Source organism: Antechinus flavipes, chromosome 5 (genome assembly GCF_016432865.1).
Source record: "Antechinus flavipes isolate AdamAnt ecotype Samford, QLD, Australia chromosome 5, AdamAnt_v2, whole genome shotgun sequence".
NCBI classification, from domain to species: Eukaryota; Metazoa; Chordata; class Mammalia; order Dasyuromorphia; family Dasyuridae; genus Antechinus; species Antechinus flavipes.
Window position 1 is genome coordinate 186,272,493 of NC_067402.1, and position 1,153,433 is coordinate 187,425,925.

The following is a 1,153,433-nucleotide window of genomic DNA, read 5'->3' on the forward strand; positions in this document are numbered from 1 at the left end:
GAGACCTATAACCCTAAGAGTCTAACGATAGGAGGAGGGGTTTAAAAATCAGATCCATGTAGGCTGAGGAATCGAGATGCATTAACTCCGTTTCTCCTGAGAAAAATAAAGAAAAAAGTGGGAGAAGGTCCAAGAAGAACTAAAAACTGCTACAACAACAAAAAAGACCTGTTGAAGCAATTTAATATGTATAGTAAAACTAATACAGTGCACCACTACACAACGTAATACAATGTGTCCGGTCCTAAGTCTCTGAAAGGGATAGAGCTCTTTCTAATTTGGGGGTTTGAGAGAAATAAGTGAAACAAGGAGACGCCTTTCTCTGCCCATCCCACCTCCAGCAAACAAAGAAATACAAAAGCACCTTGCGCCATTTCCGACAGCCTCTAGCAGTCTGGGGCGGGGTGCGCCTTGGGCTGGTGGGGGGCTGAGAAGGGGCGCAGCGTGGGCTGGAGGTGAGGGAGCGCGGGAAGGCTTTGCAGTGGCACCTAAAGGGTTACTATGCTGAGCACGGAGCCATCTGGCTGGGTTGGCTGGTTATAACCGCGCAGATTATGTTCTCGGGACTCAGAGTTGAAGGATCCTCTCCTAAATCGAGTAGCTACGCGCGCACTCCCCGAGAGACCCACACAAGTATTTTTTTTTTTTTTTTTTTTTTTTTGGTGGTGGTCTGTGGCTGTGGCAGCGGCGGCGGGGTGGGGGAGACTGAATGAACCCTCTCGCTTCCACTTTTCTCTTCATGTCGACTTCTCTGAAAACATTCACACGGATGCCATGGTTACTCCTGCCACGGTAAGGGACGGGAAAAAAGGGTGGGCAAAGTTGGGTTAAAGAGAAGAAAAAGGATCCAAGTTTTTTGGAAGAAACCTGAGTGAAGTGTTGTCCGAGGAGCTCAGTTGCTTGCTACCTTTAGGCAATTTGCCGACTGTTCTGATCCCAACTCCTTACCCTTTCCTCCCCCCCACCTCCCTCCTTAACTCGGGTCTCTCCGAGCTCTTGGCTTTACGCGAGAGAAGTTTGGCTTTCGATATTTGGAGTTGTAAAAGGAATCACCCTGACTTTACCTCCCCCACATGCCCCTGTTACCTTCCGGAGTCTCGGGAAAACTGGTCCTAAATCTGGGGAAGTGATCAGATTTAAGAGACCTGGATTGGAAGAGGTCTGGAGATGGTATGAGAGGAAGGGGATAATACACAAATACCCCTGTCCTTTCACTCCAGAGAAGTCTGAAGCATCCTGTTTAACAAAAGGTTTTTTCTTTTTCTTTTTTTTTTTAAGGCAAATCTCAATCGCAGAGTAGGAGAAGCCGCTCTCCCACCCCCCACGTACACACATGCACAATCCACTAAATCCCCTCCCCCCATGTGGCCCCATAACACCTCCCTCCTCCCCTGTAAGTGGGATGGGGGAGGGGAGAAGTCTGTCTTTGACAAGTACAGTCATTTCCCTGTTTGGAGAGCTAGACCTTCCTTATCTTAAGTACCTGTAGTGTAATATCTCAGCCCTTCCCGGAAACCCTTTTTTCTCTTAATGACTTTTGCCCTCAAACCTTGCTTGAATCTCATTTCTCTCTCTCTCTCTCTCTCTCTCTCTCTCTCTCTCTCTCTCTCTCTCTCTCTCTCTCTCTCTTTCTCTCTCTCTCTCTCTCTCTCTCTCTCTCTCTCTCTCTTTCTCTCTCCCTCCCTCCTTCCCTCCCCTTTTTCTTCCTTCCTTTCTGTGTTTCTCCTGATCTTTTATCAAGAAGCTCCCAGTCATCTTCTCCACCATTCCCATGAATTCCTCTTTTTGGTCACTCATTCTATATTACCAGCTCCTTGAACCTCACATCTGGATTCCAACTTTATAAGTTCCAGTATGATTTCTGGAGAGTAGGAGGGCACTTAGGCTAGGGCATCCAGGAGGATTATCCTTTACTGCTTCTCAAACTCCTTCTAGGAACTCGAGGCTGCTTTGGTTATGTGGGAAGACTGGAAGACCCAAAGGCCCTAAAGGAATCAAGAAAGTTGAGGAGAGAATAAAATAAATTGTACCTCATGCCAAAAGCCAAAACCTGTAGTCAACCAAATTTTTGAGTGATACTTCTGCATTGTAGGGAGAAGTAAAAGGAGCTGCAGGATAGAGTAGGTAGAGTTGGGGAAGGGAACTCTGTGTACTTGGGTTTGGGGTGGGGGGTAGACTGAGCTATGGAGAAGTTACTAAATGGTTCACATAGTTTTGCTGAGCCATTTCAAAATTTGCCTTATAAATAAAGGGGCTAAGGAATACTGCTTGAACTGAGTAGATTGGGATCGGATGACTAAAAAAGCCTTTTTTTTTCTTGCATCTGTGGGTATTCCAGATGGAGGGAATTGGGAAAAGGAAGAGGGTTCTCTTTACCTCTGGTGCCTAGGCTTCTGGTCAGCAACTGGGTAGAGAGAGCTTGGGACCTGGATGGCACACTTATCCTTGGAGAGGAGAAATCTTCATGTGTTGGAAGTATGGTTTGGAGTTAGAGGCTTTGGGGGGAAAGAAGGTCTGCCCTCTCTGTGGAGGAAGAGGAGAAAGGGTTTTAGGGGTGGTGGTGGAGGGCGTTGTTTTTAAGTTCTGCCTGGTTGGAGCATGTGCTTTTCAGTAAGGATCTGTCTTCCACTCTGCAAGAATAGCAGGGGAGAGAATATCCACTTGTCTATTGAGGACAGACTTGTGAAGTCTCAACATTTTTACTTCCATCTCACTCAGAATCCCCTACAGAAAACACACTTAGATATGTACCTTGTTCAATTCCTTTGTGAATTACAACACAAAGGAAACTGAGGGGATAAAGTTTGGAACTCGAATCCAACTTTTACCTTGTTTTTTAACACATGAACCCATGTGAGAAGGGAATTTGAAATATAGTTGTGTATAAATAAAACATTGGGAAACAGCAATGAATATTTTAGGGGATATCAATTAAGATTGTTGGCATTATAGTTTTGTGTATGCACAGCTAGAGATTCTGGAAATGAACTGAGCGTATAAAGTCTATACATAGAGAATTATTTTTGTGTCTGAACAATATATGTGTGATGTGTTGAGAGGGTTGAGGGGATAGAAGTACAAATTAGTTGAGTGAAACAGATGTATAAGACTGAAGGGTGTGTATGTGTGTATACTTCATGGTAGGCTTTTTGATTGATTGTATTTTTAAACTGTTTGTAGTATAAACACATATATAAAGAAAAGAAAAGCCAGAGTGTATAGGATTATGGGTGGAGGCCAAGGAAAAAGTTGTTTGACTTCAGGGAGAAATGGGGAAGAGGGAGAGAGATAATTTGGAGAAAAGGGATAGCCTTCGTTTGTCTGTCCAGAGAGGTTGAGTTAGTATGGTGTGGGAGTAATGTGTGTGTGAGGGAAAAGTGGACTTGTGTGCAGAGTTGTTTGCTTGAGGATTACCAAGGGGATGTGTGTAGGGGGTGGGAAAAGATTATGGAAAGAGCAGGTTGTAAACTTTATATGGAAGAGGTATATAATGTGTGGGGGTCTGGGCAATGGAGAATTTGGCAGGAATGGCATCGAGGTATTTGAGAGGTGGCAAATTGTGGACTCAGACAGATTCCTCTTGAAATCTTGGAGGATTTATATAAGAAAGGAAGATATGTTTCCAGTGAGATGACTATTGGGAAGGATTAAGATGAGGGACTCACACATAAGAGAAGAATCTTATGTGAGAGTATATTATTGATTGATTTTATGGAGGAGTTCAGGGAGAGGGATAGGAAGAGATTTGTATGTAAGATATGAATGAAAGAAAACACTCATTTCACTGTAGAGGAGATGTATGTCTAATGGATACTTATGAATGTGCTCTACCATTAATAATTATTCTTCAGATTTAACATTTATCCAATACTTGTTGGGTGGATAGTACAGTGTTAAGAGCTCTGAACAGATTCAGAGATTCCCCATTGTCTTTGGGGAATAATTTGACTGCTGTAGCATTTCCAAGAGGCCTAAGGATGTCTAGGTGACATTATTAAAAGTCTTTCTCATTTTATAATTCTTTTTCTTTCAGGTGTTTATGGATATGTGTACTAGGACAACTGTCTATTGAAAAGAACATTCTATCTGTCCCTCAAGATTCTCTGTTTTGTTAAAGGAGCAAGGGGGGAAGCATTTTTTGTGTGGGGAGTAGTAGGTATTTGTGAATTAGATGACTGAGCCCCTAGGCTGAATAAAGGATCTGGGATATTTGGGATGATCTTCTGCTAGTGAATTGAATAAAGGACCCCTAATGTGTGGTGCCTTTTTAGGAGAGCGGGGTAGCTGAAGAAATAGGGAAGAGCTAAGTAAAGATATGTGAACTCAGAAGATGGTGCTTTGAGATTTATGTATGTGTGTGTAGGAGAGCCCCAAGAGTGTGTGAATATTTGGGGTAATAGAAATAGGAGTGAATGAAAGTTAAATATTAAAGGGGTAAGTATTTTACCTCAGGCCTTATAAAGTGGGACTGAATCCTCATAAAGGAAACAGGAATGCTGTGTTTCTTTTTGGACTGAATTTACTTTCAATGTGTTGTGTAAGATGAGGTGTTTGTTAGATGAGGCAGAGTATAGTAATAGAGAGAATACTTGTTTAGGAAAATAGATCAGTAGTCATAAGGTCAATTCCCAAAGTGGAGGAAGGTAGTGAGACTGGTAAGGAGCATAACCTTGGAATGGCTAATGAGGTTCAAATGAGGAGATTGGAATGATAAATGTAAAAGTGTGTCAGCATCAAGGCATGTGATAAAGTATGTTTTTATGGTTGCTTGTACCTGTGGCACCAGATACTGCTGCTTCCTGGGGGGGGGGGGGGGGGGAGGAGAGAAGAACCTGTGTTACCAGCTAATTTAGCTATGATAGGCCCTGATTGTATGTGTGTGTATCATGTATATGGTATATGTCTATCTGTGCCAGAAGAGGAATGGAAGAGTGATTGTGATATTAAAAAGGCATGATGCATTTGAACAGTGCAATAATGGCCCTGTTACAGTGGAATTCTGCTATATTTATTTTTGAAAACTTGCAGTTGCTCTCATCCCCTCCCCTCCAGAACATTGTGTTTTGGCAGAAAAGTCTACTCTTCTTTTCTTTTAATAAAGATGCCTGGATTGAGGGCACAAATTTTTACCAAAAGGCAAAAAACATGAAAGATGTGGAATAATATGGCCATTAATCTAAGTCAGTTAGAAGGGATCAAATTCCTCTTTTATTATCCAGACTGATGATAAAATCTGGGTGCCCATCCCAACCTCCACTGTTAATTCATGGACCTTGTGAAAATCTTTTATTAAATTTTTCACGACTTCATAAAATTGTAATAGCTAATCCTAGTTTAGTCATTTAGTCAATAAATATTTATTAAACATCTACTACATGCTAGCCACTGTGCCCAAACACAGGGGTACAAAAAGAGGCAAAAGACAATCCTACTTTCCAGAAACTCACAACCCATTAGGAGGAGAAAGTAAGCAAACAAATATTTTAAAAACAATGAAGATCTGAGATTCATGTAGGGGATAAATATGAAGTAAGAGATGAAAGATTACAGAACTAAGAGAGGTTAGAAGAGGCTTCCAGTAGAAGATAGGAATTCAGGGAAGTAGATATGAGGAGGGAGAGTAATCCAGGCATGAGGGACAGTCAGAGAAAATACCCAGACCTAAGTGATGGAGTGTCTTGTTCATGGGACAGCTAATGTTACTACATCAGAGTATGTAGTGAGAAATCAGATGTTTAAAAGGTTCTGAAGATCTGTATTCATGGAAACTTTTTTTGAGGTTAAGGGAAAGGTTTTATGAGTTGTCAGAGTTGAGGTTCACTCAGAACATAATGGGAAGTCACATGGAGATTAGTAACACAAATAAGGAATTATACTAGAAAAGCAACATACAAGATTTAAGCAGAGACATATGACCAGAAAAAGATGCATTGATCATGAAGGAAAGGGTCTATAGGCTCCAACATTATCACCACCATGTCAAGAGTTCTAGAAGAAGGTACTCAGCACATTGAGTGAGCCCCTATGGCAGGACAAAGGTAGGAGTCACACAAACAGTTCATGCTTGATGAGTTTCTCTCTCTACTTGTGGAAGATATACCTATATTGACATCACTGAGGCAATGAAGTGTCCAAGGAAATTAAAGGCCATACAGGAAATAACTTCTTAGAGGAAAGTTACTTTCCCTCTTCTAAGTATGCAGACAATAATGCCCCACCAAAATAAGTAACTTTGGGGGCACAAGAATGAGTTACTAACTTTTAGAAGACCTGTTTTGAAGAAGATAGGAGCCGATCCAGCTATACCTACTTGCTATTATTATTTTTTTTTTCCCTAAAGTCTGGTTGCTTGGTAGGCAAGATTTTGGCTCGTGAGAAATATTGTTAGGTGTTGAATTGACCAATGAGTCATCTCTGAAGAAGTCGGGGTAGGTATAACCTTTTTTCCTGTTAAAGTACTGGACCCTGAATTAGGGCCTAGACTGCTGGTCCCTCTAACTCTTGTGCTCAATGACCATAAATAGGCTTGAGCTGAGCTATATCCAGGAGGCACTAAACCAATTCTGTTGCTTTTCTTGGCGAGCTTGGGCCAATTAAATTGATTGGAAGAGGTCACTACTGATGGGTCTTGCTTCCCCCCCTGGGCAAGATAGGCCAGCAGAGTTTAATTACATAACATTTCCCATCTCTGCATTTTCATTCCCATATGTATTCAATGAACTGGCTTCTTCTCCTCCCCTACTTCCAGGATGGTTAATTGTAATTGAGCAGCCTGCTTTTTTCTGCAGACTTTTCTGCAGCTCTTTTTCTTGAGCTGGGCTCCCTCCCGCCTGATGATCTGGAGGGAACGTAAATCCACATGTTGGCTAGAAGTGAGAGGGGATCCAGGCTAACTCCCAAGATTTTTAAAACCCACCAACCTGCTCCAAGACATTACCAGCTGCTGTTTTACTCATTAATGAGACAGGCAATTTCTCTGGCATCTGGTAAGTTGAACTAATGACCGCGGTTAGGGTTTTAGATTTAGTTTTATTTAAAATTGAGTTTGTTGGAGTAGGACCAAAACTTCCAGTAGAGGGAAGCTAAAGGCAATGTGTAGTTCTACTGATAAGGTCTGTGTATGCATCATGTGCAAAGATAGGCACATATTGGGCAGATTGAAAATTGGGGCATATTTATATTAGTAGATAACAAAACAGCAAAAAGGGGTGTGTTATACAGGGAGACAGCATTTAGTCACAAAGTTTGTAAGTGTATGCCTGGTATCAGGTGAAATGTGTGGGTTTGTGTGTGTTTTACAAATTACACACCTATTGGGAGAAAACATATGTGTGTGTGCACATATGTACACATACACATATGCTTGAAGTAGGATGAACATCGTGAAAAGTTTTGGAAGCTGATTTCTTTTTAAAACTGAAAAAAGTTAGTTTGATTCCTCTTTTGCCATTATATCTTCCCTTTAAATTCTCCAGGATATTCCTGTATCTTTCCATCCTCTTGGATGAATTCTCTCTTCTAAGACAGGGAGAAAATTTAGACAAAAACAATAGAAACATCAACAACATTCAATAGTCTATATTGCATTTTACATCTTTAGTCCTTCACCTGAGGAGGAGGGTTGTTTTATCAACAGTTTTCTGAATCTGAGATGGAATATTACATTCAATAAGTTTGATTCCATTTTTCAGTTGATTCCTTTTGTTTTTATATCATCTGTGTTTCCAACATAGCAATTGCCACCTTCTCCTTATCTCATATAATAAAGAATATAAAAGGAAAAATGTTCAGCCAAACTAACCAATAGTTCCAAAAAGTCTGACATTAGATGTAGCATTCCACAGTCATCATTTCCCAACCCACCTCCAGCTCTGCAAAAAAAAAAAAAAAAAAAATTTGGGAAGATGCCTTTTCCTATCTCTTCTTTGAGGGCTGCTTACAGTTCTTGGCCTTCAATTTTGATTGCTTTGTTGTTGTTCTTTCCATTTACATTCTTATAATCATTATGTATATTGTTTTCCTACTTATTCATACTTCTCTGTGCATTAATTCATATAGTTCCCATTTGTCTTTATAACACCACAGTATTCTAATCCATTTATGTAATACCACTTGTTTATAGCTCAGTTGTTGGGCTTTCACTTTGTTTTCATCTTTGCTCAAACAGAAAGTCATATTATAAATATTTTAGTGTAAATGGGGCCTTTCTTTTTTTCACTTCTTTGAGATATATGTCTAGCATCAAGACCTCTGATTCAAAGAATATGAAAATTTTAGTAAACTTTGCATAATTTCAAATTGCTTAACAGATGGTTGGCTCAATTCAGAGATCCAAAAGTGCCTTAGGTGTTCTTTCAAACATCCCCTCTTTGTTATAACTAGATGAATTGCTGTCAATGAGGTAAAACCTAAGGGTTCTTTTGATTTGAATTTCTCTTTATTAGTAATTTGGAGCAGTCTTTCCTATTATTGTTAATAGTTTTCAATTCTTATTTTTATATCTTATATAAAAGATATATACTTATATATACATCTTACATATGTATATATGTATATATATATACATATGTATACATCTTATCTTATATATATTTGGAATGACTTTAGTTCTTATATTTTTTGTTATCTATATCTCTTTGATATCAGATCCTTATATCAAATATACATATATATATATTTATTGTTTTCATTGATGTTATTATAATCATTGTATATGGTCTTCTGGATCTTTGCTGTGAGTCAGTTCAAAGAAGTTTTAATATTTATCTTGATTCTTTTATTTGTTACTTCTTATGGAAGAGTAATCTATTAATATTTATATATCACACGTTGTTCAGTAAGTCCCCAATTTATGCTCGTGTTTTTAGTGTTTTGCCACAAGAACAATGCTGCTATAATGATTTTGATTGCATGGAGCCTTTATAATCTTATTATCATGATGCGATATATAAAAGATGTGTGTGTGTGTGTGTGTGTAAGAATTGTGGGAAGTTGCTTCTTGGTGATATTAATGTAGGTTATATCTTAGGGCAGGGAGCAGAGCACTGGACTTGGAGGCAAAGTATTGCCTTTGAGAATTATTAGTTTTGTGATCATGAGAAAGTTACTTAATCTCTTAACTTCATCATCCATAAAATGGGAATAATAATAGTACTTGTGCTACTTAATTCACAGAGGTATAAGGAAAGTGCTTTGTAAACTGTCATGTGAAGTTTGTGACCAGTACACAAGTGGATCCCTTGGTGCCCTATTGGTTTCCCTACCAGGGAAAAATGAAAGCCCCATTTTCAGCAAGAATACTGTTTGATCCCTGTTAGTGCTAGTCCCTCCCTTCTCTTGATGATCTCCTGTTTATCTAGTCTATGTCTTGTATTTTCACAAATCGTTGTATATCTTCCCCTTACATTGTGAGCTTTTTGAGAGCAAGGACTGCATTTTGCCTTTCATTGTGTGCCCTACTGCTTAGCACAGTGCCTGACACATAATAAGTGCTTAATAAATGTTAGTTGACTGATTTGAAAAACTGGATTGTACTGAACTCAATAACTCAATAACCTCACTACTATGTGAGGGTGTCAGGTAGTCTACCTTCTGCCAAGAGTTGTCAGAAAGTTCATGATGTTTTCTGATACTACTATTTCCAAACAATATATATTAAATGATGAATTATCATGCTATCAAGGGAAAAGCCTTAAAAGGTTTTTGTTTAAAAACAAAAACAAAAAACAGAAACAACTGTCTATTTGTAGTCAAAGTTCAACTGGGAAGAGATAAAGATTTTGAATAGAAATTTGGTGTTACCTGTTAAGATACTTACTCATGCATTCTTTGGGGGATTTGCTTTCCTAGAGAGCACTATCTCAGAATATATATATATTGCTAAACCAGTCAAGGTTAAATACTGGTTATAAATATAAATATATATATATATATTTAACCTTGACTGGTTTAGCAATATTTGAAGCCAGAAAACATGACCGAACTATAGTTCCTTTGCTTAGAAAGAAGGAAGGTGGTGGTCAAGAACTGACTGTACCCACCAGTCCATTAGATATGGGATTGGTCTATACCTATTCCAATTCTGACTTGACTGCCAGTCACCTCTCTTTCCTAGTCATAAAAGATGATGGGGCCAAAAGGAAGTAGAAGAGACTAAAATCCACAGAGTTTGCATTCTAGTACTACTTTGGCTCCAACCGGCTGTGTGATCTTGGGTAAGTCACCCTCCGTTACCTCATCTGTGAAATGGTGTCAGACCAGTTTATCTCTCTGGTCCATCCCAGCTCAGACATTTCATGAGCTATCCCAATCCTCCCACCCAGAAAACATGAATATGTCTTGTTCCACACACCTCTTGGCGCACCTGGGCTGGGCCTTCCTTCTTACCTTTGGGGAATGACTGAATCAAAGGAAGACAGGCATGAAAAGAATTCGCTGTGTTATTTATCTTGGGCCAAGAACGTTCGCAACTTTGGCTCTGCCTACAAAGTTTGCATGTGTACAGAACTGAGAGGAGAAGTTCTGGCCTCTGGTAGTGAGCGGTGCTCCTTGCCTTGCTTCTCTGCTTCTCAGCACCAGTGTCACCTGCTCAGGCCATCTCCTCCTTCCTTGTGCCGCTGGCTGTTCTGCCTTCTCTCAGTGGGGCAATGGCTGATCCAGGTCTACTCAAAGGTTTCTCAAGCCTGCCCTGTTCATAGCAAACTTTTTGATTTAAGAGCCATCACTCAAAAAGAAGAGCATAGCTTCTTATATATGAGGATAACCTATTCCATTGGCACTTTCCTTTTTAATGTGCAAGACAAATGTTTATATTCTTTGACTGCCTGTTGGCTGGCATGTCTCAGACCTGGCTTAGCTTCCTTTCTTCTCTACTTCTTGTTTTCCCTGCTGTTGACAAGGGAACCTGCCCTTTACTTCCAGTGTGGGTTACTGATTTAAATCGCAATTCTCTCCTTGTAGTGCCAAAGATTTAGAGTAGGGCTTCTGGTTTTGTACCAGGCAACTTATAAGAAGTGTTAAATCCCAGCATTCCCTAGGTCATCAGATGACAATGCACAGAATTGATAAAAAATATGGATATGGATTTATGTATAAAGTCTGTTTTTCTAGAATCCGTTGAATAGCTTTTCCTTATCCTACCTAGGTTTTTCCACAAGTGATTACCATAAGCAAAATATGGGGTAGATGTGAATAACTTTTATAAAGTTCAGGGAAATCCTTGATGGGAGTAAGATCCATGTAATTATTGTTGGCTATGAAATCCAAGCAATCTCAGTGTTTGCACATTTTCGATATGGCCTGGCTAGAAAGAGATCTATTTATAGTAAAACCCCAATTCTAAAAGTGCACAGAATATTATAGCCATTGGTTGCTGTACTCCATTCCTTCTTCCACACTCTAATTATGCTCCAACTTTCTTTTTCCATCAGTGTCATATGTAATTTGGAATCTTGTCTTTTTTGAAAGTAGAGATATCTGTGAAAGTAAGGAGACACCTGACCTCAGACAGAATATTTATGTTCATGAATTGCCTTTCACACATATTGTATGACCCTGGGAAAATCATTTAACCTCTCACTGTTCTAGGCAACTCCTTAAGACTCAATATTTTGGTGAAGATGCTGAGCTATATTGATAGAGAATCTCCTTATCTGAGATTTCCTACATCAATGCAATCACAGCTCCTCTTTTTATTCATGTTTTTAAAGAACATAATGCTATAAGATTTCCATACATAGCTGAGTTTTTCTTCCCTCTAGAACATGAGATGCAGCCTGAAGGATGACTGTTGGCCATATAGGAAGGATTCATTTGTTGTGGTCTGATTCTGTCTCACTTAACTCCATTTACGCTTTGAATTTCCTCCGTCAGTCTCACAGTCACATCTAGGAGTTCATGCCAGGGCTACCATCTCCATTTTTAGCCTACAGTTTGCCCTGCTTCTTAGCCTCCTCCTCTCCCTATTTCTGGCTCTTAGTCCCCATCCCCCACCTTGAAAATATAAAAATACATTCACCCAAGGTCTCTATATCATTTCTCATGTTCATGTTTGAAGTTCCAAAACCAGAATACTTCACCCTTGTATCTAGCCCATGGCCAATATCACATACCCAGCATGATTGGTACCACTGATCATACCTTTGATGTAGACTTATTCCTCTAGGTTTATTTCTTGTACCTCTTGAATAAAAGATGACTTGTTCATGGATTTCTCAGCAAGTCCCCACTAGAATCTTATTAACACAAACTATATTGTCATTTCTCCTGAAAAGGAAGCAAATTAGCTATGTGATCTTGGACATGTAATTTTTACTTCTTTGAAATTGAGTCTTCTCATTTATGAAATAATGGAATTAGACTAGATAAACTCTAAGGTACTTTTCAATTATGTATTATGTGTTCCTATGAAATCTTAAAACTCTAGGAAATTGAGGCCTTTAATGGTTTATCCAAGGTCATACAGGTGGAAGGTAGGAGAATCTGGATTTAATTCAAAACTCCTAATTTTATTTTCAGTACTTCCATGGTAACACACTGTGTGTAGATTTTTCTCTAGTCTTTTTTCATTTAAATTTAATTAACCAGTGTGACCCATTTTTGTCTATTTTTCTCCTACCAGTCTTCTTGACTTCTTCCCTGCAGGAAAAAAAAGCAACAACATATTTCCATCCTAGTGGCTATGTGATTAGACTAGCACATTTGCTAGGCCTTAGGTGTCTACTCAGGAAAATGAGGCTATAATATCTATAGATTATACCTCACATGATTGTAGTATAATCTTTCTAGGGATATTGGTCAGATCAAATAATACATATATATGTATATATATACATACATATATACATATATATATAATACACACACACACATACACATATGTCTTACTAATAAAACTTAAAGCTCTATACTAAGTGAAGCTTAAAACTTCAGTAAGATTTTTGGAATACTCAGTATAATGTTAGCTCTTATCATTTTATGATTTGGTTTTATAGGTATTATTTTATAGGTAATATCCCTGAATTTCAAGAGGATGTGAAGGATGGGACTGGCTTCCATGGGTTTACATTCACTGGAAGGAAATTTCATATTGATAAGCTCACACTGCCATCTGTGTACTAATGGGCTAGATTGGGATATCTCTCAAGATCTTTTTTTACTTCCAAGATTCATGAACCTAAAATAGAGATTTTTTTATGCAACTTGTGCTTGGAATCTACTCTGTTTACTTCACATTGAATGGTTTGTCTTTGTTGACCTCCATTCTGCCACCTTTGTCAAACTCTCATCTCTTCTCACCATTTAGATTACTAGAAAGGAGAAGTCCCTAGAATCATAAGAGTATCAGTATCTCTCTCAGTAGCATCTTGAGAGCTTGCTTTAGACTTTCCTTTAAACCAGTGATGTCAATCTCAAATAGAAACAGATCCCTGAGGGTAGCATATTGATTTAGAAAACTATAAATTAACATTATCTAAGTTGTGTTGCATTTTTCCCATTATTTTGTTTAATATTTCCCAATTACATTTTAATTTGGTTTGAATTCACTTGATTCACCTCTCCTGTTAATTTTCAAAATAAGTGACTTTGACATTTTCTGTGGTGGAATTGGCAGGGAAAGTTAAAAATTTATTTAAATTCCTTCAGGTCAAAAACCTTATCTTTTTCTCTGGCACATTTGGTTTTGAGAAAAATCTATCATTTTGTATTTCATCCTAGAAGAATAATGTTTTCTTATAACAATAAGGCAATTTTAGTTCAGTTTTCTATTTTCTCTCTCTCTCTCTTTCTCTCTCTCTCTCTCTCTCTCTCTCTCTCTCTCTCTTCTCTCTCTCTCTCTCTCTCTCTCTCTTTCTCTCTCTCTCTCTCTCTGTGTGTGTGTGTGTGTGTGTGTGTGTGTTGGGTAAAGGAAATTTGGGATTTGTGTTTATAGAATAGAGGGGAATTAAGTCAATCTCTGTGACTTTATTGCAGATATTATCATATTGGATGGAAAACAAGCCATACAAATATATTGAAAACTCTGATTAGATTAAAGATGTCTGAATTGTTATGTTGGAGAGTGGTAGGTGTTCTGTGTGTGAGTGTGAGACAGACAGAGAGAGAGCACACATAAGAATGTTATTGGACAACAAAAATGTATTCCGATGAAAGAGTACCCATAGACCTATCTGTGTGGTAAAGGTTATATCTTTGAGTTAATGGGAAAATGAGGTTTCATATGCCTAATATACATATATACATACAATCTATTTATCTATATATGAAATTAGAGTAATGAGATGGTTCAGATAAGATGTGATATAATGCTCTAAGATTATGAATATGCTCTTCAAATACTCCAGTATCCTTTTCTCAGTTTTCTGGCAGAGTCTCTATATCTTGTTCTAGCTAGTTATTTCAACAATGTGTGCCCTTTATCATAAGCAATAAAGCCTTTCTACCATATATTATACTGGGGATAAAAATATAAAGTGGGTTAATTTCTTCATCCAGAGAGCTTACATTTTACTAGAGGGGCATAATGTATTTACAAATAAGCAAATATAGGATATAAACGAAAAATGTAAAATTGTTTGAGGACACTAACAACTGGAGGAATCAGGGAAGGTCTGTTCAAGGAGGTGGCACTTGAGCTGAACCTTGAAGAGAGAAAAAGGTGCCAGGAATTGGGGTAAGGAAGGAAAGCATCCCAGGGAGAGAGGATAGAGGGAGAAACCTGTGTAGAGGTACAGATGGCAGAGTGGAATGTTGTGTACAGGGAAGAGCAAGTATGACAGTATGACTAAAGTATAGATGTATCATCTTTTTTTGTTTGTTTTTGCTGAGGCAATTGGGGTTAAGTGACTTGCTCAGGGTCACAGAGTTAGGAAGTGTTAAGTGTCTGAGATCAGATTTGAATTTCAGGGCTGGTGCTCTATCTACTGTACCACCTAGATCCCCTGAGTTATGTATCATCAACCTGGAAAAATTAGTTGAAGTCAGATTGTGAAAGGTTTTAAATACAAACACAGGAGTTTCTTTTTTCATCCTAAAAACACTGGGGAACCATTGTTGTCCTTGAGCAGAGGAATGAAATTTTAGACTTCTGATTTAAGAATATTACTTTGGCTTTGGGGTGAAGCATGGATTTTTACTCCCATATTTTGGGAAGAGGTAAGAAATTGGATTTGAGCATGGCAATTGGAGGTTGTTGCAGTAGTCCAAGGAAGAAGTGATAAAGGCCTAAACTAGGATGATTGTGATGAGAATGGAAAGAAGGAAACAGATGTCAGATATTAAGGAAGTAGATTGAATAAGATTTGATAATTGATTAGTAAAAGGAATGGATTAGAGTCAAGAGATGGGGTGGGGGATACAAACTTGACTAATTGGAAGAATTATGTTTCTCTTGATGGAAAATAGGAATTTATTAGATCAACAAAGCAGAAAAGAGGGCCTAGAACAGAAATTTGTGGTATACCCACAAATAGATGGCAGAACATAGTTGATGGTCTTGCAAAAGAGACTTAGAACTGTGACATCAGATATGGAAGAAGGGAACAGTATCATAAAAATTAAGGGAGAAGAAAGCATCTAGAAGAAGAGGACTAGCAGTAGTAGTACCCTAATCAGAGAGGTCAAGAAAGATGATAAAAACTCTTGGATTCAATAATAAAAAAATCATTGACCTTGAAGAGATTAGTTTTGAGTGGTGGGAATGGAAGCCAAATTCCAAGAGGATTAGAAAATGGAGGCAATAGCTTTTTTCTAGGATTTTGATTGTAGAAGAAAGAAAATAAAAAGATGAAAGATTGAGGGAATGGCAGGATCAAGTAAAGGATTTTTTAATTTAATTTTTTTATAAAGAAGAGCTATGCTTATTTATAAGTAGCAGGAAAGGATTCATTCCCTAAAGAGGAGTTTAAAAATTAGAAAGACAGAATTATTAAATGAGCAAGCTGCCAGGGAAGATGGGGAGAGTGTTAAGAACTGAATGAGAAAGGTTGGCAAAAAGGAGCATATCTTAGTCGAAAATTGAGATAAAGTAAGAGAGAAGTATAAGGTGAGGCTTCTGCAGAGAGCTTGGTGAGAGTGGAAGTCAGGGGTTGAAGGTGGCTTGAGGAAAAAAAAGGTTTGGAATGACTGCTATAAGGAGTGTGGTACAGAATTAGTGAGGGAAGAATAATAGGATTGGTGTGCAGCCATCAGAGTCCAGTAGAAAATGGAAAAGAATTTGTAGTAAATCTGGTCAGTTCAGCTGAATAACTTCTCCAGCTTGGATACTGGCTTGGAAAAGGCAAAAGTTTTATAGATTCTCTCTTTTTTATTTATTTATTTATTTTAATTAAAGCTTTTTGTTACAAAACATATGTATGGGTAATTTTTCAACATTGACCCTTGCAAAACCTTGTTTCAAATTTCCCTCTCCTTTCCCCCATCCCCTCCTCTAGATGGCAAGTAATCCAATACATGTTAAGTATGTTAAAGTATATATTAAATCCAATATATGTATACATATTTATATAATTATTTTGCTGCTGAAAAATTGGATCAAGAAGGGAAAAAATGCTAAGAAAGAAAATACAAGCAAACAACAACAGAAAGAGTGAAAATGCAATGTTGTGGTCCACACTCAATTCCCACCGTTCTCTCTCTAGGTGTAGATGGCTCTCTTCATCACAAAATCACTGGAAGTGGTCTGAATCATCTCATTGTTAAAAAGAGCCACATCCATCAGAATTGATCATCTTATAATCTTGTTGCCATGTACAGTATGTAGAGTTAGTTCTTGAGAAAAGACTCTTTGAGAATATTTAATTCATCTCATTTTATAGGCTGGGAAAGTTGGATCTAGGGAGTTGAAGTGATTGGACCTTAGAATAAGATTAGTTAAGTATCAGAGAAGAGATTTAAATTCAAGGCCTCTAAATCCAAAGTGAGTGCTCATTCAGGGTTAGTGATAAAAGGATGGGAGTCTTAAAGCTAGAAGAAAATGTAAATTTGAGCAGTTAACAAGATTTGTAAGGGAGAAAAATGAGACTCTAACAAGAGTAATAGCCTGGAAAAGCAGAGAAGAAAATAGAATGATGGGACATTGTGTTGAAGACTAAGCATAGCTTGGTGAGAGCATGGCATATATTATAGTATACAGAACTTAATGTTGGATGATCTGGATTTGAGCATCAGCCTATTGCATATTATCTTGAAATATTGGACAAATCATTTAACTTATGAGTCTAGGTTTCCTCCTCTATAGAATATAAATACCCATGGGGCAGCTAGGTGGTACAGTGGATGGAGCCCTGAAGTCAGGAGGACCTAAGTTCAAATGTGGCCTCAAACACTTAACACTTCTTACCTGTGTGACCCTAGACAAATCACAATACTAATTGCCTCAGCAAGAAAAAAAAAAAAAAGGAGTATAAATACACATGAACTATTAGCTTATGTATAGTGGGAGGGAGATTTCATTGTAATCAAATGAGATAACAAGTGAAGGTGCTTTGTAATCATAAAGTACTATACAAATGTATGATTGTTGCTTATATTGTTAATATCTATTATTAGAAAAACAGCTAAAAACTCATGCTCAGTGAAGAATGGGAATCCCAAAGTTGCACATAAGTTAAAATCAGAAAAGGAAAAAAAAAAAAAAAAGACTGAAGCTGAGAGAATATAAGCATTTCTCTTTGAAGTTGAGATTTACTGAGAAAAGGCAAATTAAGTGAAAATGACACATTTATCAGATTCTCCGAATAAGTCTATAAATACATGCGTATATCTTCTAGAACTGTAACAAAAGAAAAAATAGAATAAATGGACAAATATTGGGATGTGCATTAGGCAATGCTCCATCACAGTGTTGCTGCCACGGAGTTTTCCTCGTCACTGTCTTAGAATCCATGAATGTCCATTTTTGATTCAGTTACAGACTGCCATCTACTGTCCACTTGTGTCCAATGAGTCCCTCTTGCTTGATGTACTGCAACCTTATCCCACCATTGTTAACAGACTATACTTTAATTGGTCTAAGAGATCATACTAAAAACATCTGGGACATATTTGTTTTGAAGGTTTTTTTTTTTAAATAATAAAATCTTTTGATTTTCTTTTGCCTATTCTAAAGAGAAATCATTGAAAATGGATGTCTCCAAATGGATTTTAGAGAGGTAATGATTTCTTAAATCTTTTTTAAAAAGCTATTGCTATGTTTAACATAATTGTTCTTATATTGAACACACAGGCAATAATATATGAGATGTGACCTTTAGGAGCTTACAGTCTAATTGGAGAGACAAGCACATAGATATAGATGTAATTCAAAAGACTCTGGATACTTAATAAAGGTACTCACTTAAAGGCAAGGCATATATTGTATACCAAATATTTATAAAGTGCTTTCTTCACGACAACTTTATGAAATTTATTTTTAATAAGCATTATTTTCATTTTCATAGGAAACTGAGGATCAAAAATAAAGGATCTCATTTGGCTTCACATGGCTATTTGAATATAAAAACATAGAATGTACTTTCAAGTTCTCTCCCTCCTTTTTCATCCCTGAATTCCTGGAATTCCTTCAATCCTTAGCTAAATTGTACCTTCTACAGGAAAATTTTCTCATTTCCCCTTAATGCTAGTATCTTCATTCTATTGATTATTTCCAGTTTATCCTGTATGTAACTTGTTTATACATGTATGCATGTTGTTTTCCCTGTTTAGACTGTCTTTTTCCTTCTTGGTATCCCCAATACTTAGCACAGTGCAGCAGTGGTTAAGTGACCTATCCAAGATCACATAGCTAGTAAGTGTCTAAGGTCAAATTTGAATTCAGGTCTTCTCAATTTCAGTGTAGGACTAGCATATATATCCAAAGAGAGACAGACTTTTAGTTAATAGACGGGATCATATATTTAATCTCATTTTCCAGATGAAGAAACTGAGATACAGAGATGTAAGTAAAGCTCAAAGTCACACAGATAGTACACGAAAGCCCTGCAATTTAAAACCAGATTGTCTGAGTCTAAATCTTGTGCTCTTTTCCTACTTTGCAACTTCTAGTAAAACATAAATAGAATAGATCAGTCCTGTCAAACTTGAATAGAAAGTGTAGGCCAAATTTTGGTTTGGAAAAACCAAACATCTGTATAGTATTGTATTTTAATATGTGTAATTAAACATTTCCCAATAACATTAATCTGGTTTCACACTCATTGGGGAATTTAACATCTTCAGTATAGATGACACTTCTATGGGAATTTAGAACGGAGGTTAACAAAATCTCTTGACCAACCTGTTTCTTTATTTTACACTCCACAAACTAAGAATGAGTTTACATTTTTAAAATAAAAAGTTTCATTTTATATAAAAATATTATGACTCGATCCTATTAAAAACAGGCAAATAGGCAAAAACCCAAAATTTGCTGGTTTAGTCGATGAGGAGGTTACAAGGATAGGATGATCAAAGAAAGAAAGTTTTGCCTGAAGACATGGAATTTGCTCTAATTTTCAATGATTTGTTGTGTTTGCTTAGAGACTAGGGTGCTATCTTTACAGTGATGAGATAGATCTGCTTTTCAGCAGATCATATGACTAATGAAGGTTCTTCTTTTACTAGTCATTTCTTGAAAAAATAAAATTCATAGCAGATCTTGAATTTCGGAGCACTTGGCTTCTGAACTCTCTCAGAAATTCCTTAGCATGGCATTTAAGGTCCGTCATAATCCGGCTCCAGAGTTATTTCACATTACTCTCTTTCACACATACTCTACATTCCAGACAAACTAGACTACTAGCTGTTCCCTGATCTCATCTTGACATCTTCTGCTTCTCCTTCTTTTAGGTCTCCTGCCATGCCTTAAATGTACTCTTTTTTTCTCTCCCTCTTGAAATCCTTTAATTGTTTGAAATGCTACCCCTTTCATGAAAGCTTTCTTGGTTCCCACATCCTTCAAATGAAATTGATTTCTCTTTTATAAGATTTCATGAGAATATTTTGTCTAGATCTCTCTTTTCCTCATTACGTTTTATGTTGTCTTATATACATGTTTTGTTGCCTTATATTAGATTTAAGTTCCTTTAAGGCAACAATTTTTTTTTGTTTTTTTTTCTTTTTTCTTTTTTTTCTCCATTTTTTTCTATCTCCAGTTCTCCATTCTTTAATACAAGACCTTGGGTATAATAAGCTCTTAATAAATATTTGTTAAATTGGACTGGATTTTCTGTTATTCGTGTATATATAATATAAAAATAATATATGATAGCAATTAGTATTTGTATCGCATTTAATATGTCATGTGCTAAGCTAATCACTTTACAATCATCTAATTTTTTTTTCTCTCACAACAGTCCTGGGTGGTAGCAGCTCTCCCATTTCATAGATAAGGAAACTGAGGCAAAGATTAAGTAAATTAATCAAGATTTGAATTTGTTTTCCCAAGTCAGGCCAGTTACTATATCCTGTACCATCACCATTCAGATCCTGCCCTGTGGATTTGGGAGAAGTGGTGAAGAGAAGGAACAAGTTGATTTTTCTCTTTTCTGTTTCTACCTCTATCAGATTTGTATTTTGGTCTTTAAAATAATATTCCCTGTGGTACTTGGATCAGAGAGGGTTAGAAAATTATTTTAGTCAAGGGGAAAGCAGGTAAAAAGACAAGAAATTTTTCTATTAATTTCTATGTGTATCTTTTTACAAAATTGTTAAACTCTTAGGGGACAATATCATTGATCAAATATATCTTGATTGATTTATGACCTCCTTCCCACCCCTGCCTAGTATAATACATTGCACATGGTAAGTTATTAATAAATGATTGTTGGTAGATTGATAATAGAAGCTTAATGAACATTTGTTGAATAGATTATTCTTAGTCTGTTTCTCATTTGTTTTGGGATACTAATATTCTTGGGGTAGATTTAGGCAAGTAATTTCATATATCCAGGTCTCTGTTTTTTCATCTGTGGCATGAAGTTCTTAAACTATGTTTTTTAATATTCCTTCCAGCTCTAAATCCCATAATAAACATTATTTGAATTGACAACTTCACATTATTTAGACCCAAAAGGGATATTAGCAGTTAACTAGTTCCAAGTTTTCCATTTTACAGCTAAAATTATTGAGAACCAGAGTCATGCAGTGCACCCAAATTTGAAAAGGAAAAGAGACAAATTTTGAACCTAGCTTCCTGTGTACTAAATATGATGTAGTTTTGACTATACCTTACTAGTAAAGTTTAGTAAATATAATCATGGGATAATAAATCCAAAGGACTTAAATAGAGCCATCTAATGCCATTTCCCCATTTAATAGTTAGTAAAAATGAGAGTCAGAAGAAGTAAGTGAATTTTACTATGTTCCCACTGGTCATGAGTAGGAAAAATGAAAATTTGAACTCTGATCCTTTTATTTTAAGTCTTTCTTTTATGCTGTCTCACATGCTTATTAAGTGCTGTTGTAACTCACCCCAATTCACACACTTCATAATGGCACAAAATTTTAGCATTGGGATGGGATATTGGCAGCCCTCTGGTCCAATCTATACCTAAAAAAGAATCCCTATAGTAATTTGCTTGAGAAGTATTTGGTTATTAGCATGTGCTTGAAGACTTCCAATAAAAAGATACTACTCTTATCCATTTCATTTTTAGGTAACTGTTAGAAAGACTTTGCTTTTTCTACACTAATTTTAGCCTCTTTGTAGTTCATTCCCCTATTTGTGTATATCCTCTTTGATTAATAAAAATTTCATCATATCTCTCAACTAATCAACTAACCTGAGAATTACCATTACATTCAATAAATATCATTTATTTAATACTCCAGAAAATTTTCTTTTCCTTGTAATAGCTCTTCATTTGTATAAAATCTCCTTAATCTTTCATTATTAAAAAAAATTAAAGTTGCTGAACATACAATTTATTAATAACATAACCAATGATAAAATAGACACATTTACAGTATTTTACTGTGAGAAAATCATAATCATTCATCTTAGGCTTTCATTGTAACTGAAGATGGTTTTTATTTTATTTTTTTGAGTATGTAGTCCCACATCGCTTACTTTATTCAAGATAACAAATACTCCTCTTACAAAGATAAAATTTGCAGTGGTTTCACAAAGAAGGCATCACTATTTTCTCTCTGATTTCTCTTGCTTATATCTAGACTGGAAAATAATTTCTTAAGCTTCTCTGAAGCCACCAGTCTTAGAAAAAAAAGACATTTTTTTTCCTGAACATATACCAAATAAAACAAGTATTTCCATATACATTGTAGCACATATGGAGGGGATTGTACATGAAGCTATGAGTCTCTATTATGTAGAGCTTGCCTTTCTTTTTAAGTATATAATAAATTCATCATGTAAGTTTCAAAGTTATCCTGTCAAGCCATCACTCAACAGTATTTCTTTAGGCTCATCACTCCTTATAAAGTTTTCTTTATGAAATTTCTTCATAAAATAACAGTTGACAGTTCTAACAAGAAAGAAGTTTCTCCTTGTTTTCTATCTGGTTTCTCATAGTTTATCTCACAGATCCTCATAGTTAATCATATACATTTTCCTTTACTCCACAGGGAGAAGCATCTTGTAAAATGACAGTTCCAATTGTAACTGTTCTAGCTTTTTTTTTCCCCCTTGAAAGGACTATAACTATTTCTATGCCTTTGTAGGGGAGATGCTTTTGAACTAGTAGTTACATAACTTCTGGCGCCAAACAGAACAAATCTAAACTCTTCTTCATGCATGAAGATAGCTTTTATGCTCTTTCCTTACAAGCTTCTTTTTCTTCTCAGAAAAAATATTTTGTTCTTTTAAATCATGTTTACATGACATGGACTCAAGATTATTCACTATCCTAGCTGCTCTTCTCTGGACATTTTCCTAAACAGAGGTGCCCAACTCCTGATACTGTCTGAATTGTTTATGGTACAGTGTAACTATTGCCTTCTTACATTGTATCAGACAATCTCAGAGTAGGAAGTAATTTAAAAGTCTAGAACAATCAAAATCTAAACTCCACTCATTAAAGTTTTTTCCAAATCCACATGGCTCATTAGCCCACACTTTTCCATGTTCTTTATAACTGCAGGGTGAGACACCTTGTCATATGAAATATAATTCTAATATCTCCATGATAATTCCCTGATCTATATCACTTTAGTAGCCATATTTAAAAAGAAATTATTGTGGGGCAGCTAGGTGTTGCAGTAGCTAGGGCACTAACCCTGAAGTCAGGTTCTCCAAGTCAAATCTGGCCTTAGACACTTAGCATGTCTTAGCTGTGTGACTCTGGGCAAGTCACTTAACCCCAATTGCCTCAGCAAAAACAAACAAAAAAGGAATCATTGTTATACTAGATGAAGATTATTTTAGCTCTCCTTTCTAAATATCCACAAACTATTCTTGTAACAATTCTTTAGAATTTTTGCCACGAAGAAAAGTCATTGTGGAGACTTTACTCTCTTTCTCTCTCTCTCTTTTTTTTTTCAATTAAGATATTGACTTCTCTTTTTCTGCTACACCTGTCCAATAGTCTTTGTAAGTTAGTTAATGATTACTCTGCAGTCTCATGCAATAGGCATCAATTCTTTTTATAACTTGGGATTTAGATAAGTTCCTGCGGGTTTGCAGCCACACTGCATCCATCCAGTATAGATGGATATTCTCTTACTAAATCTCTGCTTGAGTTTCAACTTCACATAACCAGTTTTTATCTGAAATTTCTCATAAAAGATCTCTTTAATAAGGGAAAATAGAAGTAAAGCAATAATTGAGTACTTCTACCATCTCTCATTTACTTTACTTTTGTCAAAATAGTTTTGATGCTGGTAATTGATAAATAAATTATAATACCTTATCATGTGTCATTTGCAAAATTTACAAAGCATGTTCACATGCATTGCTCATTTGATTCAGTCTACAATAGTGCTTACGTAGGCTTATCTTGCTGGGATTTTTTTTTTTTTTTTTTTTTGCTGTGTGGGGTTTACAGGGACTAGAAAAAGCTTTCTTTCCCCCTATAGCTCAGCTTTTTCTCTTTATGTTTTCCAGCATGAAAATACTCCATGTATATATTTTCATGTGCCTCTCTTTCAATGCCTCTCTCTATGTGGGTGTTATTTTGGATTGTGGTCTATTAGTGAGTCTAAGAAATCAAGTTGCAGTTGGGTTGGGTTACTAGTGGGAAGACCTCAGTTAGGCTTTCTAATCTTCTAACATTTCCCTTGTCTTTTTTGCTTTTGTAAAAATCAAGATTCATCTACCCACTCCAACCCAATGATGTTTATTCCCCTCCTCCTTTGGGGGGCTACTGTATAAAGTTACACTGTCTACAGTAAGTTTCATCAGTTTTCTAGGGGACTACATGCCAGAGGCACAGTTGAGAACGGAGTTATCAGGAAACCTTTTTAAAATGTTTGTTTTTAATTTAGGAAACAATTCACATTTATAATAGTTTTTTTTTAAGATTTATAAAACACTTTTCTCACAATGAACTTGTGAATTAGAGAAATGTCAGTGTTCCTATCTTACAGATGAAGAAACGGAAATTCAAAGACATTGTATGATTTGTCCAAATTCAAACAAATGTTAAATGTCACAAGCAGGATTATGAACCCAAGTTTCTGCTTCTTCCAAATCCAGTACTTGGTGTCATGAGGATCAGACTTAAAGCTTCAAGGGACCTTAGAAATACTCTAGCCCAGCCGTTTTATTTTATTTCAGGCACGTTTGATACCTTTTAGTTTATATATATATATATATATATGTATATATATTAGTTATATTTTCCTACTCTCCAAGCTATATTATCACTCCTTTAGTGGACCATTTGTTGATGACCAGGAAAACTGGTTAAAAAAATTTTTTTAGTAAAATAACTTGCATAGCCTTCTTCCTCTTTCCTCCATTATTGATAGGGGGAAAAAAAGTGTATTTCATAATCTCTTTTATGGGACTACAATTGCTTTTTGCAATTTATCAGAGTTTAGATCTCTTATTATTTATTTTAATTTGCATTTTTGTAGGCTTTAGGTACATTCAAATGCTGCACTAGATGGAGTTTTTTGACTTGAAGTCAGAAAGACTAATCTTTCTGAATTCAAATCTGGCTTCAGATGCTTGCTAACTGTGTGATCCTGGGCAAGGAACTTAACTTTGATTACCTCCATTTTTTTTCTATCTATAAAATAGAGAAAGAAATGACAAATCACTTCAGTGTCTTTGCCAAGAAAACTCCAATGGGTCACAAAAAGTGATCATTTGGATACAACCAAGTGACTAAACAGCAAAAAATTCTTAGATATATTGTTCTCCTGGTTCTTTCTTTGTTCTGCATCAGTTCATATAATTCTTCCCATAATTCTCAGAATTCCTCATATCCCTTATTAATTATTCCATAATAATATTATATTGTAATCATATTCCAAAAAGTGAATTATTCAATCACTTTGTTTCTAGGTTTTTACTATCATAAAAATGATGTTATAATGATTTTGATCTATATAAAACTTCCTTATTTTATATGAGAGGCCCAAAGATTTTCACTGACTTTCAGGGCTATGAATTGAACTTAAACCAAATCTGTTTCATGTGTATATAGTTTTCCAAAAACAAATGAGAGAGTAAGATATGTCTCCTTTTCTTCTCTTTCCCTGTCATCTTTAATTAGTTGAAAGAATACAAAATATGAAGCCAGAAGACCAGGTTCAATTGAGCCTTCATAAAAATACACTTCCCCAAAAATAGTTGAGCAAAAATTGTCTGCTGAATTGATCACAATTAATACTGTAGTACATATATTTTAAAAAAAAATTGTTGCTTACCAGTTATTAAGCAAAGGATGTGTTCTTTAATCATTTAGTATCAACATTGTATTTTGATTTTGATTTGATTTTTATAACCTGTTAAGTGTTGGGGAAGGGAAGGGAACAAACATATATTCAGTACCAATGCAGTTGAAAACTAAGGCACTTAAGTGACTTGCCCAAGATTATATAATTAATAAGTTAATAAGTGAACGAGGATGGATTTGAATTCTGGTCTTCCTGACTCCAAATCCAGTGCCTCAATTTGCTTTTATTTATATTATTGTATCACTTTATATAGTATTCTTTGGGCAGTATTTTTTTTCACTGCATTATTTCATACAAAGCTGATCTGTGAGACTGGCAGGGAGAAGGCTCTGATAAAGATCAGTTTAGCTCCATGGCTACACCCTTTGGGAAAGTGATCCAGTCTGAAATCCAATTTATGTCAAACTCCTAAGGCTTACCCCCTGTAGAAATCCCAGTCATGTCCCTGAGGTTAAACTTTTCCCCATAAAATACACACATGGGCCATCCTCTGGGTGCTGGCTTCCTTTGAGTCAGGCTGTCATGGCACTCTGCCTTTCCCTTTTCTCTTCCCCCAGGGTTTCTCCCCTAACTCCACTGTGCTTCTCAACCCCACTTCATAGAAGAAGTTTGTTGAGATTCATTAAGGAACCTCAAAAGGTTGGGGGTTGCAGATTGATATCAGGATATGTCTCCAAAGAATTTGCACGCTTGAACCCATCTCCAAGTCAAGGAGCAAAGTTTGTTGTAATTGGAATGCCACGCTCTCCTTTCCCCTTAGGTCAATATAAAAATTTAGAAAGAATTTTTCCTCTTAGGACTGTCTTCACTGTATATAGTTAATTCTCATCATTCATAATAATTATATTTTATAATGTTGCTATGAACTTTGAATTAATGAATACTGAACCATTGTCCCTAGGGGAAATACAAGTTTAGCTTCCAATGAGCGTCTGGTCATAACATTTACTTTAGCACTTTCTGGAGCAGCTTCATATAAACTGGTGAATTTCCTCTTCCTTTTTCTGAATGCAGCATATTGTTGACTCATTAACATTGGACTTGGGGCCAACAACACTATAACTCATGTCTATACAAAGCTTATCTTACACATGTATTTTCTCTGACAGGCACTTCATAAACTTCTTATATTTAGGAACACTAGAAAATACTTCAGCACTATGCTCATGGGCCATTTTAAATAGTGAAATCACCCACAAAAGAGTACCAAAATGCAAAAACTATTGCACTAAATAGCCCATGAAGAAGATGTTTGTCTATAGTATGAGAGCTGAAACAAGAAAGTAGAGCGTCACCTTATTTGACCTCAACTGGGAATGAACACCTTACATGACTCAAATTTTTTGCCACACTGAATATCTATGAATAACTGCAATAGTGCTGCAAACTGAATTTTGGTGTTAGAAAAAAAATTAGTGAATAGGTGAGTTCACAAATATAGAATCTGTGAATAATTAACTGCAGTTTGATACATTGTCTTTAACAATTGTTTTATTTATTAAGTATAATTAATCATCATTTTTGTGATGTGGTCTTTGAGTAATTATTTGGGATATTGCTATTCTTTGTTACATAACCCTTAATTATGGCAATTTTTGTTGTGTTATAATCTATAAAGGATAAATTTAATTTCTGGCTCTCTCCATATATTTGTATGTCCTTTTTAATTTAATATATTATTTCATTTTATTAATGTGACATGTGAACAAAACTTCTCTTTAAGAAGAGAATTTATCATATATGTTACATATAGGAAGGTTTTTGACATTTCATTTATAGCCATAATTTCCTTCTTTAGGTTTGTATCAATTTATCATGGTCTCATTAGACAGAGATTAAGTGATTTGCCCAGGTTTATATATCAAAGGTATGAAATGATGAGGCTGGGTTAGATGATTTCTAAAGGTTCCTTTTATGTCTTTTTTTCCCATGGTGAGGATACTAAATAAAAGTGAATTTCTTGGGTCAGTAACCCAAAAAGCCTAGGCAGAGTCCTCTGTTGGAGAGCCAGGACTTAAGTATGACCTATTATGTGGTCCAGACATGAACATGAACTAAAAACTCTGGAAAACAAATCCAAATTTTCTGAGTTGTGAGAAGTAAACTCTTGGAGTACTAAGAGTACGATGAGCAGGGGGACATCATTAAAGCCAGAGGGGGTTCCTGAAGGACTGGTTCTGGAAGGATTTCAAAGTTTAGTTTGGTCATCACTATTGATATAGTCATTCTTATTAGTAACAAACCTCTGAGGTATGAGTATGTGCTGAAATAAATGTAATTAAAGATACATTGTTTCTCCTTCCCCCCCCACTCCCTTCCATACTTCCCTTCCCCCTCCCACAATAAAAACTTTTGCTCTAGGGGTAAAGGTACATCTATGAATGCATATAAATAGGCTCATCTAAGCATCCATGTAAGAAAAGAAAGGGTCACATCTTTCTTTAGTATGATTGTCCTTGTTGTACTATAGAAGATACATCAGAACATGTCACTGACTAGCCTAGGTTTTTTTGATTTTGTTTTGTTTTGTTTTAAATCTTTGAGTAACAATTCTATCAGGGCTTTCACCCAAGAAGACAAGCATGAAATGAATTCTGCAAAGTAGTTTATTCAAGGATTGGTTTCCCATTAATTTGGGTAGAGTGATTCCTTTCACTCACACATGATCTTGTGTGTGTGTGTATGTACCCAGAACTCCTTTCCTTTTAGATGAAAATTGGATAATCCAGTTGTCCTGCTGTCACACCTGCTTATTATTTTATTTTGTTTGTAAAAAGCGTGTTACTTTTCCCCATATTTTGACTTTTTTTAATCTCTCAGTGACAAAAATGGGTGGCTCCTATAGTGGCTCCTGATTTATAATCCACTTTGTAATATTCTATTTAAATTTTTTTATATATTAAATGACTTGCCCAGGGTCACACAGAAAGGAAGTGTTAAGTGTCTGAGACCAAGACTGGTGCTTTATCCACTGTGCCATTAGTGTCCCTAAAAAAAAAAAAAAAAAAAAAAAAAAAAAAATTCTTAAATTGTACAGCAGCAAAGGAAGGCATTTGTCTTCTGAAATGACAGTGATTTCATAGATTTTCATGTGACCCCAAATCACTATAGATGTCATTTTCCCCTTCTACAAAATTAGAGGATTGGACTATATGATCTTTAAGGTCATATCCAGCTGCAAATGCTATGATTTTATTCATTCAGGATTTATTCTGATGGCAGTTATGATAATGTGACTTGAATATAAATATCAATGTTAGAGTAATTCCTTGAAGGCTAAAAAGACAAGCCATTGTGTACAACTGAGGTTCCATTATATTAGTAATGCACACATTTTTTAATGCCCAGAATAAAATTCCAAGTAGCTAATGGGATCCCCATCCATAACAAATCTTGAGCTGTGTCTACATGATATCAGTCATAGAAATTTAGAATTGAAAAGGGACCTCCTTAGAAATCATGCATATTAAACTCCTCCCTCATTTTTGTAGATGAAGAAACCAGAGCCTTACAGAAGCCAATTAGCTTGTCTAAGGATTCTTAATTAGTTACCACAAAGCCAGGGCTTAGAAGTCTTAATTTTTGACTCAACTTCACATCATTCTACTGAAAAGTAGCAGGGCTGGAGAAATCAGTCAATATTCTATATGATTCTAAATATCTAGATTTCTTATTCTTATAGATATAAAAATTTGTGATTTTATTAGTATAGCCAACCAGCTACCCTTGTCACCTAGATGCTTTTATCTAGGTATTTTGGTACAAAGTGCCTGTAGGATTTAATTAATATGAAGGATATTTGACTATGTTAATGAGATTGTCAAAATGATCTCATTATGTATGTGTGTGTGTGTCTGTGTATGTGTGTGTGTGTGTACTATATATAGTATATACATATGTGCCATTATACAAATTGTATAGATACAAATTATACAAATCATATATATAGAATCAAAATACTATATATATAGATAGATATTTATATATCTATATATATATCTATATATCTATATCTATATCTATCTATCTATATATATATATATATATATATATATATATATATATATATATATATAGTATTTGTTAATCAAGGTCCAATTTGAGGCAATCAACCCATCCATAACTATTAGAATCTGTGATGATCAAATCTTGAGTTTTTTATTGGAACAAAATAAGTAAGGGACACTTAAAACTGAGACACGAATAGAGGGATCTTTATGACAGGGCCCAATTGAAATTAGATAACATACATTTTTATGGATCTAGTTAACAGATTTATGATATTTTTTCTAGCAGTATTCACTGGCATGAATAGTAGTGGAAGTGATGAGTGAGAATATGAGCAGAAAGTAGAAAAATTACGAGATGGTGTATAGTTTGAGAAAGGGATAAGAGGCTGAACAGGAGATAAATTTGCCTTTTGTTGGAATCCCCAAAGCATTGGAAGGTAGATGTGAGAACATAAAAATAGGAGAGATAAAAATTGGAAATTAGATTTGATAATAGTCATGTTACATATCTGAGAGATAGAGGGATTTTGGAGATTATAAAGAGGCTAATCCCTTCATTGAAACAGGAGGCCCCATGAAGTGAAGTGACTTGGTACAGAGAATAGTGACTGAGTTAGAATATCATCTCTTTTCATATTCAACCCAGTTCTTTCTGTAACATTTATACAGCTTCCTCATATTTGCAAATAAGGACTATTATTAAAACTTAAATATGGGGGGGAAATTATATGTAGCTTTCTTTCATAATATTCCCACTGTTCTACCAGAGAAATGGGGTAAGCTGATAATTCAAGATCCTTCACAATCCATCTCCCTTTTCAGACAGCTCTCTCATTCCTCTCCTCACATCCTGAGGATGTATCATTTCTCTGATCAAACAAAATTATTTCCTGCAAGGTTCAAATTTCACTTATGTCATTTGCTTTTCTGTGTAACTAAGGTCAAATCACTTGCACTTATTGAGCATATCTTTTCTCATTTGTAAAATAATACTTAACTACCTCATGAAACTGATGTTCAAAACAAATGAGAGAATGTATGTGATGTGCTTTGTGGGGAAGGGAAGGAGTGGGGAGTGCTATGTGCGTATGACAAATAGTTGCTCTATGCTATATTCACTATTTAGAATGTTTCCTTCCTCTAGTCTACCTTTTCTAGTTATCCCTTTAAAAACTCTACCATTCCTCAAAGAAGCTTTGTTTGATTAACTCAACCCAAAGGGATCTTTCCATCCTCTTAAAATTGTTTAGCTTATTCTGTTCCTGAGTCAGTTACCACACAAGTACATGTAATATAATTGCTTTTATACATAGCTCCCATACTAGATTATAATTCATTTTGAAGTTGTAGACTTTGAAGAGAACTAGATGGAAAGTGTGATGACCCTGGAGTTGGAAATACATAAATTCAAATCCAACCTCAAAAACTTAACCAGCTGTGTAATCTTACTTTCCTCATTTGTAAAATGTATAGAATAATAGCACTTGCTCCCCAACCCATACCCTCATGTTATTATCAGTATAAAATGAGACAATATTTGTAAAGAGCTTCACAAACCTCACCTCAAAATGCCATATAAGTGCTACTTGTTCATCATCATCATTAATATGATTTTATTTCTTAGGATTCCCTATAAAGCCCAATAGAATGCTTTCCTTAATAAGCTTATCCATGCTTAATAAATTTTTGCTGAGTTAATAGTTAATATAAATGATAAATACCCTAAATTTTTTGTTACCTTATTTGCAAACTGACTCTATTTTTCTTGGATGGAAAAGATGAGAGGAGAGAATGAGTACTGTGGAATAGAATAGGTGTGGGGAAGAGTAGGAGATGTTGGGTAGATAAAGAACTATTGTCTTATTAAAGTCTAAGAACCAACAGTGTTATTATAGCTAAAGAGAAGTAATTTATAAGGTTACATGTTGATACATAAAGCATCAAAATCCTGTAGGGAAAGAATGTTGAAGTGATGACAGAACTTAATGTCACTGAGAGTCACAACCTACTCTCTTAGCAATATTTATTTTTAAAATAATTGTATGATATGTAGTCTGAGGCATAGTGAGACAAAGTATGGCATAGTGGGGAAAAAGGTAAGCCTTGAAGTCAGGAATACCTGGATTCAAGTTGTATTAAAATAAGCTATGAGATGTTAGGCAACTAATTTAACCACTAAGTGTTTAAGACAATTCCCTAAGCTTGTACATTATGCCAGATGAATTATAGCTCTACATTAGGGGAGGAAATTTCCATGCTGAAAGTATCTTCCCTTATGTAATACCAGGTCCATTGTCTCCTAACTGAATCAACTTAACTTTAGTATGAGAATTCTAGGAGAAAGAAATAAGCATTTATGTAGTACCTAGAGTGCCAGGCACTGTGCTAAGAACTTTACAAATATTGTCTTTACAAATCACAACAACTCTATGAGGTAGGTGATATTATCATCCTTGTTTTAGAAATGAGGAAATAATTTTATCAATGAGGAAGACAGAAGTTAAGTGTCTTGCTCAGATTCAAGTGGCTATTAAGTGTTTGAGACTAGAATTGAAATCAGTTTTTTTTGACTTGAGACTCAGCATATGGTAACACCTAGTTACCTATACTATACTATATTGTAAGTGTTAGGGAATAAAAAGATGAAAAGTTATACAGAGCCTATCCTTAAGGGGCTTATGGCAATCCCAGTCTAATAGGGGGATAAAATATAGATACAAAAAGACATAATAAAAGTCACATTATTGGTAAGGGCATGTGGACTATCATATTGCTTGAAATACTGATCATTCCTAACTGGGGGTATAAAGGAACGTCTTATGGCCAAATGAGTACCTGAGTACTAGCTCTTGAAAAGAAGAGAGATTTGAGGGATGAGTCAATGAAGTAAGGGAAAGTTTGTGCAAACATGCAGAGTCAGTGGGAGAAGGCAAAATTAGATTGGAAAATAGTAAGTAGTTCAATTTAGAACACAAAATGCCTCAAAAGCTATATCAAATAAAGGCTGCAGAGTTGGTTGGAAGGCTTGAAAGACATTTAAGAAGTTTGTATTTTCTCTATTAGGTAGTGGATAGTTGCTGAAGGTCTTGTCAAGCAGTGAAACTGTATGATCAGACCAGTGTGTTAACTGTTTTAAGTATACCTTCTGTTTTGTATAATAATAACCAAGTTTAAATAAGGCACCATCCTTTCCCTTAGGTAGCTTAAAATTTAGTAGGAAAAAACTCCACTATCACTCCCTCACACTCCCAATAGTTGAGCTTCTACTTTCTACCTTACCTTACCCAGAAGACCTCTACTTCCTGACTACTTCCAAAGCTAACGTATTTCTCTCTCCACCACTCTTTCTAGCTCCCACTTCTGAGTGGTCTTCCTCTATGAGAATGTAAGCTCCCTTTAGAAAGAATTGTCTCATTTTCTTTTATTTGTGTTCTCATTGCTTAACATGGTGCTGAACACACAAGGAAACACTTAATAAAAATAAATAATTAATGATATATATATATATATATATTTTAAACTGTGGAGGCATATTTGGCTTCTATCACAGTTAGCACATTATATATATATATATATATATGTATATGTATATATAATCATACACATAAATATGTATACATACATACACACGCTTATATGTATTAATTTGAATTCCTCAATGCTTTCCCTTCCCCTCAATGCTAGGGTGGGGTGACATGAATTTCTTTCCAATATTTATGGACCTTGGAGCTTTCTTCCTATCCTTTCTCAGAAAGTTGCCATTGTGAAAGTCTTTAGAAATATTAGGCAGGACTCTTCAGCTTCTGCTCAGTAAATTCCTGTTATGTCAAGCCACTGGATGTGGCTTCTGGAACCTGAAACTTTTGAGAACAAATCACTAAAGCTGAGGGAGATTAAAATGACTTCTTGCTCAAGTCAAAAAGCTAATAAGTATCAGAGGCAAGATTTGAACTCAAATCTGGTTATCTGATGCTGATCAAGGTACTTAGACCCATTGGTTTGCAATTTCCTCATCTGTACAATGATCATAATAATCAATAGTAGTGCTCAGTGTTTAAGTGTGTGTGCACATATGTGTGTCTGTCCCAGCTGAGTTTCCCTGCAGACAGTAGAAAAAAGTAGCCATAACCTTGTCATTTGATACTATAATTGATCTATGTTACTATATACTGTAATGTTGATCTATTATGTTATAGTGTTGGAGTTGTGTTTTAGAAAGAGTAAAGGAAAGGGAATATGGTAAAACCTGTTTGCAGCTAAGCAGTATAATTCCAGGAAGACTGATTATTTGAGTGGCTTTACTTATATGTCTATTCAAATTCCTTTATTTTCTGTGACCATGGGGGAGATCTTGCATGTTAGACCGGTCCATAAGCTTCTTGATGTTTTAGGAACAGTACAGCAAATGAAAAAGTAGTGATGATTGTCACAGAGATAGTAGCCATTGTAACATTGACATTAATCTATTCTCTTATACCAGTCAATGTCTGAGGTTGCAAGATCCTGAGAGAGATAATTGAACCCATCTCTTACCCAGTCCTTGTCAGTCACCTGGCATTTATTAAAATACCTAAAATAAATTAAATAATCATAGATTAGTACCTTTAAAATTATTAATAAATTAATATCTATAAAATAAATACCCATGAATTAAACACCTGTAAATTAAAAAAAAAAAAAAAATTAAAGGCACTGTGTGCTAAGTACTGAAGACACAAAGAAAGGTAAAAAACCAGTGCTTGCTTTCAAAGAGCTCACTAATGGGGTAATGCACCATGCAAACAATTATGTACAAAGATTATGTATATATAAACGTTTTTGTGTATATTTAGCCTTTGTACATGTATATACAGAGAGAAACAGATATAAAGGCACCCAGAGAGGTGATAGGAAAAGATAGAATAAATGGGGAGTACTTTCAGAGGCAAAGCACTAAGATTGTTCACAAGTCTAATTGGAATGATAAAATAAGCAAACAAATAAGTGTAATGTAAAAGAATGCACAAAGAAATTTAATGCAAGAAAATACATGTGCTATGTGAGGGTTATAAACAATTCTGTAGGATTTGGGGGAGACAGTGTGATGTACTGAATTTGGAGTTTAACAGACATGTATTCAAATCCTAATTCTGTCAATATCTATGTCAACCTTTGATAGGTCAACCTTTTCCTTAAGCCTCATTTTCCTCTCTTTGAAATTAGGGTATTGGATTGGATGGGCTCTGAGGTCGCTTACAGTTCTAGATCTAGATCTTATGGCTGGTTCTTTAGGCCTTGGTTTCATCATGTATAAAGTTAGGGGATTAGAATGAATGATTCTTTAAGGTCCCTTCCACCTCTGAAGGTTCCAAGAGCTCAACAGAAAGAGAGAGAATTTCTACCTTAGATAATGAGGAAGATGAAAGTTAAATTACTACTTAATATTTTGCTAGTAGATTGTATTTGAGAACCTGTGAGTTCTGGCAATAGGGAACTAATTCCTCTTAGGGAGATACTTTCTTCTCCCTTTCTCTATTTTCTCCTTCCCATCCTTTACCTCTGAGTGTTGTCTGAATGTCTTAAAAATGGCTTTCCTTTAACTCTGTATTTTCTTATAGTGTGGTTAGGGAGAGAGGTTGCTGAGTTCTGGGTTTTGCTTTTCTAAAGGCTTTTTTCCTTATTTAGTATTTTGTGTGTTACACAGTCTGAGAGCTTTCCTACACCTCCCTCTACTCCTCCCCTACCCTTGAGGGCCTGATCATTTTTGTCCTTTCAGAGGGTGAGTCAGAAATGGTACTGTTGAAAGAACCCAGGAATTCTGATATCCACGTCTCTGGGGTTCTTACCCTGAATCAGGCAGGTGTTAAAGAAAGACCTCATAAATTTTAGGGCCCCTAGATTTCAGCTAAACTGAGTTTTAAAGAGAAAAGTAAAACTACTAGAAACCCACCCTTTTCTCTGTCAAATGAAAACAAATTTCCTCCTCTTTCTTTCCTAGGAATACTAAAAATAAGCTGCTGGTTTCTAGTTCTTGGAATTTCTTATTTGATTGAATACTTAAGTAAGCTTCAAACATAAAATTGTAGCATTTCAGAGATGGAAGAGATTTCAGAAATCAACTACTCCACCTGCCTCATTTTATAAATGGAGAAACAACAGAAGCATAGATAGCTGAAATAAGTTGCACAAGGTCACACAACATCCTTGAAAAACACAGGTTGTATCAGAATTATAAGCTCAGTGGTTGTTGATAATGATAACTAGCATTGTGGATTTTTTGTTTGTTTGTTTTTGGCCAAGCAGTTGGGATTTAGTGACTTAGCTAAGATCATACAGCTAGTGTCAAGTGTTTGGGGCTAGATTTGAACTCAGGTCCTCCTGAATCCAGGAAGCAGTGCTTTATACACTGCCTAGTTGTCCTGGAATTTTTTTTGAGCTTTAATTTAGAAAGAATTTCACATATATCTCATATGGTCCTCAAAGGAACCACAAAAAGAAGGTTAAAACAAGTGATATCATTTGATTTTATACATGTAGAAATTGAGGTTCATTGTCTAGATCACAAAATTAATAAATGTTGGAAGCAATATTCAAATCCCAATTTCTTGACTCCAAATTCAAGATTCTATCTACTTTGCTACTCTGTCTCTCTCATCCAACTTTTCCCTATGGCATAAATGCTGTATAAAAATCTCTGACAAGTATTTCAAAACTTTATTTGAATATTTCCAGTAATAGGAAATTGAATAGCTTTTGAGTATGGGCTGGACATTCTATTTGGGGACTATTTTAACTATTGGAAGTTGTTCCTTCTATTCAATCAAAATCTCACTGCCTGTGATTTCCTTTGACTTCTGGAGGCAGATTTCAAACTGTTTATATGAAAGACAGGTAAGGTCCCATGGACTGATAGTCTATGGGAGAGGTCAGATCTCATTTGAAAGGAAACTTAAAAGAATGAGATTTTCAAGACAAAAAGAAAAGCAATTCTAATAAGAAAAGTCATCTAAAAAAACCCAATGCAGTCAGTCAATAAACATTTATTATGTCTACTGTGTGTCTAGGGATATGAAGAAAGTGAAAGTCAGTTCCTTTTCTCAAGGAGCTCCCAATCTAATAGGATGTGCAGACCACTATGTAGAAACAAGCTAACAAGATAAATTGGAACTAATCAACAGAAGTAAGTGCTAGAATGAAAATGGACTGAGAAAAGCTTTGCATAGAAGGTGTGATTTTAGTTGGTACTAAGGAAACCAGGAAGCAGAGATGAAGAGGAGAATATTACAGATATAGAAAATGTCAGTGAAAATGCCTAGAGTCAGGAGATGAAGTATTTTGTTGGAGGAATAGCATGAAGTTAGTGTTACTGTATCACAAAATATATGCTATGGCATAGGGGAATAAAATATAGAAAGAAATGGAAGGTGAGGGACAGGTTATGAAAGATTGTGAATACCAAGCATAGGATGTTAGAAGAGAAGTGGGTTTAAAGGAAAAGATGTCATTTTGGGCATGTTAAGTTTGAAATACCCAGAAGACATCTTGTTCTAAATATCCATTAGGTAATTGGTGATATAGCGTTAGAGTTCAGAAGAGAAGGTATGTAGGTTTTATATATAAATCGAGGAGTCATTTCAATGGAAATGACACTTGAATCTTTAGGAGCTTATGAGGTCCTCAAGTGAGACAGCATATAAATAGAAGAGGATCTAGGACAGAGCCTTGGTAGAAGAGACCATGACCATGTGATGCAAAAGAAACTGAAAGTAGTCAGACTGATAGGAGAACCAAGAAGAACAGCATCATACGAGCACAGAAGGGAGAAAATATCCAAGCGGAGAAGGTAGTCAATAGTATCAAATACTGCAGAGATTGAGAAAGATGAAGAAGCTATTAGATCTGGCAATTTAAGTAATCGTTGGTTACTTAATTTAGTATTTGATGTGTTTCAAAGTCTGTTTCAGTTGAGTGATGTTTAAAGCCAGATTGCAGAGGCTTGAGAAGATTATGAGAAAGATGGAAGTGCAGGAAATAAAATGGAGGTATTTTTTTTTCAGTGAGTTTGGCTGAGAAGAGTTGGGGGATATAAAGGATAAATAGTGGGGATGGTAGGGTGATTATTCTTTAAGAGTGGAGGAGACTTGAGAATGTTTATAAGGCAGTGGGAAAAGCATCAGGCAAACAGAGACAAAAAAAGACAAAGATAGAAACAAAGGGGAAGAGAGGGAGAACATGATAGTGGGGAAGATGAGAAGAAGGGTATCCTTTTCATCAGAGACTGGAATAAAGGAGAAAATAGAAGAGGATGAGGTAAGGAATTGTGACATAATAAAAAAGAGAGGAGCTTACAATAAGTGACTATTAAGTCTTGATATTCCCAGTATGAGAAGAAATCCACAACTTAAATCCTAGGGGAATGAGGTGCTATGGAAAGCTTAAGAAGAGAAGAAAAAGTAATGAGAAGGGTAGAGTAAATGCATTCCCTTGCTGCAATGTGGGGCAAGTTAAGAGTAGATTTTAAAAAATGTATTTGACCCTGTCAACACAGTTAGGTAATTTCCTAAATACATACATGATACTGTCCTGTAACATTATTGTTATAAGATCTATAACAATAAGGTCAATAGTGCTAAAGTTCAGGATGAGATGTTTAATGAGGAAAGGTAAGAGTATAAAAAATATTGGGGGGGGGGCAGGGGGAGAGAAGGTAGAGCTTTCCAAACTTTGTTATGTTTCTTTTTTTTTTCATGACAAGATGAATGATTTTTAGAGTTGAAAGAACAGAACAAAATTGACTCATTGTGAGCTGATTCCAAAACTAAGTAAAGAAATGTAAGAAAACACTTAGCAACCTTCAATTAGTCTGTGTAATCTGGTTCAATTGAACTATCTCTCTAAGTACTGCAAGAACTAACAGATAAGCTGTTGTTATTTCTTTAAAGATCATGGAGAAATATTTAATAATTGCAGGATTGGAGAAGGGCACATGTCTTAATTTTTTAAAATGAAAAGGAAAATAATTCAGTCTGCAAACTATAGACCAATGTGCTTGAAACCATTTCAAGGCAAAATTCAAGAACATACAGCACTTTAAAAGGAATGATTATTGATCAACTAGAAAAATAATAGGTGGGGGCAGCTAGTTGGCACAATAGATAGAGCACCAGAGCACCCGCCCTAAAGTCAGGAAGACCTGAATTCAAATTTGGCCATAGACACTTAACATTTCCTAGCTGTATGACCCTGGTCAAGTCATTTAACCCCAACTGGCTCAGCCAAAAAAAAGAAAAATTAGTGAGTGATCACAGAATGAGTATGGTTTTTATAAGAACAGGTCACAACAGGATAACTTCATTTCCTTTTTTGGCAGGATTATTAGAATAGTTGATCAGGACAATGCCATAAATATTGTCTGCATTAATTTTAGTGAAGCATTTGACAAAGTTGTACATATTATTCTTGTGTAGAATGTAAAAAGATCTGAGTTATAAAGCAATATAGTTATATCAATTTACAACTGGTTAAATTGCTTTATTTTGTCTCCTTGGAAGGGATTCTCCAGTGGGTTAAGTGACTTGTCTGAGATCAGATTTGAACTTAGAAAGATGTCTTCTTGATTCCAGGCCAGGTGTTTTATCTATTCTGCTACCTAGCTGCCCCAATTCTTTTTTTTTTTTTTAAGATTTTTCTTTCCAAAACATATGTATAGTTTTCACCCTTGCAAAACCTTGTATTCCAAATTTTTTTCTCTCCCTCCCTTCCCCCTACTCTCCCCTAGATGACAAGTAATCCAATATATGTTAAACAAGTGCAATTCTTCTACATATATTTCTATAATTGTCATACTGGACAAGAAAAATAAGATCAAAAAGGAAAAAAAATGAGAAAGAAAACAAAATGTAAGCAAACCACAAAAAAAGTGAAAATACTATGTTGTGATCCACACAGTCTCCACAGTCCTCTCTCTGGGGGCAGATGGCCCTCTCTATCACAAGACTTTTCGAACTGATTGCCCCAATTCTTAACAATTAGTTATTCAAAGGTGGAATTGGCCAACTTAAGATACAGTGGTTCTCCCTCAGTAGGGAACTAATTATCAGTTATGTAATGGAAAGAATCTTATCTGAAGTGCAGAAATTAGATGGGTCTTTAAATGCTTTTGAACTTGATTCTATGAAATCCACCTAAATGAACTATCATTTATCTCAAATTCTTCCATCATATTTTGCTTGCTAAAATCTAGTTATATTTGATGATCAATTCTGATGGACATGGTTCTTTTCAACAATGAAATGATTCAGGCTACTTCCAATGGTTTTGTGATGTAGAGGGCCATCTGCACCCAGAGAGGATTTATGGGAACTGAGTGTGGATCACAACATAGTATTTTCACTCTTTTTGTTGTTGTTTGCTTGCGTTTTATTTTCTTTCTCATTTTTTCCTTTTTGATCTGATTTTTCTTGTGTAGCATGATAATTATGGAAATATGTATAAAAGAATTGCACATGTTTAACATATATTGGATTACTTTCCATCTACGGGAAAGGGTGGGGGAGGGGGGAAAGGAGGGAAACACCCTCTAATGATTCTTTATAGTCTGTTCTGGGCCTGATTCAGCTTGTCAACTTCTTCCAAAATATGTTGTTTGGATCTTAGGACTCAGCAGAACAGAGTAGGATTATCAACTTCCTTGTCTTGGACACTGTCCTATTGATGCAATTTAAGATTTTGGTCAACTTCTTAAGCTTTCAGTCCAATGAAACCTGATCCTTTCGATATGAGCTATTCCCCTGACATCATCATGGCATAGATTTTTAATGTTAAGTTCTAGGATGTTATATCATAAATCAAAAGTGTTAGCAAAGCCTGCAAAGACTCTTAGTATGTGGCTTAAGGATTGGTTGTTTTTCTAAGACAAGTCTAGATAAGTTCGAAGAGGTTAATTAACAGAAAGTTGATTTCTAAGTGATGAAGTTTTTTTCTCTTGAAAAATCATCTTCTAATGAAGTAAGAAAACAAGTATTTATTAAAAGACCTACTCTGTATCCAGGTACCATGCTAAGTGCTTTACAAATATTATCTCATTTGGTCTATACAACACTCCTAGGAAATATATTGTTATCTCCATTTTACAATTGAAGAAACTGAAGGAGGCAGAGATTAAATGACTTGTCCATGGTTACACAGCTAATAAATGTCAGAGGTTAAATTTGAACTCAAGTCTTCTTAACTGTAGACTCAGTATTTGTAATCACTGTACCACCTCACTGTATAAGCTATGGAAAAATATGTATGAATTTAGGGAATACTTATATTTAATCAATAACAAATATTTATTAAGCTCCTAACATTTGTCAAGTACTGAAGATAAGGTGGTCCTTAAAATACTGATGTGTAAATACATTTCATCTTGTTAATTTTAAGTTATAGCTTCAGCCCCTCTGAGTAGTTTTAAATTTATACTGATTCCTCATCATTAGTTTTGGTATAGGACCTTCTAGAAAATGAGGCTAAATGGGATCCATAATGCAGATCTAAGCTTCTCAAGCTGGAGAACAAAAGAAAGAACAAACTGGGACATTTTGGCCAAATCAGAGACTAGAAATTTTGCTTAGTAAGCTAAAAGTGGTCACTGGTGTGACTCCAGGACTGGAGATATTTAGTGCTATCTAAAAGAAAAGCAGGATCAATGAGAAGAGAGCAGAGATATATGATCCAGAAAATCAAAACCAAGTTAGGCAGTAGGGAGAAAAGTAGGGATCAAGTCCTTGTATTCAACAATCTTTAGATGTTGTCCTGCTCAGCTTTAAGTGGGTGATGGCCACTTAATTCCTCTGATGTCTAACTAGCTTTTGCCCTTTGTATTTTACTGCATAGCAACTGCCTTCCCACTCTAAGTGGTTTTATCCAAAGATGGCCCCAGTTCTTTTGTTGTACGCTCACCTTTCTTAAACTGCACATTTGAAAAATATATTTATGTCTTTACTCAAATTTTTTATTAAAAATAATAATTATAATTAATTGTTGTGTCCTGCTTTCTAGAGTCCCCAAGTTGGGGTGACAAAATGTACTGTTGCTTTCTAAAGCCTTCACACTGGGGTGATTAAAATAATCCTGCTTTCTAGAGCCCCCATGCTGGGATGATTAAAATATATCATCCTAGTGGAGAAGTGATAAGGTGGGACTCTTGAGGATGGTAGAAAAATGGAGTCTATTTATTACAAGGTCTTTCCCCCTTTTATACCCTCATACCCTTACGTAACCAAACAATAGTTTGTGCTCATGTGCCAAGAATATACCATGCACATGGGACCACATGAACAACTTGCTGTTGTATGTAGTTTTCTACCTGTATCACTCTTCCACCTGGTTTCCCTCTGCTTCAATCTCAATACAGGTTGTCACCACCCCTTGACTTCTCAGGAAAGCTGAGAGTCCCTTAGGGGAGCCAAACCAGACATTGTTAGCAGGTTCCCTCTGGGCTGAAGGGTCTCATACCTCACTGAGAGTTCCCCCACTGTCTGTGACCCTCTACAATTAATAATGGATTAGAATGAGGGCAAAGCCTAGAGCCATGAAGCACTAAACTAGGAGTTGATGTTGATTTATTGATGCTGTTCTGAGTCTGGCTATTTAGTAATTTGGAATTCACTTAACACTGTCTAGCCTAGGTAATTCCCTAAGTAATATCCATAAATATATGCTGACAAATATTGTCAAATGCGTTGCTGACATAAGGTGTGCTGTATGTTACACATTCCCCTCAACCCCTACATACTCTTTGTACTCTTTTATTGAGCCTTACCATCAATATTCTTAGATGCAAGATGGTAAAACAATAACAGAAATAATAATTGTTGGGGTTTTTATAGTGCGTTACAAATATTCTCTCATTTTATGCTCACAACAGCCTTGGAAGCGAGGGGTTATTATTACACCCATTTTACAATGAGAACACTAAGATAAACAAAATTTAAGTGACTTGCCCAAAGTCACATACAATATTTGAAGCTGGATTTAAACTTGTGTGTTCCTGATTCCAGGTCCACTGTTATTTTGGGCACCTAAAATTGAAGGCTTATGTGCCCCCACTTACTGTATAGAAAGCTTTTTATATTCCATTCTGGCCAGCTAGGTTGCTGTTTTCCCTAGATGTCAATTAGACCCTGGCCAATGATTTGTGGGGAGATCTGTGTTTTTAGGTGAACAGTAGTCTTCCCTACAAATTCAGGTGAGTGGTTTGGCAGTCCTGAAGGAGTATTATAACAGCAATACAGTATTCAATTTGACTTCAGCAGACCAAAGGAATGAATTTTTATTGAATCTCAACAAATCTTATGACACCCTCATTCTCCCTCAGCCCCTTCCAGAAAACGGGGTGGGCTTAGAGGCAGACCTAGATTACCCTCCAGTCTAAAGGTTCATTCAACCTGGCTTTTTGGCAGAGTGACAGAGTCTGAGACATGATTTTTATGTTAGAGACATGAGGGAAATGGAGAATTAATAGAAAAGCAGGGATATTGATAATACAGCTAATAGCTTGTAATTTTTCTCGAATTATATCTAGTAGATGAGAAAACAAAAAAAGATTCTGCCCTCATTACTAAAATAGGCTCAATAAGTAAAGAGTTTTCTCAGCTTCCTATGGTATTTCACAGGGTGTAAAAACATCCATCTCCTAGTTGCCACCATTGAGAATCTAGCTAACCTGCCTATAGAGTATATATTGGATAAATTCCAACTTATACAGTTTCCACTTATTATTGCCAGATTGAGCCCACCACCATGCTTCTGACTTCAGTTTGAATAGTTGCAAACACTTCAGTTCCAGATGAGAAAATATAACTATTTTAATCTCTTCCCAATAAATCATTTTTCCCTTTTCTCCTTTTATTCTCTTGTCCAATTCCTTTCATAATTTCTGACAAAATCACTTTGATGTATCTGTCTGTATCAAGGTGAGTTCTCATAACTTAACTTTTTTGTACTGTAAGCTGTCTCTCTAAATGTATGTAGCCTCAAATGCCCTTCACTCACTCTGTCTTTTCCATTTGTTCTGGTGTTTCCACTTTAATCTTAGGAAGTACTTGGCAGTCCAGAGTTCATTGATTTCATCAAAACCCACTGCATATGAAAGCATGAGCTGTAGTAATTCTAGGATTTCCTTAGTTGAAGTTAGATAATAATAATAGCTAGCATCTCTGTAATGATTTTTACACATTATCTCAGGTGATCTTTATAACAACCCCAGGAGGAAGCTACTGCTGGCATTATTTTCTCCATTTTATGACTGAGCAAACTCAGATTAAATTATTTGTCCATTGTCACTCAGCCAGTAAGTGTCAGAGGTGGGATTTCATCTCAGATCTTCCTGATATTCTCCACTGGAGTACATTACCTCTCATAAATCCAAATAAGTCTTTCCCAGCTATCTGGGTGGTGAGATAATGAAACAGCTAGAGGTGCTATTGTAAGCTTGTAAGGGATGGAAGGGAGTTTGTGAGTTATGTAGAAATATGAATCTTAGAACTTAAAACCGTTAAATTTGAAACTTAAACAGAATCCTAGAGTTGAAAGGAAAGCTAAAGGACCATCTAGTTCAATTTCCCATTGAATATAGAAATTCTTGCAATAACATCTTGACATTCAGACTCTGTTTGACATTGTCACTCTCAGCTTAAACACTCCAGTAATGAGAAATTTACTATTTTGTGAAATTGCCTGTAAAGCTTTCCAAGAAATATCCTCCTTCTATTGAGTCAGAATCTGTCTCCATTGATCTCCCCTAGGAAGACTGAGCTTAATCACTTCTAGAATACTGTTCTTCAGTTTTGATCACAACAAATATGGCATTCTTAACCAGGTATAATATCTGTAGTTCCTTCAACCTATATTCATTAGCATGATTTTCAATTTCCAACATCATCCTGTTTACTTTCCTCTAGATTTGTTCATGTTTATCAATGTCCTTCCTAAAATGTGAAGATGAGAACTGAACACATTGGTTTAAGTACCCTGTGATTAAGACAAAGAACAACAGAACTCTCCCCTTCTATCTTTTGTATATTAACTTTTGTGGCAGTTGCATTTTCCTGCTGGTTAACATGGAAATTGGAGTCTGCAAACCCTTGAACTTATCTTCATATGAATTGCTTTCTAGACACTCTCTCCCATGCTGTGGGTGTAGATATTTTTAAAAAAATAATTTGAGAGATTTTATGTTTGTCATTCTTAAGCTTTGTTTCAGCACCCTTGTTCTAGCCTAATAAGATAATTTTTGAAACCTGAATACATCAGCCTACATGTTAACTATCTCACTATCTCACTCTGCTTTGTGTAAGCTTTAAATAGAATAAGCATCTATATTTATATCCATGTCATTGATCTTATATATCTTTTAATCAGGATTTGGCCAAGGATAGAGAACTCTAGCATATCACTTGATTTTCTTTTCAGGTTGACATAGTAGGAAGGGAATTACAGTTTGCCTGATCAGTATTAGATTTAAGTTCTCACCAGTGAGCAAAAGAATGATGAGACAGTTTCTGAAGATTTTGTCCAAGTTTTAAAATCAACTATTTTTGTAAAAGTAATATAATTATTCCTAAATCAGAAAGACTGGTGATTGGTCATTGTCAATAAAACTTGGTCACAGCCAACTGTTATCAATGTTTGATTGTTACAGGGGCATTGGAAAGTATACAGTGGTCTCACAACACCCTCTCCCATCCCAACAAAGAAAAAAAATCAACTTTAAGATACAAGTACTGAATATAATAGAAGGAGCAATATAACATTGTTTTGAAAGTGTCTTTAAATTTTGTCCTTTTTTTCTCTAAACAAACTTTTCTAGTTATAGTTCCTTTCTTCTTCTTTAAACACTGAAGTGTAGAAGTTCAATTCATGTTTTTTTTTTTTTTTTTTTCCCCTCTGTAGCTACAAAATTGAAACTTCTGCATGCACAATTAGTAGCATGGTGTCACTAACTTTCCTTATTCCCTAATCCCCACTCCCCCTCCTATGTTCTCCCCTATCTCACCTCCTTAGCATTTTCCCACCCTCCTACTCTTTCCTATTCTCTAGGGATTCCCGGAATTCTACAGAGCATAGTCTTTCCTCCAGTTTCCAAATCCTTTTACATTTGTACATTTTTCCTGCCCCCTTCCGCCTCAGCTCCTCCCTTAGTCTCCTTTCCTTTATCAATTTATGTTTCCCAGTTAGGAAAATTCTAGATCCTGCCTGGCAGCTATTCCAGTTGGATTTATCTATGTGCTATATTGTAAAAATTCTTCTCTCTGCAGTGTAGAAATCTCTTTGATCCTTGTTTAGCTATATTTGTTCTCCTCAACAGATGTTTTGAGTAGTTAGAGGGTTTTCTTCTTTCCATTTGCATGGTCTTTTGCCCTTTCAAGCTTCTTACTTGTTCAGAATCTTTCTTCCAGCTGACCACAAGCCATGGACATCTGTCACAGATGTTTACCCAGCAGTAGTATCACTGCTACCACAGACCCATTCTTGTGCTAAATACATCATTTATGTGAATAAATAAATAAATATGAATTAATCTTTCTAGTAGCCCTGGTATTAAATGGTTAGTGAGAGGCAATATAATATGTTCCATGATCATTTCCACAGATGAGGAAATGGGAGTAGGGAAGCAGCAGAGACTACTGTTTGGGGTACTGTTCAGTCTAAATTATATAAAAATGATCCATTAAGGTTGTTTGAGAATTGTGCTCTTGTTCTATGGCATATAACTGTCACATGATATAGATGAAGAAGTGTTATGAGTTCAAATGTTGGAGTTCCTGTTCTTCTCAAGGCAAAGCTGGTTTAGAGGCTTGGAGCCCTTCGGATGTCTCCAAATCCAAAGGTTCTGTCCTTCAGCCTCTGCCTCTGCTTTCTTCTGCCTCCAACCAAGACAGAGATGGAAGGTCTCTCTTATCTCCTTCTGGGGAGCCCAGCCACCAACGTGCCACAGAGAGAGGGCTTCTGGCGTAGCTCCACTGAAATCCATCAAAGTGTTCTCTGCACCAGAGTCGTTCCTCTCGAGTCAATCCAGCCAAGAGGAAAAAATGTATTCTGCCATAGATCCCTCATTGCTGGCCTTTTATCTGCCTCTTCTGAGAGAATAGGATTATGGGTTTTCTCCCATAGTGCTCTCTGGCCCAATGAGCTTTAAGGGAGATGTGGATTCCCTTGAAGTTAGAAAGTGTACTTTGTGAAGCTAGCATACTTGTGGACTCCAATGAGTAAAGGTGTGAACACAAGCCTTGTCTTAATTAGTTCTACTTAGTACCTTGTTTCAGGTTCTGGCCAAAACATCTTCTTGTAAGATTAGATCAACTCTAATTACTTAGCAGTTAGTAAGGATTCCAACAAAGAGCTGGAATTGGAGTAAGAGAACCTCAGTTCCAAATGGGGGTCTTTATTATCTCTGAAACTTGGGGCAAAACATTTTGCTTCCTGTCTATACCTTGGTTTCTTCATCTTTACATGGATAGGCTTTAACTATACAATTCTTAGCATCTTTCTAGTTTTAAATACTATAGTCTTCTTCAAAATTGCCTTTTCTTGATCTTAAAGGAGGGAACGGGACCCACATGTGCAAAAATGCTTGTAGCAGCCCTTTTTGTAGTGGCAAGAAACTGGAAACTGAGTGGATGCCCATCAGTTAGAGAATGGATGAATAAGTTATGGTATATGAATGTTATGGAATATTATTTGAGAGAGGCCTAGAGAGACTTACATGAACTGATGCTAAGTGAAGCGAGCAGAACCAGAAGATCATTGTAAACGGCAGCAATAAGAATATACAATGATCAGTTCTGGTGGACATGGCTCTTCTCAACAATGAGACAATTCAGGCCAATTCCGATGATTTTGTGATGATAAGAGCCATCTACATCCAAAGAGAGGACTGTGGGAAATGAGTGTGGATCACAACATAGCATTTTCACTTCTTTGGTTGTTATTTGCTTGCATCTTCTTTCTAGTTTTTTTTTTTTTCTTTTTGATCTGATTTTCTTGTGCAGCAAGATAATTGTATAAATATGAATGCCTATATTGGATTTATATATATTTACCATGTTTAACATATATTGGATTACTTGCCATCTAGGGGAGGGCATGAGGAGAAGGAGGAAGGAAATTGGAACACAAGGTTTTGCAAGAGTCAATGGTGAAAAATTATCCTTGCATATGTTTTGAAAACAAAAAGCTTTAATTAATATATATATAAAGTTTTTGCTTTCTATCAAATCTATTTAAAATCTAAAAGTGGGCTGTGGAGCCCACAGAAGATACTTAGAAAGCATCCACAAAAATTTAGAGAAAAAATTATGAAATTTCAGTCCATAAAACTCCACATGGTTTTGTATAGATTTTATATTCTCTGATCCAATTTACCTAGGCAGGCACTTAGTATACATTATCATGGTAGAATGAGATGAGATAATACAGTATTTATCTGTTCATCCTTCTTTGAGAGGGAACCAGCCAAGACAAGGCTCCTCTTTGGCCCAGTACAGTCTTTTGTTTGTTTGCTACTTAGCTCTGTTTCAATTCTTAACAAGAGGTCCTAAGGAGAATTAGGAGGGATAGTGCTTAAGAATAAATGAAAGAAACAGGGCAGACTAGAAAGATGAAGGAAAGGGTGAAGGAGATTATACTTGAAAAACCTTTGAAAGTGATCAGAAGTAATAGCTTAATATGGAAAGAACTCTTTGTTGCCCCCACTCTAATTCTTACTCCTGCCCCATATTTCCAGAAACCACAGGCAGACTTCCTTATGCTTTAGCAAGAACATATTCTGAGCAGGTTTGCCTGGTCCCATGTTGTCATGAACCCTCTCATCTGGTATAATTTTGTAAACTCTGTTCCGTACTTCTCTTCTGTATCCTTGTCTTTTTCCACATGTGAGCATGCTACTCCTTCTTTTCATGATTTCCATGCCTTATAGCTGCACGACATCTGTCTTCTATCTCTTGGATATGGAAGTACATGCCAAGCTGCTCAGATGTGTCCCATGAATGAGCCAGGAGGCGGTGCCAAGTGGAAGAACCCTGAATCCAGGCTCTAGTCCTTTCTCCAATAATATTGTTTAAATAGTGCTGATAACTCCATAGTGTGGCAGAGTGTAGAAAGTTTTTTACTATCTGATCTCACATCTCCAACTGCCTTTCAGACATCTCAGTATGGATGTCTAGTGGACATTTTAAACTCAACATGTCCAAAATAGAGCTCATCTTTCCTGCAACTTCCTCTCTTCTCCCTCTCTCCATGCTTCTCTGTTGCTTTCAAGAACAATACCATCTTCCTATTCTCTAAGGTTTGCAACCTAGGAGTCATCCTGTATTCCTCATTGTGAAGGGAGGGAACAAGAATTTATTAAATATGTGTTATGAGCCAATCATTATGCTGAGTACTTTATGCATATTACTTCATTTCATCTTTACAACAACTGAGGCAGAGGTGAAGTGATGAGCTAAGAGTAATACATCTAATAAGTATCCAAGTTTTTATTTGAACTTAATTCTTCCTGATTACAAGCCTACTGCTCGATTCACTGGGCTAGTAGTAGTCTTCAAAAAAAAGGAAAAGAGTGAGCAGGAATAGGATAAGGCTGTGCCTTTAATACCAATAGAATACGACACTTGATATCACCTAACTATCAACATCAACTGTACTGTGGCCTTTAGGACATCTTTTAATTTGTTGATCATTAGTATTTGTAAACCTTATCTCACAACCTTCAGTTTGGAAATCCATAATTTGAGAAAATTTTCCCTGGAAAGTAAAATCTCTTTAGGTTGCCAGAGACATTATCAGCATCATTTTTATATGTCTGCAGTGAGAACTATGCATAAACCACCACAGGCAAACATGGTACTACCTATTTGAAAAACTCTGCCAGTGAACCTGATTTCACAACTTTCCTCCATCACCAAATCGAAGCTTCATCAACTCCCTTGGCACCTCATCTTCTGGTTATTTTGAATTAAATGCCATGAGTCTACTGTGTGTCTGACTGGAGGGCAGGATCTGATATTTCTGTTCAGCAGCTCAGAGGAGGTAGAATGATGAAGGCCAGATTTAGTTTCTAAGAAACTAATACTTGCCAAAAGTTTTACCAGACTTTCTGAAACAGATGAAGAGGCAGCTGCCTCGCTGAGGTCAAGTGATCTTAGACAGGGTTACCCTGAGGCAAGGCTGCTTAATCTGGGTTGGGTCTTGGACCTCTTTGGCAATCTGGTGAAACCTCAGTACCCCTTCTCAGAACAATCTTTTTAAATGTATACAAAAAAGCACATAGTTACTAGGAAATCAATTATATTTAAATCGAATTAGCAAAATATATAGTTTTATATTCTTATATACTTCGATTACATTTTTTTATATTTTTGTATTTTATCTTTTTTTAAAATTCACAGATCTCAGGTTAAAGACTCCCAACCAAGGGAGACTTTGAATGACTGTTCTGTCATTTGTGCTAATTTATTCCCAACAATTTTCCACAAAAGTCTGCCCACTTAGATGGTTTAAAGAAATAATCTCCACACTTTTTTAGTAACACATGTCTATCAATAAAAATGGTTTAATATATATTTCCACCATATATGTGTGTTTACTTAACAGATAATATGCATGTAGTACTATATCAATATATTATGTATATTATAAAACATTTATAAAAATAGAATAAAGACTGGACCTTATTCAATGATTTCAGTAGACAAGCGGTCTCGCTGAGAAGGTTACTATTTCTAACAATGCAGGTTGGCACCTTCTCTGTAACTGACAGTCTTAGAGCATTCAGATAAGATTTTAAAAATATTTATTGTATTTTACTCAATGATGATTTGAAAAACCCTTCTGAGTCACTAAAATATTGCAGATTTTTTAGTGAGAGAAATGTGATTTTGAAAATACATCATTATTTTTGAAAATTGTATGGGTTTTTTTGATATAAGAATATTATTGTGGATTTCTGAAAGGAGAAGAACAAGCGCACCACTAACAGTTTTGTGTTGTGGGATTCCCACTCTTTGATTACGTTGCCTCATGTATTTTAAGTGACATAAATAAAACTTGGTGAACCCACATTGAGATGAGGGTATCAATGCCAATCCAAGTAGTTTCTTTTTTTTTTTAAACTAACAGAATAATTTATACGTTCTACATTCATGAAGGCATTCAGTCATACCTTGGTCTTGTCACAGTCTGTTAATTAGCCACACTTAATTCAATATAAACAAAGGAGGGAAGAAGACTAGATGGAATCTAGATCTTACTGGTATTGGATGAATAATGTAGGGTATATGTGGCAGCATTATGCTTCTTTGGAGAAATCAGTTTATTAAAATTCTCTAGCAAAGGTGAGTGATTCATTGGAATGAAGCTCTTTAATTTATGACGTCACTGGTCATCAGAAAGATAGTTAGGCAAACTGTAGCAAATCCTGCTGGATTGGGATATGCTTAAGATTCGTTTTTCCTGGAGGATTGCCTTGTTCTGTATTTACATCTTTAACCCACCATAAGTAACAAAATAACCACAATTCATCAGGCATTTTGTTGGTTACTCAGATTCCAAATACTTTTCTTAAGTCACAGGGGGTTTTACAGGAACATTTTTCTCCTGGGGTCCTGAAATGCCTGAACTGTTAGAGTATTGTTATACTCTTTTTTTAATAGGAGTATCTAAATTTAGTTGCAGATCTAATTCTTCATCCAGATGGTACACAGTTGGCTACAATGGGAGAATGATTTTTCTGACAAGCCTCCAAAAACATGGCTTGAGTCCCGTCTTTACCTGTGAGCACAGGATGGCTGGAAGCATTAGTGTTCACATCAGAGACTGGATCCAAGGACCACTTCATTTGTATACCTATCTGCATACTCATCTGCATAGCCACCTTTCATTTCCATTGGTTTCATTTGTGGCAACTCTAGAGGAGCTATAGCATAGATTAACACAGCAACCACATTTAGCTGGAATGATAGAGATAATTCTTGAAGGACTTGGATGAATTCCTCACAGTCTACAGGCTACAATTTGTTTAAAAGATAAAGCTTTGATACCCTACTCTTTTTTTCCCCACAAAATAAATCTGTGCGGAGTAACCTGCAGATCTAAGTGCCTGTGCTCATCAGACTTTCTTTGTGATTTTCCACCTTCATTTTCTACCTGTCTTAAAATCTATTCCAGAAGCAATCTTTCTTTTGGAATTATTTTCCATTCTTCATTCTCTTTTTCATAAGTTTCTGCATTGATGCCCTCTGTTTGGCATTTAAAACTTTTGCAACTTTGCATTCTTATTGCATTGTGCTACTTCATGCACTCTTTTTTCCCAGCTAAATAGTCTTTCTTCCTGTTCTTGATATATGACACCATCTCTCTCTGGGTCTTTACATTCCATGTTTCTCATGCCTGAAAGGTGCCCTCTTCATTTCTACCTCATATAATTCCTAGTTTCTTTTAAAGTTCAATTTAAGTGCTACCTTCTCTATGCGGCCTTTTCTGATCTCTCTACCTATTAAAGCCTCCTCCTCCCCAACTTATCTTGTATAGTTAAAAAACTGTGTACCTATATATTTATATGTTGTGTCCCCTCATAGCTGTAGGCTCCTTGAGGGCCCAAACTTTATTTTGTCTTTGTAGCCTCAGCATGATGTCTGCCTAGCACATAATAGGAAATTTATATATGGTATTGATTGTCACCTTCCATCATTCTAGTGCACTGGTTCAGTGCCCTGGCCTGGCCAATATAATAAAAATTATACTTTTACCAAAACTAATTTATATATTCAACATCATCCCATTAAATTATCAAAAAATATTTTTGCTGAATTAGAAAAAATGATAACCAATTTCATTTAGAAAAACAAAAAATCAAGAATATTAAAGGAAATTATGAGGGGAAAATATAAAGGAAGGCGGCTTAGCAGTACCTGATTTTAAACTATATTTAATAAAGCAGTAATTATCAAAATTATCTAGTACTGGCTAAGAAATAGAAAAGTAGGTCAGTGGAATACAATATATATGCAATTTATTTTTTTATTTTTTCCCTCAATAGCATTTGATTTTTCCAAATACATGTAAAGAATGTTTTCAACATTCTTTTCTATAAGACTTTGTGTTTCAATTTTTTTCTTCCTCTCTTTCTTACATCCCTCCTCTTGAAGAAGCAAGCAATCTAATAAAGATTAAATGTGTACAACTCTTCTAAACATATTTCCATATTTGTCATATATTGTAAGAAAAATCAAGCCAAACAAGGTAAAAAGCCATGAGAAAGAAAAAGCAAACAAAAAAAGTGAAAATACTATGCTTCGATCCACATTCAGTCTCCATAGTTCTCTTTTTAGATGCAGATGACATTTTCTTTCCCAAGTCTATTGGAACTGTCTTGGATTACATTGCTCAGAAGAGCTAAGTCTATCATAGTTGATCATCACATAATCTTGCTGTTTTTGTGTACAATTAGACATGCAAGTTGCATGGCAAATATAATAACCTTATACTTGACAAGTATAAATATTTAAAATTTTGGAATAAGAATTCATTATTTGATTTAAAAAAAAATTACTGGGAAAACTGTTTGCAGAATCTGGGCATAGAACAATATCTAATGCCATTTAGTCCCCAAAACATGAGCCCTTTGCCCATGCTGCTACTGATCCCTCCATTTCTGTTCTTGCCATCTTTGCCATCCTACACATAACTGTAAAATGCATATTCTTTTTTTTTTAATTTTTATTTAATAATTACTTTATATTGACACTCGTTTCTGTTCCAATTTTTTTTCCCTCCCTCCCTCCACCCCCTCCCCTAGATGGCAAGCAGTCCTTTATATGTTGGATATGTTGCAGTATATCCTAGATACAATATATGTTTGCAGAACCGAACAGTTCTCTTGTTGCATAGGGAGAATTGGATTCAGAAGGTATAAATAACCCAGGAAGAAAAACAAAAATGCAGATAGTTCACATTCGTTTCCCAGTGTTCTTTCTTTGGGTGTAGCTGCTTTTGTCCGTCATTTATCAATTGAAACTCAGATCTCTTTGTCAAAGAAATCCCCTTCCATCAAAATATGTCCTCATACAATATCGTTGTCCAAGTATATAATGATCTTCTGGTTCTGCTCATTTCACTTAGCATCAGTTCATGTAAGTCTCGCCAGTCCTCTCTGTATTCATCCTGCTGGTCAAAATGCATATTCTTAAAGCGCATTCTGACCATGTCACTTCCCTGCCTGAGGAGGATACAGTGGCTCTAACACTTAGAGGTGAAAATACAGACTCCTCATCTTGACCAGTTAAGCCCTCCATCATAGTTTGGCTCCTGCCTATCTTTACAGACTTGGAATACATTATTTTCTTTCCTGCACTCTGTGTTCCAGCCAAACTGGCTTGCTTGTTGTTTCCCTTTCAGAACATTCATCTTGTGACTACATGCCTTTATATACATAGGCCATGCTCCATGCCTAGAATGCCCACTCTCCTCACTTCTGCTTCTTAGATCCTCTACCTCCCTCTAAGGCATGTAATTCGAGTTCTGGTTCCTTCTTAGATCTCTCCTATTCCTTTAAGTACTCTAGCTTCCCATCCCCTCAGAAAATTACTATGAGACAGTTTTATGTTAATCTTTTATTATAAGTAGGTTTTGTGAAAACAAAGACTGTTTGATTTTTATCCTTTTTTTCCCTCAGCACCTTGCTTTATGTCCTGTAATGCTTTGTATATATTAGGCACTTAACAAATATTTATTGAATGAATGATTTTTTTAAGAATAACAATGTGTGCTGGAGTTTGGATCCTGGATTTTGTATTTATTATTTGTTCATTCATAGTTAAGTCACTCCCCTTCCTATATCTTGAGTTTTCTTTATCTGTAAAATGAGAGGGTTTGATTGAATGATATTTGTGGCCCTTTCTGATCAACATTTATTAAACACTCACTTTGTTCAAAGTCTTATGATTGATGTTTCTAGCCCCAACTCCTATAATTTAGGAAGGGGAAAATTTGAAAAGTGTACCAGGCTGAGATATATTTCTATAGGCAGGCATGTATACCCAAGCCTTAAACCTTCTTCCTGCTGCACAAGAATTTTATTTTATTTTCAGTTTGGAGGTCCTTTTACTAGCATGGATAGGGAGGCTCTAGAACTATACTAGAATCATGGAAATTGAACATATCTTCTTGATTTTCTTGAGCTCCCTCCTTTCTGTCTTCAAGGAAGTCATGAAGCATCTCTTTTGAAAGTATGCTGGTGCTAGCCTTGGTTTCTCTGGACATTTCTAGTATGTGAAGAGCAGAGAACTTGGAATCAGATGACCTAGCTTTAAGTCTCAACTTTACCGTTTAATACTTTCCCAACTTTGGCAAGATATTTCAACTTTACTGGAATGAATTTCCTCATACTTACAAAAGTGGTACTACTAACCTCAATGGATGGCTGTGAGGAAAGTGCTTTGCAAATCCTAAAGTATTCATAAATCTGAACTTCTTTTACTTCCTTCAGAATAGTTTAACAAACATTTATCACATCAAGAAGATAAAAAGGCAAAAGGAAAAACATACCTGGATTGCATTGAGGGATTCAGTATGTAAAGAGTTAAGTAAATACAAGATAATTTGAGAAGGTATATTGCTTCAACAATTGAATGAAAGGGTTTCCTATAAGAAATGTCATCTAGGAAACTAAAGATTCTTAAGAAGCTGAGGTAGAGAGGAAAAGTGTAGGGAGATAGTCAATGCAAAAACATTCAGTGATGGAGCATTGCATTCAGCAACAAGCAGGCCAGTTTGATTGGTTATTCAGGCATTTTCAATTATATCTGACTCTTTGTGACCCATTTGGAGTTTTCTTGACAAAGATACTAGGGTATTTTCCCATTTCCTCCTCTCCAGATCATTTTATTGATGAGCCATTGATGTAGGCAGGGTGAAATAACTTGTCCAGAGTCACACAGTTAGTAAATTATCTGAGGACAGATTTGAACTCAGGAAGATGAGTCTTCCTGACTTTAGGCCCAAAGCTCTATTCACTGTGCCACTTAGCTGCCCTAGTTTGATTAGAGTAGAGAGTGAATGAAGAGGACTGGTATGCAGTAACTCTGAAAAGAGAAATTGGAACCAGATCGTGAGGCTTTAAATACCAAGCAGAAGAATTTGTATTTCATCTTTTTTTGTATATTCTAAAATTTGTTTTACACATAAATTCAAAATTAGAAAAGAAAAAGAATGACCAGTTTTGCAGCAGAACATAAAACAATAAATTTCCATTTCAAGAAAACCTGTATAATAAATAGTTCACATTGTTTTAAAAGCTTTCCAGCTTTTCTTTGCTTCCTTGTAGGTTTTCTTTCATTTTCTATATCTACTTTTTACTTTTTACCCTCTTTCCATTCCTCTCTCCTACCCTAAAAATCCTATAATTAAGTACATATATGTATATATAGATATGGATATCTATAAACATTCATATATCTGTAATATATACTTATACACATATATGTAAGACTGTACTGTTCCTATTTCTACTTGTCATCTTTTTCTCTGAGGAGGGCTAGCATCTTCTTTCAGAAATCCAAGTATTTCCTTGTTTTTCCAAATCAGCTAGCTCATCATGAACTTCATGACAATATTTTAACTGAATCACATCCTAGCTGAGAAATTGTCTATAAACTTTCCACCCAATTATTAGATTTTTGTCTTAAAGACAATAGGAAGCCATTGAAGCTTCTTGAGCAGGGAAATGATATGGACAGAATTGTTCTTTATAGGAATATCAATTTTAAATGGAGATGAATTAGGAGGAGGAGAGATGGGAAGCCAGTGGAATAGTTAGGAGTCTTGTCTTCATCCAGGTTCTTAAAAGATGCTGAGAGTTGGTATACAGCAGTAAGCATGTTAGTGATAGAAGAAGATGGATTTACAAATGTGGTGGAGGTACAATCAAACAATTTGCCAACTGATTGGATGTGATGTTGAGTGAGGAGAAGAAAAGGGAATCAAGAGATGATTTCAAAGTTAGAAACTTGTGTGATTAGATGATGAAATTGAATTCCTTCCATGACCTAGATAGGATATTTACTTCTCAAGGACCACTCTCTCACATCAGTCTCCCAGTAACTCTCCATGGGAGCTTTCATTCTTATTCATCTTTCTCTGAAATAGAATAACAACTACCTTCTTATAGAACTTACGGAGATGTATAAAGCATTCTTTTCCCACTTCTCCTCTGAAATAGATGGGAAAGAATATGTTATCCTTTTCATTGAGATTCAAAGACTTTATGTGATTTAGCAGTGGTCATATAGCTAGTGTTAGAAATTGGTTTTGAATTCAATTCTACTGACTGGAAGCACAATAACCAGCAAACAGTCCTCTAAGACATATCAACTCATTTCAACACCAAATCCTAGGAAACAATTCCATTAATTGGCAAAGAGGGAAGAAGGAAAGGGAGGGAAAAGAGGAGGACAGAGAAAGAGAGACAGAGGGAGGGAGAGAAATAGAGGCAGAGATGGAAAGAGAAAAAAAGAAAGAGGAAGGGAAAGAGGAAAAGGAAGAAAGAAAGAAGGATGGAGATTGAACTTATTTTTTGTTTCTTCTAAAATATTGGAAAAGGAATAATAATAACACCTACCATTTATTCACTGCCTACTATGTGCCAGGCACACTTTACAAATTTCTGATTTGATCTCCCAACAACAGTGGGGTAGATGCTATTATTATCTCTATTTTACAGATGAGGGACTAAGGCAAATTGATATTGTGACTTGCTCAAGCACTATATATATTTCATAGGACATCTGGCTGCCTCATATGTAATCAATATGCATTAATTATGTGTCTGTTATATATTCTGAGCTTTGGAAATACAGTCTGCATAAAGATACAGAGTTGGGAAATGGGATGTCAATGTGGAGAAGTTTCACTGGACCCGAGAGTATATGAAGGGGTATGATGTATAATATGCTATTATGTAAAATATATTAATTTATACTATTAAGTTGGAGCCAAATTGTAAAGGATTCTAAATGACAAGTTTGTATTTTAATGTGTAATTTAATCTTAATAAAGAGCCATTAAAGTTTACTGAACAAGGGAATGACATGGCATTTTGGGAATATTAATTTTCTATTTGGAATAAAGAGAGATAATATTTGAGGTAGGGAGACTGAAGTAAGAAGCTCTTAAAGCAGCCTTGGTGAAAGATTATGAAGGTTTGAATTTAGGGTAGAAATAGAGTAAGTAAACCAAAAATTAAGAAATCAAGAAAATGTTGTGGAGGTGAGATCAATAAGACTTAGCAGATGGGTGAGAAAGTGAGCTCATATACTCATTTTGGATTAATTAGTATTACAAAAAATATTTAACACTTGTAACCTATTTCACAATTTTATTTAGAATTTGAAGAGTCAATAGAGGTCATTTAGATCAACCAATTCATCCTAAACTCTTCCTCAACTTTGAGATTCTTATTGCTATTCTTTTTAAGAATAGACCACTTACAAACAGTCCTTCAGCATCCATCATCAGTTGCTCACTCCATTTTCTTTCCATGTCTCTCTTTTCAAAGGCCATTGTTACATCTTTTTCTTTAGAAAATTCCCTTTTCAAAAAGAAAAAAGAAAGAAAATTCCATTTTCTTCCTCATCAGAATTTTCAAAGATGTATCAACCAGAATTTCTGTCTCGAGAGACACCTGTCCTTCTTAGGACAGTGACTTCCCCTATAAAATCTTAATCCATCTAACCCTTTCTCTGAGCTATTTGAAACTTGCTTTTCTAAAATTCATAGCAGGTAAATGTCAATCTTTTCCCTGCATTTTCTTTTCTCCTTTAATGCACATTCTAAGATGGCGTTATCACTCTCAGAAAGTTTCCACTGTTTCCACTTCAGCATCCAGTTTCCCCTTTATTGATGGTGAGAATCAGATCCAGAATAGAGGCTACCTTTACTGATTCCTTCCCTTTTTGAAGGATGATATCATTAAGGTAAGCCAGGAAATTTCCTGTGCAAGTAGACAGATCAAATTACTAGCCTTAGTCTAATGTAGGGAGGTACACACAAATTTACTTTCCATTTTATTGGAGTTCATTTGAACAAGTGGGATGTAGAGGGTGGGTATTTAAGGGAGAAAGCTTCTTAAGTACTAATCACATAAAGAGGATGTTCTGAATTCATTATTGCTTCAGGATGTGTGAACTATAATGATTTTTTAAAAGTTCTTATTTTCCCAGTGTGTCTTTCCTGGAGTTGCTGTTCTGCTCATGACTTTTTTTTGCTGTCTAGGGGACTCAACCTTAGTCTGATACTAGTTTAATCACTTTAAAGAGAAATCAGGATGTGATTCAGTTTTTCCTAGTTTTCAGCTGTAGTCAGTCCTGCGTGAGACAAAATGTCCAGATGACTTAAGATGATTAAAACAATGGAATTAAAATGTGGAAGAGACTTTTTTCCCCTGATTGACTGCACATTTCCCTAAGTCACGTTTAAACCAAGTGGATCAATGATCATTAAGCTAATTCACTGACCCAACGCTCTGTTCTATGTTCAAAAGATAAAAAGACAAGCAGCACAGCCTATTCCCACAAGGAGTTTCAGAAGTACACAAGTAAGTTTGTACAAGGAAAATTAAGGCTGAAGAATTAATCAGTTGATATCTTATAGAGATGGTAACAACTGAATTGAAGCTTAAAGGGTGAGGTCTCTGAAGGGGGTGACACAATTCCATTCAGTCATGGAGAACAACTGATATAAATGCTCTGAGGTGGGAGTTTATATTTTAGATTCACGGGAAGATTTCTATTCAAGTTTGATTGACATGTAGAGTTTGTGAAGGGAAAGAGTATTAATTAAAAATGAAATTTAATGGAACTCAACAAGCATAAAGTACCTATTGTCTACAAAAAAAGACCAAATATCAAAGTCACAAAAAATGAAACTGTCCCCAAAGAAGAAGTTTCAAGTGTCAGAGGCAGCACATGTCCCTTCATTAATTTTCTTTTTTTCCCCTTTATTAATTTTCAAAAGACTTCCTGCCCAAAGAAGCCCTTGAGGTAATTAGGAAAGTTATGATAAAAGCAGTTTTTCTGTGCTTTAAAAGAAAAGGGGGAACTTGCATCACAAAGTAAGAAAAATATAGTAGGAGAGAATGCATATTGTGAAATAGGAGGATCTGGGTTCAAATATTGGAAGTATTAAATGATCTTTAGTCACTTAATATGTCTGGACCTCAAATTTTGTTCTACTGTTAATTCAGGGGCTTGTCCATTGGCCCAGTACTACTACTACTGGTAGTATACATTAAGAAAACCAAAGACTAAAGAGAAGGAAAGTCATGATGGGGGAAAAAAAGGAAACAATCATTGTTTGGGCTGTCAGTAGCGGGGAACTAGGGGGGAAGTTTTATATGAATATAGTGGAATATCTCTTGAGAATAGACATTATTTCACTTTTTGTCTTCCCTGACCCATAGTAGATGCTTGACAAATGTTCACTGAAAATTTTCACTGACTATTACAATATAAAAAAAAAAAAAAAGTAAATAAATATGAGGAATTTGGTGAAATTTGGAAAGACTTGTTTGAATCTATGCAACCTCAAGTAAATAGTAACAGTATTCACAATGAATGCTCTAATATAAAGGAAAATATGCCAGAATTCACATATATGTAGTGATTCATATTAAATCCATCTCTTTGTAGACTTCCTAGTACAATATGGAACATGTATTATTATGGATAGGGACTGGAACTGTGATTTCACTTGTAAGGGGAATTCCCAGGTATGGAAATGCCCTTTAACCAGTCAGATTGCTATTTTCTCTCAATGTATGAGTCTTAAAGTATAACATAAAACATCCAAGAGCAATAAAGAAGATCGAGTGCTGCGCTTTCTGAGTTCAAATCTGGCCTCACCCATTTACTAGCTGTCTGACCCTAGGCAAATCACTTAACTCTGTTGACACTAGTTCTTCATCTGTTAAAAAAAAAATGAGCTAGAAAAGGAAATGGCAAATCACTGTAGTGTCTTTGCATGGACATTACATAGACTTCATAACATGAATTATGAAGAGTCAGACACAACTGAGAAACAACTGAACAACAAAAAACACTCAAAGATTAAACGATTTATTTAGAGTACAGGGTCACACCGCTAATACATGTCAGTGTTAGCATACATTGTTATACATGGTGGGCATGTGTTTTGCTTAACTGTGCTTCTTTCTTAAAAGAGATAGTTCTGTTGTTGGGAAAGGGGTTTGCTGGGAAGAAACAACAATATTAAACATCAGTAAAGCATTAAAAAAAATAATTAAATGAGATTACATTAGGTAGTTCCTTAGGTTTCTTCTTGCCCTAAGTGTTATAGATCTAAGTAAGTAAAATGATGATAGGATTGAAATGTAGGGAACATGTGGAAAATAAAAGCCGACATTTTGAAGAAATTGAATTATGATGAAACTTCAATATAAAGTATTTCCTTTTTCACATTTTCAGTTGTATTGCCAGTTGCAGCATTTATTTTATGAAACATTCTCCTCTTCAATGTAGCTTATAAAATGATGGTTGTTCTTATCACTCATTCTCTTAGCTACTTTTTTTTTTATTTAGGATGGTTTTGTACTAGTGTTTGGAATATAAAATTATGACAAAAAAGGAGGAAAGTGATTAAATGTTCTTCATCTGTTTCCACTGAGGTTAGGAAAAAGAACAAAAGCATTTAATATGGACCCATAGTATGGAGCAGAAAGCACTGAAATTAGAAATAAAGAAGAATTTACTGACTTGAAAGATTTGAGATCCTATAACCAAGGGAAAAAATATCCTTAGAATAAGTAGAATCTTTTTCCTTAAGATATTTAAGAATGAAATGAACCTATTTGCTTGGGATAGTTTAGAGGCAGTCTATCCTGGATATAGAGGAGTTGAAATCCAGACAATTGTATGATCTTACCTGTGTTCATCATGAAGCATGCATTTCTTTTTTCTTTCTTTCTTTTCTTTCTTTTTCTTCTTCCCTTTCTTTCTTTCTTTCTTTCTTTCTTTCTTTCTTTCTTTCTTTCTTTCTTTCTTTCTTTCTTTCTTTCTTTCTTTCTTTCTTTCACTGAGGCAATTGGGGTTAAGTGACTTGCCCAGGATCACATAGCTAAGAAGTGTTAAGTGTCTGATATCAGATTTGAACTCAGACCCTCCTGACTTCAGGGCTGGTGCTCTATCCACTGTGCCATCTAGCTACCCCAAAGGATGTATTTCTTTAACCAGTTCCAGTAATTATACTTTTTTATCTACATAATCCTAATCTCTTCACTTAAAATATGTTTTGGTTTTATGTAATATTCCCTCTCCTGAAAATTTTGTAGTTGTCATTTCAGTTTTGAGCATTTCCTTGTGATCCTATTACACAAAGCCTAAGAATTCTGGGGTATGCTGGAGTCAGCTCAGAGAGGCTCTATTGTTCAGTTTTCAACGTGAATGCTTACACCCTGGAAATCAGTAAACACTGAAAATCCAGTTTGGATGATTTATTTTTTTTTGTTGTTGATTGTCTAGATTTATGAGAGTATTCATTACTAATACAGATTCAATTTACAAGTATACAAACTTGATTATTAAACATTTACCATGATATCCTTGCCATAGAATTTATATGGAAGGAAAGCTGTCTATAAAAAGGAGTTGAGGGCAAATTAAAATTTAAAATAGCAGTTCTAAATACTTTCCTGCTGTTAAATATATTTTCACTACTACTACTGCTGCTATTACTACTTCTAAATAATAGCTAATATTTATATAGCACTATGTGCCAAGTGCTATCAAATATTGTTATCTCCTTTATTCCTCAAAGCAGATCTACAAGATAGCTGCTGTTATTATCTCTTACCCCCTCCCAGATTTATTTACTTTATTTAATTGGACTAGGTAAAAGAAGAGATTCATTGCCTCCATTGCTACCTAGCCTTAATCACTGAATCAATAAATCAGTCTGCACTGAGTGTTGTGGCTCTTCTTAAAGAGGATGTCTTCGTCATGAATTGGAGTTAAGTGAGTCAGAGTTGCACAGTCATCAGCCTCACTCTGTCATTCAGTCTGGGAACAGCAGTGGCCATACATACAAAAGTCAAAGGGACTGTTATGGCTTGGGATACAGTGGGTAATAACCTTTTTTTTTTTTTTAATTAGGGTCTTTCCCAGGTCTCAGTTTGTTTGAGGCAATACTCATTCAATGACTAAGAGCTAGATAAGAATCGAGACCAAAGATGGCCCAATTTAGCAAGACAAAAATATAAGTCTGGCAGAGGAAAAGCCTCAGAATTTCTGGCCTAAACAGAAAACAATTATTTTCCCTTTTTCTAAGCATCAAAACCTAAACAGTGAGTCATAAAGGCTTGTACTCAGGGCTATTCTTGACTATACAATGAAAGTGGAATGATTTGGTATTGAAACACAATGTTTCTGTATTGTTACTATTAATATTATTAACCACTGTCATTGCTACAATTATTATTATGTGCTGTTCGTATTACTATCACTATTACCACTGTTTAATCAAGTGTCTTTAATCACTTCTATACATAACATGAGTATCTTCCTTACTCTGTAAAATAGTCTTTTAGACAAGCAAACATTTGACATTTGAATAACATAGCCAGCCTCTCCAAAATTTAAATCTCTGCAGCAGAGTTTGAATTCTTGACAATTTAACTTGAAAAAGGACCTCAGTGTGTCCAGAACTTTATCTTTCCAGGTGATCTTCAGAATCTTCCTAGGACAATTCAAATGGAAATGATTCGGTTTCCTGAAATTTGGAATTGATCATGTGACATGGGAGATGTTGGCAAAGGACCGCTCAGCGTGATGTGCCTGCATCAAAGAAGGCGCTGTACTCTATGAGCAAAGCAGAATTGCAGTAGCTCAAAAGAAGCATGAGATGTTCAAATTTAGAGACATCTCCACTCCAAATGTTCATATGGCGTATGTGCTCAACCTGTGGTAGAGCATTACAAACTTGTGTTGGTTGGATCTATCACAGTTGGACACACTGTAACTTGACTTTTACATAATGTTGTTATTTTGGTCCTCTTTGAGAAGGAAGGAGAGCAACCTATTATTATTACTGTTGCTATTGTTGTTACTGTTACTATCACCACTACCATTCCCACTATAGTTCAGAAAAGCTTTCTTTCATATTGGGATGGGGGAGGAAAAGAGGGAAGATATTATCTTCTACTAGAATTCTCTACTGGGATTTGCTACTCAGATCTCCTGAGAGAAAGGTGGAAAGAAGGGCAAGACAAATTGCCATGGCCCTGGTCAGTAGTGTCTTTTAAAGTTCTAACTACATAACCAATCAAAGGCTTCCTTTTACCATGTGGTCAGCAAACTAGACCCAGTTACAGAATATTTACCAATGTCAAATCTCTCCAAGGAACTTCTATATCAAATCATAAGCCTCTGCTAGAATTAGGCACCCTATGCTTTTCTACTTAGGGAGTAGCACATGTAGCAGTCTACAGTTATTATATGTTGATGTTATCATTCCCATTTTAAAGATAAGAAAATTGAGACTCTAAGATGTGACAGGATGTATCTTAAAAACACACAGCTAGGAAATGGCAGAATTGGAATAATCATAGCATCTAGAGGTTAAGTGGCCTTAATGATCATTCAATTCAACTCTTTCATTTTATAAATGAGAAAATGAATCAAGAGAAGCTATGTAAATTCGCTTTTTGAAATCACACTGATAATACTAAGCTGGTATTTGACCAAGTACTTTGACTTGTCTACACTGTTGAGTAAGAATAAATGAATCATAAGAGAGAGTGAGTATTCATTTGCATCTTTTAGGAAAGGATTAGATTACAATGACTCTAACTAGGATAAAGCTTTCTTTCTATTCTGTGAATAACTCCTCTAGATTGAGTTATGATCTGGTACAGTAAGTATATGCTGGTAACATGGGTTCCTTCAGGGCAAGAACTACTTACTTTTTTTTGTCTCTGTGCTTCCAACATCTACCATAATGTTTGTACATAGTAGGTACTGAATAAAGTATGTCTTTGAATTTTATATTGAGGTCTTCAAGATCAAAAATTTAGAGTTATCCATAATGTTTTAGAACTTTGAAATAACAATAAATAGTATCTAGGATTTTCAAAATGTGTGCTTGGGGAAAAGTCCCTCAGGTTAGTATGAAGTCACCACATGCTACATGTGGGATTCTCAGTTATGAAGTTGAGCCACAGCTGTGTGTAGTGTAGACTGGTTTAGGAGTAGGGAATTCTGATTTTTGCTGTCTTTTCCCCCAAGGGGTTTGGCCAAATGCCAGATTCTTCCAGTTCACTCCCTTTATTCTTTCCTCCCTATTCCCTGCCCCCACTAGAAATGGATGCATCTAAAAAGATTCTTTTGATGCATTCAACTACAACCATCTATTAATCTTTTTTTTTTTTTTTTTTTCCCTAAGCTTCTAAATAGTGAACACACATCTCCGAATTCCGGCAGTTAGTGATGAGGCATGTTTCACTGTTCATTTACCAAATCAGAGTAAATGCATTTCCCAATTCACTACAGTATAGAGAAAAATGGTGTAAATCCTTGCCAGTCTTCTTTCTGTCACCTTGTTCCTTCCCCTCATCTCTCTTTGTCCTGCCATTCTTTATCTCCCCCACCGGATTTATCACCTTCTATGACTTGTACACCCTGAGTAGACAGATGAATAATTTCCTCCCTTTCTCCTCAAATGCTGTCTTGAAATCATTTGTTTTTGCTTCACTCCATTCCCCCCCCCCACTTTTCTCTGATGAGATTTCCTCTCTGAGGGGATATTTTTGTCCTGTTCCCTGTTCACAAACAAATTCCCTTGGCCTTTTAAATCTGGTTTCAATCAGCTTAATCACAGCCTATTTAGTGATATCAACTCTGCCTTAATTTGTTCTCTTTATACACACTGAGTCCTAAATCTCCAGTATATGACAACATAGGAGCATAGTTCCAGACTTCAGAGGTCATTTATTTAGGCAAAACTCCTCATTTTACAGTTGAGGGAACTGTGATGCAGATGGGTTAAATGTCTAGAGTTTTACATGCATATGTTTAATGTGGAACTTAGTAAAATATACAACTGTGTGTCTATGTTTCTGTAATGATCATTTATTTAGATCTGGGAAGAACCTTAGAGATCATACAATTTAAACCTTTCATTTTAAGTGGGGAAATTAAGATCCAGATAGATCATCTAACTTACCCCATGTCACATAGATAGTAAGTAATAGACCTGGAATTTGAACCGAGTTCCTTGAAATTCAGCACTTTTGCCATCATCCCTTGTGGCCTAAACATATGTACTATGCATATATGTGGGTACATGTGCACATGTAGCCATATATGTGCACATTGTATCTATATAGAGTATTTTTTTAAACCTGTGATTTCAGAGTAATACTCCATAACACTGTGCTATCTCCCATGTATATGTGTGTTTGGGTAGCAATTTGAGCACTGAATAATCTTATCTATAGTTTTAAATGGGTAGTCATTTCTCAGCCTGATACTTAATTTAATATCTTCTTCATATACACAGCCTGAATTCCAGGATAATATGGTTGTATTTTTGTATATTTCATTATTATTTTTCAGTTATTAATTGCTAAAATCATAGCCTCTCGTTAATTATTGGTTCTGAGTACCCCATCCATTTTATTAATACTGATTAACTATATATTGCTTATTCATGATTGAAAAGAAACTGAGTGAAGAGAGATTTGTGTGTGTGTGTGTGTATATATATATATATGTAGATGTTTGTTTATGTGTGTATATAAAAATAGATGGGGAAAGAGGAGGGTAGGGATGAGATAAAGAAACTGAAGGTTTCTACTTAGGACTACTTAGGAAAAATATCAAAGAAGTTCTCTTTATCCTCTTCCTGTATCTCATTCAATCACTTCAACCATGATCATTCATTCTCACTAGAGTTATAGTTAAACTACAAGTCTCTCAAGTCTATTACCTCCTAAAAATGAAGTAACAGTATCTGTGGCAGAGGTTTTTGAGATTGGTATTACACAAAGAGATAGAGATTGGACCTATGATTTCATTGGCATTAGGGTGTTCCCTGGTGAGGAAACCCTCTCAAAACAACTTGGCACCTTTCTTTGTAACTTAGAATTTAAAGAGTGTATGATTTGGCCGGGGACTCATAGCCACAATATGTCAAAAGTGGAAGTTTACCCCATCTTTTTGGCTTAGAGCTATGCTGTGCTGACTCTTACCATAACTTGGATCAGTTGAATATAATCTCCTTGAAGGTAGGGTATATTCATCTTATTTTTATCTATGTATCCCTAGTGCCTAGCATGGTGTCTGGTACATAGTAGTTATTTAATAAATTCTGGTTAAACGAGTGTAATTATGCAGGCATTTTATTTACTTTATTTTATTTTACTTATTACTTTATTAGTTTGGTACCTACAAATCCTATATAAATGGAATTTATTATTCATTATTTCATATTATTCATTATTTCAATTTATTGCTTCACTTTTTTTTAAATTAACAAACATGTTTTAATCAAGGATCATTAGCATTGTATTTTCTAGTTTATTAACTTCACTTTTTAAGTAAGGAAGTTGAAGGCCAGACACCTGAGGAGACTTGTTCATAGTTACCCAGCCAGAAAATGCCAGGACCAGGTCTCAAACATAAGCCTATACTTTTAATTTCTATATACTATAATTCCATTCTCTCCTTTAGCTAGGGCAATGGTAGAGTAACTGATATAGAATGAATTGGGACTCTTATGATATTGGTAGGTGCTGTTATCCTGTATACTGTTTGTTGGTAGTCGAATGTGTTTTTTTCCCTTTAACTTTACCCAGACAATGATAAAGTATTGCTTGACTTCATAGGAATCATTATGCCTGAATAAGATATAAAAATAGAAGGAAAGAGAGGCAAACAACTAATTATGTAAACTATAGGCCTTAGCCGTTATGGATTAGCTTTTACAACAGAAATTTTCAAAATAACTAGAGTTTCATTTTCTTACCAAGTTTACTGAAGTTGTTAATTAAGTAGTCTCTGTCAACATCTTAAAATTTATATTTATATAGCACTTAATTATCATTTGGCCTTTTCCTCACAACCACCTGCTAAGCTACATAGCACAAGTGTTATTCCTACTATTTAATAATAAAGAAACAGAAGATATGAAAGGTAAAGTATCTTTTGCCTGCAGTCTCAGGGTTAATTAAGTATCAGAGCCAAATTTTGATACCTTGGCTTCAGAATCTATATTGTACACCTTTTACACTCTCCCACAGTCCCCTCCCTGAATACATAGATTTTAAGAGCTAAAGGGATGTTAGAGATCTAATGTCTTCTTTATTAGCCCACTTAGTCATTTCTGACAGTGGCCAAATATTTCTAGGGATGGGGAACTATTTGTAAGCACTGAAGATCTGAATTCCAAGTATTGAAAAGGGATCATTTTTGCAATTACATCCAGAGAATGAACTGTTTTGGTTTTTTATCATAGCCAAGTTAACTAGGCTTAAAGTTCCAGCTTGTCTCTTCTATAGAAGTAAAAAACAAACAGACTCAAGTAATGTTCCCTTTATTCTCTAGGTTAAGTGTTCTTTTTTAAAATGGAGGCAGCTTTTAATATGAAAACAAAGAAAAAAATAAATATGAGATGCAGAGTAGAATCCTGTAGTAGGCTAGGAATTGGAGAGTTAAAGGATATCACTATGGAAAAAAGAGAAAGGAAAGGGGCCCTGAATATTTAGAACTAAGAAATAGGTTTCCTAATAAGCAAAGAGCCAGAGTGTCTTAGGAAGAAAATAACAGTCCTTTGAGAAATGATATTTTATGTGCACAGATATTATCAGCTAAAAGATCATTCATTATGGATAGGCATAAAAAGAGACAAGGAGAGGTTGAGGGGTACTTATTTCTTGACCTGATTAAAAAAAAAAGTCTGTTTGTTTCCTATAGCATGTATCCAGGATGTAATGAGGAACTTATAAAGACTTTTTGAAGTTGAAAACTGATACTTAATTTTGTTGATTCATAAACTAGCTAGCATATATTTATACAGTGCTTTAAGATTTACAGAATATCTTATATATGTCATCTCATTTGATTCTCCTAACAGCCCTGTGAGGTAGGTGTTGTTATTATACTTATTTTACAAATGAGAAGCTAAGGCTGGGAGACTTTGTATGACCATCCCAGGGTCCCACAGCCAGAAAGTATCTGAGGCAAAATTCAAACTTGGATCTTCCTTATTCTAAGTGCTATGCTCTATCTACTTTATTATCAAGCTGTCTGGATTCAGATGGACACAGTTGGAACCTGCAGAAGGCATTTAGGAGAGATGCTCAGCTGAAGCTATAAGGGCTGATGATCTACTCTGTATTCTGTCTGCCCTTATGGTTTGTCTACTTTTAAGTCAAAGAGTGTGAAATATCAATGGGTTAAAAGGTTCTTTATTCTTACAGTTATTAGTCCATTTCCCATCCTCATAATTCCAGGGACAATTTTATGAAACTCCAGTCTTAGGTTTTTTGTTATATAATTCATGTGCATGCAAATATGGATACACACACCCACACACACACACATATAGAAAGAGAGAGAGAAAGAGAGAGAGACAGACATATGTATATATACACACATATATCTATATATACATATAGAGTTACTTGCCATACATTTATCTTTTCATCAACTCTTCCCACAGTACCTGAATAATTTCTTTCAGTTAATTAATGATTCAGTTAATATTGCTAGTAGACTGACTGGTGTCAACATTATTATCCACATTTTATAATGAGGAAGTAAAATACTCAAAGTACATGGGATAGGGGAGAGCTAAACACTAAAGAATTGTATAGAATGATTAGAATATTTTTTGAGGGCTATTTCTTAGTTATTTTATATTTTGTCTCTACTGACAGTTCAGTCAATACACATGGACTCTTTCAGGTGTTCATTCTCTGTGTGCATACTAGAAAACTTCTTTTTCTTTTGACCTGTCTTCTACAACTCTTGCAATAGCCACTATCCTAGCCTATGAGATTACAGCTTGCAGACTGGTGGGGGAAAAGGCACCGTCACTACTAACTAACTCACTGAATAGCTCAGAAAGTTGGTCTTATGTTATGTTATGTTATGTTAGTACCTTACAAGGTACTAAGACAGTGGAATTGATAGAGACAATAATTATCTAGTTTAGCATGATTCGTTATGGTTGAGCTGATCCTACAAGAAAATGTTATGAGCCAGAACATGAAACAAGGTACTCAGTGGAATTGAGGAGAAAATGGTTAAGTTTAATTTAGTATTGATTTAATCCTATAACAAATAATGGTTTCCTAGTGATGTAATGATTGGAGTATACTCATTGCACAGCATATAAGCAAGAAGCTCTCAGGGCCAGACACAGAAGCCCACAAGCCCACTCTCAGAGGCAGAGGCAGATTCATTCCAACTTCCACCTTTGTGCTGGTTGGAGATTCGGAGGAAGAGAGGCTGAAGCTTGCTGCTGTTACTAGCAGCAAGAGAGCTCGGAACCAAGGAGAGAGGCCTCTAAGACAGCTAACTGGGCTATTTTGAAGGAGACAATAAAAGATCTGGACTTTAACTCCTGGCTGCATTTGGGGTGATTACACTGAACTGAAAGGAATGTTGCCTCCAGAAGCCTGCACCCAGAGAACATTATATTTTAGAGAAGAGAACATTACAGTCTTATACTTGTATACTTACAGAAAGAGACACCTAAGGGACAGGGACTGATCTTTTAGTGTCTTCACAGCCAATTAAAAATTTATTGCCACACACACACACACACACACAAAACAACCTTTAAATCATCACGGTCTAGAACCAAGCTTCTTAAACTGTGGTTTACAATGGCATATGGGGTCCTGTGACTGAATGTGAGGATCATGAAATTATGATTTATTATCAGTGAATGTTTGATTTGTAAAACTATTTTATATACCCATATGCCTAAGGTCACATAAAAAATTTCTTGGGTAAAAAGGGGTTGTGACTGGGAAAAGTTTTAAGAAGCCATGGTCTGAACAAAGCAGTCATAGGATATCTACATATTAATCGAAGTAGAGAGTTTAGAACTCTTTGTCATGTCCAGTGACAGCCAAATCTCTCATCTTCACCCCATGCTTCTATAAATATGCCTGGGATAACAACTAAGCAGATCCTACAAGGGAACCTGAGGTGATGGGGGAACTGTTGAGAACTGCAAGGATTATGAAATCTTGAGCCAGAAACTGAGGACAAAACAAGAAATACCTTCAGAAGAAGGAGGCAAATTTAGAAAATTGATAGGTGGTTAAGAAAATAGTTTCTGAAAGTGAGATTTGGACTCCAGGATCCTGGCTCAAAGTCTAGAGAAAATAGGACTGTACCTAACAAGGAATGATAAGAATATATTTTTATAGGAGTCTTACAAACCTAATTAAATGGCTTTGGATCAAAAAGCTAAGGAAGGCAAATTACCAAAAGCAAAAACCTAACACCAATCTTAACATAAAAAATATACTGAAACATAATTAGCCATGCCCAGAAATCAGTTGACAGGAAACAAATTCCAGTAAAAGAGTGAGTGAAAAAATCCATGGTTCCTGATATTTAGTCAGAAAAACACAGCATATTGCTAGCAAGAAAGATAAACTAAAGAACCTGATTCCTAGGAGAGGAAAAAAGTGACTTCAAGTGTCACAGACTTGTTAGGGTGAAACTCATTATTGGAATATGGCTCTAGAAAGTATATACCATATCTAAAAGGAACAAGATAGATGAAAGTGTTTAGTAACATGATAATCTTTATATTAGGAAATCACTCATGTGAGGAAATCCAGGAACCAGAGGGAGGAAGCATAGTAGATAGTATTGCGAGAACAGCAGAGATAGAAACAGAAATGAAAATGTCATTAGAATATAGTACAGAACATCTCAGATAAGAAAAGGAAAGAGATGAATTTTGGGGGATGGACCATAAGTATGGCAAATAATGTCATAATAGGTAAGCCTCCATTATCCAGAGTTAAGTGACTTGCCCAGGGTTACACAGCTAGGAAATGTTATATGTCTGAGGTTAAATTTGAACTCGGGTCCTTCTGACTTTAGGGCTGGTGCTCTATCTACTGCGCCACCTAGCTGCCCCAGCCTCCTTATTTCTTAAAGGTCTATCTATCCTCAAGTAATTTTGTATATATACTCACCTTTTTATATATGATATCCCCCTGGTAGAATATAAATTCCATGAAAGCAGGTAATGTTTAACATTTTGTCTTTATAATCATAACACCTAGGACTCTAGCTTGTTTAATTAGATTTGTGAGACTCCTATAAAAATATATTCTTATCATTCCTTGTTAGGTACAGTCCTATTTTCTCTAGACTTTGAGCCAGGATCCTGGAGTCCAAATCTCACTTTCAGAAACTATTTTCTTAACCACCTATCAATATTCTAAATTTGCCTCCTTCTTCTGGAGGTATTTCTTGTTTTGTGTGTGCATCTGTGAGTTGAGGTCAAATCTCTCCATGGAACATGAGGAACTTTCATCTGCTAAAACATTTTATCTTAAAGTGGCAATACTAAAAGACTTGCTAGGGAACTGAGTAGTTCCATGACTTGCCAATTTTCACACAGCAAATTTGTGTCAGAGGCAGGACTTGAATCCAAGGCTTCTTGATTTCAAAATTGGTCCTCACTTCACTGTCATGTTGCTGCTCAGCCTTGCTACTGTGTAGTAAATACTTTTCATATGGTTGGTAGGATAAATTAGTATAGATAGAAGCCCAGGGATTAAAATTCTATTGAACAGATAAATCCAGGCGAGAGAGAAAATTATCAAGAAAGAAATTCTGGAGACAGAAATAGTTTGGATGAAGAGGAAAAGAGAGTTATCTTAAAAAAGAATAATGTGAGTTCACAGGAAACTCATATCTCCCATCTTAAATTTTTTAAAGATATGTACATAGTATTGAAGCTAGAGCAAATCATGAGGATGACTACCAAAGTTATGGTGAAATTCCATAAAAAGCATTAGCTTTTAATAAAGTTCAGAATGACATGGAGCTTTTGAAGAAAGCTTAGGACAAAAAAAAAAAAAAAACTATTAAATCTATATTGAACAAAAGAGAATCAAAGAAAGGATAGAGCCTTTGCTTAGGGCCATGGGAAAGACGACTGATCAGAGAAAAAAAAGCTAAACTCCTTGTATCTAATTTTGTTTGCTCTTTTATGAGAATGATCTTTGTTTTGTATAGGACAAAATAAAGATGATTAAAAAGGAGTTGATATTCAAGACAATTGGAGATATAATGTGAGAGTGTCTAACTGCTCTTGAATACAGCTTATCTAATAATCTAATAACTGGAAGGATGGGCTTGTTGCCTTGTTGGATGTGATGTTTAAAAATAATAGAGTAAAGAAAACAAACTATGAGACTAGAAAATGATAAATATGTCAATTAAAAAAAACCCATTAGAGATCTATGTTTTCTTTCACAATATGACTTTTATGGAAATATTTTGCATAACTTTGCATATAGTAAATGTTATGAAATATTATTGCTCTGTAAGAAATGACCAGCAGGATGAATACAGAGAGGATTGGTGAGACTTACATGAACTGATGCTAAATGAAATGAGCAGAACCAAGAGATCATTATATACCTCAGTAATGATACTGTATGAGGATGTATTCTGATGGAAGTAGATTTCTTTGACAAAGAGATCTAACTCAGTTTCAATTGATCAAGGATGGACAGAAGCAGCTACACCCAAAGAAAGAACACTGGGAAATGAATGTAAACTGCTTGCATTTTTGTTTTATTTTTTTCCCCAGGTTATTTTTACCTTCTGAATCCAATTCTTCTTTTGCAACAAGAAAACTGTTCAGTTCTGCACACATATATTGTATCTAGGATACACTGTGACATATTTAACATGTATAGGACTGCTTGCCATCTGGGGAGGGAATGAAGGGAGGAAGGGGAAAAGTCAGAACAGAAGTGAGTATAAGGGATAATGTTGTAAAAAAAATTACCCAGGCTCTGGGTCAATAAAAAGTTATTAAAAAAAAAAGATTAAAAAAAATAACTTTGCATATAGTTTCTTAATGAGGGTGGAGGTGGGGATTTTTAACTTAAAAAAAAATGTAAAAAATCCCACTAAGGGAGAATCTATAAACTTTAAGCTACTCATGTTGATCTTTGACTTCTCTTATAATTCTAGAATTAAAAGGATGATAGTGAATCTTTAGAAAAAAAATCAAAAAAAAAAGTTTTTTTTTTTCCCTCTTCAAAACCAGGTCATCATAGACTATTTTTATTTCTTTTTTTTTCTTTTCTTTTCTTTTCTTTTTTTTTTTTTTTTACTGTATTGTTGGTAGATTGGTAGATCAGGGGAATGATACAAATACATGTTGCCTAGACAGAACTTCTTATATCTAATTTGTAAAGCATTTGATAATTACTACATTTCTGTGAATAAAATGGAGATGCTCTAGAACAAAAATGTCAACTACTTGGCCCATGATACTCCGGAGTAAAGCCCAAACCAGATTGAACAAAATAAGTAAGAAATATAGTAAGATATAGATAATACTAATGTGGTTTTCTAAGTCAATATACAACTCACATGTATTCTTATGTATCTTTTAGTAGCCCTCATTTCTATTTAATTTTGTTAGCACTTGTCCAGATAAAACCACTGTTAAATAGTATGAGAAGTTGTTGAACAATCAGAGACAAACAATGATGATTAATGGGATTTCAATAGATTGCCAAAGGATCTATGCATGGACCTCTCTGCTGGTTAATATTCAGTGACCTGAAGGTAGATATTAGTAGAATTCACATCACATGATAGATGATACAAAACTTGGAACAACCTCTTTCTAGGTAGAAGAATCAGGAACCAAAAAGATCTCAACAGGTTATAATTATTAGTCCAAATCTAATAAGATAGAATATAATAAGGATGAATGTAAAATCATAGGTTCAAAACTTGACAAGCAAAATATGGTTTAGAGGAACACAATAGTTTGGGGTGGAGGGGTGGGGAAACTAGGGTTTTTAGTGGATTTCAGCTGCAGTAAATATCAATAATATGCTGAACTAATCAAAAAAAAAAAATCCAGCCTTAGATCAGGTTAAGACAGACAAAGAAAGGCCAAGGAAGTCATTGCCCCACTATTCTTAATGCTAATCAGACCATATTGGAGGAATAAGATTCACTTCTAGATGTCACATGTTTTGGAAAGATATTGAAAAGATGAGGAGTTTATAGAGGAGGGCAACAGTAATGGTAAATGGTCTCAAGCTCATGCTACAAGGTCATTCCAGTTAAGTCTGTGATCCTATAAGAAGAAATAAAAACTCCTAATTTTCATTTTGTTCACTTAACATTATGTTTCTGGTGTGTGACACATAGTAGGCCTGAAAGTTTTTTATTCTAGTATTTAAGAGGGTGTTACGTGGAGAGTGGAATTAGATCTGTTTTATTTGTTCTTAGTGGGAAGAAACAGGAATGATGAATAAAATTCCAAAGAAGAAGTTTTTGATTTGATCTAAGGAAAAACTTCCTAACAATTAGACCTATCCCAAAACTAAATAGATTATCTTAGAAAGGAATGAGTGCATTCTCATCAGGCAAAAAAAGACTACTTATTGGTCGAGTTGTAGAAAGGATTTTTGTTGATATATGTTAGACCAGATAGCCTCGGAAGTCCCTTCTAATTCTGTGAATTTAAATTTACTTATCCCTTCTTCTCTTCTCTCCTTTCTCTGTCTCCTCCTCATTATTACATTTCCACAGTGCTTTACAAATAATCTCTCATTTTATTCTTTTTTTTTTTGGTCATTTTATTCTATAATGAAATCATAGTCATGGCCAATTATCATTTATGGTGCTATTATTCTCTTCATTTTACAAATGAGGTAACTGAGACAGACAAATTAAATGACTTTCTCAGGGTCACACAGTTAATAAGTATGTAAGACTTGATTTGATATCAAGTCTTGGTGATTTCAGGTCCAAGCCAATTGTTATTGCTTTATGCTACAATTTTAGCCTCTATCAAATCTTCCTAGTTAAATATTCCTTTTGCTCTCACACACCTGACTTTGGAGATGAAAATTAAACATAAGGAGCCACCCTCATGTTGAAGATTAGCTAGTCTAATACTTCTGAGGTTGCCTCCTCCCCCTAAAGGTGAAATAAAATAGAGCTTCTCATTACTAATATTGTCAGTTAGGAAGTCTGTGGTATAATTGGAAGATCCATTAATAACGATGGCATATACATCTACAGAAAATTAACCAGCATTAGAAATAAAATGAGACATAAAATAATTCCAGTTTCTTACCCAGTCTTGGTATTTATTCAGATTTATTCAAAACAAAACAAAACAGCAATATTGACAAACCTCCCCCTATTTCTTTAAGACCCCATAAGTATAGCAGACTGTCCTCAGCCCTCCATGATGTTCTTAGTATTCTATAAACAGAACCAGTCCTTGTGTAGGTGAAGTAAATTAATTATGTTTGTATAGAGTTTACCTGTATGAGAGTATGTAAGTATATGCCTACAACTGCCTGATTGTTCATCTGTGAACACCTAACCATGATAAAAATTATATTTTTTGTTACCCAATTTTGGGAGCACTTGTATGTGTTTAAATTAACCATGTCTTTGTTTTTCATTGTTTCACTATGGAGAGCTGCCTGAGCCTTCTATTAATTTCTGGAAAAGGAAGTGATTCTTAATTTATACATTTGCATTTAACACCTTTCTTTAGGAAACTTTAGAATATAGAAGTATAATCTTTCCTCTTCTAGGTAATATATTTCTATTAATTCACTTATTATTTTTGCATTATCTTATTCACACAATATTATTGTTGACTAATTATTTATTAAATGAAATGTAGAATTTCCTAAAAGTCTTAAACTTAAAACTTCCCTAAGACATTTGAGATTGTATGCCTTTATAAAGTACTTTTTATTTTTATGTATTGTAATATTAATTTATATGTTTTATTCTCAGTCAGTAGTAAGTAGTGTGAATTTTATTATTTACATATATGATTATTCAGTATTAGAGAGAGAAAGCCTAAGGTCATAAAGATAGTAAATGACAGAGGCAGGATCTCAGCTCAGTAATTAAGCATTCTTATGCTTCCTAACCACAATATTGTGGAGCTAAGGAAAGTGACCTCAGCAGCCACCTAGTCAATCCCAAACTTAGTGAAGCTTGAGAAACAAATACTAAAAGAATAGCCACATTGAGATAACTGCTTGCTTTTGAAGTGGCAGTTCAGCATCTACTTGAAAACATCTTACATGAACCCACTTCTCTGGATTTGTGTTCCCCTTATGGACAGCTCTCAGCATCTTGTATTTCTTTCTGATAGGGAGCCCAAATTTGTCTCTTTGCCACTTTCACTCATTGTCCCTGATTCTGCTTTCTGGAACAAAACAGAAGAAAAAAATCTAATGCATACTCCATTTGACAGTATTTCACAGATACTTGAAGACAGCTATCACATTTCCGCTGAACCATCTCCTTTTTAAGTTAAACATCTCTAGTTTCATTAATCAGTCTTCATAAGCCATGGATTCAAGTCCCATCAGTAGCCTGCTTGTCTTTTTCTAGTAGCTTTCTAATCAATCTGTTACTTTCTTAAATTCTCATTCAGAATTGAATGCAATACTCTGGAAATGGTCTAAGCTACACTGTGTGTGTGTGTGTGTGTGTGTGTGTGTGTGTGTGTGTGTGTTCAAATACACACAAACACAGCTAATGTAGACCAATAAGTGTTGCCCAAGGGAAAACAATAAGTATTTCTCATAGCAAGACTTAGATCTAGGTTTTCTGAACTCTGAGCATCTCATTCCTGGAAGCCTTGTTTCTCTTAAAGTCATCCAATATCTCAATTATATTTTGGGTTTTTTTTTTGTTTTTGTTTTTGTTTTTGTTTTTGTTTTTGCTGCAACATCATACTGTTATTCATTGAGTCTGTACTCCACTGAAAAATAAACTAAATCCAACAGCAAGACCAAAACCAGATCTTTTTTCATGCAAAATACCTCTTCATATCTTGTACCTATGAAGTTAATTTTTGAATCTAAGTGCAAGACTTTACATTTATCCCTACTGAATAAAATCTCATTAATTAAGATGAAAGTTGTAGCCCAGAATGTTGTGATCTTTTGGTGAATCCATGATGTTAGATCTCAGTATGCAACCAAGAAATTCCCTACCACTTGGGCCTCTATGGTCAATGGTTTGTTGCCCAAGATTTTGTAATCTTTGGAAAGTTTCTACATTCCTTCTCCTAAGAGTAGGTGTTTGTCATTTGTTTTGAGAAGTCTGGGGAAATAGTCAGTTACATTTTGGATTCATGTGCCAGGAGGCTGTATTCCCTAGTGGATAGATTACTGGACAACTGAGGTCCCGATCCTGCTCAGATACTACCCAGTTGTGTGATACTGTGCCAGTCCTTTGTTCTCTGTGTTTCAGTTTCTTCATCTGTACAATAATAGTGAACTATATATAATAATATAATATTATTTATTTTAATAAATAGCTGCTTCAGTCCTTTGGCTAGAACCTTTTTAGATGATCTTTCACTTGATTATTTCTTTGGCTCCATTTCATTATACCTTGGAGGATAATCAGCTGCTTCCTCTTCAAATGATTCAGCTCCTCCTCTTCAGGAAGAACCTTAGGTTTTTGTTGTTGTTTTTATGAGGATTTCTTGATATAATCCAAGTTTTTCCCCTGCTATTATACATCATTTTCTTTTTAACTTTCTTAAACTAGAAACCTCAATTCCATGTTTTTGTTTGTAAGAACCCTTTATTGACCTTGATAACATTAATCCTTTTTGCCTCTGGGAGGGAAGTTACTTTGCATTTGGAACAAAGATAGCAATCACTTGGCTGTGGCAGAAACACAGATATCACATATGCAGTACAAATCATTACAAATTTTTCCATTCTCCATACTGAGTGAGATCCTTACTGTGTATTTTAAACTGTTTGTGAATTTTTACAAGTCATTGTGTAATCACTATATATACATACATATGTGTACGTATATGCATATATAGCATTTGTCCCTCTATAGCTCTATACTCTTTTAAATATCATTTTAGCTTGAAAACCACACCCAATTTCCATTGCTCTCTTTCTCAAGGGTTTTCTTTTCTTTCTCTGTCCTCTTTTACCATCTTTTTTTATATACCTCTTTCTTATTTTTCAATAACAATTACCTCTTCCTCTTCCTCCTTGAATCCCCCCCCCCTTTTTTGTCAATCTTTTCTTCTTTTATTGATTAGTTAGCATTTCAGGATATGCAAAGCACTCATTTGATCTTGAAAACAATTCAAGATGGTAGTATTGTGTGGTGTATTTTGGAGATGAGGAAACAGAGAGAAATAAATATTAAGTTACTGTAGGATAGAAAATGATTTGAACTATTTGGTACTCAGACTTCCTGACTCTAGGTCCCACTCTCTATATACAGCAATACTTTCTTTGATATTAAGACACTGTTGAGTTGTTCAATTTTTCATCATTCTTCCAAATGTTTTTCCCCAGATTCAATTTCCAAACTTCTTTACAAGTTCAAAGCCATCAAAATCACCTTCACAGATTATCTTCTTATTCATCTTGACCATCTTGACTGCTTCTTTCTTTGTCTGTTCCTTTTCCCATTATCTTCTCCCATGAAAATCAGGAATAGAATCATCCTGATCTATGATTCTTTGCATTATACTCCATGGTCTGTGAATTTACTCTCTCTTGGCCTTTCCTTGTTATTCATCAGAAAACAAATATGAAAGTACTTTGAGCAATATACAAACACAGAATAGTACAATCGTGTTGATTTTCTAGTCTCTACAAGATAAAAAATTAAATGTTTGCAGTCCAGCAAATATTTATTCCACATCTACTCCTCCCCACCCCCTTCAACTTTATTTTTTCAGTTGCACATGTTGGTCCCAATAAATTACAGTCCTGCCTCTTCACAGTCCAGATCCTTTCAATATCTACTCTTAAATGCGATAGCTATGAATATGATTTTATAGTGTTGCAATGTTGAAAATTAATTTAGGGAGATTCTATTGGCATATTGATAGGGAAGGGAGTCTGGACAGAAGAAAAACTAGGAGGAAGCAGATCAGTTTAGGAGTCTTTTAAAATAGTCTAGGCAAGAAATAATGTGGACAAAAAAATATTCTGTACAAGTGAAGAGAAGAGAAGAGATGGAGAGGATATTATGGAAGTCCAGTAGATAGAACTGATTAGATATTTCAAGTAAGGGAAAAGGAAAAATAAAGGATCAATTTGTGGTTATACATTTTGAGTAGCTGGAAGATAGTAATTTTCCCAGGAGTAATAAAGAAGTTTTGAATTGAGGCAGGTTTATGGAGAAAGATGCTGTGTTTAACAATGTTAAGTTAGAGGTGATTTAAAAACAATATATAGCTCAACTATATAGACTTGTAAAGTCTGTGAAGAAAGAAAAGTAAAGCTAGAGTACAAAGTAATGAATTGAGAAATTGGGGAGAGGAATTGAAGGATTGAAAGTCACAGTGAAAATGAATAATAGATTTAGGAGGAATGACAAAGAGAAATTTCAGAATTCAAGATTTGGCATGTAGTACAGTTATGACTAGATGTTGAGATTTAAGGTACAGCTTCCTTTGAAGAAATGAAGTTGTAGGTTAAGGAAAATTAGAAGGTCTGAGACCTACAAGGATAGCATTTAGAGACATGATTGTATTCACTAAAGTCCAAAGAATGAATTGGCCAAAATTTTAAGCCTATTGATAAACTCCTTGAGAAATTATTATCTTCAGAAGAATATCATAGAACAAGGACCTGGATAAGGTTCTTGGAATGTTCAGGAATGTGATGGACCTTAAGGGAGATCAGGATAGCAGAGTGATGGTAGAGGGACAGTCTTGGACTAGTAGAAAGGAGTAATGAGCAAGTGTTCTTCTGATTTATGTGACAAGGGACATTGATTGGATAAATAACAACTTATACATGAGAGATTAGCCAGGGATGTGGTATCCTCTGAGGTTTTTATGTGTATCAGAAAATGGAGAGAATGTGAGATGAAGAGTCTTAGGATGAAGAAGATAAACAACACAAAAGAATGGCAAAACACCAAAGGACATAGACTATGGAGGGACAAAGCTGAAGTAGTTTGGGAGCAACATGTGCAACTGAAAAAAATTATTATGGTTGAATATTGGTGACCATAAGGGTGACATTCAAAGATCACTAAGTAGGAAATCACAAGATGTGATTCACATGACTATTTGTATGACCTTAATTAAGATCCTTCTTTCTGGGCCAAAGATTGATTATCTGTAAAATGAGATGCTAGATGGCTTCTAGAATCTCTTGCAGCTCTATCTAAATCTTATTCAAGTCACCAAGGAAGCTCACAAAACTTCCCTTAATAACTAATTGTACATTCCATTGTTGATTGGTCATTAGTTAATTTATATATAGGTAAATATCCATTTGTCTATATTTGGATGATTAATTTGAATGTAGTATTTCTTGGAGATAAGAAGTCTGTGATGAATAAATAAAAATATCCATATATGTTCCTGCTACATATTGAGTCAGAGTTGAGTAACAGGAGTCTTCAAAGGAGATGGAAGAGCAAAATTCTATCTCCCTTGGAAAATCTATTCTATCGGTATAGCCTGGGATGTGTGTCTAAGAGCTAATGTGTATATAGTGCTTCAAAGTTTTTGGTTTTTTTAAGACTTTATTCTTACAGCAATCTTAGGAGATAGATTTTTTTTAATCCCCATTTTATAGATGAGGAAGGTAAATTAAATAGGATAGTTAAATGACTTGTTCTTATTCTCATAGTCAGTAAATGTCTGAGGCAGTATTTTAGCTTGGGTCTCCTTGACTCCAAGTTCATCATTCTGTACCACCTCATTATCTCATCATATCCTTATCATGAGGAGCAAAAGAAAGCAGTAAAATAGCTAAAAGGAGGAAGGCACAATACAAACATATGCAATGTATTTCCTGCAAGCAAATGCTTTTGCAAGAGTCATTGAAAGGCTGATTTAGTCCACAACTCTTTCTGGAGGTGGAGGGAAACTATACTCAATCTTTGGGAATCCTTTGATCCCAGTGAAGAACAGGATGGCTCCAATACAGTCCAATTTCTAAATTTGAATAGTCATGTGGATAATATTAAAAGTTCTTCTGTAGAAAAATAGGTTTTTACTGATTTAAGACTAGTCTATAAGCCCCATGAGAGCAGGCATCCTGCCTTTTCTAGAAAAACTTTGTGTCTTCCCCCAGCACTTAGCACTTAGTACCTTGAAGTTCTATACTTAGTGAATTATTTCTGAGTGAATAAATGAATGTTAAGTTGAAGAAACTTAACTTATTCTTATTGGAAAGTCATTTCACCATTCCCAAACATGGAAAGTGATTTGAGGAATAGTTAAGATTAGGGAAATTCCATGTCAAAAACACTTTGGACCTTCATAACCTGTGAAAAGTTGGAAAGAAAGAATTCCATTGAGCAAACATGAAATTCCTGTTATGTACAGAACCATTTTTAAGTATAGAACCAGATATTTAGAGTTTAGATGAATCATGATCCCACAATCTAATGGGATTTTCAATTCAATTGAATTGAAAACATTTTTATTGGGCATATACTATTAGGCTCTATGCTAAATGACCGGTAAATTTTTTTTCTTTTCCTGTACCTTATTGCAGCTAGTTTGTTCTCCTCATACATCTCTACTATATTGTCCTTCCTGTATATTCTCACTTCAGTTTAGATCAAATATGATAGCCACATAGGAGGTTGAGAATATTTCCAGGGTATCACTAACCCTAGGCAGAGTTTCCAAGAAAATGCAAGCTTGCTGATAGTTCTGCTTATATTCTTTCTCTACAGTCACCCCACTTCTGTAGTTGAGTACAGCAACTCCAGATTATTAAGTTTGGGCATTCTTGCTTTTGGGATTATTGAACTTGATTCCAAGGTATGTTTCTCAGGAAATCAAGATGAAAGAAGTGTAAATATGGCAAGCATTATAAGTGAGCAAGTTTGGGTGATTTTTGAAAATTATGGTTGATAAGACAAGTGCCTCTGCAATGGAGACCTGGAAGATGCCTCCTAGATTTTCAGAAAACAAGACTAAATTATTCAGATTATAGGTGATTAGGTTCAACATTGATAGCTGAAGCTCTAGAATGGATTATTAAAATAACAATTAGCAAGCAATTGGAAATGGTTTATTGAGAACAGGCATTTTTATTTATTATATTTTTAAAGTAATGTTTTCCTAGATTTGTACATAAGAGAAGTGCCACAGACATATAATATACTTGGGATTTAACAAGACTTTTAGTTTTTTGTGTGGATTAATTGATATAGTTAGATAAATTCAGAATTGATTGAACAGAGCTAGAAATGTTTGCTAAACTTATCCCCTCTAAATTTGCCCTTGATCTTTCTCTTTAGGTCTTTTCCAGAGGTTATCATTAAATCACTGCTACTTTGCTCCTTAAGTCTTCAGCTTCTCCCTATCTTTTTCATTCCCAGTGCCTTCAAAACTTTCCTATCAAAAACAGAAAAAAAAAACATAACCGGATTAAAAATTCCATTCTGTACCTCCCTTTCTCAGCAAAACTCCTAAAAAAATGTCGTCTTCATTTATTGCCTCTATTTCCTCTCCATTCAATTCTCAACCTTTTGCATTCTGACTCCCAGCATCATCACTCAAATGAAATTGTTCTCTCCAAAGTTACCAGTCATTCTTTACTTTTTTTTTTTTTTTTTTTTGCTGAGGCATTTGGGGTTAAGTGACTTGCCCAGAGTCACACAGCTAGGAAGTATCCAGTGTCGGAGCTCAGATTTGAACTCAGGTCCTCTATCCACTGCAATACCTAGTTGCTTCCCCCCTCCCCTCCAGCCATTCTTTAATTGACAAGTCTGATAATATTTTTTTCTGCTCTTTATCCTCTTTGACTTTTCTGCAGCATCTGACATTGCCGTCATGGTCTCCTTTTGTTTTTCTCTAATGGAGAATTCTAGTACTACTAGAATCCTCTAGTATCCCCAGTATCCAGGGATAAATACTTCTGACCTCTTTCTTTCTTTTTCTTTGTCTGTTTCTATATCAAAATGTAAAAACTGATGGAATGCTTAACAACTTCTCAAGTGATACACTTATGAGGAAAAGGACTATCTGAAAAAACTAAGAATATTTATCTTTAAGAGGATTTAGGAAATATTTCTAGTGTTATCATGTGGAAGAGGATATAAACTTATTCTACAAGCCTTTAAAGGACAGAAGTAGGAGCAGTAGCTGATTGCAAATTCTCATCTGATGAATGAATTAAGGCAGAATTGCCTAGTCCATTTTATCTAGAGTACCTAGTCCCAGATCAAGACTGTGTTCCATGTCTCATTCAGCTGACCCTTGGATCCCGCTTACCATCTGCATTGTTATCCTATTTTCCCGCCTGTTTCCTTCCCTGCTTTGTACAGAGTAATCAAATGAATACTACCATTGCTTCTGCAAAGGCTATGTCAAATGACTACACTTACCATTCTTATTGATTCTTCAAACTGAAATTCTTCCCTTAGACACATATTTCTCTTTATATGTTGTTTTCCCCATTGTAAGATAGAGGAAATAATTTGAAGGAAGAAGCTCTCATATTTTTTCTATTTGTGTCCACATTTTTTAATACCACTTGACACATCTAAGTTTCATAAATATTATTATGATTGCTATTTTCATTACCAATTACAGAAGCAAATTTCAGGATAATATATAGAAAAGCTCTTCCTCTACTCTCTCTAGAAAAAGAATGAGCAGTCATTGAGTTTCATATAGTGAGTTTTCAGAAAAAGTCAGATTTTCAAATTTTCCATTTTCAGGAGTGTTTTAGAAAATCTATCTATAATCAATCTGCTATAATTTATTGATCACCTACTATGTGACAGGAACTTTACTAAGTGCTAGGAATACAAGGAAGGACAAAAAACAACTCTCACTCTCAAAGAATTTACAGTCTGATGGGGAAGACAACATGCAAACAACTTACAAAATATAATACTTAAAAGATAAATTGGGGATTATCTCATAGGAAAGGATTAAGGAGGACTTGGAAGGGCTTCTTGTAGGTGAGAATGAATGAAACTAAGAAGCAGAGGTGAGATGGGAATAGGTTCCAGGCTTGGGGGACAAAGACATAAAATGTCAGGTGTCAGAAGTGCTGCATACAAAACAACAACAACAATAACAACCTATGGGGACCCTTGTTATTGGTTGCCATAGTATACAGAGTAGAGTGAGGTGTAAGAGGGAAAGTTAGGAAGGGGTGAGGTTATAAAGGGTTTGAAAAATCAAATACAGGATTTTTTATTTAATTATAGAGGTAATTCATCCCAAATTGTACTAGATGATCTCTAATGTACTTTTGTTGGAAGGAGAAGATGCAGAGGGTATAGTAGGTAAGAAAAGCTTTGTTGGTGATAAAAGGGGATTACAAAGATTTGCCAGTAGTTGTGATACAAAGCAAGTCTTTTGTGCTGTTTGTTCTGAGTATCTTGAGCAATAGAAGTAGCTATGTTTTATACAGATTTGTTTTATTTGAAGGTTATTTATTCAGTGAATTCTTCAAAGGCAAGGTAATTCTTTGGGGAATTTGGACAGATTTTGATAATGAAGGATAGAAGGACCTGGCATGTAATGTGTGTTCCATAGGGTCACAAAGAGTCAGATATGATTGAATAACAATTCTTTAGGGAAATAGTCTCTTCTTCATCCCCTCCTTTAATCTCTTTTTTTGGAAAGGAGAGAGAGAGAGAGAGAGAGAGAGAGAGAGAGAGAGAGAGAGAGAGAGAGAGTGTGTGTGTGTGTGTGTGTGTCTGTGTGTGTGTGTCTGTGTGTGTTTAAAATCTCAAGAGTCCCTGTAGAGTTCCTACTTGTCTTAGTACAGTCTCCACCCAAAATAACTGCACTTCCATTCTCAGTGATCTAACAGAAAGATACCTTCTTCATTCTACCATCCCTAGTCCTGAATCTAAGCCATGAAGATATAAAGTTCTTTCATTCTGCCATTGCAATTCAAGAACCTTTTTCTTTTGTTTCTTCCTTCATGGAACCTTGAAATCCCCTAGGAGGCAATATAACTGAAGTTGAACATTTTGGCTCAGTTATGACTCATCAGAATTTTAATATCAGACAAGACATTAATTTTCTAATAATTTCTATATTTGATCACAAGACCCTTATGAAATTTCACAGATCCCTTGCCTGTGTTAATTTCTGGTTGTCTTCATCTCTTGCCTCATAACAAGGCCAAAATAGAAATTTCCATTTATTACATCTAGCCCTTTGTTATTTTCACTCTCCTAATACTAAATTTCATCTTATCTTTCACTCCATGATATGGTATAACATGGTATAACAATATGGTATGACAGAAATAGCCTAGAATTTATGGTCAGTAGTCATAGATTTGAATACCAGCTCTGATACTTAATAGTTATGTGACCCTAAGCAAGTCATCAAATCTGTGTCTGTTTTCCCCTCTACAATATGAAATTATTAATTCAACATTCCCTATTTCCTTGGATTGTTATAAGGAAAATGCTCTGTAAATGTCAAAGCATCTTGAAAGTATGAGTTAACTTGATGTCAAAGCATATCAAGAAACCAAAAAGTCATAATTGGGAATATCCTGATCAAGTGTATATAGGTTATAAGAAAGGCAAGATTTAAATTTTAGCCCTGGCTCCATTTCTGAGGTGAAGGCATAGGTAACACTGTGGAGAGAACCATGAAACTGAAGTCATGAAACCTGGATTCAAATCCGGCCTCATACACTTATGTCGGTGAATCTCAGCAAATTGCTTTATCTTTTACTTTCAGTGCCTTCATCTGTAAAAGAAAAATAAGTGTTGCAAGGAGAAAATGAGATGCTATTTATTAAGCACATTTGCAAACCTTAAGCACTGAACGAATGCCAGTTATTATCATATATTGGGAAACCATATTTACTTCTTAATCCAATAGATCTAGTCCATAAAAAGGAAAAGGCATCAGACTTTTTATTTGGTCTCAGAGGGCAGAACCAGAATCAATGGGTGGAAATTTAAAGGATCTAGATTTCAGTTCAGTATGACAACCTACTTAACAGTTGGGTTTTATCATATATTTAGAGGTCATCCAATCTAACTTTGTCTTTTTACAGTTAAGGACATAGGCTCAAATAAATTCAATTATTTGACCAAGATCACAGAACTAATGAATGTGGATTTTGGATTAGGATTCATTTCTTTTAATACTAAATCCATTAGCAGAATTGGTTTTGAATCAGAATTGTCTAGCTAAAAATGCAGACCTTTCACTGACTTCTGTCCAAATATGAACTAGTCTGTCTTAGAAAACAGTAATTTTTTTTTTTTTTTAAATTTCTGGAAGTCTTCAGGTCTTAAAGCTTTGTTATTCACTTATCAAAGATATCACAGTCAGGATTCATATTCTTGGTAGTGATATTGGTAGTGGTTGAGGATTACAAAAGCAGTTAAACTACATGGCTTTTAAGATAAGACCTTCCCATTGGAAGTTCTAGGATTCTGTGACTTGTCAAATGTATGAATTGCAGGTGATGTGCCTTTGTGAAATATTTTATCTGCATTTCACTTTCTAACATTGTGATTCTGTCCACTATAGCTTACCCTTTATATCAGTCACTTATTAGGATCTAAAGAAAAATTGCTCAAGAATTTATACATCTTTTTCCTCCTTCCTAATTCCCAAGAAAAAGCGTTTGCCTTAAATCTAAACAGTAATAAAAAAAAAGTCTGTGTTCAGTGGGACCGCTACAAAAAATTGCCTAGAAGGATTCCTTCCCTTGATTTCTAGTTTGTTAGAGATCTGTTTCTTCCTTCATATTATACCTTTGAAGAAAAATGGAAGATTCTTATTAAGTTAGAGAACCTAGATCAAAGTTGTTTGGGACAGGAGGAAGCAAAGAGGAGTCCTAGACAAGGAACAAACTTAATTAAACTTTTTTTTCCTTTCTGCTAGTTCCTTAAGAAAACAAAAGTTTTAGGAAGTGTACAAAGTGCCCAGGTATCTGAAATGCTAATTTAAAAAAAAAGGCTAGTAATAAATGCTTACTGAGCCACACTTAACCCAATTTTTGGCTTAGAAAGTGCTTTATAAGTGATTGTTGACTTGAAGTTACTTCCCTTGGTGATCAGTCTATTTTCATTGTTCACTGTGATGGAGATCTTTATCTCTAGCCCAATGAGATGTGCATGGTTTGTTTTAAGCAAAGAAAAAATTTAGTTTTAGGCAAATATGTTGGAGCCTGGAGATTGACTTTACAAAAGTTTATAGTATTCCTGTACATAGCAAAATATCATTTATTTGAAATATGAGAATTCTCCCTCTCTCCCCCTCAAAATTCACGTTTATCATGGTCTAAAGGATAGAGTGAATTTGGGTGAGAATTGTGCCTTTGGCATTTGTATGTGATTTTGGATGAGGTCTTTCATTTTACAGACCCTCATTGTTGCCATTATTGAAATTGAAATCATAATGCCCTTTCTGTCTATCTCCAAGGGTTGTTTGAAAGAGCAATGAAATACTATATGTGAGGGTAATTTATAAAAGTAAAACATCAAAAAAAAAATTTAAATCAACTGCATATAAATACAGATTCATGGAAATGTAGAGGCAGAAACCACATGAAAAGGATCTGGAAATTTTAATGTGCTTTTAACTGGGCATTCCATTATTGATTCCAGGCATTTTCATTGATTGTCCCCCAGTTCCATACTTAGAATTTTGTTCCTCCTCATCTCTGCCTCCTGGCTTCTCTTTCTTCAAGTTTCTGACATAATTCCACCTTTTATAGGGAACCTGACCCAATTCAGTAATTCTAGTGCTTTCTCTCTGTTACTTTTCTCCTTTTGTGTCCTGTGGATAGCTTGTTTGGACATAGTTTTTTGCAAGTGGTCTCCTCCATTAGACTATTAAGTTTCTTGAGAACAGGGGATTTCTCTCCTTTTGTGTCCTGTGGATAGCTTGTTTGGACATAGTTTTTTGCAAGTGGTCTCCTCCATTAGACTATAAGTTTCTTGAGAACAGGGGATTTCTTTTATCTTTTTTTTTTTATCCCTAGCACTTAGCACAATATCCAGTGCATAGTAGGCACTTAATAAGTACTTGTTGACTAATTGTTAATGAATTGTAAATTCAGTATAAGCCAAGAAGGTAATATATGTAACAAATCTGCAACCTTATAGAGGCTCTCTATAAGTAAAATCCATACTGTATTCTATATAATTCTCTCTCATGCTGTTCTGCCAGTGTGACACAGGAACTAGAAAACTGAATGTAATCTTAAATTGCATTAATTTTAAAAAGATGAAGTCAGTAGTGCTATTGTCTTTAGCCCTGGGCAGACTGCATGTAGGCTGCAGTTTTTAGTTCTATGCAGCTGATTTTAGGAATGGCACCAATAAGTTGGAGTTTATACAAAAGAAAGTGATTGGGCTAAGGAGGAAACTGAAACTCATGCTATCTGTAAATGAAGGAGGTTGGATTACTTAATCTCTGTAGTACTTCACAGTTCTAAATGCTGTGATTTTAGGAGAATCTTTTGAAATAACTGATCTGGAACATGAAGACAAAAAAAATTCAGGAAGATATAATTGGAGTCTTCAAATACTTGAGCAGTTATATGAAAAGATTAGGGCTAAACTTATTTTGCTTCGTCTTAGAGAAAAGAAACAGAATTGTTGTGCCACAGTTCCCTTTTATTGTCCTATCTCAATTTCCCTAAATTGTCCTACCTCAGTTTCCCTGAATTGTTTGGCCTCAATTCCTAATTATTCTGCTCAATCCTGCAACATCACCCCTCCCTCCTAATCATCATGACCCAGATAAAGAGAAAGACTTATCTTAGATATCATGACCCCAGTCCTTCCTTACTTATCAGAATGGTGCCTCCCCCGACCCTGTCAGAACCAGATTGAATGTCCATTCCTGCTCTCAGTGCTCTGACTCCACCCCTGCTTAGGTCTTCCTCCTGGTAGCTTGGAGCCACATGCATATATATGTCATTAAGAACTCACATTGGCTGTTGTATGCTGGATTCTTGGAGATGATTGTCTCATTCAGTCCTGAGACCAAATCATGGATCCATTTGGTCCCAGTAAATCTCTCCCTTTCAAATAAAATATTAAAAACTCTCTAATCTCTATCTTGCCTCAGTTTCTCTGGCATTACAGAATCAATGGATGGAAATTCTAGAGAGGCATATTTCAGCCCCATGTAAAGAACAACTTCCTAACAACTAGAGCTGTACAAAAGTGTAATGGGCTATCTCATGAAGTTGTTTCCTCCTTGGAAGTCTTGAAGAGATGGCTAAGTGACTGACCATTTGTCAAAGATGATATACAAAGGATTTTTGTTCATGTGTAGATTGATTGGATTGAATGATTTCTGAGATTCTAAACCAACTACTCAGGATCCTATAGACTTCATACTTTCTTGGGGTTCTTGAGTTGTCCCTATTTCACTGAAATGTTAAATTCAAACAAACCTTATGTTTCTGTTGTAAATGTGTGTGTTTTTTTAATAGAGTCTATTAAGTAGACTCTAATGTACTAATTGACTCTAAAATACTAGTAACAATAGTCATGGAACTAGATTCAAAGCTGGAAGAGACTTCAGAGAGCATCTAATCAAACACTCTCATTTTGTGGATGAGGAAATGGGCCTAGGAAAATTCAGAAATTATTAGCCAGATTAGCAACCTTTTAATTCTAAATACCCATTTTCATCTTAATTAGGTAAAAAAAGTTATTTACAATAAGCATTTCTAATGTGGGAAAGTGGGAAAAGGACTAAATTTGGAGGCCAGAGGACTTCAGCTCTGTTTCTTATCTCATCTCCATTGCTTAGTACTCTTTTTAGCTTGGGCAAGTTAATTCCCCTCTGGGCCAATTTCCTTACTACAAAGTGAGTATGTTAGATGAGATGATTTCTAAGGCTCCTTCCAGATCTAAATCCTGCTTTCCTTCTATCCAGGATTATGGTGGGCATATTTTTGCATGTTCTTGGGTTCAGATTTACCCTAAGGTGTTAACATCCATTCATTAGTGCAGTGTTGCTGAGTAACTGCTAATATGCAATTTTGGCCATGGTGCTATACAGGGGTAGCACATCTCCCAATTATATCTCATCAATTGGCTCGTTAACGACCCATACATCATCTACACCTATCACCAAGCATGTTTTCCTTTAGCATATCCTTATTATTTTTTCCTTAATGCCATTATTATTGATGTACATTTTATAGCTTCTTCTTTGCTTAGCTCCTGGGCTCATGATCAAGAACAAAGGAAATCCTTAATTGCATAATTGAGTTGTCATTGTGGTGGGAGAGTAGGATGGCCACCTTGGATACTATTCTACATTTTTAAATCTCTGTACAGGCAAAGCTAGGACAAGCAAGTAGGAGTAATAGGAGATATATCTGGACTCAGTAAGAAAAAACAAATTTTTTTCCTAACAATTATAATTTTATCCAACAAGGGAATAGTGTGCCTTTTGTGATAGTTTCACTAGAGATATGATTTAAAACTATTTTTAATTTTTATTAATTTTTTCTAGCAAATAATAGAGTAAAAGCAAAAAGGAGATGCTTAATAAATGTTCCTTAAGTTAAATGCACTGGTTGAGCTGTTATTTGTTAAAGATCTTAAGGTCAAAGCCAAAAATCATTCAGTTTAATTGATAATATGAAGAAACTTAATCTCAGAAAAATTAAATGAATTGCCCTAGATCACAAAACTAGTAAGTAGAAGATCAAGGATTTGACTTCATTTCTATTAATACATTCCCAATGCTATGCTGCCCCAAGAAATCTCTGTACTAGCTGTAAAGGTGATGCAGGAGAATACATAGGACAAGAAGCCGAGGGATACAGTTTCTGTTTTTATTTTGGCTTTGTCAGTTAAAACTAGTGTGACTCTGGGCAAGGCATTAAATCCTTTGGGGTGTAGTTTTTCAAATGTAAAATTAGGAAGTAGACTATATTGCCCCTAAATTAATTCAATAAAGTATAGTAGCTCCTTGCCACTTCCACAATCAAATATAAAATCCCCTAAATGGCTTTTTAAAAAACGCTTCTAGCCTGGTGCTTTCCTATCTTTCTGTTCTCTTGCATATATTCTACAATCCAGCAGCATCAGGCTTTTTTGTTATTCCTCAAACACAGCACTCCATCTCCTGACTCCATGCTTTTTCACTGGCTGTTACCATGCTTATAATGATCTCCCTCCTCATCCTTGCCATGTTGATTCATAGACTTTTTTTATGCAAGAAGCTTTTCTTAGTTTCTCTTAATACTAATGCCTTCCTTCTGAGATTGCTTCCAATTTATTCTTGATATACTTTAGATGTTCATGGTTGTTTGCCCATGTTTCTGTCATTGGAATTAAGCTCCTTAAGGGCGGTCCATAAGGGACTGGATTTTTGCCTTTCTAGTGTTTAGCACAGTGTCTGAAATATAGTATGCAATTAATAAATGCTTATTGACTGAACTAAAGTCTCTTCTAACACTTAAGATTCTCTGATATTGGCCAATAGATGGCATGTGGAGTGTTACACATGTCAATGTTCTCTCCTTTTCTACTAATTTTACTTCTATGTGTGAAAGAAAGATTTAAGCAAGCATTGCTGGATAGTGCTACTGTCCATTTACCTATTTCCTTCAATTCTATCTATTAGTACTTCTTCCTGACTTATAATGGCAACAGTCATAAAATGGAGGGCATGGGAAATTATTATAATTGTTTAGCAGTTGGTGAATGTTTTGATGGGCAAGAATGTATTTTGACTGTAAAAAGGGCTTGGCACAGTCCAGCTGAAATGCTTCTCTGTAGATCTCTATCTGTTAATCCTTCTGCCTCAGTAGTTGAGTGCCTGCCAAAATAACTAGTATCCTTCAGTATCCTCAGTGCTTAACACAAGGCTTAGCACATAATAAGTGTTTAATAATTTTTTTTCATTTAATTCACTCTGATTATGATATGTAGCTACAAAATATGGAACCACAGTCTGGAGAATCAAAATTGGAGGTGAGGCAAAGGACTATAGGGAGTCATATGGTGGGTAGAAGTAGGCATAATGACAAAAGTATAAGAAATGGAGTGAAAGATGTCATCTAGAAAAAAATCTAATATAATCAAAAATTATGTTCATTTTGTATATAGAATAATAAATGGCAGTTGAGTATCCTAAATGTTTCTCTGCTTCTCAAAAAGCCTTCCAGAGTGTTGGGCAAATCTTTGATGGAAGATTTTATTGGAGGCAGGCTAGACAAAAATCACATAGAAGGAAAAGTCATGAATAGATTGTATTCTGTACCATTAGAGAGAGTACTCTAATCCACAAGTTAATGGATTCTTTGAAGTTTGGATTGTATAGAAGACAAAGAACTGGCCTCAGTGTTATTAAGCCTTCCTTCTGGCAAAATATTGATAAAGCCAATGAACCTAGAAAGTCATTTATGTTCTCAGAATTCCTGGTAAATATGTTAATACTATAAATGACAGATTAAGTGCTGAGATCTTCATTGATAGAGGTAACTTTACCACATGTTCCCTACATTGATGAAATTGCAGGTCTATTTAAAAGCAATGCCGTTTACAGCACCATAATAAATGGCCTATCTATTATCTACTTCATTTGACCTCGACAAGAATCTAGTGAAGTAGGTGGTACAGGAATTATTTCATTGTCTTGCCTACAGTCGCATAACAAATATACAGAAGTGGAAATTAATCCAAGTTTGGTAATCATAAATAAGTATCCAACTTCAGGTAAATTGGAGATATTTGTTAATATCTGATACTTAAATTAAAAGTCAATTTCACAAGTATAAATACCCTCCCTATAACTCCTTCTCTTTTTATTTTATCCTTCTAGTCCTTTTTTGTCAAAGGCCAGATTTAGAGACGGCTACCTAGACTAAGTTTTTGTGTGCTGTATGAAGAGGGAAAACTTGTGGCAGAGTGAATAATAAGCTAATTTGAGATCAGAAGACCTATGTTTAAATCCTTGCTCTCATTTATCTTTGGGATCTTGGAAAAGTCACAGCCTTTCTAGACCCTTGATGTCTTTGTCTGAAAAAAATGAGGGCCCTTATAGTGCTGAATTTTGTGAAGTAGAAGAGGAGACTCTGATGCTGTCAATTAGACCATAACTGAAGGGTTTGTAACCTGGAAGAATGTATGACTTCCAACCCTAGTTGTACGAGTAATCACATGAAATTTTGGCAGAGCATTCACCTTCTCTTTCTCCAACTTTTCTGTTTGCAAAATAAGACTTCATTTGGACCCTGCTCTCCTTGGAAGACGAATGGGGGCTGCGGCTGACAGTTTATAAGCTCTTTCAGGAGCATGGAACTGAAGCTATGGCCAGTTCATGGTCAGAAGAATTGGGAGAATTAGTTCCTTGTGGATTGGCAATAAGACTGTGAGGATGAAAAATGGTGGTCGAATGTCTCCCCCCAACCCTTATTTACCACCATAATCTTTGTCTTACTGAAACAAATTTCTTTTGGAGACCACCAGAATGAGACTTTTGAAGGTACATATTTTGTTAAATCACTGGAGTTGTTTGTTTTTTTGATAATCTTCCTTAACACCTGTAGTAAAGTAGTTTCCTTGGTCTTTCCATTTCAGAGATTGGGAAATTTAAAGACAGTTTTTAAAGTTCTTTGGTTATGACTTAGCTAAGGTTCTCAAAGGATAGAAAGGTCATCTGGCTCATTGCACTGCATCTCTACTCTCCAATATCTTTCTTTTCTTTCATTTGTGCCATTTTCTTTTCTGGAAAAAAAAAGTTAATTTCCTTTCTCCTATAGTTGGTCCTAGTATTTAATAGAAATTTCTTCCTAATGTCAGGAAATTTCTTAATTTCATCTAAATAAATCACTTCTACTGTAGCAAAAGCCCATTCTCTTAAGACCAATAGGCAAGAAAGTAGAAAGTATCATGGCCCTACAATAGTGTTGGCTAAGGGTCAGCCATCAAACATTGTGTTGAGGAGGAAAAGGGGATGGGGAGAGGAAGAGGAATGTCTGTGTTGTAGGGAGCAGAAAAAGAAGCCCTGGAAGTTATAATGGAAAATTTTCTTCAGCTTTTACCACAGTGGGTAGCCCTAGGAGGAGAGGGGGAGCCAGAGAGGAGTTAAGGGGGGAGGGAAGACAATAGAATGCTGTGTTGCCTTGTGTGGTAAAAGCTGACTCTAAAGCAAACACTGTAACAAGCTTAGTCAGAGCACAACTCAATTAGCTGCACTACTTAAAAAAGGGTCTCCCTCCCTGCAGCTGTTGGGAGGGGAAGGTTCATAGTGAGGAAGGAGGAGGCCGACCTGTGGGAACATTAAGGGGGAATTTACCAGCAAGGGACAGCACCTCTAACCCGAACCACATTAGTATTTCTTCAGACGAGGATAAGAGAGAGCTGGTTGGGCTTTTGTGGGTTAGGGGAGGGGTGGGGTGACCGGGAAAAAGGCGACCCCCAAACTGAAGTGCACACATTTCATGCAGAGGGTGACTGACATATGGAATATGTTACCGGGAAGGGTTACAGGCTAGAGGAGTGTCAAGGGGGGGGGGGGGGGTATGGGGAGGGACTCCAGAAACGACACAAGGAGATTTCTAAACAAAAGGAACTTGAGACGGGTTGGAGAAATAATGAGAAATGCAAACTTGACTGAGAATCTCTCTTCTATCATTGAGGTTTTTTCACCCACCTGCCTGCCCCAACATGTTTCCATTTCACAGGGGACAGATCACACTTAGCAAAGGAGCAGAGGCCATTGGAACTATGTGCTAAGCCTTGTAAATGAGCGGTGGGGGTAAAGAGACCATCAGAGGCCTCCCTCAACTATTTGTATTCTTGAAGGTCAAGGATGGATTGAGAATATCAGCAGAAAAGCAGAACCAGAAATTGCGAACTAAAAGGACATTTTCCATCAAAAGGAAAGAAAGGGAAAAGGCATTTATTAAGTAATTACTATATATTAGGCACTGGGCCAAGCCTTTTACAAATATCTTGATTGATTCTCACAACCCTGCCAGTTGGTGCAATCACTATTACCATTTCAGCGTTGAGGAAACTGAGACTAACAAAGATTAAGTGATTTGACCAGGTCACATTTAATCTAACATCAATCAATAAGGAGTTATTAAGTACTTTGTATGTGCAGACACTGTCCTAGGCACTGGGAGATAGAAAGATAAAAAAGGAACAGTCCCTTCAAAAACCTTACATTCTTTCCGGAAAGACAACAAATTCATGTATAAGTATATACAGAATAAATACAAATATATGTACAAGTGTGTACAGAATAAATACAAATATATATATATATGTGTGTGTGTGTGTGTGTGTGTGTGTGTGTGTGTGTGTGTACAGAATAAATACAAATACATGTATAAGTATAGACCGAATAAATACAAATATATATTTGAGTATATACCAAATAAATTCAATGTAGGTAGTTTGGGGAAGAAAGGGCTCTAACAGCTAGAGGAGGATTCAGAAAAAAATTCTTATAAAAACTCCTTCTCAGGAGGAATTATCTTGTTCATTTTATTTGTATCCCCAACATCTCACACAGCCCTCCCCTCCCTGCTTACACAGTGCTTAATCAGTATTTGTTGATGATTAGTCAATTGGTAAAAAATTGGAGTTAGAGCTAAATCTTAAGGAAGGAATTCTGTGAGTCAAAGGAGGAAGCAGTGCCTTCAAGCATAAGGGACAGTTAAAGGTGTTGAGGCAGGACATATAAGGAATAGCAAGGCTGGTTTGGATGGATCACAGTGCACAATAGAAAGTCTTGTAGAATGACTGGAAAAGGCAGACCGGGCCAGGTTGTGAGGGATTTAAAATCCAAAGAGAGGAATTTAAATTTTATCCTAGAGGCATGGGGGTGCTAATGGAGTTAATTTGAGTTAAAGGAGTGCTGTGGTAAGACCTGTGTTTAATGACAATCTCTTTGGCAGCTATTTGATAAATTGATAGTGGTGGGGAGGAACGGAATGAGGCCAAAAGACCAATTAGAAGACTTTTGTAATAGTCCAAGTGAAAGGAAATTACAGCCTGAGCTACAGTGGTGATTGCCTTAATAGTGAGAAACTGAGGCCCAGAGAGTAACTTATCAAAGATAGAATAGGCAGTTAATGATATAGTTAAGCTTAGTTAGACTGCAGACCTCCTAATTTAAGTGAGGAACCCAGGGCTCTTTCCACTCCACTCCATTTCCTCCAACAGAAATCCCCAAAGTAATCCCCCTCTCCCCGACTGACTCCTCCCTAAACTCTTGTTACTAAAGAATAACATGTACTGGCTTGTTTCTCTACTCTTTTCTCTCAATCTTCTCTTTCAAGTCCATGCTAAAGAGGTAATTCCATGGGCTAAATTTAGGAAAACCAGAAAGGGGAAGAATAGTTTTTCTGAATGTGCTATTCACTAGCTATGTGATTTTAGGGGAGTCATCTTTCCTTCCAGGGTCCTAATTCAAGTCTCTAACAAAATTAGGGAGTTGGATTGGATCGTCTCTGAGCTCTAAAAAATGATGGTAATTTGTCATCAAGTCATTTTTCAGTCCTATCTGACTCTCTATAACCCTATTTGGAGTTTTCTTGGCAGAGCTACTGGACTCTTGCCATTTCCTTCCCCAGTTCATTTTACAGGTGAGGAAACTGAGGCAAACACAGTTAAGTGACTTGCCTTGAGTGAATGAGTCATACAAACTTAGAGGTCACATTTGAACTCAGGACTTTCTGATCTCTGATCCATTACCTTCTTCATTGTGCTACCCAAGCTATCCATATTTAGTAAGTCTGTAAATGTGAGTCAAATTGAATTTTTGTTAAATGACATGCCCAAGGTTAATAGGCTAATTAGCAAGTTAGTTCCAGAGACAAGAATAGACTCCAGATCATAAGATAAGATTCTTTATGGTATATACATTTTACCACATTTGGATTTTATCTAAAAAGTATTTCCTAAAAAAATGTTTTCCTCAATACATACTTGTAAAGTAGTTCGAGCAAATCTTATTATCTCCATTTTATAGATGAAGAAGCTTAAGGCACAAATTTCAGGTGGTCTCTCCAATTCATAAGCATAGCAACTAGATTGTGAGCCCTGCCTTTGGCTTCAAGATCAATGCAAATGTGCATTTAATTGAATTTTTTTATAATTGTATGACTTTTCCAGTGCCACTTGGTGACTTATTGCCACAGCACTACATTATTGAATCTAATATAGGATGAAAATTACATTTCATTGTTAGTAATAATGTTAGTTATTTTTTCCTTCTCTCATAACCTCTTCTATTCTGCAGTTTTCCCCTCCCTTTTATTCTCCCAAACTCTTTTTTTTTTCCTTTGCTGGTTTGTTTACAGATTTTGTATAGCAACCAAGTTCAACCCAGTGTACAGGGACCCTTTAAACATATAACCATAGCATCTGCATCCTGGGAAAGGATCTGGTAAGATCAAAGAAGAGAATAAATGTAAAATAACTTTGGAGACTGAAATTTTGGAGAGTATAATGATGGGGATATTGTGTCCCATTACAAAGAGGTCAAGGTTTGACTGCTCATTCTGACACTTGGAAATAAGATAGTGCAATGTGGTCAAATGGGAAAAGTTTTATGGATTTAAAATCAGAGGACCCAGGTTTGAACTTCAGGGTCTGATATTACCTTCTTTTACTTTTGATGGAGTGCATAAATCTCTTTGAACCTCATCTATAGAAAAAGGGAGTTAGGCTAGATGGTGTCTAAGCTACAGCTTACACTTCTCAGCTACAAAGGATTCTGTGTGCTTTGGCACCTTGGACAGGATCCTCCAACTCTGAAATCTCAGCTTCCTCATCTGTAAGTACTTCATAATCCTTTGATTTATCAGGATGGGGATTCCTCCACCAACAAAGATCATAACCCATATATAGTTTATTGTCATGGTCATACATCAACCTTCCTCACTCTAGGATCAACAGTCTGCCCACTAAAGTGTATTCCCTTGTCTGTAAACCAGGATAAGATATTATATATGTCTTTATCTTACTTTGTACTAGACTTTAAGTTTCAGGATAGTAAGAAACCCATCTTAACTTCATATCTCCTCTAGCACAATGTTTTGCACACAGTATTTGATTAATAAATATTTGTCAAATTAATGAATAAATGAGTATTTACAATATTGCTGTTAGAATTGTTGTGAGGAGATGAACTATTATCGTTGCAATCATATTGAGGAAGACAGTTATTTGTCAACATAACATAAAATCTGCTTTCTTTTTGACATGTGCAGTCAAGATGTAACAGAAAATTTATTGAGACGTGTCAGACCTGAAGACCATTACCCATTCCTGCTGATTCTTGTAGGGACAAATGATACTACCAGAAGGAAAGCATTGCAAGGGATTACGAAATCCTGGTCTAGAAACTTAAGCTTTAAGGGCATACATGGTATTTTAATCACTGCTGCCAATTGAAGGTAGGGGATTCAGAAGAAAGAGGTGGATTTGGGAAGTGAACAACTGGTTAAGAAGTTGGTGTCTGAGAATAAGCTTTGGAATGGAAAAATTCATGTAAAGCACTTTGTAAACTGCAAAGCATTATATAAATGTCAGGTTTTTTTATTAATATTTTTCTTTCTGGACCATGACTTAAAATATAGGAATGACTAGGCTCTTGGCCAGGGATAGAGTGTGTCTAATGAAGACTGGCAAAAAGCATTTGCCTGAAGTCTTGTGTATATGATCAAGAAGGCTTGAAAAGGAAAAAGGAGGGATAACATTGGCTGTATATGTCTACTAAGCCAGAAACCAGAGAGAGTAGCAAGTACAACATAGGAAGAATAATAGCAGAAGAGAGAAGCAGTAATTCACAAGGGACAATCATCCAAGAAAACACATGGCCTCAGATGTCTATACCCAAGTGCATAAAGTATTGATAATAACCAAGATGAACTAAAGATACTCACACGAGGCAAGTTGGGCCTCAGATATCACTGAAATTTGGTAGGATTGGCTCATGCCTGGAAGGGTATACCATTAGACTCTGGGGATGCCCAAGTTGAAATGCAAACAGCTGTGCAAGAAAGGCAGCAGAGAATGCAGCTGTCTGCAGCTGTTACTTAGGCTCACAAATTCCCCTGCTGTTTAGGCAGTGTCATGGCCAGTGAATGTATGTTTCATGTGGTGGTAGGAAACTTAGCCACGAGGTGTTTGTGATGGGGTGTGTCAAGAGCAAAGTATTAAGTGTGTGGGGAACTTGAGCACGGGCACAGTTAGAGTTGTGGTCAGAGTGATTGAGTTATTAGTGGTTTGAGTCAGAGAGTGAGAGGATACATAGCATGGCTGGGGATCAGGGCGGTGTCTAAGAAGAAGAGGGAAAATAAGATATGGTAGGGTGTGGAACTTGGGATGCTGAATCCTCATGTCTTTGAAGGAAAGTTAGATTTTGGAAGCAAAGGGAATGACTGTTAGGTAAGGGCGAGGCTGATGTGCTCTTGAGCACTGACTTTATAAGCATCTCCAGGTCCAATGACATCCAACATAATCAATGTACTCTAGAGTTTAAGGGAAAGAACCCTTTCAGCTGTCATATATCTGAAGAATTCATTTCCACGACACGTTATCTTTGTACTGGGAAAAAGAATGGGTTTGTGTTTTGGGGAGAGAAAGTACTAACCAGTAGAAGTCACATAAGATGACCTAAAGGTTGATGAATTATTGGAAACAGTGTAAATGAATGTATAACATACCTTATTCAAAAGAAACAAAATAGTTAAAAATAAGGAAGAATACTTATAAATACATTTATGTAAATAATAGTATATTAAGTAAATAAATATATACACACATATGCATGTATATGTTTTTCTTAATACATATACATATATATTAGAATATAGAACCATTGTGTGTATGTGTGTGTTTGTATTATAGGAAAATCTAGGAAGGAGGTATGACGCAGTTGCGCTGGAGACAGTGAACAGCAAAGTGGAAACATTTTTATGAAAGTATACTGTGGACCAAAACTTCCTAAATTGTGGATAACCCCATATGGAGGTCACATAACTGAATGTGGGGTCATAAAAATATACACATATCCTATATGTGTTTTTGTGGTATACATATATATAAACATGAATATAGAACTATAGAATATTTGCGTATGTATGTGTGTAAAATTGTGTGTATGTAGTATAGGGAAATTCAAGAAGAAGGGATGATGCAATTATGCTGGGAACAATGGAAAGCAAAGCGGGAACATTGTTATGAGAGTGTATTGTGGATCAAAACTTCTTAAACTGTGGATTGCAGCCCCACATGGGGTCACATACCTAAATGTGGGGGTCACAAAATTATGATTTATTATCAGTAAATATTTTATTTATAAACCTATTTTATATATTTATATGCCTCGGATCATATAAAGATTTCTTGGGAGAAAAGGGGTTGCAAGTGGAAATTTTAAGAAGTTCTACTGCAGAGCATCTGGACAGAAGGAATGAATAGATATGAAGTTCAGAAATGAGATCAAAAACTTGGCATGAATACATCTATATGGATACCTGCAGAAGGTCTCTCAGTCAAAAAGTAATAGTTTGTAAAATTTTAATTTACCCTAATAATTTTTTATTTAGCAACTAGGCTATCTTCTATTTTCTGACCATGATTCTGACCAACTAAGAAAAAAACAATTGAAGCATTGAAGAAAAGTTACTATTCTTTGTTGGAATTAATAAGAAAGAATGAAAGGAAGTCTAGGTACTGTCTGATTACACTTTAGATTTTGGGAGAGTGGATTTCAAAGAGTTCAGGGGAAAGACAGATAAGATAATCAGGGCTAAAATTCTATAGAGCAAAGTCAGTTCAAAAGAAGTGGAAAGCTCTCAGGAATGACATTCAGAAAATACAAAAGAAAATACAAAACAATTCTGTTGAGGAAGAAAAGAGTCTAAAGAGATTAATGTGATTTCAGAAGGAACTCACTGACTAGATTTTAGGAAGCTAAGTCAGATAACTAAGGATTAGGACAAAAGACTGGCATAGCTTTTAATAATAAAGTCACAAAAGTGTAAGTTAAGAAGGAGCCTTGCATTTCTATGTAGAGCTTTTAAAGCCATTTTGAGCATGAGAAGATCAAAGAGGTGATATGATCGCAGATTGGGGTGGATGGGATGATAGCAGAGAAAGAATTACTTAATTCTTGTTTTGCTTTTGTTTTCTTTGCCAAAGAGAAGAGTCTATTGACTGGGGAAAATGTAGCAAAAATGATTAGTAGGAAGTTTAAACCAAAGATAAGTAAAGTGATTATAAAAGACTTCTTTATTTACTACAATCTATGTCTTCAAGTCTCCAAACACAGAAAAACTAAATACCAGGGTACTGACAGAAATGGTGAATGGAATTGCTCAGCTACTGTCAGTCATCTATGAAAGATTTTGGAGAAGGGGAAGTGGACCACAGGGCTGGAGAAGAGCAAGTGATTTCATAAAAAGGAATAAGGAAGAGGTTTGTGCATTGTTAACTGGTGAGATCATCTTCAATTCTTAGAAAATTTCTAGGATACAATACTAAAGATATGGATTGTGGACATTAAAGTAAAGCAATGATCATTGAAAGTCATCTTGGTATCATCAAAAACAAAACATCCCAGGTTACACTGGTCTCACTATTTTTTTTAAAAATAGAATTGTTGGATTAGCAGAACAAGGAAATGTAAACGCACTAGGTTGTTGCAAGCATTTGATAAAATCATTTTTATTATATTTATTGATAATGTGGAGAAAAACAGACTGGATGATGATATGATGAAGTGTATCTGTTATGAGACTGATATAACTGTAGATTTGTCTATCCCATACAACCTGTCTTTTGATAAGTATATCATGAACATAGATTGAATGGACAGTGAACAGAGATCAGGATGGCATAAGAGGAGGATTTATCGATTGGACCTGGGGTCAAATCCTGGCTCAACTGCTCAGACTTGGAATTTAAGCTATTTGCTTTCCCACCTTGGACCTTAGTAGTATCATATAAATCAGTCAACATTTATCAAGTGCCTACTACTTGCCAGAGGGTGTGCTAAGTGCTAGGGATACCTAGAGGCAAAAGATAGTCCCTGCCCTCAGGGAATTTACAATCTAATGGGGGAGAGAATGTGCCAACAAATATATACAAAGATTATGTATAGGACAAATGGAAAATAATTTACAGTGAGTAAGCGATAGAATCAAAAGGGATTGTGAAAGTTTCCTGGAGAAGGTGGGATGTTGAGATTTGAAGGAAGATAGCTAAATCAATAGTTGGAGTGTAGAAATAAGGGCATTCTAGGAATGGGGGACAGACAGAAAAAATACCCAGAACTGAGAGTTGGATTGTCATGTTCATGGAATAGCCAGCTCAGTGTCACTGAAAGGAAGATTTCATGTTGGAGGAGACTAGATCATGCAGTCTCAATACAGTATTTTATATCTATTTTTGGAGGTAATAGGAAGCTACTGAAATTTATTGAATGGGGGTTAGGGGCTGTTACCTGATTGGACCTATGTTTTAGAAAATCATTTTAGTGATCAAAGGGAGAACTGATTGGAGGGGGGAGAAACATCAGGGAAATTTTGAGTTTTTTTCCAGCTCTAAATCTATGATATAATAATTTTATAATTAGTATTCTTCTAGTACCTATGCACAAAGAATTAAAATTGTAGGCTATCATTGACCCATAACATTTTACCAATGACGAACTACAAAGGGAAAGCAGCTCAAAGAAGTTCTCAAAGAAATGTGACTAGAAAGGAAGTGGATCAATATTGTAGTGAGAAAAAGGATTAACCTGCAGAAAGTTTGTATATTCAATTGTTATTCATTTAACATTGGTAAATCTAAAGGGAGTTCTCCAGCATGTTATCTAAATTTATGGGATGACATGGACAATGGACAAGAACAGAATGAGAAAGAATATGGATCACAGTCTTGTGCTGCTGGAGTATTCATATGAATGTAATCATGGATCCACGAAAGTATTGAGAGCTCAATACAAGTCAACAGCTTAACATGCCCATCACAAAAAGCTAATGAATGCTTGGGCTGTTTTTAAGAGACCCATGGTCTCAAAAACATGGAATGTGAGAGTCTACTTGAGTACAATAAGTAGAGTACTCAGGTGCCACAGTGGATAGAATAGTGAACCTAAAGTCAGAAAGATCTGAACCTCCAATACTTATTAGTCATGTGATTCCAAGCAAATCACTCTGTGTCTACCTCAATTTTGTCATCTGTAAAATAAGTATAATAATATGCTTACCTTCTAAGGTTATTATGAGGATACAGTGAGATAATATTTGTAAAGCTTTTTACAAAACTTAAATCACCATATACATGCAAAGTAATTGTCATGATCATCATTATTATTATTATTGACTCTTCCATAGTTACATCTGGAGTATTGTGTTAAATTCTGAGTGTTACAGTTTAGAAGGGAGATTAAAAAGCTGAATCATTTCCAGAGGAGGGACACCAAGATGCTCAGGGATCCTGAGATCATGCCATATGATAAATTAAGTAAGTTGGGCTAAAGGAAAGGCATATAGAAATAAGGTGAGTGCAGGACATAAAAACCACCATCTAGTGTTTGAAAGCTATCATGTGGAAGAGGAATTACTTATTCTGCTTGGTCCTAGGATCCCAGACAATGGCAATAAATAGAAATGGATGAAAGTTGCAACAAGTCCTGAAGTTGTCACTTCAGGAAAGACTTTTAAAATATTAGAGCTGTCTAAAACTCAAGCAGATTTACTTGGGAAATAAATGAGTCTCCATTATTGAAGGCTTTCAAGAAGAGGCTTAAAAAAAGTTGCATGATAATTTTATTATAAATGTAAAAGGAATAGCAAATTATTTATAATAGATCTATAATTTCAGGTACAATCATCTTTTTCTTTTCCCTATTCATATATATATATATATACATATATATATATGCTATGTATTTTACTATCTTATCACATAGTCTACTATAATTATGGAAATGCTTGTTTTAATTCTTAAATTCATAGTAATATTTTTTTTTAAAGAGGAAGCTTTGTAAGGGAGATGTAATTATAATATCCCTTATAATAGTGATACCTATTCACATATGATTTTTAGCCATTTCTGTATCAGGGACCTGTTGTGGGTTCTAGTGAAGCCTTTGTAAACTTTCTCAGAAGAATGTTTATAAATTAAAATATATAGAATAACAAAGAAAACCAATTATATTAAAATATAGTCATCAAAATATATTCAAAACAAGTTTATGGGCTTCACATTAAGAATTCTTGGATGAAATAGTCTTTGTGGTCCCCTTAATTTTGCAATTCTGTATCTCTGGATTGCAGAAATGTAATCTTAGCCCATCCCTATTTGATTATAGTCAATTTTTCACTTCTTTAAAGCTATACAGAAAGAAGAACTGACAAATTATATGAGTTATTGATATCATTCATATCATTCTTGCTGTTGTGAAGTTCTTCCCTATACATAAACCTAGCTCAGTTACTTATATGTCACAGGCATTTGACTGGTACTTGCTGACTTTTAGGAAGGGCAATTACTTATACTGAAGTACAGCACTCTAGCATCATTAAATTAAAAGGGGGGAAATATGAGAACAAACAAACTAGAAAAATATAGACTCAGAGAGGGTCAATAGAAGATAAAGAAGAGGTTACAATTAAATTCAACCTTAGGCAAAAAACACAGTTGCAGGCCATATGTCTGTGAGGAAATATTCTACAAGGCATCTGTTTTTGTTTTCTCTGTAGCTGGAACAATTAAATTTCAGCAAGAGGGATTTAAGTTAGATGAAGTTAGATATTGTGGAGAACTCCTTTAGTGTCTGCTTTTCTTGGAAAGCTTCTGGCAAGGGAATACTTAAGAAAGAAGCAGACAACAATCTCTCTGGGGTGCTTATATTACAATCCTTCCCAGAGGTAATGAAATAGTTTAGGTGACATCTTTCTTTTTTAAATAAATTTATTCATATATTTTATTTTATATCACCTTATTTCCTAATATCCTCTCATTCTTCCTCATCCAGAGAGCCAACCCTTATAACCAAGAAGTTCAGCATTACATGCAATATTCCCTATCTGTAGTTCTTTTCCCCTAAAAAAAAGGGGGGGGGAGAAGTTGCTTTTTCATATCTCTTCCTTTTTTCTGGGACCCAGCTTGGTCACTCTATTACTGTACCATTCAGTTCTGATATTTGTTGTTTTTTGTTCTATCTTCATTATCATCATTGCTATATGTATTTTCCAGATTCTGCTTTCTTTACTTTGTATCCATCAATATCTCTTCTCATTTTTTTCTGAATAACATGTTGGTACATTGGGACCTTTTCTATCATCTGTTTAGAATAGTTTTCTGATGGGATTATTGTCTGGAAAGAACTATGAGTGATCCCAAAATGAAAGGACATTGCTCTTATCATAGGACTCAGTCTTCCGATCTTTCTTTTGGACACTAGAGAGCACCTACTCAGTCCTTACTTGGTCTAGATCTCTAGACATCTTTGTTATCCCATGGCCAGGCTAGTTACTCAGGTGTTTTGCTTCTCTACAAAGACAGGCTCTTTCTGTACAAAGACATGCTCTTACTCTTTCTGCTGAGCCACCTCAATGGAATTTTAGAATCTTAATGCCAAGAAGGACCCTTGAGATCTTGTAGTCTATCCCCTAACTGCAGTAGCGATGTATATGTTTCCAGTTTTCGAGGGGATTTATGAGCTGAATTTAATGTTAAATCAGAAATTACAAAAGCACTTATGAGTTCTGCTTTATGCTATTAGAAATAATTCAAATTTTTGGCACTATTTCCACAGAGAGCAAGTCTTTTCATAGAATAGAGTAAACTGATAGGGAAAAAAAATACTCTCTATATGTCTGTGTTTGGGGCTTTGTTTATTTAACTCATCCAAAAACTAGAGTGGTGTGAAGGATTTGATGTACCATTATAATTGGGTTACTTTTTAATTGGCTTAAGTTACTATTTCAGTAGATTTCTACAATATTGCAAATGATGGCTTATTACAGTTGCAAATAGCACATTCATAGATTTACAAGAGAGAAGAAGTAAACTGAAATCCATGCTGTGAATTATTTTATACTAGAACTTCATGTTAGATTCCCATGCAGACATGTTTCCTACATTAAGTTCTCTTTTGCAAGAAAAAAGATGTCATCAAAGATACCAAATGGCAAATAAAACTAATAATGTCACTATAATAATATTAATAAATTAATCTAGACTTTATGTTGTAATAATTTATTCATTTTATTTTGTCTCTTGATTTTATATTTTAATAATTATTGAATTACACATGAATATATACACATAAGCATATATATAAATATATATATGAATGTGGATATATACATACATTTTATAGATAGAACAAGCTTACTGACATTTTGCTTTTTGTCTCCAGTGATTTTAGTTGTCTTCCAAGATTACCCTCTCATCCTTAAGTACTTGTGCTCTTCCTCCCACTTTAACCTACAAATCTTAGAATTCATAGCTTTTTAAGAGATTTAAATCAGCTATTCTATTAAATGATTCTTTTGCTAAATCACCCTCAAATGTTGCTGTACCTACCCCTTACTTGCCCATATATGTGTCTGTGTGTGTTTTATTTTCTCTTCAGTAGAATTAAAGAGCCATGATAATAGAGACTGATTGTCTTTGTCCTTGTATCTTGAGTATCTGCTTCTCCCCCTCCCCTTTAAGAGATGGAGTGGAGTGGCGTATTCTAGACCTGTGATTTTCTCACTATTGATAATTCCTTTTTCATTGATGCAGAGGAGTGCCGGTTGTGAACTCAATAGTCTTAGAAGGTTGCCTGGGACACAAAGAAATTAAGTAATATGCCCAGTATCACAAAGCAAGTATGTCACAGACAAGACTTTAATCCAGACCTTCCTGATTTCAGTGTTAGCTCTATCCACTGTGCCATGCTCCCTTTTTCCTGGCACATAGTTGTCATTAACATAGTTGCTGAGTTTAATTATTGGACAGCTTTAATTATTGGCTATTCCTTTCTTATGGTGAGCCAAAATTTGCTCTCCTATATTTTTTCTACATTAATCTTAGTTCTCATACTTCTGGAGCCAAGTAGAATGAGTTTATTTACACCTTTTGGATGGAAACCCCTTTGAACTTATTATTATTGGCAACAATGAGATCATATCTCTATCCTCTAGGCTCATTAAGCTTGCTTAGTTGAGGTTATAACCTACTCCAATTAGATATAGGATTTTTCTTGTTTTCCTGTTGTCCATTAGTCAGGGATTTATACCCAATTTTTTGTTTGTTTGTTTCTAGGTGGGGCAGGAATATTTCAGACTATTTGTCCTCCTCCCCAGTTATTTGGGGGATACAACTGATCAGTTTCCCTACTGAAAAATTTATATCGTTGTCCCAATTGCCATTTTCTCGTCTTATTTTTTTCATCAGTTATGGTTGAGTGAATAAATTAGCATACAGACCTCCGGTGAAGGAACAATTTAAGCCAAAGCTAAACTCTGACAGTTTGAATTCAGGATTGGGGGATAGAGGGTAGGAAGAGGTGCTATTAGAATCATTCTTTAGATTACATTTTCATATGTATAAAATTCCCACTTATCTCCTGCTGCAGTAACTCATGAGCAAATTCTGACCAGGATAGCTATTTACCATTTTTTTCCCTGAAATTTAGTCACTCACTAAGGAGAGCACAGTCTGGCTGACTGGTTGATCTGAAATTCAGGAAGGATGCCACATTTCTAATGCCCCAACTGCCATAATATTAGAATGTTAAAACTGGAAGGGAGGATGAACACCTATCCCTTCTTTTAGAGATATACAAAGGTAAAGTTGCTTGCCTTTGGTCATACAACTCCTTGAGTGTGTTTGATTCAGTCACAAGTTATGAGACACTAGTGAACCACATTTAGGAAAGCTCCCTTTGACTAATCACAATCACTAATCAACCCTCAATAGCTATATCTTTGTTCATATATTTCCTTCCTCCATCTCTTTGAGTCCTTAACCTGCTTCAAAGATAAATGAGTTCAAATTTCATTTTTGACATAAAACCTTTTATGACCTGCCTTTCAATTACTTTGTTTTGTACATATTGTATATGAACTTGTTTTTGTCACATCGTCTCTTTAAAAGTAATATCTTTGTATTGTAATCTCTTTAAGAGAACTTTTTATGTCTGGCACATAGTAAGCAGTTAAGAAATGTTTCTTGAAGACTTAAGGCAGCACTATTTCATCTTTGTCTTTTTATTCATAGTAATTCTGATTTTTTTTTTAATGAGTGATGGAGAAATATCAGAGGAAGCTATGGAAAAAATAGTAAAAATGAGATATATGATTTTGAACAAGTTTAATGAAGTTGAATTTATTTAGTGTCAAGAAGAGATGACTGGATCTCACGGTAATGGAAGCAGGAAAAAGTACTGTGCTGAACCCTGGAAATACACAGTTGAAATATGGCACAGTCCCCAACCTCAAAGATCTAGTGCTTATATACTTTGATTTTAACATCTCCTTTCTTCCTTGGCCCCTTCCCCATACTGTGTGAAATACATAGGTGCACATACACACATTCATATACAGACCTCCACTCAAATCCCCTTCTGATACCTTGTCTTAACATGATGATGTTCTTGAGTTCTCAAAGGCCATGTTAGTACAGAATAAGTTTTGACAGATTCTCCCAATTTGCAAAGTTTTCCATATATAGAACTCTTATGATCTAGATATCTATGTGATTTGATAGTTTATTTCTCTAATAGCTAGCCTCGTCAAATTTATAGAAGTTTATCACCAGAGTGGTAGCCATTGAGTTATAACTTTTTTTTTTCTACAACATCCATTCATGAAGACTATCTGATGAGCAGTAATGAGCTTGTAACCTGTTTGGGAGAAGGAAACAGAAGATGTAATCATAGCTTCTTAAATATTAAAGTGTGTATTTGTGAATTTTTTTGTACAAATACACACAAAACACAAATATAACACTTTCAAACTACCAAGAGATAATAATACTCTGTATGGTTCTAAAAACCCTACATTTGGAGTCAGAGATCTTTTCCATCTCTCTGCTGTCACTTCTGATTTCTATGATTTTGGAGAAGTAGCCTCCTTTGTCTATAGTTTCCTCGTTGGTAAAATAAAGGGACCAGACAAGCTAATCTCTAAGATTTCTTCCCATTTTAGATTTCATTTTGGAGTTGTGGCCTACATTCTCATCATATTGAAAAGGAGGACTCCCTTTCTCCAATACCCACTCCCCTTTCACATCTGGGGAGTTGGAAACACAGAGTACTAAAGTAGTCTATTCAATTTTGCATTAGCAGAGGGAAAGTTAAAGCTCCCCAAGCATCACTGTGGCTCAAGCTATGGCTGTAGTTTAGGTTAAACAATAGAATTAGAAGAGATTTCTAATCTGGGATCCATGGGTACATCCCAGGGGGTCTGTGGATTTAGATGGTAGGAAAATTACATCTTTATTTCAATATAATTGTATTTTACTTTATACATTTAAAACTTTCTGAGGAGTCTATAGGCTTTACCAATCTGCCAAAGACCACCTAAAAGAGTAAGAATTCCTCGTTCTAGAACTAAACAAAATAAAAACAAAATTTATCTGGAAGAAGAAAATATCTAGAACATGAACTTTTGAACTGAATTCATTAACTTGTTTTTTTTTTAATTATTGTGCTAACTGGGTTTCTTTTTTTAACAAATAATAACATTTAAATTTTTCCCCAAATACATTTTAAAACAATTTTATCATCTTTTAAAAAAAGTTTTGAGTTCCAAATTCTATTTTCTTCTTCTCCCCTCTCCTGATAACTGGATTTCAATATAATTGATTTCCTTTATGATCCTCTTTTATTATGCATTTATTAAAACATTATTCTGAGTTGGGTTTCATAACTTCCCCTTGATTGCCAAACAGGTCAATATGGCCTATTTTAGATTGACTTGGGGGTTACCAAGTTATTTGAGATTATAAAGTATTCCTTTTTAAGTGGTGGGACCTAAAGTCCAAAATATTCTGTGGGGCAAGAAGATGAGTCTGCATTCCCAAAGATTAAATTAGTGGAGCTGAAACCCTGACACATCTTACTTATCTAGCTGAAAAGGATTTGAGTGTAAGCTGAGTCAATTGGGTGAAGACATGACTTTATCTCTTCAAGAACTTCATACTCAAAGATATGAAGACATTTTGATCTATGTTGCTGAAGGGCATATTCACACAGATAAGCCACAGAATCCTTAAAGAATTGAAATGGAAAGAGTGCTGGACTTGGAGTTTAAAGATCTGAATTAGAAAATCAGACCAAGTACTGTAGCTATTTGACCTTGGATAACCTCTTTGAGCCTTAGAGCTTAATGTGATAATATTTGCATTATTTAGGTCCCAGCTTCTTCGTGTCTCCATATGGAGTCTCATAATTGAATGTTGAGGGGGGTTGCAAAATTATGGCTTTATCATTAAATGTTTAATGCCTGTTTTATATATTTCTATACTTAGAATCATGTAAAAATTTCTTGAATGAAAAATTTCTTGAATTGCAAATGTAAGAGGCATTGACCTAAGTTACTGAGGTGTTTTAAGGATCACACTGAATGAAATTGTTTGTGAAACTATTTCATAATCATAAAGTTCCATACAAAGTTATTGCTCTTATTGTTATTAGTATCAGCATGGTTTAGGGGGTAGAGGGCTGGTTTCAAATCAGAAAGACCTAGGTTCAAGTGTCATCTCCGACATATTGACTGGATAACCCTTGACAAGTCAATGAAATGTTTGATCTTTTAGGCCAGTGTTTTTAAACTTTCTCCATTCCTCACCCCTTTTAGTCCAAGAAATTTTTACATGACCCAAGTATATATGGTAAATAAAGTAGGAATATAAATCAAATATTTACTGATATAAATCATAATTTTATGCCTCCCCCCCCCCATTCAGTTATATGATCCCTTAAACCTGCAGTTGAAGAAGCTTTGCTTCTAAAACTGTAATTTATAGAGAAATATGCAGGTCTACATTGATAAGAATGAGTTTTCGTTTGTTGGAATTCCTTATTCCACGGAAATCATAGATCCTATTCCCTATCTTCATACCCTGTTTTCTTTCCCTATCTTCATACCCCATTATTATTATATGTCCAGTTTTTAATATATTGTTAACCTTAAAACATGTCAGCTTTCCCTCTGATAAGGAGCTCTTAAATTTTTGATCCTTTTTTTCCTTTGTGTATATAGATGAATACACAAAGCAACTAACTAAGTAGTGCATTGGATAGAATATTGGTCTTAAAGTCAAGAAAATCTGAGTTCAAATGTGACCTTGGATACTTAACAGCTGTGTGACCCTAGGCAAGCTACTTAAACCTGTTTACCTTAGTTTCCTCATCTGTAAAATGAACTGAAGAAAGAAATGACAAACGACTCCAGTATCTTTGCCAAGAAAACTCCAATGGATCATGAAAAGTTGGACAGGACAGCAAATGACTAACTGTAACAATAGATGTGTATTTATGCGGGATGGTAGGTGGAGTGGAAGTGAAAAACTTACCCAGATCCTGTGAGAGGAAACCAGAAAAAGAAAGCAGAGCATTCCTTAAGCCTTTAGATAGCACACCTCCCTCTCTTCCTCAGTGTCACCTGGCAGGGCCATTTCCTGGAGAGCTTGCTTCAGGCCCAGAACAAAAACAGACCAGTTGGCAATATCTCCCTCTCATGAAAGGAGGCTGGGAAAGTGAGTCTGGGAATGAAGAGGGCCAGATGTAGGCTATGTTTGGCAAAGGACTTCATTCCAGGATCTGGGATCTAGGGTAGCCTCTGCCATTTGACCACGCTCTCTATGTCCAAACCCACATCGTTACACTTGATCCAGGGCCATACTGATAATGATGCTATGGTAAAGACTAAGAAGAGGGCTTGGGAATTGCCAAACCACCTGTGGTCTTGGTTTGGGAGGAATATCTGGGACCAGGATGGAAGCCATGTTTAGACTTGTGGGATTCCCTCTAGTTTGTAAATCTACAGATTAAATCCAGCCTACTTCCTTATTTCACAGAGTCATCTCTGGCTTGGCAAGGGTACAGTGTTTTATTACTTGTATTTTTATTAATTAGCAGTTCTATTCCAATGCCTCATTATGGTGTGGAACTTTCCCAGGATTTTCCAAGGCTAGAATACAATCTCACATATGTCCTACTAAACTAGAAAAACATTAAGAAGTCTCAGCCCTGGGTTTGGATGGCTGTCATTCAAGGCCCAGCCTTATTAAATTCAAAGAGCATGATCATCAACTGTAAAAATGATGAATATTTTTGGTTACAGAAGCTCACAACCCCTCTATTAAGATGTGGACAGTTTGTGCTCTACATTGGTTGAGGGAGTATTATAATCAAACTATGGAATCTTGGAACTATTTATACACACACACACAAGATATTTTATAATTACAAGGTTATACCTAGCAAGCTAGGTGGCATGGTAGATAGAGTGCAAGACTTGGAGTCAGGAGTTCAAATTCAACCTCATTCACTTATTACCCCTGTGAGCAAACCATTAAACTTCTGTCTGCCTCATTTATCTCATCTGTAAAATGGGAATAATGTTATCACCCACCTCTCAAGATTGTTTTTAAGGATAAAATGAGATATTTATTTGTAAAAGACTTTATAAACTTTAAAATACTAATTGCATAAATGCTAGTTGTCTTATTACTTTGGATACTTTGTTTTAATGATCACAGCAATTCTGTGTGGTATGCATTATAAATATTAATCTTATTTTCAGATGAAGAAGTCTTCATCTGAAGAGGTAAAAGCTTTGCTCAAGGGAAAATAGCATAGACAGAACTTTAAGCCCAACAGTTCTCCAATGTCATATAAACCATAGAACTGCAGACTTTAAAGAGTCTTTAGGGATCAATTAATGTAGTCTCTTCCTTTTATAGACCAAAAAGGTAAAATGACTTCTCTTTTGTTATATAATTAGTGAGAGAGCAGAGACTAGGACCCAAATCTCCCTATTTTCACTTCTGCCCCTACTTATTCCTATAACTAACCAGCCTGATCTAAAACTCTTGGAGATGAATCAGTTGGGGAAATGGCTGTGCCAGCAAATTTATAGCTCCTTGAGCATATATTAACGTTCAGAGACATTTATTAATGTTAAAAGCTCCAATCATAAAGGAAGCCATTATCTTGCACATACATGCATGTACACACATGCAAAACTAGAGGCAGAAATGCAAACCCAGCAATGGAACAGCTCTATGAGAGGAATTTTAATTCTCAACATGTGACCTGAAGGAAACTATCCTATTTCCTTGCCTTCCTTTAAAAAGTAGAGTCCAGGCAAAAGCCAAAAATGGCACCCAAATAAAGTCATCACCTATGTTCTTCACCAGACAACAAAATAACTCACTGTTGTATAGTCATTTTCAGTTTTCAAAGTTTACAAAGTTCTTTTCTCATGACAACAGAGGTAGGTAGTTTCCATGTTACAATATCCATTTCTTAGAGGAGGAAACTTAAGTTATTTGTCCAAATTTATATAGCTGAAGGTATAGAAGTGGAACTTAACCTTTTTTCTTCTTTTTTCTGTGAATCAGCATGTTTTCAATTACATGACAGTACCTCTCAGACTGAAGCTTTGAAAGGTTAAGTGACTTGCCCAAAGTTACACAGTTTATGAAGTAAACAAAACTTTACAAAGTAAAATACATGATCCCAGAGTGAGAAGGAAGCTCAGAGATCACTTAATTTGACCCTTCCCAGAAGAAGTTTGAGTGCTGGCTGTTACATCTCCAAGAGAGATCATTCAACCTTTAAGTGCCTTCCAACTATCAATTATGTGATGATGTTTCTCTGGGTGGAATGTAACTTGAGGACAAGAGACTTTTCATTCCCCCCCCCCCCGTTTTTAACATAGGCATAGTGTCTGGCAGTTTGAGTAGGCACACAATAAATATTTGGTGATTTATTAATTTTAATTTTATTTAAATTGAATTCATTTTTTAAAATAGTGTTTCATTTTTCCAATTACATGTAAAGACATTCTAACTGATTTTGATTTTCAGAAGATCAACTCTTGAGAGGATGTAAAGGAATTAGACAAGGGAACCATGCTCAAGAGCACTTGGATGAAGATATAGAGAAGAAATGGAAAGGGTGAATTGATCCCTGGACAAGAAATAGGAGGGCAATCAATATAATAGTGCAGGCCTGAATCATATGCCACTCAAGAACAGGTCAAAGGAAATGAAGTTGTTGGGTTCTGAGAAGACAGCAGAAATAATCAGGACCTTTAAAAATGTGGAGGGTTTTATTATATAGAAGAAAAATTAGGACTCTTCTGCTTGACTCCAGAGCGTAGGAGGAACAGTGAGTGAAAATAGCTTAGTTTAATAGATTATTTATTCTTGATATAAATTTCAAAAATTGTTATTTGTTAACAGTTACTTGTTAATAGTTCAGGCTGCCTAAAGGTAAGAAAGGATGCTCCAAGAAGCAAAGAATTTTTAGAATTGCTAGAATTATTGAAGTAAAGGGGAGAATGATAAAAGGGGAAGTCTTTTTTTTTTTTTAATTCAGATAAAATAAGCTGGCTTTTGAGGCTTTGTCTAACCGAGCTTTTGTAATTCTTTGACTTTATCTGTTTATCCCTAGTAGTTACAACTAGGACCAATTAGTACAAGCAACTTTTGGCACCACATAAAGCAAAAACTTCAGAAAGTTAGAGCTATCCAAAAGTAGAATAGGTTCTCTTGGTAGAGATAAGTTCCCTGTCACCAAAGGTGTTCAGAAAGGTTGGATGACCCTTCTTAAGGATGTAACAAACAGGATTCTTGCTTCCAGTAAAAGTCAAACTAAATGTGTTCTAAGCTTCTCTCCAATTTTAGGATCATGTGCTTCTTTCTTAGGAATGAAGTCAAATAACTTTTCTCTGAAGCAGTATTTCAAATACTTCAAAAGATAAATCACATCTCCCCATGTCTTTACTAGGTTAAATATTCCCAGTTCCTTCTGCCTTTGCACTTTATAGAGTAGTTTAAGTCCTCTTAATTTCTTGACGATTGCAAAGATTGTGGCTTATCTACATAGTTTATAAAATGTGGCCCCTAACAGTGAATGTAATTCTGCATTTTTGCTAATGGAAAGGCTATTACTTCCTTAATTCTGGACAACATTTCTCTTAATGGAGCATTAGCTCCCATTAAAAATGGCAGAGGTTGGATCTTTGTATTTTATTCCCAGTTTCCTCAATTGTAAGAGGACAATGACATGCTAAAGCAAAAGCAAAATCCTTTGATAATCCAAAGACATTATTGAGCCAATAGCTTTATCATCTCCTTCAGCTTTTCTCTCCTGACCCTTTACCTGTCCATCCTCAGACAGATAGAAAATGAAGAGTGTAGAACTGGAGAACTAGTATAAGAGGAAGAATATAGATTTAGATTAGCTAGACTGATGTCTCCATACCAATCTCCATCCACTTTTCTTTGTTAGGGCAGGATATGATACCTGCCTAAGTAGACATTAGGGTTTCTGTAGCCTCAGGGGATCTCAGTACTAACCTCTTTCACAGAGCTATTAGTTAACATAGCTTTGACATGTGCCATACCTTTCTTTGCTCATTGCCTCAGGGGCAGATGCAAGTAATGTTTCCAGTAACATGGAATTCTTCTTCTAACAGCAGCACAGTACACGCTCACTGCCTTCAACTTCTTCCTCATTTCAGACCACAGACTGCACAGTGTCTTTCCTGTCACTTGTCCAGAAGGGATATTCTGGTCATTTTGTCCATCTCTACTTCTAGGTAGCATCATTTCTGATAAAGACAGAGGAAGGGGGTGGGGGAGAAAGAGACAGAGAGACAAACCAAGAGTAATAGAGAGATATAGAAACAGAGACACAGAGATAGAAACAGATAAACAGAGAAAGAGACTGAGATCAAGAGAGAAAGACTGAGATCAACAGAGACAGAGACAGAGGGAGAGACACACAGAGAGAATATGTAAGTATTGATATATAGGTGGAGCTAAGGAAAATCCTCCTTTGATTCAGTAGCCAGAGCATTGAACCTGAATTTGAATCCTTACTGCCACTTGTTCCCTTTTTGTTCTCTTTTCTGTGCTTCAGTTAACTTACCTACATCATGTCCAAAGTTCCTTCTAGCTCTATATTTGATGATCCTAGAATTCTTCCTGAATATGCTTTCTGAGACAGATCCAAAAAAAGACATTAGGAAAAAAAAAAAAAAACTGTGACTAGTCACAAAGACTGGCAACTGCTTTGCACACAGCATGCAAAGAGGAAAACCTTTTAATGTGAAGTTTAATAAATAAACAGGATAAAACTGGAAGTCAATTTCGCGTCACCTCTGATGCATACTAGCAATGTAATCCTGGCCAAGTCATTTAAGAATTTTGAGCAACTTTCTAAAATTATAAGTTTTAGAGAAGGTCCCAAGTCCTATTTCTATTCCTAAAAACATCTATATGTTAATATCAAAAAAATCCCATTCTCTGTAAATAAGCCAGCGCCATATATTATAGTTGAAGTTCATTTCATTTGAGCCCCTGATTACCTGAAGGGCTTCTTTCAATAATAATCCCAATATCTCATACCTTCTCTCAGGATTTCCCTTGCAATATCTAATACCCTTAGTATAAAATTAGAAGGAATTTTGGGTTTCATCAAGCCCTCTCCTTCCCCCAGTTTACCAATGAAGAAACTAAGTCACAGATTTTTTTTAAAGTGATTTTCCCAGAGGCAAATAGACTACATTGGTCAGAGGAGTTACTTGAAACTTGATCTTCCTCATTCTGTCCTTTTCCCTCTCCTGTCCTTTTGAATACCTTTAGTTCCTGATGTAAGATGTTGATATTCATTTTATTTAACTTGACCTCCCTCCCCTCCCCCTCCCAAAAATGAAGCTCTTGAACTTCATTGAATTATCTTGAACTTGCTTCCCCTATTCCAAAAGGCATTTAGCAACTTTGATTCTTGAGGTCTCAGTTTCTTCATCCATAAAATAAGAATGCTAATAGCACAAGGTTATGAGAAGCAAATGAGAATAAGTATCAAGTATTTTCAGAACTTAAAGCAAAATATAAATGAGAGCTATCATCGTAGTAGGTCTACAAAGATGCTACAAAGTCAAAGCTATAAACTTGACAATGAGAATTCATACCACATCCAGTAGATCTTTGAGCAGGAAATGAACTTTCCACTTTCTTTTTCATAGTATAGTGAAAATAACACTAAATTTAGAGTCAGAAAATCAGAATGTTCTGTCTTTATATAGTTGAATAGCCTTAAGCAACTGATGCAGTTCTCTGGATCTCTGCATCTATAAAATCAGAAGTTTGGATATGGCAACTAGATCAACAGTGAATAGCGCATTCGTCCTGAAGTCAAGAGGACCTGAATTCATATCCAGCTTTAGACATTCAACATTTAATTGTGCCCATATGCAAGTTACTTAACCTCAATTGCCTTGCCAAAAAGAAAGAAAAGAAAATTAGGGATGAGTTTGACTAGCTGTCTTTTAAAGTTCCTTCTAGCTCTATATCTAGGGTCTATGATCATTATCATTCACTTACTCTTCTCCCCACTCTTTGTGGTCAGCATTGCTATTACCCTGCCTAGGATCAGGAAGCAGAGTTCATTGACTTTCAAAGTTTCTATCCGAATGAGAGGATTATAATGATTCATATTTGCTTGGCTCTTTAAGGTTCACAAAATATTTTCCTGCCAGTAATGCATTGAGTTAGGGAGGTATTATTCCCATTTGATAAATGAGGAAACTGAGGCTCACATAGCTTAAGCTAAGCCAAGAAAATTGGCTTAAGTCAGTGTCAGAGTTGAGATTGGAAATCAGCTATTTTTTGACTCAAGACCAATATTCTTGTCATACCAGAACGCCTTTGTATATTAGGCGTTCTTCCCACTCTCAACACCTCTATTTCTTTGAATCATCTTTAGTGTGAAACTCATTGATCATGAATCTAAGCCAAGAAGCAACATATTGGGGGAGGGAGGAAATGTTGTCCTGGAAGTAGGCAAAACTAAGTTTAAATTTTGACCTTGACATAGATTAACTATAAGACTCTGGATATTGACCATGTCACTTCCCTTCACTTTAGTTTCCTGATGTTTGAAATGAAGATCATAATATTTGTACTACTTAATTCCCAAGGTTATTTGTGGGGGATGTTCTCTATAAATGGAATTATTATTATCATTAGTTAAGTTGATGTTGTTGTTGCTGTTGTTCCATTGTGGGCTTGCTATATGACTTTGGCTTAGTCACTTGACCCTCTGGCTTAATCGTTTCGTAAACTTAATAAAATAAAAGAGAAACAGTAATACTTGCCACCACACCAGAGGTGTTATATGATTGAGAGAGATGACTTTTTAAAAGCACTTTGTGCTCTTGGGAAAGGATGGTGCTATGGAAACACATAGCATTATTCATGAAAGTTCATATTCAGTTTGCTATTTGTTGCATTCCCGTCTTTTTCTCCCTTTATCCTTTGGTAAGTCTTTCCCTCCATGTTGGTTTTGGATTCATCTTGTCCCAATGGATTAACCTACGTGTTTCTAGTTTGGATTTCACTGCATTATTTCCATGCTTCTAACCCCCTATGGCTGCCCCAGTCTGATTGGTCTGTCCTCACAGATGTTTGCAACACCTTCCCATTGAGCATCATCTGTACATTTTAATTAATCTGCTGCTTTCTTCCCTCCCCTGCTTCCGGATCATTAATAAAGAGATTAACCAAAACCAGACCAATTCCCAGTAGACCTACCACCGGGAAATCTCTCCCAACATACACAGTCTTGTCTTTTGTCAGGGCATCACATTTATGAATTCCCATTAACTAATTTCCAGCTTTCAGAATCTATGCTCAGAGCAAAGCCAATCTGAATTAATTTGCAATTAACATCAGGAGGAAAAAGCTTAGTTACCTCTGTACTAAAGCCTAGATATATTTCTGACACATTCCTTTTTTTATGGTGTGTTTATATGTATGTGTATAGATAGATATATGCATATATCATATATATTTACATTCATCTTCTGATTAACACCTTGATATAGAACTTTTCAAATAAATATTGACCCATAGTAAAAGCTTACTAAATATTTATTGTTTGATTGACTTCTAGATAATTAAAAGTTATGTTTTTTTTTTCAGATCATCCTTTCATACCATATTTTTTTGGAAGTTTGCTTTATAAACTCGTGCAGAGCTTTTTACAATATCCTTATTAAATTTCATCAGTTTTGGCCCATCATTCCAGCTTGTCAGGGTCTTTTTGGATCTGGACTGTATCATCCAACATGTTTAGCCATCCCTCCCAACTTGGTGTCATTTATAGATTTGACAAGCCTGCTCTGTATTAATTCACCCAAGGCATTGATAAAAAAAAATGTTGAATGGCATAACACCAAGAATAGATCCTTAGGGCCCTCTTTTAGGGCCCTTATTTTAATCCACTATGTACTCTAGTTTTTGGGTCTAGTCACTAAGTCAGTTTGGTACTTATCTAAGGATATTCTAATCTCATCTACATCTCTCTATCTTGTTCATAATTTACAATAAGAGACTTGCTAACATCAATCCAACAAAGTATTCTACAACATCTGTAGCATCCCTCCAATCTGTTAATCCCGTCATTCTGTCAAAAAATATATAGTTACTTTAGTATATCCTGACCTAAATATGGCCATGCTAGCTGCATTTCCTTTTTCCCTTTCTAAATGCTCACTGACCAACATTTTAATAATGTTGTGTTTAAGGATTTCTAAAGATCCATCTAATTTCAATATTTTGTGAGTCCCCTAAATCCCCAGCATTGTCCTGAAGCCACATGGGTGCACAGAGTTCCCTATTTTGGAGTTAGAGTACCTGCCATCAAATCGTGACTTTGCTCATGCTAATTCCACTTCAAATTCTTAGTTTATAAAATAAAAGAGGTAATTTCCTTGAGAAGAGAGGTTCAGAATTATGCAGACTTTGTATCTTCCTCAGTATTAAACACAGTTCTCTGTACACAATAGATACTTAATAGTTGAGTGAATTAATATGTGTGTATACATACATATATATGTGTGTGTGTGTATTCAGGATTCTGTTAATATTAAGAGATGAAAAATGGCAAGTCTTATTTTTTAAGGAGTTCACAACCTAATCGGAAGAGAATGAGACATGTACACAAATGAATATAATTCAATTAGAAAATGTTCCAGTGAATAGAAGAGGTCAGAGAGACCTGAGAGATTTAAAGAGGAAGAGGTTATTTCTAGTTGGAAGGCTTTGTGGAGGTGATGTCACTGGGGTTGGATCTTAAAGGAGGAGAATTTCACTAAGTGGAAATTGCCTGGGAGGAGGTTCTGTTCTATATGTTGAAGGGTTGTCATTTGGAAAAAGGATTAGAATTCTCTTTGGCTCTAGAGAACTGAACTAGGAGCAGTTAGTAGAAGCTGCAGAAAAGCAAATTTTGACTCAATATGAAGATGGGCTTCCTAACAATAAGCACCATCCAAAGTGGAAGCAGGGAGATAATCTATCAAAAGGGATTTTTGCTTATTAGGATTGGTGTTCAGAGATGACTTCCCTCTGACCTGTTTCTGTCAACTCTGATCTTTGATGCTTCAATTTGCTGATTTCTGAGGTGCTTTCTAGTTCTGATAATCTATGCCTGATTCTCTCCTCTCTGTGAGGATGGGATGAAAATATGGTATACAGTCGAACTTTCCTTATGGAGCAATGACTGAGAGTAGGATTAGCCTTCATCTTGTGTATTTAATTAAGAGTTAGGGTATAGTGCAGAAATACCAGCAGTGACTTGAAATCCCTTGAAATTGTCTAGTGACCTAGCATCATGGGAGATTGCCCCACCTGCTGTATGATTATAATTCTATCTTGAACTAAGTACTAGTATAGCCTCTGGAAATAAACTCTCTGTGGAATTTGACAACACAGAAGACAAGCCAAATCAAAATTCTTTTGATGCGCTCTTGAACCTCCGTTCCTCCTTCTCCCTCCCCTCCCCCCCCCCCCCCAGGCCCTGCAATTGGCTGAGATGAATTCTATTCCATGAAACTGAATTTAGAAAGAGATCTAGGGGTATAATTTGGACTCAAAAGACATAGTAAAAGAGTCCCTTAGAGGTACATTTTTAACCTAAAACATGTGTGCCATCTTTCTCATAATAACAATTCACATGTTTAAGACACTGCAGGGTTCTTCATAACAACAATGTGAAACAGATATTATGGTTTTTATTGTGCCCATTTTACAGATGGGAAAAGACTTGGGTAAATGAGTTTCCCAAAAATCACACTGCTAGGAAGTAGAAAAACAAGGACTCAAGCCCAGATTTCATGGTCCCAAGACTAATATCGATACTTTTTAATAACAAACACAGGCTATTGTATGGTCCAACTTTGTGCCATCTTATGTACCCCTTTCTTCTTTCTCCCGTTTAAACTAGTTTCAGGAAACTTACAAGTGTAGAGCAAACCAAGGATGCATCAAAAGTTGCTCTTTGAGGGGGGAGGGAGGGAGGAAGAGAAGTATTTCAAGAAGAAGTTAAACTGGTGGAGTTTTTTCCTCTGGCTGCAAAAACATCATGTGAAGGAAAACAATCTAATGTGGAAAGAGAAGCATATGAGCATTGGTCAAGGTCATAGAAAACCCAAAGCAGAGGAAGTGGGCTCTATTGAGCATTAACAGGTATTTTGTCTTGGATTTGGTTCAGCCACAGATTTGTTAGGTGACTTTGCTAGCTGACACTTTAGTCAGAGCACTAGCCTCAGAATTAGGAAGAAGTGGATCCAAATTGTAAAGGGATTTTGCTAGGATCTTTTTAAGGTCTTTATCCAGTTATAGCCAAGATAACTTGGACAATTGTTTTCTGCTTTCCATAAGAAAAAGACAAGTTTTATTAACCTTCACAAATCAGTGTATACAAGATCAATGGTACCACAAGGGTGAGCAGAGTGATTAGTGATTACTTCAGGTTTCTTCCTACCCTGAATTTCCCTCAGAGCTCTAAGTGAAGGTTGCCTTACAGTCTTTAGGAAACTGCCTAATTCTCCTCTAGGGTAATCACAGTTAAAATGTGAAAAATATTGGGGAATTCAGAAATTATAAACAAAGCATCCAAAATATCTTTTAAAACCCAACTCAGTGTCTACCTCCTCCACATAGTTTTCCATACCCCACACCCAACCCCTGGGGAATTAGCAAGCAAGTATTACTAAGTACCTACTATGTGCCAGTTCTGTGCAGACATGAACATGTTACGTGTGTGTGTGTGTGTGTGTGTGTGTGTGTGTGTGTGTGTGTAAGGACTTGGCTTCTCCTATTCCATAAAGTTTTTACCTCACACAGTGTTTTCTACATCCTGGGCTCAAAATACCTGGAGTACTCTTGAGCTCAAGGGATACATGTGAGTCTGGGAGCATTGCTATGGTTCCTGGTCTATACAGAGTTGCAAGAGTTCAGATACAAACCTCTTGATTGGATGATTGATCCTCAGCTCTTTTCAACAGTGACATTTGCACCACTCGGAGCTCAGGCAAGGATCATAAAATTAGACTAGAAGATTTCTAAAGTTGCTTCTGCTGTGACATTTTTATCATTTCTACTATTGACTATTAGCAAAACTAGTCAAGCATTAACAGGTATTTTGTCTTGGATTTGGCCCAACCACCAATTTGCTAGTTGACTTTGCTAGGTGACACTTTAGTTAGCGCAACCTCAGAAGTAGAAAGAACTGGGTCCAAATTGAACAGTTATTATCCTTTATCTTTATGTATATCTTTAACCTTTGCCTCAGTTTATGTATAAAATGGGGGTTATAATAGCCTCTCCCTCATTTGATTATTTTAAGGATCAAACAAAAAAATATTTAAAAAGCATGGTGTCTGTTGCATAGTATTGTCATTGTTCAGTTGTTTTGATGGTGTCCAACTCTTTGTGACTCTATTTGGGGATTTCTTGGCAAAGATACTGGAATAGTTTGCTATTTCCTTCCCCAGCTTGTTTTACAAGGAGGAAACTGAGGCAAAAAGAGTTAAGTGATTTGGCTAGCATTACAAAGCTTGTGTCTAAAGGCAGATTTGAATTCAATTCTTCTTGACTCCAGATCCAGTGCTTTATCCATGGTTCCACCTAGCTGTCCTCTGTCACGTCCTTGGTGCTTGATAAATACTTGTTTGCTTCCCTTCCCTTCCCTCTTAAGTCTTTGGGCATTCCTACCTACAAAAGGAATAGGTTAAAGTTTTAAGGGCCCTTCCCATTTGGTTATGTATAATTCAAGGTTCTCTAATTGGCACCATCTTTGGAAAAGAAATCCAGAATTGTCAGGATGGATTCTGTAGGAACCTTGCTGTCAACTCAAGATTGAGGAGAGTTTGCAAATGTTTGTTAGCTACAAAATGGTACCAAGACAACCACCAAATTGCCACAGGGTAATTTTTTTTTCTGTTTAATGTCAGCAGCAACATATGTGTAAAGAAAAGAAATAGGAATAGATACACATGTATGAGTACTTACCCTTGCTCTCTTTCTGTCTCTTTCCTCTTTCATTCTTTCATTCTATTTCTCTTGCTTTTTTTCTCCTTTATCTCTCTCTACTCTCTCCCTCTCTCTCCCTTTCTCTTGATCTGTGGTATTTTTAATTCTATGATCCTGTCCAAATTTCTTTCGGTACTGAATATATAGGATAGTGAACTAATGGTATAATATAATGAATAGAACTCTACTTCAAGAGGCAGGGAACCAGTATACTGATTTGTAGCTTGCTCTTATTAATAGAGAAGGATATGTATTCTTGTAGAAATCTCTTTTAAAACAAGCAAGCCTTCCTTTTTTTAACCCTCTTCACTATGCTCAGAATTTTCCTAGCTCCAAATTGCATCAACATTGCAACCCAAAGTCATTTATATGTCTGATCATATTGTCTGTCTTCCTAACATTTTATTCCTTCTAACCAAATGAAAATATTTGATAGTTTAAAAAAAAAATCTTCAACAATTGAACCTGCCATTTCTCATCAGCTATGTTCATTTATTCATTCATCAAAAAATTAAACACTTTTTATGGCCAATATGCAGACACAGCATAGAATACAAAAGTATATAAAAATCTGTTCCTTTGCCTTCAGAGAGCTCCTTGTAAGCTACAGTGCTTTAAAGTTTACAAAACTCTTGTCACAGCACTTTCTGAGGTAGGTAATATAATCATCAATCCTATTTTAAAAGCGAGAAAACTGAGTCTCAGAGAAGTTAAGAAGTTTGCTCATCTGAACCAGAATTAAAACTCATGTCGTGCTTCCAGGTCCAATTTCTTTCTGTGTCTGTTGTCTCCCTCCCTCCTTTCCTCTTCTCCCCTCTCTCTCTGTCTCACTCTGCTTTTCTGTCTGTCTCTGAATCTCTCTGTCTCAATTTCTTTCTCTTTTTCTGTCTGTCTCTAAGTCTCTCTGTCTCTTTCCCTCTCTCTCCTTTTTTCTTCTCTCCTCTTCACATCTCACTGGTCATAGACAAAATACACGTGGAACAAAGCCAATTGTGTTAAGTGTTTAAAAGCAGTAATAGAAACCAAGTTTCATGGTTCATACAAGAGAGCTCATCATCATCTGAGGGAATCATGGAAGGTTTCATGGGGGTAATGTTTAATCTGCGTCTAGAAGAACAGATAAGATTTCAAAAACTGGGGTGAAGGATTGGGGGAGGCAGGAAAAAGAAAGAGTTATGCCCCTTGTTTCAGTTGAGTAAGGCTTGCTGTGATTCATAATGCTATCATCTTTATATAGTTTCAGACCTTTTTTCCCAATTCATGCAAAGCATGTCTAACATCTTCCCTTCTACCCATCATACCTTATCCCTCCCTCCTTTTATTGTAATTGTATCGCAAACTTACCTCCTCCCTGAAGCTTTCCCTGATTCAGTGTTTCCATTGCCCAACTCAATAGTACCATATGGAGTGGCGGGTCACCATTAGCAACCCATGTTACAGTAACCTTTCTCTTATAATTACTGTATTTATGTGTGTGGCATCTGTTGTTTGTATTGTCTCCCTTTTAGCATATAAGAAATTGAACTAAATGTAGTCTCAATTCCACACCCAAAGCATTTAACAAAGTAACCATGAAATTTAGCTAGTTCTCTGTACATTTATGCTAATAGACTATTTGTCTAGGATGACTTATTTAATTGTAATCCTGTCTGAAAGCAAAATGGATAAAATAATCTCTCTAGGTCAACCCTAATTCTGTCAGGCTAGAATTCTCAGACCTTATCTCTGAAATGTTCTTACTTTATCTGTTGAATTTTCTACACATCTTTCAAAATCCATCTCAAGAGCCACTGTTTCTAGGAGGTTTTTCCTAATTTCCCTCTGCTCGTAACATTTTCTCCTGCAGACCTTATGTAATGCTTTCCCCCCACCTCTTTACTGCAATGTGGAGTGTAAGTTAATTTTTTTTATATCTTTTTTGTTTTGTTTTGCCTCCTATGCCTTAAATCTTTGTGATGTCCTCGGGAGCTAACACCATGTTATGCATACAGTCGGTATCTAATAAATGTATGTTCAATGAAGGAATTAATGAATCTCTGAGTTAAACCTAGCCAACAAAAGGATTGGGTTAGTGAGCTAAATTGGAGAGCACTGAATTATGCTTTTCCAGATTTTCTATGATAAATGGCAAAGTGAACAGTGACAGTAACAAAGATCATGGGGCCAGTTTTCATCTTTTCTTCTTGTTTTTGTCTCCAGGTTGCTCATCTGTCTTTTCATTCAAGAGTGATATAAGGAGCAAGAATAGCCTCTTGTTCCATCCTATAACAGAAAATTAAATGAGGGATATAGATTTGGACTATCCTTCTTTCAAAAGGAATTGGGTCTGGAAAGTAGGGTTCTGGTGCAAACTTTACCACTTGGATATTTGCCTCAAGAAGATTTTCTCCATTCTATAGTTTTCAATATGATTTTGTTTAAATAATTCATGTTTGGTTTTCCTTCCCCTCTTCCTCTATGCTCCCAAAAGCAGATAATAAAAATCTATCCATCTGAAACATCGCAAGTTTGTTGTAACATCATAGGATTTAAACTTTATAGCATCTCACATATTACTTAGACCAATCTTTTAAGTCAGATGAAGGAGAAGAGAAGGAAACAAATATTTATTAAGCATCTGTTATTCACCAGACATTGTGCTACTTAATACTTGATAAATATTATCTCATTTGGTGAAGAAACCCAGAGCAAGACTTGGTGAAGTGATTTTTGTACAAGTCACATAGGTGGTAAGTGAAAGTCAGACTGGAATCACAGTCTTCTTACTCCAGATATGAAAGGAGTGAAGATCTAAGAGCTCTTGGAGTGAGAAAAGATTTTAATGCCTCAAGTATTACAGATTTATCGAGATGAATTTTAGAAAGAATCCACAAAAATTGGGGAAGGGGGGATGAATCCAGGTGAGTTCTCTGGGCATTTTTAGTCTTGAGAGCCACATTGGTTAAAATACTTTTTTGGTACAACTGTATCTTTGGACTCACCACACTGAGTCACTATAGAGCCCATTAACCCCATTAACCCTTGTGTCTTCCTTTTTCAGATCTTACAGGTGAACAAGGTGATGTCCATCTTGTTTTATGTGATATTTCTCGCTTATCTCCGTGGCATCCAAGCTAACAACATGGAGCAGAGGAGTGTGCCAGAAGATTCACTAAATTCCCTCATCATCAAATTGATCCAGGCAGACATTTTGAAAAACAAGCTCTCCAAGCAGATGGTAGATGTTAAGGAAAACTACCAGAGCACCCTACCAAAAGCCTCCCAGGACCCAGAGGGGGCAGAACCCTTGAAATCAGACTTCCAACCCATGGTTGCAATGGATACAGAATTGTTGCGCCAACAGAGACGCTACAACTCTCCCCGGGTCTTGTTGAGTGATAGCACCCCTTTGGAACCTCCACCCTTGTATCTTATGGAGGATTTTGTGGGTAACCCAGTGGTGGTGAACAGAACTTCCCGACGAAAAAGGTATGCTGAGCACAAGAGTCATCGTGGGGAATATTCTGTGTGTGACAGTGAGAGTTTGTGGGTGACAGACAAGTCATCTGCCATCGACATTCGGGGACATCAGGTAACTGTACTGGGGGAGATCAAAACCGGCAACTCTCCTGTCAAACAGTATTTTTATGAAACCAGATGTAAAGAAGCCAGACCTGTAAAAAACGGCTGCAGGGGAATTGATGACAAACACTGGAACTCTCAGTGCAAAACTTCGCAGACCTATGTCCGAGCACTGACTTCAGAGAACAACAAACTTGTGGGCTGGAGATGGATAAGGATAGACACATCTTGTGTTTGTGCCTTGTCAAGGAAAATCGGAAGAACATAAGTTGGCATCTCTCCCCATATATAAATTATTACATTAAATTATATGATATGCATGTAGCATATAAATGTTTATATTGTTTTTATATATTATAAGTTGACCTTTATTTATTAAACTTCAGCGACTCTACAGTATATAATCTTTTCTCCCCAATAAAATCAGTGTGCTTGTCTCCCTTCAGGCCTCTACCATCTGTTAGACTGTGTTTTGTGCTCTTGCTCTCTCAGTAGCCTCTCTGTAAAATCTGTGTACACCAGTATTTTGCCTTCAGTATTGTCAATGCCACGACTGTCATTTTAGTAAACATGTTAAAATCAAATGATTTCAGAGTTGTGTATAGACACATTATACCCCTTATATACTTTTTCATGTTTAATTAAAAGAATTGTTATCTTCTCCACTGCAAGTGATGATGCCCTTTAGCCTCCAAAGAAAAATTTCCATTCCAACTCTCAAGTTCATTGTCAAGGTTATGTATTTATATGTGTGCAGTGTCTCTTTTGCCAGGTAGAATTACCACTTTCTTTTGTGTTATGGTCCTGGGACCACAACCAGAAGCCTGGCAATTTTAGTTTTAGGAGATTCTTCCAAGCACAATTGTTTGGAGTTTTATGTTGTTCTTGGTTTTGTTTTTGTGACATCATGCCTCTGTTTCCTTTTTAAAGTTTTTTTGGGGGGAAACAATTAAACTTTTTTTTCACAGACTTTTTATTTTTGTGGCTACCAGGAAGCAAGGCAAAGTGGCTTATGAAAATAATATATAAAAGATAATTTAATCATAAAATATTATTTATTTGTGATTAGCTGAATTCCACCTACTGTTGCTGTCTTTTCAATCCACCTTTGCAATCATTTAGTCAGCATCTGCTTTGTGATAGGCACTGGGGATCCAAAGACAGAAAAAGAATATCCCCGTCCTTTAGGAGCTTACATTCTACCAAGGGAAAACAAAATGTGCACAGATAAGCAAATGTAAAATATGTACATCCCCTTCCTTCTCAGTAATCTGTAGTCTTTGGCCACATCCACATATGGTTAATTTCTGCTTTGGGAATTTGAAAAGTAGGAACTAAGAGTGTTTACTGTTTTGACAGGCTAAGTTTAGCTTGAGGCTGAGCCCTGCCCAGTTTAGGAAGCAAACAATGATATGAGAATGGTACTATCATCACTTAACAGAGTTTGGTGAAAGAAAATACACATGAAGGATCCTGGTATTTTAACTTCCAGATGGTGAAATCATGCTCCATTTTCTGTTTGAGAGCGTGACTAGAACTGGTGCTTCATGGGAGTTATTCTGTCTAGCTGTGGAGAATTGGCATAAGGTCTCTGTGTATCAATCAAAAAACAGGCTTGCTACTTTCCATCTCTTTCTCATGATGTGAGGGTGATCCCAAGTTCACAAAGACTATTCTATGAAGAGCACAAGCTCTAGAAGATCTTACCAAAAAGGAAAGGCTTCAAGGATGTGTCCTATAGTTTTACTTTCTAAGGACCAGGTTAGCTAACTTCATAATTGCTCATCACCAAAAGACTGACTACCAGGTGATAATTTGGCTAGGGGCTGGGGCCACAGCAATCCATGAAGTTTGCTAAAACAAGGAAAAATTGTGATTTGTACCACAATAAGCAAATCGAAGATCCTTAAACTATCCCTTGAAGTAAGCAATTAAAATTCTCTAATTTGCCATTCGTACACAGCAGCATATACTATACCAGGCTATATATAGCATATGGCAATGTAATGTACTGTTTGATATCAATCTTTTCAAATTGGTTTGGAATGTAGCTTTGGCTTTGAGAATTTCAATGCCCCCTCCTTCTACCACCTGGTTAGTCTAAAACAGTACATATTGGACTTTTCTTTCTCTTCCTGCATCACCCTTCAACACCCACCCCTCACTACCCTATTTGGTAACAGTATTTTTCAGGGTTAGAATTACAATTCTGAGAGGAAAAAGCAGGCAGCATAATTTATCCATATGAAAAATGTTTGTAATTATTACTTCCACTGTGTAATCTTCAAGGCCATGGCATAAAGAGCAGTAGAGGCAGAACTGAGGTCTGAATTGATACACTTGGTATGAACCAAAGCAGTATTTGCAGGTTTATGTATTATGAGAAAGGAGCAGGACTGTCAAGGTGATAAAAATTTATTTTACTTGGGCTTTCAGCTGGAGACAGTCTATACTCTTGGATGCTTCCCTTACCCTAATGAATGGTAGCAGGAGCCAGGGAGGGAACCTGTCTTCTCTTAGGCAGCCTTGGAATTTAAGATTCAGCTTAGCACCCTCATGAGTAGGTCTCAGGGTCTTTGGCCATGAATTATTGAAAGATAAAGATTTGTGATCTTGTTTAGGTCAGATATCTTCAAGCTAGCAGTATCCTGGACAAGTGGTTTTTTTTTTTTTTTTTAAGTCATATGAGTTCACCCTCTGGGGCTACTTCTGTTCTTGTAGCATCAGTTCATTAAGTAGGTTTCTTGCCCCATCTCTTCTCTCCCCACCATCATTTCCACCAGTTAGCATAAGTGGAAGGCAAAAGAGAAGAATGGCATTCCAGGCTAGTCAAAGGATAAGAGAAGAAACTTTGCTGTCTAACCTGGAACTTTTCACTTCGTGTACCTAAACATCTATATAAAGATTCTACTTAGGGCCAAAGCCCCTCTAACTTCCCAATGCTTGCCCTTACTTAAACAGAGTTCAGTGCCTGAAAAGTCTTTCTCCAACAGAATTTGCCATGATGGGAAAGGCTATGGATATCTTAAGCACAACATATCCAAAACTGAAGCTGTTATCTCTTCTTCCAAGCCTTCTCTTATTTCTAATTCCCCCTTTATTTTTAAGAGTACCACTATCCTTCCAGTTACCCAGGCTCACAACTTAAGGGGTCATTCAAAGTTTCACTCTGAGCCCCTTTTTTCCAATCAGTTAAGTCTAGTCTTTCTACCTTCATAATATCTTTTTTATATGCCCCCCTTCTTTCCTCTGACACTTCTACTACCCTAAAATGTGCCCTCATCAGGACTTTGCAATAACTTGCTAGCTGGTCCCTCACCCCTAACCTGCCACAGGTTTCTTTTACACTCTGGTCTATCCTTTTCTCAGCTCCTAAATTTATTCTAAAATGTGACTCTGATCATGCCATCCCCCCTTCCACATACAACAAAGTCCAGTTGTTTCCTGTTACCTCCAAGATCAAATGTAAAATCCTGTTTGGCTTGTAAAGTCTTTCACAGTCTGGTTCCTCTCGACCTTTCCAATCTTCTTGCACCTTACTTCCCATACCATATATTTTTTTTTTGATCTAGTAAATGGCACCTTTGCTGTTTCTTGAACATAATTCACGTCCTGACCATTTCTGTGGTTTGTTCCCCATACCTAGAACTCTCTCTGTCCTTTGCCTCTTGGGTTCCTTCCAGTCTCACTTAAAATGCGTCCTTCTTTGAGAAGCCTTTCCTAGTCTTTCATAACGTTAATGTCTTCCCTCTGAGACTACGTACAATTTATCCTGTACATATCTTTTTTTGTATATAATTGTTTGCATGTTGTCTTCCCCATTAGCTTGTGAGCTCCTTAAGAGCAGGGACTGTTTTTGCCTTTCTTTGTATTCCTGACACTCAGCACAGTGCCTGGCACATAGTAGGCACTTAATAAATGCTTCTTAACTAACTTGACTTGTATATTTCCCACCAAGATGAGGGTTTGAATCAATATTCTACCTGTGTGATGACTATATAATGAGAAGGAAGATGTCAGTGACTGTACCTGGGAATGTGACATCCAAATGAGAATGTTGAAGGCTTTTGAAAGGAACAGAGAGAAATCTGGGGCACGGAAATGAAGTGTTACCAGTTCCGTTTCAGTAACTTTATTGGCACATCAAGGTATTCCAGCACTGCCAAAGTCAACATAATAAGCCTGCAGGTCCAGAGCAGTAGTTTTCCCAGCCCTTTAATGGGGCTTTTCTATCCACTGGTCCCATGTGCTACTTTTCTGAGGGGAAGAAATTAACTTCATTTCTGGTATACAGGGAATTCCAAAGTATCTGAGCAGAAAAGTCTCTTTCATTGCCCCCCTCCAGCCCTTTTTACTTAAGGAGAGCTGACTTTTCATACCTTCTTGGGATACTAAAGGCGATTGAATGTAATGCTGTGAAAAGGTCACTGAATCTGGAATCAGACCTGTGTTGCTTGCCTCTTTGGGGGGTTAGAGTGAAATGATCACTGAGTTTCATTTCCAAAGTTCTATAAATCTATGAAAGTGTTTTGGAAGAGGGAATAGTATACGTGTTTAGACAAATTATTAATCTGTGAAGTTTCCGTGTTTTACTTCAGTCTGGATTTCTGATAAGGTCTTGACATCTTCATATCCCTGACTGGCCCACTGGCCTAACTTACCAAGCCCAGGTAAGAATTTAATCATAATGAAAACTTATCACTTGCCAACAAAGCAGGAGGTTAGCTTCCCTAAGGAGGGAACCACCAGCCTGGACCTCTGTGGCTAACTTTTAATCCTTCTCAATTGACAGGCTGGAGAAGGTATTTCTAACCACTTCCCAATGGCGAAACCTAATATTTTGCTAGCAGTTTTGCCTAGATGATTTTCTGTTGTGGTTTTATTTTTTCACTCCTTGCAAAAATTTATGGAAGGATGTTAATAGGGAAGCTTTACTTTTCTCAGTGTCTAACAATGTTTTCTCCAGGTTAGTATGTTGAGGATTGATTTTTTTTTTCAGGATTTTTTTTAGCCCCTTTCTCTTCCCTTTCCCATTTGAGTGTATGTGTATGTATGTGCGTGTGCTCGTGTGTGTGAGTGGATGTTTTATAGTCCATTTAGTCAATGTAAAAACCCTCCACTGAGGTTTTGAGAAACCATCTGCATTTATTTTATCACCTTTGAACATATGTTCAGGAATGAGATCTGTATAGCCAGTTTATAGCTACCTGGAGATTTGTCTGGCTTTACCAGGAAGACACATCCACCAGGTTATACATTCTATGGGTGTTGGGTGAGCTTGTATGTGCACATGTGCACATACGTGAACATGTAAGTAGGTACTGACTGCCTTAGAATCCTTTTTTTAACCTTGCCATTCTGGGTTCTAGCTTTCCTTGGAATGAGGTTATCTCTCAGAGGGAAGTATAGAATTTTCCAGAAATCTAGAGAGAATAGGGAGTGGTTTGTAAGTCAAATCCCAATTCCCACCCCTCCTCAGCCCTCCCTGCTCCCCTTCCCCCCAGTGTTGAGGCCATCAATGTGTTTTGTTCAAGGAGGCTAGAAATATGCTAGGACTTCCAAATGACAATTCTTTAAAATGGAATCTCCCTTCTGTGCCCTCTTCTCTCCAATGACCCCTCCCCCAAATTTAACTAAGCCCAAGCCCATTCCACAAACCCCACTCAAATTACAGCAGGCATTTAGAGTTTAATAGCTACTTTGGACATTTCAAAGAGCACCCGCACTGAACACCAGTTGAAATGGAAAACATCCGTTCTGACTACTCAAGATTCTGAGCTTTTGTTGGGATCCAGATGGAGGCCTTCTAGGTAGGGAAAGAGAGAGAGAAAAGGAGGGAGAGAGGAAGGAAAGAGAAGGATAGAAGGAAAGAGAAGGAGAGAGAGACACAAAGACACAGAGACAGAGAGAGGGAGACAGACAAAGGGAGAGACAGACAGAGAGAGATACTAGACAGACAGAGTTGGTGAAATCCATTTTGAAGAGCTGCAGGGTTTGTTTCCTATTGTATTCAGCCTGTATTTGGTTACAGCCTATACTGGGAGAATGAAAGAAGCCCAGATGTTGTGGGATGGGAGGAGAATGAGAGGGGAAGAGAAAGCAAATAGCTCAGAGATATCAAAAAAATCATGGCTTTTTTACCTGTTGCTTAAGGCTGATGAGTTTGGCTAAATTAAATTGTTTTAGAATTCAGGATAGATTCCCCATTTATTATTCAAATCTCTGTGACAGAAAAAAATATATACCTATATTTAGAAAAGTTTATCAGAAAGTTGTGAAATCCTGTCAAATAAGTTAGATGTTTTTAAGTATAGAGGTGTGGAAGAGTGTTTGTGTATGTGCAAATGTGAATTTTTGTACACTCATGTGTACACATGGTGAGTACTTTTTTTTGTAGTTGCTTTGATATTCTAACCACTGATGTATTGCATTTTTTTAAGGAAAGGTAATGCATTCAAAGAAAGCTCTCAAATACATTTAACCCTTAGGAGACTGAGTTGGTAGCCAGCTGGAGAGCATATGGAAAATAAACATTCTTGGGACTAGGAAAGTCTGCTGGTCAGGATTGAGGATTTAAGGAGGGGGAAGGCAGCAGATGAATTCCACCAGTCAAGGGAATGGGAGGAGTTTCTTAAGATTCTAATGAAGGCTGTGGGAGACCACCAGGTGGTAATGGGGCTTGGGGAAAAAGAGAGAGAAAATGGCAAGATCAAGCTTGGGATGAGATGAGAAACTGAAATCATAAAAGGGGTAGATATTAGGGCACTGGGGATATTCTGACAAGGAGTTGCCATTGGAATAGGGAGCTCCAGGCTCCCTCTGAAGGTCCTCTCCTGTTGCACAAGAGTCAGCCATACTGTAAGATTGCCTTTGGGTCTTTGCAAAAAGGAAGGAAGTAATAAGCTGCTTATAGAGGGGATCAAGATTGGAAGGATCTTAGAGACTATAGTCCACCATCCCCCGATTTGTAGATGTACAAAATTAGACCCAAAAAGTAACCTAAATTACACAAGAAGAGAAGGGGCTGGGATTCAAATCTAAATTCTCTTATTCCAAATCCAGAAGTCTTTTTTCCTTTCTCATAAAATCACACAGACCTACAGTTGAAAAGGAAAAAGAGAATAATCATTAAGGACCTAGTGTATGCCAGATACCATGCTAAGCACTTTTTAAAAACTCTTATTTGATCTACAACACATAAGATAGGTACAATTATTATTCCTATTTTATAGTTGAGGAAACTGAGGCACAAGTTAAGTGATTTGCCCAGAATCACACAGCAGATATTTTTTGACTTGATATCCTTCACCTTGCCTTGTGGGCCATCAGAAACCATTTAACTCAACACTTTTTATATATGAAGAAATTGAGCTCTATCACAGGTCAACATAAGAAATTAAATGGAAATTTGGAGAAAGTTTTGCAGAAGTCACAGATGACACATGAAGGATCGGCAGACAGCAACAGAAAAAGTTTAGAAACTCAGAAATGCATAAAATATATGTATAGCATTGTATAATACAGCATATTTTATCTTTTAATACCATAATAATTCACTTCTTTTCTGAAGGGAGTGCAAAAATTTTTGCAGACTTTCCAGAACAAAGGGGCACTGTGTCCATTAACCCCCATGATGTGGAAGGGATGACTATACAGTTAGGGGGAGGAAGAATTGGGGGAGTAGTCATCATTCATGGTTCTATATCAGTTTAGATAGAGGCCTCTCATGAAATGTCCCAAGAATGTGCTTTGGCACTGTAACATTTTCATTGGTAATCTAGATGAAAATCATGGGAAGGATACCTACAAAATTTGCAGATAAAATAAAATTAGGAGGAGTAGCTAATACCAGGAGCACTGTGAAGCTTGAATGAGACAACAGATGTAAATCATTTTGCTTTAAAACTATATCAATTTGTTATTATTGTTATTGTTATTATTATCATTATCTATTAGTCTATAGTCACCAGGCTTCTATTCTGGTGGTGACTTCATTCCCTAAGTCATTTTCTATACTCTTTCTGAGTTCAAGTGATGTTTATATGGTAATATATGGATGTGCTGGTAACTTTTTTTTACAACTGATTCTCCAGAAAAAGAAAATTAACACTTTTAAGTTTATTCTGCGCTATTAACATTTATGGTTATTAGTGATATTAAACTCATATAGAAGCAGATGGATGTGGTCTATATTTGACTTTGAAAATCACAAATTTAGAAAATCATAAATTAGCATCAAATCATCATATGTTTATGTATTTTACCAAACATTTCTCATTTCAATAGCAGAATTTTGAGTCTATGCTTTCCTGGGAAGTCATGAAGTTGTGATTTGTTATTACTGAATAGTCTTGTGTGTAGAATCGTTGCCTGAAAACAGAAGTATGGGTCTACTCTGTATCTTCTCTTAGAAGTTTCTCCAAATTTGTAATGGCTTCCAATTTTTCAGCTAATGAGGATTGGAGTTTGCCATTTCATATTATTAACACTGCCTTTTCTGGTTGTCCAGTGGTTAGCATTATACTTCTTCTTGATATAGATTATGATTTTAGCAATCCAAAGACATAGGGATAAAAGCAGAAGAGCAAAAATCCATCCCATTCAGGTATAGAAGTTGTTTGACATATCTATAATTTCTATTCTAGCTTTAGAGATTCCTTTTCTTTGAAACTATGGAATAGTAGCAATGTTTTCCTGTTGTCATTCCACTGTTAATGAATAGAGCACCATCTACATAACAGTGTGGAATTGACCCATTATTCTTAAAGATCAACCCTGAAAGGCATAATGTGGAAGTTGGATAGCATCCACATATATCTCTATTGATCATGTATTTTCTATCACTAGATGTTAAATAAGCAGAGTATGGATGACCACTGCTGAGGAGGGCAGATTTGAACAACTAATAATAATAACTAGAATTTAAATTACCATTACTATGTACTAGACATTTTTGTTTAAGCAAATAAATTCTTATCTGATTCTTACAATGACTTTGTGAGATAAAGTGTTATTTTTAGAATCACTTTACAATTTAGGAAACTCAGCTAAACAGAGGTTGTGAATTACCCAGGATTATACAGCTAGTAAGTGATAAAGGCAGAATTTGAACTCAGGTCGGATTCCTGACTCCATCTAATGTCTGATCACTGAATTACTTTCTTCTGAAACAACTCACCTAGTCTGATAATAAAGTTTGTACTAAGAAACTTCTGTTATAGGGGAAAATACAAACAAAAAGAAGCTTTGAGATCGACTCCAGAAGTCAAATGGAAAGAAGCAACAGGCAGCAACAATAATCATAAATATCTTGCTCTTCTCCAGGCAAAATAAAAAAGTGATCAAGGAGAAAACTGTAGTTATGCATATAGAGAGACTTATTGGCATAATAAAATCATACTTCAATAGGAAGAATGTATCTAGAGCAATTAACACCTTCATTATGCCAGTCTTGATGTATATACTTTTGGCATAGTAAAATGAATTATAATGGGTTTGGAAAGTATCCAAACAAAAACCCATACAAAATTAACAAAGAACAGGGCCCACACAACTATGGAAAGACAGATTCTACAAGTACTGATAGATATACTTAGATCACATGATAAACAGGCTAAAACAGGTTGCTCCCAGAAATACTTCTGAGACAAACAGCCTCTACTTCATAAGCTCATGAATGTACAATTGGAAAGAGCCCTAGGAATCATCAAATCAAACCTCCCTTTTTATAGATGATAAAATGGAGACCCAGAGAGCTCAAATAACTTTCCTAGGGTCATACAACTAGTGAATGTCTCAGAAGACTTTTGATCCGGTACTCTCATCAGTAACCAACACTGCTTCTATAGAAACAATAATGACTGATAATAGGTACTTATAAAAAGGTCATAATCAAGGAACCAAGACTTGCTGATTGATTCAAGAATACTATAGAAAATATGCCGGCCTATTATTACTACAGGCAGAAAAATTTAGGATCTATCAAATGCCTAGAAAGAAATTATCAAATATTCAGAATTATAAAATACTATGCAACTTATTATCCTTCATAAACTAACAAATGATAAATCCCATACTACAATTACAAATCCCAAAATACCCTCAAGAATTCAACAAGTAAATCATACAAAGAACTATACTAATATCACAGGCAAAGCCCATAACTGACTGGACATAGCATAAACAAAAGCTTTTTAATGAGTGTTGTCATATTAAATAGTCATACCCTCCAAATCATATGGAATGACAAGCTCTCAAAATATAGAGAAGAACAACTACATGGCACAGTAGATCGAGTACCAGGCTTGAAGTCAGAAATACTCATTCTCCAGAGTTCAAATCTGGCTTCACATATTTATTGGCAAGTCACTTAACCCTGTTTGATTCAATTCCTCATCTATAAAATGAGTTGGAGAAAGAAATAGCAAAACCCCAAATGGGGTCATGAAGAATTGGACAGGATTAAAAGATGACTGAACAACAAGTGGAAAAAATCAGAACCGTGGGGAAACAGGATGAAGTATATATTCTTATGATCCTGTCTGCTCCAGAAGCTATCCTGAAAATGTTTTCAGTGAGCCTGATGAAGATTAACATATCCCAACACTCATATTTAGTTACAAAAAGCAGCCATTTAATCTACCTATGCAATAGTATAATGAACATTACACTAAAAAAGTAAAGAGAGTAACTTGACCCAGAACTTTACAGAACTCATAAATTAAGAACAAATGAATGCGTTTTTTTTTAAAAAGCATTTATTAAGCTTTTACTATATACCAAATGCAATACTAAGTTCTGGGTATACAAATACAAGCAAGATAATCTCCACCCTCAAGGAGCTTACATTTTAATAGGGGAAGACAACACATGTAAGAGAATAGTGGCTAGGCAGAACTGTTTTGATTTAGGATGTCATGGGGATGGTGAGAGGAATCATTCAACAATTGATTGACACATTCTTTCTAAGAATAGCAATGTTTATTTTATTATTATTATTATTTTCCCGAGTTAAAGTTGAGAAGGGAGGCACTGGCCAAAAGAGTACATGAATGGCAGCATGGCATGAAGATAGCCAGAAAGTGGAATAGTAAATACCAATCAGATCTGGATGGGGTTCATCTTCACTAGTCAGAAGTCCCGGTCATCTTGGGATGTTTCTGGTACGAAGAGGCGTTCAGAGAAAAGAAGCTTGTAATATTAAAAAATTACTATAATGATTATTCTTCTCAGTGCCGCTCATATTCATATATAATTATGTCAGATGGCTCTAATATGATTCACTATTCAAGAGAGCTCAGGAATATGCCAGGACTTTTATTCCTATGCAATTCTTCTTCTGACTGTTTCCATCCTCTTCCGCAAATTTACACCTCCTCATGCAATTCCTACATGGGAGCCTCCACAGGATTATTAATGAACAGTATCTCTATTGACTCAGCCATTGAGGGCACTTCATGCCAACCAGGAGTCCTTCACTAAAGATAACCTGATGTTTTTTTGTTACATATAGATAATCTTCCCCATTCAGTCTACAGCTATAGAGAGAAAATGCCTTCATAAAATCCCTAGAATATAACTGTCGACTGGGATCCATTGTTCAATACAACAGTGCATTCAACTGCTACTTCTCATTAAAATCATATCCTTTGAGCTCTGGTGGAAAGAAACCAAGAAAGGTGAATAGAGGAGGAATTAAAATTTTCAAGTTTTATGGGTGGCCCCATCCCTGACCTGATCTCCATTTCCCAATGTCAGTCTAGTAGAATGTAGATTTTGAATTCTGAATTTGACTCGAGTACATCTACCATATGGATACCCATATAATAATCCACAGTTGTAGCACAATATGGCTTGGCCTCTTCATATTCCTGTGTTAGGTTCCAATAAAAGATTACTTCTGAGTCATAATCTCCTTGACCTTCTGGAAGAAAGTAAGTCTGATTGCTATTCTGGCAACAGCATGACTGGTATGAATATCAGCAAAGTTGGCCTCCACATTGAGCTCAGCAATCCTCACTTGTGGGGATTTTCTGGAGCCCCATGTGACCCCCTTTTGTTGCTTAAGCATATATTCTCTGTCTATATGCTCTTCCCCTACCTCCTGCCTGGCTGTAACCATTTTCTGTAACTGGATGTTCTCATTACTTACTCTTTTAGTGCCCAAGTATTCCTTTTCCCAAAAGTCAGGATCACTTAAAGTTTTTTAGAAAATCAAGCAAGCATTTATTAAATACCTACTATGTGCCAAAGATTTCACTAAATATGATGGATTGAAAGAAGAAAGAAGTCTGCCTGAAGAAAGTAAGATTCCCTGAAGGAGCTTATATTCTAATAAGGGATATAATATGTATGCATATGAGTATACTCAACGTATATATGTAATCTGAGATGTTCAGGAGCACTTTGCCTGCTGTTTCCTAGGCATGATTTCAATTTGGTGGAGAGAATTCCAGCCTACTTAAGGGGAAGAGTTTCGAGAGAGTTTTTGAGAGGAGGACATTCTTTTTTATTCCTATATCAAGAGAGCATACATACATACATATATATATATATACTTACATACATACATACATGCATATAGTTTTATATACTCTTTAGGGAGAGAGAGAGAGAGAGAGACCCATGGTGAGAAAGAATAGAGTTTTAAAGGCAGACATAATAGGGGAAAAGTCAGTTCCTTAAAATATCCTTGATTTCCAGCTTGCTAGTCCAGAGACTTTGGGGAATTTCCTCTTGGGTGAAATCAAGGATTCCCTCTTTCTTTCTCTCTGTCTCTGTCTCTGTTTGTCTGTCTGTCTCTGTTTCTTCTCTGTGTCTCTGTCTCTGTCTCTGTCTCTGTCTCTGTCTCTGTCTCTCTCTCTCTCTTTTTCTCTTCATTGAGCTGGGATATTGCTTCCAATAGAAAAGCTCATTCATATCATGATATAGTACATTCTAATCTGTATAACTTCTCTAATTTCTGTTTATTGTCTGTTTGGCTAAATGAATTTTTACACTATTCACAATTTCTTATAATTTCTTGTATAATTGTGTAACTGTTGTTGTTCATCATTCTGAAAGGACTATGACATCAGGTAGGTGATACCCTTATATGAATATAATATGAGTTGGATTTAACTGAAGGTGTGCTTTGCAATCACCAGTCTTGCTTACTCCTCCACAGTTATCTGGACCCAGTGGCAGGATATAGATCTAGAAGACAAGATAGGCGTTTTTTTTTTTTTGTTTGTTTGTTTTTTTTGTTTTTTTTTTGTTTTTTGTTTTTTTAGTATTTTCACTGGGGCAATGCCCATTCAGTGATTAAAGTAAAGAAAGTAAAGTAAATTTTTTTTGTGAAATAAAAAAAAATCTAATTTGGAAGGGAAAGACTTTTGTTTCTGGCCAAAAGAGAAACAATTGCTATTTACATTTACATTTACATTGGTCAAAACAAGGACCATTTGGGGTTGGTTTGGGATTCATTGTTGGCTAATCAGTGAGACCCAGAGTGATTTGGGTTTAAGTGTGGTCCTTAAGAAAGAAATGTAGGTAGCAACCCCCCCAAAAAGACAGACACACACACACACACACACACACACACACACACACACACACACACATAGAGACAGAGAGACAGACAGAGACAGAGACAAAGAGACAGACAGAGAGAGAAAGAGAAACAAAGAAAAGGAAGGAAGAGAAGGAAGGAGGGAGGGAGAAAGAGAAAGAAAGGCAAAAAGAAAGGAAGAAAGGAAAGAAGGAAGGAAGGAAGGAAGGAAGGAAGGAAGGAAGGAAGGAAGGAAGGAAGGAAGGAAGGAAGGAAGGAAGGAAGGAAGGAAGGAAGGAAGGAAGGAAGGAAGGAAGGAAGGAAGGAAGGAAGAGAAAGTTGGAGATGACCCTCAATGAAATGACAGACCTCACTCTCCAAAAGAGGACAGTCTTTGCCTAAAACCTTAACAAGTAAGCCTTAATCACTGAATAGTGTTTCTTATCTCAGTCACATTGAGATCTGTTAAAGACTTTAGCTTAAAAAGACCAGGGTCTTCCATTGCACAGGGCCATTTCTAGTCATCCTGTGTAACTAGCCATTATTGAGAAATATAAGCTTGGATAGAAACCAGAAAAATGAGTTTAAACCTAAACATTTTTTCCTTGTAAGCTAGTAATGTTAAGCATGGTAGATATCTTTCTAAGGTAGTAATACAATCAGAAAACAATAGTACAGTCACTCTTGAGGCACCTTCCAAACAGGAAATAATCTTTCTTAGAGAAGGAAAGAGAAGATTCTAGAGATATCTATTTATGCCTGTCCAAAGCTGTACTTATACAATGCATATAAACATATATATCATCTATGTGGGCAATACATACAGCATACCCCTAAAAATGTTAGAATATTTGTGTTGCTACCTAACCTTGTAGACAATATGCTATAAATGAATACCAAAATATAACTGAACTTTAGGCCTTAATGCCACACACTAATGAATCTGAGTCATCTTCTCTTAGATCTGGTCCAGGAGACACTTTTTTGGCCAGAAAGCTCTTTCATCCTAGAATGTTTATTAAATTTTTCCAGATCATCAAGCCCCAGCTGAAGGTATTGAGCCTTCTGGAGTTTCCTGGCAGGGATGAGAAAAAAGAGGGGATGATTGAAGGGAATGATTGAAGCTCCCAGAAGAGACAAGAGGGGATTCAATTCAACTAAGGAAACATTTATTTAATAATTATCTTTGTGTCAAGCATTATACCACTAGAAGTTCAATATAAAAGAGAGAGTGGAAATTCCATGCCTTCCAGATACTTACATGTGACTATGGAGAAACAACATGCACATCAGATGTAAAATGGAGGGCTTAGCCTTGGCAAGGAGAAAATCTACTTCTTCATCAGAAACCAAATCAAAGGAAGAAACAATCAGAATGATAATAGGTTTGGAAGTATGGAAGGGTTGGAAGGAACAACCGGGAATTTTTTAAAAGGAGGGGAATCTATTTGATTAAACAGGGGGTGAGAACCTCAGCTGAGAAGGAAAGGAAAAGAGATTGTGTCAAAAGGTTTTTTTTTTTTTTTTTTTTTTTTTTTTTTTGTGGGGAGGGGTGGTGGAGGGAAAACAGAACAAGAACTTAGAATAGTGCTGTGGAGAATATGATAAAGTCATCTGGGAAATAGTAAATAAGTAGTGCCATTCTAGGCAATAGCTGAAATATGAAGCATACAATAAAAATGTAGTTTTTCTAGTCAGAAAAAAGGGATTGAAGCATCATAGGAAACAAAAGTCTATGGGAATAGAAAATATATTCAGGTTCTTTTATTCTTGGCAGAGAGAAAGATAGGATATATGTGTTGTGTTGGGTCTGGAGTGAAATTATGCCCTTTCCACTTTCTCCCCTACTTCATATACACCTATTAGCACTGCTTTTCTCCAGAGCTCAGAGATTTATCTTCACTCTTTCAAGACAGCAGGAAGGAGAGCTGAGAGGGACTGTTTTTTCAGAATAATCATGGAGTTTTGGCTCAATAGGCAATTAAAAAGATCATCATGTCCAATAGGAAGCAATATTAATATATTTGTAACCTGATGGGAGATGCATGCCTCCATCATATATCTACAAGGAAGTACAATAATACACAATAACTAATCAATGAATGAGGATATATTGTTTCAATTATCTGTCAGATAATAATGCATGATATGCCATTAACTTTTTTCTCTGATGCTTCATTGGATTTTGGAAGTAAGCCAGAATTCTTGAAAGGTATGTTGATGGAACTGGCATGTCCTCTCAAGGTGGACCATTCATCTGTCATTTGAAGATCATCAATGAGTTTGGAGAACTTCATTACCAGAATATTGGCTAAAAGATCATAGAATCATAGATTTTAGAATCTTTGAAATAATCCAGGCCATATGTCATAAAAGAGAAAACTGAGGCAGAGTGACTTGCTAAGGATCACAGTATGTGTCTGAGAGCCTCAGGAATAGAAGTCGTGTTCCAAATCCAGCACTTCAATAGTTCATGTATCTATTTTGAGACTCACAGAAACTCATGAAGCATGAAGGCATGGGTCATGAACCTACCTACATGGAACAAAGTACTATAGAAAATATAAATCTTTAAAGCAATGTATAGTAAAAACATTAGAGTATACAAAACTAACCTCTATGTGTATTCTGAGAGACAGAGATAGAGACACACAAGAGAGAATGAGGCAGAGAGAGAGAGAAAAAAAACTGAAAGAGAAAAAGAGAGAGAAAGAGAGAGAGCAAGAACGAGATCAAGAGCTAAAGTAAGAGAGACAGAAAGAGAGAGAGAGAGAGAGAGAGAGAGAGAGAGAGAGAGAGAGAGAGAGAGAGAGAGAAGGGAGAGAGACAGAGACAGAGAGACAGAGAGAGAGAGAGAGAGAGAGAGAGAGAGAGAGAGAGAGAGAGAGAGAGAGAGAGAGAGGTGTCATTGCAGACTTGGGGATAAAGTGATGCTTCATAGAAGAGCACAATTTGATTTAGGATTTCAGGAATGGATAAGGATGCCCCAAGGGGTGGTGGTTATCACACCACAGGAAGAAAATTATGACAAATTATTAATGGTAACACCTGACATTTCTAGAACACCTCAAGGTTTGCAAAGTAATTTTCATAATTTTCTTGTTTGATCTAGAGCATCTCTTTAAGGTAGGTGTGGAATCATTTGCAGATGAGGAAGCTAAGGTCCAGCAAGGTTAAGTAAGTTGTCAAGGATTACCCAGGTAGTGAGTTTTATTCAAACCCTGGTTCCCCTGACTCTGTGACTAGCCAAACTGAATTAGCTAGTACTCTTTCCACAATACCACATTGCCTTTCTAAAGAACACATTTAGGCAAAATTTCTGTCCTAGAATCTACTTGGAATATAAAGAAAAATTAGCCTGATGTCCCCTACTTTCTTCAAAATCAGAAAATGGACACATAAAGAACATAACCAATCATGTGAGGTGGGCAGCCAGGGCTCAGTGGATAGAACACCTGGCCTAGAGTCAGTAAGATTCTTATTGTTGAGTTCAAATCTGGTCTCAGACACTTGCTGGTTGTGTGACTTTGGGCAAACCACTTAACTCTGTTTGCGTCAGTTCTTCATCTGTAATATGAATTAGAGAAAGAAATGACAAACTTTTTCAATATCTTTTTCAAGAAAATGGCATTAGAAAGCATCAGACACAACTGAAAAACAATTGAATGACAAAATCATAAGAGGTACTGTATGATAAGTGCCAAATGAGTAGTACAGTCAGTACTGTACTGATTTATTTAACAAGTGGTACTTCAGGGAAAAATGCACCACAACATATTTTTTAAATTTAATGTGCATCATTAACATTTCTCCATTACTTTCTTAAAGTCTAGAAAGTCAACAAACCAATAAATCAAGCCCCAATTTATAAGGTTTGCCTATTTCCAAAGCATAAATACTTTCACTGAAAATTCAACAACTGACTTTCCTGATGGGTGGAGTTCAAAGGAGAAATCACTCCAGTTAGAAGTGTTTAGCAGATGGCTCATGGAAAAGGTGGGCCACCATGAGATGAGCTCTGATGCATGAAATCCTATATGCAGATTACAATAGGTGTTCCAAGTGAGATTAATACACACTAAGAAAGGTAAGAATGCACTTGACAAGTTGAGAGGAAATGAGAAAACTCAAAAAGATCAAGCAGAAGATCCATGAAAGTTGAAGAAGGCAAAAGGCAGTTTGAAGGGATAGGAGGCCACTTGTGTTAGGGAAGTCAAATCACTGTCACCACCTTGACTATCACTCCTTCTGGTACCTCTACAGGGACAGCCCAAGACCCTGAACCCAAGAACCCTGACAAGATCAGTCTCCACTTCCCCCTGCTTGTAGACTTGCCTTGCAACCATCATTCATAGAATCAAGCCTTGTGTAGATGTGGCTTGACATTATTGTTCTTGTGATTTGTTTGTTCATTTGTTATTCTTTGTTCTCAAAGAGAACCAATGATATTAGGAGGATAGTATCTTGACCTGCAAGCTAAATGTATTTAAATTGGGCAGAATTGTGCAAAGTCATCAGCCTCATTCTCTCTTCTCCAGCCATAAGAGTCCAATAGCAAGACATAAGTCAAGACAACCTGTGACCTGACAAGTACTTCTGCAGATATGACAACCTCAACTTTCTGAGGAGCCACAGCTACTAAAATCCCAAAAAGAAAGAAAACTCTGGCCACTAAATTCCTTGGCAGTATCCAATAATTCGACATCAGAAGTGGATGTGGTTTTTATTAGTGGAAATGACATTTTAATTGAATTTTATTTTTTCGACTAACCAGAATTTATTTTTTTCTCCATCACACATCTCATCTCTCAATGGAAAAAGGAAAAAAAAAATCCTCCACGAACAGTTATAGTTAAACACATCAAATCCCCTCCATTGCTCACATCCAAAATTATGTGTCACATCCTGCATATTGAACCCATCCCCTTTCTGTCAGGAGATGGATAGCATTATTCATCATTTGTTCTCTGAAATCATGATTGATCATTGTACAGGTCTGGGTTCTTAAGGTTTCATAACTGTACATTTTAACAATGTATAAATTGTGCTGCTGCTTCTGACAATGGGAAGAACATTAAAGAAGATACATTATCATCTGTTTTGCTGCTGTCCCTGAAGGACCACGGGATGGAACCTTTCTATTTAACTCGTAGCTATCTCTATTAGAATGTTAGCTCTTTCAAAGCAGGTATTGTCTTGTTTTTCTATTTGCATTGCCAACACATAGCAAAGTGCTTGGCCCATACCAATTTAAGTGTTTTTTTTCCCCCATTCATTCATTCATCTGACTCCTGCTTTTATTCCCACTTCTGTTCTACTTAAGCACAGGCCCTCATTACCTCTTGCCTGGTTTACCTCCATTCTTTTGTCTCCCTTTCTTATCCATTCTTAAATCAATTCTCAACTAATCTTCTTATGTATAGAAATAGTTTATGGCAGTCTTCAAGATTCATAAGATTCAGTGTTTTGAAATCACTACATAAAGTTCCAACCCAAGATATCCTGAAATCAGGTCACATTGGTTCTTGAGACTCCATTGTTAGCCTTTATACCTCAGAAATTGGCAAGGTGCAAATCAGGTCTTGAGTTGGTGTTTTGTAGATTATCTAGCCTTCAGAAAGCAAAGGAGAACATGTTAATATTGCTAGTTAAATTTAATATATTTACTCCAGAGAACATTTGTTAAACATTTATTAGAACACCTTAGTTTCAACTCATTTGCCTGGCATTAAAAGCCCTTCACAAAGTGGTGAACCCTTTTAAGTCAGATGGTATATTACATTTATTTTCTTTATACATTCTGCAGTGTCATAGAAGGAGGAACAAATTCTAACCCTAGCTCTGATCAGTTAAACAGGATCTTTCTCCTCTTCTTCCTCCTCTTTCTCTTCCTCTTTCCTTTGCCTCCATCTTACTGTTAGCAAGGAGAAGGAAACTTAGCAGGTAAGCCCATTTCTCTGCCTGTATTAATATTCCCTTTTCCCTTGGATAACTAAGATACTACTGTTCCTCCTCCTGGTCACTGAGCAGTCTAAACTGAGAAATAAAGAAGTTTTAATGTCTTAACAATACTAGTTTAGAATGTGATATTCCTATCATTCATGGACTCATTTGATTTAGAACTTGAAGGGATATCACAGGTGTATAAGCTGACTCCCTTATTTTACACATGGGGAAAAAGAGGCACAGAGAGGCAACGACAAAATATGCCCCAGATCATACAAATGAACTTATTGCAAAGAACTGTCCTTGTCCCCAAAGATTTATGGTATGAGTTTCTAGGTCTCTAAGTCAGTGTGGGGAGGAGGCTAACTTCATCAGGGCTGACAATCATTCTGACATGAAGCAGGGGTCTGTGTCAAAAGTTCAGGAGGAAGCAAAACAGGATAACAGGGAAAGGAAGCAATCTAGTCGGCCTCAATTATCCTAAGAATGAGACCTAGCATCTGGCTCCCAGGCTGTAAAAGGCCAGAAAGGGCAGTGTCCAGAACTAACTCATCAACACAGTCATCCTGCTGGGGAAGCTGGGGCAAGAAAATGCCCAAGGGGAAGCATTGAGCATTGAGCCAAAATCAGAGCAAATAAGTAAGGGATGGAAGAGGTCTTGTGGGTCCCTTGAGTCAGAATAGTTAGCTGAGCTGACTTAATGGTACAATATGCTCACAGCAGCCAATAGGAAGGAAGGAGAGGCTTAAATATATTTTTGCTTAGAAGCAGGTGGGTGGATAAGGTGAGTTAGCAAGGACTTCCTGAGGATCTGTGACTTCTTTACAATATTTCTATTAGCAAGAAAAGGGAGTAAGGTATTGAATATATTATATAGAACATCTTGAGATGGACTGTCTTAGAATAGGCATTCAATAAACAAAAAAAGCATCAATAAGAATCGAGTAGATTTAAACTGAAGGCAGATCAATATTTTGATAGTTCCTGAAAAAAAACAATGCAACCAGAACTTTAACCTTAATAATATTGACAGCTTGGTGGCCTAGTAAATAGCATATTGGGGTTAGAATAAGAAAAACCTGAGTTCAGATTCTATCTCAGATATTTACCATTGTATAAACTTAGTCAAGTAACTTGACTACTTTTGACTTCAATTTCTTCATCTGTAAAATGGGAATAATGATAAAAGCCTACAAGATGGGGAAACAAACATAGGCAAAAGATAGTTTCTACCCTTAAAGAATCAACAGTCAGATGGGGGAGACAATAAGCAAATAAATATGTACCCTCAAGATATATGTAAGGTAAATAGGGAATAAATATAGAAGAAAGGCACCTGAATTTAGAGGCACTAGGAAAGGCCCAACATAAATGCTAACTATTCTAATTAATCAAAGTGCCAAAGCAGTCCTTAGCATGAAATTTGCCTTGAATGGTACTCTGGAAAGAAATGTCCAATGCTCAATAAAGAATATATGATCTGGAGTCTAGATAAGTTGATAAAATAGCTACATAATTATTTATTAGGTGCATAATATGTGATATCCACTGTGTTAGGTGTTAGGAATACAGGAATTACCAAAATAATATCTACTCTGGAGGAGCTTCCATTCTATGGAAGAATACAACATGTTCATAGAACAATAAATATAGGAAATTTATAAAATACTTAATATGAAGGGATTTCTGGGTAAATACTAACACTTGAGGGAATCCATAAGGTCTGATGAAGGAGGTGGCCCTTGAATTGAGTCTTGAAAGAAAGTCAGGATCTCAGAAGGTGGGGTTAAGAAAGGAGAGCATTGTAGGAGGCATGGGGGACAGTCTCCACAAAAACATGTAAAAAAATAGAAAGTGGTATATAGGAAAGAGCAAATAGGTCACTTGGCCAGAGAGTAAAACAAGTGAAGGAAAGTGATATGCAAGTATCTTGAACAGATTAGCTGGAGCCACACAGAAAAAGGGTTTAAATGACAAGTAGAGGAATCTGTGCTTTATTTTAAAAGGAAAGGAAAGCAGCATAATCATACTTGTACTTTGGGGATATCAATTACATCATCCCTTACATTAAGTTTTCTGTTTTGTTTTGTTTTGTTTCTTTTTATACTCCCTCTTCTTCTCTACTCCTGCAATCGACTTCTATTGATAGTATATCTCTATCTCTATACTTACATATTGTTTCCCTCATAGAATATAAGCTTCCTGAAGGTAGGGACTCTTTTCTTTCTCCTTCCTTCCTCCCTTCATTTCCTTTCCTTTTTTCTTTCTTTCCTTCTTTCTTCCTTCCTTTCTGCTTTTCCTTCTTTCTCTTCCTCCTTCCCTTCCTCCTTCCCTCCCTTCTTTCCAATATATGTATACATGTTGGAATCCTTACTAACTGCTAAGTAATTAGAGTTGATCTAATCTTACAAGAAGATGTTTTGGCCAGAACCTGAAACTAGGTACTAAGTAGAACTAATCAATACAAGGCTTGTGTTCACATCTTTACTCACTGGAGTTCAATGAGTTCATACCTCCCTTGTAGCTCTTTGGGCCAGAGAGCACTATGGGAGAAAACCCATAATCCCTCTCTCTGGAAGGAGCATAAATAGGCCAATGGGCCAGTCGGAGAGTTCTGAGAGAGGAAGACGCTACAAGTCGAGATTTCACTGGAAGGACATGAAGACTGGAGCTGGCTGGAGGCTGAAGAAAGTAGAGGCAGAAGCTGAAGGACCAGACCTTTGGATTTGGTGACATTCGGAGAGAGCTCTTGGAACCAAGCAGAGAGATAGGCCTCTAAGCTAACCGGGCTATATTGGAAATAATAAAAGATCTGAACTTTTATCACCTGGCTGCGTTTTGAGAAGAAAAAGCTCACCACATATACATATTTATACAATTATCTTGTTGCATAAGAAAAATCAGATCAAGAAGGAAAAAAAAGAAAAACTGAGGAAGAAAACAAAATGCAAACAAATAACAACAAAGAGAGTGAGAATACTGTGTTGTGTTCCACACTCTGTTCCCATGGTTCTCTCTCTGGGTGTATATGGCTCTCTTCATCATTGCACAGGTGGAACTGGTTTGAATCATCTCAATAATGAAGAGAGCTATTTCCATCAGAATTGATTGTTGTATAGTCTTGTTGTTGCCATGTATAATGATCTCCTGGTTCTGCTCATTTCACTTAGCATCAGTTCATGTAAGTCTCTCCAGGCCTTTCTGAAATCATCCTGCTGGTTGTTTTTTTACAGAACAATAGTATTCCATAGTATTCATATATCAGAATTTATTCAGCCATTCTCCCACTGATGGGTATCACACTCAGTTTCCAGTTTCTTGCCACTACAAAGAGGGCTGCCACAAACATTTTTGCACATGTGGGCCATTTTCCCTCCTTTAGAATCTCTCTGGGATATAACATCAGTAGAAGCACTCCTGAATCAAAGGGTATGCACAGTATGATAATTTTTGACCATAATTCTAAATTGCTCTCCAGAATGATTGGATCCGTTCACAGTTCCACCAACAATGTATCAGTGTCCCAGTTTTCCTACATCCTCTCCAACATTTGTCAGTATCTTTTCCTGTCATCTTAGTCAATCTGACAGATGTGTAGTGGTATCTCAAAGTTGTCTTAATTTGCATTTCTCTGATCAGTAGTGATTTGGAGTACCTTTTCATGTGGCTACAAATAGTTTCAATTTATTCTTCTGAAAATTGTCTGTTCATACATATCCTTTGACCATTTATCAATTGGAGAATGGCTTGCACTATTATAAATTTGAGTTAATTCTCTATATATTTAGAAATGAGGTCCTTATCAGATCCTTTGGAAATACCAGCAGTTTCAAGATCTCTTAGCCTAAAGACATTGAAGGGGTCAGTCAAATACTAAGGAAGACATGACAGATGGCCCTTTGCTGGCACTGGGTACAGCTCACACTGATTGACATTTCTATCGCCCACATGCAGTTCTGGGTCATAGTTTCAGAAGAGAAAGAAGTCCTGGTGGTTGGTCCCTGCTCATAGTTCCAAAGCAGAGACCAGTGGCAGTCCATGCAGCTTTAAGAGACCATGGACTCTTCCAGGATATGGGTCAGGAGAGTAGTAGCCATACCACTCTCTGGATCATATTACTTTGAAAGCACTGAAAATTTGCAGACCTCTCCTAACTATCTCTAAAAATAACAGCACCAAAAAGCCAAAAGTTTGTGTAAGTGCTGACCCAATCCCAGGTGATCAGAGCCTAACTTTAATATGAAGTTAAATCAAGAAAAATACTGGGAAAAATGAGCAAACAACAACAAAAAAAGATAACACTCACAAAAAAGCTATTATGGTGGCAGGGAAGATGAAGACATGAACTTGGAAGACAACAATATGGAAAAAAAGTAATCTCCCTTCCCCCTCCCCTCCAAAAAAAAAAAAGCCTGAAAAAAAATGCTAATTGGACACCAAAAAGAATTCCTCAAAGAGTTTTTTTTTTTTAAAGAGATGAGTAGTAGAGAGGGAAAATGAGAAAAGAAATGAGAGTGATGCAAGAAAATTATGAAAAAGGAAATCAATGTCATGGTAAAAAAGTATCAAAAGTACTCAAGAAAAATCATGTCTTAAAAAACAGAATTGATCTAATGGAAAAAAAGGCACAGAAATTCACTGAAGAAAAGAACTACTTACAAAGCAGAATAAGTCAAATGGTAAAAGAGGAACAAAAAAGTCACTGAAGAAAATACTTAAAAATTAGAATTAGGCAAGTATAAGCTAGTGACTTAATGAGACATTAAGAAACAATAAAACAAAATTTAAAAAAATAAAAAATAGAAGAAAACATGAAATATATCATTTAAATAATTATTGGACTACCTGAAAGCCATGATCAAAGAAAAAGCTTAGACATTGTATTTCAAAATATTATAAAGGAAAACTACTCTGATATTTAAGATCCAGAGGACAAAAATAGAAATTGAAAAAATACACTGATAACCTCTTAAAAGAGATCCCAAAATAGAACTCTCAGGATTATTATTGTCAAATTTCAAACAAAAGACTCAAGAGAAACATAAAAGAGTAATCATATGGAACTCAGTAAAATTAAACTTTCCTATACAGAAATATGATACTAGTAACTCCTAAGATGTATAACATTATTAGGACAATTAAAAGGCATTTCCATAAAGTATGAGTCAATTATGTTGGAATGATTTCTGAAAATTAAAAGAGTAAGAAAGAGGGATGCTTTGGGAAAAGGGGAAAAGGAGAAGTAAAATGAGGGAAATCTTGTCACATAAAAGAGACTTGCAAAGAAGACCTTTTATAATGGAGCAGAAATAGGAAGGATGGAGGACAATACTTGAATCTTATTCTCATTGGTATTCATTCAAAGAAGGGAGAACATTTTATTTACAAACACATGTACATATATATATATATATACATATATGTATATGTATATATATATATATATATATATATATATATATATATATATATATATATATACAGAGAGAGACAGACAGACAGACAGAGAGAGAGAGAGACAGAGACAGAGACAGAGAGAGAAGAAAATGGATTAGAGGGAATTAATAATCATAACTGTGAATATGAATGGGATGAGCATACCCATAAAAGGGAAACAGAGAGCAAAGTGGAGTATCTAACTCTAACAGACTCTAACAATATGTTGTTTATAAGAGATACACTTGAAACAGAAAGATACACAGAGTTAAAATAAAAGGCATGAACAAAATCTAATATGCTTCAGCTAAACAAACAACAATGACAATAAAAAAAAAAGACAGAGGTAACCATCAAAAGGGTAAATCAGCAAAAATAAACCTAATTAAAAATAATCATGGAAATTATATTTTACTAAAAGGTACCATAAACAATGAAGTAATATCAAAAAATTTAAGGGCAAGTTTCTCTGATAAAAGCCTCATTTTAAAAATAATTATTGAGGATAGAACTGAATCAAATTTATTTTTTTTAAAAAGAGTCATTCCCCAATGGTCAAAGAATATGAGCTATAATCATATTTTTTAAATGCTATAAATCACTATTTATTAGAGAAACATTTATTAAAACAATTCTGAGTTAACACCTCATAACTATCAAAAATAACAGATGCTGAAGGGGATGAGGGAAACAAAGGTACACTAATGAACTGTTGGTGGAGTGGAAACTGGTCCAAACATTCTGGAAAACTATTTTGAACTATTCCCAAAGGGCGCTTAAATTATGTATACCCTTTGACCTGCAATATCATCCAATACTAAATTTGTGTCCCAAAGAGATCAAAGAAAAAGGAAAAGAAATATACAAAATATTTATACCAGTTCTTTTGTAGTGGCAAAGAATTGGGGGGTGGTCATCAGTTACAAATGGCTAAACAAGTTGTGACAAATGATTGTGCTGGAGTACTATTGGACTATGAGAAATGAGAAGGTGGTTTCAGAAAAAAAAAAAGACCTATATGAACTGATACAAAGTGAAGTGAGAACCAGGAGATCATTGTGCCCAATAAAAGTAATATTATAATGATGATAAACTGTGAAAGACTTGGCCACTCTATTCAATACAATGATACAAGATAATGCCAAAGGATTCATGGTGAAAAATTCTATTCACTTCCAGAGAAAAAACTGATGAATTTGGGGTATAGATTGAAGTATGATTTTCTCACTTTCAGTTTCATGATGTAAAAAAGGTTTTGGCTGATATGGGAATAAGCTATGTATAATTTCATATGTATAATTGATATCATGTTGTTTGCCTTTTCAGTGAGTTGGGGGAGGAGTGAACAGAAGAGAGAAAATTTGGCACTCAATGTTTAAAAAGAAAAGAATATCAAAAATAAATAACTTGAGGTGACAATAACAAAAAAGTTACAGGGGATAATTGAAATAACAAATTCCTAAAGGAAATAAAAGTGAATAGGATCAAGGGCAAATAGAAGAGTCATCTCTTCCTTAGAGGCTAGAACAAAAGAGAGGGTAATGGATAATGTAGTAATTATCTGAAGTGTTAAACTGAGGAGTTTGCCATAGCAAGGCTTCAATTTTTTTTTTTTGTGAAGTATGAAGCTAGGTCTTTTGCCCATATAGAAGGCTATGGGAAAGTGATTTATGGACTTAGAAGAGAAAAGGTTAGGCTCTGTGAAGAATATAATAGTGGGTTAGTCATGAGAAACTAAAAGGTTTGGTTTGTAGTACTAATGTTCCATTTAATATTGGACAATATAAATTTGGAGTGGACAAAGTACAGTTGAGTGAGTTTTTCCAGTCTTCATTCCACATCATGGGAGCAGAGTCAAAGAAGACTGATGAGAGTCAAAAGGATAATAAGGTAAAGGATGTCTAAAGAAGCACTGCTTTTAAGGTCAAGTCACATTTCTGTGACTACAAGGATATAGAAACATGAGGGGGAAAAGTCTAACACTAAGTGTAGTTTGTCAAAAATAGAATGAGAGTGTACCAACAAGTTTAATGGCTATGGAGATGGAATTAGATAAGGACTGGGTATGGATATAGATGATGATAATGATGATGATGGTGGTGGTGTGGTGATGTGTGTGTGTGTGTGTGTGTGTGTGTGTGTATATGAAGGAGGGACTATGGTGGTATAGAAGGAAGTCTCTGTCTATACTGCTAACAATTCAGAATCACAGTAATTTTTAGTGGATTCATGGTGGAATAGATTGTCATACTTTTTCAAATATTATGTTGACTGGTTTGTTATTTCCTAAACAAGAGATTGAAATTGTGACTATCCTTTCCCAGGGTAGGCATGAGTGATCTGATGGAACAACTGAATGGGTTGAATGTTCATCTGGGACCAGTTAGTTAGCACAGTGGATAGAACACTGAACCTGTAATCAGAAAGACTTCAAATCTACTTTCAAAGTCTTAATAGCTATGTGTCAATGAGTATTTAACCTCCCCCTGGATAGACTAGTAGAATTCAGAGAGGAATTGAGTTATTAGGTTATCTCCCCAATAATATTTATAAGGTTCTAGAGTTGATAAGGACCACAAAGACTTATAGGTGGTTAGAGCAGAAGAAAATATACCCCAATCCCTTCAGTTTTTAGATAAGATGATTGAAACTGAGAGAATTTAAATGGTTTGCCCAAGGTCACATGACTAACTATAGAGCTGGAACAGAAATACAGGTCTTCTGACCTCCTAGTCCAAGGATCTTCCTAGTTTACCAGAGTTCTATTCAAAAAATAGGTACCCCTTTTCTCATTATATTGTGTACTCCACTTAATTTTGTGACCATGTCAAGGTACAGTAAGAGGATTTTTATTGTGGGGGTGAAGGGACAGAGAAAATGGGGAGGAGAATAAAATCCAGGAAGCTAACAGCAAACATGTGCTCATTCTGTTCTTTATTTGTAAGAAGAGCAAGCAAGACTAAGATGTAAGCAGGGTCTTAACACCAGCTTATTGCTGCTTGAAGGACATTTAATGTTGTCTAAACATAATTTGGGGTGTTTACATGGGAGTAGCTACTGTGCTGCATATAGTTCTTGAGTGTTCAGTTCTGTCTCTTGAATTATGGAGCAAAAGCTGCTGGGATTGATTAGGAAAAAGCCATTTCAGACAGGAAATGTTGGAGTTGTTTAGCTTTTTTCCTCCCTTCAGGCTGAAATGAACCAGGGGACTCTTTCCCTTGTAGTAAATAGTAGAAAGAGTTTTGGCCTTGGACTTAGAAAATTTAGCTTTGAGTCCTTACTGATTGTATGTATGACCATGGGCAAATGACTTTACTAGTCTGGGCATCATTTCATCAACCATAAAACAGGGATAATTTTATTTGTACTTCTACTATAAGTGGTTGTGAGGAAAGAACCAAAAGAGTTTTAGAAATGTGAGTGCTGGAGTTGATGGGACACAATAGGAACCCTAGGCAAGGTTAATATCCACTGGCAGGCCATGTGATTGTTTCTTGGAGATATTTCCCCCCAAAATTAATAACAGTTAACACTTTAGGTTTAGTTGGCTTTGGTCTGTTTATCTGCTCCCCATACTACATCCTACTCTGACCAACCTTTTTTGAAATGGCTATTAGACTAGTAATTTCTTCTAAATTCTTATTCCAATGATTAATCATGGCATGGAGCTGATCCTGGATTATTTCCAGTGAAGCATGAATTAAAGTTGATTCTAACAAGATGGGAAACTTTGAATATAGGCCTGTTGACTTGATATGTTGTTGTTTAAAGATTATCTTAATACATTGCCCTTACATTGGCCCTTGAATAAATTTTTAAACACTGAAAATTATGATATAAAGAAAGTATAATATGACTTTTAGATCCACATAGTCTTTATTTTTTACCTCCAATGGCAAGGGTTACTGAGAATCACATTAATATAATTATTCATATTCCAAATGTGAGCTCTGCTAACCAGTGACTTGGTGTGCTACTAAAGGAATTAAATCACACCAGTGTTAACATTCTAACTCTCTATGGAACTGGGAAATCAAAGGAAGTTTAAACTAAATGAATGGACAATTCATAGGTTCTTCTTGAATGGGCAAATGATGGAGGTTGAAAAAATTGATTTTATTATATACCCAAAGGCAAAAAGAAACATTGTATTCACATTGAAAGTAGGGGTTCTTCTTTCCCTTTTATTTTTATTTCCTCAGTGTAGAGTATTTAGAATTAGTAGAGATCTAAGAAATGCTTATTGGTTAATTAATCCCATGGAACAGTCATCTCATCTTGCAATCAGAACTCTTATTGACCAAAACCAAAAAAAAAAAAAAATCACCATTAAAACAATAACAAAATTTGTGTCAGAGGATGAAGAAGTTGCAAAGAACTTGACAGAGTCTTCCAGCCCAAGAAAATATATATCTTCTTATTTAGTGACTTTAATATGAAGGTATGTAAAGGGGAAAAGGGAAGAAAATATGTTGAAAATATGACACAGGATTAAGAAATATAAGTGTTCTCAATCTAGTAGATTGATTATACAAAAACCTCAGGCCTATAAATCATGAATACTTTGGTCAAACAAAGGATCAGAAGATTCTGGTCAGAGTAAGCACTGAACAATTCATAAGAATTGAAACTGAGAGAGGAAGTGAGTAATTATTGATGTGAGGTTAATTCAGAAAAAGCTGCTCATGTGCAGTGGGCAAGTAGATTATTGAATAACAAGAAGAAAGATCAAAATCCATAACAAATGGAAAGACAAAGATGAGAAGATTTATACCTAGACTTATACCTGCTTGCACATAGATGCACATTCTAGCTCTGACTTGCTCATTCAAAAAAGTCAATCATAATGAAAAAAACAGGAATGGATAAATGCCAACATTGACTCTATCACCATATCTTTTTAAAATTTAATTTACATAAAACAATTGCCATGGTAGTGGCAGGCAGGGTTGAGCAAAACAATATCTTGAAGCAACTAATTTTTCCTCATCCCCAGTTGATAAAATTATAGTAATATACAGACAATAAGGTGTTAAGACTTAATTAAGGATAAAGAAGTGTTGACACTTTCCTACCCTTTAAGAGAAATTCTTTGATCAAATTTGATGGAATTAGAGTGCTCAGCTATGGCCCCAAGAGCCCTTTCAATAGCCAGACTTGCTCCCAAGAGACCAGGGGAGTTGAGAGAAGAGACAGCTCCCAGTAGTGTGAGTTTTAACAGTGGAGAAGAAAGCCAGCTAGGAAAGAGGAATGTAGCCCTTGAGAGGAAATCATTCTTCACTTCTTGGAGGGCTGGAGGAAAGAAATAAGAAAGAAATCTTATCCCTACCTCCATTAGACATGGAAACTTGCAGGAGAGCTATTCATGCAGTAAGAGACATACATAATGCCTATCAGGGTAAAGGCTTAGGAGTCATTGTAGTGACATGTCTAGTGGAGGTGCTGTGCCTAGGGAGAGCAGCATGGCATTAGCAGAAGGAGGAAGAAGAAGGAAAAAGAACAGGCACTGTGCTAAGTGTTTTATAAATATCATCTCATTTGCTCCACAAAATAGCCTTCTGAGCTAGGTGCTGTTATTATTTCTATTTTATAATTGAGGAAATTGAGACAAAGGGTTAAATTTTTTTCCCTGACATCATATGTAGTTGTGGGAGATTGCAATGTAGATTTATAAGAACAATTTTGTAGCTATTGCTTACTGTATCATCTCAGTGAAAGTCTCTGTTTTAAGTTGATTGTGTCTTCTGACTATTTGAGAGAAATGCATTTACAGGGATTTAGGGGCTTTAGTTTTAAGAGTGTGTCCCCACAAAGTATCTAAAACCTATGGTAATGCTACACTGGTAGCAACCTGAAAATGGAAGCTAGTAAGAGAGGTTACTAGAGGGAGAATCCTGCTCCACAGTGACCAAAAGAGACATTGAATCTCAGCCAACAAATGCTTACTCTTCTAGATAATCACCGAGTTAGCAGCTGGAAGCAACCCATGGTTAAATGTTGAGGTTCATTTGTAAAACATCTGTAGAGTACAGGCTAGCTCCCTGAAGGCCTTGGGATTGGCCAGAGTCAGGATGAATTAAAGACCTTGGTCTTTAGGGGGAGAAGTTAAGGAGGCAGGCAAGCAGAATCCTCAATTCACTAACTTCTCTCCTTCTCATCCTGCCACCAAATGCCTCTGGCCTCTCTCCCTCAGCCCTCCAATCCTTGCCTATAATTACCTTAACACCAAACATTTAACAAGCACCAAAGGTGAGAAGAGCCATTTATCCAAACATATGCTAATAGACTCATTATCTCACATCAAATAGGTAATTAGCCTCAAATGCTCAGTTGTCTGATTCAAGTATACTTTTTGGAGTTTCAGCCCTCTACATCTCCTGCTTTCTTTTGTTTTAGAATACAGGTGGTCACGTGCTCCCTGACTTCTTAGGGAGGTGAGAACCCCAAAAAGGAGGTGATCATGCCCACCTCCCTGACTTCTCAGGAAGAGAGATGAAAAACACCAAAGGGAAGTGGGGAGTCAAGCCAGATATTATTAGTGGGTTTCTGGGCTGAAGGGTCTTACTAGAAACAGGTATGCACAAACCCATTAGCATGGGAGGTATTACATAAGCATATAGCAATAAAGCACAGACTAGTAGTGATAACTCTCCCCACAGCCAGTGCACACTCAATGTGGTATAACAAACATGAATTGTACATGCAAGTAGTGATATAACAAACAATGTGGTATTGTAAAAGATTTCCAGAAGTCTTAGAAGGAGGATATATGAATAACAATCCTACATACACCTCCTTCAGCAGTCAAGAGATAGTCTAAAACCAATCTATTGTCCATTACTTCACATGTCAGGGAATCCAATGATTCCTAAGGGTTTGAAGTCTTGCATCAGTCTCATTAACAATTTTTGATGTCCATGAGTCAATTGCCATAACTGCCATGCTCTTTCAGTGGTGGGCATAATCAGCAACAGAACCGCCTGATGTTTCTTGGGTTTTCTCCTTCATTTCAAGGGCCTGCTCCATCTCTCTCTGATGGACAAGGCAAATATGGCTCGTTGGGACCCATCTGATTCCTTCTTCATCTGTAGAGATACAAGCAAATCCTTTCCCCCAAGCAGGTAACTATCTGGTCCCTTCCATTCACCACTTTCTGGATGTCTCCACATCAGCTGGCAATTATCTAAAAATAATGGAGTTGCTCATACTGAGCACTGCCCTTCTGGTGGGGTATAAAGCCTGTCTGCCAGAGCCAGTGCTTCTTTGTCAAAAATAAAGAAGTTAATTGTATAAAGAGCTAAATTTATAAGTTCTCTAGGGTTACCTGTGGCTCCCCCCTTTCTTTGTTTTTGGAGGCATGTCTTGATGTCTCTGTTTCTCCTCTCTACTATTGCTTATCCTTGAGGATTAAAAAGTAAGCCAGTGGTGTGTAAAATCTTATACTGTGCACAAATGTGTGCAAACTGTTTAGAAGCATATGTAGGTCTATTATCTGTTTTTATTGCTTGTGGCATACCCATAATTGCAAATGCTTGTATAAGGAATTCAGTGACAACTCAGGCTGTCTCTTTTGCTGCTGGTATTGCAAAAGTAAATCTTGAAAATGTGTCTATCGCAACATGGATAAAAGACAGATGACCAAAAGATTTATAATGGGTCACATCCATTTGCCAAATTTTGCTGGATCTCAAACCACAAGGGTTCTTCCCTGGAGGGAGCGTAGGAGTGTGGAAAAGAAGACAAGCTGTACAGGCTTTTACCATGCTTCTGGCTTCCTCTTTTGTTATCCCAAGTTGCAAATGTAAAGCTCGAACAGCCTGATGATATTTAGAATGAAATTCTTGGGCTGCCTGAAATAAAGGCATATTGGCCAACATAGTTAGAAGGCTAACTGCCTTTAAATTACCATAAAAAATAGGACCTAGAAGTCCACTATTTGAATGGAACATGCAAGATATAAATCTTACCTGGATGCTTTCTCACTTGCTCTTGAAGTTCCTTAAAGAGCAGATATATATTGGAAGCTACACATTTTATTTGGGCTGTGGCAATTCTTTGTACCACACTTACTGAATAGGCTGAATCAGATATTATATTTATATCTCCTGGATAATAAGTAAAAGCTAGAATGATTGCAAACAATTCATTCTGTGAGTGGATTGAAAAGGGGTTCTGACTACTTCTCTTTATAGTTAAGTCACGAGAGTATATAGCACAAATATTATGTTTGGAAGCATCTGTAAAGATAGTTAGTCCTTTAAGAGGAACCTTAGAAACCATTGCTAACTATGTAATAGTCTGGTTATCTTTAATGGAGACCTGTGTGTAAAACTTGGAGCCATGGCCAATAAAATTTGCCACTCTGGGATGGTTTCACAGCATACATTAATTTGTGCATTAGTATAAAAGGTATATATCTTTTCAGGTCTTGTCCCAGAAAATTATACTGCTTGTTTAATGGCCTTTAATAAATTCTTGCCCACAAGCACTGGGTAAGGAGTAAGGCTTTGTTCTGGTTGTGCTGGGAGGTTCACTCAAAATCTATCACATTGTCTCCTTGATGAAGGACTGTGGTGGGTACCTCTTTTGTAGCAAAAACTGATATTTCCAAGGATTTTTGAGTGACAACCACATTGGATAAAGCCAATTCAACTTCTCTCAAAGCCTCTTGAGCTTCTTTTGTAAGCTGGAGTGGTTAATTAAAAGCACTGTCTCCCCTTAAAATGTCATATAATGGTTGCAATTGATAGGTAGTCAAGCCTAACACTGGTCACATCTCCTATCAATTTCTGAAAGTCATTTAAGGTGTTTTTAGCTTTTCTGTTCTTAAGGACAGTTTTTGTACTGTAAGTACCTTAGGGTATACTTCATATCCTAGTGTCTTTGAATTTTCTCTTCAGCTATATACAATTTGTAGTATCTTAGTGTTTTTATGGTCTTTTGTAGACATGCTTCTAGCATTTGTTCCTCAGGTGCATATCCCAATATATCATCCATATTATGTAATAGCATAACTTTTGGAAATGCTTTTCTTACTGGAGTAAGAGCAGCAGCAATGTACATTTGACACATAGTAGGGCTATTTTTCATTCCTTATGGCAAAACTGTCCATTCATATCTTTTATAAGGCTCAGCTAAGTTAACGCTGGGCACTGAAAAGGCAAATCTTTTCATATCCTCCTTATCTAGAGGGATAGAATACAAACAATCCTTAATGTCTATAACCCAAAGAGGACATTCTTTAGGCAATTGAGTAGGAGATGGAAGTTCAGGCTGAAGAGTTAACATGATTTCCATCTGTTCATTTACCTTTCTTAAATCAGTCAACATCCTCCATTTTCCAGATTTCTTTCTTACAATAAATACAGGGGAATTCCAAGGACTTAGAGAAGGTTGTAAGTGTCCTTGGTCAATTTGCTCCTGTACTGTATCTAATAAGACCTGAATTTTATCTTTGGCTAAGGGCCACTGATCTATCCACATTGGCATATCAGTTTTCCATTGAATAGGAACAGGTGAGAGTGTTGGCACACTGAAAATTATTTGTAAAAGAATTATACTAGTACTATACAAGGATGCTCCTTTAGCAGATTGATGGGGATTTTTTCAACTATAAGAAGAGTAAAAATGCCTTCAAAAGTCCATCTCAAAGGTATAGCACTAACTTCAGCTGCTATTGATCCTCCTATGCTGGACATATAAGTGTCTTCCTTAATCTTTGGCCAGTGAGTGGGCCAGTTGGCACCTCTAATGACTGTACGACCTGCACCTGTGTCTACCAGTCCTTCTAATGGTATGCCATTTATATAGATAGTGAGCATAGGATGGTCAGCTGTAACTGCTGCAGTCCAGAATATTCTTGGATTCTTGGATTTGCTGGGAGTCAGAAAGAATCTGGGCGACTATCACCAGATTGCTTATTAGGAGTCTGTATCAGTAAACCTGATGCTACTACTTCTCCTGGTTGATAAGTCACAGATTATCTACTTGAATTAGTGACTGGGATATTATCTACACATTCCCCAGTTTCCCACATGAGTGTATGGATGAACACTGTTTTATAAGTACTCTCAGGAGGCCTGTGCCTGGAGGCAAGGGATCCATAGGCTGGAGAGGAACAAATTTCACCTCTCCAGGGGGTATCTCAGTAAGCCCAGCTGCATACAACTCTATTCTCCCAATTATAATCCCTTTCTCCCATCAGATTACTTTTTGGCTGATTGGTTATGTCTGAGTACTGAATTTCTAAAGACTCTCTGGATATAGCATAGGCTGCCATCATGCCTCAATTTTTTTTTTTTTTGGATCCTGGGGCTGGGCCCCACATCTCATTTCCCTGAATCAGTTACATTCTGATGCCCAATGGAAGCCTCTGTTGCATTTTGGACATGGGGTTTTGGGTCTTGTTCTCCCACCTTGTTTTCTCATTCTGTCTCTATGCCAACATTAAGCTTTCAAATGCCCTACTTTACCACATTGAAAGCATTGATGAGCCTCTCTGGAAGTCACTTGCCAAAAGGGACTCTGTCTTCCTATGTTCGGATCTTGGGAAGTCTGTATCATCATCTGGGTATAAAAGGCTTTTGTGCCCCTTGTAACACAGCTTCTTATGATCTCCTCTAAAGGAGCATCCTTGTGTAGTACTAGTATAATCTTTTACAAATCTCATTAGCATTTTCTTTAGCAAGTTGCCTTATCATAATTTCTGTTACTGCATTTTCACCAATAGTTTGTATAACAGCTATCAGCAGATGTCCCATAAAATCAGCAAAGGGTTCATTTGGCCCTTGTGTTATTTTTGTGAAGGCTTCTCCTTTATCCTGTTTACCTGAGATAAAGCCTCATGATTTGATAACAACAGAAGCAATTTGCTCATATGCTGCTATGGGGTAATTAATCTGTGCTGAAGTGTCTTGCTTTAGAACCTACACCTGTTAGTTGGTCACAGGTGATTGGTGCATTAACTCCAGTTTGCCTATTTTGTTGGGCTTGTATCCTACAAACATCATAAAGCAGAATGGCATAAGATTGTGTATATTATCAACTTTCAAAAAAAGTGAAAAGCAATAGAGGAGAAAACATTTGCAAAAAAATTGATGAATCTTAATATTATCATTATCAATGTACATAAGAAATATGGAAAATACGTAAAAAATTGAACATATTTAACTTATATTAGATTACTTGCTGTTTTAGAGAGGGGGCAGATAAGGGAGGGAGGGAGAAAAATATGGAACACAAAGTCTTACAAAAATGAATATTGAAAACTAACTATATGTATTTGAAAAACAAAATACTTTGAAAAAAAAATTTTAAATTTATTGTTGTAGCTGCTGAAATTGAAATTTAAAAATAATTATTTTACAGATCATTTTTTTAATCTCACTAGATTCTGATAGCAATGTTGAGATAGATTATCAAATATTATCTTCCTAATTTTACAATGAGGAAACTGAGAGTCAAAGAAACTGAATGACTTGCCCAGGGTCACAGAGGCAATGTAATTATCTCAATGGCTTATATAAATAAAACTGCAAAGAAAACCAATATACAGCAAACAAACCTATTTTTACAGAGGCCCATTTTGTGTGCAACACATGAGAAAATAGAAATGGCCCTTAAAAAACTGATAAATGATCAAAGCATATGAATAGGGAGATTTTGAATAAAGAAATAAAAACATTTTATGGTCATATGAAAAATGCTCTCTCTAAATCAGTATTGACTAGAAAAGTAAAAATTAAAGTGATATCATTTTGTACTTACCAATTTGGCTTAAATGATTGAAGAGGAAAACAAAAAATCTAAAGGGGATTGGAAAAAGTAGAACACATTCATTGTTGATGGAATTGTGAACTGCACCAGTCATTTTGGAGAGCAATCTGGAATTATGCCCAAAGAATTATTAAACTGCATACATACATATATATATATATACACACACACCCTTTGACCCACCAATACCACTACAAAGTCTATTTTCAACAATGATTAAGGAGGAAAAAAACTTATAATTTCTAAAATGTTTATAGTATCTCTTCTTGTAGTGGTAAAGAACTGGACATTGAAGGGATACCTGTCAATTGGGGAATGACTGAACAAGTTGTGGTATATGATTATGATGGAATACTACTATGCTAATAAGAAATGATGAACTTGATGATCTTAGGAAAACATGGATAGATTTATATGAAATAATAAAGATCAAAATGAGGAGAATCAAGAGAATATTGTATACATTAATAGAAATGTTATTTTAAGAATAACATTGGGTGAAAAAGTCAGTTTGACTATTATAAATAACCAATAAACTAGAAAGGATATATGAAGAAAGACACCATCTATATACAGAGAAAAAACTGATAAATAGAAGTTTGCATAGAATAATTTACACACACATGCTATTTATATCTAGGCCAAGGAGGGAGGAAAGAAAAAAAAAAGAAATTTGCATGATAGCTTTAATATATATTTTAAAGTAATAGCAAGTTGTATATAATAAACTTCCAATTTTATGTGCAATAATATTTTATTATATAGTGTTATGGAAATAATTTTTATTGCATACATTGAAAATAAAATGAAAATGAAGAGTGAATAAATTAGATTAAGATCATATAGAAGAGATTTGTGTTGACTTTAATATGTTATTGGAAGAGCTGAGGAACTTGTTTTTAATTATCTCAAAGAGAGGTGACAACAAAAAATTGAAAAAGTTTCCTTCTCCCGAGAGATGATTGAGATAACAATCATAATTATGATTCCATATGCCTATATCAGCTCTAAAAAAAAATCTTTATAAGACTATCACAGTCTTATACATATACATCCCTACTGCGTATTTTTGATGAAAATATGAGAAACAGGCAAGCATTCATGGAAAATCATTTAAAATCATAAAGAATATATTTTTTATAACCATACAACCAAGAAAGTATAAAGATACCACCATTTATAATTTATAGAAACATTTGACTTAGGAGATCCAAACTAAGCCTAAAAGAGTGTCCTCCAATAAGGTGTCTGTCATGAACCCATTAAGATATGAATCCCTTTACACAAGCAACCAGTCACTGCATTCAGTAATGAGCCTCTGATGGCTCATTATCAAGTGAGGGTAAATAGGGAATATATCTTTACCGAAGATGTTTGTCACCGTCATGGAAGATTTCCCCTGCAGCATCCAAATGGAAGATAAATTTCCCAGAGATGGTGAAGCTCTTCAAATGCTTCTGTTTTGGGGTAACATTGAGTTGATTGAATCTAGCCATAGATTATCACAAGGCCACTATCACTAATGAAATCCAGATCCATTAAGAAGAGAATAATCTAAATACCCTCAGACAAAAAACTACACTGATGAAAAAATGCCTATTAACCAGACTATTATAATTAAATGGCAATACAAAAGTACTTATATCTTGGACATGTATTGTAGATGAGCTAAGTAACATTTCTAAAATTCTGCTGTGCTATTAATTATTTCAAATGGCTCTGGGACACAAAAACACATCTCTTTAAATTTCGATATTCTCCCAGTGATATTTATATCTTTATTTACACATACATACATTTATATGTGTGTACATACTATACATGTATGTATATGCACATACACATATGTATACATATACACATATACATAATTATTTTAATGTCAAAATTGTAGGTGATTGTAGAAGAAAGAGAGAATGATCTTAAATATAAGCAGCCTACAAAATCTATGTAATGATTTGTGTCACATAAGGGGTTATCATCTAGGAAATATATAAATAGAAAAAGCCCAGGCAATGGAACAACCAAAGACTAAGGTTGGAAAGAATTTACAAAAGAAAATTTCTCAAGCAGTAATTGAAAGGAGAACTGGAAATGCCTTTCTGCCAGAATGCTTTCCATATTTTCCACCCATTTTTATCAAATAGAGAATTCTTTCCCAAGTAATTTATGTTTTTTTTTTACTTTGTTGAATGCTGTTATTTAATTTCATGGTGTCCAATTCTTCTATTTCCAATATATTTCATTAATTGAGTTCCATATTTTTAAACCAATACCAAGTAGGTTTGATGTTTTGTTACTCAGCTGTTTTTCCAGTTATGTCTAACTCTTTGTGACTCTACTTAGGATTTTCTTAGTTTGGTCTTTTTCTCTAGTTCATTTTACAGATGATGAAATTGATGCAGAGTTAAATGAGTTGTTCGGGGTCACACAGATAATAAATATCTAAGGCCAAATTTGAATTTGGGAAGAAGTGTCTTCCTGATTTCAGATCCTGCACTCTTTCCATTGTGCCACTTAGCTACTCTTGGTTTTAATGATTGCTTCTTTATAACATATAATAATATATCATATAATAAATTATATTTAATTCATATATAATTATATAATTACATCATATAATGAAATAATATATAATGTGATATATTCTAATAATGATTATGAGGTCTGGAAGTGCTATTATCTATTCATCCATGTCTTTTCATTACAAAGAATAATGAGGGAAATTATCTCTTATAAAAGCAAATTTTATAAGCTCCCTAATAAGAGCTTTTATAGTGTAGGGGATAAGAGAGTAGAACATCATTCACATTTAATTGGTTCAACCAGGAAAAATACACACACATGCATAAATACATAAATATATACTCACACATATACACTAACTTTGTAATAGAAATCTATTATACCCAAGAGGGAAGTAGAAGGGGAAGTGAACAAGATAAAAGCAATACTATTAAAAGGAATAAGAGAAGGCAGTGGTCAGAGGCAAAACAGATGAGAGGAGGGACAAAAAAGAGAGGGCAGGATAAGAAGAAGAAGACAAAATGAAGGGAAATGCACACTTAGTCACCATAACTGCTAATGTGAATAGAATAAACTCACTATAAAACATAAGTAGATGGCAGAATGGATTATAAACTGGAAACCAACAATATTGTTTAAAGGAAATAGATTTAAAACAAAGGCACATAAAGAGCTGAAGTAAAGGGCTAGAGCAGAATCTACTATGGTTCATCTGAAGCTAATAAATGCAGGGGTAATGAATTGTGTAAGATTGAAAGCAAAAGAAAAGGGAAACAGAAGAGAATGAGATGGATAGATAGTGTCTAAAAGCAATGAGTCTACTGTCTATGGTGTCATGAAGAGTTAAGCATAACCAAACAAATGAACAACAAAAACAATCATGATCTTAGAAAAAGCAAAAATACACCTAATTACAAAACAATAAGAAGAGAAATTACATCTTGCTTAAAGGAACCATAAAAAATTTAGTAATATTAATATAAAATATATATGTATCAAATAACATAGAATCCAATTCTTAAAGGAAAATTAAATGAATCACAGGAGAAAATAGTAGAAGTTTCTTGTTGGAGAATCTCAACTTTCCCCTATCAGCACTATATAAATCTAACGAATAAAATAAATAAGAAAAAAAAAATCAAGGGGATTAATGGAATTTTAGAAAAGTTAGACCTCTGCAGAAAACTGAATTGAATTAGAAAGTGTAAAGGACTGAAATTCTGAGTTGATGCACTGGGGTCAGACAATTGAACACTTTAGGCTAATTACCAATTGGATAATACTCTAGTAGCATATGCTTGAAAAATTGCCCTTCTCACTAGAGCTTTTGGTGTATATAGAGAATTGTGGGAGGGATTGGGGGTGGAGTAAAACAAGCCAGAGTCACTTTGGCGGTAGCCAAAGAGAAGGAAGGTCGTGGAGATCCTGCGTCCATCCAATTCACTTCTATCCCTAAAGACCAAGAATAAAGACCAAGGACTTTTGCTTATCCTGATTCTGGCTGATTCTAAGGCATCCAGTGTGCTAACTCGGTTTTCACAAGAAAGAATTATGCCTTTTTCTCAGCTGTGCATGGCACATGTGTATGAGGTGCTCAGAGAAAACAAAAACCTCTTGTGTGAATATTTCTCAGGGCTACTCATTCATCTTTGGAGTTTACCTTCATTCAACTCTCACCTGTGACCAGTAAATTCTTGTGAACTGTGTTTAGTAAATTAAACCAATGGAGTATTCTAGGTTGAGGGTGACAATAGGCCTCATACCTATTGATAATTTAAAGTGGTGACTACCCTAGGATCAGGAAGACTTTCCCTTGTAGAATGGGCAGTTGAGAACAATTTCTTTCAATGGTCATTAATGTGGCTGAAGAAGGCATAGTAGAGTGCTTAGTGTTTGATAAATCATTAGGGATGCCAAAGTTATTCTCTGCAACCTTGGCCATCATCAATCATCTTGACTTTTGCCACTGGATTTTGGTGATTTCAGAAGAGATTGTGAGGCTGACAATTTTACACAACTGTGTCGCAGTTAAATCCAATTCACATGCAAGTCAAGAAACTATCTGTAAAGTCACTGGTCCTCCTTGAAAATGAAGAACAAGCAACTACAAGATGGTACCATTATAAAAATTGGCATGTATTAGGGCACAAAAGTCTCACCATCAAATACAGAAAAGAAAAAATGATAAATGGACTCCAGATCATAATGACATAAAAATCAATTTAATAAATGACCATGGAATCATAGATTAAAAGTTAGTTAGAAACTAATATTCTAGTTCTAAAAATTGAGTAGATCAAAGAACAGATCCTAGAAATGGAAAAAAAATCACTAAAGAGAATGACAATGATGGCATAACCTCATAAAATTTATAGGATGCAGTCAAAGCAGTACTTAAGGGAAAATATATATTTTTAAATAGGTACAGCAATACAATAAAAGAGAGAGCAGATAAGTAAATTGAGCATACTACTAAAAAATAAAGGACAAGCTAAAAATATCCATTTAAACATTAACATGAAACTCCTAAAAAAATCAAAGGAGAGATTAATAAAATTAAAGTTTAAAAATTGAATTAATAAATAAAATGTGGAGCCTTTTTAAGGAAAAAAATAATGAAATAGATAAACCATTAATAAATTTGATTTAAAAAATTAACAAACAAAAATAAAAAGGTTGAATGCATCACAAATATAGGTGAAATTAAATCAATTATTAGCTATTATTTTGCCCAATTTTATGGTAAAATTGATAATTTAAGTGAAATGGATGAATATTTACAAAAATATAAATTGCTCAGATTAACAGAAGATGGAATAGAATTTAAATAATTATGTCCCAGGGGAAAAAAATTAAACAATCCATCAATTAACTTCTTAAGAAAAAATTCCCCAAACCAGATCGACTTATGAGTAAATTCTATCAAATATTTCCAAAACAATTCTAATATATAAGCTATTTTTTTAAATAGGCAAAGGAATCCTACCAAATTTGTTTTATGATGAAAATATGCACTGATACCTAAATCAGGAAGAACAAAAACAGAGAAAGAAAACTGTAAACCAATTTTCTCAATAAATATAAATAGAAAAAATTAAATAAAATACCAGTAAGGGGAATTCAGCAATATATCACAAAGATCATACATTATGACCAAGTGAGATCTATACCAGGAATTCAGGGCTTGAATAATAGTAGGAAAACTATCAGGATAATTGACTACATCAATAGCAAAATAAACATGATTGTACGAAAAAATACAGAAAAAAGCTTTTGATAAAATACAACCCCCATTCTTATTATAAAATTCCAGAAAACATAGGAATCAATAGAATCTTTATTAAAATTATAAGTAGTTTTAAACTAAAACAAAGAACAAGTATTATCTGTAATGGGAGTTTACTTGAATCTTTCCCAATGGAATTAGGAGTGTCAATTATCACCACTATTCATTCAATATTGTAATAGAAATGTTAGCTATAGAAATGACTAGAAAAATAAATAGGATCAATAAATATAGGCAATGATGAAACAAAGCTTTTAGTTTTTGCAGATTATATGATAGTATAATAGAGAACTGCAGAAAATCAAATTTAAAAACTAGTTGAGTGTGTAAATATATATTGGATTGCTTGCCATCTAGGAGATGGGTAGGTGGGGAAAAGGGGAGAATCTGAAACACAAGGCTATGCAGGGATCAATGTTGAAAAATTATCTGTGCATATGTTGAAAATAAAAAGCTTTTTTAAAAAACTAGTTGAAATTGCCAATAACTTCAGCGAAGTTGCAGGATATAAAATAAACCCACAGACCATCAGCATTTCAATATATTACCAACAAAACCAAGCAGCAATAAAAACAAAGAAAAATTCCATTTTAAATAACTATAGATGATATAGAATACTTGGGAGCCTATCTGGTAAAACCAACCCAGGGAATATATAAACATAATTACCCAAAAACCCAAACTAAAATAAAACAAAATTTTGTACACAAATAAAGATAGGTATTAGCAATTAGAGAAATATTAATTCCTCATCTGGAAGATGGGATGTTGCTGTCTACGGGCACTTGCAGGAGGGTGGAGTTTTTGGTTTGGGGTTCCAGGTCAGGGAGGGAACTGAAGTGAAGACAGAGGTACCATCTCCCCAATCTCAGTATCAGAGGTAAACTTGGCTCTTTTCAACAATGAGATGATTCAGACCAGTTCCACTAGTCTTGTGATGAAGAGAACCATCCATACCCAGAGAGAGGGCTGTAGGAACTGAGTGTGCATCACAACATAGTATTTTCACTCTTTTTGTTGTTGTTTGCTTGCATTTTATTTTCTCTCAATTTTTTCCTTTTGATCTGATTTTTCTTGTGTAGCATGATAATTATGGAAATATGTATAAAAGAATTGCACATGTTTAACATATATTAAGTTACTTGCTATCTAGGAGAAGGAATGGGAGTAAGGGAAGGTAAAATTTTGTAACACAAGATTTTGCAAGGGTGAATGGTGAAAATTATCCATGTATATGTTTTCAAAATAAATAGCTTTAATTAAAAAATAAATAAAATTTTACTAGTTGCTGGAAAAAAATTAAAGAAAGGTAAAATTTATAGAAAGATTTAAGAAGTACAACACCTAAATAGGGAAGCAATGTAGCATAGTGACTAGAGAGCCAATCTTAGAGTTCCGCATAGCTGGATTTAAGATTGACATATCTCATACTGACTTGTATGATTCTGGGAAAAGTATTTAGCCTCTCAGATTTCAAAGGAATCTCCATATGATTCTCAATTGTAGAATAATTGCTCATCTCTATAAAGGATTTTCCTTTTTTAAAAATATATTTTATTTTATTTTATTTAATAATAACCTTATATTGACAGAATCCATGCCAGGGTAATTTTTTTACAACATTATCCCTTGCACTCATTTCTGTTCCGGTTTTTCCCCTCCTTCTTTCCACCTCCTCCCCTAGATGGCAAGTAGTCCTATATATGTTAGATATGTTACAGTATATCCTAGATACAATATATGTTTGCAGAACTGAACAGTTCTCTTGTTGCACAGGGAGAATTGGATTCAGAAGATAAAAATAACCCAGGAAGAAAAACAAAAATGCAGATTGTTCACATTCGTTTCCCAGTGTTCTTTCTTTGGGTGTAGCTGCTTCTGTCCATCATTTATCAATTGAAACTCAGTTAGGTCTCTTTGTCAAAGAAATCCACTTTCATCAGAATACATCCTCATACAATATCATTGTCGAAGTGTATAATGATCTCCTGGTTCTGCTCATTTCACTTAGCATCAGTTCATGTAAGTCTCGCCAGTCCTCTCTGTATTCATCCTGCTGGCCATTTCTTACAGAACAATAATATTCCATAATATTCATATACCACAATTTACCCAGCCATTCTCCAATTGATGGGCATCCATTCATTTTCCAGTTTCTAGCCACTACAAACAGGGCTGCTACAAACATTTTGGCACATACAGGTCCCTTTCCCTTCTTTAGTATTTCTTTGGGATATAAGCCCAATAGAAACACTGCTGGATCAAAGGGTATGCACAGTTTGATAACTTTTTGGGCATAATTCCAGATTGCTCTCCAGAATGGTTGGATTCGTTCACAACTCCACCAACGATGCATCAGTGTCCCAGTTTTCCCGCATCCCCTCCAACATTCATCATTATTTTTTATTGTCATCTTAGCCAATCTGACAGGTGTGTAGTGGTATCTCAGAGTTGTCTTAATTTGCATTTCTCTGATCAATAATGATTTGGAACACTCTTTCTCTTTCATATGAGTGGTAATAGTTTCAATTTCATCATCTGAAAATTGTCTGTTCATATCCTTTGACCATTTATCAATTGGAGAATGGCTTGATTTCTTATAAATTTGAGTCAGTTCTCTATATATTTTGGAAATGAGGCCTTTATTAGAACCTTATAAAGGATTTTCCTCATGGGGATTCTTATACTAATGAAATCACAGGTAGTTTATTTTAAAGCAAAATTTAGTTCTTTCTTATTTAATATCAATTGCTTATTTTGTTTTTTTATCTTAAAAAGAAAGCAATGTGCAAATATTCTTTAAAATTCAAATGTGCACATCATCCTAATTCTTAGTGTTTATTGTGTTCCTCTGTACAAAATTATTCAATAGCTCCCCATTGTCTACTGTGTACAATCCAAATGTCTCAACTTGTCATTCAAAACCTTCCATAATCCAGCCCCCAACCCAGCCTTTCCAGTCTCGCTGACCCAATTACCTTTTACATATCATACCCTTTAGCCAAAGTACATTGTTGTTCACCACATATTCCCATTGTTTCTTCTTTACAATATCTTTATTTGTGCTATTTCCTTCATCTGCTTCTGCCTTTCTCATGTTAGTCACTTTTATCTAGATTATCTTTTCTTCTCCCATCTGTCTATCCATACTTTTATTTATCCTTGAATGTTCCATTTCTTCCATAAAACCTTCTTGCACTATTTTAGCTCTCGTTGACTTCCCTCTTCTCCGACCTAAATGATATACCTCATATTGATTAATTCAATTATACTCTATACTATCTTGTCTGTTTTCCAATTTTTCTATACTATTAGGGACAGGCCTAATCTGGTATTCTTTAGTTGAGGTTCAAAGTTGGGATGAAATGAAACCCTTATAAGACATTCAATATACTTAATTTTAAAAGTTTACTTTGATATAATGATGGGGTACAGCTTCCAGGGGAAACATCAGTGAGGAAACTCCCTTGAACTTAGAATGCCTCTGTTCTAACAATCTGTCAATGATTCTAAAGTCTTCTGACTTTAGAATCAATGATCCTGAAGTCCCCCAAGCTTAGAGTGCTATTGTTTTAACAATCTGTCCATCAATGATTGTAAAAATCTTCCATATGAATCTTTGGATATCCATCCACAAAGTCTGAAAGGTCCTGATTTCACCCTGTTACACTTTTTTTTTTTTTTTACTTTTAGAAAGTCATGTTGATGTGGCCAAAAGTTATTAGGAATTTATAACAAGAGAGCAACAACTTGGGATTTGGCTCCCTGAGTTCCCAGTCCCAGGAACAGTTTTTTGTTGTTGTTTGTTTTTGTTTTTGGTGAAAATTAGCCATATTCACATGAAGGGAAAAGAAGGAAGGTATATTAAGAACTGATAGATATTGGTTTTCTAAACTCTACAACTGAGCTCCTAAAAGGTAGGACTGTTTCATGTTTCCTTTTCCCCATAGTAATTCATGGTCACATATGGTGAGACATTGCACATGGTAAGACAATGCTTGTTAATTGATGCAATGATACATCTAATTTATGAGTAGGGCTCTGACATTTCCATATGGAAACGCTCTGGTCAGAAGGGCAGGATGTTCTTTGGATGTCTACAAAGCCGAAAGACCCTGATCTCATCCTAGTGGACTTTTTATGCTTTCAGGAATCCATGTTGTTACAGCCAAAAGCTACCAGGAATTTGTTTCAAAGGAAGAACAACCTGAGCCTTGGCTCCCTGAGACCAATCAGCTCCTGGGGACAGCTTTGTTCTCTTTTAAGAAAAACTAGCCATACCCAGAAGAAGGGAAAAGGAGAAGGGAGGTGCATTAATAACTAGTAAATATTGCTTTTCGTATTTCTACAACTAGACTATGAGTTCTTGAAAGCTAGGATTATTTTATGTTCCTTTATTTCCCATAAATGATTCATGGTCATGTGGTGCTAGGTATGTGGTGAGATATTACTTGTTAATTAACTGATGCAAGGATGCATTTAATTTATAAGTAGGGTCGCTCTTCAAAGTATTCCATCAGGACCCTAGCACAGGAGATTGAAACTGATAAAGTAATAACTTGCTATATCTTTTTCCTGTAACTGAGTCCTCTTGCCCCTAGAGGCAAGACTGGTGCACAGATGCCTTTGCATTTCTGGCCCTCAGATGAGATTAGAGGATGTTTCTATGTAGCCAGGCCAGCTCACCCTAAATGAATATTCTGAGAAATGCAGATGTTGGCTGGATGATTTTTGGTTTCATCCATTGTCTCCTAATTTAAAGACTGGGGGAAGGGGAGAAAAAGACATCCAGAGAGATTTAAAAAAAATTTGCTCCCCATCTGTTCCCCAACCTCCTAATAATAATAATAATAATATATATATATACAGATACATACACATATTTGTGTATATGTGTATTTATGCGCGCGCGCGCACACACACACACACACACACACATTTTCCCCATCTTCTCTCTGACATACTGTGATCAGATAAGCAGGATTCTTTATACCCATCTGAATCTATCTTCCCAAGAGCTTTGGAGAGCTCGGAAAGCAAGCCAGGGCTTGAGTTATTGTTTTGTTCATTATCTAGATTTAAAAATGTGCTGCAGAAAATGTTAATGATGGAAATTACACTTTAAGAGATCACATGGGTACATTGGGGCACACCATTGCCTGAGAGTCTACTGTTTAGACTTCAGGAAGAGGTCCTGAACTTTTACGCAAGCCATCCAACATTCCTGGAATGAAATTATCTCCTTAACTCTGCTTTCTGAGGCTCGTGTAAGATGTTGCCTCTTCTACAATATAATTACAGAGACTCAAATCACCTGTGGATGATTTAGAATGATGCCCTGCCTACATACAAACAAATGATGTTTTTAAGAGGAATCATATAAACTTTTAGAAACAGGGGCCTTTTTAAAAAACACAATCCATTTGGCAGGAGAAATTTGAAGAGCTATGATCTTTAAAATAAAAGATGAGTCACTGAGAGTCAGGAAGCTCTTTAGCTTTTTAGTTGAATATAGGAACCTGAGTGAAAAAACATACAGGAGGAACTTTAGGAGAAGACATGAAGACATTTTTCTCACAAAAAGCTACTTTGTCAGAACTGTAACTATTAGATTCAGTCAGTTAACAGAAAGCTTCAGCTAAATAATTCCTGTTTGGAGAGAGAGAATTTGTTTAATTAACCAAGAGTTTCAGTGACAGCTATTTGTCCTTCAGTGACTCTTGAAGTTGGAGAGAGATAAAGCCTTTTAAAAAGTTTGTTAGTCTTTAATCCAGTAGGGGAAGAAGAAGCTGAAGGAGGTAACAGCTGCTTTGTATTTTGTTGGGTTGACTAGGTTTGTTTGCCTGGCATGGAGTCAACCTAGACTGTGATTCCACACAATTGGAAGTTCTGTTCTGATTGGAGAATACAACATTCAGGTGAGAGAATAACTAGTTGGGCTGATCTTCATAGCCCAGAGAGAGCCTTTGAAGTGTTCTGGCTTAAAGGGAGCTACTATTCACATCTTTAAAAACCCTTTGAAGGATGATTCTTAGTAAAGGAGAGGATTTGCTTAGGTGAAGAGTGGTAAGAAACAATAGACAAGCAGAAAAGCAGTTTCATATGGTACAGATGTTCCTGAACAGACCAATGGCTTAAAATCCTGAAGTTCAAATTTGTAAGTTTCCCTAAACATATGGAATTTCCTTCCTCATGTGCTTCCTTGTCTCTTTCCCATAATACATACTGAGTGTATTGGTGAGAAGGACTGGTCCAAGTTTATATATAAATTTTTGAGATAATTTACTACTCATGCATTTGTATGAATCAATAAACATCAATGATGTTATAATTCATTTTGCCTTATTCTTAAGTAAATGGTTTTTAAAAATTTAAAAATTGTATTGTAAATGATTGGTTATGCAAATATATGGCATATACATTTGTTCTAAGTGGCTGGTTGAGTGACCTGGAAAGAAATTAGTAGAGGTTCAAGAGCTAGAAAACCTTTAGGATTTTGACAAGAGTCGAATAAAATTTATTATTAATATTGGAAATCACGACAGGCCCAAATGCATAGCTTTAAGTGTTGCCTATGTTCTTATTAAATATAACTTAGAACCAAGGAGAAAATACCCTCACAGATTCTTGCCATACAGGATACTTTTTGAGTAAAAAATAATGAAACTATCTTTGATATTTCCTTAGTTCAGAGGTCAAATGATTGAACCTTTGCTATAGCTTCTCATTTATCTAAGGTATAAAAGCTGAGCACACAAATAGTTGAGAAGCCTCAGGCTTGACAGATTCAACCACTGCCCTTCAACTCAGTATACTCTGCTAACCAGATACAGCTCTATGGGAAACTATTATTTAAGAGGAGCTGTATACAAAAGCATCCGATTTAAACTAGACATAGACTAATATGTTATACTGTATAGCAAGATAAGATCAAAATGAGTAGATGATTTAGACATAAAAAGTGGTACTATAAGCAAATTAGGAGAACAAGGAATAGTTTACCTGTCAGATTTATAGAGAGGAGAAAAAAAAGTGACCAAATGAGATAGAGAACATGATGAAATGCAAAATGGATAATTTTGATTACATTAAATTGAAAAGGTTTGCACAAACAAAACCAGTATAACCAAGATTAGAAGGAAAGCAAAAAAGTGAGAAATAATTTTTATATTAAGTGTATCTGATAAAAGCCTCATTTCTCATATATATGTCTATATATGTCTACAAAGAAACTCTGAGTCTCCATCACCTTCAATAAAGGGGCACTCTTATTATTGTAAATGGTTGATTATGCAAATATGTGGCATATACATTTGTTCTAAGTGATTGGTTGAGTGAGCTGGAAATAGATTGTTAGGGGTGATATATTTCTGATCCCTGCTATTTAGTTTGGGAGCCAGACTATTCACTTGATCCCTGCAAAAAAGTCTCCAAAAGTTCCATAGTAATCATAGAAATTAGACAAAGGGAGTAGAAATTGTAGAACATCATGCATACGTTAGTTCAGTATGTCTAGTGTTTTGATTTGCTGTTCAGTATTGGGCTGGATTCCAGAATCCAGGTGCAAGACCAGTGCAGGTGATTAGATGTTCAGACACTATTGTGCTCATCAGTTTGAATATGTTACTAAACAAATATATGTTTATTTGCTGGACACAGTGTCCTTATGATGGCTTTTATCTTGTTATGGATTTTACCCTCTTTGATTATGACTTTCACTAATCAAAGCTCTACAATAGAGAATTGATTCAAATTTATTAGAATATAAGTCATTCCCCAATTGATAAATGATCAAATGATATGAACAGGTAGTTTTCAGATGAAGAAATCAAAGCTATCAATATTCACATTAAAAAATGCTCTAAATTACTGTTGAGAGAAATGTAAATTAAAACACTTTTGACAAATGATCTCACATCTGGCTAATATGATGAAAAGTGATAAATATTGGAGAAAATGTGAGAAAATTGGGACACTGAAGCATTGTTGTAATTGTGAACTTCTCCAATCATTCTGGAGAACATTTTGTAACTATGCCTAAAGAGCCATCAAACCATGAATACCTTTTGATCCAGAGATACCACTATAAAGTCTGTATCTCAAGGAGATCATAAAAAGGAAAAAGGACCTATATGTACAAAATAATATTTATAGCACCTCTTTTTTTTGTGGTGGCAAAAGAACTGAAAATAGAGGGAATGCTATCAGTTGGGGAATGATTGAACAAGTTGTGCTATATGAATGTAATGGAATACTATTGTGCTATAAGAAATGATGAGAAAAACTTGGATTTACATGAACTCATGTTGAGTGACATGAGTAGAACCAGAGGGACATTATGCATAGTAATAGCGACATTTATGATGATCAGCTCTGATTGACCTAGCTCTTCTCAATAATACAATGATCCAAGACCATTTGGACAATTGAGTCTAAAAGACTCATGATGAAAAATGTTACCCACATCCTGAGAAAGAATTAGGGAGACTGAATGCAGAATGAAGCATATTGTTTTCATCTTTTAATTTTTTTCCTTTCTCTTTTGTTTTGATTCTTCTTTCACAGCATGGCTAATGTGGAGATATGTTTAGTATGATTGTATATGATTATGCATATATATTCTATATGCATAATCACATTGCTTGCCATCTTGAAGAGGAGAGGATGGGAGAAAGGGAGGGAGAAAAATTTTGAAACTCAAAATCTTATATAAATGTTAAAAATTAGTTTTTCATGTAATCAGAAAACTAAGATACTATCTTAATATAAAATTAATTAGAATTGAAAGAAAAAAGAATAAGATTTAAAATTGGATAAAGAGATTTTGGATGCCATCTAGTATAATATTCATTTTACAAATTAGGAAATTGAGGCTCTGGGAAAGCAAATGGCTTAAGTCACATGGTTATCTGGACTGGAATATTTCAGACTAGTCTTGTCTGTCAAGTGTTGAGTTGGAATGAAATATTCATTGAACATATAACAACTAACAAGAGAAGCTTAATTAACAATAACATGACAGGTATAATGAAATATTATTGCAATACCCCAAAGAGATCAAAAAAAGAAGAAAATGACCTATATGTAACAAAACATTTATAACAGTTCTTTTTGTAGTGTAAAAACCTGAGAATTTAGTAGGTGTCTATCAATTGGGGAATACTTAAATTATGACATAAATGTAATGGAATATTTTTATGCCAAAAGAAATGATGAATAGTACAATTTCTAAGAAACAGAGTGAAATAAGCAGAATCAGGTGAAAAGTTTATAAAGTAGCAATAGCACTTTTTTAATGAATGTGAAATACTTTATTGACAAGCATCATTTCCATATACAAATAAGAATAGAAATATAGGATTAGCAATAATATTTTAAAGTAAAACAAAAAGATTTAAGAACTCTGATCAATGCAATGACCAGAAGTCTCCTGAGAACTGATGATGAAATATGCTGCCCACTTCCTAACAAAGGGGTGGTAGAAATAACATAAAATTGTCCACGGATTCATTGATAGCTATGACTCTTAATCACACTTTTGAACACACAGAAGCATTTTAATAATGTGTTTATGATTTACTTAACAAAATATATAAAAACTAATAGATAACAGCCTCATTTTCAGTAATATTATCACCAGGTTTATCACCAGGAGAATTATAATGAAATTTTATAGAGGGCGAAAGGAGAAGTTAAAGATTTATATATCAAAGAACATCTAGCAAAAGGGGGAAAATGGCATTAGGTAAAATTATAAATTAGTAAACACTAGAGGAAAAGCTGGAATTTACAAATTAACTAGAAGCCCTGAGTTAGTTATTTGACATGCTCTTTTAAAGTGGCTAGAGGTAATAAAACTGAACCAGAATTTCTCTTATCAATAACCAGCTGATCACTTCAGCTAAGCTCTGGTCTCTCAGTAAATTCTGCAGACTCTAGCTAGTGATATGACTTGCTTTTTCAAGCAAATGGCAACAGTAATATCTGATAACAGAATTAAAGTGTAGAATGACTTTTTTTTTAACATTATGATGTATACATTTATTTGCTTGATTATGTTTATTTGCTAAAAGAGAGGAATAACAACACTCTTGATTATTCCCCAGTCTACTGGAATACTATATCAGATGGGTCATTCTCTCTCCTTTTCTCATTATATTGTCAAAATATACTCCAAGAAAGGAAAATCATTCAATTATTGATACAGTAACTGATAAGATGATCTAAAATTTTGTTAGTAATCATGTTAATCTTGTCAGACAATCCTACTGGAAAAATTCAAAAGAACAGCAGTTGAATAAAGACAGACCTACTTCTGTGTTATCTTGGAAGTCTGTCAGCTGCTGTGTTAACTGGATTTTCAGGCATTTGGGTCAGTCCTGGGCTGGAACTGGGGCAATCTTTTTGACTCAGAAAGATCAGGAATTAGCAGAATTTTCTGTGATTCCATTCTCTTTTGCTTTTGAACTCATACCCTGGAACCTAATTAATATGTGTTAGGCTTGAAATATGTCTCATGTCTCACCTTCATATTTATTTCAGTCCAAACTTGTTATAGAATCTGAAAAGGATGCCTTGGAAGCTGACCCCAAAGAAATAGCTCTGTGGCAATAATATTATTGTTATTCAGTCACATATGACTCTTCATGACACCCAACTGGAACTTTTTTTGGCAAAGATACTGGAGTAGTTTGCCATTTTCTTCTCCATCTCATCTCATTTCACATAAGAAGAAACTGACACAAACAAGTTAAGAGCCTTGCCCAGAATTCCACGGCTAATAGTGTCTGAAGCTACATTTGAACTCTGTTCTTAACTCCAGACCTGACTCTATCCAAGGTGCCATATAGCTGTCTTATGGAAATAACATTTAGCCCTAAAACTTGTCTATGTTTTTCCTTTTTTATCCTCTTGCCTCCTGAATCTCTGTCTTCAGAACTCCCATAATTTAGATGATATTCTGTGATGGAGTTTCCTGTCCTAGAAATCATTTAGAATTTAATAGATCAACTTCATACATGGGTTCCAAACTACCTTTACTCTCACCACAGGAATTCCTGTACTTGCCAAGGTCAGACAATCATTGTTTCCTAAGGAAGTTTAAAGATATAAATCAGTCTTCACAAAGAGGAAACCAAAAGAACCTAGAAACTTATCTCAGCCAGAAAACATTTGATCTTGCCAAGATCCAAGGATAACACAGATTTAGATTATAAATTCATTTGTGAAGTCTTTCAAAGGAGGATGATGGAATCCTGTGAGCAGTGACACTTCATCAAACAGCAAATAATCATTTAGGGAATTCAATCCAACAAGTGTTAATCAAAAAATGTAAAAAGGAAAAACAAACAAATGAACATGGACTTTTAAACATCAGTTTCTGATGTTCTCCTTATGAACGTAGAAATGGCATACAAGAAAATTAAAAAAATGTACAAGGAAGTCTGTATTTCCTCCATTTTAAAAATTACTTTTAATATGTTTTGTATTTTCTCAGCTATACATGCCATTTTCACCAGGAGAATGTAAGTTTCTTGAGAACAAACACTTTCATCTTTGTCTTTTCCAATCAGTCCATGTGTTTTTAGATTTTTCAACAATGAGGTGATTCCAGACATTTCCAATAGACTTGTGATGGAAAGTGATATCTTCATCCAGAGAGAGAACTATGGAGATTCAAAGTTTGGTATTTTCACCTTTTTGTCATTATTTCTTTGTTTTTCTTCTGCATGTCTTTTTTTCCCTTTTGATCTGATTCTTCTAGTGCAGCATAATGAATATGGAAATAGGTTTAGAAGAAACCTATATCAGATTTCTTGCTGTCTTGGAGAGGGGGAAGGAAAAAAGAAAGGGAGAAAAATTTGGAGCATAAAGTTTTACAAAGATGAATATTGAAGACTCTTTGTATGTATTTGTAAAAATAAAATGTTATTTAAAAATCCTTTGATGCCTTTATTTTCTAGGTTTCTTTTTAAGCACAAAAGAATATTGTATTTGGTCAAAGACTTATTTTCTGAATCTATTTAAAATAATCATGTGGTTTTGGGTGTTTTGGTTTTTACATTAGAAAATTAAGGTAAACTGAAAAACAATGGTCCAAGATTGATAAACTTATTATGCTAGCAGTAACTGATAAGTTGGGTATTTGTCATCTTAATAACCAAAGACTCCAAGGCCAAGCTTATTACCCTTTATATAGTTTTATGGTACAGAGTAGGCTAGGTTGGGAAGACAATATAATTTGTTACAAAGTAGACAGCATCACAGGGGTGGGGACAACATGATTGGTTATATCAAAGAAAGGGGGCTAGTACTCAGGGTGTTAGTAACCACTATTTTTTGTCATTAGGAAATACTTGATTGATTTATGCATCTCATTTGCATCCTGAAGACACTATTAGGGCACCAGAAGAGCAGATGTCCTGGCTCTTAGAAGGGGTTGTTGGGGAGCTAAGAATCTCCTTAATTGTGCAAAGACATACAATATAATTTGTGGAAATATACAAAATCAGCTTGTATCCCCTTAAAGATAAGATATGGTAGATAGCAGGGTATTTTTTTTTAATGATACCTTTAAACTACCTAAAAGCAAAAGCAAAATTCCTGAGTTCAACTCAAGGATATAACAAGATGGTTTTAGGCAGATGCAGACTCAATTATAAATTTAATATAGCATAAAATCAGTAGCATTGTAGAATCAATATAGTAGAATCCCTACAACATAAACTAGAGGCATTATTAATTTTGATTTTTTCAGATTTTTAATGTTATTATGTATTCTCCTAATCTTGAATTAACCTTGCAACCCTGACAAAAAATCTCATTTGATCATAATGAATGATTTTCTATTATTGGATTATAGGTTTTTTCAATGTTTTATGTTTTACTGGTTTGGGTATTAGGGTTATTTTTATCTCAATAAAAGATTTTGATAGTGTGGTTTTTTCTTCTCAGATTTTGAGAAGTTGTGAACTATTAGAAAATTGTTCTTTTAAAAATTGATAGAATTTTTTGTGAATTTTCTGTGAATCTATAGGATTCAGGGGATTTTCTTTGGCACTTTTTACAGCTAGATCTATTTTCTTTTCTGAGATTTGTTTGTTTAAGATCTCTTCTGATAATTTGAGTGTTTTATGTTTTTGAAGGTATTTCCTTATTTCTTTTGAGTTCTTAGTTTTGATATAACTACGTAATATATTCATATTATTATTTTTCATTTCTTTTAGTTTTGCTATGATTTTACTTTGCTCATTTGCTATTTTATTTATTTGATTTCTGTGTTCTTTTTAATCATATTAACTAAGGGTTTCTCCATCTCATTAGTCTTTCACAAAACAAGCTTTTCATTTACCATTCTATGGTTTATTTTCCAATTTATCTGTTTCCCATCTAATTTTTAGTATCTCCTCCTTTATGCTTATTTTAAATTTCTTTGGTTTTTCAAATTATTTTCATGTATATTACATGTTCAGTTAATTCATTTTCTTTTTATGTTTTGTCAATATGTTTGTAAAACCTGCAATTTCATTTTCTCTCCAAAAAAGTTTTAAAATTTCCTTATCATTTAACACATCTTTTTTCCATGTGTATTTAAACTCAGATCTTTCAAGTAGATTACCCTTAACTGCCCTCTGAGTTCCAATATTTTTCAGAACACATCATTTCATTTCTTTCTATGTTTTCTAGTGGATGCAGAGTAATTTTGCATAAGTCAAATGTTCTTACCATTGTAAGATTGTATTGGAAGATCTTTTACTTTATTGCTGGTAGAACTTATTTCTTAATTTTATTGTTAAATTTAACCATTATGTGTCCATAATCTTCTGCTTGTCAGTCTTCTTGTTTATTTTTCCCTTGGGGTATATGTATGGATTTTTTCAGTTGAAATTTCCTTTTCTTTGTTTGGAATTTCTGTGAAGTTCTATTGAAGTAATTTTTTTCATTCATTAATGTTTTTTTTTCCCTCTTTCATGATCTTTTGGGAGATCCTTAGGTTGCCTTTACAAATTCTGTCTTCAAGACCAGTATATTTTACTTATAATGTAAGCATATTTTCATTTAATAATATTTTTCTTTTCTTTTATAGTATTTTTCTCTGCTAGATTAGGGATAAAGAACTGTAGAACAATGTATTATTCTCTTTTGTTTCTTTAGTGAGATTTGCCATCATTTTCCTTTGTTTTGAAGGGTTTTTTTCATAGCTACATGAATTTATTTACTAAATCTGAAAGCCATATTTCCTTTTGTTGTTACTGTTTTTACTCTAGTTTATATGCTTATGTTTAAGATCTTTGAGTTTTGTAAATTTTTATATTGTCATCCCATTTTCTGCAGAGAACATAAATTCTGCTTTATGTTCATTTCTTTTTGAAACAATTAAGAACAGCACATTGTGATTACATGTATTTCTCACATTCCAAAGAGTCTCTGTTTCATTAAGAATTGGATCATTTTTCTTTGTTTTGAAGCGTTTTTTTTTTCAAAGCTACATGAACTTATTTACTAAATCTGAAAGTCGTATTTCCTTTTGTTGTTACTGTTTTTACTCTAGTTTATATGCTTAAGTTTAAGATCTTTGAGTTTTCTTCCTCCTGAAATCTTAGGTAATTTCAATCTCCTGGTTTTTTTTTTATCCTTACTTTCCCTATTACTTATTTTCCTTATCACTTTCTATTCTGATTTTGGTTTCTTTGGGTATTGGATCTGAAAGTATCTTGGCTTCTCTGAAAAATTCATGGTTCACTAGTCTAGGTCTCTGCCCCAAATGACTTTTGGGGAGGTCAAAATTGTCCCCAGCAGCATGTTATGTTCTTTCCCTTAGGCTTAATGAATTACTAGACATGTCCTATCAACACAATGTCCTGAACTGGTTCTATCCAGCTCCCTCATTTTCTTAGCTGTCTGACCTGGTTCAAACTTTGCAGCACTGTTCTACAGGTTTGTAAACCCTAGGTAACTTTTGCTCCTGTGAGCCTATCTTTTATTGACAAATTTTCATAGCCTAGGTCTAGAGTCTCTCTGGTACTAGAAAGAGAGAGGGGGAGACTAAAATCTGGGGGATTTGTTATAAATCTGTGTTGTGTCCTTGGATCTGCTAGCATAGTTTTGCTGCCAGTTATGTGGGAGGTGAGAAAATGAGCTCAGCATCAGTAAGCATCAGTTTATGGGTTTGGGGTAAAGGATGTTATTTCACCTTTTTTTTTTTTTTTTGATTTTGTATTATTTGGCCATGGAAATTATTCTAGTTGCTTTATATTTGGAACATTTCTGTTCTGAACAGATTTAAGAAGTCATGGGAATTAGAGAAAATATCCTATCTTATTGCACATATGATCTAGAAACTCTTTTTTCCTCTAATACTATAGGTCACAAAACCCCATTGATCTATTTTATCAGTTGATATTAATTAGACATCAAGACTTAGCTTCTAGAAGTAGGTATTTGTTTAGGTTAAATAAGAACACTTGGTACAAACATTCCCTCAAATTAAGGTCACACTCTCATAAAAGTACATACAAATTCCAGGGAAAAGAGGTTTAGGCTTAGGGAGAACGTGGGACAAAGGGATACTGCAACTCCTTCTTACTGAAAACCCTTTTGTCCCCTTTAAGAAGACACAAAGTTACCCATAGGCATGATGATCCTTTCTGCTGGGTCCCTTATAGAGTACCAAAACTTCCTTTACTCTGTTCCACTTTATCCTTGGCTCACAGTACAAACACTGCTATCAGCTGTTTTGGAGACATGTTTGGTAGGATGTTCATGGAAATTCCCAGATATTCTAAATTTTTGGAATTTAAAAAAGCATCCTCTGGTTGGGGGAAAGGATAGGAAAATAGAGATTGCTTCCTATCCTCTTCTCCCCTAAGAATTTCTCCTCAGAGGAAAAGAAACTACTGTACAGGGAGAAGGAGATTTCTCCTGAATTGACTGGACTGATTTCTTTTCTAGGCTGGTCCATCATTCATAGAATGTAACTGAATCTTTTTACTCAATCATAGCACACTTCCTGTCTAGCCTCATTTCATTTCGTCTAATAACTTTCATATCTTCCAGACTGATTAAGAACTTTTGACACCTAGTTTAAGGCCATTGATTTATTAGTACAAAAGGAATGTTATGTTGGTTACTTTATTTGGGGTGAGGCATTTGATTGACTCATATTTCGAACAGATTTACTGTGCAGAGGAAATAACAGATTTCAAAGAGTTTTTGCATAGTCTAATTCATCATAAAAGTATTGAGAAAGTATAAGTTACCTTCAGATGTACATATTTTAGTCACTTACTGGTTGTTGGAAAACCCCCTTTGGCTCACAGTAAAGTTCATTAGTATCATAATAAGGATGGAGGGTCTGCAAAGCTTCTGAGATTCCAAGAAGGGCTGGGATGTGACTCATACATTTCCTCAGGATCAGATTAGCCATGATAATTACTTTTCCCTGTAGGAAAAGGGTAGGGTGTGGGGTATCAAAGAATGGGGGAATGTTGAGGAACAATAAAACAAAAAAAAAGTTGTCATTGCTGGGATAATGCCAGGAAGTATGAAATTCTTCATAAGTTATCTAGAGGAGAAGTCAATTTTATTTGGACTCACAATTTTCCAATCTTGGCTCAGTGTTGAGTTCTCCATTATCTCTTTCTTTGAAATGATCTCCTGAAAATAACTTTTTTTTTTTTTTTTTTTTTTAGTTAGAGCTTTATAAGAATACCTTTGAGACCCTGGATCTGAATAACTCCTGAATAGAAGACTGAGTAAATTCCCCACTAACTTGAGTTTCTAGTGATCATATTTTAGAAACCAGGGTATTCAGAGAATATCAACAATTTATGGTTGATGACACTGCTTTGTTTGACCTGAGACTAAGATAATGGAGTCTAATGGCTTACCATTCATGTTCCCCATAATCCTCTCCTCAAAAAAGTGCCAACTATCTCCACAGACCACTGAGCAAATGCCTAAAATTCCTCCAGGATGCTCAACCCTAGTTTGAAATCTGGTAGGATGAGAATTATTGATGGCATGCATTTGTAGATTTCAGGTTGACAAACTGGTACTGGGGAATATTGTAATTTAAAGCATATCCCCAGAAGTGAGCAGGGCACAGAAGTCAGAGATCAAGTGGAATTAGGAATCCACCAGACTCAAGTAAACTAAGTATTCACAACCAACTACCAAAAGTAAGCACAAGAACCATATAATAATATTAATAGATATAACCCAAGTTCCCTTTTTCTATTTTATTCATGTAAGCATCTTAGAGATATAAAATTTCTCCAAAGAATTGCTTTGCCTGCATCCCATTTTTGGTATGTTGTCTCATTATTATCACTCCTTAGAGGAAATTATTGATTGTTTCCAGTTTGTTGTTTCATCCACTCATTCTTTAGGATTAGATTATTTAATATCCAATTAATTTTTAGTTTGTTTTTCCATGGCCCTTTATTACATGTAATTCTTATTGCATCATCATCTGAAAAGATTGCATTTGCTATTTCTGCCTTTGGTAGTGAGGTTTTTATGCCCTAATACATGGTCAATTTTTGTGTAGGTGCCATGTACTGCTGAGAAAAAAATATATTCCTTTCAGTCCTCATTCAATTTTTTTTCCAAAGGTCTATCATACCTAACTTTTCTAAAATTCAATTCACCTGACTACTTTTTTGGTTTGTTTTGTAGTTAGATTTATCTAGTTCTGTTAGAGGGAGATTACTCTACTAATATAATTTTGCTGTCTATTTCTCCTAGCAAGTCACTTAACTTCTCCTCTAGGAATCTGGATGCTATACCAGTTGATGCATATATATTTAGTATTGATATTACTTCAGTATCTATGGTACTTTTTTATCTATGGTACTTTTTAACACGATGGGAGTTTCCTTCCTTATCTTTTTAAATTAGATCCATTTTTGCTTTTGCTTGATCTGAGATCAGGATTGCTACCCCTAGTTTTTTTTTTTTTTTAATTTCAGCTGATGCATAAGAGATTCTGCTCCAGTCTTTTACCTTTACTCTGTATGTATCTCTCTGCTTCAATTGGGTTTCTTGTAAATGACACATTATAGGATTCTGGCTTTTAATTTAGTCTGCTCTCTGTTTTTGTTGTATGGGAGGATTCATCCCATTCACATATACAGTTAAAATTAATCTGTATTTCCTGTCATCCTATTTTTCCCAAGTTAAACTTTTTTCTCTTCTTTTGCTCTTTCCTTCCTTACCAGAATTTTGCTTCTGACCACCACCTTTCTGTCTGCCCTCTCTTTTTTTCAGCTTCCCTCCCTTCCTATCCCTTTCCCCTTCTACCTCTCCCTTCCCTTTTCCCCCTTTCCTCTTTTCCTTCCTACTTTGCTATAGGGTGAGACAAATTTCTACACCAAACTAAGTATGTATGATATTCCTTCTTTTGGCCAAATCCAATGAGATTAAGGTTGAAACAATATTCATTCCCCTTCCTTCTTTCCCTCACATGTAATAGTGCCTCTTTTGTGCCTCTTCATATGATGTAATTTACTCCATTTTATCTCCCCTTTCCTCTTCTTCTAGTACAATTATCTTTTCCAACCCTAATTCTTTTTTATACCATCACACTAAAGTCAATATACCTATACCCTCTAAGTGTATCTCTTCTAATTGCCTTTACAAATACAGTTCTCAAGAGTTACACGTGTCATCTTCCCATAGAGGTTGTAAACATTTTAGTCTTTAAAAATCATAGATTTTTTTTCTTCTCTTTTTATCTTCTTATGTTTCTTTCGAGTCTTGTTTCTTGAAGATCAAATTTTCTATTCAGCTTTGGTCTTTTCATCAAAAATGATTAAAAACTCACAATTTCTACCCTGATACATAATGCTTAGTTTTTCTGGGAAATTGATTCTTGGTTGTAGTCCAAGCTCCTTTGCTTTCTGGAATATCATACTTCAGACCTTTCAATTCTTCAAAGTGGAAGCTGTTAGATCCTGGGTTATCCTAATTATAGTTTCTCGATATTTGAATTATTCCTTTTTTGGCAGCTGGTAGTATTTTCTCCTTGATTTGATCATTCTGGAATTTAGTTACAATATTGTTGGAGTTTTCATTTTGGGAATTTTTTCAGGAAATGATTGGTGTATTGCTTCAATGGCTATATTTCACTTTTTGGTTCTAGGATATTAGGGCAATTTTCCTTGATGATTTCTTGAAAGATGTTGTCTAGGCTCTTTTTTTCATTGTGGTTTTCAGGTACTCCAATAATTCTTAGATTGTCTTTTTTGGATCTATTTTCCAAGTCAGATGTTTTTCCAGTGAAGTATTTTACATTTTCTTCTATTTCTTTTCATTTTTATGATTTTGTTCGACTAATTCTTAATGAATCATTCACTTCCATTTGTCCAATTCTAATTTTTAGTGTATCATTTTTTTTCAGTAGGCTTTTTAAATATACTTTTGCATTTGACCAATTGTACTTTTAAAGGAGTTGTTTCGTTCATTGGATTTTTCCATTTCACCAGTTCTGTTTTTCAAGGAATTGTTTCCTTTTTCCATTTTATCAAATCTCTTTTTTAAAAAGTTGTTTTCTTCAATGTCTGTTTCCTTTTCCAAATTCTCCAGCAAAAGTCTCATTTCTTTTCCCCATCTTTCTTCTAATTCTCTTTTAATATCCTTTTTGAACTCTTCTAAAAGAGTCTTTTGAGCTTGAGGCCAATTCATGTCCCTCTTTGGGATTTTACTTGGAAGCATTTTGTCTTTGGTGTCCTCTTCTGGGTTTATGTTCTGTTCTTCTACGTCTCCATAGTAGCTCTCTATGATCAGAGATCTTTTTTGCCCTTATTTGTAAAGGTTGAAGTCTGCTTCTAAGGAACAGGGGAGATTGTACCAAGCTTTCTCTATAAGGCAACAGGAACTTCTGCTTGGGCAGATGGTGCTGCAGGCTTTCCCACTGCACTAGGTGGGCCTGGACAAGTCCTGTCCAGTATGCTGGGCTTTGTGGCTCACTAATTGCCTTTTATAGTTGCGGTGGAGGTCTCACAGCTAGTTTGCTAATCCACTGACTTTCTGAACCAGGACAGAGTACCCAGTGTTATTGTGTTTTGACTAGATTCTCCTACTAGATTCTCCAAAGGGAGCCTCTCCCCTTTGCCTGCACTGGGCTATCCTGCCTTTTGCCCAATTGAGACAAAACTTTCCTGAAGTCCTTCCAAGTTATGTTATGCTGGAAAATTATCACGTTCTGAATATTTGTAGGTTCTGTCACTCCAAAATCCATTCAGAAGCTTGACCTGATTTTCAGGGAAGCCAGGAAGAGCTCAGGTTTTTACCTCCTGTCTACTCTGAACCATTTTCTATTACTTAATTTCCAAAGACTATCAGTATGGTATTCTTTTAATTCCTGGAGATCAATTCCCTCCAGAGTGGAATAGAATTGTGGATACAACTTTCTTTGAATTCTACTCTAAATATGGGAATTTTCTTGTTATTGATGGCTTTTATAGTTTCTTTTCTTTTTTTAAATTTTATTTATGTGATTTTTTAATTTGTGAAATAAAACAAACATTTCCATAAAATAGTAGAATAATAAAAAGATGATGAGGCTGAAACTGCAAATCTATTACATTACAACTTGCTATTCCTTTTAAATATGTAATAATTTTATCATGTACATTTCTTTCCCCCCTTTATTTATCTTTCCTCCTCCCACCACCCTAGAGATGACTATCATTAGATTTAGATAGCTCTGTGTGTGTGTCTCTGTGTGTGTGTGTGTTCATAATCATTGTATAATTATTCTATACATATTTCTATTTATCATTTCTTTCTGTGGAGGCACATCACATCTTCCTTCATATGTCCTTTGTAGTTAAATTGCGTATTTGTAATAGTCAAAATGAATTGTTCAAAGTTGTTCTTAAAACAATATTGTTATTACTATATAATATTCTCTTAATTCTACTCATTTCACTATTCATTATTGCATTCAAATCTATCCATTTAAAAAAATCAATGATCCCATCATTTCTTATAGCATAGCAGTATTCTATCATGATCATATGCCAAAACTTGTTCAGCCATTCCACAATTGATGAGCATACACTCAATTGTCAGTTCTTTCTCACCACAAAAAGAGCTGTAATAAATATTTTAGAACTTTTAGGTTCTTTTCTTTTTTCCCTGATCATCTTTGGAAATAACCTATTAGTGTTATTGCTAGGTCAAAGAATATAGGAAATTGAATGACTCTTTGGTTATAATTTCAAATTGTTCTCCAAGATAATTGGAGCAGTTCACAATTCCACTATCAGTGAATTAGTGTTTCAGTTTTTTCACAATGCATGGAGATAGTTTTAATAACCTCATTTGCTATTCTGATTCCTTCTATTTCTTTTTCTTCTCTTATTGCTATTCCTAGGATATCTAATATAATATTGAATAATATTAGTGACAGGGGGCATTCTTATTTCATACCTCATTTTACTGGGAAGGCTTCTAGCTTATGCCCATTGTACATAATGTTTACTAATGGTTTTAGATAAATGTTTTTTATCAATTTAAGAAAAATCTATTTTGTACCTATACTTTTAAATTTTTTAATAGAAATGAGTATTGTAGTATATGTAAAGCTTTTTTTGTATCAATTGACATAATCACATTTTTAAATTTTTATGTAATGATATAATCAATTATGCTGATAATTTTCTTTGTATTAAATCTGCATTCCTGGTATAAACCCCACTTGGTCAAAATGTATAATCTTTGTAATATAGTGTTGTAATATTTTAGCTCATATTTTATTTAGAATTTTTGTATCCATTGCACTAATAAAATTGGTCTATAATTTTCTTTCTTTGTTTGTTTTTACTTTTCCTGGTTTATATATCGGTATCATATCTGCTTCATAAGATAAGTTTGGGATCTTTTTTGTCTATTATTCAAAATAATTAATTTATTATTAAAATAAATTGAGCTTTAAATGTCTGATAGAATTCATTTGTAAATCTATTTGGTTTTGTGGCTTTTTTTTCTTAGCTCACTTTTGGAATTTCCTTTTCTTTTCCTAAATAAATTTAAATATTTTATTTCCCCTTCTAATCTAGGTAATTAATATTTCTGTAAATATTCGTCCATGTAATTTAAGTTGGTTTGTAAAGATTATATTAAGTATTGGTCTAAGCCTAATATTTGCTGGACTGCTTTCCAGTTTTTCCAGTTTTTCTTTTTTAATCAAAGAAAGAATTTTTTTTTCCAACCAGGAAATTTTTCTAGGAAAGTAGAAGTTTTCTACTTTACCAAAAAATCTGTATTACTGAGTTATATTGTTACTGATTCTCTCTTGCATAGTCTATTGGATTGTTCTTTCTATTTTTTAACTCAATCCTAACTAAATATATTTGATGACTGCTACTCTATAATATAGTTTGTGATCTGAAAATTTGTTATTTTTCTTTCATCTCTTTTCATCATTTTCCTTGATAATCTCTAATTTATGTATTTCCTTCTTTAAAATTCTATTTTATTTTATTTTTCAAAGTTTTCTCCTTCTTGAATCCATTTAGAAGGCAAGAAATAGGAAAGTCATTACAAATATGAAGTAATGCAAAAGAAATTTCTGCTTTACCATATTCAGAAAAAAAAAAATTAAGAAAAACAAAGAAAAAACAATACAATTCAATCTGCCCTCAGTGTTTATCAATTCTCTGGAGGTGTATAGTATTTTTTATTATGAGTCCATTAGAATTATTGTGAATCATTGAATTGATATGAGTTGCTACATTTTTCATAGTTGACTATCCTCCTTACTTGCTTACACATTTGACTATCTAGCATACTATCTTGCTGCTACTAGATAATTTTTTTTCCTGGTTCTGCTCACTTCACTCAGCAACAGTTCCTGTGACGACCATGCTAGCACCCCAGATACCTCTGAATCAGCTAGAGTCAGGATAAACAAAAGTCCTTAGTCTTTATTCTTGGTCCTTAGATGCAGGATTGAACAGGATAGAAGCATAATCTCCATGACCGCCTTCTCCCTCATCTACCACCAAAGAGTGACTCTGGCTTATTCCACCCCCTAGTCCCTCCTACAATCCTCTGTATACACTAATCATTGATACATCATGGATAGCGCAAAGGACCATTTTCCAAGCATATGCCCATAGAGTATTGTCCAATTGGTAATTAGCCTTAAGTGCTCAGCAGTCCTGACCTCAGTGCATTGACTCAATAGTTTCAGCCCTCTACAAGTTCATGTAATTTTTTCCAGGTTTTTAGGAAATCCACCTGTTCGTTATTTCTTATGTCATGATAGTATTCCATTACATTCATATAGCACAATTTGTTTAGCCATTCTCTAGTTCAAGGACTTTCTCTCAATTTCTAATTCTTTGCCACCACAAAAAGAGCTGCTTTAATTATTTTTGTATATGTAGGTCCTTTCCCCTTTTTTTATGATCACTTTGGGATACATATCTAATAATGGTATTGTTGAATCAAGGGGAATGCACAATTTGATTATCTTTTGGTAATTGATCTCCAGAATAATAGGATCCATTTACAACTCCACCAACAATACATTAGTGTCCCAATTTTCCTACATCTTTGCCAACATTTATCATTTTCCCTTTCTATCATATTAGCCAATAGGATAGGTGTGAGATAATACCTTAGAGTTGTTTTAATTTGAATTTCTCTAATCAATAATGATTTAGAGCATTTTTATGTGAGCATTGATAGTTTTGATTCTTTCATCCAAAACCTGCCTGTTCATATCAATTGGAGAAAGCCTTGTTTTGACTCAGTTCCCTATACAGTTAAAAAAAAAAATGAGGCTTTGCAAAGATTGTTCCCCAGCTTTCAGCTTTCCTTCTAATCTTGGTTGCACTGGTTTTGTGCAAAATATTTCTAATTTGATATATTCAGAAGTATCCATTTTTACTTTTTGTAGTGTGCTCTACTTCATTTGGTCACAAATTCTTCCCTCCTCCATAAATATGACAAATAAACTATTATAAACTCTCCTCATTTGCTTAGAGTGACACAATTTATGACTTAATTCATGTACTTATTTTGATCTTATCTTGGCATACAATATAAAATGGTAGTCTATAATAGCATATTGTTTTCCAGTCTCTTCAGCAGTTTTTGTCCAAAAATCTTAGCTCAATGGCTAGAGTCTTTGGGTTTATCAAACACTAGATTACTGTGGTCTTTTACTATTGTCTTGTATACCTAACTTATTCCATTGATCTACTACTCTAGTTATTTGTAGGGGACTGAAACCCTGAAAAGATGTGCTTGAATCAGATAGCAGAGCACTTAAGGTTAATTACCTATTCGATGTGAGATAATGGTTGTATATACATATATTTAGATGAGATGGTGATGTGATGGCTCTCTTCACCATTAGTGCTTGCTGAATGTTTGGTGGTGAGGTAATTGTAGGTAAGGATTGGAGGGCTGAGGGAGAGAAGTCAAAGTCACTTGGTTGCAGGATGAGAAGGAGAGAGGCTGGAGACTCTGGACTCCAGAATCCAGGAAACATCTTTGGCAAGCCATGTGGCAGCTTGCCTCCTTCACTTCAACCCCTAAAGACCAAGAACTTTGATTGATCCTGACTCTGACTGATCCTGAGGCCCTCCAGGGAGCTAGCCCGGACATTATAGTTTTTAGCTAATACTACATAATTTTGATAGTTATCACTTTATAATATGGTTTAAGATCTGTGTGGTTAGACCACCTTCATTAATTCGCTTGATGTTCTTTTTTTTTTTTTTTTTAAATTTTAATATCTTTTTTATTGATAGAACGCATGCCAGGGTAATTTTTTACAGCATTATCCCTTGCACTCACTTCTGTTCTGATTTTTCCCCTCCCTCCCTCCACCCTCTCTCCCAGATGGCAAGCAGTCCTTTACATGTTGAATAGGTTACAGTATATCCTGGATACAATATATTTGTGCAGAACCGGACAGCTTTCTTGTTGTACAGGGAGAATTCAGATCGCTTGATGTTCTTAACCTTTTGTTCTTCCTGATGAATTTTGTTTTTTTGTTGTTGTTGTTGTTTTTTTTTGTTTGTTTGTTTGTTTTGCTAGTACTATGTGTGTATCTGTGTGTCTGTGTGATAGTAGTAGTTTAATTGGTATGGCATTGAATAAGTAAATTAGTTTAGGTAGAATTGTCATTATTATTATATTGGCTCAGCCTACTTATGAGTAATATTTTCCCAATTATTTAGATGTGACTTTATGTGTATTTTGTAATTGTGTTCACCTAGTTCTTGGGTTTATCTTGTCAGATTCCCCAATATTTTACCCTATGAGGCTCTCCTTTAGTGGGCCTATTTTCTCAATGAAGACAATCTGCAAAGAATGGTGGCAAAAGACCTATTTTGGGGTAAGTCTGGGGGAGGTTTGATAATCAGATCAGGATTTCTTAATTGAATGTGAAGTTTTTTTTCTGAGGATATGACTTCCTAAAAGATCAATAGGAGTTTGATTTGCCCTTGAATGGTACTGCTTATCTCACTCTGAGAGGATGTGACATGCGTTTTTGCAAATCAAAGAAAACATGGCTTTTGTGATTTTACACAAATTTTACAGAGTTCATTTGCGTCATCTAGAAATGCTGATGATTTGTATGGATTTATTTTATAACCTGTAATTTTGTTAAAGCTATTAATTATTTCAAGTAGTTTTGAACTTTTTCCCCAAAGTAGCTTATAGCTTATTTATGACTTCTTCAGTTTCTTTTTCTAATGTGGTTAAGTATTGTTATTTCATCTTCTTGAATTTAGGCAATTTATATTTTTATAAATATTCATTTATTTCCTTTAGCTTGTCAGCTTTATTGGCAAATAGTTGGTTAAAATATTCCTAATGATTAATTTCATTTTCATTGGTTGTAAATTCAGCATTCATTTTTATACTAGTTTTCTGTTTTCTTTCTTTTTAAAAAAATTGTATTAGCCAACAGTGTATCTATTTTACTATTTATTTGTAAAAAAATAAAACTAGCTCTTAGTTGTATTTTTGTTTTAATGATTATTTTTCTTTTAATTTCATTAACTTTTTTGATTTTCAAGACTTCTATTTAATTAGGAGTTTTTAACTTTGTGTTTTTCTAGTTTTTATGATTTTATGCCCAATTAGTTGATCTGTTTTTCTTTAATTGATATAGTTTAAATATATAAATTTTCTCAAAGTACAACTTTATATTAAATATTAACCATGATAATGATGATTGTATTACCATAAGTTTTGCTATATTGCTCATTGTTATTATTTTTATTGACAATGTTTCTATGATTGCTCTTCAATCTACTCATTCTTTTTTTTTTTCCTGAGGCAATTGAGGTTAAGTGACTTGACCCAGCTAGGAAGTGTTAAATGTCTGATGAAAGATTTGACATCAGGGCTGGTGCTCTATGCACTGTATCACCTAGCTGCATCCCCTCATTCTTTAAGATGACATTATATCATTTTCAAATGACTTTTCATCAACACTTCAAAGACCCTTTGTTGAATGCAATTTGCTTTACTTTTTGGTTCAAAAATGGTCAATTTAAACGTTCTTCTTATTAGCATTTGTTTGTTAGGTCTTTGTGTCCTAACACATATGAAGATTATTTGCATAATAAGAAATAACTGCAATCCTTTTCATTGTCACTCAATATTTTCCAGAAGTCTATCATATCTAACTAACTGTTCTAAAATTCTATTTGTCTTCTTATGATAGATTTTTCTGGATTTGAGAAGGGTAGAGAGAAAAATATAGTTTTAATGTATAATTGCTCCTGTAGCTCAATTAACTTTTCTTTCAACAATTTGAATGCTATGCCATTTGGTGTATATATTTAGCATTGATATTAATTCATTGTCCTTGAAAAAAAATTTTTTTGGGGGGGGAGGATATTTATTCCTTGAGAGAGCTCTATGAATTATTTCATTTGGGACTTCATTGTCTAGTTCCAAAAGTTCAGGGCAGTTCTTTTCAATTATTTCCTTCATTATAGTGTTATTTTTTGTTGTTTTATTTTGTTTTTGTCCTTTCCTGTTTTTTTTTTTTAGGAGATCTATGATCTTTAGGTTGTCTCTACATATCCTGTCTTCTAAAACTGTTTTGCTTGCACAGTAAATTTATCTTCTTTTAATAGTATTGTTTCAGGGTAGCTAGTTAGTGTAGTGGATAGAGTACCTGCCCTGAAGTCAGGAGGATCTGAGTTCAAATTTGACTTTACATGCTTAATACTTCTTGGCTGTATGACCCTGGGCAAGTCACTTAACTCCATTGCCTCAGCTAAAAAAAAAAAAAAAAAAAGTATTGCTCTTTTGTTTCTCTTTTTCTAGATTGTCTTTCATTTCTATATATTTGTATTCCCAATCTATTGTTCTCTCTTTTGTATTCTTTTGGTTTTAGTGAGTAGCATTGCCATCAGCAATTCTAGTTTTAATTTTCATCCATTATATTTGCTCTACAAGCCATAAATTCTGCTCTCATAATTATCATATCTCTTTTGAACCTCTCAGGAACAGTGTATTCTGGTCCCATATTCTCCTAACATTCTACAGGGTCCTCTGTCTCATCAGTATCAGGTCATTTTCCTTTATTTTGCAATATTCAAATATGCTTAAACACATTAAAAAAGCAGAAGTCCATCTTCTTTCTGTTAATATTTTCCCTGTATACTTATCTGCTTCTCTTTCATATTGTTGTTTTTTTTTTTCCTTCCTGAGGCCTTTGATAATTTTAGTCTTTTTCTTTTTCCTATTTTTCCTCTAGTCACTTTCTGACTCCCTCCCCTCTGATTGTGGTTTCCTTTGGGTCTGTATCTAAAAGCATCTGTTTTCTGAATGATTTATGGTTTACCAGCCTAGGTCTCTAAGTGATTTTTGGAAAGTTAAAACTGATCCCACTGGGATGTTGTACTCTTTCCTCAGACTTGGTGCAGTGCCATATAGTATAACCCCCTCCCCATATACATTGTCTTGTTCTTTCTCACTCCATCTATTTTTTAGTTCTTTGACCCAACATCAGCAATTCAGAGCTTTGCATTGCTGGTTAGCTATAGGGTTGTAGCGCCTTCCGGGCTTTTTCTCCTAAGTTTCTGCAGCTATCTTGCTAAATAAATAAAGTAATATTCCACAGCCTAGAGCTGGAGTCTCCATGGCAAAGGAAAGGTGACATGGGAAACTATCATGTGAGGATAGATTTTAGGGTAATATTATTGCCAACTTTTTTAATGCAGCTTTGATACTAGCATTGTGGGAGGTAAGGAAAGGATGCTGAGTAAGTTCAGGTTCAATGAGCATCAGTTCATGGGTGTGTGTGTGTGTGTGTGTGTGTGTGTGTTAGTTAGTGTTTTGTTTTACCTTCTTTTGAATTCTGGGTATGTTAGACCCTGAAGACTACTGAAGTTGCTTTATCTTTGGCACATATATTTATTTCATAGAAATTTGACAGGTATGTGTTCCAGAAGTCATTGTCCAGATCTTTAAAAGTTAGTTCTGTTTCAAACCATGAACTGCTCTGCTACCCAGTCTTTTTTTTTTTAAATTTTAATGTATCATCCTGAACAAGAAATGGAAGTCATCATAAATAAAAAATATATGTTGTAAATGGGAATAGGGGTATAGTCAGACTCTGCCATTTTGAATCCTAAGTCATGAGCACTTTTTTTAAAACATATTTGTGACTCAAAGGAAAATATAGTGACAACTCCTGAGTGGACTTCACTCTTTGTGACAGAAATTTTTAGTCCAGAATCACAATAAGCCTTGCTTTTTTGTTCAATATTTATAAGGTACAATTCAAGGAAGCCATAAAAACCATGGAAATAGTTTAGATTAATTCATTTTCTCAAAATCATTGCCTAGTTATTAAAACTAATACTTGGGCATTACTTGATATGTTTTTGACAGAGCCCATTCAAAGCTTAAAAATAACCCTACTTCATAGTTATTCAGTATCAAAGTAAAATATGTTTTAAAAGCCAAGGAACATTAGCTGAAGAAGGGAAAAAAGGGAAAAAAAACTTATTCTGTCTTCAGAAAATTGCGAAGTGGCATGGAAATTAAGATCTTCCTAATATATTTCTCATCAGTGGAAGTGATCAGTGGGGAAGTGGGATTCCCAGATGGAATGTATCAAATATTTGCATCGATATAAAAATATCAGTTGTGGTCTGTTAAGCGATATCTAGTACAAAAATACCATGGCTATGAACAAAGTTGTCCTGAAGAAATCACTTTGTAAGTTTTAGTATTCATAAGAACAAGTTGTTATTGTTAATAATAACTGCAGTTCTTTTCCTTTACTCCTTCCAAAGTATTGAACTTTCAGGTATAGTCCGATATGAAGTAGAAAGTTATGACATAACAACTGAGATAGGTGAAGCAGGAAAAGTTTGAAATGTCAGAGTAGGATGTTATTTTCATATGGAATGGGAACTCAGAACTGAATCTGAATAAATTCACATTAACCACACTCTCTTAGATTTAGAAGTTTTGCATAGCTATTTAGAAGAGGAGGGATTTGGGCATAGATCATCTGCTTTCTAAGAACCTGTGTTCACAATACCAAAGTGAATATGAATTCCCATATTCTTATCCTTCTTGTTATAGAGGATCAAGATAGTGATTAGCAGCAGCATTTTGTGGTTAAAATAATGCATAAGCAATTTGAATATGACATCCACTGGATAATAAATTCCATTAGGGTAGGAACTAATTTTATCTAAATTTAAATCTCTCCTATTACCTAGCACTCTTTCCTATACACAGCATTTACCTAATTAGTATTTGTTGAATAAATGTCTTTATTTTGTTTTATAAATCTTCCCTGCACAAATAATTTCCTACTGTATTATTTTTCCTCCTCCTCACTCAAGATACTCATTTGCTAACAAGGAATATAGGATTTAGTTCACAGAATATAAATTCAGTTCTTCCTCCATCTTTTCCTCTTTTTATTATTTCCCTAAGTTTTAACCCTTTAGATCCTTTTTAAAAATAGAATTTGAATTAAAAACAAATCCTAAAGATCATCTAATCCGACCCATCATGTAATAGATGGAGAAAATAAAACCAAAAGGTTTTAAATGATTTGTCAGAGCCAAAGTCTCTGAATACAAATCCTACATTTCCCCCCCTATTTTTCCTCCTTTCCCTCATTTGATGATCCCCATCTCCCCTCTCCCTAATTTTTTTTTTTAATTTAAGCTTTCATTCTCTTTTTGCTTAGGTGCTCTGTCTCTGTCTCTGTCTCTGTCTCTCTCTTCTTAGGTTCTTTCTCTCTCTCTTCTTAGGCTTTCTCTTTGTCTCTTTTTAGGCTCTCTCTTTGCTTAGGTACACTCTCTTTTTTGCTTGGGTGCGCTCGCTCTCTCTCTCTCTCTCTCTCTCTCTCTCTTTCTCTCTTTTACTTAGGTGTGCTCTATCTCTTTTTGCTTAGGCTCTCTCTTTCTCATCTCTTTCTCTTTCTTTGCTTGTGTTCTCTCTCTTTCCTGCTTAGGTTCTCTCTTTTGCTTAGGCTTTCTCTTTTTACTTAGGTTCTTTCTCATTCTCTTCTCTCTCTCTCTCTCTCTCTCTCTCTCTCTCTCTCTCTCTCTCTCTCTCTCTCTTTCTCTTTCTGTCTCTCTCTCTCTCTTGACATTGTATTGCCTTGATTTTCACGAACTGTGGATGTGTGTTATATGTGAAAGTTTGAGGTATTTCATTAAATTCTCTGATTTTTACCTTGTGGCATGTTTCTCTCATGAATTCAGCTTCAGTTTCTGTAGATTTGGTATGTACTTCCATCTTGTGTGGATTTTAGGTTTGGGAGTTAGTCAAAGCACTTATTTTATACCCTTACTAATATGTGCCAGGCATAGTGCTAAGTGCTGGGAAAACAAATACGAGCAGAAAGACAGATAATTCCTGCTCTCAAAGAGCTTACATTCTCATATGCAGTGATAGCACATAAAAGAAAGCTGAAAAGCAGGGAATGGGGATGAGACAGGAGCTAAAATAGCCAGGGTGTGATAAATAAAATCCTGAGTGCAATATGAGACATGACTAGCCAGAATACTTTCCTTAAATGGAGGTTTGGGGAAGAGCCAATCAGAGAGGACGCAGAGGAGCAAAGTATTTCCAAAAGTGTGAATTGTAGGGCTAGAGTTCTCTCTCATTTGAAGAATTTTCTAGGGATTGGTGGAAAAAATTCCACAGTGTAGCTTTGGGAGGAATGAGACATCACTGCCCCATGCAACCTCCTAAAACTCTGCCATCTTGTTGATTACTTGAGATTTCTGTCCTCATACACCTTACTAAGTTATTTTGTTAAATGCCTTTGCTTTGAACTAAATGTGTTCTCCATCTTACTAAGAAAAAATAAGTACAGTGATGGGGACTTATGAGATATGGTTTTGTGCAGATGTGGACCCACAAAGTAGCTTGAGCCTGGGGGAACCATGTTTGGGAAATCCACTCTTCAAGATGTTTGGGTGTTATCCCCTGGAGTTACAATAACAGTGAGTATTTCTTTATGGTTTATAAAACCCTTTCAATGAATGGGTGCGATAGATGGCATAAGGATTTTTATTCCCATTTTACAGAAGGGAAAAAACAAAACAAAACTAAATGACTTACCCAACATTACATAGCGATCAACATGTCTGAGTCAGAACTTGGAGATTTTTTTTTTCTGACTAGTAAGGCCTGGTCTCTTTTTAATACATTACATTGCTTTTCTCTAAAAAGAATGAGGACCTGTGGTTATGGTGCTGAGTAATACAGAGGCCGTGTTCAGGGCTCCATATCTGTTTTCCAACTGGCAACTTCATTTGGACTTTAGCATATGTGGTTCCTGATAGAAACTGACACATGTTTCTCTGAGATATATGCCACAGGCCAAGTGGAGCCCATTTTGTTGCGATCAAACTACAAGTTGGTTATGATGTGGGATCCAAGGTATGTCTCCATGTTAAGAAAATGCCTCTTTGCCTTAAGGGTTTGTGGCTTCCCTGCTAATAGAGACAGACATTCTGGCTGAGAAACTTCAATCTTTTTGCTCCTTGATCTAGTGAGGCATACATAGCACTAGAGAAAGGCAGAGCAATAAAATTCTAAGGTTCCTGTAACTCATGTGGAATAAGTAGAAGTCCGCTCATTAAATGTCAGGCCTGGTTTTAGCACTGTTGTTTCTTTCTAAATAGTAAGCTGTCTTGAATGAGAGAGGAGAGAGCCCAGGGAATGGCATGTTATTTGATGGAGTTTTTCTGAAAAATTTCTTTCAATAAGGTTTGGGGGTTTGGGAGAGAAGGTGGGAAAGTGTATAGGGTGGACTAAGCATGAGAGATTTCAGTTTAAATCTTCTATCTGCTGCTTTTGAGGGCTTCTCCATCTTCCAACTGCAAGGATTTGTAGAAGGAAGGGGTGGGTGTTGGGTGATAGGGAGGGAGAGAGGATGCAGGAGGTTTGCCAGATGTGTGAGCATGGTCCCATCCTGAGGAAACATCTGCTTTCCTTTGTGAAACACATGGCATATCCTGAATGATGGATCTTGCTTTCTGGCTCCCTCTGCTGGTACTCCTCATTTCCAGAACTTTGATGGGCAGTGGGAAGATCTTTGTGACACTAAGAGTTCTCCAAGTTTTGGGAAATATTACCTTGGTCACTTTTGATTAAGTTGCTTGGGCTTCTCTCATTCTCAGTGTGGGATGGGAATTGGGAGGAGAAATGAGGCCATAGGGTCACTGGATATTATGGCCCTGGGTTTCCTTGCCAATTTTGTGAGAAAAGTGCAATAAGAAGAAAGAGGCTAGAAGTGCAATGTAAGGGAAAAGGTGGTAAGTAATGAAATGTTCTTTGAAAGCCTGTATTTGCCTGGGATAGTTAGCTTTGGGTACCTGTGGAGACAAGGCATTTGACTCTCTAAAGTTCCTTCAGCACTAAGTTCCATCATCTTATAAGATAAGAGATGATGGTCATGATGATCAGATGGTTATCAGTATAACCACCATCTCCCAAAATGATCTGTTGATTCTGCCTCTACTAAAGTCCTACTCTGGAGAGAGGGAGGAAAGGAAGAAAAGGGAGAAGGAAGGGGAGAGTGAAGAAAGGAGAGAGGAGGGAGGGGGGAGAGGGTAGGAGTGGGGAACAAGGGAGAGGGAAAGGGAGGCAGGAAAAGAAGGGAGAGGGAGGCAGGAAAAGAGGGAGAAAGAAGCAGGAAAGGGAGGGAAAAGGAGATGGAGAGGGAAGGAGGGGGAAGAAGAGAAGGAAAAGAAGGGGTAAAGATAAGAGGAGGGGGAGAAATTCACATTCTAAAAAATAGTCCTACTCTGCAATCTTTGTGAGATGAAGATGATCTTGGAGTCTTTAAGTTGGTGCCAGAAAGACACAAACTCTGGTGAGTTCTATTAAGGTAGAAAGGTTCTGACTAATGCTTGGCTATGAAAAATGGCCCATTGCAATAATGAATTGGTTGATTTACCTCCCACAAGTCTCTCCCCACTCTGTTCCATCCTTTATTTAGCTATCAAAATGATCTTCCTAAAGAGTCTGATCATGTAACACACATACCACCCTCTATTCAATATATTCCAGTGTCTCTTTATAGCCTCCAGAATTTTAAAAAAAAAAAGTTCTTTATTTGCATTTAAAGCCCTTTATAACTCAGCCATCTTTCCCATCTTGACTTTACATGTTTGTTTTTTTTTTTTTCCTTATTCATATTATTCAGCCCAGTGACACTGGCCTCTCAACAGCTGCTTGAACAAGGGATTCCCTTTCTTTCCAATAGGTATTTTTTTTGCTTATTTATTCATTTATCTATTTATTTATTTATTCATTCATTTATCTGTTTGTTTGTTTATACAGTTATCTTGTTGTACAAAAAAAATTGGATTAAGGAAGAAGATAAAAAATAATCTGGGAAGAAAAACAAAAATACAAGCAAACAACAACAGAATGAGTGCAAAGGCTATGTTGTGGTCCACACTCATTTCTCAGTTTTCACTTCATGCCAATCAAATGTAGCTGATTCTGTTCATCACTGATAATTGTAATTGATTTGGATCCTCTCATTGCCAGACAACCATTTCCATCAGAATTGATCTTCATATAGTATTGTTGTTGAAGTGTATAATAATCTCCTGGTTCTGCTCATTTCACTTAGTATCAGTTTATGTAAGTCTCTCCAAGTCTCTCTGTGTTCACCCTGCTGGTCATTTCTTACAGAACAATAATATTCCATAACATTCATATACCACAATTTACTTAGTCATTCTCCAATTGATGGGCATCCATTCAATTTCCAGTGTCTCTAGTTCCCTTTTTATATTATAAAAGAAAAATCAAATTATGTATGCAATCCCTGAATATACCCATAAAAGAATATACCCATAAAAGAAAGGACTCTCAAGAGTCCTTTTTACTTTTTTATGCTTCTCTTGAGTCCTATATTCGGAGGTCTTTTTTTTGTTGTTGTTTAGTTCTGATTTTTTCATCAGAAATAAATCGCATTCACCTATTTCATCCAATAGGTATTTTTAATGGTTGTCCCTCATGTATGGAATTCTCTCTCTCCTCATCAATATTTTTTGGCTTTTTTGATTTCCTTCAAGTTCCAGCTAAAATCCCACCTTTTCCAGGAAACCTTTTCCAATCCCTCTTAATTCTAATACCTTCCTTGTTTTGATTACTTTCCATTTATTCTATATATGGCTTGTTTGCATGCTCTTAATTAAATTGTAAGCTTCTTGAGGGCAGGGACAATTTTGCATTTCTTTATATCCCCAGCACTTTGCTCAGTGCCTGGCATGTAATAGTCATTTGATAAATGTTTCTTGACTGATTGAACTTGAAGTTTCTAGGCTGGGCTTTGCAAATAATTTGTTGTGTTAGCAAATTACTTCATTTCTCTGGAATTTGAATTTTTTTTCTCCTAATTCTTGTCCTGCCAACAGATATTTCAGAATTTCACATTTCCAAAAGCTTAGACTACAGTATTGGAAACTTGAACTTAACCAAAGAGATTAACAAATGCATTTTGGAGTAATTTTCCATCTGACAGGAGAGATCATAGTTACTAGTTTTAGTTTTAACATTTAGGGTCTGTGTAGCCTTGACTCTCTGCTTCATTTTCCTATTTGTAAAATTAAGTGGTTGGATTAGGTATTTTTTTTAAGGTCTTTTCTTGCTCTCACAATCTTAGTAGCTGTCAAGGAGTAGTCCAGTCACTTTTTAGGAAAAGAGGAATGTCTGATTAGCTTCTCTATACTAAAGTGCTATAGGGTTTATAGTATTTTTTTTTTTTTTACTTTTAGTAGCATTTTGTTTTTTCTAATACATGTAAAGATAGTTTCCAACATTCATTTTTGTAAAAACTTTGTGTTCTAAATTTTTTTCTCATTCCTTCTGTGACCTCCCCTTCCTAATACAGCAAGTAATTTGATGTAGATTAACTATGTGCAATCCTTTTAAACATATTTCTGTATTTGTCATTTGTGAAAGAAAAACCAAAAGGGAAAAAAAAAAAAAACATGTGAAATAAAATCTAACAAACAAAAAGGTGCAAATAGTATCCTTTGATCCAAATTCAATCTTCATAATTCTCTCTCTGGATGTAGATAATACTTTCTATCCCAAATCTACTGGAAATGCTTTGAACCACCATATTGTTGAGAAGAGCCAATTTCATCACAGATCATGTAATCTTGTTGTTACTGTGTACAGTATTCACTGTGTACAGTATTCTCTGTGCTTTCTTCTGCTTTCTTCACTCGGCCTCAGTTCTTATAAGTCTTTCCAGTATTTTCTGAAATCAGTCTGTTCATAATTTCTCATAATAATATTCACTTACCTTCATATACCACAATTTATTCAGCCATTCCCCAACTGATAGCACCCCCTTTTCCAGTTCCTTGTTGTAAATTGCTTCAACTGTCCCACCCTCCTTAAAAAAAAACATATACTTTCTTATTCACTTTGATCTCTGTTCTGAAAGGAAAGAGGAGAATAACCATTTTATCTCTGAATTCATGATAGAGGAGAGGAAAGCTGAATACAGGTTAATGAACACCCTAGATATTGAGAAAACAGATTCCAGATTAGATAGGATTTTATGTTTTAGGGGGATTTAACCCAGTACAAAAGGGATAAGAAGTTCTTAAGAAATAAATTCTGAAAACATGACTAGAAAATATTTGAGTGGAACTCTTGGGATGGGAAGAGGTTAAATAACAGCAAGGCAAGTTAGTGGGATGAAGTAAAGTAGAAGAAATAACAGAAATAGGAAACAAGCGATAATACATAGATGTATATGTAGGTATATACACATATGCATACATATAAAGAGAAAGAGAAATAAATATTTACTTAAATGTAGCCAGCTTAGGGGAGATAGGAAGGGGAGGAAAGTATTTATCCTGTAAAAAGTATACAGGAGAGAACAAAAGAAGACTTACAAAGAAGCAAAGATGGACAGTTTTGAATATAATGTGTTTTATTATTAGATATGCTTTCTTCAAAGGAAATTTTATTGTTACATACTTTAAATCTTTTCATATGTTCTGTTGTGCACATGAAATTGTTTTATTTCCTTTTTGTTTTTTTTTCTTTTTCTATTTTCTATCTAAGTTTTGAATTAAAAAAAGAAATATTTGGGTGAAAAAAGAAAGGAAGGGAGTTAACTAAAGAAACTAATATGAATGTTCAGGGAAATAATTGAGCTTCTTAATTTTTAAAAACATATACAAAAAAAAAAAAAAAAAAAACAGCTACCAAAATCCAGTTTTACCAGGTAACTGTGGATAAGTACAAAAACATGTCTTGGTCCTTTAACATTAATGTGAAGGTTCTAAAACTCCAAATGGGTTATATGACAAAGAATGCTAAAGAGAGAAAAAAAATGTAAATTAAGCTAAAGAAAAGATGATCAGCATAGAAATAAGCATTCCTAGCTGGATCTATGGGGACAGTGACCACAAATGGTAAGAAAAGGCAGAACTACTTTAAAATTTGCTCTTGTTTATTCTTTAAAGGAAAATCATCTCTGGCCTGTAAAGGAGAGGAGGGAAGTTTACAGGGATTTGAAAACCAAGATGAATGAGGAGATAAAAAATATCAAATTACCTTTGGTGGGTTCTTCCACCAGATTCAGATGGCCTATGTCACAGGCCCTGAAATATTTGGCATATGTATTTACTGATCCACTGCTCGTGATCATTGTGACTATGGAGTATGGGAGAGGTTCCACAGAAAGGGAACATGTTGTTCTGATTTTTCTAAAAAGGGGGGAGGGAAGTCTGTAAACTGTAGGCCAAGGAGTTTGACTTCTATTATTAGCAAAATTCTTGGAGATGTTATCAAAAACATGGTTTCTGAAACCAAAGGGAAGTGGTGATCACTAAAACCTAGCATTGAGGTCAGGCCAGACATCTCATTTCCTTGTTTTACTAATTTACCACAATGCTAAATTAGAGGAATGGTATAGTTTGCCTAAATTTCATCCAAGTATTTGAAATGTTATCCCTGTAGATTAGGTAGAGAAATATTGACTAGATAATAGTGAATTTGGAACGAGTGGAATGACTAGACTGAAGGTGTAATCATTAATGGAGGGATATGAAAGGAAAGTCAATGTGTCTGTGAAGTTGCTTAGAAATAATAAGCCTACTCTGAGGGGGGCATTCATCCATCAAAGGGCCCCAGACAAGTTGGAGGGACCCCATTCTTGGAGATTAAGTAGCTGGGTTAATATGAGCAATACTTTAACTTCTCAGTGCCTCACACAACTCTTTAATATGACAAGTTACAGACTGGTCATTACCCTGCATTGGTGGAAGGAGTTTTCACATTGAAAGGTTTTTCACCAATGAAATCATAATCAGACAAGAACAAAAAAAATTAACTCCAAGTACTTAGTTAAAGGTACATTAAGAGTTAATCATAATCATAAGTTTTATGAACTATATAATTAAATACAAAGTATTATTTTGATTACATGGACAGGTCTAGAGGAGAGAATGAATTTGACTATGAATTTATTTCCTGTAGGACTATGAATTCACTTCCATCTTCTTCTCATTCCATGTGCTTTTGTTGGCTATCGCCCATCCACCAACACGCTCCTTTCTGTACTCCACATACTGGTTTCTCTGAAATCTCAGCTAAAATCCCTTCTGTGCAAGAAGCCTTTTCCAGTCCCTTTTTCTGTTAGTGCCTTTGTGTTTATATCTGATTTATCCTGTGAATATCTTGTTTGGACTTGGTTGTTTGCATATTAACCTCCCTCATTATAAGGTGGGCTCCTTGAGGACAGGGTCTATGTTTTAGTTTCTTTGTATCTTCCATGCTTTCTACAGAATAATGCATAGCTCATAGTAGATGTTTAAGAACTGCTTGTAGGTTTGACTTAAATATATGTTTATAACCCAAAGTCAAGTATAAATGATTAGCCTCTAGTTGTGAAAGAGGAAATAGTTATTCATTTTGGCTGGTGAAGGCAGAAAAGGGACCAAGGGGTAAAAGAGTCAAGGAAGTTCAACAAAAAAGAAAAGTTCCTAACAGTACTTAAATGTTGAAAGAATTAAAGCTTAAATCTCTGAGTTAAAAGTTAAAGAGGTGGGGGCAGCTAGGGGGCACAGTGGATAGATTAACAGCCCTGAAGTCAGGAAGACCTGAGTTCAAATTTCATCTCAGACACTTAACACTTCCTAGCTTCATGACCCTGGGCAAGTCACTTAACCCAGTTGCCTCAGCGGGGGAAAAAAGTTAGAGATTTACATCCACTATTATGTGGAAGAGATTTCTCAGTCAAGAACTCGGACCATTCCCAATGGAGCCTACACACCCAGGACAAACAATAGGCCTGAAGGAAGCAGAACAATATCACTAAGATTCTTCTGTGACCTATAAGACCATAAATTTTCCTTCCCTATGATTACAATAACCCTTCGAAGTAGGCATTTTGATTAATTTTGTTTTGTGCTTGTCTGAATTTATGATTTCATTGGTGAAAGACCTTTCAGTGTGGAAACTCCACCAATGCAGTTTGGCTACTTATGTTCTAAGTATATGTAAGCTTCCATGTATGTTTTCTAGGAGTTTCCATGGGGGAAGAGAAGAAGTAAGAATATTTATATTAAAAACATAAATATTAAAATTATAAATGTTCTAGATATATGCAACTGTATATAGGCATATATACATATATGTATACATATATATGTGTATGTATATATAGAGAGATATAGATATAGATATATAAACATAAATATTTGGGGGAAAATATGTTTCAGGTTTAGGAGGAAATGCTGTTATTGCTACTTCTCCTGTTATGCTTTTTCATTAAAATGTCTTTGATTAGTGTCCTATGGTGAACTAGTAAAAGCAAACACATTGGATGCATGCGCTATGGTTTTGTTTTTTGTCTTTTGTGTAATGCAGATCCTTCACATACCTTAAATGTGTGGGGTAGCTCTCTGAGGGGTTCCAGAAACTACCACAGTGACTGGAGTCACTCTACCATAAGCTGGAGCACCTCCAAAAATAAAGATGTCAGAGAATAAGAGGTTTTAACTTGTAAGTTCCCTTCTAACTCTTCAATTTATTATTATGAGACTTTGAGATTTCCATTCTCTCTTCAACATGTCCTGCCTGCTCAAACCTGTGTTATTTCTCAATAACAATAATTTTATCACACATCAAAACTGCCAACACACTTTAACCATAACAACCTGGAGTGGTTGGTTTTTATCTGTTTTGTTGTTGCTCAGTCATGTCTGAGTCTTTGTGATCCTATTTGGAGTTTTCTTAGCAAAGATACTGAAGAGGTTTGCCAGTTCATTTTACAATTCATTTTACAAATGAGGCAAAAAGGGTTAAATGACTTGCCTAGGGTCACACAGCTAGTAAGTGATTGAGGCTGTCTTCTTGTTTCTAGAACTGGCTCTATCCATTGTGCCACCTAGCTACCTTTTTTAGTTTTATGGATGAAGGGAAAAAAAATCAGAGAAATTAATTGATGTGTTTACAATTACACTATTAAGAAATGATGTAACTGGAATTTGAAACTCAAAATCTCTAAGTCTCAAGGTAACTTTTCATATGATTTAGTCGAATTCTTGTCTACACAAGATTCTTCACTGCAACATTCCCCAAAGCAGTTATTTAGTGCCTGTTCAAAGATCTCCCATCTTTTTGGGACAGTAGTAATTATAAGGCAATTTTCATCTATGTGAAACCTCAATCTGATCCTATGAACATAGGGGTTCTCTTAAGTCTAAGCCCGCTCTATGACAAAATCTCTCCAAAACCATTGATCCTATACTGAAAAAGAGTAAATCTCCACTGGAATGTCATTCTACCAACTGCTTTATTTCATGTTTTTCATTGTTTTTTTCATTTTCATGTGTTTTCTTGTTTTATCAGTTAATGACTTTAGGTGAAAGATGCCTGTATTTTTATGTGAAGTAAACAGGTACAGAAAAAACATAAATACATCTTTTATGAAGACTTTTATTTTATTATTTTCAACCTGTACCATAATAAAATGATGGTTTAGCATACAATTTGGATAATCTCAATTAAATGGTTTGCACTCTCACCTCACATGTCGAGGCTACCTGTAACAGTAAGACCCATAACAATTGCAGTGGATAAGGGGGAGACAAGGAGAGATAGTGTCTTTCTAAAGGTGAAGGCTTAGGGTGAGGATTAAGAAAAGGGGGGGAGGAGTGGGCAGTGTTATCAGGGGTAGCATAAAGCTTTTACTGGTCTTCTTTCATGTCCCATTTTCTTCTGGGCTCCAGCTAAGCAAAAGGTATGGTATCTGAGAGAGAAGTGAGGGGGAAGGCTTCTATTATCTTAGAACTCTGGGCCCCAGCGGGGGAGATCATTGCTGTTAGACTGATCATTTTAAAAATGGTACCCGTCCCAAGAGGGTCTGAAAGAAATCTAAGCTTCATGTTCCTGAGAAGCAGCAGCATATTTGTCTCTCCTTTTTCCTCTCAAGTTTCCTCTCTTTCTTGTCACTTTCAAGATCCTATAAGACAGGAAAAATATGGGCAGATGCACACATCCTCTATGTGGAAAATCTGTGTGCTCTGCTGCATGAAAGTTAATTTTTCTAGCCGTGGGTCCTCCACGTTGGTGTCTGCCCACATACCTCTAAGCATCACACATTAGTGTGCTGGGAGGCAGATGATGAGTAACTGCCCCTTTGACTCCGGCTGGAGTGGTGGAAGCTGGCAGCTCGGCTTTTGTGGCTACTGCGCTCTTCCCTGCTCTGGTTCCTCTGGACAGAATCCATCACCTTCAGTTTCTCATGCTCCTCCTTCAGGAAGAAGTCTACCAGCAGGCTCTTCTCTTTTTTGATCTGGTCACTGATGTCCTTAGGGATGTCTGGGATCATCCAGTCCACAAGGACACTGAGGAACATCACAAGATTCTGCCCAAGGCAAAAAAGGAGTTGGGGAAAAACAGACTTGGCATAAAATGAACATTGACAAGGTTTTAAGTGATGTGGGAGAAAGGACAAATTAGACTTTGTGTCAGCAGACTTGAGTTTAAATCTTAGGTCAGCTATCCCTCAGCTGTGTGACCTCAGACAAACTGCAATCCCTCTCTGAATTTATTTCCTCTGATACCTCTTATGAATATAAATATAAAAGAAAGATAGCTACGTTCTTCTTTGCAGCGCAGTTCGAATGCTCCTATGTTTGTAATTGCTACAGACTCTTTTCTATTGGCTCTTTCACACATCTTCCTTGTGGCCTCTGCCAACTTTAAAATATTCTGTGTCCCTGCTCATGGGCATGTGCATAGCTTTATTTCTTACATCTCTCTTGGATGGCTTTGCAGGGCCATTGAAGATCACCTTCTATTGGTGGTCCCCTATGTCCTCTCATCTCCCACATGGTGCCTGGTGCCAGCAACACTATTCAAGCTGGACTTCTTGCGGCCTTCCATTAATCTCCCTTAATCTCTGTCTAGGATGCCCCTTGGAACAATCTTCCACTTCCATATTTCTTCCAATCTTTACAAGGAAAAGCTTTCTAATAATAATATTATTGCTCATATTATTATAGAATTTACAAAGTATTTTCACTTCATCTTCAATATTATCATTTGAAATATGTAGGACAGGAATGACTGTTTCTGCTTTACATATAAGAAAACTGAGGCTCCAAGAGGATTACTTGTGGGCATAGAACTAAGCAAAGATTTGAATGCAGGTTTTGTGATTCTAAGACCTTTGTTTTTACACTAAGCTACCCAGCACTGACCCATTCTTCTGTCAATATAATCCCCTACCTACCTTTCATCCCCAAGATTCTTTCATCAATTCTATTTACATGGTTTTTTAAAATCAAATTTAGAACAATGATAATAATTCACTTCTGCAGTTGTTAAACTGTCTCCTGTCTTTGTGACCTTTGAACATCTTGGACTCTTACCATATAATTTAACATCTGTTCAGTTGCAAAGCAGATATTAAACTGCATTGATAAGATAGTTCCTCATTAGGAGTTCCCCAAACTAATTTTTTTTAAACAAACTTCTTTCCTAAAAATAATTTTTAAAGATGCATTCCCTGTCTTGTCTTTCCTGCTAAACAGTGATGAAAGGCAATTGATGGAGTCTTTTTCTTAGAGCATTTTTCTACCTTTAAAAATGCTATAAGTTTTAAAGTTCTAGTCTTTTTCCTATACTCAAAGATCTAATGGTTTCATATTTCAGAGGGTACGATCATCTAAAAAAGTTGGGGAGTGCTCAGAAATGAAATGTCAAGTCACAAGCAGAAATTCCAAACATCTATTTGACTATAAAGGGAATTGATCAAATCTGATTTTTTTAAATGGGCACAGGGAATGGAAGCAAAGGTAAGTTATTGAAGACATACAAAAATAAAATGATCCTATAAGAAGAGCTTCACAAATGATAAAACTAAGACTGAACTAAGATTGTTGGTGGATAAAGCCAAAAAAAAAAAAAAAGAGTCTTTAAGAAAGAAAGTTGTTTTGGAGAAAATAATAATGCATGAAGATAAAAAGGTAGAAATACTCAAAACTTATTTTTCATCTCTTTCCTTCTTTCCTCTTCAAGTGAGAATGAAGGGTTTTTTTGTTTGTTTGTTTTAATTTTAGAAATGTATAACAAAAATGGTTATCAAGGAATAGAAATTCATTGTAAGGCATTATTTGGCTGTCTCAATGGTCACCCTGCCTAAACCCATTACATGCTCTGGAAAAAAAAAGATAAACCATCAAAAGCTTCAAAACGGAGAAGGAGTCGAGAAACTGGGCCAATGAATAGAATTGTGAGTCTCAAAAAACTGCAGAATACATTATTCAAAGGATGCTTTGTGAGACCTTACTAGAAACCAGCAGTACTTCTTCAAGAACAGGTGATAACATACTAATCTCATTTCTATTTTTCCATATTATTACTGGCCTGATAGTTAACAGAAACATTATTTTTATATTCCTTCCTCTTGTTTACTCTTTGTCTTTGTTCCTACATCTGTCTATTCTTTTTTTCCACGAGGCTCTTTGTAAAATGCTTTGCTAAATTTTAAATTTGATGATGGTTATTCCAAAAGTAGTTGAAGGACTAGACCCACAGAACAATCATTGAGTCAAGTGACTCAACAGTTATAACATGAAAGTTAAAAAAGCTAATGCCATCCTAGATACATATAGAGCAATATAATATCCAGAAAGAGGGAGATAAGGGTTCCACTGTGTTCTGCCTTACACTACACTTAGAGTTTGTTTACATATGTATATATGTATTGTATTTAAAATGTTATTTTAAGAGTTACATAAGTGATGTATAGTTCATCCAAAAGAGGGTAAACATGATAGGTAAAAACACTAGAATTCATCCTTACAGGTATCACTGAGACTTGGTAGGATGTGTTTAGAATATTATTCTAAAAGGGCATATTCTAATAGAAAGAACTATAGAGTTGTGACATTATATATTACATTATTACTCAATGCTTATTTTGCTTTTGTGTTTCTTGTCAGGAACAAGGATCTTTAGATTAAAAAGAACAAAATAATAATGATCAACAGGGAATTGACACCCAATAGAAACAAGTAGAGATAGAAACAGGTCAACTAATTATTGCTCCTGGCAAGTTGTTTCATCAGTCCCAGATTTCTGAAAGATCTAGCAGATATAATTAAATTGATAAACTATGATTAGTAATCTTCGAAAGACATTGGAGAGGTTCTGGAGGACTAGACAAGCATAAATATTGTCTTATTTTAAAAATAATAGAATGAATATAAAACATTTAGAAAATGCGGTAATCACTAAGAGAAAATGTTATCAAGACAGCTCATGTAAGACTAATCTCATTTCAAAGAAATATAGTAAATGTAACTTACCAAGAGTTCATCAAACCATCTCAAACTATCATTATGAAAAATGTGAGGGACATATAGGTGATATGATAGTACAGTTATATATAGATTTGAACATGGTTGAGTGGACCTTCAAATTCTATTAATAGATCAATATCAAACTTGGAAGAAAGTCTCTCATAGAGTGTTCTGGGGATCTTTCTTTGGTTTTGTTATGTTGCTCAACATTTTTAGCAATGATTTGGACAAAGGTTTGGATGGTATGTTAACAAGTGATAGAGTACTCAAAAAATAGCCAAAACTTTTAATAAGAGTATTAGGAATAGGGACCAAAAAGTTCTTAGTAGACTAAAATGATGGGTCACATTTGGATAAAGTAAAATTTAATCAAAAAGGTGCAATTTAACAGACATAAATGTAAAATTCTAAGAAGTAGATATTATTAGTCTCCAGTCTGGGAAGAGCTCCTTTTAACACCAGCTGATGACCCAGTATGATGCTCTAAAATTTTTAGTTGCAAAGAAGGTGATGATTTGCATGATAGAGGGAATTTGCTTATGTCAAAGTTTCCTATATCAATGAAATCACAGATATGACCCCTATCCCCAACTTTATAAAATTTTATACTTGTATTCAAAAACTAAACTTTATAAGTGCAGCATTAGACATATGAGGAGATAATCATTAATCTGGAAAAAAAAGTTATGGGGGTCTTAGTGGACTACAAGATCAACCTAAGGCAAGAATGTGATACTGCAACCAAAGAATTGAATACTAATTTCAACTTCATTAGAGGTGGTCATAATGTCCAAAACACAGGCAATTCTACTACTCTCTACCCTGTTCAGAATGGATTGTGTTAATTCTTGAAAATTATATTTTGGGAAGGATATAAATTAAGATAGTAAGGGACTGGGAAATCATACCATACAAAGACTAGGTGTTTAGCATAGAGAAGAAAAGGAGAAGGGGATTGAAGAATAGGACAGAACATGATTATTATATTCAATAGTTGAAGGGGTGCCATAGAAAAGAGGGATGAAACTTTTTGCATCTGGCCTCAGGGCAGGGTAGATCTAAGCGCACTGGGTGGAAGTTACACAGAGGAAGATTGAGATTTGATACAAGGAAAAACTCTGACAATTAGAAATGTCTAAAAGAAGAATGGACTGTCTTAATGGGTTCCCCTTCACAGGAAATCTTTAATAAGAAGCTGAAAAATCAGTAGTGGAAAGGTTTTAGTAGAGAGTCTATTTTCTGTATGGATCAGATATGAAAACCTCTCTGAGGGGATTTTCCAATTCTTTACTTGAGGGTTTTCTCTACTTAACACTCTGAATTCAGTAGATTCTTTCTTGAAGATTCTGAGAGTCTGGGGTTGCATTAGAGAAATATTATTTCATATTTTGACTCTATTAAATAAGCTTGTAGCATAAGAGAAATGTGACATGGTAAAATTAGGAGTGTCTTGGGGGCAGGGTGGGCTGAACAAATTTTCAATTATATCTCACCATCTCTTAGTGGAAAGAATGATTGTCTTCTTTGAGTGAAAGACTAGCTCCTCTGGCTCCTGGAATGAAGGGATATTGAAGGGGGAACACTGTGGGATACCTTAGAGCCCTCCAGAGACCCGTCTTCAGGGAGTACAAAAGCCTGGGGGAGCCAAAAGTAAAAAGGATCTACCCTCTCACACTCCTCCTTGCTTATCAGATGCTGTGCATCCGAGTGGGAATTTGGGGCCCTCTGGCTCAGGGAAATCTCAACATCGAAACTGGAGCCATAGCTATTGTCAGAGATAAGGGATCAGGGCTCAGATTTGCTATTCAGCCAAAATCTGCCTTTCTCAGCCCTTCCTACCAGATGTCTCAGAGAGTAAAACAATACCAAAAGGAAGGAATGGAGAGGAAAGTGAAGAAAGAGTTGGGAACATAGTTCTTTTTCAGTTTAGTGGGAGAGAGGGCTAATTTGTCTGAGTTAAAAGTTGGGAATCTTTTTTTCCTCTACTCCCTTCCCTTACTCCCCATTTTTAGCTTTCCCTTGTGTTAAGTGGGAAATCATAGTTTCCCACCAGGCCACATCTGCCTAATTACTTGGCCTTTTACCTTCTTTTTCTGGGAAGTCCATTTCCTTCAGAAAGGCTTTTCTGATACTACCTTATCTTCTCTGGCTTTTCACTTGTGACCCAGAGCCTCCTACAAATATGAAAAAGAAGTAGCCAACACTAATTTTCTTTATATTGGCTGCTGAATTTCTACTTGGCCAACCTCAATTCAGGTGAAATTCTGGGTCTTGAGGGGTAGGGGAAGGGGAGAAGGAAGGAGTTGGGGAGAAGGAGAGAGAAAATAGAAACGGGGAGGAAATCATAGTTACATTTGATCCACCCAACTGACTTACCTGGAAGATGATGACAAAAGCCAAGCGGGCAGACAAGACAGACCAGTACTGTTTTGAAAATTCGTATTGGTTTGGGGCCCATGGTGGCTCTCGGTAATCCTTAAATCTGTCCAAGGAGAAAGGGGAGGATTAAAGCTAGAACAAGAACTGGGTGGAGGATATATTCAGCATAGTAATTCTCTGGATAAAACCCCTAAGTAGAAATAATGGTGAGGCCCTTCAGAAACACTTGTCTTTAATGAGCAATAATAATAGTTCACATTTAAGTAGGTAGTGGAAATATATTTATTCCTATTTTATACATAACCATGGTCTCCCAGGCAGTATGTCATAGAAATGTCAGATTCCAGAAAGAAAGAATAGTCTCTGGTTCCTTTTTGTGTGTTGCATGGAAAGAAGGAAATCAGGTAGAGCTAAAAATGTTCAACTCATAAGCCTCTTTTTCCAGGACTATCAAGAGATAGAAGTCTAACTGGGTTGCTAGCCAAAAGTGGCCAAATCTCATTTATGTTGTTTACTTCTGATTGGATTCTTCTCTCATTTTATCATGAACAAAGCTTTGGTAGTCACTTAGATCCTTGTTCTACATGGAGATAAAGGAATAGGTTTGATTCCTTTCAAGAAATGGTTGACATCTCTACTTCACGATGGGAGAGAATTCAAGTTACTGGCTCCATTTGGATTACCCAACAACAAAAAAAGATATAATCATGCTCTTGATAAAACATGATTTCCCAATAAACAAGAAAGTCTATAAACAGACATCATAATTTACTTCTACACCTAACACCTAGAACCTTTCTGGCAAAGGTTCATCATGAGGATAAACTTGATGGGAAGGACATTTTGAGGCAATATCCTTGACCAATCCCACATGGAAGGATATTGGGGAATTAGAGGGATTATTTTAAATGTAAGTCCCTGCTTTTCCCTTAACTACATCAATCCCCATTTATTGTTATTACAAGGACTTCATGGTCTAACATGTATTACAACCCTTCATTCACATATCCTCCAAGGGACCATTATCACATATGGATGAAGAAATCTCAGAAACACTGTTATTTACTTATGGTCAAACACAATTATTAAAAATTAGAGGTAGGGTTTGAATGCCACTTCCCTGACTCACATTCTGCTGGGTAAGGAGGGAGGAACCTGCCATGAAAAAAGGTAGCATTCTATTCTCAATTTTCTGGGAGTTTAGAGAAAGCAGCTAGGTGACAGTGTGGATAGAGTGCTGCACTTTGAGCCAGGAATATCTGAGCTCAAATGTAGCTTCAATCATTCATAGACTATGAAGATGGGCAAAATTACTTAACCTTTCACGTGTAAAATGGAGTTAATAGCACCTATCTCTCAGGATTGTTGTGACAAAATGAAATATTTATAGAGTGTTTTACAAACTTAAAGTACAATATAAATGTTAACAATTATATAGGATGTACATACATCCTATCACATTCTCTTCCAGGATCAGTTACCTTGCAGGGTAAAAAGGAAAGCAGTTGCTAGGAAAGAGGAAATACCCTGATGTCCTGGAAGGATACTACTTTGAGGTCAAACCCCTATGATAAAACTTATGTGAATTCATTCCTCAGAGATTAACAAATATCCATCCCATCCTGCTATTTCCATCCTAGTGATTTTGAACCCTTGGTGCCACCCTTTTCACTGTGTTCTTTGGAATGCCTACTTCATAAATAACACACTTTTTAGTTTCTCATGCCTTTCCATCTTCTTACACTTCCTGAGATGTGATTCCCTCCTAATGATGCAGCCTCCCTTTCCAGCACTGGTTATAGTGGTTCACCTATATCCCTCCTTGATGATTCATGGTGGGGTGGTTGAAATATTCTTAGCTTCCCATTGCTACTTTTAGATTTTCCCTTTACCCCTATTCCTTCATCATTCTTCCTCTGAGGTTCATTCAATCCATATTTACCACCCAGTAAAGATTCTAGTAGCTCTTACACCAGTCTCACAGGCTCTCTTTCCTCCCCAATTTCTGTCCTCATACTAGAGGACTTCAAAATATATATTGATTCTCTCTGCTCTAACCTTCCAGTTTCCCAAAGTACTCACTTTCCAGGTCATACCTTTATCCTACTTCATCATCTACAAACAGATGGTCCCTTCATATTGCTATTATGTTCAAATGTATCCCCAGAACTTAACATAGTACCTGGCACAAAGTAAGTGTTTAATAAATGTTTAGTGGATTGGATAATTTCTAAAATTCCTTTTGATTTTTTTTTAGACCATCAGGTTGCACTGGCTACATTCTTCTCCATGTCTCATCTAGGTCTTTTGGTGAAACTAGTTCAACTTTATACCGTCCTTTTTTTCTAGAGTTCCTTGTCTTCTTATTGACAAACTTGCCTCAGTTTCCACCCAGCACCTACTGCCCTCACTCTTATCCATGTGCTACTCAATGAAGCTGGAAAAACTGATAAAATTCTGCTTAATGGGTCCATTACAAATCTGTATTATTCTCAACTGGGCTCTCACTATAGTAAAGCAATCCCATTACCATGAACAAGTCATCTCATTCCAATTTTATTATCTCCAGGAGATTGCCTCTATAGCATCCCCATTCACATTAATCTTCAACTTTCTCTCTCTATTGGCTGATTCCTTATTGTCTATAAACACCCCATGGTTTCTCATTCTCAAAACTCTCATTTGGTCTATCTTTGTTATTAAATATCAGTCTACATTTCTCCTCCTTTTTGTGCCTAAACTTTTAGAAGCTAGCTCTAACAGGTGCCCCCAATTTTTTTTCTCTTTATTTTATTTTTAATTTATAGGCTAAAACAAGAATTTTCATAGCATAATACAATAAATAAATGATTATGCATGAAACTGCAAATCTACTATGCACAACTTGCTATTCTTTTCAAATATATAACAAAATTATCGTGTAATTTTCTTTCCTTTTTTTCTTCTCTTCCTTATCCTAGAGATGGTTAATCAATCATTAGACACATTCATATATATATACACATATATATGTGTGTGTGTGTGTATGTATATATACATATACATATATGTAAGTTTGTATCTGATTCACATAGACACAAATAAATGTATATTTGTGTGTGTGTAAAGTATATATATACATATGTAAAGTTATTCTATACATTTTTTTATCAGTTCTTTCTTAGGAGCAGATAGTGTCTTTCTTCATATGTCCCTTATGGTTAATTTGGGTATTTATAATAGTTAAAACAACTGATCTGCTCAAAATCATTCTTAAAACAATATTTCTATTACTATATATAATATTCTCTTGGTTCTGCTCATTTTGCTCTTCATTATTTTGTGCAAGTCTTTCTATGTTTTCTTAAAATCATTGAGTTCATCATTTCTTTCTTTTTTTTTTTTTGTAGAGACCAATTCATTAGTTTATTAAATGGAGAGAGATCCTGGGACCAGATGGATCTTGGTCCCAGGGCTGGATGAGAATATCATCTCAAAGAATCCAGCTGAGTTCATCATTTCTTATAATGCAGTAGTATTCCATCACAATCAGTCTACTTATTTTTTATTTTATCAGCCAACAGAAACCACTCTCTCCAAAGTTACCAATGATCTTTTAGCTCCCAAATCTAATGCTCTTTTCTTAATTCTTATTATACTTGATGTTTTTGCAGCCTTTTAACACTGTTAATAATCCTCTTCTTGATAGTCTTTTCTAAAAATGTATAACTCCTGTTTCTCCTATTTGTGAACCATTTATTCAGTTCCCTTTGCTTGATCTTCATCCAGGTCATGCCTACTAACCATAGTTGTCACCCAAAGTTTTGCCCTGGGACCTCTAGTCCTCCCTTTATGTGTTACATTTGGTGATCTTACCAGCTTTTATAGATTCAATCAACATTTCTATGGTGATGATTCTATTTATTTTAATTTTGAAAGCTTTTTATTTTCAAAATATATGCATATATAGTTTTCAACATTCACCCCTACAAAAACTTTTGTTGCAAATTTTTTTCTCCTGTCTCCCTACCCACTCCCTTAGATGGCAAGTAATCCAATATATATGTTAAACATGTGCAATTCTATACATACTTCTACAACTATGCAGCACAAGAAAAATATGATGATTCTTTATTTATCTGGCCTTAACCACGCCTCTGACTTCCAGTTTCTAATCTTCAATTAATTATTAAGCATCTATAAGTGGATATCTTAAGTCCACATGACTAATGATTATGCCTTCCTCTGTTGTATATCTCCAAATTATTCTGTCTATATCTTTTTGTACATAGTTGTTTACTCCCATCAAATTATAAGATCTGTAAGAGCAGAGACTTGGGTTTTTTAAAATTTATTTTCTTTATATCCTTCAGAGCTTAATGAGATGCCTGACAAACAGTAGGCACTTAATAAATAGTTCACTTAATAAATGGTTATTGACTTGACTCATAAGCATTCTTTCCATTAGGCCAAGTTGGGAAGGAATCACCAGGTCAACTAACAAAAATTTAAAGGTTATAGCAGCCAAAATGTTCCATGCCTCACTGCAGTACTGTAATAAGCCTGGGTTCTTGAAGATTTTGCCATTGGATCTCAATCCCTAGCAAGTTGTACCAAGCAGCAAAACATGTGAATACAGATTGTGCTAGTGATAGAGAAGTCTAGCTACATAGCGAGAAGCTCATTATGATGAAGTTGATTATCAGGTGATGATTTTTTTTTGTTTGTTTGCCACAGCAGTTCATGAAATTACCTAAGAGTTAGAAAGACTGCAATGTGTTTTTGTGGAAAGAGCACCAACACAAATGACATAAGTCTTCTGAAATCTTAAAATTGAATAAGTGGTAGAAAGACCTCTTAGAAGTCCTAGGCTCTGCCATTTATTAGTTGTGACCTTGAACAGCTATTTTTTACATTTAATTTCTCTCATTCCTGGTTTCCTTATCTATAAAATAAGGGGCTTTTAATGGGGAATTTAAGTTCCTTTCTAATTCCAAAGCTATCCATTATATGCTTTTAAGAATCTATATGTCTAAAGAATCTCTTAAGCCAGATAATATCTTTTTCAAATTCTTCCCTAGTGTCTTAGACTGTAATGATATGCGATGTACTAAAGGAGGGCAGGTACAACTGTAATTGTAAAAATTGTATTTGGAAATAGAATTTTGAAAAAAAAAAGGATTTAGAAAAACATACATAACTCATCTATCTTCTTTCCCTTATAAATCTGGAAGCTTCCTGAAAATAGGGTTCAGTTTGTCTTTCATTCTATGCACCTGATACAACATTCTATACCCTTTGGTCTCTGTGATAGTTTACAAAGCAAACTGTACAAGTAACTCTGAAAGTTTAACACAAATATTGTTATTCCAGAGCAGCTAGATGGATAGATAGAGCACTGGGTTTGGAGTTAGGAAGACTCATCTTCATGAATCCAAATTTGTTCTCAAATTAGCTGTGTGACTTTAGACAAGTCACTTAGAACTATTTGCCTCAATTCCTCATCTATCAAATGAGTTGGAGAAAGAAATGGCAAAACATTTTTGCCAAGAAAACCCCAATTGACATCACAAACAGAGACAACTGAAAAAATGACTCATAATTTCCATTTTTTCTGAAGGAGAAAATGAGATGCAGAGAGATAAAGTGACATCCCCCTTTAATAAATGTTTAATTGAATTGATTGCCACAAATCATGACAAAAGTATTTTACATATGATAACACCTGGATTGGATTGGCGTCTTAGATTCTTCTAGATCCTGTCTTCCCAGGCAAGTTGCACAGCTAGATTTCTAAATCAAAAGAAAGGTTAACTAATCCAACTGGGAATCAATTAGGGAGTACTGATGGAGTCATATTTGAATAACCATATTTCATAGTTTGTATACTAAAGTAAAAAAGTATGTAAGGATAGGAGATCTAAGATTTAATGAGACCAAAAGTTAGCATCCTGACAACAGAAGTGTCTGCCTTTGCTTTCTTCCCAGGACCCTTTAAGAGAGCTTGGGTCATTCTTTATCTTTGGCTTACAATCCATAATTCCTTATGACTCATATTAAAACTGGCCCATTTTCCCAGAAAACAGCCCTGTCAAGTGCCTGAACTTACATATTTCTGAACTCCTTATCTTAAAATAATGACAACTTTTGGGATCAGAAGAACTATGCTAGTTCATGGAATTATTCTTGCTATGGAGTTCAACATTTTGCCAGTGCTCAACTATGGATAAATGATCCCCTAGAGAAGGAAGGGACAGGGTGAAATGGGGTCACTGGTAGAACAATACTTTGGGAAGAAATGCCAAATAGAAAGCGTATTGGACTACGTTAGATGTTTAAATTACTTTACCTCAGTTCATCTATAAAATGGAGAAACTGGATTAGAATCAGGGTTTCTTAACCTTTATGTCATGGCCACAGTGTTAGATGGGGAAGCTCTTCGCAGAATGTTTTTAAATGTCCAAAGGACATAGATATAAAGAAAAACACTACCTACATCCAGAGAAAGAACTGGATGTGTGTATATACATATATAAATAGATATATTTAACTATAGATAAATAGATGTATGTTTAGAATGATTTTACACAAGTTTCTAATGGTAGTCATCTTTGGGATGGGAGAGAAACTTACATGATAACCTTGTTATATATTTAAAAGGAATACCAACAGATTGCAGTTTTATGTGAGATCGTATTTTTGTTATTCTATGTTATGGAAATGCTTGTTTTTATTCCATGAATTAAAAATACAGTAAGTACATAAGATAAAAATGTAGGATTAAAAAGGAAAATAATGATATTGAAATAACTATTAAACTATTTTTTAAGTTCATGGACTCCAGGTTAAGAGCTTTTTGTCTAGGTGGCCCCTAAGATCTTTTTCGATTCTCAAATTCTGTGATTCTGAGTTGCTGCTCCAAAGTTTCACAGACTGGAGATTAGGAAGTAAATAGTGACTGACTTTTGCATGTGGTTTGCAGAGGAAAGGCCTTTGAGAATGAGAACTAGCCCTAATCTTTTCTCTGCTCTGCATGATCCAGTTGTTGATTGAAGAGCAGTATAAAAGCAAAGGAATCTCTAGTCATCAGGGAAAGGATAGGACACTGGGAGTGGGAGATAGAGAGCCAGAGATGGGGAAAAGAGATCATATATGTCTGCACAGGAATATGGATGGGGGCCAAGGATTTTAGAGCTGCAGCACCCACCCCCCAATCCTTTCTCTCCTAGCAGCTGATTGCAGCTGTTGGTTAGTAAGCTTGGTCTGATACCCAGATGGAAAAGGAAGCTTGTGATAGCCAAGTCAAACACCGTGGGATTCATTCATATTATCCAGTGCTGAGGGCAGAAACACATTCAGCTCTGCTTAATCCTTGTTAACAAGGAGAGAACGTGGATAAGTGAGTCATAGAATATTAAAGCTAGAAGGAACTCACCTCATCTATCTCTTGAGTAAGCTGGGGTATATGGTATGTTGTTCTGAAGACTCCAGGAGAAGAGGATTCTACACACATACACAAATACATACATACCCCTCCCAGATCACTCCTATACTTCAGAACACTTTTAATGCTTAGATCTCTCCTCCAGTACCCAAAATCCACTTCCTTTTATTCTCCATTACTCCTGAAGAACAGCTGGTCATTGACCTCGGTGTTGTAGATATCTCTCTATCCTGGCTTTTCCATGCTGAAAAGAATCCATAAATAATCCAATTCTGGTCCCACCTCTAACGCTAATGTACCGCAGCCTTTGGCAAGCTACTTTGCCCACCCTGAGAATCTGAGAAATGTTCAGAATCTGAAAGATGTATCATAAGTCTTAGGAGGGGGAAACATCACAATTTACCAGAAAGCTCTACAAAAAAATAACTCCCTGCCAATGGGTTTACTATAGCTTCTGTGTTAAGGGTTTATAGATTATGATTAAAAAGCAAACCTAGTAGCAAGGAAGAATAAGTAGCAAAATCATGGATTATATTTCTGTTTGCATTCTGTTGCCAAAGTGAGTTATTTATTTGTTTAAGGAAGCTTCTTCTCTGATCCCAATACTTGGGAAATTAAAATTTTCACAATTTAAAAACCATCTTAACCCAGTAAATGGGTTGATCAAATCTGTTCATCTTAATAGTTCTAATCAAGTCAGAAAAACACATTTACACAATTAATTTTGAGACTATAATTATATATAGATGAAACCATGATTAATGGATTTCTTTCTTTTTCCTTTCCTATTAATAAACAGGATTAATGTTTTAGCTTAGGGTATACATTATGGATAAATACCTAGGAAGTGCCTATCTTCTGGTAACAAATAAGAGAATAGACCACAGGTTTCCTTGCCCCTCAAGGCTTGTTATTTTTCAAAACAGATTTATAAGCATGTAAATGGGGCCATTTCAGGTCAACCATGCTGCAGACTGGCAAGAGCAGATTAATTTTCTCAACTATTCTGGCTGGAGTGCCTCTAATCTGTACAGAGATTGAAGCCATTCTTTTGCACTACAGAGATGACAGTAGCCCATGTGGATTAGTAATTTTCCTATATGTAATAGGCAAGCCTGATTGTCCCTTGCTGGTTGAAATTTAGTACTGAATCAAAATGAAAAGCTCATAGATCATCACAAGGTTAACACAAGGAAGTTTACTTAGACATAGCACTTAAAAAATATTCAACAAGAATACTGCCCTACTTGGGTCCACTAGATAAGGCCCCATTTATGAAAATTAAAAAAAAAAAAAAAGACTGAGCAGGGTATCATGACTTCTTGACTTGCATAGTCTTAGGATATCAGTTAAATATGAAGGGCTTTTTTACATCTTGAAGTGACTAGAAAATCACTTCAGTATATCCAGAAGCTCCCAGAAAGCTTAGTCAATGAGTCTTAGCTTCCTATCAAAGCTTATAGATTATTTCCTTGCCTTTTAGAAGAAAGAACCAGCCTAATTTATATGGAAGGGGTGAGGGGGAGAAGGGTCTTAGCAAGTAGTGTTCCTATTACATAATCCCATTCCTCTACTGACCTGTCAAGGGTGGTATTAATAATCTATCATCTAGCCATTCACCTATTACTCTCTCTAGTAGCTCTTAGAGCTCTTCTGTGCTGAGAGTTGTTTCAGCCTTTACCCCAGTCTGTCTTGTTTTCACCTACATCTTGCTAAAGGGAACCACAGATGAGATAACCACAATACCAAACATACACTTAAATTCTTAAAGGAAAAGTTAAAAGAATTACAGGACAAAATAGATAGTGAAACTAGTCAGGGATCTCAATTATCCTCTCAGAATTAGATAAATCTAATCATAAAATAAAAAAATAAAGAAGTTAGAGAGACAGATTAGAAAAGTTAGATATGGTAAATTTCTATAGAAAACTGAATGAGAATAGAAAAGAGTATACCTTTTTCTCAGTTGTATATTGGCACCTTCACAAAAATTGACCATGTATTAGGGCATAAAACTTTCCTAAACAAGTGCAGAAAAGCATAGATAATAAATGTATCCTTTTCAAAATAAAAATTACCTTTTATACATGACCATGGAAGCATAGATAAAAAGGTGATTAGAAACTTAGGTGATCTAAAACCTAAAGAGCTGATGGGTAAAAGAACAAATCATATGGGAGCAGTTAGGTGGTACAGTGGATAAAACACCATCCCTGAAGTCAGGAGAACCTGAGTTCAAATTTGACCTCAGACACTTCCTAGCTGTGTGACCCTGGGCAAGTCACTTAATCCCAATTGCCTCAGCCAAAACAAAACAAAACAAAAAATATATAAAAAATCAATAATTCCATTAAAGAGAATGGCAATGAGACAACATTCCAAAATTTGTGAGAAGGAAAATAATACATACTGAAAATTTTGTCACTAAATACATACATCAGTAAAAGAGAAAAAGAGTTAATCAATTGGTTCATGCTACCAAAAAAACTAGAAAAAGAACAAATGAAAAATTCCCTGTTAAACACTAAAATGTAAATATTGAAAATAAAGGAAAAATTGATAAAATTGAAAGTTGAAAAAAATGAACTAATAAATAAAACTAGGGACTGTTAAAAAAAAAAAAAAGCACAACCATTGGTTAATTTGATTTTTTTAAAGACAGAAGAAAACTAAGTTAGCAAAAATGAATACACCACCAAAGAAAATGAAATGAAAGCTGTTATTAGAAGTTACTTTGCCCAATCACATTCAAGTAAAATTAACAATTTAAATGAAATGGATAAATATCTGTAAAAATATAAATTACCCAGATTAACATAACAGGAATAGAACATATAAACATATATTATTTCAGAAGCAAGTATGTCTATTATCACTATTTAATACTATAGGAGAAATGCTAGCTATAGCAATAAGATCTGAAAAAAAATTGAAGGCACAAATGAAAAAACAAATTCTTGCTCTTTGCAGATGCAATGATAGTATACTTAGAAAACACTTGAGAATCAACTGAAAAACTAATTGGAACAATTGATAACTTCAACAAAGTTGTAGGATATAAAATAAACATGCACAAATCATTAACATTTCTATACGCTATCAACAAAATCCAGGAGAAAGAGAGAAATTCATTTAAAGTAATTGTAGGCAATATGAAATGCTTAGGATTCTATCTGCCAAGACAAACCTAGATTCTCTATGAACAAAATTACAAATCATTTTTATACAAATAAAATCAAATCTAAACAAGTAGGAAAAATATTGCTTATGAGAGGGCAACAATAATACAATAAAAATAACAGCTGTCCCCAAATTAAGCTACTTATTCATACAAATCAAACTATCAAAATAGTATTTTAGGAAGTTAAAAAAAAATTTAAAAAATTTACCTGGAGATTGAGAGAATGGCTAAACAAGCTGTGGTTTATTATTGTGATTGTTACTGTTATCTATTGTGTTATAAGAAATGATGAGACAGGATGGGTTTAGAAAAACTGGGAAAATTTATCAATTCATGCAAAGTGAAATAGTCAGAAGCAGGAGTCATTGGACCTGTACAGCAACAGCAATATTGTATGAATGACTATTAAACTGTATAAGATTTAGCTAATCTGATCAAGACAATTTCAAAGGATCTATAATGAAAAATGCTGTTTACCTTCAAAGAACTAATGAATTCTGAATATACATTGAAGCAAATTTGCCATTTCCTAAAGTTAGTTCAGATCATTTTTTCTCTAACCTCCATCTTCCATTTAATTTAATTCTAGGCCCAAATCACTATCTATTGTCTATCCTAGATGAAATATTGTTGAACAAATTTTAAAAGTTGTTCATCCAACTGAATGTAATAAAATTGGCTCTTGTATTCTCTATGCCATTTGGTCAATTATTTAAGCATAAAAAACCAATGTTTCTTTAAACGAAACATACTAATTTGAATTTTATTTCTTCTCATTCTTCTCAATTTTTCCTTGGATTAAAAAGAACATGTCCAAATCCCTTTTTAATAGCAGCCTTTCCAACACTTGAAGATAGCTATTAAGTCTTTTCATAAAGCTTCTCTAGGAAAAAGGTCATCATTTTGAGATCATAGTGATCTCAAAAAGAAAGGAAAATGTATGGGTATCTGATGGTTGATTCACGAGGTTACATCATATAATAAACATTAAAGGAGGTGTGCTATCTTCCTAAAATATATAGCTAATATGCAATGAACAGAGTCCTATGATTTGTTAATATTTTTTAAATGATTGATATATTATAAAATTAATATAATCAAACAATACCACCAACTAAATGTACTTTGCAAGTGTGTTTAATAAATGAATTTCAAATAATAAAATGTTATAACTACTTAGCCACTCCTTTTATGTTCATCAAGATACTTGGGTTGATTTTTTTCACTTATTCCCTTTTATTTTTCCTCTTCCATGAACATTCCTTGTTATACATGCTCTCGTTCCCCTTGTTCTGCTTCCCTTTTATTATTTCATATTTTCCTAATTCCCTGAATTTGTCAATCTTAGTAGACTTTAGTATGTCAATAGAATATATTAATGGAACACAATCTATTTCTCCATTGTGGGACATTTAGGTTGCCTCCAATTTTGTATTTTAAGAACAATAGCAATGATAAAGTTCAGAAGAAGTTGAAATTTGTGATGAATTTCAAGGATGAAATTACATTGGCAAGAAGAAATCAAAGTAGAGATCAAAGTTGGGATGATGATAATGAACCAAGAATCATCTAATGATTTAGAAAGCTAGAACCAAAATGGTTGGAAGAACATTAAAACACAAAGAGATTATTAGAAAACAGCAAATCACCAAGTAATTACCTTCAATAAATCTTAAAGACTAGGTGAACTGAAAGATAAATTAGATATGATTGAGTTAAAGATGTGGTGATCTCTGAAGAATCACAGAAAAGAAAAGAACTACTTAACTTGAGCAAAGTAAATGCCATCTTCATTTTCAAACAAAAGGGAAGCAAATAGATTAAAAAAAATAAACAAACAAACCTATATCCATATAAGCCTGACTTCTTTTTTCTGGAAAATTGTAGAGCATATTATTGAATTGGTGGATTATTAGCAAAACCATTATGATTTCAACAAGGACAGGTTATTGAGACTAGAGCCATTTTCTTTGTTTCTTTGTTTTTGTTTGTTTTGTTTTGTTTTTTGGTTTTTTTGGCTTTTCAGATAGAAGATCAGGGCAATGCTGTAAGCATGACATACCTGTATGTTAGCAAGGTATTAGCCAAAAATCTCTTATGATATTCATGGACAAGTAGAAGATATATGAGTTAGAAGATTTAAGTTAAACTTAAATTCTTAAAAGTTGAATTTTTAAGAACTATACTTTAAGACAAATGAATATGTGTGCAAATTTAAAAATCAACTTCAAAGAGGCATAATTAAGTAATATTTCATGTGAATAAGATGCTGGTACTGGTTAGACTGTAAACTCAATATGATTCATTAGTATGATATTGACTACATACCCTTTGAGGGTTGAGTCTTGTTTTTCCCTTTTTTTAGATTTTCTATTCCTGCTACATAGTGCTTAATACAAGTTTTATGGACATCAAACACAAGGATGATAAAACACCTTAAGGCAATACTGACAGAAGTCTAGTGTCAAGAATGAGAGAGATATTGCCTTATTTAAAACACATTTACATAATTATTGGTAAATTAGAGTCACCTAGAATGAGAAAACTGGTAGCCATGCTATAAGAAAAATTGTGAAGCAGCTGGAGATGATAAACTGGAGGAAGACAAGACTAAAGAAAGACATGGTAGCAGTTTTAAAATCTTGAAGTATCTTAAAAGTTATCATAAGAGGAGAAAATCAAATATGAGACTTGTTCTCATCCTGAGAGCAGAATTGGAAGTATTCAGTAGATATTCGAAAGAAATAGATTAATCTTATTAATTGAGAAGTAGTGGGAAGTATTTGGGAAGTAGTAGGTTACTTCTAACTGGAGGTCATCAAACTTTATGTATTGTTACTAATATTGTTTAAGGGATTCCTCTGTAGTGCAGGTTGAACTAAATGAACTCTAAAATAGCTTTGAAGGGACCTTAGGTCATTCAAATCTAGGCGAGTGTTAACAGAGAGAGCCTGAAATATTGTAAACAGTTTAGAAGTCAAGCAGTCTCTCTGAGGGAAGCAGGGAGAATCACTGATATGACTTAAGTGGACCTTTTGATTTTGATAGTCTGATCCTAAGTAGGCTTTTATTGTTTGGGTTTCTTGTTCAATTCTTTGCATTGACAAAAGCCTATCTACTCAGAAGGCCAACTTATGAAGTCAACCTTCTCTCTCCTACCTCCTTCCCCCTCCCCCATTATTTTCTTTTCCCCTATAAAAGAGTCTACTTGTACCTTCCTTCCTTGCTAACACCTGTTAGGTCCCTTAATTCTTTTTATGGTTAGCCCACCTATCAATGGCATAATCCTCCAATTCTTTGAGAGTTCATTAGGAACTGCCCACCTTATGGCAGCAAGTTAACTTTGCCTGTTTTATATCATCTTCCCCCTTAAGGCAACTTCCCTTAGTTAATTTCGAGTTCCACTAGGGACCTTAGCTCTCATCTTTCCTTCATTAATCACTAAAACGCCTCTTTAGAACTTAGCACACAAGTCAATAGCATAATAATAAAATTGTTGCCTCTTGACTTAGAGATGCTCTATGCTTACAAATTCTTTTTGCAACACTGACCTATAACCCTAATATATTTTGGGGTCCAAAACCTCCTTTCCCCAACATTTGATGGTCCATATGGGGAAACATGAAACTTTAATATATTTGGAGGATGCAGTGCTTCTGCACTTTCATACTCCAACATTTGGTTGTCCTATATGGGAAGGAGTCAAGGAAAGGTCATTCCCCGCATCCATTAGCATGGAGATGCTTGGAGATTTGCTGATTAAATAATCTCTAAGGTAACTTTTAGGTCTAGGATTTTAGAATGCAAAGAGAATCTATGGTATGATGAACAGGGCATTGGACCTGGAGTCAGGAAACACAGTTAAAAGTCCTGGGTTTTACATGAAGTTCATCTAGAAAAAGAGGACAAACTGCTACTACTTCTCTCATCAGGGCTATTGTGAAGGGGAAAAAGTGCTTTGGAAACCTGCAAAGGATATATTTGTGTGGGTTATTATATTTTAGAATTAGTGTAGCCCACTGTAAAGTAGGTAGAATTCTGGACTTGAAGTCAGAAAACCTGAATTCAAATCAACCTAACACATTAACTGGGATTGTTGGGCAAGTCAACTAAGATTTTCAGATTCTCAGGATATTTTTTAGATATAATCTAAGAATATTAATATGCTACCTAATTCTCAGAGTTGTCATGAGGGGGAAAAACTTTTAGAACTAAAAATACTATGTGAATGACAGTTATTATTAGAAGATATTAGGGCAACTGAGAGGGGGCAGTGGTCAGCCTATGTCCACATGTCCACAACTATGGAGAATCCCTTATTATCTAGTTTTCACATACTACTTTTAGGTCCTCTCTTCTTTCCTTCTCACCAATCTTGGTATTCTTCAGTCCCTAAAGTCTTACCTTTTATTTTTTTCCAGTGCCTAGAATATTCATTCTAAGGAAGAATCAAAGTCTACTTATTCTATTAATATTATATAAGTCTGATAAAGGTCTTTCATGTAAATGATCCTAGACTGAAGCATTCAAAAGGTTCTTTAAAGAGCATAAAATACTGATTCTATAAACAAAAGACTCATAGAATAACAGAATAGGAAGAGATTTTAATCATATAAGGGTTTTACTCATAAGGTGTAAACTTTAAAAATAGGGCAACTGAGGCCCAGCAAAATGAAATGAGAAATTATACAGTCTTGGAACAGTTTTTCATACAGTTATAGTTCATGAGATTGTTGGGAGACTAGGGGAGATGAGAGAGATCCAGCCAATTTTTTCCCCCTAGAAAGTGATTTTTAAAAATAAAATAATAGACATTTATATAGCACCTTAAAATTTACAAAGCATTTTACACACTTAAGGGTGTGCCCCTTTTAGACTTTAGTTAAGTTAAAGGCCCTAAGGGCCAAAACAGAGGCACTGAAATACTGGGGTGGAGGCTCTGTCAGATATAAATGAAGCATTCCATACCTAATAAGAGATTCTAAGGCTTTGAGTAAGTCAATGCATATAAAAAGGCCTGCAGAGTCAATGAATGGGAACTTGCCTCAGGGTGAGTATCCCTCCGTGCCTAAATCCTCAACCAATTCATCTTGATTAAGCCTAACCTGAATCTGGGAAATAATTGGTCACTATAAGCTGGAGTGCTGTGGCTCACTAAGGAAACTCAGCTCTGACCTAAGAAAACGTCAACAGTAGAGTAGGACAGACCCCATAACCCAGGCTTAGAGAATTGTTATCGAGTTTTTTTTCAGAGGTGTCTGATTCTTCATGATCTCATTTGGGATATTCTTGGCAAAAACACTGGAGAAGTTTGCTATTTCCTTCTCCAACTCATTTTATAGATGAAGAAACTGAGGCAAATAAGATTAAGTGACTTACTCGGATTGATACAGCTACTAAGTGTCTAAGACTGGATTTGAACACAGATCTTTCCTATTTCAAGCTCAAGACCTCTTCTTTGTGCTGCCTAAGCTATGTAATCCTCAGAGAAGCTTCTATCAATGTCTGCCCTTCATGGATGAGCATAGCATAGTATAGTAGCATTTCAATTGAAAAGAGTATTGTAATACCCTAGATGAAAGAGCAGAGTAATACCCAAGTGAACCTGAGCCTGGAGTTAATAGAGACAGCAACAACCCAATGGAAAGGGAGTCCAAATGTGCTTTGACTGGAGCTAGCCCGGCTTTACTATTCACCCAGCTGTAGAAGATAGCCCAATCCAGCAGTAGTGTCGGGGGTTTAGGTGGCGCAGTGGACAGAGTGCTGGCTCTGGAATCAGGAAAACTCATTTTCTGAGTTCAAATTTGGCCTCAGAGTAAATCCGGGCAAATCACTTTACCCTATTTGCTTCAGTTCCTCATCTGTACAATGAGCTAGAGAAGGAAATGACAAACTACTCCAGTATCTTTGCCAAAAAAAAAAAAAAAAACCACAACAAAACAAAGTCACAAAGAGTCAGACTTACTGAATAAAAGCAGCAGTTATTTGTGATCACTGACACTGACTTTATGAGGATTCTGAGAAAAGAACATTGTGCTGTGCCAGAGTTTTGAATTGCCTTGTTCCTATATGTTCCCTACACACGCGCCTCACTAATCCTGTACTTTAGGATGCACTCCTCCCCAAAGTCTGTATCTTTGTGAAGAGAATGGATCTCAGGCTTTTAAGGGGAATGCTTTGTAAACTATAGTTTTTCCTATGCTATTCCAGTACACAACCTTTTCTAAGAACTAATTGAGTTTATTAATTAGTGATTAAAAAAAGGAGATTGATGGAGGTTCATGAACTATACTAGAAGGAATAGTCACCCATAAGGTTATCTATAAAATCTGCATAAAATATCCTGAGATAAATAAAATTGCCCATTTTAATGCAAATTGAGGAAGAGATTGAAAGGTGTCACATATACATGATCTCATGGTATCATCCAAAAAAATTGTAAGTTTGGGATTCTTAAAGGTTAAGTAATTTGTCCATCACTATATAATAAGTAGGTGTCAGAAGGAAGATATGAACACAGGTTTTACTGAATATAAGCCCAACATATTACCTTTCTCTTTTTAAAGATGAAGAGCTCAAGGCAACAATTAAGAGGATCAGCTTTAGATAAAGAATGGGACTTTTATTTGATAAATCTCCCTCATCTCCCAAAACAATTCTGTTACTCTCATGAACAAGGAAGATGGAAGGAGATCTATGCCATATGCAATCATTAAACATTATTTTTTCAAATAACATTTCAACTAAACTGTGAGCCAATTTAGGGGGTCTGTCTGCCTCATATGCTAAAAGCATGTTGTAACTTAAAAATCATTTGAAGGGCCTCAGTACCACGAGAATTAATGCCATATTAATACTAAATATAATCAGCTTCAATGATTTTAAACCATGTAAGCTTCTTAAAAATTGCCTTCTGAAATTGGTCTTTAATAAGAAAAAGACAGTATGGGCAATTAGACATTAATGAGAACTATGTCAGTCTGGCGGCCGATAAAGATCAGGAAAAAGAACACTAGGAAAAGCTAAATCTGTACATTTCAACAGGGAGCAGATGATCGGCAGCTCCAGGCTTAAAGAGAATATGGAAGCACTTAGGCAATGCAAAGAAACAGCCACCACCCAATGTCTTCTTTCAGGATGGTGGAGCTTTGCTTGCCACCTCCAAACAGATGGGTGACAGTGTCTCTGGGGCTTTGTTTGGCTCAGAATCCAAGCTTATCCACTAGTGCAGGATAAAGGGGTCCAAATAAGTGACATGAAGCCTAGGTCCCCAGGGGACATCGTTCATCCAGTCTCCCTGGCGACACTGAGGTCCTTTGGCTTCATCAGATGCTAATCACGTCCTGTGAATTGACGTCACGGGACTGTTTATGGAGCATCTTTGCCAGAGTACTCTGACTGCCACAGAAAATACTGTTCCAAATATGTTGGAATGTATCCTGCAGGATTAGTCAGAAAGTTTTCTCTCTTGATCTGCTATTTTAAAGATACCTTTACATCTGAGGTAAAACTAATTTGGAAGAACTTTTATTTGACCATGTCTATCTCTGGTTCGTTGAAAACCAATAATATGATGAGTAAACACATTATTGACATGTTTTGCCAAAGGCAAACTTTGCATTTATGTTAGATCATAGAGACAATCTATCTCCAGAGTATAAAAAAGGTTGTCTCTCTCACTTTTCATCATTTCTTCATCTAAAACCATACCAACAACAATCCAGGGAATTCAACTCTGTTTTAATTATGATTCTCCTATCTAGCTGATAGTTATCTGGGTCACAGAGTTGGTCATTTTCTCCACCATTCTTAAAATGCTCAACATTTGAACTGTTCTAAATTGACAAATCATAGACTTATGTTAATATAAAACACTGGAACATGAAGGGGCCTTGCAGCCTATTTTGTCTAACACTCATTTTATAGATAAGAAAAGTGAAACACAGAGAGGGTAGATGATTTGTCTAAGATCACACAGAAATAAAAATTACTACTTCATTTGATCCTCCCAATAACCCTCTGCTGAATTCCACTACTACTACTTTTTAGCCCTCTACAACTGTAGCAAAACTAGAATTTGGGTGAGGCAGATTGGCCAAATAAAACTTTGTCCCAGGTGCCCAAATCTAGAGGGGCCATTTCTTTCTCCCCCTGGAGGTCCTGAAGCATTTTAGCTTATGGTAGCAAATATGAAAGCAGACCACTATGGTCATTATCTTTTTGTTTCTTAAATCATTTGTCTAATACTGATATAATTTCCCACTGTCTCACCCTCATGTCTATTCTGAATATCCATAAAACTCTTCACTGCTAAAATGAATGGAGCAAATTAAAAAACATTTAATTTTTAAAATTACACAAAAACTTTGCAGAAAAGATTTTTGAAACAAAAAATGCAGCAAATAGTTACATCTCTATTGCTAATAATGTCTCTAAAAATTTATCTAGCTCAAAATTTTACTGTCTATTCATTTTAGCAGAATTTTACAAGTGAATTGAACAGTGGAGAAACAGCACCTAGGAGTAGAAATCACTGTTATTATGGTATGACATTACTTCTAGTAAAGTCAACTATTGTAACTAAAGCTAGTTTTCCTGAGAAACTCCCCAGAAAAAGTGTTAAAGGGGTGCCAGATAAGCAGTGGTCATTAATTTAAAGGCAAAATAAAGTGAGCTTCTTCATGCAGCCCAGTGCTATACGTGAACATGGCTAGAAGCCCATGGTCTCTCTGGCCAGACATATGCCAAGGAATCTGAAGTAAGAGAAATCTCCAATAAATATGGCAAGAAACTAGCTGGAATTTAACTGCATGTCTTTGGAGCAAGCATAGAATAGAGGGCATAGGAAGATCAGTGAACAAGGAAATAGAGGTGTCTCTGTCTATGCTCAGTGCAAAACTTTGGGATCTTAAAAAGTCAGTTCAATCACTAATAGTGGTCAGAGATGCATCAGAGTATAAAGCCAGCTCATAGTAGGTCACTGTCAGTAAGTCAATAAATATTTATTGTGTCTACCATGTGTCAGACACTGCTGAACATTGGAGTTAAGATGTAGTTAAGAAAAAAAGGAAAAACCCTGCCCTCAATGAGTTCGCAATCTAATAGGAGAGTCAACAAGCAAAAAAAAAAAAAAAAAAAAAATACAAACTAGCTATATACAGGATAAAGAAAATTATTAAAAGAGGTAAGAAAGTAGAATTAAGAGTGATTAGGAAAGGCTTCCTGTAGAAGAATTTTATTTGGAACTTGAAAGAAGCCAATAAGTAGAAATGAATATGGGCAGAGTATGGGACCAATGGGAACTGTCAAGTAACTGAAAGTTGGAGTGTCTTGTTCTAGAAACAGCAAAGAAACCAATATTACTGATTGAATTGTATGTGGCAAAGGATAAAATATAAGACTACAAAGGAGTAGAGCATTAGTTATGAAGGGCTTTGAATAATAAACAGATTTTGGTTTTGATCCTGAAGGCAATAGAGAACCACTAGAACTTTTTGAAAGTGTGTGTGTGTGTGTGTGTGTGTGTGTGTGTGTGTGTGTGTGTACCCATGGGCACAAGTATATAGTGGGGAGAAGATGACATGATTTGACCTCTTTTTTGGAAAATCACTTTGGTAGTTCAATGGAAGTTGAATTATAGTGAGAAGAGACTTTAAATAGATTCAGCAGCATGTTGCATTTATTCAAACTTAAGCTAATGAAGGTTTACATCAGAGAAGAAAAGGAGACATTAGAGAGATATTAAAAAGATAAAATGAGTTTTTGAAACAGATTGGAGATAGTAAAGGGTCGAGAATGATACTAGGGTATGAATTTAAGATTCTGGGAGGATAGTGTTGCTTTCAACAATAATAGGGAAGTTATATAGGGGTGGGAGGGAGGATTTAGGTAGAGAGATGATGAATTCTGTTTTGGACAGTTGGGCTTATGATCTCTACTCAATATTTAGCTTGAAATGTCTGAAACATAGTTAGAGATATATGACTGGATGTCAGCAGAGAGGTTAGGTAAATCCATGGGAGTGGATCAAATCACCAATTATAAAGAAAGAAGAAAAGAAGGTCCAGGGCAGACCCCTGTAAGATGCCTATGGAACCTTAAGAGTATATAATCTAGATGAGGACCCAAAAAAGGAGAATGAGAAGAAACAGCCAAATAGGAAGGAGAACCACCAGAGAATAATGGTCTGAAACCTGGAAAGAAAAGGATCTCAAGGAGAAGGGGTTAATCAATAGTATCAAATGCTTTAAAGAAGTCAAAGAAAAATGAGAATTACAAAAAAAACAATAAATTTGGGAACTAAGTTCATTGGTAACTTTGGAGAGAATATGTTTAATGGAATGATGTAAAAGCTGGATTAAATAAGGAGTGATAGAAGAGAAAATGAACTTACTGTAGACGACCTTTGTGAGAAGTTTGCCCACTGTTGCAAGAAGATAGAGAGAAGCAGAAGCATCCAGGAAGCTCCATGCCTAGGGAACTTCTAGGAGGCTTGATATTAATATTTGGTAACCACACCAGGAGATCAAGGACAAAGGCTATGAGGGAAAAAGCAGAAGTACATGAAGTCATCTCCGCTAGGAAGCTTGAAGCCAGTGGATCTTCAAGAACCAATCAAAACCTGGGCTACATAGCAGAAGGCAAAGTCTCCTGAGTGATTGAGAATGAAGAAGAAGCAAGAAATAGTGCTGAGGCCTGTATCTATACTGAGCCATGAAGAGAAAGAAGCAGAAGAAAATCAGGGTGAAATTATAACACAATGGGGAAAAAACATTATGGAATTTTTTTTCCTATATCCGCAGGTGAATCAATTGATGATAAATTTGGACTTGGAACCCAGATCTCTTTCCCAGATCACCATGGTACTAAGGCCACCAATCCCAGAAGTCCCCACCCACCCTGCCTACTTCTCCCACCCTCTGCTTTTATAAAGAAGAATATTACCTGCAGAACAGAACTTCCTGGTCAAACTGTGAGTTCTCTGGCTGTGTCCCTTCCTTCAGCTGGCTGACATTGAAATAGGATAGAGTATGGTTGATGAAGCCATGAAGGGTTCCATTGTGACTATAGGAGTATTGGTACACGAGGCGGGGAATGAAGTCGGAGGTGACAGCAATGACAAAGGCCTAAGAGACAAAACCAATTTCCTGTTGAATGTGATCTGAGACACAGACAGAGATATATGATCTGGGTAACACCTGATGGCTTTGCTTCAGCAAATACCCATTTTTAGAAACTCTATCTTGGGATATTACTTTCTCTTAATGTGATAATTAATGGGGAAGTTATTTGTAAAATACAAAATGAAGAGCATTATCATTGCAGTATTAGACCTTAACAAAGATGTTAAGCTATTTAGATTGGAGATTGAGGAGCTAAAACACAGTTAAGAAACATATGGGAGGATCTCTATTGTTTCCTTAGCACTCATATCTTTGAGAGGGAGCTTGGTTACTGAAATCAGGAAGATCTGAATTCAAATCTTGTGTTTAGTATTGATCAAGGCCCTTCTTCTAACTCCTCTAAAACATGGTTTCTTCATCTGCAAAATGAAGGGACTGGACCAGATTCCTTAAAAAAGTTCTCTCTAGCTCCAAATCTTTGATGTTATGGTCCTGATTTCATGAAATATGGGATCAGGCTCAAAATAACATGTTGTGTGCAGGATGTTTTGCTCTATAAAAGTACAGTCAATATTAGAATCAACATATGAGCCATAGGCATTTATAATGCCTTTCAGTGTAGTATATAGTACATAGATATATTCATTTTCCCATGAGTGACTTGGGAGAGTTAACACTAACCATGATACCATTCTTAAATTTCTTTAATGTATTTATTTTATCTTATCTTTATTTCATAATTATTTAGATTTCTTCTCAAAATATTTTACTACTTTATTTCATGACAGATGTCATTCCTCCCATTTTATTTGGGAGAAAGGCAGAAAGAGGGTAGGGTTTGGGTATATACTAGACTAAAACAGGGATTGCATCCTACATTGGTGTTTAGCACAGTATCTAAAATATTTATTGTACAATTGCTGCTTGATAAATGTTGAATGAATCAATGAGTGAATATATATGAAAATGAATATAAGAATATCTCCTAGGAAGACAAATATTTCATAGCCTTCTTTCTTGACAATGACAATGGAATTTTTGCTGATAGAATTTAGAAGGCAGGTAAGTGGTGACAGAGGAAATAGAACATTGGACCTGAAGTCAGGAAGAGTAGAGTTCAAACCTAATAGATACTTCCTGTCTATGTGATCCTTAGCAAGCAATTTTTTTTCTGATACCTCAGTTTCTTCTTCTGTAAAATGAGGATAATAACAGCATCTACTTCCCAGGATCATTGTGAGAAATCCAATAAGATATTTGTAATATATGTTGCAAACCTATATGATATATATATATGTATATATATATATATATATATATATATGTTATAATTCACCCTACAAAGCCTACACATGCCCCCAAAGGAGATTCCCATTCATTTTCTGTTATTTTATTCCAATGGCCCAACATAGATAGTTCCTAAGTTCAATATATTAGCAACAAACCTCAGAAAAGAACTCATTAATTTCGATCTTCCCATCCATTAAGACATTTTCTGTGCTTATATGAGCAAAAAGAACAGAAGCCCCTCCAAAAAAATGTTGTGGTTGGGAGAGGAAATAAGAAAAGATCTTCTAGTTTTGTTCACTGAACTAAAGTTAAAAAGTAGAAAGGAGTTTTTCAACCATAAAATAATAATGGCTGACATTGAGATGGTTCTTTTAGATTTACAAGTACATGTGTTAATTCACTTGATATTCTCAACAACTCCATCATGTAGGCATATGTATTATTACTATTTCATACAAAGACCTGGAAAAATTGGTCTAGCACATTTTTTACAACCTCACACTGTCTCTCCTTATGTGACTTATGAATCTAAATGAAGCCATCTTTAGAGTTACATAGGAAGGAAACATGGGCTGTTTCTGCTGATGGAAAGAGCTGGACTCATCTGGAAGGCACTCAAAAGGAGGCCAAAGATATCATCGTTTTATATACTTACATTGATAATAACAGAGAACTTTCCAATCCCTGAAAGAATGTCAAACCAAATTCCTGCAAGAAAGAAAAGACAGATGTTGGGTTACTCTCATCACTGGGTTTCTTGAAACAGCTATAGCATAACAGTAATGGAAATGAAAGTGGTATTGTTCAAGAGGATGATTTACAGATACTTCAATGAAAACCGACAAACAAAATTTATTGACTACTACACCTTGTACGAGGCATTGTGCTAGGTGAAAGGAAGATACAAAGGCAGGTATGATACTAATGTACTGCTCACTAGAGGTGGGGAGAAGTTTGGAGAGAGAAAAAAAAGAATAAATGTACAGATAATTGTGTTACATGTGAGAGTGAGGTAAAAGGAAGAGAACTAAGAAAGGTGCTTAAAAAATCTGAAGGAGAGGTCACCATCAGCTGGAACTGGGATGGTTAGAGAAGGCTTAGTGGGCCAAAGGATCTTATATTTAGAGCTGGAAGGGAACTTAGAAGTGCTTCTAAGTGCTCTAGACAACTCTTTAAGATTATAAATTGCGTATAAATTGCTGCATTTTTAGTAGTTGTTTCCTCACTTGGGAGTTCCCTATAACAATGAAATCACAGCTCCCATCCCTATCCCGATGCTATAAGAAGCATAGATTTTTGTCATGTAAGAAAGTATTACACTGCAAGAGCTTGACCTATTAACCACCTAGAGGAACTGGAACTGCACAGTGCCTGAATCATAATTATCATAATTATCTAATCCTGTCTCCTCTTTTTGGAGATAAGGAATTAAAGCAAAGAAATTAAGTGACTTGCTCAGAGCCTTACAGGTAGCAAACAACTCAGATGTGATTTGGATCCAATTCTTTCTGATTCCAGTTTCAATTCTCTACTACATCATACTGTCTCTCCAGAGGTGATACATAAGTGAGTCCTTAAAGGAACTTCAACATACAGATAGATATCAGGGGTTGTCCATTCTGGAGAGAAGAGAGGTCAAAAGAAAGCTACAGAGACAAGATCACCATGTATATAAGGATTGAGAGTATTCTGGCTTGACTGGATCACTGATTATATGATGGGAAGTAATGACAAATGAGGATGGATATGTAGTTATGAGCCAGAATGAGCACCAGGAATTTTTATTCTGTCTTGTAAGAATTTGAGATGTATTAACCTATTGCAAAAAAGGTAAGGTAAAAGTGTGGGAAGGATACTCAGAAAATCCTAAGAATGGGGGAGCTATCGCTACAGGTTTGGAACCTGCAGCAAGTCAACAGCCCAGCAGAGAAGCTAAAAACACCGGGGCTGAAGAACACAACCCCAAACAGCTGGAGTCTCTCAGGACCTGCCCCCCCCCCTTCCCCCCCCCTCAGTGACTCAGCACGCTTTGGGATCTCAGAGCGCAGGCGCAGCACAGTCCTGCTAGTGCCTCACTGCTTCCCCTGCAGTCTGTAGAGGAAGCTCGATAACACACCCAGCCCCCCCCCCAAAGAAAGACTCCAGTTTTTTCTGTTTTTCTTTGGTAGTTTATCTCTGATTAATAGACAGAATGAGCAAGAAGCTGAAGAGGACTTTAACCCTTGACAGCTTCTATACAGATAGAGAGCAGACTCTAAATCCTGAGGAGACTAAAAACAGGCAGTCCCCAGGTGATTCCCCAAGGAGGAAATCATCTGTTCCTCAGCACAGATGAACCTCATAGAAGTGATTAAAAAGGCTCTCACAAGGGAGCTAGAAGAAAAATGGGAAAAGAGTCTGGAGAAAGTTAAAGAGAGAGTGGATAAAGAAGTAAAATCCTTGAAAAATAGGATTAGTGAACTGGAAACAGAAAACAGCTCTCTAAAAAACAAAATTGGCGAAATGGAAAAAAATTCCACAGAACAAAAGAACTCAATTGGACAATTAGAGAAAGATTTTAAAAAAGTGAGTGAAGAGAATACTTCACTGAAAATCAGAATTGAACAAGTGGAATTGAATGACTCGAGGAGACAAGAAGAATCAGTCAAGCAAATCCAAAAAAATCAAACAATGGAGAAAAATGTGAAATACCTTCTGGGGAAGACAACAGACCTGGAAAACAGATCCAGGAGAGACAATCTGAGAATCATTGGACTCCCAGAAAAACATGATGAAAAAAAAAGCCTGGACACTGTCTTCCAGGAAATCATCAAAGAGAACTGCCCAGAAGTCATAGGAACAGAGGAAAAAATAAACATTGAAAGGATTCATCGATCACCCACTGAAAGGGATCCTAAAATCAAAACACCAAGGAATATAGTGGCCAAATGCCAGAACCCTCAGGTGAAAGAAAAAATATTGCAAGCGGCTAGAAAAACCCAATTCAAGTATCAAGGAGCCACAATAAGGATCACCCAGGATCTGGCAGCATCCACATTAAAAGATCGAAGGGCCTGGAATATGATATTCCGAAAGGCTAAGGAACTTGGTATGCAACCAAAAATAACTTACCCAGCGAGAATGAGCATCTTTTTCCAGGGAAGAAGATGGACATTCAACGAAGTAAGCGAATTTCATCTATTTCTGATGAAAAAACCAGAACTTAACAAAAAGTTTGATCTACAAATATAGAACTCAAGAGAAATCTAAAAAGGTAAAGATTAATCTTGGGAACTATATTTTGACTATATAGATGTATAAAGAATACATGTATACCTTGTTCTAGAAATTGATGTGGAAAGGACATTGTACCAGAAAAAGGGTAAAGTGGGGGTAGTACATCTCATGAAGAGGCATAGGAAACCTATTATATCTGAGAGAAAGAATGGAGGGGGATGAATATAGTGGGTATCTTACTGCCTTCAGAATTGGCTTTAAGTGAAAAATCTTAAGACATATTCAATCTATGGTGAAACTTCTCCCATCTCATTGAAAAGTGAGAAGGGAAAAGTGGAAAGGGAAGGAATAAGCTAAGCGGAAGGGAATACGGGAACTGGGAGGGAAAGGGGTAAGATAGGGGGAGGAACTCTAAGGCGGGGGGAGGGACACTAAAAAGGGAGGGCTGTGAGAAGCAAGGGGTGCTCACAAGCTTAATACTTGGAAAGGGGGGAAAGGGGAAAGAAGGGAGGAAAGCATAAACCGGGGTTAACAAGATGGCAAGTAATACAGAATTGGTCATTCTAACCATAAACGTGAACGGGGTAAACTCCCCCATAAAGAGGAAGCGGTTAGCAGAATGGATTAAAAGCCAGAATCCTACAATATGTTGTTTACAGGAAACACACCTGAAGCGGGGAGATACATGCAGGTTAAAGGTAAAAGGTTGGAGCAAAATCTACTATGCTTCAGGTGAAGTCAAAAAAGCAGGGGTAGCCATCCTGATCTCAGATCAAGCTAAAGCAAAAATTGACCTAATTAAAAGAGATAAGGAAGGACACTATATCTTGCTAAAGGGTAGCATGGATAATGAAGCACTATCTATATTAAACATATATGCACCAAGTGGGGTAGCATCTAAATTCTTAAAAGAGAAACTAAGAGAGCTGCAAGAAGAAATAGACAGTAAAACTATAATAGTGGGAGATCTTAACCTTGCACTCTCAGAATTAGATAAATCAAACCAGAAAATAAATAAGAAAGAAGTCAAAGAGGTAAACAGAATACTAGAAAAGCTAGATATGATAGATCTCTGGAGAAAATGTAATGGAGACAGAAAGGAATACACTTTCTTTTCAGCAGTTCATGGAACCTATACAAAAATTGACCATATATTAGGACATAAAAACCTCAAACTCAAATGTAGTAAGGCAGAAATAGTAAATGCATCCTTTTCAGACCACGATGCAATGAAAATTACATTCAACAAAAAAGCAGGGGGAAGTAGACCAAAAAATAATTGGAAACTAAATAATCTCATACTAAAGAATGATTGGGTAAAACAGCAAATCATAGACATAATTAATAACTTCACCCAAGAAAACGATAATAATGAGACATCATACCAAAATGTATGGGATGCAGCCAAAGCGGTAATAAGGGGAAATTTCATATCTCTAGAGGCCTATTTGTATAAAATAGAGAAAGAGAAGGTCAATGAATTGGGTTTGCAATTAAAAATGCTAGAAAAGGAACAAATTAAAAACCCCCAGTCAAACACTAAACTTGAAATTCTAAAAGTAAAAGGTGAGATCAATAAAATTGAAAGTAAAAAAACTATTGAATTGATTAATAAAACTAAGAGTTGGTTCTATGAAAAAACCAACAAAATAGACAAACCCTTAGTAAATCTGATTAAAAAAAGGAAAGAGGAAAATCAAATTGTTAGTCTTAAAAATGAAAAGGGAGAACTCACTACTAACGAAGAGGAAATTAGAGCAATAATTAGGAGTTACTTTGCCCAACTTTATGCCAATAAATTCGACAACTTAAATGAAATAGAAAAATACCTCCAAAAATACAGCTTGCCCAAACTAACAGAGGAAGAAGTAAATATCCTAAACAGTCCCATCTCAGAAAAAGAAATAGAACAAACTATCAATCAACTCCCTAAGAAAAAATCCCCAGGACCAGATGGATTTACATGTGAATTCTACCAAACATTTAAAGAACAATTAACTCCAATGTTATATAAACTATTTGAAAAAATAGGGATTGCATCCTACATTGGTGTTTAGCACAGTATCTAAAATATTTATTGTACAATTGCTGCTTGATAAATGTTGAATGAATCAATGAGTGAATATATATGAAAATGAATGTAAGAATATCTCCTAGGAAGACAAATATTTCATAGCCTTCTTTCTTGACAATGACAATGGAATTTTTGCTGATAGAATTTAGAAGGCAGGTAAGTGGTGACAGAGGAAATAGAACATTGGACCTGAAGTCAGGAAGAGTAGAGTTCAAACCTAATAGATACTTCCTGTCTATGTGATCCTTAGCAAGCAATTTTTTTTCTGATACCTCAGTTTCTTCTTCTGTAAAATGAGGATAATAACAGCATCTACTTCCCAGGATCATTGTGAGAAATCCAATAAGATATTTGTAATATATGTTGCAAACCTATATGATATATATATATATATATATATATATATATATATATATATATATATATATATATATATATATATATATATGTTATAATTCACCCTACAAAGCCTACACATGCCCCCAAAGGAGATTCCCATTCATTTTCTGTTATTTTATTCCAATGGCCCAACATAGATAGTTCCTAAGTTCAATATATTAGCAACAAACCTCAGAAAAGAACTCATTAATTTCGATCTTCCCATCCATTAAGACATTTTCTGTGCTTATATGAGCAAAATTATAAAAAAGTCTCCACACAAATAAAGTCAGACTTAAATAATTGGAAAAATATTAAGTGCTCTTGGATCGGCCGAGCGAACATAATAAAGATGACAATACTCCCTAAACTAATCTATTTATTTAGTGCTATACCAATCAGACTTCCAAGAAAATATTTATTGATCTAGAAAAAATAACAACAAAATTCATATGGAACAATAAAAAGTCGAGAATATAAAAGGAATTAGAGTAGGCAATGAGGAAACCAAACTATCACTCTTTGCAGATGATATGATGGTATACCTAGAGAACCCCAGAGATTCTACCAAAAAGCTATTGGAAATAATTCATAATTTTAGCAAAGTAGCTGGCTACAAAATAAATCCCCATAAATCCTCAGCATTTTTATACATCACCAACAAAACCCAACAGCAAGAGATACAAAGAGAAATTCCATTCAGAATAACTGTTGATACCATAAAATATTTGGGAATCTATCTACCAAAGGAAAGTCAGGAATTATATGAGCAAAAAGAACAGAAGCCCCTCCAAAAAAAATGTTGTGGTTGGGAGAGGAAATAAGAAAAGATCTTCTAGTTTTGTTCACTGAACTAAAGTTAAAAAGTAGAAAGGAGTTTTTCAACCATAAAATAACAATGGCTGACATTGAGATGGTTCTTTTAGATTTACAAGTACATGTGTTAATTCACTTGATATTCTCAACAACTCCATCATGTAGGCATATGTATTATTACTATTTCATACAAAGACCTGGAAAAATTGGTCTAGCACATTTTTTACAACCTCACACTGTCTCTCCTTATGTGACTTATGAATCTAAATGAAGCCATCTTTAGAGTTACATAGGAAGGAAACATGGGCTGTTTCTGCTGATGGAAAGAGCTGGACTCATCTGGAAGGCACTCAAAAGGAGGCCAAAGATATCATCGTTTTATATACTTACATTGATAATAACAGAGAACTTTCCAATCCCTGAAAGAATGTCAAACCAAATTCCTGCAAGAAAGAAAAGACAGATGTTGGGTTACTCTCATCACTGGGTTTCTTGAAACAGCTATAGCATAACAGTAATGGAAATGAAAGTGGTATTGTTCAAGAGGATGATTTACAGATACTTCAATGAAAACCGACAAACAAAATTTATTGACTACTACACCTTGTACGAGGCATTGTGCTAGGTGAAAGGAAGATACAAAGGCAGGTATGATACTAATGTACTGCTCACTAGAGGTGGGGAGAAGTTTGGAGAGAGAAAAAAAAGAATAAATGTACAGATAATTGTGTTACATGTGAGAGTGAGGTAAAAGGAAGAGAACTAAGAAAGGTGCTTAAAAAATCTGAAGGAGAGGTCACCATCAGCTGGAACTGGGATGGTTAGAGAAGGCTTAGTGGGCCAAAGGATCTTATATTTAGAGCTGGAAGGGAACTTAGAAGTGCTTCTAAGTGCTCTAGACAACTCTTTAAGATTATAAATTGCGTATAAATTGCTGCATTTTTAGTAGTTGTTTCCTCACTTGGGAGTTCCCTATAACAATGAAATCACAGCTCCCATCCCTATCCCGATGCTATAAGAAGCATAGATTTTTGTCATGTAAGAAAGTATTACACTGCAAGAGCTTGACCTATTAACCACCTAGAGGAACTGGAACTGCACAGTGCCTGAATCATAATTATCATAATTATCTAATCCTGCCTCCTCTTTTTGGAGATAAGGAATTAAAGCAAAGAAATTAAGTGACTTGCTCAGAGCCTTACAGGTAGCAAACAACTCAGATGTGATTTGGATCCAATTCTTTCTGATTCCAGTTTCAATTCTCTACTACACCATACTGTCTCTCCAGAGGTGATACATAAGTGAGTCCTTAAAGGAACTTCAACATACAGATGGATATCAGGGGTTGTCCATTCTGGAGAGCAATCTGGAATTATGCCCAAAAAATTATCAAAATGTGCATATCCTTTGATCCAGCAGTGTTTCTATTGGGCTTATATCCCAAAGAAATACTAAAGAAGGGAAAGGGACCTGTATGTGCCAAAATGTTTGTAGCAGCCCTGTTTGTAGTGGCTAGAAACTGGAAAATGAATGGATGCCCATCAATTGGAGAATGGCTGGGTAAATTGTGGTATATGAATGTTATGGAATATTATTGTTCTGTAAGAAATGACCAGCAGGATGAATACAGAGAGGCTTGGAGAGACCTACATGAACTGATGCTAAGTGAAATGAGCAGAACCAGGAGATCATTATACACTTCGACAACGATATTGTATGAGGACATATTTTGATGGAAGTGGATTTCTTTGACAAAGAGACCTGAGTTTCAATTGATAAATGACGGACAAAAGCAGCTACACCCAAAGAAAGAACACTGGGAAACGAATGTGAACTATCTGCATTTTTGTTTCTCTTCCCGGATTATTTATACCTTCTGAATCCAATTCTCCCTACGCAACAAGAGAACTGTTCGGTTCTGCAAACATATATTGTATCTAGGATATACTGCAACATATCCAACATATAAAGGACTGCTTGCCATCTAGGGGAGGGGGTGGAGGGAGGGAGGCGAAAAAAAAATCGGAACAGAAATGAGTGTAAATATAATGTAATTATTAAATAAAAAAATAAAAAAATAAAAATAAAAAAAAATAAAAAAAATAAAAAAAAATAAAAAAAAAAAAAAAAAAAAAAAGAATGGGGGAGCTAGATGGTGGTCTAAGAGATCTTAAAGCCACTCCTACTGGAAAAAGAGGAGAATGGAAAGCTTTACAAAACTTTACAATTCAAGGCCTAAGATTTACAAACAAGGCTAGAGAATATGGCTTTGAACTAGAGATGGCAGGAGCTATACCAATGCGCCAGTGGTGGGGGAAAGGAGGGATATCATAACCCACAGCTTGGTTACATACCTATATCTTTGGTTCTCACAGCATCAGGACGTCTTAGCTCTGTAACAAACTTCTTTGCATCAAGCCTGACTTCAATAACATTATTGAGGAGGGCAAACACTGGAGCCAGAGGAAAGGAGGCCACAAATAGAGTGACAAATCCAAATTGGATAACTGGGAAAGAAAAAAGTAATAAACAGCATCTCAGTTTTAAGCAGAAAAGAAATAGCAATGATAATTTTGTCCAAATATGCATCAAATCAATTGTTGCCTATCTATTCCTTCTTCTTTTAATAATAAAAACTGACATGTACAGATAATTAGATGAGTGAATGATAAAGCACTTAACTTGAAATTGGGATGATCTGATTCCAAAATCAGTCTCAGACATATACTAGTTAGGTAAGTCACTTAGAGACAATTTCCACATTTCTAAAACAGGTTGATAAGAGCACCTACCTCCTAAAATTGTTGTGAGGATCAAAATAAGATAATATTGTAAAACATCCTGCAAACCTTAAAATATCATGTAAATGCTAGCTACTATCATATAGCATTTTATAGTTAATATGTATTATATAACATTGTCTTATTTGATTTCTAGAACAAACTTAGAAAGTAAGAAATACAAATATATTTTCCCCAGCATTCATTTCAAGAACAATTTAAGGCTCAGAAAGTTAAATGACTAGCCTAAAGTCCCATAGAAAGCAGATGGAGGAATAGGTCACAAATCCTTTTTCTTTGATTCCAATATCTGCACTCTCTCCACTACATACAGTAAGACTTCCTGTTTCCATGCTATGCTTCCTTCCTTACCAAGAAGCCACCAAAGTCAAATAACTTCAGGTCAGTGAATGGAACTTTCATTTAAATTCAATTCAGTAAACATTTAGCTTGCACCAGGGTCCAAGCTAAACCATGAGGACAAAAAGTTGTACAGTGACATGGTCCCTATCATCAAGACACTTGCTGCCTACCAAGGGAGATACAGAGGAAAGTGGAATCAGGGAAATTTGAGATCCAGACAAAATTCTCTTGGAAGATCTGAGGGAACAGGGAATTCATTGCATACAGAGCCTTTTAATATGCTATGAGGAAATACATTCAAAGGAATTTCCCCATGAAAGTTTCTGACTTAAAGAAGGATCATGGATCCCTATTTGTCTTCCCAAGATTAGTTTAATATGAACACACAAATACTGTGGGTGTTATATGCTGAGGGAACACAGAACAATGAAGAGCTTAAAGGTGGGGATGAGAATCAGAGGATTCCTAGGTCTAATGAAGTTTTAGCTTTCTCTTTTGGACATTTTAAGCTATTTCCTAGGATCTTAAAAAACCTTAGAAATCAATCAATCATTTATTAGTGGAATATTATATGCTAGGGGCTGAAATACACAGGCAAAAATAAAAAACAATTCTTGTCCACAAGAGGCTAACATTCTATCATGGAGGTGATATTTATATATATAAAATATATCTTGGTTCAAACTCTCATCTTACAGATGAGCAAATTAAAACTTACAAAAGGTAAGTAGAAGGAGTCAAAATTTTAATTTGGCACCTAAGCCTGTGAGCAGCTGGGTGGTGCCAGGAGGATCTGAGGTCAGATTCAATCTCTGACACTTACTAGCTATGTGACCCTAGGCAACTCACTTAACCCTGTTTGCATCAGTTTTTCATCTGTAAAATGGGCTGGAGGAGGTAATGGCAAACCACTCCTGTATCTTTGTCAAGAAAATCCCAAATGGGGCTACAGAGAGTTAAAGATGACTAAAAAAAAAAAAAAAAAAAACAGCAAAAATTTAAGCCTTTCATGACACAGTCCCAGCCTACTACCAAAATAAGAGTGACTCCCTTTCCCTAAGGCTGAACAGTGACTACAGATACACAAGCACACATGTACATGAGCATTTCAAATGTTTCTGGAACTCCTCACAAATACCCCTGTGCACAGGCCAAGGGTGTCAAGGCACAAACAGAATATGTTGAGACATGACAGAAAGGATATATAAATAGAGTACTGGATATGAAATGGGGGAGAAGAAGCCCAGCTTTCCTTGTTGACATAACTTATGAAATCAAACAAGATACCATTAGGAGTGGGGACAAACAATAAACTAAATTCCTTCCCATAAGGAGTTGGGTACAGTGATATTGTTGTCTAGTCATTTCAGTCAATCTTTGTGAATTCATCTTGGGATTTTCCTAGTGAAAATACTAGAGTAGTTTATCTTTTTTTTTTTTTTAATAACTCTAGCTCATTTTATAGATGAGGAAATTGGGGCAAACAGATTAAGTGATGTGCCCAAAGTCATACAGCTAGTAAGTTTCCTGAGGTTGGGTTTAAACTCATGGAGATAAGTCTTCCTGTTTCAAGGCCATTGTTCTATTGGGCCACCTAGCTACTCCTGGTAGTCTGAAAGGAACATAGGAGAAAGATCTAGAGAAACTGAAAATAGAGGGGGAAAAAACCAAATACTATAGGTGGCTACATGAAATACATGAAATAAATACACAGACTGGAGAATGAGATGAAATGGGAAGAGGAAGACTAGTCACAATGACATGGTCATACTCTGCTTTTAATAACTTCTTACAGATGTGATTGCCAAACCAGAGGAATTTGGCATAGTAGAAAGAGTAGTGGCTTTAGAATAAGGAGACATGGATTTGAATCCTGGCTCTGACATTTACTATCTGTGTGACCCTATAGATGAGTCATTTAATTTCTTCAAACCTCAGTTTCCTCATCTTCAAAATGTAAATAATACTACTTTTGCTATATACCTACAGGTTTTTTGAGCAAAAAGCACTCTCTAAATCTTAAAGCATTACCTAGAATTATTACCACCAATGCCTGTCTTTATACAACAATGATATGTTTAAATGCCATGGCAGAGTCCTAATGCTGAGCTCTGCTCTGTGGGAGGAAGAATCTTCTTCCATATGTGACCTCCCTTAACAGAGATGTACATATTCTCAAATCCTCCATTTGGCAAGTGTTAAGGAAAGGAAACCAAAAGAACTGTCTATTTCTTTAAAACTGAAAATATACATTGACAACTACTTGCATAGAAAGTACTGAAAGAGGTCTAGACTTTCCATGAAAATATATAGGTTTGAATCCCACCTCACTTAATAGTTGGGTGCTTATAGACAAGTCACGTAATCTAATTCTTAACCTTTTTTTTTTTTTTTTTTTTTTTTTTACTGAAAGATGGTGAACTACTCCTTGCCATGGGACTATTTTGAGAAAAGTGCTTTGCAAATCTTAAAATGACATATAATTTTATTTTTGAGTGGATATGGGACCTCGTGGGAAACTCTTGCTAAAGAAGTTCATTCTTCCTATGCAAATGAAGAATTATCTTACAATTCAGAATCTTAAAGAACAACTTGGGGAGATTGAGAGGTTAAGGGATTTGCCCAAGATTATAAAGTCAGGCTATGTCAACATCCAGGTCTTTGTGACCTACTTCCAAGGTCAGCTCGCAACTACTCCACCTTCCTTCCCTTCATATTATTATCACAAAAGCTAACAAACAGATTTCAGTCCTTCTCTGAATAGTTAAAAAGACATACAAAAGGCATAGTCTTATGTTACATGGTATGTGAAGAGGTGGTCTAGGTTTGAGATTCTTCCAGTAAGGGGCTTACCAGATGATGTTTAATTTAAAGAGGCTTTTGAAATCATGAGGTAGATTAACCAACTTGACAAAGAAGGTCCATCTAGATTATAGAAGCTAGTTTAGCTTCCAAAAAAGCAAGATGGTCAAATGAGCTATACTGAATGACTTCAAAGGCTGCTTCTGGTACTAATAAAAGAGCAGCTATTGATGCAAGGGATGGTGCAGAGTGCCTAGAGTGAGTAAGACCTGAACTGAAATTTGGTCTCAGATACTTACTAGCTGAGTAACCCTGGGCAAGTCACTTAATCCTGTTTGCCTTTGTTTCCTCATCTGAAAAATGAGATGGAGAAAGAAAAGGCAAATCATTCCAATATATTCACCAAGAAAACCTCAAATAGGGTCATGAAGAGTCAGAAATAATTGGAAGACGACTCAGTGGCTTCCAAAAGGGCCAGATGGTCAAAGGGCTGGATAATTGAGTTCAAAGGAGCCTTTTACCCTAATATTCTAAGACTCCCAAACTCCTTGAGAAAGTTTCTTTGAGGAACCCCTGTTAGGGCACTAAGAGAAATTAAAGACACCACAAATTGCTATCTCTCTTCTCTCCTGTCCTGCCCAGCCCCAGCCTTCAAAATGTTGAGGATCCTCAAACTCTAAAGAAGAGGGAATATAAGGGTATGACAAAGTCACTATTATAGTCACATATTTTATTCATATGAAGAAAATTGAAAGACAAAACCTAAAACAAGTAATTCTTCTTAATTACAGACATGAACCAAATACATTTGTTATGGCATTCTTCAACCATTCAGTGACTTTTGTCTTCTTATGTCTGTAGAACACATGTTCCCCCAAATCATAATGTGCTTCATCATTAAGGCTCTCATCGGTTGGGCAAAAGAGGCGGGTCTACGGATTCTCCTGCTGTGCAAGGGGCCCTCTAGCCTGGATCTATAAGGGCTCAGTGCAATGCAGCAGTCAAATTCCTCTTTATTTTTGTACTTATATACTGACCACCTCAACACCTCCAAAGAGCTATGACTTTGTTGGTATGAATTATCCCCTGTATGTTTTAATAGACAGTTGTCAGGGAAGCAGCATTGTATTGTAGATGAAATATCATACTTAAGGTCAGAAAGACCTGGATTCAAATTTAGCCTTACACATAGCCTAGCTCTACAGCCCTGGGCAAATCCAGCTTCATACTGGACCCATCTCGACTCAGTTTCCTCATCTGCAAATTTGGGAGTAATAATAGCACCCATTTCCCAGGATTGTTTCAATGACCAAGTGAGATAGTCTCTGCAAAACACTTTGCATATCTTTAAGTGCTATGTTAAGTGCTGACTATTATTATTATGAGCAGCTATAGCTGAAAAATTTACCACCCTGAAGCCAGTTTGCTGATGAGTCTTTCCAGACTTAGCTAGTCTGATCTTTGTATGACAGACATACAGTAGTATCACTAGCTGTACTTTCCTCCTAGGATCATTTTCTGCTAGTGTAACTTTTAGGAACCCAGGGTGATCTATACCCCATTTTGATCCATAAGAGTAAGACTTCCCTGAAAGATAAACACATTGACAAAAATTATTATGTTGCCTTTCACATCCACCACTCAACAAACGTCATTTTGGTAGGCAGGTCATGTTAGGTCTTCAGGCCTATCCCAGTGGTAAGCATGCAACTCTGGATCACCTACTGAAGCAGAAATGTCTTTGAGTGTGTGTATAGGGTAGTGTGTGGATTATGTGTCTTCTCACTGAAGGATGGGCCTGGCTAATTTTAGAGAGACACATCAGAAGGTCAGTCAGGAGAGTCAAACTTATTCAAACTGAAATTCATAAAAATGGTGCACAAAGGTATGGAGAGTTTGTGATCCTCTTGGTAGATGGAGAGTTCATATTGATAAAATTAACAGATGCTCAAAGTATTGAAATTCTTTTCAGATGTGCAGGTGATACTTGCATATAGTCTCAGCATATGATCTTACCAACCCTTACCAGCTGCTCTTAACAGCTCTTGGGATGCATTTGTTCTGAGACTGTACTTCTTTGCTGGATTCTTTAGTATTCAATAGCACACAGGTACAAGCACTATGCAATTATTCTTTGTATAGCAAAGGCTCAAAATCTGGCCTGCTCTGCACTGTTCCTCTCTGGGTTTTTTGATATATAGTTAATTTTGATGATATAAAAGATATGGACAATCACAATTCTAGCCACTCTTTGCTATCAATTAACACTTATTGTTAAGAATTTATTAATATCTATTATATGCTGGGTATTTCAGGTATAAAGACAAAAATGAAACAGTTCTTATTCTCAGGGATATATACTTTATTGGAGGAGACAAAATGTACAAAACATATCCAAAATAAATACAGGGTAATTTGGAGGCTGGAAAGAAAGGAAAAATGGTGCTACCTCTGATAAACAAATTATTTTTAATGAAAATAGATGCTAACCTATGTAAATATACTATAATACTGTAAAGAAACAACTTTGAAAGTTTTAAGAACTCTCATCATTGCAATGATCAACCACAATTCCAGAGAAATGATAATGAAGTTTCTATTCACTTCCTGACAGAAATGATAGACTCTGGGAAGAGGATGAAATATCCATTTTTAGACATAGCCAACTAGAGAATATGTTTTGTTTGACCATGCACACATTTGCTACAAGTGTCTATTTTTTTTTTCAGGGAGGTGGAGGAATGCGAGGGATAGAAAATAAATACTTGTTGATTGGAAAAATAAAAGAATCTGTGAAGAAGTATGTACTGATTATGACACAACCTGTCTTTTCCTTTGTGATTGCCCCGGTTCATCTTGCAATATATTTGCCACATGTTAATTAAGCAGCTATTTTGTGTCAGGCACTCTGCTAAATATTAGGGACAAAAAGAAAAAAATGAAACTATCTATCTTCTAGCATCTTATGTTTTATTGGGAGGATATACAATAGGAATACATATAAGCAAATAAAATATATCGATAGTAAATACAAAGTAATTTTCAGGGGTAGTGTAGGGAGAGAACTGGTAGCTGATGGGTTCAGAAAAGATCTTGTGCAGGAGATTGCTTTTGCACTGAGCTTTGAAGGAATACAGAGATTTACAATGCAAAAGTGAAGCTAGATTATATCTAGGCACAGAGCTGAGCCCATGCAAAACCAAGGAAATGGAAAATGCAAAGACATATGCATAAAGAAGACTGTGGGATGGAGCTGGAAATATGGGCTAACCCAGATTGTAAAAGTTTTAAATGCTAAATAGAGAAGTTTATGTTCTATTCTAGTGGCAACTGACAATCTACTAGAGCTTTTTGAATAAGGGAGCAAAACATGTTTTAGGAATATTATCATTATTAATAAATAGTATTATTATTTGGCAGTGATGAGGATGGGCTGGAAAGGGGAGACAGGAGAAGAGATAGAAAGCCTTTGTCCAAATGAGTCCATATGGGACATGCTGGTGGCCAAAATTATATTGGTGGCTGTGTAGATAGAAAGAAGAGTTTGAATGCAAGTCACATAGAAATAGAATCATCAATATTTGGGGTCAGTTCAGTGGTGCAATGGATAAAGTACTGGGTCCAGAGTCAGAAAATTCATTTTCCTGAGTTCAAATCTATCCTCAGCCTCTTAATAGCCATGTGACTGGGCAAGTCACTTCACCTTGTTTGCCTTGGGTTTCTTCATCTGTAAAATGAGGTACAGAAGTAAATGGCAAACCACTCCAGTCACTGGCAAAACCAAATCAAACCAAACCAACTCAAGTCAAATCAAAACAAAATGGGTTCATGAAAAGTCAGATATGATATGACTAACAATGACTGAAAACAATCACAAATGAGAGACCATCCTCAATCTCACTTAGTCTTGGTGCCTTCTCTCTGAGATTATTTACATAATTAATAATATATAGTAATTATTAATAATTACAAAGTGTCACCCCCATTAGAATGTGAGCATTAGGAGGATATTTCTGTCTTGCTCCCAAACAAACAAAAAAGTCAAGCAAATGAAAGTGGGAAGAATCATACTAATGGCAAACTAAGAGAAAAGATAAAGTAATATAACTCAGTGATGTAACATTTCCACATAAACTTCCAAAAAAGCCCAAGCCAAAATAATTAACTTGATGAAGATGATTGATTTTTTTTCCTTTTCTTTTTTATTTTCTGTGACTTAGAAAGGGTTAAACTCCATTGGAATGAATAGAAACTTTCCATCTTGAGCATCCAGCAGTGTGAGGGAATAAATGAAACTGATAAGCTCTTCAGTATGAACTTTTAATTTCTTTCATTTGGGGAGAAGTTGCTGAAAGGAGACTGCTATAAACAGCCTGTTAATATAAATATAAATAAAAACATAGTAAGGGAGGGCAAGCAGAGTTTATTTCATCAGCCAGACTTTCAACTCAAACAAGTGCTTTGCCTTCTAATTACAGGCAAGAAAAACCAAATGTGTTCAGCAGTTATAGGACAGCATGAAGGCCTGACAAGGAAAATGTTCTTAAGTGCTAAATGACCCCATAAACAGGGAGCAGACAGGATTTTGACAAGAACCTCAGCAGGGGCTCAGCAGCTTCAGAAAACTAGAGAGGATTATGCAAGGGTCTGGAGAAAATTTCATTAGCAATTTGGGAAATAATACCCAAGCAAAAGAACAAGACTGTTCTAACGTGGGAGAAGAGAAGGACGGAGGGGAATGGAAGGACCCTAAAAGTACTATCAAGTATACAAAAGCTTATTAAAATAGCATCATGAGCCTAGAACTGGAAGATACAAGAGATTATCAATTAATTAACACATGCCAGGTACTGTGCAAAATAGTAGGTTTATGAAAGTAGTAATGGCAAAGGAGAGATTCAAACCCAGGTTCAGCAATATCCAATTCTGGGCGCTTTCCTCTTCACTGAATGCCTTCTACATACAGGGTTAGAACAGGAAGAGATCTTAGAGATCATCTAATACAGAACTTCTTAACCTTTTCCCACTTGAGGCCTATTTGTCCAAGAAATTTTTTGTTGGAATCCTTACTAACTGCTAAGTAATTAGAGTTGATCTAATCTTACAAGAAGATGTTTTGGCCAGAACCTGAAACAAGGTACTAAGTAGAACTAATTAAGACAAGGCTTGTGTTCACACCTTTACTCATTGGGGTCCACAAGTATGCTAGCTTCACAAAGTACACTTTCTAACTTCAAGGGAGTTCACACCTCCCTTAAAGTCATTGGGCCAGAGAGCACTATGGGAGAAAACCCATAATCCCATTCTCTCAGAAGAGGCAGATAAAAAGCCAGCGATGAGGGATCTATGGCAGAATACATTTTTTCCTCTTGGCTGGCTGATCGCGCTGGACTCGAGAGGAACGACTCTGGTGCAGAGAACATTTTGACGGATTTCAGTGGAGGTACGCCAGAAGCCCTCTCTCCGTGGCAAGTTGGTGGCTGGGCTCCCCAGAAGGAGATAAGAGAGACCTTCCATCTCTGTCTTGGTTGGAGGCAGAAGAAAGCAGAGGCAGAGGCTGAAGGACAGAACCTTGGATTTGGAGACATCCAAAAGGCTCTAAGCCTCTAAACCGGCTGTGCTGTGAGAAGAACAAACTCCAACATTTGAACTCTGCCCCCCCCCCCCACACTACCTCTCCTCCCTCCATCCCGGAGGGTGGAGTTGATGAAGGAGAGTCAATTACCTGCTCCTCAGGGGGGGCTGAGGCTGCCTCAGATTCACCCCACCCTTGAGCCTCACTTAAGTCTCCCTGCCCTGTGGGGATATGGCCATTAATCTGTTCTTTGTCTTCCTCCTTTATCTCAGGCTTCCCCCTTTGGCTATCCCGGTATTTTAAGGCCATCTGTATTGTATTGTATAAATAGAACACTACAATGGAAACTGAACGAGGACCGTTTTCATTGTTATATGCAGAGATCTGTTGACCAACCAATGCCCAGTTTTTTAGAGAGATTTGCTCTTCCTCTAAGAACCAAGGAGAGGTGCGTTTTAATGTAGCCAGAAGTCTAGCTGCCTGTCCCCAAGTTACAAGTAGCCCTTGATCTTCTATCAGCTTAAGCAGGCTTTCTATAGCACCACTCCTGGGTGGGTCTGGGGTTGGGGTGGTAGATGGAGAATCTTTACCTAGGATCTGTCCCATTTCAGCCAAAAAAGGTTGTACTCGCTCAGTTCCTGGTCACTGGAGACTTCTTCAGTGAAAGTAGGGTCCTTGGTTCCCACGCTTGGGCGCCAAATGTTAGAGTTCAAATGTTGGAGTTTGTTCTTCTCAGAGCACAGCCGGTTTAGAGGCTTAGAGCCCTTCGGATGTCTCCAAATCCAAGGTTCTGTCCTTCAGCCTCTGCCTCTGCTTTCTTCTGCCTCCAACCAAGACAGAGATGGAAGGTCTCTCTTATCTCCTTCTGGGGAGCCCAGCCACCAACTTGCTGCGGAGAGAGGGCTTCTGGCGTACCTCCACTGAAATCCGTCAAAATGTTCTCTGCACCAGAGTCGTTCCTCTCAAGTCCAGCGCGATCAGCCAGCCAAGAGGAAAAAATGTATTCTGCCATAGATCCCTCATTGCTGGCTTTTTATCTGCCTCTTCTGAGAGAATGGGATGATGGGTTTTCTCCCATAGTGCTCTCTGGCCCAATGACTTTAAGGGAGGTGTGAACTCCCTTGAAGTTAGAAAGTGTACTTTGTGAAGCTAGCATACTTGTGGACTCCAATGAGTAAAGGTGTGAACACAAGCCTTGTCTAAATTAGTTCTACTTAGTACCTTGTTTCAGGTTCTGGCCAAAACATCTTCTTGTAAGATTAGATCAACTCTAATTACTTAGCAGTTAGTAAGGATTCCAACAATTTTTACTCAACTTTATCTAGAATCTGAGCAGTATTTCTGGCAACCTTTGTGTACGCACAATGCAGAGTACACATGTGATATGTTCAGAACCAAAGCTGAAGTGAAGTTGGGCAAATCATTCACTGCCAGATTGATCACTTCGATTCATTACCAGATTCATATACCTCGCATTCATTACAAGTTTGATTGTGAATTGATTTTTTTGTTGTTGTATTCAGAAATCTTTTATTGTTACCAAATTTTTCACACTGCCTCCATTCAGTCACATGACCACATAGAGAGTCCTGACTCACAAAATAAGAAGCTTTGCTCTAATCCATCCTTCTTTTTAAGGATAAGAAAAATGAGATGCAGAGAGATAAGCAACTAATCAATATTCACACTAGGATCAAAGATCAGTCACAATTCAAATAATGGTTTCTTTTAAATTTTTTTAAATTAATTTTTAAAATCTTTTAAAATGTTTACTTTTAAGTATCTGTACACCAAATACACTGAATCAGTTAGAGGAGGCAAGTTGAAATCATAATAATTTGCTAAATTTAAAGTTGTAAAATCCTGAAAAAGCCATTGAAAAAGACTGGAATTTTTTCCCTTAAAGCCCTTTAAGAATAAGAAGGAGTTTCTTCATCACTCCTATAAATTCCCCTAAACACACACACACACAGCATATATGTATGGGTGTATACATTTATGTGTACCATTGTTGGAAGGAGAGAGGGAGAGAGAGAGAATATGAGAGAGAGAGAAGAGAGAGAGAGGAGAAAGTAAGTGTGTGTGTGTGTGAAATCTTGACTACAGTTATTAAAGTGAACTTTCTACTAGGCCAGAAATTCAAAGTTTTTCATCATAATGTGATGTAATAATATTACATGATTCTCTCTATTCAACTCAATTCTTTGCCCATTTAGTGGGGTATAACTGCTTTGGAAAATCCTGCCAATTGTGACACAGGGGAGTCAATCTATCTGTTTTTTCTTCCTGGAGATTCTAGGCACAAATATTAGATATTTCTTCTTGGAATTATAAAAATAAGCCTTCCTCAGCTGCTCTAGCAGGAGTAAGTCTTTCTTGAACTCATCAAAATCCACCAAGTATTAGAGAAGGGTAAGACCTGGAAGGTCCTTTTCACTCTTATTGCCCCAATAACTTCCTTCTTTTGTATTCATAAAACTAATACACTAAGGTTCATGTAACTTTGTTGTTCTTTGGTTGTTTTAGCTGTATCTGCCTCTTCGTGACCCCATTTGGGGTTTTCTGAGCAAAGATATATTAAGTCTGCCATTTCCTTCTCCAATTCAGTTGATAGTTGAAGAAACTGAGGCAAAGAAAGTTAAGAGATTTGCCCAGAATCACACAGCTAGTATCTGAGGCTGAATTTGAACTCAAGTTTTCCTAGCTCCAGACCTGGTGCTTTACCAACTTTACCACCTAGCTCCCCATGTCTGTACTTTACCATTTATGTAAAAGAACTCTTAAGATGATATGTAAAAAAATAAATAAATAAATAAATCACTACACTGGAAGTCAGATGGCCTGGGTTTTAATCTTCCTTCTTCTACTACCTGAGTTATTTTGGCATATCTTATCAACCTTCTGGATCTCAGTTTTTTCCTTTTTCAAAGTTTTTAAACTAGGTGATGTCTAACTGGCTTTAAATCTTTATGATTCTCTGAGTAGATGGTCTCTTCTACTCACAAAATTCTATCCCCATATTCCTAAACTTTCTGATGATCTTTCCTCCTTATATTGATAACAATATAATCTCATCTTCATGCCTGAGAATTTAGTAAAGTGAATAGGGGGTCAGCCTTGAAATCAGGAGGTCCTGGATTCAAATTCTGCTTTGACAAATACTAGCTACACCTCCCTGGGCAAGTCCCTTTATTCTGAGTTCTAAGCAATCTCTAATTATCAGATGAATTCTTTATCTGCTTCAGTAGAGGGAGCTCATAGAGCAATGAAATCACAAGTGAAGGACAAAAAAAAAAAAAATAGTAACCATATTATCTTTAATCATATAGCACTATGTACTTTTCAAATCATCTTTGCAAATGCTATTTTGCCTCAAGAGTCAATGTGTGGTCCAGATAGAGCTAGGCCAATCAGAAGAACCTTAGGTTCAAATTCCATCTCTAATATTTGCTGACGAAGTGATATGGACATGATTCTTAATTACTTTAAAACTCATTTTCTTAATTTAAGATGAAGATGTATTTATTTCAAAGGGCTCTGGCTATTATATTAGAATATGACCTTTAATATTAAAGCAGCAAATATCAAAGTTTAAGTCTAAAATCTTCCAGGCAGTTTTTAAAGTTTTTTTTAAGCAGTTTAATGACATAGGGAGTTTTTCATATAAAGTAATTTTGGTGATCTTATCATTTGCAATATTTTGGCTCTACCCAGTCATGAGCAGTTGAATATCCCTTCAGCTATCTAAGTTGTTCTTCATTTCTTTAAAGATTTTGTAGTGGAATTTAGACACATATTTCGTGGGATTTGGTTGGTTGATTGAACTCCAGATATTTCATGCATTTTGTGGTTATTTGGAATAGGCTTTTTATTATTGCTTCCTGGATATTTTCATTATTAAAGAGAAACACTGACTTTTGAGAAGTTATTCTATATAGCCTATAAATTTGCTAGCTCCCTATTTTCTGCTAAACTATTTTCTGATATCCTAAGATTCCTCTAATCAAACCATTATATCTGCTGAGTGAAATGAGCAGTACCAGGAAATCATTATATACTTCAACAACAATACTATATGATTATCAATTCTGATAGATGTGGCCATCTCCAGCAATGAGATGAACCAAATCAGTTCCAATAGAGCAGTAATGAATTGAACCAGCTACACCCAGTGAAAGAACTCTGGGAGATGATTATGAACCATTACATAGAATTACCAATCCCTCTATTTTTGTCTGCCTGCATTTTTTATTTCCTTCACAGGCTAATAGTACACTATTTTAAAGTCCGATTCTTTTTTGTACAGCAAAATAACTGTTTGGACATGTATACTTATATTGTATTTAATTTATACTTTTAACATGTATTGGTCAACCTTCCATCTGGGGGAGGGGAGGGGAGAAGGAGGGGAAAATTTGGAACAAAAGGTTTGGCAATGGTCAATGCTGTAAAATTACCCATGCATATAACTTATAAATAAAAAGCTATAATAATAATTTTTAAAAAATTATATCATCTGCAAGTAGGAATTATTTCATATCCTCTTTATTACCTTTATATATGTAATTTCTTTCTCTTATCTTATTGCTAGATTTCTAGAAGTATAGAAAATAATAGTGTAGAGAGTATGTATGACTGTTTTATTTCTATATTTACTGGGAAAGCTATGGGCCTAATATAGCCCTATTACATATAATGCTTTTTTTTCTGGTTTTAAATAGATATTTTTTATAATATTTTTTAAAAGTCCTTCTATGCCTAAATTTTGTAGGGATTTTAACAAAAATGAGTATGGTACTAAATTATCATATACTTTTAGTTTTTTTGTTTATAATATGACTATGTTGACTTTTCCTCTTAATGATGAACTATCTTTGTATCTCTAGTATAAATACAACTTGATCATAATAAATGATTTCTTGGATGAAATTCAGTAGTTCCACAGAATTTTATTTTTTTAAATTTTAATTGACCTTCATTAATGATATTGGCCTGCAATTTTCCTGTCTTTTATCATTCTCTTATAAATACTTACAAAAATAAGTATTATGATTATATTTGAAATCCAAGCTAACAATATCCATGGAAAAAAAAAACTACAAATAAGTGATATTAGAAAACATAAAATAACTCTGAGATTGTCTTACACCCCTCACATGGACAAAAATGACACACAAAAGAAAGAAAATGATATATTGTAAGGAGATGTAGAAAAGCAGGAATATTAATACTCAAACTTGCACATTAGTTTAGCAATTTTGGAAAGCAATTTGGAATTATGTCCCCTAATTTTTTTTACTAGACTTTTCTTGTATTTTGACATTGAGACACCTTGTTCAATACTTCAAAGAGATGTAAGAGTAAAGAAAAGTATTTACTAAAATATTTACAGCAATTCTTTTTTTCATTGTGGCAAAGAAATAGAAGTTAATAGGGCTTCTCATCAATTGTGAAATAAGGGAGGCAGAGCCAGGAAAGCTTGTAGAAGAAGTTAGTTCTTAACTTGGCTCTTGGAGGAAACCAATTATTACAAGATGGGAAGGTGGGGGGATGAAGGCCTGGAGATGGGAGATACAATATCATAAATGAAGAAGACAAGGGGTAGAGTGGCTACACCACAGAGTATATGGAAGCTAAATAATGCGTAAGATCTAGAAAGATAAGACAGAGCCAAGTTGTAAAAAGCTTTAGGTGCCCCAAACAGGAGTTTAATTGATAGTTGATACAAGAGTTAACAGGGAACAATTAGAATTCATATGATAGGGAAGAGCATGGTTGGACATTGATTTAGGAAAACCATTTTGGCATGTGTGTGAAAGATGGATTGCAGTGGGAAAGATTTAGGCAGGGAGACCTTGAGAGAGGATGAAGGTCTGAACAAAAACAGTAGATATGTGAACCCAGAAAGTTGGAAAATGTCATACAAATAGAAATAGTCATTATCTCTATGAACTTGTCTAAAAAGAAGTCTTACCATGTCAGGAGGATAGTGGAGGCTCCAACTGAAAACAGTTTCTACCTCAGAAATATGCAAGCTTGTTGTTCTATCATACTCTGGCTATATACAGAATAGAATGACCAAGACTTATAAATTTAAAAAATCAGACACATAGCCTAATAAATCCTTTTAATAAGATTCAGGAAAAATGAGCTCTGTTAACCAGTGTTAATCTGTAATGTATCACTAGAAGATTTGCCTTAGAGATGAGTCCATTTACAATGAGCTTTTTGGTACCAGTGTCACTGAAGTCGCTTGGATGAGATCCAAGAAGAGTACACTTTGAATTACTTCAGATTCTATTTCTTAGAAAACAACTTACAGACATGTGTTTCAGAAGACACACCTTGTGACAACAGAATAGAAGAATTCCTTTTCCCACAGGCCTAGAGAAAAACATCATACCCTAGTGGTAAATAGGATGCTGTAATAGGAGAGTCCCATTTCTATCCCCAAGTCTTCATATGATCTGGTGCAAAATATTTCTCCTTTCTATGCTTTCGTCTATAAAATGAGAGATTGGATTAGATGAACTCTAATATTTTTTCTCCCATTCTAATATTCTAAGAAAGTGCTGTGAATGCCAAAATAATCTTATTAATGCTAATGAATATAATGCTTTTTATTTAAATATATCCAGGGGTCCTGGATTTCTGTCCCTCAGCCAAAGAGAAGTGATCTTGCTTATTTCTTAATAAGCTATTTGGGTAAGAGGTCTAATATTGGAGACTCCCTTGTGGTTTCTCCTTCCAGGTCTCCCAGACTAATTTCTTCCTTTCGTGTTTCCTTTTGCTGCTGACTCCAATTCCTCATCCCACTACAAATGTCCCTTGCATGATCCATCAAAGCCTTCACTCTCTCTAATCTTCCCTTTGCTCCTAATTTAAGATAATAACCTGCCTTTCTCTCCTCTCCTTTCCAGCCAGGATCTCCCCCTACCTTGCCCTTGGCATTTGTATTCCAGTTCAATTTAGAAAAAAAAAAAAAGTAAATATAATATTCTTCTTCTCCTTGCTGCCTTGCCTAGCCTCATGCCTTGTGGGGCCATTTAGGCTGACAGGTTCAGGGCTGAGCAGCTCAGCATGCTTCCTGTCCACATGGGTGGTCCGGATTGCTCAGCAAGGAAGCTGACAGCTGAGAGGGGAACACTGTAGGATCACGGTGTCAGGCACAGCAGAGGGAGCAGACAGCTTCAGTTTCACTGGGCTTGCCTTTGTCTGTAACTTTGGCTAGAGGTTGGGAGGTCTGTCTTGATCAGAAAGAGGGAGGTCCAATGTTGTCCCCCATTCTTCCTGTGCCATGTCGTTCCTGTGGGGTATCTTCACTATGGAGCTCAAGTCTTTGACTCACCTGTAATGATGGCTTCCTGGGTATCTTCAGGGAAGTGACTTTACCTCTATGCCTTCCATTCACTCTTCAGGTGACTTCAATAACATAGAGCTCTTTGATTCCTCCTCCTTCATTTTACAGTGAGACAATGGGAGATCAGAGAAGTGATTTTTCTAATATCACACAGCAATTTAGTTGCAGATCTTGGCCCCAAAGTCTCCTATTACTTCTTCAAGGCCTTTTCAACAGTACATCTAACTGAGGTCACAAAGCAACTCAGGACAGAGAATGGAATGTGGCTGGCAAACTTCTGATTTCTAGACTAAGACATTTTTATCCTTTAGACAGTCGCCTCTAAATTCAAAGGCTACTTAGTGAGCAGACAGGTGTCTGAAGGAAGCAAAGGAAGAAGAGAATGAGGAATTATCCATAATACATCTCTGTTCAGACAAGCATAGAAGAGTAAGCTTTTACTTAGGAAATGTGACCGTAGTCTTGATGAACTCCATTGAGCTAGAGAGTGGGCCTTCTAAGGGGACTGTTCCTAATTGGAGTTCAGGTTAAATCCATGCCTCAGCAAGCAAACTATTTCTATGATTCACTTTCACCAAAGACTTGAACCCAGACAGGGATGGAGGTAGTTATAGTCAGGAAAGGCTTTGCTTTGAAATGTCACTTGGTCCATTGTAGCCAAAGTACCTCCCATTCTCTGTATGTAAAGAAATATTCTTATTCATTTTGTATCCTCTCCAGCACCCTGCACATAATAGGAACTCAAAAAGTGCTTGTTGAATCTAATGAATTAATGAATATTATGCATATATATATAATTTATATATAACTCTAATGCAGAATGAGGCCCCAATTATATAGGGTAAAGGGAAATCATACTTATATTTATCTTTAAAATAGAAAATGTTTGCAGGATTAGGGATGTAAGATAGAATCATAAATCCAAAGAATGCTAGAGCTGATGGGACCTTGAAGAGAATCAATTCAAACTCCCTCATTTTATACACAAATAATCTGAAATGATGGTAACAAGACTCAGAATACTTGAGTTCAAATCTTGCCTTGGAAATGTACTTGCCCATGTGATTTTAGTTAAGTCACTTAATGTTGCTGGAATTTATTTTCCTTGTTTATAAAATGAAGGGATTTGGATATACTCTGAGGACCTTTCCTGCACTATGTCTACAGTAGGATCTAAACTAAAGCTTCTTAACTATGGGTCATGACCCCATATGGGGTCACTTATCTGAATGTAGGCTAGGTCATGAAAAATTTGGCAGCAGTAAAAAGTTACCAGATATTCCACCAATATTTTGTTCTTTATGTAAAATAAATAATCACATCCATCTCATTCATGTGTAAATTTGCTTTCATCTTTAATAAATAGTAATTTTTTATGTATACCAAAGAATTGCTTTAAAATAAATTTCTTTATGATTTATTATCAGTAAATGTTTTATTTGTATGCCTATTTTATCCACTTATGTACCTAGCATTATATAAAAATTTTTTGTGTAAAAAGGGGTGTTGGAAGAATTTTAAGGAGCCCTGATCTAGACTTGAAATCAATAAACCAGACAGGTTGAAAGCAGTGGTGTTAGAGAAAAAAAAGCTAAGCTTGAAATATGATGAGAAAGAGAAGGTGCTCACTTACTATTGAGCAACAAATTAGGAGAAATCCTCCTAATTCCAGTTGTATAAATTGAATAAATAAGCAAGACATTTGGGGATGGGTTATAGAATAAGACAGAAGAGACTGTATCTCATGTCAGTGAGTCTCTTCCTGAAAATGAGCTCAAACTTTCTGCCAAAGAGTTCTGCCAATTTCAGAACATGTGATACATCACAAGGACATGTCTATGTAACCACTTTTAGATACGTTCCCAAATCAAGTCAGACAAAAGACTTCTGATTGTCAATCATCCTTTTCTCTAGGCAAGAAAAGGGAATATGTGAAATTTCATCTGGGGGTATCACAAGATCTATAAAAGAGAATTTAATATAATTTCACTGTGTGTGTATATATCAATAAGGGAATCCTTTTAAGTGTTCTAAGATTCCAGTGTTTGGGACTGTTTTATTAGATTCTTGAGGAAGACTAGAAGAGGGATAACTGACATCCACAGGAAGACTGATCTATCTGCCCATTTCCAGGCTTGGTTTGCCATCAGGAATAAAAGAGAAATACTAGCACATTAGCTCACTCTTCTGATCTCTTTACTTGAGAGCCTAATTCTGAGAATATATAACCTTGAAGTTGACCTGAAGTAATGTCAATAGCCCTCCTGAATTCATTCAGCAATAATTCACAAACTACCCCCCAGTCAAACCATACTCAACCCAATGTTCTTGAGACTCCAGCTGTTATATAAAGCCCTCTCTTTTTTTCCTACTATCCCCTCCCTTATTCCTCATTTCTTTTCCCTATTTTTCTTCTAGCTATCTTTTAAGATCCTTTTTAATTTCTTCCAAGAGAGCCTTGTGAGATGGGGACCAATTTATATCACCCTTTGGGGCTTCATTTGGAGATAATCTGCTTTTAGTGACCTCAGGGTTTGAAATCGGTTCTTCCCTTTCACCATAAAAACTATGTTCAAAGTTCTTTTTGCTTTTTTGCTCATTTTTTTAAAGTTGAGGTCTACTTTTAGATCAGTGATGACTAACTTCCAATGCTAGTGGAGTGTAGCCAGGTCCTGTGAAATTCTGGAGTTTGGAGTTTCACTATTTGCCTTTTGTATTTGTGTTGGATGTCTTACAACTGCTAGTCTACTGGCCTGCAACCAGGACAGAGTAGCCAACACTGCTGTAGATTCCTCCCTATAGATTCTCTGGCATGGGGAGAATCTTTTCACTTGGTGTCTGTGCTCAGCCCACCTGCACTTGACCTATTTCCTTCTGTGCCTGATTGAAAGAGACCTTTTCTGGAGATCTTCAAAATTATCTTCTGCTAATAATTTGTTGCACTACCAATATTCTATCATTCCAAAACCAGTTCATAGGCTGGATTTGCTGTTAGTTTGAAGGTCAGGGGAAGAGCTCAGAAAAAGATGTCTCCTCTATACTATCCTGGTCCCTCTTCTCTTATTTTTATCTCCCAATTCCCTACCACCTCCCAACTTTCCACTTTAAAGCTAGCCTATCCTTTCATGGAGCTCTCTGGAAAAAGTGCTCCATAGATAACAAATTTTCTTTGATCATGAAAACATCATCATGTTTTCCTCTCCTACTCTTTTCAAATTCTGACTCCTATAGAAAACCGGTTCACTCCTATTGACACAGTCTGCCTAGTCACCCCTTCTAGTGATGGTTCTTGCACTTTTACTCATTATCCTCAAACTCACTATTCAAGTTGGGACAATATTTGTTCCCCATTGCTATTTCCAGATCTGTCTTCTGATGTTTGCATATTATATCTACTTGAGTAGATGGTGGGGCAGGAGATAAAGTGCCAAGTCTAGTATCAGGGAGATTCATCTTCCTAAGTTTAAATCTGGCCTCAGACACTTACTAGCTGTGTCACTTCTCTCTGACTCAGTTTTCTTATCTGTAAAATGATCTGGGGAAGAAAATAGCAAACTATTCCAGTATCTTTGTCAAGAAATTCCCTCCAAAGGAGTCATGAAAAGTCAGACAGGGCTGAAAAACAACTTAACAAACAATAACAATCAATACATCAAGCTCTTTGAGAATAGAGACTGTTTTTTTTTTGTCTTTCTATTATTAGTGCTTAACACAGTTCTTGGCAAATAGAAGACATTTAATAAATGTTCATGACTGATTATTTTAACTTCTAAATTTTTATACTGCTACATCTTATTTCCAAGTGATTATTGATACCATCTTATGGAATAGATTTGTCTCTTCCCCCCTCCCCCCAAATTAGATATTGGTCAAAATTTATTCTTTCATGGTCTAATTCAGGGGTAGGGATGCTTTTTTCTACCATTTAGCCCTTGATATTTATAATATTATTCACAGGCCATAAAATATTATTAACTTATAGAACTCAAGAAATGAGAGGTTATTATAGCTAGCTTTGAACCAATGCCAAGCATTCAGACTCTACTTCAGAAAGCACAACTTAGGTTGGCCACACTGTTCAAATGCCAAATGTACACTTGCCAAAAAAAAATTCTTTTATGGAAAACTCACACATAGCAACCGCTCACAAAGTGGTCAGAAAAAAGTGATGCAATGACCCTTTTAAGGTCTCTCTTAAGAATGTTAGAATTGATTGTATAACATAGGAGACACTGATACAGATTAGCCCATCACAGAATGCCATCTCTGAGCAAAGCAGAATTGAATTTGCTCAGAAGAAACACAAGATGCACAAAGTTGGAGAAGTCACCCAAAATGTTCATAGACTATTTGTGTCTGACCTATAGCAGAGAACTCTGAGTTCACATTAGTCTCATTAGCCACAATCAGACACACTACAAACTCTAACATAGAGACTACTTGTAAATATATAATTACAGAATATACAAAAATAAATACAAAATAATTGGTAGTGAAATCTCTAGTAGCTAGAGACCTGAGGAACTTTAAACGAAATAAGGAGTTCTAGATAAAGGTAAGATAAGAAGTCATTCTGAAGACAGGAAGAATCTATGCAAAGACACAGAGAAGGGAGCTAGAATGGCATATGAAAGCACAAGAAAGTCAGTTTTATTGAATCAGAAAGTCCAGGAAAGGGAATCATATGTAATGCAGCTGAAAAGCTGGTATTGGTGTAGAGAGGAGTGGAAAAAGATAAGAGACAGGAAGAGGTTATTGCCTTTAAGAGGTTATTGCAAAATTCCAGATGAAACCAGAGGATGAAGGGCTGAACCAATTTGTGACTGTTGAATAAAGGGACAGATATGATAAGGCAGAAATGGAAAAAAAAAAAAAACCCTGAGAATTGAATTAATATGTGTGAAGTACGAGAGAGCGAGAAATTGAAAATGACTCGGAAGTGGAAAGCCTACATGACTAGAAGGATGATGGTATCCTCAAAAGAAATAAGTAATTTTGGAATAGCGATAGGTTTTAAGAGAGGGATGATTTTTATTTTGGATATGTTGACTCTGAGTCCCTTGTGGGTATTCAATTTGTGACATCCAATGGGCAGTTGGTGATATAGGAGTACATTCAGGAGAGAAGCTAGGAATGCATATATTTATATGAAGGTCATTTACATAGAGGTGATAAATGAAACCATGAGAAGTGATGAGATCACTAAGAGAGAGAATAAAGAGGAAGAAAAGAAAGGTCCATAAAAGAGCCTTGAGAAAACACCCATAGTTAAGGGAGGAATATACACGATGATCCAGAAAATAAGATGGGAAGAGACAGGTAAAAGAACTTAGAGAGAGAAAGCAATGTCACAAAAACTCAACAATGTTAAATCCTACAGAAAAGTCAAGAAGGATAAGATTTGGGGAGAAAAAGTAGAAATTAACCAATTAAAAGATCATTGATAACTTTGGAAAAAAACAACTTCTGTTGAAAGCCGGATTGCAGAATTGAGAAATAGAGAGAAAAGGAGTGGAGGTGATAAAAATAGAGGACCAATCATAACTCCCTGAGGTTCAATTTTTCTTACTATAAATAAAATACAAATAGTATTTGCAGTTATCAGGCTTTTATAGTGACTAGGGGGAAATAATCTTATAATTCTTAATGGGTCTTAGAAATAGATTGCTATTATCATTGGCTATATAATCCTGGGAATGTTATTTAACCTAACACTACTACAATAATAAACATGATAGACTAATAAACATAATAGAATAAACATTTATACAATAACTTAAAGTTGGTAAAATATTTTATAATTATTATTTTATTCATATAACACCTCTGGGAAGTTGGTACAATTATTTTCCCTCATTTTACAGATAAGGAAACTGAGGCAATCAGCAGTTAAATGATTTGGCTCATAATCAAACATCTAGTAAGGATCTGAGGCTCAGGTTGATCATATCCTTCCAATCCTCCAGGTTTGCAATCTAGATGTCATTCTGGACTCTTCATTATTTCCCACTCCAAATCCTGTTTTATAAAATTTATTGGTTTTGCTTTTGCAACATCTCTTAAATATGCCCTGCTTCTTTCCTCTGATACAGCCAGAACCCTGGTGAAGATCCTCATCACCTCATATCTGGTATATGCATATGATATGCATATATCATACATATAGCATATAGGGAGGTCTGCTTGCCTCAGGTCTCTCCTTACTCTAATCCAACTGCCACTGAGCCACCAGTTCCTAAAGTACAGGCTTTACCATATCATTCTCATATTGAAAAACTCCACTGGTTCCCTGGAACATCATGGATCAAATACAAAATCCTGTTTAATGTTTACAGTTTTTCATAACTTAGCCCCTCTCTTATTCCCCAACGCAAACACATAGCTTTCTTATACTCTATATCCCTGGCTCCTTTGATTCAGTGATGCAGGTGTCTTTGCTGTTTATGAACAAATTACTTTATTTCTCTCTTTCAGACATTTTCTTTGATTCTCCCCCATGTCTGAAAGGTTCCCTCCTCAATTCTACATCTTGATTTCCTCAACTTCAAAATCTAGCTAAAATCTTATTTTCTAAAGGAAGCCTTTACCAATCCTTCTTAATTCTAGTGCCTCCCTTCTGTCAATTTTTTCTATTGTCCTGGATATATCTTGTTTATATATGTTAGTTATCACTCCACAGGACCCCTCTCACTCCTTAGGTTGTGATCTCCTCAAGGACAAGGACTATCTTTTGCTTTTCTTTGCATCTCCACTGCTTAGAACAGTGCCTTGTACATAGTAGGAGCTCAAGTAATGCTTATTGATTTAACTAATGATAATAATATTCCCTTTTAGCCCCTTTAGAGATCATAAGATCACTCATTTTGAGTATCATAAAGTGTTGTCTGAAGCTTCTTGATGTCAGACAAAGCCAAAATCTCTGTGAACATCATATTTTCAAAGTTTCTGCCTTAGTATGAATGGTTCTTGAATAATACAAACGAGTGACAATTTTCCAAAATATTTTGTCAGTTGCAGAGGTGTTCTGGGGCTTTGCTAGATATAAATTGAGAATACCAGTTAAAACAGTCTATCACCACCCCTATTAACTTACATCTTTGCTATCTCCTCCCACAGAAAAGCCAATGCAGACAAGTTCCAAGGGCTTGCTAATACTTATATTCTCCAAGTAAGGAGCATTAATTGGTAATAATTTTTGTTTGCACACAATGGGTCTAAGTCTCATATTTTTTGGTATTATCTGTGGCCTTGTTGTATCAGAATTATATTTCTTCATCTAAAGTCCTTTCTTAACCAAAGTGTCCAAAATCATCTGTAGAACTTCATGGCCATAAAACAATATATCTTGGGCAGCACGAATTATTTCCTACTACCATTAATGGAATTAACACAGTCACATGTGGTACTCCATTGAAGAACTTCCACTTCTGCCATCATCTCAATTGGAAAGTGCCTGAAAAAGACTGGTACATGAGTGTTTTGCCATCACCACCATACTTCTTGGCTCTTCATGCTTGTTGTTCAGTTATTCAATCTTGTCTGACATTATGATCCCTTGGATCATAATATGTCAATGTTGTCCATAGGATTTTCTTGGCAAAGATACTGGAATGGTTCACCATGCCTATCTCTAGTGGATTAAGGCAAAAAGAGGTTAAATGAATTGTCCAGGATCATACAATGACTGTTTGAGGCTGGATCTGGGCTCTGGTCTTCATAATTCTAGAGCCAGTGCTCTATCTACTGAGCACCCAAGTGCCTTTATTACTTTATGCAGACTTTCATCAATCACCTGTTCTTTTGGCCAGTCATAGAAAAATGAAGCAAAAAAAGGTTCACAAATTCTACTGGGATGCAGTCTGGTGAAAGACCAGGCTTTCCATTGTATTGTCATCTACTTATAGTCCTGTCCTTTGGTAGTTACATGTAGTGTTCAACCCTTTAGGCATTATCACAGCTTTAGTCTCTTCTGAATAATACATCTGCATCCTAAGCATTAGTATTTCCTCAATGGTAGTGAATGCTCCTTGAATAGCCACTGCTGCCATCAATCTGTCACCCATATTATGTCAGTAGATTCTTGTCAGTCCACATTTGTAATTTTTCTCCATCTATAATTTCAGTGGTATACTACTTCAAAGCCAAAGACTCTGGCTTGTGGATGGAGTATACTGTGTGCTGCTCAAATTTATGTTGGCAAATACATCTGGTTTCATGTAACCATCCCTCTTTTGGTTCAGGACTGCTCCCAAGCTTCCAAGCTGATATCTGCATTCATGACAAATGTTTTGTTTGGGTCATCATAGGCCAAAATGCCTTACACGTGTAAGGCAGTTGTCCAAGGCTTTAAAAGCTTATTCACATTTGTCTGTCCAGTGATACTCAAAGTGTTCTATTGTTATGTAGGGGATAAAAAGACAACCTTTGTGGTTTTTATCTTTCTGTTTCTTTCCCATCTTAATAACATATACTTGAATGAAGTCATTTAGTAGTAGTTCAGCATAGCAGCATAGATTTTAACAAATTTTTGGTTGTTAACTTCTAAACCCTAAACAAGAGGTGATGAAAGCAATCTTTTCCTAACTTTCTTTGTGAGAGGAATCGGGTAATAGCTACTGTACAAATATAATCCAGAAAAAAAAAAAAAAAAACAGTGACTGACTAACAGATAATTGAGGGTATCTTGAATCCTTTGGAGGGTGTATTGATACACTTTGGTCCTCTTGTTCAAAGTCCATTAATCTACAAACATACATCTTTTTAGTATTCTTTGGTACCATAACTATGGGAGATGCATAAAGGATAATTGACTCTGAGATGATAGCATTCATCAGTGTGTTCTCAAGATGTTCTCTCTATAGGTGGCTCTAGGTGGTACAGTGGATAGAGCACCAGCCCTGAAGTCAGGAGGACCTGAGTTCAAATCTGGCCTCAGACATTTAATGTTCTAGCTGTGTGACCCTGGGGAAGTCACTTAATCCCAATTGCCTCAGCAAAAAAAAAAAAAAAAAAAAAAAAGGCATCACAGACAAAGTGTTCTTTCTTGATTTTTCTTGTAATGATTATGAATCGATAAACTAGACTTTGTGATTTGTTCCCTGTGTACTTCTCACAATCCATTCAAGAACAGACCAGTCCTCATGCAGAGCTTCTATATCAGCTGCTCCTTTTATTCCTTTGGCACCTAAGAATCTCTAAAGTCAAATGTCTTAGGGTCAACTTCAGTGGTTAAAGAGATATGTGATGGATATCTCTTTATGTGGATATTTAAGTGGATAAAGAGATGTGATGATCACTGTTACCATTTGTCTCTATGCTACTATATACTTCCTTAGAAGCTGCATAGATGGTCAAAATGCAGATAATGCATTCCACCTTGTTATCACATTCTTTTATTATTTTAGAACAGATTGGAATTGGTTCCAATTGAACTTCTCTAATAGCATATAAAACATCTGGCAAAGTAGGATGTCAGGAGCTAGAGAAGGAAATGGCAAAAAAAAAAATGCCTAGAAAACTCCAAATGGGGTCACAAAGAGCTAGACACAACTAAACAACAATATAAACAGATATTTTAAAAAATTATTTGAGACCCGAGTGCATTCACTCTAACTTGACCTAGTCGTTCATGTTAGCCATTACTGTTCCTGGTTCTATTAATTTTTTTCTTTCTTCCTTTCTTCTCCTCATCATCCTCTTTGCCTTTGTCTTCCTCTTCATCATGTTCATCTTCTTCTTTTTTATTGTCTTCTTCATTTGACTTTTTTCTTTTTAACAGAATTTTATTTTTCCAATTACATATAAAGATAATTTTTAAAAATTTATTTTACATTTGAACACAAAATAGGAAAAAAACACCATTGTCATGTTCACAGCAGAATACAATAGAGGATTTAAAATATAAAACAATAGATTTTCATTTCTAGAAAGCCTATATAATAAATACTACATATTATGTTCAGAGATGTCCATCTTTTCTTTGTTTCCTTGTAGGTTTTCTTTTGTTCTCTCTTATGTACTTTTTATTTTATTCTTTTTCTTCCTTTCTCCAAGAAGCAGAGATATATTAGTTACATATAATATTATTCATAAAATATATACTTATATTATAATCATATACTATTACATGTTTACATAATTATATGATTATCTAAATTGTAATAATATAATGTTATATATTATGTATATACACACAGATATATACACAAACATATACATGTATGCATACACAGAGTATATATATAAATGTATGCATATACATCCATTCAAGACAATGCCACGCTTGTTTGTCCTCTTTCTCTGTATGTGGATAATATCTTCTTTCATTCATCCAAGTCTTTCCATGTCTTTCTAAATCACCAACTTATTTTCTGCACTACCAACATTGCAACTTTGTATTGGCTAGTTATTTTTAAAAGTCTGGAGTAATATGAATATAACTGAAATATAGTGTAGTTGTCCTATTTTCTCTTTTGATTAAATCTATTTTAAATTTAACCTCTGACTTTTTTAATGTAGCTACTGCTAGGATTTGTGTGATTCTAATTGTAGCTCTGCTGTATCTGAATTGTTATTTTGTTTATTTTTCTTATTGCTCTTAATATTTTCTTCTTGACCTGGGAGTTTTTCAGTTTGGTTCTGATATTTCTGCAGATTTTTGTCATGGGATCTCTTTCAGATGATGACTAGTGGATTTTTAAATTTCTACCTCCCCCCTCTTGTTCTAACATTTTAGGCCAATTTTCTTTAATGATTTCTTATGTTATTGTATCAGGATTTTATTATTATTATTATTATGGTGTTCAGGTAATCCGATTCTTCCTATGACTTCTCTTTTTGATCTGTTTTTCAGATGAGTTGCTTTTCTTATGACTCATTTCACATTCTCTTCTATTTTTTTTCCATTCTTTTTATTTTGTTTTATTTTTCTTGGTCTCTTATAACTTCACTGGCTTCCTTTATTCAATTTTAATTTTCAAGGAGTTGTTTTCTTCCTTAAGATTCTGTATCTCCTTTTCCAGTTGGTAGATTTTCTTTTCATATTTTTCTTGTTTTTCTTGAAATGTTTTTATTAAAAAAATTTTTTTTCTTCAATTTCTCTTATTTGATTTTTAAAGTCTTTTTGGGCAGGAGACCATTTGATATGACCCTTTGGGATAGGAGAGTCTTTTTTTTTTTTTTGGCAAACCCTGTTCTCTATTTCCATAGTAACTTTCTATGGTTGGGTTCTTTCTTCCTTGGCCTGCTCCTTTTTATTTATAACAGATTATTATTGTAATCACCTAGAATCCTGAAATGTGGGAGTGGTATCTCTAGCCTCAGATTCATCTTCAGTTTTCCTCTCTAGCCTGGAATCAAAATCAAGAACTCTGTTTTCCTTGTGACTGCCCAGAACCATCAGCATTCCTGCCCTACTGCTCCTTCACTCACCATGTGTGTGCTGGTTCCTTCTTGTCCAGGGTCGAGTTTCAGCAGCAGAACTGGGCCTGGTGTTCATTATCAGCACTTCTCCTTCTGCTTAGATACCAGACTCTCCACATTGTCCAAAAGGTGAAAATTCTTGGGACCAGGGCTTCTGGCTCATCCAATACAATTGAAATCAGGGTTCAATGCTTGCTGTTTCAGAGGCACTAGCCTGGAGATCTTTACACTTCACATGGTATCTTCACATTACACTTCACATATTATCCTACCATCTTTTTTTTGGATCTTCTCTAGAAGAAAGATCATTGTTCTGCCCCAACTCCTATTTGTTTTCATCACTCTTATGTTCACCCTGAGGCATTACTTTGTCTGGTTTGTGGGAAGATCTGGAGAGCTTGGAATTTGCTGACATCTTTCACCATCTTCCCAGAATTCTCCTACTAATTTCTGTAATTTAGCATTCAAACAAAGCACAAATAACTTTGTACCTCTGTGCTGATATATGGAAGTAACCAAATGTGAAATATGAATGACTTGGTGTTTTGACTATCCCCAAAGCATTTTGTAATATTTTTGTAAGCCCTTTTGCCATATCAATTTCTGGAATTTTATAATCAGACCTCCCAAAAGTATAAAAGCATTTCTACTAAGTTTCCCCATATGTCAGTCCCTCTTCACTATCAGGGGCCCTCCAACTATAAAGTGCCTCTGATTCCCATGAAATTCAGGTTTCTATGTTTGTTCCCTGAAGGGATATTGTACCCCTTATGAGAAATTCCTAAGTTGGTCAGATGTGTTTCTCTGCCAAGATTTATTCTGTCCTATACCTACTACGACAGAGTTTTTCTGTCTGATCCAGTTGAAATTTTCATTTTGAGGAGAGGGAATTGATTTTGTTCCAACACCGTCCTCTATGAGGTTCCATTGATTTGTCTTCCCAGGATCTAATGGGCCTGTCACTGGATTGTGTGGTTGATGTGACACTGACATCAGTCTCTAGGGAGATATCCTGCCGTGGACATCTAGACATAAGTAGAGGTGATCTTTGCCTGATGGAATATAGCCTCACCATCAATAGCATATTTGTTGTCTGTTGCAGTCAGCCAAGAATTTTCCTTAACCTCTTGAACAGATGAGAATTCAAATGTCTTTTCAAGCTTGATTCTCAACTGCTTTATTTTACTGCTCCATTTACTCACAAAAATAATTATTTTATTAAAAGCCTCCTCTGCCTCACATGAGTGGGGGGAAGGGAGTCCCAAAACAATGTCCAATAACTATTTACTATCTGAATGTTTTGGATTTTTTTGGTAACTTTTTACATTCATTATAACACATCTGTAAATGGATAATTTATGGTCTTCTTCCTGAGTGAAGCCTCATGAGAATTAATCCTTTTTAGACCCTCAAGTCATCATCAGGTAAAATATTAGAATAGAGGGTTTTTTTTAACATTAGGAATGAGGGTATTGTTGGCAAGTAGAGGAAGCTTAGTACAGTGGGGAGAGTGCTACATGTTGAATTAAAGGAACTGAGTTTACCATCACTATCCAACTATTCCCTACCCATAAAAATAGGACATCTCTTTTAGCAAAAAATTATAGTGAAGCAAAACAAAATAAAATTACATTGTCAATGTCTGAAAATGAATGTTTTATTTTATCCCTTTACTACAAAACTTCCCAGTGAAGCAGCAAAAGGAATAAATGTCTCATCAAGTATTTTCTGGAGTCATAACTGGTCAATGCATTGATTAGAATCTCAAAATCTGCCCAAATTATTTTCCTTTACATTACTGTAATTATCATAACATTTTTTCATGTTCTGCCCACTTCATTCTGTATCAATTCTTACAAGTCTGCTATTTCTCATGACACAACTATATTCCATTAATTATATATCACAATTTACTCAGCCACTTGCCATTCACTGTTAATAGTCACTCACTGTTTCCAGTTTTGTGTTTTTGGTGACAATAGAAAGTTCTGCCATAAATATTTTTTGTGATCTATGGGACCTTGTCCTCTTTCTCTGAATTCTTTGGGTTCTAGTAATAATATTGCTTGGTGAAAAGGTATAATTATAAATTGTTTCCAAGAATGATTGGACCAATCATAGTTCTACCCATAGTTCCAATGAGCTCTACAGCAATTTTTCTTTTTCTTTTATGTCATCTTTGCCAACTGAAGTGCTTGAAGTGGAACCTCAGTTATTTTAATTAGCATTTCTCTTAGTAATGTGAAATTTTTTTTTTCACATAGCTGTTGACAACTTGTCTTTCTTCTTCTGGAAACTATATATATTCTTTGACCTTTTCTCATGTGGGGAATTATACATAAATACATCATGCATTTATAAATGTAAACTTATATTCTATGTATGTAGGTACATATATATTATTAGAAATAAGGCACTTTGAGGAGAAATTTACAACAAAAATTTTTCCCTAATTATCTCCTTCAAGATGCTGATGGATTTTTATTTTTATCAAAAACCTTTTTGACTTTTTAATAATAATTTCCATTGCATCTTTTATGATTATCTTTGTCAGTTGTTTGATCAAAAACTCTTCCTCTATCCATAGTTTTATATATCCTTATCTTTTCTAATTTGATTATATATGACCCTTTTTATACTTCAGTCATGAGTCTATCCAACATAACCCATAAGTAGTTCTACACAGATCCTGCACACCTTCAATATGAGGAAAAATTATTATTGCTCCACGTAGTCCATTGCACTTGTCAATATTTCTAATTATTAAGTTTTTCTTGATATCAAACCAAAATTGGGTGGTGGGTTTTTTTTTTTTTTTGGTGCAAGTTCTACTAGTTCTGCCTTCAGGATCAACAAGATAGGTCTAATCTGTCTTTATGAGGACTCCTCAACAGTTAAAAAAGGATTTATCATCTCCCTTAAAAGTCTTCTCTTCTCCATACTACCATCCCCAGTTCCTTCATCTGATCCTCATATGATATGGATCTAAATCCTTTCATTATCTTGAATTCCTTCATTTGGAGAAACTCTATCCTCTCAGTTTCCTTCCTAAAATGTGGCTTTCAGGATTGAATGCAACATTCCCAATATATTCTGACCAGAGCATAATAGAGTAGAACAATCATTCCTTCATTCCTGAAAACTATATTTTTCAATGAAGCCAAAAATTTTGTTAGTTTTTTTTGGGAGGGGGGGGTAGCTTTTATATTACATTGCCAATCTATAATGAGTTTGAATGAAATGAACAAAGAAAACATAGAATGGTAAAGCTACAAGAAACCATAGAGATCATTAGTCCAATCTATACTCCCTTCTTTTAATTAAGGAAATAGACCCAGAAATGAAGGGACTTGTCCATAGTCATACAGCTAATTGGTAGCAGACCTGGTCTTTATCCTAAGTTCTTTTTACTTGAATTCTAGGGTTCTCTTTGTGAAAATAATATATGACTCTGAAGAGGACTAAAGAGATCCACAAACATAAGTCTAATATATTATTTGCCCAGTTCCCACTCATGTTTTACTCATTAGATGAAGATTAGTCCTTACTCATTTCCATATATTCAGGAGTTAGTCCAGTATATGGCTCCAAGCTATAATCCAGGTCCCACTGCTCAGGGTGCTTTGATTGTGTAGAGTCAGTTTCTCCAGGCTCTGTTTCATCCTTCAGCTTTCGGAACAGTTTCTTGAGTTTTCTGAGAAGAGAAATGGACCACTTATCAAAGGCTACATGTAAAAATAACAATTTATATTTATATAGTGTTTTAAGGTTTATAAGTTAGTTTCCCGTTTATAAGTTCGTTTCCTTAATAACTCCATAAAAGGAAGATAGTATAAGCATTATTATCCTCATTTTGTAGGAGAGGAAAGCAAAATTCTGAGAGGATAAATGGTAATAAGTATTAGAACCAGACTTTGAACTCTCTCATTTTCTTTTTATTATGTTATATTGGGGCAGGGACAGCCTTGACAGCATTAATATCTTTCCTATTTCACAGAAGAAGTAGAACAAGAATGTGAAGGTGTAAGACAATTTTCATCATAGGAAACAGAAATGAATACAAAGTTTGCCTTACTTTAAAAAAGAAATAGCATGGGTGTAAATTCTCTTTATTAAGGTAGGGATGCTTGGTTGGAAGTTCTTTGATATTTTTAATTTTTCCCACTTAATTATATTTTGTTTTTTCCAATATATGAAAAGGTAGTTTTCAACATTCATTTTAATAAGATTATGAGTTCCAAATTTTTCTCCCTCTTCCCTCTACAAGACAGCAAGCAATCTGATAATATGTTATACAATCATTTTACATTAATCATGTTGTGAAAGGAGAATCAGAACTAAAGGGGAAAAAAAGCTGAAAATAATAATCTTCTATCTGCATTTAGACTCCATAATTCTTTCTCTTATTTGGATAGCATTTTCCATCTGGAGTATTTTGGAATTGACTTGCATCATTATATTGCTGAGAAGAGCCAAGTCTATCATAGTTGATCATCATCCAGTATTGATAATATCATGTATATAATATTCTCCTGGTTCTGTCTACTTCATTCAGCATCAGTTCATTTAAGTCTTTTCAGGTTTTTCTGAAATCTACCTATTCATCATTTCTTACAGCACAACAGTTTTTCATTACATTCTGATGCCATAACTTGTCCAGTCATTCCCCAATTGATGGGCATTCCCTCAATTTCCAATTCTTTGCCATCATAAAAAGAGTTCTTATATTTTATATACATATGTCCTTTTTCCTTTTCTATGATCTCTTTGGGATATAGACACAGTAGTGTTATTGCTGAATCAAAAAGCATAATAGAGTTTTATGACCCTTTGAGCATAGTTCCAAATTGCTTTTCAGAATGGTTGGATCAGTTCACAACTCTACCAACAATGCATTAGTTTCCCAATTTTCCCACATCTCCAACATTTATTATTTTCCTTTTCCATCATATTAGTCAATATGATAGGTGTAAAGTAGTACCTCAGAGTAGTTTTAATTTGTATCTCTCTAACCAATATTTAGTTAGAGCATTTTTTCATATAACTATAGAGATAGCTTTAATTTTTTCACCTGAAAACCATCTGTTCACATCCTTTGCCCATTTATCAATTGGAGAATGACCTGCATTATAAATTTTACTCAGTTCTCTATGTGGCTTTTATCAGAAACACTTGCTGCAAAAATGTTTCCCATATTTCTGCTTTCCTTCTAATCTTGATTGAATTGGTTTTGTTTGTGCAAAATCTTTTTAATTTAATGCAATCAAAATTATCCACTTTGCATTTTATAATGTTCTTTACATCTTATTTGGTCATAAAGTCTTCCCTTCTCCATAGATCTAACAAGATAATTATTCCTTGCTTTTCTAATTTGCTTTCACCCTTTATATCTAAATCATGTACCCAATTTGATCTTATTTTGATATATGTAGAATGAGATATTGGTGTATGCCTAGTTTCTGCCATACTATTTTTCAGTTTTCTAAGAAGTTTTTTTTTTCCCCCAGATTGGTTGGATCAGTTCACAACTCTACCAACAATGCATTAGTGTCCCAATTTTCCTACATCTCCAACATTTATTACTTTCCTTTTCCATCATATTAGCCAATCTGATAGATGTGAAGTGGTACCTCAGAGTTGTTTTAATTTGTATTTCATTTATAAGAACCAGAGAGTTCTTATCTCAGAAACTGTAGTCTTTGGGTTTAAGTGTTTTGATTTTAAATGGTGGTTTAATAAAGTTGGTACAGTTACTTTGTACAAAGCTCAAGTACAGAATAGAGAAACAGATTCATATCTCGATAGGAATTTAACTGGAAGACCTCTGACATCTCTCCCAACTCTGAGATTCTGTGAAATCCTTAATGAAGATTGTGTAGTAAAGGCCAGATTTAAGTTTAAGGTAGATTTCAATCTGCCTTGTGTCAGTGATTATGCATTGATGGCCTCTTTTTAAAAATTACTGCTAGAAGTTCAATTTTTTCCTGCCCATTGCCTATTTTGTCACTGTAGAGCCATCTGATCTGTAATAGCAGGGTCCACTCATCAATCCATCAAACAACAAGTACTCATTTAATTATAATGCGTCAGACTATGCTTAGCTTAAAGTGCTCGATTTGCTTTCCAGTGATGCAAGGTAAAGGTAAAGTCTTGTAGTTCTTAGTTATGACAGAGTGATGAATAGCGGGGGTTAGGGGAAGTAGGGAAGAGATGATTGTAGTTGTTGGAATTAATGTGGTGGGTTTTATTGAGTTGTTATATCACTGTATTTTAGAGTTATTAGTGGAAGGGAATATGATAAGGCTAGGTGCATAAATAATTTGTATATAGAAAAATAGATTTAGTAGGGCTGAAAGGGCTATTGTTGTGGTGAGTCTAAGTGCTTAATATACAAGACTTCTGCCTTCAGGAAGCTTATATACAAAGGCAGACCTAAATATTAGATACAGAGTTATCTGAATCTCATTTAAACTCTACCTGTTTTAAGAATATCAAAGAGTGGAGATGAAAGAACCTAGATAAAAGACTAATAAGTGACTTCCTCTTTCATGGAGTTGAGGCAAAATCAAAGGAGTTACAGGAGTTGTGGGTTAAAATTCTGGCCTCACTATTTATTGCATCTGTAATCACAAGCCAATAATTAAACTTCTCAGAGTCCCTGTTAATTCATCTGCAAAAGGAGGGTATAGGATTACTTAATTATTAAAATTCCTTTAACTTTTGAATCCTATGATTCTGATTCAATTGAGGATGCTGAACTACTGAAAATACATGTTTGAACTCTAACCTCTGTAAGCCTTTTCTCTTTTCTTCTGTTCCCTGAGCAATAGCCCACAAATTTGACTTTCAGCATCAAAAATTTAAGTTATACATAAATAAAATTTTTTTGACATCAATGTACACTGGGGCTAGAAGCTGGAAAATGAAAGATATCCATCAATTGGAGAATGGTTGAATAAATTGTGGTATATGAATATTATGGAATATTATTGTTCTGTAAGGAATGACCAGCAGTATGAATACAGAGAGGACTGGCAAAACTTACATGAACTGATGCTAAGTGAAACGAGTAGAACCAGGAGATCATTATATACCTCATCAATGATACTGTTTGAGGATGTATTCTGATGGAAGTGGATCTCTTCGATAAAGAGAGCTTTAATTGATCAAAGATGGACAGAAGCAGCTACACCCAAAGAAAGAACACTGGGAAATTAATATAAATTGCTTGCATTTTTGTTTTTCATCCCAGGTTATTTATACTTTTCACTGTGCAACAAGAAAACTGTTCGGTTCTGCACACATATATTGTATCTAGGATATACTGTAACCTATTCAACATGTAAAGGACTGCTTGCCATCTAGGAGAGGGGGTGGAGGGAGGGAGAGGAAAAATCGGAACAGAAGTGAGTGCAAGGGATAATGCTGTAAAAAATTACCCTGGCATGGGTTCTATCAATAAAAAGTTATTTTAAAAAAAAAAAGAAAAGAAAAAAAGCAATGTACACTGGATATGGGTAATTCCTTCACTATATTCATCTTTCCTGCCATTATTAGACTGATTTTCCTTATGCAAGACTCAGTCATGTTATATATGTTGTAATCTACACTCTTCCCCAAGACTGAAAGCTTCTTGAGGGCAAGAATTACAGCATTTTTATCTTTGCACCTCCAGTACCTACCATACTACTTGTATATAGCAGACATTTAAAAATATTTCCTAAATTAGCTTGTTTGTTACAGGTCTCCTCTAAGATGAGAGTTACATGAGGGCAGAGACTTCATTTTATCTAAACTTTTTAGCTTATCCAGTAAGCCCAGAATTCCACATATAATAAGTATTGTATGTAAGTGTGCGTCTATGTATCCATATATATTATATGGTGTGTATGTGTGTGCATGTATGTATATGTGTGTGTGTACAAGTATGAGGCAGAAGTGAGGAATCTCTTCTGGTTCTGGTTCAGTTTCCCTTGCTGGATTTTTACCCTTGTTGTGCATTTTAAACATAGATGATTCCAGGGTTCTGTTCCATTCTGTCTTCTCATCTCCTTCTGCACTGATACATTTGGTCATCTTATCACCTCTCATGGATTCAAATATCATCTTTATGCAGGTGATTCTCAGATCTATTTGTCTAGCTTTACCTTTTTTCTTGTTCTCTAGTTTTACATCTCCAGTTGCTTATTTGGACATCTTGAACTGATTGCCCCATAGACATGTCAAGCTTAACATGTTTAAAACTGAATTCATTATCTTCCTATCTCCCAAAATCATCTTTTTTTTTTTTTTTGCTAATTTTCCTATTACAATCAGTGGTACCACTCTCCTTCTAGTCAAATAGACTTACAAGCAAGGTATCATCCTCCACTCTTTACTCTTTCTCATTTGCTCTATCCAATCTGTAACAAAGTCCCCTTTCTACTTTTCTACATTTTACTTTTGACCATATGCTATATGAACTGTCTTTTTTTTTTCTGGTCCCCATACAAGATTCTAATATCCCAACTCTGAACATTTTTCACTAGCTGACACCATTCCTGGAATTCTTACCTCATCTCTATTTCCTGGTTTCATTCAGGTTTTAGCTAATAAGAAGCCCTTTCCAGTCATCCTTAATTTTGGTGTTTTCTGGAGCAGCTAGATGATATAGTGGACAGAGCCCCAGCCCTGGAGTCAAGAGGAATTGAATTCAAATCTAGACTCAGATACTTAACACTTCCTAGCTGTGTGGCCCTAGGCAAGTCACTTAACTCAATTGCTTTGCCAAAAAAGAAAAAAAAAAAAGGAAAAAAAAAAAAACCTTAGTGTTTTCACTTTGAGATTCCAGTTATCCAGTATATAATTTATTTGTACATGGTTGATTACATTTTGTCTTTCAGACGAGCTCCTTAGAGCTCCTTAAGAGCTAGAACTGATTTTTTATCTTTATTTGTAATTTCAATATTAAGCACAGTGACTAATACATAGTAGTTTCATAATAATAATAATAACAATAAACTTAATAAAAGTACATTGACTTGACTAATGGGTATCCAATAAAAAATGTATTCAGTGATTCAATGAATAAGTAACTAACATACCCTCCCCCACCTTATCCCCCCAGTTTTTTCTAAAAAAAAAATTGGGGGGGATGAAAAGAGTGGCTGCTACAAGGACATTTTAAAAAGATGGAGTCTTTCCAGAGCAGGAATTAATAGAAGTCCCATAAGATATAACATACAGATGGGATATTTGGAAAACTTCAGATTATGATTCTGATTGCATGATGCATTCTCTCATTAAAATGATTTCTTTGATGTTACCCCTTTTTTTCTTTTCATCTGTATCCTGTCCCTTTTTAATAACACGTTTTCAGAAACGTTCCCCTACAAGTCATGAAGCTTTTGATGTTTCACTTCCTCAAGAAGTCATCCAACTATAGTAGTAATTGTAATGGTAGCAAAGTCTTTAATATGCTTGAGATACCTGCTAAATGAAACAGGAACTCTAAAACTTGGGATTTTGATATTTTGATTTTTCAATAAAGACTGAATAATACTTCTGATTAAAAGAACTGTACAATCTCAGGAGTCCAAAGAAGCCAAAAAGGCCATTTAGTCCCAACCTATATGGGAACAAGAATTCTTTCCATAACATAGCTGGCAAATGGTTATGATACTTTAGTAGGACTCAAGCCTATATAGTGCTATACACTCTGCCTTTCTTAAAGCAAGATAAAATTTTATTAATTTTTGGTTGACATGCTATTAGCTCATATTGAGCTGTGGCACACAAATCTCCCAAATATTCAACCATACCTCTACCATCACATGCTTGTACAATTGACTGAGCCTAAGACTTTACATTTGTTTCTATTAAATTTTATCTTTTTAAAATTTGGGTTAGTGTTTTAGCCTATAAAAGGCTTTATGAATTCTGGTTCTGTAATCCATTGTGTCTACTATTGCAGCCATCTCTGTGTAATAAAAGGCAGGCATAATAGAAACTCATTGAATTTAAGGGACCTGCCTCAGGTTGTAAAGCTAATAAATGACAAATCTGAAATCAGCGTCCAAAATCTCCTGACTTCAAATTGCCTCTATTTTTCACATCAATAACTACTTTGGGTTATAATCTGGGAAAGAGTGACATTTTACTTATGTCATATCACCTTTGTACTTCTCTGCCTTAAGCAACTGCCTAACAGAATGACCCACTTAAGAAAGCTTTTAAAAGCTGCATTGAATTCTTCTTTTTTTAAAAAAATTCTTGGCTCTTCTGAGAAAAGAACTACCTAAAAGTAGTATGGGCTGCTCTGTGAGGTAGTGATTTTTAAGTCTTCAAACAGAGATCTGTTGCCCACTTGCCAGGATACAATGTAAAGGTAATTCCTGTATATGAATAAATTGTTCTGCATTATTTCTGAAGTCTCATGACCAATGACCTCCGAGGTTTCTTCCAACTCCAAGATTCCATGATTTTATCAAAGTGCTCCTTTTCAAATATATTTTACCAAAGGGAAGACCTGAATTTGTAGAATTCAGATGTGGGGATTATATGGTTGGTATATATTGAGGCTACCTGCAAAAGATTTCTGAGGCTGGTCTGGCCACAAAAAGGGAAGCTCTAAGAGTAACATTACAATCTGTACTCAAAGCCCATTGTGCTTCAACCAGATGTTAGAACTACAGTAATCAGATGTTCAAACACATGGAAAAGGAGCAAAAACAATCATCCCAAACTGCAAATAGTGCAAGATTCGATTCTTCCATTCTGCTTACCATACCCAAAGACTTCTCTAAAATATCTGCCAATATATATTAGGCTCTGACCCTGAGTCTAATGGTCTGAAACCCATAATGTTTATAATTATCTGACTGTCTGGTCAGCATCTGTTACAGTTGTTTAAGGACATGAAAACAGAGAGATGCGTGAGTGGGAAATCATCTGGGAGGACAGGACACACTATTAAGTTTTATCTATTATTATATTTTCATTAGCTCAAGAGCTATACTCATGGCACTTAATGACTACAGGTTTATTGCTTCCCTTGCAACATTTTATTTTTCCATTCTGAGTTGAAAGTGGCAGCCACCAACTTCACAGGCATCTCAAGAACCAGACCCAGGACAGTCATGAAAGGCAATGTGGATTAATGGAGAACTTCCCCAGATGGAGTTTTGGGATTCTATTAAAAATACAACCTATATATTGTGCCAGGTTTGATGGGGGGGGGGGGTAAGGGGAGAAATGGAGGAGGATAGATGAAAACACTTCTCAAGGCTACAAAACTCTTCAGTAAATAGTAACCTAAGAGAGTTAATGCAGCTTCTCAATGTCAGTTTAGAAGGGCTCTAGTGAAATTCTCCAGAGCTTGTCTTTGGAAATATAGATAAATATATAGACATGATAGATATGTATATAAACATATCTCAAATACATACATATGTACATATGTATGTATATTTTAATTAATACCTTGGATCAAGTTATTGGTTGCATGTTTATTAATTTGTAGATAACAGAAAACTGAGAGGGATAGCAAACTTGTTTTCAAGCACACTCTTATAGTTTAATGAGTTAATTTTTCCCCTTTTTTCTCATTTGCTCATCTTCAGATCTGAAGTACCATCCCCACTATTGCGGGCTTTTAAAATTTTGAGCCATTCAGGGTTAACTGACTTAACTAGACTAGTATCTGAGGCTAGATTTTAAATTCAGGTCCTCCTGACTCCAGGGAACATTGTTTTTAAAAGATCACCAAAAATACCTCAATGATCACATTCATCAATTCTTTCTACCTCCTCTATAAGACATCTTGGAGGAAAGTAATTGGCAAACTATAGAGAATTATTTAAGTTTGAAATATTATTAACTTTTCTGTGCCTTAATTTCTTCATTATAAAATATAATTGTAACCACATAATCAGTTCTATAGCTTAAACCTGTAAACTTAATCTAATGGTGTTATAGCTCAACATGTGTGAAATTCCCTACTGGAATGTGTGTTTAAGACACACACACACAACTCTAATTATAGTCCTGACTTGCTCTCTCTCTTCTCTTCTCTCTCTTCTCTCTCTTCTCTCTCTTCTCTCTCTTCTCTCTCTCTCTCTCTCTCTCTCTCTCTCTCTCTCTCTCTCTGTGTGTGTGTGTGTGTGTGTGTGGCAATTGGGGTTAAGTAGTTTGTCCAGAGTCACATGTTAGTTTCAAGAGTCTGAGGGGTAGATTTGAACTTAGATCCTCTTACTTCAGAGCTCCATCTATCCACTGTATCACTTTGTTGCCCCTTCACTTGCTTTTAATTGAAAATAATATTACTCTACTTCTCTACCCATCTCATTTATCAGATTTCGTATGACTTTTTGCTGATGCAGAAAATCAAATTTATCCTAAGGACAAAGATTTAAGAGCATAAAGGATAGTCAAAAGAAAATGATACAGGCTCTGAAGATAGTTTCAAAAAATACTTTGGACAATTTGACAATAGAATAAATTGCCTCTCAAGCTAATTACCATAGAACAAAAGAAAGGCTATCACATTTGAAGTCAAGGGTCTTGGATTTAAAAAATGACTCTAAAACTTGATTGTGGGTATGACCATGTCATTTGACTTCTCTACATTTGAGTTTTCTCATAAATGAAGAAAATAAATCTATCCTACCTACCTCATGTTGTAAAGAAAGCACTTAAGGAATTGAAAAGTGCTTTGCAAATAGTCGGTATTGTTACTCATGACTCAGGTGAGTGCACAAGTATTGGTATATTGTCTTAGAAATCAGTTTCATTATATTGTCATACTTCACACATATATCTCCTTATGAACCTAATGCCATTTCATACTTCAAGGACTAGATTCAGTTAATCATAAGATTTAGAGGTCAAAGGAACTTTAGAGTCACCCAATGTGGCCCACTTCAACAATGAGAGGATCCAAATCAGTTCCAATTGATCTGTAATGAACAGAACCAGCTATACCCAGAGAAAGAACACTGGGAAATGAGTATGTACCATAACATAGCATTTCCACTCTTTCGGTTAATGTTTTTGTTTTTTTCTTCTCAGGTTATTTTTGCATTTTTTCTAAATCCAATCTTTCCTGGGCAACTGTATAAATATGAGTACATATATTATATTTAACATATACTTTAACATATTTAACATGTATGGAATTACCTACCATCTGGGGAAGGGGGTGGGGGGAAAAAGGGAAAAGTTGAAACAGAAGGTTTTGCAAGGGTCAATGTTAAAAAATTACCCATACATATATTTTGTATATAAAAAGCTATAATAAAAATAAATAAATAAAAAGTCATCCAAGGCAATTCTTCATTTTACACACAAGAGAACCCAGGAAAAGAGAGAAATGAAGGGGTATGCCCCAAATCAGTATCAAGGGTAAGCTGAAAATCCAAGTATTGACTCTAGGACTACTGTTCTGTCTAGTATTCTGTGAGCACTATGGAGAAATACTGGTTTTTCCAAAGTATGGAGAATGAGAACACAGACGCCAAGCAAAACTTGACTATAATTATCTTTGTCTGATTTCATTTTACCTGCCTTTTTAGATCATCCTTTTTTTTCATAAGAGATGAGCTTTATTTCTTTCAAACATATTTATGTAGGAACAGGGAAATAAGGCATAAAGGGACACACCAGTCTCCTAGCAGATGAGGCATGTTTCTGGGAACTCAGGCCCACATCTGCACAGAATGACCAAGCAGGAACCCTTAGGAGCCACTTTTGCATGGCCTGTTATGGTGGCGGTTGTCCTTTCTCAAAGAGAACCAAAATGACATAACTATGTTAGAGTCTAGTTACAGTGTGCCTGACTGTGGCTGATCAGACCAATATCAGCTCAGAATGCCCTGCCACAGATCAGACACAAATAGACCCTATGAACATTTGGGAGGGCTTTCTACTGCATAGAGTGCAGCACCTTTTCAGATGAGGGCACACCATGCTGAGCGGTCCTGTGCCAGTCTCCCATGACCTGCTATAATGAAGTAGTAAGAGTAGGATTGATGAGGAGAAAGTCTCTACGTACACAAAGAAGCATGACCCCAAGCATCATTTTCAAAATGCTGCCCTGACTTTGTAAATAAAGCACAATGATCATAACAACCTGTTTCTAACAACTTAAGACCATTATTATGAACATCTGCTATTAATTTAGTCTACAAAGAAACATTCAGGGCCCACTGAAGTGGGCAGGGATACTTGCCCCTTCATTAAATAGTCTTAGGCCATTCATTATTTGAGATCTTGTATCCAGTGTTTATGGTTTTTCTGTCTCCTCATCTGCTCTCAAGACTGTCAGCAGTACTTCTCACTACAGCCTAAAACAGATTCACATCCCCCTTCCAATTTCTTTTATTTTCCATTCAACTCAATAAACACTTAATAAGTATCTACTATGCTCAAGGCCATGTGCTTTCTAACTTGCTGTAGGCATGGTAATCAGATAATACCTGCATTAAAATTACATGTAAAATGAGAGTAAACAAGCTGTGAGTATGAGCCTGAAGGTTCTCTTATGAATAAAATTCATGAGTTTTTCTGAATAAACTTTGTGACATTTACTTTGTCCATTTATTTTGATCTTTTCAGTTGTTTGTTTCCTCCTTAAATCTTGAAGATATACAAGATAGATAAATTTACATTAGCTGAGTTCAAGTCTCATTCCTCAATATCTCTCTCCTTGGCAATTTGACTTCTGACCTCATTACTGAAATAAAACTTCCCTTTTGAAAGTTAAAAAAAAAAATTGCTGCACTTTATTCTTCTCATGATCTCTTTGCAACATCTAGTACCACTGACCACCCTCTTCTAGATATTCTCTCTTCTCAAGAGTTTTTGGTAGCATTATTTTCTCTTGTTTCTCCTTCAATCTTTGGGTCATTCCTTCTCAATTTCATTTCTAGATCTTTATTATTCATATTACACCCCAACTGTGTTTGTACCCTCAAAGCTCTACCTTAGATTTCTCACAATGTATTCTATCTCTTGATGATCTGATCATCCCTTCATTTCTATGACGATAACTTCCATTTATCTCTCCAGCACCTGCTCTCTATTCTGATCTCTGGGTCCATATCACCATCAGTTATTTCTAACTCAATGTCCCACAGGCACCTAGGTTCAACATATTCAAAATAGAACTACTCATCATTTTTCTTCCCAAATGCACCCTTTTCCAAATTTCCATTTTTCTGTCAGGATTACTATTATCCTTGCCATTACCCAGTTTAAAAATCTATGATATCCTCAAATACTTAGAGGACTAAGTATTTATCTCCACATATATTTAATCAGTTGTTAAATCGTGGTCATATCTCTCAACAATTTTTTAGTATCACCATCCCTTTCTCTCCATTCTCATCATCATCACCGTTTTCCTTGATATTACAACAGCCTCCCAATTGTTGCAAAAAGTCAGAAGCAGAAGCAATGGGTGAAAATGATGTGGTACAATTTTTTAGAAGGATATAATAATAACCCCAAGGCTCCCTGGCCTTAGAGAATGATGTAGTTAGAAATGATGTATCTTTTTCCTTAGGCTATACTGCCCAGGATGCTGAGCCCACAAATATTACTGGCTTTCAGATGACAGCCTATTGATCAGTGATTAATGGGATTTCTGAGATTAATGAGCAACAATAATGAGGTACTTGAATTTAAAGAAGGTGCAGAATAAAATTGGATATCTGCCACTTGATCTAGTGACTATTCAGAGCTAAAAACTCACCTCCAGAAGGTTCCCCATTATCTCTGCCCAGTGAACTCTGGATACTGCATCTGCTCACAAATTCAGACCACTCCTCAACTTCACCTCTAAGCCATAAAATTAACATGACACTGACATGAAGCATCTGGTCTGTCTAACTTTTCTAAAAATTTACTTTCCTACTCCTGGTTCTTTGCTAACTTCTTTTGGAATCTAGCCTGCTTTAGTTGGCATTATATTATAATGTGCTTTGTACCTTGAATAGTTGATGATGATGGTGGTGAGAATGACAATGACAAGGATGACAAGATTTTCTTTTGGATATTAAGAAGAACATTCTTTTTGACTCTTTTATGAACCTGGGAGAAGAATCTAATTTCTTGAAGGGGATGGGGTTTTCCACCATAATCATGTACCATAACTTATTTAGTCAGTTTCTAATTGATGCACAATCATAAAAGTGCCAGTTCTTTCCCACCACAAAGAGAACTGCTATAAACATTTTGGAACATATAAGTTCTTTTCCTTTCCCCCTAACTATCTTTAGTACTAGACCTACTAATAGTACTGCTGGATCAATGATGGAATTATAATGGAATACTACTGTGCTATAAGTAATGATGAGCTCAATTATCTTAGAAAAACATGGAAAGACTTGTGTGAAATAATGAAGAATAAAATAAGCAGAATCAAAATAACATTGCATACAGAAATAGCAATGTTGTTTTAAGAACAATTTTGAACGAATAAGTCATTTTGACTATTAAAAAATATCCAAATTAAATATGGGGTCACATGAAGAAAGATGCTATCTTTATCCAGAGAAAGAACCGACTAATAGAAGCATAGAATAATTTTATACATACACTCATATGTATACGTATATATGTATACACATACACACACAAACACATACACATATACACATATTGATTTGTATCTAATAATAGCCTTTAGGGTGAGGGGAGATGGGAAAGAAATTTATATGATAATTCTATCATATATTTAAAAGGAATAAAAAGTTATACAAAACAGATGTACAGTTTTGTGTGCAATCATCTTTTTAATTATACTATGGAAATGCATGTTTTTATTCAATAAAATTTTTATAAAAGGGAATTTTTTTTAAAAAGAAAAAAATAAGGGAAGAGGAATGTTGATTAGGGAAAGCTTCCTCAGGAAGCTCACCTAAATTGTGCTTTAGAGTTGTAATTGACTTCTGAGGGAGACTGCAGAGATTCTTTTATATGATATCCTTCAGAATGTCTGGTGTAGCTCAAGTGTAACCCTATGTGGAGACAAGAGGATGAAGTGGGGATTCAGCTGATCCCCATTGCATCCTTCATTATACACATATCTGGTCATGTCAGTACTATTTCCCCAAATCTTTCTTACAGCATTCTTGTAATCTTATTACCTGTCTAGAGGGCAGAGTGTTCAATAAGATGCTGGATTTATTCTGCCTTTAATTTGTTCTATGGCCTTGTTAACATTTTAAATGATTCTCTTCCTCCTTCTCTACCCTTTCCTCTCCCCCACAGAGGTTGGGGACCTCACAATTGGTGAGTTTAGGCTAATTTCAGAAAATGGCTTCAATCAGACTATACCTCTGGGGCTACATTGGGTCTTTCACATATGATCTGTGGCTCCTATAGACTTCTCATTTCTACATCAGAATATTCTATTACACTAGACTATATGAGACCTTTAGCAGTCATGTGGCTCTGTTGGTTAATGGTGATTGCAAACATGATCCTGGTGTCATATCACAATGTGTACTATTGGAATAATAGCAATTTAGAAAAATGTTTTCTTCTGATGATTGCAATATATTTTGTTGCAGCTTTAGCTGTACTTCATCCTTAACAGGTGCCAAGAAGCCATAGAAAACTGATATTTCTGGAAAAACAAAATTCCTTGTTCCCTTAATTCAAAACAATTGCCAAAATGCTCTAGACTTGGGCATGAAATATTCCAGAAACACTACACCATTTAAACGGCCCTACTTCTTCCCTTCATTTAAATGTTAACAAGTTCAGTAAGACAGGAAAAGATGGTGCCATGAAACAAACCAGACCCAAAGGAAATTAATCCCTGTCATCTGTGTTTAGTCATTCTTGGTGGGTCATGCTATTAGACCATATCCTTTTAATACCTGGGAGATCTAAGATAATTTGTATCAATGGCTCCAAATCAGTAAACCAATGTAAGAGAGAATACTCTTAAGCTGTGTTCATTTAGTCCTTGATAGCACTGGAAAAGTTCATCTCAGAGACCCCGTCCACTGGCTTTCTAGGAAGCAGATTAAATTGCTCAAACTATATCTAAGGTGAGCTGCTTTTCAACACTCAAGGCTCCAACTGTATTCCATCAATAGCTTCTCAAGTCTCAGGGGAAATCAAGATTGGGCTCATAACAAGCAGAGTGCTACTTTGATGACTCTTGGGGCAATACGCAACAAGAACTACAATATTCATTGAATGGTACTCTGATCTTTTACTATTAGCCTTTGACATTGACAAGCTCTTGTTGGCTTTTGGTTTCTTAACAGAATTTTTATTGTATCTTTGCAGTGTAGTGGAAAGAATGTTGAATTTGGTTTCAGATACCTAAGATGCAAATCCCACCTTGGATGCTGACTATGTGACCACTGGCACCTCTACTCTCAGAATTTTAGTATTCTTACTAGTCAAATAGAAATAATATTTGTATTATTGTTGTGATGAAAGTACTTCATAAATTTAAAGAAGTAAATAAATTAAGCTATGATTATCACTATAACTGGCTCCCCAGTGTTAGATTTCCTTTCTGCAAAGGTTGATTGTATTAGATTAGTTCTAAAACTTAAGTGAAAAGGTTTGGGGGAAGGAATGATGGATAAGGAGGCTAGGTTCAAGATTCAGCTCTTACTCTCTCTGTGATATGAAACCACTCCTTTCACCTTAGTGGGCCTCAGTTTTGTTGTTATTCAGTTGTTTGAAGTTGTGTTCAATAATTCAGGTCGCCATTTGGCATTTTCTCAGCAAAGATATTGGACTGATATGCCATCTTACAAATGAAAAAACTGAGGTAAACAGGGTTAAGTGACTTTTTCAAGATCACACAGTAAATGTTTGAGGCCGGATTTGAAATCACATCTTCCTAACTCCACTCTAGTACTTTATTCACTATGCGACCCAGCTTTCCAGGTCTCAGTTTACTCATTTATATAATGAGGATTATTTCTTTAGAATATCTCTAAAGTACTTTCCAACTCTGAAATTTTATGGTTCTATAGAAGTTTCTCAGATCTACTACTATGGTATATATTCTCTATACTCACCAAATTCAGTAGGCTATAAATGAACACTGACTAGAAATATTTACTATACATATGAAAAGAACATTAGATGGAAAGCATGGAAATTTTTATTATATTCCTGCTTGCTGCTATAGCTGTGTGAGCTTGGGCAAAATTCATGACCAATCTGGGGCTTAGTTTTCTTATGTGTAAAGTAAGGGAATTGGATGAGATGACTTCTAAAGTGACTTCTAGTTTTAAAATTCTATGATATTTACCTTTACACCATCACTGTGGTTGACTGATCATTATTCTATCTCATATCCCACTAGAAAGCTGCAGAAGATTCTATAACTGGCCACAGATATCAGACACAAAGAAAAAACTAGCTTTGGCAATCATGGCTCTGATAGAGAATGCCAATATAGGACAGGGATAATTCATTATCATAATTAACAATAATAATAATAAACAAGCACTTATATAGCACTTGATACGAATCAGGCACTGTATTTTACTATTATTATCTCATTTAACACACTCACCAATCCTGTAAGATAGGTGCTATTATGAAAAATATATGGTTCTATCCACTGTTCCATCTAATTACCCCCAGCTTAGATCTTAAGATTTTTTTTCCTTAAGTCTATATATCTTTAAAATGATATACATTATCTGTAATGGGTTGAGGTTTGAGTTGATGCACTGAGGTCCCAAGCACATGAGGCTAAATAGTAATTGAACTATACTCTATTAATATATAAGCTTGGAGAAAGAATGGCCCCGCCCACTCTTTGTGCAAATCCTGATGTGTTGTATAGGAAATGACATTTTTGGTGGATGGAGGCAAGGGAGTGGAAAGGGAAGCAGAAGGAGAGACTGCGGTCTAGCATCTTGACAAGCTGCTCACATTGCCATTGAGGGCCCTTCATCTCCAATCCCCCTCTGCTAACTGGCTTCCTGTCGCAGCTGCCTTACTGCTATCGCAATCCTTCCTGCTCATATTGCTATTGCAATCCTTTTTCACCTCTTCACTTCAATAAAGATTGAAGATTTTTCTCTTAACCTGAATTCCTGACTACGGCTGATTTTAAATACATGGTCATCACAATTATCCTTACTTCTTTGGAGTCTAAACAGGACAAATCCAATCACTTTCCTATGTGACAATCCTTCAGATATTTGAAGACAGTCATTATTCTTGTTCATGATAAACATTACAATTTTTTCAACCAATCCTCATATGACATGAACTTAACACCTTCCACCATTGTTTTTGCTCCTCTGTATGCTCTCCAGATAATCAATGTCCTTATTAAATTTTTGGTGCCCATTACAATAGGGACTAGATCTATGAGTTTATGTACAGGACAGCCTTTTTTTTTTTCTGCAACTGATTGTCTCAGAGAGTGTCCTAATACACTAAAAGCTACTAAGAATCATATCACCAATATGTGCCAGAGATGGGAATTGAACTTAGGTCATCTGGCTCTGGGGCTAATTCTCTATATCTAAAGCCCCTTAGTGCCTAGTACTAAACATAATACTTCAGAAGTGAGAAGGGTACAGAAGAGCTGATACTTCTTCATTCCTAAATACAATGTATCTTATTGAAGAATTAGCTTTCTTGTTGGGCCTATTACAAAGGTAACATTTTGTCTAGCCCTGCTTTTTTAATATCTTTTCATTTACAAAATATATACAAAGATAGTTTCCAACATTCACCCTTGCAAAATCCTGTGTTACAAATTTTTCTTCCTTCTTTCCCCCTCTCCCTCCTCCCCTAATCACCAAGTAATCCAGTATATGTTAAACATGTGCAGTTCTTCTATATGTATTTCCACATTTATCATGCTGCACAAGAAAAATCAGATCAAAAAAGGAAAAATGAGAAAGAAAGAAAAAGCAAACAACAAAAAAAGTGAAAATGCTATGTTGTGATTCACATTTAGTCCCCACAGCCTTCTTTCTGGATGCAAATAGCTCTCTCCATAAGTCTATTGAAATTGGTCTGAATCATCTCATTGTTGAAAAGAGCCATATCTAACCGAGTTGATCATCACTGTTTTTGCTGTGTACAATGTTCTCTTGGTTCTACTCACTTTACTTAATATCACTTCATGTAAGACTCTCTAGGCCTTCTAGCCCTACTTTTACCATCTTATAATTACATATGCAACTTATTGAATCAAAATCTTAGATTTTATATTTCTCTTTATTAAATTTTATTTTACTTGGCTCAAAATTCTAGTCTTTCAAAATCTTCTTGAATCCTGATTGTCACTCAGTATATTAGATATTTTTTATAACTTTGTGACATTTACAAATATGACAAACATGACAAACAAAAACGAATAATAGCACAATCACAGATCACTGTGGTGGCAACATTTTTTTCTCCTCTACATTGGAGGAAAACTATTAATGACTACTTTTTGGGTCTGACTTTGAATTTTGGGTCAATATAAGGGAAAAAAGTCCTCTCAGAGTTATCTTAGCAAGCTGCCCATTATTTCTACTTCTTAAAACAGAGACTATATGCCCTTTTGTCAGAATATTAAATCCTCTTCTGGGCTCAAGATTTAAGTGTGTTATTAATGATTGTGTAAATGTAATTTTACCTTTTTGAGCCTCAGTTTTCTTATCTGTAAAATGGAGATATTAATATTTGTACTATCTATTTCACTATAATATTATTAAGATCAAATGAAATAATGAAAGCAAAACACTTTTGTAATTATAAAGCACTATATAAACACAAAGGAAAGTCATTCATTTTCTATCACTTAATGTCCTAAAACCTCTTCTTGGAAAATTTTCTCATTTCCTCTAATAAATTTCTGTTAACTTTGTGGAAGCCCTCCCTTTTCTTCTATTTATTGAAAAACAATGAATTCAGTAAGATAAAGAATGAAATTCTATATTCAATAGTATCAAAGTGCATCCATTGGGCCATCATATCCTACCCAGGAACTGGGCATGGAACCCCAGTTGTCTGACCTGTGTGTAAAGCCTTTTCAGGTGTTAAGCTTGAAACATCTCCATGGATCATTGTACACTGCAACAAGATTATACGATGATCACTTCTGATGGACATGGCTCTCTTCAACAATGAGATGATTCAAACCAATTCTACTTGTTCATAATGAAGAGAGCCATGTACACCCAGAGAGGGGATCATGGGAGCTGAGTGTGAACCACAACATAGCATTCTCACTCTTTTTGTTGTTGTTTGCTTGCTTTTGGTTTTCCTTCTTTTTTTTTTTTTTTTACTGGTTTGATTTGATTTTTCTTGTGTAATAAAATAATTGTATAAATATGTATGCCTATATTGGATTTAACACATATTTCTACCATGTTTAAGATATATTGGACTACTTGCCATCTAGGGGAGGGCGTGGGGGAAGAGTGGGAATATCGGAACACAAGTGGGAATATTGGGTCAATCTTGAAGAATTATCCTTGCATATGTTTTGAAAAATAAAAAGCTTTAAAATAAAAAAAAAGAAACATCTCCATGAATTCAACTCTCCAGAATTCTACTGTTGCCCTGCCCTGATTCCTGCAATAACATTGTAGCCATTCCTTAGAACCAAGTCACCAGAGATATAATCTGGAAGGATGAACTCATTGCCAAGCTTTGCTCCATCAGTTTTGCCATTTCACCAAACCATACAAGGTAAATGACAATAATTCAGCCAGGGTCATCCAAAACCAATCGACTAGGGACCAGGACTTTTTTCTAGGGCCTCAGATAGTGTCTTGGTTTGAAAAAAAGAAAAAAGAAAAGAAGACAGTGTCACTACATTAAAGAGCAGAACAGAGTAAGGTATAAAAGACTGAAAAAGACTGAATAAGGAAGGAAGGAAGGGCTTTCTAATTGCCAAAAAGGATGTAGTATTTGATCTTAAGGGCAATAGGGAAGTACTAAAGTTTAGTGAGTAGGAGATGACAGTGTTTAGATCTATGCTTTAGGAAAATCACTTTAGTCATTGAATAGAGGACTTATTGGAGTGGGGAGAAACTTGAGACAGGCAGAATTACCAATAGGATATTGTAATAGCCTGGCATGAGGTAATGAGAGTATGTACCAGAATGGTGATAGTATCAGATGAGAGAAGGGGATGTAATAAAGAGATATTGCAATGGTGAAATAAATAGGCCTTGGCAACAGATTGGTTATGAAGGGAAGGGGTGAGGAGAGATAGTGAGGAATGCAGAATGGCACCTACTTTTGAGTGTTAGGGAGTATAGCAATAAAAGAGGTAAGAGTGTGGAAGGATTTGGGTGGAGGGAGATAATGAATTTTGGTTTTGACATATCCATCTCCCAACTCAAGACACTTTCGTGCTAGGAATTCTCTCTCTACTCATCTGTCTTCTGTCTTCCCTAAAAGCCTATAAATCTTACCTTTTACAGAAAGCCTTTTCTGATCTCCGTAATACCAATACCTTTTTTCTGTTGATTATTCCCAATTTATCATGCATGTATCTTATTTGTACATAGCTCAGTATATGTTATTTCTCCCATTGGATTTAAACTCCTTGAGAGCAGAATTATTTGTTTTTCATTTCTTAGCATCCTTAATATCCAATACACTACTGGGGAAGAACAGAGACATTGAGAAAGATCCTGAGATTGAGAAGCATGAACTTGGAGATTTTAAGAGGATAGAAGGAGCTAACAAACTATGCTCCATAGAATCATGAAGAGTCAGACTTAACTGAAGGACTGAATAGCAAAAAAAGCCCTTATCAAAGTGGTACAACTTCAGCAATTGCTGACTGACTGACTTTCTCAACCAAACCAAGAGAGAGTCATATGTTAATTTTTACCATCATCTATAACTACTCTGTGTTTAAGATCCAGAATTAAAGTACCTTTCTTTAATCACAATTTTCTATTCTACATCTCTTATCTCTTTAAAAAATTCCTAGAAAAAGCCATAAAATGTTCATTGCCTCTACTTCGTTATTTTCCACCCATTTTAAATCTTTTATAAATGGCTTCCAATACTATAACTTGATCAAAATAGCTATTTCCAACTTTAAAGGAAAATTTAACTACTAAATCTTATAGTTCTTTCTCAATCCTCATGCTTCTTAACCTTTCTTTACTGTCGAACATCTTATTTTCCTGAATATTCTTTTTCCTTGACTTTCTCAACAGTGACTTTTCTCAATTCTTTTCTGACTGATCCTTTTCAGTGGCCTTTGTTGGATCATCATCTATCTCCTCATTTTAAGATTCTGCCTCTCTTTTCTCCTTTCTCTACATACTCTCTATTGGTATATCAACAAATCTTTTGGGTTTATGTATCATCTTAGCCTTGATGCCTCCTAAATCTGTATGCCAGGCCTTAATCCTTTGAAATTCCAGCCATTCATTGTCAACAGCCTGCCATGTCTCTTCCTGAATATCCCATGACCAGCTCAAATTAAAAACATTTAAGATGCAATTCAGTATCTTCTCTCCTAAAACTTCTAAAGATACTCCTTTAAATCTTTCAAATTCTATTGAGAAAGCCTTCATAATCTTGGGTCATCTTGTACTCTTGTATCTCCTTCACTCTTCATAAACAATTTGTTTCCAGTTCTTATCAATTACCTGAACATTTACTCATATCTATTTTTTTTTCTCTCTTCTCCACAGTTACTAGCTTAGTTAAGATCCTCCTTACTTCTCTAAGTGGTAAAGTAGATAAGAGTACTGGACCCAGAATCAGAAAGACGTGAGTTCAAATATAGACTCAGACAATTAATTAATCTAAGCAAATATTTAATTTCTCCAGCTTCAGTTTCCTCATCTGTAAAATAGGGATAATACTAACACCTATCTTTTAAGATTTTTATGAAGATAAATGAGTTAATATTTGTATAGCATTTTGCCAAAAAAACATATACATACTAGCTATTATTGTGATTGAAATTATTTTCTCCCATCCAATTCATCTTCCACACAGCTGCCAAAATAATCTTTTCAAAGATTATCTTTAAAGATATCATTCTTCTATTCAAAAATATTTAGTGACTTCCTGCTGCCACTAGAATAACAAGTAAACTCTTTAACTTGGTATTTAAAGCTTTCCCAGAAGCAGGCTCCAGCCTCCCTTTCCAAACTTATATCATAGTACTATCCAATATACGCTCGCTCCACATTGTGCAGGCTATCTCATCATCCTCTCTTCTGATTCCTCACACATTCCCTCATTCCCTTTACATCTTACTGGGTTTTATTTTCTTCCTTTAAGGTTCAGTTCAGTTGTACCCCCTATAAGAATACCCTTTTGATATCTCTAGTCATTAATAATCTCTTCATTTTAAAATCACTTTTTGCTACTAATCTGTTTACATTTCCAGTAGAATGTTAGCTTCTTGAAGGCAAGGATCTTTGTTTGTTTGTTTCCCAGTACCTAACATAATGTTTTCCAATCATTAGGCACGTAAAATCCAAATTGAATAAATCTTGTTGTTCTATTGTTTCTCGATACCTCCATCAGGCCCCAGTTCAAAAACTTCTTTAAGTTATTAAACATACAGTTGACCTGTTGATCCAGGGCACAAGAAGATGAGGGAAGAGGGACAGAGTGAGAATAGAACTCTTTCTGGGAGAGGAGTACACTTGCCCTGTGACTATGTGGATTAATTTCCACATTTTGTACTTTTAAAAGTAGGGAGGGAGGAGCAGCAAAAGCCTGAAGAGGTCTTGGAAATTCCCTAAAACTTTAGTATCTTCATAATTAATTCCTTATACACAGATCTGGTCATGTCAGTGCCATATCCTTAAACTTTCAATGCTTCTTGTTAGCCAGTCATTGAAGGACTTTTAAAATCTAAATCCATGATCCTGCTTGTGTAGCTTCACATCACATTATCCCATATACCACACACTTTAGAAAGCAATAATATACACTGGATTACTCAATGTTCCAGTAAATAAATGCCCTACACTTTTTAACATCTGTATCTTTGCTCATGAGTCTGAATTGCCCTCCTTTATACCTTATTATTGTCTGTTGAAATTCAAACTAAAATAATAACAGATCACATTTATTTAGCAATTTAAGCAATTTAGCAATTGGTAAAGGTCTTACCAATGACCTTTGAGATTGGTAGTCTGTGTATTAATCCTGTTTTACAAATGAGGAAACAGAGTCAGAGATGCCCAATATAATTTAAAAACCAATGAGCATCCAACCAGGGACTGGATCTCAAATTTACTGAGTTAATTCCAATGCTCGTTATACAATATATAAATACTATGATAATATTTATTCACTTGTAAAACCCAGATCAAATGCTACTTCCTCCATATTGATATTCCCTGATCTGTGCCCTACCCCAGTTTGAAACAAATATTTTTATTTTCTGATTTAACAGAGCATTCTGTGTCCTCGTAATCCCTTACCAGATCCTACATTGTTTTCTACTTATTTGTATGTCTTATCCGGCCTCCCTCTCCAAAACAATTCTCTTTGTTCTTCTCCATTTTAAGTTTTCTGAGGACAGAGAAAGTATCTCATTTAATCTTTGCATCCCTATTAGTTTCTGCATATAATAGGCAATCCAGTAAACATTACAAAAGGGAATATGCTCAACTTATTGCATCTGTGGTCATTTTACTCAGCAAAGATGTTGAAAAAAAGATGAGCTGAAAGGATTGCTACTTACGGGACACCAATCTCAAAGATGTTGTTCTGGATAAGCTGTTTCCCCAACATGATGATGCTGAGTTGAATGCAGAGCTCCATAAGGCAGCCCCCTGGAGCACACTATGAGGGCAAACAAAAAAGGATTTATGGAAAAGGAGGTACAGAAACATAATGCAAGTGGGATGAGGATGTCCTGAATTCCCTAGAATCTCCAGTCATTCTAGGTGCACTTGATTGAGGTCATTGTTTTGCCTAACTTAGCTAAGATTCCATTCTGGAGCCATCCTGGGTTTTGATAGGATTAGTTCTAGGCTTCCCCAGTGTCTTCTGGAAATCTCTGGTCATATCATAGTAAGGGTATCATAGTTAACCCATGCTTCCCACCCTTTTCTGCTTCCCTTTATGTTTTATATTCCTTTGTGACAGTGTAAGCTCTTAAGACTGGAAGTGTCTTTTAGCAACAACACCTGACACATATTAAGTACTTAATAAAATATTCGATCAATCTATGCTCTTAGATGAGGGTCATAATAATGTCACTTACCTCTTCCATTCGATAACCATCAAACACATAGACATAACTCCCAGGTCTGCCAACAAACCTAAAATTAAAAAACAAGACAACAATGAGGGAAGGGAAAGAATAACTATGTTGTTAGAAGACATGATTCATCTACGAAATTGCCTCCTTACCCTGTCTTTCTTTGTAATTTCAGCATAAATATCCATGGGGAAAGGGGATAAATACAGACCAATCTTAATAATAGGTAGATTAATCTGGAGGCCAGGCATTTTTGGTGTGGTGCAGAAAGCATAAGATTTGGGGACCAAAGTTAGCTCTGAGTTCTGGCTCTGCTATTTACAAGATTCATAACCTTTGGCGGAAGCATTTCATAATAGAAAAAATACTTTCTCTGGAGTCAGAGATCATGAGTTCAAATAAACCTCTGCTATGAAGTGAAGGGGTAAATTTGATGGACTATGAGATCCTTTCCAATTCTATAGCTTATAAAATTTCTAGAAGTAGCAAGCAGATCAATTTTGATGAAATATAGAGTGTCTAAAGTGAGGATGATGTGTAATATATCTGGAAACAATAGGGAACCATTGTAACTTTTGGATCAACAAAGTGGTATGAGTAGATATAAGTTTTAGAAAGATTACCGTATGGATAATAGATTGGAAAGAAGGGACGTTGGAATCTGTCAAACCAGAAGAAGGTTATACCAACAGTCTAAGTAAAAGATGATAAGGACAAAGATCTTGGTCATGTGAATAAGACAACCCAACACTTCAGAGATTCTATGGAGATAGAACTGATGACACTTGCCTACCAATTAGAGATGAAGAAAAGAAGGAAAAATAACAGTTCATGAGAAAAAAAGAGCTTGGTTTTTTTTAATGAACTGAAAGGGTGATATCAATAGAATATTATATGGCCTCCAAAAAAATCTCAATATAACTTTAGATTGAATTAATAGAATCATAGCATTCAGAACTATTTGCAAGATTACCTGTTTGTATTTTATCTTAGCTAAACCATTGGGAATATTTTGTTCAGTTCTTGAAACTACATTTTAGAAAAATCATTAATTATAGAATAATCAGAGGAAAGTGAATAGGGAAACAAAAGAACTAAAAACTATATTGTGTAATGATCAGTTAAAAGAATTGGATGGATATAACTTGGAGTAAAGAAGACTTGAGGTACACATCATAGTTGGCTTTGGTACCTGAACATGGAGGGAAAATGTAGATTTATTCTGCTTGCCCACAAAGGGAAAAACTAAGGGAAGTCTTTGGAAGGTGCAGAAAGGCAAATCTGGAATGGATAAAAAAGAGAAACTTCCTAACAATTATGGCTGTCCATCAGTAAAAAGGGATTTCCATGGAGCCAGGTGAGTACCCCATCATTATAGGCCTTTGAGAAAAGAAAATAACTTAAATTGTGATTTGCATGGCATTTTGATATTAAAAAGTGATATGGAGCATGATTCTTTTTCAGTTATCAGTTAAACTAAAAGAACTAATTCACTCAGGAAAATATTCTTTCAGTTATATAGGTTCATAACCCAGAAGTCAGCCTTGATATTCCACTTTCATTCATTCATCCCTCCACCTCACTTCCACCAATATCTGATTGCCAAAGCTTCTTGATTCCAACTACTTAAAAATTCTGACATCTGTTTCCTTCTTTCTCTTCATATCACAACTCTTCTAGTCTAGTCCCTTATCATTTTTCATCTAGACTACAATAAACATTTACTAAATGGTCTCCTTAAATTCATTTCAACAGATTTGCCAAAATTGTATTGTTGAATGGAAAATTCTTTGGGCTTTCACCCTGACTAATGAGGCAGAATTCAGAATGAAAAATTAAAAAGAATTTATTCTAAGTCAAAATAGCAATACATTGACAGGCCAATCATGGGAGATAAGTGATGTCTTCAGTTGCTTTTATTGATAACTTTCTTAAGATAAAGACAATTCAGATAAGTCAATGTCAGTAAAAAAGATTGGGCCCTTGCACCTCAGTTCCTCCTCAAGAATCTAAGTGCATGATAATTTGCAGGTAGGGGTGCAAACATCACAGGTAGAGAGGTACGTGACAAAGAGCAAGTAATGCAAAAACCTGCAGATTCATCATCTTTCCCAACTGATTGACAAGCAAGGCCGGGAATAGTGAGTTAACATAACTTTCAATAATATTCCTAAAGCACAACTGTGGTAACAACATTTCCTTATTCAATAAACTTCAATGGTTCCCCATTGCTCTTGGTATAAAATTCAAATTCCTCTAATTGACACAAAAGAGCTTTACAATTTGGCTCCAGCATACCATTCCAGGGTGATAATACATTATTCTCCCTCATGCACATTATAAAGCAATTAGGTTGCTCCATAGAAGTGCTTGGCTTCAAACCAGGAAGACCTGAATTAAAATCTGATCTCAGACACTTACTAGCTGGGTAACTCTGGGCAAGTAAATTACCCCTCTTTGTTTTAATCTTTTGGAGAAGGAAATGGCAAACCACTCCACTATCTTTGTCAAGAAAATTCCATAGACAGTACAGGGAGAGTACAGGGGCAATCATGAAGAGCTGAACAACTGAACAATGCATGCTCTTTTACTTGTTATTTGCTATGATCAACTCTGACTTTATGTGATTTCATCACTTCTTCAGAATTACTCCACTTCATTGACACATTAAAACTATTTTTCATCTCCTGAGTATCACCTTTTTACTTCTATAGTTTCCTCAGCATTTTGACTCTAGTTTGAATCACTTAATCATCAATTTTTTAGTGTCCACTCTGTGCAAGATCCTATGCCCTAGCTTTTGCTAGAGATGCAAAAATGAAATGAAATAACAAAATAAAATTATCATTGCCTTTAAATAGCTTACACTCTCTTCTACTGAGCTGGGAAGAGAATACATATATAAGTAAATAAATCCAAAGTAATTTTAGGAGGGAGAAATTTAACTATCTTCAGGTTCAATTTTCATGAAAAGGAGCATTTATTCCCTCTTTCCTTGACTATGTTATCCAGTACTCTTTATGAATCATGTCCTTCTCCTTACCTTAGCACTCAGGTTGCTTGCATAGGACAACGACTTCCCAAACTAAGAGTCCTGGTCAAGGCAACAAGTTATTTGTATTCTCCAGTGATTTGTTTTGCTTGTGTTTCTTTGTCCAGCGGCACTAACAGCTGACTATATAAATAATATCACTTTTTGTAGAAACATCAATTTTCCAGAAAGGAAAAATGTATAAATGTATTCTAGAGATTACCAGAAACAGTTTGCAACTATCATAGAATTTTCTAAACCTTATTTAATCTGATCCATTGTAAGGATCAATCAGAAACTGCAGTTCCTTATGCTTCATAATTTCTTTCTTCCATGAAATACAAAAACTAGATGAAGAAAGTTTTATTCCCTTTTTCTGAACAGAATCTCAAAATTTCTGGAAGAGAAAGTGGGGAGAGATAGAGCTGAGGAAACACAAGAAATAGCTGTGTTGTTGTTTTCCTTGCTCTATATGAGCCTCTTACTGACTTCAGACTTTCTGGTCTCATGCTCCATTCATAGTGACTTGCCTGGCCTAGCTTAGTTGCCTTTGTAAATTGGTGCCTTTGATGAGGACCTGATTTTTAATTTCCTACTTGAATCTTAATTTAGACCATGCTCCCAGTGAATCTCACAGCTCCCACGGAGTCCCAATAGAAGGAAGGGCAGAGGCCAGATCCCTTGGAATCATTTGGGGAGTAAGAGAAATCTCATCTATTAATGCAGCAGAACCCCAACACAATTATTAAATAAATGCTTGTTGAATGAATTAATACTCCTCATCCAGGAAGCCTTCTTTCAGCTGACATCTGGGGGCAGCAGAGGATAGAGGCCCTAAGAATGGGAATTTGATTTCTGACTGTCAGTGAATCACAAAGAGATGTAAATATATGAACATTAGCACAGACAGATGTAAAGATATAAGAGAGAGTATGTTGAAAATACTTTGACTGGAACTTAGACTAGACAAAGGGGAGCAATATGAGGTCATGGTATAAAACTAAGTATCAGTTAAACTTTAGTTCAATAGACAATACACAGTGAAAGTTTTCAAGAAAAGTATATTAAGAAGACAATTCAGACAATTGTGTCAAGGATGAATTGAAGAAGATGCAGAAGGGAGGCAGAAAAACCATTAAAAGACTATTATTATAATTATGTAACAAGAAAACTGGTAGGGCTAAACTACAATGGTTGCATTAAGAATGAAAAGGAGAATTTTTATTGAAAGTAGAATGGATAAAACTAGCTGACATTTTTATAGCTCTTTGATGTTTACAGCTATCAAAAAATTTTCTATACATTATCTAATCTGATCCATTGTAAGGATAAAATTACCATACTTACTACAAAGTACATATTACTAGTCTTCCTTTACAAATAAAGAAACTTATTGGGGCAATGGGAAAATAAGTATATTAGTGCCATGTTGGTAGGCTGTGAACTGATCCAGACATTTTGGAAAGCAATTTGCAATTATGATCAGAAAGGCACCAACCTGTACATATCCTATGTATATACCCAGCTACCCTATTACTTGGTCTATACCATAAGGAAATCAAAGGAAGAGAAAAGGGATCTATGTGGATAAAAATATGAAAGAAGTTCCTTTTATGATAACCCCAAACTGAAAAGTTAAGGGTTTTTCCTCCTATTGAGAATTGGCTAAATAAACTGTGATTTTTTTTTAGTCTAATGGAATATTAATGTGCCATAAGAAATGGAGAAATTAACAGTATTTGCAACGATATTATGAAAGAGAAAGCAACTTGGAAAGACTTTAAGAAATCTGACCAATACAATGATAAACTATGAGTCCAAAAGAATGAAGATGAAACATGCCACTTGTCTTACTGACAGAGAGATGATAAAATGCAGAAACAGGGATACAATGTTTGGGATACAAACATACATGGCACAGTGAATAGAACACTAGGCTTAGAGTCAAGAAGACTTGACTTCAAATCTGCTCAGACAATTGCAAGCTATGTGACCCTGGGCAAGTCATTTAACTCTGTTTGCCTCAGTTTCTTCATTTGTAGGATGATTCAGAGAAGGAAATGGCACCCCACTCTACTATCTTTGTCAAGAAAACCACAAGTGGATCATGAATAATAGGACATGACTAAAACAACTGAGTAACAACAAAAAAAAGTGGGAATTTATTTTGTGAGAGGGAGAGGGAAGATTTTGTTTTGATTTTTTAAAATTATGAGGGTGTTAGTAGTAGGGACAGCCTAATAAAATATTTATTACTTTAGAAAGAAACAATTTTTAAAAGGAAAATTGAAATCCAGAGAAATTTAAGTATATTCTTGGTCTCACAGCTAATTCTAATCAAAGACAGGAATTAAGCCCAAGGCTTTCTTTACTTAAAGTTCATACTTTCCACTATGCTGCTTCTAAGTAGAACTGACAGAACTTGTCAACTGACTGGATGTAAGAGACAAGAGAAAGGAAACAAGGATGATTATTAAGTTTCAAGTTTAGGTGATGGGGAAAATGTGGGTGCCATCCAGAAAAACAAAGGAAACATTGTCTCATTTGACTCTGAGCAGTTTAAATTTTATTTTTTGAAAGTAACTCAGAGAAATTGAGCAGCCACTTCAACATATCTCTAGAGGAGGACCAGCCCAAGAGGGTACTAGATATTGGCTACCTTCACTCCCCAGTGGGATGCACAGTCCTGTGGAGAATTATGGCGGAACTTATTGGAGAATAAACATCCCTCTGAACCCAACAATGCCTACCTCCCTTTGAAAAAGGCCACGTAGAAAATTGGGGAATAGGCATTGACGAACTTCAGCAGGAAAGCTTTGAGGATCAGTCGCTCCTCGAAGGTCTGTTCTGTTTTCGGTACCTCTGCAAGAAAAGAACAAACCCGAGCAGGGTGGTGAGACCGAGGGGATCCCCGCTTCCTCTCTCTCAAACCCACAAGAGGAAATAGTGCTAAAGTCAGATTGGGGAATTGGGTTTGAATCATGGCTCTGGTCCTTTGTAGTTTTTGTGACTGCAAGAAAAGTACTTTTCCTACATAAGTCTCAGTTTCCTCATTTGCAACATAGATATATACATTCACACCATATATTTCAAGAGGTTCTTTTGAGGGAACATATGTCTGTGTGTACATGTGTTAGTATTTATATATAAAATTTTAAAAATACTAAAAATTAACAAATGGTATGCTCCAACCTGACTGAAATAAGCTATTTATGTTTTTAAAAAATAGGGAATGGACAAAAGACGAGAAACCAATAAAAGTAATTACCAGTTCCCAACATATAATAAGTGCTAAAAAAAATACTTGTTGACTGACTAGAAAAGGTTAATTGACATAAATCAATCACATCAACAAGGGGATTAGAAGTTAAGAAACTGATGTTCTTGCCAATTGGAGTGAAACATCAGCTAAGGGCAATGCTGATTTAGAGTATAAACTTGTTTATAATATCTTACTGAGGAGCATGGTGGATAGTTATAAAAAAAAATCCCCTTATAAAATAGCAAAAAAGAAAATGGAGAGAAAAAATGCATGAAGTATGAGTAACAAAAAGTACTGAGTAACTAGACAGTGAAGAAGACAGACTGGTAGAAGTTAGGAAGACATCTCCCCGAGTTCAAATCTGACCTCAGACACTTTCTAGCTGTGTGATCCTGGCCAATTCACTTCCTCTGTTTGCCTCAGTTTCCTCATCTGTAAAATGGACTAGAGAAGGAGAAAAATACTTGGCAGTATTTCTGCCAAGAAAACACCAAATGAAGTAACCAAGAGTTGGATATAATCCAAAATAACTGAACAACAATGAGTAGCAAAAATAAACTAGAGAGCTTGTGCCAACGGAACAACTTTGATTTCAAAGATATTGTTAAGACAAGGTACAATGAGGCTCATTACCAGAATACTTCCTGAACAAGTATAATGAAATAAAATAGGCAAAAGGAAAGAAGGCATATTAAAAAGGAATATTCAGTCAAGAAAAGCCAGGAAATCAAAGGAAAAACATTTGCCTGAAGCTCAATGGAGACAGAAGCTGAAGTGATAACGATTAGGTGTTCTGAAACAAATCATAAGTCTTCTACTGAGGCATGATGGAGAAGTGATGGAGAACTTCAATTAATCCAGACATCTGATAGAGTTATTATTCTGCCAAGAGCAGAGCAATGAGTAATTTCTTGACATGCTTTAATGATAATTTCCTCTTTAAAAGATAGAGGAAGCAACAAAATGAAATTGCTGTTCTGGATTTAATTTATACCAGCAGTGAGGAACTGGTTACTATGGAAGAAATGATGGAACCCTAAGGAAGAGTGATTATTCTATCTTAAAGTTTTTGATAGAGGAGAGAAAAAATGTGCATAGTCTGATAGGTATCCTATATTTGAGAAAACAGATTTCACAGGTTACGAGAAGGTATAGATAAGATTTTATTACCTAAAATTCTTTTTTTTTAAATTTCTGTTTCCAAATTTTTCTTTTATTTTAAAATTTAAAAATTATGTTTTTAATTTATTATTATTATTATTTATTTTTAATTTATTTTATTAAAAAACAGAATAAGAAAAAAGAAAAACAGAAAAGGAACATAAAACAAAATAATATCATCATGTGCCTAGCAAAACATCAGGCAGGATTCAAAAAATACAATAAATTAACCAGTTCAAGAAAGGATATGTAATAGTAGATCTCTTAAAATTCTACAGGATAATTTAGTTCAGGAAAAATGGGAAGTTCTTAAGGCAGAGGTTCTTAAACTTTTAGACTCATGGTAATCTGTGTCTTTAGCTATTTGGTGAAACCCTAGGAACCCCTGCTCAGAAGAATGTTTTAAAATGTACAAGATAAAATACATATTAGTACAAAGGAAACCAATGTTATTGAAATAATTATCTTTTTTTTTTAAGTTCATGTACCCTATGCTAAGAACCTTTATTTTGAGGAGACAGAGAAAATTTCTCTGAGGAGGAAAAAAGGGCATTCTAAAAGCATACTCTAAAGATATTCAGAAAATTCACCAAACAATTTGAATTTTAAGACATATGAAGATGAAAACAAGGAAGATGAAGAGATAAATTGAAAAGAGAATTACTCATGTTTTTCCAATGACTTATACCATGTAAAAATAATTTCAGTAGTGCTAAAAATGTTGTTAAGGAAGCTAAGGACAACAAAAATGGTGGAAGGGTTTTAGTTTTTTTTTTTTTTTTTTTTTTTTTGGGGGGGGGGGGAATAGAACAGGATTAGAGAAGGTTACCACTATTACAAGAGTGTGTGGGGTAGAATAATAATAATTGATGTCACAGAGAAACCAGAATAGTAACTCAATTCTCTTTTGCCTCCTTTTTTTTTTTTTGCCAATGAAGATGATATTTGAACTTTAAAAGATAGAATATTTTTTATTCTATCTAACTATATATATATGGAATATAAATCTCTCTGTGTGTGTGTGTGTGTGTGTGTGTGTGTGTGTGTGTGTGTGTATTTGGAGTTGATTACAAAGAAAAGTAAGGAGATAATATGAAAATATACTATCTTTGACAAGATCGAATCTCTTGAAACAAAGGAACTACATTTTCAGGCACTAAAAGAAGCAGCAAATCTGATGGTTTTATCTGAAAGATTATTAAAAGAAGAGATGTATCACATGAGTGGGAAAAGGACAAATGTCATGTTTTTTAAGTGGAAGAGAATAGAGGTTGCTGATATAAGACAATGAGTTTAAACTTTATTCTTAAAACATTTTTAGAAGGTAGGTTACTGTACATTTAAAAGAAGTAATGAACAATAAGAGTCAGCATATCTTGATCAAGATCAAGTAGTTTAACATAAAGCTTTATTCCCCTCCCCCACCCAGATTATATGATCACTGATATAAGGATGATCTTTGAACTTTAAAAAGATCGAATATATATGGTTGATAGGGAGTTGATTCCAAAGAAAAGTAAGGAGATAATATGAAAATACACGATCTTTGACAAGATCGAATCTCCTGAAACAAAGGAACTACATTTTCAGGCACTAAAAGAAGCAGGAAATCTGTTGGTTTTTTTCTGAAAGACTATTAAAAGAGAAAATGTACCACCTGAGTGGGAAAAGGACAAATATACCTCCAAGGCTGTCCTATCTACTAATCCTCTTATTTTATACTTTTCATTTTACAGATGAGGGAACTAAAGCACAGTAAGATAAAATAGCTGGCCCTAAGTCACACAGAAAGCAAGCATTAGAGGTATAATTTGACCTTAGGTTTCAAATGCCAGAATAAGTATTTTTTCACTATATTATGCCAGGAACTATTACAGATATAGTTTATTTAGATTTTAATTAATAAAGTGTTTCAGTATAGTTTTGTGCAAAATAGAGAGAGATAGGCAATGGCGCAATTAGATGAATTTGGAATTTGTTTGAATGCCTGAGTCCAAACCTATAGCAGTCATTAAGCATTTAGATAGAGGCTTCCAGTGAAGAAGCTCAAGAAATTATACTTGTACTATTTAGCAATTTTAGTACTGACTTTGGAGAAGTGTGTGCATGTTAATATATCTGCAAAATTATAAGCAGGATATATACATATAACACATAGACGTGTATGTTTGGATATATTATATACATGTATATTATATATACATAGATGTATATGTATATACAATGGGCATATATGTATTAGATACATGCATACATATATACACATACATATGTGTGTGTGTGACTATATGTCCTGCTTATAATTTTGCAGGTGGCACAAAGCTGATAGAGAAAGCTAATGTTCTGGATGACTTTATAAGGAGTAAAAAGGATTTTAGTCCAGCAGTTTGGCTGTTGAACCAATTGAAGAAAATGAAAATTACTAGGATAGATGTCAAATTTACACTTGGGTTTAAAAAATGAATACTATGAATACAAAATGGAGAAGGCAAAGTAAGGCAATAAATCATCTGAAAAAGATCTGAAGGTATAAATAAATTCAGACTCAGTAGGAGTCCCACAGCAAATAGAGCTTTACAGACAGAGGAGACTTCAATAGCAACCCTACATCTGAAAAGGAACATCCCTCAGTATACTTCACAAGTGGTCATCCAGTCTTTGTTTAAAAATTTCCTTTAAGGGAGATTCTACTACATCCTGAAAGAGCCCATTCCATTTTTGAATAGTTCTAATAGTAAAGACATTTTCTATCAAACTTAATTTTTCTCATTATCATTCTTCCTGCTTCTACTTTTGTTCTTTTGGACCAAACAGAATAATTTTAATTCTTCTTCCTTAGGAGTCCTCTGTATACTTGAAGACACCTGTCATGTATCATGTTCCCCATCATTTCTTTTCTAGACTAAACATCCCTAGATCTTTCAACATATCTTTCTATAATATGAATTCAAAGATCTCCATCATTTTAATCATTTTCCCCTGGCAGAAGTGTAATTATTATTCATTCATATATATATGAAGTGTAATTATTATTCATTCATATATATATATATATATATATATTCCATTTTAGTACTTGCCAAATAGCCTCCTCCAATATTCCCATTAGATAAGTAGAATAACAGCTATATTTTAGGACACTGGGTAGTTTACAAATAAATCCATTTTTTATACATCTTGTACATTTTCTCATTTGAATTTTAAATGTATTCCAGTGCACTCCATAGTACAAATGTTATCATTTTACAGATGAAAAGAAAGCTAATTAAGTGTCTAGCTGGGACTTAAACTCAACCATTCTGGCCTTAAACACTTAGATAATCTCTATGTTTCCTTTCCTTTTGAATCTGTTTCAAAGACTAAAGCAATGTCAGTCTTTTAGACTCATCTTTACCCTAAAGATTTTCTATTCCTCTTCACATCTTTTCCTATCTGAATTGCATTAATCTGGTATTGCCAGACTTATAGTTTTGAGCAGTCCATGTGCCCCATGGCATTCTTAAAGCATTTCCTGAATTATCCCTTGATCACCACAGCTCAACTTCAACTAATCACATTGTTGAACTTATGCTACCTTCTAACTTTCAATCTCAGCAGCATCACCATGAACTGGAAGTCTCTATGGCAGAGCGTATTTTGGGGTTATGAGTCCAGGCCACTGTTTAATGGTGAGTATGACTGATGGGTGACACAATAGGCATTGCTTAAGTTGAGGAGTTTTTAAAAATCCCTACTTATTTACATGAAATTCCTCAGTCTGGATTGTGTTAAATATCTCCAGGCTGCTTAGCCAAGGAGAGCCATATAGATTAGAGAAGTAGAAATGAAGAGTTGGGGAGGGGGTGGGATATGATTATATAATTGTAATTCAATGGGAAATCAAGCTGGAAAAAGTTCACAAGGATTACTTTTTTTTGGTATTAATTTTTTTTTTAAGTTTTGATTTCCCAATTATATTCTTCTCTCTTTCTCTCTCTCTCCTGGGAAAGTAATCAATCAAATATAGGTTATGCATGTACAATTTTGTAAAAATTTCCATATTAGTCATTTTGTACAAGAAAAGTTGATTAAAAGAAAGAAGTGAAAAATAATAGGTTTCAATCTGTATTCAAACAATAACAATTCCTTTTTGGGAGACAGAATGCTTAGGAATCCTTAGGAATTATCTTGAACTTTTGTATTGCTGTGAATAGTTAAATTATGCACAGTTTTCTATCGAACAATGTTGCTATTACTGTGCAGAACATTCTTCTGACTCTGTTCATTTCACTATGCATAAGTTCATATGTCTTTCTAGGTTTTTCTGGCGTGATCCTGCTTATAATTTCTTATAGCATAATAACATATAACATAATAACATTAATTGTTTATCCATTTCTCAATTGATGAGCATAACTTTGATTTTTACCACAAGAAGAACTGCTATAAATATTTTTGTGCAAATAGGTTCTTCCTACTGCCAGTGGTACTGCTGGATCAAAGAGTATGCTTAATTTTATAGTTTTTTGGGTATAGCTCCATATTGTTCTCCAGAATGGTTGGATCAGTTTATAGCTCCGCTAACTGGCACATTGATGTCTCAATTTTCCCACATTGCCTCTAACATTCGACATTTTCCTTTTCTTGCCACATTAGCCAATCTAATAGGTATAAGGTAATATCTAAGAGTTGTTTTAATTTGCATTTTTCTAATCAGTACTGATAAAGAACATTTTTTGCTATGACTTTGATTTCTTTGTCTGAAAACTGTTCATATTCTTTGATCATTTATTAAAGAATGATGTTTATATATCTGACTCAGCTTTCTATATATTTGAGGTTTGTTGCAAATTTAAAAAAAATTTTGCTTTCCTTACAATTTTGGTTGCATTGATTTTGTTTGTACAAAAACATTTAATAATTTTATTATTATTTAATATTTTAATTAATCACATTAATATTCAATGTATTTTCTTTTATATACCTAATTTCTGCTATCCTATTTCCTGATTTTTTTAGGCAGTTTTTGTTAGATAAATTGTTAAATAAAGATTTTTACTTCAAAAATTTGGATTTTTAGGTTTATATTACATCAGATTTGCCAATGACAGATTGTTTTGATAATTGCTACTTTAAAATACAATATGAGATCTGGTATGTCTAGACCACTTTCTTTTTTTTTATTGATTCCTTTTATATTCTTGAGCTTTTATTCTTCCAGATAAATTTTATTATTTATTCTAGCTCTATGGAATAATTTTTGAAAATTTGATTTGCATAACACTAAATAAATAATTTAGATAGAACTGTCATTTTTATTATATTGGCTCAGCTTATCCATGAATAATATTTTCCCAGTTGTTTAGATTTGACTTTATTTATGTGAAAAATTTTAGAGTTGTGTTAATATAGTTCCTGGCTTTGTTTTGGCAATATAAAATACTCTCAAGTATTTTATATTGTCTACAGTTGTTTTGAAAGGAATTTCTTTTGTTGCTAGACTATTGGTAAGATATAAAAATGCTGATAATTTCTGTAGGTTTATTTTGTATCCTGTAACTTTGCTAAAGTTGTAAATAATTTCAAGTAGTCTTTTAGTTGTTTCTCTAGCATTTTCTAAGTATAACAATGTATCATTTGCAAGAGTGATAATTTTATTTCCTCATTGCCTATTCTAATCCCTATAATTTCTTTTTCTTCTCTTATTCCTGTAGCTAGCATTTCTACTACAATATTAATTAACAGAGGTGATAATGGGTATCCTTGCTTCATATCTGATTGTACTGGGAAGCCTTCTAGCTTCTCCCCTTTATAGATAATGCTTGCTGATGGTTTTAGCTAAATATTACTTATCACTTTAATTTATTCCTATTTTCTCAAGTGTTTTAATAGGAATGGTTGCTATATTTTATCAAAAACTTTTTTTGAATCTATTGAGATTATCATATGATTTTGGTTGTTTTTATTATGGATATAGTCAATTATGCTGATAGTTTCCTTAATATTGAGCCAGTCCTGAATTCTTGATATAAATCCCACCTTATAATGCTTGATCTTTGTTATGTATTACTGTAATATCTTTATTTTATTTAATATTTTAATAAATAAATATTTAAATAAATATTTTATTTAAAATTTCAGCATCAATATTCATTAAGGAAATTAGTCTATAATTTTCTTTCTCTGTTTTGCCTCTTCTTGGCTTGGGTATCAGCAGCACATTTGTGTCACAAAAGGAATTTAGTAGGACTCCTTCTTCACTAATTTTTTCCAAATAGTTTATATACTGTTGGGATTAATTTACTTTAAATGTCTGGTAGAATTTACTTTGAATCCATGTAGTCCTAGGGATTTTTTAAAATACAAAATCTATTGATGGCTTGTTCAATTTCTTTTTCTGAGATGAGTTATTTAAGTATTTTATTTCTTCTTCTGTTAATCTGGGTAATTTCATTTATATCATCAAATTTATTGGCATATAATTGGGTAAAATAACTCCTAACAATTGTCTTAATTTCTTCTTCACTGGTGATGTTTACCCATTTCATATTGTCCAGGCCTTTTAAAAAATTATTATTATTATTATTATCATCATGGCTTTCAAGAAGTCTAATAATTTTTATATTATCTCTCCTGAATCTATTTTCTAGATTGGTCATTTTTCCAAGGAGAAATTTCACATTTTCTTCTGTTTTTCTTTTTAACTTTTTTTAAATTTTGTTTTATTGTATGTTGATGTGTCATAGAGTCTTTAGCTTCCACTTGCTCAGTTCTCATTTTTAAGGAATTATTTTCTTCAGTGAGCTTTGATACAGCTTTTTCCATTTGGCTAATTCTACTTTTTTAGGGATTTGTTTTCCTTGATAATCTTTTATATATCTTTTCCCACACCACAGACCTTTTTTTCATTATTCTCTTCCATTACTCTCATTTCTTTTCTTTCTTTTCTAATTTCCCTTTTAAAATCTTTTTAAAGCTCTTATAAGAATTCTTTTTGTATCTGAAACCAAATTGCATTTTTCCTTGAAGTTTCACATGTAGCTATTATGACACTATTATCTTCTTGTAAGTTTATTCCTTGATCTTCTCTGTCACCATAGTAACTTCCTTTATTTAAGTTCTTTTTTTGCTTTAGTTTGGTTTTTTGCTAATTTTTTTCTGCCTTTTTTGTGAGAATATTTTATGTGAGAGTTTGGCTCTGGCTTTCCATTGTCTCAAACTCTTTGTACTGGGGCTCAGAGTCTTAGCATGGAATTTCACTGAGCTTCAGGACTTGGCTGCTTGCTTTCACTGAAGGGTAGGCTTCCCTTCTGGCTTGTACTGGGGGGTGGGGCCTCCTTGTTGGCTTTCTCTGGATGGGGAGATTAGCTGCTGGCCTGCCCCAAGGGTGGGGCCTTGCTATTGGGTTGCTTTGGTAATGGAGTCTTTCTAATGGCTGGCCCTGGAGGGGGGATCTTGTTGCTGGTCTATCCCAGAGGTGGGGTCTTGCTACTAGATTGCTATAGAAACAGGGCCTCTCTGTAACAGGCCCTGGACAGTGAATTTCTTAACATCTCTCAGCTTTGTGGTTTTTTTTTTTCCTTCCTGACACACCCATAATCACAAATAGGCTCATGAGATAGGAGAGCAAAGGCAGTCCATACCTCAGGCTATTACAGATCTTGGCATCAAATGGCTAAATTCAAACTAATGCTGGTAACCACAATCCTTTTTTAAATAATCATTGTGCTGATTATTTTATCTTAATAATTAACATTGTGCCCCACTCCAGTTAACTACTTCTCTCTGTTTACTTTGGTTACCAAAGGATCTAAGCCTTTTCAAGTTCTGGACAGCCTCCCATCTGACTGATTTATACTTAACTCATCAGATTCTCAATGGGCTAAGGACCCACAATCCCTTCCATCAGCTTGGTTACCCACTCATCGGCAGAAAAGGAATGTGAATCCCAAAGCTCTGGTGCTCAAAGGCTTGGAAAAGTTAGCCATTGATCCTAAAGACCCTTTCCAGTCTTATGATTCTAAGCTTGATAATTTCTGTTTTCAAAATGAGTTTAAAAAAAAAAAGTATCCCCTAAATGAATAAGGCAGGGGAGATGGCATCTTCTGGGTGGCCTTCAGCTACTGCCAGATGTGTTCAAAATTGCCAGATGTGCACTACTATGTATGGTTATTGAATGAATGAATTTTCAAGATTTCTGGTATGGCTTGTATCATTTAGGTCCAAATGCTTAACAACATCTGCCTACTGGTTTTATATGATTAATGTGGGGGGCATTTGAATATTTAACCAAATTTATGTTAGTGACTAGGAATCTGGCCTGAGGGTGTGAGTTATAAATGGGCCAAGCCTGTGGATGATCCTAGATGTGAAAGATTGAGGGGAAAAGGAAATTCAGGCAAATCTAGAGACTGGGACATGGAGGTAGCTGCTACATTTTATTTCCTATCACCTTATTCAAACTGGACAGAATTAGATCTCTCAATTATTGCAGAGCAATAGGGCAAGAATTTAGTAACAATGCACTGAAAATGGCATTTGGTTCTTTCAGAATGATTGTTCTTGTCTGTACCCTCCTTGTCTGTGCTTATAAATCAAGGGGCTGGTTATTATTTATTGGTTTCATTTCTAAAAATCACACTGGAGTTTTAAGGGCCATGAACAACGTAAATAATGGGAATCGTCAATAAATAATCCAAATCTCCCTGACATACACCACTAAATCAGAGGCATGGCCCCACCTTATGCACAGGATCTTCTGTGCTTTTTCAGCAGTGCTATGATATGGTCTTTGCTGGACTTTCTGGGAAAGGAGAAAGATTCAAATTTGCCTAGTATGGAGTAGGGAATGGGATAGTAACCTGGATTTCTTGTACTATGGAGGAGATGAAAGCATGGAATTTAAAAAGGAATATGAACAAAAATGCCTTGAGCTCTATAGAGCAGTGGAGTGTCTCGAGCCATTCCATCATGACCCTACTCCAAATGAACAAAAATCAGAAGGGAGAGAATGAGCACAACATTGATAGTATTGGCTGTCAGGACCTATGCAGTATAAGATTAATTTTGCCAAACACTTGGCATAAACTTTGCTCCAGGAAGCATTTTTAAGACTAATCAGCTCTGGTTCTAAAAAAGAACAGGTGATTTCAAAGACCATTTAACAGATGACCTGTATCTTTCTGGGGAAACCCTAAAACTAGGTCCACCTGAGAAAATTGTCTACATCTTTCTCCAATGTAATCATAATAATTTTTTTTTTGCTCTTTTTTTAGTCATTTCAGAAATTTTGACTTTTTATGACCCCATTTGGTGTTTTCTTGGCAAAGATATTGGAATGGTTTGCCAATTCCTTCTCCAGCTCATTTTATAGATGAGATAAATGAGGCAAATGTGATTAAGTGACTTGTTTAGGGTTATGTAGCTAGTAACTATGTAGGGCCAGATTTGACCTCAGAAAATTGAATCTTCCTGACTTCAGGCCCACAATCAGGAGTTTTCTTGATAGACCTCCACTATTAGGATAATGAAAAGAAGAGATGACCACAGTCAAGAAGGAAAGGATAGGATAACTAGATGGCACAGTACATAGAAAACAGGATCTGGAATCAGGAAGACATACAGTAGATAAGAATCCATGCAACTCCCAGTAAGCTGATTTTGAAAAATTTTACATTATAAAGAGACAGAACCTAAACTGGACTCAAAGTGATAAAATGCCTTAAGGCATTTCCTGCTCCATAGAAATACCACTGGCACTGGAGTGGAAAAAGTATTACTTGCAATATATTCAGAATTTTAGAGGAACATTGCATCAATGAACCCAATAGCTCAATCAGGTATCCCATGGGATAGTCAAGGTCTAATTCTAAATCCATATTCCAACTAATGTCAGACCTGGGTTGTTACTGGGAGTGGGAGAGGGCAAGTAAAGAAGTATCCTCTTGTCAATGGCCTATTCTAAGCATGCCTGGGTGGCTTTGGAGGAACCTCAACTGGAACCGAGTGGGAAGTCTGAACCTGTGTGGGTGAGTCAGTCAAAGAGCATGAGGTGCTAGCTCCCTTCCCTGAGGGCAGATCAAGCTTTCACAAACACCAATGTTTCCTGACAGCACTACGGGCTGCCATCTGGTCTTATTTCTGTTTTTCTCTGTGTGTATGCTTGGGGGATGGGGCAGAGGAGGGAGAACCCACTACCCCTTTTCTCTCCCTATAATGTTGTTGTCTTGTTTGTGTTGTGGGGAGGGAAATATCTAGGCAGGAGCCAGAGAGCCAGCTGTGTAACCAGACAACCAGCTGTGGAAGTAGAGGATGGAAGAGAGGGTTTAAAGGTTCTCTTGGCAGCCCTTCGGTTACTCTCTTCTTCCACAAAAAAAGTAGAAAAGAGAATCAAGCAGAGGGGGTGGGAATTTAATATGTTTGGGTGTTTCTGGGACACACCTGTCAGGCCCAGCTGTTTTGAAGGGCTTCCTAATTGGAGGGAATCCATGGTCCCAAGGGCTGGGAGATGGGAGACCTGAAGCTACTAGCACCCTGGCCAAATGCCAGAATTCCCAAGCCTTCTGCCTAAACCCCTCTGAGGCATCTGGCTTGTGAAGAAATGGGCTTAAACTGCAAAGGGATAGATTTAGGTTAGAACTAAAGAGAAATATATTTGAAGGCTAATGAACAGGAAAGAAGTTGCCACCTCCTTTCCCCAAGGGCTTTAAAAATCTTTCAGAGACATCCAACCAGGAAGCCTAGGTATTTCTAGGGGAACCACTCCAAAACTATAATAAATATAAGCAAGCAAAACCCTTAAAAACCACAATATTGATCCATCAAATCAAAGATTCACATCCTGCATGGATCAGTTCTTTACTTCCTTTCATAGTCACTGGTTACTCTAACTATGGGGCATCCTATACAAGTTGTTACTGGTCATAAGGAAGACAGATGAGATGCGCAACTTTATCCTTATTCAAAAAGCAAACAAATCATGAGTTCATGGACAGAGTTCAGAGCACATGAAAGCAGGTGTCCTTCTCCCAAGTGCCTAAAGGCAATCTAAAGAAACAATATCTTTGGATTCTGGTTTCTGGAAACATTATTGAATTAAGGAACAGGAGGGGTCAAGATTGGCATTCATGGTTCTGCCTCAAGCCAGAGCAAGTATATAGTCCAGCAAACTTATTTAATGGTAAGTTTAGAGCTCTTGCTTATGCTAACTTTCACTCCTGCCCAGTTCAGTTCCTAACACAGATAATGCTCAGTCCTCCTGATTTCTGGGCTGATGCTCTATCCACTGTACCACCTAGCTGCCCTGACATCTTCATCCATTTTAAAGAGAAGTATTAATTAAGGAAGTACTATGTGCAAGACACTGTACCAAGTACTTATAATAAACATTTTTTCATTTGATCCTCATAACAACCCTTAGAGGTAGGTGGTATTATTATCCCCATTTTATAGATGAGGAAATTGTGTCAATTAAAATTCTAATGATTTGCTCAGAGTTATAGAGCAAGTAAGTGTTTGAGGTCAAATTTGAACTCAGGACTTCCCAATTCCAAATCTAGGCTTTTCTCACTATGCCACATAGCTGCCATGAGGAAATGTTAGGTTATAGATGATGACTTATGTACAAATTTGGGTTAGTTCGGATGCCCTTAAACCTATCTTTTCTGATTCTGAGATTCTATGAGGTAGAGTGATTTGATTGTGGTTGCAGGTAGCCACTGGGATTTTCTGCTGCTCTGATTTCTGGTTCTTGGGTCCAACATCCTCCTCTTATTCTACCATCCACTAGAACAGTGATATCAAACTCAAAAACAAGGATATCACTGCTGGATGACTTAGTCAAATCAGATTAAAATATCCTTGGGAAATGTTTAATAAAATAAATAAAAATACACTACAATATAGATAATGTTAATTTGTGTTTTTCTATCACTGGGAATAGATTCTCCCTTTGGCCTCTATGACCTAGAACATGTCTTTTACTTCTTTTAAAAGTCCTATTTCTCAAAACAACTTCCAGTTTACTCAAATTATTCTTTCTTCCCCCAAAGGAAGCTGAATGGTCCCTCATGTGTGCTTGCTCAGGAAGTATGTTCTTGATCAGACTGGAGCTATAATGAATATGGCTCCTTTTGTCCCTAATACTCTGAGTCCAATAAACCTGGGCCACATTCAAACAAACACTTTCGCCCTTTATTCTAAAAACACATATTGTCCATATTTGGAGGAAAATTAGATCCATCCATTTACACCCAGAGCCTTGAAACATTATTCTTTAAAAAGCTATTTGATGTCCCAGAAGCCACTTGGGTCTTTGGTATTAATTCTGACTCCCACCCACCCCCTATTTCTCTCCTTATTAGTATTAACATAACATATTGCCTTCTTCAATGGGTAGAAAATAAATCACAACCATGCCAGAAAACTGACATTGATTGATACTGTTAGAGCAATTCATCTATCCTTGTTTTCAGCTGGAGAAAATCTAAATATTGGAATTGGAGTCTAAAACTTGAGTTTTTGTTCAAATGCAGTTTTAGTTTTGAACTAATTCACTATGTTATGATCTCAATTTTTCATGCACATAGTTTTCTGGTACAGATTTGTAATAACTAGAATTTCTTCTCTTATAACAAAACCCTGCTCAAAATTCACTTCCTACAAGAAGCCTTGTAGATGTAAGCATCCCTGACACTGGGTATGTTTATATTCTCAAATGTATTTCTATGGTACATTTCAAATGTTCTTGAATTTTTTTCTTGTGCTTTCTATTTCATCATCTAAACTGAGTTCCTTGACAGGAAGGTCATGTCACTCACTTCTTTAATGTTTCCTCAGAGACCATAGCATAGGAAAATTCAGGGAAGTTTAATTGCTGCCATTTGAACAACAGTGCTGATTAACCTACTGCTGCCACCAGACAAGAAGTCAGATCCAGAGTTTTACTTCAAACTCTGCTATTTGAATACCTGTGTGACCTTGGGGAAGCTATTTAATCTTCACTGAGCCTCAGTTCCTTTAGCTCTTCTTGATGGAATTGTTTGAATCTTTATATTTCAAAGAGGCCTATAAATGAAGCCTATAATTGTCTCTTTATGAAAACGTTGCTAAGACCCTCCATAGCTTCTGTGAGAAACAAATATCAAATATATAGTCCAAGGGGATTGGGCTTGATGAGAACTCCAAAGTTCCTAGATGATGTACTAGAGCTGGAAGGGCTTTAGAAGTCATGGATTCCAAACTATTTCATAGATGAGGAAAAAGAAGCACCGAGAGGTTAATTTGCTCAGAACTTGCTCAGAAAGATCTCAGAAATGCATCATATATGAGCTCACATTTAAATCTGCCTTCCTAATTCCACTGCCATAATCATTATTACAAGTAATGGCTATGAGTTTGCAAACTTGCATATGATGTTAAACTTAAGTATCTGAAGTGATATCATTGAATGAGACATTGCTGTAGGAGTGATATGTGTAGTGGATTAATTTAAGGTTATTAGTAAATTTACATTTATATGGAGCCTGATAGTCACAAAGCATTTTTACATACATTGGAATCATAGGAACATTGATTCAGAGCAAGAAAGGACCTTTGAAGTTATCTAGTTCAACCTGCCTCACTTTACAGATGAATAATTGAATTCTGCAGAGAATAACGGACATGCCCATGCTTCAAAATAGGCAGGAAGTAAAAAAAAAAAAAAAAAAAAAAAAAAAAAAAAAAAAAAGATTGAACCCTGAACCAAGATCTCTAACTCTTAATCTAGCATGCTTACCAATATCTCATTCAGGCCTTTTTCTATCCTCCTAATTGTCTTTCTGTTCCTTCTTAGTTTCCTTTGTGGGATCTTCACACAAGTGTTCCCTAATACTCTCTTCTGAGGCCTTTTTTGGTTTTCCCTTTATACATTTTGCTTGCTGATTTCATCAAATCCCATGAATTCAAGCATCATTTCTATGATCATACCTACTTATCCTACTTATTTGAGAAATGCAAATTTAAAAAATTTTGAGATAACACCTCAGACCAATCAGATTAGTTAGCATGACAGAAAAGGAAAAAGACAAATGCTAAAAGGAATGTGGAAAAATTGAGACACATGTACTGTTTGGTGGAGTTGTGAACTAGTCAAACCATTCTGGAGAACCATTTGGAATTATACCCAAAGGGATATAAACCGTGCATATTCTTTGACCCCAGATTACCACTATTAGGTCTATATCCAAAAAAAAGATAAAAGTAAAGGGGAAAGGACCTGTTTGTATAAACTTATTTATAGCTATTCTTTTTGTGGTAACAAAGAATTGGACATTGAGAAGATACTCATCAACTGAGGGATGACTGAATATGTTGTGGTATATGATTATGATGGAAAATATTGTACTATAAGAAATGAGAAGCATGATGGTTTCAGAAAGAAAAAAAAAAAACCTGGAAAGACTAATATGAACAGATGCAAAGGAAATAAGCAGAATCAACATTGTACACAGTAACAGCAATATTATAATGATTAACTGTGAAAGACTTAGTTATTCTCAGCAATATTCTGATCAAGACAATGATCCAAGATAATTCTAAAGGGCTAAAATGCAAAATGTTTTCTATCTTTATAGAACTGATGAACTCTGAGCGCAGATTAAAACAAAACATTTAAAAAACTTTATTTTTCTTGGGTTTTGTGTGTTTTATTTTGCAACATGGCTTATATAGAAGTATATTTTGCATGGCTTCTCATGTATAAATGATATCACATTGCCCTCCAAGGGGGGTGGTTTTTTAAAAATGAATGTTAAAAAATTTTACGTGTAATTTGGAAAAAAAATTATGAAATAAATAAAAGTACATTTTGAAAAAGATAACTAATAGCTGGAAAGGAGGGGAGGGAGGGAGGCAGGTAGGGAAGGGGAAGAGAAAGAAAAGAGAGAGGGAGGGAGAGGAAAGAGAAGAGGGACAGAGAGAGAGAAAGAGAGACAGAGACAGAGATAGAGATAGACAGAGACAGAGATAGATAGAGAGGCAGAGAGAGAGAGACACACACACACAGAGATTGATTGAGTCAATGTAGAAGCCACAAGACACATAGCAGAAACTGTCTTCTCATGTCTCTAATTTCTAGTTTATCCCTTTAGAAACTTCATGGACTTTCCCCTTGGGTGAGATCAGGACTTTTCTCTTTGATATAAAATATCTCATTCTCAGAAGGAAACCTCATTCACCCTTTGAATTTTTTGTCATATATTATCTTCTGTATAACTTCTATGTTTCAAGTTTATTACTTGTTTAAATAGGTTTTATCTCTATTCATATTTGTGATAGTTTTTTGTAACTAACATTTAGTATGAAGGAATCAAATTGAAGAATGAAAGCAAAGAGCTCTCTTCTCCCATTTTAAGGAATAGCAATAGAAAAATCAGAAAATTTTCTCAACCAATTATTTCACTAGACCAGCAATACTGAAAGGGCAGATATATATAATTCTAGTTCACCTCTCAGAGTTCAAGAATACAGTAACCAACTTTGAAGCTCTTTTCTAGATAAGAATAGAAGGTGAGCTTGGTGAGCAGTAGGATTCCAGAGATGACATTCAGTACATTCCCATGAATTATATGTCCTTATATTTAGGAAAAAAACATTTAGGCATATACACTTTATATTACCATGTACATATTTAATATTGAGAAGTCAATTAACCTCGCTAAATCTCAGGTTCCTCATGTATATAATGCTGCTAATAGTATTTCTAGTACTTCACAGTTTTTGATTGATTCAAAAGATACAATTTGTGGAAAATATTTTGCAAGTCCTTAAAGTCAGTTCTCTGTATTTCTCTGAATTCCTTCCTAGCACTCAAGCCTCAACTTAAATGTAGTATTTAAGGCAAAGAATACTCAAGACACTTAAATTCTAGAGGTTACAATTTTCTCATCTACAAAATGAGAGGGGATCATGGGATAATCCCTGTGATTGTGTATCATATCTTTCTTCTTTGAATACATAGAACATTCTGTATTACTCTTAGAAACTTGTCATATTTTAATTTGTATATATTTTTGCACAGATGTCATATTTTTTCTTCTAGATTAAATAATATGCTAGAGCTAGAGAAACAAATAATATGTTCCCAGTCTAATAATAATATCTAACATTTATATAGTGCTTACTATGTGCCAGGCTGCACTCAAAATGTTTTATAAATATTATTTTATTTTTACCTAGAACAGTATTTTGTACATAATAAACATTTAATAATGGATGTTGAATATTCTTTATTTCTTTCATACAGGAGCAGGTGTCTAGAAGAATTCCTCTAACCCCATATTTCTGTGATAAAGTTTGAGCTCCTTAAGAAAAAAGCTGTCTAGTTTCTTCAATTTATAGCCATAATATTTCTTGTAGTTCTTAGAATACAGTAAGTACTTATTTATTCATTTATTCAATAAATGTCAAAAAAGTTTTCTTCAGAAGTTAATTGTTATGGCATTATGTTAAAAAATCAAATAACATGAATTAATTTGCAGTTCAACTTTTTGTAAACTTGCTGATTTGGGCAGCTAATATGGATCCATACTTAACTAGACAAAGTCGAGACATATAAGAGAAAATTTATATCCATAAAGTTCTCAGGAGGACATGGAGTTCCAGAAAAAAAAAATTAAGTACAAGCAACATAATGGCTGTTTCAAACTAGGTTTGAAATCAGATGACTTGGTTTCTAATCCTGATTGCTACTTACTATAGCCAATAGAATATGTCTCTAAGTATTAATATTTAGCATCTTGCCTAGGATGTGGCGGGTTTAGTCAATATTCATTAAATAGAATTGAATGATTACTTATGCCACCTTGGGTAATTTATTTAATCTCTTCAGGACTTTTAATCCATTAGCTATAAAATTATAGAGTAAAATTATACTTGCCCATAATCACACAGCCAATGGTTGAAACCTGAAATCTGACTTCAGATCCAATGTTCTTTATGATTTAACTAATCTATAGAATATTTTAGAATTGAACTAAATACTCTTTTGACCAAGTGTAAGATGTGCACTAGTCTTGGGAGTCAGGAGTCACAGTGCTATATAAGACTTAAGTAAGTCATTTTATATGGGATCATAAGTCTAGAGCCAGAAGACTCTAACCCTCTAATTTAACCCTCTCATTTCACAGATGAGGAAACTGAGGCTCAATGAGACTAAGTGACTTGACCCCAATACACATAAGTAATAAGTTTGAGAATTGGGATTTAAAACCAGGATTCTAACTCTAGCATCAGTGAGCTTTCCATTGGACTTCTATACCCTTCCATATCTTTGGATTCAGACTTCTCAATCACAAGAAATGAAAGTGTTGAACTGAATGATACTGAATGTATCTGTAAGTGCAGGTTATGGAATACTATGAAGCTCCTTTTACCATTTCAGATGGAATTTATGGATCTACTTTCTTCCTACTTGTAAAATGGGGCATGGGGTGCTAAAATGAGAAATCACCTACAGACTCGTGGCTAGCCATGCCAGTGGTTCCTTAAGACTCCTCCTATTTCAATCCATTCTTCATTAAACAATCTCCTTAAAGCACATGTTTGACTATGTCACTCCTAGTCAATAAATCTGCTGATTCTATTATTTCTAGAATCATCTATTAAATCTTCTGTTTGGTACTCAAAATTCTTTATAACCTGCCTTACTTCCTTGCTTTCCAGGCTTTTAGCTTCCTTATACTCTCAAACACATCGGTTATGATCTAGTGACACTGGCCTCATAGTAGTTCCTCACACAAGACACTCCATCTCCTATTTCTAGTTATTTTCACTGACTGATTCCAAGCCCAGAATTCTCTCTTCCTCTATTTCTTGATTTCCTTCAAGTCTCAATTAAAATTCTATCTTCTATAGGAAACCTCTCTTTATTCCTCTTCATTTTAATGCCCTCCTTCAGAGGATTATTTCCAATTAATTTTACATATAGCTTGTTTAAATAAAGTTATTGATATATTATTGTCTACCCAGTTAGACTGTGCTTCTTGAAAATGGGAACTATCTTTTACTTTTCTTTGTATCCTCAGTTCCTGTACAGTATTTGGCAAATAATAGGTACTTAATAAATATTTATTGACTAAGTGAAATGCTGCACACAAAGAATTACATTAACAGAAGCTATTTTGATCATTATTATTATATCAAGATATTAAATGATCTTGCTTTTCTTTCTATTAGCAATGACCTAGAAAATCAAGGCAGTCTTTCTACATTCTTTGCCTAAAACATAAGTACAAATATTTGGTATAGTGGAAAGATTGGTAGACTAGGAATTAGTAAATCTGATTTTGAAAACTGATGTGGAGGCAAAATACTAGATTTGGTGTCAGAGTAACTGGACTTAAATGTTGGATTTGTTAAGTAGTTGTGTGATAATGGGCATCATATTTTCTAGGCATTATTTTCCTAATTTCTAAAGTTAAGTGATTTTCTTGATGAGCTCAAAGTTTCCTTTTAGTTCTAACATTAGACTTTTTGGATTGTTTGATAAACAGCCATAGCTCCTAACAGTCAAGGATTTAAGAACATTCACTGACATTAGCTATCAGTACTCAAAGAAGGCCACAATATAGTAGGAATATGTTGCAAACCATATGTAATAATAAAAGTAAAAAACAAAAAAAATCAATTTCTAATCATTGAGTGATATAATACCGATTTTGGTGAGCCATTTGGCTACAGCACCATAGATCTCATCCAAGATAAGGATGACCACCAGATTGATGATGACTGCCGTTGCTGTCACTGTTGCCCGGACGTTGGAGCGTGTAGCTTTGTTGAGAGATAGGGCAGCTGCGGTTGTAATTCGGTATACAATCACCCCAAAGACAATGGAGAATGTCAGTGCAATCTGTTGAGGAGACAAGCAGGGAGAGTAATCACTCAAACCCTAGCTCTGCTATTTGCTAGTTTATTATAAACATGAAGTTTCATATGAAAATAAGAGGAGGTTGAAGCTGATAACATCTGTCATTTCTTGTTTTAACTTTCTATTATTTAAATCTACTAGTAGACTCTTAGGGACAGAAAAAGTGGGGTGTGCACTAATGGATAGAAGAACCACACCAATAAGATAGAAGATCACTGGAGCATGAATAGTGAACAAGACAATGTATAATCAATATGTAATTATTACAGTCTTTCAGGCCATATGTAAATTCAGAGTTGAAAGAATCAATAGGAGCTGAAGTGATCATGCACGTCTTAATGGAAAAGTTAGGACTTGAACTGGTCTTTCAAAAATTAGCAGGATTTATATATTTTATGTATATAAACAGAGGTATTTTAAGGCATTGGGATAAAAATTGTGAATAAAGGTATAAAGTTAAGAAAATAGGTTATATTCATGGGGGAGGAGGAATAGAGGTGAGTCATTAAAATTGGGGGTATATGTTAGAAAGCAGTAGTACATATTTAAGTAACTAGGATGAATCCATATAATTAGAATTGAAACTTGTGAAATAGGAAATAGGGAGCCATGGAAGATTTTTGAGCTGGGGAGTAAACAGGAGCTAGAAATTTGAAGGAACAGGGTTTGTCAGGGAAGAAAAAAGAAGGAATCAGAATTTGTTTCTTCAAGCTTCAAACTAAACAAAAGAACATTTTCAGATTTCTTCTCCAACCAACTATTTGAAATGAAGAGCTCAGATTTCTCCATTTGGTGCAGAAATCACTTGCCGTGACGTTGACTTAAAGCTGCTGTTTTCAGAAGGGAAATTTTACCAGCCACTTGACCCCTGGGTGCCCTGTACTTCCTCTCTCTGGAAATTAAGAATAATAAGGGGTTCTGCTTGCCTGTAACCCCTCCCCCCAAAGCACACTCCCTCCCATCCCAAGGAAAGGACATTACTATGTATCAAGCACAGGAAAATTAGAAAAAGAAAGATGCCCCTGGACAGGACTAGTTTGAATTAGGATCCAATTTCTTAGCAAGCAAAATAATTCCCCTGTGTTTGAGTTGCCCTAAATTAGATTTAATTTTCAATTTGCATCACTGAAGCAAATTTTTCTTTTTTTGTGATCCTTCCTCTATAGTAAAGTCATACCTCTTTCCTTTAAGGGGATGATAGTGAAAAGCTAAGTGGAAGTCTGAGCAAATGAAGAAAGGAAAAGACAAGTGTCACTCTTATTCCATTATTGTGGACTAAGCAGGGACAAGAAGGAAAGAGATATTGTCCCTGGAGTGGAAGGTCATAGGAGATGAAGGGGACATTTTACTGTGTAGTTAGAAATCATTCTGGACTGGAGGAAGGACAGCAAAAGATTAGATGGAAAAAACATGGTTTTAGGAAGCCATTCTATATTGATGAACTACTCGGGGTGGGGGAGAAAGTAAAGATGGTAAACTGCCTTGAGGGTTAAGAAATAACTGCTATGTAAGTAGAAAAACCAGGATATGACATCACCATTCTCCAACAATGTAGACATTTTCACTTCCAATTCCTATGGGGTTGTCACTGCCAGACAGTAAAGGCCTGGAAAATGTGATGTGAGATTATTTTCCCCCAAAATCACTTTTGCAGTGATGGTTCACAGTGGTGCCGATGAAACAGGGGGAGATCTGAAGCTTACAATGGAAGAGGGTGATGTGGTTCTGGGTCAGAAAACAATGGCAGAAATCTCTCTTTTGCCAAAGGGATCTGGAGAGCCCTAACAGGAGCAAGGAGGGGTTAACCCACATTCTTCTTTCCCTTTAGTTTTTATCTTTTCTGAAAGTTCACAGAAAGGACTAAGCTCTGCTCAGAAAATCAAGATATCACATCTTATTTAGAGAAGGTCCTCTCACACTAACTCTGCTCACTGGATGCACAATCTACACATTTCTTGTCCTGCCCTCCCCCCCCAAAAGCCCAATTCATTTGCTTTGAGATCTCCTAAAGCTCTTGTTTTCTATACTTCTAATTTAGCATTTAATATATATTTCTTTGGAACCACAGAACCCTAATGCTAAAGAAGCATCAAAGAATGTTCCCTTGACCTAGAAGACCTTGACTCAGTTCCAGCTATGCCATTAACTAGATATATGAAGTCTTATCAGTCATATGTTATAATTTAACTTCTCTGAGACTTAATTTTTTCAAAATAAAATGTATATAATGATACTTATATTATCTTATCTATGTTAAGGGGATTTTTCTTAAGATCAAATAAGATTACATATATAATATGCAAAAGCAACATATAATATATATATGTATGTGTATATATGTGTATATTTATATATATATATAATAAGACAGTTATGTGCAGTAGATAGTAATGAAGTCTTGAGTGTGGCTGGCAGAGAAAGAATGAAATATTGATGGAATTGCTCCATGAGTAAGAGATTGATGGGAATCAGTTTAGCCTCATGTCCCGTTCACCCTCTGGAGATTTTCCGATCAGAAAACTGAGTTATGTCAAACACCTGAAGCTCACCTTCTTTGGAGGTAGAAGGAAGCCCAATCTTGCTGTATTCAACAAAGAAATACCAATCATGTTCCTGAGATTAAATTTCTCCTACAAATCTGCCTATAGCCCGCATCATCTTTATTAGATCCCTTTAGATCAGTCTATCATGGCACTCTACCTCAGAATCTTTCCCCTTCCTCCTTCACCCATGTGATGGTAGTATCTCTCTTCTCACCCCTCCCCTTATGCCTTATGGTGTCTTTCTTCTTATAAATAACTACTCTTTTAGGGTGCTATAAGTTCCTTTCAGGATTTAGCCTTCCAGCTAAGGTCATCCCCAACCTCATGGGGTGTTCCCTTTCTCCTGGGTAATTGTAAGTTCCACTGTGGAACTTGTCTTTTCCATTATTAATTATTAAAACCTCTTTCCTTGTTATATGCTCTTCCAACTCTATTTAATATTTCTGGTGTATATTACATTTCCTCATTTTGTCTGTAATCTGTTCTCCTAAATAAACCTATCTTTTGCCAAAGAGAATCGCCATTGTGAATTCTTCACAAGATGGAACCCCAACATTTGGCCCTCTCCTAAATCACATCATCTGGTGCCTGAGCCTACAAATCATTTCATTTGCAACACCAGTCACACTAGATAGAACTCATTAAGTCAGTAAGACTCATCTTTTGGAGTTCGAACCTGGCCTCAAGATACTTACCTACCTCTGTGACCCTAGACAAGTCACTTAACCGTGTTTGCCTCAGTTCCTCATCTGTGAAAATAAGCTGGAGAAGAAAGTGGGAGTATCTCTGCCCAGAAAACCCCAAACAGGGACACAAAGAGTTGGACACAACTGAAACAACCGAACAATATACAGGATTTAAAGTGTTTGTGTCCATTAAGTGTTAGACAAAGTGACCTATTATTTTTAAGCCATGTTAATTCAGTCCAATTTCTTTCCACCTTGGCATATAACGGGCTTAGTTCCTACAGTTTTTCAGTCACAAACTAGGATTTGAACCCAACTCTTTTGACCCCCAATCCTGTGCTTTAATACTAATATTAATTTAAATGTTATTCATGATCACTTTTTGTACATACTCTGTCCTTCAAATTAGACTAGGAACATGTTGTGGGATAGAATTATGGCTTACATGCTTTGTTTTGCCCATTGTATCTAGCATAATGCATTAAAAAGGCAAACAGTATATGTTTATTGACAATAATCTCTCTTCTACCATGTAGACATTCATCAACAACCAGTAACACAAATGTGGTGAGAAAGAACTCTTTATAAAATAGGGAGGTATGCCTAAACAATAGTTTGCTTGATAAATATATAGGGGCTTTTAAGAAATATAAGTTGGATGCACATGAATAGCATGATACAATGATCAAGAAAGCTAATATTACCTTAGGCTAAGGCTACAGAAAGACAGGCATAGTACTCGGGACTTATACTCCTATAGTATTTTACTCTATTCAGACCACATTTTAAATACTGTGTTAAGTTTTGCGTCCTACATTTACAAAGGCTACTGATAAACTGATGAGAATCCAGAGAGTAGTCTTCAAGATGGCAGACCACAAGATTCTGCTATTTGCAGATTGGTTGAAAGACTGTTCAGTCCTAAGAAAAGATGATCTTGGAAAGACAAAATGACTGCTTTGTACTTGAAGGATTATCATGTGGAACATGAATTATACTTGGTATGAGAGGGCAGAACTACACACATATATATATACAAAAATGAACAAAGAATGAACACAAAGAAAATTTTCTAAGTATTAAAGTCATGCATCAGTGAATTGGGCTATTTGAGAAGTAGTTGTTTTCCCCTTCCCTCGCAAAGGATGATGTTGAATTATCCAGTATGTCATCAAAGGGGTTTTTGTTCAGTTATGATCTCTGTTTTCTAACATCTGAGGGCTCTCTTGACTGAGATTTTATGTTGGAGATACTAATCTAAAAGATACCACCTAATTCAGAGTTGTGAGAAAACTGCTTTGTAAATATTTGTGTGCTTTATAAACATGAATTATTATTAGCCTTCCCAGAATTTGACATCATGATCTCATTTCTATGATAGACAAATGATGAATCAATAAAAATTCATATTTACATGGCACTTTAAGATTCTCAAAGAGCTTTCCTCAACACATACTTGTGAAAGTATTATTGTTCTTACATAGCCAGTATCTGAAACAGCACTTGGCCAATTCATTAACTCAACAAGCATTTATTAATTGTCTACAATGTGTCAGATATTGTACTGTGTCTTGGGGATACAATAACAAACAAAAAACCTTGTCCCTTAACTCAAGAAACTCACATCCTATTAGGAGAAAACAATTTAGACACAGTCAACATACAGTATAACAATTATTCTTGCAACCAAGAGGATCAGAAAAGATTCCATAAAGGGATAGTACTTGAGCTGAGCCTCGTTAAGGATTTTAACAAACTCAAGTGAGGCAGTAGTGCTTTTCTGACAAAGAGTGGAATATTTGTAAAGGTTTGGAGATAGAAGATGAAACACCATATACAGGAAAGAGGAGTAATATTGTTACGCTGGAACATAAAGTGAGTGAAAGAGAGTAATATATATTAAGTTTAGAAAGGTAAGATGAAGTCAATTTGTTAGTGGTTTGTAAATGTCAAAAATAGGATATATAGCTAAGAACTTCCAGTTAAGATGATAGCAAAAAAAGTGATGGAAGGTAAGTTCTCTCCCAAATACTTCAACAATGAGCTAAAAATGGAACAGATAAAAATAATGATTAAGAAATCCAAAAATTAACAAAAATAAGCTGCTTCATCCGGCATAGGAATATACCAAAATATAACCTGAAGCCATGAGCACTGAAAGAGGCATCCAGCCAGGAATGCCAGCTGTAGCTTAGGGGAATAAGCAAAGCTGCAAAGGGGAAAAAAATGACTTAGTCACAAGGATTAAAAGATTACTAGAGGAAAGTGAAGCAAGAGACTTAAAAATATAATTATAAATTAAATATTAGCCCTGGAAGAAAGAATTAGGAGAATATATAGCTCAGAACAGAAAATAGAAAGCCTTACCCAAGAAATAGATTTCCTGAAAATTAGGATAATACAAATAGAACTCAATGGCACCATAAGACAAGACATATTAGAACAAAATCAAAGGAATGAAAAAAAGAAAGTGTAAGATATCTGCTGTCAAGAACAATTGACCTGGAAAATGAAATAAGAAAAAATAACTTTTAAGAATCCTCAAATTCCCTTAAAACCATTAGCAGAAAATAAAGCCTAGAGATAATTTATTTCAAGAAATCATAAATGAAAACTGTTTAGATTTATTGGAACCAAGGAATAAAGTAAAAATAGAAAGAATCCATCAAGAAACTTCTGAAAGAAATGCCAAAATAAAAACTTCCAAGGGCTAGAGTCCAAATGCAAAAGTTTCAGGACAAAGAAAAAAAAATACTGTAAACAACCAGGAAGAAAGAATTCAAAATTCAGGAATCACAGTCAGGATCACAGGAGACTTAATGGCAACCAGTAGAAAGTGGAGGGAAAGTCCAGGAATATTGATATCCCAAAAAATAAATGCTTATAACCAAGAAGTATCACATAAAAGTGAATATGATTATACTACAGGGAGTAGATGGATCTTTAATGAAATAGAAGCCTTCAATTATTTCTATAAAAATTAAAATTCAATAGAAACATTAGAAGCCTTTTCAATAAGGACAAGGACGTTAATTGTCTATCAATATTTGATATAATTCTAGAGAGCCTAGTTATACCAATAAGACAAGAAAAAATATAGAAGTAATAAGCAAGAGGACATAAAATTACTGAATTTTTCAGATGGCATTATAGTCTATCTGAAAGAACTGTGGAGATAAAATTCAAATTAATTGAAACATTTGAAAACCAGCAAATTAATAAACTATATCCACAAAATATATGTAAATTGGGACAGCTAGGTGATACAGTTATAGAGCACCAGCCCTCAAGTCAGGAGGACTTGAGTTCAAATGTGACCTCAGACACTGAACACTTCCTAGCTGTGTGACCTGGACAAATCACTTAATCCAATTGCCTCAGCCCTAAAATGATGATTTATGTGTGTGTGTGTGTGTGTGTGTGTGTGTGTGTGTGTAATCCATATGTTTATACAATTCCAAAACAACCCAGCAAGAAGAAGAAATAGAAAAATAAATTTTTAAAAAATAACCACAAACATCAATAATAGGAGAGATATGAACTGCTCATGGTTGAGCCATCCCAAAATAATAAAAATGACATTAATCCTAAATTAACTTCCTTATTGCTTGTCATATCAATCAAATCACTAAAAGATAACTTTATAGAGCTATAAATAATCAAATTCATCTGGAAAAACAAAATATCAAGAATCTCAAAGGAAATTATAAAAATAGTGGGAAATAAGGGGACCTAACTGTATCAGATCTCAAACTATAAAGCAGTATACTTCAAAATTATATAGTGCTAATTAAAAATTTAAAAAACTTGATCAGTGTGACATAATATGAACACAAAATAGAGAAGCAAGTGAATATGGTTTGAGAAACTTGAAAACCTGGGGTATAAAGATTTAGTATTCAGCAAAAAACTGCACAGAATGGAAAGTGATATATCAGAAATAGGTTTTAATCAGCAATGTATAATACAATAAGTTCCAAATGAATACATGACCTTGATAATAAAACTTACATCTTTTGAACTACAAATATAACGAATGGAGAAAGTTATTTTAAAAGTCAAAGAGAAAGGAAGAGTATGAGGGGTTAAGCTATGGTGGCCTCTATGTAAGGGAAAAAGAAAAAAACCAGATAAGATAAGAGGTAGTATAATAGATTTAAGTGGATGAATTTGGAGTCAGGAAGTCTTACATTTGCATCTCACACTTACTTTCTATATGATCCTAGGCTAGTCAATCAAACTAGAAATATTGCCTTCAGAATCTTGACCATCCAAATTTATACAGTCCTCAATCTTTTTTTTTTTTTTTGCAAAAATAAGTCATTAAACTTTTAATTTATTTGTTCAAAAAAAGAAAGAAATTAAGTTGTAAAAATAGAAATTGTACATGGTAAATTCACAATAAAATGGAAATAAAAAAGTTGTTTATTTCTAGACAAGTGAAAATTTTAAAGAAATTGATAGATGATTTTTTTTTATATTTTTGTTTTCTCCAGTTACATTTAAAACAATTTTTTACATTTATTTTTAAAACTTTGAATTTCAGATTCTCTTCATTATCTCCAACCCCCATTAAGAAAGTACATGTGAAATTATGCAAAACATTTCCATAAAAATTATGTTGTGAAAGAAAACATAGATCTCCTCCTAAAAAATTCCTCAAGAAAAAGAGACAGACAGAAACAGAGACAGAGAGACAGAGAAACAGAGAGTGTCCTCAATCTTGAAATCCTTTAACCTATTGTTTTCTAGTTTCTTATTTTGTTCCAAATGCCAAATAGTCAACATCTACTTTCTCTGCTCCTTTTCATATGTTGTTGAACCCCACTGGAGGAAGAAACAATTATGGTGGACTACACAGCTTTTTTTTAAAGACTTTTTTTCTTCCTTCAGCTGCATTATTTTTTTTAATAACTTTTTATTGACAGAACCCATGCCAGGGTAATTTTTTACAGCATTATCCCTTGCACTCACTTCTGTTCTGATTTTTTTCCTCCCTCCCTCCCCCCCTCCCCCCACCCCCTCCTCCAGATGGCAAGCAGTCCTTTACATGTTGAATAGGTTACAGTATATCCTAGATACAATATATGTGTGCAGAACCGAACAGTTTTCTTGTTGCACAGGGAGAATTGAATTCAGAAGGTATAAATAACCCGGGAAGTAAAACAAAAATGCAAGCAGTTACTATTTATTTCCCAGTGTTCTTTCTTTGGGTGTAGCTGCTTCTGTCCATCCTTGATTAATTGAAACTGAATTAGCTCTCTTTATCGAAGAGATCTACTTCCATCAGAATACATCCTCAAACAGTATTGTTGTTGAGGTATATAATGATCTCCTGGTTCTGCTCATTTCACTTAGCATCAGTTCATGTAAGTCTCGCCAGTCCTCTCTGTATTCATCCCACTGGTCATTCCTTACAGAACAATAATATTCTATAACATTCATATACCACAATTTACTCACACATTCTCTAATTGATGGGCATCCATTCATTTTCCAGCTTCTAGCCACTACAAACAGGGCTGCCACAAACATTTTGGCACATACAGTCCCTCTCCCTTCTTTAGTATCTCTTTGGGGTATAAGCCCAGTAGAAACACTGCTGGATCAAAGGATATGCACAGTTTGATATGCATTATTCTTTCTACCTTTTTTATTAGTAGTCTTGCCTCAATTTTCATTGCAGGGGGTTGAAGGGAAGGCCATCTATAATGAATTCCCTCTCTTCTCAAATTCTATACTTCTTAGCATTATCCTCTATTTTTTTATTCTATTTTCAACTCTATGCTGATGATGCCAAAATTGACATATCCTTTTTTTTTTTTTTTTTTTTAATTTTCAGCTTTTAGTCTTGCATCTGAAGAAGCTTGGTTTGGCATTTAAAGTTATTCTTGTTATGGCTATATCTTATCTTTCTGTATTGATTACACATTACTCCCACACTCATCCTATCCACCTTCAGCCAAGCAAATCTTTCTGCTGCCAATAAACGATATTCTGTCTTCCCCATGCTTTGTACAAACTATCCCCTATGTCTTGAATCTCTGCCTCTTTGAAGTCCTACCTCTTTTCAAGGCTCTGCTTAAAGCTATCTCCTTTAAGATATCTATCTTTAAGATATTCATTAAGCTCTTAGTGACTGGTCTTGAATCATTTTATTTATTTTGTATATTGCACAGTGTTGTTGCTGTCCAGGAGATCAAGATACTTGGAAATAGTGCTGTCTGATAGAAGTTTTCCAGTATTCCAGATTGATTCCTGCTGAAGAGTTTGCCTTGAACCTATAACTGACTGGCTAGACTCTGACTAACAAATGAGCTGCTTTCCTCCTGAGAAATTATAGGGAAGAGTAGAAGAGTACAGCAAAAAGTGATAGCCAAAGGCAGTGCCATGTTATAAGCAGAAATAGATTCCAAGATTGATACTAGAACATGCATGAAATTATGAGGGCTGTAATTATTTCATAGCCAAACCCCCACAGGACTTCATGTCCTATACTTTCCTACTTTGTCTCTTATGATAAATGTGAATATATATTGCATTGCTAATGCAGAAGAGGGAAGCAACCATAGAACAGTCAAGAGAGAATTAAAACTGTGGTACTTTTTTTTTTTTTTAACCAGCAACCCACTAGCAGCATAGAGGGGAAATTTATTTGGATTCCTTATAAAAGAAAGTCAACAGGAGGCTGAACTAGATGAATAATGGAGGAGAGGTCTTAACTATTTTGTTTCCCATTATTTTCAATGGTTCTGCTTAAAAGGAAAACCATACCTTTAGAAAAAGGAAGAACCAAGAAAGTAGCTAAAAGAAAAAATTATGCCCAAGGGGGAAATGGTTCTACTCCTGCAAACCTGGGGGAGGCACATCCCAGGGAATGATAGCTTTGTTCATCAGTACATAATAACACTACAACAGTCCACCACTACCACATATATGTGTTCTGTACTTTTCTGTGAACTTGTACTCTCCCTCTAAATCGGGACCATCTAATCTGAGTCCTCCATTAAGCTGGAAAAGAAGTATAATCATAGTTCCCTTGGGATGCTCAGTTCAAACTTCTCCCAGGGCTGGTCATCAGGCAAAATGTAAGAATTCTGAATGTCTTGGCTCATGGCCTGGGAGCTGGAAAATGGAATCTATTGCTAATTTGAACTCAGCAAGGTTGGTGCTTTGTCTAGTTCCTAAAAAAAACCTTTGACCTCGAAACTCTTCTAGTAACAGCTAACCTAACATAAAACATGGTTAATGGAATGCACAGACATCTTGGGAAAGAATCAGTTTCACATTGTACTTTTCATTCCTTGCACATGCTCCCTATTTGCATACTGTAAAACCTGAGCACCAAGTTCTGCTACTATTCTGCCATATCACATCCTGTTTCTCTTTCCCTCCTCTAGTAGGACTGAGGCTTTGGGTGGGAGAGAAGAGGTGGAAGAAGAATGAGACTTCCAGGGTCTTGGAGAGTATAATGATTACAGCCACTTGACAATGTTATGCCTTTTATTATGAAATGTGTTCTTTGATTTTTAAGTCCTTTTTATCTATTGATTCTGTTAGCAATAAAAGTGCTGCATTTAGTACTAGCACAATGGTGTAAGTTTTTGGGGAAAACCAACTCTCTTAAGACAAGTTTCCATCATTAGTCCTCCTAAAACACAATATATTCAAAAATTGAGGGAAATAACCAGTCAGTGGGAGCTCATTTCAATTGAGTAGAGCCACAAATATAGATACACCTAGAAAACAAATGATGCTCTATAGACAGAGGAGAATTAAAGAACAGAAATGTGCTGATTCAGGTAACCATAGAACATTTGGCATTTAATACTGCCCCAGTGGGGCAGGCCCCAATAGTGAGTGTGGAATCATCAGCACCACCTGGTGGTTAAATAAGCCTTTAGCTAAAGCCCAGATTTCAATAGGGAGAAAATTGAAAAGAAAACAGGATGTTAGTTTCCACACTGGATGATAATGAACTTTATCACTTTTTTTTTTCTATATTACCCTCTTGCCAGTGCTATCAACCCTAATAATGTTTCAAGACATTAGACCTTGACCTAGTGGAGCCTGGAACTGTTAATGAATTAGAAACTAATCATTCTGATCAATTCTGATGGATGTGGCCATCTTCAGCAATGAGATGAGCCAAATCAGTTCCAATAGAGCAGTAATGAATTGAACCAGATACACCCAGGGAAAGAACTTTGGGAGATGATTATGAATCACTACACAGAATTCCCAATCCCTCTATTTTTGTCTGCCTGCATTTTTTATTTCCTTCACAGACTAATTGTACACTATTTCAAAGTCCGATTCTTTTTATACAGCAAATTAACTGTTTGGACATGTATATATATATTGTATTTAATTTATACTTTAACATATTTAACATGTATTGGTCAACCTGCTATTGGGTAAGGAGGGAAAAAGTTGGAACAAAAGGATTTACAACTGTCAATGCTGAAAAATTATCTATGCATATAACTTGTAAATAAAAAGCTATAAAATTAAAAAAATAAAAAAATAAAAATAAACTAATCATTCAAAGGTAGAGAGGGAGTTTATAGATTTGATCCTTCTGAGTTACTTATATACTTATTCCACACACCCTTATTTTCTTATATCATTATTTTTTCAAATTTGAAAAAAAGTTAGATACTAAGTTTCTTGGACAATGCTATAAATTCTCTTTAATACATGTAATAGTAAACAAGTACTGAAAACTTTCTACTCTCCTAATATTTCCACCACTCTGACCTCCTATAAGGAGATTCCTAGTAAGCCAAATAAAGAAATCAATAATCTTAACCAACAGTCTGGCCTACAAAACTTATTACCAAATCAATTCAAATTAATTAGATTCAATTTAATGTAGTATTGAGAACCTACAAATACGCCTGGTACTGAGCTAAGTACCATAAAGGTTACCAAAAAGTATGTGACATTGTTTTTATTCTCAAGTTCCATGATGGGGGAGGTTACATCTAATCTGAACTCTATATCTAGCACTTAGGAGTTATATTACATGCTAATTAAATGTTTGTTGGAAAGGATAAATGGATGATGGCAATGAAAATATGAAAACTGGAGGTTATAGCCAATGATCATTCACAAGTAATCTAGTGAAATTTTCTCAATGCCAGGAATTCTACCATTTTTTTTCCTCTTTCCTCCTTCCCATAATTTAATATATAGTCCTGCCTAGAAATCTCTTCAGGTTATACTATCAGTTCCTGAAACAAATTTATTATTTCCTATATTTATGCATTTTTCCAGGTCATTCACCATACAAAAAATGGATTTCCTTATCTTATGCCTTGTCAAAATTTTTCTTGACTTTATTTTTATTTTTTATTTCTTTTTAATACACATTGCTTTATGAATCAGGTTGGGAGAAAAAAGTAAGAAAAAGGAGGAAAACCATGAGAGAGAGAAAAAAGAAAAAGAAAAAAGAAGTTAACCTAGCATGTGTTGATTTGCATTTACTCTCTTTAGTTCTTTTTCTGGATGCAGATGGTATTTTCTGTCCAAAGTCTATTGGGATTGCCTTAGATCAGTGAACCACTAAGAAGAACCAAGTCTTTCGTAGTTGATCATCATACATTCTTGCTGTTATTGTGTACCATGTGTTCCTGGTTCTGCTTGTTTTGCTTAGTATGTTTTTCTTGACTTAATAAAAAGGGCATTTCCCTGAAAAACTTTTGTTGATTCTCCTAGATATTTACTCTCTCAAAATTATCTGACATAATTTTCTGAATGATTGCGTGCCTTAGAAAGGACTTCAGCAATCCAGTCAAATATGGATTCAAAAAACCTTCTGCATAATACTTACATTTGGGAAATTATTATCCCAAGATGCTTTCTGACATGAAAACACAGTTGTTATTTTTTTAAATATCAGTTTCTCCTGGTGATACTATAACATTGCAAACCATGGAATACCATGATATCTGAAGAATCAGATCTGTCAGCAAAGCAAAAGCCAATGTAAAAATGTATGCTGCAACACATTCCCAGTGTTCCCAGATAATCTATGTGCAAGAAATAAGGAACATAGTAGCATTTAGATTTATATGATAGGAAAATGACTGGGAGAGGGTAGTCATTTAACAATAGGGAGAAATAACTATATAACTTAAAAATAATTTAGGAATTTTAGCACATTAGCACATAAAATGGACAATAATAAAGATGAATATATAAGTATTCTGTATTTTTGTGAATATGTATATAAATATATGTGTGTATATATTTATAGATTTAGAGATACTCTCCAGAATGCTTAATATAATGTTTTGCAGATGGTAGTCAAATAATAAATATATATTTTTGAACTGAGCTAAATTCTGGCTTCTTGAGAATTCAAAGATTCAAGGACATTACCATGAACATGATTGAAGCAAAGTTCATCAAATACCCAGGGAAACGATCTTTCCAAGTCAACTTGTCATCATCATCCTACAAAGAAATATAAAAATTGGGACAAACATCAGCAAACAAATCTACATGATCTGTTCAAATGATAACAATTTTGAATTTAAATATTATTCTGCATGTAATTATTATTTTGCTAATATTTTAGATTTTAATTAACTTGTACATAAACATCTAATATATCTATTCCATCACCTCTCTATCAAGAGTAGAAAGAATTTTTCTCTTTACATTATGAAATCATGTTTGTTCATTACATTGATCATGATTCTGAATACTTTTAGAAAAAAAAAGTTATTTCCCTTTATATTATTGCAGTCATTATATAAACTGTTCTGTTGGTTCTTCTCATTTCACTATGCAATAGATCACACACGTCTTCACAAATTTCTCTGAATCTATCCACTTCATCATACTTGAAATAAAATAATATTCCTTTATACTTACGTGCCATAATTTGTTCAGCTATTCCCCAAATGATATACACCCATTTTATCTCCCAATATTTGATACAACCAAAAATGTTACTGTGAATATTTTTGTACATAATATTTTTTTCTCTGTCTTTGACCTCCATGCAATAAATGCATATTAGTAATATGATTAAATTAAAGGGTATACACAATGCATTAAGTGATCCTTTGATAATATGATTGAGATGACACTTAATCTACAAATTAATTTAGGTGGTTTTATTACATTAATACTGACCAATGTAATTAGCAATTGCTTCCTCAATTATTTAAGATCATTTATTTTTATAAACAGCATTTTGTAGTTATATATATATAATTTTTCTGTATCTTGGTAAGTAAGTTCCCAGATATGTATTCTACAGTTATTCTGAAATGAATTTCTTTTCCTATTTCATTTGGGGTGAATCGTGTATTTAAAACGGGTAATGATTTTCGGGAATGTATTTTGCAACCTGCTACCTTATTGTTTATCAATTATTTTAATTACTTTCAGTTGAATTTTCAGGATTCTCTAAGTAAAATGTCATCTCAATAACAATAGTTTTGTTTCTTATACCATCTGCTTATTTCTAGAATTCTATTTCTTATCTTATTGGTATAGATAACATTTCCAGAACTATATCAAATAAAAATGATGACAATAGATATTATTGCTTTGTCTCAAAACTTATTGGAAAAGTCTCTAGCATTTTTCAGTTACAGATAATGATGTGTTAGGTCTTGGTTTTAAATCATATTATAGAAAATTACATTTATTCCTATACTTCAAAATATATAATTTTTATCCATAAGTGGATGCTGTATTTTGTCCAAATTTTTCCCTAATTTATTGGTATAACTAGGTGATTTATATTATTTTCATTGTTTATAAGAATATTAGGTAAACAATTTGCTGAACTAATTGAAGAATTACAGATTTAAATCCAACCTGGTCATAGCATATAATCTTTTAAAATATGTCACTATCTTCTTTGCTAATATTTTATTTGATATCTTTACATAAACATTCATTAGCAGTTGACCTATAGTTTTTCTTCTTTGTTTTCTCTCACTTTGTTTTATGTATCAGGACCATATTAGTCTCATAAAAGGAGTTTGCTAGGAAGCCCTTTCTTTTCTTTTCACAATATTATAATACTAGAGTTAATCTTTTTGTATTTTTGATATAATTTACTTATAAATTCATCTACCTTTTTTTTTCATTGTGAACTTACTTGTAGCTCTTTTTATATCTGAGATTAAATTATTTAAATACTCAATTTCTTTTTGTTAATCTTTTTATTTTACATATTTTTATAAATATTCCTTCATTTCACTTGTCAGTTCTGTTGGCATATAATTGGGGAAATATTTTCTAATAATTTCCTTTTCTTTTCAACTTTATTCTAAGTTCTGTTTTCTTCTTTTTTGAATATGGATACTTGGTTTTCCTCTTTTTTTTCCCTCCCTTACAATTTAGCTGTCTGTTTTAATATTTTTTAATTGGTTACTTTGTCAGTTTATTTTTTTGTTTTCAATTTCATTAATTTCTTAAGTTCCAAAAAATTAACATTGTTTTTAATTTAATTAAAAATATTTGGTTTTCTGGGGGATTTGAGTTTTATTATATTTATATTTGTATTTATTTTATTATTTTTCTATTTTGTTCATTAAAATGGTTAGAGATATATAGTTTCCTTTAATGACTGTTTTGGCTGCAAGCTAAAAGTTTTAGCATATTGTCAGATCATTGTTATTTTCTTTAAGAAAATTATATCTTTTTATGATTTCTTTCCTTGAGTCACAAAGTCTTTATGATTATACCCTATTTTTTTCATTTAAGTTTGAGTGCTTTCTTCAAATGACATTTTAAAAATTGTATTTGTTATTCCATTGTTAAAACAAATGATATATTAAAGATTTCTGCTTTTCTGCATTGGCTTATGAATTTTTAATGTTCAAGTAATTGCTCGATTTTTATAAAAGTATAACGTGTCTGAACTATACATGTAATTTGTTGATTCTCATTCTGTAATCACCAGAAACCAATCATATCTATTTTTTTCTAAAATTTTATTTAAGAACCTTATACATTTTTATTAGTTTTTATTAAGACATAAAATGGCTAGTGAAGATCTCCAGTTACTGTATTTTGTTATATATCTTTCCTTATAATTCAATTAGCTTTCATTTAAATATCTGGATATTATACTGTTTGATCTATATAAGTATTAACAGTATTACTTTAAGGATAATGTAGTTTCCCTGTTTATCTTTTTTAACCATGTCTTTTTTTTTTTAATGTTGTCTCACATGAAATAAGGATTTTTATCTTTTTTATAATTGCCTGATATAAAAATTTTACTTCAGTCCCTAATTTTGACTTTCAGTGACTCATTATATTTTACATGTGATTCTTTTAAATAACAATATCAATATTGTTGAATTCTTCTTTCTAATCCATTTGGCTACCTTCCTCTATTTTCTAAGTGAGTTTATCCTACTTGTATTAATGGTTGTGACTATTAACTGTCCTTTTTTTTTCTTCCATCATATCTTATAATATTTACATTCCTCCTTCCTTTCATAAGGAAGAATAAGATAGGGAAAGTGATGAAATTGACATAGTAATCTATACTTTAAAGTGATAAAATTGTTTTCTTCAACCACATCTTGTTTCACGACATTTACACCTTGATTACTGTTCTTACTTTGTATTTGGAAGATGTACTATGTGGCAAAGTACTATGTTAGACCCTGGGGCTGTGCAGATAAAAATAAAACAATCTCTTGCTCTTAAGGATCTTACATTCTATCAGGGGAAACAACATGTACACATGTAAACAGAATAAATACAAATGTAGTAGTTTAGAGAGAGAGAACAGTGGGGGAAGGGGGGTAATCATCAAGTAGAAGATAGTTTAAAAGGAGGGAAGGCTGTTAAAAATAGTATTATTCCACTGTGTACAATGGAAGGATAAGATAGTTGAATAGAAATGCTGAAGCATAGTATGTTGTTGATGAATATGAGAGAGTAAAGCATTATGCTATAGAGGGAAGCTTTAGAAGCTCTGTGTGCCTTTCTGGTCTAATACGGATACTAGGAAGGAGGGAAAGATATGAATTGTAAAAGGAATTCTTGGAAGAAATAGGATTTCAAAGAGGATAATTTGGAAGATATAGTTAAGAAATCGGAATGGAAAAGAAAAAATAACTTATTTTTTCCTTATGCATAGGCAAACCCCCAAACCATGAAAGCCCAAAGATCTATGGGAATTGGAGTAGTGTGACATAGGAAAAAGGATACTTTATATGGAATCAGAAAACCCAGCTTGAGATACAGCTCTGACTTTGAACAATTCACTATATTTCTATCACCTTTGGTTTTCTTATCTATAAAATGAGGATAATAGTACTTGCTGTCAAAGTATTATTTCCTAGCATACTTATAAGGATAAAAAAAAAATAATGCATTTAAAGAGCTCTTATAAAACTTAAAGTACCATATAAATGTCAGTTGTTACTGTCATGTGACAAATTATTCCAGAAATCAGCACCAGGGATAATGAATCTAATGCATTTTTGAGTCCAGATGCAGCCCATTGTGTGCATAAATTACACTGGGTGTGGGCACTGTAATTTAAGGTGGAGATAAATAATTCAGATTGTCAGCACTGTAAATTAACACACCTGCTGGGATAGGATAGTATGGGAAGGGGTGGAGGTATGAGGAGGGGGTTCCTGACTGTTTTAATGCATTTCTGAAAAAGGGCTGATGCTCTTAAAATAGTCTGTTATGAGAACTTAGCTTCTGATTCCATAGAATCAAAGCATCCCAAAATCTAAAGACTGGAAAACAACTCAGAAGCATCCTATCAAAAATTCTAAAATAAACCCCATACAAGTAGTTTTTAAAGTTTGTGCTAAGACCTCCAATGAGAGAATATACTATGTTTGACAGTTGTCTAGTTCACTTTGGGATGGATTAAATTATTAGGAAATTTTAGAAATTTAATTCCTTTCAAGTTCTATACATTGTTTCTACTTATTTGTGTCAAATTTATTCCCTCTTCTAAATAAGGACCGAAAGTCACAGAATTTGAGACTTGGATAAGAATTCAGTGTCTATTTGCTTCAACTTGGATTTAAAAGAAATCTTCACTATGACTTGAAAAGTGATCATCCAGTTTCTGCTTGAAGATCTCCAAAGAGAGAAAACTTATTACTTTCTAAAACAAGCCATTCCAATGTTGAACAGCTAAATTTTTAATAAAGTTTTTCTTACATGTCAGATCTGAATTTCCTTTTTCCCCTCCACTTTCAACTTGTTCCTGGTTCAAATCTAATTAATTCATTTTCCTTATATTAACTCAGTGGTTCTCAAAGTATGGTCTAGAAAATCCTGGGGATCTCTGAAGCCCTTTTAGAGGGTCTACAAATTCAAAAATAGTTTTTATTTCCAATATGGTAAATGTCTATAAATATAATACAGATAAACAAAAACTCTTTGGCGAGATCCTCAATGATTTTTAATAGGATAAAGATATTGAAACAAAAGTTTGAGAACCACTGTATTAGCTGTTCAACATCTGGAAGATGGCTATCATGTATCATCTTACTTTGTCTTCTCTTTTCTAGATTAAATATCCCCAATTCAACTAATGTGATTTAGAAGTGCTTCACCATCTTGAATGTCCACCTATGATCACTCTCCACCTATGAATGTTCTGCTAAAGTTGCCACATCAGCAAATGAACACAAACACTCCCATTGTGATCTGATGATCACAGAGCAAGAAACTCTCCCCTCCATATACCTTGAATCTATATTGTTCTGAATATGACTAATACATTAGCTATGTATTCCAATTCATATTTCTGAGTCATTTTGAGTTTGCAATCTACATAGAAAACCCTCAAATAATTTTGAAATAACTTTCCCTTTAAATTTGCCTTTTTAAACTTATATTTGAGAAGTTTATTGTTTGTATCTTAAGGTGATTTTATTTTTACCTTTAATATATTGTCTCTTATTATGGTACCAGGCTTATTAGCTATCTTTCCAACTTTTGTATCTATAAATATGCATTATTACTAGCATGCTATCTGTACCTTCATACAAGCCACTGTTAAAAAAAAAAAAAAAGCTAAACAGTCACATGGTTAAGCATAGACTTGTGAGGTACTCTACTAGGTACCTCCTCCCAAATAGACACTGAAGAAGTATTCATTATATTCTTTTTCTTCGGGTTATAGTAGAACAAACATTGGTTCTGAAGTCAAAGAACCAGAGTTCAAATCTGGCTTCTTACTCTTACTAACTATATGAACTTGGACAAGTCACTTGACTCAAGTTTCAGTTTTCTCATCTGTAAAATGAATGGGTTGAACCTCTAAAGTTCCATCCAGCCCTACATCTATGGGCCTACATATGTGAAAAAAAGTATCATGTTTATTCTAAGTCTTTTCTTCTTTTCATCCTAAGCCTATACATCTTCCAGACTTTTCATCCTTTCACCACCTTAATTATCTCTCACAGAAATATTTCGGCCAAATCTGTATCTTTCTGAAAGTATGCTTAGAAATGATTACAAAACTCCTCAAATAGCCTCATTAGTGTAGAACAGAGAAGAACTATTATCTCTCTCTCACTATGAATATACCACCAAATTATAGCAGATTTTAATCTCATTGGCTTTCTTTGGCAGTCATGTCACACTATTTACTTTTAACATCCTTGCTGTCCATGAGGCAAAGTACAATCCTTCTTCCTGAAGGGTCTATCATTTTCTTAAGAACTGGTGTCTATCTATCCATGATTCTGTATTTATGAAGTCGACTTCTCAAATCCAAGTATAAACATTTCAATTCAATTTTAATTGAATTTCATTTTCATTTTATTTGATCCAGCCCCATTGTCCAACTTGCCAAAATCTGTTTAACTGTGAATGACATCCAATTTTATAGCTTTTTTCTTATCTATAAATATGAAAAGCATATTATATATGCCATTATCTAAGGCATTAATAAAAATGTTACCTAACACAAGGTCAAAGGCAGCACCATGAAAATTCCAACCAAATCTCTCTTCCAAGTTTGCACTAACTTTATTTGTGACTCTGCTATCATCCAAGTAGTCACAATTCTGGCAAACTTTACCAACACACAGAGCTTATCTCTTAATATTATACACAAGTATAATAAGAGGCACTGCAAAATTCTTTACTGAAATCTAGGAACACTCCATTTATATGACTCCTCAGATTTATCAACTAATTACCCCGTCAAAAAAGGAGAAGGTATTCTGGAATTGCCTAATCTCAATGAAGCTGGTTATTTTCAGGTGGGCTGGGAAGAGAGAAGGAATGAATTGTGTTAGGTGATATAATTGCATGTACCTAGCACCAATTTAATTTTTTATATTTATTTTTCCTTATACGAGAACAAGAAATCACAAGGTCTTAAATCTATTAAGTGAGTTTCAGGAAAAAGAGATAAAAATATTTAGCTTCAAGAAAAAACTCATGAATATAACTATTTTAAAGTATCTAAATGGCTGTTAGAAAGTATATGATATCTGAGAATAAGGAATTAGATCTATTCTTTTTGCCCCCAAAGGACAAAACTAGGCAAAATGGATGGAAATTGCAAGGAGTAAAATTTTTAGGCTTCATGTCAAGAAAAAGATTCTTAAGAATTAGAGCTATCCTAAACCAAAGTGTGCTCAGTTGGGAATTCTTCCTCACTGGAAATTTCAAGCATGAGTAATCATTTCAGGGTGACTACTATTCAAATATGTAATAGTAAAAATCCTTTCAGGTGTAACTTGGGCTAAAGTGTATTAAGATCCCTTATAAATCTCAGTTCCTGTGATTCTGATTAAGCTTAATATGTTTCATTTAAATTGGGAGTACTGGTGAATGTCCTTGATGAAGCATCTTTAACATGTGCTCTGAATATCATTTTAATACTTCTTGGTGTAAATCACAAATTCCAATATATTATGTTTCACTGATTTGAGTACAGTGTTGATATGTACATGCTAGCATTCAGTACTTTGAATTTATTACTGATAATTGTTTTATGGCATTATTTCATCTTATATATGCCCTATTGCTATAGGATTATGACATTTTAAATGAAATACATATACATATATATGTATGTACCATATGCCATTTGTATGTCTAGTATATGTATTATATTTTATCTAATTCATCAGACATTTTGATATGCAAAGTTTGACTTATATGGTATGATTATAAGCTCTGATGCATTAAATTGTAGTGATTAAATTAATAGCTAGTGGCATGTAATATAGAAAGAAGGAAAAAAGAAAAAAGAAAGGAAGGCAAGGAAAGAAGGAAGAAAGGGAAGGGAAGAAGGAAAGAAGGGAGGAAGGGAGGAAGGAAGGGAGGAAGGAAGAAAGGAAGGAGGGAGGGGGGAGAAAGGAAGGAGGGAGGGGGGAGAAAGGAAGGAAGGAAGAAAGGAAGGAGGGAAGGAAGGAAGAAAGGAAGGAAGGAAGGAAGAAAGGAAGGAAGGAAGAAAGGGAAGGGAAGAAGGAAAGAAGGGAGGAAGGGAGGGAAGGAAGAAAGAAAGACAGACAGACAGACAGGAGGGAAGGAAGGAAGGAGGGAGGAAGGGAGGGAGGGAAGAAGCAAAGGAAGAAAGGAAGAATAGGAGGGAGGGAGGGAAGAATGACAAAATGCTTCCTAAATAAGACTCCATAGAAAGAGATTAACCACTCCATAAAGTACCAAAAACAAAACAAAATAAAACAAAAAGACAAGAAGGTTCTTCCCCTAGTAGTACTCAAGCTGAGGAAGGGACAGCTATTCTTCTAAGAATTATGGTGGTGAGGTGGCTTTTAGACTAAAAGAACTGAGTGGAACCCATTTTTCTCATGAAGATAGTCCATTAGTCAGACTTCAGCGAAAATCAGAAGCTGAAAGCAATAAAAAACTCCACAGCCACCTGCTCATAGGGTCTATGCCTGGCAGGGCCAGAACTAACTACATGCCCACTGAAGGAACATCCAGCCAATTACCATTCAGCAGAACAGTGACTAGTAGAGAGGTGTCTGATCGACCGATGTCCCATAGAGTTGATTGACAAGACTTACAGGATACCAGCCCCATGAAAGCAATATCATGATATCACAATATCTGAATCATGAAATATCTCTCTATATTTGTATTTTGTTGCATGCAATTGTCCCACTATGCACGTGCCATGGTCACTCCTACTGCCTACATGTGAACTCTTCAAGACATAGTTTACCTGCATATTTTCTCTTTCAAACATTTGTCTTCACTACATGTGTTCCCAACATGTGTTTCTTCTGTGCATGTGTCTTGGCTACATATGTTCCCTATGTATTTGCCTCTCTGTGCATATGTCTTGGCCATATGAGTTCCTAGTGTGTGGGGTGCTCCATATGTTCTCCATGTATGACTATGTTTCTGTCTGATATATGTGTATGTGTTCATATATATGTGTGGCTGTGTAAGAGACTGTGCCTCAAGTTCATAAAAAAAACTCCTATTGATACTTTTCTTACTATCGATTTCATTAATTTCCTTTGTTTTGAATGCTGTTGGTGGAATAAAATCACCCAAAGGACCATGGGAAATTATATAGTGGATATAAGGATACTAAAACATGTGAATAAACATTTGTAGAGGAAAATTGAAATAAATGTTATCATGTTATTGGAGCTATATTAACAGAAAAGAAATTGGACCAATAATGGATGTAAAGCATAGGATAGCTGATAGCTTTCATCTTTTTCTGATATCTCTTAGATAACAAGAGATCTAAAGCAAAGCTCCAAAATCCCATAAGAAATATTCACAGAAGAACATAGATAAAAGAGTCACACAAGGTGTGGATAGGTTGCAATGTGTAGCAGTGGAGAGTGTATATAATGTTAAGATCATAGATTCACTACAATATAGAAGTATTGGTGATGTTGTGATTACTATGAACAGGAATAAAGATCAGAACTATATATAAATATAGGCAACTTCCAGGTGAGGGAAATCCCTCTATCAATGAAGGTGACCATCTCTGCAACTTATAGTCACAAAGTTAGCTAGAATGATGAGAAGTTAAGTCTCTTGCTCAGGGTGACAGCTAGTAAAGGCAAGACTGAGTCCATGTTTTCTTGATTTTGAGTTCTGCTTTCTCTGAGATGCTAGGTTACTTCTCATTATGAATAATTATTGGGCAAAATGCTTTCCTCACAACAATACTGTAAGATAGGTAGGACATATGTGTGTGTATGTATACTCTCATTCTATACACACACACACACACACACACACACACAGAGGCACATATATACCTATATGTGTTCATATACAGACACACACATGTATGTGCATGTGTTTGTCATTCGTCTCATTTTACAGATAATGAAACAAAGAGTTAGTGACGTGAAGCGATTTAAAACTAGGAAGGGTCAGGGCCAAGACTCAAATTGGTGCTCTCTTAATGAACCCCATAGAATCCACAGCCTTGATAGAGATGGGATACCATTATCTTACTGAGAACTGGAAATCTTTTCAGAGAATAAGAATAAATGCTTTTTTGCTATATAGATTATACTTTTAAATAAGCACTTTAAATCAAAAACCATGTCACTACAAAAGACATATAAAGGAAGATGCTATCTGCATCCAGAGAAAGAACTGATAAATAGGAATATGTATAAAATGGTTTTACACACACACACACACACACACACACACACACACACACACACACTTTTGTATAATGGTAGCCATCTCTAGGGGATGGGAGAGAAAAAAAGAAAAAAACAGAAAATTACATTATAACTATTACATATTTTTAAAAAAACAGTAAGTGGTACATAATAGATTTGTAGTTTCCTATTCAATCATCTTTTTCCTATTCTACTCTGTTATGGAAATGCTTGTTTTATTTCTTAAATTCAGAACAAAATAAATATTTTTTTAAAAAATTACTAATACATATTAAACTTTATGCCCAACTCTTTGTTCACTTGCTAATCAAGAAACTCAGACAAATTAACTAAAAATTCAGACTCCTCTTTATGTATCTTTGAATTGCATTCAGACAACAAATAGTGTGAGGTGCACATAGAACAAAGGGCAATGATGGTTATTGTAAAGAATGCTTGAGTTCAAACACAATGCTCAAACTAGTGAGCTCTAAGAACAGGCAAATCATTTATACTTTTTAGTCTTTCCTTTTGTCATACATAAAGTAATGTTGAAAATATTTTAACTCTCTGGGCTTTCTATAAGGAAAACACTTTTTAAAATGTAAAGTGGTACAAAAATAATGTAATTCAATATGTTCTTTTTATAAATAAGAAAACTGAGGTTGAGGTAGGTGATTTGCCCATAAAGAAATTGATAGTCAGGACATACGACCATCATACCACTTTGCTCTTGTTTTGTGTCACTCTTGGGAATAGAACAAAAATTAATAAGAGAATGGTACAGAGAAGTAGGTATCGGTTTAATATAAGAAACAAAAATCTTTCTTATAGTTGGAACTAACAACTTTTAAAGTAGTAAGCTCCCCATTCCTGGAAGTGTTTAAGCACAATGTCTGAGAAACTATATATTAAAGCTGCCATAGAAGAAATTTTTATAATATGAAGGAACTGACTCCTGACTAATTGACCTTCGCAATCTCTTCCAACCTTAGATTCTCATTAAAAACCTTGTCCTTCTCCTTTTGTCAATTCCATTCTTCCTCTCCATTCCTTTCTCTCCATTCCTATTTTCCAATGCTCTCTTTGTATTATACACAATTTTAGAAACCTTTTCTACAATATTCTCCTTTATTTTTGTTCTCTTTCATCCTACCTCACATGTAGTTTTAGACTCCTATAATGCCCTGTAGGATGATCAAAGGCCCATGATTCTCTACATCTTCCTTTTTCTTCACTGGTATATCATATTAATCACAAGCTCCATCTATCATAATGTCACCCCCATTAATCCCTTTCTTTCTTTTCAGTTCTCACTAATCACAACCTGATACCCTCTCTGGCCATGTGGACAATGGATAAAGTTCTAGGATTCCAGTCAGGAATTCTAGTTTGAATCCCATCTGGAATTAGAGTTAATTAGGAAGGGAGAATACTAGAAGTTGGGGACATCTGGAAAGGTTTTGTGTACATTTTACTTAAGCTCATATTGAAGCTTAAGGTTCAGTATTGAAGGAAGAGAGGTAACAAAGACGTATTTTTTAGGTGCAAGAGACCTAGCTCAGAGATTGGAGATGGTATACCATGTATAAGGACAAGGGAAACCTCTTCCCATTTATGTGTCCCACACAAACTAGACTAGTCACCATTTCCAGAAAATGTCCAATACTCTTGTGATATTCCCTTGGCCTAGAATGTCCTTTTTTCCTAAAATTTTACCTTTCTAAACCCTGTTCACTTTTTAAAATCAGTTCAGATGTTATCTCCTCTATGTGATTACCTTTGGTCCTTCTAGTTTGACATGATCTTATGCTACTCTGAAACCTAACACTTCGTTGGCCTCTCTCTTCATACATTCTGTCCCATATGTTAGCTATTTCAGTACCTGTCTTAATATTTATTACAGATTGTAAGTGGTTTGAGGTTGAGTAGTTTATCTTAATAATCTCAACATTATCTTCCAGCACCTAAAACAATGTTATGTACTAAATGCAGCATAGTATATACAACAAAATAGATTTTTGTTTAACACATACCTGTTGAATAAATGAATGAAATTTGTGAACCAAACTATAAAGTTTGTATATAGGGCAAGCCACAAGAGAACCCTAGTTCAAATCCCAAAGCAGCAAACTAGGCTCACGTCCCATATCCTTCCCTAAGGAGCCAACACAATCACAACTACCATGTAAACACATCAATCCTCTCCTCATATATCCCTGGGAAATTTCACTCAGTCAGAGCTGACAGAACTTAATAGCTTCTGGCAAAGAGCACTGTCTCAAATATAGCAAATGGTTGGCACTTGGCCCCCATAGATAGAGCCATATGTTGGCTGTGCTGAATGCCTCTCCTTAGATAGAGCCCCCAGGAAGAAAGGAGAGCCCTGAAAGGCCAATATGCCCATCTACATATTAGCTATATCCCATCCCCTATGAAGTGAAAATAACTCCAGGACCTGAGACAAGGTCAGTGTCGGAACAGAACAAAGAAATACATCATTGATGGCTAGAATTAATACTTCCCTCTTTCTTGATGGATCAAGTGTAGACAATTGTTAAGCTTTCATAATTTGTAATGATCATATTTCTTCCTTTTGTGTTTCTTTGTTTTGGGCCTAGATTTGTGATTTTATCTGCTAATGTAGATATGCTATATGTCTATAAACTTAACAGTAAACAATGCAGAAACAACATATTTGACCCAAGGGCCTTTAAATATATGTCTGAACTGATCTAGCACCCCAAATTTCCCACATTCAGGAAAGAGAAAAACAAAGCCTTCAGGAAGAGGAAAGAACATTTATACTCCTACTGTACACCTCTGGCATATCAGTTTTTATAAAAGATGGTTTAATAGGGACTCTTTATTGAAACACAAAGGGGTCCTTGACACATGAACTAAAGTATTTCTGGGAAGTCATTATATTTTGTTTCCAAGGAAGGGAAATGGCTTTCTCAAGTGTACATGTCTGAAGCAAGACTAAAGCCTAAACTCTTCTGATTCCAAAGCCAGTATTCTATCCACTATACCACACATGCATTCGTTCTTTTCCTCCCTTCCTCTCTGTTTCTCTCAGTGTCTCTCTCACTCTCTCTCTTCTTCCCCCTCTCTCTCTCTCTCTTTCCCCTATCTCTCTGTCTCTCTCTCTCCCCATCTCCCCCTTTTCTCTTCCTCTTCCTCTTCTTCTCCCTCTTTCTCTTCCCCCCCTCTTCTCTCTCTCTCCACATCTCTCCCCTTCTCTCTTCTTCTCTCTCCCCATCTCTTTTCCCTCCCTTTCTAAATCTACAGTCTGATCCAAGATAATCTCAGAAAATCATAGATTTAAAGCTGTCAGAAGTGATTTAGTCTAAATCCTGCATTTTACAAATGGGAAAATCAAGCCTACAAAGAGAGTAAATTATTTATCTAATGTTCATACTAATACTAAGTTGGCGAAACCAATATTCAAAATTAGGTCTTCTGACTCCAAATCCAAAGGTACCATATTACTTCATTTAGTCCAATGGCAACATTTTAGAGATAGAAAACAGATCTAAAACAGTTAAGAGATTTACCTACCCAAGCTCTCTTACAGTTAGAAAACTACTCAGTAATATGCCCTATACTTTCCAGAAACAGCTTTTCACAGCTTTGATAGTCTGTCAAAAATATTGGATTATATTTGGAGACTATTATAATAATGAATAAGTGGGGATGGAAAGACTGTCCCAATTAATACAAGAATACGAATGTTTTCAAATCTATTTGTGTTGTTTATTTGTGGATATTACTTCCAATAATGCTTCAATAAAATGTAATCATGGCTCCTTATCCTGTGAAGTCAGAGTTGTAGATTTCTATAAGGTTACTACAAAGTTGTCTTAGGGACTCATCCAATATTCCTGGTAGACTTCTTGTTATTTTAGGTTTGGTTTTTTTTGTATTGTTCATTTATTTACTAATATCACAAGGAAAATGGTATCTGGCTATAAATGGATAGTTCTCACTTTTACCACATAGCCATTCCATTGTTTTTCAATCATATTTATAAATAACAATATTCTTTATTCCAGTTCATCATAATTCCCTATTTATTGTGTACTGTAGCCTATTCAAATTCACTATTGTCCTCTGAATAATCCTTTTAATTCATTGAAAACTGAAATGTTCTATTCTCACAGTCAAGTAGTAATGCCAACAGAATATTGCTTTTTTTTGTTTTTGTTTTTTAAATGTGATATTATCTCTGAAAGTTTGGGGTCATTAAAAGAAGTTTTCAATTTCCCAAAGATAATTTAGCCCATTTTCCTTCTATTTCATTCTGGGCCCAACTCCTTATCCATTTCTATTACCTGTCCAAGATATACATAATTTCAATAGATTGTTGATTTAACTATATGTAATAAATAGGACAGTATTTCTCATTCACTTGATTTTCTATTATTTCCTTTATACACTATGCTCATTTCTTCCTTGGTCATTATCATACTTTCAGGACTCATTCCTGACTCTCCTCCAACTTTTTTAGATTCTACCATTCTTCCAGTATTAAGTGCTAGCTCTTCCTAAAGCCTTAAATGAGCAACTACTCTTCCTCAACAATATCTACATGCATTGACCTCTCTTATTAGACAAAGTGTAAACCATAGAAAATATGGAATACTGGGAAGAATACTGGGAGATCAAGAGGAAGACTAAGATGGTAGAATACAGCTGGAAATTTTGCTGAACTTTTTAACACACCTTCTTATAAAGCAATTTTTAAAACCTACAAATTAAATTCTGAGGAGGAAAACCAGCAAAAAGTCACAGTGAGTAATTTTTCCAGACTAGATCAGCTTAGGAAGAAAGAAAAAGATATACAAACTGGCCAGGAGTGCAGTATCATAAAAGAGGCAAAGTAAAAATACAAAGAATTAATTCCTACAACTCCAAATTGAAAACTTTTAGGAATAGTGTAGCCAATAGAACTCCCAGATCAAGAAGAAAATACAACAAACAGGCAGAAAGAAGTAATCTAAGTACCATGGAACCACTGTCAGTTCACACCAAATTTAGCAGCTACCACTAAAAAGTAAAGGAGAATGCAGAATTCTAGAAGGCAAAGAAGCAGAAGATTACAATGAAGAATAATATACCCAGCAAAAAGAGTTATAATAATAATATTAATTAATTAGATCATAATTAATAATAATAATTGGAAATAAGGATATTTAATGAAATAGAGGACTTCCAAGCATTTCTTATGAAAAAAAATGAGATGAATAGAAAATTTAACATTTAAATACAAGGACCAAGGGAAACATAAAAAGATAAACATGAATGAGAAATTGTAAGGCATTTGACAATGTTAAATTATAACTTGATTTGATGATGATACATGTAACCTTCAAGAACTTTATCATAATTGAGGCAATCAGAAAGAGTCTTCTTAGATGGGGGCTTGCGTGTGAATCTAGTATGTTGGAATGTAGTATAAAGAATAAAAGACTGAGAAAGGGATGCACTGGGAAGGAGAAGAGCAAGGAAGAATGGGGGGAATTATGTTTTGTAAAGATTTTGATATTTTAAAAAGATATGCAAAGAAATATTTTTACAATGGAAGGGGAAATGGGGGAGGGTAAGTGGGCAATACTTGAACCTTATTCTCAATTGAACTGATTTAAGGAGGGAAGAATCTATGTATACACACAGTTGGCTATAGAAAATCATCTCATCCAATAAAGAACTTGGAGGAAAAGAAGTTAAAAGAAAGAATACATTGTAAGAGGAAGAGTAAATTAGGGGAGACAATAGTCAGAAGCAAAACAGACTTGAGGTGGGTACAGGGTCAAAAAAAAAAGAAGAATAAATAGAAGAAAATAGGATGGAGAGAAATGCTTTAACTAGTAATCATTACCAATCATTACTACAAATGTGAATGAAATGAATTATCTATAAAATGGAAGTGGATAGTAGCATGAATTAAAAACTAGCATCAAGCAATATGTTATTTGTAAGAGATATTCTTGAAACAGGTGCACACAGAATTAAAATAAGGGCTGGAGCAAAATCTGTTATTATAGTTTAGTTGAAGTTTTAAAAAAAATTCAGGGATAGAACATATGAACTCAGACAAAACAAAAACAAAAAAGACTTGATTATAAGAGTCATCATTATAAGAAAAATTATCAACAAAACTGCATTTTGTATATTGAACATATGTTCACTAAATGGCATCACATTCAAATTCTTGAAGGAAAAGTTCAATGAGTTACAGGAGGAAATAGATACTAAAATTACTCTATGAGGGGACCTCAATTTACTGCCCATACTACATAAATCTAACCATAAAATAAAATAAAAAACAATGAAGAGAATTTTAGAAAAGTTAGATATGATAGACTTCCAGAGAATCTCAAATGGATTAGAAAGGAGAATAGTTATTCCCAAGGTATATATGACACCTTCAATCCAAGGCAATAAACATTTACTACTATGTGCCAGGAACTTTGCTAAGTGCAAAAGCATGACACCCTATAGACAAAAGTGATGGCTATTTTGTTTAGATGCCAAACATATACTTGACTAAAAGACTATTTTATGGAGAACTCATACAAGGCAAGTATTCACATGATAGTCAGAAGAAGCAAATACAAGGCCACTCTCAAGGTTTTTTTGAAGAACTTTGGAATTAATTTTAACATGGGAGATATTGACATGGGATTGCCCAGCTTGGTGTGCCCTCATCACTGTGCTCTATAATAAGCAAAGTAGAATTGAAGTAGCTCAAAAGAAAGATGAGATGCATGAATTTAGAAAGTCCATTTCAAATGCTCACATGGACTATTTGTGCACAACTTGGGGTAGAGCATTCCAAGCTTATACTAGTCTAATCGGCCACAGTCAGATACACTATAACTTGATTTTAACATTTTGGTCCTCTTCAAGAACAAAGGACAATAATAACCAACCATAATGACTTTGACCATGAACATTTCCTCATTTCCTAAAGGCTCAGCTTTCTTTAAAGTTAAATTATTGTTTCACTTCGTATATGAAACCTTTTAACTCAGCTTTGGATACCAGCTTTCTTAACTTCCTCTGCTACTCTGATTGCAGAGCTGGATGATGGAGCACTAAACACTTCCCAAAATATTCTTTTATGGAGAGCTGGCCCTGCACTATCCTGCATACTCTCCACTTTCCATCTACATTTTTTGAACTCCAATAAGCAAGATGCTCCCGTGTTGGGCATCCTCTAATATGCCGCGCTTCTAATTTCCTTTTGTACATAGACTTAAGCCCTTGGGGATAGTTTTTCCTTTTATTATATATTTTACTCTTATATACAATTAGCTCTTTTCTTATATACCAGTTCTTAGCATAGTGCCTATCATATAGTAGGCACTTAATAAATGTGTATTGAATTAATTAAACCTTGCCCTGTCTCCATCCCTACTCTATGTTAATATTAGCTTCTAAATCAAATTATCTTGCATTTACTTTTATGTATTGAATTCTATCCCCCACCCCCAATGCATCCAGAGAAAGAACTGATAAAAAATAGTATATGTAGAATGATTTTATATAAATTTATATATTTGTGTCTAGTGATAGCCATAATGGGGGGAAGGAGCAGAGAAAAAAAGGGGAAAAAAGAAATTTACATGACAACTTTTCTATATATTTACAAGGAATAGCAAGTTGTAAACAAAGATTTGCAGTTTCATGAGCAATCATCTTTTTTATTATGCAATATTATGGAAATGATTCTTTTGTTCCATAAATTAAAATAAATACATTATTTTAAAAAATAATACAACTTCCTCAAGAACAAAGTCTCCTTTTTTTTTTTGACTTTGTATCTCTAGTGCCTAGCACTTAATGTTTGTTGATTTGAGTTGAGTTAAAGCCAAAGGAAGAATGAGTATCCATCCAGTAAGAGGAAGCTGCTAATAGGGTCAAAAGCTTAAAAGAGGTGAAGGCAGATGAGGTCTGAAAGTAGCTTTGAGGATGAAAGCCAGATTACAAACATGAGAGACTGAGAGAATGGTTGTGCTAAACAGAAATAATGAGGTCATTAGGAAGGACAGGTTTAGCTGAGTTCTCACAGGTTGAGTTTGAAGATTTAAACTTCTCAGAGAGCATCTGTTTGTTAGAAAATTAAATTAGTACACTGTAGTTTTCCTTTAACAGAAAGGTTTTCTTGAGAAAAAAAAAAAGGAGCCTGTCTTCCTTTTGAGAAGGTTTTCCCTCCTTTTGCTTTTAGGTCTCTATAATCTGATACTTCTAGAATGTTATGGGGGGGGGGGGCAAAGAGAAAAGAGAAGTATTTCAGAATGATGTGAGGAAGAAAGGGAAAGGGAGGTGATTCTAAAAATAAATCAGTAGAATTTGGACAAGACACACAGGGAAGGTGAGATGGAGATAGGAGAGGAAACAGAACCCAGAGGAGAGAGAGAATATGTATACACACTTCTTTCCTTCTATAAACAATCAATCCCCTTAGCCCCTGATCTATCAAAGTCCCTTTACTAGGAGTTGTACTTTTTAGCCTTGGTTAGGAAGGGTCTACAAACTGGCTGTTTGCGTAATCTAAGCTGGCAGGATTTTGACATGTAGTTACTAGGGGTGGCCTTGAAGACATCCCTGATCTTAATCTAGAAAGACTCTGGGTTTGGAACATTAGCTGCATATATTAATCTCCCATCCCCCTTCCCTAGGCCTCCCACCCTCTACCTCATGGATATGACAAGCTAATTTAAGCTAAGAATTCTGAGAGTCTAACCAAAGTACAGACCTAACTCTTGGCAGATGGCTCCCAACCTGTCCTTGAGTATGGGAGAGTAAGAGAACAAAAGGGGAAAAGACTGAGTATTTGGGGTTGTGGAATTGGAGATTGAATCAGGAACTCACTATTAGTCACTTCTGTCAAAAGACAGATGTTGGCCACTCTATAAAACATGAACCTTTTTACAGAGATGAGAAAAAAATAGAAAGAAATGAGTTTAGAGATAAGAAACTTCCTGAGAGTGGGTAGGTGGGAGAAGCATCTTGAATGTATGGAATTCACTTTAGATAAGATACATTCACACACTAATAGAATAGGTGAAGATTTTTGAGATATACCTTTTCTATATCTTAGCACTCTTAGAACTCTTGCCAATACAAGAATTCCACTCTGTTTTTGTCAGAGGTAAATTGTAACACTGCCTGTTCAGTTATAGAAATAGTATAGTTTAATATTAATATACTGTGTGTCAGATGAAAATATCAGGGTCTAGCCTGCTTCATTCAACCATCCATCTAGATATACTGTTATACAGACTTGAATGTAATAATACCTTCTCCTCCAACTATTCCAACATTTATATCATACTACTCCACAAGTTTGAGTAACTTACTAATCATTTCTTCTACTGCTATATTTAAAACACTGATGGAAGAAATCTCAAAATCAGGTTAACTGGACATGCTGTTTATTGTTTTGTTTTTCTTGACTTCTCAATAAATGAGGGAGGAGTGGGAGGGAAGAAAAATTTGAACTTAAAATAAAATAAAATTGAATTTTAAAAATAAGTTTGGGACTATTCAGTAGGAATTCTTTCAACTACCTTCATCTATATTCTTTCCTGCTTCCTTTCAAGTTTTAGAAGAAAATGTGGCTCTTTTTGCTAAATTACTAATTGCTTGGTTAAATTACTAACCACTAATTAATTATTACTAATTAATTGATCTATCAATTATTCTTTATCTATGTATCTTTAAATTTCTTCTATTAATCATCACATCTCATGCATTTTAATTATTCTTTTCAATGATTCTTTCCTTTCAGCTGATATACATGTTCAGATTCCCCAACCTGCCCATTTTAAAAGTTAAGAAAACCCTCCTTCATTGATCCTGAAATTTCTTGAAATCAACATCCCTCCTCCCAGGTCACTTCTTTCCTTTAATACCAAATTTTAAAAAGAATGTTCTATATTTGTCATCTTTATTCCATTATCATTCATTCACTCCTAAAACCTATAAATGACTCTACCACTCTAAGGAAACACTACTTCATAGCTACTAACTTCATTACCAAATCTAATAGATGCCATCTTCTTTGACATTTGAGCAGCATTTGATGCTCAAAAAAAAGGGGGGGACTTTGCTTACCAGATAAAAAATTGACCATATTCAATGTCCTTCATAACTTCTTTCCAAACTACCTGTTTAGATTTATATTGTATTACTCCTCTTCATATATTCTACATTCCAGACAAATTGAACTGTTTCCTGTACCTAATTCTTGGCCTGCCATTCGTTATTTCAGTGACTTTCTTTAAGCCAGTATCCTTTCTTCAAATAAACTTCCTGTCACAATCTGGCACAGAAGAAATAAAGCAATGAATGATTTTAATTATCCAAACCTATTCATCTCTTTCTCAGCTTATGAAAACGTCATATGAAAATGTATTAGAATTAGGACAACATGAAGAGGTTTTCTTTGAAGATCAGTTAAGTTATCAGGAAACAACTAATAATAACAATAACACATTTATATAGTACTTTTCATTCCTAGGCTTACTAGTATTAGATGAATGGAACCCATTCATTCTTCCTGGAGTCTCCTCTCTATTTCTGTGTTCAATAGCCTGATCCAGAAGTCGGAGAACTGTCTCAGCATCTATTATTCAGTGTTATAGGTGTGAGTGGGAGCATGTGCTGCACACAACCTGCCACCTCGAGAAGGGACTCATGAATCAGCACTTTCCAAAGTGAAAACCCCAGAGGGATAGGCACAGCAGGTGCTTACCCAGACCTGTTCTATGCCTTAGGCAACACTGTTTATAACACTTAAAGTTACAGTTCTTAGAAGCCTGTGAGTGACACTATTTAACAGATACCAAGTGGGATACATCTAGGACAAGTTCAATCAAATAATTGACAGGTCAAGGACATATTTAAGGTGGTCAAATTCCTCCCTTCCCCTTTTATTTTTAACCAGTAGAATATAGGCTCTGGATGTAATCTTGATGCTGAAAATTCTTGAATGTAACATGAATTTCCTGCTTGAAGAAGTCACTATATCATGAAACATCCCTTCACACCAATAGCAAATTCCTTCTTCCTATCCATTCTATCTAACTTTTAATGCCATTTTAAAAAAAGAAAAGAAAAAACAAAAACACTTTGCCAAAGAAGCTTCTTTAAATTCCCTCATTACATATAGTCAAAATGATATTATGTGCAACTTGTCATTTATAAACACATTTGTGAGCTTTTCTGGTGTTTTCATCTGTGGCTACCATGTATCCTCATTGAGATCACAGGTGTTGGGAAATTGGGAACTATATTCTTCTATTTCTTTTACATACTCCTCAAATATATGAATATATGAATATTCATTATACAGTGAGTAGTCACTGATCATCACCCAGTCCTGTTACAATATGACAGTGATCTCCCCCTCCTCAACTTTCCTATAATACCTTTTTTCTTTTAGTTCTTTTTTTTAAAAATTGTAATCTTGATTTATGGAATGAAATAAGCACTTCCATAACATAGTACAATTAAAAAAAATGATTGCACAGAAAACTACACAACTATTATGCACAACTTCATATTTCTTCTAAATATATGATAAAGTTATTTGGTAAATTTCTTTTAAGAAAAAGAACAATATTAAAACAATATTGCTGTTATTATATGCAATATGCTCCTGATTCCTCTTCATTATTTCCTACAAGTCTTTCCATGTTTTTCTAAAAATCATTGAGCTTATCATTTCTTTTAAGTACAATAGTGTAACATCTCAATCATACATCACAACCCCATTCCCCAACTGATGGGCATCCCTGCAACCTCTAGTTCTTTGCTGCCACAAAATATAACATATATACACCTATATAATATACATATACATACATATACACATATATATGTGTGTGTGTGTATTGTAGGTATATTTATACATACATATATGTATATATCCTGTAATATCTTTTGTAGGCCATATAATTACACTTATTTTAAGCTTTGTCTCAGAATTCTTTGCATATTATTGTCATTCACCTACCCCAACTCCATTAGTTTTTAATCTCCTTGAAGGCAGAAGTCTTCTATTTTTCATCTTTGTATCTCTATAACTTAAAGTTGTGCCTTGTACTTAGCAAATTTTAAATATTTATAAGAGTAACAACTGCACTGATTTCAATGCAGATTGCAATGCCCCTTTCCACATGGCTCCTAATTCTATATGAATTTGGACATGCCTTTCCACATATCTTCCAAAAGGATGTATCTAACATACTAGAGGATTTCCTTCCTGTAAAGCAAGGGTCTCAAACTTTTTTAAATAGGGGGCCAGTTCAATGTCCCTCAGATTATTGGAGGGCTGGACTATAGTAAAAACAAAAACTTTGTTTTGTGGGTCTTTAAATAAGTAATTTCATAACCCTGGGTGAGGGGGATAAACATCCTCAGCTGCTGTGTCTGGCCCACGGGCCATAATTTGAGGACCCCTGCAGTATAAAGGGCTGAAACTCTTGAGTTCATGCACTGAGGTTGGACAACAGAGCACTTAAGGCTAACTACCAATTGGACAATAGTCGATTAGCATATGCTTAGAAAATGGCCCTTCCCACTATTATGTGCTGGCTTGATAAATGGTGTATACAGAGAATTGTAGGAGAAACTAGACTAGCCAGAGTCACTTCTGGGTGGGAGACGAAGAAGGAAGGTTGTGGAGATTCTGCGTCCATCCAATTCACTTCTACCTCTAAAGACCAAGAATAAAGACCAAGGACTTTGGCTTATCCTGACTCTGGCTGATTCTAAGGTATCTAGGGTGCTGACTAGGTCTTCCCACCAGTCAGTTCCTCTATTAAAAGAACTGACAAATAGGCTCTTTAAACATGTTTTTTTATTTTTATTTATTTTTAATTTATAGAATAAAACAAGCATTTCCATAACATGGTAGAATTTTTAAAAATGATGATTACATATGAAGCTGCAAAACTGTGCACAACTTGCAATCCTGTCTAAATATATGATGAAGTTATCATGTAAAATTTCTTTTTTTTCTTTCCTTCTCTCTTCCATCCCTAGAGATGGCTACTATTAGAAACAAACGTGTGTATATGTGCATGTATATGACAATTTAATTGGCAAGGCATTTAATACATAAATTAATTTAGGTAAAATAGTTATTTTTATTTTATTGGTCCTGCCTGCCCATGAACAATTAATAGTTTTCTAATTATTTCAATCTTATTTTATTTATATAAAAAGTTGAGATTTTTAAATATAATTTGTTTGTATAGTTACCAGGTTTGTTTTTACAGGTATATTCCCAGGTATTCTATACTGTCTAAAATTATTTTAAATGGGGTATCTCTTACTATCTTTTCTTGTAGGGTTTTGTTTGTTATATATAGGAATGTTAATATTTTAAACATGTTTGTTCAATAGATAAGCCTCCAAATCCCAGAGGTCAAGGAAAAAGAGTGCTATAATAGTCCAGGTCCCACATGGAAAGAACATTATTGCTAAGGATGACCAGGTTGGACATGAGCATATACCTTTGCTGATCCCTAACAGGATACATTAAACAATTTTCTTCTGCAGTGTACTGGTTTGCGAATCAAAAGACATAGGTTTGAACCTGTAGCTATGTTAGCTATGTTTAAACCCTGCCTCTGTCATTTACTATCTTTGTGACCTGGCAGAAATCCCCTAGCTTTTCTGAAGCTGTTTCCTCATCTGTAAAATAAGAGATTTTGACTAAAGGGTCTCTGAGTTTCTTCTTGCTCAAGATTTATGTGATCTAGATTCAGGGCCCTGGGAAAAACTTCTATGAATGAAGTTGGAACCGAATTAAAATACATTTTGGAAATATTTAATACATTAAATAAATAAATAAAAAATAAATTAAAAATGTCATTTTTTTGTTTTCTAGGTCTAGGGATTCATTTCAATTTGGTTTTGACACCAATAGATCAATTAATATTTCTCAAATATTTATTATGTGCCAAGCTTTCCCTCCAAGGAAAACATGACAATTATAGAGGACCTGACATACCAGTAGTAAGATAACAGATCTGGGAGAGCCCCCCTATATCACCAGCTTCAAAAAGAGCACTGTGATCATAAAATGTATAGCCAGAAATGGCCTTACATGGCATTTCATTCAAATGCCTCATTTTACAGATGAGTAAACATAGGCTCAAAAGACCAAAGTGATTACAATTGACATTATAAGCAATAAAGCCAAAATCTGAAGCCATGCATTCTGAGGAGAAAATAACTTCTTTTCTATAATACAACATAGTTTGACTGGGTTTGGTGATGTGTAGTCTGGGCAGTACATAGCAATTTAGAAGCAGCAGAAACAAGCTTAACTTTCAGAGTACATCAAGGTTCATGAAGCGCTTTCCTCACAAAATGCAGATCAGTTTGCTTGGATCAGTCTGTCACACATACACATACCTACTCAATAATTTTCAATGCTCCCTAATGGGAGAGTCTAATAGGACATCCAAAGCCATTAATAAATGTCAACATTAACTATGTTAATAAACTTATGTTTTTAATCTTTTTACACATTGATCCCTGCCACATAGTTCAGTCCAATGACACTGATCTCCCCCAAAGAAGACACACAATTTCTGTGCTCTGGATATTTTCACTGGCTGTCCTCCATTACTTAGAATGTTCTCTCTTGTCATCTCCACTTCCTGGCTTCTCTGCCTTCCTTTGAGAGCCAACTAAAATCCCATCTTCTACAAAAAAATCTTTCTCAAATCTTCTTACTAGAAGATTCTCTTGATTATTTCCTTTTACTCTTCATATAGTATGTTTGTAGATATTTATTTGTTTGTTATCTTCTCCATTAGACTTGAGCGCCTTAAGGGGAAGAATTGTCTTTTTTTTTCCTTTTTTGAATTTCTGTCACTTAATGCAATCCTGGGCATCTAACACAACCTTAATAAATTCATGATAATTAACTGCCAATAAGCCTGGGAAGTAGATAGGAAAAGTATTATTATTTCTATTTTATAGAATAGAAGGTTTAGGCTCAGAGTGTTAGTCCACTTAGCTAACATTAGAGACTTGAATCTAAATCTCTTCTGAATCTCACTCCAATGCTTTTTCTACTATACCTGGATTCTTTGTTAGTTGCTTTCTGTAGAAAGGAAGGAAGAAGAAAGCAACAAGAGAGTTTATGACTTAAAATATCAATATCTAAAAAAAAACTTGTTGGTATATAAACAGAGTAGGAAAAGGTATTATTTCGATCTCTCTGGATAATGTTTTCACCAATTTGATTACAGAGAAGAAGGAAATCCATTATCTTCTATTCAGTGAACCTAAAGAACTGGTGTTTAATGACAGCAAAAGGGAATTAGGTTACTCCCTGGGAAGGACTCTCTCAGGTCAAGAATTGGTAAATAAAGATTTTAAGTGAAATTGTGGAATTTTTTGTCCTAGTAGTACAATTAGTCAATCTGAATTCATGAAAACGTGACCAGCATGAAGGCAAGTAGATATCTTAGAAACCTGAGAATTCTGAATCTAAATTGCTAGAGCACAAAAAAGAATGGATTTGGAATCTGTGAGATCTGAATTTGATTTCTGACTCTAGGGCTTCTATACTTACTGGTGACAATGTCCTCAAAAAAATCCTAATCTCTCTCTCTCTCTCTCTCTCTCTCTCTCTCTCTCTCTCTCTCTCTCTCTCTCATTTAGTTTCCTCATCATTAAAATAGGAATAAAAATATGGATTGCTATGGGGTAGTTAGATGATATAGTGGATTAGGCATTGGCCCTGACATCAGGAGAATGCAAGTTTAAATCCACCCTCAGACATTTAACACTTAATTAGCCATATGATCCTGGACAAGTCAATTGCCTTGCCAAAAAAAAAAAAAATACTATTTAACACATAGAAGTATTAAATACATAGGAGTATTAAAAATGCTTCTTAACCTTAAAGTGCTATGTAAATAACATTTATAGAATATTTTAATATAAACAATGTAAAAAAAGTTTTATTCATAACACCCCATTTTCCTAAAATTCAAAATCTTAAAACAGTTAACCTGTATCTATATATTTCCATAGCATTTTTCCCTAAGGAATTAGAAAATCTGCCAACTTGACCTCATTCATTTTTCCATTCTTTATGAAGAAGAGAAGGAATAAATAATATTGTCTCTTCAAAATATGAAAGAAAGAAATCACAGATTTCTCAAGTTCTCCCAAAGAGTGAAACATTGGAAACAATAGAAGAGTGAAAAAACAGAATTCAAGAATCCTGCATTAAAGTTTTATATTGTATGTTTTATCACATCTTGTCATGGGCTTAGGATTCAAAAATGATAAAATCATTTTGGAAACATGTTGGAAAAAAAATACTATGCCAAGATATATTATCATTTTCATTATCAACATTATAATAAATCCTTCAATGAAATTCTAAACCACAGCTTGTCATGACTTGTAAGTGACTTCGATTCATGAAACCCATTGTTACCAGTTTCCAAAATAATATAAGGCTTGAGTTCAATGATTGATTGTCATACAAGGACCAGTAGAAGTTAAGAAAATTTTATTGTAAAATGACCATCTGGAGATGGAAATTTTGTCTAAAGAAACTCATGAAAATCTGTGAAAATCACAGAATTTAAGAAATATGACTTCAGTTACCATCTAGTTTAATCAAAACACAAAAGGAATCCCTACTGTAACATGTTCAACAAATGGTCATCTACCATCTATCTAAAGACCTACAAAGTGGTCTATCACAGATATTATATTATCTTTGTGTCTTTTTTTCTCTAGGTTACATATGCCCAGTTTCTTCAAGTGATAAGGAATAGAGTTGTTGAGATCATAATCAGAAAGGGACTATTCAAATTGTTTAAGGATGTGTTCGATAAAGATTACTTATATAATAAAATAACTAATAATATTTCATTTAAATTTAACAATGATTATTTTAGTTAGGTAACAACACCAATAATAAACCACTCATAGTTTAGTCATATATTACAAATATATAAAACAGACACAAGTATAATGAGAATGCTATAATATTTGATAAATATTTGATATACATAATTGTCCTCTATTTAAAACATGCTACCAACACAATAATATCAAGAACAATTTATATAAAATATCGCAATTTTTTCATGGAGACAGCTGAATCCCATGCTGGTTCTGTCTAGTCTTAAGTCCTAAATAGAAACAAGCATGATTTCCAAATTAAAGAAGAGTCATACTAAAATATCTTATTAAATACTTCATGTATATGATGATTTCACCTTATATGGCTCCATTGAAACACCAAAATAAAATAGCTCCAAAACTTCATGAAAGTTTGTGAGCTGACAGCCTGAGCTATGAAAACAGCAGAAGGCTGTAAAAAAACAAAAACTCAGGTCAGAAGTTCCCCCAAGGAGTATGCAAATAAAGACCAAAATCAAAAATTAAGTTGAAAGAATGAGCAAACTTTAACAAAAAGAATCCCATAATGAAGAGTATTATATTGAAAGGAACATTCAAAATACAAACCCAGAAGAAGAGAATGATTCATAAAAATCTACAAATAAACCCCCCCAAAAAATGCATTTCAGATACAAGTCCAACAAGAATTATGAGAAGAATTAGAGGAAAAGTCTTTTAAAAGAGCTAAAATGCCCTTAAAAATAAATGAGAGAAGATTCTAGGAGAATGACAGAGTAGGTCAGAAAATTCCAAGCTGTCCAGATCCATTTACATAAGACAAAATTAATATAATGAATATTGTAGACAACCAAAATTATTAGCTCAAGAAAAGAATATTAAAGGCAGCCAGAAAAAAGCAATTCAAATACCAAAAAGCCACAGTCAGTATTATCCAGTATTTAACAGCTTTTACATTAAAGGATTGGAGACCCTGGAATATGATATTCCAGAAGGCAAAGGAACTTAGATTACAACCAAGAATCAATTGCCCAACAAAACTGAGAATAGTCTTTTTCAAGAGAAAATATGAACATTCACTGAAATAGGAGAATTTCCTATTTTCCTAATGAAAACAACAGAACTTAACAGAACATTTTATCTTCAAATACAAGACTCAAGAAAATTGTAAAAAATAAACAGCAAAAAATATAAACAGGAAAGAAAAAAATTATTCAATTAGATTAGACTGTTTATATTGCTACATGAAAAGATAATACTTGTAACTCTTGAGAATTGTATCCTTATTAGGGTACTTAGGAAGTATATACTTGACACAAGGTATGGGTATAAATTGGCTTTAATGTGATGATATAAAAATAATTAAGGAGTGCAAAAAGTATTGTACTGGGACAAGAGGAAAGGGCAGAAAAAAGGAAGATTGTTTGAACCTTACTCTTATCAGATTTAATTCAAAGAGGGAATAGCATTCACACTCAGTTGGATATAGAAATTTATTTTACCCTATAGGGAAGTAAGAGGAGAAAGGAGAAAGAAAAGAGATGTGAGGGTAATTAAGAGATTCTCTCAATTCAGATTAAAAGAATAAGAAGCAAAACACTGTATAAATTGGGGGGGGGGTGGATACAATGGAGGGAAATACAAATTTAGTCATCTTAATTGTGAATGTGAATGGAACAAACTCTCCTATAAAACAAAAGCAGATAGCAAAATGGATTAAAAGCCAGAATTCTACAATATGTCATTTATAAGAAACACATTTGAAGCAGAAAGATACATGCAGAGTAAAGGTAAAAGGCTAAAGTAGAATATATTATGCTTCAACTAAAGTTTAAAAAAAAAAAAGCAGAGGTAATGATTCTGATCTCTGATCAAGTAAAAACAAAAATAGATCTAATTAAGAGATAAGGCAGGAAACTGCATAGCTCCACATGATATCATAGATATTAAAGTAATATCAGTACTAAAGATGTACCAAATGGTATAGCATCCAAATTCTTTTTTTTAAGTAGCTTTTTATTTACAAGTTATATGCATGGGTAATTTTATAGCATTGACAACTGCCAAACCTTTTGTTCCAATTTTTCCCCTCCTTTTCTCCCATCCCCTCCCCTAGATGGCAAGATGACCAATACATGTTAAATAAATTAAAGTATAAATTAAATACAAAATAAGTATACATGACCAAACTGTTATTTTGCTGTACAAAAAGAATCGGACTCTGAAATATTGTACAATTACCCTGTGAAGGAACTCAAAAATGCAGGCAGGTAAAAATATAGGGATTGGAAATTCAATGTTGTGGGTCTTAGTCATCTCCCAGAGTTCTTTCACTGGGTGTAGCTGGTTCAGTTCATTACTGTTCCATTGGAACTGATTTGATTCATCTCATTGCTGAAGATGGCCAGGTCCATAGACTATATCATCATATAGTATTGTTGTTGAAATATATAATGATCTCCTGGCCCTGCTCATTTCACTCAGCATCAATTTGTGTAAGTCTTTCCAGGCCTTTCTGAAATCATCCTGTTGGTCATTTCTTACAGAACAATGATATTCCATAATATTCATATACCACAATTTATTCAGCCATTCACTCAGTTTCCAGTTTCTGGCCACTACAAAGAGGGCTACCACAGACATTCTTGCACATACAGGTCCCTTTCCCTTCTTTAAGATCTCTTTGGAATATAAGCCCAGTAGTAATACTGCTGGATCAAAGGGTATGCACAGTTTGATAACTTTTTGAGCATAGTTCCAAATTGCTCTCCAGAATGGTTGAATGTATTCACAATTCCACCAACAATGTATTAATGTCTCCTCTAACATTTGTCATTATCTTTCCCTGTCATTCTAGCCAGTCTAACAGGTGTGTAGTGGTATCTCAGAGTTGTCTTAATTTGCATTTCTCTGATTAATAATGACTTGGATCATCTTTTTATATGGCTAGAAATAGTTTCAATTTTTTCATCTGAGAATTGTCTATTCATATTCTATGACCATTTATCAATTGGAGAATCGCTTGATTTCTTATAAATTAGAGTCAATTCTCTATATATTTTGGTAATGAGGCCTTTATCAGAACCTTTGACTGTAAAAAGGTTTTCCCAGTTTATTGCTTCCCTTCTAATCTTGTCTGCATTAGTTTTGTTGGTACAAAAACTTTTCAATTTGATATAATCAAAATTTTCTATTTTGTGATCAGTAATGATCTCTAGTTATTTGGTCATAAATTCCTTCCTCTTCCACAGGTCTGAGAGGTAAACTATCCTGTGTTCCTCTAATTTATTTATAATTTCATTCTTTAGCATCCAAATTCTTAAAAGAGAACTTAAGAGAGTTGCAAGAAGAAATAGAAAGCAAAACTATACTAATGGGGAAATCTTAACCTCCTTTTCTCAGAACTAGATAAATCTACCCATAAAATAAACAAGAAATAAATTAAGGAGGTGAGTATAATTTTAGAAAAGTTAGATATGATACAATCTATGGGGATAGAAATGAATATTCCTTATTCTCAGCAGTATATAGCACCTACACAAAAATTGACCATATCAGATGGCACAAAAACTTCACAATCAAAAGCAAAAATTAATAAATATTAAATGCATCCTTTTCAGATCATGATGCAATAAAAATTATCTGTAATAAAGGGCCATAGAAAAATAGACCAAAAATTGGAAACCAAATAATCTAATCCTGAAGAATGTGTGGATCAAACAAAAAATAACAAACAGTCAACAATTTCATCTAAGAGAATGACAATAATGATTCAACATACCAAAACTTAATGGGATTCAGCTAAAACAAATTTTAGAGGAAATATTATATTTCTAGATGCTTACACAAATAAAATAGAAAAAGAGGACATAAATCAAAAAAGCCAGAAAAAGAACAAATTTAAAAATCCCAATTAAATACTGAATTAGAAATTCTGAAAATCAAAAGAGAGATTTATAAAATTGAAAGTAAGAAAGTTGTTGAACTAGTAAATAAAACTACAGGTTCGTTTTATGAAAAAAATCAACAAAATAAACTTCTGACCTACTTTGATTAGAAAAAGGGAAAGAAGATAACCAAATTCATGGTTATCAAAAATGAAAGGAAAAAAAAACCCATACCATTAATGAAGAGGAAAATAAAACAATAATTAGAAGCTATGTTATTCAATTGTATGCCAATGAATATAACAACCTAAGTTAAATGAATAAACATTTTCAAAAATATAGATTGCATAGATTAGCAGAAGAGGAAAGAAAATAATTAAGTAGAATAATACCTGAAAGCTTTGATCACAAAAAGAATCATGATACAATAATACAAGAAATAGGAGCAGCTAGATGGTGCAGTGGATAGAGCATCTGAAGTTGGGAGGACCCAAGTTTAAATTCAGTTTCAGACACTTAAAACTTACTGGCTATATGATCTTGGGTAAGTCACATAACAACAATTGCCTCACAAAAAATAAATAGATAAATGAATGAATGAAAAGGTTTTTTAAAAATTAAACAAAACTGTCCTGACGGGCTAGAAAAAGAGGAGAAAATAGAAATAGAAGCGGGGGCAAAGGGAAATCCATCAGTCACTACCTGAAAGAGAATCTATGAGGAAAAACTACAGGAACATCACAGCTAAATTCTAAAACCTTCAGGACAAGAAGAAAATATTATGAACAACAAGATTAAACAATTCTAATATGATAAAGCCACAATCAGAATCACACAAGATCTATGAGCAGCTACATTAAGAGATCACAGCTCTTAGAACATTATATATCAAACAACAAAAGAACTGGGGTTAGGGCCAAAAATAGCATACCCAGAAAAGCTAAGCATAATTCTGACTAACAATAACAACAACAAAAACAAAAACCAACCAATCAAACAACAAGAACAACAACAAAAACAGACGTTCAATTAATTACCAGACTTTCAGGATTTTATTGCAAAAAAGTCCTAAACTTAATAGAAAACTTGACATACAAGATCAAAGAAAAATGTAAGGTAAACATCAAAGACCAATTACAAGTGACTCAATAAGGATAAAGAGCTTGTTTTTATATGTGGAAATATAAACTATATGTCTAAGACTATCATTAGTAATTGGGGAGTGCAAAAAAACTGGGATAGAGTTGAGAACAATGTGACTCTAAAAAGCAAAATTATGTAGGAAACAGGAATTAGATGGGGAAGAATGACTAGAATCCTACTCTCATCAATGGGTTAAAAAGGTATAGAAATAAGTATATAATATATGTGTGTGTGTATTATACACATACATATATGTATATATGTATATGTATGTGCATATAATTTATTAGGCTAAAAAAAAAGCAGGGATAGTAATCATAATTTCAGACCAAGTTTAAGTTAAAATAGTTTTAATCAAAAGATAAACATGGGGAAACTACACTATATGCCAGTCATACTAATTAATATTGGTTTTGTATATTTAAAATAACTAGACAGCATAAGTTTGGAATATTGCTGTAATGTAGGAAATATTCAGTTGGTGGATTTAGGAAAAATGGAAAGAGAAATTTGCTTTTTGAAAATAAATTCCCTAAGAATTAGATGGATCAAATAAAAACTAATGATAATATGAGATATCAAGAAATATTAAAATAAAAAACCTAAAAATTAGAAATGTGAACTATCTCCTAACAAAAACAACCTATCAGGAAAACAGATCAAATAACCATAATTTAATAATCATCATACTACCTCAAATTGATGAGGGGGCCCAGAAAAATGGAGAGAGAGAGAGAGAGAGAGAGAGAGAGAGAGAGAGAGAGAAAACAAATATGCCTAGATGTCATATTCTGAAAAATGTTAAAAGAAAATTGTCCACATCTCTTAGAACCACAGGGGAAAGTTGAAATTGAAAGAAATCACCAATCATCTCAGGAAAACAAACAAACAAACAAACAACTTCCAAATTAAAACAGGAATATAATAGTCAAAATTCAAATCTCATTAGTCAAAGAAAAAAAAAAAAACAACAAACAGAAAGAAAAATAAATTCATGTAACAAAGGGCCACAGCCAGAATCACAATCTCATAGCTAGCATTCAACAGGAGCAGAGAGCTTAAAATATGATATTCTACAGGGCAAAAAGAATAATTTACCCAGAAAAACTAAATGTAATCCTATTGTGGGAAATGTACTTATAAAATACAGGATTTCCAAGCATTCCCAATGAAAAGACTAGAACTGAATAGAAAACTGGACAAACAAAAGAATTAAGTGAAATATAAAAAGGGGAACAATAATAAGGGAATAAACAAAGTTAATTTTGTTACATTTTCATATAAAGAGATCATATATGTAGTCCAACAGAACTATATTATTATTATCAAGGGTCCTAGAGAGAGTCTAACTAAACAGATAGCTTGAAAAGTAATTCTATTATATATGGATAATCTTGAAAGAATGGAAAAGATGGAGATACAGAGAGGGAGAAAGAGAAGAACAGATAGGAGAGAAAGTGAGAGATAGAAACAGACTGACAGGGGAAAAAAAATATATATATATATATGTTTTAGCCAACAAGGGAACAGAAGGAAAGTAATTAATGAAAGAGGAATAAGATAGATGATAATTTAAGGGAAGTAATAAACATAAAATAAACTTTTAAAGAGAAGATGGAAAATAAAATTATAAAAGGATAGAAAAAAATTCATAGTAATAATGTTGGAGGCTTTTCCAATATAGTCAGGACAAAGCAAGGATGTTCATTACTATTTCACATAGTGCTGTAAATGCTAATTATAGCAAAAAGACAAGAAAGAAATATAAGGAGGGGGAGGGGTGTATGTATGTGTGTGTGTGTGTGTGTGTGTGTGTGTGTGTGTGTGTGTAAGTGCTTGCCAGAAATAAAATGAACACTCTTTTCAGGTTATACAATAATATAGAGAACCCTAGACAGTCAACTAAAAATCTATCTAGAAATTTTGCTGAAGTCGCAAGCTATAAATCTACACAATAATCAGCATTTCTAAATATTACCAACAAAAACCAGCAGGAAGATCTAAAAAGAGAAATTCAATTTAAAATAACTAAAGACAGTATAAAATTAATTTGGAATCTACAAATTAAAATCACTCTTTTCACAAAGATAGATTTAAATAATTGGAGAAATATTACTCAGGGGTAGGCCAAGCCAATAAAATATATCAAGAGTATCTGAATTAATTTATTTATTCAGTGCCTTACCAATCAAAATGCCAAGGAATTACTTTATAGAGTTAAAAACAAAAATAACAAAATTCATCTAGAGGAATAAAGATCATGTAAAAAAGGTATTAATAAGTGAGAAAGAAGGTCAACTTTCAAAGTAATTAATGAGAAGCAAGAAGGAAGTGTGAAGTTAAATCTGGTAACAATATCACATCTCAAATAATACTTCTTTTTTGTTGTTTGATTTTTAACATTTAAAAAATTTCTAGTTTAAAAATCTCTTTCCCAAGCCCTCACCCACTGAGAAGTGATTATCACTCCAGACATTGACCTAGATCCTCTTTTCTTCTCTCTCAATTACTACCTCCCTTGGTGATCTCACCAACTCCTATAGGTTCAGTGATCATGTCTATGCAGATGAATGTATATGTATAAATTCATCATTAGTGAATCTGCTGAACTATCACATATCACCAACTAGTTACCTGTAGACATATCAAATGTAACATTCTATAGGCACCTCAAATTCAAAATGTCCAAAATAGAACTCATCATTTTTTATTACCAATCCTTCCTTCTTACAAGTTTGCTAATTACTCTTGAGAACTCTATTACCCTTCTGGTCATGCAAATTTCCAACCTCAGTGTGATATCTGACTTTGTACTCTCACTCACCCCACATATCCAATCCATTGCCAAACCTTCAAAACATCACTCAAGTGTGTTTCATTCTTTCCTTTGAAAAGGTAACTACCCTATTTCAGACACTCATCACCTTTGTTGAAGTGTATTTTTGATAGCCTCCAAATTCTGCTGCCTACCTCAAGTATTTCTCTACTCAATCCATTCTCCACTGAACTGACAGAGATTTTCTCAGGATTTGACTATATTACCTCTTAACTAAATAAATGCCATGGGCTCTCTATTACTTCAATTACCTGTCCTCTGTTTGACAATTAATGGTCTTTATAATATGATCTTTTTCTACTCTTCTAATCTTTTTATACTTTGTTTCCCTCTATAAAACCATTATTTGGGGTTATTTGCTGTTCCTCACATATAACATTTTTTGATCACCATACCTTTGCATCAGTTGTCTGCCATGCCTAGGATGTTCTTCTTATATCTCAGGCTCTCAACTTTTTGTCTTACTTCAAGACATATCTCAAATTTTGCCTTCTATAGGAACACCTCCAAATCCTAGTGCCTTTCTCTCAAAGTTTACTTCTGCTTCCTTCTTTTTTTATATATTTTGTACATACCTAATCATTTATATGGTGTTTCCCTAAAAAGTGAACAAAGTGCCAGGCCTAAAGTCAGGAAGACTTATTTTTCTGAATTCAAATCTGACTTTAGACACTTACTAACTAGGTAATCCTGGGCAAATCACTTCACTTGTTTGCCTCAGTTTCTCATCTGTAAAATGGGCTGGAGAAGGAAATAGTAAACCACCATAGTATCTTTGCCAAGAAAACTCCAAAATGGGATCATGAAGAATTGGGCATGACTGAACAACAACAATAAAAGATGAGTTTATGTAATTGTACTTTATAAAACTACAAAAAGGAGGCATTTTATTCATCTATTATTGATATCAAATATTTTATGTATTAATATTAAATCAATTATATTAATTATATTAATATTTAATTAAATAGAAATATTAAAAGATTAAAAAGAAAAGAATAACAGGACAGAAACCTATCTTAAGACTCTGTTTCAACTCAATTGAATAAAACAAGAAATTTTTTCCCCTATGATAATAGGATAGCAAATTATAAGAACTATATAAAATAAATTAAAGAGAATTAAAATTCAGGATCTTTTACCAGAGTGTAATTTTAAGCTAAGAACAAAGTCCAAAGATTAATAAAAAAAATTCAGTGGATTACAGGCCCAAATTCCATCTTGAATCTAGGGCTGTCTAATAGAAGAGATCCTATAAATCATTGTACACTTGAGGATAGCCTCCTGTGGGGAGGAAGGGGGGGAAGCAATTTATGGGAAATTGAGAAATAAATTACATTCAAGATTTACAGACTATTTGAATTCTACAACATGTAGCCAATTAAGTCTTTCTAAAATGAAACATAAATAACATTAATCAACAATTATGACACAGCTATAAAATGCAGAAAAGATTGTCCTACAACCCATATTCCTTAAAATTCTGCATAAGCTGAAACAATATCAGAGGGGCATATTTCCCTGTTATCAGCAGTTTAAAATAGTTATCATATTAGTGCTGGGCACAGATTCTTGGGAATCTAGATATAGAAGACTAAATTGTAGAAATAAAACCTTAAGTCAAAAAGAGTCACACATCAATCAATCAATAAGTAAAATTTTATTAAGTGCTTACTTTGTGCTAGATATTGTGCTAAGTACTAGAGATTAAGAAAAAAAAACACAAAAGAGACTTCTCAGACTTAAGGAGCTTACAACAAGCAAACAAAAACATACATAGCAAGGTATACATAGGATGAATAGAAATAATCAAAAGAGGGAAGCACTAGAGCTAAGAGGAGTTAGGAAAGGCTTCCTGTAGAAGGTAAGATTTTAGTTGGGACTTGAAAGAAGTTACAGAAATCAGTAATTAGAACATAGGAGAGAGTGTGTCAGGAATGGGGAATGGCATAGAGAAAATACTAAGACATGAGAGATGAGAATGTTTTGCAGAATTTTAGGGATTATGGACTACAGGACAATCTTTTCTGCATTTTATAGCCACATCATAATTGTTCATTAACATTATTTTTGTTTCATTTTAGAAAGATTTAATTGGCTACATGTTGTAGAATTCAATAACCCAGTGTACTCATTGCATAGAAAAGTATAAGGTGACTTTGAAAACCAAACAGAACATTTTTTCTCCAAAAAGGAGCATTTGCTCTTGGAGGCATTAGGAAGCCAATGGTGTTTGCTGAGCATGGAGATGATATGATTGGACCTGCATTTTAGTAAAATGGCTTTAGTGTCTGAAAGGAGACTGAAATGGAATGGGAAGAGACCACACATGATGCTTTATCAAATTATTATGGACAATCTCATTCAGTGTAATATGTTTTTTTTTTTCTATTACTCTGACCAGTGCAAATTGACATGGAATATGAATAATATCCGGGTCATTTACAGACCATCATAAGAGTGAATTTTATAGTCAGAATAGGTTTCATAAATGCCTATTATGAAAACAACTCCTCAATATTTTATGATATATGATTACAAAACATGATGATATTCCTATTACCTCAGTTGATCTTCACAGCTCTTTGAGTTTCATATCCTGGCTCTGATATCATGAGCACATTGTTTGACTATTCTCTGCTTATGTATACATACACACATAAATACAACATACACACACACACACACACGTGTATGCACACACATTCACATTCACTCACAGATCCATACACAGTATACATAGAGCTACATGCATAAATACTACTACATATATTCAGAAACACAGAGATATAAATGGATATATATATGTATGTATGTATATGTATACATAGGTAAATGTACATGTATATATACATAAAAATACACACACACATATTTACCCATATGTAAATATGTTTCTCAAACAACATTAATTTAGCCGACACATAATATAGGTTTCTCTCTTGATTGAATCTTTAAGTTTATCTTTGTCTATGATCAATGATTATTAGTCATATATTTTTTCTAATAAATCCTATTCTTTGTCCTTGTAGTGTTTGTGTAAATCTCTTCTTTCCTATCCTTGTTAACTCTTCTACATTATTTCTGCTCCCTAACTTACATTACTATTTTCTCACCCATGGATCCCTCCCTTGTCTTCTTCCCTCATTCTTTGCTTTCCCTTCTTCCTATTCCTTATTTCTTTATAGATTTTTGGATTGCCCAGTACCCTTCATGGTATATATGTAGTGCTGCCTATTTAACACATTCCTGATGTGAATAGGTTTTCAGAACTATGAGCCCTCCTCATTCTCTATTCCTCTGTATCTCATTTCTAGGATATAATTACTATTTTTACTTTTTCCTAGACGTTTTTGCTTTTTATAGTCAGATCATAATTATCTGTACCCCAATCTTTCTTTTGAGCTATCCAATTACTGTTATCAATCTTAAACATATGGAATAGTTTTCCATGCGAAAAAAACAATTTGTCCATGTTAAGTGATATTTTTGGCCACAGGCCTAGTTCTTTGGATTGCCAATATATATGATTCCTGAACCTGTAGTCTTTTTTTTCTTGTACTTGCTTAAGTCCTGTACAATTCTAATAATAGCTCCAGCATATTTGAACTGCTTTTTTCTTTTTCTTTTTTTTTTTTTTGGTAAAATTTTCTCTTTAATCTGGGGGTTTTGAATTTTGCCAATTGTGTTTTCCTATGTGTTTTCCACAAAGGTTCTTTTTGAGATGATTAGTGCATTTTTTCTATTTCTACTTTCTCCTCATGTTCTATCAATCCAGGATTTTCTTGGATGATTTCTTGTGTTATTATAGCAAGATTCTTTTTGTAGTCACAGCTTTCAGGTAGTCCAATTATTCTTATATTTTCTTTTCTTGATCTGTTCTCCAGATATTTTTTCTTATAAAATATTTCACATTCTGTTCTATTTTTTTCATTCTTTATATTTTGTTTTATTTTCACTGTCTTCCCCTTGTCCAATTCTAATTTTCAGAGTTATTTTCATCTTTAAGACTGTGTTTGTTTGTTTATTTGTTTTAGCTGATTAACTTTTTTTATTTGTTTGTTTTTCTTGGACAGTTTTTAGTTTAGTTTAGTTTTTCCTCAATGTCTCTCATTAATTTTTTAAAATTTTCCGAGTTCTTCTATAAATTGTCTCTGGGAAGGGAGTCATTTAATGTTACTCTTTGGGACAGAAGAAGCTTTTTTTTACTTCAATCTCCAACTTTGACGAAGAACCCCAATCTTTGCTATTCCAAAAGTAAGTTTCTATGGGAAATTTACTTCTTTCTTCTTTGCTGGCTTTTTTTTTTTTTTTAACATGAGAGGTATTTATGTAAACTCCTCTAATTCTGGGATGAGGTATGGGGATGTGCCTCTAGCTTCACTTCAACTCTTCCCTCTGACCTGGAACCTCAAACCAAGAACTCCATCCTCCTGCAAGTGCCCACAGCCAGCAACGTTCTTTCTTCTTCTTGGGAGTTCTTCTTCACTCCCAGTCTGTTGGCTCCTTCTCACTCAGAACTGTATCTCTGCAGTATAGTTGGGCCAGATGTTCTTAATTAGCCAAGGTTCCCTTAGTCTTCCCCAACTCAGATCCCTGATTCAACACACATTCCAGGAGGTGAAAGTTTCTGTGGTTCCTGCTAGGGCTCCCCACTTGGAGTTTCTGCAGAGCTAGCTTGAAGGTGTTTATACTTCAAATGGGTTAAATCCCCATTCTTCCTCTCCCTTTCCTCTTTCCCCAGAACATCCCTTTTTCTTGCACCTTCATTTTTTTTGAGATCATCCTGATATAGTTGACTCACATTTTTGACCTCTGTCTATGTATGCTCTTCATTGCCCTAATAATGATAAAATTCTTAAGAGTTATGTGTATTATCCTTCTATATAGCAATGAAAACATTTGAGTACCATATGATTTCTCTTTCATTTTAACTTTTTTATGTTTCTCTTGAATCTTGTGTTTGAATGCCAATTTTCTATTCAACTCTAGTCTTTTTATCAGGGATGCTTTAAAAATTCTCTATCTCATTAAATTTACATTTTCCCTCTGAAGGAGGTAATTATTCTTAATTGCAATCATACTCTTTTGCTTCCAGAATATCATATTCTAAGCCTTCCATCTCTTAATGTGGAAAATGCTAAATCTTTAATACTGTGACTCTCATGATTTTTCAATAGCATCTTCCTGAATGCTTGCAATATTTTTCTTCTTGACTTGGAAGTTCTAGAATTTGGCTATATTTCTGGAGGCTTAATTTTGAGATTTCATTCAATAGTCAGTAGATTCTTTCAATTTTTATTTTACTTTCTGGATCTATAATATCAGGAATGTTGTCCTTTGTAATTTCTTTAAATATGACATTCATTTTTTTTTTGATCATGATTTTTAGCTAGTCTAATAATTCTTTGGTTATCTCTCCTCAGTTTGCTTTCTAGTTCAGTTGTTTTTCCAATGAAATATTTCACATTTTCTTGTATTTTTTTTTCATTTTTTGACTTTATTGTTTCTTATAGTTTCATGGGGTCATTCACTTTCACTAATTCTATTCAAATTTTTAAGTTAGTATTTTCTTAATTTAGCCTTTGTATCTTTTTTTCCATTTGGACAATTCTGCTTTTAGAGTCTTTTTCTTCAGTGAGTCTTTTTCATTTGTCTGTCTTAAGGACATTCTTTTTTAAGGAATTCTTTTCCTCAGTGAATTATTTGCAATTCTGTTTTTAAAAGTGTTTTCTTCAGTATTTTTGTACCTCTTTTACAAAGCTATCAATACTTTTCTCATAATTTTCTTGCATTCCTCTCATTTTTTCCCCTTTATCACTGACATCTTTAACTTTTCTAGCAATCCTTGTTGGGTTTGTATACAATTAGTATTATTTATGTAGTGCAACTTTAACAAAAAGTTCCAACTCAAGAAATAAGTTGGAAAATGTGTAAATAAAAAAGAACTTGACTATATAAAGCTGTTGTGATGAATTGCAACTCACTGCTGTGTATGGGCAATACAGTTGCCAAACAGTACTAGATTCTGTACCCAGTGCCAGCAATGGGTTTCTTGTAATCTCTTTCTGATCAGTTTTCCAACTCCATTATTGTCACTGGACTAAGAGCTCCCAAGCTGTTTCCATTATTGCAGTGGTCTTCAAGGCCTGCTGTTAATGCTGTTGTTATGTGTACTCTGGGCCTAACCCAATCCTACCATCATAGATCTCTCCTTTTGACTTCCTAAGTTGTTTTAGATTGAAAAAAAATCTAATGTTGACCATTTCTAGGCTCTGCTGCGCCAATTTAAGGTTTTATTTTAAAGTTGTTTGTAGAGAAAAGTTGGGAGAGTTTGGCGAGTTGATGCTTCTACTTTGCCATCTTGGCTCGGCTTCCCCTATCATTGCTTATTTCTTATAAATTATGTACAATATTTTATAAATGTGATCTCATTAAAGCATCAAAATAACCCACACAAGTACAAGGCAAGTAATATATGTTCAAGTATTTTTATAATTCAGATGAGCAATCTAAGGTACAGAGATTAGTTTCTATTTTTTCATGGTCAAATGACAAATTAATGATGGAAGCAGAATCAAATCCACATCTTCCTCACTCTTAAGTCCAACATTCTAACCACTATATTATAATACCTCTTTAGTGTTATTATTATTATTTATTATTTAGATGAGGTAACTGAGACTTAGAGAACTGAAGTTTTTTGCCCCATGTCACACAGCTATCATGTTTTGGAACGGGGACTTGAACCCATTTCTGATTCTTATGAGAGGTTGCATGCTAGAGAGGCAAAAGAAATAGCTTCAAAGTCAAAAGAATTTGTATTCACATCCAGCATCTGACTCATATTGGCTGAATAACCTTGAGTAAACCACTTAACTTCACAATATTCTAAATAATTCTTTAAGATTCAAAGTTTTATACAATTGTTAAGATTCATTAGTAAAGGAATTTCTTCACTAATTGTCAAATTCTTTGATTCTTTGTGTAATGTTTTTTATACTCATTGCCTCTCTTAATAGATGAAAAAGAAAAATATCATGTGTACTAAGGATAACATTTTGTAAACCATAAATCTGAGTTACATATTTTTAAATACCTGGGATTAAATGTATTCTTGAATGCTATCTTCCATCTGTTATACTGACTGATTGTCTAATTTATAAAGCATTTCCTTCAATACATTTTTTGCTCCATAACATCTTCCTTCTGCCCTTCCAGCTTTACTTTAGCCATTTGTTTAAAAGAATTCTAAGGATCTACTCCCATTTTATCCCAGACTTTTTTTGGTCATTAATTAGGTCCTAGTTTCTCACCTCATCTCTGGGATTTGCCTCCATGGCCATAACTAGCATGATAACGAGCAGCATGATTTCCACTGTATCAGGAACAATAGTAACAGGAAAGGTCAGGTTAAAGATGGGAGAAAGAGATGAAAAGTCTCCTGTTCTGAAACTGGGTAACAGAAATATTTTTTTCTCTGTGGCTCAGTTCAGGAAGCGAAATCTATTTTACCTACTAAATTTCTCCTTCCCTTCTAGCAAATAATTGTTAATGTATTATTTGAAAACAATCATATCCATGGCAATAAAGCAACAATAAGATTTTTTTTTTGCTAGATGTTGACATTAGCCAGGCTTTTCTGGCTAATATCAACTTTAGGTAGTGTGTCTTTAGCAGTGACATGTTTAAGTTAAGAGTTCATATGAAGAGATAGAAAGCAAAGAGCACAGTCTGCCTTAAAGTAGTTCAACCCAAATAAAAGATTTTTTTTTGGTGGGGGGGACTCTGTATCTGGCTTTAGTCTCAATTGAGGTAAATCATTCAAAAGTAATTCCATTGGCTAGCTCACATCATGAATGGAGAAACTAAGGTAGTGAGTGGGAAGGTGCCAATGTTTTTATCTTTCTTTGTTCCCCAGTAATAGAAAATGTGAAATCAAAACCAGGATACTAACAAATATAACAAAAGTGAATTAATCAGAGTTTGAAAAAGCACAGATAAGCTTCAGTGATTTAAGAATGGGAAATTTACATTTACTACCAACAATGGATTTCTTGCAGCAAGACTTAGCTAGAACTCTTGGACAATTCAGTGCTAACACTCTTGATGAGCTCTATGTATTCCTCAAAATTTGCAACCTTAAGTGTGTGTGTGTGTGATTTTTAATCCTTTAGTTCCTCTTCTATTTACTTACTGATCAAAGGTAATTGTCAGGGAGTCCTTTTAATTCTATTAAAGAACAAGTTGCAGAATTTCAGACTGAGGTTCTTTCAAGAACCAGATCTCAACTTTCTATTCCAGATATATGGGTGACTGCTCCCCCCACCATTTCTATTAGCTCAAGTTGTTGAGGAATGAATCTCATTGGTCAGGGTTAGTGAACTGAACTCTACAGAACTGTTTTCTTCTAATTTGCCACTGTATTCTTATATAAAAGGAACATTCCATTTGTGCCTTAGTTTTCTCATATATATAAAAAGTATATGCAGAATTCTTGCATTCCCTTCTACTGTGTGTGTGTGTGTGTATGAGTTTGTTTTTTGAAGAAGCACAAGTTAGGCACCTAGACTGTAATGTCCCGGCTAGCTTTCTTGGAGATCCTTCAGATGGGCCTTGGTCTCAGCAGGATAGACACCAAGAGAAAGGTCAGGAATAGAGTCTAGGGTCTTTATTCCTGCCTAGTTTTGATCTTAGTGGAGAAGTACAGAAGGCAGGAGAGTTGGTCAAAGATGGAATGTCTCATTTCCCATCCTCTCAGCCCTTATATATCTTAGTACAATTACATCATTACAGCCCACTGAATACCTGTGAACTTAGAGAACCATTACATCACCATGCTAAGTACTAAGTATATATGTGAACTAGAGAACCATCAATTCCTCAATTCCACTGAATTAACACCTTGTTGTGAGTATCCTTGTTTCAGGTATATTTCTCCAGAGTTCTGGCCCTCTACACTAGACCGTTATAGATATCCTTGATTTTTGCTCTCTCCTAGTTTTTACCAGTCACCATTCATTTTTCACTCCTATCATTCTCATTATACACTTTTTTCCTAAACTTTTAAAATGTCTTCTTGATGTTTTTTATATCAGATACAGATCATGAGATATAACTACTTCCCCCCCTTCCCCACCACTGTCACCATAAAATCTTCCTTTGTAACAAAGGAAAAGAGATAAGCAAAACTGACTCGTAAAGCAACAGTCTGACAGAATATACAACTGTTCCCCAAATTTACCATCCCACTAAGAAGAGGAAATATGTTTCATTATATTTTCTAGTACCAAGATTTCATCATCCATATTCCAATCACTGTTTTGATCCATATGATTTAATCCAGGACATATCTGCCCATTCTTTTTTTAAATCTAGTTTCTTTAAACATTTTAATAACAACAACAACAAAAGCCAGTATAGTCATTCTTCACTTGATTCATTTCTCCTTTCTATCATCAAGAATCCAAAAATTCAGCAGAGGGCCATCCCTGCATCCTCGAATACCTAAGAGTTATGTAAACCCTTATAAGAATAACTGCACTGACATATAAAGTCACTATAAATTCTTTGGGTTTCTGTTCATTAGGAAACATAAAAAGGTCAGATGATATTTTGGTACCTTATTATCAAGCTATCAAAACAAAAGATGTCCTTTGAATCAAGCAGGGCTGTATCAAAATAAACCTTTGCATTCTCAGTATGTGTTATCTGTTCTAAGTTCCATGGATCAGCTGATTAGCCATATGACTTAACCAAGTTCCCATCTTTAGTGATTACTATCTGCTAATCCAGACTCTTTCTGTAGTTTCTAGTGCTTAGGATATTGTGTTCCTGCTTGCATTTGTTGTGAGATGCCAAAATTTGCTGCAATGACATTAGGATTTTTCACAATGGAATATTAACATCTTAGATTGAAAGGAGGCAGATGCTCTCAGAACTGAGGACATATTGGAATATACCTTAGTTAGAATGTCTTATTAACGAAAGGATTGGTAGAATAGTTCCTACAAAACACTGGTTTCATATAACCCACATCCAGAGAAATGTGGTGACATTGCTAAGAACATAAATCCTGAGGATGTTATATTTTAGAACCTATGACTGTGTGCTACTTATGCAATGTAGCAAAAAAAAATCACTGGATGTGAAGCCAGATCTCCTGTGTTTCTTAATCCTGATACTGCCACTTTTAGTTAAATGTTCTTGGACAATTTATTTGAACTCTCTATACTTATATTACTCATCTGTAGGTGGAGGAGTCATACTACATGTTATTAATGTCTCTAACTACAGGGGGTAAGTAGAGCAACAACCACAAATAAAGGGTTCTTTCTTCTTAATTTGGAGGCACAAAAAAAGTACGATCAATCCTCATTTCTGCATTTAATCTTTGGGACTTCTAGTATAACACGACTTTATTAGTAAGGTCATTTTCATATTTGTATGTAAAGTATGATATCCTCATTACTGTGGAGTGTCTGGTATCCTATGAAGCCTATCATTGGTCTTCTTCACCCTTCCTTGTAAAGAGCTGAGCATTCATCACATTTTTTATTGTTTGCCATTAAAACTCAAGTTTGGAGGTACAATTATTACCCCAAAGCACAATGGAAGTCCTTTGGGCTCAAAGTCCAGTGTGCAAAGTCAGTAATGTTTCTTAGTAAGAAAATAAAGGTGTAAGATAAATTCCTTGTCTGAATGTCTAAAGTTGCTGAGAACAACAAGTTTGGTAACCCCAAAGGAGAACTCACAAAAGGAGAAAAGTATTTCAAATTAATACATTCTTCACAATCTCCTCTAACTGTGCAGAACAATTTCAGAGATGATGCCAAGATCTTGCCAGTCTCATACTGACAGCAACAATTAAAATCCCAACAACCTCTACCTTGGTTTTCAGACGGTCACAGTAAGAAGGTTTACAGAAGTATAGTATACAGTACAAAGTCCTTACATCATTATTTCAAACAGTAGAAGTAAAACTCAGATTTTAAAAAATTTAGTTTTAAGAATTGTATTTGCTAAATAGTTCTTATGATACTGAAGATTTCACGTGTTAAAAAAGTGAATATTCTCTGGAATCAATGGTTTCTTTTTTATTATCATTATTGAGATGTTAGTACAAATAATCACAGAATTCTAGGGAATGACTACCAAGAAAAAATGTTTTGTATCTTACCAAATTTGGTTTATGTATTTTTTATGGGTTATGTCATGGTTATCATGTTAGGAAAAAACACAATATCAGAATTAATAGTTTGTCATAAGAACTATATGCAAAAATTTCATTTCAGTAATCTCTAGCAAAAGATAACAGTTTTTGGTGATCATGGGAACATAACCTCCTATTTCCTATAAATTCAACGTATTAATATTTATGTGGGGTTTTTTAACTTTTGCACCATTTTCTAAGAATGTTAACCCTTGAGGATTTGACCAAGGCACTTTCTGCTACTTGGGGAAACAGTAGCTTTATTCAAGGTTATCTACAAATAATTTGGAATGATAAAATTTTACAATAGAATACAAGAGACCTAAGAGGTTATTTATTGTAGCAGACTCCACAAGAAACCTCTTTTGCAATATTCATGATGAGTGAGCATCTAGCTTCAACAGTGTTAATATTGAGTATTTTATTATCTCATCATTGTTGTTATTGTCATCATCATCATCACTAGAACAATAAAGTTTTGCCAATAACTTTACATATGATCTCATTTGATCCTCACAACAACCCTAAGAGATAGATACTATTAATATGCTCATTTTACAGAGGAGAAACTGTAGCTCATAGATGTTAAATAGATTATTTATGTTGTCAAAATTATTGTTTCCCAGCATGATCTGAAATAATGTCTTCCAAATACCCAATGCATTCTGCTACATAGTATGTCATATTCTACATTCTAAAGCAGCCTATTGTTGGAAAATGCTCATTGTTAGAGGCTTCTTGGTAATGAAATGAAATCTTCCCAAACCTGAAACTTTTACACAAAAGTCTTCATTCTATCTTCTAAATGCTGAACACATTCCTTCTTTTACATAACAGCACTTTGTATATATTAAAAAAAAATCTGTCATTTTTCCCTTCTCCAAAATCTTCAAACTAACAAATCATAACAATTTTAATTGTTCACCAAATAGTTTCCAGACCCCTCAATAACCCATTCTCTCTCCTTTGGAAATATCCCAGTTTTCAAATGAGTTTAAAATACAGTATCTAGAACTAGACACACTAATTAGTATGAGTACTCAGGAAAGAGTACAAAAAGATCATGACTGTCTTTACTCTATTTTGCTTCTATTAATGTACACTCAAATCACATTAGCTTTTTTAAACAATTATGTCACTTTGTTACTTCTATTGCATTTGTCACAAACAAAGCTCATGCTTCAGTTTATAAGTTAATTTAGTGAAGATTGATTAAATAGTTCTGTCTACATAGAGGAAATTGTCAACTTCTAAATAGCTTTTAAGCAAAAGGTTTAGTAAAAAGACAGTTCTCTCTTAAGAAATTTTCAAAGGATTTCTAAGGGGGAAAAATGCCAATAAAAAGGGATATCATATTAAGTAACTGATGAAGATGTGTAGGAAACTATCAGAAAAATAACAACTTTGAATTTAAAAACAACTATACAGAAGATGGAAGCAAGGATAGATCATAGGATATGAATGAAAAAACATGACACAATATTATAAAAATGGTGTCAGTGTCACAAGCTCAAAATAAGTTCATCAAGGTAAGGGCAAGCAACCAATTAAGGAAGAGGCTAAGCCAAGATGGAGGAGTAGCAGAAAAAAAGTAAAGTTGTTCCTGTATAACTGCTCAACAAAAATATAGAAAATACACTAAACTAAAATCATATTGGAAAACACAAGAAAAAAAAATCCCAGTAAGTTATATTTCAGCTCAGATCAGCTTAAAGGATAGAGACATCTAAAGACAATTTATGGATAGAAACATACTGCATGAAGCAGTGGCAGTCACATGAAGTGAAAGAATATTGGGGGTGTGTTCAGAGAAAGAAGTAGCAGATTCATATAGGGGAGATGTGGGATATGACTTCCTGGCAGATTTTGGGAAACAAGTACTAATTGGCAGTTCTATTGTTCACTACATTTGAGTCCAGCAAAAGCTGAAAAGGTAACTTGTCTTTTACAGTGGTGTTCACATTGAGAATGAATTGTTAACGGGAGGCATCTCCTTCTCTGATTGGCTGTGCATGTGATCTCATAGACCCTATTTAAGCCGTGGAGAGAAGGAAGTAGGTCTCTTTGACCAGGAGTTCATCAGGAGTTCACTAGTAGTCCTCAGGAGGTCAGTTAGGCAGGATGTGAACACGTGAATAAAAAGACTTTGAGCTTGTACATAGCTGTTCTTGAGAGCTCTATTGTATATTTAAACAATGGCTCCATGAAGTGATGGCCAGAGATCTATGAAGACTTCAGACAGAGGTAGCTTGGAAAAAATTGGCTTAAGCACTGCAAAAGACAGTGACCGGAGACTTCTCTGAGGGCCTGGGAATTAGGAAGGACTGGCAGGAGTGAGTGCAGAGTGGGCATTAACAAGGGTATTCACAACAGTAGTGAATGCCCTGAGTTAGCATTCACAGAAATGTAAGGTATCTCGTAGAAAAAGCAACTGATGTGGAAAATAGATGAAGAGAGACAATTTAAAACACCTAAAATCCATGACAGAGAAAAGAGATCATATATCTCATGTCAAGGATTCATCAAAGAAAGATGTCCAGATCTTTAACAATGCAAGGGCAATGTAGAAAAAGAAAGAATCCACTGGATACTTCCTAAGACAACCCCAAATTGAAAAACACTCAGCCAAAATCTAGATCTCAAAGTAAAGAATACTACTAGCTGTTAGAAAGATTGCAAGTACTTAAGAACCACTGTCAGGATGACACAAGATTGTCTGTCACTGCTATAAAAACAATATTGGAATTGTTTTCAAGAAGACAAAAAAACCTACAACTAAAAATAACTTACTAACAAAATTAAGTACAATCCTATTGGGATTAGGAGAAATGGATCTTTAATGAAACAGAATACTTCCAACCAATTTAAATGAAAATACCAAAGCTATGTAAAATTAAGAAATTAAGAGGGAAACAAAAATGTAAGAATAAGTAAACAGTGACAAAGAAATAAGCAAAGATAAAATGTTTGCATTCAAATATGTAAAAGGAAATGATACAGGTATCCTCTCTACACTCTTAAGATCATCAGGCTCATAGAAAGAAAATTAAAGACCTGACAGTACTGTGTCATTTTTTCATTATCCTAAAAGAAAAAGAGAAAGGGAGAGAAAGAATACACTAAATAGGAAAAGAAAAAGGAAGCATGGAAAAATTTATCTTATAAAAATGGAGTGTGCAAGGAGAAGGCCATACAAATAAGGAGGAAAGGATGGGAGGAATGAATGAGACTTGATCATCATTTTGGTCATCCAAATTGGTCCAAAAAGGGGACCAATGGAAAAGTTAATGGAATGTTAATGGAAAAGTTAAATTAGTTACCATAAACAGTGAGAGGACTTTCTGCTTCTCAAAACTTGATAAATGTAAACAAAAAATAAAGAATTGAAAGACCTGAATAGAATTTTGGAAAAGATAGATATAATAGGCTCCTTGAGATTTAATGGGAATATAAAGGAACATAAATATTTCTAAACTATTCATGGCACTTTCAAAAACATTTGATCCTATATTAGTGCATAAAAACCTCACAAAAATAGAAAAGGAAAAATATTAAATGCATTTTCTATGGACTCAATGCAAAAACATTATATTTAACAGGATAATGCTGATTGGAATGATGAATTAATTAAAGTTTAAATGTTCAAATGTTTCAGTTATGTCTAACTCTTGATAACCCCATTGGAGATTTCTTGACAAAAATATTTTTTAAACATGCTAAAGTATATCTTAAATATAACAAATGTGTACATATTTATACAGTTCTCTTGTTGCACAAGAAAAATCGGATTTAGAAAGGTAAAAATAACCTGGGAAGAAAAACAAAAATGCAAGCAGTCCATATTCATTTCCCAGTGTTCTTTTGCTGGATATAGCCATTTCTGTTCATCACTGATCAATTGGAACTGAATTGGATCCTCTCATTGCCAAAGATAGCCACTTCCATCAGAATTGATTCTCATATAGTATTGTTGTTCTCATATAGTAATGTATATATACAGTATAGTGTATAATGATCTCCTGGTTCTATTCCTTTCACTTGGCATCAGTTCATGTAAGTCTCTTCAAGACTTTCTGTATTCATCCTGCTGGCCATTTCTTACAGAACAATAATATTCCATAATATTCATATACCATAATTTAGTCAGCCATTCTCCAATTGATGGGCATCCATCCATTCAATTTCCAGTTTCTAGCCACTATGAAAAGGGCTGCCACAAACATTTTTGCACATACAGTTCTTGAAAAAAAATATTAGAGTAGTTTGTCATTTCCTTCTTCAGATCATTGTGCATAAGAGGAAACTGAGACAAATTGGGTTAAGTAACTTGACTGTGGTCACATAGCTAGTAAGTGTCTGAGGCCAGATCTGAACTTGGAAAGATGGATCTTCCTGATTCCAGGCCTGATACTCTATCCACTATATCAGTGAGAGATTAAATTCCCTAATTCAAAAAGAACTGGTGGGCCAAAAAACAAATTATAGAAACAATTGATAATTTCATTAAAAATAATGACAACAATGAAATAACACACCCAAAATTTGGGGTGTGCAATCAAAATACTATTTAGAGGAAAATTTAGATACTTAAGTACTTTCATCAGTAAAAGAAAGAAATAGCATGTTGAAAAATTGAACATTCAACTAGAACACCATTCGTTAAAGAAAAAAATACCCAGACATCTAAATAGAAATCATGAAAATTTTTTAAGTTACTAACAAAAATGAAAGCAAAAAAAAAAATTTTTGCATTAACAAAACTACAAGCTTGTTTTTTGAAGTAGACAATAAATAAGATAAATGATTAGCTTAAATTTTCTATTCAAGTTAAAATCTTGTGGGACTATAACTGATATTATTCTAAACTTGATTTCAGATAAGATTTTCAGAAATATCATTATGTCAGTGATCCCATCATGTCAGCAGCTCAATGAGAATAAGAATTTTTTTGAACTGTTATGGGTGGATATTTATCCTTGGGGAATAGTTGAGAGGGTGACCTTGGGGAAAGAACCATATTGTTTCAACTATATCCTTGCTCCTTTTTTTTTTAATGCAGAAAAGTGATTGTTTAGCAGTGCATGTAATTTGTCACATTTTAATATTAAGGCAAACTGAAAGACAATGGTCCAAGCATGATCAATTTATGATTTGGCTAGCAGTAATCAATGATTTTGGTCAATGGCATCTTTAGAAGATCAAAGAGCTGAGTGAGGGCTGAGAGGATCTTTTAAATCTAGGTATGTCTTCATCTCTAGTGTGACACTAAATCATTTGGACCTCCACTTGCACAGGGAAGACAATTCCAAAGGTAACTTAAGAGTCAGCTCAGCTCCTTCCTATTACTTCCACTTTGGGAGATGGGAATAATCCTCAAATGATAGGATTAGTCTGCAAACATGGGTGTAGTCTGCAATAGCTTTGATTGAATCTGTGTGAATTTGTGGGTGCTGGGTGAGGTTACAAAGGAATTTATATTTAAGTTACATAGATGGTAGGTGAGGTTTCAAAAGTGGACAATAGCAGGGTGGAGATACAAATTAAAATAAAACAACAGACTCAAACCTCTGGTGGGTACCTGAGTAAAGGGTGGAGATAATTACAAGATAAAAGCTTGACCTTTAGGCAAGTTTCTCCACAATTTGGGTGAAGGGTGAAGTTATAATGATAACTCATAACCAATGAGAGAATATTAAGCCTAGGCCAGCTTTAAATTTAAAAATAAAATTAAAATCAGTTTTTAATTTTACAATTTCTTCTTTTGACTTCTAAGAATCCATAACTCCTATGAGTCATTTAGCCTGATTAAAGATAAAAGTTACATTATGGGGGGACGGGGGAAGGGAAGGGGAAATACAGTATGTCTACCAACTAATGTTTAATGAAACTGAAGTAATGATTACAGAAATTTAGAAAAGCTGTGAAAAGGGACTGGTGTTTCTGCTTCTTCTAATGCTATAGCCCTAATATATGAGAAAAGGGACTAAAGGAATTTTATTCCAGATACTTAAACAGCACTAAGCTGAGAGGAGATGGACCCAAAACCATCAAGCTAAATTTTGTAATCATTCACCTTTTGATCTTTGGGTGACTGACACACTGACAATAAAGCTATAGTGTCCAATAACAGTAAATAAGAATGAAATTGAGAAAATACTCATAAGCAAAGAGTAAACAAAATTAACACTTCTTGTAGATGATATGGTGATCTGATTATTATTATCCTACAGAATCAACTTAAAAAACAACTAAAAACAAGTTTAACAAAGTTGTAGAAAATAAATCCACACAAATCATCAGCATTTATACATATTACCAACAAGATCCAACAGAAAGATCTAGAAAGATAAATTCCATTTAAAATAGCCATAGGCAATATTTTATACTTGGGAATTTACTAACAAAGATACATATGAGAATTATGTGAATACATTTACAAAATACTCTTTACACAAATGAAGATCTAAATAATTAAAGAAACATTCATTCCTCATGAGTATACTATGCCAACATAATAAAAATAGTAATACTAGATAAATTACTTTACTTATTCAGTGCCATACTGAATGGGACCAGGTGAAGTTTTCTCAAAAAAATCTGTGAGATTAGGCCTAAATCCCGAGATCCCTATTCCCAGAGGCCTGAAGAGTTAGAAGATCAGGGATTGGGCCTAAATTGCAGGAAGTCATATAATCTCTAGGCCTAAAAGTCTCTAAAGGTCAGATCTTTAATCAGATACAAGTGACATGATCCACAGGAAGTAGAAAACATTGGTGACCATTGGTTACTTCCTTTTAGTCTATCCAATGAAAAGACTTTCGTCTTTTGCTGTTTAACCAGCTTTACTGTTTCTGGCTTGTCAGGTTGATGAGCTTACATTGGGAGCTGAGATGCCTCCTGGGTGTGCTGGGCCTCTCCCTGCAGGGACTAAATAAATGCTTTCTCTTTGTACCTGAAGATGTCTCTGATTAGTTTGGGAAAGGGGGTCTAGCACCTGTGCCACACAAAACCATCAAATTACCAAAAGATTACTTTTTAGAGCTTGGGGGAAAAATAACAATAAATATAGAGGGAAAAAAAGATCAAGATCTAGGAAACTCCCTCATTAATGAGAAATGAGAAGGAACCAGCAGAACCAGATTTCAAACAATGCTACAAGCCATAATCATACTACATCTGCTTCTGGGTAAAAAAGGAAGAGGTTGTTCAGTGGATCAGTTAGGTATGTGTGATATAGAATATATATCAAGCACAGTACTGTGGTGTTTGATGACCCAAAGATCCCAATTAAGATCAATGGCATACCATAAAACAAGAAAAGCTTCGAATGGGTATGTGATTTAGATATGAACAGTGAGATTATGAACAAATTTGAGCAGCATTGAAGAAGTAATCTGTCAGATCTATAGATAGGGAAAGAATTCTTAATCAAAAAACATTGCTCGCAGGAAAAGTGGACAATTTTGACTAAAATTAATACATTTTACACTTTTAAAAAACCTAATGTAGCTAAAATTATAAGAGAGGCAGGAAATTGGGGAAATTATTTGCAGCAAATTTCATTGCTATAGGTCTCATTTCTAAGATTGATAGGAAACTAAGATAAATATATTGAGATTAACATTTCCAAGTTAATAAATGATTAAATATGAACAGTTTTCAAAGGAAGAAATCTCACCTATCAATAGCCATAATAAAGTTCTAAATTACTAATAATTGGTGAAGTGCAAATCAAAACACCTCTGAAGTACTACCCTATGCCCATCAGATTGTTAAGACTGACAAAAAATGGATAATGTAAATGCTATAAAGGGGTTATGGGAAATCAGGTGTTTAATGTACCACTTTGTGGAGCTGTGAATTAGTCCAGCCATTCAAGAAAGCATTTTAAAACTGTACTTATTAAATTCTGCATATTCTTTGACTCAGTGATATTATTACTAAGTCCTAACATAATTACAGCAGCTCTGTTGCATTAGCAAAGAATTATAAATTCGAGAGGGTGCCCATCAATTGGAGAATGACTGAACAAATTTTGATAGATAAAAGTGATTGGAATACTATTATGCTATAAGAAATGATGATAGGGATGGCTTTAGAGCATTTTAGGAAGAATGAAATGATACATAGTCAAGTGAAAAGGACCAAGAGAACAAATTATGCAATAACAGAAATAATAGACAAACAACTATGATAAGATCAGGAAATCTAATCAATACAATGATCAAACATGATTTCAAAGGATTTATAATCAAACATACTATCTACCTTCTGGTAGAGAAGTGATAGATTCAAAATATATACTGAATCATTAATCGTTTTACACATGGTCAATGAAGGTTATGTCTTGCTTGTTACATATTCCTGCCGGGATTTTGTATTCCTGCTTTCTCATTATATGTAAGGGCAAATACAAAGATGAGAGGGAAGGAAGTCAGATGTTTGTTTGAAAAAAATACTTTTAAGGAAAGGAGATACTATACAAATTCAAGGAGATAGGAAATGTTAGAAATAAAGCAAAATTTCATGCAATATGAAGTTTTGAATTTTGCACCCCCCTCCCAAAAAAAAGAAGAATTTTCTTGCTACAGTTCAAGGAAGATGTCTATCAAAATATACACCTTTTAGAAGGAAAAGGGTCATTGGGAGCTTCTTATACTAATGAAATCACATAAAATAGCATAAATTATATGAAAAATTCATAAAATATCTGAAGGTCAATATATCAAGGCACAAAGACCTGTACAAATACAGCTAAAAATGTCCTTTAAGGAAACTTAAAATTACTTAAGTAACTGGAAAGATATACAAGACTTGTAACTGGGCAATGACAATATATAAAAATTATAATCCTGACTAAATGAATGCATATATTTTGTGTTATGTCAATTATAGGGAAACACTTTACAGAGAGCTAGATGAAATAACAAAATTTATTTTGAGGAACAAAAAGTTGAAAATAACAAGGGAAATTATGAGAAATATAGAAATTAAAGGAGAATATTACTTCTAGATTTCAAATTAGGCTATAAATAATAATCATGAAAAGTATTTGATGCAGACTAAATAAGAGAAAAGTAAAACACTGGAATAAAAGATAATGCTCTCCATAAGCCTGAGTTTGACAAATCTGAAAACAGATAAGGACCCCCATTTGATAAAAACTACCAGGAAAATCTAAAGAGTAGTCTGAAAGAAATTAGTTTTATACCAACATCAAACCATAAACCACAATAAAAATGGATGCTATCTACTAACATCATAATTTTAAAAATTAGATAACTAGATCTTGTACCTCAGCCATTTTTGACAAAAAATTCTTAATTCCACAAAAGATAGAGGTGATTATAAAAGATACAAAATAATTATAATTGCATGAAATTAAAACACCTCCACAAAACAAAATTAATTCAACTAGGACACAAATAGGAGACAGTAGTTTGGGAAAAAAATATTTGTTTCAAATATTATCCGTAAGTTTCTGTTAATAGATACTTATAGATATCTGTTATATAATATATAAAACTAATAGAAATGTATAAGAACAAAATAATTTTCCTACAGATAAGTGATAAGATGATATGAATAAGTAGTTCTCAAAAGAAAAATTCACAACTATAGAAAAAATGATTCAAAATCATTAATATAATAAGAGACATAAATAAAAAAAAATCTGACTCACTTTACACTCATCAAATTGTTAAAAATAATGACAGCTGGAAAGAGTTAGTTTTGGAGAGGTTGTACAAGAATAAGCACTCAGGAGAAGTGGGTGAGACTGTGAAATGACCCCACCACTCTGAAACTTAATTTGGAATAATGCTAAGAAAGTGATTAACATATCCAACATCCTTTGATTGAGAAATTTGACTGTTAAGCATATAACCCAAGGAAGTTAATAATGAAAATATTCTTAGAAATATTTATCATAGTAAGAAAGAATTGCAAATAAAAGTAGGTGCCCAATGGAATGACTAAATAAGATTTGATACATAAATGTAATGAAATATCATTGTGCTGTGAGAAAACAACAAAATCAAAACTGGAGGCTAAAAAATTATAATGACTAATTTTGACCCCAAAGAAATGCTACAAGGTGATACTTCTCTGCCAAAAATCAATCTTTTAACTTAAAGGTTTGCAATGAATATAAAGAGAATTTTTCAATTATAATGGAACACTTTTAGGCTTATTAAGGGAAAAGGAAGAATGCAGAATATCTTAAAGAGCAAAGATCTGGGATTTCAAACAGAAGTGTGGGTTTTCAGGCAATTATTACCAGTTAGGACCATAGCAGGACAATTGAATTCTTCTCCTCCCAGTTCCAGTTATTGGCAATGTCTCCATATATAGAATAAGTGGTATGGGCACAATCCAAACCAAGGTTTCTGGAGAAAGGGAAGAGGGGGAAAGTGGGGGAAGGAGTAAAAACAAGAAAAGGGGCAGAGGAAGACCAAGGAAGCACAGTCTAATAGCCTGGTGTGAGTAGGAAGGAGTCTTCCAAGGGTTGTACCACTTGCAGCTGCTTGATCCACACTTAATACTCCATACACAGTTAGGATTTTCTTGCAAGCTCTGACTCTATTGTTGTTGGCCTTCCAACAACTTCCTAAAAAGGGTACTAATGGAGTTCTAGAAATTGCACCATAACTATTGGTTTTTCCTCTTAAATTCTAATAGCCTTTACTTCCCTGATCCAGCCTTTGCAATCTGTCTTTAATTTAGGATTGTTTCTTCTCTCCAGGCCCTTAATTGCTGTGGGGCTATTCCATCTCTCTTCTTTCTGTGCATTTAAGGTTCAGTTATTAGCTCCTTCCCTTAGCTCCTTCCAAGAGCCAAATAATACTAGGTCAATGAATTTCACATAGTTCTCTGGATCAAAGAACTGTTTTCACCATCATATTGTTTCTTCACAAGCTAAGAATGACTATGATTCCCTCCCTTTACCTCTTGTTAATCAAGAGCAATCAAATTCTGATCAATCAAGAAACATTAAATACCCACTATGTGCCATCTACTGGGTGTGTGAAATGCAAATACAAAAAATAAAGTACTTCCTTCTTATAAGATATATTCAGTCCAAGGAAGAAGATTAGAAAGAGTCCTGGACTTAGTAAGAAGGTCAGTGTCCAGACCTGATTCTGTAACTAACTTAATTCTATGATCTTGGCTTTCACTTTTTTGGAACCAGTTTCATTATTTGGAAAAGAAAGAGATTGTATTAGACAATCTCTAAGTTCCCTCAGCTCAGAGATACTATGGTTTTATCTTGAGAGTAAATCCCAAGATATGGGCGGGCTCCTTGTAGATTTTTCCCTCTCCCTCAGAAAAATGGAAAAGTTTGTGGGACCATTCAGTTTCTGTCCTTTTCTCTGTCTATTCAAATTCTTTTTAAAGTATTAAGCTAAATAACATCCTATTCTGCTAAATTCTACATTGTTCTTTCTTTTTTATAAGTAAGGGTCATCTTAGGTTTCCTGGCATTTTCTGGAACCCTTAGACTCCATGCTGGGCATACAGAGATTCAGTAAGCTTCCTCCTTACCCTTACTCCTTCATGAACTCAATCATTTTCACAATTTTAGCTCCCTATAATCTTTAATATCCATAATTCCAGCCCAGACCTCTTAATCATGCTCTAATTTTATTTTTCTAGATCCCTACAGAATTGAAGATTTTCAGTTAAAACAGATTTCAGAAGACATCTGACAATCTAGGATCAATGCCGTGCATTCCATAACAGGAAAAACACAATAGATCCTTAGTCTAGAGCAATGGATCTAGAGCCTGAATGACCTGAATACAAATCCACCATTAGATATATTAGTTGTGTGACTCTGAGCAAGTCACTTGATCTGTTTTGCCTCGGTTTGCTTATCAATAAAATGGGGATAAAATAATAACATCTCCCTCCCCACAGGGTTAGTATAAGGATTAAGTAAGATAAACCTAGGTAAAGTATTATGCAAACTTTAGAATGTAATATAAATGCTATTATATATATATATATATATGTATATATAAATATATACTTACAACAAACTTAACTTTGCAACTTCTATCTATTCCTCTTAGTTTTGCCCTCTAGTTTCAAAAAGAATCAAGTTGGTTCCTCTTCCATATGACAGTCCTTCAAATACTTAGAAATGTGTATCACATATGTCTCCCCTTTTCACTATCTCCATCCATTTTCTTTTCTCTAGGCTCAATATGCCCAGTTTCTTCAAACAAATCCTTATATGGCACAAAGTTGAGTTGGCACAAAGGAAACAGCAATGGATCTCCTCTGGACAAATTATAGCTTAGGAATGTCCTTTCCCAAACACTAGAGCTGCATACAACTAAAAGAAAAAAATTTTCCAAATACAACCTAAGCAGAGAATAGTTGAATTATCTCTCCTTTCTTTATTCTTGGAAGCTGTACTCTTAATGTAGCCCAAGATCACAATAGCTATTCTGGCACATCATATTGCTGATCAGGCTTACAATCCACTAAAAACCCCACATCTTTTTCAAATGAACTTGTGTCTAGCCATTTATGAAGTCAAAGTGTTGACCCCAAGTGTAAGATATTCTATTCTATTCTGTTATTGTCTGTGTTGGAATCCTTACTAACTGCCAAGTAATTAGAGTTGATCTAATCTTACAAGAAGATGTTTTGGCCAGAACCTGAAACAAGGTACTAAGTAGAACTAATTAAGACAAGGCTTGTGTTCACACCTTTACTCATTGGAGTCCACAAGTATGCTAGCTTCACAAAGTACACTTTCTAACTTCAAGGGAGTTCACACCTCCCTTAAAGTCATTGGGCCAGAGAGCATTATGGGAGAAAACCCATAATCCCATTCTCTCAGAAGAGGCAGATAAAAAGCCAGCGATGAGGGATCTATGGCAGAATACATTTTTTCCTCTTGGCTGGCTGATCGCGCTGGACTCGAGAGGAACGACTCTGGTGCAGAGAACACTTTTGACGGATTTCAGTGGAGCTACGCCAGAAGCCCTCTCTCCGCGGCAAGTTGGTGGCTGGGCTCCCCAGAAGGAGATAAGAGAGACCTTCCATCTCTGTCTTGGTTGGAGGCAGAAGAAAGCAGAGGCAGAGGCTGAAGGACAGAACCTTTGGATTTGGAGACATCCGAAGGGCTCTAAGCCTCTAAACCGGCTGTGCTCTGAGAAGAACAAACTCCAACATTTGAACTCTTAACAGTCTGTCCAAATCTTTTTGGATCCTGGTTCTATAGTCAATGTGTTAGTTATTTTTTCCCCAATTGAATCTATAGATTGAATAAATATGACATCTAGTATACCATACTTTCATCCAAGGCACTGATCAGAATATTAAATTGCAAAGGACCAAGTGCAGGTCCTTGGGATTACTCTCCTGAAGACATCTTTCCAAGTTAACATCAAACTGATAAGAACTTGAATCTAGCCATTCAATCAGGTATGAAATAATTCCCATTTTACTATCATCTACCCAGCATTTCTCTATATTTTCCACAAGGATAACATGTGATAACTTAACAATAGACATGTGATAACTTATCAATAGCAAGAACTTAAGAAAAACAAAGAATCCTCCTTTAATAATAATAGTATATGTCTAAAAGCAAGAGCTCATATTATTTATAATGGTGAAATACTAGTTTTGCCAAACTGATTTGCCTAGGTTTATACAGCTAAAAGTCTAAGGTCATATTTAAACTCACAAGCAGTTATCCTGATTCCAGGCCCAGTACTCTATCCACTGTGCCACCTTGCCTGCCCAACAACACAACAATCGAGATTAAGCACGGATACCCTCTTGTTCACTATTACTTTACATACTTGTAAAAGTGCTAGATAAAGCAATAAAATAAGATAGATAAGTAAAAAAAAGATAAACTTTGGCAAGGAGAAAAAAAATTTGAAAAAAAATTGCATTCTCCCTATGCAACAAGAGAACTGTTTGGTTCTGCAAACATATATTGTATCTAGGATATACTGCAACATGTCCAACATATAAAGGACTGCTTGCCATCTAGGGGAGGGGGTGGAGGGAGGGAGGGAAAAAAAAATCGGAACAGAAACGAGTGTCAATATAAAGTAATTATTAAATAAAAATTAAAAAAAAAAGAAAAAAAATTGCATTTAGACAACCTACAGAATTAGGAAAGAAACTAATCTATACAATAGCTTTAAATTTTTTTAAAATAATATTTTATTTTCTCCCTGATTGATGATGGCATTTTCAAAATAAGAAGATGCAAATAATAATAATAATACATTGAAATCATTAGCAACTCTATAAAGTAATAATAAAAACTAGGAGTTGGTGACCAAAAGAAAATCAATTAGATCAATTGCAAAGTCCATAAAGTATTAGAGGTTAAGTTGCCAGGAAACAATTAGGATTTCTTAAATATAACTGGAGGCAGGTAGGTGGCCCAATGAATAAAGTGCCTAGCTAGAGTCAAAAAGACTCTTCTTTTTGAGTTCAAATATCGCTTTAGACACTTATGAGCTGTGTGATTTTAGGCAAATCATTAATGAACAGAGAAGGAAATTGCAAACCAATTCAAATCTTTTCAAAATGGGGTCACAAAGGATCAAATATGACTGAAAATGACTAAGCAACAATAATAACAAAAATACAACTACAAAATAATCTTTACAGAAATATAGAAAAAGCAAGAAACATGAACATTATTCATTTTTCGATTACAGCAATGTCATGACAATGACTACATTATCTAAATTAGTTAGTATTTAATTATATCAAACTGCTAAGAGGTTACATTTTAGAACTAGAAAAAATAACAATAAAATTCTTATGAAGATCTAGAATCTCAAATGAAATAATGAAAAAACAAAGTAGTAACCAAGGAGACGCAATATTCCTGTACCTCAAACTGCATTACAAAACAAAAATCAACAATGCTATTTGTTACTAGCTAAAAATCAGAAAAATTTTAAACAAAAAAAATTTTCAGTAGAAAATCAGTAAGTAATTGGACAAAGCAGTACACTGTTCAATAGCCAGGAGAACACAGAAACCTAACTGGGAAAGTACTCTGTACTCCAAAAGAACTTCTAGACACAATGAAAAGTAGTGTGGGTTATAATTCAATAAAGACTAGAATCTCATACCATATACTACAATTAGCCCCAAATGCATGAACAACTTAAATATAAAAGGTCACATTAATTTTTAAGAAGTTTAGAGAAAAGTGGAAGGTGATAATTTTTACACTTGGGGCTGAAGAAAATTCTTAATCGAACAATGGAAGGAAAGGGCCATAAAAAAAGAACTGTATTATATAATATTAACAAGCTTGGTGTATGAACAAAATACCTAAAATAAAAATAGAAACTTCCAAGTAGGAAAAGATCTTTGCATCAACTATTTCTAATAAAAATCTGATATCTAAGATATACAGAAAATTGATGCACACATGTAAAATACTGAATGGCATATAAGGTGTAATAATGTGAACAAAGATTTCAAAAGAAGCAATGAAAATTATTAATAATCATATGAAATATTATCCCAAGTCAGTGTAACTTAGTTCATTTGAATATAGTACTCTTGAATAAGAGTTGGAAGAAGATTCAGAGAATGGTGAGAGAAAAAAAGGGCAGGATTGGTGAGCCAATTGTAATGCTAAAGGACATGTGGAACCAGAAATCTGGGGTTCATAGAACTGACTGAAAATAGGCTTAGCTGAATGATTCTTGAGGTTAAGTGATTTCTGCTCCCAATTTTGGAATCGTAGAGTGAAAGTGAACATTTAACAGGTCTTCTCATTCAACCCATATCCCAACCAAGAGTCCTCTTAACAACACAGCCCCTCGGTGATCATCAAGTCTTTATATAAACATCTCTAATGATAAAGAATTCACTACTTTTCAAATCAGTCCATTCCATTACTGGAAAACCAGTAAGAATTTTTCTTGATAAGGAGCTCAAACCCACTTCCCTCATAATATATCTTCATTGCTCCACATTCTTCCAATGATTTAAATTCACTATAGTGTCTGGTTCTTTTCAGGATAGTCTTGAATTATATACCAATTCAACTGATCATTTTGTAGTGTGGACATGGCATTAGAGAAAGAAAAAATTCAAGGCAATGCCCCATGGCATAGGGAGGTTTATTGCAGAAAACAAAACAAAACAAAACATCAGGTTCAAAATCTGCTTTTGTCTCTTATTGACAGTATTACAGTGGTCAATTTCACTGTATCCCTGTAGATCTGAGCTCTCTCATCTGTTAGATGAGGTTGTTGTTACCTTAAATCTGGAATTTTAAACCCAGAGCACAAAGTTCCCAAGAGGGTATTTGGATAGATTTCAGGAGATCCTTAAATTAGAGGGAAGAAATTTATAAGTTTATTGCACTATAATTGATTTCCTTTGTCTTCTCACCTATTTAATCTATACATTTAACAGCATTATTCTGAGAAGGGATCCACAGCTTGCAAAAAGATCCATGACACACACAAAAGAGCTCCTGCAATACCTTACATTTTAACTTTCTGTGGTTCTACGACTAATATAATAAAAACTCATATTTCTAGGGTACTTTATAGATTATAGAGCATATACAACAACTCTGTAAAGTAGGTGATATAAATATCATAATCTCCATTTTATGATAAAATTCAGGCCAAAGTATAAAGTAATTTGGACAAAATCATTCAGCTAATAAATATCATACTCAGGTTTGAGGGTCTAAGCCTAATGCTGTTTTCACACAAACTATCATTTTATTAATGAGAGAATTTTTATTTATTTAAAAATAAAAATAATTTTGTTAATGAGACTCTTTGAAGCCAAAAAGTCTTTCCCAAGGTCATGCCTGTAGTAAGTATGGAAGTCAGGATTTGAACCCAGATTTTCTAACTACAAATGCAATAATATTTCTATTTTTCTATGTTGTTTTCTTAAAACAATGTCAGCCTTGTAATGGAAAGAGCCATCTGCATCCAGAGAGAACTAGAAAGAATGAGTATAGATCAGTGCATAGTATTTTCATCTTTTATTGTTGTTTGTTTGTTTGCTTTCTTGCCCTTTCTTGTGGTTTTTCTCTTTTGATCCCATTTTTCTTCTGCAGCATGATGAATATGGAAATATGTTTAGAAGAACTGCAAATGGTTAACCTATATTGGCTTTCCTTCTGTCTCAAGGAGAGGAGAAGGGAGCAGAGAGGGAGAATAATTTGAGACACAAAACTTTGCAAATTTGAAATTTTGAATTTTAAAAATTATCTTTGCATGTGTTTGAAAAAATAAAATACTATTCAAAACCAAACCAAACAAAACAATGTTGGTAAAGAAAACCTCTTCATCCCAAATATTTCCCATGTCAATGTAAGTAGACAGAAATAAGTATCCTTATGTCTCTTAGAAACATATTGTTTCAGTCTCATTACTTCTTTTCTTTTTAAATTATAGTTTTTTATTTAAAAAATATATGCATGGGTAATTTTTCAACATTGACCCTTGCAAAACTTTCTGTTCCAAATTTTTCCCTCCTTCCCCTCACCTCTTCCCTTAGATGGCAGGTAGTACAATATATGTTAAATATGTTAAAGTATATGTTAAACACAACATATGTATATCTTGCTGCACAAGAAAAATCAGATCTAGAAAGGGAAAAAAAAACTGAGAATGAAAACAAAATGCAAGCAAACATCAACAGAAAGTGTGAAAATGCTATTTTGTGGTCCACCTTCAATTCCCATGGACCTCTCTCTCTTTATCACTGAACAAGTGGAACTGTTCTGAATCATCTCATTGCTGAAGAGAGCCACATCCATCAAATTGATTGTTATATAGTCTTGCTGTTGCCATGTACAATGATCTCCTGGTTCTGCTTATTTCACTTAGTATCAGTTCACGTAAGTTTCTCCAGGCCTCTCTGATCGTTTCTTACTCCATAACATTTATATACTTATAAATTTTTATACTTATTCAACCATTCTCCAATTGATGGGCATCTACTCAGTTTCTATTTTTTTGCCACTACAAAAAGAGCTGCCACAAATATTTTTGCATATGTGAGTCTCTTTCCCTTCTTTAATATCTCTTTGAGATATGGGCCCAGTAGTAACACTGCTGGGTCAAAGGTTATGCACAGTTTAATAACTTTTTGAGCATAATTCCAAACTGCTCTCCAGACTGATTGGATTCGTTCACAGTTTCATCAATAATGTATCAGTGTCCCAGTTTTCCCACATCCCCTCCACCATTGTCATTATCTTTTCCTGTCACCTTAGTCAATCTAACAGGTATGTTTTATTTTAGATTCCAATACATCGACCTGATACTTACACTGAAAGGAGAAGGGTTACAAAGATGTAATTAAAAAAAAAAAAGAAAGAAAGAAATAACTGAAGAAATCCATGGCAAGCAATGATATTTCTCTATCAAGTTCTTTCTCTAATCCACAGAGAAAACAGTGTCCTATAGATACATAATATACCATGGGACAACAGGAACTAAGTTTTTGCAAAAATCTATGAAATCTTTAATAGAAAATTTTGAAAGGTGCTGCCCATATACTCTCCACCTCAGGAAAAGAGGTCTAGTAAATCACTTCCTTACTCCAAGGTAAAAGTCTGAAGTAAAATGGGTTGAAAGAAGATTTGAGAAAGAAAGAGAGAAAGAGAGAGAGAAAGAAAGAGAAAAGGAGAGAGAGAGAGAGAGAGAGAGAGAGAAGAAAGAAAGAAAGAAAGAGAAAGAAAGAAAGAAAGAAAGAAAGAAAGAAAGAAAAGAAAGAAAGAAAGAAAGAAAGAAGAAAGAAGAAAGAAAGAAAAAAAGAAAGAGAGAGAGAGAAGAGAGAGAGAAGAGAGAGAGAGAGAGAAGAGAGAGAGAAAGAAAGAAAAAAAGAAAAGAAAAGAAAGAAAGAAAGAGAGAGAAGAAAGAAGATGGAAAGAGAGAGAGAGAGAAAGAGAAAGAGAGAGAGAAAGAAAAGAAAGAAAGAGAAAGAGAGAAAGAAAGAGAAAGAAAGAAGAAAGAGAGAAAGAGAGAAAGGAAGAAAGGAAGGAAGGAAGGAAGGCATCTCCTTTAATTGACCAGGTGGGAAACTAAACTCTCATTTGAGTTCAATAAATATGTGTTCAAATCCTAGTTCTGTTCCTCACTAATTGGGCAACTTAGGACAAATCACTTTACATGCCTGGGTCTGCAGCTCCTATTTATTTGGACAGATGATTTCTAAGGTAACTTCAAGTTCTATATACTATATATATTACATAGAAAACTTCAAGTTCTGTACAGGTGCAGACAACTGAACCAGCAGAGATAGATAAGGCTCTGCTATGACTATAAAACTTGTTTCCTTCATAGTGTGTACTATTGCTTAATAGTTCACAGGATATATTCATTCTATAGCTCTTCTAGAAGGAAATGAAGACTATTTCTTCTTCATTTCTTAGAGAATGGCTATTAAAGATTTTACATTAACAAAGACTATGATATCAAGTGCTACTAATATTTCTAGACAAGAATGATGGACCTCAACATGAAGTTCTTCACCTAGAATGAAATTACAAGCAGGTTGGTTCCCTCTGAAGCATACAATTCTACATCTCATCTTATCTGATTATCTAGTACTAGGTCATGTGTACTCTTGGAAAGTAGGAGAAAAAATAAGGTAAACTATATGGGACTTCCTTGAAGAGAGACTCTGCTAATGTAAGATGACTAGAGGAAAGGAAAAGGGGTTTCTGGGCATCTTCAAGGAATCAAGAACACTCCAGTGTGTTGACAGTATTTCTGTCCCCTATCCCCTATGGCATGATTCACATTGGCAGTCAGACTGCCTTGCTAATTCCAAGTTAACCAAATTCTGCTGTTGGACTTAACCCATGGAAAACAAAAGCTGAATCCTTTTTCCACCATCAACTATCTCGGGTCCAGGCTGGAAAAGTTCAAGAACTTTCACAGCTTTTTCCTTCCTTTCAGAGCTCAACTAGGCTCCCATTATTCTAGGGCCTCAGATCAGACCATCCCTTTTCTTTCCAACTCTCTTTGTCTTGCCAGAGAAAGAAGCATAAGATGTTGAAATTGATGGAAACTAATTCAATTCTTTTGACTATAGTGTCATATGGATCAGTGCCTGTACTCTTTTAATAACCTTATTTCCCAGAGCATTTGCTCTCTTTGCATTCCTTCCTAGCCTAAGTATTTTAGGGGAAGAACAGGGTGCTGTTGGGCCTGGAGGCAAAAGAATGCACTAACTTTGAACAAATATGCAGGAAATCCCACTTGAACATTTCCCTGGATCTGAATGCAACTGAATCAAATTTCAGATAATTTCATCAATACTTCTGCTACAGCAGGGGTTCTTAACCAGGGATCCATTTACTTATTTTTTTTTAATAGCTTGACAATTACATTTCAATATAATTGGCTTCCTTTCTAATCTCATATGTTTTATGAATTTTAAAACATAATTTTGAGAAGGGATCCAAAGACCAAGAGGAGCTATGAAACAAACAAAAAAGTTGTGTGTAGAGTATTTACAGGCATATCTTAAACCGAATCTAGGATATGATAAGCAGAATGTAAGGTTATTGAGTAAAAGAGAAAGTCAATTAGATTTTGAAAAAAGGATATAGCCTCAGGAAATAAATGAAATTTTAAAAAGGAATGAATATAAGGAAGGATTTTTTTGAAGCATTTATTAAGCTCTGACTATATGCAAGGCACTGTGCTGAGCAATGGGAATACAAAGAAGTATAAGATTATACTAACTGAAGGAGTCTGTAATATAATAGAGGAAACAGTATATTTTGGGGAACAATAGTCATCTGTTAGTATATCAGAGACTATCATGAGAATTATGACATTGAGGGAAACCATGGTACAGAGGAAAGAGTTGTGGATTGGGTTTCATGGTATCATAGTTCAAATCTTGGCATTTGTAAACTTGGGCAAGTAAGTTTCTGGATCAGTAAGTCAATGAGTATTTAAGTGCTTACTATGTACAAGACATTATGCTAAGCATTAAGCAAAATTAATGCCTGACCTCAAAAAGTTCACATTCTAAAAGGGAATATACATATGCAAACAACTATATACAAATAAAAATACTTCCAGGGTAAATTGGAGATAATCTCAGAGGGCAGGTAATCACTAGTAGTTGAAGGAAACATGAAAGACCTCTTGCAGAAGGTTAGTCTTGAAGGAAACCAGGAAACTTTCTTGGAACAGCAAGAAAGACGGTGTTGCTGGATCATGGAGTATGTGGAAGGGAAGTAAAGTGTAAGAAGACTGGCAGATGGGAAGGGAAAAAGTGGTGGTTTAAAGCTAAACAAAGAATTTAATATTGGATCTTTGAGGTAATAGAGAACCATTAGAGTTTGTTGATAACTGTTTCCTTGCTGAGATAAAGTTCATTCTTTGTTTTTCAAAAGCAATTTAATAATATCTGATTTATATAAATATGTGTGTACAAATTTGGATATATGTATGTATGTACATATATATACTATATATAATACACACACATGCAAACATATATACAACTCTATATATGGCAAAAAATTAAATAGTGGATACTGTACCAGGAACACCAGGGTTCAAAGACACCTATTGACTTTGTGACTTAAGCTAATTACTTGTACTCTCAGTGCACTAGACAATTCTCTAAAAGCACAAATTTCAGAGGAAGTATTAGCTTGCAGGGATAGAGGGAATTTCCTTATGCAGGAATTCCTTCCATCAATGAAATTATAGGAATGGTACCTATAAGTATTTTTGTTTTATACATATGTGTGTGCATATATTTTATATATATACACACACAAATATATATACACATGCACAGAGATACATAATATAAATACATGTTTCTATACATATGTATATACATATATGTATATATATATATTCATATATATATATTTATACATATACATATTAAATACCAGAAGAATTAATGGGATTAACAGGATTCTAGGGTCCTATTCTCAAATTTGTTATGGACACAAGTTTTAGAGTTATTTACTTTGTCTCAATTCCTAGAAGAAAGCATTATTAATGTATATGAATATCACAGAGCCTAAAAATAAAAGAAAGAGGGAAAATCATTTGCTTGTTTGGGAAATGGGTTGACCCTAGTTGCTCTATAAATTGTTTCCAGAAGAGAGTTATCAGAGGGACTTTCATAACTTTGCTGTTGATTATTCACTATTCAGGACATATTCTCAGTTGGATCTAAATTAAAGAAAAAAAAAACAAACCTCACCATTTGTTCCACTGATAAATGTTTGTTGAATTAAGTTGGATTGATTCCCACTCCCCAAGCCAATCTTTATCCAAGAGATGAAATTTCCTCATAGAAGAAGAGTTTATGGTCCATTCATTGCCCAAGTACCATTTTTTCCACATAAGTAACTAGTTCAGAAGACCAAAAAAATTAATAAATCAGGGACAGAAGCAAGGAACCTTTTGTCTAAAGCTCTTTCCGATGAGCTATTTCAGTCAACATCACACTGAAGTACTAAAGTGATGGATTTAGAAGGTAGAGATGGCTACATAATGTATAGCATGTTAAATACAACCTACCTATCCCAACAGCAAGGTGAAGTCATGATCACACTTGGCATATAACTGAAATAACTACCTCAACAGTAAACCTAGCTTCCATTAGATACATATTCAAGAATAGTAAAGGTCCTTGGCTCTCTCAAAGAAGGCAGAGAATGCAAAAGGAGAATTCCACAGAAATGAAAAATGGGTTGTAATATTATTGCTATAAACTCAAATTGTAAAAACTGCTACATCTAGAGGCAGTTAGGTGCTGAGTCTCAGATGCTTACTAGGTGTATGATCCTGAGCAAATTAGTTTTGTTTGCCTCCGTTTTTTCTTCTGCAAAATGGGGATAATATTAGCATCTACCTCCCAGACTTCTTGTAAGAATCACATGAAATATTTGATAAATGCTTAGCACAAGACAATACCCAGCACATAGTAGGCTCTATATAAATATTGATGATGCTACTAGCCCTGAAATATTTCAGCAATTCTGTAGGCCTCTTTACTGTTAATCTACACAGAGTAGTGAGACTAATGCATTCACGCTGAGACTTCATGATGTAGTGAAAAGAATTTTAGCTTAGAAGTCAAGATATCTGAGTTTATATATACCTCTAAGCATATTCCCCAATTTCCTCTAGAACAAGACAATCAATAGGGATTATTCTAATTATTCAGGGGAGGACAGTACTGTAACAAAGAAAAAAATCTACTTATTAAATAAATAGTAAAGAAGCCAAGATACTTGTACTGGGATGGCCCCATAGTAGTTAGCCCATAAGAAAAACCATGTAGAGAGAAGAGGTAATGAAAGTGATCGGGACAGAGCAAATCTAAATCAGGCACTGGGGTTCAGCGAAATCATGGTTTGTGTATTGGGATGCATGGGATAAAATGGTATTGGGACAGTCACTGCTGTTGACTCTTCTATGGAAATAAAATGTTAAAACAAAGTACCAAGTTTGATATTTGTATGTAAAAAGAATCTTTCATCTAAATACACTTCATTTCAATTTTATAAGCTCATATTGAACACATACTACATGCACTGTTTAAGACATTCCTACTGAGAACAGTTGGATCTAAATTAAAGAAAGAAAGAAAAAACCACCTCACCATTTGTTCCACTGATAAATGTTGTTGAATTAAGTTGGATTGATTCCCATTGATTCATGATACATACATACATACATATATATATTTATATATATATATATATATATATATATATATATTAAGAAGCCCTCTTAGATTTTAATCCCTTATTCAGCAAGGACTTTATTCGTATAATTTTAGGGTATATAAAACCTAAGAACCTGTGCAAGATAAGGGGATATATTGATTAATGAAAAACAACTTTTCTTTGAATTTAAATCCCTGTATCAATTACAAAATTATTCAATGTTAGGGCTAGAAGGGACTTTGTTTCTTAATTATGTTTGACTCCTTGTGAACCCATTTGAGATTTTCTTGGTAAGGATACTGAAATAGTTTGCCATTTCCTATTCCAGCTCATTTTACAGATGAAGGATTTGAGGCAAATAGGATAAGGTGATTATTCCAGGATCACTCAGACTGTAAATGACTAAGACCAGATTTGAACTCAGGAAGAAGAGTCTTTCTGATTTCAGGCCCAGTACTCTGTGCACTATGGTGCATTACCTGCCCTTTAAGGGAACTTGTTAAAGGTATATTTGATCTAATCCAATTTCTTCATTTTCTTATAGTTATTCAACAACTTTCCCAGGATACAATAATGCTTACATTTCTTGTTTCTGGATTCAGTGTTCTTTCTGTTTTTGTACCATAGGATGCTGCCTTTAATGATGTCTTAGAATATTAGCAATGAAAGATACTTTAAATACTTTCCAAACCAATATCTTTATTTTAGAGATATTTAGAGATTTTAGAGATGAGAAAATTGAGGCCCAGAATGGAATATTAGCTTCCCAATTAGTAGCAACTTAATAGCAGAGGCTAGACTCCATCTCTCCGATTCCTCTTCTAGGTATCATAGGGAGTTAAGGTAGAGACTAGAGCTGAACTTTCTATTATCATGCCCTCTTAATGGAGAAAGACCATTCCTGGGCAAGAAAATGGAAAGCAGGTTATGTTCATTTTGCTTTTCTAATCTGCTGGCTGCCCTACATTCCTTTAACCATAGCAGTGTATCTAAAACCTTTCTCTTAATCATGTTACAAAGTATTTATATGAATACTTGTTGCTATTGATGCTTTGTTGTTGTTATAAAGAATCTATTTTTAATAAAAAGCATACATACAAGGAAAAATATGATGCACTTTGTTGTTTAGTTAATGATGTTTATGGAAAGCCATTTGAATTTAGGTAAAAGTTCTGGCACTATGATGCATTTAGGAACAACTCTCCCAAATTTTAGACATTATACCTAAATCATCTTTGCAAACTAAACCAATAAACTTATGGCAACCACCATATTGCTTAAGTTCAGAGGTTCTCAAGCTCATGATACCAAAAAAAAAAAAAAAAGATTAAGAAGACCTGTCTTGGTTTTTAAGCCCTTATTCAGCAAGGACTTTATTCATGTAATTTTGGGGTATGTAGAACTAAGAACAATACTGTGTGCAATTATGCAATGTATAATGACTTTCAGAAATGATGATTGTTGGTAATGGAATGATGGATGATGTTAGACTAATAATGACATAGACACCCATCACTCAAGCCCAGTGCTCCACTCCTGCTAGACTGACTACCAATTCCTGACCCACCCCCATGAGAATGTAGAAGGGACAGGATGCAGAATTGCCTGATGTTTCCATTCAAGACACCATAATCCAAACTCCCAAACAATACTAATGTTCTTTCCCTGACTCATTGCAGATCTTTGGCCTGGTCACTGAAAAGTCCCACGCCTTTAAATAATCCAGATGGCAAATGGCTTATGGCAGTGTTGAGAGCATTAATTCATTCATATTTATAAAAAAAAAAGCTAACTGCAATTCTTGGATGGGAACTGCTATATGCTAAGAAGTGCAAATATTTGGATGAGTACTTTGCCAGGGCAAATTTCCTGACATGAAAGATCTAAACTAAATGCAGATGCCCAAATTCATGATGATATTTATGGAAGTTGGACTGGTAGACAGTGTGCCATTATAATAAAAATTAATTTAATGTCAAATTTCTGCAGCCACTAAAATTCTACCAACCTGAAATAATACTCTTGGAATAAGAGAATTATAAGATATATTATAAATTAAAAAGAGACCTCAGAAACACACCTGAAAATTCTACAAGTGGTCACCCCTCCTCTGCTTAACATCTCAAAAAAGATTATCATTTTCTATACAATTCTTCTCTTCTCCAGACTAAGCCTCCCCAATTTCTTTATCTGATCATCATAAGGGATGGTGTCAAAGTCCTTCAGCATCCTTGTTGCCAGCTTTTGGATGCTGGTCAAATTATCAGCATCCTTCCTAAACTAGTAACCAAGATTGAAAAAAATATACCAGATGGAGTCCAAACAGGACAAAGGACAAAGAGACTTCAAATTTCCTTAAATTTGCAACTTATAGATAATAGATCACAAGCCTTTCCTTACCAGTGGATGTCAAAGAGTTTGCTAAGAACTTATTTAGCTTTGAGTTCTGTTGCTTCTTTCTGGCTATGGAATTCCATGTTTTACAACTCACAAAGCATTGAGGAAAAAAATCCACAGAAAATGGTGGAGAAAAGGCAGGTATTTGTCTGAGATCTTCCAAGTTTCCCTCTAGCTTTAAAGAACAAATAGATTTGGGAAAGGCAGAACTTACAAAAGAATAGGTGAAACAATTTTTCAGCCAAAGACAACTTAGAAGATTGACAGGAAAGATCTATCATGGCAGGATGAGAAAGAAGTACAGGGATATGGGTATGAGTTGACTATAATGGGATGACAGCAAAACAAATATTAAATTAAATTAAGGGAAGAGAGAGGAACACAATGGAATAAGGGAAAAGGGCTAGGAGAAATGGGAGAAATTATCCAACATAAAAGAGGAATGAAAGAGTTTTTACAGTGAGGGGGGAAATTAATCCTTGTAGTTAAAGTCCAAATGGATTATTAATTATATAAGTTGTATATGGATTATGATAATATAAAGTTAAAAGAGGATCCCCTATTTTTGGTTTCTCAATGAGGATCCAAAGATTCCCAAGGGATCTGTGGATAGATTTCAGGATGTCTGTAGGACTTGAATGGAAAATAAATCACATCTTTATCTTCACAAATTTTGGGTTTCCTTGTCATCTTAATATTTTATTTTATTCAATTAAAATATTATTTTAAAAAACATCCTTAGACTTCATTGGATTGTCAAAAGAATCCATGACAAAAATGCTTAAGATCCCTTCTTCTGGAAGTCCTTGTCTGAGGATGGCATTAAAATGATTGCATCAAGTGACATATGTAGAATACTACAGAATAACTCAGTGAGGCTCATAAGCACTCCAAAAAAGACAGCTTAACAAAAGGGCAAAAATAGAAATAAAGAAAGCCTATCGCATTTATGGCACACAGTTGGATATTATTCATGTATCAATACATATATCTTTGAAAGTCAATTCATATAAACATGAGTTGTGTCCAAAAATGTATAGGAGAAAAAGAGCATGCTATATTGCATTAGGGAAATGTGCTCTATTTTTAATAATTCCAAACAACTATCTGACACAAAAATTCATCTAATACTATAACATCAGTGATGAAACATGCTCATCATAAATCATGAACAAAGAATCAAAATAGCAGGTTATCCAAAAAGTAATGGAGAGGTGTATGGTAGGTTTCAATAGATATCAATATACCACTAATGGTGACTCATACAATAAATAAAATAAAAGACTTTTTAGGAAAAGAATGCTTGGGGAAAAGAACACACACAAGGCCTAACAAGGAGATGGCACAGTGCTGTTCTGCCATCTATGAAAGCTTAAATGAGTTAGAGCATTGGTAGGTCCTTCAGGGCAGAATGATAGGAAGACATTGGGTGAGAAGAGAGAGACTGGATTGCAATCTCTATCACAAGAGGGAGTGAGTAAGGCTGATAGACTTTCCATTATAAGGAGTCAAATATCCTGTAGTCATAACACAGTAAGAAGAATATGGAAAGAGATAGGCTCTGCTTCAAGCTGTGCCATTAACAAGCTATATGACTTTAGGCAAATAATTTGACTTCACTAAAACTGAGTTTACATTTTTGTAATTTCGTAGAGTAGGTAATTTTATTTTGCACTTAATAGTATTTTTTCCAATTGTATGTAAAAATAGTTTTCAACATTCATTTTTGTAAGATCTTGAGTTCCAATTTTTTCCCTCCCTCTATTCCCAAGACTGCAAGCAATCCAATATAGATTATACATGTACAATCATGCTAAACATATTTTCAAACTAACAATGACATCCTAATTGCAAAAGCTAATGACATTTTCCTTAGTCCTCAACCTCCTTAACCTCTCCTTTGACACTGTTTATTACCCTCTTCACCTTGATTTCTTTTCATTTTAGGTTTTCGTGATATTGTTCCCTTTGGGTTCTCCTCCTTTGCTGGATGTTCATTCATATCACAATCACTAACAATAAATATCTTTCAAGGCTCTGCCCTAGTCCCTCTTCTTCCTCTATTTCATAAAATGAAAGTCCCAATGATTACAATTGTTATATAGTATTATGCAATTGTTATATAGTATTGTTATATAGTATTATGATAACAATTGTTATGTAGTATTATTTGTCTTCCAAAGCTACCCATATAGCCCTAACCTCTATCTCTCATCTCCAACTGTCAATTAGACATCTCAAATTGCACATATTATAGACATCATAAACTCAACATATCCAAAATTCATTATCTTCCCTCCAACTCAAACTCTCTCCTCTTCCTAACTTCCCTATTACTGTCAAGAGCACAACTATCATCCCAATCACTCAGTTGTAAAACCTAGTTGTCATCCTGAACTCCTCATTCTCTCACTCTCCTTTTTCCATATCCAATCAGTTGTTATGTTTTGTCAATTCTACTACCTAACACTTCTCAGATAAGTTCCTTTATTGACACTGCTACCACCCTAGTGCATGCATGTCTCATCTCAAAATTACTACAATACTCTGTTGGTTGATTTTCTTGCCATGAATCTCTCTCAATTCCAACTGATCTTTCACTCAGCTGTCAAGCTGATTTTCCTAAAATGTAGTTAAAATGATATCAATACCACTATTCACCCCTCATTCAATAAACTTCAGTGGTTTCCTATTATGTCCAGCACCAAATAGTTAATCTTCTGTTCTTTTAAAATAATAGCTTTTTATTTTCAAAATAAGATGCAAAGATAGTTTTCAGCATTCACCCTTGCAAAACTTTGTGTTCTAAATTTTCCCCCCCTTTTCCTCATCACCTCACTTTGATAGCAAGTAATCCAATATATGTTAAACATGTGCAATTCTTCTATACATATTTCCATATTTATCATGCTGTACAAGAAAAATAAGACCAAAAATAAAAATGAAAAAAAAAATAAAAATCAAGCAAAGAACAACAAAGAAAGATGAAAAAACTATGCTGTGATCCATTCAATCCCCATAGTCCTCTTTCTGGATGCAAATGGTTCTCTCCATCACAAATCTATTGGAATTGGCCTGAATCATCATATTGTTGAAAAGGTCCATGTTCATCAGAATTGATCATCACATAATCTTGTTGTTGCTGAGTGCAGTGTTCCCTTGGTTCTGTCATTTCATTTAGCATGAGTTCATGTAAGTCTCTTCAGGCCTTTTTGAAATCATCCTGCTAATCATTTCTTATAGAACAATAATATTCCATAACATTCACATACTATAATTTATTCAGCCTCTCTCCAACTGATGGGCGTCCACTCGGTTTCTAGTTCCTTGCTACTATAAAAAGGGCTACTTCAAACATTTTTGTACATGTAAGTTCTTTTTCCTTTTTTATGATCTATTTGGAATACAAGCCTCCTAGAGACACTGCTGGATCAAAGGACATACACAGTTTGATAGCAAGCCTTTTGGGCATACTTCCATATTTCTCTCCAGTTAGATCAGTTCACAACTCCACCAACAATGTATTCCTAGTTTTCCCACATCCCCTCCAACATTCATCATTATCTTTTCCTATCATCTTAGCCAATCTAAAAGGTGTACAATGGTACCTCAGAGTTGTCTTAATTTGCATTTCTCTGATCAACAGTGATTTAGAGCATTTTTTCATATGACTATAAATGGTTTTAACTTCTTCATTTGATAATTATCTGTTCATATACTTTGACCATTTATCAATTGGAGAATGGCTTGTCTTTTTATAAACTTGAGTCAATTCTTTAAATATTTTAAAAAATGAAGTCTTTATCAGAACCCTTGCATGAAAAGATTTTTTCCCAGTTTTTTGCTACCCTTCTAATCTTGTCTGCATTAATTTTGTTTGTATAAAACTTTTTAAATTTAATATAATCAAAATCATCCATTTTGTATTTCATATGATAGTCTAGCTCTTCTTTGGCCATAAATTCCTTCCTTCTCCACAGATCTGAGAAGCAAAGAATCCTTTGTTCTTCTGATTTGCTTACAGTATCACTCTTTATGTCCAAATCATGAACCCATGTCAACCTTATCTTGGTCTTGGATGTTAGTTATTGGTCAAACCCTAGTTTTTGCCATACTATTTTCCAATTTTCCCAGCAATTTTTGTCAAATAGTGAGTTCTTATCCCAGAAGCTGGGATATTTGGATTTATCAAACTAGATTACATTAGCCATTGACTATTGTGTTTTGTGAACTTAACATGTTTTGATCACTTACTCTATTTCTTAGCCAGTACCAGATGGTTTTGATGACCACTGCTTTATAATATAGTTTTAGGTCTGCAGCTAAGCTGCCTTCATTCGCATTTTTTCCATCATTTCCCTTGAAATTCTCGACCTTTTATTCTTCCAGATAAACTTTATTATTATTTTTTATCTCTGTAAAGTAAATTTTTGGCAGTTTGATTGGTATGGCACTAAAAAAGTAAATTAATTTAGGTAGAATTGTCATTTTTATTATAACAGCTCAGCCAATCCATGAGCACTTGATATTGCTCTATATGTTCTGATCTGACTTTGTGTAGAAAGTGCTTTGTTATTGTGTTCATATAGTTCCTGACTTTGTCTTGGCAGGTAAACTCTCAAATATTTTATATTATCTATAGTTATTTTAAGCAGAATTTCTTTTTGTATTTCTTGCTGTTGGACTTTGTCGGTAACATATAGAAAAGTTGATAATTTATGTGGATTAGTTTTTATCCTGCAACTTTGCTAAAGTTGTGAATTGTTTCTAGTAGTTTTTTAGTTCATTCTCTAGGTTTCTCTAAGTGTACTATTATATCATCTGCAAAGAATGATAACTTAGTTTCCTCATTACCTACTTCATTTCCTTTAATTTCTTTTTCTTTTCTTATTGCTAACGCTAAAATTTCTAATATAATATTGAATAGTAATGGTGATAATGGGCAACTTTGTTTTACTCCTGATCTTAATGGGAATGTGTCTAGATTATTCTTCTGATGTTTACTGAAGGTTTTAGATAGATGCTACTGATCATTTTAAGGAAAACTTAATTCATCCCTATATTCTTTAGTGTTTTGAATAGGAATCAGTGTAGGATTTTGTCTAATGCTTTTTCTACATTTATTGAGATAATCATATAATTTCTGTTAGCTTGTTTATTGACATGTTCAATTATGCTAATAATTTTCTTAATATTGAACCAGCCCTCAATTCCTAGTATAAGTCCTACTTGGTCATGGTATATTATCCTGGTGATAATTTGCTGTAATCTCTTTGATAATATTTTATTTAAGATTTTTGCATCAATATTTATTAGGGAAACTGTTTTATAATTTGCTTTCTGTTTTGATTTTACCTGGTTTAGGTATCAACACCATATTTATATCATAAAAGGAATTTGATAAGACTTCTTCTTTCCCTATTTTTTCTAAATAGATTGCATACTATTAGAATTAATTGTTTTTTAAATGTTTGACAGAATTCCCTTGTAAATCCATTGGGCCCTGGAGAGTTTTTCTTAGGGAGTTGAATAATAGCTTATTAAATTTCTTTTCCTAAACTGGAACTATTTAAGTAATTTATTTCCTCCTCTGTTAATCTGGCCAATCAATATTTTTGTTGGTATTCATCCATTTCATCATATTTATTGGCATACAGTTGAGCAAAATAATTCCTAATCATTGCTCTCATTTCCTCTTATTGATGGAAAGTTCACCCTTTTCATTTTTGATACTAGAAATTTGATTTTCTTCTTTCCTTTTTTTTAATCAAATTAACTAAAAGTTCATCTATTTCACTATTTGTTAATAAAACCAACTCAGTTTTATTTATTAATTTAAAAGTTTTCTTGTGTTCAATTTTATTTATTAATCTCCCCTTTTATTTCCAGAATTTCATATTTAATAGGGGCTTTTTAATTTGTTGTCTAGCTTTTTTAGTTGAATGCCCAATTCATTGGTCTTCTCTTTCTTTTATTTTATTCAAGTAAGCATCTAGAGATGTAAAATTTCCCCTAAGAATTACTATGACTGCATCCCCTAAATTTTTATATGTTGTCTCATTATTGTCATTCTCTTGGATTAAATTAATGTTTTCATGACTTATTTTACTTATTCATTTTTTAGGATTAAATTATTTAGTTTCAAATTAATATTTGGTCTATTTTTCCTTGGCTCTTTATTACATGTAATTTTTATTATGATTTGAAAAAAGATGTATTTACTATTTCTGCCTTTCTGCATTTGATTTTGAAGTTTTTAAGCCCTAATACATGGTCAGTTTTTGTGTAGGTTCCATATATTGCTGAGAAAAAAGTATATTTCTTTTTGTCTCCATTCAGTTTCTCAAAAGGTCTTATTTTGTGGTTCCATTCATGTGGTTCATTTATTCTGATAAAGAGAGATCGAGATTCTGCGCTAGTATAGTTTTGCTGTCTATCTCTTCTTGCAGCTTTCTTAACTTCTCTAATATGTGGATGCTATATCACTTGATGCATATATGTTTTGTATTGATATTACTTCATTATCTATGGTACCTTTTAGTAAGATGTAGTTTCCTTCCTTATCTCTTTTAATTAGATCTATTTTTTGCTTTTTCTTGATCTGAGATCAAGATTACCTCTGCATTTTTTTTTAATATTTCAGCTAAAGCATAATATTCTGCTCCAGCCTTTTATCTTTACTCTATATGTATCATTCTAATTTCTTGGATTGGACTCCATATATATATCTGTCATTTGAATTTCTATACATCAAATATCACATACTACAAGAGAGTGACTCTGTTATTCCCAGTCAGCAATATTCTATCTTCCTTCAGATCTCTATTTTATCACGTTATATAGTTAGATGTGTTTGTGTGCCATTATAGTCATGGATGAACTGTCAATTTCATGAAAGCAAGGATGGTGCTTGAGATGAATATTTTTATTTTCATTCTCCTCCCAGTCAAAGCATGGTGCCAAGCACACAGTAGGCATTGAACATTTATGGAATTCCATAAGAAAAATGTCTTACTGAGGAACATGGCAGAATTAAAAGCTCCCATTTCAAAGGAACACATAAGAGAAGCACAAAAATTTAGTCATTTGCTGCTTCATGCAAACCAAGTACAAGGCAGATTTTAGCATTAAAATCTCCTTTCTGTCAGATGTGGGCTTAACTCAAAAGTACTGTAGAAAAATCACAAATCCTCCCCGCAAAATCAAATGGTTGTCCCAACACTTCCTAAGAAAGTTTTCCATTATAAAAGCTATGTTCTAATATGGCAAAAAAAAAAAAAAATCATTCCTGTGCTGGAAGTCAGAAGAACTGTTTTAAAGCACAACTTATATTTTTCATGTACTATGTGACTTTCAGGAAAAGTTACTTCCCTCCTTGTGGTTCCCTCCTCAGCCAGTAGGGCATTCTACATAATGATGGAAGGAAGTAGGGAAGGAATCTTAGGCAATGACTTAGGTTGCATCTTTTAATTTTTTTAATTGATCATTAAATTTTGCTTTACAGCCTCAAAAATATATCTATCAGACTCAAATATCTATCAATTAGTTCAAACTAATTTTATATGTAAGGAAACTGAGGTCCAGATAGGTTAAATAATCTATCCACAATGACTTAGCTAAAATATGTGTGTTTATCTATTCTTATCTGTACATAATTTGTTCCCCTGTAGTCAATAAAATATAAGCTCCTTATGTTTGGGGATTATTTCATGTTTTGCTTTTACATTCACAATATCTAGCATGCCCCATGACACATATTATTGTTGTTGCAATCTCATCTGACTCTTTATAATCCCATTTGAGATTTTCTTGGCAAGATACTAGAGTGGTGTGCCATTTCCTCCTCCAGTTTATTTTGTAGATGAAGAAACTGAGGCTTACCTAGGATCACAAAGCTAAGCGTCTGAGGACAGATTTAAACTCAAGAAGATGACTCTTCCTGATTTTATTCATTGTATCACTTAGCTGCCTCTATGAAACACAGCAAATGTTTTAAAATGCTTCTTGAGTGACTGACAGATAGTTAGACATAACAAAAGAGAGAAGATTGCTTTATTCAAGAGATTCAATGAACAATGTGAATAATTATCCAACATATGGGTCATCCAAATCACATCCCACCTTTGTCCAAAAACACAGAGAAAAGAACTAAAAATCCTATCATCATCTTTCTCAGGACCTCCCTCTCCTTTCTAAGCTTCCTGTTGTTGCTGCCTTCCTCCTTGTCAAAAGCAGCAGTCATACATAATGTATTTCCTATGTGTGTTTGCTGCTGGAGCCAGAGGCATCTGCTGTAAATGTTTTAGCTACTTTAACTTTAGATGAGTTCTCTTTTGAAATAACTGTCCCCAGGCTGGTGTGCTGCAACACTAAATTAACACACATCTCATCTGAAGTTCTCCTCTTGGCAAATGTTCTTCTAGTTTCAATGCTTCTTATAAAACATTCATTGAGTATAATACAACAAGCAAGTCAAGGGAATACCTGGAGGACAGGCCCTTTCATCCTTATAGGTTAAATACTTGACTGAAAACTAGTTCTATGATGTAAATTCCAGGAATAAGTTAAACAGATTGTTATTTTTAAAGTCTCTTTTAATGGTAAATGATTCAAGCAAAGGTTACATTAGCATTTACACTTGCCACACAACAATCGTTCAACTGGCAAGTATCAACCATGTTGGGGACTGCTTTCAAAATAGCTCTTCCAAATTAGTTTCTCTTTTAGAACTAAATAAAAGTATCAGAATGAGACAAGATCAAAGCAGTTATCTCATCAAACTCATTTATTGTACAAATGAAGAAACTTAGGCTAAAAGAGATCAATGTTCACAGAGCCTGTAACTAAAGCCTAGGTCTTTCAACTCCATATTCAGTGCTCTTTTCATTTGACTATATTTGCAACAAATTGGTCACTCCAATGATTACTTCTTTCTCCTTCATTTAAAGAGACATTTAATAGGTTCCTATGATGTGCAAGAAAAAAGAGCTACAAAGTCAATCTAACTACTCCTGTCCTTGCCCTCTACTTAGCTACTGAAGCCTTCAAATTCCCAGGTCTTAATATGTGTCTCACAGGTAAAATTTATTTTATATATTGTTTTCCCCAGTATAAATGAACTCCTTGAGAGTAGGAGCTCATTTTTTAAAATTTGTATTTCCAGCACTTAAGATACTACTTGACACATGGTAAGCACTTAATAATTGTTCTTAGTCCATTCATCTTATTTTTTTAAATGAAAAACAATCCCTTCCTATAAAATATTGCCATCTCATTCTAATATAGAGAAATAATAGCTAGCTAGACAAAGTACAAAGAAGAAAATATGGAGAAGGGGAAGAAGGAGGAAGGAGGAAAAGAAAAGGGGGAAGAAAGGGGAGAGGAAAAAAACAGAGAGAGAAAGTAAGAAGAGAGAGAGAGAAAGAGTGATGGAAAGATGAAAACAGAGACAGAAGAGGGGACAGAGACAGAGGCAGAGACAGAGAGTGAACATGTTTACAAGTATAAAGATAAGGACCAGGAAAAACTTCTTGTTGCAGACACCAGCTCAATTAATCCTTGAAAGAAACTAAAAATCTGAGAGCTAGAGAAATGAGAGATGGAATGCTGAATTTGGGTAGAAGTATACAACCAGTGTGGCTAAAATCAAAGAGTAAATGAAGGGGAATAATGTGAAATAAAGTGGGAAGACATATGAAATAAAATGGGAAGAGAAGACTGGAGTAAAACAGTTCAAGCCTTTGAATGCCAAGTCAAGAGTATTTTACCAGAGAAAATAGGGAAACAATGAATATTCATGAATAGGGGACTACTTGAATGACCAAGTATGATCATATTTATGCTTAAGAATAACCACTTATGCTTATGGCAAGTGAGGGAGGTTCTAATTAGGGGAAATAATCAGTTTGGGGCAAATTTTTGGAAAAAAGATATAGAATAGCATATTAATTTGCATGTGTCTAGAGGTATTTGCTATCCATTCCCTAGAGGACATCAGGCAAATGGCTATTTATCCTCTAACATAGTTCTGATCTAGGAAAATATCAATAAATATAAATCTAGAACTTTTCTTTCTCTTGTTATTTTTCCTCTTTCTTCAAGATGGAAACAAAATTTCCACAAAAGGAAATTGGAAGTTTTTTCCTTCTGCACAATAAAGACAATTCTACTGTATCAGATTCAAGATTATGAGGTACACGAACTGATAAATACCTTTCATTATTTTCCCCAAAACCTATAATTTTGAATTCTCCTAATTGTTCAAAATTACATTAAGATATTATTCTTATGACCAGCAGGATGAATACAGAGAGGACTGGCAAGACTTACATGAACTGATGCTAAGTGAAATGAGCAGAACCAGGAGATCATTATATACCTCAACAACGATACTGTATTTGGATGTATTCTGATGGAAGTGGATCTCTTCGATAAAGAGAGCTAATTCAGTTTCAATTGATCAAGAATGGACAGAAGCAGCTACACCCAAAGAAAGAACACTGGGAAATGAATATAAACTGCTTGCATTTTTGTTTTTCTTCCCAGGTTATTTATAACTTCTGAATCCAATTCTTCCTGTGCAACAAGAGAACTGTTTGGTTCTGCACACATATATTATATCTAGGATATACTGTAACCTATTTAACATGTAAAGGACTGCTTGCCATCTGGGGAAGGGGGTGGAGGGAGGGAGGGGAAAAATCAGAAGAGAAGTGAGTACAAGGGATAATGTTGTAAAAAATTACCCTGGCATGGGTTCTGTCAATAAAAAGTTATTTTTTAAAAAAAAGACATTATTCTTGGTCAAATCTCCCTTGCGACATGAATCATTCAGTTGCTAAATCTTGTCTTGACTGTCTCTGAAATATTTCTCATTTCCCTCTCCTTTTCTCTCCTCACACAGCCACTACCTTAGGTGAATATTTATTCCACACCTAGAATGTACTTTCCATCTCCTGTCCACTTCTCAAAATTCCTTCTTTCCTTCAAAATTCTATTCATGACACTTTTTACATAAACCCTCTTTTGGTTTTTCCTAGATATAGACAAGAAAAACATAAAGTCTTTCTTGCTTCCTATCCAACTGCTAGTATCCTCTTCCTCCTCCAAAATTTATCCTATATTAATCATGAATATATTTTGTATTTATTTATTTGTGAATATATTGTCACTCAAATAGAATGTAAGGGAAGAACCATTTTGTTTGTGTCTTGTGTTTCCAGCACCTAGGAGAGGGCCTAGAAAAGTATTTGTTGATAAACTGATCCAAGAGTATCATCTACCACTCATCCATATTTATCCCAAAATCATGTAACTTTGCCAATACCAGTTCTTTCCTCTCTAAAATGGGAATAATCATACTTGGACTAGCTACTCTATAAGGTTATTTTGCTAAAAATTACTGAGTAGCCATATAAATATGGATGAAGGGATTTTAACCTAGGTTTTCAAGAGCCAATTTAATCAATACACATATATCAAGAACCTACTAAAGTGCTAGTCACTGTGTTAAATGCTGGGAATAAAAAGAAAGACAATCAGAAAACTTTATTATAATATAATTATTATATCATTCTATTATAGGATTAACTGATGGTAAAAACATTTACAAATTCTTGGTGCTAGTACTAACTCTTGACCCACATTAAGAGAGGTAGAGCTTGTAGGAAGAAAGAAGTGAGAATTTTCCCATATTTTATTCTTGTCGATTTGTATCTGAAATGTTGTATTCAGTTCTGGGTACCACAGATAATGAAGATTTTGATAAGCTGTCTATAAGTAGGAAGCTGGGAGGGTTAAATGCCTTGAATCTATTGTGCAAAAAGATCAATTGAAGTAACCAGGAACACTTAGCTTGGAAGAAAGAAATCTTGGATAGATATGAAAGCTCTCTTCAAGTAGTTTTTATACATCTGCCAAAAATGGCTTTTATACAGAGAGGGATTAGGCTTATTCTTTTTGCTCCCAGAGGACAGTACAAGGAGTGGTGGATGAAGGCTAAAAATAGGCATATTTAAGTTTGAGATCAGGAAAAATTTCCAAGTAGATCTAACTATATGTAGAATGGGTTGCCATTGGAACTAATGGGTATCTTCTAACTGGAGGCACTTTCAGATAAAGATTGAATGATTACTTTGAAGGAGGAATATTGTCTTGTATTTTGAGGGAGGGGTATAAGATTTGGACAAAATGGCTTTTGACATTTTGCTTTCTAACTTTAAAATTCAATTATTCAGGTCATTCCCAAGGAAATCCTAGTTTTTATTAGGATTTACATTTTAGAAAAATTTTTGGAAACATTTCTATACTTAGAAGTCATTTAGTCTAATCCTGTGATTCTGTACAATATGAAAATGTAATTGATAATTCTCAAGATTTTAGAGAAGATGCAGGGGAGAAAGAATGAAGTAGGAGAGGGTAAGAAAAGATAGAGAGGAAAAGAGAGAGGGGAGGGAAGGAGGGAGAGAGAAAGAGAGGGAGAGGGAGATGGAGAGAGAAGGGAAAGGAGAGGAGGAGAGGGGAGAGAAGTGGGAAAGAAGAGAGAAAGGGAGTGGGGGAGAATCAAAAGCCAGTGTAGGTATAAAACCAAGGCAGGCCTAGGGAGTATAAGAGACTTATATATGAGGGTCACAGAATAACTCTTGAGACTTTTTTATTGTTTATCACAAAGCTACCTTTCTTGCTTATTTACCAAGTTCTAAATTGTAATATAAACCTACTTAAAAGTGACTGCCTACAAACAAGGAAAATATATTTTCATTAAAAGGAAGATTTTATAGCCTGGTTCATCAATTTTTGTAGTATTTCATTCCAATTGCTAGAATCTTAGTAAATACTGCAATGTTATAATATATTTCAAATCAACAAAGGGATCCAACATATATGTAATTAAGTACAGTGAAGTAAAATTAATGAGGATTAAACCAAGAACTGAAAGAGATTAGGATAGGTTTTACAAAGGAAGTGATGTTTGAGTTGAAAGTTGAAGAAAATAAAAAATTCTTGGATGAAAAAAAAAATGAGAAATGTGAAAATATTCCAGAATGGAGATAGAGACAATGGAGTGACCTAGGCCTTGGGAATAATATTTTGGCTGCTCTCTGGAATGTAGAATAAAGGGAGGAGTGACTATGAAGGATAACACTTGGGAAGTTATTACAGAATTAGGCAAGGGCCAGAACCAGGGTAATGACTGTGTGAATAGAGAGAAGGATTCTTACAAGAGAGATGACTGGTGAGGGCTTCAGAGTATAAAATGAGTATCTAAGATGAAGAGAGTAAACTCAATAGAAATAGGAAAGTTTGAAGAAAATACAGCCTTAGAGAAAACACTTTGAGTTTTATATTAAACATTTTTAACTTGAGGTGTTTACAGGACATCCAGAAGGAGATATCCAGCAGCAATTGGTGATATGGGAGGAGTCAAAAGAGGTGTTGGATTGAATGTACAAATTAGGGGTCATATGCTTTAAAATGGTGTCTGAATCCCATGGGAATTAATAAGATCTACAAAAGAACACAAGTAGAAAGCTTTGACTGGGAGTGCTCATACTAAATCAGAAAGAGGTGGACAGTTATCTAGTGGAGAGGACTCCAAAGAAGTGTTTAGACAAGGAGGAAGAGAACCAGTAAAGAACAGCAACAAGAAAATCAAGTGAGCCAATGGTATCAAACTTTATGAGAGGTAAAGAAGGATAAGAATTAAGAAGAGGTTAGCACAAGTTAACACTGCTATTAAGTTCAGAGTTCAGTTTGATTCAAGTGATGCACAGAAACTTCATTGCAAAGGATTGGCAAAGGAATGGGTAGTGAGGAAGTAGACAGCAAATACAGACCAATGTTTTAGGAGATTGATAATGAAAGGAAACAAAGGGGGATTTCTGAGATGACAGTTTTTAAAATGGCCAAATTAAGAATTTTTTTTAATTGTGTATTTGTATTTTAAGGATAGAGCAGAATATGTGAACCAGTATGCTATTATATGAATCCTAAAATTCCAACTTTTATCATTTTCACCAATTGTATGGATTAGAAATCATATAAAGACATATCAGGTAAGGTAACTGTGTGAACAAGAGGCAGACTGTATAGCTCCCATAAACTTGTAATTTAATTAATCCCTGAAGTTTGTACTAGATTGAATAATGATCACAAAATCCTTGGAGAAAATATAATGACTTCTTCCATCTGAGAATGGCACAAAAGGTCAAACAGCTAAAGGGCAACAGGGAAAGGAAATACCTTTGTACCAGCACAGGATAACCTCCCACCATAACCAGAGATGGTCTGAGGATCTATACAGCCTAGAAGGCTCAAGATTAAATACCCTCTCAAGAAATCCCCAAAGTGGTTAGAAAGGCCCTGTCTTCCCTCCACTCCTACAAGGACCTTGAAAATCCTAGGGAATGGAAGTAAACAGAAACCAATTCAAAAACTACAGGGCTCAGTTGGGGACACTTGGGTCCAGGGGTTCTGTTATCCTCACACAAGGGGCTGAGGGGATATGCTACGTGGTACCACAAAGAATCTGAATCCTAGCCCTAAGAATTAGAGTTGAGATTAAGCAGGAATAACCATTTCACCTATAACATCAGCAAGGGGCAGAACCCAGATTTAGTATAAATCCCAATTCAAAAACTAAAACTGAAGAATATTTAGAGCAATACATTCACTGAAGAATATAAAAAATCATTTAGATCTAGCAGTACCCCAAAAGAAAGAATGATTAACTCAAAGATAAGTACAAGCAGGGATTCAAATGAAACATTTAAAGGTAAGTAGAATGAAATTTTTAAAAAATGATATAATGAAAAAATGATTCTATGAAAGCAGCTACTTATTAGCTCAAATCTAAGTAAGCCAAATAAAATAGGTGGCTTATTTATTCCAGGTCTAGGAAAATGTAGAACACTCTTAAAGCACACAGGATTTAGCCAGAGAACTCTGCCCTTCATTACATGGGTGAACAAGGCAAGCCTTTCTTGCCTCAGTTTCTTCATCTGTAAAGTGATGGGGTTGGTTTTGATGCATTCTATACCATCCAAGCATAAATCTATGATTCTTTGTAAATAGGAGGCAGGGAGGAGAAACACAGGACAGGGAGAAATTCACTGGGAGGAGGTGGAGTTGGAAAGGCAGGAATAGAGAAGAATAAGGAGGGAGGAAGGAAAATGAAAGAGAGAAAAAGAGAGAAGGAAAAGAAATACTTCAAAAGTATTTGAAATGAAGAAAACAATGAAAATAATATCATTTGATGAATATTTTCTGATAGTGATGCTGTTATTGTTCGAGGTAGTGGTAATAAAAGTAATGATTATTTTTCCTAAGAGCAAATTGATAATTTCCAAACAACGCAACTCTAAGCAAGCAGAAAGTCTCTCTGTCTTATACTGAAGTCCTGTTAAAGAGAGAGTCTGTATTCTGCTTTTTTTAAAATACCACATTCCTTTGCCTTTGCATAATTTTGCATGTTAAGATGGATGTCCTAACTCTGAGTATATAAAATGAAATACATTAATTCAAGACAAATTTGAATTCATATACAAGATGCAGCAAAGGCAAATGTGAAAAATAAACAGATTTTAAAAACTCATCATTTTACTCAGTCCATATTAGGCAGGAACAAAAAACAAAAGTAAAGGGTTGAAAATAGATGAGGAAAATTGAGGAGACATACACCATCTACTGTATCTTCTTGAATGTCTCCAAGGCATCATTCAAGTTCAAAACACAACACAAATGATGAACTATAACCATTATCATATGTGTGAATTTTCAAGAATTCCTGAGTAAGCAACAAGATACTAGAGATTGGGATAACTGCTTAGATGGCTAAATTGTGGCTTGCTACTTTAAGCCATAAGAGCAATTTTATGCTTTAGATTGCCTTCCTTCCTTTCCTTTGCATACTCTATTTACTTTTCATATAGTAAAAAAAAAAATTGTCAAGAACAAAACACTGACCAAAGTATGACTGATAACTGTTTCCTAAAAGTCTTATCTGTAGTAACAAAAAGAAATATCCTACTCTCGTTTTATTTTACCTCATCAAGGAGGAGGAAACTAATCCATCTCCAACATGCTAACCTTTCGTTCATCAAGGAGGTCCAGAAACAACAAGAAAATAACCTTAGAAAGCTAAAATGAATAAGGACAAGTAAATACCAATAACTTACCTCATCATCACTCTCAGTTTTATCTGTTTCCATTTTCTGGACAAGGGATTTATTCTCTTTCAGCATCTTTTCTCGAACTTTAGTTTCATATTCTGGCCGGGAGTGTTCCTAAAACATAAAATAAGAGCAGGAGAGAGAGATAGTGAGGAAATTTTAAAAGAAGAGTTTTTAGCCATGGAAAATAGCCAAACATCACAAATACATGAAAACTATGGTTCAGGGTGGGCAAGATAAGCCATTAACTGTTACTGATCGATCACAAGGAGTGGGAATCAAAAACACAACAAAGAACAAGGAAAGAAGGAAAACACAGACATTTGTCACCACAATGAAAACCAAACCTGAGTATTCTCCTTGGTATAGTGCAGATGTTAAGAAAAGAAAGAGGATACATTAACAGGTCAGCTGCTTCAAAAGAAAACCACATGCTTTTTATCACAAACAGTTTAGCTGAAAACATAATAATGATGCTGATCATCCTACCAAAATCAGCTTTTACCCAAAACATGAAGACTTGGTCATCTCTGAGGTAGAAGTTCAAATGTGTCCCTTATATTTGCAAGTAAAGCACAGCTATTTGAATTCCATCATTCTACTTCCTCAAAGAGCTGATGATAAACATCAAAAAGGAAACCATACAAATAGCCAAGATAATGAAAGGATCAGTTAGTTGAGACGAGAGGAGTCATTGGATTCTAAAACAAGTGAAGGTTCAACTATCCCTCCTATTCCTCAATTCTATCACTAATCTGTTGAGAATATTAGTCATTAGACCATTTCTCTCCACCAAATCCCTGGCAATCATCCTCCAAAATGATTTTTATATTCATCTAGTCAGCCATCTTGTGAACTAGAAGGGAAGATCCCAACAAGGGAGAAAAAGTACTTAGAAAAAAAAAAAGTTGGATCCTTTTTAGTTGTGATTCTAAGTCTAAGGTACAAGGCATATTTTTCCTTAGGTGAGAATACAGGAAATTGAATGATAACTAACTATTCTTAGAGGCATTACTGAAATCAAAATCTAACTGGAGTGGGCAGGAAATATCTGGAAAAAGTACTGGAAGTTAGATGTTGGTTCCAATTTGGCTTGTGTCCTTACTATTTGCATAACATTAGAGTGATTTAATCACTTGAAATTTTTTGTTTCCTCATTAGTCCCCACCTCCAAAACTCCCACGGAGATCTAGAAATCTACATCCTTTCCTTTATTTTCAAGACTACCTATTTACTCTAATCATTGGATTCAGAGCTGGATCCAGATTCAGAAATCATCAATTCAGTAGTTTTATTTTATAAATGTCAAAGAAGGTTAAGTGATTTGGACAAAAATCAACAAGTAGTAATTACTCTGTTTTGCACTTAAAATTCACTACTGTGTATAATAGCAATTCTGTATTGATATCTTGCCTAAGTTCCCTGATGATAAGAACTTTATGCTCTCTAGATTGTTTGTGTCCTTCATTGTACCTACACTGTAATTGTTTATTTAATACCTGTTTTGTTTCAAGTATAATGACTGGGATTTAAATTCAGGCTCAATAAATTGAAATCCCAGGGCCTTTTCTATAACACATTACCATTAACTTTCATCTCATTCCAGGCTGGATCCTGTGTTCCAGTTATGTAAATTTGTTAATAACTTGCCTAGGAATATATATCTCCAAATTATGTTCCCTCTTGTCTTTAATTCTTCATTCAGATCATTTACCTTTCTCCTAAACATTTCTTCACTCATTTTTACAACCCTGTTCAATATTCAAACAAGAAACCATCTTTGACTTAGGCTACCCTACTTTATGGCATGCAGTACATTAATTATGTGCTTTTTGGCCATAGTCCTGTTATAAAACCCTTTAGAGATGCGAGGTCTATCTTTATTTCCTTTCCCACAATAGGCAATACAAGGACCTACACCCATGGACCCTTCCTCCACAGTATGTGATTAAATTGATTTGTAGAACCCCTCCTAATAAGAGGGGTATCCTTGGTTGTATCTGCCCACCTTACAATTTTTTTTCAACTTTGGTCAGGCTTCAGCTTGCCAAAGATTTCTATAATCAAATATTTTCATATATAACCTATGAAAATGATGATGATTATGGCAGTTCATATTGACGTAGTGCTTTAAGGTTTACCTAGCTCTATGCTTACAACATTATTGAAAAATTAACACCTCCATTTTGCATATGATGGAGCTCAAAGAGTGGTGCTATTGTGATTAGTGTCTCAGCTAAGACCAAGATTCTAATTCTGGGTTTTCTCTAACTATATGTGACTTTGAGCAAATCATCTTACACTGTTGTCTTATCTCTAAAGTGAAATGATTGATCTAAATGATATTTAAGATCCTTTCAAATTCAAAATCTGGAAGTGTTTGGTTTGGAGATTGTTATTGATTGCAACTTCAACACCCCGCAATCTTGGGCAAAACATTTTGCTACTCTAGACAAAGACCCAAAGAAAGGTTTCTTCAGCCTAAAAATGAGAGAATTAGATTAGCTGCTCTGGAAGCCCCTCAAAGTTCTCACATTCTTTGAAAGAGATACAGCTAGATCAGTTAGGAAATCAAGAAATAACTGCTACATATATCAGTCTTCTTTGCCTCAGGTCACTAAAAAGCACTCCAGGATTCAACAACACAGAAAACCTACTTTTCAATTCAGGACTCTATTAACTAACTATACACCACTCACCATTTTTCTGTCAGAACATGAAGGGGAGAGTTTTCTATTCATGTGGCAGCTGCTTCAACATTTACAGCTGACCTTTATGAACAGACATTGAATCTCTCTTGCCCACCCTCACGACATGCCATTTGAAGCCACATTTCAGTGACCCTTTCTCTAAAACCAATACTCCTAAAGATTAATAAATTGTACCTGTGGCTAAGGAAAGCTGTGGAAAGCAAAACAAATTGGACTAGCTGGACTCCATTACTAATTGCAGTTAGAAAGAAAATCATTTTGGCAAAGTTGGAAAGACTATGAGATTTGGAGTCACGGGAGGTACCGACATTTGAATTCTGGCTCTGCTACTTATTACACGTACCTTCATGCTTTCTATTTATCATCAGCACCCAACAAAACACCAGTTGTCTCATAACACCCTGAAGCAATTTTCTTTTTAGTTTAATATTATTTGTTCTGGAAAACTTGTCTTTAGGAGAATCCACCCTTAACCTTTTTGTTCTTATCCCAGTTTCCCACAGCCAAAAAGATCTGCCAGAACTTTTGTTATTCTTTCCATCAATGTTAAGAAAGATTTGACAATTAGTTCCGTCACCTCATTCATACCCCATTCCCAAGATGGTGCAAGCAATCTTACAGAAGATACTTGGGTATACACATAAAAAAGTTCAAGGACGTAAATACTAAAGTCTTTGAGACCATTTATAGCCAGGTAGTGAGATTAGTATTCCTTGTCTCCAAGGAAACAAAAGTCCTAAAATACCATTTATAATTTTTTTAAAGATTTATATCTATGTTAGTCAAGATTTATCTGATTAATTGCTTTTATTCTGATTGGAGATAGAGAGTTGACAGGGAGAAACTCCAATTCATGGTTACCCCCAAAGCCCAATGCTTGCCAGTGATACAACTTTATTTCATAGAAGATGATATTGAGGCAGCTGAATGAAAATCTGGCTTAATATGACTGGTATTCCAGGGGTATCTCATTCAGAAAGGCATGCAAAGAGTAGAAGCATCAAATACCAGATGTTTTCTCTCTCTATCCCCCATCTCCTCAAGATAGCAGAAACTCCCAGGGGAAAGGGGGAAAGATGTATAAGAAAACTTACTTCTTCCTCTTCTATGCCAGTCAGGTCCCAGAAGTAGCCTAGTCTCATCTGTAGCCGCTTCCAGTTTTCAAGAAACATGGTAGCTTAGGGTGAAGACGTGTGTGAATGAGAGAGAAAGAGAGAGAGAGAGAGACAGAAAGAGAGACAGAAACAGATAGAAAGAGGGAGAGAGAGAGAGAGAAATAATGTTAATTAATTCAGACTTTTCAAGATAATGCTCCTTTCTACTCTTATGCTTCAAACTGGAACCTGTCCTGTCCCCTTATAAAATTTAATTTATCCCTTTACTTCTAAATAAAACAAAATCCAAAACAAATATTCCACATTTTCAAGTATCAATAGATATTCAAAGAACCTCACTTTCTTCCCACACACATATTTCTATCTTTAAATTATAGAAATAATGAATGAAAGGAAAAAGTCCATTGACAGTGGAATGATGACAACAAACAAAGAATGAATTAGGAGAGATTCTAAAGATGTAAAAGAGGTTCACAAAAAACCTACATCTATGTATTTTTACTAGTGTACAATCTCAGGCTTTGAGTTGTGTTTTTTGTTTTGTTTTGTTCTGTTGTTGCTGTTGTTTTACTTATTTCAAAAAAAAATTCTAAGTATGAACTAACTCCATGTGTCTGAAAATTCTTTTGTCCTTATCCTCATGTGACTCAAGAGAACCTCCATAGGACTATAATCCAACTCTCTTGCTTCTCTAGGTCACAGAGGTAGTAAGTTCCAAATTAGAAATGCATATATTCTTCATAAACCTAATGATTAGCTAAGGAGACTTTGCACCAGAACAATGAGTATTGTATTTGTATTTCCAGGGTTATCTGGAAAAGTGCCTGACACATAATGAGCCTTAATAAATACCCTATCTCTCCAGCCATTTATGTAATCCAGTTATATGATATAGAAATAATAAGACTAAAGGTAATCATAAGGAAGCCCATAGTTTACAGGATTAGGGACATATTTGTCATACCACATCTCAGTATTGCATTCAATTCTGGGTGCCACATTTTATGAAGGACATTTGATAAGTCTACTAGAAAAATACTGTAGAATTAATTTTATAATAGCAAATATATTGGAGGCCTAGAAGATGTATTTGATAGAATGATAGATCTAGACTCAAGAAGACTTGAATTGAAATCTGAACCTAGACACTAACTATGTGACTCTAGGAAAGCCACTTAAAAAAAAAAATCACTGCTTGCCTTAGTTTCCCCAACTGTAAAATGGAAATAACACTATCTATTTTGCAGGGTTGTTTTGAGGATCAAATGAGAAAATGTGTGTAAAGTGCTAAGTACAATATTTGGCACTGATTATATGCTAAATACCATTCTGTCCTTTCCCTCTTCTATAAATATAAATTTTCAATCATATATTTTTTGGATTATCTGCAGCAAATATTTAATTTACAAGATTTACATTCAGCGCTAGGCATTCAACAAAAATTAGAGAACTGGCTTGAACTGCATTGAGGTTAGCTAAATAATTCTCAAATATATATTAAAAGAAAATTTTCTCTACTTAATCTTTTAAAAAGACAGTATACATACACTTGAAATATTCATATGCTAAATTTGGGGATGACCAAAGGGAGACAAATTTTCCCCTTTCCCAAAAAAATGTTCACTGGGACACTGGAGAGGAAATTTGAAAAAGGAAGTAATGGGGAGAAACATTAAGATACAGAAATTCTGGTTAATCTGCTCATTTAGAATTAAAGTCCCTCTGCCAATTTTTCTAAAGCACCACTCACCCCAGAGGGCCATGAAGATGGAGAAAAAGACAGTAGCAGGGTTGTCAAATAAATGACTGGCCCGTGCTGTGCCACACGCAGTACTGAGGTTCCAATAGTCACAGGATTTGTCACAGAGTGGGCACATCGTGAAGGCATTCTGCTGATCACACATCTCTTTGCTGTTAGAATACAAAAAATTGTTCAAAACCAGGTCATGAGTAATTACACATTAAATATTTGTACAACTGAATCACACACCTTTTGATAAACACCCCAACCATTAGCAGACTTGGAAGAATATATAAAGCTTTATGGATAATGGGGATGAAAGACCCAGCTTCAGAACAGCATTCTTATTTTTTAGTTTCTAAAGAAATAGTAGAGTTGTTGATAGAAATATTATAATTAAAATTGTGGATTTGAATCTTCTGTAGGTCTGTCATTTTGACTTTTTTAATTGACCATGCTTTATAAATATATTCTGTTACAGGGAAAGTAGAGAAGGGAATGTGGAGAAACTGATGCAAACTTATTCTTTGAAAATATGTTGGGAAAAAAATCATTTAAACTCATTGATTCACTATTCAAAATAGAACTTAGCACTAAAAGAACTGCATTTCCTCCCAAAATGCTAATCTTTTTATGTGTTCACTCAAACTTGTGGTTTAACAGAGCCAAAATAAGTATTAAGATTTAAACAAATTGATCTTAAATATGAAAATTTGCAACAAAATTCTGAAATGTTCCAGTAATTCATTTCACACCAAATTTAATCTGGTGAATCTAGAACCCCCTTACTCAACAGCTCATTGTCCTAGTAAAGAAAGTTCTGTCCCAGGAAATGTGATATCACCCTTGTGATAGCATTGGTCATCTTCAAGAATACACAAACGCCACCCCCAACAAAAAAAAATTCCTGTTTCCACTGCTTGTAGATTTAGTCTAACTCCCCAGGGCTAACAAATATAATAACAATAATAATAAATAATCATGAAAAAATGTAGCCTACGGGAATTCTAAGTGGCTCTTAGGACATCAACATCTTATGTATCTATTCTTGCCTTCACTACTGATTTACTATATAACCTTGTGTGAGTCAATCCTGTCCCTATCTAGTTGCTCAGGAAAAAAAGGAAATGAACACTACTTTAGAATAAAAAAGGAGGAGTTGCGATTTCTATTATTTCTAATAACAAGGATATAATAACAAACATGGCAGAAGGGAAACTGAAAGTGGACATCATACAAAATCGCTCATATGAACTAAACAAAGGTGGACTGAACATATATACATACTTACATAGAAAAAGTTTGGTATAGAAATATATCAAACTCAAAAGGGAAATGTGGTAAGAGGGAGGAGAATTTAGAAGAGGAAAGAGTTGGAAGAAAAACAATCTTCAACTTTGGAGAATAGATTTTAGAGGGAATTAAAAGAAAAATTAACGAAAGGCAAAAATTACTAATCAGGATATGGACAAGTAGAAGAAAATAAGGGCAGTGGAGCAGAAACAGATTATTTCAGATAAGGAATCTCTGGTACTAATCACTTTTCCTTTCACCACCTTCTTGATAAGAATTGGGGTAAAGTGCTAAAAAAGCAGTATGAGAATATATGATGGAAAGACATACAAAATTAACAAATAGTGAATATGAATGAATAAAATGTATCCTTAAGAGAAAAGAGAATAGCAGAATGGATTAGAAAGCAAAACACAATAATTTGTTGTTTATAAAAAGGCTACATGAAGCAAAAAAAAAATTGCAAACATTAAAAATAAAGGAATGAAGAATTTGTTATGCTATAACTCAGAAAGTAGGGACAATAATCATGATTTTAGAAAAGACAACAGTAAAAAATAGGTATGGTCAAAATAAATAAGGAAATTGTATTATGCTTAAAGTCATAACGGGCAATGAAATGGTATTACTACTGTACACATAGATATACATATATATACAAATATTTGCATGTATACATATATATATAAACGATACTATATGCATATATGCAAACATATTTATTTGTGTATATATATCACAATGTGTATATATATGTCACAATATGATATATATGATATTACATATCAGTATGAAATATCAATGTTATATATCAATACACATACAGAATGAGACAGAGAGAATATGGATGGCATAGCACAAGAAATAGATAAATAAAAATTAATCAGATTATAGAAAAAAATAGAATTCAATACTGTAATAATTGGATAATTCAAAATATTCCTTTCAAAACTAGATAAATCTAACAAAAATATAAGGGGAGGGGGAAGTTAAGGATCTGAATAGAACTTTAAAAAATTAAATATGATACAATGATAGGACATTCTTTGATGATTACTGAATGTGCACAGAAAATAATATATACATTTTTCAACTACACATGAAACTTTTAGAAAAATGAACTATTTGTTAGAACATAAAAATCTCACAAACATAGACATTTTAAACACATAATTTTACTAGAACATATTTATTAGCACATAAAAATCTCAGATATATAGAAATCTTAAACATATGTTTTTACTAGATGTAACATAATAAAAATTTAAATCAATAAAGGTCATTAAAGAAGGGATTAAGGAAAGGGGATATAAATAATTTAATGTTGAAAAATCAATGGATCAAAAAACAAATCATACATATACTAGATAACCAACCATTAAAGAAAATGAAAAGAATGAGTCAGATTTATGGTATGTAGTCAAAGCAATTCGGAAAGGAAAATTTTTTGCTCAAAACAAAGAAAGCACAAATCACAAAAAATAGACATACAATTAAAACATTACAAAAGCAACATTTTAAAAAATACAGAAATAGAAATCCTAAAAATCAGAGACAACAAAATTTAAATAAAAACATTCAATTCACAAATAAAGTTTTAAAAAATAAAAATAAACCTAACCAGTCTGTATTTTAAAAAGGGAAAATCAAATTTCCAATATCACAAATAGAAAAACTCACAATAAATTTTAAAAAAGGAAAATTATTACCCAATTATATGCCAACAATCTGATAACTTAAATGAAATGGGTAAATACTTATTAAAATATAACAGATATAGATTAACAGAACAACAAATGTGGAATTTAAATAAACCAATATCAAAGAAAAAATAGTTGAACAAGCTATAAAAGAATTTCTACAAAAATTAGAAACATTTAATTCATTGACGTGAATTCAATTAATCTTTTAAAAAATAATTCATTTCAATAATGGGAAGAAATTTTACCAAATACCTTTTATGATTCAAATATGATTTTGCTTATACAAGAAAGAGATGAAACACAAAAACTGTAGTCCAATATTTCCTAATTAATATTGATGCAAAAATATTATTAAAGAGTCCACAGCAATAGATCAAAAGAGGTTATAAATTCTAATGAGGCTAGACTTATATTCAAAAACTAGAACCAGTTCAATATTAGGGAAATACTAAATATAATAAACTACATACTAACAACTACCAAAAATGATTATATCAATGATACAAAAATACTTTTAAGAAAATACAAGATCCATTTTTATTTTTTAAAAATATTTAAAAGCACAGAACTGAATGAATGAATAATATCACACACAATTGTCTCTCCAAACCCAAGATCCAGTATTATATGTAATATAAAAATTCTTGAGGCCTTCCTAATAAAATCAAGAGTTAATTAAGGATGTCCATTATTATCAATGTTATTTAATATAGTGCTAGAAAAACTAGTTATTGTGTTAAGAACAAAAAGTAATAAAGGAAATAAGCAAAAAAAAGTGGGAACAAAATTATTGCTCTGTAGATACTACATTGATCTACTTAGAAAAGCTAAGAGATTCAATTAAAATTAAATGAAATAACTTCATCATAATAGCAAGATATAAAATATAATCACATAAATCATCAGCTTTTCTAACTATTACCAATAAAACCTAGCAGGAAGTTATAAAAGGAAAAAAAATTCTATTCAAAGTAGCTATAGATTATATAAAATATTATGGCATTATCCACTTACCAAGAACTACACAGAAACTATGTTAACAAAATTATGAATCACTCTTTACAGAAATACAGAGCTGACGCATTAGTTTTTTATGGTTGGATAGAGCTGATATATTAAAAATGACCATACTGTCTACATTAATTAAATCAATCAATGCCATATCAAACTACCAAAAGAATTACCATATAGAACTAAAAAAAATGCTAACAAAATTGATCAAAAGGTGAAGGGAACCTAGCCATATCACACTTCAACATACTATAAAGTAGTGATATTCAATATTAATCAATACTGGTTTAAAAAATAGAAAAATCAATCTTTGGAACAGATTAGGTATAAAATGCACAGAAACTAGACTAGTAACCTTGTGCTTAATAACTCAAAAGACCTCTAATGACTGAAATAAAAGCTCAATGTTCAACGAAAATTGCTGAGAAAATCAGAAAGAAGAATGGCAAAAAAAAATTAGGTTTAGAAAACATCTTACATCATCTGCACAATGAACTCCAAATGGATATATGACCTAAAAGAATAGATTTTTTTATAAAAAAAGGTAATATTTTTTTTGTTTTTTTTTTTAAATTTAATTTTATTTAATAATAACTTTGTATTGACAGAATCCATGCCAGGATAATTTTTACACAGCATTATCCCTTGCAATCACTTATGTTTCGTTTTTTCCCCTCCCTCCCTCCTCCCCCCCCCCCCAAGATGGCAAGCAGTCCTATATATGTTAAATATATTGCAGTATATCCTAGATAAAATACACATTTGCAGAACCGAACAGTTCTCCCGCTGCACGGGGAGAATTGGATTCAGAAGGTAAAAATAACTCAGGAAGAAAATCAAAAATCAAATAGTTCACATTCATTTCCCAGTATTCCTTCTTTGGGTGTAGCTGTTTCTGTCCATCATTTATCCAATGAAACTCAGTTAAGTCTCTTTGTCAGAGAAATCCACTTCCATCAGAATACATCCTCATACAATATCATTGTCGAAGTGTATAATGATCTCCTGGTTCTGCTCATCTCACTTAGCATCAGTCCATGTAGGTCTCTCCAAGCCTCTCTGTATTCATCCTGCTGGTCATTCCTTACAGAGCAATAATATTCCATAACATTCATATATCACAATTTACCCAGCCATTCTCCAATTGATGGGCATCCATTCATTTTCCAGTTTCTAGCCACTACAAACAGGACTGCTACAAACATTTTGGCACATACAGGTCCCTTTCCAAAAAAAAGGTAATATTTTAAGCAATTATAGGCGTAAAGAAGGAGGTAGCTTTCACATCAATGGATAGGTAATTCTTCATCAAGAAAAAATATAGAAAAAAATATATTTATTTCATAAAATTGAAAAGCATCTGTACAAACAAAATTAATGTGCAAAAAATTAAGAGGGAAAGGGTTAAATTGGAAAAAATCCTAGGATCATGTTTCTCTGATAAAGATCTAATATCCAAGATAGATAAGTAATTGATTCAAATACACAAGAACCAGAACTACTCCCCAATAGAGGAAAGAAAAATGCTCCAAATTACTCCAAATTTGTCCACTACTGCAAATTTCCCTCAACCTTCCAACTTCTTTGTAGGGAGAAAAAAAAAAAAGAGCCCCTGTAATCATTGCCAAGCAAAACAAGTTCAAACAATAACTATGTCTGAAAAATGATTGTCTCATGCTGTATCCTTAGTCCATCTTCTCTTTGTTAGGGAATATCGTTAATATTCTACTTATTTGATTGGAAAGGATGTCCCAAAAAAGGAAAATGGCAGCTCCTGAAAAAGATGTAGGACAGTCACATTTATATACTCGTAATGTTGTTGTGAATCATGCTAGCTATTCTGGAAAGTAATTTGCATCTATTGACAATAAGTCACTGTATGCTCTTGACTCAATAATGCCATTACTAGCCTTATACACTAAAGAGATCAAAGGAAAATATATATATACAAAATATATGTATGCTATTTATTGTTGTGGCGATGGATTTGAAGCTAAGGGAGATGTTCATCAGTTGAGGAATGGCTAAACAAATTATGGTGAAAGAAACAATAAAATACTGTTATATCTTAAGAAATTATAAAAGAGATGACTTTAGAGAACATTCAGAAGATTAGTATGAACTGATGCAAAGTAAAGTGAGTAGAACCAGGAGGACACATTATGTAAAATAAAAACACTATAAATAAAAAACAAAAAAAAATTTAATAACTGATCAAAGCAAGAACCAAACATGACTCTAGAGGACCTATGATGAAGAACATTAACTATACTTCCTAACAAAGAGAAGATGGACTAAGGATACAGAACAAGACAATCATTTTTCAGACATAGTTATTTTTTTAACTTGTTTTGCTTGGCAATGATTACAGGGGCTCTTTTTTTGTTCTTTTCTCCCTACAAAGAGGCTGGAAGATTGAGGGAAATTTGCAGTAGTGAACAAAAAGTGAAGAAATAAAAGGAAAGGAAAAGGGGGAATCAATGAAACATTTTTAAATACAGAGAAAAGAACACAGTAAGTTCAGAAGGAAGCACCAACATATAGGATATCATTGAAATTAACATACTAAACTTACTGCATGGTTTTTTTTTTTTTTTTAAAGCAAGCTGTATGGAACAGTGATTAATCTTTTATATTCTATTTTGTATACAAAAATGCTCTTTTGGGTGTTTACATTCAGAATAAAAATTATTTATTATTTATTAGATAGCAAAAAATTCCAAAGAATTATTAGCCTTCAATTTCTCCAACTCTGCTTCCCTGCACCTTGCCAAAAACCATCTTTTAAGAGGAATAAAATGAGTAAGATAATCTATTTTGACTTTCCTAAATTAATGACTGGGCAATAAAAGCCAGTGTTCTTAAATTTGGAAGACAGCTGCAGAAAAACAATGGGTTCCATGAAAACCAAATTTTAACCTGTGTCTTCCAAAAGTAGCAGGAGAAAAGAGTGCTTGGAATCCCAAACCACAGCTATACTTTCTATATAAAAGGGCAGCAGAGGGGGCTACTGAGCTGGGCTAGTAATAAGAACATAAGAAGCGAGGTTGTTTTCTTAGTTAAGAAACTGTTTCTCAGTCTCCAGCTGCAAAAAGTGTGGTAGGAAAAAGTAAAAACCTGTCCAAGGAGATGCCCAGATGTCTCTTTCCCTTTTCCTTGGAAAGTAAATATTAAGACGAGACTGGAAGGATTGAGAAAAGAACCTGCCAACTGAGGACCAATTTTCATTCTGTCATGATGTTTACAGAGCATTTCTTCATTTTTAAAGGGAAAGTGTTAGACTAGACACTAGCTAAAATCCCTCACAGTTCTGAGATTCTGATTCAAACAATTCCTGAGAGTAAAAAAGATCATCTGTTAACAGAATGGAAAATAGAAAACTATGTCTAGAAACCTTGGCTTCTTTGCACTGTCAAATTTTGAGGGTTTCTTATCTTACTTTAAAAAAAAAAATGGTTTGCACTCAAAATGGCAAATGACAGGGCTTTAATAAGTTCAAGTCACATTTTTTCCCAAATGTTTTTATAGTGGCTACAGAAAAAATCAATTAAAATTCTTAGGTCAAATAATTATTTGGAGCTGTTAATTTTCAGTAGTGAGAGTGATCCCTAAAAGGAAAGATTTTTTCATAAAAATGTTTTTCTTAAGTATATCCTGATGAAATATTCTAAATGTTAGGCAGCTTTCTGGTGATTAATATACTAGTTTTTAGGGTCACTTTTGCATTGGTTAAAGGAAGGGATCAAATATTTCCATTTACATATGTACAAAACAGAAAGAATAATATGGATTGTTTCCTAGAAGTAAGTATTGAGTTGCTGGATAAAAACATATTATTAATAAAATTAAGATTTTTATTAATAAAATATATTATGTCATACTCTTGATCATCTGCACAAAAAGAAGGCAAGTGACCCACAGATAATCCAAAAAATATATAACACAAAAATTACTTTTAATATGATATTGGAATTCAATATCAGGAGAGCTTTTTATTATTTATTTTGCATCAAGCAATATAGCTATCATGGTGCCTTACCACTAAATAATATTTTAATAACATTACTGTTGTTATTCAGTCATTTCTGACTTTGTGACCACATTTGTAGTTTTCTTGGCAAAGATACTAGAATGATTTCCTATTTCCTTCTTCCAGTTCATTTCACAGTTGAGGAAACTGAGGGAAATAGGATTAAATGACTTTCACAGGGCCATGAAGATAATATCTGAGGCCAGAGTTGAACTCAGGAATGAGCCTTCCTGACTCCAGGCCTGGTGCTCTATCCATTGACACCCTGGTTGCCTCTTTAATGTAAAGATACATTAATACTTTATACTCAATACCTTAAATAACCCCTGAAGTTTGCTGAGTGATAAGGGAAACTAGCTAGAACTAATATTTTCCCCCAGATGCTATAAAAAATTGATAATCTTCATGAGTAAGGCAAAGAATTTAATTATAGCTATAAACCCAAAGATATCTTTCTGTACCCTATCAACTAACTGAAAAATAAATATAACAGAGCTAACAAATGGTATTTATCAATAACCACACCTCTGAAACTAACAGGAAGGAATTACAAAGCCAATTACTAAATTATTCATCTCAAACCACAATATTGCTTGCACAGGCAAAGAGAATTTTACCAATACAATTATCCACATATTTTAAGCACTAGAACTTATTATTAAGGAGAAAAGATTTGAGAATTTTAATCCAGACTGTTTTACACTTTAGACTCATCAAATAATGGCTTTGTATTCTAGTTGCCTTTGCACACATAAACACAAGTGCTTAGCAGATGTTTGTCAATAAATGCACAAGAGATGTTACAAATGCAGACTATAGACACATAAAGTACTGGATGTTGGTGACATTCAAGCAAGTGCTCTCTCACAAATCAAGATGATTGAGAATTTATGATGATGATATGTGTAACTTCCTATCACTAGGACCTTGGCTATGTGCCATACTCTGTTCTGATCCTGAACAATTGTCAGGTATAAATGGAGACTTGATGTCAGTAAACAAGATGTCCATAATGCACATGGCTATATAACATATATGTTCATAGTAATTATAAGCTGAAAATTTCCAGCTTTAGTGGTCACTTTTACATACCTTCCTTTCTGGAGAACTACGGCGTAATTTCCACGTCCTAATAAAAACCAGCATTCAGCTACCCCATCCATGTTCTGGTGGGGGGAGGGGTGTACACATAATCAGGCTAAGTTTCAAAATTGTGAGGATCAACATTGGACACCATAAACATGATGGTTATTATATTTTATCAGGGACTTTATTGAACTTTATCCCTTGGTTTTTCATTTCTAATAAAATCTTAAATACTAAAAACAAAATTCCATGTAATTCTGCCTCCAGCAAATGATGGGACACCATAAACATAAGGTCACTATTTTTGAAATGAACAATTAGACCATTTTAAGTCTACAATAGGGAGAACAAAGGGAAGCAAGCTAGTACCTTGTTAGCTGACTTAGAAAAGGTCATAAAAGTCAGAAAAATAAATATTCTTTCTTATATTATTATTTGGGATGGGTTTCCCAAATTCTTTATTAAGTATGCTGTATATAAGAACCTGGTGTGAAAGACAATTTACCCAAAAATAACTTTCAGATATCATCCTTTCAGATATGAATTCGTAGTATTTTCTTTAAGATACCTTGAAGCAACTGCCATTATATATTCATATCATCTACAAAATAATTTACATAGATCCCACAAGTTTCTATTCCTTTGCTTGGTAACGAACTGAGTCACTTAAAAGGTGATCACTTTTCTATCCACGAGTACACATTCTTCCCCTTCTTTAAATCACAAAGGTCATTTGTTTTATGAAGTTTTACTTGATTATTGCCATCCAACAACCATCCAAAATGATTCTAGTTTTACCACTAAACCCCAATGTAATCCTTAACTAGAACAGAATATCTTTGGACAGATTACATATTATTTGGTTTCTTTGATCTATTAAATTATAATTTCTATATGCACAATCTTAACTGTATGTTTTAACTAACTGACATATTTAGTAGCCACTGCTACTAAAATACACACTCTTCTCTGAAAGTAGTGGAATTTGAAATTTGTTATTTTTTTTTCTTCTCAAACCCTTACATTGTTTTTCAGGGGTTCTCCTCTTCTCTGACTACCATTTTTCTTCTCAATTGTTATTTTCTTTAGTCCTATTTTTTCTGGCAAACTACTAAATCCTCCTTTTCTAGAGACTTATATTCCTTTTCAAGACAGAGAATTGTAGAATATCAATGTTAGAAGGGACTTCATAAGCAATTTATTTCAATTTCTTAAATGAAATGAGTCCCTTTTGAAACATTGCTCACAGATAATCATTCAGTCTTCCCTGAAGATCTGTATTTGGAGGAGCAATATTGACATGAGGCAGCTCATTCCATTTAAAAATGTTTGTTAATACATTTATTCAATATCAACAAAGACAAATATGCAAAATTAAAATTTAAAATTTACTACCTAGCTTTTGAAAAACTAGAAACAAAATTGAAGACAGCAAACAAGAATTATTTTTGCTGTGTCCCAAGTCCATCTTTAGTTCTTATTTTTCCATATTTCTTTATGTTTATAATTGATCTTATTAAAGTATACAAATGTTCCATTCAGTTATTCTTCATCTGCTAAATTGGTAATCTATTTCCATGGGGAATTGTGGAGGATATTATTAACAGATATAACAAATGAAAATATTTGAACAGCTATAAATATTTTTGAACAGATATTTTTTTTTCTTTATAAGACACCTGTAGGATTTAAAATTAATGGTAAAACCACAAGGTAAAAAAGATGTAATCTGTTTTATTGCCAGATTTCCCTATAGAATGCTTGTACCACTATACAGTTCAACCAACAATGGATAAACTACTTCTGCAAACTTACCCTCCTTCAGGTTTATAATTGTGCTATTCTAGTGGGAAAATCTTGATTTTCTGTCATTTTATTTTTCTCCAGTATTGGAGAATGAGTCTTTTTTCATATGATTATTAAGAATTTAAATTCCCTATTTTAAAATTTTCCTATTCACCTCTATTGACCATTATTCCAATGAAACATACATATTTGTCATACATATAGATTAGTTCTTTGTAAATTCAGTCTAGATATTAGATCTATATCTGATATATTTACTGCTAATATTTTCTTTTTTCCAAATCTATTTATTTTCTAATAATTTTGAGGTAATTGCTTTTTATTTCATAAAATTAATTTATCTTTAAATAATCAAACACTTCTGTTTTATGTTCAATGATTTCTTCTATTTGTTTCATTAATATAATGTTATAGCAGACTATTATATGTCTAGAAATGTTGAATTGTAGATCCTTTCCTGTTGGAGTCAGTGTATCTTGTTTTTATACTGTTACCATTTGTCTTCAGAAATATAGGCTCATCTGGCAAAGTCAGCCTATGGTCTCTGTATACTTATGACTGTTACCTATTTTTGTTAATTCTGGAATTTATTTTAAGAATCTGGCATATCACATGCAGGTTCTTTTCTTTTACTAAAATTTATAGAATGTCAAAAACCTGGGATTATTGGATCTGAAACTATCATTTAGGCCTGTCATTTGATTCTGCATAATTTCCCATTCTGTTTGATAATTCAGTGATTTTTCTGAGCCTGGGTTCCTTCCAATAGATATACTTTGCTTTAATCTTGTTTTTTGTTCTAATAAGTCTATTGTTCATTGTTAGTTGATTTTTTAAAGTCTTTTATTTTATTTTAAATACTATTGTATTTCACAATTTCCTCCTGATCTTTTAAAGTTCCTTGTTATTCTAATTTGGGTTTTCCCAATAATTTAATTTTCTTCTGACTTTTATTGATCATATGATTTTTCTAACTATTAATTCTGCTTAATTTTTAAAAAAGCATCACTGATCTTTCATCTGTAACTCTGAGTTTACAAGAACAAGTGGATTCAATATTTAGTGCTCTTCAAAGATCACTCTTTTTGACTTATTTTGCTCACACAGGATTTCTACTGGAGTCTTAAAACTATAGTTCATGACTAAGACTGTACAAACGAAGATAAAAGGGCCCCAGCTCTTATGCACGACTCATGGTAACAATAAATACCAGCTCCAGTTCAGTTTTTATTTTACCGCACAGAAAGAATACAGAGAAATACCAAAGAATGACAATAGCTCATAATAATCAAGATATTTTCCTTCTTTCTGATGATTCCTACTTTCCATCCCAAGGACAAATAGAGCCATCCAGCTAATTATTAGCTAAACAAATCTAAGTGAAGAGGAAAAAAACAAAAACAAAGACAAAAAATTTGACGTTAATGAGGTAAGCCCCATCTTATCAACTATAGGAGCAGTACCAGGGCACACATTCAATTCTTGGTCCAGGAACTCTCCACACTCCTGTGATTTCTCATCACTCTTCCACTAGATTATGGTTTAGAAACTCCTATTTGGCCATGGTATTCTCCCTTCAATTCCAAAGACGCCATCTTTCAAGTCAAAAAACTCTGTGAATGTCACTCTCTCTCCAAACTGATATCTCTGGGGCAGAAGGGAGACTAAATGAAAAAAGTTTTCATTCCCACATCCCTACCTTCACTTCCAGGGATCTAACTGTTAGACCTTTTGTTTCTAATGGGTATTCAGCTTGCCTTCTTCTCAACTTCATTCTGTTTTATAGGCCCATTTAATAGCTTGACCTAATCAAATCATGACTGAGATTTAATCCAATAGAAAAAAATATTTGCTACTATCAATGAAGCAGCTGGACTAGTAAAACAGAACACTGAACTTGAAGACAAGTAGTTCCATCCCCAACACATTATCTACAGTATGACACTGGGCAAGTAAGCAACAATTGGCACATAGTCATTCAAGATTTATAAAATGAAAAAAAAAGATTTATAAAATGCTTACTAAGTGACAACCTATAGGACTCTGTTACAAAACTGGTGCTAAACTGCATTGGTAGAGGAAATTTTCTCATCTGAAATTTCCCTGTATCAATGAAGTCACAAGTTTAATCTCTATTCCTTATCAAAAAAGAATAATCAAAATCTTCTGTACAAAATCAAAGGCTGGAATAAAAGCTCATACTCAAAAGAATTAATATTTGTGGTAGTAAGTACTTTAAACAAGGGAACAAATTCATTAAGGTAATCTCTTGGATAAAGAAGTTATTCAGTAGATCATGTGTTACTTGTTTTTTCTATCTGAATTGCTTTAAGTCCTTCAGGTTTGGGTTGGGTTGTTTCTCAGTTTTTCCAAAGTATTTTTAAAATTTATTCATACTCAATTTTGTTTATTTTCCATTTTGATTGATTTTATTGTGTTTTGTAAACGTTTTCCTTATTTTTGGCATTTTGTTTTGTTTCTTTGAGAAAACATACAAAGATCCTAGCTCCTCTTCTGCTCTCATGAATGGAAAGCCAGCTTATTTACATTTTTGGGACAAACAAGATACACTTTCTTATACTGAGTAGTAATGTCCTTTCCTTTAGCGTCCACCCACTGGTACTGGTTCTGCACTATGGGGCTAAATTCCATAAATGTAATCATTATTTTATATTTCAAACTTATACATACTTAAAAACAGTTATCATGTCCCACTCTCCAATTTTTTTCTAGGCTAAACATCACCTATTCTTTCAAAAGTTCCATATATGGAATGGATTCAAGCCTCTTCACCATGTTGGTTCTAATCTTCTAGATGTGATTTCACATTGTTCTTCCTTAAAAATGATAATTAGAACTCCACCAAAGACTCCAGATGTAATTTGATCACAATATATTATAGTGGCACTATCATTTCCCTTGTTCTGGATATCATATCCATAGTCAGCTAAATGTCATTTTCTCCTTTATGTTAGTGAAATGGTGTGTGTATGATTTTTTTTTAAATTATGCAAAGGCCAAGAAAGATGTGAAGTAAAATAACAAAGCAGCTTTTGTCCATGCTTTTCGTCAGCTAGCCTGAGTCACTTATCCAGAGCAGGTGGATTTAATTATGAAATCTGAGAGATGTTCAAGACCTTAGAGCTAATTCAAGCTATCCAGTTATCACTTCCACATAAAGATTTTCTCCATCATGTTTTCACTATATAGTGAATGGGCATAAGAAATTAAATGGGAATTTGGAAGGAATTTTGTACAATGACATATGATGGCCAACAAACATCACAGAAAATATTTAGAAACTCAGAAGTGAATAAAATACGTGTATAATATTATAGAATATCAACTCAATATCCCATAAAAGAAAAAAAATCAGATTTTTTCTCAGCTATGATGGGAGGACCAAAAGATTTTTTGCAGATATTTTAGATTGTGGGGATGCCACAAACCTAATCCCTGCAATGTGGAAGGGATAACTGAACATACTTTCAAAGTCACCTTATCTACTTTCCTTTTATGATTACCTGTGGCTTGAAATAAACTCACTCTCATCCCTCTTCCTGTAAATTTTGTAATCCTTTGTCCAAGATGGAAGCGATTCTTAGATAAGCTAAAATTTATCCTCTCACTTATTAATTATATTTTGTAATTGGATGTTTCAATTCAGATTTTGTAGAAAAGTCTGGAGCCAACAAACATTCTAACCTTTATTTGCTGATGTATATATGACATTTTGATCCTATAAAGCACAGAAAAAACCTCTTAAAGAAATGGCCTCTCCCATATTTTATAGCTTCACTAACAAGTTCAGAATAGCTGATCATCAGACACATATTAGTCTTAGTTGAGAAGATATCTATAGTGCAAAGAATAGTTGAATAAAGAAATTAGGATTTTTATTTGTGGAAAATTGAGTAAATTAAGCTGCAAAGGAAAATTCACATGAGAGTTTAGCGATTGATAAGATTAAAATTTTTTCATCTGTAAAAATATAATGTTATAGAATAAAACCATATATATTAACAGTGAACAAAAAATATTTCTAGAAAAGGATAAAATATCTTTAGGATCTATTCTTTTCTGTCATGGCTGGATAAGAGCATTCTGACTGAAATACTTAGACTTTTCAAAGTCCAAAATATAGATCCTATTCAAATTACTTAGACTTACACCTATCCAAAATTTTACCAAGGTCTATTCAATAAGCCAGAATAAACCAATTATTTGCCTGTGAGGAATTTGCCTGTGAAAAGACAAAATATCCTTATCATCTATGACTTGCTGAGGGGTAGGTATTGATTTACCTTTATGATTACCAATTATCAGAGACACAAAATAGTCCTTCTTTGTTGCCATTTCAATCTTTTAGTGCTTAGAAATCATTATTTAAGAAGTAATGAAACCCAGACATCTTTTAATAATACTTTGAGTAATCTTGCCTTTCTAAAAGACTAAGTTGTTCTATTCCATGATACTATCATTTTACAGATGAATTAAACTCCCACATGAATTTTCCTTTGCAGTTTAATTTTCTCAATTTTCCTCAAATAAATCCAAATTTCTTTTCTCTGTGCTTTATTCACACCATTCTACAAAGCACTGTTCCTCCCCAAATCTGACTTATCATTCAGTTCCAATTATCTTCATGAATTCTTACCTGATCACATAATAATTAATTATGTAATAACATTTATTTCTATTATTTCTTTGAATTATCAATTAAACCTCTTACTGGTTTTTACCTTTGTATATGTTAATTTCTTTTCTTCCCAACTAAACTATTATGTTGGTAGCAATTCTGTCTTAAATTTCCTCAAGGTGCCTCATGTCATCAGAACATGAAGCAGTTTCTGGTTCTAAAATGGATTTACCTTCCAAATTTGGGAACAAAATAAATTGTCCTTTGATACTAAAACTAATAAAAATCAAAATGAAATGAATGAAATTAACCACCTTCAAAACTTACCCAATCCATGAGGTAATTTTGGAATGACTGTCACAGGACACTACAGTATCTCCATTTAAGAAGATAATCAGGTCTTTATATCTTATCAGAAAAGTACAAATCCAAATTTAACTAATGGAAGATAAAGCATATCAAACATCAAAGAGGTTGAGGACAGATTTGACTTCATAGAGGAGAGCTTGTTCCAGACATAAGCTTTTGCTGAAATGTCAAGTATCTCTACTCACCAAAGGTAGAACAAAATACAACTGGGATGAATATGTATAGGATAACAACAAAAGTGCTGAGTTTAGAATAAGAGGAAATATGGGGTCAGATCTCAATTCTTAATTCTCCTATGTAGCTTTAGGAAAGTAATGTTGCCCTTTCAGACTCCCAGTTTTGTATTCACTAAATTTCATATACTGAACAATATCAAAATGCATTTGTCAAGTCTCCAATAATTTTGTCTTAATCACTTTGGATGTGTTTGACACAATTTTAAGGGCACATAAGCAGTTTTTAATCAGTTATTCACTCATTCTGTTGCTATTAAAATTAACCAAAATGGCTCTTAATGATCAGCATATACTTTATTCCAGCTTGACTCCACAAACTTATAGGGGATAAGGATCTTTTACTACCAACTTTACAAAGTTGTAGAAAAATAATGTTTTGTAAACTTTAGGTGCTACAAAAATGTGTATTATGATAGAGGGAAAACAATTTGGTGACATTTGACAACTGACTCAATCTCTTAAGAATACTTACCTAGGAATATCATCTTCTATTGTTGCACAGCCATAGAGAAAGACTATCACCCCAATTACTGAAGATGGAATGAGGAATGAAGTATATAAACCCAACCAAGCAAAATATAGGCCAATTTTTTCTCCAAAATACTTCCTGAAAAAGAAGAGAGACACATATTAAAGTTCTAATCATTTGCTTATTTCTGGACATACATCAACAGGAATAAACAAATCTAAATCTGCCTTTATTAAAATTTTGCTTCTTATTCCTAAGCTTGCCAAGCAAAATAAATTTAATATTTTTTCCAAATGAACTTCATTTAAATACTTAAAAAGTTATTCCCACTGGCACTAATTATTTTCTGGGTTAAAAACCTTCCTAGTTCTTCAACCAATACTGGTATATAATGGACTAATGGCCCTTTACTAATATGATTGTCCTTCTTTAGACATTCTTTAGTTCATCAGTGTTCTTCCTTAGAAATGAACACAATATTCTAAATATGTTCTAACAAGGACAGAATATTGAAAAAAAAAAAGCTTCCTCTTTTATATATGTGGGGTGTTGTGTAATGTGGGTGCTTTTTATTTTGTTTTGTTGGTTTGTTTTTTTTTTGGTGGGTGATGAAAGATAGAAAAAAGTAATATAAAGTCCTTACCCATCAAGGGATTTTTATTTTAAAAGGAGCAATTAGATATGTACATGAATAATTATAATGTTATTCATTCATTCAGTTATATCCAACTCTTTGTGACTCTGTGGACCATTAAATGCCAAACTTGTTCATGGCATTTTCTTAGCAAAGATATTGAATGGTTTGTCATTTTCTTCTTTAGTAGATAAAGGCAAACAGGTTTAAGGGGCTTGTCCAAGATTATACAGCAACCAAGTGCCTGAGGCCTATTTTCAAGTCAGATTTTCCAGAACCTAGCTCCAACATTCTATCCACTGAATCACCTAGCTTCCTCCATAATCCAAATTAGAATATGGTAAATCCACAAAGGAGTTTGTTTGAAAATATTTTGAAAATTCAAAGGAGGGAGAAGTGATTTCTTTTATTCATTATTTTAAAAACATTTATTAAGCACTAAAAATAAGATCAGATCACTTCTGGCTAAGAAGTTAATAAAAAGCTTTCTGGAAGAAGTGGCATAAAAAGCCATAACCTAGGTCTTAAATTATTAAATCTGTAAGGAATATAGATGTAGGAGAAAGCATTGGAAGCATGCAAAATTGTTGCACCAAAAGCATAGTGGTGATAGAGAATTGGAAATTTGGGGAGAAGAGTACTCCAATTTTGAATGGTTTCTAAACTACATGAAGGGTGATAGTATGAAATCAGGTTTAAGCATCATTGGAGACAGACTAAGGAGTCCTTTTATGCTAGTCTGATGATCTGTGATTTTGACCAGTATATAATGAAAAGTCTTAATCAAGGAAATGATATAATAAAAATGGGTTTGTTAGGATTACTACTTAATGAATAAAGAAGAAAAAGGAGAAAATTATAAAGCTGAGAAAGAGAAGAGAAAAGAAGAGAAGAAAAGAAAGGATAAGATAGCAGGAAGATAAAAAAAGAAGAAAAAGGAAGTAGCAGTGTCTAAGAGCCTAAATAAGCCATAGAATGGATATTCAGCACTTAAATCACTGAATAGTCACAACACACCACATAAAACAAAGACTCAACAATCAATTAGTTCAATGTTAGCTTCTTTCTTCTAATTCCTATCCAATTCATTTCTCCAAAGTAAAATTAATAGGATCGGTGGATTTAAGTCCATAGTTAGCACAGGAAGAGAAAAACTGACGATTGGCTTAATGAATTTGGCAAAGGTGGGACTTTATTAAAATCCATTCAGATCAAACTAATCTTCAGTTATCCAAAATTCATATTGCCTATAGTATTATACAATTTCTAATTACCTTTAGCTGCTTTCAACTGAATTGTTCACACAGTGTAGAAACCATTGAAAAATAATAATAAAATTCTAAAGTATGTCTCAACAATTCTGGAAACTTAGAACTCCCTCTATTTGCTTTATCTGACATAATGACACTTGAGGAAGACTTTAAAATGATAGGGGGAGGAGGAATTAAAGATAAGAAGAAAAACATAAGCAAATGAAAAATCAATAGCATTTTTATCTTCACCCCATTTTTCTAAGTGTTTCAATATATTGTGATGTACATACTGTTATGTCTGCATGCTATTTCTCTTTTGCCTGGGGTTCTCTCTTGGATGACTCAACCTGCCTACTCTGTCAAGGTAAGACATTTTCCCCATCCCTATCCTTCATCAGAACTTACCTTTCTTGAGTCTTATTTTCTCAAAGTCTTGCTCTGTATTGAATAACCTAATCTGATAAACCAATCCATGCTAAATGAATTAATGTCTATTATGATTTATTACTGCATCTCAAATAACATAACTGCTATTTAACAAAAAGCAGGTTCAAATTTACTGGACTCTGGGTGCCCAAAGCACTTTGGTGGAGGAACAACTCATGTTAATATATCACTTTAAGGTTCACAAGGCATTTAATAATCCAAATGGCTGACTCTCAAAAGAAGTTTGCAAATACCAAACTTCATAAGAAGCCAAGGAAAGGAATCAAAATCTCTCCCCTAGATGGATATTAAATTAGTCCAACATGATGTATTTTCAAAAGCGTGGACGCCCTGATCTAGCATCATTTGCCTTTCTTAGTGTTTGTAAATTGGCCATAAATTTAATAATCGTGTGAGTCAACATGGTGTAGTGGAAAGAATACCAGTATGGAAAGTAATATTCTAGTCCTTGCATCACAACTGACTGATTAACTGTATCACCTTTAATAAATGATTTAATGTCTCTGGCCCCTTTAGCCTTCCTACCTATTAAGTAATTTGATTAGGAAAAATGTGATCATAATTATCCATGTGTATAGGAAACATAAATACTGTATATATAAAAGTTGATTTTTTTCCTAATATCTTTCTAGCTATCAAAATTTAAATGACAAATGTAATTTTCTAATTTTTTTATGATTTTTCTCTTTTTCTCATTGGTTTTTAGACAGCCTGTCACTAAACAGTTGGATGAAATTCTTTAGTGCTTTAAAGATAATACTTTATAATTCTAGGACAATTTCAATTGATAACAAAAGGACCCAAAGATTTTCTTCAATTAAGGACCACAGCAGAGGGAAAAGACTAATAGATTGGAAATTAGAAGAACTGAATGGTATAGGGAATAGAGTGCCAGGTTTAGAGTTAGAAAGATTCATGCACCTGAGTTCAAATCTGATCTAAGATACTTAGTAGTCTTAGTAGATAGTGACTCTAGGCAAATCACTTAAGCCCAGTTTATACTGTGTTTGTCTCAGTTAATTTATCTGTAATATGAGCTGGAGGAAGAAATGGCAAACCACTTCAGTAATCTTTTTATTAAAGCCTTTTATTTTCAAACTATATACATAGATAATTTTTAATATTCACCCTTACAAGTTCTGCTCATGTCACTTACTATCAGTTCATGTAAGTCTCTCCAGGCTTCTCTAAAATCATCCTGCTGATTGTTTCTTACAGAACAATAATATTCTATAACATTCATATACCATAACTTATTCGGCCATTCTCCAATTGATGGGCTTCCACTCAAGTTTCTAGTTCCTTGCCACCACAAAAAGGCTGTCACAAACATTTTTGCACATATGGGTCCCTTTTCTTCCTAGAGACATATAGAGAGTAAATAAGGATGATAGTGGAGAAATCTGCTAGAGTAAATAAGAAGGAATAGCATCAAGGATATATGTAGAAGGATTGGTCTTGGAAATGCAAAAGGCTACCACGTGATCTGAATCCTTAGTGAAAGGGGAAATATTGGTGAAGATGTCAGTCAACAAGCATTTCTTAAGTTCATGCTGTGTTACAGGTACTGAACTGTACCACTGAGGTTTAAAACAAAAGAAAAAATAAAACAGACTTTACTCTATATGAGCTTCCATTTTAATGGGGGAAAGGGAAGGGACTAAATGTAACCAACTATGTAGAAATAAGAAAAAAAAAAAAAGATGGAAAGTAATCTCAAAGAAAGTCATTAACATGGGAGTTGAGGGGGTAGATGGAAATAAGGATGAACCTAAAAGACCTCTAGGAAAAGATGAAATTTGGAATGTCTTGAAGCTAAGAGGCAGAGGAGAGGAACACATTCCAGGCATAGGGACTCAGGCACATTCTAGTTTGTGCTAAGACAGAATTAGAAGATGGAGTATCATCTATGAGAAATACCAAGTTACTTTGTGGAGCTGGTTTATAGAATAGTGAGGTGAGACTGCTCATTTAGGACAGCTCAGAGCCATAGTACACATGACACTGGAATCAGGAAGAGACTAAAGTTCAAATATGGCTTCAGAAACTTACTAGCTGTGTAACTGGGTAAATCACTTCACCCTGTTTGCCTCAGTCTCCTCATCTATAAAATGAGCTAAAGAAGGACGTGGCAAACTACTCCAGTATATATGCCAAGAAAACCTCAACTAGTGTTACAAAAAGTTGGACACTACTGAAAAGACTGAACAACACTGCTTATTTATGTAAATAAAGTACAAGAAGATAGAAAAAGTATAAAGGATCCAGGTTGAGGAGGGCTTTAAATGCCAAACAGGACTTTATACTTGATCCTAAGTTAATAGGAAGCCGATGAAGTTTATTTCATGAAAAAGTGATCCTGTATGACCTTCCCTATAGAAAAATCAACTGGTTAGCTGAGTTTGAAGAGACTTGAGGCAAAGAGATTTATTAAAAGGTTTTTGCAATAGACCACACAAGAGGTAACAGGTTTCTGTACTAGGATAGTGACTGTGTAAGTGGAGAGAAAGAAATGTAGAAAAGAGATCTGAGGAAATATAAAGGACAAGATGTGACAATAAACTGAATAATTTGGTAAATGTGAATGGTTAGAAGATCTAATCTCATTGTGAATAGAAACTGTTTCAGTCTTTGAACTTGAACCTCCAGCTTCAGGCAGAATCTGGTACAAAGTAGATTTTTAAGCACTTGGCTATTGGATGATTGAGACTGAGATTTTAAAAAACTATGCCTCATTGTCATGATCCTGAGTAAACTGAGGAATTAGAAATTATAGTATTTGATAGAACATCAATAAATATGTTGGAAAAATAAAAAAAAATATGTTCATTAGAATACTCTAGTATGAAGGCAGGATAGGAGGAAGAAAGAAATATTGTGAGTCAAACTTTAAAATCAAGACTTCATTCAAGAATATCCTGGAACTTTATAGAAAATAGCTACTTGCTTTATAGTAGCAAGCCCAATGACTAAAGGAAAGAAACTGGAAAAGTTTGTGAGTAGAGGCTTGGTCCTAGTCATCCCAGGGTTGAGCTACAGAAAGGTAAAGAGGGCCCACAGTGACATGTCCAGTAGATGTTTTACCCAGGGCAAGCAATGATATAATATCAGGAGGAGAGAGAATTCTGAAATCAGGTGTATGAGTTGCTTTGGCCATTTGTGGCCACAGGCATATATTACTGCCCAAAAAAACTTATTTTGTTACTATTCTTTAGAGATAGCCTAGAACGCCAAAGCAGAAGGAGATATTACCTTGTGAGATGGCGAAGTGTTCACACAGCATTGTGAAATTTAATTATTTTATTCTATCTTGTGGAAACCTGCGAGTACACTGACTTCAGTAGGGAAAAATTATTGTATAGCATAAGCTAGATCAACAGTAGGATATACATTTTTCATTACTGAAGCCTGTAGCATACCTGATAGTACAGGAGGTTATAGGGCTTAAAGCTGGTTATATTAAATGGTTCTGTTACTTTAGAGGTAGACAATCAACTGATGGTTTCTCCCTGATTCTGTGCATAGGCAGACACTGTGATATAGTGGGGAAAGCCCTAGGTTTAGAGCCAGAGAGAATAAGTTCAAATATTATCTCTGCCACCATTATACAATGCCTGTATAACCTTGGGCAGGGTACCTCATTTCTTTGCATCATAGTTTCCTCATCTATAAAATGATAAAGTTGGACTATATGACTTTCAAGGTCCCTTTTAGATCTCAAGCCTGTGATCCTTCAATAAGTGCCTCTAGCCTTATAATTGTAAATTACTTTCGTTTAATCATTTCCAGCACTCCATAATTCAAATCTAAGCTCCAATCCACTAGCAAGGCCAGCAAACATTTGAACTACTTGCCAATGAAAAAGATATGGCATCCAAGGACAACACCAGTTTTGAATATAAATCCATTTGCGGAATCTTATAGAGGAGGTTAGGGAATATCATGAGCAATATCACCTCATAAAACAGTGAGAAACAATAAAGAAAAAAACAAGTTTATAGAAAGCTTGGCAAGCAACCCAATTAAGCCAGATCATTCTGCATATATCTAAGAATAAAATTGGAATGAGAATAAAAGCAAAAGAAAAATGGAAAAGATCTGTGAAGATATCTACAACAATCATGCCATCACTTCTATACTTCACTTCTTCTAATCTTATTTTTTATACGAAATGTGATCTCTAGTCCCTCCACCTTCAGTAGTCTCTCAGGCCATCAGCCGTACTCTGGCTCACTTTTCTCTTCCCAATCTTGATTATATAGTTAACCAATCCAACATTTGAAGGCTTTTACTCTTGAATTTCTTTCCCCAGACTCCCTGCTTGTCCTATCCCTTTTCCTAATTTGCCACACTGAAACCTTGGATTGTTCCTAAAATCAGTTGCCTTCATTCCTACTCACTTGCAGCCAAATGCTGCAGGGTTAAGTCAAACAAATGAAATATTTGGGTCACATTTGTTATCTAATTCCAACTGAGTCATCAATACCATAAACCAATCATTTTATTCCTCCTTTATTGATTTTCTATCATACTTCCTGGCAATTCTAAACCTTTTTTGTCTCTCATTTCAAATCATCTTCTCCCTGAATTCCCTCAAGAACTCCTCCACACATATACATACTTTATTAAGAAAATAGAAGTCATTCATCTTGAATTCCTCTTCTTCCCTATACTACATCATCAAAGCCATTGAAATAATCTTTGATTTTTTCTTCCTTTTCTCCATTCTCTGATTAAATCACCTATCTCCCATCACAACCAACTCCTATTTGTAGCACTAATCCCATCATTTCCAACAGACTGTCTCCATAATCATCACCTCTCTCATCTCCAAAATATTTCTTCCTACTAGTTCCACTCATGCTGCCTACAAATATGACTGTTTCTTCCCCATTCTTAAAAATCTTTATTTGAATATACTATTAAACCATATTCCTATATATTATTCTCTATTTCATAGCCAAATTCATAAAAGTTGTCTACTGTCCTTGCCTCTAGTTCCTCTCTTATTCACTTCTCAATTCTTTCCAATCTATCTTCTTATCTTATAACTTAATTTAAAATGCTTTCAAGAAAATACAACTGTGAAAGATTTAGCTCCTCTAATCAAGACAGAGATCCAAGAAAATTCCAAAGTGTGATGATAAAAAAAGCTATCCACCTCCAGAGAGAAAACTACTAAACTTTGAGTACAAATTATAAATATACTTTTTTCTTGCTTTTTAAAAATCATGTGTAATATGGAAATATATTTACATGACTTCACATATATAATTGATATTGTACCGCTGGTCTTTTCACTAAAGGAAAAGAAAGGGGCTAACGGGAGAGAGGAAATTTGGAACAAGAAATTTTTTTTAAATGTTAAATAATAAATTAAAAAGTCAAAATTACAAGTGATCTCTTTGATGCTAAATTTAATGGTTTTTTCTCAATATTGATCTCTTTTTTTTAACCCCACCTGTAGAACTGTAAAGCATTAGCCACTTTTTTCTCTTAGATACTCCTTTCTTTTTAGATTTTCATGACACTATTCTCTTTCTTGGTTCTTCTACCTAACTGTTCCTTATGTAACTAAATCATTATCCAAGTTCTTCCCCTTTTTGAAAGTCATCTCCAGAAGCTTGGAGATATGGACTTCCAGTGATATACAAAGACCTTTCTATATAGATAACAGTGTTCCAGAGATTTTAGTGAAAAATCAGATGACTTCTTAAGTACTACCAAGTGCTGTACTAATTTCAGAGGTAGAAGGGAAAAGCATTTTATTTTAACTTATTAATAATGTTTCCTTTTAAATTTATTCTTAACTTGTATTATTATACTTTATGGTCCATGGGTGTATCACTGCATTCTAACCCAGAATGTGAAATATCAGATTGGCTTGTCTTGGGCCTGATCCATAATAATCAAAGGAAGAGGAAGATATAGAAAGCTAAGCTGAAGTCCTAGAAGTAAGAGCTAAGAGAGCCATCAGAAAGTGGGATGCAAACTGATCAGAAGCCCCATGAAGAAAAAAATTATGAATGAATCTTTAAGACTTCATAGCTTTGCAGCAAACTTTTTAAAATAATATATTATATAAATATATAAATAAAGTTAAAAGAATTTATAAAATGTTTATAATGCTACAGTCACTGTGCTAAGGATCTAGGGTAAATTGAAATAGCCCTTGTCTCCAAGGGGCTTACCTTCTATTGGTAAGATAACATATAAGTGTGTTATATGTATGTATATATGTAGAGGTATATACCACACACACACATACACGTATGTACATGTATGAGGATATATGTAGAAAGTAAAATCTTATGCAAAATAAATGTAAGGGAATATTTAGGAGGATATCATCAGTATCTGGTGCAAAAGGGAGTGGTGGATAAGGAACAGTATCTTCCTTCAGGAAGCTTTGCCTTAATGAAAAATTTAAGCTTCTTGAAGGCAGAGACTATTTTATTTTTCTCATTGTATCTCCAAGATCTAGAAGAACCTCTTACACACAGAAGGAACTTAATATCTATTGAAAAGAATGGACTGAATGACATCAAGACATAGACATCAACAAGAGAAGGCTTGTTAGAAAGGATTAAGAATCCAGAAAGGCAGCCCAGCATCTGATAATTGTCATAGTTCCAGCAGGCAAGAGACTAAGAGTTACATTTTATGTCCCTTTCCCCAACCTCATGCCTAGGTTTGCATTGGAATTGAACTTGAAGCAAGTTCAACTATTCCCTTGATTCAAGTATGCTACACCTGACAGACTGAACTTGCAGCCCTTGTCATTTCTTGCTTATTCTTTATTGGCAAATACTACGTGAAGGGTAGGAGCTAAACTCTAGAGACATTCCCAAAGCAATAACCTTGCAAAACCACTGTATACCAGAATGATCACACAAGGGAAGGAAATCCAAGACAAATGTCATGATGGCATGAACTACATCTTTCCATATTGTTTGCTCTTACATTGAAACACATTCACTATAAGCACATATACTTCTACATTCTCAGCTCCCCTTATATAAGCAATCTTTCTGCCATTCCCCCTCCTAATTGCAATCAATTGTTCCTATTCTATCCAACTGTTCTCACAAATGTGACAATACTGCTTACTTACTTACAGCTCTGTAATATCACAGTCTCCTGAAATCAAAACTTACAAAGAAGTACACAGGACTGGAGAGATCAGGTGAAGGCTGGGAACATGGGAATCAACTACTATTTCAGCAATTTGTAGGTATCATAAGCCATTAAATTAGTGAAGGGAAAAGTTAGTTAATGCAGAAAGGGGGAAGCAGTTACCACAAATCTAGGGAAGGTCTAGAGAGCAAGTGACAAAAATTCATAAAGGCAAATTTAGATTTGATAAACTTTTTTTAAAGTTAGAGCTATACAAAAGTGAAATGGGCTACTATATGAATTAATAGGGTTTTTCTCACTAGAAGATTTGGAGGAAGCACTAGATGGTTATTTATTTACAAAAATGTTTTCTATGGATTGGACTAGATGCTCTCTTAAGTCCCTTGTCTTCCAACTTGAGATTTTTTTTATCTCTTTTTTCTTTCTCTAAGTCCTGAGTGAAGAATGCATTTTATAGGGACTAAGTGCATTGGGACTTAGTAAACTACTCTGAGATGTTAAAGAAAATTTCTCTAGCATTTGGTAGGTACCAAATCTAGTTTCTGAAAATCACTTTAGAATAGGTGTTGAGGATCTTTCGCCAGTTACTATTTTGAAAACAGAACATGCAATTTATTGTATGTAGAACAGAAATTAATGAGAAACAAGGAAATTAGGATCTCTTTTAAAAAATAGAAAATGGACTCTCAAATGAGTTTAACATTTGGCCAAAGTCAGGCAATCTTTAGCTGAAAGCATGAGATCTTAATGAAGGAACTTGACATTTCAGATAAACAGTGATTTCTGGGTGAGGTTCTCAAGTTTGGAGTGGGAAAATTGATCTTTCAGTTCTCGTAGACAAATAAGAATTTTCCTCCCTTTATGCTTTGTATGATTATACTAACAAGTGAGAAGAGTTTTAAGAAGTAAGGTACAAAAGCAATAAGAATAGAGGCGAGGAGAGCAGAGGAAGCATGCACAAACCAGTAAAAAGTGAGATACTGCTTTGGAGGAGGAAGAAAAGGCTGGTGGGAGGGTCAGAGTAGAAGTGTAGCTTGTAAAGTGGCTTTTAGAACATCCAGCAGCTCTTTCCCAGCAACAGTTTCTTATGATTTCAGCCCAAATACATTAGAAACATATGGACTAAATTCCTGCCTGCGTCCTTCCCTCATCCACAGAAAAATACACAAGGCTTTCAAAATTAAGAAGAGGAAACACAAAGTCTGGAGACCAAAATGTGTGGTGTAGTTTTGAACAAACTTATAAAATTCTGGAGAAATAATGGGAAATGTTTAACACATCTGATAAGTAGCAGCACCTGGCCCTGTCACTGGTGTAAGTGATAGTATAAAGCCAGGAAAGCGATAGTATAAAGGTACAAGAAACTATGTGGTTTTTCTGAGAAGACTAGAGAAAAATACCTGCCAAATATCTTAGCACTCAGTTGAATAGGCAGAATAGGCTCTGGTAACATTCTTTTAAAATCTATAGGCTAATTGCAAAAATCACTCCACTTGAGTTTTTGGGAATTACTTTTAAAAGGAAGATGAGTTCTCATCTTGAGTAGGCTATGATGGTTTCCAGTGGAGTGAGAAAAATAAGTTGGACTTCAAGAAGAATCCCCAGTTGTAATGAATTCATAGGTGCTCAATAAAAGACCTAGTACACAGCAGGCATTAAATTAATGCTTACTGCATTAAACTGTTTATAATGATTGTCAATCAATGACCATTTATTGGGGACCCACACAAGTAACAGCACTTAGCAAAGTCCTCTGCTGTGTTCTTGTTGTTGTTGCTGCTGTTTTTTGCCCAATAGTACTTTATTTTTCTAATACATGTAAAGATAGTTTTCAACATTCATTTTTGTAAAAGTTTTGTGTTCCAAATTTTTCTGCTTCTTCCCTTACCTTCTCCATCCCCAAGACAGTAAGCAATCTGATACAGATTAAATATGTGCAATCTTTTAAAATATATTTCCATATCAGCAAATACTTCTTGAAAGAAGAAGCAGAGGAAGAGGGAAGAACACACAGAAAAAGAAGAGAGAGAGGAAGGGAAGAAAGGAAACAAAGAAGGACTGACAGAAGAAAGAAGTAAAGGAACAAAGGAAGAGAGGGAGCAATCTAAAGAAATTTAAGATGATTTTCTGCTCTTTGAGAACACTCTGGAAAGACAAGACATACATTTTTTTTTAAATAACAGAAGATGTAATGTGTGACAAATGAGAAGTATGGGAAATGTGTCAACCATTCTGGATTCCACTTCAAAATTAGGCAAGAAAAGCTAGCAAATTGTCCATACTCTCCAATCTAGCAAAAACGTAGAAATCAAGTGAGTCCAATTGTGGAATGGCTAAAAAAGTATGACAAACAAATATAATAGAATATTATAATTGTACAGCTTGAAATTATAAAATATAAGAGAAATGTGGTAAAATTTGAATGAAATGATATGGAACAAAAATAAGCAGAATTTTTTTAAAGTGTATATATATATATAAAGTGATAACTCTAGATAATATTGAAAAAACAAGGAGAGTCCTAGAGAAGAGCAGAAAATGAAATACATTTCATCATTGATAGCAGAGAGGCACGAGCTTACTACGGCAGATATTGTATATACCGTTTGTTAGACATTGTCTCTGCAGCAGATATTTTCACCTGATTGCTTTTCTTTGTTATCTGGTTCAACTGAGGTAGAAAGAGAAGTATGAAAAAAAAAAAGTGATATGAGGACAAAAGCCATCATTAAAACACCCTTTAACAAAAATATTTTAAAGACAATCAGGGAAGGAAGAAATCACTTTTGCTTAGACTAGTAGTCAGGGAAGAAAAGAAAAAGGTGAACTTTGAAGTATTAAAGGAGATAGAACTTGAATTAAAGGAAGAGATTGTACTTCATCTAATATTCATGCCACAGCTTTTAAAACAAAGTGTTCTTTGTATAAGACACCAATAAATGTTTGTTGAAATGAAATGAGAGGATATTAGATGAAATGAAAAGATAGATCCAAATTTGATCTTCTTTGAGGAAAGAAGAGGATATTTTAGGAAAGCAAAGATGGTATAGTTCTATTAGAATAAGTTTTTTAAATAGCAAATGTCTATCTAGCATTTTCATTTTGTACATACTCAGACACTTGGTAGAAACAATTTTGGGTAGTGAAAATTGCACTAGGAATCCACAACAAAAAAAAACAACCTCTGAGAATTAGAGAACTTGAGGCTCTCTTAGTGCTATCTATGGGACCTCATGCAAATCACTTTTCCTGTCTTTAAGTATCAGTAGAATGAGATATTTGTGTTGGATGCTTCCTACAATCCCTTCCAACTCAAAATTCTTTGATCTTACATTAGTTTTAGGCATCAGACTACACAGCCAAGAAAGTTATAAACTGGCTTTTTGGGGGAGATATTTAAAAGTAGAAAAGCTCCTGTTTCTCTGCCCCCCCCCCCCATTGGATAGATCTGTGCATACTCTTTCCTGGAGGCAGAGGAATGAATAAAATGATCAGTTCAAGGCCTTTTTAACTATCGGATTCAATATCTATAATTTGAAACCTGACTGGTCATTCATCTAATCAATTATGGACATCTGAATGTTCAATGATGGTATCAGATAGAGATCTCACTCAGCAAAGAGATTCTTATCACTTTCTTCTTTCCAGTAAAGGTTCCCTCTCCTATTTCCACATTACCAACTTATCCTATGTCAGAGTCACTTAAGCCTAAACTACTCTACCAAGTTATTCTTATTTTCACAATTCAATTAAAGGGCAATCAAAAATTCAGAGGAAGAAAAGATCTTAGAGGACAGTAAATCCAAGTCCCTGATTTTACAGATGAAGCAAGGGAAGATTATGCATCCAAAACAAGCTGATGACTCCTAATCTCTTTTCCAAGATGCCTGCTCCAAACTCATCAAGAGCATTCTTCCTAAAGTCCCTTCCAACTCAATGGACCATAGCACACCATTCTTGTCCATGGGTTTTCTTGATAAAGACACTGGAATGGTCTGCCATTTTCTTCTCTAGCTCACTTTACAGATGAGGAAATTGAGGCAAACAAGTGAAGGGACTTACTCAGTAACATAGTTAGTTTCTGAGGTTATACTTGAAGTCAGGTCCTCCTACCTCCAGGGTAAGCACTCTATCTTCTGAGCCACCTAGTTGGTTGTTAGATGGGCCAAAATTATGCTACATTAGTGTAGCATATTTGAGAACCAAAATTCAAATTCAAATCATGAGAGAAAAGCATAGATAGGACTGGGAAAACCTACTTTTCCTGGTTTCAAATGTGACCTCAGATACTTTTTAGCTGTGTGATCTTGGGACAGTCCCTTAACTCTGTTTACTTCCATCTCCTCATCTATAAAAATGAGCTAGAGATGTAAATTGCAAACTATTTGATTATCTTTGTCAAGAAAATCCCAAATGAGATCACAAAGAGTTGGACACAACTGAAGAACAACAACAGAATATTTATCAAATGAACATTAGAAATAGGTGCTTGTTTAGCGTCATCGAAGGGGAAATGATGTCTTGTTTCATAAGAGATGAGCCTAATCAGATAGTAGCTCTTCACTCTATTCCCAAAGCTCTCTGTGGAAAAAGATGCCAACTCCATTAGTTATAGACTCCATTGCTTAATGTGTTCCATTCTTTCTTTTTGTGAGAGGAGACACTGAGCAAACAATGAAGTGATAGTTGGAAATAATTAGCCAGGCACATAACAATTAGCAAGACAACCACAGAGAGATAGTTAAGAGCAATTTATTCTGCTGCAAGATGAAACTTTGCTTGTAAACATACCAGTGGTGAAACTTTGCCAAACCCACTATCTGCTCTAAGGAATTGAAAGTTTTAAATCAAATGAAATATAAACTATGCCAAACAGTAGGAGCTGCTTGTATTTTGAAGGAGGCCCAGAAAAAAATGTATTCTTCAAAAAATTTTTGGAGAATGAGACCTTTGTGAGCATTTATGAGATAATGGAACTGGTTACTAAGGACTGTTTTAGAATGTCTTTTCCTGGAGATTAAAAAAAAAAAAAAAAGGCACGTATTGCCTGAGATGGAATATATGATAATTTTATGGGCCCAGATGAAAGCAGAAGGATGAACAAAATAAGTAGTCCTTCTGCTCCAGCCTTCCCAAATCCCTTTGCTGAGAGATTGATATAATCATGGAAGAAAATCCTTTATTTGGAAAGAGATGGTTCAAGGAGTAGAGGGGAGAGTTTTCCCAATGTGAAGCCTGCCTTTCCTGATTTGCTCCACATTGAGAACATTCACCAGTATGAGAATTATAGATTTTAAGAGCTGGAAGAAATCATTAACTAATTTTTAAAAAAATCTATTATGAGAGGCATTCATTGTGCATGCTAAGAGCTAGAAATTTTTTTAAAATTAGTCAATTAGAGGAAATGAAACATACAAATGCAAACATTATAAACTAGAACTATGGTAAGAATAAAAGAGACAACCAGATAAAGAAAATTTGAGAAAAGACAAATTTCTTATAGCTTGGGAAGGATCAAGGAAGGCTTCATGAAAAAAATTACAAGAGCTGAGCTGTGATGGAAAAGAACAAATGTAGGAAGTATATTCCAGGCAGGAGACAGACTGTATAAATGCCCAGAAGCAAAAAAGGGCAGAACAAGATCAAAGCACAGATAACAGTCCAATATGATTGGAATGTAGAATGGATAAGAAAGAATAGCTAGATTTGGTGAGACAAATAAGTCTGTATTTTATTCTCTAGGCAGTGGGCAGCTGTTAGTTTTTTGTTTCTATCTGTGTGCTAGATAAATTATTTTGGCAACTGTATGAAGTATGTTTTGGAGAAGGGATATTAAAAATCAGACTACCAGATAAGAGACAAGCAAAATAGTCCAGGCAAAAAGTGCCTAAAGTTCATTTTTAAAAATTTGTCCTTAATCTCTATAATCCTTTGAAAAATAAGGACTCACAATCCATCCCATCCCCCAGTGATAATTATTTATTAGTTCCTATTATCACTTATTATAATAACAATTATGATAAATTATGATATTAGTATTTATACTGTTCTTTAAGATTTGTGTCAACTTCATCTGATTCTCACAATAATCTTGTGAGGTAGGTGTTATTATTAGTTTCATTTTATAAATAAGAAAACTAAAGTTTAGACAGGTTAAGGCTTTTCCCAGAGTCACACATGTAGTAAAGAGGTTGGTAAGACAGTATTCAAACTCAGATTACCCTAATTCATGCTATCTAGCTATGTGTCTGGCTTCAATATTGAATGATTTTCTCTTATTTTGTGTTCAGAAGAGAAAACCATCCCTTTATACTCCAAATACAATATATCTTGTTTGGCTGTCATCTAAATTCTTGAATTTTGATTTTATTCCATAGAGAAATGTACTAGCAAGAATTTAGGACCAGGAGTAAGAAGAACTGGGTTTAACTACTAGATCTGTCTCTACTACCTGTGTAATTTTGGATGAGCTACTTCTTGTCTCTAAGGTTCATTTTCTTCATATGTAAAATTATAGGAATAAATTAGATGATTTTCAAGATACCTTCCACTTCAAGCATTATAGGATTCTGAGCACTGTATTTGTGTTTAAGAAATGTGGATTTGAATCTCAGCCTCAACAGTGTGAACATGACCAAATTTCTCAATTTTGAGCCTGTATCCTCATCTATAATATTCTCCATTCTATGGCAAGCAGCTAAAAGGGAACAGTGGATAGTATGGTAGGCCAGGGGGCAAGAAAACCTGAGTCCAATCTAATCTCAAACACTTACTGTGTGTAATCCTGGATAACTCATTTAACCATTTGTCTTAGTTTCTTCATTTGTAAAACATGCTAGAGAAGGAAATGGCAAACTATTCTAGTATCTTTGCTAAGAAAGCCTGGTTCACAAGTTGGACATGACTGAAATGACACCTGCTAAATCCAAAATGACTACAGAAATTTGAGTCATTATTAATGCTGGAATCTCTTAACCTGCTCTATTCCTATGTCCTTATATCTTAATAAAAGACTGGAATCACAAAGCTAGGTCAAAAGATTTAGAGTTTAAAGATTTCCTAAAGATGATATAGTTTATTATTCTCAGGGTAACTGAAAAAATTGAGTCTAGACATGGAATATGCTTTTTTGCTCAAAGTCACAGAGCAAGTGAATGGCAGACCTGGAACTAGAATTAAGTTTCATGATGTCCATTTCAATACTAACAACTTCAGAGAAGGGCCTTAGAAGGGATCAAATGCCTCATGAAAATCTTAACTGATTCTATGTAGGAAAATAAGGAGGAAAGCACTTATAAATAGCTTGTCAGTCAACAAGAATTTATGAAATGAATACTATGTGCTAGGCACTGTATTAAGAGATAAAGATACAAATACAAGCAAAAATTCTTTTCCTAATCTCAAGAACCTCACAGCCTAAAGGATGAGATAATGTATACATACAAGATGTATTTAGACTAAATAAAAGGCTATCTAAAAGGAAAGATATTAGCAACAAAGGGTATTAAGAAAGATCTATAGAAGAGGGGATAGGAGAAATCATGAGAGCTAAAAGGTAAAAGAGAGAGAAGAAGGAACACATTTTAGGCAGGAAAGGGCAGCTTGGGCAAAGACATCTGTTTTGAGATAGAACAGCATCTGCAAGGAACAGCAAATTGGTATGTAGAAACATGAAGATCTAATGAAATAGGGGACTTTCTTGATGAAAAGATCAGAATAGAACAGAAAATTCATTCTTTAAATACAAGACTCAAGAGAAGTATAAAAAGATAAATGGCAGGAAAGGAGAGGGGGAAGCCATGATATTCAATCAAGTTTAAACTATTTACATCCCTATATGGGAAATACAATACTTGTAACTTTTGAGAACTATATCTCTATTAGGACAGTTAGAAAGAGCGCACGAATACATAAGTTGACTATGATGTGATGACATAAAAATGAGGTGTGGAAAAGAGGAACAAAACACCTATTACTGTAGAGTGAAAGAAAGAAGGGAGTAAGCATTGTTTGAACTTTACTCTCATCAGATTTGTCTCAAAGAGAGAATAACATATACACTTAGTAAGTATGGAAATTTATCTTGCCCTATAGGGAAGTAGTAGGGAAAAGGAAAAATAAAAGGTGGGAATAATAAAAGGAAGGGCAGATTGAAGGAGGCAATAATAAATAAAACAATAGTGAGAAGGAGCATGGTGAAAGAATACAGAAAAGTATAAATGGAGTAAATAGGATGAGGGAAATAAACAGTAATCATAACAGTAAATGTTAATGGGATGAATTGTGCCTTAAAACAGAAGAAAATAGCATAGTGGATTAAAAATAAGAATACTATAATATGTTGTTTATAAGAAACATATCTGAAGCTGAGAGATATACATAGAGTAAAGGTAAAAGGCAGAAACAGAATATATTATGCTTCAGCTGAAGTTAAAAAATAAGGGAAACAATTCTGATGTCAGACAAAGCAAAAGTAAAAATAGATCTAATTAAAAGAGATGAGATAGGAAACTACATCTTGAGAAAAAGGTATCATAGACACTGAAGTAATAGCAATACTAATATATATATATATATATATATATGTTCTTGCAAAATTCTTGGAAAAGTCAAATGAGTTATAGGAAGAAATAGACAGTAAAACTATACTTCAAGGGAACCTCAACTTCCCCTTGTCAGAACTAGATAAATCTAATCACAAAATAAAAAAGAAAGAAGTTGATAAGGCGAATAAAATTCTGGAAAAGTTAGATATGACAGACCTTTGTAGAACACTGATGGAATTAGGAAGCTAGGAAAAGAACAAATTAACCATTCTCAGTTAAATATCAAATTTGAAAATCAAAAGATTAATAAAATTTAAAGAAAGAAGTCTATTAAGTAAATAAAACTGAGTTGGTTTTAGTTTTAAAAAACAACAAAATAGATAAACCTTTAGTTAACTTAATTTTTAAAAAAAAATAAAGAAGAAAAGCAAATTACTAGTATCAAAAATGAAAAGAGTGAAACCACCACAAAGGAAGAGAAATTTAAAGCAATAATTAGGAACTACTTTACCCAACAGTATGCCAATAAATCTGACAATCTAAGTAAAATGGATAAATATTTACAAAAATATAAATTGTCAGGATTAACAGAAGAGGAAATAAAATAAACTTAAGATGATTTAACTATAAAGATCAATGCTATAGGAAATTAGGAGAGAAGGGAATAGTGTATTTTGTCAGATCTCTGGAGAAAGGAAGAACATATGATCAAACAAGAAATAAACAACATTATGAAATACAAAATGGATATTTTTGATTACATTAAATTTTTAAAAGTTGCACAAAAACTAACTGAATCAAAATTAAAAGGAAAGCAGAAAGCTGGGATATAATCTTTAAACACAAAGTTTTTCTCTTTCTTTTTGGTCTTATCTTTTATAACATATCTCATATAGAAATAGGTTTTGCATTACTAAGCATGTATAAATGATATCAGATTGCTTCTCACTGAGGGGGAGGGTAGAGATAGAAGGAGAGGATTTGGAATGCAAAATTTTAAAAATGAATGCTAAACATTGTTTTTACATGTAATTGGAAAAAAATTAAATAAATAGCTTTAGGAATATTCAGTACTCCTGGCTAAACCTAGTCATTGTAAGAAAAAATGATCATATTATTTAAAAGAAAAAGAAAGGGAAGAGTAAGAGGCAGATGGCGCAATAGATAATAGCACTTTTCCTGGAATTAGAAAGATACTTAGTTACCATGTGACATTGGATGAGTAACTTAACCATTGTCTGCCTCAGTTTTCCTATTTGTAAAGTAGTGGTAATAATAATACCTATGCTCTGGAGTTGTTGGAAGAACCAAATAAAATAATATTTGTAAAGAGTTCAGTGTGTTGTCCAGCACTTAATAGGTAATATATAAATGCTAAGTTATTATATCATCATCATCATCATCATCATCATCATTTCTTATTATTATTATACAAAGCCAGCATGATTTCATTAAGAATAGGCCATACCAGATATATTCATTGCTTTTGCATAATATTTTTCATATAGATAATTCTGTTGTCATCATCCTCAATTACTTGCTTTTACTTCCATTTTTTATACATATTTTTGAATAATCTAAGTCACTCAGAGCCTTGTGCCTCTACATCACTCTCTACAACTTCCTATCTTCTTCTTTATCAAAATCATGTTTTTTATCATTAACATTTAAAGTTTAATAGTTTTCCCTTCTTTCTTAGGATAACTTTCCCCAATGGGAAACCACATGTCTACACTCTGAACTCTTTAAAATATGTTCTTCCAAAATTATGTTGGTCTTTTCTCCTTTTCTGTCATGACTTCTAAGATGAAATGGCCACTTCTAAAAATTTCTTTTCTTTGTCCCACCCTTTCCCAAGTAGAGTCTATACCACGTTCTAATCATGCAGACTTGCTTTCATCTGGATGTGGGCCAAATATCCACCAAAATATTGGCTTTCAGTGATTTCTAGGAATGTTCATGTTTAATAAGGGACTCCTACAAATATGTAGGCCTTGAGAAACCAAAGCAATGAATCAATAGAAATGGAAGTCCCTTGACAAGTAATATAGGGAGTATTTCCCACTGGGGATAAGAAGAGGGGCCTCCACAATTCCCAAAATCACTAAAGAGGAAACTGCTTCTTCCTCCTAAGGTCAGCTCTAGGAAAAGATGACATTCTGTTAACATACTCCAATATTACTTCCCTCTTTTAAATATCATTTTCTGTCTTGTTCAGTTTTGAGCTATTTGGATTTTGCCTTTTTTAAAATTGTCATTAAAGTTGTTAGGTATGACTCTACACAGCATAACAATTTTTTAGAATCTTTTTCAGGTTTCTTTGGTGAACAGCTCTAATTTGATGCACCAGGGAACTTTATTTCATACTCTATTCCTCAAGATGGAAGTCATACTTCCAGCTAATTGTCTAAAAATTGGTACCTCTGATTCCTAAGCATGGTCCATCATGGCCACAGTCCCACAGATAAACCAGACCTCACCCATGCATGTGGTGTCTGGGGCTAAAATGTCCTTTGACTACAAGGAACATGCTAAGAACTATGGGAGTGGAACCAAAACCTAAGAAGATAATGGACCAAGATAAACAGGTAAGTGATGAAGTGAAAATAAAACTTGAGAAGACTATAAATAGCCATTGTTAAAAGGATGTTTTTCTATTAGATAATTTCTCTTAGACAATGGTGATGTGAAAATGGTAGTGGTCCTTAGACAATGGGTCACATAGAAATGTTTGATGACCATTGACTGTAGAAAGAAAAGCTAGATTTTGTGATCAAGTTCAGGATTATTGACTTTCTACTTATCAGAAGAATTAAAAGAATGCTGATCCACTTTATAAGAGGCCATATGATATGGACCAGAAGGAATTCAGTACCCATCAGCAATAAGTGAATAAAGTCCTAGAGAAACATTATTTACATGATAATGAAAATGAGTTGCAAATTCCTCTGAAGGTTCCTTATCTTACCTATCATTTCCTTTAGAGTGAACTGCTCCAGTAAATGAGGACTTCATTCCACTGTGAAAGCTTCCCAGATATCTATAGCATTAGCTAGTGCCCTTATTGCTTTCTCAGAAGTCCCACCCCAAATCCATCTGCCAAGGGAAAATCAGGAGCTATATGAATACAACTATAAAACACTTTCCAGACAAATAAAGTCAGTTCTAATCAGTTGGAAAAATATCAAGTGCTCATAGGTAGGCTGAGCAAATATAATAAAAATGACAATACTATCTAAATTAATCTACTTATCTAGTGCCATACCAATCAAACTCCCAAGAAATTATTTTACAGATCTAGAAAAAATAATAACAAAGTTCATCTGGAAGAACAAAAAGTCAAGACTTTCAAGGGAATTAATGAAAAAAATGCTAATGAAGGTGGCCTAGATGTACCAAACCTAAAACTGTATTATAAAGTAGCGGTCATCAAAACCAATTGATACTGGCTAAGAAATAGAGTAGTCATTTGTGGAATAGGTTAGGATCACAGAACAAAATAGGCAATAACTATAGTAATCTAATGTTTGACAAACCCAAAGATCCCAGCTTCTGGTAGAAGAACTCAGAATTTGACAGAAACTGCTGGGAAAATTGGAAACCAGTATGGCAGAAACTATGCATTGACCATACTTAATACTCTATACCAAGATAAGGTCAAAATGGGTTCATGATTTAGGTATAAAGAGTGATATTATAAGCAAACTAGAAGAACATAAGATAGTTAACCTCTCAGATCTGTGGAGAAGGAAGGAATTTGTGATCAAAGAAGAACTGGAACTCATTATTGAACATCAAACAGATAATTTTGATTATATTAAGCTAAAAGGTTTTAGTTCAAACAAAACTAACATAGGCAAGATTAGAAGAGAAGCAATAAATTGAGGGAAATTTTTACATTTAAGGGTTCTGATAAAGGCCTCATTTCTAAAATATATAAAGAATTTACTCAAATTTATAAGAATTCAAGCCATTCTCCAACTGATAAATGGTCAAAGGATATGAACAGACAGTTTTCAGATGAAGAAATTGAAACCATTTCTAGTCACACGAAAAGGTGCTCTAAATCACTATTGATCAGAGAAATGCAAATTAAGACCAATGTTTCTACTGGGCTTATTCCCACAGAGATATTAAAGGAGGGAAAGGGACTCACACATGCAAAAGTGTTTGTGGCAACCCTTTTCATAGTGGCTAGAAACTGAAAATTGAGTGGATGCTCGTCAGTTGGAGAATGGCTGAATAAGTTATGATATATAAATGTAATGGAATATTATTGTTCTATAAGAAATGATCTACAGGATGATTTCAGAGAGGCCTGGAGAGACTTACATGAACTGATGCTAAGTGAAATGAGCAGGACCAGGAGATCATTGTACATGGCAACAGTAAGATTATATAATGATCAATTTTGATGGATATGATTCTTCTCAACAAAGAGATGATTCAGACCAGTTCCAATGATCTTATGATAAAGAGAGCCATCTATACCCAGAAAGAGGATTGCAGGAACTGAGTATGGCTCACAACATAGCATTTTGCTCTTTTTGTTGTTATTTGCTTGCATTTTATTTTCTTTCCCACTTTTTTCTGTTTGATTTGATTTTTCTTGAGCAACGAGATAACTGTATAAATATGTGTGTATGTATATAAATATATATGTATATATTGGAGTTAGCATATATTTCTACCATGTTTAAGATATATTGGATTACTTGCCATCTAGGGAAGGGAGTGAAAGAAGGGGAAGGAAAATTGTAATACAAGGTTTTGCAAGGATTAAAAAATTATCCATGCATTTGTTTTGAAAATAAAAAGCTTTAATTTTTAAAAAGGAAACAAAAGAAGTCCTATCCAAGTGTCTACAGGCAAGGTTAAGCCAAACTTTATTCCCTTTCTAACTTCCCTATTATTGTCAAGGATACCACCATCTTTCCAGTCATCTAGGATTACCATCCACAATCACAACCTCTCATTCTGTTTGTCCCACCTATCCAATCAGCTGCAAAATCTATGAATTTTACCTTTGCAACATCTCTCATAGACTCTCCCACCTATGAAGTGACACTGCTGCCACTCTGGTGCAGGCCTTTATTACCTAGTGCCCAGATTATTGCCATAGCTTGCTGATTGGCCTCCCACCTCAAGAGTTCATCTTCCTCTCAGCTCTCAAACTAATCTTCCTAAAACTGCAGATCCTACTATGTCACCTTTCAATTCCTGATGGCTTCTTATCACATATCTCCAGGATCAAATATAAAATTCTCTATTTTAAAGTTTATAATATCTATCCACTCCCAACTTTTCTGTCTCTTCATACCTTACACACATCTAGATTGTCTGATATCCGGTGATACTGGACTCCTTAAGGTTCCTTGAGCAGAGTAATCCATCTCAAGACACCACATTTTCATTAGCCAATCCCAATGCCTAAGCTTCCCCCCTCATTTCCATCTCCTTATTTCTCTCTATAAGAAGTCTCTCCCAACTCTTTAAACCTCCCTTAATACTAGTGCCTTGCCTCTGACAAATCTATACTTTTTATTGTCTGTATATAGTATTTGCATGTTTCCTTTCCATTCGACTATGAGTTTCTTGAGAGTAAGGACTGTGTGTGTATTGTGCACATGTATGGGGATGTTTTATTTTGTTTTGGGCCTTTTTTGTCTCCCCAGAGCTTAGTAAAGTCTCTGGCACATAGTAAGTGATTAATAAATATTTGGTGACTTATTGTCTTGATAAGATCATCCCAATGCAGATCAAATCCAATGGAAAAGACAGACCTTTGAAATGCTCATTAAAAGGGAAGGTTCAAAAGGTAAGAATGGGGGGAAAAAAGTATTAGGGAAGAAGTATTTGCTTCACCAGGATTTGATAGGAGTTTTATAAACAAGAACTATAGAAATCTGGTTAGAATCTTGAAAGAATCTATACCCACCACAATTATCTCCCATTCTCAGGATTATCCCCTGCCAAGTTTACTAATAGTTGAAACACTAGCAAATGTTTATATTTCCTACAACAAGGTCGGGGCAATTTCAGTTTAATTTTCAGTCACTGGTGAATGAATCTGTATTCTGCTCAAGATTATAATAACATAAATAAGCTCTGCTGTTGAACTTTGGGTGAATTCACTCACCAAGGATTATGTTGGGTCTTCAAAAGACATCTGTCACTTTTCCAAAGACCCTCTGACAACCAGAGTGGAATGATCTCATAGTCCCAAGGGCCAGATCATCTTTAGTTGCAGGTGAGTGCAGAGAGAAACAGCATGCCAGAATGGTGAGACAGAGAGTGGGGATGAAAGAAAAGGGTCCTGCAGAATCATGTGGTACAGTCTAAAGAGTACTGAGTCAGAGTACAAATGACATGGGTTCAAATGCAACATGTGATGTAATTATTAGGGTAATCTTGAGTCTGAGTCTCTTCATTGGAAAAGGAGGGGAATGGACTATACATGTGGTCTACTAGCTGGTGTCTTATACATTCTATTCCACTTGCCCTAGACTACAAGCTCCTCAAAAGATAGGAATTTCTTTTATTTAAACTCTGTATCTCCTCCAAAGTCTAGCAAGTTGACCTGTAATAACAGTTTGTTTGAAGCATACTGTATTGTAGTATGGTGCTAATTATTACATTGTGAAAGGAAAGGAAAAAATGGGAAAATATGCAAAAGACATGAAAAGACTATGAGGAGATAAACAGGGACCAGAGATGGGGCATACTTAAAGTGAAACTTTAAGAAAGAAAACTGCTTGTCCTGGGTAAAACAATACAAAGACTGGAGTACTAAAGATTAAAAGAAGATAAGTTTACCTATAAAACTCATTTTTCCATTCAAGGATACAATAAAAGCACTGCCACAAGAAATCCATTTGAGCTGTAAGAACTGGGCATCACCTTTGGATTATAAAATGTATACACACACATACAAAATTACTGGGAGGGGATTTTTTTTAACTTTAAATATATCTGAAAAGTCTTGTTTCCATTAAGATGATGAAGTCTGATAAATATGCTGATGTACTGAGAAGCAGATTTGTTCAGGAACCATAGAAATTTCCAGATGGAAATGGAATATTGAAACACAGCTTTGTACCATACCAATATCATGAAAGTTAAATACATTTAGTCAAGAGATGGAAACAAACATTTCAAGAGCATGGGAAATTGGTAGATTTGAACCTCATTGAAAACCTATAGGCTATAATCAAGGCAAGATTTGGGAAAGCAAACTATTTCTTAAAGATAAATTTAATATCCAATTTAATCCAATCTAATTTCATAAGGTAGAATTAATTAATGTGTCAAAATCTTATGAAGTCAATGTCAAATAATTTAAAACAACTAATGAAAAAGGGAAAAGTGTTATATATTAAAAGTTTTTTAAAAATATAAAAGTTCCAAGGTATATTGTATGAAGAAATTCTTTTATTTTTCCCCCAGTTAATCTGCACATCTCTGTATCTCCTCCATACACCTGATGATATACTCCATGTAAGTGTGGTGCAGAAACATGGCGAGACATGATCAGTATACTTCACAGTTAATATTTCCTATGGCTAGGCTCTTACACCTTCCCTTAAGAAGCATATTTGCCTTTTTTGCCAACTTTACTGTCACACAGCTGCCATCCAACCACCCTTCAAGCCACATACTAAAATGCCATGCAGAATTTTCCACCCTTTCAGAGCTTAAGTGCCTTTGATAGACTCCATGTGTCCCATCAGGAAAACAGACATTCATCAAGTCTCCAAAATATACCAGATGTGATCAAAGTATTAGGGGTAAAGGGAAACTGAGCAGGATAGGGAAGAGGAGGGGAGGGTAGAAAAGGAGAAGAGGGAAAGAAGAGTACAAGTAAGAAAATAAGGATGAGAACTGAATGTTACAGGAACTGCAAAGGTTAAAAAAAAAATTATTAGTACAGTCGTGGTCCTAGTCTCATGAGGGAAAGTCCTTAAAAACCTTCTAATCCAGTCTCCTTGTTGGAAAGGCCCAAATTGGGAAAGTGACAATCCCAACTCCACATCCTTGAATTAAGTTCTTGCAAGTCAGAATAAGAGCAACTTTTCTATAAAGGAAAAAAAAAAAGTCACGAAATAAAGTAACATGATATGAAAAGAGCATCGGGTTTGTAGTCAGAAGAAATAGATTTGAATCTTAGACATGCTACTTCCCACCTTCATAGCATGGTCCCGGACAAGCCATTTCCCTTCTTTGGGCCTAATCTGTAAAATCAGATGTTTTAACCAATGATCACCAAGATATCTTTCCAGTTCTGAGTTCTGTTAGTGGGAGAGAGTTTTTTTTCTTTAAATCCTCTAATTTTAATTTTATTATGTATTTAACAAATACTGATAAATATGAACATTTTCATATAAGAAGAACAGGAAAAAAAAAGGTTAAATATGAAATGATGAATCTCTTTTATGTGCATCTTGGGCTTTTTTTTAAAAGTATGTAATAAAATTAACAACTTAAGGGCAAAGCTGTCCTGCTTGTCAGTCTCCATCTGAATTTCCTCTTTTCTCTTCAGTGTATAAATTTTTACTTCTTTGAGAATGTCTTCCTTCTTTTCTTTTTTCTTTTGGCACCAATATCAATCCCAACTGGTAAACAACTCACAAATTTAAAAACATTCTTTGCAATAAATAAGCAAATTCAGTCCAAAAAAAAAAAAAAAAAAAAACAATTCCACACATTGGTAATACTTAAAAACATGTTTCATTATACATCTCTAGTCTATCACCTCCTTGTCAGGAAGGCTAAAATTCATCATTAATCTTCTGAGTTGTAATTAGTCATTGCAAGCTTTGAAGTTCTTAAGCATTCAAAGTTATTTTTCTTTACAATGTTATAGCAATTGCATAAAATATTCTTTCAGTTATGCTTTCTTCATGTTCTATTAATTCATCATTTTTTGTCATTTCTTATGGCTTTATTCTGTTATATTCATATACTCTTTGTTCAGCCATTCTCCAATTGATAACATGTCCAATTCTTTGACACAACATCTCCTATGGATGTGTTTATACATGTGAATCTTCTCTGTTTTTCTTTTATCTTTTTGGGCTAAAGACCTAGTAGTAGTATAACACGATCAGAAATTAGGCACAATTTAATAACTTTCATGGTAAGGATTCAAAATGTTTCTAGAATGATTTCATTCTAAAATTCAGTTTACAACTCTGTCAACAGTGTACTTATGTTCTTGCTTCAGATATGTTCCAGTAATTGTCTTTCTCCTTTTTTATCATCTGTCAATATCATGGCAGGGAGGTAGAATCTCAGAGTTGTTTTAATTTGCATTTATCTTACTGATTTGGAGAATTTTTCATATAATACTTGATACTGTAGTTTTCTTCCTTTGAGCACTACCTGTTTGTCTTCTTTGACCATTTTCTCTATACCCTTTTGAGGTTAAGATTTTTTTCCAAACCATACCCATGAAAGACATTTCCTTTCCTATTACTCTAATTTGTTTATGAGCATGTTATATCAAAATTAAATTTCTGTTAAATGGCTTTCAAGTTTAGGAAGATTCCCTTCTTTGGGCCTTGGTTTTTTTTAACAATTTTTTTTTTCCTGAGGCAGTTGGTGTTAAGTGACCTGACAAGGGTCTTGGTTTGGAGGTGTTAAGTGTCTGAAGTCAGACTTGAACTCAGGTCCTCCTGACTTCAGAGGTGGTGCTCTAACCACATGTCACTTAGCTACTTTGCCCTTGCTTTTTCTAAACTGTAAAATGAGATGTTGAATCCAGTGATCACCAAGGTACCTTTTCAGATCTGAGTTCTATTAGTGAAAGAGTTTTTTTTTTAATTCTCTAATTTTAATTAGTTTCTGTATTTGACATATACCAATAAACATGAACATACTAGTATACTTCAATTGATTTTAGTTAAATCTCTAAGTTTCCATTTCTTTTTTGAATATTGAGTTATTAAACTTGTCCATTTCTTATGTTAATTTAGGTTTTTTAGATTTTTATAAATATTAATTTTATTTGAATTAGCAGTTTTGTTGTAATGTAATTGGACAAATAGTTTTTGATTTTCTTTATTTCTTGTCATAAATTCTTTTTTCAGTTTTAATGTTGGCAATTTGATTTTTTTTCATTTTTAAAAAATTCAGATAATTTGATAGTTTATTTTTTTAAGTTTCCAGTTTATTTAAAATTCATTTTATAGGGTTTCAATTTTATTAATCTCTTCTTGAATTTTTAACATTTCAACTTGGTGTTTAGTTGAGATTTTAAAAATGTGTTGCTTTTCTAGTTTTAGTTGCATGATTAATTCATTGATTATTTCTTTCTCTCATTTGTTGATGAAACTGTTTATAACTTTTATGGTTTTCATTTAGGATTTCTTTGGCTATATTCCAAAGTTTTGGTGTGTTGTTTCATTACCACCATTTTCTTTGATGACAATATCTATTAATTCTGTTTTGTTCTTAGACCTACTAATTGCTTAAAATTATCTAGTGTCCACATAATTTGAACTCTTTCTTTAAGCACTTTTTATTGATTATAATAATTATTGTATTGTAGTAACTAAAGGATGTTTAATATTTTTGGTTTTCTGAATTTATGAGATTTTTTTGGTTAAAATGACATACAAAGTTGAGAAAAATGACTTTTTAAAAATTCTCATTCATTAACCATTTGTGTGTTATATCGAATCTTTCTAATATTCCATCCATATTCTACTTTTTCCAATTTAATCCTTTGTTTAGATTTTCTAGGTCTGATAGAAGTATCTTGAATATTTCTACTACTAGTTTTTTTCTGTTCCATTCTACTTGTAATTGGTTTGATTTTTTTAATGAATTTAAAAATTTTTTTTTTAATAAAATGAATTTAAGGGGCAACTAGATAGTGCAATGAATAGATAGCCAAGCCTGGAGTCAGGAAGACTCACAGTCTGAGTTAAAAATCTATCTTCAGACAATTACTAGCATTGTAACCCTGGCAAATCACTTTAGCCTGTTTGCCTTAGTTTCCTGATCTATAAAATGAGCTGGAGAAGGAAATGACTACCCACTCCTGTATCTTTGTAAAAAAAAAAAAAAATCCCCAATGTGGTTGCAAAGAATCAAACATGAATGGAAGCAAACTGAACAACAACAATGGACTTAAATGAATGTATACTTAATATTGGTATTATTTGTTTTTGTGAGACAACATAGTAAAGTGTATAGCTCTGGCTTCAAAGCTAGGAAAATATGGATTAAAATGTCATTTTTGATATATACTAGCTGAACGAACATAGATAAATTACTTAATCTTTCTCAGTGCCACAGGCAACTCTCTGATAATGTATGTTGCACAAAAATAGTGATTGATCAACATTGAAAGATTGAGATCCTCATCTGTACTCCTTAGATCAATAAAACCACTAGTTCAGTCTCTATCTCCATCACAGCCTAAGGGGCATTTAAGCATAATATAGCTTTCCTATTTTTCTTTTTTACAACATCTATTTTTGCCTTTTCTAATATCATGACTGGTATCTCTGCTTTTTTGTGCATGAAACACATTAAGTTCTGTATCAATCTCACATCTTAACTGTATGAATCTTTATTTTTGTGTTTCTTGTGAACATGTTTGGATTCTGATTTCTAATTCATTCTGCCATTCCCTTCAGTTCTATGGTGAGCTCAAAGCATTCATCTTCTTAATTATGACCATCATTTGTCTATTTCTCTCTCTTATTTTTCTCTCCCTTTCTCCCTACATTTCTGTCTCTCTCCTGTTTTCCTTAAACGAAAGAGAAGAATCAGTGATTGAGGTATGAGTGAGGCACAGAGAAAAGGACATTAAATGTTGTGCATACCTCTAACAACATAGACACACACTAAACTCGACATGGAAAGACGGATAGAGGGATGGACAGATAGGAACAGAAGTACTGACAGACAGGGAGAGAGTGAGAGAGACAGAAATGTAGGGAGAAAGGGCTGCCACAAACATTCTTGCACATACAGGTCTCTTTCCCTTCTTTTTTTTTTCTTCCAGGAGGGAAAGGAACCCATATATGCAAGAATGTTTGTAGCAACCCTTTCTGTAGTGGCAAGAAACTGGAAACTGAGTGGATACCCATCAATGGGGAAATGGCTGAATAAATTATGGTGTATGAATATTATTGTTCTATAAGAAATGATCAGAGGATGATTTCAGAGAGGCCTAGAGAGACTTATGTGCATTGATGCTAAGTGAAATGAGCAGAACCAGGAAATCATTATATATAGCAATAAGATTATACGATGATCAATTCTGATGGACGTGGCTCTCTTCAACAATGAGATGATTCAAATCAATTCCACTTGTTCAATGATAAAGAGAGCCATCTTCACCCAGAGAGAGAACTGTGGTAACTGAGTGTGGACCACCACATAGCATTCTCACTCTCTCTGTTGTTATTTGCTTGCATTTTGTTTTCTTTCTCAGTTTTTTTCTCTTCATTCTTGACCTGATTTTTCTTGCGTGGCAAGATAACTGTATAAATATGTATACATATATTGGATTTAACATATATTTTAACATATTTAACATGTTTTGGAATACCTGCCATCTAGGGGAGGGGGTGAGAGGAAGGAGGGGAAAATTTGGAACAGAAGGTTTTATAAGGGTCAATATTGGAAAATTACCCATGCATATGTTTTGTAAATAAAAATCTTTAATAAAAAGAGTAATGCAACAGAATCTGCACCATCAGCATTACCTGAAAAGTTTTATTTGACTTTCTTGAATCTATAAATCTTGCATTGAGAAATTAATATTGTTAAAAATATCACTGTGATAAATTCATATATTTATTCAGTAGAGATGTAGATTAGAGTAAAAGCAGATATGTAGATTGAAAGAGATATGTTTTGCAAGCAATAGATGGACATACTTTTGGCAATGACATGCCCAAAACAAAGGATGCCTTTCACAGTAGATGGTGAAGCCAAAGGATGTGCAATACTAAACTCTACATTTTAAATTGTTACCCAACTTGTAAACCAAATGATGTGCTCACTTGTTTGTGATAGTAATTTTAAGCAGAATAAAATTTTGGCTACAGGGAGAGTCTTATTTGTAAATACATATTTAAATAATCTGTTGGCTTTTCACTTTTCCTTCTGCCTTCTCTCATATAATCCTACTCCTCATTCAAAGCACAATTTCTAATTCTTTAAAACCTTCGATTCTCTCCCAAGACATTTTCCTTCCGTGTACTAGCCAGTCCCTTCCCATTTTGGCTCCTTGCCAAGCCATCATCTCAATACTCTCCTTCTCTATTGATTCCCTATTACCATATCTCCAATTAAGTCTCATCAAGTCTCAGCCTTGGATCACTCTCACCATTCAATACTTTCACACTAATACACATACTGTTAAATGAAGGTAGAAAAAAATCACATAACTGTTCTGTTTGGGTCCAGTGACCTTATGTTATATAACCTCAACTGGGTCTTCACTGCTGCTAAGCAATCCTATTATATAACTCCTTATCAATTCCCTATTTTTCCGGTCTCATTCACTACTAATCTCTAATTTTGCATCTTTAATTGCCTTTCAAACATCTTGAATTAGATGTTCACTAAACATTTTAATCTCCATACATTAAAAAAAAAGTCCATTTTCTTTTTCCTTAAATATACACACACACAGGTACACACACACACACACACACACACACACACACACACACGCACCTCTTTCTTATTACTGTAGATAATAACACTATCTTCCCAATTCTTCAGACTGACAACCTAGGAATTGTCCTGGATTCATCACAATATCTCACCCCTCTCCCCTATATCCAAGCTGCCATTAGGGCATGCTGATTTTACCATTACTCTAAATACTCCTCCTTCTCTCCTCTGACACTACTATCACTCTAGTGAAGATACTCATCACCTCATACCTTGCAAGAGCTTGCTAGTAGGTCTGTCTTCCTCAAGTCTTTCCCCACTCCAATCTATTCTCCATTTGGTCAAAAGTGATTTTTCTAAAATACAGATCTAATCATGTCACCTCCGTCCTATCACTCACATTCAATATACTCCACCAACTCTCTTTTGCTTCCAGGAACAAATATAAAATGTTCTGTTTGCCCTTTTTACCTGGCTTCCTCCACACACATCTTCTCAATCTTCTTATACTTTACTCCCCAACACATATTCTGCAATCCAGTGACCCTGGCCTCCTAACTATTCTACAAATAAGACAAAACATTCCTTCCAACTTCAGGCATTTTCTCTGGCTGTCTCTCAAGCCGAGGATTCTTTCCCTTTTCCTTTCTGATTATTGACCTCCCTTGCTTCCTTTATCAAATAAAACCCCATCTTCTATAGGAAACCTTTTCTAAACTCTCAATTCCAATGCTTTTCATCTTTTAATTATATCCTTTTTATTTTGAAATAGCTGCTTTATATATATTTGTATGTTGTGTTGTCTTCCCCTTGCAAGCTCTTTGAGGATAGAAACTATTTTTTGCATTTTTCTATATGCTCAGCACTTAATATATTTATTGCATAATAAGGTTCATTGATTTCATGACCATAGTCATTAAGCTACTGAAGATATAAAAAGCTGTATTTTCTAATACCCGTGGAGAAAAAACCTAGCTGCTTAATGAATTTCAAGTCTGATGTTGACATATTTGCACTTAGTTTGAATTTTCCCCTTAGAAGTCTTCCTCTAAAGGACTATCAAACTATGTATACCTTTGACCCAGCAATGCCACTAGTGGATCTGTATCCCAAGGAAATAATAAAGAAGAGAAAAATACCTATCTGTGCAAAAATGTTTGTAGTGACTCATTTTGTGGTAGCAAAAATTGGAAAATGAGTCAATATTCATCAGTTGGGGAATGGCTGAACAAGCTGTGGCCTATGAAGACAATGGAATATTATTGTTCTATAAAAATTATGAACAAGCTTATTTTAGAAAGGCCTGGAAAGATTTACATGGACTGATGCTGAAAGAAACAAACAGAACCAAGAATACATTGTACACAATAAGAGCAAGAATGTGCTATGATCAACTATGAAAGACTTGGTTCTTCTCAATGGTTCAGTGATTCAAAACAATCCCAATAGACTTTGGACAGAAAATGCCATCTGGATCCAGAAGAACTAAAGAGACTAAATATAAATCAACACATGCTATGTTCACTTCTTTTTTTCTGTGTTTTTTTTTTTCTCTCCCATGGTTTTTCCCTTTTGCTCTGATTTTTCTCTCCCAACATAATTCATAAATCAATGGTTATTAAAATGAATAAATCAAAAAATAAGTGTTTCTCTAGAACTTTAATTATAGTAACAAGAGCTACTATCCCTTTATATATTGCATTATGGTTTACAAAAAAAAAAAAAAAAGCTTCTAATGCATGGGACTCATAGCATCATAGGAGCTCAGAGGACCCTTAGAAATATTCTACTGACATGAATTCTTAACCTGGAAACCTTAAGCTTCTTTTTAAATATTTTGATAACCATATATCAATATAATTTATTTCCTTGACAATCCTATGTATTTCATTTTGTGCATTTTAAGAAACAATTAGTTTGAGAATGGGTATTTAGACTACATTAGGCTATCAATGGAGTCTTTAACACAAAAAGCCTTAAGGGTCACTGTAATCTGATGTGATCTTATTTTATAGATAAGGAAACTAAAGTCTTAAAAATAAAATAACTTCTCTAATGTTATACAATGGGTAAATTGCAGCGCTGGGATTTGAATTCAGGTCTGACAAGTCCCTGATATTTTCACTTTTCTATACCCCTTTCAAGATCTTTAAGAACATGATAGATACTAAAGATGCTTTCCTTCCCAAAGGTAGAGAAATAATTCAAATGCTACATGAAGCATCTAGCATCTCCAACAATGTAAAATATGACTCTGTGTATAATGTGATTATCTCAAGCCAAGAGAGATATGCTAACTTCCTCTCATTATCCCATTATTATTACTGTTAACAGAATTGAAAATAGCTATAAAAATTAATTCTTGGCCTTACTCTTTACACAATACACAATTCCAAAACTGTCTAGTGTATAGCTCTTTTTCTGACCATGTCTACTTTGATAAATCATCTTAACATCTTAACTGGGTAACCAACGAGCAAGGAATGAGAAAATTGCTTCATAGTAAAATAATAAAATGTTATTATATTATAAGAAAAGATGAATTCAAAGAATTTGGAGGAAATGGGAAGATTCTATGAACTGATCCAATGACATAATCATAACCAAGAGAATGACACAATCATTAGAACAATAGAAATAAAAACAGTACTAACAAGTCAACCAAAGTTGCCTTAGCCTTAAAAAATAGATGACCAAAAAGATTTTTTTCCATTTGGTAAGAGAGCTGGACAGGTGCAGATTGTGAAATACACTGCCAAATTCAGGTATTGATTAACTATCTTTACTATAAGGGAGGACTCAAGGAAATAACACAGGTAAATCAGAAACTGGTATTAAAAACATGAATAAAAACTATTTTTAAAAGTGAATTCAGTTACAATAACAGAAAAGAATGGGCTCAGGTCAACAATTCAGACCTACTTTCCCAACTAGGGCCCAGGAAAAAAGCTTTACTAATTAATCTCTATGTCTACTAATCATCACTCAATGATGAGTACTACAATTCTACTGTGCCAAAAGGGATCAAACTGTAATGGGCAGATAAAAATCTTTGACTACTGTCCAAATGCAAAATCATAATATCCATAGACTCTGTGCTGGTAAATTTAGAATTAGAAAAGCCCTTAGAAACAATCTAGTCAAAACCCTCTCCTCATATACATGAGGTTTAAAAAAGTAGGGGGGTGAGGGATTAAGATATTTGCCTAACATAATATATATACCAAGTAGCAGTCAGGATTCAAACCTATAGCTTTGACTCCAAATACAGAAATCTTTTGACTACATCAAATGTTTTTAAGTGCTTTGAGATCTTCCCAAAAGTGATATAGAAGGGCATGGTTCTACCAAATTGAGATCCAATTAGTACAATTGGATTAATGCTACTTTTTTCTCTTCTTGCTTCTGTCTGTGACTTCCAGACCCACAAAATACTGGGTTTTTTTCCTCTCCTAAAACAGAGGCATGTGGCTGTACACAATGCTTGGGCGTGCCCAGCTAATTAAATTTAGCTATCTTGGGGTTGTTGTTGTAACGTGTGTCCCAACAATGTTATTCAATGCCTTAAAACAGTCTTTGTTTATGTTGGTTACATACCCATGTGGTGTGGGTGGGGAACATTACTCAAGGGAATATCATTAGCAGAGATGGGAAGCTTTGAGGTTCCAGAGACACGTGGCAAAAGGGTTGGCTCCCAGAGCTGAAATCTATCCATGGTAGCTTATCCAAATGCCGGTCCCCACTCCTTAGAAAGAAGGACCACTCCCTTTGTATTTGCCTATAGCACTTGTCTATCACAGAATATAAAATAGACAAAGGGATTCTTTATTACCACATCTCATAGACGAATTGAAGTTCAGAGAATTTACATAGCCTGCTCATGGTCAAAAGAGTCATAGACAAAAACCTAGACACTCTGACTTGCAATATAAATTGAGTATAGTAGTTTATCAAAATTCCTCTCCCATGTTTTAGCAATGTCCTAAATTTCAGGAAAAACTTTATAAACCTCTTTTCATTGTCCCTTCTATATTTTCTTTTCCCCAAAATTCCATAGATCATTTTGTTTCTTCCATGGGATCTCAACTCGTGAGTTTTCCTCAGTTCCTCTGAATTAATTCCCCTAGTTGTGACCTTCTGAATTATTCTTCTACTTCCTCTTGTTTAATCCATGCTGTCTGCTACATTTTTCCCTCTTTCTTCTAACATGGAATCTGAATTGTTACATCTCATCAAATTATATCCTTTATCCCCTTCAAAATTACTTTCTACCCTAAGTTCACCTCTTCCATGAAATTCACAATTTCTGGCCAACTTCATATAAAACTAGTCACAAAAACTTTCCAATATCCTTTGAGTACTGAGCACCATACAAATATTGTTAATTATGATTTCTCTGTTCTTTATGTTATGCATTTTTTTTCATATGTGTGTAGCCCATCTCCCTACATTAGCCTAAATATTTCCTGACTTCTTATTTTGCATAGTCCTACAAAATAGAATCTTATAGAGAGGCATAGCTAGGAATTTTTTTCCCTCTGGAGCAAATTCAGTTGAGTGAATGAAGAGGGAGAGGGAAAGGAAAAGGAACAGGGAGAAGAAGAAGTAGAGAGAGAGGAAGAAGAAAATGGAAAAGGAGAGGGAGAGAAATAAGGAAAGAGATGATAGATGTAGATAGGGATATAGAAACACATACATATATTATATATATACGTATATAATATACAATCTTTATTATAACTATGGGGGCTAATATAACAGGACAGGAATTGGTCTTGAGATAGAATAGCCTTCATCTTAGGTAAGTCTGGGAATGAGTAAGTCTAGAAGAGGGCTGCCATGGCAATGAAATTTCAGGCATTTGGGGAAGGAGGGTGGCTATTGCATTCCATTAGAGCACAGGACAACAGAGAACCATAAGGCAAAGCAATGAGTTGGAAGTGAGTACAAAAATGAAACATGTCTACCCGTACCTCTGGGAAAGAAAAATATTTCCTAGGACAAAGTGAGGATTCTTAATGAATACTAAAACCACACTACAGACTGTCTTTAACTGACTCTGGTGTTTATTTTAGCAAATTCTTTTGGAAATAAAGTGAGTGTACCAGAGATTTCTCTAAATAAGTATACAAAAGGAACTCTGCAAAGTATTCTTTACTATTACAGTTCTATGTTATAGTTGATTTGCTTCCTTTCAACCCAAGAAACCAATCTCCAGAAGAGAAGTCTTTAGATTTTCAGTAAGTGAGATACCTTTTATGTCATCACTGAATCACCAATGTTACGCAACCTGGAGTAGAGAGTAACTATAATCATAATCCTTTTTGTCCAATGTTTTTTAAAAATTAGGCTCAAAGGCTTAACTATGATCTCATAGTCAATGAAACTCACTCCTTAGTACAAATGTTTTTCCTACTAAGTTCAGTGCTGTCTGTTCTCTGTCTCTTTCTTTCTCTCCCTCCCCCTTCTTCTAGGTAAAGGGTTCAAGAATAAATCTGAATTTTGCTTCCCTCTTGCTCATTCTCTGATATTCTTTTCTCCCTTCCCCCCAGTCCTCTGAGCTCTCTTTCTCTATTTCACTGGAAACATTAAAGAATGGAGAAGTCATATAGCCAGTCAACATTCTACTGGACACAGAGCCCTCTATTTACCCTGATACTTCAAATGTTTCATAGCATAATGAATATTAATAGCTATTCAGCTAAAGCAAATTGCAACCCAACAATTCCTTCTCATCTGATGGACTTTGATACATGCCTTCTCAGAGACTCTCCATAGAGGATATACCAGACATTATAAAGACTTTCACTCTAACCAGTTGACACAAGAATAACTGTGCTGTTTGCACAACACAACTTTATTTAGATATCATAGAATCATAAATTTAAATTTAAGAAAGGGGTTCTGAGCCCATTCAATCCAACCCTTCCTCATTTTAAAATTAATAAACTTCCAAAGAAGTTGTGTGATCTGCTCAAATTCACCCAAGGAGCAAATAGAAGAGTTAGGATATGAACCAAGATTCCCTAAAATAATCCAGCAGCTTTACCACTATGCCACATTGCCTCCCTATGCTACAGGAGCATTTTACGTAATATAATTTAACTTGTACTTTATGCTCTGAGTCTATTGTTCAATATTAGCCTATTATTCACACATCTGTTATTTAGTATTATAAATCACTGTGAACCTCGTTATCTATTTTAGATGCTAAAGGGAAAATAATAAAGGGTTAGACTCTCCTACTCTTATCCTCTATCTGCTTATAATCTATTTAAGGAGACAGAATATACATGAAAAATCATTTAAAATACAACATATCAATAAACAAAAAATTAGTACAATAAAAAAGTTTTTTCATAACTCAACTATATAATCACTTATGTGATAAATATTTATTAAGGAATTACAATATATAAATGGATTTTCCATAAATCTCACCTTTCAACAGTCAGAAAGGAAGGCAACAATCAATATAGATCTATATAGGTTTTTTAATATACATATTACAAATCAAGTAGATATTACAAAATCAACATAATAAAGGCCATTGGGGGCAGGAGGAGATACAGAACCAAAACACAAGCATCAACCTAGCCAAATCTCCCAACATTCCCTTCCAAAAACTTTAAAATAATACCTCAAATGAAATTTAAAAGTAGCAGAGCCAATAAATGTCAGGATGAGAAATTTTTCTAGCCTAAAACAATTTAGGAGGTCGAGAGGAAAAGACCTAAGGCACCAGAGTAGAGGCTAGGTAAAATACAGAGTGCAACAGCTCTATCAGGGCTAAGTATTGGAGGCAGCTACAACAGCAGGGAATAGCAATTTTAGGAGCTCTTCAGCCCAAAGACGGTAAGGGGGTCAAACAATTGGTCAGAAAGACATTACAAGGGACCCTTTGCTGGCACTGCTTGCAGCTGATGCTGATTAGAAACCTGACTGCCCATACACAGTTCTGGTTACAATTCCAGGACGGAGAGAAGTACGTATGAACGATCACAAAGGAACAGGGTCCCTGATCTGACGAATGGGAAGGAACATTAGAGCTTGCAGCAGAAGAGAAGGGGACCCAGTCCCCTTTCCATCCATGGATAAAAAAGCGAGAACAGACCAAGAGAGCAGTGACTACTTTTCCTAGATCATATTGCCTCAAAAACATCAAAAATATGCAGACTCCAAGAACTAGTTCTGAAAACAATAGGATAAAAATGCCAGGAGCTTGATACAATGCTGATTATGATCAAGAATGACCTGTCCAACAAAACTGAATATAGTTCTTAAGGGAAAAAATAGACACTTAATGATAAAGAGAACTTTCAAGTATTCCTGACAAAAAGACCAGCTCTGAATAGAAAATCTGACAATTAAACAGAAAATTCAGGAGAAGTATAAAAAGATAAACACGAGGGGCAGCTAGGTGGTGCAGTGGATAGAGCACAAATCCTGAAATCAAGAAGACCTGAGTTCAAATCTGACCTCAGACACTTAACACTTCCTAGCTAGCATGACCCTGGGCAAGTCACTTAACCCTAATTGCCTCAGCAAAAAAAAAAAAAAAAGAAAAGAAAAGAAAAGAAAAAAAAGATAAACATGAAAAAGAAATCCTAATAGATTCAATAAATTAAAATGTTTACATCCTATATAGGAAGATGATCTACATAATTCCTAAGAACTTCATCATTTTGGGGCAGTTAGAAGCAGTTTACATTAAAAGCATGGATATTAGTCATTTATGTTGTGATCATTCCCTCCCACCCACTCCTGCCAAAAAATGAAGGGATCATAAAGAAGAATGCATTGCTGAAAGGAGAGGGAAGGGACAGGTAGAATGGGAGAAATTATTTCACATAAAAAAATATGCAAAGAAGATCTTTTTACAGTGGAGGGGAAAATAGAGAGGAGTGATAGACAATGCTTGAACCTCACTCTCATTGGAATTGGTTCAAAGAAGGAAGAATAAATACACATATGCATGTATACATATACACATACACACTCAATTGAGTATCATACTCTGGCTTACTCAATAGTGAAATAGGAAAAGAAAGGGACAAAACAAAGGGGAGAGAGAAGAAATGAAAAAAAGAAGAGTACATTAAGGGACTCAGCATTCAAAAGCAAAAGAGACTTTTGAGAAAATACAGGATAAAAAGAAAAAGAGAAGGATTAGCAGAAGAAAATGTGATGGAGAGAAATACATAGTAATCATAACCACAAATGTGAATTGGATGAGCTCAACCACGAAACAGAAGCAGATAGTAGAATGTATTAGAAACCAGAATACAAAAACATGTTGTTTACAGAAGATAGACTTGAAACAGAAGAACATACACAGAGAATTAAAATAAAAATACAGAGCAGAATTTTTATGCTTTAGATGACGTTTTTAAAAAGGCAAGGATAGCAATATGATCTTAGATAAAGCAAAGGAATATCCAATTAAAAAAGATAAACAAGGAAATTACACTTTGATTAAAAAGTGCCATGGACAATGAAATAATATCAAAATACAGCATATTTCTCTGACAAAGGCCTCTTTTCTCAAATATATAAGGAATGAGTTAAATTTTTATGTATATGTATATACACATAAGTATGTATGTGCATGTACATGTGTGTAAATACATATATGCATGTGTGTATATATCACATATTCCCCAATTGATAAATTGTCAAGGGACATGAATAGATAATTTTTAAAAGAAGAAAACAAACTTATCTATAATCATATGAAAAAAACTATCCTAAATCATCATTGATTGGAGAAATGTAACAACTCTATGATATTACCTTGCATCTATTGAAATACCAAATACTGGAAAGAATGAAGGACAATTCCTGTACACTAATGAATCATTGGTAGAAATGTGAATTAGTATTATATTTGAAGAATAATTTGGAACAATACTCAAATGGCTATAACACTGTTCATACTCTCTTCTGCAAAAATACTACTCCTAGGTCTGTATTCCAAAGAGATCAAAGAAAAGATGACCTAATGTATAAAAATATTTGTAGTAACTTTTTGTGGTAACAAAAAATAAAAAATACAGGGGATGTCCATAAGTTGGGAAATGGTTGAACAGGTTGTGACAGACAATTGTGAGGGAGTACCATTGTGCTATAAAAAATGAGGGGGAAGGGAAGACCTATATGAATTGATGCGAGTGAAGTGAGCAGAAGCAGTATCATTGTATTCAGTTACAGCAAAATTGTAAACACGATCAATTATGAAAGATTTAGTTGCTCAGATCAATATAATAATTCAATATGATTCCAAAGAACTCATGATTAAAAATATCCACTTCCAGACAAGAAAACTGATGAACTCTGAGTGTAAATGTAAATATAATTTTCTCATTCTTCTTGCTTTTTTGTAATATGGAAATATAATTTGCATGATTTCACATGTAAAGAATACCCTATCAGATTCAAGTAGAGATAGAGATTCATTCAGATCCAGGTAGATGTTATTGATATGCATTTAATTATAATACACTTGATGATTGTCTTTCTCAATTTACCTTAAAGAATTAAAAAATGGGAGCAGCTAGTTGGTGCAGGGGATAGAGCACCAGCCCTGAAGTCAGGAGGACCTGAGCTCAAATCTGGCCTCAGGCACTTAATACTTCCTAGCTGTGTGACTCTGGACAAGTCACTTAACCCCAATTGCCTTAGCCAAAAGAAAAAAAAAAAGAATTAGAAGATGATAAAGAAATTGTAAGATCTAAAAATATCAATAGCAAAAAAGAGAGATAACAGCAAAAACAAAGATAGAAAAATTATATAAAGAAAACCTATGAACTCCAAAGCCAACTCACTTCAATAGTTTGGGGGTTATTACTGCATTAAACTCCAAAACAACATGGAATGTTCCTATTGAAAACCTAGACTCATCAATTTTGAGTTAAATCATAACTCACATTTGTAAAAAGAGCTGACCTTGGAGTCAGGAAGATCTGAGTTCAAATCCACCTTAGATACTTACCTGCTATATGACCCAGGGCAAGTCACTTAACTTATTCCCTACCTTAACATTCTCATCTGTAAAATGGGGATAATAATAGCATTTACTTACTAGAGTTACTTTATCAAGTGAGAATATAACTGTAAGGCACTTAAGCAATGCTATATAAATGTCAGTTATTATTATTGTTATACATATATAGTACTTTCAAAAGTTCCTTCCAAGTTAACTCTAAGAAGGAGGCATTTCACCAATGAAGAAACTTAGGATCAGAAAGGTGGTATTTAATTGCAATCACAGCAAAACCAGGACTTAAGCTTAGATCCTCTGGATCCCATTCACTGCTATTTCCATTGTACCTTACTGCCTCTAAAATTATGGTCTATATAATTTCTAAAATGTATAGAGAATTGACTCAAATTTATAAGAATACGAGTCATTATCCAACTGAGAAATCATCAGAGGATATGAACAATTTTCAAACAAAAAAATTAACGCCATTTCTAGTCATATGAAAAAATGCTTTAAATCACTATTGATTAGAGAAATACAAACTAAGACAACTCTTCACACCTCTCAGAGATTGGCTAAGATGACATGAAAACATATTGATGAATGCTGAAGGTGATGTGCAAAAAACTGGAACACTAATACATTATTGGTGGAGTTGTGAACTGGTCCAATTATTCTGGAGAGCAATTTAGAACTATGACCAAAAAGCTGTCAAACTGTGCATACCCCTTGATCTAGCAATGTTTTTGCTGAGTCTGTATCCCAAAGAGATCATAAAAAAAGGAAAAGGACCACATGTGCAAAAATGTTTGTAGCAGTCTTTTTTGTAGTGGCAAGAAATTGGAAAAATGAATGGGTGCCCATAAGTTGGGAAAAGTTGGGAAAGTATGGTATACAAACGTAATATCATAAGTAACAATCAACAGGATAATTTCAGAAAGGCCTGGAGAGACTTACATGAACTGATGCTAAATGAAATAAGTAGAACCAAGAGAACAATGTACACAGCAACAAGATTATAAGATCAACTGTGATGGACTTAGCTTTTTTCAATAATGAGGTTATTCAGACAAGTTCCAATAGACTGTGATAGAGATAGCCATCTGCATCTAGAGAGAGGACTATGGACACCGAATATGATTTATGACATAGTATTTTCAACCTTTATTGTTGTTTACTAGGTTTTTTTTCCTCTCATTTTTTTCCCTTTTTGATCAGATTTTTCTTATGCAGCATGATTTCCACATTTGTGGAAATATATTTAGAAGAATTATACATGTTTAACCTATATTGGATTACTTGCTAAGGGAGGATAGAGGGGGAAGGCAGGGAGGAAAATTTGGTACACATTGCAAGGGTAAATATTGAAAATTATATTTACATGTATTTTACAAAAAAATAACATTATGGTCCATAGTTTTTCTTTAACATGGCAAGAAAATCTAGGGTTAATTTCATGGAGAGTTCCATAAAAAAAAAATGATTAAAATTAAAGGGGCTTATTGACATCCTGAATATTCACTAGTCAGAGCATTCCAATCTCACTAACTAGGCTCTCTACTAAGCTCCTGTCTCAAGAAGCTTCACAAATCCTGAGTGAGAAACTAACAACATCAGGGGTACATATAGTATTTTTATATATTGCTGACTGAAGATAGGTGTTTCAGAAGCAAAAATCATTTGAGAGAAATAAACACAACTAGCTTTAAATTTAATAGGAATGGGATTTAAGGTAATGGCAAAATTACACAAGAGTTGTTATTTTACGAAAGTAAAACTGTTTATTCTTCAACCTAACAACTTGACAAAAAAGAATTATGCATTTAATAAATAGTAATTAAGGTTAAATAAACAATAAAAGAATACAAAAACACTGCTCAAAGTAAAAGAAAAAAAAACAATGAGGGAATAAAGGACAAAAACATTTCCAGGGACTGAAGATTTAAGAGATCTTAAAGAGCCAAGAGAAAAAGAGGAACTACTGAATAAATATTCTATGAACTAAATCCCCCACAATAAGTGAATTACTATCTTCTTTAAGAGATAAAAAAGTGGAAGCATAGTGAGAAATCTTTTCAGTGGGGATAAAACATTTTTAGTAATTTCAAGGAACACTAAATAGAGGAGGTAGAGGAGGTAAAGAGAGCCTATGGGAAAATATTAACATCAAATTAATGTGAACACAACCAACTAGTCATAGACATAAAATACTTATTTTAAAAAGGAATGTTAAAAAGATCAATACAAAATAAGTTAAGAGAGGAAAACAATTGTTTTGTTATGATAATCAACCAAGGCACTGAAAAAGAGCTATGAAAATCAATTTCTTCTTTGTTGAACAGGTAAAAGTATATGGCCATTTCATATACATCCCCTTTAGATGTAGTCTATGCATTCATTGTTTTTCCTTAACTATATTTTGCTACTGTTGTTATAAGAAGGCAGCATATCTCTCTATAATTGTGTTGTGAAAGAAAAAAGACAGCAACAAAGAAATTTTAAGGGATTTGAATCTCTGGATAATAACTTAAATTATATTGAGTTTTCCAAATTATAAGGTGGATAGAGCAGGGAGCTGAAGACTCATCTTCCTGAATTCAGCCTCAGATACTACTTATATGACCCTGGTCAGATCGCTTATTACTGTTTGCCTTATTCTCCTAATCTGTAAAATGAGCTAAAGAAGGTAATGACAAACCACACCAGTACCTTCACTAAGAAAACTCCAAATGCAGTCATGAAAAGTTGAACATGACTGAACAATAACAACTTTAACTGACCTTGAACACAGGGTACATTCTTTATCTGAACAAAAACAACTAACAAAATTTAGTTTTGTCAGACTTTGCTGAAACTGACATTTGAAGAAGAAAATTCAATTTAATTTTGTCTAGAGGTGAATAAAGAGTTATTTTTTGTTAAATATTTTGTTAAAGTGGTACTTTTAAGTTTTACTACTCATACTATTTTATTTGTATGAAATAGGTTTTTCATCTGTATCTCTTACAAAGATAAAATATCAATGTTGATTGAATAAGAATTACTAGAAGCAAAATACCAGATTTTGAGAAATCTATACCCTTAAAATCCCACTAATTATATCAATAATGATATTGTTTTTATATTATATATGTCATGAAAGATTTTGGCTATACATTGATATGCATGCCTATCACATTAATTCATTAAATGTTTAAGATTTGTGGTATAGATAATAAATTACAAAGTAGTATTTTGATAGGTTTGTAAATTTAAAAAAAAAAAAAAAAACCTGCCTCATAGTTGAAATAAAAGTAAAGAATTTATCAACCAAATGGCTGGTCTATAGAAGTCATTCTCATGTTATCACATAGGATAGCTCTATTATTGTAAAGACAAAAGGGATAAAAAAAAACATTTTTTTAAAAGTGGATAGAGAGGGAGGCAATCCAGAGCAAACCAGAGTTCATGGTTCAGCTTGAATTTTTAAAAGATAAATATATGAGGTGGACTGAATTCTATCTTCTTGAACTTACAATTGTGTTTTACAACAAACACCAAAGATGAACCGTGATTTTATTGGTACAGGAACCTTCTGGTAAGAAAATTCACTTTAAGACTGTAGATCAGCAATTATTTTATAAGTTCTAGTCTTAGAAATCCATCAAAGATCTTTGAAAGGTGAAATGACTTGCACAAGATTACAGCAAAGTCAGCATATGATTACAGGGGGATTTGAACTTAGATCTTCTTGTCTAACTGTCTCTCATACTAGTCTCTTAGGTCAAACAAATATTTAAGGATTATCATACTTGAATATCAGCAAGGCATCTGATAAAGCAGCTATGTGGCACAGCTATGTGACTGCCAAGCCTAGAGTCAGGAAGACTCATCTTCATGAGTTCAAAATTTCCCTCAGATATTAGCTTTATGGCCCTGGGTATGTCACTTAACCCCATTTTCTTCAGTTTCTTCATCTGTGAGACTTTATATAAGAAAAAAATAACAATGGGAGTTTTTTTAAAAGTTTAAATCTCAGGAAGTAATGTATTCCCCTTTGCTGGTAGAATTTCTGTGGGGAATGGATGATTCCCACTGGTGGATACTTTAGAAGGAGGTTCTCTTCAAGTATTGTTTGTACTTCCTTTTTTTTTTTTTTTTTAATTGCCAGAAACCATGCCAGGGTAATTTTTACAACATTATCCCTTGCATTCACTTCTGTTCCAATTTTTCCCCTCCACCCTCCACCCCTCCCCCAAATGGCAAGCAGTCCTATACATGTTAAATAGGTTACAGTATATAGATACAATATATGTGTGCAGAACTGAACAGTTCTCTTATTGCACAAGGAGAATTGGATTCAGAAGGTATAAATAACCCGGGAAGAAAAACAAAAAATGCAAGCAGTTTACATTCATTTCCCAGTGTTCTTTCTTTGGGTGTAGCTGCTTCTGTCCATCCTTGATCAATTGAAACTAAGTTAGGTCTCTTTGTCGAAGAAATCCACTTCCATCAGAATACATCATCATACAGTATTGTTGTTGAGGTATATAATGATCTCCTGGTTCTGCTCATTTCACTTAGCATCAGTTCATGTAAGTCTCGCCAATCTCTTCAAGTATTGTTTGACAAAATAATCCTTGAGCTCTCTAAGAAACTGTTCTATAATTCTTGAAATTCTGTTAGTTCTATAAACATTATAACTGATTTTATAAGATGCAAATAAATAACATAAGAAATAGCAAACTAAACCAGCCTAATGTGTGTGCATTCAATATAGCACCTGTCTCTGACAGGGAAAGAATGTGGGTTTTCTATGACTTTAAGAAATTATTCCCTATTCTTCCCCCTTCCCCACAAAAACCCCTTAATTTAATTCATTCATTCATTGTAGCAACAAGAGGAAATTCTGTTCTGGATCTAATTTTCATTAGCTGGACTATATTGATTCCCAGGTTAAACTAACCATTTCCTCCTGGAGTTTGTGATAATAAAAAAGCAATTCAAGCATAGTCTTAAATATGCAAACTGATTTTTCTTTCTTTTTTAAATTTGTATTTATTTTACTTTTAATTAATGGGATAAAACAAGCATTTCCATAGTATAACAAAAAATTTTTTAATGAATTGCACATGAAACTGCATATCTATCATTACAACTTGCTGATCCTTTTACATATAGTTATCATGTAGATTTCCTTTTTTTCCTTCCCCACTCTCTCCCCTCCCCCAGAGATGGCTGCCATATAGGAAAAAACATGGAAAGACTTGACACAAAATAATGAAGAATAAAGTGAGCAGAACCAAGGGAACATTGTATATAATAATAACAATATTGTTTTAAAAAACAACTTTGAGGGAGCAGTTAGGTGGCTCAGCAGATAGAACACCAGCCCTGAAGTCAAGAGGACCTGAGTTCAAATCTGGCCTCAGATACCTAACACTTCCTAATTGTGTGACCCTGGGGAAGTCACTTAACCCCAAAAGCCTCAGCAAAAAATAAAAAAGTAAAAAGCAACTTTGAGGAACTAAGTTATTTTGATCATTATAAACACCCAAATTAAATACAAAGGACTTATGAAGAAAGGCAGTGTCTATATTCAGAGAAAGAACTGATAAATAGAAGTATTTATAGAATGATTTGTGTATGTGTATGTGTGTGTGTATGTGTGTGTGTGTGTGTGTGTGTGTGTCTAATGGGAACAGACTGAATTTGCAGAGATTAAATTTCAGAGGACTCAAATAAAATATAGGTAGGTCTATATTAGATTAAAATCTACATTGAAAGTCAACCCAGGAGGGATGGGAGATATTCAACAGTAAAGTCATCAACAAAAAATACAAAAATGAGAAAAATGTAGCACTAAATAAATCATGAAAAAGACACTTCTTTACAATATGAGTAATGAAACAAGAAAGTAGAATGTCACCCTTTAACCTTAGCTGGGAAATGTGCATTGGACAACTCAATTCTTTGGTGATTATTGATTTTGGCATTACCCATAAATTTTAACAAGGAGGTAAATTCTTGACTAGGGAATTCATGAATAATGAGGACCGACTATATTCTTATTTTTTATGAACCTCAACCTAAATGTACATTATGCTTTGAGATACCACCTTAATTCATCACTTATTACCTATCATTTCATCACCGATAGCCTAAATTATTGCAGTAATTTCATTTGTTTCCCTGACCCAAGTCTCTCTCCATTCTAATCCAGCTTCCATACTGTCACCAAAGTGATTTTCCTTAAGCACATATTTGATTATATCACTTCCCTACTTAAACTCCAGTAACTCTAATTTCACTTAGGATCAAATATAATTTTTTTCTTTTTAACATCTGAAACCCTTTATAGTCTTGCTCCAACCTATTGGATTTTCTAAGTCTTTCAGACTAAGACTTTTAGAACACCCTTTACTTGGATTTCTGTCAGTTTCCTAATTTGTTAAATAAGGGCACTGGAGGCATTATTCCTATGGTCCCTTTCAATTCTAAATCTATGCTTCTAGGATCCTTCCAGTCAACCAAATCCACACAGTATTTGGGAACTAACCCTTCTTTTTTGCCCCATAAAGTCAATTAGTTGTCAAGTCTTCTACCTCCACATCTCTCCCCATCTATATCACTATACCCTAGTTCTAGGTTACAACACTTCTCAAACAGACTGGTACAAATGACTCATAGCTACAAATCTCTTTCTACTTCAATTCATCCTCCATACCAACATTAAAGTGATTTTCCTAAAGCACCAGTTCAGCTATGTCACTCCTTCCTTTATCTAATAAAGTCCAGAGGCTCCCTAGGATAAAAAGTGATAGAGCCAAGGCCTTTTCTCCAAATTAGAGAACAGAACAAGACTCTCTTCTGCTTTGTGTTTGCTTAACTTCTCTTCCTAACTAGATTGTATACTGCCAAATGGCAGAGATCTCACCTCCTAATTCTTCTTAGAGAAGTGGTAATATAGTAGTTATATTAAAATGATTTATCAAATTGAACTACATTGAAAGACTATTGCTATCTAAAGAGATGTAAAAAAGACAATGATAAGAAATGTTGAACAAAGACATGTGGGATTCAAGTTAGCTAGGTGGCACAGTGGACAGAGCACCTGAAATAAGGAAGAACTGAGTTCAAATCTGGTTTCGTATATTTTCTAGCTGTGTGGCCCTGGGCAAGTCACAACCCTATTTAACTCATTTTCCTCTTCTATAAATGAGTTAGAAAAGAAAATGGCAATATTTTTGCCAAATATCTTTGCCAAGAAAGCCCTAAATGGGGTCACAGAATTGACATGACTGAAACAATTGAAGAACAATTGAATTGTGGGGGTCAAAGGATTATTGACTTACAGCTGCAAGGAACATTGTTTGCCTAGAGTTCCTTTGTCTCAGTGGGAAGAAGAAAGGAAACAATAAATCTGAGTCTTTGGATATAGTGTAGGCCTGATGAAGCTCCAGCTCCATGTCTTGCCTCACCTTGTTAGAAATAAAGAAAAGATAGAAAAAAAAATCACTCTCTCTTAAAGATCAGAATCATAGTCCCTTTGCAAAATCATAAAAAAAAAGACTCAGGATAAGTTATGATATATTAATATAATGGAATACTATTGTTCTATAAGAAAGAATGAGCAGACTGATCTCAGAAAAACCTGGAAAGATTCACATGAACTGATGCTAAGTGAAGAGAGCAGAACTAAGAAAATACCATACACAGTAATATCAAGATTATATGATGATCAACTGTGATTGATGCCTTTCTCAACAATGCAATGATTCAAGGCAATTCTAATAGACTTGTGATGAAAAGTACCATCCACATCCAGAGAGAGAACTATGGAAACTGAATGTGGATCAAAGCATGGTATTTTCACTTTTTGTTTGTTTTTTTCCCTTCTCATGGATTTTTCCCTTTTCATCTGATTTTTCTTGCACAACCTGACAGACATGGAAATATGTTTTTTAAAAAAACTGCACATATTTAACCTATATCATATTGCTTGTTGCCTTGGAAAGGAAGGAAATAATAGGAAAGAAAAAAATTAGAATACAAAATCTTACAAAAATGAATGTTGAAAATTATCTTTACACATATTTAGAAAATAAAATACTATTGAAAATGTTTTTTAAGGGATTTAAAAATCAAATAACACATGGTTGTATAACCATTTGCTCACTGAGATCTTCTTCTCAGTTGCCTAACTACTTCAAAGTACACTAAATTAGGAGTAAGGTTATTTAGTATCTGTGAATATCTGATTATATATTTTCTGTTTCACAGAGTGGTTATGAGTATCAAATGAGGTATCATAAATGAAATAGTTCAGATGCTATAAATATATAGTATTATAAATACAATATACATAATAAGTATAATATGTATCAAATAGATATTATAAAGTACTACACAAATACAAAGATTACTATAATTATACACACTGAATGCTTCATCTCCACTATATTCCCATTATTTCCAAGCTAACAAATCACTGAAAATCTGGCTTTTACTGCTTTTTAAGTGGCCCTTTAAGTGCAAATGTTCTCTCTTCCTACTGGCTCTTTCCTATTCTTGACTGTCAACTTCATTCTTCATTTCCATGACAAAACTGTTGCACCATTTTTTGCAAAAACTGAATCTATTCTTAGTTCAGATTTCTAAACTCATTACTATTACACTTTACTACCATTCTTCTCCTCCAGAATAATAACTTATTTCCGAAACATTTACCTTACTCTTTGAAGTTTAGGAAGTGCTTTACATATGTTAAATATATGCAATGGGTTGCCTAACATGGTGGGCATGCCAAGGAAATTCCCCTATGGGTACCTCCATATTAGGGAATCTGGACATACTCCAAATCCTATTTCATATCATTTGGTCTTTCACGTATCTTCAGTCTTCTCGACAAAGCAATAAAATCCCTTTCTCAAAGTTCATTATTCCTAGCCCTTGGGTTATATGGAACACCAGTAACTTTTGCCAACCTTCCACAAGTCCCCATAACACATGCTTACTAATATTTCCCTCCTTGGATCCTCCTAATTCTCTTCATCAACTCCCCTGTACCACAGTAATTTCCCTTGTCTCTCAAGAGGCTCTCTCCTTCAAAGGAGATCATTCACTGTCTGAACATTGACCAATTATTCTACTCAAGACAATTCAGTGGGTCAGATTTGTCTTAAAGAGTTCCAGGTCTCTTCTTAGGGGGCTTTTTTAAGAGTAAATTCCAAGTGTCCTTTAACCTTCCTAAGACTGGGGTTACAGAAAACTATCTAATTGTTAGTTTTGATCTTTCCCTAGTTACCCCACTTCATCTATGTTTTTTTTGTCTAGCAAGTAACTTAACACTCATTTGCCTCAATTTTCTCATCTGCCAAATGGAGATAATAATTGTACAGTACCTTCCTCTCAGCTTTTTTTTTTTTTTTTGGCTAAGGATTAAATCATACAAAAATTGTAAAGCCCTTAGCACAATGTCTGGTAAATAGTATTATGTAAATGGTAATTTTTTACAAAATCATACCCTAAATGTACTAACTATGCCTGAAAATTCTTGTGCCAGAAACTGAGCTTGATGCCTTTTCCTAACTAACCTCCAAAGCTAATTAACATTTCTGAACCTTCATTGTTTCCAGTTTCCAAAGTGTCATTGGCATCTAAGTAACACAACATATGGAAGCCTAAACCTGAAGTCAGAACAACCTAAAACACCCCCTAGATGCATGGCCCTGGGCTAGCCACTTCACCTCTGCTTCAGTTTCATCATCTGTAAAATAGAATGATAATATTAATAATATCTGCTTTACAGGACTGTTGTCAGGATGAAATGATATTTGTAAAGTTCTTTGCAAACATTTAAGGGCTATATAAATGTTGTATTGTTGTTATTTAATTGTTTTCAATCATATCCAACTCTTCATGCTCTCATTTGGGTGTCAAAGATACAGAAGTGGATTGCCATTTCCTTCTCCAGCTCATTTTACAGAAAAAAAAATGAGGTAAACAGGGGTCAATGATTATCTAGCTGGTGTCTGGGGTAGAATTTGAATTCAGGGTCTCACAAACCCAGGCCCATAGCTCTATCCATGTTAGTACCTAGCTGTAATCAGAAAGAGTTGAGTTCAAATCCAGCCTCAGACATTTACTGATTGGATGACTTTGGGCATATCAGCCTTCCTCATTTTCCTCATTTATAAAATAGGGAATAATAACATAACTCAAAAAGTTGTTATGAAGATCAAATGAGATTAAATTTACTAAGTGCTTTACAAACCTTAAGTACAAGATAAAAAGCTGATTATTATTGTTATTCTTATTGTATAAAGAATCAACTTGAGAATCAATCTCAATTATAAAGAATATAAAGAATCAACCTGAGGCAATATCATTTTATAGATTAGGAGGAATATACAAAAGAGATAAAATGAAGAAAAACACTCGCCAAAAATGCCCTTACCCACTTGATTTTTGAACTCTCTTATCTCCCTCAATGAAATAAGAAGCTTTCAAATGGAATATTTCAAAATGATGCCTGTATACTTAAATGTTCCATTGTGGTTATAATTGAGGCAAGTTAATCTTTTCTTGGAAGAGACTGGAGGGTATTATTAGAGAAGAATGGCGAGGGAAAAGATAGAGATATAAACAAATTTGTAAGAGTTAGACCCTGGATTTTTGGCTCTTCCATCAAAAGTATGACAATTTTTGATCAGAGTAAGTTGAGCAAATTTCCATGATCAATCAATAAGTATTTAAGTTCCTGCTATGTGTCAGGCACTGGTCCAAGGCACTGGAAATTACAAATTATCCCCCAAAATTAAATAGCCTTTATTCTCAATGATGTAGTTTAATGGGAAAGACAATACGTTTTATACACACATATTAATATATACTCAATTATTATATATTTATATTATTTTTAAATATATTTATGCAAATAGATATGTAAAATAGAACATAAAACTAAAAAGGACCAATTACAAGGTAGTTTGGAAGAGTAGATACTAGCTCTGGGAAAAGCTTTGTGCAGAAGATGGTGCCCAAGTTATATCATAAAGAAAAAGAGGGAGTCTGTATGCCAGAAATAAGGAATGCATTCAGATATGGGAGACAACCTGTGTGAAAGAGATGACTACCATGTATGAGCCACTGGAAAAGGCTACTTTGGCTGGCTACTCAAAGCACAGGAAAGGGAGTGATATCCAATGAAGCTGAACAGACCGGCTTTAACTGGGTTATTTGGGACTTTAAAAGTTGAACAAAGTTGACATTTTATTCTAGAGGCCGTAGGAAACCAATAGACTTGATTGAGTAGGGGAGTCATGTGGTCACACATGTACTTAAATTTCTTTGGCAGCAATGTGTAGGATGGTCTTGAGTGGAAAGAAACTAAAGGCAGGAAGACCAATTAAGAGACCATTGCAATAATCTAGGTGAGAGTTGACAAGGCTCTGAACTAAGGTGGGTAGCTGTGTAAGTAGAAAGAAGAGGGTCAAATACAAGGTATGTTTTTAAGGGAGAAAATGGAGGATTTGGCAACTGACAACGTGTGGGTTTAGGGAAAGTGACAAGTCCAAGATAATTCAAAGTTATACACCTAAGAGCCTGGAAGGAATGTCGTCTTTCAACAGAAATAGAGAAGTTTGGGAAAGGGGAATAATAATGTAGACTCCTGGGTAGAATTTTTAAGAATGATAATTGAGGAATTTGCTATCTTCTATACTGCATCACCCTGGCAGAGTGTTGAGAGTAGGGAAGAGGAAGAGTTGAAGAGCCAAATATTTGACCCATTTCTCTCTATTCCTCAGAAAATGCTGCTCAGGTAAGTGCCTTTTGGAGGTTACAAGATCCTGACATCTGAGCTAACTCTCCTACCTTTCATCCTTCCGTTTTTTTTCTTGCTTTATGTCTTCCTCTCACCTCACAGAACTCTCAGATGTGAGATGCTCAGAGAATAACTCATTCTTACAATGACTTTCACAAATTATATCAGGAAAAATAATTTTGCAACTTAGAGAAATCCTATAGAGCAAGATGAAGACAAATGCAGGTGATTTTTATATTATTCATTGTTTTGGATTTTTCCATTATTTTGGAATATCATACATCACAGGATCACAGTATGTTAGGATTTAGGGCTGAACATGACCTTAGAGATCATCTGGTCTATCCTCTACATTTTACATTAGTGGAAACTGAGGCCCAAAGACTAGCTCATGAATTGAAGCTACATTTTCTATAAATCCAAGCATTGTTCTTTCTTCCCTCTATTAACATGATATTGGACAAGTTTTTGCATTCAGACTAACTTGAGGAGGGAGAAACAGAAAGATGTCACTGCTTAAGCTAACCAGAAAAGAGTCTTCCTAGAACTAGCCTTGCAGAATCCATGGAAGACTCTTCTCCCTCCCCCCCCACCCCCCACCCCCCCCCCAAAAAAAAAAAAAAAAAAAAAAAAAAAAAAAAAAAAAAAAAAACAGAATCTAGAGGTATGAGGGAAGGAGATGCATTTGAAAGGAAGCCTTCCTCTCCCAGGAGCCAGGGGATAGTCAACAAATCTGCTTATCACTCTAATACTCTGAGAAAACCACCCCCCCCCCTCCACACACACACTATTCCTTTAGCAGCCCACAAGGCAATGACTAGGAGATTTACAGAGGAGCTTCCCTCCCTACTTTCTGAACCATAATCTTTGTCTCTCTTGAGCAAATGTTGGCTGGAAGATTCCAAGGGGGGGATTTACTAGATGCTGAACTGTGCCCGGACACCTGGAGTTCCCCAGGAGAACCACCCTACCTCCACTGCACAGGATACACAGATCTGATTTACTTGCAGAGGTGAGGTTTCCAAAGCCAAGGGAATATCCCCGCCTAGGGAGTCCTTGAACAAGGAGGAAGTAAGACTGGAGAAGAGGAAATCCGCAGTCTAACAGTGCAACCTGCTGGGCTTTAGTTAGAGTGCAATCAACTGGGACGAAAGGGGCAGCAGAGATTCAGACAAGTAGTATGTTAACTCCTCTGTTGCCTTTTTCCTCCAGATTAAAAAAAAAATTAAATCAGGAAAATTTATTTTAATGAAAATCATATAAATGGTAGTTTTGTCATCTGTAAAATGAAAGATTGTATTAGATAATTTATGCGATCCCTTTTAATTCTAATGTCTATGACCAATCATCTATCAAACAGTCAATCAACATTTATTTCTTTATTATTCAGTCCTCCCTCACTTAAATCCAACTCACTTGCATGTCATGGCATCACCTCTCTGATGAAATGGTCCTGTTCAAACAATTAAACACCAATTATCACTATAACAGGTTGAGCTAGGTCTTAAGCGACCGGATAAAGAAGCAAGACATGGGCTTTTTAAAATGGATGCAAGATTTGTTCTCTCCCCTGCTCCCAATTCTTAATTATTTTATTTAAAACATTTGAAAATGTTTCCATTGGCTGTTGGCTAAGGAAGGTGGATTCAGAGAGGTTCCTGGAGATAAGAGATAAACTATTCAGGTAGGTTCTAACACATTCCTGGATACTGAAGGATCCTGACAAAAGGACCTCATTTTAATTACAATATTGATTCACATAAGAGCCCCCTGTTTATGATGATATTTTAACACTCACGATGAAGATGCTGCTAATCTTGGGAAGAGGAAAAAATTAAATCTTATGATCCCAGGGCCTCCAGGGACTGATAATGAGATGAAAGCAAGAATATGGTAAGACTCAAGAGAAAATATCGTTGGTTTCTTCTTTGGTTCTTCATTTTTATCATGCCCTCTAACTGTAGCTGTCCTAAATTCCCTTCTCAGTTCCTCTGGAATAAATTACCAACTCCATGGAGATGACCCCTGTGTCTATATTATATAGCCCAATATCACCAACTGGACACCTCAAACTGAATGTCTCATTATGCTTATGTGAACATTAAAGTAAAGAAGCCAAAAAAAAAAAAAAAAAACCTCATTATCTTTAACCCCAAAAACATTCTTTTTCTGAAATTGTCTGCTTCCTTCAGAATTAGCAAACCAAATTCACAACTCAGATTATCCTCATCTATAATCACCCCATTATCCAATCAGTTGCCTACTTTTGTCAATCCTTACTTCAGAACATCTCTCCTATTTATCCTCTTCTGCCTATTCATTTAGCTACCACTTTATTTAAACCTTTACTAATTCACCTGGATTATGATCTCTGAATTGGTATTCCTGCTTCGAGCCCCTCTAACTTTAGTCTACTTCCTTAAATATAGGTCTGACCATATCACTTTTTTATTCAGTAAACTTCAGTGGCTGTTTATTTCCTCTAGGATCAAATGTAGACTCTTCTGTTTGTCTCTCTTATCTTCACAACATTCTCTTTATAACATAATAAAAAATGACTTGGTTGATTAAACTGCTTAGGGATCCAGAGATACAATTCTGGGCCATTTTGATTCCTCTCCTGACTTGTTTCTGTACTTATTCCCTACACTGCTATTATCTGGCAAGAAATGACTAGGAAAGGAAAGACCAGGAGAAATGATTAGGAGATTAAATAATTCATTCACTCCAGAGTCAGAGAACTTATAAGAGATAGAATGAAAGTCACAGAATCTGACAGCTGGAAAGTAGCATTGGTTAATAAGTGACAGGAGTAGGTCTCACCACCAAGAAGTCTCATTCCAAATTGAGTCACAATATTACTTAATGCATGGAGTAGGCGGGAAGGAATATTTCTTTCTAGGGAATACTAGAAATATTTTTTTAATTCTATTCAGACAAGCTTCAGCTTTTGTTTATAACACAAAAGATCTTTCTAAAGCCTGTAAATGGCATAGACTATGTGATTCATGGAAATCAGGACCCCCCAAATGTCTTCTGAATATATCCAATATATCTGAATATATTGGAGAACAATCTGAATATATCTGAGGATATGTTACCCCAGTTTTGCAACTGTCCTTTTCATGCGCTCCATAATTCTCTCTCTCTCAAATCACCCCTTCCCTCTCCTATCTTTGAGTTCACTCCATTTTTTGCCTTCATGAGTACTCTAAGACCTGCATGTTCTCCTACATAAGTTTCTCTGATTCTGCTTGTTTCTCCTCTGATGCTCTCCTTTGCTATTCCCTACCTTCCCACCTCTTTCCCTTCCTCTTTCCCTATTGCAGATACTTCTCTCATTTCCAGAAGTACCTAAAAGTTCAGAGATAGTCTCATAAACCTTGACAAACAAGTCTTTTTCCTCATGCACGTCATAGTGTCCTCCACTTCCAACCCACCCAATATTTCTCCCTTTCCAAAGTCATAATGTCAGAAGCCTGAAGCAGTCTTTCCTACTTGGTCTCTGGCCCTTAGACCCACAAACACACACAAAGATTGTGAAATCTAAGTGAGGCAAGGGGTGGGGGCTACAGATGGCTAAAGACTACAGTTTTAGCAGGGTGGACCCATGTCTAGACACTGAGTCTTCCAAGCTTTCTGTCCTAAAGAAACAAAAAGGCCCAGATCAGGGATCCAGTCCAAAGTAAATTCTTCACCTGCAGGTGATTGCCTTCAGTGGCCAAAAAAAAAAAAAAAAAAAAAAAACTGGATCCAATCACCTGCACCTCCCTAAGAGAAAAGAAGGGGCTAAATTGGGGTCAGTAACTTTAAAAAAAAAAAAAGGAATAAAAGGGAGCAAAAATCAGGGTGGCCGCCTGGGATCCTCATTTAGAAATCAAAGCCCAAGGAAGACTGGTGTGATTCAGAAAATAATGTAGGAAGTTGGCAGCACCAGTTTATCTGAAGAGCTTTGCCCATGTATTTCCATCTCTTTCCCCTTTTCCCAAGGAGGATACATTTAGCACCGGAGAATATTGCAGAGACAGATGGATCATAATGCTCCCATGGATAGAGTTCCACTTTGGCCAACAATCCAAAAAGTTGAAAGCCAATAACCAATTGATGAAGAGTACTGCATATAGATCTATCTTAGCCCCTCCTTTATATTATCCTTCTCTCTCTTTCTGATGATTATATCCCTTTCAAGAAATATACAAAGATGAAATACAGGCAAGGAAGATGATAAAACTTTTTTTGCAAACAACAATCCACATCAGATCTGAGCAATTTATATGGCTCCAATCAATTAGTAGCTAAACATATAGCCACCTCATTGGGAGGACCATTGTCTTCTTCAAGCACAGCTAAAGGCACAAACTTGGGGAAAACTTACCTAGATCCTGGTCCTCAGGACCCCACAAAGTTCCCCTCAAGGGATAGAAGGAAGTAAAGAAAGAAGAAAGGAAAGACAGGAAGGGAGGAAGGAGTGAAAGAAAGGAAGGGAGGAGGAAAGGAGGAAAGGAGGGGAGGAAGAAAGGAAGGAAAGAAGGAGACAGAGGGAGAGAGCAAGAATTAATTAAACATTTATTATTTTAATGGAGGAGATAGTGTACATGGAAGGTTTCAAAACAAAACAATTGGAAAGCCAAGGATTTTGATGTCAAGGACCTTCCTTACTGAGTCTTCAGCAGCGGCGGCTATAGCATTTGCAAAGTACTTGCCAGTTTCATCTACAAGGAGCTGCTCACCAGGATGATGACTGAAGGCACTGGTCTGAAACTATTGCTTTTTCAAAGACTTCTTGTTTAGGATCATGGGTTGCCTCCATCAAAGTCTGAGGGGCATACAGAAGTTCAGGTACTTTACTTGCCTTGCATGTGTTATCTCTTTTCTCTCCCCCTGGGTACCCCACTTCTCCACCTAGTTTGGCTTGCCTGACTTTATATTTGGTAGTTGGTTGGCAGTAAATCAGTCCCTTCTCCATAGGAGTTGCTCCCCTGGAAATAACTTTGAAGGTAGGACTGAAAGCAGGATCAGGGATCCAGGTGGCTACCAATCTGAGAGTTCCTTTGACTGACTTCCTATAGGTGACAACTAAATGGCAGCTGTCAGTGGTGGCTGTGATGAGGAAGATGGGCCCCCTTCCCACAATTATTTCTTCCCTCATTTATAGCTATAAAGGCTAAGTAGAAGGTACTTTTGGTGGACTTGTGGCACACATTTATTCCCAAGGATCCAGAGCTCTGAGTTGTTTCCATCAGGGTCCAAGCAGAGATGGTGGTTAAGGTGGTGGTGATAGTGTTGATGACTGGTATATGCTGTCTCATGATTCTCCTTCAGGATAGCTTATTAAGTTAACCAGGCTGGCTTGAAGTTAGGGTTCAGAGATTCAGAAGCAAGGGAAGATCATTTCCTGATGTTTCATCTTTCAGATATATCCTTTCAACTTACAGGATAGAAGAAGAGTTAGATAGAAGGAGGGGACATCCCATGGTGTATATGTTTAGGTGAGGGTTGTTAATCAAGATTCCCAACAGGAATGTATGAAGGTGAAGAAGCCACTGGAAATGGAAATAGGGTTTTTAAGCCTGACACAGAGGCAAGTATACAGAAGGAACTCACTCTGTGCATCCAGATTTATTTGATCATTCTAATAGCATCAATGACAAACTGAATAAGGAAATCGAATCCTAACTTCTCTTATCTGTTGATCCTTAGAAGCCATTATAGTGATTTGGATGTAGTAAGGGCTCAAGAAATATTTGGTGAATTATTGTCAAAGTTTATTAAATTAATAAAAGTTCCTGCCTCACATACTTGTTAACAGAATATAACTCCTTAAATCTAAGAAATTCTACCCAAAAATTGTTCTGTGGAAGCTGACCAGATTTCTCATCCATTTCTGGATTACTTGGGTCTTTCTTCCTATTGTGTGTCCCATTCCAACTTGTACTTTCCAAAGAGGCAGTATAGCCAAACCTCATCTAGCTGAGGGTCATTAATTGTCCAATTAAGTGGAGCCATGGATGTATTGTTGGATTTGGAGACTGGAAGATCTGAATTCAATCTGGTCTCAGTTCACACACAAATATATGAGCAAGTCATCTAACTTCTAATTGCCTCAATTTCTCTATCTGTAAAATGGGCATAATAATAGCATCTACTTCTCGGGGTTGTTGGGAGGATCAAATGACATATTTATAAAATTCTCAGCACTATGCCTAATAAAGAATAGGGGTGATAAGAATGCTTTTCATTCTTTCCATCTGCAAAATGGGAATAATAATTTCATCTATCTCTTAGGATTGTTGTAAGCATCAAATTAGATCATAATTGTAGGGAGACTAGCACATGATAAATGGAGTCACAAAGAGTCTCACATGAGTGAATGACACTCTTATCTCACAAAAAGAGAACATTAGACCAAGCAAGGATATAGAGGGAAATGAGTTCCATGGACCAGGACAGTTTATAGCCAGGACTCAATCACTAACTTGAATCATTACTGCAAACCATCTGATAGGCATCTAAGGCAGCATGCCTATGGTAGGATTTCCCAACATGGGGTCTGGTTGATGAATGACAGAATCTCAGGTTTCAAAGGGACCTTGGTTGCCATCTATTCCAACACCTGCTTAAGCAGGCATTTTCTCCACAACATCCCTCACAAATTGTTAGCCAGCCTCTGCTTGATGACTTCCAGTGATGAAGTTCTGACATATTAATATTGCAAAATGGCATGGCTCAAGACTATACTATTAGGAATCTGCTGCAGGAGTTTTACCTATTGTAAATGCCAAAACAAAAGTCATTCCACTGATCACCAAAAACACAAAATAGGAAGATTTCCAGAAGACCTGCTCACTTGGCAGAGTTTACAATCACAGGGTTGTTGTGAGGATCACATGGGATATTATTTGGAAAATCCACAGTGACTGAAACATAGTAAGTATTTAATAATTGTGTGATCCCTCTTCCCACCTATCTTTTCTTTAGGACCAAAAAGAGAAACATAAGACTTCTTCTCCCATAGGATATACAAATTTAAAAATTAACACTCTCCCAATGACAGTCTCATGCTACCCGATATTTCCTTTATCATCATCATGAATAATAACAACAAACATTTTTAAACACTCACTTGGTGCCAGGCACAAAACTAAACCATGTAGATACAAAGACTAGTACCTCTTACATAAACATAACACAACGGCGTTTTAAGGTGCCCTTATTCTCTTTATTCCTCTCTAAAATTCCTGAGCAGACAAAGGAAGAAGTAGAAAAGGCAAGAAGAATGAATATTGTCAGATCAGGCCCTGAGTTACAGCATGACATGGTGGACACTGGAGTTCCGATCCTGGACTGCCACCAATGATCTAGGCTTCAGTTTAATCATCTATGAAATAAGATGATCACTAAGGTCCCTCCAACTCTGAAAGTCTATGGATTTCTAACCTAGTCTTTAATTTTTCCTTCTCACCTCAACAGTTTCAGTTCTCTCTCCTTCCTCTTCCAAAGACCAGGAAGCTTCTTACAGGAGCAGGAAAACAATAGTAAACTCACAGAGAGTGCCACACATTCAGTAAAAAATAAATGATGATACTATAGCATGAGGTAAAAGATTTAAGCAAAAAAAAATCGGCATTACCCTTTGCAAAATTTTGAGATGTTTTTAAAAGGATCCCCAGATAATTTTAATAATAACCTACCTGACTTGAGGGAAAGAGCAGCATAGTGAGATAATAAAGAAAGAAGGGGGAGTGGTTCCCCATACCAATGACCCAGAGCAAAGTGCTGTCTCAAGCAGAAGACCTATCCCCAGATGGTAAGAAATAGAGGAAAGAAATGGCAATGAAATACCATAAGTTTATATACTATTTACAAAATCATAGATTTTTGAACTGGAAGGTACCTTAGCAGTCAGTTAATCCAACCTTCTCTTTTTTACACCTGAGGAAACTGAAACTCAGAAAAATTAAGAGAATTTTCCAAGCTTTTGCAGGTGGTAGGTAGGAAAGGTAGGCTCTGAACTCAGATTTCTTGATTCTACTCTTTCTATTATGCCAAAATATAAAGATAGAATGCCACTTGTAAAAAGTATAAATACTATATTTCTACAACCCCAAGAAACTTCTCTTCAAGTGAATAAAGACAGTGAATACCAGATTCAAAAGAAGACTTAAAAATAAGAAATGTGTAAGGTTTTGAGATGTAACTACACCTGGACATTTTTGTCCCATGTAGGATAGCTGGAGAATTTGTCTTTGGGAACGCATAATGGGCACAATTTGTTAGAGATTGAAGAGAAATGTCAGAATTTTTCAGGACAGAGAATATCATTAACCCCAAGATGGCAGGTGCAGTTGGAGTCACTCAGGGCAATATTACATAAGCCAGATACTATTCAGATTTCTAGGAGAAGGGTTGCTTACCAGTGAATAGTGTTAATTTCCACAGAATCAATGTTTCCATTAATTTTCTTTCTTTTTTTTTTACTTTTGGCAAGGCAATTGTGATTATCCAAGATCACACAAAACTAAGCAATGGTTAAGTGTCCGAGGCAGAATTTGAATTCAGGTCCTCCTAACTCAAAGCCAGTGTTCTATCCAGAGTTCCCATTAATTTTTCAAATAAACTCATTCATGTTTTGAACTTTATGAATATATGAGGAACTAGTGACTACCCTTGGGAATTTGTCAGATCCTGAAGTTCCCAGATCATATGGGTAACAATTAAGAGAAAAGGGGAGTTCTACAGAGTGTACCCACATTCCTCATGTCTGGAAGATGATTCAGACACAAAAATTCAGCATTGTTTTCTCTCTTCTACAGTCTCTATCTATTCCTCCCCATCACCACTGCTCAAACAACTCTGAAGTAGGAGAACAGAAATAAAAGAATGGAAAGTAGAATGGTGTTTTTTTTAAGGCAGGACTTCTGCCTAAAAGCCAATTTGTTGGGGTATCCCCACCTTCCATGACAGCCACAGCTTAAGCCCATCCATGGTTTTTATTGTTCAAATCTTACCTGATGAGGTCAATAGGCTGAAACTTATAAAACACTCCATAGCGTGCCCATTCTTGATAGAGGAGCTAAAGAAAGAAAGAAAAAAAGAATTTAAAAAGGAAAAAAGAAACAAGTATATTTGTCTAGGAGCCCTAGAATTACCAATATCAAATTTTCTGTTCAAACCTACTCTTAAGACTGCTGGGTTCAAGTGGATTATTGCCTATGAAACACAAGGACCAGAAAAAATCCCATAATATAAATTATAACAGAAGGTACTCATGAGTAATAACTAACTAAAGTTCCCTTCTCATCTCCAAGAATATTCCATAAGTCAGGGAGCTGAATACTTTATTGTCCCCTAGAAAAATTCCACCTGAGCTTTATGTTCTTCCTACACTATCTCTTGGTTTAGTAAAATATCTAGTTCTATAAAATGACCTCTTTGATGGAGGCAAGACTGAAACGTGGAAAATAAACACAAGTAAAATGTAATCAGGAAAGCCCTGGACTTGGAAATGAAAATCCTAGGTTCCAGTCTTGGCTCTTATACTTAACAATTTATACTTAATAATACAGTTTACTTTGGACAAAACATTTCACCACTCTGAGGTTCATTTTCTTCATCATTCAAATGATAGCATTAGATACATGACCTCTGAGGTTCCTACCAACTATAACTCACTGATTCTGTGAAAGCACAGTCTTAATGTGGCATTCATAACAATGTCTGACTTAAGAAAATGAAAGATCATATAATAACAACTCTAGCAGCCAATTGTGCTATGTGGTTTTCTAGCCAATAAATAGGATAATTTAATAATGCAATATAAAGCACTTATTACCTAGAAAGCCTAACACGGTCATTGTTCCTTGATCATAGAATAAACTTTAACATGATTCTGTCATTGATTACAGCAGGTAGTTTATTTCCAAGTCTTTTTAATAAAAAAAAAACCTGAAGAAATCACTTTGTTTGGGTTTATGTATATTGTTTATTTTGGTTTTGTGCTGTTTTTCTCTTTATACAGAAATCCAGTATGGTGTCATGCAGAATCAATGCTAGTCATAACTTTTAGCTGCCTTATTAAATAAGCATCAGTTCCAAATAATTCCATTTCTGCATTGTATCATTTCCATGAAACCAAAGAAGTTTCTGGCCTGAATGTAGAATGTATATTATCAGAATGTTTTGTGACAACTGACAAAAAGAAATCCTTCCATGCCCTGCTGAAGCAATAGCCAGTTTTATTCTTCCTATTTCATACAGCGACAGAGAGAAAGCCCCCAAAACACAAGCAGAAAGAGCAGAGTTCAAGTGTTCTGCTCTTTTATACTACAAGGTTCAGAAAGAGGGCCTTTGGATCACCTCTTCCTCCTTGTCTTCTCAAATCACTCATATAACACCATGTTTTCTTGGTTGCCTCCCAAGTGCAAATCACAGTCTCACTAGTACTCAGTCATGGCAATGATGTCAGATGGGGCCTAAAGGGAGACAAATCTGCGTCACAAGAGAAAGACATTGCTTCCCTTAAGGGCCCAATTGACACTGGAGCCAGATACCCTAGCAATCTTATCCAAAAGTAAACCTTCTTCACTTTATCCCCCACACAAGCTGAGCAAGGAAAGAACTCCTTTCCACCCTGAAGATAAAAACTTATAATTCTCTAAGAAGGCAATTGTTGCAATAGACAGTGCCAAGAGTCAGAGTTCACTGCATAAGCTCTATCCATTGTTTTGGTTCCAGATTTGTGAGTTAAATAAACTAGGAGGTTCTGACATCCTAGTTCTCTCCTGTGTGACCTCCGGCCAGTGACAAGCCTCTGAGTCTTAATTCTCTCAGCTACAAAGATGTCAAAATAGATGATATGTAAAGTTACTTCCAGCTCTTAATCTACAATCCTGGGAGCTTAGATCTTCTTCCCCTTCTCTATTTTCTTATCAACAAAATGAGGGAAACTGTCCGATTCCATTCCTTACTCTTGGACAAAAGCTAAAGGAAGCCATCGGCCTCCTTAAAGAGTGTATTTTGTCAATGAATAAATGAATTAAAAAGTAATTTATTAAACCCTTGTTAAATGTTAGGCATTAGGATAGAAAATGAGAGAGTCCTTGTTCTTAAGGATTTCACACACTGTAATTGAGGGAGACAACTATTTTATTCAGCTGTTTTACAGTCATGTCCAACTCTTTAGGGCTCCATTTGGGATTTCCTTGGCTAAGATTCTGAAGTAGTTTGCCATTTCCTTCTCCAGATTATTTTACAGATGAGGAAATGGAGGCAAACAGCATTGATAACTTGACTAGAGTCACACAGCTAGCAAATCTCTGAGGCTAGATTTGAACTTAGAAAGATGAGTTGTCTTCCTGATTCCAGGCCTAACATTCTATCAACTGCACAACCTAACTGCCCATAACTCCATGAAGATTCAAAACAGGAAGAAGGAGTTCAAGGAAACTACTGATAATAGAACACCTTGAAAATGTTTACAGGGCTAGAGTGACCCTGCATTGTATATAATATACATATATATAATACATACATATATATACAAACACACACTCATATATGTCTATATATCCATATATATGCACACATATATGTATTTATCTATACAGATGCATATATGTATAAATATATAATATATATCATGCTCACACATAACCATACACATACATATATATATATGTATGTGCAATACACAAGCAGATATAAGATACTAGAACAATGATTTATCATTTGCCCATTTTGCTCTTGCTATGGCCAGCTGATATGTCAATTCATTCTACTCTTTAGAGGGAAGGTAGGTAAAGACTAGAAAGTGCTACTGGATCCTTGTCCTACATGATATTTAAACACTGAGAAAAGAAAGGCACTCCAGGAGATTCTAAAACCTATAAAAAGTCTGACTGATGTGAGTGATTAAAGACACATATTTTATAGAATGGAATTAATAACCATAAGTCCAATAAGGAGCTATTCAAAGGGAAGGAGCTAAACAAGATAAACTTTTACAATCTCTTCCAGCCCAGGCAATCTGAAACTCTAATTTTATAGACTCAGAATTTAAGAGCTGAAAAAGACAGTGACTCTGGGCAAGTCATTTAATCCAGTTTGCCTCAGTTTCCTCATCTGTAAAATGAGCTAGAGAAGGAAATGATGAACCATTTCAATATTTTGCCAAGAAAATACCAAATGAGATCGCAGAGAGTCAGACCCAACTGAAAAATGAATGAACAACAAATGGTCCCCAGAAGCTCATTACTTTCTTCCACAAAGAACTTTGGGAAAAATACTAATGCCTGGAATTATACCCAAGGGTGCAATAGCCCAAAATAGCACAAAATAAGAGGCCAGGACTGTTTGTTCAGTGGTACCTAATGAGGCAGCTGGGTGTCTCAGTGGATAGAGAGCTGGGCCTGGAGTCAGGAAGAACTGAGTTCAAATGTGGCCTCAGACATTAACTAACTGTGATTCTGGCCAAATCACTTAACATCTGTTTATCTTAACCCTCTGGAGAAAGAAATGGCAAACTACTGCAGTATCTTTGCCAAGAAAATTCCATGGATGGTATAGCCCACATGGCCATGAAGAGATGGGTATGACTGAGCAGCTGAACAGCAACAACCTAATGAGTAATACATAAATGGTAGAAATGTTGGCACAGCATTGGAGATAAGTGATATGGAGAGGAAATTCCTCTCAGTGGAAAGAACCTTTGGACTTGAAATTAGACGATCTTGGCTTTAACCTTGGCTTTGCCATTTATTTCCTAAGTGACCTTGATCACATCATTATAGTTCCATTTCCTCCTTTACAAAAGAAAAGATTTGGGAGTCTTCCTGACACTAGGCTTGGCCCTCTTTGAACTATGGCACCCCATCACTATCATTATCCCTTAACCTGTACTCAAGGGTAACAGCAACCATGCTGAAAAATCAAGTCCCTCTTGTCTTCTTATGACCAAAGGTTAGCAAGGTCTTCATTTCCGAAAGTGTTAAACAGATAGCACTGAAAATGGCTGAAAGGACCATCAATGACAAGAAATCACAAATAGTAGGCAGAGAATAAGATTTTGAATTAAGAAATCTGAATTTTCCTCCTCTTGGTGTTTGGGGGCAGTTTAACTTTACCTGTCTGGAATTCAATTTTTCCATCTATAAAGCTGGGATGGGATTGTGAAACTAATTCCTGCTTCTTTATACCTCTGAGGGAAACCGAGAAGATGATACCATAAACTATTATGGTCTTCTTGTCAGAAATGGGACTGCAAAAATTACAAGACCATTTTCAATATTTCTTTTGCTCACATCACTTTGTAATGGTAAATTTCAGAAATAAAGTGTTTACAGGACGTAGAAGATCTAAGACAAGGATTTAAATACTGCCCAAACAAATCTTTTTTTTTATTCTATTCTGTCAAATACTCAGGTTCTCCTCATAAAAACTGGGTCAGTGAATGTGGACTCTACATCCATATGATAGAATTAATTGTGAAGCCTTAAGCATTTAATGGAAGTATACCTCAATAGGTATTCCCTATTGAAAGAAGCAGAGGAAGTGCTCTTCCTGTTCCCAAGTCACTAACCCTCCCCCACTGACTTTGAGGCAGGGATAGCCCTGTCTTTTTCCACCCTCTCTCAGAGGAGAGGGATCCTCTTCTTAATTGGACTGCCAGGGGGTAACGAGGTTGCCTGTTCCCAAATGGAGTTGAGTCACTTAGACTATACCAAAGCAGACAGGAAATGCCACTTCTAGGGACTCACCAGGCCTGCCTAGCATCAGGCTCAGAACTTGATCTTGAGACCCAAGGGAGACCACAGGAATAGAAGGGAGCTGGCAGGGACTGGTAGATGACAACAAATACTTAACGAATTGAATTAGTATACACTCACAAAAAGCCAGAGAATTCCCTATGTAGCCTTTTTGCAAATCTTAATAACTCTTAGGGTCTTAAAGACAGGAAATTCTTCCTTTTGTCCAATTCAAATGCCTAATGGCATAGAATACTACATGGCTTCAAGTTCATAGAATGTCAGCACTATAAAGAACCTTAGAGATCATTTCAGTCCAGTTCTTGTTTTATGCATAAGGAAACCAGAATAAAGACAAATTAAGTGACTTGTCCAAGATCACATAGATGGTACACAGCAGTTACAAAGCAAGATGAATCCAGTCTTCTGATTCTAGTGAACTCTTCTACCGTAAAAAGCTTAGTGAAAACAAAATCATTTGCCTAACTCTACGTAGGATTCATTTCTTCATTAGGAATTTAAAGTGTCCCTCCAAATAATTCCTTGATATAAGAACAACTGATATTTAAGACAACTGAAGGGAATGTAAAATGGACTCAGTAACAATTAACTCTCAATTACAGAATCTTGTAGCTGGAAAGAACCACAAAGGCCTACTCCAAAAAGGAACCAAATAACATAATTAAGCGGTCAATCAGCCTTTGATCCAATTCTTATAGTGAAGAGAGAAACCCTACTCCTAGTAATTGCCCATTCGATTTTTGAATTGCTTCAGTTTTGTTAGCAAGTTTTTCTTTACATCAAGCCAAGCTCTGCCTCTTTATAACTTCTACCCTCTTCTTGTTCCAAGTAGAACAAGTCTAATCCCCCTTCTACATGACAGCTATGCATGCAACCATTATCTCCCCCCAAGTTTTTTTTTTCCTTCAGGCTAAACATATACAACTCTTCAATCAAATCTCATTTGTCTTGTCTCAGGGTCCCTAACCATCTTTGTCATACTTCTCTGATGCTCTTCAGGTTATTAAGCTTTTCTAAGACATAGTGCCCAAAACAGAATAAGATGGATGCAATTGGAGTCTGAGCAGTCAAGAGTGTAGCAGGACAATTACATCTTTAGTCAGTGCCTTTCAAAGCAGGTTAAGATCAAAAAGGAGGGGGGCAGTTTTAGCTTTATCTTGTTTTTGAGTCACATTAAAGTTTTAATCCATTACAAAGCCTGGATATTTTTAAAATTGCTATCTAACCAAACATTGCTTGCCTCTAATTCATAAAGGTTATTTTTTCAAACCCAACAATCAGACATTAAATTTATAACTAATAAATACTAAACAGCACAGGCCCAAGAATAAATCCCTGGTTACCTCTATTGGAGATCCCCTTCCTATTTCAGTAAACTAACAATGGCTGAATACATTTAACTTGTCCTTATCTAGTCCTTATTCCTCCATGCTTTTCATAAAAATAACATTAAAAAGATTTTTCAAATGCTTTCTTGAATTTCTGTAAACTCTATCTTCAGCATGTCCCTGACTAACCAATCTAATGATTTTGTCAAAAAATGAAATGACATTAATCTGGCAAGAACTGCTCTTGATGTTCCCAAATCTGCCCCATTTCACCTAACCATTTCCTTTTTTAGATGTTCCTCTCTCTAATAATACAGTCTGGAATTTTTGTTAGGCAATGAAATCTAATGTGGAGTCCACACTCTTTTTCTTTTCTTTTTTTTTTAACTGAAATATCTGTCCTCTTCAGTTCTGAGACACCACTCCCAAACTCCACAATCTTTCAAAGACTATTAATAGTGACTCAAAAATCATATTCACCAATCTTGAAGTAGGCTGGATCTCGTGACTTAAATTCATTAAAAGTAGCAAAGTGCTTTTTAAAAAAACAAATTCATAGTGATCTTTGGTGCCAATCAGTCATGTTTCATCAATTCTTGCCAATCCAAAGATTATTATTATCCCTTACCAGAAATAACAGAAACAAAAGAAAAGATGGATAGTTCTAGTCTTTTTCTGTCTTTAGTTGCCATAATGCCATCCTCTAAAAGAAGCAGTCAATCTTTATTTTTTATCCTTTTTTAATACAATAAAAATACTAGTATCCTTAGAAATCCTAGTCAGCTTCAATAAATCTTGACTATCCTTACAGAACTATACCATACTAGCATATTTAGGATAAATACCAATCACTGCTTCCATTTCCTAAAGTCATTCAACATGCATTTTTTAAAACATTTTATATATACCAAGCAGTGAGCTAAGAGATAGAAAAGCAAAAGTACTATTTTTTTAGAACAAGGAGCTCTCATTCTAATGGTAGAGAAGATATGCAGATAATCATTTATGTGCAAGAGACATACTTTATGAAAGGAAGGAAATCTCAAAGAAAAAGCTCTAGCAGTAAGGATGCCAGAAAAAACTCCCACAAAATGGAACTGGAGCTATCTTGAAGGAGAACAGGGAAACTAAGAGGGAGAACATTTTAGACATGGGACAGTCAATCAAGAGGTCAAGTGGGAAAATCTAATACCTTGTTCTAAGAGCAGCAAACAAGTATGATATGTGAAGGTAAGTGAAGGGTATAAAAGGCTGGAAAGGGTCAAATTATAAGGAGCATTACATGTCACACATATAATGTCACACCTACATGAAACTACTGCTAATTCCCCTTGCTGCTTCTGTTTATCTTTAAATTTACTTTGTGTATAGACATTTTATATAAATCGACTAATCAATAAGCATTTATGACATTGCTAACTACATGCCAAACACCGTTCTCAGAATTGAGTATACAAAGACAAAACTGAAACACTTTGTTCTTAAGAGGTTTATGTTTTAACAGCAAAGATAAAATGTACATATGTGTGTACATGTATATGGGTATGTATATACAAATACATATGTATATGTAGTACAAAAGCACTAGCATCTGGGGAAAATGGACAAGGCCTCATGCAGAAGGGGATGCTTAAACTGACTCATGAAGGACCCAAGAGACAGAGGGGAGAAGGGACCATTTTAAAGGCTTGGGGAACAATTTATACAAAAGCATAGAAAAGAATTTTTTCTATGTGAAACAACAAGAAGAGGTGTTTAAGAAGAGTAAATAATAGATAAGAAGTTTGGAAAGCTAGGAAGAAGTCAGATTGTGAAGAGCTTAAAATAACAAACAGAAGACTCTATATTTGATCCAATAGTTTATTGAATAAGGGGGTTATTCCTCATAACCCTCATAGACTGTAAGTTCTTTGATGACAAGGACAGTTTCAATGTTATCTTTGAGTTTCTAAGTCTTAACAGTGTCCAACACATTATAAATTCTGAATGTATGCCAGTTGATTGACTAATGGACAAGGAATTTAACAGCCAAAAAGGAGAAGGAAATACATTTAAGCCATGGCAGCTGGCCACAGAATGCAAGGAGGGTGCAAGTGTTATAAAGAAATTGGGACTTTAAAAGAAATGAGAAAAGTGGGAAGTTTCAGAAATTTTAGGATTGAGTCCCTACCCTTACTTCTAATCTTACATTAACAAACTCATCCTCTTCTTAGTTAAACACACACTTCCCAAGAAATATTGCTGGGAGCCGAGCGTCGTTCCTAGAATGATGATACTCTAGAGCTGATCTTAAATTTTCCTCTTTCTCCCTTTAGAGAACATCCATCCAGACCAGGATAAAGGGGCTTTGTTTCAGACATCATGGGGACTTGCATGTGTAGATATAAACCAAGTAGGTTTAGCACCAACAAGTTCAGACCCCTTTCTTTCCTCAGTAAAGCCTTTATTACCTTTGTAGATAATGCATTTAGAATTCTCAATCCTTTCCTGGCTCCCCCTACCATCTATCTTTGACCTAAGGCTCCTCCCATCATCACCAGATGCTTTATAGCATCTTAAATATTATTTTAAATAAGCCCTCTTTAGGAAAGCAGACTTACCAGTTTTCAAAATCATCATTTCCAAAGTCAAACATAAGCAATTTAGGTATTATCTCTTGTTTTGGATTATTCATGGCCTGCCTCTCCTTTCCTAAGTCTAATTACTGAAATTTGACTGAATTTGACTTCTGCGCAGCTAAATAATTTTTCACCAATAAATCTGAGAAACAGAAACTCAGAAAGGCTCAGGTCACTAATATTCAGCAGGGAAACCCTAAATAAAGCAGAGTCATAGCCATCATTTAAAGGGGAAGAATATAAATGTAAAGAGTGAGAAGACAGAACATAGTTGTATGACAGAGGTGAGGTGGGCTAGGGAAAGAGGAATATGGAAATGTTTCCCTCTTTCCCTTTAAATCTGATCCGGGACTTTTCAGGAAATTAAACACCGAGACTATTAGCATCAGATAGAAAACAGATGAGGTTAAGACAAGGAAATACTACAGCAGATTCCCTGGGCAGGCAATGAGGGGACATGTGTAAGCAATCTCAGCAGTATTTCTGGAAAAGACCTTTTATGTTTTTAATACTTAACACTTCATAACAAGGCCTAATAGGCAGGATAAAAAGAAACCTATTCAAAAGGCAACTTGGGGGATGAATGCTTTTCCAGACAACAGAGTTGGGTGGGGGGTGAGGAAGTCCTGGCCCCACCTCCTCCTCCTTCCCACTTTAGCCCACCCATTAGCCAGTTCCCCTTCCCCCTCTATGACTGGTTATGTTGGGAGGTCCTCACAAAATTAAGTAGGAAGATATCTTTAAAGAGCTACTGTGGGGCTGCTGCAAGGTGGGCTAAGCCAAAAGTGGCAAACTATGGCAACTTCTTCCATGCCCTGAGAAGGTGTAAGGGAGAGACTCTATAATCCATCAGGAGAACTGCTCTGTGCACCAAGATTTTACATTCCTTTTGGAAGGTTTTGTGCCTGAAAGTAATGATATCTTCTACTTCATCATTATTATTATTGTTAATTTTTTTTTCACTTAACAAAAACTGACTCTCTCCTCTTCCCCATTAAAAAAAGAAAAACTAACACATATAGTTAAGCAAAACAAATTTTCCTGATACACACAGTATACACAGATAGATACATAGATACATAGACAGAAAGACATCTGCATCTATATTTATATCTATTTACATGTGGATATATACATACAAACATGTACAGACATATATGTATACATATATTGTGGGCATATAGACATACACACAAATATGTGTATATATGTGTGTGTGAATACTTCATACAAATCCATCACTTGGCAGGAAGAGGGATAGCCTGTTTCATCATGAGTTCAAATTGTCTTTGTAAAGATTCTGTCTTTCCTCCTAATTCTTGACTACCAGAATCACTAAGTTTGAGATTCAGAAGAAACTGTTGCTACCATCTAGTCCATCTATTCAATAAGACATCCCCATTATAAAAGTCCTCAATGACCTTTAGCAAGCTTTTTCCTGTCTCTACAATTTCCTCATTTATAAGTATTGGTAACATTATATATTCATTATTTGTCATATGTCATTCAATATGAACATTACATATTCAGATGAGAAGAATACTTTTTAAAAGCATAAGGAATTTGAAAGGTATGGCAAATTGGCAGTCTCAGACACTCTGAAGAGCACGTTCTTGCCATCTTAAAAAAGCAAATTTTAAAATAGTTTCTAACAATCACTCTTTCATTCCAAAGCCCTAATACATGTGAGAAATCAGTATCTAGGGAAATATAGAGAGGTTATCCTCTGAAGTGCCTTTGATATAGAGGGAATGTTCCAGTACACAGAAAGAGAAACTGAAGCCTAGGGAATATTTCTAACAGGTCCTATATCAAAGCAATTAAGGACTTAGGAAGACATATATTCAAATTCCAATCATTTCAATTGTGAAAAACTTGGCTCTTTTCAACAATGGTGATTCAAGGCAATTCCAATACACCAGTGATGGAAAGTGCCATCTGCATCCAGAGAGAGAATTATTGAATATTAAATGTGGATCAAAGCATAGTATTTTCACCTTTTTGTTGTCGTTTGTCATTTTTTTCTTTGTCATATTTTTCCCTTTGATCTGATTTGTGGTCAATCAGAACATCTCAGTGTCACCTGGAAACTCTTTAAAGACTAAGTTACAGAGTAGCTACTTATCTGTTTTGATGGAGGGAATTTTCACAAGGAAATTCCTAACATTGGTTGGTTCTGGTCTAGTCTGGTTGTTGTCTTCATTCTCAAAGAGGATCAAAATAATATCTTAGCTATATTAGAGTTGAATTTAGTGTATCCAACTGGATGATCAGACTAATATGAGCTCAGAATGTTCTGCCACAGATCAAGCACAAATAGTCCCTAAGAACATTTGGAGTGGCTTCTCTAATTGTGCATCTCAGAATAAATGTCTCACCTCTTCATTTCCTATGTCTTGCCATTCTCCTGGGCATACAGTATATTATCTTAAGTCTATAGAACTGGTCTATAAAGCCGGCTTACCTTTCTGTCATTCATGTCATCCTCGGGACCTTCATATTCACCCTGAAGCAAAGAGAAGGATAATCAATGAATCAAAGGGATGAATAGAGAGGTGATATCCCAAGGCTTTTAAAAATTCTGAACCACCACCCTTCTGGTTTAAGAACTGGATTTATCAAAAATATTTATTTGTTTATTATTAAGTGGTTAATTTTTTATACCATCTTAATTTCCCATTATATCTCTCTCCCACAATCGAGTTTCTTTATTTACAACAAAGAAAAAAGAAACAAAGTCCAGCATGAATTATCATACTATGTTCATACATTATATCAATGGTTATGAAAAAAATTTCCAAATTTTTGAGGGAAAAGGAATTCATAGATGAAAAATTTCTGTGGCATCAATTTAGATATCATATGCAGTAATTAGCCCAGGGTAAATGAGGCCATCTGTGGATTGCCCAAGCTTTAGCTGTTCTCTTTCTTCTCCATGATCATCACTGTCTCCTTCCTTCCCCCACCCAAATTAAGGCCAACCTATTTTGACTCCTGTTGTGAAATACTGGAAAAAGAAGAGGCTCAATTAATTTCAATAGATGTTTTTGTCTTCAACTATGTTAGAAAGTGATGGCAAAAGTCCAGATTTAGGGACAATCTGTCTTAAGTGAATGAAAAAGCTAACCTCCGAGTCAAGAATATCTGGATTGAAGAACTATCTGTGGTACAGAATGACTGACTATATAACCCAAGGAAAGCTATTTAACCTCTTAATAGACCAGTAAGTTTCTAAGACTGCAACTTACTGAACAGTTGGTAACTTGAATAAAAGAGATTTCCTTATTGGAAGATCCCTATGCCGATAAAATCACTTATTGGAATAGCAAAAAAAGTGTTAGAGAATTCTCCATGAATTTCAATTATCCGTGGTTTTTTGACCCATCATCCAGTTTTTTCACTTATTGTCCCAAACTATAGAGTGTCACCAGAAAAAAATAATGAAATAAAATGAAAAAATATAATGAAATCAAGCTGGTTTCATCCACTCTCAATGAGTAATCAACTTGCTGCTTTCATCATTGACTCTTTGTCTCATTCCTCAATGTGTTTTCTTTTCTTGAGGCTACAAATGTAACCTTAACATTTAGCTTCCTATTTCACTAAGAAGATTGAGAACATTAGACAGAAACTCCTTCAAATTCCTTCCACAACTAAAATTTTCTAAACATTTTTACTCAGTCTTTTCTCCCTCCTTATCTCAAAAAATGTGTTCCTACTCTTTGTTAGGGTTATTCCTGTCTCTATACCTTCCTTTGATCTGAACCCCAATGCATCTTCCAGAACTTTGCTCTAATAATTATCCCTATTCTTTCATATATTTTTAATCTCTTTTTATCACTACACTAACTTCTTCCCATCTACCTGTAAAACATATTCAGTTCCCTCCAAAAATACCCCACCAAAAATAGATGCCTTCTTTGACTCCTCTGTCCCATTAGCTACCATCACATTCTTGACAATGCCTTTACTGATAAAAGTTTTAAGGAAGTTTTCTTTACTCATGCTTCCACTCCACCAGCAACCATTCTCTTCTTAATACCAGACAGTTTTTAGTTGCAGGACACCAATTATCTGCTAATGGTGTCCTTTCTTCATTCCTTATCTTCCTTACCCTTGCTGAAAGATTTGACAATCGTGATCACTTCTTCATTCTGGATATTCTTTTCTCTCTTAGCTTGTCATTTATCACATACTACTAGGCTTTCTACCTCAATAATAACTTCTTTTCTCTCACCTTCAATGAGCCCTTCATTCTCTTTCCAGATCCTAAAGTTGGGATTTCCCAATATTCTGCATTTCACTTTCTTCTCTTTTCCTACCTCCTATTGTTTTGGAAAATGGAGAAATTAGAAATTAGATCCATTAGGAGACTGTTGCATTGCTCAGGTGATTGGTAATGATAATCTGTGTTGGGTTAGCAGTGGGAAAAGAGCAGAGAGAACAAATGCAGTAGATACTACATTAGATATGATATCATATTGCTATCAGATGAATTTTCCTGTGGCTCAAAAGTAGTGTTTAGTAGTTCCTAATTGTCTACTAAATTAAATTGAAATTCTGTTTTCTTCACTATCTCCTGAATATAACTTAATTTTTTTTTTCATCTCTGCCTTTGTTCACTGCTTTCCATATGGCTTTAATGTACTCTGTTCTCTCTTTTCTCAAAGTTAGTTCATCCTTGAAAGCCCAACTCATATACAACTTCTTCCATAGTACCTACCTTGATCCTACTACCTCTATCCTAATTGGTAATGCTAAAAATCCTACCTTTACACTCAAAGACCTGACAAAGTAGAAGGACTCTCTCTCATTACTTCTAATTACAAAAATTTGCAATATAATTGATGTAGATACTCCCTCCAGTGATGCAGAGCTTAACCCACCCACACCTTTTTTTTCCTTGCCTTGTGCACTATTGCTCATGTCCTCCCTAAATTCTCCTTTAGTGATATTAGGAAGGTCATTCAGTTTACTAATCACTTTCTTCTAGATGTCTTGACATAGATACCAAAGGAACATACAAGCTATCAATTACCCCTTTGCTCCCGTTACACGATCAGCCTACCTCCTTTTTCAGTTACACATATCCCTGACGATATCCCTTGCACCACTCATCCTGCTTGGTTGCAGTCTATTCAAATACCTCTCCACTGAACTCTGGGTGGCCCTCGACTTTAATTCCTTAGGGAAATATGTTTTCCACGACTTGCTGCCCCCAGGAGAGTATCATTGTTTAAAAGATTGATCTTTGTTTCAGAGAGAAAGTTTGGATCATTAAAAGCAGGTATAGTTTTCCAGAGGCCATTTAACAAAATCCTCTTTAATTCTGGGTCAGGTTTACTGCTCATTGGCACTTCCTGTCGAAAATGTAGGTACTTATGGACCAAATTTTTACAGGAAGTTCATTCAACTACATATGATAGTCAAACAATAAATATTCTTTATATACTTTGGGGGCTTTCCCCCCTTTGGGAATAGTCATATAGAATTCTTTTGAATATGTCTCTGCAGTGTTTGGAGACATGATGGCATCAACATAATGTCAGCTGCAGACAATAAAATCTAAAGGACCTCACCATCTAGGAGGAATTCCTTTTCTACTTGGGCTCTGTGCTAGATAGCTTCCATGTCAGTGGCAAACATCTTTGACAAACATATGTCTCCCTGATTTTGTGTCTTACTCGATGCTAAAACTCTGAAGATCAAACACAATTACTTATGTTGTTATATCCCTCAAGGAATATTGCATGATTTTGACATATGTATATGAAACAGCTTATTGAAAGAGAACTTTTAGATGGCACTTTGCTCTACTAAATCAATTTGATTTGGGGTTTGGCTTTTTTTTTAAATCGTTATTAATAAACATAGTGACTCTAGTACAGAATATCATCTGTGGAAACCTATTTTCACTCAAATTCCATCAGCTATGACCTCAATCAGTGTGTAGAACATTTTCATTAAGATTTTCTAGAAATGGAAAAATAGGTATAACGGGGTCAGCAGGTATTTTTCTTGATGACCTTTTTTCAGTAAATAAAAATTAAAAGCAGTTGGCTTTCTATCTTCTTTAAGTGATCCAGTGGATCAATCTCCTAATGAACTTACAAATATGGTGCTATCAACACAGACCTCCACTGGGCATACTTGGACAACTACAAGTACTTTTAGCATTTTTGTTTCTTTAGTGTCATTTCTATATTCTCATGTAGCACATTGAGGACTGTGATGTTAAAACTCCAAATTTGGTTGCTTTAGTTAAATTCATGGAGAACAGAATTTATTATGAAAATTTTCACAGATCTCCTTTTGTTGTCTTGTTCCTTTTCCTCCTTTCAATCTTGCTTTTAGGATGATCTGGCTTAATTGTATCTCACACTAACCTCTTTATAAGCATTATTTCCCTTCCACAGATTCTCACTGCTATGTGAAAGACTCATAACCTTCTATAAGCTTCTTCAAAAGATTTTTTTAAACTGAGTTCATATTCTTAACTCATGCTGCCCTTAGCCTCCATCTCTCTCTGCTTGGCAAAGAGAGAGGATATTGCTGATTGAGCAATTTTAAATTCTTTTGGAATTCTTCATTCTGGTGATTTATTTACATTGATTAAAATTCTTTGAGAAATGCCAACAGTAAATGTAAATATCTGTTCATCTAACTATTTCCATTTTCTTTTCTTGGGAGGGAGGGGGAGAATGAAGGGAATCTTACTAGGCTGTTTGAATTAGAATTTACTTGAACTGTATGCCATTATCTTCTCACTTTTGTCCTTTCTTCCACTTTTGTCTTTTCTTTTATGTTTGTCCTTAAATTCTACATAAACAGCAGATTCAGAAATAACTACCATTTTGAGAAGTCATCTTTTAGAATATAAGGAATTTTCATTTTTATAATGGCATTTGGTACTTAATTCTTCCAGAACCTCTTGACAATCTTCTTGAAGAAAGTATGCAAAAGATACAGTTATGAGGCTGCTGTGGAGATTTTAGCCTTCCTCATTTCTAAATCCTAAATCATATTTTCAGGCATAACCTACATGATTAGCCTCCATGCTTACCTTTGCATTGAAGTCCTTAACTATTAAAATATGCATTTATTTGAACTGAAATTCTTGTATCAAGAGCTTCTGTCTCCTCATCTTTTGCAAAAGATGTTAGTGCATAATACTATTACCATTTTTATACTGGGTTTTTTTGTAAGTCATCATGACAAAATGACTAGGTGTCTCATGAAATAATGTTTCCTGTTGCCTCTGGATGCCCAGTAATACCAACCCCACTAATTTTCTGATTTGCCATTCCAATGAATTATGTTTCCATTTAGCTACAACTTATTTTTTGTATTGTCTTTATTTTAACTGAGAATGCCAAATATAGCAAGATTCAGTTCCTCCACTTGAGTAATGATTGAACAAGGATTTCACATTTAGAATAATAGCAATTAAGAGTTTTTAAAAAACGACTAAAAATTTACTCAATTAACTTTACAGACATTGTTAGAGGGTATGTGTGTCACATATCCCTGCAAATATCAGACCCATGAATTTTCATATATCTATGTAAACTGATGTCTGTTAGTTTTTCAATTGTTTTCAAATGATAGTGATAACAGGATACCTACATCATGAAGTGGGTAGGCAGCCTCATAGATATTGTTTGCTATTAATGAATTAATACCTGTAAAAGAAGAAAAGATAAAAATGGTCAATACCATCAAAGGTAGATTCTGTCTAGTATGAAAATAATATTTCATACTAGATATTGAAATAATTTTTATATATCACATCATAACCCATACATATTTCTAATGTTATTAAGGATAGGTAAAACAGTATAATATAAAGATTAAAGTGTTAGCCTTGCAGTCAAGAAGGTATGCATTCAATTTCTACCTCTGACCATTTGATACTATAATCATCCTTATCTTTTCCTAAATCTGTAGAGGATTTATTAAAGTCCTAAAGCCATTACCCTGTTTCATGAACTTGGGCAATGTCTATTGAACTAGATGAATATTCTTCCTTTCCAATAGTCTTTGTGTTGTTTTAAATCATAAGTTTCCAGGAGTTAAGGACCAGATTAGTGTCATTTCTTTTGCACAGTACCCAGAATAGCACCCACAGAGAAAAGCATTTAAAAAAGGAGAGAAAAAGGACAAAAAGAAAGAAGAAGAGACTAGAAAAGGGAAAGGTGGGAAAAGAGGAGTGGTAGAGAAAAGAGGAGAAACAGAGGGGAAGAAAGAAAGGGGGAAATTTGGAAAGAGGAGAAAGAGAAGAAAATAAATGACAAAAATCATTTCTGATATGGCCTAGGGCCTGATATAGGAATCCTAGGGGTCCTCAAACTATGGCCTGCGGGCCAGATGCGGCAGCAGAGGACGATTATCCCCCTCACCCAGGGCTATGAAGTTTCTTTATTTAAAGGCCCACAAAACAAAGTTTTTATTTTTACTATAGTCCAGCCCTCCAACAGTCTGAGGGACAGTGAACTGGCCCCCTATTTAAAAAGTTTGAGGACCCCCCTTGCTGCTGGCAAAGCCAAGGTGGTGGTAGGCAGGAATCAGTGCAATGATTATCTCCTTCCCCTACTCCCTATCAAAAAAAAGTTATCCAAAAAGATCTAGAAAACATAGCAGACTGAATCCTGATATGGAAAAAAAAATAATTAACTTAAAAAAAAAAGTCATAGTGAATCATTTTTCCAACCAAAGATATAGAGACGACACTGCACATAGGGTGTGGTGTGTATCACATGATGTGGGGCTGGGAAAAGCTATGAACCTAGTCATGGACATGAAAGAATCTTAGAACTGTATTCTTAGAACCTGTGGACATATACCAGAGTGTCATGACTGGAATAGGGACAAACTGACAGCCTATTACCCAGTTCCAAATCACAGATTTGGGGCACTGAAGACAGGAATTGCATCAATTCTCCCTTCCACAGGATCCTAGGAGCAGAGCAGGGTGTCAGATCTAGCTTCCAGCCAATCTTAAAGCAAGCATACTTTACAATGGATCAAACAAACCACTTTAAGATTGCTGAAAGAATGTAGGTCCTGAGTCTAAGCTATGATATTCTGAGATTCTTTACTCTAATAAAACAATAAAAGGACTAGCCTAGACTTTCTCTACAGAACTTTACAGAATTGGGCCCTAATACATCAAATCCAAAGCCAGGAGGTAAGCTGGAAGAATGAGAAAATAAAAAAGAACAAACAAATAAATAAACCATTATACTAACAGGGGCACTCAAGACACAAACAAGAAGAGACTAATCTACAAGAAAAGCTTCAAAGGAAAACATAGCTTCGGCCAAAATCAACCAGAATTCCAAGGGAAAAAAATGAAGAAGGATTTCACAATGTTTTTTCTCAATGAAATGAGACAGACAAAAAAATTGGAAAAGAAATGAGAATTATGGAAGATTTGGAAGCGGAATTAACAGCTTGTCTGTCACAAGCAATAAGTTCCCTGAAAATTAAAATGGACCAAACAGAAGCCAGTAGTTTAATGAGACAAGAAATATTAAATCAAAGTCAAAATTAAAGAGAAAAAATTAAGACTACTTGAACACCAGAAATCATATTTCCAAAAAAAAAAAAATCCTAAAAGAAAACTTCCCAAATCTCTGAGACTCACAGGACAAAATGGAAATAGAAAGAATGTACCAATCACCTTCTGGGGAAAAAAATATCCTTTCAGAAGCATTTTATCTAAAATTCAGAAAGAATAGATCAAATAAAAAATACTACAAGGAATCAGAGAGAAAGAATTCAGTTTTGGAGGAACCCAGTCAGGATTAACCATGGTTTAGCAGCCATCATTATAAAAATGCAAAACTTAGAAAATTATATTCTAGAAATCAAGGGATATGAGCTTTTAGCCAAGAATTAGAAAAACAAAGCATAATTATACATGAATTTTTTTAAATTAAATGAGGACATCCAAGCATAATTAATGAAAAGAGCAGAACTAAAAACTTTGAAGTCAAACACAGGAATTAAAATAAACATATAAAGATAAATATAAACAAGGATGGAGGACTAAATGTGGGAAAACTGCTTATAGTCTACTATGAGGAGGTGATACATGTGTCCCTTATGAACTCTATCATCTTCAGCATTCAAAGACAGATTCTAATAAGACAATTGATCCTGTTATGTCTTGGCAATTTTAAAAAAGAATGAAAAGGGAGGGGAAAGAAATGGGGAAAAGAATATTAGGGGAATTATTTCATATAATCAGAGTTTGCAGATGGATATCTATACAAATTAGGAGGAGAAAGTATAAGGGAGCAGCTGACCTTTGAACATCAATAACATATAAATTGATCGAATAAGAGAAGACTACATATATACATACATATATAAATATATATACATATATATATATATACATACATACATAAAATGGCACCCACACCTAGAGTTGGCTACAGAAATACATTTTATTCAACAATGAAACAGGAAGCAAAAAGGAGATGTGGGAATTAAAGGGAATGTGGGTTAAGGGAAGGATTAGTTCTGGCAAAAGAAACCCTAAGGATATTCAAAAATATAACTCCTTTTGAGGTAGAAAATTATGGTCACCTGAAGGGATGTCTATAATTGAGGAATGATTGAACAAGTTATGACATTTAAATATGTGAGAATTCTATTGTACTATAATGCATGATTAAAGGATGCATTCAGAGGAACCTGGAAAGACATACAAATGATAAAAGAAAAAAGGAGAACAATATATACAAAGACCACAATATGGTAAACTCAAACAATTTGAAAAGAATTAGGAATTCTGAGCAGTGGAGCGACCAGCTACAATTTCAGATTACTGATGAAACATGATTCCATCTCCTGTTAGAGAAGTGAAGGACTCATAGCTAAAATAAAGCATAGCTATTTTTTTTTTTGATATGGCCAATGTAGAAATGTGTTTTGCTTGACTATAAAAGTCAAGTAACAAGGGTTTTATTTTTCTTTACTTTACAAAGATAGAGGGGAGGGAAGTAACTTAAAGAAGAAAGGAAATATTTTGCTGATTTTAAAAATGTATTTTATTTTAAAAGATTATTTTTGCTTTCCCACTATACATATATATCCTCTATCCTCAAATCAATGCAGAGATTTGCAGATGAAAGATATGTGAGTAGGATAGGTGACTAGGAAAGGAGCACAGAGGGAAAATGACATGTCCACAAGCTAAGAAATCTCATCACCCATAGCTCTCTCTAAAGGACAAAGTAGAATGACTAATCTGGACTACATCAACTCTGTTAAAATTCATCCTTTACCCATTATCCTTGTTTTTCCGTTTCTATACACAATTTCAGAGCCACTGGAGTCACACTGAAGTATTTCTCAAAACTCTTCTTAGAATATTAGAACCATGATCTCTTTTTTCAGCTGGTTCTGGGATGCAAGGCTTGAGCACTAGAAGGACATGCGGCCATAGGAGATAACCCTATTATAAGATCATCACCAATAAAGTTCAGGAAGATTTATATAAGCTTGTAGGGGGTATTAGACTAGGAAGGGGCAATTATTCCAATAAATTGAAAGCTTTGGTGGATTTAGAGCAGAGCCATCACTAGGGAATTAAGATTCCTTTTCTGTTTTTAAGTTTCCTACATATCATCAACATAAAACAGTAAGAAAGTTGGAGGAGTTTTATTTGGGGGAGGAAAGGATAGAGGAATGCTTGGGTTACTCAATGAACTGCAGATTTGTCTTATTCTCAAGACTATAATTTCACTCTGAGCATCATTAATCAGTTCAAGCATGGTAACCACAGCAATGTGAAGCCACCCTACAATAATCAAGGGGAAGAGTCCAAAGTGCCAACAAAGGAGGGGAAAAAGGAGAGTTCAAAGTTTCTGAAGGGCTGTCGGCAAGGATAAAAGCTGAAACATCACAGGCTATCTGCTCCCCTATCTCCCCTACCATCATCCCTCCCCACCCACTACCATGACAACTAGAGTCAAGAAATAACCAGAAAAGGCATTTGAGAGCATCTCAAAACATCAAGAAAGATACAGAACAGGTGATTGGGCCACTTGGCCTCTGGTTCTCACTACGGCCTGAGTACTATAATGAAATATTTGGGTCCAAATTGGCAACTAAGATTTATGCCTTCAAATTCAATTTCTTATCAATCTCTCCTTTCTTCTCTTCTCTCCCAATTGTTCTATAATTCTATATGAAGTTATGTGACTGGTTCTAAGTCAAAAGCAGGACTTAAATCCAGCTCTTTGTGATTTCAAGGCTGGCTTTCTAGCCATTGTAACATATTGATCTCAACTCCTTTTGGAAACTAAAAAGGATCTGTCGCAAAAAGATATAGGTCCCTGAACTCTCTCTGCTACTCCAATTCTTAATTCCTTACCCTGAAGTCAAATGTTTCTAGCTAGGGTATCATGAAGACTTTTGACTTACATGTCACTCAATGTGACATTTGGCATTTGTGCCACACAATTTAACTTCCAGTTATTTGCTGCTTTGTATTCCTTATGGATTTTTAATGTACTAATGAACTTCCTGAATGCCTTTTTCTGTTTTTTTCCCTGCACTTTATAAGCAACTAGCCTTCTTCTTGGCTCATAGAAAGTGCTCCATAAACATTTATTAAGTGTACTTACCTACCATTTTTCTCCATGAAAAGGACCCCAAGCATCTAGCCTTTACCTTGTGAATCAATATTATCTAGTTGATTAGTTATTTAAATTGTGTCAAAGACCTAAATCCCAAAGATATACCCCAATGACATTTCAGAGATCATTTTATCAGTGGTTATGAGCAAGATGGGTGGCAAATAGGCCAAAACTTTTCTTAATCCCTGGGTTTGTATCCCAAACTCAAAATTCAAGATCCTACCCTTAATAGAGTAGAGAAAATGCATTTAAAAGAAGGGGGGAATCAAATGTTTTGAAAGGAGAGTTTCCTTTGAAAATCATTTTTTCCTCCCTTTAAAAAAAAATGGGCTAATTGATTCCATCATGTATAATCCATCTGGCCAAACTAAGCTTTCTTCTTCAGAATCAGATCTAAATTTTTTCCTCCCTACAACCAACCCAGGGGATGCCCAGGCCCTCACCACAGGGCTCCCCTGGGGTGAGGAAAGGGAGGAGGGTATTTTAAGCACACTGGATTTCCTGACCTGGGCCCCATAACCTCAGCTTATACAACATATTGGAATGGGGAATTCCTACCAATGTTAATGGGCAACTTGTAGTATTAAAAACAGCTGCTTAAGAATTTAAGGGGTAGCTGGGTCACACAGCCAATAAAGCACTAGACTTAAAGTCAGGAAGATGTGAGTTCAAATCCTACCTCAGATACTTATTAGCTTCATGACCCAGAGAAAGTCATCCTCACCCTTAGTTCCCTCCTCTATTAAGTGGGAATAATAATAGCATCTACCTCCCAGGGATTTTACAAGGATACAATGATACAATATTTACAAGGATAAATGATACAATATTTGTAAAGTATAAATCTCAAAGCACTACATGAATCTACCTCCCAGGGATTTTACAAGGATACAATGACACAATATTTACAAGGATAAATGATACAATATTTGTAAAGTATAAATCTTAAAGCACTACATGAATTCTAGTAATTATTTTACATTATTAATTATTATTGTATGAAAGGTAAAGTTATTTTTTCATATGTTTATAAGTTATTTTGTATCTTATATGTATGTATACACACATGCATATGTATTGTATTCATATTATATATTATACATATGCACACAAGAACTTTGGGTGGGAAATACATAAATTTAATTTTTAATATGTATTTTCATGGTTTAGATATATAGTATATGAATATCTATGTATATGTATATATGTGACACACACACACACACACACACACACACATACACATATAAGCATGACCACACTTGTGAACTCATAATCGAATTAAATAAACATTTGTTAAGTGTCTACTATGTGCCAGGCACTGTTCTAAGCACTTTACAAATATTATCTCATTTGATCTTCACAACAACTCTGTAAGGTGGGAGTTGATATTAGATCCATTTCACAGACAAGGCAAACAGAAATAGGTCACATAGCTAGTAAGTGTCCAAGGTCAGATTTGAATTCAGATCTTCCTGACTCCAGACCTAACTATCCACTGTGCCACCTAGTTGCTCTAACCTTTCGGTCCTATCTCTGGCACATACTTGGTCATATGACCATGGGAAAATTAGTCAATTTTTTTAGTGTCCAAGACATCTCTCATACAACACCTATGTGTGTATATATTTAAACACATTGTACTAAATTGACTCATCCATTAATATGATAATATATTATCATCCCCATTTTACAGATGAGTAAAATAAAGTTTAGCAAAGTAACTTGTCCATGGTTATATAGATAAGAATGCAAACCAAAATCTACTACTTTTCCCATCATATGAGCTTTTAGAGAACAATTGTTATAAGATATAATGAAAACTAGTTTCTGATAGACTTATCTAATGCTATGTGTCAGGACCAACAGATAGGACCTCGGCTATCAGAGAGATGAGGGCTAGATGTCAGAAGTTGAGTATCTTATGGGGTAATTCAGGAAAGGGGATGACAACCAAGGAGTGATTGCATCCCCCAGTGTTGGGAAACAGTCTCAGAGCTGGTGTTAGTCTTTGGAATGGGGTAGGGTGGGGTGGAAACCTTCCTATGTGTGGAAAGGGAAGCGTGTGGACCAAGGGTGGTAGTTAGGTTGTTTGTGGGAGGTAGTTCTTGAGCGTGAGTTTGGCATAAGAATGCTCCACTGAATACATATGAGACCCAGTGGGAAAGTGTGAAATCCAGGGAACTTAGAAAGAGTAGGCAAAGCGGAGACACAGTCATTGGGCATGGGAGAGAAGATGTGAAAAGAAAATGAGTGCTAGGACAAGTGTAGGTAACACTCCCAACTGATTGGTGAAATCTAATTTGCTAGAGACTACTTACAGACTTTAATTCTAGTACCCCATATCCACAAAGCAGAAGAAGTGATGAAAGGCTGCTAAAAAGATTTTGGCTTCTATAGCTTATCTGAATTGGGCATTTCTAAATTCCAAGTAATCTGTTTTGAGAAAAGAGAGCCAATAATAGAGGTATTTTGAGTGACAAGGCCATGGGGTGTGAGTCTTTGACAGTTTCATGATACCAGAACCTTAAATAAAAGCCTGAAAAACCTAACTTTTCACAGGGAGTCTCACAGGTACCTCTATCTTGCTAAGGATGAAGAAAAAGTCAAGTAGTTAAAGTTTATAGCTTGACTCCCAAAGAGAATCTCACAAAATTGACAAGTGTCTATTGGGTGACAGGGTTTAACAAGCCTCTTCCCTCTGGGCCAAATTCAAAGGAAACTTTTATCTACCACACAGGTATTTAGAGGATGATGCTGACTTAGCTTCTGAAAATCCATTTGGTTTTGATTCTCCCCAAAATAGGTCCCAGCTCACCAAGTATTCTGCTTTCATCCCCATTCTCCAGTCCAACAAAAATCTAAACCAGATCTGCTACACTGTGCATTTAGCAGAAACTATATTTACCCATCACCAAATTGTCTTGACGTGTGCTTAATTACTTAAATGCCTTTAATCCCGGGTCTTTTCTTCTAACAAAATGTAAACCAGTTCAGCTGGCTAAATGATAAACCAGATGTTTACAACATACAACTTGGTCTGGCTTCGGTCGAAATAATTAAGACATCATCTCCTGAGTGGAGAGGGGGGCATCCAAAGCTTCTATTTGTTTAAGTGCTCTGACACCAAAAAGTCCATGAAAAGAGAGATCCATCAATCAGCAATTTTCTGTCCACTCAAGGTAACAATAGCTTCCATATGTAGGAATGAGAAGACATGGTCAAAGTGGGGCCTTCATGCTCTCTCTGGCCACAGGACTTCAATAGCAATGAAAACAAAGAAATAGATATTCATCCCTTCTCTAAAGAACATCCATACTAAAAAAGGTTCTGGATTTGAGATCTTGTAAATTTTCCCCCACAAATCTGTACAATCCATTTTAAGGTATTGATCTTGAGATGTTAACCTGAAAAAAAAATTCAAGTTTAAGAGAAATTAGACTGCCATTAAGCACTTTTGAATCAAAATGTTTTCATAGCAATCCTTGTCACATGAATTTCACACTAATTCACACTTTAAGGTTACAAGTTCTACCTATCACATGACCTTAGAAAAGCTATTCCTCAGTTAAAAGTCATATTAAATATGAATGGCTTTAAAAAAAAAAAAAACAACTCTGGCTGGTTATTATAGTTTATTTAGCTCCACAGAAGACACAGAATGGGCTTCTATAAAAATCTCTCAACTAATAATTCTCTTGCCCATTCTATAGGACTCTGAACAACTCCCCACCCCCCACCCCCTTGGACCTTACATTCCCCCAGAAATTTTTCAATCCATGCCTCCCAGTGTCCTGGATGCTATATAGAATTCCATTATTAATTCAAGGACAGAGAGAATTCTGATCAGTGACTAACTGACTATGGATATCAAATGTTGCATAAAACAGGGAAACCTTGCTTGCCAAAGGCATTTGTCATTTTTTAAGAAGGATTTTCATAAAGGATCCAGAAAAAAAAAAAAGCTTATCTATATATTGTGCCTGGGCTTGTGCCTAAATAATTCATTTAAGCCTCTTACCCCATACTCTTTCCTGAATAAGATATTACCTCTCTTGTCAATTCTTCTAGGTAATGTAAAATTCTCCTAGATCCTGGGTTCTCACTGCTTACAATAAAGATCACCCAATACTTGGGTGTTACACACTTCAGGATAACTCATATTACACCTTAGGAGGCTGTCAGACTTAGATTTTAAAAGGAAGCAGAAACCTAAGATAGAGGAACACAGACTCAATCAGATACAATGAGAAAAATCCAATCTACATCAAATTTAGAAAGAATTCTGTACATCAACAAGGCCTAGACATATACCTAGAGTCCAAATGGAGACTCAGAAATAATTAAAGGTCCAAATACATATTTTTTTAAGAGAGAAAAGAAAAGGGATTCAGAAACTCAACAAGAGAAGGTAGAAGAGATAAGAATCACCCAGTCTCATTCAGACCTGGAAAGAAGTCCTTGTCTATAACTATTTAGTCCCAAATTAGAATGATCATTCTTCACATGTACCAAAGAGAAACACGGATCTATTTTCTGGTACTGTGAGCCATGTGAACTATATAATTTCTGAGAGAAGATCCACTGCAGGGGAAAGCTACTTAAAATCATCAGGAAAAGAAAGGAGAGTATTCACAACTATTGAGGGATTCATGATATCATTCTGCATTTTCATTTTATTTTTAATTTTAATAGCTTATTATTTACAAGTTATATGTATGGGTAATTTTACAGCATTGACAATTGCCAGACTTTTTGTTCCAATTTTTCCCCTCCTTCCCCCCTACCCCCTCCCCTAGATGGCAGGATGATCAGTAGATGTTAACTATATTAAAGTATAAATTAGATATACAATAAGTATACATGACCAAACCATTATTTTGCTGTACAAAAAGAATTGTACTCTGAAATATTGGATAATTAGCCTGTGAAGGAAATCCAAAATGCAGGCAGGCAAAAATATAGGGATTAGGAATTCAATGTAATGGTTCTTAGTCATCTCCCAGAGTTCTTTCTCTGGGTGTAGCTGGTTCGATTCATTACTGCTCCATTGGAACTGATTTGGTTCATCTCATTACTGAAGATGGCCAGGTCCATCAGAATTGGTCATCATATAGTATTGTTGTTGAAGTATATAATGATCTCCTGGCCCTGCTTGTTTCACTCAGCATCAGTTCGTGTAAGTCTCTCCAGGTCTTTCTGAAATCGTCCTGTTGGTCATTTCTTACTGAACAATAATATTCCATTATATTAATATACCACAATTTATTCAGCCATTCTCTAATTGATGGGCATCTACTCAGTTTCCAGTTTCTGGCCACTACAAAGAGGGCTGCCACAAACATTCATGCATATACAGATCCTTTTCCCTTCTTTATGATCTCTTTGGGATATAAGCCCAGTAGTAACACTGCTGGATCAAAAGATATGCACAGTTTGATAACTTTTTGAACACATTCTGCATTTTCTATGGGATCAAATAAAATCTATCAATAGTTAATGTCTTATTAGCCTAAGTACATATAGTAGAGATAAGATTCTTCTGGGAAAAAATATAAGCAAAATTATGATATTACTTATGGAAAACTTGAAAGAAATGTTAGTAAGTGGTCTAGCAGTCTGTGTAGGTCTGTTGTGTCAGGGGTATGATAAACACAAAGATTAAACTTACATGATCTTAATATGTATATATATATATATATATGTAATATTTTGTTATTGTTAAGAAATATCTTTTGTCATGATTCTGCTCTAAGTTAAATATCTTTTTTTAATTAACATGTAATAAACATACCAGTATCTTTTATTCTCTGCACCTTTCATCATGTGGCTATAAAGATGTGGTCTGCTCTTAAAATTATTTGTAGAAATCATCCATTCCTTTCTGATATATTTAGCCAGAGTAGTATCAATGTTTGGAAATGGAAAACATTGATTCCTGAATGTAGAGATCATGTTTATAAAAATTTTACTAATATGAGGAAATAATAGTAGTATAAATAAGGTGTATTGACTGGTAATTATTTGATGACTTCTTAATCACTTTGTTATAGTTTGATAGGGTTTAAGCTTTTCCATTATTTTCTTATCAATCATACATGTACTTTAAAAATCTAATTTTTTTATTCCTTGATTATCTTCATTGGGTTTTTTTTTATATGGCACCATCTTTCTTTTTTACTGGAAATATTTCCTTTTGTACTTTCAAAATTTTCTTCATAAAAGTCTCTTATTCTCCTCCCAGATTTTGTTTCCACATAGAAGTTTAAGCTACAGATTCCAGCCTATTCTTAATCATTTTTAAATCTACTCTTTCAAACTTTAATGTGTATATTGGACTCTGTTCAAGTTTCTTTTCATGATTTATCCTAAAATCTAACACAGAAAAATCACTTTACTGCTAAGAAACTAATCAGGTCCACTTCTCCAACCTAGCCCTAATTGGTAGGAACCAATTTGCCTTTTTCTTTATATCCTCTACTTTTTGAAGGATGAAGTTATCACTAAAGTAATGCAAAAATTTTCCAAATGCTATCATTTCAGCAATGAAGAGAGCTCCACTATGTGGTCTCAGGGAACTCTTCTTCTATACAAGTATTTTTGTCCATTTCTCAAACTCTTTGTCTATGTTCCCCTTCTATCCAAGTAATTGGTGGGTTTTAGTACTAGTTTCTTGATTGAATTTTGTTTCCTTTAAATTACTGAGCATAAATACTACATATATACTACTATTCTTCCTATATTATAGTTGCTCTGCTCTTTGGGACTTAGCTTGGTCAGTACATATAAGGCTACTTTCTCCCTCTCGTTTTTAAGTCCTTTTGATCACATTTTCAAGATTCTAGTAAATCTCTTTTTCTAATCCTTGTTAGATGCACTGTCCCTAGCCAATAATTTTACATTTTAAGTTATGGTCCAAAAAATCCCTATCATTCTCAAATACTTTCTTAACAACTCTCATATCTCTTCTGAATAACTTAATTTCAATATATACAACTATTATGAATAATTTTTTAAATCACCATCTTCAATATTTCCACTTTCTTATTCAGTACTCCATTCTCTCTAGCAGTGCTTTTAGCAAAAATTCATTATATATGACTATTCATCTCTTCTTCCATTTATCCTTATACTTTGAAATGATGTGATCTAATGATTCATTTTTTAAGTCCATATCAAGTCCTAAAGGTAAGCCATGAAGTAGATCAATGTTTCCCAATCATTAGTTTCTGGATTAGCATTCTTCTACAAGGCTGAAATTTCTTTCAATCCACATAGCAAAGGTCCTTATTTAATGAAAATCTATAAACTTAAAACAGGACTTCTTCTCCTATTCAAAACCTAGTTCATTTTCCCCCCTCAAAATAATAGTCCCATGTTCTGAGTCACTGAGAAGCACTGTGCTGATGTTATAGATATTATATAGATATTAGATTAGTCGATAGGGGAACAAAATGGCGTTCTTTTACCAGGATCCATATAGTTTGGGATGGAAAACATTGACTCCTAAAGTGACTCCTTTTAATGCTGATATTTCATGAAATTCTAAAATCAGATATAAAGCAAACATAGAAATTGCCATACACATGCATACAACTACTAAAAGTAATGCTGGTTCAGAAATTAAGGTTTCATTAGCTGGGTTATTTGCTATATACACCTAATGATGAGATCTCTCCAAAAAGAGCTAATTCTACCAAGACTAGTCTCCAAACTGACATCTCTGAGTAGAGTATCTAAGGAAGGTCATTATTCCCACAATCTTTTTTCCTCCATAAAGCTAAAAATATTAAAATGATAACACAAAGCAAGTAGAACAAATTCCTTAGAACCATAGGTAACTGAGTTGGAAAAATCCTTGGATGTCATCATGTATGAACTCCTTATTTTACTTAAATAGTTCCAGATTTGGTAAAATGACTTGCTTAAGGTCACTTGTTTGCTCCATGGCAAAACCAATCTCAGAATGTAGATCTTGTCTGATTCCTAGTCCAGTTTTCCTTCTACTAAACCTTTTTTTTCTGGAATTTTCTCTTCTGGAGTCCTTGGAAGGAGTTTTGCCTTTTCGTTCTGAAGGAAACACTACTAGACCAGAAGAACTGAAAGGTCTATTTGCCTATTGTTTTCTTGTCCTCTTGCAAGCCCCTGTAGCATATTTCCACACAAACCTGAACGAAGGTAGTGACAAAAGGATGGTTCAGATCAGCCAAAGCGTTTCAAGGGAAACCCCATTGTATAACAAACTGGAGGTTAATAACTATTCTCATTGTAAAAAAGAGAGTGTGTTTATGTGTGTGTGTGTGTGTGTGTGTGTGTGTGTGTGTGTGTGTGGCTTTCCTTACGTAAAAGGATTGATTAATGCTCTTAAATGGGAGTTCCTTTGCACTTTTTAATTTATAAATGCATGACTATATTTTCAGAATAAAAAAAAAGGTCACTGGGTAATCAACACCGCCTTGCTACAATAACTGGTTGGGCTTCTGTATTAGAGCAATGCCATTAACAATCAGTAACATTCTAGCAGAGCAGTACAAGCACAGAACTGCCCACCCCATAGACTACACACCCTTGTTTTGGATATTAAACTTCAGTTAGAACAGACTAAGATCACATTAGTTTTTTCTGACAGCCATGTCACACTGCTGACTCATACTAAGCATTCCTTTAGTCAGAGAAGTCATAATCCCTAAAAGCCAAATCTTTCTCAATGCTTGGAAACCATATGTAGTGAAAAAAGCACAGGACTTTGGAGTGAGAGGAGCTGAATTTGAGTTCTATGTATAGAAGTGCTCATTGTGCAACCTTAAAAATGGACTGTCCTTTCTTTGGACCTCAGTTTCAACACCTGTAAACTGAAGGGTTAGGGCTGATTATTTCTAAGATCTATAATTCAGTAATTTTATGAAACTATTTTTTAAATCCCTTCTAGAGTTTCCCAGAAATTAATGGTAAAGAATCTCGAATTTTTTCATTCAAATTTGGGGAATATCATTCCATTTATATTAATCGAGTAGTATGGAATTCCTCAAAAGAAACCTTAATAGCAAAGAACCCTACATTTGCTTTTACCAAGGTACTCCTCTGAGACTTTGGGGAAACTAGAATTCCAGACTTTACAATCTGGGGCTAATCTGCTCATTAAATATTTTCTTAAGCTACTTAACATTATTTATTTTCATAATTATCTCTCCCATCTCCACACATTTGTTTATGCCATCCCCAATACCCAGAATGAAGTTCTTCTGCCCTGTCTGAATCCATCTAATAACAATAATAGTTCATTGTTTATTTATCACTTTAAGCCTGACAAAGAACTTTGTTCATAATGATACTGGAGCGGAAAAAAAGTATCATTATTGTTACTATTTTATAGATAAAGAAACTGAGACAAAGAGGATCAAATTCCTTGCCTAGAATCACCCAAGTTATATATTCTAGAACATATACTTTATTATAGGTTCAAGTCCTTCCCTTGCTCTTTGTTCCAAATCTCATCACCTCCTATCTTCCCTGACTCCTACTTACTCAGTCTCTAAGGTGAAAATGACTTCTCTATTTTCAAATTTCTAAATCACTTTGCCTTAATTTTACTTATCCTATTTTTTGTTAGTTATTTGTGTATCCCATTATTGAATTTTAAACTGTATAACAATAGAACCCAAGTTTTTGCTATCATTTTATACCTATTATTTAGCAAGTGACTTTTTAAAATTAGGCACTCAAAGAATATTTACTTCATGAACAAATTCTATACATTATTTATATATTATATTATATTAATTATATAACAATTATATATATTAATGTATATCCTATACATTAGAGGGAGACAGAATTTGACTTCATATTAATCAAAAAATGTTCTACATTTCTAAAAATAGAATAAAAATAGAAATAAAATAGAAATGGAAAATAAAAATGGAATAAAAATAAAAATTCTACATTATTATGAGCTAATGAGTTTCCTACCTCTATAGGGAAAATCAAGAAAAATTATTGGAAAATACTTTATCCAAATATAAATCTAGGGATTAAGGCAATTAAATATGAAATGCATTCTTAGTTGTTTTTTTTTTTCATCCATAGATAAGGAAGAAGTAGCAAAGCACAGTGGAAAAAGAAGTGATTTTTTTTTTAACCTTCAAATCCCAATGCTTAAGAATTTCAAAAATGTTTGCTGAAGAGAATAAAATTTTTCCATTCCCTTTGACCTAGCAGTGCCATTACTAGGTCTATATCCCAAGGGAATCTTAAAAGGAAGAAAAAGGATCCACATGTGCAAAAATGTTTATAGCAGCTCTTTTTGTGTAGCAAAGAACTGGAAAATGAGTAGATGACCATCAACTGGGTAATGGCTGAACAAGTTGTGGTATGTGAAGATGATGGGATATTATTGTTTTATGAAAAATGATGAGCAAGCTGATTTTAGAAAAGCTTGGAAAGATTTACATGAATTAATGCTGAGCAAAACAAGGAGAACCAGGAATATGTTGTACACAATAAGAGTAAAAATGCAATGACCAGCTGTGAAAGACTTGGTTCTTCTCAATGATTCAATGATCCAAAGTAATCCCAATGGACTTTGGACCAAAAATACCATCTGCATCCAAAAAAAAAAAAAAAAAAAAAAATTAAGGATACTAAATTAACACATGCTATGTTCACTTCTTTTTTTCTGGGTTTTTTTTTATCTCTTCCATGATTTTTCCCTTTTTTTCTGATTTTTCTTTCTCAACATGATCCATAAAGTATATTAAAAATAAATAAATTTACTAGGAAAAAAATAAAAAAGAATAACATTCTTCAATGGAATAAGAACTTAATTATTAAGGTTGAGGAAACATTCAAAATCATCTAGATTCCCTCAAGGCTCACAATCCACCTCCTATAGAAAGCCTTTGTAGTAGGTACATTCCCTAGCATAAAGCACAGTGTCTTCTACATCACAGTCATTCAATAAATGTTTGTTAGATTGGATAAAGTCTAGTCTAACCCACTCATTTTACAAAGGAGAAAACTAACAGCTAGAGAGATTAAGTGATTTGCCCAGAATCATTTATAGTAAATGGAAGACTGTAAATCAAACTCAGGTCTTCTGGTGCAAAACCCAAAGTTTTTTCCACTGTACCCAGTATATCTCATTTGAAATAGAAGACCCCTAAGGTCTTCAGGTGTAGCACTCATGTTTGATTCTTAGTGACACATATGGGGATTTCTTGGCAAGGATACTGGAACAGTTTACCATTTCCTTCTCCAGACTCTTAAAATTCTCTAATTCACATATGCACATTCTAATTCTGTTATTATGCCTGTTCTATCCATCAGCATGAAGGCTGGTATAATACAGACTGTAAGCAAGCAGAGGTCCAGAACTATATCTGTCTAAAATGTTTCTTATCACTTCCATAACACTGTTGGAAAACAGATGGCTAATAAATAGACTTCAAAGTTACTGACAGCAAGGGTGAGTGAGAGGTGGAGGTAGGTGAGGGGGGGTGGTAAATAAAGAGAGAAACAAAAGCAATTGTGCTGAGATGAGAATTTGAGGAAGGGACAAAGGCCAGGGGAGCAGGGACCCCTGTATGAATGATATGACAGCTGATCTTTTTAGGAAAAGTCTGTGCTTTCTCAGCCTTTGCTGAAGCACCCATCTGTGTTTGTGTGTGGGTTGAGGGGGGTACCCAAGGGATTGTTTATTTTTGTTGTTTTTTCCCCCACCAAGTGAGTTGTTGAAAGAACAGTATTTGGCCACTTTGGCGGCTCCATCAGCACTCTCGTCCAAGTGATGGTAAGCAAGTAGTACTCACCCATCGTGTTGTTGGCTCGAGAACAGGATGTACGTTTCAAGATTTCATGCACCTAAAGAAGGAAGACGGGAAAGCTATGAGACCAATTATTGTGTCCCTGGGCAACATAAGGATTTGAACAACACACACTAGGGATTGAGGGAAAGGGGTCTGGTGAAGAGAGAGGGAGGAGAGAGGAGAAGAATATATATGCATTTTGAGTGAGCTGGGGGAAAAGCCAAGCATATGTTGAACTCATGTACTGAATGCCAAACCCAGTCAAACTTGAATTCTTTGACAGAACAAAAAATTTAACTCCCCCACACATTATCTCCTCTTCATCCCACCTGGAAACAAATATATAAAATACAACACACTGTCACCCATATACTATTATTCATTATGCATATACCACTCTCTGGGATTATATTGGTAACCTCCTAAAAACTCCTTCCAATTCCCCAAAGCAGGAAAACACAGTGAACATCTGTAAAACTCCAAAAGAAGTTGAAGCAATGGCTAGTCTTTGAGAAGGAAGATAGAAGTCTTCAAGTAGGATGTTGGAACTTAATGAGAGGAAAGAAATTTCAGCAGACAGCTTCCTTTTCCACTACTCATGACTGTAGATACTAGTATAACTCATGTATATTATGACTTGGTGACTGATCTCTGATGGCTTTCATATGTTAATTTTGCCTTCCCAATTAGGTGGAAAACTTCTTGAGGACAGGGAGCATGTTTCATATTTCTTATGTATCCTTCACAGAATCTGAGAGATGGTTGAGAACATAGTAGGGACCTAATAAGTAGGATGTTTTAAAATCCATATGTCAAAGATTTAAAAAAAATTCAAAATAGTAACTACATATATGCCATATTCTAAGGCCTGAAGAAGATGAAAAATTAGCTTTGTTCATAGACTGCACCTTCAAGGATCTTAAAATTTAGTAGGGACAATGAGACAATAGGATCAAAGTTCTATGGGAATACTAGAAGGCCATCTGGTCTAACCATTTTGTTTTATACATGTTAAAAATGATGTTCATACTTTAACATATTTAACATGTATGGAACTACCTGCCATCTAGGGGATGGGGTGGAAAGAAGGAGGGGAAAAGTTGAAACAGAAGTTTTTGCAAGAATCAATGTTGAAAAATTACCCATGCATATGTTTTGTATATAAAAAACTATAGTTAAAAAAAGAAAATAATAATAATGTCTAAAAAGAGTTAAGGGAGGTTCTACACACATATATTGTATCTAGGATATACTATAACCTATTTAACATGTAAAGGACTGCTTGTCATCTGGGGGAGGGGGTGGAAGGAGGGAGGGGAAAAATCGGAACAGAAATGAGTGCAAGGGATAATGTAAAAAATTACCCTGGTATGGGTTCTGTCAATAAAAAGTTATTTAAAAATAAAATAAATAAAATAAAATAAAGAGTTAAGGGAAATGACCACAGGTGACATGGTGATGTGAAGCCAGATCATCAGATTCCAAATCTAAAATATTTTCAACTGAACCACTTTGTTTTCTGAGAGAAATTAGGTAAGCCTAAAATTCTACCTTTTTAAGATTTTCATGAAAATCTGTGTCATGGGTAAGAGGAATAGGGAATTTTTGAATTTTCTACTTAGAACTAACCTAGGAGGCATCATAGTACATAGTCTGCAGTCTAGAAGACTCAAAGTCCTAGATTCAAATTTGTCCTCAAATATTTACTAGCTGTGTGACTCTGGGCTAGTCACTTAACCCCATTTGCCTTAGTTTCCTCACTTGGAAAATGATCCAGAGAAGGAAATGGCAAATTATTCCAATATAAGGATACTGCCAAGAGAACCCCAAATGAGGTTATAAAGAGTCAGAAATGACCAAAACGAATCAACTACAATAGCAAGACTATGTGAGTTATTCAGCATAAATGTTATTTCAGGTTGATGATGAGATTTAAAGGAAGGGAATACCTCAGAGAGTTAGCTAGGTGGTACATTGTGCAGAATGCTGGATATGGAGTGCAAAGACCCGAGTTCAATCTCAAATGCTCAATAACTGTGTCATTCTGAGCAAATCACTTAACCCTTACCTGCCTCATTTGTAAAATGGAGATAACCACATCACTTAAGAATTAAGAGTGTCTGACACATAGTCGATGCTATATTTTTATTTTCTTCCCCCTTCTGAAAGATTGTATTTGGGAGGACTCAAGTTTGAATAACTGATTGATAAAGTCTGAAGATGAATATTTATGCCTCTCTACCAGCCTATTCTAAATTGCACTGAAAATTGATGTAAGTGCTTATCCTGGCCTTTATGAAGCAAAGGATACAAGGAGGAGAAGTATATTTGTCTTGCTATTTGTGCCAAAAGGCAGATGATTGGGACAAGGGCAGATTTCAACACTACATTGAAGAGTCTATGCCTCATGGGAGAACAAGGTGGGGCTGTGAGAACAGGGATAGTGTACGAGCAGAACCTTGTCACTCTAACCTTGCTTACAACTCATATTTTAGCCCGAGAGTCAGTGGGAGTGGCATTTAAATAACTTCCAGTAAAACTGGATCCAGCAGCCTTTAATTCTGTGTGTAATATGAGGCAGTAATTAAACAGTGATAATAATTAGGAACAGTATTTATGTGGCATTTTATTATTTTACAAGCATTTTGTAATTATCAGTTAATCCCCCTAACACCTTATAACTACCACCACCCCCTGGCCTCCAGAGACAGAGATTTTAGCCACTTGCAATAACACCAAATCAAGGGAGTGGATAAACATATGTTTCTTGCCACAGGAACAAAAAAGAAATACCTATAAAACAGGTTAGCTTCTTTCTGATGAAACCATTGTACCCTTGTTATTGTTCAGTTCTTTTCAGCTGTGTCAGACTTTTCATGACCCCATTTAGGGCTTTCTTATCACAGACACTGGACTAGTTTATCATTTCCTTTTCTAGCTCCTTTCATAAATGAGGAAATTGAGGCAAACAGGATTAGGTGACTTGGCCAGTATCACTCAAGTAGTAAGTGTCTAAGGCCACATCTGAACCTTCCAGACTCCAGATTTTATGTACTATAGTATCACCTGCCTACTTACCCTAAATGAGTTCTGAGTGTATTCTCAGGATAACACATCTCAAGCCATTATAAGACTTCTGAATGGAAAAGCACTAAGGGAGTCATTCTTTTCATTGTCTTGCCTCCAGACATTTCTGAAATGTGTACAGCTATAGTAAGGTAAAAATCTAGTTCTTTCTTAATGACATTTAGGAACCTGAATATTTAGGAACATATTACCACTCTGGGTCTCAATTTCCTTATCTGTAAAACAGGGGCATTGGAAGAGACCTTTAAAATTCTTCTAGCTTGTTTTTTACCTTTCTGTCTCCACTAAGGCTGTCTTCTCTACTTTCTTCCCAGTGGGAAACTAGAATCTGCCCCTAAAACCATTTAAAATTTTGATAAGCTACCTTTGGCTTTGTATTGTTGGGATCAACAAAACTTTATCACCATCTTCGTGCCATGCCTTGGAAGAGAACTCCTCCTTCACTCTCTAATTTTCAGCTCCCACTTAAATACTTTCTCCATCAGACTGTAAACTCCTCGAAGAGAGGAACCATCTTGCTTGTATTTATGTCCCCAGTACTTCAGCTCCCATTTAAGTACTTTCTCCATCAGACTATAAACTCCTTGAAGAGAGGGACCATCTTGCTTGTATTTATGTCCCCAGTACTTCAGCTCCCATTTAAGTACTTTCTCCATCAGACTATAAACTCCTTGAAGAGAGGGACCATCTTGCTTGTATTTTGTTCCCAGCACTTAGTATAGTATCTGGCACATAGTTAGTGCTTGACAAATGCTTTTGCTATCTATCTAAATCTCAGAATCTCCAAAAGGGGATAATTTTATTGCTATTCTCAGTCAACCTCAATCAAGTGTTCCTCTGGCTCATTACCTTAACCACCAGAAATGTCTTTGAGGCGCCCAAACCTAAATCATTGCAACATTAATTTCTTTCCAAGTGTTCAAGGAAAATACAATTTTAACTTCCACTGGGTGGTATTGGGCAATTTCATGCTGCCCCTAGGGTTCCTTTGTCTTTTTGTCTCTCTTTGAAAATTTAATTCTTGGAACAAATAAAAACAAAGGAGTAAGCAAATAAAAAACTATACCTCTATTAATTCAGTTAAAGTTCCCTTGAAGGGAACTTGTCTCCCTTGTGTCTCTTAAAAGGAATCATATTAACAAATGTTTAGTAACCAACAGCAAAGGGCAACTGGAGATTCCATTAGTAGACTCATGCTTGCTAAAGAACTAAAGAATCTGAAAAGAAAGCATATGCTTATCATACTGAAAGGGCTTCAGCCAAAGCAAGATCCACACAATTAGACTTTCTGCAGAGTAAGTTGGTTCTTGCTATTTTTTTTTTGCAGGGCTTTTCATGATAAAAACAAATTGTTTAAGAACTCCTTGAAGAGGAGAAAATAAGGAGTCAGAGGATAAGGGAAAGTGGCAAGATATTCCCACTGGTCATTGATTGGAGAATGGCTAAATAAATCATCATACATAAATGTAATGAATATTTCTGTGCTATAAGGAATTATAAATATGATGAAAATAGGAAGTACAGGAAGGCAAGTGAACTGATACAAAGTGATCTAAGCAGAGCTAGGAAAAAACATTCACAATGACCACAACTATGGATAGAAAGAACAACAAAACAATTAAAATGGATTGCTGCAAATTATAATACCCAACCTTGTCCCCAAAGAAGATAGATGCAGGCATCCCAATTATCTATGCTAAACTTTCCCAATGTGCTGGTTTTAATGAACCTTTTATTAATTCTTTATTATGAGTGATAATCTCAAGGAGATGTTAGGAAGGGTTTTATTAGGAAATGTAGCTGATATAAAAGCAAAACCTATTAATAAAGTTTTTATGAATAGTATTATATTGAAATTTAGGAGCCCTGAGTTCTTCTCCTAGCATTTACTGCTAACTTACAATGTGATCTTGGTCATGTTACTTCAAAAGCCTCTGGGTCACAAATTTCAGACGTGCAAAACAGATGTGCAAAACTAGACTTAGCTCAATGTCCTCAGAACTAACCATAGGACCATCTAATATTCTAGGATTCTGAGATTATCAGAATGGCCTTAGGGAAGAGTGTACAAAGGGAGGGTTTGCTTCCCAAACTAAAAGCATAGTGTGATTTGTTTGCCATCCCTTTTGCCATTAAGATTTGCTGCCCTGTTGCTTTGCAACTTCTAAGCAAATGGTGTCCGAATCAGCAGACAGGTGCTTTTTTCCTGCATTACCCCCAACCCCATCTATTTGCCACCTGCACTTGCTTACTTACAATGCGGCTCCTAGTAGCATTGTCAAAGAAAGTGTCCTTGTCCTGGATGTTGTACCTGTAGAGAGCAAGAAAAGTGATAATGAACTTCTTCCACAGATTATATTGTCACAACATGTACTTTTAATGGCTGGGTAATTGCCAGGCAAAATCCCACAATCTCTGAATTGGAAGGATCTTTAGAGTCTATCTAGATCTACCTATAACCCATTAATAATCTCTTCCACAATATCCATCAATTAAGAAGTATATATGAAATACCTACTATAATTTCAGGCACTATACTAGGGCCTCAGGACACAAATACAGGAACAAAGAACAAAATAAGTTCTTCTTGCTATGAGCTTAAATTCTAATGAATGAAAGAAAAGTGCATGTAAAAGTATAATCAGTATAAATATAAAACATAAATGAACACCAATATATATCAAGTAATTAAATAACAAAGATGTTTGGGCACTAGAATTTGGGGGTATCAGGAAAAACTTCATGTAGAAAGTAGTACCTAAGCAGCATCCTGAAAGAAAGGATTCTCTATGAAGCAGAAATAAGAAAGGAGTCTGTTCTAAGCATGTTAGATAGCTTTTGTCCCCAATGTGGGCATAAAAATGGGAGATGGAATGTCAGGTGTAAGAAATACAAAAAAAAAGGTTAATATTGCAAAATGCAGGAAGGAGAGTCATATACAATGAGATTAGAAAAAAAATAGATTAGAGCCTCGGTTGGTTAGGACTTTAAAAGTTAAGGGAGGAATTTATATTTCATTCGGGAGACCACTGGAGTTGATTGAGAAAGGGAGTCAAATGATCAGATTTATGATTAAGGAAAATTACATTGGCATTAGTATGTAAAAAGAACTGGAACAGGGGAAAAACTGGAAGTGAGGAGACCAATTAAGAAGCTGTTGCAATAATTGAGGTGAGAAGTGATGTAGGCCTGTACTCAGTGATAACTATGAGAGTGGAGAAATGGATCAGAGATTATTAAGGTAGAAACTGCAACTCCAGGCAAGTGATTGGATATATGGTATTAGAGAGTGAAGAATTTAAAATGTCAAAGCTATTAACTTGGGGAACTGGAATAACGGTGGTACCATTGACAAAAATAGAGAAGTTTGGAGGAAGGAAGGGGGAAACTATGAGTTCAATTTTAAATATGTTGAGTTCAAGCCTCCATTGGGATATATAATTGAAATATCCAACAGACATATGGTGATGTAAAACTGAGGTTCAGGGAAGAAACAGAGAAAGTAAAAGAGGAAGGAGGGAGGCACAGAGAAAGAGATGGATCTGGTAGTTAAATTAAAGTTGATAAGTTTCCAAGAATGATAATCAAGGGAGAAGAGAAAAGAGCCTATGACAATATCTTCAGGATATTGGATAGGTTATCCTATCCAAAACCCAGATCCTGGTCTGACAGAATTATAATTCAGGCAAGTGAGAATCAAGGTGGATAAAGCCTAAAGATTACAATTCTACAGATAGAAATAATGATCATGATGAGCCAGCATTAGACTAAGAGGTGGTCAGATAAGAAATGATCAGACAAGTGGAATGTGAATCCAGAAAATATAGTACCATGAGAACCTAGAGAGAGAATAATCGGGAGAGAAGGTGGTCAACTGGGTCAAATGCAGAACAAAAGTATCTTTCATGACTAAGAGAGTGAGGCTAACCACTGTGCAATGGTTTCTCATTTGATCTTTACAACAGCCCCTGGAGGTAGGTGCTATTATTATCCCCATTTAACAGATAGGAACAGAGGCAAACAGAAGTTAAATGACTTTCCCAGCTAGACTATTTGTCTGAGAGCAGATATGATCCTAGGACTTCCTGACTCCAGTTTAGTGCTCTATACATCATGTCATCTACCTACCCATTAGATGTTTATCCAGTGATCTATAGGCTTACCTGGTGGAAGGTACAACTCTCATTTGTATACCCTGGAACTTCAACCTGATTGCCTTATGTTCTGAAAATTGTTCTTCCTCCTTTGGGAAGGTTATCCTATCCAAAACCCAGATCCTGGTCTGACAGAATTATAATTCAGGCAAGTGAGAATCAAGGTGGATAAAGCCTAAAGATTACAATTGGCAACCAGAGTGGAATTAGGGAAATCAAACTCTAGTCTTGCTCTGATACTTACCCAATGAGTGACTTTGGGTAAACTCATTCAAGCTCTCTAAGCATTCATTTCCTCATCAACCAAACAGGGATGAAAATAGCTATCCTACCTACATCAAAGGGTAGTTATGAGGATCATGTCAGACAATGGACCTTAAAGATTTTATAAACTAAAGCTCCACATAATATAAAGTATTGTTATTACCACTTAATATATCCTACATATATAACATAGCCTCTCTATAGTTCAACTCAGTAAAAACCCATATTGATCTTGGATCTATAGGTCTTATCTACCTTCTAGATTTCAGGCTTCTGGATTAAAAGAAGTATAGACATTCCAAATTTCAGAAATTTTTCACCATACATCATATTTTTAATAATGTTTTCTAGGATTTTTCTAGGGAATGGAATCAAGTTTAATGATCTAGGACATAAAGCTAGGAGGGATAACAAATATATTGAATGACAAAGCCAAGATGAATTAATCAAATACTTATTCAACATCTATGACTACATACTCACTGTATTAGCTACTGGGGAAAGAAAGACAAAAATGAAACTGCCCTGAAAGAGTTTACATTCTAAAGGGAAGATAACACAGACATGTGTAGGTATGAAAAAGTCAAATATAAGATTATCTTGGGAAAGGAAAAACCAAAAGCTAGTACACAAGGTAGCCCCCTGCACTCAGTCCTGAAGGAAGCTAAGACATTCCAAGAGGAGAAGAAGGAGCATTTCAGATACTAGAAATAGCCTGTGGAAAGAGAAAGATGGAGAGAGATGGGGAGAAAAGGAGGAGAAAGGGAGAGGAGGGAAAGAGATGGAGAGAATGGCATATCAGGTATGAAGAACACCAGGATGACCAATGTGGCTAAATGATAGAGTAAATAGAAGGGGAATATATAATAAGAATGGAAGCATAGCTTGGGGTCAAATTATGAGGACTCTTAAATGACAAATAGAAGAATTCAGTGTCATACCAATCAAACTACCAAAAAATTACCTTATAGAGCTAGAAAAAATAATAATCAAATTCATCTGGAAGAACAAAGGTCAAGAAAGCAAGGGAATTTTGGTCTGATTTTTCTTGCACAGCATGATGAATATGGAAATATGTTTAGAGGAACTGCACATGTTTAACCAATATTGGATTACTTGCTATCTTGGGAAGAGGGGAGGAGGGGAGAAAGGGAGAAAAATTTGGAACACAAGATTTTGCAAAAGTGGATGTTGAAAATTATATTTGCATCTATTTGAAAAAATAAAAAAGAATAACAAGGGAATAGATGAATAAAGTTTGAAGGAAGGTAGCCTGATTATATCAGATTTCCAATGTTATAAAGTGATAGCTCTCAAAACAATATAGTACTAGGCCAAGAAGTGGAGTGGTGGATCATTGGAATAGATTAGGTACACAATATATTATATTAAATGATCATAGATCCAAAGATCCAAGGTTTGGGAACAAAATTCATTATTTGACAAACACTATTGGGAAAACTTGAAAACATGATGGCAGAAACTAGATATAGTTGTATTCTAAGTGTATTCTAAGATAATAAAGTTAAAATGAGTACATAATTTAGACATAAAGGGTAATACTATAAGCAAATTAGGAAAGCATAGATTAGTTTACATGACAGGCCTATGGCTAAGACCAAAAAAGATATAGAGAACAATAGAAAATGTAAAGTAGATAATTTTGATTATTTTTATACAACAAAAAAGTCTTTGCAGGAAAATGACCCATATGTACAAAAATATTCACAGCAGCTCTCTTAAAAAAAAATGGAAATTAAGGGGATACCATCAATTGGGGAATGGCTCAATGATTTGTGACGTGTATTGATGATGGAATATTATGGTCTATGGGAAATGATGAGCAGACTGCTCTCAAGAAGAAAAAAAATCTGGACAGTCTTCCATGAACTCAAGCAAAGTGAAATGTACTGTATACAAAATAATAGTTGTGTTCTGACTTTTCAACAGCTGTGAATGAATTTGCTATTCTCAGTAAACAATCATCCATAAACTACTCTGAAGGACTTATGATGAAAAATCTTATCCATATCCAGAGAAGGAAATGATTGTGTCTGAATACAAATTGAAGCATTCTCCCTTTGTCCCTCTATCTTCCTCTCTTTTTTTTAACATAATTTTTCTTGAGGGTTTTTTTTTTAATTAGGATGGGAGAGTTATTTTTTTTCACAACTTGCCTTGTATGGAAAAGTTTTACATAACTTCAAAAGCAGTTTTTTAACAAATTTGAGAAAAAAAATGTAAAAATAAAATTTGTTTTAAATATAATTGAAGGAAATATTAAATAAATAAAAATAAAAATAAAATGTAAAAAGGTTTTACACAAACAAAATCAATGCAATCAAAATTAGAAGGCTAGTAGAAAACTGAGAGGAAAAAATTTTCATAGCAAATATTTCTGATAAAGCTGTCATTTCTCAAATATATTAAAAAAGAATCAAATTTTAAGAAAAAATGTCATTCCCCAATTGGTAAATGGTCAAAGAATATGAACAAGCAATTTTCATATGAAGAAACAAAGCTATGTATGATCATATTAAAAATTACTAAATGAATATTGATTATATAAATGCAAATTAAAACACTTCTGAAGTACCATCCTAAATTGGTTAATCTGACAAAAAGGAAATTATAAATGTTGGAGGGGATGTGGAAAAAACTGAGATACTAACGTATTGCTGGTGGAGTTGTGAATTGATCCATCATTCTGGAGAGCAATTTGGAAAGGACTATAAAGTTGTGTATATCATTTGATCCAGCACTACCATCACCAGATCTGCATCCCAAAGAAATTTTTTAAAGTGGTAGAATGGGAAAAGAAACTACTTGTACAACAATATTTATAACAGCTCTTTTTGTGGTGGCTAAAGTTTTGGACATTAAAGGAATATTCATTAACTGGAGAACAACTGAACAAGCTGTGGTATATTATAGTAATATAGCCAGAAGAAAAAAAAATACCCAAATTACTAATAGATAGAGATACATATATTAAGATAACTTTGAGCCTCCACATCACATCATCAAATTGGGTAGCATGACAGTTGGTGATGGGGATATGGGAAAACAAGTACACTAATACGCTATTGATAGAATTATGAACTACTCACCATTCTGGAAAGCAATTTGGAATTATGCTGAAAAGCTATTAAGCTTTTTATTACCGTTGACCCAATAGTACCACTATTAGATCTATACTCCCAAAAAGATCAAAGAAAAGTTAAAAAGACCTATATATACAAAAATATTTATAAAAAGTTTTGTAAAGGCAAAAAATTGGAAACTGAGGGGATGTCTATCATTTGGTGAATGGCTGAAAAAAAATATGGTATATGAATACAATGAAATACTGTTGTCACTTTGACAAGTCATTTCTTCACCTCTCAGGATCTCAACTTCTTCATCCATAAAATAAATGAGTATAAGAAAATAACACCCATAGTCAAACTCTAAATATATCATTTGTAACAAACTTAAATAATGACAGATATATTTTCAAAAAGTTTGGGAAGATATGTATGAAGTGATGCAAAGTTAAGTGGGTAAAATCTATATAGATTACATAGCAATAGTATAAAGATAATCAACTTCCAAATATTTTGAAACGCTACACAATTTCAAAGGATTCATTAAATAAAGCATGTTATCTACCTCCAGATAGAGAACAGATGGGCTCAGAGTACATATTGAAACACTTTTTTCTCTCTTTTTTTTAATTGTATTTCTTTTTATATGGATAATGTGGAAATTTTATTTCCTTGATTATGACATTTGGAATAAATTTTGTTTATCTTGACTTCTGAATAGAAAGAGAAAAGTAGAGGAGAGAATATGGAGAATTTTTTAAATCTCTGTTTAAAAAAAATAGAAAATAAAATTGACAGAACATAAAATTTCATTAGTATAGGAAATTCCTAACTGAGCTCAACTTCTATCATTACAATTCAGTAAATTCTCTGTATCTTAGGCTTGTTTAAAGCATTTAGAGGTCATTTACACTTGCCCAAGATCAAATAGACAATATATGTCAGAGGCAATACTTGAAGTCAGCTCTTCCTAACTTCAATGTCACTGAGTATGCATGATGACATGCTGCTTCTCATAATTCACTCTTATTATCTCAAAAATATATTTCTTCATTATCATTTCTCCAGCCTCCTGGGAAGCTTTAGCTTTAAACTTGTCTTCAGAATTCCAAGACTAGTAGAAGTATCTTAACTCCTCTCCCCATGTCAGTCTAGTTTTTTTTTTCTAAAAAGATTTTGAGAAATCCCTCAAGATTTAGTTGACTCAGGAAACTCAGGGCTCAAAATGATGATGTCAATTCTTCAACACCTGAGAAAAAAATAGTCACAAGGAGCTGGAAAAGCTAAAAGATGATTGACTGATGAATCAGAATGGAGCTTTCCCCAGCTGAATCAACTCAAGAGGGTCTCAATGTCTACTCTTGTTGAATATTCTCTCTGTTATGACTAAGTAAATCTTTTTGTTCACTGTTGAGAGACTTATTTTGTTCTATTATTATTAGCTTCAGGCTAAGCTCAATAAGAAATCTTGTCTGTAGGTTAAGTGAAAGCTTATCAATAGTAGTTGCCTTACATAGTCTAAAATGGTAGGATTTTGGCTCCTCTTTCCACCATCTCAAAATAAACCTTCTGCAAACTAAATTCCACCTCCACCACTTGTCTGATAACTGAAATCTTTGAACAGGAGCATCATTTTATTAGATTCCAGCTTTGGTTCCCATTTAAATGCAAAGGCTCACAACTGTGTTCTAAAATTCTCCTTTTTCTTCCTTGACAGCCATATTGCCATCCTGGATCCCTTCTCTCTTAACTGGTAGCTTGTCCCCTGGAACACCATTTTTTGAAGGATCTCCCTATGCCAATGGGGTCTGTGCACCTTTTCTTCCTAACTACTTTCCAACTCCCCTTTAGGCATCAGTTTTCCCATTACTCAGTAAATTCCTTGAGGGCACTGTTTTTCTTATATTTGTATTCCCAGTTTTTACCATAGTGATTGGGACTTAATAAATGATAATGATAATAAATAATATAAGTAAATAAAATAAGTACTTTGTAAATTCCCTATCTATTTATCTAAGATCCTAGGAGAATGACAGCTAATCTGGTATCATTGATATAAGACTGTGTTAATGAAGATATTAAAAATAGGTAGATTTTGATAAAGAATGCTAGAAAAGAGCATGATTTGGCTGGCTGCCTAGATAGAAGGTCAGTTACTGAGAATGGATAGAGTAATAAAAAAAAAGAGAGAGAGACTGAAGGATAAATCACAAATCACCAAATAGCTTGGACTATTTGAATAGGTTCTGAATTGGGGTCTGCAACTCAAATCTTTCTTTACTTAAATCTATTCTCTATTCAACTGCCAAAGCACTTTTCCTAAAATTCGGGTCTGACCTTGTCTACCTCTAGCTTAATCAGGATGATGAAAACCTGAAACATGGGGATAGAGTGTGAGTAAAGAGAAGAAGATGGATACAACTTATATTGTGGAGATAGAATTTAAAGGATCTGGCCACTAATCAGATAACTTGTGTAGTCCCTTTTAGTCCTTAATACTCTATTATTCTATTATTTAAAGCAGAAGAAAAGAAAAATAGTGATGAATGGAAAGCTCCCTGACAAATTTAATGTTTATGGAAATATTAGCCTTGTTTGTAATATTTGATAATATGCTTCTTTTTATTGGGCAAGGAAATGTCCATTGGGTCATTGTTAAGAGGACAAAAAAAAAAAAAAATCAACCCATGTTTAAGTTTCAGTTACAGTGCTGACTTGGAAGATGATTTGGTTGACTGAGACTTCATAGAAGGATAGAATCTTTTCAAAAAAAATTGACTTTATTCTCTTGAATATATCTTTGAAAGATGACAGAGACTCTCAATAAATTTTTTGTCTTTCCTCTTGGTGCCTTTCTTCTAGCATATATGCATCTGAGATTTGTTTAACTCCCTCAGTCTCTTGTTATCTAACAACCAATGAGCAATTTAGGTCATAAGTGCACAGAAGTGCTTGCCCATAGTTTTATTAACCCAGGTTAGAGACAAGAGACCAAAGAGATTAGTTTCTCAACCAGAAACTGCATCAGTGCATGAGGAAGAGTTCTTGCAGAAGCACGTGACCAAAAGTGCCTCAAAGGAAGTTCATGAATAGCATTCTTGAACTCAAACCTCCTCTGTAAAAGAAAAGAGGTTTTGATTTCCTAAGGATCTTGATTTTATAAGCCATATGTTCCCATAATCTTAGCCTTTTAGTTATAGAAGGGAGATTTTTTGGGCAGAACCAGGTTTACCAAAAAACGCAACGTAATAGTTCAGGAACCTGCCTTTATAAGACATAAGGGTAGATCTTATACTGAATGGAATGCTGAATCTGGAGCAGCAGTAGAAAAGATATAAAAATGTAAAGACATAATGGGAGAGCAAGGAACCGACATTCTACAAGCTGGCTTCTGACTTCATGCCTTCTCCAAAATTACTAACAATCTCCTAACTGTCAAATGTAGTGGTCTTTCTCAATTCTCAACCTTCTTGAAATGCTAATCACCATCTCATCTTGAAATCTTTCTCTCTCTAAGCTTTCATGACACTGTTTTCTCTTTCTGTCTTTCCTACCTGTTTGACTGCTTCTCAGTCTCTTAGTGAATTTTCATTCATGTCAATTCATGGGTGTCTATAAACAATGTCCTAGGTCCTCCTCTTCTTTTCTCCTCCTATACTATCTCATTTGGTGAACTCATCAGGTTCCACACATTCAATTATCATGACTATGGAAATGTTTCATGGGTCTATATATCCTAATTGAGTCTCTCCTGACTTATTGCCCATAACTAGCTGTCTTTGGCATCTCAAAATGAATAGACTTCTCAAATTCAACATGCCCAAAATAGAACTCATTGCCTTTCCCCCAAAACCCTCCCATCTTCCCAATTTCCCTCTTACTCTTCCTCCAAGTCGCCCAAGCTCAAACCCCAGTGTGAACTTTAATTTTTCCTTCACATTCAGTCTACACATATGATCTATTTTTAAATCTTGTCATTTCTGCCTTTATGATATCTCATGTTTATATTCCCTACTCTTCTTTCAAACAGCCACAGCATGTTTAACTTGGATGATTGCAATAGATTCTAGTTGTTCCCCTTGCTTCAAGTTTCTCCCATATCCCAGTTCATCTTCTACTCTTTGCCAAAGTGATTTTCTTAAATCATAAATCTTGCCATGTGATTCCCCTTCCCCCAAATTCAATTAACTCTAGTGGCTTCCTATTAGCTCCAGAATCAAATATAAAGTCCTCTGGCATCGAAACTCTTTCCTAAAAGGGCCCCAGTTAAGCCTTTCTAGTCTTTTGACTCTTTATTCTTCTATATTCTACTTTTTTTTGGGGGGGAGGGGAGAGAAGTATATGTGACTTGCTCAGGATCACATGGCTGGTAATGTCAATTTGAACTCAAGTTTTCCTGACTCCAGGGATGCCTATTTGCTATTCCTCAAACACAACACTCCATTTCTCAATTCCAGCCTTTGCTCTGGTTGCCCTTCATTCCTCCTTTACCTCCATTTCTTATCTTCCCTAATTCCTTTCAAAATCTCAGTTCAAAACCCATCTTCTGCAGGAGACCTGATTCCCTCTGCTGCTAAAGCCTTTCCTCTAAGTCTGGAAATAGAAGAATACAGAAATAAATATAGAACAAATGGAACTCAACTCTCTTCCTCCTAACAAGCATAGGCTCTGTATCCATACCCTGTATGAAACTAGTTACTGACATGTCATCTTCTCCATTAGAAGATGAGCATCTTGAGGAGCAGAGACTGTTTTTGCCATTCTTTGTATCTCCAGAGCTCAGTACACAGTAAACATTAATAAATGCTTACTGACTAAATGATTGACCTGACTATTTACCCCTACTATACTGAGTCATTTGGGCAATGCAAAAAATGCTCACCATTGGAGGGTGAAGGGAGTCCAAGCCACAGGGTAGCACTACATATCTTGAAGAGATTGTATAGGACTCTCAAGGGGAGGTGGAGCAGGGCTAAAGATTCATTAGAATGGCAAGATGTTACTCAGCTGGCATTTCCAAATTTTAATTCCCATTCTGAGGGGAGTTTGAGTCACAGGACAGCACTGAATCAAAGGGGGCTCTAGGACCCTGGTGGAAAAACAGGACCCATCAGAGAAGGAAAAGAACTTGCTGCATATAAACTATAAAGAGGCCTTTACATGTTTTCTGTATTTGTATGTAGCCTCCATATTCTATGAGATGAAAGAAAAATAATATGAAGTAAAAAAAAAAAAAAAACAATATGTATCTGTTACCCCGGCTACATGTATGAGAGCTAGGGACATGTTACAAACATTGTGGAAACTCAGACATGATGAATACATTAGCTATATTTGGAAATAACCAGATTAAACTTGAGAAAGGTAATCTTAAACTAAATGGGATGTTTGATAGTCCATATCCAAGAATGGATCCAGTATATGTGAATCCAGTGTTTAACACTAACTGGAAAAGGGCAGAATTATTAAGTCTTTTATATCCTTCTAAGGCTAGCCAATTAGGATTTTAGATCTAAAAGGTACTATACAAATTACCTTGTCCAAAGCTCTTCAGTGTTCAGGTTCCCTAAAGCAATCTTTTCTGTCCTTGCTTTTCTTCCTCCTTTGGGTTGCAAACACCTCATCATTTTTAGTTCTTTGCCCTATCTTCCTGGGCTGTTGGTCCATACACTTCAGTGGAATATGATTCCCATTCCAGTTCTCAATACAAATAAGTGAGTTTCAAGAATGCTCACTCCTGCTTTAAGATTTTTCTTCCTATCTTTCTGAAGGCTCCCCAAAGGTGAAAGAGATAAGAGAATGGGAAGAGAAGAATTGCCAGAATTGAGGGGGCTCAACTTTCCTTTCCCAACAAACATACAAGAATACATATACAAATATGCATACACATGCACACATTTCTCTCCAGTTTGACTATAATCCTCAAAATGCAAAATTTCAGTAGGGATTCCTGTTTTAGGAATTTAAATTTAATTAATTAATTAATAGAAATTTAGGTAATTTAAAAGATTCTTCATCTTATTTCCCCTTAGTCTCCTCAAAATAAGTAAAAGCTACATCTCTGGACCACCAACCCACTACAAAAGAATAAGTCTTTATTACATTAGTAATATATTTACATAAATAACTCATTTATAACTATAAATAACATACATAAATAATATAGAATATAAATTATAAATGAAACTAATAATATTTCTAGTAACAATCTTAGAGGACCAAATAAAATAATGAGATATAGTACTATAGTGGAGAGAGCCCTGAATTTGAAGTTAAAGACCTGAATTCAAATGCCAACTCTGCCACTTAACATCTATGTTAAACTAGTGAATCAATTTACTTTTCTGCCCTCTATTTCCTCAACTATAAAAATAGAGAATTGGAATAGATGGCCTCTAGAAATAATTCATCTGTAAGTCTTTGATCAACCATCCATAAGCATTTATTAAAGTGACTACTATGTGCTAAGTATTGAGCATACAATGAATAAAAAAAAATTGGAAGGAAACCATCCATGGGTAGATAATGTTTAGTTTCCACTGCTGATGTTTTAGGCTTTTTGATGTATTCCAAGTGCCTTAGGAACTATAAGATGCTATATAAATGCCAGTTATCATTAATATGTTACTTTAACCCTCTCCTAGGACAGCCATCATTTTTTTTTAATTCTATGTCCCATATGACATCAAACCAAATACTCACAGATACAGTTTCTCTCTGGAGAAGGGATAGGAGAGGTTTTTCATCTTGTTGTTGCTGTGTTCTGGTACTCGGGGCTGTAAGGGGTAACTCATCTTCTGCAGAATATCATTGAATTTCTTTGCAATGGAGCCTTCTGATTTGATCTCGTACATCTAGAGAAGTCAAAACCACATGAGTGAAAAGAAAGCAAATAAAAGATACTAGAGAAATGAGTCTTTTTTTCTGCTCCCAACCTCATAGAGTCAGGATGCCCAGGTGACACATTTTAGGGGAAAGAGAATAAAAGGAAGATGTTTTCTAAGGTGAGACATGTCCTAACTCTTCCTACTATCAAGTGCCTTTAAAAAGAGGCTTTGGACTGAGACACTAATGTACTATTGGTGGAGTAGTGAACTGATACAAACATTCTGGAGAGCAATTTGGAACTATTCCTACAGGACTATCAAACTACCCTTTGATCCATCAATACTACTATTAGCTCTATATTCCAAAAGAGATCATAAAAAAGGAAAAGGATCCAAAGATACAAAAATATTTATAGCAACTCTTTCAGTGGTGGCAAATAATTGGAAATTGAAGGGATGCCCATCAATTGGTGAGTGGCTGAACAAATCATGGTACATGATTGTGATGGAATACTATTACACTATAAAAAATACTGAATGGGATGCATTCAAAAAAAAAAAAACCTAGAAAGATTAACATGAACTGATGCAAAGTAAAGTGAGTAGAATCAGGACACTGTACATAGTAATGGCAATATTATACAATAATATAGTGCAATAATCAACTGTAAATGACTACTTAGCAATTCAATGATCCAAAACAATTCCAAAGTACTTATGATAAAAAATGCTATTTCCAGAGAAAGAATTGATAGAATCTAAAAAAAAAAATTTTTTTTAAAGAATTGATGGAATCTGAATACAAATTCATGCATATTTTAACTTTCTTTTTCTCCGTTTTCTTTTTCTTTCTTCTTTTTAAAAATAGTATTTTAATTTAATCATTTTAATTAAATTCATAATTTAATTTCATAAAATTCCAGAAATTAATATGGAAATGTTTTGCATGACTGTTTAACATGCATGAGAAAAGAGACAGATAAAAAGAGAGACACACACAGAGAGACAGAGAAAGACAGATAATTTGGAAATTTAAAAAAATTTCAAATTAAAAAAAATCAAATATTAAACAATAATTTTACATGTAATTGCAAAAATTTTAAAAGAAAGATACCTCGGCAATAGTTTATTCTCTTACCTACAGTAATACAAAGAGAACAGCAAAACAGTGACTCACATCCTCACAAAAAAGCTTTTAAAAATCCAATAATCATAAGATAATAGAATTTTCAAAGAAAAAGGGCTTTAGCAATCAACTAAATCAATTCTCTCATTTCACAGATGAAGCAAAGAAACAAAAGTGATTTGATGAAGGTCATGGAAATGGTTAGCAAGAGAATCAAGATTCAATGTCAGGTTCTCTAATTCCAAATCCTGTATTCTTTCAACTATCCATCTTGTCCAACTCCCATTTCTATACTGTTCTAAATGTTATAAACATTTTCCTAACAAGTCTATAAAGTAAGAAACACGTATCTTTCTGGTTCCCATTTTACAGATATAGAGACAAATACAAAATACTTTACCCATAACCAGATAGCTAATGAGTAACTGAAGAAGAATTTGAACATAGGTCTTCTATCTCAAAGCCCAATTTTTTCATTATATCAAATCATTCCCATTTAACTCTGGGTTTTTGTGATCCTTCTGAGAACCTCATATTAACCTTCTTGATTAGATTTTCCTTTCTATCCTTGAATGATATTAACCATTACCCAAATCATGTCAACTCCTTTGCATTTTTATCATTCATCCTTCTCCTCTACATTAGATTATAATTTAATGTACATAGAAAGCACTAAATTAATGCTTATTGCTGGTGCTATTAGAGTACCATCTCTTGATTCCAAGAAGACAGAAAGAACTGGAAGTAATCTCACAAGTCCCGTTTGTTCAACCATCTCTCCATATCCATCATAACTAGCCTTATCAGTGCTAGTGACTAGAAAAATACTTGTTTTAACACATAAACCCTCATCTTCAGTAATCCAATTGTCCATAACATTCCTAATAAGGACAATCCTTCCACAGAAGCTAAACCCAGCCCTTCTCTATACCTATAAGATTCTTTATAAGATGTTCAACCTCAGAACTGCTTTTCCCCTCCAGTGGTCAACTTCATATTTAGCTTGGCTTCAGTCTTTTACTGGGCTCACATTCAAAACTTTCCCAGCCTGTTAGGACTTGCCAAAGCTCACACTCTGCCAGCATACTCTTTGTCAAACCAAGGTCATCTCCTCACAAATCTGGTCTGGCATTCAAGGCTCTCCACGGTCTGGTTCCAACTTCTATCCTGAGGCTTGTCTACTGCAACTCCCCTTCACACTGACATTCCAGACAGACTGAGCTGTTCTTTGTCTCCTTCAGTCCTCCCCTGTCTTTTTGGAATAGATTCCTTCTGATCTCTGTCAAAATCACTCTCTTCCTTTGAAGCACTAGAGAAGGACCTCAGTGGAAAATAGACACAAATACCTCTGATATAATGTGAATGTTCCAAAAAATGGTCTCTGTGTGACGCTATAAAATGTACTGATCCATCACTCCTCAAACACATACACATGTATTATCTCTGTAACCTAGAACCCATTTTGCAGGCTGCCTCTGTAATCTGGGTCCCTCAGTAGGGCTCTGTTTAGACCCTTCCCTGCAGGTTCTTTTTTTGATTTTTAGAATGAGGGGTTTGTTGACAATGTCCTGGCAGAATTTCTACTTCTCTGCCTTCTGATGCCTGGTGGTATTCAATATTAGGAATTTTCAGAGAGCAAATATTTCCTTCTATGACCAGAAATGCTTTCTTTCTTCACTTAATCGCTAACACTAAACAGCCCAACATCATTATAATAACAATCCTAGATTCAAAAAAAAAAAAAATCCTAGTCCTCAACCTCAACTTTCCTCAACCTCAGCTGCAGGGTAAATTCTCAGATCCTCAGATGATCCTTTCTATGTGTATCTCTAAAGTTTTAAGGTTACTCAAGCATTCAATAATGAACCCTGGAGATAAACGATCTGCTTCTGACCCCAAAATCCTCCTCCTTCCTTCTAAAAAAAAAAAAAGACAACAGTAGGTAGAAACAATCCTACATATTATGAGGATGAAGAAAGTGTAGCGCATTAGGATAGAAAGAGTTATGATTAGGGGCAGCTAGATGGTGGAGTGGATAGGGCACTGATTCTTAGGAGTTCAAATCCAGCCTCAAGATACTTAATGCTCACTAGCTATGTGATCTTTGATAAGTCACTTAACCTCAATGCCTTAACAAAAAAAAAAAAAAAAAAGGGGGGCCCTGACTAAAATAAGGGAGTAAGAAGTAACAAAGCCAGGAATATCAATAATTCATACTGAGAGAGTTAAAACATCCCTATTTCCTACACATACACATACACATATATATGTATGTATGTGCCATATATAAGATCTAATACTATGTGTATATACACATAGTATTAGATCTTATATATAGTACACATAGTATATGTAATACATAAGATTTATATTTATATATTACATTGATTATAATAGTAATGTAGTACATATTATATGTTAATATATGCATATATGTGCCCTTTCTACTCTAAGCACTATACCTTCTTCATCTGCATGCATAATGTATAGAGTTGCCTCCACATATAATATTAATTATAATAATAATATATTACATATGATGTTAGTATATCATATATAAATATATATGTATATAATGAACATTGTAGATTAATATTATACATTAATATAATGCATATTATATATTAATGTTTTGTGTATCACACACACATACACACACACACACACATTCCAATATCATTTCCATTTAACAGATAAAGAACTGAAGGTTAAGAAAGTTAAAGGACTGGTCCAATGTCACATAACTATTTAGGCACAAAACCAAGATTTAAATCCAGATCTCTTTTGACTCAAAATCCAATGTTTATGCCATTACTGAACACTAGACAGAACTTAAACACCTTTCCTCCAAATCTCTATGTCCAAGACTAAGCCCAGAAGTTCATTGTAAGTATTAAGCTCTATGTTCATTACAACATGAAAAAGTACATAAATTCTAGAGATAGAGGACTTGAGTTCAAATACCACCTCTGACATGTCACAACTTCCTTGAGTCTCAGTTTCTTTTTCTATAAAACAAACTAAAGAACTTCAAAGGTTCCTTTTAGCTGCAGCTTTATAAGCTTAGAGCTTTTCATTCCTCCTACCGCAGCCCATCCCCATCAGAGACTGCCATGTTCCCAAAGGTGGTTTCTATTTTCTTTTAGATCTAAATACTTGTTCTGAATCATAATAATTCCCCAAAGCAAGGCCACTGAAAGACCTGTAAACTGGAAGCAGAAAGCCTCATAAAATAGGAGATATTCTGAGACTAAAGAATATGATGGGGGAGAAAAAGAAAACATAGGAGACCAGGATCTCTGCCTAGACATTAATATAGATAGCTTTATGATGAAGAATCATAAATACTTAGTTTTCTCCATGCATACATTTTTGGCTACCATCAGAGTCCAGATTTAACCTAAGAAAGGATGTATAGAAAGCTGGTGACATTCAGAAATAAAACTCAGCATCAAGTATTGCAAAGCAACCAGTCAGAACCTACAAATGTGTACCCCAATTTTGATTTATTTTCCCCCAAATTCTTACCTGGGGAAGATGGCTTTTCTCGTTGACATTGGCTATGATGGATCTAGTTTACAATTTTTTTAAGTGGCCCATGGACCTTGGAAAATAGAGTTTAAAAATAAGCAGCAAGTATTTCTTTTGGTATAATGGAAAAGACTGGATTTGGACAAAGAGATATGGGTTCAAACCTTAGCTCTTCTATGCTATGTGACCAAAGGCAAATCACTTAAACTTTCTGAGCCTCACTTAATTATTCTATAAAGAAGACAATAATCGTTATACTTAACTATCTTACATGTTTGTTGTGCTATTGCTGAAGTAAAAATTATCAAAGATGTTAATATAAAATGACTACTCAAGCACAGAATTCATCATAGAGAAAGAAAGTAGACATGGCATAACTTGGGAAGAGCTGACTTTAAAAGTTCAGAGAAAAGATAAGTAGGAACCAAATTCTTCATATATTGAAGGGCAAGGCAGTCTCAGAGAGATAAGAAGTATTCAAAGATGCTGATTTGAAAACAGAAAGTAATAATAATTCTGACAAGGAGAAAAGAGGAAAGCTATCTGAAAAGATACTCTAGATACACGGAGAATCCATTAAGCAAATTCAGGCTTTTTAAAGACAAGCATAAAAGATGGAAGGAAATGAGGATAAATACAAGTAAACAATGCTGTTCGATGCAATTATTTTGCTAGGAACACTAGAGCCTTAAATAAGCTGGGATATGAAGACAACAAAAAGGGTTGTGGGGGGAGGGGAGTTAAGCTACATTAGAGGGAAGATTAAAGAAAGGAAAGAACTATGGATCCTGATGGATAGGATAATGATGTCATATAAGATTCAAAAAGCTGAACTATTCAATTCCTTCTGGCTTTTCTTTTCTTTCCCAAAGAAAAGTAGCATTGGTCTAAAAAGGATAGAACAAAAAATAGTTGTTTCCTAGTGGAAATTCAAGATAAGTTAGAAGCAGATAGCATCTTATCCTCAAAGGACTTGTCACACAGCTAAGGAAATCATATCCCAGGGTACTAAAAGAACTGTAAGGTATAATTATTGATCTGATGTCAATAATTTCTGAAATATTCTAGGAATAGATGCTAAAGTATTGGAGAAAGGCAAATGTTTTACCAGTTTTCATACATGGCAAGAGAATGGAGTCTAAAATCTATTGATCAGTGAACTTTATATCTTCTGCTCCTGATGACTTCCAAAAATATATTACACCTAGAGAATCAACTAAAAAATTATTAGAAATAATCCACAACTTTAACAAAGTTGCAGAATACAAAATAAATCCACATAAATCATCAGCATTTTTATACATCATTTAACAAAATCCAACAGCAAGAGAAACAAAGAGAAATTCCACTTAAAATAACTGTCAATAGTATAAAATATTTGGGAATCCTCTGCCAAGGGAAAATCAGGAACTATATAAGCAAAACTACAAAACACTTTCCACAAAATATAGACAGATCTAAGAAACTGGAAAAATATCTAGTACTCTTAGATAGGTTGAGCGAATATAATAAAGATGATACTACTCTCTAAACTAATCTATTTATTTAGTGCTATACCAATAAAACTCCCAAGAAACTATTTTGCTGACCTGAAAAAATAACAACAAAATTCATCTGGAAGAACAAGAGGTCAAGAATTTCAAAGGAATTAATGAAGAGAAAAGCAAATGAAGGTAGCTTAGCTGTACCAAATCTAAAACTATATTATAAAGCAGAAGTCATCAAAACCATTTGATATTGGCTAAGAAATAGAGTAATTGATCAGTGGAACAGGTTAGGTTCACAGAACAATGACTATAGCAATCTAGTATTTGACAAACCTAAAGGCCCCACCTTTTGGGATAAGAATTCACTATTTGACAAAAACTGCTGGAAAAATTGGAAACTAGTATACCAGAAAGTAGGCATAGACTCACACCTAACACTGTATATCAAGAGGAGGTCAAAATAGGTTCATGATCTAGACATAAAGAATGATATTATAAACAGATTAGAAGAATATAGGATAGTTTACTTCTCAGATTTGTGGAGGAGGAAAGAATGTGTGACCAAAAAAAGAACTAGAGACCATTATTGATCACAAAATAGATAATTTTGATTTATATTAACTTAAAAATTTTTGTACAAACAAAACTAATGCAGATGAGATTAGAAGGGTAGCAATAAACTGGGAAAATACTTTTATTTCCAAAGGATCTGATAAAGGCCTCATTTCTAAAATATATAGAGAATTGACTCAAATTTATAATAATTCAAACTATCCTCCAATTAATAAATGGTCAAAGGATATAAACAATTTTCAGATGAAGAAATTAAAACTATATGTAATCACATGAAAAGGTGCTCTAAATCACTATTGATCAAAGAAATGCAAATTAAGATTGCCAGATTGGCTAAGATGACAGGAAAATATAATGACAAATGTTGGAGGGGATGTGGGAAAACTGGGATACTGATACATTGTGGGTGGAACTGTAAATGGATCCAACCATTCTGGAGAGTAGTTTGGACCTCAAAACATTTTCAAACTGTACATACCCTTTGATCCAGCAGTGTTTCTACTGGGCTTATATCCCAAAGAGAACTTAAAGGAGGGAAAGGGACCCACAAGTGCAAAAATGTTTGTGGCATCCCTTTTTGTAGTGGCAAGAAACTGGAAACTGAATGGATACCCATCACTTGGAGAATGGCTGAATAAGTTATGGTATATGAATGTTAAAGATTATTATTATTCTGTAAGAAATGACCAGCAGGATGATTTCAGAATGGCCTGGAGAGACTTAAATGAACTGATGCTAAGTGAAATGAGCAGAATCAGGAGATCATTATACACAGCAACAAGAAGACTATATAATGATCAATTCTAATGGATCAATATCTAATGGATAATTCTAATCGATTCTCTTCAATAATGAGAGGATTCAAACCAGTTCCACTTTTTCAGTGATGAAAAGAGCCATCTATACCCAGAGAGAGAAGTGTGGGAAATGTGTGGAGCACAATATAGCATTCTCACTCTCTTTGTTGTTATTTACTTCCATTTTCTTTTCTTTTTCAGTTTTTCTTTTCCTTCCTTTTTGATCTGATTTTTCTTGTGCAGCAAGATAATTGTGTAAATACATATACATAAAAAGAAGAATATATTATAAAAGGATGGTTTTATGTGCTTAAAAAAAAGATGCAGCATAAATTCATCAAGAATAGGTCAAGCTGAAGAGGATGGAGTACAGGTAGCAATCCAGTTGAACTCTCCCAAAACTCCCCTCTAAATAACTTTAAAATAATTACTTGAATCAAATTTTGGAAGTGCTAGAATCAATAAAAGATCAGAATGAGACCCTTTTTCAGCCTTAGACCAAGATATAAATTCAGAAGACAAGGATATGAAAATAGTTATACCCAAAGCTGAAAGAATAATGCTAACTGGATACAAGCCCAACAAGAATTCCTGGAAGAATTTAAGAAAGAGATTGATAGCAGGAGAAAAATGGGGAAAAGGGATGAGAGTGATGTAAATTAAGAAAAGGAAATTAACAGCTTGTCAAGGGAGACACACACACACACACACACACACACACACACATATACACACAACACTAAAGGAAAGAACTCCTTCAAAGATTTATAAAAGTTTACCAAAGAATCTAGAAAGACCAATCAGGCTATTCAAATTAAATAAAGATGGAATCAAATATGAACAAGTATAAAGTCCAGTACTTGAGTTTCAATAATCTAGGCGACCATTCCTGTGAAATAAGGATAGAGTTTTTCATACATTATAAGTTCATGGTGTTTAAAATGTGATATGTCTAGTGCTATTTCAGACTATATTTTTAAAAGGCATACGGTTCATTATGAGGGGAGATTAATGAAGAGAAAAGGCTTTCTAGTAAGCCTTTAACTAAAGAATTGAAGACAATATTCCAGATGAGAACTAGAGGAAGGAATTAGGACTATTTATAATGGAGAAGAAAAGACTTTGGGAGGAAAAGGAAAGCCATGAAGTATATTCTCCAGGATTTGAAGTTTTATTGTGTAGAAAAAAAAATTAGATTTGTTCTGTTTGATAATAGAGAACAGAATCATGATCTCAGGGAAAACATCCCAATAAGAGTTGTCCAAAAGCAGAATAAACTATAATAGGATAAAGTGGGTTCTCTCTCACTGGAAATCTTCAAGAAATTAGATCACTTAACTAGCTTTTGAAGTAATTTTTTGGTTAAATATGAAGGTCTTAAGCTGGGACTCATATCAGGGGTCAGTGAATTCATATGGGAGAGGAATATATTTTTATTTTCACTACTCTTTAATTGAAATGTACCATTTCCTTCAATTATTTAAAGATATTATTCTGAGAAGAGGTCTCTAGACTTCACCAGACTTCCAAAAGAAACCGGGATGCAAAAAAAAAGTTAAGAATCCCCAAACTACATGTTCTCTGAGCTCATTTTCATGTCTTGGATTCTGATTCTATAAAACTGAGGTGCTACATAAATGTGACATTTCATTATCCTCTCTAAGAGATACCAGAGAAGCATCTGGCCTTTAGGGAGATGATATATTAATGTATGGAGAGAAGTTTACATTCCAACAGAATGTCAACTTCTTCAAGATAGAAATTGTTTTTCTTTGTTGTCTTTGTACCCCTGGGTCCCAGTACAGTGCCTGGCTTGTAGTATAACACTTAATAAATGTTCATGCAACTGAAATGAATAACTGTTATAGCAGGCAGTGTGTGGTAAGTGGCAATTAAGTGGCAAATGGTTGTATTTTCCAAATCAAAAATTGAAACAGATCATTTAACAAAAGATAAATGATCTACAAAGCTTTATTATATATATATGTATATGTGTGTGTGTGTATATATATATATATATATACACACACACATATATATATTATGTGTGTGTATATATATATATATATATATACACACACACACACACACACATAATAAAGATCTACAAAGCTTTATTTTATATGTATAAAATAAAGCTTTGTTCTATCCACTGAACCACCTGGCTGCCTCCATATATATATATCCACTGAACCACCTGGCTGCCTCCATATATGGAGGCAGCCAGGTGGTTCAGTGGATAGAACACTGGGCCTAGAGTCAGGAAGACCTGAATTCAAAATATGACCTCAGATACTTACTAACTGTGATCCTAGGCAAGGCATTTAATATCTGCCTTAATCCATAGGAGAAGTAAATGGCAAACCACTCCTGTACCTTTGCTAAGAAAATCTGAAGGACAGAATCCAAAAAAGTTGATCACAACTGAACATTTTTTTTTTAAACCGAGACTGTTTCTCAAAATCTGGAACATTGTAGATAAAAGTCATCAGCGCTATAAGAATTTAGGATGAAGAAATTATGCACTATTGTGGTTAGGAACTCTTAGAGGAAGTATGAAGAGCTGGTCATTTAAAAAGCATGAGTGGGTGAAGAGAAAAGGAATGAGGAAGGAATAAGCGGTCACTTCCAGCCCGAATTCCCTGATGTTCCACATTCCCACCATTTAACAGGGACTTGAGCACACCTCGCCTGGAGGGAGGCCACAGATCAATCCATCTTTTAGCCAGTCTAAAGCTGATCTACACATGCTCACTGGAAATCCCCTACCTATCCCAGATCTGGCCCAGAGGGTTTAGACAAAAATAGACCAAGCTTGGAAAGCACAGGAAGAGCAATTCCAATGGTGGTCACCAGTCATAGTGATTCTCTCTGCAGCTGCTAGTGGGGCTGTCTTGGGGAGAGACAATGATCTTCCCTCTCTTTGCCTGCTGACCCTAAAGCAGTCCCTCAGAACCAAAGACTCTGGCGGAGATTTGCCTTTCCCAAACTTTAGCCATCATCCAGGGGCCAGAGTATTCTTGCACAGCAGGCTCCAGGAAAGCCTCCTCTTTGTTTTTTATTATTATTAATACAATCATCAGCAACAGCAGCATCATTATTACTGTTATTCTTGGCCATCAGAGAATTATGAACATCCCAAGAACAGTGAGACACATGTTTGCCAGCTGTTCCCCATTATGCCTTCCCTGGGTACATGATACGCCTTTCATGTGCTTAAAATCATAAATAATTTTTAAAGTATGTTGCTCGTATTTTTTTTTAATTTTGGGATTCAAATGTGGTTCTAATAAAATCCTGCTTTGACCTCATTGTCACAGTCTAAGGAACTTACTGAGGTCCTTTTTCTTTCTTTTTTGCCCCTTGTGTCCCTAGGTCTCTCTCTACTCTGAAGGGGTGAATTCCGGAACCCATAACTACAAGTATCAGTGTGGTCTGAAAGCTGTTCCCTTTTCTTCTCTGCATTAAAAACATTTGCCTTCAAAAAGTACTGAGAAACAAGACAAGGATGGGGAAGGGGATGGCTCTATAGATTAATACTTTAAACTCTCAATTATCTCTGAGTAAATTATCAGCAGCCACCTGAGAACTTTTTCCCCTAGCAGCTGGATATAAGCTGATTGCCACAACAGTTGAGCCAGAAAAGGGTCAAGATCAGGAAGGAAAAGTATGCAAGTATCCTTTTAGGGTCAATTTTGTACTTCTGGTTATATTTTCTTTTTTTAAATAAATTTTTATTGATGTCGGGTTTTTTTTAAACATCAACAAAATTTTCTGCAGTATCTTTCCCTTGTCTCAGTCAATTAATAATCATGCATTAAGTTCCTATGATATGCCAGGCAATATATTAAATGCAGGAAATCCAAAAAGTAGCAAAAGTTAGTCCCTTCCCTGAAGGAGTTTAGAATCATTTTATGTAATTAATAATGTTTTTAAAGACAAGAAGGAAAAAAAAAAGAAAGGAAAATCTGCAGAAGGAAAAAAAAAAAGAAAGGAAAATCTGCAAAACTGCTCAATACATCACAAAAGTCTGCACATATGTGCAATTTATCATGCTCATGGACCTCCCACCTCTGCAAAGGGGTAGAGAATAGATGTCTTCTTGTACCTATTCTTTTAAGTCATGACTGTTCTTTGAAACATTCATTTTCATTTTGGTGTTTGGCTTTTTTTAGTTGCTCTTCCTATTTACATTGTTGTAATCATTTTGTATAATCTTTTTGGTTCTGTTTACTTCACTCTGCATTGGTTCATATAGATTTTTCTGTGTTTCTATCTAATATTCATATTCATTTCTCACAGGACAATGATATTCTGTTACATTCCATACTTTGTTTAGCCATTTCCCAAACAATGGGTGTTTGTTTCCTATTCTTTGCTATCAGGTACTATCATAAATATTTTGGTGTATATAGAGACTTTCTTTTTGTCAAGGGACTCCTTGGGATATGGAATCTCTGGGTCAAAGGACATGAGCATTTAGTCACATTACTTACATAATTCCAAATTGCTTGCAAAATAACTACAGATTCACCATACTACCAAGCATGAACTAGTGGACTTCTCTTCTCACAATTCCTCCAACATTATCTATTTCTATCTTTGCCAATGTATGGAATATGAGCTAAAATGTTAGGGATATTTTGATTTGCATTTCCCTTACTATTAATGATTTAAAGCATTCTTTTATGTGGCTGTTAATTGTTTGCAATTCTTTTGACAAATGTATTCCTATCTTTTACTTATCTCTTGGGAAATAGATTTTAGGTATACATACATACATATATATATATCATATGCATGTTTATGAAGTATGATTTTTAACATAAGTGGAACACTTTGTATTTATCAGTCACCCTGAGGTCAGCGACTACTTCAGTTTTATGATTGAAATCCCAAACCCTAACATGTACATAAGAAGCACTTAATAAAATTTCTAACTGAATTTAAATCCACCGAACTTCCTGATCTCTTAGAATGTTGACTCATTCATCTAGTATTAGCTATCCTTCCCATCTTTGTCATTTTTTTTATTTTCAAAATATATACATAGATAATTTTCGATATTCACCTTTATAGAACCTTGTATTCTAAATTTTTCCTCCCTTCCCCCTATCCTCTCCCCTAGATAGCAAGTAATCCAATATATGTTAAACATATTCTTCTATACATATTTCCACAAATGATATACCTTATTCTTAATAAAGCTATATTGTCTCTATAATCACTATTTGATGTTCACTATTAGATGTTCATCCATCTCCTTAACTATATATTCTAGAATTATGCCAAGAATTGAATTCAATCTGATGGACTCATAATTTACATTCTCTATTCTTTTCCCTTTCTTCAAATTCAGGCTGACATTCAACCTTCTCAAAAAGGTCTATTGTTCCTCCTCCATTCTTCAGGAGAATCCAAAGATCATGGCAGTAATTCAAAAATTTAATTCACCAGTTCTTTCAGTGATCTGGGAAGCAGTTTGTCTGTGACTAATGATTTTAATCCAACAAGGATGGTTAAGAGGATTGTCTCTTATTAGCTCTTTGTAAGATAAAAAATAATTATAAGATAAAAAAATGTAGCTTCTTTCTATTAGCATTTCTGTGTTTTTCAATCCAAGCAATATTTTCCTTGCCAGAGAAAAACCCAAGACAAAAAACAAAAACAAAAAAAGTTGAATACTTCTGCCTTCATTCATTCTATTGCTTATTTCATTATATTGCCCAACCTAAGAATCACAGTCTATTAAATAACAATGTTTGTTGTAAGGATGCCTCCATGTAGTATTGTTAAATTTAGGTAAATGGAAGGCAGTGTTGGTGATAAAGTGGTCATGAAATGCACAACTCTTCGGTAGTAAGTGACCTTTGCTATTGCTATTTCCAATCCCACCCTCCCAAAGACTCCTTACATGTTTAGTAGTCAGAACCTACTCTAGAATTAAAGTCACCCAGAATTATAAGTTTGTCCTCTTTTGACACATTGATCATAAAGGTCTCCAGAGCCTTAATTTTCTTTTCTTTGACCTCATCAGGGTTTGTCATGATGGAAGCATAGACACTTATGATGGTGGCAATTGCATTGCCATGAGTCTGTCATTCAGTCCTTTTGGAAGCCATACAAGCTTTCATACTATGAAGAATTCACACAGGGCAAGCTTACATGATGGTCAGATAAAAGCAATACAAGGATACTCTGAAGGTCTTTTAAGAACTTTAGAATTAATTGAATGACATAGGAGACATTGGCACAAAGACTGCCCCAGCATGGCATACCCTCATCAGACAAGATGCTGTGATCTCTGAGAAAAACATAATTGAAGTACTTCAAAAGAAATAGGAGATACCCAGAATTAGACTCAAATGTTCAGATGGACTATTTGTGCCTGACCATTCCAAGTTCCTATTGGTCTGATCACCACAGATGGACACACTGTAATTCAACTTTAACATTGGGTATTCTTTGAGAGTGAAGGGCAATAAAATGTTTGTGGCAGCCCTATTTGTAGTGGCTAGAAGCTGGAAAATGAAAGGATGCCCATCAATTGGAGAATGGTTGAGTAAATTGTGGTATATGAATGTTATGGAATATTATTGTTCTGTAAGGAATGACCAGCAGGATGAATACAGAGAGAACTGGCGAGACTTACATGAACTGATGCTAAGTGAAACGAGCAGAACCAGGACATCATTATATACCTCAATAATGATACTGTTTGAGGATGTATTCTGATGCAAGTGGATCTCTTTGATAAAGAGAGCTTTAATTGATCAAAGATGGACAGAAGCAGCTACACTCAAAGAAAGAACACTGGGAAATGAATATAAACTGCTTGCATTTTTGTTTTTCTTCCCGGGTTATTTCTACCTTCTGAATTCAATTCTCCCTGTGCAACAAGAAAACTGTTCAGTTCTGCACATATATATTGTATCTAGGATATACTGTAACCTATTCAACATGTAAAGGACTGCTTGCCATCTGGGAGAGGGGGTGGGGAGAGGGGGTGGAGGGAGGGAGGGGAAAAATCGGAACAGCAGTGAATGCAAGGGATAATGCTATAAAAAATTACCCTGTATGGGTTCTATCAATAAAAAGTTATTTTAAAAAGAGAGAGAGAGAGAGTGAAGGGCAATAACTAACCAACTCCTGACACTATTTTTACAAAACCATGCCATCTTTTGTATTTTAAGGGACTATGGGAACAGAGGACAGATAGGTGGCAGAGTAAATAAAGTAGCAGACTTGGAATCAAGAAGACCCAAGTTCAAATACGACCTCAATCACTCACTATATGTGTGATCCTGGGCAAGTCAGTTAAACCTATTTGTCTCAGTTTCCTTATCTATAAAATTAGCTGGAGAAGTAACCAATATATTTGCCAACATCTCAAAAGGAGGTCACAAAGAATCTGACTTAACAACAACAAATAATAGTCAGGAAGTTTTGTTTTTCCCTACAGAAAAACTAATTTTGCATCCATGTACTATAACATGTTACCATACTAACTCTAAACATATATATAGATATATAAAACTAACATGTTAACTATAACACATTACTATTAGAAGAGGGCCATTATTAGAACTCAGATCTTCTTTCCAAATCCTTTCCCCTTTGTTCTCCTTTTGAGTCTCCTACTACTTCCATTTGAGAGGCTCCATACTTGCAGGATTACTTACAGCAATGAAAGGATTTCAATACTCCTAGATAAGAAGGAATAAATCCTAAGAATATTGGAAGAAGAGGGCTTGTCTTGTCTTGATTATTTCCCCTTCAAAATGCCACATTCATTCCCACCCCTGCATTCTTGTTTATGATGAAATGTCTTTTTCCCTTTCCCCACTCATATCTTCTCCATTCTTCAGGACTCAGTTCAAGTGTTATCTCTTCCAGGAAGCCTTCCCTGACCATATATGATCTTTTCCTGCTCTGGATTCTCATCACACTTATAAAGTCTACATCCATAGGTCCTTTATTATGCTCTAATTATTCTGTGTGGATTTCATCTTCCACAAAGATTGCAAACTCCTTGAAGGCAAAAACTGTGTTTTATATTTTTGCATATCCAGTGTAGCTGTCAATATAATACTGAACACACAGTAGGTACTCAAGTACTTGAGGTACTGATTTTATCTGTTCTGTTCCCCATCTCTGCCGTCCCAGACTCCCTTAGGCTTTCTAGGGATACAAAATAACAGTAGAATACTGGCTGATGGGCTCTGTTCTCTTCTGGCATAACAGTAGCCCATTGCTATCTTAGGGATTTTGTCTCTGGAAAGCTTGAGAATTACATTTAGAATTACATTTAATCCTTTACATTTGTATCATACTTTACTGTTTGCAGACAATTTTCAAATCTCTCTAACAATGACAATAATAGCTAATATGTATATAGCACCTACAATGTGCCAAGCATTTAAAAAATATTTTCTCAGCCAATTCTTACAATAACTCTGGGAAGTGGGGACTATTATTAATCTCATTTTATAGATGAGAAAACAAAAACATACAGAGGTTATAAATTACCTACACTCACTCGGATAATATCTGGGGCAGGATTTAAATTCATGTATTCATGATTCTGATATGTTTTAGAAGTGCAATTTCAGAACCAAATGATATGTTTGGGGTTCAGCATCAAATGCTGAGATTGATGTATGCACCAAATATTGGAGTTTAGCCATATGAAGAATTCACGATGGCCATTGTTTTAGGCAAAAGGTGGATTTATTTAGAAGAAGAGGTTGTGAACAAAATGAAGGGACACATAGACACTAGAAAATATGAAATAAATTTGGGAGAGCCCATAGCAAGGAAAGGGGTTTTAATAATTAATGGTGGAAAAAAACAAATTCCCTAGTGGATCGCCAATCAACCAATAGAAAGTAAACACCCCATGAGGTTGGAATATGCCCTTAGCTGGCAGACTAAATCCTAAAAGGCATTTAATATCCTAAAAGAGCTAATTAACAATAAGAAGACACCATGAGATATGGGGAAGGAGAAAGGAGAAAAACATCAGAAGGCAGTGTGCCATGGAGGGCAAAGATGGCATGAACCATGCCATTTATAAAGGAAATTTAATCTCAGAGATTTGATGTAACTCAGATTTCTGACTGGACATAGCAAGGTAGAGCTACTCATGACTTCCCCAGTGCACCATAAAGTTAAACTGATCCCTATCAGTGCCCTTCCCTGATTCTCTCAAAGCCTAATACCATCAATACTTCAGTCTTTCTCTGTCAACCCCACCTAGTTACTCAGGACCTCATCAATTTCCCACTCACTGCTGTGTGCACTATGGTCCTACCTGGCTCCTTCATGAGATAGTCAAGAATAGCTATCCCTATTTTAAAGATGAGGAACCTGAGGCTTAGAGAGATGTGAGGTGACACAGGTAGGGATTTGTATTTAGGGCTTTTGATTACAAGACCAGTTTTCCTGTTACTTTATCACATTATACTTAGACTTGAGTAGTCTGGAATATGACAAATCAGGTCATAGACTGATAGATCTTAGGCTGGCAAGATACTTTCAAAGCCATCTGATTCAATATCTTCATTTTACAGATGAAGAAATTAAACAGAAGGAAATTTAAATGATTTGTTCAAAATTACATAATTAGTATCTGAGAGAGCATTTGAACTCAGATTTTGAAGTAATATTCATCTTCATGAGTTCAAATCTGACCTCCAGTACCAGTTGTGTGACCCTAAGTAAGTCATTTAATTATGTTTGCCTCAGTTTTCTCATCTGCAAAATGAACTGGAGAAGGAAATAGCAAGCCACTCCAGTATCTGCCAAGAAAAGCCCAAATGGAGTGACAAAGAGTCAGACAAGACTAAAAAATAAACAATAACATCTGACTCTGGAGTATTCATTCTATTTCACCAGACTGGCATAATTATAGGATCATATTGGGATACCATGTCCATGGGGATTAAAGAAACAAAACTCACCAGGTCCTGGTGGGTGAACATGCTCCAACTTTTAGAAATCAAATTCTTCTTTCCCTTAAGTTCTAAGTAGCATTTATTTTTTAAAAGAGTCAAAACAGAATCACATGCACATAAGCATGCAAAGTTACTTCATGCTCAATTATACTGTTTTTAACAATTATGTTCAGTCACAGTGTTTTTAACTTTCGGTGCCTACAAGCTGAAAGAAACATATTTATAGAATAACAAAATCTCAATAATTAAAAGGGATCTCAGAGCCTTTCTAATCCAACCTAACCAAGAATCTCTTCTACATCCCCAACAAGAAGCCCTGCAGCTTCTACTTGAAGATTTCTTATGTAGAGAAACCTACAATTCTCCAAGGCAGCCTACTGCACTTTTAGACAAATCCAATCAATTCTCCTGTAGCTTCCGCTCATTTTTCTGTTTCTGTATTTCAAGCATGTCAGAAAACAAGAATGATAGTACTTGTCTTCCTGCTCTTAAAATCTAGAGAGATAGGGTCCTCTGAATTCCACTCAGGGCACTTCTAGATTTGCAGAAACCAGGGATAGAATTTTGAAAGGCCAGGGCCAGATATTGTAATCATGGCACTGGACCAAGGACAGGGATGCCTCAGGAAAATTAAAAAGATGATACCAAACTCCACCTATCTATCTCTTATTTCCTCTTATTTGTACTTTGAAGTTTTATTGATGTATTTGCTTCTTAACCAGAAACATTTATCAATATTATCTTCATCCTTTGTTAAAACCTTTCCACAAAGAAATACAGTAAAGTAAAACCAGTGAACATGGGATTCACAAGATATGCAAAAATTTGTACCCAATTTCTCTACTGAGAGGAAAGAGATTATTTTACCATTTGTCCTCTGGAATCAATATTAGTTATTGATGTTAATCTTAGTTCAACTGCCCTTTAATTTTATTTTTATCTACATCATTGCATACTTTTCACAATCTTTGTTCTGAATTTATTCATATAAATTTTCCTTTCTTTTCTTGTTCCTACAAAAAGTTTGCTATGAATATTTTGGGACATTTGGGATGTTTCTTTATGTCTCTAACCTCATTGGACCACATCCCCCATGGTGGAATTACTAGGTCAAATACTATGTGCAATTTGGTAACTTTTTTCAAATCATTGCAAATTATTCTTCAGAACCATTGGACCAATTCATAACTGCAGGAACAGTGTGTGCCTGTATTCTCACAATCCGACACTACTGTTGTCTTTTATCATCTTTGCCAATTTGATGGATGTGAGTTGAAATCTGAGTTGTTTTCATTTCCAATCCTCTTATTAGGGATTTGGAGCATTGTTTCATATGTTTATGGTTAGCAATTCTTTTGAAAACCAGTTTTTTATAACGTCTTTTGGTTATGAAGAAATAACTCAGTCATATCCTTGAGACACTTTATTATATCTCTTAAATAATGATTTTTTAATATATTTGGAGCAAAGAAATTGTTTTCCATTAACTTTCTCTTTTTAAAATGTTCATTTTTATTAATAAACAATGATAAGGAAATTAAAGTGAATTTGAGGTACCATCTCATATCTAACAAATTAGACAAAATAATTAAAAGCAATGAAACTCAATGCTGCTCATTTATGGGGGAACAAATTCTCTTATTTTGTAGATGAAGTTGTTGAAGGACAAGTGACTTACCAAGGTCTCTCACATATTAAGAAGTAGCTAGGTGGCTCAGGGAATAGCACCACCAGGCTTTTGGAGACTGAAGTCCAGAATACTTGAGTTAAAATGTGACGCCAATCATTTACTAGTTGTGTAACCCTAATCAAGTAAGTCATTTAATTTCTATATACCTCAGTTTACTCAATTACAAAATAAGGCTAATAATAACACCTTACAAGATTGTTGTGAGCATCAAATAGGATAATATTTATAAAGCACTTATTAGTGTCTACCACTTAATAATCAATTAATAATGTTTATCCTCTTCTTTATTTTAAGGGGTCATACCACACCTTATTTATTGGTTAGTAAATTTGCAAACTTATAAAATCTTCTTAAAGGGTAATTCATAGTAAAATGTACAAAACTAATAATATACTTTGAACTAACAATACTTTGAAAATGTTACCAATTTTTTTTTAAGTTGGCTGGTCAAAAATTTTCATTGTTATCTTTAGCTATAAATCCTAAAACAAACAGATAATTTTTGAATTCTTAAAAACTCTAACCAGTTAGCCCAACTCTGGACTCATAAGTCACCTTGCTAAGGCCTCAATTTACTTTTCTATAAGATAAGTGGCTATATTATAACTGCTCCTGCAGTTATGAATTGGTCCAATGGTTCTGAAGAATAATTTGCAATGACTTGAAAAAAGTGACCAAATTGCACATAGTATTTGACCTAGTGATTCCACTGAGTCACTGACTCAATGAGTTTAGAGACATTTTGACCAGTCAATACTAAATTAAATTATATCAAAGATTGTTTCCAAACCTAATGTTCTTTGATTCCAGGTCAATATACCTTGTTAAAACTCTGAAGTATATGAAATTTTTCTTTAGTATGTTCAGCTTCCCCTTTTATTTCTTGCACAATAAACTCTAGTCTAGTTCTCTCTATAATAGTGGGAAAATTGTTGAATTTCCAGTCAGAGAAACTAAGTTTGTATCTTAGCTTTATCCCTTACAAAAATCCCTTTTGACTTTGGGCAAAGTACTTAATCTTTTTAATTCCTCTTTTGTCAAATAAAAGGATAAGATTAGATGACTTTTAACAATCTTTTCTGCTCTAACTCCGATGTTCTTATGATCTTATGTCTTGATCTCAGAAAAGGATGTAGACCTGAAGTTGCCATTTACTTTCAATTCTTAATCTAGTTGCATTGATTTAATTAGTACACCTGCAAAGGAAGAACTGAATTCAAACCCTACCTCAGACACTTAGTAGTTGTATGATACTGGGCAAATCATTTCACTTCTCTAAGCCTCAATTTCATCTATAAAAAGGGAATAATAAAAACACTAATCCCACAGAGTTGTTGTAAGAATCATGAGAGATAAAATGTGTACAATGCATTTCAAATCTTAAAACATTATATAAATGCTAGCTGTTATTGTCATTTTGTAACCTGTGATCTATCTCTTTTTGATTATGAATTCTCCTACTAAGGTCTGAAAGATCTCCTGTTTTAATAATGTATCTTTTTATTTCATTTATCCATTTGAAATTATGCCTCCTTCCTTAAAAAGTCTTTTCAGAGAAGCCTAATTGTTAATGCACTCTTTTTTCAAACTACCTTCTCTTCATATATTGTCTACCCCTGGTAGGTATAAACTCTTTGAGGGCAGAATCTACTTTCATTTTTGTCGTTATATCCTAATACCTAGAATCATGTATTGTTTGTTCATTGAATTAACTGAACCAAAAAATAACTGATAAATAATGACAAACTTGTTAAATATCACCATAGCAGTATATTATGTGCTTCAACCTTGATACCAAAACCAAATATAAAGCAAAGATTTGCAAGACATATTTATATTTTTACATCTGAGTATAGAGATATACAAATGTTATCATATATATATATATATATATATATATATATATATATATATATATATATATATATATATATATGCATGTATACCCAGATGTATGTATGTAGCTGTTTTTCAGTCATTTCAACTCTCGGTGACCCCATGTAGGGTTTTCCTGGAAAAGATACTGGAGTGGCTTACCATTTTCTTCTCTAGCTCATTTTACAGATGAGAAAATTGAGGCAAAGAAGAATAAATGACTTACCTAGGATCACACAGATTTGAACACAGTAAAAATGAATCTTCCTAACTTCAGATCTGGGGCTCTATGAACTGTACCACCAAACTGTCTACATGCATGCATGCACACACACATACATATGTACGTGTGTATATATGTATATATACATATGTATGTATATATATTTCAATAAATACAGTTATATATTCTCTTTCCTTTTAGCTTATTAAAAATGTGTCCCCCATAATAATGAGAAATAACTTGTGGTACAAAAATAAACATGAATAAATAAATATTTTTAAACTTTTCAAGAATACTAATCAAAAAAACTCTGAGGTTTCACCTTACATGCAGGATATTGTTAGGTAACAGAAAATAGGAATAGTCTATATTGGAGGGGTTATGGAAAGATCAGACACTCTATTAATACAATGTTAATAGAATTGTGAATTGCTTTAAAGATTCTGAAAAGCAATTAGGAATTATGCTAAGTAATCTAAATGTCTATATCCTTTCTCTTGCAGATACCTTTGTTAGGTATATAAGAGCCACACTTGTCAAAAATAGAAAGAAAATCCCATATATACACAAATCTTTATGTCACCAGTTTTTAATGAAGCAATGAACTAGAAACAAACTTCCCTTTGTTTTTAGTTTAGAAAGAATGGCTAAACAAAATGATATATTAATATAATGGAAAACTACTGTACTGTAAGGTATGATGAATATGAAGAAAACAGCAAGTCAGAGAACATGAAAAAATTAAAAATTAATAAATCAAACTAAAATAATTTAAATCAAATTGAAATTAGGCTATGTGAAAGAGTATTAAAATATATGCATGAGCCTGTTTGTCAGGTTTTTTCCTTCCTTTTCCCTCTTTGACCACTTCTCCTCCCCTTTACGCTTGACAAACTTAACTTGACTTTTCGGGAAGAGCCATTAAAGAAAACCAAAAAGAGAACCAAAACGTTCTGTATTCTTTCCACCCTATTTAAATAGCAGTCAGAATGCATGCACCCATAAAACCTTTAAAGATATAAAACACAGTCTGGGCCCTCTCCACTGATTCTCCATTAAAAACAAATGTTTGGGATTGGCTATACTAGGACAACAAGGGAAAGGCTCCTAGTTAAAGCTATCATTGTATGAACAGAAAAATTATTTGTTTTGTTGAAAAAGTTGATAATAATGAAAACTAATTCCTTGAGAAAGAGGCACTGAGAGGAGTGAATAGACACCATTTAAGGAGCATACTTAAGAATTTCGCCTCATTATTCCCCATTCAGGGAACCTCCTAGATTTCATGATTTCCAGAAGATGAAATATACTGTAAAATGAAATCAACTCTGAATTCACACCTCTTCAGGTAATTTCCCACCAAGACTGAAGGATTTCCCTTGGAGGGTACTATCCTACACCTCACTCCCAGCTTCTCCCATTAGATTATAAGCTCCTTGAGGGGCTTGTTGACTTATGTATTGCCACTTGATTATGATGACTTTTTCAGAAATAATGGCACTGATGACTTTGCACAGCTCTGCCTCACTTCAATCCAATTCACTTGCATGTCAAGATATCATCCTCTTGATGTCTTTGATCCACTTCAAGAATGAACTTGAAAGCAGGAATTGTCTTTGCCTATCTTAGTTTCCCAGTGGCTGGCACATAGTAGCTGCTTGATGAGTGTTTATTAACTATTTATTAACTAGACAGCAGTGTCAAAAGCAAGAATCCACATATTCTTTACCCTTCATAAAATGGAGGAATTTCTTTTTACTTGTGTTACTTTTTGATGATCAGAGAGGTTTCACTTAGCATTTTAAAGACTTAAAAGACCAAATCATCTAAACTAAGCCTATTATTTTACAGATGAAGAAATAAAGAGAGATAACCTACACAAATAAACACAGTTAGGAACAAGTATGCGCAGGTCTTCTTATATCCAAGTCAGAATATTTCCACTGAACTGGTAATGTGATCCAAAATGTAGAATCAATAAACATTTGTGAAAGAGGAGCTGGGAAGGAGGGAAGAGTAAGATAAAAATGTTAACTCCTTTCAGACTTTCATATAATGTATACATTTTATGCTGAAATTCCTAATATCTCAAATCCAGGCTCATATTAAGAGACATATAGATGTCATAGGAATTGGGGATAGCACTAATATTGGATGGAGCTATAAAACTTTAAAAATAAACTTTAAATTTTACTTTGATATAAGATTTGGATCTGCTTATGAAAACGCTATTATATGTCCATCAATTCATGGATTTAACCAAGGCAAGAGCTCTTAGATTATCCTCAGGAATGAAAGTTTAAGCAGATAAAACATGAATTTACTAAGCAGCATTTCTCTCCTTTTGACATTTGTTTTTGATGTTAGGATATGCTAACTCCTCCATGCATTCAGTAAGAATTTCCCCTTCTGAATGACCAGCAGGATGAATACAGAGAAGACTGGCGAGACTTACATGAACTGATGCTAAGTGAAATGAGCAGAACCAGGAGATCATTATATACTTCAATAACGATACTGTTTGAAGATGTATTCTGATAGAAGTGGATCTCTTCGATAAAGAGAGCTTTAATTGATCAAAGATGGACAGAAGCAGCTACACTCAAAGAAAGAACACTGGGAAATGAATATAAACTGCTTGCATTTTTGTTTTTCTTCCCGGGTTATTTCTACCTTCTGAATTCAATTCTCCCTGTGCAACAAGAAAACTGTTCAGTTCTGCACATATATATTATATCTAGGATATACTGTAACCTATTCAACATGTAAAGGACTGCTTGCCATCTGGGGGAGGGGGTGGAGGGAGGGAGGGGAAAAATCAGGACAGAAGTGAATGCAAGAGATAATCTGTAAAAAATTGCCCTGGCATGTGTTCTATCAATAAAAAATTATTAAAAAAAAAAAGAATTTCCCCTTTTATTCTGAGTACATTCAGTCAGTCAGTCACTTCCAACTCTTTGTGATCCTATAGACTATATTGTCTGTGGGATTTTCTTAGCAAAGATAATGAAATGGTTTGCTATAAAGTGACTTGACAAGAGTCACACAGTTAGTAACTGTCTGAGACCCTATTTGAACTCAGGTTTTCCTAACTCCAAGTCTGGTATCCCATCCACTGTGCCACTTAGCTGAAGGGAGCATTATCAACATGTATACAGAGTAAGGCATCAGACACTCAACATGGGCAAAGCCAGAATTAGAACTCACTTGTTCTTGCCATTCAATTTGAGTCCCCTGATCCATGATACTTATTTAATAAACCAGATGCCCACAAGTCACACCTTAGGTAATATCTTGTCCTCCTAACTTTCCCTCCTAAACTTCTATGACTTGAGACACTTTTCCCACCAATCACCATGACTACTCTAAAGCAGCTCTCTCCCATGAAGCCTTGCAGTTATGTTTATAGACCCCATGGCCTCTGTAAAGGAGATCCCTGAACAAACATTTCTAGGGCCATCTGTTCTTAGCCTCTCTACTAATTTCTGGTACAATGCAGATTTAAAGGGCCAGGCTTACTTTTCTACTATGGGTTCAAATGTACACTTTGAAACAGAGAAACTTGGGAAGAAAAGAAGAGGCAAAAGCTGTCTTTTCTTCTATGTTACCTTTTGGGGACACTACAGATCCCCTACATGGTATAAAAAAGTAATAATAATTAGATGGTTTGCACATAATATTTTTTTTAATTCTCTTCTCACCATGTAGAAAGAAAAATACCTGTGTGTAAAAGGTCCAAAACATAAAGTATTTGGTTTAAAATTTTTAGTTTTATTACATATTTTCTTGGAAGTTCTTAAGTAAATAGTTCTTGACAAGTAGCATTTATTAGCATGCAATCAAGAATAAATTAATGGTAAGAGCTTTTATGATCACAAGTAGCCTTTGCATTGTTTGTACTCTGCTAAACTGCCTGTTATTTTTTCCATAATGTCCAACTCTTCATAATCCTATTTGGCATTTATTTGGTAATGATACTAGAGTGATTTGCCTTCCCCTTCTCCAAGCTCATTTTTACAGATGAAGAAACTGAAGCAGAATTAATTTTGTCATCCAGCTCTTCTATATTGTTGCTAAATTATTTAGCAAATAAGTTTTGCAAAGGGAAATTTTTCCAGAGCCCTAGATTAATGATCACAAATTTTCAGTTTAGTTAAGTCTGGATTTTATTGTAGGTTTTAGTTAAGTTTGTAAATAAAAGCACTTATAAAAGAGTTCTCAGCAGTGGGCAAATCTAATTGTCCCCTCTTCATCTTTTTATTGCCTCTATATTCCCTTTGTCTCTGTCATAATAGTTCTTATTTTCATAGCATTTTCTAGTCATGAGAAAGTTTGTGAGGTACTATTATCCACATTTTACAGATGAAGAAACTGAAGCTCAAAAACAGTTCTGGAATCTTTTGATTCCAAGTTTGGTCCCCTTTTCACTAAACCATACTCCTGTGCCCTAGAACACAGAAAAGAATGTGCCCAGAGAAAGCCCATGAAAATAGATAACAAGGGAAGAGAGAATCTCACACAAGAGAGAAAAGATGGAGGACATTAGTTTTGGACACACTGACCTTGAGGGGCTGATAGGACATCCACGTGTATGTGTCCAGGAAATTAATTGAATCTTAAAATGTAGCAATATCAAGGACAATAAGAAACAAAAAGAGACTTTTCAATCTGACTACTGATCTTTTTCAGTAGAACAATCTAAGGAAAATGGAATGACAAAGATCATTAATGGAGAGGGTTGAGAAGGTCAATGAGGAGACAATTAAGGCAGGTATATATATATCTGAAATATGTCTATAGAAACAAATTTGTGTGGATAATTGGGTTTTTTTTAATCATTTATTGATTTAACAGACTTTTACAGAATATTTACTATATGTTAGGTACTGAAGGAGGCAAAGATATTTATGACAATTAATTATAATTCTGCTCCTCAAAGAACTGAAAAAGAGGACAGATAAAAACAATATTATGAAAAGAAGTATTGACAGGTGGTGGTGACTGATTTGATAAATAAAGATTAAAGATGACTCAAAGGTTACAAGCCTGAGTGACTGAAAGAATAAGGGTACCATTATCAGAAATGAAAAAGAGCTGGTTTTATGGGGAAATAACAAGTTTAGTTTTAGATAAGTTGACCTTAAGAGCTGATAGGGTATCCATGTGGATGTGTCCAGGAAATTAGGAGAAACCTAAGTTCAGAGAAAAGTTCAGGGCCAGGAACAGAGATTTAGGGTCTTGCATAAGGATAATAATTGAAGTAATGGTAATATATGAAGCTGTCAATGGAGAAGGACATAAAAAGGGAAGAAAGAGGGATAGAAAATAGCCCTAGTAAAGAGTCCTTACCCAGAATGGTGAATGAAATACATAACTAGTCCAAAAGGTACAACTCCTTGAAATAGTGTGTAAGGATCTTATCCACTCTCTCCCAACAAGCTTCACATTAACTTGGAAGGCAATGGCCTCAGAAAGTCAATGGCCTCCTTCCTGTGCACAATTGCTGAATGTCCCTCACAAAAGTTGACTCCTCTGTTGTTATTTTTGGTAAATAATCACTTTCTATCAACTTTCTCCCTACTGGTTAATTTCTGTATTTCAAAATCTGTGACTTTGGAAACATTACTTTAGATTTGTCAAAGTCCAAGATTTCCATTTTGTGAAATTTCTCAATTTCTCTAGGAATCACTTAGTTAAGGCCCCAATCATTGCTAATCTGTGAAATGCTGCCAATTCTTCATCTATCTCCCACCCTGATTCACTATCTTTATTTGCACCCAATTCATCTCTGCATATGATAGATTTGTTCATTCCTTAACTGTGATCATTAAAGACAATATGAATGCTACTGGCACTAAGAACAGTCCCTGGAAAAGACATCTAGATTCTCTTCTCCTCTCTCTTTGCCAGATCTATTTACCTGGCTACTTGGGATTCTTGTGCTCGGGGTAAATACATTCTCTAAAAAGCCTATTAAGTAGAATCACAAGTTTTCCCTTATTTCTGAAATTCTAAAACTGCTGAGAATGAAAGACAGAGAAATTCAGAGAGACACAAAAAGACAGAAAAAAGGACTAGAGAGAAAAATTCTATGAGCATGTCCTTTGAAGGGAATGCGGGTATACACTCCTGCATACCAATTCCAATGAGTACTTCCTCACTGATATATGACTCTAAAACAGTATTATATAGGTAAATTTCTCTTTGCTTATTCATCTAAACCCCTTTCATCCTTGTTCAGAAGAGATTCCTTCCACTGATTAAGTATATATAGCCTATGAAAATAAGACTTGAAAAATGGAATTAGACACTGTCAATATACATTTCTCTAGAGAAAACCACATGAACTAAGAAACCAGTATCAGATGCACCTAGATAAAGAGATAAAAACTTGAAAGGTCTGAAATGGGAGAGAGAGAGCTTTGATAAGAGGGCAATGGTTCTAGGGACCACCTGAAGATGGGATAGGGAATTGGAGCTCCAATGAGAAGAGGACAGAGATAGAAATTGTCTGTTTCACCTACATGAAAAGAGAGGCCCAAAAGGCAACAAAAATCCAAAAGGAAGGAAGGTTTCTTACTAGAGGAAATTACATGCACAGAAACACAACTTGTACATATGCTTTTTTTGCTGATGCTGTAAGTAATATGGACTGTGGAAGTTACAAGGAAAGGTAGGACCTGGAAGAGGTGAGAAGAAAGTTCTAATGATGATCCAGAGGCCTTTTTTCTACATTTTTTTGGTGCTGTTAAATAAAAACCTGTCCCATATTCATTGTCTTTTTAGCCTGAATAAGGGGAACTCAGAATACTGTGGGAAGGAAACAAAGTGAGCCAGATGCTGAATATTTAGGATTTCCCTTGATGGAGATATGGGCCAGAGAGATTTTGGGGGAGACATAAGCCAGATACTAACACTTTCAGGGATTTTTGAAGAAAGGCTATAGTGACCATTATCAGAAATCATATTCAAGTTATACCTGGGTCAATCATTAAGTAGGGTCCAGGAGAAAAAATAGGTTATTTAAATAATTGAAGTACATCAATGCATATGACCTCAAGATTCGTGTCATCATTTCATCCATCCTAAGCTTGGGCCCACCTCTAAGCATTTCTGGACCATTCTATGTATCCTGTAATGAGAGAGATTGAGAGAGAGAGAGATAGAAAGATACACGTAGAGAGACAGACAGAAAGAGACAGAGACAGAGAGAGAGAGAGAATCTTCTATGATCTGGGGTTAAGCTTCTTGTGAGTATCATGTTTGGGGTTTTTTTCTCTCTATTTCTCAAGCACTTAGCATAGTGCTTGGTACATAGTGATCATTTTTTTCCCCATTCAATCATTTGTTCTTCCATTCCTTCATTAAATCTTCTTTGAATTAATTTGCCCATCTCTGTTTCTTGACACCAAGCACATAGCATTTAAATATACAATTTAAAATGATCAAGTTATAATGGCAAAGAGTATAAACATGGGGTATGGAGGAGGAAATAGGATTTGATTGGGAAAACGAAAAAGAAAAATAAAGACAAATAAGAAAAACAGAAAAATGACATTTTGATAAATATGCTAATTATTCTAAGCATCTTCATTACAGGTTACATAATAATTTAAACACTACCTGACCTATAAATTATAAACTCTAGCATATTTGATATAATAAAAACTTCACTATAGACTCATGTCTAATTGAAGCATTTCTACATGTACAAAATTCATCAGGGAACTCATGACCCGATTCTGGCAGAAAAGACCATTTAAAGACATAAAGAAATTGAGAAGGGAGGAATGTGGAAGTAGCAGAGGTGATGGGAGAGTAAAGAGAAGAAGCTGGAAAGGAAGGAAAAGGAAAGTGAGGGAAGAATGAAAGGGAAGGAAAAGGAGAATAAAACAATGAAAAAGGAAAGCTAAAAAAGGTAGGAAACACATTACTGAGTCTACACACACACACACACACACACACACTCACAATATCTATGTACCCAAAGGATCATCCTGAGAGACCAGAGTCATTGTTGTAGCCACAGATTTGTTCACCTTCTTTAAGAAGAGAGGCCAGAAAATAGGTAAAATGAGTACAAAAGGGGGGGGGGGGCCGCGAGGGGGGAAGTGAAAGACCAAAAGAAAATCAGACATTGATAAAAATAGAGGAGCATAAAGGGAAAGATATGAACAAAACAAAATGACCACTATATATAAGTAGCCAAAGATCCTCTGTGGGAGCAATATGACCAAAGAAATTTTGGTTGACATAAAGTAGAGAGGGAAGCTAACTTAAGAATAAAGATTCCAATACTAAAGTGACTAATAGTCAAGTAAAAGGCAATAAAGGAATGCACTGAGCAACTAAGACACTAAGGTTGTAATTAAAAGGTTAATTTTTGACAAATATACCCTCACTTAATTTCCCTCCCCCAAAAAATGGCTTATAAAAGATATATCATCTTTTTAATTAATTAATTAATTAAAGTTAATATCATCTATTTATATTTTTGTTCAATAGTGATTATTTATGTCTCTGAATTCTCCATATTTTGACAGAGTATATAGTGTTATCTGTTTGAATAGTTAATACCTGAGGGCAAGAATCATGTCTTTCTAATTCACTTTGCAAAGCACCTATCACTGTACCATGCTCAAGGAAAGCATGCTTCTTGATGATAGTGTTGGTAGAAATAATGACAATCCCAATGGTGATTGTGATTACAATATGGTAGTGAGCATAGTAGTGAGGACAATGGTGATGGAGATGTAGATGATCATAGTGATGATGGTAGCAAGTGTGAGAGTCAGAATAGAGATAGCAATGTTGATCATAATGATTATGACTATGGTGTTCATGGTCATAATGTTGAAGATTATGATGATAGGAATAGGAATAAAACCTGTGATTTCATTAGCAAAGAGAATTCTATCTAAACACAATATTACCTTCCTATGATAAAAATCCTTGAAAACTACCAACAGTCTTCCACTCCATAATGCTTAATTAGCATATGAGTTCCCCTCTTTTTGGTGGCCCATGTGATTGAAAAGGGTAAAGATAATGGGGATCTCTGTTAGGAAAACTTAATCCAAAAACAATAGAAGTCTGAATCATCCTCATTCTAGTGTCCAATTTCCCAAAGAAGTGGGCAAGGTCCAAATAGGAAGGGGGAGGAACCATTCAATGTTTTAGCTTTATTCCAAGCACAATCCAAGCAGTGATTCTTCTTGCCCCCAGGGAGAGAACAGTATGGTGAAAAAGGATTCAAAATGTCCCTTGCGACTAGCTTCAGTTTACCATCCAACAGGCATCTGGGAAGAAAGCGCAAACTCCCCTCCTCCTTTTCCCTCCCCTCTCCCTCCTCCCCCCCCCCCCCCGACCCTGTTCTCCAATCAGGGCCACAAATTCCATGTTCCCAGATCCATAAGTATGAGTTTAATTCCACAAAGCCCACATCCCACCTGGTCTCATTTGACAAACCCCAACCCCGCCCCCTCTCTCCAGGCCCCAGGCCTTCTCAGCCTAGAAGCCACACTTACTTTTTTGGTGGGGACTTTGATCTTCAGGAATTCAGCCTCTCGGGTCAGCACCTGCCATGGGGCGTGTATCCGAACAAAGCTGGACCCCTGGCTCTTGTTCTGTAATATACAGGAGGGGAAACAACAATATGACCATGAACAGGTGCTTAAGCTTAAAATCCCAATTTTCCATTTCAGAAGTCAAGAACTAAAACTTGGATGTAGTTCAGTAAGGGGAAAAAATGCAATGGTCTGGGAGCCAAGAGACCTATCTTCTGGTCCTTCCTCTGTGAATAACTAGCTGGGAGACCATAAGCAAGTCAATTCACATTTGTGAATTTCAGTTTTCTCAACAGTAAAATGAAAGTATTAGATTAGATTATTTCTAAAGTTCCTACCAATACTAACCTTCCAATTGCAAGATTAAAAGCCAGAAAGATTCTGGTTATCATTTAGCACAAGCCTCTCATTATGTAGATGAAGATAGAGAAACTGAGACATTAAAAGAAAAGTTTTAGTTCACACAGACAAAGAAGTACATGTAAAAAAAGCAAGATTTGAACCATTTTGAAAGGAAGGGGAAAGTCATCCTGTGTAACCTATACCTGAAGAGGAATCCCCTTTATAATCCACTATCTCCCAAGGAAGCCCATTCCATCTCATGCGAAACTAAGGGCAAAAATGGGCCAAATGGAGAAATTCATTTAGAAGTCCCCATGTCTTCCTCCAAAATTGACTCAAGTCCACGGAAACTCAGTGTTTCACTTCTGGATCATAGGTTACATAACAAAACACATTTTTATTATTTTTTCATCAACATAGACTTAATTCAATTGAAATAAAAATGCATATAAACCTGTATCTGTGGTTTCATCAATGGGAACCATCCTTGTACCACAGTACATTATAATTCCTCCATACCTTGTAGACACTAAGTAACCATGGCCAACAAAAGCATCACCAGTGCTATATCTTCCATCAATAGCTTACTTCCTTTTTTTATTAAAGCTTTTTATTTTCAAAACATATGCATGGATAATTCTTCAACATTAGCCCTTGCAAAAACTTGTGTTCCAATTTTCCCCCTTCCCCCACCCCCTCTCCTAGATGGCAAGTAATCCAATATCTGTTAAACATAGTTAAAATATATGATAACTTACTTCCTTAGGCATCAACAGACAATAGACATACAATCCACACCCTAATTCTTACTCAAAGTTGTATTTGCCAGAGCAGAGATTCAGCTAGCAAGAGAACTTCTACCCATGATGAGGATACAAAGTAAAACTTTGTGAAGTAATTAGTCTAAAGTCAATCTGTGTGAGCAGGTCTTCAATAATGACCAAGCTTTATGAATTCAAAAACTTCTCCATAAATCACTATAGCATACAACCACAAGAATGCAAAAGATTTTTTAAAAAATATCTTTATGAAACTGAGAGGGATTAAAACATTACACTGTAACGCAAGTGCTGTCATACATAGTAACACCTCTTGCCTTTTACTCTCAACCCTATCTTTACCCAATATAAATCCTTTAACAAGCAATTATGTTATTTTAATGAAGCTATTTTGGTATTAGACCAATAGGTATATAATCCAACTCAATCCAATAAGTATTCATTAAATGCCTGCTATGTGTACAGCAAGGAGCTAAGGGCTATGGAGAAAAAGACCAAAAAATGGGGGGGGGAAGCCCCTACCCTCAAGGAACCTACAATCTTTTTTTAATGGGAGGGAAGGAACAGGAGAGAGCAGGATTGAGAGGTAAATACAACATATAAATAACAGGCAAATTACATTTTGGAAGTTGAGGCAATCTGAGAAGAATTTTTGTTTCCTTCACAATAGTTGATAATTCATATTGATGGCCTTTCCACATAGTGAGACCTATGGTCTCACTAAGTGATGTGATGTGGTTAGCATAAAAGAAGTAAGGAGATCTAATTTAAGAATTTCTAGCAGAAGTAGAACATAAACTGCAACCTGAAGGAGCAGGTAACTTAAAGTATTCGATATCAAACATTGCTCTTTGAGGCTTGTATCAACCCTTATGGTTATAAGCACTGCATGGGGGACTGGCATAGGGGACTGGCATATTGTGTATACATGTTGACATATTTAACTTTAGATTTATACTTAGGAAAGAATCCTACAAGAGGTTTGGCTGTGGAATTTGTGGACATTCGAGGAAATGATGGGAAGTTCTTTGTCATTTTCCCCATAGCTCTATTTTAGTGACACTGGGCCGTAAGGGAGATATTGCCTTAAGTACTGCTTCAGGGTCATCCAGCATTTTGCTAATAAGAATAGTTCTAACCCCTAGATAAATCATAAAAAATAATGATCTGAAGCAGTTTCATTTCAGAAGTCACCCTTTCTCTCTCTGCCCCTTCCCGAGTTCCCCCATCCCACCTTGCTCCAATCAACAAAATATACTCCCTTTGCAACTTCTGATCACTGACCAAACTCCCAAGAAATTATTTTACACATCGAGAGAAAATAACAAAGTTCATCTGAAAGAACAAAAGGTCAAGAATTTCAAGGGAATTAATGAAAGAATGAAATGAAGATGGCCTAACTTGTGCCAGACCTAAAATTATATTACAAAGCAGCAGTCATCAAAACCATTTGGTCCTGGCTAAGAAATATATTGATCAATGGAATAGTTTAGGTTCACGGGACAAAACAGTCTATATATAAAATGACAAAGAACTTCCCATCACTTTCTCGAACACATATAAAATATATATATATATGTATATATATATACACATATATATAATATAATAGTCAATATAGTTGATCAGTGGAATAGGTTAGGTTCACAGGACAAAATAGTCAATGACTATAATTATCTAGATTATATAGTAATCTTATTTGAAAATCAGATTGCCTCAACTCCCAAAATGTAGTTCACCTGTTATTTATATATTGTTTTTCCCTCTTCACCCTGCTCTCTCCTGTTTCCCCCCCCAATAAAAAAATATTGTAAGTTTTTTAAGGTTAGGGGCTTTTTTCTAGTTTTTCTAGTGACAAACCCAAAGACTCCAGCTTTTGGGATAAGAACTCACTATTTGACAAAAACTGCTGGGAAAATTGAAAACTTCTTATCATGGGAAGAAATGCAAGAGGAATTTTAGTTTATCATCCCACATTGTATCTTCCCCATTTTCCAAGGAGCTGAATGGCTGCCCCATACACATCTGGAAGGATAATGAGGTTCAGGTGTTTGGGGTACTACTATGTTCAGAAAATTGAGAAGAGGTTTACAAACAGAAATGTCTCCTTTGTCAATTCTGTATATCATGTAAAAGTAAGGATATAATTGTCCAAGTGGGCATTCACCATAGAAAGTTGGTTATTGCCAAGCTGAAAATGGGCAAAAATTGCAATATATATATATATATATATATACACACACACACACACACACACACACACACACACACACACACACATATATATAAAATAGTAAGCCAAATCTCAACAGTTTGAAAAGAGGAAACTACTGAGAAGATGTAAGAATAAGATATTCTAGGGCACAATTGCTACTATGCATTAAAAACATTTAAAGTTGAGTTATTATTATTGTTGTTTTTAATGTTTCTTCAAGAAGCAGCGGATTTACTATAAAAACCTGAAATGGAATCCCAGGTCTTCCATTTATTAGCTGTTTTCTTTTGGACAAGTCACCTAATCTGTATAAGATATGGATAATGATACTTAAAATATTTGCTGCCCAAGGCAATATGATAAGGCTCAAAGGACATAATGGATACAAAAGGCAATTACATGGCAAGTGAATAAGAGTGCCCAAATGGAACAAGAAAGACTTATCTTCATGAGTTCAAATCTAGCTTTAGAAGCATACTAGCTTTGTGACCCTGGACAAACTCATTTAATTGTGTTTACTTGCGTTTCCTCTTCTACCAAATGAGCTGGAGAAGGAAATGACAAACCACTCTAATATTTTTGCCAAGAAAACCCCAATGAAGTCACATTCACAAAGAGTAAGGAACAACTGAAAATGAATGAACTACAAGAAATAGTGTTTTATGAAGTACAATATAAAATACATGTCAATTATTAACAATATAGACTCAGAAGTTTAAAAACTCCAGAAAATATGTTCATGTGTGTATGTTTATCATCACAAAACTTTTCCAGTATGTGAAAAGCTCAGTGACATTTTCCTTTTTTCAAAAGAAAAAAGGTGATGAAAGATATATCCATTTGCCAACAAATACTTATTAGCTGTCTTACTGTATGCAAGATACTTTAAACTATATCTGAAGCTTTTTAGTTTGAATAGAATAGAAATGAACAGAATTTGGCAATGTGATAAATAGTGACCCTTGAAGTTCTAGTTCCACATTTCTATTTTTTAAAATTTTACTTGGATTCCTGAAGTATGAATGAATAAACAATATAAGGGGCACTTATTAATCATTTACTTTGGGTCAAGTGCTATGCTTTTATTGTTATTCAGGTATTTCAATTGTATCTGACTCTTTATAGCACCATCCAGGGTTCTTTTGGCAAAAATAGTGGAGTGGTTCACCATTTCCTTCTCCTGTTACATTTTACAAATTGAGGCAAACAAGGTTAAGTGCATTGCTCAGGATGATATAGCTAGTATATGTCTGAGGTCAGATTTGAACTTCACTCCAGGTCTTCTTGAATCAAGGACCCTATGAAACAAAGAGTGTTCTAAAGAATAACTGAAATTTTGAATGAGGAATGATTATTTGAGGGCTGCAGTAACTATCATCAGCAGTTGATAACATGAGATGGACTGTTTCTACCCCCAAGAACAACACCAAAACTTCCCCTAACTGCAGGGCCTGGATATAAAGATTGCTGAAATGAGCAGCCCACAATGAATTTGCAATTCCTCAAATTTTCACCTACCATTGAGTTTTGGGGCACAATTAATATATTTGAAGCTTGTTTTCTCCCTTTTTTTCACATCTACCCCCAACTCTGGTCAGAGATATCTTACTGGTTATAAACTGCTTAAGAGATATCTTACTTGATTTGCTAATGATATTAACACTTAATTTTATCCCTTAGAACAGGGCTTCTTAAACCTTTTTCACTTATTACCCCTTTTCTCCTGAGAAATTTTTATATGACCCTAGGTATATAATTTTATAAAACAGATATACAAATCAAACATTTGCTGATAATAAATCATGATTTTGTGACTCCTACATTCAGATATGAGACTCCCCTCTGAGACCTTTCTGAAATCATCCTGCTGATCATTTCTTATAGAGCAATAATATTCCATTACATTCATACTCCATAACTTATTTAGCCATTCCTCAACTCATGGGCATCGATTCCATTTCTAGTTCCTTGCCATTACTAAAAGGTTCTTTTTGTGGTGACAAAAAAAATTGCAAACTGGAAAGATACCCATTTATTTTAGAATGGCTGAAAAAGTATTGGTATATAAATATGCTAGAATATATTTATACCATAATAAATGATGAAAGAGATGGTTTCAAAAAACCTGAGATTTATATGAACTGATGCAAAACGAAATGAGTAGAACTACAAGAATACTTTATATAACAGCAATTTTGCAAAGAAAGTTAACTTTTAAAGACTTAGTAACTCTGATCAACAAATGGCCAATCATATTTCACATAACTCATGATGAAATGTATTATCCATCTTCAGATAAAGAGCAAATGAACTCAGGGTACAAATTAAAACATTTTATTTTCTTTTTGGGGGGCATGGTTAATTTGGAAATTTATTCTGTAAGACTGTATATTCATAATGAGTTTTCCTAGACTCAATGCCTGAGGTAAATAAAGGCAGGAAGGAGATAATTTGGAGCTGAAAATAAAATAAAATTGAATTTTTTTAAAAAAATCAATATAAAATAGGGATTTTAATGCAAAATCATAAGTTTCATTTTTAATATACCTGGAATAAAGACCTAAAGGAGCATATGTTATTCAAAAGAAAAATAATATGAGGAATTCAGAGAAATATGTTAAGATTTGAATGAAAAGATATTGCATGAAAAAAATAGAACCGGAGGAAAATAAGCACAATCACTTTACTAATATAAACTAAAACTACACTAAAAGATGGCTGAACTTAATTAAATACAATGACCAACAGCAGTTCCTAAAGACCAATGATGTAGCATACCTTCCTCCTCTACAATGAGAAGTAGGGAACTATAAATACTAAGAATATGTTGTCAAATTTAGTATTATATCCACTGGTTTGGCTTAACTAATTTTTGGAAATTATATTTATTCCAATATATTTATTATATTCAGACTTGTGGAATGATGACAATGAATGAAGGGAGAACTACCCACTTAAATTTAATAAATCAATTTCCTCAGTAAAAAGATACAAGATGTGGCTGGACAGAAATTTGTCTTAGAAAGCTCTAAAGGTTTTCTTTATTTATTTGCTGAGGCAATGGGGGTTAAGTGACTTGCCCAGGGTCACACAGCTAGGAAATGTTAAGTGTTTGAATCCAGATTTAAACTCAGGTCCTCCTGACATCAGGGCTAGTGTTCTCTCCACTGGGTCACCTAGCTGCCCCAACCACCTAGCTACCCTCTGAAGGTTTTATTGAAATGAAAACTAATATCGTTCCATCATGAGATATAAATTTTTAAAAAAGAAAAATAGCATGACCTTAAGCTGCTTTAAAATATACATAATGTCCAGTATCAGGGAAGCAAAAATTCCACTATACACTGAAATGAGTGAAACCATGGGTGAAATAGTCTTTTCAGTTTTGGACATTTCATTTTAATGAAGACATTGATAAACGAAAGAGAAGTCAATCAGAATGGTGAAGGTCTGGAGACTATACTGTATAAAGATTATACTGTTTGAGGGACAATTGAAGGAACTGGGGCTGTTCAATCTGGGGAAGAAAAGACTTAGGTGGAAACATGACAGTTGTCTTCAAGTATTTAAAGAACTTTTGTGAAGAAGTTTAGTTCTATAGGGTATAATTAGGAACAATGGATAGAAGTTGCAAAAAGGCAAATTTAACCTTGCTATCAAGGAAAAAACTTTCTAAAAACCATCCCAAAATGGAAAGGGTTATCTCAGTAGTCAGTTAGTTCTTTTTCATTGTACAGATGAAATGAATAAACATTTATCAAATATTCACTATTTGCCAAATACTGTTTACAAATGCAAAAATAAAATAGTCCCTATACTCAAAAGTTGTGTGTGTGTATGTGTGTGTGTGTGTGTATGTGTGTGTTCCATATAGAGAGAGAGAATATAAGGAATAGGGTTTTGTTCTAAATATACATAGGAATGGTGAGCATAAACATAGGATACTCAGCCACCAAACCCTTTTCCAGTAGCAATACTAATATTGATTTGATGTTTCGAGAAGAAGAGGAAGAAGGGAACTTGGAGAGTGGCAGCAGGGCAGATGACAAAATGACGAGGTAAGTCTTGCATTCCTGATGTCTAGATGGATGGAATGTGAAGTGTATGGGTGTGGGTGAATTAGATATAGAAGGTTAGGTAAATTTTCATTTATTAATCTACCAATTAAAATAGTTCAGACTTAAATCAGAATCCCTATGCTGTGAATGAATTAATTAGTGGGGAATAGAGGACTGGGGAGATGAGGTTTGACAGCTTGCTGTTCCAGATAGAGGGTAAAGAGGGGACAGCAATAGGGCAGATGGCAAGATGCCTCTGTAAGTTCTGCTTTCCCTATAGGCTGAATAAGAGGTGAAGTACAAATGTCTTCAAATAACGGCTGAATGAGGATTTGGAAATATTATGTAGGATATTTGTGTTCGTGTATCAGTTGAACTGGTGGCTTCTGAGATACCTTCCAATTCTAAAATTGCATGAAATTTTTTTTATATTCATCACAACAGAAATATGTTGGACATTGTACAAATAGGAAACAGTCAGATACTAAAGAATTTAACTTTCTGGGATGGCCTTGGTATAAGCAACCTCCACCAGAATCCTGACATCATTTTAATATCAAGCCTAATGGAAAGGGAAATTGAGAATGGCAGATTTAAACATCCTTCTTGGGTGGTAAATAGCTATAATAAAATATAATCAACCACGAATAATCTCAAATTCAATAGCCTCCAGCTAGGATAGTATGGCATAATTTTTTAATTCCTTTCTTTGCTAACTTTGAGAAAGGCCACACACATACACACACACACACACACATACACATACACACACACACACACACAGAAAGAGAGACAGAGAAAGACACAGAGAGAGAGAGAGAATATACATTTCAATTCAACAGTCATTAAAACCTAGCACAAGAAGACATTCCATAGATACGAAAATGAAAAAAGACCAAGTCCCTGCCCTCATGGAGGTTGTATTCTAATAGATAGATAAAACAAGTATATAAATGAATATGATATAAGGAAGAATGTAAAAGGGGCAAAGGAGATTTCCAAAGTGCTTTACAAATTCTTGAGGAGGAATAAGAACTCTCAAGGTTTTACTAATGATTGAATTTTATCTCCTTGAACACTATTTCTACATTTTTTTTTCTCAATTATTTCCAAGAATCTTTTCCAGTTCTAAAATTCTGGAATTCCATATATCCCTCTTGCTTTTCTTAAAATCATCTCCAAACTAGTGGATTTGGAGTGAAGGGACCTGGATTCAAATTCTGGTTCTTTAGTTATTATCTATGAGTCTCATTATTTCATTAGCAAAGTGAGAAGGATGGAATAAATCAAAAATCTTTTCTACCTCTAATTCTATGATGCTATATTCTCTTGTTACAAAACAAATGTTACCCACACTCAAAGATTAAATTGAAAAAAAAGTTATAAAAATCATCCTCTTCTTCCTGCTGCTGTTTTGCTGTTTGTTTGTTCTCTTCAACTTTGTGCAAGATCTTATGTGGTGGATCAAATCGTCAAGTCTAATACTTCTTGCACATGACATCAACTTCAATTTATTTGAATGTGGCTATTATATCCCTCCTGATCTCTTCTTCCAGTTCTTTTAACTTATCCTCACAAGTCATGACCTCAGTGCCCTCCATCAATCTGGTTATCCTCCTCAGGACATTCTTGATCTTAAACCAAGGTGCCCAGATAAGATCAGATAAGGGTAAAGTACAACGGGATTAATACTTCCCTATTCCTAGAAGGTATGCCTACCTAACAGTTTAAGACTAGATTAGGTTTTGTTTTGTTTTGTTTTTGGCAAATACCTTTCATTTATATAGAGTTCACAATCCACTAAAACCTCTACATTCTTTTAGAAATGCTATCAAGGCTTTATCCATCTGATATTTACAGAAAATTTTTTGTACCTAAGTGAACTTTACATTTATCCTTATTAAAGTTTTTATAAGATTCAGCCCAATGCTCTAGCCTGTAAGTATTGTAGCCTCCATCATCCAACTTAGTTATAGCTTCAAACTTTGTATCACCTGCAAATCTGATGATTAGACTATCTGGGGCTTTATCCAAATCACTGATAAAAATTTTAAATAGGACAAGGACAAGCACAGATCCTTATAGTCTCCTTTCATCAGTGAGTAGATATCCAAGTTTGCAATACTCCTATCTGATTTCTAATCTTGAAACTAGAAAATAGAAAATGGGGAGGAAATAGGATCCCTCAGATTTGTATTAGACTGCATCATCTGTCTATGGAAAAATGAAATGAAAGTACAATCCTCCAGGACTGAGTCCACACGCTTTGAAAATTCAATAGGAAAAGGATCCTTAAATTCAGAGTCTTGATTTTTCCTGGCACAGATTCACAAAATGAGGAAACAAAAATTCTATAATCCAGGGGCCCTCATTATCCATATCACCACTAACAAACATGTGGAGACATTCAAAATGTAGCATAATAGAATTGAAAACTGTTTCTGCCTTTAAAGTTTAAAGGTTAAAACTTTACTAAGACTTTTGGGACACCAAAATGATAATGGAAAGACAATTTCACTGGGAGCTAAATGACCTGGATCTGCCATTTATCATGTCACCTTGAGTATATCAATTAATCTGCTAAAACCTCAATTCCCTCAACTATGAAATTAAGGGGTTACACTAGAAAATCCTTAATATTTGTAAACTAACATTTATTAAGTGTTTTAATGTTTATAAAGTGCTTTACATGTTGGTTCATTTGAGCTTTAAAATGATCCTATATAATAATACTGCATTTATTATTATCCCCATTTGATAGCTGAGGAAAAGAAAGGCTCAGAGAGGTCATATTATCTACTCCCTTGCTTACCCAGATCATTTTGAAGGTGAGATTTCCATCAAGATATTTCTGACATTCAATTTAGCATTCTATTTACTATCTCATACTGCCTCTCTATGGTCACTTCTAGCTCTAAAAACTGTGATACCCATAACTAGCAATGCCAAAAGCCTTCAAGGGAACTCGAAGGCATAAGCTAAGATTAAAACAAATCAGGCTACAGATATAAAAGATTTTAACAAGAAGTTTAAAAAATACCCTGTGAGGAAAAAAATAAATAAATAAATGAACCCTGTGGTTTGATCCTGGCTGACATAGATCCTTTCACTGTGATATTTGGGGATAATGGCTTATGAACTAAATAAAAATGACATAGACTAAATCTATCTACAGAACTTTGGAATAGGAAAAATTATCAGTCCAATATAATAAAGTAAAAATTTGCTCAGAGGCAGGGGAATGAATTAGATGGTTGCTGCTAATTCCTTCTGGCCTGAGAAATATGATTTCAGGGTGATTATTATTACCATCTTTCTCAGAAAAAGTCTTCCTCTTCACTCAAGGGGCATTTCTTCCAGCAGATGAAGTCAAAGCCCAGTTTAGAACAATCTCCCCCTACTCAGCCAAAACATTCCTTTCTAAGATTTCATCCTGTTGCTCTGCTTGTTGAGTTCACCCTTAAACACACCTCTCCCCTCTCTGGCCTTGGGATTGTGGTCCCTCCCCTCAGACTGCATTCAGCCGTCTGGAAGAGGGGGTGGTCAACAAGAATATTAATTAAATCTGCAGATGATAACAAACTGGGCAGTGTTGCAAACAGCACCAGAGAGGATGGGGAAATAAATGAGAAGAAGCCTTAGGGACTTTCAAAAATATGGGACAGGAAATAACAAAATGAGATTCAATGTGGAAAAATGCAAGCAACTCTATCTGGGGGAAAATAATCAGAAACATAGACACTAGAGGGGAAGGGGAAACTGGAAAAGAGCAGGGTAGAACTAAGGGCAATGATGGACAGAAAATAGATTGTAGTTTAAAAGGCCCTAGAAGTAGGGAGGACAGTAAAGAATAAGACTGAGTGGACAAACAGAATGACTAGAATATTTTCTTGAATTCTTATGTCTGTTGATGCTTAAAATTCGATTCAAATCCTACCCACTCAACATAACCTCCTCTGATTGAACAGTCAAATCTATCTCTCCTTCCTTTGAATTCTTATAGCATTTATTATCTGCCCCATTCATTTGGCATCTAATATAAATAATATCACCTTGTATTGTTGGCATCTTTTCCTATGGTATGTCAAGTCTTTCAAATAGATGAGAACTTTAGTTAATAAATTATGAATTCTTTTTTTAAAAAAATACTCTCAACATCTAGCACAGCGGAAAACATTATTTGGTTAACTTATTAACCAGTTGATTAATCAGTTTGGTAATTGATTGGTTAACTGGTTGGGCTAGTTCTGGAATAAGGGTACTGATATTAGCGCAATGACTGGTACATAGTAGGTACCTAATGTTTATTTCTTGATTGCTTATAAGATCTGCTACTATAATGCCATGAGGGGAATGGAGACAGACGAGGATAAAAATGACAGATTTTATGGGCAAAAAAATTATTAAACATCACAATGACAAGCACAAATGCCCAAGTCCTATTATCCAAGAAATTGGGAATCTATCCATCTATATTACCTTTTACTCCATTTCTCTCCATTTCTCCAAAAGAATACAAGATATTTTATCAAGACTTGCTAAAGTTTGCTAAAATATAAGTAGAAAATGAGTTAGTCTGAGGCAAAATTTGTTATTGATAAAGAAAGGGAAATAATTTCTTAAATATTCAACAAGCATCTTGTTAATGAGTAAACTGCCCAATAAATGGTTATATGGAACTGCAAATGGGGTGGAGCTGGGAGTAGGCTGAAATTGAACATAGAGATCATCAAGTCATTTTAATAGAAATGATAATTAATCCAATAGGAGATCATGAGGTCACCAAGTGAGACAAACTAGAGAAAGAAAAGAGTCCAGGACAGAATTTGAGAACAGTCTCCCTTAAGGAATGGACTATGGATCATGAACCAGGAAAGGAGACTGAGGCTTCTACCTGAGAGATATAAAGCAAAAAAAAAAAAAAAAAAAAAAGAGGAGTGTGTTGAAAATTAGAGAGGAAAGAGTAGTCAACTGGGTCAAAAGCAGCAAAAAATTTTTTTAAGATTAGGACTGAGAAAAGCTATTGGGTTTGGCGATTAAGAGTAACTTTGAAGAGTACAGTCTCAGTTGAATGATGAGGTCATAAATCAGACTACAAAGAGCAGATAAGTACAAGAGGACCAGAAGTAGAGGCAGAGGTGTGTATATAGCTTTTGTTTTAATTAAAACTTTTTAATTTTCAAAAGATATGCATGGATAATTTTTCAACATTAACCTTTGCAAAACTTGTGTTCTAATTCCCTCCTTGATCCCATATAGCAAGTAATCTATGTTAAACATGGTAAAAAATATATATATATATATGTTAAATCCAATATATGCATACATATTTGTAAATAGCTTTTTAAAGGAATTGAACTGAGAAAGGGAAAAAATATGTAATACAATAGTTTGAGAAGATGGGAGTGTGTATGTTCCTGTATCTAAAGATGGAGGAGACTTAGACATGTTTTTGGATAGCTGAGAAGAAACCAGTTGATAAAAGGAGGTTCATGATAGAGATGGAGATCTATTCTCAGAGCCATGGGGTCTGACTGGGCCCTTGAATCTTTTTGGGATGCTTTTCTTGAGAACTCTCTGGAGATACTCAGGATTACCAATTGGCCTATCTGTCCATGTGTCTGTTCCCTATCCTCAGGCCTTCAAGGCCTCACTGACAGTTTAACTTCAGTCAGTTTAACCCAATCCAATATGCTCACGCCCTTCCTGCCTCCAGCTATCCAACAGTACACACCATAGCCTAAAAGAATCCACTACTTTTTCATTCTTATATTCTAAGCAGCAGTCCTCTGTGGCTAATACATTTGACTAGGTCCAGCAGAATAGCCTGCCAGGTCATCAGAAGAAATCTTTGGGATGGATAAGATCCTCTTCTGCAGGCAACTGTAGCTGATTGCTTTGTTGCCCAGGATCATTGAGAAATCAGTGAGATCTGTAGATTTGAAATATGTTCTAACCTAATCCTGATAGTTCCTTTCTCAACCCTTCCCTCCTTAGAAAGCACAGTTCAAGAATACTAGAGAATTGGACATAGCAAAATATCATCCAAATAACTCAATGAGAAACCACAGTAAGCAACTCTAAAGCCCACTCTAAAAATGTGCAAAAACTTAGCCAGAAGCTCGAAGACAATAGGAAAAGTTGCCAATAACAAAATGCAGGTAGACATAGGCAAATAAGCTGGAGACCTCCTAGAATCAAGAGACCAATCAGAGCCACTTATGTCATGTAAGGTTTAAAAGAAGAGGCAATGACCAATATAGACATGGCAGTAATTGACCTGAAATATCCCAAGGGTTCTAAAGTCTTTAGGACTCAATCCTGAGATGCTATAAAGGCTCTTGAAGATCTAGTGGTTTGAACCTCAAAGATCCAGTGATACCTAACTTCAGAAAATATAGATTGTCAATGGAACTCAGATGACCAGGCCAAGACCAACAAGGGCCAACAATCCCATCTATACCCATGAGCGCAGTCATGATACAGACTCTCAATTCTGTGGAAACAAAGCCTAAGAGATGAATAAAGCAAAGAAAATAATAAGCATTGTAAAGAATGATTATAGAAGGGCAGAGCCAAAATAGTAGAACAGAACTAAACTGAACTTTCTCAACAATATGCTCCAAAAAACTATAAAAAACACCTTAAATCAAATCTTGGAGTGACAGAATGAACAAAAGGTTAGAAGACGACATTTTTCCAGCCTAGGACAACTTAAAAGATCCATAGAAGAGATCTGGAAAACTGGAGTGGAACTAGACCTGGAAAGTGTCAGGAGCACCAGCTGATGGGTTTTGAAAAAGGTTAGGACAGCAGCAGCAGTAGTTTTGGATGCTCTCAGTCCAGAAATGATAAGAAGGTTGGATAAAAGGTCCAGATGGTTTTGATTAGCAATTGTATTACCAATAAGCAGTTCTGGTTGCAGTTCCAAGGCAGAAAAGAGTGCTTGTGATTCATTTCAAGAGAGAAAGGCACATTTGTAGGCACAAGAAGAATGCTAGCACTTGCAGTTTCAGGAGAGCAAGGGATCTAGTAACAGTTCAAGTGTCAATAGGAGTGCTGGTGCTTCTGGCTGAAACAGAATAGGGGGGCTTTCTTGGATAAATACCAGAATATAAACCACAAGAACAATGAAGATACCTCTTCCAGGATGACACCACCTTGAAAATACTGAAAACTTTTAGACCCCCAGAATTAACTCTGAAAAAAAGCAGCACACAAAAAACCTAAATCTTGGGACAGTGCCTCCCACCCCAAGGTAAGCAAAGCACAACTTTAACATAAAATTCAAAGTCAAGAAACAGGATGAGAAAATACGCAAAAAACAAAAAAGGAACATGACCATACAAAACTACTATGGTGTCAGGAAGACAAATACATAAACTTTAAAAGAAAATAATGTGAAAATAGCTACAACCAAAGCCTCAAAGAAAAAGTGCTATTGGATACAAACCCAACAAGAATCCTAAAAGCACTAAAGTAATGAGTGGAAGAAAAAACTTAAGAAATGTAAGTGATGTAAGAAAAATTATGAAAAAAACATTAATAGGTTGGTAAAAAGAGCACCAAAATACTGAAGAAAATAACACCTTAAAAAAACAAAATTGGCCTAATGGTCAAAGACACACAAAATTTCATTGAAGCAAAAAATACCTTTAAAAGCAAAATAAGCCAAATGGAAAAGGAGGTACAAAAATTTATAGAAGAAAAGAATACCCTAAAAAGTAGAATTAGACAAATGGGAAAAGAGATACAAAAGCTCATGGAAGAAAATAATTTTTAAAAATTAGAACTGGGCAAGTGAAAACTAATGACTCAATGAGACTTTAAGAAAAAATAAAAACAAAGTCAAGCAAATAAAAAAATAGAAGAAAATGTCAAATACCTCTTTGGAAAAACAACTGATTTATAAAATAGATTCAGAAGAGATAATTTAAGAATTATTGGGCTACTTAAAAAATCATGATAAAAAACAATATATACATCATATTTCAAGAAATTATTAAGGAAAACTGCACTGTATCTTAGATCCAGAGGATAAAATAGACATTGAAGGAATCTACCAATTGTCTCCTGAAAGAGATCACAAGATGAAAATTCCCAGGAATATCATAATCAAATTCCAGAATTTCCAAATCAAGAAGAAAGTATTGCCAACAGCCAGAAAAAAAAAAAAAAACAATTCATGAAGATACTGTCAGGATCACACAAAATTTAGTCATTTTCATGTTAAAGAAATAGAATACTAGGAATATTCCAGAGGACCGAGCTTCTAGGATTACACCCCAGAATATCCTACCCAGCAAAACTTAATATAATCTTTGGGGGGAGGGAGAAGAATATTTAATAAAATAGAGGACTTCTAATTTTCCTGTTGAAAAGACCATAGCCAAATAGAATACCTGACATTCAAATAAAGGACTCAAGAGAAGTAAAAAAAAAAAAAAAAAAGTAAATATAAATTAATAATCATAAAAGCCTAAATAAAGTTAAACTGTTTACATTCCTATACTGGAAAATAACACATGTAATTCTTAAGAACTTTGATAATAATAATAATAATTTATTAGGACAGTTAGAAGGATTCTACATAAACAGATGGCATGTGTGTGAATCATTTATGTTGAGATGATCTTTTTTAGAAAAGAAAAATTATGGTTGAAAAGGAGAGATGCACTAAAAGTGGGAAAGGCGAATTATTGGAATACCAAAAAGCCATGATCAAAAAAATAAGTAAAATGTTCTCACACAATGGAGGTACACAAAATAAGGTTTTTATAGGAGAGGGGGAAATGAGGAGTAACATGAAATATGTAAATCTCACTCTCATCCAAATTTGTTTTTTTTTTAAATATATAAACAACTTCATATTGGTATAGAAATCTATCTTACCCAATAGAGAGATTGGCAAGGAGGAAATAACAGATATTGGGGATGGGGAGGGGAAATTAAAAAAGGATGTCAGGAGAGATGGTGATTGGAAACAAGATAGACTTTTGAGGAATGATAGAATAAAAAGGGAGGGGGAGAACAGGAAAAGGGGATAGAGGTATGTACACTTATTGATCATAACTGTTAATGTAAATGGGATAAATTCACCTATAGAATGGAAGCAGAAAGTAGAATGTTTTGGAAACCAGAATCCAACAATATGTTTTTTACAAGAGACAAACTTGAAACAGAAAGACACACAGAGAGTTAAAATAAAGGGTTACTGCAGAATCTGCTATGTTGCAGTTGAATTTAAAAGAAAAAGGCAGGGATGGCCATCATGATCTCAGACAAAGCAAAAGCAAAATTAGATTTTATTAAAAGAGGTAATTGAGGAAAGTACATTTTGCTAAGACTACCAGAGACAATGAAGTAATATGAAAAAAAAAAAAAAAAACAAATTTATAACAAGTTTCTCTGATAAAAGACCTCATTTCACAAACATAGGAAACTGAGTCAGATTAATTAAAAATAAGATCCACTCCCCAATTGATAGTCAAAGGATATGAATAGGAAGTTTTCAGAAAAAATAAATAAAAGTTATCTGTAGTCATATTGGATAATATTCTAAACCACTATTGATTAGAGAAAAGCAAATTAAAACAATTTTGAGGTATCACATCTATCACAAATGACAAATGCTAAAGGAAATAAGGAAAATAGATCAATGAACTATTGGTGGAATATTGAACTGGTCTACCTATTCTAGAAAACAATCTGGAACTATACCTATTTGGCTACTAAACCGTATATAACCTTAGACCCAGCATACTCAGCAACACTACTACTCCTATTAAGAGATGAAAGAAAAAGGATAAGAATCTGTATGTACAAAAATATTTTAGCAGTTCTTTTTGTGGTGACATAGAATTAGAAATTGAAAAAAATGACCATCAATTAGGAAACAAATTATGATATATGACTGTGTTAGAGAGCTATTGAGTTATAAAAAATGGTGAGGAGGTGTTTTCAGAAAAACATGGCAAGACCTATGTGAACTGATGCAAATTAAAGAAGAATCAAAAGATCCATGTGCATAGTAACAGTAATGTCGAAATGATCATCTGTGAGAGACTTGGCTATTCTAATTAACACAATGATCTAACACAAGTCCAGAGGACTCATAAAGAAAAATTCTGTCTACCTCCAAAGAAAAAAACTATAGAAACTCTGAGTACAAATTGAAGTATAATTTTCTTACTTTTATTTTTTTGTGTGGGAAAATAATAGTGGAATAGAGGACTTTCAAGCATTTATGGAGAAAATACCAGAGCTAAGTATATATTGTGAAATATAAACACAATGGTCATGAGAAACCTAAAAAAGCAAATTGATTTGAGCAATTGGAAAGGGATGCATTGTGACAAAAAACTACCATTCTTATGAGGGGAAAAAAGGGTACCTTCAGAAGCTTAATGTTTTCAAAGGGTACTAAGGGAGCTAAATAAGAAAAATTAAAATGAACACATGTACACACACACACACACACACACACAGAGATATAGAAATACATAAGACTCAATAGAGCAACAAATAAAGATAGGGAGGGGAGGTTAAGAAGAAAGGGAATACTGAAAAGATAATAGCTATAAGCTATAAGATTAAAGAAAAGTAGCTAAAAAGGAAAAAAAAAAAAGCACCATAAAACTGGAATGCTAGGGGATGTGCCTTAACAAAGGAATGACTTGGGGGGTGGGAGGATTTGACATATGAATAGAAGATGAGTGGGCATAAAAAAATGCTGAAAAATACAATTTCAGAGAATCTTAGGAATTATGAACTGATGAAGAGTGAATTGAGCAGAACCAATAGAATAATTTATACAATGAAAACAACATTGTAAAACAACATCATAACCCTAAAATACTTTAAAACTGATCAAACCAATAACAAGTTATATTTCCAGAGGACCCATGACAAGTTGATAGATTCAAGATTCAGAAAGATATAAGTTTTTGGACATGACCAACTTGGGAATTTGTTTCACTTGACCATGATTATTTTTAACAAGGCTTTTTTTTAAATACATGCTTTCAACTAGGTACAGTGGAAGAAAGGAGAGAAGCATTAGTGATAGTGATGCCAAATATATGGTCATTGAAATATTTTTAATACACACAATTTTTAATGCAGATGAGAATAGCAAGAACTTCAACAATAAGCACAGATTTGAATAATACAGATTTGAATAAATACAGATTTGAAAGTGACATACAAAATTTATTACATACTTCTTTTAAAAACAACCAGTAAGAAACAGAAATTTGTGATTTCATATACAATCTCCCTCCATGTTCTATATATGTAGAAATGTTCGCTTTTTCTGGCATTAAATTTAGAATCAAAATATTTTTAAAATATGGCTAACAGATTGAGTGAAAGAAAAATGAAGGCTAATCTGATTAGAGAGACATTCAAGTAGAGGAATTGAAGAACTTGATGCAGGCAAAGAATAGGTTTAAAGAGGGTATAGTATTAGAAGACAGAGAATGATAGCAGGTAACTGTCAGAGAGTAATGTGTCAGAATTTCTAAATAAGGAAGTAGAATATTTGTGGAAAAATTAGTGTATGACCAGTCCTATCTATGGCTGAGGTAAAGTAAAGAAGTAGGTCATAGAATTTAAATAGGCTTTAGTATTAGGTTAGAGAGTCTTAAGAGAAAATCTATAGAGATTAAGATCCCCTAATATAAGGGCAGGAGTTGGGAAAGAAAGAAAAATGCTAAGTCAAGGACTGAACTTGGAGGAAGAGGAGGAAGAATATCTAGAGGGTAGGCATACTAGCATTTCCATAAATTGAATTGGGGAGAAATTTTTGACTGACTCTACTTCAAAGAAAGAAAAGTTGTTGAGTAAAAAAAAGCAAAAGTCTGAAAGTAAAAGAACTTAGAATTTCACTAGTAAAGAGAATTCTTTCCTAGTGAAGTAATTCCCTCTATTAATAAGCTTTACATAGTTAGTTGTCTTGGAGATGCTAAAAATGTACTTAACCAGTACACCTCAGATATGGGAATTAGACACAAGCCTTCTTGACTTAGAGATCAGGTCTATATCCAATGTCACATGACTTCTGAACAGTTTTTAAACCAATTGCAGTCTATCAACAACCATCTGAAAATATACTTCAGTTCTCTAATAAGAAAAATATTCATTTCTAAGGCTATGAAGTTTCAGTTCACAACCTGCAAACTAACAAAAATGGAGAAAAATTGGAAAGAGTAAATGTTATTAAAAAGCAGTAGGAAAAGAAGCACATTGGCTGTAGAGGGCAGGAACTTTGGAGAAATATACTTAAGGCTATTAATTTAATCCTACAACAAGATGTTAACTCAGTGGAATTGATAAATCAATAGTTATCTAGTTTGGCACGTGAGTTCTCTAATTCAGTATGATTGATTTAATCTTATAACAAATAAGGTTTCCCTAGTGATATAATGATTGGTTTATACTCAATATACTGTAATGATGTAATTGTAATACAGTGTCTAAGCTGGGGACAAACTCAGCCAGAGACAGACTTCAAGACAGAGACTTTCCTGGTGGCTCTCCTGCCTCCTGCAATGAAATCAAGACCTATTCCAGAGGGCCTCCAAAAAGCTAGCCAGACCCCAGGTAAAGGAGACAGACTGTGAAGGAGATAATAAAGACTTTGGACTTTATTCCTATCTATTCTCGTGGTGGTTACTCTGGTAAAATGAGGCTGATCCCAAGACCTCCAGAAAGCTAACCAGAACATTAGAATTGACCACAGTGTTGGTATAGTTAGAAATTGACCCAATAACTCAGAAACAGTTTGAAATTATGAAACTTCATATGTACTGTTCATATCCCCTATGGGACATATGCTCTAAAGAGGTAAAACAAAAAATCGGTCCAATATATACCAAAATATTCACAGCAGTATTTCTTTTCTTTTCTTTTTTTTTTTTTAAGGAACAAGGCAAACCTAGTTTACTTCTCACATCTTTTGGAAGAATCTTGATTCTAACAACTTACAGAATAGCAATGACCGAATCATCTTTAGAAGGAAGGGTAGATTAAGTGGGAGAGGGGAAAGGTTAGGAGAGATTAAGCAAAAAGAGGTAAAAGAAGAGAAGGGGAAGAGGAATGAAAGGAAGTTGAGAAAGCAGAGGTTGAAGAGTAGGAAACCAGATATATAAGCCAAAAGGGAATATAAATAATAGTCCATAGCAGTATTTCTTATGGCAACAAAGAACTAAAAACAAAGTAAGTGTGCATTTATTGGGGAACTGCTAAAATTTTTGTTTGAAGAGCATATCCCTCCACATCTCTGCCCAATCCTTCAAAGCCCATCTCAAGTACCATCTCCTCCATGAAATCTTTCTTCATTTCCCTTCCCCCCACTGGTGCCCTCTCTCTCTCCCCAAAATGTACTTATTTATCTATCCCCTCATTAAATGTTCTTTTTTGCTATTTAAATTTCGCTTTTGCCCTTATCACATTCTACTTTGTAATAATACTTATTTGTGTATACTTTGTAGCCTCCCTATTAGATTAGAAATTCCTGAAAAGCCAGAGCTATATTGGTTTTTATTTTTGCATCTCAGTGCTTTGTATATAGTTATCCTAGCTAAACTTTTATTGAATTGAATTGAAAATTTTTCCTAAGATGACATAGTCATTTAGGGAAAAGTCAATATGGCAGCAGAAACATCTTAAGTCCTTCCCACTTGACCTCACTAGCCTGCACTCTTCATTACTTAGCATTCTCCCTGCATCTACATAATCCAGAGAGAATAGAGCCTCTACTTCCAGACCCTTGTCACAAATGAGAAACAACTGCATTATGGATATATGTTCTCTAAAAATGGAGAAGGTGTGCTTTAGCCCAGGGATGCTTAAACTTTTTCCACTAATGATCCTTTTTTTCCTGAGAAATTTTTATATGACCATGAGTACATAGGTATATAAATATGTATACAAATCAAATACTTACTGGTAATAAATCACAATTTTGCAATGTCCATATTCAGTTATGTGACCTCATATTGAGTAACAACTATAATTTGAAAAGCTTTGCTTTAGGTCATGTGAAATTTTAAATAGTCTTCCTTATCCTCAAAACTATTATCTTAAAAACCGACTGCCTTGTAGTATATTGCTGAGTCAAAGGGTATTCATGGTTTAGTAATTTGGGGGACATAGTTCCAAATTGCTTTCCAGAATGCCTGGAACAATTCACAAGTCCTCAAAAGATCAAAGGATGAAGAAAAAGGTCTACAGGTACAAAAATATTTCTAACAGCAGCTGTTTTATTGTGGCAAAAACTAAGGGGAGTAGGATAGAATGCTTGTCAATTAAGGAATAGTTGAACAAATCATGGTATATGAATGTGATTTGCTGAAGTATTGAAAGGAATAAAGAAGGGGAGGGTTTCAGAGAATCCTGGGAAGACTTGTATGAACTGCTACAAAGTAAATTTTATTTTTTTTATTTTTATTTTTTTAATAATTATAACTTTTATTGACAGAACCCATGCCCAGATAATTTTTATAACATTATCCCTTGCACTCACTTCTGTTCTAACTTTTCCCCTTTCTCCCTCCACCCCAGATGACAAGTAGTCCAATCTATCTATACATGTTAAATATGTCATAGTATATCCTAGATACAATATATGTGTGCAGAACCAAACAGTTCTCTTGTTGCACAGGAAGAATTGGATTCAGAAGATAAAAATAACCCGGGAAGAAAAACAAAAATGTAAGCAGTTTACATTCATTTCCCAGTGTTCTTTCTTTGGGTGTAGCTGCTTCTATCCATCGTTTTCTCTTTGTCAAAGAAATCCACTTCCATCAGAATACATCCTCATACAGTATTGTTGTCGAAGTATATAATGATCTCCTGGTTCTGCTCATTTCGCATAGCATCAGTTCATGTAAGTCTCTCCAAGCCTCTTTGCATTCATCCTGCTGGTCATTTTTTACAGAACAATAATATTCCATAACATTTATATACCACAATTTAACCAACCATTCTCCAATTGATGGGCATCCATTCATTTTCCAGTTTCTAGCCACTACAAACAGGGCTGCCACAAACATTTTGGCACATACAGGTCCCTTTCCCTTCTTTAGTATTTCTTTGGGATATAAGCCCAATAGAAACACTGCTGGATCAAAAGATATGCACGGTTTGATAACTTTTTGGGCATAATTCCAGATTGCTCTCTAGAATGGTTGGATTCGTTCACAACTCCACCAACAATGCCTCAGTGTCCAGTTTTCCCACATCCCCTCCAACATTCGTCATTATTTTTTCCTGTCATCTTAGCCAATCTGACAGGTATGTAGTGGTATCTCAGAGTTGTCTTAATTTGCATTTCTCTGATCAATAGTGATTTGGAACACTCTTTCATATGAGTGGAAATAGTTTCAATTTCATCATCTGAAAATTGTTCATATCCTACAAAGTGAATTTTAAAGAATCAGGAGAACAATTTTTCCAATAACAATGTTGCAGAAAATAATTTTGAGAGATTGAAGAGCTCTGAACAACCATGATTCCAAAGGACCAGTGATGAAAAATGTTATCCACCTCCTGACAGACACATTTTGGAACATTCAGAAACTTATTTTATTTAATCATACTTTTTATTACAAGGGTTTTGTTTTTCTTTTTTTCCAGGAGAAGGATTTGGGAAAGCTGAATGCTTTTGTACTAAATAACTAATTTTTTTAAAGAGTTTATCATCTTCTTGACTTGACCCTAGGGATGATGAGGAGGTAGAAGTGGTATGGACTTCAGTTGATCAATAAGTAGATCAGCAAAGTACTCATGTACTGCTTTGGGACTCAGAAAGCTTCTCCTTGGATTATAATATGATAACCCATGCACATAAGATCCTGGACAGACTGTCTAGTGACCCAAGAACTGCCTTTGTATAGTCACAGCTGCTCCTAGGACTTAGCTGCCTGGGCTGTCTCAACTCGTGCAAGCCCAAGTTTTGGCAGTACAACAAGTCCTGCTCCTGGCAGCTCCCCAGTGCTATGCAAGGAAGTCAAATTTGGATCATGGAAAGATTAGAGGGATCTTTCCTAAGGAAGCGGGAGGGCCAAGCAAAGGAGATTGACTAGATCATATTCAATGACTGGAGTCTAATGTCTGAAGAAACTACCTAATATGTATCACACTCTTATCTTCTCCATGACATGATGTCTTGATCTTCACAAAATGAAAAGAATGGAGAAAAGACTGATGCCTTGAGGCATCTATAATTGATTGGAAGAGTCTATTTTTTTAAAAACAGGATGCCAAGAATCACATAGAGAATACTCAGGTATAACTTATCTGAGCTATTTGCTACATGTAGATATGTGCAATATCCAGAAACCTTTTCAATGAAAAAGTATGCAAAACTAATCTTTTGATTAGTTTTGCATACCATTATTTGAATATTTCTCATGACACATTGATTAATCCAGATAGAGAAAGAATATCTTTCACATTTATTATAACCCATGCCCCTTTACTTTGCTTTCCAGAATGCCTGGAGCAATTCACAATCCTCAAAAGAGCAAAGGACGAATAAAAGAGTCCATAAGTACAGAAATATTTCTAACAGCAGCTGTTTTATTGTGGCAAAAACTAAGGAGAGTAAGATAGAATGCCTGTCAATTAAGGAATGATTGAATAAATCATAGTATGATTTGCTGAAGTACTGAAAGAAATTGTACCTCTAGACGTAGGACTCTTCCCATAGTGAGGGAAGTCTGCCCTAGATGTAGCCCTTCTTCCTTGAGAAAGAGTCAGATGTATCATTGAGATAGACCAAAAAGGTATAGATGCCCCTACTAATTGTGTTTGTCCCTTTAAGTCAGTAACTATTCTTCAAGCTTGAACTGAACATCTGGGCCTCCAAAAAAAAGGGCCCAGATAGAGACTTGAAAGAAATTTCCATTTTCCCTTTGACTGGAAACCAGAACCTGAATCTATACTAACAAAGGAAGGCAAACTCTTTAAAAACAAGAAAATTCTCTATCTCTGTCTGTCTCTGTCTCTGTCTGTCCATCTCTCTCTCTCTCTCTTCTCTCTCTCTCTCTCTCTCTCTCTCTCTCTCTCTCTCTCTCACACACACACACACACACACACACACACATCACACATCATACACACACACCATTACCTTAGAATCTATGATCAGAAATAGAAGTTGTACTTATTTCTGGCTTGTGTTATGGAACTATTGAAAAAAACATGTCACAGGATTCAAGCACTCAGATATACAGGGGCATCTGCCTTTCATTGTCACGGTGGTATGGAACTCTAGGGAACTGTTATTCCCTTATATTATTGCCACATTTTCTAGTACCCAGTGTTCCTTGTTTCATGTTTCTCACTGCCCAGAAAATTTTGGGGTTTTTTGTAATTGGAACCCATTTTTGTTTTAAAAAATGATGATCTCTGAATCTGAAATAATGATTTCAAAACCTTTTTGCATAGTCACTTTCAGTTATGTCCAAATTTTCATAATCCCTTTTTAGGATTTTCTTGGCAAAGAGACTAGAGTGGTTTGTCATTTCTTTCCTCAGTTCATTTTACAGATGGGGAAATTGAGGCAAACAGAATTAAGTATTAGTTAATTAGTCAATTAATTAATTAATGCCTGGAATCACATAGTTAGAAATATCTGAGATCAGAGTTGAACTCAGATCTTCCTAAACTCCAGACTTGGTAATCCACTGCACCACCTCTCTGCCTTTCAACTTCTACATTGGAATATAATTACAGAAATGATCTATTTTATGGTCTCAGAACTATGCAAGAAAGTAATCTCTTTGTGGATTTTCACATGGAATTAATTCCAAGTCTTTAAAACTCTACCACAGAAATTGATTCCATTTTTGATGCAGAGAGGAATTGGAGGGGACATGCATTCAAGCCCTTCCATTTCAGGTCTCTTTCCTTCACTCCTGTAATTGTCAACTCACTTAAAACTAAAGAGATTTAAAAATTGGACTTTTCAAGGTATTTCTAATCTGATGAACAATCACTTTAGATTCTTCAAGGGTCTCATAAGCATCTTTGAACATCAAAGTTGCAATAAAACTTCTGCATCACCAAGAGATCATTCCCTCATTGCTTGGTGAGAAGACAGGAGGTAGAGGGGGAAGCATTGCCTAAAGTTTCACAAAGAAGAGCAGATAAGTGACTTCATGGCTTAAAGAACTTAAAGAAACTTCCTCTGCTAATACACATTGGCGACTCCACTCTCAGTCTTTGAGAGTTGCGAGCCATGAAGAAATCGGGTTTCTTACACAGAGTCAAAAAATCAGTATGTGACAAAAGTAGACTTTAATCCAAGGCTCATTCTTTATCTTCTACAGCATATTATTACTTCCATCTTGGGTGATTTGTCTGGATATCTCTTTTGTTTTATAGAACTGAATTTGTGACTATTATCAGCAAAGGAAACTCATGGCATAAAAATTTCTTCCCTCAAAATTCCAATTCTTCTAATTAACAGCTGTGTGATCTCATATAAGTCACAACTTTGCAGGACTTCAGTTTCCTCACCTAAAAAATGATGGAGTTGAACTAAATGATCTCGAAAGTTCCTTCAATTCTAAATCAATGATCCTATGACATAGTCCTGGCTTTTCATTTCACTTCCAGACTTTTCCACATCAGCAATGCTAAGCAACTTCTTCTCCATTAAGGTTCACAAGGATCGAAATATCATTCTTGTTGAACTCTGTCACACTAGGTTTCACTGTTTCACAAAGGACTTGGGGAAATATACTTGCTTCCCAGCTAATGTAAGACACAGGGAAATCAGTTCTCTCTATTATTCAGAATGAAGGTGGCAACATACATATTGTACATTGATCTTCCCAGGAGAATTATATCTTGTACTGAATGGCACATTTTAGAAGGCACATTGCATGTCCAAAGAATGATAAACAAGATGGTAAAGATATTGTTAAAAATACCATGCAGTAGTTGTTTAAAGGAGCAAGGAAGAGAAAATATGGGACAATATTGAATTTGACAAACATGTGGTTTGTACATGTCACTGTCTTAAATAAGTTCCTTTCTTTCTGAAGGAGCTTAATATCTGATCAATTCATCCTTTCCACCTTAACTCCTACCATCCCATTCAAGAGCTTCAGTATATATTAATGTTTCCTCAAAAAGCCTGGTCCCAGATTCAATTTATCAGATTTCTCAGTTCTCATGAACTTCATTCCAGTAGAAGCAGTTACAGGGATGATACCTTCAGGCTCAGCATAACATGTAATTGGAAAAATCTTCATGATCTTGAAATTCCCCTTCTTTATCATTTATCATTATCAACTGTCCTTTCATTTATTCCTCTTATGTCATTCCTCCTAACTTTATTCTTCATTGTTACCTTATCCTCTCACACTATTTCCAGTTTTCCCTAATCTATCTCCCCTGCTCTGGCTTCACTTTTCCTCCATCCACAGTATTAATTATATAATTGAATTCATCCACAAAACAATGTCTTTTACTTTTGGATTCACATCTATACAATCAACCTGTTTCCCTGAACTCCAATCTTGCATTCCCAACTGCCTCAGGGACATGTGTGGAAATATCACCATCTCAATCTCATCTCAGCATGTCTAAAACATCTTCCCCTCCTAAGCATCCTATTTCATTTGCAAGAATCACTACCCTTCTAATCATATCATTCCATTACCACGAAATCATTTTTTACTCTTTCCCCTTCCCACAGCTCCATATTCAATTAGTTGCCCTTTTGTTTCTACTTTCATCTCTCCCATCCATCTTCTTCTCACCATTCCAATTGTTCCTACTCTAGTTAGGTCTTCATCATCTCACATAGATAGGAAGTAATAACTTCCTAATTGGAGTACCTGCTTCCAGGTTTCCTTTTTTCTAACTCAGCCTCTAGAGAGTTAGACAAAAGCAAAAATAAATAACACTTTACAATGGTATGAATCTCACCATGTTACTCTGACCAAAAATGTTCAGTGGTCCCTTTAGCTTCTTAGAATAAAATAAAACTTCTTGGCTGGAATTTAAAACTCTGTACAATCTAGCAACAACCATTCCAGACATATTATACCTTTCATGTGCTCCATGTTCAAGCAAAACAGACTTACTAATTTTTCTTTAGGATCAGCATTCCAACCCTCATATGATGATTTGCCCTGTGCCTGGAATATACTCCTTCCACTCATGTGCCACCTCCTCAGCAACTTTCTTTCAAAATGATAATGCGCTCGCGCTCTCTCTCTCTCTCTCTCTCTCTCTCTCTCTCTCTCTGTCTTTAAATTACCTTACAGTACTTATCTAAGTACATATCATACCCTGCTCTTTTGTAAATTAAGCTCCCTGAGGGTAGCAAATGCTTATTTTGTGTTTGTACTCCTAGAATCTAAGACAATGACATGCACAAACCACAAGTTGTCAAATTGTTTCCCCCACATACTTTCTTCCCTGATCATTTAAACAAATGTTGCATGACATTTTTTCCAAGTTCTATTCTTTTCATCATTCTCTAGACATGCTATAAAGTGTAATATGTCTTCTAAAATATGCCATCCAGTATAAGATATACTCCAGGGAAAGTCAATGTACAACATGTATATCACTGCCTTCATTCTGAATACTAGAGAGAACTCATTTTCCTAACTCTTAGATTATTAACTCTGAGTATAGAAACATCAGTTCTCTGGCTGGGAAGCAAGTATAGTTCCCCAAGTCCTTTTTCAAACAATGAAGCCTGGTGTGAATGAAAATATAATCCCCCAGTTGGTGAAAGCACATTATTCTTCTTGGTTTTCTGGCAGGGCAAATTTCATAGACTGGAAAGCCAAGAAAATAATTTCTCTTATATTCTCATTCCTCCATAAAATACCGACATTAATGCATCATCATGACATTGCAAAGAAGCAAACTTGGCCTTGATATAAGGAAAAACTTCCCAACAATTAGACCTATCCAATAGTAGAATGATTTGCCTAGAGAGGTGGTAGTTTTCCTCTTATCACTCTTCAAGCAAAATCTAAATGACTAATTGCCAGATGTGTTATGTGGAGAGGTTTTGTTTGTTTATTTGTTTGTTTTTATCTTGTAAAGCTAGAACTTAGTCATTAGGTTCTTTCCAACTCTGAAAATCTGTAATTCCATAAAGCATGTTCTGAAAGATTTTACCAGCAGTGCAAAAGTTATGACAAGTTTTACCAAACTGAAAAGATTTAGAATATGTGATCCCAGTAATATATGTGTCCAAGAACCAGACTATCTAGATACAATTAGACACTAGCTAATAAATTCTTAGACCATGAAAACAGGGAACTACAACAAGATACAAAGTGGCCTTCAATTCTCTGTGACCCTTTCTGTGACTCTATACCAATGATGGCAGGAGGTGGAACAGAGAACAGAGGGGCAATGGTGTGCTGAAGCCAGTTCATACCACCTAAAGGAAGACAATTGTGAAATTAAAGCTTGGAAATTAGAACATGCAACAAATCAGGACTTGATTTATTGCAAGTTCTCTGAGGGAAAAGGATGTCTTTTGCCTCTTTTTGCATCCAAAGCACTTAGCACAGTGACTGGCCTATAGTAGATAATTAATAAACATTTACTGATTAATTCATAGCAAACATTTATTCAGAAAACAAAGGGCTTATCTTTATCTAGAAACAAAACTTTTACAAAAATACACAGAGAACACAAAGATCTAGACAGATAAAGTGGAAAAATCCAAAGGATATCATTGCCAATTGGCTAATAAGCAATGAGGCAAAAGAGAAAGACTGAAGAGGGATAAGTTCACTACATTCCACAGCATGGCAAACAGATACATGCAGGAAAAAAAATAAATTTTGTTTATGTAGATAGACCATTCCTAAAGAGCCAAACAGGATTCCAACTTCTTACTATTATAGTCAATTTGGAATAGCAGCTTTCCTTAATATCACAGCTCATTATAAATTCCTCTCTGGCATCTATCTCCTCTCTATCCAGAGCAAGGATTCCCTGGGCTTTCCCTTTCCCTCAAAGATCCTATTTCCCATGATACTTCAACTCCTCTTTTTAAATGAGGAAAAACTATATTTTTCATTAGACTCCTTACTGATAACAGACTATAATGGCTTTAGAATATTTATAAACATTACCTCCTGGCATTCTTAGTGGAAGAATTTTGTTCAATACATGGCAATATGTAAGAAGTGGCTATATTTTGACTTTGCATATATTATTTCATTTGAATCTTACAACAACTTTGTGAGATAAATCAAGTAAATATGACCATTTTACAGATAAACTGTTGTTCACCACAATGGCCAGGCGTGCTTAAGGGTAATAATTGGCAGAGTCCCACATTAGTGCTTTTTACTTTAATTACTTGATCCACTATGCCATGCTGCCCCATTGCAGTCTCTAATCACCATCTCTACTTGCCTTAAAGCCCATAACTCTATGCTTATCATTTTGCTATACCATTTGAAATATCATCCATTCCCTTTATTGTGCCTCAAGATATGTGTCTCTACTTCTTCAAAATTTCATTCAAAACTCACTTCCTCCACTTGAAACATCACTCAGTCAACAGGCATCTATTTAGGGCTTATTATTTGGCAGATACCATGCTAAATGCTGGCTATGTAAAAAAAGGTAAAAATATAGTCTCTGTCCTCAAGGGTCTCATCTTATAAGGAAGACAGCAAAAGACAAACAACTACATATGTACATGTAAATGGGTAGCAACTGTGGAAAGAAGATACTAGGAGGGAACTTGGAAAAGGACTTCAGTTGAATCTTGAAGGAACAGGAAGAAAGAAATCTGGGTTCAAGTCCCTTACTTCCACTAGCACTTAGAAGTCAGTGACCTTGGTTGTAACCTTGAAGCAGCTCAGTGGTGCAGTAGATGGCATACTGGACCTGGAGTCAAGAAGAACTGAGTTCAGACATCCAGCCATTTTGGAGAGCGATTTGGAACTATGCTCAAAAAGTTATCAAACTGTGCATACCCTTTGATCCAGCAGTGTCTCTACTGGGCTTATATCCCAAAGAGATACTAAAGAAGGGAAAGGGACCTGTATGTGCCAAAATGTTTGTGGCAGCCCTGTTTGTAGTGGCTAGAAACTGGAAAATGAATGGATGCCCATCAATTGGAGAATTGTTAAGTAAATTGTAGTATATGAACGTTATGGAATATTATTGTTCTGTAAGGAATGACCAGCAGGATGAATACAGAGAGGACTGGCGAGACTTATATGAACTGATGCTAAGTGAAATGAGCAGAACCCGGAGATCATTATGTACCTCAACAATGATACTGTTTGAGGATGTATTCTGCTGGAAGTGGATCTCTTCAACAAAGAGACCTAACTCAGTTTCAATTGATCAAAGATGGGCAGAGCAGCTACACCCAAAGAAAGAACACTGGGAAATGAATATAAACTGCTTGCATTTCTGTTTTTCTTCCCGGATTATTTATACCTTCTGAATTCAATTCTCCCTGTGCAACAAGAAAACTGTTCGGTTCTGCACACATATATTGTATCCAGGATATACTGTAACCTATTCAACATGTAAAGGACTGCTTGCCATCTGGGGGAGGGGGTGGGGAGAGGGGGTGGAGGGAGGGAGGGGAAAAATCGGAACAGAAGTGAATGCAAGGGATAATGCTATAAAAAATTACCCTGGCATGAGTTCTATCAATAAAAAGTTATTTAAAAAAAAAAGAAGAAGAACTGAGTTCAGATCTGACTTCAGCTATCAACTAGCTATGTAACCTGAGACAAGTCACTTAATCTTTCCCTGCCTCAGTTTTCTCTGCTGTAAAATGGGAATCAGATTAGCACTTACTGGAAAGAGTTTTTATGAAGATCAAATGAGGTGATATTTTTAAATGCCAAACACGGTGCCTAACCCAGTAAGTACTTAACAAATGTTTGTTTCTATTTCCCCTTTTTGAACAAATCAGTAAAATAGTAACAAGAACATTTCATGACTTAAATATAGCAGTGCATACAACAGATGAATCTATAGAAGGAAAGGAATACCTCTAATGACACAGGTCAAATACCAACATGGCAAGAGTAACAGAAAACCAATGAAGACCTTCAGAAAGGCATTGGAAGGCTTTATAAATCCTAAGCTAGTACACATAATAGAAAATGTGAATACTTTTATGCACAATTAAAAGCAAGAAAAAAGAAATATTTGTAAAAGAATATGGAAAACCAAAACATATCAGAATTTCTCTATTCCTTTGTTGTTGCTTGTCCATTCATGAAAAGGACCATGACATCAAGGAGGTGATGCCGTGGCATACAAGTAAATTGAATTTAAATGAGGAAGGATTGAGCAAGATCACCTGTCTCACTCTCCCTCCCAGAGCCATCTGGGTCCAGTGACAAGAAGTAGATCAAGAGACTTATTCTCTTAATCAGTAGTTGAAAGCAAAAGTCAAAAAACTTTGCAAGGAGTTAAGAGTTGAAAAAAGAACAAAACTACCTAACATCCTCAAAAACTTCATCAGAGACGCTTGATTGAAGGATGCAATGAAGAATAACCAAAGGAGGGAGTGGAAAATTTATGATTGTCTACATTATCCTAAGGAGTTCAAAACAATGAAAATTCATCAAATGAAAGGAGAAAACTGAAAGCTTTTATATCACTAACATAAACAAAATAATTACATCAAGGGAGGTGACAAAAACTCTACCTTCTATGAAAAATTTGAAAAGAATCAGTTACACATCAGTAATCATTAGCTGAGTGGCACATAGATTTTTTAAAAAGACCTTTATAATCTCCATCCCTGACAAAACTTGATTGTAGTACCTTTGTTAATATAAAGCATCATATCTCTATTGGCAAATTATGAGCAAAACAGAGATACCTCTAAATATACTAATTGCATTTTTTTTGTACAGAACATTTATAACTTGAATCACTAAAAACAAATATATAAACACTTATAGGAAAAATAAAAAATAAAAAGGTGTTTCAAAATCTTCCAAGGGTATAAAGGGTAGCTTTATCTGTAATTATAAAATAAGCTGCCCCAAAACACTGTGATATTACCTTCATTGAGCATCACAAATCTTTTCATTTTGTTCTGCACTTATAGCTTATTTATGTATTAGAAATTTGTAAAACTGACATAAGTATAGTGAGGATGCTTGAGTAGTTGATGCCCATGTGAGAAACTGTGCTCTATAAAAAACACTCCACTGATATAATGCCGAGAACAACTGGTATCAAACTTGGTAGTGAAACAATTTAAGTCCATTATGGTTCCTTTGAGCAATAAATCTATTATAATTTTTCCTATATAGAATTAAATATGGCTTCCAAATTAGAGAACATCTTATTAATCATTTGAGGTATATGGAAAATACTGAATTATATGGCTCAAACAAAAAAAAAATTAAGCAACTTGTTTATTCTAAGGTCCATCACCCTAAGGTAACTAGAAAAAGAGTAATACTTCTTCACCAACAAAGATTGATAATTATTCTTAGAAAATATGTCACATAATTGAATTTTACATAAATATTTTTGGAATCAACAAACCTCATTTCACAAAACAATTGCAAAAGAACACACCAATGGATTTGTTTAATATAACCAAAATTAGTTTATTCCCAAATGAAGGTTATAAAATGTCTAAAATCTGAGAGTGGAATTAGAAAGCATGATGATATCCATGTTAATTCGATCAACAATATCTTGACAAAGGAGTGTGAATAAGTACATAGATTTGTTTCTAGAAACTAAGGAATTTATGGTGATATTCCAGATTTATATCATGGTCCCTAGAAATTACAGAAAGATTATCCTTAAAGAGTATGGACCTAAAGATCAGTGCAGATTGTATCTTGAAATGATGGAGATATGAAGCAAAATGTTAACATTTACTGAATAACAATTAAGTGGCCAGAGTTATATGCCAGAAGCTCATTGTTCTTTATAAAGCAACCTAAGGCAAATTCTCATACTTCAAACACAAACCCCAAAATCCCTTAAGAAGTTGACAAAGAAACAATACCAGGATCAGAGAATCATTATAAATGGTACTTTGCATATAACTGCCTGGATTTAATACTGATCCACACACACAAAAAAAAAAATTAAAAGCAATATTTTTAATATATATTTCCCTACCAAATATTCATAATCACCAAACTCCATATTACAAGAAACTTGCAAAACATAGAAGTCTACAAGGAAAAATAATTCAAACTATCTGTAAACAGTTGAAGTACATATAATCCTATCTGACCCTGGAATTATTCTGAAGGTGTTTTTAATGAGTCTATAGAATGTTCACTCCATTCTGATACTCTCATTCAATTACAAAAAGCAGTCATTGTATCTCCCTAAACAATGAAGGTTCTCACAGCAAATTAAATATAAAAGACTAATAGCAGGATAGCAATTTGTCCCAGGACCATTTCCATATGAACATCAGAAAAGATGAGGAGAATAACAGATAAATTTAAATAAAAAATTTTAAAGGGTGCAACCATGACTTCTCTGTATGCCTTCAGTATCAAATGTAAGGTTCTGACTTGCCAGAGTGGACATTCAAATCAAAAGCATTAACTTATGACTCAAGCAGCCCAATAAAAGTGGGTTAGTGGATATATTTGCAAAATCCACTTAAAAGGTAAAGGATACCTATAGGTTGAAAAAATATGAGGCATAAAGAGACCCTAGCTTCTCCAAAAGAGGACATTTAGAAGTAACAAAATCATTCTTGGGGATGGAAAAGGGGCAATTCAGAGGTTACTTTATTAAGATAAAAATACATATTTAAAACTTACATTAAGACATGTAAGACTTAGTTAATACACTAAATGAAAGCTAGTTCTAAGCATGTTAGGGAATCATACACCAAAGTGACCTTAGGGAGTTTGGGACCATGAAGAAAGCAAGTTGCCTTTAAATAGGAACATTAGCAAGTAGAAAATGTCCCACCCACAATGAAAGATTATTCTGACAACACCAATGGGGCAGAAGGAAGATCTTAATTTGACAAACTGTTAATAACCAGATGACAGGGAAACAATGAAGCGCCTAGAAAAAGACTTCAATAATGCTCTACACACATTCCTCTCTGCTGGGAAGTCAGATGGAAATGGTCTGCAACTGCAGTTCAGGAGATGAAGCTATTAAACCAGAGATCTTCTTGGGACAGAGAACGTGGACCATATTAAGTAGGAGGGAAATGTACGAAAGTCTGTGTTTGTTATTAATTTTGATGTGAATGTTAATGATAATAATAACTAATTTATATACAAAGCACTTTCCTCAAAGCATCCTTGGAAGGCAGGTAGGACATGTATTATTATCTGTTTTAGATGGGAAAACTGATGAATAGAAGGGTAAAGATATGAATACAGGTGTGAATATAAACCTGCTGAGACCAAATCCAGTGCTCTAGAACTCAAAGAAATGGATTAGGGATGCAGGGATATGGAAAGATGATACATGCAAAGGTTGTTCCCTGTCTGCTTAAGTCTTCTCTTCCTTTTTGGATCTCACTCATGGGAAAATGAGTTAATTGATAAAAGTTTAAAATCTAATTTTTTTGAAATCATTTTAACCATGATAAAAGCTTTAAACTAAAAACAGCCTTCCAAGGGCAGCTATATAAATAGAATGCTGGTCCTGGAGTCAGGAAGACTCCTCTTCCCAAGTTCAAATCTGACCTCAGATACTTATTGGCTCACTTCACAATGTTTGCCCCAGGTTCCTTTTGTGAACTGAACTGGAGATGGAAATGGCAAACCACTCCCGGATCTCTGCCAAGAAAACCCCAAATAAGATCATGAACAGTTGGACACGACTGAAATGACTGAACAACAACAAACAAAAAATAGTCCCCTAGAAGAATGGCAGGGACAGTCTTGTTTTGCTATGGCACCTTCCTGGAGTCCAGGAAATCATACCATACAGTCAGATGCCATGATTGGAAAGCTAAAAAAGGAAAAGAAGGAAGGTATGAGAGGAAGAAGGGAGCAGAGGGGAGGGGATGGAGGAAGTTGAGGAAACTGAAGCAGACACAAATCAAGGGAATTGCTCAGGATCATATAACCAGTTAGTATCTGAGGCTGGATTCAAACTCAGGGGGAAGGTTAATATGATATTAATGTAATACAGTCCTCAGGCTCAATGGCTTTTTTCTAGGGGGAAAACTCAACAACCTTATCCCCCAAAATGTCAATGAGCTATACCAACTCTTACCCTCATCTATAGGCAACCACAGCTCAGACTGAGAAACCACTTAGCTGCATCATATAGCAGAAGTAATCTGGATTTATATTCCCAAGTTCTATATATAGTCAGATCCTGAATCTATTACTTCCATATCTGGGTGAATGAGCAATGAGATTATCTGTAAGAGCAAGTCTATGTATAAGTCCTTTGGTTCCAGAGGGTATTTTCTTTCATCCACATACAAATGTTTTTGTGCCCTGATTATTCTTTTCAGGCCATCCCTAAATGCTTCTAAGGACACCCACCAGGGACTCACTCTACACTATAGCATACCATTATAGCATACCTCAGCTATTGACTGGGTCCCTTACCTTGATCTTATCCAAATGTGCTTGTTCTGAATCCTATTCTTGCAAAGATTTATGTAATTATAGATTTGTTGATCTCTGAGTAACCAATCTGGTTCAGTACCAATAGTTATTTCTAAATTAATCCCAGGTAATATTCTTATATTTTAACCTATTCATTTGGTATTTTAACTTAAAACTAATGGTGAATAATGGTGGAATCTGACATGTAGATAGGACACATATATGGGATCACTGGGGCTTTTCAACACTAAGTACCCTTTCTTTAGATATATCCTATGCTCCAGAATGTACTATACCTTATCCTTCCCCAAGGGACATGTATATCAGGCAAATAGCACATAGTCTGATTTGCATTGTTTTACTTTATAGAAAGATGACAGGTGACTTTTTAAAAATCAAACTTAATGACCACCAGCTTTTCATTTCTATTTGTAAGGTCACTATAAATTCTTTTACAGACTTAATAGAGGGGATGAAGGAAAAGTGTTGGAAACTAAAGCCTTTAGAGGCTCTCCCAGAGGCAGAGCAGAGTTCTATTTTTCCTGAGAGTGCCTACAATGAACTTCTTAGACAACTTGCTTTTCTTCCAGCTGGTATCCCTTAGGATTTGAATCTTGGCCCTGAATTTTTCTCTGGACATATCATTCCAACAACAAAAGGGATGAAACCAGACAATGCTCAGTGCAGATGACAAACAGATTTGAAACTTTGTGGACCAAATGCCTGTCAAAATGGCTCCATTGCCTGGTGTCCTACTCCCTTCCTCCCTTCTCATGTACCCATGTCCTATTCCTCTGGAAAAATCTTATCTCCTCAAAGTTGCTACCTAGGTCAGAATACTAATGGGGGAGAAAGAATACTAATGGAGGAAGGGAAGTTAGAGTTTTGGAGAAATAACTATAGGTTCAAGCTAGACTAGACGTGCTGAGCTACAGAATCTACAATGGCTTTTCTGGGTTTTCTGTCAACACAATGAGAGAAATTAGGTGTTTCTGTCACTCACAGAAGATGTATGTCATTCTAAACAGAACCTCACTGGGATAACAGGTCTGTTTAGGAGATATTCAATATTTAAAGAGATTTTTCATACAGTGAGTGGGTGGTGGAAATCTTCAGAGAAATGGCTCTCTAGGTGGCCAATTAGTAAGCTAGGAAACTCAGTTGAATTCGAGCCAGAATTCCATGACTACTAAGGTCCCTTCCAGGTCCATGTGTACTTTGGGGAGGATCTCACTGACAAATCCCAGGGGCTTAAGATCTGGCAATTCTAATCCCTTAGAGGGAAGGCCATATTTGGCCCCAAATGTCCTATCCCATAAGTCCAACTCCTTAGGATTAACTCTGGGCAAACCATGCTTTCTTTTAACCATATCCATAACCATAACCATATCCATTCTCCACAAGAGACCCCTACACCGATAGATACATAAAGAAGTCAGTGTGGAATATTGGAAGGAACTCTGAGATTAGAGTTATAGTTCCTAAATTTTTATGCTTGTTTTGTCATTTTCTTGTTGGCTCACTTTCAATTCCATAAGTATGTGTGTATGAATATATATGGTTTGGGATTTTTAGACTAAATGGTCTTTCCCTTCCCTTCTAAAATCTTAGAATCCACTATCCAGTTTCTTTATAACAACATAGGTTCAAATCCATTCATTCCTTTATGTCCTCATACTCATTTATCACTGCTCCAGGCATCAGGCTAAATTACTGCCACCTTATCATTCCAACCTTGTTCTTCTGCCCAATGTAAATCACCTTGTACCTCCTGTTGGATTCATTGAGTCTGTCCATGCTGAATCCCACCATAGCACTGAATTAGCTCCATGTATCCCTCTGCTTAGAGTTATTCTTTTTCATTCTGGAAAGAAATCCTGAGACTTTCTTTCAAACTTCTTCATTAGCCAGCAAACACTTTATTAACCAGTTGCTCATTTGGGGGGGTACCCATGAGTTCTTTTCTTCTATTAGAGACCATAAATATTTTCTAGGTGCTCCCCAACTTCCTACTAGAGTTGAACTTTATATGGATAGTCAATAAAGACCTATATTATTGATCTAGCAAGTATCTTCCTTAAGTTATGTCATCCACAATCTATTTAACCTCTCAGATACTTCATTCCCTTATCTATGAAATGGGAGTCATAATCTTCCTATTTGAAAATTATAAACATAAAGCCCTTTGTAAAACTATTAAAGCCAAGATTAATTTGAACTATTTTCTCATTCTCCCAGGAAATCATTCCAAGAAGCAGAAAGGGGGAGAGGAGACTGATAGACAGACAAACCTGCATGGGAAGGTGGCTCAGGGCCTAACCTTAGCCACACAAGTTTCCAATGTACCTGCCAGAGAATGCAGAAAATGCAAAAGTACTCAGCTGGCCTCAGCTTCTGTTCTTGGAGGGACCTCAATCATGCTACATCAAAAGGCTCACCTCCCCATCAAAGGCTTGGACCAGATGGTCCCATCTCCTGAAACAGTTCCCCTCCAGGGAATAGGGTCAGCCTCCGGAAAGCTGCCATCTGGGAGAGCCGTTGCCAGCCCCTTTAATCTCAACCCACAACAGAGATGAGATCAGGAAGACCTTCAAGAGACAAGACTGACTTCACCCCATGGACTGAGCCCCAGGGTACCCGAGTTCCAAGGTAGAATGACCACAGAAAGCAAGTTAATCCAATCGCAAAGATGCCAGCTCACCAGGCAGATTTTCCAGAGGGTAACGATTCATTGCGAATTCCCACACAAACACCTGGCAAAGCACATAAAGTACAAATTTCCTTCAAAGGTCACAAGACAAAAGTCCCGATGTGCTCTGGGGTGGTCTCAGTCCACTGGTTTATTCTACTGCAAGCTTGACAATCTGACCCAAGATCTTCATGCGCCTACCAGTTTCCCTACCAATTCCCCTGATAGCTGTGTGGGGCTATTAGGACAGTGAAATAATGTCTCATAATTCTTTTAGGGTGTTACTAATAACAAAATCATCTGGTCCAAGCATTACATTTTACAAATGAGAAATCTGTGACTCAGTAATTTGCCCCAATGCAATTACATATGAAGGCTGCTACATGGTACAGTGGATTGAGCCTAATGGTCCAGAGTTCAAATCCAACCTCAGACATTTAATAGCTGTGTGATCCTGGTCAAATCATTTAATCCTGTTCACCTCAGTTTCCTCATCTGTAAAATAAGCTGGAGAAGAAAATGGCAAACCACTCCAATATTTTTACCAGTAAAACTCCAAATGGGGTCAAAAAGAGTCAAACATGACTGAAAATAATTGAACAACAAGAATAATAATTACATGTGAATTCTAGAGGACTAATTCTAACATTCCCTGACTTTTAAGACAAAAATCTTTTCAGTTACATACCTTGGGTTCTAACAAATGTAGCACGCTCCAACTCTAACAAGAAGAGATTGGTTTCTCTTAGAAAAACAAATATCATTTTCTCCTAAGAAGGTTGCTAAGTCTTTCCTTCCTAGGATCATTTCTTTGAAGGATATGCTCTGAGAGACAAGGATCCACTGAGAGTTCCTAAGAAGAATCATTGATCCTCGCTGCCTCCAGTGACCCTACTCCCTGGAGGGGAGCTTTTTCAGGAGATGGGACCATCTGGTCCAAGCCTTTGATGGGGAAATGAGCCTTTTGATGTAGCATGATTAAAGTCCCTCCAGTGGTAGGGAATACCTTACTGTGCTCTCTCTTTACTCTTCTACTTATCTGGCTATTTCTTTTTTTGTTTCCTTTGCTAATTCATCACCCATGTCCTTCTCCTAAAATATAGCTGTTCTCAAAGTTTCTGCACTGGGCCCTCTTCTCTCATTAATGCCATGGGATCAATTATTTACACAATAATCTCCCTTCCTCCTTCTCTCTCTCTCTCTCTCTCTCTCTCTCTCTCTCTCTCTCTCTCAAACAACCCCCTTTTGGACATCTTTACTTGGACTATCTACTAGAATATCAACTTATCATAGACATCTAGGTGGTGTGGATGAATAGAGAGAAGAAGCTGAAATCAGAAAGATCTGAGTTCAAATCCTGTTTCAGATATTTAATACTTGCATAACCTTTAGGCAAGCTATTTAATATCTCTGCACCTCAATTTCCTGACCTGTAAAATGGAGGTAATAATTACATCTACCTCACAGGTTTGTTGTGAGTATCAAATGAGCTAACCTATATAAAATTCTTTTCACAATTTGAAATTATATTTACACGATAGCTATTTTGAATTTTGAAATTCAAACACAGCAGACAAAAGGAAATAGAAAGAGAAGCAAATCAAAGTAGTTAAAAGGCTGAGTTTAGATACTATAAGAAAAATATTATTGTTTCTTGGGAATCCCACATTACCAGAGGTCATTTCAGGAATAAAAAAATGTAGAGACAGTATGATGTAATCTATCATCCCATCCTCCCCTTTGAAGTCATGGTAGCGCTCCTTCAGGTTCATGTCATACCTAAGTAGGGTTATGAGACCATCACTTTGTAAACCAGTGCCCTAGAAAAGGAGATGGGAGACTTAGGAAAGATTTTCAGATTATTTAAAGGCAATTAGATGCCACAGTGAATAAAAATATTGGTCTTGGAGCCAATGAAGACTTGAGTTTGCATCCTCTCTCAAGACATCCTAGCTGCATGATCATGGATAAACCTGTCTGCCTCATTTGCCTCATCTGTAAAATGGGAATAATTATAGCAGTTATCTCACAGAGTTGTTGGGAAGATTATTTAAGGTCACATATAAAGTGATTTGCAAATCTTAAAATAATAGGCAGATAGATAGGCCAGACAAACAGATAGATAAGATAGATAGATAGACAGACAGACAAACATAGATAGATGTCATCCATTTAAATTGTAGTGCACTAGGTTAAGATCACTCATACAAAAAAAAGCCAGAGTAAGGTAATGAGGAGTCTCATAAACTACATTTATCTCAAATGGGCAAGAAAAATATATAAATGAAATTAGAATAAAGTGAACAGTGGATAAAGGCAAATTCCACAATTTTATGTACATAAGAAGTATATTCAAAACATTGATTCATATCGTTAAATTGAAAAGCTGAAGCAAAATTTATTATACTTAGGCTAAACTTTAATAATGTCAAATTAAAGAATGTAGTTGTAAATAGATACTGTCAAGAAAGACAAATGGGAAAAATATATTAAGCTTAAAGGCATCATGAACCAGCACCAATATTAAATAGAGAAATTGATTATAGATTACATATAAACATGTATTTATAACCCCTAAGTAATAAAAGAAAAACTAATTGAATTACATAAAAAGACCTAGATAGCAAAATTATTATTGAAGGTGATTGCACTAAATCCCTTTCAAATGTAAAAAATATATTAAAGACAATTTTTTAAATGATGGCTATGAACAGAATGTATACAAAATTAGATATGATTGACTTTTCATGGCTGTTGAATGGAAATCCTAAGAAATATGTTTATTTTTTGACACAAATACTTATCACAGTTAATGGCATAATAAATTCTTCAATAAATGCAGAAATATTAAAGTTCTCCTAAGAACTAGCATTATATAATTATAATCAACAAGGGAAATATGAACAATAAAAAACAAATTTAAATGGAGACCAAATCATAAGAACATAGAGTTGGAAGAAACCATATTGGTAATCCAGAACAATCCTTTCAGTTTTACAGGTAAAGAATATGAATTTCAGAGAGAGGAGATGATTTAATATTACATAAGCACTTAATGCAAATCTGGGATTCAAACTCAAATCCTCTGACTCCAAATTCAGAATTTTTTCCCCTACTGTTCCATGGCATCTCAAAGAATAATACATGTAAGCAATAATCAAATTAAACATTTATCAATTTTTTGCTAAAGCAGTCCTTTCATGAAAATGTATATTTCTGAACATATAATAAAGGAGAAAAATAGGTCTAATGATTTGAGCTTGCAAATAAATATAAATTAATCATTAATCATTTATTAAACTTATACTATGTGCCAGATTTTCTGTCATACACTGGAAAAAAGTAACAAAATAAAATAATCTTTTTTTTCCAAAAAATTTACATTCTAATTAGAGAGATAATATATATACACAAGATAAATATGTAGTGAGCAAAAATACCAATAATTACAAGGGAATTAGTGAGGGCAGATACAAAGATCTGAGGATCCCAAGGGACATTGGGTAGAACTTGGTCCTTGAGCTTTATCTTTAAGAAAGTGAAATCTGTAAAGCAGAGAGAAGACAGGAGTACATTTCAGGTATAGGGGATGGGAAGAAACCAATGCAGAGGCAGAAAGAAGAGATAAAGCATTATATATAAGGAACAATTATTATTAGTTGTTTTTCAGTCAAATCTGACTCTTCATGACCTCATTTGGGGTTTGGCAAAGATACTGGATGGAGTTGCCATTTCCTTCCTTAGCTCATTTTATAGGTGAGGAAACTGAGGCAGACAGGGTTAAGTGACTTGTTCAGCTAGTAAGTGTCTGAGGCTGGATTTAAACCCAAAAAGAAAAGGTTTCCTGACTCCAGGCCCAACACTGTATCCATTGAGCCATCTAGCTTCCCATAAGAACTAGCAAGGAAGGACCAATTTGGCTATATTACAGAAGGTGGGAGAAAGCCATCATCATGTGCAGTGAGTCTGGAAAGAAGGGTGGGGAAATGATTGTAAAGAACTATAAAAGCTCGTGAGCAATTTAGATTTGATTCTAGAGGGAATAGTCATTGGAGCTTATTGAATGACATGATCAGAACTGCATTAAGAGAATACCATTTTGGCAGTTGTGTGGAAGATTGATTGGAATAGGAAAATGCTTAAGGAAAGAAGATCAATTAGGAAGTCATTAGCAGAGACCAGGGAGGAGATGGTGATGATCTTGAGATAGAATGGTGGTTATGTGATGCAAGCTCCTATAGAGGTAAAAATTATAAGATGTGGCAACTGATCAGATATGTGGGATGCATGAGAATTAAAGTTAATTTGAAGATTCGGAACCTGGGATAATGTAAATATACATAGAGAGAGGCAGAAAGGGAGACAGAGATAGAAAGAGACAGAGACACAGAGAAAGACAGAGTCAGAAAGACAGAGAGGAAGGAAGAGAGAGAAAGATCTAAAGTGGTATTTTCAGCAGACACAGGGAAGTTTTGGTAGAGGGTTTTAAGAGAAACAAAACAAGTTCTGCCTTGGATACATTGAGGTTGAGATATCGTGAAAATTATCTTGTAAATGTTTAATAAGAAGTTGATAACATAGAACTAGAGCTCAGGAGAGACTTCAGATGTATGTATAAATATGAGTCATCTGCATAGAGATATTAATTAAACCTATTATAGCCAATAAAATGAATAAGATCACTGAGAAACAAAATAGAGAAAGAAAACAAGAGTTTTTAAAAGCCCTTTAAATTGGTGTTTAATGAAACAGAGTTTTCAGGCATTCTTATATTAACTTTGAAAATCTAAACACAGTAGATAAAAAATATATTAAAAGGTAAATACAATTGGATAATAATAAGGGACTAAACAAGAACTTCTTACATCTTAATATGAAGAGGTGATACACATGTCCCCCATTGTCAATGGGGGTCATAGACAGAATCTAATTACAAAGAAGGCCTGGAAGTGGTTCTGTTTTTGTTTTGCTAAAGAAGAATGGAAAGGGAGAGGGAGAGAAAAACACCAGCAGAGGAAAAGAAAAGAGGATTGAGAGAAATTATCTCACATAATTGGGTGAGCAAGCAAAAGTTTAAATAAACAAAGAGGAAGATGTAGAGAGAGTAGTTGACACAATGCTGAAAGAAGCATCTAGGCTCCAACCTCCAATTCCCTGAAATTTGCTAACTTTGTCCTGAGTTGAGACTTATTCTAAGGATTACTGGGTTACACTATTATGGTATTCTCTTTCCAGTTTATGGGGAAATCCAAATAGAATTCTGTCCTACTCCATTCTCTACTACCCACTGGTGAATGATGTGACAGATTCTGAACATTTGTGGAGTCTGACACTTCATAACATTGCTTACGAGGCAGCAGTCCAAGAGATGAAAGGTTACATTAAGTAGAACATTGATAAATTGGAGAACATCCAGAAAAGAAAAACTAGGATATTGGTCATGCCATGAGGATTGGTTGGGCAAACTGATGCTTTTTATTCTACAAAGTGGAATAAAGTCTATATAGTGGAAAGAACACTAAATTTGGAGGCATAGGACCTAGTTATATCTTGGATCTTCTATTTACCCTCAGTATGGTCTAAACCTCTTAGACTCACCTGAAAAGTTAGGAGATTGGACCAGATGATCTACATGTCAATCAATTATCCTTAAATACTATGACTTAGGAGAAGACATGTTATCTCTCCTTATATATTTGGAGACCTGTTATATGAGAAAGGAACTAGATTTATTTTGTTTTACTCTAGAACTAAGAATTCCTAAAAGTTATGGGGAGGCAGATACCACTGAGATACAAATACATATTCCCTAATGGTTACTACAGTTATCCAAAAATGGACTGGGATTCCTTGAAAGGGAGCACATTTTCCCTCATCAAATATCTTCAATGATGATCTGTTGAGTCTGATATGGAAGAGTTTCTTGCACAGGTACAGATTCTAGAAAGCCCCCTTTAACGGACATTTTGTAATTCTCAGAATTGAATAACATTTCTTTGTGTTCCCTGTCATCCAGGTTGGACAGGTACAGACAAAATTCTATTCATTTTACTAACATAAACACAGATGATTCTCAAACAACAGAGAAACTTCCTGACCCAGGCTACATCATGAGTCAATAAGTAAAAGAAATGGAATTAAGGCTCCAGATCAAAAAAAAAAAAAAAATTGAATGGCCCTGAGAAATGCTGTGGGATTTCTTTCCCAGAAAAATCTTTAAGAACAGAAGTTCCACCCATTCTTACCAACTGAATCTCTCTTGAATAAGCTTAGGACAGTTCTGCCTGAAGTCGGGAAGACAGGTAGCATGACCTCAAGAGCTACCTTCCAGAATGAAGTTTAAAGAAGTTCATCTACTGAAAAAACATAAAAAACTCAGACAAGAAAGAGTTCTTCTGTGGTCATTTCATCTATCCCCCTGCCTCTGGGCAGGATGTCAAAAATTTAAGGGAAAAAAGTACCATCAGTGTCCAAAAGAAAATACATACATGCACAAACTTTCCAGCAGGAAGGGAGGAGTAAGTGTGTCTACCCTGCCACCTCTTGGCTTCTGGCGGGGGGAATGGAAAAACACGTCATCAGCATGGCTGGCTGCCCCACAAGCTGAATGTACCAGGGGCAAGAGCCAAGTCTCTGCAAAATGCATTAGATCAAATCCAATGATCAATAAAATCAACAAGCATCCCCAAAGCCAAAGGAATGGACTTTCAGAAGGGCAATCCCATCATTTCTCTAGAGGTCACACTCATTCTGGCAAGATTTATAGTTCAAACCAGTTCTCCCGATCAAATCACTACTGCAAAGTCAGAGTTTTTGACCAAAGAAGAGACCACAGTCTGGGGATTAATGATATAGCAATTAAGAATGATAAGATTTCCCCCCACTCACCTCTCCTATCAGAAGACATCCAAATCACAAAGGAGGTGTTTAACCAATCAGATTATAAAACCAAATAGTCATAGAGTTCAGCTGGAAGTACATTCCTTTGTTTAAAAAAAAAATCTATCTGGAACACTCATGGTCTCATTGTTCCATTCTATGCTGGAAATTGAACCTATAGAAATATATTTGCAGCAATAATGCACATCCCTGACCATTTCTACTAGAAAGTAGGGACTTCTCAGCCAGACTTTGATGTGAAGGCAGACAATATACTGTATTAGAATAGAAATGTCAATGGATTTGAAGGTAAAAGATTTAGATTTAAATTTTGGCTCTCCTATTTTTGTGGCAAGTTATTTCATCTTTCGGGGCTTCCTTTTCTTCATCTGTAAAATAAGAAGTACAGATCTCTGGGTTTTCTTTCAGTTCTGATATTATATAGTTCTATGCAGGGATGCACTGGAGCCAGCTCAAACTGATAGCTGCTCGTTAAATTTTCAACATTGAGTATTCACATTCAATAAATACTAATAATGCACATTAAATTTAAAGTGTGTTATATGCATATATATGTATTATATATTTTTTTACTTTTTTTTTCAAAAAGCTATTAACCATTTATCAGCATATCAATGATCCTATATCACATAGAACACAAAACTTCTTTATTTTAAAATCTTCAAAGGGAGGCTAATTTTCCCTTAAAATATCTAGATATAATTATGTTATTGCTTTGGTTCTTAGTTTCCTATGGTATAAAGTGCAGACCTTTTTGTTTAACCGTCAAGCTTTCCATAATCTTCTACCATCTTACTTTTCCTACTTGATCGCATATTATTTCATATTAATCCAACAAAAGTAGACTATTCTTCATCTCATAAATATGGCCTGCACAGTTCCCTATGTCTATAATAGATTCCTTTTCCCTTTCTCTAATTAATTTCCTACCCATACTTGGAATCAAAATCCTGGGTTCAAATCCTATTTCTAACATTATTTGTAGACTTTGGTAAGTTTCTTAACCTATGTCAGCCTCAATTTCCCCATCTATAAAAATAGGCATAGTAGCACCTACCTCTTAGAGTGATTTTGAGGCTCAAATGAGATGAAATACATAAAGTCTTTTGTATCCCTTAAAGTGCTAGATTAATGCTAAGTATTATTATTAAAGCCTCCTGCTACAATTCCCTGATACTTCCAATCTTTTAAGCATTTATCATATAATGGTACATCTAATTGTCTATGTGTGTACGTTGTGTGCGTGTGGATATATATATGTGTGTGAAAAATGAATCACTACCAAGATCATACTGGTATTAGTTGTAAGAAACAGGAATCAAAATGAGGTTCTCTATCTCCACATATGGTGCTATTTACACTGTAACACATTCTCCACATTAAGATTTCCTCCAATTAATATTGTGATGACATAGTTTTGAAGATATTCAATATCCTCATTGTCCGCTTCTGTATTTTCTCTAATTTATCAGCTTCACTAGGCTAGGGAATTTTTCTTTGAATTTGAAAGGGAATTATATACTTTGAATGCCAGAGTGTTTTTCATATAGCCAATATTTCACAAATGATTGTTGAATTTTCATCTTGCATCAACATTTCCTAATTTCCTTTTGGGGGGTCAAGAATATTAAAAGGAATGGAATGAAAAAGCATTTGTTAAGCATTTACTATGTGTCAACCACTGTGCTAAACACTAGAGATACAAATAGAAAATCAAGAAAATCCTTAGGGAAAATTACACACAAAGGAAGGTTTAAATTTATGTTCAGTTCATAGTTGATAAGATCAGGAAATACTTAAGCAAGGAAAATAACAAGGCAAGATCTTACATGGCAGGATAAAGAGGATCTTGGATAATAATATCAGGGTTATGATCTACTAAGAGTAGATCAAATCTGTAGCTCCCTCAGTGGCAGAAGTTGTTGCTTCTCTGCCCTCCTGCAGAGGGTAATTTGATTATGGAGGGGGAAGTTCAGTAAAGATGCTTAGTGCACGTCATTGAGGAACGCTGTACATATGGTTTATCTAGACTTTAGCAAAGCTTTTACCAAAATATCTTATATGAATTTTATGGCAAACATGGAGAGATAATAGACTAAATAATAATACAATTACATTCAGAACTGGTTTGATGGCTGGATTCAAAAAGTAGTTGGTTTAATGTCTACATGACATAAAGTTCCTATGGAATAACTCAGGGATTTCTGCTGATCCTATGTTGTTTAGCTTTTTTATAAGTAATTTGGCTAAAAGCACAGATGATATGTTCATCAAATTTGCAGATGACAGAAAAAAAGGAGGGATAGGTACCTCAGTAAATGATAATTATGATTCACAAGGATCCCTACTGGATAGAACATAGGGCTAAAGCCAGTAAAATGAAATTCCATAAGGATAAATGAAAAGTTTTGCACTTTGGTACAAAAAATCATCTTCATGATCAAGATGGGGAAGACATGGGTGGACAGTAGCTGCTTTGAAAAATAACTGAGTCTATTATATTATATTATATATAAGACTACAAGCTCAATTCAAGGCAACAGAGTGATATGACAGCTAAAAAATTTAATTAATAGAAGTTGATAGTCTCATTGCATTCTGTCCTTCTCAGACTCCCTCTTGAGAGCTGAATTTAATTATGGGCACCAAAGTTAAAGAAAGACATTGATAAGCTGGAAAACATCTAGAGGATGGACATATCATGATAAGGACCTGCCTTGAATCCATGTCATGTGAAAATTGGTTTTAAAAAAGTGGGCATGTTTTACATGGAGATGATTCAGAGGAAACATGATTATTAATGTCAAGTATTCCAAAGGCTATCATTCAGAGGCAAAATTAGATTTGTTCTGTTTGACGCCATAGGGCAAAATCAGGAGTTACAGGTGAAAGTTGAAAAAAAGTCAAGTTAGGCTTTCTATCAAGCAAAAATTTCCCAATGATTTCAGCACTGTAAATTAACTAGGACAAAATAAAACAATTAAATGTGTTGACATACAATAAATATTACAAATTTTCAACATCCATTTTAAAAAATTTAACATGTAATATATAATTTGCTTCCATTACTTGTTTTATGCAATTTGGCACAAATTTTGACATGTTTTTAAATGCTTCATCATGAACCTACACATTGCATTGATATTGAGAATCTTTCTGATAACTAGTTCATTTCTCTCTAACTTTGATAGTAGCCTATGGATTGTCAATGACTTTAAATCAGGCAAGCCCCAAGTAATTAAACATGTTTATCCCCTCTTATAGAAAAATGTCTCAACTTTCTGTGATGTGTGTCACAATGTGAAATTAGGTTGCAATTTCTTATGTTTATCTAAGAATTTCTGTAATGCTAGTTCTTATATCTTTTCCAATATATATTAACCAGAATTCATCATTCCTTCAATGAGAATAAGACTTCCAAACACTTTGGAAGTATAAAATCTCCAGAATATTTGGGGGACTCTAAAAGCAAGGCATCTTCATCGGACCATAACATATATCATTTCTTACAAATTTATATGGAATTCTTTTTGGTATAGCCTTGACTGAAAAAGTGAGTCTCCAAATTAAAATCATATTTTTCAATCTTTTCTTTGTATTGAATTTCCCATGCAGAACTTTTTCTTTTCATTTAGTAACTACGTCTTTCCTATCTGCTTGCCATTCTTCCAACTTTTTATTCCAACAATTTAACTACTGTTAAATAATCAGCAACTACTTTCCAGTTGTGAGTTCCTTCTAAAGGTCTCTGTTTATTTACTGAAGATTAATTAAGCTGTTCTACAGCAATTATCACTAGTTCTTGGTATTTTTCATTTTTGACCTCACTTTTCTTTACATTACATCACTAATGTTTCATTGTGATTTTGTATGATCTGAAACCATTGATTTATTGGAATAGCAACTGCAATACCTATAATAATCATCCAAGTGGTATAACTTTTACACATTTTCCTTGGAGTAATATCTATTTTTAAAACCCATAGAACTAAAAATGCAACAGAAGAGAACAATGTAATATGCATATGGCATGAAATCCAGAATACAACTGATGAAGAATTAATGGTAGAGAAATCAACTCAACCCAGTTTCAACTGATCAAGGTCAAATTCCTTAGTCAATAACTACACTAAGTAGAAGCATAAATACATTGCTGACACAGAGTGAAACACAACAAAGTTATTGGTTGTCCCAGAAAATTTATATACAATGCAGAGCTATTCAAGTGTAATAGACTCAAGAGGTAGTAGATCCTACTTCCCTGTTGATCTTCAGGGAGAAGATGAATAACCACTTGTTGAGGACGTTATATTGAGAATTCCTTTCATATATGGGTTGAATTAAATGTCTGCAGAATTCCCTTCCAAGTCTCAAATTGTGTGATTAAGGAAGGAGCCTGGAAGTATGTTCAATAAGACTTAAGCCACAGTAATAATCAAAATATTCAGTCTTTATCAATGAGATCTATATTGTCCAGTCTCCCATACCTACTCAAGACTAATGCTGCCTCCCCCATCCTCAGTAAAAAGATATCCCATAAAAAGAGATCAGCAGGAAGCTGGCCTTGCAACTCCCATTTTATAGGTGAAGAGATGGAGCCTTTGGTTAACTGATAGAGAAATGTAAACCCAAATCTTTTGATTACTGGTTCTCATCTTCTATTCTCTCCATTCTTGGGTAACAAAATTCAGAGGAAGGTGATGCACTAAAATGGCTAAAAGAAAGAAGTTAATATAAATTTTAATATTTTCTCACAGGAACAAGATTAAGAGGATGGCAATTTTAAGTTATAGAATTCTGCGAAGACTCCAGGGAGGATCAAGAGCAGGTTCTCTTAACCTTAATTCTATAAACATTTAAATGTGTGTGTGTGTGTGTGTGTGTGTGTGTGTGTGTGTGTGTAATAACAACTATATTTCAAGGTACTTGCTTTACTTTAATTATATATATTTTCTTACGTACATTTAAGAACATTCTGAGAATAGGTCCATAGGCTTCACTAAACTGCCAAAGGGATCTATGATCCACACAAAAATGTTAAGGACCCTGATTTTAAAAAAAGAACATCAATGGCTTGGCTAGGATTCGGAGAACCAAATAGCCAAAAATAGGGTGGCAGCAGGATCCCTTTGTTGAAGAGATTAAAAAATCAATATCAAAAGTTACAGAGTTCTCTGGGTGGTCTGATAAAGGAGAAGTAAAGGGATAAAAGAAAGAGAAAGTTTAAGCCTTATACAGCCAATCAAGTATCTTTTGTTTTCCTAAAAAACCTTGTTGGTTGTCAGAAGAATAAACCCCCCAAAAAGATTTGTGGAATCCAGGGTTGTTGCTACAAAAAGAAAAGGAACTGGAATGAAGATTAAAAGGGCAGAGTTAAAGGAAGATTCTGCATTATTGATAAAAAGCAGAAAGAGCACAAGACCAGAGATGTGGAGCTGAAAGGGAATTTAGAGGTCATTTAGTCCAACACCCTCATTTTCCATATGAGGAAATTGGGACTCCAAGAAGTTAAAATAATTTGCTCAAAGTCACATAGATAGCAAGCATCAGAGGTGAGATTTGAATTCAGGCCCTCTGCCTGAATTCACTGCCTCCAGAACAATGCTGGGAGGAGGATGTCATAAGAGTGATGAGCCTCATTTTACAGATAAGGAAATAAGGGCAAGAGAGATTAATTGACTTAGTCCAAGATCGCATGATGGCAGAACAAGAAGTTGGACCTAGATCCTCTGATCCCAAGTCCATCACTCTTTCTATCAATTCCAAGTCCATGGATCTTTCCATCATTTTGTGACTTCTTTCAATCAAGTAATTGGACAGGTGGGTAACATAGCATATATTGTGCTGGTCCCTGAAGTCAGGAGGATCTGAATTCAAATTTGGCCTTAAACATTTGCTAGATCTGTGAGCCTGGACAAGTCACTTAACCTTGTTTACCTCAGTTTCCTCATCTATAAAATGAGCTGGAGAAGAAAATAGTATAAATCACTACAGTATCTTTGCCAACAAAACTCATATGAGGTCACAAAGAGTCAGACATAACTGAACAACAACAAAAATCTAAGAATATCTAAAAGCAGCATGACAGTAAAGAAAAGACTGACTTCCAAGCCAAAAACACATATGTTCAAGTCCTATTTCTGATACATAATGGTTTTGTGACTTTTTTCCAAGTAGCATACAAAGCTATATTATATTCATTAATGGAGATCACAACACCTAAGAAATCACTGCTCCATCCAAAAAAAAATCTGAATATATATATTTTACACACATATACTTCCAGATCCAAATCTAATTTCTACACACTAAGCCTGTAGGAGAGCCCTGAGAAACCCACTCTCAGAACTACACCACCAATGAATGAACTAAAAGATAATCATTTTTGGCAAAGTATTTAATCTGAAAACTGTTGAATGAGAGATATGTTTTTTTTTTTTAATAGTCTCTTACTGGCCCTAGCATGAGATAAAGATTAGTTATACTTTTTTCCATCCTTTTGTTGTTGTTCAGTCATTTTGCAATTGTATCCTACTCTTCGTGACTGTATTAATGGTTTGTTGTTTCCTTCTCCAGCTCATTTTATAGATAAGGAAACTGAGGCAAACAGGATTAGCTCACTTCCTTAGGGTTACACAGCTTAGTGTTTAAGATTTGAACTTGGGAAGAAGAGTCTTCCTGACTTTGGGGCCAGTAATTTATCCATATGCCCATTTCTCACCCATATTTTTATTCAAAAGTCTTCCCAATAAATATCTAATATATGTAGATATAAAATGTATAATATTTACATGCTAATCATAGAATACAAAAGGTAATTTACTCACTTAAAAAGTAAGAGTTTCCATTCTTTGTACAGTATTTCCTTTATTCTAATGCTCTTATCTCTCAGGCATTACTGTCTGGCTGAAGCACTTTCCCCATTGCACAGAAATAGCTTAAATAACTTGTTCTGTGGTGTCTGAGTTGTGCAACTGTCTCTCTGTCCCTTTCTGTATCAAGTCAGTCTTTAAAAGAAGGAGCAGCTCATGGATAGAATACTGACCTGGGAGTTGGTTCCAAGCCCAGCATTGCCATTAAACTATATTATCTTGGATGAGTTAATTATCTGATTCTCAATAAATGGTGAAAATGTGGCAGTATCATCATATTAACTCTAAAGTTCTATCTGAATTTATTCTGCAGTTTAAAGAAGCACTACATTAAAGAAAGTGCTTATAAATACAAAGCAATTTGTTACACATCTGGACACTTCCCCAATTCTGGCACCTTCTTTCTGGTATTGAGAGACACCTGAGATGAGTGTGATTTTAGAAGATGTCACCCTGATAGTGAAAAATTCATAAGAGAATATTAGATTACTAGGGTTTTTTTCCTTGACATGAACCCACTGACAACTCCAGTTTCAGAAATGTGAAGAGAAAACATCATGTATGGTCCTGGACCTAAAATTCAGAAACCTGGGTTCAAATCTTGGTTTTGACAATACCATTATGACCATTGGCAAGCGAGTTACTGACTTTTTATAAGCCTTGGTATTCTCATCTAAAAATAAGAATAATAATGTTTGCCACCTCACAGAGTTATTGTGAGAATGATATTGCTGTTGTTATTGCTATTATTATTCAATTGTATCCAACTCTTTATGACCCCAGTATCTTGGCAAAAATTCTAGAGAGGTTGCCTTCTCCAGTTCATTTTTACAGATGAGGAAACTGAGGCAAACAGAATTAAGTGACTTGTCCAGGGTCACATAGCTGAGTAAATTTGAAATATGAAGATGAGTTTTCCTGGTTTCAAGCCCAGTGCTCTATCCATTGTACCACCCTCTGGCAGATCTTTTGACCCTATATAAACATGAATTATATACACAGGTGTATGTCCTCATACAATTTGTTTCACCTGCTCATGTGTTGATTGGTCTGAATGCTAAGATCGTCACTAAAATGGATTATTCTTTTTTCCAAGAACTGATTGTAGCCTTACAAGTATTATTCAATTATTCAGTCATGTCCAACCATGAACCATAGCCTACCAGGTGCTTCTACACTCTACCATCTCTCAAAGTCTGTCCAAGTTCATGTTCCTGGTTTCTATGACACTATCTATCCATTTCATCCTTTGCCATCCCCTTTTCCTTTTGCTTTTAATCTTTCTCAACATCATTGTTTTTCCAATGAATCTTCTGTTTATGTGGTCAAAGTGTTTAAGCTTCAGTTTCATTACTTAACCTTCCAGTAAATAGCCCAAACTAATTTAAGATTTGATTGATTTACGAATCCAGCCATTCTGGAGAGCGATCTGGAATTATGCCCAAAAAGTTATCAAACTGTGCATACCCTTTGATCCAGCAGTGTTTCTATTGGGCTTATACCCCAAAGAGATACTAAAAAAGGGAAGGGGACCTGTATGTGCCAAAATGTTTGTAGCAGCCCTTTTTGTAGTGGCTAGAAACTGGAAAATGAATGGATGCCCATCAATTGGAGAATGGCTGGGTAAATTGTGGTATATGAATGTTATGGAATATTATTGCTCTGTAAGGAATGACCAGCAGGATGAATACAGAGAGGCTTGGAGAGACCTACATGGACTGATGCTAAGTGAGATGAGCAGAACCAGGAGATCATTATACACTTCGATAACGATATTGTATGAGGATGTATTCTGATGGAAGTGGATTTCTCTGACAAAGAGACTTAACTGAGTTTCATTGGAGAAATGATGGACAGAAACAGCTACACCCAAAGAAGGAATACTGGGAAATGAATGTGAACTATTTGCATTTTTGATTTTCTTCCCGAGTTATTTTTACCTTCTGAATCCAATTCTCCCTGTGCAGCGGGAGAACTGTTCGGTTCTGCAAATATGTATTGTATCTAGGATATACTGCAACATATTTAACATATATAGGACTGCTTGCCATCTTGGGGGGGGGGAGGCAAGGAGGGGAAAAAACGAAACATAAGTGATTGCAAGGGATAATGTCGTGTAAAAATTATCCTGGCATGGATTCTGTCAATACAAAGTTATTATTAAATAAAATAAAATAAAAAAATATAAAAAAAAAAGATTTGATTGATTTGATCTTCTTGTGGCTCAAGGGATTCTTGGTCCTCCAGCACCATAATTTGAAAGCACTGATTCTGCAGTGTTCAGCTTTCCTTGTAATCCAGTTCTCTTTTTTTTAAGCTTTTTATTTTCAAAATATATGCACGGATAATTTGGCATCATTGACCCTAATTACTCCCTAATTTAAAAGACTAAGATTCAAATCCTATCTCTACTACAGTAGATGGTCAAACCTTTCTATTTCTCAGTTTCATCACCCATCAAATGAATGAGGTGGATTAGATGATTTCTTAGTCTCCTTCCAGTTTTTAAATCCTATGCATGCATGAGTAACAACCACTGGAATCTTCCTCCACTGTTCACAACATTCTGGGCTGCTAAATGTTCTTACTCATCCAAATGAAAAGCAAATCAAGGGAAAATGGCAGGAAGCACATAAGCTGATATGTAAGATTACCTCAGCCTCCAAGGTTTAGCAAAGATAGATGAAAATGTCATTGCAAGTCATACTCCTGATGGGAAATGATATAGGATTCATATCATATATAGTCTGGACAACCACATTGTTGATGTTGACATCTCCAGTTGCTTTCTATTGCTTAGAGGCTGACAAAGGCAAAGGATCTGGCTTCCACTCTCTGTACCCCTAATCATAAGATTCATAGACACACAAAGACTCACAGACTCACAGAAAATGGTTGTGAAGAAGGAATGGCAGTTAATAAAGTATCGAGCTTTTCCCAAGCCTTGGGATCTAGGAAGTTTGCTGAAGATAATGATTGAAAGGCCACATTAAGATCGTTAAGTTTCCTATATTTGCTGTTTAAATGACCAAGTCTATAATAAGTAGCACTCATTCCTCTTAAAAACACTAGAGAGCACAGGAATAAATGGTGTTTTCCTTCAAATGATCAGTAGCATTTATTTAAAACTATCCGTAAGCATCATATGTAATGGGGATAAACTAGAAGCATCCCCATTAAGATCAGGGATAATAGAAGGTTGCCCACTATCACTATTAGTATTCAATATTGTATTAAAAATATTAGCTTTAGCAATAAGAGAAGAATAAAAATTAAAGGAATTAGAGTAGGTAATGAGGAAACAAAATTATTACTCTTTGCAGGTGATATGATGGTATATTTAGAGAATCATTGAGAATCAACTAAAAAACTACTAGAAATATTTAACAATGTTAGCAAGGTTGCAGGATACAAAATAAATCTACATAAATCATCAGCATTTCTATATGCTTATTTCTGTACGTTATCAACAAAGTCCAGCAGCAAGAGATATAAAGAGAAATTTCATTTAAAATAATTCTAGATAATATAAAATATTTGGAAGTTTACCTTCCAAGACAAAGTCAAGAACTATATGAACACAATTACAAAACACTTTTCACACAAATAAAGTCAAATCTAAACAATTGGAAGAATATCAAGTGTTCATGGGTTGGCCAAGCTAATATAATAAAAATGACAATTCTACCTAAATTAATCTACTTATTCAGTACCATACCAAACTGCCAAGAAGTTACTTTAAAGAGCTAAAATAATAATAATAATAATAACAACAACAACAACAACAACAAAGGTCATTTGGAAGAACAAATGGTCAAAAATTTCAAGGGAATTAATGAAAAATGCAAATGATGGTGGCCTAGCTATGCCAAACCCAAAACTATATTTTAAAGCAATGGTTTTCAAAACCATTTAGTACTTACTGGCTAAGAAATGGAGTAGTAAATCAATGAAATAGGTTAGGCTTACAAGACACAATAGTCAATGACTATAACAATCTAGTGTTTGATAAATCCAAAGACCCCAACTTCTGGTATTAGAACTCACTATTTGACAAAAATTGCTGAGAAAATTGGAAAATAGTATGGCAGAAACTAGGCATTGACCAATACCTAACACCCAATATCAAAATAAGGTCAAAATGGGTTCATGGTTAAGACAAAAAACCAATTAAGAGGAACAAAGGATAGTTTACCTCTCAGATCTGTGGAGAAGGAAGGAATTTGTGGCCAAAGAAGAACTAGAGTATATTATGAGATGCAAAATGGATAATTTTGATTGCATTAAGTTGAAAAGTTTTTCTATAAAGAAAACTAATGCAGACAAGATTAGAAGGGAAACAGAAAACTGAAAAAAAGATATATCTAAGGGTTTTGATAAAGGCCACATTTCTAAAGCATATAGAGAATTGACTCAAATTTATAAGAATATAAGCCATTCTCCTATTGATAAATGGTCAAAAGATATGAACAGACAATTTTCAGATGAAGAAATTAAAACCATTTCTAGTCGTATGAAAAAATGCTCTAAATCACTATTGATCAAAGAAATGCAAATTAAGACAACTCTGATATACCACTATATACTTCTCAGATTGGCTAAGATGACAGGAGAAGATAATGATAAATGTTAGAGGGGATGTGGAAAACTAGGATACTAATACGTTGTTGGTGGAATTGTGAACTGATCCAACCATTCTGGAGAGAAATATGGAATCATACCCAAAGGGTTATCAAACTGTACATATCCTTTGATCCAGCAGTATCTTTATTGGACCTGTATCCCAAAGAGATCATAAAAAGGGGGAAAGAATCCAAATACAAAATATTTGTAACATCCCTTTTTGCAGTATCAAGGAATTGGAAACTGAATAGATGCCCATTAGTTGGGCTGAAAAAGTTATGGCATATGAATATTGTGGAATATTATTGTTCTATAAGAAATGATCAGCAAGATGATTTCATTAAGGCCTGGAGAGATTTACATGAACTGATGCTAAATAAAGTGAGTGGAACCAAGAGAACATCATACATAGCAATAGCAAGATTATGTGATGGTCAGTTCTGATAGACATGGCTTTTTATAGCAATAAGGTGATTCAGGTCAATTCCAATAGACTTTTGATGGAGAGAGCAATCTGCATCCAGAGAGAGGACTATGGGGACTGAATGTGGCTCACAACATAGTATTTTCACCTTTTTCTGGTTGTTTGCTTGCTTTTTGTTTTTTTCTCATTTTTTCCCTTTTTGATTTGATTTTCTTGTGTAGCATAATTATGGAAAATATATGTAGATATATATATAAGAATTCTTTAACATATATTGAATTACTTGCTGTCTGAGGGAAGGGATGGGGGAAAGAGAGGAAGCAAAAATTTGGAACACAAGGCTTTGCAAAGATGAATGTTGAAAACTATATATGTATATATTTTGAAAATAAAAAGCTAAAAAAAGATATTATTCAATTCAGTAATTAAAAATTAGTTAAGTGTTTATTACCTGTAACTCACTTATTTAAAAAAATCCCTGATATCACATTGAGATTTTAGAAGCTAGTGAAATAGAGTGAAGCAGGAGAAGAAAGACAACTACATAGACAAAAAAAAGAAACAACAATGAGTAAGAATTCAATATAAAATAATAAGCATGAATTAGAAATCCTAATGAAGGAGCAAATGTGATTTCATATTTAACTACTAAGACTTGGTAGGATGTGATCCACAACTGGTTTATAAGTCTGAATCCCATCGACTAATACTCTATTGAAAAGGAATAACATAGGTAAAAAGAAGAGAGCATCATTATATATAAAGAAGATAAATTCACATGAGTAAAAACAGAAATCAGAGATGGCAAAGTGGAAAGTATTTGGATAAAGATCAAGAGAAGTAGAAATGGAAATATAATGTGGGAACCTGGGCAGAAAGAGGAAATAAATAATGAATTTGGGAAATATATCAAAAAGTCTAAACTATTATAGTCATGATGGGATATTTTAACTCTCTCTGCGTACCTTGGAGTTTTTTTTTTCTGCCTAAAATAGAGCAACTAAGAACTTATTGCTTTGTTCAATAATATTTTATCCTTCAAAAAGTAGAGCAACTAATGAGAACATTCCTTCCATTTTGGAAATGATGACTCTGATTGAATCTGAGATCTGGCCCCAGAACCAGAAAAACCTAAGTTAAAGTCTGACTTCTAACACACACTAACAGTCCAATTATGGACAAGTTGTTGAACCTCTGAGTAGTCTGATTAACTTTCTAAAACTATCTGTTTCAGAGAAGGTGCCCATCTGCTGCAGGATGAGCATTTCCTCATTCACAGAATTTAATATACAAATTACACTGTGATATCATTGGTCCTTTTCAAGGAGAAAAAATAAATAACAACAAATGAATTCAGTTATCCCCTTTTTTACTAAAAAGGAGCTATAAGTTACAGAGGCAGTAATTAATAATGGGAATGCTATCCCTCTTCTCTATTTTACCAATGAGGATATACAAATTATTAAAGATAGAAATAATCCAGAACCTAGAAATAACTCCATCTTAAAATTTCTTACAAAAAAGAAAGTTGGACATGGATGGCATGTATTTTGACTTTTAAGAGAACAGATTTCAAAACAATGAGAGGAAGGGATCATTGGGGATTCCCATGGACTAAATTCTACTGGAGAGGTCAGCTCAGAAAGAAGAGGAAGTTCACAAGGATGAAATTCTAAAGACTTAAAGAAAATCATTTCCAATAAAGAAAAAAAAGGAATAATGGGAAATTAATTCATCAGTTAACTTAGATTTTAGAAGTCATGCAAAGAAAGTAAAAGCAAGGACAGGTAACAAACATGCATAGAAAATCAAAAGCAGCAAGTCTTACAAAAACCATTAGATTTACAATTTTTCATAATTAATAGACATTAAGCAAGAAAAACCAAGGCCACTAGAGAATATTGTCTTAAAAGTTAAATTGGGACCAAAATGAGAATTATCTAAAGGATGAGATTAGTCCTTGGGAGGAAGTGAGAAGAATGGATAATAGAAAGCAGAGCCACTCAACTATTATTCTTCTATTTTACTTTCAAAGAAGAATGAACTATTATTAGACTATTAATAACCATTTTTATTATTAAGGTGATAACCAATTGTATTTGTTATCAAAAAAAACTTAGTGAAAATTAATGCATTAGCATGTATTTGTGAAATATCTCTTGTATATTAAGCAGTGGGCTAGCTCCTGAGGATTTGGGTACAAACAATGACACAATCCCTACTTTCTTTTTTTTTTTTTAATTTATTTTTTAATAACTTTTTATTGACAGAACCCATGCCAGAGCAATTTTTTACAACATTATCCCTTGCACCCACTTCTCTTCCGATTTTTCCCCTCCGTCCCTCCACCCCCACCCCAGATGGCAAGCAGTCCTATACATGTTCAATAGATTACAGTATATCCTAGATACAATATATGTGTGCAGAACCGAACAGTTCTCTTGTTGCACAGGGAGAATTGGATTCAGAAGGTATAAATAACCCGGGAAGAAAAACAAAAATGTGAGCAGTTTACATTCATTTCCCAGTGTTCTTTCTTTGAGTGTAGCTGCTTCTGTCCATCCTTGATCAATTAAAACTGAGTTAGATTTCTTTATCAAAGAAATCCACTTCCATCAGAATACATCCTCATATAGTATTGTTGTTGAAGTATATAATGATCTCCTGGTTCTGCTCATTTCACTTAGCATCAGTTCATGTAAGTCTCGCCAATCTCTCTGTATTCATCCTGCTGGTCATTTCTTACAGAACAATAATATTCCATAACATTCATATACCACAATTTACTCAGCCATTCTCCAATTGATGGACATCCTTTCATTTTCCAGCTTCTAGCCACTACAAACAGGGCTGTCACAAACATTTCGGCACATACAGGTCCCTTTCCCTTTAGTATCTCTTTGGGGTATAAGCCCAGTAGAAACACTGCTGGATCAAAGGGTATGCACAGTTTGATAACTTTTTGAGCATAGTTCCAAATTGATCTCCAGAATGGCTGGATGTGTTCACAATTCCACCAACAATGTATCAGTGTCCCTGTTTTCCCACATCCCCTCCAACATTCCGCATTATCTTTCCCTGTCATTCTAGCCAATCTAACAGGTGTGTAGTGATATCTCAGAGTTGTCTTAATTTGCATTTCTCTGATTAATAATAATTTGAAACATATTTTCATATGGCTAGAAGTAGTTTCAATTTCTTCGTCTGAGAATTGTCTGTTCATATCCTTTGACCATTTATCAATTGGAGAATGGCTTGATTTCTTATAAATTAGAGTCAATTCTCTATATATTTTGGAAATGAGGCCTTTATCAGAATCCTTGATTGTAAAATGTTTTCCCAGTTTATTGTTTCCCTTCTAATCTTGTCTGCATTAGTTTTGTTTGTACAAAAACTTTTCAATTTGATATTATCAAAATTTTCTATTTTGTAGTCAATAGTGATCTCTAGTTCTTCTTTGGTCATAAATTCCTTCCTCTTCCACAGGTCTGAGAGGTAAACTATTCTATGTTCTTCCAATTTATTTATAATCTTATTCTTTATGCCTAGGTCATGAATCCATTTTGACCTTATCTTGGTGTACGGTGTTAAGTGTGGGTCAATGCCTAGTTTCTACCATACTAATTTCCAATTTTCCCAGCAATTTTTGTCAAATAATGCATTCTTATCCCAAAAACTGGGGTCTTCGGGTTTGTCAAACACTAGATTATTAAAGTTATTGGCTGTTTTGTCCTTTGAACCTAACTTATTCCATTGATCAACTAGTCTATTTCTTAGCCAATACCAGATGGTTTTAGTAACCACTGCTTTATAATATAATTTTAGATCTAGTACAGCTAGGTCACCTTCATTTGATTTTTTTTCATTAATTCCCTTGAAATTCTTGACCTTTTGTTTTTCCATATGAACTTTGTTGTTATTTTTTCTAGGTCATCAAAATAGTTTTTTGGAACTCTGATTGGTATAGCGCTAAATAAATAGATTAGTTTAGATAGTATTATCAACTTTATTATATTTGCTCACCCAATCCAAGAACATTTAATATTTTTCCAGTTGGTTAGATCATACTTAATTTGTGTGGAAAGTGTTTGTAGTTTTGCTCATAAAGTTTCTGATTTTCCCTTGGTAGATAGATTCCTAAATATTTTATACAATCAGTAGTTATTTTAAATGGAATTTCTCTTTGTAGGATTTTGTTAGTGATATATAAGAATCTGCTGACTTTTGTGGGTTTATTTTGTATCCTGCAACTTTGCTAAAGGTGTGGATTGTTTCTAATAACTTTTTAGTAGAATCTCTGGGGTTCTCTAAGTATACCATCATATCATCAGCAAAGAGTGATAATTTGGTTTCCTCATTGTTTATTCTTATTCCTTTAATCTCTTTCTCAACTCTTATTGCCAAAGCTAGCATTTCTAATACAATATTAAATAGTAATGGTGATAGTGGGCAACCTTGTTTCATTCCTAATCTTATTGGAAATGGTTGTAGTTTGTCCCCACTACATATAATGCTTACTGATGGTTTTAAATAGATGTTACTGATTATTTTAAAGAAAAGTTCATTTATTCCTATACTTTCAAGTGTTTTTAATAGGAATGGATGTTGGATTTTATCAAATGCTTTTTCTGCATCTATTGAGATGATCATGTGGTTTTTGTTAATTTGATTATTAATATGGCCAATTATATTGATAGTTTTCCTAATATTGAACCAGCCCTGCATTCCTGGTATAAGTCCTACTTGATCGTGGTGTATTATACTGGGGACGATTTTCTGTAGTCTTTTTGCTAATATCTTATTTAAGATTTTTAGCATCAACATTCATTAGGGAGATTGGTCTATAATTTTCCTTCTCTGTTTTCAATCTACCTGGTTTAGGTACATGGTATGACCATGTCTGTGTCATAAAAGGAAGTTGGTAAGACTCCTTCATTCCCTATTTTTTCAAATAGTTTATAAAGCATTGGGGCTAATTGTTTTTTAAACGTTGGGTAGAATTCACATGTAAATCCATCTGTTCTGGGGATTTTTTTTTAGGAAGCTGATTAATAGCTTGTTCTATTTCTTTTTCTGAAATGGGACTATTTAAGCAATTTACTTCCTCCTCTATTAATCTGGGAAGTCTATATTTTTGGAAGTAGTCATCCATTTCACTTAGGTTATCAAATTTACGCAATCCCTACTTTCAAGAAGCTTAGATTTTTGAGAGAAACAACAACTGCATATAAAGGTGTATTTCATAAATAGAACTAAAAAATGCAAATATATACAAAGTAGTTAAAGTAATTGAAGGTGAAAAGTACAATGTCTACATTCCCAATGTAGATCAGGGAAGTCTTTGACCTGCATCTCAAAGGAAAAGAAGGAATCTTTGGGATGTATTTAAAAAGGAAATACATTTCAGGTAAGGAGTATGACTAATACAAAGGGTCAGAAAACTTCATTTACAGAGTCATGAGTGAGGAACAAAAAAAAAAAAAAAAAAAAAGACTAGATTGGCTGGATTACAAAGTGCAGGAGAGGGAGTTATGACTACCAGGACTAGAAAAGTAAAAGTAATTAGAAGAGGCAATTAGATGGTGAAGTGGATAGAGCACTGGCCTTGAAGTTAGAAGAATCTGAGTTCAAATCCTGACTCATGCACTTAAAAGCTCCTAGCTGTGTGATCCTAGATAATTCACTTAACCTACAATTGTCCCACAAACAAAGCTAAATAGAAAAGTTTATATTTCATCCTAAAGGCCATCAGACACCACTGAAATTGACTAAGCAGGGGTATCATATGGTCAGATTTGTGCTTAAGGAAAATCATTTTGGCAACAGGATGAACTGTTGAGTCAGATGAGTCAGAGAGAATAATTACCAGGCCATCCATGACAATAATCTAGGTGAGACATGATGAAGGTTTTAACTAAGATAGTATCTGTGTGAATAAAGAGAAAGGGCTGAGTACAAGAGATGCTGGGGAAATGGAATGGCAATGGAAAGATGTGGCAGCTAACTGAATATTGAGGTAAAAGAGACTGATAAGTCAAGTATAATGCCAAGATTATGTACTTGGGAGACCAGAAGGATGGTGATTGGATATCTAGATTGGAATCATCTGCCTAAAGACAATAGTGAAACCCTTGAGAGCCAATGAGGTTACCAAAAAAGTGATGAGTGTCTAAAACAGAATGCTTGGAGCACTCATAATTTGGAGGCATGCTGTGGATGATGAGCCAGCAAAGGAATTGAGAAGGAGCAGTCAGACAAATAGAAGAAAAACCAGGAAAAAGTAGTGTCAGGAAAATCCAAGCAGGAAAGACTATCTAGGTAAAGGCAACTGCATCAAAGGCAGCAAAGAAGTTGAGAAAGATAAAGGCTAAGAAAAGATTGTTAAATTTAACCATTAGAGATCATTAGTAACTTTGAGGAGAGTTGTTTCAATTGAATGATGAAGTTGAAAACTAGATTGTAAAAAGTCAAAAAGGAAGGAAAAGAAAGAAAATAGATGCAACAAGTATGTATGACTTTCAAATCATTTGACCAGGAAAGAGAAGAGAGCTATAGGATGATATGTCAGTGAACTTTGATACTACCAAATACTTTGATATTCTAGAATGAAAGTGGTGAAACAAGATCAGAGGTGAAAATCATGATTTTCAAAGAAAGGAAGAGAACAAATTATGCAAACTATATGGCAGTGAGTTTAACTTCAATTCCTTGCAAAATTCTAGAATGTATTATTAAAGTTATAATTACTAAACATTTAGAAAGGAAAATGGTGATCAAATGGAACCTGGGACACTATATCAAGTAGATCATGAAAACAGATTATTTCCTTTTGTTTCAGGGCTCCTATACTAATCAAAGAGATATTCTGAATGGATGAAATGAGAAAGTGATTGCCAGGTTATGTTAAATGCTATAAATTAAATTTATTGAGTTTTTTTTACCACAACAGTTAATAAAATCTCTTATGTTATTCTTGTGGACAATATGTATGGATAAGTATATTTATTTATGTTCAATGTTCAAGATTCAATGTCAACTTGGAATTACTCCTTAGAAAAACACTTAAGTATTACAGATATTATTATTTTTCAGGTGAAAAAGTTACTCTCTTCCCTTTTTTCTCCTACAAATCTAATCCATCCTTCTCAGTCTTCTTTACCATGTCCTGCCCCTTATATGTGGGAATATGATCCCTTTTCTTTTTTGGAACTTATCTACTTCCATAGATTCAATTATCAATTCTGTGAAGATGATTTCTAAAACTATATATCTAAAATTCATCTTTCTCTTGAGATCCATTCCCATATCAACAACTAATTGCTTAATATCTCTATGAGAATAATCCAAAGACATCTTATATTCTGCAAGTCCAAAACAAGTCATCTTCTCCCAAAATATTCACCCCTCTTCAGAACTTCCTTATTACTGTGCAGGACCATCACTACTTTTTTTGCTCACTAAGATTTGTACCTTAAATTTAAACAATTACCAATCTTGACAGCATGTCTTGCTTCCATTCCCCTTTTCCCACAGATACAACCATCACACTTGTTTAAAATCTTAACTCTTTCATGAGCAATTGTAATAGCCTACCAACAGGTGTCCCTGTCTCTATTCTTTTCCCATTCTAATGCATCCTCCACAGAGTTGGCAAATTGATGTTCCTAAAGCACAGGTTTGACTATGCCCCTCTGCTTCCTAAGAAGCATCAGTAATTCCCTACAACCCCTGAAGAGCTTCTAAGCCATTTATTAAGTCATGGACTCCTTTGGCAGACCAGTGAAGACTATGGACCCTTTATCAGAATCATATTTGTAAATAACTGAGAGAAATGCTATATTTTAAAGGTTAAGGAAAATAGGTATATGACTTTTTTCCTATCCACAATTCACAGAACCCCTGACATCTATCCATATACTTTTTGAAGGACCCTAAATTAAGAATCTCTGCTCTAGGTAAAATTACTACTTTTCTTTATTGGCATTTAAAGTTCCAATCTTTTTTTTCAGTATTATATATTGTTATTCCCTCTTGTAATTCTTCCAACCAAATTGCCCTACTCACTGTCATTCAATCTCCCATCTCCTTTCCTTTGCCCAGGATGTCCCCATGTCTAGATAACCCTATCTCTCAATTTCTTTTCAAGAATCAAATTTTGGCATTTAAAGTTCCAATCTTTTTTTTTTCAGTATTATATATTGTTATTCCCTCTTGTAATTCTTCCAACCAAATTGCCCTACTCACTGTCATTCAATCTCCCATCTCCTTTCCTTTGCCCAGGATGTCCCCATGTCTAGATAACCCTATCTCTCAACTTCTTTTCAAGAGTCAAATTTTGTTCTCTTCTCTGAGAGACCTTCTCCATTTATAAGGTTCCCCCTTCATTCTGAAACTACTTTGTATTTATTTTGCCTATGATTTGTCTTTATTTATCTGCATATTATTTCTTCCTCAGAAGAAAGAAGGAAGTGAGATGGCACAGCGGACAGAGTACCAACCTGGAGTCAGAAAGATTCAGTTTCCTGGGTTTCAAATCTACCCTCCAATATTACTAGTTGTGTGATCCTGGACAAGTTACTCAATCCTGCTTGCTGAAGAAAGAAATGGATGTGGAAACATTCAGCATGAAGGCAGACTGTGACCTTCTCTAAAACTGATAATATCTTTGCCAAAAACAAAAAAAAAAACAAAAAAAAAAAACTCCAGATGAGGTCACAAAAAGTAGACATGACTGGAAAATGACTGAATAATAAAAAAGATAAGCTTCTTAAATGTCAGAGGCTGTGTTCATTTTTTATCTTTGTATCCCAAGTTCTTGGATTAAATGTAAATGATTTTCTAAGATTCAAAAGTAGGAAATGAGGTAAACTTCTCCTTAGAAAGACCATTAGCTTTTTTGTTTTCAGGCTAGTAGTGTTTTCTTATTTCAGCTCCATCTAGAAAATTAAATGACGCTTTTGGTGGCCTGAAGAACTTCAGGTAGTCATACTAGAAAATAGAGGTCCAATGGAAAGAACAAAGACAGTATCAAAAGGAAGCCAGCCTTCTTATGTGAAAGATAGAAAGTCACTGGTGTTCTCAGGTGCTAAGTCCCTGGGGCTCAGAAATTCCATTCCTTTATTTTTCCCTTTTCATACAGACACCATGTGCTTGAGGGATGCACCCATCCAGCCCAGTGGTGATAAACTAGGAGTTCAATCTCATAGGCATTGAGTGTTTGGCAGCATGGAAAATTTTACCCATGTGATGGAATGAAGAGGGCAGAGAGAAGCCTCTTGTGGATACTGAGCTAATTCCTTTGGTATAATAGGTATTCTCCAGCACATATAACTAAGCACGAGGCCATGGGCCAGAGGATGGTTTATTCTAAAACAGGACACCCAAAATGAGCACTGGTAGAATAGAAAAACAGTAAAGCTTAAGGTTTTTGGAATTTTTCTACAAAAAAACATTTTACTATAATTGTTCCTAAGACAAGAACACTCAGCTGAAAGGGGGATCCTTCCTCAGCAATCCCTCTTCTTTATTTTCTTTATCTGAGATTGATTATGTTTGAACTACAATGTCTTCCAAGAATCTCTTTAGGGGTCTTATATAATAATATGGGATAAGGAAAGTTTTACATGAGTTTAAAACTGAATATGCAGCCCATTTAAGAATGTGTTTAGATTATAGTGTTCAGTTTGGAAGCAGTAGTTTAGAAAGGGTAGTGAAAAACTGAGGCTGTTTGACATTTGGGCAGCTAGGCAATATGGGGTAGGTAGGTAGAGCTCTGTTGTTGGAATCATGAAAGCTCATCTGTCTGAGATCAAATCCAGCAAAAGACAATTACTGGTTTGTAACCCTAGCCCAAGTCATTTCATCTTATCTGCCTCATCTCTAAAATGAGTTAGAAAAGGAAATGGTAAACTCTTTGCCAAGAAAAATCCCCATGGGGTCACAATGTGTTGGACATGACTGAAAAATGACTAAACAACAGCATTAAATTAATCTCTATAAAATAAAGGCAATGCCACAGGGCACTAGTTAAAGGAACTATGGATATTTAGTGTGAATAGAGGAAGCACAACACTTGTCCATAAAATCTGAAGGATTATATATGAAAAGGCTTGGAAGAACTAGGACCACAGGGAAACAGATTATAGTTCAACATAAGAGAAAAAATCCTAACTATTAGAGGTAGCCCAAGGACAGACTGCTTCCAGATGGATGACAAATTGTAAGGAAGTCTATAAAAAAGAATTCTTATTCATTTATAATTTAGATTGTCTATGACCTCAGAAATCTTTTTTAACTCTTAAGATTATGGGAAACGCAACTTTCAAAACCAAGATCCTTGAATTCACACCTTTGTTCATATCCTCTTCTCTGTTTTGTCACATTTATCCCTTATCATTGACTTCATTTCTCAATACCAGAGATTAAGAGTTACAAAGAAGTCAAGGGTAAAGGAAGAATGATGATCACCAAAAACTTCTTTCAGAGTCATTTTTAGCTGTTTGTAAAACAGAGCACTTACAGGTGAAAATACAAACACTGCTGAGCGAAAATTCTCCATGAATACCTCTGACATGCTGGACAGTTTGTACACTTTTTTTTCTAAAGGATCTTCTAACTCTGAATAGGACAATCCAAGTGGGGTGAAGATATAATTATGAAATATAGTCCCTGAAATGGATAGATTTCATCAAATCGAAGTTTGAACTCCTCTGACAAGAAGACAAGTAAACTGAGATTGGAAAGAAGGTAAACAAACTCAGATGAGCCCTGATAATATGGGAGGCTCCCTGATAGGAAATTAGCACCCTGAGTGCAATAGAATCAGCCTCTTGAGTCATAGATGAAGTTCCCAAGTGAAACAACATATGGGCACTAGCTCAGGGAGTTGGAGATCTTTATGGAGAAGGGGAGAAGTGCAGAGATCAATAAAGGAATTGTTATATAATCCCAAAGTTTAATGTATCCCCATAAATGAGCAACCTTCTCCCATTACACTTATATCATGGGATTTTGGGGAGAATCAACTCAATAGCTTAGGTAAAGTCCTTTGAACTACCTGGAGTCCCCTAGATTCTTTGAATTAAAGGAGACATTCCTATAATTTTCTGAAGTATTTTTTACTTTGATAGTAGGCTTCATCTTCAAAACAGACTAGGAAAAGAAAAAAAGGAAAGGGGAAAGGGAAAGGGGAAAGGGAGAGGAAAAGAAGAAAGGAAAGGGAAAAAGTAAAGGGGAAAGGGAAAGGAGAAAAGGAAAGGGGAAAGGAAAAAGGAAAAGATAAGGGGAAAGGGAAAGGGGAAAGGAAAAAGGAAAATATAAGGGGAAAGGGAAAGAGGAAGGGAAAAGGAAAAGATAAGGGGAAAGGAAAAGGAGAAAGGAAAAAGGAAAAGATAAGAGGAAAGAGAAAGAGGAAAAGGAAGGGAAAGGGGAAAGGAAAAAGGAAAAGACAAGGGGAAGGGGAAAGGAAAAAGGAAAAGCTAAGAGGAAAGAGAAAGAGGAAAAGGAAGGGAAAGGGAAGGGGAAAAGAAAGAGGAAGGGAAAGGGAAGGGGAAGGGGAAAGAGGAAGGGAAAGAGGAACAGAAAAGAAGGGAGAAACAGAAAGAAAAAAGAAATAAAGAAAAAGAAAGTGAGAACGAGAAAAAGAGGGAGGGAGGGAAGGAAGGAAGGAAAAGATGGGGGGAAGAAAGAAAGGAAAAGATGGAGGGAAGAAAGAGAGGGAAGGAAAGAAAAAAATCTAGATATAATCCAAGGCTAAGAAAATAAAAGAAATTTTCATACATGGGGCAAAATATACCTGTCCAAAGCCACTGAATGAATGAAAGGGCAGGGTAAGGGGTTTCATGATACCTAGAAACCCTAAGTCTATGACCTTGCTCATTGTTGCAGGTCTTCCCCTTTATAAATATCTGATGCATTAATGTGGACTGGGTTTGGGGTTTTGGGTAAAAAGAAAAGAAAAATTCAGCAATTAAAAACTTTCTGGTTAAAAAAAAAGGGGGGTTTTAATTCTAATTTAAATTATATGCAAGAGAAATTTTCATGTAGATGATAGAACTGTCCTATATAAATGACCACAAAGAAAAGTGTGCTAAAGATCACTTCCCTAGTTGAAAAGACAGGTCTCAATGAATGCTATTGAGCTTCAAGGAGGCTCCTCTCTTCATCCTCATACAGACCTGAGAGAAGCAGGTTGTCACTTCATTCCTCTTCCCCCTAATATCTATTCAAATACTACATCTAATGCTTACTCCCTGTATCACTTTAGGTAAAATTTCCATGGGCATGAATAATAGGGGAAAGGGATGTATGAAATGGTCTCTTCCAGTTGTAGATACATAAGCCTATAATAAATTGTTGACTGACAAAATAACCTCTAAAAAGTCTTTAAGTATGAAGGATCTGGAATAATCCCTCTAGTGGTCATTACAAGTCATACATGACATCCATTGTTAGTGGCAAGATAGGGAAATTGAATTGTTTTCATTTTACAAAAGTAACTATGGCAAAAAGATTAGTGACTGACAGCTCCCCACCCACCCACCCATTGCCAAATCACACACTAGTGCCTATGGATTTCATGATATGTAACTGGCTAAAACACACACACAGGAAAAACCACACCCAGTGAAATGGGTGTGGGGGTTGTTGAGAATATTAAAACAATCCTGTTTCACACGGAGCTCTAAGTACTGGGGGCTCAAAATTTTCCAGAACTCTCAAAAAAACTAGTTTCTAAGGACCAACAGCTCTCCTGCTTGAAGTCTGCCAGTTGATGGGACAGCTAATCCTTTTCCCTTTGCACAATGGTCATTCACACAGCTTTCTGTTTCTTTATGAGTTGTGCTAGGGGACAGAAAAGAGCAAGGAAAGGAGGGTAAGGGTGTTATATGTGCATGGATTTTTCAAGCTGCAGCTGTTTATTCCCCCAGATGAATTTAAACATTGCTCCAAATTCATCAGCATCTTCTTTGGAAAACTCCTAACTAGCATCATGTTCAGAAAGCCAAGAACATGGTGGGAGGGAGGGAAGAGGGAAAGAGAAAGAGAGGAAGATGGGAGAAAGAAAGAAGAAAGAATGAGAGAACATAGAAGGGGACAGAGAACATAAGGGAGGTAGAGATCCATGAGATCTAATTTCAAACTCTTGAAGCATTTATCCAAGTATTCTAACTTCTTCTAAATTGGTATCCCTTGATGCCCACAAGGGGGCAATCTGATGTAATAGCAAAAGCTCTGAGCTGAGACTCAGTTTCTATTTCTGGACTGTCACTAATTCACTTTATAATCTTGGGAAAGTCAATCCCCTACTCCAAACCTCACTTTTTTCTGTGTGAGAGAGGAGAGGATGGAACAAGCTAATTTTCTAAGGTCTCTCTTAGTTCTATAAGGCTATGAAATTGAAAGTAAATACTTTCACATGACTTTCTGTCTTTGGATTTTGTAGAATCATAATGAATAAACAGTGTCAAAGAAGCAACTTAGACAACTTGTTCTCATTCTTAATAGGGACTAAATTGAGAGGAGGTTTTAAAAAAAACTCATCTAAGAAAATGACCATACTTAGGAATGGTAGAAATGAGGTAGAAATAATGGGCTCTCCTAGTCCCAAAATTTACCACTCTCATTATCTCTCTTTAGAATCTACCCATCTAGGGCAAGAAGTACAGAAAAATCTGGGATATCAAAGTTTGAAGATCTGGGGACTAACTCTTAACTCTACATTTAAGTTGGAGACTTTGCCCCACTTGTCCCACTTACCCCAACTTCAGTTGACCAAAGGAATATGAACCTGAATGGAAAACAGTGGATCACAAAGCAGCAATTATCCTCTAACTCCTGCATTTGGCACCCATTCACTGCATCTGCCAGGTATGTAATTAGTGTTAGGAACGTCTGTTTGGAAGTAATCAAGGCAAGAGGGTAGGAAGGTGGTCTCCTTGTTCTCGCACTTGAGACCAAAAGGAAGCCAAACAGCTGGGGCAGGTCTCTGTCCAGATCCTTTCCCAGCAGGTGGAATTTGTATCAGTCCAACTTTCTCCTGGGAAGGGCCTGAACATCAGATGAAGCACAAGTCCCTTTCTGTAGAAGATGACTTCTCCCAATTCCAACCTCCCTTTCCAGTGGATAAGAAACCCATGCCAAGGGAGGCTACCATGGCGGGGAGCAACTATGAGCAGGAAGTAACAAGAGCAGATTCAACCTGGAAAAATGCAGTGGCTGTATCTGGGGATAAATAATCAGAACACAAATATTCAGGTGGGAGGGAGATGCCTAGAACAGGAAGCAGCCGGACAGCAAATTGGACAGGAGCATGCAATGTGATCTGGTGACAAAGAAATTGCTAGGGGATTCAGGGGCTGGATGCATAGAGGTGATACCCTAAGGTGAAGGAGAAGGAAGTGGGGGTGGGGGCAAGCAGCTGTTCTCCATTTCCCTAGAAGCCAGGAATGGCTGGAATAAGGGTCCAAAACAACAGCAAGAGAGATTCTGGTCAGACACTGAAAGGAACTTCATTGCCAAAAAATACTAGGAATCGTTATTTGGAGAGACTGAGAAGTATCTGGAAAGGCTTTTGAAAACACAGGCCAAATGCTTTCTGGCCCAGGTGAAAGGGAGTAGACAAGATGAGCTCCTGACATCCTTTGTAAAAATCACCCAGGAGGCTACAGAATATTATGCATTATCCTGACCTGGCCCCAGATACAGGAATCAGTATATGGAAGAACCTACTCTGGAGGAAAATATTGAAATTTAATAGCTAGGAGAGGTCACCTGATCCACTCTGAGTCAGAAATGGAATTAGAGAAGAACACAAGTCTGTAAGGCCTATTTCCCTCTCCTCCATCTCATAAAGCTAACTTTCCCTCCCAAAATCCTCCAACCCCCACCCAGGTTTGATCCTGGAACTGCACAAGGAAATGAAATTATAAACAAATCCTTCCATTAGAACTGAGGGGGTCAATCAGGCCATCCAACGAGCACTAATTGGTGAACGATGGTGAATGAGCAATAGACAGAAGCTATCTTCCTGGAAAAATCCTGGCTAGAGCTGCCTTTTATGTGCACAAGTCAACCCTCCACCCCAACCACATCATAGCTGCTATGACACATGGATGAACAACTTCAAAGAAATTTAATTTATGAAAATCCATATAAATTACCTAGGGACTCTTGATGGAATTCTTTTAAATAGACAGTTCCCAGAGTGCTTAAGGAAAAGTTATCTAATTTACAAAAACCGAGTTTCCTACAACCTTCCAGGCACCCACAAAGTCCTGTCTGTAGCCCCCTCTAGGGATGAAATGACTTCTGTACATTTCTTCCCAAGCCCCAAAATTCTTTGATTCTGGTAATGGCCTCAGACACCAAGAGTTTGATTACAGGGAATTTACTTTCAATAGTTGTTTTAGAGGCTTCAAATCAAAAGTATGAGACATCCCATGTCCCCATGATTATTCTTGTACAAGAAGAAAATGAACTCTAACACCAAAAACCAAACCAAACAACCACTGAGAGCATCAAAATTAGAAATGAATTCTGTGTGGTAGAGACAATGACTAGAATATTAAAGTATCCACATAGAAAGCAACTGAGGTCAAGAAAAATTGCTAGTGGTGGAAAAACTAGAACTCTTCTGAATGATGGTACAATACTCTTTCCTAGAATTTAGTGCTGGAAGGGATTTTCACAATTAAAAAAAGTCCATATGTTGCAGCAGAAAGGACACTGAACTTGTAGTCAGGAGAACAAATTTCAAATCCCACCTCATACATTTGACTCTGGTCCTGAATTTCTTCATTGAACTAGACAACCTGAAATTCCATTCCCATTCTAAGACTGTGAGCCCATACGGGAGGGAATAGTAGGATTGGGAAAGGAATTTCCCTTACACTTAATCTGGGTGGACTTCCTAGAAAAATTAAGATTTTAAAAGTTTCTCAAATAACAGAAGAAAAATAATGCATAGAATACAATGGAAACCCACACTATTAAAATATACAAGTCCTATAGAATAAATAATGGAAATGTAGGGAAAAGGAAATATAACTTTTTTCTTTAGGTTTTTTTCTCTTTACAATTTTTTAAATTATGAAAACAGAACAATTCCATATAAAAGGACAGAAAAATAGAGTTGTAAGAGATGATGAATTTCTATTATGTAAAGTTTTAAATGTATATTTAATTTAACATGCTTATGTCTCCTCTGAACTTCCTTCTATATGTAGTTTACAGGGATGTTTCACTGATAATCTTTTTCTTCTCTTTTTTTGGTATCACTATCACTGATTCCCTTCATTATCTCTATAACTTTCCCCACCAAAAAATACTCTCCTTTGTTGACAGAGAGACAAAGAGACAGAGACAGAGAGAGGGGAGAAGGGAGGGAGGGAGGGAAAGGAAACAAAAAAACTACACTTTGACTATGTTTGAAAATGTGCATTTCATTCTGGGTCTCAATCTCTAGTCCACTCAGATCTCTGTCAAGAGGTGAGATGCATGATTCATCATCTATCTTCTAGCTGTTATAATTGGTGGTTGTATTATTTGGTCTCCTTTGAGTCCTTGTGTGATATAGCTTCCAAGCCTAGAATATGTTATACTTGTGACTATTCCCTCCCTGACTCTACCTTTCTTAACTTTTTTCTTTCTCTGTCCCTATTTTTCTGTTAATTAATTCTGCACCAAACTCTTGAGGATATGTGGGTGCATGCTGGATATATGTGTTCAACCTTCCATTGGCTCAAATAAAAAATTCATGGAATGTCTCCTTCCAACCCTTTTCCTCTATGTTTATATACTTTCTTCCATGTACTACATTATGATAAATGATACGTTCTAATTCCAAATTTCTTTTATATTATATTCCTTCTTTCTTTCCTTTTCTTTCCTCTCTTAAAACAAAACCAAAAATCCCTTACTCAGACCTTATATTTATTGCTTTCTAAAATCTTTGAAGAAATAAAGTTCTAGAGGGACATCTATCTCTTCTCTTAAGCACTTCATCATTTATCCCCTTTCAAATGATCAAATGCATTTGTCTTTCTAAATTTCTTTTGTTTCTTATGCTAAATTTCAAATATTCTATCTCACTGTGGTCTCTTTCACTGGGAATTCATGAAAGTCCTCTACTTTCTAAAAAATATTTTTCTTTTCTTTTTAGGATTCTACACAGTTTTGCAAAGGATATTTCTTGGATGTAAGCATTTATCTTTTATTATCTGAAATACGATATTCTAGGATTTTCTCTCATTTGTGGTCAATGTTATAGAATTCTGTGATCATGGTCAAGATTCCTTGGTACTTGAATTCTTCCTTTCCATATTGTTATTTGATCTAAAAGCTCTGAATTTTGGCTATGGCATTGCTAGGTGTGTTCAATTTGAAGTTTCTTTCAAGATGTGGTCAGAAATTCTATTTTCTACTTTGTCCTTTGTTTCTAATACTTCTGAATTTTCTTTTGTGAGTTTTTTGAAAATATGCTATCTAGTAGTATTTTTTTTAATTTGGTCATAGTTTTCAGAGAGTATGAAGAATCTTAAGTGGTATTTCCTCATTATGTTTCAATATCAAAAACAATCAGTTGTTTTTGATAATAGATAAGCATGTTCTATTTTTCCCACAGTCCTCTGAATTTGTTCTAGCATTTTTTGTTGCCTCACAGAATCATTGAGTTCTCCTTGCTTCATTCTATTTTTCAGGTAGTCTACTTAAGCAAAGTCTACTTTTATTCTAAACTATTTATCCCCTGACATTATATTATTTCCTTCAAAGGCTTAACTTTCACTGTTAACCTTGTGCTTTTTTCATCCTCTCTTTCATTACTTTCTTCTTTACTTTCATTACTTTCTTCTACTCTTGGAATCCTTTTGGCTAGAACATTTTCTTCCCTGAGACTCTACTTGTTCTTGCTGCAGAGTTATATGTCTCCCGTGGGTTAACCTCTTGGGTTTCTCTTAACCCATAGTATCTTGAAAGCTTTACTCATAAGAACTCTACTTTTAAGTTCTTTGTGCTCAAATTTTTAATATTTCCATGACTACTCAAAAGTTTTCTTGCATTCTTATGTCTATTACTGCTTTTTTTGAATGAAATTTATGTAGCCATCCTGTTCAAAGCACCATAATAATTTCTAAAAGGAAGTTGTATTGAAATTTCTGCAGTAGGATTGAGGGGATTAGAATAGCAAGTGTTTAGTGAGAATTGGATGAAGGGAATTGGATGAATCGCACAAAGTCCATCTTATGACTCAATTCTGGAGCTAGCTCAATTCTTTTCCAATTCAGTTATGGAACTAGTTCAATTTCTGTCTTGTGAGAAAACGTTATTCAATTGTGGGAATTGTGAGAAAACCTTATTTCACTGCTTGAATCTACCTTGTGTGGCTGGGAAGTTGGACCACTTTTATTTATGTCTTAGAGACTCTTAACTAAGGATCTAGGTTATACTGACCAAAAATCCAGTCAGATCCATGCAAGGAGTTTTCTCACAAATATGTATCTTAAGCAAAATGTATGTCTTATTTGAAGATTGATTTCATACTGGTCAATCATGTCCCTTTGATTGAAAACAGACACCTGTGAAGAGTGGGGAGAAAGACACTTGGGGAAAGTGGTACATCTCTTTTTCTGATTTCAGAGCATTGTACCTGTTTGCTTTCCTCGTTCTACCTTGGAAAGTCCCTAATCTTTCCTTCAATTGAAAAAAGATTGCCTAATTTTATATCCTAGTTAATTGCTCTCTTTTAATTAACTGCTCTTATTTGATTAACTTTTTAAATTATATATTATACTATATAAAAACCTGTCTCTTTCTATATTCAAGAACCAATGCCAAAGCTGAGTAGCTCTGGTCCCAATTTATTGAGCCACTGGCATGTATAGTTTAATAAATCAATATGCTCAGAAGCTCAAATCATTGTTTCCACAGTCATTTCACAATGACCACAAGACACAAGTTCTGGATGCTACTCTCATTGCATTGTGGGTGTGGTGACTAGGACCAGGTCCTACTGCCTTTCATAATTCCCTACTCTCCTAAAAACCCAATTTAGATGGATGTGGCCTCTGCCCTTCCTGTTTTGTCTTCCTTGTAGTATCCTCAGCCAAGAGTTGGTTCCATCTTCTTCTATGAGCCTGATAGGATCTAATAGGATCTAATCAAAAAGTTAGAGATCACATTAGATTCAGGCTACCTGCAAGTCCCCAAAGCAGATAAACTAGATCCTTATATTAGCCTTTTTTCTTACTGAGGTTCGGAGAACTCAATAATGAACCATGATTCCAGAAGACTAATGATAAAGAATGATACCTGCCTCCTAAGAGAGAAATAATGGGAATGAAACACATGTTTTAGGGTATAGTCAATATAGAAATTTGTTTTACTTGACCATGCATTTTCATTATAAAGATAATATTTTTCTTATTTTCCAGTGCTTAGGGGTAAGAATTTAGAAGACAGGAGGGAAAGGTATATATTCAATGATAGAGAAAAGTTTTTTAATAAAACTCTCAAATTCTTGTGCCCTCCATTCCAAAAATTAACATTTAATGATTAAACTTCTTATGATGGGCCTCAAGGAACTAAGTTGGATTGATCCTCAGACAAAAGACAAAAAGTTCATTTCTGGGCCAACCATTAGAGGGAGAGAAAGAAAGGAAGGAAAGGAAAAAATAGATCAAGTGCCTGCTATATGCCAAGTCTTCCTGATTCCAAGCCCAGTTGCTCTATCTGCCATATACCTGCCCTTAAGAGGATCAATTAGAACTTGGGCTGTACTGTCATATATCATAGCCTTTCAGGGTCTATGGTCAATGCAGAACTTTAACGGAAGCCTCCATAAAATTAGATGGAGAATTCTCTATAAAATGAGGATCTAATCTACCTGAGACTGAGTCAAACAATTTATAGGTTCCTCAAACTCAAAAATCTAAATTAATAAATCTATAATTTACTTTTCCATAAGGGATGGGCAGGAAGAGCTGACTACCCCCTAGAAATTCTAGGTTGTGGTTTGGGGCCCTAGTAATTTATACATTATGTATAAATACATTAGGTAAGACTATCTTACCCAAATGAGAGGTCAGCCACCTCCAGACCCAGGCTCTTCAGCCTCATGCCCTGATCAGAAGTTATAAAACATGATCCAGGCTGCTGTCACCATGTTTTGTTTGTGAAGAACCTCATTACTAAAGACAAGAGGCCCCAAAGGGAAATGGGTCTCACTTAGAGACTGCTGCAGAGCGACTGGGGCTAACACCAAACATTGCAAGAGACAGCCCAGTCCCTGGAAACCTAGAAGTTGCCTTGCCTATATGATTTATGACAAGTTTCTCAAACACTCTGGGCCTCTCAGGAGCAATCTTGAGAGCACTGCAGTAACATAAGATAATGAAACATAAAATCAACAAATCTTGAAGGTGAAAGAGCTCTCTGAGAGGTCAACTCTAAGTCCTTTCATTTTAAAATTGAGGAAATTGAGACCCAGACAGAGATGTACAAGAATGCTTCATAGTAACTCCAAAGAGATTAAAAGAAATAAATCAGATAATGCACTGACGTTAGTCATCATGGACCATCTCTTTTAGAAGTTTCACAGGAATCAAAGTCAAACTCATCAGCATATAGAGTATAAATTACATTCTTTTCCATCCTAACTCCCACTTTATTCTGACTCTTAGAGAGAACGAGAAACAATGGGTGGAAGACCCAGGAAAGCAGCTTTAGGTCTCTCTGTAAAGGAAAGCATCCTAATAATTAGAGCTATGTCAAAGTGGAGTAGGCAGTAGGCTACCCCTTACTAGAGATATTCAAGCAAAGGTTGCCTGACCACTAGTCGGGAAAGTGGGAGAAAAGATTCTTGTCCTAGAAGGCCTTTAAGGCCTTAAAGGAATCCACATGTGCAAAAATGTTTGTGGCAGCCTTTTTGTGGTGGCAAGAAACTGGAAACTGAGTGGATGCTCATCAATTGGAGAAAGGCTGAGTAAGTTATGGTATGTGAATGTTATGGAGTCCTATTATTCTGTAAGAAACAACCAGCAGGATGATTTCAGAAAGACCTGGGGAGACTTACATGAACTGATGCTGAGTGAAATAAGTAGGACCAGGAGATCATTATATACTTCAACAACAATACTATATGAGGATCAATTCTGCTGGACATGGGTCTCTTCAACAATGAGATGATTCAAACTAGTTCCAATTGTTCAATGATGAGAGAGCCATCTACACCTAGCGAGAGGACCATGGGAACTGACTGTGAATCACAACATAGCATTTTCACTTCTTCTCTTATTATGTGCTTGAATTTTATTCTGTCTCATTTTTTTTTCCTTTTTGATCTGATTTTTCTTGTGCAAGATAATTCTATAAATATGTATGCCTAATTGGATTTACATATATATTTTACCATATTTAACATATATTGGATTACTTGCTATCTAGGGGAGGGGATGGGGGAAAAGAGGGAAAATTGGAACACAAGGTTTTGCAAGGGCTAATGTTGAAAAATTATCCATGCATATGTTTTCAAAACTAAAAAGCTTTAATAAAAAATAATTTTAAAAAAGATTCTTCCTCCTAGATTCAAAAATTTTCCTTTTGTCTTTTGGGCAAGTATTCCCAAGTAGGCCCCCCAGGTTTATGCCTCTACCTTCTCCAGGATCTGGTCAAAAACCTCTTTTTCTGTCTCTTGGAATTTCCTCGGGGTGAGCCACCTCTACCCAAAGGCTACTATTGGCCTATTTTTCAGAATGACTTCCTGGACAGCCTTCTTGGGCTCTGTTGTTCTTGCAATGTCATCACGCTGGCTCCAGGGACTCCACTACCCTAGCTCAAGCCTCAGGCCTTCCCAAAACAGTCTCTGAGGCTTTCAGGAACAGATTAATAACTGCTGCAAACAAAGCCCATTGATAATTTAAAACGTTTCTAGGGAGCCAAGATCCAGCTGTCCAAGCAGCCTACAGCTGCCCTCTTAGGTTGGCCAATGTGGAGAGAAAAGAAGTTTGGTTTTATTTTACTTTTCCAAAGAATGGCTTTTAATTCAGTTCTATTTCAGGGTACTCCATCCCTACTGACTCAGTTTTAAAAACTGCTGATTATTAAAGAAATTGTTTTATCCCAAATTGTCGCTAACCAGCTATGGGACTTTGGGCAAATTATTTCATGTTTCTAAACCTTAGTTCCTTCCTCTTTTAAAGGAATATTTCATATTTTATAATGAAGGGATAGGATCAAGTGATCTTTAAGGTCCCTTGAAGTTCTAACATTGTTATGTCACTAATAACCTAAGCAAAACACCTTCTACATAGAAGAGCAAATGCTCACTGATCCAGAGTCAATGAACAGAGTAGTGTCCAATACCTAGGTAACTGATCATCCTTCCTTCTAGAAATGGGGAGGAAGTATATGTTTCCCCTACAGAGCACCAGACAGAAACCAGATCCTGTCCTTTCACAGTTTCTGCTCACATACATCTTTCTACAAACAAAGCTTCTTTCTGCCCTTTCCTCTCAGTAGAAAAGACCTGAAGGTTGCCTTGGCAATTCATCTCTCTTCCCCAGGTGGGAAATGAGGAGCTATTATTCCCTTTCTGCTTCACCCCACCTCCCAAGGGCAGAACAAAAGTAGGAAGAAAAAGATGCTACTACAAGGGAAGAAAAATAGAGAATAATGGTGTGAAAAAGTAAGAAAGAGAAACAAATTTGTTCTAGAATGAAAAAGGAAAGATGAGGCAAATGGCAATAGGTTTCCAAGGAGGAGGGGAAAGATGGAAGTTAGGAAAATTCTACTTCCTCAATGAAGTTTTCCTTGACTACTAAAGTTAATTCTCCCTCCCTAGAATTCCTGTGACCCTCATCTAGCACCTGTCATATACTTGTGTTTTATCTATCCATGTGTCAAGGAATCCTAGAATAATATGGAGCCATAAAGACTGGAAGATTGTGTCTAGCCCCCTCAATTAACAGGTGAAAAAACTGAGATTCAAAGAATGATCTTCTTGACTTGAGTAAAGAGTCCAGACCGCTGTACCCCCAGTTTGATCCTCTTTCCATCATGTCAGGACTCTGGAACTTTGCATATACCTAACAAAATTTAAAGAAATCCAAAGCTCTGATTGAACTAGGGAATGTGTGTGAGTTGTGCAGATTCTTTACTAGGTTCCAGCAGCCTTCCCAGTATCCAAGGGCGATCTCCAATCATTATGATCTATATCTAGCCAGTGGATGAAGATAGCTCAGGAGGGAAAATGAGGCAGGTGATCTTGTAAAGCCCTTCCTCACTTAAATCCAATTCATTTATATGTCAGAGTACCACCTCCCTGATGTCATGGACCTCTCCAAGAATGAAGAACAAACAATAACAATAAGTGAAATAATTCTCCTAGTACCTGGCACATAGTAGGTGCTCACTAAGTGCTTAGTGAGAAAACCTAGCACTGTCTCTAAGTTTTGACACATTATCTCAGTGATCTTGGACAAATCATTAACCACTCCTCAATACTAGTTTACTCATCAGTCAAACAGCAATAATAATAATCCTCATCCCTCACTGAGTTGCTCTAAGGAAAGCCTTTGGTAAACTACTTTGCACCACAGAAATGACAAATTTGTTTTTTTTAATTATCAGAGTTTCCAAACAGCAGGGATAAGAGTCTGTACCTGCCCCACCCCCTTCCCCAGCCCTATTCCCTCCCATCCTTCTCCTGGGTCTGTGATTTGAACAACTCTCCAAATGTACTGTGAACAGTGAAAACATAGCAACAAGTACAACATGGCTCCTCAGGAGTAGTGGGCTGTGCTGGGAGTCAGAATTAGAATCCACACAAACTCCTGGAGACTGGAAAGCCTTGTGGGGCAGGGGAGAAGAGGGAGTGGAGGCTGCTGACAATTGACAAGAGGTTGCATATAGACAAATCCAACAAAATTCAATCCTTAAACAGCTTCCTGTTCCTAAGAAGGTGCTAAGACCCCATCCGCCTACTTCCAGGCCTGGGATAGCTCTGATCTCCAAACTGTCTGTTCATGAGCTAAGTGTAAGTGAGACCCACATGCAGAGAGAATTTGTTGTAGAAACACATAAATGGGGTGGGGAAGGTTCCTTAAGAGAAAGGAAAACATGGGTTTGGTAGAAAAATCCACACTATACATAGCATAGGAAGGTCCCTAAAGCATTTAGAAACTCAGAAACATTTAACTTCCATTTCTCTCAATTTCCTCAATTGTAAAATGGGGATAATAACATCACCTATCTCCCTTGGTTTTTATGAGCATCAAATGTGATAATACTTGTAAAGTACTACCTCTGGGTAAGGTGATAACTAGGTGAACCCAGATAACCCCATGGCTTCTACTTGTTAAAGTCCTCCAGAAAGGAATTTTGATCTTTCAGCAATCTATTTTCTTTGTTAAGTTCATCTTCATGTCTAAATCTACTAGACTAAGTCTCGTTCTTCATGTTTTATTCAATGGAGATTGTAACTAACTGGTATCTACCGCTCATAGAACCATCTCACTGAGAGAACTGTTCCTCTAATTTTTCTTTTTTTTATGGTCAAAAACACTTACTCTTCTAAACTCTCATTGTTACTAAAAAGTCCTTTCCTAAAATTCACCCTTGAGTGAGAAGTGAAAAACTGCCCATCTGGCCTTTTCTGCTATGTCAGGTTTAGAAGTCTTAAATTACCTTATTACCAACTCAGAGTGGCAAGAAACCTCAAAAAACAATTGGTAACCTCTGTAGCCAAATAGGACATTTCTTCCATAACATAAGTGCTTGTTTACTGAATAATTAAAAACCTACCAATGGTCATCTAGCCTCTGCTTTAATTCATTAGAGACTACCTCCACTTCCATTAATCACATTTGTGAATGAATCTAATTGGAGAATTTTTTCCTTCACAAAGTGGAAATCTGCATCAAGGGACTAAATATATGTGTTTTGCACACAAATGTATTTACATACTTATTATTTACACATATTATGCACATATACTATATAGCTATCTATAGATAGATGTAATAGATAATATAGATAGATAAAATCCTTCCCCTCTTCCTTCTTCTCCCAACTCAGTCTCCTATTACCATCACCACCTCACCTTGGTGGCCATCATCAAATCTAACTAATTAGAGAAGAAAACCCCCAAACTTAATACCGAGAAAACTATATTGTATGAATAGCCACCCAGAGAAAACCAAAATGCTGAGATAAGCTCAGCCCTTGTTTATGGTCTGTTTGAAATTAATTTTCCATTTTCCCCCTAACTCCCTGGTTCCCACCTCTGAAGGAAGTAGTTTATCCTAGTGAGAAAAAAGTTGTTCATTTAGATTAATAGAACCAAGGTGTTGGATTAAGTTAGAACCCCTGGGTTCCATTTCTAATTCTACCCCTGGGTCTTTGCCCTAAATGACAAGAGACAGAATGTTATAATGAAATAAGCCCAAACTTACAATTTGAAGAACCTAACTGAAGTCCTGTTTCATAGATTCTATAAATATTTTACTTTATCCAAAATTTCTGATGATCTTTTAACTTTTCTTTCAATCCTCATCGCTCAGTGTTCCCTCCTCTCTGGATGTTCATAATACATATAATCCTACCTCTCTGTTCCTTCTCAGTCTCCTTCACTAGATTATTATCTATCTGTGATCACCTAAGTATGAATGTACCCGACAGCTCCACAGCTTTATGCCAACCCCTCATTTTTCTTACTCTGTGACCTTATCAGCTCCAATGTTCAATAATCACCTATATGCAGACAGTTTTCATCTTTCTATCTTTGTGTATGCATCTATATCCATATATCCAACCCCAGGTTCTTTTGAAGTTCATTTTCATATCAGCAACTAGCTATTAGATATTTCAGATTGTACACATCTCAAACTCTTGTCCAGAATAGAAATCATCACACTTCTTGTCATCTCCAAGCCTATCTCTCGTCCTAATTTTCCCTTTCCTAAAAGGACATCACCAATTTTCTCAGTCACTAGGGTTCCCAACCTTAGTATCATTTTCAACTTTCATTCTCCTTCATCCAGAATAATCAGTTGCTAAATCTTTTTGGTTCTAATGATCCAACATCTTACCAACCAATCCATTTTGCTCCTCTCATGCAGCCATTACCCTAGTTCAGGTCCTCCATCTCTTGCCCTCTTTATATAGTTTTTTAAGGTTTGTTATACGCTTTATAGATATTATCTCATTTTATGCTCATAATATTCCTTGGGGATAGGTGCTTTTATTCCCATTTTACAGATAAGCCAACTAAGGCAGATGGAGGTTATATGGCAAGCCCTACTGTATTCATTGTACCATCTAGCTACTTGCTAGTCTCTGTCTGTCTTCTCTCTCTCTCTCTCTCTCTCTCTCTCTCTCTCTCTCTCTCTCTCTCTCTCTCTCTCTCTCTCTCTCTCTCTCTCTCTCTAGTTCAATCCTTCTCCATACATAGGCTAAAGTGATTTCCTCAAGTAGAAGTCTGACCATAGTGGTCCTATACTCAGTAAACTCCAATGATACATTATTACTTCTAGGATCCAATATAATTCATCTTTGGCATTTGAAGTCCTTCACAAACTGGATCTAGCATACTTTGCCAATCTTATTACACATTGCTTTCTTTCATGTACCCTTTAGTACAGCCAAAATGGTCTACTTTTTGTTCTTCTTCTACCATACCCTAGCTCCTATCTCTATGCCTTTGGCCATGACTATCTCCATAGAGATGTTACTAGCCAAAGCAAAGAACCTATTTTCAAACCAAAGATGATTTAAGAATAGGGAGATTAAAGAATCAAATACGGAAGTCAAGGCTGACCAAGAATCTAAGAGACTACTCCTCCTAGAACCCCTCCAGCAATAAACTGGGGTCTCTCCCCAGCTCCATCCAACTCAAGTGTTTTCGGAAAGAAGATAGGTGATTTAGCAGAACACCTGCCCTTGTTCAGTTAAGAGGTGAAGGGCAAGAATCCTTAGTAGTACCCTTAGTAAAATCTCTAAATTATTCTTCCTGTAAACAGCAGCTTACTTTCACTCATGAATATAAAGACTAGGACAACTGACATTCAGTTTACTGTGTCCTGTTGCTATTGTTCAATTGTTCATTTGCTCTGAATATAGATTAAACATCTAAAAGTAAACAGCATTAAACTCTGTAAAAGAATCACCACCTGCTAGTAAAAAAAAAAAATTAAAGCATAGCATTTGTATTTGACCTCGAAGCTTGACTTTTAATAGCTATTTGACAAAGGGTAAGTGACTTAACCTGCCCTGAGCCTCAGTTTTGTCATCCATAAAATGAGAAAAATAATATAATACAAAAAAAGAATTTCTAGTTGGGGTAGAACTTTAGTGTCCATGTCTTCCTACCTACATCTGAAAAAAAGGAAGGCAATGAGTTGTCCTCCAGTCTTTTCTCAAAAAACTCCAATGGAAACCACTATCTCCAGGGACAACCCACTACATTTATGATAGCTCTAATAGTTAGGAAGTTTCTCCTCATATTAAATCTATTTTGGCTTTTTCGCACATCTACCCATGACTCCCCAGTCTTCCTTCTGGGACTAAACAGAATATAGCATTTGGATTCTTGAAGATGGCTATCATGTCTTCCCCAAGTCATATCTTCTCCAAACTAAACAACTTCAATTCCTTCATCAATGTTCCTATGATATGAATCCCAGATCTGTCTTTTAGTATCCTAGTTGACTTTTCTGGATAGCCTCCAGTTTATCACTATCCTTTCTAGAATATGAAACAGTATCCCAGATATGTTTTAACTAAGTTGCAGTACAATGGTTCTCTCACTTCCTTATTCCTAGATACTGTTCTCTCTCAATATCAATTGATGGTATATAAGCTTCCTTAATGTCAAATAAGTAAAATCAGTAGGAACACAGGGAGACCTATATTCAAGTATACAACCTCTGGATAACTACTAGCTATGCAACCATGTGCATGTCATTTTCTTGTAGAAAAGAGGCTGATCTGCATTGGTAATGGGTTCTTTATGCTGAGGAAACCACTGATTTAGACAAAAAAAAAATCAAATACCAATTTCTTTAGTATTACTCCATGGAAAGGAATTCAAGCCAACTTTGATTTTAGATACATGTTTCTGACCATATTAAACAAGAATTCTTCCAAGCCCATATGTTTAAATAATTTTACATAAATGAATACTGTATTTCACTGAGACTTCTTTCTGCATCTATTGATATAATCATGGGTTGTTTTCTAACTAAGTTTTTAAGCATGATGTGGCTTTCCTGCTTGTCTTTCTTAACAGCAATCAATTTTCTTCTGTTTGAATAACATATTTTACCCTTATTTGTATCAGAGGAAAGATTTGCTATTGTCATACCTAAAATCATGATTGTAAGTCACGCTTTTTAAGAATTATCTGAAGAATAATTAATTTTGTCATTCCCTCATGGTATCATTTTAGTTAGCTTTATGTTTCATCTACATGACTTATATGCTACAAATTCTTGAATTTGGTTTTCCTATCCATTTTGCTATTTTCTTCTATTTTATTTGTGAATATAATCTGCTCACATTCTTGGTTAAAATTGTTTATGTTAGGGTTTCTCCACCAAATTCTTACACACACACACACACACACACACACACACACACACACACACACATATATTCCCTCCTGGTTTAAATCAGTACTAAGACCATATTGTTTATTTTGTTCACACTAATCTGATTTCAGTCTTCTAGAAATCTCCTCCACCTTTTCATTACTCAAGCTTAGCCAAAAATGCTTTGAATTTTCTTTTATTAAGATATAGATCCAACAATCATATTTTGTGTGCTTTCCTGAGTTCTCTTAACTGCTAGTTCCTTCCCTCCCAAACTACATTGTATTTAACTACAATATCTGTGTGTATCATATTTCTCTTATTTTTTTACTTATTTATCTTAAAATGTTGCTGTATATATTTTTAAATGTGCTTATCTCCCCAGGATATAAGCACATTTTGTGTAGGGATTCACGCTTTATATTTGTGGCCTTAGTACCTAACTTAGTACTTGGTAAAATTAGGATGGAGGAGGAGAGTAGGCAATCAGGGTTAAGTGATTTGCCCAGAATCATACAGCTAGTAAGAATCAAGTATATTAGGCTGGATTGAACTCAGGTCCTCCTGATTCCAGGATTAGTGATCTATCCACTATTCCACCCAGCTGTCCCTACAAATTAGTATCTTAACATATTTATTGATATTGTATTTTCTCCTTTCAATCCTCTCTCAGCACTCTCTTAATCATATCACATAAGAGTACTAAAGAATTATCTCTATCCACATCGCTACAACAATTTCATCTCATTCATCCGTGATATCTCTTTCTGAAAAAGGTTTTCTTAATTAATCCCATTCTTTCCTTCTGCATTCGAGAGTACTCCAAAATATTCTTGGGCTTTAAATAGTGATACAATGACTAAAAGGAGAGCATGGAATCAGGAAGACTTGGGTTCAAGTCCTATTGGGTTCAAGTTTACTTATTTGACACATGCTAGCTAAGCTGTAAAAGCATGCTAGTCAACTGTATGAAAAAAATGCTCTAAATAACTAAAAACATGACAGCTGAAAAGCTAAACAATATGGTTTTACCTTATCTCCATTAGCTAGGCAAAGACAAAAATGGTAAACTTTTAAGAGGTTGTAGGAAGATAGACACACTATTAATAGAAATATGAATTGATCCAACCATTCTGGAAAACATTTGAGAATTATATTAGTGCCAAATTGTATATATTCTTTTACTCAGTGATAACACAAGGTGACATATACCTCCAGGGAGGTCAAAGACAGAGAATAAAATTACATATATACAAAAATATTTATCGATGTATTTTTGTGCTAGCAAAAATGTGGAAACAACATTGGCATCCATTAATTTGGAAATGGCTAAACAAACCATTGTTTATGAATGAAAAGAAGAATTATGGAACTTTATGAAATGATGGACATAAATAATGGAAGGAAAATTGGTAAAAAAAAAAAAAAAAAAAAAAAAAAAAACTTACATAAACTGAGTAAATGGACCAAGTAAAATTTAAATAGGACCAAGAAAACTACCTACACTATGACCACAGTACATATCTCCTCCTTTTCCTCACTTCCTTATTACTTTTAAGGGTATCACCTTCTACCCAATCATCTAGGCATTATCCTAAAATCCTTATTCTCTCTCATCCTCCATTTCTGATCTGTAACTAAGTCTTATTAATCTTGCCTTCATAAGCTGTCCCTCCCACTTCCATTCTTTATATGTTATACCGCTTGTCTCCATATAGTCTTTAATCCAGGGACACTAACCTTTCTTTTCTTTGAATAAGACACTACTACTCAAGATTCTGAGTATTTTCATTGACTGTTCCCTATACCTAGAATGCTCTCCCCACCTCATATTCACATCCTGGCTTTCCTGACCTCTTCCCAGTCTCAGTTAAAATACCCTCAGTGATTAAATGGGTGAATGAGTATAATTTGTTCCAGTGGCCATGAAAGCAGTTGAAGTAGACTCCATGGCAATCTTAGAGCTTGGTCAGACATCTAAGTCACCAAGGTAATCCACTGCCTACTGGACTACCACTAAGTCTTAGAGTAGTCCTGACTTTTCTCCCCAATGAACTAAGTCACTCGGGAAGAGTGAGAACAATGATTTTGTGTAACTCTGTCTCTTTTAAATCCAAATTCATACACAAAGCATCACCACAGCAATAAAATGCCACCTCCTACAAGAAAGCTGTTCCCAGTTCTCCTTAATCTTAGTTCCTGCCAGAGAGAATAAGAGAAAGAGACAAAGAGAGAGACAAAGAGACAGAGACAGAGACACACACACACACACACACACACACACACACACACACAGAAAGAGAGAGAGAGAGAGAGAAAGAGAGAGAGAGAGACAGAGAGAGACAGAGAGAGGAGAAAGGCAGGATCTGAGAGAGGCAGAGACAGAAAGAGACAGAAAGCCTCATTACCAGAAACATAATAACTGGAATTATATAGTATTTGCAGAATACTTTATATCCAGGATTTCATTTAAATCTCAATGCTTCCCTGCATAAAACAGATACCTCTTCTACAAATCAGTCCAATAAACTTAGTTGGTGATATGGGACTAGAGTTCAAGTGAGAGAGGACAAGGACAATATAGATTTAGTAGTCAGAAATGGTAACTGAATACATGGAATCTTATGAAATTGCTCAGAAAGAATATATAAACAAGAGTATCCAGGATAGAGTCTTAGGGTATATCTATGACTCATTGGGGGAGGGGATGGTTGAGGATGGAGATACAGAGAAGGAAAATGAGGGGTGAACACAATCAAGAGAACAATTACAAAAACCCAGAGAGGAGAGTATCTAGGAAGAGAGTAATCAACATTGTCGAATGTTGCAGAGAGATCAAGAAGGATGATTGGAAAAAAGCATTCATCAGATTTGACAATTAAGAGATATTTCAAATACTGGGGGTTGTCTTTTTTGGGGGGTCAATTCTCTTCACTATAGAAGCCACTTCCATCATTTATAAAATGAGGGGCTTAGACTAGGTGACCCTTAAGGTGCCTTGTAATTCTAATATCCTATGGTCTTAAATGGAAATAAATTAATTTTTCAGACAAAATTATTGCTTATCTCTAAATCACATGTATCTGACAGTCTCTTAAAATTCCTCTAATAGCCTCTCTTGAACATTTATTAAGGACCAGAAAGTCTCTCAAGTTACCATATCCCATACCATGAGTATCACAGCCTCTTCTATTTTTTTCTTTCATTCTTTATAACACCCAGATCTCTTTCAGAGATATAGAAAGTGCTTATCTCTTTTCTTTCCCCATGAGAGATCACAGGCACTAGCTCCTTACCTTGTAAAATAATATAATCCTAGTTACTAAATCATTAAGCTATGTCATTTTATTAACTCAAACAAGTAGAGACTCAATTCCCCAAGTACTGCCTCAATAACATTTCAGAGGGCATTTTATCAGGGGTCTTGAGCAATTCAGATGGCCAACTGACCAACAACAAAACAAAAATAAATCCAGACCTGATTTGTAATAAATGCCAATTTCTGAAACATAAAGGCTTACCCTAAAAATTTAACAATCAGCTCTAGAAATGGGTCTGGTATATCCCTGGTTTTATGCTAGTGATGAAAATCTCCATTTAAATGTGCAAACATTTCATCTTCACAGTTTTACTGGCTCAGAGAAATAAGGTTTGCACCAGCTGAAGTATAGAAATCCCAACAAATGGACTGCTGTACTGAGATTTAGCAAAATTCCGGCTGCTCTATGGCGACATCTTTCTGAACCCATATTGTGATATCAGAGACAGAGGGTTGCAATTGTGACCATTTGAATTAGTCAATTGTGTCTTTTTTTAATCTTTTTATTGTAAATAGATTTGACTTTTGTGGCGTATAAGCCTGGCCAAGAACAAGAACATTTTAAATTGAAAGTCTTAAAGCTATCTAACTAAAACTCAATTATCAAAACCAGAACTTGTTATATATATATATATATATATAGCCACCTTCTTCTAAACTTAACTATTTCTGTTAAGGACATCAACAACCTTCTAGGTATCAGGTTTGCAACCTTTCAGTTGTCTTTAGCAACTTACTTTCCTTCACCTCATATGTCCAATCAGTTGCCAAATTGCACCTGCAATCACACTTCTCATTTCTCTCTTTCCATTCACATGACCACTATCCTAAGTCAAACCTTTACCATCTTTTGCTTAGACTATTGTCCTGATTGTTTTCCCTGCCTTTAATCTTACCCTTCTTTAATTTATCTTCCAAATAGCTGCTAAAGTGATATTCCTACAGCATAGGGCCCTTATAAACTTCAGAGCCCTCTTATTTTGTCCAGGACCAAATACAGGCTTTCAGTTTGGCATTTCATGTCTTTTACAAGCCTGGTTCCAACATACCGTTCTAGCTTTATGAAATATTACTCTACTTCCATAGTTTGTTCATACTGCCCATTTTATTGTTCTCTCTATAAAATATTTCATCTAGTGCTTTTTTCCTTCCCCTTCCTCCTCCCGACCTCTTCTTCTAGAACTATGAATCATGATCAAATTCACTCTCCTCATGTTGTAGAATATCTATATATATACATGCATCCATTATGTATGCATATGTATATGCATAGGTTTATGTGTGCACATGTATGCATGTTTGTGTGTATATGTATGTGTGTGCACGTCATGTATAAAATGTGTACGCACAGAAACACATACATAACTTATACAACTATACATCTTATACATAATTATACATCTATATATATACCTATACATGTATATAGAATATATATATATACATAGGATGTGTGTATATGTGTGTATGTCAATCTATTTCCTCTTACTTCCTCATCATCCCTGTAATTTTCCTGATCAGTCTACCATCCTTTTAAATTATTTATTAAATTAAATTAAATATTAATTATTAAAATATAAGCTTCTTGATGTATATGTATATATGTGCATGTACATATGTATACAAGACTTTAGTAAAAGTAATTAATCATTGATCACATCTACATGAATAAGAAGAACATTGCTTTATCAATCGATTTTTTGAGGGTAAGTAAAAACTTTAAACTAGAACATAACAAAAAAGAATTTAAGCTTCTTGAGGGTCGTGATTGCCTTTGCTTTTGTATTTGCCTTCTTAAGTATTTACTACAGCGTTTGCCAGTTGTGAATATTTAATAAGTACTTTTCATGCATTCCTTCATTCAAATGCCATCTCCTTCTTGAGGTCTTTCTTGATTCTAAGAGTGATTAATGCCTCCTATAAAATTACTTCAAATTTATTTCATATCTATTTATATATGTTTGTATATTGATATCCTGAAAGAAGATAAATTCTTTGAAAGAAAGGACCATTTCTTTTCTGTTTTAGTGTCTTCAGGACCTAGCACAGTATTTGGCAAATATCAAGGTATTGGTAATAACAGGTAGGTGGTCCATGAAGTCAAGAAGATTCATCTTCATAAGTGTAAATCTGGTCTCAAACATTTAATAGCAGTGTGACCTTGGACAAATCACTTAACCCTGTTTGCCTCAATTTTCTCATCTATAAAATTACCTAGAGAAGGAAATGGCAGATCATTCTGATATATTTGCCAAGAAAATACTAAATCCTACAAAGAGTCAGGCATGATGCAAAATGACTCAACAAAATGTTTATTATTACTAATTAATAAATACTTGCATTGATTGATGGATTATAAGAACTCAATTCCCCATAGAGCCAATAAAGAATAAGAATTTAGCTCCATGTCAAAACTTCATAATGATTAACACTATCCAATAGTGAAATGGGGTGCTTTCAGAAGAAAGGTAGATTTCCCCTGATTGGGAGCCTAAGCCTAAGTTGATCACTCGTCAAGTTCATGTTGGGTAAAAGTTAAATTAGATGGCCTTTAATGTCCTGTTCATTTCTAAAATTCTACAAAATTTTATTTGTCAAGTACAAAAATATAAGGGCAGAGTTAAATTTGACCTCACTTCATTTCAGCTTGATACCTTAACTAGGTAAGAATACAGTTCAGTCAATCAATCAAGACCCTTAAATGAGAATAAATGCAAAAAAAAATCTTTGAAAGATATTTAATGAAGTGAAATAATGTTAGATAAGAGGTCTGTCACAATTGAATGAGGGTTTCCTTATGCCATCTAAATCTTGAAAAAAAATCAAGTTAAAAAAAAAAAGAAAAGAAAAGAAAAAGAAAGATATTTCCAGAAACTGGAGTGAATATGGCTTTTTAACATATTCCTAAAGAGGAAACACTTGGGAGAAAGGAAAGGCTATGACTTTGGACTTGTTTCCTCCCAGTGCTTCCTCTGGCTAGAGATTCCAAAGGATGTTGGATTTCCCATCTGCCCCTTCAGTTTTCCAGAGATATACCTGGCACCTGTGAATATCAGGAGCCAAGAAAAGATGGAATATCGATTGTGCTTATATAAGCTTGGAGAAAATGAAACTTCTGAATTGGAAAAAATAAATAAATAAAAGAACTTCCTGTGACCAGGATCTATGGCTTATTGCTTTAGTATACATGCTCTCAAAACTTAAGTCCACTTCCCCCCTGGACTCTGATTATATACAAAGATAATATACTTAAAGAAAGTGTTTTGAGGCAATTAAGTTGCTTAAAGAATAGGACTCTGGGCCTGGAGAAAAGGGAGACTGAAATTTAAATTGCCAATCAGGTAATTTCTGTTTGTCCCAGTTTCCTCAACTGAAAAATAAGGTTGTTATGGAATCAAATGAGATAATATTTGTAAAGAGCCAAGCACATAGTTGTTTTTTCCCTTTGCTTCAAAGAGAACCAATGTAACATGGGATGATTTGGATTTGGATTTAATTGAGGCAGAGTTGCACAAAGGCATGAGCTTCACTCTCACTTCCTGAGTCATCGAAGACCAGTGGAAAGAGAAAAGTTAAGATGTCCAGTGATGGCAAGTACAGTTCTAAGCACTCCATAGCCTTGGCATCTTTGGTATATAATCAAGTTCTAAGAACTCCACAGCACTTGCTTCAGCTTACTTCATGATCATTGAAACAAATTATTCTATCGGCCCATTTTGTCAAGGGAAATCCTCACATGCTTAGGGTAGACATCCCCTCTAACTCATCAATAAATTTGAGGGCTGTCAGTTACCCTCAGTCTGGTCTAACAAGACCATTTTACTGAAGAGTGACCTTCATGCCTGCTATACTTCAGAGCCACAGGATTTGAGCAAAAATAGTTCAAGAGCAATAAAAATAAACCAGGAATTAAGCTGCTAATTTCATGTAATTCAGGGATGATTTTGAAGCCAATAAAATCATAATCTTTTCTCTCATATTTAATCTCTCTCTTCTGGTGTTTTACTAAGTCAGTTACAACGAAAAGCCAGTTTCTCTCTCTCATCCCCCATATATCCATTCAATTGCCAATTTTGTTGATTCTATATGCACATCTTTTGTGTGTTCTTTTCCCTCTATTCTAACAGCCATCCATCTGGTTCAGGGTTAGATTTTGGATTCTGGAACTGTGCTGGGAGGTACAAGCCAAAAGTGTGTAGAGAATATTTACACTAGAATTCCATTCCCTGTCAACTCTCAATTATATATACTAACACAGTGTAGATGAACCAAAAGAACAAAATCCAAAAATCATTTGTAATCTGGCTTTGGGATATTATGCAATATATTAAATTATGTTACAGACTTATCACCCTAATTGCTTAATTTGGTATTGCATTAGATCTTGAAGGTTTCCTCAGCTCTAAATTCTATGATCTTAAAAAGGAGCTTGACTGCCTTGGATATGCACTAAGAACAGTAAGGGGCAAATGCAACTTTTTCCACACAAGTATATATTGTCATTTCATCTTTTCCAATGACCTCAAATAAATGTAGATATTCCTATGTACAAATATTAATATCATAATTTCTATTTTATAGATAAAGAAACTGAGGCTGGGGAGGGGGAAGTATTTCCCCAACCTATACAATTAATAAGTCATAGAATCAGGTCACACATCCAGGTTTTTTGATTCCAGGACTATTTCTTCTATACAACACAACTGATTTTGTCCTGCTTTCAGTCAAATTGATCTATGTGATATCTCCTATTCCTGATTTTCTCAAAATATTTAAAATGGGAGGGAACCTTAGATATTATCTAACACATAATACTGCCTCTAGAGTACCACTTCCTACACAGAATCTTCTTAACTATTCCAACTAAAAATGATCTCTTCTTTGTCAAATTTCTCCTAGCTCTTCCATCTCTCTCCTTAATTACTCATCATGGTCTACCTTTATCTACTTATTAACAACTGTATATAATTACCTCATTAAACTACAAATTCCCTGAGGGCAGGGTCTATGTCTGGGTCCCCCTCACTTGACAAATGAGGGGAAAGAATTTTGCCTAAAATCACAGAACTAATGAGTAAAAGAGCTTGCGTTTGAACCCAAGCTCTATATCTCAAAATTTGGGGCTCATTGTACTTCATCATGTTGCTCATACTCATACCATTCCCTATGTATAAAATTGACTCCTCTTTATCTCCTGGAATAGCCACCATGGGAATTGTTTTCTTCTTCCTTCACCCATCTCTTCAAACCTAATAGGGAAAGTAATCAAATCAATCCTACCATTGTACTGGGGTGGAGAAAAAAACTTGATAAGTGACTGCCCACTCACAATCCTTGTCTGTACTTATATTTATTTATCCCCTTTTGAGAAATGTAAATTTCTAGAGGACAGAGGCTATCAAACTTTTCTATTTGTTTTTACAGGACTTAGCCCAGTGTTTGACATATAGTTGGTGCTTAATAATTTTTTTAATCATTCATTCATTCCACTTTTTAAAAAAGTGTCCCTTCTTTCAGACTTTGTAATGATAATACCAATATTGCAATAGTATTTTAAGTTTTGGAAAGTGCTGTCCATATTATCCCATTCATTCTTTACAACTAGGTTATGTAGTTATGATTTGTCTCCATTTTACACATAAGAAAACTGAGGCTGAGAGGTTAAGTGATTTGCTCAGGGCAAGTGTCTGCAGTAGGATTTAAAGGTCAGCCTTGTGACTTCAGGTCCAATATTTTTATCTGCCATCCTATATGACCTGTCAGGTGCTATTTCCTCCACAGAATTTTCCTTGACTGTTCCAACTACAAATGATCTCTATTTCCCTCAAATTTCTCCTAGCACTTTAGATCTCTCCTTTCTTATTTAACAGTCTGCTTTTTATCATGGTTATTACATATACAAAACTTCCCCATTAGACTAGAAATTCCTTGAGGTCAGGATTTGTCTGATATTTTTCTTTGTATCCAGAGACCCTGAGTGTTTTATATACATAATAGGAATTTAATCACTGCTTGCTGAATTAAATTAAAATGAATTTGTGGTGAAGGCAAGAGAATAACAAGGTATAAGGAGAGTAAATATATGGAATGCTATGAATTAAAAATGAGCACCTACTTCACTCCCTCTCCCATCAATGAACATCTCAAATCAGTCATCCTTCATTCTCCTCCTGGCACTGTTTCTGACTCTGAACTTTGGTACTATGCCCCTAGAAGAAATATTTCCTCTCTCTCCCAATTTGTGGTTCTATTTTTCAAGTTGTTGTCTTTTCTCATTAGATTGTAAGCTCCTTAAGGGCACAGACTCCCTTTGTTGTAGCACCAGATCATTACACATTGCACACTACATAGTAACATTAATAAATTGCCTCTTGCCCACAAATCATCACCTTCCCCAACCTTACCTCCAAGTCCTTCTCCAGCTCCAGCCCAGCTTCCATAAGGTTACGCTCAAACTCCTCTCTCTGCTCCTTTCTTTCCTCCTCCAAGGCATCCAGGGGTCCCATCTCAATCATCATGTCCCCCTGCCCAGCAGCATTGGGCTCTTTGCCCATCTCCCCATTGGAGATGACAGCCAGGGGAGGTCTGTGAGGATCAGGGGACCCATGGCCAGCGTGGGCTCCTCGCTTCCGGTAGTGATAGGCAAGGACATAATCAACCTTCCTCTGGTTGTCATAGAAGTGCATGCGGCTCTGACAGGCCTCAGATAATGTTGGCTCATTGGGATTCAGGAAATTGTTAATAACCTGGCAGGAGTGAGAATTTGACAATAGGAACAGGTGAGTCAAGAGTGCAAATCTGAGTAGGGGTCCTATCAGGAGATAGCTAAATATATAAGGGATACGGAGCATATGTCCAAAGAGAGTCCCTTGGGTAAAAATCATATAGCCAATATACCAAAGTGAAATTCAAGACTGACAATCCAATCATCTACTCCTCATCTCTAACCCATACTGACCTACTCCAGATACAATCCTATATACATCCTATATACATGCAGGATATAATCCTATATACAAACCCTATACATAAATACATTGTACATACAAAAACACACTTATATCTGTGTACATGTAGGCACTTACACAATCACATACACATATCAGCATTCAATCAATACCTACCATATGCCAGATACTACACTAAGCCACAAGTGGTACAAAGTCAAAAATAAAGATTTCAAGAAGCTTACATTAAAAGAAAACACATAAACATATCAGTATAGATAAAGCATATATGATATACAAATTCACATGCACATATATATTCATGCATATGCAAATATTTCAAATAAATAGTAGCTTATTTTGTAGAAGGAATATTAGCAACTATGGGGATCAGATAGGGCTTCATGTAGAAGACTATTTGAAGGAAATGACCAGGTCTAAGAACCAGACAGATGGAGATTATGAATGACAGATATCCTGCATGTACATCCAAGCACACCCATCTGCAAACTCACACATCCCCACATCAGTCTACACACCAACTTTTACAAACATCTGAGTGTACACATAGTCACCTTTGCCATGTACATGCACAGAATACTTACAGGCAGGTTCTCTGGATCCATCTGAGCAAAAATCAATCCCTAGCCTTATGTGGCCTACTGCTCTGTGTCCCTCCTCCCCAACCCACCCGTGTTTACTTCTCACTGTGCTCCTCACAACCCCACACCATCCTCATCATCCTCTGCTTGCTAATAGTGAAGACCCTGGTCCTCAGAACTGACACCTGCTTCTCTCACCCCGCCCCCTTGTTGTAGGAAGGTTCAGAAAGGAGGAGGAGGAGGAAGGTGGAAGCAGGGAATAGACCCGCCTCTCTGCCTTTGGGTGTTTCCCTGTTTATTATTGTGGGCTTGGTACCCAGCTGCTTCTGCAGTCACCTGAGAGGTCACCTGGGCAACCAGATGAAGCTCTGAGCACAGGGGAGAGGTATGAGAGAGCCATAGAGGCACCAGTATAAAAAGAAAAAGAAGGAGAGAGACACAGAGAGAGACAGACAAAGAGAGACAGAGAGAGAGAGAAACAGAGAGGGACAGAGACAAAGAGAGACAGAAACAGAGAGGGACAGAGACAGAAAGAGAGAGAAAGAAAGAAGAAAAAGGAGAAAGAGGAAAAAAGAAAATTGGAAAGAGAAAAAGAAAGAAAGAAAGAAAGAAGAAAAGAAAGAAAGAGAAAGAAAGAAAGAAAGAAGAAAAAGAAAGAAAGAAAGAAAGAAAGAAAGAAAGAAGAAAAGAAAAAGAAAGAAAGAAAGAAAGAAAGAAAGAAGGAAAGAAAGAAGGAGAGAAGGAAAGAAAGGAAAGAAAGAGGAAATAAAAAGAAAAGAAAGAAAGAGGGAAATAAAAAGAGGGAAAAAAGAAAGAATGGGAGGGAGGGAAGAAGGGAAGAAGGAAGGGAGGGAGGAAGGGAGGAAGGAAGAGAAGAAGGAAGGGAGGAAGGGAAGAAGGAAAGAAGGAAGGAAGAGAGGGAGGGAGGGAGGGAAAGAACCCTGTCATCTTGAACACAAGAAAAGGGAACTAGAGGGTCCCCAAATGTGAGATTACTTGTGAAAGAAAGAAGAAAAAGAAAGAAAGAAAGAAGAAAAGAAGAAAGAAAGAAAGAAGAAAAGAAAGAAAAAGAAAAGAAAGAAAAAGAAAGAAAGAAAGAAAGAAAGGAAGGAAGGAAGAAGGAAGGAAGGAAGGAAAGAGGGAAAGAAAAAGAAAAGAAAGAAAGAGGGAAATAAAAAGAGGGAAAAAAGAAAGAATGGGAGGGAGGGAAGAAGGGAAGAAGGAAGGGAGGAAGGAAGAGAAGAAGGAAGGGAGGAAGGGAAGAAGGAAAGAAGGAAGGAAGAGAGGGAGGGAGGGAGGGAAAGAACCCTGTCATCTTGAACACAAGAAAAGGGAACTAGAGGGTCCCCAAATGTGAGATTACTTGTTTAGCCTCTCAATATCTCTCCCTCTTTCTCTTCCTTATTCATTCTGCTTTGAAAGGAATGCGCCATCCAAAAGAAAACCATGGGACAGACAGAAAAAATGATGGTCCCAAAAAACCTGGACTGAAATACCAGCATCTTTAGGAGGAAGAAAACACTCCTTGAGCCCCTTCCTCTAGGCCTATTAGCTAAGTAATTCTCCTCCAGGTTAAGAAGAAGGGCGGGGAGACCTTCCTGTTCACTGTTTCTCCCTCCCTATTAAAGAATGGGCACCTGCAGCTCTCTCCCATCCCTAAACAAATACTCACAGAGCTGCTGATGGGACGCCCAGCATAGGAGTCATGTTGCTCAGGGCCTCTGTTGATTCGGTTTGACTGGCCAGGGGACAGAGGAGGAGGTATTGTGAGGTACAGTCCACTGTGCTTCGGGCAAGGGGTCCCTCTGGCTATTGTTCGGGAAGGCAGCCGTCGTGGGGAGCGGTGGAGCCTGGGAATGTCTAAGAGAGGGGAGAAACCTGTGCAAAGTGGAGAGAAAATCAGGTCGATGAAAAATCCTAGGAATTCGGAGAGGGGATATCTCAAGTCACACAGGGTGTCTTGGTTAGCTATCCTAGAGGAAAAAACCCTAATCTTTACTTCTACTTGGTTTGCCTGTCACCATGTCCTTAGTAAAGTATGCTTTACTACTACATATGCTTACCAGGCACACAGAGAAACGCTTAGTGATTTGTTGGTTGTTAATTGTTTGCTCTGGGGGGGACAATGTTAAAGGAATGGCTTGAAGGGTAAAGAGTGAAAGAATAGGACCCTGTGGATTCCTAATGCCTACAGCCCTCTCTACTCCAGGGCTAACACTTTGACCCTGACCCCAGAAGCTCTTTCACGTTCCCAGTTCTCACTAAGGCTATTAACCTTGTATAGGAGGAGGGTAGTGATTTCATGCCAGGGAGGGGTTAGGTGGAAATCCAGTTGGAGAGGCACTTTGAATTAGCTGCCCGAGGATTAGACTTTAAACCCAACCCCCACAGGAACAGGCTAACTAGTTTAGAGCTCCTCTAGTTTAGAGCTCCTCCCCTATTCTAGCCCCTCTGTACCCCAAACTCTGCTTAGATTAGGCCAGCAGCTATAAGAAAAACTCCAATAAGGCTCTCTACTCCCAAGTAGAAAGAGACAGCTAGACAAATAGACAGGCAGACTGGCAGACAGACAAAAGGGGTCAGTCTGAGAGATCTAAGGACTTACCCTACAGCCTAGGAGAGGAATATTAAACAAACAAATAAATAAATTACTCCAAACCTCTTAACTTTACTAACATTTCACCAATATTAGCCTATCTTTTAAAACTCTTCCCACACAATTCTCCTAAAGCTCCCCACTGAACACTACCATTTCAGAAAATTCAGGCATCTAGGAAAGAAGGAGGGGAGCCTATAGGTTGAAAAATCATAATTTTGGAGCTAGAAAAGATGTCCTGGGGAATAGCTGTGTCCCATCCAAACTACCAACTCCTCTCTTAATCCTGACCCATAAAGCCACAGGAGCCCTATCCCTGACAATCATCAATCCAACCACAAACCGATAAGGTTGGCAAGCCAGTTTAGCTTAAGCAGCAAAGTATCCTGAGCAAGAGACAGGGAGCAGTATATCCCATGCAAGTCAAACAACTTCCACCAATCTTGACTATCATCTCCATCAGGAATAGAGACAGACCAGAACCCTGTGCTCGAGTCCTGAGAATATTAACATTCCTCAGAGTACCAGCCTTGCTTGCAGCCTAGCACCTACCACCATCATTTTAAGGGAACAACCCTAGTAAAGATTTGACCCTTGGCTCTGCAGATGCTATAGCCCCTACCCCCTCAGCCTCCACAGCTACAGAAGATCCTAAAAAGGAAGTTCTTAGCACGAAAATTTAGTTTACACCATCAAATGCTTCAATGTTACAAACTTTTATCCATAGAAACGAATTAAGAAAAATGAATTACCATGTGTTTTTCACTGCCCTAAGAACCATTAGGGCTTTCCATTTGACCATGTGGCAAATCCCCCTATTAAAATGTGACTGTCTCAAGAACAAGCATTGTCTTGAAGTTTTTATGTGCTTAGTACAATATTTTATTCAAAATAAGAGCTGAGTAAATATGATTTCATTAATTCATTTACTCCAAACCTCTCAATTATACACAAGAGCACTAAAGGTCAGAGAAAAATGACTTGCTCAGGATAGGTCATATCATCCCTCTAGATTGGACTTCCCTTTCATCTCTCCCATGTCCCATTATTCCTTGGGAGGAATGTCTCCCAGATCTTCTGTTATTTAAGAACTTTCTTAAAAAAAAAAAAACTTGAAAACACTGGTCAAAGAATAGAGCAACCTTAACTTCAAACAACTAAGTAATAAAAGCTTCTATAGTTTTTTCTTATTCTTCTTTGAATATTGACATATTTTTTGCTTGTTGATTGTTGTTAAATACACAATAGGATTTTTTTTAAATTTAACCAATATTGGAGACAATTTTAATGCATGTTTTCTGGATTCTGTCTTAATTAGGGATTTTAATAAAATTTGAAATTGAAAATTTTGTTGGGGTGAGGAGAGGAAGTTTGATTGGGGAAAAATCTTCTCTATGAATAAGAGAATGAATAAGAGAAATGTTACAAGTACACCCTGTCAAAAGTAAAGCATGGTCCCCCAGGGTCATCTTCCTAGATCGGATATAGTCATGCTTAGCAAATGGTTAAGACTATTGCTTGTAGCATCTAGCCCTCAAAGCCTTGACATGGGCAGGGATTGACCACCAACTCTCAGGAAGAGAAGGAAAGAAGTTGACAGAAGTGAGAGTACAAACAGGAGTACACAGAAAGGCAAGGAAGGCAGCAGTATATAATGAAAAGATCTGGGAGCTGAGCAAAACTAGGAACAGGAAGGAATATATAAATATTTATATAATATATAAATAGTTGCGGATGGAGACAGGGACAGGGATGCTTTGACCAAATAGGGATGGACATCAATTTGGAGAGGTGGAGATGGAGATGGGAGAGGATAAAGGAGAAAGGATAGAGATAGAGACATAAGATATATGGATCTCTGAGGATTAGTTACAGTCTAATGGGGAATTTTTGACAGTCATCAAAGGCAAATGATATAAGGGAGAATGAGCTAAGTAGGAGGGAAGAGTCCATGCAGAGCCCTAACCAGGAATGGGTGAGTGGCTCTTTACTCCAAGCAAGGGCTGAAGATTGAGGGTGTTAAACTGACCTGTAAGTAAGAATGACAGGAAGGGGCAGGACCATCAGTACTACAAATTCCTCCGGTAAATGCTCTAGCCCTAATAATTCCATCAAGAACTGGGGAATCTGAAGTCAGCTGACTATATTTCCTTCAGGATACCTCTGTTCTAATACCCTAGGTGACTCCCACATAAGCTAAATCCAGATGGGAGCATGGAGACAAATGTAGCAGGTGGCTTCTAATCTTTAAGTGGTGAATAGTATTGTCCTTCTACTTAACTGTGGAATCCAAACTCGACCTGGAACCTTTTGACCTTCCAGTGGTCAATTCAAGGTAGGAGATTAAGGTAGGAGGGGGGCAGCAGGAGCAACAAATATGACCATAGGACTCAGGAAGGGAGTTACATTTTAGAAAATTCAGACCTCTGGGGCTAAGGTGGGACAGTGTAGAAAGTCCCAGACCTGAAATCAGGAAAACCTAATTTCAAATCTGTCCCTGGACACTCACTAGCTATAACACTGGCAGATCATTTAATTTCTGTTTGCCTCAGTTTCCTTGACTACCAGGTGGGAATAATAGTAGAACCTATCTCCCAGGATTGTTGTAAGGATCAAATGAAATAATATTTGGAAAGGAGCACATAGTAAGCTGGTATATAATACACTTTAATATTTTATACCTTTCTTTAAAAAAAAAAGATAAAACCCTGTGGATTCTGAGAAACACACCTAGAAATAGGGGGAAATAAACTATTTCGGCACCAGTTCTTAATTTTAAGAACTACAGTAGCTCTCAATTATTTGTGCTGCTAAAAGAAAGAGGTACCAAAGAGGTGTGTATAGTATACATCCCCCAAGGATCAACTCACTGATTTATTCTTCCTAAGGTTTTAGTACTATAAAATATTCTAGGCTTCTAGGAGCCAAAGCAAGTAGAGGGCTAGCACTGGTTTTATTTATCACATTTATTTATTTATTTAAGATGGTAGGAGTTCTGATTAACCTATCAGTTCTCATATGGAAAGGTTTTTTTGTCAGCTTCTGCTCCCCCATCTCTTTTATCCAGATTCATAGCTGATGCAAACATTTTTGCCTTCTTCTAGCCCTCTCTTTATTCTTATCTCTTTAGCCCTGTCCTTCCAGAGCCTCTTCTATCCTATCATTCAATTGTTTTCTCTGGGATTCCTATTTTATTGTTTATAAGTTCCCTTTTATCTTGTGTCTCTTTATTTTGCACCTTTGCAAGCTTCTTCATCTGAGAGAAGACCCTCAATCATAGTCAATCTCTCAAATATTAAATAATACTTCTATGTGCTCTGAAGCAATGTGCCAGGCGGAGCAAAGACATGCCTTGTTCTTTATTCCCATTTCCAAACTGTCCCTTTGCCATCACCTCTCACCAACTCCTCCTCTAAGGTAACCCAAAACTAACCCAAAACTAACCCAAAACTAACCCAAACTTTATTGAAGTCATTTACCAATCCCTTAATCAATCTCCCTTCTTTTTTTAATACCCATTTTACTGTCTTTCTTCTACCCCAATTCCTTCTCTTATACTTTGGAGCGTTAATACACAAGTTGGTTCCTTCTTTCCTGGGCTGCCAATTTATCAGTCTCTTATACTCCTATGATCTCCATCTTTATTCCTTCTACTATGCACAAGGATCATCACCTATAACAATTTTATCTCCATGATCCTTAACCCTGATATTCTGTGATCACAACCTCCTATCTTTCCAACTTCTCTTCCCCACTCCTCCTAAATATATTCTTTATAATTCTAATAATTATTATTATTCTAATAATCCCTTCACCTCTCACTCATCTCCCAGTCCATTCATTACTTCTGCTCTGTCATCACAGTCTCCATTAATAAAGTCAGTCTCATAGCTATCAGCTATGCTCTGGCTTCTATCTTTGAATCCTTGGCCCCATTGCTAACTGTGCTTTGCCAAGCCTCTGCCCTGAGTTACCCTTACAATTCTCTTTCCCCAGCACCTACTCATGCTATTGAACAGTGCTCAAGAAAATCACTGGGTTGATAACTCTGTGGTTAGGAGGTAGACACTAACACTTCAGGAAAACAGGGAAATGCTTCTTGAATTAAGAAGCGCTTGAGTTGAACCATGAAGGAAGCTAGGAATTTCTAGATGTAGAAGTGAAAAGAGATGATAGAGCTAGGTACTTAAGATATATAGCTCTCTGGGGATTGTAGTCTAATGGGGAACCTATGAGAGTAATCAAAGGTAAATGATACAAGGGAGGATGAGCTAAGTGGGAAGGAAGAGGTTAAGAGACAGGAGATCAAACACCTGAGAACAGCAAATAAATCAATTTGTCTTGAGCATGATGTGAATTTGGTGGGTTAGGGAAGAAAAGGAATGATATTTAATCATCCTGGAAAAAATAAGGGAAAGTCAGGTTGTGAACAGGCTTAAATGTCAAACAGAAGAGTTTGTTTATCAAAAAGACAATAATGTAAAAATAAGGTCAAAACTTCTTGAACACAGGAATACATAAGACAGAAAGATAGGAACTCAGAATATCCATAGTGAGTGAAGACCATGATAACTAGCCTGGTTCCTTCAAGCTCAAAAAGTCAAGACAGAAATGCCATGAATATTTGGCTAGTGATCAGCCTTAACTAGAATTCACCAGGGAAAGTGGAGTTTACTCAAGTAGCCAGATGAGTTTGTATGCAATTGTAACATATTATATGTTGTATATAGTATGCTTTGTTACAGAGTATACTACTATGGTTATTAGATACACTGATAAGCATTATAATTGTATGCTTTGTTTCTGTACACTAAATTGACATATGTGTGTATACACACACACACATACACATATCTCCCCAATTTTTTTGCATAAGTTTGTATTATGATGTACTATTATCATATGTGCTTTCGATTATATACGCAGTATTCTGTCCATTGGGAATGATTCCAACATTTATAGTGTGACTATATACAGTTACACATGGGGACAGTTACACAAACTATCACATGTTCATTTTTGAAGCTTCTTATGGTGCTGATAATTGCTGGGATTTCATATTATTTACTAAGAAAAGAATGTTGCTGTTGTTTTTCAGTCCTGTTTGAATCTTGATCACTCCATTAAGGCTCTTCTTCACAAAGATATTGTAGTAGTTTACTATTTCCTTCTCTAGCTCATTTTACAGATGAGGAAACTCAGACCTGCCCAAGATCACACAGCTAGGAAGTGTCTGAGGCCAGATTTGAACTCAGGAGTCCTAACCCTAGGCCCAGCACTCTACCCAATCTACCATCTAAAGACTCTGTAAAGAGACCAAGGAGAAACTAGATTGTGCTTTGCCTCCAGGGGAAAATGTGACCAAAGGCTTAAACCTTTCCATCATGTTCAACATACCCAACCCTTTTAATCTGTATTGAATGGAAGATTATAATGGGTGGATACTGAAAGAAATTTCTTCATCACACTTTGAATCAGCTATTTTTCTCTTGACGGAAGTAGAACTTCCTGAGAATACTTGCTTCTGCCAGGAAATGTGATGAAAATTAAGACAAAATAAATTTCTGACCAAAAGTTAGATCAAAGTTGAACAAAAAAAGAGAGAAAAAAGTCAAAGAGCAAAAGAAATCTGAACCTGTGTATTTATCACCTTTTGGTGTGATCTTGCTGAGGGAATATTTATATACACATAGATATAGGCACATGTACATATATTACATACGTGTCTATAAAATATTTGTTCAGACATTCAGTTGTGTCTAAAAATCTTTGGTTTTCTTTTATATATTTTTCCCAAAGCATATCCACTTATTTCTTTTTAATTTTTTTTTGCTTTTTATTTTTTAAATGCATGCAGTTTTCAATATTCGCTCTTGCAAAAGCTTGTGTTCCAAATTTTTTTCTCCCTCCCTTTCCCTTCCTCTCCCTTAGACAATAAGTTAATCAAATATATGTTACAAACATGTGCAATTCTTTTATATATATATCCACATATCATGCTGCACAAGAAAAATCAGATCAAAAAGGAAAAAAGTGAAAAAGAAAAGAAAAATCAAGCAAACAACAAAAAAAGGTGAAAATACTATGTTGTGATCCACATTCAGTTCCCATAGCCCTCTATCTGGATGCAGATGGCTCTCTCGTGAGTTTTTCTTGACAAAGCTAAAAAGATACTAAAGTGATTTGGCATTTTCTTCTTCAATCGATTAGGGCAAACAGAAGTTAAGTGAGGACAGGATGCAGTTGAAGAGAAGAGAGTTTCTTCCATATCTTGACTATCTTCAAAGCTCTTCAGTATCTGTGAATTCAAGGACTGGCACATAATAGGCACTCTATAAAGGCTATTGCCCTTCCCTTTCAGACTCAGTAATCATCTCAGGTGTTCCTGGATCCCAGCTTCAAGAGATAAGATAGACAAAGATAGCACTTTGGTTTGCTAAAGGAAGACTCTGGGAAGAAGCTGACATGAAAGAAGCTGCAATCGCAATCATACCCCTATTCCAGCTTGCTACAGTGGAGCCTTTAGGGAATTTCCCCTTGGATAGGATCTGGGCCTCTCCCTCTTGGTTCAGCTCAGTTACTTCTTCTCCCATTGGGAGAGAGCTTCATCACTCTGCACTATCTATTATCTGTGTATAGTTTCTCTGATTTCTGTTTTGTTAGTGACTTGGATAATGCGTTTCTTTGATATTTACCATATATGTGTTTTTTGTAGAACTGATATCTAATTTTTTAAAGGGGGGGGGGGTGTCAAGTCTTGAATATAGAGCTTAAGGTTCTCCCTTCCCCATTAATGACTAGCAATCAGAAATACCTAAATAATTTCTCATTTTTAAGGACCAATTCAAATGTTATTTCTTCTATGAAGCCTTCTCTAATTCCTCCTAGCTAAAAGTTTGTCCCTTCCTTTAATCTCCCTTTACTCTATGAACTTTCCAATGCCATATCATGCACTAATCTATATTGTAATTACTTGAGTACTTGTCTTATTTGTTACTAGACTGTAAAATATCTGTTAAATGGGGAATAGGTTAGAGAATGCTTACTTCTATAAATTCTTAAAGAAGCACAACAAAAAAGATATCCCAAGCAAAGGAATTAGCATTATCAAGTATTTTGCAAATAGAGGAGATTTATTAAATGTTTAATTAAATTTTGGTAGAATCAATAGAAATTGACAATTTATTGGATATGGAAGCTATGGGAGAATGAGAAGTGCAATATAACAATGACTTTTTAAGTCTGAGAGATACCAACAAGGGAAATTTGGAAGTTAGGTAGAAAAGGTAGGCTTGGGATGACTGAATCTGAAATATAATACTAAAACATAACCATCATGTCAGAGAATTCCTCTTGACAAGAAAGCTGTAACACAATTTGAGAGGCCTCCAAAATATTCTGTCATGGCTTCACTGGGAGATATTCTAGGAACTTCAGTATCTGACTCTTTTTTTTTTAATCCCAGTGTCTCACAAAGGAATCCTTGGCTCCACTGGTATGGGAAAAATCTAGGTAAAGACATCTAACAGCCAGCTGAAAGTAGAGGACTGGAAGCAAAAGATTGGCTGGAGATATAGATTCATCTTCAGCCCTGAGGTTCTCATTCAAGCCACTGAAAGTGGATAAGATAACCAAGAGAAAGATTCCAGGGAGAAAAGAGACACTAAGGAGGGAGCTTTGGACAAACCCAGACCAACCAAGAGGGGATTTTTTTTAATGACTGAAGTATATATTAAGCACTTGCTCTATGCAGAGCACTGTACTATGTCACATATTGTTGTTCAATCTTTTTTCAGTCATATCCAACTCTCATTTGGGGTTTTCTTGGCAAAGACACTAGAATGTTTTACCATTTCCTTCTCCACCTTAATTTACAGAATTGAAAACTGAGGTAAACAGGATTAAATGACTTGACTGAGATAACACAACTAGTAAGTGTCTGGCCTCAGATTTGAACACAGGAAGATATATCTTTCTGACTCCCGGATTGGAACTCTATCCACTGTGCTACCTAGCTGCTCCCAGAGTTCTTGCATAGAAATTAATTTGTTGGCTACCAGGCCAGTTTTCCAAAAGTCTTCATGTGTCACTACTGATCAGTTGATTGTAATGAAATAGATAATGTTGCCATGAGGGAAGTTTCAAGGAAAAGACTGAATGCCTAGTAATTCAGCTCTTCCTCAGGAACTTTTCTCTGACATTTCCCCCTTGCAGGGCTGTGGAAATAATCTTATGCTGTGATGACCTTGCTCAGCTGCCAATTCCAGATTAATCTGTTGATTTGGCACTTCACAATTAAAAGGCTCAAGGTATCAAAACTGGATGAGAATTCCTGGGTTCACTTCTGGGCTCTGCTATCTATTAGCTGTATTGGCATTGATTCCTCATCAGTAAAATGTGTATTATCTACCTGTCAGGGCTGATATGAGGAAACCCTCAAGTCTCCATAATTGGGAGCTCTTTTATTATTCCCCTCCAGGGTTCTGCTTGAGAAGCTTAATTCATTTCCAAGAATTCCTTTCATTCCAAGAATTCCTTTCATTACCTTCACAGCAGATGCTGCTATATGCATAGGACACATTCAAGAGAGTCCTCCTTTCCCTATCAATCACTTTTTCTACCTGGTGAGCTCAGATGTTCAAAATGACACAATTAGACATTCAAATATTTAAGTAAAGATATTGTTCTCAATTAAAATATATTTCATTATCACCCTTGAGATACAGCACACCAAACCATTATCTGTCTGTCATCTACACCTTGCTGTTTGAAAAGTCTTTTCTAAATTGACAGCTAAAGCTAAAAGCTAAGATCAAAGGTAAAGGACCTAGATGCTTTGGTAGTGAGAAGAGGTAAAAGATCTAGGCTATAAATAATGAGGTGAACCCTGAACTGCCCCCCCTTGATTTTTGGGGTGAGCTCTGAAACTCTCCTCTGACAGAGACCCTCCTTCAGGGCAGTTAAGTGGTTTCAGTAAGATCAGCCCAAGACCACTCCCTACTTAGCTAGAACATAAGTGGTCTCATTCAGCTGGAGATCTAGACCTGATATAACTTAAGTGGTCTCATTCAACTAGAAATCTAGGCCTGGGGGCAGTGACTACATTGAAGGAATCTTTTCTTATAAAATGATGATTTTGAACTCCAAATCTTTGCAGAAGTCTGAAGTAGAAATTAATGCTTTGCCAACAAAGCTCTCTTGGCAAAGCTGCCTACTAGGACTCTTGCCCACTGTGAAGACATTCTTTTCTCAGTGCTAATCTTTATTTACCTAACAGGACTTCTTGCCACTAAGAATTCTGTCTTCCTAGCAAAACTGGCTTTTCAGAGCCAACTATAAACTTCCCTTTTGCCATTCAGACTTTTCAGGTTCATAAATTCTTTCACATTGGATCTGCATGGACCAGAGGGGATTCCTACAACTCTCTGCACTGGCACTAACCACATCAAAATCTCCACTCACGCATGTGATTCTGGCACTTAGAGTCTCATTTTCCTAATCATCTGAGAGTTAGATTCTCTATCTATCAAATGGGGAGAATAAGATCTCAATACCAATCAGACCTGTGTCCTAACTCTGTTGTCTCATCTTAAGAATTCTTGTTTCATATGAACTGGGTTCAGTCTTGAAGACTGGACTGAAAGAGTCAGTTTCTCTCTTTGACTATTTCCCACACCCCAGAATAAAATTTAGGTATAATAACTTTTATCTGTGTTTTTTCATATCTGAGTCACAGAGTCCCAAATCATGTCCTGTTATTCAACACACAACATCGGTATTACATTTGGAACATTATTTCACAAACCATAGAAAATGCATATAAGAAGCAAAAGCTCACAGGAGTCTATGAACAAATACAAAAACTTAAAACATCTCTACATCTCCCCTTTCCAATGCAAATACACTTTTTTGTTGTCCAGGGGAGAGCTCATTATGTTCCTTTTACATCACACCTGCATAGTTTAAGTAACTCAAGGTAACAATAAGGAAGAGCTGGTAAGGTCCAGATATCCCTGCCTCCATTCTATTAGTATCCCCTCCCTCTCACCTTGCTGAGAGCCAGGACCAAATGAAAAGAATATAGACTCCAAACAGATTGATAGTGAGAAGACTTGATTCCCAGAGAGGAAGATGAGAAAAATAAGTATTTCTCTAATGTATTTAATAACCAATTATAGAATAGAACTAAGGTTTTTCCCTTTTCTATTTTTTCATCCAGAAATCAACCAGTGTGGAAAATCTTGCTTAAAGATCCACTCATCCAGGAAAGATAAGATCTAATCAAAAGTAGTAAAGAAATTTTAAGTTTAGGTGAATGAGAAGATTTCTTCTCTTTGTGTTTATTCAGACAAGTAAGGGAAAATGTAGATTCTCCATTTTGTCAGATGGATGATATGGAAATAAAAAGTTTATTTAACTAAAGTGTGGATGCTTAGTGTCATATACTAGTGTCATCCATAGTATTTTATTTTTTCCAATTACATGTAAAGATAGTTTTCAGCATTCATTTTTGTAAGATTTGGAGTTTCAAATTTTCCTCCCTCCTCCCCCAGGCAGTAAACAATGCAATATAGAATCCTGTTAAACATATTTCCATATTAGTCATATTGTGAAGAAGAAGAAGAATAAAAAAGAATCAGAATAAAAGGGGGGAAATCATGAAAAAGGAAAAAACACATTTTTTTTAAAAGTGAAAACACTATGTTTCAATCTGTACTCAGTCTCCATAGTTCTTTCTCTGGATATGGATAGCATTTTCCATCAAGAGTCTTTTGGAATTGTCTTGTATCATTGTAGTTGCAATAAACTTCTGATGGGCCACCCTGCATCATCATTCACCATTCTAATCCTTCATCTACTGAAACACCAAAGGGATTTTTCTAAAAATAAAGGTGGGATCACACCATCCTACTACTCAATAAATCTCAGAAGCTTCCTTTTTCTTCCATGATGAACTATAAAAATCTTTGTTAGACACAAAGCTTTTAAAACCTGGACCCTTCCTACCTTTCCAATCTTCTTGTGCTTTACTACCCTCCATGCATTTTATGATTCAGCATCACTGGAATACTGGGGGAGGAGGAGGGGGGCGAAGGGAGTTGCTGTTTGTTTTTTACACAACTCTGCATCTTCATGTTGATTGGCCCCCATCCTAGAATTCTCTGCCTCAGCTTCTCTGACATCCTTCAAGATTCAGTTCAAATTCCACATCTGAAGGAGTCATTTGCCAGTCCTACCTCCTTCTTTCCAAAGCACATGGCCTTCCCTCTAAGATTGCTTTCCATCTACTCTGCATAAATCCTATATGTATAAAGTGATTTACATGGTGTCTCCTCTATCAGAAGGTGCTTAAGAATATTAGACTTATAGAATATCAGACCTTCAAAATCATCTAATATAATCTTATTTTAGAGATGAAGACATTGAGAGATAGATCAAGGGAAGTGTGTTAGTTTACAAAGCTACAATGGTTCCCCAGTACATCAATTCCAGACTTTTCTGATTAGCATTAGAGCATTTAGGAATTCTAAAGACCAAAGTATCAGTCAGTAAATCAATAAATTTTTATTTAAAACCTACTATATGCCAGGCATTGTGCTAAAATGATAAGGATACAAATGGGGGTGGAGGGAATCTCTACCCTTAAGGAACCTAGAATTTAATGGTGGAAGACCACATACAGAAGAAGCTAAAAAACTGGGAGAAGGGAAGAGGAGAGTAGCAGGAAAGATAACCACAGCAGAAATATTTTGAAGAAGTCAGAGAAGTCCTAAAGTAATACAGATGAGAAATGAAATGTTCTGATCTGAGCTCCCTCCTGAAATGGAAGTTTTGGAATCCAAGGCTTCACTCTCCAGAGGAATAGAGGGGTGGGGAGGAGTGGAATCGCAAGACTGATAGGATCTTGTAGGATGATGATGTTTTCCAAAAATGAGCTTCTTGGAACAGGTGGAGTAGTCAGAGAAAACTCAAAAGGACTATAGCCAGGTAAGAAGGAAGTATGTTCCATAAGCAGAAAGGGAAGAGTCATGCAAGAGGGTGGATGAGATCATATTTATTCATCATTATCCAGGGACAGAGGAATTGGATATGATAGCACTAGAAGCATATACTCTATATCTGGAATGGGAGCCATTGATCAGGCTTCACCTCTACTCCATTTTGCTTTGAATCCAGAATGAACTTGGCAAAAGAAAACAGAGAGGCAGATATGAAGAATTGTGCAGGATATGATGCTAATTAAGCAGCTTTTTTACCCCATGCTAGGTGGCACAATGGACTTAGAGACAGGCAAACCAGACTTCATATCAAGCCTCAGACACTAAGATACTACTAGCTGAGTCATTCTGAGCAAATCACTTAACTCTGTTTGCCTCAGTTTCCTCATGTATAAAAATAAGCTAAAGAAGGAAATGATAAACCATTCTATTATCTTTGGTGAGAAAATCTCCAATGGGGTCGTGAAGAGTCAAACAGAAGAGGAGAGAAATTACTAAACAACATTTCCATGAATCTTCAGTCTTATTGATATGGGTATACTTTTCAGTGACGCAGATAAGAAAACCATCCTTTCCTTTTCTTTTTTTAATTATAGCTTTTTATTTACAAGTTATATGCATGGGTAATTTTACAGCATTGACAATTGCCAAACCTTTTGTTCCAATTTTTCCCCTCCTTCCCCTCTTCCCCCAGATGGCAGGTTGACCAATACATGTTAAATATGTTAAATTATAAATTAAATACAATATATGTATACATGTCCAAACAGTTATTTTGCTGTACAAAAAGAATTGGACTTTGAAAGAGTATACTATTAGCCTGTGAAGGATATCAAAAATGCAGGTGGACAAAAGTACAGAGATTGGGAATTCTATGTAGTAGTTCATAATCATCTCTCAGAGTTCTTTTGCTGGGTGTAGCTGGTTCAATTCATTACTGCTCTTTTGGAACTGATTTGGTTCATCTTGTTGTTGAAGAGGGCCACATCCATCAGAATTATCATATGTATTGTTGTTGAAGTATATAATGATTTCCTGGTCCTGCTCATTTCACTCAGCATCAGTTCATGAAGGTCTCTCCAGGCCTCTCTGAAATCATCCTGCTGATGGTTTCTTACAGAACAATAATATTCCATAACATTCATATACCACAATTTATTCAGCCATTCTCCAGCTGATGGGTATCCATTCAGTTTCCAGTTTCTGGCCGCTACAAAGAGGGTTGCTACAAATATTCTTGCATATACAAGTCTCTTTCCTCTTATGGGCCAGAACTTGAAACAAGGTGCTAACTCACTGGAATTGATAGAAACAATGCTTATGTACTTAAGTTCACACATTAAGAGTTTTACACATTAGTTCACACATTAGCCTTCCAGATTCACAAGTCAGGATTCAGTGGGGAGATTCACAAGTCCGGGAGATTCACAATTCAGGAACCCACAATCCCACTCTCGGAGGAGGAATCAACCTTTGAGTTCACAACTTTAAGAGATCATATATAAGAAGCTTTTGGAGCCTCAGCCAGGAGTCAGTTGAGGAGATTGAGAAGCCAGAGACTGCAGGAGGGTAGGAGTGGAGGATTCAGAAGAAAAGAAGCTGAAGCTGGAAGAGGCAAAGGACTAGCAACAAGAGAGAGATAGGCCTCTAAGAAAGCTAACAAGGCTATTTTGAAGGAGATAATAAAAGATTGGACTTTTAACAGCTGGCTGCATTTGAGGTGATTATTGATTTGAACTGAAACTAAGGCTACCTCCAGAAGCTCTCCAAGAAACCTGCTCCCAGAGAATATATATTAGAAAAGAAGAACACTACACTTTCCCTTCTTTAAAATCTCTTTGGGATATAAACCCAGTAGTAACACTGCTGGATCAAAGGGTATGCACAGTTTGATAACTTTTTGAGCATATTTCCAAACTGCTCTCCAGAATGGATGGATGTATTCACAATTCCACCAACAATGTATCAGTGTCCCAGATTTCCCACATCCCCTCCAACATTCCGCATTATCTTTCCTTGTCATTCTAGCCAATCTGATAGGTGTGTAATCATCCTTTTCTTTTTATGATTCATCATGTCCTCCAGTAAATCCTCCAATGATGGTTGACTCAGTGTTAAGGTTGTTGCTTTCATGGACACCAAGAAAGCATGAGCATTATCTAGGGGGAAAGAGAAACTGTATCTGACGAAAAAGCAGTCCCAGCATCAAGACTGGTAATCATTGGTAATCCCTGCTCTCAGTACATAACCAGCCTATTTGAATTATCCATCCCCAGTCATCCTTTATTTCATTTCTGTGCATTGGTTATATATGATAGCCTACTCACATTCACTTCTCTATAGTTCTTGGAGAGCCCCATAATTTTACTTCTCTAAGAACGTAGTATTTATTCAGCCTATGCCATCAACTAAAGAATAATGATTAAAAAAGATTGTTGTTTCAAGGAAAGGGGAAAGGAAGAGAACAAGCATTTGTTAAGCATTTACTATATACCAAGCAGTGCTCTAAGGACTGTACAAAGATTATGTTTCAGGGAGAAGCTTGCAATCACAAAGCATTATACAATTTCCTAAAAGCAATTCAACCTCTTCTCTTCTTCCTATTCAATTCTGAATTGAGTTCATTATTCATCTACAATGATTGTCCAAGTGATATATACTGACAGACTGCCCACTCATCTGGACAACATGGCCAAAGTCACCCGATTATCTTACTTTCTCCTAAAAGCAGATAATCAGGATGAATTCATGGGAATTCAATAGAAATACATATAAGAGAAAGGTAAATGCTAAGGTGATTGATAAAGTTGGAAAGCTATAGAGACTTGATCAAAATCTACAGAAAAAAATATAGTCAGAAAGACTATAGTCTATTAATACACATAAGAACCATAACTGACCACAAAGAGAAGCTTAGATACAGTCAATGTGACTATAATCTTACCAATGAACAAAGAGATCAAACAGGTGAGGAAAAGTGAAGTCCATCTGTTTATTGTCTGTTGTATTTACAGGAAGAAGACAGAATCTGAAACTTGCTAATTACAAGGTTAGCAGTAAGGGGAGGGGAGGATACAAGCAAATTAGGCATCTCCCCAGTCTTCCTGGGCCTCCTAGGAAAAATAGAGGTCCACAGGGAGGCAATGATTCCTGAGAAAAAGTCCCTCTTGAGACACAGGAAATCTGTATCCCAAGAGATCTATTGCATGACCCTCCCCCCCACCCCCGCCCAGGCTAGCCATGCTTCTCTTCCTACCCAAGGTGGTTATCAATTATGCATACTGCAAATTCAAGCAGGTCTCCCATCAAGAGAAAAGGGCAAATGAGCTTAAGGAACATTTCTTTATATTCTAAGTTATTAGAAAGGATTATGGGTTCCTAGATAGGGTGGAAAAAATAAATCCAGAAGGATTGTTGGGGCGGGGGAATTCATCCCTAGGGGAAATGGGGGATCAAAACAAATGTCACCCAGAGGAAAGGTGTATGGCGGGAGGGAAGTTGGCAAAAAGCCTAGCAAGAAAAAGGAGGGTGGGAGAAAAAGGGAGGGAGGGAGAAAAAGGGAGGGAAGAAGGAATGGAGAAACAGAGAGAGACACACAGACACAGAGACACACACACACAGAAACACAGAGACAGACACACACACACACACACACATAAAGACACACACAGAGAGAGACACACACACACAGAGACACACAGAGAGAGAGAGACACAACACAGACACACACGGAGAGAAAGAGCACAATATTAAGGCTAAACAATGGGTAAGAAGATTTTACTTTGTATAGGAATTGTAACTCTTCTGGAAAAGCTCCAGCATCCCATACTCCAAAAATCCCTAAGGATAATCTGTAGGTCCTAATGGATAGGGAGAAATCCAGGAATTGCCTCCCCCCCCAAAAAAAAAGAAACTTATGGACAGGATTTGTGATTCCCTGCTAATGTGTAGAAAAGAGGGACAGAGGCTGTCTGCCTTCCTAAAATAACTATATGAAAAATGACATCACAACCAAATCACATAGAGATTGTATTACTTTTCTTCTTTTCATCCCTTCTGCCTAGTACAGTGCCTGGAACAGAAGTATTAGCAGAATTGGCTTGATTTGCTTTGATCAACCTGAGAATTTTTTGAGTAGATGAAACCTGCAATGTGTCAGATGACTTTAAAATGTTGGCTAAGTAATAGAACCTCCTTACCACTACACACCTCTGAAATTGATTAAGATGACAGGAAAAAATAATGATAAATGTTAGAGGGGATATGGGAAAACTGGTACACTAATACATTGTTGATGGAGTTGTAAACTGATCAACCATTCTGATAGACTTGGCTCTTTTCAACAGTGAGATGATTCAGGCCAATTCCAATAGACCTTTGATAGAGAGAGCTATCTGAATTCAGAAAGAAGACCATGGGGACTGAGTGTGGATCACAACATAGTACATCACCTTTTTGTTGTTTACTTGCATTTTTTTTCTTCTTTATTTTTTCCCTTTTGATCTGATTTTTACTGTGCAGCCTGATAAATGTAGGAATATGTATAGAAAAATTGTACAGTTAATCTATATTGGATTACTTGCTGTCTCAGAAGGGAGTGGGGGAAGGAAGGGAGAAAATTTGGAATACAAGATTTTGCAAGGGTAGATGTAAAAATTATCTTTATATGTATTTTGAAAACAAAAAGCTATGGAGCAGCCAAGTGGTACAGTGGAAAACACATCAGCCCTGAAGTCAGGAATACCTGAGTTCAAATCTGATCTCAGACACTTAACACTTCCTAGCTGTGTGACCCTGGGTAAGTCTCAACTCCAATTGCCTCAGGAAAAATGTTTTTATTAAAAATAATAATAATAGTAAAGAAATAGAGGCTCTTGAGAGTATGGGTGGTGTATATGTATATCTCTTTCCAATTGAAAGCCATGACTTGAAAAGAGAAGGCAGGATTCGAGAAAAATTTTTGCCTACATCAAAGAATAGGATTTGGTTTGTTTAGCCATAATAATAACAATGATAATTGATATTGCTATTAACCTGTAAGGTAGATAGCACAGTATTATTATTCCCATTTATGTTCAGATTTGTGACTACATCAATACAATTCAGTAATTTAGTAAACATTTATTGTATCTACTGTGTGTTAAGCACTGTGTTAAGTATCACTGTGGGAAATCCCAATGTGAAAACTGTCTTCCCCTTTGTAAACAAGCAACTTGTCTTTAACCTATAGTGTTAGAGCCTGGAGTACCAACGGATTAAATGGCCACTTGGGGTCTTACATTCAATATGTGTCAGAAGCAGAAACTGAATGGGAATCTTCCTAATTGCAAAACTGTCTATTTACTATCAAACTCCCTTTTTCTCAATTACACAGTAGAAAACTGATTCCTGGACAGATGAAATGAGATGTCTCCAGTCACATAGCTAGTATATGTTAAAGCTGACACCCAAACCTAATACCAAGGCCACTTTTGTTCTCATGCCCACAATCCTGAATAGAATATGTATACTTCACAGAGGCCAAAGACAATGTAGCTTGGCAAGGCACTTGCAGATCTGCTCACATTAAATCGGAATCTCAGTGAGGGAGAAAAAATTTCAAGCCAAACTATTAAATCTAATAATATGGAGGAAAACAAATATGGCAGAAAAAAACAAGAACACTGAAGAGATAGCTAGTAATATCAAGTAAAAATACCAGGATAGAGTCTTTGGCTATACTTAAAACTTCAGATGTGTGCATGTTATATGTATACAGATATATGTGAAGATATGTACACAGCTGTGGACAAATTGTATTGTCCATCTATGCATGTGTTTATTGCATGTACATACGTGTAATTTGAGAGTGCATGTTGTATGTCTGTGAGTTTGTGTTGTGTATATATATACATGGACACATACATTGCTATAGCTTTATATACATGTCTGTATAAAATAATGCATATATGCATTCTGTGTTTACCTATGTATATGTAATGTCCATGTAGATGCATGCATATCTATGTGTATGTGTGTATGTGTATGCCACTGTAAATGTAAAAGAACAAATATGATCTCATAAGTGTGACTAAAAACTGGGTAATAGAACTCAGAGTAGAATACAAAATTGTGAAGATATAGATTGTTCCAAAGAAGTAACTAGCAGGAAAAAAACACACAAAATTCCCATTATACGCAAAAATGCATGGAAATCAACGAAGATAAGGTAATGTTATTGTAGAAAAATTGTATAAATCAGCTCTCCCTACAGAGAATATAGACAAAAGTTTCCTTACACATAGTATCATATACTAGCCCAGAAGTAAAATAATTGTGGGAATACCTTGACTCTCTAGAGATCTCCTTCTAACATGACCAAAAAAAAAGAGAGAGAGAAAAAATTCTTGACCTGCTGTGTTTACCATCTAATCTTACAGATAACAGAAAAAGCAACAAGAGAAACTACTCTACTAGACTTAATCTTCACCATTAAGGAATAACTGAATTGAGTCATTTTTTTCTTAGAGTTTATAATATTGAAGGAAAGAAATACCAGGCAAGTATCCTAAACTTTAGGAAAGGCGATTTCCCCAAAGAAAAAGAAAATCAAAGAAAAAAAATATATATGGTTCCAGTGAAGAGAAGAAGGAGGAAAGAATCGAAGGGGGATATGAGGCAAGGCAAATACTTGGTTTCCTTAGCTCATCCAATAAAAGACTAGATTTGAATGAAATAATCTGTGAAAACTTTAGAGGCTCTGGATATAGTCATAGTAAAATAACTAATGGAGAGGATAAAGTTGGAAAATATTTCAGAGGTCAACTAGTTCAAAGAATGAAGAGCCTCTACAGAATCTTGACAAGTGTTCAGTCACCACTTGAAAAAATCTCAACAAAACTACTGGGGGAACTGGAAAATAATATAGCAGAAACTATATATAAACAAACCTCACTCCTTATGCCAATATTAGTACCAAAGAAGTACATGATTTAGACTTTAAGGGTGAATCATAAACAAATTAGATGAGCAGGGAAGAAATTACCTGTCAGATCTAGGGATAAGAGAAGAATTCATTATCAAATAAGTGATGGAGAGGATCTCAATAGGAAAAATAGGATAATTTTAATTACATAAAATTAACAAGTTTTTGCATAAACAAAAGCAATAAAGCTAAAATTAAAAGAGAAGCAAGAAATGAGGGAATCTTTACAGTAAGTTTTTCTAATAAAGTTCTTATTTCTAAGATATATATGTGTATATATACACATTATATATGTGTGCGTATATGTGGAACTGAGTAAAATTTATAAGAATAAGAGCCATTCCCCAATTGATAAATGCTCAGAGAATATGAATAAGTAGTTTTCAGAGAAAGATAGATACACAAGCTATCATTAGTTATATAAAAATGCACTAAATAATTAATAATTAGAAAAATATAAATTATTACAAATCTGAGGTACACTTCATAGTCAGCATATTAACAAAGTTAACCACCAAAAAAAAAGAAAAATAACAAATGTGGGAGGGGCAGTGAGAAAATAAGTACAGTAAAGCACTGTGGTTGGAGTTATTAATCAATCCAACTATTCTGAAAAGCAATTTGGAACCATTTCCAAAACATTGTACATATTTTTTAAGCCAGATATGCCACTATTATATCCATTTGTGTGAAAATATTTATAACAGCTCTTTTCATGGTGACAAAGAATTGGAAACTAAGGAGGTACCCACTAATTGGGGAACAGTTTTGTTTTATGAAAGTAAAAGAACACCCTTGTGCTATAAGAAATGAAGGGGATAATTTTAGAAAAAACCTAAAAAGACTTGTATGAATTGATCCAGAGCGAAATGAGAACCAAGAGAATAGAGTATACGATAACAACATCATAAATACAAATTATAACTGTGTAACTGATCAACAAAATGACCATTGCATTTTAAAAGAACTCAGGATGAAATATGCCATATACCCCTATACAGTAAATTGATGAATTCAGAGTACAGACCGAAGCATTTTTTCCATTTTTCTTTTCCCCTTTTGGACATGGTTAGTACAAGAATTTGTTTTCTTAGACAACATATATTTGTAGTAGGTTTTATTTTTCTTGCCTGCTTATTAGGAGAAGGGGGAGAAAATAAGAAGGAGAAAATTCAGAATGAAAATAAATTGAATATTAAAAAATTCAGTTAGGAAACTTGCTACTTATTTATGGCTTTCATTCTAATTTTGGACAGATATAATTTTTATAATTTATCCTCTGTGTTTGAACAATGCCTTAGACAACTGTCAAATTCTGTCCTCTTAATCTAACAAAAGTAAATCCCTTCCTATATATTTGTTTGAATCTTCTCAAGTCCATTTGCAAGATCATCTCCTCTTTCCCACACTACAACTATGATTGTTGCCCAAGAATTCTGAACTAGGATCTTTTTTCTTTTCTCTCTCTCCTCTTTCTCTCTCCTAGCCCCTTCTCTCTCACGTTCAACTATCATCTTTTTACCGATGATACCCACATTTACATATCTCATATCTTTGCTGAGTTGTTATCCTATGTCAAAAACTGCCTATTACCTATACATCCAATGGGTAGCTCAAACGCAACATATCCAAAACAAAACACACCATCTCCCTAAAGCCACCATACCACTCCTTCAAATATACCTGTTTCTATTCAGGCCACTATCAAACTTATCTTCTTTTCATCCCTCTCCATTATCCTCAATACACAATGATTTGCTAAGTCTTGTCAATTCTACTTCCAGAATACCTCTTGCATCCATCAACCTAATTCAAGCTCTTATCACTCCTTGCTAGTATTTCCTTATCTGTCTCCCTTTAATTAAGCCTTTCCAATCCATTCTGTATGCAGCTGACAAATTCATATTTCTAAAGTATTAGTCTGGCTATATCACATCCATGCTCAAGAAGCTTCATTAAACCCTTTTGCTTTTAGAATAAAAGACATATAAAGCACTCTCTCTTTACTCTTTCATAGACTCAATGATAGATGCTCACACATAATAGTAACTACAGGGGCTTCTTACATAAGCTTGAGTTTGGACTTTAGGAAGCCTCTTCTGCTTGTGGTTCTTTGCCTGAGCAAAGATCAATAAATATGGTATTTAGAGCTCCAACTCATCTTATAAGAGGCAACACATCCTGCCCTGCTGAAAAGATATGTTTCCATGTTGGAGACAAAGAGGGCAGAGTATAGATGTAAGGTGCCACTGTAACCTTGTTATGTTAGAACTAAATATATCTTTTTGTTAATTGTTTGATGACTTATGAGTACCTCATTCCCTCCCAACACTGAATCTTAATGATCAAGAGATACTGACATTAGGCCTGCTCCCAACACTTTCTCCTTGGAATATAAACTCCTTGAAAATAGACTATTTCATTTCTTTTTCTTTTCTTTCTTTCTTTCTTTCTTTTTTTTTTTTTTTTGCCTTTCTATCCCCAGAAACTGACACCATATCTGACATATAATAACAAAATAAATAACAAATAATAAAAACTTTTCTGGTCTTTCAAGAACTTGAAGACAAGTAAAACATTCCTTATACCTCAATCCCACTCCCTTAAGTACTCTCTTCTCTATAATAAATATCTTTATTTTTTCCAATCTTAGTCACTCTTCTCTGGACATGTTGCAGCTTCCCAAAACCCTTTTTAAATATGACTGAAAGAGGATGGTTATCTCCAAAAGTGAAATTATTATGAAATAATTGTGAATAATTCCAATGAAGAAGAAAAAAAGTGATTTAAATATGGTCCCATCAGAGCATAAGCTTTGCCATAAAAGAAATAGTAAAGAATATTCAGCCTCTCTCTAAACAAATTGCTTCCCCATATCATGACAGGTATTATGTTGAGAAGAATGGCTAGTGAGCTTAATCTTAGCAGATCTTTAAAAGAGTATTTTTAGCCTCTGGCACACTCATACTTCCCATCTGCTAAGCATATGAAAATTGTGTAAACTTCTCTCTCCTCTTTCATAGACTCAATGGTAGATGCTCACACATGGTAGTAGCTACATGGACTTCTTACATAAGCTTGAGCTTGGAATTTGGGAAGCCTCTTCTGCTGCTGGTTCTTTGCCTGAACAAGAGATGAATAAATAATGATCCTGAAACTGATATGTCCAGCCTCAAAGGCAATCTTGCGAGTTCAAGAGTTTGGGAGCATTCAAAGCCTTTGATGATCTAGCATTCTCCCTATACCCACACCCCTTTCCCCAAACTTTTTATACTTTATACTTCACTACATATGTTTTGACCCAGCAGCTTCCTTAGTGTTTCTCAAACAGAACACTATTTCTTGGCTTTGGAAAATGCCTGCAATGTTCTCCCTCCTCCTGGCTTCCTTCAAGTCTCAGGAAAAATCCCCTTTTTTACAAGGAGCATTTTCTAATCCCTCTTAATTCCAGAGTAGCTCCTATTGGTTATTTCTTATTTCTCTTGCATATGAAGATATGCATATATCTTGATCACATATAGTTGTTTATTGTTGTCCCCCCATTAGATAATGAGTTCTCAAGGGAACTATCTTTTGCTATTTTGTATCTCTAATGCTTACACAGTGTTTGATACAGAGTAAGCATTTAATGAATACTTGTTGCTAGTAAGTCCTTCCTTTTCAAAGAATACCAATGATATCACAGCGGGATGGGTGATGTCCTGACTTGCACATGAATTGGATTTAAATGAGGCAGAATTGTCCAAACTCCTCAGCCTCATCCTCTCTTTCAAAGCCAGGGAAGTACAGTTGCAAGACAAAAGTCAAGACTACTGGCAACTGTCCAGGCTGTGATGGATGACCTCAGTGGTTTTCAAGGTCTAACCCAATTGTAGGAGCTTCACATCACCTTCAGCTGATTCATGATCACTGGAAAACTTCACATCCATCTATTCCATGGGGAAAGTTTTCAAATCTTTGGAGTAACTCAATGACAGGTTTGATGTCTGTCAGTTATCTTCAATCCAGTTTAACCCATGTGCCAGGATGTAGTAGATGTACACGCTACAGCATCTTGGAGCTCCCAGTGAGAGAGTAATAAATTCTTACTGACTGGATAATGGGGGAAAAAAATTTCTACAACTACACCTTTTTTGGAGGTACTCAGATTTTAAAAGAAAATTCACAAAATGATGGAAGGAGGACCATATAACCAAGAATGAATGTAAAAAAATTAGCAAATACACGTAAGGATAATGTTTGAAACACTAATGGCCAAAATGTGCTAAGGCTTACTGAAAAAAAAACTGCTATAGGCAAAAGAAATGGATTTCTTTTAGTTATCTTCTGAGCAAGAAGAAGAAAGAAGTGTATCTACTATCTAGTAATGATAGTGTAATGTTAATAAAAGACAGAATTTAGGATTATTCAAATTTTGTTGTTGCTGCTATTATTTCTATCTTCCATCAAGGAAAATGATCTTCAAACTGGAAAGGTTAGAATAAACATGATTAAACATTGAGTCAAAGTCCATTATGGGAGAGAGAAGAGAATAAGAATAAATGTAGCAGTTTTAAATGATTGTCCAGAAGCAAAGAAATTATATTTGAAAATACTGTGTTCGTTCTGGATGCCATATTTTAGAGGAAAATATTGACAAACTTGAATGCAGTAAGCGTAAGAAGAATGGGATAGTTGGTAGAAGAATCAGATATGGTACAAGGGAAAGAGTACTGACTCTATAGTATAAGGATTTAAGTTCAAATTCAGCATCTAGCACTTGTTGAACTTTTGTCAAACTCTCTAGATCTCCTCCAAAATGAAGGGACCAAACTAGATGTTCTCTGAGATTCCATCCCATTTTCAAACTAACCCTTTTATCTCAAGATCTTGACACTATATGTTTGACAAACCCAAAGACACCAGTTTCTGGGATAAGAATGCATTATTTGACAAAAATTGCTGGGAAAATTGGAAATCAGTATGGCAGAAACTAGGCATTGACCCACACTTAACACCGTATACCAAGATAAGGTCAAAATGGGTTCATGATCTAGGCATAAAGAATGAGATGATAAATAAATTGGAAGAGCATAAGATAGTTTACCTGTCAGACCTGTGGAAGAGAGAGGAATTTATGACCAAAGAAGAACTAGAGATCACTATTGACCACAACATAGAAAATTTTGATTATATCAAACTGAAAAGTTTTTGTACAAACAAAACAAATACAAACAAGATTAGAAGGGAAACAATAAACTGGGAAAACATTTTTACAATCAAAGGTTCTGATAAAGGCCTCATTTCCAAAATATATAGAGAACTGACACTAATCTATAAGAAATCAAATCATTCTCCAATTGATAAATGGTCAAAGGATATGAACAGACAATTCTCAGACGAAGAAATTGAAACTATTTATAGACATATGAAAATATGCTCCAAATCATTATTAATCAGAGAAATGCAAATTAAGACAACTCTGAGATACCACTACACACCTGTCAGATTGGCTAGAATGACAGGGAAAGATAATGGGGAATGTTGGAGGGGATTGGGAAAACAGGGACACTGATACATTGTTGGTGGAATTGTGAACACATCCAGCCATTCTAGAGAGCAATTTGGAACTATGCTCAAAAAGTTATCAAGCTGTGCATACCCTTTGATCCAGCAGTGTTTCTACTGGGCTTATACCCCAAAGGGATACTAAAGAAAGGAAAGGGACCTGTATGTGCCAAAATGTTTGTGGCAACCCTGTTTGTAGTGGCTAGAAGCTGGAAAATGAAAGGATGTCCATCAATTGGAGAATGGTTGAGTAAATTGTGGTATATGAACGTTATGGAATATTATTGTTCTGTAAGGAACGACCAGCAGGATGAATACAGAGAGGACTGGTGAGACTTACATGAACTGATGCTGAGTGAAATGAGCAGAACCAGGAGATCATTATATACCTCAACAATGATACTGTTTGAGGTTGTATTCTGATGGAAGTGGACCTCTTTGATAAAGAGAGCCTTAATTGATCAAAGATGGGCAGAAGCAGCTACACCCAGAGAAAGAACACTGGAAATGAATATAAACTGCTTGCATTTATGTTTTTCCTCCCGGGTTATTTATACCTTCTGAATTCAATTCTCCCTGTGCAACAAGAAAACTGTTTGGTTCTGCACACATATATTGTATCTAAGATATACTGCAACCCATTCAACATGTAAAGGACTCTTGCCATCTGGGGGAAGGGGTGGAGGGCGGGAGGGGAAAAATCGGAACAGAAATGAATGCAAGGGATAATGCTGTAAAAAATTACCCTGGCATGCGTTCTATCAATAAAAAATTATTAAAAAATAAAAAAAATTTTAAAAAAAAGATCTTGACACTATAATCATTTCATATGAGAAATGGTTGCAAGAACTACGGCTGTTTTAGCCTGGAGAAGAAAAGACTTAGAGGGCATATAATTGTTATTTTCAAATATTTGAAGGATTGTAGCATGGAAGAGGATTGGACATTCTGAATTACACAAAAGGACAGATACTGGAGTAATGAGTGAAAGTTAGGTGGTAGGAAACAGGAAAAGGAAGTATATTTGGGCTAAATATAAGGAGGAATTTACTAAAATGATCACAAATGTTTAAATATGGAATTGAGAATACTGGGATATAAATTCCAGAATCTTAAAAATGCCAAAATGATATCGATTTGAATCCAAGGCATACTATTCAACATCACATTAATACAAGTCTATGTTCCAACCATTGATACCAAGTCCAAAATTGGTCCATTCTATGAAGACCTACAACACCTTCTAGAAATAACATCAAAAGAAAATGTCACCTTCATCATAGGGGAATGGAATGCTCAAGTAATAAATAAAAAGATAATTGGAATAACAGGCAACTTTGGCCTTAAAGTTCAAAATGAAACAGGGCAGAGAGTAATAGAGTTTTGTCAAGATAGCTCACTGTTCTTACCAAACATTCTTTTTCAAGAGTCCAAAAGATGACTTTACATATGGACATCACCAGATGGTCAATATCCAAATCAGATTGATTATAAGCAGCCAAAGGTAAAAAAGCTCTCGGGGGTCCTCAAACTTTTTAAATAGGGGGCCAGTTCACTGTCTCTCAGACTATTGGAGGGCTGGACTATAGTAAAAACAAAAACTTTGTTTTGTGGACCTTTAAATAAAGAAACTTCATAGCCCTGGGTGAGGGGGATAAACGTCCTCAGCTCCTGCAGCTGGCCCACTGGAGTAGTTTGAGGAGTCCTGCAAGTCTATATGATTAAAAAAAAAACAAGACCTGGAGCTGACTATGGCTCAGATCATAAGTTTCTTATTACAAAATTCAGATTTAAATTGAAGAAAATAGTAAAAAATCATCAGACTACACTGGTATGATCCAAATAACATTCCTTAAAAGTATGATGTAAATATGATAAATACATTTAAGGGATTTGATCTGGTAGATAGATTGCTTGAAGAACTATGGACAGATGTTCACAATTTTGCAAAGGAGGTAGCAACAACAAAAAATTTCAAAGGAAAAAAAAAAAAGCAAGAAAGCAAAATTGCAGCCTAATGAGATTTTACATATAGCTGAAGAAGAAAAGAAAAAATAAAGGAGAAAGGGAAAGATAGACCCAATTGAATGCAGAAGTCTAAAGAATAGCAAGGAGAGATAAGGTTTCTTTAAAAGAAATAGAAGGAAATAATGGATGGGGAAAGATAAGAGGTCTCTAGAAGACAATTAGAGATATCAAGGAAATATTTCATGTAAAAATGGGCATGATAAGACATGATAGCCAAGATAGTAGAATGAGGAAGGAAGCTTCTGAAGCCCTCCCAAATTTCCTTCCAAAAATTAGAAAAGTTCCTCAGAACTGCTCTAGAAGCAAGAAAAAGTTTAACTAGCTTCAGGAAAGATCTATTTCACTGAAATGGGAAGAAAGCAAGGCTCAAAAAAAAAAAAAAAAAAAAAAAAAAACCAGCAGGGGACCTACAACAAGACTCCAAGTCTATAGCAACATACCAGTGAGGTACCATCAACCTGTAAGTCAGAAGCACCCTAGACAAGAGAGCAGTATGTGCAACATAGCAAGGCTCCATCCCAGTGACTCCCACTCCCAAAACAATCCAACAGCAAGGTCTTAACCTTATGGCTAAACAGTAGGGAAGCCTTGCCCCAGGGTTGAACAAAAGCAAGATCCTATCCCTGGGGCCTACTTGCTGAGAGATCCTGTTTCCATAAAAATGCAACAACACTGAATAAGTTATAGAAAACTGAGTCATAGTAATAAAAATACAAGTCATTCCCTAATTGCTAAATGGTCAAAGGATATAAACAGGTGGTTTTCAAGCAAAGAAATCAAAGCTGTCTGTAGTCATATTTTTAAAATGTTCTAAGTCACTATTGAGAGAAATGCACATTAAAAAAAAAAAACTCTGAATTATGACTTCATACATATCAAAGTGGCTAACCTAATGAAAAAAATAAAATTATAAATGTTGAAGGGGATGTGGAAAAACTGGGATATTGATGAATTAATTGTTCATGGAATTGTGAACTGATCCAACCATTCTGGAGAGCAATTTGGAACTATGCCCAAAGGCCTATTAAACTGTGAATACCTTTTGATCCAGCAATACTACTGCTAGGTCTACATCCTAAGACATCCAAAATGGAAAAGCATTTATTGTATAAAAATATTTATAGCAACTCTTTTCATGGTGATTAAGAATTGGAAAAACAGATGTCCATGGATGCCTGTAAATGAGCAATGATATATAATTATGATGGAATATTATTGTGTTATAAGAAATGACAATCAGGATGATTTCAGAAAAACCCAGAAAGATTTAAATGAACTGATGCATAGTAAACAGAACAGAACCAAAAGAATATCATATAAAGCAATAGCAATATTGTTCAATAAAGAATCATGAATAACTTAACTCAGCAATATAATGATCCAAAATAATCCCAAAGGACTAATGAAGCATACTAACCATCTCCAGAAGAAGAAATGATATTCACTGAATACAAACTAGACCATGCTATTTTTCACTTTTCTTTTTTTTTCTTTTGAGTCTCCTTTACACAATTGCTAATGTGGAAATGCTTTACATAATTGCCAAAAAAAAAAAAAATGGGCATGATAGAAAATAAAAATGGTAAGGAATTAACAGAAGTAAAAGAGATTAAGAAGAGGTGGCAAGAATACAGAAGAACTATATAAGAAAGATCTTAACATCACTTATAAGCAAAATTACAATGTTGTGATTACTGATCTGGAGCCAGACATCTTGAAAAATGAAGCATTACTAATACTAAGGCTAGTGGAGGTGATGGAATTCCAGTTGAGCTATTTAAAACCCTAAAAAGTGATGCTGTTAAAATATTGCACTCAATTTGCCTGCATGTTTGGCAATTTAAACAATTTTTGGCATTGCCCTTCTTTAGGAATGGGCTGTAATTGAGCTGTAAATTGATCTTATTTAATCCAGTGCCCAATGTTGTTTTCCAAACAATTGCACTCATTTCACACACTAGCAAGATTATGCTTAAGATTCTGCAAGTGAAGTTTTAGCAATATGTGAATCAAAAATTACCAAAAGAATAGACTGATTTTTGAAGAGACAGAAAAACTAGAGACCAAATTGCCAACATTCACTAGATTATGGAGAAAGCAAGGGAATTCCACAAAAATATCTAATTTTGCTTTATTGATGACACTAAAGTCTCTGACTAGATCACAACAAAATGTGGCAAGTTCTCAATGAGAAAGAAGTATCAGATCATCTTCCCTATTTCCTGAGGAACCTGTGTGCTAGTCAAGAAGCAACAGTTAGAACCAAACATGGAAAAACAATTGGTTTAAGACTGGAAAAGGAGTATGACAAGACTATATATTGTCACCTTAACTTCTATACCAAATACATCATGTGAAATGCCAGGCTGGATGAATCAAAAGTCAAGATGCTGCAAAAAAAAATAATAATAATCTCCAATATATGGATGATACAACTCTGATGAAAAAAGTGATGGGGAATTAAGAAGCCTTTTGATGAGTGAAACAGGAGAATTTAAAAGTTGGCTTAAAGCTTAACATAAAAAACTCTGAGATCTTAATAATGGGTTCCATTATTTCCTTTTTTTTTTTTTTTTGGTTCCATTATTTCCTAAGAAATAGAGGGAGAAGAAATGGAAATAGGGTCAGATTTTACATTTTGGGGCTCATCATAGATAGTGACTGCAGTCATGAAATTAAAATACAGTTGCTCCTTGGAAGGAAAGCTATAGCAAATCTGGATAGCTGCTAGACAACAGAGATAAACAAAGTCTATATAGTCAAAACCATGTATTTGTTTTTGTTTTTTCCATTAACAATGTATGGCTGTGAGAATTGTACTATAAGAAAAGCTGAGCATTGCTGAATCAATGCTTTTGAATTGTGGTTCTGGAGAAGACTTCTGAAGGTCCCTTGGACAGCAATACTTGAAAAAATTAATTCACACCTGGAATCAGAAGGACCTGAATTCCAATCTGACTTCAAACATTTAACACTTCCTAGCTCTGTGACCATGGACAAGTCACTTAACCTCAATTGCCTTGAGAAAGGAAGGGAAGGAAGGGAAGGAAGGGAAGGAAGGGAAGGAAGGGAAGGAAGGGAAGGAAGGGAAGGAAGGGAAGGAAGGGAAGGAAGGGAAGGAAGGGAAGGAAGGGAAGGAAGGGAAGGAAGGGAAGGAAGGAAGAAATTGTTGACAGTAACCTAATGTTTGATAAACTCAAAATCCCTAGGTATTTAAGGTAACAATTCACTACTAAACAAAAACTTCACTACTTGACTAGCAAAAACTGCTAGGAAAACTGGAAAAGCAGTTTGGCAGAAGCCATCTATAGACCAACATTTCAAATATATATAGATATACTCATATATATATGCTTATATATACATATTTGAATTTATATATAAATATGTGTGTGTATATCCAAATAAGTTTCAAGTGGATTTGTAACTTAGACATAAAGGGTGACATCAAGAAGAAATTAGAGGATCAATGCAAAAATTCCTCTTCAGATCAATGGCAAGGCAACTAAGAATTCATGATCCCTGAACTATTAAGAGATAGAGATCACTGAACACAAAATGGATAATTTCAATTACATACAATTAAAAAAGTTTTACACAAAGAAAGCAATGCAGATGAAACTTTAAAAAAAGAAAATCAGAGAATTAGGAGGGGAAATCATTACTAAGTTTCTCTGATCAAGGTCTCTTATTTAAGATTTATGCAGAATACCATAATCAATTTGCCTGCTCCTGGGAAGCTACTCCTTTCTTTCCAGTCATACACTGCTGCCTGAGACAACTTTACTTCCAGATTAAATAAGTATGTATGATAACCTCCTGAACCAATTCCTCAATGATTAATATACTTTCACCCCATCTTGGTGATTCTGGACCCCTAACTGCCATTATTCAAAGCCCATTCTTGGTCCTTTACTGGCTGTTTCATAATTCTTACCTAGAAGGTGGCCCAAGTCTGGAAGTCAGGAAGAATTCAAAGCTAACCTTGGACACTTATTATATGTATGACCCTGAAGCAAACTTAAATCGCTATTTGCTTCAGCTTCCTCTACTCTAAAATATGGGTAATAATAGGACTTTTTAGATTTATTGTGAAGACCAAATGAAATATTTGTAAAAGTACTTAGCACAGGGCCTGGAACACAGTGGTATTATATAAATGGTTACTACTTTTCCCTTCTCTTCTTCCAATCTTCCCTAACCTAAACCCACCAACTTTCCATTCTAAGGCTCCTCATTCCATCCACTTACTTTCTGGAGTCCCTGCTGCATAGGTTAATATAAAAAAAAAAAAAAAAAAAAAAAAAAAAAAAACCTCATCTTATTTTTTTTTCCTTTTCCTGCTTCTTCTCCCTCCTTGCATTCACTGCGACCTGGCTCCATCCTGATGACACAGTTTCCCCTTTCTAGAACTGTTTGCTCTTTCATTTATAACCCCAATTCAAGGTTGTGTGGAGATAATTAGAATACTCCTTGCTTCCCATCACCATTTCCATACTTTTCCTTCACCACAAGTACTCAACTTCTCTTCCTCTGCAGTTTATACAATCTATATGTATCACCCAATCAATATTCTGGTGGTTGCTCCTACTCCTCTCCTTCCTTCATTCTCTCATTACTCCTTTCTTGTGATCTACTCCTTCACCTCACCTAAGTATACAGAGAGATAGTCATATTCTTGATCTTGCTCTCATCCACAAATGCACCACTTCCTGAAATTCCTTTATCTGATCACAATCATCTTTCATCTTATTTTTCCCCTCTGCCTGGAAATGCGGAAACCTGTTCTTCATCATCAATGGGACCTCTACTACTTTATTTTTCAGTTCTTTCTCACACCATCATTTCTGCCGATTTTTCTTCCCTTCTCCATTCTGACCCCATAGTGAACTATGTAGTTCTACACTATCATTACAGAACCTCATGACTGCATATCTTATTGAAGATCTTACCTTGTTAAAATTCAGCCTTGACTTCTCCATCTGCTGACTTTGCTCCTACACAAGTACTGCTAAATAAATATAGATAAAATAATGAAACTGCTAAGTCCACTATAAATTTTTGTTACATAGTCTCCTCTGGGCCCTCACTGAAGCAAGGCAATCTTTTTACATCTCCCTAATCATTTTGCTATTTCACTTACCATTGTTTTTTGCAAACTTTTTCACACTTCTCAAATCTCCCATGACCCCCATATTCTCATCCTCTTAGATGAGAATTTCATGTAAAAAAAAAAAATTCACTAGACCTCTGTTTTCTCCCCTCTTCTTACCGTCATTAAAATGTCTTCTGCTACTTTGAAATTCTGCACTATGTATTCTGCATAAATCTTAAATAAGAGACCTTTATCAGAGAAACTTAGTAATGATTTCCCCTCCTAATTCTTTGATTTTCTTTTTTTTAAGTTTCATCTGCATTGCTTTCTTTGTGTAAAACTTTTTTAATTGTATGTAATTGAAACTTCACTTCTGTTTCAGATAAAGAGATACTCTTCCTTTTGCTGAGGCAAACTCTTTTACATGCACAAGTGATCTTGTTCCATCCCATGTTCTCCAGCTTTTAAAACCTTGTATAATCTGGCCCCTTCTTACCTTTCTAATCTTTTTATACTTTACAACACCAAACCCTCCAAACATACTCTGTGATACAATTAACACTTACTTCCTTGCTATTCTTAAACAAGACACTCCCATCTGCCTGGAATTCTCTCCCTCCTCACTCAACTTCTTTCCTTCCTTTGCTTTTTTCAAGTCTCAGAAAAGTCCCATCTTTTGCAAGAGACTATTCCTGATTCTTTTTAATAACAATTGTTGTGTCCTGCTTTCTAGAGTCCCCATGCCAGGTTGATTAAAATATATCATCTTAGTGGAGAAGTGATGAGGCGAAACTCCTGAGGATGGTAAAAAAAATGGAGTCCATTTATTACAAATCCTCTCCCCTTTATATACCCTCATACCCTTATGTAACCAAAACAACACTGGGCATGTGCCCAGTATATACTGCGCACGTGGGACCACATGAACAACTTGCTATTGTATGTAGTTTGCCATCTGATATCACTCTGCTTAAATCACAACACAGGTTTCACCACCCCCTGACTTCTCAGGAAGACCGATGCCCCCAAGAGGAGATGAGAGTTGAACCAGACATTGTCAGCAGGTTCCCTCTGAGCTGAAGGGTCTTATACCTCACCCAGCATTCTCCCACTGTCTGTATCTCTCTACAATCAATGTCTTCTTTATGTTGATTTTCCTCAATTTAGCCTGTATGTATCTTGTTTGTCTGCCCCAGCAGATTGTAAGAATTTGAGAACAAGTCCAGTTTCTGCCTTTCTTTATATCCTCAACACTTAAAACTGTAGCTGGCATGTAGTAGGGATTTAATTAAGGCTTAAATAACTGATCCAAATATATATTAGGAGTCATCCTCCAAATGATAAATAGTTAAAGAATATGAAGAAGCAGTTTTTAGAGGAAGAAATACAATTGATGAATAGTCATATGAAAAAGTTCCAATATCACTAATAATTAGAGAAATACAAATAAAAGCAATTCTGGACTTCTATGTCACTCCCAAAAGGAAAATAACAAAGTAGGGGAACAGTGGGGGAAATAGTATGTTAATTGCTTGTGAAGTTATGAACTGGTCTAGACATTCTAAAAAGCAACCTGAAACTATGTTCAAAATGTTATTAAGCTTTGTATGCCCCTTGATTTAGCAATACTACTATTACATCTATGCCACAAAAAGATCTAAGAAAAAGAAAAGGACTTTTATGAATGAAAATATTCACAGAGTCAAAGAACTAAAAACTTTTTGTGATGGAAAAGAACTAGAAACTAAATGAATGTCCAACAATTGGAAAATGGCTAAACAAATTATAGGATATGAACATGATATAACACTACTTAAATGTTTAAAAATAATAATAAGGAAGAGAAAGGTTTCCAAAAAACCTGGTAAAACATGTGTGAACTGATGTATATAATGAAGAGAACAAAATCGATAGAATGACTTGGTACACTGTAAAAATAAACAACTCTAAAACTTTAGAACTTTGAACAATGAATACAATGACCATCTTTGATTTTAGAGGACTTATGATGAAACATGCTACCCATCTCCTGACAAAGAGGTCATAGACTCGGGATAAAGATTAAGGTATAGATAGATAGACAGACAGCAGACAGTTTTGGACATGTGGAAATTTGTTTTGTTTGTCTATGTACAACAGTTACATTGATTTTATTTCTTTTTCTTTTTTAATGTTTTGTTTTTTTTTGTTTTTGTTTTTTGTTTTTTGTTTGTTTTTTGTTTTTTTTTTTTTTTTTTTTTTTTGTTTTGTTTTGTTTTGTTTTGTTTTTTTTTGCTGAGGCAATTGGGGTTAAGTCACTTGCCCAGGGTCACACACCCAGGAAGTGTTAAGAGTGTGAGATCACATTTGAACTCAGGTCCTCCTGACTTCAGGGCTGGTATGCTATCCACTGCACCACCTAAGTGCCCCAATTTTGTTTCTTTTTTAATAGGAAGAGGTGGATGGGAAAGAATTTTTGTTGATTAAAAATAAACAAATTTTTACAAATGGACTCTTCTGTTAATACAGAGATTAAACAAAGTCTTTATAAAGCTCCTTCCAATTTCAGATTTTTTTTTCTGTAGTCATATTTAAAGGTATAGCAAGATGCTTAAAAATGAATGCCTGCTGTTTTCAAGGCAAGAGTTTCCAGAAATTCCCTCTTCAGTCCACAAGGGAGTTTTGCCCTGGTTGGGACTGATGGGCCACCTCTTCCCCCCTCCCTCCCTAACTAAACTATGGGATGAGCCTAGAAGCTATTGGGGAGGAAGAGAAAGGATAGTAATCAGGGATAAGAAAGCAAAAGCAGCCACCAGAGAGAATGAGAGCCAGTACATGAGACACTAGGAAGATGCTATATTGCAAGAACAAATTAGGATTTCTGAAACCAGCACTGATGATCTTTTATTTCTCTTTACCACTTTTACCTCTCTAAAAAAAGAAATAGGACTGATACTTTTCCTAAGATAAAAGGCTCACACCCAGCTTAAAATTTTGTTTACCTTTCTGGGTTTAAACATTTACATTGGCCTCATTTCTTTATTCCTTCTAGAGGGAACGAAGTCAAATTTATTAAAAAAAAAAAAAAAAAAGTAAGAGCCATGTCCCAATTGATAAATGATCAAAGATATGATCTGTGTCCAAAGGGCTATAAATCAAAGCATGTTCTTTGATCTAACCACACCACTACTTGGCATGAATATCAAAAGAGATTGGGGGAAGAGGAAGGAAAAGAAAAATGACCTATATGTACCAAAAATATTCAAAGCAACTCTCTTCTCAGGGCAAAAAAGAAAAATGGAAATTGAGGAGATACCCAACAATTGGGGAGTGGCTCAATAACCTGTGGTGTGTATTTATGATGGAATATTATTGTTCTATGGGAAATGACAAGAAAGTACTCTTAGAAGAAAATAAAACTGGAAAGTCCTCCATGAACTCAAGCAAAATGATCAACAATGAATGACTTAGCTCTTCTTAGCAATACAATGATCCAAGATGATTTCAAAAGAGTTATGATGGAAAATGCTATTCACATCCAGAAAAAATCTATGGAGTTTGAATGCAGATCAAAGAATACAATTTTTCACTTTTGTTGGTGATGGGTTTTTGTGGGGGGTTTTTCCCTTTTGTTCTGTTTCTTCTTTCACAACATGAATAATGTGAAAACATGTTTTACATGATTACACATGTATAACCCATATTAGATTGCTTGACATTTTGGGAAGGGAAGGAGAAAAATTTGGAAATCAAAATCTTAAAAATGAATGTTGAAAATTGTCTTTACATGTAATTGGAAAACAAAGTATCATTAAGTAAAAAAGAGAAAAGAAAAAGAAGAAAAAATAGATATTCTCCAAGATTCTGTCTTGTGTCCTTTTCTCTTTTTGCCATATACATTCTATTGATGATTTCATTTGTTTCCATGAGTTCAATTATCATGTATTTTATACATCTCTAAATAACGCCTTACTATACATGTTCAACATATATTGGATCACTTGACTGGGGAGAAGGTGAAAGGAAGGGAGGTTAAAAAAAATAGAGCACAGGGTTTTTGTAGGGGTAAATGTAAAAAATTATCCATATATATTTTGAAAATAATAAGTTTTAATTTTAAAAAAGAAATGTTGCAGGGTATAAAAATCAACCCACATGCATCACCAATATTTAGCACCAACACATAAACACACACATACACACAAGCAATTTATGCAACACAAATAAAAATAAAATCATGAGGGGAAGAGGGAGTTAAATAAATAACTCCTTAAACTATATGCCATCTCTAAATTCTCTTCTTAAATCGAGTCCCAATTCAATCAATAGAGTCTATTTAACATCTACAACTATTTGCTATACATCACTACTTAGATATATCATTAGCATATCAATCTCAAAGTCAAAAACAAATTGTCTATTTTTTCCTCAAAATATACCCCTCTTCCCAACTTCCTCATTTTAGCTTAGGGACAAAACCTTGCCAGTCGCCCAAGTTTGTAACCTTAGAGACGTTTTCATTCCTCCTCCCTGTCCTTCATCAATCAATTGCCAGGTTTCATCTATCCTGTTCTCACTGTATCTCAAACACCTGGACCCTTTATTCCACTCAAATACGAATGACCCCAGTCCAGGCCTTCATTACCTCTTAATTGTACTCCTAACTTGTCTCTTAAGATTTCCCTCTCCCTCTCCCTTCCATATCTTCCCCCTAGATGATCAAATTCTTTCCCTATGGCACAGGTATGACCACACATGATGGACAACAATTTATCCTGCCTCCCCCGCCATCACTGTAAAAATCTTAAGCCATATATTCCAAATTTCCAATTCTTTATAGAAAATTCCTACAGAGGTCTACCACGAGGAGTGAATGACTTAAAATATTCAAACACTTTATGTAAAGCAATGAGTTATAGCATATAGAAAAGATTCAATTATGAGAAAGTCAAGGGTCACTTAGCTCTGGACCATGATCCCTAACAGGACCAAGCACCCCTCCAACTGTAATCCACCTTATACTGCAGCACAGACTTCTTGGGGATGAGCAACTGAGAGCTGGTATGACTTTCTCTTGATTTTATACATTTTTACGAACCTCATCTAAAAAGCAACCATTAGTGACTCACATGGTAATTTTCTTCACCTTCAGAATTTGTACACCAGCACAGGTTATACATCAAAAACTTTCCATGACTCCCTATTGACTCTAGGATAAAATACAATCTCCTTCTCCTTTCATTTAACAGCTTCCGCAATATGGGCCATGGGGACTCTGATTTTTGCCTTCCTATTTTCCTCAGTGTCTTGTCTACGGAAAGTGTTTAATAAATGGTTGCCTAATTGAATTAGGCTAAGCATACTGCATTTCTTTCAGATGCATTGTCTTATTTTCACCTGGACTTTCAGTTTGGGGAACTATGTTGGCATTCACTTTTAGGAATTTATTCTAGCCCTCACTCCCTATTCTTAAAATACAAGCATTTCCCAAAAACATTTAAAATATATGCATTTTAATAATATTTTATTTTTACATCACCTCCATTTCTAAATATAGTGCTCTCTTCTTCTTCCCCATCAAGCCAGCTCTTGTCATAACCAAACCTTCCAAAAAGATCAGGAGATGGGGGAAGAAAGCAGCTAAAATAATCTACAATCAAAACATCACAAGTCAAACAAGTATGTGATAGTCTGTTCCCCTAGCCTCCCACCACTCCAATGAAGATGGATTATCATTTATTCTTTGTAAACAAGCTTCTCATAGACCTTTGCACTATTCAAGCATTACATGGAATGAGATACTTTGACACTAATCTGGGGTTGGTATTTTCAAGTGCAGATAACCAGCAGAGAAAGTGGGAACCAAACAGAATGAAGAAAGGGATAAAGTAGCAGTCTTTTAAGCATCTTTATTGGGAATGAACAAAATGAATCACAACACCCAGCTCTCCAAATGAGAAATTTTGCAACCTAAAGACACCTACCATCAAAGATAGAAGTGCTGTAGAAAAGCACTAGACTGCCTGTGACCTTGAACATGACACTTTACCTGTATAGGTCTGCAGGTAATCACCAAGAGATGATTTCTAAGATCCTTCCCAGTCCCAACATTCTATGATTCTGGGAGGAGAGTTGTGTGAGGGCATCTTTGTGTATTTTAGGACTAAAAGCAATTACTATTACAAGCCAAAGTGACGTAAGCAGACATCCAGCCTCCAGAGGATGGAGAATCCTTGGCCTTTAGAATGAAATTAGACCTTTTCCCATTGAGATCTGTCTGGTCTGGCTCAATAAACACCAAAGTACAACATAGTTTACATAGGTTCCTTAGATCTTTTCCCACATAGCACCCAAAAGCACCAAAACTATAGTGAGAACCAGATCTAAGAAGTACCACATTTCTCATGACATTCTGCTACCTAAATCATGCCAGAGACAGAACAGAAAACAAGGCTACAAAAGCCATGGTCTCCTGCAGGAGCAGCCTTAGCTGGTGTGGCTGTCTATGACTGAGATTTTAGGAGTCCTGTACACTTCTTCAGTTTGAAGAAATTACTTGAACAGGTGACAAGACCTTCCAATCTGGAAAACAAATCCTCCACACCAAAGTGTAAACGACTGATATTTTAGGGTCTCTGGGGGATTGGGGTAGGAGATAGGGAGGTAGTGAATTGAGTAAGATCCTACATCTTCTAAAAGGGAAAGAGGCCCTTAGAGGGGCTTGAAATAAGCAAGGGGAAGGAGGACTAAAACCTTATCTACTTAACAATTTCCTCCAGGGGTAGGCATAGATCTCTGAGTCTCAAGAATACTAACAGAACCCCAATTCGTTTTTACCCAAGACAATAGGTTCTCCTCCAAATTTTCACGGATCCTGGAGTCCAGAAGGATAGCTCAAGGAACCAAAGGAATTGCTGCCGTGTCTCTGTCTTCCACTCTCCACCCTCACTTCCCCGCAGGGCGCCCTCTCCTTCTTAAAACTTCTCCCCTTGAATTCTTCAAGTGTGCCGAGCAGTGATTCCCTCTTACACCTGCTGAGCCAGGTTTAGCCTCCACCCAACCCAGAAAGGGGGTCTCCCTCTACCCCCTCCACTCACCAGTCTGCGCTGTGCCCAGCGGACACTCACCATGCGCCCTGGTGGCCATGGTGCTGGACAGCGGGGTCCTGAAGTAAGAAAACCAGACAGCCAAGCTGCTGGCGGGACTGTGCCGGTTTATCTCAGCGAGGTTAATTCCATCGCGGCTCAACCTGCTCAGGACTAAACCGCCCCATCCCCTACCACTGCTGCAGCCGCCTCCTCCACCTCCTCCTCTTTCCCACCCCGCCCCCTTCCCCCTTTTTCCTTCTGTCTTCCTCTTCTCCCTTCCCCTTCTCGGGGCTGCAGGCTCAGAGAGGCCATAGGAAACCCCTCCAGCTCAGCACCCCGGGCGCCAGACTCCGTTAAAGTACGTGGGCAGGGTTAGTGGTCCATGAGGATGCTGACTTCTTTCCCTCTGGATTGAGCACTTAAGTCTGCAAAACAGGAGGGAGAGAAAAGGAAACCTCCAGTCCCCTCTTCCAAGCTAGTTTCCTCTTCCCTGCCCCACCACCCCAATAGGACTCCCTTTTACAAACTCATCCCACTGTGAAATATTCTAGCTGATTGTAATTCATCAGAATCATCTGGATCATTGACCGCCTGGAGAGGCGTTCCTCCCAAAGGAATAATAGCAGATTACCCTCGTGGGGCCCCTACTCAGATCCAGTCTCTATCCTGGCCTGATCCTCTCTAGTGCTGAATAATGAAGCAGAAAGGGGTGAGGGGAGGGGAGGAAAGAAGATGAGGAAATTGGGTGAATTATAAGAATAGACAGGAGAGGAAAACTGCTCCGTCTGCAAGAGGGAAATTAGGTATGAGAAAGAACTTAGCTGTAGATTGTCAGTTTCTAAGACACTAACAGGTTAAAGGAAAAAGGGTAGAACCCTCTCAAAAGTCAATGTTGTCTGTCTCTGTGATGGTTAAAGTGCATTTCTGACTAGAAAACAGGGGAATGGATGACATTCAGCCAAAGATTCCTTTTCAGTCCATCTAAGAGCTCAAGATGCCCTATAATGAAATATGCTGCTAAATGAAATAGCATTTCTAGGATCAGCCATCTCATCATTGTAATTATTATTCTTTTTTTTTCCTGAGGCAATTAGGGTTAAGTGACTTGCCCAAGGTCATACAGCTAGGAAGTGTTAAGTGTGAGACCACATTTGAACTCAGGTTCTCCTGACTTCAGGACTGGTGCTCTATCCATTGCCCCACCTAGCTGCCCCTCATTGTGATTTTTCTATTCAGGCAGAACAAAAGCCTCCTGTTCTTTAATTGGTGGGTGATATTAGGGATTTACTGAAGGAGGGTTGGGGTTGGGGGAGTCATCACCTGGTAGATCATTTTAAAGTTATGTACCTCTCTGAATTTAAATAGTTGACATTGATATCAGGTCCATCTTTATGTGTTTGCTAAATAGTATTTATTATAATAGTATAACTGCTGAGAACCCATTATCACTTTTATGTTACCTTGATACATTTGAATAGGACTTGAGGGAAAATTTTTGTAATGAAGGTAATGGGAAACTCTACAGATCTAGTGGACTGGGATCATCCCACAGAGCATATATGGAGAGGGCTTTGCATCCTGAATACTTGCTAAAGTACAGACATGATGAAAAGACTCCTTGTGGGTTGCCATGGTCACAATCATTGGGAAGACTATCAAAGAGAACTGGCCTTTGAAGCAGGAGGAACAGACCACTTAGTAGAGTTCAAAAGGAGTAACTGCACTCTGTTGCTCTTTTCTTCTCTTTGGAGTGTATTGCTCGGCACTCAGGCAGCCTGTCCCTTGAACTTCCAACAAGAGGAGAGGGGACCTCTTTCTCTCTTTTATTATCTCCCCAGAGTGGAGGATGAGAACATGTACTTAAGAATATCAAGTCCTTAAGGTATCTTCTGTTATGTCTTTTCCTGAGCAAAATAGTGGTCGTAAGGATGTTTCTAGACTTGCTATCTGACTTGGAAATTCAAGATTGGAACCTCTTGGTTCCAGGAGCTACTTGCCTAACAAAAGGTGAAGGCCATAATTTACCAGAGTTGAGAAGATCATATCAGGAAGATACTAAGGATGAATGAATGATAAGAAAGAGTAAAATATGCCTTAGCTTTCCAAGAGATTCAGACTTATGAATTGGGCAGAAAGCATAGGTCTGAAAGTGATATCTGTTTAACAGACCCAGAAGTCTTTGCCCCTAGGAGAAAATAGAGGTGATGGGCTTCTCTGAGTTCTGTGAGTCTCCAATGTTTTCTTTCTCTGTTTGTGACTCCAGGAGCCTTTGTTATGGGAAAAGAAGAAAAAGGAAAAAGAGTAAATACTGCAAAGTAAAAACCAAGAAGTAGAAGACCTAAAATGGGGAGGAGAATCCTGACCTGTGTGTGAAGAATGAAAAGTAGAAGACTATGGAAAAAGAAAAGGACAGGTAGCAATAGATAATTTCTTCCTGTAGATAATAGGTTCTTCCCACAGAAGAGGGAGCTGATTCTTTGAGATTGAGAAAGGGACCCCAAAAGTTTGGGGTCCGAGACTGATGTTGTGAGGTGTCTCAAAAGAATTTGCATGCTTGAACCATTTTCCTAATCAAGGGACAAAGTTTTATTGTAATTATAATGCCATTACAAGCGGACTAAATTCCAAGAGAATTTAGCTAGGGATCTGAGAGAAGGGGATACATTTATACAGAGTTGGATTAGAGCTTCATGGTTTTTTTTTTTTTGCTAATTTAATGGCTTACAGGTAGGTTTGAGGAGTGGTCTCAGGAATTTGATTATCACTGACCGGCAGATCTAGAACTATCCTAAGGCCAGAACACTTTGAAATCATTGACAGACAGATTGTTAGTACAAGAGCACTCTCAGGTCAGGGGGCTTCAGGATTACTAATACATCTAAGGGAAAAATATTATTACATACCTAGGCCAGAGAACTTTTATAATCATTGATAAATAAGAGCACTTTTAGGTCAAAAGGGCTTCAGAATCACTGCTGTCTTCCCTACATCAGTTCCATGTGGATCAAGATACATCATCAGATAAAAGGTCATCTAATAATGGTCAGAGGAAGAAAAGATGAGAAATGGTGGTTGATGATTTCTCTAGCAGTAACAAGATAAATGTCTGCTGTCTTTCCAATGTGAGTATCCAAGACATGATAGAGACTCTCTTAAGACTTGCCCAACATGATGATTGTATCCATTTCTGATAGTCCCTCTAGAGAATACCACTCAAAAGAACCTAGAAAGCATTGCTGAAAACTGTGAAATCTTAAACAAAAAATTAATGGACCTATAAAGACAAAGAGTGTTTTATTTCATTACTAATGCCAATCAAAATCATGGGCTTCAGAAGAGAAAGTTAAGTTTTGGAAGTGACCACTCGTTAAAAGACAGTGTGTGAGAATGGGATTTGGAATTCTAGAATTCCAAATATAAAATGTAGGAACAGATATTTCTGGCCAGGAGTAAAGAGCATTTAAAGTACTAGACTTGCTTAAATTCACTTTACCTTGAATCTTGCCAATATAACCAAAAGAGCTTTTCAATAGAAAAGTATGGATTAAGTTCAATACCATAAAGCATAGCTATGATGTTAAAAGAATAAAAATAACAGAGATGACCAGAATTACAGAAAATCAACTCTGAGAAAGAAGCCCCACGATAAAGCCCATGGCTTTATGTCTGCACACAAAAGCACACTGTATAACTAACAACCAAGGCTGGACTTTCAACTAACACAAAAAAAGTAAATGAGACTGAGAGAGACTTTGTGTTACAAAATCAATAATATAGCTCTGGAAAAGTATACCATCTGAAGAAGGAACTACATAGCTAAAGAGCAAAAGAGAGTGCATTGTATATTGAAAAGATATATATACTCATGTAAGGAAATCCAGGACTCAGAAAAGTGGAGTATCATGGACAGATGAAAATCAGCAGTGGAAAGTAACAGAATTTATCATCAGAGTATACCATATAATCTATAATGAAGAAAAGAAAGGGATGGGAACTAATGTTGGAATCTTTACAAATTGCTAACTAATTAGAGTTGATCTGATCTTACAAGAAGATGTTTTGGGCCAGAACCTGAAACAAGATACTAAGTAGAACTAATTAGTACAATGCTTGTGTTTGCACCTTTACTCATTGGAGTTCACAAGTATGGCAGCTTCACAAAGTAAACTTTGTAACTTTGTGAGTTCACACCTCCCTTGAAGCTCTTTGGGCCAGAGAGCACTATGGGAGAAAACCCATAATCCCATTCTCTCAAAAGACTCAGATATAAGGCCAGTGAAGAGAGAGCTATTCTAGAATATATTCCATTTGGCTGGCTGGTCGCGGAAGAGAGTTCAGATAGATTGGAGAGGAGCACTCTGGTGCAGACACAGAGCACTTTGAGAGATTTCAGCAGAATTACGCCAGAAGCCCTCTCTCTGAGGCAAGAGAGAATATATTCCACTTGGCTGGTTGGTCACAGAAGAGAGTTCAGCTGGATTAGAGAGGAGCACTCTGGTGCAGACACAGAGCACTTTGGGAGATTTCAGCAGAATTACACCAGAAGCCCTCTCTCAGAGGCAAGACAGATTCAACTTGGTGCTGGCTCTGGAGGCTGAAGAAAGCAGAGGCAGAAGCAAAGGACATTCGGAAAGAGCTCTTAGAACCAAGGAGAGAGAGAGGCCTCTAAGCTAACCGGACTATATTGGAGATAATAAAAGATCTGAACTTTTATCACCTGGCTGCATTTGGGAACAAGATCACCACAAACTAAGATGGTAGAACTCAACTGAATTTCCCCACCATTTCTTTCTAAACAACTTTAAAGTAACATTTCAAATCTAATTTTGGTGCAAAAGTGTTAACTGTTACTCCAACAAAAGTTCATAAAGAGATATTTTTCCAGCCTGAGACAACTTAGTAGATCCACAGGAAAGGTTTGCAATACTGGGTTGGGCACAGATGAAAATGCACAACAGGAGCACTAGCAGTAAGTCTTAGATGAGAGCACAACAATAATAGAAGCTTAGAGAGTCCTCAGTCAAGAGACAGTAAGAGGGTTGGACAGCTGGTCAGAAAGAGATTACAGAGAACCCTTTATTGGCACTGATTTGCAACTCTATTGTCCCTACTCAGTTTAAAGAGTCTCCTACTCCTACTACCCAACTTTAACATAAAGTTCAGAGTCAAGAAATAGACTGGAAAAAAGAACAAACAACAAAAAGAGAACTTGGTGACAAAAAGCTACTGCTGTGGCAGGGAAGACCAAAATGGAAACTTTAGAAAAAGCCAACAATTTGAAAACAGCTGCAAGCAAAGCCTCAAAGACAAATGTTAATTGGACACAAGCTCAACAAGAATTCCTGGAAGAGTTAGACAGATAAATAAGATTACTGGGAGAAATTTTAGGGAAATAAATGAGAATGATTCAAGAAAAGTATGAAAAGATAAATAATAGTCTGAAAAATGAGGCATATTAATACTTTAAAAATAAAGTTGGCCTATTGATTTAAAAAAGCCACAAAAATTCATTGAAGAAAAGAACTCCTTAAAAAGCAGAATTAAGTAAATGTAAAAAGAAGTACAAAAACTCATTAAATGAAATAATTCCTTAAAAATTAGAATTGGACAACTGAAAGATAATGATTCCTTGAGACTTCAATAAACAATAAAACAAAACAACTTGTCCAGCCATTCTGGAGAACAATGAGGGATCCATGCCCAAAAAACTACAAACCTATAAATATCCTTTTATCTAATGTACGATGTCTATATCCCCAAAGAGATCAAATAGAAAAGAAATGGTTCTATATATTTAACTTTTTATTTAAATAATTTTAATTTAAATTTTGTTTAAATGTTTTATAACTATTTATACCAGCCCTTTTTGTGGTGGCAAAAAATTAGAAAATAGGGAGTGCTCATCAATTAGGAAATGGCTAAAAAAATTGTGGCATGTGATTGGAATGGAGTGTTATTGTGATATAAAAAATGATTATGGAGGAGGAGGAGGAGGAGAAAGAAAGAAAGAAGAAAGAAAGAAAGAAAGAAAGAAAGAAAGAAAGAAAGAAAGAAAGAAAGAAAGAAAGAAAGAAAGAAAGAAAGAAAGAAAGAAAGAAAGAAAGAAAGAAAGAAAGAAAGAAAGAAAGAAAGATGGCAAGACCTATATAAACATAAAATGAAGTGAGAACTAGGAGATCATTGTGCATAGTAATAGCAATGCTGTAATAATGATCAATTGTGAAAGATTTAGCTACTCTGATCAATATAATGATCCAAGACAAGTGCAAAGGATTCATGATGAAAAATGCTATCTACTTCCAGAGAGAAAACTGATGAACTCTGGATGCAAGTTGAAGTAAAATTTTTTTTTTTTTTTTTTGCTGATATGACTAATATGGAAATAGGTTTTCCATGATTTCACATTGATAATTGGTAGTGTATCACTTGCCTTCTCAGTGAGTAGAGAAGTGGTGAGAAGGGAGAAAATGTGAAACACAAAATTTTAAAAGAAAAGAATTTTTAAAATAAATAAATAACCATTTTTTTTAAAAAATAAAGAGGAAACATGTAAGTTCTGGAAACAGATTAGAAACCTGACACAGAGGTATGAAATAGCAGTGACAGGGGACCTTAATTATCTAGAAATCTGCTGGAGTACTCTTTCTCTTTGCCAAAAGCAGATCAGCTAATTATTTCCTACTTACCTTAATGATAATTTCATCCTTCAAAAGGTAAAGAAACCAACAAAGGGAACTGGCAGTTGAAGTAGAAATTATGGAAACCTCACAGAAAGATGACCACATCACCTTAAAGTCTTTGATAGAAAAGGGGAAAAAAATGGGCATAGGCTAAAATGCACTATAGATATTTGGTGAACAGATTTAAAAAGCTTAAGAGAAAAAATAGACAGGAGCCTTAGATCAAATTTCTATACTGAGAATCAACTCAGTAGAAGGGAAAGCTCTCAAGAATGAAATTCTGAAGACACAAAGAAAAAAATTTAGATGAGGAAGAAAAAAACTGAAAAGGACACACAGAGAACTTAGATTTTTTTTAAAAAAGCATAAATCATAGTCCCATAAGAATAGTGTAATATGTTCTAAAGCTTAGAATGAACTCAGGCTAGCAAGGAAAATGGAGGAAAATAAAAAGAAGTATTTTTTTTCAGTATTGTAGAGAAAAGAGGGAAATCAAAGAGAAAATTTGCTGTCCAGTGTTGATGGGATGATGATAATAGATGACACAAAGAAGACTGAGCTGATGGATTCTTACTTTGCTTTTTTTTCTCTGCCAAAAAGAATAATCTTTGTATTTGGAAAGGACAGAATAACAATGATTAATTGGATGTTGAAACTCCAGATAGCAAAAGAACACTGATCTACCCTGGATGAGTCCAAATCACTTGGCCCAGATGAACTCTACTCCAAAGCACTAAAAGACGTGCCAGATGTGACTGCTGAGCCACAATCAATGATTTTGAAAAGATCATGGAGAACAGAAGATCCATAGAGTTAGAAAAGAGCAATTTTCCAAAAAAGAAAAGAAAGCATACTATACATCTATGGACTTCAATTTACGGAAAAATTCTAAGATGGGTAATTAAAATGATGTTTAATGAACACATAAAAATGAACACGATGATCAGGAAGAGCCTGAATGGTTTCATCAAGAACAAAATGCCGCATTAACCTTATTTTCCTTTTTGACTGATCAGGGGAATGCTAGTTTGTCTAGATTTCTACAAAGCAATGGACAAAGTCTTTCCAGGCTATTCTTGTAAACCTGATGGATACATATGAGCTAGAAAATATAATAGATGAGCCTAGAATTTATTGACTAACTAGATCTAAAAAGCAATCATGAATGGGTTAATGTCAATATAGAAAAAGGTGTCTTACTCAGGACTGCCAGGATTATATTTTTGGGCCTATGCTTCAAACAAAACAATAATAAATGTGGGCATATTTGTCAGTTTGTTTATGACACAAAACTGAAAGAGATAGGTAATGGTTGGATGAGAGTATGAGCTTCCAAAAATATTTGGAAAAAAATAGAACATTAGGGTCACATGAAATAAGACAAAATTTAATAAAAATAAATGTGAACAATAGGTGAGAGGGAAAGTGAAAGATAAAGGTTAATGTGAGAGTATTTAATCCCCTGCTCCCTGCCCCAAGTAGGTATAAATGTTTGTTTTGGGTTCAAATGTTTACCTAGATTCAAAAAATCCATTTCAAAAGTACAAGATGGGGAAATCATAACTATACAGAAGCTCATATGAAAAAAGAATTTAAGGGAGAGAGGCAGAAAAAATGGAACTCAAAATCTTACAAAAATGAACGTTATATTTAATATGTATTGAATGACTTGCTATCTAGGGGAGGTGATGGGGGGAAGAAAGGGAAAATTTGGAACAGAAGGTTTTGCAAAAGTCAATGTTGAAAAATTACCCATGCATATGTTTTATAAATAAAAAGCTTTAATAAAAAAATGAATCTTTGTAAACTATCTTTATAAAGACTGAAGGTAAATCAACACATGCTGTATTCATTTTTTTTTCTTGTGGTTTTTCCCTTTTGTCCTGATTTTTCTCTCCCAACATGATTCATAAAGAAATGTATATTTAAAAAATTTAACATACATGTATAACTAGAAAAAAAGAAAGCAATAAAAAAGGGGGGGAAGGTTTTAAAAAGAACTATCTTTGTTTCTTTCTGGTAGCTTGTATCAAAGAAGTAAAGAAAAGAAAAAGAAAGAAAAACAAAACGATTTTTGCATGCAATTGGAAAAATATAAAATACTGTTAAGTGAAAAATAAAGAAAAAGAGTTAAAGGTTTTAGTGAACCTCAAACTCATGAATTGAAAGAATTAAGAATGTTTAGTATAGAGAAGAAGTTTGAATTGGTAAGGATTGTTACTTAACCATTTTTCAGTCATACCTGACTCTTTGTGACCCTTTTGGGCATTTTCTTGGAAAAGATATCTCCTTCTCTAGCTCATTTTACAGAAAAAGAAACTGAGGCAAACAAGGTTAAGTGATTTACACAATGTCACATAGCTAGTGAGCTGCCCTGAGGGACATGATAGCTATTATTAAGTATTTGAAGGATTGTGAAATGGAAAAAGATTAGACTAATTGGATAGAGTGGTGGTCTGGAATCAAACTGACTCTGAGTTTAAATTCTTCCTCAAATACTTATAGCTATATACATACATATATATATATATATATATCTTATCCTTGCATTGCTTTGCCTATAGGCACTTAATCTCTGCTTCAGTTTTTTCATCTGTAATACCTACATCCTAGGATTGTTTTGAGGATCAAATATGATTGTAAAGCACTTAACACAGCACCTGTCACATAGTAGGCACAATATAAATGCTAGCTATCATCAGTATGATTACTGTTATTTTTATTATTTCTTATTCTTATTATTTCAATTTAACCTCAAATGAACAAAAACCCCAAAAGCAAGTTACCACACAAGCAAATAAATACTTGAATGACCTTTCAGGTCTTAACTTTTGCTACTAAATCACAGAACATTAGTATTTTAACCCTAATTTCTTTGCTAAGTGGTAAGTGTAACAGCGTTTTACCTCTGTTGGGACTGGAGAGAAGGAGAGATACCAGAAATTCCAAATAAGAGAAAAACAGATTAAGGAGATACTGAAAAGTGTCTGGACCTAGTCAAGAACATATAGGTTTATAGAACTATTAATTTTTTCTTTTATTGCCCTTAACAGTCACCGCCTAGAAGTCACTAGGGGCATGAGGAACAAGAAAATACACATCAGCTGAACTGGAGGATCCTTGCTTGACATATGAATCATTAGAAGCAGGATTAGAAAATGGGATTTTGAATTGCTGGTGGGAGCAATCTGTGGAGATCAGATAGTGGAAGCAAGATTGACTCAGTAGCTCTCAACTGACAGGATTCACACTCATGTGGTGAAAAGAAAGATGGGAGAGTGTGAGAAGTATGGGGTACTGTGTGCCAGTTCAACATATTACCCTGGCATTGCTTTGTCTGTCCTAGTCCATGATCCAGAGCCATAAATTGGGAGCCAAGCATCTCTTCTCTGCTTCCCTGGGTCCACACAGTACCATTGCTGGGGTAGGATGCAAGATATGTAGCTTCTTTCCCTGATCTTTCTCATGATCCATGGAAGCTGAGTGCTTTCAGACTTTTTAAATAACTTGGGTAAAAAAGAGCTGGGAGGGCAAGCAGGAGAAAATTTCTAGGGGACAATTAGGTGGAGACTTCCATGTGGATCCCAATTATTAAAGGTTTTTCACATTTTTTTCCCCTGTGGCCACAGTAGACAGAGTGATTGTATCCTATGAAAATACACAAGGAATGGGGAGGGAGAAGAAGGAGAAGTACCTAATTGAGAAGAGAAAGGCCTGATAAGGGTTAGAGCAAAGCCATTGATTGATTATCCAATAATTTTCCCACAATTCTTTATCCTAATTTATCATCTTTTAATCTAGATTCAAATTCTGATCACTGGATTTTAATCTTGCTTTATCTCCAGCCTACCCCAGCACCCAGGGTTATGCAGTTTGTCAGGATAATTCAACAAACCAATGAGACTGGAACAAATATCACGTGGCTATTACCTTAAGCAGAACATTATTACTTGATGAACATAATTTACTTTCTTGTGTGTAATCACTATTAACACTGCCTTCCGGTAAGCTTTAGGAAGGCAGCACATGAACAATATGGACTGCTTTTGCTATAACAGCAACTCAAGAGCCACATGTGTATTCACCAAGTCCCAATACAAACTACAGATGTATCAAGCTCAGGCTTAGTTCCCTCATCCATAACCCAACTTCAATCCTTCCCCAATCAAGGCAACTCCCTAATGTAATAAGAAGAATCATTAAACCCTTTGCATGACAAGGTATGTGACTTTATTGTGAGGCTATGGGGGAAAGGGGACCCCTGTACAGAAAGGCTGAGAAGCAGTCCCAAGGAGGTAAAGAGGAACCAAAAGCTTCATTTCTCCAGCAGCAAGCAAATGCAGGTCCCCTCCTCCATTGCTGAAGAGCTTCATGTGGTGCATTTCCGGGGAGAACACTGACACTTCAAGGCATTGAAAATATCGTGGTATATCACAGAGCCATTGGTGCACTTTAGGGGGACCCTCACAGGCTCTATTTGAGTTGGGGAGCAGCATGAACACTGGTCTTGTACATCCTGGACATCAATGGAGTAGATGGCCTTGCTGGGACATTTACCCTAAAATAGGGAATATATAAAATAAGGAACAAGAAAGGGTCAGAATAATGACTACAGCATCCCACAGACAGGATGGGTCTTGTGGCCCATCCTCTTGCTTTTAAGTAAGATAATGACTTTCCCCAAGAAAATTGAAGACATCTATCTTATTTCTAAAAATCTCTGAAGAAAGGCCACAATCCATTTCCATATTTAATAGGTCTGACCACGTGCCTCACTCAAATCATTCTTGGGACAATAGTAACCTTGTTTTATCCTCCAGGGATATGGAAAAGTATGTGACCCACTGTCACAGTTATGAAGCTTTTGCTCTACCCTTCTTTGGGGATTCAAATGATCCTAATTTCCTTTTACTTTTCTTCATTTTTCTTCTGCCCTGCTACCCTTCTTTGGGGACTCAAATAATCCTAATTTCCTTTTTCTTTTCTTCATTTTTCTTCTGCCCTGCTATCCTTCTTTGGGGACTCAAATAATCCTAATTCATTTTTCTTTTCATTTTTCTTCTGTCCTACTACCCTTCTTTGGGGACTCAAATAATCCTAATTTCCTTTTTCTTTTCTTTAATTTTTTTCTGCCCTGCTACCTTTCTTTGGGGACTCAAATAATCCTAATTCATTTTTCGTTTCTTCATTTTTCTTCAGCCTGCTACCCTTCTTTGGGGACTCAAATAATCCCAATTCCTTTTTCTTTTCTTCATTGGTCTTATTTGCCCAACTTCTCAGAGCCATTTTCCACATTCTTCAGGAGTTGTAGGCCTTGTTCTCAACAATGGCAGTCAAAGGAGGATATTCTCTCCACCCTACCCTCACTCTTATGATGGGATGGGGAATTACAGCTGGATCTCTGAATACAATCCCCACACATTTACTTTACCTCACAATAATGGATATTGACTTCCACGTCTGACTTGCAAGTTCCAATCTTCACATACTGTAATTTAGCAGTGATATCTTTGCATTCACGCTCAACACCTAGAAAACAGAGACAGAGATAGACAGTTAAATCCTTGGCGATAAGCAAGGCTGCTTCTGAGGAATTTTGTGCATTTTTCAGACACAATTTCCTGCACATAAAACTCTCTAATCACATAAATGAATAAATGAATGAATGGCAAATATGAAGCACTTGCTATGTGCAAAGCACTGTTCTAAAGTGCAAGAGTTACAAATAGGAAAACTAAACTGTCTTTTAATAGGAGAAGACAAGAAATATAGATTTCAACCAAGTCAGAGGTCTTCTGGGTACCATGACAGAGCAAATGGTAGCAGATCTTCTTCAGGATTATTTCCAGTAATAAAATTGTATTTGTTTCCAGTGTGGAACTCTGACAATACTGAGACTTTAGTATTGAAAACTTTCTTCTCCAGGATGGAGGAAACAAAACCAGCATTACCAGGCCACGTCTTCACAAGAGTTGTTCCCCTGGATAATGCTTGTGGGGACTAAGGTGGAAAAGTCAGAGACAAAGTCTCGTTGCTTAGTTGTTTTCAGTCATGTTTGATTCTTCGTGACCCCCTTTTTTTGGGGGGGGGAGTTCCTGAGAAAGATACTGGAGCAATTTGTCATTTTCTTCTCCAACCCATTTTACTGATCAAGAAACAGGCAAACAAGGTTAAGGGATTTGTCCAAGATGACATGGTCAGTTCGGGTCTGCAGCTGGATTTGAACCTGGGTTTTCCTGACTCTAGACCTTGCACTTCATCCACTACACACCCAGCTACCCTAGGCAAAGAAAGGAGAAGACAATTTTCTTCCTTCCTTTCCTGCAAAAAGGATTAGTTTTCATTTTCTGTAAACCTCATGACTAAATTATTCCTTTCCCATCATACTTTCAGTTGCACTGGGAAGTAATAAGCAAGAGATATAAACAAGAAATCTACCCTTCCCATAATTAAATTTGGACTCTGCCCCTGAGATAGTAGGCTTTTTAAGGGCCATCTTTTGCTTTATCTTATCCAGAAACAAGCTGCCATCCCACTCCCCAACCATTTTCAAACCATGTTGTTCAGCTTTCTTCTCTAAATCTAGTTCACCTTTAGGTATTATCTATTCTCTTAAGCTGCTTAAACAAATGAATTGTATTAACTGGCTTATTTTTATACCTATGCCTGACACTTAATAAACATTCATTCATTCATTCATTCATTTTCAATCATTTGTTCAATAAATATTCATTATTTTATTTATTAAGCAAATACTATATGATCAGGCACTGGACTGGGTCCTGGTAAAGTAAAAGACTTTATATTCTTCTATATTCAGGGTCTCTAAAGCAATTCAATAATTTGCTTAATAATTGCTTATTATTAATAACTATTTATTAATTAATATCAAATCACAACACACCCAATATACAATTATATTAATAATGATACTAATTAAATCAAGTCATTAATCATTGATAAGCAATTCAGTAATTATTTGTTAAATGCCTTCTTTGATCTCAACCCTGAATTAGGCAATAGGGCATACAAGAAGTTCTTAAGGAGCCTTCCTCTTAGATGGCTGAGCTTTCTAGTCTGCATTTTCTTATATCTCTGACAGTGAAAACCAACTATGGCATTTTACTTGCCTTTGAAAAATTCTGGATTTCATACACAATCGTGACATATGCTTTTGAGAATCTAAGAAGCTGAATTTTAATAGACACTTGTCTCTAGGCTTTGTGTCAATAAAATCAGAAAATCAAAAATTCATTCTAGAAGCATAGAATGAAGGGGGCATTGCTAAATATTTGTTTATGCAAAAAATATGAGGAGGTATGGTGTTGAGGACACTATAAGTTAAATGAATCAAATGTATGATATGGTTACACCCAAAAAGCTAATTGAATTTAAACTATATTAATAAAAATTATAGATAGTATTTATATAATGTTATAAGGTTTACAAAGTGTTTTTAAAACATTATTTTATCCTTACAAGAAGGGGAGAATAGGTGCTATTATTAATTGTCATTATTATAGCATTAATTAATAATTAATTGACATTGTTAATAATTAATATTTCATATTACAGATGAGGAAAGTGAGAAATAGGGATAAGTGATTTTCCCTAATAATATAGTTATTAAATGTCTTGGTCTTCCTGCTTCCAAGTCCAAAACTATTCAGTGTGCCATTTAAATTCCTCTAAAGGAACACTAGTGCTCATAGAGACAGGATGGGAGATGTTCTGGATGATAGGTCTTCTCTACTTTACTCTGGTCAAATCCCATCTGCCACACTCTTAGAAGAACATTGACAAACTGGCACATGTTAACATTAAAATAGACAGGTCAGTAAATGATCTGGACAGTGATCACTCCAGACAAGTTTCTCAGAAGAAACTCAAAATGTCTCACAGAGAAAGAAAAGCTTAGCAAAGGAGATGTGATAATGATTTTCATGTATTTGAAGGGCTGTCACATGGAAGAGGAGTTAGACTAATTCTCCTTGGGAAAAGATGGAAAAACTGGAAGCAATGAATAGAAACCTATTTAGGAAAAAAATTTCCAAACAAAAATAGCTATTAAATGGTGGAATGTGCAGCATCAAGCAATAATGGCCCTTGCATCACTAAATATCTTCTAATAGAGGCTGGAAGACTAAAGGAGGGACATCATGCTGAAGCACAAGTTTAATTTAATGAACCTTTGAGACTCCTTTCAATTCTGAGATCCTATTTCTATTTAATAATTCTAAATACAAGTCTACCCCACTTATAAAGAATAACCCCCTCATCTTATGTAGAAATAGCAGAGTGGGAATATTGGGCCTGGAATCAAGAAGACCTGAATTGAATTTAGCTTCAGACACTTACTAGTCGAACTTAGAAATTATCTAATCCAAAATCCTCATTTTTTCATATGAGGAAACTGAAATCTAGTTATGTTAAGTGAATTGTCTAAGATCATATAGGTCGTTACAAAGATATATATGAACCTCAGTTCTTGGACTATTAATCTAGTCTCTTACCATTGTGCTATTTGACAAGACTTTCAAGAGAATGACTCAGAAAATCTCCATTTAATTCACAGCAATATAATTATCTCCTGTTTTCTGTGACTATGGCTTCCCCTTTTTTTTTTCTTTTAGTTTGTTTATTTTTTGCTGAGGCAAGTGGGGTTAAGTGACTTGCCCAGAGTCACACAGCCAGGAAGTGTTAAGTGTCTAAGGTCAGATTTGAACTCAGGTCCTCCTGGCTTCAGGCGGTGCTCTATCCACGGGGCCACTAGCTGCCCCCTTTCTTTTTAGTTTTGATCTTGAAACAGCATAAACACAAAACCCAATAAAAGTGTCTTGTTTCTGTTGTAAATAATTTCCCCTTTTAACTAAATAAATTATAGGGTTTATCCATGAAGATTCAAATGTTTTTTATGGTTTCCTGACATCCTTTTCTTCATAATATGAATTCAGGAGAAAGGGGGGAAAATAATAATTTTAAATTTTTATTTCCTCAACTTGGTGTTTGGTTGCAGCATTCCTTAGAACAGTCCCTGAATTTGCCATCTTTAATTGAAATTTTAATTCAGAATATAATGGCTCTTCATAATCTACAAAGCACTTTCATAATAGGACTGAGAAGTAGAAAGAGTAGATTACGATCCCTATTTTGCACATGAGTAAACTAGGGCTAGTAAAAGTTAAGTGAGTTAACTTTAAGGCACAAGGTGAATCATCAGCAGGATTAAAACCTAGTTCTAAAGCTGCTATGAGATAATGAGAATCAGTTTAAACACAATATAGCTTCTCATTCAGTGAGTAGACAATACTAATGAAGAGGAGTCATATACCACTAGGTGGCACTATAGTGTATAGAGTGCCAGGCTTGGAGTTCAAATCTAAGCTGAGACACTAACTGGGCGTCATTTTACTCTATTTTCCTCAGTTTTCTCATTTGTAAAATGAGATGGAGAAGGAAATGGCAAATCATTCTAGTTCTTTGCCAAAGAAACTCCACTTAGGATCATGAAGAGTCAGACATGACTGAAAATAATTGAATAATATCAAAAATACAATAAAGACTAAGTGAATTATATAAATGAAAGCTATGGGAATAGAAGGAAGGAAGTCACAGTAGAAAATGCTTCTTTGAAAAGGTAGAATTTGTTATGGAAAAATACAATTTCACTAGAAATACAAAAGATGAATTGAAAAAGCACTGGCTTTGGAATTAAAAAAAAACTGGATTCAAGTTCAAGGTCTTTCTTTTATGACCTCATGTGACCATCATGGGAACGTGAGGAAGTCACTGACTTTTCCATTTATAAATGACCTAGAAGTGACCTTTAAAGGTCTGCCAGCCCTAATTCATGATTTTATGAACATCCATTTCAAAGGAACACACATACCCCACTCCCTGCTTCATTTTGAAATGTTTTGAAGACTATGGCATTGGGAATAGTCATACTCACATGTATCACAGCAGGTACCTTGAATTTTCACAATTTTACCCTGAAAAGATACCGCAAAATCACATATTAGGCCTGGAGAGCACATGTCATCCAAATAATCAATTGGAGTTTAAAAAGAATCTTATCTGTACAAGAATAAAATGGCAGAGATCCTTGGGCCCCGTCACTTCCTCTAAGATCACTCTTCTGAATCCTTTTTCATCAAACTGTTTTCCCCATCAGCAAAAGTGAGGGACATAGATATCCTCACAGGATCTGGTTTCACCAATTTGGATTGTTCTGATTTCACTTGGACCATCAAGGCAACTATTCCCAACACAGACTAAAACATTTTTAGCTATCACCTCTCAATTTAAGGAGATGGGCACAGTCACCCTCAGAGAAGTTTTTAAGATCTGTAAACATTCACACACACACACACACACACACATATGAAGTTTATACATACATATATATATACACACACACACACATATATATATTTATAAAGTCCTAGTCATTTACAATAATAATAGTCTCACATTTATGTATTATTCCAAATCTTAAAAGATTCTTTTGTTTATAGTTAATACATGGTTCTCATTCAAAGTAATTATGATAGTATAAAAATAACTCACATTTGTTACTGCGTATATATGAATTATTATATATCCCTCACATTTGTATATTATGTTATTTTCAGATTTACAAAAATACTTTCTTAACAACCTTCTAAAACAGGCAGTGAACATATTATCAATTTTAGATACCAGAAGATCAAAGGTTCAGAAATAAAAAGGAACTAAAAGACCATTATTTAGTATACTTTATCTCATTTATTTTTTAATAGACAGGTAACTTGAGGTCAAGAGAAATTAGTGACTTGCTCAAGATCACACAGTTTCTAAGAATTACAACAGGGATTCCTTATTCAATAATCTTTTCACTACGCTCCCCCGAAACACTCAGAATCTGAGTTGCCTAGGTTCATATAGCCATTAAGTGTCCAAGATTCAAATCTAGTTTCTTCCATTGTTCCCTCCACTATTGTATGCTGCTTATAAAAAAGCAGAGTTGTTACCCAAATACCCTTAATACACTTATTTGTTCTTTATAAAATTAAGCCACTGTTATTTCTAGGAAATCACATTTAAGTTGTGTTGACTATGATTTGGGGCAGGAATGAAGATTTTCTTAAATAGAATATATTTCACCAGTTTCAGTTTTAAGTGCAAATCCAATGTTGTTAAACTTCATATCCATAACATGAACATGATTATGAAAAGCTCATCATCAGATTAGCTGCATGATCTTGAAGACCATCTTCTGAGTTACAGACAGACTACAATCTATGACCAAAATAATGTCAGATCCCTGAAATTACAATAATATATATGTATGTGTATATATATATATATATATATATATATATATATATATCACAAAATCCTTCAAAAAGTATTTATTAGGTGCCTATTATGGATTAGATACTGTACTAAATATTGAGGAAACAAAGGAAAACAAGATAATTTATTCCCTCAAGGAGCTTGTATTCTATCTGTCCTATTTCGAGTTATTACTTACTCCACCAGCTAAACACTTCTGTTGGTTGAAGGGTGGGCACCCGGTGACTCTCCGTTCCCAAATAAACTCTCCTTTCTCAGTGATCCTGCAGTAGTGGCTATCACAGCCATCCTGGAAAGTCTCATTGGCCTAAAAAAAGAGTGATAGGAAGTGAGCAGAGGAAAAATCTGAGGAATACCATTGAGGAAAAGACAGCAGCTCAACCCTGACCCTGGTTACAACTGTATATTGGCTGCAAGAGATAATCCAGTGGAGAAATTTATAAAAAATAAACATGGTATAAGTGAATTAAGAATTCAAATTTGGAAACCAGAAGACCTATGTTGAATTCCCAGTTATACAACTGATTTGTGATGCAAAGGACTGTGTAAAGTTACAGATTGTCCTTACACATTTAACTGGGGTTAAATCAGGCCTAGAGAGTAGGTTAAGTAATGAAGTGAAGACTAGATTGCATGCTCTGGTCACATTCACTGGTTCTTTCTTTTGAAGGATCTGAGATTGTTCCTTGCAGGTCAGTTTTAAACAGACTATCTCAGAATAGGAAAGGACTTCAAACTTCCAAATTCAAATTCAAGCAACTTCTTCAAGAATGATCTTTATCATATCCTTTGACCATTTATCAATTGGGGAATGACTTGTATTCTTATACATTTGACTTAGTTTTTTATGTACTTTAGAAATGAGACCTTGATCAGAAACACTGGCTATAAAGATTCCCAGATTTGTACTTTTCTTTTAATCTTGTTTCTGTTGGTTTTCTTTGTGCAAACCTTTTTAATTTAATGTAATAAAAGGGATAATTTTCAAATGATGAAATTAAAGCCATTTATAATTACATAAAAATGCTCTAAATTACTATTGATTGGAGAAATGCACCACCTCACACCTCTCAAATTGGCAAAGATGACATGAAATCATAATGACAAATGTGGGAAAACTGGGACACTAATACATTGTTGGTAGAGTGGTGAAATGATCTCACCATTCTGGAGACAATCTGGAACTGTGTCCAAAGGGCTATAAAATTGTGCATACTCTTTGACCCAGAAATGCCATTACTGGGTCTGCATCCCAAGGAAATTATAAAGGAAGGGAAAGGACCCATATATACAAATTTTTGGAGCAGCTCTTTTTATAGTTACAAATAATTGGAAAATGAGTAGATGCCCATCATTTGGAGAATGGCAGAATAAGCTGTGTTATATGAAAGTAATGAAGTATTATTGTTCTATGAAAAACGATGAACAAGCTAAATTTAGAAAAGCCTGGAAAGATGCTGAGCAAAACAAGCAGAATCAGGATTACATTGTACACAATAACAGTAAAAATGTGCAATGATCAACTATGAAAGATTTGGTTCTTCTCAGTGGTTCAGTGAGCCAAAGCAATCCCAATAAAAATTGAACAGAAAATGCCATCTATAAGAACTGTGGAGACTAAATGTAAATCAACACATGCTATGTTTACTTCTTTTTTCTGTTTTTTTCCTCTCCTATGGTTTTCCCTTTTGTTCTGATTTTTCTCTCCCAATATGATTCATAAAGCAATGTGCATTTAAATAAATAAATAAAAGTTTTTAAAATTAAAAAAAAAAAAAAGAGAATGATCTCTATCATATACTTGAAGACCTCCAGATATAGGACACTCACTACATTATAAAGCAATCCACTTCACTCTTAAGTAGCCTGAATTATTGGGAAGTTTTTCCTCATATCAAGCCTAAACTATCCTTTTTTCACTTCATCAATTCTTTGGGGAAGCAACATAAGTTTGATATTTCTCTCCTACATCACACACCCTCAGATACATGAAGATTCTTATCATTGGGTTACTCATTCAACTTTTCTTTTTTTTTTTTTTTTTTTTTTGGTTTTTTTGGTTTTTTTGTTTTGTTTTTGTTTTTGTTTTGGGAGACAATGGGGGTAAGTGATTTGATCAGGGTCACACAACCAGTAAGTATCAAGTATCTGAGAATGGATTTGAATTCAGGTTCTCCTGACTCCAGGGCCAATGCTATCCACTGTGTCACCCAGCTATCCCTTCAACTTTCCATAGAGAGGATTTTTAGTGCAAGAAGAGAAAGAGCTGGAACAAAGCAATAAATATTAACTCAGAGATATACTAATAAATGTCTAACAATCAACTCTTCAGAGAGAAAAATGTACACACAACAAATTTTAATTTAATCTTCATTAGTAATATTTCCTCTATCAGTTCCTTAAGTTTAGACAATCCACAAGAAAAGAAATAAAGCTCTAATTTGTAGCACTTGCCCATTTCTAAGGTGTAAATGTTCATATTGAAAACTTAATAATTGATTCTCATGAATTTTCAATAGGAGCCAGCTTGAATACATTTCTGATTGCACTTTACTCTGCCTTCATCAGCCTTTATCTAAAGTATAATGTTTAGTTTTGGGAGTCACAGTTTAAGAAAAACATTGGAAAGTTGGAGTATGTCTAGGATAATGAATTAAGATGAAGAGTTTTGAGACCATGTCATAAGAGGATAAGCTGAAGGACTGGACATGTTGACCTTGGAGAAGAGGTCTAGATTTTGACTGGGAGAGGGGGGAGAAAGGAAAAAAGATGGAAACTAGGTTGAAGTTTAGTCCTATAGGGCAGAACTAGGAGAAATGGACAGAAGCTGCAAAGAGAAAAATTTAAACTCAGTGCAGAGAATTTCTTAATAATTAGAGGTGACTTATACTTATACCAGAGGTGATATATCCTCTCTACCCTGGAGGTCTTCAAGCAGAGGCTGAATAACCACTCATTGGATATGCTACAGTGGAAAGCCTTCATTTATGGATTGGACTAGGTGACTCCTAAGGTGACTTCCAACTTTCAAATCTGTGATTCTTTTATTGAACTAAGTCCTGCTTGACTATCAAAAAGAAAAGAAAAAAAAAAAAAAAAAGAAAGAAAGAAAGGCTCCAAAGGGGAACTTGATGAAGAATGACACAGAAATCTCAGGTTAAGTCTGCACTTACCTTTAGTGCCATGATTGTTCCTCTTCTCAGTTGGATGGTACAGGCAATGGGTAGACACTTCCCACAGCAAGAGCCCTCTACTTTCTCCTCCTTGTAACCCTGTACAAAAGAGTAAGGCAGCTATAGTCATATTCCCTTAAATTTCCTAAAAGTTGCTTCTACTCAACTGGAAGGTCAAAGGAGCAGGAATCATGTCTCACTGGTTCTGTCATCATGGGCAATTCCTTTGCCTCAAAATGCTTTAGGCCAGGGATGGGAAAGGTCCAGCCTGTAGGCCATATAAGACCCACAAAGTCATTTAGTCTGGCCCTTCCAAGGCAACCACAGGCGATGATGAGCTGAAAGCGATGAAAGAGTATAACAACCTCCCAATGCTTACATTTTTAAGTTGATAATTTTCTATGGTCCACAAATGATGTATAAATATCCAGAAAAAAAGGTTCTCCGACCCTGGTCTAGGCTATTCTCTTAAGACTCTGAGTTATAGTAAAAGTGCAATTCTTGTTTTGGTAGAGGGAGTTTCTCCATCCAGGACTTTCTTCTACCAATGAAGATCAATCCCCATCTCTATCCCCGCTCTTCCTACATCCAAGCCATCCACCAGGATTCTACCTCTAGCTATGAGAAACACTTCTTTTGGGAAATGAGGAGGCTATGCTAATTCACTTCTAAATCCCCTTCTAGCTCAAAATGTATGATCATCTATTTCTCTTTCTATCCATTCTCTAGCTAGCTTCCTAGCCATCTCCCGAGTAAGCCAATAATTTGTATTTTAATTGCTGAAGTTTTCTCCTTCTGCTCCATTCCTAGTTCCTGATAAAAATATATGGGTGAATGACTATATGACACAGACAGGGAGACAAGAGAAATGATAAATAGCACTTAAAAATGTTTGTTTATGCTTGATTAATTAATCATGTATTTGGTGCTAAAGAGGAACTTGAAGATACCTGGTCCCACCCTTTCATTTTATAGATGAGGAAACTGATTGAGACACTTTGAATGAATTGCCTTAGCTCAATCTCAATCCTATGACTTATTCAGGTTACCCACAATTATACCATTAGAGATTAATTGCTAGTGGCCCTGAAAAGTTTTTGGTGTTAAAAATCCTATTAATACTTGTTAATTGTTGATGGAATTGTGAACTGATCCAACCATTCTAGAGAGCAATTCGGAATTATATCCAAAAAACTACCAAACTGTGCATACACTTTGATCCAACAATGTTACTACTGGACTTATATCCCAAAGAGATCTTAAAGAAGGGAAAGAGACCTGTATGTGCAAAAATGTTTGTGGCAGCCCTTTTTGTAGAGTCAAAGAATTGGAAACACTTCAGTTGGAGAATGACTCAATAAGTTATGGTATATGAATGTTATGGAATATTATTGATCTATAAGAAATGATCAGGAGGATAATTTCAGAGAGTCCTGGAAAGACTTATATGAACTGATGCTAAATGAAGTGAGTAGAACCAAGAAACTATTGTGCACAGCAACAATAAGATTATATGATGATCAACTGTAATGGACATAGCTCTTTTCAACAATGAGGTGATTTAGGCCAGTTCCAATAGATCTGTGATGGAGAGAGCCATCTGCATCCAAAAAGAGTACTGCAGGGACTGAGAGTGGATCACAATATATTATTTTCACCTTTTTTGTTGTTGTTTGTTGCTTTTTTTTCCTTTCTCATTTTTTCCTTTTTGATCTGATTTTTCTTGTGTGCATGATAAATGTGGAAATATATATATAAGAATTACAAATGTTTATCCTATATTGCATTGTTTGTTGTCTAGGGGGGAAGGAAGAAGAAAAACTGAAACACAAGATTTTGCAAAAAGATGAATGCTGAAAACTATCTTTGCATGAATTTTGAAAATAAAAAGCTATTATTTAAAATAATTAAAAGACCCTTTTAATATATATAGAGATTGTGTGTCTGTTGTGTGTATAGAATTTTGTATAAAGTTTGATGGCCTTTTGGAATATGATTATGTTAGAGAGTAGAGATAAAAAGGGGAGGAGAGGATAGTTTCAGAAAAGCATGTGAATGACATATATAATAAAAGAAGAAGAGAAAAGGAGGTAAAATGTAGATCAATTGAGAAGATTAATTTAAGTGATTTAAGAGAGGAATAAGAAAGGCAACAACAGGGAATAGAGCTGGGTTCAAACAGCACTCATTTTCACTGGTTCTCAGACTAAGGACATTACTTAGTGACTATGGGGAGGAGCTGAAGGAACAAACACTTCCTTACCTGACCTGAGAGGGAGGAAAAGGGCTGAAATCTGGAAATGAGGCAGGAGGGAATCAAGAGAGGCCACAAGAACAGAAGGGACAGCTGCTGAATTTGGAAGAGGAAGGCAGAGAGAATTCAAGTCCCTGCCAGAGGGTGGGAAAGTCAAGGACAAGGGCAGAGAGGTAAGGAGAAAAAGAAATTAATTTAGGGAAAATGAAAGATAGAAAGAAAGGAGGGAAGAAACTGAGAAAAAAAGGAGAAAGGAAGAAAAGGAAGAGATACAGGCAACAGAGCAAAAGGAAACAGGGAAGTGAGAGAAAGACACAAAAGAATATATTTTCAGTCTTGCAAGAAAACAGACACTCCTGCCTTTCTCCTGCTCTGTTAAAGTGAACTCACAGGTGCACAATATGATTGAAGATTTTTTTTTAATCCAAGCTGGATTTCCAGGGTTATTCCTGATAGGGGGTATGTGTTCCATATGCTGCTCTACATGAAATAGGGCAGTACATAATGTGCTCAAACAGGAACCACTAAATCATCAGCAGTTTTATTCTCTTTCCTCTTAGGGGCAGCCATTTCCCCCTCCTGCAGAGCAGCACCCCCAAACCTAAAGAACAAAATATTTTTGTAAAAGTTTACACAATCAAAATAACTGTCTCTCCCCAACTACACCCATCCAATCCACACAGTATAATCCTCTCACAAAAACAAAAAACAAAACAAAAACACTAGGCAGTTTTTTAAGTATAGTACCACATTATCAACTGCTTACTCGACATTCAAAATGCATTATCTGGAGTTGTCTCAAACTCAGTAAGTCCATCATTGTCTTTCCCCCAAAAAAATACTCTTCCCTCTCCCAATTTTCTGATTACTTCAAAGACACTATCATCCTCCCAATCATCCAGGCTCTCAATTTCAGAATTTACTTAGATTCCTCACCTTCACATACCCTATATATCCATTAGCAAGTTTCATTGTTTCTGCCTTCACATCTCTCATATATTTTCCCTACCCGACCCTTCCTCTTCATTCACACAACTACCTTCAGGTTCTCATTACCTCTCAAGCTTTCCATTTGGTCTCCAGGCCTCAGCCCTTTCCCCACCCTAATCCATTCTCCACACAACTGTCAATATGATTTTCTTTAGGAAAATGGTCTGAATATGTCACTCCATCACCCACTGACCAACTCCAGTGACTCCTTCTTGTTTCTAGGATCCATAACTTGGTCCTTCTTGCCTTTCTAGTCTTCTTACCTTTTAATCTCTGCTTCCCAATTTATATCACAGCCGTAATGACCTACCTCCTACTTCCTTGTCCGTGTCCTCCATCTCCATGTCCTTGCATTATTTAGCTGTCCCTCATGACTAGAATGCAAACCCTTCTCACCAATACTTATTAAAACCTCTGATTTCCTTCAAGACTCAGCTTAAGTGAGTTTTTCCTAGTCTTCTCAGTTTTCTAGAGCTCCCCTTCATTTTGCATATATTCTGCATATAAGCATAGTAGTATACATATTATTTTCTTCAGTAGAATGTAATCTGCATGAGGGTAAGGTCTATTTCACCATTCTCTGTAGCTCCAATACTTAGCACAGTATTTGGAATATAGTAAGTGCTTATTAAATGCTTATTGGTTATTTGTTGATGACAATGAATTATTATTTAAGCTATAAACCATCTCATCATGGCAGGAAAAGGATACCACTAAATCAGAACTCATGGCCACAGTGGTTAAAAACTTAAGGCCTCATAGAATTCAATTATCTCACGCCCTGATTCATTGGAAGAAGTGCCCCCATTTTCACTTTCATGGCATCCCTAACCTACTCATCTCACCTGGGAACAGACTGCTTTCTCACTCACTATTTTTAAAGATATCTAAGAAAGAAGCATATTTGCAAATATATGTATTGTAAGACATTTCAATCTCTAGTCTATTCCAATAAGTATTGGTCAAGTTGATAAAATCATATCAAAGTTCTATGTGTAGGGTCCCAGAACTGTGTAGGAGCTGCAGATTCTAAACTCACTTGCTTAATTAAAGGAAATTAAGTAAAAACCCTCCACTATTGTTTTTCCTTGTCATGGCGACCAAGCCCAAAAGAGCAGGGATGACAGCTACATGAAAAGTCCCCAAAAATATTTTGGTACCTTTGGACCAAACGCTTATCCAATGGGAGAAGGTGACCATCTTATGACTACTTAGGTCACTGAACGTTAAGGGTCAGCTTGTACAATTTTCTCCTTCCCAACCAAAGGAGAAGCCTGTCTATTTTATGTGGAGATATTCCTTGCTTCACCCAACTTGTGATCCTGCTAACATATTATTTTGCTTATTTTAGCATATACATCACATAACAATCAATTCTATATTTGGAATAGCTGTTCTTGAATGTCTGAATAATTAGCCCTACAAAAATAGGGCCTGGAAGGAGGAGGCATCTCAGATCCTGAGGAAAATCTGTGGTCTACTTTAGCCATTGAGTGGCTCAAAGTTCTGCCTCAGTCTCTTTATTATAAGTGGATAATTTTAATTCCTTCATTGAATTGGTTACTTTGTGTCCCTGTCTTGTCTTTCACCTGAAGCAGGTAGTTTTCTCACATACCAACTATATTGAGAACTAAGGTCGGTATTGGAGAATGACCATGGATCTTCAGTCCTTACCCAGCTCCAGACCTCCTACACACACATAGAGCACACACAGACATACACACACAGGTTTTCAGGCCTTCCCTCAATGTCTCACCTGGGGACAGGGCTGACAAGTAGTCTTTCCACACACCAATTTATACTTGAGAATGATATCACTCTGTACACTGCAGTGGCAGGTGGTACATTGATCCACCATCAGACTGCTCCCTGGCTGGAATGAAAAAACAAATAAATATGAGTCTTGGATGTTCTCCTACTCTCTCTTTCTCATAAACAAATATTACTCCATCTCTTCCCCACTTTATCTCAACCCCTTGCTCATGTTCCCAACTCCCTTCCTTTATCTCCCTCCAAAAAAAGTAAGGATGGTAAAAATGAGAATTCCTGTTAGCCCCAACCCTCACAGAGGCAGCTACAGGTGGCAGGACGTCAGGGCTGTCTTGTGGATAGAGACAGAAAAGCATCCCACCACGCATTGGGAGAACCCTTGGTGGAGAAAGGATATTAAATGTACATAATGACTTATTCCAGATGATTAATTGCAAGGGGTCCCTGAAATAGTTCCTGAAATAAAAGGCTTAGAACAAGATGACGAGGACAAAAGGAATGTAGGAACAATGAAGTTAAGGGTCAAGAGAATTTTTAAAATATAGTCCTGGCCCTAATTTAGAAATACAAAGGAAAGGAAAGAAGCAAGACTGAGACTCACAAGAGAAAGCTTGAAGAATAAGTTCCCAGGATCCCACTTCCTTCTGTTTCTGATCATATACAACTTTGTTATATGAGATTTCCTATGACTCCCTTAACCTTCATTCTAGCAGTTATGAAAACCTTTTGCAAGAACAGGCAGCATCTTACCCTAATGACGGTGTCATTGACCAAGCAACCCTGAACAGGTTCTGCAGAATGGAGAGAAAAAGAAGGAAGGCATTAGTGCTCCTTAGCCATAATTCTGCAAGGCAAGTCCTGACTCCCGAGATAAATTAGTGGGATGCAGCTGGAGATGATGTGGGGGGCAGGGGTGAAGGATCTGACATTTGTCTTCAGTCCTCTTCCATTTCCCCTTTCCATAATTTTCCCATTTCATTTTTTCTTCTGCTTCCCAAATATGGTCATCCTGCCCAATTCCTTTTCTGGTAATGTCCTAAACTTTTCTTTTGTCCCCCCATCCAAAACATTCAAAATACTCATCTTTAGGAACAATTAGATGATGCTATGGATAGAATACCAGCCCTGAAGTCAGGAGTCAAATCTGGTCTCAGACACTTAATACTTCTTGTCTGTGTGACCCTGGGCAAGCCATTTAACCCCAAATGCCTCAGTAAAAATAAAAATAAATTTAAAAAAATTTAAATACTCATTTTTAGAAGATATATAAGGATATTGTTGTTCAGTCATTCAAGTCATATCATGATACTGTTTGGAGTTTTCTTGGCAAAGATACTGGAATAGCTTGCAATTTCCTTCCCTACATTTGAATCCAGATCTTCCTGACTTTGGATCTGGCCCTCTCTCCACTTGCCCATCTAGTTACCTTGTAAAGGGTGGAATCAGAAAAATGTCCTGAAGAAAGTGCCTAATTAAACTTAGTCACACTAAAATGTGAATAACTTATATCTCTTCTCAAGGACACTTGCATTTTAAAACGTGAGATTTATAAATGTCTATATGTAAATGAAATTCTAATGGTGGAATTTCAGGCACTGTCACAAGGTCAGATAGATTCAGAAAATATGGACATTCTTTCTACCATTATACCAATTCTTATGATACCTAGAAAAAAGTGAGAGATTTAAAACCAAAGGACCTCCTAGTTCTTGGATAAACTTGAATGAGCTATTTACCTTTTTAAGACCTCAATTTCCTCACTTGCAAAATGAAAAGATTGGACTATATGACCTCTCAGTTTCATTCCAGCTCCTCTATAATTTTAGGAACTAACATGAACATTCCCAGAAAAAAAATATATAATGGATGATATTCAATTCTGGAGTGCTAGAAGGGTAAAAGATGTGCCATCCAGCAGGGGAAGGAGGAGGAGAAGCCAGAACACTATTTCCAACACACACACCCCACCCAACCAAAGACTCCTGTGCTCATCCAAACTGACCACAACGGCAGGAAGGACAGCACTCTGCAGCCTGACTACAGCTCAGCTGGAAGCCCAGAGGGCAGGTGGGGACATCCAGCTGAGGGCAGGAGACGTTCCTCTGCTGAATAAAGACTTGCTCCTTCACTCGTACACATTCATTGATGAGGCAAGGGTTCTCAGGGGAGCGCCATTGTGAGCCAACCTGTGGAAGAGCAGAGTAGGATGTATCAGTAAGTCTTTATGGTACAGTTTTTCTATCTACGAAATGGCAACAATAATACCTGTATCTCATATTTCATAGGATTCTTATAAGGAAAGCACTTTTTAAAACTCAAAGTGATAAATAAATATGAATTAATGTTATTTCATAATTTTCATGAGTATATGTGTTATAATGGATAGCCACAGAGCCAGGAAGAGTTGGGTTCAATCTGACACATTTGGCTGTGGAATCCTGGACAAATCATTTAAGCTATCAATGCTTAAGAAGTCCCAGCTTCTTAAAATTTTTTCCACTTGTGACCCATTTTTGCCCAAGAAATTTTCATGGAACTCCAGGTTTATAGATATATAAAATGGGCATACAAACAAAACATTTGCTGGTAATAAATCATGAATTCATGACCCTCCACATTCAGTTACATGATCCCAGAGGGGGGTCATAACCCACTGTTTGAGAAGCTTTGCTCTAGGTAACCTATTCAGACTATAAATTTCAGAGAAATTAATGAATTACATTATTAGATAAAGTTTCTCCATGTTGGCTTTTCTTATATCCATGAAAAATATGGCAGAAGATGTAGTTTTTATCCCATATTGCTAAAGAGTAGTGGATTGGTAGCTATTAATCCCATCTATTTTGATAATAATACTGCTTATTTAGAACTATGCCCAAAAGTTATAAAATTGTGCATACCCTTTAATCCAGTAGTGTCACTACTGGGTTTGTATTCCAAAGAGATCATAAAAGAGGGAGAAGGACCCAAATGTGCAAAAATGTTTGTAGCAGCTCTTTTTATGTTGGCAAAGAACTAGAAAATGAGTAGATGCTCATCAACTAGGGAATGGCTGAATAAATTGTAGTATATTAAAGTAATGAAATATTATTGTTCTATTAAAAATAATGAACCAGGTGATTTTAGAAAGGCCTGGAAAGATTTACCTGAACTGATGCTGAGTGAAACAAGTAGAACCAGAAATACAATGATATAATAATACTAAGATTGTGTGATTAGATATGACAGATTTGATTTTTCTCAGTAGCTCAATGATCCAAGGAAATATTAATGAATTTCAACTAGAAAATGCTATTCAAATACAGAGAGACAACTATGGGGACTGAATGTAAATCAATACATGCTATGTTCACTTTATTTTTCCTCTTTTTTTTTTTCTCTTGTGGTTTTTCTTTTGTTGTGATTTTTCTCTCCCAACATGATTCATAATCAAATATATATAAAAAAAAGAATGTACATGTATAACCCTCCAAAAGAATAATAATACTGCTTGTGAGTTTTTTCTTTCTTTCTTAAAAATTGACTCTAATGACTAACAGAAAATTGATATCCAAGATAAGTAAGAAGATACTAAAAGAACCTAACTCCCTTAATGAATTCACATCACCTGGCCCAGATAAATTACATTCTCAAGGCCTGAAAGAATCGACAGATGTGATTGCTGAGTACTATAAGTAACAGTGGAAAATGGGAATGGTCCCACAATATTGAAGAGCACAATGTTGTTCCATTTTTGAAGAAATGGAAAACAAGAGTCTATCAACTCTAACTCAGTGAGCTTGAATTTAACTTCAATTCCTGGGAAAAATGTTATAATAGATAATTTAAAAGATATTTAATGAACATCTTTATGGGAAAATGTGATTCCAACGACCCAGCATGAATTCATCAAGAATGGTTTATATCCATGATTTACATCAATTATGAGCTTTGTAAAAGCAGTTCTAATAGACTTATGAAGGAAAGCGCCATCTGTAGAGACTGAATGTGGATCAAAGCATAGTATTTTCACTTTTTTGTAGTTCTTGTTTATTTGCTTGGGTTTTTTCTCTCATGTTTTTCCCCTTTTGCTCTGACTTTTTTTGTGTGTGCAGCATGAAAAATATGGAAATATGTTTAGAAGAACTGCACATGTTTAATCTATATTGGATTACTTGCTGTCTAAGGAAAGAAGGAGAAAGGGAAGAGAGAGAAAAATTTGAAGTACAAGGTTTTGCAAAGATGAATGTTGAAATCTATCTTTGCATGTATTTGGAAAAATAAAAAGCTATTACAAAAATAGGTCACATCATGCTAATTTCATTTCCATTTTTAATCAGACTATTAAGCAAGTAGAGGAGGATGCTGTAAATATAATTTGCCAATATTTCATCAAAATCTTTTACAAAGTATCTCATAATATTCTTGTGGAGATGATGGAAAGACATAGATTAGACTACAACACAATTAGATGGTTTCAGAGTTGAATGTATGATTGCACACAAAGAACAGTTGTTAATAGTTCAACATGATAGGCAGCATTCAGTATGGGAGCTCATTAACTTGTGCTTGGCCCTGAGCTGTTTCCCATTGTTATTAATGACATGGATATAGGTATACATGGTGTTCTCTTCAGCTTTGCAGATAACAAAAGGCTGAGAGGGAGATCCAGTGGATGATGGAATCAGGGTCCAAAAGTATCTTGACAAAGTAGGTCATAAGACTGAATCTAGTAATATGAAATGTAATAGGAATAAATGTAGTCTTGCATTTGGGCACAAAAAGATCAATTCCACAAGTATATTATGGAGGAAATCTGAATATATAATAGTTGTTCTGAAAAAGACCATAGTTTCAAGTTCAATATGAGTGTGAATCAGTAACTCTCCCCAAAAATAGCTAATATATTTAGCTTCTAGGAATAAGAAAGCACTCTCCTCTTGTTGATTCTTCTGAGATAGTGTATTCACTACTAAACACCATATTTTAAGAAGGAAATTGATAAATGGGAGAGATTCCCAAAGAGATTGGTAAAATGCCTTGGAACTGTGGTATGAGGTTTGGTAGAAAACAATGGGCATGTTTAGCCTAGAAAAGGAAAGACTGAGGGAGAACATAAGAGCTATCTTCAAATGTTTGAATTGTTTTTGTTCTATCTAGCCTCAGAAGACAGAAGCAATCAATCAAAATAGTCAACAAGCAGGTTTAGGCTTGAGGTCAGGAAAAAATTCCTAATGATTAAAGACATCCAAAAATGGAATGGTTATTTCCAGACATGGTAAGTTTTTCAAGAAGTCCCATCCTCCCTCCTTGGAAGTTTTTGAGCAAAGACTGGATCACCACTGGTCAGGCATGTAAGACAGGGAATTCCTTTCACATATGGATTGGATTAAATGGAGTCCATTTAACTCCTAAATTTTGTGATTCTATGATTTGTCAAGTAAGAGATCATTTGTAACTTTGGAGATAGAATAATATTTGTTCTGTGTTATGAGACAAATAAAAATGGATGTGAAAACAATTTGTTCTGTAATCATAACAAGTTATGGCAAGCTTGATGTAAGCCAGTGAGACCAAACTCAAAAAAACTAATAATGAGGGTGGGCAGCTTATTGATTTAGAAAACTACATATTCACATTATCTATGTTAAATTGTATTTGTATTTATTTTGGTAAATAATTTCCAGTTATAATTTAATTTGTTTGGGCTACTGCTGCTGGCTCAGATATGACACCTCTGAAAATGAAAAAAATACTAAAATGCAGATGAATTCAGATTCATTGCAAATACCAATCTTGGTTTTAAAAAACAGAGAATGAAGCATTTTTTCTTCCTCTCAGTAAATAATTATGGGATTATGCATATAATATGTTGGATATTTGGCCAAATATAATTGTTTTACCCATTTGGGTCTTTTCTTTAATAAATGTTATTGATGGCTTTAGTTTATATATCAATCATAAAAAAAAAAAACCTATCTCATAGAGAGCATCCTCCTTTATAATAAAGAGCAAAACCAACCAATACAATGACAGCATTCCGTATCCAGTCTTCTACTTTTCTACTAAAATAGGGGAAATCTGCTTCATCTGATCTGCAGAACCAAGATTAGTGATGATAATTATTCCATAATTCAATTTCATTCTCTCGATTTATATTATTATATTCATTAACTATATTGTTCTTCATGTTTGATTCATTTCACTATGCATCAGTTTATGCAATCCTTCTCATGTTTCTCTGAATTTCTGATTGTACAACAGGAGAAAGAAAAGAAATAAATATTTATATAGTGCCTACTATATGCCAGGTATTTTTCTAAATGTTTTGCAAATATCCTTATCAGATCCTCCTAACAACTCTACAAGGTAGGTAGTATTATTATCCCCATTTTACAATTGAGGAAACTGAGGCAAATAGTTGTTATGTGAATTGTTCAGAGTTATACAGCTAGTGTCTGCGATCACATTTGAACTCAGGTCTTACTGACTCCAGACCCAGAGCTCTATTCATTTAGCCATCTTATTATTATTACTCAATCAGGTCTGACTCTTCATGACTTCATTTGTGATTTTCTTGGCAAAGCTACTGGAGTAGTTTGCCATTTCCTTATCCAGTTTATTTTACAGATGGAGGAATTGAGGCAAACAACGTCAATTGACTTGTCCAAGTTCACACATATAGTATCTGAGGCTGGATTTAAATTCAGGTCTCTCTAACTCCAATGCTGTCATTCTATCTACTGCACTACCTAGCTGCCCACTCAGCCATCTAGTTTCCAATAATATCTGATTACTTTCATATACTATAGTTTTTTTAGTAATTCTCTAACAATTTTTTTGATTTTTTGATTTCCAAGTTTTGCCTATTCTTTTGGTTTTATTTAATATTTTCTTTGCTATATGGGAAAACTCAATGTAGGGGCTGGTTATAGTTAGAAAAGACTGGAGATTTAAAGAAAAACACTAAAATTATTTAACACCATATCATACATATAAGGAGCAGGAAGAATGGAGGTATGAAGGCAGGGTTTTCCTAAGCCTCCGCTCTTCCTCACTTAGTGGGACTGAACACTGACTATCCCATCTGCTGATTTTTAATGCTGATTTAAATCCTAGCATTCCAAAAGCAGTGGTTGGTCAGTTACCTGTATACTCAAAGGACCTGGGTCACCCCTGCCATCAAACTGGAGAGTTCCTTCCCCACTTGACCCAGCACTATTTTTGGTTTCTTGAGCCTGTCCTAATTTTATGTTATATTTCCTAAATTAGAGACGACCTGAGGTTGCAGTCACAGACATGGTCTAAATAAAAAATGGTTTTGTGAAGTTTAAAATCTACCTGCATCTTTTTGAAAGTCAGTCCTCAAAAGCACTCATCATCAGCTTAGTACCAAACCTAAAACTGTATTACAAAACAGCAGTCATCAAAACCATTTGGTACTGGCTAAGAAATAGAGTAGTGGAGGAGTGGAATAGATTAGAAACACATAACACAATAATCAAGGCCTATAATAATCTAGTATTTGATAAATCCCCAAACTCAAGCTTCTGGAATAAGAATTCACTATTTGACAAAAATTGCTGGGAAAACTGGAAAATAATAGATTAGAAACTCGGTATAGACCTACATCTCACACCCCATATGAAAATGGATACATGATTTGGAAATAAAGGATGATATCATAAACAAATTAGGAAAGCAATGGATAATTTACCTATCAGATCTTTGGAGAAGGGAGGAATTTGTGATCAAAGAAGAACAAGAGAACATTATGAAAATCAAAATGGACAACTTTGATTACATTACATTAAAAACGTTTTGTACAACAAAACCAACAGAAACAAGATTAAATGGGAAGTATAAAGCTGGGAAAAAAATCTTTACAGCCAGTGTTCTGATAAAGATCTCATTTTTAAAATAAATAAAGAACTGTGTCAAATTTATAAGAATACAAGTCATTCTCCCATGGATAAATGGTATGTATGTGTATGAAAAGACAACTTTCAGATGCTGATATTAAAGCCATCTATAGTTATGTGAAACAAAATGGTCTAAATTACTTTTGATTAGAGAAATGCAAATTAAAAACAACTGTGAAGTACCACTTCACACCTCTCAGATTGGCTAAGATGACAGGAAAAGATAATGATTAAATGTTGAGGGGATGTAGAAAAACTGGGACACTAATGCATTGTTGGTGGAGTTGTGAAATTATCTAAACATTCTGGAGGCCAATTTGGGACTATCTACAAAGAATTATAAAACTGTGCATGCCTTTTGACCCGGCAGTGCCATTACTGGATCTGTATCCCAAGGAAATCATAAAAGAAAGGAAAAGGACCTACGTGCAAAAATGTTTGGAGCAGCTCTTTTTGTGGTAGCAAAAATTGGAAAATGAGTAGATGCCTATCAATTGGTGAATGGCTGAACAAGTTGTGGTATATGAAAGTAATGGAATATTGTTGTTCTATAAAATTGATGAATCAACTGATTTTAGAAAGTGCTGGAAAGATTTACATGAACTGATGCTGAGCGAAACAAGCAGAACCAGGAATACATTATACACAGTAACTGCAAGAATATGCAATGATCAGCTGTGAAAGACTTGGTTTTTCTCAGTGGTTCAGTGATCCAAAGCAATCGCAATAGACTTTGGACAGAAAATACCATCTGCAACTAAGAAAAGAACTAATGGAGATTGAATATAAATCAACACATGCTATGTTGTTGCTATGAAATGAAACTGTTGCTATGCTATGAAAAAAGAAGTATCTTTTTTCTATTGGGTTTTTTTTCTCTCATGGTTTTTCCTTTTTGCTCTGATTTTTCTTTCTCAACATGATTCATAAAGCAATGCATACTAAGAATAATTTTCTAGAATTTTTTTTAATTTTTAAAAAACAAATCACTTATCATTCTGCCTCTATTCAGCCATCACTCAGGTAAACTCATTTCAAATACCCCCATGGCCAGAGAAAAGGGTACCATTATTATCATTATTGTAATTTCCAGAGATATAGGGGCTAAAGATTGAATAAGGAAAGAAGGGGAGAATTGGGAGATATAATCCAGACAGAAATATCTAAACCAGAGAGGTCCTTAACTTGTGATGGGTAGCTTTTGGCAGCCTATTGAAGTCTTTGAATTCCTTCTCAGAATAATGTTTTTAAATGAAGAAAATAAAATTCATATAGTTACAAAGAGAACCCACTTTTTAACAAATATATCAAAAAAATTTTAAGTTCACAGACCTCAGGTAAGCTCTAGACCATATTGACATTCCTCCTACAACCAGTTTATCTGCACCTCCCTCAAATCTTATATATGCATCCCATTGGTTTCTGACTTCCAAATCCATCTCCCAGACAAACTATTGGGAGAGAACATAAGGCAAATGACTGTTTTCTTCTTTCAAGAGGAACGCTGGTACCTGAACCAGGTATAAAAAAAAGGAAGAGGAAGAAAGTGTACTTGTCCCCAGTGCCATCTCTGTGTTTTCAAACTCATACTCAAAGGCATGTTGACCTCAAGACTTACATTCTGCCAATGAATCTCTGAGTCTCCCCGGAACGAGCCACCCTCTACCTCACAGGCTGATGGTAAGCATCTCCCACAGCATTCACCTTCCTGAGAGACATAGGTAAATCCCTAGAAAAAGAAGGAAAAGGGAAATGTTAATAAGAAGAACAAAAGTAGCAATATAGTATTCTCATCAATCAACAAGCTCATTAAATGCCTGCCAAATGCCAAGTACTTTAATAGGTGCTGGGAAGACAAAGACAAAAGTGAAATACTCAAGAAGCTTACATTCTATCTGGCAAAACAATATGTGACCATACAAATAGTTTCAAAATATATACAATATAAGTGCTTTTGATTTAATTCTCAGAATTGCCTCATTTCTGAAAAATATTCTTCAATTCTAGAAGGTGAGAGGATTTTAGAGAAAATCTTGGCTTGACAGTAATCATCATTATTATTAATATTACTTACCTAGCTTGGACTATATAACCTCCAACTTCCCATTCAACTCTAAGTCACAAGAGTTACTTCATTTCCTTCCATTCTACTGAATTTGTCTTAATTAACTTTTATATTATCTTCACATTATGGATTACAAAGTTAATTTAAGAACAATTCAGTCATAATGCTGCTTATTCCATTTAGTATAACTAGTCCCAAGCTGTTAGTCCTCAATTAACCCAAGTGCCAAAATCTCTAGTTACAGACCTGCCCTGCTATTTCTCAAATATATTGCTTGATATTACTGTCTCTTAGCTATCCCTATTCACGATTATTTAAAATGCCAGACCTTTTTTTTAACTGGGATTTTTTTTTACATTAAGTTCTTAATAAATGATTGATCTCTTGTATGAACAAATAGAGAAAATATACCAAAAAAGTTAATAAATTCTATGCAATTATGGGTAATTATTTTCACTACATTCAAAGCTTAAATGGGGGCTACTAAATGAAGAGGATTTTCTGGAGTTTTACGTTCAAATAGGATGATTTGACTGATGGGATATCATAGAATCTCAAACTGGAAGGAAACTCAAAAATCACTTAATCTAAGCTGTTCTTGAACCATGAAGCTTATATGAAATATGCTTAATAATAAGTTTTCTAGTATCTACTTGTAAACAATCCCAAAGACAGGAAATTCACTACTTTATTTCACTTTGGGACCAAAAAAAACTCTAATTGTTAGGATTCACACATCCCTGAACTTCTACCCATTGTTCCTAACTCCTATCTCCCTTTATTCCCATCTCAGCTCTGACTTTTAGTCAAAACTCAACTCGGAAAAAAAATTTAAAAAAACCAACAATTCTTTTCTATATATTGTATATCTGCTTAACATAGCCCCCATACACACACACACTTTTACCCCTAATTGTATGTAAATCCCTAGAGCATTGAGATTATTTGGTTTTTATTTTTGCAATCCTAGCTCCTAACTATGAGACTAATCACAGCAAATATTCTACATGCTAAGTCTTCACATTTAAAGGTCTTAAAAGAGTATCATGTCTCTCCTGGTTTTCTCTTCCAAAGAATTAAATATCCTAGTTCCTTCAGCTAGGCAGTTGCATTCCCCTTCAATTATTTTGTGCAATGTGAGGAGCTGAACCTGAGACTGGGGTTGAAATATTAAGGAAGCTCTCAGTGCTACCTTTCATAAGGGCATGGCTTAGGGAAAGTTAAGAAAACATTAACTCAATCTCTTCCTTCAGAGATCCAGGCTGTTTAGAGTTGTTCAGAGCCTATTCTTCTTTGAGAAACCAGTGGCCTGTCCTTATTAGTGCCACATTTAGAGCACCCCCTCTCATAAATACCAAATGCATGGGGATCCAAGATTCCTGGATTTTACTCCCACTTATTCTGAGTTTTGCAATCTACATGTGATAGAGATACCCAGCTCCACCACATCCCACCTAAGCACAGGCTAGGGGAAACCAAGCATTTGTCCATTTGCCCATGAGATAATAGCATTTTCCAAAGTGAGCAACCCTCACTAGTGGCCTAGGATCGTGGACATTTGCCTGGTATAGCTTCTCCTACACCTTTCTCTATTTTATGAACTCTACCATACAGCCATACCGCCTATTTGATGTCCTCCAAAATAGGACATTCCCTCTCCCTTTATTCCCATCTCAGCTCTGACTTTTGGAATTTTTTCAAAACTGAATTCAGGTGACATCTATATGAAGTTTCTTCTGATCCTCCCAGTTCTAGAGCCTCTTCTCTAAAATTACTTTGGATCCTTTCTATATATTGTTTATCTGCTTATCGTGACCCACTTCTACCCCTAATCGAATGTAAATCCCTAGAGCATAGGGATTATTTGTTTTTTATCTTTGCAATCCTAGTGCATAGCACAGTGTCAAGAACATAATAGGTGACCGATAAATGCTTGTTGGTTGAATTATTGATCGACCTGTTATATCCAGGTTATTTAGTTTTGATGAGGGGATATACTCTGGTATTTTCCTCTGAAAGTACAAAATGATAAAAACCCTAGAAGTAGATCTGAAAGAAATCTAATCCAACCCTCTCCATTTACCATTAAGGAAACTAAGGTCCATGGGAGTGAGATAGCAGGGTTAAGTGAACTGCTCAAGGTCACAGAGGTCGTAAGATAAGAAAAAAAAAAAATGTGAAGCCAGGTACTCTGCCTCCATGCTCTTTTTTGGCTGAACCATATTGTCTCAGTTACTTAAGCAATGACGTCTTTGTCTATGTCAGAAGCCATTGAAGAAGGACCCAGAGCAGTTCCTAGTCTCAGAGCAAAGTCCTCACTAGGGAACGAGCAATCACAGATGTTCAGAAGCACGTACATGCAGGATACATTCTATTCTCCCAACACTCTCCCAGCCTTGGGACTCTCTGATAAATTGCCCATTATTCTTCACATTAATGGGCCACTCTCTGGAGGAGCTCCTGTACTCAGGAGGCCTTATTGAACTTCACGGCATCTCCTTGGGACTGATGATCAACCTCACTCTTATCACATGAGAAAAGGAGGAAGAGAGAGGGGCCATCATTTACCAAATGCAGGAGACCTTGACCTTTTTGAAGCTTTGGCATCAGATCACATAGGACAGGAAGGAATTGAGCACTCAACTGGTTTAGTCCCTTCCTTTCACAAGTGAGGAGTTGATGAAATAACTCATCTTCACCTTAGAGAATTTACCAAAGAACTTAACACAGATGCTCTCCAAGGCATTGAACAAAGCACTGGGATAGTTTTGTGGGGCTAATTGCAAGAACTCACCCTTGTCTGGACCCTTTTTCTTCTCCTCAAACTAAGGCCCCATTGACATAAAATTGTTATCACCAGGCTCCTCACTCTTATCATTATTATTATTATTATCATTTATAAAACCAACATAATGTATATATTGTTCCTGTTAACCCTAACTGTTCTCATAGCATTATTATAAAATATCATAAAATAAGGTATTTTATGTAACTAAAAGGAACTGAAACTCCCATTTTCCTACTAGTTTCTCTTCCATGGATCCACATCACTTAGATTTGATTCAGAGAAGAATCTCTCCAATATTGACTTACGGTCTTTAGGACCAGAAGATCATCTAGTATTCTCATCAATTATCAAGAACATCAAGCACCTACTATGTGCCAGATGCCATTTCAGGTATTAGAAAAAAAAGTCAAAAGTTTAATAGTGTTAGAGACTGGGAGTAAGGGTAGGTAAAAGGAATAGAACAATGAATAGGACCTATGATAGAAAAAGGCACTTGGAGTAGAAAGGGAAAGGGAGTATTCCCATACTTTTCCATTTTTTCCATTCCTTTGTTTCATCTCCTTTCTATTTCATTTGAACTAGTAGAGGCTCATACTTAAACTTCAACATTTCAGCAGATTTCATTATTTCAGAAGAGTAGATTCCATCACTACTGACATAGAACACAATTCTTCCATTTCTTAGCAATCAATTCCCATGAACTACCATGGCTAAAAATTGTTGTCACCTGACATACATTTTGATGCCTATTGGGCATCTTTATCTGAATGTCCCTTAAACATCTTAAACTTAACATGTCCAAAATCAAATTCATTATCTTTCCTTCCAAACTCTATCTTCTTCCTAAAATTCCCATTTCTATTGTAAATAGCACCATCAACTATACCCAAAAGGCTATAAAATTGTGCATTTCTTTGCTCCATCAAATATGACTACTAGGTCTGTATCCCAAGGAGATCATAAAAAGGGAAAAGGATCCATATAATATAAATATTTGTAGTAGCTCTTTTTGTGGAAGTAAGGAATTGAAAATTGAGATGATGCTCATGGATTGGGAAATGGTTGAACAAGATGTAGTATATGATCATAATGAAATGCTAATATTCTATAATAAATAATGAGCAGCAGATTTCAGAAAAGGTTTATATGAATTGATGCTGAGTAATGTGAGCGAAACCTAGGTATCCTCCTCAACTCATCACTCTCTCTCTTTTTCACTCCCCATATTCAATCTGTTGCCAAGGCCTGTTAGTTTTACCTTCACAACATCTTTCATATAGCATAGGGATGTAGTAGGCACTTTATTTATTTTCATTCATTTATTTATTGATGTTTTCTCTTAATTTGTCTAGTCTGGTCTCCAGACAACAATCTATTGTTTAGCCTGCCCTGGAAGTATCTCCAGCCTAACAAGATCTGCCAAATGTTCCTCTAAAGCAGCTTTTGAGAACTTAAGAGTCACAGCACCATGAGCAATCAGAGTAGAATTTTAGTTGATGTGGAATCCTATAGCTTATTCAAAATTTGAAGAGGGATTTACTTAATGCTCAATATGATGAGAGGATGGCCCAACATTTCTTTCCCAACTCAGTTATTTTTTACCCAGCTACTGTCCATATTCCAGTCTTATCCCTTGCCCCACAAGCTTTCTATGTCTCTCTCCCTCTGTCAAGCATGTCATGTTATGCTTCTAATGATTGCTAAAGAATAATGGTTGTTAAAAAAATGCTGAACAGAGAAAATTAATGTGGATTTCAATTTAGGGACCTTCTTCTTCGAGTCTTCTTTTATAAAGGTCTACTGCCCCAGCTCAGGGATGCCCACCTGGCACCCTCCTTACCAGTTGGCAGCTCTCCTCACAGGGCTTGTCAGAGCACTCAGCCACATGCAGGCCCACGACAGCATCCTCCATATCAGTACAGGTGCAAGTTTTGCAGCCTTCTTCCCAGAACTGCCCCACAGGATAGACAGTACCATGGTGCACACAAACCTAGAGACATAAGGTTTCATCTTGTTTATATTTAGAATGAGTTACAGGCAAGATGAAGCACCTTTAACCAATCATGCTAGTTACATTTCAGAGCCGGTTTGTTATGAGTTTGCAGAGGAGACTATTGTCCTTTCGGCATCTCCCAACTCTACCCCTAAAAAAGAACACATTAGTACTCCTATAGAGAAGCAGGCTTTGTGGGGTACATATACCCTGGTTGGTAGTCTTTCTAGTAAAAGACAATCATGTCAAGATGCTTAGAATCTAGGAAGGGAAATGGCATATGAATGTGAACCAATTAGGAAAAAAAATCATTTATTCATTTGGATGTAGTCAGATCACATCTAGAGTATTGTGTTCAATTCTAGGTTCTACAGTTTGGGAAGGATGTCAATAAATTGGAAAGTATCCAAAAGAAGACTGACAAACTGATATATAAACTGATGCTGAGCAAAATAAGCAGAACCAAGAATACATTGTACACAGTAACAGCAAGAATGTGCAATGATGAATTATGAAAGACTTGATTTTTCTCAGTAGTTCAATGATCCAATAAAAATGCCATTTGCATCCAAAAAAATTATGGATATTGAATATAAATCAATACATGCTATGTCCACTTTTTTCTGTTATTTTTTTTCTCTCCCATGGTTTTTCCCTTTTGTTCTGATTTTTCTTTCCCAAAATGATTCATAAAACAAAGTATTTTAAACAAATAAGTAAAATTTTGGGAAAAAAAAAGTCAGCTAAGATACAAAGAGTCTTGATTCTCTGTCATAGGAAGATTAGTTTGAAGGAATCGAGAAATGATTAAACTAGGAAAGCTGTAAAGACATAACATCTTTTCAAATATTTTTATCATCCAGTAACCAACATTATGAAGATGATCCTTTCTGAACTTGACTTAGCTGGTCCTCAGACAACACACACACACACACACACACACACACACACACGAATCATATGGGACCTGATGGATCCTAGGGGACACAATCAGGAGTAATGCATGAAAATTTCAAGGAGGCAAAAACCAATCTGACATCAGGAAAACTTCCTAACAATTAGAGTATATCAAAAGTAAAAGAAGGAAGAAGAGGAAGAGAAGGAGGAAGAAGAAGATGAAGAAGATAAAGGAGAAGAAGAAGAAGAAAGAAAGAAAGAAGAAAGAAAGAGAAGAAGAAGAAGAAGAAGAAGAAGAAGAAGAAGAAGAAGAAGAAGAAGAAGAAGAAGAAGAAGAAGAAGAAGGAGGAGGAGAGGAGGAGGAGGAGGAGGAGGAGGAGGAGGAGGAGGAGGAGGAGGAGGAGGAGGAGGAGGAGGAGGAGAAGGAGAAGGAGAAGGAGAAGAAAGAGAAGAAGAAGGAGAAGGAGAAGAAAGAGAAGAAGAAGAGAAGGAGAAGAAGAAGAAGAAGAAGAAGAAGAAGAAGAAGAAGAAGAAGAAGAAGAAGAAGAAGAAGAAGAAGAAGAAGAAAGAAAGAAAGAAAGAAGAAGAAGAAAGAAAGAAAGAAAGAAAGAAAGAAAGAAAGAAAGAAAGAAAAAGAAAGAAAGAAAGAAGAAAGAAAGAGAAAGAAAGAAAGAAAGAAAGAAAGAAAGAAAGAAAGAAAGAAAGAAAGAAAGAAAGAAAGAAAGAAAGAGAAGACGAAGTCTTTATCTTATAATTATTGTGTGGTCATGAATAAGTCACTTAAACTCTCTGAGCCTCAGCATCCTCATCTATAAAATGATTATAAATAATACTCACAACTATACCTCATCAACATTCCATTTATAAAATAAAAGAATTAGACTTGGAAGTGTCGAAGGTCCCTCCCAAATCTAGTAGAACTCAAGTCCTATTGTCCAGATTTTGATGCTGGGAACATACTCAGAACTTGATCTTTTAAGAGACCTTGCTAAATCTGGCTCCTGCTTCTTCAAAACACATTCTCCTATTCCTTGAATTAGGAAAATATTCCAGAGAATTCATCATTTTGCCTCCAGAAGGATCACTTACATCAGACAATTAGATGTCTGTTTTATACTGGAAGAATAAGAAAGGCTTAATGATTTTCAACACATATTTACATATTCGCTGGTTCAGACCAAATCAAATATGATAACATACACAAAGCACTTTTCAATCTTTACAATGCTACCTAAGTTAAATTACTATTATGTTTGTCCAAAAGAAGGGCATGGGGGAAGGACTCCCATGCAGGGGGAAAGTCCATCTTGAGTTCTTTAAATTTCATTCTGGTCTTTCTATAATTCTTTTTACCAGAAAAGAAACATTTGGGGGCATAGAATGGGGAAAAGCAACTGGGTCATTTGCCTGTAACTCCTAATGCCCTCTCATCTTACTTAATACCTCTGAAGTCTCTAACCCGCATTGGATGCAGGCATGCAGTTATTCTAAAACTGATTCTTCAGTTATACAATATTGTTCAATCAACTTCAATTTTGTTTCACTCTTTGTGACTCCATTTGGAGTTTTCTTGGCAAAGATACTAGAGTGGTTTGCCATTTCCTTCTCCAATTTATTTTACAAATGAGGAAACTGAGATAAATAGGGTTAAGTGATTTACCCAGGGTCACATAGCCACCGTTTTTGAAGTCAAATTTGAACTCAGTTCCTCCTAACTGCATGCACATAGTGAACTAAGTCAATCCAATCCAATTCTGGAAAGCTGTCATTAATAGGAAATCCTTCATTCAACTGAGGTTGAAATCTCTTTTCCCATAATTTCTATTAACCCTCTCTAGTCACACCAAATGAGCTCACTTTTTCTTCCACAAGATGATCTTAAAATATTCGAAGACAGCTATCTTGTCTTTCCTAGGAATGTTGTCAAAAACTAGGTTATCCTAGCAAAGGAAAAATCTATATAACTATTAGAACTATTCTATCATCAGATACAGTAATCCTCCATTAGAATATACCCAAATATTTGAAGAAGATGAGGAAAGGGGAAGGAGAAAGGGATGAATCCTCTTCCTCATTGTTGAAAAGAACAAAGCAAGTGCAGGGGAGAAAAAAGGGAAGTTTTTACTACTGCTTAACCCCATCTCCTACTTGGCATATCAAAAAAGACAATATTTCCTGGCTCTGGTTCTCAATATTTCTGTCTATAAAATAAGAGATTTAAACTAGATATCTAACATCCTTCCCAAATCTAGAACTCTAATCCCTTTTTAATCCTGTCTTCAATGCTGGGAACATACTCAGACCTTGTTCTTCTCGTAAGACACTTTGCTAAACTTTGCTCTTGTTTCTTCAAAACTTATTCCCACATTTCTTGGCCAGAATATTCCAGAGAATTCATCATTCTGCCTCCAGAAGAGTCATATATCCAAAGCAACCAGATGCTTATTTTACTGGAAAAATAGGATGAATTTGATGTTCTCTCAGGTTTTTTCCAACTTTAGAATTTTATGCTTTCCCTCCTAAAGAGGGAAAGATATGTCCCAGACTCCCTCAATCACCTATCAGGACTTATTCCCTGAAAATCCAAGTTTGCTAGATTTTTGGTCCAAGACTGTGTGACCCTCAGTTCCTCCTATTTCAGTTTCCTTCAAGTTTTTCCTTCACCATGAAGCCCTTTTTCTGGATTCCAGCCAATACAATATTTTTCCTTCCTGACTTTTCACACACTTAATGCCAGCATTATGTGTGTGTTGGATGACTTAATTCAGTTTAGTCTGGTCAAGTCAGCAAATATTTATTAAGTGCTACTAATTTTTATTAAGTGTTAGGCATTGTGTTAAGCACTGGGGATATATTAAAGAACAAAAACAATACCTGCCCCCAATAAGCTTCCAATCAAATGGGGGTGACAATACCCAAACAACTATGTACAAAGAAGATGTAAACAAGATAAATTAGAGATCATCTCAGAGGGAAGGCACTAGCACTAAGGGGAAACAAACAAACAAACAAAAAAACTTAATCATTTATTGTCTATTTTGCCCTAGATTACTCAGGTTATTAACTAGTTGTTCATAAGTTTATAAGTTAAAAATTTCATAAACAATAGAGACAATATCTAAGTTCTACTTCTCTATATCTCCCATAGGAGAGTGCTTTGAACATGGTAGGCTAACTACCATGTAACTCAGTAACTACCAGATGGATAAATAAATGAATTGTTTTCTAATTGGTTCCTATGCTTGCCTCTTTAACTAGGCTTTAATTTCCTTAAGGATAGGAACCCTTTCTTCAAAGTCTCCTGCAACAACCTTAGAAGTACTAAGCATAGAGTAAATATTGGAGGGGGTGAAATTTGATGGATTCAACTGAATTTCTGTTTAAGGTAGGGGCAGAACTCAGAGGTCCTGAATGTATGTTTATCCTCAATTAGGTGACCAAGGAATCAAACTGGGGAAGATAGATTCTAAATATTAGCAACCCAGAAGCTGCAGACACCTTACCTTGTCAGGGATGCAGGTGGTACTGATACACCCACAATCATTAGTGATAGAGGAAGACAGGTAACCCAGAGGGCAGCTCACGGTGGAATTGAAACAGCTACAAACACATTCATACTCAGTGCAGCATTTTGTCTTCCGGGGAGTCAATGTTCGGTGTGGAGGGCATGAAGGGATAGGCTCGTTTTTACACTCCTCCTCCTTGCAGGCTGAAAGGGTGGACAAATATTCAGGAAAAGCCACTGGACTCACCCTCCACTGAGAATGTCACCCAAGAACAGTTGGCAGTGTGATGATAAAGTAAAATCCAAGCAGAGAGTTTGCTCAGAATATTAAATAGGTGATATATATAAATACATATATATATATATATACATATATATATATATAATCATAGACTCCTCCAACTCAGAATCTGAAAGAAATTAAATAGTACCTAAAAGAAATTAAACTTCAGGGAAATAAGGATTAGTTAAAGTTGAAAACATAACATTGCCCTCTTTCTAAACCCCAGTAACATCTGACCTTTTAAAAATTACTGAGATTTAGTAATATCACAAGAACATCTATGACTTTGGAAGGACTCAGAACAATATATCCTCAAGAATTATTTTCAGGATCGTCAATTATTTGAATCTCCCAACCTGCTTGCACTAAGTGATATGGATGTTATTCAGAGAACTATATTTTCATCTCCATATTACTGATTCCTTTTCCCCTCTTTTATTCCTTCTTCCTTCTTTCATACCTCCCATAATCTGTATAACTAGTTAATCCCCATTCTCGGGCCCTTCAAATTCAAAATCTTTTGACAAGTATAAAGTCTGTAGCTCATGCCCTATGTCTACCTTTGAAACAAAATATTCTCTTCTCCCACCATCCAAACACAGATTCTTCAATAAAAACAACATGTGCATTAGCAGAGCATGGGTTCTTCTTGATAGGAGATTTCTATTCTCTAACAGATTTCATTTTCTTCTCATTTTGTGTCTAAATGATGCTTCTAGATGCTATTTCCAGAGAAAGAACTGATAAATAGAAGTGTATATAGAATGATTTTACATGTATACAATCTGTGTCTTAATGATAGCCATATAGGGTTAGGTAAGGAAAGGAAGAAAAAAGGAAAATGATTTTACAAAATAACTTCATATTAAGAAGAAATATTAAATTAGCAGTTTCATGTGTAGTCATGTACTTATATTATGCTATGGAAATGCTTATTTTATTTCCTAAATTAAAAAAAAAATTAAAAATTAAAAAAAAGTAATGCTTCTAATCCATAGAAGTTGTCATTGCAAATTCTCAGAACAGAGGAAATTAATTCTTGATCTTGTACTTATATTTTATTTTATTCTATAATCAAATTCTATATTCTATGTAATAAGCCTGGATATCTTCTCTGTTTTCTGGGTAAAGCAGATCATATGTGCTAAAGCTCAGCCTCCCCCTCTCTGAAGAGAGATATCAAGGATACAGTTGCTGCTAGTTAAAGAAAACCTGTTCTCGATACTCTCATAAAACATTGTCTCAGCATTTCCTGCAAGATTTGTGGGGCATCCCTGAGAAGATAGGAGTACCTGACCTTATCTCATCTTTAACTATTAAGGCAGTCTTATCTAATTTCCCAGTCTCCAGTAAGCTTGCCCTCAGCAGTAACCTCAGCAAGCAAGTAGGACCCATAAAATTCACAAAAGCATTTCTTAGAGATAAAGAAATGATCAGCATCCCACCTGGGCCTGGGCCTCCTTTCTTTGATTTTAACCAATAATCTCTCTCCTTTGTAAAGCTGACCAATTACCTGATTTTTTGTTCTGTTCTTTGTTCTCTATGCATATAAAAGTGTATTGTATTCTCAAGTCTCTTAGCCTGAGACAGGGCCATTAGACTCATTTTTTTATTATCAGGTTGCACGCTCTTATTTAACAAATGATATTTTACTTGGAGAATTGTCTCAGTTTACCTTTTTGTTAAATTTCATTTGCTACGGTAGGCTTATCTGGGAGAGAGAGACAGAAGGTAAAGGGGGCTAAGTAATTTTTTAGAGGAGAGAGAATAATTTATCTCTCTCTTCAGATCCTTGCATGGGAGCAGAGTAATCCATCATGTGACTGTAAAGTGGATTACATATGCCCCCCTTTGTCTGACTTTCCTTTGGAAGACAGTGTGATGCAATGAAAGGAAATTCAGATCCTGTAGAGGGTGACTTAATCTTGGTATCAGTTTCCTTACTTGTAAAACGTAGAGTTTGGATAAAATGGTCTCTACAATTACTTCCAGCTCTAAATCATCCTCCTGTGGTCCTGTTAACCTCTAAAAGATCACATTCTAGTCAGCTGTCTTCAAAGACTTCTATCTATACAGACAATAACTTAGCCCAAGGGTTTGGGCGCAGATACTTCCAGGAATAAGAATAGAAGAGGAATGTTTAAAAAAGAAAAAAAAAAAAAGGTTTGTTTTTTTTTTTTTCTCTGAGATGAAAGATATTCATTTCCCGGGGGCTGGAGAGAACAAAGCCAGCATAGATTTCATTTCTTATTTTGATGGTCTCCAAAGTAGAGGCCCAGCCCCATGGGGACGGTTACATGACTCCAAAACATATGTGACTAACAAAATACAGGGTGAGAAGTTGGATCACATCCTACTCTACCTTCAATAGCCAGTCTCCTGGATTATTTCCAACACAACTACATTTACTCACGCTACCTCCTTCCCAAGGTTGTAAGCTTCCAAATTCTCCCTTTCTGCTCAGGCTTGAGCCCCTCAGAGCAATTTTAACCTAACCATGACTTGACGCACACACCAACAGCTGAGCCCATCTTGCTGGGAAAACTCCTTCCCTTTCCCTAGAAAATAGAACTATTGTTTTTAGCTCATCCAGTGACTACACCAAGAACCCTCACCTGCCTCAGGATGTCCTTGTTGACCCTGGGCTCTGGGGAAGCGACCAATGAGTATTAAGAGCACATGGGAAGTGATGACGTATAATCCAAATCACTGACCTCATTAGCTTTCTCCCCGCTTCTGAACCTCTCTGTTATTAACCCAGGCATCACCAACCTGCCAGTGACTCAAGTGCACAACCTCAGCATCATCCTTGCCGTCTCACTCTGGCTCACTCACAAATAGAATCAGTTAGTAAATCTTATCATTTCTACCTCCATAGAGTCTCCTGTACGGCTGTATCCTTGAGACTACAGGCTCTCCTTGCTGAGTTTTTGCCTTCTTTTGCCCAATGCTATCTTGCATAGAAGCAGGTATCCATCCTACTTTCTAGACATCTCTACATCAAGCCATAACAATGTGTGACGCTCTTATTCTAACTCTTCTTCCTTTGTGCATGTCTTTTCCCAATGAAACGCAAGCTCTTTAAGGACAGGGACTGTCTTCCTTGCTTGTGTTTTGTCTCCATCATTTAGCATGACTCTTGGTTCATAGTAAATATTCATTAAATGCTCTATCATCTATCTATATATCATCCATCTACCTATTTATCTATCTGTCCATCTGTCTATTTACCTATCTTTCTATCTATCCATGTGTCTATCTAATCTTCTCTTCACTCACATAGTCATCAATCTAGTTCAGGACCTCACTGTCTATTACATGGTTTGCTGCAACAGGTTTCTTTTTGGCCTCCCACCTTCAAGTATGGGATCCTCTCTAACACTACCCAGGAATGAAGCTCCCACAGCATTTCTCTGTACAGCCTTGACTGAGTAAGAGTAGTTGAGTCATCAGGAGATAATGGAGTATGAAGGAGGTTCCTAGAACTACAGAGAATATCAGAGTTAGCTAGGGTAGGGGGCACACAGACTTCCAGAATAAAATGAGTCAAACTTCCAAGAAACAGTTTTTGAGTTTGGACAATTGGCTGCATTTAGCTTCCCAATTTTCAGAATATTCTCTTGGTTTCAAAGTTATTAATCAGAAAATGACTCCTATATTCATCTCAATCCCTAGGATATCTAATGATCCACAGATGTTCAGATACCTCATCTAGCCTGGCCTCCAGAATACACTTTCTTTCCTTTAATCTTGAACCTTACTTCTTCCATTCCAGAATAGGTTTAGCTTTCCCATAAATACTCCCTCCTCCCAACCAGGAGTTTTCTTAATTACTGGCTCAGGCAAGCTCTATCTCAACCCATGATCGTCACCATAAAAGACTGACCAAAAAGTCTTACCACAGATATAATTTGGTCTGCATTCCCCTGGATTAGTCAGCACTAACTGAAGACCATCTTCACAGTGAGGCACAGGGGGCAGATCACAGCTCCCTGGGTCACAAACTAAAGAAAAGAGAAAAGGAGAGAGCTAATTAGCAACAGTAGGCTGTCATACCCTTAAAAGACTCTGATTGAACTGACCAATGAGTTAACACCAAGTATTCAGTTTAAACCCATCTATACATGTTCATCTAAGATGAACCTTTTCAAGTTCTCAAATAAATTTTCCACACAGGTCTGGCAACCTTCCTCTAAGCTCTTTTGAAATCATGTGGCTATCAGGACATCTGAACATTTATTTCTCCTTCTTGCTCTATGTTGGACCCTTTTGTTTTTGGACCCTCTCTCTTTTGTTATTTTTGGTCTTTTATTTCTTTGAGGTCATTCTTTATTCAGCTTTTTGTGACCAGGTTCTATTTACAATGTGGTACAACCGGTTCACACTCACCATTCATCTCTCCATTGTCCTGTGGTTGATTCCCAACTTCAGTTAAATCGTCATATTTGTAATCATACAACATCACCAGGAAAATATGGGTATTAAAAAGATAAGACTTTGTTTTGGAGAAACATTTGGGGTCATTAAAACACTGCAGTTTTACAAAGACAATATTTTCTAATTCTGTGGAGTGGATTTGATGACCTCTGAGATCCTTTGAAAAGGGAAATTATTGATTATTAATTGTGATTTTGATTCTAAGAACTTTATTAAGTTCTAATACTATATTTAGTAGGGCTATTGACTGTTTGGACATTTAAAGAATGATTAATTAGTTTAAAAGTTATTTAATTTAAATTACCAATTTGGATTTTTTTTCCAATTTTTAAATAAGATCTGGCTTAATTTTTTTACCTTTCTTCTTATAAGGGAGAAAGGAATGACTGGCAAGGAGGAACCAGTCTTTAGAATAAGAGCAATATGCTTTGCCTAGTACCAACTTACATGGAAGTTTGGTGAACCTATATCTGAAAGGTCCCTTTCCCTACTTCAAAGCATGAATAGGTAGGTGTTCTCTGACGGAAAGAAACCTTTTAGTCATCAGTCAGTTTTTGCCTCTCTTTTTATTGTATGGTGACAAAAAGCCTTGTAACTAACTGAAGAGTCTGAACTGAATGTATGTACAAAAGACAGAAATAGAAGCTAACTCACCCACTCACTATAACTCATTCAGTTGTTCACTTTTACTCACTCTCTCTGTCCACATACACACACACACACACACACACACACACACATCCCATCTTCCTCCTTTCCTTCCTTTAAATTTATGGGTTGCGACTCTTAACAGCTAAACATTTTTGTAGCTTTCTTTATATGTGGAAATGTCTGTGTTTATTAATAGTTTTCAAATTTATAATAAAATAAAAATAAAATTTAGAATGTTATGTGGACCCCTTATGAAAAATATATGGAAAAATACACAAGAATCACATAGTATGAGAAAGCATGAATGGATGACAGGAGGTCGTATTAGTAGCTGGGCAATTCAAAAAAGTTTGTTGAAGCCATCTGCTCAATAAGAATAGTTTATGTCATATTTTCAGGTTTACAAAGCATTTTTCTCACAAGGGAAAGGAAGAGATAGGCAGAGCCAAATTTAATGATCTCCTTTTATTCTGACATCACTCACATTAATTATCGCTCTCAGTTTTGTTTCATCCATAAAATTGATGAGCATCCCTTTTATATCTTCATCAAAGTAAGTGATAATAATGTTTAATAGATCTGAGCCCAGGGTAGAGTTTAAATGATTGAATTAAACATCCAGATTGAGAACAAACCATAAATTAACAATCTTTGGGTACAGTTGTTAAAAAATCAGGAAATCCTTTTGGTTGTATAATTATATAATTCATATTCCACTACTGTATCCACAAGGACATCATGAAGGACTTTTTGTTAAATGCATTGCTAATATTAACATCTACAGCATTTCCTTCATCTCACAACTTAGTATAGCAATCAAAAAAGGCAATGAAGTCAGTGTGGCATAATTGTTCTTAATGAACCCATGATGGTTCATGGTGATCACTACATTCTTTCTTAAATGTTCACCAACCATCCTCTTAATAATCAATTCCAGAGGTTTCCTGGGCATCAGACTTATTGAACTATACTTTCTAGATATTAGATTAACCATACTGTAGTTTCCATAATCATTCTTTTTTCCCTTTTTTAAAAAGTCAAGACAACAGTAACAATTTGCCTTTCCCTATTATTTCTCAAAGCTTATAGTCAATGGTTCTGACATTTATTTCAACACTCTGCCATATAATTTATCAGGCTTAAACACAAAGTCTCAGTGACTTTATGAGATATCATAAATCTGATAACATACCACACTCATATTCTGGGCAGCACTGGTCTGGATTCTGATGCAAACGGGCTACTTCACAGGAACCACAGGTGATGGCTATGGGCAAGGAGATAGAAGAAAGAATATTTTTTTTAAAAGAGAAAGAAAAGCCAGACACAATTTGGAGCAACTTTATGTTGGAACAGGGAATCAAGGGAAGCAAAGAAGTCTCTTTCCATGGAATTCTTGATGAACTAAATATTTATCCCTCTGTCTAGGATAATCAACCCTTAAAAGAAATATGGGGCCAAGAAATATGGAAGAAATCATGCAATAGGACTAATGATAAAGTAAACTTCCTCTTCTGTTCGGCTTTCCTAGGACTCTGTGTATATGAAATGAGGAATTTATTCTAAGAATGTCTGTTGTATATGAAGACAGTAGTATCCTCAGAATGTAGATAAAGGTAGCAATAAGTCAGCCACTGGGCTGTGGAAACAGTAAAACAGCCCCTAGTTTCGAGGAATTTGTGTTCTACTGGTTGAAATGGGCATGGAAATACACGTATGCATATAATACACATATGGATACACAAAGTAAATATTCTGCAACTTGGGTAAGGAATTAGAAGTCTCTTGAAGATATCTGCTCAGTAAGAAGGGTTTATATTTATATAGCCCTTTAAGATTTACAAATCACTTTCTTCACAAAAGCCTTGTGAGAGAGGCAGAGCCAAGTTTAATGATCCCATTTTCAAAGATGAAACTCATAAAAAAGTTATGGTACACAACTGTAATAGAACATTATTGTCATATAATAAATGATGAGCAATCTGATCTCAGAAAAACATAGAAATATTTACATGAACTGATGCTAAGTGAAGTGAACCAAACCTAGATAACTTTGTACACAGTAACAAGATTATGTGATGATTAACTTTGATGGAGTTGTCTTTTTTCAACAGTGTGATGATTCAAGGCAATTCCAATAAACTTGCTATGGAAAATGCCATCTGCATCCAGAGAGACAAGTATGGAATAAATATGGAACAAATATGGAATAATGGAATAATAATGTGAATCAAAGCATAGTATTTATTGTTATTGTTTGCTTGACATTTTTTTCTTTCTTATGTTTTTCCCTTTTGATCTGATTTTTCTTATACAGCAAGATGAACATGGAAATTATGTTTAGAGGAATTGCCCATGTTTAACCTATATCAGATTGCTGTCTGCCTGTCTTGAGAAGGGAGGAGGTAAGGTAAAAGGGAAAAAAATTTTGAATACAAGGTTTTGCAAAAGTGAATGTTGAAAACTTTCTTTGTACATATTTGGGAAAATTAAATATTATTAAAATGGGGGGGGGGGGAGAGAGATGAGGCTCAGAAAGGTTTCCAATGTCACAAAGCCAATGGCAGAACCAGGACTCCATCTTGTGACCTCTAAGTCTAGTTCCCTTAGCAGCATATCACAGTGCCGTGGTCTATAGTATTATAAAAAGGTAGTGGACAAGCAGACTTACATTTGGCTGTATGGCAAGGCTGTGAGGTACAGTTGATCTTCCGGTTGTTGAGACATATGCAGATCTGACAGGGCTGGCCAAAAGGCACCCATGTTTCCAGATACTGTATGAGAAGTGAGAAGCAGTGAAGTCATATGAAATCAAGCAGGACACTATTCTGTCTAATCTGAGGGATTATAAGTAAATCAATTCATCCCTCCTGTGACTTCATTTCCCTTTTAGTAAATGGAAGTGATCACCCCCTTTTAACCTCTTAATAATTTTTCATGATCTTACATATCACTTTAAAATTTGCAAGGTAGTTTTCTCATCATAACCTTGTGGGGTGTCATGCCATCATTATTATTCCCGTTTTATAGATAAGAAGACTGAGGCTCAGAAAGATTAAGTCAATTGTCTATACATACAAAACTTGAAAGCACTAGCAATAGTATTCGAATCCATATCTCCTGCTCATTTTCCAGGAGGCTCCAAATCAGGTTTCCTACACTCTGATTTTCCTCTCTTCAATTAGGACTTTTATCTCTAGCCCTGGCCTTTGATAAGTGACCTTTTGTTTTTTCTTGCCTGGAACCAGATCACCCAGCCACTGTCTGACCAATATGCTTGTCCCTTCATCCCCCATTCCTCACTTGCTAACTCTATCTCCTCTCAATGTGTTGTCTTCCCCCATTAGAGGTAATGACACACATGGAAAAGGGGGGCTATCTTGTTCCTGCTTGTATTTCCAATTCCCAGAGCTTGGCTTGAAGATTAGTACACAGTAAGTGTTTAATAAATGCTTGCAGATGTGACTTATTGACTAAAATACCAAGTAGCAGATGTCCTCTGATGAACTGTAATAAATAATTTTGCTCCTCATTAACAGGTAAAGAGACATACCTTTCTATCTTCAATAACAAGGAAGGGCCTGCAGATATCTGCCTTTGCTTAAATATATTTTCTTTGTTCCAAAGAAAAGGGAAAGGCGATTTAAAGGGGAAATGACTGGCATAAAAACTAAAGGGAAAAAACACTTTTTACACAATGATTTGATTGGATAAAGAGGAAGGCTGAAGAGAACAGGGAGAAGGGACAGCAATAACACAAGAACCAAAGGCTGGGCTGTAATAACCTACCAGTCAACCTCATTGCCTCATCATCTCCCCTATGCTCTACACTGATAACAAAATGAATTCCCTAAAGTGCAGGTCTGACCCTGACATCCACACATCCACACTCAAAAAAAAAAAAAAAAAGTAACTGCCAGTGACTTCCTATTATCTTTAGAATTAAATCAAACACCTTTCTTTGACAATTTAACTCATTATAATCAGGACCCTTCTTATTTTACTCCATAGTCCCATTGTTCTCTATCCACACATTCTGCAATCCAGACTATAATCCAATCTATAATTCAGTAATGTTTTACTTGAATTTCCTCACATACAATCAGGAGTTTGTGTGCTGGTAAATGTTTAATGACCAACCCTCTGAAAACATGACAGACTTTTAATTTTCATTTTCATTAACATTTTCTCCATCATTTTATTAAGACTTGACAATCAACAAAACAATAAATGAAGCCCTTTAATGTTCTGTTTGCCAATTTCTGAGGTATAAATACTCACCCTGAAAATCTGACAATTGACTCTTCCAGTCCTGTATTAACTGGCTCCAGCACACTCCTGGATACAATATTCCATTTCTAGTTTCTAAACCTTTGTATTCACTATTCCATGCCTAGAGTGTTGTGCTCCCTTTCTCTCCCTGTCTCTGTCCTCCTATTTCCTATGTTTCTCTGTCTCTCTCTCTCTCTCTCTCTCTCTCTCTCTCTCTCTCTCTCTCTCTCCTCTCTCTCTCTCTCTCTCTTTCTGTGTGTCTCTCTCACAAACACACACTCTAAGAATACCTCTAATCTTTCTATTGACACTTTCTTCAGAAGGATGTTCCTGAATGCACTTTCTATTTCCCCCTCATCCTAACATTAATGTCTTCTCCCTAAATCAGTGGTTCTCAAACTTTTGTTTTCAGTATCTTTATCCTATTAAAAATTATTGAGGATCTCTCCAAAGCGTTTTTGTTTATCTGGATTATATTTATAGACATTTACTGTATTGGAAATAAAAACTATTTTTGAATTTGTAGATCCTCTAAAAGGGTTTCAGAGATCCCCAGGATTCTCTAGACCATACTTTGATAACCATTGCCCTAAATGATTTTTCATCTATTCTGAACGTATCTTGCCTACATATATATTTATTGTATCTCTCGTTAGAATGTAAAGTCCTCAAAACAGGAACTGTTTAATTTTTATCTTTCAGCCCCAGCACTTAGCACAATGCCTGTTAGTAAGTAATTAATATATACTCACTAAGGTTGTAAAAGCCATGTGGGGTTGACTTGTAACCTGAATGCCAGGTCAAAGAACTTGAACTTTATCCTACATAATGGGAAGCCATGAAAATGCTTTGAGCCAGGGAATAATCTAATGAAAATGGTGCCATAAGATTGATCTGTCAGCAATTTACCACTTAAATTATAAGAGAAAGAGGCAAGGTAAGGAAAGAACAGTTAAAGGGCTATTGTAGTAATCCAGGCATGAGATAATGAGAGCCTGGACTAGAGTGGGGACCAAGGGGAATAGAAAGACTAGAAATAGAATTATGAAGAACCAACAGGATTTAATGACTGAACGTAGACAGTGAGAAGGACCTGAGGAGTGAAAAAGAGGAATCAAAAATTACTTTCTCTACACTAGTATTTTTCCAACCAAGGGGGAACTATTGTCCCCGCTTTCTAATTTTTAAAAGGACTAACAAGCTCCCAATGTGCTGGGTGATTCTGGTAGCCTGGCCACAAAAGGCTAGATTTCCAAAATAGAGAAGCTCTGGCCTCTTCCTGAGTCCTGTTTTTAACCCTCCTACTTCCCGTCTCTGAAATCTATCTCAGCTGTAAGAAGAAAACAAGCTAGAGGATTTGGGGAGGGGGGAATTGAAAGCATATTAATTAAGAAAGATATAGATAATGGAATTTTTTAAAAATCATTAATGAATCCCTCAGACTTCCTCAGACGTCCTTTCCTATAGGTTTTTAAAAGTGCAGATAAATATCTTTCTTTTTAGACTAAATTAAAAGCTTTTACCAAGAGATAAGATGGAGTACATATGTTCTGAAATGCCCTCTGAATAAATTCTCCAAAATTCTATCTTGGGGTAAAGCCTTGCCAGACTGACACCTTCCATCCCTCAAATGGACCAGCAGATGGCACTCATACACCAATCACAGAAGAGTCCCTTGCTTAGAAAGGGATTTTCAAGTTCCCAGTATCAATCAACAAACATTTAAGTGTCTACTATATATAAATATCCCCAAAATGATCATCTTATTTCTCAAGGAGCTCACATTCTGTGGGAATAGATGGCAAGGTAGAAAGAGCAGCAGAGAGATAGACAAATAGATAAATGATAGAAGGCAGATCATTTATAGATCGAGGATAGATTAGATAGGTAATTGATAGATGATGGACTAATAATAAATATATATGTACATGTATAGATGTACGCACATTTATACATACATAAATATGTAATAAATCTTTTTAAAACCTAACTCTGACAGAAAAATTAAATCAGTATGCCTAAAGAAATAGGAAATATCTTTACTGTTATCAGTATGAAAAATGGGACCAATTCTATCACTTCCATTTTATGAAAGAAGAAACATTAGTTCAATGTTAGGATTGATAGGATTTCAAAGTTTGAAAAGGCCTTCACAGCCATCTATGCCAACCAATAATTAGAAAACTATGTAGGCAGCCTGTCTTTATCTGAAAACTTCACATAATAGGTACGGGAGGTGGAGAGGGGGGAGGAAAGGGAAGAGGGAAAGATTTGTACAACCTCCCCCATTCCACCTTCAGAAGGTTTTAATTATGAGAAAGTTTTTCTTTGCTTTAAGCCAAAATTTGCCCCTTTTTGCAGTTTTCAACCATCATTCTTAGTTCTGATCTCCTTAGCAAAGCAGAAAAGTCTAATTTCTCTTCCATATTCTTGTTATCACATTTTTTAAATCTTCTCCAAGCTAATTATCAACAGTTATTGAATCAATCTTCCTAGGAGATGATCTTGAGGCTCTTTGCCATTCTAGATTTTGAAGTATATGAGTAACCAGAACCAAAGAATAGGAATTAATGAGGTCATTAGTAAAGCACTCTAAGGATTTGTCCCTGGATGCCACAGCTGTTCAACATTTCTATCAATGCTTTAAAAATGGCATGCTTGGCAATTTTTCAGACGACACCGAGCTTAGAAAAACAGCTAATATATTCAAAACTCAATTCAACAAGCAGTTAATAAGCACTCATGTGCAAAGCACAGGACCAGGTGCTGGAAATAAAAAGATAAAATGAAAATGAATTAAAAAATAGTTCCTGCCTTCAGGGAGCTTACATTCTTAGGGGGTGATACAACATGTATACAAGAAAATACATACAAGATGATATAAGAAGGGAGAAAATAATAATAACTAGAAGGATCAGAAAAATAAGGTAGAGGAGTGGGACAATGTAAAAAACCATCAAGAAGGGTGAGACCTGAGAAAAGTCCACAGATTTAGCAATATAACATTTATAATCTTGCAGTGGGAGTAGGTAGTTTCAATCAAATGATGGAATCAGAAGTTAGGTTTCAGGTAAATGAGAAGAGAGTGTAAGAAAGTTGAGCATATAATGAGTATATACGGTTTTCCTAGAATTATCTTTGCAAGATATGACAAAATAAGATAAAAACATAATGACTACTACCTCTCCTTCTCTCCTTGTTTTTCTTCAAAATTCTTACTATAATGGATGGAAAACCACTATCCCCATTCAAAGCTGATCTCATGTTAATATCCTTTTTTTCCAAGATTCTATTTTTCACCATAGATACTGAAGAAATCAATGGGAGAGTGTTTATAGATATAGTATGAAATAATTTGATTTTCATACTTTTGATTTAATAAATTAGAATCTAGGATATCTTTTTTATCTTATTAAACAAATTATTATATTTAAGATCATCAATTGATTATCCTCCTTCAAACACTCTCCAGTTCATCAATTCTCTTCTTAATATGAAATGCTCAGAACTGAACATAGGACTCAAGATGCAGTCTGATAGTGGTGAATTATTCATCAGTCCTGGAAATTTTAACTCTTAATATGGCCTCTGATTGCATCAGCTTTGTTGACTTTCTTATCACATTGTGTTAAATCATATTGGGTCTGAAATCCACTAAAATCTCTCACTCTTTTTCAGACAAAATATAGTCTAGCACCATCCCTCCTCTGAACCAACATACAGACATCATACTTACGTATAAAACTTTACATTATATTATTATATTTAGTCCAGTGTTTTATCCAATCATCCTTTTAAAAAATCTGATTCTGGCATCTATTATATTAACTCTCCTTCCCAGTTTTTTTGTCATCTGTCTGACAAGCATGCCGTTTTTACCTTCATATGAATCATTGACAAAACTGTTAAATAGCAGAGGGTCAAGCACAGATCCCTGAGCCCTTCCACTAAGAGAACTCTTTTGGATTTGACATTAATCTATTAGTAACTTTTCTTTACATCTAATCGTTTAAACACTTCTGAATCAATCTAAATACAAAATTTCCATTTTGTCCATATGGATAGCAGGGGAGACTTTGTCTAATTATTTACTAAAAATCTTAGGCAAACTATTTTACAGAAATCCCTTAGTATACAGTCTAGTTCGAGAAGAAAATGAGATTACTTTGACAAGACCAATTTTCAACATAGTTATGCTGACTCTAAGTACTGCTTTCTTTCCAAGAGTTCACTAAGCCTTTCTTTAAGGATCTATCAAATTCAAGATCACAGTCCCATAGTTTGCTGACATCCATATTGTTTTAAATTGGCACACTTGCTCAGTTTTGTGGTATTGCTTTCATCCCTCTTGAGGGGACATAAGAGGTGATGAGGAGAGATTTAAGGCTGTCAGAGATAAGAAAGACCAATCAACTACATGAGATTCTTCCTACTGAGTCCAGACAGATGAGAAAGTCAAATCAGGACCACAAGTTCTCACCTCATGATGGACCCCATCTTCACTGATGCACTGGGTACAGGTTTCCTTGGGGACACACTTCCCTTCTAGCATCACCTGCTCAGGGGGACAGAAGCAGCCTTCTGAGGGATGGTCCACACATGTGCTTGAGTTGCCATCACAATTCTGGGGGCAAACCTTCTGGCAGTGATGATACACCATGGAGGGTGGGCATGTCATTGCTACAGAAAAATAGGCATTAAAACTCTCAATAAGATACCAACTTAATTATTCACATGAAATATCAATAATAATAATTCTCTTATTAATAATAGTAAGTTGTGTTCATTTAGCACTTTGGGATTTATGAAGCATTTCCCTCACTGTTATACCAGTATTATTTGTCCCCATATTACAGATGAAGAAACTGAGACTTAGAAAAGTACTTGCCTTAAAGCACATAGGTAGTGTGTAAAAATAGATGGAAAATACAGAATGACAGATAATCTCAGTGGCACATGTATTTTGCTTAATAAAATGTTTTACTTATGTTGAATATGAATGTATTTATTATTTTATAATTCACATAAAACAAGGAATCTTTAGTTTCAAGTTGTCCAGTTTCCCCATTGGGTCACATGCTCAACTCTCCTGACAAAATCACAATGTTTTGGAAATTAACTTCCAGAGAAGGTTGGAAATAGTGTTAATTTCAAAGATTTTTCTTCCTACGCAGTAAATACTCAAGACATAAATATACTAAAAACTAAGGAAATACTACCAAATCACCCCGAAATCAGTATTTGCATATGCCAGTAGATTGATACTATTGACATCAATATAGAATCAAAGACAACTAGACATCTAGAAGGAACCTTAAAGATCATCTAGTCCATTGATTTCCAACTAATTTAAGCACAGAACAATTTTGGACTTAAAATACATTAATAAAAATCTGTAAATGATGCTCCATCAGGCTAGATATGTAGAATTCCAAGAATAAAAGAAAGCATATTTTGAAGCAAAATTTTTAAAATGCCATTTTCATAATCAAAAATTCTGTGCCATACATACATATATATATTTAAAAATCCATAATTTCATATTTTTTGAAAGGATTAACACAGTTTTACAGAAATTATCTAGTATCATGGTAGCTTTTCTTACTATACAGAACAAGGATGAGGAAATTGAAATCTAGAAAAATAAACTAATTTTCCCAAGGTCATGTAGCTAGTTAATAGAGCCAGACTCTATTAGAATCTAAGTCTTCTTACTTAGCCATGTGTATTTTCTAAAACTCTTCTCAAAAATGGTTTCCCATTTTTCATCTTATGTTCCTCAAAATGACAAGATGATTTGTTGACTAGAATTATGATTAACCCTTGATAAAACAGGAACCTGAGAAACAGATTGATTAAAGAATTTACACAAAATCAGCAAACCCAGAATGCAGACTTCTTAGGCAACACAACCCCTAAAAGTAAAGAACCCATACAAAACAGAGGAGAATAGTCTAATAGAACCTATCCCACCCAATAATTGATTTTCTAGGAATTTCACTTGTGAGGATCAAATGAGATAATAATTGTAAAGTGCTTAACACAGTGGCTGGCTCCATAGCAAGCACTAAAGAAATTGTAATTTTATTATTATATACATATATTATATAAAATTTCATTATTATATATTATGTAAATTAATTTTATTACCATATAAATATATATTATTATTAAATATACAGTGAGTTTTTTCAAAGCAAGCTATTCTCAACATAAAATATGTGGAAATTGAAGTATATAAAGGTTAAGTGATTTTCCCAAGTTGGACCACGAGAGATGGACTTACGACAGAAATCTGTTGTCCTCCAGTTGATGCAAACGCCATATGTCTGGCAGAGGTGGACATAAGAGGAAATCACTTCACACACTTGGTCCTTCTGACAGCTGTTTTGCTGGCAAATGGCATAAAATGTGGCTGGAGCAAGAACTTGATGGCACTCGGCAAACAAGGAGGACATGAGGATTTGGCAATGACTGCCACTTGAGTCCAGACACTGTTCTTCTGCGACAGGTTCACATGTGACACCGGGCTGCTGGATTGTCCACTCCTGGATGAGCTGGTTGTGGTCTGTGGCAACTGTGCCGTCCTTCAGCATAAAGTCATTAGCCCCATTCTCATCACAAATCCCTAAAGAGGAAGAATGAAAAAGGATTGTACCAGCTTCCCCATAGACTCAGCTGCTGATCTATCTGGGTTCCTACATTGTCTGTCTCCTTTACACTCAGAACTGATCATCCTACTGTCTCCAGGTGTGTAAGGACCTAGAATTCTCAGAAAACAGATAGATGAAATTCATAAATTAAAAGATCACGGATTAAAACAACAAATAAGCTAAGTTTCTCACCACAGAGTCCATAGGTTTTAGAGGCAAAGGTCTTGGGACTGAGTTGCAGCTGAAATTCGTTGTTCTGGGGTGTGAATGTGAAGAGGTGGTTCAAGTGTGAGAACCTGATCTCATGCATGATGGCACCGTAGGTGTTGACTTCCATATTTTCATCCACATAGGGAACTGAAACCAATCTGCCATTCACAGTCACCTGCTCAGATAAGAAAGAGAAAACAATCTCATTGATGGAGTGTTTTCAGATTCACAAAGTACTTTCTTCCCAACTCTTCTGACCAGGCAATTCAGTTTTTTTTTAATCTCTGTTTTGGGTGAAAATAGTGAAGATCAGAAAGGTGATATGACTTGTTGTATGTTTGCAAAGTGAGGGGAAAGAACTGCAACTTGAACATAGGTTCTCAATTCCAAGTTCAATGTGCTTTCCATTAAATAATGCTGCCTTTCTAAGATGTGTCAACCAGTAAGGATTCTGTCAGAGCTTGATGCTACAAAGTAACAGGGTCTTTTCTCCTCATTGCACTTAACTTAAAATCCTATTTACCAACAACAACTGATAGGACAACAAGACTTTTAAAATATTTGGAAAAGAAAGAAAAAAGCATTCTACCTGAAAGGAAATGACTTGGAATACTGAGTGTGAATGTAAACCAGGGGTTTTCCACCCTTGTGCTTTATTTTAAACAGAATAGGGACAAGCTCCCTCAGAGAAAATTGGGGGGGGGGATCTTACAATTCTTAGTACCCACAGATAATTTTCAGGGGTATCAGGACCCAGAACTTTTTATTCCATTCCTAAAGTACGTTGTTCCCTAAGAAAAGGGCTCAAAGCCATCTTGCACGAAAAATATTGCTTTCCTAATAATAATGATAATAACTAGCATTTCTATGGTGCTTTAAGATATGAAAAGCATTTTACATATGTTAATTCATTTAATCCTTACAATAAACCCTATGAATTAGGTGTTATTACTATATTTCATTGACGAAGAAATCAAGGCAATCAGACTGTTAAGTGACCTGGCACATAATAGATGCTTAATAAATATGGATTGATTAATTAATTGACTTGCCCTGGGTCACTCAGCTAGTAAAGTGTCTGAGACAGGATTTGAAGTCAGAGCTTCCTAATTCTAGTTCTCACACTCCATTCACCTATTTGGACACAATAAGAAATAAAATAGTTCAACCCAAAAAGCACCGATGGAAGCTAGAGGGAGAATATGAGAACAGCCTGAGAAGAGAAAAGACATTGGGATTCAGCAGGGCTAGAAATATGAGTTATATTAGCCACATGTTCCTCACATATTTGTCACTTTATTAATTTACTAGCTGTATAGCACCATAGTGCAGAATGCTGGAGTTAGACTCATTTTCCTGAGTTCAAATCTGGCCTTACTAGTGTTATGACCCTAGACAAGTCACTTAATCCTGTTTGTCTCAGTTTTCTCATCTGTAAAATGAGCTGAAGAAAAATCTTCATCATTTCTGTATCTTTGCCAAGAAAACTCTAAATGGAATCATGATAAGATGGACACAGATGAAACAACTATCCCCTAAGGGATGAATATTTTGAATAAACAATAACAATAAAGTAGTTTATTCTGTGTGTTCCCATGCTTCTCAGTGATATTGTAGGTACTAGTGGGCAACTGTACCCCAGGTTTATTGGGGGCCACACTGTTACTTCTTTTCATGTTATATCAGTTCATTAAATATATCATTTAAATATTAAATATCATCTCAACAATGAGATGAACCAAATCAGTTCCATTTGTTCAATAATGAAGAGAACCAGCTACACGCAGCGAAAGAACTCTGGGAAATGAGTGTGAACCACAACATAGCATTTCCAATCCCTCTGTTTTTGTACACTTGCATTTTTTATTTCCTTCTCAGGTTAATTTTGTTTTATTTCTAAGTTCAATTCTTCTTGTGCAGCAAAATGACTGTATGGACATGGATACATATATTGTATTTAATATATATTTTAACATATTTAACATGTATTGATCTACCTGCCATCTGGGGGAAGGGGTGGAGGGAAGGAGGGGAAAAGTTGGAACAAAAGGTTTTGCAAGAGTCAATGCTGAAAAATTACCCATGCATATATCTTGTAAATAAAAAGTTATAATAATATAAATAAATAAATATATTTGGTGTAAAGGGGAGAAATAAAGCACAAGAGAAAACTATTTTGTCAAACATGCAGGATAGGGAATCACCCTGAAGAACACCTTGTCAGCACAACCCATTGGGTTAGGTCCAGAGCCTCCATTTCTGTCCTGACCCAAAGGCCCCCTTTCATCCCTCACCTCCATGTCACTGTGGAGATGGACAGACAGTCCCCTGTGTTTAACTTCGATGGACTTCATACAGGTGGGTTTCATCCCAGGGTTACAGGCCCCATTTTGAAGGTTGATCTCCAGATCTTGCTCTTTACTATCAAACAGAACATAGGAACAGGTGCCAGTCAGCTTGAAGTCCTGACCATCAAAAGTCACAATGTGCCGGGTTGAGCTTCCCATGCATACGCCTAGGCAGAATGAGAAAGAAGAAAGACAATGAGATTAACAGAATTATTGAAGATTGAATAACAGAATTATTATTATCCTGGTATGAGAAGAAGAGTAAGTTTTACTTGGAGTCAGAGGACTTCTATTGGGGTATTGGTTCTGCTAATTACTGCTTATGTGACCTTGAGTAAATTATTTAATCTCTGAATATTACTTTATTCAACCATAGATTGTAGGTTGGACTGTTCTTGTTCAGTGGTTTTTAAGTTATGTTCAATTCTTCATGATCCTGTTTGAGGTTTTCTTGACAAAGATACTAGAGTGACTGGTCATTTCCTTCTCCAGTTCATTTTTACAGATCAGGAAACTGAGGCACACAGTGTTAAAGGACTTGTCTAGGGTTACACAGCTAGTAAGTGTCTAAAGCTGGTTTTGAAATCACTGCACCACCTACTTGCCCACAGGTTGGACTATTTGATTTCTAAAAATCTCTACTAATTCTAAATTTGATGACTTAAATTCCAAGGCCTGTCTGTTATATGGAGTTACCAAATCACTCACGTTCCTGTAACATGAAACACAGATAAATAGACTGTCGCAGATCATTTATTCCAATTTCTACATTAAGAAACTGAAGTCTAAATTCCAATAGCCTTGGGATGGAAAATGCCGTCCATATCCAGACAAAGAACTATGGAGACTAAATGTGGATCACAGTATTTTCACTTTTTTGTTGTTGCTGTTTATTCATTTGTCTTTTTTTAAATTTCGTGTGGTTTTTTTTTCCTCTTTTGATCTGATTTTTCTTGTGCGGCATGACAAATTTAGAAGAATTGCACATGTTTAACCTATTGTTGTCTTAGAAGGGGGAGGAACAGAAGGAGGGAGAATTTGTTTTGCAGAGGTGAATGTTTTTTGCATGTATTTGGAAAAAATAAAGTATTATTGGGGAAAAAAAAGAAGCTGAGGCTCAATGAAGATAAAGTCTCACAGTTAATTAATGGCATCCTAAGCCCAATTAAAGGGTTTTAATGGCCTTTCAAGACTTTTTGAAGCCAGTTTGAAAGCAGAGTACACTGCTAAAGAGAAGTACGTTTCATTACCTACCCCCTCCAAATTAAAATGTACAAAGTGAACAATTCACTCTACAGGGATGCCTTGGCTTAAGAAGCAAAATCAGGTTCCAGAGGTATCATGGATCATTGACATTATAAGTAAGCATGAGCTCATTCTGAGGAGAGTTCAACAAAAGACAAATGTAGTATATTGGCTGCCAGATGACTCATAGTACCAGTAGTAATTTTGACTTAATACCTTAAGAGATCTCGTAACAAGGCATGTTTCTGGAGCCAAAATAAATAGTCAAGTCTCAGCACTCTTTCCTTCACCTTCATTTACAATAATCAATAAATTCTAAAAATTCCAATTAAAGTACCATTTGCGAGTTTTAATTATCATGAAGCTAGAGAAAAATGATTCTGTGAAAATTCTTACGCTGAAACAAGTACAACCATAAATCATTCAAAAAAAGAAAAAGCTCAGGTTTTTACTTAAATAACAAATACCATGTCCACACTGTCAAATGAAAATTTTTAGAGAAAAAAAAAAACAACACATAGGATAATAGCATCCCCAACACAGTAACATCACTTTCCATGCAATATCACTTTTATAAGATGTTATTAACTAAATGCAGATTAGAACACATATTTTTGAAAACTTAATGTTTGATAATAGAATTTATTAATGTTAATTAATTAATTTTAAACTCTATTGCAAAGATTATGATATACATTTGACTGAAAAATCTAGAGCTTGCCCAGTAATGTGTATATCTGAGACAGACAGAACAAAGATCAATGAGGAATAAGAGAATGTATGCCCAAGGTCACACAGCTAGTAAGTGATTGAGACTAAGTTAGAATTCAGGAAGAGAAGTCTTCCTGACTCCAGGTCAGACACTCTATCCATTGTAGCAGGTAGCTGCCATAGGATAATCAATGAGGAACTTCAAAAAAACAAGGTTCAAAAGATTTTTGTCAAGGAAAAGTATAATAGAAGACAAACACACACTGGTTACATGGCAAGAGTGAAGGACACCAGTGGATAAACAATTAACACTACCGGTAACTTTGCTATTATCAAGACAAAGTGAGAGGGGCCTCTATCATTTTGGATGGACCCCATGGTGAATTTATGAGAGAAAATGGACAAGAACTGCATAGGAAGGTTAGGTACAGGATGACTTCTGCATCACTGGAGGGAACTCTCAAGTCAATGAGAATGCAGAACCATTTGATTATACACAAGTATTAAATATCCAATATACACCACAAATACCAATTAACTAATAATCAAGCCTTACCTGGAAAAAACTATAACCAAAACCTAAATTTGAACCATTAACATCTTAACTAATATAGAAGAAAAAATACTTTAATACTACCTATTTAATCAAATAAATCTTTTTAAAAAATCAATATGATATGTTTGCTTTGTCTTTATCCCTTTCTAAATATTTCTAATACTTCATAGTTTTAACTTGTTTTATTTTTTTTTATGTCACTATAACACAATGATATGTCTCACTGGGGGAGGGGAAATAGTCACATTGATGAGGTTACAGATCCAGTAAGGCATTACTGAAACATGATTTTAATCTAGGGGGTAACCTATTAGTATTCCGTCTGCTATTATAGCAAGCCCACAAATTAATTTGCAAAGTATTAGAAAATGAACATATTTTTACTATTTTTGCTTGTCCAAACCATAAGTCCATATGTTCTTCCATTTTTCCTTTATTTTTGTTAAAGATCATTTTGAAATTGTCCTTATATAGTCTTAATGAGCTAATACCCATATTTTGAATTTTGTTGTTGCTGTTTAATTATTTAATCATGTCTGACTCTACATGATTCTGTGGACCATAGTATGCCGATACTTTGCATGGGCTTTTTTGGCAAAGATATTGGAGGGCAGGTAGATGACACAATGGATAGAGCACCAAGCCTGAGTTCAAATCTGGCCCCAGACACTCAGTATTTCTGTGATTTTGGACAAGTTATTCAACACTGTTTGCCCTCGGATCCTTATCTATAAAATGAGCTAGAGAAAGAGATGGCAAATGACTTCAGTATCGCTACTAAGAAAACCAAATGGGGGTCACAAAAAGTCAGACACAATTAAAATGACTGAGCATTGCCATTTCCTTCTCCAGTGCATTAAGATAAACAGAGATTAAATTACTTGCCCAGTGTCTGAGGGCATATTTGAACTCAGGTCTTTCTGACACTATAACTGTCAAACTCCCTCATTTGTTGTCATTATAAATAGTATGTATCAACCAGTTTTTTTTCCTTAATTTTTATAGTAGTATATAAAATGCAGATGATTTTGAAGATTGATTCTCTAACTAGAAATTTTACTCCAGTCATTCACCATTTTAATTTTTTTTCTTGAGTGTTTTGGGTTTCAACAGTAAGATATACAAAGAGAAATTCCATTTAAAACAACTGTCAATAGTATAAAATATTTGGGAATCTATCTACCAAAGAAAAATCAGAAACTATGAGAAAACTACAAAACACTTTCCACACAAATAAAGTCAGATGTAAACAATTGGAAAAATATCAAGTGCTCTTGGATAGATCGAGCAAATATAATAAAGATGACAATACTACCTAAACTAATCTATTTATTTAGTGCTATACCAATCAGACTCCCAAGAAACTATTTTACTGACCTAAAAAAATAACAATAAAATTCATATGGAAAAACAAAAAGTCAGGAATTTCAAGGGAATTAATAAAAAAAGAAGAAGAAGAACAAACGAAAGGGGCCTAGCTGTGCCAGATCTAAAACTATATTATAAGGCAGTGGTCATCAAAACCATTTGGTACTGGCTAAGAAATAGAGCAGTTGGTCAGTGGAATAGGTTAGGTTCACAGAACAAAATAGTCAATGAATATAGTAATCTAATGTTTGACAAACCCAAAGACCCCAGCTTTTGGGATAAGGATTCATTAATTGACAAAAACTGCTGGGAAATTTGGAAACCAGTATGGCAGAAACTAGGCATTGACCCACACCTAATACCATATACCAAGATAAGATCAAAATGGGTTCATGACCTAGACATAAAGAATGATATTATAAATAAATTAGAAAAACATAGGATAGTTTACCTGTGAAAGACCTGTGAAATAAAAAGGAATTTATTACCAAAGAAGAATTAGAGATCATTATTGATCACAAAATAGATAATTTTGTTATATTAAGTTTAAAAGTTTTTGTACAACTGATGCATTGTTGGTGGAATTGTGAACACATCCAGCCATTCTGGAGAGCAATTTGGAACTATGCTCAAAAAGTTATCAAACTGTGTATATCCTTTGATCCAGCAGTGTTTCCACTGGGCTTATACCCCAAAGAGATATTAAAGAAGGGAAAAGGACCTGTATGTGCCAAAATGTTTGTGGCAGCCCAGTTTGTAGTGGTTAGAAACTGGAAATTGAATGGATGCCCATCAATTGGAGAATGGCTGGGTAAATTGTGGTATATGAATGTTATGGAATATTATTGTTCTGTAAGGAATGACCAGCAGGATGAATACAGGGAGGACTGGCGAGACTTACATGAACTGATGCTAAGTGAAATGAGCAGAACCACGAGATCATTATATACCTCAACAACGATACTGTTTGAGGATGGATTCTGATGGAGGTGGATCTCTTCGATAAAGAGAGCTAATTCGTTTCAATTAGGATCAAGGATGGACAGAAGCAGCTACACCCAAAGAAAGAACACTGGGAAATGAATATAAACTGCTTGCATTTTTGTTTTTCTTCCCAGGTTATTTATACCTTCTGAATCGAATTCTCCCTGTGCAACAAGAGAACTGTTTGGTTCTGCACACATTGTATCTAGGATATACTGTAACCTATTTAACATGTAAAGGACTGCTTGCTATCTGAGGGAGGGGGTGGAGGGAAGGAGGGGAAAAATCAGAACAGAAGTGAGTGCAAGGGATAATGCTGTAAAAAATTACCTTGGCATGGGTTCTGTCAATAAAAAGTTATTAAAAATAAAAATAAAAATAAATTTTTAAAAAAGACTATGTCAGATCAGATTGATGAGATACATCTGTTTTCAGTGGAAATGTTTCTAGTGTTTCTCCACTGTGTATAATATTAGATCATGACTTCAAATAGATATTTTTATAATATTAAAAAAAAATTTAACTGTAGCCTGAGGGGGGATGAAAAAGGAAAAGAAAAAAATAAAGTGAAATTACATAGCGGAAAACAAAAGAATAACCTACAAGGAAGCAAAGATGGACAATCATGAATATAATCTCTTCTATTATTATATATGCTTTCTTGAAATATCTATCTTTACATATATATATATAGTTTAGATATAATGTACTTAGAAGAGCTAAATTGGGTGTGTATTTTATTTTCTTATGTCAATCCTATGAATTCTTTTAGCCAGGAAAGTCATGGGTTCAAGTCTCTGCTCTCATACATATAGACTATGCTTCCATGAGCAAGTCTCAACTTCTCAGTGCCCCAGGCCATTTTGTAAGACTTTAAATGGCAGAATAGCTAGCCATCTGAATTGGTAAAAAGCTTCTTTATTAGGAATTTGTAATATAGATTATTTTCATTTCTTTCTTTCTGTCTCTATATATGTATATATAAATACATGTTTTTATGTATGTAATTATATATATATATATACATTTATACAGTGTGTTATGTGCTTTTCATAATTTTAGAAAATTATTTTTTTTCCTGAAATACAATGCTCATGTTTCATTTTTTCCCCCTGGATGTCAATAACCCTAGGAGTGCTGCATTTTGACCTGCATTTTGAAAATATGCTGCATATTTTCCAGTCTCTTAGCATTTATTTCCTGAGGCAGCTTTTATATTGTCTGCAATTTTGTTTTTCACTTATAGGAAATACATTGTTATTTACTCCTGTTTGTTTTTTTCAGGTTTGCTATTATGGTCTCCTTAATAGTACTTTTTTTTCATCATTTTCTCCAAATATTTTTACCATCTTCAAAATGTAGCTTCAATTTTCCCATTATTTGTTAAATTTCTAAAAATTCCCCTTTAACTGTTCTTTTAATTGTATTACTAGTGTTGAGTTTCGTTTAAATTTCTTAAATCTGTCATTTATCTATTTGAAGTTATCTTTTAGGATATCTTATATTGTTTCTTATCTCTGTTGTATCCTTCAACTTAGCTTTTTCATTATTCCCAAATATTTTTAACTGAATTAACTCTATTAATCATTTGATCATTTTCTTTTGACTAATTCTAAAGCAATATTAAGTCCTCCTAATTCCATGCTGGGTTAGCAAGAGAGACATGGAGGACTAGCGTGTCCAGAAATGAGAGAAATCTTCCTCCTTCTCTTTCTCTCCCAGTGGCTTCCCCACATCTTGCATACATGGCTACTCAAAAAGCCTTCCAATGTCAAAAAACAGACACTTGGGGAATTCTTAGTAATGACTTAATAATAATTTCATGTTTGCATTCCTGCTCTGTCAAATTTCTTTGACAATGTCCTTGGGAGAGAGATTACACCATTTTCCTGGGTAGATAATTCTAGATTCATGGTCTTTGCTTATTAATTTCATGTCATGTTATAATTTCTCTAATCATTCTTTGTCTTTCTTGAGAAGTCCACTGTGATTCTAATATTCCTTGGTATATTCCAACTTGCCAAACATTTTCTTGACAGTATAATTCTGAAGTAAATGTCAGGATTTGAAGTTATGTCCTCTGACTCCAAATCCAGTGTTCTTAAACAAAATATTCAAATTACTACCATAGAAATATTGTAGTTATAGGATGATAGAATCCTAAGAATTGTCAGGGATCTTGGAGGCCATCCAATTCAATCCATCCCTGAATGAAAATCTTCCTTATAACCTACCTAAGAAGTCAAAATATAGACTTTGCTTGAAAAACTGCTAATGAGGGAGAATCCATTATTTCTACCCATTCCACTCTTTGTTAGTGTTTGTATATGCATCAGAATGGAAATATATTCAACTGTCTATCCCTAATTCTCCCCTCTACTCTGTCCTAATCATCATGCCTCAATTTCAATAGACTTTTATAATGCAAAAAAGAGCCATTTGAATCCAGAGAAAGAACTATGGAGACTGAATGTGGATCAAAGCATAGTATTTTCACTTTTTTTGGTGATGGTATTTGTTTGTTTTCTTTCTCAAGTTTTTTCCCCCTTTTGATCAAATTATTTTTTCATTGCATAGTGAAAATGGAAATATGTTTAGAAGAATTGCACATCTTTAACATATAATGGATTCCTAGCTGTCTGGAGGAGAGAGGAGTAGGAAAGGAGGAAGAAAAAAATTGGAGCACATGATTTTGCAAAGGTGAATGTTGAAAACTATCTTAGCATGTAATTGGAAAAATAAAAAGCTATTATTTAAAAAACCATCATGCCTCTGACCGCTTTTTCCCTAATCCTAGGACATGTTTTAATACTGAGAGTCCATATCCCCTTTCCCCTGCTTTTACAAGGGTGTAGGCGTCTAACTAATACCCAAATTTTAGAAAACAAGTGGGAAGTGCCCCCACATTTACACACACACACACACACACACACACACACACACACACACGCACACATATACATATATACTCTTTGAAGGAATGAGGGCTCAATTTAGAGGGATTCTGAAAGGGGACACACACACACACACACACACACACACACACACACACACACACACCAGTTTCATGATTTCCTCACCCACAATTTGTCCAAGATAAAAGGTTGTAACCTTAAAGTTACAAGGCAAATGGAGGAAGAAGATTGGGAAGAATGAGCAAAGGAACTTGAGAGGAGTAAGGAAGCAATGACTTTGCCCCCAAATCTTGAGTTTTGCTCAGTGTCCCACAATATGGGGACAAAATTTTCTTTTTATAATCTCCTATAACAGGAAGACTCATCTTCACGAATTCATATCCAGCTCCTGGTCAAATCACTTCACTCTGCCTCAGTTTCCTCATCTCTAAAATGAGCTAAGGAAGGAAATGGCAGACTACTCCATTATCTTTGCCAAGAAAACCCCAAAGGGAATCACAAAAATCAGAACATCTCTGAAATGACTGAAAAACAAAAATTTATTGCATATCTTATAGTAAATTCATTTAAATAATCTAGATTCCCAAGGATTTACTCTCACATTACACTCTCCTTCCTCTCTCCACCTGCTGGAGGCCCCCATCCCCTACCCCCTTCTTGGGTAGGAAAATGCACTGATCTGTTGATCCCATTCCATCTATTTCATTAATGTTCTCAGCAAAACTGGACACTGCTGATTTATCTTCCTTCATAATGTTGCTTACACTCCAATACTTTAGGTAATAGATCAATGATTTTGTGACTCTAGACACAATCCAAACCCCTTCAAGGGCCTGAGATATGAATGCAGGCCTAGAGGGTTCATGAAAAATTTATTATTCAGTGAAGAATATATGAATTTTGAAGAAGTATGAAAGAAACACTGCAGTTTGTAGTAACATGAGTATCCAGGCCTTTACAAGGCAAGATTTTCAAAGCTCTTTCCATTTCTAGAATATGAAATTATGTCACTTTCCAACAATCTACTACCAAAAAAAACTTTTATCAGTGAGATAAGGGAGCCTTTCAAATTAGCTCATGATGTTTTGCCCTTGGTCTATCAAAAAAAAATGTCCTGTACCAGTAATCTATCTCTTTATTCTTCTATCTACAAGCATTTGTTGAGTTCCTATTATTTGGCAGAGACTATGCTAGGTACTATAGATATAACTACAAAGATTAAAATATTCCTTTTTCTGAAGAAGTTTATATCCTAATAGAGAACCATCACATATATATGTGTGTATATATATATATATATATGTATGTATGTATATGTATGTGTGTGTGCATCTCTATACAGAAAATATAAAAAGTACACATACCAATTAGTTCAATACAAAGTAGTTTGGAAAGAAAGATGCTAGCAGTAGTGAGTTGAGGGGAATCAGCAATGGTTTCAAGTAGAAGGTGGTGCTCATTTTGCATCTTGAAGGAATACAGGGATTCTAGGCCTTAGAGGTAAAGTAGAAGGGAATTCCAAAGCAGGGATGGGGATGGAGACATTTCCTTCCTCGGGAGCTATTTTCTCTTCTCCCTCTCTCCAGTTCTTTCTCTTCCCAGTATCAATCTAACCATGTAGTATCCCTTTGGCATATAGATGGTACTTTTCCTGGTCAAACAGCATCCAGTACTGCATCCTCAAGCCTAGGGTCTTCTGTGCCCCTTTTAATGAGGCACAGTGAGGCTACCTTGACAACAACCACGCTTTATATTGGCTTTTCCTTCACCTCCTTTGGACATAAGCTGGAAAGGGACCATAGAGCTGTTATATTGAGTCAGATCAAAGGATTAAAAACTCCAAGGAAAGTATTTAGAGTTCAGGTCCAATTCTGTGATTTTACAGCTGAAGAATAAATAGCTGAAGTGACCTACCCATAGTCATATTATGGCATAGCTGAGATCAAACCCAGGTTTCTAAACTCCAAGCTCACTACTCTTTCCTTTATACAAAACCATGTCTTTCCAAAGGAAAAGAGGGGATAAGAACCCTCAATGAGTCTTGCCATAAACAAACCCTTCAAACACTATTGTGGTGAATATTCATGGTGGAATGATGAATGTAGGTGAGGAAAAGAACATTATTCTGGACTAGCAATAGATTTTTTAGCCTATTTGTAAAATTGCTTTTAAAATGGCCATTTCAATTCAATAGACTTGTGATGGAGAGTCATCTGCATCCAGAGAGAGGACTGTTAGGGACTGAATGTGGATCACAAAGTATCTTCACTTTTTTTGTTGTTTGCTTGCTTTTTTTCTCTTTCTTTTTTTTTCCTTTTTGATTTGATTTTTCTTGTGTAATATGATAAATGTGGAAATATGTGTAAAAGAACTGCACATTTTTAACATATATTGGATTACTTGCTATCTAGGGGAGGGCGTGCAGGGAAATTTGGAACACAAGGTTTTGTGAGGGTGAATGTTGAAAACTATCTTTCCATGTATTTTGAAAATAAAAAGCTATTATTAAAAATCCAAAAAGTAAAATTTAAATTTAAAAAGGAATAATTAAATAAAACAATAAGTAAGCAAATAAATAAGTTGCCTTTTTAGATGACCAGAAGTGGATGAAAAAACATAAAGAATAGACTCACAGGGGCAGGTCCATCGACAACCACAGGTCTCCTCTACCTTCACAGCAGGCTGGCTGTTAGGGCATGTGGGTTTGGGTCCATTTTCACAATTGACTCTATGACTCTCCATCATGGTCTGGCCATCTGGTAGGCAGGTTACAGTATGGCACTTATCAGCCAACATCCACCTATCCCCAGGCTGTGTGGAAAAAGAGAACCATATTCAGACAAAGGCAGAAAGTAAGGGCTGTTTTAATAGAACTGCTATTTACCAGTCTTTCCCCAAAACTCACAAGCAAAGTTCAGTCTCCCCTTCCTGCCCTAATCCTTCAACATTATCTTTCCCTAAAAGGAGACAAAGCTATCCCCAAGATCTGACTGGCTCATTTTCTTCGAGGCAGTTTCCTGGTCCCCTAAATGTGCAAATATGTCTCAGCCACAGGCACCCTCCCTAGGACTTGGTGGATCTCTGAAGACCATACAAATCACCATACCTTACACCGACCACACTCTGTCAAGCTGACCAGACATTTTTCATAAAGGGATGCGAGGGGCTATATCCATAGATGTATCAGTGTTATACATCCTTGTTGTCCCATGGGCAGAGTAAACCTCCTTTTGTTAAATGTTTAATGATTTGTGAATACCTCATTTCATCCCAATATCAAACCTGAACTAAGAGAGTGCCAGTGTTGGAACAAGTAGTTAACCTACTTGGACCCTGGCTAGCAGGTCTGGCTAACCACTATTCAGATAATGGAGACCATGAACTGAGTATGGGACCAAAAAACTTAGGACGGGATACCTGGGAAAGCAAGAGAGAAATAGGGGCCAAGTCACAGAACCATGGATCCAAGGAGCAAACATTGGTGAGAAAGAATAAGGGAAAGATTTGAGTTAAGAGCTACTTGAAAAGCTTCCCAGTACAAATAATGTCTCTGAATACAAAATCACAATATATTCCTCAAAGTCAACCAGAAAGCACTTACTCTCTTTTTATTCCCATCTTCATCTAAACAGATTTTGGAGAAACCTGAAACAAAAACAATGCAAGATCACAACCCATCACCATATAATAATTCTCCGTATGGAAAATGTTCTTAACATTTTTTTAAATATGGATTTCTTTGACAGTTTAGTAAACTCTTCTAAGAATAATGCTTTAAAACAAATAAAATCAACTATAGAGGATTATAAAAGGAAACCAACTATATAGAAATATAGATTTATAAAAAAAAAAAATTTAAACCAAAGTCAAAGAACTCAGATTAAAAACACTTGTTTCATCATTTTCAGATATCTGAACTGGACACAGCTGGGTAAAACTGTGAGTTACAAGAGACCTGAATGTAAATACACATCCATTGGTAACCCCACCATTACCTTCCCCATCTCTTAAATGGCCTTATTAGTTGATTCTTGGGGAATAGCATAAGGCAGTAATTAATAAACATGACCTGTTTGTTGTGTGACCTTGTGAAATTTCTCTGGGCTGTAGCTTCCTCATCTATGATCTGAAGAGATAGGACTCAATAACCTCCAGGATCCCTTCTAGAAGCTAGATCTTTTGACTTCTCTGGATATCAGTTTCCAGTAAAATGCTGGGGGTAGACTCAACAATTTCTTATATATCCAACTCTAACTTCTATAGTCTTTATGATGCTGGAAGTGTCAAAATGGACTTACCAGAACATAATTTGTACATAAATGTGTTGTCCAAGGTGATCATAGTGGTGAGGTCTTCAATCCGCTGGAGTTCCATGATGTTGGAGGAGGAAGCTGTCCCTGCCAAAGCCTTTATCTGGGATTTATCATATTGGTGGCCAATTGCAATAGGGAATACTGACACTCCTATAGTGAGCAAGAAGAAAAAATATAGAATGAAGGGAGATGAGAAAAGTTAGAAAACAATTTGCGTTGAATGGTAGAGTCCCAAAAAGACTGGTTTTTTTTTTTTGGGGGGGGGGGTATTGTTTGTTTATTTTTAACCTATTTTCTACAGGCACAATTCTTTTATTTTTCAAGGGTAGAATAGAAAAATCTTCATTCTACAATTTATTAATTGTAACAATTCCTATGAAGGTACAAGTATTGGAAGTGAGTTTTGGATTAGTTCTGTTCTCTCATTAGTAACCTTCTAGCTCTTTGAGATGGAAAGTTAACTGAATTTCATATGCATTTTTAAGCATTTCCTATATGAATGATTGCACAATAAAGTAGAAAGAACCCTTATCTCAAACTTAGAAAACTTGGAATCAAGTAGGACTTTCTAACAAGAATACATGTGACAGAAGTACTTGAATACTTTTATCAATTCCATCAAATCAAATAGTCCAGTAAATTAATCGTGTTGGTTATTGATAACACACAGTAATGATGAACAAAGAATGGCCTTAAAAAGAGGGAGACAGTTGAAAAAATATTACTCTGATGTCCCCCAGATATAAATAGGAACCAGAGGGATTTCCCTAGTATGGCCTAGAAGACATGAACTACATACTCAAGTTACTGACTGAATGAGAATGAACAGATATACATGGACATAGGGGAGGCACAAATATATTTTTTTTGGAGCAGTTAGGTTGTGCCATATGCATAGATCACTGAGCCTAGAGTCAGGGAGACTCATTTTCCAGTTCAAATCTACCCTCTGAAAGGTACTACTTGTGAAACTCATTTGCCTCAGTTTTCTCATCTCTAAAATAAGCTAGAAAAGGAAATGACAAACCACTCCAGTATCTTTCACAAGAAAATCCCAAATGGGTTCATGAAAAGTCAAATATGAGTGAAAAATGACTAAAACTACTTTTATGTACACTGAATAATAACCAGATCTAATTGTTGGGCAATTTCCAGGATCTAAGTCCTCTGACACTCAGAATAGAATACCAGTCTTGAACTCTAAAATGAACTGGCACATTTCAAAACCCTAAATGATCTTCATTCTCACTATAGACTTCAGCAAAACCCAAGTGGAGGATAAAGAATGCTGAGTGCCCAGATTAAGGTTTGCACTTAGATAACCCATAGAAATAGTTTGTCCATGTAACACATATTGTACCTACATATATGCATGCTTTGTACATAGTTTGATATAGATATCTCTTGAATGGACACATAACCTAGATATTGACATATATGGGGATGTATGTATTCATAAATACACATGTATGTGTGTACTGTGTGTGTGCATCTTATGTGGATAATGGACTGGACCCAGAATGGAATAGGAGAAAGAGAGCAAACTCAGTTCCCTTGAGAAATGGCCAAAGTGCTTTTAATGATGACAAGTTTTCTTTAAAACAAAGGCCCATCTTTTTGACCAACATTATTCTTCCAATATTGTAAAATCTATGAATCATAGAATACCACAGTTCCTAAAGAATTAAAGTTGGAGGGTCTCCTCAAGGAGCAATGGAGAGATACGTGATGGATATAAGTAGGCTATAGAGTCTTAACCATGAAGAAAGATCCAGGAGAAAAAACACAAATGAAAATTGTTGGATACAGAAGTCCTCAGAAAAGAATGCTGGGCAGTCACTTAATGGAAACAAAGTATAACACTGGTTGAGTCTGAATATTCCACTAGAAATATCTATAGAAGAATTACACATTTTTAACATTTATTGGATTATTTTTCTTCTAGGGGAGGGGATAGGGGAAAGGAAGGGAGAAAAAAAAATTGGAACACAAGGTTTTGAAAGAGTGAATGCTGAAAATTATATATGCATATGTTTTGAAAATAAAACCTTTATAATCATTGGTGGTATTCATTTACCAAGAGATCTAGAAACCCTAGCATGTTGGACAGGCTCCTGTGGCAGATTTACAGAAGGACCAATGATGTCACACAGAATAAGAAGGTATGGATAGGTCACATCCTTGAAAAAAGACCCTACACCAATCAGATAAAAGATCCATCAAAGGAATATCTTAGTCTCACTTTAAGCGAATTTAAATGGCTCAAGACTATATTACAAACTGAAAAAAAAAAAAAAAAAACTACTACCTTTCCTAGAGGGAAGAGAACAAAAGAGGAACACTTACGGCTGACTCTGGCTGCATCAGCTGCTAAATCCACAGAATCCACAGCGACAGCTGTTACCAAGATGATTATCACCTTGGAAGCATCTGGCCTTGCACCATGGACTTCTGATGTGACATATCTGACAGCAAAATTCAATGCATTCCCTGAGAACAAAAAAGCAGACCCCATAGAGTCAATATTAGTAGCAATATTACAAATGTCATGTCCTAATACTTCTGTACCGAGGATGAGAAATAATGACTTCTGCACTTGTTTCAACCAATTAATCAACCAGTTTTGATTAAGTACCTGCTACATACCAGGAACTGATCCTGTGGATTTTAAAAATTTATGCCAATAATTTACATGCGTTTTAGGTCCAGCAGCCTACTCTGCAAATGGAAATATCTAGATGACCCATCATTTTTCCTCTTCTTTCCAAGCTCCACATCTCATTTCTTCTCCCTTCATAAATATTCCTCAGTCCCTGAATGCCTGATACAAATTCAATTAAATTTTAATTCTGTTCATAAATTATTTATTAGTGTAAATAGTGCTTAGTGTAAAACACTGTGCCCTTCCATTTTGTGGAGAAGTCCATAGTTCCAGTAAAAATCCATGCCCAGTGATGGTATCTGAATCCAATTTATTTGGTTCTTGTGTGATCTTATAGTAGCTAGGATTTCACAGACTCATAGAATGTCAAACTAGAAATAGACTTCAGAAATCATCTAGTCCAAACTGTACTTGAAACAGGAATCCTGTATTAAATATCCCCAAGGGATTTTTTGGCCCTGACCAAGCTCCTCTAGTGCCAGGAAAATCACTCCTTCCTAAAGCAACATATTCCGGTTGGGGAAACTCTATCTATTAAGAAGCTTTTTCTTATGTTGGGCTAAAATCTGCCTCTCTCTAACTTCTACCAATTATTTCAACTTATTGCTCTATCTCTGGGGGCAAACAAGTGCAGCATCCCTTCCATATGACAACTCTCTTATTATGTGAAGGGCTTCAAATATAGCTTAAGTTATAGCTTAGGTTTTCTCTTCTCTAGGCTAAAAGCCCTTAGTTTCTTCAGATGAGTAACTGCTTTCTCTTTCAATTATTTTAGACAAGTTTAATGGTTGAATCAGGGAAGTCTAAGAAAATGAGTTATTTGTCCAAAGTCCCACCTTAGTTTCAGCAATAGGGCTTAGTTGTCCCAGTCCTTAACTTTATTTTTTTTTAATAAAGCTTTAATTTAAAAAAAAAAAAGACTTTACCTCATTCAGTAAACTTATAGAAACTTTTTCACCAGTATAAATTCTCTCGGGAAGAAGGCTATCCCATAGTCTTGGCTTTTTGTAGTCTCTCACCACCTCACAATTATCTAACACTCTTAACAACTGCAAAATGCTTTACATATGTTATCTCATTTTTATCTTCACAACAATCTAGTGAGTTAGATGCAATCATCTTTATTTTACAGATTTGGAAACTGAAGCTTAAAGAGATTTTGATTAGCTCAGGGTCATATGGCTAGAAAGTGTCAAGAGAGGATTTGAACTGAAGTCTTTTTGATTCTAAACAAGTACTTGTATCAGACTGCCCCAAACCACAAGCTCTCTGAAAACAAGTCAATCAAAAACCATGACAAAAGCTTCCCTTTCAATAATCAAAGGCTTATTCTACAGAATCAATTTATTATTAGTTTTCCTCCCTGGCTAAAAGCTTTTGTTCATTCATTTCACTAGTAGGCTTTCTCTCCATTATGAATTCTTTGATGTTTAATAAATGATGATCTGTGGGTAAAGCTTCGCCCACATTTAAGACATTCCAAAGGTTTCTCTCCAGTATGAATTATTTGAAGTTTAATAAGTGATGGTCTATGACGAAAGTTGTTTTTTTTTTTTCACTATACTCAAAGGGTTTCTCTCCAGTATGAATTCTCTGATATGAAATAGTGAGGTTCTATAGCTGAATCCTTTCCCACAATCATTACACAAAAATGGTTTCTCTCCAGTATGAGTTTTCTGATTATTGAAAGGTGTGGGTTCTGGCTAAACATTTTTCCACATCCTTCACACTGATAAGGTTTCTCTCCAGTATAACTTCCCTAACTTAAGACTAAACTATTATCTGATCTCTCAGTGAGAAAAGTAAGCAACATCTGTAGCCAGCTAGAGCGGGTAGTCATAGCTCCTGGGGCAGAGCTGGACATCCCTCCCCATGATCATTAGCTGAACCTGAGACCACGGTTAAAATATTAAAGCTCTCAGTGCCATCTTCCATAAAAGTGTGACTTAGAGAAAAGTGGATTCAATCTCTTTCTTCAAAGATCCAGCCTATTTAGGGTTCGGCAGTGCCCATTCTTCATACAGGCTTTTTCTGGTATTATAACCAGAGTAACTCTCAAGTGGTTTTCTTTCATATACATATACTTTTATATAAATATTCTTTCATACATATATATGTATGCAGACACACATGCATATATACATAGGTGTGCATTTGCATACATTTATATGTATATATTTCAGAAAGAGGTAATAATGCTGGGAGCCTACCAATATCTCTATCTCTGTCTCTCTGTGTGTGTGTCACTGTCTCTCTCTCTCTCTCTCTTTCTCTCTCTCTCTCTCTCTCTTTCTCTCTTTCTCTCTCTCTCTCTCTCTCTCTCTCTCTCTCTCTCCTCTCTCTCTCTCTCTGTCTTTGTCTCTCCCTCTCTCTGTCTCTGTCTTTGTCTCTCTCTCTCTTTCTCTTTCTTTATCTCTCTCTCTCTCTCGCTGTCTGTCTCTATCTCTGTCTCTGCCTCTCTGTCTCTCTCTCTCTCTTTCTGTCTCTGTGTGTGTGTGTGTGTGTGTCTATTTCTTTCCATGTGTATGTATCTCTCTCTGTCTCTCCCCACTCTCTCCCTCTCTTTCTTTCTCTCTTTTTCTCTTTCAGTCTTTCTCTCTACATATATATGTGTTTCTATATATGTACATACACAATATACACATATACACAACATGCATAGTGTATATATACATGTATGTATGTATATACAAGACATAGGTAGCCTCCAATATTACTACTTCTCATTGCCTTTCTCCTCTATATCCTATCCCTCACTGCCTCCCAATCACAGCATAATTTCGCTATACAGTCTACTTGGTTATGAAACTACTGTACATTTTGTTTTCAAGATTGTCCAAGAAATTTTCATACCTATCCTCCTTGGATATATTTCATTTGGCAATCAAACTACCTTCCTTTAAGATGTTCCAGGGGTGGGGGTTGTGATTTTTTTCTGAGAACAGAGAGTATTCTTTCCATTTTACAGATTGGAAAACTGAATCCCATGTAGGTCACATCCGTTGTTTCAGTTCAGCCAATAACTCAGGGACAGAACTAAAAAACACTGATTCATCATCCCTCTTGGAATATGTCCCGTTGAATACAAGAACAGAAAACAAGGAAACTATTCATTAATATCATATGTTAGGAACAGAGAAGCCCAAAACTGAATTTATTTTCTCAAAAATTCATTCTGAGTCAAAGAGAGTTGGGATAGGCTCAGAAATTCCCAGCCTCAAATAATCCTTTTGTGATGACTTCTTACTAATATGGTGTTTGAATGCTCATATTGCTAGCCTGATTAATCACAGAATTTAGATTTATAGACTTTATATAAGATATAAAGATTATAAAGAATCTTAAAGAATATGTGGCATTACAAGTTAATTTTATAAATGAGGACATTGAAGCCCATGAGGTTGAAAGAATTATCCATCATCATACATCTAGCCAGTATTAGAGCTGAAACAGAAATCCAGGTCTCCTGACTTTTTCATTCCTACCCCATTACCTATCTGGCTGGGGCCCCCTTCAAGCTGCATGGGGTCCACAAGGCTCAGTAGATATTCTTTATTCTGGGGTACATTCCATGGGATGTCAATGGTGGTGATACTTCCATACTGAAGCACTGACATTTGAGTGGCACGAGGACCTAAAAGGAAACAAAGAACAGACTGGATCATCCCCAGACCAGTTGGGATCAGTTCATCTAGAAATCCAAATTTCTCCTTCATCCTCTTTCAGCTCGCCTCACCCCTACTCACCCAGATTAGCCTTCTTAATAAAGGCTTTGGCAAAATTCTTCATTTCTTCAAAATGAGAATCTGGGACATTCGAGGATCCATCCAAGAGAAGTACTATGTCCAAAGGCTGTGTGCAATCTGTAAAGATGAGTACATTGTGGCGCTTAGTCCAAAGAAAGTGGTCCTCAAGTACTTGACAAACACTGGTTGTATGGTCTGTCTGCACTGTAGCATATATTGTATTCAGTAATTTCTATTCTTGGATACTGTATCCAGGCTAGGTTTGAAAGAAGAAAAAAAGATTATCTTTCAGACTTAGGAGTGTTCTAGCCTTTAGGGCATGAAGAAGTCTCCTGATGACATATTCCCTTCCTATTGCCACTAGTGCTGGATAATACTGCCTTGGGGAACAGAAGACTTCAATTCTGGTATAGATTAAAACAAAGGCATATAGGTATGGGAAAAGGACAGAATTGGGGCAGGCAGACAATTGTAACTCAGGGAAATTTGAAAAGGCAGCTTGAACAATGGCAGATTGAAGAAAATAGAATTAAAATATAGAGAGTGACCACATCAATGTAGAAGAAAATAAATAAAATAAAGAAAATAATTCAGATGTGATATGGACAACTCAAACATTCTTGGAGCAACATGTTTGCAAGTTCTGAGCACTTTTTTTAGTGCAAAGTCAATGAGAAATACATTATTGTACTAATAAAAATGTGATGGTAATAATAAATGGGATGACACCGTGTGAACAGATCATTATCATCTACACCAAGTTGTAAAGAAGCTGCTCTTGGATAAAATGAAGGTATCACTTTGTTTTCTACTATGAAGAAATGACCCAAGAAGAGGTCATGGGATCACAGATTTAGACCTTTGAAATCTAAACCAACCCCCTAGTTTTACAGATAAGGAAACTGAGGTCTAGGAAGTTAGGCGGGTTACCCCAAGCCACATAGATCTTCAGTGTCAGAGGAGGGATTGGAATCCAGGTCCTTTGACTTAAGAGCCAATGTTCCTTCCATTGTAACCTAGTCAGTAGATCAAGATGACTTAAAAGCCCATGAGTCTTGGGGGGCAGCTAGGTGGAGCAATGGATAAAGCCACTATCTCTGGAATCAGGAGGGTCTGAGTTCAAATCTGACCTCAGACACTTTACTAGCTAGGTGATCCTGGGCAAGTGACTTAACTCTGACTGCCTCTAAAAAATATATGTGGGTCTAGTAAGTATAAACAGAAGTATATAAAAAGGAGCAATAATAAGCTAATAATTTTAGAAGCTTAAGTGACTCAACTTGGACAAGTTTCGTTATATACAAACCACTTAAACAAAAGAGCTGCATTGCAATAGCAGATAATTTCAGCTTGATCTCTGAAAGATGACAGAAAATCTGCTTGGTAAATTGGCACAACTGAGATGGTAAAAGAATGATAAAAGGAAGGATCCCAGGGGGCTAAATGGAGGATTTATTGGAAAATGCAGGCTAGAGTCACATACAAATAGAAAGTCCTGCGTTTGATCAGCCAGAGCCAGGGATCCCCTAGCAGACTTCAAAAATTCACAGTGAGAGATCAGAGTGGGATTATAGAGGAGAAAAAAACTTACTCCATGAAATAAAAATGAAAGAATAACTTTTTGTATTTCTCTAGGACTTTGCCCAAAAAAGGTCAAACATTTGAACTGATCTCATGTATCTTTTAAGATACTTCTGGAAGAATAAGAGGGTTCAGGAATGAGTCTCCCTGTTTTAGAAGGAGTGGAAGGACTGAGTTGTAGAAATTGAGTGATGAAGAGGGAGAAGAAACTTTCCCAAAGTCATAGCAATAATCAGTGATAAAGTCAGGAAAAAACCAAAATCTTTCTCCAATTCCCAGGCCCTCCCATCAAAATTAATGATATTCTTGGCTCTAAATCTTGGAGCATCAATTAAACCCAGTTTCCTCTATTTCTTCCCTTACAAAAATAGAAAGATATTACCCAGAGCTGGTGGTAGTGTGGGTAGCCTCAGTCCCTCCTCAGAGCAACACCTCTGCAGAACCAAATCTGGAGCCTCCCAAGGGAGTCTTTCAAAGTCATTTATCAGGATTGGAGCATTGGGACGGCTGAGCATCTCCAGTTCATGGATGTCAGCATGAGGACCCACACCAATGGGGATCAACTGAATGTCCTGGGGTAAACGTTTGATCTCATCAGTGGCAGGATTGCCCACTACCATGTACACGAGATGAGGTGCTTGCTTCCGAATGCCTTGGGTGGAAGAGAAGGTATTCTCAGAAAGGTATTCAAGGGCCTTCCCGGTATTGGTCTTGTTGCCTCCCTGATAGCGTATCTGCTGCACTCTCTCCAGGATATAGTTCTTAGATTGAGTTTCATTGAAGGAGAACTCCACATTCACTGCATAAGAGAATTGTAAGATAGAAATGTGGATGCTATGTTGACTCACGTCCATTCGTTGTATCACCTGCTCTATGAATTCCTTGCTCTTGTTGAAATTAGCTTCACCAATTTTGTCTGAGCCTTCTAGCACAAACACTACATCCAGAATCGTGTGGCTACTATGTAGAGGGGTTGGAGTGGCCAGGAGCTCTGGACTCCTAGTAACCTGTCCCACCTGGGAGGGAAGGGAAGTAACAGGAATATCGGGTACCAAGTCACAGAGGTAGCCCAGAATCTCATCCCGCCTTTGCTCCAGCTCATTCACACCACTCAGCAAATAGGCTTTGTTTTCTGGTGCCTGTTTCTCAATGAGCCGAATCTGCTTCAGGCTAGCATGGGGCCCTAAGCCCACGGGGATCACAATTGCCTTCTTCTTCTTCAGACCCTGGACATAGCGGACTATGCTCCTGGCCATGGGAGGGGGCTCCTCACTGGCCGTCAGAAGCAAGGCAATCCGAGATGCCTCGGGGCGGTCCACTTTGCCAAAGATGTGGAAGAGGGTGTACTTCAGGACCTCACTGGTGGAAGCCACCTTGCTACCGGCGTATCTCACAGAACCAGCGATCCGCCGAAGCTCCGAGGGCCGCTTGCGGTCTTTCAGATCAATGTAGGAGTGGGTCCCATCATGGTATTCCACCACAGCCACACGGATGCGTTTCTGGGAGATGTGCAAACGCTCCATCACATCGACTACAAAACCCTTCAGCACCCCAAACTCAGCCTCGGACAGCTTGGAGGAGCCGTCCAGCAGGAAAGCCAAGTCCAGCATCTTACTGCAGTAGAAGCTGTGTAAGGGAGGCTCGGGGGTGTCCTCCAAGTACGCTGTGGTCGGGGCAGCAGTTGTGAAGAAGGTGGGCAGCTGCAGATCTCCTGGCTTCTGGCAGGCTTCACAGGTCAAGTTCACCCCATCACAGTGGCTGGGGGGGGGGAAGAGGAGGAGAGACAGAAAGGGTTGGAAATGCAGGAGAATCTAAGAGGGATCTCTAGCTCACTTTGTCATCATTGGAATTGTCATAATTATTCACAATAGGAACACACTTTTAATCATATGTATCCCTGAAATTAGAGACAGCCACGTCTCTGTTATAGAAGTAGAAAGTGGAAAAAGCATTTGAGTTAGAGTCAGGGCAGATCACTTAATCTTTTTCATTCTTACTTTACTTTTTACTTACTTACTTACCACATGGTAAAATAAAATAATTAGATTCAATGGCTTCCAAGGTTCTTTTGAATTCTAAATCTCTGGTCCCCTATTTCAATCATTGCATATATGCTTATCTGATCTGAACTTTCATACCATATATCTCATTAATGATTCACCAACCCCACAAATAGATACCAATTACCTATCAGATAGAGGTACCTAGATGTCACAGTGGATAAAATGCTTAACCTGAAGTCAGAAACATCTAAATTCAAACTCAGCCTCAAACATTTAGTCGCTGTGTGGTTTTGGGCAAGTCATTTAACCTCTGCCTGCCTCAGTTTCCCCATTTGTAAAATGGTGATAATAATACCACCCACCTCCAAGAGTTGTTATTAGAATCAAATAAGACAACACTTGTACAATGCTCAGGTCTGGCATGTAGTAGGTGCTTAATTAATAAATCTTTCCTTCCTTCCTAATTAAACATTCTTATATGACTTGTGAGACAGCTAGGTAGCTTGGTGGATTAAGCAATGTACCTTGAAACAGGAAGACCTGAATTCAATTCCCATCTTTCTAACTGTGGGTCCTTGGACATGTCACTTAACTTTTTTTTTTTTTGCCTTAATCCACTGGAAAAGAAAATGGTAAACTACTCTAGTATCTTTGGCAAATAAATCTCAAGGACAATATTGTCATGATATGGCCATGGGGTAACAAAGAGTCGGACATGACTGAAAATCATGACTTGTATTCCTACAGTAAAGAAAAACTTTAAATTACAGGGAGGAAAGTCCTAATTTCTTCCATGTGCAAAGAAAACAATGTGTATATTTGGTGTTTGGACTCATAACACATGGTGACTCAAAGTTAATTTATTTTCCTCATGTGTCATCTTAATTAAAAACATGCTGTTATAAACCAAACCCCATTACTACCATTTCCAAGGAATTATTTAAATCATTTTTTTTGTTTTGGAACTTGTTTTTCATTAAAGAATACACACACACACACACACACACACACACACACACACACACTCACTCACACATATACACAGGTTAAAATCTGGAAATCTTCCTTATAGAGAAAATTGATGTGGTCTTTGTTGTAATAGGATTTTGTGTTTATTTAAATTGTTATAATAAAAATAATAATTCTCATCTACATAGAATTTTAAGATTTACAAAGTATTGTTTTATTTTGTTTTTCACATGAATGATTGGCAGCAGAGGTATTAGTTCCATTTCACAGATAAATTTATTTGTTCTATTAGTAGCTATCATAGCCCCCAGTAATTGCCTTGCTGGCTCATCTCACAGATGCAAGCCACTTGAATGTAGGAAGTACAGGAAAAAAAAAATTAAGTGCATACCAATTCACAGAGGGGGACACAAAAATCCTGGTTCTGCTGATTTATTACCTAAAAAGCCTGAGTCAATTTATATAACCTATCTGAAACTTGGCTTCTTTATCTGTAAAATAAGGATAATTGTACCCAGAGCATGCCCTAGAGCCTGAAGTCTGACTCAAAAAAATAGACAAATTAGAACTTAAGGCCATTAACAAACTTTTGTTTTATGCATTGCCATAACACCTTTTGTGAGCCAATGTCCAGTCACCTGTACTAAGGACAGATTCCCAGATTCTGGGAAAGGTTCCCCATGTTAAAGCCATAGAATATTCAATAGTAATCCCTTTCTCTAAAAGAATGGCCTAAAGTCAGCAATGAGGTAAATGGGAAGGAGCAGTCAGACTCTTTCTTTTCTCCCTCATCTGCCCCATCAACCAATTATAATTCTCAAAGATCTCAAATCATAGATCTAGAAGCAGAATTAATTATTTTTTACCCCAATGAGATACTACCCTGCCCTGAAACTCCCTGGAAATCAAGGAAAATTAATACAGAATACAAATGGGACCTTCCCCGTACAAAGGGGGACTTTGGTCTTTGGAGTTGCTACCAGTTCTGGACTTTTTTTTTTTTTTTTTTTGGCTGAGCGAATTGGGGTTAAGTGACTTGCCCAGGGTCACACAGCCATGAAGTGTTAAGTGTCTGAGATCAGATGTGAACTCAAGTCCTCCTAATTTCAGGGCTGCTGCTCCATCCACTGTGTCATCTAGCTGTCCCTTTTGGATTTTGGAGCATTCTTCCATTTTGTATTAGTCCTCCTAAAGTCTAAACTGGATATAAAGAACATCTTCAATAAGTCTTAGTTTCATAGATTATTTTTGTGAGCATGTCTTTTTGTTTTCCTTTCCCTCTTAATAGCTAAGTGTTGATTTATCCCAAAAGTGCTCATTTGGAGAAGCATTCACTACCAAATATAGGAATTAAAAATAATATAAAAGCTAGATCAATTCTTCTCATTTGAGGAAAAATCCTATAAACTCAGAAAAGGAGCATTAGTTCATTAGTATTTGTACCTTAGAGGCAAAATAGCAGAAACACCAGAGAGAAAGACAGAATTTCTACACAAAAGGTGCTGGGCAAGTCACAGAACCTGTCTGACTCTCAGTTTCTTCATCTATAAAGTGAGGACAATAAAAATTGTCTGAGATATCTGGAAAAACTTTTGTGACAAACAAATATATAAGAAGGTATTTTCTAAGCTATAATATATTGTACAGATATGCAATGTTTAATATGTGTTTATTCACTTGAGCAGCAAAGAGAAAATAAGGCTAAAGAAAAATATATTATTGATCTTTAGTAATATAAATAGGCATAAATATCTGAATTTCTTTCTTTATTTACCAAATTCTTATGTTATAAAATTTGTAATATGATTAAATGTGTTGTGGAAAATAGATTTTTCCCAGAAACAGATTCAAAGAAGAAAATTCCTTCAAACTGATTAAGACCTTGGGAAAACATAACACCCACTAAATTTTTTAAGGCTTACAACAAAGTGTTTGTGACAAATATATGGGAACAAAGTACTTGAAACAAAGCAGATGATTATCGACTGGGGAATGGCTAAAACACACTGAATGTTATGACCTATCGATGTGCACTGCAGAAGCAATGATAAATATAAAGAAGCATAGAAAGACATGAAGTGATGCAAAGTGAAGAAAGAAGAAGCAAAAAAAAAAAAAAAAAAAGACAATGTCTACAACAACCTAAATGGGAAAAAGTAACCTCTAAGACAACTGAAAAGAAATAGAACAAGCATGACCCCAAAGAAGAAACATAAGAAGACCCATATCCTCTACCCATTCCTTTGCTGGGGGGAAAGAGGGAGAAGGGGAAGAGGGGAGGGATGGAGTATGGATGTGGGACATTGTTCTCAGAACTTTTTTTCTCCTTTTTCCTTTACAAATATTTTTTTAATGGAATGGTTCTATGGGAAAGGAGATGTATAGAAAGAAGGATATGCTTCCATTTTTGTATTTATTGAAGTAGTTGAATTTTAAAATGGTGTACTATGGGTTGAAAGTTCTGTCCAACTGGACAATTCTATAATTCTATAAACAGAATGAGGTATAAGTAGAATGGCCAGTTTCAAGGCTATCAGTCCAACTCTATCTGACTGGACACAATTGTAATTTCATTTGTTCTTCCCATATGAACACAACCCAAAAGTAAGATCTGCCCCCATTAGAGAAAAGGCACAGAGGCTTGCTTTCAGATGTTAAAGAATGACCTCAACATATAACCCTGTGGAATATCATTAACCTTGTCAGAAACCCTGCTGCTACTCTGATCAATTAAATAAAGATTAAAAGTTCAGTGCTTGATGAAGACATCAACCCCTTGCAATGAGTCTGTGGCCCTGCAGGAGTCCCTAGAGCCTAGGAACTAGTGGACTAAATGATTAAAATTTTATTATACCAGTTATTTTGTCACCTTAGATACCCATATACTGAGTAGGATTGTCCCAGTGGGCTGAGAAATAAAGGGATCTGTACTTTTCAAATGATCAGAGAGAAAACATCAATTTCCTAAATCCCCAGAAACACAACCCAGAGGCCAGGCTAACATCATGAATGATTTCTCCAGTCTACCATCCAAATACTTACTAGAAATAAAATTAAAACCTCTATTAGCAATCCTCTCCCCCTGTTGCAGAGAAGGTAAGGCATATGTCTATGTTCTATTGCCTTTACTTCTTGAGATCTCTAATCCAGCCTCTGTTCTTCATTTTCCATCAGTTTCAACTCAATCATGGGGAGCAAAGTGGGACAGAGATTCATTAGGAAGTTAGTTCCTACTTTCCATGGACTTAAGAGTCCATAGGATTTATTGCTTTAATCCTTGAATTAACATTACGTGAATGACATACTTTCTAGTTTCCTGTTTCCTCTGGGTTTTTGCTTTAAAAAATCACCCTGGGCAACATTTGCTCTTGTTTATACAGATGGTGGGTCAGGATCTGACTCTGGTAGCTGTGGCCAGAGCCCACCCCCCACCCCACCTCAGCGGGTTAAGTTCTCGGAAGGACCGATCAGCATTAGGGAGTGGTGTTGAATGTATTGACATATTAATATATGTTACGTTCTTATGAAAATGGCTTCAGAAAACTCAGATCTCACCACTAGGAAACTGTACTGTACTCTGGGATGTGAACCCAAGGGAGGTAGATATTGGCAGAGGGATTGGGGTCAGAGATCACTATACATAAAAATTAATCTGTGAATTTTCGGTGACATGGTTCACTTCCTGTGCCCATAGCTGATCTCTCCACCCAAGGTGTTCTTAAGGCAATAGGAATTCCTCCCTTCCTTCTCTCTCTATATATACTCATTGCCAGAAAAAGTCTGATATTTATAAAATCCTTCCTGCGGTCCAGATATGACATACTTTAGATGTGAGAGCTCCCATTCCTATAGCACTTAAGATTTACAAAGCACTTTCTGTGGAATAATCTTGATCAGCAGTGCTAATACTATTGTTCCCATTTTACAATTAAGAAAACAGACATGTAAAGAGATGGTCTTACTTACTTACTTACACATCATCATAAAGCAAGGAAAACTCAGAAACAGGATTCAAACCTAATGTTCCTGATGCCAAATTCAAAATTCTTTCCCCTATGCCATTAAGTCAACCCCTATATTCAGTCAGATCTAGCTCTAAACCTTTCGAGATCGACAGAAGATGGGAAAGAAATGGAAGTTTTTAAGTTTTTAAAAGTTTCACTGGGAGTTCTTAAAGGTTTTAAAGATTCACTGGGAAGTAAAATTCAGAAACTTTCCCTTTGGACACCATCTAATAATCTCTATTCAGAGATTATTATCTCTGATAATAATTGCAATTACACAATTGCAAAAGTTTACCTTATGCAATAATAGCAACTAATACTTACATAGGACCTACAATGTGCCAGACACTGTGCTGGGTGCTTTTCTATTATTATCTCATTTGATCCATATAATAACCATAGGGTGTAGGTAATATTATTAATCCCATTTAACAGATGAAAAAAACTGAGGCAAATAGGATTAAGTGACTTGCTCAGAATCACATCACCTATATGAGTCATGCAGGTCTTCTTAACACAGGTTCAGCACTCCATGCCTAGGCCACCTAAATGCCTGATTATGCTAGATTATGTGCAATTAAAACCTCCTATTCCTTCTAACTACAAATGAAAATCATTTATTAGCACCCCACATAAAATTTCACTTTGTCACTTTTCATGATGAAAAAATGATACCTACCTTCATAGAAATAACTGAACAACTCTGCTCAAAGACTGAAACACACTTTTCCCACAGTTTTTCTTGCTTTTTGTATGTGTGTTTTTTTTTTTTTTTTTGGCAACATGACTTCACATATATAACTGATATATTGCTTGCCTTCTCAGTGGGTAGGAAGGGGACAAGATGGAGAAAAAGAATAGGGGCCTCAAGATTTTTAAAAATTAATATTTTTTTAAATTTTACATAATTGGGAATGTTTAACAAAATAAATAAATATATGTGTATATATGTGTGTGTTTATATATATATGTATGTATGTATGTATATATATGTGTATATATATATATAAAGCATTTGTAATTTTGTCTAAGTAATATGCATTTACTTTACCAAAGTTTACAGAGTTTGGGATCATCCTTGTTTAAGAAGATTCTCTTTCCTTGCGAAAAGCGTCGGCCTTCCAACTCACATACAGGACAGTCCATAGGATCGATACAGGTCTGTAACAGTTCATCCAGGATCTTTCCTGTCCAAAACACCAATTAATTTATTAGAAGTTGTGTTAACCAATATTAATCCCAAACTAAGAGTAGAAATCCTAAACTCAAACTCTGGAGCCTATTCTTGCCTCTTCCAATGATTAGCTGAGAATACTGAGAATAAGTAAAGCTTATCCACTTTACTTCTTGGTGCTTGTGTTTCCCTTTCTGCAGAATAGGAAAAACAAACTTCAGCCTAGCCTCTTGTGCCTTAGGACAAATAAAATTCTAATTATAAATCCCTATAACTTTTCAGAAGAATGATGCTACATAATCTAAGAATAAAAGACAAGCTATGAGCAAATGAAACATAAAACCTCTAATATACTCTAGGGTTTTACTGTAATAAATAATTAGATCTGCTATTAACTTTATAGGATGAGATTTGTGGAAAAGAGGCTGGAATAAGAGATTTGGAGCTGAAAGGGAACTTAAAGATCATCTATCAATCTCACCATCATTTGACACTTGAAGATTTTAAGTGGACTTGCCCAAGGTCACATAGGTAATGACAGAGACAGAGCTTGAAACTGGGTTCTCTGACTTTAAATCTAGTTTCTGGTGTCTGATGTTCTAAAGTAGAGTAAGAAGAACAGCTGAGAATACTTAATATATGGAAATGGGTCCAGCCTACCATATTTAGATTCCCTGGCAAAGAATGGTCCCAGGGAAAACAGGCTAGGTAAGGCTAGCCCACATGGAAGGCTAGCTTACTCCTCTAGCCTATGACCCATTCAGGGGTTCCATAATGGGTAGTTACCTGGGGGGCAGTGTATGTGACATCCTTCCACGCACTGCACCGGACATGAAAGTGGCTCAGGGTGCTGACATGTGATGGGACAGGCAGAAGCACAGCTGTTATAGCGCCATTCACACTCATGCCCGTTTTCTCGTTGATTCTTCTCTTCACAACTTTGTGCTGTTTAAAAGAGAAGAAATTCACAAAGATGATCCTTAAAAAACCATGGACTCTAGGGTGATGCTATAGTGAACTTCATGACTTACGGCACAATGTGTCAGTCCTCCAGTTCACCACTGTACCATGCTGGGCACACACGTGGGCATAGGCAGCAATGGCATCACAGAAGCAGGCGCAATCCCCAATGGATTCACAGGAACAAGTGTCGTATATGCAAATATCCAGGTAAGGCTCTGGATCCACCTATGGAAGATGTCAAATTTGTACAAGCAGATGGGTGGAGAGCAGTAGAGAAGCATGACCCGTGGCTCTATCCTGTGGCCTTTCTTATCAGGGATTCTCTTCCAGTGAAACAATTGTTCCAGATACTTCCATCCCTATCATCCCTCTAAAAAAGATCCCTTCAGGCTCTAAATCTATGATGATATGAGCCTTTCCAGTGAAGATCCATCAGGCCTTGAGACAAATAGGACAGAGAAACAGGTCTAGAACTGGAGAACAAATGTGATCCAATGATTAAAGGAATAGAGATATGCAAAAAATCCCTAGTTCTGAATCTGGGGGATGGTGTTGATTCGAGCAGAATTTCTCATAAGATCTGAGTCTGAAACACCAGAAGAACATTCCCTTTACGCACCTATCTGTCCAAAGCACATTTTTTCTACGTTTACACACACATTTTCACACTAGCAATTGTCTTTCTCCTTTCCCCCTGCCTCCTTTTCCTTTGCTTTTCTGATTTTAACATTGACAAAGGTATCAAGGAAACACAGGCCATCAAAATACATCAAGAAAGTCTTCATGATCCACTGGCCAAAAATTATAGGTCTAGAACTTACCATAAGGTTAATGATGATAGCTCATATTGATATCTCTTCATAGTTTGCAAAATGCTTTCCTCACAACAAATATTATCTCCCCCATATTAAAGATGAAGAAACTAATATTCTGGGGGGTCAGAAAATTTGCCCAAAGTCGCATAACTTAGCAAGTATTGGAATCTAACTTTAAACCTGGGTGTTTTGACTTTACCTTCAGTAATCATTCTACTATATCACAGGATGAATTTTTGGTCCACTTCCAGCTCAGATGGAGTCATGAAAGTCCCTTCTCTCCTGAGCGGTACATTAGAAAGAATATTGTATTTTTAATCTGAGACCATGGGTTATATTGAGTGATGTGATGGTGTCAGCTTGAACAGAATGATGCCCTTTGGGGCAGCTAGATGGCACAATGAATAGAGCATCAGCTCTAAAGTCAAGAAGACCGGAGTTTAAATCAGGCTTCACAAACTTAACACTTAATAGCTGTGTGACTCTGAGCAAGTCACTTACTTCCAATTGCTTTGCAAAACCCCAAAAAACCCACACCAAAATAATGCTGATTATTTTATTTTCAGTGTGAATGTTCAGTGTGAAGTGTATAAACATTCAATCAATACTACAAATCAAGGGTTTATTTATTGTTTTGTTGTAGACTTAAGAAATAATGGAGAAAATGTATTCAGAAAAATTATGCAGATTAAACTTAAAAGTATGTCCTATGTGCATTCCATTTTTCCAGGGAGCCATTTGTTTAACATTTACCAGCACGCTTTTGTTTCTATCCCAGGCTTATCTATCTACCTACTACTACAAATGAAATAGTCTATGTAAAATCACTTTACAAACCATAAAGAATTGTAGAATTATTAACAATTGACATCATTAGCTGTGTGACTTTAAATGACACTTTCTTCTTTATGTCTCACCTTCCTTATCTGTAAAATGTGGAGGACTTGATTCAACAATCCTAACATTCCTTCCTAAAGATAGTATATCATATAGTTATACTTAACTTTCAATACTCTAGCAAATTCTTTCAGGTATGAATTCCTAACCTGGAGTCCATGAATTAGTTTTTGCAAAAATATTTTGATAATTATATTCTGATATAATTTATTTCCTTTGTAATCTTATGTATTTTATTTTATGCATTTAAAAACATTCTGAAAAGGGATCCATAGGCTTCTCTAGATTGTCAAAAGGGGTCCACAACACACAAAAAAGTAAGAGTTCCTGCCCTAAGACTATAATTTTCAGAGCAGATGGTAATTTTTATTTATAGAGGGAATTTCCTCACCAGGAACTCCCTTTACTCATTGTTCCAGATACTTCTACCCCACTTACTTAAAAAAAAAAAAAAAAAAAAAAAAGTTCCGTTAAGTTTTAAGTCTATGATGGTTTGAATCTTTCCAACAAAGATATACTAGGCCATGAAACAACCCAAATGTTTCAAGTCAATCATGTGGATGGATTGATATAGCAATTAGAACAAAGTCCTGATTTCCTTCAGCCTTTTTCATGCCATTTGATCTAATCCTACCTATAATCCTAATCAAGAAGCTAGAGCTTTCTGTAAAGCAAAAGACTATTTGGAATCTTATAGTATATAAGCCTTCTCCTAAGATTGAGAAGAATGATAGGATAAAAAAATTTAGGGATTGGATTAACTAGTATTTATGTAGTACTTTTAAATTAGCAGAGCACTTTACATATTAATTAATTTGATACTTACAACAACCTTGGGACATATTGCAGATGAGGAAACTGAGGTAGGTAACTTGCCAGTCTCACACAGCTATTAAGCTTTTAAGGTAGATTCAAAATCAGATTTTCCTAACTGCAGGCCTAGAACCCTAATCTCTGGAATACTCGCTGTTCCATCCAATCCTCCAAAATTGTACCCGGCAAGGAAAATTGCTACTATAGTTAACTTTGTTTTGAGAATTCCATGGTACGTCCTGAAATAAGTGAATTATTCTAAATCGTGGAGATTCTGGTTTAGAATAGACTAGCTGAGACTTAAAAGGAGATAGGGATTAAAGAGATTTGGGAAGCGAAAGCAGAAGATTATGGACAGCAATTAGTCTTCTGAGATTTGAAGGAAGAGATTTAAATCCTGAAATTTTATTCTGAATCCAAAGGAAAAGTCTAGATTCAGCTAAGAAAATGAGAACTAAGCAATTATTGTACAATTAAACACTTTTGGTTAATTATATCTCTGTTTCCTCATGAATGGATTGGATCATCTCAAAAAGGATGAGTTTACTCTTCTCTGTATTCCCACATGGAGAAATATGAGACGTGGATTGAGAAAGGGACCTGGCTCTTGGCATTCAGGATGTTCTAAGAACAGAAGTCAGGATCTGAATTCCCCACTTTGAAGTACTCAGGTCATTGTTCTGTCTTTACAATTCCTCTGCCTTAAGTTACCTCCCCCAGGTACTTACCAATTTGTTGCATTCCCGGAAGGTATCACTAGTCAGGATCCTACAAGAGGAGTCCACCATTGTCTGCTTCATGACATTGTTTTGGCAGATGGCAGGGGCATCATCCAGCAGTACCTGGGGGACATTGAGGAAGAAGACAAAGAAAATTGGCTGAGCTCAGCCCAGACTGGAGGGATAGGGTCTGTTTCTCTCTTCTGCCTCCACCTCAATCCTTTCCCATCAGCATCCCACCTTCTACCCCTAAGATAAGAATCAGGGAGGAAGAAAAAGAAGCAGGCTTCCCTGAGCTCAGCCAACAAAAGGAAGTGCTACTCACTCCACTGGTGTCAGCACACTGTGGGTTCACTTTCCAAGAATTCCCAAAGTCCACTGGGCCCATCTCCAGCTGCAGGCTGCTGCTGGTGAACTCATTGTTCTGGTTGCCATCAAAATTCCCACACAGACCACACACTCTCTCCTGGCAAAACAAGAGTTAACAAGGACACTGAGACTCTTTCCAACAATGAGATGACTGAGGCTGGTTCCAATGATCTAGTGATGGAGAGAGCCACATCTGCCCCCAGAGAAAGGACTGTGGGAACTGAGGGTAGATCACAACATAGCATTCTCACTCTTTTTGTTGTTGTTTGCTTGCATTTTGTTTTCTTTCTCATTTTTTCCTTTTTGATCTGATTTTTTCTTATGCAACAAGATATTTGATTTAACATGTATTTTAATATGTATATGTATATTGGATTACTTGCCATCTAGGGGAGGGGGTGAGGGAAAAGAGGGGAAAATTTGGAACACAAGGTTTTGCAAGAGTCAATGTTGTATATAGGACTGCTTGGCATCTAGGGGAGGGGGTGGAGGGAGGAAGGGGAAAAATCAGAATAGAAGCGAGTGCAAGAGATAATATTGTAAAAAAAAAAAAAAAATTACCCTGGCATGGGTTCTGTCAATAAAAAGTTATTATTAAAAAAAAGTCAATGTTGAAAAATTATCCATACACATGTTTTGAAAATAAAAAGCTTTAACAAAAAAAAAAAAAAAGGACACTGAAAGAAACACTTTTTGGAAATGCTGAGTAGGTTTGTGAAACAATAAATAAGGTATAGCTGGAGAGAGAAGAAACAGAGATTCAGGAGCCAATCCACTCACCTAGACTTCCCTCAAAGGCAGTGGGGAAAACATTGGGCCTGGAATCAGGAAGACTCATCTTCCTAGATTCAAGTCACTTAGTAGCTTTATGACTCTGAGCAAGTTACTTGACACTGTGTACCTCAATTTCCTTATCTATAAAATGAGCTGGAGAAGGAATAGTGAACTGCTCCAGTATCTTTGCCAAAAATAAACTCCAAGTAGAGTCATAAAGAGTTGGAACTGAAATGATTGAATAAGAGTTCTCTCTCTTAAGTGAAAGCCATTAAAAAGTTAGGAACTGGAAAAGTTATAAATAATCTGGAGAAATAAGTATACTTGGCATCTGCAAATTCACATTTCATTCATGCCTCCAATTGGCTTCTCTAACTGGAGGTCAAGGCTATGGATTCTAGGGGTTCTATTTAAGGAAGGGGCTTAACAGTCTTCTTCCCATTTACTACCAACTACATTGCTCTCAGACTTCTTCAAATTTCTGCATCATATCCCCACATCAGATACCTTCCTCCAAATTTCCCTCCCCAGCCCCTGCTTTTCAGCTGATATTATTTTTGTGTTCTCTTCCCCTAGTGAACTGTAAGCTCCCAAAAGGTAGGAATTCTCTTTGTTTTATTTGCATTTGTATCTCCAGAGCTTAGCTAAAGAGATTTAACTTCTACCAGACCTGGGCCAACATTGACCATAAAATCTCCATTGTGACAGTTCACCATGTCTACTGAAGGAGTAGACAAAGGTGAGCGATTTGTGAGTAAGTAAGGAGAAGAATAGGAAAGAGTTTTGTTTAGTAGTAATAACACTTTATAATTATGTTTTCATTTGACCAAAAGCTGACTTAATAGCTTTGTAGAATGGCTTATCCATACTCCAGTCACTTCTGTGTTCCACACCTCAAAAGGAACATTGATAAACTACATCATATCCAAAAAGTCTCAAAGCCATGAAGTCTAGAAAAAAAGAATATTCCATAAATCTAATATACTCAAAGACTAACAAATCAATAATGTTGGTCAGTTGTTTTTAAGCTGTGTCCAACTTTTCATGACCCCATTTAAGATTTTCTTGGTAAAGATACTATAGTAGTTTGCCATTTCCTTCTTCAACTCTTTTTTCATATGAGGAAACTGAGGCAAAAAGAGGAGAAAAGAAAGAAAGAAAAGAAAGAAAGAAAGAAAGAAAGAAAGAAAGAAAGAAAGAAAGAAAGAAAGAAAGAAAGAAAGAAAGAAAGAAGGAAGGAAGGAAGGAAGGAAGGAAGGAAGGAAGGAAGGAAGGAAGGAAGGAAGGAAGGAAGGAAGGAAGGAAAGAAAGAAAGAAAGAAAGAAAGAAGAAAGAAAGAAGAGAAAGAAAGAAAGAAAGAAAGAAAGAAAGAAGGAAGGAAGGAAGGAAGGAAGGAAAGAAAGAAAGAAAGAAAGAAAGAAAGAAAGAAAGAAAGAAAGAAAGAAAGAAAGAAAGAAAGAAAGAAAGAAAGAAAGAAAGAAAGAAGGAAAGAAAGAAAGAAGGAAGGAAAGAAAGAAAGAAGAAAGAAGAAAGAAAGAAAAGAAAGAAAAGAAAGAAAGAAAGAAGGAAAGAAAGAAAGAAAGAAAGGAAAGAAAGAAAGAAAGAAAGAAAGAAAGAAAGAAAGAAAGAAAGAAAGAAAGAAAGAAGGAAAGAAAGAAAAGAAAGGAAAGGAAAGGAAAGAAAGAAAGAAAGAAAGAAAGAAAGAAAGAAAGAAAGAAAAGAAAGAAAGAAGGAAAGAAAGGAAAGAAAGAAAGAAAGAAAGAAAGAAAGAAAGAAAGAAAGAAAGAAAGAAAGAAAGAAAGAAAGAAAGAAAGAAAGAAAGAAAGGAAGGAAGGAAGGAAGGAAGATTGATTTTCCCCTTTACCAGAAGGGTTCAAGCATCTGCCAGAAAAGATTTTTCTTTGGGGGAGGGTGTGAGACATTGGACTAGGTGAGCTCTGTATTCCTTTACAACACTGATTCGGTGATTCTATGATTGTGGGCGGGTCACATACCCACAGTCAAAGAAGGACCAAATGTATGATGGGAAAGGGAAATAGGAAACAGAAAAATGAGAGAAAAATGAGAGCCACTTACCTGATATGTTTGTTTCAGAATAACAGAGATTCCCATGTTCTTATCCCATATAAGAGAGATCCCTTTGCCTAGTAACAGGATGTAATAGCGGCCTGACTCCACCACCTCAAAATGAGTCTCATCTTTCAAACGCTTTTTCACATTCACCTGAAAGAGAAAATGGGTAGTGAGATGAAGACATCGTATTCTTTTCCAAAGTTTCAGAGAACCAACCAATTCTTTCTCAAAGTCGTTAGTCCTTTGCCTTCAGAGCAATGATTGCCCTTATATACCACATGTTCATTCAGAAAACAAAAATGAAAATGGTGAGAATTTGAATCACAATATGAAAGATTCAAGAAAAATAATTTAAAAAGTAACCTTATCACTACTATGACAAAAGGGAAGCTTCATAAACATATACTGTTTAAATGCATACAGCCCCTTAAGTTCTAATGGGTTGCTGATATCATTAACTGGCAAGTAAGTAGAAAACATATCAACACACAACATAGTTTTATTAGTCTGCCTACTTTTCCCAAATTTTCTCAAATTGCCCAAATGTTGTGCCAATAACGTATCTAATGACAAGGAGCAATAGCCTGGAAAAATACATGATAATTCTGCGAATTATATTTAATAGAGAACATACTCTAAGGAAACTTCCACCCTGGGACCCTGCTCTTGTAATTGGTGGCTGCCTCTCCCTAAATACTATTTCAAGAAAGCCCCATCCATACTTCATTTTACCTCATTTTCTCTGCCATCCATTCATGGTTGTACACATACTTTTTTCTCCTTACTCCTCCCCTAGTTGTTTAACCAAGAACCAGAATCAAATCAAGTCTGCCATTATCTATAGACGAAGTATATCATCTATCTACAGTAACTTTCCAAAAATGGCTCTTCCTAAAATAGGTGTTGATCCCACTACTAAAATGTAAGCTCCTTGAGGACGATAATTGTCTTTGCTTTCAAATTTCCATCTCCAGTGCTCAGCACAGCTCAGGATAAATCCTAACTCTACCCCAGAGCAGTGCCTAATATTTTTTCACTCACATCATAGTGCCCCAAATAAAGATATTTCCCTTCCATTTTTGTCCATATTTTATTTTCTTGATTTAACTTTCTTGTCTTATTGTAATAGTCTGAATTTCTAGCACTCCACCAAATAATAAGAGTGACAGTGAGAATTCCTATATCTTGTATTCTGATTTTTCTGGGAAAGCTTCAAAGTGTAAGGATGAATTAATACTAGTCACAATTATTTCATTCTGTTTTGGAAGAATATACTGTTAGTTATTTGTTTGAATGATTATCAATCTACTGCAGAGCTGCTTTTTCTTGTTTTGTGTCATGAACCCCTTCAGAAATCAAATGAAGCTTATGGTCTACTCAGAAAAATGTTCTGCTGCCTACATTCATAATTGAAAGAAATTCTAAATATGTTAGAGGTTAATGTAAATAAAGATTTTTTCCATCCAAGTATATTCTGAAATCTATCAACAGACCCATTTGTCTATAGATCCAAAATTAAGATGCCTTAGACTTCTGTGTAGAGTCTGTACGTGTAGCTTGTGAAAATGGATTATGCTCACTGCTTCTACTTCCATTGCCTTTAAAACTCTGGTAATGTGACTTTAAATACTTTCCCCTAGCTATTGCCACTGATAACTACCTTCCTTCTGGATATTCCTTTCTCACTGACTTCTATGATACTACACTCTAGTAATTCCCATTTCTTGTCTCTTGCTTCATGGAAGAGTGGATAGAACACTGGACCTGCAGTCTGGAAGATGTAAATCTGGCCTCAGATACTTACTAACTGTAGGACCCAGGTAAGTTACTTAGCTTCTCCTTGCCTCTGTTTCCTTATCTGTAAAATGGAGATAATGACTAATTGTCATTATCTTCCATTACTTCCCAGAATTGTTGTTGTTAGGTTAAACTGAGATCATGTTTGTAAAGCATTCTACAAACTATATAGATTCTAAGCCAGTGGTTGTCAAACTTTTTTTTTTTATCCTATTAAAAATTATGGAGGATCTCTCCAAAGAGTTTTTGTTTATCTGGATTATATTTCTAGACATTTACCATATTGGAAATAAAAACTATTTTTGAATTTGTAGATCCTCTAAAAGGGTTTCAGAGATCCCCAGGATTCTTTAGACCATACTTTGAGAACCACTACTCTAGGCTATTATTTCTTGTACATTAGCATAGTTGTTCCCCAAAGCTCTGTCCTGATTCCCCTTCACACCTATCCTTTAGGTCCTTTCCTTTAGGTCCTCATCTGCTCCCTTGTGTTCATTCATTATAAATGGACTACACAAATTATAAATTGAATTCTAATTTTTCTCAACTCCATAGTGTCACATTTAATCACTTGCTAAATCTCATCAATTCTACCTCCACAATCCCTCAGGTATCCCTGAATTTGAGATAGCAGTCACTAGAAATTGAAATCAGAGGAAACACAATCATCATCACAGCAACTTTCCAAAAATGCCTTTTTCTGGCTGAAATAGGGGCTCTCTACCCCCTACTTTCCAGTTCCCCATTAGGCTGTAAGGATTGAAACTGTTTTGTCTTCTTGTCTTTGTATTTCTAGAGCTTGGCACAATCCTTGGCACATCAGTCAGTTTATTTGAGTCATTTTTCAGTTGCGTCTGACTCTTTAACCCCCTTTAGGGTTTTCTTGGCAGAGAGTTCTCATTTCCTTCTCCAGCTTGTTTTACAGATGAGAAATGGAGGCAGCAAACAGGGCCAAGTGATTTGCCATGAGTTACAAAGCCATGTCTGAGGACAGAGTTCAGGAAGATGAGTCTTCAGATGAAAGACTAGGGCTTTATCCAATGTGCCTTTATCTACCCAGTGTCTTATCTGAAGTGTCTTTCTCCACCTACCTGCCCCACCTATCTATTTATCCATCAAGTACAATAATGTAAAGGACAAAAACACTGAAAGACTTCAGTGAAGTTTCCAATCTTGACTTCAAAGCATTTCTTTGTGGTAAAACATGCTTCTTGTATCTCAGCAGAATTCATTTTTGAAGAAGACCAATGACATCACAGGGGATGTCTTGACTCAAGGGTGAATTCATATGAGGCAGAGTTGCATAGTCATCAGCCTCTTTATGACTTCCAAATTCAGTGGCAGGACAAAAGTCAAAACGATGGGTAATGACCTAGGATGCAGTGGATGACTTTGGCAACTTCATTGCCTGACCAAGTTCTGAGTGCTCCACAGTGCCTTTAACTGCACCATTGGAACCAACTGTTCTCATCCTCCCATTCCTCCAGGGGAACTCTTCACATGTTTGACAATTCTAAGACCTGTCAGTTGCCCTCAACCTGGTTTAGCCCATATGCTGGGACAGTTTTACTAGGCAGTGGTCATTATGCATGTTATACATTTTTGGAGCCACAAGCAACATCTGAGTGAAAGGAGGATACCAAAAATGGATAAGAAGCCTTGAAAATTACTAGACAAGTCTTCACACCAAAGGTACTGGTTCTCCTGAATACCTTATACATCCTCCTTCCCTTAGAAGACTTGAACATTTGATCTTTTGTTCTATTAGCAGCACCATACTTTAATTAAGTTCATTAGCCCAAATCTAATAAGACAATAATCTTGTAGCAAATAGAGAAGTCGAGTTTATCAAGTTTCTTTTGTTCAAGAAAACTAAAGTCAGACTAGTAATGAATAAATGTTTCTTGAGATCATAGATTTCAAACTTAAAGGAACCTCAGAAACCATTTGGTCCAAACCCTTCATTTATAATGCTAAGTGATTTGCTCAAGACCACACAAGTAGTAAGTAATTAAGGTTTTCTATTCCACAATCACTTTTGGAATAGATTAAAGATTTAAAAGATTAAAGATTACTTCAGTAAAAGTATTAAAGATTAAAGAGCAAAAGATTAAAAAAAATCAAAGGAGAAAGGGATGAGCTTGATACCTACCTCCCCATCAAACAGTTCAATCTCTCCATCCTCAAACAGAATGGTGACCCGCTTACTGCACTTCACTGAGGAAAAACTGCAGTCTTCATTCTCCACCAGAATACGAAAGGTTCCAGGATTGTTGCCACAGTGGTCCTAGAAAGGGTGGGAAATAATAAAACCTCAAGTTCCAGGAGCATTTTATGGTTTGTAAAGCACTTCCCTCACAACAATGCTATGAGGTAAGTGCAAATATACCTCCATATTACAGATGAAGAAACTGAGAGGAAGAGACATTGAGTAATTTGCCTAGGTACCTAGTAAATATTGGAGTGAGAATTTAAACCACAGTTTGCTAATTTGAACTCCAGTGCCATTTTTACCATGTTGAATTGGAGAAATTATCCATCTCCCTCTTAGTTCTCTTCTGACCATAAATGAGAAAATTCACATGCATATTTCTGAGGTCTTTATCAATGGTAACAGATGTGTGTGTGTGTGTCTGTGTGTGTGTGTGTGTATGGGGAGCTAGTGAAGACTAATATGTTTTGGTGTGATCCACAGACCTCTAAAATAGTAATACAAGCTTGTGCAATAAAGGAGTAGAGTTTATTATTTGGTTGATACAGTTGGGTGGTTGTTTTTTTTTTTTTTTTTTAATGATGTCTACCAAAAGAACAGCTAGATAATATAGTAAATAGAACACAAAGTCTGGAATCAGGAAGACATCTTCCTGAGTTCAAATCTGTCCACAGATACTTACTAGTTGTATGACCCTGAGCAAAACACTTAACCTTTTTGTCTCAGTTTCCTCCTCTATAAAATGAACTGGAGAAAGAAATATCAAATCACTCCAGTATCTTTGCCAAGAAAACCCCAAATGACATCACAAAGAGAATATGATCAAAAAGGAACTGAATAATAACTGGACCAAAAGGTATCTTTGATAAGTACTTATTAACACAGTATCTTGAATCGACTACCTTTCTTAGGTATGAATTATTTCAGTTTTTAGGACTGAGGTTGATTTGTGGTACTTCCTTCAGATCATCTCAATATTACTTCTGCTTCCAAGGACAAAAGCATTGAGTCCAAATTTGTTGAAAATTTCTTGAGAAAAAAATTTTCCCACTCTAGTTATAATGAAGCCTACTGTAACTCCATGGTTACCTAAGATTCACAGGAACTTAGATCAAGGTCAGAGTAAAAGGAGAGATTATTGATAATCACTTGCTAGATAAGATTGATTTATGATACTTCATTCAGACCATCTCAATATTACTTCTGCTTCCAAGGACAAAAGCAGTGAGACCAAATTTGTTGAAAACTTCTTAAGAAAAAATTTTTCCTACCCTAGTTATAATAAAGCCTACTATAACTCCATGGTTACCTAAGATTCACAAGAACTTAGCTCAAGGTCAGTAAAAGGAGAGGTTATTGATCCTTACTCACTAGATAAGATTGATTTATGATACTTCAGACCATCTCAATATTACTTCTGCTTCCAAGGACAAAAGCAGTGAGACCAAATTTGTTGAAAGCTTCTCGAGAAAAAAATTACCCACTTTAGTTATAATGAAACCTGCTATACCTCCATGATTACCTAAAACTCACAGGAACTTACCTCAAAGTCAAAGGAAAAGGTAAAGTTATCAATCCTCACTCACTCACTAGATAAGGCTTCTAGAATTCTTCTTACTTCATTAGGCAATATTAGTCTTTCTCCTCTACAACTCCCATCTCTCCTTCTCCATAACCTCCCCCCTACCCCAATTATACTGTGTTGAAAAGGAAATTTTTGGAAGAACCAAAAAAATCTTGGGATAGAAACAACTTCCTGCGGTTACCTCATTTATCCCTCTGCATTCACAATGGATTATATCAAATCATTTGGAGAAAAAGAAAGCATCTTCCCAAGAAAACATCAATAGGTTCTAATTTACCTTCCTTGAAACATTATTGTTGTTCAGTTATTTCAGTCATATCTAACTCTTCGCAACCTCATTTGTGGTTCTTTACTTGGCAAAGATACTGAGGGTTTCATTTCCTTCTCCAGCTCATTTTACAGATGGGGAAATTGGGGCAAAAAGGGTTAAGTGACCTGTGTAGGGTCACACAGCTAGTAAGTAACTGAGATTGGATTTGGACTTAGGTCTCACTAGAATTCCAGAACTGATATTTTATCCCAGTGATTCCACCATCTAGCAACCCTTCCTCGAAATAGCAAGTGTTATTATCCATATTTTACAGATAAGTAAACAGAAACTCATTAAGAATAAGAAGCTTACCTGTGTTCCCACAGGTGATATCAGAGCTACAATTCAACCCACGTCCTCTGAAAGTTAAATGTTCTTTCCAACATGCTACAAGCCTCTTAAGGTTCCCTTCTCAATAGAAGGGATATGGATCTATATAAACTGGACCTCAGACTCTTTCTCTATAGAAAGCATCTAATGATCCTACATGAAAAGCCCTAAAATTACAGAAAGCATCCGCCTCTCAAGCCATACCCCAAATCGATATTCCTCTGTCAACCCCAGTTCTTACCTGCACGAGAACATACTGACATTTGCCTGGGAATGTGTATTTGAGGCCATCAAAGGTCAGGTAATGGGCCATACCAATCACTGAGCAGGTAGCATCACACACCGTGTCTGTACAGTCCCACCTTCTATTCCGGCACACACTTGGGAGAGGAGAGAGAACAGAGGCAGCTCAGTGGAGAGAAAAGCAGCATGGCAGAGGGGAGAGAGCGCTGGACCTAGAACCGAGTCTTTGTTCAAATCACATCTCTGACATTCACCAGCTACAGGATCACACCTGAGTCCATTCAACTTCTGTGACCTTCATTTTCCTCATCTACAAAACAGAGCTAACAATTCTGTGTCCAGCCCAATAACCATGAGGTTATTGTAAGGAAAAATCTTCTAGGCAGGAAGGGACATCAGAAGCCATATAGTTCAACCCCTCTCCCATTTTACAGATGGGGAAACTGAAATCCAGAGCAGTTGTGACTTGCCCAATGTCATTCTTGTAGTAAATGTCAAAATTCTTTGCCTCCAGAGCTAATACCTTTTCTATTCCACTTTAAAGGGATGTGTAAATTATTATTCTAGCAGAATATAAGCTTTTTTAATATGGGGATAGTCATTTTTCATTTTTGTGTTCATATTCCTAGCACAATGCCTTGAATTAGATTGCTCAGTGCATAGAGAATTGGGCCTGATGTCAGGAAGATCTGACCTCAGATACTTATTAACTATGTAACTCTGGGCAAGTCATTTAATTTCTTTCAGCCTCTGTTTCCTCATCAGTAAAAGGAATAATAATAGCACCTTTCAGAGTTATTGTGAGGATAAAATTTAGATAATATTTGTAAAGTATGTTGTGAGCAGAAGTGTTATGTAAATGCTACCTAATATTAAATGAGTATGTAATTATTTAGTTAATTAATTATCTAATTAAATGTTCTTTGATTATCTGAATTGATAAATAAAGTGATTGTTACTTTCTTTGAGTTATATGCCAGACATTTCTCTAATTTCTGCTCTTCTCTATCAGGCAGCCCTCAGGAAAAATAAAGATTCTAATCTGTAGTCTATAACAAATACTTTGTATAGATGATTTCATCTGGTTTTTTAACATGGCACACAGTCAAGAGAGAGGCAGAAGTCAAAGGGCTGCTGAAAGAGAAACTGAGGTGTTCCATAAGGAAGACTTGTACAAGATCACTTAGTCAGGAAGGTGAGAAAATTGTAACAGTCCAAACCCTCCATTCCCTTATAAACAAAGGGCCCTACAAGGGTCTGGAAGCATAACAGTGCAAAACAAGGGGTTGGAGTAGCTCCCAGTGCAAGGTGGCAAAACACTGCTGTCTCAGGTCTTTTAAGAGACAAATCCTCATTTTTCTGATAATATAAACACTTCCCTTTGTATCACACCCTCTCTTATTTCAACTGTCAGTATGTTCCCTACTTAGCCCCTCCATTTGATTCCTCATTATAACCCAGCTGCTTTCTCAGATCATAATTTGGAGGATAGCCTCCCATCTTTTGCTCAGATTCTGTAATTTGTTCCTAATAATCAGGGCTTATGAGCCTTCTCATCCATTAGTGAGTAGGGATTTACTTAGCTATTATTTATTACTATTATTACTTAAAAGGCTCAACCACAGCCTTGATGAAACAGGCTCTACAAGCCACTCTGGGCCTAAAATGAAAAAATAAATGAAGGCAAAGCAGAAATCTTCTTAGCAACACAAATGACCAAAGAAAGACTGAAAAAACACGAGCCCACAATCACAAAATTTTATACCTGAACATTAGACATCTAGTCCCACACCTTTATTCTGAAGAACAAAAACACAAAATTACTTTCTCAGAGACATTCAGCTAATACATAGTAGAGACTAATAGAGTCAAGTTCTCTGACTACTTCCCCTAAATCATATATTTTTCCATCACAAAGTCTTGTGTGAACTTTTTCAGGAAGATGGAAACAGCTAAGGAATAGAGCGGAGAGAATGCTGGATTTGTCATCTGAAAGATGGGCTGTGCATCCTTCTGCAGACACTTACTAATTGAGTGTTACTGGACAAGTCAATTAACCTCTCCAGATAGAGAGGTTTCCTCCTCTGTACCTCAGTTTCCTCATCTGTACAATAAGATGGTTAAATGTGATGGCCTCTAAGGTCCCTTGCAGCTCTATCATGCAGGCCCTGAGTATGGTATCAATAGCTTTAAAACCAAAAGGATTAAAGCAATTTCTCCCAGCCTACTCTAGCCCCTGTAAATTTAACAAATATCAGAAAGACTTCAGGCCTAGAAAAAAAAAGAAAAAAAACTTCAAATTGGAGTCCCAGCCCTCTCTGGGCCATCTCCCCATCGATGCTTAACACACTCCAGAAGCTGACAATGAAATGTATACAAGTGGAGATGAGAGAAACTTCAGGGAAGAAAGAGTGATAGCTCTCCTAAGGAATTATTCAATGTCCCTTTCTTGAGCCCAAAGCTCTCCAGAGGGAAGGCCTTTCATCATGTACTTATGGAATGGAAGGTTAAGGAGAACAGTGAAAGGGACAAAGGACTGGAAGTCGGAACACCTGGCTTCTATTCCCAGTTTGGTCATAAATTTGATGGTTCATTGTTGAGCAAATCATTTAACTTGCCTTGACCTCTATATCCCTGCAGACATCATAACTCTTAGAACAATGCTCAAGAGATCAAGCATGCAAGAACCCTGATGACAATGACTCTTCAATACTTCAAGAATATATGACTTCATCGCCTATCATTTCTGCATCAACGATGCAGAAATATCCACCCTTGAGCAGAGAATCTTGTCACCAAGAACCTTTATCTTCCAGAATCGCTCCCTCGAGTGATGGGTCTCTCTAAGCTTATGTCAGTGGACAGGAATTGCACCAAGGCCAGATAGACCTCAGGCCTTTGCAGATTGGAAAGACCTGGTAGAGTTTATGCTTCTCCGGCATAGATTTAGAGAGTTTAGGATTACCTCCACATCACAATAATAGATATTTAGGCCAGATGCCTTTTGATGTCCTTCCAAACCTGGGATAAAGAAGGCCCTGAATGAGCACAGCCCCCACTGTTTGCTTAGCTGATGCAAATCCTTCATATGGAGGATGCTAGGGAGTTTTCATTGAGAGAATCAGGATCATGTATAAGGAAAGTACACCAGGAAGACTGGGGAGCAGGTGTAGACATTCTAGAGATGGTTCTGGTTGGCTAAACATGTGGAAGAGAGGAAGCTCATTGATTATTGGCTGTGGATGCATCCAAAAGTTGAATGCTTCAGCTATTTCTTCTTTGGCTTCCTTTGCTCTTGGGGACATCCAGTGAAGGGAATTTTGACCTTGGGAGTTTAGAGAGATAGGAAGAGAGAAATCTGGACATCATAATCCAGGCCAAAGGCTATGGTCAACCAGTCATCAATATCCCCCTGGAGCAATGGAATAACCTTTAAATTGATATTTGGGAATCTAGCCCAACAGCAGCTAAAACAAAAACTTCTCCAATAGAGACACTAACTTTGGATAGATATTTGAAAGGATCAAAGCTATGGGTGAATTGAGCTAAGTTTTATGCTGATTCTCCAAAGATGGAGGGGAAAGGGATCTAGAAGGGAGTGTGTCCTTGAGTTATTAGGGGAAGGTTTTTTTTTTTAATTATTACAATATCTTTGGAAAAATTAAACTTATATTAACTTAAGTTTTTGAATGGAATTGGGATATAGTCATTGGTCCTCCTAACAATGGGAGTGAACACAGCTGATAAGGTCTTAAGACAAAAAGCAGTAGAGATAGCCCAATATCTTAGTGCACTACTCTAGAATCCTGAGGAGTGATTTAACAGGACTGGCTCTAAGAGAAAGGACCAGAGCACATGTGCTGCATTAAGTTTCTATGACATTTACAGGCAAATCTCTAATCCTCAAGAATTTCTTTCCATCATCTTTGAAATGATGAATCTGAATCATAAGGAGGGGAAAAGGTGTACCTAAAAAAACAATATGAAGGTAAGAAGTCCCTGATTATCCTGACTGCCCTTCTTTTAAATGGTCATCTCAATGTCTCCCATTTCTTCTCTCCCTCACATTTTCATTTCCTAAAAATCTTTTCTCCTGTCTCTATTATTACACCTTACCAAGTGTTACAGTCGATCTTCACCGATTCTCCCGGGGCATACTCTTTACCCTTGTGGAAGCAGGGACATCTTTCTAGGGCGACACATTTGTTTCCATGCCGGACCTAAAAGAAAGAATCCAAAGACTTTATGGGTGACAGTGACTCACCTAAAACCTCATTGTGGTAGAATACACTACTGGCTGTGAGAATGATATAGCCCTAGTTGGGAAATATCAACTAAAGAGAAGGTACTAAACTCAGGGCTAGAAATTTACATATATATATATATATATATATATATATATATATATATATATATATTTATATATACATACACATATATATTAATTCTGAGCCATAAGTTTCTCCATTCAAAGTGTCTTGTACCCTAAGAGTCAGAGCTCAACCCTAGGAAATATGGGGTAAATGAACAAAAGGGTTTAGAATAAGTAGTTAATTCTCTGGGGAATCTGTGCTAGAGAATGGAAGTCACCCTCCCCCCCAACACTCACATACATATGCACCTCCCTACACATATATACACATACCTCAGAGTCAATAGAATTAATTTTTTTAAATTAATTGATTTTTTCTGGTTATACATGTATATTAACTTTTATATATACATTTCTTTATGAATCATGTTGGAAGAGAAAAATCAGAACAAAAAGGAAAAAGCAAGAGAGAAAAAAAGAAAACAAAACAAAAAAAAGTGAACATAGCATGTGATGATTTATATTCAATCTTAATAGTTCTCTTTCTGGATACAAAGGGCATTTTTTTATCCAGAGTTTATTGGGATTGTCTTGGATCACTGAACTGCTAAGAAGAACCAAGTCTTTCTTAGCTGATCATTTTTGCACATATGGATCCTTTTACTAGAGTTAGTTCTTTTCTCTTTTTTAAAGAAACTTAATAGCTTTATTTCTTGTTGTTTTCTTTTTTAATAAAATTTTTAACGCACATTGCTTTATAAATCATATCGGGAGAGAAAAATCAGAGCAAAAGGGAAAAATCATGGGAGAGATTAAAAAAAAAAAAAACAGAAAAAAAGAAGTGAACATAGCATGTGTTGATTTACATTCAGTGTCCTTAGTTCTTTTTCTGGTTGCAGAGGGCATTTTCTGTCCAAAATCTATTGGGATTTCTTTGGATCATTGAACCACTGAGAAGAACCAAGTCTTTCATAGTTGATCATCGTACATTCCTGTTGTTATTGTGTAAAATGTATTTCTGGTTCTACTTGTTTCATTCAGCATCAGCTCATGTAAATCTTTCCAGACCTTTCTAAAATCAGCTTGTTCAGCATTTTTTAATAGAATAATAATATTCTGTTACCTTCATATACCACAAGTTATTCATCCATTCCAATAGGATTAGTTCTTAGTTCTTAACCCAAAAAAATTTCAAGTCTAGGACAGATCACATAACCAAAGACTGGACTCATAGCCTCTTAGAATGTCACTAGAGGTCTTCACCTGGAGCCCCTACTACCCTACCACTACCCCTATTCATACCTCCATACACACCCCTCTATTGCTTCTGGAAAGGAAACTTCATTCAATTGTTTTAAGGCTCTGCTGTGATTTCCTCCTTTCCTAGCCATCATTCCCCTATATTTTTGTTTCCTCATTAGAAGTTCCTCGAGGGCAGGGACTGTCTCTCTTTTTTATTGTTATCCCTGGGGCTTTGTACTATACCTATCACATAGTAAGACTTTAATAAATATTGTGTTTTTCATTAATTCAAGTTCAAAATAGAAATAAATTTTTAAAGAAAGATGATGATTTTTGTCCGGGGCACACCAAGCTTGTGATGATTCCTGAATATCTATTTGTAAATGTCTGATATGTAGTTAGTGATATATGCCTCAAGATATATGCTCAAGAGAAAAAGCGTGGTTAAATTATGAATTATAGATGATTCTACTTCTCAAGAGTATTTGTCTTTTAAAAGAGTATAGTTATTAACCTAAATGAATCTCCTACTGGCACGGTTTCTGTCAGTTTGATAAAATAGGAACTTCAGAAGGTATGGGAATTTTTTTTTAAGTATAATGGGATCTTGGCTAAGGGGAGTCCCATTCTCAGAGTACATGTAACTCAACCTGCTGCCTGCTGCCAACCCATGTGGCAGGAGTCTGGATTTAAAAAGGCATAGTCACTTAAAATGGAAGGGTCCATTCCTTGAATCAAATTCCCACATATTCTGTTTCCATTCCCAGCACATACAGAAGAGAGACTTGTCAACTGACACTGAATCAGGACAAGGAATGACTCTATATTTGATAGTTCTGGGAAGACCTGAATAATCAATGTGAATGTAAGCTGAGCTAAGAATCCCCAGAGCTTTATAAAGGCTACTTTAGTGCTCCTTAAATCATAATCTAAGGATACTATGTAATCTGCCTGCATGCAAAGCAAGGTTTAACTGGGTGCCTGTGTTTACTCTCTGGATGAAAAGTAATCTAGTAGCCATCCCATACTCCAAATAACTGAGCATAGATGAGGAAGAGAAAGAACGGAAGAGAAGAGAAGGTGATAGGAAAAAAAGAAATTTAAGCAAAAGGGGAAGTTTCCATGGATACGAAAAATATTAGCAGCACTAATAGTAAAGACTAGAAGGAAAGTGATTGTAGAATGAAGAAAAGAGTTGTGATATATGAATGCAATGAACTGAACAATAAAGACAAATAAGAATTAAGAGAATTTTGGAAATGTTTGAATGAACTGATGTAGAGTGATCAAATAATGTAAAAGAAAACAAAATGACTAAACCAAACTTTGGAGAGTGAAGCAGGCGCTCTGCTTCCTGGTAGAGAGGAGAGACATTTTTTCAGTTATAACTAGGGTTGGTTTGTTTTACTTATCTATACTATTCATCACAAGGAAAGGCTTCTATTGGAGGAGGAAGGAGTTACTAGGTGGTTGTAGAAATTCAAAAAAGAGCATCAATAAGATATTAATAATAAATAAAATATTCTCATTTTAAAAATAAATAATAGCAAAGAAGAAATGGAAAGAAAAAAAGGGTGGTATGGTTAAAAAGATCAAGGGATTTTTATTTGCTTTTTGGACAGGGGAAAGATAATAAATTCTGTTTTGAACTTGTTGAGTTTGAAACATCCAATCTGAAATGGGTAGATTAGGAATTCAGGTCTGGAACTCAGGAGAGAGATTGAAAGAAATAATGAAGTTAAAAAGACAAGTGGATTTGGGGGGAAAGATGTAAGTTTAGTTTTGGAAAATGTTGAGTTTGAGTTATCTAAAGGAACATCACTTCAAGATGTCTAATGAGTAGCTGGAGACAGGAAATTGCAAGTCAGGGGAAAAGTTAAGGCTGGACAAATAGATCTGAGAATCATCTGTATAGAAATGATCATTGAAGCCATGGGAATTAGTAAGATTTACCAAGTGAAATAATATCATTGGAAAAAAGACAAGATATAGTAAAGGAGACTGGGGAGTGATTAGACAGTTAGTAGGAGAAGCAAGAGAGAAGAGAGTGATTAACAATGTCAAAGAAGGATGGGGATTGAGAAAAGGCCATTAAATCTGGCAATTAGAAGATAATTGGTGATGTTGGAGAAAGCAGTTTCAGATGAATGATGAGATTGGAAGCCAGATTTCATGAAGTTTTAAACTGAATAAGAAGAGAGGAAATAGAAGTATTTAGTTTTGTACCTTTATCAAAGATTTAATCCAGAAGAGATAACAAGTACTCTGATTAAGACAATGATTCAAGTCTATTCCAAAGGACTCATGATGAAAAATGTTATCTACCTCCAGAAAGAGAACTGATAAACTCTGAGTGCAGGTTGAAGCATACTTTTTTTTCCACTTTCCTTATTTTTCTTGATTCTTTTTTGCTTTTCTTCCAACATGACTAATATGGAAATGTGTTTTGCATGACTTCACAACTATCATTGTATTGTATTCCTAGCTTTCTTGGTGGGTACAAGAAGGCAGGAGGAAAAAAGAGAATTTGGAACTCAAAATTTTTCAAATGAATGTTAAAAATAAAAGGAAGAATTTTTTTAAAAAAAAGTAGTAGTGGGATGATTGGAACAAATGAAGGATAAGGAGACAAGCACGGGCAGGGAAGAAAGAAGCAAAGAGGAAGAAATTAAAGATTAGAGAGTGGGGATGTTAGAGAAGGAAGTCTGGAACTAGTTTGGGACTATCGAAATAATTTTTTTTTAAGAGCCATTAATACAGACCATCAATAATAAGTATTCATCTTTGATCAGAAAAATGCTGGCCAAACTGTTCAAATATCATGTATTTGACAACTAAAATTAGAATTAAATCCTTAGTTTTAGTGATGACTTTGTGAACTATATTGTACAACTATATATGTCACTTAACCTCTCTACCCAAAATTTTAAAATAAAAATAAAAAAGCAGGGAGCTGGACTAAATGATTTTCAAGATCCCTTGCAGAGTTGAACCTTGTGCTATAACTAACTTAGCCAGCTGTACTCTGTCCCCACCCTGTGGCTGAAATAGGCTATAGTTGGATGTCAAAGAAAAGACTGGCTCAGGAGATTGCTTCAAGAGAATTTTTAAAGCACCTTCTCTTTAGGACCTCTTTTTAAGAACTTGTGCCAGATGCTGGGGATACAAAAACAAAAATTAAAATAGTCCTTGTCCTCAAATATCTTATATTCTTCAGGGAAAAAATAGCATGTACACAGAATATAGGGGGGAAAATACAAATTGGCATTACAAAGGGATTTGTTGCTGCTCAGTTATTTTCAGTCATATCCAATTTTTTGCGAACCTATTTGGGGATTTTCTTGGCAAAGACACTGGAGCAGTTTGCCACTTCCTTCTCCAGCTCATTTTACAGAGGGGAAACTGAGGCAAACAGGGGATGTCATTTGCCCAGAGTCACACAACTAATTCAAGAAGCACCCTAGAGAACAAAATTCTGGCAACACAAAAGATCCCAGTGAAAGAGAAAAGGATAGTTATCATCTTGTATGTATAGGGAACATCTTTTCTAAAGGCAAATGAACAGGAGATAAAGGCAAAAGCAGGTGACTAAGCAGCAACACAAAAGATCATCGCAGATATAAAGAGATAATGTCAGTCATTCTAAATCTTACATGAAGCCAAGCTGGCACTGAGGATGATAAAGAGTAGTTTTTGTTGCTGGTTTGGCTTGGGATTTTGCTCTACTGAAGGTACATAAAGCATTAAAAGATGATTCAATGAAGGTGGAATTATTCACTTCATTAACTTATATTTTTTTTCACTAAAGAAAAAACAGTCCTTTAAAAATAGATCAGAAATGGTTAACAGAGATAGAAGCCAAGATAGGTGAGGAGACAGCAAGAAAGCTGCCTTCGATGAGTTTGATTGATTCACTACATTGCAAGATAGACCCTAGGATGCAAAAAAGTACTGATGCACGTGGTTGCTGAACCATTTCTGTTAACCTTGGAAAAAATCGTGGATAATAAAAGAAATGTCACAAGACAAGGGACAGGGAGATATCTCAATTTTTAAAAAAGAGAAATAAGGTATTATTTGTCCTGTGGGACAAGATATTTGGGGCAATGAAAGCAAGGTTCAAGAAAGAGTGATGGTGGGGGACTGAATGCTGATGCAATTGGGAAGAAATGATATTGATCAGCCTCCAAAACTGAAAAATCTAATTAAAATTTGGGAAGCCAAAAATGTGAGAATACACAAGCATAGACTATTTGCCTAATTTCTCCCAAGTTTTTTTTTTTAATTCTAGAGGTTTTCGTGTCCCATTCCTGACTGATATTAATGTTCAGTCAGACCTAAAAAGTAGTCTCAAACAGGATATCAGCTGGTCCCAAATTGGAGGTTTCCATTGTAGCCACAATTTCAGCTGAGAACACGCTACCTATACTATAACCAGTGTACCATTTGTGCTTGAAGAATTATTCTGCCTTTATTACTCTGATTAATTCAATCAAAGCAAATTGGTCATTAGCCTTGTTTTCTAATGATGTGAACCAAACAATAATCCAATCTGTAATAACATGGGCACTAGCTAAGTACATTATAACTACCTGTTGTTGGAGTACAAATCTCCCAGTCATCTGACAGGAAGTCAGCTCTTTCCTCTGAATCCATGACAAGTATAAAAAATCACCAATATTATGCCTTTATTTTATTCTTTTAGACTGGCCATCCATTCAGGATTTCAGATAATAAAATCATCATTGTGTTTATTAATATTTAATTATATTTATTCTCATCTGTCTTCATCAAAATAAAAAAGCCCAACAAAAATCTCATAGAAATTCATTCCAAAGGAACCAGGATTCTTGGTTCCTATTCCTGGCATTTATCCAATATCCTAAATGATGCTTAAAAATTTCTTTCCTCTCTCTAAGCCTCATTTCCCTTCTCACAGGGAAAGAACTGTATTTTCTAGGGATTATGTAAGAAGAAATAAAGCTATATTTATTAAGGATTAATATTTATTAAGGGCTCAGGCCCTTGAGACAAGATGCTAAAGATGGAAAGAAACTCCTTACCACACTAGCCTCCACTCCATTTTTCTGCTTCTTTCACAAACCTGAGGTCTTCTGTCTGGATTGTAGACTACAAACACCTTGAGAACAGGGAATGTTTTGAATTCTTTGTCAGTACCAGGCAACACCTAGCACAGTATTTCAAACACAGTGTCGAATAAAAATCTGTCAAATTTAATTTAATTCAAGTGCCATCCACTCTAAATAACTGCCTTATGCGAAAGCATCAAAAACAAGGTTTTCTTTGGGGCACCGTAGGTGGGGGGGTTAAATTCTATAAACATCAATATGGCCCCTGAATTATTTCCATTAAGTTTTCAATCTTTTCAGAGGCCTGGTAGGGGACTATAATTCAGAGGAGAATTGGCAAGAAATATCCCCTAGTGGCTCTCCTGGCAAGTTCAGAAAGATTTGAAGGTGGGAGGCATGGAATATATAACTCTCTGCAAACCCTAAATTTCATCCTTCCTATCAAAACTTACTTTACAAAATTCTAGCCGCAAATAACTGAATGTCCAGGAATTATTAATAAGTCAATAAGGAAATGGCAATTAATAAGTCTCCCTTTCAAATCTCCAGGCATGTATCCCTTACTTCTGTGTTCTAAACATACATATCAGTAACATCATATAGGAGAGAAAAATCCAGGGAAATTGATCATAAGCTCTTTGAGAAGAAGAATTTATTTCCTATTTATCTTTTTATATTTTCAGCACCTAGTTGTCATGGTTTCTACATAAATGGTGTCAATAGCCTGCTTAGTGTTGAGGGAAATAAAAAATATGTATAGATAAGATATAGTACAGGACCTCTATCTTATCAAAGTTTATCTAAGAAAGAGATGAGACAAAAATACTGATAACCAGAATAAGCAATTTTACATAAGTGAGAAATATGCAAAGGAAAATGTGGTCCTAAGGGGAAAGTTATTACTGATAAGACAGGGGTAAGAATGAGGCAAACTTCAAGGAAAAAGTAGACTCTGATTTTTAAAAACTAGGAAAGAATCTAAGAAGCAAAAAGAGAAAGAGTAAAAACACTCAAACATAAGAAAAAGTCTTAACAAAAGCAGAGAAGCCAGAAGAGTCAAACCATGTTGTTAAACAAAAAATATTCCACTTTAATGTCAGGAGTTGTACCACAAAAAAATACAGGGAGTGGATAAAAATATAAGGTAAGTCTGGAAAGAGTGTTCTCCAATCATGAAAGGTCTTGAATGCCCAGTAAAAAAGTGTAAAATTCACTTAGTAAGCAATAGGAAACTTCTCAAACTTTTTGAGCAGAGAAACAACTTGAATTGATTTGTAATTAAGAAAAATTAATCTAGCAATAACATGAAAGATGGAAGAGCAACTAGGTGACACAGAAATAAGTGCCCAGACTGAAGTCAGAAGACTCATTTTCCTGAATTCAAATCCAGTCTCAGACACTTACTATCTGTGTGATCTTGGGCAAGGCAGTTAATTCTGTTTGCCTCGGTTTCCTCCTCTGTAAAAGGAACAAAAGAGGGAAATGGCAAACCATTCTAGTATCTTTCCAAAAAAACCTCAAATGAGGTCATAGTTAAACATGACTGAAAAACAAATGAATAATAGGAAGGACAGAGTGGAACAGGTATAAAGTAAAGACAATGAGATCTGTAAGGATGCTTTTGCATTAATCCAGGAAAGTAGAAATTTAGACTTGTGTTAAGGTGGAAGGCAAGAGAAGAGAGGAATAAGAGAGGGGGGGAGATAAGATTTGGTGAGAAGGAAAATTTGACAGGACTTGGTAAATGAGTAAATATAAGAGGTAAAGAAAAAATAAAGATGGCACCAGTTTTCCCACTTGATATAAAAAGTGAAAGGTTGTCACCAACAAACTTTGTGAAGTCAGGATATGAAACTGGTTTAGAGGGAAAGCTAAGACAGGAGGAAAATCATGAGAGTAGGCTTTCTCTGAAATCCATGTATATAGTAGGAAGAAGAAATCAACATCTCACAGGCTTTTTTTTTTTTTTGCCTTTCATTATTTATTTTACAGAATCTTGAAATATTATATTTGGAAGGAACCTGAGGGATAATCTCAGATTTCACCATATCCTTAAATTCCAGTTGTTTGTCCTTATCAAGAAGATTAGGTGGAAAGAGTAAGAGAGACACACATTTTCTTAGCCACAAATAAAGTCCCATCTTACCATTTCTGGAGGACAGAGGCAGCCAGAGACACAAGCATGACTAATACACTCCAAATCATAGTTCTGACAGGTTTTGGTGCATTCAATCCCTTTAGCTTGGGGGTTGTCAACAGGACACACAAATTTGACCATGGAGGGTGGGCAACTTAGGCTCCTTTTGACTTGGAAGCAAAAAAAATTTAGAATTGCAATTAGTATGGGTTTATCTGCAACTGCTGGAGCAATCCAACTAAGGGGCTAGACTGGAAGATTTATAGGGTTTCCTCCATTGTTTTGTGATTCTGCAACTTAGTGACTCTCACAGATGGGCTAGTTACATGAAAACATTAAGCCCTACCCCATAAAGAATATATAAGAAGGTTCTGACTAGGGTAGAACTTTGCCTCAGTACCGAGCTGATCTTACTGCTGTCAGACTAATCAGGGCCACCTTAATCAAGAACAGTTCAGATGATCTTTTGTTTCTGGGTTTTTAAAATTTATCGATCAATTGATTAACTATCTACTTCCCAAAGTTGATGTAAAGAAAACTCTTGTGAACCATGAAATATTTTATAGATGCTTCAGCACTTGAATAGATCCATGATTTTATGGAGTAGGCTGACTGTAGTAGGTGCAAGATCCCAAGCCATACATGTTTTCTCACTTAAGGCAATGTTCTTGCCCATGCTCTCATCAGCCCTCTGTAGAAAATCTACCCAGTGCACTGAAAGAGGTGCTTTTTAAGGTTTTCTAATATTCTGGGGATACCAGTTTATAACTTGGATCGTCCATCTGCCATCTTTCATTTTCACTCCGTGACTGGCTCACTTTCTTTTCCAGGATTAGGTTTCCTGGATAATATTTTTGCAACTTCTGGAGCACATTATCATTAATAATAATACATTGTAATTTTTCTTTTAGAACTAGCAAGCATTTTCCACTACTGTTCTCTGAGATACCTGCTCTTTTAATTCTTTGTATATTACAGTGCTCTAGAATTTGCAAATAGACTGCCTCACTGTGAGAACATTATCATCATCCTTATTATAAAGATGGGCTTTGAGTCTGAGAGTAGCTTGAAAATATTGAAAATGCTAAACGATTTCACAATCGCCTGAATACTGTAGAATATCTGCAGTGAGATACATTATTATTCAAAAAAAAGATCAGTGCATCTCACTGAGGATGCTCTACAGTACTCAGAAGATTGGCATAAATAATACCATGTCAGTTAGGAACCATAGCATTTAGAGACTTTCACCATCTATAGAAAATAACTTTAATTTGGGTTCTGAACAGGTGATTATATGTCTCCCTGTTTTATCTCACTTGATACTGATAACCAGAGAATAAGAATGATTGGAGAAAACCATAAAGATTATTATTGCCCAAATAAAGGCTAGGAGGATGTCAGTAGTTAATAATTGATATGCCATTTTCTCATTTCCTTGGTTAAAATATGAGAAGAAAAAGGTTTTGCAAATTATTTTCTAAATTAGATCCCATTCACAGTCATACAGATTGACTAAAAGATATAGAGAATACAGTATGTAAAATCCTATGATGTTTATTGTTCAGTTTTTTTTTAACGCAGCAATTTCTCAAAAAAAAAAAAAAAAGGTACCTCTCAAACATAGGTTAAGGATATTCAAAACTGTTTGATAGATAACAAACACAAGAGAAATTCTGTTCAGATTATACTTTTTCTCTCTCCCAGTTTTATTGCTGAGCTCTCAAAAATTGGGTTCTAGGTCTCCTCAATTCTGGGATCAGATGGAGTTATAGGATGTTTCCTTTGCCCTTGAGTCTTTTTTTTTTGTCTTGGATTACTACTTTTCTGAGCAGCAGCTAGGTGGTTCAGTGGATAGACTGCTGGGTCTAAGTTCAAACTTGACTTCAGACACTGAATAACTATGTGACCCTGGACAAGTCACTTAATCCTATGTCACTGAATCCATTGGAAGAAGAAATGGCAAATCACTCCAGTTTTTCAAAAATACCCAACCAACAGGGTCATGAAGAGTTAAACAAAAATGCATGAATGAACAATAATACCTCTTTTCTCAGATTATGTTGTAGTGGTTTTTTCTTCATCAATTACACTGAGGTCTCCCCCCTTCCCTCTGAGACCTGTCTTAGTTAAAGTCTTTTTCTTAGGTCTTTTTTTCAATCCAATTCCATTACGTCAGAAGTTAACCTTTTCTGGTTGACTAGATCTATTTGAAGCCTTTTCATGATTTTGGGGGGGAGGATAAAATAGAAAGAAGGAACTTTTTACTCTCACTATGTTGTGGTGCTATTCTGTAATTCTAACCAATTAAAGCCCACCTGCTCATCATCCTCTCCCTCTCTTTTTTTTTCCAGGACCCAAGCAGTGAGGTAGCCAAAGCTAAGGTGTTTTGGGGTTTTTTTTGGTTTTTTTTGGGGGGGTTGGGGGTTAGGTTGGGTTGGATTATATTTTTGTTTTGTTTTTGCTTCTTCCAAATGAGGTTACTCTCTTAGCCCTTAGAAATTCTTTGACTTTCATTCTCATCTCTCAAGGGACCTGGATCATACCTACAGTCAAGGGAGCTAAATTATATGATAATCAGGTATTTATTTCTGTAGTAGGACTGAGTCATACCATTTCCTTCTATCCTGCTATCTTGGTCTCCTATGTAGTGAAATATAAAGATTATCCCATAGCCAATTCTTTATTTATTACCTTGAATGCTTGTAGGAGCTCTGGAGTTCATGTTACCCATCTTTAGGGAAACTAGGTAGGAGCTAAACCAAAAGTATATTATGTTTTCCTAAAGCCACAGCAGAGCAAGGAATCAAAGAGAGAAAATTACCTTCTTGGGATCAGCCCCCAGTATTTATATGAGTCCACAGTCTTGGGGAGGCCCCTGAGTCACAGATTACAATGTGATTTTACTAACAGGGACTAACACAATTACAGAGAAAATTCGGTCTCTATCTTTCCCCTCTGACTACTCAAAGAAATCTTGCTCTTGTCTCCATTTTCTGGACACACAGAGGCACGTGTGGGTATAGAACATACACAGATTCGTCCAATGAGGAACCTGGCCACTGAGTAGCCAGGACTCAGAGTATGGCCAGTGTTCCATGTTCCCTCTCTCTGTGTACTGCAAGTCGCAGATCCTTGTGGATCAGGCAGAACTCCTGCTCTGAGGACTGGGCCCTCGCTGGCCAGCCCCTCTAGTCCATGTGGATAATGTGGTAAATGAGGGCAAACAAGGACGCACTCACTCATCACAGACAGCCGTACTCACTTCGAGCAGAGGGGTGACTCTCAAGAATAGCATTGGTCAACGTGCCCCCAGGAAGTCCATTGGTACTACAGTGCATAAACCCGTCTTCACAGTAGCTGCAGAAAAAAATGAAAACTCATTTAAATGCTTCCCAAAAAGAGATGAGGGGACAGTCCCAGGAATTCTGGTTTGTAACTAAGAGCCTGGAGCTACCTCTTCCCCAGGATCTACCTGCTAACAGAATGTGCCCAAGGCTTAGCATTCAAAGGAATCTTGGAAAAGACCTGGTCTGACTTCCAGCCTTCACTTTATTGGCCAATTTGGCTTTGCAGATTGGGCTCATAACCATTCTCAGGAACAAAGGTTTCCATCATATTTATCACCACATCCCAAGGGCTGTTTGAGAAATGAACAAATGAATGGCTACAATAGATAGTGAGTTCTCTTTGCTGAAAAAAGAAAGGAAAAAAAATTGGCAAAGGAAGGGAAGGCCAGAGAAGGAGAGGAAGAAAAAATAGAGGCTTGTCTCCAAAAGACTTAAATTCCAATGCACTGGGCAAAGACAAAACATGAGAAAAATAACACAATAAGCTAGAAGAAAAAACAACATGGAAAAATTCAGAAGGAGAATACTCAAAGAGAAAGAATCCTGTGTCCAGAAGACGTCTTTTACAGTTTCAGTCCATAAAACTGAATTACAAATGACAGAGGTCTGGGTTCTAATGCTGGTCCTACTATAAATTTTTTTAGACTTTTTTTCTAAAGCTTTTTAATTTCAAAACATATGCATCGATAATTTGACAACATTGATCCTTGCATGTAACCTTGTGTTTCAGATTTCCTCCTCCTCCCCATCCCCTCCCCTAGATGGCAAGCAATTCAATATATGTTAAACATGTTAAAATATATGTTAAATACAATATGTGTAAACATATTTATATAGTTGTCTTGTTGTGCAAGAAAAATCAGATCAAAAAAAAAGAAAGTAAATGAGTAAGAAAACGAAACACAAGTGAACAACAACAACAAAAAGAGTGAGAATGTCATGTTGTGATCCATATTCAGTTCCCACAGTCCTCTCTCTGGATGCAGATGGCTCTCTTCATCACAATATAATTGGAATTGGCCAGGATCAGATCATTGTTGAAGAGAGCTCCGCCCATCAGAATTAATCATCATATATTATTGTTATTGAAGTATATAATGATCTCCTGGTCCTGCTCACATCACTCAGCATCAGTTCATGTAAGTCATTCCAGGCCTCTCTGAAATCCTTCTGCTGGTCATTTCTTACAGAACAATAATGTTCCATAACATTCATATACCATAACTTATTCAGTCATTCTCAGCTGATGGGCATCCACTCAGTTTCCAGTTTCTATCCCACTACAAACAGGGCTGCCACAAACATTTTTGCACATGTGGGTCCCTTTCCCTCCTTTAAGATCTCTTTGGGATATAAGCCGGATCAAAGGGTATGCACAGTTTAATAACTTTTTGAGCATAGTTCCAAACTTCTCTCCAGAATGGTTGGATCCTTCACAACTCCACCAACAATGTATCAGTGTCCCAGTTTTCCCACATTCCCTCCAAAATTTGTCCTTGTCTTTTCCTGTCATCTTAGCCAACCTGAGAGGCATCCTATTATAAATTAATTGAATGACACTGGTAACCCTATTGCAACAGCTCATTGTTTCTGCATTGCATGAAGGAAAAGGAACATCGCAGAGTCACTCATTCTCAGAATGGACCCCATAAAGTTTAGTAGCATAACACCATGGTAGGCCAATCACATTGTCTTTAAAGATTATTGTTATTCCTTCTCATTCTTTTTGTTGTTGTTCGTTTGCATTTTGTTTTTTTATTCATTTTCTTTCCTTTTTGATCTGATCTTGTGTAGCAAGATAATTATACAAATATGTTTACATATATTGGATTTAACATATATTTTAACATGTATAAGGATATACTGGATTACTTGTCATCTAGGGGAAGGAGTGAGGGGAAGAAGGGGAAAATTTGGAACACAAGACTATGCAAGAATCAATGTTGAAAAATTATCCATGCAAATGTTTTTGAAAATAAAAAGTTTTAATTTTAAAAAAAGACAAAAAAAGATTATTGTTATTTCCTAATACTTTCATTTTTTCTGGTCCCTCCCCAAGAAGCTCAAAAACTTTGCCTAACAATATCAGTTAATAGCTTAGATTTATACAGCACTTTGTGAGGTTTGAAAAGCAGTTTACATAAGTTTTCTTATCTGGTTCTCACAACAAACTTGGTGAGGTAGCCACTATTATTATCCCCATTTTAAAGATGGAGAAATTGAGACTGAGGAAGCTAGTAAATGTTTGAGTCAAGATTAGAATTCAGGTCTTCCATGAAGACTCCAGGTCTAGCATTCTGCCTGTTTTACTCCTTAATCCTGTTTCTTTATTATCTTCAGGTCCCTTCGCATTAATTAAGGTCAGAAAGTACCAAGTAACCAATATGAAACAGGAACAGTAAGAGAATGTGAGCTGCTGGGCTTACATTAAAAAAAAAAAAACAAAAAAAAAACCTGTATTTCTAGCCTGGGCCTCTGGTATCCTCAAATGGCAGTAAAAGAGAGTCACTCAATTTCTATCTACCATTAAATACACACATGATCTTGAGTGAGCTACTTTATCTGTGTATCGTAGTCTTCATGTGTGAAATAAAAGGAAGGAAGGAAATAAGTATTATTAAGTATCTACCTATGTGCCAGGCTCTGTTCTAAGCATTTTACAAATATTGTTTTATTTGTTATTATTATCTGTGTGTTAATATTTATTAATATTATCTTATCCTTACAATAATCTTGGGAGGTAGATGTTCTTATTATCTCCATTTTATAGTTGAAGAAACTGAGGCAGGCTGAGGTTAACTCTGACTTGCCTAAGGTCATCTAGCCAATTAAAGTCTGAAACTGAATTTGAACTTGAGATTTCCAAGCCCAATATCCTATCTACTGTACCAGGTAGCTGCCTCTAGATTGGGCTAGATAAGCTCTAAGATTCTTTCCTTTGATGTTGTCATTAGGTACTCACCACATGGTGTGATGGTCTGAGAAGATATCTTCAGGCTGAAAGATCTCACCATCATAATAACAGGGGCACTGGGCTTTGGGCACACAGTTCCTCTTCTCATCAGTGTACAGCCCAGGAGGGCAAAAACAACCCTCAAGGCAGACTTCATTGCATTCCATGTCTGGATAGGAGAGGGAGCGGCAGGTCTGATTGCAAGGAGTCCCACACTGCTGATAAACCTGGCCCTCTGGACAACTTAATGCTGGAGAAGAGAAAGAATAGAGTAAGAATAAGGGATTTGGTCTTGGCATTTGTGAATGGTGGGAGAGAATTGGTCATTATATACTCTCTTCCCTAGATCCACATGCATCATCACCTGAAGTCATGATTAATAATCCTCCCCTTCCCTTCCCACCTTTTCTTTCTCCTTTTTTTTCCTTTTTCTTTCTTCCTTCCTTCTTTTCTTTCTTTCTTCCTTCCTTCCTTATTTGCTTTCTTTTTTACTTTCTTTCTTCCTTCCTTCCTTTCTTCCTTCTTTCCTTTCTTTTTCTTTTTCTTTCTTCCTTCCTTCTTTTCTTTCTTCCTTCCTTCCTTATTTTCTTTCTTTTTTACTTTTTTTCTTCCTTCCTTCCTTTCTTCTTTTCTTTCTTTCTTTTTCTTTTCTTTCTTCCTTCCTTCTTTTCTTTCTTTCTTCCTTCCTTCCTTATTTGCTTTCTTTTTTACTTTCTTTCTTCCTTCCTTCCTTTCTTCCTTCTTTCCTTTCTTTTTCTTTTTCTTTCTTCCTTCCTTCTTTTCTTTCTTCCTTCCTTCCTTATTTTCTTTCTTTTTTACTTTTTTTCTTCCTTCCTTCCTTTCTTCTTTTCTTTCCTTTCTTTTTCTTTTCTTTCTTCCTTCCTTCTTTTCTTTCTTCCTTCCTTCCTTATTTTCTTTTTTTAATTTCTTTCTTCCTTCCTTCCTTTCTTCCTTCTTTCCTTTCTTTTTCTTTCTTTCTTTCTTTCTTTCCTTCCTACCTTTCTTTTCTTTCTTTCCTTTCTTTATCTTTCTTTTCAGTAGTATTAGTAAATATAATGGAAGCACCTTCCCCAATCCATGTGTATTGACACTACACCTCTTCCTACTATATGAAGTTATCTTGTACATCTTGGTATGAAAAAGAATTTTGAAGATGCTATTTTTATTATTAGCTAGATGCTAATGGTAACATCATCAGAATAATAGGGAATGAGAAAGAGAGACAGAACTGTGGGAAGAAGGGAGAGAATGAGAGTATAGTGTAAACTTGGCCCTAATAATTTTCTCTGGTAACCCATCAAGAGTTTGTTGCTGATGTTCACTCATTTTCCACTGTTATCTGACTCTTTGTGACCCCATTTGGTGTTTTCTTGGCAAAGATATTGGAATAGTTTGCTATGTCCTTCTCCATCCCATTTTACAGATGGAGGAACTGAGACAAACTAGAATTAAGTAACTTGCCCCAAAGTTACACAAGTAGTATCTGAGACTAGATTTAAACTCATGAATTCTTGATTCCAAGCCCAGGGCTCTATCCATTCTACTACCTAAATGTCCCAAGTACAAAGTTAAGAATTAACTAATTTTGGTAGAAACTATAAAAGTAGGACTAATTTTTAAGGCTTTCTAAGTGAACTAAATAGCAATATTTAGTATTATATATTTATACTATATATATTATTATATTAGTAATATATAGTTAATATATATACTAATATATACTATACTAGTATACATATGTAATATACTAGTATACAATACTAGTATATATATACTAGCATTAGTATATATATAAAATATATGTTATATATTGTATATAATATATATTATTATAGCATATATTAGTATTATATATTTATGCTAAATATTTAGCATAAATATTTAATAGCAGTATTATATATTTAAAATATTTATTTTTATAGCTTTGAAGAGAAGGGACCACCTTCCAACCACTTCCTTCCCCCTTTGGGCTATCTGATGATTTGAGATGGGAGGGACTACAGAGAAATACTCTAAGGTGTCAGAGAAACCCAGCTTCACACAGTGTGGTCAGGGGCAGGCGCTAGCATTCTGGGCAACCACAATACCCAGCAGGTCGGTATGGCATGATATGTAGCCATCAGGCTTAGGGATACCTCTTGAGCAAACACTTTGGACAAGTATAAATAGCAACAGTTACTCTTAATTAGCACAGAGACAACATTGTGGGGCAGTGGAAGAAAGTCCCAGCTCCAGCATTAATTAGTATTATTTGAACATGTCACAACTTGGGAGACTCAAATGAGGTGCACACTAATGTATATCAAGGTCTTTGTAATTCTAAGGCAGTATATGAATAGGAATAATTCCCAAGGCACTGTTATTTGCAGCATAATTTTTTTTTCCTTTATTCAATGTGAAAGAGTTCTTTGCTTCCAAATTAGTCTTCTCAGGCTAGTTGAAACCCACAAAGAAAGCAAACATTTTCTGTAGCAAAAACAGGTTACTGCTGCTAGGGAATGTTACTCATTCATTCATTCAACAAACATTTATAAAGTTCCTGCTGTGTTCAGAACCCTCTACTAGGCCTTAGGGAAATATAAAGTTTAACTAAGGCAGTCCCTGTGGAGAAAAGACAAATATACTATTATAATATTGCTATATCAGAGGAGTAAAAATGTGTAGTAGATAGAAGGCCAGCCTCAGAGTCAGAAAGTGCTGGATTCCAGCTAGGAGTATGAAGGTAAATGTTTAACAACTAGGCTTGAGGGAGAGGGCAAGGGGCTAAGGAGTGTGTATATATATACTTTTGACTTTTTTAAGTCTAGACAATCACCAAAACAAAAACAAAAAGAAATCAAGGTCTGATCTTTATCTAGTGCCCATTTCTGAACTGTAAATACTCTTAATGGGCATTCTACAGAATCTACAGATTCAGCCTTAATTCTAACAAGTATGAGCTGTTTAACAAAATTCCCCCCAACATCCCCAGGCAACTCCTTATGATTATAAATTGGCAAAGAGCTGTGGCTCTGCCAGAGCGAAGGGAATTTCCCCAAGATGAGTCCCTCCCCCAATGAAGTCACAAGTCCAAACCAAATATAACCACATTACACAATATCTTATAAATTCATTAGAGTAGTACCAAGCAGAGTGCTGTCTGAGAGGAAAGTCATTAAGAAGGGTCAGGGAAAGTAAAGGACATTTTCATGGGGGAGGTGCCACTTAAATTGGACTTTATAAAAGCTGAGTAGAATTCAGCTGGCAAAATGGAAGAGGGAGCTCATTAGCAACAATCTGATCCAAAACGGGGAGAGAGAAATGTCTTTAAGGGACTGAAAATTGCTCCATTTTTTTTTTGTCTGGGGGCAGTGTATGGAAGAGAATAATAATACATAAGGTTAGAAAGATAGGATAACATCAAATTATGGAGAGCTTTGAATGTCAAATAAAAGATCCAAAATTTTCTTAGGAGAAAATACAAGGAGATCATTGTCAATGTTCAACCAGAGATATTTCAAGACACCTAGGAAAATTTCTGCAAAAGAGAAAGAGAGCCCTTTGTTTTCTCCTGACTGAGCTATCCTGCCTGACCTGAAGGGCATAATATAGTAGGAAAAAAACTTGTTTGGAAGTCATAAGGCTCAGCTCTGTCATTTACAAACAGTGTGATTTGGGGCAAGTCACAACCTCCCTAAATCTCAGGATCTTCATCTGTAAAATGAAGGTGTCGGCTTGGAGAAGTTTAAGGTCTCTCTTCCAGCATTATAATCCTAAAATTCCTTCAGATTGGGAATGTCTGATTACTGTTTTCTGTAGAGTATCAATTAGATTTAAGATGGCCTTTATGCTCAGAGGGCTATAAAAACCATACATATCCTTTGATCCATCAATACCACTGTTGGGTGTATATCCCATATAGCTTAAAAAAAAAAAAAAAAAAGGAAAAAAATCTATTTGTACAAAAGTATTTATGGCAGCTCTTTGTATGGCAGCTAAAAACTGGAAATCAAGGGGATGCCCATCAATTAGGGAATGGTTGAGCAGTTAGGGTATATGATTGTGATGTAATATTACTGTACTATAAAAAAACGACAAACAGGATGATTTCAGAATAACCTAAACTTACATGAATATCATGAAGCAGAGTGAAGTGAGCAGAACCAAGAGAATGTTATATATAGTAACAGTATATTGTACAGTGACTGTGAATGACTTCAGTATTCTCAGCAATATCATGATGGAAGATAATCCTAAAGGAATCCAATGAAGCACTCTATCCACTTCCAGAGAAAGAACTGGTATTGTCTGAATACAGACTGAAACATGCTATTTTTCACTTTCATTTTTTTCATTCTTTTTTTATTCAAGTCTTCTTATTCAAAGTGATTAATATGGAGATATTTTATATAATTGCACACGATTAACCTATTTTGGATTGCTTACCATCTCAGGGAGGAGGGAGAAATACATAAGAGTTACAATGGGTGCTTCTTCTTGGTGGAGATAAAGATGAATATGACAGAGAACACAGCAGGTTCAAAAGAACAGGAAAATTCAAAGGAAAGTTTTGAAGGTGTGGGGAAAAGAAAGGCTGGTATTTTTAGATTCTAGCCACTGTTCAAAGGTATGCTCTTGGACCTGTTTCAAGTATTTTAGTCCTTCAAACTGCTTTCTCCACTTTGACCTATAAGACTAGATAGTACCTATAGTATATACTACTTACAGTACCTATAATACTACTAGTAGTAATACTACTAGGCCTATACCCCAAAGAGAAAAAGAATCCATGTGTTTATAATATTCGTAGCAGCTCTTTTTGGGTTAACAAAGAACTAGAAACCAAAAGAATACCGAAAATTAAGAGAAATCAGTTCAAAGACTAGTTGAACAAATTATAGTATACAAATTTAATGTGCTGTGAGACATTATTAAAGGAAGAGTTTCAGAAAAACCTGGGAAAACCTGTGTGAACTGATGCAGAGTAAAGTGGATACAATCAGAAGAATAATTTATTTAATGACAACATTATAAAGACAGACAACTTTGAAAAAACGCAATGACTCAGTAAGTAAAACTGATGATGAAGCATGCTGAAAAGTCATCATTTCTCCTGAAAGAGAGATGGGACTGGAATGCAAATTGAACAAAAATTTTTGGACATGACCTGGGCAAGAATTTGTTCTGTATGACTATGTGCATTTGTTAGAAGGGTTTTGATTTCTTTTCTATCTTTTTCTTACAATGATAGGGAGGCATGAAGAAGGGAAGAAAATAGATTTTCGTTCACATTAAATAATTTATTTTCACATTTAAAGCCTTTCATAATCTGGCTTTTTACCTTTTCTGTCTCCTTAAATCTTTATACCCACTCTGAGATTCCGTGACCCAGGCCTCCTTGGAAGTCCTCTCACAAAACACTCCATCTCCCACTTCCAGGCATTTTCAATGACCATTCGCCTTGCTTGAAACATTCTCTTTCCTCATCTTCTCCTCTGGCTTCCTTTTAGTTCCTGTTAAAATTCTATTTTCTATAATAAGACTTTCCCAACCTGCCTTAATTCTAGTACCTTCTTTTTGTCCAATTTATCCCATGTGCATCTTGTTTTTACATAGTCATTTGCATGTTGCTTCCCCCATTAGATTGTAAACTCCTTGAGAACAAAATTGTCTTTTGTTTTTCTTTGTATTCCCACTGCTTAGCACAGTGTCTGATATGTACAAGACACTTAATAAATGATTATTGACTGACAGACGGATTCCAGGACCTAAATGTCCAAATAATACTGAATTAGAACGCAGATTGATGCCAACCTGAAGCAAGAATAGCTTGCATTTTAGTGAATTTTTTTTTATCTTATCCGATCTTCCAAATAGCTTTTAAAATAGCTGCCTCTGACTATGAAATTAATGAATGTTGACAATAGTTAAGTCTTTCCTTATGAATATCTGAATACTCATGAAATAATCATCTAAACTGTCAGCCAGTGCTTTCCAAATCTGAATAAACTCAACCAAGAATTGTTGCTTTGTACTTAAAATACAAATAATTCTAATTTACTGAAGGATTATCATATAAAAAGATAATTTGGACTTTAAATTCTCATTAATTTATAAATCCCAGGGGAAAGCATATCTTTTCTGTGTAATTGAACTTTTATATTTAAATAAAAAGAAATTTAACAGGAGTTGAGGAATCATGCTTTGAACAAAAAAAAATTGAGAAGGGAACAAAAACAAGTATGGCAATTTTGTTATTACCATGTTAAATTTAATATATACTTCAAGAACTGTATCTAACAAAAGTTCATAATTTCATATATAATGTGTTTTCTATTAAAACAAACCTTGTCAAAATTTACTTTCTGCAGAAAGCTCTCTATTTATATCCAACTTACTCTCATCACTTCCCAGAACTTATTTACTCAAACGTGTTATTCAAAGCCTAGGTTGCTGAACAAACACTCAAAATATTGAATATCAATTCATCTTCCAGCTGCTTTCTGCATCTGGCCTCTCTAATTAGCTTTCCAGCTTCTAGGGGTAAGAACTTCAGCAGGTATTTTTTGATGATCTCTCTCCTCCCTGCAATTCACAAAGAGCTACTTAAAATTAAGCTACTAAAGCTTAAAACTACATTAAGACTTTGGGGACACTCTACATAGTGTTCTGAGGCAGCTAAGTGGCATCCTGAATAGATCAATGGGTCTACAGTCAGGAAGACCCGAGTTCATGTACGACTTTAGATATTTACTAACTGTATGACACTAGGCAAATCACTTAACCCTGTCTGCCTCAGTTTCCTTAACTGTAAAATGAGCTAAAAGAAGAAATGCCAAACCACTTTAATATCGTTGCCAAGAAAACCCCAAATGGGGTCACAAAGAATTAGACTCCCATGAAATGAAATATAGTGTTTTAAACATAGTGAGCAATCAATTGCTCAAAGGTCAAAGCATGATGGTCACTCAGTGTTTGAGAAGTCACAGGACCCTAGGATTCAGAACTGAAAGGAACAACAGATGAGGAAATTGAACCCCCCCCTGACAAAAATGAAAGGATTTCTTATGAAAGTAAATGTCAGAGTCAAATTGGAATTCGATTTTCTAATTCCAAACTCAGTGCTCTAGTCATTATATTAACATAGCTATCTTGGCAATCCCTGTTTAGCTCCCATAATTTTCAATCAAGGTCCCAAAGGCATAAGAAAGATATTTTCTCTAGGTTATCAGCTGATGAACATTCAAAAAAAAAGTCACCCTCTAGCTTTAAATGGTTGTAACTAGCTATAGGAGCAAATATAGTCATGGGAGTGAATATCACCTGGGAAATTTAAGACAAAAACCATGAAAGAATAGTTTTTTTTATTTCCCCCCATCTTTTTCAGTTCTAATTCACTTTCCAATTTGACTCCCACATCAGGAATAAGATGGCACTAGACAAAGGGAATTTCTGATACCCAGGAAAGTCAAAGAAGTGTCTGGCCTTTGACAAAATGTCAAGCAAGTCCCAGGAAGACCTCTGGTATATGGGGCAGATCCTTTCCCTTAGAAAAAGAAGATATGGAGGGATTTTGATCTTTATCAATGCAGAGAAACCCCTGACTAATAAAATCAGGAGAGCCTCTGAAATAAAATTCAAGCAGGACAGAACAATATAAAGCAGGGTATTTTCATGAAGATTTCCCAGGAACATATGCCTCCATTGTTCCAGTCCCAAGGGTACATAGATGGAAGACAAAGTTGGCTGTGTTTGAAATAATACAGTCTTAACTCCTGAAAGGCCCCACTCTCCAACTCTGTTCAAATGAGATCACGTCTAGGAAAGTGTTTTAGAAAAAATAAAATGTTCTATACAAATATAGCACCAAGAATACATAGCCAATATGAATATTATTTTATTTTTATTTTGCATTTCCCTGCATCCCCAGATGTGTTTCTTAAAAGTAAATGTATGCAAAAATATGTTTTAAAAAATGGATGAAATAGTGAATTTAGGTGACATAATCACATGTATTTGAATTTTAAAAATAAATATTGTTTCAGAAAAAAAATATATAGAAACAAAACTAGGGATTTCTCTAAGAGCACTAAGTATTCCTGTATTTGGAAATAGGAAGAAAATGTTTTCCCCTGCAGTTAAGATAGGTAGGGGCAGAAGGAAGGGGAAAGCCCACTCTGGCTTTCATCCTGGTCTGGCAACTTTACCCAATTATTTTTGTTATCTTGGTGTTAAGCTCTGTTGTTTTTAAGTAACCAGAGAACTTCAAGTGCTTTAGCACACTCTAAATTTAGCACCCTGGAAAAAAGCTCCAGTTACTCCACCCTAGTTACAACTCTGCAAATACAAGTCACTACTATGACTTGGACCAAGTTGAGAAAAGCCCCATATATATCTATCACTCCTCAGGCCTCCAGGAAACTGCTCAGTTGGCTCTGTGCATCAGGAGGAAATAGTACCCACCACAGAAGCCTGGCTCTCTCCACTCGATCATAATGCCCTTCCTGGCACAGGCTGAGGCATAGCTGGCCACTGCGGAGCACAAGCAGTCTTTTCCACTGGAGCAAGAGCAGACATCATAGTGGCAATTTTTCAAATAGGGAGTTGGGCTGATCACAGGATGGCACGGCTCAAACTTGGAAGACGTCAAGAGAGAACAAGATTCCTCAGCATATTTGGCTTAAAGGAAAGACAAGAAGAGAGCCTGTTGTAATGCTTTTCCCCGGACACCATGGCAGATGTTACACATCAGTCGTACACAAGGATTATTCATCAACAAACTAAATAAAAATAATGTCAATTCTCAATCATGCATAAAGATAGAAGAAAGTGTAATCCAATACAGCAATTGATCCATAAATGGCAAAATAAAAAAAAATGCTTTTAAAAGAATTTTTTTAACTATACTATAATATAAATAATGTGTATATATGATGTATATATATACGCATACACATGTACATTATACATACATATACATATATACTATAAATATCCTCAGCTTGATATGTCTTCTGAATCACAGCAATACAATTCAGTATTGGGAAGGAACTTCAATACCTAGTCCACACTCATTTTATAGATGAATAAACTGGAGCCCAGAGAAGGGAGTTATTTGTCCAACATGACATGGAGTAAGCAGCAAAGCCAGAATTTGCATCCTGGCCTTCTGACTTATTCTGCTGTGTCAGACAGTCTATTACAAGGTGCTTGACCCAGGTTTTTAATAAAAGAGAATTTGAATTCCTTAGGTCAACAAAGATTGCGGTAGATGGACCAGAAGTTGTCAGTTGGGGTGTGATGGACCAAGTATCAAAGCAGACCAGGGTTTGAATTTTGGTCTCCTGTTTAACCTAGACAAATTGCCCATCCTCTCCAGATTTCAATTTTCTCATTTGTAAAATGAGAGTAATATAATCATTGCATAATTTACCTCCTGAAGTTGTTGGGAGGAAAACATTCCATAAAATGAAAAGCACCTCATAAATATGAGTTATTCTCAATATTTCTCCATTTGAATCCTACTCCGTTTTCTCACTGTGATGTCCTGGCTGTAGCAAGTCCTACTAAATTGGAAAGGTTCATAAGATTCCAGATTAGAAGCTGTGAGAGACTTTGAGCTCAGTTTTGGATGAAGCTTAATGTGTCTAATATCCAAAGGATTGTTGGCTAAGTTTCACAAAACATGATCATGAGACAATAAATTTTTTCAGCCACAGCAGTTTCCAAAGACTATCTACTAAGATATGGACAGACTGGCAATCTGTGTCAATGAAGAGAGTACTCCCATCCATAGATCATCAAAGTTTTTAAGTATTATTTTCATTATCATATTTTTAAATTAGATGATAGAAGAAGGATGCTTACCTTAGGGCCCATGAATTTTTTATAGATAAACTATTTCAAAATAATTGCTTTGTAATCCCCTGTACTTAATTCTATGTTCATTTAAAAATATAATTCTAAAGAAATGTCCATAGTTTATAGAAATGTTCATCAGTTTGCTAAAGGAATTAAGGATACAAAAAAAAAAAAAGGTTGAGCCTCTGTGACAGAGAAAAGCCAATGGAAAGCTAAAAAAAAAAAAAAAATGCAGATTTGCCTAGAAAACATGCAATATGCATATAATTAAGAGTTGACTATAAAACAGGTGCCTCAGCCCAGTCCTCCCTTCTGTACCCCACTATTACACACAATTTAAGATAATCACATTCAGTCACTGCCCAGTCTCCTTTCGGGAATACATACTTAACCGAGGGTTAAGATTACAGGGGTCACTATTCTGTTTCAGCAAATCTTGGCAATCTCCATTGAGTTTCCAGCAGTTTCCAAAATCTTCCACCAAAGGCTCTATCAGCCCCGAAGGGGTGAGAAAGTCATCTCCTTTGTTGCCATTGTAATTTCCACACAGGCCACAAGTCTTCCCAGCATATACTGGAGACAGCTGAGGAAAGATTTGACAAGACTGGCTGAGAGAGCTCTTCCAAGCAGCAACCATTTCATTTTGCTAATGATTGTTATAATCAAATGGCTTTCAGATTCAAAAATAAATCTAGATTTAATAAAAAGCAGCTGAACCTCAGGATACTGGAAAAATGAGAGTTCTCTGCAGTTCATTTGCTCTGCCAATCTATTTATCAGCCTTCAAAACCCTGAATAATAGAATTTTGGATTGGAGAGAACAAGACAACAATCATTTATTCTAATAATAACTCCCACGTATTTATGGTTTATAGTACACTTGCCTCATAACAACTTTATCAAGTGGATCGTGTAGATATTACAGTCTTCATTTGTAAAATGAGGAAGCCAGTGTCCCACAGGGAAAATGTCTTACCTACTGTCAGATAGCTCATAAGGGTCCCCTTCCTCCAAGAGGCAGCTAGATGGTGGGACCTGAAGTTAGGAAGATCTAAGTTTGAACTTTAGTCATTTAACTAGATAGTTGGATGAACCTAGGAAAAGCATGGCTGTCTCAGTTTCCTCAACTGTAAAATGGAGAAAATAATAATAGCACCTCTCTACCACACACCAGGGTTGTATGAGAATTAAATTAAATAATACTTACATGGTGCTGGCACATAATCAGCATTATATAAATGTTAGCTATAATAACTTTTATTAATAATAAATACTTATTTCCTTTCTTCCTTCAAGGTCTAGTGCACTTCCTCTATATCAGTTCCTCTCAAAAACAGAGACCTTTGCTCAAAGCATGTCTCTTCCATGTTAACTTTCCTCAATTAATCCCACTAACCTGTGGTCCCTCAGCTTTTATGTATTTATTCTATGATGAATTAGAATCATAAGTTCCAGTGATGAGATGACCTAGTTCTACCTCTTCATTTTACAAATAAAGTAACTACCTCAATCATAATTCTAGAGCTGGAAGGCACTTTAGAGGCCAAACTAATCCAATCTGCTCATTTTACACATGGAGAAACTGAGGCAAGGTAATAACTGGATGAAACCTAGATCTTCTGACTCCAAATACAACATTCTTTCCATATACTCCAACTTGAATATATTTTGAGTGCATATATATATTCTATTTGTTGTGTGGGATTTTTTTTGTGTAAGCACTCTGTCCCTCCTATCAGGTCATTAGCTGCTCAAGAACTATATTCTTCTCTAAGTTTCAGGGTTTTTTTCATCTCTAATGTGATACTTTTAACTACTTTCTCTGTGAGAGACTCAAATGTAATGAGAGAAATAAAGCTTTAATAAATAGGAACTCTCACTATCTATCTTATTTCTTTCACTGTTCCGCATAGCACCAAACAGAAGGCTTGGCAAACAATGGACATTGAGAATTCAATCTTAAGTGACTGACCTTTCCTCAGGGATCTCAAAGCATCTAATAAGAACATTAATTCAGTCCCACTGAACAAATTGTATATCTGAATGGCTGCCAGCATACTTGTGGAGAGAATGGAGAAAGAAAACACTGCTTCTCCCTAATTCAAGGAAGAAGATTGGGAAGGAATAAGTGAAGCATAAGTAGGGAAATAAGCTTGGATGACTAACTCACTTGGGATCAGGATAAACAATTACTTTAAGATTAAAGAATAGAAAAACAATCCAGAGATAAGAGTGTCTCTCCAGATACACATATTAGCCTTCCCAAAACCCATTAGCCCCTGAATGTCAAACCATAGACAAAACATCAATGAGCCCCAAATGGCTCAGCTTTGAGGAGTGGCTGAGACTAGAAGAAACAGGGCAGAATAACTGGCAAGGAGTCTGAGGGCATGTGCCAGGAAGACTATCTCAATTCTGAAGGACTCTAGATGCCATGGTACATAACTCCCTTATTTTACAGAAACAAAGAGCATTTTGCCCAGGGGGCCACACAAGTAGTAACATCTAAGGCAGAATTTGAATCTCAGTCTTCCAGTGCTCTATCCTGATGACCTAGGAGATCCATAAGGCAATTACAACTTTAAAAACCCCTAGACTATTTCTAATTTCCCATCATTCATGCCTTTATCAGTTTATGTCCACAATAACCACTTATTAAATTTAAATTGAGACCCCTTTTCCCACATTGTATAGATGAGGTTTTATTTGGCACCAAGACTGGGAAGTACATCTATCTAAGAGTGCTATCTCCTACTCTTATGAGTCTTCCACAAAACCAAAAAACTACCCTGGGGTCTTCCGAGGCCCAATGGGCTACATTTTAGGATCCTTTCCAAATTCTAAGAGCTGTAAATCTATGTTTCTGTGAAACAGATTAGGTTCTCAGAACAATACTTAACATAGGAAATCATCTCTGGACAAATGCAAAGTAATTGAAGTATAATTGTGGATTTCTTGATTTTACTAGCAATGTTCCTCTTCTTTCTCCTAATATCCCTTTTTTTTCTACCCTCTAGGCCAGAGGTTGTTAAATTATTTTGAGGTCATAGACCTCTGATTGCCTGGTAAAGTCAATGGATTACTTCTCAGAATGCTTTTGGGTACATAGAAAAAAAGTATATAGGATTATAAAGGAAGCTAATTATATAGAAATGTATCAATACTTGTATATTTTTTAAATAAACTCATAGACTCTATATTAGGAATGTCTATTCTGGCTCTGACCCTGTGATAAAAGATCACTCTATCCTTAGGGTCTATCGCCTTGGGATCCTCTGAATCCCTAAAGCTAAAGAATCTCAATGAATGGCAGCAGCCAGAAACCAAAAGCCAGATTACAGGAAATAAGAGAATCCTGTTCTTAACTCTGAGAGAACTTAGCTTAGAAAATGAGATTCTTTCTCCATCGCACAAAGCCAGTCTTGCTTCAAGTACAAGGGGACATTGTGAGGGGCCCTGGCCGTTGGACATGAAGGGGGAGGTTCTCAAAGGAGACTTGCCTTCACCAGCAGCTTCCCACTCCCATCCCAGTCTATCTGCAGGTCCTCTCCATAGGTAAGGCGCAGGGAGGCCATCACGGTCCTCTGTATCCTGAGATCTCCTAAAACAGAGCAGGCAGCAGGATTTAGGCAAGGCAGGGTGAAGGGGAGTAGGAAGAACATGCGGATGGCTCTAACAACGGAAAAATGCAGCGCGATGTAGGGGAGGTTGAGCATCCCAGGAAAGAAGTCAAAGTGAGTGTGGAGTTTGGAGGAAGATATCTGCATTCCCTCATCTTGTACTATCTCTCTGTTGCCACCAGAGGGTGACAAAGGCCGCTGTTCATTAAGATTGACCCGCAGAGTTTGAAATAAAATGCTCATTTCATCTGTATTTTGAAATTAAAAACTAGATTTGTGATTTCACTGGTTAAAGGAAACATCCAGGTGAAGAAACTTTTTCTATCATAGCAGATTCGGTGTCTTTTTTGTGTGGCTATTTATAATGTTTTTACAGATAGCTAGATAGGTAAATAGGTAGGTAGGCAGGTAGGTAGGTTAGGTAGGTAGGTAAGTAAGTAGGTAAATAGGTAGGTAAGTAGGTAGGTAGGTAGATACGTAGGTAAGTAAGTAGGTAGGTAAATAGGTAGTTAAGTAAGTAAGTAGGTAGGTAGGTAAATAGGTAATTAAGTAGGTAGGTAGGTAGGTAGTTAAGTAGGTAGGTAGGTAAATAGGTAGTTAAGTAGGTAGGTAGGTAAGTAAGCAGGTAAATAGGTAGGTAAGTAGGTAGGTAGGTAGGTAAATAGGTAGGTAAGTAGGTAGATAGGTAGACAGACAGATAGGAAGTAGGTAGATAGACAAATAGGTAGACAAATAGGCAGTAGATAGATAGATTGATAATATATAGGTTTATACATATATGTGTATATTTTTTAAAATCTCTGCCATATATGTATAGTGTTTTACAACTAAAAGTCCTTTCATACACATTAGTTCATATGACCTTCAAAACAACCCTTTGAGATAACAACTCAGTGAGTTTTATTCTGTTGGATTCTAAACCCCACTTTACAGATGTTGTGGTTTGTCCTTCATTCTGGAAGAAAACTATGACATTAGGGAGGAAATGCCATTATATGCAAGTGGATGACAAACTGGTTAAGTAATTTGCCTAATGTTCCATGATTAATAAAGGACAAAATGAAGACTGGAAGCAGATCTTCTAAAAGCTTGTCTTCTTTTACCTAGGTAGCTAGGGGGCAAAGTGCTTGGAGTTCTGGATCTGGAATCAAAAAGACCTGAGTTCAAATATAGCCTCAAATACTAGTAGTATTATCCTAGATGATTCATTTAATCTCTATCTATCTCAGTTTCCTCGACTGCAAAATTCAAATGATAATAGCACCTACTTCCCAGGTTGTGAAGATCAAATGAGATACTATTTATAAAAAGTGCTTAGCACAGTACCTGGAATATGGCACTTAATAAATGCATATTTCCCTCACCATACAAACACTAATTTAAAATACAAGGGCTTTGCTAGAATACACAAAGAGAACATGAAGATGGAGTTAGTTTGAAAAGAGTTCATGCAATTTTGAAGAAACAAAATCTTAAACATGAAAAAGAACAGGTAAGAATATAAGAAGAAGTGAGCCATTCAGTATGGAGGAAGAGAGGGAAAAGCACGAACCCTACCTTTGAGATACAAGGGATGTTTACCTTGCATTAGCGGGATCTGAATGTCCTGTCCATCCAATGAGACCACCCCCCCATGCTTCAGTTTCACCATGCTGTTGTGCAGATGGGAGAGCCGGAGGGTGACAGATCGAGTGCAAACAGCGTCAGGGTCATTGGCGCACTGGAGAGAGAGAGAAGAAGGATGAGGATTTTACACAGATACAAACAAACAACAAATGTATGTGTGTATATATGTAACATGTAAATATGTTATATATAAAGAGAGGCATAACAAAGTTATATAGCTATTATATAAATATACTTAAAATTAAAATACTTACCCCCATCCCATTATCCTTAAAACTGTCCCCACTCAGGAACAGAAATTTCTCAACTCCCTAAAGAAACTGGCCCTATTTATCACCCAAGTTCCCTCTCTTTCCTTTGCCACCATTTTTTGGGGGGGGTCCAATGTTCACCATTGCTATGTTGTTTGTATATATGTGCATGTATATATGTATAAATATGATTAAACTCTTATAATGCCCTTTGACCTTCATTTGCTATGGCAAAGATAAAAGACTATTAAATCCCAGCAAATGCCTAGAATACAAACCATTTAAGGCCTCTTGATTGTAACTTAACTGATCTGTCATTCCTGGAGCCAGGATAAACTAAAGAGTTTCTTCAAGTTCCTTCCAATAAAGATAACATGGGGGATTTCAAGCTAAAGAAGAGGCTAGATGAAATGATGAGATCACCTAGCCTAACCTAACTTAAGGCAAGGGGTTAGATTTGATGACCTCTAAATCCATAAATTTCCCTGAAAATCAAGATTCATGATTCAGAGATGATTTATGATTTCCTAAAGTAGCCCACTTCCTTTATAAACACTTCCAATTGCTGGAGGTTATTCTTTAAATCAAACCAAAATCTACTTCCCTGTTATTTCCACATACTAGTGCTAGGACTTCATTTTGGGCCAAAGTAATCCTTCTTCCACATAGAAACCCTTCAAATTCTTGAAGCTAATTCGCAATGTCTTCTCTTTTATAGGCTAATCACCTCTAGTTCCTTCAACCAATCATCTTAAGGCATGCTTTTGTGTCTCTTCATCATCACCATCCTTTGGACTCATTTGTTTGTCCTTGTCTTTCCTAAAATATGACCCCTAAAACTAAACATATTAAACCAGATGGAATCTGAGCAATCTTACTCTAGTACAATGAAACTAAAACTTCTCTAGTCCTAGACACTATTTGTCTAATGAACACAAAATAAAATACTTGGAAAAGAGATGTGTTTCTTTCATATAAATACAGTGACTCTGTGTTCCCATTGCTCCAGAGGGAGTTTTCACTATCTCCTCCCCCAACCATTCATTTGGACACAAATAGCAACTCACCTGGACGGTTTCTATGATGATAGAGAAGGTATTATCCTGGCAGTCCCGAGCCAATAAATATTGGCAAATTCCACTGAAGGTAAAGTACTTGTTGTCAAAACTCTTGAAATGGGACTGACCTGTTACCAGACACTCCCCTGGAGGAACACAAAGGAGAGGAAGAAGAAGAGAAGAATTTCATAAAATATGGAAAAAGTACAAGGCAAAATTATCAGCAAATCAATTTTTCCACATTTCTAAGCATATTCCTTTCCAATGCAGCTGAGAAATCATTCTCTAGAACTTTAAAGAAACTGAAAAAGACTCTTCTTATACTTGTTCACTCATCAAACCTTTATGGAATATTGTCAGAAGCAGGACAGAATACTAAGAAGAATAAAATGAAGGTGTTGTCTCAAAGACCTTACAGTCTGGTAGGAAAAATAATAAAATCCTAAGGAGGTCTGAATCTCAGAACCCATACAGTCCAAACCCTTTAATTTACAAATGAGGAAACTGAGGCCCAAAGAAGTTCTTTGGCTTGCCCAAGATCATATAGCTTAATATCAGAGAAGGATTTGAATCCAGGTTCTCTAAGAGGCTAGATAGAGGAGTGAATAGAGTAGACAGACTCATCTTCCTGAGTTCAAATCTCAGACATTAACTAGCTCTGTGATCCTGGACAAGTCACTTATTCATGTTTCCTCATAGAAAAAGACCAAAAAAATGGCAAGCTACTCTAGAATCTTTGCAAAAAAAAAAAAAAAAAAAAAGGAGTTAGGAAGAATCAGAGTAAGCTAAAACAAGTGAACAACAATAAACCTATGAGTCCAGAGGAGCCAGTGTTCTGTTTGATGACCTGATTATCATATACAAAATCAGCACAACACAAGATATATTATGATAAGTGCCATAAGAAAGAAGTTATGATATAATTGAAAAGATCATTAAATCTTGGTCTGGGAATTGCCAGGGGTCATGCATCTTTGCATCTCCACAGTCATTTTCTATCCTACTGCTGCTGCTAATGTTCTGCCCTCCAGATTATCACTCTGGAAGCCATTCAAGCCCAGGAGAAACTGGACCACTCAACTCTGAACTTCATGCAGCCCTGCATCCTTATTTTCTCCTTAGCCATCATCTTTCCTCTTATTTTCACTTTCTACCTATTGCTCTGAGAATTATAATTAACATTACCATTGCCTTCAGATTTGGGGGACATGATCTCAATTTCAGACACATAGAATGACATCAGGGATTTAACAAGAATGAGAAGGAATTTTCTACCCCCAATTCAGATACTTGTCTGGGACCAAGCATCTTGAATTTGTACCAAGAGTAAATTGCTCAAAAGAAGACATAAAATGCCTGGGACATTCTGTGAGATTTAGTTGTCTGGCTGACTGGGTGTGGTGGCTCTCAGCTCTAAGCAATGCCCTAAAACATCTGGCTGCATTATTCCCTGCTACAAAGAGATTTTGTTGTTGTTATTGTTGTTCAATCATTTCAGTCATGTCCAACTCTTCATGACCGATTTTAGGGTTTTCTTGGCAAAGGTATTGTAATAATTTGCCATTTCCTTCTCCAGCTTATTTTTACAGATGAGGAACTGAGGCAAGCAAATTAAGTGATTCACCATGGATCACACAGCAAAGAAGGATCTGAGGTCACTTAGCTGTGCCCCCTTTTTTATTAGTTGTTATACCCCAGTAGGTGACAGCAAAAAGCAGCAGATTTGTGTGTTATCAGAGAACAGTTCAGAAGAAATAATGGTCAGAAAAAATAGAGAGCAACACAGGGACATCAGCAGCAGGCATCACTGCAATTCTGCTGTGTCTGGATAGCCTCTGGGGTTCCTCCTAGATCAAGACTTAAGAACCTAAGATCCATGATTCTGTATGAGTTCTCCCAATCATGAACACACCCTGGACACACTGATCTCTATATTTGGGTACTCCATCCATGTACCCTGATCACAGTGATTTCCTGGAATGTGTACCCTTGTATCCAATAAATGTTCCCTGGACACAGAAGTTATCTTTGTGGGAGCTCTGCAAATGCTTTCCTTAATTATGTATTTTTATATGTATATGCCCTCCTCCACTGGAGGTATGATCATTTGGGAAAAGGTACACCTGATATATGCATAGGAGACTTTTAAAAATTACTTTATTTGTTGTATTATTTCATAAATGTCTATAACTTTGAGCTAATATGCCCTCTACTTGACTTAAAAAATAAATACATTAGTGAGGGGTTATTAGCTATGGTTTGAGATGCTGACCCATAGAATGCCTTAAACATCAGGTAGCTTTCTAGGGGGTCCAGGTGCTACATTCATAAAGAGTGTTATTTTTAAATGTCCTTGAGTTGTGATTTCTGAGCTAGGTTTGCAGGACTTTACTGAACCCATTATTATAATTTCTCAATGGCAAAATACATCACCAGGTATTTTGAATAGCAAATGAGCAATACCAATGATCCCTAGGAATTCTTGAAACTCCAGAGGAGAGTTCAGTACCCTACACTTTCACCAGGTCTCTAAAGAGACAATTCTCAGAGCAACTTCACAATTCCCCGCTCCCCCCATCCTGTTCATATGCCCCAGCTGCCTTCCTACAGTTCCAGCCCCATGACTGCATCCTGGACCAATGAAGGGCTAGGAACGCCATCTGGCCATGATCTCATCACCGGTGCCTGGGAAGTACCGACATCAGCAACTTAAATACCCAGCCCAGGCTGACACTGTCTGTGGGTTAAAAACTAAATCCTTTCCCTACCCCAAAATACTCCCTTAGGCCTACTATGTTACCTTAGTCTCTCTGTCTCAACCTTCTGGCTCCCTGGGATTAGTTTGCTGCCTTCCAGACATACCACATTCTAGGGGACATTTGTCCAGATTGGGGTCTCTGCCAACACTCCAATGCTCCCTACTCCTCCCCTTTGCTCAGGGCACCCCCTGCTCTTGGCCTGAGGCAACTGCCCACAATGGATGCATTGAGGCTTAAAGAGCAGCCTGGAATTCTTCCCAATTTCTCTTTGTAGTGTTTCTTCTGTCTATTCTCATCTTTGTCCCTATAGTTGTAGACTTTAAAGAAAAAGAAAAATATGTGTAAAGATTTTTCATCTCTAAAACTAATAACACATATACAATTATTAGTGTATATAGTGTAATAAAACATATATGTGTGGATAGAGAATACTGCAGCTACAGTATAGATACACACATATATATAAACACATAATAGATAGATAGATAGACAGATATACCATATCATTTCTAAAAAAGAAATGCCTTAAATATTTGGTTTTAGGGATTGAAAACAACAGACTAGATCTAAGGACTGGGGTCCCTTTAAGAGATAGTCCTATAACCAGAAACATCCTGGCTTCTGTCCAGGGGCTAACAATAGGCCCTGTCAGACAGCCAGGGAGTCACCAAGGGCAACAAGGGAGATTCCATCTATCCTTCTGTTTAAAGCTGGACTCTCTTTGATGAATCTAGGCTGGAGCCTTTCTCTTTGAGTCTCCACAGGCCTGTTAGTTTCTCTGGTTGGAACCTTCCCATATCCAAAGACAGTCAAAGTATTCATCAGGTATAAAAGTTAAAAGCAGACAGTCCAGTAGATCTTAGGAAATGAGCAACTCTTTTATCTGTTTAGAAACTAGAACTGCCTCTTAAATAACTAAAGAAATGAAACCGTTACCTATATTCCAAGCTTCTACCTAGTCTTTTTTAGAAATAAGGGAAATGGAAGGACATCTGACTTTCTCCTATGAGCAGCAATCCCATAGGTCCTGATTCATGCCACAGGATCTATGTATGAGAGGATACTCATTGTCTACTCTCTCTAACAATACAGTACCAGGTGCTCCCCACATCCACCTTAGGGAAAAACAGGGAAGAAAAGGAATAGGAAGTCATTATTACCAAAGACTCTGAAGGAAACCTTGATTGTAGATATGATAGAAATACACAAGAGCAGGGGGAAGGAATAGAAAAAAGGAAAAAGTCTAGTTAAAAGAATGCTAGACAGGACCAGGAGATCATTAGATACTTCAACAACAATACTATATATGATCAGTTCTGATGGCCGTGGCTCTCTTCAACAATGAGATGACCCAAATTAATTCCAATAGAGCAGTAATAATTGAACTATAGGGACAAAGATGAGAATAGACAGAAGAATAATTGAACACCTAGCAAAAGAACTCTGGGAGATGACTATGAACCACTACACAGAATTCCCAATCCCTCTATTTTTGTCTGCCTGCATTTTTTATTTCCTTCACAGGTTAATTGTACACTATTTCAAAGTGTGATTCTTCTTATGCAGCAAAATAACTGTATGGACATGTATGTGTATATTGTATTTAACTTATACTTTAACATATTTTACATGTTAATGCCATCTGGGGGAAGGGGTGGGGTGAAGGAGGGGAAAAATTGGAACAAAAGGTTTTGCAATTATCAATGCTGAAAAATTACCCATGCATATATTTTATAAATAAAAAGCTATAATAAAAATAATTAAATGTAAAAAAAAAATGTTAGAAGTGTTGAATCCAGTGATATGGCTGGAAAAGTATCCAGGAGATTTAAAAAAAAAAAAGCCTTAGGAAATTAGTATTACTGTAGATAGACAAACAAGTAATTCCTGTCAAATGCCTTGGCCCTTTTGCAATGAAATGGGTGGGAGTTCCTCCCTGTCCCTCTCCTTCTTCTGGATAACATTCTTATCTCAAAAAAAATTAGTCCTCTTTTCCCTTAACGTTGCCCAGGAAAAGAGAGGTCATTAGAAGATTCAGAAATCACTGAAAGTAAAATGGTCCCAGAGATGCTATCTGATACCCTGAGCCAGTTTCCTGTTCAGACACTTGTAATTTAGGGGTCCTAGAGCTCAGAAGAAATAGAAATCTAAATATTGTGTTTAGCTTATCTCATTCAAACAATCCATGGAAGAAGCTGGAACTGCAGGAAACCAGAGAACCCCTGGTCATTGAGATGTTATGTTGCAATTTGTCCTTGACTATTGCCCTTGGTTCTACCATAGATCAATATCAGTTATTATAAGAGGACAGATTTTGCCAGACTAACACCCGGACCTTCTTCCCAAGCAGACGCCTAAGATAGTGGAAGAGCCTGGGGAATGAGGGGGGAAGGTTTAAAAGAATCATTCCCCAGTACTCCTGGGCACAACAGATCTGGTCAGTAAAAATGAGCTGGGGTGGGGATGGGGAGAGAGAAGGTTCTTACCTGTTGGATAAAAAATTGTTGTTTATACAGAATCTTAAGGTCAATCAAGTATTTCAGAACTATCCTTTGAGAAAGGTAGTGTTGGTATTTTTATCCTCATTTTACAAATGATAAAACCAAGAAGTGAAATTTCTTAGCTCATTAAATTCATATAACTAGTACCCAGCATACCTGGGGTATAAAGACCCTCCTTTGGACTCTACATGCAGAGCTCTTTTTGTTAGGCCATGATGTTAGCAGGAGCTCTCTAGGTCCAAATGCCAGCTCTGTCATTTACCAACTGTACCAGCTATGGACAAGTCACTCATCCTCTCCCAGTCTTTCTCAAATACAAAATTAGTAGTAGTAGTAGTAATAGCGATGGTGGTGGTGATGGTAGTGGTAGCAGCAGCAACAGCAACAACAGTAGCAATAGCAGCAGTAGTAGCTGTAATAGCAGTAACCGTATAATAGCAGCAACAGGAGCAGCAGTAGTATGAGTAGTATGAGCAGCATCAGCAGCAGGAGTAGTAATAGCAGCTGCAGCAATAGCAGTGGGAGGAGGAGCACAGCAGTAGTAATAGTAGCAGCAGCAGCAGCAGCAGCAATAGCAATAGCAGTAGTAGGAGCAGCAGCAGCAGCAATAGCTGTAGTAGCAGCTGCAGCAGAAGTAGTAATAGCAGCTGCAGCAATAGCAGTGGGAGGAGGAGCACAGCAGTAGTAATAGTAGCAGCAGCCGCAGCAATGGCAATAGCAGTAGTAGGAGCAGAGCAGCAGCAATAGCTGTAGTAGCAGCAGCAGCAAGAGTAGTAATAGCAACAGCAGCATAGCAGTGGGAGGAGGATCAGCAGCATTAGTAACAGTAGCAGCAGCAGCAACAACAGTAGCAGTAGTAGTAGCAGCAGTAGCAATAGTAGCAGCAGTAGCAGTAGCAGCAGCAATAGCAATAGCAGTGATAGTAGCAGCAGTAGCAGCAATAGCTATAATAGCAGCTGCAACAACAGTAGTAATAGCAGCAGCAGCAATAGCGATAGTAGCAGCAACAGTAACAGTAGGAAGAGAAAGAGAAAGAGCCATGGTAGTGGAAGTAGTAGTAGTAGTTATAGCAATGGTAGTAGTGGCGGCAGCAACAACAGCAGCAGCAGCAATAGTAATAGTAGTAATATATAACTAACATTTATATAGAACTTACTATGTTACTATTATCTCATTTGATCTTAACAAGAACTCTGAGAGGAAGGCGATACTTAACTACATTTGTGTCGTTGTGCAGTCATTTTCAGATGTGTTGAACTCTTCGTGATCTCATTTGGGGTTTTCTTGTTAAAAATGCTAGAGTAGTCTGCCATTTCTTTCTCAAGCTTATTTTACAGATGAGGAAACTGAGACAAACAGGGGAAGCTGACTTGCTCAGTCATGGAGCTAATAAATTCTGTGGTTGAATTTTAACTTAATTCTCCCTGACTCCAGGCTGAGTTCTCTCTCCATTATAATACTAAGTCCTTCCTAGTCTTCTTTCATTTTAATGCCTTTTCTCTGAGATTAATCCCAAATCATCTTTGTTTGCACATAAATGTTGCATGCTGTCTGCCACGTTAGACTGTGGGATGCTTGAAAGCAGGGATTGTCTATTTCCTTTCTTTGCATCCCCAATACTTAGTACAGTGCCTGGAACACTGTAGGCCCTTAATTAATAAATGCCAGTTGACTGATTGATTAAATTACATGACTTAATTACATGATTAAAAGGGAAACATTCACAAGATGTGTAGCATCATAGAAATGTAAGGTTTATATTCTGAGCATACACATTTAAGATTCCTGATTTTTGTTCCTAAGTCTCTAATTTAGTGCTCACTTATTTGAGTTAATTTAGTTTTTGTCCAAATCATCTAATCCTATTGTTTCTCATATAATCCAACTAAGAAAACATCAATATCTGCTCTTAGCAAATTTACTTCTTTCCCCATGACAGATGTTTTTGTGAAACAAACACAAAGAGATCATGGATGGGAGCCTTTAAAATGTCCTATCGGCCTTTCTTTAAGAATCACTCTGATATCATTTAGATTCCAGAAACATGATATATGCAGAAGCTCAGAGTTGTCACCAAACCTAAATGCATATATGTTTTCATTAGAAGAAATATCTATTTAAAGAAAGATAATGCCTTAGACTTAAAAGAAGATGATTATTAAATCTAAAGAATCACAAAGGACTAAGATGAATCAGGGGTAGCGAGGGAATAGAGTGGATAGAGTGCTAGCCCTGAAGTTAGGAATACTTGAATCCAAATCTAATTTCAGATACCTACTAGTATATGACTCTGGGCAGATCACTTAACTCTTTGCCTCAGTTTCCTCATCTGTAAAATGAGCTGGAAAAAGAAATAGCAAACCCTTCCAGTATCTTTACCAAATAAACCCCTAAATGGAGTCATGAAGAGTCAGACAAAACTAAACAAGAGCAAAGATAAATTGCATACACAGTCAGGTGATCAGTCAAAAACTACAAATAGTCTCATATACCTTGGAACTTAAATCATTGGCATTTTGGAGAAGTCCTCAAGGAGTAAATTTTGTTTTGGAGACAGAGACATGGTTAGTTCCCTCCGCTAATAGACCATGTAGTCAGCTGGAAGAACTAATAGTCGAGATATGTGTGTTTGAGTCCAGACACTACCACTAAGTTGGCACAGCATTTGAACAGTGCTGGCACCTAAAAAGGTCCTTGGTAAATGAGACACTTTTCGGTGTCTCAGTTTACTCATTTCTAGTTCAAAATAAACAATCCTATTATCCTATGAATCTTTCAGTTCCCTTGTATTATAAGGTCTACAATTCTAAAAGGGGAGTTTAGCTAGCCAATTGTCGGAAATGCTGCCAGGATTAAACAGAACTTGAATCATATGTAATTAAAGGGAGATGTTAGAACACATTGGAAATTGCTCTGAAAAAAGGGGAGTAACAACTTCGCCTAGAGAGTTTTTCTCTGTACTAGGAAAGTATGAGACTTTTGAGACAAATACCCAGAATTCCCTCTTCAGATTACAGAGCTCTGGTTGAGCCCAAACCCTGATAGTCTCTTCAGCGTTTCTCCCACCACATTTCATTGTCTCTGTCATATTTTCTTGCTTTCCCTTCTGCCATGACTCTTTTTCCTAAGGCTAACACTTTATTTTTTTTATTGTAGCTTTTTACTTTTCAAAATACATGAAAGATAGTTTTCAACATTCCACTTGCAAAATTTTGTGTTCCAAATTTTCTCCCTCCCTCCTCTCCTAGATGTCAAGTAATCCAATATAGGTTAAGCACGTGCAGTTGTTCTAATCATATTTCCACATTTATCCTGCTAGACAAGAAAAATCAGATCAAAAGGGGGAAAATGAGAAAGAAAAGACAAGCACACAAACAACAACAAAAATAAAAATACTATGCTTTGATGCACATTCAGTGCCTATAGTTCTCTCTCTAGGTGCAAATAGTTCTCTCCATCACAAATCTATTGGAATTGGCCTGAATCACCTCATTATTGAAAAGAAGAACTAACACTTTAAAAAATAAAAATAAAAATCTTTAAAAGTGATGTGATCTATAGCATATTAATTTACTCCTCTGCAATAGTTTCTTTACCTATAAAATTGGTACAGTGTTTGAACTGCTTGCTTACCTTACAGAACTATTATAGAGAAAGATATTCAAAACCTCAAAATATAATATAAATGTACACCAATATTGTTATCAGCCCAGCTATATAGAACTGTCTATATTAAATGCTTTAAATATTTACTCTCAGAGACAGTATCCTAAGTGGTAGCTGGCCACATGAAATTAATTCAAGAACATTAGAAAGCCCCAAGGGCAACTAGTGGAGCAGTAGAGGGAATACAGCCTTGAGTCATCTTTCTGAGTTCAAATCTTATTTCAGACTCTTACTAGCTGTGTGTCCCTGATCAAGTCACTTAACTTTAATTACTTCAGTTCCTCATCTTTAAAATGAGCCAGAGAATGAAATTGCAAACCATTCCAGTATCTTTGCCAAGAAAACCCCAAATGGAATTATAAAGAATTGTACATGACCAAAGGAAATGATTGAAAGAAAACCCCCAACTTTCCCATATGAAAAAATCTCCCTCATCTCTAAGGTGATGCTTGAAATTCTACAGTTAGCGCTGCCCCCAATTCATCTTAGTTCTTTCTGATTCTTTAAATTTAATAATCATCTTCTCTTAAGTTTAAGGCATTATCTTTTTTTAATAGATGTTTCTTTAGTTCACGACTGTATTCCCTGTTAAAATGCATGTCTCCCTTGAAGGGAGTAACTTATTAAGCCAAATTAATCATTCATACCTCAGTGTGAATTCATTTACTAAATCTTTTCCTGAGGATATTTTTTTTTTTTTGTCTCGTAAGGAAGGATTCTGGGAAGAAAAAAAGGAGGCAAGAACTACATTCAAATCTTACCAGCACAATTTTGCCCAGGACCAGATTTATCATCCTGTGAAGTCACAGCTGCACACAAATCAACTTCCTTTATAACATCACTTTCTCCCTCCTCCATCCTTCCTCTCCCTAACCCTTGCACTAGAAGGGTTAGTCTATATTTCTTCTATCAAACTCTTTTGCAATATATAGTCTCAGAGAGCTACCTACTGGGCTACTGAGAAGTTAAGTGCATTGTCTAGGTTCACACAGCCATCATGAGTCAGAGGCAGCCTTACTGCCTCAGAGGTCAGAATTCTATCCATTATTTATCCACTGTCATCAATAGTGTAACCATAATAATGTTAGACTTTCTAAGCAGGGTACTTGAGACTGTGGTTTCCATGGGAAGTTTTTCTGTTTGGATATTTAAAGGAATCTCCTGTCTACTTAAGTACAAGATTCCACAAGGTCTCTCATCCCTCCAAATCTAGAATGTACGCTTTTAAAGCTACATTTCCTGTTGCTCCATCAGCACTGACTATTACAAATCCCTACAGCCCCACCCAAAATTATTCCTCTGGGCAAGCAAGCAGTGGAAAAGACATCAAAGACAAAAACCCAACTGTGTTCTCTCTTTTAATCCCTAAAGTACAACAGTTTTCTGAAAGGAGTCCATTTGTCCAATGGAATAAAACAAAAACCTTAATTGAGTCCAATTCCATTTTCTCTTTTAACCTCTATAGCACCACTCCTTTCCTTCCCTCTTCCCACCTCTATCCCAGATGCTAGAACATTAGATCTCTATTAGGCCAGACACATTTAGCCTTTCAGGCTTCTAAAAGCTAACTTACTGCAGAATTTAACTAGTAAAAAGAGGGAATGTCTTCTCTATGCATCTATAGCTATAGCAAGTTGTTGTTTAGTCTTTTTTTTCAGACATGTCCAGCTCTTCATGACCTTATTTGGGATTTTCTCCTCAAAAACATTGGAATAGTTTGCTATTTCCTTCTCCAAATTCACAGTTGGGGAAACTGAGACAGACATGATAAAGTAACTTGCTCAGGGTCACACAGCTAGCAAATATCTGAGATTTAAATTCAAAGGAAGATGAGTCTTCCTAAACTTAGGTACACCATGGGTACTCAGTATACATTGCCACTGTGCTGCTGTAAAAAATTCTATTCTCCAATTCAGAAAGAAATAGGAGAGGACTTGCACAAGACTTACCAGGGCAATCTTCATTACTACAGACCCACAGGCTGTTCCGACAAATGCTGTCAGGGAAGGAAAAAGAAATACGTACATATTGTAAGTTTAAGAGTACATCGATGAATTCCAGCTAATAGCTAATGCTTCACTCCCAACTAACACTGCCATGATAAAATGCTAGGATATAAAATCAGGAGAATTCCTCCTACATAAGACCTTCTTTGAGATTCCCCTAGTTGCCAGTGTCCTACCTCTTGCCTACCCCTCCCCAAATGGTCTCATATATAAATGGTTTCATGTTGATTCCCCAATAAATGTAATATACTAGAAGACAGGGACAGATTCATTGCTATCTTATTCCAAAGCACCTAGCTAAGTGCCTGGCAAAAAGCAAGCTCTTTACATAAATGCTTGTTGACTAACTGATAAAAATTGATTCATTAAGAAGCAAGAACCACAGGAAACATTAGGAGAAAGAAACCAAAAAAAAAAAAGAAAGAAAAGATAGGACTTTAAAAAAATCAAAGTAATCTTTGGGGGTGACTCCCAAAAAATCTTAAAGTTTTAATCTACTAAAAAAGCTTAAGAAGTCTTAATATAATCTTAAAGTTTAATAGCTTAAAACTGCACCAAATAGAAATATTCATGACCTGTGAAACAACCATATTTTGCTAGCAAATCCCAGTTACTCCCTGTCTGTAATCTTAGAAGTAGAAAACAAGTCAGAAAGCCATGACTGCAACTGCTTTTACTGGCCATAAAGGCTCTGTTTCTTATCTATTTTAGTTATTGCTCTGATAAGTGAGGAGTCCCACATTGCCACAGTTTGTAGATTAGCTTAATAAACACAAGTCGCCTTCATTTCCCTAATTTTGGAGGTACCGGGCAAGCCACATTTATATATATATATATTGTCTAGTTTTTTTGTGGCAATTATTTATCGCTTACTCTTCAGTTAATTGTCACATTATAATAAAATGTATTACGTATAGCATCTACCATAATAGACAATTAAAAATAGGACTACTATTTTGTTAATGCTTTCTTTTCTTCCTCTTTTTTCCTGCTGAACATATATATATATATACATATATATGTATGTATGTATGTATGTGTGTGTATATATATATATATATATATTAGTACTTTGTTAAAAACTAAATTAAATTTTGGCATAAGAAATGTATTACTTCAAATAAACATCATTAAAAAATATTTTAAATTTTAAAAATGCACCAAAATTTTTGGGATCTATATCATTAAGGGGGGATATCCTTGGCCACAAAGGATAAAAGGAAAAAAAAAAGAAAGAAAGAAAACATAGGAATGAAGATCCCAGAGATATAGTTAAGTGCCAAAGGACCCTTGCCAGGAGAAGTTTAAGGAATCTCTGATCTCTGATGACTCTGGAATTATTAGGATTCCAGAATTCTTATCCCTGAATCTTCCACCTGATCCACATGAGATAATTATAGGGAAGGCCTCTCTCAAAGAGATGAGAGGGAGAAACCAGGAAATGAGGAATTCTTAGAACTTTTGAGAGATGGCTGTCCCATCACAAATGCTGAGCTCCAAGTAAAATACCCAGGATATCAAGAAGTAGAGTAAGCTGATGGAAAATGGAATGATAAAGGGTCCCTATAAATGTGGTTAAGTAGAGACAGCTTTCGATTTTTTTCTCCAGTGAATTGTTTTTTTCCTATTGTCTTGTGTGAGATTGATTAGGAAAAAACCATTTCAGTTAAGATAGTGACACCTTTCAGTTGACCAAGTTTTTGATTTTTACTTGTTTATTTATTTTTAAAGGCCTGAGATGAGAAGCCAATCTGGCTGTTTGTATGTCAGCTTCCTTCTTAAATCTCCAGAACAGAAGAGTTTATTCCACTTTAGCCTTAGGCTGGTCATCAGACGACTTCTGGCCCCAAATCAGTCCCCTTCTCAATCCTCTGCCATTTACAGCCAAGTCTTCCTAACATATCACACATTGCTAGTTTTCAATCTTCCTTATCCTGTCTCCTACTCTGTTCCTTTTCTTCACTCCCAGATGCCACAGTCCCTGTCCTATCCTCATGCAGGTTCCACCTTCTAAAATGAGTCCATCTTCACACTCAGGTTTTTCCCCTCTACCTACCATGTGTTGCAGTCCTGGGAGATGGAGGAGCCAGGTGGGTAGTGTTTCCCAGAATGCACACAGGAACACTCTGAGCTTTCCACACAAAAGCCATTGTCAAGCAGTTTCCCCTCTGTTTCAAGGACAAAACATCAAAGAAAATTATATTGTACATTATGCCATATGGAATAATCTTCAAATGCCTTAGAAGTTGGAGCTATTAAAGACTTTAAATATCATCTAATCCAATCCAATCATTTTATAGATGGATAAATGGAATCTCTGAGTAGGTCAAGTCAATTTTCCAAGGGAACACAAGTATTAAAAAGTAGAGCTCAGTTCTCAGTTTCTAAATCCAGTGTTTTTATAGGATTTTTCTAAGAAAAATTCTCAAAGCTTACGTGATCTTATTCAATCTTACCTCAACATCTAAATCTACAGAGTGAACAAAAACAGTTATTCCTGCAATGGAAAGATATTGAAGCATAAGGGGAAAAAGAGTTTTGTCCAAGGTTTGTCCAAAGTAGCATGGTCAAAGCTAGAGGTCCTCAGACCAAGGTCACTGACCACACACTAACAGATACTTTCCCCTAAAATTAACAAAATGCTTTCTTATTGTCAACTGTCTTTATATCTGGGTCAAAGCTTATTTTTCAGCTTAGTCAAAATGACTAGCTCTGGAACGCTGGAAGAGTCTTCCGTTCAATGCCAGCCACGAGTTTCACTGCTGATTAGAAAAGACAAAAGGGTAAAACATAAACACATGCTCCCTCCACAAAGTTACCTTGGGAGCCTGGACCATTTCCCCTTTGTTGTCTTAAACAGAAGCACTTTCATCCACACCAATAAATGGCAAAATTTAAAAGAAAGTACCAGTGCTATCTTGATCACACTGTACAAAGGCTTTAAATAAAAAAGAAAAGGCCTCTGATTTCAGAGGCAGGAGGACAAAACACAAGTCGCCTTCATCTCGCACCCCAGAACCAAAACCTCTGCCAAGGGATCTGATAAGTAAATAAAGCGATAAATTTATTACCAGGACAGCTGCAGCCATCAATGCATTGGGTCTGACATACTTCATTGATGTGTAGACTTTGACAGGTTCTGGCACAAGGTGATACACACTCCTTATACTCCATGTCAATGGGACATGCTGGCCCTTAAAACAAAATATGAAATAAGTCTCCCTTTCCTCCAGTATAATACCATATGCAAAAGCTTGTTCAAGACCCCAGACTTATCCCAATTATCTATGAGACTCCAGCAACTCACCCTAACTTAAGACTCAACATTTCCCCCATGGTTACCCTATCCTAGTTCAGCTCAACTTTCCCATCTCTGTTGAGATTTGCTTCTGTGGCTACATGACCTTGCATAAGAACCAGCCCTCTGTGAATTATCCCCTATAGAGAGTGTGAATTCCCTAAACAAATACAAATTTCTCCCCATTCCACTCTGAATTCTGTCATCACCAAGTTCATATTTCTTGAGTCAGACTTTGGGATTGGCTTTTAAAATGGGATGGGAATCAGTCTGAAACAAAAACAGAAGGAAATAAAGACTCAAAGAGTCTTAGAATAAGGTGTACTCCTTCTGAGAGAATGAACACCACATGCTCCAGAGGTACTTCCCGAGACAGAGACAAGAAATGGAGAATGAAGATACATAGACATATAAGGGAAGGTATACACACAGAAGGAGAAACCCTCCCTCACACAAATAAACACAAAGAGAAGATGGAGAGATGCTATGAGGAGCATAGCCCTAGAGATTTCAGACTGCACATTGGCCTGCATGGAGATTCTAGAGGGAAGGACATAGCACGGGAAATAGAAGAAGAGAGAGAATAAGAGAGAGAGAGAGGGGATGAGAAAAAGAGACACAGAGAGAGACAATGACAAAGAAGAACTGAGAGACAAAGAGACTGAAACAGACAGAGAAAGATACAGAGACACACAGAGAGACAGAGACAAAGGGAGGAGACAGACACAGAGACACAGAGAGACAGTGATAGAGAAGAACTGACAGAAACAGAGACACACAGAGAGAATTGGAGAAAAGCATCAGCACTGAGAAGTAACTCAGATCCCAAAAAGAAGTTGGGACCCACCAGAGAGGAGGGTTGTTTAATGTCCTGAAAAAGAGAAAATGCTTAAATTCTTAAGAGAATAAATCACTTTTTTCCCCAATTTTTTTGATTCTTAGGGGGGGGTTCCTATGAGCTCACTCTATGTTTTTATTTGATAAATTAATCTGCCCTTTATCTATCTGACTGATGCCTTGTTATTCTAACCGCTTAAAAGACAGGTGAGGGCCCTTTTAAAGAGGTTCCTAGAAAAAAATTGAAGAGAAGGACCCCCAAATCAGCTAAATTCTGATGTTCTGGTAAAAACCTTGGCTGGGGATATGAGATATAAATATTTTTATTGAAATGCTCTCAAGATAAACACAGTACAGAAGTCTAGCTCACAAGTAACATGTCTTTTTAATTGGGCCCCTATGCAAATTTACAAACATCTTTAACCCTTTACTGATTGCTCTCTCTGTCCAATTAATCCATAAATTCTACTGCCACTTGCTTCCTATGCTGTGCCCCTTTTTCTCTATAAGTAATGACCATGTAATCTCTGATCAATTCCCAATTGCAACTACTTCATCACAGTTATTTCCTATAGCTTGGTACTGTCCCTAATAATTTTCTCACCTATTGCTTCTGGTATAAAAACTCATTAATGTCTCTCTAGAACATACTATATTAGGTCTAGAAACCTACCTTTGGCTTAAAAGTTCTTAGTTTATATTCTCTTACCAAGTTATTTATGAAGTATAACATTGTGAATGGTCTCTACAATCACTAAATATATCACTTACATAGGCCTGCCTTCTAGAAGAGCAAATCCCTCTTTTAGCCTTTATACCTTCTCTTACATTGTTCCCTTTAACCAGAATAAACCCAAGTGTAAACTCAACTCTCATGAGTAATGTTTTGTTCAAGATTGTACTAGACTCTGGAACAGCTACACGGAACAGTGGATAGAACACTGGCGCTGGAATCAGGAGGAACTGAGTTCAAATCTGGCCTCAAACACATTTCTTGACTGTATGACCTGGGGCAAATCCACTTAACCCCAATTGCCAACCCTAATTGCCTCAAAAAAAAATAATTGTCCTAGACCCAGAACCACTCTGGGTCAAAAAAGATTTAATTTTAGAATAATTCAAAGGTTCTTATGGGGCCCTCAACCAAATCCAACCTCCCAGGGCTCTTTTCAAGTAAAGTATATATAACATTTTCCATTCTGTTTTGCCTAACCTTCAAAATTCCATCTAAAATTCACCTTCTCCACAAAAACTTTTTTAATTAGAAATCCTATCTAATATTAGTCACTCTGCATTTCTATATTTCTCTCCACTTTCATTTTGCCCACCTGAAATTCATTACACTTAATATTTATATCTTGCTGTGGGACTAGTCTCAAATCTGTAAATCTTTCTCCTGTTAACCCCATTAAATCACAAATTCCTCCCCGATTAGGATCCTACCTTCTTCCTCTCTATACCTACATAATGAGAGGGCAATGGCCAAGATGATAGCTTATAGGTCAAGGTACCAAAAAAGAGATCTGATCCCTTCATTTTATAGATGAGAAAACTGAGGCCCAGAAAGGTTAAGTAAGAGAGAATTTTTTTTAAAACAAGATTTCACTGGTTATAAATATCAAAAATGGGATATGAACCCAAGATCTTTCACTCTAGGGCCACTGCTATTTCCAACATATTGTATTGTTGGGAAATGTGATATATAGCACTGCCTAGAACACCACTCCACCCCAACTTCCACCCTTCACAATATCCTCCTCACTTTCAAAGAATTCCACCCACTTCAGGGCTGAGATGCTGATAGTTACCTTTTTTCTCACCAATGGGCTATAGATATTTTTTAAAGGATATAATTCACAAAAAGACAAATGAATTGCATAAATATTTTTGTTCCTATCTTTGCTTTTTTGTTTCCATCAGATTATATCCTAATTTATAGGTTTATCTGCATTGATCATAACCATTTAAGAATATAATATATATTAATATATATGTACATGTTAATTATTAATTAATTAATATATGTTATATATGAATGTATGTAATAGTAAAAGACAGAAGTTATTCTACAAAATAATGATCACAACTCCTTGTTCAAAAGGGTAGTTAACTGCTGTTATCATTTGAAGGTTATAAAGATTTGTTATTTAATAAGTAAATCATAAGAACAAAAATCAAAAAAGAACAAAAAAAGAAAAAAAATCTATGAACAAATACCATAAGAATGGAAACTATTCCTCCTAGAGAATAGAAGCCTGCCTTAATAAAGACAGTAGGCCTTAACATGAGTCTTCAAGCTATTATGTAGGTAGTTTTGATTTATTCCATCTCCTTCTCTCTCTCTCTCTCTCCCTCTCTCTCTCTCTCTTTCTCTCTGTTTCTCCCCTGTGGACAGTTAATGGCAGAAATAGACTAGAATTACAACAAAAGACATACATTAGATGTGAAGAGCTTCAGCAAAACCCCACAGTGCATTACCAATGAATCATAGTAAGAGAAGCAAGCTATAATGGAAGTAGCTGCATATACTGGAGGCTTTTCACTCCCACAATTTCTATGAGTTCTGTGATGTGAGCCACTGCCTGTGGGAATGAGACTTGTTCTGACAAATAGCAGAGTCATGATCAGGAAATAAGAGCAGAAGGTTGGCAAGGGACCTTTGGGAATTCTGGTTAAGAAGTTAGCTTTTATGGACTGATCAGAAATTTGATTTGTTTGCATTGCTTGGGGACAGAGTGCCTCCTTAAGAAGTGGATCTGTATGTTTGTCTTTACTTTTCTTTTTTCTTTTTTTTTTTTTTAATCTCCAGGACTTTTCAAGATCTGGCACTTGTTCACGTAAACCTTACAGAAGCAAGACATGGGATTAATAATCACTGGCTTGGTTTTCCAGAAGTACAACTCATCTAATGGTAGAGAAATCATAACCCTACAAGCAGCCCACTATACATTTGAACATCCCTAATTATAAGTTTTTCTGTATTCTAAATACTTAATAACACTTGTTGACCAACTGATATGATATAAGGAAACAATATTCCCAAAATGCCAAAAGAATAGTCAGTAAGAAGTATCTCATTAGAGTGGATGACAAGTTGCTATCGTAAGAAGGTCCCTCAAGCCAGCAAGAAAAATCACAAGAAAGAAGGTATGTACACAAGTGATACATCCAGAATTTCAGAAAAACCTGGAAAGACTTACATGAAATGATGCAGAGAAGTGAGAAGAACCAGGAGAATATATTACACAGTAACAGCCACATTGTACAATAATCAGCTGTGAATGATTTGGTTATTCTCAGCAATATAATGATCCATGACAATTCCAAAGGAGTCATGATGAAAAATGCTCTCCACATTCAGAGAGAGAACTGATGGAGTCTGAATGAAAATTGAAGCATACTAGTTTTCACTTTATTTTTTCATGAGGTTTTTTTTTTTTTTTTTTTTTTTGGTCCGTGTCTTCTTTCACAATCTAACTAATATGGAACCATGTTTTGCATGATTGCAAAATTATATAAATTATATCAAATCATTTACCATCTCAGGAAGGGAAAGAGGGGAAAAATTTGGAATTCAATTTTTTTAGAAGAATGTTAAAAGATTTATATGAAATTGAAAAAAAATATTATTTTAAAAAGAATTTGGCATGTTTACAAATCTGAACTTGACTTATTGTTTTCTGACTTAAGAAAATGATGGGATAGATATCAATTATGTAGATTAAACCAGAGAGCCGGTTGTTAAATATTTACCAACATATCACATGATGTATTCCACTTAACTTACTGCATTTGCTATCATGAGTCCAATCATTCAACACCATTCCCCTATGGGCACAATTCCGGGCATACTCCAGGAAGATTGAGCAGGCACATCCTTGTTTCTGAGCACAGTGGCATAAGTCTTTCTCACAAAGAGCAATAAAGGGCTCAGGATCCACCAGGGGATGACACTGGGCAAACACTGAAGAGCTTTTCAAGATCTGGCACCGTTCTCGTAAACCCTAGAGAAGCAAGATTATGGGATTAATAATCACAGACTCCTGGTTTCCCAGATGTATAACTCATCCAGTGGTAGAGAAATCCCAACCCAAACAGCAACCCATTATACTTTTGAACATCCTAATCATAATTTTTTCTGTATACTAGGCCAAAATCTACCTCTCTAATTTCTGCCCTTTTGTCCTCTGCAAAACTGATAAACATGAGACAGTCTAGTAATGAATGAAGGGGGTTGCCAAAATGAACTCCTTCCTTCCCATTTCATAGCCCCTCTTGGTTTAGCTCATAGATCTGTCCCTGGGATTATCTGGCTCAGTTAATTTCCATTTAATATAATTAGTCAAGTAGGTAGATCTTTCATCATAAATATCTATTCTTTCCTCATAAATATCTATATCTTTCCTTATAAATATCTATTGTGGCCTGGGCCTAAGGTTAAATTTCAAGGTTGCTAAGGCTTGTGAGCTACTGGAGATGTCAGTCATAGAAAAATAGTAGCCCTGTTAATGAATTTTAACACACATTAAATATTAACAGAGGTTATCACATTACTAGAAACTAAACATACAAATGGTTATTAGCTGCAAGGACATTATCTAGAAATTTCTGAATTTGTTCAACAAACATTAAGCTCCTGATGTATGCAGACATTGTACTTTCCACTGAGAGATACCCAGTTAAAAGTAAAATTTCTGTCTCAGGGAGGTTATAGCTTAGGAGGTGGATAAAGATATGTGAATAAAGAAATATAATGAAGATTATTACACAGTAAGTATATCAGTGAATTAAAAACAAAACTGTAGGTAAAGTTAACTATTTTTATACAGAGTTCTCAAAGGAAGTAGTGCCTCTTGTTACTACATATCACCAACTATTCTACAAGGTATAGTCTTAAACCGTTGATGTTTTGTTATCCACTTATGCATTGTTCATGAAATATTAATAATTTGTTAAGAGAGGTACTCTGATTACTAGGCCCTGTGAACTCTGAAGAACCAACATATAAAATTAGTCCAGGGCAGCAGCCCCAACTTGGTATTATAGAAAAAACTCAAAAGACCTGTATTCAAACCCCACCTCTGAAATTTATTAGCTGAGACCTCAGTTCTTTCATCTATAAATGAAGTGTTTCAAGCAGAGGATCTTTAAGGTATCTTGCAGTACAACAGTCATGTCTCATCCCAATCTCCCTCTTTTATGATTCTATCTTGACCCAAAGGACAATATTTCCCAGTCATCCTCACAAGTAATTTGTGCTTTCTGCTTAATATACTTGGAAATTCTGCCAAATAGTTTGAGATTGAGGCTCTATACAACCTATTTGAGAGAGTCACATCTTGATCCTTCCCTCACCCCCTGAGACAGGAGGTTAGCAATGTTACCACTTTCTAAAGAACAGTCCTCAAAAAATCCAAAACTTAGTTAACAAATAATTCATTCACTAAAGCCAAAGGGAGTTAGGAAAAGCAAGAATATCTACATTGTAGAGGGAAAAGTAGGCAAGAGTAATCTATCTCCTAAGGTAGAAAAGCAGGAAGACAAATTCATGAGGAAGACACAAAGTAGATATTTTATAGAGATAGAAATCTGTAACAGTCTAATTCATTCAGGTATAGCTTTTTGATAACCAGTTGTATCCATTATCATTATTGTTTGGCAAAAAGCTGTTCAGATGTTCTCAGATAAATAACGTGCAATGATTCCATTGAACCAAGATCCAAGCTATTTCAAGCTGAGTATCTCTGGACCTCTCCTTTCGTGGAATCAAACAGGTAAAACTGACATGGAAAGCATACATATACATGTCCAGGTATCCATATGTTTCTCTGATCATCTACTTTTTAAACCTGATGTCTCTCTAATTCATTTCCGTGTACTAGATTAAAATTATTGGAAACATAAAGATTTTTTTAATATCTATAGCATCCTGAATAAATAAAAATAAGAGTAATATGGATTGTATTATACTGAAATAGAAAAAAATATACACTCAATTTAAAATTTGCTTAGCTCAGGGTTTCAAGGATCAAGAAAGACTCAAAAGAATTCTTTTCATTGTAAAGCCATCCTAGAGGATAGACAATCCTTGGTCTAGATGCTCTACAGGCATTCTATAAATCAGAGCTCTGTTTGTTTTAGATTTCCTGTAGTCCTCCTAAAGAAGGAACTTCTACCCTGATTTTGAGGTGCCAAACAGGGGAGGCAGAAAGGCAAGAATTGAGACATGAGCAGATGAAGATACCAACCAGATAGTAAGAGAAGAGAAGATGGGCATGTGCCAGGAGTCTAAGATCAAGCTTAACCAGCAGTTGTGGCATTTGGTGAGAGTCAAGTTTAGTCATCAACAGCTCCTTTTTTCTCCCTACTTTTCCCAGAGCACAAGACTGGAAAATTTTCTACCCATACTTTATATATCAACCTCTTTTTTCTTCCAACAACTACCATTCTACCTAATGAAAATATGGTTTAAAAAGAGAGAAAGAGAAGTGTATCACTAAGGCTCATTGCAATCTGTAATGTGTTTGGCTGTCTGCATTTCTACGTTACTGGATATTGCTATTAAGGTAAATAACCATTAGCTGTGACTTTTCTATAAATTTATGGTTTGAGACTGAGAGAAGAAAATCTCTTCAGAGAAGAAATTTCTCTGATTTTAATCCAGAGTTGGGGTAAGCCATTTAATAAGACAGTTTGTAATTTTGGAAATTTACTGAGATATTCTAAAGCATTCCCACTAGACTACAACTGAACCCAGAGAAAGAATTAATAAGGAGCTGAGCCAATAATAAAGGGGTAGGGGTTAGTATGGTTGTCTTTAATAAACTCTATATCATACACCTACACCAAGATAGCTACACTTCTTTTCAGAAAGATTGTGGAGAATGATTTGATTATTCTGGGTTAAGGGTGGGTGAGGATGGTGGTGTGTATCCTGCTTGCCTAATTAAGAAATGACTACTATAATCAACAATGGTGCCAAATTCCAGTCTCCCCTACAAAGCTGAAAATAGACTCGAAACAGGTATTAGTGGAGCTCAGTTAATTGGGTTCAGTATTCTATGATAGTTTGAGTTTGTATGTACATATAAACACTTAGAATGCTACTGATCTATTCTCTATTCCCTATTCTATATAATCTCTAATATATGCATGAGGTACAAGAAAAAACTTTGGATTTGAAGACAAAGGATTTAGGTTTTAATATTGGCTCTGCTACTTAGTACCTTTGTGACCCTGAGCAGGTCTGGACTTGAATTTCTTGATGAAAAGAACTTTCTTTATGAAAGGAAACTTTCCAGGCAACTCCCTATTTTCCATCAGCAACTCTGCTTGCTTTTGACTTGACAGAAAGTCATACTCCTTGATGCTCCACCTTCCCCTTTTCAGCTTCCTTTTATATATTGTCTTCCCCATTAGATTGTAAGCTCCTTGAGGGCAGAAACTCTCTCTTTTTATTTGTATCCTCAGTAGTTGGCACTGTGGCTGGCACATAGCAGCCTTTAATACACATTTATTGAATTGAATTAAAAGGGTTAGATAAGATAACTCTTAAGATCAATTCCAACTATAAATTTTATAATTCTCTAATTCAATGATGCTAGTAGAGAGAATAAGGTTCTCATTCAAATATAGCCCAGGGTCCTCTATCCTAGAGTATTGATTCCTAAGCACTATAAAAACCATTACAGAAGATTTCTCTGATCATGCTCAAATACAAGGTTTCTCTGGTTCAGAAGACTGAATTCCCAACCCATTCAAGCCAGGTTTGTTTAACCTAAAGGCAAGTCAAAATAACAAGACTGAGCAGTTGTCCATCTCACTACTTCATACCACAGTGGGGAATATTAGAAGGGCATAACTTCTGCCCAGATCTAGACTAATCAAAGCTATTAATCCTCTGACTAGCTAAGATTTAGTTGATTCATTCTTTGTACTATTATCTCCAGTAGAAATTGTTTACATTCAAATTCTTAAAACAAAAAGTAAAACTACAGAATGAGGTATACTATATTTGCAGCCACATGGCCTGAGTTTGAATCCATGCTCTACCATTCACAACTTGTGTCATCTTGGACATGCCATCCTTCCCTGGACCTCAATTTCCCCATATGTAAAATGAGGAAATTGTACTGGATGATCTCTGAGGTCTCGGCCAGCTCTAGATTATGATCCTATATATCCCTTACTTCCTATGTGTCAAGAGTAGAAGGCAATGGGGGAGGAGAAAGGTGAGAAAATTTTCCTTCCTGAGGTCATTGTTGCAAATCACTACTGCCCCAACAAGGAAGTTAGCTCTGTTAACTTTCTAATTATCTTACATCATTTTCTTCACAAACAATATTATCACAGGTTGTATTAGTATCAGAATCATAAATTATTAGTAATTGCCTACACAATTGCCTTTCTACAGAGGGGAAAGCAGAAGTCAAGAATTGGGGAACAGAGTAAAGGAACAAAGACTATGACAAATCTAGAAATAGAAGTAACAATCTTCCCCAGAAATCCATCCCCTCTATCTTGGCCATTACATTCCTCCTCCATCTTTCTTCTATAGTTCATCCCTATCCTAATGATTATACACAGTACATTTATTCACTCCCTCCAGTGATTAGTGATTGATACTGCAATTTTCCCACCCTTTTCCAGTGATAGGTGGTTAACATGGCAATTTAGCAATTCTGCCACCATTTTTAGTAGCTTATGAAGAGTGCCAAGCCTAAGTAAAGTTTTAACTCGGGCAGAAGGCATTGATAGCACGGTGTTAGGACACATATTTTACTTTTCCTTTCCTCCTTCCTCTCTGTTTCTCTACCCCAGAAAGAGTCAGTTCTTCAACACATTGAGGTGTCCTAGAACTAGCTTCCTTCCATTGGTGGCCACACTTTGGGCCATCCCAATATCCCCAGAAGAAGCTGGAGAGAAATATCTTTATTCCAAGAATGAGCCTCTTACGGCCACACCACAACCTTCTCCCTTGCTTCATGGTTACCCCCTATCCAATTATACAGTTCTAGGAGAACATATGAAAGACATTGTGCTGAAAAGAAAAAATAGTATTCTTATCCAACTTTGGCTTTGTTGAGCCAGATTCTACTAGAAGAGGGAAAGTTTTTCTCCTAGGAATCCCACTTTTTTATTTTTAATAAATTCAGACCTCTCAGATCTTGCTAGCATGGTACATCATAGTGACAGAGTCAGAGAGGTATTATTATTTCCATCTTATCACAACACTTGGTCCTCAGAAAAGCAACTCATCACATAAGGAAATTGTATTTTTATCATGTGGCTTAGAGTATAATCAGTCAGCATTTATAGTTCCTGGTTTCCCTATTCTACTCCCACCCCTAAATAGACCTAAAGAAAAACTCTACAAAGTGACTTCATAGGCATTTTCCTCCAGAAGAGAGCAAGTTTAATTTTCCAATTAATCCCTGACATCACTATTGAAAGTTACTTGGAATGGTTCCAGCACCACTGCTACCAATCTCTGTAATAAAGGACAAAACTGAAGCACAAGAAGGAAAGGCCTTAGTATTAGCTGAGGTGAATTAACATAATTGCAAAAGGACCTTGGTTGCCCCAGGTCTGAAGATCCCACAGCTCTGCTCCAAATCTGGCTTTGTAAATAATGACTTCTCATTAGCAAAGGTCCCAAGTGACTATTGCTCCGATGCCTTCCCAGTTCATAATCTGCACTGCAGTCTATGTAAACTGATGGAGTACAAAAGAGATAGTCGGAATCCTAGATTTGGGGAATTTTTAGTGTCTCAGCTACCTTATAAAAGACAGAAAATAAAATGGAGCTTCCCAAGATAACACAGCAATGACAAACACAGAAGTATGACAAAAGTAGCCTAAAGCCTCCTTGCTTTCTGGGGAATGAAACTAATTGTGTGAGTTCCTCCAAAGTCCTGAGATAATATAGAAGGCATTTTTTTTTAATAATAGCTTCTTATTTTTGATATGCAAAGATAGTTTTCAACATTCACCTTTACAAAACCTTATGTTCCAAAATTTTCTCCCTCCTTTCCCTCTGTCTTCTCCCCCAGACAACAAGTAATCCAATATATGTTAAACATGTGCAATTCTACTATACTTATTATGGAGGGCATTTTCAAAGATCATATGAGGGAGGGGGAGTTTTCTTTAGAAATAGCAATCTCCCTTATTAAGCCCAACCAACTAGGACCAATTGAATGAGTGACTATCCCTCATTCTCACCCCCCACTTCCCAAACCAGAGGGAATGGAAATCTATATGCATAAAGAATTCCCACAGAGAATTCACATATTTCATAATAACTCATGTTCATAAAGCACTTTAAAGGTTACAAAGCACTTATTTTTTTCAGCAATCCTGTAAAGTTCAAGAATCATTCATCTCATTCCCTGAGAAAGAAATTAAGCTAAGAGAAAAATAGAGCGTACCTGTTATTCAAAAGAGCAAAGATTCAAACTCATTTCCCTACTGGATCCAGTTCCAGCACTCTTTACATTATACTCCACTGCCTTTCCACACAAGCCTACATTTATTAAGTCTAGTCTGGGGATCATAAGAATTGTATGGTTTATCTCACTGGGTTGTTTTGAGAATCAAAAGAGATAAGATATGGAAACCACAAAAAGCAGAAGGGAGGTGCACACCAGAGAATTCCCTACACCAATGAAATTACAGATTTGATTTTTTTTTAAAGCACTTCTAAAATATTGTCTATCATAACTAATATGACCATTTCTCTCAACAAATACTAATTATATTTGTTTGAAGTACTGATCTCAGGCAAAGAATAATGTTAGACAAGGGGATTTAAAGTTTATATGAGGCATAGAGTCCCAATCTAGTAGAGAGATAAGAAACATATCCAGATAACTAGAATTTATAATGTATGAATTGAATGCCTTCTTTAGCTATGCATAGAGCACATATAAAGTGTGCTCTTATTTGGGATGGCCATTACCATTGTCCTTTTCCCTGAGGGGAAAGCCCACTTTTTTTTTCCCATGTAACCTGAGCCTTTTATGTAGCAGGTATTATAGTAAGCTAGGACAACTTGGTGGTGCAGTAAATAGAGGATTAGACCTGGAGTCAGGAAGACCATTTTTCCCCCAAGTTGAAATCTGGCTTTCAATACTTACTAGCCAAGTGATCCTGGACAAGTCCCTTAACCCTATTTGCCTCAGTTTCCTAATCTGTAAAATGAGGAAATCATCATCCCAATATCTCTGCCAAGAAAACCCCAAATGGGGTCATGAATAATCAGACATGACTGAAAAGACTGAATAAGAATACCATACTAAATAGTAGGAATAAAGACAAAAATGAAACAGTACCTTTCATTTGACATTTGTCTATTTTTTTTTTTTGTGAGGGATGAAAATTGGAAGGTATACCTGAAATAAAAACAAGATAATTGTCTTACCTAAGGGTGGAGATGGAGGTGGAGGTGGGAGTACCTACAGAGAGGGTATTAGCATCTTAGAGAAGGTGGGGTAGGGGATCAGAAAAGACAACATAGAGAAGGTAATATTTGAGCTGAATTTTGAAAGAAACTAAAAAGATAGAGATGATGAGAGAGTGAATTACAGGAATAAAAGACCAGTCTGCCCAAAGGCATAGAGTTGGGGGATGAAGTATTATCTCTACATTGCTCAAGAACCAGCAAGAAGGCTTGTTTGACAAAATGGTTTAAGAACAGGAAGGGGAGAAATCAATATATAATAAGACTGGAAAGGTAGATTGGGTCTGGGTTATGAAAAAGATTTAAATACCAAAGAGGGAATTCCATATTGTATCTTCAGGGCAATAGTGGAACATGAACAGGTCTGAGCATTAGGGAAATCACTTTGTCAACCAATGAAGGATGTGTTGGAGGGGAGGGACTTGAGGCAGGGAGAGCAATTAGGAGGCTATTGTTCTTATTATTTGTTCTTCATTCTTAAAGAGGACCAATGACATCAGGAGAGTAATGTCTTGACTAGCAAGCAATTTGGATTTAAGTCAGGCAGAGCTGTGCAAAGTCATCAGCCTCATTCTCTCCTCAGGAGTCATCTGAGTCCAGTGGCAAGACTTAGGTCAGGATGACTGAAGATGATCCCAGATGCAATGGGAGTCTTTCCAAAGATAGCAATTTGTCTGAGGCAATGTCCATTCAGAGATTTAAAGCTAGGTAAGAAATGAAGCAAAAGATGGTTTGGTTTGCACACGTGTGCACACACATGCGCGCGTGCGTTCACACACATACACACACCCCACACACATATCAAACTGGAAAAGGAAGATCCTCTCTGGGTTTTGCTATTTTTGTTAAGTCTATTGTAATAGTCCAGAGAATTGGGGCCTAAAATAGAGTGGTGACTGTGAGCTGAAAAAGGGGGGATGGGTTGGAGAGATGGGTTTATAGAGGTAGAAATGACAAGATTTGGGAACTGATTGGATAAAAAGAGGGGACACAAATAATATCAAGGGGGTAACTAGGTAACTAGGATAAGTAGGATGGTACTGGTATACTTAACAGAAATTAGAATGTTCAAAAGGGAAGTGGATTTACACAGAAAGATAATGAGTTCTATTTTAGACTTGTCGCATTTGAGATGTTTGTAATAGGTCCATACTGGCTAAAGGATTCATTGAATGGTACTCACCCTAGTAAATGATAATGATGAACTTCTCCTTACTTAGCTAAGATGATCTTCACATAGCAGGAATAGCCTAAGACAAGTATTTTCTTTTTTTTTTTTAAATAACTTTTTATTGATAGAACCCATGTCAGGGTAATTTTTTTTTTATAGCATTATCCCTTGCATTCACTTCTGTTCCGATTTTTCCCCTCTCTCCCTCCACCCCTTCCCCCAGATGACAAGCAGTCCTTTCCATGTTGAATAGATACAATATATGTGTGCAGAACTGAACAGTTTTCTTGTTGCACAGGGAGAATTGAATTCAGAAGGTAGAAATAACCCGGGAAGAAAAACAAAGATGCAAGCAGTTTATATTCATTTCCCAGTGTTCTTTCTTTGGGTGTAGCTGCTTCTGTCCATCTTTGATCTGAATTAACTCTCTTTATCGAAGAGATCCACTTCCATCAGAATATATCCTCAAACAGTATCGTTGTTGAGGTATATAATGATCTCGTGGTTCTGCTCATTTCACTTAGCATCAGTTCATGTAAGTCTCGCCAGTCCTCTCTGTATTCATCCTGCTGGTCATTCCTTACAGAACAATAATATTCCATAACATTCATATACCACAATTTACTCAACCATTCTCCAATTGATGGGCATCCATTCAATTTCCAGCTTCTAGCCACTACAAACAGGGCTGCCACAAACATTTTGGCACATACAGGTCTCTTTCCTTTCTTTAGTATCTCTTTGGGGTATAAGCCCAGTAGAAACACTGCTGGATCAAAGGGTATGCATAGTTTGATAACTTTTTGAGCATAGTTCCAAATTGCTCTCCAGAATGGCTGGATGTGTTCACAATTCCACCAAAAATGTATCAGTGTCCCTGTTTTCCCACATCCCCTCCAACATTCCACATTATCTTTCCCTGTCATTCTAGCCAATCTGACAGGTGTGTAGTGGTATCTCAGAGTAAGACAAGCATTTTCAACGATTAAACCTTTAAAAAAATTGTTTCAGCCATCAATGAACTACTAAGGAACATAAAAACAAAGACAAAATGGATTTACAAATATAAATCATGCAAAGTATAATTAACGTCTATATTATATAAATTGTATGGAAAAGAGAGAAAGAAAGCCTCCTGCTCAATTTTTTATAAGAACCATAGTTTTGAAAGCTAAAGAAGGAAGAGATAAAACAGAGAAAAAATACTAGACCAATGTTTCTAATAAATATAGATGCAAAAATAATTTGAAAAGGGGACAGCTAGGTGGTACAGTGGATAGAGCATCAGACCTGAAGTCAGGAGGATCTGAGTCCAAATCTGACTTTAGACACTTAACATTTCCTAGTTGTGTGATCCTAGGCAAGTCACAACTCCAATAGCTTCAGCAAATAGTAATAATAATTTGAATAAATTGTTAGCAACATATTAAGAAGCTACATATTAAAGCAACATATTAAAAGATTATAAACGATTATCAGGTTGTACTTATACCAAGAATGCATGTTTGATTCAATATTAGCAAAATTATAAACATAACACAACCATATTAATAATAAAAAACAAGTAAAAGCAACTTCCCTTAATATGGCAAACTATATTCATCTAAAGCCATGAACTAAAATCTGTAACAAAGAAAAACTAGAATCTTTCCTAAAGATCTCGGGTAGCAAACATTACTAAATTGTGCATGTCTTTTGATCCATCCACATTCCTGGTCATATACATACAAACAAAGCAAACAAACTAAGGGAAAGGATTCATATATGCAAAAATACTTGAGACAATTTTTTTAATTATATTAAAAACTTATGGAAATAAAGTGGATCCCCATTAGCTGGAGAATAACTGAACAAATTATGGCATATGGATGAAATGTAATATTATTGCACCACCAGAAATGACCAAAGGTATAGATTCAGAGAAACCTGAAAAGACTTGTGTCAATCTATATAGAATGAACTGAGCAGAACCAGGAGAACCATTAATACAATGAATATTATAAGAATGTAAAAGAAAACAAATTTGGAAAGTATTAGGAACTTTGATCCAGTCATGACTTCAGAAGACTATGCTAAAATATGCTTCCCACATCTCCGAAAAAAGGATGATAGACTAAAGGTACAGAATGAGACATTCATATTAGATATAGCTAATATGTGAATTCATTTTGATTTACTATCCTTATTTGTCACAAGAGAGAGAGGCTTCTATTGAAGACAAAGGATTGTGCAAAGTATTAGATAAACAATGACAGTGAGGGGGAAAAAAAGAAAAGAAAGTGGAAATTTTTTTTCATAGATAGAAGAGAATAAAATAAAGTCTATAAGGTGATACAAATAAATATATCAGTTTTGTCACTGTCTTGTTAAGTTTTATGCTTATTTTTCTTAAAAATAATCTAGATATAATAGTTATATAATCTCATATATAATTTGTGTTTCTTTGTGTACTGAAATATCTACATTTGTTGATTTTTATTAAATTCCCATTTTTAAAAAATGTGTACCTGTCTATTGACTTATCAACAATGTTATAACACATATTTTTCTCTACAATCTCTCCTATTATTAGGTTTTACCTTGTTTTTCTAATTGAAATTTCTAGAAGTGATAGTATCTTAAGCATCTTATTTGCCTTTAATTATCAGGGAACTTTAATGGATTTTCAGGTGGTTATTAATAACTTGTAGTTTTTCCTTTGAAAATTGTCTGCAAATGTATTTTCACTATTGCAAAGATGGTTTACATGTTATACTTGTAACATCAATTGATTGCATTAGTTTCTAATAGATTTTAGATGGCATGCAATATTTACAGCAAATATTTTCCCCATTTCTTTTTATTATAAAGTTAATATTTTTGTTGTGCCACTGATTCATTATAATTGGATCTTCAGATCCAATATTATTATTGGATAGCTATTATTATATCTTCCATTTCTCTGATTTACAAAAATGTCCCTCTTCACTATAGCTAAAACAAGTATATTATTCCTTGTTTTCATTTTTTAAAAATAATCCTGTATTGTTGAATATAAACTTTGAGGATCCTTTTTTAAAATTGAAATTTCAATGTCCATAAATGAATTTTATTGGAATCTAGTCACACTTAATAATCAATGTATTATCTATTTTTACTTTTTTACTACAATGGAGACTGTGACCCTTTCATCACTTCACATTGCTGCTCAGAATAAGATAAATGTCAGTAATACAGTTATAACTTGACAGGCTAAGGTTGAAATTTTTCTGAATAAGAAAAAACACCCTCAACCACTATTATCAAACACTGATGAGCTTTCAAAATTCATTCTTCAGACTTGAAAATACTTCTTAATTAATTCAATTTAAAATAGCATTTATATGTGAAACACATTGTGATAAATCAGTTTAATGACAACTAATTGTTTGAATCAAAAGGAAAGTTAAGATGCTTTATACATTTCCTATACTACCTAAAAAATAAAGTTATCAGAGAGATCTCCTTTTTCATACAAATTTGCAACAAATATATACAATTTAAAGTCTGATTTCAGTGGTCATTTAGTCAATCAATCAACAAGCATCATCAAATGTTTATATATCAAGCTCTCTGCTTGATGTTGAAGATACAAAAAAAGCCAAAGATGATCCTTGCTCTCAAGACTAATGAAAGTAGAGAGCATGCAAATCACTATGTACAAACAAGGTAAATATAGACATACAGATGTAGTGTGTGTGTTGTGTGTGTACACACATACGTATATGGGGAATAAGAGGGAGAGAGAAGAAAAGAGAGAGAGAGAGAGAGAGAGAGAGAGAGAAGGAAAGAGGGGGGAAAGGAGGGAGGGAGGGAGGTAAGGAAAGAGGGAGGGGAGAGGGAAAGAGAGAGAGAGAGGGAGAGAGAGAGAGAGTCAGACAGACAGAGACAGAGACAGAAAGAGATGGGGTGGAGGGGCAGAGGAGGTATTAAGGACAAAAGATAGAAAAGATATGCTTCTATAAGTATTCTGAGTCCATCAATTCTCTGTCTGCATGTTCCATCATGAGTCCCTTTGGAATTGTAATGGGTTGATATATTAAGCACAGTTACAAAGTCTTTTTCATTTGATTATCTTATAATATTGATGTTTCCAATTTTTTGTCACCATAAAAAAGCTGTCATAATTATTTTCATATATCTGGATCTTTTTCCTTTTCTCTTTGGGATACAGACCTAGTAGCCTAGTAGTTATTGTTGTTCATTCTTGAAGAAGGCCAATGACATCAGGAGTCAATGCCATGGCATGCAAAGTGAATTGGATTTGAGTGAGGGAGATCTGTGCAAGGTCAACAGTCTCACTTTTTCCACTGGATCCTGTGGCAGGATATAGATTAGGGCAAGTGGAACTGGCCTTGGATATAATGGGAGACCTTGGTTGGCCTTTTTAAATTAAGGTCTTTAACAGGTCTCAGTTTCACTGAGGCAATGTCCAATCAGTGATTAAGGCTATGTAGGAAAGAAATGAGGTAAGAATGGCAAGAGTCTGAACAGTTCATAATTTTTCAATATATTTGCCCTCCAGAATGGCTGGACTAGTTCATAGAAAGTTCTAAGAATTTTTGTCAACTCCTACTCATACTGATGAATTCTAGTTCCTAAAACAACGCTAAATCCCTCCTTTCAAAGTTCTAACTCCCCTAAGAAGTTGGAGATTGTTCTCTAAGAAATTAGCTTGACTCCCAATTAATTCCATTAGCCTCACTGTGCTATTCCACAAGATTTTCAGGTGAAAACCATTTCAGTCAACCAGCCTTAAGTAACTTTTAGAAAGGAGTGTTTACTAAAGGGGTACAGTAAAAAAAAAAAAAAAAAGTTGATTTAAACATTCCCTCAAAATTCCATGATACATTTTCCCTTAAGTGCATGCAGAGTTGAGGGGAGAGTGAGCTCAAGCTTAGCATGTACTTATGGCAAATAATTAATAGAAATCTGTTCATCTGTGAGTTACTCATGAAGTTTTCTTTCAGCTTGATGGGGTTTCTTTGCTGGGGTTTTGATAAATCTATCTAATCTCTCCCAGTGCAGACATTTTTGAGAGCTGAGTTTAAGGATGAAAGGACTGGCAGCCCAACACCTCTCTTTCAAGTTTTTGGGCTCTTTCTTTGGTCAAAACAGGGGAGTGAATTGGAGAGACCTGGCTAGGTCCTTTCTGTCCCTTCTTTCCTCAAGCATTTTCTCCTCAGCGATTTTACTGGAAAGCCAACCTTTCCCTAGTCTCTCAAATGACTTGCCACTCATTGAAACTACCTAATTCTAATTAACTCGGTGCTTTTATACAGTCACCAGAGCATATGAACTTTCTCAGCCAAATGGAACAGACTTCTTGTCTGAAATCATTGAACTTCATCCAGTGGTTTTCAAAGATTTTTCATACTTTAGTCTAAAGTCTATAACTGATATCAATTGATTGGACATCTTATCACTTTCTTTAAGTGAGGCAGGATATCTTAATTGAGTAGCTATCAATCAACCATTCTACTTGAAATTTGTGCCAACTGACGTCAAGTTATGGAAAGTTTAAACAAGTGAGAAAGATTTTGAATTTGGATCCAGCCTTGGACTACAGCTAAATACATTCACTCTATGCCATTAATTTTGTAGATTTCAATTCTGAGTATTATAAGGAGACTATCCTCTGGTTAACTGGAAATAGTAATCCTCTGCTCAATTTTTTTTCTAAACTGTGAAAGTAGTCAAGTTGTAATCTCTTCATATTAGAAGGAAACTCCAAAGATCATCTGGACCATTCCATTGCCTAGGCCATCCTAGACAAGTAATTATTTTATCTGACAGCCCTGAAATAATATTCTTTCTCTTCTGCCCTTTCCCCAAGTCTCCTGTTTCATTTTAAGTCTTTATCCTCTTTTTCTGTCATTAGTGGATATAGAGCACATAAATCTGAAGCAAAACCTTCCTAAATTACAAAAAAAAAATTAAGTACATTGTTTGGAGCTCCTCAAGAAAAAGGTTAGAGAAATAGAAGGTGGCATGACCACAAATATGGAAGCTGAAGCTTAGTGTAAGCTGATATTGACATTGAATTGAACTCTCAATGCCATTGACAATGTATTGTTTCCTCATTTTGGAGATCAATGTCCTGCATCTGCATGAGGGGCAGGCTGGGGTTAACCAGAGTGGTACAGGAGAACTCCAAGATCTTTGAAATTTCATGGCTGTCTTCAGTTTCTTTCCAAGGATCCTCAAACTACAGCTGCCGGCCAGAAGTGGCAGCTGATGATGATTATCCCTTTCACCCAGGGCCATGAAATTTCTTTATTTAAAGGCCCACAAAACAAAGTTTTTGTTTTTACTATAATCCAGCCCTCCAACAGTCTGAGGGACAGTAAGCTGGCCCCCTATTTAAAAAATTTGAGGACCCCTATAAGCTTGCTATTATTTCAGATGCTTCTGGCTTCTAGCTTCAAGAGGGAAATGGATGGTCTCAATATCACTTACGTTGCTGAAGGGAGAATAGGATTCTGGGAAGAAGCAAATATGAGAGAAACTCACAGGTTCCATCATGTCCCTATCTCCAACTTGCTACCCTAGAGATTTCTGAGGAAATCTGGGATTCTCTCTTTTGATTAAGCTAAGTTACCTTGCTCTCAATGAGAAAAATCATTCTGTATGGTCTGGTATATATTCACCTATGTATACTTTCTCTGATTTCAGTTTTGCCATTGACTTGCATGAGTGGGTTGCTTTACTCTTGCTCTCTCTCTCTTTTCATATGTATATGTGTATATATATATATGTATGTATATCTTTCCTATCAAATAACTGTATACATATATAGTATATATATATATATATATATATATACACACACACATATGTGTGTGTGTGTGTGTGTGTGTGTGTGTGTTTATTGTGTAACAGTTATTTGATAGGAAGGAAATTAAGCCTCGGAGGTAAAGTTCGGGGGAGGACTCATTAATGACTAACAATCAGAAGGTTAACTTGAACGTAAAAACCACACCTTTCATATTAATAACATTTAGAGGAACAGAGAGATATAATTCTAATCCAGTTTAGACAACCTTTGCCCTTATTTCCTACTTCCCTTTTGGACATAATTAAAGTAACTCTTCTCAGTGGAGCAGTAGATAGAGCACTGGACCTGGAGTCAGGAGGATCTTCATATCAGACCTCAGACATTTATTAGTTTTGTGATATTTAAGTCCAATCCTATTTGCCTTGGTTTCCTCATCTGTAAAATGAGCTGGAGAAAGAAATGGCAAACCACTCTAACATCTTTGTCAAGAAAACTTCAAATGGTTATCATGAAGACTAGAACATGACTGAAAAATGACTCAATGACAACAAGAACCCATACCAATGGGCTTTAGGACTCAGGTTAAATAGAAAAAAGAAGTCCTGGAACAAGGTTTAGATCCCAGGAATTCTTAATGTGGCAGCCTAGACACCTGCTATTCAGATCCTACCTCCCTCATCCTGCTTCCTGAAAATGAGGGTAGCTGCATCAGACGAGAGTCACAGAAAGTCAAGCTCCATGTAGAATCTTCCTTATAGGTCTTAGAATCGGAGGGACCTCAGAAGTCAATTAGTCCAACTCCCTCATTTTACATAGAGGCACAGAGAGGTGAAATGTCATGTTTAATGTCACAATCAGGAAATAGAGAAGCCAGGATCTGACACTGCCAAAGCCTTTTATTCCAACCAGTGATTTGTTTTCCTTTATACCACTCTTATTTTCTAAGCCCCTTGAAAAAACTAAACTAGGCAGGGTTCAAAATGGTGGTAAACAAATCAGCTCATTTCCAACATTTTCCTTGCTTCAATTCCTGGCATGAGCTATTGTTGTCTATGGGGTGCTGGAGAGCTAATGAAAGAGTCCTGGTCCCTCCCATTCTCCCTACCCAGTTCTCTGCAGATGATACCATTACTTCATCCTACCCACCCCACTGCCTGCTATACAGACCCAATTGTGGTCTACTTTAATTATATTTTCAGATCATTTAAAATGACCAGACCTCTTCCCTGGAGACTCTATTCCCATCCAAAGAGATGGGAAAGAAAACACAGTGAAGTATATCTACTCTAAGGCGGGCAAGGGAAAGAAGGAAAAGCAGTAATTGGAGATATGAAACTGGACTATTGTCTTTCTCTTCTAAACAGCTGACTCCATCTGAAGGGGGCTGAGAGAAGAGGAGGGAGGCATTCTTTGCAATCAAGTTAACAAAGAAAGATGACTATGATGAAAAGAGCAAAATTCTTCAGCCTAGTCTTGCTACAACTACTGCTATAGGGGACCCAGAGGAATGAAGCTGACCCTGACCCTGAGGGAGGTGCAGAGGCAATGCTGTAGGCCCAGGAATTCTCACCCCAGGGCAAGGAACTGCCCCATTGGTGAGCCAGGGAACTGGATATGCACAGCAGAAATATCCCAGCAGGATGAAGAGGAGGGCTTCTAGTTCTATTTATGGGTCCTTCCCACATACAATCAGAGTACCTTTGATCAGGCTTTCAGAGCTCTTTTAATATTTTCTTAATGATTGCCATAAAGGAGGTCTTTAAAAAAAAAAAAAAGATCTGTGCTTACATTTCTAAAAAGATTTAGATACAACATTAACTTCCATCACTGATCCCACTCTAAATCACATGAAACTGAGCAAGAGAGGGGTAGTCTAAGCTCCCTTTGCTCAAGGAGTCTGGGGCTGTGGTTTCTCTCTCCATAGCAACTTAAGCCTTAATTAATTCAGGACACTGTGGACAAGAGGTTCTCTACAGAGATCAAACAGGGTCTTCCTCTTTGCTGACTTTACCATTTCTGAAAGTAGTTATGTATTGGAGGTCCTAAATCAGAAAACAACTTAGCCTCAGGTCCCACCTAAGACACTCACTTTCTGTTCTAAGTCATTCCCAAACAAAGTGTCTCTTGCCTTATGACATCTTTTGAATTGAACTCTCATCCCTATTATCTTTTCATATGTATATGTTGATTATCCCTTATTAGACTCTAAGCATGTTCTATATCTCTTGGTAATTCCCAAAGAGTCCAGTCCATAGTGGACATTTCTTAAATAAATGTTTGTTGATCAATTAATTTATCATTTCCCTCTAGCCTTCTCCCTCCTTAATGAAACAAGGGCATTTGGATAAGGGATATTGAGATTCTGAAACAAGAGAGGCAATATTTAATTGGAAATTGGTAGAAAGCTATTCCACTCCCCAATTTTTTTAAGTTTAAATAAATCACTTAACCTTGCTCCTTCTCAATATCTTCACCTACACAATGAGGATATTACTTTCTATACCAACTTAAGGTATAGTGTATCACAGATAATGGGTATTGAGTTTGCCTTTTTAATGGTCCACCTTGGAACTGGAGGGAAAAAGAGAATTTGGGACTTAAAATTTTAAATGGATGTTTAAAAATTGAATGTATCTTTTTAAAAAACAGAACCTATTTAATGTTTCAATGTATCCTCAGTTACTGGTAAAATATGATAACATTGTAGCCCTCAAACAAATGTTTTGTTCAATTGAAAGGAGATATACAAAAGAAAATTAGATCATGTATATAAGCAACAAATAAATATGAGCTATTGTTATTTTTAAGAGAGAGCACCAAGGAACTTTTAAAGAGTCCTCTTACTGTAAACCATATTTGGGGTCCTAAAGATGCTATTTTTTAATATTCCAACAATCATCTGCAAAGAACTATTTCATCTTAAGAGAAGATTCAGAGGAATATTGTCCTAACAAATTTCTGTTCTGCCTAGAACTTAAACTTACATCCTCTGAAACCAAATCCAATGCATCCAATAAACCATTTTGCCTCCAAGGATGATAAAGTCCAGCTGGAGAGTTAAGAACCCAATTTAATATTTCTATGTTATAACAACATTAGCTTCTATCACTGATCCCACTCTAAATCACATGAATACAGAGGAAAATTCTATTTTATGGGATCAGGTCACTAGTAGGAAAAATTTTCTTTTCCTAGAGAAGGACATTAAGAAAATCAAGACAAACCAACAACTTCAGCCAGGTGCCCCAATGACCACAATTCAGTGCACATTTACTTGACATACTCTTGCTCTTTAGCCTGAACAGAGTTTGTTTTATAAAATGTTGTTGAGTGAACATGTGGTATACATGGGGGGGAAACAGTAAGATTGGAAGACAATTCAGCTTTGACACTGACTGAGAGCTTCACAGAATAAAAAAAAAAAATCTGACATTTGGGACAATTTGACATTGGTGGAACCAGATCCTTCTGATTTGGGTAAGCATTTGCAAAATGAGCTCTTACAGCTAAAAAACTGGCAAACACTATATAGATCAAGACTTGATTTGTTTTGTTTTATTGACTATCTAGATTTAAGAGAGTGATGGAGAAAATGTTGCTACCACATTTTAAACTTGAAAGTGTATCATGTTTTTTGTAGTGCTGTTTGTTAAATATTTATTAGCACAATCCTGAATCTAACCCACACCTGAACAAAAATCCCATCTAAAACATGCCCAATAAAAGAGTCATCTACCTTTTCCTTGAATACCATTAATGAAAGACAATTCACTATCTCCTGAGAGGTTATGTTTCACTTTTGAGAAGCTCTAATGGCTAGAAAATTTTCTTAGCATCCAGCCTCAATATGTCTCCCTGAAACTTCTACCCATTGTTTCTAACTCCATTTTCTGTATGGACCAACCAGTACAAATTTCATGTGTCTTCCACATGGTAATCCTTCAGTCTTTTGCAGACAGGTAGCAATCTCTCCCTATTTCTTCTCTTCTGCAAGATAAACACATCCAATTCTTTCAGTTAAGGTAAGACATGGTCTCTCATTCTCTCACCATTGCAATGTGCCTTATGGCCATATTTATTCTATGTCTTTTCTAAAATGTAATGCCCAGACATGAACACCTACTCCAAATTTGGTCTAATCAGGAAGAAGTATAATAAAGCTTCTTCATTATTGACCCATATCTCTCTTAATGAAGCCTGATGTTCTCATTACCTATTTTGATGATCATCCAATAAATATTTATGAAGGGCCTACTCTATTCCAGGCTAAGCACTAAAGAATATAAAAAGTGATTAATTAATTAATTAATTAAAATACAATTTTTAAAAGGAATATTTAAAAAATCAAGATAATCCCTGCCCCTCAAGCTTACAATCTACTTGTAAGGAGACAGTAAGTAAATAAACACAAATAAACAGGCTATGTACAAGATAAAAAGACAATTAAAAGAGAAAAGACATTATATTTAACAGAGATTAAGACAGACCTCCTACTGGAGGTAGGGTTTAAGTTGGGACTTACAGAAAGCCAAGGAAGCCAATAGGTAGAGATGATGAGGAAGAGCATTTCAGGAATGCTTTTGATCAGTGTCTTGAATCAAAGAGTATGTGGTAGGAAATAAAGTGTAGGAAGACTGAAAAGTAAGAAGGGGCTAAATTATAAAGGGCTTTGAACACCAAACAGAGGGGGTTTTTTTATCCTAAAGGTGACAGGGAGCCACTGGAGTTTATTGAGCAAAAGTAACATGGTTAGAGCTGAATTTGATAGTTGAATGGAGAGTGGCTTATGGTGGGAAAAGATATAACACTCACTTATACATGTACAGTGGTTGGTTAAGAAATAAAACTATCTCTTCATGGAGATAAGGCTGAAAGAGATGATAGCAGAGGGTATTTGAATGATAGAAGATGTGGAAGAGGGGAAAAAAGGAAGTTCATGGCAAATAGTCTTAATTTTGGAGTAAGTTTATCATCTAAAACAGTGGGGGAAGAAGGCAGGGATTTAAATAGGGAAGAAAAGGTTTAGAAGAGTTGCTGTAGAAAGTGCTGAGGAGGGTAACAGATTTCTATCTTAAGGTGACATGGAAGAGAAAGAAGTCCCATAGGTAGAGGCATAAGGCGGAGGCCAGAAAGAGAACACAAATTTCTGGCAGAGTTATATACACTTAGTTCAGGATAACTAAGTGGCACAATAGCTAAAGAGCCAGCTCCACAGTCATCCTGAGTTCAAATCCAGCTTCAGTCATTCACATTCTGTGTAACCTTGGGCAAGTCACTTAACCCTGTTTGCCTCAGTTTCCTCAACTGTAAAATGAGCTGAAGGAATGGTAAAGCCACTCCAGTATCTTTGCCAAGAACCCCATAAGGAGTCACAAAGAATTTGACAGGACTAAAATGACTGAACAACAAACCCTTAGCTCACAAATTATGGGACTGTAACAAGAGACTTTCAGTCAGAGTATCTGGGTTTAGGTCCCAGCTCTGCAATTTATTCCCTTTCTGATTTTGAGCAAGTCACTTAACTTCTCTGTAAACTAGATAACCTTCTAAGATTTTAGGTTTGTAGAGAAGGTGCTGATCGCATTTTCAAAGGTTTAGATCAATGTTTCTTAAACTGTAGGTTGTGACCCCATATGGGGTCCCATAACTGAATATGGGAGTCATGAAATTGTGATTTATTATCAATAAATGTTTTATTTGTATACCTATATCCTTGGGATTATATAAAAATTTCTCAGGGGAAAAGGGGTCAGAAGTATAAAAAGTTTAAGAGGACCTGTGAGATTACTGCTGGCTTTCAATCTGTGAATTACAAATTAAGTTCTCTGGATCTTGCTAATTACAAATTATTTCATATTTTCATTTGAATCAATGAATCTATAAACATCTATTAATCACCTACTGTGTGCTAGGCTCTGTGCTAGGTGTTGGGAATTCAAAAACAAAAATAGAGACTCCCTTCTCAAGGAACCAATTCCATTGGTTGAAGCTCATGTACAGAGGGAAGTAAATTCCAAATACAAGATCTCCCAAAAGTGTTAAAGTTTTAATCTTTAGTCAATCAAACTACTAAAGTACTTCTTTATCTCTACTTTAGTTGGTTAAGCTCCTACTCCTTCACAAGACACTAAGAATTTTGAGACACCTTATATAGACAGTACAAGTAAATACTTGAAAACTTCCACATGAATGAATCATCCTCCCCAATGTATTCACCTTCCCCTCATAGATTTACCTGAATATCAACAACATAATCTGGCGATTCAATGGTTAAGTGTTAATGAATAAATGAGGTACCTCCTTGTCTCTCTTGGTAGAGATTTAAGTTTCTGGGTAGAGAGAACAATAAAGATTAAATGGAAACCCAACTTTTAGTAAAAAGAACTTAAAGACCAAGAAAAGGAAACAATACTTAGTTGGAAATAAGGTACCAGATGAGGGAAGAATTCCATAGTATTTGGAGTAATGTAGAAATGGAGAGAATTCATATTCTTCAGAGATCCAGACAATAGAATCCTTGAGCCAGAAATGGAGGAACTCAAAAAGAGTTGTTTTTAGTGACAGGAATCATAATATTTAGAGGCAATTCCTGACTCTACTACTTATAGAAGTATAACTTTAAGTAAGTTATTTCTATTGTCCAAGTTTCAGCTGCCTTCATCTATAAAATTAATAGATTAGACTAAATCAAAAAGACTATTTTGTGTCATGGATTCCTTTGGTAGTCTGGTGAAACTTACGAACCCTTTTTCAGAATCATATTTTTAATTGCATGAAATATAAGTTAGAAGATTACAAAAGAGACCAATTATATTGAGATAGTTATCAAAATATTTTTAAAAACATGTTCATCTTAAAAACCTATTTGTGAAATCTGTCCATGGACCCTTTGGCATTTCTTCCTCACACTACAAATAGGAGATAGACTTCCTAAGCTTCTGGTACTTGGCAACTAAGATACATCTTCCTTTTCTCTGGAGTAAGAGAGTGTATTGCTGATATTAAACCTAGAAAGAGGCTTCTTACTCCCACACAGACCCCACATATACATATACACCCTGATTTTTTTCTTTCCCAGGAATGCCAGGAGCTTGGCTAGGCTGCACCTCAGTATGGCTTTGTCTCACCTCCTTTTTCTCTCCTGGGTTTCTCTCCCCCAGATTCCCTAAAGACCATGATTTAGGTACTTTTTCCTTCTACTTCATTTTATCATAGCAAAATGTCTTGGAAAAAAAAAAAGAAAGCTTCAAAGTTACCAAAAATTGTGGAAATCAGTGGTAAAAAACCTTGGCTTTTAATGATATGGAAAATAGTGCAAGCCAAAACTTTGTTGATTTCTTTCTTCTTTCACTGACTCATCTTTTTCATTCCCAATCTATAGCTAGGGCCCTATCTGAATACTCTAACTTTCTTTTCCTTCCTACAATGAAGGTCTTAGATTTCTCATCTTTGCTTTTGTTCAGGAAACAGAAGGAAATCTTCCCCTTCCTTTTCCTTCATCCCTAAGTCACTGGGTAGCACATGCATGACTAGCAAGTTCATTTGCCTCCCTGGAAATCATCAGCAATCAAATTCCATGTCCCCCTACTTACAGGGGAGAGTATTTTTATTGTTGTCCAGTGATGTCTAACTCTTCATGGCCCCATTTGGGATATTCTTGATAAAGATAGTAGAGAAGTTTACTATTTCCTTCTCCATCTCATTTACAGATGAGGAAACTGAGGCAAACAGGTGACTTGACTTGAATGTCACAGAACTGGTAAATGTCTGAGGCCACATTTGAACTCATTTCTTCCTGATTCCAAGCTTGGCACTCTATTTGCTGTGCCACTGCCCCGTGTAGGGGAGGAAGAAGCCTAAAAATCCAAAAGTCAATTCCGCACACAAAATAAAACTGATTGGGAATGGTTTCAGCTCTGTTGCTAAGTGATCCTAAGCCTCCTGCAACTCTGGGGCTTCAGAAATGCCCAGTTCCATCTGGCATCCCAGAAACTGCTCTGGGCTGCTTAGAAACAAAGGCTTCTGGGGCCTTTAATGCATGAGCACAATATTTTAAAAATGCAAGTAAACAGAGAATGTTGTGCAAAACAGCTTTTTCTCTGCCAAAGGTTAAAACAACTACAGAATAATAACATTTCAGGCTAACAAGCCACACTAGACCTTGTTGAAGAGGAACCCTGAGGTTTGTTACCTGACAAGGGAACATTTATTCCCAAAGGGAAAATAGTAAGACTTCAGCTGTATTTATCTCACAGTAACTTGACTCATTGCCTTATTAGTTCTTAGCAAGATGACAAAAGATAAAAGAAGGTGAAGGGAAGGATTGGTTAAATGTAAATTTATTTAAGCCTAAGATTCTACAATGCTAGTACCTTTTGAAACTCACAACAGCCAGGTGTGGTAGATAATGAAAACACTATGATTTTGTTTTTACAGATGAAGAAATTGAGACTCAGGCAGGTTAAATGTCAGAATTGTATCTTCAAATTCCATACTTCATTCATTTTTTACACTCAGTTCCTGGACCTGGAGTATTTTCCTTTAGAAGAATACTCTGTTAAGCAGAGAACTTTTATATTCTAAGAAAATCATGGTAGATTAGGGTGCAAAATTCAAAGGACAATGCCTCCTTTAATAGGGCAAGCTTTTGAAGCAGATCCCTAAGTGAAACCAAGATGCTACAAATAGTTCAGAAGATAATTATTAATCACTTCCCAGGAGATTTCACAGTCTTTCTCAACCAATTATGAATTTCCTCTCTTGGTCAAGTCCAATCCGATTGGCTTAAATAGAGCAAGGTCTCCCTTCTCAGGTAAACAACCCACTACTAAAAGTTCTGAAGAGGGAGGTTTGGGCTCATCAAGGGAGATGACCTAGTGTTTGGAGGCCCCGAAACAGTCTGAAGAGCCTGAGACTCAACATTCCCAGAAGGATGATTGTTAAGACTTTAAATGTACCTTGGGGACAAAATGAGTAGTAGGCAAACAGCTCAAGTCAGCTGAGGAGAATGACTGAAAGAGACAAACAAGGTTTTCCCTCTGATCTTCTGTCTTTGTTGATGCTAAATGACAGGTAGTTCAGTACAATTCAAGAAATCTCTCTTAAACCCAGGTCTAGTCCTCTGATTCCCTATATATATTGGCTGGGGCAGGCGGGGGGGGGGAGGGAGAGGAAGGAGAGGAGGAACAAGGTAAGAGGCAGAGAGAAGAGAATCAGTATTTATTAAGTACTTGCTATGTACCAGGCTAAACTATTTTGAAAATATTATCTCATTTGATCCTTATAACAATCCTGAGAGATAGGTGCTATTATTATTCCCATTTCATAGTTGAGGAAACTGAGGCAGGCAGAAGTTAAGAATTTGCTACAGATCACACAGTAGTAAATGTCTGAGGCTGGATTTGAACTCTCTTCTTCCTGACAAAACTGCAAACATAAATAAATACAATACACATTAATGTGAAGAGGAAGAGAAAATATATTAACAATGGGGGAATCAAATGTAGCTTCAAGGAAGAAGCTTCTACAAAGAGCTAATCCCTGAAGGAAAAGAAAAATTCATAGAGGCAGAATTAAAGGGGCAGTACATGACAGATATGTACCACATCCCAAGTGATGCAGGAAATTGGGAGATAAAGTATTAAGATTAAGGAAAAACTAGCAATAGTCAAATTTGGCTGACTGTAGGATACATAAAGGAGAATAATATAAAATTGGGCTAGAGAGGGAGGTTGGAGGCAGATTAGGGAAGGCTATAATGTGAATGCCAGGCCAAAGAATTGTTTTTTTTATCCTTAAGGCAACAGGGAACTATTGAAGGTTTTTAAGCAGTTGAGTGGTAGGATCAAGCTCATACTTAAATAAGATTATTTTGGCAGCTATGTAGAGAAAACAGATAGTAGAGAGAAAAATCTAGAAGAATAAAGAAGAATTAGAAGATTATCACAATATTCCAAATGGATGAAAGCCTAAATTGGAATGACAGTCACGTGAATGGTAAGAGGGAAACAATAAAGAAGAATTAGAAGATTATCACAATATTCCAAATGGATTAAAGCCTAAATTGGAATGACAGCCACGTGAATGGTAAGAGGGAAACAATGAAATTTGCCCTAGATACTGGAATTCTTAACTGAGATTCTAAGAAGATTCTTTCCTCTCCAACTTCTTCTTCCTTTCCCTCTCCATTCTCCTGTCTTTTTCCTCTCTCCTTCCCAGTCCTCCTGCACCATATGGCACTCAGTGCCCCAGACTCAGAAGGTAGGCTAGTATCATTAGGAATACATCTAAGCAACATTATGAGTTAATAAGCTTTCCCAGACTCACATGGGAATCTAGCCACCATTTGTAGCATTGTTTCTATTAGAAAACGCATCCCGGGGTGGAGCCAAGATGGGGGAGAAGGCACACGCAACTTTCTAAGCTCCTCTCATTCCCCTCACAACCAACTATTGAATTCAGCCTCAAAAATAGCTCTTCACTGCTAAAATTCATGAAGATTAGAAGCACTACAACTTACCAGCAAAAGATAATCTGGAAGATCGCCAGGAAAGGTTTGTCCTGAGGGGCCAGAAACAGCCTAGTGCAGGCAGCGATAGACTAGCATCCTGAGCAGACCAGGGGCAGGGGGTAATCTCTGTGGCTAGAGAAATTATAGAGATGACTCTGCTATAGGCTAACTGCCCTCCCTTGATTACAAAGCAATAAACTGGCAGAGAAATTAAAGCCTAAAATAGAGGGTACTTTAAAAAATGCCAGAACCTAACAAGGTCTGGCTGTGACCATTCAAACCCGGAAGTGACTCTGGCAGGCCATAACACAGCCCTGCAGCCACATCCTGCAGTTTGGGGCTTTTGCAGGGCAGTTACAAATCTGTACGGCAAGGGGGCACAGCCTGCGCAGCCTTACTAATCTGCACAGGGTGCAGCTCGGCCTTGGGCAACAGAACTTCCCCAGCAGACTGTGCTTCTGGGGCAGAGACACATCTGGCCCCAGGGCGGGCTTTGGTTTGAGGTAGTAAAATTCTCACTGCTCAGCGACTAGTCCCAGGGCAGTTATTAACTCACACAGCATGGTTCTTTGCAGGGCACTTTCCCAGCTCAGCCCTGCAGGCCTAAGTCACTTCTGGGTGGGTAACTCTTTCCCAGAGCACTCCAGTACCTCACTGCTTTTTGTAGCCACCTGGCAGGACAGCTACTTGTCCATACACCTATCACTGCTCTGCAGAAGAAGCTGGTAACCTCCTGGCTCTGAAGGCAGACCCTACAGGTTTTAACAAAATGAGTAAAAAAATCAAAAGGACATTGATAGTTTCTATACAGAAAGAGAACAGTTTTTCAACCCTGAAGAGACTAATAGCAGACAGTCTCCAGACGATTGTTGGTCTCCAATACAAAAGGCTGTCCTAGAAGAGACTATTAAAAACCTTAAAAGAGAACTAGAAGAAAAATGGGGAAAGGAAAGAGAAGCTATGCAAGAGAGCAACAACTTCCTGAAATGTGAATTGGAAAAGTTAAAAAACTCCCAAGAAGTGCAGGGAAACAGAATTTGTGAATTGAAAAAAGAAAATAACTCACTAAAAAAAAAATTTAGTGAAATGGAAAAAAATTCCATAGAGCAAAACAACTCATTTAAAAACTCAATTGAGCATATACAAAAAGAAGTAAAAAAAAAAAAAGCTAATAACTCACTAAAAATCAGAACTGAACAAATAGAAATGACTGATTCATTGAGACATCAAGAATCAGTCAAGCAAAACCAAAAAAAAAAAAAAAAAAGACTAGAAAAAAATGTCAAATATTTACTTGGAAAAATAACAGACCTGGAAAATAAATCTAGGAGAGATAACCTGAGGATCATTGGGCTACCCAAAAATTATGATGAAAAAAATAGCCTAGATACTATTTTACAGAAAATCATCAAAGAGAACTGCCTGGAAGTAATAGAACTGGAAGGTAAAATAGACATTGAAAGAATTCATCAAACACCTTCTGAAAAAGACCCTAAAATAAAGACTCCAAGTAATATTGTGGCCAAATTTCAGAATTTTCAGACTAAAGAAAAAATATTACAAGTAGCCAGGAAAAAACAATTTAAATACCAAGGTGCCATAATAAGGATTACACAAGATCTGGCTGCCTCAACATTAAAGAATCAAAGGGCCTGGAATCTGATATTCCGAAAGGCAAAAGAACTTGGAATGCAGCCAAGAATAAACTACTCAGCTAAACTGAGCATTTTTTTCCATGTAAAAAGATGGACATTTAATGAAACAGAGGAATTCCATTTGTTTATAAGGAAAAAACCAGACTTTAACAAAACATTTTATCTCCAACAACAGGACTCAAGAGAAGTAGAAAAAGGTAAAAGGAATTCTTGAGAACTGTATTTCTGTTGTGGATATACATAAAAATCACATGTATAATTTGATTTTACTGATTTGACATAAAAAAGAGAAGTAGAAATGGAAAGGGGATAGTGTCAGAAAAAAAGGGAAAAGGGGAGATAAAAAAAAGGGAAACTACATGCAACAATGAGGCAAAGGAAACATATCATATCTGAGGGAACTTAGAGAGGGGGTGGAACATTGTGTGAATCCTACTCTCATCAGAGTTGTCTCAAAGAGGAAACAATTGACATATTTGTTTTACAGAGAATTTTCTCTCACCTCATTAAAAAGTGGGAGAGGAGAAGGGAAAAGGAAAAAGAGTAAAAAGGGAAGAGTACAAAAAAGGGGAAGGGATTCAAAGGAAGGAGGGAGGGATCCTAAAGAGGAAGGGCTGCATGATGCAAGTGGGACCAATAATACTAGGGAAGGGGAAAAGAGGGGCAAGAAAAAGAAAAGCATAATCTGGGGATATTAGGATGGCAGGAAATACAGAATTAGTCATCTTAACCATAAATGTGAATGGGATGAACTATCCCATAAAGAGGAGGCAGATAGCAGACTGGATCAAAAGTCAGAACCCTACAATATGTTGTTTATAGGAAACACATTTAAAACAGGGAGATATATACAGAGTAAAGGTAAAAGGCTGGAGCAGAATCTATTATGCTTCAGGTGAAATCAAAAAAGCAGAGGTAGCCATCCTTATCTCAGATCAAGCAAAAGCAAAAATTGATCTAATTAAAAGAGATAAGGAAGGAAACTATATCTTGCTAAAGGGTACTATAGACAATGAAGCAATATCAATATTAAACATATATGCACCAAATGGTATAGCATCTAACTTCCTAAAGGAGAAATTAGGAGAGTTGCGAGAAGAAAGAGACAACAAAACTATAATAGTGGGAGATCTCAATCTTGCACTCTCAGATTTAAATAAATCAAATCACAAAAAAAAAAAATAAGAAAGAAATTAAAGAGGTAAATAGAATATTAGAAAAATTAGGTATGATAGATATCTGGAGAAAACTGAATGGTGACAGAAAGGAGTATACTTTCTACTCAGCAGTTCATGGAACCTACACAAAAATTGACCATATATTAGGACATAAAGACCTCCAAATTAAATGTAGAAAGGCAGAAATAGTAAATACTTACTTTTCAGATCATGATGCAATAAAAACTACATTTAACAAAAAGTTAGATATAAGTAGACCAAAAAGTAATTGGAAACTAAATAATCTCATCTTAAAGAATGATTGGGTGAAACAGCAAATTATAGACACAATTAATAATTTCACTCAAGATAATGATAACGATGAGACATCATACCAAAATTTGTGGGATGCAGCCAAAGTGGTGATAAGGAGAAATTTTATATCCTTAGAGGCTTACTTGAATAAAATAGAGAAAGAGAAGATCCATGAATTGGGCTTGCAACTTAAAAAGCTAGAAAAAGACCAAATTAAAACCCCCCAATCAATTACTAAACTTGAAATTTTAAAAGTAAAAGGAGAAATTAATAATATTGAAAGTAAAAAACTATTGAACTAATAAATAAAATTAAGAGTTGGTTTTATGAAAAAAACAATAAAATTGATAAACCTTTGGTAAATTTGATTAGAAAAAGGAGAGAGGAAAATCAAATTAGTAGTCTTAAAAATGAAAAGGGAGAACTTTCCACCAATGAAAAGGAAATTAAAGAAATGATAAGGGGTTACTTTGCCCAACTTTTTACCAATAAATTTGATAACCTAAGCGAAATGGATGACTACCTCCAAAAATATAGGCTTCCCAGATTAATAGAGGAGGAAGTAAATTGCTTAAATAATCCCATTTCAGAAAAAGAAATAGAACAAGCTATTAATCAACTCCCTATAAAAAATCCCCAGGACCAAATGGACTTACATGTGAATTCTACCAAACATTCAAAGAACAATTAGCCCCAATGCTTATAAATTATTTGAAAAAATAGAGAATGAAGGAGTCCTAACAAATTCCTTTTATGACACAGACATGGTACTGATACCTAAACCAGGTTGGTTGAAAACAGAGAAAGAAAATTATAGACCAATCTCCCTAATAAATATTGATGCTAAAATCTTAAATGAGATATTAGCAAAAAGACTACAGAAAATCATCCCCAGGATAATACACCATGATCAAACAGGATTTATACCAGGAATGCAGGGCTGGTTGATATTAGGAAAACTATCAGTATAATTGGCCATATTAATAACTAAATTAACAAAAATCATATGATCATCTCAATAGATGCAGAAAAAGCTTTTGATAAATTCCAACATCCATTCTTATTAAAAAACACTTAAGAGTATAGGAATAAATGGATTTTTCCTTAAAATAATCAGTAGCATCTATTTAAAACCATCAGTAAGCATCATATGTAATGGGGACAAATTGCAACCATTCCCAATAAGATCAGGAGTGAAACAAGATAGCCCACTATCACCATTACTATTTAATATTGTATTAGAACTGCTAGCTTTGGCAATAAGAATTGAGAAAAAGATTAAAGGAATAAGAATAGGCAATGAGGAAACCAAATTATCACTCTTTGCTGATGATATGATGGTATACTTAGAGAACCCCAGAAATTCTACTAAAAAGTTATTAGAAACAATCCACACCTTTAGCAAAGTTGCAGGATACAAAATAAACCCACATAAGTCATCAGCATTCTTATATATCACTAACAAAACCCAACAGTTAGAGTTACAAAGAGAAACTCCATTTAAAGTAACTACTGATTGTATAAAATATTTAGGAATTTATCCGCCAAGGGAAAATCAGAAACTTGATGAGCAAAACTACAAAACACTTTCCACACAAATTGTCTGATTTAACCAACTGGAAAAATATTAAATGCTCTTGGATTGGGCGAGCAAATATAATAAAGATGACAATACTACCTAAACTAATCTATTTGTTTAGCACTATACCAATCAGACTCCCAAAAAACTATTTTAATGACCTAAAAAAAAATAACAACAAAGTTCATATGGAAAAACAAAAGGTCAAGAATTTAAGGGAATTAATGAAAAAAAAAATCAAATGAAGGTGGCCTAGCTGTACCAGATCTAAAATTATATTATAAAGCAGCAGTTACTAAAACCATCTGGTATTGGCTAAGAAATAGATTAGTGGATCAGTGGAAAAGGCTAGGCTCACAAGACAGAATAGTCAATTATAGCAATCTAGTGTTTGACAAACCCAAAGCCCCTAACTTCTGGGAAAAGAATTCATTATTTGATAAAAACTGCTGGGATAATTGGAAATTAGTATGGCAGAAATTAGGCATGGACCCACACTTAACACCATATACCAAGATAAGATCAAAATGGGTCTATGACCTAGGCATAAAGAACGAGATTATAAATAAATTAGAGGAACATAGAATAGTTTATCTCTCAGACTTGTGGAGGAGAAAGAAATTTGTGACCAAAGATGAACTAGAGACCATTACTGATCACAGAATAGAAAATTTCGATTACATCAAATTAAAAAGCCTTTGTACAAATAAAACTAATGCAAACAAGATTAGAAGGGAAGCAACAAACTGGGAAAACATTTTCACAGTTAAAGGTTCTGATAAAGGCCTCATTTCCAAAATATATAGAGAACTGACTCAAATTTATAAGAAATCAAGCCATTCTCCAATTGATAAATGGTCAAAGGATATGAACAGACAATTTTCAGAGGATGAGATTGAAACTATTACCACTCATATGAAAGAGTGTTCCAAATCATTATTGATCAGAGAAATGCAAATTAAGACAACTCTGAGATACCACTACACACCTGTCAGATTGGCTAAGATGACAGGAAAAAATAATGATGAATGTTGGAGGGGATGCGGGAAAACTGGGACACTAATGCATTGTTGGTGGAGTTGTGAACGAATCCAACCATTCTGGAGAGCAATCTGGAATTATGCCCAAAAAATTATCAAAATGTGCATATCCTTTGATCCAGCAGTGTTTCTATTGGGCTTATATCCCAAAGAGATACTAAAGAAGGGAAAGGGACCTGTATGTGCCAAAATGTTTGTGGCAGCCCTGTTTGTAGTGGCTAGAAGCTAGAAAATGAATGGATGCCCATCATTTGGAGAATGGTTAAGTAAATTGTGGTATATGAATGTTATGGAATATTATTGTTCTGTAAGAAATGACTAGCAGAATGAATACAGAGAGGCTTGGAGAGACCTACATGAACTGATGATAAGTGAAATGAGCAGAACCAGGAGATCATTATACACTTCGACAACGATATTGTATGAGGACATATTTTGATGGAAGTGGATTTCTTTGACAAAGAGACCTGAGTTTCAATTGATAAATGACGGACAAAAGCAGCTACACCCAAAGAAAGAACACTGGGAAACGAATGTGAACTATCTGCATTTTTGTTTTTCTTCCCGGATTATTTATACCTTCTGAATCCAATTCTCCCTACGCAACAAGAGAACTGTTCGGTTCTGCAAACATATATTGTATCTAGGATATACTGCAACATATCCAACATATAAAGGACTGCTTGCCATCTAGGGGAAGGGTGGAGGGAGGGAGGGGAAAAAAAATCGGAACAGAAATGAGTGTCAATATAATGTAATTATTAAATAAAAAATTAAAAAAAAAAAAAACTACTGATTGTATAAAATATTTAGGAATTTATCCGCCAAGGGAAAATCAGAAACTTGATGAGCAAAACTACAAAACACTTTCCACACAAATTGTCTGATTTAACCAACTGGAAAAATATTAAATGCTCTTGGATTGGGCGAGCAAATATAATAAAGATGACAATACTACCTAAACTAATCTATTTGTTTAGTGCTATACCAATCAGACTCCCAAAAAACTATTTTAATGACCTAAAAAAAATAACAACAAAGTTCATATGGAAAAACAAAAGGTCAAGAATTTAAGGGAATTAATGAAAAAAAAAATCAAATGAAGGTGGCCTAGCTGTACCAGATCTAAAATTATATTATAAAGCAGCAGTTACTAAAACCATCTGGTATTGGCTAAGAAATAGACTAGTTGATCAATGGAATAAGTTAGGTTCAAAGGACAAAACAGCCAATAACTTTAATAATCTAGTTTTGACAAACCCAAAGACCTCAGTTTTGGGGATAAGAACACATTATTTGATTGCTGGGAAAATTGGAAATTAATATGCAGAAACTAGGCATTGACCCACACTTAACACTGTACACCAAAATAAGGTCAAAATGGGTTCATGACCTAGGCATAAAAAATGAGATTATAAATAAATTGGAAGATCATAGCATAAGTTTACCTCTCAGACCTGTGGGAGAGGAAGGAATTTATGACCAAAGAAAAACTAGAGATCACTATTGACTACAAAATAGAAAATTTTGATTATATCAAATTGAAACAAAACTAATACAGACAAGATTAGAAGGGAAACAATAAACTGGGAAAACATTTTTACAGTCAAAGGTTCTGATAAAGGCCTCATTTCTAAAATATATAGAGAATTGACTCTAATTTATAAGAAATCAAACCATTCTCCAATTGATAAATGGTCAAAGGATATGAACAGACAATTCTCAGATGAAGAAATTGAAACTATTTCTAGCCATGTAAAAATATGCTCCAAATCATTATTAATCAGAGAAATGCAAATTAAGACAACTCTGAGATACCACTACACACCTGTCAGATTGGCTAGAATGACAGGGAAAGATAATGTGGAATCTTAGAGGGGATGTGGGAAAAAAGGGACACTGATAAATTGTTGATGGAATTGTGAACACATCTAACCATTCTGGAGAGCAATTTGGAACTATGCTCAAAAAGTTATCAAACTGTGCATACCTTTTGATCCAGCAGTGTTTCTCCTGGGTTTTTACCCAAAGAGATACTAAAGAAGGGAAAGGGACCTGTATGTGCCAAAATGTTTGTGGCAGCCCTGTTTGTAGTGGCTAGAAGCTAGAAAATGAATGGATGCCCATCATTTGGAGAATGGTTAAGTAAATTGTGGTATATGAATGTTATGGAATATTATTGTTCTGTAAGAAATGACTAGCAGAATGAATACAGAGAGGATTGTCAAGACTTACATGAACTGATGCTAAGTGAAATGAGCAGAACCAGGAGATCATTATATACTTCAACAACGAGGATGTATTCTCATGGAAGTGTATTTCTTCAACAGAGATCTAACTCAGTTTCAATTGATCAATGATAGACAGAAGCAGCTATACCCAAAGAAAGAACACTGGGAAATGAATGTAAACTGCTTGCATTTTTATTTTTCTTCCTGCGTTATTTCTACCTTCTGAATCCAATTCTCCCTGTGCAACAAGAGAACTGTTCGGTTCTGCAAACATATACTGTATCTAGGATATACTGTAACCTATTTAACATGTATAGGACTACTTGCCATCTGGGGGACAGGTGGAGGGAGGGAGGGGAAAAATCAGAACAGAAGTGAGTGCAAGGGATAATGTTGTAAAAAATTACTCTGGCATGGGTTCTGTCAATAAAAAGTTATTAAATTTTTAAAAAAAGAAAAAAGAAAACACATCCCAAGTTTTAGCAAATAACTTACAAAACAAATTGCAAAACAATCTGTTCATACCTGGGATTTTTAGCTTAGATGATTGGTTTATAATCAAATCAAAATATTTCAAGAAATCCTTAGTTCAGGACATCAGTTTGCTCCAAAGACACTGAAAGGCTATTATTAAATAAGTAACTCAGAAAGAGGAGGACAACTGGGTGGTACAGTTGTGGTACAGAGTGCCAGGCCTATAGTCAAAAAGACTCATCTTTTTGTGCTCAAATCTGGCCTCAGATACTCGGGGTCCTGGGTAGCTCAATTAACTTGTTTGCTTCAGATTCCTCATCTGTAAAATGAGCTGGAGAAGGAAATGGCAAACAGCTCCAGTATCTTTGCTAAGAAAATACCAAATGAGGGGCACCTAGTTGGTGCAGTGGTTGGAGCACCAGCCCTGAAGTCAGGGAACCTGAGTTCAAATTTGACCTCAGGCACTTAACATTTTCTGGCTGTGTGACCCTGGGCAAGTCACTTAATCCCAATTGCCTCAGGGAAAAAAACCACCAAATGGGGTCACAACGAGTTGGATTTAATTGAAACAATTGAATAACAACAACAATAAAAAAAAAAAACTAAAAAAGAAATAAGCATTTATTAAGTGCCTATTGTGTGGCAGCTACTAACCTACATAAGACCTTTCTTGCTAATGCTTCTTGGACCATACATTTGTCTACAGAGATTGGGTGAAGATGGAGATGAGTTATAGAGAGATTCAGTAAGGAATATTTTTTCTTCTCATTCTTGCTGACAAGCTTCATTCACAATCCCTGAAGGAAGGATTCTAAACTACTATTGAGTTGATTATCCACTTTGGACTGTGTAACATGGGTCTATCGACCTCAAGGACTCCCTAAATGTTGTTTAAAAATTAGAAAAATCAAGAACATTAGATCTAGAAAGGAATGTGATGATTACTTAGTCCACATTGTACAGGTAAATAGAAGTACTATAATTGTGGGAGAAAAATATACAATTGGAAATCAGTCCATGATCATGGATAGGAGATGCTTAAAAGCAAAATTCTGACATGAAAAGAAACAATTCCAACAAAGGAGAAAAATTGACTTTGTATGAAAAGGCACGTGGAAACTTACTTATGGATTTGAAAAATAAATGTACAGATGATAGAGGCAAGGTCAGGTAAGGGAAGATTAAAAATAAGAGAAGAACATAGTTTTGCAAAAGTATGACAGGAATGCATAAGTTCAAAATGAACTGAGGCTATGGGGGAAGCTATCAACAACAAAAAAGATTTGTCTTAGATATTTTAGGAGAAAAAGGAGGATCAAAGAAAAGAAAAATGAAGTTTGACAAGAAGAGAGAAGAGAAGGTTGTTCAATTCTTGTACTTTTTCTGTTTTCTCTGCAAAAGAAAATGGCCTTCCCATTAGAAGTTAGAGAACAAAAATGATTAACAGGAAGCTGATATCAAAGGTAAACATGGAAACAGTAAGAGAACACTGAGATGCCTTTGATAAAAAAAGAACTACATGCCCAAGTACTGAAAGACTTGGCAGATGTGAGATTACTAAATCACTTTCAGTAATATTTGAATGATCACAGAAAACATAATAGTTACCACAAGAAAAACAAATGTTGTCCTGACTTCCATAAGGGGGGAATTAAGATCTACAAACTAGAGGGCCATGAGTCTGACTTTAATTCATGGGAAATTTTGAGAAAGGATCACTAAAAAGATAATTGGTAAATATCTAAAAAGGGAAGTAATGATTACAAAGAGCTATTATGCCTTCATCATGAACAACGATCATATCAGACTATCCTCACTTGCTTTTTTCATGAGGGTACTAAGCCAGTTGATGAGAGGAGTGCTTTGGATGTGTTTTGCCTAGATTTCTGCAAAACTTTTGATAAAGAAGTTCCTCCTATTCTCATGGAAAAGATGGATAGACATGAATTAGATAAGACAATCATATAAATTCATTAGAGAATGGAGGGCCTGACTCAAAGAGTAGTTTAGTTATTAATGATTTTCAGTGTCAATATGTGGCAGAAGAGTTACCCAGGGATCTGTCCTTGGCCTTGTACTTTTTAATATAGCCAACATAGTAGATGACTAAAACAGGATTCAAAAGGATATTGACAGGCTAGAGCATTGGACTGAATGAACCCAGATGAAATTCTTTAGAGATAAATGCAAAGTAAAAAATTAAGTCCACAAATATAAGATGGGAAAGATGTGGTCAGACATCAATTATTCTGAGAAGCATTTTGGTGATTTAGTGTACTGCATCTGCATAGGAGTCAGTCGTGTGAAGTTGTGAGCCAAAAAAGCAAATTCAACTATGGGCTACAATAAGAGGTCCAAAACTTTCAGGAATAAGGAGGCAATAGTCACATGGCTCTCATCAGACTTCATTCAGAGTATAGTGAACACCACAGTTTAAGGTCACTGACAAACTGAAGTGTGTCCCTAAAGAGCAGAGAAACCAGCATAAAAAAGGCCTTGAGTCCACAATATATTATAGTAGGTTGGAGGAACTTGCTAAGTTCAGTATAAAGAAGATAAGTCTCTAAAGGGACAGCATAGGTGTCTTTGAGTATTGGGCTGTCAGAGGAGCATTAGACTTTTGTTACATGGCCTTAAAGGGCAGAGCCAGGATCAAAGGATAAAATTTATAAAGAAATAAATTTATATTTGGTTAGGAAAGACTTCCTGCCAGGGCTGCCTAAAAGGGAAAGGGATATGGGGTACTTCAAAAGATGATGGCTTCCCCCTCATTAAACGTCTCCAAGTATGTATACATGCAGAGGATATTATAATGGAATCTTTTCTCATGTACAGGTTAGACTCGATGGTCATTAAAATGCTTTCCATTGCTCAGATACTATATAAATAAAATCACAAACAAAAATGTAATTGTAGGACAAAAATAAAAGACAGTGACATTAAGAAACTTCCAATCTATTGGGAAAAGTGTTCTAAAATATATAAGAATAAGCAAAATAAATACAAAGCAATTATAAGAAAGGCACTATAAGTTGGAGGAAAGAGAGGATCAGGTAAGGCCTCAGGTAGAAGGTGGTACCTGAGGAGAGATTCTAGGAGGCAGATATAAGGAGGATTATGTTCCAGACATGTGAAAAATCATGGGTATAGGAGATGAGATATTGTATGAGAAAGACAACAAGAAGGCATTAGAGGACAGCTTTGTCCAACATAATTCTACATATGAAAGCAGGATAAAATGAATGCAAAGAGTGCCTTTCAAGGGAAATGGAATTCCCCACATGAACTATTTGCAGCCTGAAAATAAAAGTACAGTTTCCAACCTAAGACTTGATGATGGGGCTTAGAAATGATGAAAAGGAGCTGAGAAGAAGTTTGTTTTGTTATTTAGTAGTGTTGGTCATGTACAATTCCTAATGACTCCATTTGGAGTTTTCTTGGGAGAGATACTAGAGTAGCCTGCCATTTCCTTCTCAGCTCATTTTACAGATGAGGAAAATGAGATAAACAGGATTAAGTTTGCCCAGGATCACATAGCTAGTAAGTGTCTGAAGCCATTTGAATTTACTTCTTCCTGCTTCCAGATCTAGCACTCTATCCACTGAGCTGCCTAAGTGAATAGATCAAGTTAATTGATCTAACTGTATGTTTCAGGATCCAGGACTTATTAGCAGGAGCTGGCTAGAGCTACATCCTTCTTCTCAGCTTGTGACTTCCTTGGGTCCCTGCCATGCACTAGCAGCAGGCTCCTGCTAAGCCTAGGAACTGGGACATAATTCGCTCCAAAAAAGGCAATGCTATGTCCTAGCATTTATCAGCAATAAGATTTGATAAGAGAAAGTTAAGGATGAATCAAGGGTACAAGCAAAGAGATTGGTGGGCAGAGGAAATTTAATGGAAGAGAACAGGCTGACGCCAGGAAAGAAGCCAGCTGCGTAACCTTGTCTGCAGTTCCCACATGTTCCCATTCTGTGGAAGTATTCTGGGGCTTTGTGGTAAAGAATGAGTTTCTTTTGTATGTTTTTAAATAATCAAATGAGTGCAGCACTTATCTCCCTGCACAGCCCTGACCACATCTCTGACAGCTAGGCAAAGAAGGCTAACGTGGGGTTTTCCCTACCAAGGTTCCCTTGTGATATTTAATTCAGCTTCAGAAACTCATTTCCTTCTTTTTCCTTCACTTCATAAGACTATAGAACAGGAATTTAAAAATCATCTGGGAGCAGCCAGATGTTTCAGTGGATAGAATGCCAGCCCTGAAGTCAGAAGGACATGAGTTCAAATACAGCCTCAGATACTTAACATTTCTTTGCTGTGTGACCCTGGGCAATTCAGTTAATCCAATTGCCTTGCATACAAAAATAATTAATTTTTAAAAATTTAATTTAGATCATCTGGCACATCCCTCTCATTTAATAGTTATGTAAAGCACAGAGAGGTAGAATAATTTGCCTCTAAATCACAGAGGCAGTAACAGAGTTAGGGTCCAAACTAATATTTTTATGCCAAATCCAAATTGTACATTCCACACTCAAGTCTTCCCTCTTCCATCTCTCACTTCCATAGATATTACTTCTAGACAGTTTTTAGAATGACTATGTTAAGAATGATACACTAATAGACTCTTAGTGGGGCTGCAAAGGTTTCCGGTGGAGATCCAACATTTCTGGAAACAATTCGTAACTCTGATCCCCAAAATCACTGTACCCCTTAAACAAGAAATGTTAATACTCCAAAGAGATTGGAAAAAGAAAAAAAGACTCATATACCCAAAAATATTTATAGCAATATTTATAGCAATTAAGGGAATTCCGATCAATAGAAGAATGACTAAATTTTGTTATATTATTCTGAATTGTGTTCAAATTATGCTATATGAATATAACAGATTCTAATGCACCCCCTCAAAAAAAACCATATGAATTCAGAGAAACTGAGGCAACTTACATGAAGTAACATAAAGAAAACTGAGCAAAACTTGGAAAACAATTTATGCAATGACTACATCATTGTAAAGGAAATCAGCTTTGAAAGGCTTAAGAACTATACCTATGCAATCACCAAATGGAACTCCAGCAGAATGATGATGACTAGCTTTCCAACTCTTAGCAGAAAAGTGATGAATTTGAGATACAGAATGAGACATACATTTTCAGACATGGTCAATGTGAGGATTTGTTTTGCTTAAGTATGCTTATTTGTCGTAGGGAGGATTTTTTTATGGGAAAGAAGAGTAGGGGAATAGTAACAGTAATGCCAAAAAATGATTTAAAAAGGAAAGTAGAAGACAAATTTCAAAGTATATGAATAGACAATTTTCAGAAGAAGAAATTAAAACCATTTCTAGTCATATGAAAAAATGCTCTAAATCACTATTGATCAGAGAAATGCAAATTAGGACAACTCTTAGGTACCACTATATACATCTCAGATTGGCTAAAATGACAGGAAAAGATAATGAAGAATGTTGTAGGGGATGTGGGAAAACTAGGACACTGATACATTGTTGGTGAAATTGTGAACAGATCCAACCATTCTGGAGAGGGATTTGGAACTACACCCAAAGGGTTATCAAATTGTGCATACCTTTTGATCCAGCAGTGTTACTACTGGGCTTATATCCCAAAGAAATAAAAAATGTGCAAAAATGTTTGTGGCAGTCCTTTTTGGAATGGCAAGGAACTAGAAACTGAGTGGATGCCCATCAGTTGGAGAATGACTGAATAAGTTGTGGTATATGAATGTTATGGAATATTGTTGTTCTATAAGAAACAAATCAGCAGGGTGATTTCAGAAAGGCCTGGAGAGTTTTAAATGAACTGAGGCTAAGTGAAGTGAGTAGCAAGAGAACATTGTACATGACAACAACAAGAATATGTGATGATCAATTCTGATGGACGTGGCTCTTTTCAACAATGGGGTGATTCAGGCCAGTTCCAATAGTCTTGTGATGGAGAGAGCCATTTACATCCAGAGAGACAACTGTGGGAACTGACTATGCATCACAACATAGCATTCTCACTTTTTTATTGTTGTTTGCTTGCTTTTTGTTTTCTTTCTCATTTTGTTTCCTTTTTGATCTGATTTTTCTTGTGCAGCATGATGATTGTGAAAATATGTATAGAAGAATTGCACTTGTTTAAACATACATTGGATTACTTGCCATCTAGGGGAGGGAGTGGAGAAAGGGAAGGAGGAAAAAAATTGAAATATAAGGTTTTCCAAAGGTGAATGTTGAAAACTATCTATGCATATGTTTTAAAAATAAAAAGTCTTATTAAAAAGGAAAATAGAGTCAATAGAACATTTTTAAAATACACAGAAGAAAGTAAAAGGAAGTTTTGAAAAGGCATATGTTCAAGCAGGTCACACTTTGGAATTACTATAGTATAACTATTTTTAAGCTATAAGCAATAGAGATTTATGATTTTATATGTAATCCCCTTTTCCTAGTCTTTATATTTGGAAATGTTCATGTTTCTTTATGTTTGTTAAGTTCAAAATAATAGAAAAGAAAATCTAATTTAAGAAATAGAATAAATCTTTTTAAGGTACTTAGCTGATACAAGGGAGCCTGTAGTTGTAGAATTATAGAAATGGATTTTTAGAGCTGAAAAAGAGCTCAAAGATCACTAATTCTATTCCCTCATTTTTAAAAAGGTACAACAAGAACTTAGTAAAGAAATCTGACTAGTCCATGACGAGATAATAATCAGCACTTTTTTTGGCTAAAATGACAGGAAAAGATAATGAAGAATGTTGTAGGGGATGTGGGAAAACTAGGACACTGATACATTGTTGGTGAAATTGTGAACAGATCCAACCATTCTGGAGAGGGATTTGGAACTACACCCAAAGGGTTATCAAATTGTGCATACCTTTTGATCCAGCAGTGTTACTACTGGGCTTATATCCCAAAGAAATAAAAAATGTGCAAAAATGTTTGTGGCAGTCCTTTTTGGAATGGCAAGGAACTAGAAACTGAGTGGATGCCCATCAGTTGGAGAATGACTGAATAAGTTGTGGTATATGAATGTTATGGAATATTGTTGTTCTATAAGAAACAAATCAGCAGGGTGATTTCAGAAAGGCCTGGAGAGTTTTAAATGAACTGAGGCTAAGTGAAGTGAGTAGCAAGAGAACATTGTACATGACAACAACAAGAATATGTGATGATCAATTCTGATGGACGTGGCTCTTTTCAACAATGGGGTGATTCAGGCCAGTTCCAATAGTCTTGTGATGGAGAGAGCCATTTACATCCAGAGAGACAACTGTGGGAACTGACTATGCATCACAACATAGCATTCTCACTTTTTTATTGTTGTTTGCTTGCTTTTTGTTTTCTTTCTCATTTTGTTTCCTTTTTGATCTGATTTTTCTTGTGCAGCATGATGATTGTGAAAATATGTATAGAAGAATTGCACTTGTTTAAACATACATTGGATTACTTGCCATCTAGGGGAGGGAGTGGAGAAAGGGAAGGAGGAAAAAAATTGAAATATAAGGTTTTCCAAAGGTGAATGTTGAAAACTATCTATGCATATGTTTTAAAAATAAAAAGTCTTATTAAAAAGGAAAATAGAGTCAATAGAACATTTTTAAAATACACAGAAGAAAGTAAAAGGAAGTTTTGAAAAGGCATATGTTCAAGCAGGTCACACTTTGGAATTACTATAGTATAACTATTTTTAAGCTATAAGCAATAGAGATTTATGATTTTATATGTAATCCCCTTTTCCTAGTCTTTATATTTGGAAATGTTCATGTTTCTTTATGTTTGTTAAGTTCAAAATAATAGAAAAGAAAATCTAATTTAAGAAATAGAATAAATCTTTTTAAGGTACTTAGCTGATACAAGGGAGCCTGTAGTTGTAGAATTATAGAAATGGATTTTTAGAGCTGAAAAAGAGCTCAAAGATCACTAATTCTATTCCCTCATTTTTAAAAAGGTACAACAAGAACTTAGTAAAGAAATCTGACTAGTCCATGACGAGATAATAATCAGCACTTTTTTTGTCTAATATATTCAAGGAAAAAATTCCTATAAGACTCAAAGGAATGAGTTTTTAGTGGTAGAATTTCAGAGACCATGATAAGTACTTGTGGAGGCAATAAAGTTCTTGGGGTAGGGAGGGTGGAGGCTCATAAGGCAAAGGATTTCCTAGAGTTCTCAGATAATATATACTCAAAATGAAAATTTAACAATCTTCTCTTGAAAATCAGTATAAGCTCTTATGTCACAGTATGATTTTTGTACATCCCTGTATATATGTGTATCCATATGCACACATAATATATATGACATCAGTTTTGCAGATGAAAAAACACTTATTTATGTCAGCCCCATGATGGATAGCACCTACCGTCTCCATCTCCACGGAGGAGATATTGCATGTGCCACTTGGAAGAGAGACTCGCTTACACCCATGCTCTGCACTGCGCAAGGCCCAGGAGTTGGCAAAGTTGTAGGGGTCAGAAGTCAAGATGCCTATGGAACAAAGTTTGGAATAGAGAGGAGTTATCAGGTATCCCTGCCCCATTTCATTTCAATGTAACCCCTCCCCTTTATGTAAATTGGCTTCTAAGTCATCCTCTCATTCAACCATAAGCAATGCAGAATAAGACTTTGAGGGCAGAAATCCCTCCTTTATTTGGAATAATCTTTGTATTAGCTGCTTGAGGAGCACTTCAGGATGAAAGATTACTAAATTATGATGAAAATGACAATGATGGCAAAACAAGTAAGTTGTGGGGGGGAAGAAGATAGCAAAAGAGAAGGAGGAAAGGGAGAAGAGAAAGAGATAGAGAGATGTAGAGAGAGAGAGAGAAAGGAAGAAGGAGGAGAAGGAAGAGGAAGAGGAAGAGGAGGAGGAGGAGGGAGAAGAGTAACAGGAGGAAAAGAAAAGGAGAAGGGGAAGAAGAAGAAGACAAGAAGGAAGGAGGAGTAGGAGAACAAGAAGAACAATAGGGAAGAAAATTAGGAGAGTAGGAAAAGACAAATTTTAAAATGATGACAATGAGGAAAAACAAAGAGAAGAAAGATGAAGGGAAAGAAGGAAAGAAAGATAAAAGAAGGGAGATATATAGGAAGGGAGAGAAGTCTTTCACCAAGGTGCAAAGCAGTATGATTCTATGAAGTTTCCAGTTACCTTTCCTTTTCTGTTTCTATACATTATGTGTATAAGTCTCACTTGAGAAATATGCTGCCAGCTACCAGAGGTCTTAGTCACAGTATACACCAAAAGACTGAGTAATCATAATTCCTCATTCAACATCACAAGGTCATCAACACTTGAATGCCTGACAAACCTTTTGAGCCCTTCCCTCTCCTCTGAAAAGTCAATGGGACCCTGGCAGTCAAAAGTCATAGGATCCTAATAATTACAATGAACATTTAAATCACTTAACCAATATTGCCCAACAATTTAATGAGGAAAAATAAGGCAGAGATTCCTGTTTGCCATCATATACATTAGTAAAGAGTACTTGTGATTTATTTAGACCAGGTTTTCTTAAACCTTTTCCACTTCTGATTCCCACATTCAGTTATACAACCTCCATATAGGGTCATTACCCACCATTTAAGAAACTTTGGTTTAAACCATGCCTCAGGGTCAGAAAATGATTGCCAGAATGGAAGAAATAGCATAGCTCAAGATTTCTTAAACTTGTTCCATGCCCCACAGAGAAATTTTTAGGTGATCCCCCTCAGGTATATAGGTATATAAAATATACATAATATATAAATATTAAAATATACATAAAATATAAATCAAACATTTACTGATAATACATCATAATTTCCTGATCCTCTTAAATGAGGAGGTAATTAAATGATTAAAAGACTCCAAATGAAGTCGGGAATCACAGTTTAAGAAGTTGGAGCATAGTTGATAGAATTGACCTTTCTTTTGAGAGGCAAGATATACAGAGTATTGTAGCTAAGGGGAAAGGAAAATGAGGAACAGGAGATGTGGAAAGACAGTGGGGTATTATGGAAAGAATGCAAAACTAGGAGTGAGTAGTGAGGCATTCTGGTCTCAGCTCTGCCACTAATTTCTTGGATGTTTTTCAGAAATTATTCAATCCCTCTGGATTTTACTTTCTCCGGTTAAATATCCCCATAAAAATGAAATGATTAAACTAGATCTCTAAAGTCACCTCTAGCTTGAAAATTCAATGAAATGAAACTAAAATGAGAACTAAGAACTCCCAAACAGAGCTTAGAAAATAATAATAACTTATTTCTGCACATTGGTTTCAAATTTATACAGCACTTTTTCAATAACAACTTTGTGAAGTATATAGTATAAATATTAAAATGTCCATCTTGTTTTTCCTGTTGCTAAAATATTTTTTAGTTGTGTCCAACTCTTTGTGATTCAATTTGTAACAAAATAGCTTTGTATTCATCTTCCATTATATATTATATATCATCTATTTTCTATCTTTGTTGTACAATTGTTTCTGTTATATTCAACTCTTCATGACTCCAGTTGAGGTCTTCTTGGCAAAGACACAAAAATGGTTTGCCATTTCCTTCTTCAATTCCTTTTATTGGTGAGGAAACTGAGGCAAATGAGGTTAAAGGTCAAATAGCTAGGAAGTGTCTGAAGCTAGATTTTAGCTCAGGAAAGTGAGTCTTTTGACTTCGAACCCAGCCTTCTATCTACTGTATCACCTAGTAACCCATCTTCTATATATTTCTTTAAAATGTAAGTTGATCGCTGTGAAAAACTTGGCTATTCAAATCAATACAATGTTCCAAAACAATTCCAAAGGATTTATTATTATAAAAAAAAAGTCCACCTCCAGAAAGAGAACCTATGAATGTTGAGCACAAATTGAAGTATAATTTTCTCACTTTCTTTATTTTTCTTGCTTTTTAAAGAAAATATGAGTAAAATGGAAATGCTTTACATGATTTCACATGCATAATTGATATCATATTGCTTGCTTTCTAAATGAGTGGAAAAGAAAATGGGAGAAAGGAAAAGAATTTGAAATTCAAAATTTAAAAATAAAAGAATCTTTAAAATATGTAAATAATTTTTAAAAAATAAAATGTAAGTTTCCAGTACATTTATGTCAGTCTCTTTAGACACATTGTCTTTTTCTTTATTACCAAAATTATTTCTGTTGCATCTTTAGAATTTCTTTTTTTGAGAACTTCCTATCTCTGTTGGATTGGCATTATCTGTAATATTTTAGACCAATGGACCAATCAATACTTTTTATGAACTCTGAAATCTTCTCTCCCCAAATCAAGAAGGCATTAAGATTATGCCCAGCTTTTTGTTCATTCTCTCTAAAAGAATTTTAAATGGAATGGTCCATTTACCTGAGAGTCCCTATCTTCTATATCATAGCAACCAACCACTTCCTTCCTCTTTGTGTGCCAAAATTAGATCCAAAATAGTAGTTGTTCTCACTTCCTCCACGTTTTAAAAGATGAAATTATCATTATGATAAGCCAAGAAGTAAAAGGCACAGAGAGAAACATTCTCATAGATGTCTCAATAGCAGTTCCTAATCATTATTATACAAAGCCAATGTGCCAGGTTTACAATCTATTTACTAAACTCTTCAGTTATTTCTATCTTCTGTCCTATGTTTATTGTCACTCAAATGTGTTGTCTACCACATATGCCATCTGAGTTTTGTCACTTAGTATAACTTCTCAATGAGTATGCCATTTTGAAGTGAATGCTGCTATCCATCATCCCACTTAGAAATCCCATGCCTTTTCAGAGTTTATTTGAGTCTTGAATTCCATACTGACAAATTTCATAGATCCTTTATAATTCAATACATCAACTGATCAGTGATTTTATCAATGTGATAATTCCTTCCAATGGCATAAAATGAAATAAACTCATCAATGTTTTCTCTTTCTATGTGACTCTGTCTATATCTTCCTATAAATCCTCATATGTGCTGGAGACCTTCCTTTGGGTCTTTCCACATTTGGTGAGTCCCATTGTAGTACTTAGACTTTTCTTCATTTTCACTTTACAAGACTATTTCCTTTTCTAACCACAGATCTCCTGGAGATTTTTTTTGCCACTTATTCCTTGAAAGTTAAGTGACGTATGTGATCAGATATCAAAATGTGCATAGACAACTAAGGCCATGAATATGTTTGCCAACTCCCTGCTTGGTTTTTGTTACCTGGGAATTACTTGACCTCTATCGCTGCTCTTTTCTCTGAAGCAGCAGAAAGATGTTTCCCCATTATTCATATAGTTTGGTCACATATTTACACTATGTGAGTGCCTCACCACACTTGTGCTCCTTTGCATTTGTGTCCTTTGTATATCTACTCTTTCTACCAATGTTATGTACATTTTTGGGGGTAGAGAGGTAGATAGAATGCCAGGTCTGGAATCAGAAAGAATCATTTTCATGACTTCAAATCTGGTCTTACATTTACTAGCTGTGTGACTCTAAGCAAGTCAGTTAACCCCATTTGCCTCATTTTCCTCATCTGTATTTAAAAAAAAGCAAAAAGGAGTAAATGACAAATCACTGGAATTTTTGCCAAGAAAATACCATACGGGATCAAGAATAATCAGTTATAACAATAACAAAAACAAAATTCCCCTATATTTAAAGAGAAAAATATTCATTACTACTTTTTTATTATTTCATAAAATACTTATTGTTTGAAGTAATGTATTCTGGGTTAACTAACAAAGCCAAATGTGTGGTGAGGGGCAATATAGTTGTTTTAGGATAAATTGCAGAAACACAGAATGCACTGAATCCAGAGTATCTCTGAATGGGGAACTATCATGTAAGTGGTTGGATGCCCCTCAGGTACTTTAAAACTTTTAGTTTAGAAAAAGCATTCTCAAGAATAGAGATTAAATCAAAGTATAGGCAAAGCAGGAAGGGAAATTTTTCGTAATGGCAGGATACTAGATTAAATGCTTAGAAACAAAAAAGAAACCCTCAACCAAAAATAGTCAATAAGAGAGTCATCTTGCAGTCAGGAAGACCTGGTTCCTGGCCGAGTTTCTGACATAAACTAGCTATGTGGCTCGGGACAAGTCACTTTATTTCTTAGGCAATGATCTAAGAGTCATAAATTATAGGTAAATTCCTGGTCTATGTTGGTGGATAGAATTTCCAAGTTAAAGTTCTCCACATCAATGAAATAATCTCTCCTTCCCCACCAGGGGAAAAAAAAAAAATTATCTGCCTCACATGTCTATTGTGAGTTCAAATGAGGTGATTTTATGTGGATGTATATGATTTTTCTGATAAAGACAGCTATGGCCTAAAGAGGTTAAATGATCATCATCAGCATAGTATAAGGTGCTATCAGTAATTACCCAGTATATAATTAATTATTCTAAATTCTAATTATTCTGGGTTCTGACGTCTCTTTTTCTCCTCCTTTCTGCTAATGCCTTCAGAGCATATCCTTGTTTACTAGAATCTCTACTGAGTAGGAGCAGGAGTGGGGACAGGGGGAAAAGAAGGAAGGGGACAGGTAGGGACAAAAAGAATAAAGAAAAACTCTGATTTATCCATTTTGGCAACCATCTGATTAAAAGAGTTTGTTGATTATAATTACCAGCCAAAATTAGATTTAATAATTATCAGTGCTTTTCAATTATTCATGCTATACTGTTGCACATAAATGTATTTATTATTAGTATTTATTATGTTCTTACAGTGTGCCAGACACTGTGCTTAACATTGGGATTACAAATTCAAAAAATCATGACTATTTCTGCTCTCTAGGATCTTACCATGGATAATCAAACCTTGGTTTCATTGATCATGGTTCAGGTCAGTAACAATAAATCCTATTTCTAAGTTGTCTTAAGGTAAAGGGTGTTTCACCCACCATATCCTTGTGAAGTAGGTAGTGTGACTGTTGTGAGCAGGTCCCCATTTTACAAATGAAAAAAGTGGCATTTGAAGAATAAAAGCATCTTGACAAAGTTAATAAATGTCAAAAAGACTGAATTCATTTCTTCTCAATGAGTCCTTCACTCTTCCCATTACATTCTACCACCTCTCTATAACTTGTTTATCCAGAGAATCAGTATTCAAAGTGTGGTCAGGGAAACTCAGGGGGCCTTTCAAGAGATTTACAATGTCAAAACAATTTTCATGAGAATGATAAGCTATTTTAATTTCTAATATGATAAATATTGATAGAAATTAAACCACACAAACAAAAGTTCTTTGGAGGAGACTTCAATAGTTTTTAAAACAATAAAAGACACCTGAGATTAAAAAGGGGGGTAAAGTTTGAAAAATATTCATCTAGAATTGGAAGGTGGTAGGTGGAACAAGCATTTGTTCCTACTATGGCACATAGTAGCCATAGTGTGAGAAGCATTTTATAAATATTATTTCATTCAGTGGAGTCTATTTCAACCACTTCACTGTTAACTTTTTCTGAGGAAAAAACTAGCTCATTAAATCTTACCTTCCTGGGTTATAAAGTCATCTTCTGCAAAGTCATTGAAGTTGCCACATAGTCCACAGGTCTTATCGAAGTGTCTTTCAGGCAGCAGAATTTGGAAGTTTCCATCAGCATCAATCTTGGCCACAAAGCCATAGATCTCACTGGACAACTTGTAGTAACCAGCCTCCATTTCTAAATGCAGCCCTTTGGAGGCATAAGGAATGGAGATTCTGCAAAAGAATTCATCAGCTTACCAAGTGACACGTTTATATTTCAGTCCCCACAATTGCTCCCCCAATTCTATTCCTTTCTTTTTAAAAAAAATTAATTTCATTTTTAATTCATGGAATAAAACAAGCATTTCCAACTTAGTACAATAAAAAGAAACTGCAACTCTATTATATACAACTTGCTATTCCTTTAAAATATACAACAAAATTATCATGTACATTTCTTTTTTTTCTTCCCTCTCCCTCTCCATGTCCTACCATTAGATACAAATCAATGTATATACGTCTGTGTATATGTATATACATATTTCACATAAGTTGTTTCATGTTTTTCAAAATCATTGACCTCATCATTTCTTATAGCACAGTAGTTGTCCATCACAATCACATAACACAATTTGGTCAGCCATTTCCCAATTCCTTTCAACAGATATTTACTAACCAGAAGTCCTCAGTTTCCCCACTTTGCTGTTTATAAGCTTTGATACTACAAATAAGGCATTTATCTCCTTCTCTGTAAAATGGAATTGATATTTTGTACAATCTAACTTACAGGCTTGTTGTAAACATAATATTTTATAAACTCTGAAGTGCTGTATAAAACATGCATGCTTGTTATGAGGACTTTCTATGTACAGAGTAGCTCCAGGAAAGGGACGAAGTTAGAATAAGACATGGTCCCTGAATACACGGAATTTGGTCCTAATTCAGCCAAGTAAATTATTATAATCTTGTTCTACTTCGTTCCAGAGGTTAGAACTAATAGCTACAGATAGAATTTTCTAAAAGGCAGATATGTAGACTTAAATTAAGAAAAACCTTCTTAAGACTTTAAGTGAGCTAAAGTGAAATAGATGAGTTACAGAAGTGGTGAGTTTTCCCTCATGAGGCCTTTAAATAAAGACCTTTACAGATTCATTATAAAGACAATTTGCTTTCCTTTATGGGCTGGACTATTTGGCTTTTACTTTCCCTTCTACTCTGAGAGTTTCTGCTTGGAAATGGGAGGAAACCACTAGTAGGAATTTGGAGACCCGAGTTCTATTCCCAGCTCTTCCTTACATTATATGATATTAGCCAAATCTGGAGTCTACCATTTACCTAGTGGTAAATGCCATGTCTCTCTTGATATCAATTTTCTTTTCTTTAAAATTGGGGTGTTGATCCTACATCTAACCCAAAGACAGCAGAAACTGAAAGGTTCCAATGTGCATATTCATAAAAGATAGCAAAAAAATCTAAATGGGGAACGCCTAAATAAATCATGCTGGATGAGTGCACCCTAAGAAATGATGAGCATGACAAATTCATAGAAAAAAAGATTTTTTATGAAGAGATGGAGAACTAAAAGAAAAAATATGCACACAATGCATATGTGATCACAATAATGTAAATGAAAATAAAGCTAAAAGACATCAGATTTCAAGTAAAATGTAATGGTTCCAGGAATTTGATGATTAAGTACCTTTCTTTTCTCTGGTAGAAGAGGTGCTAGACTACAGCTGCAGAATGGTAAATATGCTCTCAGATACAGCAGTTTAACTTTTTTGTTACAAAGAAGGGATGTATTGGGAGAGAAATATTGAGAAATAATAATTGTGTCAAAGACAAAATTCATCAGTAAAACATTTAATATTAAAAACAAATAGGCTAAGTTAGATTATCTCTAAGGTTCTTTTCATCTCTGTAACTTTCTACGTGTCCTTGGCTTACCTCTGGTCTCCCTGTGTCACAGTGCCATTGATAAATAAGTGGATATCAAAAAATTCCCCAAGATACACAGAGAGGCTTTTCCTCTTGCCATTTTCAAAATCCCCTGAAATATAAAAAAAAAAATTATTGGATGAAAGGAGATGTATTTTCTTGTTTTTCCTAAAGATGAAATTTTGAAATAAAGAGACCTATTTATATAGTATTAAGGACTCTGAGCTAACAGAAATTCTTCCAAGGAAAGACAGGGAATAGACACTTTGGAATCATCTTCAAATTCTCTCTTCCTCACCATCCTAGCCCCCACATCCAATCAGCCTGGTATTCCTCTAACAATCTAACAATTAGAGATACCCTAAGGGAGAATTGACTAGATGAGCATTGAGTGAGTACTTCATAGAGTTAATTCTTGTTCAGAAAGGATTTATAGGAAATGACCTCTGAAGTCCTTTCTAACCCTGCGATGTTTCTGAGATCCTCGTTCCCTTCTCTTTCCTATAGAACCTCATATCACCCACCAAGAATATGAATAAAGTTAGTAAGACCCCATATACCAATTAAGCTGCTGGAAATGAGTTCTTATAGAGGCTTAAATCTAGCTGAATTTAGTTAACAAGTCATCAGGATCAAAGCACAAATGGGTTTATGGATCATAATTCCAGGAGCTGAGATGATTTCAACTGAGATTTCTCCCTCTGATTGAGGGATTAAGAAAGGAGCTAGTGTGGTATAGTAGACAGAGTCTGGATTTAGTACCCAGAAAGACAAGATTCCAGAGTGGAGAAATCTAGAGGCAAAAGACATGAGTTAAAATTCCACAGCTATTACTAAATATTTGAGTGATCTTGGACAAGTCATTAAACTTCTAAAGCCATAATATTAATTTGAGGGGTGAGGGGGAGGAGAGACAGGTAAGGAAGGGAGGAACACTAAATGATTCCAGTTCATATGACCTTATGACCTCTCTCAAATGCCACTTCCTTCATAAAACTCTCCCATTGGTGCTCTCTTTTCCCAATTACTAAAATCAACATCTACCTTTAGCACTTTATCATTCTCTAATTAGTTCATATATAAGGCTTATCTCTTCATCTAGACCATTACATGCTGCAAGGCAAAAATTGTCTCATATTTCTTGGTATTCCCCATAATATTGAGCACAAACTTAGCAGATACTACTACTTATATCCACAGCTAACATTCACGTAGCCAGTTTTAACGATATTATCTCATTTTAATTTTTTTACCAACTCTGGAAGTCCCCATTTCACAAACAGGAAACTGAGTCACTTGCTTCAGGGCCACACAATAAATGTCTGAAGTCAAATTTAAACTCAGGTCTACCTACTTCCAAATCCAACTCTATCTACTGCACTGCCTACTATAGTGATATTCAGTAAAGACTGAAGCTGGAATCGTTGTTGAGTCATTCAGTCACATCCAATCCTTAGTGACCCCGTGGGGTTTTCCTGGTCAAGATACTGGAGTGATTTGTCATTTTTTTCTCCTGTTGTCTCCATTTTACAGTTGAGGAAACTGAGGCAGAGAGAGGTCCAATGACTTGTCTAGTATCACACAGCTATTAAGTATCTGACACCAAATTTGAACTCAAAGAAATCTTCCTGACTTCAGGCCCAGAATTCTATCTATTGCACCACCTTAGTTATCACTAAAGTTTGTCACACATTTTAGAATACTCAAGCTGCTATAGGAAATTTTTCTAGAGCCTCCTAGTTGTTAGTACTGTCTCTTATATATATACAATGTATACATACACATACATAAACATACATATGTATATATGTATACAATGTAGACATATATATATGTGTGTGTGTATGTGTATCTGCTTAAATACCTTTCCAGTAGAATACAATCACAGAATTACTTTTTTTCCATAAAACAGGGAAATACCTGCTTAGCTAAAGTATTTTCCACCATCCTGTGCAAAAGACAGGAGGAATTTCCTATAGATAGTAAAGTCCCCTACATACTCCTGTTTATATGGGGTTATACTTATTGCATCAAATCCAGAATACTACGGGGCTTCCTCAGTGAGATTCCATGTTTACTAAAAAAAAAATTCAATCTAATAATTCATAGAGGAAAAACAAGATGGATTTAGAACACCTGGGCTAAAGATAGGCAGTTAAAATGCCAGTCCACTAAGTTAGTAAATTCAGACATGTATCTGGAACAGACACAACCATTGGGCAATGAATTGAACTCAGAATTAAATAGGTGGAAAGAAATGTTAAACTGCACTTGGGAAATTATATATTGCTCTTAATGATTCCAAATTGTTCACCCTCACAACAATCAATCTTTTTAATATAGGTGCTATAGAGTTACAAGTCTTAGAACACAACAATGTGCAAATAACTAAAGTCATCCAGGTGAATGGTAAGATTAAGAAGGGGTCAACATATTTCCAGTGATGGAAATCTGCTCTAGAAGTTGCATAAAGAATATCATTCTTGGGGCGGCTAGATGGCTCAGTGGATAGAGCATCAGCCATGAAGTGAGAAAGACCTGAGCACAAATCCAGACTTAGCCATTTAACACTAGCTTTGTGGCCCTAGGCAAGTCACTCAACCCTAGCTCCCTCACTCTTCTCCCCCCAAAACAAAATATCATTCTTTTTTTTTTCCTGAGTCAATTGGGGTCAATTGACTTACGTAAGGTAACTAGGAAGTTTTGAGTGTTTGAGACCAGATTTGAACTCAGGTCCTCCTGACCAGGGCTGATGCTCTAGCCACTGGACCACTTAGATGCCCCCAGAATATCATTCTTAATCTTTAAATCTAGAGGGAATCTTCCTATTCCTCTAGTGGTGTTATATAGGTTTAATGGAAAGAATCTGGTTTCAAATGATGGTTCTGCTACTTACTGCCTATGTTGCCATAGGCAATTCATATCTCCTCTCATTTATAAAATAAGTGTGTAGAAAAATATGATCTAATTTCAATTATCCTGTGACTCTCAACTGATAAGTCATAAAAAAAAAAAAAACCATTCCCTTCCTCTCATAATTGCTTTGGTATTCTTATCTAAGCCATTTTGGAAATGTCCTTACACCAAGTTTTGACTCCTCCATTTAACGCTTACTCACCCAAAATGGAGAAAGAGTGTTTCTGGCAGTCTCCAGTCAGAAGGTAACTGCAGTCTCCACCAAAGCTGTAGAAACGGTCATCAAAGGTTTTGATGTGGTCATCTCCAAAAAAGCTGCAGCGTCGGCCTGATATGTCACTCTTCTTGCCTTCCACAAAGAAGGATAGAAAGGAAGCTGGGAGGATAGAACAAGGGTCAGTGCAACCAAGCCCACCAGCCCAGGCTGCATAAGTATAATGAGGCTGAAGGAAATCCATTCAAAACTAGTCTTTGGAGTTAGAATTAATCAATCAAGAAGTTTTCATCAAATGCCAGTGTGTGCCAGGCTCTGTGCTATGAGACTTAGATAATTGCTGACTGAAAAAAAGTCATCCAAAGAGACCTAACTGAGTTTCAATTGATAAATGACAGACAAAAGCAGCTACATCCAAAGAAAGAACACTGGGAAACGAATGTGAACTATCTGCATTTTTGTTTTTCTTCCCGGGTTATTTATACCTTCTGAATCCAATTCTCCCTATGCAACAAGAGAACTGTTCGGTTCTGCAAACATATATTGTATCTAGGATATACTGCAACATATCCAACATATAAAGGACTGCTTGCCATCTAGGGGAGGGGGTGGAGGGAGGGAGGGGAAAAAATTGGAACAGAAACGAGTGCAAAGGATAATGTTGTAAAAAAAAAAATTACCCTGGCATGGATTCTGTCAATATAAAGTAATTATTAAATAAAAATTAAAATAAATAAATAAATAAATAAATAAAACACACACACACAAAAAAAAAAAAAAAAAGTCATCATCCTATGGCCTGAATGATGAAGGCTCTGTAAAATTAAATAAGCTAGTATGCAGTAGACACTTACTGGTTTTTCAGTTGTTTGTTAAATCAAGATAATAAAGAGTCCATTTCTTAAATTTTGCCACTTAATGCTATCTATATGCAGAGAAAAAACTAATCTTTCTGAATGCTGATCAAAGAATACTATTCTTTATTTAATTTTTCAAAGGTTTTTTTTGGTTTTGGTTTTTCTTACAACATGACTAATACAGAAATATGTTTTGATGATTGCCCATGAATATCCTATATTGAAAAGAAAAAGAAGAGAGAAGGAAGGAATGAGAAAATTTGAGGACTCAAATTTTTAAAAAACAATTTTAAAAATTCTTTATACAAGCAATTGGATTTAATTGGAAAAAATATATCATTTTTATAAAATTTTGCCATTTCAGTTTTGGACCCATCAGGTACCTGTACCTATAGAGTTCTTATTTCCTCTTAATATTGGGGGACTGTAGGAAGATCAAAATTGGAGCAAAATTAGAGTAGTGTGCTGTCTCCTAATTCTGGAAAGCTAGTTGTTAAATTTTCATTGTAAGATTTACATTTCAGAAAAATAGCAAAGGTAAAAATCAGGGCTTAATTTATTGTTTTGTTGATTTTTAAACTTAAAGGAGTAGATGAAGAAAATGTCAATAAGGCACATTAAACTAAAAGTATATTAAAACTTTGTTCCACATACATTTTTCCCTCAAAGAGCCAATTATTAAACATTTGCCAGTACACTACTGAGCAAGAGATCTGCCAAATTATCACAAATTTCAAAATGGAGAAGGAAGACAAAGCAAAGCAATAAGCATTTATTAAACGCTTGCTATGTACTAGGAACTGTGCTAAACATTAAGATAGCAAATAATTTAAATACTCTGCACCAGAGAAAAAAAGAAAAATGATTCCTTACCTGATGTGAAGAGATCCAGAGCAAGAGGTATAAACATAAGCTTAAGGAAGGTCATCTATGAAGAGAAAGAATCCTGTCAATAATGCTTGAGGTCCACTATAAGAACATATCAGGGGAACAAATATATTGGTTCTCCTTCTTCTCTTTTTCCTTCTCATTTTCCTCCTCCTCATTTTTCTTGTCCTTTTCCTCCTCCTCCTTCTCCTTCTCCTCCTTCCTTCTTTCCTTCCCAAATTGAGACCCTCCTGCTCTTTGTCTTAAGGCCCATCACAGCTCTAAACTTGAGAGGCAGCTGTTGGTGAAAGGACATTTGACAGAGAGTAAGGTCTGGCTTCAACCCTTATTGACTCACTAGTGAGATGACCATGGGTAAGCCATATAACTATTCTAAACTCATCTGTTAAATAAGGATACTAATAATTATACAACTTTTTGTGACCCTGTTTGGGTTTTCTTGGCAAAGATATGGTGTGGTTTGCCATTCCTTTCTCCAGCTCATTTTATAGATGAGGAAACTGAGGCAGACAAGTGACACAGCTAATAAGTAACTAAGATCAGATTTGAATTTCCATCTTCCTAACTCCAGGCTGGACTCTCTAACTACTGTACCACCTCACTGACCCTACTTCTCACTATTCAGTTAAGCACATACCCGCATTGGCCCAATTTTAGATTGCCTTCAAATATAAGAAAGACAAATGTGACATTTCTAATAGAAAAAAATACATAGATAAATGTTGGAGTGAAAAATTAAAAGTAATTATAATTTTATTCAAATTTTATACAGTCGGATCTATTCTGGGGGTGGCGAAGGAGACAATGTTGAGCAGGCCTTATTTTGAAGAACTAACAAGGTATTGATACTCAACAGCCACATACAGACCACAGGAAAAAGATCTGACTATTTTCTAGGGATGATCCTGCCCAAGAGAGCTACAAGGAAAAAATGGGACAGTCAGAAAATCAGAAGAATTAGATTCTGGACAGGCTTGAAAGATAATCTACTCAAAGTTGTTCATTTGAGAAATGAGGAAACTAAGGACTATTCCCAGTGAGCTACCTCTCAAAATTTTTGCTCATAAACCAGCTTCCAGGCTGCTTTAAGTGGGCCATTGTAGAAGATGTTAATTCATTTTAATGTGAATCTATGTCAAATAGTTTGCATTATGTGATACTTTTAAAAATATTTTCTCTATCACAATCCAAAGATATATAAAATTAGTTTTATAGAAAAAGAAACAGACCTTGGAAAGTTAAGTGGTTTTCCCAGATTCAAGCCAGGTTCCTCAATTTGAGCTATAACTCAAACCTGGGACCAGGGGGAAACCTGCAAAAACCAGTCATGGGACAGATACGAAAAACCAATGTTCAAGACTTTTGGGTCATCTGCTATTTGGGATTGGATGCTACCAAAGCGAAGCAGCCATGCTATATATAGAAAGAAGAGGCTGTGTGGTACCGTCAATCAATAAGTCAATAAACATTGGCTAAGCACCTACTACGTGCCAAGCAGTGCACAGAGGTTGGAGATAGACCAAAAAGCAAATTGTCTCTGCCCTAAAGAGCTCCCAGCCTAGTGGAGGAGACAGCATTGAAGCAGCTTTGGAGAAACACACTCCCTACAGAATAAATAGGAAATAATCAACAGCAGAAAGGCATTAGAATTAAGAGGGATTGGAAATAGCTTCCCATAGAAAGTGGAATTTAGTTGGGACTTAAAAGAAGTCAGGGAAGCCTAGAAGTAGAGAGGAGACAGAGCATTCTAGGCATGGGAGACAGCCAGTAAAAATGCTCAGAAATGGAGTATCCTAATTTGGGGAAGAGCAAAGAAACCATCAATAGCTCTAAAAGGATGTGGGAGCTGGGGTATAAGGAAGACTAAAAAGGTAGTAGCTGGTTAGATTATAAGGGGCTTTGAAAAAAAACAGAAGATTTTATATTTGATCTGGAAGTAATAGGGAGCCACTCAAGTTCATTGAGAGAAGGGAAGAAGCGGGGAGTGACATGATCCAAACTGAACTTTTGGAAAATGACTTTGCCAGTTATGGTGGAAAGAATGCTGGATTTTGAGTCGCAGATCCTGAGTTCAAATCCTGACTCTACTATTTCTTGGCTGTGTAACCTTGGCAAGCTGCTTTAGTTCAATAGGCCGCAATTATCTCTTCCACAAATATTGAGGGTGACTCAGATGACCTCTGAAATCCTTTCCAGTTCCATGAATCTAAGATTTGAAATATTGGATTTCGAATCAGAAGACTCCAAAATCTAGCTGAAAAAGCTTGGGCAAATCATTCCACTAACCTACCTTCATTAGAGAGCTCACTTAATCTCACTGAATCTTAGTTTGTCCATCTATAAAATGAGGACCATACACATTACAAACCACAAAACACTATATAAAAGTGAATTATCTTTGTTGCTTGGGATAGCAGATAAACAAGAACAAGGCTCTTTTCCATCAGGTCACTTCTAAATTGACTTATCCCACCTCCCCTCCCTTCTCCCTCCTCCCCTTGTCAAGTCTCCCCCACTCCCTACAGGCTCATGCTCAGCAGTGAGATTTTCTCCAAACAAACCATGCCTTACCCTGATGGGTCTCTGAGGCCCTCTGGAAAACAGCCTCCAAGATAGTTGACAAATGTCCTCAGGGATTCATGCTTTCCAGTATGGGGGGGTGGCTCGATCAGAACTCTTTTGCCTCTGAGATGACTGGTTACTAAGCAGCCCAAGAGTCTAGATCTTTATGCAAAAGGACACAAAGTCAAAGTTGACGTCAGTCAGAGCATCCCCCACCCCCATCCACAATAGCGCCAACCTGCTTCTGGGGGGAACTGGCCTCCACTTAATTGCCAGAAGAGAAAAAAAAATCCAACAATGGAAGGAAATGGTATTAGACACCCCATAGCGCTGATAAGACTTTGAAGAGTTTGGTGGGAACCCTCATTGGCAAGGCGATTAATGAACTGAAGTTGACTTCTTCAATTTTTTTGCCTCCTCAAAGACCTCTGAGGAGGAGAAAGTAAGAAAGCAGGCAATGCCCAAGGAGAACCAGGCAGCAGACAATCCATCTGGCTCCTGGCCATAGTGGGGCTATGGGTCCAATGGGAAAGAAAACACAGAGACCAGAGCCAATTTGGCAGCTGTTCTGAGGGAAGTGGCTCCCTGACCTCTCCACCCCCACCTCCTCCACCCCACAACTGCACATCCCAATCACCAGAATTTATGGATAATTTGTGAGGCTTTTCCAGGGATGGAACTCAGCAAAATTATGAGAAGTCATATAGTGTAGTGGAAAGTGTTAGATTTGAAGTCACGGTCAAATCTTGATTCTGCTTTTTACAAGTTGTGTTAAATAAGAATAGTCCAGTTGGATGAAATTAGTCAATTTTTTTTCAGCCTTGGCCATCTTCCTTCCATGCCCCATGTGTCTACTCCTTCCCTTCTGAACATTTCCTTAATTTCAAACATATTTTCAATTCCCTTGGTGGTTCAGGAGCAGTAAAATAGATTGCCAATAAAGCTGAGAAGCTTTCACAGAATTTGCAACTTGGAAAGATTTTTAAAGATCATGAAATCCAATCCTTTCCTTTTACAGATTGAAGGCAAGAGACATAAACTGATTTGCTTGAGGTTACACAGCTAATCTGTGGTAAATCACACCTTTTGCTGTTTGGTCATTCTGTCCAATTCCTCATGACCCCATTTTGGGTTTTCTGGGCAAAGATACTAGAATGGTTTGCCATTTTCTTCTGCTCATTTTACAGATGGAGAAAGTGAAGAAAACAAAGTTAAATGACTTGCCTATCGTCACACAGCTAGAAAGTATCTGAGGCCAGGTTTGAGGTCAGAAAAATGAATCTTTCTCATCCCAAGTCCAGCACTCTATCCATTGTATCACTTTGCTATTCCTAAACTATACCTTACCAGTACCAGAATTCAAGCTTCTTAATTCCAAATTCCAAATCCAAATATTAATATGAGGAAGATAATAGCACCTCCTTCCCAGGATTATTGGGAGGATTAAATGAGCTAATAATTGACTTTTTAAATATAGTATTTTATTTCTCCAAATACATGCAAAGATAGGTTTCAACATTCTCCTTTGCAAAACCTTTTGCTCCAAATTTTTCTCCCTCCTTTATTTCCCCTCTCCTTAAGGCAGTAAGTTATCCAATATAAGTTAATTCTACATGTTCTCTAAACATATTCCCATATTTATCATGCTGTACAAGAAAAATCAGATCAACTTGTGATGATGAGAGCCATCCACACCCAGAGGACTGTGGAAACTAAGGGTGGGTCACAACATAGCATTTTCACTCTTTTTGTTGTGGTTTGCTTGAATTTTATTTTCTTTCTCATTTTTTTTTTACTTTTTGATATGATTTTTCTTGTACAGCAAGATAATTGTATAAACATGTATGCCTATATTGTATTTAACATATTTTTATCATGTTTAATATATATTGGATTACATGCCATCTAGGGGAGGAGGTGGGAGGAAGGGGAAGAAAATTGGAACACAAGGTTTTTCAAGGGTCAAATTATCCGTGCATATGTTTTTTAATTTATTTTTTATTAAAGCTTTGTATTTTCAAAACACATGCCCGGATAATTTGACAGCATTGACCCTTGCATAGTCTTCTGTTTCAGTTTTTCTCTTCCTTCCCGCCGTCCCCTCCTCTAGATGGTGAGCAATTCAATATAGATTAAACATGCTACAATATATGTTAAATCCAATAAGTATAAACATATTTGTACAATTCTCTTGCTGCACAAGAGAATCAGATAAAAAAAAAAAAAAAGAAAGTAAATGAGTAAGAAAACAAAATGCAAGCGAATAACAACAAAAAGAGTGAGAATGTTATGTTCTGATCCACCCTCAGTTCCCACAATCCTCTCTCTGAGTGCAGATGGCTCTCTTCATCACAAGATCATTGGAATTGGCCTGAATCTTCTCATTGTTGGAAAGAGTCACGTTCATCATAATTGATCATCATATACAATGATCTCCTGGTTCTGCTCACTTCACTTAGCATCAGTTCATGTAAGTCTCTCCAGGTCTCTCTAAAATCATCCTCCTGATCATTTCTTGTAGAACAATAATATTCCATAACATTCATATACCATAACTTATTCAGTCATTCTTCAGCTGATGGGCATCCACTCAGCTTCCAATTTCTTACCACTATGAAAAGGGCTGCCACAAACATTTTTGCACATGTAGATCCCTTTCCTTCCTTAAAGATCTCTTTGGGATATAAGCCCAGTAGAAACACTGCTGGATCAAAGGGTATGACCAGTTTGGTAATTTTTTGAGCATAGTTCCAAATTCTTACATATGTTTTGAAAATAAAAACTTCAATTAAAACAAAAGTTTGAAAAATAAATAAATTGAAAAATCAGATCAAAGTGTAAAATAAAACACTAAAAAGAAAAATAACAAGCAAAGAAACAATAACAAAAGGTGAAAATGCTAGTTTTCCCTCCTTCTTTCTCTGGATGCAGATGGCATTTTCATCCCAAGTTTATAGGAATTGTCTTGAATCAACTCATTGCTGAGAAGAGCCAATCCATCACAGTTGATCATCACATAATCTTGTTGTGTACAATGTTTTCTATTATTGTAGAAAGAACATTACTCACTTTACTCAGCATCACTTCATTGAAGTCTTTTGGATTTTCTGAAATCAGTCTGCTCATCATTTCTTACGGCACAATAATATTCCACTATATTCATATACCATAACTCATTCAACCATTCTACAAATGATGGTCATCTACTTGATTTGCCACTACTAAAAGGGCTGCTACAAACATTTTTGTACATGTGGGTCCTTTTCCCTCTTTTATGATCTCTTTGGGATATAGATCTAGTAGAAATATTGCTGGATCAAAGAGTATGCACAATTTTATAGTCCTTTGGGTATAGTTCCAAATTGGTGGAATGAGATAATAATTGTAAAGTACTTAGCATAGTATCTGACTCAAAAGAAGCACTGTATAATGTGAGTTATTTCCACATTTCAATTGTTGCTAAAGGTAGAATTTCAAACACCTTGACAGGCACAACATCAAAGACATTTTTGGTTGGGGGACCCAACTCAGGGCTAATCAATTCCATTAAAGCCAATGTATTAAATGCAAAATATAGTACTAGTTAATGAGGAAAAAGTCCAGTTTAATTAAGATTAGGTCTTTGCCTTCTTGGACTTAACAGTCTAGCCAGGGAGAGGAAATATGCACAGTTAATAGATAGTATCTATTCCTGCATGCAATTCTACAAGTAATTTCCTCTTATTTCTCAAGGAGTTCAGTACCTATCTTCATTCTTGGAGAATAATCTCCAATGTGACATATTTATGTCACCTCAAACACTAAGACCTTCCAATTCATCAACCTCTCATGACCTGTACTTTTGCTACAAGTAAACAATACAGAGAAATGATCTCACCATTAACCATAATTATTCTACTACCACGATAAAAACTGAAATTCCTGTCCCTAGTCTCTACCTTCTATCTCAAACTTCCAAAAACTAGTTTTTGTCTTCCCTGAAACCTCTAGTCACTTCTCTCTGCTCCCCAATGCTTATTCCCTAAATCCACTACCAAAAAAAATTTTTTTAAGTAGTCTAAACAGAGCCCTCACCAATGAATAATCTACTCATGAATTCATTGGATTTAGTGCCTTAAAAAATACCTTAGAATTTTTTTCTTTAGAAGTTTTTCTCAAATTTACTTCTCTGTTTACATGTTATCATTCAACGGTATATAAGGTCCCTGGAAGCAGAGCCTGATTTTTATATTGATCATCCATAATATCTTGCATGCAGTAGTTACCTTATAAGCATTTACCAAAATCTTTGATGAATTTTGAAAAGGGCCTCCCTTACAGGATCATCTTCCTCAGACCTATCACATTAAGTTAGCAAAAATCTGCTTACTCTTAAGGCTGGTCCTGAGAAAGCCTCTTAGTGTTGTGGAAAAAACAATCAAAGAATCTGGCTTAGAATCCTAGGTCTGACATTGGATTTATGAAGATGAGAAATTCAGCTAGTTTCCTTGATCTTCAATTTCTTCACCTGTAAAATGGGGATAATAATACTCAAACACCCTAATTCACAGGGTCATTGTAAACAAAGTGCTTTGTAAGCCTTTAAGTATATATAAAAATATATTTATATTACCTTTACCTAAATATATCTATATGTATCTATGATACATATTATCTTATCTTATATCTATATATAAAGACATATTTATATAAAGACAAAATATAGTAATGATATCTATATATGAAGATAATAAAATATTTGTTTTTATAATATGTAGATATAATATATTTATATGTAATTATTATATGTTATATAAATATGACTTTAAATTTACCTATCCAGCTACCATCACTTTCCATTTTAGGGAACAGAGGGATGTTCTAGAATAATAAAGATATCAACATGGCAGAAGAGGCAGGATTTACAGGGTATTATTTTACCTCTCTGGGCCTCATTTCCTTAACTTAAAAATTCAAATAGTGGGCTCCATAATGTTAAATGTCTTGTCTAGATCCAACAGTCTAGGAATTATAAGAAAGTCTAGAACTCTCCTACACCATTTCCTTTTTTTTTTTTTTTTTTTTTTTTTGCCTTCTTTCATTGGAATGGCCAATCATAGCCTGTTCTAGTTCTTCCCCAACCACAGAACCTCCTAGAACTTACTGAGGTCATACTTCTCTCCTTTTTCTTCTCCTTCCTTTCCCGCCTATCCTTTATCTCTTTTGCAGCATGGAGCAAAAAGGCCAGGGTTTAAATCCAGCTTTTCTATTTGCTAACTGGGTGATCTCAGACAAAGTTATTTAACTTCTTTCTCCAAGCCTGTTTCTCTCATCTATAAAATAAGGGAATTGGACTAGGCTTAGATTAGACTAGATCTCCCATTCTATGAGTATTTCAACTTCAAAGACTGTATGGCCTTGAGTATAGTATCTAGAGGAAGAAACCATTAGTTAAGGAGATTGAAATAAAGATTGATAGTGAAGATTGAAGAAGGCTGTTAAATGGGCAGGATGTGTTCACCCCCCCAACACACTAGTGCAGTTTGGAAGGTTGTTAAGAACAGGAATGGGGGAAGGAAACAAAGGAAACAGATGGGAGTATCCCCGTCTGGATCAGCACAGTGGACATGATGGCGCCAGATTTATTGACAAGAAGCCCAGCTGAGTTATGAAGTCCAGCTTATGTCCTAGAGAGACTGAAACTAATTCATAAATTTAGTGCTAAAATAAATAAATAAATAAAAATAAACCCTTAGAAATCATGGGATCCAACCTCCTCAATTTAACCATTTAATTAAAATAAACTCCCCCTTGTGCCAGAAACTATGCTGAGCATGAAAATATAGCAAAAAAATGAAATTTTCTCTGCCCTCAAGGAGCTTCCATTCCCCAATATCATTTTTTAAATGAGGAAACTTGGGTTCAGTGACTAATACCAAGATCCATACTAGTAATAGAGATGTGATTTGACCCCAGTTCCATTGGCTTCAAACCTAGCACCCTTTCCATTAAATCCCTTTGCCTTCACAGACAGAGGGGAGAGTCAAAGAGCAGGAGAAACTTATTAGGTTTGTGAGAAAGAAGGAAGGACTTAGTGGTAGAGAACTATAATCAAATCAACATTTTTCGCTCCTTGTAGATTGACCTCTATTGAGATATGTGGCTAACAAGAGCTTGCTGAATTATTTATAAAAGACTCTAAATTTTCTAACTATGAGTGTTGAACAAAATTGGAATAAACTGTTTTGTGCCACTACCATGTCACTAAAATTTTTGAGCTAAAGACAGACGAACTGGGAAGTCATCTGGATAACCTCCAAGATTTCTCCAAGTCTGAGATTTTAATCTATTGCCATAGCTATTGCCATGAGTCTTTTGAAGGATACCTATCTCTTCTTCCTTCCCATCATTTCCTTACTATAAAAAAGGAGAGAAATACTAGGAGCTGGAAAAATATTAAAAAAAAAAAAATAGAGGGAACATCATGATATACCAAAAAAAGGAGCTTATGTATAATATTTTGCATTTTTGTAGGGGCTTTGCTGAGATACTACACCTTAATAAATAAAAAAGAATAACTAATGGTCAAGAAATATGTCCAAAAATGATCGCATGATTGATTTTTGGACTAGAATCTAAAAGTGAGATTCTTTAATTTCCATTCTGTCTTCTTATAGATCACCTTTACTAAAGAAATCTGATCTCCATGGTAGAAAACTTCCTCCAAACATGTAAAACAACTTTCTAGGATGCCAGAACACTTGATTGAGCTTCTGGGTGAGGGATCACAGAAGTCAGGATTGGAATTATGATTATAGCAAAGTTGATATTTGATAGTACAATAATTGCTTTCGCTTAACACTCAACCACCCATCCCTCCTATGGAAAGTCCCAAATGACCCCACAGACCACAAAGCATTTGCTTTCTGGGATTGGTATGCTGTAAGTATCTCTGTGAGACACTTAAGTGCTGTAAGACCCAAGCTCTAGACAGAGATAAATGATGATTGTCTTTCTTCAGGAAAACCTGGGACTTCTCAAGAATGAAAAAAGAGGAAACAGAGTACCTACCCCTGGAAAACTAATTTTCATACCAGCTGCTTCCTCTCCCCACATCCCTTATCCCAAGTAGCCTAGTTCAAGCTTCTAATTGGAAATCACTATAAAATTCCAATGTATATAAATTTAAGGTCAGTTTATGAACTTCTCTCTTGATTCTTAGCTTTGGGAATGGGACAGCTGAGATATAGTTTCTGTCTCATACGCTTTTCCCAGAAAGCAGATTTAAGTTCAGGATAATGCTAAGGGTATGACCAATGTATTATAGCTGATCCCTAGAAAAGGCTTCTAAAAAATGTATATATAGTCATATCCAAGGGATCTTCAACTGCCCAAGTGAAAGTTCTGAGAATACACATTATAATGGAAATTTATTGATTGGCATAGAAGGGAAAGGGAAAAAGAAGCTTCTTTCATTGGAAGGAGCTTGAAAATCAGTTGACCTGAGTCCAAATCCAAACTCTCCTATCTAATATCATGCAATGGGTGAATTATTAAATTTCTCTGAACTTCAATTATTATCCAATATGTGGATAATAATATTTGCCCTAAATACCTCATAGGATTTGGGGGAGAAGTACTTTGAAAAGCTTAGAAGATTCTACAAAATATGAGTTTGCTGTTATATGAATGAATGAAAGAATCAATGAATGAGAAACACATATGGAGTGTCTGCTGTGAGCCAAACACTATGGTAGATGTTTGGGATTACAAATATTTATCTTCTCTGGGATTCAATTTCCTACTCTGAAGAATGAAAGGCTTCATATAGTTAATTAGATGATCCTTTCCAGCTGTCACTGTAAATACCCTAACTTCGGCAAAGTTTGGATGGTAAGCCATGGTTTACAATACCCATATGAGGTACATGCTTCTGTGATGCTCTCTAGGTTAAGAGAGAAGGTGATGAAGGCTATGTTTTATGTGTGTGTGTTTGTGTGTGTATGTGAAAATTTGTGTGATGGAGGGAGGGAGGGAAAAGCCACCATTTGGATGACTTACAATTGTTAATAGCTGAAGTGGCAATATTTATAATAAAACCACCAATGATCTAAGTCCAGTTAACAAAAGCTGGACACAGCCAAGGCCAGCAGTGTGAAAAACAACAAATAACATTCCCAGCAGGAAACAAGGGGGTGGGGGAAGTGGAAGCACCCACTTTGAAGGTTCTAGTTCCTGACTAAGTCATCATAATGGAGTCTCTGAAATTGAAAAGCCAAACTCCAATCCCAAGTAAAGTTAGAGGTGAAAAGGGAATCTAATTTATGTGGAGTTGACATGGCCTCAGACTCAACCCACACAGACACTACCACTCAGAGATCTGGTTGCCAACATGTCATCCACATTTGGGTTTTCCCCACCATGGTTGCAGGGTGAAAGGCAATCATCTAACCGCAATTATATAGTTGCAATTGAACTACTATTGCTCATAACTCTTTCAGGGCGCTGGGGATAATTCTGGTGTAGAAAAGATATTACTCAACATGGTAATTCCTGAGCCCCTACCAGTGTGCTTCCTATTTACCCAATATCAGTCCCCATAAGATTATTAACTCTTAAATATAAAATTTTCATTTACTTAACAATACAGTAAAAACATTCATATTCAAAAATATTCATTTATTCATTGGACAAAAGTAAAAACAGTTCTGTTACTCAAAAGAAGGCAAAAGTAGAAATAATCAAAACATCACAGTTCATCCATAAAATCTTGATCACAGTCTCCTATGAATACATATAGTATCCTTAGAGGTTAGTGGGCACATACTTATAAACACCTGGCAGGGAAACATATCAGTGGGGGAACTCAATTCCCGATCTAAATCTTGATGTCCTTATTTATTCCGGGAACAACCTGAATCACATGAAATTGCTTCTCTGCTAGCTATTCCTTTCCAGATTTTTACTACTCTCTTGGGAAAAACCACTCCCTCTTTTGCTTTCAAAATGAAACAGCAGTGAATGACTACCTCTTTTTTGCCTTTAAGAGAACTGAGGAGAGGGAAATGTTCTCATCTCAAGGACAAGCAATTAGTTCCCTTCAGTTAAAGAACTGTCAAGTTAGTCAGATCTGCAGATGTCAAAGGTTTGTCCCATTGAGCACAAACCACTATCAAGCAATACAGATACAAAGTTTATCTCTGCCTTCTTTTAACTCCTTCTCCAAGAAGACAAGGTGATAAGAGAGGTTTTCACCTTCTCAGACTAGAGATGGCACTAGAGAGCAATAAGCTCCAATGCCTAGGTACACCCAGATGCAGAATTCTGCTCTCCTCCAATCAGCACACAGTTGACCCAAACTTTCTCTAGCCAATCAGCAAAGCAAGGATTCTGAATAAGCAGGATCCCAGGGGAAAATAAAATAAAACAAATAACTAGCTACGAAACATTCCAGCCACTGAAGTTTCATTCAGGTGCTACATTCTATCCTCTGTAGCTTTCTATATCTTCTTAAATCTCCACTGCAAATCAGACCATCCTGATGATTAATATAAAGGTGACTCACCTTTAGTTTAAATGGATAAAATTCAAGAAATTGGCTTTTATGTCAAGTATTAAATCTTGCAATCCTTAAATATCTCAAGCCCCCACTGATGTGTCCACCTCTTACTAATCATAAAGAGGATTCAGTTCTCTAATTACAGTCTAACTTACTCCCAAACCTGTTTTCATTTTAGATGGAATCTAAGCACTTTGGGCTTGAAGTCAGGAAGCTCTGAGTTGAAATCCCACTTCAGACATTTACTGGCTATATTACACTTAACTTCTGTTTGCCTCAGTTTTCTTATTGGTACAATGGGGATAATAATCTGTACAATAATGCTTCCCACGGCTATTGTGAGGCTAAAACTAGATATTTGTAAAATGCTTAGAAAAATTCTTGTAACCTAACAAGAACTATATAAATAATAGTTCTTTTACTATTGTTGTTATTGTTATTATTATCATCTTCACTGTAATCTCCACCCCTCAGAACTTCCCCAAATCATCACTTCTACTCTGAGCATTCTTGTTCCTTCCTATCCAGTGTTGAACTCTTACTAAATCAATTCAACTTAACACTTTACTCTCAAATCCATTACACTCTTGGCCTATAACCCTCTCACACTTTGCCAGACACGATATTTGATTATTCTTATCATTTCCTTCCTCTACTTTATTCAAATGTTGCTGAACTAATATAGAGGAAATCACTCAATGATACTCACTGGGTCCATGACAAAATTCTATCATATAGTCTCAACCTCATGGCAGTAAGACCATTTTTTGTTCCTTCCTAATTGAATTACTATTCCATTCTGCACAAAGGCTATTCCAAACTTTCTCTTATCTTCTCAAGCCTCCCACTATACCTTTCCCCCATCTTCTCAGGTAAAAACTTTACTTCATACTTTACTGAAAATCAAAGCTACTTACTTCAAACTCCTTCTTTTCTCCTCTTCCTCTTCTCACAACTCCTTGATATCATTCTCCACTGAGTCTTCTTTCACTCCACCTGATTAGTAAATGGCCCTTCTTTTCATCAAGACAAACTCCTCTATATATATATCTTCATCATCTCTCTTTTTTCTTTCTAATAATCTTCAATATCTCCCCATCTTTTGATTCCTTCTCTGATGCCTAAAAATATTCCCAAGTCTTTGCCTACCTTGAAAAAAACTTCTTGAATTGCACATGTTTAACATATTGAATTACTTGCCATTTAGGGGAGGGGTGGGGGGAAGGAAAGGAAAAAATTTGGAACACAAGGTTTTACAAAAGTGAATATTGAAAATTATCTTTGCGAATGTTTTGAAAATAAACAGCTTTAATTTTTAAAAAAAATTAAATAATCTTTAGGGAAAAAAGAAAGAAAGAAATCTTCTTGAAGACAAGAGACTGTTTTTTGTCTCTTTTTGTATTCCAGAATTTAGCACAGTGTCTGGCATACAATAAGCCCTTAATAAATATTAAAAGGCATCTGTTTTCAATATCTCCACTTCTCTCACTCATCTCAATCCCTTCATATCAGTTCTATTTAAATGTCATTATCACTAAATTGAAACTGCTCTCTCCAGTTTATAATATAATTGCTGAATAAACCCCAATTCTCTTGATCTCTTGGCTGCATTTGACCACTGCTCTTATATAAACTTTTCTCTTCAGATTTTAGATACTGCTGCCATATTGTTCTTCTGCTATCTATTTAACTCATCCTTTTCCATCTCTTTTATGGTTCATCATTCATATCATTCCAACTGTGGTGTTGTTGTTTGTCCATCATTTTCAAGGAGGACTATGACATCAGGAAGGTGATGTCATAAATGCAAGTGAATTACTGTCCTGGGCTTTCTCTTATTTTCTCTCTACATTTTTTGATAAGCTGATCAGCTATAATGAGTTCATACATATATCTATATATCTATTGTACCTCAAATTCAAGATACTCTCTACATCTGTATCCAACCAAAGCTATAGTGCAAAGAACATTACTAATTATTGAAAGGGTATAATTCTCTTTCAATAAATTGATACCATATTCTTTCTCTTGACCTCTGGTTCTATATCACCTACTACCTATAAAACATTTTATACTGATGTACTATATACATAACTCAAAATTATCATGTACAAAACTTATCTTAAAATGGAAATTTTTGATTCCATTAAATTTAAAAGGTTTTTCACAAATAAAACCAAAGCAACCAAGATTAGAAGGGAAACAGAAAGCTGGGAAACAATTTTTACAGCCAGTATTTCTGATAAGGGCCTCATTTCTAAAATGTACAGAAAACTGAATCAAATTTGTAAGAATACAAGTCATTCCCCATTTGGTAAAGGGTCAAGGATATGAACAGACAGTTTTCAGATGAAGACATTAAGGCTATCTACAATCATATGAAAAAAATGCTCTAAATCACTATTGATTAGAAAAAGTCAAATTAAAACAACTCTGAGGTTCTACCTCATTTCTATCAAATTGACTAATGTGACAGAAAAGGAAAATGATGAATGTTGGAGGGGATGTGGGAAAACTGGGACACTAATGCATTTTTAGTAGAATTGTGAATTGATCCAGACATTCAGGAGAGCAATTTGGAATTATACCCAAAGGGCTATAAAACTGAACATACCCTTTGATCTAGCAATATCACTACTAGGTATATATCCCAAAGAGATTATAGAAAAGGGGAAAGGATCTACAGGTGCAAAAATATTTATAGCAATTCTTTTTGTGGTGACAAAGAATTGAAAATTGAGGGGATACCCATAATTTTGGGAATTTTTGTACAAATTGTGCTATATGAATGTAATGGAATATTGTTGTGCTGTAAGAAATGATGCGCAGACTGATTTCAGAAACACCTGGAAAGACCTACTTGAATTGATACTGAGCTAACCAGGAGAATGTTGTACACAGAAATATAATGATTTACTTAATCAAGTGTGATGATCAACTATGATAGACTTAGCTCTTCTCAGAAACATAATGATCCAAGATGATTCCAAAAGACTCATGGTGGAATACACTATCTTCCTTCAAAGAGATAACTATGAAGTTTGAACATAGATTAAAGCAAACTATTTTCATTTTTTTCCTTCCTTCTGCTTTTTTTTTTTCCTTTTCTTCTGATTCTCCTATCACAACATGCCTAATATGAAAATATGTTTAACATGATTTTACATATACAACCTATGTGGAATTGCTTACTGTCTTGGAGAGGAGGAGGAAGAAAAATCTAGAACTCAAAATCTTATAAAATGAATGTTGAAAACTATCTTTACAAGTAATTGGGGGGAAACTATCACTAAGTACTAAAAATAATAATTTGAATAGAAAAAACCTTATTATATTTTCCTAAAATTCACCCCTCTTCTGAATTTCCCTATTACTGTTGAATATGTCATTATTCTCCCAGTCATCTAAGCTCATGACTTCAGTATTATCCTCAATTTCTCACTCTCATATACAGCACTCTAATGCTTATCTTTTGACTTTTGTTCATGCTGTACCCCCTGCTTGGAATGTTCTCCCCATTCACTTCCACTTCTTGGAGTCCTTAACTTCCTTAAGATTCAGCTCATCTATGACTCCAAAAAGCTGTAGTATGGACAGTGATTACATACCAATAAAATCATCTCGGAAGTTGGACCACGTTGAGGGTAACCAACAGATCTGAAACCCACTGGTGAGTTAGGAGGATGCCTACCCCAAGTATGTGAAGACTTCCCCTGGTGAAAAGAAAAGTTTTATTGTTCTGTAAGAAACAACCAGCAGGATGATTTCAGAAAGGCCTAGAGAGATTTACATGAATTGATTCTAAGTGAAGTGAGCAGAATCAGGAGATCATTGTACATGGCAACAGCAAGATTATACAATGATCAATTCTGATGAATGTGGCTCTTTTCAACAATGATATGATTCAGGACAGTTTCAATGGTCATCTGCACCCAGGGAGAGAACTATGGGAATTGAATGTGAATCACAACATAGTATTTTCACTCTTTTTGTTGTTGTTTGCTTGCGTTTTGTTTTCTTTCCCATTTTTTTCTTTTTGATCTGATTTTTCTTATGCAGCATAATTGTGGAAATATGTATAAAAGAATTGCACATGTTTAACATATATTGGATTACTTTCCATCTGTGGAAGGGAAGAAGGAAAAAAATTGAAATACAAGCTTTTGCATGGGTGAATGTTGAAAATTATCTCTGCATATGTTTTAAAAATAAAAAAAAATTAATAAAAAAGAAAAGAAACACTCCAGAAGAGAATCCAGGTTATTCAAACAATATAGAATGGAGACATGTAATGGGCTGAGGCTTGAGTTGATGCACTGAGGTCCCAAGCACATGAGGCTAAATAGTAATTGGACCATACTCTATTAATATATAAGCTTGGAGAAAGAATGGCCCCCGCCTACTCTTTGTGCAAGTCCTGATGTGTTGTATAGGAAATGACGATTTTGGTGGGTGGAGGCAGGGAATGGAAAAGGAAGAGGAAGGAGAGATTGCTAGCATTTTTGCAATTGCAATTGGGATGGCTTTTCAGCTCAGATATCTCCTCTACAAGCTGGCTTCCTGTCGCAGCTGCCCATATTGCTATCACAATCTTTTTTCACCTTTTCACTTCAATAAAGACTGAAGATTTTTCCCTTAACCTGAGTTCCTGACTCCGGCTGATTTTAAATACGTGGTCATTACAATTGGTGCCCAATGTGGGGCAGGAGATGGCTCAGTGCGTAGAGCACCAGCCCTGAAGTCAGGAGGACCTGAATTCAAATCTAGCCTCAGATACTTAACAATTCCTGGTTGTGTGACCATGGGCAAGTCACTTAACCTCAACTGCCTCAGCAAAAGCAAAAAGAAGAAGAGAAACAAACAGAAAGGTCATCGCAATGGCAAAAGCAAACAGTCTCTCCTCCCCTTCCTTTTCCACTCCCTTGCCTCCACCCACCAAAATCATCATTTCCTATATAACACATCAGGACTTGCACAAAGAGTGGGCGGGGGCCATTCTTTCTCCAAGCTTATATATTAATAGAGTATGGTCCAATTACTATTTAGCCTCATGTGCTTGGGACCTCAGTGCATCAACTCAAGCCTCAGCCCATTACATCAACTTGCTAAGGAAAATGCTAATGAGGTTTGCAGAAGAATTATACTAGGACTGCACAAGGATGCTCCTTTAGAGGAGCTCATAAGATGCTGTGCCACAGTGGGCACAGGTGCCTTTTATAGCCAGGCTATGATGCAGACTTCCCAAAATCCAAACATGGGAAGACAGAGTCCCTCCTGGCAAGGGACTTCCAGAGAGACTCGTAGATGCTTTCAGTGTGGAAAAGGAGGGCATCTGAAAGCTCAATGTTGGTATAGAGATAGAATGGGAAAACAGGGTGGGAGAACAAGACCCAATACCCCATGTCCAAAATGCAACAGAGGCTTCCATTGGGCCTCAGAATGTAGACAGATTCAGGGAAACAGGATGAGGGGCCCAGCCCCAGGGCCCAAGGCAAAAAATATTTGGGCCTTGATGGCAGCCAATGGTGTACCCAGAGAGTGCCTAGAAGTCCAGTACCCAGACATGACCAATCAGCCAGAAAACCATATGATGGGAGAAGGGGATTACACAGTCAACCAGCCAGGAAGCAACCTGATGGCAGAAGGGAATTACAATTGGGGAGAATAGAGCTGTATGCAGCTGGGACAACTGAGATACCCCCTGGAGAGGTGAAATCTGTTCCTCTCCAGCCTATGGATCCCTTACCTCCAGGTACAGTAGGCTTGACCATTTCACCTCCTTTTTGTACATACAAAACAGTATCCATCTACACACTGATGTGGGAAACTGGGGAATGTGTAGATAATATCCCAGTCACTAATACAGGTAGACAATGTGTGACTTATCACCCAGGAGAAGTAGTAGCATCAGGTTTACTCATACAGAATCCTAATAAGCAACCTGGTGATAGTCACCCAGATTCTGACTCCAGACCACAAAATCCAGAAATATACTGGACAGCAGCTGTAACAGCTGACTGACCTATGCTCATGATCTATATAAATGGCTTACCATTGGAAGGATTGGTAGACACAGGTGCAGATCATACAGTTATTAGAAGTGCCAGTTGGCCCAGTCACTGGCCAAAGATTAAAGCAGACACCTATATGTCTGGAGTAGGAGGATCAATAGCAGCTGAAGTTAGTGCTGCCCCTATGAGATGGACTTTTGAAGGCAGGAGTTTTTATTCCTTTTATAGTTGAAAAAATCCCCATCGATCTGTGGGGAAGACGTTTTACAATAATTAGGGTTAAAAATGAGTACTTTGGTTTTTTAAGCAGGGCTGCTGTTGAAGGCCTGCCAACACTTTCACCTGTTCCTATCCAATAGAAAACTGATACACCAGTGTGGATAGAACAGTGGCTCTTAAGTAGCGATAAAATTCAGGCCTTATTAGATATAGTACAGGAGCAGTTTGAACAAGGGCATTTACAACCTTCTCTAAGTCCTTGGAATTCCCCAGTGTTCATTGTAAAAAAGAAATCGGGAAAATGGAGGATGCTCACTGATTTAAGAAAAGTGAATGAACAGATGGAAACTATGGGAACTCTTCAGCCTGGACTTCCATCTCCTACTCAATTGCCTAGAGAGTGGCCTCTTTGGGTCATCGATATTAAGGATTTTTTCTATTCTATCCCTCTGGATAAGGAGGATATGAAAAGATTTGCCTTTTCAGTGCCCAGCGTTAACTTAGCTGAGCCTTATAAAAGATATGAATGGACAGTTTTGCCACAGGGGATGAAAAACAGCCCCACTATGTGTCAAATGTTTGTTGCTGCTGCTCTTGCTCCAATAAGAAAAGCATTTCCAAAAGTTATGCTATTGCATAATATGGATGATATATTGGGGTGTGCACCTGAGGAACAAATGCTAGAATCATGTCTACAAAAGATGATAGAAACACTAAGATACTACAAATTATACATAGCTGAAGAGAAAATTCAAAGACATACTCCTTTTCAATATTTAGGATATGAAGTATACCCTAAGGTGCTTACAGTACAAAAACTGTCCTTAAGAACAGAGAAGCTAAACACCTTAAATGATTTTCAGAAATTGATAGGAGATATCCAATGGATGCGACCAGTGTTAGGCTTGACTACCTATAAGTTACAACCATTATGTGATATTTGAAGGGGATACAGTGCTTTAAATTCACCACGCCACCTTACAAAAGAAGCTCAAGAGGATTTGAGAGAAGTTGAACTGGCTTTATCCAATGTGGTTGAAAGAGTCACTCAAAAACCCTTGGAAATATCAGTTTTTGCCACACAAGAGGCACCCACAGCAGTCCTTCATCAAGGAGACAGTGTGATAGAGTGGGTGAACCTCCCGGCACAACCAGAACAAAGCCTTACTCCTTACCCAGTGCTTGTGGCTAGAATTTTGTTAAAGGCCATTAAGCAAGCAGTACAATTATCTGGGGCAAGACCTGATAAGATATACACCTTTTACACCAATACACAAATTAATGTGTTTTGTGAGACCATCCCAGAGGCAAATTTTATTAGCCATGGATCCAAATTTTACACATGGGTCTCCATTAAAGATAACCAGACTTTTACATAATTGGCGATGGATTCTTGAAAAAAAAATTTCTAAAGTTCCTGTTAAAGGACCAACTATCTTTACAGATGCGTCCAAACACAATATTTGTGCTGTATACTCTCATGACTTAACAATAAAGAGAGTAGTCAGAACTCCTTTTCAGTCCACTCAGCAGAACGAATTATATGCAATCATGTTAGCTCTCACTTATTACCCAGGAGACATGAATATAATATCTGATTCAGCCTATTCAGTAGGTGTGGTACAAAGAATTGCCACAGCCCAAATAAAATTTGCAGCTTCTAATATATATATCAGCTCTTTAAGGAACTTCAGGAGCAAGTGAGAAAACATTCAGGTAAGATTTATATCTTGCATGTCCACTCACATAGTGGACTCCCAGGTCCTATTTTTGATGGGAATTCAAAGGCAGATAGCCTGCTAACTATGTTAGCCAGTATGCCTTTATTTCAGGAGGCCCAGGAATCCCATTCTAAACACCATCAGGCTGCTCAAGCTTTGCGTTTACAATTTGGGATTACAAAAGAGGAAGCTAGGAGCATAGTAAAAAGCTGTACAGCTTGCCTTCCCTTCCACGCTCCTACACTGCCTCCAGGGAAGAACCCTCGTGGTTTGAGACCCAATGAAATCTGGCAAATGGATGTGACTCATTATAAATCTTTCGGTCGTCTGTCTTTTATCCATGTTGTGGTAGACACCTTTTCAGGATTCACTTTTGCAATACCAGTAGCAAAAGAGATAGCCCTAGTGGTCACTGAGTTCTTTATTCAAGCATTTGCCACAAGCAATAAAAACAGACAATGGACGTGCAAATACTTCTAAACATTTTGCACATTTTTGTGCACAGTATAAGATTTTACACAACACTGGCATATCTTTTAATCCTCAAGGACAGGCAATAGTAGAAAGGAGAAACAGAGATATTAAGACACTCCTCCAAAAACAAAAGAAAGAGGGAGCCACAGGTAACCCTAGGGAACTTCTAAATCTATCCCTTTATACTATTATGGTTTTTGATTCATGGACATCAAAAATTGTTGAACTTGAAAACCCTCAGGAATCATTGGATTCTCTGAGACATTAGATTGTTGTAGGACTTTAAATCCCTCAGGAATCATTGGATTTTCTGAGAAATGATAAGACTGTCACAGGACTTCAAAATCTGCTGGAATCATTGGATTCCCTAACACATAAAAAGACTGTTGCAGAACTTCAAAAACTTGGGGGGATCATTGGATTCCCTGATATGTGAAGCAATGAACAATAGATTGGTTTTGGACTATCTCTTGGCTGCTAAAGAAGGTGTATGTGTGACTGCTGTTTACATACTCTCCTTCTAGGACTTTTGGCAATCTTTTACAATACAATGTTGATTTATATTGTTTGTTATACCGTTACTTGGGTGTATAATTCATGTTTGTTACACCACATCAAGCCTGCACTGACTGTGGGGAGAGTCATCACTAATAGCCTCTGCGTTGTTGCTATGTGCTTGTGTAATACTTCCCATGCTGATAGGTTTGTGCATAATAAGACCCTTGAGCCCAGAAACCTGCTAGCAACCCCCACTTCCCTTTGGTGCTTTTCATCTCCCTTCCTGAGATGTCAGGGAGGGCATGATTATCTCCTTTTTAGTGCTTTCACCTCTCTTCCTGAGAAGTCAGGGGGGTCGTGATCACCTCCTTTTTGGTGCTTTCACCTCCTTTCCTGAGAAGTCAGGGAGGGTGTGATCATCTCCCCTTGGGGGCTCTGACCTCCCTGAGGAGTCAGGGATGACATGACCACCTGTGTTCTAAAACAAAAGAAAGCGGGAGATGTAATGGGCTGAGGCTTGAGTTGATGCACTGAGGTCCCAAGCACATGAGGCTTAATAGTAATTGGACCATACTCTATTAATATATAAGCTTGGAGAAAGAATGGCCCCCACCCACTCTTTGTGCAAGTCCTGATGTGTTGTATAGGAAATGACGATTTTGGTGGGTGGAGGCAGGGGAATGGAAAAGGAAGAGGAAGGAAAGACTGCTAGCATTTTTGCAATTGCAATTGGCACGGCCTTTCAGCTCAGGTCTCTCTCTGCTAACTGGCTTCCTGTCGCAGCTGCCCATATTGCTATCTCAATCTTTTTTCACCTCTTCACTTCAATAAAGACTGAAGATTTTTCCCTTAACCTGAGTTCCTGACTCCAGCTGATTTTAAATATGCGGTCATTACAGAGACAGGCTTGGGAAAAATAGGTGGCAACTGGGGGAAGTCTTCTTTTTTCACAGAAGACTAGGTTGAGATATACTTTACTCAGGCTCTACTGGAATTAAAACAAATATTTGAGCTACTATCTCTTGGTGAATGAATCAGTGAGTTGGGACTATTGCAAATCTGGAAGATGTACCTATTTTTGTATATCTATGTTTTCTGAATTTTCATTATTGCAAAGATAATAATTTTTTTTCCTTGTAGGGCTGGCATCTAAAAAATAGGAAATATAGGAGATTTCCAATTAAACAAAAACAAAAAAAAGCATGGTTATTGGCACTCTGTAATATATTGGAAAGGATATATATTGAAAGACCATACATAAGAAGAAAATTGTAACTAGGAATTCCAGACTCTGGACCAAATTCAGTTGATAGGATGAGGGGAGACACCCCCTCAGCTTGTCATCCTCTCCTTCTAATGTCTAAAGACCTTGGCATGTGTACTTTTGGCCTCCTGGGCATCCCTTTACTGTTTACATGTTTATATATGCCATCCCTTCCTCTTCTTCTTAGATTTGTTTCCTCTATACTCCAGCTGATTTACCTTCAAAGGATGGTCAACACTGGATTCAGCACTGATTGGATGTTGCATAGACCTGCTTCTGGGCCCTCGAGCTCTTTACACCTTTGAGTGGGACCCATAAGACAGGGACAATTCTATGCCCAACTTCAGCGGGAAGCAGTTTCAGAAGATGAGACCTCCAGCCTACCCTCAAAAAGATTTTGAGTCCCATTTGTTTGTGAGGGAAAATGATGGAAGGAATAAGATCCCAACAAAAAAGATCCCAGGTCCTTGGTAACTTTGTGGTATAAACAACAGAGTCTAAATTGTACAGACTAAGCTATTCTCTGAGGCAAACAGAAGGAGCTCTGACAGGACCTTTTGTTTTTAAGTAGGCCTTTTGTTGTCTTAAGTGGACTTTTATTGTACTAAGCCCTGGTTGAATTCTTTGTCCAATTCCTTGCATTGACATGACCCCATATTTTCCTATATACAATCAGAAAGCCAAGTTATGATTTCAACCCTTGGGGTTATTTTTCCTCTATAAAAGAACCTATTTCTATACCACTTCTTTACATGTTCATTAGGAGCTCTGCCTGTCTTATGATATCACTAATTTCTTTAGGAGTTTAGCCCATCTCATAGTGTTGGGGGTTCATTAGGAACTGCCTGCCTTATGGCAGCAAGTTCTCTAGGGATTTTGTCTGCCTTATGGTATCTTTCCCCTTTGAATTGCTAAAACTCCCTTTTGGAAATTAGCCTGATGTCAGCAGCACAATAAAATCTTTGCTTCTTGATTTAGAGAAGGTCTAAGCCTACAAATTCTTTTGATAGCCCACGATGCAAGTCCAAGACCTCAGAATGATTTTGGGATCCAAGCCTTGTACTCCACATTTAGTGTACTGTATTGGGAGAATCCTGAAACCCTAATATATTTGGGGGTTCAGCACTTGTGTACTCATATACCCCATCACTGAGAGTATAATGACAAAACTTAAGCAAGTGGCAGTACTGATTTTTTCAGGTAGAAACATAAACATGAGACAATTTTCAGAGATGCTAAATGAGTATTTTTACATTTCATCTTGACTCTAGTATACCAACAACACTAGGTTTACAACTTTTGTCAAGTCAGACCAGGGTCTGGATTCAGTTTCATGTGATATTTATATTTTCTGATACAGAAACTTACCTTGATACCAGTCTACTCCAATTTCTCAAATTCATATGATACCATCTCAAGATCATGCTCTGCTTATATTCTGGGAGAAAAAATACAGGAAAAAAAAAAAAACCAAAGATCTGATAGAGTTCCCCTAATTTAACTGCCATGTGAAATGAGTTGACATATGATCTGAATGAGGGTAAGGCCTATTTCCTCATTCTCACCCTTCCAATAGTAAGCTTGAAGTGCACTCACATAAAGTGAGTACCATTATATAATAGACTATGAGTTTCTTGAGGGCAAGAACTATTTTTGCTTTTCTTTGTGTCCCAACACAGTGTCTGGTTTATAGCAAAGCTTAATAAAAATAATAATAGTAATAAAAACAACAATGCTTAATAAAAGCTTGTTGACTTGATGTTGACTAGACCACTAAGGATGGATTACTCCCTTTTAAAGGTCCACAGGCTTTTTCTGCTTAGTAGTAACCATTCAGCACTAAGTTACTTGCAGTTGAGAGAAGAATCCAGAAGTTTCATCTGCTCTGGGCATCCAAATGCTGAGTAATATGTGTGGTCAGCCAGAATCAAGTAGAGAAGCTTTACAAATGTTCTATGCAACCCAAGTTATACATTTTTTTTTCCTGTACAAAGGATTTACTCAATGCAAAGGAGTCTTTCTTCTACCCATTTAAATATTTGATGGATGCTAGTATAGATTCTATTTGATATTCTTTCTTTCTTCTTTCTACATGACTGACCCATCTCCTTCTCTATCCATGCATGCCTTTAATGTTATCTTTCAGGCCACTTTTAATGCAAAAGTTCTTCTTGAGAATATACTGAAAACTGCTTCTACATACCATGCAGCTTTCTTTGTGTGTTCTTGTTAACACTTTTTTAAAACATTATGAGCCATTTCTCAATATTTTACCCCTTGTCACTGTTACCAATCTTTGTAACAAAGAAACACAGCTAAATAACCACAGTTACCAAAGTAACCAATAGCATATGTTACATTCTCTGCCTGTAGTCCCCAACTTTCTATCTTCCTGGTTCCTTTTTCTGGCACATGATCCACATCATGCCCCCTAATCGTGAATATTTCCCTAAATTTCTGTCTTGCAAATGTCCCTCTACTTTTCTCTTCTTTTAGTCTCTCTCTTGGTAACCTCATCATTTCCCATGGATTTAAATATGATATTTATGGAAATGACTTCTAGATCTAAGTTAAAAAACTCCAGTATCTTCCCAGAATTTCAGTATTTCCTTACCAATGCCCATATGACATTTCAAACTGGATGTCCTGAAAACATTCTAAAATCAACATATCTGAAAATGAACTCATTTCCCCTCTAAATTCTCCCCTCTTGTAAACTTCCTTTTTCTCTCAAGGACACCACCATCTTTCCAGTATCTCAGATTCATTATCTTGACAATATCCTGGATTCCTCATTCTCCTCCATCATACATATCCAATCATTTGCCAGATGTTAATATTTCTTTCTCTCATGTCTCGCATTTGACCTTTCTCTCCACTTACATAGCAACTACCTTAAGTCAAACTCCCATTACCTCTTACTCTGACTACTGTTAGCCTCCTTCCTAATTGGTTTCTTTGTCTCAAATCAGAGAGAGAAAGAGACAGAGAGAGAATGCCTTCAGTCAATCAAATCTCTAAGACTATTTCAATATCTTTTAAAGAAAGCTCCTCTAATTTGCATGGCTATTGCTCCTTCCTACAACAAGGGAGACAACCTATAGGCTGAAGATCTTCTCTTGAATCATGAGGATATAAATGACATCCATGATGTATCTCTCTCACCCCATGAGCAGCCTTTTGATCATACATTTCCTGTTGACATCCTTCATTCTGGCTCTTCACAATTACATATTCATTATGTGTTGAAACTTGTTCTCACCTTGCCTTGCCACTTTCCATTGTTAGCTGATTAATAATTATTTTTAATTCTTCAAAAACTGTCACGTTTATGACTTGCAACCACATAGCAACTATGGTAGCATATTGGTATTTTTTAAATGGGCTTTTTGTTTCAGGGAGTTCAGGATCATTAAAAGAGCTTTGCAATTCTATGAAGACAATTAAGCCTACTCTTCTCTTCTTCCTCCTTATAATTCTCCATCATGAGAGAGAACATGTGTAAATCCTGAAATCTCCTGGTCCAAGATTTTTCATTGCAATTAATCTGGATTCAGATGCTTTTTGTTTTTTCTCCATTTATACTACTGTAATCATTTTGCATATTGTTCTCTGGATTCTCAAACTACCTATATAACTTTAGGGGTCATCTTCCTGAACCTCAGTTTGCTGTTATATGAAATAGGGGAATTGGTATAGACTACCTCCAAGACCCCTTCCATATCTAAAAATCCATATCAATTTTCCTATGATGCCCAGAGACAACACAGCTTGTTAGTGATGGAGTCAAAATTAAAACCTAGTTTTTATGTAAATGTTTAGAGAAAAGATGAACTTTCTAAGGAGGGAGACACTGGGCATTTGAGTGCAACAGTTCAAAGGCCATTGGGATTAGTAAATTGAGTATACAGGACCATAAACCAGTTTACTTCATTAAAAAGAGATTCTATATAGCACTGAGAAGTAAAGTTGGAGGGATTAGGGTGAAGGGTTTGCACCTCAAGTCCAGAATCAGATAGATAATTGAGTGAATGAAATAATACTAATAAGAAGAGCATCTATACAGTGCTTACTATGTGCCAGGCTAAGTGTTGACAATAACCTCACAACAACTCTAAGAAATAGGTGTTATTATTACCCCCATTTAACAGACAAGACAAATAACAGTTAAATGGCTTGTCTAGGGTCACATAGACACTTAAGTGTCTGAAGCCTAATTTGAACTTACATCTTGATTCCCAGCCCAGCATTCTAGCACTCTGAAATCCCCTAGTCTTGTAGCTAGAATACCAAAAAATTAGTATATCCTTCAGTTAAGTGTAAGAAGGGCCATACTTTAGTCAATACACCTCACTCTGCTCTTGAATCTTGGCTCTGCTACTTATGATCTACATGACTCTAGCCAAGTTACTTTACTTTACTTGGTCTCAGCTTTCTTATCCACAATATAAATTAAAGATGTTGGATGAAATGATCTCTAAGGAAACGTATACCTCTATAGTTCAATATCTCCCCTTCCATGGATCTCAAAGTCATCATGGATTTCTGAAACAAAATTAGAAATGCAATTATTTTCCCATCCTCATGCTCTCCATAGAAAAGATTTTCTGACCACAGGACAAGGAATTCTTTTATTTTTATGTAGACTTTAACAGAATCATATGGTCTAGGCCTTTTCCTTGGTATATTTATATAGTAAGTGAGATGTGATAGCTGATAGCCTCTAACTATTTCTTAAGAAGCCTCTCTTTAAAAAATAGTGGATTAATGATCTTTTGATGATGAGAACCATTTACACCCAAAGAAAGGTCTGTGGGAAATGAGTGTGGATCACAACATAGCATTTTCACTTCTTTTGCTGTTGTTTGTTTGCATTTTATTTTCTTTCTCTTTTTTTTTCCTTTTTGATTTGATTTTTTTCTTGTACAGCAAGATAATTGTATAAATACTTATGCCTATATTGGATTTACATATATTTTTACCATGTTTAACAATAACAAAAAATAAATAAATAAAATAATGGATTTCTAGACACTGTTCCACAGCAGGAAAAAAGGTAAAATAGCTGGCAAGTGGACTTGAAGATATGAAACTCAAGAGTTGGAAGCAAGGAATAATATCCAGTAGAAACAATGAAACTAATGGAGTGGAGATCAAAAAAACCCTGGACAGAAGGAGATAGAAGTAAGCATCCTAAAAGAAGCTGATGTTTAGTTATGGATCTAACAAAGAGCAGCATAATAGCAGAAGATGGTAGCAGCTCTGCACCATCAGAAATTATCTATTCAAACATATATCTGGTCTATATGTATTCTCCATATGTGCCCTGGCCACACCTGTGCCCTAGGCTGTGGGCCCTCATAAATGATCCCTATGTCCATTATTTCTCCCAAACAGTATGTATATGTGATAAAGTGTACCCTAGTTTTCTTGGAAGATTTTTCCATTGTTGCTTTTCTTATAACAATTTCATTAAATACCTTTGTTTTGAACTTATTGTGTCTTTTATCTAACTACAGACACATTGGGGAGACAGGGCTCATGAGTTATGGTTTTGACTGGATATGGACCTAGAGCAATATGAACTTGAGGACTTTTTCAAAGGTGCCCATATGTAAAATAGTGTGCTCTGGGTGTTATATATAAATGAACATTTGTGATCAAGTTTCTTGCTTTTATTCAGTCAGTCAGTAAAAAACTCCTAGAACTATATTAAGTTCTGGAGATTCAAATAAAGACAAAAAGTCCCTGCCTTTTAAAAGGCCTACATTTAAATGGGGACATGTAAATAACTGAGAACATGCAAGATATATACAAGAGATAATCTGAGAGGGAAGGACAAGAGTCACCAGAAGGATTGAGAAAGGCCTCTAGCAAAAGGAGGAGCAAAGTCTCATAGGAAGGTGGGGAAATGAAAAACAGGTGAGGGTACCAAGCATTCCAGGAATGAAAAAAGCCAGTGCAAAAAGATGGACATGGAGATGGAGAGATGTGTTCAAGGAACTGCAAGTAGACCAGTGGAGTAAAATAGACAAAGGCTAAAGGTAGAGAGGGACTTGAATAGTAAACAAAAGAAAGTGATATGCATATTCAGAGTCAGAGTGGCAAGAAAAATGCGAAGCTTATCAATATACTAGCAGTGGAGAGACACACAGAAAATGATCATTAAGAAACCCAAACAGAAGTAAACAAAACAGAAAGCTACTCCATTTCTAGGATGGGCTCCTTGACAGAAGAGAATCAGGTTGTAGCTTCAGTGGAATTCTTCCACTCGAACTTTGGAGGCCAATGTGATGCTGCTTTTGTGGAACTCATTTACCAGAATAACTTGAACTTCTAGCCTTGAAGGTATCCTGGGATTATACCGTGTTTCCCCGATAATAAGACCTATCCCGAAAATAAGCCTTCCCCTTACTATGTAAGATTCCTCTAAAATAAGCCCTCCCCCAAAAATAAGCCCTATTGAGATTGCTACTGTAGTGAAGGTGATCCCCTGCGCTACACGCTACATTATGGTACCCTCTGTATGCACTGTTCCCCTCCCTCCCCCCGGGTGAAATGCACGTCGCGCTCCAAGCTGCATCCAATCAGAGCTGCAGCAGTGAGCGTGTCATCCTATTCTTCCCCAGTGCTTTGCTTGCTGGTGCCATTGAAAGCAGTGCCGCAGAGGAGAGCTGAGGCAGGACAACATAAAACCCAGTATGTAAGTGGGAATGAGGGGGCATGATGGAGGATAAAAGGGGCATGATGGAGGATAAAAGAAGAACTTAGGGGGCATCATGGAGGATAGAATGAGAACTCAGGGGGCATCATGGAGGATAGAAGGAGCACTCAGGGAGCATGATGGGGTTAAAACATTATTGAGGGGCATGATGGAGTGAAAAGAAGGACTGATGGTCATAATTTTATTATTCTGTCTGCACAGGTCACCTGTGTTTTGGCAATTCGTTTGGATGGAAAGAAAGCCACACCTCTAATCGTCAGTAAGGGCAAGAAAGATAAGATTGAATGTGTATCAGGCATTTACATTCTTGAAACCGAAAAAGTCTGGTGTACACAAGCCATTATAAGAAAGTGGGTTGATTTAATACTGCCACTTGTTATGCAAGGTAACCAAAGAGGTCTGATAATCTGGGATTCAACCAGCGCACTAAAGAAATGAAGAACTTCCTTGCAGAGAGAAGAATAGATCAAGTAATGATTCCTGCAGGAATGACTGCCTATCTCCAGACCCTTGATATTGCAATAAACAAGCCATTCAAGGACCATTTGCGCATGGAAGTCAATGACTACATTGAAAATAGAATGGAAAGAAATCAACGTGGAAACTTTGTGAAGCCCTGTCTGCAAGAAGTCGTGACTTGGGTGAAGAAGTCATGGGATAAAATTACTGATAGCTGTGTCGCCAAGGCACTACGAGCAGGTTACCTGGACAAGACATGTTCATTTAAAGAGAGCTATATTGCTGGACATGACAGATTGGGTCCACTTCTTCTGAAGGAAATAGAGGCGCAAGACATCCAGGATGGAATTCAGGGTATGGACACTTATAACGATGTTGTTGAAGAAGATGACATGATCATTATTGAATAAAGGTATTTTTTTTGTTCACATTTACCTGTTTATTAAAATTGCTGTCAATGTTCATTAAAATAAGCCCTCCCCTGAAAATAAGCCCTCTGGTGTTTTTCTGTCCAAAAAATTTAATAAGACAGTGTCTTATTATCGGGGAAACATGGTAGGAGAGCTAAATCAAGGTCTAGAAGAAGAGAAGAAAAGAGATATGGATTTCTCTCTCTTCCCCCCCACCTTCTCTATCTTTGTTTCTTTTTCTCCTCCCCTTTTTCTCTGTCTCTCTCCCTCTACCTCCTTTTCTCCCCCCACTTTCTCTCTTTCTCCTTCTCTCTCCCCACTTTCTCTCTCCCTCTCCCTCCCTCTGTTTCTCTATCTCTCTCTCACTGCCTCGCTCTCTTTTTTCCTCTCTCTCTGTTTCTCTCTATCTCCATGTTTCTTTTTTGGTTGTAAAAGAAAATGATCAAGAAAGATTTTTAACAATAACAACTGGAGAAAGAAAAAATGGGGCTCTCTCTCAAACTAAATACATTTCTCAGACTCATGTCTTCTCCTACCCTACCAATTTCCAACAAATTCTTTCTCAAAATAGAGTCCAACAAATAAGCCAGATGCTCCCCTATTTAGCCTAAAGGACAAGATTGGATTTAGATGAAAACAGAATAGGCTAACAGACCCATGGAATATCAGACTGTCAGAAGCCTTCAAAATCATCTGACTCTTCTCCCTCATTTTACATATAAGGCAAGTATGATCCCAAGAGGTAACTCAACTTGACTAATGCTATGCATTGTTATGTTTTGTTATGTTACGTTAGTGATAGAATTCATATTAATTTATTATATGATGTTGGGTACTCACACAATGTGGTTTCAGGATCACTGAAAAAGCTATAATGTCACTCTACTCAATATCTCATCTCATCCATTTGATGGCTAATGCCTAAAATTCTATCCCTTATTTAGCTTAAAGAATTATTTACTCTCTGTTAAAATGTAAGTCTTCCAGGAGTTCATTCCAGGAGCACATTCGCTTATTAGTAATCATGTAAATCTTCCAGGAGTTCATTCCAGGAGCACATTCAGTTAATTGTAATCATTTACATCTCAATGTAAACAACTTTATTAGATCTTTCAGAAATATAAAATTTCAAAGATAGAAGAGACCTTTGAAATCATCTACTCTAATACCATCACAAAATCAGAAAATCCCAGGATGGGGAGGGAACCCACTGCCTATCTAGTCTAACTCACTCATGAATTTCCTTTACAGCATCTCCAATAAGTGATCATCTAGCTTTTGCTTGAATTTTACATATGAAGAAATTAATACCTTGTGAGTTAAACCTATCCTGACACCAATCAGGAGAGAGCAGGAGTAACAGAAAAGCAGGTGGCTTAAAGTTGGAAGTAAGGAGTCAGAAAAAGGGTCCAGAGCAGGAAGATTTTAAGTCCCACAACTGAAGTTCATTACTACCCAATTATGCCTGAGGTTGGTCTGGCTGGGGAATAAAGAGGGTAAACAATTCATTTTGTGATCCTAGTATTTGGTTCTGGGTCCCTCATCCCAGGAGATCTCCTGTGCTTGGAAGATATTCAAAGGAAGCTCCTATCTACCTGAGAGCTAACCTAGCGCAAAAGAGAAGGCTTTAGCTCAGCTCTCATACTCCTATCCCAACATTTCCTGTGTAACTTTGGTTTCCGGACCTAGGTATTTATTTGGCTCCTGGCAGAAGATCAGCTCTATGAGGAAACCCTAATACACCTCCCAAGCAACAAAGTCAACAAATAGCCTGGGTGCAGAATACAAACAAGGAACAGACTGAGTGACTGCAGCTGCAGCCACAAGCTCCCTGGGATGTTACCTTTGGACAGTCCCAAATAGCAAGCTTAGCCCCAAGTTAAGTCCCATCTCCCCATCCAACCCCATGACCACAGATACCCTTTCTCTGAGTCTTCTCTTTCTCTCAGGGCCTCCCTTGGGGAGGTACCAGAATCTGGTACCCAGGGAAGGCTCCACAAAATATGCCCTAGAGCAAGCAGCAGGCAAGACTTTCTACCTGAATTAGTACAAATTCAGCTGGCTGAGGTCAGGGGAGAGAGGTCTCGAATCTTAGAATGTCTGTGGTAAACATACAAAAACCCCCGGACACTTCTGGGAAGGATGCTTCAGAGGCTACAGCTAGGGAAGGATTAGGGTCCTGCTGGCCAGGAAAGGGCCCACCTAGGGCACAGCTGCTGGACATAAAGAGCGGCAGCATCTGGAAACTTCCTATTTTAACAAATCCCTGTTGACAAGATGGTAAGTTCAGTTATTTCAATCAGCTAGAGAAGTCTAAGGTCTGTCAGCAGCCTATAAATGTTGGTACCCTGGAGCAAAGACCTTGTCACCTCATTGAAGTCACAGCTCTGCCTGTTATATCCTCCATGACAAAGGGCAAAGTTAGATGAAGCCCAGTGATAAATCTGGCAGCTAATAAAATGCATGAGAGTATGGCCTTTCTCCCCAAGAAATGTGGAACTCTAATGAAAGGAAGGAAGGGGCAGGATAAAAGTTTGTTGGGGTAGTCAGTACCAAGGAGAGAGAGTGTCTACGGTGCACATATAACAATGCAGTTCCCTGGAAGGCCCAGAATCACAGAACAAAGAACTTTAGAGTTGGAAGAAACACTAATCTAAAACTCTTATTTAATTTATTTTTCTTGTTTTTTTTTTTTTGTTATGAATTTAACAAACAACAAATTCAAATATTTCAGCATATGGGGAAAAAAAGAATTGTTTATGAAATTGTTAGTTTAGGCTACCTAATCTAGCTTTTTAAATTTTTATTTCTCCTGTATATTTTCATATTTTATATTTAATTTTATGTTTTATAGTTAACTTTATGAATCTTTGTCACTACCCAGTAATTCCTACAACCCCCACCCCAAACAGAAGCCCTCCCGTGTAATAAATAACCAAAAAAAAAAAAAAAAAAACCTGTCTGAAAAGTCTGCCTCATTCTGCATCTCAAGTTAATCACTTCTCAGCCATCAGATTACATCATAAACTCTCTGAGGGCAGGGACTGCCTTTTGCCTCTTTTTGTAGCCCCAGCACTTAGTACAATGCCTGTCAAATAGCAGGTGCTTAATAAATATTGATTGAATTGAACTAGTGGCAGATATAATGCATTATTATTAATTTTTAAAGTCACAATTGCAAACCTTTCGTTTTATAGGTGAGGGAACACAAGATAGGGAATTGACTTGCCCAAGAATATATGGCTTAATATGGCTCCATGGATTAGAATGCAGTCCAATCTCTTTCTATCACATCATCTTGCCTCCCAGACACAGTGATACACCTACATATACATGCATGGATGTATGTGTATTCAGGTATACAATTTTGTACAATGCATACAAAATATAGTCAGGTATGCTCACACGATGAAACACAGATATGCACAAGGAATTCCTTTCAGGAATCTCCATCACGCTCGCCAAGGAACAAAGAGGCTTCCAGTACCCCAACCCCTAGCATAGGACTGCCCAGTGCTTACCCTGGATACCCCCTTCCTCACTCCAGCATACTCCCAGTCCAGTACAAGCCACAGCATGACACCCTCTGGATCACGCTTGGTGCAGGGCATTCAGGCTGCCCAAACACAAGAGCAACACAAAGGGCGGATTGTCACCCACTTCAGCCTCTCCTCATCTGTCCAGCTGGGGAGCCAGGGTCAGGCCCTGGCTCTACTTGGGACTTGTTCTAGTTAATGATGGCGACACAGAAACAGAGGGGTGAGATCAAAATAGTGACCAGGAAAGGGGAATAAACACCAAGATGAAGAAGGGTGTTGGAAAACCCTAAACCGCTTACACTAAGCAGTCCCAAAGAAGGAGCACTCTCTAGAGAGAAGAAACTGGCTTAAAGAACACCATCCCCTGGGGTGGATTACCAAAGGATTTGTTTTTAAAATTTCTTCCAGAATCTTAAAATTTTTCTAAAAAATCTATTTTCAGTTTTTTTAGGTTTGGTTTTGTAAAAGGGAATGGGGATGAAGTTGGGCTGGATGACTTCTTAAGTTATTTTTCAGGTCAAGAAGACAATGTTAAATTATCTTTTCCAAAGTTTTTCCTGTATTTATTTGGAGATTCATGTTATCTTGTACAAATTTGCTTTTTTTAAAAAATATTTCGGATTTTTTTTTTTTTTTTGCACAAGTTGAACAGAGCAACAGAGAATCCAAGCCAACTGGAGGATAATATAAGACTACTGCAAGCTTATAGGAAAAATAAAGGGCTCCTAAACAACTGAGAACCATTCTCAAGTCCAGTAACTAAGAATCTCTGGAATTTGCCCTAACAGCTTGGTGGGAGTTGTCTCACACTGGCCAAGGATGAGGTTCCCACCAGATCTCTCCATGTGGCTGTTTGTTCAGAAACCCTCAGTGGCATCTTATTACCTTAAGGATAAATTGCAATACCTTCATCCAGCATGTTAAACTCCCAGATTCTGGTGGCAAACAATACACCTTGCAATCGAACAAGCACTTATTAAATGTCTATTATGTGTCTGCTGTTATTCCAGCCAATTTTACATGCCTCCCTTTATGCATTTTACATTCTAGACTAACCAGAGAGCTAACTGTTCCTCAATCTTCTCCTGTGGTACCCTGCCACCACCCATTCACAGAAGAATTCATTCCTTCCTATCTCAAGATAATGAAATTATGCTCTTCTGTCAAAGTCTGGCTGTGTCAAACTTCCCTGATCTTCTCAAGTGAAAATAATGTATCCTACACCTAATTTTCCCTCTGGCATTTGACCTAAATCTTTCCTTCACCTTTGTTTTCTTTCTTGCACTTTGGAGACTGTTAAACAAAGGATTTCCTTGATGCCCATAAATTTGGGAATGGTTGAACAAATTAAGGTACAAGAATGAAATGGAATACTATTGTGCTATAAGAAATAATGAAGATTGGTTTCAGAGACCATTGGAAAAATTTGTATGAACTGATTCAGAGCGAAGTGAGCAAAATGAGGAAAATGCTTTATACAATAACAACATTGTAAAGAAAAATAACTTTGCAACATCCAAGTATTCTGATGATGAAATGAACAACCACAATTCCAGCAGATATGTTATGAAACATGCTACCCAGCTCCTTACATGGAGGTGACCAAACCCTTGTATAGATTAAGACACATAGTTTTTAGATATGCCTAATGCAAAATTTGTTTTGCTTGATTATTCTTGATTTGCTTGACTGTTACAAGATTTTTTTTTTCTTTTCTTGTAAGAGGAAGAAGGAAGTGAAAAAGACAGAAAATTGGGCTTTGTTCATTGAAAAGTAATTAATTTTTTAAAAATCATCCCCTTCCCAGCAGACCTGTATTGTCCACATAACATACTCGGTTCTTCAAGGAGGAAGATATGTAGGAAGTGTGTAAACTACTTTCTTCTCTTTCAAAGTATTATCCTACATTCAGAAATCTCCCTTTTTCTCTAAAAAGAATGATCACTTTACTTCAAGATGAAGTTGAAAATTCTTGAACTTGTGGCCTCTCATATCTGATAATTCTTAATTTTAAGAAACGTCAATTTTGTGATATCTTCTGTCATTTTCTATTGCCACAAGTTTCCAGCAATTGCTCTTTAAGAAAAAAAAACTTCCTGTGAGTTCCCTACTCCACTCCAAGTATATATAGATTTGCTCCATTATGCACTGTTCTGATTCTCTAATTCTGAAATAAGAGAGAATATGTGCTGATGTCACAAAACACAGGGATCAGATGTCATGGGGCAGCTCCTAAAAAAATCTAATTCCTGATTCTTCGTCAAGCAATTATCTTGAGCTTTCTGTCGTGTCAAGTAAGTTGCAAGGAGCATACCCCCATTCTACAGGGATGTCCCCTTCAGATGGTCACACTTTGTAAGGTCATCAAATTGGTTGAAGAACTCAACTGATTTCAAGATCAGAAACAAGTTTGCTCCGTTTCCTTTACCCCTGGGAGACCTCTAATTGAAAGAGCTTTTGGAATGCTATTTTTATGATGATTCATTAGATTTGTGCCCATATGTAAAAATGTATGTGAATAAATTGTCTAAAGTTTTAGAGACAGATCAATAGGGAGGGATAGATATGATGCGAGAACTGTCTCATCTCTCTGAAGAGAACCCAAGGGCTGTGATTGTGCCATCAGCATGCTAACCCAAAGCAAGAGACAGGCCATAGGAATGCTACAATCCCGACAGTCTTTCCTTCGGTCTACAAGAAAATATTGAGTTAGAATTATATCTGTCTTTCTCCTCCAAATATTGTTAGTCTAGGATTAAGAAAAAAGAATATTCCCCTGATCACCATTAAGGGGTGGGGTAGTATTTAATCCCTTCCCACCAAATGCTGATTATATAGTGGGATATCACAAATAGCAAATAATGATTATATCCATCTATCCATCCAAGCAAAACAAAAATCAGAGAAGTTACAGAAACCAACAGGGCAGCTGAAAAAGCAGGTTCCCAAAACAGCTAAAATTAGAGGAAGAGAAGCACAAAGAAAGAGAAGCAGCTTCCCACTGGGAAGGTCCCTTCGTGCTAAATCTGTGAGAACACAGAGTCACAGTAAAGTCTGGTCTCCAACTCAAGAGTCAGAAAGTCCAAATTAAAAGGGTGGATCAATAGAATAAGAGATGATTTGGGGGATTCAGGAAGATCTGCATCATCTATTACTGTCTGGCTAAAATGGAGGGGCAAAAAAGAAAGAGGAATGACTTTCCACCAAGAAGTTATTTACTTTTATAAGATTATCTAACCATGGCAAAGACTCATTCACATACAGGACTATGATTGGCTCAGTACCTAGCTTTGTGTTTATCAGGGGTATATGTTCTGTTGTCAAAAATGCAGAGGCTTCAAAAAAAAAAAAGAAAAGTAAAAGTAAAGGCTGTCATGCAGGGTAGGGTATTCCTAGAGTATAAAGAATTTTTGATGGGAGGTTATTTCTAGTGCAAATGGCCAGAATTTCAAAGACTTTTCCAAGATAACTGTTTCTAGAGATTCTAATCAATAGGAGGACAAAGAGGAAGAATATATCTTTGTGTGTTTATAACATATATAATGTGATGTATATCTGTAACATATATAACATTATAAAAGATATATATTTGTATTGCATATTATACATGTTACATATTTGTATGTATAAAGATAGATAAATAGATAGATAGAGTTGATCCATTGGGAGATTTGATTTTGAAAACTTTATAGAAAGATTGACCATTGGCTATTCAAAAATCCTTCCCAGATCATGTCTCCATGCATGAGAAGAAAGGGCAAAACACATTAGTATCTATGATATTCCAACCTTGTTCTGAACACTGAAGATCAGGCTTTTGATTGATAATCAACTATTGATAATCAAGTAACTTAGATGACAAAGAAAGACCAAGAGGAAAAAAGAACCATGCAGATGGCTCAGAAAAGTTTTAAAGATCAAGAGTTATCCTCTTGCTCTGGCAATATGGACAGGCCAGAAAGAAAAGTATCAGATGTATGGCAAGCATAAAAACCTGAGATCAGGGAGTATGAATGATATAAAAATGCCATATTCACAGAGAACATGAATCAAGAGAATCCAAGGCCAAAGAAAATAGCACAGCATACCTTTGTATGGACCACTTGATGACATAGAGACTCATTGTTTTTTCTCTTACTCTTCTGAGGTTGGATGTAGTGGGGGTCCTGCAAATTAATTACAAAGAAGAGGCACAATCTATTTTTTGGAATAAAATCTATTCCTTGAAATGCCTTAAAATTGTGATCTATACAATATTTAATGAAATGAATTAACATAAAAAATAAAATAATTCCCATCACTAAATGAAATACTTGATCATCTCATGCTGCTGTGCCCAGATGTTGTGTAACATGTAATAGAGAAGAGAGAGATCAAGAAATTTTACAAACAACTCAATTAGATTTTCCATACAAAACCAGTGCATGTATATTTTTCCTGATTCTCAGATGGAACAAGTGACAATGAAAAAAAGAAATGTTGAAACATATAGTTAGGAATTAGAAACAAAGGAGGTTAAATACTGTAGATAATATAATCTCAATATATATTTTTTTCTTACTAAAAAAATTGGAAGATAATAGACATGGTGAACAACAAATTGTACTATTCCCCCAAAATTAAACTTATTTTAATATTCAAGAAACATGGTTATGATATAGAAATATTTCCTGGTTTGCCTTACTGTATCAGAGCAAATATCAAAAAAAAAAAAAAAAATACAAAGCCAGAATTAAACTTTTTTTTAAATGGCATGTGATTAAAATAGCTACAATATAACCTATTTAAAACAAATACTAGTGCTAAAAATGAAAAATTGATGAAGAAAAGGATAGTGACACTGATTTTAAGAATTTCATACAGAAATTAAATAAACATAAATTAATTGCCAGAATGAGGAGTATAAAAAAGGCTAAAAACAACATTTTTATGTGGAAAATATGACATTGAAGGGCAACACTGCCATGGAATATGATCTTATTTGTAAAATTTTATGAAAATGGATGGTAGAAAATAATGAGCTCTACAAACCACATAAAACAGAAAGAATCAAATGGAGAAGAAAAGGAAGAGAGGGAGGGAGGGAGGAGTTTAAAAAAAATTGGTGAGATTAAGGAAAGCCATTTTAAAGGCATTTATGGAGAAAAGAAAAAAAAAACATATAAAAATGAAAAAAATCTGCAAACTTGCTTTTCAATAATGAAGTCTTTACCATCAAAGGCAAAAGAGATAATATATCTGAACTTAACCTCAAAGTCTCAGATTTGCTTTTAAAAGAAGTAGAAATAGCACTAGAGAAAAGTCACTATAGAAAGCCAAATATATACAGGGGAGACACAATTTTGAGGGCATTAAGAGATTTTATTCTGAAATTATCTGAGGGTGGGGAAGACACTATTGCTGTGGAAAAAATTTCAGACTTTATTATTGCCCTCAAAAGGTGACTAAGATAATATAAATAGCTATTGACCAATAATCCTATTTTCTTAGCTATATAAAATATTTGTGGCAATAGTCTACACATGCATTGGGATCATCTTTGATGAAGATTTTAAAAGGGAACAGATAGGCATTCACATTCAATATTCTACTTAGCATATATCTTTTACCACCTCACAATTAACAGAAAGATGTCGAAAATATAAAACTTGATTGTGTTTATTATTTGTATAATATTAAAAGTATGTTGTTCAATAAAGAAAAATGATACTTTAAGGATGTTGCTCCACAAAATGTCTTCAATGTATACATCAAAATTATGTTCCTTGAAATATGTAACAAAGATAACCTTATTCAATGATCCAATGGTCAGTAACATTAACTGAGGAGAAAGCATCATTTGCTATAATAGAAAAAGTACTGGGTTTTGATCAGTTGATCTGAGTTCAAATCCTGCTTCTCAATGTTTACTGCCTGTATTACTTTGATCAAGTCACTTTACCTCATCTATAAAATAAGAAGGCTAGACCGAATCAGGGATGTTCTGGAGCCAGTTTGAACTGATCAATTGTTAAATTATCAGTGTGAGCATTTATAACTCAGAAATCACCAAACCCTACAAAACACAGCTCAACTTATTTCTTGATTGATTGCCAAACAAGTGATGGGTAAAAATGTTAGCAACACAGATTAAACTTAAAAGTGTGTTGTGTGTCCATATATTTTTTCCAGAAAATAGGCTGTTAGGCATTTTCCATCATGTCCCTGGATGCTAATGTTCTTTCTAGCTCTGAATTTATGATGTTATGAAGCAGAAACAGGGAGACATACTCAATAAAGTTCTTCAACACTGTCATACCTACACAGAATCCAAGTCAAAGAAGTATCCCTAAAGATGGCGAAATATTCCTGTTGCTCTTGAGACTAACTGAGATCAATAATTACAGAGAGTCTGGCCTTGCTAATCATACAGGAAAAATGAAATGAATAAAAAATGCCTATTGTTCAGCCTATGACATATCATTGAATGAGAATCTATAGAGCTGCTGCATAAATAATTATAACTTGGAGAGACGTTGCTAATGGATAATGAGACAAACTAAAGATTGAACAGGAGGAAAATGAAGTGGATTGCCTTTGGGAAATAGAAAAATTCTTTTAATGATACCATGTTTGTCCCTGAAACTAAGACATTTTTAAAGACCAATATTCTTCTGGTTATTGTGCAGATTGTCTTTTTTTTCCTTTAAATCTTTATTTTATTTTATTTTTAGGTTATACATAGACATTCATTTTTGAGTCACATTAGGAAAGAAAAATCAGAACAAAAGAGAAAAATTACAAGAAAAAAGAAAAGAAAAGAAAAAGGGTGAAAATAGTATGCTTGGATCCAAATTCAGTTCCCACAGCACTCGCTCTCTCTGTCTCTCTCTCTCTGTGTCTCTCTGTCTCTCTCTCTCTCTCTCTCTCTGTCTCTCTCTCTCTCTCTCTGTCTGTCTGTCTGTACATGTGTAGATGTCATTATCCACTCAAAGTTTATTGGAATTGCCTTGGATTACTGAATTACTGAGAAGAGCTAAATCTATCACAGTTGATCACACAATATTGCTATTGCTATATACAATGTTCTTCTGTTTTTGTTCACTTCACTCAGTATTAATTCATGTAAGTCTTTCCAGGATTTTCTGAAATCAGCCTGCTCATTACGTTTTATAGAACAATAGTTTTCCACTACATTCTTACACTATAACTTATTCAGCCATTCTTCAATTGATGGACATCCACTTATTTTCCAATTCTTTGCCATCACCAAAAGAACTACTATAAACATTTTTGTACTTATAGGTCCTTTTCCTTCCCTTATAATCTCTTTGGAATACAGACCCAGTAAAAGACATGTTGGATCGATAGTTTGATAGTCTTTCGGGCATAGTTTCAGATTGCTCTCCAGAATGGCTGGATCATTTCACAACTCTGCCAACAATGCATTAGTGTCCCAGTTTTCCCCCATCAGATCCAACCTTTATCATAATCTTTTCCTATCATCTTAGTCAATCTGAGAGGTGTGCAGTGGTAGCTTAGAGTTGTTTTAATTGCATTTATACTATAGTCTTTATAGAATTAGGGTCATGTATCTAAAATTGGAAGGGAGCTGAAATTTCATTCAGGCTACACCCTTCATTTTATAGTTAAAAAAACTGAAGCCAAGAGAGCTGGGTAACTTGCTCAGACTTCAGGTCTGTACCTCCAAGTTCACTATCCATTCCTCGGTACCACAGAAGCTGAGTATCACTCAAAGTGAAATGAAAAAATGAACAACGGGCATGATCAGGATTTACCCTATTACAAACAAAGGATGTCATCAAAGAATTCTATAATAAAACAAAAGAATATGGGCTAGTCACATAGTAAAAACAAGGGATAACTGATGGACAGTCCACATGCTCAGTATTTTCATATCAAGAAAAACTTGAGAAAAGAAGGCCTCTGGCATGTTAAATGGACTTCCTATGTCAAAGTTTTAGAAGAGATAGACAAGACATTAACACATAATTGCACAAGAGCAGTAGTATAAAGTATGTCTCCAAAGAAATATATGATCAGAAAAAAATATCCAATGACCTGGGCATTTATTGAAATAAAGAGATAATCATTAGACTGCTCCATTGATATTCATATAATATCAGGAGAATTCAAGAAAAGTCACAAGCATACTGGTTGGGTCCCAAATGTACACAACCTTATAGGAGGATGTAAACAAAAGTTACACAGAATGGGAATGCAGGATGGATTGCAATCTGTATTGTTAGAGGGAATGTCAACATTGATGCTATCTCAGGAGCATTATTACAAGCTTCTTGAGGTCAAGAACTGTTTTATTTTTACTTTTGCATTTCCAGTATCTAACATAATGCACTGATCATAGGAGGTGCTTAATAAATGTTTAGGCTTTGAACTGAATTGGAAAAACTGAGACATAGAATGAGAGGAAATGATTCATCCAGAGTCGCCTCATTGCGAGCAGAATACCCAAGTTCTGCCTGTCAATTAAACACAAGGTTTTCAATAAAACTGAGAAGTTCCAGCAAAACTTCATGTTCATATTTGAAGAACCTGGAGAGACTAGTATCTTGAAAACCTAGAGAGAAGAAAGGATCAAGGAAAAGAGGGTAATTACAGTGTCAAAGGTTGAAGAAAGTTCATGAAGTATTTGAATAGTGAAAAGGTCCTTAGTTTTAACAATTAAGAGATTATTGGCAACTTTGGAGAAAGCATTTGTGATTGAATAATCAGAATCCAGCCTGTAATGAATTAAGAAAAGTGTAAATGAAAGAAAATTGGAGGCACCAATTATAGATGGACTTCTCACTGAATTTAGCCAAGAAAAAGAACAGATATGCAGAATAATAACTAACAGATTTTGAACACTTTATGATATAAGCAAGCATCTGGGACAGCTTTATTCATTTCTGCCACAGAGGGTGTGGGGCACTCTCTAAACCCAATTGCATTCTATCTTCTCTAGCACTTGGGCATCCCACCTCCCACACTACAATAATTATTGCTCTAGATTCAAGGTATTCTGCAAGTGTCTATATATTCAAAGCTACAGCTCATGAGTCCCTCCCAATTTTGCTTTTTCCCTAATCAACAAGAAGATATAATTAGTTTAAAGCAAAAATATTTGCAAAAACAGAGTAGTAAGAGAAACCATGATTGGTTCTTTCTCTTCCTTTTCCTCCCTCTCTCTCTCTCTCTCTTTCTTTCTCTCTCTTTCTCTCTCTCTCCTTCTCTCTCTCTCTTTTTCTCTCTCTTTCCTTCTCTCTCTCTCCCTCCCTCCCTTTCTTCACCCCTCCCTTTTTCTCTCTCTGTCTCTCACTCACACACAATTACACATACACACACACACACACACACACACACACACAAACATGTTGTACATATGTATTTATAGACAGAATAAATATAAGGTAATTGGGTGGGGAGGACATTAGTAGCTGGGGGGAGGGATCACTAAAAGTCTTATATAAGGTAGCATTTGGAACACATATGGCATACTACAGCAATACTGACCAGCATTTTCCTGTGATGAATGAATGAAGGAATGGAAAACCATTTGTCGATGTAAACTATATACAAAGCAGTGTGCTAAGTGCTAAGATTCCCAGCTCTCAAAATTTTACATTTTAGTGGTGGAAAAAATTAAGTTTTAACTCCAAGTCAACTGGAAAGATCCAGTGAACCCTAGAGTACAGCAGTAAAGCAGATTGTAATGGATCTTTTTGTGTCATTTCCATTAATAAAACATGTTTCTGACACAGATCTGTTTGATTGTGCCAAGGATTTTGATGGTAAGAACTTTCTCTTCTGGGCTTCGAGTAGCCGTGGCTGTGAAGAAAGGGGCTGCATAGAAGTTGCTTCCTGCTCTAATATGGGGAGAATCTGGTGGTTTGGGGAACACTGTTGTTTCTAATGCTTTTGGGCTTAATTGACCATGATGGTAATTGGTCGGCAATTGGTGGTGGTGCTGGTAAGGATAATAGGCTCCTTTTCTACTAGACTTTCTATTGGACTTTCACTCTTATAATGTCTTCTGGGTATTGATCTGCTGAGCTTTCTATCATTCTATCTATCAGTATTGGCTTATTCTGGAATCATCGCTTTAAAGTTGCCATAAACTAGCAACCTTACCTATAGTTTACAAAAAAATAGTGGCTGGATCCTCTCTGGTGAGTGTATAAGAGAGCAGGGGTGTGCTGGAAAATATTTAAACTAGTTTTGGGATAAAAGGATATAGAAGGTATAGAGGGAAAAGGGTCTACCTACAATACACTTTCAAGTTTAATATGAATTATTTTTTTTATGATTTTCTTAAGTAGAAAACCAATAAAACAATAAATCAAGCTCTGATATGTAGTACCTTTGATTTCCATGGTGCAAAAGCTCTCAATGAAATTTTAACACAGCTTTCCTGAGTCACTCCAGCAACTCTGGGCCAGCCTCATAGCTTTTAGCCATAGCTACTATACCCAGCTAATAACAACAACAAATCAGGCCCACTAGGCTAGGTCTAAGTCTTTTTTGTCCCCCAAATTTGTGCCAGGGGATTATTGCAGTTCTGTTGCAAGTAACTAATTCCCAAGAACTTCTCTAACTTAGTATGTAAATGAACTTGATATATTAGATCTCCCACGCTGAGCTAAGTCATGTGAACACATGGAATCCTAGAGAACCCCACGAATAAGCAGATTTAGGAGGTTTGGTGAATAAGAAATAGAGACCTTAAGCAAGTTCACTGCCTCCCCGCCACTGTCTGGTTGGGAAGCTGATCTGTTGTTGGTGAGGGGCAGAGTGAAGGGCAGGCTTTGAAGGAAGCTGGGAAAAAGACATTACCTTGAAAGTGAAAGGCTTTGTCTGGAGGAAGCTGGTTTGGTGATGGATACAGACCACCTCCATCCATACCAATCATTCCATTGTACATATCGGTCAGTAGTGAAGCCCTGTGTCTTTGGAATGGTCATTTAGCTTCATTTCAAGGTTTTATATATTAAAGACTATCTGCAGGCAGTGCTTCCTCATTTTTCTCTTCCCTGCCCCATTTGTTTATTAGAAACACCCAGTGAAATTTAATTGCAAAGTCTCAGTTCCCAACTAATCTGAGAATACTATTGATTTAGGAGAGCCTTCAAATTAAGCTTCTAATGAAAAGATAAGCAAAATATGCTACATACTGCTCATTTTGTCTTTTATCACCTGTTCCTTCCTCATTTTTCTCCTCCCTGCCCTATTTGTTTATTAGAATCACTCAGTGAAGTTTTATTACAAAGGTTCAGTTCCCAACTAATCTGAGAATACTATTGGTTTAGGAGATCCTTAAAATTAAGCTTCTGGATGAAAAGGCAAGTAATATCTGCTATATGCTGCTCATTTGTCTTTTGTCTTTTATCACCTGCTGCTCCCCACTGAAGGCCTCCTACCTGGAGAGGCTTGGGATCATAAATCTAGCCCCAGAAGGAATCTTAGATATACAGAGCACAACCCCCTTCTTTTATGGATGAGAAAACTGAAGGCCAGAGAGTTGAAGTGAGTTAGTTGCCTAAATTCATGTAGCTAAAAAGTGTCTGAGGTGGGATTGGAATCAGATCTTTCTGACTCCAAGAATTATGTCCTCTCCATTCTGCCTGGATACCTCTATCTTGATCTTACCCTAAAAAACCTTCATGAAAAAAAAGAAAGAAAAAAATTAAGAGGCAGCTAGTTGGTGCAGTACACAGAGCACCAGCCCTAAAGTCAGGAGGACCTGAGTTCTTTTTTTTTTTTTTTTTAATAACTTTTTATTGACAGAACCCATGCCAGGGTAATTTTTTACAACATTATCCCTTGCACTCACTTCTGTTCCGATTTTTCCCCTCCCTCCCTCCACCCCCTCCCCCAGATGGCAAGCAGTCCTATACATGTTAAATAGGTTACAGTATATCCTAGATACAATATATGTGTGCAGAACCGAACAGTTTTCTTGTTGCACAGGAGAATTGGATTCAGAAGGTATAAATAACCCGGGAAGAAAAAAAAAAAATGCAAGCAGTTTATATTCATTTCCCAGTGTTCTTTCTTTGGGTGTAGCTGCTTCTGTCCAACCTTGATCAATTGAAACTGAATTAGCTCTCTTTATCGAAGAGATCCACTTCCATCAGAATACATCCTCAAACAGTATCGTTGTTGAGGTATATAATGATCTCCTGGTTCTGCTCATTTCACTCAGCATCAGTTCATGTAAGTCTCGCCAGTCCTCTCTGTATTCATCCTGCTGGTCATTTCTTACAGAACAATAATATTCCATAACGTTCATATACCACAATTTACTCAACCATTTTCCAATTGATGGACATCCTTTCATTTTCCAGCTTCTAGCCACTACAAACAGGGCTGCCACAAACATTTTGGCACATATAGGTCCCTTTCCCTTCTTTAGTATCTCTTTGGGATATAAGCCCAGTAGAAACACTGCTGGATCAAAGGGTATGCACAGTTTGATAACTTTTTGAGCATAGTTCCAAATTGCTCTCCAGAATGGCTGGATGTGTTCACAATTCTACCAACAATGTATCAGTGTCCCTGTTTTCCCACATCCCCTCCAACATTCCACATTATCTTTCCCTGTCATTCTAGCCAATCTGACAGGTGTGTAGGGGTATCTCAGAGTTGTCTTAATTTGCATTTCTCTGATTAATAATGATTTGGAGCATATTTTCATATGTCTATAAATAGTTTTAATTTCTTCGTCTGAGAATTAGGACCTGAGTTCAATTCCAGTCTCAGACACTTAACACTTCCTGGCTGTATGACCCTGGACAAGTCATTTAACCCCAATTGCCTCAGCAGAAATGAAAGAAGGAAGGAAGGAAAGAAGGAGGGAAGAAGAGAAAAAAGGAAGGAAGGAAGGAAGGAGGAAGGAAGGAAGGAAGGAAGGAAGGAAGGAAGGAAGGAAGGAAGGAAGGAAGGAAGGATGGATTAAAAACTTTTATGGCCCAAGGACCTTATCCTATCCTAATACTCTGAGAGCCAAGAGTATATTTTTTTTTCCATTGTCAGATGCCCTATCTCCAATTCAGCTCCTTGTGAATGATGGGTATTTAATCATTTAATAAATATTTGTGGAATTGAGTTGAATTAAAAGATAAGGCTGGAGAGAGGAAGTTGGATTACCTGATTAAATAGTTTAGCATGTCAGGATATAAGGCAGTTTCTGATGGTATGAATAGGAGAAAAGTCCTTGTACTCGACAAAAGTGCACGTAAAATATAGCTCTGCAGAAGACCCCGTACTAGTCATATGAATAAATAACCTGTGGTTATTTGGTTTTGTTTTCCTGGCCTAGGAATGGCCAAACGAGCCCTCCCTGGCCACCATATTTATTCTTGGCATAACTTGGGTTGTTCCTCTCCCAGTACACCCAGCTGGGGAATGGGGTGGAGGCAGAGGGGTGGGAATTGAGTCAAGATTTTCTGCAGAAATGTGCTGGGAAGTACAGGGTGTTGCTGTGATTACTCCAAACATATCCTGGTCTGAGTGTGTGTGCATGACCTAGGGCACACTAGAGCATTCAATGGCAGGAAGGGCTTCCCAGAGCAGAACAAAACAGACAAGTGGAGTCCCACCCACTCCTCTGACCTCCCCCCACCCCTTACCCTGCCAACAAGTCAGCATCCGGAGGTGAGGCTGGAGCAGCCGCCACTCAGGCCTGGGACTTCCAGGTCCCAGAGTACTGGTTAGCCATGTCTTCCCTGGAATCCCATCACTTCCGGGAAGGATGCCCCCACCCCACCAATGCTGCAGACTCAGGCCTCCAGCACCCCCACCTGTCAGACCAGTGCAATAGTCAGTGGGAAACTGTTGGCTGGTGAGACCAGATACCAAAAAGTGATCTCATTTGCTCCTGATGTATTCATTTGTTCATTCAACAAACATTTATTAAGAAGTCTACCATATGTATTTTTCACTTTACTTTCCTTACCTTTTTTTGGCAACATGGCTAATGTAGAAAAATGTATTATAGATTGTTTACCTTCTCAATGGTTGGAAGAGAGGGAATGGATAGGGAGATAGGGAATAATTCAAAAATTTTAAAATGAATATTCACTAAAAATATATTATTTGTCATCTTGTATGGTCTCTGAGAAAGAAGGTTATATTTGGAATAATTATGATGATGGAAGAAACAGAAAGAAATCAATAAAAAAATTTTAAGTGCCTAGAATTGGCCACCATAGATCCAATGAACAGCCCCTCTTTTGTTCTCCCACAAGATTGTGTTGCCTATTCCTCTTTATATAAAAGAAATTAGAGACTATTCTAAGGAGCTAATGGGATTCATTGAACAAGACTGACCTACGCTTTTTAAAAAATTGTGCTTTTTTCCTTTTTGTTTTGATTTCTCTTTCCCAACATGACTTATGTGGAAATATGCTAAAAATAATGTACATGTATAACATATCAGATTGCTTGCTATTTTAGGAAGATGGGAGGTAAGAGGGGAAAATAAAAAAAAAGAATTTTGAAGTTAAACTGTTACAAAAATGAATGTTGAAACTATCTTTACATGTATTGGGAAAATAACATACTATTAAAATTTTTAAAAATAAAATGTAAATATATCATTTTGGCAGCTGAGTGGAGGATAGACTAAAGGGAGAGAGCCAAAGCAGAAAGGCCAATTAGAAGTTTACTGCAGCGATCCAGGCAAAAGATTATGTACAACTAGACTAGGGTTGTGACCTTAGAATTGGAGAGAAGGGGATCTATTCAAAAGATCTATTCAAAAAAATGACAAGATTTGGCAATGAATTGAATATAGATTGGGTTGAGGTGAGTGCAAGTGAGGAGTCAGGGATGACAATGATTTTAATGACAGGATCTAAGGAGAAGTCTCCATTATTTGAACCCTGAATAGACACATACACACACATACACACACACACACACACACACACACCCTCCTCTCCTACATAAAAATCACTGAAATGGGGTTCTGGGAAGAGCGGGTAGGGAAAGGTAACTAATATCAAGAAGACAAAGCAGAGAAATAAAATGAAGGGGAAAAAAATCCTTTCATTCATGTAACAACACTTCTATATCTTGTATCTTTCCTTCAACCTATTCTAAGTAACATACCATGCTAAGTACTGGAGAAGATAAAAATAAATAAGATAGGTTTTTTTGTAAAACTAGTCCCACTAGAGCCCCAGGATTAACAGGGCTAAATAGATAAATAAAATGGGGAAAAGGGAAAATATAAAAATGAAGACTAATTAGGATAAAAACACGAAGACTTTGAGATGTGGAAAAGTCCAAGCGGACTCCTTTCAGTAGGGGAGAGACAGAGAGAGAGAGAGAGAGAGAGAGAGAGAGAGAGAGAGAGAGAGAGAGAGAGAGAGAGAGCTGGTAAGAAGCAAGAAGGAGGGTGGGCGAGGTAAAGTAAAATAAATACCATTAGCTAATTTGATTTTTAATTTTATTTTTATTTTTAGTTCCCTTACTCTACCCCATTCACCACCTGTTAAGAAAGCAAGAAATAGTATATTCATTCTGCATATGAAGTCATGCAAAATATATTTCCATTTTAGCCATGGGCTTTAAACTTTCTTTTACTAATACATTTGAAGTTTTGTTGGTTTTTTTTTTTTTTACTTTCTCATTAAAGTGGGCATTCTCTCCAAAGACCCCTAAATGTAGACATCAAAAAGGATGAAAACTACAAACATTCCATTGGCTTTTATATAGTCAACCTAAAACAAATTATTGGAAATTTTGTATTCCTTGTACCTTATGGTCAATTATGTGAACTGTAAGATAAGATTTACTCAGTGAAAGCATATAAGTCAAATAAAATGGCTGAGTAAGAGTCATGAAAAGCTACTCAAAGCTTACCTCCGTGAAACAGAGAGAGAGAGAGAGAGAGAGAGAGAGAGAGAGAGAGAGAGTCAGAAAGAGAGAGACAGAGAGAAAGAGAGGGGAAAAGGGAAAAGAAAGAAAGAAAGAAAGAAAGAAGAAAGAAAGAAAGAAGAAAGAAAGAAAGAAAGAAAGAAAGAAAGAAAGAAAGAAAGAAAGAAAAAAGAAAGAAAAGAGAAAGAAAGAAAGAAAGAAAGAGAGAGAGAGAGAGAAGAAAGAGAGAAAGAGAGAGAGAGAAAGAAAGAAAGAAAGAGAAGAAAGAGAAAAAGAGAGAGAAAAAAAGAAAAGAAAGAAAGAGAGAGGAAAAAAAGAGAGAGAGAAGAAAGAAAGAGAGAGAGAGAGGAGAGAGAGAGAGAAGAAAGAAAAAAAGATCCAGAAAGATGGATAGACAGATAGAAAGGGCACAATCATTCTCTCAAAGAGAAAAAGAGAGAGAGAGAGAAGAGAGAGAAAGAAAGAAAGAAAGAAAGAAAGAAGAAGAAAGAAAGAAAGAAAGAAAAAGAAAGAAAGAAAGAAAGAAAAAAGAAAGAAAGAAAGAAAGAAAGAAAGAAAGAAAGAAGAGAAAGAAAAAGAGAAGAGAAAAGAGAGAAAAAAAGAAAAGAAAGAGAGAGGAAAAAAAGAGAGAAAGAAAGCGAGGGGGGGTGGAGGGGGAGAAGAAAGAAAGAGAAAAAAGAGAGAAAGAGAAAAAGAGAGAGAAAAAAAGAAAAGAAAGAAAGAGAGAGGAAAAAAAGAGAGAAAGAAAGCAAGGGGGGGTGGAGGGGGAGAAGAAAGAAAAAAAGATCCAGAAAGATGGATAGACAGATAGGAAAGGGCACAATCATTCTCTCCAAAGAGAAAAAGAGAGAAAGAAAGAAGAAGAAAGAAAAAAGAAAGAAAGAAAAAAGAAAGAAAGAAAGAAAGAAAGAAAGAAAGAAAGAAAGAAAGAAAGAAAGAAAGAAAGAAAGAAAGAAAGAAAAAGAGAGAGAGAAAGAGAGAAAAAAAGAAAAGAAAGAGAGAGGAAAAAAAGAGAGAAAGAAAGCGAGGGGGGGTGGAGGGGGAGAAGAAAGAAAAAAAGATCCAGAAAGATGGATAGACAGATAGGAAAGGGCACAATCATTCTCTCCTCCCCAATTTGTGTCCTCATACTTAGGGAATTCAACATAAATACTGATTATACCTCAAACATCCTAACTTACTCACTTCCTATGACCTTCACCCAACATACAGAAATGGCCATATCCTCAAACTTGCCATCAACTAAAAATGTACCATCTCCATGTTCAAGAATTCCAAAATCCTCTTCTCTGACCATAATCTATTGGCTTTCCACCTCTTCCTTTGCCTTCCCTTGCCAAACCCTACTGTTCATAATACCATGACCTCCAATCTTTTGATCTCTCAGTTCTCTTAGGTCATGGCCCCTGCAATTTTCTTTTTTTTTTTCTTCTTTTCCCCTTGATCAAGTTCAACTTGATGCTTGCCCTCTTGTTTTTGAGTCCCTAGTCTCCGTATCATATAACAAATTGTGACTTTCCAAGCCTCAGCCTTAAACCCCTCCCACCATCTACTGCTTTCACTCTTACACACACATGATGTTGAATGAAAGTGGAGAGAAGTGGAGAAAATGTACTTCCCTTATCAATTCACTATCCCACAAGTCATAATCCATCTTTCAAAACCTTCCCACTGTCCTCAAACTTCCTATGGTTCTTCCCTCCCCCACCCTCTCAAGTGATATTTCCCTAAAAAAAACTAAGGTCATTTACCATGAACTCCCTCTCCTCCTCCACATCTTATATCACTCATCATCAACCATCCTCCTTCACCCCTGTCTCACATGAAGAAGTATCCTTACTACTTAGCAAGGTTTTTAAACCCTCTGCCTGCACAAGTGATTCTATTTTATATTGTCTCCTATAACAGTGATCCCTCTGTCATAATCATTCTGGTGGGCATTCTCTCCCACCAGAGAGAGAGAGAGAGAGAGAGAGAGAGAGAGGTGTGTATGTGGGTATAGACATATGTATGTGTGTATAGACATATGTATGTGTGTGTATATATATATATATATATATATATATATATATATAAACTCATTTGGAACTATATGCTGTGAGATTTAAGCTAGTTTTTATTTGAGGGACAAATTGCTATTGAGTTTTGCCATTGTTTTACCCAGTGACTATTCTAGTCTATATACTTGGTTTTGACCTTTTTCAGCTAACCTTTTCCAATCATCTATATTACCATACTTTATCAATAGTTTTGATAATTTTTGCTTTATAATATAAATTTACATTGTAGAGTGGAATAATTTGAAACTTATGGGTTCTTCCCCCATTCTCATTTTTTCATAATTACTATTGATATAATAACTTGTTTTTTATTGTGAATTTTGTTATCGTTTTGCCCAATCTTATAAAACATATTATTGGCATTTTATTCAGTACAATGTTGAATCTATAAATTAATTCATATTGTACTGTTGTCCTTGTTTTTAGTCTCACATTGTAATGTTCCGGCTAGCTTTCTGGAGGACCTTGAGACCAGCCTTGATCTTAGTGCAGGAGTGCAGGAGGCAGGAGGCAGGAGAGCCACCAAGAGGATGGTCAAATATAAAATGTCTCTCTTCCAGTCCTTCTCAACCCTTATATACCTTAGTACAATTACATCATTACAGCATACTGAATATGTGTGAACTAGAGAACATTACATCACCGTACTAAGTATTAACTATACATGTGAACTAGAGAACCATAATCTCATCAATTCCACTGAATTAACACCTTGTTTCAAGTATACTTCTCAAGAGTTCCGGCCCTTTACATCACATAACCATGAATATTGAACATCCTTTCAATTACTCTCTCCTTCTTATAGTTTCACTTTTTTTAAGTTTTAAATTAGGAATTTTTTAAAACCAGGAGTCAAGATATACTATTTCTTCTAACTACAAGGATATGATAATCTTAACAAAATAAGACATTTGTGAATTTGATTGTATGAAAATAAAAGCATTTGTACAATAAAAAGTAATGGAGCCAAAACAAAAAAGAAACAAATTGGAGAAGTATTTGTATGAAACAGTTCCAATAAAATCTATATGTAAATACACAGTTTACAAAACTAAGAGTCATTCTTCAATAAGTGGTGAGTGACTACAAATAGGAAATTCTCAAAAAAAATAAGCTGTCAACAATAATTTAAAAATTCAAAATTTTAAAAAGAGAAATGCAAATTAAAACAACTCCAAGGTTCTGCTACAAAATTGACAAAGATAATATACAATGACAATATTTGGGTTGAAATTATATCATTTTCTGGTCTCCATGACCATCACTACCACATTAATATAATAAATAGTTATAAGTGATCAGCCTAAGGTAATAATATTAAGAAATAAAGATATAGTCACTTGTTAAATATATATATATACTCACCTATAAAACTGTCTCATAAATTAGGGGAAAAAAGAAGCCATAGGGCTTCACCAATTAATTGAAGTCACATCCTAAGACTAAGTGCTAAATTAGGGAAAGCCAGCTAGGTCCCCTAGGTCACCAGCAAAACATGATATAAATGAGGGAATTCTACAGTGATGCGGGTAACTTTGAGATGATGTTGCTGTGTTCATGAACTACGCCCAAGATGGCATGGATAAGGGTTAGTCCATCCCCTACCACCAAAGCCCTATGAAAATAAGACCTCAAAACCTCATTCCCTCCAGCATTCCTCCATACTTCTGGTCCATACCAAGGGATGCTCCTATGAGAGCCTGAGGGTCTGATTTTCAGTTCTGTAAGTAATTCTCTTTTTGCCTTGCCCTTTCCCATCTCTTCCCCTACAGCTTACCTCCCTCCACCACCCCAAATCCCATGCTACCATTGTGCTATCTGCCTGGTACAAAACAAGGACTGATAAAGGATCCTCATATCCCTCCTGAGAAGGACCCCTAATAGTTGAGTCATAATTGTTGAGTCCTAATAGATCAATATTCAATGATAATGAGGTAATTGTAAAATTTATAGATTAGTAGAGCTGTAAATTTTTCTGATTTGATTTTTGAAAAAGGACATAAATGGGGCAGCTAAATGATGCAGTAGATAGAGCAGCGGCCTATCAAGTCAAAAGATCTGAGTTCAAATGTGACTTCAGACACTTAACACTTCCTAGCTGTGTGACCCTAGACAAATCACTTAACCTCAATTGCCTCACCAAAAAAAAAGAAGGAAAAGAATTCCTTTTTAAGCAATTAATTCCAAAATTGGATATACCTCAAGAAAATATTTTGTTAATTTTTTATATCTTGCTAATATTGCACAAAAAATTAAATATCACTCTATAAAAATCTATCAATATGATCTGTAATAATTTTAAAAACGAAAAGCAAACCATGTCCATTGATTTTCTTTGCGATACAAAAATACAGCAAAATATTATTGTATCTAAATAAGGCTGAATGTCAAGAATTAAATATAGAAAGACATATAAAATTATGAAGATTAAAATGAATAAGAAATATATGGGCTGATTATGATGATACAGTTAAAGACAACAAAAACAGCTTCAAGTTCATGCTATAGTACATTCATTAAGAGCTGTATTTTAGTTGGAAGAGAACTCAAGAAGTCATATAAACCAACTCATAACTGAAAAACAATCTCCATTACAACAAACCTGACAAATAGTCCTCCAATCTTTGTTGAAAGACCTCCAATGAGAGGGAATTTCCTACCTAATATGAAAACAATTCATTATGGGGTGGTTCTAATGAATTGTAGTCTCAATTTGGGAGGACCAAAAAAAAAGGCATTTTGGAGAACCAAAATATATTGGAAACCCTGTTAGACTTTCTGATTCTGATCACTTTGAAAGGGACTTCTGCCTGAGATTGGAGGACAGGATGGAAAGAGATAAAAAAACTGAGAAGAGAAAAAGAAAGGAAAACTGTTGAGAGTTCTCCATGCTTGTCCTACTACATGTCAAGACATGAATCAGGAACACAACTGCTCCCCTCTGATGGCTTCAAATTATGAAAAGAATATAAATATCCCTCCAAAATATCCTGTTTGGTTTCAAATCCCAACAAAATGAGTCAATAATTTTTTGGTTTGCCAATATATATAAAAGTTATGTTTATACTATAATTGTAGTTTATTAAGTCTGCAATAGTATTATGTCTTTTTTAAAAATCTAAGTATATGTCTTAATTTAAAAATCCCTTATTGGTCAAAATACTGAGTCTTCAGCAAGTCCTAATCTTCTTCCTTCTAGAGTCTTGCCTTGATGTTGATGGCTGCTGACTGATCAGGGAGGTAGCTGCTGAAGGATGGCTTAACAGTGGCAATTTATTAAAATAAACAAGAATGAAATTTATTTCATACATTGGCTTCCTTTAACTTGAATATTTAAAGGCCATTGGGGAGTTCCTAATTGACCTAATTTCAATATTGTTGTATTTCAAGGAATAAGGAGGCTCAAGGAGAGGGAGAAAGATGGGGTAACAGCTGGTCAGTGGAGCAGTAAGAATAAGTTCATCATATTATATTGACGTGGTTTATGGTACCCCCAAAACAACTACAATAGTAACATCAAAGATCACTAATTACAGATCACCATAATAGATATAATAATAATAATAATAATGGAAATTTTTGAAATATTTCAAGATCACCAAGATGTGGCACAGGAGCACAATGTGAGCGCATGCTGTTGAGAAAATGGCATCCAGCCCTGTTTGTAGTGGCTAGAAACTGGAAAATGAATGGATGCCTATCAATTGGAGAATGGCTGGGTAAATTGTGGTATATGAATATTATGGAATATTATTGTTCTGTAAGAAATGACCAGCAGGATGAATACAGAGAGGACTGGCAAGACTTACATGAACTGATGCTAAGTGAAATGAGCAGAACCAGGAGATCATTATACACTTCGACAACGATATTGTATGAGGACATATTTTGATGGAAGTGGATTTCTTTGACAAAGAGACCTAACTGAGTTTCAATTGATAAATGATGGACAGAAGCAGCTACACCCAAAGAAAGAACACTGGGAAACGAACGTGAACTATCTGCATTTTTGTTTTTCTTCCCAGGTTATTTTTACCTTCTGAATCCAATTCTCCCTGGGCAACAAGAGAACTGTTCGGTTCTGCAAACATATATTGTATCTAGGATATACTGCAACATATCTAACATATATAAAACTGCTTGCCATCTAGAGGAGGGGGTGGAGGGAGGGAGGGGAAAAATCGGAACAGAAAGGAGTGAAAGGGATAATGTTGTAAAAAAAATTACCCTGGCATGGATTCTGTCAATATAAAGTAATTATTAAATAAAAATTAAAATAAATAAATAAATAAAAAATAAGGGGAAAAAAAAAGAGAGAAAATGGCATCCATAGACTTGCTGGAGGCAGGGTTGCCACAAACCTTTCATTTGTACAAAACACAATATCTGTGAAGTGCAAGAAAACAAAACACAATAGAACAAGGTGTACCTGTAAATGATTGCCAAACAAGAATAGAGGTGGAATGGGAGAAGACTAAAGTCAGTCGAAGGAAAGAGTGAAAGAAACATTCATTGTTGACCCAAAAAGTTGAAGACAGCTGAAGAAGAAAAGAGAGTTGACCAGACCCAGAAGTGGATCAAAACTAGATCACCACAGGCACTTGGGGGAGAATAAAATAAATGCAGACCACAGCTCCTTTCTTCCCCTGCTTCTTCAGAGCAACACTAAAAAAATTTTGACCCATAGTTTACAACTCAATGCTTTCCTTTTGTATTTCCCTCAGACAGACTGAGAGGAGAAATCTACATGGGAAAAATCAACTCTATTGTGACTTGACATGTATTGTCCATGTCTATTTGCATTTTTATGTTATATAATACTGCCAAAACTCACATGACCATTAACAAGAATTTGCCTAATTGTATGATTTTGGAAGGTTTGAGATTGATGTGGAAAGCCAGTGCATATAGGATAGGGAGTTGGAATCAGGGTTTGAATCAGGTAGAATTTTCTTTTTTTTGATAAATTCTGACTAATTTCAGATTATACTCACTAGACTTTGAACTCAGAGTTAAGGAAGGAGGACCAGGGAGATAGGAGTGACGATTGTCCTTGAGTGTATCTTTTGGTACTCTTTCTAGCCTAGCATAAAATGATACCTCAACATCCATACTCATCATTTCCCTCCATTTTTCTTATTATTACTCTCTGAGAACAAATATAACAGGGCTAGTCCTTCCTTATGACAAATCTTCAAATGTTATTGCTGTTGTTTAGTCATGTCTGATGACCATTCATGGGTTTTCTTGGCAAAGATAGTGGGATGGCTTGCTATTTCTTTCTCAAACTCACTTCACAGATGAAAAAACTGAGGCAAACACAGTTATGTGACTTGTCCAGGGTCTTATAACTAGTGTTTGAGGCTGGATTTGAACTCAGGAGCCTAGCTTCCCTTAAAAAACCCAAGCATGATTCTATTTTTATTCCTATGATAAGATGGATCTTGTGAAAAGATGGCCAAAAAGTGTCAGGAAATAAGAACTATGTTGAAATCAATATGTACATTTTATGAGACGGATTTAACAATGAGTTAATGGAATAACAAAATTTTAGTTATATACAAGAAAAAACATGATCTACTACAGAAAGTCATTTGGAAATTTTCTCAGCTATTTTCCCATATTTTCATTAAGAGTAATCTCTATCCATGTATAAATAATTATCACAAAAATTTTATGGAGAAGAAAAAGAAAACATGGGTAAATAGCTACTGATATTTTTGAATTTCCTTTTTTTCAGTGGTTATGCTATAACTCATTTTTTGTAACCTTTTTCTTTCAGATTTCTTGAGGACTGATTTTTCACCACTTTAAAAAGTGGTCACCTCTGGTCCAATTGGATCTTCTTATCTTCATCTTTCATGACATTTCTGATTTCTCAATTGGGAGTTCAAATGCCTTGGTTGAAAATATTCTATTAAAAAAAAAGCTGATGGTTCTAATTCATTTTACATTCTTTTGTTGTTTTTCCAGTCTTATCTTTAAATGATCTTGAGAAAATTTGTTTTAGTTAATATATCACAACCATTTTTTGCAGACTAATTTTCCCTCCACTAACTTTTCCATTTTTGAGCTCAATTCTTTCTGTAATCTTCCAATATCATTTCCAGTACCACAATTCAAATGAGTGGCTGTTCTAAAGTCTGCATTGTCTTTGTCCTCTCTTCCCATTTAGATCAAGAGTTTGTTGGCTTCCTGTGCAACAAGAGAACTGCTCAGTTCTGCAAACATATATTGTATCTAGGATATACTGCAACATATCTAACATATATAGGACTGCTTGCCATCTAGGGGAGGAGGTGGAGGGAGGGAGGGGGAAAATCGGAACAGAAGCGAGTGCAAGGGATAATGTTGTTAAAAAAAATTTACCCTGGCATGGATTCTGTCAATATAAAGTTATTATAAAATAAAATAAAATATTTAAAAAAAAAGTTTGTTGGCTAACATGGTTTCTGACTTCCTTTTGACCTTCTCTTTGTGGTGATTGATTTAAATTTGTTAAATTTCTGTAGAAATCATAGCATGGATATCTTTTTCCATTCACCATTTTTTGCATTTCAGAGCTTTAAAAAACAACAGGCCATAGTAAAGCTACTTTAATTGTAGGGATCATGTGGAAAAAATGGAAAAAAGAAGATGGATTTTTCCATGGACAAATGCCAGAATTAGGATAGAGAATAAAGATAGAGTTGGGGAAACACCTGTGAGTGTTTGCAGCAGAAATAAAGCTGATTTGAATTCTTTTCAACCTAAAAAACAATAAGGAAGATAGGGATGACTCAGAGAGCAGAGATAGAAGGAAGGGTCTTTAGGAAATGAGGGCCAATGCTTATATGAATTCCTGTGGCTTTAATGATTTCATAATCCACAGAGCTGTGCAAAAATTCTTGCCTTTGGGGGTGAAGGTTTGGGGAGGTGACAGTATCATACCCTTACGATGAAGAAAGGAATGTAAATGTTTGATATCTAGAAGTTTACGAGCCATGCCTTAAATTCAAATCTCTCTGGCTCTCATTGATTGGTCAATAATAAGTCTCATCCCTAGTCTCACTTGCTCATTGTTTGGGCCCCAATGACTCAGTGAATCTAAATAGCAATTGTTTCTGTTTTGGCCAGAAACCCTAAGAGTCTTCCTCTCCCAGACTGATTTTTTTAAACTAGATTAAAGAAGCCATTCTTTGTCTCATTTCTTCCCTAGCCTTAATCAATGAATGAACCCCGCTTCAGTCAAATGGAGATCTTAAAAAAGCTACCGGTTTCTTAGTGCATTCAGGGCCATCTCCAGTCATCCTGATCTCTATCTTGCCATTAGACCCAGATAACTCTTGAGGAGAGAATGAGGCAGGTGACTTTGCATAGATCTTCCTCACTCAAATCCAATTTATTTGCATGAGACAAAGTTAAGTGATTTGTTTTATCACATAGCGATTGTTCACAGCTATGATAAACTACCATCCAGCCCCCTCTGAAGGCTCCTTGCTAGCCATTCTAAGATTATTTATTCTAATAATCATTTGAGCTCTTTAGTTCTTAGGAACCTGAACAGTCATTCTAATGGCAACTGCCAGAGTTTGAACTTGTTCTACAAGATAAACCTTGTTTTTGCTTTATCATCTGTCTCAACTGTCATGCTTGAACAGATTGCTCTGGTATCCTTTTGATTGACGTTAGTTCTTTCTATCTACTGCCCTTATTTGTTTGAATGTCATCTTCTTCTCTGATTAATTTTTAAAAGTTGGCTCGCCAGAACTAGGAGATCATCGTGCACGGCAACAGCAATAATTTACAATGATCAATTCTGATGGACGCGGCTCTTTTCAACAATGAGATGATTCAGGCCAGTTCCAAGGGTCTTGTGATCAAAAAGAGTCATCTACATCCAGAGAGAGGACTGTGGGAACTGAGTGGTTCATAACATAGCATTCTCACTCTTTTTGCTGTTGTTTGCTTGCATTTTATTTTCATTATTTTCTTTTCTGGTTTGATTTGATTTTTCTTGTGCAGCAAGATAATTGTATAAATAAGTATGCATATATTGGATTTAACATATATTTCTCCCATGTTTAACATATATTGGACTACTAGGGGACGGAGATGAGAGAAGGGGTTTTGTGAGAAGGCTTTGCAAGAGCTAATGTTGCAGAATTATGTGTGCATATGTTTTTAAAAAAAAAAAAGCTTTAATTAAAAAAAAAAAAAGTTGGCTCACTGCTCAAGTAACAGAAGATGTTGCTGGGGTCTCCTGAGCACTTGGTCTGGGCTGCTGTCAGTGACAATGGCAATTTTAATCATTCTCTCCAGCATCATGTCCAGACTCTGCATGAAGTGGGAGATCTTTCGTCTTCCCCCTTGGGAGTTTTCTTAGGAATCCAAAGTGAAATTCTTCTCTCCTCTCGGTATTCTCAAAGTGGCTATATTGTACCCTCATGCCATCAGGCAGACTATCCAAAGGGCAGGATAACTTTAAGGCATCTAAAACATGTCAAAACACAAGCATTTTGTCAACACTTTCATTTCTTTTATCAGATATCTGTTATGTTTGCAAATGGCTTTGCAAAGATCACAATTACTTGAGCCCATGCTTTTGATGCTATTGAAAGTTGACTAAAAAGAAAATGTCTCAGGGGCAGATAGATAGCACAGTGGAGAAAGCACCAGCCCTGAAGTCAGGAGGAGCTGAGTTCAAATGTCCCTCTCACATTCCAATAATTCTATCATATCTCCTATTATGATCTTCCCTAATTCCTTTCAAATTTGTTAAGGAACTATGTCTTAGAGATAAAGAGTTATTAACCAGTCTCCAAGTACTTCCATCTCCCTGTGTACCAGCTCCTGATGGCTCACACAAGGCAACAGCTTCATTTTCTATCCACTAAAACACCTTCAAGAGGCAAAATAATGTAATCAAAAGGTCAGACAGAGTAACAGTACCTAAATCCCAATGCCAATTCTGGCCGTTACTAGCCCTGAAACTTTGGCCAAATCATCAAACCTCTCATAATTTCCATGTCTACACAAAAATTGACATAATACTATTTGTACTCCCGGCCTCACATAGTGGTTATGAGAACAGAACTTTGTTAAACCTTGTTATTGTTTTTGGTCATGTCTGACTCTTCCTGACCCCATTTGAGGTTTTCTTGGTAAAAATACAGGAGTGATTTGCCATTTCCTTTTCCAGTTCATTTTACAGATGTGGAAACTGAGGCAAAGTTAAGTGACTTGCCCAGGATCACACAACCATTAAATGGCTAAGACCAGGATTGAACTCATGAAAATGAGTCTTCTTGTCTCCAAGTTGAACCCCCGACTCTAGGCCAGTACTCTATCCCTTGTACCACTTAGTTGTCCCATTTATAAACCTTAAGGTGGCACATAAATAGAGCATAGAGACAATTAATTAAAGCTATCCAGGTGGAAGGTGTATAGAGTGTTGGGCCTGGAGGCAGGAAGAATTCAGTTCAAATATGACCTTTAAAGAAGGCCAATAACTTCTATTTGCCTCAGTTTCCTCAACTGTAAAATGGGGATAATACTATCTCCCAAAATTCCTGTAAAGATAAAATGAAAAAAACATTTGCAAAGTGCTTAGCATAGTGCCTGACACATAGAAGGCAATATATATGCCATTGTTATTATTGACTAGTCAATATTCTGAAATCATCCAGAATCCACCCCATTCTACATAGTCTTTTTTCCCCCATCAGTACTCTCACTTACAGTCTGTGGATATATCCCAAATCAACAGTTCTTTGTAAGTCATCTCTGTGCCCTCTAACTGAAGAGCCATTATTATTGCTTACTTTCTACATAGTAAAATAAAGTAGGGCAGTTTTTACTAGTTTCTTGCCTACCTTAATCCTTACAAGGAGTGTCGTTCCAAATGGACAATCACAAGTTTTAAAAACCTAAACTTGAAAATCCCATCCCAGATAGCCTCTAAGAATAGAAACTTTGTATTAAAAACATTCTCCTAAAAAGGGCCTAGATGTTCCTATATATACTTTGGGGGATTACTCACTTCCCTGAATTGTTGTCCATATACCAATAATTTGGAAAATTCTAAATTTGATACTTCTGCCCCATATTTCTAAATCATTTCCCATTATAAATACTCACTTTCTCAAGGCTGAAAGTATGAACAGATTCATTTGTGAACAGGTTTCATTCTGAAACAAAAAGAGTTCATAACAAATCATAGCTACCCTTCTTATGGTATCCCAATGTTAGGCATTATAAAGGTAATAAAAACAATAAAAGACACAATCCCTACCCTCAGTAAGTTTACAGTCTAATTACTACCATTTTGAAGAATGTCCATATAAATGCATGATAAGATTAACCATGGCTCTATCAGCAAGCTAGGCTCTTTTAGTGTGTATCTTAATTCTTTTAGCCAGAACAAAGAAACAAGTTTATGCCTGTTTGTTAATTCATCTCTTTAACTGATAAAATGTTAGTAATAAGAAGCATGCATCAATAATAGACTAAAAATAGACATCAAGTTTAATGTCTTCTGTTCTTTCAGTGTCCAATGCACAGAATCCTTATGGGATACATGATCAGGCCCCTCTCTCTCTCATTCTCATCCACAGTTATAACAAAATCCTATCCAGTCCCTCTGTAGAACTGCCCTCATTCAACAATATCCCTCATTCAAGGAGCTCATCTGATAAATTTATTGTATTATGTACTAATGAGAAAACAATATAGAAGCTTCTCAGCATTCCAGTTTCAGTATTAGGCCATAGATATTGTTGTTTATTCTTCATTCTTGAAGAGAATCGAGGCCATTAGTTGTACATTATAACAAAGACCTTCTGGAGATAATAAATATTATTTTGTCTTTTTATCATTTTGTAGTTAAGTGGGAATGGATTAAGAAAGACCAAGTAGATCAATCTATAATTGAAATGCTCAGCAATTAACCTAATTCATGATATTGTACAATAAAATGTATGGGAGAGATCTGTGATTTTGTCAGAATGAGCAATTCCAAAAAAAACAAACAAACAAATAAAAGACAGTATTCCAGATATTTGCAAATTTCAAGGCTACCAAGGAACTGAAAATCATAACTTGCTAAACAACAAAAACAAAAACAAAAAGAATGATTAATTCGAAGTGTGAGAAATCCTTCTAACCTATAGATAGCAAATCAAAACTGCTTTGTGACTTTAATCTCTTGTGAAGACATAAAAAGGAAAAAAAAAAAAAAAGCGCCATCTCTGACACTGGCCCCATTCCAGTCCTCCCTTACTCAACCAAATTCTCTGCTTCCACATTCACCACATGTTCTACAGGCTACTATAGATCAGCTGGTCTAATCAATGATACATCAATATGGGCAAGTCACAAAATCTCATTACTCTAGGGATCTCTCTAAGACCATAAATTGCAAATCAGACTTTAATTTGCATTTTCCCCCAAATTAACTGTAGGCACTAGGATAGACCACTGAAGTAGAAATAACACCAGGAGAGGAAATGCAAAAAGACAGCCAGAAAAGAAGATATTTCATTATTATTTTTGTTATTTGTTTTTGTGTCTGAAAAAATAGATTTGAAAAATCAATAATAGCCATATTTTTCAGAAGGGCAGAGCTAGGTAATCTTCACATTGCCCTTTTGCAGTGTCCACCTATCTGTCCACCTGCTAGAGCATCCTGCAGGGAAGTGCTAAACAAACAAGCAGAATAATAATAACATTGAAAGCTCATATTTACATTTTATTTTAATGTTTGCAAAGAGCTTTCCCCCAACAACTCTGTAAAGTAGATTGCACAAGCATCACCATTTCCATGATTTGACCAAACTACCTAGTATTATAGCTGGAAAATAAATCCATATCCCTTGATTCCAAGTTCCAAATAATGGTTTGTTTTTGTGTGTTTGTTTTTTCACTACATCATGTCTCCTCTACAAGGATTTTGGACTTTGTGGAAACTATGGTACTATGCAAAAGAATGAAGAGAGATATATTTTAAGGATTTTAAAGAGCAAGGAACAATGTCTTTGGGAGTACAGACAATCTCCTCTTCCCCACCTCCATTTCCCCACCATTCTCATGTCAGATTATTTTCCATTGATGCTGCAGAAATTTGACAGCCCATTGAGATGACCTTGAACACCAGCCTAGCTCACGTAGACGATGGACAATCTAACTTTGATGTAATCAAAGTGCTTTGAGTAACTTTTTGAAGTGTGCCCTTTCCATTTTGGGGAAGCTTGAGAATCCTAAAAATTTACTAGTCTAATATCAAAATCCCAATTATATTCTAAGACTCAGTACCATCAATAACCAACCAATGGAACAGGTTGTTTGCACATTTTGTTTCTCTTGTTGATAGACCATTTGTGAATTTAACAGCATTGGGCAGACTTTTCACCTGGACTTCCCATCTTTTCTTCATGAAGGTTGGGAAGAGTATTCTCCTTGAAAAACAGATATTAAGAATGTTCAAGTTTATTTTCATTTTCTTATTTCTCTTACATTCCCATCTTAAGTAGATATCCTTTTGTGTAACTTGGCTTTCATGTATGGAATTCTAGCTAATTGTGATTAAGAAGGCAAATGAGTGTCCTGGGAATGTTGTCTTCATTAAAACAAGGTAGGGACTGTGTTTCCTTTCATTTTTTGTATACCCAAAACTTTTCACAGTGCCTGGAACATAATAGGTATTTAATAAATGTTGATTGAAACTGTCAATAATATAAAACATTTGGGAGTCTATCGGCCAAGGCAAAATCAGGAACTATATGAATACAATTACAAAACACTTTTCACACAAATAAAATCAGACCTCATCATTGGAAAAATATCAAGTGCTCATAGGTGGGCTACTATGGGTCAAGCTAATAAAACAAAAATGACAATACTACCTAAATTAATTTATTTAGTGCCATACCAATCAAGCTACCAAAAAATTATTTTGCAGAGCTAGAAAAATAATAACAAAGTTCATCTGGAAGAACAAAAGGTCAAGAATTTCAAGGGAATTAATGGAAAAATGTAAATAAAGTGGCCTAGCTGTGCCAGACCTAAAACTATATTATAAAGCAGCAGTCATCAAAACCATTTGGTACTGGCTAAGAAATAGAATAGTCAATCAGTGGAATAGGTTAGGTTCACAGAACAAAATAGTCAATAACTATAGTCATCTAATGTTTGACAAACCCAAAGACCCCAGTTTCTGGGATAAGAATTCACTATTTGACAAAAACTGCTGGGAAAATTGGAAACTAGTATGGCAGAAATTAGGCATCGACCCACACCTAATACCGTATAATAAGGTTGAAATGGGTTCATGATTTAGACATGATATAAGCAAATTAGAAAAGTATAGGATAGTTTTCCTCTCAGATCTATGGAGGAGGAAGGAATTTGTGACCAAAGAAGAATTAGAGATCATTATTGGACACAAAATAGATAATTTTGATTATATTAAGTTAAAAAGTTTTTAAACAAACAAAACTAATGTAGACAAGATTAGAAGGAAAGCAATAAAATGGGAAAACTTTTACATTCAAGGGTTCTGATAAAGGTCTCATTTCTAAAATACGTAGAAAACTGACTCTAATTTATAAGAAGTCAAGCCATTCTCCAATTGTTAAATGGTCAAAGGATATGAACAGACAATTTTCAGATGAAGAAATTGAAACTATTTCTAGTCATATGAAAAGGTGCTCCAAATCATTACTGATCATAGAAATGCAAATTAAGACAACGCTGAGATATTACTACACACCTCTCAGATTGGTTAAGCTGACAGGAAAAGATAGTGACAAATGTTGGAGGGTATGTGGGAAAACTGGAATACTAATACATTGTTGATGGAGTTGTGAACTGATCCAACCATTCTGAAGAACAATTTGGAACTATGCTCAAAAAGTTATCAAACTGTGCATACCCTTTGATCCAGCAGTGTTTCTTCTGAGCTTTTATCCCAAAGAGATCTTAAAGAAGGAAAAAGATCCATATTTGCAAAAATGTTTGTGGCAGCCCTTTTTGTAGTGGCAAGAAACTGGAAATTGAATGGATGCCCATCAGATGGAGAATGGCTGAATAAGTCATGATATATGAATGTTATGAAATATTATTGTTCTATAAGAAACAATCAGCAGGATGATTTTAGAGATGCCTGGAGAGAATTACATGAATTGATGCTAAGTGAAGTGAGCAAAACCAGGAGATCATTATACACAGCAACAAGATTATACAATGATCAATTCCAATGGATGTGGCTCTTTTCAACAATGAAATGATTCAGGCCTGTTCCAATAATCTTGTGATAATGAGAGCCATTCATATCCAGAGAGAGAGGACTGTGGGAACTGAGGGTGGACCACAACATAGCATTTCCCTCTTTTTGTTGTAGTTTGTTTGAATTTTATTTGCTTTTTTCATTTTTTTTTTTTTTTTACTTTTTGATCTGATTTTTCTTGTGAAGCAAGATAATTGTATAAATGTGTATACCTATTTTGGATTCAACATTTATTTTTGCCATGTTAACATATATTGGATTACTTGTTATCTAAGGGAGAGAGTGGGAGGAAGGAGAGGAAATTGGAACACAAAGTTTTTAATGTTGAAAAAATTATCCTTGCATATGTTTTGAAAATAAAAAACTTGAATAAAAAATTTTTAAAAGAAAAAAAGAGAAAATAAATATCAATTGATTGAATATGAATTTGAACAGGACTTTGGATATTTGAAGTTAGCATTTAGGGACTTTACAATAAAGATTAAAGGCAAACATTAGACTAGATATTCTTAAAGGCTCAGCTTCTTAAACTATGGTTTGCAATCCAGATGGAGTCTTATACTTGAAAGTGGGGGTCACAAAATTATAATTTATTATCAGTAAATGTTTAATTTTACTATTCAATATAATATAATTTGTATATTTTATAATATAAATAATTATAATATAATATATTTAACATATAATAATAATAAATATAATTTAATATAATAAACTATATTTTATATAGTTATATTCCTGGAGCTATGTAAAATTTTCTCTGCCAAAAAAGAAGTTATATGTGGAAAAAGTTTAAGTCTAAGGTATCTTCCAGGTCTAAAGGCAACTAGGTGGATAGCAGGAAAACCTGCATTCAAATCTGGTCTCAAACACTAACTGTGTGACCTCAGACAAATCATTGTATCTCAGCCTCAGTTTCCCTAACTATAAAATGAGCATCTCCAATGACATCTTCAGATTACTTTATAAGCAAAATTTAGGCATATAATTTTAAAGCTTCTGTGGCTTTTACGAAAAGAACTAACCAAAACAGGTTGTAAAGCTATAGTAAAGAAGGGGAAAAGAGTTGGCAAATTAAAACATTATTTTCAAAGCATAGTAACTAGGTTTCTCAAAATGCCATATAACATCTACATGCATTTTTGCAGACATTTCCCTGCACCTCTTTTTTTTTTAAGTAATAGCTTTTTATTTTCAAACTATATGCAAAGATAGTTTTTAACATTTACTCTTGTAAAACCTTATGTTCCAAATGTTTCTCCTTTCCTTTCCCCAATCCCCTCCCCTAGCAGCAAGTAATCTCATATATGTTAAACATGTGCAATTCTTCCATATATATTTCCACATTTATGATCCCTGCACTTCTTTTTACTTTTTTTCTCCTTTTTTATATTTTTTCAGTTACATGTAAAAACAATTTTTACTTTTTTTTCAGTTTTGAGTTCCAAATTCTCTCCTTTCCTCCATTCCCTCCTCTCTCCTTGAGAAGGTAAACAATTTAATATAGATCATACATGTCTGTACCTCTTTTTAAAATTTCACATTCTTTGATGGGTTTTGTTTTAGGATTTTTTTTAAGGCTGAAGACTGATTGTCTTCCCACTGCCTGTCTCTAGCAATTGTTCTTACTCAAAGGACCCATTTAAAATCCATCAAACTAGATGGATGAGAAAAAGAAAATATTCAGAGAAGAAAAAAATCTAAAATATAACCATATGTTTATGGAATATATTTGTATATAAGTTGCACAAGGCCTAAACTACTAGCAGACAGGCTGTGTGTGTGTGCACACACATGCAAATAGTAGATGATTAATTCAGAAAATAATAGCATGTTTCATTTTTCAATTGATTCAATAGTCTTATTGTATTTGTAATGTATTAGAATTTATATTGAAGCCTGACAATTAGACATTTCACTATAAAACAAAATTTTATATAAAATGTTTAGTTTCCAGTTTAATTCAAGAAATATTCTTGATAACACAATGTTTAAAGCTCACTACTCTGGCTACTTCCAAAGAATTATTTTGAACTGAAAATATTTCTGGAGGTTGGCAATTATTATCAAAGATTATTGTAAAAGTCCTCAGTGACCTTACCTGTGCTTATCTTATTGAAAGCAATCACATTCCTAATGGTAAAAGAACTATAGCATCACAGATTCCAAGCATTGGAAGACATCCCAAGGATCATGTAATCCAACCTAAATTTCATCCACCATAAAAGTATTGGAAAATAGTAATAGGATCAAGGTTAGGAGCTACTTTGGGTCGCAGAAAAAATCTCTTTCTGTTCCTGTAACATGGAAATTTGTTGTTGGTAGTATTGTTCAGTAGTTTTTTAGTCATGTCCAGTTCTTTTTGACTCCATTTGGGGTTTTCTTGGGAGAGATACTGAAGTGGTTTGTCATTTCCTTCTCCAGCTCTTTTTACAAATGATGGAACTGAAACGAACAGGGTTAAGAGTTAAACATCTAAAGCTGGATTTGAACTCATGAAAATGTCTTCCTGAAGTATGTAGATAAAATTAAAGTCTACCTCTGTGTACCTAACATCATTACCCCTTTTCCTAGTTGTACTCTATGAAAACAATTCTAATTATCCTTCTATCTGATTGCCTTCAAATAGCCGAGAGCCATTATCAAATATAGGTCCAATTGTCATATTCATCTTATTTCTAGGCTATCTCTAGTTTTTCAAGCGATTTGAAGGTTTGGGGACATGTTTTCCAGTTCTATCCTGAACATGCTACAGTTTGACCATTTCTTTCCTAAAATGTAATAATTATGACTCCAGATGTGACCTGAGAAATATCTGACATATATTGAGTAAGACTCACAGCCACCTTTACAGTGATAAGAAGCTTAATAAGAGAAATAAAATGTGACTGAACAGAGACAAAAGCATAAGATTTTTCACTTTGTTTTGTTGTTTGACTTTTCTTGCACAAAATGACTAATATGGAAATGTTTTACATGATTGCACATGTATAACCTATATCAGATTGCTTTCCATCTCAGGGAGGGGAAAAACAAAAGAGAGAAGGATAGAATTTGGAATTCAAAACACTTTTTTTAAAATGTTAAAAAAAAAATGTTTTTATACATAATTGAGGAAATTTTTTAAAATGATACCTAACATTTACCTAGCACTTAAAGGTTAACAAAGTGCTTTACGTGTACTATCTCATTAGTTCCTCACAATCATGTTAAATAGGGCGAAGATAATAATACCTTTTATAGCTGTGGCTATTGAGGTCAGAGAAGTTAAGAAACTTTCCCTGAGTCACACAGCTAGTATTAGGGAATTTCTCAAACTGTTTTCATGAAAGTCCACTAACCATTAAGTCAACAATAATGGAGGTCAAAGTCAATAACTAAATTGAAATGAATAAATATTTATTAGCACAATTATGGACTCTGTTCACTGGAAGCAATTTCAGGTTGCTACAAATTTTGCTTATTTACACAATTTTCAGACCAGTTTAGAGAACATAGCCAACCAGCAGCATTCTGCAGCAATTTAATAAACCAATTTTAATAAACCAATAAACCAGTCAGGAAAGACTGAAAGGCAATAGGAAAAGGTGATGGCAAAAGATGAAATGGATGGATAGGATCATGGAAACAATGAACATGAACGTGGACAGACTTCAAGAGATAGTAGAGGCTAGAAGGGTCTGGTGTGCCATGGTCCATGGGATCACAACTGAACAACAATAATATAGGAAAGTCAGTCTGGAAATCCCCTAAGTGTGCTGGACACAACATTTGTAATACTTAAGAGAGCCATGTACAAATAACTACAGTATAAAACAGCATGGAATATTTATCGAGGACCTATTCTATTCATAGCTTATGTGCAGGGCTGTGCTGGTAAATGTTTAATAACCACCTCTTTAAAACTGTATGTAGTATATACTCTTAAATTTAATCTGCATTATTAATATTTTCTTCATCACTTTTTTAAGTCTAGACAATTAACAAAATAATAAATCAAGTCCTGATTTGTAGTATTGGCTGATTTCAGAGGTATAAGTGCTCACTCTGAAAATATGACAAGCTACTGTTTCCAGCCCAATTTAAGGAGGATTTATCGTGTCCCTGGCCATATGCAGGTTACTTTAGAGGAGGAGTTCTCATGAAGGAGAGGTTTCTTTTGGCTGGAGGGATGAGAAAGGCTTGATGGAAGAGATGGAAATTGAACTGAGGAGAGAGAGAGAAAGAGACAGAGATAGAGTCAGAGAGAGAGACAGAGACAGAGAAACAAAATCAGAGATAAAGAGACAGAAAGAGACTAGAAAGAGATAGAGTCAGAGAAAGACAGAGAAACAGACAGAGGTAGAAAAACAGAGACAGAGAGACAGACAGAGACAAAGATACAGTCAGAGAGAGAGAGATGGAAGGATACAAGGACAAGGACATCCAACAGGAAAGAAGTTCAAGAAGGAAAATGTGGTCAACATCTGTGAAATGTTGCAATGGTCAGGAAGAATGAGGACTGGGAAAATGCCATTTGGGAAGTCAATTAGGAAGATCCTAGTAATTTTGAGAGATCAGTTCTAATCTTATTACCCTTTAGGATAATCTGTGACTGGAATATGAGAAGCTATTAATGCAACATTTAATAAATATTCATAAAATGAATGAATGAATGTTTCATGGATCCAAGTAGTCAGAATCTCTTCCAGGGTTTGAATAAAAAATTCACACTAGGAAACCAAGAGTTTAAGCAGATCCACTGCCTGAACTGGAAGCTTTCCAAAATTAAAATAGATGCCCTGAGGAAATGAAGGAAAAGTCTGAAGGGAAAGATGTCAGGGCTTGAAAGGGCCCTCACAAAGCTTTTTATGAGCTCAGACTTAGTGGTTTCCCCAGCTTTTCCTTTCCCAACTGATACTTACTATATTGTTTCACATCTCCTCCTCCTCATACCTCCCTGTCCATAGCACTTACTTGCCATCCATAAACAATTTTCAGCATGTTTTGACTCTTCATTATATTTAGTTTCATGCTTCACTATATCCTGCCCTGTCTTGTTTTCATCCTTAATTGTTTCTTGTGCAGATCTTAGTCATCACCCCCATTATAAACTACAACAGCCAAGATCTCTTTGATAGCTGAGGGAAGGGTAGCATAGAAATTTATGACAGGCTGTTGCTAAATGACCCCAAGTTCTGAGTCTAAATGACTGGAAACATGATGGCAAACTCAAAAGCAATAGGGGAGTTAGAAAGAAGGGAAGATTTGAGAAGAAAGATAATGAGTTCATTTTGGGACAATTTAAGGTGTCCAATAGCAGAAGATCCAGGAGAAGGTTAAGATTAAATGATTAGATCTGAGAATTATTGCAGAGATAATAATCGAATCCATGGTAGCAGATGAAATCAGCAAATGAAATAGTGTTTTGGAAGGAGAGGGAAGCAGCTGGGTGACACAGTGGGTAGAGCATCAGCCCTGAAGTTAGGAGTTCAAATCTGGCCTCAGACACTTAATCCTTCCTGGCTGTGTGACCCTGGGCAAGTCACTTAACTCCAATTGCCTCAGTTTAAAAAAAAAAAGGAAGAAGAAACAGGCCCAGGAGAGAGCTTCTTCTGAGTGATGTAAAATGAGAAAGAGAAAATGCTCTCAGAGAATGGACCTCAATGTGAAATACGAGGGAAGATTCTGAACTGAGAAGTTGAGAGGAGGGGGACTTGAGAGGGGTTTGACTAAGGGAAAATGTTTAGAAAAACTTCCAGTTTAGGGGGAAATTAATTGGCCCTTGTTCTTTGTTCTCGAAGAGATCCAAAATGACATCTCTCTATTAGAGCCAAGGTACAGAACTTCTGATCAGATCAGTACGAGCTTGGAAGGCTCTACCCCAGGTGGGCACAATCATTCGAAGGGAGATGTCTCTATATTTGCACATCTCACATTTCTTTTGAATTACTGCTTTTCTGCTTTGCTCCTAGAGCATCTGCTTTGATGTGGGCTGGCCATGCTGGGTGATCCTGCACCAGTTTCCCATATGTCCTAACCATTCCCAAAGTTCTTCAGAGAGACCTTGAGAATGCCCTTGTATCACCTTTTCTGACCTCCCTGGGAATGCTTGCCTTGTGTGAGTTCTCCATAAAATAGCCTTTTAAGCAAACATACCTTTGGCATTTGAACAATGTGGCCAGCCCATACAAGTTACTTCTCTGCATTACGGTTTGAATGCTTGGAACTCAGCTCGAGAAATGACCTCAGTGTTGGTACCTTATCTTGCCAAGTGATCTTCAGACTCTTCCTAAGACAATTCAAATGGTCCACTTTACATTTCATAATGTTCTCTGCCTCTTATTCAGGCATAAATTCTTCCCTTATTCATGGATCTGAAAGGTTAAACTAATCCATCCTCCCCTAACTTGCTAACATCTAAATCACATACCCATTTTAACCACGTAATATAAGATGATGGTCCATAGCTAGTTTCTGCCATACTCTATTCTAGTTTTTCCAGAAATTTTTGTTAGTCATCTTTTGTATTGAAAGCTTTTGGGTTTAGCAAATGCGAGGTTACTATAATCATTTACTACTGTATGTTGTGTATCTATCTAATCTATTCTAATTAGCATTCTGTTTCTTAGTACATGATTTGCTCTGATGATTACCACTTTAAGATACAGTTTGAGATCTAATACAGCAAGTTCTTTACTTTACATAGTTTTTCCATTTATTCCCTTGATATTTTTTACCTTTTTCTCTTCCAGACAAATTTTATTATTATTTTTTCTAGTTCTATAAAATAAATGTTTGGTAATTTGATTGGTATGGCACTGAATAAATACAATAAAATAGGTAGAATTGTTATTTTTTTTTACATTGCCTTGGCCCACCCATTAGCAATTAATATTTTTCTAATTGTTTAGATCTGACTTTGTGTGAAAAGTCTTTTGTAATTGTGCTCATAGAATTCCAGGTTTTGTCTTGGCAGGTAGACTCCCAAATATTTTATTTTGTCTATAGTTATTTTAAATGTGATTTCTCTGTTTTCTTGCTGCTAGACTTTGTTGGTAATACATAGTAATGCTGATGATTTATGTGAGTTTATTTTGTATCCTGAAACTTGGCTAAAATTGCTAATTATTTCCATTAGTTTTTATATTATTCTCTAGGATTCTCTACGTTTATTATCATATTATCTTCAAAGAATGCCAGTTTTGTTTCTTCATTGGCCACTCTAATTCTCATACCTATCAGACTGACTAATATGATATAAAAGGAAAATGACAAATGTTGAAAAAGATGTGAGAAAACTGGAACATTAAAAACACTGTTGGTGGAGTTGTGAAGTGATCCATCCATTCTAGAGAACAATTTGGTAGTATGTCCAAAAGATTATAGAAATGTGCTTGCCCTTTGATCCAATAATACCACTGCTAGATCTCTAGCCCAAAGGGATTTTTTAAAAGGGGAAAGGACATATATATACAAAAATATTTATAGCAGCTCTTTTTTGTGGTAGCAAAGAATTGAAAATCAAGGGAATGTCTCCGAATTGGGGGATGGATTAACAACTTATAATATATAATTGTGATGAAATATAAGAAATAACAAGCAGGTTGATTAAAAAAAAAAAAAAACCTGGAAAGATTTACATGAACTGATGCAAAGTGAAGTGAGCAGAATCAGAACATTGTATACAGTAACAGCAGTGTTATACCATGAAGAACTATGGATGACAAAACTATTCTCAGCAATACAGTGATCCAAGACAATTCCAAGGGACTTATGATGAAACATGACATCTATCTTCAGAGAAAACTAATATTGTCTGAATTCTGACTGAAACATACTATTTTTCTCTTTCTTTTTTGTTTGTTTCCTTGTACAAAATTATTAATATGGAAATGTTTTATACGATTGCACAAATATAACCTGTATCAAATTTCTTGACATCTCAGAGAGGGGGAAGAAGATAGAGTTTGGAACTCAAAATTTAAAAAACATGATGAGGTGAGAAATGTTTTTTAACATATAATGAAGGGGAACAAAATTTTTTTTATAACAGAAGTGATTCAGTTTCCTGGTGATTCCATTTACTGGCATACAACAAACAAGGTCAGCACAACAGCTCTGAAAACCTTCAGTTTGGTAAGCAAAAAAACACTTCTATTCCACACTTTTTTTCAAAATTTCCAAAACTGGATTAAGCTCTGGAAATGAGCAAATCTATTAGAGAGATATAAAAGGTTTCCTTAGAATAGTGAGTGCCCAGTTGAAGTTATATAATATGACTGTGTCATAGATTCCATCAGCACAATTTCATGTTTTTTTTACAGCTTTGTTCAACAGCTTGTGACAAAAAGCAAAGGTGGTAGAAGTAATCCAGACTAAGCTTAGCAAGATAAGATCTTTTCTTTTTTTTTCCTTCAATAGTATTTCATTTTTGCAATTACATGTGAAGGTAGTTTTCAACATTCATTTTTATAAGATTTTAAGTTCCAAATTTTCTCTCCCTTTCTTCCCCAAGACAAAACAAATATCCTTATTTGCCATGTTGTGAAAGAAAAATCAGAAGAAAAGGGGGAAAAAAAACACAAGAAAGAAAAAGCAAACAAAATATGAAAGTAGTATGCTTCTATCCATATTCAGTCTCCATAGTTCTCCCTCTGATTGCAGGTAGCATTTTCCATTTCAATTCTTTTGGAATTGTCTTAGATCACTTATAGTTGAGAAGAGCTAAATCTATCAAAGTTGATCATCACATAATCTTGCTGTTAACTGTGTACAGTGTTCTGGTTCTGCTCACATCACTCAACATCAGTTCATGTAAATCTTCCCAGGCTTTTCTGCAATCAACTAGCTCATCATTTCTTATAAAACAATATTAATTCATTACATTCATATACCATATCTTATTCAGTCATTCCCCAATTGATGATAATTTACTTAATTTCCAATTCTTTGCCACTACAAAAAGAGCTGCTACAACATTTTTGCACATGTGGGTCCTTTTCCCTCTTTTAGGATCTCTTTAGAATATAAGCCCAATAGTGACCATGTTGGGTCAAAGAAGATGCAGTTTTATAGACCTTTGGACATAGTTCCAAATTGTTCTCCAGATTGACTGGATCAATTCACAATTCCACCAACAATCATTAGTGTCCCAGTTTTTCCACATCCCCTCCAACAATTTATCCTTATCTTTTCCTATCATTTAAGTCTGATAGGTTTGAGGTTGTAAGAGACAAACACCTTATCAAGAACTCTACTGATTTGCTGATGAATCCAGGAAGATTTTTATTTCATGTTTTAACAAGAGCAGGTATCTAAGCTAATAGGCGCACCCTCAAAACACAAAAAGCAAAACCTTTTTATCCCCTATCCCAAAAGCTAAGTCCCTTCCCATTTCCCCCTAAGTTACAGTCTATCTGAAGACCTAATTCCTCCCTGTGAACCTAAGGTTCCCACCCCTGATTACATCTCCCATTGGTGTTAACCTTATTTGATCATATTTCCCCTTGATTACAGTTTCCTCCCCTAATTATAACTCCTATTCCCCATAATTCAGTTACTCTAGCCCTTACTTTCTTTTACCTTTGAGTGGACTTATACACCCCTTTTGCATCTATCAGTAGGTGGCTTCCCTCTACATTTCCTTTCCTTTGCTCCATATCAGACTAACTTTTAAGTTTTATTTCTTAGGTTTCATTTTTATTTCTCTTTAAGTTTAATTTCTCTGATTTTTTTTTTATATAACTGTGGAAACTAAGCCCTCGTCCAATTCTCATAAGGTGGTACCTCAGAATAGTTTTAATTTGCATTTCTTTAATTATAAGATAATATCTTTGATAAGGAGGCAAGAAATTGAAAATAAGAGGGCAATGTAGAATTAACCTAGTTCACCAAGAGATCAAGATGGGGGAAGGAAAAGAAAGTAGCCAGTGAAGGGGTGATAGCTTGAGAAAGAACTGAGGTACAGAGAGACTGGAGGTAATAGTGAAAGGCAAAAGGAGAGGTGGAAAGATCAGATTCTGATTAAGTAAGGTGGAAACACTTGTGGGTGATTGCTGATCAAGGGTGGAATGGAGGAGTAAGTCAGAGGAAATGAGGAAGCTGAGGAATTGTGAGTTTAGGGTGTTTGAAGGAGTTTCTCTATGTCTGTTGAAGTCTCCTAGAGTGAAGCCAGGAGTTAGGGAAGAGAGAAAGACTGTGACCAGTGGTCAACCAGATCACTGAAGTCATTGAGGAATAAAGGAGAACATCTTGGAAATTAGTAGGCAACAGATACTGAAATATTGATTAGGTAGATAATACATATAGATTGAAGGAACCTCAAAGGAGAAGTTAATGAGTGATGATAGTAGAAGGAGAAGCAGAAAGTAGCCATGGAGAATAAAGAGTATCCCACAGTCAGTAAATCCGTGGCTTAAAATTGAAGTGAACCCTGTGATGGAAAGGGCTTTCAGAAAGCTGTGTTCTCAGGGAGCCAGATCTCAGGGAGTAAAAGGTGGGAGAGGAAGACAGGAAATGGTTTGCAATAAAGCTAGTAGTTATTTCTGGAGCAGAAATTCTAGAGAGCACAGTAGAAGTAGGCAGTTTTAGAGTAGGATATGGTAGGGGAGGTTAAGAGGGATAGGAATAAGGAAACAGAAAAATTCAGAGAATGGCGTCTGATCAGTGGCAGTCAGCCCTTTGGATGGAAAGGGCATGACACATAGAAATATGTTCATCATTGAGGAATGAGTTCAGGAAGATTATCATTGTCCATGTTTTGCCTGGACTGGAGTTATCTCAGGGCATCAAGAAGCTGTGTGTAGTTCTAGAGGGGTAAGGGAAAGTTTAGCGTGGGAGAACAAGTTGTGTCTGCAAGGAATAATTGATCTGGAGATGCTGACTATAGAGTGCCTGTAGTGAGCTGGAATGGTTATACAAGGAGACTAGGAAGCTCCCCTCCTTCCCAAGTAATTGTTTCCTATTACCTCCAGAATCAAGTACAAAATCCTGTTTGCTTTTAGATCCCTTCTGGTACTTTGCTTCTTTCTACATTCTCTACTATCCAATGATACTGCCCTTTTTACTGTTGCTCAAACATGATACTTCATCTAGCAACCTCACACCTGTACTGCTTACTCTCCTCATCTCCTGGACTTTCTTCAAGATAGAATTCAAATCCCACCTTCTGCAAAAGGCCTTTCCCAAATCCTCCCATCCATCAACAATGTCTTTCCCTAACATCATCTCCTATTTACACTGGGATATATTTTGTATATAAGTAGATGTTTGAATTCCATTAGAACATCAGCTCCAAAAGGGCAAGTTCTATGTTTTTTTTTTCCTCTTTGTCTTCTTAGCACTTAACACAGAGACTGGCACTAGTAAGTGCTTAATAAATTCTTGTTGACTGACAGATTATAGGGTCCATCCTGAAGATAAAAGCTAGTGAGCTATTTTGATATTGCAGATTCAATGGCAAGGGATACTTGTTGGCAACCCCCAAAATACGTTTACCTTTTAAGAGGAATTCAAACCACAGTTTGATTATATGAATCTTGATCTGAAGAATTCTGGAAATGAGGGATTTGCTGGAATGTTAAAAAGTTGTCTTAAAAGTAACCCCCTGTTGCTCATGAGAAATTCAATAGCTTAAGTACTTTATATGTATTTTTTTTCATCTAGTTATGGGTTCCTATGCATTTTCATAAGGCAGTTATGTGGCACAGTGGATAGAGCACTGTGCTTAGAATCAAGAAGACATCTTTGTAAGTTCAAATCCACCCTCAAACATTTACTATTCATTACTAAACATATACTTAGGTAAGTCCCATAATCCTATTTGCCTCAGTTTCCTTATCTGTAAAATGAGATAGAGAAGGAATTGGTAAACCACTCCAATGTTTTTATCAAGAAAACCCTATTATGGGGTCATGAAGAGTTAGATACAAATAAAAAACAACTGAACAACAAATGAATCTTTTTATATTTTCTCCAAGGTGAAATAAAAAACTGTATAATAGCCAATTTTCATTTGAGTTTTTGTCTAGAAACTGGTGATCCTGTTACCTACATTTGGAAAAAGCTAGACAATACAGTTTTCTCAGAAGTTTCAAAAAGTCAAGTCATAGAGATATCACCAAACTAGTAAGCAATACCTGATTAAGTCACTCATCTTCATAACAATGCTATCGGGGGCAAGAAGTCTGGGAAATGAGGGTGATATTTCTCCTCAGGGTCAGAAATTTTGCAATGCTTTAATAAAAGTAATCTGGGTTATGCTTAAATCTGAAGTTATATAATATAAGCTTTAAAATAAATATCAAGATTTTAAAATAACATGGATATGTATCTCAGAATACCAAATAATTATCCCAAAGTATTGTTCTAAGTAAATATCCATTAATAATACATACCATATAAACGCACAATACAAAATATAATTTGAGAGGGTATTTCAGTGACAAAATGTCCAAAATGCACACAGAACATGATACATACACATCCTAAAAGTAAATGCTTATTCATAGAACAAAATCAAATTACCATAAAGCACACAAAAAGCTCTATATCAATATGAATAAGTCTATAAAGAATAAACAAGTATAAAAATATATAGCTAACAGGCAGACAATGCTGTTATACTACACATATAAGCAAATAAATTTGATGAAATAAGAAAAATTATAATTCAAAATGCCATAATTAGTATGTGTTAATAAACATGTATGAAAGGCCCATTAATATTTTATATATATATATACATATATATATATATATATATATATGTATGCATGTAGGCAACAATACTAGAGATGACAAATATGTATACATACATATATATAACGATTTCTTTTGGTTCACTCTCAACATTGTTAACCCATGTCAACTGGGTCTAGTTCATTTGTTACCTGATAACCAAACTGGTTGATGGAAGAATGATAGAAAAAACAATAATAATAATAATTGGTGTTCGTATAATGTTTTAAGATTTACAAATACTTTACAAATATTATTTCACATGATCCTCACAACAAACCTGTGAAATAGATTTATTTTATCCCATTTTATAGATGAAAACACTGAGGCAGGGTTACAAATATAGTGTCTCAGGTCAGTTTTGAATTCAGATCTTCCTAATTCCAAATCCAGAGCTCTGTCCACTATTCTACCTAGTTCTCCCTTCCTCCTCCTCTTCTTCTTCCTCATCACCACTATAAGCTTGCTACACTAAACTTGTTGAATTAATCTTTCCACACTCTGTGGAATTTCTCTGGCTGAAGTTCTAGGCCAGAAAAAAGTTGCAAAGATTATTTTTTTATCCTATCTGAAAGAGGATTTCCCTTAGTTCAATATAAGAAATCTTTCACTAGAGACATGGATTGCAGTCAGTCTTTGTATAAATTGTGGGTGGTTTCTCCTCAAAATTCAATGAGACAAGCACTCTCTACCTGATAATCAAAAAATCCAACTAGCAATAATTAAATGTGGTCTATTATTTTTATAATACCCTCTATCTCTGGAGCTATTCTGTGAATAGACAAGTTTCCCAAATTCTTAACAATTTTGTATGAATCACCTTTCCATTGGTATGCTAACCTGGGTGTCCCTTGAACATTAAGATCTCTCAATATTGCTTTCTCCACGTGGGAGGTCTTGACAAAGGTTCAGGTATCACATCCTCATTTCATATCAGCTCTCTTCTGAGACAAAGTTATGGTTAATTTGTGATCTTCATAGATAGTGAGCATGTATATATATTTATATATCTGGGTGCATGTTTATATGTGTACATACATATGTACATATTGTATATATATATATATATATATATATATATATATATATATATATATATATATATATACATACATACACATATCTGTGTCTATTGTAGGGTGGAAAGAGAGCAAGAAAGGAGAAAAAATAAATAAAAACTAAACATCAGAGAACAAAAGATAACTCAGAAGAAAGCACAGAAAAGCAGGGTAGCTTTGAAAACAATGCATAGTATTTATTATATAGTTTTTCCAAAAAAAGTAAACTGTGAAATGGAGATTCATAGATTCATAATGAATATCCTTTTTGTGTTGTGTTATGTACACGAAATTTTTCTATTTTTGTGTTTAAATTCAAAATTAATTTAAAAAATTTTAAATACTACACATTAACTCCACTGAGATTTTTGTTCCTCTTATGTTCAACAGCATGCAACTGAAATGCTTAGGCTTATATGGATAGTAGGGCACAATTCTATACTTCTTGATATTTGTCAAAGTGTTTCATTATTTGTAACTTGCTCTGAAAGTCTCTGGATCCTAGAAGGTCTTCCATATATGGAAAAATACTTTTCCCATAATACTTAAGAAACTATGAGAACTTTCTGGTTGTTGGTTGTGTATGCTTGTGCATATCTGATAAAATGAAGAATCATCACTAAGATAAGGCATATTATTTAGTTTCTCCTTCAAGAGGCAAAAAAGTCAATATAAGCAAATTTTAAAGGTTTCCCAATGCACATATTTTTAAAATTTATGGCACAAGTCAGTAGTACTTTTCACACCAGGTACTTTTCTGTCTCACAGGACTGGTTTTTGGAAAAACAGTCTAAAAACTTCTATCAAGAATATGGTTTGTTTCTTTTCTTTTAAAGGCAGGCTGTTTCGTTACCTCTGCTTCTTCTTCAGGTAAGAGTGCTCATTTTCAAGATTGTCTATCTCAGGTTCAAATCTCTAATTTCTATTTCAGATCTCTCCAATATTCTCTGAATATCAAAGATTTCTGCAGAATGTTGTCATCTTTAATTATTGATAAACTTGATCTTTCTTCCATCAGTTATTTCATAAAACATTCTTTGGGCATCAGCTTCCTCTGAATCAAGCTAAAATGCTCATGAATTCATTTTAAAATAGCTAACTTTATATAAAACTTCCTATGTGCTAAACATGCTACATATTTGTTATTGTCTCAGTTCATCCTTACAACAGTCCTGTAAGGTAGGTACTATCAGGAAACTGAAACAAACAGAGATTAAATAATTTGCCCAACGTCACACAGTTAGGAAATGTCTGAAGCCAAATTTGAACTCAGATCTTCCTGACTTGGGTTCTGGTACTCTATTCTCTGTCCACCTAGTCTAAATTTGTAACAGAAAAGTTCTGCTTCTCAAATTATATCTTTTTTTAAAATTTTCCTTTTTTTAATTAAAGCTTTTTATTTAAGAAACATACATGGGTAATTTTTCAATATTGACCTTTGAAAAAAAGCCTTCTATTCCAAATTTTCCTCTCTTTCTCCCCACCCCTTCCCCTAGATGGCAGGTAGTCCAATACATGTTAAATGTGTTAAAATATATGTTAAATCCAATATATGTATAGATATTTATAGTTATCTTGCTGCACAAGAAAAATCAGATCAAAAAAGAAAAAAAAAAAAAAAACAGAAACTGGAAAAGAAAACAAAATGCAAGCAAACAACAACAGAAAGAGTGAAAATGCTATGTTGTGGCCCACAGTCCTCTCTCTGGCTGTAGATGGCTCTCTTCATTACTGAACAAGTGGAACTGGCTTGAATCATCTCATTGTTGAAGAGACACACGTCCATCAGAATTGATTATCACATAGTCTTGTTGCCGTGTGTAATGATCTGGTTCTACTCATTTCACTCAGCATCAGTTCATGTAAGTTTCTCCAGACCTCTCTGAAATCATCCTGCTGATCCTTTCTTACAGAACAATAATATTCCATAACATTCATATACCACAATTTATTCAACCATTCTCCAATTGATGGGCGTCCACTCAATTTCCAGTTTCTGGCCACTACAAAGAGGGCTGCCACAACAAACAATTTTGCACATACGGGTCCCTTTCCCTTCTTTAATATCTCTTTGAGATATAATCCCATAGAAACACTGCTGGATCAAAGGGTATGCACAGTTTGATAACTCTTAGGGCATAGTTCCAAATTGCTCTCCAGAATGGATCTATTCACAGTTCTACCAACAATATATCAGTGTCTCAATTTTCCCACATCCCCTCCAACATTTGTCATTATCGTTTCCTGTCATCTTAGCCAATCTAAGAGGTGTGTAGTGGTATCTCAGAATTGTCTTAATTTGCATTTCTCTGATTAATATAATTTGGAACACCTTTTCATATGACTAGAAATCAATTTCTTCATCTGAAAATTGTTTGTATCCTTTGACCATTTACCAATTGAAGAATGGCTTGAATTCTTATAAAGTTGGGTCAATTCTCTTTGTATTTTAGAAATGAGGCCTTTATCAGAACCTAAGAATGTAAAAATGTTTTCCCAATTTATTGCTTCCCTTCTAATCATGTCTGCATTAGTTTGGTTTGTACAAAAACTTTTTAACTTAATATATTCAAAATTTTCTATTTTGTGATCAATAATGATCTCTAGTTCCTCTTTAGTCATAAATTCCTTCCTCCTCCACAGGTCTGAGAGGTAAACCATCCTATGTTCTTCTAAGCAAATTATATCTTTTTAATTGCTTTTACTTAATTCTGTCTTCAGCCTGCCTTACCCTCCCCATTAAAAAAAGAAAGAAAAGCCTTTTTAATAAACATATGTAATTAAGCAAAACAAATCCCTACATGTCCACAAAGTCTACTTCTCAATCTGTACTTGAGTCTATCACCTCTCTGTCAGGAGGTGCTTGTGTTTTTATCACAAGTCTTCTAAAATTGTAGTTAGTCATTTCATTATCGTCTTTCAAAGTTTCTTGTCTTTACAATATTATTGCTGTGGTATTCGTTGCTCTCCTGGTTCTACTCACTTCCTTCTATATTAGTTCATACAAATCTTCCCATTTCTTAGAAACCATCCTATTCACTGCTTCTTACATCAACTTCTTCAGCATTTCCTCAGTTATCTGACACCACATGCACACACACACAAAAAGTTGCTATAAGTTTTTTTTGGTAAATATTGGATATTTTTCCCTTTCTTTGGTCACTGCTGGAATGTATTGCTCCTCTTGGACAAATATACTGTGAATGCGATATAATCCAATGGAATGTGAACTCTTGGAATGCAGGAACTGAAAATCTAATTAGACATAATAGCTGTCCTCAAGACCTGAAGTCCATCATATGGAAGAAGAATCGGACTTATTCTATTGGTCTGTAGAGGGAAGAACTGAGAACTGATAAGTTTTAGAGAGGTAGATTAAATCTTGATTTTAAATTTAAATGACTTGCTATTGGAGCATGTGCAAGGAGAGGTCTGCAATAAAACCCTTGATATTTCTGTCAAGACATGTACTTTGGCTGTGATGGACTTGGCTATTTTCAACAATGATTCAAGGCTTCCAATAGACTTGTGATTCAAAGTGCCTTCAACACCCAGAGAGTGAACTCTGGAGATGGAATGTAGATTGAAACATAGTATTTTCACCTTTTTTTGTTGTAGTTTCTGTTTGTCTGCTTGTTTTTTTTTCTTTCTTATCGTTTTTCCCCTGTGATCTGATTTTTCTCATTTAACATGACAAATATGGAAATACATTTAAACCTATTTAACCTATATCAGATTGCTTGTTGTCTTGGGGGGGAAGGAGGTAAGGGAGGAAGAGAGGAATATTTGATACATAAAGTTTTACAAAAATGAATATTGAAAACTATCTTTTACAGGTATTTGGAAAATTAAAATACTATTTAAAAATGTAGTAAAATATAGTGACTAAAAAAGTAAACATTAAAAAAAAAAAAAAGACATATATTTTGGGCTCTTAAAAAGAGTGTGTCTAAGTGAAGGCTTTTAACCCGTCCCTGTGTGACACATCTCTCCTCCTCCATTATGGTGTGACTATGTCAAAGTTGACCATTTAGCAACAAGAACTATATATCCTGGCTTGCCAGAAGATACAGACCTTGAGTGAGTTGCGTAGACAGTGCATTATCTACATAAAGATTATGATATATAAAAAGTTCAAGGAATATGATTTCTGAGTATTTAATCATTTTATGAATTATAGCTAGCAAGTAATTAATAAAAGAATTGGTCATTTGTTTGGGTCTCCTGAACCAACTATGGACCATGGCAGGCTAATGATACTTTTGTGTTCTTGTAAAAATAGTATTCCTGACAGAAGGCAATCAATTCTGATTCACATTTAATGAGAAGGATGACTATTATAATGAAAAGTTAACCTATTCTAATGAGGGACTATATGTGATTATGATTATGTCACTTACTCTAAGACCACTCCCCACTTTGGGCAACCTAGATCTCAACCTTCTCCCCCAAGTCTAAGTAGAATAAAATGAGCAGACTTCTTTTTACTCTTTAATCAGAATTAATCTTGCCTAGTTGGGTGAGGGCTGAACAAGGTTGAAGAGAATACTAATATGCAATCTCATTATCAGCCCTATTCTTCAAGCACTGATTTAACTTAGTAGATAAGGAAATAGGTAGGGGAAACTCCTGAGTCTCCACAATATTAACAATTATTACAAAGTATAACAAATAACATTAATATGAGAAAAATCATCATTTCTCTCAAGATGCTATGACTGTTCAGCAGACCCATAAAGTATTTGATGTTTAACATTAAGCATCAACCTTCTGTATGTAGAATGTTATTTTATCTTAATCCTTTGTCAATGAGCACCTGTTTCTTTGGTGAAAGAAATTAATAACCATAGTGATGAACTTTGTACACTGAATACTTTTTTGGAAAGGACTCTGTTAATCCCTTGTAACAGAGAGGACATTGCAGACTGACTACTTAGATCAACATACTTTTTTTCTCATACCAACTTGCATGGAGACTTGAAGACTCTCTTTCTAGAAATGCATGGTAGAAGTCATTTCCCTTCCTAATTCAGAGAATGTCAAGATATTTTCTGCCTTTTTTTTTTGGCTTACTGCAAGGTTATAAAAAGCTTTATAATTGGATGCTGAGTCAGAACTAAGTTTGCATATAAAAGGTTTGAATGAATGAATTTTCTCTCTCTTCCCTGGTGGGCAATAACTGATGTGGAACTAACTCCAGGTGAGAGAAAGGGGCCTCAGGCTCTCAGGCTCTCTCTCCTACCTGGTCACCATATGGCTATGAGCACATGACATCTCTGTTTCCTTTGTCTTTATGGTTATTCTTTTATGATATTAGGTGAAAAAAAATGTCAGAAATGAGATGAATCAGCCTACAATTTTATTTCGAAAGGTCAAAAGAAGCATCAAAGTTCCCCTCAACAACTGGATCTAATAGCCAAGTTTTGTACTGAGCAGTGAGCTGTGCAACCCAGCACAGCCAAGACATCGTGTACTGCAAGCAAGAGAGTTACTCTTCCACCCCAATACAATCCTGAGAAGTGAACTTGCTGGTGGGTGGAGAGGGAATGTCTTATAAAAATAACTTTAACCTTGATTCCACACTCCCTAGGGAGATAAAGTCATAACCTGGTCTGCTCTGTCTCTGGTATTCATCTATCTAAGTTCAGTAAAGAATAAGCATAAAGAAATAGGGGTAGAGAGAAGTGATGTGAATTCAGAGGCAAATGGCTTCCCATAGTACTTGTTTCACTTGCAACCAAGGAAATAGTGACAATTTTAAAAAATATGCATACTCAGTTTTGACCCAATAGTCAATTAATAGATTTTTAATCACCATCATTGATACCTGTGCATGCACTCTGAAGTAATGTAGGAAACCAGCTCTCCATCTTGCATTTCCAGAAATAAATTTAACAAGCCTCTACATGGAGAATATTTCACATGCTATAGGAAAAGAGCCCTCATTGGACAGCACTCCACTCTCTCCAATATATGCTTTTGAGGAGACCTAAGCATTCTTCAAGAGATTGTCCCTAGAGTTCTATTTTGGAATGAAAATATATGGAGCCAGAGACAATGCTTTTAAAAGGAGGTAGAAGAAGCCCAATTGGCTTGATCCCACTATCAGGGTCTTTTTGAGAGGTGATACCATTGCTCCTAGGTATAAGGGATCTTTACATAAGAAAAATCTTCCAAAAAATTAGAGCTATCCAAGAGTGGAATAGAGGATACTTTGGAAGTAGTAGATAACTTTTCTTTAGAATGTTTAAGCAAAGGTTGGATGACCATTTTTAAAAATGCATTATGATTTTTGGAACACTTTATATTACAAAAAGAATTCTTATTCAAGTACAAAAGAGACCTCATGATATCTTTAAGAACAAACAACAAGAAGACTCTACATAAAGAGGAGGACTTCCCAAGCAAATGCTTGTGAGATAAACCTTGTCACACATATTTCTTAAATGTGGGCCTCACCACAATTATGGTGGTCTAAATTTAAGTTTACTCTTCCTATGGAAACCATATTTGTGGGAAAGAGTAAAGTAGGTTCTTAGGAAAATGTTTTGTATTAACTGTCTTTATTATGTTATCTGAGAATAGGAGCCATTGTCCTCTGGGGACCCAATTTAAGCAGAAGTTGAAAATTGCTCCTATTATTATTATTTCTAATTCTTCTTCTCTTTCCTTCTCTTCTTCTCATCCTTTTCTTCCACCTCTTCTTTCTCATTTTCCTTTTCCTCCTCCTCCTCATTTTTATTTTTACTTAATTTTATTTTTATTTATTTATTTGTTTTATTAGGTTTTTTGTTTGTTTGTTTGTTTCAAGAAGCTGGGACTATTTATTTTTTTCCCATATGGCTTTCATTTTTGATTTCTTGAAATATAGCTCTGAAAAGATAGGTTTGTTTGTTTTTTTTAAGCTTGTGTTTTGAAATGGAGTTACTTGACTCTGCTTTAAAACCCAAATGGGTTTTATCATCTTTCATCATCAAACATCATCAATGGGCTTTCATCAACAGCCAATACTAGCCTACTTTAATTCAAGCTTCCACAACTCACTGTTGAAGTTTTTGATGACTTAGATTAAGTGTAATAGAAACTGTTTTCTGTTCAGGTCAGAAACTCAGAGGATCTCCCCATCCCAAACAGATATCTTTATGATGGTAAATTAAACCTCTTTTGTCTCGACTCTAACCCAGACCTCTGATATGGAATGGTGTGGTCTCAGACAACCTGAGACCTAAGATGAATCTTAATTGAGAAAGACCAAGGTCACCCACTATATCTGAGCCCTTGCTGGTGGTCTTGACCTTTGTCTTGTCACTGGACTTGAATGAATCCAGAGAAAAGAGTGAAGCTGACAACTTGTTACAGGTCTGCCCTACTTATATCCAATTCACAGCTCAATCTAGACATAGTACTCTCTTGATATCTTTGGTCTTCAAGAACAAAGGAAGAAGATTAGGTCCATGTGACTTGCAATATTCAAATGAATTTATTATCTCATCAAGTTATGAGTGTTTTTCCCCAGCCATCCAAGCCTGGATCCACTCTTGTCCATACTTTTCCAAACGTTCAGGACAGGGACTAACCCAACTGCTAGAATCCTTTCATGCTTTCTCCTGACATCCCAATTGTGGTAGCAGAGCACCCTGGCACTCCACCTGTCACTCTTCACCAATTCATCTTTTCTTTCCATCATATAATTTCTTGATGATATATATCCTTTATTCTTGTTCTTCAGAATTCCACAGTTGCAGCCGAATAATTCACATTTCATCCCCTCCATCATTTTCTCTGTGTTACTCAGCTTTAGGTCTTTGGGGAGAGTAATTCTATACAAATCTCAGTTCCATACAACAACACCAGTTAAATGTTAATATTGAAATGATGGGGCTTGGCTTCCTTGGGAAGCTTGGCTTCTCAAGCCAAATTCAGCAAAAGAGCTTTTCAATTCCCCTAAAGCAATTTACTCTATTCTCCTTCTGCTATTCAAATCTGAATCCAGATCAATGAACTTCATATTCAACATGCTGTTGGACAAACTATTGTATATACTGTTGCATGTTGAATCTAAATGCATGTTTACACTTGGTCTTTCCTGTGTGGATAGGCAGACCAACACTTCTGAGGTGATAGTTTGCTGAGCCTTTTTCACATCTGTATCTTTGATTTCTTTGGTGTGTTGTCTTCCCCCAGTAGACTGATATTTACCTGTCATCCAACTCTCAGGTGTGGCTCCAAGAAACTATAGCATATGTAGGGGTCATGCCCCAATAAAATCTACTCAGCAGAAGGTCTACACCCGATTGAAGGTAACTGTCAGGACTCAAAACCATTGGTGAGTTAGGGGAATATAACTTCCCCTGGCAGAATGGGTGGATGAAAATAATTAATTCCAATGACCTCAAAGGCAGCTGAAGCAGATATTATGGAGTGTTTAGAGCTTTGTGATATATCAAAAACACTAAGTTTTTGCATCCCAAACATTGCCAATCATCATTTTGTCTTGTCACCGGACTTCAATAATTCTGGAAGAAAGAATGAGTGCAGTGTATACTTTGTGCAGTTCTGCCTAACTTAAATCCAATTTATAGGCAACTCAAGATATCACTCCTTGAGACCCCTGGTCCTCTTTGGAAAACAAAAACAAGGAACAAACAACAGGCAAATCTAACTTGGAGTGATTGCAAACTTCTTCCTGGAGATTGCAGTGTTCTGGGACTTGAAGTCATCTGCAACAGAAACATTACCCAAGAAGCTATTAGGAAAACCTCACTGTCCTGCAAGATTCCATCAGCTTTTGTACTCTCCCTCATTGCCCCAATCTGTATCTTTGATTCCTTTGGTGTGTTGTCTTCCCCCAGTAGACTATAAGTTTCTTGAGGGCTGAAATTGTCTTTCTTTTTTGTATTTGTATCACCTTCACTTTAAACACTGAACATCTAGAAGACCCCACCAATCATAGATAATCTCTCTAAACCTTGAGTCTATGATGGGTCTCTCCTCTTTACAATGATTAATATTTTTAATCATCCTTTGTTTCAAGTCTCACCTGATGTTTACTTATATTATTTCTATTGTTATAATTTTCAAAGAATGTTGAATAATCTTGATGTCATGGGAAATATTCTGTTTTAAAATTCTGTTGTTAAAAAATTTAAGTCATTTTTTCTATCACATCAAATTGTACAATTATTCTTAAATTCTTATATCTTTTAATTTAATTTTAAAATGATAAAGATTTGGTTGATTGTTGGATATTATTTCTAGAATCTTTTTTTCTCTACTAAATCTTACATAGAGGATGCCTTCAATTCATGTATAAAGGAGTTTTAGAGATTTTATAGATAGAAGACATAGATCAAGTTATTAATATTTCCTCACCCTTTGGGGTATTAAGGTCCAAGATTTTTTCCACATTCTTGGTATCATCTCTTTTGAGATCCTTTCTATCTATATTACTTTTTCAACATCCTTACAGCTATATTACCACCAATTTGAATCTCTTCTACAAATATGTCAGTTGAATCCAATTACTTTCCTTTGTACTCCTTAGTGTCATTTCTAACCTCCTCTAAAAGGGACTATGAAGTTAGGGTTGAAACAAAGTGCTACTACAATTCTTAATCAGGAAAAGTTTCTTTCAATGGTTTTTATTAATATTTTCCATTTTTCTTCCACTAGAAGTCCTTCCATTTTCATCTTTAAATGTCCTCAGATTGACTTTGCTTAGTCAGATAGCTTGCCAAGCTTCATTTAAACTGATTTTACCCTCAACTATTCCTTTCCGCTTTATGAGACAATAGTGCTCGTAACCTTCAATCATCCTTTTTTTAAAAACAGCTTTCTATTTTAACCCTATGTTTCTTTTGACAGCTGTATCTCTTTTCTCAGCAAACAAGTCATTTGTTTATTTCTGGGCTCTTTTTGTCTCCTTGTAGTAACAATTAATTCATATTGGTTAAACTTCTGGATGCAATTATTACAGACAGTAACTATAATCCCTTCTAACAAAAAAGTATTGAAGGAAAAAAAATCAGTTCAAAAAAAAGAGCCAAGACATCAATTGACTCTGAAAGCACAACTTGATTCTTCTCACGCGGCAAAGATTTCGAGAATGGTTCCTTCTCCAATTTCTTCTCTGATTAGCTTGGTTATTTTGCTAAATGAATGGATCACTTGATTGGATGCAAATGGAAAGAGATAAGTAGGAAATTTCTCTTAAAACGAAGCCTTTAAAAATCCATCCAACCAGGATTTCTGTTATGCTCCTTATTATTTGTGAGATCTTGAGTAAGTCAATTCCATTGTTGAGTCTCTTTCTTTTCAAAGGATTTCAATTTCCTCATTAGTAAAATAAAGCGATTAGCCTCGGATTAGAATTCTGCGTTCCCCCCGGGTTCTAAATTTTAAATTGGATCTCCAAATGACCTCCCTGGGAAGAACTTAGTGGGGCGAGTCCCGAGTGGCAATAAGGGGAGGATTCAGTGGGCTTGGCCACAGCATTCCGGGAAAGGTGGGAGATGGTCGCTGGAGCCCTCCGCGAAGACCCTTCTGCACCGGCTAAGGCAGGATGAAAGGGGTCGCTTTCTGGAGGACAGCAGGAACTGTCCTGGACGTGCAGCGGGCACCTTGGAAGGGGCAGGGACAGGGAAGCCGCAAGCACGTCGGGTACCTCCTAGGCAGGACACCTCCCCCAGAACTTGGGTGGGATGGGGCGGGTCAGGAGGGGCGGAGGCGGGTCAGGTGCTGGCAAAAAGGGGAGGGGTCTGCGGGGGCGGGGGCACGGAATTTCTTCGCACATGCGCACAGAATCCAGGCGAAGCGCCTTAAGGAGTGGCACTTTTTAAAAGTGCAGCCCTAAGGCCACCCACTGTCCGTTCCTGTCTTAGTTTAGTTACTTGTTGGTTCCCATCCGCTCCCCGTGTGTGCCCGGCTTCCCTCGCTGAGAACCCACGCCCAGCCCACCCTAGTGTCCACCATGCCGGTCAAAGGAGGTACCAAGTGCATTAAATACCTGCTGTTTGGATTTAACTTCGTCTTTTGGGTGAGTGAGCCGGAGGCAACCGCCTGGCACCCCTGTGTCCTGTCCCTCTCCCGCTCCCCACCCCGCTCTTCACCTGCTCCCTCATCCTGGGTGGAGCGGAGAGAGCCTGTAGTCGAGGCTGCTTGTGCGGGGTGGGATGCCAGGAAAGATGGCAGGGACGGGATAGGGGAGGCTGCTCGGACTCGGCAAAGTGTCTGTCCTTGACAGTTCGCCAGCTGGCATCTCCTGCGGGTGGCGTGCGACTGCTCGGATCGGGACTAGCCGATGCAGGACCCGAAGGCAGTGGGAGGAGCAGTTCCTCTCCACCGGGCTAAAGAGACTAGGTGGGAGGTGGAGACAAGGGTCTCCGAGGATTTCTCCGGGCACTGGCCGGGGCACGGGGCGGACGCGGGTTTTACGGTCGGGTTGGATCTGTTTTAGGACGTGGGCTTCTGGGACTCTGCATCTTTCCCCTCCTCGGGCGGCCCTTGGGTAAGGACCAGCCGGAGCTTGTTTTTCCTCCACCCTGGAAGTCTCCTCCCCTGCCCCACCTAGTCCCCACCCCGTCCCGAGTCCACTCGCTCTGGAGAACATTTCTGGGCTTTTCTAGGTGGTGCGGGTTGGGTCTGGAAGGCTGTATTTAAGGGTGGAGCGGGTATTTTGAGGAGCGTGAAGCTGCTAAGAATATTTTTTTCACTTTTTCCCCCTCATTAAGGACTAAGAAAGAGGTGGGAATACTCCCTACTTTGTCCTGCCTAATTTTAAAAAAGTGTTTCTAGTCCCGCTTAGACGGCAACGTGAAGAACCTTTGCCCTTCTCGACCCTACCGTTCGCTTTAGCCGGGCTTGGACTCTAGCATCCTGAGAAAGTCTACCTGAAAGGGTTGCCTGTCTCGCTCATTATTTTTTTTTCTAAAAGGTTGATAAGTATCTTATCTGGGAAAATGCTGGGGGTGGAGGGAGGAGAAACTGAGATCTCTATCAGTCTTGGTTTCCCAGCGAGTCCTGGGATTTCTCGTGGCTAGGAGGCAATCGGGTGCCCGCATAGCTGAGGAAGCACCTCACCTTTTCCCCAGGCCTAGGTGGCACTCGTTTACCCAGACCCTGAACTAGCTACCGCCCACTTGAGCTCAACGATCCTCCCTGTGGCCCCCCCACCTTTTCAGAGAAGAAAAACTGGGCTTTGGAGAGAAGGGCAACTGATTTCCATTCGTTTCTCTCATCCTCATTTGAAGTGGGTTAGAAACGTGAGACTTAGATGCCCCAGGCTTTTGCCCAATGCTGTTTCAGAAAGAGAAGGGGAAAAATTAAGTTCTTTTTTCGATTTAAAAAAAAAAAAATGTGGCTAAAGACTACTGTCCTGAGAGGAGGAATAGGGAGTGAAGCATGTAGCTTCTCTTTCACTGGAATTAGGAATTTGAGACAATCTGAGGGAAATTTCTCTTTGCCACCTTGTTGATACACAAAATCCCTTTTTTCATCCAGAGGATCGTACACTAGAAGAAATTTGAGATTATCTACTCCTACCCCTTCATTTTAGAAATGAGGAATTTTATCCAAAAAAGGTAAAAATTTTGCTCAGGGTCACAGAGTAAATGGCAGACCCAGGATTCTAACCCAAATCCTGATTCCAAATTTACTCTTTCAGATAATGGGGATTACTGCCCTTCTGTCTAGCCTTGAGTTAAAGGAAGGCATGGGTGGAGGGACATTATGCAAGGTCTCTCATAATTCTTGCAGTCTTCACAAGGCACTAAACTGCTACAGGGAAAGCCACCCATCAGGACCTTTAGCTTGGGCCCCCCTTCCTTCTCACTATTCTGGGGGATTCTGATGAACCCTTTTTGCTGACCAGCTCTTTCCTGGCCTGAGACAGGCCATTCTGTCATTCTGATTATCTACCTCCTTTTTATACTTATTGATGAGAGACCTCCTGTATGGACTAGTATGAAGAAAATATCTTGGAAACCTCGATCTATCCCCACCCCATTCAGCAAATAGAACTTAACATTTGCCCTCTCTGAATATTATAAATATTATGTTCCTTCCACTTCACACCTCAGTCCTTTGCAAACTATCACAGGAACTGAAATCTACATAGCAGCACCTGTGCCTCCCTTTTCCTCCTCAGTGAAGGGCCACTGGCTGGGTGTATTCAGATCCTAAGGGGTATCCTTCCCAGGAGCCCGGACCCCCTTATAGGGCTGATTCTTCTTGCTGCTGGCTCTTATTTTAGTTTTCCTAGGAAGGTGCTTCCAGAATTAGGACAGACCCTGGGCTATTATCCCTGTTCAGTTACTAGAAAGTAACTAGAAAGAACTGAGTCCTTGAGTTATATGAACAAGGTTTCTAATCCAGGTTCTACCACTAATGAGTAGTCATATCTTCTAAGTCAGAAGTTTAGCTCTCTTTTTATTCAATAGGCGGGAGAAATAAGGGAGTTGCAGTATTTGTGTCAGTCCTCCAAATACTGAAACTTTAGCAGGCTATTTATATTGATCTAAACATATATATGGTGCTTTACAACTATCAGGTATCTTTACAACTATTAAGTCATTTGTGCCCCACAAAACCCTGTTAGGTAGATGGTGAGTAGTATCCTTGATTTACATATAAAGAAAATGAGCCATCCAAGATAATGGACTAATTAATGGCAGTACAAGGTCTCAAATCCAGGTTTCCCTGATTCAGCATTTTCTGTTACATCATGATATTGTAACCCTATTTTCTGAGAGATTCTGTTCGAAAGGAGTTTCAAATACCAGCAGAAAGCCGTGTTTATGGGGCCTCTTGGCAAAGGTAGAGTTGGGAAAGGAGAGGGACCAGGAACCATAGTAGCTTCTTGAAATATCATGCTCTCACTTCTCTGCCTATCTCTGTATCAAGAACTTAGGTATGCATGTATTTTGAAGCGGATGCTGAAGTGAAGAATTTGTCAGGGATTTGGGGGAAAAGTTAGATAAACTGAAAGATAAACATGTCTTCTAGTCCAGCCCTTTTTTTTTTTTTTTTTTTTTTTTAAAATAAATTTGCACCCAACCTGTATTTTCATTTGGATTGGAAAATCCCATTGCAGAACCTCTCTCCCATTTTAAGTGAGTAGCCACCCACTCTGCAATTTATAATCCTGCCTGGGATGCTGAGGGATTAAGTCATTTTCCTAAATTCATATAGTTTGTATGTGTTAGAAACAGAACTGGGCCAGATCTTTTCAAGCTCTGAGGCTAGTTCTGTCTTCCAGACTCCCTTTTATTTTCCACTTAAACTATCACATGCTGTATTATCTTAAAACAGTTTTGTGTCAGATGCATGCTATTGCTGAGGGACTAGATAGCGCCTTCCAAAGTGCTTTTTTTGGTTTTTATCTCTGTATTCCCACAAGGCTTGGCACATAGTAGGTACTCAGTAAATGTGATTGTTTTGAATTCATATCTATGGGCTAAGGGATACTCCACTAAAACATATCCTTCTCTCTGGCCTGCTGACATCCAATCTAGGCTGGTGCTCAGGGGTGGAGTAGCTTCTTGGAAAGCCAGCAACCACACCAGCAATCCATTCTCCTAGTTACTGAATTGTTCAAACCACCCAGTTTTATGATAGTTTTTCCTTTTTTTTAGACTCTCCCCTCCTACCCATCCTTTCCAAAATAAGTCCCACTCGATGTGGGACAAAGTATGAGCTATGGTGCCGCATTTTTATATGGAATATTACCAAATTTATATTTATTACCAATATTTATATGGAATAATTTATATGGAAAATTACATGGAATAGTATTTAAGTATCTTTGTGCATATTTGATGGGGATATAGAAGGGATTCCTAGTATTTACGGTTGAAAAAAATCAACCTCTCCTATGGACTGTTCTGCTCTACCCCCCCCTCCTTACACATAATACTCTGAATGAAACTGAGGGAGGAGGGAGGAAATGGCAAAGCTACCATCCCTTTACCAAGAAGCCCTGTGTAATAAATGGAACGAGCTCAGTGCCATGCCCAGAACAAGGGCTTAATATATGCTTCTTGATTGTTAATCAAGATTCTCATAACTGGTACCAGATGTGTGATCAAATACAAGTCATTAATCTTGCTCGGGGTCTCAGTTCTCATTTATTAAATGAGGGGTTTGGACTAAATGACAGAGCTAGGATTCTGTGAAACTTGTCTACCTCACTGTCCTGTAGCAGGGCCTGATCCAATCCCTCTGCCAGCTTGAAGCAAAAACCAAAAAGTAGAGGTAAACACAATTGTGCAATAAATAAGGTAACAGCTTCTTGGGAAGCTTGAGAAGATTATGAAGATTATGCCAGTTTTCACAGGCTTTGGTTTCATTTTATATGATATTGTGGGAAAAGCATTCTGGAGTTAAAAGATCTAGCCCCACACAAAGCCATTGAGACTAACTACATCACTTCACTACTATGGGCTTTAGTTCCTTGTAAAATAAAGGGGTTCAACCATATATTATCTTTGAGGCCCTCTGCCAGCTCTAAATCCAGTGGGCCTGATTGTGTGTGGCCCTTCAATTTCAGCTCCAGAATATAATTATTTTTTGAACTTTTTTTAATAGTATTTTGTTTTTCCAATTACATGTAAAAATAATTTTCCACATTTTTCTTTTTTCTTTTTTCTTTTTTCTTTTTTTTTTTTTTTTGCTGAGGTAATTGGGGTTAAGTGACTTGTTCCACATTCATTTTTGTAAGATTTTGAGCTCCACATTTTTTCTTTTCATCTCTCCCCTCCCCAAGACAGCAAACAATCTGACGCTTATAGGTTCTACATGTACAATCATTTGAAAGTAGCATGTAATTCCTAGCTGTGTACTCAGTAATGAGCCTTGCCCACTGTTCTAAACCTGTCTCTACCAAGCTTCTGACTGGAGGATTTGGGTGGAGGGAGGCTCTCTCCTGGTTCTGAGCTTAGGGCTATTCTGTTTGTATATTTCTTTTCCTCACCCACACACACAAGTCTCTTATGCTTTTTAAACTAAACATTTTTTTAAAGGTCTAAAAGAGGAGCAGGTAGAGCCTGTAATGGGATGGGAGCAATTCCTAGTGGAGGCCATCCTATACCTTCCTTTCTCTGTAATTACTGAATCATGTAGCCACATTTCATGTGTTAGAACTTGTGAGGCTCTGGGGCAGTGCCCCGCCTTTAAAAAACAAACAAAAAAAAAAAAAACAACAATAATTTTTCCAGTGCTAACATGTAGAGCAGGGGTTCAGGGAAGATGGAAAGGAGCCTGATGTCCCTTCACCAAATTCCCTGATTTACCCAGGGTTCCAAGAAGCTTTAATTCTTGATGTGGGTATTTGGACCAAGAAAACCATCTCTGAAGAGGGAGCTTTGTACTGAAATGGCTTCCTGCCTCTGGCATATATACAAAATGGGCGGATGAGACTGTTATCACGGAAGCTCTGGCTGGTTAGGGAAGGGAAAGGGTAGGGCACCTGAAACCAGGGGGAAAGGACATCTCTTCTCTGCCCTCCTCCCCACCCCAAAATCAGGATCCACTCTCTGGGGAGGCAGGTTGAATGGGAATTTTCCGTTCTTTTAAAAGAAAAATGTTGAGTTCCATTTGACTTCTTTTCAGTTCATTTGTAAATGGGTGTGGCCACTTTTAATGGTACTTGGGTGCCCTTCTTCTGATGAACTCGAATGTCCGACAGATCAGCACATGGTTTAGTCTCTCAGTCAAGTGAAAAGTAACTGGGAACATCTAGTATATATTAGTCTTAAAATCTAGAATTTTTAAAAAATCATCTTAACCCTTTTTTTGTAAATGAAGAAATTAGGGCCCAGTGGGATTATACTCCTAATTTACCCAAGGACAGAGGAAGGATTTGAACCCATCTGAATCCCTGTCCAGTGGACTTGTCACTGTACAAACTCTCTGATCACAAGGGGAACAACATATTTTGCTATCAGCAACTTGTAAGAGCTTTATTGAGTGGAAGAAGGGGACACGGATGGGAAGTGAGGGATGAAATTAGAATTTTTTTCCCCCTTCCATATTCATTCTTTCTCATCTTCCCACCTTTGATTCAATTAGTACTAATATATACTTTCTTTGAATCAAACTTCGACAACTCTCTCTTTTGTGTCTTTGGCTGACAATGGGTATAATAAGCACTGCAGGGCACAGTGTGACCTTAAATCCCTAAAAATCTCCCAGGTGCACAAGCACAGGGTGCCTGGTCATACATCAATCTTGACAGCTATATGTAGTCACCATTGTTAGCAATATAATTTTTGAAAATAGAAGGTAGGATCTTCTAAGCTTTCTCTCCTGGTTGACCCCCAGATAGAGCCCTGCCCCTACTAAGTTTTATTTCTTATCAAAGGGGGGTGTAAAAAATCAACTATGGCACCGTTTCAGATTTGGGTGTTTGTAATATTTGAGATTTGACAACAGACAGTTTATATATCTTTCTTTTAGAAAACTTATTTTCATTTTCAGTCTAGTAACAATCTGCAGCTATATAGAAGGCCCATATTTGTCCCAAATTATTATTTTGTGGTATTTATTATTTATTGTGATTATTATTAGTGATAATTATTATCACTAGTAATTTTTATTTTCTTTCTATAGATTCATTGATACATAGATTACCACTTTGTACTCGATCTTCTTCTTCTAGTGTGATTATCAATCACATCAAACATCTGCTATGTTCAGGGCAGTTAGGTACAGTGGAGCAGGAATCCTCAGATATTTACTAGCTGTGTGACACTGGGCAAGTCACTAACCCTATTTGCCTGGCTGAATGGAGAATGGTTTGGAGGGGGGAAGACTTGAGGCACGCAGCCATCTGCAGACTATTGCCAGGGTCCAGGTGTGAGATGATGAGAGTCTGCATTCGAATGATAGTGTCAGAGGAGAAAAGGGGACATATTCAAGAGTAATTACAAAGATGGACTCATCAGATTATGGCTACAGCCTGGATATGAAAGAGTGAGAATCCAGGATGACTCCTGGGCCTGAGGGACTTCAAGGATAGTGTAGTCCTATGCACTAATAGGGAAGGTTGGAAGTAAGAGGGTGATGGGAGAAAAGATAATGAGCTCTGCTTTGGGTCTGTAGAGTTTAAAATATCTACTGGACATCTGGCTTACGATGTCCAAAAGGCAGGTAGGGGTGTGAATTTGGGGGCCAGCAGAGAGATTGGGGCAGGAAAAACTGATCTGAGGCTCATTGACATTTTGTTGTTCATTCATTGTAGTTGACCCTTCCTTTGGGAAAGTTTTCTTGGAAATGGCTTGCCATTGCAATGTAATAGTTTGCTATTTCCTTCTTTAGTGGGGGCTTTTGAACTCACGAATATAAGTTTCCTGACTCTAGGCCCGGCATCCAGCAGCTGGCCATCAGCATTGAGATGGTTTAAATCCATGGGAGCTGATGTGAATCTCCAAATGAAGTAGTATAGGGGTGGGGGAACCTGAAGAACACCTACATTTATAATCCCCCTTTATCTCAAAAGCATCTTCCCGCTGGTGTTCCTGGACTCTGACTTATGTCCTATAACTTTCCTACTGTGTAATAGGAAATATTCAGAATTTTTTTCCCTTTCCTCACTCCTATCCTCAGGGTTGCATAAGAAAAAAAAGGTGTAAATTACTATCACTATTATGAAAATTCATTTAAGGTAATAGGTGAGGAGGGGAAGGAGAAGGGAAAGAAATCAACCTACTCTTACCCCAACAATATGTCTACTAACTGCATGCCCCAAAGAGATAAAAGAAATAAAATGAGAAAAAATTTCCTTTGTATTCTCTCTGGTAGCTAAAGACAAGAAACAAAGATGATGGTCATCAATTGATGAATAAATTATGGTTTATTAATGTAATGAATTACTGTTGAACCATAAGAAATGAAGGGTCAGAGATACATGGGAACATTCTCATGAACTGTTGTAGACAAATCTGAATCAGGAGGATATAATTACAGTGAATTACAATAACGCTAACAGTTAGTAATGACCAGTCTTGATCCAGGAAAACAGATGATTAAACATGTCTCACTTCTCTCCGTAGTAAGGTGTGGAAGTCCTCTGAAGATTGTGGGTGTAGAATGTTGTATGTTTTATCCAGTATAGTCCTTGAATTGATTTTACTTTTAAAAGAGGAGGGTTAGTGAAAGGGAGGAGAAACTGTGTTGTATTTAAAAATAAGACTTGATTTTTTTAAAAATGTATTTATTTATTTATTTTTTGCTGAGGCAATTGGGGTTAAGTGACTTGCCCAGGGTCACATACGAATCCTTTTTCTTCTTTCTTTCTAAATGTGATGAGTGATGACTTATATTTATAGTTCAGGCAAGTGTAAATTTATTAGCTTCTTGCCAAGCTTCACCTCTCAGGTTTGGTTTTCTCATAGTTTGACACTATTTCAGAACAAAGGAAAATGAAGGCCATATCTTCTTTTACTTCTCCCCAAAACAGGAGCTCTAGAAAGACCTACCTGACCTTTTCTTGAGTGATTTCTGAGAAAAAGAAGATTTTTGGCTTCAGAAGAACCTATTATATGAAAGCTAAAAAAATATAAAGATAGATCAATGGAACAGAGCAGACATACAATTTACAGCAACAAATAAATATAATAATCTTGTATTTGATAAGTGTAAAGACTTCATATTTTGGGAGAAGAATTCATATTTGATAATAATGATAATTTGTTTGGAAAACTGGAAAGCAGTATGGCAGAAACTGGGCATAGACCAGTATCTTACACCATTTATCAAAATAAAGTCAAAATGAATTTATGACATAAAGAGAGAGATTTCAGGAAAATTAGAACATGGAACACATGACTTTCAGACTTATGGATACATGAACAATTTATGAATCAACAAGAGATAGAGAGCAAAGTTAGGTACAAAATGGATAGTTTCAATTACATTTAATTTATAAGTTTTTGTACAAATAAATGCAGCCAAGATCAGAAGGAAAACAAAAATGGAGGGAAGAGGAATTTATAAATACTTTCTCTGATCAAGGTCTCAATTGTATAAGGAACTTTGTCAAATCTATAAGAGTAGGAGTTGCTCCATAATTGAAGCATAAACATAGAATTTCAAACATTGGAAGAGATTTTGAAGGCTATCCAGTGTTAGGCAGCACTTAAACAAGAATCCCCAATTACAAAATCTTTCGTAACTGGTCATTCAACTTTTACTTTTGAAAGCCTCTAAGGTGGGGGAAGTTCTTCAAGCAAGCAATTTTTTTAAAAGTCTTCCTTTAAGTTGAACCCCAAATCTTCCTCTTTGAAGCTAGTACCTATTGCTTGAAGAGGATACTCTGAAACCAACCAGAACCAGCCTAATTCCTTTCCCATGTGACAGCTATTTAAATATTTAGAGAATACTGTCGTGCTCTCCTCTCTGTCTTTTGTCTTCTCCAGTTCAGTCATCCATAATTCTTTTTACTGACCTCTTTCCTGTGGCTTGGTCTTGTGGATTCTTCCTTGGTGGTTCTCTCCTGGACACTCTAGATTATCATCCCAAAACTCGAAGCCCAGAATTGACCCCAGTTCTCCAGATACGGTTTGATTTGTAAGAGAATGCAGAAGGATTATCCTTTCCTAGTCTTAGCCTCTCTACTACTCCTAATTCAGCCTAATATATTCAGTTTTTTTTTTAATTGCTATCATACTATTAATAGCACTTGTCACTTGTATATACAATCTAGTAAATCCACTTAGATCTTTTTTAATGCAATTTGTTGGCTAATGTACATCCTCTTCTGTCCTGTACTTGTAAAATTCATGGTTTTTGAATCCATATGTAACATTCATTTTGTCACTTTTTTTTGTATATACCAAATGCTGACTATTCTTACTTATTTGTTATCACTCTCAGGTATTAATAGTCATGCTTTATGTCCCATTATCCAAGTCACTCATAACTCCTACTATATAGAGCGAGCCCAAGACTGATATCTAGAGCATTCAGCTGGAGACTCAGGGATGTGGGGAGGAAAGATCAAGAATAATGGCAGGATTGTCACATTGAGGAGTGGATGAGCTTGGTTTTTGTATTGTCTGTCCTTAAGTGTTTCCCACTCATCCATTTCAAGAAAAGATTAACTGGCTCTTTGTCAGTTATTTAATGACTTCTTTGGTGGGGATTATGAGTTATACAATATGACCTGTGGTGGTCCCTCCCAATTTAGGAGAGAAATTGTGATTCTAAAAGAAGACTTCTCATGTAAAGATTCCAGAGTCCCAGAGCTGAAGAGGTTTGGAGACAGTTGATTTGGAATAATTTACATATTTACATATTTAAAATATATCCATAACCATTGCCAGCTGACAGATTTTGATTATTCATTAAAGAGGCTTCCTTTTTCTTCTCTCTATAAAGTGTTGGCTAGCCCATGACTTCCATCCACAAGGTCTCTGCTCAGACTTCAATCATTTAACTTTGGTATTGGATAAGAATAATAATAGGAATAAGTACTAGCATTTATATATTACTCTTTAAGGTTTACATAGTGCTAGAAAATGTTTGGAGCAGGTAGCTAGATGGTGTAGTGAATGGAGTCAGTAAAATTCATCAAACCCTTATTTGTAGTATTTGCGTCATCTCATCTGTAAAATGAACTGGAAAAGGAAAAGACAGACTACTAAAGGGGTTACAGAGTTGGACCCAACAACAATTGTATACGTTACCTCATTTTATTCTCACAACAACCCTATGCTAGTATTATTCCTATTTTACAGATGAGGAAACCGAGACAGAGCGATTAAGTAAATGATACACAGCCAGTAAGTGTCTGAGGCAGAATTTAAACATAGGTATTCCTTTTTTTTAATTGTAGTAAGTTTATTAATTTTTAATACACATTGCTTTATGAATCATACTGAAAAAGAAAAATCAAAGCAAAAGGGAAAAATCATGGGAGAGATTTAAAAAAAAAACAGAAAAAAGATGTGACCATAGTATGTGTTGCTTTACATTTAGTCTCCTTAGTTCTTTTTCTGGATGCAGATGGCATTTAGTACACTGAACTACTGAGAACCAAGTCTTTCATAGTCGATCATCACACATTCTTGCTGTTACTGTGTACAGTGTATTCCTGGTTCTGCTTGTTTCTCTCAGCATTAGTTCATGTAAATTTTTTCCAGGCCTTTCTATAATCAGCTTGTTCATCAGTTTTTATAGAACAATACTATTCCATTATCTTCAGCCATTCTCCAACTGAGGGCATCCACTCTTTTTCCAATTCTTTGCCCCCACAAAGAGAGTTGCCGCAGACCCTTTTGTACGGGTGGGTCCTTTTCCCTCCTTTATGATTTCCTTGGGTGAGGACCCTGTAATGGGCCCTGCTGCGCCCTTTGGTCAGATTGCCCTCCAGAATGGGGGGATCATTTCACGACCCCCAACAATGCATTAAACACAGGTATTCCTCGTGGCTAGAACCCTCTCTGACCTAGTGTACCGGCTCGCCCTGATTGCTTGCCCATGGGAGACCACTAATACAGCTGTTAGTTGAGTTGACACATAAAGCTGAAGCCTGTGCAGAAGTTGGACAGCAGGCTCGGTAAATTGGCAGGTCAGGTTCCCCATCAGGACGTTTCTTGCACCTAGTGAAAACGCAGGCGCAGGACGGGTTCAGTGCAGAGGAGCCAGGCCCGAGCAGAGCAGGCCTGGAACCAGAGGCCGCCGCCGAGAGAAGCTCGGGCCTGTCGGGAGGCCCTTTTGCTGCCAGGACCTCGCCGTTGGAAGGGGCAGGCCGCCGTTAAGCACATTCTGAGAGTGGGGCCAGTGGTGATAAACTGCCCTCTGTCCACAGGCACAATGGCCTATTGATAGATGCACAGTGGGGGTCCTTGCCAAATTTCCAACTCCGGCCAAGCTGACTCCCCTCCCCCACCACACACACTTTTTTTTTTTTTTTTTTTTTTTGACAGACTCAGGCAGATGTGCCAAATTACTCAAAAGAACCTACTCCAAAGAGCGGGGCTTATGGGCTGAAGAAGCTGCTTTTTCTGGCACAGGCCCTCCCCACTATGGACCCTGCTCTGGAGAATGGCCATGCATTGAGGCTTCCGTTGGCACTAACTGGTTCCTCAGAAACCACTTTAGGCAAAATAATGTTAACAGGAGCAGTTAGTTTGAGATAATAGAAATGGAACAATTTTAGAAACCAATTTTAGTTAGTTACACTCTGTGGAGAGCATTATATAGAATATATCTGTACTTCTATTTCTAACCTTGTAACAGTGATGTGTTTTGCTTTTAATTACATTTTCTCACGTATCTTGAACTCTCCCCTTTTTGAAAAATAAATAACATTTTATTTTCCCACTTAAGCGTAAAGGTAGTTTTCAATATTTTTTTTGTAAAATGTTGAGATCTAAATATTTTTCTTCCTTCCTCTTGCATCCTCCCTCACCAAGACAGCAAGCAATCTGAAATAGGTTATACATGTACAATCATATTAAACATTTCCACACTTATCATGTTGTGAAAGAAAAATTAGAACAAAAGAGGGAAAAAAAAACCATGAAAAAGCAATCCAAAAAAGGGGGGGGGATAGTATACTTCGAACTGCATTTAGTCTCCATAGTTCTCTCTCTGGATGCAGACGGCATTTTCCATCCCAAGTCTATTGGAACTATATTGGCTGTGAAGAACTAAGTCTCATAGTTGATCATCACATAATCTTGCTGTTACTATGTACAATGTTCTAGTTCTGCTCATTTCACTCCATGTCTTGAACACTCCCTTTTAACAGAGGAAAGCATAATAACAATAATAATTAGCATTTATAAAGTGCTTTAGTAGCAAAGCCCTTTACAGATCTCTCATATTGTCCTCATGACACCCCTGGGAATTTGAATAGTTATCCTCACTTTACAGATGAGGAAACTGAAACAGTGATAGATGACTGGCCCAGGGTTACAAAGCTAATTAGAATAGGGAATTGAATTTGAACTCAGATCTTCCTGGGTGTAGACCCAACAACTAAATTTCCCATCATGTGTAACATTTCATACCCATAGTCCCCCACCTCTCTATGGAGATGAGAAGTGGGTTTTATCATTTGTTTTCCTGGATCAAGATTGTTCGTTATATTTAACCAAAGTTTGGTTGCCCTTTAGTGTTATTGTTGGAATGTAAAGGGCTACTTCAAATCAATGAAAAGTCTCGGAGGAGGAGACTCTTCCACCCCTAGTCAATGGCTTTTGTGTTTTCTGTGGGATCTTTAGGAACCAGAAGTTTTCCCTTTTGGTTCAGGATTGCACGTTGCAGGAAAGGAAGGATTTTTTTTTTTAAAAATAGGTGTTGGAAAGGATATGTATACAGTAAAGAATAAGAGACATAAACTCATTAGGAAGATAAAAGTAGAAGGAAGGAGACCCTATGATTTCTGGGGAAATACCTATTGTGGCAGAGGGCAAGGAGGAGGAGGAAGGGAGTGGGGTAGAGATTGACTTTGACCAGGCTAAAATAATAATACTATTTCCCTTGCCTGACTCAATGCTTCCAATGACCCAGCCTCCCCATGACTCATGCTTGGGAAATAAAGAAATATCTTTGTGAAATGCTGAAGAGCTCCATTTGATGGTTGTGCTAATTCACTCAGAACTTGGATCTATTTATCGGAGTGCCTTGCTCTGTAATAGGAGCAGCATCACAGACCAATTAATAAAGTATCTCAAACTACAGCCAGTTATAAAGGAACTTTAAATCTTGAGACCCAAGCATAATACAAAGCAAGTGTGTCCACTTGTTAGGCTTTTTTTTTTTACTTTCAAATTCCTTGATTAAGTGATTTTTCTCTACTTGATTTAATTTACAGTTAAACAACGTTGAATTGAATATGAAATTGATTACCTACTGTGTCAGGTGCTATATGACAGTGAAGATGGAAGAAGGATGATCACTTTCTGGCCCCAAGGTTATAGACTAATGGAGGAAAGGGTTTGACATCTATAAGATACTATGGAAAGTTAGGAAGAAAGTATAAAAAAGTAAAGAAAGTTAGAACCAAGAGCCAAGCATTGTAAAAAATACATACATACATATATGTATATATATAAATTAAAAATACTATATATATAATTTTAAAATCTATATATAAAAATATTAAGAAGGGGTAATTTTTAGCAGAATGGACTTTGGAAGAGCTTTGCCAATGTGCAAGCTTATGAGTTGTGTCTGAAATGAAAGGAGGAATTTCAGTGGAGATGGGGAAAGTGGGAGTAGGCATTCTGTCCCCAGCCCTGCATTTTAGCCTGGGCAAAGTCAAAGCTATGAGAGGTTTAACTTGTTTAGCAAGACTTAAACAGTGGGTGAAAGCACGGACTGTATTTTCTAAAAAGCTGTTTAGTCCCTAGGATGACAATTCTGTTTTGAAGTCATGTCCACCCTTAGAAAGGCTTCTTGCATCTGCTGTGTTTCAAGTTCTTGTGGCTGCTGGATTTTTCCCCCACACTGAAGGACTGATGGGAAACTACTGATGCTTCCCTTCAGCCCCAACTGGTGGGGGAAGGGCAGGAGGTTGAGTCCTGAATAGAAGTGTTAGAATAACATATGCTGAATTTGCATTGCTTATGTAGTAAGTCTCCCTTGGCTTGTGTTCATCCCCTGAATAGAATCATATGATCAGCAGCCTAGGGAGATCTCGGTAATGTCTCTCCGCACTTTACCTCTTCTACTGTTAAGTAAACAGTGCTTTCAGAATTTATCCCTTTGCCTGCCTCCACCAGGACCACATCCTAAAGCTTTAGTTACTTTTGAACAACCAGATTGTTTTGCTGAACCAAGACCTTTTCTCCCCCATCCAATCTTCCTTTGCCCCTCTGGCCCTTGAAGCATCCTGGACAAGACACATAACTTCAAAAGTTTCTAGATACCTAACCAGATTGAATATAGGGAATTTTCTCATCTAACAGTTTTGTGTACCAGATAATATTATAATATATAATAATAAAATAACAGATGAAGTGTTTATACCCCTCATTCTAGTAGTGCTCTGTATAACTCATGTATCATCAGTTTCCAAAGGATTTAAATTGAAGCTTCACAGAATCAAAGGGTGTGGTGGACATGTGGAACCTTTCACGAGGAATTACACAAGGGAAATGGCATAATGCCTCCTCAGAGAGACAGAGGGGTAATTGCAAAAGAAGGTGGACTGGTTATATGGGGAAACCCTAGGCTACCTCCTGGCTAACCTGTGTGCTCCACCAGTGTGCACGTGATGGTCAAAGACTGGGGACCGAGGCTCCCGGCGGTGTGGGAGGGAAAGGCTCCAGGGAATTCCCAGGAAGACACTGAGCAGTCCCACAGAATGAGCCCCAGGAGATCTGAGTCATTCCAGGAAGGGGCCATTTCAGCGTCACAGATATATTGGAGTATTTGGAAGGAGCAGTAGTGGTCCTCCTGATCTCTGTCTGGCTAATGCATTTGTATGTCACGCATCTCCTTCTTGAGGTCATGGTCCTTGTCCAGAACGGAGGACAGCAGCAATAAATATCCACATTCTAGCAAAGGGTTAAAGCATTTCCTGAGGATTCTACTCCCAAAAGGAACAGAGTTCCCAAGGCAGAAAGGTAGGAAATAAGTCAGATGAGGTGAGAAAAAGCTGTGTATCCACCATCTTTCCTGGCTTACTTCTACCACGTGAACTTGACTGCCTCTTGTTGGTCAGTCGTGTCTGACTCTTTATGACCCCATTGGTGGTTTTTCTTTGGCAGAGATACTGGAAGAATCAGGAAGATGAGTCTTCCAGACTCTATACCCTGGTGTTCCACTACCTGTATCTCTAACTTCCTTCCACTTTCCTTCTGGACCTTTGAAAGTAGCCAGTCTCAGAACCCAAGTCCACGATTTCTAGAAGTGTCACACTAAGCATCCTTTTCACATCTTCCAGCTCCTGCTTGTCAGATTCCTGTGAGGAGCCCAGTACTTCCCAAAGTAGTCCCTGGCTTTTCTGCATAGCTTGGGTTGTTAGGAACATTTTCCCTACAGGAAACTTCAATTTGCCTCTCTGCAATTTTAACCGCTGCAGGATAAGTCTAACCCATCTTGCCATAATAGCCTTTCAAATACTTGAAAGATCACCGTCATGTTTCCCTTTAGTTTTCTTGTGGTAAATTTGCATGAGGTTAGTGGGATTTTTTGAGGTTTTGTGCTGTTTTTGTTTGAACTAGGTCTGTTTTCATCAGTAAAGGGAACTCCCAGTAGGAAAACTTCTTCTACCAATGCAGATTAGCAACTGCTTTCCATTTCCAGTGGCCCCTAGACCCAGATGGCTCTGGAGAGGAAAGGGAGGCAGGTGGACCTCTCACAGCTCTCCCTCACTTACATCCAAATCACTTGCAAGTCACAGCATCCCCTCCCTGATGGCATGGTCCTTGAGAACGAAGGATAAACAGCAACAGAAAGTTGCACAGTGGGCCCTAAGAAGTAAAAAGACACACACTCAGTATGTGTTAGAGATGGCATTTGGATCCGGGTCTTTCTAACTCCATTGAGCCATGTTGCCCCTCTCCCATTAAAATCCTCCAATAATTGCCTCATCTTTCCATCTCACATGAATAAAGTAGGAGCCAAAATAGACCAGAACCAAAACCAAAAAGTAATTGAGAACGCTAGTTAATCAGCCATCATTTGAATGATGAAGTCAGAAGCCAAATTGTAGAGGCTTTAGGACGGAGTGGGAAAGGGAAAGTCTCCGACTTAGCCAAGAAGCTGGAAGAAGGATTAGAATGGAAGCTGGCAAGAATAGTTGGAACAGGGAAGAGGTTTGGTGTTTTTTTTGTTTTTGGGGGGGGTTTTTTGGTTTTTTTATGGATGAGAAAGACAAAGTGTTTGTAGGCAACAGGGAAGTAGCCTTTAGATTTAAAGAAAGACTGGGAATGATGGGGTGGGGAGCAATCTTCTGGAGAAGATAGGGGGAGATGGGATCAAGAGTCCACAAAAGTGCTTTAGGAAGGAGAAAGGCCCCTTCTTCATCTAAGACAGATAGGAAATAAGGCTCTCTGACAAGGACCATAAATTTTTTCAATGAAGTGTAAAGTAAGGAGTCAATTAGGTTATACAGTGGATAGACTAGAAACCCTGAATTCAAATCCAGACCCACTTAACCCTATGTCACTTAATCTGATTTGCCTCAGTTTCCTCATCTGTGAAAAAGAGCTAGAGAAGAAAAAATGGCATACCATTGCAGTATCTGTGCCAAGGAAATCCCAAGTGATGTTATAGAGACTGAGAACAGCAGGAGCTAACAGAGGAGGTCCTCAGCTTAAGAAAGCAGAGGGAGGAGGTGCTGTGGAAGACTTAATAAGGAAGATTTGGGACCGCTATTGTGAAAACTCACATAAAAATTAGAAAAATTCCCTTTGTAGGGAGGATCCAATTGGTATTAGATAGCAAATTTATAATGGACTCATGCAGCATATTTTAGTGATTTTTTTTTTTCCAAGCAGCACAAACATTAAGATTGAAGAGGGGAGATGGTGGGAGTAATCCAGGATTGAAGTTGGCAGGGTATGATAAATGACAAAAGGACAAGGGGGATGGAATTCAAGAGAAGGTAATATGGAGTTAAACTGCTTTACCAAGGGCTCAAGGTAGGGAATGCAAGAGAATATATATAGCCAGTGCAGAAAAGGAAGGAGCTGAAGGTAATTTGTGCTATAAGAAAAATGAGCTCATTGATCAGACGTGTAAAATAGTGAAGATTAAAATGAGCGGAACTGAGAAAATGTTATATACAATAATAGCAATATTAAGAATAACTTTTATTAAGTCATTTTTCCTATTATAAATACCCAAATTAATTACAAAAGATCTATGAAGGAATATGCTATCTGCATCTAGAGGAACAATTGAGAAGTAGAAGAATGTATTGAATGGTTTTGCATTCAGATGTATGTATATGTGTGTCTATACATACTTACATATACATATTGTAGCCATCTTTAGGGCAAGCAGCAGTGAAGGAGGGAAGAAGAAAATTGACATGATAACATTTATATATTTAAAAGAAATAGCAAATTATAGTAGTTTTATATTCAATCATCTTTTATTCTACTATATTATGGAAATGCTTGTTTTATTTCATAAATAAAATAAAGTAAAAAAACTGAAAAGAATACAATGAGGATTTTAAAAAACAGAATTAGGAATCCTAAAGCATAGGCAAAAATAAATTGTCTAAGATTGTGATCAGGTAAAGTTGACGTGTGTGAGAGGTGAAATACTTGTGGGTGAGGGAAAGATCAAAGGTATAATCACATCTGGATAGAATGGACAAGTAGGTCTTGGGAGTTGATTGGATTAAGGAAGTGGGGTATTAATTTATTTGAGAGATCATCAAAATATTTATTGAATTTCCCTAGTATAAAGGGAGGATCTGTGGTGGAGAGAGAAATGGAGCCAAGCACTGGCTCATTGAGGAAGGAAAAAGACTGGCCTGAAAGTCGTTAGATAACTTGCCACCAGAATCTGGATTATTTGTATAATGTGAACCTCAGAGGAGAAGTTGCTGACTGATGGTGATAGAGGGAAAACCTGGAAATGGCCATGGAAAATAAGGAGTATTCTGGAGCCAAAGGGAGAAGAAAGGATAGAGAGATTCGGGGTAGAGAGATAAGCAGAAGTTGGTCCTGACAGAAAAAACCTTAAGGGGAACTGAACCAAGGGCTTGGAGGTAGATGGGCAGATTGAATTCCAAGGTGCAAACTAGGAAGAAGGTAGCTTTGTTGCCCTCCTCTAAGGTCCAGTTATCTGGACTTAAGGGTAAGTGACAGTAGAAAGAGATAAGAAGATCCTTGTTGGCCCTGGTTCACATATTCATGATCCTCAGAAGAAAATAAGTAATAATAATAATAATATGTACCATATATATATGTGTGTGTACCAGTGACTTCTCCCTTTTTAGCTGTTTTTCTGGACTTTAGGGTAAAGTGACAGTAGAAACAGATAAGAAGATCTTTGTTGGCCCTGGTTCACATATTCATGATCCTCAGAAGAAAATAAGTAATAATAATAACAATGTGTACCATATATGTGTGTGTGTGTAGCAGTGACTTCTCCCTCTTTTGCTGTTCTTCGAGACTTTTTGTCTGGCTCTCTGTTTTGTCCTAAACATGTTCTATTTTGTTCTGTGTTTATTTGAGTTCTTTCCAGATTTTCTCCTCTCTCTTCTTTAGTTTTCAGCAATCCCAAGGGTTGTTGGTCACTTATTTATTTTTCTTTTTCTATCCCCAGCTGAACTATGTCTTGAACAGAAATCAAAGATTTGTGTTTTTCTTGGGTGTCGAGTCTCCATCTGCTTAAAAATGTCTCACTTTAACATGGGTGACTGGTAAAATTGCTGCTGAGGTTCAGAAAGTTGAAGTGATTGCTGTGGTTCCTGGGTTGGTGAGCATTAGCATCCGGAGATCAGCCCAAGTCTGGTACTTTCTGTGGTTCCAAATACCCTTACACAGCCGGGTACCTTCATGAATATTTCTTGAATTATGTAGGGATTTCAGAATGTTTTGCATGCATTTTCCTAATTGAACCTCACTATCTGTGAAGATAGAAGGAACAATGAATGGAATTCTTCATTTTACTGAGGACTAATAGGAGTTTACTATTTGCTTGAGGGGCAGTGTTAATATAAGCAGATGGAGGGATTTCCAATGAGTCAGCAAGATAAGAGTTTGAAACCTGTTTCAGATACTTATTAATATAATGACTTGGGACAGGTCATTTCACATTTTCTGCCTCAATTTCCTCACTCATAAAATAATGTTAATAATACCTATCCCAAAGTTGTGAGATTCTAGTGAGTTAACTGCTATAAATGTACCTTGCAAAGATTAAAAGGCTGTATACATCATGTTTTTAGAAAGCCAAATGGCTAGTAGGAAATTTACCTATATTTTTGCTGTATCTAATTAAGTTACATGCTTCTTGTCTCAAGGAACTGAATTCATGGTTCTGGGGTACCTGGGAAGTTTGTCCTGTTATCCACTTTTTCCATCTTTCTTCCTACCACCACTAGCCTTGCAGGCTGGTGTCCTGAATTTCCCAGTATTTTTAACTGCCTTCCCTAATAGAACAAAATCTACTCAGCCTCTAAGTGTATCACTGCTATCTTACCCCATCTTCTCAAGCACTTTATCCAACTGCAGCATCTTTCTCCTTCCTTCCCTTCTCCTCACCATGAGTCCCTGTCCCCATTCTTTAAGGTCAGATTAGCAAAAGAAATAACACCTTCAGTAGGGTTTAATTAGGATTTAGAAGAAAATTTTCTGCAAAACATGCTAATTCCAACTCTGTACTTGCTATTTTTTAAGAAGCAAACTTTTACCTTAACTCTGAGGCAGCTAAATTCAAAGTAAACACCTATGGACAGCTGCTTTGTGCATCTGCTTTCAATACACATTCTAGGCTCTAGGCTGATCCCAGGACAAAGTAGTACATAATGGCTTCCATTCTGAAGAATGAATGTGTATTTTTGTATACTATAAAGGTTTGGGTATGGAAATAATCTATTAAAATCAACATTGAAATTACACACAAATATATATTAATGCATTAAATCTAGGATATTGATAAGGAAGAAACCTAAGAAAAATGCCAATAAAAAGGGCTTGGGAATTTTTGCTCTAAGGAGATAGCTAATTTCAACAGACTTGCCTTGGAGAACAGATTTCACAAGGATAGGTAAGGTTTCATGAAATAATTTCAAAGGAGAAGTCACCCCCCAGTGTAACCTTAAGCCTCATTAAAAGAGACACAGAACTAGACAGGTCACAGTTCCAGCGGCGATTGCCCAGTTCAGATGACATCTGAAGTATGTTAACTTCCAAACACCATATTTGAGGAAGAAATCCAATAAGGTGGAGTATATCTTAAAGATGTGGACAGAACTGGAGTCCATGCTATATAAGAATCAAAGAGCAATTACTCTGCTTCTGAGAGCAACACAAGGAATAGATGGATAGATGGAAAGGGTAGAAATCTCAGAGAGAAAGCCCTAGGTCTGATAGGAAGAAAAACTTCTAATAATTAAAACTTCCTAAATAATTAAAGTAGACTGGACTACCCCAAGTGATTTTCCTTCTCTAAAGGGCAAGTGGATACTAGATGACATCCTAAGAATAATTAACATTTATATAGTACTTTTAAGATTTTCAAAGCAATACTTGGAGCCTTCACAACAACTTGTTTGGGGGACCCTTGCCAGATCCTCCATCTACTAGTAAGTGCTGAGGCAAGCTATGAATTTGTTTTCCAAATTCTAAACCCAGCACACTCTCCACAGCACCACTGAACTGTCTGTGTGGTGGCCATATGTTCCAGGATAGATTATTGTTCAGATGTGGGTTGGACTCCTTGGGTTAAGATATTTCTTCTAACTGACATTTTGTGGTTCTCTGATAAAGCTAAACCTGTTTTTTATTGACTTGTAATTTTTCCTCTTCATTTGCCCCCAGATTCCTAATCTTTTACCCCCCCATCCACACCTACTTCAAGTATTTCTTTTGAACTGGCTGACTGAATAGAAATACTTACTCACATTCTAAATAGAAACCAGTTTTGCAACTTTTGTACTGCCAGATGACCCAAATTTCCATAATACTTAAAAAAAAAAAAAAATTAAGCCCCATTTTGCAATGGAAACTTGTTTCTAATTTCAACTCTGGGTGCTTTTGTTGGTTTGATTGTTAATCTTATCCTTAAAAAGTTTGATGCATATTTTTAAAATATCTTTCAAATATATTATTTTATGTACTTGGGGAGAAAATAAAATATTTTACTCTTTTTTTTTTTTAATGAATGCTGCTTTTGGCTCAGCTTAAATACACATAGAGAAGTAAGGGAATAGATAAAGGAATAACTTTTTTTTTTAATAATTTTTTATTGATAGGACGCATGCCAGGGTAATTTTTTACAGCATTATCCCTTGCATTCATTTCTGTTCCGATTTTTCCCCTCCCTCCCTCCACCCCTTCCCCCAGATGGCAAGAGTCCTTTACATGCTGAATGGGTTGCAGTATATCCTAGATACAATATATGTGTGCAGAACCAAACAGTTTTCTTGTTGCACAGGGAGAATTGAATTCAGAAGGTATAAATAACCCGGGAGGAAAAACATAAATGCAAGCAGTTTATATTCATTTCCAGTGTTCTTTCTCTGGGTGTAGCTGCTTCTGCCCATCTTTGATCAATTAAGACTCTCTTTATCAAAGAGATCCACTTCCATCAGAATACATCGATAGAGGAATAACTTAAGAAATGGTGAGCTAGTGCTTATTTTGGAACTTTTTTGGTTTGCCAAAGCTGAAATGACTCATGAATGTAAACTTAATATGGCTTGGCCACTCTCAAACTATTTAGTTGGGTGAGTAGAAAGCTTCATGGCCTGAAACTCAGGAGATCCAGGTCTGTCTAATGGGGGATCTAGGAGGGAATTATGCTTCCAGTATAGATTGAACTAGTAGTCCATTTGAAAATTGTGACTAAATTCTGCAACTCTGCCAGCTATGTGGTTTAAAGCAAGTGCTTTTAACCTTTCAGAGTTTATTTCCTTATCTGCAAAGGCTTCACCAAACCACCAAACCATCCAAAGAGAGCCTTCTAAAATAATCTAGCACCCAGACATTAGGTTTCTTGCCATCTTGAACCTGCTTTGCTCAGAACCTGAGACACTTGAATTTCTTGGTACAAGGAAATCAGACATCATACTCAACCCAAAACCAGTGTCCATTCCACATTCAGGTAATCTGGCTACCTATTGTTCCTCTCACAATAGGAAAGGAAATGGGCCAGAAGAGCAAAGGGAGAGAAAAACCCCACAGCTAGCTAGTGGGAGACCCTGGAACAAAAGCCAGAAATCCTGGGTTCTTTATTCTCCCTCCACATCTTCTATTTTAGGGAGGCTTCCAATTCCCAATATTTCTCCTGAATCCCAGTTCCACTTCCCTAGCTCCCTGCTCATCTCTACCTGGACTTCCTACCTCATCTAAGAGTTCTTAAATGAAACTCATTTCCTTCCTCTTCCCACACTGACCCTTCCTCCAAACTTCCCAATCGTTGTTGAGTTGTACCACCGTCCTTTCAGTCACCCAGGAGTCATCTTTAATTCCGTCTTCTTAGTCACCTCCCATTTCCAGTCAGTTGTCCAGTTTTTTAATTCTGCTTTCCCAATATCTCTCGTATCTATCTTTCTTGTCTATCTACGTGGCAGCTGTCAATTCAGAGCCTTCTTACCTCTTGCTGGACTATTCCATAAGCTGCTGGATAATCTCCATTCTTTTCCTTTGCGTGGGAACATAGTCTAGCCCCTTCATTTTACAGAGAAGCTCTCATTTGCTGAAGTTTCCACAGCAAGTGGCAAAACTGATTTTTGAATTTGGGCTTAGTGCTCTTCCTACTCTATCTTACTCTCCACATAACTATCCAATATAATCTTTATTTTTTTTATTTTAATTTTTCTTTTTAAAATTTTTCCAAATACATTTCAACAGTTATTGCAAAACTTTGCAAAACCTTGTGTTCCAAATTTTTCTCCTTTCCTAAGATAGCAAGCAGTTTGAGATAGGCTAAACATGTGCACTTCTTCTAAATAGACCAAATAATCTTTCTAAAACACTAGTCGAACCATATTCTCTGGCTCAAGAACCTTCAGTGGCTCCCTAGTCTCTTTAGGCTAAGATACAATCAATCTCCTTAGTATGGCCTTTTAAAATCATTCTGAGATCCGCTCCATTCTACCTCTTCAGATTAATAAAATTTAAGTAATCTACTTCCTTTTTCTAGATCTAGACATCTTTCATCTCCTCTATTAAATCTGAGTCTACTTGATCTACTTCCTATTGGCAAACCTTGGCACACTGCTTCCTGCCATTCATTAGAATAGGTATATTATTTCCCATGTCTGAAAATAAGCTTTATTCCTCCTCACTTTTAAAATTTCTAGCTTCCTTCAAGATTTAAGGAAAATGTTTATCTACGTAACCATTGTTAAAATAAATTTTCTTGTCTTAGTCTTTTTTTTTGTTCATGTCCAACTCTATGTGACCCCATTTGGGGTTTTCTTGGCAAAGATATTTATTGGAAGGGTTTTACATTTCCTTCTGCAGCTCATTTTACAGATGAGGAAACTGAGACAAACAATTAAATGACTTACCCAGGGTGACATACCTTGTAAGTGTCTGAAACTGGATTTGAACTCAAGTCTTCTGACTCCGGCTCAGCACTCTGTGCATTTTGCCATCTTGTTGGTCAACAAAATTCAAAATAAATGAAAGATAATTTAGAAGGATGGTCTTAACATCTAGGGAGATTTATGTAAAGGGATGAGCCTAAGCTGTAATTTCAAGGGCACTAGACCGTCTGAAAGGCCACGATGTGGAGGAAATAGATCCCAGCCATGGGAGGTGATCATTACATAGGGATGGTGATATAATTTAGGGGCTAGCCTAATTAAGGCTAGTTTGGCTAGACTACAGAGTGCACAAAGGGAAGTAATATTTAACAAAGCTGGAAAAGTAGGGTGGAGCCAGATTTGTAACACTCTTTAAATGCCCACTAAGGCCTTTATATGATTATAAAGGTAATAGACTTTGAGCAGGGGAGTGACACATTCAGACCTGCATTTTAGGAAAATGACTTTAGCACTTCAGTGGAAGAACCAATAATTATAATTATTAACAACAATAAGCAGTATATAGCACCTTGTTTTCAGATTGGGGTTTTCTGGGCAAAGGTACTGAAATGGTTTGCCATTTCCTTTGCTAGTATAGTTTACAGAGGAGGAAACTGAGGTAAACCAGGGCTAAGTGACTTGTCCAGCTAATAAGAGTCTGAAGCTATATTTTTAAGTTCACAAAGGAGTCTTCCTGACTACAGGCCTACTGCTCTGTTCACTAAGTGCCCTATATAGCATTTTAAGGTTTACAAATTGCCTTTAAAAACATCCCACTTTATTTCTCAGTGACAACCTTAAAATGTAGATGCTATAAATTACTATGATCATTTTACAGAGGAGAAAACTGAAGCAGCCAGAAATTAAATAACACAGCTAATGTCTGAGACTGGATATTGAACTGAGAGCTTCCTAACTCCAGGTCCAGCGCTCTATCTACTCTATCATCTAAAAGGCGATAAGCAAACTACTACAATGGTTCAGGCAAGAAAATGAAGAGGGCCTGAAGGTAGCTCTGTGAGGGAGGAGGTCACATTCAGGCAGTAATGTGGAGGTAAAATAGGCAAGACTTAGCAAATGACAGATAAGTGGAGTGAGGAATAATGAGGGATTTGGAAGGACAGCTAGGTTGGGAACCTGGGTGACCTTTGATGATAATAGGGAAGTTTGGAAATTCAATGGAAAGAAGGGGTGAAAGGTAGGCCCATAGTCCAGCTAGAAGAAATAGGGGGAGATGGGGTACACTGATCCTTTATCCCACAGACCTAGCTCCCAAGAAGATACTGAAAACATAGTGCAATTATCCAGAACAACATGAGAAGCTCTTACCCTTCCACCTTTTTTTCCCCAGTGGCCAAATCAACAAGTCTGTTGTTGGTTTGTGCTCTGTGCTTTTCTCTTGGCCAAGATTATGGTTCTACTATGGTTAGAAAATAAAATGAAGTAGATAAGCTAGTTCTAGCCTGAACTGTGAGTGTAGTCTCCGGTTCCTACTTGTCACATGATATAAATGTGACTTTAGAGCAAAAGCAGCTTTCTCCCTTCTGACCCCCCCCTCTCCCCCGGGGGTAAAATATTGCCTAAGAAGATATTCTCAACCAGACAGATAGTAATGCTCTGATGGCAGACAATAATGGAACAAGTATGAGAGAAAAGATGATGTAGAAATTCTGCATTTGAAACCTGACTTTGAATCCTATCTTCCATTTTTATCAGCTATGTGGCCAAAGTTGAGTCAAACCTTAGAGTTTCGTTTTCTTCCTTGGGAAATGAGAATAATAGCAGCTATTGTACCTACTTCATAGGTTCATTGGAAGATAAAATGAGATAATCTGTGTAAATAGCTCTATAGAAACTTCAAATATCAGCTATTGTTAAGGAGCATGACAACTATGTGCTGTCATTTTCACTGCTGAGTTTCATTTCATCATCACTGAAGGACCTCTAGGCAATTTCTTAACCTCTCAAAGTTCCATGTGTTTATTTTCTAAAGTCTTTTTTTTTTATTATTATTATTACTCATCGAGTTTTTCATTTAAGGACAAAATTCTCTTTAAGGGAATACAGGTATTTTCCTGCACTCTAAACAAAATGGCAGCTTGAACCAGAATGTACCCGTTTGACCCTTTCAGAATTTAAATATGGCATTTCTCCTATCTTTCTAAAGTCAAAAAGGATCTTTGTTATAATCTAAATACGGTAGGTTAGACTACAGATGAAGAAACTGAGACCTAGAGACCATTCATCATTCTACTATAGTTTGCAGGCTGTCTGTTCCCTGTGTTTAGAATGCTTCCAGAAGCTGGTAAAAATTGTTTCAGCAGATGGGCTAAACCAGGTTAAGGATAACCAGAAGACCTCAGATGTTAGTGAGTTAAGGGAATGTCCACCTCAAGCTTGTGAAGACTTTCCCTTGGTGGAATGGACAGATGAGAACAATTTATTTAACCATTTGCTCAGAAGTTGTTCAGACATTGAAGTGGCATTCCGGACCATCACCAGTCCCCTTGACTTTTCTCCTGCCACTGGACTTTAAGGATTTTGGAAGGCTGACAACTTTGTATAACTCTGCCTCCCTTAAAGCCACTTCATGAGCAAATCAAAACATCTTGTGTGATGTCATTATGGCTTCTCTTCAAAAATACGGATCGACAACAAAAACTTCTCTGAGTTACACAATGAGTATTTGTCAAAGGCAGGTTTCTTATCACAAAGCCAGTTCTCTATCCACAATTCCATGATGTCTCTTGCCTCATATACAGTAAGCACTTGAAAAAAGTTAAATTCTTTAGTATATTTTCTTTTATTTTGTGTTGGAGCCATATTGTACTTATTATTTTTGGAACCACTTACTGTTCTCTTCCATCAGCCCTCCTTGTATGGCCTGGAAGAGAACTTCTTCATCAGATTTAGAATAAAAATGATGTCTTCAGTGGTAATCATGACATCTTCCCATTTGGCTTAGATCCTTAATTTAAAAAGGAAGCAAAGTTTGTCCATCCATCCATCATAGCTATGAGTTTCATGAGTCAGAACTACCCCAACTCTTTCTCACTTCCCTTTCTTTTTGACTTCCTTTTAAGTTTACTCAGAAATGACTGGAACATAAGTCATTGTCCCTCTCCAGAGCCATTTGTGACTAAGTACTTTATCTTTAACACAAACGGGCAATGGCACAATTAGCATCCCAGGTAATGGGACCCCTCTGCTCTGGATGTGGTTTTGCTCACAGTGGGTTTTGTAGCTTCTCAGCATTTCTCAGAACTCAATGTGGTTCAGTAGGTATTAAAAAAGAAAAAAAAAACTCTGAATTTGGGAGTCTGAGGATATTGGTTTGAATTTTAGCCTTGTCCTGTACTACCTAAGTGTCTTTGGACAAGTCATTTAACCTGTTTCTACCTTGGTTTGCTATCCATGAGAAGATTAATATTCTTCATTTAAAATTACTTGAAGAGATCTTATTCCAGCCATCTCATAGAGAACAAAACTGAGAGTCACAGAGATGTGATTTTATCTAAATTCACAAAAACTAATTAGATGCCAAACTGGGATTGGAACTTGATTTCTGTCTGACTCCTCCAAGGCCACAGTTTTTCCTACATCTTCATGTGTTGAGATGAGAACAAAAAAACACATAAAATCTTCTTTTCATGGTGGGGTTTTATATTCCTTCATATGCCAAGAAAAACACTATAACTGGATAGCTTCAATAGCTTGCTAATAAGTAAAATGCCTTGAAATGGCCTACGCCACGGCTGCCCCCTTAATAGAAGTTCAGAGCAGGAAAGGATGGTCTTTCCCCAGGTCACCTCTGCCCTGGCTATCAGCTGCGTTCCATCACAAGAGCACTACTGACTGAGGAAAAATATTTGTGGGCTGAAATCTGTCCAAAACCCTGAGTCTTCTGCCAGGGCCCATAACTGTGTGTAGGGTTGTATCCTATTTGCTTTTTAGATGGTAACCTTTCAAGTAAGGTAGCCTGGGGACTGAAAGAAGGATCCAGGAGAGATTTGTTTGTTACTTTTCCCTCTCTCCTTGGAAGCCAATATGAGTTTGTTCATTCTCCCTTCATTTTCTGCTGTCCTTACTGCTTAATTAATACTGAAAATGAACTGCTTTGTTTAAAGAAGTGAATTGACTTTCTCAGAATCCCAGGGGAGCTCCCCTGTTGCAGAATTATTTATTTAGTGTTTCCTTAAAATCCAATTCAGGAGCCTATCAAGGCATCTAAAAATCACCTTCACACAGTTTTGCTAACCAGAACCCTTGATAATATTAGGTCCTTGGGCTGATGTGGCAGAGTGAATAGAGCATAAAGATTCATCAGATCTTGCCTCCAGAACTATATTAGCTATGTGATCCCAAGCAATTTATCTTTCCACCTCAAATTCTTCATCTGTGAAATGGGGATGTTGAACTAGTTGGTCCCTTCCAGACCACATCTGTAATCTCATCAAGGTAAGAGGGTGAAAGGGAAATAGAGAATATATTTTTGCTTTTTTAAAAGCAATGATGCTTTGTTTTTCTTTATAAATAGGCTCATGGACCAATTGTCTTTTTGCATGGATATTTGTAGTTAAAAAAAATTTAACCAAATTGTCTGATCTAAAAATCGTCTGTTCTTTCAAATCTAATTGTCTTTTTCTTCTAAAGCTTCCCGTTATCAAATCTTGATCACAAAGTTCAGTAGACTTACACTGATATTGAGCAATGAACTATTTAGTCTGCTGACTTGTGGTGGGATTGACTAGTCAGTGTTCAAAGGACAATCCCAAGTGACCTTAATACTGTGATTCACAGGAAAGGGGTTTCTATGTTTCATCACTGTTGAATGAATTCAAAATGCCTCCTTTTTCCAAATCACTTCCTTCTTTGATCCCCTTGAAAAGCATATTTAACCCTATTGTAATTCTTTGCCTCAATTGCTACCTGACCTTAATCACTGAATGCAGGGGTCCTCAAACTCCCGAGCCAGATGCGGCAGCTGAGGACGTTTATCCCCCTCACCCAGGGCTATGAAGTTTCTTTATTTAAAGGCCCACAAAACAAAGTTTTTGTTTTTACTATAGTCCGGCCCTCCAACAGTCTGAGGGACAGTGACCTATCCCCCTATTTAAAAAGTTTTGAGGCCCCTGGTAGAGTCTTCATCAAACTTGAAGTCCTTAGCTTTAAAAGGCCATGGCCTCCCACTGCATCCACGGCATCTCCAGTCCTCCTGTCTCTATCTGGCTACTGGACCCAGATGGCTTGAAGGGAAAGTGAGGCAGGTGATCTTGCCCAGCCCTCCCTCACTTAAATTCACCTCTATGTCACAGCATGTAACAATCCTGTTTGAGAACGCAGGACAAACAGCAATATTTTACCATGATAATGCAGTATTGTAATTTTACATATAGTATGTATACACACACGTATGTATACATACATATCTAGAAAGAGAGTAAACTATAAATTCTATGAAAGCATAGACTTTTTCTTATATCAAGTTCATGGCTCTTCCAGCTTCTAAAACAGCATTTGTCATAAAATGTTTGTTTTTTTAAAAAAGTTTATTTGACACTATCTCACCTCCAGAAAAAGAACTGATATTGACTGAATATAGACTGAAGCATACTATCTATCCTTTTTTAAGTCTTACACAAAATGACTATCATGGAAATTTTTTATCTGCTTACCCATATATAACCTATTTCAGTTGTTTACCATCTCAGTGAGGGAGAAGGAAGGGTTGGGATTTGGAGCTCAAAACATTAAAAAATGTTTAATTGTTTTAAGATGTAATTGGAGGGAATGAAATATTTTTAAAATTGTTTTTTTGAAATACATGAACACATATTTTTGTGTTAACATTGTGCGACCCTTCTTCCATACTGTCCTATTTCTGGCAAAGGTACTTTCTCTCTTTCCTGTCTCACAGGATCATAATCCTGTATTATTATCCTTTATTCCTAATTTTTCTTCCATATGAGGGAACCCTCCCACATCTGATCAGGGGCCAAATCTTGCCATTTTTTCCTTTATGAGATCTCTCAGCCACGTGTTTTTTCAAGTGCTTACTGTGTGCCAGGAACTTTGCTAAGTTTTGTTTTGTTTTTGTCATCAGGCTGTGTTGCTCTGGATTTCTCCATCATGGGCTAGAAACCTTTTTTCATCCTTTATCTTTGGATAATCAGCCTGGGAAATTCCCAAGATGCCTAGCCCCTCCTTCTGATTGGAAGGCTCCTCCCAGAACCTCCATTTAAGGAGGGCCCCCAGCCCAGCTACATGTTCATTTCCCACCAGGTTGCACTCCTCTGGACTCTAGCCATTTCAGCTTCTTTTTACCTGTTGTCTTCCCCATTAGAGTATAATCTTATGTTTGTATTTATATTCCTTATACTTAGCCCTATGCTTGGTGCACAGTAGGCTCTTAATTAGTATTTACTGACTGATACAAAGGAAAGCACATGTAGGTTCTTACATATTTATTGATTGACACAATGGAAATCAAAAACAGTCCCTGTTTGGCCCACAGTAGGCTCTTAATAAGTTTTTACTGACTGATACAAAGGAAATCAAAAACAGTCCCTGCTGTTGAGTCATTTCAATTGTGATCCCATTTGGGATTTTCTTGACAAAGTGACTGGAATGGCTTTTATTGCTATTTAATTGATTCAAACTCCTTGTTAGCCTATTTGATAGACATATTTGAAAGATACATTGATGGTTTGCCATTTCCTTCTTCAGCTCATTTTGCATATGTAGAAACTGAGACAACAGGATTAAGGGAGTCACACAGGTAGGAAGGGTCTGAAGTCAAAATTTGAACTCTGGTCCTCCTGACTCCAAAACCGTCTCTTTATCCCCTAGCTAGTGCCATTCTAGACCACTACAGTAAAGTAAATGTCACATTAAAATGAGTCACCTGAATTTTTTTGTTTCCCAGTGAATAAAAAGGTTACCATGTACTGTAATATAGTATATAGTACAAAGCTTCTTAAACTTTTTCCACTTGTGACGCCTTTTGTCTGACCCCAGGTTTATAGCTATATAAAGTAAATATACAAAAGACATTTATTTTAAAAATTCTTTGGTATACATATAATTTTACCATTTATCAATGATAAAAGCTAATTTGTATACTCATGAGATAAATGTTCTTGCTTATTTTATATGTAAAATTAAATTTTTGGAATATTTGATATCTTTTACTGTTGCGAATTTTTTTGTGACCCTCACATTCAGTTATATAACCTTATTTGGGGTTGTGACCTACAGTTTAAGAATAGTGCAATAGTATTACTGGCTAAAAAAATCAGTGCACATACCTTAATCTTAAAAACTTTATTGCTAAACAATGCTAACTATCATTTGAACCTTCAGTAAGTTATGTGTGGTCTTTTTGCTAGTGGAAGATCTTGCCTCAGTATTGATGACTGCTAACTGATCAGGGTGGTTGCTGAAGTTTGGGCTAACTGGCAATTTCTTAGAATAAAACAAGGATCAACACATCCATTGACTCTTCCTTTCACTTAAAACCCTAGAGGGTTATTAAATTGCCTAATTTCAATATTGTATCTTGGTTAAATAAAGAAGCCTAAGGGGAAAGGGAGGGAGGGAGGGGGTGAACTGTTAGTGGGTAGAACAGTCAGAATATGAACAGCATTTATGAATTAAATTGGCTGACATATGTGGCTGCACTTCATGGTGCCCCAAAACCATTTCACTTGTAACACCAAAGGTTCCGGATCACTATAACAGATATAATTATAGTGAAAAAGCTTGAAATATTACAAGATGTGATGCAGAGACATAATGGGAGCACATGCAGTTAGAAAAAATGATGCTGATAAACTTGTTCAACATAGAATTGCACAAACCTTCAATTTGTTTTAAAAAAAAACAATTTAAATACAGTATTTGCAAAGTATAATAAAGCAAAACAAAAACAAAAAACCCAGGTATTCCTATATGGTGCCTGGGACTCTGAAGTAAGGAACGCAGGTAATATTGCCTTCATTTTTACATGGAACTTTTTCTGACATACCTGTCCCAAAATTGCCATCTTGTGTTTAACTATTTTGCATTTATTTGTGTTTATTCTCTTTGTACTTATTGTACTTGTATTCTTTTGAAATGTATGCTCCTTGCAAGTTAAGATTATTTCATTCTTTGAATTTGAAAGCTCAGATCTTGGCACAGGACCTAGCACAGTATAGGTTCTTAATAAACACTTGCTGGTTGACTGACCTGGCCTTTTAACCATTCTTAGGCAGATAATGGTGCCTTATTCTTTTTTGCTAAAAGTAGAAAAACTGAGGCAAACTAAAATCCAAGAATCCCTCTCTGTTTTTTCTCTGGGAAAATGCTTACAAAAAACACCAAATCTTCTTGGAACTTCCCCAATGGAGTATATGGATGCTGAAAGGGAGCTCTTTTTCCCTTGCTTCTAGACAAATTTGATTTCAAGCAGACTATCCATAGCAAAGACCACTTTGTAAGGGTTTCATAAAATGCCTTCCTTGTGAAGTAGGTAATACAAATATTATTCCCATTATTATAGATGGGGATTACACAGCTAGGAACAGTGTGAAGCTGGATTTGAACTCATGAAGAGGAGTTTTCTCAACTCCAGCCCTTGTACTTTATCCACTGAGCCACCTAGCTGTCAGAATTTTAGGTCGAGATCTCTAATGAATCAGCAGCTAGGATGGAGCCAGGATAGGGTGATTTGGAGCACATAGCATTTTCTCATAGCATGAGAAAATCTGGCTCAGTCTTTCTCCTAGTGACCTAAAGATAATCATGTTGCCACATACTGGGCAAGCTGTCCATCCCCATTTTCCCAAGGCTCAATTTCTCCATCTTTAAAATAAGATGATTTCTTCTAGCTGGGCAAACATGATCTCATTGGTTAATATTTACTGGATCCCTACTAGAAAAATATTTTCATTTAGGGCTCATGGGTTTGGTGGGAAGTAAGGTAAATAGAAGAGACCAGGAGGGGCAAAACTAATTCTTTGATATCCATTCATTTGTACAATTTGGCTTTAAGATCCGCCATATTCATCCTCCTTTGAGTGGTTGTGGGTAAAATTTGCCACCTAATAAATAACCTTCGCTGGCTTGTGGTAAAGAACCCTGATTGAGGACAAAGCATTTTGATAGTATGACAACGCAGAGCTCAGGATGTTATTCTCAGTAATGGCTATTAATATGGGCGTGTCTTTTTTTTTTCATAGCTCGCAGGAATTGCGGTCCTCGCCATCGGCCTATGGCTCAGATTTGATTCTCAGACGAAGAGTATCTTTGAGCAGGATGAAAATAACTCCACTTTCTATACAGGTAAGGCCAAAAAGGGTGGAAGAGGATGGGAACCTCCCAGCCGTAGAGAAGTGATCTCTCAGGGAAGAAATGGGGAATATGTCTTTTCTGCAGCTAACTATGTTTACTTAGTTCACTTTGTGGAATTTTCACTACTTTGTGGAATCATGGAGTTTAGCGAAAGGTAGGCCTTGGGAAGCAGCAGGATTATTTTTCCAGTTAAGCTTGAGTAGAGGGTATTTTGAGCCAGAAATACTAAATTGTTTACAGGAAGTTTGCTTGGATCTCAAAGGCTGAAAAATCCTTCCCTATTGAACATCTCTTGACTCTGCTGTCTCTTTACTCAAATAACTCGGTGCTTTTGATTCACTCATACTTACCAGAACCCAAAGACAGGGAGGGAACTGGAAAGGCTTTGTTGTTCCCTCTTTTTTTCCCAAGTCAGGGAAGCAGAGACTCAGTTCAGATTTATTTCCCAAGTCATTTTGTGGGAGTAAATCGAAGACTTCAAGACTATAGACTTCCTATTCAAATGTGAACCCCAGCATTTGTATTCTAAGTTGTTTGTATTACTTGGTAAAGATTTAAAGGAAAGATGTAGGAAAGAAAGAAGCAAATAGTGATTAAACACCTACTTTGTGCTAGACACTGTGCTAAGTAAGCATTTTTACAAATATCATCTCCATTAGTCTTCATAAGAGCCATTTTACAGTTGAGGAAACAGGTTAAGGGCCCAAGATCACACTTTTAGTAAGTGTCTAAGGTTTGAATTAACTCAGTGCTCTCTCCATTTTTGACACCTAACTTCATGGGAACATTTGAACAAGTAAAAATGTAAGTTTTTCCTACATGGATATATATGTACCTCTTCTCCCCCCAACTCCACCCCAGAGCTTTCCGTTTTTTAAATCTTAACTCTTATTGCTATTTTACCAACCAAATATATTACCCTTTGTAACATATTTTAAAATAAGATTTTGGGCGTGGAATAAAAAGCAATACAGCAAAACCAACACTTTTCTGCAGAGAAAGGAAGACGGTACATCTTCTCAACTGCTTTCTACAGCCAGTCTTCACCATTATTTCAATTCATTTCCTCATACATTTAAGCTCTTCAAAATACTTTGAAAAAGCGTTATGTAATGGAATGCCTCACCACAAATAGAAGGTGTAAGGCCGAGTTAAATGTTGGTTGAGAGCCATCAAACTGGATTTCCAGGCTTCCAAGTAAAACACGGAAAGTTCTGTTTTCTGCTAAATATTTTGAATAGATGGCTTCTTTTATAAGAAACAAAAGAAACTTCGTAATTTCAAATGAGGCTATCATAGAATTCAAGCCTCCTCACTCACCAAAGAAGTCAGTCATTTAAAGAAAGGGAGAACAATATTGGTGGAATGGGATGAGTTTTGACTTTGACTTTCCACTGAGCCTGGTTAGAACTGGAAGGAGGCTGTTTACACTGCCTGTTTGGTTCCATTCCAAACAAGACTCAGTGCTGGGGCTTAACTCCTTTGTCTTTTGTTTTGTTTTAGGGTGTACCACCTACTATCAAAAGAAAGTGAAATAGAGGAGTGAGCACAGTGTCAAAAAACCAGTTTTAAGAGAACAGGTTTCCATAGTGTCCTGGCTTGTTTTTAGCAACAGAGAGAGAGGGAGAGGCCACAGGAGGGTTGTTTTGCCGTTTTATACAGCTGGCTTCAGGAGAAATGTTTACAAAGAGGCAGCTTAAAAGGAAATAGGGGAAGGGGGTTGAAGGATTTTTGGAGGTGGGGGTTGGGGGATGGGAAGGAGATAATCTCCTTTTGCTGTGAAACAGTACTTTTGCTTTTTAAAAAAAAAAAAAATCCCTCATTCTTTCAGGCCAGAAAGAAAGTTCAAGTATTTAAAGTGATGTCATGTGGAATCAGGATTCAGTTTGTCCTATTAGCCCCAGAGGGCAGCAGCCCAAACTGTGAGAGGAAGACATAGGAGACAGATTTCCTAATATATAGAAGTAGGTTCTTAGGGCAGCAAGGTGGCTCAGGGAATAGATGCCAGACCTGGAGGGTGACCTGAGTTAAAATCTAGGCTCAGATACTTACTAGCTATGTGACTCAGCTTATTGACTAGCCTGAGTTTCTCCATTTGTAAAATGAGCTGGAGAAGGAAATGGCAAATTACTCCAGTATTTTTGCCAAGAAAACCCCAAAATGGAGTCATGAAGAGTCAGACACAGCTGTACAACAAAAATGGGTTTCTGCTCACAAAATCTTCAAGAAGAATTCTTTGGATGTTGGAAGCAGTAAGGTACATTAGAAAGATCACCGGCTCTGCAATCAAGGGATTTAAGTTTCAGTCCTGCTTCTGATGCTAATTTTGATATCTGTGTGAATTTGGACAAAGTCATTTAATCTAAAGATTTCACTTTTTTTTTTTTTTTCAAATAAAAGAAAGGGAATGGAAGACCTTTGACACCTTTCCATTTCTAGATTGAGGATCCTATGATCCTAAAAAGAACTGTATAGTGATAGAGTGTCCCAAGATGGCTTCTTGAGTTGTTTCAAGGCAATAAAACATTGAGCATGGAGTCAGGAAATACTGCTTCTTAGGAGCTATGTTACTTAACCTCAGTTTTCTTAACTTTAAAATTGGAATAATTGTAGCACCTACCTCACAAGGTGGTTGTGAAGACGACTTGATTATATTTGTAAGTATAAAATCAGTGTGCTTGACCCATACCATAGCAGGTACTTAATAAATGCTTGTTTCCTTCTATCCATCTCTGAGATTCTCTGATCCATACTTTAGGGAAAGCAAAGTTGCCAATAAAGAAAATTAAAAAGTCATTTCAATGCTTCTTCCTGACATAAGCCCAAAGGCATACCAATATTCTACCTCCTCCCCCAAAGAGGCCCTTAATTCTTTCATTGTACTCCCTACAGGATGAATAACCTCCCCTTTCTGATTGCTGATGTTTATTTTATTGACTGTGTCCTGGATGCTGGCTGAATTTGCCAACGACGGCAGATTTAAAATACACCTTGGCTACCTTCTGTTTTGTAAAATGGAATGAATGGGTGGAGACTTGTGGAAACATGGGAATATTATCTCTCAGGTGTTATCTGTCAAATAAGACATTATTTGTATAAAACACTTTGCACATAGTAAGCACTATATAGATGCTTATTCCCTTGCCATGAAACCTTTCCCCTATGGTTTGGAAGGTAGTCTCCATGTCACATTGAGGGGCAAGCCCTTCTTTCACTTGGACTTGGAGAAATTGGGTCATTGCAGGAATATCTCCAGCTGAAAAATGGCCCTGAATGCTTGGAAGAGTAGGAAAGAGCCAGTCAAGAGCCTGATCCTTGTTGCCACTCATGGAGAAGGAACTGTGTGATTCCTTCCCCGCCATACACACACACAGATACATGCATATACTATCAGCAACCCAGACTAACCCCTCGGAAAGCCAGATCAGCTGCCTTTGGCTGTGTGCAGACCTAAAAGCTTTTGAGATTTGTTTCTCAAGCTCACACCATCCTGGACAACTAAGTCCAAAACCCTAAGGGGCAACCATTGTGCAACTGGACTTGAGGAACAAACCAGGAAATCTCACAGGTTCCTGGGATTTAGACTTGGAAAGGCCCCTCAAGATCACCTTCAAGAAGCCAAACCTTTTTTCTTTTGGATAGGCAGACTGTTTAAGAATTGTTTATTAAAGAATACAAAAATAGAACCTTCCTCCCTCTGTTTAAAAAAAAAAAAAGCTACAGTCAAAAACATTGAGAACTTCTAGTATCATTAATACGTAACTACTGCAATTTTTTTCTAGCTAATCACAGGTACCATTTTTCAGATACTACTTTCTTCTGGATAGGCTGAACGTTTTTGTAAGGCAGCCACTTTCTACAGGGAAATAGATCTGTGAATTCAGTGGTTTAGGAAATTCCCTCTACTGATAAGTCCAGCATTTTATAGACTTAGGGAATTGTTTCAAGAATTGACAGGTTCACTTAATCACAATTGCCTCAGCAAAAATAATAATAATAAAAATTTAAAAAGAATTGAAATGTAGAAGTGACTTACTTAGGATCATAGGCAGACTTTGAACTTGAAGCCAGCTTCTTATTAACTGTGCACAACCACCACTATATGAATAAAGATAATGGGAAATCATGTTGGGTGGGACGTGGCCATAGGTTAGCCCAAGTGGTTATTCCCTTGATCTCATGCCCATTTCTTATCTGCCAGCCGTTTCCTACTCTCTCTTCACTACATATGCCAGATGCCACAGGCATCACTGGGCATGGCTGAAGTGGGTGATTTGTATCCTTGATAATAGCAAACCGGCTCCGTCTCAGCTAATTATTGGGGTGAATAATAGATAACATTTTGTATAACAGACGTACTGTATGACTCTGGGGTTGGAAATGTTTTGGCAATTAAGTAAGGGCTGAAAAATACAACTGTACTGTAGAGTTTCTAGAGAGAAGTTGCTCTAGTTTTAATCTCACCTCCATCATCATTTTAGGGAGCAGATGGTTTGCAGAAACTTCTTAGAAGTCCTATTGCATGAGAATAAGCCCAGAAGCTTTACCCCTGGGTCCAGGTAGTAGCGACCCTTTCTTCCTCCACAAAGACTCTTGATAAATTGGGATCCCAGCAGGAATGAGCCCCGACTTGTACTTGGAAGTTGAAGCAGTAGGAGTAGCCCAGTTACTTATTTAAGTGATCAGAACAAGTCACTCGGACAAGCATGAACAATATACTTTGGAACATTTATTCAGTGCTTTTTATGCATGCTGAGGCAGAATGAGAATCTCATGAATTGGGCCTGAGAGTTGGATCCATCTAGGTACCAGTATGTCAGTATCATTGTTCTCAGGACATATTCCAGGCCCCTCAGTAGATAAGGGCACCCCAAGGATTAACAGAGTGAACAGCCCATCCCTGTTGCTAACAGCTGGAGTTCTTACAGTGGGAGTAGTCCTACCAGAAGGTCTATGTCAGAGAGAACCTTCATAGGTGACTGTGATAAAGCTTTTGGCATTGGGAGGGTTTAATGCTAATGGCTGGGTTCCTTGTGATCAGTTGAGGGTAAGATGCTTGGACTAAATGTATTGGGATAAGGGAAGAGTTTCCTATCATTGGGTGGGGGAAATGTGTTTTGACCTGAGCAGGCAACCAGATGTTTTGGGCATCTGAAAAAGACAATAAATTGTTATTCCACTGGGCCACCTAAAGGATACTGATTTTCAAAGAAAGAACTTGCTGATTATGACAAAAATAAATATCAAGAGAAGCTGATATATAAAGTCATTTCCCAAAGCTAATCCCAATATGTGTTTCTTTGATAAGAAAGAAATGAGAAATACATTCATTCCAAATAAGTAGAATTCAAAGGTTTTCCTGGGCTTTATAATATATATTAAAAAAAAAAAAAAAAAAAAACCCTAGGTGATCTGGGAATTCTCTGGTACAGTTAGCTAAATAAGTACCATTTCAGTAGAGGAAATGGGGGCAAGAGGAACAAGTAGGAAATTTTTCTTTTGCTGAATCTGGGAAAACTAGCCCTATCTTCCCGGTGAGATGGCCATCTCTGCATTTCCTAACTGTCACACCCAGAATTCGAATTTTCCTAATTCAAATGCCTGTTAATGTGTATGAGGCCCAAAGTGCCTGCTTGAAAGAATGGGATAAACAACATGGTTATTACAGAAGTTAATACTGTAATCCTAGAGGAGAGAATGTCTAGTGACAGATGACTTTTTCCATGAGTCAGACTCAAAAAGCTAACATGCATTTGTTTTGTAAACTGTAACAAGCTTATCATTGGCTGCTGATCCTAAGAATTTGGGGTTGAAAATAAGGGTGGAATTTCTCTTGGAGGCTAAATAAGCAGTCCGTTTTAAAACCTAACTCTAGTCTAAAAACGTTAACTAAGGGACCTTCTTCTGATTAGACTACTATATAATTTGATATCTCCGGCTAAAAGCGATTGCATAGGGTCTCCCTCATTAGCCTGGGAGCTCCTTGAGAGCAGCAGGGTCTGAATTCTGGCTTTCTTGGTATTCCTAACACTTAGCACAGTACCTGGCATGTGGTGGATGCTTAATAAATATCTGACTAACCAGAAAAAGTCCCCATCTTTACCAACAACCTGTTCTATTCCTGTCAAGAGTAAAAAAAAAAAAAAAAAAAAAAAAATCATTGAGAGAACCTTATGCTTGATTTTTCTAACCACTAGAACAGATAACCAAATAATAGGGGTGTTTTCTAAACATTAAGTTCTATTAATCCCCATTCCTGTAATCGTGGTCTCTCTCTATTATATGAAATAGGATTTGAACAGATTCAGAGGAATCTTTCCACTTTCATAAATTGTAAATGATTTTTTTCTTAATCGCTCCCTTTATGAATAATGGCTAACATTCACATGGCACTTTAATGTGTTGTGAAGCACTTTACAGATTTCTAATTTTCTCCTCAAAACAACCTTGGGAGGTTAGTACTATTATTATTATCCCCATTTACATAGCACTTTAATGTGTTTTATAGCACTTTACAGATTTTTTCATTTTCTCCTCAAAACAACCCTGGGAGGTTGGTACTATTACTATTATCATCTCCATTTTACAATATTTCCTTATACAAAATTCCTTATTTTACAATAAGGAAACTGAGGCACACAGAGGTCCATTGACTTACACAGGGTCACACAACTACTAAGTTTATTTGAGGTTGGATTTAAACTCTTTTTGACAACAAATTCTGCACCACCTTTCATTCAATTCAATAAAGAATGTTTAATCACCAAATTTGTACTGGCTCCAGGATCCAAGGATAAAAGGATGTCAAATATCCTTAATCCTCTAGAAGCTTGTCTTGTCCTGGAGGCTGTAATAAATCCAGAAATAAGTAAATAAAAGTTGATTGAGGAAGGAAAGTCCCAAGAATTGGGGTCCAGATCCAGAAAGGCAGAAACAAGATAAGGAATATGAAGGAAGGTGTATTATTTAAATTCTTGGAGACAGGCAATGATATAATGTCAAGTTCGGGAAGTAGTTACTTGTCCAGGCTGGCTGGACATGTAGAGTTTACCAAGAATAGTGCTGTGAAACAGAGCCAGAGAAGTAGATTAGAGCCAGATTGTAGAATGCTTTGATTTAACTCATCCTTTCCATGCCCCAGGTAGCAGCAGGAAAATGCAGGAGGGAGGATGGCCAACTTGGAAGCAGCTCTGAGTTCAGAACTTCAGCCTCCTAACTCCCAACTAAGAGGCATTGTTAGTAGGTTAAAAAGCACTGGACTTGGAGCCAGGAGTCCTAGTTTCAAATTCCGCCTTCTAGCATTTTCTAGTTTTGTGGCTGTGAGAATCAGTTAAACTCATGGAGCCCCAATTTCATCCTCTCTAAAATGGAAATGATACTTGTACTCTCTCTGTCATGTGATTTTTTTTTTTTTTTTTTGAGGAAAACATTTTTTTATCAGAAAGAACCATAAAATATTAGCTGCTAATGATCTTTTATGATTGTACTGGTTTGGTGCAGAATTTATACCTATTGCATTCAACACTATATGATTCTATGAAACCCAACATTTAAATATAATTTGGGATTGTACTTCTCCCCTTGGATAAGCCATCCAACCCTGGAATGGTCCAGAAACCATAATTAGCAAGGATTTTGCAGTAAGACTAAGTATCATTCATTGCAGATAGGAGGTGGTCCTTGAAGACAGAGGAAATAGGAATTTTTGGCTTTCAGTCCCTCATCACTCATATTGGTGGTTGTATGCAAAGCTGGGCTCAGTACCAAGTTGAGCCTGGGGATTTCTGGTCTGGATATACAGAGTGGGGATGACAACCTTTGCCATCCTGTTTGCTGATTTTCAATAAGTCCATTTTTAAGCCTTTTTTTCCCTATCCATAAAATGGAAGTGGTTATTAAACTTCATAAATAGAAATAAATGCAGGGCAGCTAGCTAGAGCATCACCCCTGAATTCTGGAGGACCTGAGTTCACACCGGTTCTCAGACACTTATATTTCCTAGCTGTGTGACCCTGGGCAAGTTGCTTAATCACAGTTGCCTCAGCAAAAAATACATACATACATACGAATGAATAAAATGCTTAAAGCCTTAGGGAAAATTTTATATCTAAATGCTTATGTGAAAAAAATAAAGAGATCAATGAATTGGGCATGCAACTAAAAAAGCTATAAAAAGGACAAATTTTAAATCCCCAATTAAATACCAAATTTGAAATTTTGAAAATAAGAAAACTATTGAATAAACAACAACAAAAAAATATGCCAAATTTGAAATTCTGAAAATAAAAGGATATGAATAAAAATCAAAAGTAAGACTATTAAATAAAACGAGAAATTAATAAAATTGAAAGTAAGAAAATTATTGAACAAACAAAACTAAAAATAAATAAGAGCATAAAGTCCCTGAAAGAAGCAATACCTCTGGGTCTCTAGAGACAAGAGCACTGAATTTAGAAGGCAGAGGACTTGACTTTAAATGCTGCCTCTGCTTTTTATCTTTGTGATCAGACAAATCCCTTAACCTCTCTGAAGTTTAGCTTCCTCATCTGAGAACTGAGGGAGTTAATTTAGAAGCACTCTGAGGTTCTTTTCAGGTCTTATCTCTATGACCATATGGTTCTAGTCTTATAATCTCAACACTACTCATGTTAGTAGCTATCCTTTTTAAATGTAATTCTGTGTATTCGTGAGAGACCATACACCATGTTCATAGAATCTTGAAGACCTGAATTCTAGTCTTAATATTGACTAAGAGCTAAAGATACAACGAAAAAAAGCAAAAACTCCCTGCTTTTAAGGAGTTTACATTCTAATGAGGGAGAAACACCTATGTAAACAGGCCCAAAAAAAGAGACAACAAGGGAGCCGTTTCCTAACGCTGTTGTTGGTGAACTCTATTTCTAGCCAGACTGGACGAGTAGCTCCTTCCCCATTCTAAGCATTGGCTCTGTGACTTGGCCAAAGAACTCAATCTCCCCGTGCCCCAGTCAACCTTCGAAGACTCTAAGAAGCTGCCAGTTTGGCGTAGGTAAATGAAGCTTCCCTGCAGGAGCTCCCTGTGCCAGGAAGCTCACAGGTCCAATTTCTCAGACCTGCTGAAGTCAGAGAAAAAAATTTTTTTTATCTTTCCACAGTGTCTTGGACTTAACAGGTTCAACTCAGAAAGTCAACTGTCCCATGAGACGATGTATAGACACACAATTAGGTTTAATTGTTTAATTGTCATTAATTTATTTAATTGTGATTAATTATGCTTATCATTTCTGAGAACAATAGCATACACAATAACCTGGCAAGACAAACAAATACAAAAGTTGGGTCCTCTGGAGTCTCCTTCCCTGGCCCTCTGGCAGAGTATGGCCAGAATGGACCCCTCCCCACCAACCTTAGTGCTTGTGCTATGAAGCACCCATCCATATCCCCCATCTTCTTTCCAAATCCTTTTACTTTTCAGCCCTTAATGGTGTTGTTTATCAAGTTCCACTCCACATTCGTGACCAAAAGCTTTCCATTCTAAACATACATGAATCCAAATAAAATAATATAAACTATTTTAGAGCAAGAAGAGGGCCTTTAGGTCGTTTAGTCTCATTTTGTAACTAGCCATGAAACCATGGGCAAATCATTCTACTTTTTTTCGTTTGTAAAATAGGGACAAATACATCACTGGACCATAAGAGAAGTTTTAGAAATGCTCCCTGAATGTGAAATTGTAGTATTGTAATATAGTAAGTATCCCAAAGACATTTCTGAGTCTTTGTACTCTAAGACAATGAATAACAATGTTCTATCCTTTTTTAAAAATTAGAGCATGTTATAGCCTCTAAAAAGGACAGTGTTCCACCAAGCCAATGGATATCTTCATTTGCAAAGCTCTCCAAAGTCAGGGCTTTTCCTCTCTCACGTCCTCCAGCATTTAAAAAATTCATCAACAACTTGATACTAAGAAATAAATTGATGGAATAGATTAGGGTCACAGTACATGATCGTAGCAATTTAGTGTTTGATAAACTGAAAGATTCAACCTTTGAGGACAAAAAACTGCTGGAAAATCTGGTAAACCTATAGCAGAAACTAGGTACAGACCAACATCTCACACTATATACCAAGATAAGGTATATTTTGGTACATGATTAAGACATAAAAGGGGATTCCATAAGGAAATTAGGAGAGCATGGAATAGTTTTTCTATCAGATTTATGGATCAGGGAAGAATTTAGGAACAAACAAGAGAGATCATCGCAAAATAAATATTTTTGATTATATTACATTGAAAAGTCTACACAAATAAAACCAATGTAGCCAAAATTAGAAGGAAAGCAGAAAAGTAGGAAGAAATTTTATAGTAATTCTTTGATAAAGGCCTTACTTCTCAGATATATAATCAAATTTTTCATTCCTCAGTTGATAGTCAAAGAAAAATAGGCAGTTTTTAGGCAAAAAAATCAAAACTATCCCATGTCTCATAAAAAATGCTTCTAAACCACTATTGATTAGAAAAATGAAAATTAAAACAATTCTAGGGTACCACTTTACTCCTATCAGATGGGCTAATATGACAAAAAAAAGGAAAATGATAAATTTTGGGTGGAATGTGGGGGAACTGGGACACGAATGCACTGTTGGTGGAATTGTAGACTGATTTAGCCACTCTAGAAAGCAATTTGGAATTATTTGCAAAGGACCATCAGGTTCTGTACATAACCTTTGATCCAGAAGTACTACTGCAAACAGTTTATTTTGTTTTTTAAGTAACAGGAGAAGGAGAAGAATCTATTTGTAGTAAAATATTTATAGCAACTCTTTTTGTGGTGACAAAGAACTAGAAATTGAGTGGATGTCCACTGATTGGGGAATGGCTAAATGAGTTGTGGTGTATGATTATACTGGATTATATTGGGCTATAAGAAATGACGGTCAGACTACAGAAAAACCTGGAAAAACTTACATGAGCTGATGCAGAGTGAAGTGAACATAACCAGGGGAATATTAGTAACATCTATATTGTAGAATAAAATGTGAACAACTTAGTTTTTCTCAGGAATACAGTCATCCAAGACAATTCCCAAAGAAATGATGAAAAATGCTATCCTCCTCTAGAGAAGAACTGAATACAAATTGAAACATACTGTTTTTCTTTCTTTCCCTCTCCCTTTCTTTTTTTTAGTTCAAGTTTTCTCCCCCAAAATAACTAATATGGAAATGTTTTACATGACTGTACATGTATAACCTATAGCAGATTGCTTAGCATTTCAGGAAAGGAATTGGGAGGAGAGAAGAAGGGATAGAACATTGAACTTTAAAAAAGGTTAAATGATTTATTCATCCAATAATTTGCCAGTTACTGTCTTCTTGACTGCAAGTCTAACTCATTATTTACTATTGATAAGCACATATTAAACAATGATCCTAAATAAGGTTCTTTTTTAAAATTTCACACACACACACAATATCCTTATTTTCTAGAAATTTACAGTCTTAAGAAGCTGGCAACTCTGAACTTTACAAAACTTCTATCACTTAAGTCCGATCCGATTACTATAAGAGAACATCTTTTGTGAAATTCAGTACATCAGCCACTTCCTTTGGATTGTTAAACATTTCCTTTGCAGATTTGGAAACACATATTCTCCATTAGCTATCTCATTCCAGCCAGTCTTGTTAAAAGAATGGTTAATATCACTCTCATTTCACATTTGAGTAGAGAAATGAAGAGTTCAAGAGTGATTCAATTATGTTTTCTGCCTCTAAATCCAATATTCTTACAATTTCACCATGTTTTTTTTTCCTTGAGCTTAGTGTACAAAATACATCAGTAGATAATTTAAAAAAAAAAAAAAAAACTATTTGCAAAGCTGCACTAAAAACTGATTGTAAAACTACAGTGTTTTTCCTTTTCTCCCATCTGTCCTTTTAGGTGTTTATATCCTGATTGGGGCTGGTGCCCTCATGATGCTGGTAGGATTCCTGGGTTGCTGTGGGGCTGTACAGGAGTCACAGTGCATGCTGGGTTTGGTGAGTGTTCCTTTTAAAGTTGTCTCATCACCCTCCTCTGATCCTCTGTGTTCCAGATAGCACAGAACCCCTCTTTGGCTTGGAATAATAGGGTTCTCTGAGGAAATGAACTGTCCCAATATCTCCCCTAGCACTCTTTCTTGGAGTAGCCCCCCCCCCCCCCCCCCCCCTATGTTTCAGCAAGAGATGGGGGTGGTGAGTGATCAGTCTCATTATATGTAATTCTCCTCCCTGGTGGTAACTGGTTTTCTCTTCTTTCCTCCTGGAATCTATCCCATGGCTGTCCCTAGACAACTAAGTGCCAGAACTTTGCTTTTTCTTTTTTTGAAGACCACGTTTGCTTTTTTTCCCTGAATCCACAGGTATCTTTGACCTCTCTCCACTAAAAATAACTCCCTTAACATTTCCCAGCATCTACCACTTCTTGTCCCTTTTCCCAAGATTTAGGATCTTTGCAAGTAAAATGTGGCCATGTTTTGTAAATTTATTAAATTCCTATTATCCATGTTTTATCTCTTCTGAATCCTTGGCTTTTTTCCCCCCTGCTTTTAATTCTACTGCTACTGTAATACTTTCCCTTTTTTCCCCTGGCATGTGACTAATTATTTGTGTCCCCAGAAGACCATTCCCTAGAGTTTCCATCCTCCTTTTTTTTCAGGACACATTGAGAATTCTACAAAGGATATGTTTTAAAATTATACAAAACACATCTTGAAATCACATGCTCTAACTATTTGGTGTGCGTATGGGTGTTTTAATCCTGATACCTGATCCCCATTTTTGTCTTTTAGTTCTTTGCCTTCCTCTTGGTGATTTTTGCCATTGAAATAGCTGCTGCCATCTGGGGTTATTCCCACAAAGATGAGGTAAGTTTTGCCTGAAAGGACTCTTCCATTTCTTGCATGGGTTTGAAGAAGTGACATTGCTCCCCCTCTTTGCCAGTCTTTAACAAAATCTTGGTTTATCATGAAGTTGTTACTTGACAAGTGTGTATACACACACACACACACACACACACACATACACACACACACACACACACATATATATATATACTTGGTTTATCATGAAGTTGTTACTTGACAAGTGTGTATATACACACACACACACACATATATATATATAATACTTATCTTTATTGAGTCAGTATATATAGAGTATCTATTCAATAAATGTAAAGCCATAAATATTATGGAGATTATAAAACTGTAGAAAACAAGATTTTTCCTCTGGTAGAGGAGATAAAACAATGACAGATAACTAGAATACAAGGCAGAACATGATGACTGTTCTAAGAGGTGAAAAATATTCTATAGTTTCAGAGCTAAGAGAGATCTTATCTACCTGAGGTAATCTAAGAAGATTTGGGGGAAGAAGGTAAAATTCTGGAGATGGGTAAGAAATGTTGAGCAAGGGGAATGGCATGAGCAAGACAAAGAAATGGAGAGTCATTTAGTTTGACTGCATTGTAAAGGAATCACATGAGAAAATGGCACATGAGTTGGAGGGTGGAAGAACAACTGAATGCTCAAAGCTGGAAAGAGATTTCTTTCTCATCCTTCCTTTTCAGTGTGGAAATTAAGCTATGGAAGCCTAAAACTTCACTGAGGCTTGAGATGCCCACTGTGTATGTCCACACCTACATATATAGCTATATATTCATGCAAATGGATATAAATGTGGATAAATGCTCACATCTATATACATATAGATGTGTAGTATAGTTCTATATGTTTTGGATGTAAATCTAGATACATGTGTCCAGTAATTTTCCAATTACTCTTTTTGACTCTGGTTCTAGCTCTTTATCCACTAACTTCATTGATAAGAACATACTAAACAATAATCCTATATAATGTTCTTTTTTTAAAGAATATCACACACACACTCCTTATTTACTAGAAATTTACAGTCTTAAGAAGTTGGCTCCTCTGAACTTAACAAAACTTCTGTCACTTAAGGCCAATTAGAACAGAATTACTCCAAGAGGATATCTTTTGTGAAATTCAGTACATCAGCCACATTTCCTTTGCAAATTTGGAGACACATATTCTCCATTAGCTGTATCATTCCAGCTCATTGTTGGAAAATACTTTAGTATTTTCTCTTTATTGCTCTTTTATGCAAAATGATTAATATCACTCTCATTTCACATTTAAGTAGAGAAATGAAGAGTTAAAGAAGGATACCTCCAAAGTCTTGGTATAATTTTAAGCTTTAATGGTATAATTGAGTTTAATTATTAACTGTATACATGTACCCAGAGATAGAGAGATATGCTAAGCTAGATACCATTAGAAAACAGCTGCAGTGTTAGAAGAAAATCAATAGAGACGACAAGGAGTGATAAAGAGTAAACATGGCTTTATCAGGAACAGCTCAGGCCAACCTAAGTTTCTTTTTTTTTTTTTTAGACAGGATTATTAGATTAATAGATCAAATGAATTCTACACATAGAGATACCTAGATTTTAGCAAGACATTTATCAGTGTCTCCTGCCATTCTTGTAGACAAGGTGGAGAAAGGTGGGCTAGAAAATAGTACAGTTTGAATATAAATGGTTGCATAGTCAGACCTAAAGAGTAATATTAGAGGTTCAGTGTCACTTTGGAAGGAGGAGTACCCCAGAAATCTGTGTTTGCTTTTATACCATTTAACGTATTTATGAATGACCTGGATAAAAGAATTTATTATTGCTAATATATTAGATGAAAAACTAAGGGTCAAAAAAGAATCTTAACAGACTAGGATTTGGGGGATAAAATAAATGAGATAAAATTCAATAGTAGTAAATATAAAGTTTCTACTTGGATTCAAAAAAATCTATTTCATATGTCAGTTAGTACCTACTATGTGCCATGCAATGTGCTAAATTCTGGGGATACAAAAAGAAGCAAAAAAAAAAAAAAAGTTACTTTCAAGGAGCTCACAGTCTAGTGATATGTTAGTGATATGATTTGTCTGGAGGGAAATCTTAAGATTTTGGTGGCCTACAAGTTCAGTTTGCGTCAGTATTGCTTCATTATCAGAAAAGCTAATGAAATTTTAGCCTATATCTGGGACTAAGGGAAATAGTAACCCTGCACTCTGCCCTGTTCAGATGAAATGGGGAGTTCCGTATCCAGTTCTGAGTTACACATTTAGGAAATACTTAGATGAATTGGGCAATGTTCAAAGTATAATGAAACTCTTTTAAATTCATGCCATCTGATGATATTTTAAAAGTAATGAATCTTATACCTCTCCTCAATACTTATCATAATGTCTTATAAGAAGCAAGCACTTAGTATTTGTTCAGTTATGACTGGAAAAAGGAAAAAAACATTTAAATCCTTAGCAAACAACTTTATTCACAATATGATCACTTGAGATCCTCAACCTTAGAGATGAAAGGAAATTCTGTGACCATCCATCTCATCTCTATGTCAGAGTCCTTGTAATTTATAGCAGTTCTGTAATTTTCTAGTTTTATCCAAAGAAGGGCATGAAAAGAAATGGAAATATTAACTTGGTGTGTTTGGTTTTATGAAAAAAAAAATTGACTTCTTTAAAAAATAAAGTAAGTAACAAGCCTTAACTTGGGGTCCATGGAGAGATTTCAAGGAGAGAACAAAAAAGGCAAAGAATAAAATACATCCCTGTTCTCAAGAAACTTGCATTTTCCTGGGGAGACACAACATGTTCCCAGAGAAGTAAAGATTAGAATTTATTTTTTGACTCGAATCATGCCTCTGATTTCAGTAAGGAAAACTTCCTTCACCAACACAGATTGACACCTGTTTTGAAACATACAGTGTCAGAGAGTTGTCTGGAACACTTAAGATTAAATGACTTGCTAAATTGACTTGCAGTATATATTAGAGAAGGTTCTTGAGCCTAGATCTTCCTGCCTCTGAGGTCAGTTTTCCACAAATAAGAAGTATACCAAAAAAAGTACAAAATAATTTCAGAAAGGACACTAACAACTTGGAAAATCAGGAAAAAGTCCTTGAAAAAGTCACTCAAGTTTTGAAAGTAGCTAAGGATTCCAAGAGTCAGAGGTAAGAAGGGAAAATACTTTAGGTATTATACAAAAGCCCCTTTATATAAAGGTATTTAGGCAGAGAATAAAATATACGCAGGAAATATTAAGTAGGCTAATTTGACTAGAATGTGACATGTCTGAGGAGAGGTAGCATATAATCTGCCAGGAAAGATAGACTGAAACCAGACTGTAAAGGACTGAAAATTTTGTTTTAGAAGCAATAGGGAACTCTTGAAGTTTAATAAATAGGAGAATGACACTGTCAGACCAGTGCTTTAGAAAAGGCGACTTAGCTAGCTGGATTGAAGAACACAGAAAGCAGGTGTAAAGAAAACAATTGAGAAGAGATTGTGAACCCAAGGAAAAAGTAAAGAAAACCTAGAGTAGCTCAGATGTCAGTGAGAAGAAATGGATGGACACAAGAGGATATCATGGATGTAGAAGCCACAGAATTTGTTAACTGATCAAATATCAGGCAGAGAAGGAAATGTAGAGTCCAAGTTGACACTTGGGTTTCAAACCCAGGTGCCTGGGAGAATATTAGTATCTTTGAAAGAAAAAGGGAAAAAATAAAAAGAAATTTTAAAAAAGAAAAAAGGAAGGTAGGAGAAAGGAAGAGTTTAGGGGAATGGTAACAAATTCTGGTTGGAACCTGCTGATGCCTTCTGGGACATCCTAGTGGAGATGTCCAACAAGTGATGGGAGTTAGGGGACTGGAATTTCTGAACAGAACCCTCTCTACTATTTTTATTTGTAAATAACCATTCCTTAGCCTGCTCTGTTTTCAATACAATTTTCAGTCACTCCACACCCATTCTTCATCTTTCACAAGCCATTACAATGTCTTTACTCTTCCGCCTTCAAAATTTTGATTTTATAGTTAATCACATCAATTTTTCACTGTCTTTGACTTCAAATCCCTTTATCCTTTAGTCCTGTCAGATTGGAGGTCTAGGAGAACAGGATATATGGATTTGGGCGTAACTTCAGAAAGATAAGATCTTAGAAAGGAGATTGAGAAGGATCCATCAATACAATGTTTTGAATCTCAGGGAGGAGAAATTATTCAAAAGGAGGTGGTCAGTACTTCAAACACTACAAAGAAGTCAAAAAGGGGAGAGCTTAGTAAAGGTTAGTGGATTTGGCAACCAAGAGTCACTAGTGACTTTCAAGAAAGTAGTTCCAGTTAAATTGTAGGGATTTAAGCCCTATCATAGGGAGTTGAGAAACTGGAAGCATTCATTGTAGATATCTTTTCCTTGAAATCTGCATATAAAACAAGAAACAAAAAGTATTGGATGATAGCTTGATAGGATGGTTAGATCAAGTGAAGGTCTTTAAAGAATAAGAGAGATAAAGCCATGAGATCTACACAGAATAGATACAGCAACAGATAAGGAGGAGTTAAAAATTAAACCAAAAGGGATGATTGAAGAGCAAAGTTCTTAGAGGCAAGAGGAAGGTTTGGGATCAAGGGCATGAGGAAAGGGATTGATGTTATCAAAAAGAGCCACCTGTTCCTATGAACTTGAAGGAAAAGGAGGGGGAAAAAATGAAGGGAGGTGGTGACATGACTTGAAATGTAGTATTTATTAGAAGAGAGAATTGTTAATGAATGGCTTTTAAATTTCCCAGGCAGATATGAATTAAGGGAATACCATTGATTGGGAGAAGAATAAAAAGAGATAAGATAACAAAGTTGTTGTAGATATAACATAATTGTGTGATTTATCTTATGTAAGAACTAAGAAGGCAGAAAATGGGAGTCTAGAATGCATGATGCTAGGACAATAAATGCTTTTTGATTGACAGGACTAAAGGATAAAGGGATTTGAGGTCAGAGACAGTGAAAAATTGATGTGATTAACTATAAAGTCAAAATTTTGAAGGCAGAAGAGTAAAGACATTGTAATGACTTGTGAAAGATGAAGAATGGGTGTGGAGTGACTGAAAATGAGCAGGCTGAGGAATGGTCATTTACAAATAAAAATAGTAGAGAGGGTTCTGTTCAGGAATTCCAGATTTATGAAGTATGGAAATAGAACCTATATGAATAATGGGATCAAGGGTATGACCATCACTTTGTGTAGCCAAGGTGGACCACAGATGAATGCAGACAAGGTGGATGCCCATCATGGGTGTTAAGATTAAACTAGGAAGAAACAGATTTTGTGGAATTAACTTGTATATTAAAGTCCCCAGGCAAAAGATGGCTTCTCTGGGCCCTAGGTTCCTCATTCCTCAACTTAAATAACTTCTTTCTAGCTCTAAATCTTTGGTCCTATGACTGGAGTTCAGGTATTGAACTTCTTGAGAAAAGATGGGAAAATGACCTTCTCTGATAGGACAATGTCTGGATGGAGCTAACCTAGAGAAGGTCTGAAAAGAAAGACCATAAGAGGGTCACAATAGCGATGTCCAAAGATATGAAGGACTTTTCCATGAAAGAAAGGTTAGACGTGTGTCTGCTTGGTTCCAGGGAAGAAAATTAGAACCAATGGGTGAAACAGCAAAATGAAAAATTTTGTAAATTAGGAGTTTTGTATAATACAAAGGTTTTCCTATAGATTCAAGTTGACAATGAGATCCTTGGTATTTATAGGTTTTATGATTCTGCTCTTAAACAGAGCTAAGATGGTGTATTTATGTTATATTCTGATTTAGAAAAACAAATTAAGGACTTTTCTGTAAAAGAAAAGTTAGACATGTGTCTGCTTGGTCCCAGAGGAGAGAATTAGGACCAATGGATAATTTCATAACAATTTTGTAAATTAGGAATTTTGTATAATACAAAAGGGCTTCCTGTAGATTCAAGTTGACAATGAGGTCCTTGGTATTTATAGGTTTTATGATTCTGCTCTTGAGCAGAGCTAGGATGATGTATTTATGTTATTCTGATTCAGAAAAACAAATTAATCACATAAACAGGCTTTTAGATAGATTCCCTCTTCGATTTGACTCATCATTCTAGCCTGTTGAGGACTTCACTCTCTAGAACCCGTGGGACTTGATTTATGTTACGCAAAACACATTCCAGCGTGCCGTAGAGAGCAGACTAGAATAGCATCAGAGTGTGTGCATTTTCATAAAAGTGTGACTCTGATGTCTCCCTAAATAGCTCCCTTCATTGCCATACCACTTGTGCTCTTGAGATGATTAGAAGGAGATGGAATGAGAACGATGGTTGCAAAGGGTTGGGTTTTGTTTGAAGATGTAAGGCCCCTGAGTGTGTTTGGAGGCAGAAGGGAGCCAGTAAAGAGAAGATTAAGGATGGAGAGAAGGGAAAATGTGAACTCCTGCAGAGAAGAGGAAAGATACATGATGGCTCACCTCACATGGACTCTGTTTTCTCCAAAAATAAGAAATGAACTCATCTTCTAAAAGAGGGAAGGGAGGAGGAGTATTTAAATAGAAACAGTTTTCAATAATTGCTACCAAGAATGAGTAAAAGAATTTGTAGAATAAGAGACATTTTTTTCCTTGTATCCATCCACCTATAGGTGATTAAAGAAATCCAGGAATTTTATAAGGAAACATACAACAAGTTGAAGGCCAAAGACACCCCCCCATACAGGGACACCCTCAAAGCCATCCACCATGCGGTAAGTTTTCCTTTTACGCTTAGTTACTCTGACTTTGTCAGAAGGGTAGGGATGTGAGTGCATGTGCTGGTCTATGTTGTGCTAACTTAGCTAATAATTGAACCAAACTTTTCTGCCCTTTTTTTTAATGTGCTCTGCACTTATTCCATTACAGCTAAATTGTTGCGGTATGACTGGAGTTCTTGATCAGTTTATCACAGACACCTGCCCCCACCCAGACTTGGCCACAACCATAACTATTAAGGTAAAACCAATAATTTCTTCTCTCCTCACCACCCCATCCCACCCCAGCTATAGTCTCCAAATATCTTCTAAAAAAAATCCCTTCTCCCCTCTGAGGTAGCAGGTAACTTTGTCTTCCCTGTGTTTTTCTGTTTGATATCCTTCTACCTCATAGCAAAGCAAATAGAGACACTCAGGAGAGAACCCAGATGTTCCTGGCAATCACTGTAATGCCTAAGTATCTTTTTTGGAAAAATTAAAGCTTTTTATTTTCAAAATATATACATGGATAATTTCTGATATTCACCCTTACAAAACACTGTTTTTTTTCTCTCCTTTCTCTCCACCTCCTCCCCAATCAGCAAGTGATCTAATATGTTAAGCATGTGCAATTCCTCTATACATATTTCCATAATTATGATGAAACACAAGAAAAATCAGATCAAAAAGGGAAAAAAATGAGAAAGAAAACAAAATGCAAACAAACAACAGAAAAAGTGAAAATGCTAGGTTTTGGTCCACATTCAGTTCCCACTATCCCCTGTGAGATATGCCTAAAGTGTCTCATAGAGGTGGTATAAATAAACATATGTGTATAGTTATATCTATCTCTCTATATAAATATATGTAATATATATATAAAGATAGACATAGATATTGATGTATCTCTATATATAGATATGTATCTATATAGATAGAGAGAGAGAGATATATATACAGAGAGAGAAACTTAGAGCTCCCTTCTCTGATTCACCACATAAATGTTTTTAACATGGTGTAGTTAAAAGAAGACTGAGTGAACCCGGGTTCAATTCCTTGATCTGATACTTAATCTGTATATTATTGAACAAATAATTTTGACATCTCTGAGCCTCTGTTTTTTTTCTTCTGGAAAACAAAGATAATATATTACTAACTTTCCAGGCTTGTCATGAATCTCAGATGATGGTGAAGTGTAAAATGTTTTGTAAATATGCTGCATTCATGCAATTTTGGTTCAGAGGAAAGTACCTAACCTGAGACCAGATCCAAACCCTGAGACAAAAGCTTAAAATTTTACTTTTCCCTATATCTCTCAACCAGTTTTTAGTAAACCCTTTTCCACATTTTTCCAGGTTTTCCCTACCAGGATTTCTTCTCTTAATTTCTCCTGTTCTCTGCCTTTTCCTCATTTTTATCCCAGAACATGCTGTTTGTAAGATGAGTAATACCTAATAGGTAAAGCCTGGCCACAGCATGGGTTGTGATACATCTGCTTCTATTCTCTCCCTAGTCTTGCCCAACAGCCATTGAGGAAGTCTTCAACAATAAATTCCACATCATTGGAGCCGTCGGCATAGGGATTGCTGTTGTTATGGTGAGAAGGGGCGGGGAGGAAGGCCTTGGTTGCTCACGGTGTAATGGTAGGCTGTTAAAAAGGAAGTTATGTAAATCAGCCCTCAGTTACCTGAGAAGTTTGCACTCCTGGATGGGCACTGGTATTTACAAAGATATGCACCTGAATAGGACCATTAAACCAGGGTTTGAATGAACAGTGTGGGGTTTGTTAAGTGGTAGGTACCATTTAGGGAAAGGTGATGGGGGAGGAACAGTTGAAATAGGGCAGGGGGGATCCCATAGTATTGTGCATTCTGTGTGTGTCACACTACCAATTATGTTGACAATGATTCTCCACACCACCCCCCTCTCAACTTCACAAATATGGACCACTCAGTTTTCCAAGGGCTGATATCAGATTATATATAATTATTCAGGCCCTTATTTATACACAATCCTAAGACTGCCTTTTGCCCTTATTGTAAACTCTTACCTTGCCAGCTTTTTAAAAAACCAGTGCTGATCATTGTGAGCTCATTTATTTTTACCTCTTTTAATTCCTTGCTCCAAAACCAGCATGAGAGAGCTTCTGGAATGAAACTTTAAAAAAAAAAATCCTAAACTAGCTAATAATTCACTTTATGGCTTATCAACACAGCTTACAATTTATTCTGAAGTCTCTAAGCAGTAGCTAAGAACAGTTGCCCTACCTAATATAAGTAAGCTATCTAGGAACTTAAACATTCTTTAATCTGTGATGAAATTAGGCATAATTTAACAGGATACCCACCCTAAAAACTGATAAAGTGGGAAAAGAGCTTGCCCCTTCTTAAGCAGAAGTTTCCCTCTAATCTAGACAAAGAACTCTTAGACAGATCTCCCACTTGAATTCAAAAACAAAGACCTCTGATGAAGAAGTCCTTGTTATCCCCCCAAGCTGGTCCTCATACTGTTGAGGGATGAGGATACCCTAACAGCAATGGGGATCCCTACAATGGGTTTATTTCACTGAGAAACTCTCTCTTAATGGGCTGCTTCCTGATTAGGAAGATAGCAAAGTTTGGGGGTACCAAGTCTTATTTTTTATTTAGCTTTCTGTGGTTTGAGGCTAGGAAGTAATTAGGGGCTAATTTCCAAATCAATAAGGATGGTGATTGTTTCCCAGATCAGTTGGAGGTGAAAGTTTCCCGTGGGAACCAGGTAAGTTTTCCCAGAGCCAGATTCAGGTGGGTGGGGAATCATTTTTAGGAATTTCCCCAGGCCAGTTGGTCCACCCTCCACAAAGATCAGGGGACAGAGTCCTATTACATCAGTACTACAGAGGAAATAATCATGCATTCATCTAAAGATCTGGATTCTGGTCCTACTTCTGCCATTTTTTTCCTTCTTTGACTTTAAGACAAGTCTTTTTACCTCTGGGCTTGTTAGTTTAGAATTTGAAGATCCAGAGCCCAAGGGAATCATCTAGTCCAAACTCCTGATTTTAATAGACAGAGAAATTGGGGCCCAAAAAAGTGCTTATATTATTAATATTAATTAGGTATTAAGTAGGAATCAGAACAAGTCCCCTGACGCCTAATCTAGTGTTCTGTCTCTATTATATTTTATGCTGCTCTCTTCTATGATATTTTGTTTTGTCTGCCACTAACTTTAGTATTCATTCTGCATTTTTAAAATGGACAAAATTGTTCCATATCTGTTATCTTTTTAATGCCTTATTTGAGACCAATGTTTATAGCTGAGGGGTTTTTTTGTGTTTTTTTTTGTTTGTTTGTTTGTTTGTTTTTGGTTTTTGCTTTAACTCTGGCTGTAATTTTTTTATACTAAAGATCTCTGGGGAAAGAAAGTTCTCTATTTTTCAGAGCAAATTTTAGATTCCTGAAAATTTTAGCAGAAAATTCTCTGATACCTAACTTAAGTAATAGCTTCCTGTAGACAACATTCTGCTTGTAATTTGCCCTATCTTGGAGATGATAATTACATTGCCTTCCTTTCAGCATGCTTCATTTTTCCTTTTTTAAATATTTTATTGATACTTTTGATTTTGGGAGGGAAAAAAAACCATCCTTTACCTATGACTCCTTATGAACTCTCAAATAAAACTTTCCCTTAGAATAAGTATGTAGAGTGAAACAGCACAAATACTTCATTAACCATGTTTGAAAATATCTGTCTTATTCTCTACAATCCTTGTGTATCTTTGCCAAGCAGGACAGGCTGCTCTCCTTCCAGTAGAACCATCTGATGTCTGACTTCTTCTCTTTCCAGATCTTTGGCATGATTTTCAGTATGATTCTGTGCTGTGCTATCCGGAGGAACCGAGAAATGGTCTAGAGTCTTTGCTTTCAACCCCTGAGCAGGAAAATCTGCCCTCTAGAATTGTTCTGTTTGTGTCTTTTGTTTTATTTTGTTTTGTTTGCCACTAACTTTAGTATTCATTCTGCATTTTTAAACGGACAAAGTTGTTCTATATTTGTTATCTTTTTAATGCCTTATTTGATACCGATGTTTATAGTTGAGGGTTTTTTGGTTTTTGCTTTTACGGTCAAAGAAATCCTGCAATGAAAGGTACTATATTTGCTAGACTCTAGTTAAAAATATTGTACAGAATAGAATAAAGGACCATGTTGGCCTTTAAATAGATTAAAAAAAAAAAAGTCTTATCTCAGATTTAATCAGGATGTAACTTATGTTGAAGACAATTTCATACATAATAAAGATTATGACAATAAGTTTGACTGGTTTTTCTAAATGGCCTCCTCTCCCTTGACCATTATTATCATTCAATAATTAAATTAAATCCACTTTTTTTTAAATGCTTTATTGATGCTCTTTGTGGAGCATTCATACCTTGTGTATCTTCTCTTTCCCTCCCCCAACTCATTCAAAAATGGAATTCTGCTTATGTAAACAATCAAAAAGTCTTCTACCTATGTGGTTAGTAGACTGAAACAAGTTATAAAACACTTACAAATGCTCAAGTCTTCCCAGAATTCTTCAAATACATGTCATCACAACTCTCCCAGATGCTGGTCCTTCTTGTGGAGATACTTGGGACATTTGCTAATCCCCATCAAATAAGAATAGAGGAAGAAACAAGTAGGTAAGGAGAGATACAGAACTCAAGTGGGAAAGATAGTGGAAGCAATATTCTAAATAAAGTGTGAACAAATGTTCAGGCTCAAAATAGAAACACATCTCCTGACTTCATGTTGACTTAGAAAATCACAAATTAACATTATGTAATATTTTCATTTATTTTGTTAAACATTTTCCAATTATGTTTTAGTCTAGTTTTGGCAGCACATCTCAAATATAAAAGAAATGGCCTTGGGAAGGAGAAAACCACCTCTTCAGAAATAGAAGAGATCAAGAAAAGATAATTAAGCAATTCATGATAAGGAGGAGGATAAGAAAAAGATTTCTCAAGTGAACAGCTTCAATTTTTTCAACAAGGTATGAGGCAACATCCTCAGAGGATAGAAGGGAGGGGATTTTGTAAGAAGTATAAGTAGAGATAAATGATATGAAATAGCCTCTGAAGCTAGTAAATCCTTAAGTGCAGTCCAGTGAATACTAGATAATTTTATAATCCTTCATTTTCAAAGACAACCAGTGATGACCAATACCTTGACTCATGCACTTGAAAAAAAAGATATGAGAAGAGATTTCCAATCCACTTCTTTGTAGATCTGAGAGCACATTGTACATATTTTTCAGACTTTTTTTCAATATAGTGGTTAGTTATGCTAGGTTTTTTTTTTCTTTTTTGTTTTGAAAAACACCATTTTTATATAGGATAGCTCTCCATGAGATGAGAGATACTAAGGAAAACTAGTGACATTTAAAAAGTAAACATCAATATTATTTTTTAAAATGTAAAAAGTTTTGGATGCCAAAATAATGAACTTGAATTTTATTTATTTAGTCAGAAACCTTTTGTGTGTACTATGAGAATAAATCTGGCAAGGATGAGAAGGATGTATAGTGACAGAGTAAAGGCAGAAGAGCCTGCTTTTGAGAGTGGAAGTAATTGCAATAGTCCAGACTAATAGGACTAAGGGCTTCTATTAGCATGGCAGCAATGAAATTAAAGAAGGGAGGAAATGTAAGTGATACTGTGCAAATAAATTCCATTGTGATGAATTGGCTGTGACAAGCAAAACTAGAGATGAGTCAAAGAGAGTATTCAGATTTTGAACATGGGATCCCATGTAAATAGTATTACCACTGAGAGCAAAGTCAGAAAGAGGAATCAGTTTAGAGCAAAAGAGAATTCCTATCTGAAACATCTGACTTGAGGCATCAACGGGACATTCAAGTAGAATTTTTTTTTGAGTGGTTTGAACATGAAATACAAAATAATCTCTCATGAAGAATCAACCTTTCCCCCCCAACATACACACACACACACACACACACATATCTCTTTGAATAACTTTCCCATAGAATGGATTGCTACTTGAGCTAAAATTAAACCTACAAGTTTGAGAACTTGTTCTAAAAGAAAGAAAACTGGTTAAAAAAAAATCAGCAAATGATCTATGAGGTAAACTACTTTCACAAATGACTTCACCCCAAGATAGTTGTAATTATAGGTGCATACTGGAGCCTGAATGCTTACCTCCCCCACAGTGCTGCTTTTTGGAGGGAAGCTAAGAAAATATTTTCTGGAATAACTGTAGTCTTGTGGCTGCTGTTATCCATCAGAATCTCATAGGTCCCTCTATCTAAGTAGGGAAAATTGGGCAGGAATTATTCTCATTGGGCTTTAATTAAGATATAAGAGATCACGAGATGTTTAACTATATTGGATTGCTTGCTGTCTAGAGTAGGAGGAAAGTGGAGAGAAAAATTTGGGACACAAGGTTTTGCAAGGATGAATGTTGAAAACTATCTTTGCGTGTATTTTGAAAGATAAAAAAAGATCATAAATTTTAAAAATAAATAAACAAATCAGGGGGTGTGTTGGGAGACATGTGAGATGCTAAAGGCCTTCTGGGAATCACTAGCAAAGTACCTCCCTTGGAAAGCTTCAGCATTCTGTTCACTTCTCTCTCTTCTCCACTCCTAAGATGATAAAACACAGACAGAATGTGTTTCAAAGATCCCTTCAACTCCTAACCTTTATTGCTGTTATTGGTAGAGTTCCGAGCACCAACATAATTGCCATCACTGAAGCAATAGCAGACCCCAGAGCAGCTAACGCAATTCCTTTCCTTTTAAATTGGATTTCCATGAACCAGCTGCATGCATTGTGGAAATGTCAACAGACTATATCTCAACTGGTCAAAAGTTCTCATTAGGCATCTGTGAGGAAGTCCTTTGCAGAGAGCCGCAGCTCTCAGGCTCTGGAGCCAAGTTGTAGGTAACAAGCATCCCAAGTACAACAGAATCAACAAGTGACCCAAAAAGCCCTCCAGAACCACCATCTAAGAGGTAGAGTGAATTTCACTTCTGGTATTATAAATTCAGTGAAATTATAATTTATTTTGTTTACATAATTCAGTGAATTTATAATTTATTTTATTTATTTATAATTCAGTGAATTTATAAGAACAGAAGATAGGAGAAGAAAAATCCCAAATTGCTACAAATATTCTCTTTAGTTGATACTCAGATCCCAAGTCACATTGTCACATATCAGAGATGAAAAAACACAAAATGTCAGAGCTAGAAGGGATTGTAGCAATCATAAAGCCCATTGTCCTTTTTTTGCAGATGAAGAGACAGTCTGAATAAGTAATTTGCCCAAAGTCCTATTTCTGTACTTTGGCCCAGGAGTTCATAAAAAAGCCTTACATTAAGAGGCATCTAGATCCATAGGAAGATATGAGTTCAAAACCTCCTTCAGACCTTTTTGGGCAAGTCATTTAAACTCAAATTCCCTCAGATTCCCAATTGTATAAAGGGGATGATAATAATAGCACCTGCCTACAAAGGTGATTGACAATAAAATAATATTTGTATGGAGATTATTAATTAATATTTATAAAGCAACACAATATGTTTATTTCCTATCTTTTTTGTTGTTGATCAAACTACAGGGTTATTGTCAGTATACAAACCAACCTGGTAGACATAAGATATTGAAGAAAAATAAGTGTCTTGACTCCCTCACAACCACCCAGGTTTCATTCAGTGTTGGTTTTTGGCTCTGAAAGATTAATCAGGGTAATCAATCCTATTCAGACAGATTGTGGATGGCCCAGGGCAGTTAAAATCCAAAGGATGTTCTACAGAGGTGCATCAAGACAGCTAGAACCATTTATAAATGCATTAAACATGATAAAGACCAGGGAAGTTATTATAGTTTCTTTGGGTCAGGGCCAAGAGTTGTACTTAATGGATTCATCAGTCATTGAAGCATCTTCTGTACTTCTTCCCTCTAACTCAGTGGTTCTTAACCTGGGATCCAAGTTTAGATTTCATGGAGTCCAAAAACTTGAATGGGAAAAAAAATCTTCATCTTTATTTTCTAAATGAAATTTGACATTGGTAAGGGGGGGAACCAAGATGGCAGAGTAGTAGGAAGAAATAAAACCAAGCTCCTCAACAAAACTCCTTTTCAAGAAATCTTTTTAAAAAATCACAATGAATGGTATTTCTAAGTTAGGTCAAATTAGGAAGACAGAGAGGTCAGTGGATACTCCAGTTTCCTCTTCTATATATTTTAAGTCCCAATTAGTATAAATAATAAATTCCCTGAAGTAGTCATATTATTCAAATTCATATGACATATTTCCAGTGGGCTGGAACCAATGGCCAAATTTTACATAATTTTAACTTTGAATGGGTTAAACTCAAATACATGCTACCACTTCAAGAGATTCATTATTTTCACTAATTGAGACCTAGCTGTAAAATAAGGGGATTGTCCCTGAAATGATTATGGCTATATCAAAATATAATATCGTTCATCAGTGCTTTTGAATAACTTGCAGTTATTCTGTATGATTTCTTGCCAGACACACAATGTTTATGGAAACACTTGTTGAAAGATAAGATATCACATAAATGTATTTGCAATTTTGATAAGTTTATTGGTACAAAATGTCCACAAGAAGAGAAAATCTGGTGCTGTATATAGGATTTTCTAGGTATGCTCTAATATTAAGTAAAATTGTTGTTCAACAAATACTGAATTTGCCGATAACCCAAAGGGAAGGGATGCTATTTTGTTTGCTCCAAACCAACAGTATCAAAAAATATAATATATTTCAACTTAATTTTATTTGATTGAAACATTAAAAATCTTACATTTTTAAAAATGAGGGGGTTTTACTAGATGATTTCTGAGTTCCTTTCCAGTTCTAAATAACAAAAATTATGGTTCTGTATCCCAAAGAGATCAAAAAAGAGAGAAAAGGAGCCACATGTACAAAAATGTTTGCAGCAGCCCTTCTTGTGTCAAGGATTTGGAAATTGCATGGATGCCCATCAGTCGGAGAATAGCCGAATAAGCTGTGATATATGAATGTTATGGAATATTATTGTTCTGTAAGAAACATTCAGGAAGATGATTTTAGAGAGGCCTGGAGAGATTTATGTGTATTAATGATAAGTGAAGTGAATAGAACCAAGAGAACGTTGTATACACTAACCAAAAAATGATGTGATAATCAACTGTGATAGACTTGGCGCTTTTCAACAATGGGGTGGTTTGAGGTCATTCCACTAGACTTGTGATGAAAAGGGCCATTTGCATCCAGAGAGATTGAATGTGGATCAAAGCATAATATTTTAACCTTTTTTTTTATTGTTGTTGTTTATGTGCTTGTTTTTTTTATGTCTTTTTCCCCTTTTGATCTGATTTTTTGGGGGATGCAGCATGACCAATATGGAAATAGATTTAGAAGAATTGCACATATTTAACTTATATCAGATTGCTTGTTGTCTCAGGGAATGGGAGGGAGAGAGAGAGAGAAAAAAATTGTAATGCAAAGTTTTTCAAGGATAAATGTTGAAAACTATCTTTTCATGTCATTTGGAAAAATAAAATACTATTGAAGAAAATAATATCCAAAAATTAGCTGTTACATGGGAATCTAGTCCAGAAATGTCAAACACACCTTGTTTGTATAAATATTTTTGTACATATAGGTCTTTTTCCTTTCTCCTCCCTTTTAAAAATCTTTTTTCAACAAGTATTTCTTACGCACTTATCATATATCAAATACTGTTCTAAATGCTGAGGGTAGAAAGAAAGACAAAAAACAAAACAAAAGAAAAGAAACAGCCCCTATTCGCATTATAATGGAGGAGGTAACATGCAAATAATTGCATTCTTACAAGTTAAAATGGAGGTAATTTGGGAGAAATCAGCAAAAATCTCTTGAAGGAAACCTGGAAAGCAATGGGAAGCTTTGTAGACATTGAAGACGATAAGTGAAAAATTACTAATTTGGAAGATGGAGTGTTGAGTAGAAAATACATCAAGAAAACTGGGACACTTATGCATTGTTGGTGAAATTGTGAAATGATCCAACCATTCTGGAGAGCAATTTGGAACTATGCCCAAAGAGTTATCAAACTATGCACAACTTTGAGACCCTGAACATTGTTTTGGACCAAGAGAAACTAAAGAATTGATCCCTGAAGCAAGCAGGCAGAAAGCTCTATAATGAAGATCAATTTAGGTCTTCTAGTCTGAAATCCAAGATATATCAAACTCCTGAGACCCACCCTCTGCTGAGGTCTCCAGCAGTCTCACACGGCCTTGCCTTGTCAGAAATCCCAGTCATGTCCCTGAGGTTAAATTTTCCCTATACTTATGGACCATCCCATGCTGCCTTTTTTGGGCCAGCCTATCACAGGACTCTACCTTGTGATGTCTTTTCCCTTCCCCCATGCCATGTGATAGTTCCCCTAAGTCCACTGTTTCCCAAACCACTTCTCCTTACAGCTAACTCTTTTGGGGTACAAAGTCCCCTTTCAGGATTTAACCTGCCAATGAAGGGCTTGCCCCATCTCATGGGGTGCTCCCTCTCTATTGAGTAATTGTGAGTTCCACTGAGAAATTTGTTTTTCATGTGCTCTCCCACTCTATGCCATATTTACTATTCCCAGTGTCTATTATATCCCTTCATTTTGTCTGTAACATATTCCCTAATAAATCTACCTTTTGCCAAAGAGAATGGCCATTGTGAATTCTTCACACAACCGAACCCCAACTTCTACTAAAGTTTGATTTTGATACTAAACCCCACACCATAGATCACATCAGTATCACTTGATCATACATTTTGTGTAATCACAAAAGAAAATAAGTTGAAAGAAAATTGTAAAGATGAGATATACAGAGGATATTATCTTTTATCCTGGAGGTAATAGGGATCTACTAGACATTATTGAATAGTTATTGGGCATTAGTTTAGTTATTAGTTAGATTAGTATTAGTTATAGCATGACTATTAGTTATTGAGTAGTTACTGTTTTTTTATATTTTTTTTATTTTATTTGAGTAGTTAGTGTTTTAGAAAGATTGCTTTGGCAAATGAGTGGAGGATAGATTGGAATGGATTGGAATTGGAGCAGGGAGACCTACTCAGAGGCTCTTGTAATAATCCAGGTGTGAGGGGTTCCTGCTGAGAGTGGCAACTCTATTGGAGGAGAGAAGGGAACTTTTACAAGTAGAGATGACAGCAGTTGGCAAAACAGATCAGATATACAAAGTGGTTGCCTAAAGAGTCTGCTTTCACAGACCTACTTTTCTTCTTTCTTTTTTTAATTTATTATAAATGCTAAAAAAAAAAAAAGTCCTATCTATATACTGTAACATTATATATACATGTACATATATATATGTACATATATATGCACACTTTAAATAACCTTGGGATTCTTTATTCCAATGATTTATGGGTCAGGTCACCCAAAAGCAATATTCAGAACTGGCTACATCCAACCCTCCAAGGTCTAGGGATACCCAGAGGGAATCAAAGGATTGTTCTCTCTTGTTACATCTTGAGGCTCCATTTCTAAAATACATAGAAAATTGACTCAAATTTATAAGAATTCAAGCCATTTTCCATGTGATAAACAGCCAAAGGAAATGAACAATTTTTGATGAAGAAATTGAAAGCTTTTCTAGTGATATGAAAAAGTGCTCTAAATCACGATTGATCAGAGAAAGGCAAATTAAGACACACCTGTCAGACTGGTTAAAGTGACAGGAAAAGATAATGATGAATGTTGGAGGGGATGTGGGAAAACTGGGACACTGATGCATTATTGGTGGAGTTGTGCACGAATCCAACCATTCTGGAGAGCAATCTGGAATTATGCCCAAAAAGTTATCAGACTGTGCATACCCTTTGATCCAGCAGTGTTTCTATTGGGCTTATATCCCAAAGAGATATTAAAGAAAGGAAAGGGACCTGTATGTGCCAAAATGTTTGTGGCAGCTCTGTTTGTAGTGGCTAGAAACTGGAAACTGAGTGGATGCCCATCAACTGGAGAATGGCTGAATAAGTTACGGTATATGAATATTATGGAATATTATTGTTCTGTAACAAATGACCAACAAGATGATTTCAAAGAGGCTTGGAGACACTAAGATGAACTGATGCTGAATGAAATGAGGAGAACCAGGAGATCATTATAAACAGCAACAACAAAATTAAAACGAATACTGAAAATGCTATGTTGTGATCCACACTCAGTTCCCACAGGCCTCTCTCTGGGTACGAAATGGCTCTCTCCATCACAAGACCATTGGAACTGCCTGAATCATCTCATTGTTGGAAAGAGCCACGTCCATCAGAACTGATCATCACATCATCTTGCTGTTGCTGGGTACAGATGAACAAGATTCTCCAAAGTGCAGGTGCCCTGAGGTGGAGAAAGCCCCCCACTGTCCAGACCTAAGAGCAGAACTCGCTGTCACCACATGTGCTCAGGCCCTGGCACAAACCGCAGATTCAGAGCTTCTCCCACTCACTACTGTAGCATAATTGACTTAGGGAGTCTGGGCGGGTCCCTAATCAACTGGGTCCAAGGCCCTCCTCATAGTCAGGACCCCCTCCCCCATAGGCTTGCTACTTTTATACAGTTGGGAGAACACCAAAAATAGGAGACATTACACTGACTGATCAGTTCCAGAAGTGGGGAAATCTTATGGTTGACTAAGGGAAATGGCCAGCAATCGTAACCACTTTGGCAACAGGCGTGTCACAGATCATGAGATCTTCCATAAGTCATTAATTCTAGGTCATCTGGAGCTTTCCTAAGACCCTTCAACAATGGCTTGGGGCCTTCATAAGTCCCTGGTGTTTTACAAATATTATCTTGGGATCCAAGGAAAGTATAGGTTTGAACCAAAGGTCACTAGGGAGTGGACAGTCGTAATTCATCAGGTTGGGGGGAGGGAGAATTTCACCAGCAAGTAAGCCTTATTACAGAAGTGGGGGTGGGAGTATAGAGCAGCAATCACACTCCTAATACGTTTCTGATTAATTTTATGAATCTAGCTGATAAGTAGAAGTAATATGATCATCAAAACGTGGTAGATTAATCATTTATAACTTTTTTCCTAATAGCATTAACATACATAACTAACTTAAGCTTAATTCTATTCTCTTTAATTAACATATACCATCAAATCTGATATCTATCAAATAACAAAAAAATTGATTAAATTCTGTTTAATTTGAGTAGGGGGTATCAAAATTATCATCACAATTCCCCTTTACAATCCAAAAACAGACCTAGGGTTATGGATCATGAAGATGCATTGAGGGCAGTTCTCTATGGGTGACCTATTACCAGAAGAGACAGTCCTCTACTGAGACACAAGAGTGACAAAGTCTTTTGGGGACAGTCTCTTTTGTCAAGTCTTTCAAGTAATACAATAATCAAAGTGACTTTGTATCCTAGTATCCCCCTCTGAACATTCATTAATATTTAGTTGATCTTTAGATATCAAATATCTCACGTATTCGTGAGATCACTAAAAACAACTTCTCATGGAGTGGCTCTCAGTTAATAGAAACTCAAAAAATGGGTCTTCATAGAAGGACTGGCCACCAGCAAAGTGTCCTGAAGATATTTCTTCAATAATGCAATTTAATATGTATTCATCTGATCTTATTTTTTTCTCAACAAATCTTCACCCCAGATATTCACCCCAATTTAGTTACTCATTGTAGTTGCCCTTATACTGCTAGGGAATCTAATCTTACTAGCAATACTGTTTGTATTGTTAGGTTGTTTTTTTAAAGTAGCTTCTTTGCATAAGTTTAATGACCACACAGTTAAATTTACCTTAGAAACCTTAAGTAACATTAGATGTCACAAATAATTAATTGTACTGAAAGTCTTTTCTTTAGCAAAAAATATTTCTAATTTATCCTCACTAGATAATAGACATATCTAGATCCCATGATCTGCTGAAATATTATCTAATTGTTAAAATAATTATCTAATTGAAATAATATGAGATATTTCAAGGACTTTATCTTATACATGACATAAGTGCAAATGATCATTTGTCTAATAGTTTAGAATATGGAAAGCAACATTAATTTCAGGTTGAATAGTTTAGGTCTTACACATTAATCTATGAGATAAAGATTTAACTTACTACTTACTATGATTATAGAAATTTGTCATAGAAAGAAAAAGAGGGACATAGCTATAAGAATGGAAAAATACTTCCCTAACTTAATGTCAATTCCAGGTAAGAATCATCTAGGCAGCCAATTGTAGTGACATAATGTCACAGCCAGGCTTAGAATTTCACTCAGGTGGGAAATTTTTCAGTTCAAGAGGAAATGATCCAATGGAAAAGTCAGGTCTGGAGATACTATTTCAGCCCAAAGTCACTTTCCCCCCATTTCTTGGTAGCAAAACTTTACCTGAAGGAATTGCAGATGTCATTCTCATTAGCTGCTGAATCAATAATATTTTTCAATGATCATACCTGGAAACAGACTTGTTAAAACACAACAATTCTAGGGAGAAAGATCATTATTATAATTGTAAAAGACTATTATCATGTTCATTTTAATAACAATAGAGAAATGGCTTCTTTAACATTGGCCCCTACTATTAATAGTATTTCACAATAATTTAGAAAAAATGTCACATTATAGTAGCATCAAACTTCTCAGATTTCATCTATACATAATTCTATAATTCCCACCTTGATCTGCTAGGCAAACAGAATAAAGACAAGAGGAGAACATCAGGCTATTTCAAATGGAATTCATAGATTTAAAATATGCTCAACTTGACCAGAACTTTAAGGATGATATAGAGTATAAAATTCAGGAGCGATCCCATAATTAGAATTCATTTCACAGAGAACAGAATCAATGAAATGAGATCCTCTATCATAGTTTATACTATAGATTATATATATATTTTTAGTATATAGGCTATACTATAGGCAGGTGGACCATACCTGAGCACAATTTCCTTGCTGAGAACTTTGGTAACAAAGGCAGTTGTGGCTTTAGAAGTAGGGCATGCTTCAACCTTAATCAACAATAACAAGACAATGCTTATTATGAACTTGGGCACATTAATAAATTTATCCATAAGCACTCAAAAGGAGTATAAGTTTAAAGGATGGCCATGAGAGGATATAGCTCAAATTGTATGCTGATTTAAAGCCAGGCAAATAAACCTCATTATGGCACATTAAAGAGTTAGTGGGGTGCGATGAAGGGCAATGCAGCAATTATACTTTTATTACATGTCTAACTATATGAATCTAGCTGATAAATATAAGTAATATAATCATCCATATATAGTGGATTAATTGTTCATAATTCTTAACAGCTAGGCAAATTGAACAAAGGGCTGTTAGGTAAGTTGCCACTAGACTGCTATCTGGAGCCTTGTATTGCTTTCTTCTTTTTTTCTACTTCTTCATTTCACCATCTTTGTAAGGAACTAAAGTTATTGTCTTAAAAAAAATCAGAATTTGTATCCATATAAAGACTGTGAATAACTGAATTCAAAACACAATTTTGTTATTTTCCTGATGATCTTAAATAAAATTCACTTATTATTTAAAGTTTCTCCATTTTGACTGGAATAGTGACTGGAAGAGTTCCTTAAATTGCAATGCTGCAGTTTTGCAATACACTGTTAGAAAGGCTATTAAAATCTCAAAATCCAGCCTAAATAGGAAGTGAGAAGAAACTTGCCAGACAAGGACCTCTAAAGAGGAATTTGCTATTCTTTTACCCAATAATGAGTCATTATTGTTTTCTAATTCAAAGCAAAATAACTAGTCAAGTTATATGACTTTACTATATATAACTTGACTAGTATATAAAAATAACAAGTCTAACTAGTCAAGTAACAATTTTCAGATGCATAGTAATATTGTGTAACAGATACATATTACCTAACAATATTCAGTTTAAAAGGGGAAATGACTTACTTAAAAGCTTTTCTAAGCTATCATTATACAAGAGAAAATTTTGCATATCATCTATTCAAAAATTGTTACCAATCAGGGGATATTTAGTCAAGTGCATGGCAAATTTATCAATTCATAGAATTTTTCTTATTTCTCCTGGAATTTTCATTAGTCATGTCTCAGTAGAGTCATCCCTTCCACATTGCAATTTTCCCTGTCATATTTTGATATACCATAGCTTGGCAAAAAAAATTAAATGGGAATGTGAAGGGGAGTTTTGTACATATAAGATGCAAAGGCCAGCAGATGACCAGAAAAAGCTTAGAAATTCAGAAATGCAAAAAATATATATATAATCTTATATAATAACATATTTTATCTTTTAGTACCATAAATATACATAATTTCAGAAAGACAAAGGAATATTAATTGATTCAGACTATTCTGGAAAACAGTTTGGAATTAGGCTAAGAAAGTGAATAAAATGTCCCTAATTTTTGACTCAAAAATATTCAAGGCATATGTGTCAAGAAGGTAAACAATACAAAGAAAGTTTTTATGTACTGAAAAATATTTATAACGAGACTTTTTATAAAAACAAAGAACTGGAAACAAAATAGATGTCCATTGATTAGAGAATGTCTCTCAAGTACAGATTTCTGAAAGTCATAGAATATTATTGTGTTATAAGAAACAATGAATATGATGTTTACAGAGAAGCATGGAAATCTAATATTAATTGATACAAAATGAAATAAGCAAAGCCAAGAACATAATATGACAATAACTATAATAATGTAAATGAAGAGTAAAACAAAACAAATGAACTTAAATGCTATGAAATTATCAGATTTTGAGAATTGATTGGTTCTGTTGATTTTTTTAAATCTTTATATTATCAGTTTCTCTGGAAGGAAAGGGAAGAAAGATATATTGAAATTTTTAGGCTCCATCAAAACAAAAACAATAGTTTTAATTAGTTTTAAACAATTAGTTTTAAAAACAAAAATTAGTGTTATGCACTTGTAATCCTTGCTAATGGAGGAGGTTGAAGCTGATGGATCATTTAACCATGGGTTTTCTGTGCTTCAGTAGAGCTAGAGTTGAAAGTGAGATTATACTAAGTCTGGAACCAATTTGGTGAGCCCCAGTGATGAGGTACAAGAATTGAGGTTAAGAGATCCCCTCTGGTCTATGTTGCAGATTCCTTGTGGAATGTGCAAACCCTAAGTCTGCGGCAAAAAGGGGCTTTATTTACACTAAGAAGACAGCTTTCTTAGTGGGCAAGGTCTTTTTAGGACAATTGCAAAGATAGGTTACACTGAGATGAAAATATCTTTATCAGTGGGCCTTCCTGATTAGGAATTTGGCAAAGATTTGGGGTTCAGAGTCTCCTTTTATTAGCCTTCTGAGGTTTGAGGCTTTTTTGATCTTTGGATGAATATGAGATACTGATTTTCAATTCAGTTCAATTCAAAATTGGATGAAATTACTTAACTGGCAGTTTGAGCCACTCAAAATGACATTGACTGTGCCCCAGGTGAGATTTCCAATTGAATGAGATTATTTACCACAGATAGGTGTGGCCCCTCCCAGAGGCTGGGAGAGTATGAGACTCAGGAATTCCCCACAAAAGGGGACAGAGTTTCAGGGACCCCCCAAAAGTTAAAGGGGGACACAATTTACATCACCAGGAGCAGGGATCCACCAGGCTACCTAAGGAGGTTTGAACTGACTCAGTTCAGAAACAAAGAGGGAAGAAGAAGAAGAAGAGGAGGAGGAGGAGGAGGAGGAGGAGGAGGGAAGAGAAGAGGGGAGGAGGAGGAGGAAAGAAGAGGAGGAGGAGGAGAGAACAAAATTAGATAAAAGGGTCAAAGGATACGAAAAACTTTCAAAAGAATTGCATACAATTAAGAACCATGGGAATTAGTGATAGAAAGAGAAATGTGAATCAAAACATATAGTTAGATATGATGTGATAAATATGCGTTGAAGATAAATACACAAAATAGATTAATTAACTAATTGTCCTTTAATGTGATTATGCACCTCTGAGTTATCTGCCTTGGCAATCTACACAGGGCATTGGACCACCTGAAGTGACTCACCATACCTGTTACTTTAACTGCCCACCTTCAGACCTGCAGCCAGACTGAGTAGAACAGTGATCCCAGCTAGGTAAACAAAAGGGTAGAAAGGCAGGAACTGACACTCAATCCCTATTATTCCCAGTTTCTCCTATCTCCACCTTGTAGACACGAATACATGGCATCCAAAATATATCCTGCCTAGACAAGCCTAAGGCTTTCTTTATCTGAAAAGGAATGAGTATCTATCTCAAGACACTTCCAGATTCAGAGGCATCCTTGTTGGTTTGATAGGTCCAGAGGTCAGAACTAACTCGGCATTTAGGAATGAGTGCCCAAAATTGCTCCAACACCCTTGGAGATGACCCCCAACAGGAGGTGGTCTCTGTGAGAATTGGGTGAAGGTTTGGTTTCCACAGAGTTATGAAGCTTAAATTAGAGAAATGCAAAGAAATGAAACTGAAAAAGATATAAATATATCTTTATTATATCTAAAGATATTTATTATATTTTATATCTAGAGATATAAAATGAATTAGAATAAGAAAGACCTTTAGGAAATAAAATAAGGGATACTGACTCCTAAGTGGGGGAATTAGGCATTCCAGATAGGATGTCACCTCTCTAGTTCCTAGTCAATGAGAAATAAAGGGAAAAGCTGAACTATGTCCAAATAAGGTGAACACTGATGAGGGATGTAATCTGGGGTAGAGTATCGCCCTCCACCAGAGGAATTAGGTGTCCTGTATAGGCTATAACCTTTGTAGTACCCAATTAATGGGGAATAAGGGGAGGGGTTTGCTTTTCAGGGGCAGGGTAAAAAAAGGCATGTTTTATTGATTTTAAGTATGCTCACTAGCTTAGACACCCACTCTTACAAGAATGTAAGATAAAATCCTTTCCTAGCTTCATCAGCAGGTCTGTAAAGATTTTGGTTAAATGCCTGTCTCTTTCAGTTTCTAATGTGACCCATTTTGGGTCTAAAGAGAGTATTTGGACAGTAAAAGGCCAAAGTGAAATGCAATCAGCATTAAAGTGTCAGTATCTCAGCAAACTGTAACAATTATTTTAAGTAAAGTGATTGAATCCTGCTTTTCGCATTTTTGGTAATGCATGCTATGTGTTTTTCATGTGCCCATTAACATTTCTTTTGTGTGTAGGAGATAAATATCTGTCCCATATATTCCTTTATTGGAGGAAATATAGACTTGAGACAAAACCTAAGCTTTAAATAATTTCTATTATTGGGATAGTGATTAAATGAGCTGAAGAACGTGAGAAAAGGGAATCTATCCCCTCTCTTATTCGAGGTTAGGTTCCCATAGGACTGTATCTGGTCTAGAAGGAGACTTCTTAAATGTTTTCTACTTGCAACCTTTTTTCACCAGAGAAATTTTTATGTGGCCCCAGGTATTAAAGTATATAAAATATATATGCAAATCAAACTGATTTTACTGATAGCAAATCACAAACTTATTTCAAAACAATTCTTGATATGTATATATATATAATTTTACCATTTAAGAAAGATAAAAGCAAATTCTAGTGAGATGGATGTGCTTGTTTATTTTTATGTAAAGAATTAAATTGTGGTGGAATTTTTGATACCTTTTACTATTGCCAAATTTTTTTCAAGACTTCCACATTCAGTTATAGGACCCCATGTGGGGTAACAACCCACAGTTTAAGAAGCTTTCTTCTGGACCACATATAAGGTTCCAAAGCAGAGAACTGCCCTATTGAAGAAAAAAGTAGAGAAAGAATGTAGACCCCAACCCCTTGGGTCCAGCAGTAGTTTTTTTTTTTTTTTTAATGGACAAAGAATGCTGGATCTTCATCTAAAGAGGGGAGTTGAGGAATCAGAGCTAACATTTTATTTCTTTGTTTTGTTTCACTTGCATTTCCCAGGAGCTATTCTAACCAAAGAGTCCAGGATCTAGAATTCTTGGATTATAATGTTTATTCTTCAAGGCTCTACTCAAGCCTTCCATCTTTCCAGGCTCCAGATTTCACCAATTTCCCTGTACTCTAATCTACTATAGCACACAGTTGTATGATTAATTATGTAGTATGCTTAAATATAGATTTTCTTGTGTGGTTCACAATGATTTCATATGTGTTCATCTGTTTCTCTAAGTAGACTCAGCGCTCTTGGGCTGTAGGAGAAGATATTTTATACGATCCTGTACTAAGTACATAGTCATGGATCAGTAACTGTTTGATCTGACCCCAGCTCTTCCTTTCTTTGTGTTAACCGATGTCATACCTTATTTCACCATGAAATCAATGACAGTAACCAGGACATTAACTAGCAGATGGTAATCTATGTCAAGCAAATTCTCAAGTAAATTCAAGTGTATTGGGATGAACAAGCAGGTCTTCAAAAACTAAATATTCTTCCTACATATATAACATTTCTAATTACTCTTTGGAGGATGGGGAGGGAGAAGATGCCTTGCTAGGAATGGCAGAATCCCAAAAGAGAACCTACCCTCCAAACTTGATTATTCATAGATCTGCAGTTCCAGGAATTTCCAAATTTTCTCCTTTGGGAGGATATGTTAGGAAAGTTAGGAAGATGATCATCTGTTGAAGCAGTCATCCCTTGATAGATCTAAGCCAAGAGTTCTTAAATCATTTGTTGTCTTTTTTTTTTTTTTTTTATGTCATTGACAGCCTCTGGCAATCAGGTAAAAATGATAGACTCCTTCTTGGAACAATGTTTTTCAAATATTTGAAAAAAATTCTAAATTTCAATAAGAGATTAATAAAAATAAAGATGTGATTTTTTTTTCTCCCATCCAAATTCACAGATCCTGTTAAATCTATTAAAGATCTATGTATCCTAAGATAATAATCTCTGATCTTTGTTGGGGAAGGGGAATGCTAGAGAAGGAAATGTGAAAGAAGCTATGTGCTGAATAAGAGCAGCTAGGTAGTGCAGTGGATAGGGAGACTCATCGTCCTCACACATAGTACTCATGTGACCCTGGGCAAATCTCTTAAGAAGTATATCCTGCTTAAGCCAAAAGCCTACAGAGATAAGACCACTAGGAGATATAATTAGGGGTACAGACTCACATGGGGGAATTAGGCATTCCAGATAGGCTACAATTTTTATAGTTTCTAGTCAATGGGAAATCAATGGGAAATGTCTTTGCCTTGAGTGCTCACAGAGTCTGAAACAGTAACAAAAATATGCTGAATAGAAGTTGCAGTAAATCTTGGGTTTTTATAATGGAAATGGACCTGTGATAGACCAGTAATTGTCTTGAACACAGTATGACAAGACCTGGTGTGAAACTGATGTCAGGTGGCTGTTGGGGAGGAGAGGAGCAACAAAGTGTAAACAAATGGCAAGGAAACACCTCTTTGAGAAGAATAGAGAGCCTGTTCCATCTCAGGAGCTCCTTTCACCCCACTCCCCAGCATCCTGTTATCTATGTGGTATCCCTTGTTTGGGGTACCACACTAGTTCAATCCTTCATTTTTCCCTAGACTCTTCCGGTAGCCTCCTTCTTAATTGTTCTCCCTGCCTCAAATCTCTCTCCTCTTCAATCCATCCTTCATTTAGCTGCCAAACTGATTTTTTTTTATTTCATTTTATTTTTTTGCTGAGAAAAATCAGGATTAAGTGACTTGCCCAGGGTCACACAGCTACGAAGTATTAAATATCTAAGGCCAAATTTGAATTCAGGTCCTCCTGACTCAAGGGCCAATGCTTTAGCCACTGTGCCCCATCAAACTGATTTTCAAAGCACAAACTTCATCATGTCAGCCATACTACTTAATCAATTCAAGTGACTCCCTATTCCAGGATAAAACATTTCCAGCCTTATTTCACATTACTCCCTTCCATAAAAACAATGGTCCAATCAAACAGAGTGATGCTTTCTCACTGACTATCCCCCTGTCTGGAATTTATTCACTCATCACCTCCATTTCTCAGAATCCCTGGTTTGCATCAAAGCTCTTACTCAAGCACTAAATCCTGGATGAAGCTTTTCCTGATGCACCCAGAGCCAGCGGCTCTCCTCCCAAATTAACTTCTAACTGTTTTATATATGCTTACTTCTGGCTAAACCATATGCCCCCAGAGAGCAATAACTTTAACTATGGTCTTTGTACACTTATGTGCATAATGTCTGGCACGTAGGGCCATAACTTAAACAAAGTCTAAGTCTAGTATTTTATCTACTCCCCCATGCTGCCTCTGCAATAGAAGCTTAATAAATATTTATCAATTGATTAATAAAAGGCATCGAACTGCACTTAATCTATGTTCTTGAACCTTAGATTCCAAGACTATGGCTCCTATTTTCACCAAAATTTTACTGGAACATAACTTAAAAGACACTTAATATAACTTCCTCATTTTACAAATCAGGAAACTGAGGCCCAGAAAGGAAATTTCATATGTCAGGTCACATCATAACTAATTAAAAGCAAAACTGGAACTCTTTTTACCATACCAATATAAAAAAAGTATGTAGGGGGAGAGGGAAGACATCACAATAATAAACCCCAAAACCTCCAGTAATTGATTAAGCAAATTTTTCAATCCTTCCAAGATTCAGAGTTTAAAAAACTACCTTTTCCATGAAGATCCCCAATTCCTTCTGTTAGTAAGGATCTTTACCCTCCCCAGATACAATACCAGATAATTTTTTGTTTTGCCACTCTCTGATACATTTATCATTTTTTACCCTATGTTATAAATTTCTTTGGGTTTTTCCTTTCCTCTTTTTCCAGGTTCCAATAAACAACATTTACTTGCCCACTTCTAAAGAGGACCTAGTTTTTCTTTCTACACCCTATATTTTCTAATGTTCCAACTGTTTTGTACTCTTCATTCTTTTTTTTTTTAACAAGTAAATATTTAAATATTATAATACATGCATTTAAAACAGAATACATATATGGTATTTACATAGCCTCCTTTTGGATTGTTAACATTGTTTATTTATATGGATATTTGCCTTTTCAGAGGTGAACAACTGAAGAATAATTATTAAAATTACTCAGATATATATTTTTTTTAAAAAATATCTCCCGATTTGCAATTTTATATTTGCATCTTTAAAACAGTTAACTTATGTTGTTTAGTATTCCTAAGTAAAATTTACAGAGATCATAATTTCTACCATGTACCTTTAGAATATACAAGAATTTAATATTATATATAATTTAAATACTATTTTCAGAACTTACTATTTGAAATGAAAATTTAATTATATTCACCATAATTTGTAATTAAAATAAATGAATAATGGTCAATTAAATATGATAAATAAACTATTCTTTCCAATGGTTGCATTCTTTTTCACCTCCTAAATCCTGCCTGACACAGCAGAAAAATCCCTTCTGCCTCTTTAACCTCCTTTTCCTTCTTTTTTTCCTCCCTGAAGCACTTCAATTATTTCAAGAAACACTTCATTCTCCCAGACGACCTGGAGAAGAGAAATGAGTTCCTGTAGCTCTTTCAATTTCTCATCTAGGACAATTTGCACTTTGGACATATACAGGTGTGACATGCTTCTGGCAAAACACAAACATAACATACTCTCAACAGGTCACAGCAGAAGTCTCCTTGCCATCCTTATTTGGATAAAATAATCCTTTGTTCTCTCTCTTGTCGGTTCCCTTGGGAACTCCTTTAGCCTCCTACTGTGGCAAATTTCCTATTTGAGAAACAAGAGATTTGAGATTCAAAAGTAATGAAATCCACCCACCTCATTTCACCTTGCCAGAGCAGGAACAAGCAGAGTATAGATGAGGCTTTGCCCCACGTGCCAACATCTTGGGGAGCTGCCGCTGCCCAGCTGTCCTTACCTGCCCTCTGGGCTGCTGACCCTCAGGGTCCTCCCCCATTTCCCACTTCTTCCCCACCCACCATGACGGGAATGACTAACACCCTGCAAGCACCCGGACTGGGACCCACAAAGAACAGGGTACTAGGGCAGGACTTCAGCCCCAGAAGCACATCTGCCCCAAGAAGCTCAGTCCTCCTCCCTTTGCTCTCCTCCCTTTGCATGGGGTCCTGTGAAACTTTCCTGTCTTGTTCCACTTGACTTTATCCTAGATTTCTTTCTCTCACTCTCACATGGTACTCCCAGGAACCTAGCTATATCCCACAGATGGCACAAAACCCAATCAGCAAACTGCTTTATCAACTGATGAGGCTTAAATAGCAATCTCCCAGCAGATTATAACCAGTTACAAGCTAAATTATGAAATCCTGTTTATTTTGTAATTGCAAACTGAGTCTTTTATGTTTAGCATTTATTTCTTGCATAGTAATGATAACTGGCATTTACCTAGCCTTTAAGTTTTGCATATTTTATTCCCTTTGATGCTTCCAACAATCATGTGAGATAGATGCTCTTTTTTTTAATCCTCATTTTACAATCAAGGAAATGGAGGCTGAGAGAAGTTAACTGATTTGTTTAGGATCACACAATTACTGAGTGTCTGAGGCAGGATTTGACTTATTCTAAGCCCAGCATTCTATCCACTCCATGACCTGTCTCACCTATAATTCATAATGTAATATCTATGCCCTTTTGACTGGATTACCCAGATTATTAGCAAATTTTGCCTCCAGAGCACTGGAATGGGAATTTAATGGGCAAAGAACCTGATCTATTTCCCTAAAGGCCAGATTCTCCCAGAACTGAACCTGGTCCAACAGCATTCATGAATCCAGATCAGAAATGGCATAATACTCTAGCCCCAGTCTAATGCTAGACTAACTGCTCAGCACCTCAATGACTGTACCCTATCTCCTAGGCACTAGAACCCTAAAATTGCCCCTTCAGCCCGCAAAATGTAGTCAAGGTTGGAAAGTTTAAAATTCTCATCCTTCCGGAATAGATCCTCCCAGCCAGTTGGTAAAAAGAAATCCCTTAATGACTTGGGATACTTTAGAGGGTCAACTTTTGGGGAATTTTTTAAGAAGAAAAGGACAATTTAAACAATTTCAGCAAATATTTCTAAACAAGACAATTTTTGTGATACCTTCCAATTTAAGACAACCCTCTTGTGATTGATTTTTTTAAAACTGTGATTGAATGCGATTTTTTAAAAATCTTGCTTAATGTTGTAATTATAAATGATAAAACTCCAAAATGGATTTGCTTAAGCTAAGTGGTCCTAATGATCATAAATATAAAAGTAGCGACAGATTGTACTTTTGAGTGATTGGACTTATCCTGACCCTATGTTATATATATATAAATGATCAAAGTTCCTAATTGAAGGCTCTCGGTCTTCTACAGAGGCAGTACACTAACAGCCATTTTTAGGGTCACTGATAACAAATCACCCAATTTTTAGGCCCAAGTAGAAAACTCCCCACTAGAGTTACTATTGATAAGGACATGGGGAATTTCCTCACCATCTCTGAATCTGATTAGAAATATGTCCCTGCCAAAATATCTGACATCAGTTACCTACTCTCAGTCAACCTTATCTTTAAGGTAGAAAAACTTCCCTTCTCAGATGCCTCTGTGAACATATACTTCCACTGAGATCTAGCTCCTGGACACTTCTTCACATGAGTGACCCTGGCCAGGTGGCTGAATCTCTGTTGCAATATTTGAGTGTGTGTTTCTTTAATTTTTGTCTTCTTACTGGGCTGAATAGTAAGAAAGCTCAGGCTAATGGTAGCTCCCCAAGTTACAATTTTCTGTAAATTCTCAAGCCCAGTTCATTGCTCAGACCCAGCCAAACAGGGGTCCAACCCATCTGAGCCCCAGCTTAAGGGATGGAACTTTGCCATCAGCTTCAGTGGCCCAACTTTTAACTCCATGGAGAAACTGTGGAATGGTGAGTATCTATCCCAGAAACCTGAAGAATCCTTCTTGATTTGGGTTAACTACGTTAAAAAAAAAAGTTATAAACAGAGTAAGCTGGTAGAGGAAGGCCAGGGTTCCCTACTGAAAATGTCTAGGGAAAAACAGCCTATCTTTCTACTGTACACCCGTGGTAACCAGAACAGGGCCCTTGTCATTCTGTCTGGCTCTGGAGAATAGTGTTGAGTCATTTTTTCTATCACCCACCCTTTCCTCTTTCCTTCTTTCCTATTTCCTTAAATCCAAACAGAGAATATTTACCCATGTTTAGTCAGTTCCCAAGGAGAAATTTGGGAATACAATGGGATTCAGGCTCAGAGAGGAACCTGGGCTATGCTTTTATGGAAAAGAAGACTGGGGACAAATTCTACTGCGGGAGAGGGGGGAGGTGGGTTGTCCCTGGTATGAAGGGACACTGGAATCCAGCCCGGAAATCTGACTCCATAAAAGTTGGGTAGAGGGAAGGAGAAGGGCAATCTAGCCCGGGAACACAAGTCTATAAAAATTGAGTAGAGGGAAGGAGAAGGGGAGTCTAGCCCGGGAATCAAGAGGAAGGAAAAGGCCAATCTAATCCGAGAACCTGGATCCATAAAAGTTGGGTAGGGGGAAAAGGGCAATCTAGCCCGGGAATCTGGATACATAAAGGTTGGGTTGGGGGGAAGGAGAAGGAAGTAGTAGCAGAATAAAAGGAGAATGTAGAAACGGAATAGAAAGAAGGAAAGAAAAGATAGGAGAAGCAGTAAGATAAAGAGGGGGAGGAATTGATAGGAGAGAGAGGTTTGAAAAGAGAGGGGAGAGGAAAAGAGAAAAGGGAGAAAGAAAAAGGTGAAAGGATGGGAAAAGGAAAAGAGAAACGGAAAATGGAGAAACAAGAGAAGGGGAAGAAGGTTGCAAGCAATTAGAAAGACAAGGAGAATTTATATATTTATATAGAATTCTACAGAACGTCTGTAGAACTACCTTCTGTTCCTGCTTCCAGGTTTTTGTTATATTTCGTTCTAATGTGTTGTACGGACCTGGGTTCAAATCCCTGTTCTGCTACTTACTACCTGTATGGCCCCGGACAAGCTGAGATTTGGACCCAAGTGAAGAAGTCCCGAGCTCTTTGCTCGGAGTTGGTCGGCGATGTAAGAAACGGCCAAGAGGGATGAAAAGGAATGTAAACAGCTGAAGGAAGGGGAGGCAGCTGCTCAGCGCTGAATGCCTACAGAACAACTGGGCAGGGTGGGGAGTAAGGGTGTCACACGCCTAGCTGGAAAAAAAAAAGGAGGGGGGGGTAAGGGGAGGGGGGAGATGCCCTAGAACAGCTTAGTGAGAGGCGGGAAGGGGCAGGGAAAGAGTCAAAGCGGGCTGGGGATTCCTTCCGAGGCGGGTCCGGCCCACCTGGACCGGAATCTTCCATTGGCGGCTGAACCGGACCACATTTCTGGGCCAATAAGAAAAAGGGAAGCAAGTTCTTGTAGCCTCTGTCCAGAAAGTAACTCGACTGACTCGGAAAGCGGCCGCAGGGGACGTGAAAGAAACATTGTCAAGTTTGCTGTCATGGGATTCCTTTTACAGATTCTTTCTATAGATTAGATGACCTTCAAAGTCCCTCTAAGTCTTAAATTCTCTGCTTCTGGGAAAGCCAGAAATTCAGGGAAATGACGGATGGAAAAGATATTAAAATGATCAATTAAAAAATGAGAATAATTTATCTACGACTTGGTAAAGTGCCTGTCATAGAGTTCGTTCTGGGAGAAGACCATGACATCAAGGAGGTGATGTCATGACTTGGAGGTGAATTGGATTGAAGTGAGGGAGGGCTGTGCAAACTCACCTGCCTCAGTTTCCCCTCCAAAGCCCTCTGGGTCCTGTGGCCAGACATAGATCAAGAATTTTTTTTTTGACTGACTAAAATGATAACATAATAACACTCAATCCCCTAGCATTTATAATGTTTCTTTATCCTGAGACAATTCTCTCTCCCTGAGACTGGACCTCTTTCAACAAATTCTACGTTGTAACAAATGCATAATCTACGTTGAGATTGCAAAGCACTTTTTCATCACAACATCCCTGCTGAAACTGGTCATTCAAAGCCTATTATCTCCTTTTTACAAGGGACAATCATTGATGTTTGTCCTGCCTTACCATATCCCCTAGGAAACTACAGAAAGAGTGTCCTTTACAAAAGTTAAATAGGGACGCCAGGGGATTTATGAGGCTGAGTGCCTGTTGTCTTTCTAGCTCCCCGGGGACTAAAGAGCACCCAAACTGATCAAATAGCAAAGGTACAAATTATTTGTATCATTAAAGCCTCGATGTGTGTTTACAGCTATACCATGAAAGTTAGTCCCTAAGGGTCCTTTCAACTGGAATATTCTCATCTAGAGCAATTAACAAAATATCATAAGAGAGCAACAACTTCCAAACAATACTCTATACTGTATAGATGTGTTTGTTTTAGAATCAATAAGCAGAGCAGCTAAGTGGCACAGTGGATAGAGCATTGGCCCAGAAATCAGGACCTGAGTTCAAATCTATCTTCAGATTCCCCTGAACTTAACCTCAATTGCCTCAACAATAATAACAACAACAAAAAGATAATCAAAAATGGGATAAAGTCTAAATAAAAACCTAGGTACCTCTCAAGTAAATCAATCAATCCTGAATACCCCTAAGTCTTACCTCCGGCAGTTCAAATTTCAGAGTCCCAAGGAAGGTAAGTATTTATTATTTCCATAGAAGTGGGAAAATTCATCAGCCCAAAAGCTAACCTAAGCCATGTCTATTCAATTTGGGAAGGAATGTGCCCTTTTCAGAGAGGGTGGTTCAGGAAAATATTCTAACTCAGTTTACACAGATTAAGGGTGTAGGTAAAAACCACCCAGTGTGTTACTCCTTCAAGGCAAATTGAATAATGTAATGGGAGGGTTGGTATGGAGACCCACTTCATATTACTAAACCATTTAAATTTAAATAGGAAAAAATAGGATACACTTCTTCCTTCCTTTGACCAGAGCAATGGGAATATGGAGGGAAGAGGGAAAGGAGAAAGCAGAGGATTAAAGGTCCTTAAGTCCTATGGATCTCAAAACACCTTACTGAGACAGGATAGGTTATTAAGGCAGATCAGTTACCTACTGTGGACACAAAGCAGTACTATCATTTCTAACCTCTATCCACTGCCTTCCTCTAAGTTTTCCTTTTTGAAGGGAGAGGGACATAGAACTATATAACATTCTCAAGCTTTGTTAACTAACCACCTTGAGAAAGAAAAGAGGGCTGGCCAAAAATGTTAGAGAGGGCACTGAGTACTCACTGAGGCAATTCCCTTATCTTTTAAATGGGTGGTCATCCCCAATTCCAAGCTGCCCTGACCAGCTGAGCCTCCCAACTAACTTTTCATGCCTGCAGATAACTAAAATTAGTTCAAATTAGTAAATATTTATTAAATATTAATTATATGCAAGGAATTGAGGATGCAGATATTTGTTGTTATTGAGTTATTTTTCAGTTCTGTCTGAATCTTTGGGATCCTACCTAAGCTTTTCTTGGCAAAAAATACTAGAGTACTTTGCACTTTCCTTCTCCAAACAAAAAAAATTTACATGACTTGCCTACAGTCTCACAGCTGATAAATGCCTGAGACAGGATTTGAATCCAAGATGAATCTTTATGGATTTTTTTCCTTTTGATCTGATTTTTCTTGCATAGCATGATGAATATGGAAATATGTTTAGAAGAACTGCACATGTTTAACCTATGTGGGATTGCTTGCTGTTTTAGGGAGGTGGGAAAATGGGGGAGGAAGGGAGAAAAATTTGAAACATAAGAATTTGCCAGGGTGAATGTTGAAACCTATCTTTGCATGTATCTGGAAAAAAATAAAATACTATTTAAAAAAAAAAAAAAAAAGATGAGTCTTCCTGATTTCAGGCCTGGCACTGTATGCACTGGAACACCTAAACTGCCTATGCAAAAATATTCCCTCACCAAAAAAAAAAAAAAAAAAAAGCTTTGCCTTCAATTCTATTCTACTGGATTTTAAAAAAAAAATTAAGGTTCAGATAAAGAAATTGAGGCTGAGAAAGAAAAAAGGGAGGGAAAGAAGTGGAAAGTAAATACATGAAAAAGTTTAAATTACATTTTCTCCTTGCCCCTTCCCCTTAGATTGTAAATTCCTTGAAGTTAGGAGTCTTTTGTCTCTCTCTCTTTTTTTATCCCTGGTGCTTAGCAGGATGCCTGACACATACTAGGCACTTAATAAATGTTTATTGATTGATTTATATAGATTTATAGCTTATAAAACATTTTCCTCAATAATATTATATGGGTTGCTCCATTTTATTATTTTTTCTACCCAATTTATACACAAATGAGAAGACTGAGATTCAGAAAGTCAGCATGGCATATTGGAAAGGGCACTGTGTTCAAGTTCCAAATCTACTTACTACCTGCAAGGCTTTGAGCAAACAATGGCATCTCCCTAAGCCCCAGTATATTAAAAGATCTCAAGGATCCCTTCCTGCATGAAATCATATGATCTCTATGTGACCATCCCATTCTGGGCTCTAGCAAATAGTAAAAGGCCACGTTGAGCCTTGGATTGCTTCCTCCACAACTCTTGCTCCATAACCGCCTCTCATAGGTGCTAGTCTATGGCACCTGGACTGGAAGATCAGGACTCCCGGATTCTAGGAAGGACACATCTTCCCCCACCTATGCCTGAGGAAGAAATTGAGCCCCAGATGGGGCAAAAGATGCTGGGAAAGGATGCTGGGAAAGGACACAGTTGCCTTGCTTTCTTAATTCCAACCTGAGCACTTTCAAAACAAGGAAGGCTATATCTGTTTAGTTTGTCCAAACTGTGGGAGGATGGGGATGGGCAGCGGATAAGGGGGAGCAGATGGAGTGGGTAGGCAGGAAGCCCCAAGGAAGGCTGACTCATCCTTCTACCATGGAAGTCAGTCAACCACAGGAATGAAAAGCCTGAGTTCCCTGCCCCTAGGAGCTCACAAAGCTAGTTCTGTCCTTCTGTGGAGTGAACTGCCTCCCTCTTCCTGGCCACATCTAGAAAGTCAGCCAGGCTTTCCTCCTCCACTCCCTCTCACCCCATACCTAAACAACTTCTCATCACGCCCCTCTCTCCTCCCTCTCTCTTTACATCCCCACCTTTCCTTCTCCCCCTTTTTCAGACCATACCCTCCTTACCAGAGTTTTATTCTGGTTACCCAGGTTACCAGGATTAAGGTAGAACACAGCAAAGGGGTTACCCTTCTCCTTCTGAGTCATAGACATTTAACGTAGGCTGGGTTGGCCCAGCCCTGGGAACCGCGGTTGGGAGCCAAAGATCTTCCCCTTTCCTTCTCCTTCTCTTTTGGTGATCTCCAAGAAATAGCCTGGCTTCATTTGCATAATCTAGGCCAGCTGTCCCAGAGAAAAATAGGAGAAGGAAAGACAAATGGAAAGAAAATGGGAGTGACTCCATGAACTCCTAAAAGCTTGAGTATTATGTTACACCTCTTTCCTACCTCTGGGTCACTGAATGCTACAGACTACTTAAACCTTCAACAATTCCCTACATTTTACAATCCTAGGAGTCAGACTTTTCTCACTGTGAGCTGAGAAACTACAATGTAAGTTTTCCAGTGATATAAGGAATATAAAAACCAGCATATTTTTGCTGTAAGCATGACGGACAACAGCACTTATCAATTAATCTTTGGACAAAATTTTATGTCATCTACTGCTTCAGAGATGATACCTCCTGGAGAGGAGGTAACTGGTACCATCTGCTAGAGAAGATTCTCAAGAAAGCAGCAAAGCAATTCCTAGGACAATTTTAGCAGAAGACGTCCGAAGCACTAGCCAACACGATGGAATAGGGGAGCATCGATAGAATTGCTGATAGAAGAGTAATGAGACAGAGAGAGCACAGCTATGGAAGCATTTAGGGAACTGTGCTGTTCCCTGGAAAACCTTTGGTGGTTGACAGAAAGGAGAGAGTTGGAGTTCTTTTGATTTAGATTTAGATTTGGATGTGAAAACCTCATTATGATCTTTATTATTCCATTTTTTTTTGAAGCTTTCTGCTAAATTACAAAAGGCTTGTACAATTGAGATACCAGATAATGGTAGAATTTCATTCAGAGATTCACAACACACACACACACACACACACACACACACATCTGATTGAAAGTCAATTTTTAACATCTTTTACCAGGCCAACCTAAATCTAAGACAGATTTCTTTTTTTTTTTTTTTTAATTTTTTTTAAAAATTTTTTATTTAATAATTACATTATATTGACACTCATTTCTGTTCCGATTTTTTTTTCCCCTCCCTCCCTCCACCCCCTCCCCTAGATGGCAAGCAGTCCTTTATATGTTGGATATGTTGCAGTATATCCTAGATACAATATATGTTTGCAGAACCGAACAGTTCTCTTGTTGCGTAGGGAGAATTGGATTCAGAAGGTATAAATAATCCGGGAAGAAAAACAAAAATGCAGATAGTTCACATTCGTTTCCCAGTGTTCTTTCTTTGGGTGTAGCTGCTTTTGTCCGTCATTTATCAATTGAAACTCAGGTCTCTTTGTCAAAGAAATCCACTTCCATCAAAATATGTCCTCATACAATATCGTTGTCGAAGTGTATAATGATCTCCTGGTTCTGCTCATTTCACTTAGCATCAGTTCATGTAGGTCTCTCCAAGCCTCTCTGTATTCATCCTGCTGGTCATTTCTTACAGAACAATAATATTCCATAACATTCATATACCACAATTTACCCAGCCATTCTCCAATTGATGGGCATCCATTCATTTTCCAGTTTCTAGCCACTACAAACAGGGCTGCTACAAACATTTTGGCACATACAGGTCCCTTTCCCTTCTTTAGTATTTCTTTGGGATATAAGCCCAATAGAAACACTGCTGGATCAAAGGATATGCACATTTTGATAATTTTTTGGGCATAATTCCAGATTGCTCTCCAGAATGGTTGGATTCGTTCACAACTCCACCAACAATGCATTAGTGTCCCAGTTTTCCCGCATCCCCTCCAACATTCATCATTATTTTTTCCTGTCATCTTAGCCAATCTGACAGGTGTGTAGTGGTATCTCAGAGTTGTCTTAATTTGCATTTCTCTGATCAATAATGATTTGGAACACTCTTTCATATGAGTGGTAATAGTTTCAATCTCATCCTCTGAAAATTGTCTGTTCATATCCTTTGACCATTTATCAATTGGAGAATGGCTTGATTTCTTATAAATTTGAGTCAGTTCTCTATATATTTTGGAAATGAGGCCTTTATCAGAACCTTTAACTGTGAAAATGTTTTCCCAGTTTGTTGCTTCCCTTCTAATCTTGTTTGCATTAGTTTTATTTGTACAAAGGCTTTTTAATTTGATGTAATCGAAATTTTCTATTCTGTGATCAGTAATGGTCTCTAGTTCATCTCTGGTCACAAATTTCTTTCTCCTCCACAAGTCTGAGAGATAAACTATTCTATGTTCCTCTAATTTATTTATAATCTCGTTCTTTATGCCTAGGTCATAGACCCATTTTGATCTTATCTTGGTATATGGTGTTAAGTGTGGGTCCATGCCTAATTTCTGCCATACTAATTTCCAATTATCCCAGCAGTTTTTATCAAATAATGAATTCTTTTCCCAGAAGTTAGGGGCTTTGGGTTTGTCAAACACTAGATTGCTATAATTGACTATTCTGTCTTGTGAGCCTAGCCTTTTCCACTGATCCACTAATCTATTTCTTAGCCAATACCAAATGGTTTTGGTGACTGCTGCTTTATAATATAATTTTAGATCAGGTACAGCTAGGCCACCTTCATTTGATTTTTTTTTCATTAATTCCCTTGAGATTCTCGACTTTTTATTGTTCCATATGAATTTTGTTGTTATTTTTTCTAGATCAATAAAATATTTTCTTGGAAGTCTGATTGGTATAGCACTAAATAAATAGATTAGTTTAGGGAGTATTGTCATCTTTATTATGTTCGCTCGGCCGATCCAAGAGCACTTAATATTTTTCCAATTATTTAAGTCTGACTTTATTTGTGTGGAGACTTTTTTATAATTTTGCTCATATAATTCCTGACTTTCCTTTGGTAGATAGATTCCCAAATATTTTATGGTATCAACAGTTATTCTGAATGGAATTTCTCTTTGTATCTCTTGCTGTTGGGTTTTGTTGGTGATGCTAAGACAGATTTCAATGCTGGACTGGAAATTGTGAAATATTCCCACCTAGAGACAGGAATGGAGGGGTGGAGATAAGGGAGGGAGAGAGAGAGACAGAGACAGACAGAAAGACAGAGAAAGAGAAAGACAGAGACAGAGAGAGAGACAGAGACAGAGACAAAGACAGAGATAGACAAAGAGAGACAGAGAGAGAGACTGAAACTGAGAGAGACAAAGAGAGATAGAAAGAGAGGAGAGAAAGAGAGAGAGAGAGAGAGAGAGAGAGAGAGAGAGAGAGAGAGAGAAAGAGAGAGAGAGAGAGAGAGAGAGAGAGAAAAGGAGAGAGAGAGAGAGAGAGAGAGAGAAAAGGAGAGAGAGAGAGAGAGAGAGAGAGAGAAAGAGAGAGAGAGAGAGAGAAAAGGAGAGAGAGAGAGAGAGAGATAGACAGAGAGAGAAAAGGAGAGAGAGAGAGAGAGAGAGAGAGAGAGAGAGAGAGAGAGAGAGAGAGAGAAAAGGAGAGAGAGAGAGAGAGAGAGAGAGAGAGAGAAGAGAGAGAGAGAGAGAGAGAGAGAGAGAGAGAGAGGAGCCTCTAGACCATGGAGAGCTGGGCTGGGGGCAATAGGGAAGCAAGGAGATAAGACTCCCGCATGCTACTATCCCTAGCTCTGCAGTGCCCTCTGGTGGTATATTGTGGTTAAGACATTACAGGGTGAGAGGCTGGAGAAGATGGCCCATTGCCATGGGGAAAGCACCTTTCCTGTGTATTTTTCTGACTTTCTTTTCCTCCCCACAGGCTCTCAGTCTGTCAGCATCTTCTTGGCTACTCTGAATAACTGATGCTTGATTTCCCTGACGTGGGGATTCTCTCTCCAGCCTTCCTTCCTTCTTTGTCTTGTGGCCAATCTTTTGGGGATAATGCCCTCTACACTTAGCCAGGGGCAAGAGCGTCTCTGTGTCCTGCCAGGCTGTCCTCAGAGCCTTTCATGGGACCTGCTAGAGTCTGTACTTCTAAGGTTATAGCCTCCAAAAACCCAAAAACACCCATCTTCACAGCATGAAAAGCATCAGAAAAGGACTTTAGTGGGTGAATTAATTTTTTAAATTCTCACTATATGTCCTTTTTTGTTGTTTAAAGTGTTTTCCGATGACTACCATCTTGATCCTTCTGTCTCACTAGGTCTGTCCCTATCAAACTTATCAATCTATTCCACATTTTAAAAAAATCATTATTCACATTTTATTTTATTTATTTTTTAAATAACTTTTTATTGACAGAACCCATGCCAGGGTAATTGTTTACAACATTATCCCTTGCACTCACTACTATTCCGATTTTTCCCCTCCCTCTCTCCACCCCCTCCCCCAGATGGCAAGCAGTCCTTTACGTGTTGATCTATTCCACATCTTTACCCACATCTTTACCCACAAACCATGTTAGGTTGCAGATACACAACTTTTAAGCAAAGTAAAAAGAGAATCAAAGCTACCCAGTACTGTTCTTCAAAATCTCATTTAAAATCCTACTTCTGGAAAAAAAAAAACACCTCTCTAAATCATGCTGTATATGTTTTATGAGGGAGAGCTGTCCCCTCATGTAGCATAGAGGTGGTATATCTTCTCTTAAAATAACAAACAGGATACTTTCAGAAAAACCTGGGAAGACTTACATGAACTGATGCAAAGTGAAATGAGCAGAGCCAGGAGAACATTGTGCAAAGTAATGGTAATATTTGTCAATGATAAACTATCAATGACTTAGTCATTTTCAGATCCAGTTTTCCAAAACAATTCCAAAGAACTTATGGTTGAAAATAATAATAAATAGTCTGAATGCAAATTGAATCATACTTTTTTTTTTACTTTATTATTCTTGGGTTTTTGTGGTTTATGGTTTGGGTTGTTTAGGGTTTTTTGGGGTTTTTTTTGTTTGTTTGGTTTTTTTTTTTTTGCTACACAACTAATATGGAAATGCTGTACATAACTCCACATGTATAAATCTACATCCAATTGCTTGTCTTCTCAAGGAAAGGGAGAGGAGAAAGGGAGGGAGAAAACTTGAAACTCAATTTTTTTTTTTAAAAGAGTGTTAAAAAAATTTTGTTTACATGTGATTGAGAAAAAAAATACAATTAAAATTAAATGAAAAAAAGAATGTGAGCTACTTTAAAGCAGAGGTTACTTTTGCCATAACTTAGTACAATGCTTGCATTTAGTAAACATTTAATTAACTGACTAATTGACTGCTCTAACTCCTGCAGCATCCTAGTCCTTTTTTCTCCCTCTTCAGATTCCCGGGGACAAGATGACTCTAAAATGGTTTGGAAGTGGTAAAGTTTCTGAAACAACTGCAGGTCATTATTTCTCCTTTCCCCATCTCTCCTAGTTATGTTTGTGTTCAGTTATCCCAGTCATGTCCAACTTTTCATGACACCATTTGGGGTTTTCTTAACAAAGATTGTGATGGGGGCAGCTAGGTGGTGCAGTGGATAAAGCACAGAAATCTAAAGTCAAGAAAACTCATCTTCCTGAGTTCAAATCTGGCCTCAGATCCTTACTAGCTGTGTGATCCTCAGTTTCTTCATTTATAAAATGAACTGGAGAAGGAAATGGCTAAAAAGACTCCTGAACCTCTGCCAAGTAAAGTCCAAATGAGGTCACAGAGAGTTGGACACAATTGAAAAAAATAAACAATGCTACTAAATCTTAATCAACAAAACAATAACTCAGGCCCTGATTTGTTACACATGTCCATTTTTCAAGCATAAAATACTCATATTGAAAACTGGTTCTAGCTCATTCCTATTGTGAAGAATCCCCTTAACATATTCATTTCCTAATCCCTATATCCTGAATACAAGATAGGAGTTCTCATTACCTCAAATCCCCTCAAAATCCCTTGACTTCTGATCTGTTGCACCAGATCCAAATATGACATCTTCAAGGAGTTATCTATGGCTTAGGTGGTGTCTTCTGGGATCTGGATATTCAGTAAATTTAAAAGAGAAAAGGAGAAGGAAGATATCTCATCTTCCGAGATAGGCTGACCTTCTGGAAATTCATCTGCCCTGTTTGGATTTGGAGGATCTGGATTGGGATTCCAATTCTGCGACCATCAACTTAGAGTCATATAATTTCTCTGGGTCTGTTTCCTCCTATAAAATGAGACTCAAACTGCTACCTGAGATCTGCAAAAGGTAGCAGGAACCACATTAAACTGTTATTGGGAAATGTTTTGTAATGTTGGAGAAACTGAGGCAGGAGAGAGATTAGAGAGTTTTTAATATTTTATTAATGGGAGAGTAAGATTGACTGGCAGGACCCTCGTCTCAAATTATCCAGTCAGACAGAGATAAAGATATACTGGGACCAAGGAATCCATGTTGGTCCCAGGACTGGAGGAGATTGTCATCTCAAAGAATCCAGCATCCAGCATCCAGCCTCCAGCCTCCAGCAATGAATGGAGAAACCCCAACTTCTTAAATACCTTTTATCTAAACAAAGGAAAGGGTAAGAAGTGAGGGAAAACCTCTATCAAGATGGGGGAGGCCACAAATTCTAAGAACTCAGAGACAGGATGTCTGAATACAAATAAATAAAGATATCAATGAGATATCTTGGAATATTTTAGAGGGATATTGTAAATCCTTGGGGACAGAAAAGAGTCAAGAGGTCTATTCTCTTGTTTGTCTTGCTAATTTATAACCTGAAAGCAAATAATCCTCAGTTTTACTGGGTCAGAGGGGGATTTACAACTAAAGAGATTGAGACAGAACAGTTAAGGAAACTGGGACAAGGGAAACTTATACAGGGAAACTGAGTCAGGAAAGTTAAAGAGAACTGTGGCATAACAGTTTAACAACAACAACAAAAAAATAAATATGTTATATATATGTATACGTATATAAAATTTGTTGATATTCTTGAGTCCTATCCTCTCTGACCCCATTTGGAGTTTCTTGACAAAGATACTAGAGTGCTTTCCCATTTCCTTCTCCAGCTCATTTTAAAATTTCTTTTTAAATCTTGAATAATATCTTATTTCTTTTACCAATTTCATGTAAGCAGAATTTTTAACATTTTTTTTTTTTTGCTTAGTCAAATGGTGACTTGCCCAGGGTCACACAGCTAAAAAGTATTAAATGTCTGAGGCTGGATTTGAACTCAAGTGTTCCTGACTTCAAGACCAGTGTTCTATCCACTGATATTCATTTTTTAAAATAAAATCTTATATGTTTTCCCTCCATGCTCTCTCTCCTTCCTAAGATGGTAAGGAACTGGATATAAGTTATATATGTGCAATCGTGTAAAATTTACTTTCATATTAGTGATGTTGTAAAAGAAAAAACAGATCAAAAGAACAAAACCATGACAAAAATAAAGTAAGTGAAAATAGTATGCTTTGATCTGCATCGAGACTGCTTCAGTTCTTCTCTCCACGTAGATAGCATTTTCAATCATGAGTCTTTTGGAAATGTTTTGTATCATTGTATTGCTAAGAAGAGCTATGTCATCCATAGATGATTATCACACCATGTTTATAGCTCATTTTTTACAGATGAGGAAACTGAGGCAAATGGGATAAAAAGTGACTTGCTCAAGATAAAACAGCTATTAAGTGTCTGAGGTCAGATTTGAACTCAGATCTTCTGGACTCAAGACCCAGCATTGTATCTATCGTATCCACTTAGTTGGCCCAACAAGTAAATTTGTGGTTTTCTAAATCAATGTGTTACACGCTGGGATTTGTTTCTATTTTAGAATGATCAAGGTCTTTTCCACCTCTTAGTTCTATTACCCTGTGATTTATGACCCATTATCAGTGAAAAGTCATAGAAACTACAGGGTGGAGTCAGAGATGGGAGGAAACTGAACAAGATTCTTTATGCATAGATTGGTAGCAACTGCAAAGAGCTCAGGCCCTGACTTTTAAAGTTTTATCTTTATTTAGATAAAACACAAACCACCAATTCCAAGTGCTTATTGATTGACAGGAAAATGCAAACAAACAAAGAGATCATCTCCCACTTTTCTTGCTTCCTCAAGCCCCTTTTAGTATCTCTTCTAGTCTCTGCAATTAATCCAACATATATTTAAAGAATATTATTTACTTTCATTCAAGAAATATTTATTATTAATTAGCTATATCAAGGAATTAAAGAAGTTCTTCCCCACCATGATTCAATTGCATTCTCACTCTGGAAGAAAGATCCCTCCATCCTTCCTTCCCACTGGTAAATTCCTCCTAGAATCACCATTTTGAGGAAATGCTCAGGTCAACTGACTTTAATTCTTTTCTAAGCTCCATTCCTGACTCTCTGGACTTTGTCCCCTCTTGGGTACCTCTCTCTGTCTCTGTCTCTCTCTCTCTCTCTCTCTCTCTCTCATTTCTTTATGTTGTCTTCCTTTCAGATAGAGACCCTCTTTTACTTACATTTCTATTCTCAACTTTAGTTGTACAGAGCAATGTAAATGTTTTTTAACTTGTTGAAATCTTGACTAAAGAAATCATGAAAATTATTTCTATACTTAAGGAATCTTTGTGCTTTGCTTCGATCTCTTTTCTTCATGATGTTGCCAATGTAGCAATTCTTTGTCCCCAAATAAATTCTTACACCTGGATCAAAGTGGGAAGACAAAATAAGATGACTGACTTGGAATTTCCAAAAAAAGTAAGATAAAATCTTTATTGTTCAAAATATTACTTGATGTAGCTGATCTTTCAACAACCATATAGCCAGGAAGAGAATCCCATCCTATATATGTAAACATATAAACAAAAACTTTTGCAAACTCCTAAGATTTGTCTGGTGAGTATAAAGGTATAGTTTTATAAGTTTCCTGAAAGGAAAAAAAATTAGGTTAACCAATCAATTATTTTAATAATGTTATTTCAGCAATAATAAATATATCTGAAGTTTATTAAACTTAATTCAAAGTTGTGAGCTCTGTTCTCAGTTTGCCGTGGTTTACATATGGCTGAAATGAGTGAGGTTCTGAAAATCAAATATGTAGATGTGGAATGAAATTTTGACTGACAAAAATATCCTATGATAATCTCAGAGTTGTAGATATCAAACCTGTCACACATTTATGGTATATTGATTATTGACCTTTTATTAGCTAAAAAAATAAATTTAGCGAAATGATTGAAATATATGTTTTAGACTTTCCAGAAGCATGGCAAGAATGTTTTGAGTGATTAAAAAAAAAAATTTGGTATATAATAAAAACAAAGACAATCAAAACATGGATTTTAAAAGTGAAATCATAAAGATTTTAACCAAAAAGAGGTGACAGATTCTCTAATCTGAATAAGTAGTCCTAAGAATCAACAGTTTAGAGATGATAATTAAAAACATTGAAGTCGATGATCAAGACCAGTTCCAAAGAAACCATATTGAAAAACCTCCAACAAGAGAATTGATGGGCGCTGAGTACAAATTGAAGCATATTTTTTTCACTTTATTTTTCTTGTCTTTTTTTTTTTGCAGTGTGTCTAATTTGAAGATACATTTTGCATTATTTCTCATGTATTATAGACATTCTATTGCTTACTCAATGGGTGGGGAAGGAGCTGGAGGGAAGGAGAGAATTTAGAACTAAAATTTTTTTAAATGAAGGTTAAAATATATAAAGAAAAGATAATTACTTCTAAAAAAAGACAAATTGTTCTCTTGGTTCTATACCAATTTTCATCATTTTATTTCTTTTTATTTTTTATTTTATTTTTAAAAATAATAGAAAAAAGAAAAATAGAAAAGGAAAACAAAACAAAGCAGAACATTGTCAAGTGCCCAGCAGAACATCAGCGAGAATATGAAATACACAATAATAAATCACCAGTTCAAGGAAAGATATATAATAGTAGAAGGAATTATATTCGTGAGCATCCATCTTTTCTTTGCTTCCTTGTAAGTTATTCTTTTGTTCTCTGCTGCATACTTTTTTTCGTTATTCTTTTTCCCCCTTTCATTCCCCACTCCCCCAAGCAGACTATATAGTTAAGCAGAGATATATGTTATAAACATATATAGATATATATACAGACGTACATGCACACACATTTTATATATATATATACATATATATTCACACCCACCACAGATCCTCTTACACATATAGACACTTACATGCACATATACATAGAGCAACCTGCATACATACTTACATATACTTACACATATATATACACACAAATCCACCCACATGCAAACATGCATTCAAACCAACATCTTCAAACCAACATCAGTATGGCTGACATATAAAGTAGCTGTTCTTTCCTATCCTTGCTAACTCTTCTGCTTTCATTCTGCTCCTTAACTTGCCTTGCCATTATTAAACTATCCCCCCACCCATGGATCCCTCCCTTATCTTCTTCCCTCCCTCTCTGCCTCCCCCTCTTCCCATCCCTTCCCTCTTATTTCTTTATGGATTCTGGAAGGAGATGGATCATCAGATTTAGAGCTGGTAGGGGACACCTCAGCTAGGCAACTAATGACATGGTGGATAGAGTGCCAAAGCTGGAGTCAAGAAAATGCATCTTTTGGATTTCAAATTTAGCCTCAGACACTTAGCTGTATGACTCTGGGCAAGTCACTTAACCCTGTTTACATCAGTTTTCTCATCTATAAAATGAGCTGGAGAAGGAAATGGAAAACCATTCCAGTATCTTGGCCAAGAGAAAACCAAATGAGATCACAAAAAATAAGACACAGCAGAAAATAGCTGAATAACAACAATAAAAGGAACAATAAAGTCATTTTATAGATGAAAATGTCCTCCTCTGATCCTAATCCAGTTCTGTATAATGTGTGACAATCAGCTAAGAAGGATCCCAAGGGCAGAGCTCCTTCCCTGATACCAGTGGGAACAGCATGGTACAATGAAAAGAACACAAGAGCTAAAATTAGAGGGCAAAATTGTTTGATGCGGGGAAAATCCTTGCATCTCAGGTTCTTTATCTTTAGAATGATAATAAATTACTCTTTCTACCTCTGGCAAAGAAGTGATGCACTAAGGGTACAGAATGAAAAATATATTTTCAAATACAAGCCATTTGTTTCATTAAATAGAAAGGGGAGAAAAAAGGAAAAACATATATAAGATACATAAAAGAACAAGTTGTGGTATATGATTATGATGAGATACTACTGTGCCATAAGAAATTATGAGCTCGAAGATCTTAAAAATAACATGGAAAGACTTGTACAAAATAATGAAAAGTAAAATGAGCAAAAAAAAAGAATATTGTTTACAGTGACAGCAATATTGTTTTAAGAATGACTTTGAATGAATAAGTTATTTTTGACTATTATTACCAAATTATTAACTTAATTTAAAGGATATTAAATAAATAATAATAATAATATTAACTTAAAGGACATATGAAGAAAAATAACTGATAAATAGAAATATGTATAGAATAGTTTTACATATATAAATATATATTTGTATCTAATAGTAGCCATCTCTAAGGCAGGGGAGTGGGGTAGGGAAGGAAAATGGGGGGAAGGAAAGAAATTTACATAATAATTTTGTTGTATATTTGAAAGGAATAACATGTTGTGCATGGTATTCTTTTTTATTAAAGACTATTTACAAAACATATACTTGGATAATTTTTCAACATTGACCCTTGCAAAACCTTCTGTTCCAAATTTTCCCCTCCTTCTCCTCACTCCTTCTCCTAGATGGCCAGTAGTTCAATGCATGTTAAATATGTTAAAATATGTGTTAAATCCAATATATGTATACACATTTATATAGTTATCTTGCTTGTGCATAGATAGTAGACTTGAAATTTTATATGCGATTTTTTTTATTGTACTAAGTTATGGAAATGTTTGTTTATTCAGTAAATTAAAAATAAAATCAAGTCAAGAATAATAATTTTTAAATTAGCAAAAGAGAATGGAAGGAAGTTTAGAAAGAGACATAGACAAGCAAAATAGTATTGGAACTAATTGTGTTAAATTTGAATTACTTTTACTTTTTAAAAGATTATGCATAACAGAAAAAAAAACAAACTGTAGATAATACCTCATGGTTTCATATACAATTACTACCCCAACTTCAAAGCTGTTTTTTAAACATTTACCAGATATCCCTACATAAAAGGATATGCAAAATATAGACAAAATAAATATAAGTTAATTTGGTGGGGAGAATTAGCAACTTGGGTGACCAGGATTTGGTGCTTGAGCTGAACTTTGAGGGAAGCTAGACATTTAGAGAGGAAGAGGTGGAGAAAGACTGAATTCCAGGAATTGAGGAAGTCTGTAAAAAGGCAGAAATAAAAGGTGTCCTGTCAAATGTGAATAACAAGAAGGTGAATTTGACTGGATTGTAGTGTATGTGTATAAAAATCCCGAAAAGGTAATTAGAGCCAAGTTATAAAATGTTAAACAGAGGCATTGAGCCCAGAAATAATGGGGAGTCATTGGAGTTTAATATGGTAAACCTGTGCTTTAAAAGTATTATTTTGGCAGTTGTTTAGGGAATGGATTGGAGAGGGGACAGATTTAATGTTAGGCACAGATCTGGACCTGAGCAACGTATATCAAAGAAAGTTACAGTAATTGTTCATACAAAGGGAAAGGAAGGGAAGAAGCATTTATTAAGCACCCACAATGTTAAATGCTTTACAAATATTTCTTTATTCTAATGACTTCATAGCAACCTCGGGAGGTAGAGCCTATTATTATCCCTATTTCATCATTGAAAAAACTGAGGATGACAGACAGACCCAAGCTCATATAGCTTTTAAGTGTCTAAGGTCAGACTTAAACTCAGGTCTTCCTGAGTTCATAGATGTCCAGAACTATTATGCTCCATAGCTATGGAACATGATATTCAGTGTATCTATCAGCCTGTATGTTCAGTCACAGGAAATGGAACCTGATAGAATATCCAATCCAGATTTTCTATGATTTACCTCCTTCTTTATAGGATAATATCTTGTTCATGGTGGATAACCTGAATAAAATTGCTTTTTTTTTTCTTTTTTCTCCTTTCTCCTGAATCTCATAGAATAACCATGATTCTCTACATGTTTCTAAATGTAATTTTCTACTTCTGTGGCCCTCCTTATGCCACCTCCATTTGAGTTTCTATCTTGTTTCCCATTTCTATGCTATATTTTTTTCAGCCCTCCAGATAAAGTCCAGTTTGATAGCCATTCAGAGAACCCAAACCAAATCCTAAAACAATATCTCCAGAAGTTCCATTTCCTATCATCAGAACACTTAGGACATCTTCCTGCCATCCATGGAATTTTGTTATAATTTAATGCATTCATCTCCCACAGACTATGCCCTTCTATACAAACTCTATTTTCTACTTTCAGTTTTGTTGTTAATTTTTAGATTTTTTTTACATATTTTTCTCCATAATTAGTAACTGGAAAAGGTGGAAACTGTCCAGGAATTTGCAGTATATCCTATGAGTACCCAAAAGGGAGTCTATAAATAGGAGATCTGAAGACAATGCCCCCTCCCCACCAGGTGATTTTATGTATATGAGACCATGTTACTCTTATTTTCTGTAATCTCAGAAATGTTTCTGGACACTATATTATTCTTGCTATGTAAAATCTTTTCATCTCCCAGCTGGAGATGGCTTCCTCAAGCCGTGATCACTCCATCTTTGTAATGATGGTTCCCTTTGACTCTGAACAGCTCCTTTTCCATGTCCTTTTCCATTTGGGGTGGGAGAGTACATTATTCAGGAGTTAAGAGTACTGCTTCCAATGTCTGGTGGATTGGTAGAGGTAGAAGCTTGAGGAAGTAAGAGAAATTCCTGCTCATGGTGTACTCAATCCAGAACTGGTAGAAACTTGCTATGAATGCCATCCAAAAATGCTGCAGCCTTGAGGTCTGAGGGTTGAGATTCAGAGGGAGTAAGTGTGCCCAAGGTTTAATTTTTTCCAACTTGGTCAAAAGGGATCACGGTGAACTTAGCCATAGACCATACTGACACATTATACTGGTGACCAAGGACACAAATAATGTTCTGCTTGCTCTGTGGCCCTCCTCATGTCACCTCCATTTGAGTTTCTATCTTGTTTCCCATTTCTATGCTATATTTTTTTCAGCCCTCCAGATAAAGTCCAGATTGATAGCCATTCAGAGAACCCAAACTAAATCCTAAAAGAGTATCTCCAGAAGTTCCATTTCCTATCATCAGAACACCTAGGACATATTCCTGCCCCCAATCTGGTCCTGCCCCTCTGGCCTGAAACTATCTTTCAGTTTTCCTATTATTTCACCTTTTGGCTAATGGCACTCTGGGGACTAATGCAGCTTAGCCTTTTGGTTTGTAATTGTATCCTTACTTGGACCCTATTACTCCCAACTCAGAAAGAGATTCTTCTTGCCCCACCTCATAATTTTGCTAAATTATTTCAGATGTTGGTCCTTTTATCTGGGATATATTCAATATCTCTATTAGAGCTTTGGAGTTAATTAATTAATCTTTGGGATTTATGTGTCTATAATTTCACTTTCATTCTTCAGACATTTTTATTCTGTTTCTAGATCTTCCCTCTTCCTTCCCTTCCCACCTCCATCCAACAGCAAACTCTGCCTCCAATTAATATAATAGCAGTTACTGACAACCACTCATTCAACAATTAATTGTGTACTACCTTTTTCTGTTTCTTATGTTTTTGCTTTGCTTTTTCCCCCCAAAGAGGCTACAAGCATCATAAAGTCAGAGACATTGGCCTGTGCCTCTTTATATTCCCCAGGAGGCTCCCCTACTTTGTGGCTGTTGGGTTAAGATTTGGTGATTGGTCCAGTGGACCATGGCTTGTTTTGCCTGCTTTGTGGTCTATGTGGGCAAAGCTGATTTGACCATGTAGCCTGGTTGAGTGGGATAGAGAAGTATCAAAATGAGACAACATTGGGCAGGATCTAAAAGAAGTAGTTCAATATGCTGGATCCTTCATTTTGTTCATATTCACTCAGAGTCACCTGGTTCTCACCAGTATCACCAGGTCTATTCTTCATCCCCATCAATTAAAAAAATGCCATTGTTCCTGCAGTTCTGGTTGGTCACATTGAATGAAACACTTTGGTCTTATTGACAGCCAAATTGGGTTGGCCTAGAGCCAGACCTCTCTACAGCAGAAGTAAACTGGCTTGAGCCAAACTCAATGACCTCAATTTGAATGGCAGGCTGAAAGGGGCTCCTGCTGATTCACCTCAGGAGTTTTGTACTAAATGTTCTTTCAGAGCAGCCTCCATGTTGGATGAGCACCTGCAAGTGATTTCCTTCATACCTGAAGGTCTTCATGTTGTGAGGACCAGTGAGGTCCCAAGAATGGTATCTTGACGTCTGAGTTAATTAGATTTAATTAAGGCAGGGTTGCACAAAATTGTCAACCTTACTCTCTACTCTAGAGTCATGGAAGGTATTCAAAGTTTTGAAGTTAAGAGCTACGATAGTGCCTTACCTTCTGGATTACAAATAACTTTCCTAGAGACTTTGAAAGCCATTCTAATTCCTATTAAAAATGTTATAGAAATATCATCCCATTAAAACATTTTTACATTCAAGGGTTCTAATAAAGGTCTCATTTCTAAAATATATAAAGAATTGACTCAAATTCATAAGAAATCAAGCCATTCTCCAATTGATAATTAGTCAAAGGATATGAACAATTTTCAGATGAAAAAATTAAAACCATTTCTATTCATATGAAAAAATGCTATAAATCTCTATTGACTAGAGAAATGCAAATGAAGACAACTCTGAGATACCACTACACACCTCTCAGATTGGCTAAAATGACAGGAAAAGATAATGATGAATGTTGGAGAGGATTGTGGTGGCAAGAAACTGGAAACTGAGTGGATAGAGAATGATTGAATAAATTATGGCATATGAAGGTAAGGGAATAGTATTGTTCTGTAAGAAATAATCAGCAGACTGATTTCAGAAAAGCCTGTAAAGACCCTTATAACTGATGCTGAGTGAACGGAGTAGAACCAGGAGAATGTTATACACAGCAACAAGATTTATATGATGATCAGTTATGACAGATGTGATTCTTTTCAACAGCAAGGTGATTCAGGCCAGTTTCAAAGGTCTTGTGATGGAGAGAGCCATCTGTATTCAGAGAGTGACCTGTAGGAACTTAGTTCACAACATAGCATTTTCACCTTTTTGTTGTTGCTTGCATTTTGTTTTCTTTCTCATTTTCTTTCTTTTTGATCTTATTTTCCTTGTACGGTGTGATAAATGTGGAATATGTATAGAAGAATTGCACATGTTTGACATATATGGCTTATTTGCCATCTAGGGTGGGGAGAGAGAAGAAGGAAGGGAAAAAAATTTTGGAACACAGATTTTGTAGGAGTGAATGTTGAATCTATGCATATGTTTTAAAAATAAAAAGCTTTAATTAAAAAAAGAAATATCATTTCATCAATAAAAATATTTTGATGTCTGCGCTGAGACTCCCCAGTGGTTTTAGCTTGTCTAGTTTTTTTTGGCTGCTGCTTCTACAGCCACCAACATTTCTGCCTCTATTCAGTTTCTGTGTTTCTAAGGTTGTTTTCATTATTTGTAACCCCGGCTCCCACCCACGTGGTGGTGGAGGGCCCATATATAGAGAGAAGTGATTCACGAGGTAGAAATTGCTGAGATAATGCTTACAGGAGAGCTTCTTAGGGAAGAGACTGTTCAGCAGACACCGGTAGAGAGGAAGGCTTTGGAAGCCGCACTCATATAGAGGAAGCTGGTTCTTTTTTCCGTCCTTGATTTCCAGCTTGCTTACTTAGACCCCAGAGAGAGAATTTCCCCTTGGGTAAGATCAAGGCCTCTCTTTTGGTTTGAGCTAAGATCTTATCTCAATCCTAGCAGAGAAACTTTCACCCTTATGTATTTCCTGTAATAATTCACCAGTTTCTGTTGGCTACTTTGCTTAAATTGTTTACTTGTTATATGGCAATTATAATTTTTTTTGTATTAAAAAAAAATCATAATGGCTAATATTTATGTAGTGTGTGCCCAGCACTATACTAAACATTTTAGAAATATTATCTCACTCGATCTTCATAAAAAGTCTGGAAAGAGGAAGAAAATCCGTGTGTGTTTTCCATAAATGAATGAATGTGTATGTGTTCTATATTCCATAAATAAACCCATTTTTTTAATGGTTGGTTTAGAAGTCATTTGTTGTTTATCCTTCCTTCTCAAAGGGAACCATGACATCAGTGAGGTGATACCATAACATGAAGTGAATTGGATTTAACTGAGGGTCCAGTGGCCAGATATTTCACGTTTATTCTTCCTTGTTCCTGGGGTAATAAATATTCCAAGAGTAGATTATAGAGGCAACTGTGTGAGTTTGAGAGATCCAGCAGAGCCCTAACAGGGACCAGTCGCTATTGTAGTCCAACTGAACAGCAACAACTTTAGAGATCATAATTCCTCATGATGGAAATCAGTCCTGGTTATGAACTCCAAAAAGGCACTGATTTTCAGAACCCGAAAAGAGCTACAGCTAGGGTGAATAGAGAGGATATTTCTAGTAACCAAGACTTTCAAAGAACCCCTTTAATGATATATATATTCCCTACACATGTGCTTTGCTGTCTGTTGTTCTTTAGATACGAGACCACTTTCTCCATGGACTTGTATGTGGAAGGGGAGAAAGCACCCCTGGAAGAGACTCTTCTTATTATATAGTACCTTAATAAATGCCCTTTGCTAAAAAACTAATTGATACCTACTGGCTGTTTGAAATGGGAAGCACAATAGTTAGGGTTTTTGAGCAAGAAACCCCAGCCTCTCTGGGTTATCCCTAGAGTTCTGAAGGAGAAATAGCTATCTTCCGAGGATCTGACCTAAAAATATGAATGAAAATTAGGAGAATGAGCTCAGAGGGGGTGCTACACACGTACACACTAACTTCAAAACACATTAGTCCTCAAACTCACAAAGAGCCCAATGGAAAGAATTTTATATGTTTAAAAAAAACTGCACATGTAGCTACATTGCCAATTTAAATGTTTGGTTTACTATGGTTCCTAATAGCAAAGAATACAATTCCATCAGCAAATAGAGTTTGAAACTCACTGACATAAATCATAATATTTACAGAAGTCCCAAGAGGGTTTAAAGTATTTTAGTGCTTTAGTAGAACTGATTTCATCGATATGGTAGTAAAGCCAATCCCTCCATGACTTCTTATTCTGTATAATTCTTGCCCCAGTCCTCCATATGTTCTGGAGGACTTTTATGATTCCAAAGTCCCCTGTGAGTTTTCTATCTGTTAACCCCTCCTTCTCAACAAAAGATGAGCTCCATTTCCACAGCAGCAATTAGGTGTGTCATAATGCACAGAGCACTGAATCTAGAGTCCGGAAGATCTGAATTCAAATGAAAAAATTTACTATTTTTTAGTTTATCAGTTACTATGTAAGTGGGAAAGTCACTTAGTAACCTTTGTTTGCCTCAGTTTTCCCATCTGCAAAATTGGAATGATAATAATAGTTCCTATCTCCAAGGGTTATTGTGAGAGTAAAATGAGATGATGATTATAAAGTACTATATAAATGATACTTATTACGTTCTCAACAAATGGTGAGCCCATCTCCATTGCCACAGAGGCTGCTAGGTGGCACGATAGTCAGGAGGATCTGCATTCAAACCTAGCTCACTATACTAGCGGTATATCTAGGCAAATGATTTAATTTCCCTCAGTCTTGGTTCCTTCATCTGTAAAAGGGTGTTATAATAATAAAATCTTCCTCCCTGAGTTATTGTGAGGATGAAGTGAGATTATATCTGTAAAGCTTTTTGCAAATCTTTAAGGGTTGTGTAATTAACTATATAGCTAATAAATTGATATTATTTATATTTATCATTTATTTTTAATATCAACCATATTTTATTTATATATTTACATATCTATTATTTTGTTACAAATTATTTATTATGTATTTTTGCTTATTGTATATTATTTATATGATATTTTATTATATGTATAGAAATGTTATATATTATACTTATTTATTAATAATATAATTTGTATTATATTTATATCTATAAATAATAGATACATTTAAATTCAAAAGGAACTCTAGAATCATATAACCTAGTCCCTTCACTTTTGCTTGCCCAAAGTCATGCAAGTGGTCAGGGTCCAAAATTCAAGCCTAGGGTCTTTGACCTAAGGCTCTTTCTACTATCCTGTGGAGATTCTCTCTTCTAGTTTTATTAATAACAAGCATGCCAAAATAGATCTGCAGAAGAAAGAGATCAGTTTGAGTCTAATTTAAGTGTCTTTCAGCACTAATCCTAGTGGTCTGGTAACCCTTCTCAGCCATACTCAAGTTGGTGGTCCTATTTGGATTTTCTTTTCAAATTCATAGCTCTAAACCCCTAGACAACTTTGGGCCATCTAAACCAGATGACTCTTAAAATCAAAGTAATAAACATTTAATAAAAATAGTATGAAAGAGTAGGAGGTAATGTGGCATATTGGATAAAGAGATGGCCCAGAAATTAGGTAATTCAAATACCTTCTCTGACATATTTGAAGTGTGCAACCCAAAAAAAGTAACTTAATTTATAAAAGCCTCAGGTACATGTTCTTAAAACTTGGAGTTACAAAGAAAGTTCATTCCTCACTTGAATTCCCCAGAACTAACAGTTTAAAAAAAAATGGCAAAGTAAAAATAATAAGGAATTAGATCACATATTGATCATATACCCTATCTCCTCTACCAAAAGTCTCCAGAGAACAATAATAATAATACCAAAATATTATTATTCACAAAGTTCCTCATTTGATAGTCACAAGAACCATGGAAAGAGGTGCTATTATTTCCCCCTTGTATAGATGAGAAAGCTGAAGCAGACAGAGGTTAATTAACTTGGTCAGGATCATGTAGCTACTAAATGTCCAAGGTTGGATCAGAACTTGGATCTAGACTCCAGGTTCAGCTTTCTAAGCACAAGGATATCTAGCCACCTTGATGTTCCAGTTGACTTGTCTTCCTAATACAACTGGAAAGGTTCCATGTTAGCCCATTCACTGAGGGATGCTGGAGTCTAGCATTCTAAGAAGGCTCAATCTGGGTCACATCCATTTCTTTCTCAGTGCAGTAACAATCTTGGGAGAACTAATTCCCCAGGAGAGTAGGCAAAAACATCTTGAAACCTTGGGCTGCAGTTGTTACCATCATTATCAAAATCTGGATAAGATGTAGGAACTCAGGAGGCAGCTGCCATTTTCTTCAGGCTCTGTTCTCCCTCTTGGATGTCCCTGTACTTCCAGCTGTCACGACCAGAAGAAAGATAGAGCCAATTCTAAAAAGCCTAAAGTCGTCCAGTTTTCAGGGGGAACATTTACACCTCAGGAACTACCAATTGCTAGACTTCAGACTCACTCATTGTTTCCATGTCTAGACGTCAGAAAGTATTAATAGTGCAGATTAAACCCAAAAATGTGTGAGCATATTTTGTTTTCCTAGAAAGTCAGGTTGTTAAATATTTACCAGCACACCCCTATAGTGGGCTCTATAAACATTGCCGGAGCTCAGCAGATGTACAGTGGAAGGTTTAGGGAATTAAGTCATTACCAGACTGGAGGCCTTGGTGAATGTAGGCTACTGTTGTAGGATCTACGTCCATTATGTCATTTGAGCTTCACAATAACCCTGATCACAACTCTAAATCTTTCCACCCCCATGAGACTCTTGGTTAGAATTATGCTTACCCAATCAGAGTACCTGCTGGAAATTACCCATCCACAATCTCCTGGGAGATATAGCCCATAATATTTTCCCCGTTGAACGCTCCCTCTCTGCCCTAAGAATTATGGAGTCTATTCGTAAATGTGACTCCACTATAATGTGAGTGGTAAAAGGGGAGCCAGGGAATTCAAGTTATAGAGGGCTCCAGGGCTTGGGACTACCCATTTTGTTACAAAAACCACGTCAAATTGTATTTCCAGGGACTATCAGCAAGGTGGAGCTATGGATCCTCCAATGTAGGTGGTGAAACTGTGGCAAGTGATTGAGAGAAACAGCTTAGTCAGGGAATAAATGGGGAACTAAATCATTTGGGGTTTATTTTTATCGTTCCAAGGAACCTGACTTTAGAGCAAGTAAGATTGGGAAGGATTCAAGGAGGTGCCTTAAATGACCCAGATAGTTTACCCTTCTAGCCAACACCTTCTCTCCGTAGTCCTTCTTAGCCTTAGGGGTCAGGCTCTTCCCTAGTTCTTATACTCCACCCTTGGGAACAGGTCCAAACCAAGGGCAGGGATGGTCCTGGGAAAAATCATGAATCAGAAAAATGGCTCATGTTCATAGAGTACTTTGTGATTTTACAATGTTCTTGTATTTCTTTGTCTCATTACATATCAAGATATTCTACAATTTGGGGACTTCCTAGAATGGCAAAGGGACTTGAAAGTTCATTAAATCTACCTGAGTCTGTGAATTTTTTTTTTAATATATATTTTTGATAACCATATTTCAATGTAATTGATTGTCTTTGCAATCCCCTTTCTCAAGATCTTCTACAATTTGGGGACTTTTCAGAATGGCAAAGGGACTTGAAAGATCATCTAATCCACCTGAGTCTGTGAATTTGTTTTTTAAAATATATATATATATTTGATAACCATATTTGAATGTAATTAATTTTCTTTGTAATCCTACGTGTTATGCATTTAAAAACATGATTCTGAGCTGAGACCCACTGGCCAAAAGATCCACATTAAGAACCTGTGAATAACTTAATGTCCTCCTTTTAGTTAGATGAAGAAGTTGAGACTCTGGGAGGAAGGAAACAAGCATTAATTGCCCACTACATGCCAAGCACCATGCTAAACATTTCACAGATATGATCTTATTAATCTTCACAATCCTGGAAGTTAAGTGCTTTTATTATGATTATTTTATACTTGGGAGGGGAGGAGGAGAAGGCAGAGGTAAAGTGACTTGCCCAGAGTCACACAGTTAGTAATGTCTCAGGCTTTATTTGAACTCAAGTCTTCTATGATGACTTCAGGCCTCCAATGAGCCACCTATCTGCTTCTAAGGAAAGAAAGCAATTTGTCATAGAAAAATAGCAAAATCAGAATTTGAACTCAGGTCTTCTGATACCAGATCCAATGTTCTTTCCCTTCTACCCATTCCATCCTCACCCTATTCTCTATTAAGTCTTCTTCACTTCAGTCAAACTACTCAGAAGTTCCAAATATTTTTTGGCCACAATGTGTTTGCTTTCACACATTTCCTAACCCTAAGCCCAATTTCATTTTATTTCCTTCAAGGCTCACCTTAAATGAAACATCCTCCAGAAAGTCTGTGATCTCTTACCATAGAGCAGCCCGAAAATATCCAAATCCTTTGACCCAGGGGCCCCACTTCTAATCATAAATCTCAATATGTTCAAAGATAAAAAGGACTCATATATACCAAAATATTAATAACAATTTTTTAAGCTTTTGTACAAACAAAACCAATGCAGCCAAGATTAGAAGGGAAACAGAAAACTGAGGGAGAGAAGGGGGAATTGTACATCCAGTGTTTCTTCATTTCTAAAATATAGAGAGAATTGACTCAAATTTCTACAAATACAAGCCATTCCAATTGATAGTCAAAGGATGTGAACAGACAAATTTTCATATGAAGACATTAATGGCCATCTCTAATCATATAAAAAAAAAATACTCTAAATCACTCCTAATTAGAGAAATGCAAATTAAGACAACTCTGCGGTATCACTTCCCACCTTTTAGATTGGCTAAGGTGGCAGGAAAAGATAAAGATGAATGTTGGAGGGGATGTGGGAAAACTGGGACACTGATACATTGTTGGTGGAATTGTGAACACATCCAACCATTATGGAGAACAATTTGGAAATATGTCCATAGAGCTATAAAGCTATGTCTATCCCTTGATCCAGCAGTGTCTCTACTGAGTCTGTATCCCAAAAGATCATAAAAAAGGGAAAAGGATTCACATCTATTAAAATTTTTGTAGCAAACCTTTTTGTAGTGGCAAGGAACTAGAAACTGGTAGATGCTCATAAGTTGGACAATGGCTGAATAAGTCATGGTATATAAATATAATGGAAGATTATTGTTCTATAAGAAATGATGAGCAAGCTGATTTCAGGAAAGATATACATGAGCTGATGCCAAGTGAGGTGAGCAGAACCAGAAAAATATTGTATTGCATCCAGTAACAAGGTGATTCAAGACAATTCCAATAGACTTGCGATGGAAAAAATCATCTGTATTCAAAAAGAAGACTATGGAGACTGAATGTAGATTACAGCATAGTATTTTCACCTTTTTGTGGTTATTTGCTTATTTTTTCTTTCTCATTTTTCCCTTTTTGATCTGATTTTTCTTGTGCAGCATAATAAATATGGAAGAATTGCACATGTTTAACCTATATTGGATTACTGCTGCCCAGGGGAGGGAGCAGGTGGAGAGAGAGGAAAAAAAATGTGGAACACAAGGTTTTGCAAGGTTGAATGTTGAAAACTATCTTTGCATATATTTAAAAAAATAAAAAGCTATTATTATTTTAATAAAAAATTTTAAAACAGTATTTTTTGTAGTAGCAGAGAGCTGAAAAATAAAATCAACATTCCTTAATTAGGAAATGGCTAAACAAAGTGGAGTTATATATGTAATAGAATATTATTGTGCTCTTAAAAAATGATTACTATGAAAGATATGCTGTGTAATAATAATGACCACATTGTCACCTCTCTTCTTTTTAGACAAATAAAGGACAACAAATAAGGAACAATAAAATATTTCATATTTTATATACTATCATATTAAGTTGATGTGTTCAAAGGTTTTACTTATCTGCTTTTTTAGGAGGGTGGTTTTTTCTCACCTTCCCTATAAAGCATGAAAGGAAACATATATAAAGGGATAGAAAAATGTTTTAATCAATAGCCATGTGAAAAAGGTAAAAATTCTACATCTCTATGAGTTCCTGGGAAATATAAAAGCTCAACAAAAGAAGGAAGCTCTCTAGTTGATTTATGGACTCAAGGATATATGGGAAGGAAAAAGAGGAGAAAGAAACAAAACCTGTTCTTTATCCCATGTCTTGTTAAAACTTGAGTGCTTACATGGCACCTAAGGACACTGACAGAGTCATAAAACCAAATTCTAATGTTCCGAGGAAAAAATTCTGATTGGGGAAAAAATCAGCCATATTCCAATCTTTCCTAGATAAACCCTGGTGGGGACACAAAACATTATAGAGATTATCTATTATGATAATCCTCTAAGAACAAAGACAGTCTCTGTGATCTCTTAGCTGGAGTGAATTGAAATATTTTCCTCCTGATTTTTAGGAGAACCTGTCTTTTTGCACATTTGTGGGAAGAGAGAGTACAAATCATAGAATCAAAATTTTGAAGCTAAAAAGTATCTTAGAGACCATTTAGCTCAATTCACTCATTTTATATCTGAGAAAATTAACCTCAAATACTTGACCGACTGACTTAATCAAGCTAGATAATGACAGAGCTGAGATTTTTACCCAGGTTTTCAGAACAGTGCTTTTCCCTCCTACACCAATCTGACTCTTTTAATAGAGAAGTGACAATGGCGGGCAGCTCTGGGAGCTCTACCTAGAGACTTGGTCCGCCTGAGCAGACTCACCTGTGCTCCATCACTTAACAAATGTAGGTCCTTCATTGTTGGGGCAGTAGCAAACCCTTCTTCCCAGGACGGAAGGGTGTTGACCAGTTGCTAGTACCTATTAATGCTTCATTATCCATAATAACTATTAACTCCTTCCTTGAGAGATGAGGGCTGGGTGAAGATGTCAGGCACCCCCTTAAGTCACCCCTTAATGGTTTTAGTAGCTCTAGGGAGCCTCCCTGAGCCTTCTGCCAAAAGAAGGTAGGGAGAAGCAGGATTTGAAGCAGCCAGATTCTTCCAAATATCTGAGACAACTCAGATCATAGACTATTATGCCATTAATTGCCATCTGGCTAAAGCAGTTAATCCCAGGAAATCATTACCATGGACATGATCCTCCCACCTACAGTAGCATTTCTATAATCAGCTATTGACGAATGAGGGCTGTTCTCATTGAAAAGGAAACAGGCATAAACAGAAATAATTCATGCTCAGGCTGTGTAGAGTGGTCTTTATATAGCTGA

At 35.6% G+C, this 1,153,433-nt stretch overlaps 4 protein-coding genes across 4 annotated transcripts; 2 read left to right on the forward strand and 2 right to left on the reverse strand.

Annotated features, from left to right (window-relative positions):
- The first annotated feature begins 709 nt into the window (after nucleotides 1-709).
- On the forward strand, nucleotides 710-132,187 carry NTF3 (neurotrophin 3). Its single transcript, XM_052000126.1, has 2 exons — nucleotides 710-792; nucleotides 127,734-132,187. Exons 1-2 carry the CDS (start codon nucleotides 775-777, stop codon nucleotides 128,520-128,522), a joined length of 807 nt encoding a protein of 268 aa, XP_051856086.1. The 5' UTR covers nucleotides 710-774; the 3' UTR covers nucleotides 128,523-132,187.
- A 79,014-nt stretch (nucleotides 132,188-211,201) lies between these two features.
- ANO2 (anoctamin 2) lies at nucleotides 211,202-695,891 on the reverse strand. The gene is made up of 26 exons (XM_052001239.1): nucleotides 695,871-695,891; nucleotides 694,723-695,064; nucleotides 598,914-599,012; nucleotides 568,004-568,155; nucleotides 556,054-556,108; nucleotides 550,714-550,765; nucleotides 533,880-533,935; nucleotides 528,718-528,759; nucleotides 517,553-517,617; nucleotides 455,102-455,236; nucleotides 438,466-438,626; nucleotides 436,695-436,777; nucleotides 433,237-433,248; nucleotides 432,896-433,003; nucleotides 344,408-344,482; nucleotides 330,579-330,774; nucleotides 310,234-310,345; nucleotides 304,456-304,513; nucleotides 303,931-304,031; nucleotides 280,820-280,965; nucleotides 249,325-249,477; nucleotides 247,361-247,413; nucleotides 239,018-239,199; nucleotides 217,467-217,572; nucleotides 211,865-212,146; nucleotides 211,202-211,741 (listed from the first exon to the last, which is right to left on the reverse strand). Exons 1-25 carry the CDS (start codon nucleotides 695,889-695,891, stop codon nucleotides 211,874-211,876), a joined length of 2,838 nt encoding a protein of 945 aa, XP_051857199.1. The 3' UTR covers nucleotides 211,202-211,741; nucleotides 211,865-211,873.
- Nucleotides 695,892-748,050: 52,159 nt separating this feature from the next.
- Nucleotides 748,051-956,369, reverse strand: VWF (von Willebrand factor). The gene is made up of 52 exons (XM_051962919.1): nucleotides 956,248-956,369; nucleotides 953,662-953,716; nucleotides 951,920-952,093; nucleotides 948,811-948,913; nucleotides 946,889-947,097; nucleotides 940,803-940,927; nucleotides 897,835-898,051; nucleotides 892,984-893,106; nucleotides 891,969-892,080; nucleotides 889,856-889,902; nucleotides 878,990-879,126; nucleotides 877,627-877,765; nucleotides 875,926-876,026; nucleotides 872,813-873,008; nucleotides 871,028-871,243; nucleotides 862,595-862,835; nucleotides 859,548-859,642; nucleotides 856,292-856,452; nucleotides 847,618-847,721; nucleotides 843,500-843,638; nucleotides 840,974-841,108; nucleotides 837,028-837,174; nucleotides 834,134-834,274; nucleotides 833,818-833,931; nucleotides 830,633-830,789; nucleotides 830,388-830,546; nucleotides 829,479-829,614; nucleotides 821,834-823,209; nucleotides 819,871-819,987; nucleotides 819,618-819,758; nucleotides 815,809-815,952; nucleotides 813,448-813,612; nucleotides 812,751-812,794; nucleotides 811,783-811,960; nucleotides 801,317-801,537; nucleotides 799,005-799,197; nucleotides 798,446-798,787; nucleotides 796,640-796,839; nucleotides 790,559-790,661; nucleotides 789,080-789,154; nucleotides 786,699-786,803; nucleotides 782,515-782,720; nucleotides 777,962-778,111; nucleotides 772,887-772,997; nucleotides 765,370-765,553; nucleotides 764,118-764,158; nucleotides 763,354-763,470; nucleotides 758,354-758,452; nucleotides 755,359-755,487; nucleotides 753,796-753,835; nucleotides 749,275-749,372; nucleotides 748,051-748,401 (listed from the first exon to the last, which is right to left on the reverse strand). Exons 2-52 carry the CDS (start codon nucleotides 953,714-953,716, stop codon nucleotides 748,213-748,215), a joined length of 8,451 nt encoding a protein of 2,816 aa, XP_051818879.1. The 5' UTR covers nucleotides 956,248-956,369; the 3' UTR covers nucleotides 748,051-748,212.
- An 87,514-nt stretch (nucleotides 956,370-1,043,883) lies between these two features.
- Nucleotides 1,043,884-1,101,493, forward strand: CD9 (CD9 molecule). The gene is made up of 8 exons (XM_051963483.1): nucleotides 1,043,884-1,044,113; nucleotides 1,077,470-1,077,572; nucleotides 1,089,499-1,089,596; nucleotides 1,090,388-1,090,462; nucleotides 1,097,121-1,097,222; nucleotides 1,097,377-1,097,466; nucleotides 1,098,718-1,098,801; nucleotides 1,101,030-1,101,493. The coding sequence occupies exons 1-8, from the start codon at nucleotides 1,044,048-1,044,050 to the stop codon at nucleotides 1,101,093-1,101,095; spliced, it is 684 nt and encodes a 227-aa protein (XP_051819443.1). The 5' UTR covers nucleotides 1,043,884-1,044,047; the 3' UTR covers nucleotides 1,101,096-1,101,493.
- Nucleotides 1,101,494-1,153,433: the final 51,940 nt, after the last annotated feature.

Coding starts and splice junctions, on each gene's coding strand:
- ANO2 (XM_052001239.1), bottom strand. CDS start 695,891: ATGGATCCAGAGAACCTGCCT. Junction 310,346..330,578: donor CAAATGGCTCACCAAAATCG/GTATTATATCAC, acceptor CTTTTCTTGCAG/AGGTACCGAAAACAGAACAG. Junction 239,200..247,360: donor AGTTCTCTGTTATTATCAAT/GTAAGTATATAA, acceptor TTTGTCTCTTAG/GCCTTTGTCATTGCTGTCAC.
- VWF (XM_051962919.1), bottom strand. CDS start 953,716: ATGACCTTCCTTAAGCTTATGTTTATACCTCTTGCTCTGGATCTCTTC. Junction 871,244..872,812: donor TAATCTTAACCCTCGGTTAA/GTATGTATTCCC, acceptor CTTTCCTTTAAG/CCAAATATGCTGAGGAATCT. Junction 798,788..799,004: donor TAAAACCTATGGACTCTGTG/GTGAGAAACTTA, acceptor CTTCCTCTTTAG/GGATTTGTGATGAGAATGGG.
- CD9 (XM_051963483.1), top strand. CDS start 1,044,048: ATGCCGGTCAAAGGAGGTACCAAGTGCATTAAATACCTGCTGTTTGGA. Junction 1,089,597..1,090,387: donor CACAGTGCATGCTGGGTTTG/GTGAGTGTTCCT, acceptor TTTGTCTTTTAG/TTCTTTGCCTTCCTCTTGGT. Junction 1,097,223..1,097,376: donor TCAAAGCCATCCACCATGCG/GTAAGTTTTCCT, acceptor ATTCCATTACAG/CTAAATTGTTGCGGTATGAC.